Source organism: Delphinus delphis, chromosome 9 (assembly GCF_949987515.2).
Source record: "Delphinus delphis chromosome 9, mDelDel1.2, whole genome shotgun sequence".
NCBI lineage: Eukaryota > Metazoa > Chordata > Mammalia > Artiodactyla > Delphinidae > Delphinus > Delphinus delphis.
In genome coordinates, this window is record NC_082691.1 from 59746831 (window position 1) to 60687704 (window position 940874).

A 940874-nucleotide genomic window follows, 5' to 3' on the forward strand; every position below is an offset into this window, starting at 1 on the left:
AATGATTCCCTTCTCAAAGAGAAGACAATTCCATAACAGGGAATCCAGAGGGCCCCAGGAAAGCTGGTGGTTGTAAAGATAAAAACCAGTAGTTTGGAAAGAAACTTATACAAAAACATTGGCCACATAGGAGTCTAGCATCATGGACTTCCTTGTCAGGCTTCCCTTCCCCTCTGCTGAATTATAGCTCCAGATCCTGCCTGAGTCCTAATGGCTCATTTGCATAAAGGTCCTGTCTTGTCTAAATACCTAGTTCCAGAATTTAGGAAATGTGGTGACGACTGTCTACATTAAGGCTCCAGGTCAAGTGCAGTCCCATGTCCTCAGCTGAGATAATTACTGGCGAGTAAATAAATTATGCTTGCCTATACTTGCAAAGATAACATTTTAAATATCAGAACTCTCACCTCACACTAGAGTTAAGATTATTCAACACTTGCATTAGGTGTGAGTTACTAAAGCTGAAGACAATTCTTACATTAAGAAATAAATAAATAAAGTTTTATATATAGGAGGGCAAACATAAGCAAAGTGAATTCATATTCTGAAAGTTCTATATAAAATAACATCTTTCAAGGTTAATAAAGACACAAGTACAAGTATATATAACTGATAAAAAATACAGAGAGGTGGAATGGGAAAGACGTGGAGAATACAGATTCTGGAGCAAGACTAGCTGGGTATGAATCCTGGCACTGCCACTTACCACCTGGGAGACCCCAGGCAAGTTACTTAACCTCTCTGGGCCTCACTTTCACCTCATCTGTAAAATGGAGCAATTATAGTACTTATCTCAAAGGACTGTTGAGAGGTTGAAACAAAGCACTTTGAACACCGGCTTACAGTTAGTGCTCTAAAAGTATTAACTTTTTAGTAAAAGCATTCTTTTTGTCTTCATTTCTTTCTTATCCCTTTCCTCCCCCTTTTCTTCTTCTTCTTTATCATCATCACCATCATCCACACTAAATGGCCAGGGCTGGCTACATAATTTGTAGGCGCAGTATACAATGAAATTTCAGGGTGTCTTGTCCAAAATCAAGAAAAAACTTTTTCCTTTCTTTTGTGGTCTCTCTCTCTCACCTCTCATGGTGTTTATTCGCTACCTAAAAACACACCTCCTTTCAAACACAAGGATTTTCCTGTGTTGAGTGCAGACCCTCACAAAGGCCTGGGGATCCTCCCTGTAACTTGGTGCACTCTAAGTGTGCCCCTAACTCTGACCCTCCTTGTGTTTGTGTCTAGCCTCCTGCCAGGGGTGAGGGCTGGCAGAGATCACTGTGCAGGGGTGGAGGAGTGAGATGGCAGACAGCCTTTTCTGGGGAGGCAGGGAGGTGGTGGGAGGAGGGACTACACATAAGCAGAGGCTCCGATCCCTGGCGAATACTTCATTGCCCCATTGGACTTTACTTACAAAGATAAAATTATTAAGAATTTTCAAGACAGTGATCACAGAGCATTAAAGCCCCAAGTGTGGGCTCCCTTGTGAACATGGGACCCTGTGTCACATGTCCATGAAGCTGGCCGTGAAAATAGCTAAAGAGATGTGAAATTAATTATCAGTCAATTAAAACCCCATTTTGATTATCAAGTGATTGGTTTAAGATGTGCAAACTGGAATTTGTTCCCAGTTTTGGTGAGGCCAACACAAAAGGGGTAAATCATTTTATCCATTTGTGAAACTCATGGTGGAGGGAAAAAAGGTATATATATATAAACCAACTGGTCTACCCCAGAGATCTAGTTACAAAGTAACTTTTATAAAGATCCTTGTGCTCTCCTAACCAAAAGCATTAGGTCAGCGTTTTCCAAAGTGTGTTACATGAGAAAAGAGTTCTGCAGGGAAAAATTCGGTTACTGGGTAACACAAAATCAATTGAATTTAAAAATCAAATCATATCAGCACCACTTAGTTAATAGGACTAAATGTTTTCTTCCTGATTATTTACCTTATGTTTAACTCTTTTCTAATTATTACTATTAGACTTTGGAAGGAGCAGAGAAACACAGAAAAAGAGAGCCCATTTAGCAAACAGATATCAACTTTCAGAATGAATTTATCTTGTAATTAAACTTGGCCTTCAGTTCTTCAACCAATGATCTGTTCTCTCCCCTTCCATGGTTATCCACTCCCAAGACCATACTCCTGACCCCCTCCTTCTGTCCTTTAGCTCACCTGCTTTAGTACTCACTAGCAGTTTATTGACCTTGTTGAGTTTTCCAAATCACTGACCATCACTTTCAATTACCTCCACTAGTGCCCTCATTTCCCTCCATATCCAGGTTAAATGCCATGTTTCAGCATTATGGACATTATTAATATCTTTAATTCTTGCATACTTATCCCCACCGAACATGGCTGGTAGAGCCTCAATCCTGGTTAAAACCATAAAAACCTACTCTGTGCTGGCACTTGGCTGGAGAAAAACTCACATCTGTGCTGACTGCTCTCACTTTAAACTCTTGGTCTCAAATCTCAAATGGACATTCAACAAAGCAGCAATCATATTCACTTCACTTTCCCACTCTCCAAAGTTACTATTTTATATGTTCTCCTCCTCACCCTCTCCCTATTCTTATCTTGTGACTCTGTCTCATTCTTCATTGGGAAAATAGAAACAGCCAGATAGGAATTCTCTTATTTTTTCCATCAGTTAATATATACATACTCTTTCCCTTCCCACCTTATATCATAATAAAGTGTCCTTGCTTCATCCTATCAAAGACTGATTTGCACTTTGTAGCTGTCCCCTTACTTTTCAGTTAATTAACTCTTGCAAATATCTCTTCTCCTGTATCACTGCATCACAAATGTCCCTACTCTGTCTAGGGAATACACAACTAGAGCAAAAAACGTGCTCTAATATCTCCTGTCTAAACAACAAAATAAAAAACAAACCCTCCTCGACTCCATTTCTCTGCTCCCCTTCCTAGCAAATCTTAACGAGTTGCCTATAACTGCTGTCTCTATATCCTTGTCTCACATTCTCTGTGTAACGCATTCCAGTTGGGTTTCTGTCCCCATTTCTCCTACTGAGACTGCTCTTGTCAAGGGCACCATTACTTTCATGTTACCAAATCCAGTGGTCTTACATTATATGACAGCTCTTAATTTTTTAAATCCCTTAAAAAAATCTTGACTTCTATGATGCCACATACTCCTCGTCTTCCTCCTACCTTACTGGCTATTCCCTCTCTGTCTCCTTTGCTGGTTCCTCTTCCCTGCTAGATAGATGATCTCTAGGGGCTGGAGGTTTCTGGAGCACATTCTTGGGTCCTCTTTTAATACCAAGCAATATATTTTTTTTCCTGTGGGTGATCTCATCTAACTTTAAGGTCTTCAATATAACCTGCACACTAGTGACTACCAAATCTGTGTCAGTAGCTCTGACCTTTGCTTAGAATTTCAGATTTTCTATAGCCAACTGTCCACATGACATCATCACATGGATGTTGGATAAGGAGCTCAAACTTACCATGTCTATTGGAACAGAACTGTTGATATTTTTCTTACCCCCCAAATCTGCTTCTCTCCAAATCATCCCAAGTCAGCCCTGATATCCACTTAGCTACTGAAGCCAAAAATTCAGGAATTATCTTGATTTTCTCTTTTCTTTACTATTCCGTGTCAAATCTATCAGCAAAAACTGTCAACACTTCCTTCAGAATACATCCTTAACCTGCTCACTTTTTCCACTTCCAATACCACCACTCTACCACATGCCATCATCCTCTCTAGACTGAACAATTGCAATAACTTCCCAATTAATTTTTTTGCCTCCACTCTTAAACCATTATAATCCTTTCTCTACACAGAAGCCAGAGAAATGTCTTAAAAAAAAATCTAAACCAGAGCATGCTTAAAACATTCCAAAGGCTTCATATGACACTGGGAGTAAAACCCAAAATTCTTGTGTTGGTTATAAATTTTACCTGCTCTAGACCCTGTCAATGCCTCCATTTATCTCATATATCTCTTCATGTGCACACTATGCATACCTCAGCCATGCTGCCCTTCTTTGTTTCTCGAACATGCCAAGGTCACCTTAGCCAAGGAACCCTTGTCCTAGTTGTTCCCACTGCCTGGAATTCTCATGACTCTCCTCATTCAGTGGCTTCTTCTTCTCATTCAGTGGCTTCTTCTTCTCATTCAGATATTGGCTTAAATAGCACGCTTGTTATTTATATCACTGTGGAATCATGAATTCCTATCTTATTCAATGTGTTATAATCAATTACCAGCATTATTTATTTTCCTGCTCAAATTGTTCCAGACTTGGACATTTAAGGGTCCCCTCAAGTTGCTTCCTGTGTCCTTTTGAGATGTCTCTGTTATTCTTTGAGTACTTTATTATGTTCTGGCACAAAAAGATGTTTCAGGTTCATTTTATACTTTCTCTGGAATCAGCCTATTTCTTCAAGGAACTTTGATTCCTTTTAGTGGAGAATGGTATTTAATAACCAAGATATGGGCTCTAGAAGTGCTCATTGTTATGGAGTATTATTATTTTTAAGACCTTCTCTGTAGACAGAACTAGCAAACATGTTATCTATTTATCTATCATCTACTTATTGATCTAATCATGAGTTCACACTGATACCCACAATTCCAGTATAACACTACATACTTTATTCTAGCCAATTCCCTTTCTATATTTGTAGTTCTCTTTTCCAACAGTGAGAAACCCATTATCTTTGATACATTTATTTGCTCAACCCCACTGTATGTAGCCAATCTCCTGGCACACAGGCTGTCTCCTTGGCCACACTAAGGTCCATGCAAGTTGAGACTCCATGCTCCCAGCCCTAGTGTTGTTCCAAATTAACCCCTTATAACTTTCCGGTAGGTATTCATTTATTCAGTCATTCTTTCATCTGCTCATCTAGCAAATGTTTACTGAGTATGTAGCCTATGTCAGGAACAAAGCTGAATGCTGTGGATACACCAATGACCAACGTAGCCAGAATATCTGACCTCATGGTTATTACCCTAGACCATATGTCTCTGCTCTAGCATTTTTTTTTTTTTTTTTCGCGGTACGCGGGCCTCTCACTGTTGTGGCCTCTCCCGTTGCGGAGCACAGGCTCCGGATGCGCAGACTCAGCGGCCATGGCTCATGGGCCCAGCCGCTCCGTGGCATGTGGGATCTTCCCGGACCGGGGCACGAACCCGTGTCCCCTGCATCGGCAGGCGGACTCTCAACCACTGCGCCACCAGGGAAGCCCCCATTTTTTTTTTTAAATAAATTTATTTATTTTTGGCTGTGTTGGGTCTTCGTTGCTGCGTACAGGCTTTCTATAGTTGTGGTGAGCGGGGGCTACTCTTCATTGTGGTGTGCAGGCTTCTCATTGCGGTGGCTTCTCTTGTTGCAGAGCACAGGCTCTAGGTACACAGGCTTCAGTAGTTGTGGCTCGCGGGCTCTAGGGTGCAGGCTCAGTAGCTGTGGCACATGAGCTTAGTTGCTCCGCAGCATGTGGGATCTTCCCAGACCAGGGCTCAAACCCACGTCCCCTGAATTGTCAGGCGGATTCTTAACCACTGCACCACCAGGGAAGTCTTATATATTTGTTTTTATTAAACTTTAAAGTTTGTTGTACCTAAGTGTATCTACATACCTATGTTATGCATAATTCTTATTCTAGAATTAGGGCTCAGTCACTCTTCACATACCCTTTTGCAGTCTCCATGCAGTCCCAAGTTAAAGAATGTTCTAGGTAGATATATGTGGATAAACATGTAGATGCCTTATTTGGTAGTCTTTATCTGACTCTGATTCTGAAACACAGAGTAGGCATAACCACATAAGTAATGTTTATTTCTCTCTGGTATGTTATGTGTTAACCATACCCATTTTGGCTCCAGGAAATGTTTCAAATCTGTAAATCTGCATTTTGTCATGTATCTCAGAGTGACTTAATGACCTGATTCATTATATTATAATAAAACACAATGGGCTCTTCTAAAGGAAATGAAATTAAATATATGGCCCTAATACTCATCTGCAAGTCAGCAGTGTCCCTTGAACACAGTAGGTTTTTGATAACAACTGGTTACTTTAATTAAAAGTTATATATATATATATATATATATATATATGTAATGTACTGCTGTAGTACGTATTGATTAAGACACATTAAGAGTTATTTCTCCTTCGTCTCCTTTCCTACTTCTCTCACACTTCGGCATTTCTGTTCCCTTTGTAAACCAACCTTTTGAGAGCTTTTCATTTTTTCTTTCATTTTCTAATTTTCTGTGGCCACATATCCAGCTGAAGAGTCTTGGCAAAAACATGCTTCCAGTTTTTAACATCTGTAAATACAGGTTTTCAGAATTTCACTGGAATAATTTTTACACCTCCCCCTGAGAGAGAAAATGCTAACACAGATATTAGAAATTGTTTAAGAGGCCTGATTTGTGGAAGATGGCTTCTTAGAGACTCAATTTGGGGATAAATGAGTTACTTTGTATTCCATTTCCTTTTTTAAAAAAAAGACAAGTCTGGTTTTGTTCAGACCCCTTATTACATTTAGCTTCTGTTCTCATAATCCATCAAAATTACCAGCTGAAAGATCAAAAAATAAAAATAAGCGTTCCTGTTTTGAAGCATACTGTTTAAATAAATGCAACACTCCTCAAACATGTGGACCTATGTCCTATCTGCTTCTTGGATTTCCTGCAAAGTAGAGTCAGTTGTCTGCTATATCCAGTGAACTCTGAGGAGTAGATGAGAGCAAGCCACTTTTTTTTGGATGGCAACTTTCTGTAACTGTATTCAATCTAAGCCTGAACTCCTCATTGGTTTCAGCTTCCCTTTTTAGTAAAATTCAATTTATAAACTTTATTTTCATTACATGTCATGCCTATGGTTTTTGGCCACAAAAAAGGAACTAAGAAACACAAAACAATTGAGACAGATAAAAGGTTATAACTGTGTCTCCACTGTCATTTTTGGTGAGGTACAGACCTCACTTTCAAATAGTTTCAAATATCCTCGGCAAGAGAAAAGCCTTCAACCAAGGTAGGAGACTGCCTAACTGCTGTGTATTTTCAAGGTGTGGCTGGGTTTCCACCTGGCTTTTTTTCTTTTGAATTAAGATGCCCTTACTGCCAAAAGGCTCTTAAATGCTCATTTGTAATGACGATAACAGTAAGATTTGCTGAGCACTATTGTCTGTACAGATTCTTCCAAGCTGAGACAGAGTCCTTCTAAACGTACCGTATATACTACCAGCAGAGACTCTGCTTTTGGAAGTGCTTCTCAAACTATCAAAATTAATCCCTTGGGAGAGAATGCTTAAAATGCAGATCTAGGCCACCACCAGAGATTTGATTTGCATGTTAGGATGGGGCTCAGGAATGTGCATTTCTCACAGGCTCCTGGTATAATTCTGTTGTGATGGACCATACTCTGAAGAACACTGTTTAGGGTATTGAGGGAACTCTTGGCTGTCACCATATCGTTGCATTTTTATGCGACGAATAACATTTCTGGAAAGCTATATATGCAAACACATTTTTGGTGAAGCCACCAGAATTCTGTCTGTGACTGACCCTGTTCTTTCTGAGAGGCATTACTGATTTGACGTCTGTAAACAGCAACCAAATATAACCAGTGAAGCTCTCTGTTCAAAGGAATATCTTAGTGGTTTAGTTTGTAAGGTCAGGAATACATTTCTTATGTGAATACATGATCATCCTCTAATGGATTAATATGGATTAGCATATGGAAGGTTTCTCACAGAAAGGGAGCAATCATTCTCATATCACAAAACAATGACAACTGCCAGAATCTATTAGCTGAAATCACTTATGTCCCCTTTTCCTGCGTTATTTTCTGTTCTTCATCATAGCTATGGTTATAGTTGTGCTGCTATCGGGGTCACAGGCTGGGGTGGGGGCTCTGTTTGTGGTTTGAGGTTGAGGTTTCTGGTTTCCAGAAGCCTCAGTCTACAGGGAGTTCACCCTCATACTGGCCTTCCAGCCACAAGATGGGGTGACACTGGGGAGAAGTGTCTTTGAATTGGGGCTGTTGATTCTCAAGCTGGCTCTGGGCCCGAGGCTCCTGTGCTCAGAAAAAAAACCCAGCTTCAAATTTTAAACATTCATAAAAATCAGAATGGTGATATTTTTGACCTGCTGCCAACTTGTTTAACCTCTTTCTTCCTTTTTTTTTTTCTTTTTTAAATCAAATTGCTGGAATATGGTGTGTGAGATTTTAGAGCCAACATTTTTTTTTTCTCCTGTTGGAAAAAAGTTCCCCAAGTGAGAAATTTTGTCAGGTTTTAGCCATGAAAGGGTGCAGCTCTTTCTTTGTCAATGATAAAACTGCAATCCTCCACGCATAATGTAACGACTTATGCCCTTGGCATCTTACAGTGTAACAGGGCCGAGGCGCATAAATTCTCCTCAGGTTAAAACAGGAGTAGACCTCACAACTTTGGCTGTGCCATCCCATGTGGCTCTAGTCGGAGAAGTAAAACCAAACCAAACACATTCAATAAGAGCAGATGCTTAAGTACTTTTTAAACCGATGGCTTTGTGGAGCTGTTTTCGCTTAAGGAGAGAATAATCTGAAACACCTTTTCCACCAGCTCATCCACTTGGGCAGCAGCTAAGCAGCTCCATGGGGCCTCTCCTGCTCTCGGTGCCTGCAAGGTTAGGTCCAGTGAAGGGCGAGCGTGGCCCAAGCCGCCCTCACTTGGCCACAGGTTTCAGAGGACATCTGCAAATCATTGTGTAAAACCAAAAAGTACAAATTCACCACAGCCTGACTCTCTCGAGTTGAGTCTGATGTTTCCTGTTTTGAAGGTTTCCTTGGTATCTTACACATCCACTGTGAAACACCAGCTGCTTTAAGTGACTTGAATTTACAGACCCTTTGATCAATTATCTTACCCAGTTTCTGATTAATTGAGAGGAGGGTTGAGCCATCCCTTTATGTAAATATAAGACTTAATTTTAAAAAATCCAGTCTTTTAAGCAAGTGCTATAGACAGAGCCTTGCCTTTGTTTTTCTTATTTAATTTGCTTCAGCAGCAGGGTCTTTTCTCTCTAACGATATTAACCACCCCCCACCCCCACTCCAGTGTTTCACAGCTAAAGCAAATGGGAAATGTTGCCAATGGCAGATTGAAAGCAACAGTGTGCCTTATCTCAGATTCTCACTCTTTGCTAATTCATTGAATTTGTAGCATCCTTAGGATTTTTTCAAAATAGAGTAGGGAAAGCGAAGTAGCAAAAGAAAAGAAACAACCTCAGACTGAGCTAGGTCTCCCAGCTGAAGGGCAAGTTGAAAGCAACAGAACCTGTTTTCATTAGGCTGCTGTATTTTCCTTCTTGGTAGAAATTTTAAAGTGATGCTTAGGGCTTACGTTTGGTCATTGACATTCAGACTTGCAATAATTAGACTTGGTTTGTCTAGAAGCCAAAGCAGCTGAGCAAATACCCAACTGGGTTCATGGTATTGTGATATTTCTTTGTCATGTACTGATGAAGCTTAGCAAATATTTCTATACTAGTCCTGACATTTATCAAATGAAAATCCTCACTTAGCCACTACTTTAGTACTTCCAAGGATACAGTACTTACTATCGTGGGGCAGCCCTAGTTCACTACTAGTCAGTTTTGTTTGTAGAATGCTTCTCCACATTAAGGAGGCCAAATTTGTCTCCCTAAAGCCTCATCCATTTGTTCAATTAATGAATTAACAGTTACTGAGTACTCTGTCTACACGTTGATGGCTATGAGATAGTCTTTGGTTTTGTGGAAGCTCTGGTCTAGTTCAATATTTGTCAACTTTTTTTTCATTATTATTCCCTTAAGAAGCCTTTTTAAGACATTTTTCCCTTACTGCCATCCCCTCATGAAATTTTAATGTCATAGAAACACTGTATGTCTGATTATATACTATATGTATATTTGTGTTTTTACAAGTTTTTTCTTTTTTCTTTTTTTTTTGCTCTTCAAGAATGAATTTCTGCCCCTTGGGGGGAACAGCACCCCTACGAAGAATGCATAGTCTAGTAGCAACTGCAGATATATGAGCAAATAGCTAAATCCCGATATATCCACCAGAGCACCCGCTCCTCTACCTTATTCTCTGCCCTCTCTGGCACCCACACCTTGCACAGACTTCTAGAAAGACTGTACATTTCAAGTATTTGTTTAACCATTTCTAGTGGGCTCAATGACTGCTCCACACCCGTCACCCCCAAACAGATATGTCTACCAGGAACCAGTGAATGTAACCTTAGTTGGAAAAAAGGGTCTTTGCAGATGTAATTAAGTTAAGGATTTCAGGATGAGATCATCCTGGATTATTTGGATGGGCACTAAATCCAATGATAAGTGTCCTTAGTAGAGAACAGACTTGAGGGCACGGGGTGGGGAAGGGTAAGCTGGGACAAAGTGAGAGAGTAGCACTGACGTATATATACTACCAAGTGTAAAATAGATAGCTAGTGGGAAGCAGTCGCATGGCACAGGGAGATCAGCTCGGTGCTTTGTGACTACCTAGAGGGGTGGGATAGGGAGAGTGGGATAGGGAGACGCAAGAGGGAGGAGATATGGGGATATCTGTATATGTATAGCTGATTCACTTTGTTATACAGCAGAAACGAACACACCACTGTAAAGCAATTATACTCCAATAAAGATGTGGGGGGAAAAAAAAAGAGAAAGGCAGAGGGAAATTTGGCACAGACGCAGAAAAGCAGGCCATGTGAGATGGAGACAGAGACTGGAGTGATATGGCTACAAACCAAGGAATGCCAACAGCCACCAGAAGCTGGGAGACATTCTTCCCTGGAGCCTCTGCAGTGGAGAAGGCCTGGCCAAAACCTTGATTTCAGACTTCTGGCCTTTAGAACTGTGAGAGGGTAAATTTCTGTTGTTTGTAGCCACCAAGATTATAGTAATTTGTTGTGACAGCCACAGGAAACAAAGAAGCCATCTCTCCTCCTCCTACAGGCATACACACAGTCTTGTTCATCTGTGTGGTCCTAGTGCATAGCCTGGTGACTGACACATTGCACGGTAGGAACAGTGAGTGGGAAGCAACTCTAAGCTTACTGCTTCCTCTGCCAGATGGGAGCATCTGAGGCCTAGAGCCAGGTACTCCTTCCATTCCTCCTGCTCTCCCCAGCAATCTTCTCCTGTGTAGGCTAAACAGTCCTATCTTACATTTTCTTGTTTAGAAACATGCATTTTAAAAATGTTAAAAAACATAGATACACATAACTTTATATAAACTGGATTATATTATACAGGTTCTCCTGTAACCTGTTTTTTCTTCTCGTTAAATAACGTTATGGGCATCTCTCCATGTCAATAAATGTAGCTAAACATGTGTGGATTAATATAACTTATTTAACCAGTCTCCTACTGATGGATGCTAATATCTCTCTTAAAATGGAATAGCCATTTTGACATAGGTACTGTAAATCATGCCATATCAATAGAATGGAACCGTTATTGCTTTTGACTTGAATACTACACTTATTCTAATGTGGCAAATGGTTTCATGAGCTTTGTGACCTAGTTGCTACCTTTTTTTTTTTTTTGATAGCATATTGCTATCTTCTTTTGACCCTGTGGTGAATTAAAATCCCTATATCTTTTAACCTGAATAGTTCTGAAGTAAAGGGCTCCTAAATTTGTGTTTGAGCAATTGATTACATATATTTAAAAACAATCCACGTGGGAGTTTTACATACACTTAGTCATAGTTTAGGCATGGTCTTGTTTCTGCTTTTAAACTGAACTCTATGTCATAAACATTTTTTTTATACACTATTGACTTTTCTTTAAACTTTTAAGATTTTATATTTATTTCTGTTTATTATTGGGAAAAATGGATTTTCTCCCATCATTTCAGCCCACTGAGATAATTCTGGAGCTACACTTTGTGCTCCATTATACAAGTCATTCACACCTAATAAGCAGGTACAGGCACACCTCAGATATTTGGGATTCAGTTCCAGATCACCACAATAAAGCAAATATCACAATGAATTGAGTCACATGAATTTTTTGGTTTCCCAATGCATATAAAAGTTATGTTTACACTATACTGTATCTATTAAGTGTGCAATAGCAGTATGTCTTATAAAACCATGTACATAACTTAATTTTAAAATATTTTATTGCTAAAAAATGCTAACCATCATGGGAGCCTTCAACAAATCATGATAGTAACATCAAAGATCACTGATCACAGATCACAATAATGAAGAAGTTTGAAATATTGCAAGAATTACCAAAATGTGATATAGAGATATAAAGTGAACAAATACTGTTGGAAAAATGGCACTGATAGGCCTCCTTGACACAGGGTTGCCACAAAACTTCACTTTGTAAAAATGCAATACTCTGAAGTACAATAAAATGAGGTATGCCCATATTTCAGTTTTTCCTCTGTGTTAGGGACTGCAGTGTCGAGCAGTACTAGGTGAAAGAGGGAACTCTGACTCTTACATCAAAAGGCTCCCCTCCTGGTTGATATTAAACTCCTAGTGGACATCCTGTCTTCCATTATTCTCCTCCCATACAATACCTCTATCAGATTGTACTGGCTTTTGTCTTGGCCCATTCAGGACAGGCCTTGCGCCTCTTTGTCCTGCTTTCCCTATAATACCTAGTACAGTGCCTGGTGTTCAACATAAGAGGTGCCGATTAACATTTGTTGTTTTAAATTGAAATGTCCCCAAGAATATAATGAATTCAATGTGGTGGATCCACATAGCCTCCTAGCAATCAGCATTTTCTTTTGCACTTGCTCATTAATCATCTATTCAATAATCCATTTCTGGAATTCACAAGGGATCGATGCCAAGCTCACTGGATTATATCCCCCTTTACCACTTTCTTGAAAGTCAGGACCTGGGAAAGCTTTGTGCAGGAAGTGGGGCTTCAAGTTGGTGTTGATGGACAGGTATGATATGAGTAAAGAGAAGGAGAGGCCTTTTGGAAACCAGAAATCTCTTTGTAGTAAATGTGGTTGGAAGACAGAGCTGTTCACAGACACAGAGAATAGTTTTATGTTAGTGAAATCTTGGTTAAGTGAGCACTATGATAACCCTGAAAAAGAGAATGTGGTGTTGGAAGCAGAGAATGGCCTATGCCCTCAGGCACATAGATGGAGAGGCAGGGAAGCCAGGCTGTTCTCTGCTTCCTATACCACATTCCCTTTCCAAGGCTGTTCTGGTGCTTGCTTAGCCAAGATTTCACTAATTCCATCATCTTTATAAATGTAAAACCTCAAATACATAAAAATATACTTATTGGGCTTCCCTGGTGGTGCAGTGGTTGAGAATCTGCCTGCCGATGCAGGGGACATGGTTCAAGCCCTGATCCGGGAGGATCCCACATGCCGCGGTGCTCCGCAACGGGAGAGGCCGCGATAGTGAGAGGCCCGTGCACCGCGATGAAGAGTGGCCCCCGCTTGCCACAACTAGAGAAAGCCCTCGCACAGAAACGAAGACCCAACACAGCAAAAATAAATAAACTCCTACCCCCAACATCTTCAAAAAAAAAAAAAATATATATATATATACACATACACACACTTATTATCACCATACTTGTGTCCTATTTGATTTCTAGATATGGCTGTGGTGCCCAGCCACAGTGTGAAAGGACAGGAGGGGGTGAGTAGGAAGACCAAAGTGGTACAGAAGCCCCTTTTTGTCATAAGTTGGGAATGGTTAAGAAAGTAACTATTTGGGATATAAACCTCATTGATTCAGGCTAATTAGTGGTAATATAAGTAGAAGTGCAAAGTCTGAATTATTGAATACTTAGGAAAAGAAAGGCAAGTTGTAGGTGTTGAGTAACTCTAACAAATGCTTGCATCTGCAACGTTCCTCATAATACAGCATTGCAGGTGCTGAGTTTAAATGGCAAGATCACAAAATTTAAGATTTCTTGATTTTCAAACTTCTATAAAGTTGTAAGTGCCAAAAAAGAGCCGCTTATTACTGTTAATACCATCCCATGTATATCTGCAAACCCTCCCTCTGTCCTACCTCCTGCCAAGCTTGTGAGGCCTTAAAAGTCACAGGTTACAGAAAGAACAAAACAATATCTGGGTTTCAGTTGTCACTTTTGAGATCACACTGAGCTCTCTACGTAACTTGAATAACAGGGTTTGTTGTGATGCGGGTCAAGTGATGCTGGAAGGAGGTAGGCCTGGTCTCAACTCACCCTTTAGAGCAGGGCAGGCCCTTCGTAAAGGGAGGTGCTGGGAGGTACCCTGTTAATTGCAGAGGCTCAGCCCAGTAGGTGAAACAGGCACACACAGTGGTTCAAGGGAGCAGGTGATAGCAATAGCCTGTCTTGAATTGGGCAGATGCTCAGCATGGGGCCAATGGGGAGGTGAAGGAGTTGCTTATTGGGAGGGTGGGAACTGCTGATGTGCCATGCAGATCCAGCAACTGACCAGCGGCTCATGGAGCAGTGGTACAGCTTGACCTTCAGTGGAAGACAGACCATCTCAGCATGCTGCCCCGAGCAGAAGCCCAGCCCTATAAACTGCAGAGATAGGGGTGGGTTAAGGTGGGGCCTTTGTTCAACTCAAGATTTAGATACAGACGGGGGGCTCTGTAGGAATGTGTATCACAGGGTGAGTTCCCCAGGAAGCAGATTCTGAGATTCAAATCAGCATACAGGAGGTATATTTGGGAATGCTTTTGGGATCAACATCGGTGGAAAGATGAGATGGAAATCAGAATTGAATACAGAGAAAGGTTAGCTGAGATGCTGTCCCAGCAAAGGCCTTGACTGACATCATGGGTAAACTTGGGAGAACTCAGCATTGCCCTGGGCTGGACGGAGAGACCCGAGGGGGTCAGGCCCTTATACTCCCAAATTGATCAGTCACTAGGTGCCGGCTGCCACTGGAAGGAGGTGTGGCTTTGGGCCAGACACTTTTCTTCAACAGAAGCAATTCTCAGAAATGGCTAACAGCTGAGGGCCATCTTCTGGCTGTACTCCCAGCAGCTGGAGGAATAAGTCCTTCCTTCCTGAAAGAGGATCTGGGGAGCACATCAGAATATCCACCTCAGTAAGTTACAGCCTGGGGGACAAGAGTGTCCAGTAGCCATGAATGATAGAATGGGGATATTAGAACTTTGATCAACATGAGAGGGAAGACATAATATTATATTAAATCTCACTGGATTGAGCCTGATGGGAGGGGAGGCTAGAGTGAGGGAGGGGTTATGAAAGATGGGAGGAATTGTCCATTACTATTTGCATACTTCCTCTCTCTGAACCCAGTTGCTCTGGGCCCTGGGGTGGGATGGAGGAGGGGAGGGCGATGGTGGGAGTTCACACAGGTTAAGGGCTCGATGATCCCAGCTATGAGAAGCTGAGGAAGACAGAGATGGGGAAATAAAAGGACTCTGTGGATATCTATGGGACATTTCTCCGTTCATTCTAGCAAATCTTGTACATCATGACCCTGGGGCTTATAATGCCATAAAAATGTTCAAATAGTCAAATCCAGTCACCACGTACAAACACGCAATTTTAATTTTAAGAAATATTTGTCAAGGCATTGATGCAATTCTGTTCCTTAGGCCTAAATTAATATTCTTTTATTGTGAGATTTCCATTGTGTTGTTCCAGCCATTTTGTGTTTCAAGACCAGAGCAGGAGATTTTTTTATTAATTAATTTATTTTTAGAGAGACTCATCCCTTTTCTGCACAGCTCAAAGTGGTCTTCGATTTAACACCACTTGGAAGGCAGGAAGGAGGGAAAAATTGTTTAGATTGAGTCCAAGAATAGAAAATTGTTATACCAAAAAAACTTTCCCCTTTAAAAAAATGAAGTGAGTAAGCAGTGGGGAACTCACATTAGAGCATGTTTCAATGTCAGTGTTTAATGTGTCACAACATTTGGCTCATCTTGGCAAATCATGAAATTTTTCTAATTCCTAAGGTATCATTAAACAGCTGTTGTTTTTTTTCTAAATAATATTAACTCTGCCCCCTCCCCAACCAGGATTGTCTAGGTTTCAATAGCCTAGATTTTCAGTGCAATGGTGTCAATTTCACTTTGGAATCCTTTCACAGATTATGGATGTCCACTTCTCATGCGGGGGTATGAACATGCAAGAAATGGTCAAGAGTTTGCTGTTCGTGAAAAGATTCAGCTGTAGTGGCATCTGGACAACACACTTTCAAAACGGGGTTATTTCATAATTGCATCGGCTCTGTCCAAGAAAAGAGAACACATTCAAATTCCCTGTAATTCAAACCATTTGTTACCGGAGCTCTCTGTCCTGAGCTAGAGAGGACTGGTATCCTTGAGAGATTGTTGTGTTCCAAACTGTCCACGTCCCCTTGGCTTGAAAATTTCATTTTGGACTTGGTGCTGTGACCATGGAAGTTGTATGAAGAGATGCTTTCCAGGTGAGAACAATGAAATGCTGCCCTTGGTTGGGCACGGACTATGTCTATGTGCTGAGATTTGTGTGTAATTCATCCAAACACTCCCATTGGTCAATCCAGAGGTTTGGTGCTCATAGGATCACCAGTTATTTGTGTGGCTTCTTACTCCACACGGGCAGAAGCCAGAGGTGGCAGGACGCAGAGTGACTTAGGGAGAAAAACATAGGGCTTGGGGGCCCAAAGAAAACTAGGTCTGCGTCTCATCGCTGGGCACATTCCTAGCCTTAAGCAAGCCATTTAACTTCTCTGAACATCAGCTTCCTTGTTTATAAGATGATCACACACACACACTCACACACACACTCACTCACTCACTCACTCACGCACTCACCTTACATGGTGGTGATGAGAATTAGAGATAATATATCTAAGATGCTCAGCATACTACCTGGCTCATAGTGGATACCCAATACTTGGAAGTTATTATAATTGTTAGCTATTACTAAATAAAGTCTATGAAAAGGCTCTTTCTGTATAATCTAAATCCCCATTATGCTCGTCTTATGCCCAATCTGGCAGTAAAAGAGGGCTTGCTGACAGCATCCATCTTTCCATTCACAAGACACATGAAATATATGGCCTTCTTCCTAATGGTTTCCCAAAGGTCTGCTAGGTTTCCTGGCAATGAGTCAGCAATTCAAGCTGGTCCAGGTACAGAACAAAATTGTGCCAATAGCCACATTCCATGCACAGAACACTCCCCAACTGGGCCATACACGCGGCGGCCGTGTGTGCCAGCCTCTCGGGCCTGGCTCACCAGGCAGCTGCATAAATTGCTTCGAACATGAGGTTATTTATGGCATAACCAACCCTGCCTTTGGCCTAGCTCTTGTTCTCATTTCTTAAATGATGGTATTAGTGCTGGGGTAAGACACGCAACGTAGGAAACTGAATTCCACAGACAAACGTTGCCAGGTGCAGACTTACCAACTCCGACTGCGCTGGACCTTGTCAGTTTATTGTTGGCTCCGCAATTCCACGCTCCAGGGTGGCAAGAACTGCCCTAAGTGAAGACAGTCCACAGCACATCAGTGACAGCTAGGCAGAGAGCAACAGTCTGATTTTTCTGTAATTCTGAATCTGTGAGTGCTCTCAGCAGGGTATTCTGACAGTGGTTATAACCTTAGAAGTAAAGTTAAAAGAAAATATATGTAAAAGAGTACCTAGGACTCTTTTATATATATTTCCAATTTTTGCCTCTTACCTCACCCTTTATCTGAAGAAACTTAAGATAGATGGAATGGTCTTTTATTCTTAGCTTTCCCTAATTTTCAAGCCAAATTAACAACATATTGGAACCACACTTAAAATGTAATGAGTTTTACAGATTTTTATGATCCAAATTCTCCCCATCCCTAGTCAATCTAGTGCCCTTTTGTGGTGGGAAAAGGTACAGATGGGTGTAAGCCTTGGCACTGATTTTAGGAGAGAGGGCCGATATGAGAGGTGTGAACTTTTATAATTTTGCTTTTGCTCCAAGTCCTTATGCCCTATGAACCAGCTGAGAAAGTAGGCCCATAATTGGCCCAGTGGGACTTAAATTTTTTTTAAAGCTGTGTCAGTGTGAATGGTCATCTGCTTCATCAGGGACTATAGCTCCAGAGATGGAGGGGCACCAGGAGATGATGGGATTGTGACCAAGTCCCTTTTTACTTTGACACCTGCATTTGTACCTTATTCAATCATTCATTCAATCAAAGAAATATCTGTTCAAATATTTATTCACATTCTACTATATGACACACACTGTGCCAAATGCTGGAGAAATAACTGAATTTTGTTTCCTGTGTGGTAGCTCTGGGGAAAGGGTGCTGTGATGCCCACCAAAAAATCGTCAATTCTTATTTTATTTGCAGGTGAATTACTTAATGAAATTATTGCTGTTGGTTCTAGTCAAGGCCTTTTAAATCATATACTGGGTGTTATATACAAGCAATTAGAGAGGAAAGTTAACGACATGAATTTCCCTTATGGATACCAGCATTCAACCACCAATGATGGGATGCAGGACAAAGAGCTGACTTTTGTCCCTCAGAATCACAAAGGTTAACCTAAGGAATATACTAAGGAAATATATCTATATCCATGTTCATATCCATATATAATACCTATATCTACATCTTTTTAAGGATAGTTCATTGTCTTCTTATCTGACACCCTCTAAAGGGTTACATTGCATGATATCTCTGAGATGGAGAAGAGTGGCCATTTGTTGAGGGTAAGCTATCTGAGTAGATACAGTGTTACTGCTTGATGCTTAGCACACTTTGCTTCTCCTCCCTGTTTAAAGTCCTTCCAATTTCCTTTGAGAAAGCTCCCTTCCTCCATTTCTACCACGTGGTGTGGGTGGAATTTTAACTCCCTTAAAACTTCATGCCTTAAGCTAATCACTCTGCTTCCTCTGGCTACAGTATTGCTTCAGGGAGAGACCATTAATCCAGTAATATACATTGAGATGAGAGAAAACCTTTGCTAGAATTTCTAGAAAAGAGAGATTCCTTTCGCTCTTCCATGGAATCCACTAGATTGAATGGTGTAGTACGTAAGAATGGAGACAGACATTCCTTTCGTCATCCCAAGGAAAGCCCTCAGCTTCAGGGGTGACACAGGGAGAAGAGGACACTGTGGAGAGCCTGAGGAAACTACAGAAGGAAGAGCAGAGAAATGGAGAGAAGCCTAATCCTTTGTGATACCTTTTTTTAAAATTTATTGTTATTTTTTGGCCACACCGCATTGTGGCATGTGGAATCTTAGTTCTCTGACCAGGGATTGAACCTGTGCCCCCTGCAGTAGAAGCTCAGTCTTAACCACTGAACCACCAGGGAAGTCTCCTGGGTTTTTCTGGGGTTTTTTTTCTTATTTTATAATTGAAGGATAGTTGACTTATAATATTATATTAATTTCAGGTGTACAACATAGTGATTCAATATATTTATAGATTATATTCCATTTAAAGTTATTACAAAATAATGGCTATGTTTCCCTGTATAATATATTCTTCTTGCTTATTTATTTTATACATAGTAGTTTGTATCTTTTAATCCTCTACTCCTATCTTGTTCCTCCTTCCTTCCCTCTCTCTACTGGTAACCACTAGTTTGTCCTCTGTATCTGTGAGTCTGTTTCTGTTTTGTCATATAGGTTCATTTGTTTTATTTTTTAGATTCCACCTGTAAGTGATAACATAGAGTATTTGTCTTACTTTGACTTATTTCATTAAGTAATACCCTCTAGGTCTATCTATGTTGTTGCAAATGGCAGAATTTAATTCTTTTTTATGGCTGAGTAATATTCTAATTTATATATGTATATATATAGAACACATCTTCTTTATCCATTCGTCTGTTGATAGACACTTAGGTTGCTTCTATATCTTGGTTATCGTAAATAGTGCTTGCTGCTCTTAACGCTGGGGTGCATGTATTTTTTCGAATTAGTGTTTTTGTTTCCTCTGGATATACACCCAGCAGTGGAATTGCTGGATCATATGGTGGTTCTTCTTTCAGTTTTTTGAGGGATCTCCATACTGTTTTCCACAGTGGCTGGATGGAATTATACAGTCCCACCAACAGTGTACTAGGGTTCCCTTTTCTCCACATCCTTGCCAACATTTGTTACTTGTGCTCTTTTTCATGATAGCCATTTTGACAGGTGTGAGGCGATATCTCATTGTGATTTTGATTTGCATTTCTCTGATAATTAGCAATATTAAGCTTTTTTTCATGTGCCTCTTGGCCATTGATACTGTTGGAGCTTCTAGATCAAGCCTTACCTGAAGTTAGCATAACCTCTGGACTTTCCAACCATGGGAGCCAATACATTCCCTTTTTTTGCTTGAGTCAGTTTGAACTGGACTTTGTGTCAGTCATGACACACAGACACACACATGACATAAAGAGTCCCAATAGGTACCATGGATTTTTGAACTCTTCCTAAATTTCCATCAGACACCTTTATATAATGATAGAAGTAAAGTGCATTCCAAAGGTACTCATAAATTCAATCCAGACGTAGATTACATACATCTCTGCTCATACAAATTGAGAGCTAACTGGAACAAGTGGCCGGGGTGGCAGGGAGAGGTGGGAACATTTGAGATTGTTCAAAGCATTTGAGACTGGGGGGGAGCAGTAACATATGACTTTCTGGAATAGCTTCCACTCTCGTGAATATGTTCATAAAACATATCTCCTAGAATAACAATCCTAGGACTACACAGTTAATAATACTAGGTTTCCCACTGTGCTCTGTCCTCTTTCCCACTCATAGGAATTAGTTCGCATTTAGGACACACCACAACCTGTGGTTGCAGGTCCACACTACTGGGCTGCATGAAGGAGGGAGAAAGATGTCTGTAAAGGAGCCAGGAAGAAGACAGGTTGCCTGAGCCGAGAATGGAGCGTCTTTTATGTTCTTTGATAACTTTGAGATTACCCTTTCCTATTCCTTTCTCCTCATCTATTAATGAGCATGAACTACATCCTGGCCTTTAATCATTGATATCATTTCATATACACTTTTTCATTATCCTCATCTCTCTTTTGCTCCTACGAACATCTGTTTCCCAGACCCACTCTTTAGAATTGAGCATATACATGGCAGCTTTCCCCATCTCTGAGCCACGGAGCTAAATTTCCTATGCACCTTCAAGCATTAAATTGAAAATTAAGCTGCATGTACCATACTTTGTTATAATTACCGTTTAGAAAAAAATCCTTGTTAATTTGGTATCCAAGAAAGTTATGTGGTCCATATGCTATGTAAGAATTTATAGTCCAGAGCAATAAAGTTTGGTAATAAAGGGATAGTGATGAGTGAAAGGGACAAATGTAAATTAACATTCCCCAAATAAATCAAACAGTTTAGAAAACTGGGCCATTCATGGAAACCACATGCAACTAGTTATAATTGCCAGTTTCCAAGTGTCTGATTTTAGTTTCCTTAAAAAAATTTTTTAAAAACAAATAGACATGATTTGAAGCTTAACATTCTGGTATCATTTGACAGTCACAGCGCTGCTGAGCCTGCCACAGAAATCATTCTAATTATTCTTATAGAGTCTTTGGCATTGGCTTGGATAATGATAGGAATTAGTGAGTCTTACCTAGACAAGGTCCCTTCCTTTGAGGAATTTATCCTTTACAACTATCTGCACTGGCCTGAGCTGCACTGGGATCAGTCTCTCCTCATTGACCCAGAAGAGTCTCTTGGCTGACGATCATGACTGACATCATGTTTCACGGACTTCTCTGGGCCAGGCCCTGCACTGAGCTCTTCATATGCATTCTTTTCATTCTCACAGTCTTTAGAGGGAGTGTATTACCTAAGATTTTTTTCAGTTGTAATTACGAAAAATGCCAACTAGAAATGACTTCTTAAGTGATAAAGAAATGAACTGTCTCTAGGAAAAAAAGGTCTAAAGGTAGGGCAGGCTGGTATAGTTGATAGATAAGGCTATAGAGGGGGAAAAGAAGTGAACCATTAAAGACATTATTAAGCACATTAAGGAGTTTGAACTATAACCTGAGATCAGTGGTGAGTGATTAAGAATTTTTAGCAGAGGAAGGACTTGATCAGAATAAAATTTTAGCAAGATCTCTCTGACTGCAGGGTGGAGAGGAGATTCCTGTAGTATTAAGGCTGGGTTTACAAGTCCAAATAAAGCGGAGGAGGAAGGCCACTACTTGGCTAATTCAAGTGCCCTACTTGTGCATTATCTGGGGCCTCCCTGTGACTGACTTTGTTGGTTCACTTATCAGCCATTCCCAATTCCTTTCTCCTTTGTCCACATCCCACTTCAGAGACTGAAAAATCCAGATACTTTACTAGCCATTCATCTAGAGGTGGTCATGTGACCCAGTTTGACTATGGGCTTCTGGAAGAGTTCAACTTCTTGCCTGGAGCTGTCTTTTGACCCTGAAGAGACACAACTAAGGATGAATGCCCACATGGAGAAGGAGAATGGAAGGGACCTAGGACCCTGACGACATCACAAATTCTTCCTAGCTACCTTGTTCAGCAAGCAATAAATGTGCCTATGGTTTAGGCCAGTGTTTGTGACTTCTTCTGTTACCCACAGCAAAAAGCACTCCTAGGAAAGTGATTTTCAATTCTCTATTTCATTTTGATTGTGCATACACTTTTTGAATCCTTCAAGCAAGAGATGGAAGTTTCTATAGTGTGCTTATTACACTAACAGGCTGGAAGACAGAGCTCTGTAAAACTTCTGCTCCCTTTGGAATAAAAATGTGTATGTGCAATGCAGTACCTGCTTGGTCAGCCTGGAGAAGGCTTGGTGAATTCCTGCAGCCGTGGCTCCATTTCTTGCTGCCCACGATTGGCATGGGATTGGAGTGAAGTCCATTTGGCCTGTGACTGGACCTGAGGGACCAAAAGCAATAGTAGAGAGGATCATGAAGATATTTTTTAAAAAGTACCATGAAGTTTTAATAAGTCTTCATGTTTGGAGAAGAATATTACTTACCAACATGCTTTTCCTTTAAGCAATTTATGTTAATAGAAAAGTGTCCGAAAGAAAAATTAAACAGAGCAGTGGGGCACGTTATATTTTTCTCAGACAGACACGGCACTTTTATTAGAACCTTAATGAAATGTATACCCATAAAAGACGCGTCCCCGCCCCCATCCCCACAACTTAAACATGGCCGACGGTAGTCACACACACAGAATACCCAAGCCAGCTCCACTGATTAACGTGTCGTCTGAGGTCTGCCATCACCTGACAGGATAAGGCTAATCCGAATCGACTGCATGCCATGTTTTTATGACATGGAGCTATTGAAAAGTACAGGAATAATTAACTGGAAATGTAATAGAGGAAGCTCTCTCTGAGCTCAGGCTGTCACAGAGTATAACACCTGATATGGCTTCCCTGAGCACCAGACCCACTGCAATAACACTTTTCATGCTACTTTCTTAAGAAACTGGTGACTCAAGTCATCCATCAGTGCAATTCGTTCTGAAGAGAGCATGACAGCTGTGACAGGTACAAAACAGAGGCGCCTTGTTCCACTGAGTGACACTAATTATGGGTAAGGGCTTTGTAAACATGCCTCTCTGTTCGAGGGAAGTGAACAACATATAGTAAAGCACCAGCATAACCAAAATGACGTCTATAAATAAATAGAAAATAACTGCACTTTTCTAATTGAAGGCAGATAGGTAAATATATCAGGGGGCACTTAGGCCTGCTTTGGATACAATGAGTCATTTTCTACTCCCTGGCAAAGTGAAAAAGGCAATTGGCTCTTGAAATTTCCCCAGATGTGGCATGCTGGAAAGAAGGCTTTCCACCTATACAGCTTCTATCTCAATGAAAAGTGTGTATATGTTATAACACACATAGGTGTATGCTTATATGGGTTTGTGTGCAAGGCTCTCTCAACTTAGAAATAAATTTTTTATGATACGACATCATTTTAGGCAATGGTTTGGCACTCTGGCATTTAACAGAGAAGTGATAAACATGATGATTATTTACTGAGGCTAGCCCACTAAGTATGAGCTGAACTTGAACACAAATAAACCTATGGGGCAATCAGTAGGTTTGCGGGCATTCGTTAACCTGAGAAGATACACTCATCTGCTGTAGGCTTGTATCCATAGTTAGACTTGCATTCAGCTGTGAGAGAAAACCCAAGATGACATCTTGGACTGATAGAAATCCCTTTCCGTCTCATGTGAAAATACAGGCAGATGGTTCAGGGCAGCTATGATGCTCAGTGGGTCAGGGAGCCAGGCTCTCTCTACTGCGCTGTTTCACCTTGGATGGCCCACACCCCAGGGTCACAACAGTGAGTGCTGTGTTTCAGCAGCAGGATGGAGAAAACTTGACAAGGGCACACCTGCACTGTTTCTTGGTTAGATTCCTGGAAGCTGCCACATGACACCTCTCATTGGCCAGAGCTAAGTCATATGGGCATACCTAGCGGCAAAAGGGCTGATGATGCGTCTCCATCCCTGGAGGTAAAGAATGTTATGAACGTAAAGAAGTGAACATGGATACTGAGAGGACTACTGGTAAGCTCTGCATACTTGTTCCTATTGAGGAAGAAAGCTGTTTTGTAGTATGTAATAAGATAAAAGCTCCTGCTGCCCTGGACCATTCCCATTTTCCTCATTCTTCTTTCCCTAAATCCCTCACTAAAACCAGAGATACTTGGTGTAGGCCAAGAAGCAAATCCTAAATGGAAGAATTTTTCTTACTCCCCAGGGAGGGGTAGTAGGAAGGCTGCCCCGCTGGTTCCTTCTCCCAAATCTTACTTTGCCCATGCCCAAATTCCATAGCACATCTTTTTCAGCATGAGTCTAGATTCTTGATCAAAAAACAACTTCCTCTGGGAATAGCTTTCAATGTCTTTAAGATTTTTACAGTTTAATTTGAATGGGTTTCTGAGTTTTTTATCTTTCTTGAGTGCACAAGTCTTTACTAGAAGAAAATGACGTTGAGACTGCCCATCTAATATACTGGAGATGAAGGGAGGTATAATAAATTAGATATTTGTATGAATTTTTTAGGATTTTGCTGTTTGCAGCCTTTGGTTAAGAATTCTGTTAACCTGGATTTTTTTAAAGGAACATTTTTCTCCATGGGTCTTTTTTCATCTAAGCAATTAAATAATAAAGAAGAAAATATTACCCCCAAACCTTCTTTTCCTTTTCTGCTGAGTTTTTCTCTCTCTGGTTTAGAGATGTATGACTTTGTGTGCATGAGTGTATATCAGTTAGGTAATGTACTTTGAGGGCATGGAGTGTATGCATTAGAATTATTCTGTGTATGACAAGAGCTAAGTAAATACGGTATTGTGCCAGGAGTTCACTGTGGAAGCAATTGCTTGGAAGAGCATTTAGTGCCACTCTATCCAAGTCAGAGCTTTCACTGAAGAATTCTCAGAAGTGGCTCTAGCTCATATAAAGAAGGAAAGATCCCTAAAGTAAAAGGAGAGGGCATTTTGGGGAGTGATGAGCTGAACAGGGTGGAGGAGCAGAACTGAAACTCACATCACCACATTCAGCGTGTGCTCACTGATAGCAGAGGAGAAGGCCATGTGGAGGAAACCCATGTTGGGTTCTACAGTAAAGGAGATGATAGCCTTTACTGAGCATCTATTGTATGGCATGCATTTCCCTAGGTGTCTTGCAAACAGACCTTCATTTAGTCTTCACAACAAGCCTGGGAAACAAGCACAATCATCTAGTTTTACAGATGAAGAAACTGAGACCAAAAGAAATTAAAGACAAAGTCAAAGCTGGGGCTTGAATACAGTCTGCTGATTTCGCAGGCTCTGTCTACTATACCACACTGGGTTTGACACAAGGGGGGCAGAAAAGAAGAGCTGGTCAAGTGGTTTAACCTGGGGCTCTTGCTCACACAGCCCTCACATCTCATATTCCCCAGTAGTCACACTTTCATCAAAGCTGGGCCAGCTGCTGTGTCTCCAGGACTTGACATGGCCTCTAGCAGCTGGGGAGGCCGATGATGATGCACGGCAAACAGCAGGATCCTTAGTGGTTCTTGGATATCATTGCTGGTCACCACTTCCTAGCAGATGGGACAAGGCCTGGGAGTTCTAGTGGTTAACCAAGGCCTGTTGTTTTCTTTTTAGGCATTGTCTTGGTTCCCAATTAGCCAGGAGATTTGTTTTGCTTTTAAGTCACGAAGATCCCAGCTGTCAAAGTCTTTCCTTACCAAACATCTGTAGCCATCCCGCCTTGGGCTATGAACTCATCTGATCTCCTACTCCAAGCTGCCTTGAATTTGACCTAGTCTTGGCCATGAGACCTTCAATGAAATGTTAAGCGGTAAGTGGTATTTGTGAGTCAGTCTTCCCTCTGAGTCAGAAATAGAACAATGTCTCAGCATGTTAGAGGGAGTATGGGGCCACCCTGTGATGAAACACAAAGGGCTCTTCCCCCTTCATTTTCCTGGGGTACAAAGTGATTTGTGATGTATATTGAGAGTCTGTTTTTGGTGAGAGTGAGGATAAAACCTCGGGGCAGCCAGATGAATTCATTTTCCCTTCTTTCTTCTCTCCCTCCCTCCTTCCTTTCTTTCCTTCCTTCACTCTTTGACTTTTTACTTGCTCCAAAATAGTAAAACTTAATCATTCAAGGAGAATTTATATTTCTCCTTAACATTTTGATTAAGGAACTTATTCCTAATATTAATGCTATTGTTTAGTAAAACTGTGGTAGAATGGAAAAAATACTGGGTTAGAAGCAAACAAAACAAAACAAACTAAAAACCAAACCAAAAAGGTTTTTGAGTGATGGCTTGACAAATTGAGAACTGAGAGCTCTCAGGCAAGTCACAAACTCGATGAAGTTTCATTTTCCTAAAGGAAACAGAAAGACAACCAAATTTGCCTCACCTCCCCTACAGGAATGTTATCAGACACTAGTGAAATAATCTGTGTGCAAATGCTCTGTAAACTAGTATGTGTCAAGAACATGGTTGGCAGTTTAGGTTCTGGTTTCAGACAGGTCTGGGAGCAATCCTTATGTGGTGTGACTTGGGAAAATGACTTTATCTCAGTGGTTCTCAACTGGGGGCAATTTTGTGCTGCCCCAGGGATATTTAGCAATGTCTGGAGACATTTCTGGTTGTCACAACTGGGAGGTGGGGTGCTACAGCATCTAGTGTGTAGAGGCCAGGGTTGCCACTGGACATCCTACAGTGTACAGGACAGCCTCCCATAAAAAAGAATTATCTGGCTCCAATGTCAATAGTGCCCACATTAAAAAACCCTGCTTTATCTTTATAAACCTCAGTTTTTATTTCATCTCAAGGTAAGACAGAAATAATAGAGTACTTATTGCACAGAGTTGTCACGCAGGTTGAATAAAGTAACACAACTAAATCTGAGCGCCTAGCATGTGTTAAGTGCTCATGGAAGCTCTTCTGTGCTCAATGTTTCTGTAGCTGCTCGCCCCAGAATCCTTTCTACTTGTTTGCAACCCTTAATTATTAATCCTTCCTAAACTTACATTAGTAAATATACGTATCGTTGTGGCTGCCTAGTATTCATTGCCCCTCTTCAAGAGCATACCAGTTTCCTTTCTGAGAATTTCTTTTCCCCAATTATGTGAGCTCTTGGTGGGAACATAAATCTAGACACTTCTAAGGATGTGACAGGGGCCATGTTCTTCCTCTCCCTGTCCCTGCATAGCTGGGGAGAGGTCATGTGACCTGATCTTGGCCAATCAACCAATCTCTTCCAGGAGAGGTTGACTCCGGAGCTTAAGAAGTAATGAAAACATGTAGCAGCATGCTGGACTTGGGGTTCCTGCTGCTACAAGTATGTCTGCTTCCCCATTCCACAGAGCCCCTTGGTTCCTGTCTCTTCCAGTGACTGTTCTCCAGCCTCTGGTGGACACACCAGGGTTGCCATAGCCTTCCAAAACATTTCCAGAGCTGTTTCTGTCTGTGGCAATTGAAACTCTTGGCTGATCACTTATCCATCAATGACCCAATGAATAGAACCATAGGACTATATGTATTGTGTCTGTTGGTAGAGGAGATAAGGATGGGGGCGTGGGTTTGTAGCCTAGATGGTAGCAAAACAGGGAAGAGCTTCTAACTGTATTTTTCCCAGTAGCACTGCAGCAATATTCAGTTCTAAGTTCTAGAGCTCACATTCTTTATCGAAGTAAAAGCTGAATCTTCCTCCTCCAGCCAAGTCCTTATCAATAAATATAAATTAGCAAAGTGTATTAACTCTGTCCTGTGATGAATCCTTTACATTTGGCTAATAGATTTGGGCAACAATATGACTTAAGCTATTGATTTAAGCAAATTCTCAGAAGTACATGGTACACTTATTGTAAAATACACATTTGAATCTATCCTTTTTTTCCACTTTATCTTTTGTGTTTGCCAGAACCTATTTTAATATCTGTATAGAATAGAAACCTACATTTTGTGTCCATTTGGGAACAGCCTAGCCAAACAATGACACTGGCTAGTGATAAGCACAAGGAAGAACAATTAACACATTCATTAACTGTTGTTTTTAGGTTGTTTCTCTGGACTAGAAGTGTGACTTCTGGTGGAAAAAAAATCCAATGAGTTTCACTTTCTCTTTAGAAATAACAGCTTAATAGCAAATCATATTTGTTCAGTGGGTTTAAAATTTGTCAAGCACTTTTTTAAAAAGAAAGAAATGGAAAATTTTATTTGAGCCAATCTGAGGATTGAGCATTTTTAAGTTTACGAAAAATATTGTACATGTATATCTTTTCTCATTAGAAATTCAAGTGTGTGAGAAATTTAAGCAGCTTTTCTTTTCTAAGGGTAGAAAACACTATATATATATATATATATATATATATATTCTGTTTCCTTATAATTACAAGATTTTGAGTATGGTTCCCTGTGCTCAAATTTTTAAAGAAAATAAAATCATTAAGTCTCTGATGAAGCCAGTTAGAAGTTCAAGACCTCTGAGGCTCAGTCTTCTCACCTCTAAAGTGGGAAAAGTAATAGTAATTATTGCAGTTGGTTGTTTGAATAAATGAAACCATGTGTGTATAGAGTTTTAAATTTATTTGAAGGGTTTGGTTATAGACAAAGATTTTATAATTTCTGATACTGGGGGAGAAGTTATTTTGTCAGTTAAGACTTTTTGCTAAGGATAAACTCAACTAAGCACTAGAAACAACAACCACTCTGGGTATATCACTCTGTATATCACTCTGGGTCAATCAAAAGAGGAAACACGTCATGAATAGCATCTTCAGAGCAGCCACATATTTCAGAGGGAAATCTAGGACTGGAGAGACCTTGGTCTTTTCCAATATTAGTGACATAATGAAGACAACTCTCTCCACTTCTCTCTTCCCTCTCTTCCCCTCCCCAACATGGCAACACAAAGCAGATGCTTTTGGTCTTGGGACATGAAGAAAGCAAATACACAATTTTCCACTGATCAGCTTGGGTGTAGTCAAAGGAAATTGGCTAGTGACCTAATTTGGGCTACTGACCCCAAAAAGAGTGTGACTGATGCTTGGGGATTGAGCCCTACAGCTGTGAAAGTATCCTACCCCTGCTGAATTCCTGTCCATTTTTCAAATTCAAATAAGGCTTAGAACTAAAGTTTAGGCAAGTTGAAATGGAAACGTAAAAATCTATCTAACTGCTTATTTCTCTAATATTTGCTCTCAGTCTTATGTGTGAATGGTTTAGTAATTATTATTTTTAGTTTATCTCATAATGAATTTGTGTTTCCTCAATTGGATGTTAAAATTTTCTGTTGGAAAACTGGATAGGCTTGAGCAGAAATATCCCTGAAATAAAAGAGAAAATGCCAGTCTTGAGATTACATGTCTGTTGCACTATTGCTCCCTGGTGGTGGCATACTCAAATTGCAGGAATACTAAGAAAACCCCCCTAAAAACCCAGTCCTTTGAGGATGAGATATGAAGAGACTGTTCACAAGTGTAGTTTCTCTTTGACCAATTCCCCTACATCCACTGGTTTTCTGATTAGTGAAAAATGAAGAGGCTGAGTGGACACTTGTCCATGTATCTTCTAGCTAAGTCCTCTGGACTTTAGAATGCACTGATGGCATGCCTTGTCAAGAGGGAAAATTCCATCACTGATATCACCAGCAGAAGCACAAGTCTCCTGGGCCATCCACCATCATCCAGATTCCCTCCCAAGTCCTTCTATTGTTCATGCTCACACTCTCAGTCTGTCATCAGCAAACTCCCTTGAATCCTCAACTGCTTCTCTGAATCACCCTTGGCCCTCTTGCTCCACCTGCACCTACCTCCCTGATATTTGTCTCAAGTGGTGGCTGCTCTTTCTCTCACGCTCCATATACCTGGGGGCATTGACACAGGATAGTTGTTCTATTCTCATGGTAGGTAATACCTATTACCCACGAGAAAGTATTTGCTTTCCTTCATTTTGCAGAAACCCCCATTTTTTTTAAAGCTCATGACATATTACTATTCTACTCAATATTCTCTTATAGCCCTCGTCTACTAGCCTCCCAGTTAATCTCTTTATTTATAAGATTGTTACCTGATTCACTGTCTTCTTCTTCATTCTACTCCAGTTAGTATTCTTGGTGACTTCAATATCCATGTGGGTGATCCATCCAATACCTGGACTCTCAGCTACTTAATTTCATCACCTCTGATTACCTTTTCCTTCACTCTACCTCACCACCAATTCCCTTGATCAAACCAGTAATTGTATCCCCTCTAAAATATCAATTTCGAACATCTTTCTCTTCAATACTTCCTATTCTTCTATCTCATTTATTCTACTATCTTTACTCTAATAATTTTTTGACCTTATCAGCTATGTCTCATCTCTGGATGCTACAGCATTTTTCACTACCCATCACCCTCTTCACCTTTAAACATAACAGCACTGGCTCCTACACCCACATCCTATGCCTTCTTTTCTATGACAATGGAAGATATGTCCATGTTTCACTGTGCTCCAGATCCGAGTCTCTAACCTTTGCTCCTATTATCTCCTTTGTCTCATGTAGTATCAGTTGTTTTCTTCTCTACTTGATTCTCCCCATCAGCATACGAACACATTCTAGTACCTCCTTTCTATATCTACCTTCTTTCAATCCCCCATCCCTCCAGCTACTAATTCCTTTGTCTGCTCCCCTTCACAGCAGCATTTATTGACAGTTGTCTTTATTTGCAGTCTCTATTTCCTCACCTCCCATTCTCACTTCAACCTACTCCAACTAGGTTTCCAGTTCCTTCACTGTACTGAACTTGCACTGCACTGTACTTGCTCCAATCAAGGTGGTTAATGCCTGTTGCCAGTCCAATTGTACTCTCATTTTATCCCCCACAGCATTCATACAGCTGACCACTCTCTGTTTGAAATCTTTTTTTTTCCTCTTGGCTTACATGTGTTGTTTTCAAACATTTTTGTTCATATAGCCCCTAAAAAATTTTAGTAAAATTTTGTAGACCCTTGCACATTTTTAGAGTTGACATCTATATTTTCATCATAAGTTTAAATAGTTGCTAGAAAGAAAATGTCCAGTATGTTATAAATATTGACATTTTAAAATTAAACTGTTATATTGCTCTTATTAAATGTTCCCAGTGGAATCTAAACACAATATAAATTTGATGTTCACTAACAACCATTCAGAAAACACATAGACTTCTTTTAACAGTTAGGTATTTTATCAATACATTGTTTCCATTTCCCCTCGAATTTACATTTTCAATTAACTTGCTGCACAAAAATTTTCCTAATGTAATATATTGATATTTTATCACTCAACCAATTTTGTAACTAAATTATGTATATAAATTGATAATAAAACTTTAAAAATTTCCTATTCCTATAAGGCTCTACAAATTAAAACATTTCTTTTAGATTCAACTATCATTATAATTATTTATACACTTGATCAAAATAACATAAATATTGTATATTACACATTCTGATGAAAAAGTATTAACCTATAAAGAAAATTTTATTATAAACAAATTCTTATGAGTTGGCTAGGGCTTATTTTTTTCCCAATTAGTTCATATTTACACAGATACAACTTATTGTTATAATGAGACAGAATTCAGCATCAATTCTCTCCATTTTTCCTTTTCGAAAGATTTAAGCTGAGAAAACCTGTTTATATAAATAAGTAGATAGAATATTGCTTTAGAACTGTATGCAATTCTTTGAACTCCTGAGTTATATGCCAAAAATCACAGAGTAATTTATTACAAATTTTTTTTTAATAATCCACCAGTTCTCAACTCAATTAGGTTCTCCTCCAACTTTGTGGAAAGCAAAATATTGGCTATCACCTGACTTGCACAAGGCTTTGTCAGCTAGATATTACAGTCATGAACTTCATCAAACTGACACCAGTATTGTTTCTTTTTTGTGCCCGGGACAGTTTTACACTGTTGGGTACTGCTCTGTAGTAAGATCTGGGAGAGAAGAAAGTGGGAGACAAGTGATTGTGAAAGGAAATGAGCTGGAGAAGCTCTTAGTTTCAGTAGGCACATTCTCAGGCAGGTAAGTTTCTGGAGAGAGTGAATACGAAGTCGAGGATCTGGAAATCACTTTCCTTAGCACTGTCTATGCTTGTATTACCCTTAAATCTTTGCATACTCTGAAGGCCTCTGGTTTTCCTCCTAAATCAATAGCCTTTCCTTCTCCGTCCCTTGGCTGGTTGTTCCTCCTTTGCTTACCTCTAGATGTTGAGGGCCCTGGGCATCATTCCTGGGCTCCCTTGGTTCCCTGTTTAGGCCATGTCTTCTCTAGGTGATCTTAGTCCCAGTGCTTCAAATACTGTCAATAAACTGAAGCTCCCAAACTTGTATCTCCCATCCTGATCCCTTCATGCCCTATCAGTTTTTCCTGGGAGCAATGCCTCAGTAAGTAACATGTCATGAATCCCCATCTCAAGCTCTGCTTCTATGGAACCTGACTAGGACAGTGGTCACCACCTTTTGTTCTACGAGAAGACATTTATGGGGTTTATAACCCTGGCAGCTAATTTTTTTCTGGTAATGCCAAGTCCATTAGTTATATTTACTTGCTCATAGTAAGAGCCTTATTTAGAAGTGAGAATTATCACGATGCCTTTGCATTAGTCTAATGATGATTGGAGGAGACACCTATCTTTAGAAGAAGAAAGAATGGAAAGGAGAAGTCATTACATTTTTCATTAAAGGAATAGGGGACAAAGCCCTAGAGTTTAAAAGTAAAGGCCTTTCTATCTTCTAATGGCATTTAAGTAGTGGCAGGATGTGCCCTAGTCTGAGCCTTGGCAATCCTGCATTCAAGAGGCCACTGATACTCACAGCTAGGCTGTGAGGCCTGGGGAGAAATACTCAACGTCTCTCTACCTCACCTTTGTCAACTGTAAAATGAGAAAAATAATACAGAGTTGAAAGAAGTAAATGAAATCTTGTATGTGAAAGAGCTTGGTAATTATAAAACACATCATAAAGGTGAGGTGTTTGAGGTATAAAAGTGACATTCTGGTTAGTTCAGGAATTAGAAGTGAAGGAATTAAGATACTGCACAAATGTGAGCTTCTTTAAATATATAGAAATAGGGGAAATGTGTTAGAGTCTTATGCATTGTTTTTTGTTGTTGTTGTTGTTTTTTCTGCGGTACGTGGGCCTCTCACTGTTGTGGCCTCTCCCGTTGTGGAGCACAGGCTACAGACGCCGCAGGCTCAGCAGCCATGGCTCACGGGCCCAGCCACTCCACGGCATGTGGGATCTTTCCGGACTGGGGCACGAACCGATGTCCCCTGCATCGGCAGGCGGACTCTCAACCAATGCGCCACCAGGGAAGCCCTGCATTGTGTTTTAAAGAATTATTTTTGTGGAAAATATATTTCTCATACTTAAATAAAAGCAGAGTAAGGTAGAAGTACTTTGTAAATGATAAAATATATATACACACTATAGCTCCAGTGACTTCTGAGAACTATTTAGGGAGTTAAATTAACAGTATTTCATAGGATTTATTAGTCATAAAAAGCCCCCCAGAGCTGCCTACATAAGGCTTTAATTATTCAAAGATTGCACTTTGGCACCTCAAACATTGCCAAACCCAGAAATCAGAAAAATGAACACCTTTCTTGGTGGCAAGGAGAGACATTTTGCATAGGAAGCAGTCATGAAATTGGGAACCCCAAAGTTAGAGGCACCCACAACTTGAAGGTAACTTAGACGTCTGGGAATGAATTATTTTCTAGAGAAGAGGAAGGAAGCACTTGAAAGGGATTGGGATAAAGCCAAGAAGTAAAAAATAAATGACAGGAGACAGAAAAGATGAGCAAAGGAAAGCAGGAGCAGAAAGGTTAAGAAAGTGGCAGACAGTGATAAATGAGGAAACCAGAAGAGGCAGAGGGAGCTGGCAGAAGCAAAACATTCAAGCAGAACCAAGGAATGCTCAGAGACCAGGAGGGAAGCTGGTACAGGTCCCTCCATCTCTGTGGACCGCACCCTCCTCAGCGCCGCCTGCAGGCAGCACGGTGCCAGTAATATGACCTCTGTGCCCACCCTCTCCAGGTGACAGACATGGAAATAGCCTTGTTTTCCTATTTTCATTAATGAAAATAAAAGGTTTACTATTATTACTTGTCCTCTGGGACTTGGAACACCCTTTCCAGACACCATCTTCAACATTCAGGACAAAGGCTGCTATTTGAAGTACCTTTTCTGGTCCTCTAGAGTTGTAAGTCCCCTTTTTCTGCTTCTGCACTTCTCTCCTTACTCTGGTCCTAAAACAGTACTCAAGTGTTCCTCCAGTATTTGCTGATGAGCTCTCTGAGGGCAGGCCATCTTTACAAACTCAGTGCATAAGACTTGGTCTGGTATACACCGTTTCTAATTAAAATCTGCTTACGCAGGTAGGAAGACTCTTCCTCTGAGACTGTACAATTTTAATGGCTCAATACTTAGATGGTTAAGACACCAGATATTCCAAGGACCCACATTTCCATCTATTTCTGAGTGTGCCACACTCTGTTCTGGGCAATGGTGAGCATTTAAAGTCAATAATAAAGATGATAACAACGGGTAGTATCAGGTCATGCCTGCTCTGTGCCAGGAGCTGTGCTAAGCGCCTTACATATACAGTTAGTTAATCCTCACAGCAAATTCTGCCCTCAAGAAAGACAGATAAACGATTTAATGAGACAGGCAGATATATACACTACTAATAAACAACAAATAAATTATAAAACAACACAGCAGGTAATATAAAAGTATGGGAACTAGGGACTGGAGGGTAACTTTCCTGCATCTAGTAAGGAACAGCTAAGTAATAATGGAGGTATCCTTGTAATTTTAAAGTTATTTCTTTCTTGGGACTTCCTCGGTGGTGTGGCTAAGACTCCACACTCCCAATGCAGGCGGCCCGGGTTTGATCCCTGGTCAGGGAACTAGATCCCACATGCCGCAACTAAGAGTTTGCATGCCTCAACTAAAGATCCCACATGCCGCAATGAAGATCCCACGTGGCGCGACTAAGACCCGGCATAGCCAAATAAATAAATATTAAAAAAATAATAAAGTTATTTCTTTCTCAAGGATACAAATGGTCCAAATAGACCAGAAAAAGTCCCTCCCTGAGTATTACCCTTGCAAAAAACAAAATAAAGCTCAGCAATATATTTTATTCCATTGAAAAGCAAAAGTTCCACATTACAATCTTATTATTTGGGAAGGATATATGAATTGCTTAAAGGTGCAAATATTATTTATGGTGCTTATATTTAACTAGGATGCTAGTAAGTATTATTGCTCTTATCTCTCCTGTTTATTATAGATTGGTATTAAGGCATGACTATAAAGCTCTTTGAATAAATAATTTTAACTGCCTAGTAATATGAGTGTTCACATTGATTAAGTGGATATTTTGCACATGGCTAAGAGAATTCTCTTGAGCTTTTTCTTTGGAAAGACAGCCTCATAAAGTGCCCTTTGTGGAATAACTGACTTTCCCATTATCAAACCGAGTACCATGCAACTATTTTAAAAATTATATTTAAGCATTTAATTTTGATCTTAAAATAGAGAGATGCCTAGCAGAAAGTGGGCTGCAAATTAGCTAGAATGTGTAAGGTTGCATCATGCTGTATGCAGTGTGGTGAGGTGGGAGGGTACTTATGTGGGGTAAAGATACACCAACTCTAAGTCCTGCTGAACTGTTGGTCATAGGAGTCACTGTTCTCTGGGCTCCAGCTTCTCTACTTGTTAAATGCAGGATTGGGACTCTACTAGTCTTTTATCTGCTACTAAGTTCTATCCTAGGACTTCATTCCTATTTTCTCTCATGGAGTCAATCCAGACTCATGATGTCCCTTCTGAATATGACATCATGATAGTAGGGGTATGTCCCTCCTATGACATTCAGGATAGTAGGAAAAAAGACATGACTTCAGAGATTTCAATAGGAAAGTTACTCTTTTTATCTTGGAACTTAGAAGCATGTTAGAAGTGATGTTTTTTAAAAATGATGCCCATTATATCAAAAATGCACAGAAGTGACCAAGTGTTAAAAAGTGGTTTGCTCTGGGTGGTTAAGACAATGGGTCATTTAAAATTTCTTCTAAATAGTTTTATATATTTTCCAAGTTTTCTGTAATGAATGTATATCACATGCATATACATATTAATATATTCAGAAAAAATAAAAGCACTTAAAAAAAGTGTCCCCAATGTTTATAAAGTGTCATCAGTGAACCAAACTCTACCAAACAGTTGTTTTTTACTCTATGTATAACTTAAATTTTATAAACACTAAAATAATTGGCAGGGACAGATCAGTACCTCAGGTAAAAAGGGTGAATTCAAGGTTACCAAAGTTACCACTGGTTACTTGTCCAAGATCACATAGCTAGTAAGAGGCATGAGTGGGGCTTGAATTCAGGTAGCTGGCCTCCAGGGCTCATCCTCTCCCCCCATGCCTTTTCCAGCTTCTCCAGACTGCAGCTGTATGTGGATTAGAAAAACCCTAGGGCAGGCTCCTCAAACGTTGGTTGCTTATCCAATTTGGTTCAGAGTGCCAATCATCTGCTGTTGCAGACCTTGAGGGCTGGGACTGTGACTGGTTATAAACACAAGCAAATGGCCTTTCTTTGTGGATTGCTTTCTTTTTTGAATAGCACCTTGGGATTCTTTCCAGAGAAGTACCTTTATGTTCTTAACACAGCCAAACACTTGATTTTCTGTTAATGAGCTTAATGCAGAACTGGAACTAAAGGTGAGCTGGCTGGATGAGTGCAAAAATTAAGTGAGTATGTTAGACACATGTTTTGAGTGGGTTATTTCCAGACTGAGCTTAGTTCAGTGATGTGCTAAGTCTCTCTTCAGCTGCATGTCAGAGCCTGAGCCAAGCATATGCACTGTCTTCATGGATAACTCAGGCTGCAGCTCCACAACAGAACAGGCAGAGGCAAATTAGTTCTGTGGCCGTGACCTGGCATGTATTTGCATAACTAGATTGGCAAGATCTTCTTAGGAAAGGCTGGCTGCCCACTTGTCCCAGAATATCATGAATTGGTGGTTCATATAACCTCAATTCCCAAAACGGACAGTCATAGAATTATAGCTTCAGAATGAGAATGAACTTCAGGATTATCCATCCCAGCCCCCACCCTATGCAGAAATGCCTAAATAACCGTTGACAGGTGGTCACCTAGTCTCAATTAGAACATATCCAATGACAGAGACCTCACCATTCTATAAGGGGACTTGTTCCATTTTGGGGGCAGTTCTATTAGAAAGTTCTTCCTCTCTAACATCTCTTAATTCACTCTCTTCTGCCCTGGGAAGCTAAAGAGCTGTGCTGTCCAATATGGTAGCCATGTTGAAGTGTGGCTCAGGCTAATTGAAATGTGCTGTAAATGTATAATACACATCAGATTTCAAAAACTCAATATGAAAAAGTTTTACGCTGATCATGTGTCGAAATGACACTGTTTTTAGTATATTGGGTTAAATGCAATATATTATTAAAATTAATTTCACCTGTTTCTTTTTACTTTAAAATGTGGCGACTAGAAAATTTTAAATTACGTATGTGACTAGCATTCTATTTCTCCTGGATAGCACTGCTATAGAGTATTCTAAGTCTGCAGCCTCTTACAAAAGGCAGCCTTCAGATTTTGGAAGACTGCTATTGTGTTCCCTCTAATTTTTAAAAAGAGGATATGTCATAGGTTCCTCCAGTGCTCTTTAACATAATTTCTAGACCTTTCACCATTTATATTGATACATTCCAGTTTTTCAGTCTCTACATTCAGCTGAATACTGTAAACTGAAGACTATAAGTAGGATGTAGCAAGCCCTGTGGGGCTATTATCTCCACTGTATTGATATTACACTTCTGTTAAAGCACATAGCTTGCTGTAGTTTTTATGTGGCCCAATTATACTATCCAAGGATTCTTAACTCCTAGTCTGTGACCCCTGCTGGTCACCGACAAACTCCAGCTGAAATTGTAAACCAAATTTTATGACTATGGACATTTGTCTATGAGATAGTCTTTAGCTTTTGTCAACTGAAAACAAGAAAACAAAACCCAAAAACTGCACAACCTAAAAGTTGCAAGTTATGTTTTATCCAGGGAACTTACTGAAGACTATAGCCTAGGAAACAGCCTCTCAGATAGCTCTGAGGAACTGCTCCAAAGAGGTAAGGAGGAGTCAGGATATAGAGGAGTTTCTCCTGAAAACAGACATGTAGTTGAACATCAAAAGATTACTGCTAATCCAAAAAAACAGACATCTAAAGTTAATGATTTTAGTACTTTTCTACGTATGGAAAGATGCAAGAGTCTGGGCTCATTAAATTATTCCTTTGATGTGCATCTTAACTGTCTAGGGCCAGTATCCTGTTTTTCTCCATTCTGAATTCCCCTCACGGTGCACCATCTGGGGGGCAGCTGAAGTGGTTGATGGCCTGATGGTGGGCAACATACCCTGTTTACTGAAATGGCAAGCAACATTTTTTTGTCCACATTTTCATAGATTTTCAAAGAGATCTGAGACCTACTAGATGGTATTAGGGCTATAGTTACTTTAAGTCCTGGGATGTCTTCTCACAAAACTATTTTTAATCTCAATCTGCCATACTACCATACTTTTGCATTTTATATTTTTAATGGATGATTTTACATTTATCCCTATTAAGTTTATTCTTATTCATGTCAGCCTGTTCTTTTAGTTTGTTGAGACCTTTTGCCTCTCTTGGTTCATCTGACATTTAATGAATTAGGCTTATCTCCCAGCTCTGTCACACCTGCAGTTTTGATAAGCATGTCTTTGTGTCTTCATCCATCATTAATTGAAATTTTGGACTGGATAAACCATAGATAGCACTTGGGAGTCTGTCATTGTGACTCCCCTTCAGGTAGGCAGTGGTTCATCAAGCAGATGACATTCCTTGGGTAAAGTTGTTCAACCAGCTACAAATCTACTCAATTGTACTGTCATTCATGTCATTCTTGCCCACAGGATGTCAAATTCTTTCTTGAAATTAAGATATATTTTTTTCCATGATATTCCCCTGGTCTCCATGACCTGTAAGCCTGTCAAAAAGGGAAATGTGACTGGTTTGGTGAAAGACTGATTTTGGAAACCTATACTGTCTCCCAGCAATCACTTCTCACGAGCTTTTAAATAGTCTGTTCCAGAATTTTGCTAGAGGGTTGACATCAAACCCACAGGGCTGTAGTTTTTGGAATCTACATCCCCCATTCTCTAACATCTTTCTGAAAATTGGAACAATTGTCTTAACAAAGGCTTGGTTGAAAATTAAATTTACATTGGGGCTTCCCGGTGGCGCAGTGGTTGAGAGTCCACCTGCCAATGCGGGGGACACGGGTTCGTGCCCCGGTCCGGGAAGATTCCACATGCTGCGGAGCAGCTAGGCCCATGGGCCGTGGCCACTGAGCCTGCGCGTCTGGAGCCTGTGCTCCGCAACGGGAGAGGCCACAACAGTGAGAGGCCCGCGTACCTCAAAAGAAAAAAAAAAAAAATTTTACATTGGATTGAACATGAGAAATAACAGGCTTCTAAGTAAGCTGAGCCACAGTAATAAAAGGTGATAATGAATAATGATGCATGAACTTAAACGACAAAGTTACGTGCTGCCAGGGGTCTGGATAAAGACAATCTACCCCTCTGATATGTTCTATCCACCAATTTAAGCCATCTGCTCCCCCAAAGCAATGTAATTTGTTTATTACATTTTGTTTTCTGTTGACTCTTAACGTTCTTTAAGGTTCTGGAAGCTATTGTCTTTGAGATATCCACAGTTTATTTTGTTTTAAACTCTAGAACAGCCAAACGCTTTCCCACTAAGAATCATAAACATTTTCTCTTTTGTTAGAAAAAGCAGATGTCAGGATGCTTCCTCTGCTCAAGCCTTAGGGGTTATCAATAAGGACAAGGCTTGGCTCTCAGAGATCCCGGGGCAATGGTTCCCAAACTGGAATCACCTGGAAGTTTTAAAATCCTGGTGTCCAGATCACATCCCCAGAAATCTGGATTGCTGGCTTGGGTGTGGATGTGTGTCAGGATTTTTTAAAGCTCTACAGGAGATTCTAATGTGTAGCCAATGTCAAGACACTGAGCTTTGCAAATAGTTCTGAAAGTGGAGTCCAGACCAGCAGCATCAGCATCACCTGGAACTCGTTAAAATGCAAATTTTCACTCCACTCCCCCAACCCAGCTACCTCCAATCTACTCTAATGCTCCAATCTACTCAATCAGAAACTGTGGAGGACCAGCGCAGGAATCTGTGTTTTAACAAGCCCTCCAGGTGAGTTTGATGCATACTAAGGTTTGAAAACCATTACTCTAGGCTCTCCTTTCTCCTGGAAAAAAGATTCCCCTGTGAAGTGCCACTGACCCTGAGAACGTCTGGTCTGAGGCCAATTAAAGCTCTCTAAAGCCTCAGAAGCTGGCACCTAAGCTACGCAGAAAGCTTTGAGTGCTCTATTCCCTCTCAGCCAGCGAGCTGGCCCGCATAACGAACCATGAACGCTATCGAGCCAGGATGGCTGGTACATGGTCTACTTGTGATGGTGCTAGGCTGCTACAAAGGAACCAAGGAAGAATACCACCCTGGAGGTTAAAACGCAAATTTCGGTCACTTCTGGCACTTTGAGGAAACAGAACGTAAACATCAGCAGGCAGTTGGAAATTAGTGGAAGATCTTTGGTATCACGCCTTGGGGTGGGGGGTGGAAGCATGGAGTGTTTGGAAGAAACTTTGGCCCGAAGCTGCACTGTCTGCAGCTGCAGAGCCACTTGTCTTAGCAGGGGCTGGCATTGGAGGAACTGTACCCGTTTTTTGGATCTTCTTTCTGGCAGTGTGACCTTGACTCCCATAATTTCTTTGAATCTCAGTTACCTCCGATAAAACCAGGGAACGATGAAACCTACCTCATGGGGTTGTTCTGAGGATTGAGATAATATTTGTGAAAATGCCCAGCACTAGTAAGTGGTGGTTATTCAATAAGCCTCCTGTGCACCCGCCAGGAAATCAGTTTTGTCTTTAGCTAGAGTTTTAGAATGAGGCCTTAGCAAAACCATGGAGCAGAACATTTGTCTGTAGAGCCTTTTCTGATCCCGGTTCTAGAAACTTCCTTTTTTCCCCATGGCCTCCTTCTTTCTCCTCGACCTAGAATCTTGGCCTCTCTTTACCCTTTTGAAATTCATTTCCATTTATCAATCAGATGGAAGAGAGGAATGTGCTAATCGAGATTAGGGTGTACATGGCTTAGAACTCCTTCACGTCTTAGAGTTTTCAGAGTGAGATGCAATTTAACAGTATTTGAACATCCTTTAGCCCTCAAGAGGAAAGGGAAGGGAACCCACACATATTGAGTGCCTTCCTCAGAACACGCAGTTTGCTCTCCTTTTTGTGCTCATTTAATCCTCAGAAGAGGTGCTCCTATTACCCCATTTTAAAGGTGAGGAAATCAATGGTGGAATTTAAGAAACACCATCAGATGGTTGGGAAGTGGAATATTTTTCCCAGAGCCCCTCAAAACATCCCATTGGTTTCAGATTTTGACTTCCCATAGGGTTAGTATAGATTCTTGGCAGAAACAAACAGAACAAAAAGTTTGTTTTCAAATCCATGCTGTATCTCTGCCTCGTTGAGGGCCATACAAAACTACCTCTACTTGTGGTTGAAGAAAACCATATATACCACAACAGAATGAGCTATATGGGTTTGCTGACTGGTCAATTCCTAATAAAAATTTGACTTTTTCTTAACCCACCTATAACCTATTATTAGATAATAATTACTCCTAAGTACAAAACAGAACTGTATTGAGGTGGATATTTTCTCCCAGGGAGGAAGTTGGTAATGGTTAAATTTTGCTTACCTCTTATTAGTCACAGGCAAAAAGTCCACCGAGGACCCCAGGAAAAATAAGATGGAATCCAGGTGATAAGGTCTTAACCTCTTCTTGCGCGCTTGGTCTAGTTTCACTTGCTCACAAGGTGCCGCATGCAGAGGCCCTGCATCAACGGCCCTTCACACCACAGCTCCCGGCATGAAAACGCCGGGCCTTACCCCTCAGCTCCGTGACCGGGTGCAGAAGCGCCGAGCACACCACTGCAGTTCAAGATGGCGGCGGCTGGGAGACGCTGCTCCCAGCCTGTCAGTCTCGCGAGAACTTCACCCTCCTCCCCCGGAAGGAGAACCCTAAGAAGCAGCCCCACCCACAGCCTGCTGGGGAGAGGAGGGTATGTGTTCTAGAGTGTGAGCTCTCATCTCTCCATTCTCTGATCAAAGAATAAAACTTTGCTTTGCTTCGGACAGGTAAGCGCTACACCAGGCAGGAGGACCCTTATGGAGTCTGACTTGAAAGTGTCAGTAACATTATTACATTATTTGCATGAACATTAATAGTCTACTGTTCATCGCATAATGTTCTGGAAGACAGTTCTCAAAATGACAACTCGTTATTCTATCATCTCCTGCTCTCCAAAGCCTTTCCTGCCCTGCCCTCACCTGAAGAATCTCTCAGCCCCTGTTGGTGCGCTCACAGCACTCATGTGTAATAGCACCTAAAACGCTGATTAGCTTACTTGTCTGTCTCCCCACAACCTATCCCCATTAAGCAATATACTTGTCAAAGAAAGGGGTCAGTGTTTTATTCAGCTTTGTTCTTTCCTCCTGAGTTACCAAGAAGAGAGAAAACTAAATTTTATGAATCCGTGGAAATTGCCTGGCTGTCTGAAAGAGGGAAGGAATGTGAAGAGGTGTGGGGAGCAAGGCTGGGTAATTAGGCCTTGAAAATGAAGCAGAAGGATTTATGCTTAAGGTCGATGCAGCAGGGAGCCGTGTGGAGCGTCGTGGAGTGAGTGGTGTGGAGGTGAAGGCAGAACGAGGCGCAGACTGTACAGAATGAATCCAAGCTCCAACCTGTGAGCCTGCCACTGGATACAGACATGGGATACACTCAGAGCTATGTTAGGTGCGTGCATATTAATGGTGAGAAAGAGGGGACCCAGAGAAATGAGGACGAGGTGAGAATCAGAGGGAGAAAAATATCACTCCAAAGCTTCTACATCAGATAATTAGCCGAAGAATGGAAAAGGTAGTTGGAAAAGGGTAGCAATTTGGGTAGTACAGAAGCTGGAGAAGGAAGTTAGGATACATTTCATTAGTTGGATTTCTCTTTCTTTGAAGTGTTAAGTGGGCATACAGATAACTTAAAATTTAAATTCTGCTTTTTCCTAAAAGTATAACTTAAGGGTGAAATAACCTCATCACTCGTTACATTTTAAGGTGTCCTTATTTTAGATATTATCAATGTAGGCTTTAATTCTCTCTGGAAAATGAATACTTTCCTGGGTCCCATGGGAGTTGTTCCTTGTGGCATTTGCACAGACGACCCTCTGAGCTGAGTGCTTGTTACATGGGATGAAATATTGTTTAGGGTTAGCAGGGAGACATTACAGGCCACCCACTGGACACCCTGAGAATGAAAAATAGGCCAAAGGTCTCGTGTCTTTAACTGGAAAAGTACAATTGCAAGATTAACAACAGCAATCCCAGTGTGCGTTACTGCTAGTGGAAACAAGCGTAGGATATCATAACAGAGGAAGAAAAGGCAGCAAATTTGCTTTCAAAGCCCAACATGTGACAGCTTTACAATCGTCTTTTGAATGGTGTCTGTATTGGTTTCCTATTGCTGCTGTAACAGATTACCACGAAATTTAGTGGCTTAAAATTATGCTGCCTATCCAAGTATTGCAGCATTATGCTTCCAATAAGGGTTCCCACCCTTACCCTACAGATAACCAAAAATGAACAAGCATTAGAATCTTCACATTTGAATGCAGATCATTTCATTTTAAAAAGAACCTGAACTGTTAAAGTAGTTACCTCTCCTAACCTAAAAAACAAAAGAGAGATTATTCATTTAATATCTTGGAAACGTTCTGTTTACTAGCTGCTGTCTGACAAGGAGATAAGTTTAGTAATCATTAGAGAGACACAGCATACTTGGTGCAAACAGAAAAGCAGGACATCAAAACAAAGCCACTTCAGAAGTATTTTCCAGTTTTTTTTTCCTACTGAAGTAAATCAAAAGAGTTAATCTGAGTTCCTGTGAAACCCTTTGCCAGTGAATGCTGTGACTGACTGAAACTCAAATTTGTAAATTTCCTTGTTGTTAAAACTAAAATAATTACGTAGGAAAAATTCGAATTGTACCTCTCTTTATCTTAATCTAGAGATCTTTAATATTCCAGATTTACTGAAAAATACCAAACCAGAGTTTATGTAATTAAGATTTCGCTCTTAAAAAAACAACAAAAGTATTAACATTAGTTTTCTTTCAGAAGAGTCTTTCACTGATTATATGCACCTGTATTTTTTTAAATAAACGTATATAATAGTTTAAAAGAAACAATGATAAAATAGCACTACAGCAAACACATGCACTTAGTTGACTTTTAAACTACATAAATATATATTAAATAGTTGAAAGATAACGAGTATTTATGTCCTCTGAAAGCAATTCTTACTTGGAAGCAGAGTTGTCTTTTTAAGACAGATTAAAAAAAAACAATCAAGAATCTTGCTCATGGATAATCACCTTTGCTAGTTAACCCAGTAACCACAGACATGATTCCTGTGCAGCTTTTGTTAAACTAAATTGTTCTCCTTTGAAGTCAGTGGCAGAAGCCTTTGCATGAGAATGAAAAAAGAGAGTAGATGGATTTTTATAATCATTTTTAAAATAAAAATATGAATATTACAAAAAACAAAATAATAGATACAGAATGTTAGCATTGCAACTGACTCTGAAATCAGAAGTCAATTTCCCCCAAATTGTGATAACTTGCTAAAATAAGGTGAGATTAAATCACTGTCACAAGGTCATTCGATGTATTACAGCTGTGAGATAAGAAGCCTGTGTTGCTGACTTCCAAGGCTGTAGTGACATGAGTAGAAAATTTAGTTGTAATGATTTCTTAAAGCAGGTCTTGGCATCTGAATCTGGATTTGAAACCACTGATCATGGAGAGGAACAATCCATAGTTATGAAACAGACACATTTTTAGGATTCATAGAGGTGTATCTTATCAGCATCCGGACTTTCTCACATGCAAAAGCTCCAAGTTAAGCATCTTTACTGCATATTAGGAAAATATGCATAATTTGAAATATATGTGTATTCATTATTCATTCTAAAAAAAGGGAACACTATTAAAAGGAATCTGAGTAATACTGTACAATACTGCAACTAGCAAATCTTAGAATAGGGAAAGCAAATATGTTTTTGAGGTTTCAATATAAAGAAAGAAAAGACATTTGGAATTTCAGTGATCCTGTCTCAAATGACTGCATGTTAACAAACCACCACCACCACCACCACCAAAAAAAGAAAAAAAAATATATATATATATACACACACACACACCCCAATATAAAATGACCTAGAAAAAAAAAAAAAACGACCTAGGGCTATCTGCTGTGGTTTTGTTTTGCTTCATTACAAATTCCTAAATCTCCATTTGTCATCCGAATTTCACATTTTTTTTCAATTTTATCAACTTTATTCAATTTTCATCTTGTTCTCAGACGGTGTTCACCTTACTTATTAGCATTTTTTCAAATGTAAGAAAACCGAAGTTGTGGGTTTGAAACTTCCTGTAGAGGGCGCTATTGATATTGTTAACTATACTAAACTTTAAAAAAAATACATGGTTCATAAACTATAGTCTCTGCTTAGAAGTCATTAAGTTGATATTTGGGAGAGTTGCATGAAACCAAAACTCTAAGCAGACTAATAACTCTTAAGCTGTTTAAAACTTGTGAAACCAGCGTTCCTCTGCTGCAGGCTTTTTAACGCTGGAGTCTGAACGTTCTCTCCCCTCCCCCTTTATTATTTAATGGACAATTCCTCTTCTGGTCTGTATTAACAATGGTGCTTGGAACTCGGCATCGATAACACACTGTATGCCCTGTTGTGCTCCATGTTGAATGATTTGTGTGTCTTTGAGAAAGTCCAGCTTCTCTTCTTAATCTGGTATCCTGGAGGCTCTGTAATTTACTCCCACGGTTCCCTGCCATAACGTATTTCACGTCAAGTGGAAGGTTCTCTTTTTTTTTTTTAACTCTTAATAGAGATATTTTGAAACAAAGACAGAGGGCAAAGAGGATCTTCTTAGGATATTAAATGAGAACATAACCATAGCTTATTTTTCTTTTGTATTATGAGGCAATTGATGATTGCCTGGGGCTTTGTGGATGAATCAGACTTTTAATAAGTTTCAGTGAGAACAGTGTTCACGAAGATAATTAATTGCTCTGCTGTGTGAAAGCTCATGTAGATAGTGTTTTATTCTACTGTGTAGACTGTTCATAAAAAAGCACACTATTCTTTACTACACGAATGCTTATCGGCCTACCTTCTCAGAAAATATTACTTTTCTTTTTTTAAAAAAAAGAAATCATTAATAACCTTATTAAACCAGAAGTGAAATACGTTACTGATCATTCTCCAAAAGTGGCACTGAAAAGAAATCTTTTCTTTCGGAGGATCTGATGTCTTGCATCTATTGTTTACAAAACTCTTCTGAATGCTGACAGACACCTCTCTTCTTATTACTTTTAACCTTGGAATTTTGGCAAAGTGCTTCTTTTTCCTCTACATTACTTGAGTGATTTCAAACCAGAAAAATTCTTTGTCCAATCTTTACCCTGTCTCTGTGGCAGCATTGTAAGGGACTGTAAGAAAATGACTTCTAAAGCATCACTTGTTAATACAGAGGGTTTTTCTCCTGATGGCTACAATTTACATGCCAGGGGCCCTATAAGCCCTCCAGCATTTTCTCGATGCTATGAAGGGAAAGAAAAAAAAAAAAAATCAAAGTTTCTTAGAGTCTGGAATGCTTTCCCTGGCAATTCACAACAGAGTTCAAGTCAAGTTTATGATTTGGACTCAAACTTAAACTTTCTTTATGCATTTTTAACTCTTTGAAAGAGAGGCTGAAGATAATATAGTACGCATTACATGTCTCGTGCTATATTTGTTTTATTATTGATTGAATTTTTTAGTCTTTGCTAATAACTTTGTTTTTTAGACTTTTTTTAAATAGAGAAAACAATCCACTTAGAGTCTCATCCGTCACATTAATGTGTTTGCTGTTAATTTTTTTCAGTTAAAAATTATTTATAGGATAAAACTATATTTGTATCATCACTTGGTTTTCTGTTCTAATTTGGTGTTCTGTTCAAATTTAGTATTATATCATAATTTTATCAAAACTTTTTTTATATGTGTCACTGTGGTCTTCAGACTTCTTATAGATTTCCATAAGTGCAATTTACTTGTGGCCTCAGGAATTACGCATTGTTCTCACGTGTAAGAAGAGAGTAATCACACCTCTCTCAAAGGGCAATGTGAGGATTAAATGACCTCATCTGAATAGCCTAGCACAGTGCCTGGCACATAAGCACTCAGTAATGTTTCTCCTTTTTCTCCCTCTTCTTTCCCTGATCTTAATTGGCTTTCATTTGTCACCACTAATATGCCATTACATGTTGCAGAATGAATCTTTTGGAACATAATTACATGAGAAAATAAAACTGATTTAAAATATTTTCATGCTTTCCAATAGAATCATAACATGAAATAAATAAAATCAGATCAACTGGCCTAGAGAAAACTCTGTGCCACGAGGAGTTTTGCTGTGCTGTAAGGTCTACTCCAGTTCCAGTGGGCAGTTAGTGGCCTGCAGTGCCCCCTTTGGTGACAGCTGCCTATCAAACACTCTTAATTCACCAAGTATTTCTGTGGCTTCAGGAGTGATTGGATGTGGTTCTTCTCATTAAATATCAGAACAACAAATGACTCTCCCATCTCTTTCTCCTTTTTTTCACTTATGTTTTTCTACTCTAGGGTTGTTAGCTCTTCACCTTTCCTGTTCTAAGGAGAAATTTTATTTTCTGTGTTTTGGGGTGTGTTTCTCAGTAACCTTTGCATTCCTAGCCAGGGTCCATCCAGAAAGCATCCTTCCTCTCCTAAAGTGGCTGTTTTGGGAATATCCAAAGAACCCTCTTATTCTCCCCATTCTCCATCAGAGGGGCTGCACTCAGCTTCAGAAGATTCTGGCTTCTGGGACTCCACGGCATGGTTGCCTCTTCTTTGATTCTCGAGTGGAGGGTTTATTCTACACACCATGCTCTTGCTTTTGGCAGCCCAGTATTATATGTGACTATTTTGTGGGTTATACAATATTTCTCTTGTAGGGTTTCACCCTTGGGTCTTTTTAAATTCACTCTTGCCCTTTACCAATCATAGATCAATTTTTCCATTGTGCATCTAACCCTTCATAGAATCTTAGAATTTCAGTGCAGAGCAAGCTTACAGTTTATCTAGTCACATCCTCATTTTCATAGGTGCAGGAAAGGAGGCTGGGAGTGCTGAAGGGATTTTCTAGGTACAGGTGACACCTTAGTCCCGTAACTCAGACTTTGTCTGTCTCATGATGCTGTTTCAGCTTTAGTGAGTTCACGCTTAATGCTGTTTTTTTGTTTACTCATTTGTTCTTTTTAAGTATAGCAATCTTCCTCAACCCACAAAATAGTGATGCCTTTTAGCCAGGAAACATCAAATATTTCTGTTGGATCTGACTCTCTTCTCAGAAACCTTGTTTCCTCAGACTCTGCATTTCATAAAGAAAGCAACAAACTTAAAGTTTTAGATTTTCAAACATCTCTCCTCCTATCCCTTCTCTCTGCTACATTTCCACCCATCTCCCCACTTGTTTCAACTTTTCTTGGTTACTTTGATATTCTGATGATTGATTATGGATTCTGGTCTCATTACTATTTCTGTTAGATCTTAATTACCCTTTCTCTGCTTTCTCCTAGTCTTGTAAATGTGATGTAAATTAACCTCAACTTCTGGCTTCCAGTCCAGTATGTAGAGCTTGGAAGTCATCAATCCCATCCTCACAACTGAAAATTAACAACCATCTAACAGAAAATGGTTTGTTCAAAATAATAATAGCAACAATATATTGGGTAATTATAGTTTATGGATAAGAGAAAGGAAGGCAAATTTATAAGGAGGAATTGGGAATTCTCTGTTATAATGTGCCTGGGCTACTCGTGAAGTGGTATAGTGTTAACATGGACTTGAATTAAGATGTAAACAAATGTATATTGCAAATTCTAGGGAAACCACTAAAATTTTGTTTTAAAAGTATAATTGATACGTTAAAGAAGAAAGAGAAAATGAAATCATACAAAATGCTCAATTAAAAGCAGAGAAAGAAGAAAAAGAGTGGCAGACCAAAAAAGGAACAAAGAACAAGCAACAAATATAAAGCAGTTGCAAATATGGTAGATATAATTCCAGCTACATCAATAATCACTTTAAATGTGAATAGTCTAAACACACCAATTAAAAGAGAGCGACTGTGAGAGTAGATAAAAGAGACAAGCCCTAACTATATGTTGTCTGCGAGAAATGCACTTTAAATATAAAGACATATATAGATTAAAAGTAAAGGGTTGGGGAAAGATATATCATGCTAACACTAGCCAAAAAAAAGAGCTGGAGTAGCTATATTAATTTCAGATTAATTACTCCTTAACATAAGTAATGTAGCCTTGTGGAGAGTAAGATATTATTTAGAAGGCTTTGCTTTCTTCTCATAAATTCCATATGAAGAGAGAGTCCCCCATCTTTCAACATTGGGCACAGACTTCACCTGCACTTGACTGTGCCCCCTGTAATTCAGTGATATGCCGTGTCTGTTGAGTGTTCAGGTCTGATTTGGTTTCACCATGGATCAAGCATTATTGCTCAAAATTTTGTCAGGAAAAGAAGCCTGTTTGGATATTCCTCTTCTAACCCTTGCATTTTTATTTGTTTACATAGAGGAAGTACAAAAGAATTATCATACATTCCTGTTTTGTTTTAGCACATTTGTTGGTTTTACACCTTTTTTTAATTGGAGTGACTTTTATGTATTTGGAAATGTTCACCAAAGTTATCTTCCTTCTTACTTTGAAAGGATAGAGCTTCTCTCTCTTCTCTGAAAGAGTAAAAGGACTGAAATTACTTCCCTGGGGGCATTTAAGAGGAAACTATTTGGAGGTGAAATTCACCATGTACCTGGGAACATTGTCTAAATTTTCCTTGGCAAAGGGCCTATATCAGGCTCTTCTCATGGAAGATAAACACAAACCCTTTTAAATGATGTCTGCTGATCTCATCATAATCTCAGATTCCAAGATTCAACTAGCTTGGGGTACTCACCTACTCTCCAGGGGAACAAGCCCACTCCAAAGCAGGATACAGCCATTTCCATTAGCGGTCAAGGGCAGTTTCTCTCCACACTGGCTTTGCAGTATGAACTTCCCTTTTATATAGTCTTCATTGAAGTGACATGATTTAGAGTGGGTGAAGACGAACATTTGTTAGGAACAAAGTAAAGGAAGAAGGAGAGGCCCTGCCTTCTTACTGACCTTCCTGGTGTTTCTGTTTTCAATTTTCTTCATGCTACAGCCTTGGTACATGTCAGGACAAGGTTGGTGTTAACCAAGGTTCCCCGGACTCTTTTCTTTTTCCACTGGCTCAGTTGGGTAGCAAATATCTGACTTGCACTCCAGGTTGCAACAGGTTGGTCTACATTGTGTACTACATGCAGTGGGATGTGCTCCAATTACAAAGAACATCCTAAACAGCCCTTAATTTCAATAAAGACATAAAACCCTTTTTCCTTACTGGGGCCAAGAGTGTCAGACCAAAGGAGGTATTCTATGAAATGGTCTGTAACATAGGGCAAGGAGTTCCTTTTCCATTTTTTCTTTTTTCCTGTAACAACTCTAGGCAAATTCCTCAGAAATCAGATTGGCAAAGGCAAACAAGGGGTGGGCTGGAACTCTGGAATTTGGGCTTGCTGAATGCATGCCATTCCCTTGCCACGCAGCACAAATTGATGCCAACTGCAGAAAATAAAGATCCAAGTCAGAAGAGCAATGCAGGCACAAGGTAATCATCAGCTCAATTAAACTGGTCATTCCACAAATAACCTGGAAACAGCAGGATTGCCAAACAATCTCCAGCCCCTGAAACATTTGCAAATGAGCATGACAACTGAGATTTTTCTTTCTTTGTAGCCATACACTGTCACATTTTAATGATGGATTATAGACATGGGCTTTTGGCAACAGACTGTAGCAAACATGATTCTACACTTATTTTCTTCTAATCAGAAGATACAAAGGCTTATACATATATATGGCACTGTGCCCCAGAAAGAGTTAGATAAAGCTCTAGAAAGAGAAATGTGGGATGATGGGAATGTACATACACTTTCCCTTCTTTTTGAATGCAGGGCAGATATGCTTTTATTGTCATAAGATACCTTATCTTTTGTTTTATTTTACATGGTATTTTTGCACCTGTTGGGGATGTTTATAATAAAATATAAAACTAACTGGTATAGCATATGTATCTAATTCTATAATATATACTAATCTATATCAGTGTCATTTAAAAATGGCAAATTAAACATATTTTTCATAAACTAGTAATATAATCTCTCAATGTCATAAATATGAAAGTAACATGTTATTTCAATAGTCATGATGTCAGGAAGATATTATTTAGGAACTTAATGAGATCAGAGACTTACTGCACAGAAAAAATATATATTGTTCTATATGTTTGCTGTGTCTGTTCTACTTAGTTCAATCACTTTAATTGCAATTTCTTTTTATTTTTAAAACAGGACCATAACTCTTGGATGCTATTATTTCTTTTTATTTTTGGCAAGTTGAAGAATAGCAGGTAAGACTGTAAGAATGAAGCCACAACTTCTGTATTCTTCTGTTTTGTCCCTGTCTTGATCTTTGTCTCCTTTTCCCTTCTCCTCCTCTCTATGTTCTGGATTTACCTTTATTCATTTCACTGGGCTGTGAGTACAAAAAGAGGAAAAAATCTGGGTCTCTTTTTATGAAGACAGATTACCTTATGATACATTTTAAATGCCACGAGGATATACATTTTCTCGAAGTGTTTTCTTGTTCAGGACGGTACCTTGGACTGGAGGGATAAATAATATATGGCAAATGATTTCCCAAAAAGAACTTATTCTTAAACAGCAATGTAATAAATCAAAAATACAGAGAAAAAATGTGGATTGGAAAAAAGTCCATAGCTTTGGTTTAGGTCCCATATGTGTGGATGTGTGACATCCATCAGTGGGATAAACAGTGCCTGGTGGCTGATTTACAGAGTGGGATTCCTCTCCAAAAAGGCAGCCATTTACCCCTTGACAATGCAATGAGTGATGGCTGCTGTATTCCAGAAGGATCTATTCGGGAAGCAAAATTTAGGATAGGGTAGGACCAACACAAAGAGATGGGGAGACGTAAGGACCCCATCTGCCTGGATCTCTTGGGTTGGAGCCAGCCTCTTGAGGATACAGCGGCTCCCTCTCCTTCCACTTTGTGGGATATTGAGGATTTACACTAAGGAAACCCATACCTGCCATAGCTGCCCCTTGGTCAGTTTATTTGGATTAGTGAATCAGGATAGAAATGGTTCCTCTTTTTTTTTTTTTTTTTTTGCGGTTCGCGGCCCTCTCACTGTTGTGGCCTCTCCCGTTGCGGAGCACAGGCTCCGGACACGCAGGCTCAGCGGCCATGGCTTACGGGCCCAGCCGCTCCGCGGCACGTGGGATCTTCCCAGACCGGGGCACGAACCCGTGTCCCCTGCATCGGCAGGCGAACTCTCAACCACTGCACCACCACGGAAGCCCTCCTCTTTTTTTTTTAAAACTGATTCATCAGCCTAACATAAGACCTTGGTCTTCATGTTTAGCAATTAGAATTACCATGGATGAGTTCAGTAATGGTAAGTCGGCAATGCTGAGGCTTGATTTGTGCCCTCACAATCCTACCTTTGCCACAAAGCCTCCCATTATTCTGGAAATATTCCATGGGTGCTATTCCTTTACCACACAAGAACCTACTCACAAAAAGAAAACACTAAAATCTGAGTTTAATTCAAGTGCACAATGAAGGAGAAAATGGTAGAGCCAGTCAAAGCAGTTAGACTCTGGTATTTAAGCCTTGGGCTTTAACCTCAGGTTTCACGAGTTCAAATCCCAGTTCCAGGGGGAGAGGAAGTGAGGAATTACTGTCTAGTATGTACAGAGTTTCCATTTGGGATGATGAAAAAATTCTGGAAATAGATAAACAGTGGTGATAATTACACAACAGTGTGGATGTAAGTTAATGCCACCAAATTGTATACTTAAAAAGGTAAGTAATTTTATGTTCTTTCTATTTACCACAAATAAATGCTGGTGAGGATGTGGAGAAAAGGGAACCCTCCTACATTGTTAGTAGGAATGTAAATGGTGCAGCCACTGTGGAAAACAGTATGGAGACTTCCCAAAAAACTGAACACAGAACTACCATATGATCCAGCAATTCCACTCCTAGGTATTTATCCAGAAAAACAAAAAAACAAAAAACCCCCACTAATTCGAAAAGATACATGACCCCAACATTCATAGCAGCAAATTATTTATAATTGTCAAGATATGGAAGCAATCTAAGTGTCTATCAACAGACAAGGATAAAGAAAGGATAGAAAGGATAAAGAAGATGTGATATATATATACACAAACACACACACACACACACATGTACACACACAATGGAATACTACTCAACCATAAAAAAGAATGAAATTTTGCCATTTGCAATGACATGGATGGACTTGGAGGGTAGTATGCTAAGTGAAATATGTCAGACAGAGAAAGACAAACACTGTAGGCTATCACTTATATGTGGAATCAAAAAAATAAAACAAACTAGTGAATATAACAAAACAGAAACAGGCTCACAGATACAGAGAACAAACTGGTGGTTACCAGTGGGGAGAGGGAAGCAGGAAGGGGCAAGACAAGGGTAGGGGATTAAAACGTACAAACTACTAGATATAAAATAAATAAGTTACAAGGATATATAGTATAACACAGGGAATATAGCCAATATTTTATAATAACTATAAATGGAACATAACCTTCAAAAATTGTGAATCCGCGTTTTGTACACCTGAAACTTATATAATATTATACATCGACTATATCTCAATTTAAAAAATGCAGAAAAAAATCCCAGTTTCACCTCTTGTCAGCCATTTAGGCAAGTTGCTGTACCTCTCTATAATTCAGTTTCCTCTAGAATGGAAGAGGATAATAGTGATATTAGCTTCACAGGGTTATTCTAATTGAATGAGATGTGTGGGACAGACTTACACTGATTCCTAACAATCAGAGTTAGCTGTTGTTTGATGATTTATGAGTGTGAATTCTGTCATTAAAATCTCTTGCATCTGTAGTAGGATTCTTTGTGGAAACCATCAGTTTTAGTTCTGCTTATAAGGCAGACCTACATCTGTTTGAGATCTCATGTAAGACTTTCATTACTCTTAAAAGATGCCCCTATTGATAAGAGTGTGGGGGTGGGGGGCCCTCTTGCTGCTTGTAAGCCAGACAGTAATTGGTGCTACCATTCTGAAAGGCTATCAAGCAATATGGCAATATGGAACAACATTCAAAACATGCATAGCCGGTGAACCTGCAACACCATTTCTATGAAAAGTAGTCACATATGTGTGTTCAAGTAACAGGTATCCATTGTAGCACTGATTATAATAGCAACAAACTGGAAACTGTATGAATATCTATTCATAGTCAATTGATTAAACCCCAAAATGGAATCCTGTATAACCATGAAAAAGGATGATGCCATATTATAATATTCCTATAGATAAATGTCACAATAAATTGTAAAATTTAACACCAATTTATGGGAAAAGGCAGTTTGAGAACAGAGTATGTAGTCTGACCACATTCATGGAATTTATGCTTACATGTATGATACAATTTCTGAAAGGACAGTCATCAAACTTTTATAGTGGTTATCTCCAGATGGATTATAGGGAGACATTTACTTTCTGTTTTAAACACTTCTGTATTACTTGAGGTTTTTACAAGCATGTATTACTTTCATAATGTGCAGAAATAATAAAAATATTTCCATTAAAAAAATGAAAGAGAGACCATAAGGGACCTCTTTGGCTATGGAGAGAAAGAACAAGCCCTCAAGGTGTTATTCTAATTTAAACCTTTTATTTTTATGTAGCATCCCCCAGATCTGAGTCCATAAAAGGAAACGGATGAACAACTACTGCAGTGACAGCAATAAATAGGGTCCCAGCAATCTTAATTATCTTTGCATCTGTCTTCCTCTGGCAAATTCAGTCAGTGTTTTGAGTATCCTTCCAGTCTCCACACCAGTGACCTCCACCTTCTTTGCCTTTGCTGATTTGTCTCCGTAGTGGAGCTAAGGTCAAAGCCTCATTCAGCAGCCCACTCTCATAATAAATGCTCAGGGCAGCCATTGGCTCTCTTGCCCACAGTCCCCCCAGCACATATGGGACTTGGATATGCCTGGATCACCAATAATGGCCAGGATCTTGCTATGCAGGGCCCTCTGTTCTTCATCAAACAGGTCTATTGCTCCCCCACAAACACAGGATTCAGCCTATGAAAGGATATGACTCCCACACAATGATCACTGAGAGGCACAGTGGCTTTCAACCTCTGTGTATATATGTGTGGGTGGGTTGCTCAACAAAACAAAATAATGTTATGCAGGAGAGTGAAAGGAGAGACAAAGCATCTGGAAATAAAGGCCATTGCAGCAGGATGTGATGGAAAATGGGGATTCTGGAATCAGACTAGGTTAGAAACCCAGCTGCCTCACTTATTAGCTGTGTGGCCTTGGCCAAATTACTTAGCCTCTCTGAGTTTTAATACGCCCATCAATAAAATAGGAGTAATAACATCTTTTATCCAGAGTTGTCAGGATTCACTGAGATAAAATATATCATGGGCTTGAACCACAGTTAGTGCTCACAAATAATACTGTTCTTTCCTTCCCCTCAGACTTTGGCATAGCATTAAATAGCCACAGCAGTCTTGAAAATAGATGATTTTTCTAAAGAGCACAATGTTCCAGTGTACTGTTCGTATATGTTCTCTTTAAGTGTCAAGTAAGGGCAGTGTTGTGAAAGCTATAGACAGAATATTTTAAAACCAGGGTGGGGGAGTGGGGAGAAATGGGGAAGCTTTATATTTTCTAACTCCTTTAGTGGGCAATTTTCATGATTCAGATGAGGTTGAGAATAACTTTCCAGGTTTTAAATATTCTGTATCATGTAAGAATGAGGAGGAATCACAGATCAATTAGGTTTAAAAGCTACTGAAATTTTCGAGAATCATTTAAATAAAGTACTTGTAAATGCTCCTAAAGAGATGAGAGTAACCTTCCACGTCAGCAGTACATGAGTTAAACATGTGGGTAACGATGATATAAAAAGAGGTGGTATGTGAAATATCAGTTCATATGAGGTGACACTCAATATTAATTTATGTGATATCAATACTGTTTTAGTCTAAATGAACCTTCCCTATATATAAAACACTCCTAATTATTGTAAAACCGTTACTTTCCGCTTACCATTGATCTTTAAGGAAATTACTAAAATTTTTGGAGTGTGCTGACACAGCACTATTATTCCCGGTCATTATTCAGAGCAGGTGTCAATCTCTTTTACTTAATACTAAGGCAGGGGAAAAAAAAACAAGAGTAGTTTTTCATTTAATCAAGTCTCTCTTTTAAAAAATAAAAGAGGAACACATTAAGATAAGTGTAACTTTTATAGGGATGTTAACACTCTAATACCCTTTGGGATAGGTGAAGCTTTTGATTTTCAGACCAGTTCAAGAGAAAACATGAAATTTTATAATGTGGGGAATACGATAATTCCTTAAAGGAATAGGTCAAGCCATCAGCAACTGATGGCCTTCCAGACGAGGTCTCCCAAGCTTGAGCCAAGTGACCAGGTTGTCCCTTGTTAAACAACATTTCAGAGTTGACACGCACCCCGACCTCCAATGCAAGAGTATAGCATTTTAGAGCTCTACCTGTTAGGATTTTAAGAAGTGACTGCAGTAAATCTAAACCACACAAGAGTTAATAATTACACAACTGCTGGTGTAAAAAGGCATTTGTATGTCAAGACTGGAAGGGAAAATTGTGATGGTTTCAATTAGAACATCAGCCTGTGTAAAACTGCTCTGTTGCCCACAAACTCAGGGCAGATTTGTTAATCTAACTGTGCTTCAAATACAAGTGGCTTATATGAAGGCTCTTAATTTGAGGACAAATGGGATTGATTCCTTTATTCTAATCCACAGAACTGCAATATTACAGCTTACATGCAATTTTATGTAATGAACATTTGCTGAACATATTCTAAACGACAGGCCTGGTGCTAAGCAGTTGACATGGATTATTTTATGAAATTCTCTCCAAAACCTTATTAAGGCATAACAGTATCTAACATTTCTTCCAGTAATTATTATGTGCCAGGCATTGTTTTATGCACTTTACATATATTAACTTATTGAATCCTTGCAATATCCTGGGAGGTAGATGCTAACATTAGCTCCGTTTTACAGACGAAGAATCTTAAGTTCAGAGAGGTTAAAAACTGGCCAGGGTCACACACTTAGTAAGTGACAAAGCTGAGGCTGTTAGACCTCCTGCTCTGCTTGCTGTTACTCTGAGTATGGTGAGCGTGGATCTGGGGGCATGGCGGATCTCATCAATCATGTGGCTGTACTTAGGGCTGGCTGCATAATTCCTGGACCCAGAGCTAACTGAAAATGCAGAGCACCTTGTTCAAAAGTCTGCGGAAAAGTGCCATTAAAGATATTAAGTAGAAAGGTTTTCCTCTCTCTCATAGTCAATCTCTCAACTTGTCACAGTGTTTTAAATTTACTATTTATTTTTTTGGCTGTGTCTGGTCTTAGTTGCGGCACTCATGATCTTAGTTGCGGTATGTGGGATTTTCCCTTTCGTTGCCAGGCTTCTCTCTAGTTGTGGCGTGTGGGTTTTCTCTTCTCTACTTGCGCTCCTGGGCTCCAGAGTGCGTAGACTCTGTAGTTTGCAGCCCGTGGGCTATCTAGTTGAGGCATACGAGCTCAGCAGTTGTGGCGCGTGGGCTTACGCCACATGTGGGAATCTTAGGTTCCCTGACCAGGGATAGAACCCACGTCCCCTGCATTGGAAGACAGATTCTTTACCACTGGACCACCAGGGAAGTCCCTAAATTTACTATTTAATGTTGTTCAAAGTAACAAAAAATTAAAATATTAAATTATTAGCATTTTACCATTCATCTTTATATTGTGCATGCCAGTTTTGAATGTAAATACGTTAACTTCTATATGGAATCACTGAATTCACACAATTTGTATTTCACGGCTCCTATGTGCATACGTATTTTGTTCTTACCTGCACAGTGCAAATGCTGCGCAAAGTGAACTCAGCTGTATTTCACACGTGCACACGTTCCACCAACATTCTGCCTTCTGTTTACTTCTAAGGAAAGACTGAAAGGAAAAGCAGTAAGGGCAGCTCTATCCTTCCTTTTCCACCTATGTGATCATGTTCAGTTTAAGTGGTTAGTTGCCCAACACAGGGACTAACAAGAGTAAGATAGGATTCCTAAGTCTTTTGGGTGTCTTAGAGCGCCTCTGCTTTTTTTCTGAGTTCCAAGAAGGTTCTGGTTTGCAAGGTAACCATGGTCTCTCAGGGCTCTCAGCGTCCGCCTCACCCCCATCCCACTCACCTCAGAGGAAAAATGCTTCCCTTTTAGCTGTTTCGCGTCTCACAGACTCCCATGCATCACCGGTCCAATAGAATTTTGTGCGTCAGGAAGCGCCTGGAGCGCTGCAAACAAATTAGGTGGGAGGGAACAGTGAACGCGCTTACTGCGCAAAGCGCCTGTGCTCCCGCGCGCGGGCGCGCACGCGCGCATGCTCTGTGTTCCATAGGACATGGCGCTGGTACTGGCTCGAGTGGTCTGGGGCTTTCTCCTCCCTCCGCCTTGGCCCAGCTGGGCACTCTGCTCACTGCTCTAAGACTTGAGCTCCTCATTGCAAATGAGAATGGGTCCAGCCACCTCATAGGATTATTGTGAGGAGTAACTGAAAGAACACACATAAAGGTCTTCGTACAAGCCTTGGCACAGAGTAAATGCTTGGTAAGTGTTAGCCAGCCGTGCTGTGGTTGTTGCTGTCTTTGGATGAGTTTTGCAGTTCCATTTATTTGAAAATATTTATCTCTTCAAATAAGACAATGAAGAAACCAGGGTAAGATTTATCTTAGAAGAGATGGAAACTTCCCAGTGGTCCCATAGCAATGGGTTTAATCACAAACCCAGCAACAGTCTTCCTATTACCACTGTTAACTCGGTTAAGAAAAGTTTTGAGTTGGGCTTCCCTGGTGGCGCAGTGGTTGAGAGTCCGCCTGCTGATGCAGGGGACACGGGTTTGTGCTCTGGTCCGGGAAGATCCCACATGCCGCGGAGCGGCTAGGCCTGTGAGCCATGGCCGCTGAGCCTTCGCGTCCGGAACCTGTGCTCAGCAACAGGAGAGAAAAGTCTTGAGTGAAAAATAAATGGGAAAGGTCCCTCTAAGTCGTGTATGTATAGAAGGGACGAGGGAAAGACTTCTCTAGGGCTATATGTGTCTTTATGGGAAGCAGCTAGAGGATTGATCTTAAGCATATGAACCTGGGGTCATTTTTTTTCTTTTTTTTTTCTTTTCTTTTCTTTTTAATTTTTTTTCTTAGTGTTGCAGGCAGCAGACTCTTCCTGTTCCCTCCCCGGCGTCCCAGGTCACTGCCCGTCTATGAATTCACTAGATCACAGTCACTCGAAGTGGGGTCCCCAGACACTTGCCTCAGAACCACAAATGCAGAATCCTGGGCCCAATGCCAGATCCTTGAACAGAAATCCCTGGGGAAGTCAGGGAGTTAACAGGTTACCTAAGTGCTTCTTATGCCACTAAGTTTGAGAACCTCTGCAGGAGCCTAGGAGCTGGGAAGGAGACCCCTTTTCTTTTTTCCCTCCCCAGTACTGGGCAGGCCTGTCAACCTTTGTTGAATGTTGGAGAAATGACTGAATCCAAAGCATGAGGCAAAAGGATTTCTCCCCATCTGAGGACCCTTGGGATGGTTCTCCTCAGGCCTCATATTCAGTGGGTAAGCACTGGTAAGGCTGTAAACTTGTTAAAATATTAAAATTCTTCCATAGGGTTAGTATATACCCACTGCTCTGACCTCTTGGCTACCCCACTGGCCCAGCTGCCCAGGCCTCTTCCTTGGACTGCCCCATGATCCAGCAACTAAAGGGTTAACCTCTGGTCTAACAGGGGTCTCACCTATTCTCGTTTGTCAGTGTAGGTACAAGCCAGCTCTTCATAGGTCCAATGAATGTGGTACCTTATGGGCAGGCTTGTGCCCTGCCTGTGCCCCTACCCCGTGGAGGTAGGTAGGGTGGGGGTGGAGAGGACCCTGGATGGTGGTACCCCAGCTAGTTTACCTTGACTCTAGTGTAAGGGTCTCTGTCTCCACATATCCCCCAGGCCATAATGGGTGGAATCCCAGTGGGTGAGGTGGCATTCTTGGAGGTGGTGCTGGCACCCCAGCAGGCAAATGCCCCAGGTTATGGCTGCCACCAGCTGAGGTACCCCTGCTTCTGGAAACTGCAGTCTCCATGGGACTTTGGCTGTGACAGATCCTGAAAGAGATGGGGTGAGCACGAGGCATGCAAAAATTCAAGTCCACAAATACGAGGGCTCTGTTGGCATGGTTTGACAGGCGAGAGCCTGCTTGGTACAGATGATGCATGCAGGGATTAGTGTGGGGCTAGGAGAAGTATAGGGAAACAGGTTGTCTTTTCATCTATTTGGTCAAGTTTGCTAAAATCACTGAATATCCTCCTGTCATGGCATTAGTCACATTATTTTCATTGATAAAAATGAGGGCAAGTGCTTATGTAGTATTTGTCCTGTGCCAAGCACAATTCTTAACTCCTTTGAATTAGTATAATTATCACCACCAGTCCCATTACAAAGATGAGGAAACTAAGGCCGAGAGGTTATTTAAAACTGAAGTAGCAGAGCCATGATTTGAACTCTGTTAGCCTGACATTGGAGTCCACACTTATAAACACCACCTCTCTTCTTCAGTTTGCATTCAAAAAATTGTGTGTGTGTGTGTGGGACTTAGTTGGCAACAGAGATCTGGAATATATAGAAAACTGTAATACAATGGCTTAGAAACATTGTGAATGAAATTGCTGTCAGTTCTGCAGAAGCTGACAGATGAGTCAGCACCATGAACAATATTGCTGATGTGGAGAGATTATCTGCTCATTGAGACTCCAAGTAACCTAATGATTATCAAGTTATTGAGGAGGTCACTGGAAAAGTTCCATGTGTGTTCCTTTGTCAACCATGGCTCGGACAGGGGCATTGTTTACCTGGTGACAGCATGTCAAACAAATGATCAGCAGCAGTTTTTAAAGACCAACAACTGATTTGGATAGTATTAGAAACTGGTGAACTACTTGCATTAAAACTCATATATATGTGCTTCTGTTTAGAGAATACTGGGAATTAAATGTTTTAAATTTTATATGGTGATTAATTACTTACAGGTTTTTAAATATTTTGATTATCACCTCAGCTTTGCTTATTCAATTCTCCATTCTATTCCTTTGGTCCCCACCTATTAGCTGGGAAAAAAGATAAGCTCTCAGACTTAGCACTGCTACATCAAGCTGCATTCCTTTTCTGCCTCAAGCTTGCTCCTGGTCTGGCTTACACTTTTTCTTTGAGGGAGAAGGAGGTAGATTCCTGCTTTACTGGAAAAGGATGTCCTGATAATTGAGTGGGAATGTGGGCAAGGAGGCTGTTGCTTCCTTCCGTCAACCCAAGTAATTGAACTGTCATATTTAACGTTTTATTGGTTAAGATTCAAGTTAGGGCTGGAGCCCTTCTTCTGCAATTCCTTCAGGGGCACATGTGGAAGACAGCAAATAGCAAACTCAGTGATGAGTTCTGAATAAGGCTGTGAGAAATGAACAGTCGGCAGTCCCTGTGGTATCAAGAAACACTAAAGGGAAGAGAGTTGTTTAAACACTTAGGAAGGAAACACAAAGCTCTTCCATTTAGTATGTCAAAACCAGCTCAGAAGTATGTGACAATCCAGGCAAAGCATTACAATTTCTAGCCAGTCCAGTCATGATTCTTTGGCAAACTGCACAGTCATGGTTGTGATGCATTGGGATAAGAGGTACTATATAAATGTCAGATGTTACATAAATGTCAGGAATGATTATTGTTTGTTAATGGGATCTAAACTGTTCCTAAGCAAAGCCCCGACATCCTTAGCAAAGGTTCTAACCCGTGAGAAGGTAAAGCTCAGCCCTGGTTCTAGAAAAGAGCCCAGTTGGGATTTGAAGTTTGAAAACAGGGGTTGGGGTGGTGCTGGTGCCACCACTTGATCAAGTGGCTTCAGGCCAGCCTCTTAACCTGGGGTTTGCCTTAGCTCACCTGTAAAATGGGGATAATTATAACACCTGCCCTATTTCTGCTCCTTGTGCTGGGCTGTTGTGAGAATCAAGGGAGTTAGTTCCACGTGGGTGCAATTGCTTTGTAAAGTGTGAGCTGCCGCGAGGATGACAGTGGTCGTCTGGGATATGCTGAAATTTAGCCTGTGCCTTCCCTTTGAGTCCGACTCACAGAGAGAACATCTGAATGGAAGTTAAGCTGAGGATGGTGATGGTGACTTGGCTGATGATGAAAGCGCCTGACTCCTCCTCTCAAGGAATTGTCGGGAAGATACTGCAGACCAGGGGCCCGGATCCTGCATTCTGGCTCTGGCTCTGCCACTTGCCAGCCTGTGAGCTTGGGCGAGTTACAGACGAGGCTCTGGAAGTGATCGCCAAGGGCCCTTCCGGCTCTGACGCTGAGTCTAAATCAGTCTCATCACTTGGCTCTAGCTGTGATTCACCTTCCCCCCCACCCCCCAGGAGCAACTCTCGTTCCAGCTTCTCACACGCGAGAAGCAGGGGTCTTGGAAAGGGTGGGGGCAGTGTATTCCAAGTGAGTGTGCACAATAAAGAAGTTATTCCTTTGGAAGTGAGGTGGAGAGGGGCGGGTGCGGGGCGGGCGGTGAAAAGGGGTGTCGAATGAGTGCTCTGAGAAGCCAGGATGCAGGGAACATTGTAATGAGGTCACGACTGTCGCAGGCAAGAAGGAGCTGGACATCTGCTGGTGGGGGAAGGGGGAGCGTCCTGCATTTCTGTTTGGAGAAAGTCTCTTCCGGCATTCTTCAGCACCCCCTCCCCACCTCTCCCCATCCCCACACCTTTCAAACGCTACCAGGCCCTCGTCACGGGACAGCCCGTGTCCCTGCCTCTCCTCCGTGGTCCTGTCTGAAACCATGAGGATTGTTTCCAAGCTGACTCACACCACTAATGTCAGGGAGCCGTGTCACACGGCGCTGGGCTCTGCAAGCTGTTGCTTGCGCGGTCGCCACTGCCGCCGCCGCTCCCCCGCGGGTGCACCAGGGTCCGCTCTTGGGGCGGGGGCGGGGCGGGGCCGGGGCGCGGCCCGCCCCCTCGGCGCGCCGGCCCCGCCCCTCCCTCCCTCCCCCACGGACCGCAATGATTTAGAAGTTCAGGAATCCCACGTGACGTCACCGGGGGGGTGATGTAATGCACTCTAAATAGAATGTATTGTAATCTTTGCTCAGTCCAACGTGGTCCCTTCACCCGGGCTCCGCTCTTGCCTTCTCCACACTTGTTTGGTAAGTTCCTAAAAATACGGCTCGGCCACATCTGGGGCTTTTGCATTTAGACACTTTTGTTGCACTTGCCGCGGGAGCCATCTCGGGAGCGTACTTGTTTGCAGGGGTTGGTTCTCGGCAGCAGCCGCGAGGTTACTTGGTCCAGTGGGCAGGTCGCAGGGCAAGGAGTAGGGAAGATGCGATGCATTTTTTTTGGAGGGTGATCTGTGTTTGTAAACACTTTGGCGGACCAGAGGGAAGTCCGGCCTCAAATGCTGGTGGACTGTGGAATCGGCTGTGTCCTGAGGCTATCCCAGAGACCCCACGCCGTGTCCGTCCCGGAGCGCGTCTTGGTGGCCGCCGCGCCGTGCGACTGGAGGGATGCTAACGTGGAACGAGCGCCGTGTCCGCCCCGGCGTGCGTGCGTGTGTGGGAGCGCGCGTGCGTTTCCCTGACACGGGGAACAGTTATGAATCGGGGGTGTGTGTTTGCCTCCAGAGACCTGGCAAGGTGCGGAACCCTCCAGAAGTGCGGTCAAGCGGCGGCAGCGGCGGCGGCAGCGGAGACGGCGAGCCAGGAACCTCCCCCCGCGTCCCCAACTTCCCGGTGATGCGGCGGAACCCCCGGAGAAAGTTTGCAAACTTCCAGCGGGCGCGGCGAGGACGCCGGGTCACCTAGGGGGCGGACGGGCCGGCGGGCGCACGGGGGGCTAGCTCCTTCCCGGGTGCCAAGCCTGCTGCTGCCACCTCTTCCGCAGAGCTGCCCACCGCAGGTGGTGGGCGCGCGCGCCGGGGGAGGGGACATCGTCCTTGGAGGGCACTTGGCTTTCACTCCAGGCGCGGAAGGCTCGAGCGTGGCGAGGCTCTCCTCGCCTTCACTCCTCCAGCCGCCTCTTGCCTCTGTCCGGTTCTCGCTGGCATCATTACCTCTTCCCCGCCGCTGCCCCAAATGACAGCTCCCGCTTTTGCCGCGGCGGCGCGGTGGCAGTTCTCAGGACCCGGCGGCAGAGTCTTCCTCTCCAGCAGATTCTCCACGGAATCGCTTAAAACTTTTCAAGACGTTCTTAGAGGGGCAAGACGCACAAAGGAACCAAGGAGATGTTTTCTTCCGGCGGCTGCATCCCGCTTTTCCTTTGCTATAGATTTATTTCGAGGAGGTAGTGGGGAGGTATCTGGTAGATAAAGCCTCTGATCTAGCCCACCCCAAGTTTCCCTGAACGAGTGCAGCCTCCACTTGAGGCTTGTTCAAGGCCAGGAACTGAAGTGGGCTGCTTGTAGATTTCGTTGTCAGAGTCCGCTGAGTGTTTGATTTTTATTTTTCCCTCCCTCTCTGACATGTGTCAAGGAATAAAGGCTGAATACAGGTCCATTACGTCATTCTGCAGGCCAGTAAGTGTTTGATTAACAGCTTCAGATACTCAAGGGTTGGGGGCTTAGAAGTGCTGACAAAGCAACAATGCTTTCCGCCCCCAGCCCCCAACGTACTAGTACAATCGCCAGTTCCCTGGGCATCTTTATTGCCCTCTCCTCCCGGACCCCTCCTTCTCCACCCCTTCTCCCGCCCACACTGTTATCACTCTGGCCCTGCCTCCGCCTTTTACTGCTTTCCCTGGGGAGATCACAATCCCCGGAGTGAGGGTAAGAGCTTCTGGTGGCTGAGGGGAGCGCGGTGCCTGCTCAGCGCACACACAATCTGCCCTTTTCTATTATTTAAGAAAGGCACCAGCGAGCTCGCTTCTCCAGGGCAAAAATGCTCAACTCTGATAGAAAAGGCATCTCAGGAAATGTTTAGAGACATTATGATAATACAGTGTCCCTGTGGTGACTTAGGAAAACAACACACTCGCTGCAAGCAAAGTACTTAATTTTACATAGCGCCTTCCTCAGACCGGTTATCCGAAGAGGGATGATTGAGGATGCTGACTAAACCAAATTTAGCCAAAGGCTCAAGACTAAACGTTTCATTTCCAAAGTGAGGGAATGTGAGTCGTCGAACCCAAAGTACCATACAATAAATTGGTGCGTGTGTCTTAAACTTAAGTTTCTATATTTAAAGAGGAAGTTAAATACTAAGTCATTGAATTGAGTCAGAATCCACGTATCTGGCAGTTGAAATAAAAATACTGTGTGTGACATGTTTAAGGGGATAAAAGTAAAAAGAACTCGGGGATGGGGGCGCTGCAGTGTGCAGCAGAAATCAAACAAGAGATTTCCTAACAGGCTTTTGGATGGGGGGTGGGGGGTGCAGAAGATTTGAGTGCTCTCTGATTTGGAGTTGGTGAAAGCTAAATAAAGGAAAATTTATATTCTGAGTATGTGGGAATTTCTTGAAGAACACATGTTTTGTTATAATCAGATCTACTTTCTTCAGCGTGAAAGCCATGCTGTAGAGTAGGCATTTGTGAAACTCCTGTCTGGGGTCTAATTGACATCCTTCCCCAAGTTTGTGGCAGTATTTATTATTTATTCACATCTAGAGATGAAATAGTATAACCTCCACACAATACATGTGCATCTAAAATGTTAAACTCCTTGTTTGTGATGCATACATAGACCTAAAGGGGAAAATGGCCCGGGTCACCAGCACTGGAGAGTGTGATTAATGATCAGTGATTTAGTGATCAGTGATTAGTGGTTTTATTCAAACTGTTACCTCTGACCAGAAGCACACATCAGAGGATTAACAGGCTCTTTAGATAAATGCTCATTAGTGGAAGGGGAAAAGCAAAGATAATAGGCATGCACCCAGGGACAACTTTCGAAGAAAATCATTCCCCGTCTTCAGAATAATAAGCTCTATTAACAGAAAGCCCTTTTAATTTAAAACTTGCTTTTATCTTGTAAATCAAAGTTAGATGTAAAAGTTTGTAGTGCCATTATAACCTAAATTTTCCCATATCCACTAGATGTGGATTATCTCAGTAGCGATATTTTTTTTATTTAAATAAACAATTGGACCTTTAGAGCAGCTGAACTCTGACAAGTCCTTAAGTCCCAGGGTTTGAAGGTGTCCCCCCTTCTGGAATGGAGAGTGCAGCTTGCTAACTAGATGGCGCAGTGTTATTTGGTGTTCTGTGCTGTGTCGTGCAGGAGTCTGAAGGAGCAAGTAGCTGCTTGCGAGGTGTTCTTCAATACTTACAACAAAGTTGATTCTGTGTAAGGTTGGAGGCTAGACAGTTCTACAAGTTTTTAGTCACATTTTCCATGTCAGTTAAATCTGGGGAGTTCAAGGCTACTGGAAAAATTAGTCTCATTACTAAAAGAGATTTAGAGCCCGAAGGAGAGGAGGTACCGGAGTCCAGGAGGTACCCCTGGGCTGCAGAAGTGATTGTAAAATACCAGACCTGTTCTTTTTTTTTTTTTTTTTTCTTAGAGCTAGTTTCACAGTCTTGAGGTCTGAACTATTGAGGCAATACTCAAAGCTTTATTTTCTTCCTAATCTTGCTGGGGAAAAAGAAGATACTAGAAAGAAAGGAAGAAAAAATTTGATTTGGTGTCTGCAGGAAGCAACACGTTGCTGATTTTATTCTACAGATAATGGTAAGGTGATGTTTATTACACTTATTAAGCAGAAAGGGAACTTTGTAGTTGGTTCCAGGAGAACGATCTTGTAGTTTCATAGGTGAGATTCACAAATGGAATTCTTACTTTACACTGACTTTTAATGTTGCTTTTGTAGTTTCCTGGGACTTGATAGCATTTTGTTGGAAGGTTTTGTGTGTGTGTGTGTGTGTGTGTGTGTGTGTGTGTGTGAATAAGACCATTATTTCCTGGGTAAAATAATGTTCATGAGCATGGGAAGTGCAGTGGGGAAGCTACAAAGCATGTGAAATATGCTAGGTAAGGTAAGAATTCTCTTTTCCACAAGCTTTCCTGAGATTTTTATTTTTCAACTTTACTCAGACTAAACTTGTTTACTCAGTTGATATCTTCCAGCCAACTGGTTTTGACTGTAAATTGCTGATATCCATAAATTGCTTGTCAATCAGAAGTCAGTTGTGACCTTATATAGTTTATATATGAGCAGAGAGCTAATTAGAACATTCCCACAAAAAAGTGGAAACAGTGCCTTTATTTTTATATCTTTGTGATGTCGCAGCTTTTGTTCGAATAAGGGGTTAAGTGAATAGTAGTTTGTTAGATTTTCCCTGTATAGCTTTTCAATGACAGTAAGTTGAAGATTTTTGTTACGATTATTTGTTGCTATTATTTCCCACACCTGTGGATTCAAAACCAATCAGTTGTAGACTTTCCGTGGCTGTGTTCATACTAACGTCAGGTTCCTGCTCTCCTGATTTCTTGCTATAATTTGCTGTTTAGCAATGATGCACCACAATCCTATAGTGTTTCCTTAGCATTTCTTTGCTTCTGATTAAGCTGAAAATTATTTTGTGGGTGTGTGTGTGTGTGTGATGTTCACTGGATCACCAAGATGTGAATTTTGTGTCACATTTTGTAGTTGGTTTTCTTCTGGTTATGTTGTTAGATTAAAATTGGGGATTTGAGTGGACTTATTATTTTAGTCATCTTTTTTTCTTCTTCTTCACTTCAAAGCAGTGCTGTTAGCCACAAAATTAATGTGATCATGGCTGGTGTTTCCCATCTATATGCTGCTTTTGCTTCTTCCAAATTGGATTTCTACAGCAATTTAAGATCTTTTTTTAGAGGCAGCTTTCTTGGATGAAGATGGAACAGTGATCTCAGTCAATTCATTATCTTGTCCAGTTTGACTACCAGCTGTATTATGGGAATCAACCAATGCTTTTATAAATTAGTGTTTAAAAATTTAAATCTAGGACTATTTCTCTGAATCCTATTTAAGAAAATTACACAGTTGAGATAAGGTAATAAACTGGGGTGGGGGGGGGGACCAGCTCCAAATATTTAAATGTGAGAAAGAAGCACTTTTAGATATGCTAAACAGACTTAAAGAACCTTTTTGTGTTGCTATTTGTAAACTAAATAAGCTATCTACTTTATGGCATTGCTTTAAATAGAAACTCTGACACTTTAAAAATGACATCATGTTTAATGTTTTCACTAAAGAGTTCCTACATTTTGTAATTAGGGAAAAAAATGGGCAATTAGTGTTTTTTGAGGATCCATTAGTATTTCATTGTTGGGAATCACAAATCATGGATTTAATGTAAGAAAAGAGAAGAGAGAGAGAAGGCTTTTACAAGTGTCCAGGTAATACGGGTAGTACTGTTGCAGAAACAAAAGTAAAATTTTTTCAAGCTCTTACTGAGACTCTGGTACCTTCAAAATAAAACGCTAAAAGTTTAGGGTAAATTCCTGAATATATAAGATGTTACAGTGACATTTCCATATTTCATTCCTCCAAGCTCACTCTGTTGCCCATTTATCTTTTCCGAGAAATAGATCAGAATCAACTTAACACTTTAAAAGTACATATTTTAGCTGCTTCCTTCTACTTCCTCAAGGTTCATATTTGTAATCTGTACCCTAAGATTAACAAGGATTGAAAACTACCAGGTTGGCATTTGGCTTGAACTAAACTTAGTAAGAGTTCCTCTTGGCTTAGGGGTTCTGATGTGAAGTAGGCTTGTGTGATAGCATTAAGTAGAGCTGGAACTGGAGGGAGTCTTCTTATTGATAGAGCAAGCTCGTCACTTTGCAGAGGAAAATCTCGGGCCTGGTGGCTCTCCTGGCTCATCTAAGGCTGAGAGCTGGAGAGTACAAAACGGAGCCTAGAAGCTGGGTCCCTGCCTCCAGGTTGGGTGGTCTTTCCGTGTGTCAGGCCGTAAATGCCCTTGTCCTGAAGGAAGCATAACCATGGCTTTGGATGCTTTGCTCTTTTCAAGCCTTTTGATCACTAACCTTTCAATGACAAATTTTTATCAGATCTTTTGAATGAATGCCCTGACCATAGAAACTATAGTTTCTTTTTTCTTTTTTTTATAAATTTATTTTTATTTACTTATTTTTGGCTGCATTGGGTCTTTGTTGCTGCGCGCGGGCTTTGTCTAGCTGCGGCGAGCAGGGGCTACTCTTCGTTGCGGTGCGTGGGCCTCTCATTGCCATGGCTTCTCTTGTTGCAGAGGACGGGCTTTAGGCGTGAGGGCTTCAGTAGTTGTGGCACGTGAGCTCTAGAGCGCAGGCCCAGTAGCTGTGGCGCACGGGCTTAGCTGCTCTGCGGCATGTGGGATCTTCCTGGACCAGGGCTTGAACCCGTGTCGCCTGCATTGGCAGGCGGATTCTTAACCACTGCGCCACCAGGGAAGCCCAACCTATAGTTTCTATTCTGGTTATTTTTATATATCTGCAATGTTGATTTTTCTAATATTGGCCTCCTTAGTTGAAGGCCGCTCTTCTTCTTTACCAATATGATTAGACATGCCCTGTAAAACTACACCATTCAGATTTCATTTGAGACTAAAGGCCAGGCAAAACAAAAAATGGTCTATAGGACTGTCTCAGAATAAGGCAGTAACTTCCTTTACTTCCTGTCTTTTCTTTTTCATCTCTGAGGAAGGGATCCAAAAAATTCTTAAAGTTAAAATAAATAATCTTTCTTTTTGTTGAATAGAGTAACAAGTGCTGTTTTCACGCTGGCAGATGCGCGTTTGCCTAGGATCCGTCTGTAATATATTATCTTTCCAGGCTGGTGTGTATGAGAGTGTTTAGAGGTGAATAAGGAATGAGTTGAGTCTGGAAGTATGCTGTTCGAGGTTTGAATGGCAAAACTTGACTAATCTTAACTAATAGAATTCATGCATGCAACATAGGGGGCTCCAGAGCACCAAACATTTGATTTAAGATGATGTTTAGGTTTTGTTGTATTTAGGATGGAGCACAAGAATATCTCAGCAGAAATCTTGAATGCATCTACTGTGTGTGTTGTTTGGCCTGACCCACAGTTTTCCTTTCCAGCTCTTTGCATGAACACTTTAATATCAGAATTTAGGTCTCTTTTATTCTTTGATTACACTGAGGAGCCCCTGTGTTGCATGATTTCTCAAATATAACACATTTCAGCCAGTTTTATGCAGTTCTCTCTCTGCTGGCTTCCCAAGGGGGGAAAACCACACGAAACAAAAAACATCTTTGTTTTTGTTTGAATTAGCTGATTATTAGAAGAAATACATTTTATCTCCGTTTGCCAGATCTGGTGGGACCATTTTACTTTGTCAAAACAAGATTTTCTTCTTTAAGTCAACTATAATGCTGTTCGGCTTCTGAATGACCAGGTACTAATCCATGCACCAGAGGTAGAAGGCTTTGAGGATAAAGACCACTTCTAGCAGGGTACCTAGGTATGACGAGGTGTGCCATTATGAAGAGCTGATTTGCCTCACTGCAATGACAGCATTGTCCACAAAAACATTGCCTTCTGGAAGGAAAGAAATATTATAGGCTCAGACTTCTAAATTTTGAGCAGGGGCTGATGCTGTGCTGAAGATGACCCTCAGAATGTTGAGGGTCTCCATGGTGATTTATTAAACTGCAGCAGGATAAAATATTCACAGGCTAGAACTTGACCATCTACATCTTAAAAACCTTAATAGTCCTCTTCACTTATTCTCTGTATTTTCCTTATGCTAATGTTTTTCTAGATTTATTTTTTTATTTTAATTTTTTATTTTAATTTTTTTTATTTTTGCGGTACGCGGGCCTCTCTCTGTTGTGGCCTCTCCCGTTGCGGAGCACAGGCTCCGGACGCACAGGCTCAGAGGCCATGGCTCACGGGCCCAGCCGCTCCGCGGCATGTGGGATCTTCCCGGACCGGGGCACGAACCCGTGTCTCCTGTATTGGCAGGCAGACTCTCAACCACTGCGCCACCAGGGAAGCCCTAGATTTATTTTTTAACATCCATTCTAGTTACTGTGCTTTCATGAGTAACCCTGCAATAACAAATCGCAAGTGTGTGCACAGCAGAGAGGGGATATTTTTCCATAAGCAAAATAGATTTCAATATCAAACCTTAGAAGAAACAATTAGCAAGACAAAAGAAAGAAAGGTTTGAAATCCGATTGGTGGCATGCCAGGCTCTGCCATTCCTAGCTCTGCAACAGTGTGGTTTAAGGCAACAGGAAAAGCCTGAGAGGCCAGAAGAGGGTATCCCCAAAGTGCTGCCTTGAACTCATTATGCTTCCTTGCCTCAGTTTCTTCATTTGTGATAAAGGAGTGTTGGTCTTGACCATCACTCTCCAACAGTGGGAGCCACAAATGCAAGCCACATATGTAATTTTAAATGTTCCAGTAGCCACATTAAAAATAGTTTAAAAAATCAAACAGGTGATGTTAATTTTAATAATTTTATTTAACCTAATATATCTGAAATATTATCATTTCAACATATAATCAATATAAAAATGTTGATGAGATACTTTATGATTTGGAGCGGGGGGGGGTACTAAGTCTTTGAAGTCTGGTGTGTGTTTATAATTACCCCACATTTCAATTCGGACTAGTCAAGTTTCAAGTGTTCATAGCCACATGTACCAGTGACTATGGTGTCAGGCAATGTAAATCTATAGGCTGTATCAATGCTTCTAATCCAGGCAGCCCAACAGAACCACCTGTGGAGTTTATAAAAAAAAATACTAATACCTTCCCTGTCCTGTCCATTTTGACTTACTTGGTTTGGGGTGGGGGCCTGGGCCTCTATATTTTTTAAAAGCTCCAGAAATGCTTCTGAAGTTTAGCCAGGGCTGAGAATTGCAATTCTAACTGATCACTAAGGAATCTTCTACTCTAATATTCCATGATTCTATTTAAGGAAAGGGATTGCAGTAAAGCATTCAGAGTTCAAAGGGCAACAAGCGGTTATTATTAGTGTGCTGCACTCTACAAAACATGTTTAAGAAAATGTAATTAATACAAATTAAAGTGTGCAGATTAAATATTTTAGAAGATAATTCTTGGTACCACAGATGAGCTCGGTTTTGTGTACGTTTCAGATATGGATTGTTTGCTTCCTGAGAAATCTTAATTTAGGATTTGGTTTGCACGCAGACTCTTCGAAACCCTCCGTTTTGGAAGAGGTCAAGATCACCACATTTCAGTTATTTTGCTAGCTTACTTCTTTGCCCCAGATACTACTTGCCTTTAGCTGGTTTTGGAGGGATGCTTTTACTCGATTTGAGACATCTGGATCCCCTTGTGTTTCTTCCCTCTAAGCTTTTAAAAAGCTTCGTGTCAGACCAAACTTGCTGTCTGCTCATGTCAAGATGTTAGTTGTAACCCCCCCAGACTTAAAGTGTTCCTTCTATTTGTCATCCTTTAAATACTAGAGAATCAATATTTCTCAGTACACACCAGAATGTTTTCCTTTAATAATTTTTTGAACAATATACCAGCTTGCGCATTCAGTAAATGATGCGAAGAACCCCAAAATAAAAAATAATAATTTCCAAACTCCTCACCCATCTTTTTTTGAAGTCAACAAACAGCATTGTTTGTGGAGGAGAGGAGAGACCTCAGGGACGGTCCCTTGTGACTTCATGCTGCCGAGAGCCTCTGCATTCCCACATTCGTGAGTCATTTCACCCTGAACCTCTCTCCTTATCCCCTGCATAGCAGTCTGGTTCCAAGTACATGTCTCTCTAACCATGAGCTTTTTAAACGTGACTTTAAACCTTTTTTAGCTACAAAGCTACACGTTTCTCTACATTTTGTGGTGGTAATATTTGTGTTTTCTGTAATACCATTCATCGGGAGAATTTTAAGCTCCGTTCATTAACACACAGCTTTTTTTTTTATAAGTATTTTTTAAAAAATTTAATTAATTAATTAATTAATTTATTTTTGGCTGTGTTGGGTCTTTGTTTCTATGCAAGGGCTTTCTCTAGTTGCGGCAGGTGGGGGCCACTCTTAATCGCGGTGCGCGGGCCTCACACTATCGTGTCCTCTCTTGTTGCGGAGCACAGGCTCCAGACGCACAGGCTCAGCAGTTGTGGCTCACGGGCCTGGTGGCTCCGCGGGCATGTGGGATCTTTCACGGATCAGGGCTTGAACCATGTCCCCTGCATTGGCAGGCAGATTCTCAACCACTGAGCCACCAGGGAAGACCAACACACAGTTTTTTGTTTGTTTGTTTGTTTGTTTTCTGTACGCGGGCCACTCACTGTTGTGGCCTCTCCCGTTGCGGAGCGCAGGCTCAGCGGCCATGGCTCACGGGCCCAGCCGCTCCGCGGCATGTGGGATCTTCCCGGACCGGGGCATGAACCCGTGTCCCCTGCATCGGCAGGCGGGCTCTCAACCACTGCGCCACCGGGGAAGCCCCACACAGCTTTAATTCCCATTTTATAGATGGAGAAGCTGAGAGACTGATACTGTGTTCGTTAATTAGAAGGTGATCAGTGTGAGCTAAAAGCTCGTGTTTATTAGTGCCTAAATATAAGCACTGCTCTGGATGGCTTCCAGATGGGGAGTTCCCAATTGTGTATATTATTGCATTTGTCTTTGAATTTATAAATAATGTTCTTTCTGATACTTTTCCATGCATTATTTTTGCATCAATGATTTCTCTGCTAACTCTTACTTCCCAGCTTCAGGCTACATGTACAGACCTGGACTGATTAACAAATACATATGGGTATATCAACCTCTTAACATGGGATCTGCTCTAAAAGTTGCTGGAGACATCTGTTACAAACCTGTGTTTTTGGTGGTATCTAGGGAAACTTTCTTCAGGCTAGTTTGTGATTGACTGTTAGAGGACTTTGTGGAGAGACTATGAGATTAAAGATGTAAACTGTTAAACTCTTTTGGGTATTGAAAGGAAAGGGTTTTAGGTATTCATTTATTGAGCAAAATAGACTTTAGCCCTAGCTCTTGAATTGTCTTTAATAAAACATTTTAACTCTTGTTTTACCAGTGTCCTGTCTTCATACTTGACCTGGAGCCATGTGCTTTGGAGTATTCGGTTTTTGTTTTCTCCTAATAATGACTAGGGTTGGACTTAGTCATTTGCAGTCTCTGTCTACACCTCTGTATTTTCAGTGGATGAGATACAAGGTGGGATTAATAGTGTGATCTGTGACCAGTGCCAGGGAGGGGCCACTTTGGGTCCCTTTCTAAGCATTATACTAACGTTAAAGTAATTTTAATGACCACACATATATGTGGTTACGGTGGTTAAACTTGTATATAAACAAAAACCTTAGCCGGTGAAGACCAGGATGTTATTGGCATATATACTTGTAAATGTGATTATCATCTTTTTTAGGATGCCCATGGATAAATTGTTCCTCCTTTTGAGCAATTGATTTAGATACACATATTGGTGATTAAAAGATATTGATAGATTAAAAAAATTGAAGCCATCTTTTAAGACACTCTTCTTTTCTAATAAGGCCTGCCTAAGCTCACATTGTTTACAATTTCATCTTCCAGCTTTGTGAAGCCAGATGACTAACAACCACCATTCTAGTGCTGTGTCGGTGGATGTCATCAAAGATGATGGTGCACAGTGTTTTGGCACCACGAAGCAGCGTGTAATTTGAAATTGTACTTTTTGCTAAATACCCATGCTAATCTTCAAACCATTCAAAACATTAAAAAACAAAACAAAACAGTGATCCCTTCCCATTGGATGGAGGTAGTTCTGGCAGAGAAGCACAAGTATTTTTTTCATGTGCCTCAGAAGCACTCAGAAAAATCAGGGAAGGAAAAAAATTACACATAATTGCTTGATATGCCCTTTTGGGAGGGACATTCTTAAGACAGGCAGGTTAACCCTTTAACTCAAGATTCATTTTTACCCTTTCCAGGAAATATGCTTTTTTTTTTTTTAAATTCCTGAAGCAAAAAAACTGTAGTATCTTTAAAAGGAAGGCTGTAAATGGATGCTTAATCTTTATTTAACATTTAGCAGATATTTTAGGAGGTATATTTAGGAACTCTTATATTCCTTTACATAGTTCTTGTTATTTAAGAACTATGATTTTATTTAAGAACTATGTACTTAAGAACTATGTATTTTATTATTGAAAAATAGAGGATTCTGGAGATTGGTTGCACGACAGTGTGAATATACTGAACACTACTGAACTGTGTACTTGAAAATTGTTAACACAGTAAATTTTGCTATGTGTATTTTACCATGATTTAAACAAAAAGGAGGGATAAGGTTTGCTTGTACCCATTCCCAGGATAGAGAAACAGAAGGCATAGACCACTTGTTCTAAGTTAGGTATAGCAGCTTTAGTGTCTTAATGGGAGGAACAGAAATCTAAAGAGGACTTCTGTACTTCAGGCCAATACAGAGAGGTGACAGATGTGCGATGTGATTCTGACATACTGGAAAATCCAGGGAGGACAATAATTAGATACGCGGCTCAGATTGTCTCTTTTCTGGAGACTGGCTCGGATCTGGATGCATCCTGTATATAGAAAGCTGTATCATTTAGTTTGAAAATCACACACCATTTGGCATTATTTAAATATCTCTCTTTGTATTGACTTGATTGCCTTTCTCAGTGCAAGGATATGTTCAACTAAGAGCAATGAAAAAACAGAGCCTTTGGTTTCTGTAAGGGAATAGAAACCCACACCTCTCCTCCCCTTCCCCCCTTTCCTTCCTTCCTGCCTTTATCAGCTATTTACCGAGCATCTATTACGTGCCAGGTACTAGGGATACATGATCGAAACCCAACGCAGTCCCTCTCCTCCCAAATCTTAACCGGTAGGAGAGACACCAAATAGGTCCTTGCAACAGAATGTTGTGGGAGGGTGAGGGGATGCAGGTCTGGAGGCAGAAAGCCCAGTGAGGGTTCTAGTGTGGTTGTCCAGACAAGAGGTGATGGTGGCTTGGGCTGGGATGGTGCCAGATTCAAAAGCCATTTAAGAAATAGGATCAATATGACTGGAGAATTGATTAACTATTCGATAAGGGAAGGGAGAGGGGTTTATTCATTCTAAGGGAAGAGGGAGCCAGGCAGGAGAAGCCTGACCCAGTAATGAAGTCTGGACTGTCCTTTGTGGTGGTAGAGGAGGGGAGGGTTTCTGGCCCGGTGCCCCATGGGCTTGTGTCAGAGTCCTTGGAAGAGAACAAAAAATAACTGTGAACAAAAACTCAAAGAGCCACTATAACTAAAAGCTGTAGTGCAGGTGTTGGGTTGCAAGGCAGTGCAGCTTTGGCGTTTTGTGTCAGAGAGAGGGGCCTCACCCCTCAAGACAGCCACAGCTCTGGCACTCGGGGGGTCCAGTGCATGGCCAGGTATATTAGTTTGCTAGGCCTGCTGTAACAAAGTACCATAAACTGGGTGGCTTAAACGATAGAAATTTATTCTCTCACAGTTCTGGAGGCTAGAAGTCCAAAATCAAGATGTCAGCAGGATTGGTTCCTTCGGAGGGCTGTGTGGGAAAATTGTTCCAAGTCTCTCTCTTCGGCTTGTGGATGGCTGTCTTCGTGTCCGAATTTCCCCTTTTTATAAAGATGCCTATCATATTGGAGTAGGGCCCACCCTGAAGAGCTCACTTTACTTTGACTACCTCTGTAAAGACTTTATCTCCTATTAAAGTCACATTCTAGGGTACTGGAGATTTGGGGGACACAATTCAGCCCATAACAGTAAGTATGCCCATCAAGAAGGTAGCACCCAGGGCAAGTAGTACTGGGACCCTAAGGGAGCTGGCAGGTTGGGAGTTGTGGGAATCATAACCAGACATTTTTTTAGCACATGTTTAAAATAGACTTCTGATGGACCCCCAGAAAAACTTAGAACAAGCCTTCAGAGATGGGGGTCTATACATTACCAGGAATGGACAAAGTCAACAAAACAAGTCCATACTTTAAAATAGGTGTATATATATTACACTGATGAATGAATTTGCTGATGTGGCCATTGTCCTTGGTTTGGCCTTGAATTTGTCTTCAGAGTTTGTGAAAGAGCAATGCCAAAAGGGCAGCACCAACTTTTAACCTTGAGAACAAAGAATGAAATACAACTGTAGTTTGTCACCCTGCCAGGCTTAACAACCGTTGTTTTGATGTGTTAATATTTACAGACAAGGACAAAAGCCACCAGTTCCCATAAGCAACAGACACATCAAGTTGAACATAGGTGTTTCAATGCAGGAAGAGAAGTAATTCTGCTTTTCTAATTGTTGATGGCCAATTTATGCCTGTGCGCTACCTCTGTTTTACACAATGAAAGCACAGAAGACAAAATTTCGTGTTTTAAAAACATATCATCCTAAAAAGACAAATAACCAATTTAAAAATGGGCAAAGGATCATCTGAATAGACAGTTCTACAAAGAAGATATACAAGTGGCCAGTAAGCACATGAAAAGATGTTCAACATCACTAGCTATCAGGGAAATGCAAACCAAAACCACAGTGAGGGCTTCCCTGGTGGCGCAGTGGTTGAGAGTCCGCCTGCTGATTCAGGGGACGCGGGTTCGTGCCCCGGTCTGGGAAGATCCCACATGCCGTGGAGCGGCTGGGCCTGTGAGCCATGGCCACTGAGCCTGCGCATCCGGAGCCTGTGCTCCGCGACAGGAGAGGCCACAACAGTGACAGGCCCGCGTACCGCAAAAAAAAAAAAAAAAACAAACAAACACAGTGAGATTACCACTTCACACCCACTAGGATGACTATAATGAAAATGACAGACAATAGCAAGTGTTGATGAGGATGTGGAGAACTGGGAGCCCTCATACGTTGCTGGTGGGATTGTCAGGTGGTACAGTCACTTTGAAAAACAGTCTGGCAATTCCTCAAAAAATTAAACATAAACCTTATGATCTACCAATTCCACTCCTTGGTATACACCCAAGAGAAATGAAAACATATGTCCACACAAAAACTTGTACATAAATGTTCAGAGCAGGGTTATTCATAATAGGCAAAACATGGAAATAACCCAAAGTCCATCAACTGATGAGTAGATAAACAAAATGTGGTATATCTATATGTTGGAAAATTATTTGGTCATAAAAAGAAATGAAGTAATGCTATGTACTACAACATGCATGAATCTTGAAAACATTGTGCTGAGAAACAAAACCCAGACACAAAGGGGTCTATATTGTATGACTCATTTATATGAAAGGTCCAGAATAGCCAAATCTATGGAGACAGAAGGTAGATTAGTGGTTGCCTAGGGCTGAGGGTGGGGCTGGGGACTCGGGGGTGACTACTGAGGGAAGTGGGTTTTCTTCTTTTTTATACATTTATTTATTTTGTTTATTTATTTTTGGCTGCATTGGGTCTTCGTTGCTGCGGGTGGGCTTTCTCCAGTTGCAGCGAATGGGAGCTACTCTTCGTTGAGGTGCATGGGCTTCTCATTGTGGTGGCTTCTCATTGTGGAACACGGGCTCTAGGCACGTGGACTTCAGTAGTTGTGGTGCGTGGGCTCAGTAGTTGTGGCTCGCGGGCTCAGTAGTTATGGCTCACAGGCTCTAGAGTGCAGGCTCAGTAGTTGTGGTGCATGGGCTTAGTTGCTCTGTGGCATGTGGGATCTTCCTGGACCAGGGCTCGAACCCATGTCCCCTGCATTGGCAGGTGGATTCTTAACCACTGTGCCACCAGGGAAGCCCTGTTTTCTTCTTGAGTTGATGAAAATGTTCTAAAATTTATTGTGGTGATAGTTGCACAAACCTGTGAATGAATATTCTAAGGCCATTGAATTGTAAACTTTAAGTGGGTGAATTGTATGATATGTGAATTATATATCTCTATAAGCTGTTAAAAAGAGATAACACATCATGGAGAAAAATACAGGATGCTAAAGTTAGTTAGACTATATGCCAACTACGGTATTTTGATCCAACAATTTCTCTACATATTTGGGATATATAAAGATGAGCTGTGGAGAAAGGTAGGTAAGAGCATTACAGACCTTGGTAATAGGAACAGTCAACTACTAAAAATCTTACAGCGTATGCCATGTGTCTCCAGCCCATGCCTCTCTCCCGGGCCATGAATCCTGACTTCTAGCTTCACCTTGACCATTTTTTCCTAGATGGGCTGCTGCTGTTCCTTACTTTTCAAATTGTTCAGACATGATCTAATCCTCATACCATTTCTCCTTCTGACATACCCATTTCAGTGGGGGCCAAAATCATCCTCTGAGCCCCCAGCTTGAACCTTCATGACAGTTGCTGACTTTGCCTTTTCCCTTGGCCATCATGAACATGTCACTGCCCATTCTTCTAGATCCCACATGAACCGTGTCCTGTGATCCTTACCCTTCTGCCCTGTCTTTCTTCTCCACCAGTTCCTTCTCTGAACTGATAATTAAGGGGAACAGAATGATTTATTGAGTCTTTACTGAACCTACTCTTTCGATCTACCATGTCATCCTTCCTAACAAACCTACCTAGGAGCTGGAGTTATCCCTTTTATAGATGAGGAAAGCGAGGCCCAGAGGTTGACTGACAAGCCAGATAATGTGACAAAACCAGTAAATGGAGGCGTTGGAGTTTGGAACCATTTTGTTTGGTCCCTGAGCTCAGACTCTTTCCATTCTGACTACTAAATGAATTTTTCTACTTTATGGCTCTGAACTTCTCATTTCCCTGCTCAAGAGCCTTTACAAGCATTTGTTTTAAGACCTCTAGGCTAACGCCAGCCACCATCCCGGTGGGTATATGCCATATTCAAGCCAGACCCATAATTAACTCTTATTTGTGTTGAGTGCCTCTCGGCCATGTTCAGACTCTCATCTTCCCTGGAACACCTGTTCTTGTCTCCTAACCCCTCACTTGTGGAAACACTCATCTCCAGATCTCTCAAACCAAAAACTGAATGCAAAATTAATTAATTCCTTTGTGCTTTGTTAATATTTTTCTTGGGACTAAAAAAAGTCATATTGTGGTTATTTTGGGGTTTGTCATAAATTCCTTCTCCTGGATCATCAGCTCCATCACAGCAGGAATTGCCTTTTGCTCAGTTTTGATTTCCCTCACAGAACCTAACATATAGTCCCTTACACAGAGTCGCTGGTTAATTAACCCTGAGTGAATTGATTATCAGGATACTCAAACATTGTTCTTTGTCATGAATTTCCTGTTACCAGCATGACATGTTTGATGTCTGGTGAGTGTTCCTGGGAGGACCAGCCTAGGGCGATTCTTTAAGTGTATTGATGGACGTTTCCATAGCTTAAAAACTATTGTAATAGCATTTTAGAACTCCAAAAATGGGGCGAGATGAGTAAATCACATTGGTTTTCACAACCCTAGGGAATAACTGATTTTTTCATTTGTCCAGAGATGAACGTAATTTTTAAACAGTTTCAATCAGAACATAGACACATTTAAAAATTCTGCTTCCTTCACTTAAAATTATACCACAGACATTTTTTTCATGTTGCTACATAGTTTTCAAAACTATGATTATGCGTCATATTCCATTGAGTTGCTGTACCGTAATTTCTTAACCATCCCCTATTGTTTGACATTTAAGTTTGCTGTGGAATTTTTTTTTTTTTATGATTATAAAAAACACATGACCAATCTTTTGGCAAGAGGAATATGTACTCTGAAGAAGACCTTCATCTCCTTCCCCTTATGCTGGTTGAAAAATCTTCCTTTAGAGTTGAGCCTAGGCAAGATTATGACTGAGTCAAGGTTTGTCTTGGGCACCCTCACATTCTTTTTATTCCTTTTATTTCTGCCCCCCTTTCTCTCAGCACATTCTGTTCCACCACAGTGCCTGTCACAGAACCTCAGGGCTATCTTCCTCCCCCAGACCCTGACCTGTCTACCATAAACCCTACCCTTCTTCTCCCTCCTCCTGACCAGTCTTCTCTCTCCTTCTCTTGTTTCTCCAGAACCTCGATCTTAGTAAAATATTAGACATAATCAGTTTCCTAGGAGTTTGTAATTTTATGTGATCTGGAGATGGCCATGTGGTAGCCCAAAAAAGTACATCATTAACTGTGTACCTTTGCCCTCTTCCGCTAGAACTCTCCCAGGTTCTATGGGTATGGCAGGGCATCAACAGACAACATCTCTATACAACTAGAGAGGCATCATACAGCAGTTAAGTGCCAAAAAGAAAGATGAAGCCAGGGAAATGGATACAGTGTGCTCTTTCATCTTTCCAGATGGAGTAGGTGAGAAGGTGACTGAGAAGGTGACTTCTGAGAAGGTGACTTATAAGTAGAGAGCTTTTGAAATGAGGGAGCAATTCCTGTGGAGATCTGGAGAAAGAGCTTTTGGGCAAAGGGAGCTGCTCATACTAAGGCCCTGGTGTGAAAGCAGGGATGGAGACAGTAAGGAGGTGGGTGGCCACATCATGTAGGGGCTTGCAGACCATGCTATGAACATTGGATATTAATCTCAGCAATAAAGGAAGCCATTGGAGAGTTTTGAGAAGAGAATTCATCACTTCTAAAGACCTCCATTGTTATGGTTGAAGAACAGACTGTATAGGGGGTAGGGGGGCAATGGGGAGACCTGTTAGGAGGAAGAGACCATGGCGGCTTGGAGTAGATGATTTTGAGAAGGAGTTTGGCTAATGGCTAATTTTGAAGGTAAAGGCTGAAATGATTTGCTGACAGATTGGGTGTGGGGATAAGCAAGAAGTCAGGGAGGGTGCTAAGGTTTTTGACCTGAGACACTGGGAGGATAGAGTTGCCATCAACAGATGGGATGTGGAAGGTTTGGTGGGAAAGACAAAGAACTTGATTTGGGGCATGTTATGTGTGAGGAGGCTTCCAGTAGACAGTGGGATGCTGCCACTTAGGGAAGGGTTTGGGGCTGCAGAGGCAAGATCACAGTCTTTGGCATCATCTAGGCCAGCCTCATCTCACAGCACACAGCCCCAATCACAGTGGAATTTCAGGTGCTTGAAAGCACCAAGCCTTTGTCAGCTGCGGGGTCTTTGCATATGCTGTGCCCTCTGTCTAGACCATTACAGCCTGGATAACTGCTACTTTCCCCTGGTTCCCTACTCTAAATTCGGTCCCCCTATTAAATTCTCAAGCTACCCTGAACTTTTCCTTCATTCATTTACTGTTTTCAAATGTATATTCCTTTAAGTGATTTTTAATTTTTAAAACTTTAAAATCCATATGTCCCAGTAGAATCTAAATTCTGAAACGTCAGGGGTCATGCATGATTGGTTCATCACCATTTTTCCAACATCTAGTGCTGGCACATTGCAGATACTTCTTCAATATTTGCTAAATGAGTGTATGACTGTTATTAATTTATTACCTTATATATGATACGTTGCAGTTCCTCCGTTTTGTAATCATATAGTATAGTTCCAAGGGTAATCGTACCTAATGATTTTCTTATCTTCTTAAAACGTAGACTAATTTATTATTTCATGGCTCCATGTGTTTCTTGTGAACAAACACTTTTTTATTAGGTAACAGTGAGTAGAGGCTGGACTGTGGTTGAAGACTGAATGGATCACTTGACTGTGAAACTTTGAAAAGAAAAGGAATTTAAGGCTTATATAAACCTCCCAATCAAAATCCCCCCACCTCCTGTTTCCTTATCAGCAGTTTTGTTGCATTTCTATGGAATCCTCTATCTGGCATCGCCTGAGATTATTTTATCATGACCTTTGACAAGACCTATTACTTCCTACTCACCATGTTTATTGGGGGACAGAGGCCAGGCATGGCGGGGGAGGGGTGGGAGCATTGTGGGGGAGTGATGGGGGTCTGGGTTGGCTGATGACCTTCTTTGGTGGCTCTTGGAAAGGTCCGTTGTCTCCAGCCTCATCCTGGAAGATTATAGGAAATGATATAATCATTTGTGAGGGAAGAGGTCTGATTTACCGAGAAAGGGTTGTTTGCTTTGAGTTTCTGTTTTTGGTGGTGTCGACCTATATGAAAAACAGGATTAAATTAGAGATTTTTCTCTTTACTGTCTTTAAAGCTAGAGTGAGCTTTCAGAGGAGGCTGTGTCGTTTGGGAAACACAGATACTGGTTCCATGAATCGATACTGGTGTGTGACACAGTTATATGTAGAAACTGATTGGTAGATTGATTGATTGATATATGTCAATTGGAGAACTTCATGAAAAAAGTCACCGTCTTTATAGAGAACATTGTTGTGGGAGAGACCCACTCAACAAATATATGTTAAGTGCTAGACATTGGGGAAAAGCGGTGAACAAGGTAGAGAAGGTCCTTGCTTTCGTGGAAGTCATGAAATCTACTGAATCTCAGTCTCCTTATCTGTAAGATAGAGATCATAATCATACCTACTTCATAAACTTTTCAAGAGTAGCAAATGCCTCTCAATGTGAAAACACCAGCTGGATTTAAAAATGCTATATACGTTATGAGTGGCTATTATGATTAATGTACCAAATATAGTTATTATTCCCTTTGAGAATAAATCCTGATTAATTATTTCTAGTTCTGAATATCCTATATCCCCATGCGACCTGATTTTATCCTTATAATTTGGGGAGCTAAGCTTCCTTTCATTACAATCCTAATGGTAAGAAAAGAAAATGCCAAGTATATAGTTGTATTAGTTAGCTATTGCTGTGTATCAAATGAGCCCCCCCCCCCCACCAACATATATTTATTAAGTCAGAGTTTCTGTGGGTCAGGAATCTGGCTGTGGCTTAGCTGGGTCCTCTGGCTCAGGGTCTCACAAGGCTGTAATCAAGATGTTGGCCAGATCTGCAGCCATCCTGAGCCTCAACTAAGGGAGGATATACTTCTAAACTCACATGGCTGTTGCAGGCCTCAAGTTCCACGTGCAAGCTTTTTTGTATGGCTGTTGGCAGGGTAAGAGTAAGCAAGGTTCTAAGAGGGAGAAAGCGAGAGATGGAAGTCACAGTCCTTTTGGTAATTTAACTGCAGAGACACAATATCCCATTAAATTTGCCATATTCTTTTTTTTTTAATGTTTATTTATTTATTTATTTTTGGCTGTGCCATGCAGCTTGCGGGATCTTAGTTCCCCGAGCAGGGATTGAACCCAGGCCCCTGGCAGTGAAAGCACTGAGTCCTAACCATTGGACCTCCAGGGAATTCCCACATTTGCCATATTCTGTTTGTTAGAAACAAGTCAATAGGCCCAGCCGGTATTCAGGGGAGGAGATTACACACATGTATATCGTAAGATTGGGATAATTAGGAGACATCTCAAAGACTGTCCGATATAGCAGTACTTGTAAATAATACTATGAGTTGATGCTGTAGTTATGGCATTAATAATGTTACACTTTTTGAAATGAAAGAAATAAGAGAAATAAGCACCATGACTTCCTTAAGACACAATAATTAGGACAGACAAGGGAGGTTGATGTTGGAAACGTCTAGATTTTGAATTGTGACCAATAAAGAATCCTGGTTCATTCTTTTGTTTCTGCCTTTGGCTCATGCTTGGACATTTATAACCTCTGTATTTTTCAGGAAAGCATTTGAAAGGTACTTTCTAAATATTGGAGGTAAACAAAGGTCAGTCTTTTCTAAGCAAGAATACCAAATTAAAAATAGGTTAATTTTAATTTGCCATTTCACAGGATTGTTAAGTCACGTGTTCACTTGATTACTTTTTTGAAAAAATTAACTTTATTGAAGTACAGTTGACTTACAATGTTGTGTTAATTTCTGCTATACAGCAAAGTGATTCAGTTACACATATATACATTCTTTTTCATATTTTTTTCCATTATGGTTTATCACAGGATATTGAATATTGCTCCCTGTGCTGTACAGTAGGACCTTGCTGTTTATCCATGCTATAAAAATAGTTTGTATCTGCTAGTCCCAGACTCCCAATCCATCCCTCCCCGACTCTCCCTCCCACTTGGCAACCACAAGTCTGTTCTCTATGTCTGTGAGTCTTTCTGTTTTGTAGTTAAGTTCATTTGTGTCATACTTTAGAGTCCACATATAAGTGATATCATATAATATTTGTCTTTCTCAGTCTGACTTACTTCACTTAGTATGATAGTCTCTAGGTCCATCCATGTACCTGCAAATGGCACTATTTCATTCTTTTTTATGGCTGAATAGTAGTCCATTGTATATATATACCACATCTTCTTTATTCATTCATCTGTTGATGGACATTTAGGTTGTTTCCATTGTTCACTTGATTACTTTTAACCCCGACCTGAAAACAAGCTAGTCTAATCATTTGGAGGTCATAGGAAAGAATATTCTCTTAAGATACAGAGGAGACCTAGTGCTATGGGAATGAGTTTGCCAGGGTTGAGAAAAAGCAAAAAAGACCAGTATGTCCAGAGTGTAGTGGGCAAGGGATTAAATGCTACAAGATGACGCTGGAGGTGAGGTGTATTAAGCCAGGTTAGGAGTTTAGATTTCAATCTAAATGCAGTGGAGAGCCATTGCAGGTTTTGGGGTGACTGCAAGCAGCAATAATTTTTTCTGTGTATGTGATTCTAATTGCATTTGTTATTGCATTGAGCTGTTTTTCAAAGAAAGATTCTGAAATCTATTAACTCAAGCCATGCTTGGGCAAAGATAAAACAAGCACTGAAACTTTATAATAGGATGTTTGAATTAGGCAATTCATTTAACACAGAGGTGAAGTGTTGTGTATGTCGACCAGCCAATGGCAAAAGCAATGTGGTAGATGCATTTGGAATGAGGTCCTCGTATCATAGGGATTCCTAGTATTACATTAGTTTCATGTGACAGGACTTACAAGAAATTCATTCAGAAAAACAGCCAGTGTAGGAGTCTTTTTGGCATGTTCTGTGCATATTTTCTCAAACAAGCCGCAATCATTTTGCGGTTGTGTCATTTATGGCTGGTGCCTGTATGTAGTCCTGGAGCTCTCTTCTAAGCCGGCAGGCACTGAGGCAGCTTGGCAGTGTCATGTGGGCTTGTAAAATTAGAGCACACCATTTAAAATAGTGGTCTTGGTAAATTCTCTTTCCTCCAAATTCCCTCTGAAGCTGACCTTGTGAGAAAAATACCCCGAAGAGGAACAATAGGGCATCTCTTTTTCCTGCAAGGGTAACTAGGAAAGGAAAGTTCCAAAGTTTTAACACTGGAAATCGGCCAATCCTAATGCTAAAGTCTACTTGCTGGTGTGTTCCTTTCTGAGTCAAGATGAATTTTAGCTGGCTTGAACAAAAATGTGAAAAAATGCCAGCTAAATCTGAAGTTCAAGGATTCTCTTGGCTTTTTTTTTCTTTAATTTTAGAGATAAATGTACTGTTTTCTGATTTAAGAAAAAAACTCATAGAAAATACAGAAACATGTAAAGAAGAAAATTCTAACCAAAGACAATCACTGTTGGTGATTTTGATGTATATCCTTCATATAATCTATGTCTATCCATCCATATCGTGTAGCTATAATTCATAGAGTGTTTGCAGTTTTGTGTTTGGATTTGTTTTCTGTTTAACGTTATTTTATGATCATTTCCACAAGTTCATGATGTATGTTTTGAAAATATGATTTTAATGACTGTATAATCTTCTATTTGTCATAATTTACTTAAGTCATTCTGCTTATTATTAGATGCTTAGTCCATTTTGAATTTTTCTTTGGTAATGCATACGTTTTGATGACCCTTCTTTCACATAACTCTTCATCTACATCTCTCATTTTTCCAAAGGAATTAATCCAACAAATGGATTTTGATACATTTTATTAAATTGCTTTCAAACAGCCTGTACCAATTGCCTCATCATCATCAAGGCTATGCCGAGTGCCTGTCAAACTTGACCTCTAACCAGGATTTAGGTAGTCACTAAAAGAGAGATATTTGCCAATTTGTTAGGTCAAAATTGTTTTAATTTGCTTTTATTTGATTAAAAGGGACGTTGAACGTTATATCCATTTATTTACTGGCAGTTTGTCAATTGTCTGTTCATGTCTGTCTATGCCATTTGGCCGTTTTAGAAAGTTTATTTTTTCTTTTTTTTTGATGGGGGTGATTTTTAACGTCTTTATTGAATTTGTTACAATATTGCTTCTGTTTTATGTTTTGGTTTTTGGGCTGCGAGGCGTGTGGGATCTTAGCTCCCCGACCAGGGATCGAACCCTCACCCCCTGCATTGGAAGGCGAAGTCCTAATGACTGGACTGCCGGGAAAGTCCCCATTTTTCTTTTAGAGTAGTAATGTTTCGCTTATTGAAATTTACATTTTTTAATATGGCAAGGGTATGCACTCTTAAAAATTTAGAGGCATAAATATAGCCATAGACTTCTATCATATAAAAAGGTTTAAATTTATTTTTTGTGGTTCTTAGTTCCTGATATAGTGGTTTGTATCTGAGCTTGTAAATATATAAACACAGTTTACTTTTAGAATAATGTCACTTCTTGTTATTGGTTCAGTTACATGAATCTTCCTTATATTTTTCTGCCTGTTTCCCTTTCCTTCTCCTGTAATAAAATTTTTTTCAAGATCCAGACTTCTACTTATCTCACTTGATTCAACTACACTTTTAGGTGGCAGCTTGCCAAGGAAACCAAATCTGAAAAGAATCACATGGGAGAACTGAAGGGGGTCAGTAGCTCTAGAGAGAGGAATAGTCAACGAAAGAAAAAAGATAGCTACTTGTTTATGTCATGTAAAGAATGAACTTCCTGATGCCAGCTCAGAGTGAGCAGGCTTAGTTAGGAGGCCGTGGGGCTCAGGAATTTCAGGTATCCGACAGCCCGCTCGCTGCTTTTTCTGCCTGTGGCCAGAGGCAACTGGTTCATCCCGGCTCCATCTCCGCTCCTCGTTTTATAATGGAGATAATAATACCTCAAAGGTATGCTCTAATTAATTCTTCTTAGAGCCTCTGAAAATATAATTACTAATTATTACAACTATTAGATCATTAATTCTTCATTCCTTTTATGGAATTTCAATCAAATGCCCCAAATTCAACACCCAGATTCAGTTGTTTGTGGAGACTTTGTTGCCTAGTATTAATAGTTTCTTGGCTTCCTTATGTTTATTTTACCCCATGCTAAGTGAATTCTTTAAAATGTAGAAATTTGAAAGTCTGTTGAAAATATTTAGAAATTTTGAAGTTCCAAGAAGAGGGAATGCCAAAAAAATTATAAAGTTAAAAAAAATTTTTAATTATAAAGTTTTATATCACCACAGATCATTGTAACTCACTAATAAAAATAGCTAAATATTTGAGACTGTTGGTTTTTAAACCACGTTAACTTCTTTTTCCTTCAAGGTGAACCATAAAATCTGGTCATTGGTAAATAATTATACCTAAGACTATTATAGTTTACCTAGATATTCAATAGGAGAGTCATGTGGGCGTAAATAATTTAACAAATGGGACACGTTCTGACCAGTGGCCCTGACTTTTACTGTGCGGTTTTAAGTTCGAAAATGTGTGTTGACTGATTAAGAATCTTTTTGTTAAATTCAGAAAATTAATATGGCTCTGAGTTGAAAAGAGTGAAAAGGGTTTATGCATAGCATTGGTGATTTTTCTTCAATGGCGTTGTTTGATTTAGTGTGTGAGCGTCTTATTTTTCTAATTAGGTCATGTGCACCCTAAGAGTAGAGACCATGTGTTGTAATTCCTCTAAAAGCAGAGGGATTGAATGAATGCTGGAATTATCACTTGGGCCACCTGGCTTTTTTCACCCTGACTCAACCTATAACCAGCTGTGAGTTTTTGGACACTTAGGTAACTGCATGCTGCCTCAGTTTCCCAGTCTCTAAATCGGAAAATGATACCTTCTCTAATTTACAAGGCTGTTGTGAAGTTCAGGTGAAAGGAACTCTATGGTTAAGAGCTTTGTGTGGGCTAGTAAAAATTCAGCGTCATTTTGTAAGGTTGGTTTTTTTCCAGATGTATGATTGTCAGTGGAGATGTGTGTTTTGACCTCTTCCCCTCCATTTTTGCCTGGGAGATTTTGCATGCTGATAAGAGCTAAGAGGTGATTTAGCATAGTTATTATCAGATGTTTCCTGCTCTCGTGGCCTCTAGCTTCTTCTGGTCTGGCCTTCATATGAACAAGGGCCATACAACCAGCCTCTTAAATTTAAGTGTCAGTGGCATCGTCTTCATCAGCAGAAACATCTCAAACATTTATTTTCTTTGCGGAAGGCAAGTTTTAGTGGGGGAGTCAGTTTATTTCTGAAACGATCTCATTTACCTGAATGAGGAGCGCATATTTATTTTCAGGGTAAGTGGCGAGGGTATGTAATTCTCGTGTGACAGATGAACTAGACACTCTGCTGTAAATTACATTTGGCTGGAAGAAGATGCTCTGGTATGAAACCACATTTCTGCCTTGCTTACTTTCTCTTCTTGGGTTGGGGCTGAGAGCTGGAAGATTGGTGAGTCTTTGATTTACCTGGGAAACGAAAACTATTCTTTAGAGAAAGCAGAAAGGGGTGAGTAATCCCATCTATACTTATTTATATAAAAAAGAGGATTTGCAGATGTGACCTGGGTCCAGCCTTTCTCTTGCCAGGAGACTAAAAGTGTCACAGAACATGTCTGAGTGGCTTGTGGCATTACAGTTTATTTTCAAAGGCCTTTTGATAACACAATTAAGCCTTTCCCTTTGTTTTATTTTAAAGTTGCCCTTACTGGCTACATTAGTGTGTCGCAAAGTGGGAATTTTTTTGTTGTTTCTGTGAGCCTTCAGTCTCATAAAAATTAAATGTGTGCATTCCTGTAACCTGATATGCCCTCTCCAGTGAAAATCAATGCTTCGTGCCCTTGCTTCTCAAGCTGCAGAGGTCTTATTTTGTAGCCTGTGTCCATTGTGTGTGCATTTGCGCATATGGCCTTTCATCACCCATGTTTTCTGATGTTTCTGAAGCATATCTGAGACCTCAGCCCCACTACAAACAATCTATCGGCTTGTGTTTAGCTTCCCTGTGTGTTTGCTAGAGAACAGCAGAGGGTGGTTTTTTGTTTTGTTTTTGTTCTTTCTGTGGCCTGGGGAGTAGGCACAGAACAGCACCAGTTTATTACTCATCTGTGTATTATTCCCTTGGTTGTGGGTAGCAGGAACATCTGAAGAAGATGGATTTCTGGAGGGGTAGCAAAATTGAAAACCATTCAGTTCCCCTTCAGACTTGAATTATAGTATCTTAAATATGCCAAGTACAAAGAGTCTGAGACTCCTGATAGCCAATTATTTGCCTGTGCTTAGATGCAATTATCATTTTTCCCTACCCAGTGGAGTTTCCATTGCAGGTTTCTTCTAGGAAATAATCAAATGTTGAATTTTAGGATTAGGTTCCGAAGTAGAAGAAAGACTCCGGGATTCTCTCAGATTCTCCTTGAACTAATCATTGCCTCTGATAAATGGGACCAGCCTAGCCTTTTGCAGCATTTGACTGTGAGATTTAAGGATATGTTACCAAGCTGATGGAATCTGGGAGAACAGGCTGCATTTATTCTGCTATATGAAAGTCCCCGAGTGTAATTTCATACTATGCTGGTGAGGTAACGCAAAGGTTATGTTAGAGCAAATGATGAACTGTCCCTAATTGTCCTTCCCCCACTTTTAGAAGGACAGCAAGCATCAGAAGTTCTTTGGTTTGGTGCAATTCGGTCACGATTTTGTCTGATGTCACTGATTCAGTGACAGCATCCCTCAGAGGTCTCAGCTCTTACTCACAAGATGCCACTTGCATGATCAGTTGAAAGGATTCTTAGGGGCACGGCTAAAGACTTCTTATTACTGTTTCTGATTAATCAATTAATTTGATTAATGCCTACTATATGCTAGGCACTGTGTTAAATACTTTACTTACATTGTTTTATTTAGTTGGTATTATTATCTCTATTCTGTTGAGGAAACTGAAGTTCAGAGAGACTGAAAATTTTACCCAAGATCATGTAGCTAATAAGTGGCAAAGCCAGCATTCGCTCTCTGTCATGGGTGCTTCCTTTCCTCATACTGTATACAGTGTTGAGAGCACAAGGAAAGGTCTGTAAAGCTTGCCAAGAGAGACCACCATTCCATCTTCTTCAGATAAAGCTATCTGTATGACAAAAATACCACTGAAGTCTTGAATCCATAGGTCTTCCTTCCACCACCTTCCACCAATACAAAATGCTTTCTAGTTCTGTCACCAGATATTTTACTGGGTCCCTACAGAATCCTAATTTTAAGTGGTCATTGATTTCAAGAAGTACAGTAAAAGCACAGCTTACTTCATGTAACAACGTGAAACTTAAGGTGCAGTTGGTACTATAGTCTAACTAAATGGAATTGCAAGTGCTGTTATTAGTAGTCGTAATATTAATAGCTGTGTTTAAAGATACAATCCTGTTAACTATAAGCAGTGTAATATCATCCCACTTCTTAAATGCAGTCACTCGATGATTAACATGCGCAGTATTCTTTGTATGATTGTTTTTGGAATTATAGTCCTAAATCTGTTCTGGAACAGAAAAGAGAATATAGACATTTGTGAGATTAGAATCTGGTAACTTTCAGGCTCAGAGTGCATTTACAAACACTGGCATTCATCCCTGTGTGATATTTCCCAGTTATCCAAAAAGGCTTTTATTCAGGAGCCATTTGTGGTTGGGATGCATGGTGATGCATCATTTATACAGTGCCTTAAGTGTTTACTGGGTAGAGTGTAAAGGAGACAAAGCACAAGAATCCTGCCTGAAGCCCTTACTATCTAGAGACACATTTACTGTTATATAATAGAATTTCATCCAGGAGTAGATATTGCTTAACTCCTTCATTTCCTGAGAGCTGAAGTTCAGGGTTTCCTTCAACGTTTCGATAGCCCCCAACATGCTGATTTGTGTTTTCACCTCCAAAAGACAGTCACACTAAAGAGTATGTTTTGCACTCTAAAAGTGGGCAGGAGGTGGGATGGGAAAGAGGGTGTGGACTCAACCAGCAAGTTATTGTTTAAGGGAGTGTTGGGACAGGGCAGCTGAGGGTAGACTAGAGATCACTGAATCCCAGCTTTACACCCTAAAGGCCCTCTTTGTGTTTTCTTACTTTTATTTTTATATTTGAAAGATTTTTTTCTACTCGGTAAGTATTAATTAATTCGTTTTCTTTAAAACTGAAGGCGTTCATCGTGGTAAATCAGAAACGGTGATAATCATGAGCTGACTGATGGTACCACGCCGAATCAAAAAGTTTCCAGCCAGAAGTAAAGCTGGCATTGTACTTGGCTTGTGAGAGCTTTTTTTGTGAATCATTAAATGTTTAAATATATGTTAAGCTTTTGGAAATACTGAAAAGTGAACTGAACTCTGTTATTACTTTCACAGACTGCTTAGGAATCCAGGGACCCCCAAGTGGGGAGCAATTGGATTTAGCAATTGCCATAAATTCCCTTCTACTTCTAACGCTCTGTGATTTGTGAACACCATTAAAACTAATAAAACTGACGTGTTGCCAGTGTGCTCCCAACAGCAAGTTTTGAAATCCAGGTCTGACATTTTGTGGGGTGAGGGAAGAAGCAAATTTAGATACCCCCAAAATTTGGAGAGCAGGGTAAGTATGTGGGAATAGCTGTGCTTTGGGTGTGTCCCACAGTTTTCCTTGGTAAGCAACCAAAGAGAGCAGTGTCTCCTTTGTCATCCTTGACCACAGACAGTTCTACTTGTGATAAAAACAAACAAACAAAACCAGACCCTTTATATGATGCTTTGTCTCCACATCACGTGGGGACCATACGCACACAACCCTTTATTTAGCCCAGGCCCCACACTGCAGGCAGAATGATCTGGAACACCAAAGCCAACTCTATCAAACCCCTGTTGGGTCTCAACTGCCCATGGGAATAAAAATCTAACCTCTTTGGCTTCGTGTATAAAGTCATTGACAATATGACCTTAATCTATACCTGATTCATCTCCACACATACATTAGGAACCTGCTACACTGAATTTTTCATCATACTTGCAACTACCTGACCTTTCATTAACCATTGCCTTTACACATGCTATTCTGCTAACTGTAATATTTTTTCTGCTCAGTCTTCGTTGAATAAGTTCCTATAATAATCTGACTAAGATAACAGCACTTATTATGTACCAGGCACTCATTGGAGCTTTACAGTGAGCTGGTTGCCATTATCAGTATCATTTTGCAGAGGAGGAACCTGGCCCAAAGTCACATAGCCAATAAGTGGTGGAGCCAGGATTTGAACCTGTACAGCCCATCATTTCTGGACCTATACTCTCAACCCCCATGCCATACTACCCCTCCTCTAAGATGCACATACAAAGTTGAAGGTGTTCCTAAATCCCTCAAATGGAGTAACCTCTTTCATTCTTAGGATTCGCAAAGTGCTTTCTAGAGCAGTCTAGTAATAGAATTTAGCAAGTGGCATTATTATTTTGGTCTTTCTGTGCCTTTGTGATTTGTGGGTAATTTAAGTATCGTTCAGTTTTGTGGGCCCAGGGCCTGGCAACTTGCCTGCCACCAGGTAAACACTTAGTAGATTTATTTCTTCAATGAGAGAATGAATGAGTGAATGAACAAACACGGAAGCACTTGTCTGTACTCAGATGGGTCAGATCCTCTTTCCTTCTATGACATATTTCTGGGATATCAGTTGAAAAACACTTCCTTCCAGTAGACTTTACCTGTCTCAGGGGTGTAGAACATTCCAGCAGGAAAACTTAGAGCTTTCAGCTGTCATCTTCACGTGACAGTAAATCATTTCCAAATCCTGCAAAGATGCCCATGAATTCTGCTGAGTAGCCATGTAGCACTAGAGTCTGACAACATTGATTTATTTAAGTATAGGTTTGGTGCTCTGTGAGAGCTCACCATCTGCTTAAGTTGTGTTTACTTTAAGTACCAGTCAGCGTTTTCCTGACGAGTTATAGAAAAATGGTAGTTCGACTTAATTTTTAAGCGAAGTCTGTTTAAGAATAATTTGTTAATTACTAGTTGGTTGATCTCATTTCGTTAAATTAAGGGCTTCAGTTAATATCACATGCTTATTGCCAGCTTGCTAGAAGCCGCTGCAGTGGTGCCCATAGTTGCGTGATATACTGTAGTCCTATTCCTCTGTGCCAGCCTCTGCCCTGGCTTTTAAATTCATCTTTAGCTAATTTTACAAGCCTGGAGAGTAACCTGATGGTTTACTAACTTTAGGATTGCAGGTTGGAAGCTTAATTTAATAGCCACTTATAAAACCGTTTATGCGGAAATTGGTATAATAAGGCCTTCAATACGATGGGTGCACAGAGCCATTTCATCAAGGCTGATAATTCAAAATACAGGAGAATTGGAATACACACGATTTGGGCTGAAGGTGTTTCATCAACCGCACACAAGACAGCATCCAAACCTTGCTGTGGGGTGGTTTGGAGTCCAGTGATTTTTTTGGCAAGAAAGGAAATAGTTGGCAGCCTGTCATTGGGGAGGTCTAAGGAGGCTGGCCTGGGCCATTATAAAGAACACAGTGAGGTTGGGTGAATCTGGATGTGTAATCGTTTTGTAAATGTTTTGGTTTCAATAAAATCCCAAACATATTTTATCAATGCATTTTCCCTCGTAATTTTCAGACCTTTGTGTATTTCAAGGGAAATTTCGTCCATATGTTTTTGATTCATTTATACTTAACTCATCAAAATGTTGTATTCTACGAGTTTATTTGATGTTCAAGAAGACTTTAGAGCTTGATTTAAATACCTTCTAGTGTTCTTTCCTTTCCTTTTTAAAAATAGAAAGCCATCTACTCTTGGCAAAACCTAAACGCACACACACCGAAAGTTTGCATTTGGTTGAAAGCTCTAAGCCCGTAAAGCTGTTAAGCTGGGCCAAATGCATTCTTCAACTCCTGGTAAAGTGTGAGCTCTGTTCCTCAGAAGTATAGAGAGATCTTTACCTTTTGATAATCTCTGGTGGCTGTGCACATTGAAAGAAACTCTAAAAAATTAAAATGCCTGCCACCTGCTAGATCTTTGATCTTGGCACTTTACCTCCCTTCGCTTCAGTTTTCCCACCTGTAAAGTCAGGCCATCTTTGTCTTGTCTACCTCCCAGAATTACTGAGAGGATTAAAAGAGCTCATATGAAAATACTTCGGAAAACACAAATAGCTCCACAAATAGAATCACATCTCTTTTCTTGATGTTATTATCCTTTGAATAAAATAATAGATACTCAGCCTTTAGTCAATGTTGATCATGTGCCACGTGCTATGTTAGACATCTTACAAATTACTATCTTGTTTAATCCTCATGTTATTTGGTAAAGAGTAGATACTTGAAATTTCTACATTTTGGAATGTAAAACTACTCCATGTTATTTACCCAAGGTCTTCTAGTTTGTGGGAGAGCTAGAATGTAAATCTAGCCCTTTATGAGTTTTAACCATTAGGTTGTATAGTATATGGTTGAAGCCATATTAATCCCTGTCATGTTGACTCAATATCAAAGTTTATCTTGAGTTATAACTAAGTCTGTCCATGTGGTTAAGATCACTTACATTTTCTATTACATTCTCTTATTGAATAGAGTGAATGCATATATAATATTATGCTGTTTGATTATGTACATATTAAAAGATCATTCATTACATCGATAGCAGAGAAGCTAATTTTAATTGAATACCTACTTTGGACCAGACACTACAGAGCTCATTATCTGCTCATTGCCTTTCATCCTCACAACAGCTCTATGAGGTAGAGACTGTTATTGTCAAGCGCCGTGAAGATCTGGGATTTTACCCTACTTGCAAGCTAGCAAATTAGCCTGCCAGTTTCATGGATGCTGGAAAAAGTTATGAAACTCCTGGGTCAGAAATAAAGTTATTATTGACAGCCAGCAAGCAGCATCACTTTCATCTTTGCATCAGTTTCCCTTGGCCCCCAGGTCCTACCAGGGTGGTGTGCACTGGCCTATGTAGGTTTATGTTATGGCTGAGGAGCTAACCCCAAGCTTAGAGATCCATTGCTTTTAATACTGTGGTAAGAAACCTTGCCTGACCTTTGCTCCAGAAACAGACATTATCTTTATTATACTGGACGGTAAGCAAACCTGCCCCGTGCTCCAGATGGACACACTACATCTATCTTACTGTTCGCTATACAAACATGTTGGAAAAGTACCAGCCATGAGTGCCTCTGCTTGTAAGACAAACATAATGGCAAGAGACTTAATGGAGAGTTGTCTCCCAACAATTATCTCCATTTTACAGACAAGGAATCTGGGCTTAGAGAGGTTTAGTCATTCATTCATACCAGAAGTATTTATTGAGCACCTGTATGTATTAAGGTCACACCGCCAAACAGTAGAGGAGCGGGCAGCCAACATAGGCTCTAAGCTATTAACTTGTTCCCTGACCCACTTACCCCTCACCTCCTCAGTCATTATCCATCGTGCCTCCCTACCTAATGACCAATGATATAAAACAGTAATTAACTTAAGATGATAATGACCCTTTGGGACACATGCTTCTCCTGCCATCAGGTTCTCCCTCTGCAGCTTGACCCAGCCCTAGATACCTAGATGCAGCAGGGTTGCCTAAGACGGGGGCATGGTATTGGCAGCGCCTGAGAGAAGTCAGATGTCATAGTTAACAGCACATGGAAGACAGCGGTGCTGGGTGATTAGAAAGTTAAATGTGAATAATTTTGTTATGGAAAATTTAGTTTTGGAACTTGGAATAATTTGGTCTCTGTACAAAATTCAGAAGGTTCTTTTTCCCCTGTTGCTCCCTCCCCCGGTTAATCAGTGTTATTTTATATTTGTATAACGATGCCATGAAATGAAGTCAAGGTTTTGGTAGTGCCCATGCTAGCTTGTGGGATTCCTCTTGTCATGTGCCTGAATCAATCTATGGGGAAATATTAAGTGATTATGAAGTTGGAATCTGGGGAGAAGAAAAAAGTCTTGGCAGTGATCTGACCAGAAGTATCCTTTGCAAACAAAGATGTCTCCTCCACCCCATGGGAAGGTGTCCCAGGCTGTAATTTCTCTCCTCTGTCAGCACAGGCTCCCCTGAGAGAGCTAGTTTGTCAGTTTTCCTAGAAAAAGAATAACAGTGGACACGGATTAATGAAGAGGGCTGGTATCTAGCTTTGCACTGTGGTGAAGAAACAAAGCAAAACTGAACTGGTCAACCTTGGCCCCTTTTAACCAAGAGACTTCAGGGGAGACATTCTTCCCCTGGCATCTCTCCATCAGAGGGGAAACTGTACCTTAAGAAAAAATGAGAGAAAGAAGCCTACCTTGATTCACATTTAGGCCCGTCGCTGTGTTCATGGATTAGCGTAACACAGTGAGAAATCCTCTCCTGCTGGCCTACTTCTCAGCACCTGAAGCGATTGGCCCTGTTTCCTGAGCTTGTTTCACTCCCTTTGATGCCAGAGAAAATCTAATTAGTGAAGAATTTGAAGGAAGGAATTTTGGAGAGAACTCTGCCACCCCAAAATCTCAGCAGAATGGGGCCATGACTCTTCCTTGTGAGGCCCTCACTGTCAAGGGTTGCTTCCTAATCTTAAGTTAAGAAAGCAAGTTTATACACAAACTCTCTGTGATGGAGCCAGGCCTCCTTCAGAGCAGATGATTCTAGAGCCACTTATCTTGCAAATGGATTCTCTCTTCGGACAGCCTCTGTATATCTGTAGACTAGGCTTGCAGAAAGAGAACATTGCTTTGTGCACCTCAGCAGCAAAGTCAAGTGGAAGAAGAAAATAAGAATCTTTGGAACCAAGTTTTACTTAAGAATGAAAGTGGGCCTCAGGAGCTAATATTCTCTGAATATACTTGATGGGGTGAGGAGGAAATGTTTGCTGCTTTGCTCCGAATATCTGAGGTCTGTTCATGGCAGTTGCAAAACAACCTCAACAAACAAAACCAGACAAAAACCCAACAATGTGTGATGTGTTACTTTCCTAATTACTTGGTTCTGCGCCTTCCCCACCCTTCCCCCCAGGAAGCCCTTAGAGCAGCCAGAGTGCCTTTCCTCGGGGGAACCATGCAAGATGCCCCTGAACACATGTGGCTCCAAAGGAGCCTTCAGTGCAGACCCTCTCCCCCTCCCGCTTCGTTCCTTTTGATGGTTCCACCCCCAGTTTCCTTGTTGTTGTTTCTGGTTGATCTGTTTGTTTTGGGTCCCCTGCCCCACCCCCCAGCTCCAGGAAGCTGTACACACACTGGAGCATTTGGGGCTGACTTGGCAGGATAATGTGACTGCTGGCAGCTTCCAAAATATGACACCAGTGAAAATATGAACCAAATGTTCCTTGTATGCTAGGGTGTGAAGTCTTCATCACGCCTCTCTCTGAGAGCAGAGAGCACGAAAGAACTAGACAGCCTTGGGTCTTGGTCCTGGCTCAGTCTCTTAATTGCTGGGTGATATCTCTGCACACAGTTCTTTATTATAAAATAGCAATCGTCTTACCCACTTCATGAAGGTGTCATTGGGTTCAAACAGAGTCATTTACTGAGTGCCTACTACGTGCCAGAGAGTGTGCTGAGGTAGCTCCTCTGCTGAAGCATGAGCTCCTCAAAGGCAAGGTCATTTCATACTCCCACTGGGCTGGACAAGTTGAGTCTGACAGGCTGGGCTTGAGTCTTGTCTCTGTCCCTTGTTAGCTCTGTGACTTTGGGCAAGTTACTAACCTCTCACCTGGAAAGTGGCAATCATGACAGCACCTGCGTCAGAGAGCTCTTGTGAGAACTAAATAGGCTATCACACGTAGCCCAGGGCTTGGAAGGTGCTCCGTGAATGTCAACAATCGTTACTTATAAGCCCAGTGCTGGGCACTTAGGCACGTATCTGTCTTTTGAAATATAGTAAATAGTAAGTGCTCAACAAATGCTAGTTCCTTTTTCCATAATCCCTCTTCAACAAGTCTTCCCTTTCATATCTGACAGGTTACCGTGGTGTGTTTCACTGGGGCCAATCCCAAGAAAGGAAGATAAGGTTTTTCCAGAGGGATTTTAACTCTGAAGGTTCTCTTCATACGTGTTTGTTCTTTCAGTCACTACAAACCTACAAAGGGATAAATGTGGACCAACCAACTCCACGTCTTAGGGTGTTTGTCCCTTCATGTAGTCATTTGCTTCAGTTGAGCGCAAGCTCAGTGATCCTTAGCCATGTTGGTGGTGGTGAGAAAGCAGTACCAGAGAATGTTCCCTCAGCACGTCACTGGGACGTGGACCCCACACATACACCTGCTGGGGGAAGGGAGTGGGTGGTTGTGCGTGTCTGTAGCAGTGGTGGAGGTGGTCGGTGACTTCACAGCTGAGAGAGCTAGATAGAAAAGTCGATGACTCAAGGGTCTTTTCGTTTCCCCAGCATTTCCAAAGGGTGGCTTCTGATTACATAACTGTCCCAGATTCTTTGCCAACCTCAGGTACACCTCAGGCCTTCTCTTCTTCCCATTGGCTTCTTCTTTTGACTTGGAGCAATGTTTATGAAAATCAGAATCTACTAAAGAAAGAGACAAGAAGCAGGAAGAAACCACTTCAGTGACTGAACGTTTTTGGGCGGGTAGGGGATGTGTATGTGTGGTTTCATTTATATTTGCTTCCAATTTTTTTTTCTAGATCTTAATTTACTGTTGGACATGTCAGAGTTCATTTGGCTCTGACAAGCTCCCTGACCCCAAGGACCTTCATTCTCTAAACTCCACTTCCCTCTGGACTCAGGAACCCTCAGTGTTAGTGATATGGAGCTGGTGGGTTTAGCTGTGGGATTTTGCCACCATCTTCGTGTGCCCCCTGGGGGACTCTTCAGATATTGAAGTGGGCCTTTAGCCTGCTTAATTCTTTGGATGGCTTGACTGTGGTCGCTGGCTGTGACTTCCAGAATATGCAAGCCCTGAATCCTTTAGGGCCTGAGGGGTTGACAGATCTGGAGTGGGGTTTGTTGGGGCAGGGGCAGGATTGGTAAACTAGTAGGGCTTATCACTGCATTTACACTCAAATCTTGAAAACAAAAACCAAACAAAACCCAACTACCAACATGTGAAGTGTTACTTTCATAATTATTTGGTTCTATTTTCAGGATTTGAATGCAAACCCAGTTACATGGGCCCTGTGAGCAGGCAGCATTCGGGATGATCCAGTCTAACCTTTCCATTTTACAGACGTGGGAAACTGAGGCCCGGGACAGTGGGGGGCTCAAATGACTTGCTTCTGGTCACAGTGCTAGGAGCAGAGCCACGGCTGGGACTCAGGCCTTGTGATTCCTTCTTCAGGGTTCCTTCTGTTCTCCGCTCACACACCTATCCTTGACTGAGGTAGAAGCGAACCTCTGGCTTCTTAACCAATTCTTAAGCATTTGGCAAACACTCTTACCTTTTTAAAAATGGAGTTTTCCTGCTCTTCCTCTTGGCTAAGTTTCTGCTCCTTCTCTCTCTTGTCATATGTGCACACGGAAGCAAAGTAAGTCACATGCAAAAAAACTCAAGTTGAAAAACCATCCTTTCCCCTGGCCACTCACCAGAGGTCATTTTTTGCACCTGGTTCTGTTTTTCTTTTTTCTGGAAGTGACTGCCAAACTCTAAATAATACACTTACATCTATGTTTCTTTCTTTATCATATTTTTACAGCATCTTTTGTTTGAAAATGGGGATTTAGCTCCGTTGCCCTGCTTCTTCTCTACCCGCTGCCTTCTCTCAGTGTTCCATTACTACTTCTACTCCTCTTGGTCAACTGTACCTTTAAATTGTAACTTGCACCTTCACTTTGTGTTCTGTCACCTTTCAGCCAGTTTCCTACAACGGAGCTCTGAGCCCTTTGAGGACTCATTCCTTACCCCACTCCCTTCCACACTCCACCTTTTGTCAGCTCCAAGTTACTTTTCACCTTGTTCAGGTGATTTTCCATTCCATTCTGTCTTGCGACAACAGTCATGGCTTCTGTGCTTTGGTTAACTCTAAAGTTGAAAACCAACAGATAGCATTTACATACTGAGACTATGCAATTTCTGTTTGTTGCTTGGCCAAATAATGTATTACGATTTTCTCTAGGGAACTTAATGTCATAACTTGAGGGCCTGTCAAAGAGGAATTTTCCTGACATCAAGGTCATGATTGGCTTTTTTTTAATGTTTCATTGGTTGTTGAAAATCATTTGACCAAGGTTGATAACAGTCAGTTTCTCCTGAGAAGGTCCCTGTCAGGCTTTCCTCCAATTTTTTCCCTACTTCTTTCTTCTAGCTCCATCCTACACTTCATGTCACAGTGAAATGGAGTCAAATACTGTTGAGTTTTCTTAGACTTAGAAACTGAGAATTTGAAGATGTGCTCTATGAGGTGTGCTCAGTCAATAATGAGATTGATTCTTTGGCCTTCTTTTGGACAACTAGAATGAAATCATACGTGCCCTATAATCATAAGAGAAGTTATTTTGGAGAATCAATTGATATTGCTGATGAGTTTAATTTTCTTTGTCTATTTATTTATTTTTGGCCTTTTCTTCCCAAAGGAGGATGTCAGTATAATAAATGCTGTTTGTTTGATGGGTCCTGTTGTGATTGATAATAATGATTCTGATGCTTTCTGTTGGACCAAGATCATAGAAAGCCCAAGGGTATTTATAATATGCCTAAACTGCGTTTTAAATCAATTAGTGGGTATCTGAGGGCTTTATATAATACATCACTAGAAACAGCTACTTAAGGAAGAGCCTGGAAAATCTCAAAAATTATCCCAGTTTGAAAGTGTGATACCTGCTGTTCTAAATTACCATTCTGATACTTGATTTGTATATTATGTGGAATATTGAAATAGATAATTTACCAAGCATGCAATTTCTTATGCTGAAGAAAATATGCAATTAGGAAACAGCCAACATAGATTTAGAAAAAAGTATTTGCAGCAACTCAAATGGCTGATGTTAAACCATAATTTTCCCCAGATAATGGATTGCCACAGGAGCTGAATCTGCTTGGCCAGATGCTTCACCTCATCCTGGCTTTGTATCCCTTTCTCTCTCTCTGTGGATCTTGAATGGGAGAAGACAATGTGGGGTAGCAGGAGATGAAAACTGGCTCTCTAGATTTGTCTCAAGTCTTGGCAAAATGTTGAAGATGGGTTATAAATATGTTCTCTGCAGTTCATAAGTCCTTTTTTCCCCACTCTAAATGGTTCTTTTTAAAATGATTTTTAATTTTTTATTGAAGTGTGGTTGATTTATAATGCATTAGTTTCAGGTGTACAGCAAAGAGATTCAGTTTTATATATATATATATATATATATATATATATATATTCTTTTTTCAGATTCTTTTCCACTGTAGGTTATTGCAAGATATTGAATATAGTTCCCTGTGCTATACAGTAAGTCCTACATATAGTAGTGTGTATCTGTTAATCCCAAACTCCTAATTTATCCCTCCCCCACTTTTCCCTTTGGTAATCCTAAGTGTGTTTTCTATGTCTGTGAGTCTGTTTCTGTTTTGTAAGTAAGTTCATTTGTTCATTTTTTTAGATTCCACGTATAAGTGATAGCGTATATTTGTCTTTCTCTGTCTGACTTACTTCGCTTAGAATGATAATCTCTAGGTCCATCCATGTTGCTGCATATGGCATTATTTCATTCTTTTTTACGGCTGAGTAATATTCCATTGTATATATACACCACATCTCCTTTATCCATTCATCTGTCAATGGGTGTATAGGTTGCTTCCTTGTTAGTCCTTTTGAAACAGTAATTTTCTTTTTGATGTGATGGGGTGTTAGAAGTTGCTGATGATGAAATAGTGATTTGGGCAAAAAAAAAATCTTCTAATATGCTTCACAAGCACCCTAGCACTAGTTATAATCTAGAAAACTGTAGGGGTCTGTGGTATGTGTGTGTGGAGTGGGTGTGGGAGAGCAGAAATAAGAGTATGATTGGGAGGGTCCCTGATAGGGAATCCCTATCCCAAGGGAAATATCATTATTGGAAAGTAGCTAATCTATATTGTTGCTGACATCTAACATTCCTCAGACCTAAAGTTAACACCATCTGTATTTGGCTTTCTGTAAGCCTTGCTGTGGTTTGGGCATAACAAGCAGGGCCCAGGCTGTTCTGGTCTTTTACAGTTGATCTAGATTCCAGCCACTTTCCTGGGATGCCATTCTGTCCTTTTGCTGTCTGTGTGTGTGTGTGTGTGTGTGTGTGTGTGTGTGTGTGTGTGTATTCTCTCCTCCCGCCCCCTGGAAAATTAGTCTTAGGTGAAGCTGGTTGTGAGGCTATAGCTTACAAAGGAGTGTATCTGAATCTACCTAGAGGTGGCATGATGTCTATGTGTATGTGTGTGTGCTGTGGATATACAGTGAGGTGGGACAAGGAAGATCAAGGTTGTGTGTGCACAGAAGTATGGCATTCCTACAGGAGCATCCCTATTCGGGTACCACTTTCCAGAGAGTGTTGCTAACCTGGTCTTTCTGTCCTGGGTCCTGGGAACTTGAATGTAAATATGGGTTGGGTTTATATACAGTACAGTTGGCTTACTTTTAAAAACGCTGATGGGTTTTGTGAAGATCTCTGAGCTCACATTCTTGACTAACTTCCATAGGGTTTCCCAAACAGATCATGTATTTTAAAGTGTATACATATAGAGCAGACATACATTTATAGCAATTGCAAGTTGTGTGTAGGTGTCACTGCTGCATGTCCTGGCATTAGCTGCCAGCTCCTCTTGGCAAGGAAATAGGTCCCGACTCCTCCCCTCTGCTTTTCCTGCCTCATCTGTCAGTCCATCTCTGAGCCACTCCAGCCCATCTTGGACTGGTGATTTCTTTCTATCATGGATGTTAACATCACTCCACAACCTCAGCTCTTTGCCTGCAGTTACTCAAAGTTATATTTCCCCATTTCCATGTCCTCATCATCTCTAGCCTCATCAGATAAAATGATCCTTCTTTATGACAGATATTTTATAATAAACTGTTATAATCTTGCAGTGAATCTTTTTTTTTTTTTTTTTGCGGTACGCAGGCCTCTCACTGTTGTGGCCTCTCCCGTTGTGGAGCACAGGCTCCGGACATGCAGGCTCAGCGGCCATGGCTCACGGGCCCAGCCACTCCGCGGCATGTGGGATCTTCCCGGACCGGGGCACGAACCCGTGTCCCCTGCATCAGCAGGCGGACTCTCAACCACTGCACCACCAGGGAAGCCCTTGCAGTGAATCTTATAGTTAAAAAGCCTACCCAGACACATGATTACCAAAAATGCCCTAAATATAATATAATAGAGAAATAAAAAAAAGGTAATTTTAATAAAATAATATGTATTCATATCAATCAAGATCCTGACAGGAAAGAACACAATTAAACAAGAGCTTTTTTTAAACTGAAAAGACTTGAATGAATGTGAGGTTCGGGGTTAAGGGAACCAACTGAAGAGAGTAAGGGACCCAGAGACCAGGGACAGCTGGAAGCTCTTACCACCCCTAGGCCTACAGGAGCCCCACTAGAGCTGGAGCTGGAAGGTGGGAGGCAGCCATACCCTCACCCTTAGGGTTAGGAAGGAGGGAGGTGGGGAGTGAATACCCCAGTCTCTTCTACCTCTCACCCTGGGATCTCCTGCCGCTGCCTCTCATTGGCTGAATGAGAGAAGACAGAGGGTCAGGGAGCGGGGGGATGCAGTCCCCAGGGCTCAGCCTCCTGATGCAGAAAGGACAGAGAAAGGCAGAGGATGGATCAAGGTGGGGTGGGGCAAATGGAGAAATCAGCACAGTATTTCAGTAGGCACCTGCCAGGTGCCATGCCACTGGAGGGCTTAACGAAGGGTCAAGTCCTCGCACCTTGTTGTAGGATTTCCCCAGGAATATGGGAACGCAACTAATGTATTGCCTTGTGTTGGCAACTCTGATGTTCTCAAATGGCAAACAACTTTCATTAAAGTTCCGAAGTAAACCAAATACAATTTTCTCTTTCCAGGTTGCCTTTCTAAAAAAACCTTCAGCATATATTAAAATCAAGTAAAAATACATTTTGTTTATACATAGAAAATTGAGTGAGTTTCTCAGATAATTTTAAGTATATTTTTCTTCTACATGAATGGCATTTGTGCTCTGGGGGAGGGGGGGTGCAGGGCAAGTATCTGTTCAGCGGGAGTGTCGTGTCTATTACAGGATGATTGGTATCCCTGACCCCTACCCACTAAATAAATGCGCATAGCACCCTTCCAGTCACAGTAAAAAACAAAATGAAGCACCCAACAATTTTCAGAATGACCTCAGGCTAGGGCCTGTCCTGCTACCAGCCACTGCTCTAGCTATTCCTGGTGCCATTTACTATGTCATCACCCACGAAATTGCTAGAAGTACAAGTTTCCTCCAGTGCAGTTGGCGTAAAACAAAAGAAAATCTCTGTAAATTAAAATGCTGCCTTCCTCACCTTGCAGGGATGAGGGAGGTTTTGTAGAGCTTTTTGCTGGGAGAGGATGCAGTCCAGGCTAGTTGCTATCTGAAAGAGACTCCCTTCCAGCTCTTATTCCTGTGAAGGTTCCCTCATCACTTTTCTCCTAAGCTGTGTATTTGTAGCTAAAGTGGCCCAGCCACTGCTTTCTCGGACATCAGATCAGCCTGAATGTGGGCTCCTGAGGCACCTGTCATGACAGGTGCCAGCATCTGAGTCCCCGCCTCTCTGCCATCTATCAGCAGTTCTCAGTCTTCTCCCAGGACGTCTGTCTTCCAGTTTCCCTCCTCATCTGTGTTGGCTGTGCTGCCTCCCACTGCCACCTCACAACATCTGTGCATACCACACCACCACCTGAGCTTAGTAAGCCGGGCCAGTTTATGTCATGGTCTGTCTGATTGGTCTACCTGTGGCTCCACCCTCCCCTTATTACTATGACGCTTGCTTCTTCTCTGTGTCTGTGTCTCAGGTCCCCAGATCCCACTGGAGTGAACATTATTCCTGTGGTATGCTACTAAGCACCTAAAATTCCTTTCTAAAGGACTGAGATTCCAGTATGCCAGTGTTGTTCTGCAATGTAAAAGAGCTGGTTCGCTATCTCTGCGGTATCTTCATCACATGGAAGATTTGGCTAATTGTAATGGAATGTGTTTTAACATAGGGCTGGTCAGCCATGGAGGGTTGTGTATACTGGTACCCACCTCCACATCCCTTTCTGTAGTGGATGCTGAAGGGATGACCTTATAGTGGCTTCCGCATACCACCTCACTTGTCCTCAAATGGGGCTGCCTTATAATTGTGCAGTGTCATCTGATCACCCCCCTAATGTATTGGCTTGGCCAGAAAGTTCATTCGGGTTCTTCTGTAACATATGGAAAAAACCTGAACGACCTTTTTGGCCAACCCAATACATTAACACAGTACTTCTTTCACCTTCAGTTCTCTTAATCAGATGATGAACAGAAACTTTAAACATAGCCTTTGGCAGAAGTGGGGGGAGGTAAAGCTGCACATGAAGCCTGTTCAAGTCACCAGTTACATGTGTTGAGGCATTAAAATTGTTCACTTATTAGTAGGCATATGTCAATCCCCAGACATATTTTGCAATGCGTACGATGTGGAACACTCTAGGCTGAACTCCAAGGAGCTACAGAAATGGACAAGATTGAGGGTGCTTACTGTCTGGGGGGTATCAGGCAAGCAGACAGACCAGTTCATTATGATTTGGGAGTAAACCAAGGGGGCGAAGGGAGTAGAAATTTTTTTATGGAGACATTTGAACCAAGTACAAGAAGGTAGTACAAATTTTAATAAACAAAGAAGGGAGAAAGGGTGCAGCTGACTTAGCATAGAAAAATGCTATTTGTAAATTAATTGCTAAAATTCTGTGGGTGGCCTGGGTAGTGGCAAGAGATTCAAGATGGTAGATATGTAGTATTTATGCAGCTCTGAACCTGGCAGGGGATAAAAGTTGGAGATGGACGGCAAAGCGCCTTGATCAACCGACTAAGGAGCATAGATTGCACTTGGGGGCTTTGACGCTTCAGATGGGCATTGAGGAGGGGCCAATCACAGTAAAACCAGGATTCTAGGAATATCGCTCTGGGACAGTGTGAAGGAGGGATTAGAGAGTTAAGAAAGCAGGAAAGAGATGGTTAATGGGCTACTGTATAGCTCTGACCAAGATGATGTGGGCAAAAGGTCTGCACGTGCTCGTGGCAGATACAGGTGGAAAACTGCACTCATTTTACGTCTCGGTAATGTTGGAGGAATGACTGATACCTTTATTTCTCTTCTTACTATGTGAGAAGTGGTACTGACCTGGTCAGCTTTTAACCTCTCAGTCTCACTGAGGCCAGACCACAGAGGGGACGATCACATTTTTTTTCCTGTGCTTTCACTGGTGCTGGGAAGATAATGTGATATAATCTGTTAGTGTGAAATCATAAATGGAACTCAGATTATTCTTAGGCAGGCTGCTGACTTAATGTTTCTAAGCAATAGCTAGAGTTTACATCCTCCTCTTGAGAGGAAAAAAAAAGTTCCCTCTGAAGCGTGTACTAAAGAGAAAGGCTGAGAGGATTGATTTTTTTCCCCCAAAGAATCCATAAATATTTACATAAGTGCAAGTTACAAATCTGTGGCTTGGAGATTATTGAATTTCACTGCTTTTACACTCACAGCATATAAATTTCCAGCAGGCATTTGCTGGTTGTGAATGTTCGGTCTTTGGAGAATTGTCTCCTAGTTTGTTTCCTTTGCTCTTGGAAAACAAATCTCTCATGTGCTGTTTTCAATGCTCTCACTTATGGGTATGGATTGGGCCCTGGAAGCCATGTGACAATGGTCCTTAGCTGAGGGGGCTTCACTGTGATGGACTGCCTGCTGATGGGGGCACTGCACCCCGAGGCAAGATGCGGCTTTTAAAGACCCTTTTGGTAACACAATCATTCTCCCCAGAAGAGAGCCCTAGATAGTGGTGTAGTTCCAAAGTCTCTGTGGACTTCTTAAGTAAATGAAAAAACCTCTAAAGATCGTGTCCCTTTAGCGGAGAGACACGTCAGCAGGTCTTTCCTAAATATGGATGTTGCATCTGCCATTTTGCACGTGGGCAGACCTCAGCTGTTTTATTCTTGGCCTCTCTTTATAGAACTGGGCCAGGGGCGCACTCTCTTCTCGTTTGGCTGGTCAGAACAATTGCTGTCCAGTAAAGCTTTTCACTAGGACTCTGAATTTTATGATTGCTCGATTTTGGACTAGCCTACTAATCTCAGAGATCTAAATCTGTATATGCTGAGTAGTACGTTTCTTCAGTATGCAAGGGACAAAGTCCTCCCCTGTGTCTTGCCTGTGACCGGCGGTTAATACACATTTGTGGAAATGGAGAGTAGTTGACCTGAAAGTAGTTCCCATCTGTCTTCTTTCAAAATAATTTTAACGTTTGTTTTTAAATTTGAGAAGGTGCTACACAAAAAGTAAACAAAATGAATTTGAAATTCCTGCCAGTGGACCGTGCCAGAAAAACTTACGTTTGTAGAAGATGGGCTTTCAGACAGAGAAACAGAGGGGCCATTTCTGTCTTGTGTTGGGACTCAGCTGGGTACACCTTGGTCACTTGCAAAAGTGAGATTGGTGGTAGGTGGGCTTAGAACTGGGTTTACCCCCGGCCTCAGAACAGAATCTCAGGCCAGCCTGCCTGAGCAAAGGTTTAGCTTAGTGTCCGTGGCTGTAACTGGTGTGGTGCTGATGAGAGATTTGTGATGGGAACCCAACCTGGGGGCGGGTGAGGTTTCTCACCAAGCAGACAGACTGAGACCATAGAATGAATGGTGATTTTCCATCAGATTCTGTACCATTGGACAGGACTCCAGGTCAGGAAGGGGGACTTGGAAGAGCCTGGCAGGACGCTTGCCTCTACTACCTGACTGGAACAGGGAGCCAATATGGAACCCTTGAGAAGAAACCTAGAGTTGGGAGCCTTGCTCTCTGGGCATGTAGAAGCCCAGGTTTTTTAACTGGCGTAGAAGATTAGGACACACTAGCCATGAGGCAAATGATTCATGCCTCAGATTCAGGCAATAGCTCCTTTAAGAACCCCTACATGAGGTCAGGCTTAGCTTTGGGTCTTGGGGGAAGGCCTGAGACTGTGTCTTATTTATTGTATATCTTCTTGTGTCAAGCAAGATGCCTGACAGTGTAGTACTCATTAAGTAATGGATTGCAATGTGAGTGGCATGGGTGGTGTTTCAAGAATGTAATAAAGCAAAGAAAGCCTGTGTAAGGTTGCATTTAAGTCTACAGCAACATTTAAAGAAAGCCTTTTACTAATACTGAGGTTATACAATCCCCAAAATAGGCAGGCAAGAAAGGGCTGTGTCAAGAGAGGGATCACGAACTTACTCTGGTGAAAAAAGAAAAAACAAAACAGAACAAAACATGGGCTGTGGTTTCAGGCAGATCTGGGTTTGAATCTCAACTTTGCTAAATACTAATTATGTGATCATGGGTAATAACTTCACCTCTCTGAGCCCAACTTAGTCACCAGTAAAATATGGATATTTTTGCATTCCTGGAAGGGGTGTTGCAGGAATAAAATATTTTAACATAAGTTAAATACTTAGGAGGTGCCTGAGACCTAGTGGCCCATGGGAATGCAATTCCCATAGAGAGTCCTGAAAGAACCGACTGTGAAGGAGAGAGGCAAGAGGATTTTAATGCCTTGCTGTGGGATTTGATGACCCCAACGGGCCTCGTCCTTACACTCCCTGAGAGATGCGATTCTTGCTGACGTAATGGGCTGAGTCGACATAGTGCAGATCTGATGACAGGACACCTACACCCTGTCACCCTCCCTGCCAAGACGGACCGTACTCATTGGCGCTGACCCCTCCCCATGAACTGGGCTTTACTCACATCCTCCTGGAAAATTCAGCCTGGTACGTTCTTAGCGAGGGACCGCCTCTCAATTACCTCTGCAAACCCCAGCCCTCTCATCCTTCATGCAGCCATCCAGGTTTCCTGTTTTATCAGGCAGAATTTGAGTTTGCATCTTGACTGTCCTTTCTTCTGATTTGGAGGAGTGGGAGAGCACAGAAAATAAGAATCAAGAAGACAGGCTTTTTTTTTCCTTCTGCCTGGACCCTCAGAAAAGTGAGACTAGCTGTTAGATCTGAGTCATGTAGCTCTGATGTTTTTCATTAGGTCACCCATAAAGGCAAGGCCCATGGGGCAGTTTTAGGTTCTGGAGTCATGTCATCATGGGATGCATTAAATCCCCTCTTCTACACTTCTGCCCCCAGCCCATCCCCCTCTTTTTCTTCCAGGTGAAGCAGAGGGCAGGCAGGATACACATTTATGGACCTACTCGTTCTACTGAAAACATGACCAGGCTCTGTGCACGTGGAAAGGGGGGCTGACACGGTAGCAAGTGTGTAGTCCAACTTGGGTTTGTGCCGCCCTTGCCTTTGACTGGCAGTGACCTTGCTCTTGTCAAGTACGGTTGTCACTGTCTAATATTTACTGAGTGTTTACTACGTTCCTAGCACTGAACAGGTGCTTCATATATGTTACCTTGTTTAACCCTCACTACAAATCTTATAAAGTATGTGTCATTATCCTCATTTTATACATGAATAAATGAGGCTTAGAGAAGTAGATGAGTAGAATGGAACTGTGAAACTAATGATTTTCCTCCAGCTGCAGTTCCTGCCACTGCTGATGTGTCTTCTGTTGCTCACGCTCTTGCCAAACCTCACTATCTGCCCCTTACAACTGCCCCACTGCATTCATGTGATGAAGACATTTGATGTCTCTATAAAATAACTTGTCCGGCCTACTTCACAGAATTGCTTTGAGGAAAAAGAGTTTTGCAAAGGACTAAATCTTTTACAACTGTAAGGAAACTCACTAATATGCAGTTTTATATAAAGGAAATGAAAGTTGGCAGGAATAGCAGAGATAAATAAAAATTGGTAAAAGAGAGACGGTAAAAAGGAAAACGTGCTTACCATATCTAATTGCTTCACATGTGTTATTTTATTTAAACTTCATAACAAGTCAATGAGGTCCCTACTAGTACAATTATTACCCCTAATTTACAGGTGAGCAAACTGAGGCACAAAGAGGTTAAGTACATTGCACAAGATCATATACCTGGTAAGCAGCAGACCTGGTCAGCAAGAGTCTGACTCAGGAGCCTGGAGTTTTAACTCTGATGATTTGCTGTTCTGCCATCCAATGGCTTTCACAGGAGTAAGGGCAAGGGTCTAGGAAACCCATGAAAGGGTCTCCTAACTAATTTTTTAGATATGGTGTCTGTCATGGAGGTGGTGACAGCTAAGGTGACTTCTAAAGGACTCTTGGGAATTGGCAGTAAGTAAGACAGGAGGGTTAAGGAAGAACAGCATCACGCAGAACCTTATTAAGGAGTCTATACTTTACCCTAGAGGACAATGAAGGGTTGTGTATGCAGGGGAGGACCATGCTTAGCTTTGAGTTTTAGAAATATCACCCAGACAGCCACATTGACCATACGGCAGGGCTGGGGGAAGGGTGGTATGATGGGTGAGAATGAAAGCCATGGAGTGCAACAGACTCAACTGTTAATACCTGTCTGAGTCTTGATTTTCTCATTTTGAAAACAAAGAGTAATGACAACACTTACTTAGGAAGGTTACCCTGAGGATGAAATGAGAGCTGCTTTGCACAGTAAGTGCTTCATAAAGGCCAGCTGTTCATACTGTGAGTTGTTACAAGAAAGCAGTTAAGGGTGAAGATGGTTTTATCTGGGATGGTGGCAGTGGGAATGGAAAGTGGACAGGTTTAAGAGATGTAGAATTGAGAGCATTTGACCATTAATCAGATGTGGGTGGTAAGAGAGGAGAGAAAGAGAGAGCTGTGAGGGGAGAGGAGTGGTAGAAAAAGAAGAAAGCACAGAAAGGGAAGGAGAGGAGGAAGGGCTATCAAAGAAATGTAGAGCCTATAAAAATACCCAGTGTTAGCAAAGACATAATCATGGGAGGAGATAGACAGAGGAAATACACCAAAGAGAAAGAACACTTGTGGTTTGATGAGGGAAAAATCTACGTATTCATTCAACCATTGTTTATGGAGCACCTATTATACTAGACATCAATCAACAACGCAAGATGCTCTGGTTACTGCATATTTTGATTGTATATTTGTTTTAGCGTTTGTGCTCATTAAATGTTCGTACTCTGAGTTTAGGGTAGAAAATGAGTGATACTTATTTTCCTGCATAAATGCCTTTTGGTAGTCACAATTTTCCATGAACTCATCATGATTAGAGTCTAGAAATTAGTGTGTGTTTTTTGAGTAGTGAAGTATGTGTATTTCATGTGGACTGATGGCTGACATATGAGGCCATACTAGGATTTTCTGTGACAGCTCCATTTCCGTGTCATTGTAACACTTTCCCCACAGACGATTTGTTAAATGGCTCTTCTTTTTTTTTTTTAAGCATTTAAAAATTTTTAATTGAAATATAGTTAATTTACAATGTTGTGTTAGTTTCAGGTATACAGCAAATGATTCAGTTTTACATATATATATTCTTTTTCAGATTCTTTTCAATTATAGGTTATTATAAGATATTGAATGTAGTTCCCTGTGCTATACAGTAGGTCCTTGTTGTTTATCTATTTTATATTTAGTAGAGTGTATATGTTAATCCCCCACTCCTAATTTATCCTCCCCTGCCCCTCTATCCTCCTTGGTAACCTTAAGTTTGTTTTCTATGTCTGTGAGTCTATTTCTATTTTGTAAATAAGTTCAGTGTGATTGAATGTGTAGACCTTTTCATTTAAATAAATTAAAAAGCAGAAATCTCTTGCGTCAGAATGTGTCCTGATTTTGTTTCAGAAGATATTGGCCTTGTAGCCTTAGAGAGCTTAACTTGTAAATACATTGCCATTTTTCAAACTGAAAAACTGGGGTAAAATGTAGTGAACCCACTTGTAGACTTTAAAGTGTATGTGAAACAAGCTTTATTGAGATATAATTCACATACTATAAAATTTCCCCTTTAAAGTATACAGTTTAGTGTTTTCAAAAATATATTCACAGCATTGTATAACCGTCACACTATCTAATTTTAGAACATTTTCATCACTCCCAAAAGAAAACCTGTATCCCCTGGCAGTCACTGCACATTTTTCCTTCCCCCCCAGTCTCTGGCAATCATGAATCTACTTTCTGTCAGCATGGATTTGCCTATTCAGGGTATTTCATGTAAATGGAATCATACAACATGTGGCCTTTTGTGTCTGGGTTCTTTCACGTAGTATAATGTTTTTAAGGTTCATCCATGTTGTAGCATGTATCAGTACTTTCTTCCTTTTTATGGCCCAATACTATTTAAACATGAGGATAGACTACGTTTTGTTTATCCAATCATTAGCTGTTGGAAATTTGGATAGTTTCCACTATTTGGCTATTACAAATAATGCTGCTATGCACATTCAAGAACAAGTGTACAAGTTTTTGTGTGGACATATGTTTTCATTTCTCTTAGGTGTAGACCCAGGAGTGGAATTGCTAGATCATATGGGAACTCTATGTTAAACATTTTGAAGAACTACCAAACTGTTTTCCAAAGTAGCTGCCTCATTTTACAGTCCCATCGGCAATATATGAGGGAATGTGATTTCTCCACCTTATCAATACTTATTATGTGTCTTTTTGATTTTAGCTGTACTAGTGGGTATGTCGTGTTTTGATTTGCATTTCCCTAGTGACAAATAATGTTGAACATTTTTTCATGTGTTTCTGGACCATTTGGATAGCTTCTTTAGAGAAATGTGTATTCAAATCATTTGTCCTTTTTCTAATTGGTCTATTTGTCTTTTTATTGTTGAGTTGTAAGAGTTTTTTATGTATTCTGGATACTAGATCCTTATTGAGGATATGACTTGCAAATGTTTTCTCCCGCTGTATGGGTTGTCTTCATTTTCTTGATCGTGTCCATTGAAGCATGAAACTTTTACATTTTGATGAAGTCCAATTTACTCATTTTCTCTTTTGTTGCTTGTACTTTTTTGGTGTCATATTTAAAAATCTATTGCCAAATCCAAGGTCATGAAGATTTATGCCCATGTTTTCTTCTGAGTTTTATAGTTCTGGTTCTTACATTTAGTTTTATAATCCATTTTGAGATAATTTTTGTATATGGTGTGAAGTAGGGTTCCAGCCTTATTCTTTTGCACCTGAATATCCAGTTGTCCCTGTACCGTTTGCTGAAAAGACTGTTTTTTCTCCATTGAATGGTTTTGGTATCCTTCTTGAAAATCAACTGACCATAAATGTAAGGGTTTATTTCTAGACTCTTAACTCTATTCCATTGATCTGTGTGTCTTGATTACTACTGCTTTGTAGTAAGTTTTGGAATTAGGATGTGTGAATCCTTCAACTTTTTCTTTTTCCAGATTGTTTTGGCTATTCTGGGTCTCTTGCATTTCCATATGGATTTTAGGGTCAGCTTGTCAATATCTGCAAAAAAGGCATCTGGGATCATGACTGGGACTGCATTGAATCTGAAGATGAACTTGCCATTTAACAAAATTAATGCTTGCAATTCACAAACTTGAAATGTCTTTCCATATATTTAGTTATCCTTTAATTTCTTTCAGTGATACTTTTATGTTTTCAGTATACTAGTCTTGTACCTCTTTTGTTAAATTTATTACTAAGTATTTTATTATTTTGATGCTATTGTAAGTGAAATTGTTTTCTTAATTTTATTTTCTGATCATACTGTATAGAAATACAAATGAGTTTTGTATATTGACTTGTATCCAGCAACCTTGTTTAACATGTTTATTAGTTCTAATAGTTTTTTTTTTTAATTGATAGGTTCCTTAGTATTTTCTACATATAAGATTATGTCATCTGTGATTAGAGATCATTTTATTTATTTCTTTCTAATCCGGATGACTTTTATTTTGCTTTCTTGCCTAAATGTCCTGGCTAGACCTCTAGTGAAATAGAAGTGATAAGATGTGATATCCTTCTCTTGTTCCCTATCCTAGGGGTAAAGCATTCAGTCTTTCACCATCACATATGGTATCAGCTATGGGGTGTTTTGGGTAAATTTCCTTTATCAGGTTTAGGAAGCTCACTTCTTTTCCTAGGTTTTTGAATGTTTTATCATGGAAGGGTGTTGAATTTTGTCAAATGCCTTTTCTGTGTCTACGGAGATAATTGTGGGGTTTTTTTTCCATTTATTCTATTAACTTAGTGTGTTATTGTGATTGATTTTCAGAAGATAAACCGACCTTGCATTCCTTGGATAAATTCCACTTGGTCATGGTGTATAATCCCTTTTATATGTTGTTAGATTTGGTTGGCTTGTATTTTGTTGAGGATTTTTGCATCTATATAAGAAATATTGGTGCATATTATTTTTTCCTTCTTGTGATGTCCTTGTCTGGTTTTGGTATCAGGGTAATGATAGCTTCATAGGATAAGTTGGAGAATGTCCCCTTTTCTTTATTTTTTGGAAGATTTTGGGAAGGGTTGGTGTTAGTTCTTTAAACATTTGTGGAATTCACCACTTAATCCATTCAGGCCTGAGCTTTTCTTTGTGGGAATTTTTCTTTTTAATTGCTCATTTAGTCTCTTCATTTGTTATAGGTTTAATCAGATTTTCTACTGATATTTTCTCTTGAGTCATTTTTGATAGTTTGCGTCTTTCTAGGGATTTGTCCATTTCATCTAGATTATCAAACTTGTTTACATACAGTTTTTCATAACACATGCACTTTTGTTTCAAGTTATTACAAAAAAAGTTATTCTTTTTGAAAATAAAGTCTTCTGCAAGACATAGCTATGTAGCCTTAGAGTACAGGCCTGTGATTATAACTATCACAGAGTGCTTACTGTGCGCTGGATATTTTGCTAACTACCTTACATGTGTAGTTTCATGTGCTACAGTAACAGTTTGAGGTAGGTACTATGTTATCTGGAAACAGAGGCTCACAGTGGTTATGCAGTTGGTATGTGGTGGGACTAGTAACTGCACCCAGATAACCTAGACACTTAACAGTAGAATCCTTTGGGAATAGGTACTGAGTCCCATCCTGTCCAAGTCTTGGGAGAGGAGGAATTCCAAAGTCACCTCTTTATACAGAATGTCAGGGGGTCCTGAGGACAGGATGTTGAGTGCAGAGATGTCAGGACTCGTGCAGCTTCAGGAGAGTTCCAGGAACCATGAGACTGTAGTACGTACTGCAGAGGTAGAGAGTAGGACAGGAGGATGTTTTGAATTTACCCAGATTATTCTCTAGAGGATGCCTTAAGCTTAGGTCGAGCAGGGGTATGCTAGGGGCTTGGAGTGGGGATACAGCACAGAAGGTTTGGCAGCTTGATCCAGGGCAGAGGGTGCTAGAAAGGTGCTCGATGTAGTTTCTCCAGCTTCCAAGGTAAGAGGACAACTTGTACTCCATCTTTGGAAACACCCCATAGGGCCTGGAGCTTTCTAGAGCAGTACTTGTGTATTTGTATCATAAATGTATTTTCAGGACTCACTGGCACGTAGATTGATCCCCGCCCCCCCCCCCCCCCCCCCCGGCAGGGGCAGAAACACTGGCAAATTGGTTGTTCTGCTCTGTTCTAAGAATATCCTAGTATTCAGGGTCAGAGGGCCCAAATTCAAGTCCTAGCTTTGCTTTTTACTTGTGGTGTGACCTCAGTCATATTACTTTCCCTGTCTAAATCTCAGATTCACCATCTGCAAAATGAGAAAAAAAATGCATCCCTCTCATTAATCATTCTAAGTTCCAAATTAAATTAATGTATGGAAAATGGCTTTGTAAACTGTTAAACCCTACAAAGGTTAACGAATGGCTCTTTTTTTTCCACATATGGAAAAAGCCACTGAATGAATTATCTCTTGCTTGAGTGTCCATTTATGTCAGCCCGCTGAGGTCATACGGTGTGGCTTTGAAGTGGAGAAAGTGTGACTGTCAGGTTTTAAAAAGAAAGCAGAGAGACTATTTCTCTTGCCTCTCTGCAAGGTAGCAAGCACAGCTGTAAAGGCAATGATTTCACAGAACCTGCAGCACCTTCCCGGGGCAGAAACAGTCAAAATAAGGACAACCGAGAAACCAGACTTGGGAAAGTTGGAGAAATGAAATAAAAACAGACCTGGAGGGCATAAACATCATCTTCAATTATAAAAAGCGTTATTAAAATAAGTAGGTTCTTATGTTTCTTTTGTGGTCTTTCTAGAAATTTCCATCTAGTTATTACCTGATCACTTTTATTCTAAGTATATGACGGAAAAACAAAAGCTCTGAAGTTTTTAGCTTGGTACTTCGTGAAAATTGAGAGTGATAATATTTCTCCAGATAATGTCATATCTATTATTGGTTATAGTTACTAGGGTTCACTGATGATTTGGGGAAAGGTTCAATCAGGCTTGAAAGAAAAAAGTGGTTAGGGTGGAGGAAAGACAGCAGGCATCGGGGTTGGCAGATACGTTTGTTTCCTGGCTCCCCTTTTTTCTAGCTGGGTTCCTTGGGGAAGTTATTTACCTCAGAAATTCTCATCTGTAAATTAGAAGAAAATACCTTTTCAGTAAGGTTGTGGTGAAGACTAAATAAACAGCAATAAATCTTTGTTTGTAGCCTTCCCTGCCTTCCTTTTGATTTAGCTTTTCATATCGTATAAGACCAACATCACTTAATCAGAAAACATTTCCAAACAAGTTTTTCTCCCTCATTCCAAATATGCCCTGAATGGTCTGACTTTTCTTTGTCCAGGATTCTGAGAGCTACCCTAACAGGATGGTTGGATGATGTGTATCTGGTCCATTGACTCCTCCAGAGAATTCTGAAATCGTCTTGAGTCCCTAGGTCAAGGCCTTGTAAATCTGGGCTGTGATCTAGGAGAATTAGTGGTCACGGTGGTTCTAGGCATATGAACATGATTAAATATTCCTTGGACATAGACCACTGTATCTGTCAGGGTCCCCACAGCAATAGATGGCACTCTCCCAGGGATAATGAAAGGAAGTGTAGTGAAGGGACTACTTCAGAACTGTGGGCAGGCTAACAGGAGACCTGGAAGGGCGAGGGGGCCAAGGGAAGAACCCACTGGGGAGGGCTTGGCTGTGGGAAAGGGGCTGCCTACCATATGTGGAGACACAATCGCTGCCACCCGAACCCCAGCAGAGAGGTAGTGCCAGGAGTGGACCCTTGACCTCTCTCCCTTTCCTCCCTCCAGTTAAGGAGATTTGGGGGCAGTTGGTAAAGGGCAGCCTACTAGGACATGGGATGGGGGTGCAGACAATGGATCTGGAGGGGCAGAGGAAAACCACCCAGAAAAACTGTCTTCTCTGTGAGGGAGGGTCCTTAGGACTGTCTCTGGCATTATGCAGACTGACTCCAGTCCTGGAACCACAGGGCAAGGGCAGCAACACACAAGTACAACCTTTTATTCCCCCCTTTTATTTCTTTCTGTCCTTTCACACATCTGGAAAGGAAAAGATTTAATACTACTCAGGTTTGGTTCTGAGAAGTGCTGTCTACTGCTTGCTTGCTTGCATTCTTGGCCACAACTCTGGCAATACGTACTTCAGATATAGCGCCTGTTTGCAAGATCTCTTTGAGGATTTATGAAAATGGGTTACTGCTCCTGGTGATGCTTGCAATTCTTTAGTTTCCTTCTATAGACAGATGAGGAATTGCTCTTTTGGCGTGATATGAAGTGTATAGAAGTCACCCTAGATCACATCAACAGCCTACCCATTAGCCAGAATTTTCCAACATAGCTAATTTCTTGGGGCTACTGTCTTGAAGCTGCTGCAAATGTTCCCTAGGATCAATGGCAGAGAAAAGCCGTCATCAGCCTAATGCCCATGTCAAGTTGGCCAGGGCTGCATCCTAGGAAAGAGGTTGGATTAGTGAAAGAACATCTCACGGGCGACAGCAGAAGCAACTTGGAGATATTTGGTCCCTCCAAGAAAAGTAGGGAGTGCCAGGCAGTTTTGATTGGCCTGAGGATACTTGAAATTCTGCCACATTAAAAAAAGATTATACTTCTGGATGGCCCCTAGGATCGGATGAGCCCAGTGACTGCAAGTTACAGGACGATGGGGTTTAGTTCCCTATGAGGAGGAAGTTCTTAAACAATGAGAGCACATGAAGATGGGCAGGTGGCCTTACAAAATCATGACATGCTTCTGCAAGGAGCAGTTTAATTCAAAGGTCAGAACTCCAGAAGCTGTGGCAGAGAGTAGGTCTGGGCACAGAGCCTGGGAACAGAGTGAGGCGGTGCTCAGTGCCCTGGACAGAAGTCATGAGTTTCTGAGTGACGCAGCTTACCTGCAGAATAGACATGGAGTCCCGAATTGCTGTGGCAGACAAGCCACAGGCATGCCGTGCTGAGCTCATTTCTGGGATGGAGTTTATCTGTCTCAGGCTGCTTCAAAGGCCTGAGCCGAGACCTAGCTGCTGATGCTGCCCAGCATCTTAAAGATGGTGTCTAGTCTCTCACGGGGACAAGGTCACCATCACTGCAGGTCCTGCAGCTGCATCTGGTTGATGAGTTCTTTGGGATGTTGAACAGACTCAAGCATCACGCGTAGTTGGACAAGATAACCTTGACCTTCCAATTGGATGAGGATGAGAGTAAGCTCTGACTGGGTCTGGGGCTAGAGACAAGGAGAATGGGATCTTATCTGTCTTAGACAAGGGCAGATATGCCCAACCAAGGATCATGGTCAATGTGTTGGGAAGGCACTAGAAGGGGGAATAGAAGGTGCTAAGAATAATAGTTTAATTCCATTTTCCTGAGTCCTGACTCGTATGGGTAGATTGTCACTCCTGCTTCTGTGCTCTCAGAGTCTTCCTTGAAACTTGATCTAACTTTTCACATAGACATGTAGTTATCAGCTGCTGTCTGCTTCCCTTGAAGACCACATAACAATAGTTAACATTTATTGAGAGCTTACCATGTGCTAAATGAATTACAGGCAGCTTTTCATTCAGGCTTCGCAACAAGCCAATGAGGTAGTAGCAGTAGTTGTTTTTATTATTATTCCTATTTTGTAGATGAGGATACTCCTATTTTGAGCAGAGAGATAGGGAGAGGATGAAACTCATTTCTGTGTTATTCTGAATCTTGACCGCTATGTTATCTCTTGGGGACTTTGTTTTTTTCCCTCTAGATCTCCCCAGTACCTAGGGTTCCAGGCAAGTTAGGCTTCCAGTAAAAATTGTTTTTGATAAATAAGTGGACAACCCGACTCCCCTCTGTGCTTGCCACACTGTGTGATTACATACTCTAACAAATATGCATGCAGATTTACTGAATTCTGTTCTATGCTGGTGGAAAAACGTAAAGACAGAATGATGCAGAGAAAATGCTCCTTGGAGAAATCAGCTCAGGCAATTAAGTTTTCTGGGTAGTCCTCAAATTATAGCTTGTGTTTAATACATGGAATCAAATAAAAAATTAGGACCTTGATTTTTTTCCTTGTCGTATAAACATAACAAGTTTATATATGAATAAAAATTAATGTCTCTGCCAATGAATGATACAAAAATGCCATACTATTCTTGCTTGTTATTTTTGTCACCATAAAATAAACCATATTTACATGATTATGTAACCATATGCTTTTCAGAAGTTTTAGATTTAGATTTCATAATAGTAATAAGAACTGGCAGTTACATAGCATTTACCATGTGCTGGGCACTGTTCCAAATTGTTTACATATGTTAACTCCTTTAATCCTCATATACTCTTATATCCATGTGAGGTAAGTGCCATTATTATAAAATATGAGGAAACTGAGGCACAGAGAGGTTAAGTGACTTGTCTAAGGTCACACAGGGAATTAAGGAAAGAAAAAAGATTTGAACCCAGGTGCTCTTAAAGACTACAGAGTACTATGGAGCTGTGATTTATTGAGTAGTCACTGTATGCCTCATTCAGTCTTTACCACAACGCTGTGTGGAAAAGAATTGTTTTGTCCATTTAACAAATAAAGAAACTAAAATTCAGGGAGGCTTAGAAATCTGCTGAAGATGGAACAGATAGCTGCAAAGGTCAAGGCAGGTTCACAGACCCTTACAGCGTCCTTGCCATCATCACACGCTTTTGGATGTATTCCTTTTATCTTACACTGAGTCTTTGATTTATTTTGTACACAATCAATGTTCATTGTAGAAAGAAAAAGAATATATACATATACAAAAAATGGATCATCTCATTGCCTAGCTGCAACCACTGTAAACCTGTTAATGTTTTGGTATATATCCCTCAAAATTTCCTGTGTATATAAAATCACAACTTAAGATAAAAGCATGATTTGTCAGTTACCAAAGTTTCTTGACTAACTTTCAATGGATAAACTGTCTTTACATTTAAAATAATTCCTCAGCTCTGTAAAAACCAAAGCAAAACGAATCTAGTCTATTGAGAAATAAAAATGGTATTTGATGCACTTTCTCCACCCAAATGAAAATGTTCTTCTTTAAAAAAATATTTTTTATTGAGGTAACATTTGTTTATAACACCACATAAATTTCATGTGTATGGCATTATATTTTTACTTTTATATACGCTATAGCGTGCTCACCATTAAATTTTTGGTTTCCATCTGTCACCGCAGAGTTGACCCTCTTTACCCATTTTGCCCTCCCCCTGCCCCTTCCCCTCTGGTAACCACTACTCCATTCTCAGTATCTATGTGTTTGTTTTTGCTTGGTTTGGTTTGTTCATTTATTTATTTATTTTTAATATTCCACATACAAGTGAAATCATATGGTATTTGTCTTTCTGCACCTGACTTATTCCGCTTAGCATTAATACCCTCAAGGTCCATCCATGTTATCGCAAATGGCAAGATTTCCTCTTTTTTACGACTGAGTAATATTCCACTGTGTGTGTTTATGTATGGATGTATGTATCTACGTGTATATGTATATATCTATGTTTGCATATGTATATATCAGTGTGTATGTGTATGTATGCATCTATATATCTATATCTATCGATCAGTCTATCTATATATATCTCACATCTTTATCCATATATCCATTGACACTTAGCTTGTTTCCATATGTTAGCTATTGTAAGTAATGCTGCAATGAGTATGGGCGTGCATATATATTTTTGAATTAGTGTTTTCATATGCTTTGGGTAAGTACCCAGAAGTGGAGCTTTTGGTAGTTCTATTCTTAATTTTTTGTTTTCCATGGTGGCTGCACCAATTTACATTCCCACCAACAGTGTCTAAGGGTTCCCTTTTCTCCACATACTTGCCAACACTTGTATTTCTTGCCTTTTCGATAATAGTCATTCTAACAGGTATGAGGTGGTATCTCATTGTGGTTTTGATTTGCATTTCCTTAATAATTAGTGGTGCTAAACATCTTTTCATGTGCCTGTTGGCCATTTGTATGTCTTCTTTGGAAAAATATCTATTCAACACTGACAGTTTTTTAATTGGGTTGTTTTTTTGTTGTTGAGTTGTATGATGTTGTAATATGTTTTGAATATTAACCCCGTATCAGATATATGATTTTCAAATATCTTCTCCCATTCAGTAGGTTGTCTTTTCATTTTATTGATAGTGTCCTTTGCTATGCAGATGCTTTTTAGTTTGATGTAGCCCCATTTGTTTATTTTTGCTTCAAAAATATTCTTTTAACTACTAAATCCAAAATATGGTATTTAACAGTCAAAGCAAAAAAAAAAAATAGTACTTGATATTGTCCTAAATTTAGTTATATGAGATTGAAAAGGCTTCAGTGTCTTGTTTGAAAGGCAAATCAGTGTCTCTTCTGATAGAAAAAAAGTATTATTACTATATCTAATAAGTATTGTATATTCACTATACACCAGAAATTGTTCTCTCTCTATTCTGTATATAGGTTCTCTCTCTATTCTGTATATAGGTTCTCTCCATATATAATAAAAATATTATATATTTATATTATGTATATAAATAAATCTTCAAAATAAGCCTAGGAAATAGTTTTATCTCCATTTATAGATGAGAAAACATGCCCGGAGAAGTTGAGTTACCTCCCAAGGTCACACAGCCATGGTTTGAAACCAGGCAGTGTGACTTTAAGCTAGAGCTAAAGTGGTGACTGAGAGAATTAATCCCAAGGTCAGTGTTTAGACTCTCATACTGTCGGCCTGTGTTAGTTATGTCACAGGGATTGTTTCTTACTTTGGGGGAAGTCTAAATACTTATTTATGCATGAGATAGGCTGTGTTGTTTAATTCATGAGAAGGTGAGCATCTGCCTTGTGTTCCAGCCTCTGTCCTAATCCTGGCATGTCTTTAACCCTCATAACAACTCCAAAGTAAAGTTATTATGATCCTCGTGTTTTATATGAGGACTGAGGAACAGAAAAGTTAACTGTTCCAAGTCCCTTTCTCTCCAGCCTGGAATTCTTTAGTGCTTTTCTTTACTCAGAATAAATCCTCCTCTTGGATGATTTGAGGCCTGCCTGCTTCTCAGTGACCCTTGACCCCTTTCTCTCTTGCCCACCACACTGCAGTCTCACCAGTCCCCTTTTAGTCCCTCAGACACCCCAGCTCTTTGCTTCTGGGGTCCTCTGTGCCTGGAACACCCTCTCTTGTTCATTTGCATAGTTGAGCTCATTTGCATATTTCAAACAGCTCATTTGCCTAGTTCAGGCCTTAGCCAACCTCTCCCTTAAATACGTTCCCTTGTCCACCTGTTTCTCTATCACATTGCCCTATTTATATCTTGCAATGGACTTTCCAAAATGTGCAGTTGTTTTTCTTGGTCACTTATTTGATTTACTTGATTTGTGTGCCGGTGGTTTTTGCTTACTTTCTTTTTTGTTCTCCGTGAGAACAGGGACCTCATCTGTGTCCTGCTCTCACCTAACGAGGTCCTCCAGAGACATTTGCTGGAAGACTGACAAGTCTTCTGGAGGCAGATAGGGGACATGAGGGAAGAGAGTGACTCTTCAGCCACCTTAAAACCTGAACCCAGCACTGGGCTTGGGTGAGTGAAGATCTGTGCTGGAAGCAGCCAGCCCTGGGATAGGAATCTGGGGTCATCCGATGAGTGAAGACAGAGGCCACTGTCCACCGTCTGGAAAGGCCTTGTGCCCGGCTTATTTGTCCAGATGTTCTTGGGAGTGTCTCATTGTCACCTTTGGGTCCATGACCCTGGCCTGTGGCAGGGGAGCCTCACTCGTACTTTGAAGATTTCTGATGAGTGCTGTGGGGTGTGCCTTGAAGTGGCTTGTGTGCACTGTTGAATTTGGCTCCCGGCAGCCTCATTTTTTAAGGGACTATCTGAAGCCTGGTTTTGTTGTTTGTTTTGCTTTCCTTTTCTTACCTTAGCTCACTGAATCGCCTGGTTCAGGGGACATGTAGACACCAGGTCGACTCACTGTCCGGCCCTGACACTGAGCAATTTCTCTCATTCTGAGAAGTCTGCAGGACGTTGGGCAGCTGGGGGATGAGGCTCCGTGGAGAGAAGCTCTCTCTTATGCTACTCCTTTTTGAACTTTCTTTGAGTGATTGTAGCGGGAGAAGTCTTGCAGCGATGGTTTGGATGTGAGTACTGGTCTGTGTAGGAAAACTTGAGAATCAATGAGCTTGGACTTCAGGGTGCATATTGGCAAATCCTGACCTCAGTTTCCTCGGGCGTTGACGGGTAACTATTGGTTTCCAGTGAGAGAGGGGAGCCTTAATCTCACCATGTGTGGGATGTGCCCCGTGGGGCTGTGTTTTGTAGGCAGTGAAGTTAAGGCTTGCCCAGAAAAATAACATGTTTTCCTTGCCTGGTGCTTGAGCTGTTTGCCCAGTGGCTGGCTGATTAGCGGTTTGGGAAGAAAGGAGACATTGGTTAACTTGGGTGTCCGGAGGATTTTTGTGTGTGTGTGTTTGTGTAAGTGGTTGTTTCTGTTTCTTTGGAAATAGTAGAGGACAGATGAAGAAATAACGATGATATTACTACTTTCAACTTGTGTTCAATTCCTTGAAGCATCTTACAAACATTAGCTTGATGTCATTATTTAAATAATCCCATCACGTCAAGAGTGCCAGAAATCCTTTAATGTGGGGATTACAAAGGTGGATAGGAAAACTGAAGGTTTTGGAAATGACTGAGAATTTTGCCATTCTAACTCATATTTGAATGGCTTTATCCGGCTGTGTTCCCTACAGAGGCACTTAGTGGAGAAGATAAATCAAAGCTGTATCTAATCAAGGCTTTCTTTCAGCCTTGACGGAAAACGCTTTTTTGAGATTAAAAATGGCTGACACATAGGATGTGGTGGTACATGGAAGAGATAGTTTCACTAAATAAAATTTTCACTACTCCCAAGCATTAAAAAAACCCTCAAAATTTGCCAGGCTTTCCCTACATACAGACCTTTCTGCATTGGGAGGGTGATCTGCTTTGAGGCACAGAGGTCTTCGGCTAATCATCTTGGACAACCCAGTGTCCTGGGTTAGGGAATGTTGCTGTTATTGAGATGTGAGCTCCCCATTTGCCCAAGTGGTCTTATTGACCAGATCTTTGATTTGTGCTGTGACTTGCTTTTTTCACTGCTAAACTCTTACTGCCTTATTCAAAGTATTTTTATTAAATACCACATGTGATATTTGGGGAATGAAAAGAAGAGGGAAGAAAAGAAAAAAATAGGGAAGAGTAAGAACAAGAATAAGCAGTAAGATGATAAAGGATAATATAACTTGCTAAAGAAAATTTAATAACAAAAGGAAGATTCAGTTTCTTTTTTGGTAGCCCAAGTGGAGAGTGGATGTAAACAAATGTCATAATCTGTATTAGTCTTATTTCTTTTTTTCAGACTTTATTTTATCACATATATAAACAAAACATATATATGTATATATTGATATATACATAAAATCAGTATTTTAAATATGATCAAAATTTCTGTGTCTGTTTTACATCAACTGCATTTTTTTAACCTTTTGACCCCCCCCTTTACCTGTTAGTCTTATATTAGTCTTATTAATCTGTATTAGTCTTATTTCTAATGACTCCAGGTGAGCCTTAGAAGTACCCACTGATAAGAAGGCACTGAGTTTCTCAGTTTATCCCGGGTGCCTCCCAAACTCCACTTTTTTCCTACCATCAGTGAGACTGGAGTCTGGATGGTAAGGACAGCGTGGCCAAGCTGTCGGGGTGGACTTGCCTAGCAAAGAGCTTTCCCTTCATTTCTGTGGTTGGAAGCAGTGTTCCAGGAAGGTAAACAAATTCATGTGCCTTTCCAGCTCTGGCTCCTCCAAGCCCAGGGCGAGGTGTCTGATGCTCCCTGGCTTGCTCAGCCAGCAATAGCCAAATTTATCCCAGGGTCAAGTGACCCATTACCCAAGCTTATATGTCAGCTGGTATGTCACAGAGCTAAGGTTTGAACACAGACCAGACTCCAAAGCATTTCTTGACATTGCATCTCAATTAGAAGACAAAGAAAATAATTCTACTTGGGAGCCTACGAGTAAAAAGCTGGTAAATAAGGTTTGGCTTGGTAATTGCTAGATTATCAGAGAAGCGTAGGAGATCAGGATCTCTTTAAAGATCATCCTCTCCAACATCTTTCAGAATCTTTAATCTTTCTGCACAGGCTGTCAAATGTAGACATAACTCTTTGCACTATCCAGTACTTCAGCAATTCTATGTGCTTACTACAAGGTGACTGATAGAAACAGTAACCAACATTTCACAGCACTTTACAGTTTATGTAGTTCTTTTTAAAGCACATTTGTTCACCCAATACCCCCAGAGGCAGATGATGCCAGTATTGTCTGTAGTCTCTTTTTATAGTGAGAAAAGTAATGTTCAAAGAAGTTAAGTAATTTGCCCAAGATCACACACTAGTAAGCAAGGGAGCTGAGATTCAATTATTGATTTTCTAACATAAAATCTGGTCCCCTGGCCACCGCGTTAAGCTTGTTGCAAATAATGTAGTCTTATTTATCAGAATTAAAAGTAAAATAAAGCCTAAATTAAAACAAACATAAAAACCTTACTTCTAGTACAATTAAAAGATCGCTTCAAGGTGTGTGTGTGTTTGTTCCTTGAATTGATAGCTGATCGTGAGAAATGTTTAGCTGTGAAGGGAGATTATGTGGTATTTGACGTAGTTAATAAAACAGGCTTGCTTTCTCATGGCCCCTGATCTCTCATAGCACTTTGCTAAAACTACTTTATGGCCTTTAAAATTCTACCTTCCACCATAGACATCTGTACATGCCTCACCTCCCTACTGGATGGTCACTGCTCAAAGGGCAGGGGCTATTTTTATGAGCCTTCCTGTTCCTAGCATGGAGCTTAATGCTTGGTAGGTGCCCGGTGACTGTGTGAGGAAGGAATGAATGAATGAGACCAGTGTCCTCGGTTTCTGATCCTGTCCCAGTGCATGCCGAGGTTGAATCACTTTGGAACAAGTTCTGGGCGACAGGTAATCAATCACTGTCCACAGGTCACTCTCCCTGAAGCTGCCCCTGAACAGTGCGCTGTGAAGATCCTAGAACTGGCTCGTTGAACAGCTGTAATTCACCCATGTGGGCTTGGGGGCTCTTTGCTTCCCCTTTACCCAGCCTTTCAATGGAAATGTCTGACCGGCCTCCTTCCAAATCCCCTCTGGGTGCTTCGTGCCCCTGCCTGCGTTCACTTTTCCTCTCGGAAGAGTCCAGGTTCAGGGTGTTTCCTAGGGCCTGACCTCCACCTCCTGAGTAGAGAGACCACAGTCAAGCTGAGGGAAAGGTCCTAAGTTTGGGGGAGCAGGGGCATTCAAAAAAGTCCCTTTCCCTTTCCATGCTGATTGGGAGTGTTGACTGAAAAATGGAGCTGTTGTCTGGGGGCCGAGCCCTGGGGAGAGAAGGAGCTGGCCCCTCGTTTGTTTGTTAATAGCTAGGACCTTCTGATGAATTGGAGTCTGGTACAGTGTAACCTCTCGTGGGTGGTGGTTCAAGGAAAAGGCCTTTTCTTTCTGTGTCCTTTTTTCCAGTATGTTTCAGTGGGTTTATAGGCTTTAGTGAGTGGCTCTTTTGTTTAATAGGAAGTTGAGAAAGACATGAAGGACTTTTCTAGTCTGTGGAAACGACTTAGTGATTCTCAGAAATACATCTGATTTCTGCACTTTTAAAATACAGGCTTAATGATCCTTAACTGTGGTGAACTTGGGCTGCGAGGCAGACCCGGGTTTTCCTCTTATACCTCCTTGGAGCTCAGTAGCCTCCTCTGGGTTACGTTTAGGACTAGGTATCGGTTTTGAGGCTTGAGCTAGTTTATGGAGATGAAATAATCTCTGTAATGTGTGTCACACATACACACCGCAACCTATCAATTAGAAAACTTAGGCCGAAAGAGAAAAAAAATTAAATGTGTATATATATACATATATGTGTGTGTGTGTGTGTGTATGTATGTGTGTTTATATATGTATGTATTTGTGTGTGTCTGTGTGTATATATGCCTATTAGTAAGTTTTTGCCCTATTAATAAGTTTTGAAGTTGGTTAGGGTTAGGGGGCCAGTGTTCCCCTAATAAGTATCCTATGAGCCGATGATTGATGGTACCAGTAACATAAAAACAATTTGAAATCTTGTGACATTCTCCGCTTAAATTTTAAAAGGAAAAGAAAACCAAAATCAAACAAAGCATGGTCCTTTTGGTGACGCTGTCCTCAGCAATAATATAAAATTAACAAGGCAGTTATCAGGAGTGAAAGGGCATCTGAACAAGAGCCGTTTCCACCTTGGGCCAAGGCTTTCTTTCGCTACCATTGTGTCAACACCGCTTAGAACGTTGTGGTAAGTGAACTGGAGAGTGGGGCTGTAGGTAGCCAAACGAGGTAATTCACTTAAAAAAGTCTACTCTAGTTTACTCATCTGTCTCCGCTATGGATTGAAAGCGTATGCTTATGCTTAGTTAAATTTTGGCAACAGTCCCCAGCCCTCCTTCACATTGAAAGGGAATGATAATTTCACATACTTTTTTGAATATTCATAAAGTTTTTATTGGCATTGAATCTAGCCTCATCCTAGGCTTAACTTTGCCTGTGTTTTCCAGAGCTGTGTGCAAAGTATAAAGAGGTGGGTATGTGTTTAGTCTCTTATTTTCATTTCCTCTGCTGTATGCTGACTTTGTTTTCATTGTCTCACTCTTACTATTTTCTTACTCTTATCTGCTTTTTACCTCTAAACCAGTGGGCAGTGGGACTAATACTATGATTATTCTTGCAAAATCTGCACTATTAGCTGTTGGGTCGGGAAACTTTGGTGTTGCACAGGGCTGCCCATTCTGCACGTCATGGAATATTTCGTACCCCTGACCCCACCTATTAAATGACAGTGGTGACTCCCAGAAACAGTGGCAACTAAAAACTGGTTTCACATATTTCCAAATCCTCTTGCTGGGCCATGCAAGGAAATTGTGCCTTCTCTAGGAAAGCCGATGAAAATGTGCCTTTTGCTAGTATTTAAGATATATATACTTTTTTTTTGATTTTTTTTTGGGCTGCGTTGGGGCTTCGTTGCTGTGCGCGGGCTTTCTCTAGTTGTGGCGAGAGGGGGCTACTCTTCATTGGGGTGCGTGGGCTTCTCATTGCGGTGGCTTCTCTTGCTGCGGAGCATGGGCTCTAGGTGTGTGGGCTTCAGTAGTTGTGGCGCGTGGGCTTTAGAGCGCAGGCTCAGTAGTTGTGGCTCGCAGGCTCTAGAGCACAGGCTCAGTAGTTGTGGTGCACGGGCTTAGTTGCTCCGTGGCGTGTGGGATCTTCCCGGACCAGGGCTCAAACCTGTGTCCCCTGCATTGGCAGGCGGATTCTTAACCACCGTGCCACCAGGGGAGTCCCTGCTAGTATTTACAGAGGGAACTTTATTAGAATGATGACAGAATCTTCAGATGACTTAAGATTTTTACCTTAACGTGGCCTTTAAGTGACCTGCTAGTACTGTCAAATGTTCACATGCTTGACATTTGACGCATAGTGCGGTAGGAATCTGAATCAGGTCTTTGAATGTAGTTTTACCCTTGTATTCAACTAACACGGTGAGATGGGGCAAGTTCTGAACACAACTGCTGGCTGCTTTAGATAGGACTTGAGAATGCCTAGCTTTCTTCTGGAGTAAAAGATAAAAAACACTCAGTTTGATACCATCATTCTCAAATGTCTTTTACTAGTAAGTCAGTGATGGTAATCATAAGATTTAATACTAAGATGAAATAGCCTCTTACCAGGCCTTGCAGAGAGCAGAGAGGTCTGGCATGATCACCACTGTGTTTCATACACAGTGTCACATTTTGTAGCTCTGATTCATGCACAAGAAGGAAACTTCTCAGATGTTTTGTTAAAGATTACTTCAGCCTATACCTCACATGGACCAAACATATATTGTTGCTGGAGACGCAAGGATACTGGTATAGAATAAAGATACCAAGAAAACAGTTCTAGCCAATAAAAATCATTTGAATGTGTGAAAAGCAAGCCAAGACTAGAAAGTTGTAATTTTTCAGAATATTCAAAGATATTCTTTTTACATGAAAACAGTTTAAAAACCAAATGCACTCAAAATGTCTTAAAAAGTATCCAGAGGCAAAGTGGTCCCATTTGGGAGCGGGTTACAATTTTAAAGTCAAATTTTACTATAGTAGAGCAAAAAAGGGAAAGAAAGAACTTTTTCTTTCTTCTGCTAAGTTATTCAATTTCTAAAGGCAAGCTGCTTTTGACCAGAATGAAGAATATACCTGCTTTTGCATTTAATTTCTTTGCTATCATAGTCTTTCCTCTCAGGGTTTCACGGGGCAATTATTTTAAATTGCAGTGGAAGACTTTCTGGAAAGGTACAGATGACAAGGTCAACTGAACCCCTGGTCACCTCTTATTCCAATTTTTTTTTTCTTTTCTCATCAGTTTGTTGGAATTGGGAGTAGGTAAAAGGAAGAGTTTGCTTTTCAGCCTGTCTTCTGAGGTTGGGTTCAGTCTCATTAGAAACAAGCCAAGTAATTTTGTTACATTCAATATTTCCTTCAAAACCTGAGAATCTCTAAGCTAGTGTTTTGTTAACCACATGCATGTCAAATAAACTTTTCATTGAAATGAGGTGTGTCCTGCCAAAAATGTATTGTGCAAGGTGGAAACAGGAAGAGGAACACAGACTTAGACATACGGCCTTGGGCACAGACACATACCCTGCAGAGACTAATATGCTGCACCTCTAAGGTCCAGCACTGTTGCTTAGCAAGTATGTTCTGAACTTCTGAACCCATAGGTAGGAAAGCTGTGAGACAGTATTGTGTGAAACATAAGTAGAAATTAGCCAGTAACTTTGAAAAGAGGGCTCATATCCAAAGAAACATATGGAAAACTTAACACAAAAACAAAAAAAAAAAAAAAAGAGAGAGAGAAGACAGAGGAATCTAACATATGAAAACCCAATCCCACTGGAATGTTTTTTCATACACAGTATAAACGCCACATAAATAAAACCACAAACCTCTGCTAAAGTACACGAGAGGACGTGAGCCCCCAGCACTCTCTCCTGTGAGGGCCGGGAAGTAAGGCCCTGTGAGTTTCCAGAGACGAAAGCTCTTTGGAAATCCTTCCTCCTGGGAACCATGGGCCTGGTTCGAAGGGACATTGGCACAGTCCCTTAAGCGTGATGCAGCCTGTGAAACAACCCTAAAGAGGTCTGTGATTCAGGCTGTGGGACTCTGAACTTTGGGGATACCAGTGAATGGTGGACATCTTTTAAGGACAATGATATTCTGGTTTGAACGGGATGGCAATGTTTAGCTGCAAGTGGTCTGGGTAAAGCTGAGGACTCCCAGGGAAGAGTTCTGGCTGTAAACTGCCCAGCAAGACACCCCCATTCTCGCCAAGTTCTGTTGAAATTTTCGCTGAGAAGGTAGAGTCCCACCCTTGGTCTTGTTCCCTGTATAAATCTCTAGTTTGAAAACTTTGCAGCATTCAAGGCGTTTCAAGCTTCAGGGCTGAAATGTCACTTTAAAAGCGGGGTTAAAAAGGTCACACAGCTGCAAATAATAATAGCCCAATGAAATTCAGATTCTAGCTGCAGCCCACTTCAAGAATAACACTGAAACAGGAAACAAGCCTACTAGATCTTTTTACCAGTAAAGCTAGTAAGAGCACATCTGATAAAATGAGTGTGTGTATGTGTGTGTGCGTGTGTGAGAGAGAGAGAGAGAGACAGACAGACAGACAAAGAGAGACAAAGACATACATAACAAGACAAAGACACAGAGAAACACATATAAAAAGAGAGACATAGCGTTTTCAAGAGAGAAGGTACACACAGAAAAACAAAGACACAGAGAGACACAGATGCAGAGATGGATACTAAGACCCACTCACAAAATAATTGATTTTCTTGGACTGAGATTCAAGGGTGTTTATTTTTCTGTTTGAAGTTACGATATTAAAATAATTCTAAAGAATTTTAAAATAATTTAAAAATTATTTTTTAAATAATACCTCTGTAAATGGTCCTATTTACCATGTTCTACTAAAATGGCTCTGTATCACACATGAGCAAATAAAGTAGTGAAAGGTACCATATCCTTCAGATTAAATATATAATTCCTTTCCAATAGCTAGCCACGTGTTGGGAGAATGACCCTGCACCCTGGCTTTTAAAGTAGAATCAGGCATCTTAGAATAAAATACTTTAATGTGTGCTTTTGCTGAATTTGTGTTGGGCTATTACTGAGTGTGGCTCTTTGCGTTTCTGACCAAGACATTGAGAGAAATATTTGGTGTTTTTTTTTTTTTTTTCCAGAGACATGAAGTACAAATTGGCTATACCCTTAACTAATTTAGATAATAAACAATCTTTGCTTCCAGAAACAAAGTAAGACTGATCTGGAATCTCACACAGTGTGATGAACTCAAGATGTTTGTCGGCTAACCTTGGCATTTTAGGAAGGACCTGTTTCCTCTTCTAGAACGCTTTCTGCAGTCTAGTAAGCTCAACAGGGTAGCGAAGATCTGCTTCACAGGAGTCCTGCCAAGAAGACTCATTCCACGCTCATTGTAGGGCAGTAAAGGCTGACAGAGGTTGTTAACATCGCTATTAAAATGCAAGCCCCCCTTCAGATCTCTAATGCATTCATGTCCAGATTAACAATACCAGAGCTGATGAGGATATCAATATTATTATTAGTGCTCATTTATATATACAGTTGTGGCTTTGAAGTTCCCAGAACTTTTGGTGTTGATAAAAGTGCATGCCAGATTTTCAGATTAAAACAACATTTTTAGTGTCTTACTATTCCAAATCCCATATCACTGTATGAATGTGTTTGCTCTTGTGGGGGAAATTTGGGCCATTACACTGAGATCGGAGTTTGCTGTTAACTAAGAATCGGTAATGACTTACTATGATTTAGATGGGGAAGCATCACTGTTGGCTGATTCTAGCAAAGCAGATGATGTAGGTTTTTTTCCCTTTGGGCTCAGTTGTTGCTCTTAAGTTGAAAATACGTATTTACAGTATTTTGTGTAGATTATCCAAGTTTTTTGTAGCATTTGTTTTTTGCAGTGTTTGCCCTTCATGAAGTAGTAATTCCAAGTATATACCTAAATGCCTGGCAAAGCATTTGAATGGATTGCATCAGCCATTGTGGAAGATTTCCCATTTTAGACCAGGAGGAATTTGTAGGGTCAAACGCTAAACAATGAAAGAGATTCTTGCTCATTGAGAGGCCAGCTGAATCCAGTGGCAGTTTAGTTTGAATTGTAAATCAAACCTGTCATCTCCTTGTCGACTACGAAAAAGCTCTACTCGCTTAATACACCATTAGGGTTTGTTATTAGGGTTTTGTATTGTTTTCCAAAACTCTGAAGGGAGATTAGACTCTTGAGGCATTTGTTCTAAGTGAACATTGAAGCTAAACTTTGGAAGAGGAGGAACAAAAAATGATACTATTTGTAAAGAAACTCTGAAATGATTAGACAGCTCCCTCCACAATTATTACTGTATTTAACCAAAGATATGGGGCACTGGGTGTTACTCAGAGGGCCCTCTCGGGGTGCCATAAACAGTCCACACATGGTTAATAGACTGGACTCCAGTGGTTTCAGCATCTGTGACAATATTAACAGACTGAATTCATAATGAATTCATACCTTTACATGTGAAATTTAATGAAAACTAGACTGTTGTTTTCACCAAAAGCAACTTTGACTTTTTTCCATTAAACCTGGTGAGATTTCTTCTCTGGTCATAACTGGGAACAGGTGGAATTATTGGCCTGCACAAACTCTTGCCTTGCTGAAAACTTGGCTGTGGGCCGAAAAGTTTGAGGACCACTGCCTTAGGAGTAGGAAAAAAGCAAGCTGTTTGAGACGGTTTATTGTGGTGATTCAGGATTCATTATCCATCCCACAAATATTTATTGAACGCCTACTATGGCAGCTCTGTGCAGTGCAGCTTGGGGTATGGCGGTTGCCAAGCAAAACCTGGTTCATTAAAACATCCCAGCTAGTAAAACAACTGAATGGGAAATGAGAAGATGAGGCCTGACCTCTGAGGACCAAATGCAGAACAGCCTGGCTAAAATCATGTCTGAGTAATTTGCCCCCCATGTGATGGATGATAAAAGAATATACACAGGGCTTTAGTAGAAGTCTGCTTGAGAGAATAATTATTACAATGTGTGCTAGAAAAGAACCATAATAATAGACCATAAAATGGCTATAAAAAGACCATGGCTCTTGACTAATACATCAGACCAGATCATACTGGTTGATAAAAGTAATGAAGCCTGCGTGGTAGAGTGGTACTATTTAGTAAAACTATCCCCAACACCCACACAGGAGGAATGAGCAAGGGTGTGCTGTTTATAGAGGGCTAAATGTGGGAACGCAGAGCATCAAAATAAAGCAGTTGAGGTTCACACATACATATACACCCACTCAGACCTTATTCATCACTTAAAACGTATTTTATTTTAGCAGCTGCCATTTTACCTCAGGACACTTATTCCAATAGTATGTTGCCAAAGCATTTGGTCCATGGGATTCATAGCATGCGATAAATTGATACAGATTCATATATGTTTTAATAATAAAATAATACAATGACTGGTAACTCAGTTGAACATAATGAACTCTAAACTATTTGAAGGCAGACTCAGTAGTTGTCTAATTGATCCTATTCCTCTAAGTGTGGCGTCCAGACTAGGAAGGCTCAATAAGACAGAGTAAATCTATATGACTGAAATTTTTTTTGCGACTGAACGTTGTTCAGTCTCCTATCACTAGCATCATATAATTCCATGATATTTGCTGCAGTTCGTATGCAAATTATAACCAATAATTAAGATAAGGTAGCTCATGTTGACGTTAAGCAGAATTGATAAACTATTACCATTAAGGGCCTGAATTTATGGGAAAAGTCAGCATTTTGGTGGACTCAGGTTTGGGATAGAGTTGTGACTATGGTAGAAGAATACTTCCTCCTCATACTGATGTGGCAAGGCTTGGTCATTCTCTTTCTTCACTTTGGCTTATTAATGAATCCCCTTTAAACTGCAGCAGTAGCACTTCCAATCTTGACCACTTCTATCGGTTGGACATTAATTTAATTATTATCACAAATTACTTCATTCAGATGTAGACCATACATGTATTTATATGGAACTTTCTTGGAACATTCCCATTTTACCATCATGTAATCTTAATATCGGTTAATAATATGACTAATATTGGCATTCTTTGGTTACTTTAGCAACGAGAATTGTTAAATGATGTCCAAGAAAGACTTACTTTATAGCAACTTCTCCATTATACATGAGGAATAGTTAATATTAGAGTGAGGTTCCAGTAACACTTGTCCACAAAACCTCCCCCCACCTCCAAACACACACACTTAAATACCTTTAAGACCTTTCTCCATAATTTGGAAATGGCTCCCTAACTGATTGGTGTGATACAGGAATGAAGGAGTTGAAGATTGATATTCATACCCCCATTTAAAGGAGGGGAAATTGAGGCATGAAGCAGTTTAGTGACCTGGTAATGGTCAGGCAGATCATGGACCCAGAGACAGAAAAGTTCCAGGGAAGTATTTTAAAAAGTTTACTAGAAAAACAAGGCATATTTAATATTAATGAATAACCCAGTTACTATGCTGTTTGTTCTATCTTGGATCAAAATCATTTTCTCAGCTTTAAAGTCACTCTTTATTTGGAGGCTTAGAAGTAAGTCATCAGCATTCACAGCGGGGAGGAGGGATGCTCTATGATAAGTGATGGCAAAATCACATGAATAATGAGATGTGAGAAGACATTTTAGTTGCTCATGACTTTCCTCAGACAAGGGCAAGTGGAAAACTTCGGAAGATACTTGTATTTTTTTTCCTTCTTCTTCTAAATATAATAGAGTAAAAAAGTTTAACCAATATGCCTGATACAGGAAAACTGTAAAATTATTCGACATTACTTCCTTGATAGGTGACTAGTCATTCCAAATGGAGAGTGAAAAGGGCATTACTTAGTGAAAATTGCGGAATAGTGATGTGAAGAGAGTTTACATTTAAAAATTTGTTTTTAATATCTGCCTAGGAGTGTTATCTAAGGCAAGTGTTTTCATTTTGTGTTTCAGAAAAGTGAAAGTATGCCTCTATTTCCCAAAGAATATATGTGGATATATTAGTGTTTGGGGGAAGGCTGTAATGACATATGAATTAGAATTGGTTTTTTTTTTTTTTTGCAAGATGATAAAGTTTTCTTGGATGAAGGGTAACTATTCCATGAGTGAAGCAGAGTTTCCTCTTTCAAGGGTGAAGGTGACTTAAGACTCCTTTGGAATAACCTACAAGTAGAATTTTAAGGAAGCACAGGACTTCCTTTCTTCAGAGACAAAACAGTAGGTTTTAGTTCTATAATGAAGCCGTGTCCCACCAGCAGCACATGGAGCTTATTTAAACTCGGTTTCAAAACTGGCAAAAAGAAAAGTATCATTTAGAAAACTATTTAAATTGTGGAACTTCAATTGTATAGTATTCCTTATGATATTTTTAAAAAAATTTCTGTTACCGTATAGATTAGTAACCACACAATCATATATATTGTACTTTTATCGGTTTGGGGGAAGATTTGCAAAGATATTTGATTACGCTCAATTTTTGCCTAATGAACTTACCTTAGAACCTAACCCCTGCATAAGAAAAGACCATACTATAGTTTAACATATGTCTGAGATCACAACATAAGGTTTCTCCCTGCAAAGCTACCTTATTCCAGACAACTTATCTAGCTCAGAGGGGCAGTCGCCTTAATCCGATTTTAATTTCAGATTAGCCTGTAAAACCAAATTAATGAAATATTTAAGGTAATGCTTTTTGCATTTGCTGATTTCTTGTCACTTCTGCACAACTTGGATAGCTTTTGTTGAGGCATCATCAAATGCCTGAGATGAAAGAGAATTTAAGACCGTGGCTCACTGCCAGGGTCATTTGCTAAGCTGGCTGTAGGGCTACCTTGTGTCCCTTGTTCATACTGAATCTCAGTGGGGTGATCATGGGAGAATCATTTGACCTGATGCTCGGGGTTGGTCCTCACACTGATGATTGCCCAGTAACTACCCTTCTCTTGCTCTTTGCCTTGCACAGGTGGCGTTTTACCTGATAATGACACCCACCAGGCAGAATTTCTGCTGCAATAGACATTGTTTTTGGTTGCACTTTGTTGGCATTTTTTCTTCAAAGTGCAGTAAATATGCACTCAAGAAAACACAGTGGGAACTTGGACTGCAGAGAGCCTAATAAACTTGAGCAAGGCAGGACCTGTTGTTCATGTTTATGTTTTTCTCATCTAATTTGGGAATTGGCATAGGAGGGGGCTCCGAGCCATTGCCTTTCTCAGGTAGAAGGAGGAGATATTCATGAATTTCTGTTTTCCTTCCTCTCTCCCCCTGACCCTTCAGATTTATGAGGAATCCAAGATGAATTTGGAGCAGGAGAGGCCGTTTGTCTGCAGTGCCCCAGGCTGCTCCCAGGTGAGTGTAGGGGGGTCCTCCACTCTGGCCTGCAGGGGATGCAGTACCTTCCCCACAGTGAGGCAACTCTCACTTGGCAGTCATGCCTGTTTTTGGCTCTTCTTCTTCACCAAGATATTCTCAAAGTCCCCCTCACCATCATCATCACCATCACCATCACCATCATCATCATCATCATCACCATCATCATCACCATCATCATCATCATCATTTTCCACTTTGACTAGTTTGAACTACTTCCCTCACAGCCTCTGAAATACATCAGTGTTGGCCATTTCCATCCATAACTCTCCCCTGGAAGCGAGCCAGCCGCATCCTGCCCACCAGATGTTCAGGATTGTTATTTCAGACAGGGGGAAAGAGGGTGCTCTTTTTGACAATAGCCACTTGAATTCTGGGCCTTTGGATTACTGGTAAAATAGCTCACCATCAGAGACTGAATTCGATTTTGTTTTGTTTTCCCGTTTGAGTAAAATAAACCCCCTATGACTCATCTAGAACCCATAGTTTTTCCATTTATCTAAACTTTGAGAGAGGAAGTTGGCCTGCTATGCTGGGTTAACCCTCTGATGGTTGCCATCAAGTGGATTAGACGTGAGGCTTACATGAGGTACTGTGTGTGGAGTGTTTAGTAAAGGACCTGCACGTTGTGCTCAATTGATGCCCACTGTTGCTATGGTGACTGCTGCTACTATTGTACTAGAACCCATGTCTTTGAAAGAAACTGGAAACATCCATCATCTAAAATCAGAATTTGACATTTTTCCTTTGGAACAGGATGGTGACTTTTTCTACACTTGACCCTTTGGATATCTCCAAGTTCCAGTCATTGGAAAATGACCACACATGGTGCTCTCATGCCAAGATCTTCATTTTATGGGATAAAGGACAAGCTTAGAACTCAGAGCACAGGCATGTGGGTAGTTATGCTCTCTTTCTCTGAAGTGCCCAGTAGTTTCAGGTGGAATCAAGCCCCACTCTCTTGCCTGTTTATGTTGTGGGGTTGGCAGCACAGCGTAGAGCAATGTCTGGGAGTCAGTGAGAGGTGATGTCCATTAAGGACCCTTTTCATTGTATCTCCCCAGAGAGTTTGAGGAGGGTTCTGGAAGCTTCCTGGAGGGACTATGTCATGAAAACATGAAATGTTATTGCCTCGCGATGCCGCTGTTGACATCAGCCACCAGCTGAGAAACCAGCCTCCTTTGCTTGTGTTCTGGCAGATTCTCCAGGGGCTTTTATATGAATGTTGGTTTTTACCTAATAAATAAGGAAAGCAGTAGAGAATATTATTTTGAATTTCAACTATATTTTGGCAAGCTGGTTTTGGAGGTCCTTTTGAAATAGGAAACACTGGGAAGACACAGATAGGTTGAAGTACTGGGAAAAGTTCTGCTAGACCAGGACTCTCCATTGTGAATGCAGAAAATTGCCTTATCTAAGGTAAAACTGATTTCCACTTAGTTTCCTTAAGGGGGAGTCTCAGTAGCCAGAAAGAATCCAATAACTTGAGCAGTTTGCTTTGCTTTGGCTGTAAAAATGTGACATTAAGTTTTATTCAATTTGAGTCACTCAGCACATTTTTGAGGGGCCTGCTCTGTGCATAAAACACGTGTATCCCTGCCTTCACGGAACTTCTAGCCTAGGCATTACATGTGGAACCACATGAGCAATTCATCAGTTAATTAATGAATTGCAATTTTCCATGAAGGAAGAGCACAGGCCACCCTGAAGACCATCCTAGGGGGATTTACTTTACTTGGGGAGGATAATGGGGGTGTCTCTGTGGAAGGGGCATTTAAGGGAAAGGGATCCTCAAGACACTTGGCAAAGGCCAGAGAGGGTTCATGGCAAGTTAGGGTTCCAGGAGAGTCCAGGATTGTGAATGATGGTAGAGGAGAGCCTTTAAGAAAGGGGTATTTAGCCGCATCCAGCATTTGGATAAGTCAGAGAGAAAAGAAGTGCACAGAGGACATTGGACTGTGTGGCAGAATTTCCCAAGCTTGGCACTACCAATATTTGGGGCTGAATAATTCTTTGTTGTGTGTGTGGGGGGCTTCCCTGTGCATTATAGGAGGCTTAGCAGCATCCCTGACCTCTATGTGTTAGATCCCAGTAGCGCTCCCCAGTGGCGAAAACCAGAAATGTTTCCAGGCATTACTAAACGTCCCCTTGGGGGCCAAATTGCCCCCGGTTGAGAGTGACTGCCCAGTGACTTGCATTTTGGCTTTAGCCTTGTTTCTTTTTGGATCCTTTCCCTTTTGGGAATCACCTACTTCTAAGTGATGCTCCCCCATTCTATATTTTAGGTATTGCTCTAAGCCATCTTTTCTCCTTTTTGGAATCAGGCAGGGTATAAATAAATAAATGCTACAGACGTGTGGTCACTGGTGTCAGACGCTGCTAGAGCTGGCACAGTGAGAGGCCTGAGCAGGGGCTGTTGGGTTTGGCAGTTGGCTGTTTGCCGGCGACCTATGAGAGAGGAGTCGGGGTGGGGGCCAGATTGAGTGAGTGGGTAGTGAGGAAGTGGAGGTAGCCAGCATAGAGGAGCCTTTCAAGAGTGCTAGGGAGTGACGGGAAGCAGAGTGATATAATGGTAGCCTGAGAAGGAAGCAGCTTGAGAAAAGGTTTTTTTTTTTTTTTTTTTAACATCTTTATTGGAGTAAAATTGCTTCACAGTGGTGTGTTAGTTTCTGCTTTATAACAAAGTGAATCAGCTATACGTATACATATATCAAGTCAAGGCTCGCCAGGCTGGATTTAGTCAAGGGCAAGGAGGAGTGAGCATGCTGGCTTGAAGGACCACAGCTGGAGTGCCCTTCCCCAGACTACAGGGGTGTAGAGGATCCTGTGGGGGGGGGGGGACGATGCTCATTCCTCAGAGACAGGAGGGAATGGAAATAGGACCTATGAAGTTAATGTAAATTCTGAGATGGAGGTGATAATAAATGTTGAAGGGGTGCATTTCAAATGACCTTGAACTTCAGTGAAGGAGCAGGTCATTTCCTTGAGAAGGCTGGGTGAACTGAGGAAAGGTTTGGAGAAACATGAGACTTGAGAATTTACATAGTTTCTTGGTTTTAAGGTAAAATTCCAAGCCTCTTCCTTCAACCCCCACTAAATTTAAATGTAAAGATATATCTAAAACTTGATGTCTCTATTTAATGTGGAAGTGTTTCTTCTTCTTGATAAGCTATTATAAAAATATGAGCATCTTTCAATTGAAGAGATATTAGAATTGAGAAAGTATGGTGGTTGGCCAGTGATTCCAGGGGTCTCCTGGTGGGGTGTTAGGGAATCAGTCCATCATGGCATTTACTTGAGCGATGTTCCATAGCCTGGGACCTGCATGGAGAAGAAAAGATGGCTGGGAATTGGAAAGGGGAGTAAATACGAATTATGAGTGCTTGCGCTGTGTTGGAGGTGATGGATGGATTCCCCTCCCACCCCCTTTTTCCCTCATTGGAAAGAACCTTTGCTCTATTAGGAATGGCCTAATACCTGGGAGGTTGTGTGTGTGTGTGTGTGTGTGTGTGTGTGTGTGTGTGTGTGTGTGTTACGGCTCCTTATAAGTTAGCTTTGTCCCAAAAGTGAGGAGAAACAAGCTTCTCTTGCTCTTTCTGATCTCACAAAGTCCAATGTTAATTTCACTGTTCCTTTGCCCTCTGCATTTACCTCGTTTTAAGTTCCAGTGGCCTCTCTCAGCTCTGTATCTATTGCAGACTATACCTTTTGGTTATTCACAATTTGCTATTTTCCTACCAAATAAAAAAAAATCACAGATATCCTGTATTGTCTTATTTGGAAGGTAATTATAATTAATATGAGATATCATGGAGATTATTAGTAGTATATAATAAGTATTCTTGTTTATATTCTATTTTAGGTTATTATTTTATGGAGCCAAAAATGGCTAACAAAATGACTGCAAATGAAGGCTATTCCCATGTTGTTTTTTGGTATATATTACAGAAAAGAATTATAATAAGGCTTTTGACAGAAAGACTACGAAATTCAACCTCTGTGTCTAAGCCACATATGGTAGTGTCACTTATTTGATGCAGTCATTCTACTATAGTGTTATAGAGGACCAAATGATCCTGCAGGAAAAACCCACATGTCATGAAGACTTCTGTGTATTCAGAAATCTGGCATGATCACCATGTGTTGCAACTTCTGTACTCTCCAATTTATGTTATACAAATGACAAAGAAATAAGTGATATTTATTTGAAGAACTACTTTTAGAATATTGCAAAGGATTTAGCCCAGTGAATCCCCTCATTCCCGTGAATACAAATTATGCTGTTTGCAGAAAAGATTTCTACCTTAATATACAATGGTAATTGAAATTTATAATGGCTAGCCTGAGGAGCTGGGACGCTCTGAGAGATTTTCTAGATTGTCAAAGATTCGGAAATATTCAGCAGACTTTATTGTCTTTTGTTGAATTTTCATTTGACTTTGATAAAGCAGATACCCTGGTAAGTTCAGTTATTGAAACATACCAGTCTGAGTCAGGATAGGCTGGGATTGCTGCAATAACAAATTAGTTCAAAGCTTCAGTGACTTGACACAACAAAGGCTTATTTCAGTTGCCCAAGCGTACATTTCAGTTATAGATTGGCAGGATATTTTTCATAATCCTTCAGAATTCAGAGATGCTCTTCGTAATTCTTCAGAGATTTAGGATGATTGAGGGGCCACTATTCCTTGTATTGTGAATCTCTTTGCTAAAAGGGAGAGGGTCTTGCCCCAAGAAATAGATGCTCACATCTGGATGACGTGTCACTTCCATTCATGACTCAATGGGTAGAACTACTCACATGGCCCCACCCAACCACAAGAGGGCCAGGAAATCCAATTCCACCATATGACCAGAAGCCAGACAGCTGAAAATATTTGGGCGCAGCATTTTTGACAACCATAATATCATTCCCTGAAAATTAAAAATAAAGTGTTGGTTTACTACACTGCATGGAGTATAGAACACTCAAAATAATTTGCTGTTACTATAAATCATATGTATAATTATAATTAATGAGATAATCAGTGTGCAAGGTCTTCATAAACAGAAACATACTATGCAAATGTCATGGGGTACATCTGTAGATATATATGGCAAATAATTAAGCGTGACGTGTAGTTCTTTTCCAAAGTTTGACATGAATGCATATGTGGTTGCGTAAAATAATTTGTCATTTTACTTACCATGCTTTCACACTTTTTCAGAACTAATTTTTTGTTTTCCTTGTCACGTTTGCAGTGCTGAATGAGTCTTTTTCTCTATGATGGTGAAATATATATTACAAAACTGAATAGCTCCTCTCCCCTCTCCCTTTTTTTCTATTTGTTTGACAGCGCTTCCCAACAGAGGACCATCTGATGATTCATAGGCACAAGCATGAAATGACTTTGAAGTTTCCCTCAATAAAAACAGACAGTATGTTATCAGGTAAGGAGCCATCAGGCAAAGACGCTTTGGGTGATCCAGATCAGCCTCATGTGAGGTACTTGTTCTATAGAATAGGATGATTTCCACTGGCAAATTCTACACCTTGAAAATTTATATTTCTAAAGTATAGCTGAGGCTTAAAATAATGGTAAGCAGGAATGTAATCCGCTAATGTAGTGTTCACTCAAATAATTGGAGAGCTCTGACTTCTTGTTTTCTGGAATGTGAAATATTTATTACTATGAAACTTGGCTCCATGTAAGGATTTTTTAACATCACATACCTGTAATTACTCAAGCAACAGATGTTAATTGAGCATCTGTAATGCACACTGCACTGTTCTGAGTGCTGTGGAGGTGCGAAGATTGATATGATTACTGTTTTCGAGGACATCACAATGTGTGTGTGAAAACTTAGCTAAAATAGAGGACTGTCCATGATATATATCAAGTGAGCATTGTAAGGAAAAATGCTATGTGGCTTTAGCAGAAGGAGCTCTCTTTCTGGACTGAGCTGGTCAGTGAAGGTTTCCTTAAGAAATAGTACCTGCTTCATAATTGGGAAATTAAATAAGATAATGTGTGGAAATACAAGTGCTCAGCAAATGTGATCATAAATAAATAATAATGATAATCCATCAATTAATTTCCATTCTGTCCCGTCTTGAGAGGTAGTGTGGTAAATTAGAAAGAGTGCAAGGAGTAAGGAAACTTGAACTCTAGCCTGGCCAGATGACCTTGAGCAAGTTGGTAAACACTTCTGGGCTTCAGTTTCTTTTTCTATTAAATGGGAATGATTTTATCTGCCCAGTCTATTTCACAGGCTTATTGTGATCCAATGAAAGCATGTAAGTGCAAGAGTTTCATAAACCCTAGCAGGGCAATTGAAGCATTTCCTGTTGCCTTTCTCAGGCTAGAAATATTTCACTCAAGCCACTGTCTCCCTGGCATCGTGAAAGAAATAATACGCCCATGAACATGTTTTAAATGATATCAGAAGAGAAACTGACTGCACAGGCAAAACTGGCTCGTATAATTGAGCATTTCTATGGCAGTTAAATTTTACAAGTATTTTTTTTTTTGCTGTACGCGGGCCTCTCACTGTTGTGGCCTCTCCCGTTGCGGAGCACAGGCTCCGGAAGCGCAGGCTCAGCGGCCATGGATCACGGGACCAGCCGCTCCGCGGCACGTGGGATCTTCCTGGACCGGGGTCCGAACCCGCATCCCCTGCATCGGCAGGCGGACTCTCAACCACTGTGACACCAGGGAAGCCCTACAAGTATTTTATTATCGCTCTTATTAGTAAATACCCTAAGAGTTTTTTCAGACAGGTTATTATTACAACCCACATTTTACAGATAGAGATGAAGGGGGGTGGGAGAGGGAGCAACTTTCCCAAACTCACCAACAGGGCAAAAAAATAGGGCCCTTGATCCTGCAGTCCTAACCCTCTGACTTGCACCAGCTACTGCTTTGTCAGGCTTCATCAGTTTATATGTATGATCAAATACTCCCGGTGACGGGACTGTCCACAGGTCTTCACTCTCTGGCCCGTGACTTGTTAGTGGTGCAGATGGGCTGTGATTTGCAAGACTCTCGTGTTCAAAGGCAGCTTCTTCCCTTCCCTCCTCTACCACCTCTCTCTCAGCCTGTTTGTTTTTATTGAACTAGATGGCTCTTCAGAAATAACTTTGTCTTTCCTTAAGTCTAGAAACAGAGATGCAGAAACTCAAATTTCTAAGAATTACGAAAGCCTAGAAGGGTTAGGAAGGGTGTTCTGTTCTTTTGTTTTTATCATTTATTACGTTCTATAGAGTCACACGTGGTGTAACCTTATAGTTTAACGATGAACATGTATAGGAAAGTAGCAAGGCTCTAGACTGTGGAATTCCCAATATTTCAAGTAATAAGTTCACCCTTTATTTCTCCCAAACAGGATCCCTAAAATAGGCTGCCTGGGGGTAGGGAAGTGGGAGGTGAGTGTGAAGGAGTGGTGATTATGTAGCGATATGATCACTATAGAGGTGAGTACCAGCATAGTATCTCTCAGGTAGACTGCTGGGATGGCCCTACAGGGAGCCCCATCCAAAGGTCTGAAAAAAAGTAGCTAAAGATGTGGGAACGTTTCTATAGATTTCCTGTAGGTTTTTGATGAAACTCTTGAAGCTTTTCAGTAGTTCTTACCAGATTCTTATTAATTGGTTATGTCAAACTCAGAATAAGAAAATAAAGGGAGAAATAAATGAGGAAGAACAGCATGAATGATATAAGGGCATATTTTATTTTGCTTTCTCAGGTTTTATATTGAAGCTGGTATGAGGCCATTTCATACTCCCAATGAAATTAAGTGCTAAATTTTTTTAAACCATTTTTTAATTGAAGGATAGTTGATTTACAGTGTTGTGCTAATTTCTGCTGTGCAGCAGAGGGACCCAGTTATACACAGATATACATTCTTTTAAAAAAATATTCTTTTCCATTATGGTTTATCCCAGGAGATTGGATATAGTTCCCTGTGCTAAATTTTTAAACTTGCTACCCACTCTGCATGTTTGTAGTCTCGTAGAAATTTCTTGCTGGAACAGAACACAGAGCTATCCAGTCCAGCTCCAGAGGCTGAGGTGTCAACTACATGTCATATGCCAGTGTTGTCCACACTGAATTGTAATATGCTATTTGCTGAGTATTTGAGCTTTGCATTTTTTTTCCAGGAAAGTCTTTAAAATATATTTATCTCAAACATCATTTCAGTTTTAGCATATTAGATTGTGATTGTCAATATGACTGAAGTTTTATTTGTCTGTATCTTAATTTACTCAGATTTGAATTTATCAAAACTTCAGAATCTGCTTTTATTAAAAATATGTTCATTAGAATTTTATTTCTTAATGTACCTTAAACCTATTTTGTGGCCTCTCATGAAGATGAATAATTTTGTACAGCTCAAAATATAGTAACAATAAAAATAAAAATAGTATAAATCAAATCTTAAATCAGAAAGCCTCATCGCAAAAATGTTCAAGGCTATTTTTTTTTCAAGCAATATTTGGGCTATTTTTTACAGCAATATTCAATTACCCAAAATTTCATTTCAGATGAATTGGAGTTTAACATATATTAAGGAGATAAAGTATAGTAGGTATGTTTATTACTAATTTCAGGGTGTCTAGCTAACCTAAATTTTGGAAAATCACTTCATCCTTCTTTAATTGCAAATATTATAGTTAGGGAAGTTATTAAGATATCACACATATACATTTGAAGGGTAAATGTCCAAAGAGTTGTAAGATCTGAAATAATTTTATAGCTTTGCCATAAAGTCCATTTTATTTAAGCCAGGTAGAATTTATTACTCAAAATGACTGTAAATATCTTTTTTTTTTTTTTTGGTAAATAATCTTTGACATGCCACAAAGCAGGATAATAAAAGTGACAGTCATGGTGTTTTATTAACATTAGTCTGCTCTTACTGATAGACAGTAAACATAAAACCCCTCCTTCTAAAGGGACAGTACATGTCCCTAGTAAGGACATGAATAGGGGTGGTGGTGTTGGATTCTGAGGGCAAAGACTTTCATTCTCTCCCACCTTGGTCCTTCCATCCTTATTTGGGCTCTGTGGTACATTTCCAGTGTCCTGATGTGACGAGGGGCATGAACCTTTCCCTTCAACTATTCTCCGTCTGATAGAAGATAATTTCATGGTGAGGGAAGTTGTGATAGCAAAGGTTTTTAGGTGCCAGTTTTGAAATGAGAATCCATTGAAGACAGTATACGTCCACATACAGGTTGCAAAATTACCAGCTACCACATGACACCAGATCTGTTTGGCTTGCAAATTATGATCAAATTTCAGTATTAGAGACAAAGAGGATGGTGTTTGGGTCTATTTTAATGGTATTATGTCTAGGTATCCAGAAATTCCTAAATCTTGCCCTATCAAACATCCCCACCCCCACTTCTTTACAGGGTTCCCAGGGTCTGTACAGGAAAAAAAAAACAAAACAGAATAGGAATCAAAGTACAACTTTGTAGTTGAACAAATAATAAGCAAATAATATACTAAATGAGAACTCTGTGTGTGTATGTTGTGTGTTGGGGGAATACGGTAGAAATATTGACGTAGAAGATGACTGATTTTGCTTCATGAAAGGGAAGATGAAGTTCAAGAGTACTGCAAGCCTTTCCCAAAAGATAAAACCTGATCCACACTCAGGTGGGAAACCTGAGAAAGAGACAGGGGACCATGCCTTTAAATGCCTAGTCAGTTCCCTCACCAGACATCACAGCCCGATTAATGCTGCAGGCAACTGGGCTGTGCTTGGAGAGAAGTTAGGACAGGCACCAGCTGAGGTGTGGGAAGAGGATCTGAAGTTGCCCCTTCATCACCATTCATTTAGTCAACAAACCTTTAATGAGGGCCTGCAAGGATCCTATTGTGCTGGGTGCTGGGGATGTGGCATTGAACCAGACAGATGAGTTCCCTCTTCTATGGAACTGATTATATGCTGTTGGGGGTAGGGAGACAGATAATAGACAAAAAAACCAAAAACCAAACAAAACCAAAAATCCCCAGATAAATAAACAAGAAAATATCAGTTAGGGAGAAGTGCTCCGATGAAGATAAAACATGATAATGTGACATCAGTGGCCAGCCTGCTCCCCAAGGGAGGTCAGGACAGGCCTCTTCTAGATGAGTGGCATTTCAGCCAAGACCTGATGTTCAGCACTCCAGGCTCAGGGGTTCTTTCTCCCTGACCTCTGAATATGGTGGGGCTGGAAGTGGTAAAACCCCAAGACCAGATGCAGTGCAGCTGACTGTATCTTGCGCTGACAAATGGAAGAGAGGCAAGAGAGACTGGCTTCCTCATCCCATCTTCCTTATCACCCTCTGATGCAGAGCATCTAATATAAATGACAGTATAGTCCTTCAGAACCCAACTGAGACCTGGATTAGGTCTAGAAGTAGGGCCTATCTCTAGTTCCAGACTCTGAACCTAATACTTACTGTGGAGAGAGCAAAATGTTTTCAATGAAGTAGAACTTTTGTCTCCAAGAGATTGTTTGTGATCAACCAGGCACTCTCAGAACCCGAATCCATTGCTCATGGCTCTTTGCTATAAACCCTACTTAATAATCCAAGAGCATTTTAAGGGAGGAGCCAGAGGAAAGGTGACATATCTCACTCCAGATTCTTTTTGGAATGAACTGGGATATAAAAAGTAAATAAATCTCTGTCTCTGTCTCTGTCTCTCTGTCTCTCTTGCGCACACACACACACACACACACACACACATGCTAAGTATGTCCCATACTTAGCTTCTTTCTCTTCCATTGATGGTAAAGTTACATAGTGACTTCTCATTATGGAAATTAATCAGATCTTTATGGAACAGAGGGTGATGGAGATGGCTTGCATCAGAGGGCAGCATGATAATAGAAATAGCTACCATTTATTGCCTTATCTTATGCCTGTAATATTCCCCCTGCTTTATATACATTGTCATTTAATCCTGGCCACTTTTTTTTCATATGAGTAAACAAGATCAAGAGGATAAGCAATTTGTCCAAAGTCCCTATCTGTCTATAATTTTCTCACTGTACACATAGATTTGGTGAGGTACACATATTATTTTTAGTATGTTTCGGCCTTAGATTTATGTTTGGATATAAATCTATGAACTGATTTTTCTTATATTATTGACTTATCCCTTCAATACTCATCAAATGGAGAGACTGGTCAAACATTTTTGGAAGGAGATTGTAGCAACACATACGAACCTTCAAGTTGCGAACTTTCAAAGATGCAAACGTTTGTTAGCGTGTCCAGTCACATAAGTTAGTTCACGTTGTCATGTGAGTGCATGTGGTTGTGCTTTTGTGTAGTTTACTGTACTGTGTTTGTTTGTTTTTTATGTATTATTTGTATGAAAAGTATTATAAACCTATTACGGTATAGTACGATATATCCGACTGTGTTACTTGGGTGCCTAGGCTAATTCTGTTGGACTTATACGAACGCACTTTTGGCACAGAACTCTTTTATATGTAGGGACTTACTGCATTGGCATTTGGACATGTCAGCTTCTCATTCATGTTTTTAGTTGGTCAAGCAAAATAGAATTTTGAAAATTCACCTGAATATGTCAAAGGCATTGATCTACAGTCTTCCTTTATATATGAAAAACTGGCTTCCAGTTTGTTTAATCTGGAAACCAATCCCTTTTGACAAAGAGTATAGTAGAACTCAGGCAATGAGTGACTAAGTGGAAACATTAAGCTTTAGCTTCCACTATTCAGGGCAAATTTTGATCCCTTTGTTCACGTGGCCAGCAGAGACATGGTTTCACAGTGTTAATAACCCTTTTTACCAGCTCGGCTCCTCTAAAATGAAATAAAATTGTGGCTTAATTGCTGTTGGAACACTTAGGGGTAAGCCATGGCTAATAGTGAGTATGTAGGTGTGGAAAGTATACTTGAATTATTTAAGTCTATATCTATGTCTTCTGGAACCATGTGTTGTAAGAGATGCCTTTATCAGAGCATTTTCTAGTTGACTCACAGCCTCTCTAGTCTACCAGCTCTCTAGCTTGAAATAAATGGATTCCAGCGTGTGATTCAAGAGTGTGAGAGCGTGTCTCACTGACCTGGATCACCCCAGTCCGGGTCAATTTTAAGCATCCCACAGCTATTGTTTAAAAACCAGAGTTACCTTTGTTTGTCCCATGGTAGCACTGCCTCTTGGGACAGATGTAGGGAAATAGTTATGTCAGTGTTACTGAAAGGACCCTAGTGCTCCTATTGTATATTCACACTCAATAAAAGGCACATTTATTGCAAAGAAGCCTGTCTAGAATTCCTCGGAATTCTGTCAGTTGTTACTGATTATAACTCTTATAAAGGATTATGCATTTTAAAATTCATTTAATGTAAACTCAATTAGGACTTTATTAAAATTCAGATAAGGTATAAGAATATTTTAAAGAAAGCATTTGCTGAAAAATTCATGGGGTAAATATGACTATAAAAAGAATATTAAAAGTCTCGAAGAGAAATGCCTTTTTTGAGAACCCCAACTCTTACTAAAATAGATAGGCTAATTCCAATACTTTTCTCTACTGATTTGAACAGCATTCTTGAGGAATTCCATTAAGCTACACTTTGTTGGCTGAAATTGAGTCATGTAAATAATAAAAATGCATTGCTTTTTAAAAAATACCCTATAGTTAAAATGGTCACTAATTCAAACTGATCTTTCTTAAAACTGGTCTGAATTAGTGAGGCTTTTATAGTATCAATTTAATACAAAATGATGTAGAATTACTTTATAGAGTCCTTTAGTGATACCATAGCTGAGACTGTCAGACCAATAGGAAAAAAAATTTGCTTAGGGGACTCATATTTTTCTCCTCTGGTATATGATGGGAAGTCTGCTTTTCCTTTTTTTTTTTTTTTTTTTTTTAATCGATGGCTTGTCACCTTGCCTTTATTTTTTTCCCATTGAGGAAAATGAAATATAGACAAACATATAACTCAAACACAGCTCTGAAACCGAATAAGGTAGCAACCTATTATTAAATGTAGAACAGACTAAACACTTTTTAAAAGAAGAATCGGGTTTCTGCTTTAGCTGTGTGCTTGTCATTTAGGCTTTGGAATAATCATACTTGCTGGGACTGAAGCACTTGATGGTAGACAGACTATGGACTGATTGGAAAACTTAGTGAGATGCTTTTTTTCCTAGTAGTCCTGACCGTATACTTGTGGTCCTTCCCAGATGTAATGTGATACAGGATTTCCTATCATAGAAGTGATGGGTGAATTCCTAACTCATAATGCCAAGTTTGTGGCACTCTTCCGGGCAGATAATGCAAGTAGAGCCTCTGCATGGCAAATGTCCCCTACCTAGCTATTTACAGAGGCAGTGATTTTATGAAAAGATGCTCCTGTTTTCAAGAAACAGGCTCATCATTCCAGGAAGGGAACCAGATGTTGAAATATGACCAACTTTTCAATCTTTCATGTCCGATTGGTAAAGAAATCCCCAACGACGCTTGAGAGGAGTACAGGAGGGTAAGATTTCTCACTTGCACTGGCCCTGGGTGTCTAGATCTCCTGAGAACCTGGTGTGCTCTTTGTAGACTGTGAGAAGGTAGCATGCAGGCATTTCTGCAGCACCAGTGCAGATTTACAAAGGTAACAACAAAATACTTTCAACTCGGGTAAAGTTCACACTCAAAAGCTATTAACTTTTTGTTTAGTTTGAGATTTGGGGTTATCTTCTCTCATTCAGATGGACCTCACTGGAGTGGAAGCACTAAAAGAAAGGGGAGCATAAGTCCTTAAACAGTCATCTCAGCTCTGAGTTCCCACTGGAACCAGTTCCTGTAAGACCTTGGAGTGTGGCCTGTCACTGCGGAACACACCTTAGATATTATCCCCTAGTAGAGCATCGGTCACTGTTATTCAGGACATAGAAATTGCTGCTGCTGTAGCTAACTGGTGCATGCTCTTGGTTCTAAATAAGGTGTAGATTACAAGAATTTTAACTTATGACCATGGATATTACCCACTTACTTCTGGTCTAATTTCAGCTGGAGTAGTTATTTGACAAGGCATTCATGTGGCTGAGAAACTCTGCCTCTTTTATTTAAGCAGCTGATAGATTTAGCTGTCCCCCTTTTGAAGATTTGCACATTGCCTGGCTTACTTGGAACTGGTACCATGTGGGATCAAAGATGACTAGAAACCCTGTATTAATTCTAATAAATGTTAAAACAAAAGTTAAGCTCCATTTTCTGGTTCCTGTTGTAACTGGAAAGAATAGCTCATTCACAAGAAGAAAATGAATTAAATATTAGGAACAGTGTGCCTTATCTATTCCAAATGTGGATACAGATTACAGTTTTGCTTTTCCCTCACTCTTATCATATGGCAAAGAAAGTCACGTTTGGTAACAACTCTGGGGCCTTCCTCTGAGTCTTTGTCTCTGGGGATAGGAGGGAACCAGCTGTCTTTACTGCCCATAGCTCCCCTTGTTCCATAGCTTTGTTTCCCTATTGCTGCAGAGAGGCTCAGCATGATGGACGGCGCCATTACTGTCCTGTGCCATGCTCCTTCGGCCTCCCTTTGCTGATGTATGTAGGTGCATGCCGGTATCTGGGAATAATTTTGCATTAGAGGAGACAGAAAACATCTCTCAACTTTGCTTGGGGCTTGGGCCCCCAACTGCCAACCTGAATTCAATTTCATGGAGCATCTCATGAACATGTTTCAGAGTTCAGGAGTCTGTTGGAGCCTCTAGGATTGCTATTCTCTCTACCTGGAATCGTGGTCCTCAACTTGTAAATCTCCAACAAAGGAGCATAGAGGAATAAAGGAAAATTAAAACCTGGCAAACTAAATTCCCATTGATGACAAGTGGTCTACTATTTCAGTTCTGTCATGTGATACTTTCTCAGGTTTTTTAGTCACAAAAATGTTCCTCTCAGATAGTGAAGAGTCTGTAGGCTTGTAATGCAGTTCTATTGTGTGAGGGATATAAATGATTCCAAGATATTTCAGAAGAACCAAGGATTGTTAGGAATGTCAATTACTTATACAATTAAGCGACTCCATTACTAAATGGGGCCAAAGGCGACTTTCAGTTTCCTCATAAGTAAAATGGAGGAAATAATTTTTACCTAATGTGGTTGATGTGAAAATTAATGAGATGATGCATACAAAGCACTTAGCACTATGCCTGGCATGGACTAAGCATCCAGTAAACGTATACACACGCACATACACCCTTAACACACACACACACATACCACCCTTAACACACACACATACACCACACCACCCTTAACACACACACACACACACACACACACCCCCCTTAACACACACACACACACATACACCCTTAACACACACCCACACCCACACACACCACCCTTAACACACACACACACCCTTACACACACACACCACCCTTAACACACACACACACCACCCTTAACACACACACACACACCACCCTTAACACACACACACACGCCACCCTAACGCACACACACCCTTAACACACACACACACACACACACACACACACCACACTCTTAACACACACACATACACACACACACCACACCACACCCTTAACACACACACACACACACACACACACCACACCCTTATATTTCCACTCTCACGTTTCGTCTATTTACACCTTCTGTTCATAAATCTCCTTTATCTATATATCTAGCCCTTGCCTCTGGCCTAATTTCCAGTGTCTGACCAGTTGTTACTGATGTTCCTGTTCAACTGTCCTTTATGTGGTCATATTTTCTTTGATCTACTAACAGTGACTTTTGCGGTACGCGGGCCTCTCACTGTTGTGGCCTCTCCCGTTGCGGAGCACAGGCTCCGGACGCGCAGGCTCAGCGGCCATGGCTCACAGGCCCAGCCGCTCTGCGGCATGTGGGATCTTCCCGGACCGGGGCACGAACCCGCGTCCCCGGCATCGGCAGGTGGACTCTCAACCACTGCGCCACCAGGGAAGCCCCCTAACAGTGACTTCTGAAGCGAACCTAGTTGTGGTGGTGATTTTAGGATTCACAGAATCATGTAACTTTAGAACTTTATTTGAAAGATGATGAACTTGAAGTCCAGAGAATGTAAGTAATTTCCCCAAAACCACATGATTTTCTAATCTGGATTTCTGGGTTGTCAGTGTTGTCTTTTACACATGCACCAAAGACCTTTGGACCTGGCAGGAGAGTCTAGGCAAAGCATGGGATTTAGATTGAGAAGGGATTATGTCCGAAAGTAAGAGAGGACTTAATAGTGATAAGATGGTTACAAATTGTGTGACCCTGTGCAAGGTACTTAACTTATTTCTCCTGTCCTAAAATAATATGCACCCTGCTTACCACATAGGCTCTTGTGAGATCTATTAATAGATTCTAGACGATGTGGGTAAAAATGTAAACTGCAAAATGCTACATAAATACTAATTTTATATTTTATAAGCCACAACACATAACTGCTATAGGTATATATTGGATACTTAGGCATATATGTGTATCTTAATAAATTAATTAATTTTCTAATAAAACTATTTTCAGTGAAACCCAATCCTTTGCATGTCTTTTATCTATAATGTCCAATTTATGATCGTCTGTTGTAGGCTCTCTGTGTACTGCAAAGAGAGCTCAGAAGCTTGGAGATTGGGCTAAGAATGGGAAAGAATGCAGGTGGGTATTTTGTTGATTGGAATCCAGATCAGCCATTCGGTTACTTCTCAGGCAGTAAAGCTCTGTGCCCATAGGGTATCGGGAGACATTGCCTTGGAAGGGCTGATTAAGTGGAGATATCAAGCCATTTCAGCTTCATGGGTGTTAAGATATTCTTTGAATCTCAGTAGATAATTTACTGGGATTAATTACTCTAATAAATAAATAGGATTCTAATTTCTTGCCATATAGGAATTTCTAAAGAGAGTGCAGAAATTGCAAATTCGTATCAACTTGAGGGCATTCTTCATTTGACTGGTGGTGATGGCTTAGAGGACTGTGCAGGAAGAGATTTGAGACTGAGTGTAGGTCAAGCTGGACAAGGGCCATAATCAATCTAGCAGTGTCTGCCACAGGCTCAGGTGGGAATAATGCATGTATATATATAATGGAAATAGCACCAAGCCCTTGGTTATAATCCTAGTGTTGCCACATCTACCTGGGAGACCTTGGACAAGACCCTTAATCACTCAGGCCTTCCATTTTCTTCGCTTGTAAAATAATTGGTGTGGCCAGACTTCCCCACTGGGAAGTGGTCCTCTCTGGTTCTTTTAACTTCTGTTTCTGTGCAAAAGGCAGTTCACACAGTTTTATTCATGTCCACTCGAGTGCACCTTTACAAGGAAGATGACTGTCCTTAATAATTACAAAGGTGAGATTCTACTCTGCTTACCTTATAGGATCTTGTGAGATCTAGATTCTAGAGAATGTGTGCGAAAATATTTTATAAACTGCAAATGCTGCATAAATATTAAGCCACAAATAGTGGTTTCAGATTCTCCGGTTTTTAAGTAGTACGCTCTCCAGACCATCAAGAATATGAAAGAAATTCTATTCCTTTTAGAGAGTCTTCTCAAAACAGTCTTTTGGCTACAGCAAAAGGAAAATAAAATTAATAATTATATTTTTAAGGGATGGAAGCTGAATGTGTTTGACTTGGAACCTTTCATCATCCTTCTGTGACTCCGAAAATGAGAGAAAGAATTGCTAAATTTTTATTCTCCATTAAGAAAAAGGAATTGAATGCTTGTTTCTCTCTTTTTGTTTGATATAAACATTTATAATTTTTTTTGTCCTCCCAGCCCCCTAAAATCAGGCTTAACATGGACTCTGTAGATATTTTTGGCCTTATTTTAGCTAAATCATGTTTTCCAGTTAAAAGAGAGTTATTCCACACCTTGCAATGTGTATTCGAACGATATGAACTCCAGAAAGTCAACTGTGGGATCTCCTCGCCTGAAGTTGTCCAGAGGGAGGCTTGGGAAGCCCTCCCATGTCACAGGCTTCTACACATCATGTTGCTCCTCTGGGAAGTTGTCCAGAGGGAGGCTTGGGAAGCCCTCCCATGTCACAGGCTTCTACACATCATGTTGCTCCTCTGGGCTTTATGGTTTTATTTTCTTCCATATTCTCATTTTATTTAAAGGGCTGGAAGATTATGGGTGGCCACTCGGCATCGTCATTAAGGCGAGGGGAGGGGATTAGTGAATTTATTAGTTCATACTTGCCACTGACTTTTGAGGAAAAGGTCCCATTTATGATCCCTCGGTCTCTGTTTTCAGATCAGACTCCAACCCCAACGAGATTCCTGAAGAACTGCGAGGAGGTGGGGCTCTTCAATGAGCTGGACTGCTCCCTCGAGCATGAGTTCAGGAAGGCTCAAGAGGAAGAGAGCAGCAAGCGGGTAGGTTTGCTTGGACGGACACCTGGACAGGTGTCTCCTCTAGCACCTGCTAGAAACATCTGCATGGGAACTAGGTGGCACCGCAGACTGTGCTGATAATGCTCTAAAACAGCATTTATCCGTTTGCAAGTGTTTGATGGTTTTTGTTTTTGAAAATGGATGAATCCCTGGTTGTAGAATCCAAGGCTAGAAAAATCATGGGAAAAGCAGATTATCTGAAATATGAAATTGAAGCCAAAATAAAGTTACCTGATTCTTGACCTGAGTCAGAAAAACTCACAGAATTGTTCTATTCAAAAGTTGTTGTTTTACTGTGCTAAATAAGAGCAAGCTTTACCTGCGTGGTGAGTGCAAAAGACAAGGGTCAAGGGGTAAGATGACAAGCGAAGGATTGTAGCAGTAGAAGAGAGGATTTCACCTGATTTTGGCCCAGGTTGTAACTGTCTGATTTGCATAATCTTCCTGGTATCTCTCCACCACGTTCATAATTCCTTCCTGGTCATATTATTGAACATCTGTTGTTGTGGGAACAAATAGGTTCACTATAAGTGTGGATTATTTGTCCTTACAAATGTAGAAAAGTCACTTTACGAATCCCTCCAGAATATAGTCAGTTTTTATTGTAATGTCGTGTAAAGTGATTTAAAAATCACTTTACCAGATTAAGGAAAAGAAATAGAGTCACAGCTAAATATGATAATGAAGCTTTTTGGTGTTTTTAAACTTTTTTGATAGACCATTATTGAATGCCCACAATGTACTAAACAACAAATTAGATACATCCCATGAACAGAGACTTAGACTGTGAAAGCTGGTTGAAAGGAAGCGCCGGCTACATCGTAATGGATTCTGAACTTCCAGCTGTTCCATCCGGAGAAGAAATTTTAAAAGGTTCTGATATTTCTCTAAGTGTTTCAAAACCTTTGAATCCTCCTCTATGTGAAATTATAATAATCCCCCTCCACCAGATTTTTCATGTCACATTCTCACATCAAAATAGCCATTCAGTCTGTACTGCTTTCGGAAAAATCCTGAAAATAGGTTACAAGAGGGGTTTAAAATCTCAGTCAACTCATTTGATTTATAATTAGTCATTCATACTTGACAACGCCCCTACACCCGCCCAGTGAAGCGCCTTTTTTCTTTTTCAAAGCAAACACTTATTTAGCACTTATTTGCCAGACACTGTTCTGAGCACTTGATATTTTTAACTAAATAAAAAAGGAGGCATGCGTTCTATATTTCATTGCAATAGAAATAGATTTTTAAAAAAACATAAAAACAGCAAGGGACCGAGGAACCAAAAAGTCTAGTAAATTTCCTCTGGTTGAGTAATAAATTTAGCTTTGCTGATGGACATGGCATATGTAGATGACTGAGGGATTAAGTTCATTCATTCCTTGAGATAGTCAAGGTTGGCTTCTTCCAAACTATAAGAAAGGTGTGTACTTGGTCTGTATCGTCTTCATTTCTGATAGAAGGGTTTTAATCGAAGTGTATACCCTTAATTTTCCCAAAGACATTTTCCAAGATTTAACAGCTTTAGGAAGCCCATGGTCGGGGGGCGGATTTAGATCTTCTCCTTTGCATAGTACTCATGATCTCCTATATGAAGCCCCATGGGAGGAAATTCTTGCAGATCTGAATTCCAGGAAATAGTTTGCTTCCCCTGAGGAACTGAAATATTTTCTCCTCGTGGACATGAGAATCCTGTAACCAGTTCTGTTTCTCTTTTTGCTTTGACTGCTTGTTAACGTGAAGCCGAGTTGACTGCTTAACTTTGAGAACTTTTTAGAACACTGTAATGAGCATTTTACTCCCCCCACGGACTAGATTTTCAGTTCCAGTTTATATTTCCTCTGGTACCGATTTTTAATTTAAGAAAACATTTTCATGCTATACATTTTTTGTGTGTGTGAGTTGCTTTTGATCCTTTTTGGGTTGAGTACAAATAATTAAATGCTAAAAATTAAAATAATTAGGCAAGCAAAGTTGAGGAGGACTATTGTCACTGTAGAAATAGTCTTTTTCTCTTTCACATGTTGCTCTTAGCAACACTAGTCATGTGATGACTTTGAGATGGGTATGTGGGTGGGGGACCCTGCAGCGAGTTCCCCCCATGGTTTTGGGGTGGGCCCCTCAGGAGACCAGTGTCCCACACCCCAACTTCACTTTCACACACTAGAAGTTGGACAGCGTTCAGACTGTTGAGGTATCCTCTTCCATTGCCTCGTTCAAACTAGAGGGCCATATCCAGCCTCGGTGACCGTGACTACACATTCTTGAGGCCTAATTCAGGATGACTCATCCAGTGGCCAGATGGGCTGTGTTGGTGGCTTCTGCCCTAGCATTTCCTTGGAAGCCACAGGATGGGGAAATGAGGAGTAGGAGATGCTCTCCAATCTGCCAACATACTTTTTTTTTTTGCGGTACACGGGCCTCTCACTGTTGTGGCCTCTCCCATTGCGGAGCACAGGCTCCGGATGCGCAGGCTCAGCGGCCATGGCTCACGGGCCCAGCCGCTCCGCGGCATGTGGGATCTTCCCGGATCGGGGCGCGAACCCGTGTCCCCTGCATCGGCAGGTGGACTCTCAACCACTGCACGACCAGGGAAGCCCCCGCCAACATACTTTTACACATCCCTTTGACCACATTACTCCAGCTCCGAACATCCCTGGCACACTGCTACCCCCAGCTCCTACTTCATTTGTTTGTTCCCTGCTTGAAATGTAGGAATACAAGTTCTTTTTTCAACGCATACCTTGTCATCATTAAGTTTTGTCTTCTTCCTCCCTCTCACTCCACATTCAGATAACTATTCCTTTTTAATTTGAAGCTCCAACTCTCTTCTAATTTATTTTTCTCTGAGACTTTTAACAGAAGACTTGCATTAGTTCCCTCAGCAAGTTTTAGTAAAGTGGGAGATGGATTCATTTATCGGGAGAATTTGGTTAAAAAAGGTTTTTGCTTGAACTTTCTAAGTACTTTACACAGAAATGTTAGAAAGACTGGACTGGTCCTTCCCTCCACCTTTAAAATTCTAGCTGAAGTTTGGTCTAGAAAATTCTCTCAAAGAGCAAATAGAGAATTGATCCTTGTTTAGCCCGTGTGGCTATCTGTTGGGGAAAATTCTGTTCTACAGACTATATTTAATCCTGACACCCTTTTTCCAAAGCATCCCAATGTGTGTATAGAATGAGGACGGGCAAGAGGCAGGTAATGACCAATAGAAAAAGCCCCAGTGTCTGTATCCATAGCATATATTATATAACAGATGACACATTCCATAATTGCCTCAGTCTTCCACCGTAGTATAAAAACCCATAGCTTCAAAACTCTCTAATGAGAGAGATTTTTTTTCCCTTGGAAAAGCATCCTTCACTAGCAGTATCACAAATCTCAACTTGCCTACGGCTTAGAAGTCAGGCTGGTCCTGAAACAGATGAGAAACTTTTGTTCATCATTTATTCACGCAATAAATATTTTTGAGGGCCCACATTGTGCCAGGCACTGTCCAAGGCATTGGTGAATATACCATGGACTAAAGCTGATTTTGAAACAAAAAAACAAAAAAAAAATCCCACCCTTCAGGTAGCTTACTTCTCATGGGCAAGACAAACAGTAAGCAAGTAAAAACAATAAAATGTATAATATGTCCATAGGTGATAAGTACTATAGAGAAAAATATGTAGCAGGGAAGAGGCACAGGGAGTGCTGGGGGTGGTCTGGGTGGGCATCACTGGTAAGCGGACATGCAGCCAAGACCTAAAGGAGAAGGCTGAACCAGGTGCATACTGGGGAGAAGAGTGGGGAGAGCAGCGGGTGCAAAGCCCTGAGGCTGGAGGGCGCTCTGTGGGCTGGAGGCACTGCAAAGAGCAAGGTACGTAGTGATGCAAAGAGTGGGCTGAGGGGGCCCGTCCAGGAAGGCTGTGTAGGCTTCAGCTTTTATTCTGAGTGAGATGGAGAACTGTAGGACAGTTGTAAGCAGAGGTGTGATAGGATCTGACTTATATAGTAGAAAGTTTACTTGGCTGCCTAGTTGGAAGTAAACTGTTGGAGGGGAGTGGCAAAGTGAGACCAGGTAGGATGGTATTCAAAGAATCTAGATTAAAAATGATGGCAGATTACTCCAAGGTACAGATGGAGGGGGTGGTTAGACTCTGGATCTAATTTGAAGATAGAGCCAACAGGAATTGCTGATGGATTACATCTGGGGAGTAAGAGGTGAACTTCAGGAGGAACCCAGGTTTTTGACCTCAGCAACTGAAAGGATGGAGCTGTCTGTGGGAGGAACAGGTTTGAGGGGAAAATTGAGGAGATTTTTGCAGACTTGTTAAGTGGAAACATCTAATGGGCAAATGAATGTATAGGTATGTAATACAGGACCTGTCTGAAGATGTAAACTGGGGGGTCATCGGCATGTAGGTGGTGTTTAAATACATGAGACTCAATGAAATGACCTGGGCCAGGAGTGAATGGAAATGAGGTAGAGAAGAGGTCTGAGCAGGGAACGTGACAGAGTCCTCCATCCTCCAAGACAGAGCCTTCAAGTCTCCTCGGTGGGCAGAGATGACACAGAAGACCACGAGGCATGAAGAGTCAAGTCAAGTATGGGAACCCTAGCAGTAATACTGAATGGACTCCAGTAACTGGCAATCGACATGCCGATTTTGTGTTCCACGTTAGAGGAAGAAACAAAAAAAAGGATATGTTTTAAAAAGGGTGAATTGACCTTTCACATTTGATTTCTTTTTTAAAAAAGAGATCCAACAGTACATATCTAGGAGGTGGCAGATAGCTTCATCGTATGATAGCAGTCGTGTGGGAGTGTGTGTGTCTGTATGTATAAGAAAGGAAGGGGAGTTGAAAGGACTAGAAATGAACTCCTTTGTCTTGCTGAGAGAAATATAACATTACAGCCTAACGTGGTGAAGGACCCTGAAGATGAAAAGCGCGGTGTATAAGTGTTAAGTGTTGTTATTCTCCCCTAGGACCTAAATCTGACTCATTATGCTGATGCAGCAATAGCAAATTAGGGCATTTCCATGCTCTAGAATTCCTACCCAAATGATGAAAAGTGCAGTCTATTCCCAGAGGGTGTTGACTGTTTAACACATGGGAACAGGGGACAAGCTACAATCTTAAGATCTTGGATCCCAGCTCAACAGGAGTCATGGAACAGGGCATGGCCAGGTCAGCCTCAGCTCAGAAAAATCGGCTGCTCAATCTGATTAAATTCTGTACCTGGAAATCATGTCACCGGACACTACCAGTTACTTGAGGAGAGAGGGCGCAGAAAGGGAGGCGCTTTGCCTTCGTTACAGTCTTGCTCTATCAGCTACTATCAGGCATGGCTGCTCTCTGGGGAAGATGTGAGTGGCATTGTGTGAGTGGCTGCTGGGTGGGAAATAAAAGATACCAAGTTGAGCGAACTTGCAACAGCTGATGTTTCCGGTTATGTTAACATGTTGCTTCTATGATATTTGTGTAATACGATCCCCCACCCCAGAAGTCTGGAGAAAAAGAAACATTCTGAAACCTAAACTTGGTTTTATTGAGGTTTTGCAAATGTCACCATGTTTGCTAAATCCTAGTAGATGAGATTGTTTTTTATCTTTTTGGCTTTTTTTTTTTTTTTTTCAATCAGCATGACTGAAAGGAAACACCCATTGGCAACGTCATTGAGAGATGACAACCTATTTCTTCCCCTACCCCAATAACTGGAAAATCTAACCCTTATACCATAAGAATTCTCTTGTCCTCCCCCTCCATTTCAGCACACTACAAATGTAAAGCGCTTTCAGCTCTCTCCTTATAGGTTTAAATTGTGCTCTCAGCCTAGATGGAATTTGATGCTGGAAGAGAAGCTGGCTTGGTCTTTGCATCCCACTCAGTGGAATGACTAAACCAGTGGATAAACTGGAAGCTATTTCATGAGTTTTAGTTCCCTGGGATTTAGGATTAACGAGTACAATCTTAACAGAGATTATTAAGAGTTGGTATCCACTTCCACATATGTCAGTGAATCATGATGTGATCTCAGGCTCAATTTTAAAACGGAATGGGAGAGAAAAAACAACTCATAGAGTTGGTTTCTTTTATTTGTTTTTTGGTGGAAAGTCAGGGTATCCTCAAAGTTGCAAAATGCATCGTCTGTTGCCCTGCAAAGAGTGAGCACATAAAATCAAGTATCTTTGACGTGGATGATGAGGGAGGGAAGGCCCACGGCTCTGAGGAAAACTGACCCAGATGGGTACTGGGTGTTTGCTCATATCCTCCCTTGGACAGTTTGTATATTTGGCTAATTTGGACCTGAATGGATGAGTCTTCACAATCTAACTTTCACATTAAAGAGAAAATGTCTCTTGAGGCTGAGGGTTTACTTTCTAATGCTAAATCATCTGGCAGTTCATGACCCTGCCCTCAGCCAGTGTTAGGAGCCAAATTAAAAGGGGGTGGTCACTGGTAATGGCAGATGAATGGCAGATGAATGGCCTGTGAGTGGCAGGTTTTATTGTTGTTCAGTGTTTTTTTTGGTGTAGGTTTTATTTATATTTGCTGTCACATGACATTTGTTCTGACAAGACTGAGGTCTCTGCCTGAGGTCTTTTTGAGAACCGATTATAAGGTTTTCAGAGGCTGAAGTTTGAATTAGAAAGTTTTGCATTCATCCCATGCAGTGATGGGTGTTCTCCTGTGAGATACTGATGTTTCCATTTGAAGCTGTGGAGTAGAAGAGATTTGGAGGACCGGATCCTAAGATACAACATGAAGATTGCTAGAGGAAGCTTGGCATTGATTTTGGGAACGTCTATTTGTGTTGGAAATACTGCAGAATAAAATAGTATTTTCTTGCACCAGTATTTCCTATTCAGTTGTGACTGGGTATGGTAATAATCAAAGTATTTCTATAGTCAGGAAGCATATCTGACATGTGGGACATGTTGAACATGTTATTAATGATAATTTGATTTTGGTCCCACTAGTTAACAGGGAATAATTATAGGTGGTTATGGCAGTACTACATTCCCATTTTAAATACAGAACAATAAACTATCGAGAGAGACAAAAAGAGTTGATAGGCGTCCACTAAGGGGGACCAGTGACAGGGGGTGCATATCCTGGCTTTTATCCTACCTCTCTGACTGTGCTCCCTCTGCCTCCTTGTCTTTTGCTGTATCCACTTTCGGGTGGTTTCTGTTTACACCTTCTCTTCAGAAAACTTGTACATTCTCATAACCTAGCAATCAACTCCACCCAACAATTCCTTTATCTGTCCTCACCGTGAATATTCATCTCTACTCTCCAGCTGTTACCAGCATTACCACTTGAAGATGCCGCTGCTGTTTGTAACGTACTGTGCCCAGAACTGTGCTCAAGGCTTTCCTGCAGAAACTCATTGCCATGTCTAAACCCCCCCACCTGCCTCTGAGTCTGTCAGAGACATAGTTCATCCACCTCAGGAGGCAGCTTTGCCTTCCCTCCCTCCTTTGCACCCCATCAGCTTCCTTAGGCCAGAATCCTCATCTCTTCTCTTTATTTTCCATTTCTATCACCTCAAGTCTAGCCCATCATCACTTCCTGCTGAGTTACCTACCGCTGCACATTCCAAGAAAATGTTTTGACCTCTAACCCAACTTTAAAGAAATACCTAGAATTACGTATTATCGCAAAATTGAATGTATTTTTTAATAAGTGAAAACAAACCGAAATATTTAGATGTAAAAAAAAAATTGTTCTTGAAAGTGTTTGCCTCTCACTTGTGGTTAAGTTGAAAGTTCCTCCAAGTACTGTCATTGTTAAAAGGTAGAGGGGTTGGTGTGGGATGTCATCAGTATAAAAGGGAGTGCTTTGGGAGCTGTTAAACTGCAATCTTGATTCTAGGAGATTCTATGCATGGAATGCATCTAAAAGGACCAAAGCAGGGATGGGGGTGGGATGGGGAGGGGCACTTAAAAACTGAGTCACGGGTTTCCCTGGTGGCTCAGTGGTTGAGAGTCTGCCTGCCTATGCAGGGGACATGGGTTCGTGCCCCGGTCTGGGAGGATCCCACATGCCGCGGAGCGGCTGGGCCCGTGAGCCATGGCCGCTGGGCCTGCGTGTCCGGAGCCGGTGCTCCGCAACGCGAGAGGCCACAACAGTGAGAGGCCTGCGTACCGCAAAACAAACAAACAAATAAAAACAACAACAACAAAAAACTGAGTCACTCTGCTATACAGCAGAGATTGGCACAGCATTGTAAATCAACTAGATTTCAATAAAAAAAAAAATTTAAAAAGACTAAGAAAAGGAACTAAAAATGGCCCAAAACACAATGGAGCCCTGAAGCTCTTCAGGCAACATCATCAACCCAGACTCGGGTTGTGAAGATCGCTTGTTTGGCCTGCCTTCCCATCAGGCGGGCTTACTGTAGCTGATAATTAGTCCAATTGGATTATTTGGCTGGGAGGCTCCTCACTAAAATAATTACGAAGCTCAGCTTTAAGAGCCGAAAAAAGGGCAGCTTTTCCCAGCTGGAGACTTTCTCATCAGGGTGCTTTCTCTGTTTGGGGGTTGGGTTGGGATCTCAGCTGGTTAAAATCACTCCTTACCTGTCCTGAGGCAGGCAAGCCAGGCTGGGATTTCAAGGTATTAACCCAAATGGAATCACAATGGCGAATGGACGCTCTCCTCTGAAGGAATCCATTTCCAGCTGTGAGTAATTCAGGACTTGCAACCCACCAGACTCCCGCGGCAGTGGGTGTGTACCTGGGGCCAGGAGGCTTTTGCATCTGCCTAGGGAGCATGTCCTGTCCTCCGCGAGGCCCTGCATTCATGCTCCCGAAAGCAAGCAGGAAAACAGATCGGTTTTCTGGGCTGGATTAAAACAAAATGACTAAAAGATGAAGCTTCCGTTCTGGGCAAAAAAAACAACGCTCACATTTAGAAAATTGGACCACATGTTAGCCGCACTGAGCATCTGCAGCTAAGAATCACTTACCTGGGCCCCTCACAGAGATGTGAGGAAAAAAATGACACCAGGAAAAGAGGAAAGGAAAAGAATATAATAATTACAAGAGTCTCTGCTTCCATCATCTCATAAATCCAGGTGAACATTAAGTATGGTTAAGAGCAGGTATGGGAGTGATTTACTCTGGGAACCCTGCTTTAGCATTTGTGTGCTGTTAAGTTATTTCCATATTGATAAGGCTGAGGCCAGGAACTGGGATTCCACACATTCCTCCTGTCCGTGTTGCCAGCGTGTTGGCTGTCGACTCAAACCTGGGGTGCGGTGTCTGATTTTAGTACTAGAACCCTGGAGGAACAGTTTCCTTGTCCTTAACCCAACTTCCACCAAAACCCAAAAGCCTAGGAAAGCTGATAAAACGGTGGATTTCCCCCCCGTACCACATTCCTACACTTTGGGGAACTGGCCCTTCTGCTGACCCACAGAGGCTGGTTGGATTGGAGAGGAGGTCAGGCCTTCCCTGGGGTGGCCAGGCACAATCACCTGCTGGCTCCTCCCTCTTGGGCTGGGATGCTTCTCATATGCTAGGAATATTGGCTGCAGACTTCTCCAGAACGTAGCTGGGCTTCCCTTTGTTCCTTGCTTTCTGGGATATGAAAGGCTATTTTTAGCCTCTTCGAACCTGTGGCTCTTCCGTGTGATGGGGCCGGTTTCTCCTTTGGCTCTAGAGGGAAATGGAATGCCAGAAGGGCTTTACGCTCAGCATCTCCTCTAAGCGCATATTTTCTAATAAAACTCACTAGCGTTGGCAGAATCAGACTGTTGTGTATGGAGATGATATTTGGACTTTTTGACCTGAAGGCGAATGTGAGCTGTTTTACTGGACAGCTTTGGAGCTAGAAGGACGGATTGCCCCACCTGCAAGCTCTCCCTTCATTGTCCTGCATGCTGGGGGCTTCCCCAGTCTTCTCCGTGAAGCGGGGCAAACCCCGCATTTTGGGTTCAGCGTGGCTGCAGCCCAGGCATCCCTGGGATCTGAGTTACAGGCAGAGCACACCATCTGTTATATGAAAACTTTGAAAGTTGATCACAGTGCTGACCGATCCTGCCTGAGTCGGGTGCCGGGCGCCGCCTTTCTCTGTGGCTTTATGTTTGGGTGGGGGCTTGTTTGGGCTCTGCAAACAGTCATGTCCCCAAAGAAGAAAAGCAGTCGTGTTTTGTGTGCCTGTCGGGTTGATTGACTACAGATGGTGCAGTGCCAAGCATTCCGAATCACAGCCGCTCTCAAAGAAGTCGTCCCCTTTCTGGCTTCTCCCGGTATGGTTTGTTATGCACAGAGCTTAGGAACTTTCCCAGAGGATTTACAAACGTGAGGCTATTGCTGGATTCGCTGGCACAGTTGGTCCAGGCATTCCTGTTGGTCCAGGCATTTCCACGGCAATGTAGAGCACATGTGAGCGCCACCCTTCCAGCCCCATTTGGTTGGTCCCCAAGTGACCAGAAGGGAACAAGATGGTCCAGAATCCTGGCAGCCCCTTTTGTGGTGTGGTGTGCCAAAGTGCGACATACACTGTCATACCTCTGTGCTGCTCGTCCACCTGAAAACTGCCTCCCGACACCTCCTGCGCTAATCGCAACAGCTCCGGTGTGGATTGTGAAGTAAGGCGGAGTGTTGTCTGAATTCAGGACGAGAGCAAGAAAACCAGACTCCATCCCTCATTCTCTAAAAGTCATGCATGACTTCATTTTCTCACCGGTAAACCGGGCCTTTTAACTACCTTGGAGTTAAAAACATACATAGTTCAAATATATTGAGATCTGGAGCATAGAAAATAAAGCCAATTCCTAGGTACATGGTGTTAGATTCACATATTACTGCAACATCTCACCTCGTACATTCTTTCAGGTGACTGAAAGAAGTGTCCTAAAAGGGGTCCTGGGAACAGAATTCCAAGTCCACTTTCACAGAGACAGTAAGGCAGTGGTGACATCGCTGCCTGAAAGAACGTCTCTCCCCTTCATAGCAGGAGGAGGGGAAGAGCTCCTTATTCCAGATTTCTGCTAGATGTCTTTCTTTATTTGTATCATAATAATGCACATATACACAAGTACATGTCTTGGGCAAAGTGGGCCATCAGGCTTTGTGAATAATTCCTTGCTTTTCTGACCATTACCTAGTAGTGCCTACCATGTGCAATTCAACACCAGTTTTAATGACATTTGATGTCCAAGTACAGCTGCCTGCTGCCCTCTGTGAAGGTGGCACGCCTGATTTGCCCATCAGCTGGGTGTGAACTTAGGAGTGATTTCCCATTAGTGGTGATGGATTTGCACGGATCCAAACACACACACCCGCCCATGGACCCCCTTTTGTGACCAGAAGCACATATTGCCAGACAGCTGGCCAGGGCCAGGGGTGCAGTCTGTGATCACAGGAGGGAGGAGCTGCTCTGACCTCATTAGTGCCGTTCTTCTAATTGAGGGTCTAACACTCACAGACTACAGCTACCCATGCCGCACTCCTAATACAATGGACTGGTATATTTTACAGAAAACAATCTGTTAACAATACTGATGGAGTAGTCCAAGCACTATTTTCTCTTCTGAGATTTTAAAATTTGCCCTTCCTAACGTCTTCTGCCTTTTAACAAAATCTCACCATACCTCAGCAAACTTGCCTAAATCGTGAAACAGTGGTTTGTTGCTGTGAAAGAACTCTGAGATTGCACATTTCTGTTTCAGTCAAACTGAAAGAAGCTCCTTGAGAAGCTCCTGTAGAATGGGGGACATCCTATATGTCTCTGATCTTAGCGTTCGGGTGGGTGTTAGGAGGTAGAATGTGAATGAGGCTTTGTGTGTATGTTAGGAATGGCTTGAAAGTAAGTTCGCCACTAAAATACTTTCCTTGGATGCTTTGTGGGATTTATTCAGCTCATCCTCCTGGACTCACTGGCTTTTAATCAAAGAGTAAATAATCACTCCAACAGAGCCATGCCCTGTACACATGAAATGTTTGACTCGGTACAGTTTTCAAACATCCGTTTACGGCTTACTGTGCTCATAACTCTTTCACCCAGTTCCTCCTCCTTCATTTGGAAGTCCTAGCCCCGACTTCCTCATCCCCTGCCCGGGGTGTTTGTGAAGCCCCTTTAATCTGTGCCGCTGAGACCATCTGACATATTAGCCAGCCGGAGAATGAGGTCCCGACCAAGATGACTAATATTTGCATTCGTCTTTCCGTTCTGTAGAAAAGAAGAAAGAGACCAATTCTGATTCTTAAAGTGGTCCTCATTTTCCACACCCCCTGGCAGAGGTAACCTGTCCTTGTGCCAAATGCCTTTCCCAACAGCTGTTTGGTGATTCTGTGTCACCGGGCTCACTGTAAAATCAGGCATATCCTTTTAATTACCTGTTCATATTTCAGCCATGCCGAACTCCATGGCACAGAGAGAGGGGAGAAACCTTCATTGTAATGGATTTTTAGTAAGACTATCTCGGAGATAAGAGTCCTAAATCTTGGCAGGCTCTTTAGAGCACACACTTTGTGATTGCACACAAATTCTTGGCTCCCTAGAGCTGTGTTGTAAGTGAAGTGCACTGCACGGGGCTGGGTAATAAGATACTGCAGATACATTTGAGAGCAAGGTACACTTTTGCTTTATTTATGAAGATAGACATGCTGGTTGAGGGCTTAATCACAGCTGATAAATCATTTTAAGAAAGCCTATTAGAACCATATGCTGATTTTTTTGCATTAATATAGTGTGTCTGTTTCCAGTCTAATAAGACAGGGTTTTCTCTCATGCTCTCTGTGTTTCTCCAGTGTGGACTATTTATCTGTTTAAGTGGTATCACTCGTGTGGGAGCATTTATCTCTTTAAGAGGTACCATTAATAAAATAAGGTGAAAGGAAAGGGGGAAGGAAACATGAGTGAAAGGGCCCATTGCACAATGCCTGTGTGTGTGTGTGTGTTTGTGCGTGTGCGTGTGCATGTGTGTTTATGGTATTACAAAGGAAAGAGTCAAAAAGCTGAGAACAGGAAACATCTCAATTAGAGTTTCGGAAAACCGTGGATTGGTCTTCACTCGGCATAAGGTAGTCATTTCAGCCCAGGTGGTTATAATACTATAGTAAAAGATTATCTGAATATGGGTGGGGGGGTGGAGTGTGCACTGACATTTTGGTTACCTCACTTCTCCCCAAGCTAGCAGAGGTCTGCCCCAGGAACAGGTCCCAAGGCTCTTTAATGAGAGCCATATTGGGGCTCCAACTCGGAGCCAAGTTCTGTTTTTCGCTAATTGCAGGGGTGCCTTGCAGATCTTTTCTATTATTTCCTGATTATACCCCTGCTCTTTTTATTATCTTGCCAAAATTCAAACAGTAATAATTGCATGATTTATTGTTTATTTATAACCCCTTCTACTGTGTCAATCACTGTATTAAATAGATTTTTAAAACAGCAGTGGCTTTTACCAAATGACTATATTTCTTTTACCTTCCACAGAGAAGCCATGCATGGTGAATCTCACTTGGTATTCCTCAGAGTGCTTCCATGGCCCTCCCTCTCCAGAATCCTGTCTTTCTGACCGTATAAATAAGGGCTGGTTTTGGTGCACAGAGAGAGCTTGCGTGCCAGGAAGATGTTTTAGGAAAGGATATTAATTTATCCTTTAGGAGTATATCCAGGTTTGGGTTATATGACTCCTAAGTTTCTTTCCAACTCACAGTTTCCACGATTCTCTGAAAACTGCGTTTAGAGATAAGGATACGTGAAAAGCCCATTTTATACGAATTTAAACATAGTGGGGAAACCTGACACCAAATTACTAGAAATTGAGATTATGAACTAGTAATCATAAAATTCACTACCATTCACTTAGGGGTCCCTACTATTTGTCAGGCATGGTGCTAGAAGTTTTGTTTACATTATTCCCTGATTGTTGCAACAATCTTATGAGATAATTGTTTTTACCTTCATTTAACGTAATAAGAAGTTAAAGCTTAGGAGTTTAAATAATTTGCTGAAAGCCACAAAGCTTGGAAGTTACAGATCCAGTATTTGTACATAGGACTGTCTGCTGGAAAATTCCTGTGCTTCCCACTACTTCAGCCTCTTCCTATCTTTATTTCCTTATGGTACCTGTATATTTTAATATACCTGCTAATTTACTTTAAAAAAAAGTTCGGTGGAAGCTTTGCAAAACATCAAGCTCTGCTTGATCTCCACAAACACATGAAAAAATCTTGACTGCACCCACTCTATCCTGGTCTTTAAAAATTCTTCTGTAGGCCCCCAGTCTCAGCCCCAAATTCTTCCGTGTTCTGTAGCTGCGGCTGCAGCAGCACAGCTGGCCCTGAAACCTCAGGAAAAAGGCAGCTTCTCTTCATAATGCATTTTTCAATGTCACTGAGGGCATGCAGTCCACCACCACCTCCCTACTCACCAAAATACATTAATTCCCGGTCCAAACCAGACCTGGGACCATCTCTAGTGTTGTGTAACATCCTCCTATGAGATATTTCCTTCCTTGCTTGCTCCTAGTGACCACTGCTTTCCTGGAGTAAGATGAACATTTGCCGAGTGGAGCTGTATTTGGAGCCTACATTAAATTCTAATAGAGTAATACCTGCTTGAATGCCCCCGAGGAGAGCACACTTAGGAGAATGCTGCTATGGTATCTTAGGACATTGCCTTGGACTGGGGGGGACGGTGGTTGCTACACCATTATTTCTGGGTGTCATAGGAATTTGGGCAGTAGGATAGAGTAATTTCTAATACGTAGGCTGTGGTCAGCGTTATATATTTAAACGTTTGATTTTAAAGGAAAGCTTTGTCGTGCACCTTCGCTCCACCCCCAACTTCCACCCCTGGAAATGTTTCTATTATGTCCTCCCAATTCAAGCCAACAAACTTTATTGACGGCTTAAGATGTCCCAGGTGCTGTGCTAGGGGGACCAGGTGCCAAGGCTGTGTTCTGTAGGGGAGCTGCTAGTCTGAGGGTACAGGGGGAAGCTTGGCTTTCTTGATGGGTCCTAAGCTCCTCTGGAATCACAGGTACAATAGAAATGGCAATGACTGTGGCTACTCAGTTTAGCTGCATATTCCTCATGACCTGACCCTGACTTAATTTACCAGTTTTCTCTTTTGTGTTATTTTCTCTCTTGTGTCTTTTCTGTTCCAGGAAAATGGAATAAGTCTCCCTTCCCTAAACCTATCTGTGTCTTCCCCACCTCACTGTGCTCTTGCCCACAACAGTTATCTCTACCTGGAAGGTGTTCCTCTCCCCTTATCTTTGACCAAATCTAACCCATTCATAAAAGCCTATGTCAGATGCCACCCCCATGAAGCCTTCTCTGATCCCCCCTCACCTGATGTAACCTGGGCCTCCCCGAATTCCCACATTACTTTTCAAGCACTTCTTGTGGCACTTCTACCTGCCTATGTCATGTTCTCCTATTCGCTGCATTCTCCTCTCTCCCCTCGACTGTAAGCCGTGTTGTTGCAAGGCACTGCCTAGCCCCTTCTGTCACTCCCAGCACCATTGCCTCACACATGGAAGAAGCTCCATGAAGAATTATTGGAATGGGTGAATGAATGAACATAAACGCATGAATGAATGTCCTTATACAGCAAGATTACTTTACCTGGTTTATCCGAGGCAAGGAGAACTGAAGGGCCTTGTACGGCACTTTGAGAGGTCTCTTAAAGCGTTTCAGTATCCATTTTCTTTTCAAGAAATTTGCTAATCCATGAAGGAGCTAGGATGACTGAGGATGAAAAATACCCAGCAACATAGTTATTGGTTAATAGTATACCGTGTAGAGAATCTTGAATTGAAAGCAAGGAGGCTTGGAATGAGGAATTCATCTTTTCATTCAGCAGTGTTTTATATGTGTCAGTCATTGGGATGCAATAAGATATCACTTAAAATGCCAGCACTTATAATAAAGTGTGACAAGTGTTTCGTACCATAATAGTAAAATAGGACTAAACTAAGGATTTCCTAATGCAGTAGAGTGTGTGTGTGTGTGTGTGTGTGTGTGTGTGTGTGTGTGTGATGTGGGGAGAGTGGTAAGTTAGGTTAAGTAACGTAACATTATGAGCCTTGGTCTTCTCATCTGTAAAATGGTGATAATAATTATTTATCTCATAAAGTGTTGCTGATGGCAAACAAAGTCCCCTATGTAAAGCACTGTAACGTATATGCAGTGGTGCTCAATAATTCTTGTTTTCTTCCCCTTCACTATATGTATACCCAAGGCTGCTGAGACCTTAGTGCCAAATCTGCGGTGGGAAACTAAGCAAATACTCTATGCCCATAATTTTTCCTGGATTTTAGGTGGTAGTTGTGACTCAGAAGTCCCTTTCATCATTGCAATGGGCCAAGAGACTAAAACCTTCCAAAGCCTTTAGTCAAAACTCGGAGGTGGGTTTGGTGTCTATGATCCGTACCCAGCAGGAGACAGTCTTCTGTTGTTACAGGTGATTCTTATATAAATCCAGAGTCTTAGGGCTTCCCCAACATTTTCTTTCACAACCCAGGTAGTGAGTATACCCACTATTTATTTTTAGGAAGGTTTGGCAGATGTTGGCTAGGCTGATTTCCAGGTCAGAAAAAATGTTCAAGGATGCTTTCTTCCGAGCAATGTAGTAGAAGTTCCCATGGGGCAGATGGAAATGAAACCGTAACATCTTTAGAACACACTCACCCATTCCTCAGTTACTTATCCGCAAAATTGCTGATCCTGTGGATACCATCTCATTTTGTCTTTTTTGGCATTTGAATAGCTTCCTGGAACGATGTGCTTCTTCCAGCATCTGGGTGTTGAGGACCACCAGAGCTTTGGTTACTACAGAACATTGTTGGTAAAGAAAAATAAAAATAAACCCTCTTTGGGGCAGGTTGAGTTCATGTTTTAGGCAAGTTTGGCCTGATTGGAGAAAACAGTCTGCATGGCCAAGTGGACTGGCCATGCTGGCCATTTCAGGGCCAGCTATACACAAAAGAGGTGCCGCTTGCCTGCCACTCCTGGTCCTTCTGGGGTGGGTAGGAGAGAACATGGGTATTGCCTGGGTCCACACCAGCTTGGAGCAAAGGCCCTGAATCATACAGTTCACTCCTTCTTGCTTTCTTTTTTGTCACAAATATTACAGATGCAGAGACCCTCAATTCTCTACTTGTGGTATCTGATTTATCCATACCTTATTACACCCCTTACCAAGAATGGGAAAACTGGGAAATAGTAAATCCATGATGGGGGCAGAATGTTGACTCTTCCACCTTGTATCAAAGGAGGGCAACCCATGAGGGAGTTAGAGCTGAGACATGACAAATACCCTGGCCATTTGCAGTGAGAAATGCCAATATGGGCTTTTCCAGTTTCCAAGAACTAGTTTGGGACCATCACAACCACAATTACTATTATCCCTTCCTAAGTAAGAGCTGAAAGACCAACTTTCTGCCCCAGTGAAAGCCTGTCTTCCTGTCTTTCCTTTTGCTACCAGAACCAAATAGCCAAAGGTCAGTGCCACACAAGTACTTCTATTTCAGGGTTTACCAAAATGTCTTCCCTGGAAAACTACTCCTGAGAAATATACTGCATCAGAATCCCAGCATCACCAGCATCACCTGGGAACTTGCTAAAAAGATAGATTCTAGGACCCCACTCCAGACCAATTTGGTAAGTCTGGGTGTGGCAAGTCCCAAAGTAATGCTGATGCTGCTGGTCTGGAGACTACTTTGAAAATCACTGTTCTAAGGAAATGCTGCTCTAAGGATTCCTTTGTCAAGAGGTTCACTGTTCGTTTAATCTTACTCTTCTCTTGGGGATTCACAATGTACGTTGGCATTTTAAAGGCTTGAAGAGGTCCTGCGTGAAAGAGATCTTGCTCAACCCACCATTTTTTTTTTAACATCTTTATTGGGGTATAATTGCTTTACAATGGTGTGTTAGTTTCTGCTTTATAACAAAGTGAATCAGTTATACATATACATATGTTCCCATATGTCTTCCCTCTTGCGTCTCCCTCCCTCCCACCCTCCCTATCCCACCCCTCCAGGCTGTCACAAAGCACCGAGCCAATATCCCTGTGCCATGCGGCTGCTTCCCACTAGCTATCTACCTTACTACGTTTGTTAGTGTGTATATGTCCATGACTCTCTCTCGCCCTGTCACAGCTCACCCTTCCCCCTCCCCATATCCTCAAGTCCGTTCTGCAGTAGGTCTGCCTCTTTATTCCTGTCTTACCCCTAGGTTCTTCATGACATTTTTTTCCCTTAAATTCCATATATATGTGTTAGCATACAGTATTTGTCTTTTTCTTTCTGACTTACTTCACTCTGTGTGACAGACTCTAGGTCTATCCACCTCATTACAAATAGCTCAATTTCGTTTCTTTTTATGGCTGAGTAATATTCCATTGTATATATGTGCCACATCTTCTTTATCCATTCATCCGATGATGGGCACTTAGGTTGTTTCCATCTCCGGGCTCTTGTAAATAGAGCTGCAATGAACATTTTGGTACATGACTCTTTTTGAATTTTGGTTTTCTCAGGGTATATGCCCAGGAGTGGGATTGCTGGGTCATATGGTAGCTCTATTTGTAGTTTTTTAAGGAACCTCCATACTGTTCTCCATAGTGGCTGAACCAATTCACATTCCCACCAGCAGTGCAAGAGTGTTCCCTTTTCTCCACACCCTCTCCAGCATTTATTGTTTCTAGATTTTTTGATGATGGCCATTCTGACTGGTGTGAGATGATATCTCATTGTAGTTTTGATTTGCATTTCTCTAATGATTAATGATGTTGAGCATTCTTTCATGTGTTTGTTGGCAGTCTGTATATCTTCTTTGGAGAAATGTCTATTTAGGTCTTCTGCCCATTTTTGGATTGGGTTGTTTGTTTTTTTGTTATTGAGCTGCATGAGCTGCTTGTAAATTTTGGAGATTAATCCTTTGTCAGTTGCTTCATTTGCAAATATTTTCTCCCATTCTGAGGGTTGTCTTTTGGTCTTGTTTATGGTTTCCTTTGCTGTGCAAAAGCTTTGAAGTTTCATTAGGTCCCATTTGTTTATTTTTGTTTTTATTTCCATTACTCTAGGAGGAACCCACCATTTTTGTAACTTATTATTTGACCACAGAACCCTTCTCTTTCTGTGGAATAGCCCTTGACATTCCATGGAGCCATAATCCTTTGCAACCAGCTTTGCATGACTGCAGTGGAAAGAGCTTGAGATATCTTGACTTATTGGTTTTGTGGCCTTACCAAGTCACCTAACATTTCTGAGCCTTCATTTCTGTCTGCCTTGTAAAGTTATGGTGGGGTTTAGGCATAATTATATGTAAAGGGCCTAGCAAGTTGCCTTGCTTGCATGTAGAATATACTTAATAAATGGAAAGTGTGTTTTGTCTAGTTTATGTCAGAGCTATGTTGACATTTGTTCCACCCCTACTCTCTTTGAATGTACTGTCACTTCAGGACATTTTGAACGTGTCCAAAGATTTCTTGAAACTTGGGCCCATAGTTTCTGTCTTCAAGTGAGTAGCTCTTCTTGATATGGACTCTAATTGAGTCAGCACCAACTGTTCTGTAATTGTCAAGGAGAATATTTTCATGATGAAGAAAAATAGCCAGCAGGAGAGTTTTTGAGGATGCTTTGACATCAAGAGTACATAGCCTTTTTTTTTTTTTGTGGTATGCAGGCCTCTCACTGTTGTGGCCTGTCCTGTTGCGGAGCACAGGCTCCAGACGCGCAGGCTCAGTGGCCATGGCTCACGGGTGCAGCCGCTCCGCGGCATGTGGGATCTTCCCGGAGCGGGGCACGAACCCGTGTCCCCTGCATTGGCAGGCGGACTCTCAACCACTGCGCCACCAGGGAAGCCCAAGAGTACATAGCATTTTGATTCTAAATTATGTGGAAGTAGTGTATAAGCTTTAATGTGCTATAAAAATGAGTGATTGTGATTATAATTATTATTACTTTAGCAAACGTTTTAGGTTCAGGAAAAAAGACTTGCCATTGCAGAGTTGGTGTGTTTCTCTGAAAAGGAAGAATATGATATTTCTTCCCCTTCTTTGGCCATCCTCTGACCATCCTCCCTCTCAGAATCTCTTTGGGCGGACCTCTACAACTGTATGGGTTATATATGGGCCTGTCACTTCAAGGCTGGAACTCAGAGAGGCAATGAGAGGGTAGAACATCGAGTGACTTTTCAATAAGTCCTCACAACCCAAGGACACGCCCCAGTACTTCTGACGCAACAAACTTGGAGACAGGGGAATATGATTTATGAGGAAAGGCAACAGATTTTTGGTTCTTCTATGGGAGCAACTGGAAAGCTCTGGTCTGGAGCATGCAACTGGTTTCCATAACTTAATTGTGTGACCAGCTGGCCCCCTGGAAGGAGATGGGCTCCAGTGTTCCCAGAATACGGGGAAGAGGTTGATGGACTGTGAGGCTCAGCAAAGCCTGAGGCCCACGGAGTAGATGCTGAGGCCAGGAAGGGAGCCTTCTCAGCATGGCTCCCTGCAGGGAGGCCTGTTGGCAGGCAGAGGAGGGTGTATCAGGAAAGTAGGAAAGGAGTGAGGCAAGGGGAAAAAAAAAATCACGGATGTCCCAAGTTTCCACAATTTTATCAAAAAATTTTCCATGACTCATCTTGTGACTTTCCCCCAAATTTAATGTGATAAAACCACTGCCCCAAGTATAATTAAACTGCAATTACCCAAGACCAAGGGGGTGGTGCATTTTAATCAACCTCTTCCTTCCCTCCACCACCCAATCCAAGGTGGGAAAAATAAAGAACACAAATTGTCTCTCTTCCTTCTTCCATCCTGATTCCCTTGCTCTATGGCCTTCTCAAAGGGGGAGCAAAACAGAAGGCATTCCAGAATAATTTCCTCCCACTCAAAAGTAGTGAAATAAAGTGAAAGCCATATAGAGGGTGCTGGAGGACTATGGCTTTTGCTTGTTTGTTAACTCAGCCCAATTTCAGGATATCTTCGGCTCCAACGCACTTTGCATTACATTTCCATATGGTAATCTGCCTTGAAGGAGGGGGTGTTTGGGACACTTGATCATAGCACTAGCTACTTTTTGCTTAGCACCTACTATCTGCCAGGTGTCTTACAAACATTGTCTCTTATCCTGATAAGAAGTCCATAAGGCAGGTTTTATCACTTAAAATTTTACGGATGAGAAAGGAAGCTCAGAAATTCAGTTACTTGTTCTTAGTCACCCAGTGGTAGAGCAGGGATTTAAAAAGTCCCAAGAGAGTCCAATTCCAAAAGTCCCGTCTGATCCTGGGAAGGAGCAGTGATGAACGGAACAGGAACAAAAGCAATTCAGAGCTGCTGTTCTTGCTTTTGAATGCCTCCAGACTGTTTGTCACAGGCTCCAATCCACCCGACCCTTGTTTTTCTCACTATGACCGGATAAGAAGGGTCATGCTTGACCTGGAAGGTGTTGAAAGGCCTGCCGCTGAGTGCAGCTCATCGAAGGGGACCATGTTCGCCATTGCTGTGATCTGGGAAGGTGCTGTGGTCCAGCTGGACCCCTCTCCAGCTGCTCTGAGGTGGCTTGGGCTGCTGTCCAGAGTGCACTAAGCCATAGCCAATGTCAAGGACTCCTAACGTCCAAGCAGGAAACTGTGACTGAAAAGCTGAAAAAACATATGATCCCATAAAAAGCTGCCTCTGGGGAAAGAAGCCATTAGTCAGCCTTATTTATTTATTTTTTCTTCTTGCTGCAAAGTTCAATACAGACGAAGGGACTGTGATTATCATATAAAAGGCTATGCAAAATTGCCCTCCCTGTACAATGCTGGAGAAAACCTCATCCTGGCCCTTCCTTTATCCTGGCCCTTTGCCACAGTTAGCTTTGTTTATGTTCTTCAGATTCCTAATGCTTTGACCACAATTGTGATGGCCCACGTCGGAGCACAAGTGTGTCTCAAAATAAACAAGCAGAGTTGGAACTCTCCAGAGCCCCCTCTCATCTCCACTTCAGGCTTTTATCCTGCCTGATGACGGAGGCTGGAGGAATGGGGTGTCGGGGGCCTTATTAAGACAAGATCTTGTGCAGGAAAAATGTGCTTAATGAGCTTAGGAAATACCTTGTGGTCATGAAAGAGTAATAAAATATCCGCTTTCTTGGGCGAGATCAGGAAACCTTGACTGTCCACTCTGAGGTTTTGCCAGTTTTACTTGGGAATGTGCTTTTGGAAGGGCAAATGGTTTTTTTTTTTTAATGGGTGGCAGGAAAAAGACACAATATAATCTTTTGAGGAAAGCCCCATGGTCAACCCATGGATGCAAGTGAACCTCACTTCTTGTCCTTTAGCAATCTTTTGGTACTAGAGATGTCAAGTTGTTTTTTCTTTTTCTTTTTCCTTACATCCGTATTAGTTTCCTAGGGCTTCTGTAACAAAGTACCATAAACTAGGTGGCTTAGAACAACAGAAATATATTGTCTCACAGTTCTGAAGACTGAAAGTCCAAGATCAAGATGTCAACAGGGTTGATTCCGTCTGAGAGCTGTGAAGGAGACTTGGTTCCATGCCCTTCTCCTAGGTTCTGGTGGTTTGTTCCAATCTTGGGGTGTTCCTTGGCCTGTAGATGCATCACCCTGATGTCCACCTTCATATTCATCTGGTGTACTCCATGTGGGAGTGTCTCTGGCCAAATTTCCCCTTTTTATAAGGACACTAATCATATTGGATCAGGGGCCCACCCTACTCTATCTTAACTAATTACATCTGCAACAACCCTATTTCTGAATAAAGTCACATACTGAAATACTAGGGCTTAGAACTTCAACAAATGAATTTGGGTACAATTCAGCACAATAACACCATCTGACAGACTTATCCAGGTTCTGTTTTACCTAGGAATTCTGAAAATCAGCCAATACAGAGGGGTATGGAGACCCCAACTAAAAACCAAGGTTGAAATTTTATCAATGGAAAATTATTCATTACGTTTGAGACTTTGTTTGCTCTTGAAGCAGGATTTTGTAGGGCTTGAGGGAAGCCAGTGCCATGTCATGAGGACACTCCAAAAACCCTATAGAGAGGTCCATGTGGCGAGGAAATAAGGCCTCCTGTCAAGACAGTGGTATAAGTGACCCATCTTGGAAACAGACCTTCCAGCCCCAGTCAAACCTTTAGATGAATGTAGCACCAGCTAATGTCTTGACTGTAGTCTCATGAGAAACTCTGAGCCGGAACTATTCAGCTAAACTGCTACTGAATTCCTGACCTAGAGAAACTGTGAGATTCTAAATGTTTATTGTTTTCAGAAACTGAGTTTGGGGTAATTTGTTATGTAGCAATAGAGATCTCATATGGCACTCCTGCTACCCCAACCTTGGAAAAGCAAATCCGTATCTATTATACTTTATGAACAGTATTATCCTGACAACATCAAGGGGAAAGAGTCCCAGACCAACAGTGACACAGGCCTTAGGGGTAGGAAATTTTTCTGGTTTTATTTGTTTGCTTTTTTTTTTTTTTTTTTTAACATCTTTATTGGGGTATAATTGCTTTACAGTGGTGTGTTAGTTTCTGCTTTATAACAAAGTGAATCAGTTATACATATACATATGTTCCCATATCTCTTCCCTCTTCCGTCTCCCTGCTTTTGTTTTTTAAAGAAATGGAGGAAATGAACTTCCAAAGCAATTGAAAATAGATATATTTTATCAACTACGAGCAATTTTGGCCAAATTGGCAATTTTGTTCACTTGAGCAGCAGGATAGTATAATGGGAAGAGTACAGAGTTTTGAGCCAAGCTGTCTGTGCTCAGATACCAGCTTTTACCAGCTGTGTGATCCTGGGGAAATTGCTTTACCTCTCAGCCTTAGTTTTCTCGTCTGTAAAATGGAATAATAATAATAGTACCCACCTTATACAAAACAGTTAATAAAGGCAATAACTTAGGACTGTGTTTGGCACACAGTAAGATTAAGTTCCTACTTTTGAGAATACAGGGGTGGGAATATAACATGAAGTGTCCCATAGTTGAATTACGACACATGTTGAAAGATGCAGCCTCTCAGGAAATGGGAACTCAGAACTTGTATGACAAAGGGAAGACTGCGCTTTCATAACCTACCTTCCTGAACCTTTAGACATACATGAACATAATAAACTTCAGGAGGAAAGGTAACTGTTCCTAGCTACAGAAGGGACACTAAGAGCGGATGACTTGTTCAGGGCCATATGACTCATGGAAACTATGATTGCCACATCACTTCCAGCAGTGCTGCTGTCCTCTTTCCTTTCATTTACACCTGCATTTTACATGGAGAAGGTGACCTAAGTCATATTGTCAAGAAGTCATCTCAGAAAGTGCCACAAGGATTTCCTGAAGTACACGGTGTTTTCAACTCTATTTGATAAATACATAAAGGCTAAAAGGCTAAAGGACATGTTAACAGGATTTTGAGCTCTGCATTTGACGTGACATTTTCTAAGAAGCCCTCAATGGACTTAGTCCTGTATTAGGCAGAGATGGCCTCCTCTTCTGTTCTAAAGGAGCTTGAAATCCCTGTGCCTGTTTTTACTTCCTGGTACAATAACCAAACATGAGCATATTGTGGGGTGCCCAACCTGAGCCAAAGCCCTGAGAGGTTGGACCTTGATCTCCTCCTCCCCTTCCTCCCCTCCCTCTCCTCTTTCTCCCGCCTTGTTTCCCTATCCACCCTCTTTCTCCTAAATGATGCTACATAGGCTGAGTCAATATCTCTTTTTAAAATAAAAAACAAGTGTCAACATTGATGAATCACAGTGACAGGTCAAATTTGAGACTCCAACATTTGCTTTTGTCACAGGGTTTTTCAGTTACATTCTGGGGACCCAGATCCTGTCACTCGACCCTGGAAAAGCAAATCTGTATTATCCTGACAACTTCTGGTGAAAAGAATCCCAGACCAGCAGTGCCTCGGGCCTCGGGAATAGGAATTTCTAGAAGAAGAAAAAAAAAAAAAGAGGCATTTTTTTTTTTCTAACATCTTTATTGGAGTATAATTGCTTTACAATGTTGTGTTAGTTTCTGCTGTATAACAAAGTGAATCAGCTTTGATCCAGTTGCCCTTCGTATTGTTGTCTCCCTGTCCAATTTGCTAGAAAATTTCCCACTGGCTCTTGGCTTACTCTCAAATTGGAGTGCAGTCTTTCAGAGATTACTCTGTATGCTAAGAGACAAGGAACTCTTTATTACACAGAATGGGGAGGCCCTGGCTTCTAGGAAGGGCAGATGGAGGCTCTGGACACTGTGCCTTAGGCCCGCCCCTCCCTCCAGGGCACTCTCGGGCTCCTCCCTCTCCCAGTGGAGGGGGAAGGACCATGGGGACCCCTTTACTTAGGCTGGAGGGAGAATGCGATTTAAACTCAGTAACAATTAAGGCAACCCCTCCCCTGACTGGGGGGCCCCCTCACACAGCTACCCCTGCAGCAAGATAACACTTCTAGACGGGAATTCCAGTGGGAGGTGGGGATCCTCCTTCTTTACCCACTTTTCTTAAAATATGAGAATTTTCAAACAAGGGAAGAAGTCTCAGATAATATTTTCTTCTCTTCATGTCCACTTCATCTTTCATTTATCTTGCTTCCCTTCACTTACACTCGCTGAAAAGACCTAGATTTGCAGACACCATCTTCAACGTTATCACAACAAACATTTATGTAGTGCTTCCATATTAATTCATTTAGACCTCACAACGACGCTGTGAGGCAGGTACTACTGTGTTCCCCATTTTAGAGATCTGAAAACTGAGGCACAGAGAGATGAAGTGACTTTCCCAGGGTCACAAAGCCCAGAGTTGACCCCAACGGGTCAGACTGCAGAACCTGAATTCTCAAACCTCTGGTGACCCACATCACTTCCCTCTTGTGATTTATTTCTCTTTAGAAATTCATTCTTCCCTAAAATTTGTTTTTGACGGGTGGGCTTATGTGCTGCAGCTCCCATTTCAGTTTCCTCCTAGTCCTGGGTGAATTATGCAGTGAAATAAGGTGAAGCCCTTGCCAACAGCCTGATCCCCCCGATGTATACCTTCTCCTATTTAAGGCCCAACCCAGTCATGCAGGAGCAGTCCTGCTAAGAATGCTAGGTCAAGCCTGATTTGATCGCAGATTCACAATTTCTGCAGGAATACAGCCCTTCCTCAGTATCTGCAGGGGACTCGTTCCAGAACCCCCGAGGATACCCGAATCTAAGGATGCTCAAGTCCCTTGTATAGATTATATTTGCATATAACCTAAGCACATCCTCCATATTCTTTAAATCATCTTGAGATTACTTATAACAATATGATGTAAATGTGGTATAAATTATTGTAAGTACAGTGAAAATGATATGTAAATAGTTGGCAGTATGTGGCAAATCCAAGGTCCAAGGTTTTGCTTTTTGGAACTTTTTGGTATCTGCCCCCCCGTCTCAGTTTCTATCTACAGTTGATTGAATACACGGATGTGAACCTCAGATATGGAAGTGGAGGCTTTGTCTCCTGCTGGCTGCAAATAGCAAAGTCTTCCAGAGTTAAGCTATTTTCTTTAGGAAGAGTGGACGGAGGGAGGGAGGGAGGGAGGGAGAGAGGAAAGAAGGATGGAAAGAAGGAAGAATAGAAGGAAAGAAGAGAAGAAGAGACAAGAGAGAGGAAGGGAAAAAGGAAAGAAGGGAGGGAGGGAGAGAGAGAGAAGAGAAAGAGGAAGGAAACAGGGAGGGAACTAATGGAAAGGAGGGAAGATAGCAGAAAAGAATATTCACTGGCATGGTGACCATGAATTTCTCAGGGAAGATGTTCTTTCAGGCCTCCTAAACCTGACCGTTTCTGCAGCAGGCTTCTTTTTCCCCTTGATTAGGTCATGCTAACTTTCGTCGCGCTGAGACTTTACGTTTGGAAGCCCGGTTATGTTCTTCAGGTTTCCTCTCTAAAAAGAAGGAATGGGAAAAAAATGTAGCAATTTAATTAAAACACATCAGATCAAATCAAGGTTCGGAGCCCAGAGCTGTAAAGGGGTCCCTCAGAGACCCTGAGACTTTCTTGGGGCTGCCAAAGTGTTTAGCGTCAGAAGTCACTCCTCACGGAGTGTCTGATTTCCCCATCGGGTAACACGCAGCCTGCCTGAGACACCAGCAGGACAGTGCTCGAAAAGCACCTGGACCTGGAGGGCACACGAGGGGGCCTCTTTCTAGCTTCCTCTATTGCAAAGACAGAATCATTTCGAGAGAACAGTGGGGAACACACGCCTTTCGAGTTTGCAGAGGTTCTACGCCATGGCGTCTGTCTTTCTCCATCCTCTCTTGGGGTCCGTTTCTCCTTTTTGCTTCTTCTCTTCTCCATCGCAAGGTGCATCTCCCTGGAATGTTGTCTTTGCTCCCTGCCTGCCAGGTAGTGAATTCCCTTCCAGCCCTGAAACTCAGTGATTCTCCCAGTGATGGGAACTCTGTCTCTGCTGTTTCCAGGCTCTGATCCAGCTCAGATCTCGAGTCCCTTGCAGTACGATTTGACACCTTCAGGAGGTAGCAGGGGGCTGGCCTGACCAGACTAGGGTTTGTGGAATCGCTTACTGAATAAGGCTCAGTTCCAGCATTCCAGTCCGGAGACAGTCATCAGTCTTAAATTATTCACATTATTTATAGCTTCAGTACCATTTCAAATAATATGTACCACTGGTTACTGAATATTCATCAGATGCTGAGTACGTACTAATCGCTTGTGAGTGTTCCTTGTTGCCCATTCAGTAGTATTTATGCACACAATCTTATTTAGTTTCACTTAATCCTCATACAACCCTAAAAAGTAGCTATTTAATGCCCATTTTACAGATGAGGAGACGGTTAAGCCCAGGGCGGTTAAGTAACTTGCTTAAGATCACTCTACCAGTACGTGGAGGTATCTGAAGTCTAACTAACCCTGGCTTGTCTTCATCTGTAATCATACCTCCAACAGAACTAGCTACCAAGTATTACACACATCCTATAACTGTGCTGGAAGTTTAAGGAGTGTAGTTTGATTTAGTCCTCATAATCACCTTGCAAGATGGGAGGGTTGACTCCATTTTTCAGGTAAGGAAACTGAGGGTTAGAGAGGTTGAAAATGACCACTCTGGTATATCCGCTGAAGTCCAATAATTGTTTAGAACAGCTCTGAACTTCACCGCCAAAACACAAAAGAAGTTTCTATAACATGCATTTAAAGGCTTTTTGTTTTTCAACATAGCAGAGCAGCTGCATTTATTTTGAGCACATGGTTGTTTAAAATTACCCCCTGAGACAGCACACCTGATGTGGATGCCTGGGAATGGACTTGGAGAAGGTGCAGACCCGACTGCTGGGATTACTGGAGAGAGTGGAAACAGTCTATTTTGATGAATACAGGGGGAGCTAACCGAGGCATAAATGGGGGGCTACATTTTGACGTTCCTCTGAGTGAAAAAGAGGGGAAGATTCTCAAGAAGAACATGAACTCCCAACAAGACTTCAAGATTTGTTTTCAAATCTTGCAAATTTACAGCTGAGTGTTTGGAGGACCAAAATAAGGTCAGTAGTCTGTCATGAGAAAGGAGAATTGAATCTCAGTTTCAAGCCCTCCGCATCATACTTGATATATGCACATCCTTCTTTTTCTCATTCAATCTTGGTTTTATATTAAGCAGTTTTGGGTGCAGTTTGGGTTTCGAACCACGCACCTATTGGTCATTCCCTACCTTGAAGTACCTTTCACTAATAAATCTCTGTAAATGGATATGACCAAGTTCAAGTGAAATATTTTAAAATGTCACTTACGAAAATACTGGGGGGAAAATCTGTATGTTGCCTCCATGGTTTCTTAACTCATTTCAACTAGGCATATGGACCCAGTCCTGCAATGAAGTCTCCTACATTGCCATTTCCTGAAAGTATTTGTAGTGGAGCTAACATGATTTGCTCAGCTGTAAATCCTCTATTCTGGGCACTATGTAAGTATTCAGAGGGACATTTTGGTTCAAATGCCAATGTTTTGCTTTAAAGAACAGTGAGCAAAAATAGACTTTGGTTTTTAAAATTTAAAGCCAAGGTAAAGTTAGACGTGATGATGGGCTGGAAGAAGAAAGGTATATCTTGTTTTATTGAGAACTTAACCATGTGCCAGTTATTGTTTTAAGTGCATTTGTGTTTCTTCTCATTAAAAAAAAAAAAAAGACCAAAAACAAACAGCAGAGAACACCTATAAGACAGGTACTATTGTCATTCCCATTTTACAGATAAGAAAACTGAGAAAGACAAAGATTACGCAGCATGCTCAAATTCATATAACTGGCTAATGATAGAACTGGGATTTGAACCCAGGTGACCCTAACTCCAGACTAGACACTGTCTTTATGTTATACTGCTCTATGAAGGAAATAAGACCCCTGTATCATTCTGGGGCACCACTCACTGAAGAAAATTTTAGTTTGTAGAAATCCGTAGAAAAAGCCAGTCCTGAGGACCAGCTTCCTACAGCCCCAGCTGACAGATGGCTGTGCTTGCACCAACACTCTAAGAGACTTTGTGCCTCCTATGAATAGGCTGAAAACTCATAGAATAATCTGGCTGCGTTTTGGCTCCTCTAGAAATGTGTCAGAGAATTGGAAAGAGCACTGAGTCTGGAGTCTGAAAGTTTGTGTTCCAGTTCTAGCTCCATCCATCAGTGGCCACTGGAACCCCGGATAAATCACTTACACTGTTAAGTATCAGTAAAATAGGCAACAGTAACACTTCTGTCTACTTAAACAAACTTTAAAAACTCTTCTATGATCTACAGAGATTGAGAGAAAAGAGTAAAGTCCAACATCATCATAATTTTGAGACCTTATAAACATTAGATTAAAGGGATCTAGATGCCATGTCTTTCCCGGACCACTGAGGAGTGAAATTAAAATGATTTTAGACTTACTGGAACTAAGGAGAAAACTTGGCTTTGGATTTTAATTTCCTTTTAAGTAAAATCCTAGTATTCAAAGCTAGGTGATTTTGCCATAGGCAGTGGCATTGGAAGTGTTCTTACCTGCCTGAAAATGCTTGCAGCTACTTCAAATATGATTCTATAATATTTTAACAGTGGTCAAGATATATTTACAGCCTTCCTTTGCAGAACAGCAGCTTAAAACACTGGGGGAAGAATATATCTTCTGTTTATGTCTATCAAGATGTTCTATTTCTTTTGGTGTCATTTTTATAAATTGAGCTTGTCTAGAAACTTGTCCTTTTAAGTAAAATTCCGAATTTATTGGCATCAAGTTTAGAAAATATCCTCTCTCTTTTTGTTTTCCACGGCATATATAGCAGTAGGCCTTTTTCATTCCTGATGTATGCCTCCTTTCTTTTTTTTTCTCGATTAGTCTTGGTGGGGGTCGATCAGTTTTATCAGTGTTTTCAAAGAATCAAGCTTTGACTTTGTCCGTCTTCTTGATTGTATGTGTGTTTCTTATTTCCTTGATTTCTACTTTTATTTTTCATAATTTTCTTCTACTTTCTTTGGGTACCCTTCTTTTTGTAACTTCTTGAGGTGGAAACTTAGATCAATTGAGATTGCAACCATTCTTCCTTTCTAACATACACAGTTAAAGCTATACATTTACTTCTTTTTTAAAAAAATGGATTTATTTATTTATTTTATTTTTGGCTGCGTTGGGTCTTCGTTGCTGCATGTGCGGACTTTCTCTAGTTGTGGTGAGTGGGGGCTACTCTTTGTTGCAGCGCGCAGGCTTCTCATTGTGGTGACTTCTCTTGTTGCAGAGCACAGGCTCTAGGCACACGGGCTTCACTAGTTGTGGCTCGTGGGCTTAGTTGCTCCACTGCATGTGGGATCTTCCCAGACCAGGGCTCGAACCCACGTTCCCTGCTTTGGCAGGCAGATTCTTAACCACTGCGCCACCAGGGAAGTCCCTATACATTTACTTCCAAACACAGCTTTAACTATATTCCACAAGTTTTGGTATATTAAATTTTTATTATCGTTCAATGAAAAATATTTTCTAATTTTCACTGTGATTTCACCTTTAACCCATGAGTTATTTGGAAGCATATTGTTTCAATTCCAAACATTTGGGAATTTTCTAGTCATCCTTCTGTTGCTGATTCTAGCTCAATTTCATTGTGCATAGAGAACATATTCAGTATGATTTGAATTCTTTGAAACTTGCTGAGACTTGATTGTGTGCAACACTGGCAAGTTGCTTAACCTCTCCATGCCTCAATTTCCTTGTCTGTAAAATGGAGATAATAATAGTGTCTTCGTCAAAGAAGTCCTGTGAGCATTAAGTTTGGTAATGTATTAAAAAACAGTACCTGCCACATAGTCAGTACTCGGCACCATCAGTAAATGTTAGCTATTATTAATTATTAATTAATTTTGTTACTGGTTACTGTGTTGGATCTAATATAAGCATCCATTGCCTGTCGCTAGCCCACCTTGCCTGTCTGCTCTCATTTGCTGTTAAACTGTAAGACATGTGTCTTAAATATCACATAAGTCTCACGGCATTCCCAAGAAATAGGCACTATTAATATCTGTGTCCTACCAACATGGGGATTAAGGTACAAACTAGGTTAAGAAACTTGAATGGAAGACTCTGTTTCTCAAGATATTAGCAACAGCCTGTCCTCAGTTCACATTTATATTCCTAGCTCATATTTCGTTCCATACAGATAAAGTAAGTAATAATTTTGGAATCAAGTGGTTTTGTGGTTGACATTTTTGTTGGGTGCTCCCTGTGGATATCTACATCTTTCAGGCCAATCTGTTCCCCCATCGGTAGGTTAGCCTCACCTCAGCCACTCAGTTTCAGTCTGAAAAAAGGCAGAGTCCTGGAGAGCTGAAAATATGCCCAGGTTCCCAGCCCTTAACACCCTCCAAAGACAAAATCCATCGTCGTCACCTTGTGGGAACTCAACAAATAGTGGCTGATAGACCGTCATGGTATCAGTTCTGAAAATAAGCACAGACATTTTTGGTTACCAGCCCACCGTCACCCAAGTCGTAAAGAGAGTGAAATCAACATTCTTTTCCATTCATTGGGCATAAATTGTTATGGCTGTTTCCAAGGATGCATGGTACACGTGTAACGTGGGGGTCTTTCAGGAAAATTTGACATCAAGCCTAGAGTCTTGAGAGACCAGTTTGTATTTTCAAAGAACATTGAAGACTTTACCATATTTCATAAATGGCATTTCCAAAACCATATTGGCACTAGTTTCTCAACCTATTTTACAACATGCAACACCTGGTCTCTTGCTTAGTGTGATTTCAAAGGGGCTGGTATGATTCTTCTGAGTATCCTAAATCTCCCTGGATGTCCTGTAATTGCACAATTTTATTCCCTTATTCCTTTAACATGTCACCTCCTACTTTGTTTATTGGTTCTAGTATACAATCCCTTGGGAAAGATAACATTAAATTTCATGAATTGTTCATACTGTGGATGAGTGAGTTTATTAGATTGGCTCCGAAGAGCTTGTTTAGGTTCAGATTTAGGAGGGGGAAGGGAGAGAAAGGAGGATATAGGTAAAATGGGCATCTGGGTTTGGGAGTGCTAGGTGAAAGAGCCCTGTCTTCTGAGGCTCTGCGTGTGATAGCCAAGGAAGCTTCATGTTTTGCCTGAGGCTGCCTCTGCCCACATCCTCCAACTGCACGCACATCCACATGCCATTTAATTAGATAATTGTTGTAAACCTTTAGCAGTAACACTGTTACTGTTATGTCAAAATGTTCTATTTTTATATTAAAAATTGCTCTTTTTCTGGTCCTTGGGTGCACAATTCGTATTCATCCCTGGTCTTAGAGAGCTTTTGGGGTTGTATCTAGTCTTGATGACAAAGAAGAGTTGAGAACAGGGAAGTGAGGGGATTTGAAGAATGTCAGTTAGAACTGTCACTGTGGGAGACACCTAGGGCTCATTCAGCTCTATTTTTTTTAAAATAAATTTATTTTATTTATTTTGTGGGGCCGCTTTGGGTCTTTGTTGCTACACATGGGCTTTCTCTAGTTGCGGTGAGTGGGAGCTACTCTTTGTTGTGGCATGCGTGCTTCTCATTGTGGTGGCTTCTCGTTGCAGAGCACGGGCTCTAGGCATGTGGACTTCAGTAGTTGTGGTGCGCGGACTCAGTGGTTGTGGCTCGTGGGCTCTAGAGTGCAGGCTCAGTAGTTGTGGCGCACATGCTCCGTGGCATGTGGGACCTTCCCGGAGCAGGGCTCAAACCTGTGTCCCCTGCATTGGCAGGCGGATTCTTAACCACTGCGCCACCAGGGAAGTCCTCATTCAGCTCTATTGCCTCTTTCTGCCATGATGCTCGGGAACATGTGGCAGAACTTCTTTTCATGGACCTGCCCTGCACCCACCTGGCAGATGAACTGATGCTCTTCATTCTGCTGGTAAAACAAAGCTGCTGATGCCCTTGACACCTTGAATGCTCATAACTGCCAGTTCTTTAGTGGTTACCAGTTGGCAGTTGTATTTATTTCTACACTGTCAATGCTGGTTATACCTATTGTTGTAATTCCATAACTTAATTAAATAATGTGTACATGAATGAAATATGAGCATGAAAGGCAAGACCTAATTTGAATGCTGGCAAAGACTTACTAGGAGAATCTCTTAGAAATGCTATCAAAATAAGTATGGGCAAGAATTATCAAAGACTGGTAAGGTATTAATATTTGTGGAAATACAGACAAGTTCTGCCCTCAGATTGCTTTTTCTGTGATCTTTAAGTTCTTGCTCTGCTGTTAAAGATCTAAAACTAGAAGCCATTGACTATACATTTAGGGTGTGGTTTATGCCAGAAAGAACATGCAGAGCTCAGTCAGCAGACCCACACTCAGAAAAGGCATTGGTCCTCCATCAGAAGATCTGCAGTGCACTTACTTTTATTTATATATATATATATATATTTTTTTTTTTTTTTTTTGCGGTACGCGGGCCTCTCACTGTTGTGGCCTCTCCCGTTGCGGAGCGCAGGCTCCGGATGCACAGGCTCCGTGGCCATGGCTCACGGACCCAGCCGCTCTGTGGCATGTGGGATCTTCCTGGACCGGGACACGAACCCGTGTCTCCTGCATTGGTAGGCAGACTCTCAACCACTGCGCCACCAGGGAAGCCCTACTTTTATATATTTTAAGTTAACAAGATGCTTAAAGTATATACCTATGATGTTTATGCTCCTCCCTTTATTCAGCTTTTTAGTTAATCAACTAACTACTTTGTCTCAATGGCTTCTACTGTAGTTAGAAAGGTGTCTGTTCTTCTTTATGTGGAACTCCAAGGGCTTACTTTGTATCTAGACTCTGTCTAATTAACCAATATTATCTCACTCAATCCTCACAACAACCAAAGAAGTAGGCTTCATTACTATCTTCATTTTATAGGCAAATAGAGACAGAGAAAGGGAAAGTATGTTGCCCAAAGTAACACAGTAGATGGTAGATCCAGATTCTAAAGATTGACCCAGTGCTCATAACCATTGTGCTATTTATTTTTAAATATCTTAAGTCGTTTTCTGGCTTATTATGTGTATGGCTTCTTTTGGGGGACAGCGATGCTGGGGAGCAAAATTGACTGCCTGCCAATATTCCTTTATTTCCAGAAGGTGATAAAACACTAGTCGTTTCAGACACCGTGCTGAGGACAATTCTGTTAAATCTTGTGAAAGAGACAGTGTGGAATATGCCGGACTTTGCACCTCAGACCAATAATCATTAATGTAGATAAACACAGACGTGAGTGTACATGTGTGTGTGTGAGCACGGGCGCACATGTGTCCTCATTCCCTGTGGCTCACTGATGAGGAACTGGTATTTTAGTGCCCTTTTGTGCCACTGTGCTTTTAACTGCTGTTAAGATAAGGAGTAATGTCCCTCCAGCTGTACATAATAATGTTGTAATTCCATCAAGGGGCTTTGATAACTTCATAAACCCTGACAGAAAAGCTTGAGTGGATTTTCATGTCACCATAACACCAAGATGGAATTACAGCCTTAATTTACTGGGTGTACATTTTGGGGGGTACATTATTTAATGTTAAATCCTGTTAAAAACAGATCAGCTGATGCCGTCTGGCTCTATTTTGTAGTGGCATCCCAGCCTCCCCACAATTTTTGATCTTCGATTATTATTTTCTTCATTGTCCTAATTACCCTGCTCATCACCATGGTGAATATCTTGTATCCATCATACCTTCCTTTTTTTAGTTTACAGAGTGCTTTCTCTTCCCATTCATGATCCTGGTAGCCTCATAAGAACCTCAATACTTGCTTTTTTCTCTCCCCTGGAACATCTGAAATTTAGTTATTTGTGTTATATGGAACATATGTACGTTGGTCATTTTTTAAGAATAAAAGCAATGTGAGCCCTCTGAAAATTTTCAGACAGGGCAGGAAGGCGTAAGATGAAAAGTAAAGTTTCCTGTCCTTCTGCCTTCCCATAGTGCCTCTCCCCACAGGTGATCCCTGTTAATAGTTTCTTTATATCATTCCAAAAAAATTATTCATATACCATAATTTATAGCATCCCAGAAAAAATAGTATACATTTCTTTGCCTGTCTATTCATTTATCTGTCCATCTCTCCTTTTCTGTTTATCCAAATGAGAAATGATCTGCCCCATGTCATTTTAAAATACTTAATTATATATCCTAGGCATCTTTCCATGTCATTATAAGTAGTTTTCCATCATTTTTGTAGCCACCACATAACAATGTCAGTCATTTAAAAGTCTGTTTTCCAGATATTATTTTAGGTTTTAAAATGCGTGAGTCAAGGGTACCTCAGGTTGAAGAGGTAGGCTTACAGTAGCCAGATCTTGTCAGGACATATCTCAATCCAATCCACCAGAGAAAAAAGGAAATTTCTTTCTTATTTTGTAAATGATTTCCTATATTCTGTGTTTAATATAAAAATAGAGCCTCCTGAAAATGTCATGCAATGCCACATTTCTGCGTGACTGGGAGCAGTTGAGACAGGGAGGCGTTCTGGACCAGGTGCCTGGAGACCAGCCATGTAACCTTGAGCCTTTCTGGGCCTCTGTTTCGTTTTTTGGGGGTGTGGGAGGGTACATTTATCTAGACCTCAGTTTCTCCATCTGCAAAAGAGGGCAATTCAATAGATCTAATAGAGGCTGAATGAAGGTTAGAAGCATGGGCTCATTTTGAATTCCAGCTCCAGCGCTGATTCACCATGTTGGGCAAGTTACTTAACCCCTCTGAGCTCAGTTTTCTCACCTGTAAAATGGGATTAATCGTATCTGCCTCATATGAATGCTGTGGTCATTAAAAGAGATGCTTATTTTTGCCTTGATAAATGGCTTAATGAGTATTCTAAGGCTGCTTCACAGTTTATAGTTGATGAAGTAGCTTTCCTTAGACGAAGCTGAATTTTTCAGCTTTCAGGAAAGCTATTGTCTTTCCATAACTTAGCATTTATTATTGTCCCTTAGATCACAAACTTCTAATGTAATGAAATTGATTTTGAAATGTGACTTACAAGAGTTGGTCTCATTGCCTTATAGTTACATTATTGTTTATTATTTTCTCTATCATAGCCAGGCACATGGTGGTTGCTTTGTAATCCTGGTTGATCCAGAGATTTGTGAACTTTGGATGTTGTACTGGGACGCTAGCTATAGAGGCTTTTCATGAATTCCTGACTTTGGGAGAAAAGTCTGCGCTCTCAGATATGTGTTCCAGCCCACTTTCCGAAACTCTAATCCCTTCTCTTTTTAACAGAGAAGAACAGCAGTCTAATTTGGATTTCCTAGTGTGCATGACTTTTTAATTTAACTTTTGCTCTGATAGACTTCCTGCGAGCTGATGTGTAATCCATAAAACACAGAATTAGCAGGCTGACACACTGGCCTAGTGCTTTGCGTTATGTTAAAAAAAAAAAAGGCAGCAATATATTTTCTTAGGAAAACAAGTTTCTCTGGAGGACAGGTCTCCTAAGATAAACAGTGAGTTCTGGAGAGACATACAGGATAAGGCCTAGGCTCACCTCTGCACAGCGCTGACCCTGCAGAGCTGTCATTTGGAAAGTACACTGTTGTCTCCTAAAGATATTGCTGCGCATCCCAAGCTGGGAGCAGAGAAGGGAGTGTGGGGCAGGGCGGAGAGAGATCCATTAACCCGGTTGGTGTACAGAGGCAGCCAGAGACAATATAAATCTGGGAACTGCTCTGCGCGGTGAACGCCCCTGCAGAAGTTAGAGTAACAGACAAATTAGCATAATGTAATTGGCTGGTGGGGTCAGCCCCTGTCTGTGAGCACAAGCCGTTGGGAAGGTCGGGAGAGGCAGATAAAGGATTGTGGGGGGCAGCATTTTGTCTGTCACTGTGAAGGCGTTTTCATCTCACCACTGCATAGATCAGTATTACAGCCCTGGAGACAACCGTCTCCAAGTTAGTAAAGTTTCCATTTTTGAAAAATTCTTTCCTTGAAAACAAAATCTCAAAAATCCACTTCACTTCCCCTGGCCCCCAAACCCAAAGCAAACAAAATAAAACAATATAAGTAAAAAAGAATAGAAGAAGGTTTCCTTTTTTCTCTACTCAGCTACTTAACTCTCTCCACCGACTTTTGGAAGCTCCTTCTGGAACTTTGAAAACTGCGCGTTATCTTTTGACTAGTGAGTCTCTGGGTGATTAATTTGTCTAAATGACTTCACTCATTGCCTACTTGTTGTGCAAGCGCTACCTAATCCTTTCTGTGGGCAAGCTTAGATATATGTCTTTTTTTCTGGCCTAAGAGCTACACTTGCCTGTACAGAAAAGGACGCAGAGACACTCCCCTGCTGGGACAGAGGTGTTTTCCCTGCGCCATTTTGTTGCTCACGTTATTTTCAGAAACTTAGGAGAAGACCATCTACTGCGGCTGCCGTATATTTTTTAAAGTTTCGTTTGCTTTCTTTACCTCCCTTAAATTTTCTTTCAAACTTCAGGAGCTGAGTTGAGCTAATCAACATTGTTAACTAACTTCTCTGGTCAAGTTGATTGTCATCATTGTCTGGGACAATCCCCACTCTCGCTGTATCTGTATTCTCCACTCTGTCTTCAGGTCCCATTCCCCTTTCCTTCCGTAGTCACCCACTGCAGTGTACTCATTATATTCTTAAGTCTCCACGTATCCTTATAAAAATACACTTGTGTGTATCTGTGTGTGTGGAGTGGCAATGTGCTATCAATCATCTGCTGTTACTTTTTTCATGCAACACTCTTTTAAAGATTCACCCTTGTTGCATACTTCTTCATTGCTTCTAACTGCTATATAGCATTTTATGGTATGAATCCACCCATCCTATTTATCTATTACCACAAACAATTTTAGAACATTTTCGTCACCCCAGAAAGAAACCTCATACCTATTAGGCATCACTTCCCATCCTCCATCCTTCCAGTCCTAGGCAACCATAATCTACTTTCTGTTGCTATGGATTTGTCTATCCTGGACATTTCATATAAATGGAGTCATATAATACGTGGGCTTTTGTGACTGACTTCTTTTATTTACCATAATGTTTTCAAGGTTCATCTATTTTGTATCATGTATCAGTACTTTTTATGGCCAAATACTTGTCCATTGTATGGATAAACTTTTTTTTGTTTATCCATTCATCAGTTGATGGACATTTGTGTTGTTTCCACTTTTCAGCTATTATGAATAATGCTGTTGTGAACATTTGGGCACACATTTTTTTGTGGACATAAGTTTTTTGTATGGCTTGGGAATATACCTAGCAGTGGAATTGCTGGGTCCTATGGTAGCTCTATGTTTAACTTTTTGCTGAACTGCCAGACTGTTTTCCAAAGTGGCTGTACCATTTTACAATCCTAACAGTTTGAGGATTCCAATTAGGGTTCTTCCTTGCAGGGACAGACTGCCCTGGCCTGACAGGTGGTCAAGACCTTATTGAGGCGAATGGGAGGATGTGCATGGAGCTTGTATGTTATATGTAGGCTGCAGTCTCTTTATCTCCAATAGGAGATATTTATCTGTCTATCTCTAGAGAGAGAGAGGAGAGAAGAGAGAGAAAGAGAGATAGGACTAGGAAATCTGAAGCTTATAGAGCAGATCAGCAGCCTGGAAATTTGGGTAAGAGTCGATGAGTCCAAAATCTATAGGCTGGAAACTCAGGCAGAGTTTCTATACTGCAGTCTTGAGGCAGAATTGCTTCTTTTTTGGGAAACCTCAGTCTTTGTTCTTAAGGCCTTCAACTGATTGCATGAGGCCCACCCGCATTATGGAGGGTAATCTGCTTTACTCAAAGTCTATTGATATTAATGTTAATCACATTTTAAAAGTTCATTCACAGCAACATCTAGACTGGTGTTTGACCAAACAACTGATGACCAAAGCCTAGCATAGTTGACACATAAAGTTTACCATCACACCTCTGGACTCTTGAACCACTCACTTGGCCTGTACTCATATGTAGGCTAATGACCTCTGGCATTGTCTTCTTCTGACATTTAACTTCATAAGTATATAAGGTTTGTCTTGCCAACTTCTTGAAGACAGGCATCATATCTTATACTTCCAGTGCATTCCCCAAAATGCCTAGTGGGGTAATCCACATGTCATGCTTAATAAACTATTGTCCAAACGTGAGTGCACAAAAGAAGTGGCTTTTTAAAAATAACATCAGTGTAAATCTTTGGGGTGAAGAATTGATCTTTGGTATTTTGCATCCCATTCTCTTTACCCTCCAGTTACAAACCAAAAGACTTGAACAAATTCTCCAGACAATTTTTGATTTGAATTTTAGTAGCATCAGTTTTTTGGCCAGGCAAGCATTTCATTTCCCTTCTCTGGTATCAACTTGAGTTTAAACTCTGAAACTGACCTATAAATTTGATGCTCTTCTGGTCATTTTCACACCTGAAACACCTGGCTATCAGTGGGACATTCTGTGTCTTGAAAGTTCCTTTTGATTCTTGCAGCCCCATCTTTCCTAGCCCTTTTTAGCTTCCTATTCCATACCCTAGACAATTATATGAATGATGCCCCAATATATTTTGGGGTGTTTGATCCCAACTTTGGTGAAATGCAGTGGACCGAGTGAGCTCTGTGGTTTTCCCAGTCACTGGCGAAATGTTCCTATGATGTATTAAACTGTCTCAAGCTTACACAATAGAATGACTGTTGTCAGTGACAGATGACATTCATGGTACCACCCTAAAAGCAAAGAATAATTACAGTCAGATAATTGAGCACCAGGGCATTGGTGGGGTCAAATGGAGTTAAAGAGAGCTAAGCATACAGAAACGTCCAACTCTAGGTCTTACATGTGTTGGGAACGTTCCAAAATTCAGAGCATAGAAATCCCCACCCATGATGCTAGCTAGCTCAGTAAAGTTTCCAGAACATCTGAATCTTTATTGCCCTTTGAAAAACATAGCAGATTCTCCTTCTACCCACATGGCCAACTGTCCTGAGGGCTAATTAGCCAAAATCATATTTTTTCCTAATTACTTCTTTGTTAAATACTACCACACATTATTTTCTTTATGAGTTTTCCCTAAGCCAGAGACATCCAAACTTTCTCAGGTCCAGGCACTCTTAGTGTTTCAATAATTTTTTCATGGCACGCGTTGGCCAAAAGAAATACCATGTCATTCTGCTTATTAAGTAGTTAGGTCCAGACATCTTCATAAGTATACAAACATCTCAGTAGCTATTTGAAATAAATAATACATAGATATTGAAAGAAAAAAGAAAACTTTTATATCATTCTTAAATAATTATAATTACTTAATGGGGTATTTGTACCTGTTGGACTTCCCACAAGTTCTCAAACCTTAGAGTCAGATTGGACACCACCACCCTTGTTTTCTGTTCCACATTTATTTTTGCATGATATTTGCTTTTTATCATGGTGATCAACCAAAATCCAGCTTTGCAAAGATGTGATATAATCAAAGGAATGTAGCATGATCTAATGTTGAAACACTGATGGCCTCAAGTTTGCACAGTGTCCAGCAGATTGCCATGTTTCCCTCAAACTCTACAAGATCCTGCTGCAACCCTGTGAGTTCAGTGTGGCACCCTGGGGCATCTCAGTGCACAGTTTGGGAAATGCAACTCTAGGCATTAAATGTGAATTATTAGATCAAACATTAAATCTGTGAAATCTAGGAGGAATGGGACTTTCTGACTTGTCCTTAAGACTAAAATTTCTCTTCAAGCAGTCATATTCTGAGATTTATACCTATACACCTAGCTGTTCTTCATTTTCATAAGAAACTATATGTTTATGTTCAGGGTAGCATTTCTCCCCCTCTTCCTTTTTATTCTCTATTTTTTGAAATACATACAACTTGCCATTTCCCACTCTTTTTTTTTTTTTTTTTTTTGCGGTACGCGGGCCTCTCACTGCTGTGGTCTCTCCCGCTGCGGAGCACAGGCTCCGGACATGCAGGCTCAGCGGCCATGGCTCACGGGCCTAGCTGCTCCCTGGCACGTGGGATCCTCCCGGACCGGGGCACGAACCCATGTCCCCTGCATCGGCAGGCAGACCCTCAACCACTGCGCCACCAGGGAAGCCCTGCTATTTCCCACTCTTATTCCTTGTCAACAATCGTATGAGCCAGAACAGCCTGGTGAGCAATGCTGTTTACTTTATTGGTTGCCTGTTATTTTTGCACTGTCAACTTTCCGTTTTATTTTGGTTAGTAATTATTATTAAGCATCCTAAGGATGAGAAACCTAGTACAGAAACTACATATGGGGAAAGAGAAAATGCTGTTTTCTCACAGAGGTTACACACTGTGATGCTTGTAATTTCTGATGCTTTGCTTCAAGCCCTTAGCTGTTTGTGAGCCAGCAGATGTCACATGAACTAAGACCCCGGAGAGCATCAGCCACTTGCTTGGTTTCACGAGCCTGTGCTCTAGTGTCTGCAGTGGATTTTAATGCCGTGGCCTTTGGCTGCTTTTCTGAAGAAGTCTCATGACATCACTAAGCTTCAGGCTCAATGCTATTTTAGCCTTACTTTATGTCTCTTTTTATTCTAATAAAGATTCTGCCCCTGCTGCTTCTGCTGTTGTTGCTGCTGCCCTTGTTTCTCCCCCTCCTCCCTCTTCCGCCTTTTCTACCACCACCTCCTCCTTCCCCTCATTTTTCTTACGAAGGTGTCCACCATTTCTCTTGCAATATCTGAGCCCCAGGGGGCTAAACACCAAGCCCATTGGATGAGTGGCTACAGCAGCTGGAGGTCCATGGTGTCTCCCAGGTCCCCAGATCCAGGACATCTTTCCAACGGACAGGGAGACTGGGAATAGGAACGCTGCCCAGTTGTGGAGGTGGCGTAAGTCAAAGTTGGAATGAAAATGGCCATCCTTGGTCATTTGTTTCACGGTACAACCAAATAAATGACTCCCTCAGTTGCTGACCCTGCTCTCCTCCGTCCCTTCTGCATTTTCTAACTCCTCTCCCCCAGCATCGTCCCCCCTTCCATCTCTCTCATCCATCCTTTACTGCCTCAACGTCTCCACTCAAATTTTGCATTCCACCTTTGACTCCAGCCTGTAAAATGTTCTCGCCGCTGTCCCCAGTCAGGTGGAGGCTGCCATAACTCCTGTGTGATATCAATAACCCACGCTGGCAAAGCCAATGAGGTAATTTTCCCTGAAGCTCTAAATATAATTTAACAAGTTAAACACTGTAGCATTGTGGTAGATGCGCTATTAAGGGACTGTAAATTGCTTACATAGCATCAATAAACACAGTGCCCTAAAGCGAGGGGCTGTTAAGACTCTATAATCTAAAGCAGCACTAGGAGTATCACCCCAAGGCTTTAACTTCACGTCAGATAAAAACAAAGTGGCTGAAGTCTTTAGTTGATGCCAAATGTACTCAAGAACACAACAAGCTTCAGGGGGTAATTACTTTCTGAGTGCCTGATGTGGATTCGCTGAGCAACACATCTGTTATCATATTTGCCAATGATTAATTTGATTCTTCCATTTCCACAGAAAATGGGGGAAGTTGATGGTTACAAGTGCCAAGCCAATTGGTATATGGCCCCCAGAGAATAATGTATCATTTTCTTGGGATAAGAACAAAAGTTTTAGTATAATCTACTCTCACACTTTGGATTATACCCCATAGAATTATGTGTATAGAAAAAGATTTGGGGTAATTAAATTATCTTTGGCGTTGTTGAAAGGGTGCAGAGTTGTAAAAGTTAATGTCCTCTTTTGGAAGTGAAATAATTCGTGTTTCAGGTTTTGTAATCCTTAAAGCTTCTCTCCCCTTCTTTTCCCTTCCCCTGATGTGCACCCAACCCTAGTCAAATCCTTGCACAAAACATACTCCTTCTGCTGTTCCTTCCCAGGTTCATAACCTCAGCCAACTGGTGACTAACCCTTTCTGTGTTTTAACTATTATCCAGAGTATTTGGTCTAAAGTATTCGCATTTGAGTTCTGGAAAGCTCTTAGCATTTTACAAATGTTACCTCATTAATCACCACAACCATCAGACTGACAGTGTTTGCCTTATATTAAAAGCTGCGGAAAAAAGAAAGCTCACAGTGGCCTGGGGACCTGACCAAGGTTGCTTGGTGAGTCAGGGTGGGGAGAGGGAGAGGACTTGCCATCTCAGGCACCATTCCATCCCCCAGACCTTGCACCTTCTCACCGAGGAACACCCCTAAAACCCTCTGGGGTAGGGCCTTCAGGTCTGCAGGATCTCCGGGTCACCTTTGTGATTTCTGAATATTTTGTTCTTTGTTTCTAACAAGCTAGCTGAGGTACAGTTAAGCCTGAACAAAAGCTCCTGAATAAGATTAAAAAGTTTCCTTTGTTTCGTTACAATCAGGACCATCTTAAGATGATGGGGACTTTTCACCTTGTTCCTCTAGGCTCTAGTATAAGATACCAATCCCTGGAGGACAAGCAATAACTGTGAAAGAAGGATGCATCCACTGGGGTTCAGAAGAACAGGCAAGATGCCCTCTGCTTATTTACCACCAGCAATAGCAACTCACCTTTCAACTGGGTGGTCCTGAGATTGCCCCTCTGCCTTTTCAGCCCCATCCTTTGGGCTGCATGTTGTGTTGCTTTGGGACTTTTCTCATCGGGGTGCATCCGAATTCCGGCTAACTGGGTTCACAGCAGAAAGATGGTTGAAGGAGGGGGATGACAGCATTATTTGACCTGGACCTAGCAGTCCACTTGGAATGGCATTGGTTCTGGGGCTGCGTTGACATTCATTCTCTGTTGTGAAGGTAGGCAAGATCTGGGAGATATTGATACTTTTTACACATAGATGACTAAAACTGCTTCCAGCTGGTCCAGGCATCTCTGCTGGGAAATAGGCCACACTCCAGGAGATGTTTCAATTGATACCAGTATGCCAGGCTCACTACTACGCATCTATCACTAAGCATGGGGGCGGGGGGTGATTCAATTTTCTCTCCTGGCTTTCTTCATGCTAAGAAGATACACTCAAAGTACGCTACTTTTGATGATAAATTATAAAAATCCTAAGATCAAAAAATTTTCTAAACAAGAACAACTTCATCTGAATTCTGAGATGCTTTAGTTAATTTCCAAATTCTGTGGCACTGCAGGATTCCCCCTCTTCTCACCCATTCCTAATTCATTTCTTAAAACACAATCTAGATATATCATGGGAGATGCACCATTACTTTCCCTTCTTTCAAGTAATGCATTTTTGTGTAAACATGTTGTTTATGACAGAATCTTTTTTTTTAAATTAATTTATTTTATTTATTTAGTTTTGGCTGTATTGGGTCTTCGTTGCTGCGCGCGAGCTTTCTGTAGTTGCAGCGAGCGGGGGCTACTCTTCGTTGCAGTGCGCGGACTTCTCCTTGCGGTGGCTTGCTGCAGAGCACGGGCTCTAGGCCCGCGGGCTTCAGTAGTTGTGGTGCTCAGGCTCAGTAGTTGTGGCTCACGGGCTCTAGAGCGCAGGCTCAGTAGTTGCGGTGCAGGGGCTTAAGTTGCTCCACTGCATGTGGGATCTTCCTGGACCAGGGATCGAACCCATGTCCCCTGCATTGGCAGGCAGATTCTCAACCACTGCGCCACCAGGGAAGCCCCTATGACAGAATCTTTTACGGATGCTTTGTGTTGCCTTTGCTCAAGAAAATACATTTTAAGAGAATTCTCCCCAGCGTGGCATGTAATGTTTCATTAGCCAACATAACCTTGTTTATTTGCTTTTTAAAATTTTATTTGGGAAAGGAAATCAATTTGCACCCCTGACACGCTGCCAGGTTCCTGTTTATAAGCACACAATAGGCAGCTTGGAGGGGGCAAAAATAGATAGTTTATGATTTCAGCATTAAGTATGACACAATCTGTATATGAAACCATAGAGGCAACAGTGTTTTCCTGTCCCCGCAGTCACGCTCTGCAGTTTAAGCTTTTTTGTCAGCGCATTATCCAAGTATGCACGAAATAAGTGGTCCTAATTGTGCCGGGCACTTTAAGTGTGAGGAAGAATTGTCAGAACAAAAAGAGCTCTTAGCTGGGGTTTTTGTTGTTGTTGTTGTTTTAGAAAACACTTTAAGCAACTGGCTGGGACTCAGCCCTGTAACTGTGCTGTGCTCTGGGGTAAGCGTCCCTGCAACATAATTCAGAGTGTCCTCAGGCCCTCTGCTGTCAGAGATTCCGATGGGCTGGGGGGAGATGGGCAGGACCTGAAGGCCAGTGTGCCCAGCATCGAAGAGAATCCCTTCCCCCTCACTCTAGACCCCTAAGGGTGATGTGAGGAGATGGTCATCCTCTGGACTTGACCCTCACTCCTGCCTTCTTTGAGTGTTCATCTGCCTTTCTCTTGCCCAAGATGAAATCATTACATTATTGGTCCAACATATTCAGGTCCAAAGGTGACCCTGAGATAAAGTTACTCTCTCCACTTCACAGAAGTTAAACTCTCTACAATCATCCATTATAGCAGAAAGAACACTGAATTAGGAAGCAACAGATCTAGAGTCTAGTCCTATTTCTGCCTTCATTTAGATGTGGGCCACTGGTGCGGTTGCTTCTCCTTCTCTGGCCTCCATTTTCTTCTCTCTAAAATCAAGGAGTTGGATTACAGGGTCTCTGTGGTATCTTTCATCTCTCAAGGTCTGAGAGCAGCTACGTATCAGCATCATAGAAATCTTCTCCTGGAACTCGGAGTTTCTTCTTTCCTGTCTTCGCAGCCTGCATGCAAGCTGGATCTCCTGTGTTGGGTTTTTCCATCTGTGGTCCTGTTTCTATTCCTGATGAGGTGGAGATAACTTCATCCCTCCTTTTCACTGCCCCAGTTTCCACTGTTTCAGTAATTATTTTAACTTCCGTGAATCTGCTTTTTCTTTGTTCCTTTTCATGGTCCTAAATTGCCACTGAAACCTACGCTTAAATCCTGCATAGTTCCGCTGGCCAACAGAGTTAGTGTCTCCTGGCTTAGAGACCCTGTGCCTGGGGCAGGACAGGGTCCCTTTCCATCCCACCTTGCCATTTGCAGTCAGTCTGTAGCCGCAGCCTCTTATTGAATCCCTGAAGTTCTTTTCCAGTTTCTTAAAGTGATTATTTCGCTGAGCTTGTAACAAGCTCTAGGTATGCTCTGGATGTGAATTTAGAATGTTCACATGGATGAGTCAAGGAGGGAAGCCAACTTGGGGTGGGGGAAGCTTGACTACAAGGGGAATCTTTCATTATTCATCTCTGCTAGTGATTAGAGGGCACTATTGGATAGATATAATTGGATCATATCCCAGAAATCAAGATAAAAGGCCATAAATAAGCATTTCACCCTCCTCCTTCCAACACTGGCTAAGCAACCCCCTACCCACACTCCACAGCCTCCGCTTGAATTTTGTTCAGTCTGTGCTAAGGCTCAGTGAACTAGAGTTATCTTAGAAAGAGTAAGCACCACTCTGTGTGTGTGGTGTGTGTGTGCACAGAAAGCTTCCCCAAAGCTTGCACGTGCTAGAAAGATAGGTTTTCTGAATTCCCTCTCGGCAAAGATAAAAACTCAGTGTCAATTAGGTCTTTTCCTTCAGCTGCCATTGGAACAGCACTAAAGACCTTTCAAAAGAGTTCTTGACGGTTCTAATCCCAGTAAATGAAAGGGAAGAGAGAAAAGGGAAAGCGGTACCATTTAACCTTGTCAACACTTCTTCAGATATTGGAGCCTAAACCTCTATCAAATGTGGAGATGTGAAAAGATGTTTGAATGAATGGAGCAACACCCAGGACGTGGCTTGGGGGAATGGTCGCTTCTTCTGCCAGCAGATGATTAGATTTGATGCCTAAACACTGTCATCGTTCCATTAAAAAGGGGATGGAGAATTAGTTAGCTACCCAGAGAAACCCAGTATTATGTATAAATGCAGAACTTACTTGCAGGCTAAGCTGCTTAACCAGGGTGAAGATAATACAAGCAGTTCAAATACTTTGTCCTTCATCTTTTGCCCTGAATGAATATGCCTTTTACTAATGATTATAAACCTTTAAAATGGCTTTTCATGGTGAGATTCTGTTTAAGTTTCTAAATTCATCTGTAGGGGTTTGAAACTATCTCATAAAGTGACTAGTAAACAATATAGGTATGAAAAGACATATGAAAAGTATTTTTTTAATACATAGGCCTACAATTGGTTTCTTTAAAAGTAACCAGACAACAGATACATATATGTGTATGTATACACACACACACACACACACACACACACACACACACACACACACACACACGTATCATCGGCTTAAGGACATGAGCATCAATGCAGAGGAAAAGATGTAGGCCTTTTGTCCAAGGACTCACTTACTAAAAGCTTCTACAATTTGAGTGTGTTTCTTTGCTTTTTCTTTCTTATTTTCTGCATGGCATGGGCTGAGAATCGAATCTGACTTCCCACATGGCAGGTAAGAATTCTGCCACTGAACCACCCATGTACCTGGGTGTGTTTCTTACGTGGGTCCCTAACTCCCCTGAGATCTCATCTTTGTTTTAGGTTTATAAATATTGTTTCTTAGCCTATCAACTAATCAGTAAATTTGTTCCACCTTAAAGTTGTCAGTGGAGAAGCATCGCAATGGGATGAAAATGAACTCAAGATGGCAAATTATAGAATGTTCAAGTTGCCGAACACCAGGACCCTATAGATTTGGTGTCTGACCACGAGAGTGAAAGGCTGCCGTGGGAGATCACCTAAATACAAATATCTCATTGGCCTTAGTGCTTACTTAGCAAGCCAACCCGTAAGTCCTGACTATCTAGGGTAGAAAATGCAGCTTCTAAATGGATGCACTTTCCTCCCGTCCAGTAGCTGACAGAAAGGAGAGCTGAGCTCAGCACAGTACTGGCGTTATGGTACCTAGACACCAGGTGCCAAATTCTTCCCTCTGTGATTCCCATGTGTGAAAGCGTGCGTATGCCGAGCCCAGTTGTTTCACCAGGAGGAAGGTAGACAAGTCGGAAGCTGTGGCCTAAAAGTAAGACCTTGTTTTCGGGGTGTGTAATTGGGTTCAGAGGAGCCTTACCTGTCCTGGCTCATCTTTGTGGGGTGGAGCTGGCACACGTGGGATGGGTGCATCTTAGCTCTGCCTTCTGTTGTTTTTATCAACCCAATCATGGTTTGTTAGGCACATGGGTAAATACAGAGCTAGTTCAGTTAGCGAAGTCCTGCCCTTAGATGGTTCAAATGAAAGGAAAGGAAATAAAGGTACAGATAACAAATTTTTTTTTTTAAGTTATAGTAGGTGGGGTGGAGTGAAAAATGTCACTGGGTCCCAAACTGGGGTTTCTTATCTTTTATCATAATGTATATATAAATATACATTATAAATAATATATATAGACTGTATATATACACACAGTATTCTGTGTGTGTGTGTGTGTGTGTGTGTGTGCTTTCAGAGGAACTATCTGAAGAGATATAGTAAAAGATTAATTTTTTCTGCATGTTAGGATGATAGGTAATTTTGTTCCTACTTATTTTTTTCTTGTATAAATTTTCTCCATGAACAAGTATATTACAGATACATAGCTTGTAAAGTAAAATAATGCAAGTTTAATTGGAACATAGTTGTACTGCATATTTTCTGATTGTCCATGCAGGCCCATTTCCTCCTTTTCCGCTCCGCTGTCTGCCCTGCAAGGCTGACCCGTTTACACCACATGAATGAGCACCTTTAACCTGTCTTTTCCCACTGGATCTGGGCCAATGACCACAGGGGCACCACAACAGGTTCCAGAGAGGGAAGAAGGGGAGCCTGAGGGTCTGTTCTTACAGCTCCTTCAGTTAGTCACCTGCTTTGACTAAGGGTCACAGTTCTGGCCAGGTGCCCTCTCCACACAGCTCTCTCCTCCCCTGGTCACGCTAACCTCTTCTCTCCCCTGAGTCCTGGTAACCTCTCCTTTCTCTCACTCCTGGAAGCCTAGGGATGCTAACAGCTCGCTGCTGAAACTGGGCCCAGGGTACTGCACTATGGCTTGTGCTTCCCTGCACTCTGCCCACAACTTTGCAGCTAGCTCCTCTGCTAATCACTCCTCAAATTACCCATTTTGAGCATGCAGTCTGTTTCCTACTGGGACCCAAAGTGATACAGTAGTCAGACACTCTGAAATTGTGCATTTACCTGTAGTAATTCGGCTAGGTTAACTAAAGCATCAGTTTTCTTGTGTGACTAGAATTTTATCAACATTATGAAAGGGTAGGTCTGATGGTATGATGGAGTGAAATGAGATTTTAGAAATCAAGGAATGTGAAACCTTCAAAAGACAAATTGTATAGAAAAATGAATTCATGACTCTTAAGGAAGTGTTTTAAAAACATGAGATCCAAGGGAGGAAAGTCCTAAAAGAGATCCTTGGTCGTCAAAAAAAAAAAAACAAAAAAAGCCATTGGATTTTTTTCTTTGTTTAACATCTTTATTGGAGTATAATTGCTTTATGATAGTGTATTAGTTTCTGCTTTATAACAAAGTAAATCAGCTGTACATATACATATATCCCCATATCTCTTCCCTCTTGCATTTCCCTCCCTCCTACCCTTCCTATCCCACCCCTCTACGTGGTCACAAAGCAGCAAGCTGATCTCCCTGTGCTATGCAGCTGCTTCCCACTAGCTATCGGTTTTACATTTGGTAGTGTATATATGTCCATGCCACTCTCTCACTTTGTTCCAGCTTACCATTCTCCCTCCCCATGTCCTGAAGTCCATTCTCTACATCAACGTCTTTATTCCTGTCCTGCCCCTAGGTTCTTCAGAACCAATTCTTTTTTTTTTTTTTTTTTAAGATTCCATATGTATGTGTTAGCATATGATATTTGTTTTCCTCTTTCTGACTTACTTCACTCTGTATGACAGACTCTGGGTCCATCCACCTCACTTCAAATTACTCAATTTCGTTTCTTTTTTATGGCTGAGTAATATTCCATTGTATATATGTGCCATATCTTCTTTATCCATTCATCTGTCAATGGAAACTTAGGTTGCGTCTATGTCCTGGCTGTTGTAAATAGAGCTGCAAGGAACATTGTGGTACATGACTCTTTTTGAATTATGGTTTTCTCAGGGTATATGCCCAGTAGTGGGATTGCTGGGTCGTATGGTAGTTCTGTTTTTAGTTTTTTAAGAAACCTCCATACTGTTCTCCATAGTGTATCAATTTACATTCTCACCAACAGTGCAAGAGGGTTCCCTTTTCTCCACACCCTCTCCAGCAATTATTGTTTCTAGATTTTTAGATGATGGCCATTCTGACTGGTGTGAGGTGATACCTCATTGTAGTTTTGATTTGCATTTCTCTAATGATTAGTGATGTTGAGCATCCTTTCCTGTGTTTGTTGTCAATCTGTATATCTTCTTTGGAGAAATATCTCTTTAGGTCTTCTGCCCATTTTTGGATTGGGTTGTTTGTTTTTTTGGTATTGAGCTGCATGAGCTGCTTGTATATTTTGGAGATTAATCCTTTGTCAGTTGCTTCATTTGCAAATATTTTCTCCCATTCTGAGGGTTGTCTTTTCGTCTTGTTTATAGTTTCCTTTGCTGTGCAAAAGCTTTTAAGTTTCAATAGGTCCCATTTGTTTATTTTTGTTTTTAATTTCATTTCTCTACAAGGTGGGTCAAAAAGGATCCTGCTGTGATTTACATCATAGAGTGTTCTGCCTATGTTTTCCTCTAAGAGTTTTATAATGTCTGGCCTTACATTTAGGTCTTTAATCCATGTTGAGTTTATTTTTGTGTATGGTGTTAGGGAGTGTTCTAATTTCAGTCTTTCACATGTAGCTGTCCAGTTTTCCCAGCACCACTTATTGAAGAGGCTGTCTTTTCTCCATTGAATATATTCTTGCCTCCTTTACCAAAAATAAGGCGACCATATGTGCGTGGGTTTATCTCTGGGCTTTCTAACCGGTTCCATTGATCTATATTTCTGTTTTTGTGCCAGTACCATACTGTCTTGATTACTGTAGCTTTGTAGTATAGTCTGAAGTCCGGGAGCCTAATTCCTCCAACTCCGTTTTTCTTTCTCATGATTGCTTTGGCTATTTGGGGTCTTTTGTGCTTCCATACAAATTGTGAAATTTTTGTTCTAGTTCTGTGAAAAATGCCATTGGTAGTTTGATAGGGATTGCATTGAATCTGTAGATTGCTTTGGGTAGTATAGTCATTTTCACAATGTTGATTCTTCCAATCCAAGAACATGGTATATCTCTCCATCTATTTGTATCATCTTTAATTTCTTTCATCAGTGTCTTATAGTTTTCTGCATACAAGTCTTTTGTCGCCTTAGGTAGGTTTATTCCTAGGTATTTTATTCTTTTTGTTGCAATGGTAAATGGGAGTGTTTCCTTAATTTCACATTCAGATTTTTCATCGTTAGTGTATAGGAATGCAAGAGATTCTGTGCATTAATTTTGTATCCTGCTACTTTACCAGATTCATTGATTAGCTCTCGTAGTTTTCTGGTAGCATCTTTAGGATTCTCTACGTATAGTATCATGTCATCTGCAAACAGTGACAGCTTTACTTCTCCTTTTCTGATTTGGATTACATTTATTTCTTTTTCTTCTCTGATTGCTGTGGCTAAAACTTCCAAAACAATGTTTAATAATAATGGTGAGAGTGGACAACCTTGTCTTGTTCCTGATCTTAGTGGAAATGGTTTCAGTTTTTCACCATTGTAGATGATGTTGGCTGTGGGTTTGTCATATATGGCCTTTATTATGTTGAGGTAAGTTCCCTCTATGCCTACCTACTGGAGGGTTTTTATCATAAATGGGTGTTGAATTTTGTCAAAAGCTTTCTCTGCATCTATTGAGATGATCATATGGTTTTTATTCTTCAATTTGTTAACATGGTGTATCACATTGATTGATTTGCATATATTGAAGAATCCTTGCATTCCTGGGATAAACCCCACTTGATCATGGTGTATGATCCTTTTAACGTGCTGTTTGCTAGTATTTTGTTGAGGATTTTTGCATCTATGTTCATCAGTGATATTGGCCTGTAGATTTCTTTCTTTGTGACATCTTTGTCTAGTTTTGGCATCAGGGTGATGGTGGCCTCATAGAATGAGTTTGGGAGTGTTCTTCCTTCTGCCCTGTTTTGGAAGGGTTTGAGAAGGATAGGTGTTAGCTTTTCTCTAAATGTTTGATAGAATTTGCCTGTGAAGCCATCTGGTCCTGCCCTTTTGTTTGTTGGAAGATATTTAATCACAGTTTCAATTTCAGAGATTGTGATTGGTCTGTTTATATTTTCTATTTCTTCCTGGTTCAGTCTCGGAAGGTTGTGCTTTTCTACGAATTGGTCCATTTCTTCCAGGTTGTCCATTTTATTGGCAGATAGTTGCTTGCAGTAATCTCTCATGATCCTTTGTATTTCAGCAGTATCAGTTGTTACTTCTCCTTTTTCATTTCTAATTCTGTTGGTTTGAGTCTTCTCCCTTTTTTTCTTGATGAGTCTGGCTAATGGTTTATCATTTTTTTTTTATCTTCTCAAAGAACCAGGTTTTAGTTTTATTGATCTTTGCTATTGTTTCCTTCCTTTTTCATTTATTTCTGACCTGATCTTTATGATTTCTTTCCTTCTGCTAACCTTGGGGTCTTTTTTGTTCTTCTTTCTCTAATTACTTTAGGTGTAAGGTTAGGTTGTTTATTTGAGATGTTTCTTGTTTCTTAAGGTAGGATTGTATTGCTGTAAGCTTCCCTCTTAGAACTGTTTTTGCTGCATCCGATAGATTTGGGTCGTCGTGTTTTCATTGTCATTTGTTTCTAAGTATTTTTTGATTTCCTTTTTGATTTCTTCAGTGATCTCTTTGTTATTAAGTAGTGTATTGTTTAGCCTCCATGTGTTTGTATTTTTTACAGAGTTTTCCTGTAATTGATATCTAGTCTTCTAGCACTGTGGTCAGAAAAGATACTTGATACTATTTCAATTTTCTTAAATTTACCAAGGCTTGATTTGTGACCCAAGATATGATCTATCCTGGAGAATGTTCCATGAGCACTTGAGAAGAAAGTATATTCTGTTGTTTTTGGATGGAATGTCCTATAAATATCAATTAAGTCCATCCTGTTTAATGCTCAGTTATTTAAAGCTTGTGTTTCCTTATTTATTTTCATTTTGGATGATCTGTCCATTGGTGAAACTGGGGTGTTACAGTCCCCTACTATGATTGTGTTACCATTGATTTCCCCTTTTATGGCTGTTAGCATTTGCCTTCTGTATTGAGGTGCCCCTTGTTGGGTGAATAAATATTTACCATTGTTATATCTTCTTCTTGGATTGATCCCTTGATCATTATGTAGTGTCCTTCTTTGTCTCTTGTAATAGTCTTTGTTTTAAAGTCTATTTTGTCTGATATGAGAATTGCTACTCCAGCTTTCTTCTGATTTCCATTTGCATGGAATATCTTTTTCCATCCCATCACTTTCAGTCTGTACGTGTCCCTATGTCTGAAGTGGGTCTCTTGTGGACAGCATATATACGGTCTTGTTTTTGTATCCATTCAGCCAGTCTTTGTCTTTTTGTTGGAGCATTTAATCCATTTACATTTAAGGTAATTATCGATATGTATGCTCCTATTACCATTTTCTTAATTTTTGGGGGTTTATTATTGTAGGTCTTTTCCTTCTCTTGTGTTTCCTGCCTAGAGAAGTTCCTTTAGCATTTGTTGTAAAGCTGGTTTGGTGGTGCTGAATTCTCGTAGCTTTTGCTTATCTGTAAAGGTTTTAACTTCTCTGTCGAATCTGAATGAGATTCTTGCTGGGTAGAGTAATCTTGGTTATAGGTTTTTCCCTTTCATCACTTTAAATATGTCCTGCCACTCCCTTCTGGATTGCAGAGTTTCTGCTGAAAGATCAGCTGTTAACCTTATGGGGGTTCCCTTGTATGTTATTTGTTGTTTTTCCCTTTCTGCTTTTAATATTTTTTCTTTGTATTTAATTTTTGATAGTTTGATTAATATGTGTCTTGGCGTGTTTCTCCTTGGATTTATCCTGTATGGGACTCTCTGCGCTTCCTGGACTTGATTAATTTTTCCTTTCCCACATTAGGGAAGTTTTCAACTATAATCTCTTCAAATATTTTCTCAGTCCCTTTCTTTTTCTCTTCTTCTTCTGGGACCCCTATTATTCGAATGTTGGTGCATTTAATGTTTCCCAGAGGTCTCTGAGACGGTCCTCAATTCTTTTCATTCTTTTTTCTGTATTCTTCTCTGCAGTAGTTATTTCCACTATTTTATCTTCCAGGTCACTTATCTGTTCTTCTGCCTCAGTTATTCTGCTATTGATTCCTTCTAGAGAATTTTTAGTTATTGTGTTGTTCATCATTGTTTGTTTGCTCTTTAGTTCTTCTAGGTCTCTGTTAAATTTTTCTTGTATTTTCTCCATTCTATTTCCAAGATTTTGGATCATCTTTAGTATCATTAGTCTGAATTCTTTTTCAGGCAGACTGCTTATTTCCTCTTCATTTGTTTGGTCTGGTGGGTTTTTACCTTGCTCCTTCATCTGCTATGTGTTTCTCTGTCTTCTCATTTTGCTTAACTTACTGAGTTTGAGGTCTCTTTTCACAGGCTGCAGGTTCATAGTTCCGGTTGGATTTGGTGTCTGCCCCCAGTGGCTAAGGTTGGTTCAGTGGGTTGTGTAGGCTTCCTGGTAGAGGGGACTAGTGCCTATGTTCTGGTGGATGAGGCTGGATCTTGTCTTTCTGGTGGGCAGGTCCTCATCTGGTGGTGTGATTTGGGGTGTCTGTGAACTTATTATGATTTTAGGCAGCCTCTCTTCTAATGTGTGGGGTTGTGTTCCTGTCTTGCTAGTTGTTTGGCATAGGGTTTCCAGCACTGTAGCTTTCTCGTCATTGAGTGGAGCTGGGTCTTGGCGTTGAGATGGAGATCTCTGGGAGATTTTTGCTGTTTGATATTACGTGGAGCTGGAAGGTGTCTGGTGGAGCAATGTCTTGAACTCGGCTCTCCCACCTCAGAGGCACAGGCCTGATGCCTGGCCGGAGCACCAAGACCCTGTCATCCACATGGCTCAGAATAAAAGGGAGAAAGAAAGAAAGAAAGAAAGAAAGAAAGAAGGAAAAATAAAATAATTAAAATAAAAAAATAATTATTAAAAAAATAATTTAAAAAGAAAGAAAGAAGAGAGCAACCAAACGAAAAAACAAATCCACCAATGATAACAAGCACTAAAAACTATACTAAAAAGAAAAAACCCCAAAACAAGTGGGCAGACAGAACCCTAGGACAAATGGTAAAAGCAAAGTTATACAGACAAAATCACACACAGAAGCATGCACATACACACTGACAAAAAGAGAAAAAGGGAAAAAAAAAATATCGTTGCTCCCAAAGTCCACCACCTCAATTTGGGATGATTTGTTGTTCATTCAGGTATTCCACAGATGCAGGGTATATCAAGTTGATTGTGGAGATTTAATCTGCTGCACCTGAGGCTGCTGGGAGAGATTTCCCTTTCTCTTCTTTGTTCGCACAGCTCCTGAGGTTCAGCTTTGGATTTGGCTCTACCTCTGTGTGTAGGTCGCCTGAGGGTGTCTGTTCCTTGCTCAGACAGAACGGGGTTAAAGGAGCCGCTGATTTGGGGTCTGTGGCTCACTCAGGCCGGGGGGGGGGGGGGGGAGGGAGGGGCACGGAGTGCGGGGCGAGCCTGCGCGGCAGAGGCCGGCGTGACGTTGCACCAGCCTGAGGCGCACCGTGCGTTCTCCCGGGGAAGTTGTCCCTGGATCACGGGACCCTGGCAGTGGTGGGCTGCACAGGCTCTCAGGAGGGGAGGTGTGGAGAGTGTCCTGTCCTTGCACACAGGCTTCTTGGTGGCGGCAGCAGCAGCCTTAGCGTCTCATGCCCGTCTGTGGGGTCCGCGCTGATAGCCGCGGCTCGCGCCCGCCTGTGGAGCTCCTTTAAGCAGCGCTCTCAATCCCCTCTCCTCGCGCACCAGGAAACAAAGAGGCAAGAAAAAGTCTCTTGCCTCTTTGGCAGCTCCGGACTTTTTCCCGGACTCCCTCCCGGCTAGCCGTGGCGCACTAACCCCCTGCAGGCTGTGTTCACGCCGCCAACCCCAGTCCTCTCCCTGGGATCCGACCTCCGAAGCCCGAGCCTCAGCTCCCAGCCCCGCCTGCCCCGGCGGGTGAGCAGACAAGCCTCTCGGACTGGTGAGTGCTGGTCGGCCCTGATCCTCTGTGCGGGAATCTCTCTGCTTTGACCTCCGCACCCCTGTTGCTGTGCTCTCCTCCGTAGCCCCGAAGCTTTCCCCTCCGCCACCCGCCGTCTCCGCCCGCGAAGGGGCTTCCTAGTGTGTGGGAACCTTTCCTCCTTCACAGCTCCCTCCCACTGGTGCAGGTCCCATCTCTATCCTTTTGTCTCTGTTTTTCCTTTTTTTCTTTTGCCCTACCCAGGTACGTGAGGAGTTTCTTGCCTTTTGGGAGGTCTGAGGTCTTCTGCCAGCGTTCAGTAGGTGTTCTGTCGCAGCTGTTCCACATGTAGATGTATTTCTGTTGTATTTGTGGGGAGGAAGGTGATCTCCGCGTCTTACTCTTCCGCCATCGTGAAGCGCCTCCAGCCATTGGATTTTTTGTGTATTTTTCTTTTCTTGAATTCTTGTTTTAAGAGTAAGGATCAGAAGTGGTCTGGTGCTTTTGCAGTGAAATGAGTGAGGGAGGGATGGATGTTATGAATGGGAACGGATGGATGAAGTAGGGAAATGTGGACTCACGGAGGCAGAGTTGTGATGGCAAACAGAGTGGCCAGGCCTCAGACATAGGCCTCACTGGGAGGTAATGTTTGAGCAAACTTTTGGAAAAAGTGAGGGAGGTAGCCATGAGGAGAATGCGAAGAAGCCTTCCAGCCTGTGGGAGCAGTGGCACCAAAGCTCCCACGTGTTAGCGGAACCTCAGGGAGGTCAGTGCGAGTCTGGAGCAGAGTGAATAAGATGAGAGGGTGGTAGGAAATGAGGTCACAGTGATGGGTGATATCTCGTAGGTTGGGGGATGTACCTTGCAGGCACTGTAAACATGGAAACCATCTCATTGACCCCCATTGCACTTCTCTGGACACCTAAGGATCCAGAGAACCCAGGTTCCCAACATTTTAAAAAATGGGCTCTTAATATTCAGACAGGATTTCCAGAATCTTCTTTGGGGATTGTCATCTCCAGTTGTGGCCAGTTACCCTGCGCTACATAAGTGCTGTTTGGTTCGCTGTGGTCAAGAGAAAAATGTTATCTCTTTATATCAGGATTTCATCGAATCAGACAGACTGAATTGCTCACCCGTCACCTGTGTTGCATTATGCATTTGGGTTTTGCTCTAAGATTTAAACAGCAGTAGCTATGATTCAGTTTCCTTGGAAGCAATGGCAGTTCAAAGCTTATCCAACGGCCAGTTTCCAGGATAGAAATATGCTGCTTAATTAATATCGATCATTAGAACAACCTCATAGGAACTTAGGTTAGTGAAGTACTAAACAATTTACAAAGCAAGGCCACTCATGGAGAGCCACCTGACGGGTTCCACCAGCAGCACAATGAAGTGCAAGCCTCTTCATTCGCTATTGTTTCAGAGGAGGAAGTCTATCTTGTTGCACATTTTCCTTCCCACTGAGGATCACATTTCTATTTTATGTTCAGAGAGCATAATGTTGCCAAATATTCAGGAATGCAGATGCCCAACCAGTGCTCCAGGCAGGGGAGTTTTGAAGCAAATTCATTTTAGTGGGCCAGCCCTACCTTCCAGCTCTTTTGGCCAGGAGAGAAGAGCTGAGGAATGGGGGCCTGGGAAAGGCAAGGGAGGGTCTCTCCTCAGACCTGTGCTGTATCATTAACAGCTTTCAAGAGAGCGCTCCCTTTATACTTCTGGGCATTAAGCAAGTACTTCATTTTCTTTGAAATGGTGAAGAAATAGACCTCAGCATCCCTGTGGTAGTTTTACATGTGCTCTTATTTTTAGTACTTTTACATTTCCTGGTAAGGAAGGGAGAGAAATTTGTTTAGTGATTCTAGAATGGGCCACTTGCCTGCTGCACAGCCGTACCAGGTACTCAGTGTGACTTCTCAGCATTTCCCTGTGTGCTCAGTGCTGCTTTCATGATATTGAAGCCCCTTTTCTTCCTTATGACACACAGAAGCGCCAGCATGGCAATGCCATTGGTGCCATCTTCTTACCTTTCCTGCACCTGCCTCAAGACCCCAACGTTTTGCTTGTTTCTAATCACTTCACTTTGGCTTTTTTGGGTCTGTTTTCTAGTTGCTAAGGAAGGCCCGTCTTGCCTCGCTTCAACCAGGGCTTGAGTTGACCAGACACCTGGTGGTTTGAGGAGACTGCTGAGTTGTGTTCTGGCCTCTGTGTGTTGATAGGACGTATGAGGACTCAAACCCACAAATGTTCCCTCTTTATATCTTTGGCTTAAGATGACCGTGTGCCCAACTTAGACAAGAGGAAACTGTAGACTGATGGCTCTTATTTCCGTATCATTACCTCGGAAATCATAATTCATGTATCCATTCAATCATTGGTCATCTAGTTCTGTGCCAGGCATGGAGCTTAGGCGCTAGCGATAGAAGAGAAAACGAGGCAGGCACTGTCCCTGCCTTCCTGAAATTTATAATATGGTGAACTGGAAATAGTAAGTTACTGTGTGATCAGGATAAGAGGTGATAAAGCTCTGGAACTTGTGGGAAAGCAAAGAAAACAGCTATGGGAATCGTTATGGAGGTAGAATCAACAGACTGAAGAAGTTAAGAAGGATCATGTGCTTAATGGCGGATCAGATGCAAACCCAGACCTGTTGACTAGCCCTTTGCCCTCCAGACTGTGGTCTCATCAGCTCTAGATGATGCGTCTTTCCCTCTTTCTAGTGTGTGTGTGAGAAGGTATTTTTCTGACGCATTTGTTTTTCGTCCCCTTCTTTCCCTGGATTTCCATATTCCCTCTAAACTGTAGGTCCTCTAAGAGAGTGCCCACTTTTCCTTTTTTGTCTTTCCACAGTATTCGTTACACTTACTATGTATTCACTCAGCAAACATCTATGTGACAGGTGACAGGCATTGTATTAGGCCCTGAGGACAATGACACGAAATCACACCCTGTCCCTGTAACCAAAGTGTTCACAGCTAGAAGGGGAAGACTGACCTGAAGTATACAAGTAAATGTACCCGTGTGTTACAGGAGCTTTGAAAGAAGTATGTATGGGATAAGATGGAGGACAGAGGAGTGGTTAATTATAATATGGTGATGTGGAAATAATGATGACAGTTACACATTGTGATGTGCTATAAAGGCAAGGATTGGGGTGCTGAGGTAGAAGATAACAGGGGGCTGGGTATCTCTAGCTAGGGAGGTAGTGTTAGCATTGGTAGTCATCATGATAATAATAATTATAATAATGGCTACTGACACTTATTGGACATTTAATGTGTCCAACATTGCACTCAGCTCTGTATTTACATTACTTAAATTAATCTTTATAAAAATCTTACAAGGTAGGGTTGTTCCTATGTGACAAATGAGAAAAATAAAGAGAGGCTATAAACTTGCCCAAGATCACACATCATTCATTTCTTCACCGAATAATTGAATTTATTGCACATCTACGAAGTGCATGACACTGGCTGTTGTGAGATGAACATGGACTATTCCCTCCTCCAAGTTTCCTGGAGGAAGCATTTGTGAAAATAAGTCAGGCTTTCTAATGGAGTTGTGGACAAAGCACTGTGGGAGAGCAGAGCAGGGAACCAACGGGGCCAGAAGGAGTGGGGGAAGGCTTCATAGAGGAGGGAGCGTCAGAGCTGGATTTGATGAATGAATTGACTGCAGAGAGGAAGTGCTATGTGCCAAGGTGAAAAAGAGACATGAAATGGTGTGGGATAGTCAAGAAGCATTGAGGTCTGTGTGTGTGAGTGGTAGGGGAGGGGCTGGGGAGGATGGGTTGCCAGGAGGTGGTGTGGGAAAGATTGATGGGGACCAGTTTGTAAAAGGCTGAAGTCGATGGGAAGGTACACATAGGAGGTCATGGATGTCCAGCAGAAGTGTTTAAGTAGGCTGGTGCTGTGAAGGAATGCACAGCTTTCTGGAAGAAGATTCTTGAGAAATGAGGAACCTTACCAGTTAGCAGTACAATGTACAGTATCATTTTCAGTGGAGTTAAATGAATTTCTAATTTCCAGGATATCTGTATATATCTGTATATACAGCAGCCCCAGAAATTTGCTCCACTGTAATTCTAATAACCTGAATGAAATCCTAGTGCCGTTTCATTTGTTCTATCCCAGAAGATGATGTTTAGCAGAAGCAACCAAGACGGTAACGTGGGAGATAAGAGCAGAGACACGGACAGTCCAAGGCACTGAGAATCTGAACAGGAAGGAGCAGGATCTTTGAGAGACACCCCAAAACTCTTTCTCACAGTCAAGGGTGGCACCTGAGAAGACATTTATTGTCTTGAGCATTTTACTACAGTACTAAATGAATAGCTATAAAATGCTTACAGGGATGCTTCAGGGCTCTGCTGCCTCAAACCCAGTATTGGAAAGGATAACAGAGGTCTGGGATTGGAGGAGAGCATGGACCAGTCAGACGGATCTTGCTGTTCTGTATCCTGCAGACTGATGTCTAGAGCCCCAGTCAGGGAGACTGCCGGCTTCCTGGAAATGTGTGAGTGGGCCAAGGCCACTGAGGGTTACGTCAGTGTGCGAGCTGCCTTTCTACCCATTGCAAGAGAAGTTGCCTTAGAAGTTGAACTTGGTCCAGACGTCAGAGAAATGGTCTCTTTCTCAGGCTTTCCCTGAGCTCTTGGAACTCTTAAGGAAGGTGAACTAACATCAAAGAGTGAGCTAGTGATGGTTGCTTGTTTGTTTTGGTAATTTGATAAAAGTGTTGATCAACACTTTTTGAACTGCAGCCTTCCCTCCCTAATCCTAATCTGCACTATTCATTGTAAATCAGTTTAGAAATGCCTATGCAGCCAACATGACCTCGAGACAAGGGTCGCTAATCAGTCACTTTGAAATAGATTAATGGTGTATTCCCAGGCTTTGCTAGGTGTGAAGACAGTGGTGATGACATTGATCCAAATCAATGGTATGATAGATAGACTGTAGTTCTCAGGATCACATACCAGCATCAGTTAATAACTTCTTTTAATGTCCATAGAAAGGATATCAGGTATACTTCATTTTTTGCCGTGTCACTTTCCGCTAGAAAATATTTTTACAGAGAGACTATAGAGGCAGTGTGGCTTAGTAGGTAACAGCCTGGGTTCTGAAGCCAAACTGCCTAGTTCCGAGCTTCTCCACTTACTGGTTGTGTGACTTTGAGGACACTTAACCTCTCTGTGCCTCAGTTTCCTCATCTGTAAAATGGGGATAATAATCATACCAAACTCCTAGGCTGATGATAAGGATCAAATGAGTTTTCTGACATGGTCATGCTGTGTTAGTGTTAGCCATTATTTATAATATTTCCATTAATATCAGTCATAGGGAGTAGCCACCCAGAATGAACCATTACTCTCTGAGCTTCCCATTCTAAACTTTACTAAAAGGAAAGAAGTACACATTTGCTGTCAGGCACTATGATGGAACATTTGTTACTCACGTGAAACTCTACAATCCGGCCCATTAGATGATTATCTCCATTTTAAAGATGAGGAAGGTATGGCTCAGAGAACTTAAATAACATGCCCCAGATGATATAGAGCTGAAGTGAACTTGAGCCCAATTGCAGTTCTCATGTTTTCCTTCTGTACTTTTGTTCCTTTTAGAATTCTCCAGGGATAAGTAGCAAACTCTGAAAAAGCAGCATTAAAAGTGCATGTCAACGCTGGCATTTTCACAGTACCCTGTGCTCTCTTCTCCCTTCCTCTCCTGCAGAGGTTGCCTGAGATGGTGTCTTATCTTATGTGGTCCATCTTGCACTGTGTGACTATGCCAAGGAGAGAGAGGCAGCCTGCGTGTCCCCTGGTCTCCCCCAGCCCCCTGCCTTGCCTCCTCGAATACCTCACTGGTTCCTCTGTCATGGAGCAGCCCACCCTCTCAGTAAGATTCAAAACACTCCTACTGTTCCAGCTCCCGAGAGCACCAGAAAGGAGTCAACACCCTCTAGAATCCCTCCTACACCTCCAGAGAGCCTAGTGCCTTCCAGAAGATTAGAACCTTTGTTATCCTGTGAAAGTCTCAGACATCTTTTGGATGCAGTTCCTCGATGTTTACATCTGGGAAGTTCTGAAAGTCTTCATAACTGCCCGGGCATCATTAAGATGCAGACAATTCTGAGATTGCACAACTCAGCTTGTAAACACATGTCGGGATGACCCTGGCTCTTTATACAGAAACTTATAAAGTTTCTACACCTTGGCACTTGGAAAGAATATAGATTTGAAGATAACATTTTGGTACTTCATGGGAATCAACATCATTTTGCCTCTATGCTCCAACCTTCACTTTCTCTGGTGGTCCACCTCCCTTCATCCTTCATTACCACACCCTAAAATTATAGTTGTTTGTAAGAGCATGGACGTACATTCATATACATCAGGTTGTTTTTTGCATATCGTATTCCAAGCCCATGCATGCAGGACAATTACCACTCTACCTCCAGCTCACTGACTATGCAGTCAAGACTCATTATTACCCTGGTTCTCATCCCATTCACGCCCTTTATGTCTCAGAACAACAGTGAATGGAGAGCAAGGTATATTGCAGGGCATGAAGGGAATAAGAAGGCCAAGGACATGGGGATAAATTTGAACTAAGGAGGGGAAAATTTAGGTGAAGATGGTTTGTCTGAGGAGCTTATCATCTTTGATGTTTGAGAAATTTTACTTTTTGTTAGCTGTTTCTTGAATCATGATCCTTGGGTCTGGTGGAAAACTGTAATTTTTGGAAGGCTTATTTCTGCAAAAGCTTATGGTTATGGAGAAAAATCCATGTTTGTAGGCCCGTGAATCAGAGTCTAAGGAGTCTGTTTGGATATTTAGTGTCTCATAAAATGTAACGTAGAAAAGACTTGTGGAGCATCAGAGCCGGAAAAGATCATGGAGACCACGTGGTCCTCACCCCTCCTTCTAGTGATGAGGCTGTGAAGCCAAGGGAAGCTGAATGATTTATGCAGGTTACATGGCTACAAGGAGGGTTAGAGAGACTGAGGTAGAAGAGACCTCCTGACTCCTAAACCAGTATATTTTCAACATTATCACACGTTACTAATCATTTGGAAGCATTTGAACCAAAGTATGAACCGTGTGTTATGAGAGAATCTTAGCAAGAAGAGACCTTGGAGGTCATCTAGTGCCATCTCCCTCCTGATGCAAGAATCCTCTTGGTGACATTAACAGATGGCACTGCTCCCTACTGATGCTAGGAAGCTTAGTGCTTTATAAGGCAACTTGTTTTATCTTTGCCTATCCCTACATATTGGTAAATTTACCCCAACAAAAGGTCGAATTTCTATTTTTAAAGCCTCTGTCCAGGAGGAGTGAGTGTGGCCAAAGGGGAATGGAATGGTATTAGTGATGGTGTAGAGTTTTACTCCTAATGTAAGGATAACAATGCCTATCTTGTAGGGCCAGTGTGAGGATCAGAGGTGCAGTTTATAAAGTGTCTACCATAATAGCTGCTTCAATAGGTACTCAAATTTTAGTTATTGTTGGCTTTTGTCATCATGATCCCAATTTTTGAAATTATGCCCTCTGGAGCGACATAGACTATGTCTAATCCCGCAAATATTTGGAAGGCAGTTAGCATGACCTCTAAGCCTTCTTTTCTTCAGACTAAATATTCCCTGATTCTTCTACCATTCTTCCTGTGATGCATTTTGGATGCCTCCGTTGCTTTCATTCCCTCCTGTTTGTCAATTTTCCCCTTAAACTGTGGTGGCCAAATGCGGTCAGTCCGATGTGCTTGACAGTAGAATAATTACATCCCTTGATCTGGACATCGCACTTCTCCTACAACAACCTAGATTTATGTTAGCATTTTTGGAGGCCAGATCACACAGTTGGCTCAAGTAAAACCTTGTTCTACTATCCAGAATGTTAGCGACGTCTCCCAACATTGTGTCAACCACAGATTTGACAAGCATGATTTTTACATCTTCATCCAAGCGGTTGATAAAAATGTTGAACAAGAAAAGGCCAAAGGCTGAGCCTCCCGGACCACCTCTGATCCTTCCCTGCATATTGACATCCAACCGCTGTTTGGTGACGTTGTTGCACTGTGTGACTATGCCGTCACCAGCTCCAAGTCTACTCACCTATGCTAACAAAAATGACTCAGCAAGATATAGTCATTCTTTGTGTTTTTGAAATTGGATATTTATTTAAAGATAAAATACCATTCTTTTATCAAGGAAGACAGGTTTTGAACCCATAATTGGGAAAATGTGAACTCAGAAGTAATTTCATGTTTGAGTTACTATGTAATGCTGAAAGAAAAAAAAAAAAAACAACTTCTCTTAATGTGAAATGATAATGCTCGCTTAAATTTGTTTATTTTTCCAAAATGTTTTGAAATTATTCTCTGGGTCTGGGGGAAGGAGGCTGGAGAATTTGCAGATTTCATGCGTTGGGGAGAAAGGAGATTTTTGAAATATTAGGATATAACTTTCAAGAGCTTTTTCCATCTCTGGTGGAGATCACAGAGACAAAAAGATCTCTTAAAAATGTTGGTGGGGGAGGGTGTGAAGTATATCCTAGATAGTCTTTTTTGATTCTTTTTAATGGTTCTCAGAGAAGATTCTTAAACTTTTTGAGGGGAGAGTTATTTCTTTCTCTCATTTAATGTGCTTTATGCTGAAGAAATCAAACCAGTGTCTTTGCACCAGGTTTCAAAATTTTTGAACAAGTTTTTCTTGGTCTCCATGGTGGAGGTTAAGAACGATTATGGACATACCATTTGAGCCAAAGTGCTCGTTTCTTGGTATCTTCCTTGAAGGGCTCGTTTAATGTTTTCTCAAAGGCTTTACTTTCTAATCTACGTTCCACGTTTGTGGCTTTCTTCTTAATTCTGATCCTGTCTATGTCTCTACCCCATAATCAAACAAGTATGTTAACATCTAACATATCTTAACATCTTTTATTGTGATCATGCTTTGAGATTTCAAGATAAATAGACAAAAGAGTTAGCATTCTCAAAAATCGCCCAGGTAATAAAAGATAAGATTTCATTATACTGAATATTCTAGGAATGTCATTTTATAATTTACTCATTCTCTCACTATTTACTGCAAGCCTATTGTGCCAGGCACTGATCTGCGCCACGGAGACTCAATGGGAAGTAAAGTTGGACTTAGTCTCTTCTCTCATTGTGCTTATATTCTAGAGGGAGAAACAGATATTGATCAAATAATCGAAGACAATTGTAAACTTGTGAAAAGTGCTATGAGGGAGGGGGAGGTGGTGCCCTTCATTGGAGAGGTCAGGGAAGGCTTTCTCTCATGATGCTTAGTTTGTGATTTGAAGGTGGAGTCTGGGGAAGAGTACAGGTGGCAGAAAACAGCATATTCAGCTCTGTGCTGAAATGGAGCATCTTCAGTATGAGAGCAGGAAAATTCATGCAGGTGGAGTGAATCGCAGAGAGCCAGAGTGAAGGTGGTATGAGATGAGCAGGGGAGGTAGGAAGGGTGTCATACAGGCCTTGGAGGTCACACTGAGAGTGCTGTCGGGGTCTTCTGAACCATGAGAAGCCACCTAAGAAGCATGGAGAGGGTAGGCCATGTAGCTGGATTTGCGTGCGATGAGATCAGTTTTGCCTTTTGAAAGGGTGACTGTGGCTGTATTATGGGAAAGAGGAGGAAGGGAAATCAAGTGAATGACCAGGGACCAGTTAAGAGAGCACTTGTTTAATCCAGGAAAGAAGATGGTGGTTGGGTGGAAGTTGGTGGAAAAAGAGACGGAAAGAGAAGGATGCTTACATTGAATTTATGGTACTTGGGGACTACATGTGGGGGTGATAGAAAAGAGGTGCCAAAGGAGGGTTCAGACATTTTATATTATTGTTTGTGAACTTAAAGAGAATATTATTTTAAAAATTGTATAGCTCTATTGATAACGTTCACTAGCACAGCACAACAGGAATAATAAAAAGAGAGTCAGAAATCCTTCTGTGCCTCAGATGTATTATTGACAAAGGATGAAAAATTTCAAACATCTTTAAGGATCTAAACACTGGAAAAATAATACTTACAATGTTTACTTCATCACAACCTCACTAAGACCTAGAGAAAGAAGTTGGTGAAGGTTCACTTTCGAAAGAAATAACGATTATCTTTATTTTCGCTATTACTTTTAGTTTGATTCTCTACGCCTCTAGAGCCTATAAAAAGGACTCAAGCGTATCCCTGTACTGCCACCCCAATACAAATCACCTTTTCCTTTCATCTCACTTTAAGCAACCACAATATTTTCCCACATCAGAAAAACCTTCCAGTATATAAGGGGAGCCTTTGGATCATGTGTGTGTGTCTAAGCCTGTTCATGCCTTTGGGATCTCAAGACAACAGTCGGCTTACAGTCTAAGCCAGGTGCCCAGTTGCCATCTGGGCTCCTGACAAGCTGTGTGGTCAGGGTATAGAAATCAGAAACCTGGGAAAGGTGCAGTGTCATGAACACAAGCACCCCCGATACCATATATGTTATCACCGTCATTTAACACACAGTGCAGGAAATCCTGTTCTTTCCAGAAGAACTTCAAAGAACCACTATTAGTAGTGCTGGGTAACTTTTTTTTTTTTTTTTCTTTGCCAAAGCGCAGACAGATAGATATTTTTCCTCTAGTAAATTGCTAGTGACACTCCCATTTCTTTCCTGTCATCCTCAACCCATTGTCCAACTGACCTCTCAGATTTCCCTGCCCTTCAAGGCTGAAGGGCTGTACCTGGCTGTTTCCAGAGACCCACTGAGTTATGTTGCTTTGCCCTGAACTTTCTTTTTCTCTTCTAGGTTCTGAGTTTCTCACATTTCAGCCCCACCATGTTGATCAGCCCTCTTCCGCCTCAGTGTGAATCCTCTCTTGTCCCATTGACATTCTTTTCTAGGAAGAGCTGTCTTTTAAGCCAGCTTTATCATGCATATTTTACCTTAGTTTTGAATTTTAAACAAAGAAACCCTCGTTCAAGTCATCAGAAATAAATACATGATATTAGGTCCCTCAAGTGACTCAGTTGTGTCATTATTTTCTTCACTACTTTCATGCAGTGGTTGTTTACTAACTGCCTACTGTGCTCTGAGCACCATGGATAGAATAATGAACACAAACATTCTATATTCTTGAGGAAAAGACCATGAACAAGTAAACAGACGAGAAATCATTGTCAGTATTCCATTCTTCCACCAAATTGTTAGAGATTGATTTTATGGAAATACAGCAGAGTTGTAACTCTCACTCCTGTCATTGGATCCCAGACACGCTGTTGTCTTTTCCAGTCGTTCATCCTCAGTCCCCAGGTTGTTGAGCTTGGGTCATGAGTACCCAGATTATGATTTGGAAAAGTGGTTTCCTGGAAAAAAAGAAGAGGTGGTTAGTCTTATAGGACTGAAAAAGAAAAAATAACAAGTGTGCTTGTCATTCAAAGCAGGGTGCTGAATGGCTCTTCGCTAAATCATAGTGTTATGCACTTACCACAGAAATCATTTTCAAATGCAATATATATCACACCAAGTCAGAGCAGATATGCACTAAACATCCCTGATGTAAACCTCCCATTGGGATGGCGGCAGGGTGATTAGCGAACTTCCAGGTATTTTCTTATGTGCTTTCCTCTTAAGGTGGATAGTTATTTTTCATCTCATCGTAGCTGTAAGTTGTAACAAAGATAAATGGACCCGTGGCTTGCCAGAAGCCATAACTCTGTATTTAGTTGACATGACCAGATTCCCCATTTTGGCCTTTGAGAGCTTGAGAGTAGACTGAAGCATTCACCTCTTCTGACCCTTTTCCCTCTGTCTTCTGTCTTCTCTGGGCAGAATATCTCGATGCATAACACCGTTGGTGGGGCCATGGTGGGGCCTGGAGCTCACCAGCTTGGCAGCACCCGGATGCCCAACCATGACACCAGCGTTGTGATTCAGCAAGCCATGCCGTCACCCCAGTCCAGCTCTGTCATCACACAGGCACCTTCCACCAACCGCCAGATCGGGTAAGGAGACCTCTTCGCTGTCTCTGGGTCCTGGCTGGAGCTCAGGGAATGTTCTAGACTTCCTCCTAGTTTCTAGTCCTCAGGTTGGATAAGACAGAAGTTGGTTTTCCTGGCTGGTGTGATATTGCCTAGAGCTCAGAGTGATGTTTTTGATGGGAGAAGGGAAGAGGGAGTCTCTGTTTGGTGGAAGCTCTTTGACCCTGACTTTGGGGAGAAAAGCAAGTCATTCTGTGTCATTGTTTCTTCAAACAAGATTCTTGAACTTCAAGATGACCATGGGGAAACCCCATGGATGTTGCGAGCAGAGCATGGTTCTCAGGACAAATGCTTGAGGATGGCGGAGGGAAGTGTCACCTGCCCAGCCTCCTCCCTAACAGAGTATGTCCCTCCATTCCTAAGGTCTAAGCCCATCACCTGTGTCTTTGGTGTATTTCCATGGTCCTCCTTCCCTCTGATCATTTCTTCTGTGCTTCTCTTCCTTTTTAATACCTTCTCATTAGCTCTCCTCTCTCTCTGCATTGGTCCATATTCATTCCTGGAGTAGACAAATCAAAGAAAGCAGGCCCTATCCCTCTCATTTATGTAAAAAAGAACAACACTGAGGCATTGAGAAAAATAGGTAGAATGCTCCCAGACACTGTGTATTATGGGATGGAAAGAGAGCTCACTTCTGAGTATCAGGTGATAGGTCTCGGCCCTTGTTACTCAGAGTGTGGTCTGAGGACCGGCAGCGTGTGTATTACCCAGGCGCTTCTTAGAAATGCAGGATCTCTAGCCCAGCTTCCTTCTCTCCAGAATGAGGATGGTGTCTCTTCTTTCCACCCTCACAAGAGTAAAGTGAAAAGGAAATAAAAGATTTAAGAGTGCTTGGGATCTTAGAAAGAAAAGGTAGTAACTTAAGCCAAAGAGCTATGATAAATTTATGTTGCTGGATGCTGAGAACTGCTTGCTCTCTGTTCCCAGAATTCTCTGTTTAAAATAGGAAAGGGAGCTTGCTGTGTTTGGTATATGCCATCAGAATTAGTTTGAATATTCCATTGAATAATAGATGCAGTGATTTTAAGAAAAATATTAGAAGCTGTCCCACTATTTGTCAGTCTGTCTTTTCCCTTTCTTGTTTTAAATGCTTGTAAGAATTCCACACCAACAGGGAGCACTAGGGACAATGGCTTATCCCTCCTTAGAATGCTCTAGAAAGGGTAGCTTGTCTCTCACATTTCTCAACTCATCAGGATGGGTTGTGACGTATGAAGATGAATCTTAACAAGTGGAAGTTGTGGGTGATGACTATGCTGTGAGTTTGCCATGGGTACCTTTGGTTTCCCATTCAAGAAACAGAAAGTTAATCTGGCCATTTGAATGCGTGGCTTTGTTGGAAGAAGCCAATGCTAAATTCACAAGTGTCTCTGTTAAAGATTTCTTTTCTTCTCAGATGACTGTGGGAGCCAATGTTGCACCACCTAAAGCAAAAACCTATAATATACTAAGAGGGTGGGGTCGTTAAAGACAGCATTTCAATCTCAAGGGACTCCTTCACTCCAGGGGCTTGGCTTTGGGCAAACAATTCACAGTTAGGCAAGCTAATTGTAATTATTTTATTTTCCTTTCAAGGGGAGAAAAACATAAAATGTGCTAGAGTTTACTAGCAGTTTTACAGCATTCCTTCTCCCCTGGAGTTCTGCTTCCTGCCCCACGGCTGCCCTCTTGCAGGACCTTAGTATCTGGCCATTGTTAGTACAATGCTGGTGTTTGTGAAACAATCATTTAAGGGTTAGCACTAAATTCTAAGATGGGTATTGACTCTGTCAGTAATGTACCCAGCTGGCCCAGGGCTGTACAGTTGGATGACATTCCTAGGCTGTGTCACTGCCCTGACAGGTGTGGGTGTTTCTCTGTTACACGTGACCTCCCGACCCACTCTGTCTTCTCGTTTATTCCCAATCCTGGGGTGTTATGTGTCTCTCCTGGTGTGTTCTAGGAGATAATGGTCACTTTTAGGACTCTATCTTGTTGCCGAGCTTGAAGGAAGCTGTTTCTTTGCTTCACATCCTTCCCTGTTGTGCTTACCATGTTGATTCCAACCCCTACTTCCTGTCATTTCCATTTTCTCCACGTGACCCATCTAAAACCTTGCCCGGATGATCATGGGGGCTCAGCAAGTAACAACCCAACCCATCTCACCAGTGGATTCAGAATGAAACTCTAGGTGGTAACATTTGGGGATGGTTGACTCTTTTAGTTCTCTCAGCAAAGAGGAAATGAGTACTTATTTTAAAACATGAGTTCCCTCTGGAGACTGTGTCTTTAAATGAGCATTTGAAATTGCAGATAGTTTTCTTTTTTTTTCTCTGAGGCTGCACAGAACCATATTGTAGTAATATTCTGATTTTTATCACAACCTCAAATATTTAAGTGTCAAAATCTGGCCAAGCCACCTGCAAATGTTTGCCATGGCTACTGGCCAACAAAAACAGCAAACAGCAATGAAAGTCTTCATTCAGGCTCAGCACTTAAGCTGCATCCAGCCAGAGAGGCTGGGACCCACCTGTGCCCACGCACAGGGCTCTTTTGCTGCGGCCAGTGGGTGTGTTCACGACTAGAACTTTGCGGGAGAGGGAGGGGGCTGCCTGTCTCCTATTCCCCCCTTTTCTTCCCTTCGACTAGTGCTCGGCTTCTGTTGCCAATCCCACTTTTGTTCTCCTTTCTGCCACTACCCCGCTTCATGTTGTATTTAAACTTAGCGGTTTGAATGGATTGGGAGTGATATTGACATGAAGGACGGGGAAATGAGAGTAGTGCCTGTTCTCAGGGAAGATTTGGGGGACAAAGTTTATGCATCCTTGTGTGCGCATTTGATTTTCGGACTTTTGGAGCAGGCATTGAGCCAAAGTAGAACAAAATGAGTGTGTATGCAAAAATCTGAAGAAATAAGGTTATAAAAGTAGGTAGACAAACCACATGGGCAACTTTCAGTGCATCCCATGTCCCCCCCAACACACACCATGCCGATGCCCAGTTCTGTCCAAGTAGCACTTTTATCCCAATAGAAACTGGAGGTAAGTATAAATATCCCAAATTGCACTCGTGTGGTTAGGCAGCCTAGAAAATCACACAGCGCTTAGAGAGTGTAGGAGGCATCCCCAAACTAGTGACTACTTGTGCTTAGTCAAACGGGCAGACGCCCTGTCGGAAAGAGTGTCTTTGGCTGATTGATGGTAGCATTTTAGGAGATAAGTTTTCCAGGTGAAAAAAAAAAAAAGAGTGAGCCATGGGCTGTGGGAGAGACAGAAAACAAGCATGTGTTAAATATAGATGAAATCGATTCAAGCTTGGACCAAATATGTGGCAGATTCCAAGCAGTATCTCTACTCCAGTCATTTTTATTAGATATCATGTAACAAGCTCATTAATTCAGGACCAAGTCTGCAAAACCCGGGAAAATGGTGGATGAGTAGGTAACAGTAATGCAAATGCTCTCTGTCTCTTCTTCTGTTTTTTTCTCTCTTTATCTCTCTCTCTCTCCTCATATGAGACATTTTTGTAGGAGCCAGTAATCAGTTACGTAGGTGGCTATAATCTTAATATACCCCAGCCTTCCTAAAGAAGCCGATTTCTCTTTATGGAGTCAATGTTATTAGATAATTCATGCTCAGTAATTCTTCAGGAGAACTGTGAAGATAATATAGAGTGTAGAGGTCTACAAAAATGGATGTCAGTACAGAGTTCTGACGGGTTATGGGAGGCACTGCCAAAATATTCCACAAAATTTCTTCCTGTTTTCAAAATGTTCCATAGATTTAGTTCTCTGTATGGAATTGGGCAAATACATAAGCTCTTTAGATTACTGGTGACAATTATTTGACAGTAATTGTTCACAATGGAGGTGTGATACATCTAACATCAGAATATACAAGTGTTCCTACCAAGGCTGATATTTGCACAAAAGGTATCTGGTCCATTGTGGAATATTCTATTTAAGATATCAGGAAACTAGAAAATATGTTCAACAGCGTGTGTATATGAAACCTCTCCCTGATTATATGCCGGTTTTAGTCCTGGCAAATATATGTTTGTGTGATGTGCAGCTCTATTAGCTGTTCGGTCATAAGCGCTATTTGCATGAAGCTGTCCTTAGGCAATGTAGACCTAAAACTTAGCCAGAAATTTGTATAAAATATCGTAGAAGCAAATCTTGTTTTATGTAAAAATAAAAAGGAACTGATACTCATCATAAATTGTATTTCTCACAGCTTTTACGTGATTCTTTAATAATAATACTAATGAAAAGAAGAGCTTATCCCATCTCAGAACTTGTTGGCATAAAAAGCAACACCACCTTGCCTATCGGGGAGAGTCATGTGGCTTTGTTGTATGAGTTGTCGTTGCTGCTTGAGGTGTCCATCGAGATGGGAATGTTAATTGATTCGAAGGTTTTTGTGTTATTGTTGCTCTGAAAAAAAAAAAAAGGAGAGTGGTCAATAAATGATGCCATCACAGAAAGGCGCCAATTAAAGAAGCCTTAGATAACAAAGCAGGTTACAGTTTAAGAATGTGCTTGCTCTGTAAGTGCATAGGTGTATAAATCCATTATTAAGAGTTTTCTTAAACTCCACAAACCAACGGAACATGATTAAGAGTGTCACTGCCCACAACCGGGCAGTGCTAGCGGCGTCCAGGCCAGCCTCTTCTGCTAGAGGCAGCAGCCGGCAGGCCCCGGCTTATCACTGGCTGCCCCTGCCCCCTACCCTTCTCCAGGACAGCCTGAAGCCTCCTTTGAGTAATTCAGAACAGAAGCCATCATTTCCTGCTTTGTGTTTTGCTGAATATCACGGCCGTGAACATTGCTTTATTGTTAGAAAGTTGCTGGATCTTTCACAGCGCCGAGAACATTTACGAGGGCCCTTCAAGGGGATGCTTTCTGGGAGGGTTGACGGACTTAACCATATGGCTCCCGTTAAACCCCATACAGAGCCTTGAGAAATTACCTCTGACAAGGGGGCCAGCAGCCTTCCACTCACAGAGTTTTATGTGTGGAATGAAACATTAAGTACTGATACTTGAGGAAATATAAGGTTTCTTAACATTCAAAAGTTGTAATACCACATGGTATTGTGGCCAGATGAAGGGGGCAGAGCCAGAACACCAGAGCACATGGCTGCATATTCCAAGAAGCAGAAAAACACCCCTGCTCTCCTCTCTGAATCTGGTTCTTGCCTGTGATCCCTCAGGCCAGTCTTGTATGTCTTGGTGTCTCAGCTTCTCACCCAGAACACAGCAAGTCTGGTATCTTAGCTTGGACTGCTATAGAAAAATACCATAGACCCGGTGGCTTAAACAATAGGCATTTATTTCTCGCAGTTCTGGAGGCTGGAAAGTTCAAGGTCAAGGTGCTGGCAGATTTGGTTCTTGGTGAGGGCTCTCTTCCTGCCTCGCAGATGGCCGGCATCTCACTGTGTGATCACCTGACCTCTTCTTCGTGCATGGAGAGAGAGAGACAGACAGACAGACAGACAGGCAGATTGACAGAGAGACAGAGAGAGAGGAGAAAGAGACGGAGAGATGGTGTCTCTTCCTCTTCTTAGGACACTAATCCCATTATGGGGGCTCATGACCCGTTTAAACCTAATTACCCGCAAAGGCCTCACCTCCTACTACCATCACACGGGGGTTAAGTCTTCAACATATGAATTTGGAGGAAGACACGTTCAGTCCATAACAGCTAGTCTTCTTGGGAAAGAAAATTGAAAGTCACTCTTCAGTGGCTTGAGCTATTTGTTAGAAAAGCCCGGGATTAGCAGGCTGATACTAAAGAGAAGAAAGGAAGCTAACGTTTATCCAACATCTACTATGTGCCAGGCACTGATCTAGCTTTGCATGTTGTTTTCTATCACATTCCAAGAGCCCAGAGGGGTAGACGTTAGTTGCTCTGGGTTTTTTTTTTTTTTTTGCTCTAGGAAGAGAAGTAACTTGTCCAAAGTCATTCAGCCAGTGAGATGAGCAGATTTTTGAATGTGGCTCTATTGGACTTCAAAGCACATGTTTTTCCTGTGCTCTTGCCCATAGCAATCCCAGTGCTGTGGAAGACACATGAGCATGTCTCACCATTTGGGAGAGTCATCTAACCACAAGAGTTGGCTAATGCTTAGTCTCTGGTTACAGTGTAAAGAGCTTCTGTGCTTTCACACACCTGCAGGGCAGTCAAGGGCAGAGGTGGACACACCGAGTTGCCAGCAGCTGCTTCAGTCCTTCAGTAGAAATACACAGGAGTTCCCTGGCCCTCAAGGAAGGGGGATTGGGGGCTGTTTGAGCACATGGATACAAAAAGGCCCTGTACCTGGGAGATCTGGCCAAATACCCTTATTTGTAAGAAAACCAAAGTCAGCACTGAGAGTGCTGCCCTTTTCCCAGCCATTTGGTTGCTGTACAGTTGGCTTTGTGGTTTGCAGGAAGACCCTATCCCCTGCCCAGATGAAGTGTGACTTCCAGCCTATTCTGATTCCTGTGTGGATAGGTGACTTTGCCTGTGACATCCTCTTGGGGGGGGATTTCATTTCTGAATCTTACAAACAGAAGCCCTGCTCACAAAGTTCCAGAACCTTCCATATAAGTGTCTCTGTGTGTTTTGACCTTCTCTCCCCCCCCCCCCCCGCCATTTCTAGACTAGATAGGCACAGGTTAGGGTCTGCTTCTAGAGCAAGTAGCCTAGGATCATTCAGTCTGTGTCTGTTGTAAATTTGGACACTTGTTCTTTTGTGCAGCATGTTGAAAAGATATGCCTGGAAAAGACGAGCTTGCTCAGAGCCAAACCATGTCAGGTCAGAGGGGAGTCTTGGAAAAGCATTGGCCTTGGGTTCAGAAGTCATGGGTTTAGGCTCTGCCACTCAGAAAGGTTTATAACCTTGGCCAAGTGCACAACAGCCCTCGGCCTCAGTTCCTTCATCTATATGTGAAAAGTTTAACCAGCTGATTACAAGTCACTCTCAGCAACACAATCCTCATTCAGTGCTTCTTTTCTGTCTCAAATATATTTTCTCCTTCGGTTTGTTTTCCTCCAGGAGCTGAGTTTGGTAGGGGGTCTAGATGATCTGAGTTCCAGGATGAGTTCATGTGCCCACATGGGTAAGAACAGGATAGGACTTGGGAATGCTTGGGAAGAGGAGACCAGTACAGTCAAGAGAAGGGTCCTAACATATGAAGCCAGAGAGACCTGACTTCCAGGCTCAAATCCTAGGTGAATCACAACAAATTTATAATTCTATCACATGGGAATGAACACACCCGTTTTACAGCTGAGTAAAGTGAGGTTCAGAGATTACATGACTTGCCCTAGGTCATACTGATGATGGCAAGAGGCAGAACTGGAAGCCAGGCCACCTACACCTCACTGTCCCAAGGGTCCAGATGAACTTGACTTCTCCAAGTTTTGATTTCCTCACATGTAAAATGAGGAAGCATCACTAGAAAATTCTCAAAGTCTCATCCAGCACTAAAAAGCTGATGATTTTCATAACAGATTTAATTTTGAAAACTACTTGGAAGGTCAGTTGTTTGGGGGCTCAGTGCTATACACAAGACTATGTAGTTTCCTCCCTTGCACTAATCTTATCAACAAACTGTTCTTTTATTCTCATTTTGCTCAAAGTGGCTTATTGCTGAAGATCTGACTAGAAAAACACCTAAACAACAGAACAGTCTTTTAGTGAAAGACATGAAACAAGTGTAATGCAAGAAATTGGGACAATTATCTTGCTAGACACAGCTCTATGGGAAAATGCAGTCCACTGTCTTCTTTTTTAGACTTAACTGTTTTTGGGGTTACTTTATAGATGGCCTGAAACATAAGGCTTTAGCTTATATCAATATTTAGTGTTTTCCTAGGGGTAAGCCTTGGATAAGATGCCAAATAACTAAACACTGGGAGTTGAGGATATATATTTCCCATAATATAAGATGCAATGATTAACTGCACCTTTCTGTACTTGTCAGAGTTCCTACATGGGGATTGGCTCAGTATTTTCTGTTTTCAGGGCCAGAATCACGAAAGCCTAGCTGGCTCACCACTGTAGGTTTACATGAGTCCCAGTGTTGTGTTTAAAAGAGTCCCAGAGCTAAGTGTAATTATTCCTTGAATAACACCAAAAGGTTTAGTAACATGGGAAAATGACTGGTGTGTGCAACGCTCTCCAAGGTGAGCATGTTAGGAGAAATGAACCTGATAAAGCAGAGCTGGTCCTTTGCAACTGGGAGGACACTTTGCTTTTTTGAAGACTGAGCATGTGCTTGTAACATGGCAGTGTCCCAGGGAGCATTTCTGATTATTTGTAACTTTCACATTCTTACAGACTATATGTCTCATAAAGTATAAATAACTCTTGTCTGAAACTGATTGACAAGTAGTTTCTGAGTTAAAAGAGAAGGACTGCAGATAACCTGTGGTGCCCATTGCAATACTATGTATTCACATAATTGGACATTTTAGGATTTAAAAGATAAAGGATTCAATAAGTTCTCTCATATGTATTTTTCAGTAATATTAGTCCAAATGGATTTTCTTTACCATTATTTTTTATATCCTTTCTATGGAGGATTTAGTTAAAGATGATACAAACTATGTGGACATTTTACCTTTGGTTGGATGAGAATATCACATAAATATCCAGTTTGGTCTTGGATTTTGGATACAAAGGGAATCCTTCTGTTAAGTTTCAATTACATGCAAATGGAATCCTATTTCAGTGAGGCAGTGCAATGCCATTGCTAGAGATTTGAGAGCCTGGCTGGTGGTTCTGACTCCACCACTCACAACCCCTTGACCTCTCTGGGCCCTAATTTTCCATCTTATAAAATGAAAGAATGAAACTAGATTGTCTAACAAGTGCCCTTTTCTAGCTCTTAGGAACATGTTTGTTTCCTTATCATGACTACCACTCGACCACAGCACTGTTTGGCTGGTAGGGATTATGGAAGAAAACATTTCATAAAACAGATACGCCACATTTAGCAGACAATCTAGTAATCTATTTACCGAGTATGTTGTGCTTTTGGTAAATATCAACTATAAACTTTCTATAGAGTAATAAACATTCTTAATGGTACCAGACACATTTAAAAGAACTTGGAGTTTTATAGTTTCCCCTGCTTTGGCAAAGTGCATTTTGGCTGGTGAATAGACCGGTAAAGTCTGTAAAATGATAGGACCCTGGTGAGTGTGGGGTACAGACATGCTGGAATGTGCTTGGGTTGCTTTTTACAGAGTTGCAGGTCTTTGCAGAGAACAGATGGCCCCAGACATCTTTGAAATGCTAGAAATGACTTCCTGAGTATACTCGTCATATATTGGTTCCGATCTGGTAATTCATAAGCCAAATACACAGCACTTTACAGCTGACCTCCGATCTATTATTTTCAGTCCATAAAACCAATAAACATCGGTACACAAACAATCATAATGACGACTGCCACAACAAACACCCATCCCCGGGTCACCAAGCCACTGAACACTTGTCAAATGTACGGTGGCATTCTCAGCATCTGTAGGGGCTGGAGGCCAAGCGTTTGGCAGGCTCTTAGGGATCACTGCTTAGTGTGACATTTCTTCTCACTCTTCCCAGAGTTTTGCTCAAATTGAATACTTGAAGAGATAAGCAGTAAAGTGCTAGATTGAAGAGAACTGGAGACTGCTTCCACTTCAGTATTATTAGGGTAGTATGAGTGACGCCATTTGATGAGCCTGCAAACTCAGTGAAACCAAAGTCTACCCCTGAAGCTTTCTATAACTCTATATTGAGTCAGGGTGTATTTTTAATGACAAAATTAGACAAAAATGCAACTTTATAGTTACATGTTTCAAATCACAGCCTCTCTAAAACATAGAAAGAATGAATTTAAAAATAATCTGAACTAAATTGTATATTGTTAGAGGAGACTGGGGAATTTTTTTTTTTTTTTTTTTTTTTTTTTGCGGTACGCGGGCCCCTCACTGTTGTGGCCTCTCCCGTTGCGGAGCACAGGCTCTGGACGCGCAGGCTCAGCGGCCATGGCTCACGGGCCTAGCCACTCCGTGGCATGTGGGATCCTCCAGGACCGGGGCACGAACCCATGTCCCCTGCATCGGCAGGCGGACTCGCAACCACTTGCGCCACCAGGGAAGCCCGAGACTGGGGAATTTTAATCTCAAGTTGCATCCAAATGAAAATTGTGTGTGTGTGCCTGGTGTGTATGTGTACACACATTTCCTAATACTTTTCTTTACTGGAACATCATTTAGGCCATTTGACATGTATATAACCTTATTCAAAACTCTTGAAGAAATTTTCCAGGGGTATTCCACAAAGCATGATTTTTCATAATGCCCTGAATGTCCTTTATAACCCCCCTCTTACATGACAATAAACTACGCCAGCACCTTGGAGCCACTTTTAAAGAATAGTCACAGAGACTAACAAGCATAATAAGATTAAAAAGGAAAAAAACTCATGTAGCTTCACGTTAGGCCCTTAACCTAGTTTTCAGAAAACTGAAACAATTCCTCATTATCTAGAAAATGACCATTTGGTTGATGAATTATGTTTTCAGGAGTAGCCACTTTTTATTTCTCTGACACCTTGACATCACTGGCGTGTGGGGTGAGATACTTAAGTGCTAATGCGGAGGCCCCTGGAGGGTGGTGACAGCTAGATCCTAGAGTCGGGGAGAGAGAACGCCACCTCAGGGGGTGGCTCCCTCCCTGTGAGGAACAGGGTGAATATCTCATAGAAAAGTGGCTGTGGCACTAACCATGGGCTTGGGGCTTCACCAAAGAAGGATTTGATCTACTGGGAGATTCTGATTCATAACTGAAGTGAAATGGGGGTGGCAGGGCACTCCTCTAGAACCCTGACTTTCTCTTCCTCCTCTCTCCCTCTTTCCTCTCTCTTTTCCCGTCTCCCCTAGAAAGAAAGGAGGAATCCCTCAAATTATTCATATCTGCCATTTGGCCATGGCTCTGGCTAAAAGTCTGGAATTGGAGAAAGCTTAAAACTTTTAACTAAAAGGAAAATAAGAGATTTTCCTTTTAGATTTTGTGTGTGCGTGTGTGTGTGTGCGTGTGTGTGTGTGTGTGTGTGGTGTCAATTACTCGAAACGTCCCAATCCCCCCTCATTGTGTGGATAGCTGCTATTTATTTAATTTAGCTCTGTAGTCAAGCACTTAGCAGGAAACCAGAGGAGTGACTTTGTCCAGATCTCTTTTGGCAAATGCGTATGTGTGTTTGTGTGTGTGTGTGTGTGTGTGTGTGTGTGTGAGTGTGTGAGAGAGAGAGAGAGAGAGAGAGAGAGAGAGGGAGAGAGGGAGAGAGAGAGAGAGAGAGAGGGAGAGAGGTTGATTTTTATAAAAAGAGTGTGTGAAACTTTGGCTGCCCCAGCAAAGCCACAGACAACCAACCTTATATTGGGTCCACTGCGTTCCATAATTATTATTGCCATTAGGAATAATTATTATTTGCCTCATTGAGTTGGCAGTTTGGAACCTGCCTGAGACTGACGGCTTCTCACAGGAGCCGAAGCACACAAAGGCTGAGTATTCACCCACAAGTGCTTCAACATGTTTGGACGACATCCTTTGCTTGGTTCACTTCATTGTATTTCAGACACATCGAGCTTCAAATTGAATGAAAAGTTTATCAGATACAAAACCAGCGTGAATGAGCGCCTGCGCTCAGACAGCTTTTTTGATTGGGTGCCAGAATTCTTGGCTTTTCTCAAGTCTGGAGATGAGCAGTCTTTTCATGCCACTCTCTTCCTTTAATTAAAAATAGAAAAATAAGTAATAAGATGGGTCTTCACTTAGAGGCTGGGCTTCAAATGGTACAAGAGGGAAAAGCAGAAGAATGACAGGAACACCCAATGGCAAGGCAGCACGTTCATTTAGGAGGCGGAATAGTTACAACCTTAACTTGATTTTTTCCTGATTTGTTTTGCCTCCTTGCCCGCGGACTCTCCGGATTCCAGATTCTGTACTGTTTCCTCGTCCTTTTGCCTTATCATTTTGAAATAGCTGTGCCATGGGTATCCCCTCCGCCCTCCTTAGGGACCTCAGATAGAATGTGATCAGGTATTTTGAACCATGGAGCCCTCACAACAGAAGCTGTTCTCGGCGGAAAGGTTCACTGAGTCATTAAAGAAAAAAGAGCATGACAAGATGTTCTTCCAGACGTTGTTTTTCCTATAAGACTTTGTGGGTTTCTTGCCAAAGTCTATACCAGTCACAGGCTGGCGAGCATTTAAAGAGAGGAGCCCACACCCTTCTGCGTGGGGGTCTGTCCCCTCCCCTTAACCTATTCCTTCCAGAGTGGAAGTTTGTAGCAATAGCTGCTGAATCAGACCCCTCAAGAGCCTCCTCAAAACCGCTGAATCAGAAGAAGGAAAAAAAACCCAACAGTTTCCATTCGATGTGTCAGACCCAACACAATTGAGTGAATGTTGACTTTGTCTCCAGACACCCAAACGGTCTGTCCTCCATCCCCAAACCAACTGCGATTCCTAGACAGGGTCAGGGAAGACCAGGGCAGCCTTGCTGGGCACTAGGCCAGGCACCATGTCTTCAAAATAAATATTCCTCAATCGGTCGGGAATGGAGGCAACTGGGTACCCACCTTCTCCCAGATGTGGTGCCTGTATGGGGTGAGTGACAAGAACCTCTCCCCTGTCCTAGGCATTGAAAAGAGATTTCTTTTGTTATTACACTCCATTAAGTGGGTTCCTTGGGTGAATACTTCTGTACAAATGAGAAACAAGTGAAAGTTTCACTGTAGTGATTTCCAGGGATTTGTGGTCCTCGATAATATATGTATGAAAACTGTTTAGTGGGGAAAATATTACAGAGGAGCATTCCTGTCTGAGTTTTCATAAAAGATGACAAAATCGTGCTGTAGAGAAAAAGAAATCCAGCACTTTCTCAGTAGCAGTAAAGCTCGTCTTCAGGTTAGATTTCCTGCGAGTGTAGAATTGCCGCTTTTTCATTTGTTCTAGGAATTTAGGGGTAGAGAAAGCCCAGGGAAATTGGCCTCCACCTGCATGGAGTTTAATAAAGATGGACCCTTAACTTTTTCATTTTCAATGGTAACCTTCACAAGGAACCGCTTTTTTACAAAGCCCTGTGGAGTATATTATTTATAGCAGTCCTAATATACCTCATTGTTACTTTTTTATTCAAAGATCCTGTTGTACCACGTCCTTTTTAGTGTTACGATAGAAAGTGCTTGTTTTCAGGGTATTTCTTTCTATAGAAAGCATTTGATCCTTCATGTTTTCATAATGAATTTCTCTGGAGTTTTACAAAATCTAATTGTTGTTAACATTGGTTTCTATACTGATGGGTCTGATGTTTCTTCTACTAAATGTTGTCTCTCCATTAATTGACTTAGCTTTGAGTCCTTTTCTACAGTCAAGCAATGAAAAGAGCTTGCAGATTTTGTTAATTGTTCCGAATGAGGTGTGTGGTGAGTTTTGGGGAGCTTCCAAACAGAACTGTGTACTGTCAGAGACAAAAGTCACATTAGATGGCAGACCCCAAGGGAGAAGAGGTGACATCACAGTCTGCCATATGACAACACCAGGGAAATAGTTGTTTTCTCAGCTGCACAGAGATTTCTCCCCTTTTTCTTTTTTTTTAAAGGGAATTCCTTTATTTTTATTTTTTATTTGTTTATTTATTAATTTATGGCTGTGTTGCGTCTTCGTTTCTGTGCGAGGGCTTTCTCTAGTTGCGGTGAGCAGGGGCCACTCTTCATCGCGGTGCGTGGGCCTCTCACTATCGTGGCCTCTCTTGTTGCGGAGCACAGGATCCAGACGCGCAGGTTCAGTAGTTGTGGCTCATGGGCCTAGCTGCTCCGCGGCATGTGGGATCTTCCCAGACCAGGGCTCGAACCCGTGTCCCCTGCATTGGCAGGCAGATTCTCAACCACTGTGCCACCAGGGAAGGCCCCCCGCCTTTTTTTTAAATGACTGCCTGGTATAAAAGATGAGCAGGTAGATCCCAGCACATTATCATGTGATGTCTACGTGCCATGTTATAAAGATGAATTATTAGAATACTAGAATCCACTCAACCATTCAGGAGCTGCCAAAGGCGAGGGTTGTGGCGATTGGCCAGGTGGGCAGGGCACCCCATCTCCCAGGTACCCCCTCACCCAGAGCAGTTCCACATTTATTCACTTAGTTGAGTTTCTACATAAACATTTCTCTTGATAAAGAGTTCTATAGCAAGAAAACAGTTTGAAAACTACAGGCTTAGGAGATTCTTCTCTGTATATGTACTAGGAGAGAAAAGGTGAATTCTTGGATGTGCTGATGCAGGCATCATCTTGAAGACCACTTCCCCAGAGAAGTAGTGATACCTTCGCCATTGTGGAGGTAAATGAGATTGGAGAAACAAGCTGTGGTTTCTGAAGTGAGGCCGTGGTGAGGGGAATAAACCATGAAAGAACTTTTAGCAACTGAATGGGAGGAAGAAAATTGTCCAAAGGTAAACATAAAGACTTCATGGAAATCTATCCATTTGAATCTCTCAGCAAAAGGTAGAACGACCACAGAGGAAATTGTACTGTTTCAGTTCACTCTTTTAGGCAGATGCAGTAACACTTGGGATCACAGGGTCTGAGGCGCTGAGACCCAGGAGGGCCAGAGAGGCAGCACCAATGGACCGAGGACCCCAGATGCCCTTGCGTCGCCCGTCCACCTTCAGTCTGCAGATCTCCTCTCTTTGCCTAATTCAGTTTAGCTCTCTAGGACTTTACTAGTATTTTTTCTCTCTGCAATTTCACCCGTCCCACAGTCCAGCCTGAACTCTGCCCCTCAGCATACCTAGAACAGTATAAAGGCAACTTCCTTGGAAGCCTCCGCCCCAGTGCTCAGCCCCTAGGATAATCCCTTACTTCTTCCTCCTTCGCAGGCCCAGCATGGCCTGTCTCATAGGCAAGCCTCAGTTATTTTCACCTTTAACTATGGTACATGTGTTGTTGTGAGTCGAATTGCATCCCCCCAAAAGATCTGTTGAAGTCCTAACCCCGGCTGCATCAGAATGTGACCTTATTTGCAAATAGGATCTTTGCAGATACAATCAAGTTAAGATGAGGTCATACTGGCTTCTGGGGGGCCCTAAACCTGATGATTGGTGTCCTTATGAGAAGGCCACATGGAGACACCAGGAGGATGCCATGGGATGGCACAGGCAGAGACTGCAGTGATGCAGCCATAAGCCAAGGAAAGCTAAGATATGTCAGCAACTGCAGCAGCCGGGAGAGAGCCGGGAACAGATCCTCCCTCAGCGCCTCCAGAAGGAGCCAACCCTGTGATACCTCGACTTCCGACGTCTAACCTCCAGAGCTGCAAGAGAATCAATTTCTGTTGTTTTTAAGCCACCCAGTCTGTGGTAATTTGTTATGACAGCCCTAGGAAACTAATACATGTGTCTTCATGTAATTATGGACCTGTTTGTTTTGCCAACAGAATTGTGGTTAAAAAAAAAAAAAATCTCTTACTCCATTCTCCTTTTATTCAACTGTAACAGATGTATGGATAAAAACATTAAGTGAAAAAAACTAACTAGGAATAAAAATAAAACTACTCTCTGGAGTAGTGGTATCTTGGAGTCGGGACCTGTTCGGTGGGACACCCCCAAATCTCCATTTGTACAGAAAGGGAATAAAGATGACTGCTCTCCATCAAACAGATCCCCCATTAATATATTCTAATGAAAGATATTATTAGAGATGCATTTTACCTGGGCTTCAAACCTGTACTGCCATAAAATCCACTTTGAGGGGAACAGGGGAGAGTTTTCTTTAGACATGCATTCTCTGCTCAGTGGTATCTGCCAGATTCTGAAGTATACACTTTTTGTTAATTAAGCTGTCCACTCTGTAGTTTGCAACGGAGGGAAGATCAACAATGCACGTAGCTATAGGGGCTTTTACACTCAGCCTTCCAGAAGTTTTTAGCAGCTAATGACATTCCCTGAACATTGAAGGCAAGGTCACCCATGACTGGTCTGAGGAAGGACAGTCCAGGGTGATGGGTTTTTTGGTTTTGTTTTCCTGTGTGTAGTGTGTGTGTGTGTGTGTGTGTGTGTGTGTGTGTGTGTGTGTGTGTGTGTTTCTTTAGACAGTGAGCTTAATCACCAAGAGATTTCTTTTAGGTGGTACCTAATTCCTTTCAGCCCTTCAGCCCGCGGGCTGGTGCTCATTTTCATGACTGATCAGGGTTTTAGCTGCTGTTCTCCTAATACACGTTTTTGAAAAAGGAAGTAGCTTATGTGGCGGCACTGTTCTTTTGATCTGTTAACTTTTCTTAATTCTTTTTGAAGCATCCTTCTGCCTCCATCTCTGGCTCTGAGTGATTTAAAGGAAAAATCCTGAAGTTTATATGCTCCAAGAAACCTAATGCTCTGAGAAATCCAATAAAGCCCACCGCCAGAATTGTGTCGGGAGGCGAGCGGGTACGAGATGACCACCCAGAGCGAGCGCCCGGATGGGAGGGCGTTAAAACCAAGTAGACAGATATCTGTCTGTGAGTCCACCACTGAGCAGGGTTTGCCAGCTATAGATCCCTGTGAAGGTGGGACTAGACTGACACTGACTCAGCATTAGCAAATTTCTTATTTGCAATCAGGGAAGTTTATTCACTCCTCAGTGTAAAGAAACAAGGGCTCTTCTTGCCCTTCGCATTCCCCCCCCCCACCCTTACTTAGCAGCTTTGTTTGAATTTTCACACCTTAGGAACTTTGCGTTTTTTTAGATCTAGAGTGATTCTGGGTTTTCTTTCTCTTAATGGGCTCATCAAATCACTATGTCACCTCGATTCCTTCATATTTTTAATAAACCTGAAAACGGAAGCAATTCCGCTGGCCAAGCCACTGAGGTGCTGTGTTGTGACACATCCTCAAGCTCATGCTGTTTGTGATCTTCATCCTTATTGGTCAGAACTCTGGTTGGGTGTTTTCCAAACGTGGGTTCCTCTCCCGGTCCTGGTGAAAGCCCCGTAGATGAGCGTGGTGGCCATTATGGCAAGAGGAGAGGGGAGGAAGCAGAGAGTTCCCCGGAGCTGCTCAGAACTCTGGGAGGGATCCAAGATGTTCTGATAATTTTCGTCAAATAATAACTGTGAAGAAACTTCCCGCAGTTCAGACCAGTAAAAGCAATGGGATAATTGTTCCTGTCAGCTCTCTGACAACTCCTGTGTCTCCCCAGCTGAGACATAACAATGGAACTCTTCGTGTGGCTTATTCTATCCTTTTGTGCTTTATAACTTCCATCAGAAGTAGAGAATGATTAGGGGCAAGAGCAGGGTCAGGATAATTTGATCACTTTCACCAGCAAGCATTTTTCTCTGGCATGATAAAGACAAGCAGGAAGGCATCATGAATCTCAGACTTTGAAATGATTAAAAAAGTCCAACCTAAATACAAAATAAGTTTTCATTTACTAAGTCTTCTAAAAACTGATTTGTAAGCAAACCAGTAATAATCACATTCTGGCTGGTGGCAACAAGTGGGAAAGAATGGGACAGCCCAGCATGGCCTCAGGGCATGTTTTGTCCATCCCACAAAACTACCTTCTGGTCTGGCATCACTCTTCTCGCCTGGCAACTGCCTGGCTCAGAAGGGCTGCAGTCTGGAGTGTCCTGGCAACACCCCACAGGGCATTTCTGATGGCAGAAAACCAGACCCAAGGTGGAGAGAGTGGTCCAGCCCTGGCTTCTGGCAGTGAGCCTCTTGCTATGTGACCAATCATACATAAGATCAGCTCAAATGTTACTGTAAAAGGTGGGTTATTAAATCCATAGGATTCTAAATAGTTCAGTTATTTATCTACACTTGACTTTATTCCAAAAAAAGGACTTACAGAGACTTACAGAAAGCACAGTACAACAGTATTAAAAACAAACACAAAATCTGTGGAAGAAAGGAAAGCAGTGTGAGAAAATTCTAAATGAGATGGAAAGACACTGAAATAGTTTGCTGCTAATGACTCTTGTCATGATTGCTATCATCTTTTAAGTAAAATCAGTGTCTGAGTCTGCCAGCACGGAGCACTTCTGTAGGAGAGCACTTCTATAGGAGTCATCAACTTTTAGGAGAGGAATGAAGCTTGTTTTTGGCTCTGCAGTGGATTTTTTTAGGTATACGTTCAACTTCATCTAATCATTGGTACTGTGTATCATCAGCATACTGTTTTGGAACATGTGTTTATGAGCACTGAAAGAGTAGGCCAAAGGTAGCAGGATTCTTTGGGAATTAAAAAAAAATAAGTTTTGTAAAACTAAGCAGGCCATTGTGGAGGTGGACTGAGGGGGGGGTGGGAGGGAGGGCAGACTCATTAGCATCCTGATATAAAGTTCTAAGCAGCGAATAAGAGGCTTAAATACATAAAGAGCGAGGCTAAATTTGGGCCAATTTCCTGTGAAATCTCTTGTGTAATATTTTCAATTTGTGCTTGTTTAATGTGGTTTATTTTCCTAAGGTTCACGGTATAGGTTTTAAATTCAGCCTTGACTACACACATGTGTCGAGAGGTTATAAAACGAGAACCAGCTCCGACCAGTCTCCAACTGGATGCCCTTAGGTGGAAAACATTACCTCCTTTTCAATACCTAAAATTTCTTCATGGGCACTGACTTAATCTTCTTCCTATCCAGTTCCTGACTACTTTTCCATCACCTGGTTTCACCAGCACCTGTCCAGTGACATTGGTTAGTGCACCTAAGGATGCTACAAGGCCTCTTCACTCCAGATCAGGACTCCAAGGCTATTTTGGGCAGGCCTGACCCCTCTGTGAAATCTCAAATTCTTGACACAGAGGGATAATTCCACCCTTTCCAATTAAAAATAGAGAAAACACCTCAGGCCCTCCAGAGGGCTCTGATTTGCAGTACCAAGTTCTAATTTTGGCCTCTGATGTCCTGGATCACATCTACTCTAGGATGGGGCCATTTCCTATAGATAGCAGTAGTGTTTCGGTGACTTGAATATAGTATGCAGGACCTATATTGTAAGTCAGACCTTAATTAAACTAGATAGGACCTCTCTGTTGTTTGTGGCACTTACTATATCAGACCTTGTCTTATAGTTACCTGGTGTTTGTCTCTCCGTCTAGGCTTTAAGTCCTTAAAACAAAGATTGTGGTGTATCTCCTGCAACACCCAACATGCTACATAATATAGAAGACTATATACTACTGAAAGTGTGCTTATACATGTGGGTATAAAGTTGTCGAAAAGAGACGACATGTATATGCCAAGTTTCTTAATTTAAACAGTAAGAGATCTATAGGAGGGATAATAAGTTGCCCGAGTGTTTTTATCTCCTTCATTACGTTACCATTCAACAAAATATTCATCATTCATTCATTCAGCTAACTTTTACCAGGGACCTTTTTTTTTTTTTTTCCTGAAGGTACACAGGCTTCTAAGTCTAGGTTGTAAAACCAAATAATACTGTTTACAGTTCTAGTTTCATTTCCAGCTGTACCTGTGGTACAGGGTGCAGTGATGTTGAAATCGGGCATCTTCTCTTTGCCTCCACTGTATTTTCTTACCTATTCTTTTGACTTCTGTTTTCTCTTGGCATGAGTCTTTCTCAAGACTGTGGATCTGGGCTACGAATGGTCGAGTTATTCTCCAAGCCACTGTTTTCCCTGGAAGGGACAACCTAATTCTTAGCTGCTGCTGGCTTTCTTACTGAGGATGTAGTCTCTCTCTTCTCACCTGCCCACCCAGCTTTCTAAATAACTCAAGTGTGGTGTCAGGAAACTAGCAGCCTAGAAATGTGAGCCTCACTTTATGGTCACTTTCCCCCTGACATTCTATTACGAGAATTTTCAAATATAAGAAGCTTCAAGAATTATTTATTTACCACCTAGATTCTACAATAACCATTGCACTATACTTGCTTTATCATATATTTGTAGATTTATCTGTCTCTCTATCCATCCATAAATCCTTCTTCTTTTTTTGATGCCTTTCAAAGTAAGTTGCAGACTCAGTCATTTTACCCCTAACCACTTCAGCATCCGTATCACTAAATAGAATTCCTTATTTAGTTATGGTTCTTTTTCTGTCGTTGAAGTTTATAAAGAGTAAACTGCACGGATCCTAAGTATGTTAACGGCCACATTTAATGTAGGATATCATTTTCTTTTCAGTTTTTCTCATTATCAGTAACTAATCACGAAGCTAAAAAAAAAAGATTCTGTAATATCCAAGGTTAGCATATTTAGGTGGTGAGTATTCCCGTAAGTTTTTCTTACCTGACAATATCTGTTCTAGTGTGAAAGGGGCAGGAAGAGAAAAGGAGTGTGTGAGGCTTACATGTTAAAGGCCTCGCTTTGTAGACAGACGAACAGCTCCTTCTACCACCTCTGTATTCACTAACTTTTTCTTCGGTACCTTGTTGCTGCAACAGTAGGAGAGGTTGTATATGTGGTGGTAAGGGACACAAGTTTTGGCATCATAGAGCCTAAATTCAAACTCAAGTCACATTGACCTTGGACAAGTTATATTTAATCATTGCTCAGTGCATCTGTTCCCTCTTCTGTTAAAATGAGGATAATATTACCATCTGAGGTTGTGATAATTCAATAAGATAATGGATGAAAGTTATCTGGTACATAGTAGATGCTCAATGATATTAATTCGTATCATTATTACCACCTAAATACCAGCTCACTGTGTGGTTAGAGGTAAGTGCATAGGTGTGTAGTTAATTCAGAAAGACTTTAATTTGGTAATCTTCAGTTTTCAGATTACCAAAGTGAATCTTTTGTGTGCTCAAGGAATTTTTGAGGAAATACTGAAAATGTATTTTCCTCACTGTTTTAACGGAAATGAACACTATTTAGTGTCGACTGAGATGTCTACTTTTGTGTCAGACAGCATAACCATTGGCTTTTCCTCACAGTGTCTCCATCTTGTGTCCCCGGGGTAACGCCTTACCTAGGAAGGGAAGAGCAAGAGACAAAGGATATCATGTTTCCTCCACACAGTTCCCAGGGCTTTCTTTGCAGCCTGAAGTCACAAGGTGGTTTCTTTTGTGCTCAACCACAATACCATTCCTTCAAGCAGCCAGGCTTAAAACCCAGTAGCTCCCTTGGCTTCTCCGCTCCACTGCCCCCCATCTTAGATCAGCTGCACATTCATCTGAATTTGCTCCGTACTTCCCTGCCAAGCCTCACGTGTTGTGGTGGCTTGTATGGTAACACTCAGAAAATATCTGTTGATTCGCTTAGGTCATGTGGCTATTTCTGAGAAACCTACATGGGGAAAGTTCAGCTCTTCCTAGGAACCAAACCGCAGTTGCTTGCTGCTTCTGCCTGCCTTCAGAGGTGATAAGGGGAGACCAGTTTAGGAAGAGTTAGAAGCTGTGAAAGCTGTTCTAGAAGGTAGACACCGTCCAAGGAAGACTGGCCACAAAGTGGCATCAAAAGACCCACAATGGGACAATCTGAGGCTAAAGCCTTCTTACTGAGTCAGAAAAGGACAGCTGTTGGGCATCACTGACCGTGGGGAGTGGAGGAAAGTGGCAATTCTGACATGTGGCTGATACAACGTTAGCAATTTCCCAGCTCTTCGTGTGTGGAACCTGTGTGCTCTGGGTGTGCCAGACACTTGCTAGCACAAGTGAAGATGCCCTGAGGGAGTATGCAGGGATTTCCAACCTTGCTGAGTTTAGAGAGTCATAAATGGGATGGAGCTGTAGTGTGGTCAGTGTGGGTTCTGAAACTAGAGTTGAGGCAATTCGGATCCTTCAGCCCCTTTAAGTTAGTCTTATCGGATCAGGCCATCACGGAGCAGATAGACAGGTAAGTCTCGGAGACCTCTGAACCCAATTAAAGTTATACCACAAAGAAATCAAACTCATGTGGTTTGCATTTCAGAAAGCTACATTTGGTGGGCTGTTCCTGTTTTAATTCGGTAACCTAATGCAGACCATGTGAACATTTGAAACGCTTTTAACAGTTAAACCAGCTCAAATAACACAAAACCAGAGCAGCAATAAAGAATGAATTAAAGCTGATTGCAACTGTGGCCAACATAATTTTTTTTTTTCCCTTGCAAAGAACCTGGGGGGAATAGAATGCAGGACCAGTGGGGGAAGAGACTGGTATCTCCATTTTCAACTTTGAGTAAAGCAGCAGGCACTTTGACTTCTTTTATTTCTTAAGCAAATGTTTGAAACAGATCAACTTAGAAGGTATATTTAAATCTTGAAGGGGTTTGCGATGAGGGAGCAAAGGGGATTGACATCCTTTAGAACTGATAGCTTGGTAGTTGGTAGCCCCGCATTCCCTCTGCTAAGTCGGGCAGTGGGCAAGGGCATGGTGCTAAGCCTACAGAGGTCAAGAGTTCAATCCTGCATGGGTCACTTAGCCTCATACTGGAGGAGGTGGGGAGGCGAAACTTGTTTGAGTGCCGTAGCCGGTACTTCCAAGTGTCTACAAAGGGTCGCCCAGGAAAGAGAAGCTGAGATAACGATAGTGATCAGTCAGTGTGTTCCATGTACCGGGCACTATTCTAGGTGCATTCAAGGCCACCTACCTAACCTGGCTACTAAATTCATCTGTGCCTCAGTTTTCTTATCTGTAAAATGGAGATACAATTATTATTCTTATTTTACAGATGAGGAGAGAGGCACAGAGAAGTTCAGTTACTTTCCTAAGGTTGCATAGATAATAAATGGCAGGAGTAGGATTCAAACACTGGTAGCCTGGTATGCATAGCTTCAGCACCACAATATACCACTCTAGCAAGTTAAGGAACTCGAAGACAAATCCAGTTGCGAATAATGTGAACAAATGACATAAGCCTCATCCTAAGTTATTAGCCTCTTGCCCAAAGAGGATTGACTGCACCGATAACCACATCCAGACATCACAGTGTGCTGTGCGCGCTTCACAGTAATTTCTCCGTTCATGTTGGTTGAACTGAATTTTATACACACCTGGAGGACACCTCCCAAAAAATGGTTGGCGTGCTCCATCCATGAATGGAGAAATTTCTATGAATCAAATCTAAAAGAGATGGTGAGTGTCCACTGAATTTATTTCCATGTAATTCCAGGCACTTGATGGGAGAGCCATGGGGTGTGAGGATGGCAGCTTGGGCCCAGCCCTGCGACCTGTGCTGTAGGTGATAACTAACTAACCGCCTGCCCCATTCCCCAGAGTGTGCTGACTTTGTCAGAGATCCAAGGGAGTAAGGACCCATTAATGTCAGATCCATTAGCGACAGAAAGCCTGCCAAGTGGGAAAGAGTGAAACTACAGGAAGAAATTTTATTTGCAAACTCCTGAGAGGTTATCACCAGCAGCAGGGAGCCAAAGAATCACTGGTGGGCAAAGGGGCTCCACTGAACCCCTGAATTTGAGTTCCTTCCGGAGCAGTGGGAAGCCAGCCATCAATCTCTTACGCAGGCAATGCTCAGTTCATCTGCCTGACTTTCACAAGCACTCCTCCCCAGAGGATGAGGAATCTACCTCCTTTCTCCTTATAAAATGAAAACTGGTGTCTACATTGCCGGTTAGACCCCCTGAACAAAACAGAATTATGAAGTATAAATAAAAAGGTAAAGCTTACCACTGGTTTCTTTTTCTTAACCTCGTAGATAAAGTCAAATGGTTAATTATAGTATCTTAGACTAGGTAACTGTTTTCACCGCCCCTGCTCTATTATTAGTGGGGAGAAGTGGATTCAGATACTTGATGAATATGATGTCTGTTTGACTTGAAGGTAAAGGAAATCTAGTTTACCTCCTTCTACAACTCTGGTTTCAAGGATTACAGCCCACTTAACTCTCATTAAGGCCTGGATAAACATAGGCTGCCTATCTCCTAAACATTCCTCAGGTTATTGGTCTAGTTACAATTAGCTTTCTGGAGAAGTTTTCAACTCCTCCCGATTTCCCCAGGCCGACCCTGCCGTCTTCCTGTGGCGCACCTATGTGACTTTTAGCATGACACTTACCCAGCTGGACTGGGCATGTCATGTGCCTGGAGCTCTGTAGATGATGATTAAATAATCAGTGAAGAGTACATGGTGATTGGTGTAGGCAGAATAGGATCTTGATTAACATTAGGGATAAAAATCTGTTTTCTCTCTAAGGAAGATTTTTCATATCAAACTCTATTTCAGCACCTGCTTCCAGAGAACCCAACCTGTGACAGGCTCCTTCATACCTATGTGGCCCAGATAACCAAATCCCTTGACTTCCAAACAGTTTTAAATTAATTCTTCCTCCTCATTCAGTCTTCTCTGCTAGAATTTAAAATTTCTGGTCAGCAGCCCCTGCAAGCCACTCTAGCTATAGGAGGACACAACATTCTCTGAAACTTCATATGGTTCAGGAACACGAGTTGTCAAAAGATCTTCTTACATCCCACTTGGGTCCTTGAACATCCTTAAGTTATTCTAACTCTAGTCTTTCAGTAAATACTTCTTGAGCATCCCCACCTTCCAACCCCCACTATCCAATGTCTGTGTTCTCCTCTATGAAAAAATATAGTTTACATATTATGCATATATATTTTTCATATATATTTTATATATACAGATGACCCTTGAACAGTGCAGGGGGTAGGGATGCCAACCCCCCTTCCCCCCGCACAGTAAAAAATCTGTGTATAACTTTTTTTTTTTTTTTGCGCGACGCGGGCCTCTCACTGCTGTGGCCTCTCCCGTTGTGGAGCACAGGCTCTGGACGCGCAGACTCAGCGGCCATGGCTCACGGGCACAGCCGCTCCGCGGCATGTGGGACCTTCCCGGACCGGGGCAGGAACCCGTGTCCCCTGCATCGGCAGGCGAACTCTCAACCACTGCCCCACCAGGGAAGCCCTGCAAGTTTTTTTGAATGGTGGCAAATCTCAAGAAAATTTTCCAGTATACTTATTGAAAAATATCTGCATATAAGTGGACCTGTGCAGTTCAAACCTGTGTTGTCCAAGGGTCAATTGTATAAATAAATAATAAAATAAATAATATGTACTTTATATATTTTAATATATATTTTTTATATTTGTATCATATTATGTGCCAGATACTGTGCTGGGCTCTGTGAAAATAATGGAGAGAAAAATAAACAGACATGATCATGGAACACATGGTCTATTGAGGGTGATGGACATTAATTAAAGCTTTATACAAATACCTATAAATTGTAACCCTTTAAAGTACAAATGCATGTTGGTATGAAAATATCTAGTAGAAGAGCTTGACTTTGTTAGGAAGGTCAGGGAAGATTTTTCTGAGAAATTTTGAAAGACTTTCAATTCTTAAAGTCTCAAACTTTAAGAATAGTGATGGCGATATATATATATATATATACGACATATATATATATATGTTGTATATATACACACATATATACGTGTGTGTGTGTGTGTGTGTATATATATATATATATATATATATATATATATATACATACAGCCAATCAATTATCTGATTTGAAATAGTTTTAATAGTTCAACATTTCTTTCTGCTTCTACCTCAAGTCCCACGGTATGCCCACTTTCTTTGGTGGGTTCTATGTATGTCTTCCATTTTATACAGCAAGCACCCAGCTGTGCAAAAAAGGATAAATCACTTTTAACTTTAGCCAAAGGCTGGACAAAAAGAGGCCTCCTCTTTCTACTTCTCAACCCTTCCCACCAACATGGTCTTAGTTTCAAAGCTGATGACGAAGATTGAACGTGCAAAAGGGTCTGGCTTATGGCTCTTTCTTTTGGCAGCAGCAACCTTGGGAATAATTGAGAGATCACATTTCAGACCCATTTTGCACACCATCAAAGCAAAGGGGATAGGACTGATGCTTTTGAAATTGGAGGGGCCAGGCCAGTTTTCATGTTACTCCAGTTGAAGTTCTCTGGCGTCACAAGTTCAGCAGATGGATATCATACACCTACCTCTGGTGTGGTGTTCTGGGTTCCTTGGGAAATCCGATCCTTGGCCTCACTTTCATCATGCCTACCACAGCGCTTTAGGCCAAGGCCTCCTAAATCACGTCATTCAACCCCCCTCCACCCAGTGGGCCTAAATGTTGAGGATTTCCCTGACCTCTCCCAAAGGGACCACCTTTCTGACTGGAGGATTCTTCTCAGAGACGATATGGTGCAATTTTTATGAGACTGTGGGGTATGTGGCAGCTACATAGCTATGATGAGTGAATATTCCCCCAAATCAAACATGATGAGTGAGAACTCCCCAGAATTGCTTTTACTAAATATCTGGGCAGCCAGGCCAGTGGGGGACCAAGATAAAGGTGGTCACTTCAAGGTTAGAGATGCTTTAAATAAAACAAACTGAAATTTTACTCTTCCCAAGGGGCAAAAAGGAGCCAAGTACGCTGAATACCTCAGAACTGAATTTCTTGCATTGCATATATTAGAAGAAAAGTATGATCTAGACTACAACTTATTTCCATAGCAGCTCTCTCGGATCCAAAAGAAGTGAGCCACAGATGCTTAGAAGCATCTCAGTTGCCCACTTTGAACAGTTCATATTAAACTATTGACAGGAGGATGCACTAGAATTTTCTTTTCCTATTTTTCTATCCAAATAAAACACTTTTTTTTTTTTTTTTTTTTTTTTTGCCATATGTGAAGCCTTTTGAATGGGTTAAGAGCATAAGCTTGTAGCTAGATAGACCTGGGTTCAAGTCCTGGTCCGACCAGTTAACAGCTCTGTGACCTTGGACATGCTTATCTTCTCCCCACCTTGGTTACATCATCCATAAAGTGTGGATATTAGCAATCAACTCACATAGCTGTCATCAGAAATAAATGTATGCATCAGATAATGCATACATAGAGTATTTAGCATTGTGTTCATTTTAAGGACACAAAAGTATTCGCTGTTATTATTGTTGCGATTGTTATTAGCATGTGATAGTGATTTTCAATAGTGAGAAGGATCCCAGTTTGCTTAATGACTTGTGAGCCTTGGAGCTAGGACAGTGCCATATGATGCTGTTCCCAGCATACCCGGTGCTTAAATTTGCACTGGGACCAAGCCCATAATTTAGTATGAAACATAAAATGTGTGATGTTCCAGCCTGCGCTCAAGAATGTGGTTAATGGATAGTTAAACTTTCCTGAGGCAAACTCAGAAATTACTGGATCCATTATCTCCTTGGCAGGATAAGCAGTGCAGCTCTTTTCCTTTCCCAGCTACAAAATGCCTGTTGACAGACAATCTGGAACCCAAGGGTTGGATAAGTATGGGTTACATGAGGCCTTCCGTTTTGATCCTCTGTTATTGCTTTCTGATGAAGTGTAGACATTTGGCCACCAGGAGCAGAGAGCAATACAGAAGAGCATATACCTCTTTGTAAGTGGAAAGCTCATCTCTTGGTCCTGCTTACTGTACCACAAGCGTTTTCAGGTGTCCACTGGGGATGCTGAATGATACGTCCTTTCCAGTGTACTCTCCACCAATAAAATGTGATAACAGTACCCTTGGGAATGTTTAGAGAGACGTGATTCCAGATCAGGAAAGTTCAACAGTGGACCTGGAGAGTCTGGCCTAGATGCAAGTCAGATTTCATGCAAATAATTCTTGGCTGGATCCAACTTAGGTTTGGATGTTTCTTTTAATTTGCTGTTGGACCAGATTAAAGGGAGTAAATAACCTGTCCTCATTCCCAACCTAGGACCACATCAACCCCTACCTCAACTCTAGACCCTCCTCGTTCTCCTGACTTTGGGACCCTGACGAGCCACAGCTTAGCTGAGTCTTGCTGGTTCTACTTGGCAAGGATTCCCAGCCTATGTGGGAGGAAGGATGGTCTCCAAGGCATGGGAGAGCAAAATGGGGAGTAAAGAACAGGATGCCTCATTGGACTGCCTTCCATCAGGGGGAAAAGAGATAATACTTGTTCACTACATTTGAGTTCTAAGAAGGTGGGAAGATGGACCTAGAATTATACTTCTTTGGCAAACTGATGTTGATTTCTCTCTGAAGGAAAAGGCAGGAAAGGGAGCTAAAACTAAGATTTATTTATTCATGAACTTGGCATTTCAATGAGTTATCTCACGTAAGAGAAGGTGTGTGAAAATGGTGGGTAACCATTCGGAGGGCTAGAAGGATTTTTTGTGTGTGGTGGAATGTTTTAAAGCTACCCTCGAGCATCATCAGACACTTGGTCTGTGAATTATTTCTCTGATCATTAGACTCAAGAATTGTAACAACTTCTCGTGATGCATTTGGCCATTCCTTGTGTCCCAGGTTAATTAGTACTGGCAAGTCCATTAAGCCAGTGTAATATCACTCACCCCTCACCCAGAACTAGTGATTGAGCATCTTGAGGGCCACACGCCTTCTTTACCTCACTCCATCCATCATTACTTTATCTGAATCTTGCTCCCTCTGTGAAATTGGCCTTTTGCTCAATTTACATTCCGTGCAGTGACCTGATAGTGTGAAAAAGCTCAGCGTAGGTACAACCAGGGAGTTTTCCCTACACAGTTTAAAGGGGATCTTGACTTAAAGTAGGGTGGGATTATTTTTATGCTCTATGGTATATTTTAGTGGAAAGAAATTTCATTTGTTTTTGATAAGTGAGGGGAAACTCACTTTTTTTGAGTATCTGAAGTGACTTAGAAAAGGCAAAATAAGACTCATAGCTTTTGACGGTGTGTTCTCATACACAGCCCCAACCTTTCTCCTGTTTTGCTGACAGATTTCGAAGAGAATTTTCTGTAAGATAAAGATGGTTGTTTTCTGTACATTAAATTACAAGAGATTAGAAACATTCCCTTTTCTTCAAATTGTGTTGGCAGTTTGATCTGTAGGAGGTGATCGAAGCTTCAGCTTTCAGCTAATTACTATAGCTTAAGTTTCTGTCTGAAAGTTTCATTTTAGTTCATTTGAAGTATATACAGGAAAGAAGAGAGAGAGAGGGAAGGATTGTAACAAATATGGTGTATTAGCTCAGATTGTATTTGGAATTTTCTTCCTCAAATAATATTAATTATAAAAGATGTGAAAATAAGCCCGTAACTATGTTTTCTTGGGGTTTTTTTCTTTCCTACTTATTAAAACTGAATCCATGAGAATGTCTGGAAATATAAAAATAATTTTAGAAGATGATATTTGCAAGCAGATTTTGGTCTGTTATTAACATGAGACTGTACTTGGGGGGGGTGTGAGAAGGTCTTTCACAGATACTTCATCTAGCCAAAGTTGATACCCCATTTCACAGCACAGCCTCTGTCAGTGATGAGTCCCTAAGTGTATAATGACAGATGTCCCCAGCTCTGTACTATTGCCAATTAGTAAAATTATAAAATCGATTTCTATCTTACAAATAGGGAACTTTGGTTCTTAAAGTTCCAGGGCAAGCCCAGTTTTTGTCGATTGTTTTAGCTAAGACTTCATTCTTTGATCATCGTATTGTCCTTGTAAGCTGTCTAACAGGTCAGGAATATTTAGTCAATGCCTGGATGTGAGAATTGTTCCGTGATGATCTTTAAGATACCTATTGTCCATCCTTTTGTGATGTGCCTGCCTCGATAGAAATGCCGTCTGTGATTTGATTTCTGCTTGTCGTGAAGTTCAAGGGGGATGAATGGAGTTATTAAAAGGAGCCATCCATGTTGAGAGGGTGGGGAGCGAGGTGTGTCTGGTAGGAGTTGGTGTGTGGGGGTGGAGGCTTAGGGAGGGCTGTAGGTACGTAGCACACTGTAGTGACTCCTGCCTCTTCCCAATCCTCTCTCCCCACTTCCAGTTCCATACCCCGGCCTTTATATCCCTGGATCCCTAGACCTGCCTTGTATCCTCCCTTCCTTAACACCCACCTCTCCCTGAGTTCCCTAATGTGCCTTGGTGGTTTGGAAAGAAAATGCTGTTTGCATCCAGGAGTTGCTGAACAGGGGTAGAGGAGCAGTGCAGACACTCTCTGTCCATTTCCTCGGCGTGCCCAGCCAAGCACTAGGCACAAGGCTTAACATTAATCAGAGCAGCTGCGTGAAGGTCAGACAGCGGGCCTTATGAGTAATTTCATATACGTCCAGTTTTTTAGCGTGGTTTTCCCGAGAATCCCTTTTGTGATAAAACTCACTGTAGCAGGCAAATGCCTGTGGTGGTTTAATTTAATGACATGAGAAGCAAGGATGGTAGGAGGGAGATAGAGAAGCGAAGGAGTTAGCTAGTACACAATTTATGTGAGAGAAACAGTTTGCAGGCTAGACAGTCGTCCGAAGATTTTGTTTGCTTTAAGATTTGGTGTGAGGCAAAGGCAAATTTTTCAGATTATTCCTATTCTACTACAAACACTGGGTAAAATGTGAAAGAATTGTGCCACTGACACCGTCCCTGTTGTAGAAAAGCCAGAGGTGTGAGGGACAGGAACGGGAGTTATCCAAAAAATACTTGCAGTACATATTCCAGGGTGTTTAAGTATGCGTTCTCCTCTAGAGGAGTTGTGGGACTCAGAAACCACACAGGTAAATAAACAGCTCAACCCAAGTTAACACATTTCAGCTAAGAGTTATAACAGCCTCTTTGCCTCCCCTATCCCACCCCACCCTGCTAGAGCTTCGGTAAAGGGTCATTTCAACCAACATGAGTTTCACGTTCTTTCCTTTTTCTGCGTCTACCTTCTGGTTGGGTATATACAACCAAAATGAGAGAATCAAACGAGCAAAGGAAAGGAACATGTAACATTCCCAAGAATGGATTATCTCCCTTCAAATAATCGCCATGTTGGTCTTCATCTTGGGGGATCCTTAGACCTTCTTTTATCCCTATTGTTGGGAGGGAGGGGAGGTGATGCCTGGTTCTACGTAATAAACTTTAGTAGACACTGTCTATTTTAGTGTATGGAGGGTGGGGTAAAATAGGAATTGTTCTAGAGACATAGAGGATAACGACAATAGAAAAACACAAAAGTAGGAACTATGTGAAACAAATATAGGAGGAGTGGGGAAATGAAAAGGGTATTAGGCAAACTGGACAAGCAGGGATGCAGTCTTTGAAGGTGGGAAAGTAGTGGGGATCATTAAAGACACAGGTGCTAGAACTAGACCCCTGGGTTTGAAACCTGAGAACTCCATTTGCTAAATGTGTGACTGGGAGAAATGTACCTCAATCCCTCTGAGCCTCAGTTTTCTCATCTGTGAAATGGAAATAATAATAGAGACCATTTGAAAGGGTATTTGTAATGTATAGAGGAGGCAGCCCACGAGCACTGGGCCCATGGAAAGTGCTCATCATGTGTTTGCTTCAATTATGAATGGGGTCTTAATAGCTTTAAGTGACAGAATAGGAAAGAGAGCTCTACACTTGGAACTTCTAGTTGCATTGGGAATATTTCTGTACATGAAATGGCTGAAAAGTTAAGCAAGACAGATCAAAGCCACTCAGAAATCTTGGAGATTGTTAATTCAATTCTTCGGTCTGGAAAAAATAGATATCTCTTAAAATTCTGTTTGCTGTAGAGGCCATTGAAGCATTACTGTAAAGATATAGGACAAAAAAGGTATGTTTGGGCAGAAAGTTTTTGCTAGAGGCTTTTTTAAGCACCATAAAATTGGGACACATTATTGAGAACTTCTTATGGTCACCAAAAGGTAAAAGCCATAAAGTGAATGTATAATATTCATGTGTAATCGATTTGTGAATAGATTATTCTATAGCATATTTTTATCCAGTCAGGACAGATCTTTTCTCTTTATACAACTAATCTTATCTGTGTCAGAATTCACAAATTTGGACAATTTTAAAATAAGAACGTGTTTCCAAATGTCCTTCAGTGGAGGAATTGTTAACCAAACACTGGTACATCCATACCATGGAATATTACTCAGCAATAAAAAGTAACAAACTATTGACACATGCAATAACTTAGGTGGATCTCAGGGGAATTACAGTTAATGGAAAAAGCTAACCTCAAAAAATTACATACTATATGTTTCCATTAATGTAACATTCTTGATATGACAGAATTATAGAGATGGAGAGCCGACTAGTAGTTGCTAAGAGTTAGGGTTGGTGGAGGGGCTGGAAGTAGCTATAAAGAGGTGTTGTGAGTAATCCTTCTGGTGATGGAATAGTCTGTATCTTGATTGTGGTGGTGACCACACAAATCTACATATATGTTAAATTTTAGAGAACTAAACACATACACACAATGAGTGCCTATAAAACTGGTGAAATAAACTCTGTGGATTGTATCAGTGTCAGTTTCTTGATTTGACGTTGCATTATAACTATGAAAGATGTTACCTTTGGAGGAAACTGAGTGAAGAGTACGAAGGACCTCCCTGTGCAATTTTATGCAACCTTTTGTGAATCTATAATTATTCCTCCCCCTCAAGATTGAAAAATCAAAGATACGTTTAATTTCTAATTTGATTTTAAGTTAGTTGATTTCCACAATCCTACCCTGACAAGACAAGGTTCTCCCCTTTCAGGCACCCATGATAATCACTGAAAAGATCGACCGACTGATTGCTTTTTGAATGTGAGCATCTTAGGGTCAACAACTGCATACTACCCCGAAATTCATAAATTCACTGGATTCCATGGCTACCAGATGAAGATTCAATGACAGAAACCTTTATGTGCGATTAGGTGAACTCTAAAAAGCATGAAGAACGACTTGTCCACAGCCTTTAAGAACTTAGCCAGTACGACCCCAAATGTTTTGTTTTGATCACAGCCTATCTGTTGAGGTCTTCTGATCACATTGAAAGAGGAATTGGGCAGTCACTGATCTGAATCCTTGTTCCATGTAGTACCAGCTCCCTTATCACTATCCCTGTAACCTTTCTATCTCAACCAGATGGCAAAACAGGGAGGAGAGGCTGCAGTAGACTGTTCAGAACTGGGGCGCCCCAACCAGGGGGAAGTTGTCTCAAAGAAGGTCTTTGTTGCCTGTGACCACCACTGAACAGTGACTACAATCTGAATGTGTGTGACATCCTGCTGTGGGAGTTTGTATTTAGCTTGTAGATCTTCCAAGGAGTGTGATTTTTTGAGGAATAATAACTGATTTGTCTGGGCCCTTTTCTGCCCATATTTTGAATTTAGATTTTTTTTTTTCCATTCCAGGTTTAAACCTGGTAAGCTTACTGAACATGCTGCTTTCTGCCCCTATGTTTTAGTTAGTTGGTTAGTCAGTGAGTTAGCTGGTATGTTACAGCCAGTTGTGCTTTTAGTTTAGAAAACAGAGTGCGGAAGATCTTGCTGTAGATTTAGGGGGTCTTTAGGTAATTTGTAAATGTGCATTGTTGATGTAAGAAGGAATGTGTCCTCAGGAGATCTGTGGCCAGAGCTGGATTGTTTCACAAATTTAAGGGTAGTGCTGACATAGGAATATGTAGAGCATATAGTATTTAGAGAGATGGTATGCATAAAAGAGTGGTAATCCTCTGCATTTGTGTGACGCTTAAAAAGTTTTCAAACCAGATCACATGCATCTTTTTGTAATCTCACTCCAGGTAGAGCAGGAATGTGGGACAATTTCCAACTACATTTTTTTTTTAAACAAATAAAGAACCAAAGGAGACTAGAAGGGCCATGACTTATTCAAGGTCCCTACTACAGGAAGCAGGGAATCAAAGACGAGTTATAAATTTTTTTTTTTGTGGTACGCGGGCCTCTCACTGTTGTGGCCTCTCCCGTTGCGGAGCACAGGCTCCGGACGCGCAGGCTCAGCGGCCATGGCTCACGGGCCTAGCTGCTGCGCGGCATGTGGGATCTTCCCAGACCTGGGCATGAACCTGTGTCCCCTGTATCGGCAGGCGGACTCTTAACCACTGCGCCACCAGGGAAGCCCGAGTTATAAAATTTTTATTTTGGTGCTCTTTTCCCTGGAACCCACTGCCTCTACACACACCCTTGATACCAAAGAAATATGACAAATTCTATTTCTCCTTTACATTGGCTTTAGATATTGGAAAGAATCTATGTTTATGGTGAGATCTGGGTTTATTTTCTGCCATCAGAGGCTCACATGGGTGAGAGATTGACCTTGAGAAATGTCAATGAAAGGATCATTTTAATGGCCATTGATCTTTTGAATATATGGTTAACAGAGTTTATAAACCCTTTTTTCCCTTATAGAACTAGATAATGTAAGACAAGACTGCCTACTAAGTAGTGCCTGATGTAGACTTACTATTCAGAAGAATTAAAACTTTTTTCGTTTGAATATTTGTTCTATTTTAGTGGTTTGATTAACCTTCTCTTTAGTGGTTTGATTAACTGTCTTATTGGTCAGATAATCTGTCTGATGAAGGAAGTATTGCTCTTTCTAGGGCAAGAATCCAACATAATTTCTCACTAAATGATAAAATAATAAATATTAAATAAGTAATAAAATAATAAAATAGTCATGAGCACAGCCCTCTCTGTAATTCTTCTCAGTATACATCATCTTAGTTGTCTCCTGTTTTTGCCTTAGTTTTTTTCATGTGTTACAATACCATAGATTAAAATAATCTTATCATTGGGATCAAAATTGTTTCAGTTGAAGTAGAAAGGTTCTTAATGACAAACACTACTCTTAAATAATTTTAACTAATTTATCCTTTTGCTTTATTTCAAAAAAAATTATGTAAGTTGATTTATTGCTTGCATTATACCCCAGAGCCCTGGAAGAATTAATATTTTCTCTTCCAATCATTATGTGACAGCAGCTTGAGGACAAATAGAACCCAGGAGCTGATGTTTACGTAAAGACTTAGGACACAGAACAATTTATGCCTTTTCTTATTTGAAAAAGTTGAGTCACACAGGAAGGTCTTAGAGGACATCAGGAAACAGAATAGCCTAATAATTTTGATAATTAGGATTCTTCTGACACTGGGATGGCTTATATAGAGCGTATCAGGTCCATAGACAACTGTATGTCTCACACAACCAAAAATATCCTTGCTTGGTCCTAACAAGAAGAAAGTATTCGTGTTTGGTGTTAAGTGGTGGTAAGTGAAAACTTCTAATTTATAAACCCAGGAAAATTCTACTTTAGGTGAGAAGAATATCAGTAGGTTCAGAAATAAGTAATCCACAATTGCTTTGTACTTTAGTATTTTCCCAAATTCTTCTAGATATTGTGAGAAAACCCATCTCTTTCTTCTCTCTCTGATGTCATCATCAAGCACTTATCTTGCATCTGTTTGGTCAAAGACCTAACACTTTAAGGCGTGTGTGGGAAAGAGTATGGGAAGGGTCTTCTTTTCTATGTTTAGCCTTCATGCTTGGAATCCCCTTCTTCCAAAAATATCTTCTTGGGGAAACCCAAACAATGTGCTAAAATTAATACCCCAAAAGGAAATGAACTGGAGTTGACCTTTGCAACTTCCCACTCCTTGTTTCCTGCTATTCTAGTGACTTTCTCAAAAATGGCACTTGTCCATCCCTGGTCTGGTTATCAGAGTTGAAGCTGATTTCCTGACCATGAGATGCAGGAGTGAGGGGCACAGGACTTTGAGCAAAATGGTAGGTTTGGCAAGTCAAGATTAGAGATGACAGACACAGAAGAATGCATTTGTTATGATTCTGTTTCCACGAAATGCTAGAATAGGCAAAATGCCCTGTAGGAACAGAGAGCATGTTAGTGGTGGCCCAGGAGGGGACCGGCAGCAAAAGGACATGAGAGAAATTTTGGGGTGACAAAACTGTCTTATGTCTTGATTATGTTGGTGGTGACACAGGTGTAGACACTTGCCAATACTCAATGACTTTCCACATGAAAGGGATAAATTTTATCATACATAATTTATATCTCAATAAAGTTGATTAAAAAAATTGTGATTAGAATACAATTTGAAAATCATTACTGCCATCTCCTTGCTTGTCCTTTAATCTTGTCTTCAGGACAGAGGAAATGACAATATTTGGGGACAATATTTTGATAGCAAGCACCACTGTTTATGTTTTATAAGATTAAAATGTCCATGTAATACCACTGAAAGATAATTTATCTCATGAAGCAGGATTGTTCTGCTTAATTTGAGACATTGACATTCTGTTCTTCAAATTATCCTATGCCTGCGGGTAGAAATACTCGTATGACTTAAAAATATTTACATATTAATTTCATTGCTTCCCTGCTAAGAGTGTGAATAATCACCCAACGAGTTACTCCCATGTCTTCTTGATTCAAATCACACACCTTTTTTACAAAAAAAAATTATTTATTTATTTATTTTTGGCTGTGTTGGGTCTTCATTTCTGTGCAAGGGCTTTCTCTAGTTGCGGCGAGCGGGGGCCACTCTTCATTGCGGTGCGCAGGCCTCTCACTGTCGCGGCCTCTCCCGTTGTGGAGCACAGGCTCCAGATGCGCAGGCTCAGTAGTTGTGGCTCACAGGCCTAGTTGCTCCGCGGCATGTGGGACCTTCCCGGGCCAGGGATCGAACCCATGTCCCCTGCATTGGCAGGTGGATTCTCAACCACCACGCCACCAGGGAAGCCCTGAAATCTCACACCTTTGTATGGCTTTCCTGGCAGATACCTTTGGTGTCCCTGCCCAGCTTTGGTATGAGAACAGCCACTCACCCCGGAAAAGAATCCTCAGCAAGCAGAAATGGCTCATATTCACTTGCCCTCTGCTTCCTGATTACAAAATGTTCCTAATCAGAACTGGCTCCTGTTAAGCCTTTGCAATCTTTGTTAGATGCAGCATGGCATTTCCTTCTCTGTATATGCTCTTTTCTTTTTAATTGTCTCAGGAATACCATCTTACGTTATACATATAAGGTCGTCAGAAATAAATAAGAGATTTATCTGCTGACAAATATAATGATCCCTTTGAGAAACTAGATTGTGGTTACTATAGTTAGGCTTTGGAGGCAAATATAAAAGTTGTGATTTTCCGATTATTTTGCAGGACTCATTTCAAAGAGATTCTAGGTGAATGGCAACCCTTTAACTAGTATTTAAAATGTGAACTTTGAAAAGATATACGTACCCCCATATTCATTGCAACACTATTTACAAGAGCCAAGACATGGAGCCAACCTAATTGTCCATCAACAGATGAATGGGTAAAGAAGATGTGGCGTGTGTATATATATATATACATATACATACACAGTTGAGTTCTGAACAACATGGGTTTGAACTGCATGGGTCCACTCATACACAGGTTGTTTTTGATAGTAAATACTACTGTACTACATGATCCACACTTGGTTGAATCCACGGATGCAGAACCTTGGGTATGAAGGAACCATGGATACGGAGGGCCAACTAAAAGTTATAGCAGATTTCCGACTGCATAGAGGGTCAATGCCCCCAACTCCCACGTTGTTTCAGAGTCGACTGTACCATGGAGTATTATTCAGCCATAACAAAGAAGGAAATCCTGCCTTTTGTAACAACATGGGTAGACTTAAAACACTAACCCATAGATACAGAGAATGGACTGGTGGTGGCCAGAGGTGAGGGGAGGGGTTGGGGAGGGGAGGGGAGCACATGAGTGAAGGTGGTCAAAAAATACCCCAAATGTATATGTATTGGAGGTGGAGGATAAAACTACTCCAGAAATGTGTAAAAAGTGGGACCACATGACTGAATGTAAGAGGAAATAAGGAGAAGAAAGAGAAGAAGAGAAGAAAGAAGAAAGAGAAGAGAAGAAAAAAGAAAGAAAGACATACATAATATGTCCTCTGAGTGGGAGCAAAACAGTGTGTACATACATGTGCTGGGGGCATGTGAGGCCTTCCAGGGACTGGAAAGTGTAAATTCATCTGGCACATTTGTTGCCAGGAGGACCCGATCCATAATAACAGACTGCCTGCCATATGAGAAAATTGTACCATATTTCAGCTGCTGCCTAATGGATCTGTAAAACCTTAAACCAGGTGGCTCTCTGAGTTTTAATGAAGTACACAACTCTGTGTTAGTTATGGGACCAAACTCTGGAAGTATGATGCATTGGAAGGGAAGTGGTTTTATGCTTTCTTCTTTGTTAAAACGAAATGATAAAGACCACTGACTTACCCAAAGGAAGACCAGTGCCCATAGATTTTTTTTTTTTTTATCATGTGCATACTTGAAAAGATTTTCTCCTAACAAAATAAAAGAGGCAGACTTGGGATTTGGCTTGCTTTTAGAGCTCACAGCAGTACAGTTAAACTGAATTTCTCTTCCTCCCTCTGGCTTCCTTTGTTTTTCTCCAGACTTAGCGCTTTGAAACAAACACTGAACAGTACGGGACATGGTATTTCCTGGGTAATGTCATTGACTGTGAGCTTTGTTTATTAAGCATGACATTAGGGCACTGAGAGATCTTATATGGCTTCCTCTTGTACCATACAGATTACACACACACACACACACACACACACACACACACAGGCTCCTTTTGCCCTTCATTTTGGTTGTCTTTCCTCGCTCTTTAGGAGAAAGCAGGGCAAGGAGTGTTTTCCCCCTTACGTGTGTTCACAGGTTTCATACTTTTCCATTTTCTTTTCTCTTTTCTTTCAGTTGTGATTTTTTTTAGTGGCGGAGGGGTGGGGGAGGTCGAGGAGTGTAGGTGGAAGGATAGGACTTTAGCAGTAAAATGCCAGAAAGACCCTTTTGGCAGTAACATAAGAAATTATGTTTTATTATGTTTTAAAACATGAATGGGGGGAGGGAAATGTTAAAGGGGAAATACTATGTAATTGAAGCTGCTAACTAGTCTATGGTCAGAGCCAGGCAGAATTTGGTTGGCAAGGGCGCTGCTCTAAGATGTCATTTGATATCAATCCCAGTCTCCCTGCCTCCCTGGCCCCTTTCTTTCCTCCTTCCCCACAGTACATGAGCAGGTTAAAATCCAGGATGTAAGGACTCGTATCATTGACCCTAAAACTGTTTTAGAAAATCAGATTCCATTGTTCACTCCTTCAGAAGTCATTACTGCTTTTCTTAAAACAGGTCTCTGAAATTCCTGAGGGCATGGGGCAACTTGATGGTTGACATGTGTTGATACATGAGTAATCTTTAGGTCAATAAAGGTTAATGATAGGGACTGGTTGGTTATATGTAAGTTTAAGTATTGCCTGGCTCAAATATGAGAAGAATAGGGTCTCTACATTTCTTCTTAAATTATCTTAATTTAAAAGAGAAAATTTTTTAATTATTGGCATAAAAATTGATCAGTTGTAATTATTCATCTGTGTTCATTCATAATCTGTGACCTACTTGTATATCATGCTATCTCTGTGGTTATAATAGGAAAGTCAAATAACTCCTCCTGGAGCTTACCATTTAAAGCAAGATGTCAGAGGCGTAACTTCATTTTTAGATATTTATTTTGTTAACATCTCTATTGGAGTATAATTGCTTCACAATGGTATGTTAGTTTCTGCTGTATAACAAAGTGAATCAGCTATACATATACATATATCCCCATATCTCCTCCCTCTTGCGTCTCCCTCCCACAGAGGTGTAAATTTAAATAGCCATGCAGATACATCCTTCTACAAAGTTAGACCTGAGGTAGTTACGCAACCATGATCAGCAGGAAGCAGTGATAATTTGAATTAGTACAGTAGTTCTTGAGTAGGAGGTTGTGTGTTTACCTTTTGAGAAATGTGTGCTTTTCTGACTCGTACATTTTAGACATAGCTTTCTTTTAGGTCCTAGGTCTATGGGACAGTTTGTCCTTTGCTTTGAAGCCATTTGTGCTGGACTGCCTATAGTTTCCATCTTGATGAATTTCTAGGCCCTGAGCTCACCTGCTCCTAGGCTCCTTAGCTCTGGGAGCACATTTTTTGCAGAATTTGCTCTAGGATGGTGGTTGAGTCCAAAGTGCTTTTTCTATCCTTTACACAGCATATGGCATGGGCTTATGCACCCAAAGAGCCTGGGTACCATCGTTACATTTGAGTGCCCATTTAGAATATTTGTTGAATGAGTGCAGTGCCTGGGAAGGATAGGAAATATTGAGCTATCCCTTTGCCTAATGAAAAAGGTAGTTTTTATTTTTATTTATTTGTTTTAAAAGGTAGTTTTTAAGTAGAATAATCCTCTTATGTGGATTTTGATTTTGATTTGATTTTGTCTTTAGGCTAGAGAGAGTTGTATGGAAGCATTTTTTCTTTCCTCCTGCCATGACTCTGTGCAATGAGCTGGTTTTCTCCTTTTGTTTCAGATCTGTCAGGGACCAAGGCCACCTGGTTGAGTTGGAAACACTAGGGTGTGTGGTCTTCACTGGGTCTCCTGCAGTCGGCAGTAGCGGTGGCTGAGTGGGAAGGTTTCATGCTCGTTGTGGTCAGAGCCCACAGCTTTTGAACCCAGCCTGGTGACTGGGCTCTGCCACCAGTGCCGGGGAGGGAGGTGGCAGAGAGATGAGCGTGTGGGGTCAGAGCGGGCAGGAGGAAAAATCGGCTAATGGACCATCAATCACCCAAGGTTACCGTTGTGAGGGGGACCTTGGGGGGGCCCGGAATCTGTGCCCTAGTGTCAGATAATGTTGATTCAAGGGGCCAAAGCTTAATGTTGTTCTCAGCCAAGAGTTGGAAGCGCTCCAAGGGCGTCTTCGAGGGCCTTTGTCGTTTTCCTTTTCTTGAGCAGCTTCTCCCTCACTGGCCTCCCAAGCGTTGCAACTCAGACCGTCAGGTCTTCAGTTCTGTCCTTTCAGGCGCTGGAGTCCATCTTTTCTGGTACATGTTTAAAGGCTGTAGCAGTGTCTGCCGTTTATTCATCTTGGGCTTCTTTCTGTGTCCCACTCTGCCAGCTGGGTGAACGGGGGAGCTGGCAGCAAGGGAAGGGACCAGAGGGAAGGTGGTGAAAGGCGTGCTCAGAGGTATCTGGCTTTGGTTTTTCCAGAGTTTGATAACATTCGGCTTAGTGACCACAATTCAATTATAAGCACCACACAGCCACCCTGAGTGACTATATTCTTGCCAAAAACTGCTGTGTAAAGGCGGCTGCATTTTTGTTATCCTTGCCTGATGGATTTTTAAGTATATTAACCACATACATGCACACAAAGGGGAAAATTTACTACCTAAACAGGGGGACCTAAATCCCCCAGGCTAAATAAACCCAAATGAAAACACAAGAACTGCATTTACGGGCCTCCCAAAGATAAGAATTCAACCTTTATAAAGGTTCCTTCAAATGAAAAATGGATGGTAGAGCTGCTAATGGCCCAGTAACCTAGGAATGTAAAACTCTTCCCTAATGTGCAAGGCCCTCGGATCTGTTCCAGCTTCTCGGGATAGAGGATTTTCACCCCAGGCTTCCGCACAGGTCTGGGCCTAGAAGGTCCCGTTGTGGCCTTCAAGATTTTACGACCACCTTGGAGGACAGACCATCTTGGCAGTTTTTGTGTTGCCTCTGTTTCGTGTGTGTGTGTGTGTGTGTGTGTGTGTGTGTGTGTGTGTATGTGTAAAAGAGAGAGAGAGAGCTTCCTGTGTGTGTCAGTCTATGGGGAGAGAGGCAAGGGCCAAGGTAGGGGAGAGTGTGTTTATCTCCAGCTTTTTCCAGTTAGAATTTGGTTGAGGTGGGAGACTGAAGGGAACTTAGTCTTCTGAAACAGTGGGAGATGCAAGTCTTCTTCTTAAGCTTGGAGGAAGAGTTAGGAAGCTAAGAATTTACCTGGTAGAATCACTCCTGCATGTGTTTCTCTGCAGAAATAGGTTATCCATTAGGGCAAATGTGAGGCAATAGATCTCGCCCAGCACGTTCTCAGACTTCTGGTGGTACGGAGCGTCTCTGAATCTCGCTGCCAGTAAGTCCTGCCACTATATTAAGGACAAGTCACAACATGCAGGTGACTTCATGTCTCTGTTGTAAATCATTTGAATATTATTTTAAAATAAATATGGTGGGTGGGGAAAGGGGTTAATTACAAAGGGGGTGAGGGAATTTTTTGAGGCGATGGAACTCTTCTATATCTTGGTTGTGGTAGTAGTTACATGACCCTATGCATTTGTCAAATTTCATAGAACTGCAATATTAAAAAGGGTGAATTTTACCATCTGTAAATTGTAACTCAACAAACCTGACCTCCCTAAAATTACAGATGAATAAATAAATAATGAATGAATGAATATTTCTTTCACTTGTCTCGTTGCTGCTTTGCCAGCCAACCAGCCCTTTAGACGATGCCTCCTTTTCAAAGGAAGGACACCACGTGGTCAGCTCCAGCCTATGAGCTCATGATGCCAGTAAGGCTGTTCCAGAAAAACCAAAGATGGTGTGCATTTCCTTCTGGGGCAGATGACCTAATCCTCCAGGTAGCAATGCCCTTGTATGGTTAGCACAGGTAGGGAAATACTTAGCTTCATGCTGACTCACCAGGTAAAGAATCGTCTCTCTGAATGAGTCAGAATCACAGATGTGTTCTGTACAGTCTCATGTGTCCTGCATTGTGAAAGACTCAAAGCACCAATGAGGGCAGACGCTTGCAGGTCTCACTGGCCCTATATGGATAACATCCGCAATCTGCAGCTCCCCCATTTCCTGGCATGGTCCTGTTGAATTCAAGCCCTCTAGCTCAGTCAATCACATACCCAGTTAGGTACAGGAGAAACTAATTTAAATTTATGCTCTACTAATGTTGTTTATTCAGTTCTAGGTAAGCCTAATAATTGTAGAATAAAATGTTTCAGCGTTAAGTATATTTCTGGACATATTTCTGGAAAGGAGGTGTGTGCGTGTGTGTGTGCGTGTGTGTGTGTGTGTGTCCAGAATTAAAACAGGTTCGGGTAATGTAAAATACCACAGAAAGTAGGGGTTTCCAAGGAAAACATGGGGAAACGCTGTAGGAGAATCTAATGTATGCTATAGCTTTTAAAAGGAAACATTAATAGTGAAACATGCCCTCAAAGGGCAAGTCAGTAATAAATTTCGTGTCAGAAATTACCTGTCAGTAGGATTATGTTAAATAATGTTGAATTGTTATTAGTTGGAAGGGAAAGAGGAGAGTAACTTTCTCAAAAGTGTTCAAAGAGTGTCATGTTTCACACACAAATCCCATTATTGTTTAACAGGACTTTTGTGCTTAACCCTTCTCCAAGATGTATTGAAAATTTTGACCATTTTAGTTCATTCTCCAAATACAGTCATTAAAGAAAAGAAGCCAAAGTTTCTATGCAGGAATTTGGAATTACCCAGAGGACTAGCGTATCTGATTAGACATCCATTGTAGAGTGTCCTGATTGATAAATGTATGCCTGCTTCCTGGAACCACAAAGAAAAATATCTTCACTTCTTTGCCTCAGCAAAGCAGTAATGAAATAGTGGCGGCCTCACCATTTCAACATTTTGAGCATTTTGCTTGTTTTGGCCAAATAACTAAAAATGTATTTTCCCCTTGAAGAAAGTCTCATTGCAAATGTGTGAATTTTTAAGGTTCACTGCAATATATTTGGTCTGAAACTGAGTCCGCTCATTGAGCCGGGGCCCAGAACCCCACCCTAGATTCAAAGAAGTTGGAGACTACTGGGAACAGAGTGGGAAACACAGCTGAGGCTTAAATGTGAGCTAACACATTGTCACTGGGCTTTTTACAAGGGCTGCTTATGACTCATAGGTGTCAAATCATCAAGCCATTACTCCTAGAATAAAAGATCACTTCAACTTGATGTGAACGGAATGAAGGGTGATTGCTCCATTGGATTTGGGTTTTTGAAGGACAAAGTTAGAGGTAAGCTTTGGGATCCCTCCATGTACTTTGATTTGACCCCTTGATTACTGATCATTACCTTCCTTGGGTCCCTTTTGGAAACTGTCATACTTGATGACATATTTGACTTCATGACATTCACACAAGATCTTGCCAGTGAGTGACTGCCTGACTGCATTAGGCATTTGTGGAAATCTTTATTTCTTCAGGTCAGCAAATCTCAATATTTGTAAATTACCCCAGCAGTAATTTACAAATGGCCTTGGAGTGGCTTAGAGTCATAGATAAACTTTCCAATGTGCAAGCCACTGCATCCTTTGGGGGCAACTTAGAATCCGGGGAGGCTTCTTGCGAGCCTGGAGCGTTCTGATCTGCTTCAGGAGTGCTGTCTTGAGGGTGAATACCCTGGCCATTTCAAAGCTTGTTCAGATGGCAGTCATTTGTGCTAGCCATTTGGGATTTAATCTTGCAGTTATGGAAAGATCTTTTAATTACATTGCAAAATATATAATTTCATAATGTCCTGTTATGATTAGTTACAACATACAGAGGCTAGGCTGCTGCTGTCACTCATAATATACTTGGTGAGACCAAGACCAAGTCAGTGAGACCATGCCTTTTTCGTGAGATACCACGCTCACCACCAGCAGGTTTGCTGTCCTGGTCTAGTCTTGCTTCAATTGAAAAGGGTTGGATACTCTTGTTGTCACTTCGGAGAGATTCCTCATGCTCCAGTCATAATGAGGGACACCTGCATTTCCAAAACCTTCTTACCTTCATGTGAAATCCCTTCCTGGCTTTCAGCATTTTTTTTAAACAATTAAGCGAAACTATCTTATGTTATAATTGTGAACAAAACTTCTTAAATATTTTAATTATAGAAATTTCAAATATTATGTAAGTACAAAGATCAGGATAATGACCCAGCATGAACCTACCACCCAACTTAAACAATTATCAGCTCACAACTGGTCATGTTTCATCCATGTCTCTACCCACTTTCAGCCTCTCCCAAGGTTATTTGAAGCATATCCCAGATATGTAGCATTTTATCCATAAGTATATCAGCATGTAAGTATGCAAGATAAGTATTCTTTAAAGAAAAGTAACCATGATACCATATTTTCACCTAAGAAGTTACCCATAGTTTCTTAATATTTTAAAATATCCTTCAAATTTCCTTGTTTGTTTCATAGGATTTTGGCCCTTTATTTTTTTAAATTAATTAATTCACTTTATATTTCTTATATAAAACTGCTACAGTGGTGGCCATAGATGGAGCCTGGGCTCTCTACAGGGAGACTCTGGTGTGAGTCTGTAGGAGATGTCTCTGGATTCCTGATAGGGAGACTTGGTGAACACGGTCTCTTTTCAGAGGTCAGGGTGAGAGAGCTGTAGGCTTGGAGATGGCATCATAGTTGCCCAGGTTGGCAGTGCAGCCCCTGGCCGAAGTGTGACAGTCATCCATACTGGCCATCAGCAGCAACTTCTTGAGTGCAGAGGCCAAGATGATGCCAGTGCCTCTGGGGGTGGGAAGAGGCACTCAGCATGGAGGCTGGTGCCTTGCAGGGACAGTGTGGGACCTGCCTGTCTTCTTCTCCCAGTAGCATTGCCGCACGGGGACAATGGAGAGCTTGATGATGGCCCCTAGGATGGCCCCGGCAACCTCCTTGGAGCACTTAATACTCAGACCGACATGGCCGTAGTAGTCCCAGATGGCAACAGAACCTGGTCCACTGGCTAGTGTAGGTCTGCTTTTGCATGGACATAATCTTCAAAACCTTATCCTTGAGGCACATCCCCAGGAGAAAGTCAGTGATTTCAGATTCCTTGATGGGAAAGGAGAAGAGAGGAATCTCCTCCAGGGATTTGGTCTCCCTGTCCTTGATCAGGTGGCCCAGCTCCGCCTTGCTTCCTTGAACTCTGTGATGTGGGCTGGGCTGTTGCTGCAGCCAGGAGTACCCCAGGAGTACGGGTATACCTCTGCCATTTGGTGCTTTCCCAGATAAGTGCCCTTTATTTTAATCGGGACTGAAATAAGGTCTGTACGTTAAAATTGGTTGACATGTCTTCTTACACGCTTTTAAATCACAGATCTGTTCCCCCCCCCCCTTTTTTTTGTTTTGCCTTGAAATTTATTTGTTGAAGAGTTTGTAGAGTTTTGTACAAAGTGAATATTGTTGATTCCATTTTCATGGTGTCAGTTTAACTAGTTCCTTTGTTTCTTGTATTTCTCATAAGTTGGTAATTCGGGCTTTCTAGACTTCATTTAACATCGAGTTCAATTTTTTGGCACGAGTACTTCATAGGCAATGAGGGATACTTCTGTCAGGAGGCACCAAAATCTGCTCGTCTCTCTTTGGGGTGCTGGCAGTCATTGACAATCCTCACCTAGATCCATTATATCTTCGGGGATTGCAAAATGGTGAAGTCTATTTCTATCATTCCTTCTTCACTTATTAGCTGGAATACTTCTGTAAGGAGGACCTACCTTCAACTATGTGACTACCTGGAAGTCCAGTTCAAAACTTCCTGCAGTCTATGGCTCATTTATTTTAATGTCAGAGAGATGTCCTTTTACCCAGTAAGTACCCAGAAACAACCCTTCACCAGGAAAAGGCTGTAGCATGCAGCAGGAAAAACCAAGCCAGGACCTCAGGAGTCGTGGCTGTACCTCTGAGATCTGTATGATGTTGAATAAGCTATGTAATTTCTTAGAGCTGGCAGGTTCCAGGCCCCTACCTACACTTCAACCAGAGAAGCAGTTTTTTCTTAATTTCATTTGAACAAATCAAGCCTTGACTTTTTAAAAAAATTTTATTTTATTGAAGTATAGTTGATTTACAATGTCATGTTAATTTCTACTGTACAGCAAAGTGATTCAGATATATATATATATATTATTTTTCATATTCTTTTCCATTATGGTTTATCACAGGATATTGAATGTAGTTCCCTGTGCTATACAGTAGGACATTGTTGTTTATCCATTCTACATATAATAGTTTGCATCTACTAACCCCAAATTCCCAGTCCATCCCTCCTCTAACCCCCCTTCCCTTTGGCAGCCACAAATTTGTTCTCTATGTCTATGAGTCTGTTTCTGTTTCATAGATAAGTTCATTAGTGAGGCCATGACTTTTAAAAATCGTATGTAGTCTATCACTAAGGTCTCTTTCAGCTAAGACATTTTATGATTTTCATTTAGGGTAAAAAATATATAAGTCCCCATCAGGATATTTAGGATCCAGTGACCATGAAGAGCTAAGTGTTATTTCTAAGAATGTGTTATTTCATTTATTCATCCATCAGTTCAGTAGTTCATTTATATTTTTATTCTTTAAACCAAGGTTTATGCTATCTAAGTCGCTATAAAGTCTAAAGCTTGGGAGTGGGCATTGTGGGCAATAACCTTTAGGGGATCTCCTGGGGGTACCATTCTTGAAGCCTCAGCCTGAAGTTCAGAGAGTTGAGGAAAGGATGCTGGAATCCTTGGAAGTCTTTATTGACATCATCCATAAGAATGATTCCATGTACTTGAGAACTGTACTTGGAATTTTACCCGTGGAAAGCCTCCACAGGGGAGCCAGTGTAGGGGATGCTTAACGATATCCCTGAGAGGGAAAAGCAATTCAGAAGAACATCTGAAGAACTCCCGTTAATCGTTTACATGACAAAGTTAATCTCAAATTGTAGAGGAAAAATACAATAAAACGATCCTACTTCGAAACTCCCTGTCCACCTGTCCCTCAGTTCTCTGTGCAGAGAACTCTCATCCGTACAACTAATGAGTGAGTACAGGTTAGGAGCACAAAATCCAGTTTTAGCACAGTCCCAGGTTCCAAATAGGAAATGTGGACTCTGCTTTCTCATTAGTGCGCCTGAAATTCCTCTCTGGGTATGTGTATTCAGAGTGGCTCAGGTCGAGGGGGTGAGTAGAAGGAGGAAAGCAGAAAACACAATTCCAAAATCCACCATTGGAATCACACTGGCTGTGACAGAAGGAGCACAAAAATAAAGTCGACAGTTGTCACCTCTGAAATTAGGAGCAAATGGGGGCTTCGCTTCATCACAGTTTCACTCAGTTTAGTCACAGAAGGTGCTGCTGCTCCCCTGGCACTTAATTTAATAATGGGAGCAGTTCCTGGCAGGAGATGTTATGAAACAACCTTAAGCATAAGAGGGGGGAAAAAAGAGCAGTGCTTCATTTAACAAATTCGGAGCCTTTCTTGGAGGCCATGAAGTTCTCAGTTCAAGTTAATTATTGTCAACAAATATTTATTTATTCACTTGATGAATATTTATTGAGTGACTCTTTTGAGCAGCATGCGGTGTAGGTGTCACCCTGACACAGAGATGACAAGAGGCAGTCCCTTATAAGCAAAAGGCAGAGACAGTTTGCACAACTCATTATGAAACTAGGCAAACTTTGATAGCTCTGCATGAAAGGGGTCCAAATGAAAGTTTTATGAGGACACGGTAGGAAGCAGTTAGTTCTAGGTGAAGACTGAGAGGCAGCCTAGTGAAGGAGATGGTATTGAAACTGTACTTGGAAAACTGGGTAGAACTGCACTGGGAGACGCCAGCAGGCATTCAGGATGGAGCATCCACAGTGAACCAGGAAAGGGCGTGGGGAACAGCTGTCCCCACTTGGCATCCGTGTCTTCCTAAAGACATCAGAGCTTGGAGTCTGTGTGTATGCCGCTGGGTGAGAGCATGATGCTGTAGGAAAAGGAGGAGATATTTTTTTATGTTTCCTTCATTTGTATCAACTGCATTCCTACCGATCTTGTCAGAAATCACATGTCATCTCAAACTCTGAAAAAATTCATTTCATTCTGTTTTTTTACCCTGCATCAACACATCTTCTTCTCTGTCAGATGCAACTCTGATTTCAGGACTGGTGAAAGGACTCTAGGCTCCCCTGAGTAGCCACCCACAGTTAGCAGTTGTCCCACTTTTCAGGGCTCCAGGCGGCCTGTGACTTTGCCCAGGTAATCCTGCAGGACCGGTAGGACTCTCGGATTCTAGATCTATACACAGACACAGCCACACGCAGCTGGGCCAGGCCTCCCATCCCAGTGAGCAAAATCTCCATGAGCCTCCCCTGAGACATGGAGACTCACCAGGCCTTGGGTAAACACGCCGCCTTGCTAGACACTAACTTCAACCATTTGATTCCTGCCTAACAAGCTACCAATGGGGTTAGGCTAGGGATCATAATATAAATCACTTTCTTTCTCAGTTTGAGGAGAAAGGGTAAATTCCTTGCAATAGGAAGGCAGGTATAATTCAGACATCGCAGCTTTCTCTTCAGCACAACAGCAGTTATTCTCTAGATGCACAGAGCATTTTATGATTTATAAGGAACTTTCAAAGGCTTAATATAATTTGATTCTTGTTACAGGTTTGTCATTATTCCCACTTGCTAGGTAAAGAAATCGAGAGGCTCATTCATTAAGATAATAAAAATAATGGCTCTCATCAGGCACATTGCCAAGTCTTGTCCTAAGTACTTTTTACATTTAACTCATGGAAGCCCCTAAATTGTCCTGCAAGGTAGATGGTGGTTGTCCTCATTTTGCTGCCAAAGGAAACAGGCACAGAGGGGTTATATAACTTGCTCGAAGGACCACAGCTAGCAAGTGGGAGAGGTGGGATCTGATCTCAGCCAGCATGGCTCCAAGGTTGCACTAGGTGGCCCATAGCCTGGTTCTGGAAGAGAATGGTTATCCAAATCTACCACTCACCTAGCCAAGAGGATTCCTGGATATCCCAGGGAATGCTCCCCAGCGGCAAATGTTTCTTCTGGACAAATGCCTTCTCTCTCTTTGGCCTACTCTAACTTGGGTAGATTTTTTTTTTGCTGTACGCGGGCCTCTCACTGTTGTGGCCTCTCCCGTTGCGGAGCACGGGCTCCGGACGCGCAGGCTCAGCGGCCATGGCTCACGGGCCCAGCTGCTCCGCGGCATGTGGGATCCTCCCGGACTGGGGCACGAACCCGCGTCCCCTGCATTGGCAGGCGGACTCTCAACCACTGTGCCACCAGGGAAGCCCACTTGGGTAGATTTTGAGAGAGCTATTAAGGAGAAAATTGTTTGGTGCCTGCTTATTTTTCCCTGTCATTCGACATTGAGATGGACACCATCCTTTTCAGTAAGGAAACCACACATCTAAACCTGCCTCTGTTTCTCCAGAATGACAATGTAGAAAACCTTGGGAAGGAGAAGGTGTTTCCATGTTTTGTGGGGAACAGAGGCTCATAGGGAAACAGCACTGGACACAGCACTAGAAAACCTGGATTGTGGTCATGGGCTAAAGGTGTGACCTTGGGCCAGTGGTTGTACCTCTCTGAGCCTCAGCTGTATAGTAACTCTTCCTGCCTGTCTCATGTTAAAAAAAGATCACAAGAATTACTGTGAAACTGTAGCATACCATACAAACGTAGTGTGTTACTATTGTCCTTTACAATTTCTAGCCAGTAGTTTTCTCCTCAAAGCATATCCTTGTACTTCAATGCAAGACTTTTTAAAAAATGAGATTTGAAAACAGTTTGTAAGCTTCTGCATAATTTAGGCATTATTATAATAAAATGGACTTGATTTAGTGAAGATTTTCAAAACAATAACTTTTAAGATGGTACAGTAATTCATCCCATATGGTTTGAACCAGGGATATATTTAATCTATATAGATAAGAGAAACAACTTTTGCAATCTTCTCATAGATTCTTCTAGAAAATTCAGAATAAGTCAAACTTTTAAGATTTGAAAATATTTTAGATTTGAAAAGATTTGCTTTCAAGGAAATTAAATCTTGACAAATGGGGCTTCCCTGGTGGCGCAGTGGTTGAGAGTCCGCCTGCCGATGCAGGGAACACGGGTTCGTGCCCTGGTCCGGGAAGATCCCACATGCCGTGGAGCAGCTGGGCCGGTGAGCCATGGCCGCTGAGCCTGCGCGTCTGGAGCCTGTGCTCTGCAACGGGAGAGGCCACAGCAGTGAGAGGCCCGTGTACAGCAAAAAAAAAAAAAAAAATCTTGACAAATGGAAACAATATCGTGAGGTAGTGAAGAGTGTGTGGGCCTCAGAGAAAAGCAGAACTTATCTGTAATCAGAAGAGTTGGGCTTGAGTGCTGGTTCCACCACTTCCTGTCCTGAGACCTTAGGCAGATTATTGAGCTGCTCTTGGCCGCAATTCCTCACCTGAAAAATGGGTACATAATTATAATTAACGATATAGGTGTTTATGAGGATTAAATGAAATAATGCAAGTGAGCATTTAGCATAGTAAATGCTCAAAAATTGTTAGCTTTTTCTGAAAAAAATTGCATATTATAGAATTCCCTTTTTTAAGCATGGTTACACCATATTTTCTTTATCCATTTATCTGTCGATGGACATTTAGGTTGTTTCCACATCATGGCTATTGCTAACAATGCTGCAGTGAACATGGAGTGCTAAAATCTCTTTGAAATTTTGATTTCCATTCTTTTGAATAAATACTCAGCTGTGGAATTCCAGGATCATATGGTAGTTCTTTTTTTTTTTTTTTTTGAACTTCTGTACTGTTTTCTTTTTAACATCTTTATTAGAGTATAATTGCTTTACAATGATCTGTTAGTTGCTGCTTTATAACAAAGTGAATCAGCTATACATATACATATATCCCCATATCTCCTCCCTCTTGCGTCTCCCTCTCATCCTCCCTATCCCACCCATCTAGGAGGTCACAAAGCACTGAGCTCATCTCCCTGTGCTATGCAGCTTCTTCCCACTAGCTATCTGTTTTACATTTGGTAGTGTATACATGTCCATGCCACTCTCTCACTCCGTCCAAGCTTACCCTTCTCCCTCCCCGTGTCCTCAAGTCCATTCTCTACGTCAACATCTTTATTCCTGTCCTGCCCCTAGGTTCTTCAGAACCAATTCCTCTTTTTTTTTTTTTTTTTAGATTCCATATATATGTGTTAGCATACGATATTTGTTTTTCTCTTTCTGACTTACCTCACTCTGTATAACAGACTCTAGGTCCATCCACCTCACTACAAATAACTCAATTTCATTTCTTTTTATGGCTGAGTAATATTCCATTGTATATGTGTGCCACATCTTCTTTATCCATTCATCTGTCGATGGACACTTAGGTTGCGTCCATGTCCTGGCTATTGTAAATAGAGCTGCAAGGAACATTGTGGTACATGACTCTTTTTGAATTATGGTTTTCTCAGGGTATATGCCCAGTAGTGGGATTGCTGGGTCGTATAGGAGTTCCATTTTTAGTTTTTTAAGGAACCTCCATACTGTTCTCCATAGTGGCTGTATCAATTACATTCCCACCAACAGTGCAAGAGGATTTCCTTTTCTCCACACCCTCTCCAGCATTTATTGTTTGCAGATTTTTTGATGATGGACATTCTGACTGGTGTGAGGTGATACCTCATTGTAGTTTTGATTTGCATTTCTCTAATGATTAGCGATGTTGAGCATCCTTTCATGTGTTTGTTGGCAATCTGTATATCTTCTTTGGAGAAATGTCTGTTTAGGTCTTCTGCCCATTTTTGGATTGGGGTGTTTGTCTTTTTGATATTGAGCTGCATGAGCTGCTTATAAATTTTGAAGATTAATCCTATGTCAGTTGCTTCATTTGCAAATATTTTCTCCCATTCTGAGGGCTGTCTTTTCATCTTGTTTATGGTTTCCTTTGCTGTGCAAAAGCTTTGAAGTTTCATTAGGTCCTATTTGTTTATTTTTGTTTTTAATTCCATTTCTTTAGGATGTGGGTCAAAAAGGATCTTGCTGTGATTTATGTCATAGAGTGTTCTGCCTATGTTTTCCTCTAAGAGTTTTATAGTGTCTGGCCTTACATTTAGGTCTTTAATCCATTTTGAGTTTATTTTTGTGTATGGTGTTAGGGAGTGTTCTAATTTCATTGTTTTACATGTAGCTGTCTGGTTTTCCCAGCACCACTTATTGAAGAGGCTGTCTTTTCTCCATTGTATATATTCTTGCCTCCTTTATCAAAAATAAGTTGACCATATGTGTGTGCGTTTATCTCTGGGCTTTCTAACCTGTTCCATTGATCTATGTTTCTGTTTTTGTGCCAGTACCATGCTGTCTTGATTACTGTAGCTTTGTAGTATAGTCTGAAGTCAGGGAGCCTGATTCCTCCAGCTCTGTTTTTCTTTCTCAAGATTGCTTTGGCTATTTGGGGTCTTTTGTGTTTCCATACAAATTGTGAAATTTTTTGTTCCAGTTCTGTGAAAACTGCCGTTGGTAGTTTGATAGGGATTGCATTGAATCTGTAGATTGCTTTGGGTAGTATAGTCATTTTCACAATGTTGATTCTTCCAATCCAAGAACATGTTATATCTCTCCATCTATTTGTATCATCTTTAATTTCTTTCATCAATTTCTTAGAGTTTTCTGCATACAGGTCTTTTATCTCCTTAGGTAGCTTTATTCCTAGGTATTTTATTTATTAACTTTTTGTTACAATGGTAAATGGAAGTGTTTCCTTAATTTCTCTTACAGATTTTTCATCATTAGTGTATAGGAATGCAAAAGATTTCTGTGCATCAATTTTGTATCCTGCTACTTTACCAGATTCATTGATTAGCACTAGTAGTTTTCTGGTAGCATCTCTAGGATACTCTATGTATAGTATCATGTCATCTGCAAACAGTAACAGCTTTACTTCTTCTTTTCTGATTTGGATTACTTTTATTTCTTTTTCTTCTCTGATTGCTGTGGCTAAAACTTCCAAAACTCTGTTGAATAATAGTGGTGAGAGTGGACAACCTTGTCTTGTTCCTGATCTTAGTGGAAATGCTTTCAGTTTTTCACCACTGAGAACGATGTTGGCTGTAGGTTTGTCATACATGGCCTTTATTATGTTGAGGTAAGTGGAACTTCTGTACTGTTTTCTATCAAGCTGCACCATTCTATATTCCCACCAACAATGTGCAGGGTTTCCAACTTCTCCACAGCCGTGCCAACACTTGTCTTTGGTTTTTTTGATAATAGCTGCCATGACAGGTGTGAGGTGTTAATCTCATTGTGGTTCCGATTTGCATTTCCCTGATGATTAGTGAGTGACATTGAGCATTTTTTCACATACATGTTGGCCAAGAAGTTATTATGTTAAGTGAAATGAGCCAGTCACAGAAAGACAAATACAGCAGGATTCTGTTTATATGAGGTATCAAAAATAGTTGAATTTGTAGAATCAGAGAGTGGAATGGTGGTTGCCAGGGGCTCAGAGAAAGGAGAAGTAGGGGAGTTCCTAATCAACCAGCATGAAGTGTCAGTCAAGCCAGATGAGTAAGCTCTGGAGACCTGCTGTACAACATTGTACTAATAGTCAACAACAATGTATAATAAAGTGTAATAATAATAGTACATAATAATGTGTAATAAAATGTAATAATATACTTAAAAATTTGTTAAGCGGTTATATCTTATGTTAAGTGTTCTTACAACAATAAAGTAAAATTTTAAAGTAAAAATGGCCCTGAAAATTGAGAAGGTCTGACCCTGATTCTAAATATAGGAAAAAATATGAATATGGCTATTTAGATCATCCTCACAGAACTGGTCATTTCTTAAAATTGTTATGGTATAAGTCTAATAATACGTTTTTGAATTAGATATAGCACTGGCTAGTGACCTTTCGATAATGCTTAAATAAGAGATTCATCAATATGGAATAATTGGATAGGAGGAAGAAAGGGTATTAACATGGTAAATTATTTTGCACAGATCTATTAATAACAGGACCCTGGTGCCTTACTAGGTAAGCACCCAAACAGTCTTCTGACATCATTTCTAGAATAGGATGGTCTCACTAAACCCCAGATTTGGATCTCCAGGAAGCTTCCATCTTAAATTAAATCCTACTCAATAGTAAATAGATTTTGATTTAATATCCTTGAACTGATGAGTTTGCTTAGATTACTGTATGATTTAAACAGTAAATAAAAGTTGTCTCTATCAAACATATAGTTGGAACTGAATCAGTGAAAGACTTAGAATTAATGGATCAGTGGAGCAGTCAATGCCAAGTCTCTGATTTAGTCTCTGTTATTGAGGTAGCAGAAATAGAAGGAAGTACTCTGGAAATGCCCAAAATCACTATTCCTGAACCCTTTATGCTAAGATTGTTGAGGTTTTTGTTTTGGAGCCATCTGATGAGAAAAGCTACCTTGGAGGGAATTCCTTTAATTTCTTCAATAACTAAATCCACTTGGAAGAGGTGGTTCCATTTATACCAAGTGTCATAGTGGACAGTGCTACTAAAGAATTCTACTATTAAAGGGGACATTCTAGAGCCCACTTTTCCTATGAAATCACACCCACCAAGGTCATGTCTTGGTATCACCAGATCTTCACGCAGGCCTGGTACCTAATAAAGATCATTATCGTCTCCAGAAGGAATCTTCTTTAAGTGATGAAGGTGTTCATAGGGTAACAGTTTCTAACTACCATTTATATTTGGCATTATGGAGATACTAGGAACCATATATCCAGGAAATGCCTATACCATTCACTTTCCCATACCTGGCCCCAGGCTCCCCCCTTATTGTCATCCAGAGCCATCATGGTGAAGAGGAAAGAGGCCACAGATTAACCTGCATTTAATAATATGCTTATCCAGCCAGCCACTTTAGAGTCAAGAGATGTCTGTGAAGATTGCTGTGTCCTCTGCTATAGAAATGCCATTAACCAAAGAGACAATCAAATGCAAAAGAGAGAATTAAATGAAAATCTATGATCCAGTTACTATTGAAGATGAAGGAATGCTTGCTGGCATTAACATTTTACAAAACCAGTGAGGAGTCCCTGAATTAATCTCACCTAAAGTCTAGTCCCAAATTTGGAATTGAAGGCTAATCGAAAAAGTTGTATTAAATCTCTGTTTCCAAAAGAATTTCAGAATGGTGTGGACATTTCCACATGCCTAATATGGCAACATCTCCTGAGGGCCCTCAGAACTGAGTGGCCTTGGAATTGTGCAGTGAGACTAGGGCAGCCCCTAGAGATGTCCTGACTAGGATTAGTCAGAAAGTCCAATCTAGTCTTGGCTGGCCCTGGAGATTCAGAGGGGTCACAGGGAATCCTGCCTCTCTGGTAGAATAATGTTTGCCTTGTCAGGCAGTGTGTAAAAAACTATTGGCACGCAGGGTTACTGAAAAATGCCGAGAGCCAGAAAGTTTGGGTTATGATAGTTATGAACAAAGGAAAGTATTTACAATATCCCCTTGCTCCAAAATAGATTTTAAACACTATACAAACACAATGGAATGTGTCCATTCATTTCTAAATGGGTCGTCTCCTACCCCCATGTTTAGGTCATAGCTATTTCTAGGCTTTCATGTGACAAGACCTTCACAGACCAAATTCAGTAGTGTCACTTCTGAACCAAGTGGCTGCATGCGCTGTGGTTTTCCCTTGTTTATTTTGTCTTGTTTTATTTTACACAGCTTGTATCACTAGCCTCCCAATCAAGGTCAGTAGATTGAATTCAACCCCATTCGTTTAAAAGACCGATAAATTCATGCCAGCACCATGATCTCACCCCCCTGAGTAGCAGAATGTGGCCGTGCTGTGCTGTGAAGTCAGCCTTCCAGATGCAAGTGTTCAGTGTGACCCTGAAACCACACCTGAAAGACAGGATGGTGTCGTCATACCAGCACGTGTTCTGACTTCAGCTTCATTTATTAAGGGCAACATGTATCCGGAGGTGAAAGAAAAACCTGAAATGGTTGATGTATTGTTATAATTGAGGAAGCGCCTGTAATCTAAATAAACGATGTCAATGGAGAAGACTCATCCAAATACCAGCATGGAATTTCCTAATACTTGCTGCCAATTTGCTATCGAGGAGATGGTTAGGAAGTCTCAGGTGGATGCTAACTGCACAAGGGCCAAAAAGGATCTTATTACCAGGGTGGAGGTCAGTGATGAACATTATGATATGAAGTCATATTCCTTGCAGTGCAGCTCTTTGCAGTGTGCGAGGTTGGAGATCTGTGTGCAGGCAATGTCGAATGTTTCCTGTGTGTGAAACTCAGGTGAGGAGAGTGGCAAGTTTCTCTTGTCACCAGGTGAATTGTTGTACACATACACACATTCGTTCTCTCTCTCTCTCTGTTTCTCTCTCTCTCTCTCTCTCTCTCTCTCTCTCACACACACACGCACACAACACCCTTCCTCCCTCCGATCATATATCCTCCTAAAGATCTTCATTACATCAGCCATGCAGGAAGGGAAGGAAAACCCTTACCAACTTGTAGTCATCACACTTTCCCCTAAGGCAGCTATTACAACACTATGAAGATGTACTCTAGCAATGAAGGGGCACCCAAAGAGGAGGGAGACTGCACCATCCTATATAACAGCTGGGGCTGAAGAGAGCAGAATTACAGCTGGCATTTCTTAAACTTGTATTATGTGTACTGAGTGTTTTATATACATTTTCTTAGTTAATCTTCACATCAACGTCTTGAGGTAGGGACTGTACTTATTTCCATTTTATAGATGAAGAAATTGAGGCTCAGAGATGTTAAATGACTTATTTATGGTCACACAAATCCACTCCAAACCACTGTACAATGCAAGCCAAAATACTCCCATCTGCTTCTTTATATGAGAATGTGTAGAATGACAACTTGTTGTTCTGCACCAAATACAGTCTCTACTTAGATATGTATGAATACGGATGGCTAATAATATGTTTGGGCCTGAGTGTGTCCAAGATTTCATACATGGACAGTTGCACACTCTTATACTGGTAACATTTCGTCCTGTTAACAAATGTTTTGACCTTGTGGTAGCCTCTGGTCATATTCTAATATTTTTAGCCAAAGTTATAATAAAAGAATCTTTCTGTTTCAAAATAGCCTTGGAGATCAAGCTCTGTACAATCCAAAATGCCACTTCTCTGTTTGGCGAGGGTTAAATGGTTGTCTCAGGCCAGTGTTTAGTTCACATTCTATAAATGGCTCTTACTCCTTGATCTGACTCACTGTATGTATTACAGCAAAGTCACTTACAGATCAATTTATTTTTAGAATCTTAAAGAAACAGATTCAACCGGGAGTGTTTGTCAGACCACAGGCTAATGTGAGGGAAAACATACCTTGGTGAGGAACTTTCTGTTTGACTCCTCTGCCCACAGCTCTCTGTTAGTGATAGGCCTTTGCATGTTGTCTTAAATGTTTTGAATTATTTAAATAGCAGAGTGGCAGAATTTTATGCCAACATCTTACATAAGAGAGGAGTTTTTGTGGTGTGCAAGTGGGAGAGCCTTCTGCATTTTAAGTAAAATAATGTCAGGAAATAATCAGCACAATCTTCATAAAGAAGAGAAAGATTATATACCCGTCGCCTACCTTGCGGCTTTGTAATGGAAATTTTCTTTAAGATCAAAACCCAGGAATATGATAGGAACAGTGATGATAATGGTGATGATGATGGTGACGATGATGAGAGCGGTGATGATGATGGTGATGGTGATGACGATGATAACCACCGCCACCATTAGGAAAGTTTCTGTATCCGTCCATTAAATAAATATGGCATGCTGCCCTCTACAGGTATTCAGTCTAAACCGGATAGTATCAAATTCGTACAAATAGATGAAGCATTCTCAAACACACAGACCAATGTATAAATGCAAATTGAATATTGAAGCCAGTTAAATAAGTAAAACCTTTATACTCTACAGGTCTCATTTGTGTGAATTCTGAAGCCAAAGAAGGAGCAAGCATTTAGTAACATTTAGTTTAAGTTTCTCTTCTGAATTTTTGAGTATGTATATTTGAGGCCAATGTCAGAAGCTGGGAAGACCAGCTGGGAGTTTGTGGACTAGTTTTCTGTTGACACTAGAAAAAGCTAATTGTTCTTTGGTTTGCCTAAGGCCTGTTGTTTATGGATAACAACAGGTGTTTAATGGGCAATTAATAAATAACAACGGGTCTGGAAATCTCAAATTTGTTTGCTTTTCAAAAAGGTTGGATTTTATACCACATTCAACTAACATTTTTAGAAACTAAACTAACAGGCTTTGAAAAAAAAAAGAGGGTCCACCTGGCTCCTTCTTCACCCTTCTACTTCTGCCTTACCCCAGTCAATCATTGTTATTTTAGTATCTGGGTTGAACATTTTTCTCAATTTACTCTGTGCTCTTCCTTGCTGGGGATATGAACCAACAGAGGAAACACTGCTGGGGAAAGAGTCTTTAGAATTGATTTCTTGTACCCGCCTTCTACCCTTGAGTTTAGTTTACGTTAGTTCAGCTTGATCACTGAACTGTTCTTAATGTTATTCCTTCACTCTAAAAGGAAGGGCTGGTCAGTGGAGCTGAGAATCCCCTAGTCCTAACTTGCTGGGATTTTGCCATATGGGCCGATGAGAGCATAAAGCAGTAGTGATGAGCACCAGCTTTAGAGAAATCCTGGGCTTGTGTCCAGCTCCCTCCACTTACCTGCTGGGTGACAGTGGGCAAGTTATAGAATGCCTCTGAGCCTCAGTTTCCCATCAGCAAAATGAGTACAATAGTATCTACCTCATAGAAGTTTTGGGAGGATTTTAAAACACACTACAAGATAAAGCATTTTATAAGTACCATCTTGTTTCATTCCCATGACTACCTTGTAAGGAAGAGACTACTATCTCCCCAACTTACAGAATGAAGAAATGAAGCTTAAGGAGGTTAAGCAAATGAATCCAGAGTTACAGGGCTGGTAGGTGTGGAGCTGGATTCAAGCCCAGGCTGAGGCCATGCTTTTGACCTCTGTGTCATTCTGTCAGATATCTGTATCCATTTCCCCCCCCCACATGTCACTAGGATGCTAAAAAGAATGTTTCACTTCACTCTTGAAGCCCTCCCTCTCCCCCATCCTTCCGATTTCTGGCCAGACTCTGGTTCCTCCAGCTGCAAGAGGTACAGGTGACAAGAGAGTCAGGCTCTGCCACCTACGCTCTCAGTGCTTGGTAGACATGGAAGAAGCTACCAAAAAAATTCACTCTACCCCGTGGCTCTCAGAGTTGACTTATATAGTCAAAAAGGAGGGGATCCTTGTTAGTGGCTAGTGTTAAAATCCCAAAGCGCAGTCAGCCAAAACCTCATCCAGATGCAAGTGTGTGGTCACTGGTCATGCATTTCTGTTTGCTGAATTCCATACAGCCAAGGCAACTGCCTTGCCTCGCTGAAGATCCACAGGGGAAAAAAGTTATGTGCGCTAGTTCGAAAAAACATGCAAGCAGAGTTCTCCCTTGTCATCAGGAATGTTTGAGACAGCCATGTTTATTCTGTGGCCGCCGTCCCTGGTAAATGTGCCATCATTTCTCATGTGGGGAAAACTGACCCAGAGCTTCCTTATTGGCTGCTCATTTTGTTAAACTGACATAACATCGTAGAGGATAATCTATTGCAATCAAAACAATTTTGTGGAATTATAAAAGTATATGCATTTTAGTGAAATAACTACTGCTAGAGCCTTTTTGGATGTTGTCAGACTGAAAACGTGTATAAGTTGTCCTTAAGTACCATATGCTCCTTTTCTTCACCTAATTTCTTACATCCTCTGGGGAAGGTTTACGATAGTGATATTCTAACAGATCATTGTCTTTCCTCATTAGGTACACTCATTTTATTAGTTCATTCTTTGCGAGTGCGTTTTTATATATCTAAAATATGTAGTAGCCATTTTATTATAGTACAGATTCATTATTTTCTGTATATTCTTATCATAGATTGCTAGAATAAGTGACCTTTGCTGTGTATGAAGAATGACACTCAGTTCTACCTTTAAATATCACTTTTTGTCAAAGGCTCCACTGGCTTTACCATATCTGAATTGGATGATTTTTAATATAAAGTACTTGGAATTGTTGAAGTATGGAAGAATTCAAATCTAAAATTAAAATTTCCTGGTGATCTTTTTGATACAAGCACTAGCTAATATTCATTGACTGCTTACTATACCCCAGGCTTTGTTCCAAGCTTTATCTGTGTTAACCCCTCAATTCTCATAACCATCCTACAAGGTGCCCATTTTACAGACAGGAAAATCGAGGTGTGAGAGGTTAAGTAACCTGACCTTGGGGACACAGCTACTAAGTGCTGTTTCTGGAACTCAAACCCAAGGGGGTTGGGCCCAGCATCTGCTTTCTTAACCCCTCCCCTTTAGTGCAACTTCCACAGCAGGGTGATAGAATCCATTTTATTGCTTTTAAAGGACATTTACATACTCTTTTTAAATGAATACAAATAGAATGTTACCTTTAGCCACAGAGAGAAGGAAGAGCCTATTTAAGAAGGGATCTAAACAATAAGCCAGGAGGCCTATTATGTCTTACTCCCCCTGGTGTTCAGAACGGGTGCCTATGGGGGCCCTTAATCAGATGTAGGGAAAGGAGCTCTGGGAAGGCTTCATTTCCTTTCTGTTCCTGAGCTTGAGAAACAAAAAGCAGGTAGAATGTGATACAAGAGTTCCTTTTCTCATCTGTTTTTCCTCTCAAGGCTTGCAATAAGTTCAGCATCCCATTGCAACCCTTGACGGCCAAAGTTATTAAAATTTCTAATTTCCTAAAACTTCTCCTGTCCTCCACCCCTATCCGTTCTGCCACGCCCCTGGCCTTCCTCCAGGGCATCTGGTTTTCCATAATTAGCATGGTGGTTCTGATAATCTTTCCCTGTCTTCAGCCCTGGCTGCTGGGCATTTTTTCCCCCAAATCTCCATCACAGTTTTCCTTGTTATTGTTTGCTTGGAGTTTCTGATAGCCAGTATTCCATGGAGAAAAATGTAAGATCACCTTGAACTTTCAAGTCAACTTGAGCTTCAATTGTTTGTATTAGATAAAACGGCACTGGGACCCTTAATTTAAAGAGTGGCTCAGCCCTGGCTACCTGTGGCTCTCACTTAGGGAGCGTTAAAAAATACCAATGCTTGGGCTCCACCCCCAGAAAGTTTGAATCATTTCTTCTGGGGTGGAGCCCAGGCATCAGCGTTTTTATTCTTTTTTTTTTTTAATATGAGGTCATGGTTGAGAAACACTGTACTAAATTAATCTTTTGGCTTAAGTTTGAATACCAAGACCCTGAAAGGCCTTGGTTCAGAAATATATTAAATTCATTTAAATGGACAGTTGTAGTTCCTGTCTGTTTTAACCTGTTTGTTAAAATGTGAAAAGGGATTTTTGCTATACAGCATGGTCATCCCCAAGTTAAAGGGAAAGGATGAAGTTCGTGGCACTTTTGAAGTGCCCTCCGCCCTAGGAATCTCTGGCCACATCCTTTGCAAGAGGACAAAGTGTTCTGTAGCTGAGATGTTTCAGCTTATCTTCAGCCCTGAGGCAAATCAGGATGATCACCAGAAATCATTTTCATGTCAGTGCCTAGTGCATACTGGGTGTTCAAGAAATCAAAATTTGTATGTGGCTTAGTGCAAAATGCAGGGGCTACTGTTACTGTGTGATTTTGGAGATGAGTCTGGTTCCTCATCTGTACAATAGATTTAATAGTGCTTGCCTTACAGGATTGTATACAAATTGAATTACGTAATTTATGCAAAAGCTGCTAATCTACCCGCTGCCACGCAGCAGTCACTCCTCCCCAAAGATCTGGAAACTCTTCCCAGCTCAGAGGAGGGAATTTCTCTCATACTGTCATTACTATGATATTGGCTGACATCATCAATTGTATCTTTCAAGGAGTCCTATCATATCTCCCATCTGTAAGACCCTAAAGACAGACAGCGACCAGGGGCTTTTGTGGTTTGTGCTTACAGCACATACAATAAGACCACGTAGGTTTCCTGGACTTCCCTCTGTTGATTTACTGAAACCTGTTACTGCCAGGGCTGCCCCAGCATCCCCCCATGCCTGCCTTTTGTCCATATCCTGTCTGGTCACCTCCCCTGGTTCTGAGTCCTTCCAGCAGGCTTACCATCTGTCAATCTACTTTGCCCTCAAATCCTTCTTGAAGAGGTTTCAGCACCCAAGGGAAGTTAACAGGCTCCTCCAGAACCCAGAGGACTTGGCCAGGAAATTTGCATTTCAAGGGGTAAGAGAAGAAGGAGATGACTAGGGAAAACCAGCAACTTCTATGTGAGCATCCAGAGGGGGCAGAACTGGAGAGAGAACAGTGTGAACTCAGAGAATATCACGTCCTGTAGGAGGACGGACGTGGTAGTCAAGGAATAGACTTAGGAAGTCAGACAGTAGCCCCCGAGACATTAGAGAGGCTCTGCTGCCTGTTAGTGCTCTTTGTGTAATATTTCTCTGACTTTTCTAGGAAAATCCTTCTTAGACATGTCCTCTGCTGTGTTCATTCACTCAGCAAACTGTGATGAAGTGCCTAGCACTGGCTAAGCAGAAGGGACAGCCCTGACTCAGGGAGTACAGCCTGGTGTGTGCGTGGTGGGGGAGGATATGAAACAGGCACTGAACACTGATCGTTTTAACTAGGTTAAAAACAGCCAAATTGAAAACAAAAAACGTAAGCCAAACTTCCAATGCCTTTCCTCCCTCAGGTTCCCGTTTTCCCACTTAACTAGTGGATAGTGGTTAAGAGCCCAGACTTCTAAGTGAGGTTATCTGTTTAAATGGTAGATTCACCACTACCTGTGTGATTTGGGGCTAAATGATACCTCACTTTACGTCTCTGAAAACTGACATCATAAAAATGCTTACAGATTGTTATGGAGATTAAATGAGATAATACACAAAAAATCCTTAGAAAAGTGTTAAGCACGTAGTAATCACTGAACAAAGGTGAGGTTACTAGTATTAATCCACCAGACTATGTTAAGACAGAGAGTCTGAGGATGGACACACAGAGGCAGGCCCTGTAGGGAAATCCAAATGACTAATTTATTGTCCCATTCTCCTTTCACCCTTCCCTCAGAGAGTTGTTCTGGAATCACGCACCCGGTGTACAGGTCAGCCAAACTTTTCGGCTACTGCTGGTTCCTGAACTCTTCTTTCTGGCCTCAATTGACAGAGCTGAGAGGCTCTGGGCAGCCAACAAACAACTCTGTATTTGCAGTCGAGCAGGGAGCTGCCAAGTGGGGAGTTTCTTTGCTCCAAAAGAGAAGCAGGACAGTCAGGGGCTGAATGGTCTCTGCTGCGTTCAGAAAACTCATTGGCCTTCCAGAGTTAGTCAGGACCCTGGACACATAGGGCTACAACATTCTCCTCCTGAGGTAGCCTTTACTTCTTAGGAGTCTCAAGTCTTCCCAGAGCTCTGACCCTCCCTGATTCAGATATTCTGAACAGCTGTCTCAGCTTTGTATAAGGGATGGTAACTAATAAATTTCAAAAGTTAATCTTTGTTTATCAGAGACGTCATTAACATATAAAGGCTCTCTGCCAAGTTGAGTTTCCACCATCAGAGAAGCATAGGCATTGATTACATTTCTATAAACATCGAACTTTTGACCAGTGATGGACAAAGGGCATAGATTTGGAAGGACGGACTTCTACATCGCATTCAGAAAACATGGACTTCCAAGGTTGACAGGATCCTCAGAGGTCTCCCAGTCCAAGCTGTCCATCCAATGGATAACTTCCAAACAGCCCTAAGAGGTTGTTGCCCAGCTCCTGCCCAAACCATTCTGTGATGCCCTGTGCTCACCTGCTCCTACAGCACCCTGCTCCTGTGATGCCTACTTGGACAGCTTAAAATTGTTAGAAAGTACCACTTCTATGGAGTCAATTATGTTTTCCTGGATTTCTACCCATAAGACTTAGCACTACTCATTTGACTTAACACTAAATCCATGTATCCCTTCTCCAAAATGTTGCTCACTTCTCATACCAGCTGATTAATTACCTATTCCTAATAGCAACTTCGGGAACAATTAGAGATCTACATTTCAGTATAGTCTGTTTGAAATTCTTATTCTCAAATCTGTGTTTTTTGGAAACCCAAGAATACTTGAAACCAAGTGCGGAAAAAACATGTGTTTTTCATTTTCACCTGACATATTGCATCTTAAGGCATCATTCTGGGTGTGCAGCAGCTGAAAAAGTTTGAAAAAATGTAACTGCTCAAAACTAGAGGGATAGGGGGACACATGGTGAAGCAAAATGGTCAATGCATAAAGCAGTTTGGTGTATGGCTTGGGGGTGGGAATCATTCCGATTGCATAGATTACCATATAAGAGGACAATAGCATGGTTAAAAGTCTCAAAAGTTTCCAAATACATTTTTAACCATTTTTCACCTTGATTACTACCCTGCTAGTCAAGAGAGTGACTTTTTGTACACAGAAGACGTATGTCGATAGGTTCCTTCAGTATTAATTCAACATTTATTTATTAAGTACCTTCCTTGTATTCCAGGCAGAGAATCAACACTAGGAGGTATGTGTGACTATCTTCCCCACGTTACAGAAGAGAAAACTAGGTACAAACCTTAGTAACTTACCCAGAGTTATGTAACTAGTAAGTGGCTGCACTGGGGTTAGAACCAGAGATCTGGCCACAGAATGCATGGTCTCAACTGCCACCCAGCACCAACAGTGGGACACACAGACGTGTGGAAACCTTTCAGCCCTGAGCTGCTGAGTGTACCTTGAGCAGGACCGTTTGTTCTTTTTCTCCGTGGGAAGGATTTCAGGATGCTCACTCCAAAACATCATCGGCTTTAATCTGTCTCTAAAAATTCTTCACCCCAGTTCCAGTGTGTGGGGTTTCCCCCCAAGTCATTCAAAGCAATTCTCTAACACCATCTGGGTGTCCTACCATTCAACTCAATTCTGACACCATCTCTCCAGAGATAGCATCAGATCACACATGTTAATGGTTCAGTCCCACAAAACTGCCCTCCAGCCCACTTCAGACCCTGTTGCCAGTCTAGGTTGTCACCTGTGCTTCTGACCAGGACCAGCTATAGATCAGAGATCTCCATGATCCCCTCCTTGGGTTCAGTTAATTAGCTGGAGCACCTTACAGAACTCAGAGCAACATTCTACTTACTAGATTACTGGTTTATTATAAAAGGATCTAACTCTGGAACAGCCAGATGGAAGAGATGCATAGGGCAAGGCATGTGGGAAGGGGCACGGAGCCTCCATGCTCTCTCCTGGTGCCACTCTTTCCAAATCTCCAACCCAAAAGGTCTCTGAAACCTGTCCTTTTGGGTTTTTCTGGAAGATTCGTTACGTAGGCATGGTTGATTAAGTCATTGGCCGTTGGCGATTGATTCAACCTTCAGCTCCTCTCTCCTCTTGGAGGTCTGGGGGTGGGACTGAAAGTTCCAACCCTCTAATCACGTGGTTGGTTGTCCTGGCAACCAGTCCTATCCCTAGGTTGGGGGAGGGTGTCCCAAAGTCACTCCATTAACATAACAAAAGACACCTTAGGAAATTCCAAGGGTTTTAAAAGCTCTGTGCCAGAATCTGGGATGAAGACTAAATAAATAATTCTTTTGTAAGTCACAGTATCACAGCCTCCCAGTGGGGTACCCTAACCCCACGTCTCCCTTTGGTGCCCTGACAGTCATTTTGGAGTTGCTTTCTGTGTGGTGTGTAGTAGAAAGAACCCTAAGACTGAACACTGGAACTCCTGAGTTAGAGTCCCAGCTCCATCGGATAAGAGCTGTGTGACCCTGGGCAAGGCACTCCATCCCTTGAGATTCAGTTTCTTCCTTTGTAAAAATACCCATCTCCCAGGTTCGTGGTAAGGATTCTTTGCTTTCTAACAAATGTTGACCACCTCGGACGTGCCAAGCACTTGGTGAAGTTATGGGTATGCACTGGTAGATAAAATAGACGTGGGTGCTGCCTTTTTATAGAGCCTGCAATCACGTGGGGAAGGTAGACAAGAAGTAAGCAAACACGTGGATGATTGCAAATGGAAATGAGGGTTCCGAAAGAAATGAAAGAGCTCAGCATTAGGAAATTGAGTGGGTGGGAGTACCTGCTTAGGTAAGGCGTCCAGGGATGGTCTCCCTGGGAAAATGTGTCCAAAAGATGAGGAGATACCTGCCAAGTGAAGAGCAGGGAGAATTTCAGGCCTAGGAATGGCATCTTTACAGGCTCTGAGCTGGGAAATATGATTAAAGAACTGTAAGGCCAGCTGGCCCGAGGCCAGTGAACCTCGCCCGGGAGCGCTCCCTAATAAAGCTCACTTGAAGCTTTCCTCTGTTTCGCGGTGCCGTTTGTTAAGATCCGACCTTACAAGAACATTTATCATATATGTGTATGAGGGCCCTTTGTAAACCAAAATAGGATAAACCCATGTAAAAAACTTCAATTGCAAACAGAAAAACAGCATGGGCCCCGTGCAAAATCCACCTCGGACCATGTTCTTCCCATAAGAGTCAAGACTAACATTCTAACCCAGGGAAGTGTGTTCCCTTTCCACAAGATAACAGCCTTTATCCCTCACACCAACATTCGAGGTGCGTGGACTGAACAAACACAAGCAGTAATGTTTTCCTTGATTTCCATCATCTACCAAGGAGCAGAACTTCCTCCCTCTCTCACTTTTCCATTTCCTCTACCTCCTGTCCTTGCAGATTGGGCAACAATTTCTAAAAATTTCCTGCAGTTGACTAATGACAGGACATGGGTGTCTGGAGTCCGAACTGCCTGACTAGAGCTAGGACAAGATGTTGAAAAAGAAGCAAGGAGGGTCCCTGTCTGATTCTCTGCTGACGCCTGGATTTGGGGGTGACTGTCAGTAGGGCTGAGCTCCTACTTTTCTCTTCAAATGTTTTGGTGTTTAAATGTTTTGTTCAGCATCCTTAAATATGTCTAGAGTACGTAAGGAACACTGGTAATGCTAAGGCAGGAAGGACTTATTGTAAGGGGATCCTTGGAGAACGTAGAATGCTGCCGCTTACTTCTCCTTAGTGTTCCTTACACAGAAGACATAACTGAAGTATCAGCAACAGTGTCGCCAAGAGAAGATTTTTCAGCCCATCCTCTTGAAGGTTAGCCAGCCCCTGACCCTAGTCATCCTCTATGACATCACCCATTGTCACTTTCCTCACAGCATTTATCATTCTCTGAAAAATCATATATTTATTTTTTTGTTTGTTATCCACCTTCCCCACTACAACGTAAGCACCCTAAGTTCAAGGAACTCACCATCCTGTTCACCCTGTGTACCCAGTTTTCAAAATAGTGTCTATAGTTTAATGGTTACTCAGTGGCTGAATGATGAATGTATCCATAGATCAAACTATAGTAATGACAGTGATCACTTCCATAGCTCTCATCAAGTTCTAGGCACTCCTCCAAGCGCTTTAAACATCTAATTCACTTAATCCTTTGGATAAACACATGAGGTAGGCATTAGTATTGTTCCTATTTGTAGATGAGTAAACTAGGGCACAGAGAAATGGAGTATTTTCCCAAGCTCACACAATACGTGCCAGAACTAGGATTCAGACTCAGACCGTCTGGCTCTAGAATCCACACTTTCATCCACTACACTGATATTGCATAGAACATGTTGTTGTTCCAAAAGAAATAGCCATGATACCAAAACAAAACAAACAAAACTCTTCGACCACAAAATTATTTTCCTCAAATGAGACCCTTAATCAGTTTAACTAAAGGAAGATTCAAGTGTGTTTGTGTGTGTTTGTGTGTGTGTGTGTAAAGAAAAGAGAGGTAGAAAATTTGGTGCTGTGAGTGTTCTTTTAGCCTGAATTCTTGGATTATCAAGAATTACTTTTGCTTCTGCCTACGTCTCACACCTAGAAAACTACTTTTGAGAACACCTGAAGAGAAAGTAAAGAAAGTGTCCCTTCTATAACAATGACCATTTCTACCCTGTGCAGGGTGCTCACACAGTAGTCAGGCCAGTCTGAGAATGGTGAGTCAGGAACCTTCCCTGGCATCCTTTTGATTTGCTGGCCACTTGGTGTATGGATCTAACAGCAATGGCGACGATGGTGGGGACTCAGGGTAGAGGGGGTCGGGACGGAGGATTATAAATGTATGGGCGTCATAAGCTTGTCCAAAGAAATAAATACAGAGGCAGGGACACTGCATCTCTCTTTGAGTCTCCTTGGTCTTGCATCTTCAAATCTAAAAGATAATAATCTAGCCTGTCTCCAGTTATTGGACAGCATAAATTCCATGCTGCCTATAAAATGAGACCAAATCTCTAAATCACTGTTATCTGAAGCCAGGAGTCTGGCTCTTAAACAAAAGAGTGAAAAGAAAATCGATGAGTCTGAAACCTTAGCCTGTCTTCTTGGCTATCTGATCAGTTAAGATTCCCAGAATAAAATGTAAAATGAAGGTAATTGATAACAATTTTGAGCCTCATCTTCTTCTCAAAGGTTGGCAGTGTTTTGTTAAGTGTGATCTTGGTTTTTCCCATTATAGCCTTATAAAATGGTGTACAAATTTCCACTTGAGTTTCGTTTGAACTTTAATCTATGCATCCAACCTGTCTCTGAACAGCCACTGGAATCTTTTGGCTCTGAAGGAGTTTGTTTTTAAAAAAACTATTTTCACCCAAAGCTTTAATCATGCCATTTCCCTTTCAGACCAGTTGAACAAATAAATGCATACTCATGAATTAAAACTGGTATTTTATAATAGGACGGGCAAAAAAAATCCGAATCTCCTCATTATATGCTTTACTCTCTCCTTAAGGGAAAATATTTAATATTCCACATCGTTTGATGATTATAATTTTAAAATTATTATGAGCTATGCATCACAGAACTTTTTCATTGTACCATTCACTGCTTAAAAAATGCAGATGGCCTGATGTCTAAGGACCTTGCAAGCCCTTCTGTGTGTATCTTGCCTTATTTCCTCAGTTGTCACACTGGTTCTCCTCAGTGACTCATGCATAGAGCTTCAATTATGTAGTTCTTGTCTCTTTTTTTCTATAAGCCAAAGTCCTACTACCTATCCTTCAAGTTCTGCCTTCTCCCCTCACTTTCTAGCTCTGGTCCACCTTACTTTCTGAACTCTTAGAGGAATTTAATCTGTATCTCCAGTATCCTCCTTTAATTTTATATTTTCATCTTTAAAAAATGTTTTCTACTATTACAATTGCCTTTTCAAGGAGATATAAGCAGCTTAAGGGTAGAGCACTATATCAGTTAGGAACACATTTACCTGCAAGTAAGAAAAAAAAAATACAAAAAGACGCTTATTGTTCTCATGGAACAAGAAACACTTAACCCCCAAATAGCCAAAGCGATCTTGAGAAAAAAGAACAAAGCTGGAAGTATCATGCTCCCTGATTTCCGACTATACTACAAAGCTACAGTAATCAACACAGCATGATACTGGCACAAAAACGGACACATAGTTCAACGGAACAGAATAGAAAGCCCAGAAATAAACCCAGGCACCAAGATCAATTAATCTGTGACAAAGGAGGCAAGAAAGTACAAGGAGAAAAGACAGTCTCTTTAATAAGTGGTGCTGGGGAAACTGGACAGCTACATGTAAAAGAATGAAATTAGAACATTCTCTCATACCATATACAAAAATGAACTCAACATGGATTAAAGACCTAAATGTAGACCAAAACCCATAAAACTCCTAGAAGAAAACATAGGCAGACACTTTTTTAAAAAAATTTATTTATTTTTAGCTGTGTTGGGTCTTCATTGCTGCGTGTGGGCTTTCTCTAGCTGCGGTGAGCGGGGGCTACTCTTCATTGTGGTCCGTGGGCTTCTTCTTGCAATGGCTTCTCTTGTTGCAGAGCACGGGCTCTAGGGACGCAGGCTTCAGTAGTTGTGGCACACGGGCTCTAGAGTGCAGGTTCAGTAGTTGTGGTGCGTGGGCTTGTAGGATCTTCCTGGACCAGGGATTGAACCCATGTCCCCTGCATTGGCAGGTGGATTCTTAACCACTGTGCCACCAGGGAAGTCCTAAGCAGAACACTCTTTGTCATAAATCATAGTGATATTTTTTGGGATCTGTCTTCCAAGGCAAAGGAAATAAGAGCAAAAATAAACAAATTGGACTTAATTACACTTAAAAGCTTTTGCACAGCAAAGGAAACCATTGACAAAACAAACAAAAAAAACCTACTGAATGGGAGAAAATATTTGCAAATGATATGACAGATAAAGGATTAATATCCAAAATATACAAACAGGTCATACAGCTCAATATCAAATAAACAACTCAATTAAAAATGGGCAGAAGACCTGAATAGGCATTTCTCCAAAGAAGATATACAGACGGTCAACAGGCACATGAAAAGATGCTCAACATCGCTAATCATCAGAGAAATGCCATGCAAAACCACAATGAGATATTACCTCACACCTGTCAGCATGGTTATCATCGAAAAGTCCACAAATAAAAAACGTTGGCAAGGACATGGAGAAAAGGGAACCCTGTACACTGTTGGTAGGGATGTAAATTGTTCTGGCCCGTGTGGAAGACAGTATGGAGACTTCCCAAAAAAACTAAAAACAGAACTACCATATGATCCAGTAATTCTACTCTTGGGTATATATCCAATGAAAACAAAAACACTAATTCAAAAGGGTACATGCACCCCGATGTTCATAGCAGCATTAATTACAATGGCTGAAATATGGGAGCAACCTAAGTGTCCATCAACAGGTGAATGGACAGAGAAGATGGGTGTATATATATATATATATATATATATACACACATACATACATACATACATACAGATGAATACTACTCAGCCATAAAAAGGATGAAATTCTGCAACAACATGGATGGACCTAGAGAGTATTATGCTTAGTGAAATAAGTCAGACAAAGAAAGGCAAATACTGTATGTTATTATTTATATGTAGAACTAAAAAATAAAACAAATGAATATGACAAAACAGAAACAGACTCACAGATATAGAGGACAAATTAGTGGTTACTGGTGGTGAGAGGGAAGGGGGAAGGGCAAAATAGGGGTAGTGGATTAAGAGGCACAAACGACTATGTATAAAATAAATAAGCTATAAGGATATATTGCACAGCATGGGGAATATAGCCAATATTTTATAATAATTTTAAATGGAGTATAATCTATAAAATTATTGAATCACTGTGTTGTATACCTGAAGCTAATAAAATATTTAAATCAGCTATACTTCAATTAAAATTTTTTTCAATTAAATAACAACAAAAAAGAAACACCTAATGTACTTAAATCAGTAGACCAATCTTGACAGATCTTTCAGTCTTTTTTATCATTTTGAAAGGGTTATTAGAATGACTCAGCTGACAAGTTGCCGATGCAAGAGATATTAGCCGTTTTAAAACCATAAACTCCCCAATTTAGTCAACAGTATTCTAACTTTATACTTCTTCTGTGCTCTATGTATTTGTCCCCTCTCCTAGACTGTAAACTCCATGATGACTGGTATTATGCCTGCCTGTTATATCCCTAATTATTTGTGGAATGAATAAATCACCATGGTCACCCAAAACTCTTCTACATTACCTACAGCTTGGTAGTTTGTGTTCTGTATATTATTTAGTGACTCTGAAAGTCTCTATCGTCTATGTATATTTATTTTGGTTTAGGGTTGCTAATTTTTGGACCAACCAATTTCAGTTGTCTGCTTTACAGTGTCTCTGTTGATTCTTTTATTCACTCATTCATATTGTTTTCTGGGTCCAGTCACATTCCAGAAAGGCACGTGCAGCTAACATGGTGCATCCCAAACTCTTGGCAGCCCACCTGAAAATTCTCAGTTGCTCCCAAGTCGTGCCATTGTTGCATGCAGCTCAGATCTGTGCGCCAAGATTGCTGAAGAGATGAACAAAAGCATGTCCAGTCAACTGAGCATGCCAAAGGAATCAAATAAAATCAACAAATAGTTATTGAGCAACAAAAACATAGGATTGCAGACTTGGATGAAACCTGAGAGATCATTTGTTCCAATTTCCTCCTTTCTAAAAAAAAGTTTAATGTGCTGGCCTTTTTTCATATTTTAATCTTCTTTTTAAAATAAGCAAATAAATTCACACAATACCCCTCATTTAACAAAAGAGGAAAATGAAGTGCAAGATCACACAGATAGTGAGTGGCCAGAAGCCATATTTGTGCTTCTGGTTTCTGCCCTATACTTCTTTTTTTTTTTTTTTTAAACATCTTTATTGGGGTATAATTGCTTTACAATGGTGTGTTAGTTTCTGCTTTATAACAAAATTAATCAGTTATCCATATACATATGTTCCCATATCTCTTCCCTCTTGCGTCTCCCTCCCTCCCACCCTCCCTATCCCACCCCTCCAGGCGGTCACAAAGCACCGAGCTGATCTCCCTGTGCCATGCGGCTGCTTCCCACTAGCTATCTACCTTACGTTTGTTAGTGTGTATATGTCCATGCCTCTCTCTCGCCCTGTCACAGCTCACCCTTCCCCCTCCCCATATCCTCAAGTCCGTTCTCCAGTAGGTCTGTGTCTTTATTCCTGTCTTACCCCTAGGTTCTTCATGACATTTTTTTTTCTTAAATTCCATATATATGTGTTAGCATACGGCATTTGTCTTTTTCTTTCTGACTTACTTCACTCTGTATGACAGACTCTAGGTCCATCCACCTCATTACAAATAGCTCAATTTCGTTTCTTTTTATGGCTGAGTAATATTCCATTGTATATATGTGCCACATCTTCTTTATCCATTCATCCGATGATGTCTGCCCTATACTTCTTAGAGGGACCATGTCTGGGGTTCTCTGCTGGGGAGATGAAGGACACAGAGGAGTAATAGTAACAGCCTTCATCTGTGGAATGTGTTTAGAGCTTTTGCACATGGGACCATCACATTTGAAAGGACTGGCAAGGATTACTAATACCACATTACTGATGAATTTATCATCTTCCTCCTCTGGATTTGCTCTTCCTTCTGCATTTCCTGACTCAGGGCCACACCATACACCTGGTCACCTTCTTTCTGTGTAGCTTTTCAGGTATGATAAAATAATTTGTTTATATATAATGATTTGTTTTAAGCCTCCTCTCCTAGGTTATAAAGTCCATAGTAACAGGTATCATGCCTGCCTGTTAAATCGCCAATTATTTGTGGAATGAATAAATCACCGTAGTCATCTAAAACTCTCCTACATAACCTACAACCTGGTAGTTTTTGTTCTATGTAGTATTTACTGATTTTGAAAGTCTCACATTTGTTCTTTTGTCTTCATTGCTACCATAACTGCCTTAGTTCCGCCCCTCATCACCCTTTCTCTAGTCTCCTAAGTGGTCTCTCTTATCCAGCCTCCATACTCTTCAGCTGGAGTTACTTTTCTCAAACACAAACTTGATCACATGATGCTTCTGAGCTTAGAAAATCTCCAGCTTCAGTGGGGCCCTATAATTTTCATTCATTCATTCATTCATTCACTCACCCCAGAAATGGTTTTTGAGAGGCTATAATTTGGTAGGCACTGTATGAGGCACTTCTATGTAGAGGTTAATATAATAGTTTGCTCTCAAGGACCTTGTAGACCGATGATAAACAAGTATAAGGTAGTTAAATATCTAATTACCATTTGTGATGACACTCAGTACAAAGGAAACAACTAGGGTGGTAAAAAGGAGACTAATGGAAGAGGGCAAAGGACAAGGGAGAGAGAGATTTAGATGGGTTATGCAGGAAACGCTTATCTGAAAAGTGACGTTTCACATGAGACCCCAAGGATCAGAAAGAGCTGTCCATGTGAAGATGCAGAGGGAAAAGGATTTTCACAGAAGGAACAAGGGATGAAGGCCCTTTGGTGGGGAAGAAGTTGCATCCTTCCATCTGTGAATTGAGGATGTTGCTGAATCCTTCTAGTTCTACAAGTCAATTAAGAACTTATATTTAAATGTAAAGTATTTGGTGATTTACAGTTTTTAATTTTATTTTTTACTGTATCACTGTGTTTTTCCAAAAACACTTGGTAAATAGTTTGACCAAGGAAGATTAGTAGATCCTAGGTCTGGAAATTAAGAATTCAGATAGCTCAGTGCTTCAGACTGCATGGTCTTATCAATTTATAGCTTGACACATCTTCTTTGGAAAATTAGTATGCGTCTTTCGGAATCTTTGTTATTATAGTCATTAGCCACAGGACTTCCTTCCCTTGGTATAAACATTGACTTAAGGTATTTATTAATGGTTTTTGCTATATTTTTCCAATGTTTATCAAATTTCTGGGCTTCTGTGTGCTGATGCCAGGGTTCTTGTGAGGTATATCAGCAAAGATACGGACTAAACACCTATAATATGTAACAATCCCTATAGTGTTGGTTAAGAAAATCTTGGCCCAGTCTTCATTCAACTTACTATCTTAAAGAAAGAGATCAGGGCTTCCCTGGTGGCGCAGTGGTTGAGAGTCCGCCTGCCGATGCAGGGGACACGGGTTTGTGCCCCGGTCCGGGAGGATCCCACGTGCTGTGGAGCGGCTGGGCCCGTGAGCCATGGCCGCTGAGCCTGCGCGTCCGGAGCCTGTGCTCCACAACGGGAGAGGCCACAACAGTGAGAGGCCCGTGTACCGGGAAAAAAAAAAAAAGAAAGAGATCAGACATATATGTATCATATACAACATATATATAACACATAAATGCAGAACTGGTTGCCAGGAGGATATACATGTTCTTTCTCTCTAAATCTTAAAGAGAATATGTCAATGCAATTGCTACTATTACAACTTATATCAATAAAAATGTACTCCACATAGCCTTCAGAAATTAGTCAGTTTTGTAGATGAATAACTGAGACTGATCATCTACCAATGATTTTTTTCAACTCACAGCAAATTAGAGAACCAAATCTGGACATTTTGTCTTCTTTGAGCAGGAGGTTAGATCATAAGTGGGGAATACTTTGTGCACTCCTTCCCAAATTTCAGAGAAATAAAATGTTTACATTCATCTTTTTTATCCTGATTATGTATTGCATGAAAGGAAAATTAGCACCTCTACTTATTTGAAATATTCTGGCTTCACTTTTTGAAAAAAATTTTAATGGAATATATTGGACTGAGAATGTGTAATGCCCACACCTAGCCAAGTAGCCTCCCTTCTGTACTTCATGAATGCTTCATAGCATTTGTTTCTCCGGACCGACTAAATAGTAATGACTCAGCATAATGATTTCAATTTCTCCTGATACTCAACTAGGGTCTGATAAGTTTCTTGGCCTAGTCTTATCTTTGTTTGGCCTTGAGCATTTTCTAGAATAAGTCCAACATTCTGATGCAAGCATAGGTCTCTTCTTAAGTCAGAATACAACAGAACAAAATTCCTTAAAACAAATGTGCCACGCTAAAATGTTAGCAGACATTTACTCTAGAAAAGGGAGTAAGCATTTCAGTAGGTTTAATTTTTATGTCCCAAGAGATATGAACTAAGAAACAGAAATATGGACTTCTGTGGTATTTATTACATTCTTCCTGAACTGTATACCTTTTATTTCTGAAAAGTGAGCAATGAACATACATCTATATTTAACAAAAGGAATCTATATTTCAATTTTTTAGTATGTGAGAAAATTCAAAACAAAGTATCCATCATTCCTTGCTGTTGGCTTCTCATTGGAACTTGCATAATGCAGCTGGGCATTAAACATGGACTCAAAGACCACACAAAGCCTTATCTGAAGCTCACCAAGAGCAGATGGCAAGGAATCCTGATGTCCTGTCTTACCTACTATGTAAGAGAACCCAGTTCTCCACCAAGTTTAAACTACGACAGGCAAGAGCTAGTTATAAAGGAGGTTTACTTGACACTTAAAAGAATTTCAGGGCTTTCCTGGTGGTACAGTGGTTAAGAATCCGCCTGCCAATGCAGGGAACACGGGTTTGAGCCCTAGTCCCAGAAGATCTCACATGCCGCAGAGCAACTAAGCCCGTGCGCCACAACTACTGAGCCTGCGCTCTAGAGCTCTCAGGCCACAACTACTGAAGCACGCAAGCCACAACTACTGAAGCCTGCACGCCTAGAGCCCGTGCTCTGCAACAAGAGAAGCCACCATGATGAGAGACCCGCGCACAGCAAAGAAGAGTAGCCCCTGCTCGCCGCAACTAGAGAAAGCCCGCGTGCAGCAACGAAGACCCAATGCAGCCAAAAATAAATAAAATAAAATAAATTAATTAAAATAACAAAAAAAGAATTTCAACCCTGAGGCCAGCAGTGGTGCTGTGGAGTCAAAACAGATGTCTCTCAATCCTTCAGGAGACCACAGGAACTCACAACTGGTCGTGTTTGTAGTCTTCCATGCACCCACAGCTGCAAAAACTTGAGAGCTCTCTGTCTGTCTCTCTCTCTCTCTCTCTCTCTCTCTCACACACACACACACACACACACACACACACACACACACACACACACACAAGCAGATGGACGTAAAAGAGGAATATAATCCCTCTGTATCCACTGCATACAGGATAAAACCTGGCCTCACAATCTCAGATCTGGGAAGAATTTGGTTGAAAATGCTAACCTCAGTGATTACCTGCACTAGAGCATCGGAGGCAAATGAGCAGGGTGCCCTGTTCTGTCAGCTCAGTGCCGAACTGTGAAGTTCTAGGTAGTGAATCAAGAGCCTGAGCCACAGAGTCTAGTTCTCCACCAGGCTGCTCACACCAAAAAAAAAAATGTGATGAGCAACCTTCACCTCGCTGATACTACTTATACTTAGACGTGTCCATTTTTACCACATGAACTCAATGACAACACCTCTGGGGTATGTTGACTGTGATCACATATGGACTAAAAGAATGCCGAAACACTGTGATGTTGGTAAAAAGTTGATCAAACATCTTTCAAAGCAACAACAACCATGCAAAAATAACAATTTCAACAACTACTACCCCAAACTATAGATACGTGGCAGTTCATATCACCATTTGAAGAAAAATGCTTCTTTTATATTATTCCTATCAAATGATTTCTTGTGAAAATTGGATTAAGGAAATTAGATTGAAAGCATTTTTTAAAAAAATTTACAGTGATCTTAGGAAGAACTATGGAAGTGACTTTCATACGGTGAGCTCCATAATTAAAAGGGATTACAAAATCTGAGCTGGCCACATGCCGAAAGAAAATGAGCCTTGACATTGAGAATGTGACAGGACAGCATTTTAAAATTACATACCTCCTGTAAAGGCATGAAACTCCTGTCCCCCCTTCTTCAAGCTGATAATTCCTACCTAGCTCCCCAGATCAAGACCCCCTTCCCCAGTGTACTGAGAGAAAATTTTTTCCTCACCTTCACACTTCACTGGTCATTGTAGCAGCATGGCCCTGAGAAGGAGTTTTAATATCTAGTTCCATTTTTCCTCAGAGCTTCATTGACAGTACTTAAAAATCCATTCTCAAACACGTTTTGCTGCTTGTTCCAATTCTAAATCTTTGGCACAGCTGGGTTTTTCCTTTCGGAATGTTGGTTTTCTCCAAATGGTTGATGAGTGTTGTACTGAAAGACATCACCCAAAACTACTGCTCACCTTCACCTCAAGTCAGGGACCAGAATTTCATTATTAGAGGAGGTTCATTCTGGCCTCTAAGAATCCCTAATGGAAACACAGTGTTCCTGGGAGCTAAGAACCTCGGGTCAGTGCTAGTTAATACCCTGGAGGAGATTATTTGTCCCAGGCTACTCCCATGCAACTCAGGACCTGATGGTTAATAAGTTCTGAGGGAACAAGCCAGAAGCTGGATTTGAAGGGCCATGACAAATGAGCCCCCATCAGGTGATGGCTGGAGGGACCATTTTTGACTTATGGAAGATGGGGCTAAATTTTCAAAGAGGAAAGCATGGAATCAGGAACTGTTGGACCCAGACAAGTCCCTTGGAAAGGTCATTGTTCAGGTAAAGAAACTGAGACTCAAAGAGTTTGGTGATTTGCCAGAATCAACGTAGCAACTTTGTGCTGGGCCAGAACCAGCACGTGGATCTCTTGACTTCCAATCCGTACTCTTTCCACTCTGCCAGAAGGGACTTATCCTCAGGCGTGGCAAGGGTAGAGGAGTATAGACATTTATTTCCGGAAAAATTGGTGCTTTGGGTCACCTGCATTCCTAGCAACATAATTTTCTCTAGGGGAAAGGAAATGATGAGTTAGACTAAAATAAGAAAAGATTTTATAAATCCAGCTTAGTGAGGAGTATTGTCACCTTCTTGTTCTTGTCCCAGACAAAATATCCCAAGTCCTTCAGGATTTCTCTTTTGTTCTTTACCTTCTGCTTCTCTGGCCTCCAGTCCCTATCCCATTAGTTTTTTTTTTTGTTTTTAATTAATTAATTAATTTTTTTACATCTTTATTGGGGATCCCATTAGTTTTTAGGGATGGATCATGGAGACCGGAAATACACACACAGCAAATACATCTGTCCATTGGGTAAAAAGAAAAGCATGTGTGCACATGAGTAAGTCTGTGTTCATGTGTGTGCAGGCCATGATGTGTAGAAAGTTCAAGAGGTGCACCAAAATTAATGAGTCCTCCACAAATAGCTGGGTGCAAGATGGCCTGTATTCAACCCAGCGATTGTGCTGGAACCCCAAATCAGAGCCTACATTGTTCTTTGTTGCCTTTGTTTCAAGCTCAACACCAACCTTTTTTTTTTTTTTGCTATAAAAAAATAAATCTGAAAACAATAAGTCTTGTTCATTGACATAAACCGGCTGTCCGTTCCTTGTGGGACCCATGCTGATAAAAACCAGGGGGAAACTATTTTATTTGCAATGTAAAGAATTTTAGCCTGTGGAGGTTTTTTTTAGTTCAACAGCAGTAAAGGTAGGGACAGCAACCAAATAAGCTGTTAAAATCTGTATTCCCGCCTTCACCCTTCTCCCAGTCCCAAGAGACATAATTAAAACTCCAGAAAGTGAGAAGCTGTTACTAATACTAACGTAACTATTTAGTGCAACAGAATCATGCATTTGCCAACTTCTTTTTTTAAAAATAGTTCAAGCTGAACTTTATTTTGCTATTTCACATACAAAGGCCTTTTCTCCATGTAAGTGCTTTCATATGATTTGCCAATCAGCCTATTAATAGTTGTCAAGGAGTAGACCTGTTGGCCGGCCGTGGGGTCATACTTCTTAGGGCCACTATGTACTCTTCAGATGTGCACTTCACTCCTGCTGAAAATGGTCTAATTGATGGCTCATATATTAGCCTCATTCCAGTTCTGTTTAGAAAGAGACTTGCAGTTCTAGCTGACTAAACTGTCCTCTGTACGTTTTTGTATGCAATCAGAATAGACATTGGAGCAGATGGAAATGTGAGTATATAATAAGTAGTGTTTTTGTTAAGGTGGATGAAGGCATGCATGCCTAAACCTCGGCCCAGAGTTTATATACACACCTTGTTCAAAATTTGCAGAAAGAGACCGGAAGCGAAATAGATTTTAACTCTGTGGAGTAGATTTTAACCCTGTTTTTCATGTTGGGGCACTACTGTTGAGGGGTTGACTTCCTCCTTCACACACACACCCACACACACACCCACACACACACACACACACACACACACCCAGGTCTGGCTGGCTTCCAAAGTTCCAGACACCTTATGAGGAAGCTTTTCTCAAGATTAAATTCTCAATTGTCAGATTCTGAAGGTATTCAACAGCAACTGCGTTATACTTGTAGATTTTATGAACTTCTCCTCTCGGTCAATTGATGTAATAATGTGAGTTTATCTAAGAATCCAGCAGAGTCCTAGATCTGCCCCTGGAACCAGCTGTCCTGGGAATTTCTAAAAACACTTGCAAATTCCCAAAGGGAATCTTCTAGCTAATTTTAGGGCGTATTCATCCAAGGTCACTGAAAGGGCTGGAGTGTATGGGTCGAATTTCTAGGTGGTTTTGTGTATTTGGCACTTCTGTTTTTTTTTAGCATCCTTATTGGAGTATAATTGCTTTACATTGTTGTGTTAGTTTCTGCTGCATAAAAAAGTGAATCAGCTATACCTATACTTGTATCCCCATATCCCCTCCCTCTTGCGTCTCCCTCCCTATTCCATTCCACACTGGCTAGAGCGGAACTTTTCATTCTCCATTCACTTGTGGTGCACACCCTGTTCCCATGGAGACCTTTGGCCACTCCCTCCCCAATATACACACAGAATCTCAGACACACATCCCCTCTAAATTGAATGGAACTGTAATGACCTTAGGAAGGTTAAGTCCTCTCTGTGTCTGTTTATCTATAATGGGAGATAATATAAGTATCTGCTTCAACAGGTATTGTGAGACTAAATGAGATAATACATGTAATGAGTCTGGAAAGTGCCTAGCACATAGGAGGAGTCAACGCGTCAGGTTTTACCATCATTAACATCACAACTTTGAGCTTGAGACACCAAAACGCCTTCCTTCAATCTAGGACAGTGATTAATAAACTAGGGCTCCTGGGCCAAATTCAGCCTGCCACCTGCTTTTATATGGCTCATGAACTTAGAATTGTTTTTACGTTTTTAAATGATTAGAAAAATCAAAAGAATGATACTTCCTGATATGTAAAACTTACACGAAAGTCAAGCTTCACGTCTACAAATAAAGTTTTATTGGAACACATCCAGGCCCATTCATCGGCATACTGTCTACTGCTGCAGGATAGAAGGGTTGCAGTAGAGAACGTATGGCCATGTGGCTGGCAAAGATGGTACTTTACAGAAAAATTTTGCCAAGCCCTGGCCTTGGAGATGGCATAAAGTATAGGTCATCCTCCAGACCACCAGAGAGTATTCGACCCACTTGGAAGGTATTTGACTCAGGATCAGAAAAGATAGTTTTGCCTTTTCATTTCAGACTTTTTTTCCACAATCCTCCCACTAAACTAATAGTAATGTTTTTTAGAAATAGATCATGTCTTATTATATCTTATGTCCTTTGTAGTGCCTTACAAATAGAAGGTAATCAATTGTTATTTGATGAATGAATAATTAAATGAGTGAAGGAATGAATGAATACATAGAGATAAATAGATGATAGATACATACATACATACAAACATACATGCATAGTGTTTTGGAACAAATTACTTACCTTTTTATTATTGCCACATATGAAATATCAGAATTATTATAGTCCTGAAGTAACGCTCTAATAAGCCATCTAATTACTAGAAAACACTTAGGTTAATATCAAGAACAGTAAAGTGTAACAGAAGAAGCTCTCTGAATTGAAAGTCATCTAACCGTTCACTTTGAAAATGTGCTGACTGATGGCCATGTCCCACAAAATGTACAAAATCAGTAGGTAACTCTTTGGGCCCCATTTACACCTGTTTCCGTCATTTAAGTTGTGTACATACCGATAATCCACAATATCTGCTTTTGGCGGTTGTACTTGATACTGAAAATGCGTAATCAATTAAATACTTGAAACATTCTGTGACCAGATTAAAGTGGGGAAAAGTAATGTTTAAATACCTTCTCTGAGCCAGATGCTGAGTTGGGCATTTCACATAAACCTGGAAATGCAGATTCTCTGGAGCAAGGTTTTCTGTCCACATTCTTTGTAAATTGTATCTACTTATAGCCATTGAATGGGACCATAGCCCAGCAGATGTGCTCATTTTTTGCTCTCTTCATAAGCAGTATTGATTGCCCTGGCCAAGTCAATTGTGTGGCCATTTCCATTTACACATCATTTAGCTGCCTGAATTGATTGCTTCTGCCAGGCCACAGTTATGCTGTTTCAATCATGTAGATCCAGGTAGTCTCAAACCTTTCACGTGGAACACTAAAACATCAAAACACCAGACTCTGAAGAATCAGCCTTAGCATTTTTAATTCCGTAGGAAATTAATGTTAAGATTAATAGGAATTTTATCAGAAATTCATCAGAATTTTATGTTGTTCAATAGTACAAAATCAGAAATTTCTGGAATACATATTTCTTAATAACAAAGAAAAAGAATATCACCAATTGTTTTCCAAACAAAGTATGCATTCACCAAGACAGGTAAATACCTTTGGTAGCAGATGGCTCTTTAGATCTCAAATTCAATGATCTTTTTTTAAAAAAGAGGAAACAAATGGTGATTTTAATCATCTTTGATCATTGGATGTTGGCATATTGAATTGAAGTTTTCTGATGTGTTTACTTGGTTCACATAAAGATAGCAAGGGTCGGTGACCTGGGAAAGCAAAGTACCGTGCTGAATGGGAACAAAACCCCCTTTACAGGCTACCTGCAGTGGTGGCAGCAATCCAGCGCTGGCACTGGTGGTAAAAGAAGGAATGGGAATATAAAGACAGCTCATTGCTCGAGGGCATGATTTTGCTTCCATTGGTGTTTTTTTTTTTTTTTTTTTTTTTTTTTTCCAATTAGTAGGAAAAGCAAGTTTGCACCTCCTGGCAAAATAACCTGTAAAACAAAATATATGCTTTAACAAATAGACTTCAGCATGGGCCAGGTAAATTCTATTGAAAATCACAGTAGTGACTAAAGGTATATTTACTGTTGCCGTCTTTTTAGACTGTCGTGGAGACTATGCTAAAAATAACACAAAAGGCTGTAACTGCATTCTTGGGGAGAAAGCGTGTTTCTCAGTGAATACATTCAAAAAGTGGCCTCACCAGATGCCTTATTAATGTTGTGGCAGTGTACGTGTAGCAACATATTGAACAAGCCCTAAATGAACTTGAATCACAGGTTTAGAACAACTTTGGGGCCTTTCTATTTCTGTTTCAACTTTTTTTGGTCCATTTTTATCCACCAAGCACTGGGTACCAACCTGTGCCAGACCTAACATTTTGCTTAACTTTCTTTCCTCCCATCACAACTTACCTGTTCAATGTGCTATTTGCATTATGAACAGCACAGGTTGCATTTTGAGCTGGAATTGTTTTTCTTTCATAGGCAGTGCTGCACCTGTCTCTTGAGCTTTCACACTTTGAAACTTTTATAAGTTCACTATTCTGTGTGCTATGGTGGAGTAAACACTGGATGGGAATCTTAAGAGCCTAATTTCAGTCTGCTCTGCTACTTTATACCTCTGAGCCTTAATTCCTCATTTGTAAAACAAGATAAATGACATTTGACCTACTTGTTTTTTGTGGTTAAAAGTGAAAGACATTGGGCTTCCCTGGTGGCACAGTGGTTAAGAATCTGCCTGCCAATGCAGGAGAACCGGGTTCGAGCCCTGGTCCGGGAAGATCCTACATGTGGCGGAGCAACTAAGCCCGTGCACCACAACTACTGAGCCTGCGCTCTAGAGCTGCAAGCCACAGCTGCTGAGCCTGTGCGCCACAGCTACTGAAGCCCACGTGCCTAGAGCCCGTGCTCCGCAACAAGAGAAGCCACCGCAATGAGAACACAGCGCACCGCAACAAAGAGTAGCCTCTGCTTGCCGCAACCAGAGAAAAGCCCGCGTGCAGCAACGAAGACCCAACGCAGCCAAAAGTAAAATAAATAAAATAAAAATAGGTAATAAAAAAAAAAAGTGAAAGATATTGATGTTGTTATTGTGCAAATTTGTAAACATAACCAAATAGTGTACTTTGGCTATGGAGTAATTTCTTGCTCCCAAAACAATTGATAAACAACTTTATTTTAAAGGTAAACTTAGATGAGATGCTGGTGCGGCTCCGAGGCTCTACCAGCTAATGATTTCTATGGATTCCAGCAACAGGGAGGACAGGATGGAGGAGATACGGGACTGATGGTGCTGGTCCCCTGACCTCCGAGAATGGGTGCTCCGGCCTGCTGGGAACAGGACTTCTAAAACAACAAATATGTCTGGAAGGCTGTGGTCCAAGGCCATTTTTGCTGGCTATAAGCGGGGTCTACGGAACCAGAGGGAGCACACAGCTCTCCTGAAAATTGAAGGTGTATATGCTCGAGATGAAACTGAATTCTGTCTAGGCAAGAGATGTGCTTACGTGTACAAAGCAAAGAACAATACAGTAACTCCTGGTGGAAAACCTAACAAAACCAGAGTAATCTGGGGAAAGATAACTCATGCTCATGGAAACAGTGGCATGGTTCGTGCCAAATTCCGAAGCAACCTTCCTGCTAAGGCCATTGGACACAGAATCCGTGTGATGCTGTACCCTTCAAGGATTTAAACTTACTGAAAAGTAAATAAATAAAAGTGTGGATTTGTTCCCTTGTAAAAAAAAAAAAAAAAAAAAAAAAAGGTAAACTTATAGCAAGCCCTACTTCAAATTTTATATTAATTTCTCATATCTTATATTTTAAATAATGACTTTTCTACTCTAAATAGTGTTATTACAGTTAGAATAATCAGATGATATTTCATAATTCGCAACTGCACACCTAAGGCGAAAGCTCCCATTTAAAAATTGCTTTACAGCTGTAGTGGAAATGTTTTCACATTATAGTTTCAAAGTTTATTCTAGTAACCTAAACTCTTAATGGTTCTAATTTTATTAATGTCAAAACATGGCTATTTATAAAAAGCAGGTATAGAAGGGAGAGGACTATTCTGTGATCTAGTTAAGATAGCATTATATTGAGAAAGGTGGTATAAAGGAAAAAGGCTAGCTAGAGCAGGTGTGAATTCTGTCTCCTATACTTTCTGTGTGGTCTCTCTACTTTCTTAGAGCCATAATTTCCCCATCTATAAAATGGGAATAATAATATCTTGGAGCAATGTTGTAAAGGTTAGAGAGAATGCATGCAAGATGCTTTGTACACAGATAGATGCTCGATAAACTATTATTACATAACTATCCCCACACACATCCAGCTGGGAATGAACTCTCTTAGGTGCCCCTTGCTAATGGGATGATCACGATGGGTTCCTATGACACTACTCAAACATGTAGTTTCATTGCAGGCTGTCATGTAAGTTCAGGGAAAATCTGAGTCAATAAAAGATGATTGGTGTTCAGCTGCCTTTGCACACATGCCCCAAAAGTGAAAAATGTGGTGACAGATATTCCAAATTCAATCTTGTTTCTTCTATCTATGACAGTCTTTTTCAATGAGACTTGGTATGACATTGAGCCCTTTACCCCCCGACATGAGTGAAACAAAAATTAGGAAAAAACTGAAATTAAGAAAATAAGTAACCCAGTGTGTTTGATTTGGCAGAGAGTTGGCGTAATTACCCTGGACAATTTCCACGTAAAATGTTAATATCTAATAGAAAATATTTCTTTTATCAAAAGATGTGAAGGTACCACTTTGACAGTGACTTTTATCCTGGAAGAGCCATCCATAAATCATTAGCGTTACCATTTGAAAAGTAGAACTGGGCATTTTCGCTAAACATCTATGAACCTTTTCCCTTTGAGGCACTTTGGGTTGATAGGATATTGAGGCGCCAGTGACTTTCTTGGGAACAGAAGTAATTCTGTACCCTGTCAGTGTGTTGACAGGGCATGCCCTTTCCAATTTCCAGCATGAAGGCAAGTAGTGTTTTATTGAGCCCGACTGAACGTGGGTGAAAACATTCATTATACATTTATTTTATTTCTTTAGAAGTAGCTATTTCCATGATCGCCATTTCCTGATTTAAACTTTGGGAAAATATGAGTTTTCCACTCATCCAGGAGAACACGGGAGACATCACCTCACATTATTTACCAGTCAGGTACAAAGAGGTTTTCCCATAACAACTATCTGTGAATGAATCCATAGACTGTTCAAAAGACTCATTTCAGAATCCAGTAAAAATTAGGTTCAAGTGCAAATTCCACCTCCCAAAAGACGTGTAGCGGCAGTGGTGTGCTGGTAAACCAGCTTCCTGCAGGGGATGGTCCTGATTTGTAGGGTTTACCGATTTTTGTGCTCCTAGTGGTATGACCATTTCAACATAACAACAGTTTAAGAAGCGCTTACAGGATTCCTGAATATTTAACAATTGGCTCCCCCAAAGCTGGTGCAACTGGCTTTAGCACATCACAGCCTTTAGAGTGAACTTTAAAATCTGAAGCCCTGACCATTGAAATTTTTTTGGCTCCAAAGGCATTTTAAAGAAGCTGGCAGGTGCCCGTTACTTGAGGCTGCATATAAGAACACATGGATTTTCCTCATGTACTTGCCTTTCCTGCATGGGTTAAAGCAGTCTTTCTTCTCCAGTAGCCAATATATGTTACACTTCTGAAGTTTCTGACACAACAGACCTCTAATGAAAACACTGATTTTTGCAAATAAGATTCTCTCTCCAAGCAATTAAAAATTTAAGATACACTAGTGCATATTTCCTCAGCAATTAGCCAAGATTTGCTGCTTACAGGAGGCAGTGCAACTCACTCCTCTCCTGGTTCTCAGCTTGCCTTGGAGTTTTGCTGACACCCCTCTGCTAGTCGGGTGCTGCCTGCCTGTCGGTGGCTGGCAAAGTGATTTGATTCCTTTATGTATGTAATACAGTAAAGCGCTTTGAAGCTTGCAAATGACACTGTTTAAATCAATACATAATGATTTATCACATATCGTGGAGCGCTTATAAATATATTATGAAGCACTGGAGCACAACAGCATCACAGGCTAGTGGGAGGCATGGGTGGGAGGCCTGCATGCTGTTTTCTTCTTCACTCTGCTACTGAGATGTCGTGTGACCCTGGATAATTCATTTACCTTTGCTGTACTTCGTTTTGTATGTTTGGAGAATAGGGTCACCAGTGTTGAGATTACAAATGGTTTGGAGACATGGGGTGGCATATGGGCAATATTCTTGCAAATTAAAAAATTACTATATTTTAATATCTCCCATAGAACCAAGCATCACAGTGGATACCAACTAGGTATCCTGGCTGAAAAGTGAGAGGTTCAAAATACGCACATTTGTAGTAAAAGTATAAAGGTAGACATAGGATGCTAATAGCCAAATTCACGACCCCATGACCACTATAGTTCGGGGAGGGGAGTGACTAGGGCCCGGGAGGGGGTTATGGGTGAAAATCCAATCCTATTTGTAACATTTTATTTCTCATTTTCAGTGGTGGGTACTGAGGTTTTTCTTGTATACTTTTTAAACTTTTGCTGTCTGAAAATTTATACCAAAAAGTCCTTAAATAAAATAAAAAAAGTTTCTGTTAGTCATGATATGGGTGAGCTTAGCTTTTATAATGGTGTCATATTTACCAATGAACGAATAGGAGTTTTTGCTTGTGTCTTTGTTTTACACAGCCATGCAGTTGGGTGAGCTCTAAATGTCCTCAGTCAACTGAGCATTGTGCAAAGACCATAAAAGGAATAACAGCCAGGGTTTAATTAATCCCCATCCAAGCCAACAGTTCATTAACGTATTTCATTAAAATGTTCATTAAAACATTTTTGAAATGTAGGAAATTGAGCCTATTGAATAACATTTCTATTGATTACGGAGAGAAAAGAAATAGAGATCTATTTGGGAACTTGTCTAAAATGCAGCCCAGCTACGCCCCTCTGTGCACTGGTCACATAACAATATCATTACAATTACTCATAACAATAACCAGTAAGGCACTTTTGACAAAAACTGGACTCTAATTGGACATAAGTTAAGTTAACTCAGCTGAAAATGGAAACAATAGAGAAAATATTTTATGAAGAGGAGGATAGGGAGTTTTATTGAGATACTCTTTATTTTTTTTAATTTTTTAAAAAATTAAATGTACCCATGTTGGCATAGCCTTCCTCATTCCCAGAAATCAATATGGTAATGTGGTTTAGGCTCTTGGATGAAATCACTGAGTGCAACATTCTTATGAACTAAAAAGAAGTCACTCTCGTTTATTTGCCCCTAATAATTTCTTCGTTTGCTATAAGAAAAGCAATATTCTGAGTTAAAATCTGATGATTTTGACAGCAGCATGATGTATAAATGATCTGAACTCTGGATTCAGAGTCTAAAATGGGGAATACCAATGTCCCAACCAGGCCCGTTGGGATTTGCACTACACAAAAGGTTGTCAGTACAAGCTCCTCCTCTTCTCTCCTGGACAAGGGGCCCAGGGAGCGAACGAACAGGAGAGGCCTAAGAAAGTACATCTCTGCTCTGTCAGCACTTTCACTTGTCCTGGGGTTTAAAGAGGGACCTTATTGCCATTTTATTCCAGAGCACTTTATTTGTAATGCATTCCTCCTTGATTATACCAAACCAGTTTTCATACATTGTACATTTGCATATAAGAAGATTTTAACTCCTCTTTTAGTATCCTTTTTTGAAAAATATTGCAAGATAGCCAACTCATGGGACAACCCATGAGACTATGTAGAGGAAAGAAAAGTAGAGGAAAAGGCACTTTTCTAGAGTATTTCAAATCATGGGATGCATGGGCTATGCTTCCAGGCATAATGATCCCAAACACACGTAATCCCTTCTGAAAAGACGCCTGTCCCATCTGTGAGGCACCGACCTTATCACCCGCATCTGCCATACTGACACAGGGTCTTAAGGGTATAGTGGATGTGGCTGTATAAAAGAATTTTCACGCCATGTATTGAAGTAGGTGACCGATTCAAAGTTCCAAGGAGAGGTCTCTGGACAGTTGGTGTCCAAATATAACCTTTCAGATCAGGAGGAATTCAGGACTAAGCCTGAGTCTGCTTTGACAGCTCTGTCTCGTGGCATGAGAGCTGAGTTGGTCCTCAGTCCCTTTGGTCTCTGCAATTCTTCTCCTCATCATCGCCCCCACCCCCAGCCCCACCCCTTGGCTACACTTAAAAAAATGGCTCCAAAGCTCTCTATTCCAGTCATTGTGTCTCCTTTGTGAAGTAGTGGAACCAATCGGCTATCCTAAGCCAGCTGCTTCGATATATGCTGACATGACTCATTAGAGTGCAGTCATAAACTCATTCATAGAAATATTCTGAAGGATGTTTTTATTGCTTTGTTGTGTGTGTAAATCTCTTTGTTTACACACAGAGAACACTGATTGTACAAATGATGAAGTGCTGGTTCCATTTCTTGTCTGCTCACTGAGCAGGCACATTATGGTCTATCTTAGGTTACTCTTGCGTAAACAATGTTAGTGACCATGAGCATCGTTCACTCCACACCTTTGTCCTCCTTAATACAGAGCATGCAATATGGATAAAAGCACTGATAAGGGTGGAGCATGGCTTGCACACCAGGAATAATTATGGCTACAGACAAATGATAAGATGAGTTTTTAATTGCTTTTTGGAGCCATTTCTCCTGTGCATGCCCCAGACTTTTATTTTCCAATGAATAGGGTAGAATGTCCAAAGTCAAGGAGTAAAAATTCATTTCATGACCAACTCTATGGTTGCCTGAACCCAGAAAGAAACAGAATTTGGGTCAAAACCATCCCTCCTCTATACCTCTGCCCATGAACGGATTGGAGTTGTTTTGTTTTAAAGGCTTCTTTTGTTAGATTGCCTCTCATTTGGGGTGTCACACAAGGTAGAGATGCTTCACATGGGTGGTGGAGGCAAGAGTCTCTGTTCTGTGCAAACAGCAATTATGGTCACTGCAAGAGAAGTCAGTCATTGCAGCTGCACTCAGAGCTCAGGCATCCTTGAATAAAGCACATCTGCACTCACGCATAGAGAAACGTGAGAGACGCTATCGTATAGACAGCTCGCTGAGGTCTGGCCAAGTGGCCCACCAGCAGTTCCTGGCGTTCCCCGGAGGATGCAGCCTGGCTTTCTCAGACTCTGAGCTGATTAAAGCAAGGGGTGATAGGAAGGCCATGCTGAGTCTCTAGTTTGGGGAGGGGGCTAAGAAAAGGGCTGACAGCTGCTGCACAACTGGAGACAAACATGGGTAGAGATAGCAGCCTCCTGTCATGAGAGACAAACAGCACAAAGATATGCTCTAGGCTATTTGCCATGAATGAGTGCTTCCTCAGTAGTCCTTCGATTGGCCAGATCTCTCTCACCTTTAAGTCTCACTGTGTACTAAATACGCATAAATAGGCACTAAGTATGATATATACGTCATAATTTATAATATAAGTCTTCAGATGGAGAGATCTCCAAAATGAGACTGAGCGTTTTATTTGGTCCTCTGCCTCAGGACGCTGCCTTCTTGGCTCATCCCGTCCACAAATGTGCAAGAGAGTCTGTTTTAAACAGCCTACTCAGTAAGTGTGCCAGGCGGATGGGATTTTTCCTGTTTATTAGGCGCCCATGAGGAAAGCCTTTGCAGGCGATTACTTAATATCTGGAAAGTCCCTCGGCAGCTGGAATCGGTTCCTGTGGCGCTCTAGAAGATGGAAATGGTGTTCAGAGTTAAATGCCTGATAGGATGTCAGATATTTTAAGCAAAGGAGGGCAAACCCAGGCTCCAAAAGAGGCAACAAGGCACTTTTTTTTCACTAGAGAGGAAGTTTAAGGTATCAGCTGCACACTCTTCCTAAACCCATTTCAGCAGCTTTTTATTCTTCTTTCAGTAGGCCGTGACACTCTCCTGTAGCCAGATATGCCTTGCGTACAAAGAGCCCAAAGCCTTTGACCAACATTTTATTATTAATCCTCATGGTATCCTTTGGCAGAAGGAACTGGAAACAAAGCTATAGAAATACACATCATTTTGTGACAACACATTTTACAATTATTTTTAGTTGTTAAGCTGCTTCCTAATTTACACACGCAAGAAAATCTGTTTCAGTATGGATTGGATTAAATCTCACTAAATTTCAGTATGATTTGGTATGAGTTTAAAAAACAAAAGTGGAATACAAATACAGTGGTTCAAGATGGCAAACCAAGTGCATATACCTACCTCTCCTTGAAACAAGAAAAAAAAATATATATATATATGAACTATAATCATACTGCAAAAAGACAGAGGGTACCATTATTGGATCAGAAAATTTGAGGATTTTCTAGAAGATATGATCAGAACAGAGGGAAAAAAGTCACATTGTCTTCTTCAGTGCTATATTCTCTGTCTGAATGCCTTTCAACACCCATTCACCTAGTACCAACTGAGCTTTTGCTATAGGCTGAATTTAGTTGGAAGGGTGGGGTTGAGGTGTAGAGGATGGAAACATGGCCCCTTCTTCAAGGATCTTATTGACTCCTGCTTCTGGTATTGTTCTCCCTGGCTTCCAAACCCCAGTTCAGATGTTGTTGCCTCCCCAGTAGAGCCTTCTTTAAATGCTTCGTTTCCTCAACCCCCATTCCCAGTGGTCTTTCTGCTGACACGTCGTACTGTGCTCCCATAGCATTTATTGCATCATACTTGTTTATGACTTAAATATATCACTTTTGCTAGATGCTTAATGTTTCTTAAATTAATATACTGAATGGGAATAAAGATTTTCCCCTAAATATTCTCTCTTTTCCCCACCCCTCTCCCCCTAACTTCCATGGAACCCAGTCTTCATGTCATTAGAAACTGCTTCTCCCCCATCTGCATGAAAGAAAAGTTTTCTCAACTCCTTATCTGGCTGTTTGCATATCTGTCAGCATAAATTACTTGCTAGGTTTAGAGAGATTAAACTTCATAAAGAAAACTCCCTGTCTTTATCGAAACAGTCAAAGAATTCATTAAAGCTCTGATACTTTCTGAACTTTATTTCTCTGTTGAGTAAGCCACAGTTGATTGCCTTTTTTCAAGTTCATTCTGATTCTTCTGGCTTTAAGGCACACTCATTCACCTGTCCTTATCGGGGACAGGGGGGATCCTGCTTGGGTCACTACCCTTCTCTTGCATTTACAGAAAGTTTGAGAACCAATTACATTATTTTTAAGGGGAGGATAATGAGGATTTAATATAAAGTTGCAGAGACATGTGAAATTTATAAATGACCACTGCTTTTCCTGTCATAACAGGCAAACATGCCAGCCGTGAAGGAAACTGACCTGCTGTACTTGGGCAGAAACATCATGTCACAGGGAGAACACAGTTCTTTGTTTGGATCCATTTCCTATGAGTGCATTTCACATTAGGTCTGTGCATGCCAACCCCCGGGACAACATGGTTGCCCCTTAGTGAACAGCAGGAAAATCAGCTGCTCTTTCGGCTGGCTGCACAGTCCTGATCACCTAGAGAACATAGTTACATCACGATGAGGAAACTAAAGGAAGCAAGCAGAAGAAAGGTCTGGTTGTTCCTCTGAGGGTCTAGGGAGTTAAAAAGGCTGCCTTATGGCTCTGATCGGCCCCTAACCTTGATTAAAAAGGTGAGAAGAAAACCCGAGATGATATTCCAGGGGCTTGGACTATTATGAAGCAGAGACCCCCTGAGTACCTGCAAAGCTCCAATGGTGGGTGACTCCACCATTGTGGCTTCATCGCAGCTCAGGGTTTTACAGCACCACCGAGAGGCGTTCCAAACACGATGTGGGTAAGCGCGCTCTCGTGCTGTCCTCGGCAGGAAATGGTGGTTAAACTTGGCCCGCTAAAACCTGCACAGCGCAGGGTTGTTGATTTTTGCTCCCCACAGCAAGTCTTTGGGGGCCAAACCTTAAAGCTGACTTGTCATCTCTCTCTGAAGTTTGATATAAGCACTTGCCCCCTCCACACACACACACACACACACACGCACACGCACACGCACACGCACACGCACACGCACACACACCCTAACCCTGATGAGCTGACCCATGAATATGCTGTGAGATGTGTGAGGAAGCTTCTCTGGAGCCTTCGGCCCTGGACAAGCTCTGTCTCTGTTTCTCTCAAGGAGGATAATGAAGGGATGAGAGAGTCTTTGGTTTATGAGTTAACAATTGTCTGCCCATTTGGTTTCAGTATCAGGTTTACTAGTTAATACTCATTGCTATGGAGGAAGATATATATGTGAGGGCATCAGTATAGTTGAAAGATCACAGTTTCCTCTGTTAGTAAAATCCACTTCTTATGTGTGTCAATATGTGGATAGGATATCACCTGGAGGAATATCTCCCCCCCCTGCTGTGTGAAGCCTCAAGGAGTCCCTAAGGCAAGATGGGACCATAAATCTCTGGTTTAAGATTCCATATTTATATTTTCCAGTTGGAACAATCTCTGGTTTCTAGACCAAGGTATCAGAGACTGAAAGCCTGTTCTCATATGGTGATTTGATTTCTCTCCCCATATATTTCTGGTATTTATTTTTCTTCTAGGAATTTAATGATTCTCATCTTCCCTTTTTATGTATGTGTGTGTGCTCATTTTTTCTACCCTCTTCTCTCCTTTGCTCATAAGAAATGTGTTCTTTTTTTCCCCTTTTTTAAATTGAATTATAGTTGATTTACAGTGTTGTGCTAATTTCTGCTGTACAGCAAAGTGACTCAATTATACACATTCTTTTTTTATATTCTTTTCCTCTGTAGTTTATCCCAGGAGATTGGATATAATTCCCTGTGCTATACATTAGGACCTTGTTTTTATCCATTCTAAATGTAATAGTTTGCGTCTACTAACCACAAACTCCCAGGCCATCCCTCTCCCTCCCCTCCTCCCCCTTGGAGAAATGTGTTCTTCTACACCTTGTTATGTATTCTTTCTTGTGCTTTCGTACTCCTACTATTTTATCAAACGAGGGATTGATCATTACTATTCCTTCCCAAATGCAGGCTAAAATCTTTGGGGTGGGGGAGGGTGTTTACAGTGCCTCTCAGCCCACAGAAAAATTACCTGGAAGGCCATTACTCAGATTCCTAGGCCTCATCCTGAGAGATTCTGATTTGTGGGTCTGGACTGGGGCCCAGAAGTTGCCTTTCTAACAAGTTCCCGGGTGATGCTGATGCTGCTGGTCTCAGGACCTCAATTAAGAGCTGTACGGCCCTAGAAACCCATCATACAGGACTTTTCTGCTTACTTACTTTCTAATATCTTTCCATTGGAGAGCTATCAGCCTTGTCATGAAAAACAAGCTGGACCAGTCATCTTGTTGATGGAGGTGGAATTAACATTCTTGTCTTCCAGCTATGTGTAAAATCGAGGAGCAATGAGCTAATTCAGCCCTTCAAGTACAATTTGATATTTCAGATTCCAAGTCTTTTCCAGTTTCAATTCCTTATAGAAGTTTAAAAATAGTTTTGTCTATGGAAAGAGAAAAATATTATAAGTCGCTTTTTTCTTTCCTCCCCAGCTCCTTTTTTCCTCCCTCCCTCCCTCCCTCCCTCCCTCCCTTCCTTCCTTCCTTCCTTCCTCTGAAGGTAAGGGTTTAAATAAATGATATTTCCTGTTTCATTCTTCTGATTACTCTTGTGCCTGCCATTTTTCCGTCGTTCTCCTTCCTGTGTTCCTGGGCAAAGAGTAGCAACTGAGTTGGAAAACATGAAGCCTGTATATTTAACATTTTCTCAAATGTGATAATTGGTGATTTTCCTGAGGCTTGCCACAGAGGCTATTTCAGCATGCAGTTTGTTTTTATATCCCAAAGATTCACCAAAAGGCATAAAAGATTAGAAACAGAACTCTTTTCGTCTACATTAATGTTTTCCCATAGCAAAATGGGCAGCTTTTTTCGGGTAGGGAGATGGAGGTGATTAATAGTGGAAGAGCAAGAAGGAAAGGAGAAGAGAGTTTTAGAAATAGTATATTCTCCCCAGAAGTCACAGAACATGTACAAATAATGAGAGTTCTGAAAGAAAGACAGACCTGGCTAAGTATGGTGTCGGGAACGTCTGTGATCTCAAGCTATTAAATATTACCCAGCTCTTTCTGGCTGTCATAATTCAAAACCACAGTGACACTGCGGTAGCTGTAAGTGTAATCTTGCTGTTGCCCAAAAGACTATGAAGAAGACAAAAGCTAGGAAAGATCAGAGAGCATATTGGGTTGAGATAAGGAGGTTACCTCATTTTTCTATGGAAGCTTCATGAAATACCCAGTTTGACCTCTGCTCTGGGATAATTAATTTCAGTGATGCGAAATAGGGGAGGAGTGAAAGGTATGGGTTGGGGGTTGGGGGGTGGAAGAGAACGGGAGCCAATGCTCAACATTTCCGGGATCTCCTGTAGCCCATCTAAAAGGACCGGGCAGGGTTGCATTAAACCTGATGGGAAAACTCTGCTTAATACATTAAAGAAACAGCTTGCAGAAACATCTACCTTCCTTCCTTCCTTCCTCCCCCAAACAGTAATGAGTCCAAATTGCTAATAAAACATAAAAACTCAAAGATGTTGTGCATGGGCCATTTTTCTGAGCTGGTTATTTTTTAATGTTAGTTTTCCCACAGCTGTGAGCATGCTGTAACTATCAACTTACCAAATGCCCCAGTTTAAATGAAACTTGAAAGAACGTATTTAGGAACTTTATAAAGAAGGTAGAGGGAAAAAACAGACAAGCAAGCGCTATCAATTTTTTTTTCTTTTGATAAGAAAGAGGAATTTGGGAAGGATATGGTGGGGGGATGGCTTGAACCGATAAAGTCTTAGCAAATAGTGGTTGAAAGAAAAGATAGATTTATTCCTCGCCTTGCAAAGCCAGTATTCAAAGATTGCATTCAACCTGAATGGAGAGCAAGACAGAAGTATGTGATAGAATTTCATGCACGTTACTGTGGACATGATCTAACTTCTGAGGTTAACTTACCCAAGTAGAATTAAGAGGCAGGTCTAAAGCACAAGGAAGAACAAAGAATGTTTCTTACAGCTTAAACATATACAAAATCCCAAGTAAAGGACATTCCACCCAGGATGGATCAAATGGTCTGAACTGTCTAAGGAAATGTACTTTGTGCTCTCTTTTTTCATTTCCACCTCTCAAAAAATAGTAAACATTCTTATTTGGAAATGTGTGAACACTGTTACAAGGGGCAGTTTGCCAAAAGTTTAGGTCATAATCAAGAAACGAGTGTGATGAAGATTAGGCGTGCACTTTAGACCCAGAATTAGAAGTTGAGCAGCATCATTCCAGCTGCAAAACACCTTAGGGATATTTAATGTTCTGTGCCCACCCTTTCTAAACGTATATGACTCAATATCCCCAATGAGTAATGTGTCTGGCAGCCATACCACCTTCAGCTAAGCTCTCGTAAGCTGAACAGGGCTGGGCTAGGTCGGTGTTCTTACGGGAGACCTCCAAAGAAACCCTGTCAGCGATGATTCAGTGGGTAGTTCCCTGCCTTGAGTCAGTCCCAAATCACTTTCCTTTCCTGGCATTAACAGGTCCTTTATATATGCAGGTGCAGCTTTTTCGAGAATCGGTCCAAAGCCTCTTTTTTTGCTTTAAAACATTTGTTTTGTAATTTAAAGTAAAAGGCAGTGTAGGAGTGGCCCAGAGAAAGGGAGGAGGAAAAGGAAGGGAGCGGCAGAAGATGGAGAGAAGTGATCCATTGCAGGCCAGATCCCATTACAAGAAACTCACAAAGATGCCCCTAATTATTTGACTGTATACTGGGGCCTGGTTGCCATCAATTTTGCTTAGATCGAGTGGGTCACCAGCAACAAGATTTGGAGATCTCCTTTGATGTGGAGAGTGAAACAAGGATTGATGCTCTTGGGATCTTGTAGAAAGTTCTGACTTGCCCCCAGAAGATCCATTCTAGACAAACCCAGATGATTTGCACAGCCACATCAAAAGTTCTCAGATGTATGCTGTCACTGGGTGGACCTGATCAGTCCCAGGGTGACCACTGAATTGCCAGCCAGAGCCGTCAAGGATACTAGTCCGTAGTGTGGGTTCTTGTAAGCACTTTCCCTGCCCTTCTAGTTGCTTGAAACTACCATCGAGCTTCGTTGTTGGCAGTTAAAATACTACTGTGTTCCTGTCTAGAAGCTGCTGTTTTGAGGATGTTTAAATTCTTAAACATATAGAATGTTTTGACCTTTTTGGAGTATAAAGCACTTGTTAATATGTAAGAGGAACTGTGGCAATATTTCCTTTCTTCAATGAAATATGCTTAGGCTGCTTCTATCCACATTAAACCAAGGATATGAATAAATCTGCCTAAATATTTTCTTTGGGATAGGAATCATTTTCTAAGTAAATCCCATTGGATGATATAAAAAATAATAAAGAAAGAAAAGAAAAAAGATGAAACAGTTAAAAAAAAACCTTCTCAGTGCTACATAAGAGAAGAATTTGTTCTGTTTATTTGTAAACTTGCAAAATATTTCTAAGTTTGCAAATAAAATAAACATTTTTCTATACAGTTGTTTTTGAAGTCACATCCAGCCTGTCTCCCTAAGATGACAAAGCCCAGGAAACAAAAACAAATATCTGTTCAATGGAGTTGAAATTAGTCCATGTTTATACTTTTATTTGAAGGATGTGTTAGACTTTTAAAAAACTACAAGTGGTAAATATTCAATTATTATTAATAGATTTTTCTAAACTTTTGCTTTGCCTTTAAAAAGAAGAAGTTACAGTGAATAAGATAATTAAAGGTTCAAAAACTGCATGTCTGCCTTTTAGTCACATTTAAGTTAATTATATGTCTTCTTGCATAATTTCCCCAGCCTTGAATATTGCATAGTCATATAAAAAAATCAGACTTTTTCATAAAATGCTCTACAGTCAGGTTATACCATATTTTAATCTTTATTAAACTCTATTTGTTTCAGAATTCATTGTGAGGGTATGTAAAGAAAACTCATGAAGTTTCCCTTCCTAGGTCTAATGCGTGATCTCACTTTACACTGTTCAGTTTTTATTAAATTTCTTTGCTAACTGAATGCTAAAAGATATATAAGAAAACTAATAAAAAGCATATCACATCTTTTCATTTGCGAAAAAAGATCAACATTCTGCCTTACAATATGAGGGGTCACGTCATACATTCCTTTCCATTTTCTGGGTTTTGAAAACATCTCTGGATATGTCAAACTTTATTTATTTTTTAGTAATCATGTTTATTATATATTGTTACTATACAAAATTCTATTGTAATTATGCAAATCTGAATGTAGAATTATGGAGGTTTGAAACAATTGCTATAGTCAGTAATACTTATATGTTTTCCCCTAAAGCATGGCTACAAAAGAAAAAATTACTTATTACAATCTTTAATATCATAAGAAAAGGACTAAATGCAAAAATTGGAACAAAAATGTTTACGAAGAGTTAGGTTTTCCTCTAAACAGAGTTTGGGTGAAAACAGGCTTTATTCCAGTTAGAGTAATGGAATGTAGGAAATAACTTACTCTTTCTATATTATTTTTATGATATGATTTCAGTCTATATTGGAACCACATTCTATTGGTATGCCTCAAGCATTCGAAGGCATTGGGTTTTACTAGTGGCTGAGCGTGTGAAGTTTTTTCCCCAAATTCACAGCAATACTTACATCCAGGGACTCCTGTTACCTCCCTCTTCCAGGGGTCAGGGTCTCCTTTCTTACTGACCTCAGCTGCCCAGGCCTTGCCCTTCCACCCTGCCCTGCTCTGATGTCCCATTTGGTGGGACCCTTCCCAGTGTGTAGCACAAGAAATGCACCAATTCCACCCACCAGAGATCCTTAGGCCAGAAAGAACACGTCTGACATGAGGCACCAGGAATGCTTTCTTGAAGTAGAAAGCACGTGATTTGAGCCTTAAAGAAGGGATAGAACCATGAGTCCTGGAAAATGTTTCAAGTAGAAGGAACAGTGTGAGCAAAGTCGTAGATGTAGGAAAGATCAGGAGAGACTGTGTTGAGAGAAAGCAAACATGTCCAGTTTGGCTCCAAACAAACCTTATAGAATATATGCTGGTGAATAGTGGCAGATGATTCTAAAAATATAGGATGCAACCAAATAAGAACAGTTTACTTCAGTGAACAAGTGAAAGCTTGTTTTTGAGCAAGGAAATAAAATTATGAAAACCCCATTCTGATGGCATCCTGGAAAAGAAGAAAAATTAGTGAAAAAAGTGATGAAGTCTGTAGTTAACAGTATCAAACTGGTGTTAGTTTCTTAGTTTTGATAAATGTGCCAGGGTTAAATAAGATGTGAATATTAGGGAAAACTCCATGAAGAATGTACGGAACGGCTCTGTATTATCTTTGTGACTCTCCTGAAAATTGGAAATTATTTCAAAATAAAAAGAAACAACAATAAAACACTATGGGACTTTATCTCCAACACAGGACCCTCACATCTGGGCCATCAGGGGATGGTTTTGTTGTGGCTCCTAGAACAGAAGTAAAGCATTTGTTGTTTTGCTGTAAGCTCTGGAAGTCTGTTTCCTGTGTCAAGAATCTTTGTTTCTGTAATTTCACCTGCTCCTGGGGTCTGCTTCTTCCTGTGCCCGCCATAAGGATGTACCTCTCAGCTGGAAGCCAAGGGCGGCTCTGGGGACTCAGGCATCAGATCACGAAGGACTCCCAGCTCCTGGGGGCTTCTTTTCTTGCTTTCTGTACCAGTTGTCCCGCCATCCCCTTCCCTTGATGTCACTCTGAATATTCTTGCTGCATGTGATAGAAAGTAAAACGTTTTTAAGACCAGTTAGCACAGAATTTGAAAAAGGCTTATTTGAGTTCACTGCCTTTTAATAGGTGATTTTAAGTGTACCTCTCCATTAAGACCATGTACCTGAGTTTGGGATTCTAGGGGCTACCGTGTTTCTGTCACTGGAAATATTTTTATAGTCATTAATGCAAATTAAGAGAAGCTGATAGTTTATCCAAACATAATATAAACATATTTCATCCACGAATACTTGTACCCAGAGTAGCTTATATGAGGTAATTGTCCAAAGTTAGTTTTTAATTCTGCGTATTTCCCATGTGCCATCTCAAAAGCATGAGAGGACATATCTATACAAGTCAAGACAACAGGAGTTTGCTAATACAGAAATATACAGGTGTGTGCATATTTATATGGTGTGCATGTATGTTTTCCATCAGTCTATAACAGCCTGCTTTGTTGATGAAGTTATAATTACATTTCCTACAACAAACTCTTATCCCAAAATGTGTACTAGTTTGCTTGAGTTATTTAGTGACATTTATTGCAAAATGAATACACACACTTCCTATTTAGAAATATGTTTCCTGCTTTCCGTGATCTCTTCTCAAAAAACAGAGGCTCTCTTACAACCAGCTTTAGCATAAGCATAGTTTGGGTACCTTAGATGTCGCTAGCTTCAACTAGAAGAGAGCAATCCTAATTTTGCAGATTGTCAAGAGACAAGCAAGAGACTTTCGGTCTTCTTCCCTGTCTCCAATACTTCTTCTTAAATTCTGGTAACACTTGGGTTACTCAGCTGCCAGTCTACATGTGAGGGTTCAAACCAGATAATGAAGCCAAGAAAGAAGAATCGAGCCTTTCAGTTCTTGTTTTGTTTAACAGCTACCCCAAAGGAAAAGCAACAAGGTGTAGTGGATTAGAGTGGGAATACATCAATCAAGTGCCTGGGTTTGGGACTTGTCTCTGCCACGTGCCAGCTGTGGGATCTTGGGCAAGTTACTTTACCTCTCTGAACTTTATTCATCTGTAAAAGAGGGATGAGAATTGAAGCAAGCGTTTATTTAGTGAGAAATTGCAGATTCACTTTTAGCACATTGCTTGGCATGTAGTAAGGATTTACTGATTAGTTTTTATGTTTATAATAATTATTATTACACTTCCCTATTCTTTTCTACCTCCAAAGTTCAACCATGTACCTCATGCCACTGAAGTGTACATTTAAAAAAGGTTAAAATGGTAAATTTTATGTTATGTCTGTTTTACCACAATTAAAAAAAAACCCAACATAATGAATGGGAAAAAACAAGAGTTCCGACCACCCCAGCTAACCAAATACAAAAATCACTTTTCAAAATTAAAAAACATACATCCAGGAGGCCAGACAAGTTATATTATGGAATTATATTATGAAAAATTAATAGTTTTCCAGAAAAATTATATTATGGAAAAAACACCACACTTAGAGGTCCTAGGATCTAGTTAGTAACTGTGCTCTTGGTCTAGTCCTTATACCTTTCTGACCTCAGCTTTCTCCTTGGGAAAAGTTCTAGGATGATTAAATGAGGTAACAATTACTTTGTAACATATAAATTGGCATGATTGTGGCCAGAGTCCCTGTTGCTTTTCATCCACTTCTAAGAACAGAGCCAGGATGTTGTACAGAACTGCAGGAAAAGTGTCCTGTTCATAATGCATTTATTGGTTACAAAAACATCAGGGCATTTAATAATGCGCTGTGAAATAGGCCCTGACAAATTCTGATTGACAGAGACTGTCCATCTTGACTCAGTTAAGGGGAAATGCCCTGGGCCCCAGCTGTTGAATCAGTGGGCCATTTCCAATGCCCCTCAGCTGACATCTTGTTCAGAGCACAGCCTCCCCTCGCAAGAGCCCAAAGCCAAGAACGAATTAAGGAAGATCACACAATGAGACTGTCTCTCCACAACTCAGAGATACCAGGCCTCTCGCCCAGGGTGTAGTAGAAAGAGCTCTGAAATAGGCACAGGGGCCTGGGGTGATTTTGAGCTTATGACCCTTTTCTGTACTTCACTTTTCTCACCTGCAAAATGAGGAAAGTTGGTCTTTAGAATCTTCATGGTCTAACACCTTATGAGGTTGTGTTAACAATACTTTGACAATTTTAGGATATTTCCCTGCTTTTCTCCCACATTTAAACATTGTAGCCCTTAGACTCACAGACACCTTGGCTTCCTGCACCCCAAGACCCCCCCACCCCCAATCCTTCCCCTCCATTGCCCTTTCTAAGTCAATATAGGCCATCTGCAGAGGAGGGACAGATTTATTTAAACCCAGTGCCACTACTGTTTAGGAAAATTTGGATTTACCTGGAACAACATAAGGATTTTCATAAAAACATCCACAATTTAACTTTCCAATTTTAAGATGTATTATTTGGCTTTTGAAATTTGGGGTGGTAAATTTCTCAAGTGTCTCTATTTTTTAAAACAATCCAGGGCCTCCAGGTCTAATAGAATGAATAGTATCACACATTGCAAAGGACCTCCCCATTTTAAAACGTGTCCCAGGATATTTGTTTTCTTTAGAAAACATCTGCTGGAAAGCAGCCTCTTACAACCTGTTGGGCAGCCCGCATTCCCAAACTGACCTGGGACCATCTCCAAGTGAGAAATGTCTTAGAGGTTTTAAAATCACATACAGTAAAGTTTGTTGTTTCAAAACATGTTTTAGGATTTTCTTTTTAATCTCGTTCCCTAGCTTTTGAGGCAAAAGACGTTCTCCATCTAAAGCTCATGGATAATTTCAATTTTATCATTTCTGCTAAATCTCAAAAATGGTAATGGGTAAAGCAGAAGCCTCTGTTGACAGGAAGTTTATCTCTTGCTAATAAAAACTACACATATTTATCTGAGTGTTAGAGCCATGTTTTAACTCATTCAAGAACAGTGAATTGTAAAGGGGAAAGTACCCAGGCAGAGGGTATCTAAAAGCTTTGGCCCCATGTAGAATTGTTTTAAAGCTCCTTATCTTTTGTTGCTGGCAAATAAAATCTTCAAATTCTCTGCATTAGAGTAATTTCTTTCTTGATATTTACAAGCCTGGGGAGAAGGGGTAGAATGCTTGCAGGAAGGTGATAGGGCAAAGGAAGCTGATTCCCTCAGGCAGCTGACTCTGTTGCCTTTTCATCTTTTCCTAGGCAGAGCACAGCCACAGGAGGGACTGGATAGATGATTCTCAGTAAATTTGTACTCCTTAGTCATCTGAAGTGACTATTGTACTTATACCGACTTCAGGGCTCTCCCCTGCCTCCTTCCTGGATTTTACTCCTACCTCACTGACTGATCCTCCTCTTTCTGTAAGAGCGGCCTGCATGACTCAGTTCTGAGACTTACACAGTCTGTGGCTTTCGAGATAATGCATTGGAATTGATGCCCGATGGATGTCTTCAGCCCTAACTGCCCTGCTGAGCTCAGATGTTCCTACCCCTCTGCCTTCCTGATTTTTCCATCTGTATGTCACTAGACATCTCAGATTTAACTTGTCCAGAGCAAAAGTCTCCCCCCTCTGCAAGTCATCTACAATACCAGTCTTCTTCATCAAGGTCATCAAGGTCAATAGCAACAGCATTTACCCACTTGATCGGGTCAAAAATGTGGAGTCCTCCTTGCCTCCTCTTCCTTGCTCCTGTGGCCACAGAGGTGCTGCTGGCTTCACCTCGGTCTCTCCTGGCTCTGTGGTCTTTTCACCCACGTGTTCTGCTGCCAGCCTAGCGCAAGTCCCCATCGCCACTCCTACAGACTATTGCGAAATCTCTCAACCGTCCCCCAAACTTGAATTCTTACCTTCTGACGGTCCATTTTCCATACAGCAATTAATGCAACTTCTTAAAAATACAAATTGGATTATGGCAGTCCCTTCTGTAGATTTACCAATGGCTTCTCTCTGCCTTAAAATAAAATAGAAACTTTTTGCTATGGTCTGTAAGACCCCTACCTACCTCTCCCAGGTTCTCTCTTTCCACTGTCCTTCTCTTTCCCTGATGGCCTTCTTTCTTTCCCTGCAGGGAACACATACAGTCCTTTCCCGTCTTGGCACATCAATCCAGTTTGTTCTCTCTGCACACTTTCTCTCCCATATCTATACCTACACCTCTGTATGTCCTTATTTGATTCTCAGGTAAAATGTCATCTTTTTGGAGCAGACTTCCCCGAACACTTTATCTGAAAGACTTCACCACACCCAGTATCCCATCTCATCACCAGGTTTTATTTACTTTGTAGGAGTTCAAACTATCTGTAATTATTTATTTGTTTGTTTACTAGTTTATCATCTCTTTCCATCCATTGGAATGCTGTCTCCCTGAAGTCTGAGACCTTGTTGGTTTTGCTTTCTGCTGTGTCTCTGAAACCTAGAACCTAAGACTCAGCAGCATCCTTCTCCCGATACACTTCCCTCCCATTTTCTGTACTGGTGCCTCCAGTACCATCCTAAGACCTTATGGCTTTGCATTTCCTTGAGTTCTCAGTATATACTATGCTACAAATTTGCCTTTATCAGCTAAAATCTTCTGTGAGATGACTTGAAACCAGTTAAGAACAAAAGGGCATCAAGAAATGTAGACAGAGATATTGAAAGAGGAGACGAGAGAGAAACAAAAGGATCTCAATTTTGCTGAGGTTTGGCCAGGCCAAGAGATATCCGGTAACACCAAATAGCCTTTGTTAAAATAACAGAAACTTTTGACAAATTAAAGTGAAGCTGCCCCAGACTGATTTATGGGGCCTTCCAGGCTCAAAACCATCTAACCTTGCAAAATTGTGCTACCCTATGCAACCTTGCATCGAGGATACTGTTTCAGTTTGAAATAAGGTGCACATGCGCTCTCACACACAAAAGCATCTCAGATTGAGACAGGGAAGACCCTGGGTTGGACTATGAGAAATCAACAAGAAGGATTTTTTTTCACCAGATGGAAAGCGCAGTTTGCTGGCAATCATAGAGTATTCATTTCTGAAAGTATCCAGAACTTTAAAGAAGATGGCTACTCCCAAACTATTTCATTCAAAGATGAGAGTCATTAATAACGATCAGTATCTCTTCATTCCCCAACTCTTGGAAGCCTTCCTCTTTTGTCAACAGGAAGCTCCTCTCAGTAAATGGATGTAAAAAGCTTCAACAAGTGTCAGAATGAAAGGGGTAGGATGGCCCCTGACTAGAAGGGTAGTAAGTGACCAAAGAAATGCTTGAGAGACCTCTTTGCTTTTGGCATAGCCATCATTATTTTTGATGTTCACTGCCCTTTATCTCTTACAGCATTGCTACCTCTGTTGCAGCATTATTTCCCAGACATTTGGCACCTCCCAAGGTTTTTCCTTTTGTCTGTCCCCTGCTTGGGTGTGTAGTGTCTATTTCAATAGCTGTTTCAATGGTGCTGTGACCATATTAATATGACAGAGAGTTGGTCCAAAAGAAATTACAAGGACCATCATTGTAATTCAGACACTTAATTCCCACTTAGCAGTAGATGCAGCCCTTGATGACTCACAGGTCATAATCCTCATTCCCCTTTATCGGTCACTCTTGTTTTTGGGTCTGTGGATGGACTGGCACTTTTTGAGGTTAAAAATAAAAGACTTCTGAAAAACGTTGGTAAGATCCTTTGGAGAAAGAAAAGAACCCCAGAGAAGGGGACCCTGTGCAGAAATCTGTAGCATTCTGTTGTATACCGAACCAGGACCACTGTTGGATGTTCAATTAAAGTTCTAGAAGATAACCAAGTTATGCCAAAGTTGTGGTGAGCTGGCACCATGCAATATACTCGTCAGTTACCACTAATATTTCCTTCCCCTCCCCAAGGTACCCTCCCTGTGATTGTCATTAGGAGACTGGGAATATTGCAAAGTAAACATCTGGAAGCATTGATAGTAAACATAGGAGAGAAATGCCTTGCTACACCAGCCACAGGTCAGGAAACCCTAATCTTATCGGGGGTCCTGGAGACCATAATTCCATAGACTGTTTAGATGGCGTTATGTTACTGTGAACACATATGTTTTGTTTCCATCCTTTTTAGGCATCCTGTTTTGGGAAAGCTGGTTTTTAAAGGCTTGATCATTTTAGGGCAGATTATTCTGCTTTTTATCTTAAAAAAAAAAGATGAAAGAAAATCACAGCTCCTTTAGAGCCTGAACAGCAGGGAATATACACAGGTATTTCTGTTTGTTTTCTTTTATTTAGTTAGTTTATTTGCTTGCACTATTTCAGGGACTAAGGATGACCACATAGAATTCAGTCCTCTTCAAGTGTGGTCTATGGATCAGTAGCATCAAAATCTGGGGCGTTTTGCTTAAAAATACATATACTTAGGCCCCACCTTGGCTGTTGGAATCTTTGAGGCAGCACCTGGGAATCTGCATTTTAATCTGGTCTCAGGTACACCAAATCTGAAAACCACTGAACTAGAAAAACACCCCGGTCTGCTGGTTGGTTATAGTACCTGGCTGGGGGTTAGCCTTCAAAGCATTGAGATTCATCTGTGCATGCCTGCTTTTCTTTCCCTGTAAAAGGGGCATAGCTTAAGTTTAATACAAAGAGAGCATGCTTTTTTCTTGGGGACTTTTAACCTGGGGTCCATGGTTAAAAGGAGGGTTCCCAGTTTTTATGAGATTCTCAAGGAGGATCGTTGCTCCAGAAAAGCATGTTCCAACACCAACTTAAAAGCATACTTTCCAGTTTGGGTGGGAACATTGGGAACTCAGATTGGCCCAGACGGTGCTTGAGTTTCTCATTCTTTCCTATTTCTATTAATGTCAGAGGAATTCTAAAGCTATGGAGAATGAGAAATTTAGGATTTTTTACCTCCAAACCTAAAGACCCCTTGGACATCATAGCATCTACTTTTTCTCTCAGAGGAATGGAGAGGACAAGACTAAGTTATTTATGAATCGTACAGCGCTACATGTCTAGAAAGACAGGAACACATAGCCGTGCATATGAAAGTGTCACTATGATTGTCGTCTTAAAGGTCTAGATCTGAATTTCAGCATAAGGCAGGATTAACTGCACCTTTCTCTCTGGGATTTCTGGTGTAAATACAGACACCAGAGTCATGTACAAGCCTGAGAGGGAAAGTAGAATGTGGAAGCGGGTTTGGAAACCAAAATATTATGTCAGCAGTTTTCTCTTTCATTTATTCTCTCTTATCAAAACCAACTTTTTAACTCAGGGGCTCTGTTAATAAAAACATAGATAATTTCATTTGGAAGACCCCAGAGCTTCATGTTTGGGGTTAAAAAAAATTCCTCTCATCCCCTCCAGGGAAAAGTGTTGGAGGGCTCATTCTTCTCTCAGAACCCTCTGAATAAATCAGTGCTGGTGAACTCTCCTCAGAGTAAGGGGAGGTCAGTTATTAAATACACACAGAACCTATAGCTGGAATCTCTGTGAAAAGAAAAACAACCACAAGTACAATTTCCAAGTTTAAGCCTTCCTTTTTATTTCTAGTACCCTCAAAACCTCTTCAAATTCATTCTTACTTTTGCATTTGTTTTTTTCATTTTAAAATGTTTAACAATGAAAACAGCTAATAAGAGTATACTCTCAGGGCTATTATCCAAACAAGTTAAGTCGTCTTTTTCAGAAAGCCTTTTTGTGCAACTGCAAAGTATTTGGGGGTCACTATTTACAAAGAAGACACCCAGTGTTTTAATTAAAATTATGCAAAGGGGTAGCATCCCAGATAGGAATTCTCAGCAAATGATGGTCAGGTTCCGGTAGGCACATGTTTTCCTCCCCGTGAAACGAGGAGACCCAGCAAGAAAGAAGGAGCCTCGGAAGCCAGCAGCGTGAGGGCTCTAGGAGAGCGATAGGTATGAACGTTGCAGTGTTGGCTCAGGATGTGGGCCCTGATGAGATTTCAGGGTGTGACGAGGAGGTGGTGAAGACCAGGTGAGGGGTGTGAGGCAGGCAGCACCATCCACTTACCTGAGAGAGGGGAACTCCGTTTCTTACTTTTTGTTTGTTTGTTTTGTTTTGTTTTTTGCTGTACGCGGGCCTCTCCCCGCCGTGGCCTCCCCTGTTGCGGAGCACAGGCTCCGGACATACATATATATATAGTCAGCTGTTGTACGTATATGTAAATATATGTGTATATATGTATGTTCATATATATGTATGTCTACATATGTGTGTGTGTATATATATATATATATATATATGTGGCAATGAGACATACAATAGCTACAAAACAAGGAAAAGTATCAATTTCTGCAAATTTTAACAGGGAGGATAGACAAGGCCATAATTTTGTTGTTTCACACAAGCAACAATTACAGTGGGGAAAATAGAATGGCAAGCTAAAAGACATGGAATTGAGAAGAAGGAAAGATTGACGGAAGTGATGCTTCCGAGGAAAAGTCCAGTCCGTTGCAGGCCTCACCGACATCTCCCCAGCTGGCCGGGTAGACCCAGAGCCTCTCCTGATATCATTTGCCTAGCCCTGCTGGTGCTCATGAAGTACACAGAGAGCAGTAAGTCTTCACCACCCAGAGCCTGGACCAAGGAGGCAAGTGGGGCACCCACTCTCAAGGTTGTGCAGTTGCTGCCCTGCCCTTGAACGCCCCCAGGAGTGCATGCCTCCTTAAATTTTGCACCCTACGCATCTCGTCTGCTTCACCCTAGAGGAGGCCAGTCACCACACTTTGTCTACAGGGACAATGGGACTTTGGTAGATAACCTCTCCTAACCAAGGTTATCTACTGAGCCTGCGGTAGAGGCCTCTTTCTCCCACACCGTCAGGCGCCCACCTCTCCTGAGCAGAGCAGGATTATTCCCCAGACGGTCCTGTTCAGCCATGTCCTGGCTCCGCTCAAGGCCAGAACATGAATTCAGTGCAGTCTGGCAACACCATTAGCCTCTGATCCTGTTTATAATTCTACCCACAGACATTTGAACCTCCTGTCCTCCACCATTTTCATTGTGTTCTTCCTGTAGTCCTAACCTTGAGTTGTAGGAACTGCTGGTTAGAACAGACACCACACAAGCACTTTACAATATATGTAAATTAGACCCTCACGCTGTCTTAAACTTAAACAGTGATGTATGTCAATTACTTCTCAGTAAGACAATAAAACAGGAAAAAAAGAAAAAAGAAAAAAAAAGAACTGACGCCACCATTCTTTAGGGATGAGTAAGTCTCAGTGGCAATTTCCCTTTCCTTAGGGTGACCCGACAACCATATGAGAAGCACCCCAACCAATAGGAGAATGCCAGTTCCTCTCACCTAGAGTTTCAATTCCCCTGGATACTTCATATAAGAAATTGGCGGAAATAGTCTAATGTCAGCTGCTCTGATAATAAAAACCTCAGGGTGCTCATACTGGCATCGCTGCCACGTGGATTTGGGGAAAGGGAAGCAAGAGGAATCTAAGGCCCCCAGAGGAGAAGTGACAGAGTGCAGGGATGGACAAGGCCAACCAATACATTTTCTGGTATTTATTATTATTATTATTCCAGGTATTCTAGAAGCTCCAGATCTTAAGGAAGCCACAGAAGAGGTGTAAGAATGGAAAAGGGGAAAAGAACTTTTAGGAGGGAACATATTCAGGGAAGACCGAGCAGCCTGTGCTGCCATCACTCAGTTCAGTCCCATTTCTTGAAGACCTACTGTATGTGAGTCAGGTGCTTGCTAAGAGCTAGGGGAACTGAGGCGGATCAGCCCATCCTCTGCCCTGAAGAAGCTAACGACTCCCAAGGAAGACAGGCATGGAATGGGTACTTTCCGTAAGTGGCTTATTGCTGCGGTAGAATCTGATCCAGGAGCCCAGAGAAAGGGACACTTCTACCCCAGCCTGGGAGTCCAGCAAGGTGTTCACGGAAAAGGTAATGCCCGAACCGAGGAGTTTATTCATTCATTCACTCATTCATATATCCAACAAATACCCATTGAGCGTCAACTGCTTTTCAGATAACTGTGGTGCGTTCGAGTGATACAACGACATTCACATTTTACAGATGGAGAAGTTAGGGGGAAAAATACACTATGAGTAGGCAGAATTGATGATAATATTTTAGGGCTGATCGAAGGTCTCTCATAACCTCCCAATACCTACCCCCAAGGCTTCCCGATGCCTCCATCATTAGAAATTCATTCCTTTGTCTGTCACATTCAACATCGCCACTTCAGAATATCAAAAATAGGTTTGGACACAAGGAAGGCCAGCAAGTTGCCTGAGGGTACTTGGAGCCAGAGCTGGGATGTAGGAATTACAGTAGGTATGAGACAGAAGTAACCAATGGCTGACCACTCTCGCTTTCTCCCTGGGAGTGCCAGGAGCTGACGCTAGCAGACCTAGTCATCCAAACCAGCGAATCCTGCTTGCACACAGTTTAGGAAGCATGCTGCACAGGTTGACCTAGGCAGCCCCTCAGCCTCTGTCCACTGTGAAAACACGGGACACCCAAGTTGAAGGGAACGCTGAATGACACCATGTGGGTATGCAGTGGTCTGTGACCGGAAGGTTCGCTGGAAGCAATTTGCAAAGGAGGCCTTAGAAAACCACCTGGATGGTTATTATAAATTAAAAAAGGAAGAGATGCCACTTTTTTTCTGAATAATTTTTAATACTAGGTTTATGGCTGGGTACATGTGATAGTCATTAGAGCTTATTTAACTCTGAAATTATCTGGCCCCTCAAATTCCACTGGGACTGTAGGAATCGTGGGTTAAATTTTAAAAACAATGTCTGAAAGAAGACGATATGCTTTTCCTTGAGGAAAATAAATTCAGACTTAAAAGAAAAAAAAAGTCAGCTCTGTCTAGGAAGGATCGTTATCATTTCTTATATTTGCTGTGTGTTTCCGTAATGTGTTGGAGCTAAGAAATTCACCCAGGCACACAAAATTTACTTTAGTTGGCTATTGTGCTCTTCAGTCCTGCAGTCCAAGTTGTGCTTTTCGAGTGGGTTGTTTTGGAGATAGTCCAAATCCGTTCTGAACTCTGAGCTCAGATCTCAGAGGTTTTCACTTCTTCGGAGCCGAACATTTCATCAGGAGTTGCGAGTATGTGAGTTACACCGAACAGCTGCGCGGTACCCACCACCCTCTCCCCAAGGAGGACACGTTCTGAAAGGAGGGTGTCGTAAGCATTCCTGAGCAAGCCAGCTAATCTGGAGGCCTAGCCTGTTGGCCAGGGGCTACTTCTAAGAAGGCTCCCGCTGGAATTACAGCATCTTAAAACCCTGATCCTCAAAGCCCCCCTTCTTCAGAAGAGCAACTAGAACATGGAGGGGGCTAGCGGGGAGAGATGACGAGAGGGCCAAATGGGTGAAAAAGGAAGCTCTTGAGTCGGAGGGGAATTTCCTTTTGGGAACAGGATATTCTCTATCATTAGCTGCTCACAGGAAGGGAAATAGGAAAGCAGACTTTCTTTTCAGGTGGGGAGAAGCCCATCAGCCAGTGAGAATGCCTGATTTGGAATGGCGGGGAAGGGGAGGGTACTTATGTTCAGAAGGCAAGTGCAAGTATAGTACTCAGACCCCTTTGAACTCTGACTTCTGACTCCGGCCAGTGCTCCAAAGAAGTTTTATTAGTGTCAGTGTGTCCTGCACATTGTTGGCCCAGTGGCATCATCATCTCATCATCATCAGGTACAGGGCCCTCGGAGTTTGGCTAGAAGCACTGAACCCATTGGTCACGTCACCCCCGATCAGAGGCACCCTCGCTGCCTTGGAACCTTTGGCCTCTTCCTCCTCCCAGCAGGAGCAAAGATGCTGGTGTGTCTCATGAGAGGTCTGTGCCTGGCTTTGGCCAAAACTGCCATCTCCTTTGTTACTTTCCAAGGAAGGCACAAGAAAGGTACCTTTATGTAATCTTTACCTACAGCACAGGGCCCCTTTTACTTACTTCAGTAAAAAAAAAAAGAGAAAACAAAAAGCACCATCTAGCAGCTTAACCCAGTCCCTGGGACAGGGTGTAAGAAAAAATCCCGTAGAGAGCATTTTCCCCTTGTGGTTACAGGAAGGTGTCAATTTGGAAAGCGGCACCACATATCCATTTTGATGTCTAAAATAATAACATTTAAATATGAAAAGTAAGGCAAGCTGTAGGGAGTGGAGAAGGGAAAGTGAAAATCCTCAGTATATTAACCAACGTGGTCGATGGCTCTTATAAAAAGGAGAAAGTCATTTATATAAAATCTTATCATCCTGCCTTGAAGTGGAAAGGGTGGTAGAAGCGATTGGAGATTTTGTTTTATTTATTCCCTGCATCAGAAGAAAAATCAATAGCTGCTTGGCGAGTCAGACGTAAGTGAGTTATACAGGCCACTGACATGGTGGACCAAACTTTATAACAACCACATTTGCTGCTGTCAGGCCACAGGCTTCAGTGGCGCCAGCTGTAATTACGGCTGATCACCTCTAATTCAGAGCTGCCTGCCTTGATAAAGGTGTCACTGGAGCAACTGTGGCATCAGCGTCAATTGGGGATTTCATGCTCCAGGGCAGACTGCTGGAGAAAGCTCTTCGCCACCCCAGCCTCCAGGGTCCGGAGACTGTTGGGCAAAACTTGCTTTTTAACTCTTCACTCTGAGTTTGGTGATAGTCCCTAAAGCTCTGATTGAAATTCCAAGGGACTCAGATGAACAGCCCTGTCCCCTGGCAGCAGATATCTTTAAGAAGCTAAGAGATTTCTCTGAAAGCAGAGTTTAGAAGTTGGGATCTTTTCTGCTTGGCCACATGTGAAGAGACCAACATTTGTATCACCTGGTCAACTCACTGATCACAAAAAGCGACGAGAGGCAATAGATGATTATTTTTGAAAAAAAAATAAATTGCAACCCCATCCCTTTCTTCTGCTTTTGGTGGCATTTAAAAAAAAAATTCTAGCGAACTTCCCATTTTTTAAAATTACTTTTTCTTTTCTTTCTGAAGGAGACATTAAGGGTGAGGGGACGAGAAAACGGAGAGAAGAAAGAGTTAAAAAGCTGTGCTAACAAAGCGGCCAAGTGTCTGGACAGTTCTAGGTAAAGTCCTGAGCAGGAGAGGCGTGAAGTGAGGGGTAGAATTCCGCCATTTAAAGGGCTTCACTGTCATTTGTGAAGGATAATGTTTGACTCCCCCGCACAACCACCCCAGGCTGTTTTTCCTCCCTCTGTCATTACAAAAGAGACACACACGCTGCCCTCCCTGTATCCTCACAGGCGGCCCCACCCACACCAGTGCTCCCCCAGCCAGTGGGGGGGACCCATAGCTTGTCTTCATTTTGAGGGTGAACGTATTCTAACTCCCTCTTCTTCGAATGACTCACCTGAGAGTGGAGTGCTAATCTCAGGAAGACGAGGTCTGTGTTTTGCAACGAGGGTCCTTTTCCCTTCTGCACATAAAAGCGACCAGCAGCGTGGGCCAAGCGAGCAGGGACTGTGATTCCCCCTTCTGGATGGCTCCACACGCAGGCCAGTGTTTGGCCCAGAGTGGGTTTGCCCTTGCTGACAGGGAGGTCAGATGCGACAGATCTCTGGAGGGCTGGTGGTTGGCACTGAGCAACAGAAAATCCCATCCAGCTCCAGGAAAAGAAAGGGCTGTGGGTCATGGAAACGTGTCACCTGGTTCTGAAGAAAGCCTGCGCTGGTGGCCTGTCCTGGTTTTTCCTGCTTATCCTTCCAACCTGCTCTTCCACCTCTTCGTCTCCACCTCTGCCTGTGTCTCCACTGTTATTTCCCTTTCACCAAATTCCGGGACTTTCTTCCTTTTTTTTTAACCAGCATTAAAAAAAAAAAAAGAAAGAAAATTGGAACCAGTGGACCCCTGCCCGTAGAACTCCGGGTCCCCCTCTGAGTCCCAGGCAGCTGCTGGGCCATCCCCAGGCGGTACTGTTTCCCGGCTCTGTTTACTCGTTTCTAAGGGCAATTGCACCACTAAGGCTCCCTGAGTCTGGAACTCGGCCTGGGGCTGTTTTGGTTACATTGAAGTTTCTGCTTCAGTTCTGCCAGATTTAAATGGTGACTTCACCAGCACTGAGCTAAAAAGGAGAAGGGGGAGGAGGGCGAGCCCAGGAGAAAGAGAGCGAGCAAGCCGGAGGGAGAGAGCCAGAGCTGGGCGCAAGAGAAGGGCCAGCACATTACATCATCGCTTGGCCTGGAATCAAGTGGGAAGGATGTGACTCACTCAGGCTAGTTAAGCCTTGGCTCAAATTCTACACACACTCATTCCAGAGCTCTCATGTTCTGCACCTCAGGAGGGAATTCAGCCTCAGTGATGTCCATGAGGTTTGTTTTTAATTTTATTTTCTTTTTTCCGATTTTATAGATTTTTTTTTTTTTGGCCCCTACCGCCTTCTTTTCTTGAGTCTTCGTCGTCGTCCTCCTCCTCTGTCTCTCCCCCTTCTCCCCTTTCTGCCCGTCTTTGTTTCTCCTCTTCTTCCTTCTCCTCTTTCCCCAGCCCCTCCGCTCCTCTTCTGGTCCCGAAGAGGCATTTCTTTTCACTTGGATCAGAGTTTTTGTTCTAGTACAGCGACCTGAATGAGTTGAACCGAGGCTGGGTTGGGCACACACACACACAAAAGCAGCGCGAGCCCGAGGGATTGGAGCATAAGGGGCCACAAATAAAAAGCGAAGCGAGAAAGCAAACTCGGGCGAAGTTTCTTTGCTGCGGTGTCGATCCTAATCGGAGGAGACAGGGAGAGAGTTAAAATGCAGGAACCAATCGCTTGAATGGTGATGTAATGCAAGAACCGCAGGGTAGTTAAGTAATGTGAGAGCAAGGGGGTCAGGGTTGCAAAGCATTTACCTGCTCTCAAGGGGTTTTCAGTTTATTATCAATTGCAGTGACTGTAACTGGCTTCAGACTGCAATCTCTAATTATTCACAGACGCCCCTTTTTTATCTTTTATTATTAAAAGTAAAACTGTATTATGGTATTTTAAAAAAACATGATATTATCACAGCTGTGTATTATTTTCCACGAGGATTCTCTCTCTTTCTCTTCTTAAATGGCTCAAAACGGTTGTCTTTTCATAAAAGGTCGAAGTGAAGTGACAGTGGGAGTGGGGGTGACTTTTTGGGTGTAACTGGTGAATTGCAAATGCCTGGAAAACCCTTTGGTTTGTCATGCTGAGTAGGAAGAGTTGTACTATTGCATTTATTATTAAGAATATACTGTCGGTTTTTAAAGTAATAGATGATGATCCCCAAAAGCAGCTACAGCCTTTCACCTATTATTTCAGTTAATGCTAACAGTGGTTAATTTTAACTTCCTGCTCTTTCACGTGACAATTAACTTAATCCCGTGCTAACTTTCAAACCTGTATGTTCTTGAATTATTTTCGAGATGAGATTCTCTAGTTGTGGGAGAGATGATGAAAATTTCTGGATTGATTTGTTGAGAAACAGCTAGTTAATATTTGTGAGTAAGGAATTAACATGAAATAAATGGAGAGAGGGACAGTCGATGGTGTTCTTAATGTTCTAACGATCCAGGGTACCCAGAGAGAGAGAGACTTATACGTTTTGAAAATTATGACCACACTTCTGTGCGTTTCGTAAAATATATTTAGTGCTATGATGCTCTGCCTGTGCTGAATGCTTTCTGAAACCATCCAGCATTATTAGATAGTTCTCAGCCGAAGCCGTCCGCAACTAGAGAGCCAGCCCAATGAGAGAGTAATCCCCGACTCCTGGCTGCTCTAAAACTTCTCTGGCTCAGTCTTGACCATCATACAGCTGGTGCGTATTGAGGCATGGGGCACGTACCAGAAAGGTGTTTATGTTTATTTATTTCATGCATGTTTTGGATATAATTAATCATGACTTTTTATGGATCTTCTCCCCTCTCGCCTTTTTTGGGCAGAGATGGAAGGGGGAGATGATTTTTGGAAGAAACGGCATGATGTGGTGGAGGTCAGGAGGCCTGAGTGCTAATCCTGGTGAACCTTGAGCGAGTCCCTTAAAGCATCTGGGCTTCATTTCAAAATGAGGGAGCAGACAAGGTGGGTGACAAGCCCCTCCTCCCCACGTGGAACCAATCTCAGGTGATCTCTGAAGTCCCTTCCAGCTCTAAAGTTCTGTGTCTGTGTCCGTGTTCTGTTAAACGGTATTTGACATAAGTTTTCAGAGAAAAGTACATTTGAATTCGAGATGAATTAGTGCCTTGAAAGAAATGAATGGAGGAGGGTGAAGGGGAACATGTTTTTTCTCACTTTAAAAGTTGGTTTTTGTTTTTGGCATGAATGTTCCTCTTGTGAAATTCTTAGTTTCCATGTGCAGTCTGTAAGGAGTCCTCAGTGAGATATAAAGATGCATAAAGTGGTCCTAAAAATGCAGGAGACATTTCTGTGTTGTCCACTCGTATTCATATTCAGAACAGAATTTTTAATTGAATTTATTCTCCCCCCCAAAGACTGCACAACTTCTTGATACGTTTCTGTAATTTTAACATAAACTTCAGTTTTTAGATGCAATTGAAGGCTATTTAAAACCTTCGAGAAACTTGAAAGGCAAAACTACATGTGCTTGTTAGAAAGATAATTTTACCAGACAATATCCCTATTCTTCAGCCAAATTCCAGGGTAGTAGCCTTATTGTAAAGTATGTATTTATGGATCCAGCGTAATTGTGCACAGGGAACGATCACAACTGTGCCTATTTGGCGGGGAGGAGGCGGGTAGTGTGGGGCTGGGATTACCCAGAGCTGAAACGAAACCACTAGTGAAGGTTATTAGTCATTGTGCAGAGTTTGATGACTGCCAAGTGGGTGCTTGAGAGTCTTCAGGAATAAAGAGAGCTTGATTTCTTTTTTAGAGCATTACAGTTTATGTTGACCTGGCTCCAAGGTGTTCACCTATAATCAGAAGGGTCCTGAAATGACTGACGGAGAGGCAGGGCAAGGGGCATGAGCCCAGCTATGATCCTTGGTCAGACTTACAGTAGTGCCTCACTTCTTCCCCATGATAACCCAGAAGGATAAGAAGAATCATTAGCTCTGCTGTTCGGTGATTGTTTTGTTTTGTTTGGAGTTTTTGTTTTGATTATTGTTGTTTTCTAATTGAAATTTTTATTCAGGTACTTGTAGGCTTACATGAATTTGTAAGAAGTAATACAGAGATTCCCACGTACCCGTTACCCAGTTTCCCCCATTGGTGACATCTGACAAAACTCTAGTAATATCACAACCAGGATATCGACAGTGCTACAGTTCACTGCTGTTGCTCAGTGTTCCTTAGACTTACCTCTACTTGTGTGTGTGTGTGTGTGTGTGTGTGTGTGTGTGTGTGTGTGTGTGTGTGTGTGTTTTGCTTTTATCAATGTGAAAACTAAGGGTCAGACTTGCCACAGTTCACACAAGCTCTAACCCCTTGGGTCCAGTCCACACAAGGTCTAGCTTGCCGTCACTGACAAATGTTCCTCCACCGTCAGGACCATCAGGGGCCTCGTGGCTGTGCTTGTCGATGGGCTATCTTGGTGATTGTCCATGTTTTACGTTCCTTGGGGCATGGCCTTAGTGGTAGCTTTGCCCTCTGTGGAGGGTCCGTGGAGCCATGCCTCACATATTAGCATTAGCAGGTGAAGGGGGAGGTAGGGCTTTGATGGCATAAAAGAAGTAGCACAAGTTTATTCCATGTGTATGCCAGGCACAGAGCAGAGGGTTGCCCACTGTACATGCCTAAGCTTAACCCTAAGTCAGTGCTGAACTCAGCCTTCTTCCTCTTCTCCTGCCATTTCCCCCCTGGTAGACACATCTATGACATGAAGAAAGGGGAGGACACCAGGAAGTCAGGCAGCTATTGGTCAGAGAAGTAGTGCGGGATCTTCTGAAAAGAGCATGTGTTTGTGGGTCAAAAGGCCTGGGTTCGAGTCACTCTTCCACTTCCTGGTTGTGTGACTTTGGCATGCTACTTAACCTCACTGTGCCATGGTTTCTGTCTTCTTTGTAAAATGAGGATAACCATACCTACCATGTGGAGTTGTGAGGGATAGAGACATTCTTTTTTTTTTTTTTGCGGTACACGGGCCCCTCACTGCTGTGGCCTCTCCCCTTGCGGAGCCCAGGCTCCGGACGCACAGGCTCAGCGGCCATGGCCCATGGGCCCAGCCACTCCGCGGCATGTGGGATCCTCCCAGACCGGGGCACGAACCCGTGTCCCCTGCATCGGCAGGCAGACTCTCAACCACTGTGCCACCAGGGAAGCCCTAGAGACATTCTTTAAGGGCCCTGGCACACAGTGAGATCACAGGAATCGAGTCTCAGCTGCTCCCGTCATGAGGCTGCAGGAAAGGGTCCTCCTGGGAAGTCTCTATGCAGGCGACTGACTGCAGATTCTAACTGGATATCCTGTTCCCAGCGTCGCTCAGTCTTCTTCCTTTTCCAGCCTCTCTTCCCTTATGCCTTGTTTCTATTCAGAAAATCATGCAGGTCTGAGATCAAGTCAGGTACTTGAAACAGAACTAAAAGTACCATTCTGATTAAAGTGAGGTGAGGACTAGTGCTGATGAAACCTGCCAAATTCCCAGTGACCTGAGTGGGGGGAGAGATGAGAACAATGCAGGTTGGAAGAAAGACCCTTGTGTCCCCATTCATGCTCAGCGATGGCTTTGTGAATGGGAAAATGGAGTGAAATGGAGATGAGTGAATTCAGTCGTGAGAACTGGATTCTACTCCTGGCTTGATTAAGAGAATTTCTATTTGCAGTAGTTTATGTGTGTAACGCCTATCTTTAGTCGGGTGAGGCTCCCTTTTAAGCTTGTTACCTCCTCTCGCATATCTTTTCTGGTGGTAAAAATGATGTTTGGAGAATGAAGAGAAGGAGGTTTCCAAGGTGGCAAGGGTTATGATGGTGAAGTTGGTGGGATTATATAACAGTGATGGGGCCCAAGACTTATATCAAGGATTCCATGTTAAGGTTCCCAAGTCTCTGCTGGAAACGAGACCTCAGGCTATCTCAAGCTTCATGATAAAAAAGTCTCAGATTTTACTAAATAAGCATTGGTCAGGAAGGCCAGGTCAACATGCAAAGGCAGAGATTAGCGTGGACTTGAGATTGAGCACTGTCGTGGGCCTGTGCCCACGTAGGGTGGGCACACCTGAAACTTCCCATAAAAAAGGGAGAAGCAGTGGATTGAACACGGCCTTCTCCTTTCTGCTCTCTTTTTGTTTGGTCTTCTTGGGCCTCTGAACTTCGAAGGGGACTTCTTTGCATTGGATTTTGGAAAGATGTGTGTGCGAGCATCTGAGCCAGCGGCCATGGTCATAGCGCAGGGATGTGGGGAATAGCCGAGAGGAGGAAGGAACGTGGGGACCAATAAAAATTCTGTGGCTCAAATCTGAAGTTTATAATTTTTAAACAGACTTTGCTAGCCTGATTAAATTGTACAGTAAGCCTTGGTGCTTTCAGAGGTGTGTATTTCATGAATTTTGGTTGCAAACCACAGCAGTTCCTTGACAACTTACATCCTTGAAAACTGAAATCGACTTGACGTAGCACTCCAAAGTCCACAACGTAGTACACAAACACTTTATAACAAGTCCATACCTCTTTTCTTCCTGTGCCTACCCTGGCAGGAGAGCTTATTTAATGATTGATGAAGCAACGCTGCACCCGAGAAGAATTAATCAATAGTTCGCAATCATTATGGAGAGCGCGACAGTAGTTATACGATAGCCAAGACCCAGCTAGCTATCAGCAAAGTCTTGCTTTCCACCACATGATACCCAAAATTGAATTCTACCGTATAATTTTTTTCCTTGCTGTCTTTAATGACTAAAGTAGCACTGGATGTGTCCAAAACAGCAAAGCCTGGAAAAAAACAATAATAAGGTTTCAAAGGAATGCCAAGGTATCTGTTAATACATAGACTCAATCACTCGTCTTAATGGGAGATGGAAAATGGGGCCAAGAGGCTGTGTTCTATGAGCTGGAATGCCTACTATGAATTACTGTGTTTTAGGAACCTGTGAACTTTTCAAATCAAAGATCTTTAAAGGCTGAAGTCACGTGGAGCTGGATACATGTGCTGACGTGGCAGAGAGGCCATCTAGGCCCCTTGTAGCCTTGTGGGCCTGGCTGCCCACTTGGCTCTGCCCCTCTGCCCTCAGTGGGGCCCACATCACTGCTAAGTAAGGGCTGACAAGCAAGCTCCTTTGCAGAGGTGGAGACTGCTTATTCAAAATCAATACGGCCCATGTGACTGTGCCCCATGAAGCTCTTTGGAGTCAGACAGATCTGTGTTCAGGCTCTGGCTTTGCCACGTGTAGCTGTGTGATTTTCTGACACTATGTTGAAAGTTTCTGAGCCTCCATTTCTTCATCTATGAAATGGAATCCATGAGATAATGCCTAAATGCACTTAGCATGGGAAATGTTCAGTAAGTGTTAGTTATTTAATAATGGGACCAGCTGGCTGTTTTTGGAAGTCTGAATAATAGTCTATTTGGGGCATCAATAGTTCAGAGAGAAACACTGTCATTTACCAGTTCCTTCCCAGAAAGGTAAACTGAGTCACAGAATGCCAAGGAGACTGTGGACAGAAGAGGTGAGGAGAGAAGCATATCATTGGCTCTGTTCTCTGTGAGCATCTCTTCACTGGCCAGAAAATGAGGCTTAAGCTCTCACTTGAAAGCAGTTTATTTCAGAGCCAAGAAGAGCTGGGTCTTTTTTTTTCTTCCTACGCCTTTTAGTAGTAGATTTCTTTTTTAGATGGCATAAAGCAATTTTTCTTTTGCATTTACCTCTTCTTGACCTTCTTATGTATCATAGTACTTCAGTCAGCTCAGCAACACTCTGCAATAAGTGGCTGATCTCCTTTAATTCCTCTGGAATTAATAATAATAGCAATTATGATAAACCCATTTAGTATAAATGTACACGTAAATTACTCTCACGTTGCATTTTCACCTTTAGTTTTGCTTTCACCAGCATCCACCCTAATATGGTTTACAAAGTGAGCTCTCTCTAGGCAAATTATTTTTCTTAATTCAGACCTGGCCCTAGCTCAGGACGAGGCTGCTTTTTGCCTTTTCCTTCCACCGAGGGTGAAGAGGAAGCTCCAGCGTACAGGTCACAAGGGATGGCATTTGCTTTGCCTTTACTCTCAGCACCCAGAACTTCCTTAGCAATAGAATAATAATCCTCTCATTCTAAATGCATTGATGAGGCGGGAACTTTAGAGATCCTTCAACCCAGCACATTCATCTTACCGATCAGGAATTGAGGCCACCCCAAACTGTGACTAATTATCTGCTGTCATAAAGCTATTTGGTGGCAGGTGCCAAGACCTGGCTCTAATGCAATGAAGAGAACATTTTCACCCTGCCAGGCTCTTGGGTTTCCTGGAGCCAGGAACCACATCTTCTTGCTCAAGCTGATGCTTCTCAATCCCCTTTTGAGTTCTGGCTCCTGGGGATGGTGTGGTAGGAAGAGTGCAAAGAAAGACTCAGAGGTGCAGGGGCACAGAGGAGCTGCTGGCAGGCCTGGAGAAGCTGGGAGTCATTCAGGCACCTGGCTGTGCAAACACTCCACCCTCTGGTCTGGAGGGAGGGGTGGGGAGGCGGACAAGATACTTTGCTTTCTGCTTCCAACCAAAAGCTCCCTGGTGTCTAGTTAGTGGGTGGGGCGAACCGTCCCTAGTCCATAAGTGAGACGGGGTAAACGTCCAGGAGTCAGCTCTGTCTGCTTGCCACCGCTCTCTCGCTTCCTCCCTCTCCCCACACCAGCCCTTGATACACTGAGTGTGTGGCGATGAGGACAGAGCTTGGAAACCCCCCCGAACCAGCACCCACCCACCTGCAGGATGACCTCTGGGCTCTGAAACTTGCTGCTTCCTCCCTCTCGCTCCCCACCTAGGGAACGGTTTTAGACCACAATTCCCAACCCAGCCCCACTTTGCACTTTAATCCCAAAGAGACTCTGACACTTTGTGACCACAGAAAACTTGTCACTTCATTACGATTCTGGAAAAAAAAAAAAAAAAGCGAGAGAGCAAAGGGTAATTCATAGTTGTTTTAATGACTTTGCATCCTTTCCCAGGGAGGCAGCTTTCAGCTGTTAGGCACAAAGGACGCCAGCACTGACATCTAAGAGTGCAAAGCGGGCAGCATTTTTCATAATGCTTTATCACGAGATTCTTCACAGCCAGTTAACCCAATTAATCTTCCCACAGTAATTATCCAGGTGCTGTACTATTCAGCTTCCCTGCAGTCTCCAAAGCTCCGTGGTGTGGAGATGAACTATTGTGCCTCCCGACCTTGAAAGGATGTTTCTAACTAATTAATGACTGTTAAGTGCTTGGAAAATGCACTTTGGAAATATGCTGGTGCTAAGATGTCTGGATCTTGCACTGTGCAACTGCATGGTATGCGAGTCGGAAATCATTCTTGCCATTTGTAAATCATACGAAGATGAGTATGACCCCTTCTTTTCTCAGCTAGATATCTGTCCCCGCATCCCTCCCCTACCACACATTTGTTCCTTGTTCGTTTCTCCCAATCTGTATTAAGCTGACTTTGGTGAGATAGTCTGGTGATTCTTAGGATTTCTTCCAGGAAGTGAGAAGGCTCATCATCGTGCTGGGTCTTCCAGCCATGTGGTCTTTAACGAGGCGAATTGAAAACTGCTATTGGCTGAACTGCCAGGAAAAGAAACATGCTTTTCTGTATGGTAAAGGGGTTTTGAAACTTTTTTTTTTTTTTAATTTATTTTTGGCTGCGTTGGGTCTTCGTTGCTGTGCGCGGGCTTTCTCTAGTTGTGGCGAGCGGGGGCTACTCTTCGTTGCCGTGCGCGGGCTTCTCATTGAGGTCGCTTCGCTTGTTGCAGAGCACGGGCTCTAGGCGCGCAGGCTCAGTAGTTGTGGCTCACAGGCTTAGTTGCTCCACGGCACGTGGGATCTTCCCGGGCCAGGGTTTGAACCTGTGGCCCCTGCACTGGCAGGCGGATTCTTAACCACTGCGCCACCAGGGAAGCCCTCGAAACTTTTTTGATATGAACAACAGTAAGAAATATATTTTATACCACAGCCCAGTGTACTCATATGTATATGTTTACCTATGTGTGTGTATGTATAGTTTGATGAAACAATTCTTAATCTTAACTGTGTCTAACTTCTCGGATATCACATCCTATAAAACACTAGCCATGTCAGATTAACCTGATTTCACCAATTTCTCACTAATTTATCCACTAATGAACTACAGCCAGAGTTCAAAAAGCACTGGCCCAGTGGAAAGGTCAGTGGAGTACTGGACCAGGGTCAGGAGACCTGGGTTATATTGCCAGCTCTGTCCCAACTCCAAGATTCCGTCCCCAGACCTCAGTGTCCTCATATAAAATTAAGGTATTTGTTTTCAAACTGAATTTACTCTTAGAGTACTTTAAAAAAAAAAAAAAAAAAACTTTTTATGGGGAAGCCCAGTATGGAAAATAGAGCCTCTGATTGGCCCACAGCTCCTACCTCAACTCATGTCCCCACCTCCACCCAGAAGTCCTTGGAACACAATCTGAATATTACTGGACTAGAAATTTCCTAAGTCTCTTCTTGTTCTGGCATTCATTGATAATTTTATTTCCTAGGTAAGAGAGTTATCTAATGAAACACACCAGGTTTTACTTCCATTGATTCCGAGCTAGGAATTTTCAACTGGTCATCTCCAGGATGAGTGGGAATTTTTGCTGTAGGACCATAGTTCTTTCCTGTTTCAGCTTTATGGCTTGTTCTTAGGCCTCATGGGCTAGGCTTCTTCAGGGAAAGAATGACTTTGAAAGGCCTCTGGTGGACGTGTGAGCAGGCAGACGTGAAGATGTTTATTTATGTCATTGTGTCTGTTTTCTTGCCTCCTAAATTCAGCAGGTTCTTGACTGTTAACACAGCTCAAGGCATTTGGCTTACAGCTGGTAAAATACAATTTTCTGGTTCTCCGAAAGAAAGGTTTTCCAGACTTATCAAGAGAGAAGCTCATAAGACTTCTTGAACATCAAATAGCTCTTACAAAACACCATTTTGATGAGTTAAGTGTAAATGAATCAGAAACATACAGATTAAATTTCCCTTGAAAGACACATGGGTTTAAGAATTAAGGGGGGGAAAGTGCTTGGCAAGATGGATTTCAGGTTTTTGCCAAACCTCAAAATGTTTGAGAAATGGTTTGAGACATTTTTACTGAACGCAAAATGCCACGGAGTTCACCCATCCCAGACATAATAGCGAATCTTTCTGACAACAACTTTATGACAAGAAAAAAGGCCTGTGGGGCTTAGCCATTTTCTCAGTTCTCTTTTAATACCGCCCTCCCACCCCACCCACCAAAAAGCCCCACATTTATAGGGCGAGGAGAACTGTCTGATTGACAAACTAAAGTTTCAAGTCAGGCAATTACCAGAAAATAACCCCACCACTCTTAAATTTTTGGATTTTTTTCCCCCATACTACCCAAAGTCAATTATACCATTTTCTAAGTGGAATAATACACTCTAGGGATATGCAGTATTTGATATATTTTATTCACTGGTGTCTAGAGCAATGCACAGTTATTCTAGTCATTTGTCTGACATTATAGTGTCAGCTTCTTTGGAGACGGAAAAAAAAAGTCCACTGAAAGCAAACGGACTGGAGGGAAATATCCATTGGTTTATTAAAACAGCCACACTGTGGAAATGCTATATATTATAGAGGCAGGGCATGGGTTGCGGTTTTCAAGTTGCTGGGAACGGTCCTAGGAACTTGAATTCTGTTATAGCTTCTTTATTGAATAAGCTATATAGAACTTTTCCACACTTTAGAATTTTTACTGGCGTGAGGAAAATCAGGAGCAACATAGGAAGGACCCGTGGACTGATTACGTTAGGAGAGCTGTGCATCTTATGTATTCAGTGCCCTCCCATCCCATTCTTTTTTACTAGGTACTCCTGACAGAAGCCAGCTGACAGTCTCATTTTTCACATGCGAAAGCACAGACAGAGTGGGTTTTGGGTAAGCTGCGCACAGCGAGTGAGGGAAGGAGCCTGGGTGAGAAGGCTTGGGCCAGGCCATTTGCTCTGTGAAGCTACCTTGTCTTAAGCCCTTGTTTCATTTTCCTGTTTAAGCCAGGATGACCAAGGTTTGCTTGCCTGCTTCCTTCCTTCCTTTCTTTTCCTTTGAAATAAAGGGTGTATTCAGTGACTGCCAATATCGATTTAGAAAGTAGGGGACAACAATGTACTTTTCAAAATGTTTCAAGTCAATGTAGACCCCACACACACACAAATCTATGCTATCTTTAAATCTATATGTTTTAACTTTATGCTGGAAGTAATGGGAGCTCTATCATCTTGTTAGTACAGCATCTGACACCATGTTTTGAGGTAGGACCTTCCTCTCCAGGAACTAAAAGTAATTTGTTGCAAAAGGAGCGCCCAAAAGGGAGAGTAGAAGTCACAAGAAACACAGAAAACTGTTTTCAGTACCTCCAATGAGAATCCTGCGTGGCAGTGATTGTTCAAATATACAACCCTCCCCATCTCATGCCTATTTATATTTATGGAGCTCAAAGTGAGAAATAAATGAAAACTAGGAATACTGGAGAGAAAACTCAGTGGTACCAGCTTCAGAATCAGAAGAAGTAGGGCCAAATTCTGGCTCCATTTTTACCTTTTCCAAAGCAGCTTAATATAGGATAATAGGGCCAAGAAGGGCTTCTTTGTTTCCAGAAAATGCTGAGCCCCTGCCCATAGCTCAGTGCCTCCCTGCCACTTACCCTCAATCTCTGTCTCCCTTTTAGTGTACTGCCCTCTCATTCACAAAGGATCAAATATGTGCACTACAGTCTATCAAGCTGTTCTTTTAGTTTGTAACTCAGACACCTACGTGAAATACTAGAAAATTAATTTTAAAAATTCTCAATGTATGTAGTCATCTACATGCCCAGTTTGTCATCTACAGGGGGATCAGGCTGAATGGACGCACATCAGATAGCATGTATTTCTAGACAGGGCTTGTTATCTCTCAAAGAGATTGTTCTCATCTCATGTTAAGCTATGAACAGCAGTAATTATTTAATATCTTGTTGGCCTGTGTTGATGTACTTTAACAACCTGCTTTGCACAGATGGTTAACTCGGCTTTGAGCCTCTACTTACCAATATCTCCTCTCCCTCACTCTCACACACACATATGTAAGTGAACGCACACGTGTGCTAACTTCTCATCTTTCCTGGAACAATTCTTGTGTCTCCTTTCCTAAGTTCCCTCCCCTGAAACCCCCAGGGTATCAGATATCAGTTGGGGGATTCTCCCTTTACACCTACTCTGACTTCCATGCCTTGTCTGTTTCCCTTGCTGCATGATGGATTTCTTAAGGGCAGGGATGATCTTTTATTGACTCTGGGCACCCAGCACAGTTCTTGAAACATAGCAGGAGCTGAGTAAATGTTTAAAAAAATAAACTTAAAAAATAATTTTAGTTGTGTTTCTGTTGGATTGTATTTTTACTGAAGCCACAAAAAGTAGGTGGGACTGAAATTGCCCCTCCTCAGGCCCTCTTGGGTTCTTGGTCCTTGTAGAAAATTCAAGCAGTAAAATACAGTGGAGTTTTTGCTCAGATGATGAGCTCCCTGCTTGATTTCAACATTCTCCCTCCCCTAACCTATGTTTATCTGCATGGTCTTATTTATATCTATTTCCTTTTGATAAAAATAGAAGCTCAAAAAAGTGAATTTACCACACAAGGGATGATACTTTTGACTCGAGCCTGAGTTCACAGATATAGTTAAGATGCTGCCCTGCATGTGGTTGTCCAGCTAGATGCTCATTTTCTGAGTCATCTGACTTCTGAGTTTTCACTTTTTTAAGAGTATAATTAAGATAGATTCCCAGGGGGTTTAAAAAAAGAAGTGAGTAAAGCAGACAGTCTATATGTTGAGACCCATATAAGGAGATTTGTGGGCACCTGCCCAAATTGAGAGAAGCATTACAAGCTACTCAAAACCTACTGAAATGTCAACACACTTTTGAAAAGGGTCCATTAGGGATGCAAATTTGTGGTTACCTGATTATGATAAGCAGTGGAAAGAAAACAGTGAAAACCATTAGGAGGTTTTGAGAACTTGGTTTTGAAGAGTGGGGAATGGAACTCTAGTTTCTGTTAAGGGCTGGGCTTCGTTTCTTTTCCTAGCCCTTCCTTGCATTCTGAACCAACAATTCTCATGATTTAAATGATCCTTAAAATTCCTTCGTTTTTGGATAAAGCCAATTAACTCATGTCTAAATGGGGCAACTTTGAAATTTCACGCATGTCAGATAAAGTTCATTTTAATAAGATTCATTCTGTGGATTACAAAGCTCACATCAGGCTTCTGATGTATTTCGGTTTGTTCTTACAGGGGTTTTTCCTATAAAAGGTTAATTGTAATTTAAAATCTATAATTCTAACTGCGTAGTCTTTTACAAATCAACTCACACCAGAGGTATATTTCTATTTAATAATCATTTAGGGCTTTTCTGTGAAAATAACCGATTCATCTAATTAGAAGGACACCTTTAATTCTGGCTGTCCTGAGTTGTTCACACACGACATCAAGTGATATCCATAGTAATGGATAAACTAAATTGGGGCATAATTTTTGTGTAATCACTCTCAACGTAAAAAAAAAAAAAAAAAACGTAATTGATTTCTCCATCTTCCTTGATCTGGAAGGAATTGTATCAATTTCCAGGACGTCATAAAACAAAATATTTAAAGTATGTTTCAAATAATAAAAAAAAAAGAAATACTTAACTTAATAAAGATGTGGAATTCATTTGTGAAGAAAAACACTGGCTGTGGACCAATAGGCCAAAGAGTTTGCCAGAAGTCTGCAGTAGACAGTCATTCCTGAATGTCCACTCTCTCCATCACTCCGGAGCCCACTCCATATTAAGAAAATGAATTCTCTCAGCCACACTGGACTTTGAAATCACTGATTTTGTTTACTTTGTTTTTGAGTAAAAAACCAGAAGATCCTTTTTTCAATTTTCTGCCCACTCCATATTAAGAAAATGAATTCTCTCAGCCACAGTGGACTTTGAAATCACTGATTTTGTTTACTTTGTTTTTGAGTAAAAAACCAGAAGATCCTTTTTTCAATTTTCTGCCTTATAAGGAAAGCAATCCATGGCACTTATAACTATAGTTCTTTATGCCTTATTTTAACTAAAGAAGCTTGCTTGGCATATATATTTGATGCTTGGGAACCTTACATAAAAATTATGGGTTTTGACTCTTCTGGAGAGCTTCAACAATTGAAACCATTGGCAAAAAAGGAAAACACTTAACTATCATAAGAACCGTTGACTGCTTCAACATTAACCTAAAGCAAAAATCAGAAGCCCTGGAATGAACATTTCCACTTGGCATTTTTGCTTTTGTGCTTTTCAAAAGGAACAGCCCCAGGCTTCAGAAGGGCAGAAAGGTCTATTACTAAGAAGAGCATGTAGGTGAATACCCTGGTACTCACTTACTTTGGATCATCGTCTTAACTTCCAGAAATCTTTCCAGCTGTATTATGGTATTCTCCGTCCTTCTCCATCCAAATGGAGTGGAATATTCCAGAAAGCAAGCACAGATTTTCTCAATGGTTAAAAGAAATCAGAATGACTTTACCTCTGGCCGTCAAAAGGTACATAGCCCCTGCCATCAGGGAGCTATGAGTCTAATGGGAAAGATTGACACTAAATAAATAATCATACCTATAAAAATATTGTTAGAAATAGCATGAAGGAAAAGCACATGGAGCTATGGAACCCTCTAAATTGGAGGCACCTGGAATTTGGGGGTCAGAGATGATTTTAAGAAAGTGATATTTAAACTGAGACCTAAAAGGTAAATAAGAGCTGGTCAACAAAAGAGCAGATGGCTAAACATTCCAGGCAAAGGCAGTAGGATGTATTAAGGTCCTGGGGTAGGAAAGAGCTTGGCACATTCTAGGAAACGAATGAAAGCCAGGATGGGTGAAACATATCAAGTCAGATTGGAAAGTAGTACTACAGATATCAAAGAGGTAGAACGCTTAAAGGATGATTTTATTAAATTCTGATATGCTGAGCAAAGCCATGGAAGAATGTTGAGGAGGGAAATGTCATGATTAGATCATTCTGGCTGTGATGCAGAGGTTGGATTGGAGAGGAGCAAAACTGGAGGTGGAAACTGTGGGAAGAACCAAGTGAGAAAAGATGGTGTTTTGGACTAGGATCTTGGTAGTGCAGATGGAGCCAAGTGGATGGATTCCAGGTCTATTTTGAGGGTGGAGAGAATAGAATTTGGTGAATGATTAGAAGTAGAGGATCAGGGTTGTGAAAGTTAATGCCTGGATTCCACGAATTCACTGCTATCAAATATATTTAACGAAATATAGGACCCTTTCTAGGGAGAAGGTTCTAAAGAGGAGACACTGTATTAGTTAGGGGTCTCCAGAGAAAAAGAACCGATAGACAATAGGCTATGAAGATATATATGACTTATTATAAAAAATTGGCTCACACCAATTATGGAGGCCGAGAAGTCCCATGCTCTTATCCCTGCGAGCTGAAGTCCTAGGAAAGCTGGTGGTACAAATTTCAGTCCAAATCCAAAACCCTGAGAATCAGGAACACTGATGACGTAAGTCCCAGTTCAGGGGCTGGAGAAGGCTAATGTCCCAGCTCAACCAGTCAGACAGAGGGGTGTGGGGGGCGACTGTTCAACCTTTCTCCTTTTTATCCTTTTTAGGTCCTCAGCAGGTTGAATGATGCCTACTTACCTTGGGGAGGGCAATCTGCTTTACTCATTCACGAATTCAAATGCTAATCTCTTCCAGAAACACCTTCACAGACACACCAAGAAATAATGTTTAACCAGATATTTGCACATCCCACGGCCCAGTCAAGTTGACACCTAAAATTAACCATCCCAGGCACCATGACCGGATCATCCATAGGGCTCAACGTAGGCAATTAGGGAATGTTATCTTAGCTCTTTAACAGGTAGGGTCAGATAGCATTTACTCCTCGGTAGTGAAAATGTTTCCTGGCAAGTCACAGACTTGGAGGATTTTTGTCATTCTCAGAATTGTCCAGTTTAGTCCCAGTCCCAAAGGGCCCAGTGGTACCACAATGAAAAGACAGTAATGGCTTATTTGGTAACCTGCCCCGCCTCTCTCAAAGAATATTATTCTGTTTAATAATAACTGACTAATTCTAGTGTACGGAAGAGTGAAACCTTTATTTCATGCTAATTAAAAGGATCATTTTTCATATGCGAGAAAAAACTACCCCCTCACCTACCCCTCAGGACTTCTGGTTCCTGCCCTGCTCGGCTAAATGGTCCCTGCACCCAGGCATCTTTGGAGCCTGCTTCTTGTTCAAGGAAAGGGAATGTCCAAAAAAGGCTAGTGACGAATTACCCATTTGTCCACAGCTTTGAGGAAAACCCACTCACAACTGACGTGCTGCGTCCCTGAAGTAAATAGCTCTGGGCCTCTCCATAAGCCAGGTTACCACTCTTGATCGTATCTAATTATATAATTTTAGAGTCAGAATGTCCTTAAAGATTGTCGGCTCAGCCACTTTATTTTATACATGAAGAAACAGAAACTCAGAGGTCTTGAGGACACAGCCCATGATCACCAGGCAAACCAGCAGTTGAGAAAGTGACATGCTTTCTGGGATATTCAGATTCAAAGCCAAGGGCTCAGTTACTTCACTGTATCTTTTTATGATCTTCAGATTGACACATTCTGTTCTGGTGAGCCACTGATTTCCCAGGGCCTGAGGAGAAACCAAGCTGTCGTCACAGATCAGTGAAGGGATTTCTTGGGGAACAGTGAACTCCTATGAGCAAGCATAATGTGGCACGTGTCCTTTAAATGCACTGACAGTCACTTTCTATTTCTATTTCTAGTAGGGGCTTACTGTCGATAGCTAAAATTGACATTTACTGTGACCATAACTCTACCACAAATTAAAATCAGACCCATGTCCCTCTGGGGAAGATGTTTATTAAGCTGTAGGAAGACATCTGAAATGATACCAAATTACATTTAAACTTGAAACCCCAAATACCACACTTGTTTGGGCGTAGGAATAGGACTGTCTGGGGAATAATATGGGAAACTGAGCAAGTCACTCTCTTTGGCAAAACGCAAGGCCACCAGGGAAGGGAAAAGTGCCTTAGAAGAGATGCTTTATACATAAACCCCCGTGTGGCTTTTAACTAATCATTTAAGCCTAAACAAAATTTCCTTCAGAATGAACTTAAAGGAAAAATAAGCCCTGTAAAAGTTCCATGCCTTTAAAGAACAGACACAGATGTTCCAATTGTTTTGATAAATACACTGAGAAGGGGGTTGAAAGAAATATCACAATAAAACAAGTCTACCAAAACGCAGACCTGCATTCCAGGGTTTGACCCAGCTAACGCAGACAAAAGCATGCTTGGGACCGAAAGTCTTTATATCACTTTTGCCTTTTAACATGTAGATGTCTGATGTCTGTGGGTGTTTGTGTGTAGTGGGTGTGTTTATGCACGTAGTACGGTCACAATCTCAATCTCTGAGCCTAATGATAGAACCAACTCTGTCCAAAGGGAAGCTATAACTCAGTGGCTTCTTTGCTTGTGTGTCCAGCCCATGTGTAGCTTTGAAAATAGCAAAAGCCTCTTTGCAAAGCCCTTTGAGATCCTTGGATGCAAAGTGCAAAGTAAATGCCAAGTATCATTATTATGAACTTTATTGCCACTATTTTATTAAGTGTTTCAGACTAATATCAATTTAGCTTCATGATAAGTGCTACAAAGTGGGAGAACTTGAAAGGAAGCCCGGGAAAGGTTGCACAAGAAGGGCACACGAGTTTCCTAGAAACTCCACCCCTGCCCCAATCCCCCTTGCTCAAGTCAATGATAAGTTGACTGTCCCTTCAGGATGGAGTTTCAAGTCATCATGATCTTTAGAAAAGAGGCCTGTCATGGATGTGTCATGGGGGTACTGCTGCCAGGAAGTGAAACACCATGTACAGTGCGGTAACCTCATTAAGTCATTCAACAAACCTTTATAAAGCTCCTGTTGTGTGCTGAGCTCAGTGCCCTGTGATACTCTCCCTCCAGTCTAAGGGAGAGACTGGGACCTGCTCTGAGAGCACATAGCAGAGACTAGCCTGGACTGAAGAAATCAGCAGGTTTCTCCAAAAAGATAATATGCCAGGATACACCAGGACTCCCAGTATTGGAAAAGACATCCAGATCCCTCAGAGAGGCTGGATGTTCTGAGTCTTTTCCCCAAACCACTTCACCCTGAAATTTAGGAGAATATAGATTTAGTCTATATTTTAAAATGACACTAGCAATGATTTTATGTTCTGAAATAGATGAATCATTTCTTGAATAGAATATACGTTGATCATCCTCCAAGGGCCAAGCGCACACAGAATATTATCTCATGTAGGATTATCAGATCATCCTCCTGCCACACCTGTGAAGTGGTGACGATAGCCCTCTTTTCGCCTATGAGAAAACAGAGAAGTTAAATGATTTGTGCAGAGCGCACACTTGTGGTCCGTGGTGGGGCCAGCAAGCGACTCAAAGCCTCTGCCTTGTCAGCAGCACAAGGCTGCTTTATTCGAGTTACTGGTTAATGATGGCAGCCAGCATCCTCTCTATCATTTCTGTCAGCCACTCTGACTGGAATAAGTGAAAATAATAGACCTACTTTAGGACCATGAGAGGTCTGCCAGTTCTTCCACCTCCTCCCCTACAAACCCTGCCAGATGGGGACGAATCTATTTTTTCAGAGCCTAATAAGAGGAAATTCCAAAACCTCAGTAAGCCATTTAATTGTTTTACACTATTCATTCTCAGCAAATATTCCGTCTTTTAAGTTAAATCCCATGTGCTGCTGAATAGGTGTACTTATTGTTATTATTCTGCTTCAGTTGGGTTTGAAAGTAACTGGTCACCATTCTCTGAATATAGTCATTTGGAAATTTGAAGATCGTATCGTCATCTCCCAGTCTTCTTGTTCCTTTCACTTTTCCATTTAGGTCTTCCCTTCTGGCCTTTTAGTATTTTTCAGTGCTTCTTTGGAACCTTCTCCAAGTCCTCCATACCTTCCCCTTCTGCCTCCCCCCACCAACCCCTCACACCCCATCCTATGTATTTTGGTTATTTGGTTACAGCCTTGGTTTAGAATTTGCAGCTGTCTGTTAGGATGTAACCTAGTGAGGAGATTACCAAGCCTTAGGAGTGTCTCTTTCCTTGTCTGCGTTTCCCTGGAGAGCAAGTTACCCTTGAGCATTTCAGTTACCTAATCATTAAGAACAGAACTTGAGAAATCAGGCTTTTGGCAGGCTGAGGTTGCAGAGTCTGTGCATGTCATCTCAGCTGCCCAAAACCGCTCCTACATCGTTGACACATCCCCTCTCCTGCCAGTATACCTGTGGAGCTAATCATTCCTATCACCTCTTCCTAAAGAGCTGAAATCATCCTGGGAAGTGGCTGTGTGGGACCTGTCATAAATTTGGTCTCCCGGGAGAGGTATTTGAAAACTGCCTAAGAGACCGTGCCTCTCGATCCAAGAAGAGGTTAGATAAAGACGTTAGTGAGGGTGACCTAGTGAGGAGCCTTGCAAAATGCAAGGATGAGTAAAGGTTGCCCAGATGATCCTTTCAAGAGCTCTTCTCTTTTTGCTGGCTGAAGTCTTTTGCAGCTGAGCGCCTCCATCATTCAGCGGCAAAAAAAAAAGCAGTCCATTTGGAACATAGGTATTGGGGGATTGTGCTGGGTGTGGATTCCACCACAAATTACCATTCAAATATGGTCACCGACAAGCTGAGAGTCCAGAAGAAATCAAAACCGAATTGCTGACTTAGAGCTGGGGGAAGGGGATGTTTGTAAGCGCAGGGAACTCTCTGCCTCTCCAGAACATCCAGGCAAATGTGTTAGTGAAGGTTTTCATGAATTATTCATTTATGGGGAATGAATGCAAGCAGCAGTCACATGTAAATGACAAGGCTCATAATCAGAGTGCTACTTATTTGTCCTTAGGAAGCAAGGAAGAAGCTTATTAACAACTCACAAACAGGAAGACATTTTACTTAGATGTTTCTATGGAGAAGAAATTTGCCCCTAGCCAGCCAATAGATACATATCATTTATTTGAGCTTGCATTCAAAATCATCTTTTATTTTATGTCTTTTGAACTGCACTTACTTGCCTTTTCCAAGTGTACTTTATAAATAATTGATACAACTGAGAAGTTATTGGCTAACTGAAAAGCCATCTCTTCATGTCTTTAAGTCTGACCCATGGCTAAAGCCAAACTGTTCAGGCATTTAGGGTCTTTTATAAAGGGTCTTTATAAAGAGGCTTTAGCTCTTTACCAGGGAAAAAAAATCAGATTTTGAAACTGAATTTTTTTCAACAATAGTGCATCAGAAACCAATCCGAAAGTGTTTTTGGTTAACTTAAGTGAATCAAGCTGACTGCATGACTAATTCAGATTAATGGTGCAGAAATCAGTCATTAAAGAAGAAAAAAAAGATTGATTTACTAGTCTCAACAGAATGGCCATAAATTCGCATCTCCCCTTCTATCACTACTCTCTCTGTTTAAAACATTTGAAAGCACTAGTAAACATCTCCTCTGCCTGAGTAGATGCAGCATATATGCTATAAAACCCAGCAAAGGCTCCAGCAGGATGCAGCTCTGTTAGCTGTATGACATTTTATTACTACCATTGGCCCTCTTGTTGTCAGGCTTTCATTGAAAGAAAAAGAAGTTACATTTCCAAGATATCAGATATTACATCTATAAGATAAAAGCAGCAGTAATACAAAACTGATTTTTTAAAAAGAGGCCCAAATTTATTTTGCATGGTAAATTTAATTTCTGACATCCCTGGTGATAATGATTACAAAAGTGTTCTTGTCAATATCGGTAAATCAGTGCAAAGCAGATATGTTTAGTTGACCGTGGTGTGGGTGTCACTGGTACGTCTGAGTTCAGAGCTCTGAACATTATCAAGTGCAGCCTTATTGCAGGGCAGGCATCCAATTTTTAAAACATTATATAGATTAGAGAGAGATGAGTGTTCCTGAATTATTCATAGCCTTTTCTTATGAAATGCCCCAAATATAATTTCAAATGGAAATTAATTTAATTCATGCAAAAATAAATGGGTCTAGAACTCATCTGAAAGCTTGAGTTTAATCTAAGGGGCACTGATAAAAAGTACGGATTACCTTGGAGTAACTAGTTATGCTTTTCAAGAACAGAATTGGGTTATGTTAGGCTGTTAATGTACATTAGTTTCACTTAACGACTTGTAAATCAAGTTCTCGTTAGTTAGCAGAGATAATTTATTGAACACTGTTCTTGCCATGTTCATTGCTAGTCGAAGAGATCCTTGAAAACTATGTTTTCTTAATTCAAGAAGTAATTATTAAACACCTATTAGGGGCGTCTCTGGTGGCGCAGTGGTTAAGAATCTGCCTGCCGATGCAGGGGACATGGGTTCGAGCCCTGGTCCAGGAAGATCCCACGTACCGCGGAGCAACTAAGCCCGTGCGCCACAACTACTGAGCCTGCGCTCTAGAGCCCATGAGCCACAACTGCTGAGCTCATGTGCCACAGCTACTGAAGCCTGCGTGCCTAGAGCCCGTGCTCCGCAACAAGAGAAGCCACCGCAACGAGAAGCCCGCGCACGGCAACGAAGAGTAGCCCCCGCTCACTGCAACCACAGAAAAGTCCGCGTGCAGAAACGAAGACCTACTGCAGCCAAAAAAATAAATAAATAAAATAAAAATAATAAAATAAATAAATTTATTTAGAAAAAAACAACACCTATTAGGTATCATGTGCTTTCTTAAGTTTCAAGTATCTGCCTTGGTGAACAAAGCAGACACAGTGTCGGACTTATGAAGTGTATTGTCTAGTTGGGAGCAAGGCATTTTTAAAAATCACTCAAAATCGTTAATGAATTATAATTGGGAAGCAGAGATGGTAAACTCCAAGAGGCCATGAAACATATCTATTTTGTTTATCATCCTATTGTCACCAGTTGAACATTTGTAAATGAATTATTATGCAAGTGACCTAATTTGCCAAATAGGTTTTCCCCTCTGAAATAAAAGCGTATAGAGCCCAACATGTATTAGGTGCTTCATTGGTTTTTTGATGATTGATTGAATAAATGGTGATTAAATACTACTAGAGAAAAGTACAGGGTGCCTGAGAGCATGCCAAAAAAGGCCCCATCCTGGTGTGATTGCCCGGAGAAGGTTGTAGGATTACTTATGTCAAGGGTCTGGGGCAGGAAGGAAGATGGCGCTTTCATAAAGCTGGAATAAAGTCATTATGGCAGGTGTGTGTAGCCCAGGGCCGTGAGCTGGGAAGGCAGTGAGGGGCCAGATGGTTCAGGGCCGTGGAGCCGTGTTGAGTTCTATCACAAGGATATGGGTTTACTGGTATTGCTGATGAGCTAAAGCATTTGCCATTTTGCATTGGCTATTTTACTAGCTTTTCGGGACAAGATAGGGGCTAGGGGCTGGGTAGAGGATAGGATGCAGATACTAAGGCAAAATTCTCTTCCTGGACACCCAGAGGTCTATGTCACCAAAGGAAAAGTGGGGTGAGGGGTGGACAGTTCTTTCAAGGAGATTCCCGATCTTTATCAGAGGTCCTCCCTTGAGCCTGAGGAAGCTTTGAAAGGGAAAAATACATATTTTAATTGAATTCTGCTGATATTTTTGTGCCTTTTCTCAAGCTATTTCTACTTCATAGTAGAATTTCTACTTTCAAATTCCTCATTTGTTAAAAGAGGAAATACAGTATTTGCCATCCAACTTCAGGAGCTTGGCCATGAGACCTGGTACAGAGCATGAGCTCATTCTAAAAGATACAAGTAGTATGATGTCTTTTAGAATGTGGGCCAGATAGCTTTCTTGTTTTCCCAGTTATTGCTTCAGTTGGATTTTTGTCATTGTTTTCAGGAAAAACAAGAGACTGAGGACTGATCTCTGGGGAACTAGTTTGGTTCCATTTTGAGGAAATATTTTCAAGGATCCTTTCTGAGAAATACCGTGAAGTCATTTTGCAATTCTGTAAAATTGTTGGTGGGAGGAATCCATTTGCCTCCATAGAAAGGTTTGGGATTCTAAAGTTGATGGGTTTTAAAAGAAACATATAGGCGAGGAGTTTTGGACTCTTTTATATTTGTTAGATTGTAGTTGTTCAATTAAAGCTAAGGGTTGATGTTCTTTAAGATCCCAGCCTTACTCAGCGCTTTCACTGCCATGGGCCTGGCTTCGATCCCTGGCCGGGGAACTAAGATCCCACAAAAAGAAAAAAGAAGAAAAAAAAAAAAAGATCCCAGCCTTAAGCCACAGTTTCTTGATTGAAGTATAGTAATTAATCTGTTGTTTGGTCAATGCTCCAGAATAATAATAACAAAAACAATCACAACTAATTTTATTAAGCATATTCAATATATTTAATATGTGATAACTCCTAATGCCCTGAGGTAAATCTCTCTATCACCTCATTTTACTCTGGAGGAAACGGAGGCACAGAGAGACCAAGTAACTTTCCCGAGGTTTCACAGCTAATAAGTGGCAGAGCTGAGATTCCAAGTTGGCAGACCAGCTCCTGAGCCCATGTGCTTCACTACCCCACTCTACAATGTAGTTAGTACTACAGGGAAGAAATTAACTATGCTGTCTTTCCATTTCACATTCTGCTTGATTATCCTGGCAATTTGCTTTCTTTACAAAAATAGGAATTTTAAAATCCCACTTAGGAGAAGAATGAGTAAGTAAGCATTTCTCATTACAAACTTCCTCCTCTCAAGACTTAAAGAGTTTTGTATTCACCTCTTCAACTCTTCAGTCTCCCCATCCCAGACAGAGACCAGTTTGCTAAATTAGGCCACAACACTTCATTTAAGAAGGTCCAGAGGAAGCACATCTTTCTTCTCATAAGCAAGTACAAAGATAGCAGTCAACAAGGTTTCTCTAGTCTGTGTGTGAGATCGTGTTACATTTAAATGAGAGTGAAGTGTGGGCCCCATAGAATGGATTGGGTCCGTTTTTAAGCAATTTCTCTCACTTTTTAGGAACACCTTCTATTTGGAATTTAAGAACTAGGTGCTGTACCAGCTCAATTTCACTTAAGAGAGACACACTGAGCCCCTCCTATGTGCCAGGTGCCAGGTTAAGGGCTGTGGACGCACCAGTGAGCAGTAAAGAATACCCTTATCATAATGAAACATATAGTCTCACTAGGTTGAGAATATCTCATTTTCAGTTCGAGCCCTAGAATCTGAATTTGAGAGTTTCAAGGACCTGTAGTCTGATCCATTCACGAAACAGGTGATGAGAAGGAGAGCCTAAAAGCTAAGGAAGTTTCTTCTCCAGAGTCAGAAACTCTAATAGCAATGGCCTCTGCATCCCCTGCTGCTTGCCCACTCTTCCTGCCATTTTCTTGCTTTTCAAGCTTTTCTTCAGTCTGTCCCCCGCCCCGCAACACCAAGTTCTTTTGTTGTTATTTTTTTATCTGCTCAAGATTTCTTAGATGGCTGTGGTCTGATTTTGATGCTAATATTGATCTTCCAATTTTCCAACCTAATTTTCTTTTCATCATTCACCTCTTCCCTTTGCCTGTCCACGTACCTGGCCTATCTGCCTGTCTTTAGAGTTTAATAAGCAATCCCAGGAGGTCGTGGATCTGGTGAAGACCTGGGAAAGAAGAGCAGTCTGCCGTGATCCTCCTGAGATCTTGCAAACAATAGCACTGGCCCTTGGCTCCTTAAAGATAGTTGGGCTTGCCCAAGGGCAAGGAAGACCAGCAGGCATCTTTACTGACATCCCTAGATTGGATAACATCCTTTGGAGGGAAAAACGAGGCCATGAAATCTCTCGCTGTGGTACCTATCATTCTGTTAAGGACGGTGAAAACACAGTCTGTCATCCCTGACATCGTAATTGAAAGAAAAGCTTACATAGATTTCAGCCATAAGCAGTATGTTTATACAAGTGTATAAAGAGGAATAATCTGTCAAGTTGGAAAACTCTTAATGCTGTGGGACTCAGTTTCATAATTGAACAATCCAATATGAGCTCACACATCTTACCTTGTTCCATGCCTCAATAATTTTTAGTAGAAATACTTTACCTAGAGGCATATGCTTATTAAAAAGGAGGCTCGGCTCGCTCAAAGCCTGGAATTAACTCATGGCAACAAGCCTGCACTGGAGAGAGACTGTTGGGTCTTTGTTTTCACAACTTAGCTGCAATTTGCCATCTTATTTTCAGAGCCTAGCTGATGTGTTGTTTGGGAAGTTTGGGTTTTTTTTAAAGGAAGAAAACATAATTTCACATGGATCAGTGACTTCTCATGTTAGCAATATTGCAGAATTTTACGACTTCATTGGAAAGTCCAGGGAGCAATGTGAATATCAAAGGAAATGGACCGTGGATTTATTTTAATATAAAAAAATCAATAACTTAGTTATGGGAGCCATCAAGGTGGGATGGGGACAGCCCTATATTGCAAGCTGAGAATAAGTCCTACTTCTTTTCATGACCCGTATGACCTTGGGCAAATTTAAATGTCTCTGAATTCAGCTTCCTCCTAAGTAAAATGGGAGTAATAGGACCTACCTACCACATTGCATTGTTTCAAGTCACATGAAGGTGAACATATTTAGAAAAGTATGAAGCAATGTATAAGTGCAATATAAAAAATTTTATGCAATGTATTACATAATTATTGTTTCTACATGCACAAAGGGAATCAGACAATTAATGCAAGTATTCCAATACCATTCTTGCTTCAGTGGTCTGAATATTCTGGACAAATGATTATTTCTCAGGCCAAGCTACATAATAACCCCATTCTAGTCCTTTGTATATCTAGTGATGGGTAGCCATAGATTTTTGTTTTTGCAGTTTTTGTAGTTTTAAAAACCTAAGCAAGAAGCCTAGAAAACTCCATTGGTTTTGCAGGTGGAGTTGGGGAAATTATTTACAGAATCTGGGTAAAACAATAATTCAAAATTATTCAGAATTCAAACATACAGATTTCTGTAATAACCATTTTTCCCTCTAAGTATACGTTGCTAATTGGCCTGATTGGTATCATTAGTAATTATTATTATAATCCCAAGGGAACCCAGTACCCTGAAAGATTTTCTTAATTAATGAGGGAATACTTGATATTTTAAAATCTAGGAGACCTATGCATGGTGTGGAAATAACTGACCTAATAAGAACATTGAATTAAATAAAACATACTATTCCCCAATTATTCTGTACAACTGGGAGTTTTCCACAATTTGGGGAAGAACGAAAACTTGTTTTAAATTTAATTACTTTTGCGTCTTCATTTACATCACCATTAAGTTGTTTAATTGATTTCTTTTTTTAAAAAATAGCCCATCAGTAAAAACTGATAATCAAGGTTACCATTAATATGTTGGGAACAAAATATAAATGATGATAATGTGTTGCCCTTGTTTATGAGGATGATACTGCACATCAGCATAATCTAATATTTTTAGTTGTCTTTCCTATAACAGTTTTTGCGTGTCCCTAACTGTCTGCACTCAAAGCATTACCTCTGGTGACTAGGGGAATAGATATATGGTAGAAGACTGTCTGTATGTATAGATTTATGTATCTATATGCATGCATGCATGTATGTATAGATGTCTGTCTCTATCTATGTGGATATCTTTAGATGAATGGTTGGATGGATAATTAACTATCTGTAGGGTTTCATTATGAAAGTGGGGAGTTCAGATTATTAATCTTGTACTTAGAGGAACTGACCATTATTAAATATTCTGTACTGTGATATATAGCTATTTTCTTTTCAGCAAAGGTCCCAAACAAAACATTATAGAATACAAAAGAAATGTCTGATGACTGAGCAGCATTTTATACCTCTCTGACTGAGCTCTTCACCTCTGAATGACATAGACTTTAAGACCCAGTGACATTACAACTACAGAATTTTGGACCAGTTGAGACCAGCAATTTCCTAGAATTGTAAAAGCTGAAGGGCCTTCAAAGGCCTTACTAATCCTTACTGTTCATCCATCCTCCGGAGGTCCCAAGGGTACATGCCAAGAAATACCCATAGTACTTCATTTGCTTTTCTGAGAACACTCATTTCATTGTTACAAGCTTCTTCTATTAGCCTATCTATGTAACCACTCACACACATTCTATTAATAGAACTGGTTGTAATTTGTGTACATCTCCGTAAACTCTGTGTAAAGGTTTTATATATTTTTTATATTTTCATATATACAACTTCCTAAACATAAATCTAGGACTAATCTAGGACTAATCCTTCTATGATGTGTGTAACTCTGATAGCAAGCTATGTTTCCAAGGGACCTTTCAGGCGAAAAGAACAGAAAACTTAATCTTCTTTGGAATCGTAACAGCAATGCGAAGGAAGAATATCTTGGCATTCTTTTTCCCAGTTTAGGCTCCATGAGTCACCCATGGGAGGCAAATGAGCTCCAAAGAAAAGGCTCTTCATCCTACCCTTCCCTGAAACACAGGAAGGCGTTGGCCTGCAGAGAACGTCTCTCGGCAATCCTTACCCAGCGCTTAGCATGAGGGATTTTTTTTTTTTTTTTTTAAGAAAATACATTAATTTAGGAGGCACAAGTTTCTATCACGGCATTCAGGATAAGATGGTTTAACATGGAAGACTCAGAGGTCCTGAAGGGTGTTTGTTTATTTTGTTTTATTTGTTTGTTGTTAAGTCTTTACTTCGATGGTTTGACATTTATACAGCTCCCCAGAGCGAGAGCATCAGAGGATTGAGAATCTAGCCAAGGAGGTCACTTGTTTGCCATTTTTAATAAACACAAATAATTCCCTTTTTCCCTCAGTCCCATATTCCCTGCCTCATTAAATCAATTTAAGACCCTTAAATTTTTTTCTGGCAAATTGAAGCAAAAGAACTGTGTACTCCCCCAAGGAATGCTTACCCAAGTCCTGCAGGTCAGGCCGAAATCAGTTTCTGTCAAACAGCCTAACACCTCGAGCTATTATGAAATGAGGGATTGGTAATTGGGGGCTGGGCTCCAGACTTGCCTTGAGAAAGGCTCGTTGCATTGCTGTGAACCATAATCTAGCTACTTTGGTTTGTGACCTGCGTTTGTTGGGGTTTTTTTTCCACTCAAAGTAGAGAACTGTGAAAAAGTCAAAATGGATTTCTATTGGGAAATTATGAATGAAGTTGACTCTGCAAATCCAGATAGTGAAAGTATATCCAGAGCAAAGCCAGGCAGGCTTCCAGGCAGTGGTGTGAGAGAGTGTGGATAAAACAAATGTACACAGATCTCAGGCTCTAAGGTCCTCCAGAGGGCAGAGGCTTCAGAGTAAACACACAGGATTTCACCACCAGGTCCCTTTCCTGAGATGCAAGGTTGTAGGAGATTTACCGGCGTGTTGTCTATTGAATATCAGTTAGATAACAGAGGTCAGGAAATGGACTGGAATTTGATGTATTAACTAGGAAGTAGCAAAGGAAGCCAGGCTTGTATTTCATTTGTTATTATTTCCCTAATATCCTTAATTATGTGGCTCCCATCAGGGGATCTGATCTGCTGCTCATGTAATGGTGTTGTCCCCGCTGGCTCTGGACATGGGAAACAGGCAGTGAATCCCCTGATCAGGGCATTGAGAATAATGTTTGCTATTTTTTTCTTTTTTTTTGTTCCCAGGCCTGTCCCAGGCTCTCTATCTTCTCTGCTCCATCTTCACAACAGACAGAGACAGCCCATGCCAGCCTCCATGCCAGGGACCCTGCCCAACCCTACAATGCCGGGCTCTTCTGCCGTCTTGATGCCAGTAAGTGCTTCTGACTTGTGCCGAGGTTGCCCCATTTGAAAGAGTACAGGACGAGCTGAGATCTAAGCTGACAGGGAAGAAAGTGGCTTCTTCTGGATGGAGACTTGAGCTGGGTGCCAGTCTGCTTTGAGTGCCTTGCTGTGCATCCCTAGGCATCTTGCTGGCTTCTCCATCCTACAGTGCTTCCCTAATGAGGCATGGTTCCATCTTCCTGCTGGTGACAAGAGAGCTTGTCATACCCAGGGAATGGAATTTGTCCAGGGACACGGGATTTTATGACTACTCCAAAGCCTATAGCTTGGGCTACATACAGAGTGTCATTAAATTGCCAATGAGTGGTCTAGCCAGGACTCAGAGTGATAATTAGAATAATAACAATAATAACGATGGTACATAATAACTGCTAACACGTATCCGTGTGTATCATGTTCTGTTAATCACGTTAGCAGCGTTTATTGAGGGCTTACCGTGTGCCAGTCACTCTCTAAGCATTTCATCAACATGTGAAACAACCCTCTCAGGTAGGTACTAATACTATCCCATTTATTTGAATGGAGAAAGTAAGGTAATAGCTTGCTTGGCTGAGAAGTAGAGTAGCTGAGTTTTGAACCCAGGAATTCTCTCTCAACCACTACATGATCCATACATTCTCTCCTTTCCCTCTCACAACAAACCTCTGAGGTATGCACTGTTATTACCCTCATTTTGCAGATGAGGAAACTGAGGCACAGGAGGCTAAGGAACTTGGTTAAGTGACTAAGTCACTAAGAGCTAGTGAGTGACAGAATCAGGATTTAAATCCAGGTGGTCTGGCTCCTGAGTCTACCGGCGTACATGATATTATACTGCCCCTTCTGAAAACAACAGATTCATGTAGAACGCACATACAGACTGTTTCAGAGCAAACCTTGCTCTCCTGCCGCGGGATCCCCACCCCGTACATCGTCATCCTCCCTGGCATTGTGCTTCGGTGCACATGGCTGGTGTTATGATTTACAGGGCCATAAGGTTCTGAAAAGCCTTAGAGGTGATATGACAATTCAATTAAAACCCTCCCACAATAATATCAGGAATGTTTTGCAGAGTATTTTTAGCATTCTAAGGAACTGTCTACATTTGCTGTTTCATTTTGTCCTCACAGCAGTCCTGTGGGAATATGATCGCAGTCATTATTGATATACTTATTTTACCAATGAAAAGCTGAAGAGTCAGACATTGAAGGGATTTGTCTAATGTCACACAGCTTGTAAGGGAAGAGTCGTGACTAGGACGCACACTCACCTCATGCTGAACAGCCCAGATCATCCCAGGATGAGCAATTTGCTCATTTATCCAAGTGGAAGCAGGGGCGTGGAGAAAGCCTTGGTGGCCCAATTGTAGAGACATGGACCTGCCCACTGTAAGTATCAGGTAGTTCAGGCTAGAAAGATTCTTTGCAAAATTGGGTCAGAAGGACAAGTGAGCTGACTGACTTTACCTGCACTGCTCACCTTAAACATCTTTAGGTAAAGGAAAACAGCACCACCAATGCTGTGATGCTGGGTTTCATTCAACCCCACTAATTGCATGGAGACTTCTACCACAAGCCATCTTCATCCAGGCTTTAAATCCTTCTCGTCCAAAATAGTTTCCTTTCAGGAATTCTATGCATTGTCCAGAAAAATATCACTACAATGACCTTTTTTCCCTGTTTGACTAAACTGTGTTCCATTCCCAGGGGCAAAGGTGGGACATTTAGGCTGAAAAGACCCAGAGAAAAGCGTGCCTGGCCCTGGTTTCTACCACATCACTTCATTGTACAACTTGAAATAATAGAGGAGTTGAACAGAAAAAGAGTCTTTGGGTCTTACCTGGTGGTCCAGTGGTTAAGATTTCGCCTTCCAACGCAGGGGGTGTGAGTTCGATCCCTGGTCGGGGAGCTAAGATCCCACATCCCCGTGGCCAAAAAACCAAAACATAAAACAGGAGCAGTATTGTAACAAATTCAATAAAGACTTTAAAAAAAAATGGTCCACATCAAAAAAAAGAAAAAGAGTCTTTAAAGTTTTAACAGAGAAGTCAATACACTTGAAATTTTTAAAAAATGTTGATGCGTCAGAATAGAAGCGAAGGATCAGGTGCATGGTAAAGAGCCAGTGTAGATAAAGAGAGTCAGGAGTTCCCAAGCCCATGTCAGCGATGTGTACAGCTGTCATGAAAATAGTGTCAGTCTAGAGCAGTGATTCTCAACTGTGGACAGTTTTTTACTCCAGGGGTTATTTGGCAATATCTGAAGACACTGTTGGTTGTCACAACTTTGGGAAAGTGCTACTGGCATCTAGTGGGTAGGGGCCAGGGATGCTGTTAAACATTCTGCAATGCGCAGGATAGTTACGACGACAAAGAATTATTTGGCCCCAAATGTCAGTAGCGCCAAGGTTGGGAAATCGTGATTCGGTGTGACACTGATGTAGCTCAAGAAAATTAACACAAGGTATCTAAAAGCATATCCTAAGAGTTCTAGGCCCTAGAAATCTGGGCCTTTTCTTCCTTATTATCAAGTCGCCAGCCCTTGCACTGTAATTTTGGCTTGTCAAGTGTGGTCTTTCCATAGAGTTCTTGCCCTGAGAAATCATGCTTCCTGTGGCATAAAAGATGAGTTTATGTCTGTAGGTGAAGGTGAGATTCTTAACTGATCTGTAGTGCACGCTGTCAGGCTACGTATTTCACAAAGCTCTAGGTCAGAAACAAATGATGAATTTGTTCATTCATTTATTTATTTCGTAACATTTTGTTGAGCACCTGCCATGGAGCAAGCCCTGTGCTAGATGCTGGCATGTGGTGAAGAAAAAGGCGGGCGTTGGCTTCCAGCACTTCACCGGGTCGTGATTTCTGATCTTGAAAGTCAAATGCCGAAATAATTTGGGAATACGAACACCCATTTGTAATTACAAAACCCCAGTGAACCGCAGGCATTTTAGCTCCTGTTTTCCAGTTTGTTTCAAGGGAAAAGAAGAAGCTCAAAAAAAGGTGATATCCTTTCCCTGGATGTTTTACCTACAGTGCTCAATGTCGCTTAGTATTTAGCAAAGCCACTCCCATCTTCTGGCCTCTTAATTCTAGTCCACTCATTAAAGCCACACTCACGGGCAGAGCGTTATTAGCACAAAGCACTGAATGGTTGTTTTAAAGAGGCTCTTGCTAACCCCCTATAATTACTTAGGTGGAAAAATGCAATTTTTTAAGGTAGGAAAATCAGCCTGTTTTCAGTATTTTGTTTAATTAGTCAGTCATAAGGTAGAAAGGGTCCTAGACTGTAATTTTTCTGAAGAGTAGGAAGCGTGGCTGACTCTGGATCAAGAGGCAGCAAGCAGGCTACTCTCACTTCTTTGTAGAACATGATGGCTACAAAGCATGATGGAAGACGCTGGATAATCACGTGTCCTTCTGAACCATGCTCCTTTAGGAAACTGAAAGCCAAAGCTCCTTTGGACTTGATTTCCCTCTAGGAGAAGGTCACTAATTGGAATAAAGTGTTGAATCCTATTCCGACTCTCCTATCCCCTAGCCTCTGGAAGTGGGAGTTATAAAATAATAAGCATTTTTTAGAGAAGTCTCCGTGACTTAACAATGAGAGTACACAGATGTACTTTATGACACTGAACTGTACACTTAAAAAGAGTTAAAATGGTAAATTTTATATTATGTATATTTTACCATGATTTAAAAAAAATTAGACTACCCAGGCTGCCTGGAGATTTAGAGGAATATGAGAGTGAATACAGTTGGCCCGCCGTACCTGTGGGTTCCATATCTGCAGATTCAACGAACCATGGACTGAAAATATATTTTTTAATACCAGAAAGTTCCAGAAAACATCACTTGAATTTGCCAAGTGCTGGCAACTATTTACATAGTATTTACATTGTATTAGGTATTGTAGATAATCTGGAGATGATTTAAAGTATAAGGGAGGATGTGTGTAAGTTTTATGCAGTTACTATGCCATTTTATATAAGGGCCTTGAGCATCCTTGGATTTTGGTATCAGAGGTGGGTCCTGGAACCAATCCCCAGAGGATACTGAGGGACAACTCTATTTTATTTTGTTGAATTGGTGCTGCAAAAGGTTTTGCTAGAGTGCTCTAGAAAGTTCTCCCTCATTAAGTAGCTCCTTTGGAAACAATATTCATACATTGCTAGATAACTGATAAGCTAATTCTGGCCAAGGTAAGGCTGATGGTGCTTTGCTGTGACAGGAAATGTGCCCCCAGTCATTCATGAGAGGCTTTAGGCAGGCACCTCTGCTAATCCACACATGGGTGTCATAACTATACTCCCCCCACCCCTGCCCTTGGGGTGGACACAGCAGGAATTGCAGTGATAGAGTCCCAACAATGGTAAAGGGTCATTTAGTTCAACTATTACTCTCAACTCTTCTTTGTGAGGTTTCCATCCTCCACACTTTGACAAACTCCAGTGATAAGGAACTCTGTATTTTCTAAGACTACTTAGGCTAACTGAGCAGAAACCTGGTTCCCTAAAATTTCCAACCATTGTTTTCATTTCTATCCTTTGGCAAATGGAAAAACTCTTGCATTGAAGAAACTATTTCCCCCCCTGAGGAAAGTCGAATTATTTTCTGTGGGATTTCAGTATTAAGTATTTATTAAGCATTATTCTAGTTCTTCAAAAAGTGCTAATTTTCTACTAAACAGAAAATATGAATCAGACGCACCCTTCCTTGACTGAAATAGAGATTTTGCTGTATTTACTTTTTAACAGGGACGTGCCCCGGAGACGAAAGAAATGAAATTGAGTTATTTGTAGTGAGGTGGATGGACCTAGAGTCTGTCATACCGAGTGAAGTTAAGTCAGAAAGAGAAAAACAAATGCCGTATGCTAACACATATATATGGAATCTAAGAAAAAAAAAAAAAAAGGTCATGAAGAACCTAGGGGTAAGATGGGAATAAAGACACAGACCTACTAGAGAATGGACTTGAGGATACGGGGAGGGGGAAGGGTAAGCTGGGACAAAGTGAGAGAGTGGCATGGACATATATACACTGCCAAACGTAAAATAGATAGCTAGTGAGAAGCAGCCGCATAGCACAGGGAGATCAGCTCGGTGCTTTGTGACCACCTAGTGGGGTGGGATAGAGAGGGAGGGAGGGAGGGAGGGAGACGCAAGAGGGAAGAGATATGGGAACATATGTATATGTATAACTGATTCACTTTGTTATAAAGCAGAAACTAACACACGATTGTAAAGCAATTATACTCCAATAAAGATGTTACTACAAAAAAATGCCAGAACTCAATTCAGATATTTGAATGTTAATTCTAGACACTAGGGCAGGCCAGCAGGACAGTGGGGGTCATCGATCACGAGTCTTCAGCACCCTGACTGCTTTCTTCACCTTTCCAGAGCCCTAGCCCTGCTGTGAGGCCTAAAACTGCTCCGGTGTAGTCAGACACGGTTAACAGGGAACAGAAGATGTTCCAGGGGCAGCAGCTCAGATACCTCTGCTGAATCATTTTGATTGTGGTCGTGAGTTAGAGAGACAGGAAGACACGTCATCTTTAAGAGGGTGGCTTTTTAAATGAATTTTTTCTTATTGCTAAAATGATTCACGTTTCTGTATAAAATTTAGAGTGAACAAAAGAGCCACAGATAACCTGAGATAACCATTTGGTATATTCTGTATCCTTCCAGCATTTTTCTGTGCATACGTTATTCTGTGTAGCTATAAAAATAAGCATGATGAGTAGTATTTGGAGTGTTCGCAAAAGTGGAAGTATTGCATACTTTTGTTTGGAAATGATCTACCATGACAACACGTAGCTCTCTTTGGCATCGGGCGTATTCTCTAGAAGGCGCAGCTTTGGATGATTCTTTGATGTGCGTGAGTCCAAGGCTCAGGAGTATATTGTTTACCCTTCAGCAAACCACAGGCTTTGCCGGGAGTTATTCACAGAAATTCTAAACGATCCATTTGAAAGAGAAATGCAGCTTTGTCTATGACCTAGACTGCCTTTCTCAGACTTCTGATCCTGTTACTTTCCTTTCTCTCAGATGGAGAGACAAATGTCAGTGAACTCCAACCTCCTGGGAATGCAAGGTCCAAATCTCAGCAACCCCTGTGCTTCTCCCCAAGTCCAGCCGATGCATTCGGAAGCCAAAATGGTAAATAACAGTTATAATCATCCTTTTTGTTATTTCACGACGTTTTCTTTCTTTTGATTTCTGCTCTGACTTCCAGACTTCAGTTAGTTCAGGTAGATGGCTCTGTCTTTGTTTCAGTGAATAGGTCTTTCTGTGGAAAAGCTGTGCAGAGCTTGGCTCTCTCTTTGAGGCTATTTGTCACTGAACCTTGGCGTCGGATGCTCACATAACAAACATTGGACCAGCATGTGGCCTTAGTGAAAGAGACTTTTGGAAGTTTGGGGAGATCCATAGGAGTTGAGGAGGGATGCACCCAAGTATGTGTGTATTTGCTCAGAAAGTGAAATTAGCAAAAACAATCCAGAGTTTCTCTCCTTCGAGGTAGTCACAGTTTCAATGCCACTCTTCCTGTCCCCACGGCCACCAAGACAGACATGTGATTTTTAAGCGCATACTACTATGAAAATATTTTTCAGTTTTTGTTATAGTCAGATGTGACATTGAGCTGAAAGGACCAGTGCCTTGTTTTCTCACGGGGTAACTGCAGGTCATGCTGAAATGTGTGATTTCAGGTGACAACTTCAGTGACTTTTAACGTATGAGACTGATGTGCAGTAAGGTCAGTCCTTCCAATCAAAGTGACAGATTCATGCATTTCTGTTCTACCAAATATTAATAAAAGCAATGCCTGTCGATCTTGGCCGTATAAAGTAAATTTGCTGGTTATATTTACTGGAGTTACTTGAAGTAGGTCATTCAGTTTTCGTACAAATTCTGACACCACAGTTAGTAAGGTATCAAATGTCAACAAAATACACTGCAGCAAAGTTTTTAGTATCTGCTGTTGGATCGATAGCTTTTGCTAGGAGTTGGGAGATTTATTTGGTTTGCTGACTGACAGCGTCAGGGACCCTGTCTAATGGCTGGGGTGAGGATGTTATTGACATCTCTGAAAATTAGCCATCCATACCCAGTGACTTCGTTTTCAATGGCAGCAAGTTTTTTTGGCGCCTGCTTTGGTCACGTTCTCTTGGAAACTTCACTCATTTCACTTGCAGCTTCTCAGCCCAAGGAAGCAACTGAACTCCCAGTGTTGGCTACGTTGAGCAAATAAAATCTGTGGTTGGGAGAGTTCTCTTTGCTGTGCCACAGTCCCTGTGACATGCCAGATGGCGCCGGCACCTTCAGCAAAGCTCGTTAAATCTTTTTGGAATCGGCAAATATTTTTTCAACTCAGGCCCTGCTGAGCCAAAACAAATACTTGCTGGCAGAGTAAAGTCCAAACTGGCATCTGTTTTGGAGACCAGAGTAATGCCATTTACATTTTTTTTAAAGGAAAATAAAAAATGAATTGTGACGGTACTTAAGAAAAAAATAAAATTAAGTTATTCATGTGTATGAATAAGTGTTCTGGGTCTAAGCATCAGATGCTACTCCTCCAGCTGGATTATTTCGGAATCACCTAGTTTAGTTCAGGGTCTGTGTCCCTTTTGAGGGACCTGCCAGACAAACTTGAGGTAGATTCTAAAGCACAATTCCAAAGCAACTTGCCCTGCAGTTGAGTTTCATTGGATTTTACGCCACCACTTGACTCTGAAGTGTCCTGCCCCTCTTCTTGCTGGCAAGGAAGGAAAATGCTTCCAAAGGGAGTACAGGTTTCTAGTTATTTACATGTATGAAATAAAAACGTACGATATGGCAGATTAATAGTGAATGATATCAGCAGGAGACAAAGGGGAGAATTGGGCTGTACTTGTAAAAATAGCGTGACCCTGTGAATGTTCGTCGAGTTAAATGTTGAGCAGGCATACTCCTCTGCTGATTCATGTTCTAAGTGAATGACTATTTCCAGATCCATGGTGTCTGGGCAAACCAACTGTATCATGAAGTAGATACAGCTTTTCCCCCTGCTCCAAACTCCCACGCCTAACCCGGGTATTGCCAATACAAATATGGATTACTGTTAATCCAAAGGGAAAAATTGTAATATTGGCCACTTATATTTTGGAAGAAGAGCATTTACCTAGTAGCTTGGAAAAGCGTTAAGTGAATGACTTTTAATACATTACTGAGCGTCCCTATTCTGATTTCTGCTTGCTTTATTCACTGGAGAAACCTGTCATTGCCATCTACTAACCGTACAATATTTTCTAGCAGCTTTGGTTTACTTAGATGAAAAGCTTTTATAAAATACAACGTAGAGAAGGAAAAAAATCTTCCACAATGTTAATGTCAGCCAGAGCCTCCCCAGGTTTCTCAGAGCTATGGGCTTTGTTGTTCTATGCCTAATTTTCTTCCTGTGTAAGACTAGAATGGATTCCAGATTTCAACTAAGACTCTGGTTTCGCTGTTTTCAAGGACTTTTCCAAAGGTCACACATGGGCTATTGTGATGAAGGCGCTGTGTGGGGTGTGTTCTCAGAGCACAAGAGAAAGCAGAGAGCTGCCTGGGAGGTGTTGCCTACCTCACAACGCTGCAGACCTAGTCTCCTGGGAATGGTGCTGTCAGAGTGTCCGCTTTACACTCCCTCTTGGCCACTGACAAAAGCCATCATCCTGAATCTCTGGGGAAACTCAGAGGTCCTCGAGGTGGACAAAAGCTGTAGACAGGATTGCTTTACAGGTACAGTTTTATTAGAAGCTGTCTGACAAGTGATGGCTCAGTAGAAGACATCCATTTTCTTTGCCCCAAATCGGTCACTTCTGTTGTGGAAGAGAGCAAAATAGGTGTCCCCAGTAAGCTCCATCTTGCATTAACCTGCAACATCTTAAATCAGAATCATACATGTTCTTCTTTGGATTTAATGTGTATTAGTATCAAGCAGTGCACTTCAATGTATCCAAGCTGATTTGATCATAAGTCTGGCAGATAATAATTTCGTTTTATGGATCTTTTTCTGAAGAATTAAGCCAAGAAGCATATAACTTCACAATTATGCAAGTGAATATGTGCATATTGGGTTTCGTTTGGGGGTCAGAGCAGACTCAGAGCTGTGAGAGCCTTCCATCTTTGCAACCACACAGAGAGGTAGGCTCTTCCTTCCAGATTCCTGGGATCGGTGGGTGTCTTCCCTGAAAATGGGGTCGGCTAGGAGGAAATTCACTGGATACCTGATGGACAGTTTTAACACTCAATGGGGAGAGAGAGAGAGAAAGAGGAGGATGAGCAGAGAGAAGTGGAAAAGGGGAGGAAGAAGGAGACAGAACAGGTAGGAAATGCAAACCAGACTGGGACCCGTTTTTCTAGCCTTTGCTGGGTGCGAGTGATTCTGCAATGATGTGGATGTGCTGCCCTCAGAGTTATGTAGATTTGTGTTCATTTCTAGCTGTGAGAATTAGACCAATTCTATCTAACTTTGAAAAAGGTTTTCCTTTTCTTCTTTTTAAAGAAGTCAATAATAGGGTTGGAAACTACATAAGGGGTGGGGAGAACTTGTCCATACACCTGTCTTGAGTCTCATTAATGATGAGATGACAACTCTCATATTGGAACTGATTAAAATGAGGACGGCATATAAACTATTCATGGAGGGCTCTGGCCACTCTGCCCAGATTCCACCTTCAGTTTGGATAGGGGTAGGAAGCCCAGGAAGTATTGATACCAGTGAGAAGGTATGTATAGCTGCGACCTGATTTTATTCTCAGGACAGCCCCGTAACAGGGATATTGTCCCCATTTTACAGCTGAGGCAACTGAGGCTCCAAGAGGTTAAAAAACTGGCCCAATGACACATCACTTAGCAAAAGCTAAAGTCTCAGACTCTGATGACAAAGCTTTTCCGTCACAACATTGATCCTTTGATAAAAATACACAGCTTCCAGGTATCAGTAACCAGATGATTAAATCAAATTCTTTTTAGGTGAATTTATATATACATACTAACGGGAGACAAGGATGGCAAGGATAGTTTAGATCTCCAGATAACCTGGAAAAAATGTGGAGGGGTTGTTTAGTTAAACAACTAAACTTACCTCTTGGTTTAACCAGAGCTCTGTGGCTTCACTGACTGCTCCAGCCTCACTGCCTCTTATTCAAACACATTTTAATCATGACATTTCTTGTTTTACATGTGTGTCTCCCGCACTTGATTGATTGGAAGCTCCTTGAAAATAATCCTTGCATTGTGTAAGCTCCGTGTACTGAGAAAGGCCCCATGAATGAGAACTGAATTTAATTGAGTTGAGTTGAATTAAAATTATGAGAAGGAACCAAACCCTAGCCCTGGAAATCAGGGTGAGATGGAGTGAGTAGGGGGTACAGGTGGGGCTAAGAAGGAGAGGATAAAGTGTGTTAAATGTTAAGCTAAGTATTCAGCTTGTAAAGAGTAGCTGACGACATTTGATGTGTTTGAAAGACATCTAGAAACAATATCCGTCATAGTTTTTCCTTGCGAGGAAAGCAATATGTCTGTTCCTTAGAAAACAGAACTTGGAATATCATTGCCCTCCTAGGAATTGAGAGCAATCAATACTAAATGCTGTTTCTTCCACTGTGGTGGATTGATTGTGCTGTATTTTGGTCACCTACTGTCAATACCTCATCCACAGTTAGGTTTGCAGTTTATTCAATGAATACATAAATATATACGTTAATGAATGAATGAAAGAAACCAAAAGGATTGAGAGTCAAGACCTTTGAGAGATGCAGGGCACTGAGTGAAGAACTTGCCCAATTCCTCATTTCACAAGTGAGGACACCAAACCTGGTAAAGACTTAGGGAGATCAAGCCATCATTTAAACACAAAGCTGGGCTCCAACAAAGGCCTTCACGCTTCTATCCAGAATTGTGCTTTTTCCACCAGCTGTACTGATAAATTACGAACAGTGCTTCTTTTTTTGGCTCATGGTTTCCTCCTGGCAGATTGGCAGACAAGAAAACTGGGGTGGTAGAGTCAGCAATCCATGGTTAAATCTCTACTTTGTTTTGAATGTCAACCTGGGTGTGTTTGTGTTTGCCTTTCCCCTCCCTAATTATCGAGCTGGATAACTGTTCGCCTACAGTGCCCGTTGGCCACCCACTGTCCAACAGATAAATCACAGAGAAGCCTGGCTCCATATGGAGTTGCCTGGAAAGTTTATACACATGAAAAGACAGTCTCCAGGTAACATCTCTCTGGCACTCTTGAGAAATGCCGTTCTGCGATTTGCCTATTTGCTTTAATCATCCCCAGCTTCACTTCCTAAGTGTCCAGGAATAAAAAAGCAGTGAATAAATAGGCTGTCTGCTTCTCAGAAGCTTTGTGGAGAGGCAGGAAATGCTGTTGACTTGACAGACACTCTCTTCTCATTAACTTTCGAATCATGCCAGCAGCCATGTGTCCCCGTAGCCAGTGATCAAAACGCGATGATGGGCTGAACCAAGATGACCACCCTTCAGAATCATTCTCCCTCTGTGCTGTGAAAAACCACTGTCCAATATGCAGGTGGATAGGAATTAGGTAAGATTCTATGACAACAATCACGAAAATCTACACTGTCACTAATATGTATGATGGATCTTATTTTAAGGGCAATTTGCCTTCTTAGAACACCATGGTAGAAAATAATAATTGTTAACAGTAATTAATCACTTGTGTATGTGGCAGAAATTATGTTAAGCATCTTGCAATATATTATCTCATTTAATTCTCCAAACAATACGCTTAGGGAGGTACTGTTCTTAATCTCATTTTATAAATGAACTGAGAGGTTGAATAACTTGTGAAGAACAGACAAGCTGGTAAAATATGGTGCTGGGATGTGAACCCAGGCATTGGGCCCTTGGTCCTGACCGTAAACCGTAATGTTTTGCCAGCAGTGGGGATGATCGTCCTATGAGTTCATATTAGTAGAGCACTTTCCAAAGTGCTTCCATGTACATTGTCTCCTCGGAGCCTCATAGCAATCCTCTAAGGTCAACAGGGAATTATTACTATCCTCATTTTATAGACACAGAGAGGTTCTAAGTGACTTTTCCAGCATGATCCAGTGGCATAACCAGGCCCTGAGCCCAAGTCTTCTTTGATTTTTGTCCTGTTTCTACTATATCATGCTGACCCTGGAGTCCCCATGATAACTTATCCCGAATTGAAGCAAGTTCTTACAAAAGCGAAATTCAGTGGTGTTAAAGTATCAATAAGATGAAGCTCAAATTAATAGCTAGGCCCAGCCACCTAACTATTAGCTTCTCTAGTTCTCGTCATCTAAACACCAGAGAGAAGGCTGATTCATATTTCTGTCTGGCCAAGACAACTGCTGAATTAAAGAACGAAAAGCAACAACACAACTCTAAGAGCTAATACAAGCCCTGACTCCTTTCTCTTGGCTGGAAGTATAAACTTTCACATGCCATTACCACTTCGCCCGTTTAAACTGTAGGATGTTTAATTTAGGAATATATTGTGTGGAGTTTTGTGGTACAATGTAAGTGATTAGATTATGAGATCACTGATAAGAGCTAGCAACCATGTATTTATATTTCTACAGAACAGAATAAATTCCTACAGCATTTACATTCCGTGTGCTGATCAGGATCCCAAACACGTGGGATTATACATTTGATTTTATTTGTTTTGAAAATGAGAATTTGAGAGATTAGCAGTTGCTTATGAATCACCAAATTCCAGAGCAGGAAAGGATTATATTGGCAAAATTCTTTCCTTTGAGAAACAAAGGTCTGAAGTTCAAGTTAACAGCTGGTCTAAGGTCACGTAGCTAATTAGCAAAAGAAGGGGAATTAGAACCCAGATTCCAGGTTTTCAATTTATAGTACTTCACTCTCCATGTGCTAGTCAGGAGTTGACAGAGAAAGCCATCTGCTGGTTGCCGTGATAGTGAATTTTCTAAGGGAGTGTTTCCTGAAGCGTTGTCAGTACCTGGGGAGAAGAGGGTCAGTCAGCTTTTCCCTTTTATATCCAATGGGAATTGAAGTTCATCATCAGAATGCCTGAAGGAATGGGTCCAGTTTCTATAATTCTTCCTGAGACTTGGGGGTCTTGACGTGAGACCACTAAGCTATTCTGCTTGGTTATCCAAAGCATGGATTCATGATAAGTATTGCCTCTCTTGGCACCCAGTACAAGCTGACTTGATTTTGCCTGCCACCAAGCAAAAGTAAACTTCCCACTTCTCATTGCTGTGATTTTGGGGACTGCATGGATCTTACTTGGGCTTTCGGAGATCTGTTTCGTGCTGGTGTGAAGTGGGGACCGAGCTCTCTGAGCACCCATCACAAAGCAGTATTGAAATTGTCCCTTTCCATGGGCCCTCTCTGGGCTCTCACCATCTCCACCCTCACCAGCGGCTCCGCGCACACACACATTCAGATAGTCTCCGAGGACTCACTGTCTTCCCAGTTCTCTCTCTTTCTCTTTCTGCAAGTATCCACCCTGTTTTGGTAACCGTAGCAACAGGTGAAATACAATCCCAATATTTGCTTGCTGCCTCTGTCACCCAGCCCAGCACGCGCATCGCCGGCTCTTGTTTTTGTGTTTGTTTAACGTTCCCAAGCCTGAAGTCAGATGCATCTGGGCAAGGACGCCACGCACGGTCGGTCTGGTTTGGAACACCCCCTCTCACACAGTCTTCAGGCACGTCTTCTTTGTGTGTTTGTATACGTGTGCGCACGCGTGTCTCCTTGTCTGCTTTGGAACGTTGTACAAATAAGTTCAGCTTATGTTAGAATAGCCAAGCGGGCAAAAAAGGAATTTAACACAACTTGTTACAAGGAAGTTCTGCTTTGCAGAGATATATTTTGGTCTTTTTCTTGGAATTTATGTCGCTTACACTTTCCAAGATTTTTGCCAGCACCGCTAATAAGGAGAGTTTGCTTTGCACTTCGGGATGATGGTCTGCCTTGAGTTGGTTTTTTATGTGGCAGGTACAGCAGATCTGTCAGAAAACTTGTGCCTTGAGGGGGATGGAAGTGGGGGCATTGGGGAAGATAGAGGAGGGAGGCAGAGTTTTCCTGAAAGTGTGGGATTTTTCTTTTGTTAACAAAATAAAAGGGAGAATCCAATCTTCAAAACTAACCAAGAATATATTTTTCCTGTTGGTATCCTTTGAAATGGTCTTTCTATCCCCTGTTTGTTTGAAAATCTAGCTGTACTATATAGTATTGTATATTTTATATATTTTATCTGCCTTAGTATAAGATGAATCATTAGGTTCTCAGAATCGGTGAGTCTCCACAGTAAAAATAAATACATCAAGTATTTTTATTTTGAAACGGTATTTGCAATCACCAGACAGAAGATGTGTTTAAGGAGGATGAGATTTTCATCCAACTGTGGCCTTGGATTCTAGAGATTAGAAGTGCAACCAGAGAGGCAAGGCAGTAACCTGATTTCAGTAGAGCGCCAGCATCTGAAGAATAAGCGGGAACAAGAAGAGCGCACTTGGGTAGAATTTCAGAGTCGGCAAGTGTTTCGCTTGCACCCTTTCCTGGAATGTGCTTCTCCCTTTTGGCACCTCCGCATGGAAATGTGCCCATGTTTCCAGGGTACCAGTCCTATGTCCCTCCCAGCCTCTCCTGCTTCACTCAGCTCCGCGCACCATGGTCACTCTCTGAAAGCCCCTCCCAGGAGGCTGGCATTTTTCTGAGGGCTTCTGGCTGCCTTGCCTCTCCTATCCTATTTCCTTCGCTTTGCAAACTGCACTCCTCCTTTTTTACAAGACTTCGCTCAAATGCACATCACATTTCCTGCAAAGTCTTCTCAACTTCCTCAGGTAGACAGGAGCCACGCCTTCTGCTGGGGTAGACTCCATTTGCACCTTGTTTATCTATTCCTTGTACAGGATTTATTACATGTCATCGTCTGTGTACCTGCCTCACTGCCAGCCTGTGAACTCCTTGAGAACAGAGGCCAATTTGATGCCATGTCCCAGGACTGGCATCTTTCCTGCACGTTCTAGGTGCCCAGTAAATGTTTGTTGATAGAATGAAGGAAGACAAGTCATAAACCAATTTAGATGGAGATGGTACTGTGACTTATTATGCCGTTCCACGCTTTGGGCTTTTTTTTTTTTTTTTTTTTAAAGCTCCAGGGATAAGGTAGGACTTAACTCAGATGATTGATTCAGCAGTGGTAGAATTTCAGGACCCATGACAAGTGGGTAGGAGAGAGATATTTGAGCAGGTGAGAATCCTTCCCACAATTTCCCAAATCCCTGCATCGGTATCTGGGGGCTCTGCCAGCCACAGCCAAGTGCAGCTCTGCAGAGAAGCCCTGCATAAGAGTTCTAGTTTATATCCTGCTTTTGAAAAATTTCACATGATGCTATGAGCATTTTCCCATATCACTAAATATCTTTTGAAAACATGTTAATAATTGTATAACTTATCCTATGGCTATTGCATAAAAATTTTCACTTTATTTCTATTTCTGGGTATTTAGATTTCCTCTACTAGAAATAACCTTTTGATTAGAAAAATAAATCAAACAAGAAACAGATCTGAAATTATTTAATTATATCTTTGATTATTTCCTTAGGATAGATTCCTAGAATTAGGATTACTAGGTCAAAGGGAATAAACATCTTCAAGACTTGGTATATGTACTACCAAATTTCTTAAAATTTACCCTTATTTTCATTCCTCTGTGTAACATAGGAGGACATCTATCTTATAGCATTTTCAGAAGTATTAAACATTCCCATTTTAAAACAAAATCTTGGCCGGTTTTTGTTTGTATTTTGTACATTATGGTAATGTTACACATCTTTTTCTATATTTGTTGGCCACTTGATTTTCTTTTTTTGATACATTTCTTTACTTTCATGCAATTTTTCTTCATTGGGGTGAGTATTGGGATACAGGGAACAAATGATAGAGCAGGTTATCCTCCCTCTACTGCATTTTTCAAATTCTTAATAATTAGCTGGCTTTACTACCTTACTTTACGAATTATATTTTTGTTTCTAAAACTCAGTGCATGTCTGAAAATATATTTAGGAGTTCTTTGGTGTTTTGTTTTGTTTACGTGTCTCTTTTGCTTGGATGCACAGTGTTTTGAGGGTTTAAAAAATCTCCTTAAGCTTTCTGATATTTATAGTTACTCAACTGACTTATTGCAGAAAATGTTGGCTTCCCTAGGAGTATGAATGTGGCTCTTCCACATTTTCTGTGCTTCTCTAGCCAAGCCTTTGTTTATTTAAATATAAATCCAAGTATCTTAAGTAAACTGGAGATATGTTTGTGTCTCTCACACTTATCTGAGGTAGATTATATGGATCCCGCTTTATCCCATTTATGAGAAATCGATCTCTGACCATTTTTATTTCACCAGCCATGATGGAAGTATACGGACTTATATTGATTGAACTTTATCATATCACTCGATGGTTAAATGTCACTGAATCCATTCTCAAGCAAGAAAGTTAAACTGAAAATATAAAATAGCTTAATTCCCATGGGGTGATACTAATGGAGTATTATTTTAAGGCTGAGTGAGTCTTATGTTAACCAGACTGTAACCTCCTTACTAGTGCCTAGGCCCCCTCAGGGGAGGGATCTGACTGCCTAACACATAGTTGGCACAGAATGTCTCTTCGTCACATCAATGGATGTGAGTAACTATATAATAATATCAAACATGCATTGAGTGCTGATCATGGGCCATGTGACCATGTGATTTTCATGTTATGAAGATTCAGTGAGGAACGGCACATAAAGCACCGAGACTAGGCATTTACATGTATTCTCTTATTCCATCCTCACAACTACCTTATGAGGTAGGTATCCCTGGTTTTTGTTGTTGTTGTTTGTTTTATTGAAGTATAGTTGATTTACAGTGTCATGCTAGTTTCAGGTGTATAGCTCAGTGATTCAGATTAGATAGATAGATAGATAGATAGATAGATAGATAGATAGATAGATCTCCCTGTATTTATAGGCAGATTAGCTGATGTTCAGAGGACAGTGCCCAGGATCACTCAGCCAGCAAGTAGCAAACTGAAGATTTGAACCCTACTCTGAAATCTGACCCTTCCATGCTGGATCTCTGCTTTGGCAACCCCAAAACAACACGGTGACTGGATTCTAGTAGGGGTAGAAGCAGTGACAATTAATTGGCATATATTTATTATTAGTGTCAGCTATGTACTAGGCTTCCTTTTTTCTTCTTCTTCTTCTTTTTTTAAGCAGTAGACCCCTGACATTCCTGAGAGTTTTGCCTGGCATTGCTGGGAATCCCCAAACCCATGCAGGTAGCACATCACATCCCTGTACCCAGGACAATAGGCAGAGAAAACCACATTGCAGTCCTGACCCTGGATGGAGGGCCAGACTGACAGTATTCCTGCCCAGAACTGTGTAGCAAATGTAGTTTAAATCTGCTCCCCAGCGAAAGTTCAAATTACTATAGGTCCTGGAATTTGAGGGTTATTTTTTAGTATTTGAAACCTTGAATGTTAAATTGGAGAATACCAAGTCTCTGTGCCTTTAACGATAATGTTAATAATGACTGATAGCTCATATTTTAAGATATGTAGAACATTTTCCCACCTTTCACACAGATGATCAAGCTAGCCTTTTATGGGAGCCACAGCTCTCAACTAGAATTAAGAATAAGCTGAGTTTGCTTTTTGTTTTTCTTTGAGAAGTAGAATGAACCATTGGTTGAGAACAAAGACCCTACAATCAGACTGCCTGGCTTCAAATCCTAGCTGCCGGACCTGATTGTTTAACCTCTCTGTTCCTCGTTTTCTCATCTGTAAAATGGGGATAATGGTAGAGCCTCACTTATAGAGTTATTTTCAGGATTACATGAGGTGATACAGGGACATCATCTGATACAGTACCTGAGACACAGTAATTTCTCTTTCTCTTTATGTATTATCTTCGTTCCTTCCCCCCCCCTACTTCAAAGGCTACTTCTCTTTCTTTTATTGGTTTAATTCATGATTTTTAAAACATACTTGTACAAAGTTCTCATAGAAGAGAAAACTGAGACTAAGAGAGATTAAGTACCTTACCTTTGATCATTCAGCAAAGCTGTGGTAAACTCAGTTCTAGAATTCAACTCCCAGTTTTGATTAATGCACTAAATTACTCTGCTCCTTATAGGGACTTAGATATGAAAACCCCTGGGAGTTACACAGCTGTTGCTTTGAATTCACCAATTAATTGAAATATGTAAGAATGAAAATGACTTTAAAAATTGTTTAAAATAGTTAAAAGCTTATTTTAGAAAGCAGAGCTCAGTGCAGCATATTTTAGAATCTCAAACACATGTTCTTGTTTTATGGTTTGTCAGTCCACAAACATATGAATATGAAAACATTTTATAACATTGAATATTTTAATGTTAAAATATTAGGGCTAAAATTACACAAAAGATGAAAGGCTCACCAAGAAATATATGTTAAATTCCACTGCCTAAAATAGGCTTTTACTATGCCTGTACAAATTACTTGAAATTATACAAATATTTGGAATATGTCTAGCCGCGAGGCTCAGCTATGTACCCTCAAATGACATGAGCGGTGCTATGCCAACTTTTGGCATTTATTGGTTTTCCGAGACACCTAGGACCATTATTGGTTTGAATGAGAACTTCCCTTATGCTCTGCAAGTGGGTTTGGAAGAAATGCTAGTGAAGGAGAACTTCCCAGTCCCTTGGATGGAGGTGGTTGAGTCTCTAGGACATAGTTAAGAAGGCTCTTTGCCAGCATACCCTTTGGAACAACCATACCCGTGATAACAGAGTGTGAAGACCTGATTATTTTCAAATCTGATGAATGAGTCCAGCTGTTCTGTAGACTGGTATGGGGTATGTGAGAACATGGGATCACAGCAAAAGCATGTTTATCTCACTTCATCATTGCAGTGAATTTTATCTCCTGGGAATTTTCTTAAAGAGCAAGTCTGGACAGTCATGGCTTAATGACCAGGAGCTCTGCAAGCTAGTCGTTCCTCAGTTCCAGTTATGCAGAAGACAGGGCCTGCATTTGTAAGGAAAGATAAGCTAAAGAGCTGTGCATGTTCCTTAGACAGAGATAATTTGTCACATCATCACCATTAATCTCTTAGTTCCCAGCTCACTTGGTTCCAAGATATCTGCTTTGTAGATTTATTATATATGTAGAAATGTCTCTACCAGTCCACTGAGCCATCAGTTCCTTTTTTCATCCTTTCATTGAAAAAAATATCGAGCCCCTCCAAAATGCCAATATTATACTTGGTCTTTGGGAATAAAACTATGAATAAGACATAATTCAAGCCTATAGGAACTTACAGTCCAATGGAGGAATCAGGTAAATATACAGACAACCAAGTATATTGTGACAAAGGTTATGATAAAGTCAAGTGCAGAGTGTGTGTCAAATCCACCTTCACACTGATGGCACTAAGACCTCCAGAGTGGCTCTCCGGGAAGACCTCTTGGATGAGTCAAGCTCCTATGCTCTTCAGCACAGTGGCCACTAGCCACATGTGGCTACTTAAATTTTAAATTCATTAAAATATAATAAAATTTAAAACTCCAGTTCTCAGTTTCACTAGCTGCATTTTAATGTTCAGTAGCCACATGTGGCCAGTGACTACCATATCGGACAGCACAGATAAGGAGCATTTCCATCATCACAGAAATTTCGATCCAACAGCACTGGTCTAAGCAGATCGAAAGGGTGAGAAGGAAGGGTTTTCCAGGGGGAATAAATAGAGTGACCAGAAGCCTGGAGATACTAGAGAAGAGGTAGCGTAGGAAGTTAGCTAAAAAAAAAAAAAGAAAAATTTAAAACATGCATGTATGTATATATGTATGTATGTATGTATGTATTCATTCAAGAAGCATGTATTGTTTATGCTACAGTTACGGATTTTGCAAAGACACAATGCCAGCCTCTAAATAACCTGTATATATTGAGCAAGGTTGGGGGAGGGGTCATAAAAAATTACCAAAAACTGTATTTGAGTTCAAAAGAGAGACTGATTATTGGGGGTCAGGAAGGAGACTTGAAGGGTCAGACCAGTTCAGTCTTCATGAAGTTACTGCTTTTGATCTGGGTCTTGAAGAGCTGTTAGGATTCAGACAGGGAGGTAGAGTTAAATTCCTTACCTTGGTTAAAAAAACATTCGAGTTTCTTCCAGCGTTAGGGTTCCAGCAAGCAGCTGAGAAGCTGAGGACTCTCCCCACCGGCATATTCATTAATGTCTTTCTCGTAAGACTGCCGTTTGTACAATGGGGAGCTTATTCGGCTGTGCCAACTTACACGGAATAGTCCCCCTTCTAAATGGTGTTAGCATGGATTAGTTTAGGGAAGCTTGAGCCAGATCTTGTTTGCAGTAGGTGGCTGAAAAAAGAACTTGGGGAGGGAGGTATTAAGGATTATGCAAATCGCTGGCTGATATGTAGGCTGGCAACTGGAGACTTCTGTAAAAGCAGCTTTTATATGCCACTAGTTGAGGGAACTTGGAAGCAGTTCTAGGCATGTTATGGGCAGATGACTTAGGCAGATCCAATGAAAATAACAGTAAACAACCATGTATGTATATAAATTTTATTCTCTGAATTGTACAATCAGGTCTCATAAAACTCACCCCTGGCCACTTATTCCCTAAAGTTAGAGACAGTGAGCACTTCCCTTTTCTGTTTGGTATTTTTCCTCTGCTGGGAGTGTCTACAAAGTGCAATTGAGTTCTTGCTTATCGAAAAAGCCGCTTGGCCTTCCATTTCTAGGTGATGTACTTTGTTGTTTGGGAAACACTGGTCACAGAAATCTGTTTGAAGGAAGAGAAGGATTCGAGGGACCAACAGAGAAAGGTCTCCTTAACAAAAACTATTCTAAAGTGTGCTTTATACTCACGTGGAGATCAGGTCTTTAGAAATTGTGTAAAATGGTGAACAAGATAAAGGGAAAAACAGTTTTGTTGCAGATCCCTAAAATCTCCTTCGTTTTTTATTCTTTTTCAGTAGAAAACCATTTCATACGTCTAACTCTTAAGAAAACAAAAAGGTAATTGCAAAGATGGCATGAATGGTTTGGGAGAAAAGGAGAATTTTTTTTTCCATTATCACTTGGCAAGTAACTTCTAAAGTTTACTTAAATGTAGTTTGATATTTATTCAAGCAAATGAAACTTAAAAGGACAATATTCTATCTGGGTTTTAGGCTTTGAGCTTCTCAAGACCAAGAACACACTATGAACACATTACCTGGCCACCCAGTGGATTTTCTACACACTTGTTAAATTAACAGATTTCTACTTGACTGAAGGTTGTTGAGTTACCAGAAGTTCTGTGGGGTGGGGCACATTTCAAAAGGCTTGTAGTGCTGCCTTTGGAACTCCAAGGTGGATCTTCTGCAAGCAGTTCTTCTGCCTTTAAGGCAGGCCTGACTCTCACACAGGACTGGTGTTCCCCAAATGTGTTTAAAAGTCAGTCATTCAGAACTCAAAACAATTTTTTTCACAAGAAATGTCAAGAGATGGTTACTTTCCCAGGGCTGCCCACAAAAGCCTTTTATTCCGTAATGTAGCTAAAAGAGTCTGTCTACACGTGTTGAGAGAAGAATGGAGTAGTATAAATAGGACTCCCCTCCCACCATCACTGGAGACCGTGCTTTTTAGTTGCTGTAGGGGCAGCCACCTGGGCTCTGCTGAGAAGGAAAGGAAACACGTTTCTCTCTGAGGGGAGCATATCCCTGGAGTCGTCCCTGGTACGGGCTCTTGTAGAGTGAACCTCTACAAAGTCAAGATGTATTACTTTTTTAAAAAGACAACTCAGTACCTCCAGAATGAAGTGTGTTTTGAACTTTCTTTTCTTTTATTACTGTGAGCTCCATGATGGCTATTTCACACCATTACTGGATTTAGAAACCAGAGGAATGATGAGCATACACTGAAGAAATCAATGTCCCTAGGATTCGTCATTAGCAAAGACAGGCGTCTCATACTGGCTTAAGATATCGACATTTTCATAGCCCTTAAAAATAGCCACAGTGCACCGTTCTCACATTCGATTGATATATTGTGACTTTTTGATGTCGGAGCAATTGATTGATTCTTTTTAGCACCAAAACCAAAGACAGGAGTGATGGAGATGACCTAGAGGAAGATTAAGTCTTGCCCTGCCAGGGCTGAATTAATTGAAGCGATTCTATATGCTTTACTTCATCTTAGACAACAAGCCCTTCATCTCCTCCTCATCGTTAATAACACTACCATTTTCTAACATTTTTGTCCACCCAGAAATTATATCTATGAGTTCTTAAAACATAAATTACTACCCTGCCAACCGTCATTCACCTATAATGACACACTTGCAAAATTTTCAACCAGTATCACAGACTATTGCTTTTTCCTGCTTTGCTTTCACTATCTGAGAGTTGAGACTTGGATGAAAGTTTAGACCCTAAAAGGCTATGGCTAGTTGTCCGTAGTGATCAAGGCTATTTTTGAAAGAAGAAAAAAAACAAAACAAAACTGGACAGTAGAACACTTAGGAAACAGTTTCTCTATTGGTTCGTTGAGCTGCCATAACAAAGTACCGTAGACTGGATAACCTAAACAACAGAAATGTGTTGTCTCTCAGTTCTGGAGGGTAGAAGTCCAGGATCAAGGTGTCAGGAGGGTTGCTTCCTCTGGAGGGATGTGAAAGAAGGCTCTGTTCCAGGCCTTTCTCCTAGGTGGCCACCTTCTCCCTGTGTCTTCACATGGCTTTCCTCTGTGTGTCTTTGTCCTAATCTCCTCTATTTATAAGGAAGGACATCAGTCATATTAGATTAGAGCCCACCCATAGGACTTCATTTTACCTTAATTACCTCTTTAAAGGCCCTATCTCCAAATATAGTCACATTCAGAGGTACTGGGGGTTCGGACTTCAATGTATGTATTGTCAGGGGGAGCACAATTCAGCCCATATCAATTTCCAAAAGTAAACTGAAGATTACTTAAGTCTCAGACTCTTAAAACAAAACCCTGACCAGGACCCTGTGATCGGCCTTTGCAAAATCAAATCTCAAATTCTGACAGAACTTTGGTGGGAACCTATAAAGCCCCGCAGTGTCGAGTTGGTCTCTCCGATTAAGAGCTCTCCCTCAGTAAACATAGAAGCTTGCAGATTGGTCCACTTCTGAAGCCTGGCTTCAGGGCTGGGTTAGGGTGATGGAACAAGAGAGGTGCCCAGGGTACAAATTTAAGAAAGCACTCACTCTTAGAGTTGTGCAAATGATGACTTTGCACTGATGCATTTGCACAACCATGATAGTGAATATCCCCTTAAGAGTTGTGCCCTGGGTACCTCTCTTGCTCACCCTAGTCCCAGTGCTTCTTCGGAGGAAGGAGAAAGCTCTCCCTATGTCACATTCACATGGCTCTTTCAGCTACATCCTGGCAAACATCTAGTGTTTAAGTGTTCTCAGAAGTAACTGAAAGTGTGATTAACAGAGGTCGGGGGAGGCAATATGGGTCCTGAGTCCTCAGCTGGTTGTTAGTGACAGCCACTGAACCAGGGATAGCTTTTGAGGTCCCTGTGCCGTATCTCCACATTCATGACCCAGTGGCAGACTTGCTCTTGTTTGGCCATATTCTCAGCCATGTACTCAATGGCCTAGAGGACAGCACGGAATTTGGGAAGTGGGTCATTGCCCCTTTGCCTGAGTCTATGCCCAGCTTAGAATGTGCTGAGATTTTGGGTGCTGTGTCAGTGCCCTGGCCCCGTCTGAAGTGCCAGGCTGTGTTCTGAGAGCTGAGAAGAAGCAGAGGCACCCTCACCTCTGCCCATGGCTGTTGCCTCTGCCATGAACTTGAGAAACCTATCTGCCATGGCAGCGCAGAGCCCCGTGGCCCAGAGCAGATGTGGCCACATTGGCTTGGAGCTGTCTAGACAGGGGAGAATTTTCCTTCTTACCCGCTTCAGTGATGGATCTGACCACTGAAGCAATGCAGATGTTCTCCTTCGAGAAGAGGCGTGATTAGCGAGGCAGTGAATGCTGCTGTTTTCTAAGAGACCAGCAAGGACAGCTCAGTCCAGGATTAACATTTTCATGCTACCCAGGACCCTCTGGCTCCCCTCTTTTGCCGAAGAACCTGTACTTCCTTTTAGAGCCTGCGGGAGTACTCCTATAGAAAACCCAGCTTCATGCTAGCTCAGTGCCTTGATGTGAATTTGTAGAGCCTGACTAAATATCTCCTTGTTCTGAGAGGAAAATAAAAACTATCTCTACCCTTCCATCTAACTATTAAAAATGCACTGTAGAATTTCCTTTACAAGTTGGTCTCTAAGGAGATGCAAAGCTAATTTTCCAACAGGCCCCGTCTATTTTAGTGTCACATTAAAGTTTCACCAATTATATTAGTGATAATAAATTCTCTAGCGACACGAAGGGAAAGAAATTTCAGTACAAGGGCAGTCTGCCTGTAACTTTCTCATTCTGTCCTGCCATGTGGAGCAGCAAGAACAAGTAGGTTCAGCATGGCAACCATCTGTAGCAGACCATTTTAACACCATGAAGGCTACTTGAATTGTGTCTTGGGGTAAATTATCTTATCCAAGACATTGCTGCTCAAAGTGGGGTTTCTGAACCCACAGCATTAGCATCACCTGGGCGCTGGTTGGAGTTGCAGGATCTCGGACCCCACCTTGGACTTACTAAATGCAAACCTGCATTTTAAAAAGATGGTCAGGTGGCTCAGAGGCATATGAAGGTGAGGAGAACTGATTTAGGAACTATTGAACCTGAGGAGATTCTGGCCCAAGACAGGAATATTTTGAAGCATCCACTTTACCCAAAAGCTGCTAATTAACTTTAGCAGTTCTGTTACAGAAGATGGTTTTTTCCTGTCGAGTCCTTTTGTAGTTGGTCCCTGACTTATCCAATCTTCATAAGGCCCCTTCAGTTTCTAATGAAGCTTAATTGATTAGCTCTATTTGTGAAAAGCTCAGGCCCTAGTAAGTACATGCCCCCACTGGGTACACAACTAAATAGTTTATGAGGTAATTCGTATTTTAATGTCTTTCCTAATGAGTCCTTTCAGTAATGAAATCCCCTGAGAAAATGTTACTGGTTTACAGACATTTCTTAGGATTCTACAGAGGGGAGACTGATGGAGCTAGAAATTTTAGGCTCCAGTGTAGAAAATAGTTTCAGTTCAAAACAGGTCTGATTTTTTTTTTTCTCAAAAAATTTTATACCTTCTTTTTCATACCTTATTTTATAAAGTTTTTTATACTTTATTTTCTAAGCTCCTTCCTTCTCCATCATTTTCCGTATTAGAAATAAGATTTTCTTTCCTGAGGCAGTTCTGGAACTCCTTACTTCTGCTGTAAATAAATAATATGAGGGCCGCCAATGTGTATCGTCTTATATGAACAAGAAGGATAGATGGAGAGGAAGAGAAAAAGGGACACACACACGCACACACACACTCATACACATGCACATACACAAGCGCACGCACATAAGCGCCCGGTCGGTGATTTGATGGTCTTGCATTGTATTTTAAATATTCTCAGCAGCATCATTTCTGTAATAGACGGTGAGTGCATCAATCATTACTCATTAAGGCTAAAGCCAAAATGAATCCCATAATGAGAAAGAAGCGTTTAGAACTGCAAAGTGGCTGAACAACAAGACAGTTATCTGCAGCGTGGTAGAACTCTATCCAAAGAGAGGTACAGCCAATTCCCTTTACGTGAGGGAGGCAGCAATGTCGTACAGGTTTGCTGGCAGCTGTGTAGAACCTGTCATGGTGAAGGGACTCACCTTCCTGTTTCCATGGCAGAGCAGAGAGAAGACACACGCACTCTTAAACCCTAACTTGAAGCCAGATACCCAGGCAAGGAGGACCAGTCCCAGCGCATTTTTTCCAGTTTCATCCTCTGAGGAAGGTTCAGGCATGTTCTGGGCTAGCCTGCTGACATGACACCTGTGGCCTGTCCTGTAAATGATGGAGAGGCAAAGCTTGGCCCTACTTTGCTTGACACAAAGATCAAAGCCTCCCAGCCTGTACTGGATGATGAAAAACAGCCTCTGTTTACCAGTTTTGCCCTTTCATTTGTTAATAGCCCCCCTTCCTGAGGGAACAAGCTTTCTTACCTGGATCCAGGAAATGGAGAAGATCCTGAAAGGTGTGGGGAAGGCCCTTCTATAATCACTGTTCAGGGTGGTGTGGTGATGTCTGTTCCTCTAGGAGAAAAGCCAGCACAATATGACAGGGTCAGTGGATGTATTCCAATTGGGCCTGTGGCCATGTGGCTGGCTTTGGTTGATGGTTTGTTACCTGATGGCGTTGGATAAGCAGGATAAAAAATAATGACTTAATAGGCCATGTTTTAAGAACATGTCTATAGGTCACTTGGAACAGGAACAGTGAAGAACTGAAGCGGAGTGTTTTGTTTTCCTACAGCCTGGACGGCCTTCATGGTAGTCTAAGCAAGTCCAAGTCTATATAAGCCACATTTAGTGGTAAATCCCTAGAGCTGTGGGTATCTTGGGTTTTTATGAATGAGGCAAGCAAGTAGATGTGTAGGACCCCTTTGAAATCCAAGTTAGAACTCTGGTTGTCATCATGTGAAAGAACAATGCGCAGGTTAGGGGAAATCTCTTTACTTGAAGCCAGAGTTGGTGATTTTCAGGGCAGAGACTGCATTCTGAGCATGACCCTATTGCAACGAGAGAACATGCATCCCAGCCAAAGAGGATGAGTTACTAGAGCTCAATGTTGTGAAACAAGAAGAATCCCAGAGTTCTGAGAAGACTCTCCAAACGCCCTGAGCAGGCTTTGTGGAGGCTACTTTGTTCTTGAGAAGTGAGACTTCATTATCTATGGAACAAATGAAGCTAGAACTTGGCATTGGAGGATACTGCTGAGCAAGGAAGCCTCTATACTTGACTTACTATGCAGGGAGGAAAAGAAGCCTGCCTGTGCACTGGCATGCAGTTAGGATTTTAGAATGGCTTGTAGGTCTTGGTCCTCCAGACAGTGGGCTTGTGAGATGCTGCCTGGAAAGGAACAAAATGAAAGAGGGGAAGAAAAGCTCAATGCAGTTTTTCTTCCAGTGACACAGCTGCTTTTGTGCAGAGACAAAGAAAGCAACAAGAGAGCAGGAGGCTATGAGTTAAAAAAAATTTTTTTTATGTAGTAATCAAAGAGGATGTAGTGCTTTTGAAAGTTCATGCTTCTACTAAAGCTACCTTGAGCCAGTTGTACCTATCTGTGAGGAAGAAAATAGCAAGGGGGAATTTGTGAGCAGAATTCAAGCCTGGCCGTATAAGGCACATACTCTAGCCCCCTATTCTCTAGGTATTTCAGCATCTGTGAGAGCCAAGGCCTCAACACAGAGTGGTAATTTCAGCAACTTCTCTGAACACTGTTCTGGGTGAGTCAAGTCAGCTCCTTCCCATTTACTTATGAGTTAATTGGCATTTAAACTCAAGGCTCCAGGCCAGTGATTTATTTTAATAATAAGTTAGCCCCATGGCAGACCCATGACTTCATGACTGCAGCAGTGGAGAAAGGGCACACCGCCCTGATGGATGTCTCAGTGCTGCATGTGGCTGATTTACAAGGTGCTCCTCTGATCTGAGTCACTCTTGCCTCCTCTGCTTCAAGCCCCATTGGGTGGCACCCAGCTATTGGAGAGTCTACCTGCTTAAAGGGACAGTGAAAAGAAGTGGATTGAATACAAGTAATTGGGAGGAAATTATCCTTGAACAAGAAATCATCAGACACTACAAATTGTGAGGGCAGCTGGTACACTGGCCACATCCAATCAGTTTCCATATGTTCATTGTATGTTGCTTTTGTGAAGACAAAAGACCATAGATGCTGGTATTAACTCAGACTTTAAATTATTGTTTTGAGTTCTATCAAATGGCATCTGCATTTTATAGGTCTCATTACAACAATGCTCGTAGTGATGGAATCAGCTGATTTTTCAAAGCAGTCTTTAAGGTTATTGCATGTTTATTAGGTTGCTAGGGGTACCTAATACATCAGTATGAGTAGAAGAAGTGTTTAATGCAGTTGCCAGACTTTTGTGCAAGATAAATAGTTTTACATGTCTCAGAAGTGGAATCCAGTTGGCCAAGAAGTTGGCTAAGAACTGAAATTTGACATCATTCTTGGCAACTCACCTTTTTCTTAATGTGTACAATATAAAAAAGTACACTATATCTTTTCTAGATATAATACTAGACCCAAAATGTAACCTTTAATAATAAATCTATATATGCAAACGATCAGCTATTTTTCCTAATTCTTGGTCATCGTAATAGACAGCATTTCAAATGGAATAAACTTTTTTCTTTTTTCCCTTAGTATTCTTAAAATGAGAGCATATGTAGTACACATGTATGTTACAAAGCACAGATGATATAACAAATACCTGTGAATGTACCGCCCAGCCCCAGAACTACATCACCAGTCGTTTCTAACTACCTGTGTGCTCTTCCACAGCCCATTCTCCTACCTCACCCTAGGTCACCACTATCCTGAGATTTGTGCTAATCATTCCTTAGCATCTAAAATGTAGTTTTATCATGCATATGTGAGTTTCTTAGCAATAATATTATTTAATTTTGCTTATCTTTAAGCTTTATATGGAATGGTTCTTGTATGGAGTTATCTGGACTTGCTTTTTCATTTAACATGACAAATTTCTGATAAGAAAACTCATGAATATCATTTTAAAGAATTGGTTGGCTGCATATTAAACATTTTAAACTCATATCATAGGCATCTGATATACAAGAAATATAAGAAATACATTTTAAGCCTTAATGTGAGCTATGTAATTCTTCCCTATTAGAGTTAGAGACGCTTACAGTTTCCATACCTATTATATTTTAATTAGTAAAAGATGATTAAAACATATGAATTAAGCCTTATTTTGATGTTTCTGCAATGTGGTAATTAAACCCAGAGAAGATACATTTTCCATGATATACTTATACCTAATTAGCATGTAATAATTATCAAATTAAATACTCATTTTAAGTATGGAATTGAAATGTCATGAGTTGAAATCTAATTTTTTGGAATGAATTTATCAGGTAATGAAATTTCAGGCTTCCATCAGCTTTCAGGATTGTGCTAAACATAGGCCTCATTATCCCTATGGAATCTTTCAATTATCTATCTGGTTGAATACAGATTCTGAAAAATTTTAAGGGCGGAAATAGAATAGTTGATAATCTCATCAAGGATTAAATGGCACACCCCTGGTTGAAATGTTTTGGTTTAGATTCTCTAGACTTTTCCTAAATATCAAGGCAATTTTTTTCCTTCCGCATTAGCCAACAAAGGAAACAATTTGGCTGCCCACAAGCCTGGGAAGTATCAGGTAGCACAAGCAGACTGTGCATGGGGCAGTGAGGATGGAGTGGAGGGGAGAGATGCTCCTGCTTCTCTCATGTGTATTTGTTTACTAAGATGCCGTTCTCAGCATTCTAAGAAAGGCACGACTCTGAAGGGATGGCCACATCCCTTGGTATTAGGTATGTTATAGAACAGCATCTCTTAAAATATTTTCCACTGGAAAACATGTATTTTTCTTAACCTCCTTACTATTTCTGACAAAAAAATGAGATTCCTTTCAGCAAAGAATAAAGAATAAATATAACATGTACTCAGGTTTCCGTAAAAACGGGTTAAATTAGCCATTTCAGAATGGAGGGTGATTTTTCTACTCAGTCATGGAGTTACTTATGGTTTGCAAATATCTGGGAGGATCCAGTGCCTTCCAGATAGGACTTGCCTTTTTATGTGAAATTTGTGTGTTATAGGTGCATTTTGTTTTTTTCTTTTTATTATTAATGGAATTAAAACATTTTTTTTTACTTTTCATTTTGAAATAATTTCAGACTTACAGAAAATTTGCAAAAATATACAGAGAGTTCCCATATACCCTTCATCAAACTTTCCCTAATGTTAACATCTTCTATAACCATAGAATAATTATCAAAACCAGGAAATTAACATCGGTGCAATGCTGTTAGCTAAACTACAGACTTTATTCATATTTTACCTTACCCCCCTCAACCCCTGCCAATGTTTTGTTTCTGTTCTGGCCCCCAACTGAGGATCTCACACTGCATTTATTTGTCATGTCTCCTTGGTCTCTCTAATCTGTGAGTTTCTCAGTCGATCCTCAGTCTTTCATGAACTTGATATTTTTAAGAGTCAGTTACTTTATAGAATGTCCCCCAGTGTGTGTTTGTCTGAGGTTTTCTCCTGATTATTGGGGTTAAGTATGTTTTAGAAGAACACCCCAGAGGTGATGCTGTGTCCTTTTCAGTGTATCATGTCAGGGGTACATCATGATGATAAATCTTATTACTGGTGGTATTAACTTTGATCATTTGGTTAAGGTGGTCTCTGTCAGGTTTCTCCACCATAAAGTTACTATCTTTCCCTTTGCAATTAATAAGTATCTCAGGAGAATATTTTGAGACTAAGGTACTCCTTGTTTTGAGGAAGATCTTCACATAGAAATCTGAATTTGTGAAATAAATGCTGTTGCAATGTCCAGCATTAACAAAGGATCCTACATTTTCCCAAAGGATTCACCCCAAGATTTCATTTTAAATAGCAAGCCCAGTTCTAATACATTTAAAATATGGCTCATCTAATAAGCGGGGAATTATACAACTCTTTGAGGCAATGTCTACTACAGTGTCTTCTTTTACGATAACATATGTCTTCTCCAATAATGCACGAATATATTCTCATCCTCTTATATGATTAGAAAAATAAGTAGAATTTCTCATACCTGGCAGGTCATTGAAAGAAGAAACTAGAGTTTATCTTCCACTCTTTGTTCGTTGCTGAAAGGAATCTTTTTTTTTTTATTGTCAGAAATAGTAAGGAGGTTAAGAAAAATACATGTTTTCCAGTGGAAAATGTTTTAAGAGATGCTGCTCTTCTATAACATACCTAATACTAAAGTAGATCGGCTAAGAGGATATCAATTATATGCCACACACAATGATTCTATTCCCTGGAAAACAAATTGACAAGCTGTACCAAGACCTTTGAGGTTTTAGTTAGCCTTGAAATTGTCTGTATACTTCAGTTCCACCTAAAAGAATCAATTCAACAAAATAATTGCAGAACTAGACAGAGGCTCTTCACTGCAGTGCTGTAGAAGTGGTTGGGTAAATGATGAGGAAACAATATAATGCTGTAGAACAATTAAAATCGTATTTTCAAAAAACAATGTCAGGAGAAAATGCTCTGGTGGTCACAGTAATATACTGTGTGGAAAAATAAAAATAATACTGTCTATACAATATGTCCCTAATCTCTCTCTCTCTCTCCCTCTCCTCTCTCTCTCTCTCTCTCTCTCTCTCTCTCTCCCTCTCTCCCTCTCCCTCCCTCCCTCTCTCTCTCTCTCTCCTCTCTCTCTCTCTCTCTCTCTCTCTCTCTCTCTCTCTCTCTCTCTCTCTCTCACACACGCACACACACACACACACACACACACCCCCCTACCTGGTAGGAATATATCAGAAAGTTATCTTCAGATGTTAGAATCATGAGTGATATTTATTTTCTTCTTTATGCTTGTTTTTCAACTCTTCTACTCTAGGTTTCTTTTATTAACAAGAAAAAAATATTTTTGAGAAATTAAAATTAGCAGTAATTCCACAGGTGCCTTTTGGGGAACTGGATTGTTTGAAACCTCTTTCCAAGTCCTCTTTTCAGCTCTACGTAGATTACAACTTTGAAAGCAACTAAATGCAGTTTCTGAGCTTATTCTAAATATTTGTTTGTATGCATATGCACACACACACATTCAGATAGTCATAATGAACTTCTTGGTTAAATAAAATGAATAAAAGTTTAAAAATTAGATCTGTATTTCAAGAAGAAGTTTCAATGTCTATATTTTCTATGGTTGACTTTCTAACAATAAACAGAAAATCTGTGGGATCTAAGGACTGTGATACAAGAAAGGATGAGAGAAGGGTAACCCTACAAGGGAATATAGTTCCCCCTGGCAAAACTAAAGGTGGAGGGGGTGCTGGTTATTTTTTCTATTATTTTTTTTCAAGCTTAGTCTTTAAAATTAAACTTATTAAAAAAAAACACCCTATTTCAACCCCATCAAATTGCAGAAAGCCAAATATCTAGCTTTCATTTTTAATCAAACAGGCTAAATATTCATGTTTATGTGACTAAATGAAACTTTTGTATGCAGTGTTTCACTCCATCTGCATGAATAGTAGCATTGTGGCAGGGTGAGGTCACTGCAGAAGGGAAAGTGAGGTAAGAACACAGCTGAGTCTACAGGCTTTTCTGCTGCAGGGCGCACCAGCTCCTTCTTAAAGCCATAGAACTGCCATTCTCACACCAAAGGCCCTCAGTTTGTTTGCCCTGGGCTGCAGCAGGGCTTGTCTGTGTGCAGGGATGCGCTGTGTGTCATGAATAATTCAAGTGTTCCAAGAGAGAACCAGAGGTGCAAGGAGTAGCCTGTGGCCAGAACCGCAGTCGTGTATAGTTTCTGTCCTCTGAACATCCATTTTGGCCACCTGCTCTCAAGGGAAAAGATGGTCCCATCCGTTTCCTGCTGCTCACTCACAAGACCCAGGAGGGATCTCTGCTGTAGTGATGCGATCCCACGGTGGTGTGTTGCCCTCCCCGGCAGCGGCAGGCTGACATCTCAGAGCTAAGTCACCAAAAGATTGGCTAAAGATGAGTGTCTGTACATATTTTACTTACAGTTCCTACTAACTTAGAGGAAGAAGTCGGTTGCCAAGAGCACGCTGGCAAGCAGCCCTTTGCCAACACCATCTTATTAGAGCTGTGAGAACTTGAAAAAAAAAAAACACTCCTTTTTTCCGCCCCGCAACAAGCTCTCCAAGATTTTTACCTCTTGCTTTATAATGGAGAGGAATCCTTTACTCTCCGCTTGGCATCAAGCAGCATCCAATTTAAAATATGGATACCAAGCCTTTGCTTGTATCTGCCTTGGTAGGTGCCACGATACGAAGAATAACAGCTTTTTTAAGCTTTTTTTTTTTTTAATTTGACCTTGGTGTGAAATACATTTTTTTCTTTTTTTTAAATTAAGGGTACTTTAATTTATTTATTTATTTTTGTCTGTGTTGGGTCTTCGTTTCTGTGCGAGGGCTTTCTCTAGTTGTGGCAAGCGGGGGCCACTCTTCATTGCGGTGCGCGGGCCTCTCACTATCGCGGCCTCTCTTGTTGCAGAGCACAGGCTCCAGACGCGCAGGCTCGGTAGCTGTGGCCCACGGGCCCAGTCGCTCCGCGGCATGTGGGATCCTCCCAGACCAGGTCCCGAACCCATGTCCCCTGCATTAGCAGGCAGACTCTCAACCACTGCGCCACCAGGGAAGCTCGAATAACACCTTTTAAAAGCTCTCCAGGAGAACTCTCTCACCTGAGATCCAACCCCCATCACCTAAAAAGGTAGACCACTCTGAACCGAAACTGTAAGAATGTAAGGTTGATTCTTTAAAATTACCACGTCCCATAGATTGCATCCAGGATTCAGTATTGAGGATAAATGAAAGCTTAAGGTTAACCAGGTTAGGCAATCTGACGGTTACAAGATCCATGCCCCTGAGAAGGTTATAGCCCCACGGAAGTAGGGGAGCAGGAAGTTAAACAATGCAAGGCAGTTTGTGACCAATGTGCCATAGGCATGCGATCAGGAGGAAGTACTATAGAAATTCAGGGAAGGAAAATGTGCTTCTGGACTTGGTGGACTTCGAGAGAAGACCTGGTCAGGCAATGAACAGGGCACTGAAGGGGGAACAGGCTTAGGCTTTTCCGGTTGAGAAAACCAGTATGAAGAGAGGGGTGGTGATGTCTTATTTGTAACAGCTGCTCAAGATAGGATATACGTATATGTATAACTGAACCACTTTGCTGTACACCTGAAACTAGCACAACATTGTAAATCAACTATACCCCAATATAAAATAAAAATTAAATTTAAGGAAAAGATACAAATTCTCGAATAGATGAATCAGCTGACAGCTGACCAACTCTGTGTACCGGGATGGGCAGTAAGTAGACCTGTTGAGCTGAGAGGTTGCTCTGTCTGAGAGACATGGGGAGTCCTATTAACAGGGCATGCTGGGCGCTAGCCAGACCCTGGAGGCTCTGGAATGCCAGGCTCAGGAAATGGTCATTATCTTTTAGGCAAGAATGAGTCACTGAGGATTAGGAGTAGGGAGGAACACGATGAAATCAGCTTTTCTGGAAGATGAATCTGGCAGTGACATGCAAGAAGCACATATCAGCTAATCATAATAAGGAAAACACCGCACTGCGGAATATTACAGGTTCCACGTTGGACAGCGTTAGACCACGATTAAACGATGAGCTCTGCTCATTTCTGGTGGTGGCTGCAGAACATTGATCCGGGCGGCTGCTCACTATGAGAAGAATGAAATGGACACTGCCAGCCAGACACCCAGCTACCACTCAGGTAGCCTCTGAAACGTATACCTCTCAGGAGCAGAAGTGTTTCAGAGATCTTCAAGTCCATTCATTCATTCATTCATTTAGCAAACATTTGTTCAAACCTGCTCTATGCTGGGCACCGTGATGGGCCCTGGGGGTCTAAAGAAAAACAAAACAAAACAAACAAAAAAGAAAAACAAAACACATTCTATCTCCTCAAAGAACTTATATCTAATTATTATAGATTTTTAGTACAGAACGTCGGAAGGTGCAGAAGCCCAGAATTTACAGCAGATGTAGTCCCAGGGTATGTAAACCCTGTTCCCTTGAGTGATTTACCCACCTGTTGGTAGGCACTCACTGGCCTTGCAGAGGGTCAGTTCCCCTGTGGCCCTGCATCTAAGAGAGAGAAGGGAAATGGAGGGCAAGTCACAGCCAGCGGAAGGCCTCCCAGCTCCCTTTCTCGGTCAAAAGCAGATTGTGTCTAAGTAGCCCTTGCATTTCAGTGGGATGGAGACCTGTTTATTTTGCACTTAGGAATCTTTTCCAGAAATTTTAATTGAGAACCCAGACTTCCCGCACCAACATGCCTGACACTGGTGTTCTGCAAAGCGGCCCCTCCTCCCTGGTTATTATTTTCAGCCACAACCGTATACTTTAATATGTATAACTGATGTTCAGAGACATTTGTTGGAAGCTGAGAGCAGTATTCAGAGAGAGAGAGACAGAGAGGTCAGTTGGCTATCCTTGCATCATGTTTAAATTGCTGGTTACAAGTCAGTGGTTTTACAGATAATTGGTTCAGACACTCACCTTTCTAGGATTGTATGATCAACTGTTAATAAATGAATTTTGACAGTCTGCAATATGTTGTTTACAGGTCCCATGTTAAACGCAGTTAGTGCCTATCACATTACATTATTGCCAGTTATCAATTACCCATGCTAATTTTTTTTGAGCATACTGTTAAATGGTGTTTTCTCTGAACCAGGCACTGTTCTAAATACTTTACAGATATTAGCACCCTGCATCCTTATAACAGTCTCATGAGGTATTTACTAATATCATTCTTATTTTATAGAGGAGGAAACTGAAGCACAGAAAGGTTACATAGCTTATTCAAAGTCATGCAGTCATGCAGAGTCACGGTAAATAGCAGAATTGACATTTAAACCCAGGAGTCCCACTGCTAGAGTTTACACCTTTAACCACTATGCTGCCATAGCAATAGGCAGCAATATGAGTAAAGAAAATACTGAGAGTAATAGTATTAATAATGCTAGTTGGAGTAGTTTTGTAGCAGTGGTAGCAGTATTGTAGTAATAGCAGTATAGTATTGTAGTAGTAGTAGTAGTATAGTAGTAATAGCAGTATAGTATTGTAGTAGCAGTAGTAGTATTGTAGTAATAGCAGTATAGTATTGTAGTAGTAGTAACAGTATAGTAGTAATAGCAGTATAGTATTGTAGTAGTAGTAGTAGTATAGTAGTAAAGTGTAGCAGCAGCAGCATTAATGGTAGTAATAGTAGCATTGTAGTAATTGTATTGTACTATTATGGTACCAGTAGTATCGTAGTAGTGGTGTAGCAGTAGCAGCTGGTTGTAATAGTAGCAGTAGTGATGGTGCCCAAAGTACTGTAGTAGTACTGCTGTAGTAGTAGTAGTGGTGGGGGTGGTGGTGGTAGTGGTAGTAGTGGTGGTGGTATTGTGGAAGTAGCAGTGTAATGGTTACAGCCATCATGGTCTCTTCCATCCTTGTCACTGTTTTCTCCTTTCAGAGATGCCGATATGGAGGCTTAGAAAGGCCTAATAACTAGCAAGTTGCAGAACAGGGTTTGTGCCCACATGTATCTGCGTCCTTTGCTACCTCCTAGGATGAACGCATGAGAAATAGCTGTTTCTGTAGCCTGTAGAAATCACTGCTCAGGTACGCTTATGTCAAGTACACAACAGCCATTGATTTGGTGGTGCTGCCCTAACCTCTGTGGTGCTTGAGTGGTTTGTTGTGGCTGTTATCCTTGGTTGAATCTCTTGTCATATTCAAGCTGCCAGTTGGCTGGGGTGTTGCTGGTGAATGTGAGGGCTGGTGTGTGAAGGGAAGGGAGTCCCTTGGGAAAAGCCAGCCAAATTAGTTGTGACTGAATTAACTTGTTGATTCAGTGAGACACATCAACCCAGTAGCCTCATGTAGACACCGCTGGGGTCTGAGCCACCAGTCTGTAGGTCACTGACTCCAGCCCCTGTGAAGTCCCCACCACCACTTAGAGCAGTAAAGACTGATTAAACATGTTTATATGTAATTTGAAAATGGTTCTTTCAGGAAACGTGTGGTTCTTTAAAGTCATTTTAAAACCTGAGATTTTACTTTCATTTATTTACATTCTAGCCCAAAAGAGCCCAGAGTTGAGCACAAAGTCCCATGATGTACGGAGTCCTCCAGGAGAATTGTCAGAGCTGTTTTATATATTTTTACTCTATCAATATAGCCTTTCACAGTTCCTAATTAGTTTTGTTAGTTGACTTACAGAAAAGTGTATTTAAAGTGAGACGTCAGTAATTCCACTGAGAGAACGGCATTAATGGAAAGCACACACTGTCAGGAAGCCAATGGGAGAGCAAAGGGTTCCGTCCTGAGCACCCCTAGTTTGTACTGGGGGTGATTAACTCAACTGTTTCTCTTGTTAGAACACACTTCAGTAGAAACCTCTGGAGAATATTCAGGCAATGGTTGTATGTGTTCGTGAGTGTACAGGCGCATACACACACACACACACACACACAAAATATATAATTTTTTTCTTAAAAGAAGTAAATAAAGATTAATTGAGCTTTTGGAATACCTACCCAGTATACTTCTGTTAACATTTATGTCACAGAGATTGTGTTGGAAACTCAGCTGCTTTTGGGCTAAGGTACCTGCATATCTTGCCAAGTAGAAAGGAAATAGCTCCAAAATAAAGAGAAGGAGCAATAAAATATAAATTTACCCAATTCTGACATGTACTTTTGCCAGATATGTGAAATCTGACTTCGGTTATTTATACTTACATGGGATTTCTTAGAATAATGTATTTGAAGAATGCTGTCTCAGAATTTCAATACCCAGAGCAGATGTGCAGTGTACTTCTGAGGTTTTTACACTAGGTATCTGTGTGCAGTCTACCAGAAGTTAAAGATGCACAATTAGATTTTTACAGTGTACACATTCACGCAGATCAAACCGTGTTCCTTAAGTGAGGACTTACTTTTCTTTATTTCCTCCTGACTTTACCAAGTGGAGCCTTGGCTGCCAGCATCTCTAGCTAAGTAAGTTTGCTGCAAAGCCATCTCCATTCGTGCTCAGGCCAGGATGGAGGGTCACTTGCCTTTGTACAGAGGATGCAAACTAGGAGGGTCCTGTGTCATTACTCGATCTTGTCTCTGGTCTGGCAGCCCTGGCAGTGGGAACTGTTGGGAGTGTACGTACCACGCAATTTTTCAGAATGCATGACATGGTCAGTTTATGTTTTTCTGTGGTGTGTCGTGGTTGTTTATTATGTGGAAGAAATGGAAAGCTTGCCAATCCACATCACTAATGCAAGTCTGACTAATGACATCAGCAGTAAACTAGAATTTAGCTTCTAACCACATACAAGTAGGTCTCAGGCTGCTGGTTATGCTATGATGTCAACCCGGTGCCCCCTTCATTAGCTGAAGTGCTCTTCAAGGTAGATGCCAAGAGAAAGAATTTGGTTTTGTTTTCCTAAAGCACAGAACATCTTTTGAACAATACACATACTTCTCTATCATCAGTTTTCTGGCTTGTTGATTTCCCAACTCTGTTAATTACACCCTCTGAGTTCTGTATTTCCAGGTCTTTATTAGAACCAACATTACCTACAGGAGAGTTGATTTCTAAATCAGATTGAGTTTACACACACACACACCTGTCTCTCCTCTCCCCGGAGGCCCCGTTGGGTATCTACATGTGGCAGCACTTCTGATGCATCCTGACAGGTTAAGACAGTAGCCTAACCAGTGAGGAAAGATGTTTACAAGGTCCTACTGATGATACCACCTTGAAGATCCGAGGGAATGATTCAGACCCGCCAAAGTTTTAGCTTCAGCCAATGCTGCCTCTGTACGTTTGTGTTCATCTGATGGGCAGCCTTGCCGTAACTTATGTGGGGCACATAGTATCATTTGTGGCTGTCTCATTGCGAATCAGCATTTAGCTTGTTGGTAGCCTGTTTTACCACACACAACAAAACTATTTATCAAAAGGCATTTCACTCCAAAGTATAGCAATGACTTATGAATATGTGTCCATTCAGGGCAGATCTGTGTCTAGAAAGAAGAAGAAGTGATAAAAGAATAGAAATATTTAAAAAGAAGTAGAAAGAAGCAAAACCAACCTATGACTGGTTTTCACATTAATGCCTGTATAAGCCTACACAGCTATTTTCTTGGCACAGAAACGCATACAAATGAAATTGTTGCTGAGTATAGAAGAGAGAAATTTAATTAGGTGTAATAATAGCACTTTTCATTTTCAAAGCACTTTACCAATGCTAACTAATTAATCTTCCATGATATTTCTAAGTGGCACAGTTGTCCATTCCTCCACATCTGCTGAGGGTAGCACATATAGGGTACTCCCCTCCAGGAAGATGCTGGGAGTCTCTGTCTATGCACACTTTCTCCTGCTTCCCACACATTAAACCTAAGAGAATATTGTCAAATGGGGGAACTATGACATGGCACAGAACAGACTGACAGGGTTAGAAATAGAGACAAAGGAAGCAGATGATGATATCCAGAAATTCCAAATGAGTCAGTGTATGCCTGATGATCTCAAGTTCAAGAAGAGAAAAAATTCAGATGGAAAAAAATGTATTTTTAAAAGCAGTTGTTTGCTTAGATGTGAAATGTGTTCCTGAGAGCAAGGAAGAGCTTGGAGGAAACCGTAGATGGGGTTCCACGTTCGCAGTTAACCAGCAGTGGGCAAGTTATTAACTGCTCTAGAAGTTTCCTTGCCTATAAAATTGTGGATGTCAGACAAGATCTCTAAGGTCCCTTTTTCCCTCAGATTCGTGGGTTTCTGCTCAAGGTAAATGGTGAGTCAACAGGCATTTTTCAGAAGGGTCTTGGCAGAATATTTTCTGAGCAGCTACCTCTTCAGCTGCTGAGCTGGGATGTGGTATAAATCACCAGGCAGTACATTTATCTAATTAACTTTAAACTCAAGCCTCAATTAAAGATTTCTCTCTCATGGTGCTGTCCCAATATCACAGATGCAAAGAGGGTTGGGTCTTTTTCAGTTGGAGAAAGTCACGTCGCTAACATTTTATGTGATGGGAGGGGTCCATATTTTCTCCTATATGTGGTCACTTTAAACTGTAAGATGTAAGTGTATTTATCATTTGTCCTATGGAAATATTTGCCTGTGTAATAAAAATGATAATTTCAGGAAAATAAGCCAATTGTATATGCCAAGAGTTGAGAAGGTTTCAGTGATTCCTTAAGTATTTGTCATTTTTTAAAATTGTTTGATCCTGGTTGTTTTGGGAAGCAGAATAGTTTTTAGAACTGAATTTGTGACATAAATATAAAATAGTGAGAAACATCTGAATCTAAACTATAACATAATTGGTTGAGGATAAGACTGACCTCATTCTCAGACTTCTTGAGGAAGAAAGATGGTGGTGAGGAGAAAGGTCAACTTGCCAGCCCAGACATTCAAATGAAAGCTTTAGCGATTTCCCCAAATAATCCATGCAATGATGCAACCCAAATTTATTTGTTCTTTAAAGTTGGTTACCATATTTGGCATAAACTATTGTTTTGATTGTCAATTTGGGTCAGTTAACTTAAACACCTCACATTTCAAATAAAATCCTAAGGAAAAAATAAAGAATTATTGTACCAAAAAAAATTTAGTATGAATAGAATTCTACAGATTTAAATGTCAAAAGGACGTGATCAAATTGTCAGGTCATATAGATTAATTTAATTTTAAAGGAATTTGAAATTTCTTGGTGGTTTGACTTTTCTTGCCAACACTTAAAGAACTATCTTTTGTTGTTATTATCAATGTCGACAGGGACTTAAAATTGTATATATAGCATTGAATGCAAATATTCTGCTGAAACATGACTAATGCTATGGAACTTAAAGCAGAATAATGCTGTGACATAATAATTTTAGTGACCATATAAAACCTGTCTCACTGTGCACTCAGAATTGAGAACCGTCTGTGTCTTGAACCCTCCACCCTACTCAACACAAAAGAAAATAAAACAAAAACTTGATAAACCTAAGTAGATTTTTCTTTCCTTCAGCAAAATAGTTATCTATCCTAAATTTAAATTCTTGACCATTTTTTTAGACTCTCAGATGACCTCTAGACAGTATAAAACTGAGAGCACTGTTCTTTTCATTCATTTATTTCCTCATACTACTTTCATGCTTCATTTAGAGCTGAGAGACATAATAAATCAGTTAGAAATTCTTGGCTTTAATCATTAATTCGTATAAATACAGAGTCCCAGAGGATCTTTTTCATAAAAGCATTCAGCTGAAATGCGGGGCTTGTTTCTTACCTTCGCAGAGTTTACCCAGGGAAGATACAGAGTGCCAGGAGCTGCGAAAAAAGTGGGAATCGTAATGGAGGCCTAACCAGGCTTACAGCATGACTCGAGCACCTTCATCAGCCCCAGAGCGCCTTTTTTTTTTTTTTTTAAATTTATGGCAGTGTTGGGTCTTCATTGCTGTGAGCGGGCTTTTTCTAGTGTCAGTGAGTGGGCTTCTCATTGCAGTGGCTTCTCTTGTTGCGAAGCACGGGCTCTGGGCACGCAGACTTCAGTAGTCGTGGCATGCGGGCTCAGTAATTGTGGCTCGCGGGCTCTAGAGCGCAGGCTCAGTAGTTGTGGCGCACGGGCTTAGTTGTTCCGCGGCATGTGGGATCTTCTGGACCAGGGCTTGAACCCGTGTGCCCTGCGTTGGTAGGTGGATTCTTAACCACTGCGCCACCAGCGAAGCCCAGCCCCAGAGCTTCTTGAGTGTGATGAGATCTGAAGTTCCCTTGTTTTTCCTGTGAGCTTTTCCTGATGATCTGTTCTCCTCTTTAATATGAAAACATGCTTACTCTCACAACCAAGAAAATCTTTTCCATGCTCCTCTGCATCCTTAGTACTTTACTAACAGGTAAAGTAACATTCTGCAGTGTGTATCCATTATATAAATATATCTTTTTTTAGGAGTGCAATAAGCGCTGTTTCAAAGGGAGTCCCTTTTTCTTTCTATAATTTGTTTTTCAAGACAGGCCAAAATTTCTCAGGAGCTTGGGACAGGGAGAAAATTTTAGTCTTTGGGACTATGAAAATCTTGGGCTTGTTGCTTTAATATTGTCAAGAAATCTGTGACGTTCCCCTTATAGCTAATTAAACACCCTCCATTCCTAACCCCTGTTATCCTGCCACACTTTAGCCTTTAAAGTTGGTCCTGATGCAAGACACAACTTTCCTTTCTCCTGTGTTTAACTGCTTTAGAAATAGGCCTGACAATAAGAAGGGCCCTTGAGTATATTTTCAGTGGATTCTCAATATTCCTATGAATTATCCTGCTCTTATTCTGGGGGGTTTGGTGATTGATAACAGACATATTTCTATTAGAAATATTTGTTGACATTTTTCCCCTTATTCATAAGATATGAAAGCATGATATAATCAGAAATGTAGAGATTATTTTATTTGGTTAGGGCAGTATAGAAATACATTCATGGTGCTGGAGATGTGTCCTTCAGTAACTACTCAATGGATATAAAAACCATTTTTTTTTCTATTGACCTGAGTTCACCCCCAAGTTCTCTATCATTTTCTTATGTCACTCATTATTTAAAAAAATTTCAACCAAACTGTAAATGATATACTGTTAACATTATAACAAATTACACAGTGTTATAAACAAGCCAGAGCTGAAATTCAGGGACAGTCCCGATTTTCTTTTAAGAAGAGTGACCTAGAAGTTGACACTTTTAGTCTACCACTAGCCATCTGGGCTTTGGATGGCAAACGTAACTCTTTGCCAAACTGTAAAATTCATGATGTTTAAGAGAAAGATCAAAACTAAAACGAGAGGGTTTATATGTACAAATATTTGCTTAGTGCATATTTGGATGGTCTTAGAACATTTGATTCCGGTGGGTTAAAAGAAAGTCTGAGCCATAATTTATTTGTTTTCTATTTTCATAGTATGTTTTTCCACTTTTAAAAAGTCTTCGCAAATATTACTGATTTCTAAAGCTGTTATCTTCCTGTGAGAAATAAAATCCCTCACCACGGATTGACTATTACATTTTAAAACTCAGGTCAGTTTTACATGTTGTAAAAATAAAAGGATTTCTTTTATTCTCTTCCTTAGTGTCTAGATATAAATGTTGGTGGTAATTTCTGTTTCTCTTGTTGTGAAGAATTTATTTCTGAGGATGACAAGATTTAGAAGGGTCACTTACACTCTGTTGATGTCACATAAATCATCTTTAGTCACTTCCATGTCTTATCGGACCAAACAATTTTGCCTTCACATGGTCTTTTGTAGATGTATACATAATGAAGTTTATAGTCAAATTCTCTGCTTATATAGCCATGAAATACCTAAACATTGGTCATCAAAATGGTGACAAAGATGAGCTGATTATCTCACTGTTATTTATGTGAGTGATATTTTTATTATTTTGAATTATGAAATATTTGATAGCAGACTTTGTTACAAAGTAGCCTTTGAATATTTCACCTGTTTTTGTCACTTGTGTCGTGGTAGAAACCATAAAAAGTGGGGGCAATGGTAGACATATTTACATTGCCCATAGTCTGGTCTGATTTTCTCCAACGCAATCTGAGTTTTGGTAAAGGGCAGTAACACAAGAGTCTGTATTTCCTAGATGTCTTACCCTTGTACAAATCTAGCACTTTAAAATGTAAAAACATTCATTCAAGATTCTTTATAAACTTTTCATTCAAAGAACCATGATTACATTTTAGATTGCAATTAAATATTTAATTGTTGCTCCTTCCTTTGGCATTCTCTTAGTAGAGAAAATGCCAGAAAATCACATTTGCCTTACCCATATCTTTGCATTTACATCTATTTTTAATCTTTCTTGTGGAGCCATGACTTAAGTGGACAATAAAGGAGAAAAAAAGAAAGAAAGAAACCCCACAAAAACAACTGAAAAAAAGAGAGTCAGCACGAGCGATAAAAAGAGAGAAAAATATTGGTCAAGACATGAATGGCTGAAGAGGAGGAATCTCTTCTTTGCCTGTTGGTATTTACAGCAGAAAATCTGTTTCTCATTCATTGCGCCCGATCTCAAACCCAGCAATATTTATGATGGGCACTTACTAACGTGTCATTAGAGAGTAAATGGGGTAACAGATAGAGTGTGTTTCCAAATGTGGTCACCACCCTGCTTCAGGCCCCCTCTCTCTACCCAGTTGGTGGCTGATTGCTGCAGCTAATGCCTACGAGCAGGTCAGTTTGGGAATTAACCCCAAGTCATCATTGACTCTAATGTCAGAAGTTTACTTTGGGTGGTACAACAGGAAAAAGCAAGACCTTTAAAATCAGACGAACATGAGTTTAACACCTTGGACAACTGACTTAGACTTGGAGCTACAGTTTTCCAGAGAGTAAACTAGCAGACCTAATACACATCAAATAAAAAAATAAATGAGATAATATTTGTGTATTCCTTTGCATCTGCCTAGTGCATAAGAAGAACTCATTAAATATTGTTTACTGGTTTAGCCACCATGTTTATTTTCTTTATGTTATACAGCATCTCTTTAAAGTTACTTAAAAATCATTTGGTTAGATAAATGAGAAATAAAACCCTTTGTAGTGAAAAGAAGGAAATGTGCCACTTCATGTCCCAGGATTTTTGTTAAATTCTCCACTTGGTTCTTGGTAAGGGATTGAAACAGACTTCTTGAACCCTTCGAAATTGCTGTCTAGCTTCCTCTGGAAAGCGCAGGAGAAGGTGAATTGGTTAGAGTATAGCAAACACTTGAGAATCTAGGAGTGGGAATGTCAAGTTTTCAGCTGTAAGATTGAAGACGGTCCATCATCTGTGGCTGCTTGTTGAGATGGAGACCTGGGAATGGGTTTCATGAGTAATTAAGCCTTAAACAGCAAATAGGAGGACCTCCCTCAGGCTCCAGGTCAGCCAGACTTGGTAAACCTTCTAGACTTTTTGGTCCCCTCACCTACTAGTCTCCACTGGAAAGTGTAGGGACAACCATGCCTCCTTAGCAAGGTTTCATTTACAAGATAACTCTTGGGGTCAGGGAGATATCATGCTTTGAGCCTCCATAAATATGAATCATGTACACCAATCATTTGTGCACCAATTTAAACACCGAGCCCAAACATTATTTCTGTACTGATGACTAGTTGTGCTTCTTTTGTGTGTTTCTTTTAACAAAGAGTAATACACGCTTGGTTTTAAACTGCATGCCAGGAGAAAGATTCTGGAAGGGGAATTGCTCTGGACCCTATGTTTTGTCTTCACATCATGATGTAATTTTTAAAAAATCAAACTGACTTCCTTCAAGATTTATGTACCCAAGTAACTTAGCCCATTTTTAAATTCTTTCTGCCCCCCTCTGTGTATGAATTTTTAATTTCTTTTCATTGTGACTGTGTGTACCAGACTCAGCTATAGGCAGTATGTCACTGACAAGTCAGAAAGCATATCTAAGAGAGAGAGAGAAAGAGAGACAGAGTAGACATTCTGAGATGGGTTAGCCAGGCTCTCTTGCGTTGCTCTATTCACAACATTGTTTTCTTTGGTTGAGCTTTGCTCTGTCCTTTCAGGAATCTTCCTATTAGTAAATATCTTAACAAACCTGGGTTCATTTTGAAGTTGGCAGGAGTTTTGATTAGAGATGTTGCAAAATAACCATTCAGCCCAACGTGGCTCTAAAGACTCAGAGTTTCCAAGATGAATCAGGACAGACATGGCATAAACTGATGAACATTTTTAACCTTTAACCTGGGGGTGGGAAGAGAAGAGGGACACTGTGAATTGGCAAACACCCTTTCTACCACCCTCAATTTTATTTCTGTGGCTTTTTCCATGTGGCAATTTCTTTCAAGATTATTAAGTTGCAAAGCATCTATATCTCTCCAGCCCCTGCTTCAAAGTTCCCAACTAGGGACAGAAACAGCCCATTTTGCCTGAAGCCTCTTCAACCTAAAGCCATTTCCTATAGATCCATCCATTCCTGAGCCATTTAAAATTCAATTCCTGTGTAAGGAATTTTGCATTTATTCAGGTGGCCCGCAAATACATTAAAGTTTAATTTCGTTGCAAAAAGAAAAGAATTAAAATGTGAAGAAAGGTACTTTAGAAAAACTATCCAAATGTCCTTTAAGTATTTGAAAGTTGGCCAATTGAAAAAGATTCCCATCAGGATAGAAAACAGTACTATCATTTATGAAATCTTTGGATTTTGCACGTATTAGACTCATTTGGTTAAAAATGCAGAATTCAATCTGAGTTGGATGTATCGTGAGAGAGGGGAGTGAAGGCAGGGAGGGGGAGTCTGAGGGGGCAGGTTCCGTAGTGTGGAGGGGGACATGAAATACCCATGGTGGAGGCAGGGACACTTCTTCCCTTTCCTTGGAAAAGATAGTGAAGAAAAAGACTCTTGTGGGAGGTGAGAGGGTATGGAGATGGCGAAGTTTGAAGGAGGTGACCAATGGCAATTGGAGGCTCTTATATCCCATGCACTAGTCTTATGGATGTAGAAGTGAGGTCAAGTTCTTGCGGGGGGGGGGGGGGCGGGGGGGGGGAGGTTCACCTCACCCAAATGGGTGGAGAATCTGAAAACCATGCTGCATGAAGAAGGGGTGGAAGGCTCCCAATCCCTAATCTGAGATGTGATAATTATCTTCATATATTTGAAAATCTGCAGTGTGGGAGAGGAGTTGGAGTTTCAGAAAGACAGATATTACCTCAGGGTGGAATAAGTCACTTAGTCAGTGAGCTTTTCCTTTCTGGGTTAGAGGATAAAATGGCAGCCTTCTGAGGATACTGTGTATGTGTTTGGGGGAAAGGGATGCCTGCATGGAGTCTCTTCTAGTCTTAGTTCTTTATGAATAAGTTAAAGTTTTAAGTACTCACTTCTGGACAGATATCAAGAGAGTCCTACAAACACAGAAATTTGGTCAGGAGCTCCAATCTAGTCCCGCCATTTATGACACCACATAGAGAGATTCCTCCCACCCAAATGAGTTAATCATGTTGGCCATCTTCCCAGAAGGAGAGAGTGTCAACCAGTTGATAAGATCTGAGTTGAGCAGCTTTCATTGAGAATAACCTTCAGTCAGTCTCACCCTTCTTCTTCTCAGGCAGCCTCCTGGGCAAGGCAAGAACTTTCCCACTCTTCAAGACTATTCAGAAGACCCTGTCCTATAATGAGTGAGCATAAACCTCTAGCCATGAATGCTTGGGTGTAAATTCAGTCCTCTGATACTCTAAAGAGGACTGAACGATGAAACATTAATATGCAAAGAGTTGGGGAGGTTTAAAAAAGGGGCATTTATCTTCATTCCTTAAATTACTCAATTTATTTAAAACAAAACAATTCATCCATTTCTCCCTCCCCCCTCCACCTCTGGCAAACCACCAATCCTTTATCTGTATCTCTGAGCTTGATTTATTTTGTTTTGTTTTGTTGGTTTTGTTTTTTTTTAGATTCCACATATAAGAGAGATCATACAGTATTTGTCTTTCTCTGTCTGACTTATTTCACTTAACATAACTCTCTCGAGGTCCATTCCTGTTGTTAGAAATGGCAAGATTTCATGCTTTTTTATGGCTAAATAATATTTCATTGTGTATATATACACCATAATTTCTTTATCCATTCATCTATTGATGGACACTTAGGTTGTCTCCATATCTTGGTTATGGTAAATAATGCTGTAATGAACGTGGGGGTGTGTATATCTTTCTGAGTTAGTGTCATTTTCTTTGAATAAATACTCAGAAGTGGAAGAGCTGAGTCAGATGGTAGTTGTGTTTTTAATTTTTTGAGGAACCTCCAAACTGTTTTTCACAGTAGCTGCACCAATTTACAGTCCCACCAACAGTGCACAAAGGTTCCCTTTTCTCTACATCCTCGCCAACACTTGTTATTTTTAGTCTTTTTGATAATAGCCATTCTGACAGGTGTGAGGTAGTATCTCATCGTGGTTTTGATTTGCATTTCCCTGCTGATTAGTGATGTTGAGTGTCTTTTCAGGTACCAGTTGGCCATCTGTATGTCTTCTTTGGAAAAATGTCTGTTCAGACCTTCTGCCATTTTTTTAATCCAATTGTTTGGTTTTTTTACTATTGAGTTGTGTGAGTTTTTTTAAAAATATATTTTGGATATTAGCCCCTTATCAGATACATGATTTGCAAATATTTTCTTCCATTAAGTTGCCTTTTCTTTTTTTTTTTTTTTTGCCTTTTCATTTTGTTGATGTTTCCTTTGTTGTGCAGAATCTTTATAGTTTGATGTATTCCCACTTATTTATTTTTGCTTTTGCTGCTTTTGCTTTTGGTGTCAAATTCAAAAAATCATCTTCAGGACCTATGTGAAGGAGCTTACTGCCTGTGCTTTCTTCTAGGAGTCTTATGGTTTCAGGTCTTATTCAAGTCTTTAATACGAGTTGATTTTTGTGCATGATGTAAGATAGTAGTCCAGTTTCATTCTATTGCATGTGGCTATCCAGTTTTCCCAACACCATATATTGAAGAGGCTGTCATTTACCCACTGTATATCTTGGATTCTTTGTCATAAGTTAATTGACCAGATATGTGTGGGTTTATTTCTGGGCCCTTTATTCTGTTTCACTGATCTATGTATCTGTTTTTAATGCCAGTAGCACACTGTTTTAATTACTATAGCTTTGTAATATAGTTTGAAACCAGGGGGTGTGATGACTCCAGCTTTGTCATTCTTTCTCAAGATTGCTTTGGCTATTTGGGATCTTTTATGGTTCCATACAAAGTTTACGGTTGTTTGTTCTATTTCTGTGAAAAATGACATTGGAATTTTGATAGCAATTGCATTGAATCTATATATGGTTTGGGGTATTATGGACGTTCTAACAATATTAATTCTTCCAATCTCTGAGTACAGAATATCTTTTTTTTTTTTTCCTTTTTCTTTTACTTAGATCAACTAGTCCTCTTTTGACCAGGCCTGCAGCTGTAATCTTATTCAGTGGGTGCCTTGTTTATGAACCTCCCATTTATGTAAATGACATGTCCTGGAGCCTCTAAGCATATGTCCTGCTGCAGCTATGACATAGTTAACTGTACATTCAAGTGGGTGCAGTTAGGCTTCAAAGTTAACACCTTATTAAGGAGGAGCCGGAGGAGGCTCCTTCGATACCTGACTGAAATGTAATTTCTTGGACCCCCATGGGGACAATCAGAGTAAGACCATGGTCAAAATGAGGTAAACCATCATTTGGAATTCAGGAAGGTGGAATCCAGGAAGGTGGGATCAGATTTAAAAGGTGAATAGGATCATTGGAACATCCTTCCAACTTTAAAATCATTACAACAAAAGAGAAGGGCTATTGCCAGTGGGGAATTTAGGCCACTTATTAGCAGTAGGCCTTGTAGCTCTATACAGCTATGTCCTGAGTGAGCTACTGCTGGCCAGTGACAGACATGGGACCCAAGCTCAGACTGGAGCAGGCCCCACAACAACTTCTCCCAACAGCCCCATTCTTGCCTGTGATGGAAAATTTTGTATAGGAGGTAAGAGTTGTGAAAAATGAGCTGTGAGGAAGGGGAGGCAGTGGAGGGAAGGGGAGAGAAGAGGTTTCAGGCAAATCTCCATCTATTGTCCTGCCGGCGAGAGCAGAGCTGTGGCCACTTTGAGGCAGAAGCTTGTTGCCAGCTTTCTTAGGTCTCTGCACAAGTCTAGTGTACTGGAGCACCTGCTTCTTACCTGCTTCTAATTGCTACTAAGCTTAGTCCCCCCACCAAAGTTGGGAGTAGGGAAGGAGAAACACAACAAAACACAGAGCTTTTATACATTCCCTGCAGTCTTGCCCGAGAACATCTTCAGTAGCCAACCTTCCTGAATAAAGTATGGGAAGAAGAAGAGAATTTTTATTGGCTATGCAGGGATACATTGTAGAGTTTTCATCATGATTCATTTTTTTTCATTCATTAGTCCACTTACTATTTGGTTTTCATAACCAGAAAAAAATAACTAAGAAAAAGGAGAGGAAGCCCACTTACCGTAAAGACAGTCACATCAATGATGACACAGTGAGTTGATAATCTACTGACAGTTTTTGCCAGTGAACAGAATGTGGGTGAGCCTTCAATTTTGAGTCGCACATCGCTGGTGCTTTTCTCTTTCTTCTACTAATGGGGGAGTTCTCTCATATGTTACAAAAAAAATTATGCAATAGTAGCAGAGCCAAAAAGAAGAGCTTTGTCACCAATTAGTTTCAGTCTTTGACTAAATCACCCTACATCTCTATGCCTCAATTTCTTTCTTTGTTCTGTGAGAGAGTTTGGATGAACCGAACTCTAAGGCCCCTGTGGTTCTATAAAGCAGAAAGAAAAAATGCTCTTCCTTTAGGGGAGGAATCAAGGTTTGAAATTCCACGGTCACAATTCCAAGAATTTTTCAAGGGAATGTTTAGTCAGTTAATGTTGCCTTGTCATGGTTGCCATCTTAGAATAGGGGGATTCTCCTCAAGTGAGCCTGGGCAAGTTCCTTCTCCTGTTAGGGCCCCCCTTCATCTTCGATAGGGAGATAATGATACCCACCACAGAGAGTTGTGTGAATGCATGAAATGATTCTTATCAGACTCCTGGCACATGTTAGAAGCAGGACATCCTTCTCGTATCATGCTCTCTCTGTGTGGGCATTTCATCTATAGCTCTACCCCTTCCAGAAACTTCCAAGTGTATTTTTAAGTGGCAAGTGCTTAAAACAAAAAAGGATCTATATTGAGGCCCAGACCTGGCACTTCATAATGGTTAAAGCATTGGCTGCCAATTTGCCATGTCGGTAACATCTGATTTACAGCTCCCCGTGGGTGGGTGGGTGCGTGGGTGGGTGGATGAGTGAGAGCTTGGGGGCCAGTCTCTCAGGAGAAGACATTTTTCATGCTTACAATTTTTTTCTTTGGTCATTTCAAGAAGGGTTGAGTGACTGTGCTCCGTGGAGTCAGAGCATTCCTGGCCTCTGCATGGCTGGTGTGTGAGCCTCTGTTTTCCCCAGGCAGTACATTTCTCAGGAGGGGCAGGTCGCCTCTTTCTTCGTGGCTGGTAGAAACTAGACAGCAAAGGGCAGTTCTCATTTGTGAAACTCGCCCACTTTCTTGGGCAGCCACCTACCTTGGCTGCCCAGCCTAGGCTTTAAGGGGCATGGAGTGGTTTCGCATATAAAAGTAGTTCCACTTCCTCAGACAGCAGACGCTGGTGGGGTTTCCTGAACTTGGCCGAATCTCTCTTTACAGAGACCCCACTTCAGGCTGCCAGAAACTAGGACCTGTGGGCTCAGGATTAGAAAATGCTCAGGTTAATGGGCAAAAAGTGTTGGAAGCTGGTGCAAAAGAGCAACGAGGGCAGCAGTGTGACCTGGGCAGGCTGAGGGAGGCAATTGCTTAGAGCAAAACTGAATGGGAAGCAGGATGTCCATGAGGGCCCTGGAGAATGTGAAGCCACACCCACCAACAGAGGCTGTGAGACAGGACCCCCTGAACCCTGACTTCCCAGGAGCAACAGAAAGTGAAGAGAGGTGGGGGCCAGTGTGTCCACCACAAACTCACCCCCTACATGAAACTACTGATTCATCCAGCCAAATACTTAAGAAAGGAGTAAGAATTGCTATGAACAAAGGAAACACAGGAAGGTAAATTCTCTTTTAGAGACCTTTCCAAACTACATATAGTAAAATTCTCAACTATAGTTTTCATAGAGCAAAGCAGTAACGTCTTTTGTAGAACATGATCACTCACTTTTTTTGATATATTAACTGAGAGCCAGAGAGACTGAAAGACTTGTCCAAGCTCACTCAGGTTTAAGACAAGAGAGCTCAGCTTTCCTAAGCAAGTCCCCCTTCTAAGAGTCACTGCCTGGAAGTATGGAAAGCATTTGGATTTGAAAGTGAGCCTGTGATCTGGGTCTCGTCCACCATTTTGCTAGGCCATGATCACAGGCAGCTTTCTTAACCTCATTGATCTCAAAATGGACCACATACTATCAAATGTATAGGCAGTTGTAAGGATTAAATGAGTTATTACAAGGCAATGCTTTAGAGAGCTTTAGAAATTGTTACTATTATTTTCAAGCATGTAAATTTCCCCTTTAAGCCCCCATCTAGCATTTCTGTTTCAGTGCTTTATTACTACTTTCTTAAATAGCGTGGTTTCCAAAAAGGAATCATCTTAAGATTGGTTGTGTTAGATTCTACCTACCTCTACTGTCATGCTTTCATGCAGAGCAAAAAAAAAAAAAAAGACCTAATTTCAAGTGTTACAGCCTAATTTAATTTAATATATAATTTACACTTACCCTTAATTAGGAAAATACAATAACCAAAAAGAACCCAAGGAAGTAGTTTTTTGCTCTAAGGCTTAAGCAAAAATACCTAAAGGTGGTGCCCAGCTAGATAGCTATTCTTACCAATTATTCGTCTAAAAGGTTTTTAACAACTGAAACTGTTCCAGATAACTGGTAAATTGAAGCAAAGGTGGGCAAACTGTTTCTAAAAAGGTCCAGATAATCAATACTTCGGCTTCGTGGGCCATATGATGTCTGTAACTTCCCAAGTCTACCATAATATCTCAAAAGCAGCCATACACAATACATGAATGAATGGGCATAGCTATGTTCCAATAAAACTTTATTTACAAAATCAGACAGCTAGCACATTTGGCCCAAGGGCAGTAGTTTGCCAACCCCTATCTTTAAGAAACCCATATCTTTCCCCGAATTTCCCTGTTTAGAGTGGTTTTCATTGACACCCCTGTCCCCTGAGCTCACACAATTTCACCTAGTGAAAGCCACTCCATCCCAGTGAGTGGCTTGAGGGACTTAGGGAACACTTAAATTCAGAGCTAATTTTTAATGAGCAAAGTCAACCTGTAAGAGCCTGAGTCACTTAATCTTTTCCTAGCATCTTTCATTTCATTTCCCATGCCAGGGCTTTACAATATAGGGGTGGATGGAGAGTTGTTTTCCAACATGAAGATTTAAGCTGGAATATTGCCCAGGTCATTTCTCTCATATTTCCCTCTAATTTAGAGGTTGTTCATTAACTGATAGACTGAGAGGGGAGAGTTTTATGCTCTTGACTACTGAGGAATTCTTTCATCTTTCTTTTTTTAATTGAAAGGTCTCCAGTATGAGGGGATTTTTTGTTTTGTTTTGTTTTGTTTTCATTTCCATTTCATAGTTGCTGTCAAGACTTGGAGAGTTTTCTGTTTTCTACCAGTAGGTTGCTTTCATACTTTCAGAATTTTAGCTGATAAATAAACCAAAGGCTTCTGCAGGTAGTAGTTGAGACTGAGCTGAGATAATCAATAACTCGAGTTTTGTCCCCCCCCCCCTTTTTTGGCATTCATTTTGTCAGGGCCATGTCACTTCACTCACTCAGGCCTTCATTTCCTGGACTATGAAAGTATTATCAGAGGCCAGATATCATTCATGAAGTTGCCTCTGGGTCCTTTTAAAAGGCAGCCTCTTCCTCGGCTTCTTTTCAAAGACCTGGAGTGTTCTTCCCAGAATTCTACATTTATAGTATGGACATTTGTTATTCTGAGACTTACTCTTGCCATAAGGTATTACATAATTATTTTCCCTTAAGGTATAATTACTGAATTGCCAACCTTGAGACTCTGTTTTGCGTTATTTCACACGTATTTTCGAGTTTTGATTTAGGTCTCTGCGTGGTTTGCCATAAATCAGCAGAGTGGGGGTGGGTAGCGAAAGGACATCAAAACACAGCCCCACTGCTATAGAATGTTACTCAAGTGACACTCCATAATTCAAATCCTGCAAACCATGGGGTAGCCAAAGCAGGGCACCGCGACAGTATGAGCTGTTTTTGTTAATAGAGATGAAATTATGGGTGTAACTAGCTGGCAGTCCTCAAACAGACTTCAACAAACTGTTTACTCAGCTGTCCTCAGGCAACAACTTAATACTTGTGGATAAAATTATTCTCCCACCATCTCCCAAGTGGTATATTCCAGGGATCCCAATTTGTTCTCACTAATAAAAAGAAAGAACAAGTTTGTAATTCTCCAAACACAGTTTGAGATTCTGGTTAGGTTTTGTTTTTAATGTATTCATAAAAATCGCCTTGTCCTTTTGTGTTCTGCTGTTCAAAAATCTATAAGAAACTGGAGATCTAAAATGCTTTGTGTGGCCTAAAGAAACCTTGTGGTCCCTAACACCAAAACCTTGTGATTTTTTTCTTTGCTTGCACTATTCCCTTCATCCTCAGTGCCTTCCCTTCCTCTCTCCTCTCACGCATCCTTTTTGGTCCAGCTCAGGCTACTCCTCCTAGAAGTCTTCCCTTATCCCCTAGCTTCATCCACCTGAAATTGACCTATGAATTTTCTCTGATCCAGTTTTTTTAAAATTTCATGCACTGTTTTAAGATATACAAGACTATACAACAAATAATCAACAATAATCACCAATTTTCCCACCACCCATAGGGTAGAAGCCCCCTGAGTACTAGAAGAACCACTATCTGGTTTTGATATTTATCATTCCCATGGATATCCTCATATAATTACATATTTTACATATTTTATATAATATATAATACATTTATATATGATATATAATTATATGCTCTACATAAAATATTAACAGGTATTTGATATTAACGGATATATATAGTATAAATAATATAATATCTTAGTACATTTTAAGCTTTATGTAAAGGTTTTTATGCTGTGTGTCTTCTTCTAAAACTTGCTTATTAGGAAGGGGGGCTCACATTTAGGTTTATCACATTTATCATGTTGATTCTCATAGTTCAGTCATTTCTGTTCCTATCATGTATCTCATCATCAAAAGTTATCACTCTTGTTGGTGCGCATTTAAGGTGTTTTCACCTGAGCCCATAAATTTTTTAAAATCACTATTATGACACTACTATTGTATCTTAAGATTATGTACCTATATATTTTTTTACCCTCTATGAGATTAAAGGTTTACTTGAGGGCAGAGACCACTTTTTGTTCATCTTTACATTTGCTGCAATGCCTCCTACCGTCCCATGAACCCAATTGGTGATCCATGTGTGTTTGTTGTTTTGAATCAGATCCCTACATGAGAGCCAGGAGGCATCTCTTTTTTACAAATGAGGAAACTGACATCATGTAACTGTCCTGTGAGCTTAGAAGTTAGATCCCCTGGTTCCCTTGGCTAGGAAGTTAAGCAGTGCTGTCTTAACCATTTTCATTTACTAGAGATCAGAATTGCTTTTAATCTCTATATTTCTATCAAAATATGTTCATAAGACTCTGAAGTTTTTAGTCCAGAACTTGAAACTTCTTGGAAAAAATTTAGAAGTCACATTAGCTCTGCTTTTCATATGGAGGAACTGCATCTCATGATAAAATGTGATTGAATTAAAAACAATTTTTTAACGAAGATATAATTCATATACCATAAAATTTACCTGTTAAAAATGTACAATTCCGTGGTTTTTAGTGTATATACAGAGTTGTGCATCAATACTATCTAATTTTAGAACATTTTCATCACCCCAAAAAGAAATTCCTTATCCTTCTTCTCCCATCTCCAGCCCCTGGAAACCACTAATCTACTTCTTGTCTCTAAAGATTTGCCTGTTTTGGATGTTTCATATCAATGGAATCATACAGTGTGTGGCCTTTTGTGACTGGCTTCTTTCACCTAGTATAATATAAGGTGTTTTCAAGGTTCATCCATGAACCTTGTCAAGGTTGCATCATGTATCAGCACTTCATTCCTTTTTATTGTCAAATGATATTCCATTATATGGCTATACCACATTTTATTCATCCATTCATTAACTGATGGGTATTTGGCTTGTTTCTATTTTTTGGCTATTATGAATAATGCTGCTTTGAACCTTCATGTACAAGTTTTTTTTTTTTTTTTTTTCATGTACAAGTTTTTGTGTAGACGTATGTTTTCAGTTCTCTTGGGTATATACCTATGAGTAGAATTGCTGGGTCATACGGTAACTCTATGTTTAATTTTTTGAAGATCTGCCAAACTGTTTTCCAAAGCAGCTGTACCATTTTACGTAGTACAATAGTTCCTTATAAGGAACTCAACACTCCAAAGACATTCCTAGCTTAATTCTTATCATTGAATGTTCTGAATTTTAAAACAATGTCTGAACTCACTGTATTATTCCCCGATGTCACTACACTTGTATATCTCTAACTTAATTTTCTCATTCTTACCCTTATAGTTGTGAATGAAACATTCTCATTTCAGGTTGCATTTATATATTAACCTCAATTTGGCCTAGTTTCACTGTAGTGAAAAGTCCTTGTAGTGCTTTCCCTCCCAAGTTTGTTTTATCTAGCAAACAAATGGCTCTGGTATAAAAAGATTAGCAGAAAAGTACCCACCCTGGTTTTAAAATATTGATCTTTTCATGTAACTGCATTAACTGTAGCAATGTAGGTGATTCATATTTGAATGAAAAGAAGAAAATAAGACAGTGGGAAGTGTGAAGTCCTGCAATCATCACCGCAAAACAATCAGAACAAGAACAAATTAATCTGCTGTCCAGATGTTTGCCCATCAAAAGTTCTGGGACTTGTGACTCATCTCTGTTTTGGAGGCTTTTTTTAATTGCACAAATATAAGCCTTCACACTGTTTCTTTTAAATTTTTTGACGCTTGGTGAATTTTTTAAATTGAATTTATTTTTTTCTGATTGAAAGATATGTGTTAATGCCAAAAATAATTTTTAGGAAATGTAGGAAAAAAGAAAAATAAATAAAAGTAAGTAACCTATAACCCAATTACTCAGAAATGACTACTCTCAACAGAGTATTTTCTTTCAGTCTTTTGTCTATGCATAAATATTCTTTGAAAACATCGTTTCTCTGGTTGAACGACATGTCTTCATATGAATGTACCATGATTTATGGGACCATCCCCCTGATGAAGAACAGTTTATTGATCTTTTCTGTATTGTTTGTTGATGTTTCCATGCTGAATTGTGAATACCTTTAATTCATTTTCACATTATGGTGGGAAAGATGACCCAGGCATACAGAACTTACCTACTCTTCCCGTGGGAAAAACAGGAAACAAGAAAATTTCATAAGAAAATACTGAGGACTTGTAGGTACTAGAAAAACATCTTCATGTAAACAGTTTTCCAGCTGTACTTTATAATTTAATGTACAATTAATATAAAAAGTTGCCTAGTACTTAGGTCTAATAGTGACAAGGCAATAGGTTTTAACTTAAAAGCAGAGGATTATGGTAACTGTGCATAGAAAGAGGCCAAATAACACTTTAAGGACTTCTGGTACATTAAAGATGTAGGGATAGGAAATTATCCCTCCCCTTCCTTTTAAGATTTGGCTGTCAGTTATCATTAGAACTGATTATTGTTGTAAATCGGTGATTCTTGATCATGTTGGAGATATAACATTAGTTAAATTTAATAAAAGTCTTCATGCTTTCCTTCATGAAATCCATTTACAGATACAGGGACTATTTCCATGGGCATATAAGTAATAAGGAGTATGAGTATGAAATGAATTCAAATTACATTTATCATTATCATTTTTGGAAACTCCTTAAGGAAATGGAAAACGTCCTAGTATGCTGCCAAAAACGACAAAAAAATGACTGGGAGTAGAGAATAAAGATCATTTTTATAATTAATTCATATGATCCAGAGTAATAAATATCACTTGGGTAATTAAACAAGACTGAAAAAGAAAGTTAACAAAATAAACTTATTTCAAAATGCTGACTACTTTTTCCCTTCATTTCTTACCCATGAGTCAGATATATCAAATATATCTTGACTTTATGTTAGGCTTTAATAGCATATTTTTACAGATTTTAAAACTCCTCTCATTCATTCCAAACTGAGGAAGCCAATCATTTTTACCGTTGTTGTGAAATACCAGCCATGCCAAGACAGATTTCTTCCTTCTCAATGCATGCGCAATCTTATAAAGAGCTTCTGGTGACTCAGAAAATCCCATGCATCAATTTTCCAAATTGGATCTGATGTGATTAAAAATAAATTTAAATCAAACAGAGACTTTGGTGTGCTGAGAATTCCCATGTCAGGAGTTGGCAAGTGTCAACCATGTGTAGGTGTATGTGTGCTCACTAATACTATATGAGCCTTTAGGACCTTATTTGAAAAGTTCTTTCCTGGAAGAAGAGTAAAGCGTACCGTTTTGGAACGCAGCCGGCCATATCCAGCTCTGCTTCAGAGGAAAAGAGAGGGGGGTGGGTAGACACAAAAAAACTCCACCGTTTAAAAATCAGAGAAACGGGCTCACCAGATTCGTTACCCTGGGATATTTATTACCTGGAATTAGTTTCTGCCTAACCCTTCTTAGGTGAAGGAGAAAGGAGAAGGATGAGTATTCTTATAGCACAAATAATGCATTTTTCTAAATTATACTGACTCCCTCATCCAGGCCTGCTTCCCACGACTGTCATCAGTTGGTGGCTGTGACTAGGTTTTTCTGTTTATAGATGAAATTGACCAAAGGCATAACCTGCTTTTGGTTAGTGAAAGAGAAGGGTAAACCTACATAGGTAGTCAACATCTGGGGTCCCTTGAAGTAAATAAGGAGTGTTGGCAATGAATAGAGGAAGAAAAGGGCGCTTCTTCCAAGAAGGTCATATGGTTGGTTATCTAGATAAGGTCTCTAAGCCTTGTTAGAAACTTGGAATTTGTGCTCCTCAGACTGTCCTGTAAGACCCAGCTGAAAACCGCCTGGCTGTGACTCACCCTCCTGTCACCCCAGATGCTGTCCAGTTCTCTGACGCTCATTTTCTGTCCCTTCCACTAATCTGGCACTTAAGACTGTCAGGATTTGGTATGTATACTTTTTATTCTTCCAACTAGACAGTAAGTTTCTTGAGGGTAGGAGCTAGGTCTTCTGCTTCTCTCCACTTCCTGCTGTCTTTCCCACACTGTCCAGCCTGTTGGATTGGTTTCTGTGTCTCAGGCAAGGAAACTGCAGTCTGCAGTGTAATGCTTCTGCCTTTATACTTGGGAGATGAAGAAGCTGAATGTCAACTGAACAGACAATCCCCCCATGAAGTGGCTGTGCTCTACACCACGCAAAACACAACTTTCCCATTCTAAATGGAGGAAATAGCCTTTAACTGAGTACTAGAAAAGGCATTCCACAATTCAAGGCATGATTAATACCGTATTAAAATTATTCAAAATCAAACCTGTGTAGAGCACCTGTACTTTGGTTCTTAGTGGTTCTTTCCACTGTTGTTCTTTGAAATATATTGAAGCAGATCCCCAACATACAAGACAATGTTTTTTTCTTTCAGCAGTGAGTAGCTACAGCCTACTTTTTCCCCTTTGCCCTGTAGTTTACATTTGTGATGGCAGAGTGGCAACATATATCCAAACTGTCTTAGCCAAAATAGGGCTAGATTCTGAATACATATTAAATTGGAACTTGAGGAATCGATTTATGTTATTTCTGTAACATTGAACTCTGAGGGGAGAAATATTCATTCCTGCCAAAGCATCGCCAAACGTTTTACATCCTAAAGGAGGGGTGGATTTGCTGTGTTATAGTGTAGGGAAGGCCACGGTGTGGCTGAGTTGACCTTCCTAGGGGCAGATGCCCTAGCGGGGACAGTAATGAATGAAGCCATTTGGAGAGATCAGTGCCCTTTGATTATCCTGCATTCAGCAAAATAGATGGGATACCCATGCTCTAGGGAAAGTATGAAGAGAAACCCTGAAAAATCCCTAATCTGCCTTGTTCATATTGAAATTATGCCTTATTTGCACAAAGCCGTTAAATAGGCTGTGATGGGAGAAAGGACTTCTAAAATGTTGGTATGTGGTCTTAACGAATCTACAGGAGTGGAACTATCTGGCAGTGTTTTCATTTCCAAGGGAACTGGGCTTGAAATGTAAAATTTGTCTTTAGTCATAAGAACCTTCTGCAAGCAAACTCCAGAAGTCAGTTTGAGAAATACCTTTGTGAAAGGTCAAGCAGTGCTCAGGGTAAGTCATCCACAGCCTTTCCTGCCCAACCTGAGAAGCCAGACCTTTAGCACTAAGGTGGCTTCCACACAATATAAAGATATTTCCCTCAATTTTAGGGTATTTCTCTCACCTGTATAAAAGTGTAACTTAATCATTTGAAATAAATTGAGAGGTCGGACAAGATAGTTACACAGAGTAGCTATGAATTCTTCCATGAAATTTCCTGCCAATCAAGTAGTTTATTGTTTTATACAATTTTTTTTTTTTCTAGAAATAGTGTATCTCGTGCTTAGACTGCGCCGAGGCAGAGGGTTTGGGCTTTTCTACAATTTTAAAAATTAAAAATGAACTTTAGGAACTGAACTTTTACTAGAGGTATTGCTGAACCCAAAAATACATTAGACTTCAACAGCGTGAAATTTTAAATTGAACAGTTTTTCCCGTACATGAACAAACTTCTCAACCAAAAATAGATGACTGTGCATACTCGTATGTCTGTCTGTTGTTTTGGTGAAAATACAGTAGGAATGTTTTTGACCCAAGACTGCTGAAGAAATTTTTAGAAAGGTTTACATAGCATCTTTTCAGATATAAAAAGTTAAGGTAATGCTAGGATGTTTGTTACGGTGGCCTTGCCATCTCCAGATATAAGTGTCACACAAAATTTGTAAAGTCTCCTGTTGATACACCGTCAGCAGCAGAAACTAAGAACAGCGTGCTTAACTGGAAAACTTGAACATGTATGAAAAATAAGAGAATATATCCAAAGTAGGTAAAATATATCAGCTTTTTTAATTGAAGTATAGTTGATTTACAATGTTGTGTTAATTTCTTCTGTACAGCACAGTGATTCAGTTATACATACATATACATTTTTTGTTTTTATATTCTTTTCCATTATGGTTTATCATAGGATATTGAATATAGTTATCTGTACTACACAGTAGGACCTTGATGCTTAAAAATATATCAGTTTTAAAATTAATTTTTTTAAGTTAAAAATGAAAAGAAGAAATGAAAGAAACCCTGGTGCCTCGTCACATAAACTTCCCATTTTTGAAAGCAGAATCTCTCAACCAGTCACAACTGAGGAGGCAAAAGATGTTAATAGGAAGATGGGATTTAATTCCACTTGATTTTATCCAACTCAGTAGACATTTTGGGGAAGGGAGTATTGGAAGGTAAGTGTTGAAAATATCAAGAAGAGTTCACATTAAGGATTTGGCATTTCTTGGGGCATTTTATTTTATTTTATTGTTTAGGTTTGTTTTTATTGATTTAAAAACTGTATGTTTTAGTCAAAAACCTTGGAATATTTATTTATTTAATTTACTTTTTACTGAAGTATAGTTGAATTACAATGTTGTGTTAATTTCTTCTGGACAGCAAAGTGACTCAGTTATACATATATATATACATTTCTTTTTTCATATTGTTTTCCCTTATGGTTTATCACAGGATATTGAATATCATTCCCTGTGCTATACAGTAGGACCTTGTTGTTTATCCATTCTATACATACCAGTTTGCATCTGCTAATTCCAAACTCCCACTCCTACCCTCTTCCACCCCTCTCCCCCTTGGCAACCGCCAGTCTATTCTCTATGTCCCTGATTTTGTTTCTGTTTCATAGATAGGTTCATTTGTGTCATATTTTAAATTCCACATACAAATGATATCATATGGCATTTGTCTTTCTCTTTCTGACTTACTTCCCTTAGTATGATAATCTCTGGTTGCATCCATGTTGCTGCAAATGGCATTATTTCATTCTTTTTTATGGCTGAGTAGTATTCCATTGTGTATATGCACCACATCTTCTTTATCCATTCATCTGTTGATGGACATTCAGGTTGTTTCCATGTCTTGGCTATCATGAATAGTGCTGCTATGAATGTAGGGGTGCATGTGTTTTTTTGAATTACAGTTTTGTCTGGATATATGCCCAGGACTGGGATTACTGGTTCATATGGTAACTATTTTTAGTTTTCTGAGGAACCTCCATACTGTCTTCCACAGTGGCTGCACAAACTTACATTCCCACCAACAGTGTAGGAGGGTTCCCTTTTCTCCACACCCTCTCCAGCGTTTTTTATTTGTAGACTTTTTAATGATGGGCATTTTAGAAGTGAGCAAGTTGTCGAGGGAGAAATAAGGTTCAATGAGCCAGAGACTGAGTTAGCCAGTGGTGAGGGGAGGGGGACACCACAGGCTCTTCCACAGGCTGTATGGAGCAGAGGAAACACCGGAGTGACAGTGACATTGCTGTGAGGTCTTGCACACACATCCACCTGTGCACCTGAGGTTTTGTTTTACTTGGCACTTCTTGCATGAGAGAAGGAAGGAAGGAAGAAAGGGAGGGAGAAAAAAAAGAAACGATAAGGATGATTTGACATTTCCAGAAGTTAGGGGAAAACCCTTGCCCCCATGAAATTAGTGATTGATATGAACAATGAAGAGGTCTAAGTATTAGCATGAGACAGAGAAGCTAGCATAATAGATCTCCAGAATACTAACCCTCAGGGGAATCCTTAGGTGTCTCCGTCATCTCATGCTTAAGCCCAGCCCTGATATATAAGCTCACAGATCACATTTCCCCTTAATATGCAGTGTCCCTCCTAAAGGCTGACTTGGTCTTGTCATTGGCACCATCTTCATGTCACATTTACTGCTTCATTAACTGGCTGATGAACCAGAATTATTTATCACATTCTTATATTATGGTTCTTCTCCCCTATTTTTTATCCAAAATATCACTTGTTCCAAATTACATGTGAAAATTAGTAGACTTAAATATTGGTCCCAAAGTCATCTTCCTTCAAGCTTATAAAACACTTTATTTGTAAGGCTAATGAGGGAAATCATTATATTCTGAATAAAAACAAAATCAAATGTATACCATATAACCATTTGTCATGATTAGGTTATTTTGAAATAAAACAAGAAAATTGTAGACATCTCTTCCTTTTTCCTCCTCCTTTTCTACTTGCCACCAACAGGATCAGCAGAAAATGTACCCTCTGGGTCACCAAGTAGACGTTTGGCTTAGACTGGCCAAGAACAGGGTCAAGAGTGTGGACAGCTGCGATGAAATGAGGGGGGCATTTAGGGACACCTGGTTTGAGAGCCTTGAGGGAAACCTCGGGTGAATCAATTAAAATCTCTGCCTTAGCTGGCTCATGGTTAAATGGGCACAAATCTTATCCACCACCTGAGGATCCAATATAACCAGTAACTCTAGTGTAAGCACCACAAACAGAGCTTGGCACAAAGCGGCAGTTAATAAACCTTGCTTGGGTTTTCTTTAATAAGCCACTTCCTGAATGAATGATTCCTCTGATCCTGGGCAACGCTGGTCTGGACAAACTGCCGATACACTGGCAGCCTTAGGTATAAATATCCACCAAGGAATGAGAAAACAACAAAAGCAACCACCCAAATGAGTACGGGAAGGACGCCATATTATCTCTGAACATGGCCCCTGAGTGGGTGATAAACACTAATGACTGTCATCACTCAGATGACTTTGTCCTGTTCTAAGCATCTTCCCACCCTCATATTTCATTACAATTGATGGGTTTTCTTGTCGCGCATGAAGCATTCAGGGTAAACACAGCTAGTGCGACACTCCAAGTCTTGCAGGGGTAAGAATGTGTGTCTCCACTTGCCTTCAGGGCCTGCAGGGCCTGCAAAAGACAGCTTGACGCGGGCATCCTTTGGCCTTCTCTCCGCCCCTGCTAACCCAGCCCTGATAAATAAGCCAGCTAATTGAATTAATAAACAACTCTTTCTTTTTTCTTTTAAACAGCCAGCTGGCGTGCAATCAAAATGTGTGATAAATTGTCTGTCACTGCTTTAACCACAGCAGGAGGGGAGTGGAAAAATTAGCCACTTCAACCCTTTCTCGCTGCTCCCAGTTTTCCTGCTCTGTTCGCTCAGCTATAGGATTTTCCCCGCGCCCTGGTGTTCTCACTTTGGCTGAGGTCCAGGACCGAGTCGCTATGGGTGGAGAAACGTATTTGGCTGCCCTTGATGATGGATCCTTAAGCCCAGGCATTGTGGGGGGAGGCAAAAATGCCGAGCCAGCCTGTGGGAAAGCGAGATTTGTCTGCTGCCCTGGCAGGGAGGGTTCGGTTATGAGCCTGTGGTTTGCGCCCACAAGATTCTCGTTAAGGGAGGGGAGTGGATGTGGTTCACAAGCAAAGTATTGTGATGTCTGCTTTTTCTTGCCCACCTCTAATGCCAAACAGCTTTGGGGACTTTCTGGAATGAGTGCGAAGGGCTCGCCAGAGTCTTCGGGATTATAAGTGGCAACCACTTTTCACCCATTCTTGCACCTTAGTTTTCTTCAGTATCTCCTTCCACTCTTTTCTACCCTAAGACCTGATTTCAAGTCACTCCTGTTAAAGGTATTGACGTTCAGAAGCTGGTCTTCAGGATAACAGATTCTGTACAATTGAAGGGGACTTTTCCGTATTCATTTTTTGGCTGATCCCCAGTGCAGTTTCTCAAAGTCAAAAAAATAAACAGTCCCCTTCGGGCTAAATCCATGTGGAGCCGTCATTAGGCTTTTCTGTGTCGTCTCATTTTGTCGGGAGTGGAGACCTCCTGGGGTTCACCCGAGTTGGGAAGCATCTGGATTGTATATTCACTTTAACACCGTAATTCTCTTAGAGGTGCTTTCATTTTAGGATGTTGCCTTGTGTAATAATATACAAGTCATCCGCAGGGAACGATCGGGAACTGGCAACAGATGTAGACTGGGTGAATGCAGGGGTTCTTGATCTGTTTGATTCATGGGCTTCCAAACACTTACACTTCCAAGGAACTTTTCCCAGAGGATATGTGCTTTATTGTCTATATAGAGCAAAACCTTAATCCACTACCCTTAAATGGGGCTGCGTGAAGCCAGGATAAAGTGATGGCTTTTTTTTTTTTTTTTTTCATCCTTCAGGAAAACAAAACTTTTTGGGTAAACTTCATGGAATTGCTAAAGTCAGACCTTGATTATTATCAGGCAAAAAATGGGCAAAAACTTGATTATATTCTTATACTAGAATGTTTACTACAGGTCTTTTTCCTGCTTTCATTGGTATTTTCATCCCTGGCTGTGCTAAGCTTCTCTGCAGATCCAACAGCTTCTTAATGGGGTTGGGATGATGGAAAGGAGAATTAAAGTAATTCTGAACCGACAATGTGAAGTATTGTGCTTGGGAAACTCCAGGACATTCACACCTCTGTGGAACAGTAACTGGCTGCCCTGAAGAATGCACTTGAACTCCATGGGACAGAATCCAAAAATTCCAACAAGGATCCTGTTTAAAGGGCCGTAGGAAAATCTCTGGGCAGACTTATGCATTATTTCTGGGACCTGGTCATGTGCCATTGTACCTTCCCCCTCCCCTTTCCCCCTTCTTCATCCTATACACACGTGCACACAGACACACACACCCACATACACTGACTGACCCCATGTTTTGTTCCATTTCCTTGGTCGTGAGGCAGATTCCGATGGTGTTGAGAGAGAGAGAGATGGTGATAGTTCCCAGAAGGATATTAGTGGTCATGTCAAAAGGCTGAAGGAGGAGACAGCCAACTTGCATGAAGCTTCGTGACATGCTTCGTGAAGGATTTTACATGCCTTGTCCCCAACGCTTTCAAAGAGAACATGAGACAGAAAATTCAAGCTTCCATTTTTCTATGACATACTCTGTTTTTATTTTACAGAAGATCTGAGAGGAGAAAAGAAGTAAGGGGAAGTTATGCAGATTTCCATATTTCCAGGCTCCCCTCTTAAAATTCTTTATAGATGGAAGGTAGGGTGCAGGTGGGAGGGAAGTCCTCCTCCCACCCTTATTGACTAAATAAAGGTGGACTCTATCTGCTAAAAAGGTTTATGAGAATGTTTACTGGAATCTCTGGATTTTGGTTAATTATTTGAAAGTAGGAGTATTAAATTCACTGTTGAATTCAGAGCCCACTATGGTTAGTTTTCTGCAGACAAGTAGGGTATATACCTCTTCTCCCACTACACAGGCCCAATTCCATGTGCAAACCTAAGAAGTTACAGAGAAGAGAATGTCAGGGCTGAAACTTTACATACTTCCCTTTAAAGATCTTTACGGGGTTGGAATTATTTGCAAGATAACAGAATACAATGCAATAACCATTTTAGGAGCCAGAGGGAGAAAACTGGGAGAAGTGCCCCAGCTGCCATTGGGAAAGGAGAGTACGGTTAGGCCCTTACTGACACTCCCCGATAGGTCTTGGGATCTGCCCTTGCCTCCTAGTTTGGCAGATGCTACCAGGAGCACCCGCCTCCAGCTGAGGAGATGCAGATGCCTGCCAGTTTAACAAACTCTACTCCTAGCTTCCCCCCAAGCACAGTGGCTGACACTGTCACTGTGGCTCCTGACAAGAAGTAGCCCAGCCTCAGAACACATTGCCTCAGTGCCACGGAAAATACACAGCACATGGGCTGTTAGCATTTTCAGATGTCATCTCTGTTTCTTATTTAACTTCAAGATGCAGCTGAGTTCCAGATTAGTCTCCAGGATAGCAGAGGAAGCTTAGACTGGCAGTCAGGAGGCATGGGATCTAATTCACCTTCAACCTTGAACTTGTCATGGGACCACGATAGCCTTTTCATCTTGCTGAGCCTCCTTTTTTTTAATCTGTGAAAGATATCTTGAAATATAAATAAAATGTAATCTGTGTTTTGCTCCAGGTGGGCCCCCAAACTCTTCCAGTTATTAGAGCCTATGGTTATAGAAAATAGTTCTCGGTGTCGTTTATGATCACTGCCATTTGTGAGACAGAGTGAGTTGATGAATTCCATTAAGGACAGAGAGGAAATGTCACACGGAAGATATTTTGTTATTAAGTTGGATTTTGATACCAGCCCATTTTAATACCCACATCACAACGGTCTTGTGAAGTCTCCTTCAAAGTAATAAAATAAATAACTGGTTGGTAAATGGCATTGACTCCTGGTTTAGTTAACCTGGCAGTCAGATTAAGGCAGGGTTTCTCGATCTTGAAATTATTGACATTTTGGCTAGAGAATTCTTGTTGTGAGGGACTGTCCCATGCGTTATTAAATGTTCAGCAGTATCTCTAGGCTGTACCCATTAGATGCCAGTAGCACCTCCCCTCCAAGTTGCGACAAGCAAAAATGTCTCCAGATATTGCCAAGTGTCCCCCAGGGGGCAAAATCACCCTCGGCTGAGAACCACTGGATTGAGTCGTGACTAAAAGCCCCCAGTTTAGGTCAGGTTTAACTACATATATTTGATATGCTGCAATCTGAAAATGCTAGTTAGCCCCAGAACACCAGCAGTATCTATTAGGTTCAGGTTAGAACAATCTAACCTTGATCGGAAATAGCACTAGAAATAACCATTTAATTTACAATGTCCCAGGACCTCAGAATAATGGAATCTACTAGATTTCAATCTTTTTGGAAATGGGCAGAATTGTCTTTGTATAATATATCTTACTGTGCACAGAATAAATGCTCATTAAATGTATGTTGAAAGAATGAACAACTTCCCCCAAAACACCAGGGGAGCACAGAAGGAGGAGCTGCCATGCACAGCCAGTCATTCTGGGTGATCTTTATTCTACAGGAGAAAATGAAGCAAGTGTTGGCCAGTTGGAAGGGAAGAATCTTTGGGAGGGAGGCTGTCATTACCCTAGCTGAAATGGAGCCAGGTTAAAACTCTCTTCTGATTTAAAAAAAAAAAAAAAAAGTCATGGAACATTTAATGACCAACCACAGTGCCTCAGAGCCCAAGCTATATGTACGTCACCCATGCTCCCCAAGAGCATGTAAGAGTGAAAGATTCAGTTACTTTAAGTCTTCTGTATTCCTAAATTGGCATATATTTTAGTGGCGTGGGATGTGGAAGTCTCATATGTGCATCTGACATGTTAATCTCCCTAAAATGGTGGCCTCACTGTTTTTCCTAATGCACTTCAAGAGTATGACCTTAAATTGCATTTGAAATGTCTCACTCAGTTGTCCTGACAACTTTCTTTTCTCACAGAATCCACCTGTATCTCTCACCAGAGACATGAGTACTGTATTGAGTTGGTTTTCATGGTTGGTGTTTTATAGGTATTCTTTGAACCAACCTTCAAATTCAGGACAATATTAAATCTAAATTCACGAATCATCAGGTTCATGAGATGTGTAGATTTTGGCTGATATTATTTTGTAACCATTAAGTTCTGAAATGAGCAAAATTGACTTAGTAGGAGAAGCTTTGCCTCCTACTTGGGTAATTATTGTCATTTAGAAGGAAATCAACCAGGCTGGTGATCTTCCAGCCCCATCTCCACACTTCACTGTGGGTGTCTGTTTTAAAATTTGAATGGCAAGTGCTTTGGGGAACCATTACCTAATTAGCCCTGGGTGAGAAATTCTCTTCTGTGGTGTCCTTTTGATAATATACTTAATTGACAGCTGAGGTTACCGAGATCTGAATTTTATCTGAGATCAAAACTAAGCAAAGAGCAGGAGAGAGTGCTTTCGGAGGGCTTACCATCTCTGCACATGAAAAGTGTGCAAAATTAGGATTCAGAAAGAAGTGTAACTGTTATTTCAGAAGGTAGATTAATATAGTACTAAGTACCAGTGTGCTCAGCATGAATCTTGAATACACACTCCTAGAGTCCCTGATTTTTATCCTGTGATACACACTCTATCTTTAAGTGAAAAATGGAGACTAGTTTAAAAATTTTAAACCTGGGATGATAAAAGAAAGACTTAGAAGAATGAGTACATGCTTCTTTACATTCATTTTCCCTGTCTATATTTCCCGTCTTCCAAGAACACCAAGGGAGGCAATACTGTGTAGCCAGATTGAGTAACTTAGATGTATTTTTTCTTGTTGGAATCTGATTTAAAGATTCCCCACCCTCTCCCCTGGGAAAATAGTTGGGGTTGGTTGCAAAAGAGTATCATATTTACTTCTTTGTTTGTTTAAAAATTGAGTTTTTAGTACATATCCCTCCTACTTCCAGCAAGGATTCTTTTTTTTTTTTTGTAAAGAAAGTAGGATTTATTGGTGGGCATGAGTAAGGAGGGGACAGCAACAAGGCTTTCATTAGTGCAGGGCCCACGGTTTGTCCAGAGGGCCACGATTAGGGATGTATTTGGCCCCATAGCCATCCGGGATAAGCCGCTTTTCTGCCACCATGTTTTCAAATTCGTCGGAGTTAAACTTAGTAAATCCCCACTTCTTGGATATGTGGATCTTCTGGCGGCCAGGGAACTTGAACTTGGCCCTGTGGAGGGCCTCAGTCACATGCTCCTTGTTCTGTAGCTTGGTGCGGATGGACATTATGACTTGGCCAATGTGGACCCTAGCCACTGTGCTCTGGGGCTTTCCAAAGGCACCACAGCCTATCAGCTCCAGCACAGGACAGCATCTTGTCGATGCGGATGACAGTGGAAGAGGTGGAGCTGCACTCGGATGTGAAAACCATCTTTGCCACAGCTTTTCACCACGTATTTGTTGGCACAAATACAGGGAGCCTCCAGGGCTTCAGAGGAGCGCTGCTCATACCCATCCGACACACCATGTAGCCACAGAGTGGGAACTCATCCACCTTTGACCTCTTCCGCCCCAGGTCAAAGATGCGGATCTTAGCATCAGGGACACCTCGGCAGAAGCGAGATTTTGGGTACGGCTCGTTCTTACAATACCGGTAACAGCGAGCGGGGCGGCGTCCCACGGTGACACCATGATCTTTAGTGGTGCGCCGAAGGGAAAGAGGCGCTCCCACGCCTGCTCATGCCTTATATAGGCAGTCTGTCTTCACGCATAGGAACCATGGAGTCCAGGCGAGGGCGGGTAGACGCCCTCAGGTCGAATTTTACCTGAGATCAAAACTAAGCAAAGGGCAGTGGACTGACGAGAGTCCTTTTGGAGGGCTTATCTCTCTGCACACATGAAGAGTGTGCAGAATTAAGTCCACTCTTGCAGAAGCAGTAGTCTGTAAATGCAGATGGCCCTTCCCCTGGTCAGCTGGGCTTCCCCCACGTGAAGTCTGCAGCCTCCAATATGCTCTTCAAAGCATTATGCCATTCTGAAAGTCAGGCTGGATGCTGGGTGGAATGTGTCGCAGAAACGGAAGAACAACTCCCCATTGCTAGAGCTGCCATCACTATTTCCACTGGGCTTAGCAGTGACACGTTTGGTTAACCATTTTGTTAGCCTCCGGTTAACCACGCATGCTTTGAAAACCTTACAGAAGTGGGGAGATGTCTATATATAATGTTATTCATATAAAAAACAACCCCACAAGATACAGTTCTTTCCTTAGCTGCCACACCAAATCCAGACTCTCTATAACTGGCATTTGGTGAAAGGAAGAAATCACTTGATAAACACCCTTGGGTGATTAATGTATCTGTAAACTAGGGTGGAGTGGAAAATTCTCTAAAAAAGGGAATTGAGCTTGTCTGAGTTTGGAGTCCTTTGACTCAATCTTGTATCCACTTCTCTTTTACAATGATTCTGCCTTATCATTGTATACGAATAAATACAAATATCAGAGCCCTTGGGTAGATAGAGCATGTTTTCCACCTCCAGTTGAGCTGACTTCCTTTCCTCCTCTATATCTTTTTCCCTTCCCTCTGGCCTTTTGCCTCTTTCTTCCTTTTTGCCTTTTCCACATGCTTTTTATATTATCTACCATCGTCTTCTAACTAGGCAAACTGTCAGGCTGCACCACAAAGAACAACGTCAGGTTCAAATCCCTTGTCTACACTGGCTCTCGAGCAGGTGACTTACCATTTATTTCTTCAGAGGAATTTCCTACATCTTCAGATCATGGGGGATGATCTTCATCACCTACTTCGAAGGTTTAATATCTGCAAAGAACTTTGCTCGCTCTAGAAGGCAGGCACTGATTTAGGACAAGGTACTACACTATTGTCGGTCCCTGGTGAGTAGTTGCTTAGCAGAAATTTGGAGTCAGAAAAGACATTGCTTAAGCTGGAAGAGAAGACAGTTCATGAAAATGATATCTTAAGCTTGTTAGAAGATAAATTCTTAGGCCATTTTCAATGAATAAATCCAGAAAGCTTTCTGTTTGGCGTTTTTAGAACGGTACTCAGTTGTGACAATATGATTTAAAGAGGGGGTTCCACATTCCCCACTCCACCACCCCCATTACTTAGGTTGTACGCAGTGAAACAGTAGAGTTAGGTCTCTGGTTTATTGAATTGTACACCATGGAGACAATAGAAATGAAGAGGTAAAAAGATAGCTTAGCAAGAGACTGTAATTTCACTCTTAAAAATGTGCCAAATAGTTCATGTATTCTGCTAGTCATACCTCCTGAAACAAGAAAAGCTCTCCAATTAGAAAAGAGTACAGAAAACTTATTCTTCAACAGCTAGATATTAATGGAATTTTTAAAATGCGTGTGAGAATCAACATGATTTGGATACACATCAGCTCAGAAAAAAAAGTTGTTCCTCATTTTTTGGCTGGAAATGCTCTGGACTATCATCTTCTTGGGCCTAATTCAAAAGTTCTCCTTAAGCATAACTTTTTATAAACACACAAACAACCAGACTCTTCATAAATTATAAATGGCTTCTCTTGGAAATGCCTTAAATGTAGATATGCATTATAAAAAATATTTTTTTTTGCCTTAAATGTAAACATCAACCAAAAAAAACCCCATCTTTTGTGTTCTGTTTTAGTTTCCCCATGCACAGCTTTATTCTTGCTGCTGTGTTTTGCCTAAAAACCCAAAGATTGTGCTGTGATAGAAGCTTTTATTAATGATGGTGCTCCTTCATCCCAAGTCTCTCCCAGGTTTCTCCTGGTCCTTCCTGCTCAGTGAGAACAGGCCATTGACAAATGGCATTACTGATTCTCCAGGTGCTCAGAGCCCAGGGGCTATTGGTGGATGTGCTGTCTGTGTTGTCTGAGAGCTGCTGAGCTGAGCACCATACAGTCCAGACCACTCACAGGCAGACCGGGAACTCTTTTTTAGGAGGATCGTAGAGCCATCAGAGCAAGTTGATTTGGCTATTGGTCCAGTGGCTTTGGACCACGAACACTTACAAAGCACCCCCCAAAAAACTTAAGCAGCACTTAATGATCAGAGTTTATTACACACTCTTTCTCTTCCCCACCCCCATCCCCAGTCTTCTCCCATATCTTTGTTGACATGCTTGGGGGAACTCAAGCAGGGATCAGATCAGAGGCAAAGGAGAGTGTGGAGAACAGAATGTACCATACCATTTTACCAAGAAGAAAAACAGAACTGGTCATACGCCACATGTTAGTGAGGTGTGGATATCGATACCAAGGGGCAGGACAACTTATACTTCCATACAATCTACTACCCATAGTTTAAGAGAAACACATGGAGACTTTTTACCTATAATAACCTTGAGGCCCCCTTGGCCAGACAACACATGTCTCCACAAGGAATGGCACACATCTTGCCATTCCCCAGCAAGTGGAATAAAGCTAGAACATGACAATATGGAACAGCCGTCTTCGAGAAGCCTTGCCAACACCAGGCAGAGGTGTGTCCGGGAAGGTCCTTTTAGTCAGACATTCAGATGCAGAAGTTTGAGCATCTGAGTTACTGAGAGGTGTCCTCTGGGGATGGAGTGGGGGTGGGAGGGCAGTGCCCACTGAACACAGCTGCTCTAGGAAGGGTGTGGGTAAGGATCTGATGGAGGACTGGTGATGGGGTGCCTGGCTGCTCCACCCGAGCAGCGCACTGCCAAGTTGTGGACCTCCCGCCTCCGACACTGCCGTGCAGTGGCTCTTCGTGATGGTCATCAAGCACACACCCAAGGACTGCTGTGCATTAAAAGGGGAGCAATTGGTATAGTTAATGTTGCCCGCTGTCCATCTTTCTTGGGATGATGGGAAGTGTAGCAGTGAGGAGAAATCCTATCCATCACTATTCATTGCATCACGTTTTTGCCCAGTAATGAGGTCACCTCACTCAGGAAGGGCCCTGGGATGCACATATGGTATCAAGTTTGCTGTGGGAACTTGAATCTGAATTTCATGACTTCTGTGCAATTAAAACCCCAAACTTAGTGTTGCATTAACATGGATTTTCCATAGTGAGTTATAAATGCAAAGTTCTATGTTTCATATGTCTTTTTCTAACATATGTTACTGCCTGTGTTTCTGATTAAAAGCTCGTCCAAAATAAAATAACAAAGGATGACTTTTTTTCCAATAGAACTTTCTTCTATGAAAGCTAGAAATAAGCCCTTACCTAAAATTACCCAGGCTCGCAGGTGCTGGGTTTTGGGGTGTGTGTAGTGTTCACTCGCAAGACAAAGGGCATTATTCTCCCTGCAACCACCACCAGAAGGCATTCTTTCTGTGGAGAAAATTGTAGGCCAACGTTTTAAAGACATTCCACGGCTAGGCACCACTCCTGGAGACTTGCAGGCAGCAGGCAGGCAGGAAGGCAATCATCAAATATTTATTCTAAGGCCACTGTGTATTCAGCACCTTTAAAATTGCCAGGGAAACCAGCCAGGAGCATGTAATACCTGCTAGGGCCAAGTTAGTACCCAAGGTCATTCCGTAGTGCTTAAGGAGCTCAGTAATCTGAAAGGAGCAGGGAACCCTAAAACTGTAAGATGGTAGTATCTCACCTGGGTATGGGGATATTGACAGAATAGGAAAATAAAATCCAAGAAAAGGCTCATTAACTAAAGCCGATACTTAACAGTTGCACCACCCCCATCTTTTCCTTTTACATCCCCCTTAACAGACACCCAGCTCCCATTCCCTACACACAACACACATACACACACACACACACACACACACACACAAGCATGCACTACTACTACCATTCACCATCATCATCACCTCTGCCCAGAAACTGAGCCCAACTGGATGGCTCAAGTCATCAGTTTGTTTTTTTTTTAAATAATGAACACATTTTAAAAATAACAAGGCAAATGTGCTAAGCTGTGCAAATACAAGGATATTCATCACAGTGTCCTTAGAGAGGGAAAATGGTAGCAGCATGTATGGAACATCAACTGAGAATTGGGATACTCCCCTAGAGAAAATCCAGCGTCTATTAGGCATGACGTGAGATTTTGTGGGGGGCAGGGATATGGGGACACGGGCTTGTATGGCACGCATCCTGGCCTGTGCAGAGGTGAGCAGGACTCTCACCCTCTTGCATTAAGTTCTCTAATCTAGTTTTGTTGATGCAGCTGAAAAGTCACATTAGTTGTTTTTTTTTTTAATTATATTTATTTTATTTATTTATTATTTTTGGCTGCGTTGGGTCTTCATTGCTGCATTTCTCTAGTTGCGGCAAGTGGGGGCTACTCTTTGTTGCGGTGTGAGGGCTTCTCATTGCAGTGGCCTCTCCCGTTGCGGAGCATGGGCTGTAAGCGTGCAGGCTTCAGTAGTTGTGGCTCACGGGCTCTAGAGCGCAGGCTCAGTAGTTGTGGCGCACGGGCTCAGTTGCTCCGTGGCATGTGGGATCCTCCCGGACCAGGGCTTGAACCCGCATCCCCTGCATCGGCAGGTGGACTCCCAACCACTGCGCCACCGGGGAAGCCCCACATAAGTTGTTTTGACATGTGCGTCACATAGGGGTGCTCTACAAAGTCATACGAAATCCCTGCATCCTCTGTTACATATGTAACCGCCAAGCTACGCCTCCCCTGAGCTTCCAGTGTACAGTACTGGTGTTTTGGGGGGTTTGTTTTTGTTAACCAAGCGTAAGATGTTACACTGATCCCCGTTAAATTTCTCATATTGGATTCCTTGATGCTCGTCTGCCAAGATCTTTTTGGATACTGGTTCATCGTCCAGTGTATTTAACGCTCTCTACTAGCTTTGTACCATACACAGTTGATGGATGTGGCTTGTGCATTTTCTCTTTAGTTCTGAGCCAGCTGGGAGATGATAGAATTGTAGAAAAAAGAGGGTGCCAGTGTGTGGCAGAGGAGTCAAATTCCCTGAGACATACCGAAAACCTGGCTTGGACCTTATCCATTCTAGGGCAAGGTATCTTTTTGGCTTTTATTGTTCACAATACAGTGTTTCACTTAAGGTGACATCATAGTGAATATCAGTCATTCTCAGATGAAGTCGAGAGTTTCTGTTAGCCCTATTAAAAGATAAGAGATTCTTATTTTGCTTAAGTGCTTTATTTTTAAAATAATTTTTAGTTGACAAAATTCATATAACATAAAATTAGCCATTATAAATTGTACCTTTCAGTGGCATTTGGTACATTCAAAACGTTGTGCAGGGCTTCCCTGGTGGCGCAGTGGTTGGGAGTCCGCCTGCCGATGCAGGGTGCACGGGTTCGTGCCCCAGTCCGGGAGGATCCCACATGCCGCGGGGCGGCTGGGCCCGTGAGCCATGGCCGCTGAACCTGCGCGTCCGGAGCCTGTGCTCCGCAATGGGAGAGGCCACAACAGTGAGAGGCCCGCGTACCGAAAAAAAAAAAAAAAAAAAATGCACAGCCTCTTAAAATGCTCACCAGCCTGCTGAATTATAAATGACAGCCCCTGAGTCAAAGAGATGCAGGGAAGCAGTATCTGAAATAGAACAATTCTATAAATGTGTGTTCATTAATTTCTTCACTTAAGAATAAATTGAAGGCTCACTCTTGCAGAACAGTAATTACTATACGATTTAGACATTAATATAAAAAGGGTGGCAGGGAAATTGCTTAAGATTTGTCTCTGGGGTTTGTTTGGCATTTTAACCACCGAAGTTTAACATGTCACCTAGCGCTTAGGTCTGCTTTACCTCACTTTAGAAGTTATACCCGCAAATGGACAATGAGAGCGTGAAATCAAACACTGAATTCTTTTCCTTGCTTACTTTAGAATTGCCGAAGTTCCACTTTTCTGAGGTACCATCCTTATTTGTGAGATTTCCTTGCATCATTTTCCAGTGGACTAGAGTATTGATGTATAATACAATTCCTTTGTGTTTTTTAATAATTACATCATTTCTAATATCTTCAGAGTTAATACTTTTTAATGACAACATGACAAAGAGTATGAATAGTTTTCCTCCCAGACCCTATAGGATCCTCCCCTTTCCCTGGTAATCGCTTCTGCCAACCTGGTAGCCTTTTTTGAAATTTTACTACCAAACCAAAATCTAAAGCAGAAGAATACTTAAACTGTGAAACCATCAGAGCTGAGTTATATTATACAAGTTTTGAAAGGAGCATACTTTATTCCAAGTGATTAAGCCGGGTGTGATTTTAATTAATTTTCTTAACAATGATTCTGAAATAAATGTGGATTTTAAGATCCACTCTGCTATCAGAGTTATATGATCATTCTCAACAGACATCCTGAAGCCAAGATGTGAATCTGGGCATTAAAGCTACTTCTGCCTTGGCTAAGTGAAGTTCATAGTTTGTGTAACTATCCCGTGGCACCCTCTCATCCCTACCTCTTTCCAACTTTGGGAAGAATTTTGGGATCCAACTGGCGACAGTGTCATAAAATTCCGTGGATAAGTATCAGTTATTTTTCGTGAATTCAGAGACTTAATTTCAGAAATCCTTGATACCTAGAGCAAGTCAGTAATCATCGATATTGCAAGCACTCCTCCAGTGAAGGCTTCTGGAGGTGTCACACCATTGACCATGTGGACCATTCAGGAGCCTGTGTTACCACCTCCGCTGATCAACTATGTTGGGAAGGAGAAAGAAAGAGGAAATTACATTTACAGAAATACATTGGGGTGGCCACTGATGGCGATTGTTTCATGTTCAAAAGGAAATACGAAGATGGATTTTATCTTATTTTCATATAGATAGTCTCTCACTTGTGGTCAAACAGCAACACTACATTTTGATGTTATCACGTTCTTTTCTGGAACAAAACCCAAGAGCCGTTTTTAATTAAAACCTTTCTAGAAAGAATGCTTCAACCATGCCTACCCCCCATCCAACTGAATTTCAAATATTTGTTTAATTCGGTTTGGCTTTCAGAGTCTGTAAAGCATAAGCAATCGGCCGAGCTGAAAATGGAGAAGAAATGTTTTTACAGTTCCACAAATGTTTCTAATGGGCAAGAGTGAGTTGTTAATGGGACATAAATTGCCTGGGGTGGGTGTGTCGTGCGAGTGTGCTCACGCAGGCCACATGCGTGCACCCACGTGGAGGTAATGACGTTTGCGTGTACCTGGGCCTCACAGGATATGCTGTGATGCAAAACTGTGCTAAGCTGGAGAGTAAAGAGGTGCTGGGACGGGGCCACCATGGCAGCGGTCGTGCATGGTATGGGATGAGGTAGATAGCTGGTTTCTTACCAGAACTCAGATCCTGGGCAGCAGGCCCATCCTCCCATTGGGAACAGTGAACAAGGAACTGATAAAATACACAGACCGAATGAAAATGACCCCTATTGACTGAAACCAGCTGTGTCAGGCTTCGCGCCGTCTCTCCTGATTTGCTCTCTCAAATAAATGGATGTGGTAGAGGATGAGAGAAAGTAAACTATCATTTTTTCTTTCTTGCAGTCGCACCTCAGTAACAGCCCTGGTTTTTGTAGCTGAAAAATATGTTTATTTGCTCATTAATTTCCCTCTCTCTCCCTTGCCTTTTCTTGGCATTGGGTAGAATGTTATTTAAAATAAGACACAGTTCGGCTTCAAAAAGAAAAATCATTCTGCAACATACAGCTTGGACTCATTTGCTGGTCATTTATCATCCCTAAGAGAGTGGGGTACAAATATCTTTATTTGGTATGTTTCAATGATTCATAGGGCGATGACTCTTGTTGGCACTGGGATACAGGGAAGCAGCGGTCTCTTTAGGACTTTTAGAAGTGCCCCAAACTGTTTAGAAATGACATGGAGAATATTAAATGGGGCATATGCACAGCAGCTCGATAATCATTTGTCTTCACCGCCTTCCTTTCAAAGATGAGGTAGGCTGGTGCTTTGGGGGTGGACTCAACCCACAGGCCTGAGATTCTCTAAGGGGTGCTTAAAAGTCTTCATTTCCACACTCGGGTGTGTGTGTTTTCTTTCCAGTACTTCAAAAAGGCTTTGGTTTTATGTGTCTCCCATTTCCTTCGGGTAGTGGGCAGATAATAATGTGCCTAACATTAGTGCCCAATAAATATTTGTTGAACGAACAGTTAAATGGAATGTTATAAGGCTTATTAGTATTATTGCCTTGGCATGAAACCTGCAAGAATAGACTTGAGACAATCAAGTAATTTCCCTTAACAGTGCAAGCTAATTATTTGAGAGATGAAGATCTGGTGCATAGTATTTATTTGTCAGGCTCCATTTGCTCCTAATTGAAGGTGGAAAAGTTGTTTGTAGCATTGAAGGGATAACATAGTGACCCACTGCTAAACAGCTTTTCAATTTTCCATGCTACTCTTTCAGGGAAAATGTATCAAGATGAAGTTAATGCACATTCCTTTTGTTTATTTGTGTTTTCTTTTTTTCTGTTATCATTTTTTTTTAGATTTTTAAAATTTATTTATTTTTGGCTGCGTGGTGTCTTAGTTGCAGCACGTGGGATCTTCGTTGAGGCATGCCTTTTGTTGCGGCGTGTGGGCTCCTCGTTGCGGTGCGTGGGCTTCTTTCTAGTTGTGGCGTGCGGGTTTTCTCTTCTCTAGTTGTGGCGCTCAGGCTCCAGAGCACGTGGGCTCTGCAGTTTGCAGCTCGCGGGCTCTAGTTGAGGCACGCAAGCTCAGTAGTTGTGGCATGCGGGCTTAGTTGCCCCGCCACACGTGGGATACTAGTTCGCCGGCTAGGGATCGAACCTGCATCCCCTGCATTGTAAGGCAGCTTCTTTACCACTGGACCACCAGAGAAGTCCCTTCCGTTATCATTTTTAGAGGGCAGGCAGGGTGTGGAGCGGGGATCTCTTTTGACAGTAATTTTATAATCCACCTACCTGCCTGTATGACTTCTGAAGTCATTCTGCTAATGTTGGTTGTCTGATAAAATTGTCCTTTCATGTGAATGCCACCTGCAGTGATCCAAGATGAAAATGCTACATTCGCATCCTAAACCTCAGAAACTTTCATTTCTTCATTCATTCCAGAAATATGAATTCAGTGCCCAATATGTGCCAGGCTCCGTGCTAAAGCTTTGAATATAATACTGAGCAAAATCCAGCATGGTTCCTGCTGTCATGAAGCTTATAATCTGGGGTGGTTGGTGGGTATTAACTGAATGATCATACTAAAAATCGTAACTACAAACTGAATTTTAAAAAGAGGAATATGGTTCTACTGGGTCCATGTAACAACAGGAATTGATTCAGACCAGGAGACCAGGGAGAAGTTTACTAAGGAGGATCCTGCGGCTGAGAGCTCTAGAATGTCTGAGGAGAAGGAAAGATCATCCCAGGCAAGAAGATGATCAAATGCAAAGCGTTGGTGGGAAGGCCGGGCCACACTCCTCAGTGCCTATGCATATACTATATTAAGGGCTTGACGTTCATCCTCTGAACATTGGAAAGACCTAGAACGGTAATATATCTGAAGGTTAGGAAGTAGGGCTAGGGAGAACAGATACCTGGACCTTATCAGATCTGTGTTTGGGGGGGAAATATAAGGACCCATTCTTCATAAATGTAACGAGAGGTGATCGTGCTAAGCTCTGGATGGTCCTTTGCTGCAGTTGAGCTGCCTGGAAATTCTCACCACGCACCCTTGCCTCTGCCAAGTTTTGGAACGAGTGTATCTGGGTCTCCACTTGTGTGCTGGACTGTGCAGCAATGGCATCTTGTCATTTTTTTCTGGGTCCTGCTCTTCTTTCTGCCTTTCCTTTTAATGATGGGGAGGTGGTATAACACAGTTTATTCCTGTTTTGGCAAAGTGTGCATGGCAAGCCTTTCAGCCCCTTCTCTGCTGGCGTAGAGAACAGGCTGTGGCGGTAACTCACCTCCACCCCTCTCCAGCGGCGAGAGCTTGGGCACGTGGCTTAGTCTCTCTTTGTGCCTTGCAGGGTTGTTCTGAGGATTAGGTGAGTTAATACTTGTAAAACACAGAACGAGGAGTGGCACATCGTGAGTGCTCAGTTGATGCCAGCAGTTATTATTAGCTATTTTTACTGATATGGCAAGGTGTCAAAGATGTGTATTGTTGAAGTGAAAAAAAAGCAAGATATGAAACGATATATCATAAAAAGGGCTTGCACAAACGTATTCTGATAAACGTTAAGGATATGTCTGCGGATACTTGGTGGTTATATCTGAGGAATGGGGCTTAGAAGGAAGAAGGTAGGCAGGTAGTTTTTACTTTCTCACCACATATTCTTTTCTGTTTGTTTGTTTCGTTTTTTGCGGTACGTGGCCCTCTCACCGCTGTGGACTCTCCCGTTGTGGAGCACAGGCTCCGGACGTGCGGGCCCAGCGGCCATAGCTCACGGGCCCAGCCGCTCCACGGCACGTGGGATCTTCCCGGACCGGGGCACGAACCCGCGTCCCCTGCATCGGCAGGCGGACCCTCAACCACTGCGCCACCAGGGAAGCCCCACCACATATTCTTGTAGTAGTTTTTTTTTTTTTTTTTTTACTATGCAACTGTATATTTTTATAATAATGAAATTATAAAGAATAGTCTAGAAAATCCATCAATAGTATCTGCTATGTCAATTAAAAAATAATGATCTCAATATATTTTTTCATAATTTTCTTCACTTTTAAGTTTGGGGATGTCACTTAGAAACTTTTCTTGGAGTAAAGAAATGTGTATCTGAAGTCCAGCAATTCATCCAATGTTCACTTCTTTTGTTTATGTTCTATTCAAATAAGAGTTTTCTTAAACCACGTGCTATCCCATTGTTATAAAATTATTCTACTTGTTCTTCCGTCTCTACATATGCACAGAGAGAGCTGTCTGGAATACTGTTCACCCACCAAACAAACAATGCATTTGGTTCATTGGTTGCTGACTTCATTGTACTTTTAAGAGTTGCTTAAATTTTTTATAATGAGCATTTTTATAAAAACAGTGAAATCGGGGCTTCCCTGGTGGCGCAGTGGTTGAGAGTCCGCCTGCCGATGCAGGGGACACGGGTTCGTGCCCCGGTCCAGGAAGATCCCACATGCCACGGAGCGTCTGGGCCCGTGAGCCATGGCCGCTGAGCCTGCGCCTCCGGAGCCTGTGCTCCGCAATGGGAGAGGACACAACAGTGAGAGGCCCGCGTACCGCAAAACAGAACAAAACACTGAAATCATTTCTAAAAATTGGAGATGAGGAGTATCTGTTCACTTTTCTGTTCAGTAATAAACACAATATGAAGCATCTAATCTTTCCCAGGGATTCAGGAAGCTTAACTTTTTCAGGATGATCCTGGTGCAGGTCAGTAGCTTCTGTGTGGTACATGTTGCTCATGAAAGAGGAGGCAAGTGGGCTCAGTGGTTACTGCATCAGGACACAGGAAATGTATTCAGTGATTATCGGATATTAACATATAGTCTGTCAAACTGCCTCCCCCTTTTTTTAACAGGTGGAGGCTGTTTACATTTGACTAAAGATTTTGACGAACTGAATTGGTACTTATCAATAGTTTAGTCTGACCAGCTGAGAATCATTAATATTGTACAGGGCTGGCACATGGTTGCTTCCATCATCATTTAAATACAACTCTTCCATTTCGCAGTGATTACACGCCACCATCATCAATCAGATAAGAATGCAAATCAGGAGAGAACTTTGAGTCCCCTAGTAAATATTTTATGAAGCCAATGTAAGCTTGCCAACTAGAATATCATCTCTGCAGAAGATACATTTCCAAGGGGTAACTGCATTATACAGTACTTAGTACATTGTGCCCCTCAGGATATGATGATAATTGTCCATGTACAAGAAAAAACAATTTTGAAGAAACTGCGACCAAGTTGATTGCCAACTGATTTTTTTTTAACATCTTTATTGGAGTATAATTGCTTTATAATGGTGTGTTAGTTTCTGCTTTATAACAAAGTGAATCAGCTGTACATATACATATATCCCCATATCTCATCCCTGTTGCGTCTCGTTCCCTCCCACCCTCCCTATCCCACCCCTCTAGATGGTCACAAAGCACTGAGCTGATCTCCCTGTGCTATGCGGCTGCTTCCCACTAGCTATCTATTTTACGTTTGGTAGTGTATATAAGTCCATGCCCCTCTCTTACTTTGTCCCGGCTTACCCTTCCCCCTCCCTGTGTCTTCAGGTCCATTCTCTACATCTGCGTATTTATTCCTGTCTTGCCCTTAGGTTCTTCACAACCTTTTTTTTTTTTTTTTTAAGATTCCCTGTATATGTGTTAGCATATGGTATTTGTTTTTCTCTTTCTGATTTACTTCACTCTGTATGACAGACTCTAGGTCCATCCACCTCAATACAAATAACTCAATTTCATTTCTTTTTATGGCTCAGTAATATTCCATTGTATATATGTGCCACATCTTCTTCATCCATTCATCTGTCGATGGATACTTAGGTTTCTTCCATGTCCTGCCTATTGTAAATAGAGCTGCAGTGAACATTGTGGTACATGACTCTTTTTAAATGATGGTTTACTCAGGGTTTATGCCCAGTAGTGGGATTGCTGGGTTGTATGGTAGTTCTGTTTTTACTTTTTTTAAGGAACCTCCATACTGTTCTCCATAGTGGCTGTATCAATTTACATTCCCACCAGCGGTGCAAGAGTGTTCCCTTTTCTCCACACCCTCTCCAGCATTTATTGTTTGTAGACTTTTTTTGGCCGTACGTGGACCTCTTACTGCTGTGGCCTCTCCCGTTGCAGAGCACAGGCCCCGGACGCGCAGGCTCAGCAGCCATGGCTCACGGGCCCAGCCGCTCCGTGGCATGTGGGATCTTCCCAGACCGGGGCACGAACCTGTGTCTCCTGCATTGGCAGGTGGACTCTCAACCACTGCGCCACCAGGGAAGCCCCTGTTTGTAGACTTTTTGATGATGGCCATTCTGACTGGTGTAAGGTGATACCTCATTGTAGTTTTGATTTGCATTTCTTTAATGATTAGTGATGTTGAGCATCCTTTCATGTGTTTGTTGGCAATCTGTATATCTTCTTTGGAGAAATGTCTATTTAGGTCTTCTGCCCATTTTTGGATTGGGTTGTTTTTTTGATATTGAGCTGCATGAGCTGCTTGTATATTTTGGAGATTAATCCTTTGTCAGTTGCTTCGTTTGCAAATATTTTCTCCCATTCTGAGTGTTGTCTTTTCATTTTATGGTTTACGGTTTCCTTTGCTGTGCAAAAGCTTTTAAGTTTCATTAGGTCCCATTTGTTTATTTTTGCTTTTAGTTCCATTTCTCTAGGAGGTGGATTAAGAAGGATCTTTCTGTGATTTATGTCATAGAGTGTTCTGCCTATCTTTTCCTCTAAGAGTTTTATAGTGTCTGGCCTTATATTTAGGTCTTTAATCCATTTTGAGTTTATTTTTGTGTATGGTGTTAGGGAGTGTTCTACTTTCATCATTTTACATGTTATATTTCTGTTTTTGTGCCAGTACCATACTCTCTTGATTACTATAGCTTTGTAGTATAGTCTGAAGTCGGGGAGCCTGATTCCTCCAACTCCGTTTTTCTTTCTCAAGATTGCTTTGGCTATTTGGGGTCTTTTGTGTTTCCATACAAATTGTGAAATTTTTTGCTCTAGTTCTGTGAAAAATGCCTTTGGTAATTTGATAGGGATTGCATTGAATCTGTAGATTGCTTTGGGTAGTACAGTCATTTTCACAGTGTTGATTCTTCCATCCAAGAACATGGTATATCTCTCCATCTTTTTTTATCTCTTTAATTTCTTTTATCAGTGTCTTATAATTTTCTGCATACAGGTCTTTTGTCTCCTTAGGTAGGCTTATTCCTAGGTATTTATTCTTTTTGTTGCAGTGGTAAATGGGAGGTTTCCTTAATTTCTCTTTCAGATTTTTCATCGTTAGTGTATAGGAATGCAAGAGATTTCTGTGCATTAATTTTGTATCCTGCTACATTACCAAATTCATTGATTAGCTCTAGTAGTTTTTTGATGGCATCTTTAGGATTCTCTAGGTATAGTATCATGTCATCTGCAAACAGTGACAGTTTTACTTCTTCTTTTCCGATTTGGATTCCTTTATTTCTTTTTCCTAATTGCTGGGCTAAAACTTCCAAAAGTGTGTTTAATAATAGTGGTGAGAGTGGGCAACCCTGTCTTGTTCCTGATCTTAGTGGAAATGGGTTCAGTTTTTCACCATTGAGAATGATGTTGGCTGTGGGTTTGTCATATATAGCCTTTATTATGTTGAGGTAAGTTCCCTCTATGCCTACTTTCTGGAGAGTTTCTATCATAAATGGGTGTTGAATCTTGTCAAAAGCTTTTTCTGCATCTATTGAGATGATCATATGTTTTTTTCTCCTTCAATTTGTTAATATGGTATATCACATTGATTGATTTGCATATATTGAAGAATCCTTGCATTCCTGGGATAAACCCCACTTGATCATGGTGTATGACCCTTTTAATGTGCTGTTGGATTCTGTTTGCTAGTATTTTGTTGAGGATTTTTGCATCTATGTTCATCAGTGATATTGGCCTGTAGTTTTCTTTCTTTGTGACATCTTTGTCTGGTTTTGGTATCAGGGTGATGGTGGCCTTGTAGAATGAGTTTGGGAGTGTTCCTCCCTCTGCTATATTTTGTAAGAGTTTGAGAAGGATAGGTGTTAGCTCTTCTTTAAATGTCTGATAGAATTCACCTGTGAAGCCATCTGGTCCTGGGCTTTTTGTTTGTTGGAAGATTTTTAATCACAGTTTCAATTTCAGTGCTTGTGATCGGTCTGTTTATATTTTCTATTTCTTCCTGGTTCAGTCTCGGAAGGTTGTGCTTTTCTAAGAATTTGCCCATTTCTTCCATGTTGTCCATTTTATTGGCATATAGTTGCTTGTAGTAATCTCTCATGATCCTTTGTATTTCTGTAGGGTCACTTGTTACTTCTCCTTTTTCATTTCTAATTCTGTAGATTTGAGTCCTCTCCCTTTTTTTCTTGATGAGTCTGGCTAATGGTTTATAAATTTTATCTTCTCAAAGAACCAGCTTTTAGTTTCATTGATCTTTGCTATCATTTCCCTCATTTCTTTTTCATTTATTTCTGATCTGATCTTTATGATTTCTTTCCTTCTGATAAATTTGGGGGTTTTTTGTTCTTCTTTCTCTAATTGCTTTAGGTATAAGTTTAGGTTGTTTGTTTGAGATGTTTCTTGTTTCTTGAGGTAGGATTGTATTGGTATAAACTTCCTTCTTAGAACTGCTTTTGCTGCATCCCATAGGTTTTGGGTTGTCGTATTTTCATTACCATTTGTTTCTGGTATTTTTTTATTTCCTCTTTGATTCATCAGTGATCTCTTGGTTATTTAGTAGTGTATTGTTTAGCCTCCATGTGTTTGTATTTTTTACAGTTTTTTCCCTGTAATTGGTATCTAGTCTTATAGCATTGTGGTTGGAAAAGATACTTGATACAATTTCAATTTTCTTAAATTTACCAAGGCTTGATTTGTGACCCAAGATATGATCTATCCTGGAGAATGTTCCATGAGCACTTGAGAAGAAAGTGTATTCTGTTGTTTTTGTATGGAATGCCCTATAAATATCAATTAAGTCCATCTTGTTTAATGTATCATTTAAAGCTTGTGTTTCCTTACTTATTTTCATTTTGGTTGGTATGTCCATTGGTGAAAGTAGGGTGTTAAAGTCCCCCACTATTATTGTGTTACTGTCGATTTCCCTTTTTATGGCTGTTAGCATTTGCCTTCTGTATTGAGGTGCTCCTATGTTGGGTGCATAAATATTTACAATTGTTATATCTTCTTGGATTGATCCCTTGATCATTATGTAGTGTCCTTCTTTGTCTCTTGTAATAGTCTTTATTTTAAAGTCTATTTTGTCTGATATGAGAATTGCTACTCCAGCTTTCTTTTGATTTCCATTTGCATGGAATATCTTATTCCATCCCCTCACTTTCAGTCTGTATGTATCCCTAGGTCTGAAGTGGGTCTCTTGTACACAGCATATATATGGGTCTTGTTTTTGTATCCATTCAGCCAGTCTATGTCTTTTGGTTGGAGCATTTAATCCATTTACATTTAAGGTAATTATTGATCTGTATGTTCCTATTACCATTTTCTTAATTATTTTGGGTTTGTTATTGTCTTTTCCTTCTCTTTTGTTTTCTGCCTAGAGAAGTTCCTTTAACATTTGTTGTAGAGCTGGTTTGGTGGGCTGAATTCTCTTAGCTTTTACTTCTTTGTAAAGGTTTTAATTTCTCCATCGAATCTGAATGAGACCCTTGCTGGGTAGAGTAATCATGGTTGTAGGTTTTTCCCTTTCATCCCTTTAAGTATGTCCTGCCACTCCCTTCTGGCTTGCAGAGTTTCTGCCGAAAAATAACAGTTAATAAGCTGTTAACCTCATGGGGATTCCCTTGTATGTTATTTGTTGCTTTTCCCTTGCTGCTTGTAATATTTTTTCTTTGTATTTAATTTTTGACAGTTTCATTACTATGTGTCTTGGCATGTTTCTCCTTGGATTTATCCTGTATGGCACTCTCTGTGCTTCCTGGACTTGACTATTTCCTTTCCCATATTAGAGAAGTTTTCAACTGTAATCTCTTCAGATATTTTCTCAGTCCCTTTCTTTTTCTCTTCTTCTTCTGGGACCCCTATAATTCAAATGTTGGTGCATTTAATGTTGTCTCAGAGGTCTCTCAGACTGTCCTCAGTTCTTTTCATTCTTTTTTCTTTATTCTTTTCTGAGGCAGTTATTTCCACTATTTTATCTTCCAGGTCACTTATCCATTCTTCTGCCTCAGTTATTCTGCTATTGATTCCTTCTAGAAGTTTTTAAATTTCATTTATTGTGTTGTTCATCATTGTTTGCTCTTTAGTTCTTCTAGGTCCTTGTTAAACATTTCTTGTATTTTCTCCTTTCTATTTCCAAGATTTTGGATCATCTTTACTCTCATTACTCTGAATTCTTTTTCAGGTAGACTGATTATTTCCTCTTCACTTGTTTGGTCTGGTGGGCTTTTACCTTACTCCTTCATCTGCTGTGTATTTCTCTGTCTTCTCATTTTGCCTAACTTACTGTGTTTGGGGTCTCCTTTTCACAGGCTGCAGATTTGTAGTTCCCGTTGTTTTTGGTGTCTGCCCCCAGTGAGTAAGGTTGCTTCAGTGTGTTGTGTAGGCCTCCTGTTAGTGGGGACTGGTGCCTGTGTTCTGGTGGATGAGGCGGGATCTTGTCTTTCTGGTGGGCAGGACCATGTCCGGTGGTGTGTTTTAGGGTGTCTGTGAACTTATTATGATTTTAGGCAGCCTCTCTGCTAATGGGTGGGGTTGTGTTCCTGTCTTGCTAGTTGTTTGGCATGGGGTGTCCAGCACTGGAGCTTGTTGGTCATTGAGTGGAGCTGGGTCTCAGTGTTGAGACAGAGATCTCTACGAGAGCCCTCGTCGATTGATATTACGAGGGGCTGGGAGGTCTCTAGTGGACCAATGTCCTGTACTCAGCTCTCCCACCTCAGAGGCTCAGGCCTGACATCTGGCCAGAGCACCAAGACCCGGTCAGCCACACGGCTCAGAAGAAAAGGGAAAAAAGAAAGAAAGAAAAATAAAGTTATTAAAATAAAAAATAAATTATTAAAATTAAAAAATAAAGTAATTAAAAGAAAAGAAGAGAGCAACCAAACCAATAAACAAATCCACCAATGATAACAAGCACTAAAAACTATCCTAAAAAAAAAAAAAGCGGACAGAACCCTAGGACAAATGGTAAAAGCAAAGCTATACAGACAAAATCACACAAAGAAGCATACACATACACACTCACAAAAAGAGAAAAAGGGGGAAAATATATATATATATATAAAGGAAGAGAGCAACCAAATCAATAAACAAATCTACCAATGATAATAAGTTCTAAATACTAAACTAAGATAAACATAAAACCAGAAACAAATTAGATGCAGAAAGGAAACCCCAAGTCTACAGTTTCTCCCAAAGTCCACTGCCTCAGTTTTGGGATGATTCATTGTCTATTCAGATATTCCAGAGATGCAGGGTACATCAAGTTGATGGTAGAGATTTAATCTGCTGCTCCCGAGGCTGCTGGGAGAGATTTCCCTTTCTCTTCTTTGTTCACACAGCTCCTGGGGTTCAGCTTTGGATTTGGCCCCGCCTCTGCGTGTAGGTCACCCTCTGGCATCTGTTCTTTTGGGAGGTCTGAGGTCTTCTGCCAGCGTTCAGTAGGTGTTCTGTAGGAGCTGTTCCACATGTAGATGTATTTTTGATGTATTTGTGGGGAGGAAGGTGATCTCCACGTCTTACTCCTCTGCCATCTTGAAGGTCCTCCCTGCCAACTGATTCTTTAAATCTGGCCCAGACTCTTTTATTTATTTATTTATTTATGGCTGTGTTGGGTCTTCATTGCTGTGCGTGGACTTTTCTCTAGTTGTGGTGAGTGGCGGCTACTCTTCGCTGCAGTGCGCGGGCTTCCCATTGCGTTGGCTTCTCGTTGCGCAGCACAGGCTAGGCGTGTGGGCTTCAGTAGTTGCAGCACGCGGGCTCAGTAGTTGTGGCTCGCAGGCTCTAGAGTGCAGGCTCAGTAGTTGTGGCGCACGGGCTTAGTTGCTCCGTGGCATGTGGGATCTTCCCAGATCAGGGCTCGAACCCGTGTCCCAGACTCTTTAAATCTGGCCCACTGCCTAATTTTGCACAGCACAGGAGCTAAAAATGGTTTTTACATTTTAAAATGATGGAAAAATATCAAAAGTAGAATAGCATTTCGTGTCATGTGAACGTTATATGAAATTCAGATATCCTGTCCCTGTCCCTGTCCAATATATGTAAAGTTGTATTGGAACACAGCATAGTCATTTGTTTACATACTGTTTACAGCTGTTTTTGTGCTAAAAGGGCTGAGTTGAGTAGTTGTGAGAGACCTTAAGACATGCAATGAGGAAAACATTTACTATCTGACTTTTTATAGAAAAGCTTGCTGAGCCCTGCTTAGAGATCAGATTCAGGGAGAAGTTATTTGTGTGCATGTCTGTTTGCTTATTGATGGACGATGCTTTCGTGTTGGATGTACCTGGCCTGTGATGTGGTCATCAAAGAAGCTGTAGGAGTGCAGTGGTCCATATTCTACTTTCCTCATTTCCTTCCCAAAGTCAGAAGAACGTTACTATGCGAGAAAATTAGATTATTAAAGGGACTGTGAGAAGTATCATGGTAACAAATGGGAAGATCTACATATTGACTCAAGAAGTTATGGATTTCTTACCTAATTTGAAGACTTAACATTAGTTCTGTTCCTGTATTCCAAAATTTGAAGTGATTTCCTCTTTGGGTCTGAGAAATCTTTTGAAAGGCAAAAATGTTTTATTCTTATGACTCATCATAAAACACAGTGCCATATCGGATGGGCCCTTTGTTCAGTGGCATTATCACATTGAATGGTTCCATTGGGTTTATACTTGCATTTGGCTGTCAGTAGGATATGATTAACAACTGGATAGTAGGAAATACCTTTTAGCAGAATATCTAGGGTATCCTGCTCATTTCCCATGACAGTTGAATTAATTAACATTCATGGCTGACATTGATTCTTCTACCTACCATAATATATATGAAAATTTGAAATTAATATAAAAGTCATACTGCTACCAGTAAAAAAATGTTAACAATAGTACCATAAAATATTATAAAATTGAAAATATGAGTCATTTTGATTCAAAATCCCTATTGTGTACACGACTGACCTCAGCTGTCCCCTCTTGTTTTGTTCTGTTTCAGAGGTTGAAGGCTGCGTTGACTCACCACCCTGCTGCCATGTCAAATGGGAATATGAACACCATGGGACACATGATGGAAATGATGGGGTCCCGTCAGGACCAGACGCCACACCATCACATGCACTCACACCCACATCAGCACCAGACACTGCCAGCCCATCACCCCTACCCGCACCAGCACCCAGCACACCATCCTCATCCTCAGCCCCATCACCAGCAGAACCACCCACATCATCACTCCCACTCCCACCTTCATGCACACCCGGCACATCACCAGACCTCGCCACACCCACCCCTGCACTCCGGCAACCAAGCACAGGTACACCTTTTTCATCATCTCTTTCTCCCTTCTCGTTAACAGTACAAGCTCAAATATGGGGCTCATTGGCAGCAACCTTGTTTGACGAGCCCAGGTGTTCTATCTGACTCTCTGGGGGGGCTCTGTTCATTTCCTAAGAGGTAATGGTTACCCATAAGACCCTACCAGATCATAGTTTCTATAACTAATAAGGTAAATATCAGGTTTAGTTTCTAGGGGCAAACGTAAGCTTCAAGTTCTCCAAAATCTATTTTGCAGTGTGTTATAATGTTAACCCTAAAAAAGTAACACCAATGGAGGATTAAGAATTTAAACTTTAAAGAAAGATGTGAAAAAAGGATGACAAAAATAAGTTAATTCTAACCATGGTTCTATCTGCAGTACTTTATAACATCCTAGAGACTCAATTTTGTCACCTGCAAAATGGAAGTTAAATACAATGGGCAATCTTCTGAATAGCAGTAAGTGTTAAAAATATAAAGGGTAACAATTTCAGGCAGACAAAGAGGCCCGGTAATGGATGTTAGGGTGTAAGGTGTTGTGTAAATGGTAAAGAAAGGTGACTCATTCCACCCAGTGAGAAATGTGTTGGAGGGAGAAGGCAGAGAGCCAGGCTCTGTAGATGATCAGTTCAAGGGGAAGGCCAAATCCCAGTGGTGGAAAGTCACCAGGAGTGGCTAGAAAGAAAGCCAGCATTTAGACACAACTGGAAGAGGGTCGGGGGATCTGGCAGACGTTACGTCACCCAGCCCAAGAAGAGCGGCGGGTCCATGTACCCGAGTGAGTTTTAGTAAGTGGATGAAGGGCATGTATAGGAGCACGGCTAGTCCTAGACATTTTGGACCTTCAAGTGGGATGACCTTTGTCAGTTCCCTCCACCCACTCAAACTGCCAGGTTCCAACCAGCTGGGTCAGAATGGTGTCAGAAGCTTGGAATCACACTTATTCACTGTCGCCTCCATTGTCTGCCTCTGTACCTCTCACCGGGCAGCTTTTAGAGACTTGCATCAACCCCTCCAACACACACCAAACCTGGACAGCCATCCACAAAATGTGTTATCCATAAGCAACTCTCCATTCAATAGATAAGCTTATTTATTAGCTAAGCTTACTTTTGCAAAGTTCTTAGAGGTATTCTATATAGAAAATAAGAGTGTAGGCTTTGGAGTGAGAAAACTTTCATTCTTTTCCCACCTTACTTGTTGTATGACTGTGGTCAGTAGATGAACCTCTCTAAGCCTCAGTTTTCCCATCTGTAAAATGGGGTGATAATAGACCAAGCTCATAGACCCTCAGGAGTATTAAATAAGAGAATGTTTTGCCCTTGGCACAGTTTTCAATACATGATAGCCATGATTAATTCCAAACCGAATAATGTGATAGAGGCTTAGCAAGTAGTTTAGCAATAAAATGCTATCCAAAGCACCTTTTTAGTCATGTGCCATAGTAGGACATATATTTAGAAGGGAAAAAGAGAACTATAATAGATCGACTATAAACTATAATAAGGTCAAAGATAGGCAGATAGATTCACATGTATACTTATATTTTTTAAAAATGGATAGCATCAAGTTTTGGTTGCATTTGTGAGCGAGTTACTTCACAGACAAGCTTAACAGTTCATTAAATATAAAAGCCATTCATTAGCTAATTACGAATTAGCCAATTGCCCTCCATCTCAAGTCAGTAAGTGGCCAGTTTTATATGCAATCAGTTAATTGCCTTTATAATTGGCTGCACAAAGTTGCTTTTTTATCCTATGCTACTAAAAAGAAAGAGTCCAGGTTGGTCTTGTTGAAATTTGAACAAGATCATTTAGACCGTATTCAAAATGCCACTGCTAACTGTATTAACTTGGTTGATACTGAGATTCTTGTCATGTGGCCTAATTGTATGATTGTCAGAACAACAGAAGTTTATTAAGGTCATCCAACTCTGAGATTCTAAGATGACTTGGAATAAATTCTGTCATTTTGAAATTACAGTTAATTATTTTTGATCAAAATTTTCAGAGCATCTGTGTCAACAGAATGCCATTCTATTTATTTTACTGAAGTATAGTTGGTTTATAATATTGTGTTAGTTTCAGGTGTACAGCAAAGTGATTTGGTTATGCATATATATGTATATTCTTTTTTATTCTTTTCCATTATAGTTCATTACAAGAACTATGAATATAGTTCCCTGCGCTATACAGTAAATCCTTCTTGTTTATCTGTTGTATGTATGGTAGTGTGCCTCTGTTAATCCCATACTTCCAATTTATCCCTCCCACCCCACCCCTACAGAATGCTATTTTAAAAAGATAATGATAGGTAACGATAATTATCGTTTTTGATAATTTTGTTTAAAGCACAAATTCTGGTCTTAGGGTTGCATTTTCAATTTCTCCTGGCTTCTTGCGATTCTTTTGCATATAAGAATGTGACTTCAGAGTCCTGGTACCACTCCTTGGCCACCAGGAATTTCTCTTAACCAAACCACACCTTGACCCTGAACCTGGACTGCACCTGAAACCACCATGTAACTTACCCCTTTGGGTAAAGGCAGAGGAGAAGCATGGGGGTAAAGGCTTGTTAACGTTAGCGTGGTAGAATACAGTATTGAAAGAGAGGTCCCTGCACCAGAGAGTAAAACCCGGTTTTACCTACTTGAGAGTCTTGTCTAGGGCTGGCAGTGAGAGATCACTAATTCATACAAAGAAATGAATGAATGTATTTCATTCATTTTTTGCCTGTTAATCCCATACTCCCAATTTATCCCTCCCACCCCACCCCGACAGAATGCAAAAATAGCCAGGTTAGTGCCTTCTTTCCTAGTGCTTTGCTTTGCGGTGGTTAGCTCAGAAGTTACTGCACCTGAAATGACTAGTACTAAACGTTTGCCAATAACAAGGAATACATCTTCATCAGCCGCTCTGGTGAGTAAGATCTTAGACAATTTATTTTGTTATTCCTCTGTGATTCGGAGGAAAGGAATTGCCAATAAACAGTTTTAGAAAATGTCTTTCTTTGCTTTAAACAAAATTACTGAGATGCAATCTAACCTCAGTCCTGAGACTGATTCTTTTTCAGTTAGTCATGGAGGGTTTGATAGAGTTTAGGATTAAAATATATCATCATCAGTCAGCTGATGTCAACCAGGAGCCATTATTAGTGCAATTACAGTCGTTCTGATTGATTTCAATCATAGGGTAGGAATGTGGTAGAAAAGGTGGCTGGTTTCATTTTTAAAACTTTTTGCCTGTTATTTCTGCAGGTTAAATGCCTCTTGTAAAACAACTTTATAGGTATTACAGCCATAAGCCTGAGTGACTGAGCAATGAGAGGGAGGAGGAAAAAAACACCACCACCCTTTATTGAGAATGAAGAAAAGGGAAGGAGTGAAGTGCATTAGGGAAGCATTAGGTGTCCAGACTCATCAACAATCAGTCATAGAAATTTCACTAGGTGCTGAGTGTCTGCTGTATGAAGGGAAATAAAGCCATATGTGTGGGAGTCCCTAAAACCTTAGATGTTGTTGAGCCCCATGTAGACCTTACAAGGAATCTATAAGCATAGTAAAACTTTTTAGTAAAGTGCTTTGCCACTCCTAGGATTTCCTTATAATGTAAGTATATACAACCACCCCTCCCTGTCAACAGACACGGCGTGTTAACAGGGCTCAGTGCCGCATCACGATGGACTTTCGAAGGCCCCGCTTCCCCATCACCTAGAAATTCACCCACTCACCATCTCCTGTAACTCCTTCAGCCTTGGTCAAGCTCTGAGGAGGAGACAGGCCCATTTGCAGTTTGCAGGTCCAGCTAGGCATTTGCAGTAAGAACTGTGAAATTGTGACAAAACGATTTCAGCTGCTTTCCAGGCTTCATGGGGTTCTTTTGATAGGAGTCACAATGGCAGTGCTGTCCCAGAGGTGTGTTCTAGGAACATGGTTTTGACACCATTAGTATGAAAGGCATTCACAACCTGCCCAGAAGGAGTTTTCTGCAGATGACAGAAGACTCATCAGTAGGGTGACAGTCACCCTGACCTCTGTTTTCACCTGTGCCATACATTGGCACGTTCAGATTTTACAAGGCACCTTAAAATATTTTTAACATCTGAGGAGAAAAAAAATGTTTCTTCTATCGTGATTCAGCCAAATGCCAGTCAGGGGAAAAAACTCTACTTGACTCTCTTTTCGCAGATCATCCCTGTATCTTTTGCCAAAATATCACAGAAGATAGTGGGGTGATGCTTTTCCTTTTCATGAGCGTGATCTCGTTGTTGACTTCATTCTTAGAAAACAAGTGTAACGTGCTAACTAAAACAAGCGACTCCCTGTGTTTTGCATTTCAACACCTTACCCAGCCGTTCCTCCTCTCTCCCCATCACCCCCTCCCTCTCTTTCCCAGCAGGTTTCACCAGCGACACAACAGATGCAGGCCACCCAGACGATACAGCCGCCTCAGCCCACAGGGGGGCGCCGGCGAAGGGTGGTGGATGAGGATCCTGACGAGAGGCGGCGGAAATTTCTGGAACGGAACCGGGCAGCCGCCACCCGCTGCAGACAGAAGAGGAAGGTCTGGGTGATGTCACTGGAAAAGAAAGCAGAAGAACTCACCCAGACAAACATGCAACTTCAGGTGCAGGCCACTGTCTCTCTCCACAGGACTCAAAGGCCCTGTGTAACATTGGCATTTCCTGCCCCGGCAGGCACTTGTTGACCTAAGCACTAACACCACCCCTTAGCCCACAGAGCAACTGCAGGCTGATTCCTCAAGGTTTATTAGTTCCGAGACACTCTACAAAACAAAACAACCATTCAGTTTTACATCGGTCTGCTCTGAGGAGGGAAACCCTGCCCAATTAAGTTATAGGGCTGGGAGCAGAAGCTTGGTCAGACAGAGGTTCAAACTCCTGTTCCGTACCTACCTGCTGGGTTTAACCTCTCTGGCTCTCAGTTTCCTCATCTGTGAAATGGGAATAATAACCTCATAAAGTTGTTGGGAGGAATAAATGAACTAATGTCTACAGAACCGTTTGTACATCATAAATCTGCAACCAAAAGGCCGCTCTTTATGTCCACTGGGTGACGGGGTTGCTTCACTTTACACTAGATTATCTATATTTTTGTTTAGTGGAAAAAAGGGAGGTTTGTGTTTATTATTTTGCTCCATAAGAAAAGGCATGTTTCCATCTCATTTTTAAACTTGACAAGATTTGGATCTTGCATGATTTTTGCTTTCCATGGGTGGCTCAGTGGGGGGACATTTTATAACAAGGCCACTTCTAGGAATTTTTGAGAACCTCCAGGACCTGGAGCTTCTCCAGCGGACTTCATGCCATACACATGACGCAGTTCAGGACATTTGTTCTAACACAAAAAGAAGTGCACTGTTCACCAGCAGAAGAAAAAGCAAATATTATATAAGTGACAAGCAGTCAGGGATAGCAGTAAAAATCGTGGATTATAGTGCTGGATTATACACAGTGCTTCCAGGAGCAGAGATAATGGCTAAAGAGTGGAGGGAAGAGGGGAGAGAATGCCTAAAATAGGGAGAATCTGCTCCTCAGTAGTTCATAGGTCACCTTCCCCCCCCCCATCCTCTGCGCATCCTCAGAAAGGAGCAATTAGGGTGCCAAACCCCCCTTTGCATATTTAATTCCATTAAGTGGAAATGGTCTTGAGACGTCCAGTGTACAAACTGAAATTTTACAAAGAAAGTTTGGGTTATACAGGGACTGACTGTCATCATTTATGGATGTTCACTCTCCCCCCCAAAGTTTATCATTCTTTTAACGATAGACATGAGAAAGAAACTGGGAAACGTATATAGCAGATATGGGGGAAGCAAGATAAGAAATCCTCCCACTGGCTTGTACGAAGCTTGTGTGAAGTTGGAGACTGTTACCCTCTCCCCTGACCACTTACCCCCTTTTCTAATGTCGGGTCTAGCATGGAGCGTTCCTGAGTGTCTGTACTCAGTATCTGCTGAATGAATGAATGAGCTCCCCATCTCTGGAGTGTCCAAGAACTAGCTGCCTGACCACTTGGCAAAGATGCGATTTAGGGAATCAAGCCGCAGAGTTTGGCTGGACTCAAACACCACCGAAACCACTCTAACCTGAAAGTCTATAATTCTAGAATCTGGCAGGCCTAGTAGCATGTGGGAAGCTTTTAGGTGGACATGAGTACACATTTTTAATATTACTAATAATATTTTAATTTTTATGTGTACTGAAAAATGTAATCAGAACATCAAACCTTCAGTTTCACAGATATTTTTGGTAAGGACCAGGCTAAATCTTTTAAAAACGAGTTAATTTGTACAAACATGTTAAGTAAATAAAAGTTCTGGTGTATGTGACCTAGCAAATATCACAGCAGTGGTTTTGTAATGACTGAAATGTGAGAAGCCCTGGAATTTGCTACCAGTTCTGAGATCTGCAAGAGGATCATGAACAGGTGCAGGTTTTCTCAATCTCAGCACTATTACCTTGGGGCTCAGTAATTCTTTGTTGTCTCCAGTGCAGTGTAGATACTTAGCAGTATCCTTGACCTCTACCCTCTAGGTATCAGTAGCACCCTCTACCCCACCCCCAAGTTGTGACAACTGAAAAACGTTCAGACAATACCAAATGTCCCCCGTGGGGGGCAAGATTACCCCTGAGTGAGACCCACTGACCTAGATGAAGGAGCCTTGAGTAGTCAGCTGACATGTAATCAGATGCGGACAAGTTTTTAAATCAGTTTTAACTAAAATGAGTCCTTGCAGAATGACCCCAGGGTATTGACCATCATTCTAGAGCCTGAAGACATGGAGGGGGTCATAGCAGAGAGTCAGGAAAAGTGAGGATACTGGTTTACTTTGACGTCAGATGTGTTCATGACTTGACATATGAACATATGTTATAGCTTTCACTTAACATATAAGGTACTTAACATATAAGGTATATCCTTTATGCGAACCTAATCTACTTTTTTAAAAGAGTATATTTTAAAACATGCTTATTGCCAGGAGAGAGACTTTTTATTTTATTTATTTATTTTTGGCTGCATTGGGTCTTAGTTGTGGCTCATGGGATCTTTTGTTGCAGCTCGCGGGCTTCTCTCTAATTGTGGCACTCGGGCTCAGTAGTTGTGGCCCGGGCTTAGTTGTCCTGCAGCATGTGGGATCTTAGTTCCCCAACCAGGGCTCGAACCTGCATCCACTGCATTGGAAGGCGGATTCTTAACCACTGGAGTACCAGGGAAGTCCCAAACCTAATCTATTAATTTTCACATTTTTAGAACCAAAATGGAAGGATAAGAGATACTAGAATTCTAACCCCTGAAAACCAGAAAAAAAGTCCTATTGGGGCCATTCAACAGGCACCAGTATTTTTGGTTGTTAAAGCAGTGCCTGAGGAAGGGACGGTCTCTGAAAAGACTACGTTGTTGGTGTTTCCAGCCACTGCTTTGCTTCACAGGGACAGAAACCACAAGGGCTCCATGTTTTCTGTGATGCCGAGTGCTCTGCATCATGCCATGTGATGCTGGAGAGGATATGCAGATTCTGCTACCTTTGAATGACCCTTTCCCTCTCACTGGACCTTTGTCAAAAGAAAAAGTTGTCTCTCTTGAGGCTGGTCCAGTGAGCCAAATTTTAAGTAAACAGAAATGGAAGGTGCTACACAAACAAACTCCCTCCAAAAGGAATATCCAAGGTCTGGATGGCCAGCTGCCACTTTTGAGTTGTTTTCCAGCATAAATCTAGTTAGGCTGCAGAGCTTCAGATTGGAAAAATTAGAACTGAGAAAACAAAATCAAACTCCCAGACTTCATTTCCTCATCTCACAACAAATCTCTACCCAAGAGGTCAACACAGGTATAGGAATTGGAAATATTAGAAACCACCCAATCTGACATTTTATTTGGGAGAAACTGAGTCTCGGGGGACACGAGAAGTCTTCCTGAAAGTCACACAACCAGCAAGTAGTAGGATGAAAACCCAAGCGAGTCTTCTCTTGACCTAACCCACTGCTCTGTGATCTCTCATTCTAGAAAGTTCTTCAACTATGAAGGAATCCACATTCTTTTCACTGACAGAGTGGCTGAGATCAGCTCTAAATTCATCAACTGCTAATGTGGTGCTCAGTGGATTGTGTTCAATAGATGATACGGAAATCGTCTGGTCGCCCACGGAAATAATTGCTTTTCTTTTTCAGTACAAAGACACGGCCTAAGTCGCTGCTGAAATTTTAGACACACGAGCTCAGGTTTAGGACTTGGCAAGAGAATAGGCCAGATGGGAACTGTTGCTGTACAAATTGAAAGTCCTTTGTTTTAGAATGAACCAAACCTAGCCTCAGTTAATCTACAAAAAAAAAAAAAAAAAAAATAGGGGAGGGGCTATGTGGCAGGGCTCATTTTGATAATTATTTTTTTGGCATGGACTACTGCTTGCATCAAAAAGCATTTGGAGTTTATCATATTAACAAAATGACATCCCCCAAAAACTGAAAATGTAGCTATTAGGGACTTCTTGGAGTGCTTGTTTAAAGTATGTTATTACAGTGTTGAATGTCTATATAGGGGTGCTACTTCATCCCAAGGCAACTTTATGGGTTTAAGAACAGATTAATCTTAACTACATCTATACTCTTACAGTCTCTATTTAAATGGCTAAACTTTTAGGAGTAGCAAACCCAAACTAGTTTAGAAAAAAGAAAAGAATGAAGAGCTGATTTCAGCAAGAGAATCAATACTTATTATTAATACTTTGCTTTTGCAAAGTGCTTCTATATGAAGACCTATAGTTATTATTAGAAACTACACAAGGGAGTAAAAAAAAATTGGTGATTTGCATCAATTCATAATGCAAGGCAATTCAGAATAAGAAAATGTCTCCAGAAGTCCTGGTTTCTATTTCCCTACTAGAACTGCAGGCCACTTTTGATTTCTTTCATGCATTTTGAAACATTTGCTGTCTGGTTCTTCTCTTCCAAAATGTATTCAAGGTGATTTCTATTAATGTTATCTTGGAAAGGATTTTTATTTAAAATATAGTCTAGTATTTGTGCATTTCCTACATCAGTCGGTCTATCAACATAGAATGATATCTATCAGTATCTATCAATATGGAATGTTTATGCATGTGCACAGCACACACGATTCACTCCGCTTCCTCTAGGGCAGAGATTCTCTACTGTTTTTAACCCAAATGCTCCCTTATGGAATCTGATGAAGGCTCTGTAGACTCTCACAATATGGAAATGTACATGGACTTGAAATTTTGCACAAAAGTGAAACTGTAAATGTTGCTTTGGAATCTGCCCTGTTAAGATTTGGAAGTACAGGAGGTGCTAGAACTGGCTCCCTTAGGAAATATAAGACTTGATATATAAGCCCATTTGAGAACACCAAAAGCAATTAACTAGTGAATAAAAAATCAAGATGGAGACCTTCATTAGATTATTAGGTAATTAGCATTCTCAATAGAAGGCAATTCATAGAATAAAAAACTATCTTGCAGGAAGTAACTAGAAAACTAGTCCAACCACCTTGTTTTACACTAGGTTGGTGTGGCAATTTGGGGAGCCAAACCCGATTATTCTCAACTCTCATTTGAGAGTTCCTTTTTCTGCTGGAAGCTGCCTCATGAATTTCTGTTGCTTCTCTGGCCATTAGACTTTTATTTAGTCCTTCTCAGTATCGTACTTATGTGTACATGATCTAAGCAAGAGGGAGGCTGATTGTTCTTGTCTATGGAGAATATTAATTGGCATTCATTTTCCAACCCTAACATAGCTAAATAACATAATTACTAATATATTACGTTAAGAAATATGTCCATATTCACATATATCTTTAAATGATGGTCAGTTGTTACAGTGCTCTCCAGGTTCCTACATTTTTACAGACCCTCACAACTCCCAGGTCCTCAGTTTCTATACTTACAATGTATTGGTTTATTAATAAAGTGCTTTGCTGTCCAGAGACAAAAAAATGCCACTAAAATCATCTATTTTCTATGGGGCTTTGGTTATAGGCCAGGACACCACATACACTGTTTGTTGTGGTGATTGGTCCTGTTTTATTGTGGCCTCTCATGAAAGCAAAAGGTTTATCCTGAAATGGTTTGGGATATGCCAAGTATTGTAGGCAGTTAGCTCCTTGCAATTGTAGGAGCCCGAAGAACGGAATTCAAGGTGTTTTTTTTAAGGAAGGGGCAATGTACACTTCGAGTCTGGGGGATGGAAGACTGCCTAGAAAAGGTGTGACTGCTCAGGACACAGAGGAGGAAGAAATGGAGACTAAAATCATCCCCTCCAAGGCAGCCGCCAAGTGAGACTTTTCTTTTCTTTTCTTCCAGAAGTACAAGAAGGCAACAGAGTCCTGTTGTTTTATTTTAAATACTTTCCTCGTTTGTTTCCTAGATCATGGAAGAAAAGTATGGCTGGATTCACTAAGGACTGGAGCGTTACTCCACTTTCTTAGAACCATTGTCTGCAACGGACAGTTTCCCCTTAGGGTCCAGGTGTCTAGCAGTTGTGATTTCAGAAAAGTGTTATCTCTATAGTCCAAATACAAATCATGTCACATTTCATTTTGAGGCCAAATATGTATACATTCAAACATCTTAGTTTTTTCTCCTTTTTCTGTTCTGTTTTTGTCTGTTTTGTTTTTAACCGGGGGCTGCCTTCTGTTTAATGGTCTAAAAGTAACTGTCTTACACAGGCTATTTTAAGCAGAGGGGGAGCTGGGAAAAGGAAGGACGGCTATCTGAATTTAAATGGGCATAAAATTAGAGAAAAAAATAGTGTTTAAGGCTAAAATAAATTGTCCTATAAATAAACTTGTCCCACTGACCCCCAAATTGACAAGGGTCACTTTCAGCTTTGATAGGGCCCCTTATCAACTGCACTCATTTGGAGGTGGGAGGTGCAATTCACCTTCCTGAACGTTCTCAAATTTAAGAGCAGTTTTCCTGTGAAATGAAGTGATTTATTCATCATTAGTGCTAATTTCTCAGGCATTAAAAAAAATTCATCATTAGTGCTAATTTCTCAGGCATTTAAAAAAAATTTACTGTATTTGTAGACGATGGTGCCAAGTACATTATTCCACAAACTATGAACCTATCTTTGTGAATTACTACATAAAGTGGAGATTTGTGGCACTTATCTAAGTAAATCCACAACACCCTGATATTGAGGAGGGAAAAAGTTTATAGACTGAAATTAGCCAAACTAGTTAATGAACCAGTCAAATTAACTCAGTCATGGCCCTAAACTCTATTGCCCTTGTTTCAGGTGTACAGCAAAGTGAATCAGTTATATATATACACATACCCATTCTTTATTAGATTCTTTTCCCATATAGGTTATTTCAGAATATTGAACAGAGTTCCCTGTGTTATACAGTAGGTCCTTATTAGTTATCTGTTTTATCTATAGTAGTGCATTTATGTTAATCCCAGTCTCCTAACTTATCCCTCCCCCCTTTCATCAGATAGGCATAAAAGCCTTGTAGATGAGATTTTTATTATTTTTTTATTCGTGCTACTCAACATTTGATTACTTATAATGTATTTTGCAAATGAATTTGGAATTAGGAGGTATTCTTTGAAACAATTTTCCAAAAAATTTTTTAATTAACTTCAGAATCCCAAACTTACTTTTTAGGTGATAAATACATGCCTCAAAAGCCAAGTTCATACTGAAAGTGTAGATACAACTTAATGACAAATGTTAAAACACCTTCTTCTGTGCGCATGCTTTTGAAACGTCTCCTCCACGTGGAGTATAATTGCGGGGCAGCCACAAATGAACATTGGCCAGAGAGAGGTGTCATTTATCACAACTGTAAAATGGCTTATTTGCTACGTTTACAGTTTACTTTTATCAAGTGGCAGCACCTTGGAAGCATCTGTTCTACATTTATACAGTTGTCCCTCAATATCAGTGGGTATTGGTTCCAAGACTGGCCTCAGATCCTGTAATCCGCTTATGCTCAACTCCCATCCTCAGCCCTCTATCCGTGGTTCCGCATCCTCAGATTCAGTCAACTGCTAATCATGTAGTATTGTTATCTATGGAAAAAATCTGCACAGAAGTGGACCCACACAGTTCAGACCCGTGCTGTTCAAGGGTCAACTGTATTTGTAGACGATGGTGCCAAGTACATTATTCCACAAACTATGAACCTATCTTTGTGAATTACTACATAAAGTGGAGATTTGTGGCACTTATCTAAGTAAATCCACAACACCCTGATATTGAGGAGGGAAAAAGTTTATAGACTGAAATTAGCCAAACTAGTTAATGAACCAATCAAATTAACTCAGTCATGGCCCTAAACTCTATTGCCCTTGGCCTCCCTGGGCTGACCTGATCCCACCAATAGAGGACCTACGTTTGCTCTGTATACTTTCATGCTTCCTCCTAAGTGGCATCAGGCAGAAGGATGCGCTTTGTTGAACTGTAGCCCGTGAAGAACTTCTTTTGGGAAATCGGCTTATTCTGAGGGCATTTCAGTTTGAAGCCACTCACCCTGCCACACAGTTCCTCCCCGTGCCTCACGTTCACCTTCTATTCGTGGTCAATGTCAAACCTGAACCTGTAAGATAGCATGGGGACTTCCCTGGCAGTCCAGTGGTTAAGACTTTGCCTTCCAGTGCAGGGGGTGTGGGTTCGATCCCTGGTCGGGGAGCTAAGATCCCACATGCCTTGCAGCCAAAAAACCAAAATATAAAACAGAAGCAGTATTGTAACAAATTTCAATAAAGACCTTAAAAAAACATGGTCCATGTCAAAAAAAAAAAAAAACTTAAAAAAAAAGACAGCCTGAAGAGAATTATTATGAGAGCTAAATTGATTGAGCACTTCGTATGTGCTAGGCATTGTTCTGCGTGTTTTGCATGTTACCTCATTTAATCCTCACAACAACTCAAAGAACTTTGTACTATTTTCATTCCCATCCAAGGTTGCTAGAGCTTAGCTGGGTTATGTTACCTGCCTAGAGTCACCCAGTCAGTGTAGAATGGAGGGTCCCACCTAAGTAACTTTTAATAGGATTAAGCTCTTGGGTTAAAACCTAGTCTCTTCAGAAAGCCCCTGGGAAACCTGAGGGCCAAATCAAAGGCAAGCTACAAATTTTCAGGTGAATCCCGTTAAATAATATTATTAATGTCATTCAGACATAACAGAAAAGAAGTGTGCCAGTTACACTGTTGAAAGTGCACGGGGCCTTGGGTTTGTATTCTCTGGTCTTCTTAACATGACTTGGATCCGTCTCTTTCCAGAATGAAGTGTCCATGTTGAAAAACGAGGTGGCACAGCTGAAACAGCTGTTGTTAACGCATAAAGACTGCCCCATAACAGCCATGCAGAAAGAATCACAAGGATATCTAAGTAAGTCATTGACTTTTTTGCTTGTTTTAGTGTCCAGTTTTTTTGCCACCAATTTCTCATTGGATTTATTGAAAGAACAAAAGTAAAGCATAGACTGCACACCCAGGTGGATATCATGCTAGAATTCTTGAGTGGCTGCCAGACTACTGCACCAGAGGGAACCCTTCTTTTCTGACCCCATTCATCACCATGACCGCCACCTCCTAATAATTTCTGGCTAGACGTTCCCTGGCATTCCACATTGTAAAATCCCACCAAATTCCAATTCTGCAGCCAGTAGGAGCCCAATTACTGGTGGGCTAGCAGTCTTTTGTGGGCTGGGAAACAGGCTTTGCGTGAATTATATTCACCAGGCTGAAAAGCTAGTGACCTTGTCTCAGTTTACCAATACGTAAAGTGGATCTGTTTTTCTAGATCCCAGTATCTGCACGTGGAATGTCAATAGGTTCAATGCTAATTGAGTAGGGGATGGCGGAAGAAGGGGGGATTCATGGCTGAAGGTCAATTTCTTTTCAAATAATTTTTTAGATTGAGCAACACAGATTCTCCCACCACATGTGAGTATTTTTCCACATTTGATATATGGATGGCTCTTTGAAAAGACAAGATGGGGACTTCACATGCCACAACTTAAACACATCAACTCATGTTGCTGATCTAGAAAGCATGGCTTTGCTTGTAGCTATAAACTGGGAAGGCATAGCTTTGTGACTTTAAAATAAAGTTTTGGAATTAACCTCCAGGAGAAAATGTGTGAAACGCTCCTATTTCTAGCAAGCATCTAGCAGTATTTTTTGAGTAGTCTCCAAGTCCACCCAGGAAAGAGCTATATTGGTGTGTGTGTGTGTGTGTGCTTTTTCCTAGGTCCAGAGAGTAGCCCTCCTGCAAGCCCCGTCCCCACGTGCTCTCAGCAGCAGGTCATCCAGCATAACACCATCACCACTTCCTCGGCCGTCAGCGAGGTGGTAGGAAGCTCCACCCTCAGTCAGCTCACCACTCACAGAACAGACCTGAATCCGATTCTCTAAAATCCGAGGGTCAGACCTTGCCTCCAAGGAGAGCTGTCGCATATCCTGCGTCCTTTCTTTTAAGGGCATTTTTAGAATTAACTCAGACCTGGAAGACTCCTCAGCCCTTCAAAGACTGGCTTTCATTTTTATAGTTATTATGGAAATGTTGTCTTTTATACTCAGTTATATAAGCAAAAAAGGGAGTTATGCAATTAATAATCTATCAGCTTGGGAAATGCTTTGGTGCTTTTCTCCAATTTTCTGGTACCAGTTACTTGTTTATAAACTGAACTCTTTCTGTATATAGTCATGGTTTCATTCTTATCAGTCCAACCCTTTGCCTGAAACGTTGAATCTTGTTAAGCCACAGCTTTTAGCCAAAACGAGGCGTACCTAGATGTCCAGTATACAGACTGCAAGGCAACTGGGGGAGAAGTCTGATGATGTCATAGCTTATGTTGAGTTGGTGCTATGATGTCACCAGAATCCCAGATAAATGGAGAGCCTTTTCCACAACCCTGTTTCTCTTACTATAAAAAAAGTATAAGCTCCATTGATGTCCAAATAAAATCAGCAAGCATCTCACCACCTCTCCTCCTACTCTTGGTCCACTTCCTTGAATGCCCAATTTTCCTTTCCATTTCCACTTTTACCTGGGCTCCCTATTGACTCTTTATTTTTACTTTCTGTTTTATTTTTTCCCCTTTAGTGTTGCATGCAAAGAAGAAAATAATGTTTAAAGGAAAAAAAAAAAAGCTGATGTGGACCTAGCCATGGCTTCCCTTGCCCCTGACCCATTCAACTCTTGCTTTTCACAAAAGAGTAACCGGGAGATGTTTAATGTGCCTGGTTTAATGTTTTTAATAATCAGAGCAAATAAAAGGTGGCTTAGCCGTAGGTGAAGCACCGTGAATGCCAGCTGTGGAGACGCTAGGGAAGGGAGCTTTCTAAGCCTCAACCGTGGAAGTCCACATTATGATGCAGAGCTAGAACATCATACCCTCGAATTACAACTGGTTTTATATGGCCTGTCTATAATGTTGAAAATCCATGTACTACATAATAATTCAGAAGGGCTCTGTTCACTACACAGATTATGTTGTTCAATCATTAGCTGCTAATGGCCTAAGATATATTATTATTTTTTTCCTAAGCCTATGGAACCGTCTTTGCTGCTCTGGTGGGTGAAAGTAGACGAACTACTGGAGGAACAGAGAGAGAAAGAAAACCTAATGTTTCCATGGAGGTGCTTTCTGCCCTCCCACAGCAGTTAAGGCACTCTGGCTGCTCAAAGTATCCCCTGGATATGGCTACTCCACTCTTCTGAATAATTCTGATTTATACTTTCAGCAACTTTCCTGGACTTGCCCATTATAAAGAGCAGATAGTCCGAACCACAGTTGTGCCTCCTTGAAACAAGCCATTCTACTGTGCTAAGGTTTTAATATCACATCTCACAAATAACTGGGGCTAATGTTCTTCTCTAGTTGTCTAGGCAGGTGCTGGTGTTTCATCTCCATTTGAATGCTTGACCTCCAAACATGAGTGAGTGTGTGTGTGTGTGTGTGTGTGTGTGTGTGAGAGAGAGAGAGAGAGAGAGAGAGAGAGAGAGAGAGAGAGAGAGAGAGAGAGAGAGAGAGAGAGAGCGCGCGAGCGAGCGCGCAAGATAATGGGATTTAAAAAAGTAGTATTTTACAAAAGGTGTAGCTTTTATAAGAGTTCGGAAAAGGGAAGGATGTGGTTTTTTTCTCTCAGTATAGTGTAACAATCTATTTTGGAGAAAAAAAGAAAATATAAGGGTTATGAAGCATGGTTTTTATAACTAGTTTCAGTTTTATCTAATAACTTACTTTTTAAATCAGTGTTTATCAACAATCTTTTCATGTATGCAGTGCTTTCAAAAAGAAAGTTTTGAGTTTCCAGGGAAACGCATAACTTGGATATATGATCTAAAAAATCAAAACAAAAGCAAAAAAAATAAAAAGAGAAAAAAGAAAAAATGCAAACAAGAAAAGGATTTTCTATTATATTTTAGACAAACATATCATTTTGAAGTATTTAAAATACTGAATTCAGTTATTTTGTTTTGTTTTGAATCCCAGCTGTAATAGCTGAATGGTTTAACCTAACTGGCTTCCTAAGAAGTTTAAGATTTAGCTAAAAAAGCAGTTAACATTCTTGTCTCTATTTTGAAATCAAAAATAATTTTTTCTAAACTCCTTCCTAGGACCATTTATGTGTCCCTCTAAAAAGGAGAAAGAGCTCATTGAAATATTTGGGTATTTTAATTTTTTAATTTTTAAAAAATTTTTGTTTTGCTTTAAGTGAAAAATATTTTCTTTCTTTACTGCATGCATAGCACTTAATGAAATGGATTTTTAAAAAATCCACTGGTGATATCAGAATGTCCAAGGAGCGGGCTGTCACTAAAATTATGGTTTACTTTACTTCTGTTCCACCTCTTAATTGAAATATTTAGTTGTTAAACCAAAAGCCTCTGCAGTTAAGAACTTGCCTGAGTTTTAATTCAGCAGCTTGACGGTTTGACTGACGTGCATTATAGATAGCTCAATTATGTCTGTTTTTTATGCTAAGAAGGCAAACCACCACACACAGGTTAGCAAACGGGCCTCCACGTATAATTAGAATAAACTTCTTCTTATACTCAGGGCCTTTAGGTATGTTCATTAGCAGTGTGGAAATACAGTGAATGGAGGATGCCAGCAAGTTGTCAGAGCTTCTTGAAATCCTGAACAGAAAGGCTCATTGGTCAAATCCAACACTCGACTTATCATTATTAAATATTTCACTTGAAGGCCTAGCTTTCACCAGACTGTAGAATAATGTCTGCCTGAAAATCTCTCCATTCTTGTCCCACACTTTTTGCCAATCTGGGGAAACATTCTGCCCCGTTCTCCTCTCCCACCCAGCTACTGGGTCATCCATCCATACGGTCACAGATCAGTTGCAATGACCTTCAGAGCACCCATCCTGAGGAGGGAGGGCCCGCAGCGCAGCACTGCCTCTCCTCGTTCACAGGTGGGTTTCTGTCAGCAGGATCTGCTTCTGAAGTCACTGCCAACCTGCCTGGAAACTTCCACAGCGCCTCCTCTGCCTCCTGTGACAGGAATTAGCAGCCAAGATAGGGACACCTGATAGCGTTTCTACCAGGTCAGTCCTTACCTACACTGAGGCATTCCCATCTTAATTGTTTCTCCTTAAGACATTTCTGAACATATGCCAGGACAGGTAGAGTGAAAATCCTCCCTGTGCATGAATGGACTCGTTTTAACGCCTGGCGTGAGGTCGGATGTTTTCCCTTTACCCTTCCCCGCAGCCCTCTCCTATCTCCACATCAGTGTTTGCCAGTCACAGTCTTAACACGGACCATGGGGACGAGCAATTTGTGTACTGTCACTGCATGCCTTCTTTTCATTAGGGTGACTTACTTGGAGCAGTTGCTCTTTGGAGCCTGTCAGGTCCAAGAAATCAAATGCAGTGCGTGTTCCGAATAGAGGGGCATCCGTGGTGAATGTGCAGGTGGCTGTGGTCTGTTAGTTCAGAAAATTGTCGTGTGCTAGTTGAGCTTGTCATTAAAAGTCAACCAGCTGCCATAAAAGACCAGCCTTTGGCTGGGGGGGGGTTTAAGCATCTGTAACTGCTATAAACCTAGCCATCCAGTTAGGATAGAATGTGCTTCTTTCTGGTTAATAAAAAACCATCTAAGAAAATATATATGTATGTATGTGTGTATACAGTGGAATTCAAGGACCAAAGCAAAATTTGAACAGGAATCTATTAATTTAGAATTTTATAAGATATTTATTAATAAATGTTATTTTTAAACATTCCATTTGAACAATATTCTTCTGTAGGATCTACTTGTTTTTAAAGGATTAGTTCATAATAAACTACTCTAGTTGTGTGTATCTTCATTTTACAGGGTTTCTAATGGCTATTCTCCATCATTTGGTGGAAATGTTTGTTTAGACCTCTGTGCATAGAAATTTCAAGGATTTGTATTGCTCTGTGAGTTATTTTTTAATCTATGTTCGGAACAGTTTTAAATCATCTATTTCTTTTTTCATTTTTAAAGTAAGCTCTTTCCTTTAGGAAGCAGAGTTCAGCTAAAGGGAATTGGTAACTATAACTGGAACAGCTCTCTTGTAAAAGTGTAAAAACAGCTTCATCTCTGCTTCTCCCCACCGCACCCCAACTTCCCAGAATGCCTTGCACTATTCAGCTTCCTTAGTGCTCTTCTCGTCCCTTCCCAAACCGTGTGCAGTAGCTTTAAGCCATTCAAGTTCCATTATGCAGTGTATCTGAGAAGGGAAAGGAAATAACCCGTTTAAATTGGAATAAAATCGTGCCTATGCGAACAGTAGCAATTTAGAATCACTCCTCTGCTTTTAAAATAATTTATATTTTAAACTTGCACTTTAGCATTTGTAATCCCCGTCAGTTTCTCTCGTTCTCTTTCAGACCTCCTCCCTGCCCTTAAACTTGCCTTCACCCTCCCCTTCCCAACTACCCCACGCTTCCTCTAAGGCTCTGAGCTGCATCATTTAAAATACTTTACGGAATATTTGCACCAGGTACATTTGCGTGCGTTCACCAGTAGCATAGCCAAGACGCATTGCTCACATCAACCTAGATGAAGCCTGCTACGAGAATGCCAAGGAGAAGAGCCAGTATACTCTTTCTCCCTTTATTCACAGCATGTTTTTTAAAAATGTTATATTATGCAACAGATGTGAGGGAGCAGCTATGCTACACTTAAGAATTTTCTATCTTTTCCTCCAACCAAAGTGTGCTGAATGAGCCAGGAGACATTCTTTTGTGCATCACCATGCACATCAGACTGTTGTCCTCGCCATCGTCTCTCTGGGCTGCTGAAAAAAAAACGGTGACCCTAACTATTTCACTCCTAGGTCTCAAAAATACAATGTTGCCTTGTACCGCAATTAGGGACAGCACCTCTATTTTACAATTATAACCTAAGAAAGGACAAGAAGACGCTGAAGCAATAAACTTACAAGTAAGATCCAATACCAAAACAAAGAAAAAAAAAAAAAAAACCCAGCTCGTCATGTTGTGAAAATGAAAAAGTGTATGTCCATTCAAAATATTTTACTATTTCTTGTGGAGTTTTTCAGTGATGTAATGCTTATAGCCAAATTGCTTAAAGAGTGTTTATATATTTTTTTCCTTATAAATTGTCTATTTTTTAAAAAAGCTATTTAACCACAAGTTGAAGAGGGGGGGTAAGGCCAAACTGCCAGCATTTCTTAAAAGATTAATGTTCTTAAGTGGCGCTCTGATGCCTTTCCAAGCTTATCGTCAGAGGGGGCTCAATAATGATCAGCTGTTATACTTAGACCAACTTACAATATCTAGCTCATTAGAAGCCAGGATTTAGAAAGCTCTTCTTAAGCCATTGAAGATTTTCTTGCATTGTGTTTCATTTTATAGAACTTTATAGGATTTTTTTTTTTAACAGAATCATTTTAGCCTCAGGACTGAGAATGTGGAACCTGAATACATTAGCTTTAAATACATCATTAAAATCTTATGCACAATAAGCTCATTAGAGTTTAGTTTGCTCCTTTAGAATACCAAGGCTATAGACGCTACAGGACGTGATGAAAGGTATCAGCCATGCTGAAGTGGAGGGGGTTTCAGAGAAAGGACCCTTCCCCACCAGCCAGCCAATAGAACAGAAGAACTGCTCGCCCTCTTTCCTTCTGTGTTCTGCTAAATCACACCTGCCTCATAGAGAGAGGAGTTCTGCCTTTGAGGTTTGTCTTGGAGAAAAGATAAACTTGAAATGTCCTCCCTGGAGAGGACATGGGATTTGGGATCTTCCGAAAAGGCCCAGAAAAAATGGCTCAGTTCAAACACAGTGTTCTAGGACAATTGGAATATAAATATTGTCCAAAAGATAGAACTAAGAGAAAAAAGGTTAACATTGTGCAAAGTAAGTGTTAACTAAGGAAGTCCTCGGAAAAGGTGCTGTCACTTTAAGTTCTGGACTCCGTGGGGTTGGGGCGGGGGGGTGGGGGGGGGGGGGTGGGGGGGGGGTTATTTGTAATTGTAAACAGCAAAGCATTTGTGTTTGTTTGTCTGTTTGTAAAGCAACCACCTTCCTTATTGGAAGGAGAAGAAAACTGGGGGTACATACATGTAAATACTTGCAGCAGCATTTAATATGTTTAATTTTATGTTAAGCTTTTTGTTGCATCGTGAACACATTTATTGTTACCAACGGACAATGAGTTCATTAAGACTGTTCAACTAGGTCAGATTTTTACATCTCTTTCTAGCAAGAAGAGACAAGATTTTGTGCATTTGTACAAATGTTAATAATATCACTGCAACTCCAATATAATAAAGCACTCAAATGCAAATAATATATGTACCCTCTGTATGATGAAATTTGGGTTGGGGCCTAATGACATCTACTCTGCACAAGGTTTATTCATGCCTCATAAACCAAGGCTTAGGCTTTCAGGGTCACCATCATCTAGGGACAAAAGCAGGTGAGATTTTCTCCTTCCCAGACCATCACTACTCTCCCACTGCCTCTTCCATCCAACTTCCCAACTGAGGCCACGAGTCTAACACGTTCACAGTGGGTTGGCCACATGACTTTGGGATCAGCAGATTTTAACAGTCAAGAAATACAGCCAGTGTAAATTCATGTTTAAGTTGTGTCTGTGAACCAAGAATCACTTGCTGGCTAGTCTGACAGTCACATCCTGGTGTTCTTTGTTTGACCTCCAGAGAAGTCCGAAGGACAGGCTTATTAGCCCAGTATTCATGCACTCGTATAAACATGAACCCTCGCCTTCCTCTTCTTCCTGCCTTCCTTCCTCTTCCTTATTCTTTTATTATTTTTTCTAGTCGTGCTCCTCTTTTTCTTACACTCAATCTGATCCATCAGCATGGCCAGAACCCAACCATCCTTTATCACCAATTTTTACTGTTGCAGTTCTGTCCAAGCTACCAGCATCTCTTATCTGGATTAGTGCAGTGCTCTTCTAACTGGCAGCCACAGGGAGTGTTTGAAAATGGAAGTCAGACTGTAGTCCTCTACTACTTAAAACCCTGCAAGGACTTCTCCACTCATTCAGAGCAAAAGCCAAATACCTTACTATCAGGTTCTATAAAGATCCCACCTGCCCTCACCCTGTTCATTCTGAGTTCATCTCTTACCATTTTCCTTCCCCGCTCACACCTCTCCAGCTCCATTAGTATCTTTGAGGTTCCTCAAACATCCTCTCAGTATCCACCGGAGAACCTTTTCACACACTGTTCATTCCCTCTATCCAAGATAGTCTTCCCCCAGGTGTCAGCCTAGCTCCCTTTCTCATCTGTCTCCCTCTCAGTAAAGCCTTTCTATCCTACATAAAATTATATCACTCTCACTCTTGCTTCTCATCTGCCTTGCCCAGACTATACTTTCTATAGAATTTACCTCCATCTAACATAATTTAGGTTTTTTTTTTATTGTCAGTCTCCCCCAAGTAGAATGTAAGCTCCACAAGAGAAAGGGCGTTTTCAACTTTCTTCACCCTTGCAACCCAAGATCTAGAACAGTGGATACACAATGGGCACACAGTAAACATCTGCAAGACGGGGATCTGTTATTTCCTTTCTGCCTTCTCCTTTGTTATCAGAATGCTCCAACCCATCCACCTGGTTCTGTGGCCACAGCAGTCCGATTTTAAAACCAAGTACCAGGGCATGTCATCTGACACCTCGCCTGACCTTGGGACAGGATATTTGAAATTGGGACAGAAACAACAATTTGGGGTATGGGGCGATGATTGCTGTTCTAATGGCAATCCCATCTGTTACATTTGCATTAGGACCACTCAGTACACACATGGTTCCCAAGAGAGGCTTCGTAATACCCATCCCACACTCATTTGCAATTTTAAAGCCATTAATATTGGTTAAAAAAATTGTTATGATCCCACATTTATACTTTGAGGATAGACGACTCTAATCTCTACCCTTCCTTTCATCCCCGTGTGTCCCTGGGGCTTCATAATGTCCTTTTATCTCACATTTGCTATTGTGGTTGATTATTCGTTGGTTACTGGATCACATTTTAATTTTGCATTCCATATTTTCTTATCCAAGAAAAATAGTTTTTTAGCAAGACAACCTTGTGGTTTGGGACCTAAGTATCTTCATTATGAGATCATAAAATTCTGGAGCACAATGGGCCCCCTTTTTAAAGTAATTGAAAGCAAGACGTTTTGTGAGACCTGTTCCCATGGCAGTAACATCAACTTTAGCAGAACAAGCATGAAAATTTCAGCTCCAAAAGAGAAAAAATACTGATTTTAAAAATATAAAGACAGAGTCTGGGTTTAGATTTGCCCACTTCAGAAGCTACTTCCTTTTAGCAACTGTAGATGATTTTTCAAAATGGCTGAAAGGATGGATAAATGATAACATCTGAAAAATAGTCTTTTAGCTGGTAAACCTAGCAAAACTATTATTGTTATCATTGTTATTGTTGTTATGGAAAATGGTTATATTTATACCTGAGACTAACACAATATTGTAAGTCAACTATACCCCAATAAAAATTAAAAAAAAAGAAAATGGTTATATTTAAACCTGAAAATTAAGTCATAAAACTTTTAGTAACCACTAAGTTTCATCTTATATGTTGTCAGATACTGTGTCTCTGCTCACATCGTATTTCCTTATATCAGCTGGAGGCTGAACTGCAGCAATTGTCAGTAATCTTCCATAAATTTCTTGAGACCAGTATTACTACAACATAGATGCAATGGGCTATAAAAAGTTCTCCCATAAGTCACTTGCACTTTCTCAGAAAGAGATCTGCCTACATGTTCCCTTAAATGAATAAAAAAAGGAAGATCCTACATTCACAATACATTCTAATTCCTCAATACTCTTACAGCAAGAAAATTGTTCTGAGTAAATATGATTGCTTGTATTGCATTTACACAGGATGAGTCCTTGATCTACTAATATTATATTCGAGTTACCTTAAATGGAGCACCCTCTATTTAAATTAGCTCACTGACTTTGACCTTCATCAGCTCATCCCTTAGTCAGAGGGGATTTGCTTAAAGAAAGAAAAACCCTGTCAAGTATGCTTGAGTGAAGGTGAATTTCTTAGGATGTATGAGGTCGGTCATGGAGCCCAACTAGGTATGGTGGCAACTATGACAATGACTCTGGAAAGTCATTAAATAGCTAATCTCTCTGGTTTGTCTTGGCCTCTGATGCCAGATGTTTTCTCATCTTGCTCCATGTCTGCTTCTCTTTCTTTCTCTCTCTCTCTTTCTCTCTCTCTCTTTCTCTGCAAACTGGTTTGTATACTCACTTAATTGCTTCTCTGTGGGACCATCATTTCTGCTCCAAAGTAACAGCCTCAGCCTCCAGCATATCTATGGTCTTTTAGTTCTAACACCCAACACCAGCTCAGTTTCTGTCTTTCTGTTCCAATTTCTCAGGAGAAAGAATCCGACTGACCATATGGGGTCAGGTTTTTATCCCTGGTACAATCAACTATGTCTAGGGAAGCAGGGTTACATGGAATTATAGCTCCTACTTCTGGGGGCAGAGCAGGATTTCCAAAAAGGGAGTGAGGAGAAAATGACTGCTAAGAGAAATAGTTGTTATTTCTAAAACCACTTCATAGAAACAAAACATACCAAGGGAAAAAAGTGCAGTGAGGAGACAGCATAAAGCTGGGCATAGAGCAGATGTTAACAAACGTTTGTTGAATGAATGAATGGTTAATAAATTCTTATGTTACTGGAAGCTTGGAACTGAAACAAATTGAATATTCATTAAACATTAAAAACTAATTTTACAAAGCAAAGAAATTTTCTGGATATTACGGCTCAGCTTGTAAGGCCATAATATCTAAAATATAAAAATTAACCATCAACAGGAGTGAGAAAGATTTTGCTTGTCATGTTTTATAACTTCCTACTCTCTTGCTTTAAACTGACTGATTACACTTAACAGTTTCCAAGAAAGATCATTGCTATATTTTTCTCATATTCTCCATAAGTGATTCCAGTGTGTTTGTAAGTATGTTGGCATAATGTCTCCAGGGATGAGGTTAGGAAACACTCTTGTCCCCAAACTCCCTCCAGGTACTATAGTAACTTTCTAAAGAAGGCTTTGTGACAAGGAAATAGGGCAGCTCTTAGCAACAAGCCTCCAAGAAAGCAATGAGAACTGCTACCAAGAAGGCTAGAATAAGTGAACATAACAGCCTAGAGTAAGAATGAATAGTTCATTTTCATGCTAAATTGTCTATTGATTTCCTACATGACCTTAAACCAACACAGCTGTCTTCTCCTTACTTGTATCCTTTGACAGTATAAATGTACACAGAGTGAAGTGGGAATTATTTCTGTGGTGGCTACATAAGGAACTCTGCCCAATACTGCACCATACCCTTCTCTGGAAATTTCTCTTCCCCTTACTCCATCCACCCGGCTCTGGCAGGAGATTGATGGCCCAGCCCTCTGGCCATAGCTTCTCAGTCTAATACTCTGCCCCTGGCTCCCAATGAACAATGAGCCCCAGTAACTGGATATAGGGGCAGGGGACCTAGAGAGTCAGCCTGTCTCTCTCTGGTAGCTGAATCTAAAAGATGTAAACTTGGGAGCTACCAGGAGCTAAGTTCCCACCCAGTAAGGGAACTAGTCTGTAGCAAGAGAGAGAAATAAAGCCAAAACAGCAGAAACAGAAGAAGCAGAAAGAGAATTCTGGTAATGGTCACTTCCTGTTGACGTAGTCCTTAACGGCTCACTCCAACCATGTCCCTCCCCATCGCATGGTTTTACCATAAAATAGCCCAAGGTCCTTTGGATAAATCTCTCCTTTCACTTAAACTAGGTGAGTTTCTTGGAGGCAAGAGAGGTCTAGTAAATGCTCTCTCCCCAACGCTGCCATGGGAAACCACTGGAAGGGCTTCTCCAGCCCTTTAAGACTGCCGCACCAACACAGGAAAGGAAATGCAACGTTCCCAGCCGTTGCAAAGCAGACGCAGCTTATTCTCACTCCACACACCAGGGCACTGCCACACTTGAACACGTGTTTGAAGTGGCTCCCTACACCTACATGCCGCAGGTACCGAAGGATATCCACACCATCTATTTCACAGATGACATGTCAAGTTTAAGTTCTTCTTCTTAAGGAATGTTTGCAAAACTAGCATTACACTTGCCGAGAATGGAATTGTTTTCAATATTTTGTTGAATGGATAAAAACCGCTAATGTCCTTCATTCTCTATGGGTAAAATAAAATGCACAGTAAAATAAACACGTAAGTCATATTTTTCACTACAAGTAACAGACAACTCAACTTCCAGTGGCTTAAACAAATAGGGATTTCTTTTTCTGACATAATAGGAAATCTGAAGATTGAGCTCTTGGCATTAATCTGGAAACTGAATGAGGTCAGCACCAGTAGCTCTGCAGTACTCCTGACCTCTCTCTGATACCTCTCTCACTTCTTAGTCACAAGATGGCTGCTGAAGCTCTAGAGCACATCCCCAGTCCAGGGAGAAAGGATTGGGGGAGGGTCAGTACCAGACCCATTCGTTTTTCTTCTCTTTTATTTGGAAAACAAAACCTGTCCCTGAACCACTCCTATCCCTGGTCAACCCAGTTGTGTATCATGGACCAGAACTAGGTCATTTAGCCTCTCTTAGCTTTCAAAGAGGCTGCAACAGTGGGGAACCAGATCGTCATGCTTGCTTGGACCCAAGCTTCCCAACTAGTGCACTGTGTCAAATAAGGCCCGTGGGTTGCAGTTAAGCCACATAAAGCTGTTCCCCTCATTTCCTGGTATAGCAGAAGCCTTCTGGCTGGTTGTCTTTGGCTATTAGCATGGTCTTCCAGAACTCCTTGCAGGGTGGTGTCCAACGACACGCTCTGTTGTACCTGCAGGCGGCGAGCACAGGGACCAGGTGAGCATGACTGCGAAGGTGCTGCCCCCGGGCGTGTGCTGGAGGAGCCAGCTGCAGAGTCTGCAATGGTGCACAGGGACAAGAGGCCTGTGGGCTGCTGGAGGAGTTTCTAAGGGACAAGCGGTTTCTAAGAGACACCTATAGCAGGCATCTAAGGAGGAGTTTGCATAGCCCAAGGTGTGGTCATTAGGGGTTGGGGATCGATCAGGGAGGTCAAATAGGGGCTTCTGGTGGGCCCCACTCTGGTTGGCTACCCCCAATCTCAGCCTTTACCTCTATCAGGAACTTCTGTCCCTGGGCAATTGATGTACCATTTTAGTAACATCCAACCTAGCAGCAGGGCCGACTACACATTCTGAAGATTAGAACTTCATCATGATCTTTAGATACTTGATATGAAAAGTTTTACTGAATTTGAAATACATTCACATCATCACATAAAATTTTAATACTTGTCAAAGAAACATTAGACTTGAAAAAAAACCTTTTCAACTATTATAATTTTGAATGGTTGTAAACATGTTTCTGATTATTTGTTTTAGTCACCAATTTTGTGTGAGCAAAAATTGTGATGGCGATCAAGAACTTGAAGAGAAAAATTTGGAAGAGAAATGACAGAATGTTTAATTAACCATTTCAAGCCTAAAATCTGATTTTTAAATGTTAGGTTTGTGGAAACACGATTGAGTTTCTTATTTTAAAATATTAGGAAATATCTTATTTGGAAATATCATCCAAATTTAACAATTTGTCTCTTTCTAAATATTTGTATTTCCTTTTTCTTACCATAATTATATAATAGGGAAATAATATAATAGATTTGTTTTTCTCCAAGCCCCATATTGATGCCTACAAATTCCCTCCAGGTTAGCACAGCCTATTGTGAATATTTAATCATTTTCTATGTGTCGAGTCATGAAAAAATGTTTGGAAGCACCAGGTGAGATCATCTACCATCCATCCCCAGAGGTGGGCACGCCACCATCCCAAACACACTGAGGTCCTTTTCGCAAAGAAGACTGGGTGAAAGAATGGCAGCTGGGCAGCCTGACAGCATCTGCCACGATGGGTTATAAGTTTCCATTATATTGAATTCAGAGCACTGAGTAGCTGTGTATGCTCATTTCCTTAGCTCTCATTTAAAGGTAAGCTAAGACTTGGCCCCTTGTACAAAGCAATTAAATGAAGTCCATCTGTGCATAGCTCTTTCCTCCAGGTATGTCCCGGAGTATGGTCCAATTACCTTAATAGCAACATTACAAAATAACTCCATTTTGAATAGACTATTTTGCCAGCCATAAGCCAAGCTTTCTGACTGAACTGGGATGGCTACACTGTTTCTTATTCCTTTGCCATCTTCCAGCCTCTGAGAACAAAGAGTTTCAAGAGAACAATGTCTTCTGCAAAGCCATTTTGTCTGCATCTCATGGGGGGTGCTGAGTCTGCCTTGATCACCTTAAATCTTGTATCCATGGCTCTCCCTTACCCTCACTTTTCTACCTTTTTCTACTTTTCAAATGAATCTTATTCAGAACGCAAAACCCATGAGTCAGTACAATGGACTTGAAGTCAGCATTTCCAGGCCTGAATGCTGGCTCTGTCGTTGACACAGTTTTTCTCCTGGGTTATAACCTAACTGAGAATGTAGACTGGTATCTCATCAGTACTTCAAACAAATAAGGTGCTCAATAAAAATGTACTAAACCGTCCTGATGTCTGGATACACATCAGGCATTGAAAAGGATTGAAACTGTGCAAATGAAGAAAGCTGGCGTGTCATGTGAAAAGAATTATCAGATATCATCCATTTTTTAGGCTGAGGGCTACTGGTGATTCAAAGACAGCCATGGGGTTCACCACCTGCTTTGTCCTGTTTCACTTTTGTGGTCCAGATTCAAGGGGAAGTTTCAGAAAACTAGAGTTGACTTCAAAACCCAGAATAATAAGATTCATTTGAAAAATGAAGTCCGACTAACAATTTAGCACAATAAAATGGTGCAGGTCTTAGAGAGAGAGAGTTGTAAAATAGCAAAGGGGAGCATTTGCTAAGCCATCTCAAGATACAAAGTAGGCAGTGTCAGCATCACTTAAACAAAGGGAGAGAAAGATAACTCTGCTGGCTTAATATGTGGCAGCAGTTATGCAAGCCAACTAAACATTTGATGGCAGGGCTGTAAGACAAGAGGATAAATCAGAAGAAAGTAATGGGATACTTTAAGGCTTCACCTGAAATGAAGGGATGCACCGCATGACTGCACTGATGCATCCTGTGATCAGGGACCAGCCACACTGGAATCACCTGGGAGCTGGTTAGAAATGCAGAATGTCAGCCCTCACCCCCAGACCTAATGAACCAGAATCTTCATTTTGATAAGAACCTCAGGTCTTTGACGAGCAGTTAGAGTTTGAAAAGCATTCCTTTAGGTAGACCTATTCCACCTGGTGGCCTTGATTTGGAGACCTTGATCATGAAAGAAAGTAACAGGAAAGGAACCAAAGGGTCTCAGAAGACCACATATACTCACTGGTGCTGATACAGGTTTCGTTCACTGGTAAACACACAGCCTCCTCTGCTTATTTCCAATTCAGCTTTTTCTGTTCCTTTTCTGCCCTCCACTCCAACACTTGCCTCAGACTTTCCTTTCATAAAATAACACCATTTAGTTCTAACTTAGGCCTCCAATCTGCATCAAGGGGAAATATTATCAATATTGATTGCTGACTTTAAATTTTTTGTAAAGCAGAAACTCATTCTGCTGATAAACCAAGCTCACAAGAAGTTCAGCAGTCGATTAGCACTGTTCTTGGGAATAGAATCCAACATTTAAGGTTATAGCACTCTACCACTTTCTTTTTTACTTTTAAAATATTTATTTATTTATAATTGAAGGGACTTCCCTGGTGGCCCAGTGGTAAAGAATCTGCCTTACAATGCAGGGGACACAGGTTCGATCCCTGGTCAGGGAACTAAGATCCCACATGCTGTGGGGCAACTAAGCCCGCGCACCACAACTACTGAGCTGGCGTGCCTCAACCGGAGAGGCTGCGCACCGCAACTACCGAGCCCATGCGCCCTGGAAACTGCGCGCCACAACTAGAGAGAGAAAACCCACACGCCACAACTAGAGAGAAGCCCGCGTGCCACAACAAAAGATCCCGCATGCCTCAATGAAGATCCTGCGTGCGGCAACTAAGACCCAATGCAGACGAAATAAACAAATCAAATAAACAAATAAACGATAAACATAATTGAAATACGTTTGACTTATAACATTGTATAAATTTAAGGTATACACCATGTTGATTTGGAACGATTATATATGATAATATGATTGCCACTGTATGGTTGTTAGCTCTGCTGTCAAATCACATTTCTTTTTTGTGGTGGGAATAATTAAGATCTAGTCTCTTAGCAAGTTGGATGATTATGCTACAGTATTGTTGTCTCTAATCACTATACTGTGCATTAGATCTGCGGGATTTTTTTAATCTACTAGTTGTAAGTTTGTACCCTTAAACCACGTCTCTCCTTTTCTCCACCACCCCAGTCCATGGTAACCATCATTTTACTCTCTGTCTTTACGAGTCTGATTTATTTATATTTCACCTATAAGTGACATCATATGGAATTTGCCTTTCTCTGCTTGATTACCTCACTGAGCATAATGCCCTCAAGGTCTATCCATGTTGCCACAAATACTCTACCACAGGGCTTCCCTGGTGGCGCAGTGGTTGAGAGTCCGCCTGCCGATGCAGGGGACACAGGTTTGTGCCCCGGTCCGGGAGGATCCCACATGCCGCGGAGCGGCTGGGCCCGTGAGCCATGGCCGCTGAGCCTGCGCGTCCGGAGCCTGTGCTCCGCAACGGGAGAGGTCACAACAGTGAGGCCCGCGTACCACACACACACACACAAAAAGAACTCTACCACTTACACTACACAAATAAACTTGTAAAAAATCTACTTTCTAGTAGAGATCAGATAGTTTTCTGATTAATAGGAAATCGGGACAGATTTCATTATTTTGAATTAATCAGTTATCATGACGGAAAAGCCTCCATTGAGTTCATCACATCGTTCAGAGCCACTAAGAGATCTTAGAAAACACCAAATTCAGTTGTTCTCAAAGTGTGGTCCTGGCACCAGCCCAGAAACATCACCTGGGAACCTGTAAGAAACAAAAAGTCTCAGACCCCACCTTAGACTGCTTAAACCAGAAACTCTGGGAGCGAGGTCCAGTAATCTGTGTCTTTAAAAGCCCTCCAGGTGATTCTGACGCCCACTCAAATTTTTAAATTACCGGTATAATTTAAGAACAGATAAATCCGTCAGAAAGAAAGATCAGGCCAAAGGAACCAAGGAGTTTTCATAGAAAAAAACTAAAGCATACTCACAGCAAGTATTTCCAACTAGGATCCTGACTCTCATCCTCAGAGCCAGCTTAGTCAAAGGCAAAACATGTGGGATTGCATTGTTTAAAGAGTCAAGTAGAAATACCTGTTTCCTCAGGTGATTTTAATTGGTAGCAAACATTCAAATACTCATTTATATGAGGGTGTTTTTCAAAGAAGACACTGTTCCGTAATCAGCTAGCAGCCTAGAAACGATCGAAAGGGATCCTGGCAATTTCGCTGGTGGTGTTGCTTCTCTGCTTTTAAGGTTTATAAAAAGTCTGCTCCCGGGTCACATCATTTTACTCTTGTTAACTTACACTTTCAGATTACAAAACACTTAATAATCAGAGTGGCTCTTCTGTATCCTATAGTGCATTCAGGCCTTTCGGCTAATGGATAAATTTCCACCCCCCCTTTCGAGTGTTCACTTATCATAAGAAGCATTTCAACTCCATTTTGGTATGCAAACAGCCAGATCCTGCAATTAGTCCGTGCTCAGTTCTCCCAAACCAGGGGCCGCTTAGACACAGGTCAGGACTACACGATTTTTACGTTCAGGAGTCGATTACACTGGCTAAGGGAGAGGCACTTAAGTAAAGTGCACTATGCTTTAGTAGCAAAACCAACATCTTAATACCTGCAGTCTTTTTATCAAGTTAATCAAATTTTAATATGAGAATGTGTATTAAAATTAGGTCACTTAGTACAGGCTAAGACCCTTCTTCCTCCCTCCTCGTCTGTTCTGCAGGCCACACAATGCCATGTTATGAAAACTGCCCTTTAAACCTGATAAAATATTTAAGACATGTGTCCTGATAGTGTTATGTAAGCAAATACCAAGAAAAGTCCAACCATTAGTGAACCTGATCAGGCCAGTCTCCAAGGACTGGGAAAACAACCCAGCGATGGCTGCAGGGCTGACCTGCACAGAGAGATTCCGAGGTGTAGATGCCTACAAGCTCAGAGACCAAACGCCCCAGACCCTTCTTGAAAAGCGATCCTCTACTTTATCTCTTGTTACTTTAGTTAGGTTCAAGCAGTGCCAAACCTCGGTAACTTTACTTAAGAAAGATTAAATATTTGTGCCTATAGCATTGAAATCATAGGAAAAAACAAAGAACGGGTGATCTTGAGTGATGGGCAAAGATGATATATTATATATATATATATGTGGTTTTTTTCTCAGCAAAAGAACTACAAGTCACACCAAATGAAATTTTAGGATTGGAGGATCAGATAATTTTATGAGACCTTTTTCCCACAATGAACTTTCTCCTTGAGCCAGCACCTGGATTCACAGATCGCTTTTAGAAGGACAACTCCCAAGTCTATAACACAGAAACCTAATTACTGTCATGATTTCTTGACCCCAATTCCCAGTGCCACTGGGGCTCCATAGCTGTCTTAGTCCATTGGATCCCAGTCCCCACTCAGTGCCTGCAGGCGCTCAATAACGATTTGCCTTGTGCATTAATAAATGGATACATGTATATGCAAAGTGGTTCCTTTTTCTCCTTCCCCATCCCAAGCCAGCCTGGTGTCCTAGAACCCCGGTACCTATTTTGTACACCTTCACCATCATCTGTAACCCTCAGTTCTAATTATTTGGCAAACCCTGGCTACTTTGCCTTCATAATAAAACCCAAATCTACCTCCTCTTCACCATGCCCTCGTCTTTCCTGTAGACTTCATTGTTTCTGAGCTGGGTCACTGCAATCCCCTGCTAACAGGCCTCCCTGCTTCCATTCATGTCCTTGCATTGCCCCAACTGCCAACCCACTTCCTTTTTAAGGCACAGATTGCCTCTCCTCCCTCCTTCTTCTCTCCTCTCTCCCTCCCTCCTGCATGCAGATACACGCGCACGCACACACACACTCACTCACACACACACTCCTGCCCCAACTTATACATCTTCGATGGCTCTTCACTGGGAAACAAGCCAAGTCCAGATTTAGTAACTAGATGCATCGATAGGATTCCACAGTATCACTTCAGACTACCCTCTCCTTCTATCTTCCCACATCCTCTGTATCTCCTCCCCACTCCACACTCTGCCCCCACCACCCCAGTGATGCCTTTCCCCACACAAGGCCTGAACCTTCTCCTGGATGACTGTTCCTCAGGAATCCTTCCACTGACCCCTCCAACCCGAGTGAGCCTGCCCAGCTCACTCATCCTCTGAGCCCCTGCCGCTACCCGTTCTTCCACAAAGCTTTTCCAAGATATTGCCAACTAAAATGCATCTATCCCTCTACCCTCCTCTCACAGTGCTTTAATCTTATTTTTATCACGGCACACTGTGCTTCATATCAATATTTATATGTGTTGTCTCTCCCACTAGACGATGGTATCTACTGGATCAGTGTTGTATTTTACTCATTTCTATAATCCCATATGGCTTGGCACTCAGTTTACTTAGCACTGAGAAAGAGCTCAGCAGAGCTTGAATATATGCCATGACTTCTATAACAGTGTCAGAGATATGCACATTCTCTGTCTCCTGCTTCCTCTCTCTCTCTCTTTCATACACACACACACGCGCACACACACACACACACATAATTAGCCCCAACCCAAAATAAAAATTTTACCTAAGGACTCTGATATCCACATACAAGAATATTTTGTCCAGTGATGTCCAGCCTAAGGCCTTCATTTTTCTCATGTGACCTCCTCAGGCAATTAGTGAAATCATCAGTCATATGAAGAACATGTAACTTGCAAGCCCCCTTAAAAGCACATGTAGATGGAAACACACAGCACAGCTCCCGGCCATTTCTCTGGTGATGGGCATTAACTCTGCGTTGGGAGAGCCATGCCAGGAGTCCAGCAGAGCTCTCTACTCCCACTCCACACTGATGTGCTCCTTCAGATCGTCCAATTGGGCTCCCTGGTTTGCATTCTACACTAATAGTGCTTTCATCCCTTTGATTCAGTGAGTCACTTTCTCCCAAATCAGCCATTTTCTGATTCTGACCCAATAGTTGCCTCAGGCTAACAATCTTTGCCAGATAAGCACGTGAATTGTTGTTGAAGCTGGGAAGAACCTCCTAAGTCTCCACTTGGGTTAGACCCTCTCGTGATCCCGCAGACGTGGCTGCAGGGTACTGCTTAGAGCAGACTGACAACTTGCCCTTGTGATCTGGGCATCCCAATCTGTTTACCAACTAGCAAGCACAAGCATTTGTCTACATTTTCCTCAATTTAGCAAATACACTCTTCATTCTAGACACTGGGCAAACCTCAAAGGTGATAAACTGCAGAAATGGATTAAAACATCCCCCAAATTACATTAAAATCCTCTGAGTAAACATGACATTCAATCTAAAGGAAAGAAACAGACACTGGAGACCTGAGTATGGAATTTAAAAATTACTAAATATAAGACCAAAAATATTTGTTTTCATATTTTTCCTACTCCTATTTTTGAGGTGGAGAAAATTATTTTTCTTCCAGATCATTTCCTCTGTAGAGCTTGTGCTTGGCACCCAGAGCAGTTCTAATCCTTTGATTGGTAAGAGCTGTGGGAGAGAATGTGTCTAATTAAATCCTATATTCTAGAAATAAATAGGCTAGTTAGCTGCTATTCACAGCTTTTCAACTTCTCTCATCAGTGGTGTTAGCAGTTGAGGAAGGTGTGGACTTGGTTAACCCCAGATTCCAAGGAGGAAGAAGTCTTCCTGGCCTTGTCCTCAGGTTTTTCTTTTACTGGGTCTTTAGTGAACCTACAAGGCCAAGTTCCTGGAATCAGGGTGACATTTATTCATTTATTAAGTCAATCAACATAATTCAACTGAGCTAAAATTAAAAAACTAAACACTCAGTTAAAAATCATAGAAATAAATAAAATACAGCTCTTGCCTCAATTCACAGACCATCAATGAGGATGGACAGGTAGGGGGAGAACAGGCTGACAGGTGATATAACAGAGGTGAGCCCAGCGCTGGAGCCCTGGAAGAGGCATGACAATCTGCCTGGTGTGCTTCACAGAGGAGGGGATGCTTGAGAAGGGGTGACCTGCATGGAAGTTCCCAATGGGCACAGATTCCAAAGCAGGAAGATTTACGACAGAAATTCAACCCTGGATATCGGAATGGAAAATGAAGACTTTATAGGTTATGTCCTAGCAACAACAAAACTTTCTCAAGCATAGACTTTAGACATTTATTTTTCACTGTGACAGATTATAGTTTCTAAAAGGGACAACAGTACCTCCCATCGCACATACCCCTCTGCAACATGATCTTGGCCATCTCCCGTTAAAAAGAGGAATCTGTATCCACACTCCTTGAACGTGAATAAGCCCTGGGACTGCTTTCACCAGCAGAATTGCATTGAAGTAACACTGAGGTTGTCCCAGGCATAGGCCTTCACTGGCTTGGCTTTTTTCACTTCTTACCTCTTGAAAGCCAGCCCCCATGTAAGAAGCGTGCCTCCCCAGGAGCCCACTGTGCTGTGAAAAGGCCAAGGCACATCCACATAGAGACGCCCTGGAGGATGAGATGCCATAGGAAGAGAAGAGAGAGATTGAGAGAGAGAGAGAGAGAGAGAGAGAGAGAGAGAGAGAGAGAGAGAGAGAAGAAGAAGGAGGAGGAGGAGGAGGAGAGAGGCCCAGGGTTTTCCAGACACATGAATGAAGACGCCATCTTGGAAAAGATCCTCCAGCCCCAGCAGTCCCAGCTGACTTCATGCAGACCAGAGATAACTACCCAACCAATGCTTTCCGGAACGCCCGACCCACAAAACTGTGAGCAAAATAAAACGGTTGGTTTAAGCCACTAGGTTTGGGGATAGTTTTTTGTGTGTGCAGTGAAGCACTTACTGAAATACAGAGCTTCTAAGGTAGGTACATGATGCTTAGGGAAACAGAATCCTAACATGACGTAGGTTGTCATCTTGTTATCCCATAAATATCGAGATGAAAGAGAAACCCAAGTCCCTTTGTGTTCTCTGCTGTTTCATGTGTACTTCCATTCTACTTCTGGGACTGATCTTCTCCCTTTATGTAGGTCAAAGGCAAACAGTACAGCAATTCATAATATTCCTAATGCGTAAAAGATCTTTTGTGGAAGCTACCTGGGTGTTGTCCTCCCCATGCCCAACCTCCAAGTAAAGGAGCTGTTTAAGTGTTAGCCTGTCAAATAATGGAGAAAACACTTTCCAACCGTTTTTCATCTTTGCTATAAATTCTAAAGGTATACTCGCACACAGGTTAATAAAGACTTGGGTATTCATCGCTCATGTGACCCCAGAGGCATGATTACCTGCTTTGAAGGCTTTTAAAATCTCCCAGCGGTGGCTTCCCTGGTGGCGCAGTGGTTGAGAGTCCGCCTGCCCATGCGGGGGTCCGCCTGCCCATGCGGGGGCCCGCCTGCCCATGCGGGGGACGCGGGTTCGTGCTCCGGTCCGGGAGGAGCCCACACGCCGCGGAGCGGCTGGGCCCGTGAGCCATGGCCGCTGAGCCTGCGCGTTCGGAGCCTGTGCTCCGCGGCGGGAGGGGCCACAGCTGTGAGAGGCCCCCGTACCGCGAGGAAAAAAAAAAAAAAAAAAATCTCCCAGCGAATACTGTAATACTTCACTGCACTGTAGGTAAAGAGTCACTCAAGTTTTTATGCATGGTTAATATGAAAGAGGGAGAAAATTCAGCTTAGGGCACTGAGATTTGTTTGTTTGTTTGTTTTTTGCGGTACGCGGGCCTCTCACAGCTGTGGCCCCTCCCGCCGCTGAGCACAGGCTCCGGACGCGCAGGCTCAGCGGCCATGGCTCACGGGCCCAGCTGCTCCGCGGCATGCGGGATCCTCCCGGACCGGGGCACGAACCCATGTTCCCTGCATCGGCAGGCGGACTCTCAACCACTGCGCCACCAGGGAAGCCCCAAGGGCATTGAGTTTTACATTAAGCGGGGACTAGTTTAGTCTTAGAAATAGCAGAGTAGGTTGGAATCACTTGCTATGGGACTATAAGTACACATCTCCCACCAAACACTGAGGTGCCCCATAGAGCTTTCCAAAATGAAATGAACTCACCCAATACATTAGGAAGGTGGGAAAATAGACTCAATAGCTCAGCTTTGTGTCTTCTTTTCCTGCCCTCATCCAGCCCCAGCCCCAGCTTTGAGTCCTGGATTCATGGACTCTGATTTCACTCCACTTGGAAATTAGCAAATGGCAACACTGACCAAAAAACTTGTCATCAGGCAGGACCTTTGTGAAATGGCTCTCTAATTAGCCATTTCATATTTTTGTTATTTCTTCTGCGATTCATGTTAAAAATATGTTCCACGGATGCCAGCCCGCTAGGACGCGAGGAGCCCTTGTCACTCAGCAGTAATTCAGTGAAATAATAAATAACCGCGTCGGCAGCTCTGCCGCCCACATCAGCTCTTCCCCATACGCTCCCAGGCCAGGGCCCCGGGCTCCCCACACCAGTCTCCACGCTCTCTGCAGGGCACAAGTGGTCACCACAAACAAGGAGGGGATCCTGTCCTCCCAGGAGCCTGCTCTTGGCAAAGAGAGAAGGATTGTGGGTATGTCTCCTGTGTCAGAGGTCACCCAAGGACTCGTGTAAAAAGCTGTCTTCTCTTACACCCTGTTATCACAAGCAGCGTATCTCTTGAGTGAAATTTCAGGAATGGAGGTTCCTAAGGGAAAGGTGCCATTTCATCCACTAAAGCCGGATCAGCTGGAACTGGGAGACAATGGCTTACATCTGCAGAAGAGCTTAGACCAGGACCTTGTGTTCTGTCAGCTTCTAGGTGGGATCCCCTCGCAGGCTCTCGCCAAGATTTCAGCCAGGTCTTCACCCTACCCTGGCCCATATTCGTCCTCCCTGAGCATCTCAAGAAAGAAACAGTAACTTCCCCTCAGAGGCTCACCCTTCCTCATCTGTGTTAGAAAAACAGTAGGGAACTATCAAAATATGACAGAGAAAGATGTTATTCAGACAACCCTGGGCTACAGTCATCATGTTCATGGTGGCAAGCCAAATGTGGCCTGACATACCAGGCAGTATGTCAGTGGAGATGACGGAGAGAGAAAGCAGCGAGGCAGAGAGAACTCAGCCTCCGTCCCCACCCCACAGAAGGCTGGATTCTCATTTAGGGCCAAGGGTTTTAATCCAGCCTATCGCTGGATGTCAAAGAAATAAGAAAATTCCACAGAGGCATTAGAATTTATGTCCACTCAGGGACACTCAGAAACACTCCTGTTCTTTTTAGAACCTTCTGTACACAATGAACAGAGTTCTGATGAGAGATTCTCACTTCCCTTATTTTTTGTACCCTTATTGGCACACCATCCCCAGGGAGTGGGTCTTGGATGCCTTTTACTCCATAGATTTCTAGATAATGTCAATCTTCTGATCTAGCAGCCATAGGTGAATGACAATGGAGACCACCACTGAAACAATCACACCTCCTGTGACAGGAAATGAGCAGAAAGGGTAGAGCAGTTCTGTTATTCTTCCAAGGCCCTGTAGGATGAGATAAAGAATAAAGGCAGTTAGTGAAATGTTCTAGCCATTCATTTTTCTTTTTGCTCTCTTGATTTTTTAAGCAATCATTGTGTGATGTGGACACCCTCAAAACATTAATTCTTTTGAAAAGTCCCTTATATCCATCATGTATCATTTCTAAGTAAAGAATAGGTTTTTCTTCACTTCTCTTAAACTTCGTCAGTGCTGCCTGCATAAAAGGTAATTGATTTTAGAAATAGATTTCTTTCGTATAGTAATCTGAGGTTTCGCTGAAATCTCAAATTGTCAGTATTTTCTGATCATTTCGTGTAAGTTTGCTTAGTGCTATGTTTTCTGTATAGGCAGATTGTCTTAATCCAAGACTCAAGAGGAATGCAAGCAGAACCCACGTGTTCCATGATTTCTTTTCTCGACACTCCAAACATTAAAGAAATTGAATTTACTTTAGAGCTATACACCTTCGGAAGAAGATCCTTGGAACAATCTAGGAAAACAGAACAATGACGTGGCCACAAATGGCCTCTTGATTGTTTGCATGGAGTTTTTTAAACTGGTCCTTTCTGGGGAGGGATGAGGCACAAAGTCACTGTCTTAAAATTGCATTTCATACCAAAAAAAAAAAAAAAAACCCAAAAGCAACATAAATGGCTAACTTTGGAAAGTCAGTTGAATTAAGTTTGATATATTTATATGGTGTAATGCTCGAAAGCTTTTTAAAATGGCGATGACTTCTGCATTTATCCATAGCAAAGACGCTCGTGATACATTAAGTGAAAAAGTAGATTAGACTGTCTAGTGTAACGCATACTTTGGTTTTTTTAAAGGTGCACGTAGATCCACAGAAAAATATCTGGACAAACATACGTCAAAATAGTGTATGTGTCAAAATGGAACAGTGCTTATGCCTGAGTTTTGGGTGGAATTATGAGGGATATTTATTTTCTTCTTTACACTTTTATTTATGGTGTGACTTTATTTTAATTCAGAATATCTATTACTTTGTACTAAAAATAATGAGATTTTCAATTATAATATTTTTCCTTAAAATGTGGATTCTTAGCACATTTCTAAACTGTGTTATCTCATTCTGTCGTTCAACACTGAAGATTCTGGGATGGCTAGGAAGGTGTCTGCCCTCAAAGACACTTTTACAGGGGAAGACAGTGCAAAAAAATCTAGAGGTGATAAAGAGATATTCAAGATATAAGGCTGGCAATAAAGAATGAATAGACCACATATCCAGGGTGTTTTTAAATTCTCGACCTAAACAGTTTTTGGATACGTTATAGAAACATTTTATTAATTCAAATCCCACAAATTCAGAACTTGTAAAATGTCTTTAGGAGCTGAATGGAAGTTATCTTTGGAAAGTTATTTATTAAGAAAGACCTATTAGGGCTTCCCTGGTGGCGCAGTGGTTGAGAGTCTGCCTGCCGATGCAGGGGACACGGGTTTGTGCCCCGGTCCGGGAGGATCCCACATGCCGCGGAGCGGCTGGGCCCGTGAGCCATGGCCGCTGAGCCTGCGCGTCCGGAGCCTGTGCTCCGCAACGGGAGAGGCCCCAACAGTGAGAGGCCCGTGTAACGCAAAAAAAAAAAAAAAAAAAAAAAAAAGAAAGACCTATTAAACAACAAGTAATTCTTTAACTTTCGTAAAGAGCCATTTGAATTGTGTCTTCTAGTTGACTAACTGCATCCTTCTTAATTCTTGTGTAAGCCCACTCTGTGCAGTGCAAGACATCATCGGTGCTCGACAAAAGGGTTGTTATTATTATTACTACATTTCATATTACTTTACTATAACGCACTTACAGTTCATTCCTTACATGCAAATAAGGCTATTTCTTACAAATGAATGTTATCAATAGTCATTTTGTCGAATGCACTTGGAAGTAACACTGTGAAAAAGGTTCCTTTTATACCGAAAGTATTGATAATACAACTGCATTCTAGTCAGGCTTTGAACTAAATTTCTTCTGCTGATTAACCTACAAGATTAACAGGTCATATAACTTCAGATTTTTTTTTTTTTTTTTTTTTTTTTTGCGGTGCGCGTGTCTCTCACTGTTGTGGCCTCTCCCGTTGCGGAGCACAGGCTCCGGACGCGCAGGCTCAGCGGCCATGGCTCACGGGTCCAGCTGCTCCGCGGCATGTGGGATCCTCCCGGACCGGGACATGAACCCATGTCCCCTGCATCGGCAGGCGGACTCTCAACCACTGCGCCACCAGGGAAGCCCAACTTCAGATTTAATTAACAAAATTTAAACTGGTAGTAGAACGTCAAACGAATAGTAATCAAATACATTTCATCTGAAAATTGAGATTCTTTTACATATTTTGCTTCTCCTGACTGCTTACTATTTGATTAGCTTATACTAACATTTTCTTTTCATCCTAATGAAATCAAATAATTCTAATAAGAAATGTCATTTTCCTGCGAAGTATTCTTACGGTGTAACATTCTTTTCATGCACAGCATTGTAATTGGTATTGTTTGCTGCTCATTGAATTACATTAATTATATAGAGGTATCAAATTTGCAAATAAAGAACATTGGGATGCAACAAAGAATAAGATGTTATTCACAATTTCCTTGTCAGCCAACAGTGATGATATTCAAAGAGAAAGAAAAGTTGCGTGTGTGTGTATCATGCACACAGTATAAGCCACAGAACAGAAACATTACATCTAAACAATAATGAAACAGAAATAACTGTGACCAATTTTGAAAAAGAAAGGAGGGATTCACTTCGTTAAATAATATCCTTCTTTAAATTCACTGTGAATAAGATAGTAGAAAAGAACATGTAATATTCTTATCCCAAAGCAGAGGCTTTCTGCCTCCCCAGTTCTTTTTCTTCCTTTCCCCCCTGTTGCTCTGTCTTCTTTGCCCCACTTCCCAACTCACACTTACACACACACACACACACACACACACACACACACACAGCATTAAGTAGCTAGGAATTTACCAAAACATAGCAATACTAAAAAAAAAAAAAAAAAAAAAATTGAAGATATTTATGCACTCAGCTCTAAGAATAGTCTGAAATGATGTACCAGGAAAGTCTAGATTCAGACCTCTGGCCATGGCATGTGGGGTTTTTTTCAGGCTTCATTGTGTGAAGTCAGAGGTCTGTCATCTATGAAACACTAACACTGACTTGTTACTTAGAAAATAGCCAGTGGTATAACTATTCCCATCTTGATTCCAGATTTAGACAAACAACTGAAGAGAAATGCAGTCCTTCTTGAATTGGAGAATCATAAATGGGACAGGGGCACCAAAAATGCCCCTTCAAACCTCAGTCTTATTTCTATTTTCGTTGTTAACAAATGAAGTCCAAATTGCTATTTAAATATCAAAGGAAGATTAATCCAAAAATTCTGATAATTGAACCTATTTTACATTTTAATTTTGTTTAAAAGTATGAATATTTTCTTTCTTTTATTTATTTAAAAAATTTTAGCACCATGAAGTCAAGGAATTCCAGCATAAACTCTCATCTTCCCCAAACGTTTCATTAGGGTAAAACACCTTTTCTTTGTATTTGAGTTCATTTTTGGGGGGATGGGGGTGGGGGAAGAAAGGGCGAGATTCTGACATAAGAGAATGGCAGTGCTTCCCAGATGCTTTCTGCCATGCTTTAGGGCAGCTTACTTTAAAATGTACGTGGGAGAGGTTTCTAGACTGCCTTTCCACACCTAATAACTCACCCTTCGAGACTTCATGCCCGTACTTATCAGGGTTGGGAACAATTTTTTTTATTATTATTTAAAAGTCTTCCTTGCAGTTACTTCCTCTGAAACAGACCACCTCTTTCATTAGGAATATTTATGGGAAATAATATATTTGTACAGTTGAAAGCATCACCTGTTTTGCTAAGTCAATTCGTGGCTGAATGCAAATAGACTGTTAGAGGGTTTACTCAACAACATTTGCTAATGGAAAGTACTAATCAAAACTTTTCTACAGCAGTAAATTTTTATATTTTTTAACTACTGGATTCCAATTAAATGTATTCAATAGAGCAAGCTTTGATTAAAAATTTTTTTAAGAGATTATGTATACAGCACTGTGGAAAACAAGGCAGACTAGGTATGCAGGCACTTGTACCTTCTTAATAGAAGTCTTTACCTGAAGGTAAAACCCAATAAACTGTACCCTATAATGTGCTGTGGACTCTTATGTTGATTTACCTGAGTTACCCTGTCAGCAGAAATCAACTTTACCAGGTACACACTATGCTTATATATTTAGTGCATATAAAAGTGCATATAAAAGATCCTTTTTTCTTTTTATAAAGAAGTACTGAATTTCATTAGGGCACTTGTTTTCTTTAAAAAGTTCTTTGTTAACCATGGGATATACTGATTGCAAATAAAGGAAGTTATGGCACTGTGTTGATGTTTTTAAAGGGAGGGAAAATCCTTAATATGAGCCTACAATTTCAACGAAAAAAAAAAAAGCATAAATACAAGGTTTGGCCTTACTCGAATATATATTAGCGACATCTCTCAAAGAATCTCCTTGATTTCACTGATATATAAATATTTTCCTAAATGACTCAAAAAGATGTTATTTTATTTAATTGAAGTCTGTGAGGAGAGGATTGGGAATAGATGGCTGAAAATCATTTGGGTTTTGGGGGGGGTGGAATCCCAATTTTTTTTCTCATCTAAGGATATTTAAACACAACATCTTTGCACATTTCCTGTAAAAATTTCACAGACCTTTCATATGTAGGATTCTTGCCCCTATATTTAAGTTTCAGGATTAGCTGCAGTCTTAAAAAAATATTTAATTCTCTTTGCTCTGTGACATGGCTTAATGAATCTAGGTTGAGTTTCTTTAGGAAACATAAGAAGCTTCTTGACAACTGAGAAGTCTCCCAGACACTCATTCCTGTCAGAGTTTTCCAAAACCACACATAAGCTGAGGCCACGAGGTTCCTACATCAGACAAGAAAAGAAGACCGCGGCTTCCCTCCCTGACCTCGGTTATGATTGAGTGAGAAATGTGTTTATTGCTCAGGCTCGCTGAGTGTTTAAATGTCCCTATTGTGCGAATTATGAGTGCTTTGAGTGCAAATTATGAGCAGAGCAGCCACTCTTTATAATTTCCAACTGTCTGATCTACTCTATTTGTCCTTGCTCACCATCCACCCTTGAGAATTGCAAAATCCCAGGCCCATTATTATTTTTAATAATGCCGTTGCATTAAAACCTTGGTTGAAGTCCTCTAGTGATTTTTCTTTCCCTCAAAATCTATATTGCTTTTAAAAGCATTTCATTAAGACTGCGTTTTTAAGGAGGAAAGAGAAAGGAGAGATGGGTGACATTAGTCGGCTGCGGCAGACAACCTTTTTAGTCCTAAGATTAAAGACAAAACCCCCAAAACTACAGAAAAGAACTGCCTCTTTGCCTTGGGCCCCTGACTTTTAAGGGGGTAGCACTGCTGGTGAGAAGCGCAGTTACATAGGAGAGAGATGCAGAACGGGCTGCAACCCTGCAGCAGCCGGGCTGCGCGCGGCCACCTGGCCTGTGCCCAGGTGTCCTTGCGCACCCATGGGAGGGGAGCGGAAGCCAGGTGCCTTCCTCTCGGGACAGGGGGCCTTCCGACGCCCCGAGCACTGAGACACTCTGCCCTCGGGTTTCAGGAGTAGGAGGTAGGGGCCGACAGTTTGACAAATGAGGCAGGAGATACCTCCGGTCTCTCCTCAGTTGTCCTGAGGCCGCCGCCTCTCCCCAGCAAGCGCCCCTTCCCATCCCTTACAAATCTATTAGCTCTTCGCTCCCAGGAGTCCCGTCTGCCCCTCCCTGAAACATGCACATAAAGGGTGACAGCCTTGATAGGGGTCCTGGGGAAGGAGAGGTATGAGAGCCAGGGGCTCCGGGTCACCGCCCCAGATTCGCCAGCGTCGCAGCACCGGCATCTTGGCCTCTCCTGGAGCCCCGCGGCGTTTTCCTCTGCTCGCGCGCCCTCTGGCAGCACTATGGAGAGATTCACCCGGCGCGGGGAGCCGTGGGGGGGAAAACATAGAGCAGCTGCGTGCCTTTGGCCAGGAAGAAAGCAAGGTGGGCGTGGATCTGGTGGCCCACCACCTACCTAATGCACTGGACTGGGCTCTTCCCCAGTGTGTCAAGGTGATGGAAGCTGAGGTCATGGCTTCCCTGAGCTACATGTTAGTCACCAATGCACCCCAAACAGACTTTCCTAAGACCCCAGATTTAGAAAGGAGAGCAAGGAGGTCCCACCATTTCTGGTACTCACCTCCCCGCCCCCCGCCCGCCCCCCAGCTCCATCTACACACACACACACACACACACACACACACACGCACACACACCCCAACCACCTATTTTCTTTACTCATCCACAGCATCTCCAACACATTCTTAAACCCATGTGATGGCTTTTTTGATGTCGGCTTGGCTAAGCTAAAGTACCCAGTTATTCCATCAGACATTAATCTAGATGTACTGTGAAGGGCGTCTGCAGATGTCATTAAAGTCACTAATCGGTTGGCTTTAAGTAAGGGACAATCTGGGTGGGCCTGACTTAATCAGTTGGAAGCCCTTAAAAGCAGGGCCAAGACGAGAGAGACAGAGAGAGAGAGAGAGACAGACAGACAGACAGAGAGAGAGAGAGAGACAGCGAGAGACAGCGAGAGAGAGAGAGAGAGAGAGAGAGAGAGAGAGAGAGAGCGAGAGCGAGAGCGAGAGAGGGAGCTGGAGAAGAATCCCGCCTGTGGACAACAGCTTCAGCCCTGCCTACACAGCCCCACTCTGCTCGTGAACTTCTCTTCCTGATTGCCTGCCCTACAAATTCTGGACTTGCTCCACTGGCTCCCACGATACTATAAGCCGGTTCCTTGTAATAAATCTCAATATATAAATGTATTGATTCTGTGTCTGGTTGAACCTAGATGATATAATTCATATGGCCCAAATCAGAAGAAAGTACTAAGGAAATTCACAGTGCCAGAAGATTACACCCCAGTTCCTCCCAACTGTCAGCCAATAGATAGTTTCTGAATGTCTATTGGTGGCAGGAACAAGGCACTGCACTCTGGAGATGCAACCGAGAGCTGACAGGGTTTCTTCCCTTGGGAAGCTCTCTCATACACACACACCCAGCTCCATATGGCAACTTTGGTCTTTTCAAACCTGGACCAGAAGCTAGCTCTAATTAATGGTTTGTTGTGGGTACCAGTGGCATGCTTGGAGCTATACAAAAATCTAGTAGGAGAACCAGAGCCTTAAGCGTTCTCCGTCTATCAGCAGGAAAGGTGAAATGCTCATTTATCCCATTGCCAAACATCCTGAGTCATCAGCCCCCACGGTGTTTTCTTTGCCCTTACGGTTTCTATATATGGCAAAGGGATGACACTTACTGATAATGGATTAGAGCTGTAGAATGTTGGCAAAAGCAAACTCAACTCAGGCTGGCAAAAGGGTGGCTCCTCTCTAGATTCATCAGCAGAACCCCTGGTCCTAAGCCAAACTGAGAAGCCCAATAAAAGACCTCATTCCTTCTCCAGCATCTCCTACCCCTGCCTCAAGGCTCAGGGCCTGTCCCATGATGGCAGGAACCCAGTGCATTTCAATCCAACAAATGTTTAATGAGTACCTTCCATGCTGCAAGTTTACCTTCTACGATCTCATGTCCTGAAATAGCTTTTGTAATCACCATTGGCCTGCAAATGAATTGCTATATTGAATGATAATTTCATGGGTATCCTATTGACTTCTCCATGTTGTTCTTTAACCTTTTATTTTCTCCTTGATATTGACACCTTCACTTGGGTTGGGTCAGAACTCTTTCCTGATTTTACCTTCTGTTAGTCTGTTTTGCTTCCTCTCAGCCCCATCTGGAAGGATTTTCTTCTCACCCTAGTCCTCATGATTATAAAGCAGGTGTGTTCAAGGGCTCTGTATTGGTCACTCTGTTGTCTGAATCTACTCCCTCGCCTCCAGAGATGAACTGTACACTGAAGGCCCCATATCTATACTCATATACAGGAGAGAGGATGGACCTCTCTCCTGAGCCATATATTCTATTGCTGTGGACACTTGGGTGCAGCACAAGCACCAGTTCCCCCAGAAGAACTCAGCATCTTCTCTCCTTCTTTTCTAATCTGTCGCTCATTCTAAAAGCCATAGCTGAGTTAATGGTGTTGAGAACCGTGTCTACCCAAAAGCCCACTCCAGGAACTCATGAGGCATTCCTGCTTTCCTCTTCCTTACCTTGTGCATTCAATTGGTAGCTGAGTTTTAGCAATCTGTTGCAGAATGTCTCTGGTCTCTGATCCTCCGACCCACTGGAAGTGCCTTCGTCTAGGCCTTACGAAGTTCACATCAGGAGCAAATGGTCTTCTAATGATATCCCCGCTTGCATGTCTCTGCTCTCTCCCCCATTCATCTTTCTAAAATGCAAATCCTCTTGTGACACCTTCCCTTGTCAGAAGTGTCAGTGGTTTCCTGAAAGCCTTCCATGACCTTCTGCCTTCCCTCCCCGTGCCCACTCTGAGCTAGCTGACGGGTGGCCCTCCTCTGTGTTCCCACTGCATCCCAATCTCACCCCTATCACGGCACTTAGCACAATGTAGCAGTTTCTTCTTTAAACATTTCAAACAGAGAAAAGTGCAAGAAAAATAACATAACAACTACCAACATACTCACCACCCAAACTGAACAAAACTTTGATGTACTGATTTCAGTACTTCTTTTTAAAAGAAATTAGCCATGATAAAAATAGTTGAGATCCCTTTGTGACTCATCTATCATGGAAGCCACCGCTGTTCAAGTTTGGGGTTGATTTGTTGCTGAGCTCTTACACTTGATTATTAACTCCCAATAATGGTTTCCCTCTCTTGTTCATCTATGAATCCCCGGGACTTGCCAGATGGAAATAAATAAAGGGGATGAGTAAACATTCGTTAAACGATTGTATGAATGCATAGGTCCACACCCATGCCTCCTGTGGCTCAATCCTCATCACACTGAAATGCTATCTCTTAAAATTCTGCCTAATTAAAGTACAATACTTTTAGAGGCATTTTAGAGTACATACTTTTAGACCCTAAGAAGTTATCCCTGTTTTCTAGAGGTGTTACCCTTAACTAGTAGCTCTCTATGTTGACTGCACGTTGGAATCCACTGGGGAGATATTAGAGAGCTAATATCTGGATTCTGCCCCCAGCGATTCCTATTTAATGGATGAGATGCCTCCTAGGCAGTGGGTTGTTAAAAGCTCCCAGTGCTTATGACATACAGACGAGGCTGAGAACCTCCATTACCTCCTATGAGGCCTCATTATCACTAGCGTCATCAATAGCACCAGCACTGGCCATTGGTGAGTACTAACTTTATGCTATTTATGTACCTTATCTTGTTTATTTCTCACCACAACCTAAGTATTTTTATCATCCTCATTTTACAAAGGAAGAAAGAAAGCAACACTCAGAAGGGTTAAGTAACTTGCCCAGAGTCAAATAGCCCCTGGGCCCTGCTGTTCTCACTGCATCACCAGCTTCCACCATGACCATATAGTCCCATCCCTTAACTTGCCTATGGCTCTTACAAAGCCCAGGATTAACAGAATCTCAAATACCCCTAAAGAAAGTCGTTGAAGCCTGGCATCACCAGTGCTCTCTAAAACCCCGAGCTTTCATTGCTAACCCTGCTTCTTTCTTGAGTCATTTCCTGAAGTTGGCTATAAACTCCTTGCCTGAGCAGCTGCCAGAGACTCAAAAAGGTGGAGTCCCTTCAGCCTCTGCCCACCACACCCTCTTTGACTACAGGAAGATTCCTCTCAATTACACCCTTTAACGCTCTGTTCCTCCCTCCCTTGTCAAGCTGGACTGCTTTTTCCATTGCTCTCTGTCTCTTGTTCTTCCTTTACTGTATTGACATGATAGCATTACACCAAAAATACACAAGACTTACAACTCGAGATCACACTACTGCCTCTTTATTCTCCTGCTCTGTCTTTTTAAGGCAAGCGTAGGAGGAAAATACACATCAGTATCTACTCTGTATACTGATTTCTTTATAAGTGTCATGCATGTGCTTTCAATAGTGTTCACTAGTGTTTTTCAATAATGTTCCAGCAACACGATTTTACTGTAGGAGAGACCAAGGTGCGTCGTCTTGGAATCTTGGAACGTTACGGTGTGAAGGGATCTGGGAGATCACCTAGTCTGAGTGCGGCCATAACAAAAGAACTCAAAATGGAAATCTGTGGCACTGCCTCAATGGTTCAGCGGTGGACAGTGAGGAAACAAATGTCAGATTTGGGGGAAATGCTCCTCCTTGTTATGCAGTCTATTGGCTGCAAGAACGCAGGAGACCAAAATGTAGGCGATCACAGGGTAGTAAGCCTACCGCTCCTGGGGAAGAGGTTGCTATTGACTCTGTGTGGCAAAGTGTAAGAAGAAAGAGATGAGCTCAAGAAAGAACTGACTGTTTTACAAGCAGAAAAGAAAGGAAATACATTCCAAAAATTTGAGGCCTGATAAAGCTGGTCAAGGGACCACTTCCTGATTCCTAATAGTACTGAGAAAAGATTCAAGCAACAAAGATCCAAAGCAACTGAGGGAAAAAAATCAGACTAATGGTATGGTGCTCAATGAAACCTTTCCGCTGGATAAAAAGACCCCAGGTAAAAGCCTATGAAAGGAGTAGCTTTCCCACCAAAGCAGAAAAGCACCATGAAGTTGTGACATGGAGGGCCACGGAGGTAAGAAAGCAAGAAAATAAAGATTGGATCATTTCTCTAAAAGAACGATGGGCGTGGTTGCTGGCTCATAGAATTGACTGGAAGCAGAGAGATGAGAAAACTGCTATTGGTTCAGAAGAATCTATTTGAGATTTAATATTTTGCAAGCAGGAAATGGGCTGAGAGAGCCATTCATCTCTCTAACAGGACATGTCCCCTGACCCCTACTTCATATTTGACCAAGGAAAATAATGAAGAAGGAAGAAACTTCAACAGGTGGAGCCACACACTGTGAAGAATCTTGAACCCTGTTATTTTTTTTTAAATAGATCTTCATTGGAGTATAATTGCTTCACGATACTGTGTTAGTTTCTGTTGCACAACAAAGTAAAAATCGGCCATATGCACACACATGTCCCCATATCTCCTCCCTCTTGAGCCTCCCTCCCACCCTCCCCATCCCACCCTCTTGGTCATCGCAAAGCACCGAGCCGATCTCCCTGTGCTGTGCTGCTGCTTCCCACCAGCCAAGTGTTTTACATTCGGTAGTGTATGTATGTCGATGCTACTCTCACTTCGCCCCAGCTTCGCCCTCCCACACCATGTCCTCAGGTCCGTTCTCTATGCTTACCTCTTTATTCCTTCCCTGCAACTAGGTTCATGAGTACCTTTTTTTATTTTTTAGATTCCATATATATGCGTTACCGTACGGTATTTGCTTTTCTCTTTCTGACTTGCTTCACTCTGTATTACAGACTCTAGGTCTATCCACCTCACTACAAATAACTCAATTTTGTTTCTTTTTATGGCTGAGTAATATTCCATTGTATATATGTGCCACATCTTCTTTATCCATTCATCTGTCGATGGACACTTAGGTTGCTTCCATGTCCTGGCTATTGTAAATAGAGCTGCAATGAACATTGTGGTACATGACTCGTTTTGAATGATGGTTTTCTCAGGGTATATGCCCAGTAGTGGGATTGCTGGGTCATATGGTAGTTCTATTTTTAGTTTTTTAAGGAACCTCCATACTGTTTTCCATAGTGGTTGTAGCAATTTACATTCCCACCGACAGTGCAGGAGGTTGAACCCTGTTATTGACCAGAGACTGCGTTATGTCTTACAATCTTCTTTTTTCCAAAAGGGAGCATGATTTGTGGTTGCCCCATCCCTGTACCACCATTGTATATTGGGTGTGGGGGGAGGGGGCAGATAATCTGTCATTTTAGTTCACACGTCTGGACCATCATGAGCTTTATCCTGACCCAGAAGAGATGCCACACATAGCACATCCCCTGCAGATCCAGGACTTAGAGCTGGATGCAGTGACTAGGTGGGACCTCAGATAATCTCCCTTGGACAGGTGTGAGTTGGTTTATGTGTGTTCAAGGTCAAGAGACATTTTCCTCACCAAATAGTCATTCACTCCTCCATATTGCAAGCCCCCTTGCAATTAGGCAGAGTCTTGTGGGCAGCTCTGGCTAATGGGCTGTGATCAAAAAGAGTGTTTGTTCATTTTATAATCCCTTTTAACCTGGCAAAGATGTTCACCCTTTTCCCATGTCCAGTTATAAGAAAAGAATGGTAAATAGCTAATAAGTTAGAATTAGGTTTATAATTTTATATCCAGAAAAATTACCAGTTTTTAATATGCATTTTAGCTTATCTGTAAATAACCTAAAAGTGATGTTAAGATCTAACCAGGTAAATCCCTTCTGTCATATTCAAGTATAAGCTGGTGGGTGCTGTGTGACAAATGACCACGATGTTCCAAAAACACGCAACATAATGTATCATATATTTTAAATGTTGATTAATATCCATTTATTATCCTTTCTTTTTAAAAAAAAAAAAGAAGGAAAGAAAAAGAGTCTCTTGCTTCGGGGCCAAAGCATTTAGAAGCTGGTGTGTGAACTGCCGGCTCTCTCTTTGCTAGGAGACCAGGGAGCCACGGATTATGATGGCAGCATGATAATATCAAAACAGTCCAGATAGTGGAAATGCCTCATGGAGAAGAGGTGCCCTAGAGAGTGGCCCAGCCTGCAATGGAGTTTGTGTGAGTAAAAACCTCTTGTTGTCTTCAGCCACTGAGGTTTTCAGAGTATTTGTTACTGCAGCCGCACCTCACCTAGCCTATCTAACACAATGGCTATGACTTCTGGTGTGTCATTCTGTTACCCACATGACTGTGAGGCCCAGAGAGAGACACACGATAATGGGCTGACCCTGAATGCCACTCAGAAAATCATTAACGAGGCAATAGGAATGGACTTGACACATAAATGTCGGTGTGTGAGCCCTCTTTGATTCATTCACTCAATGGTGTTTATTGAGGTTCTACCATGTACCAAACATTTATAGGTGCTGGAGATACGGTGCCCAAAAGAGGGGAGGTCTCTGGTCTCAGGTAGCTGACATCCCTGTTGGAGATAACCAAGGGAACACAAAGGACAAACAAGATCATTTCAGAGAGTGGGTAACTGCTACGGAGAGAATAATTGGGGCAATGTTGTAGAAAGTGAGTGGGCGGTCAGGGAAGGTCTCGGTGAGAAGGTGACAGCTAAGCTGAGACCCTAATACCAGGAACCAGCCATGCAAAGATCTGGAGGTGCAACTTCCAGACAGAGGGAACAGCAGCTGTCAAAGCCCTGAAGTGGATGAGTTCTTCTTTGGTGGGTTTGAGTTTTCGGTTTGACGGAAGTCTGATTTGGCTGGAAAGGTGTGAATCAAGAGTACAGAGAATGAAGTCAGAGAAGTAGACAGGGGATCGTCTAAGACCTTTAAAGACATCTTGAGATGGTTGGGTCTTATTTTAAGGACAGTGGGAAGCTGTCAGATGATTCAAAAGAGGGAAGTTACAAGGTCTGATTGGAGACTGAATAGCAGCAGTGGCAGCAACCCAGGTCAGAGAAGATGAGGCTTCAAAGGAGGTGGATGGTCGTGGATACGTGTTGGAGAAAAACAGCCCTTGCAGATGGTTTGGACGTTGCAAATGAGAACAAGAGAGAAAGGAATCAAGGATGACTTGTAGGTTTTCAGCTTGAGTAATGAATAGCAGTGGTACCACGTACAGAGCTGTGAAGACTTGGCGAAGCCTGGACTGGGCATCGGAGAGCATGCAAAATTCTCACTTTGAGATGCCGTGAGACATTCCCATGACTATGGGAGGGAAGCAGGTGGAGTTTCAGGGCAAGGTTTGGCCTGGAGATATAAATTTGGGGCCAATCAATTTATAAATGTTATTTAAAGCCAAGGAACTGAATGAGATCACTTAGAGAGAGTGTGTAAATACACAAGAGGTCCCAAGACTGGGGTCTAGGATCCAACATCTATCTCGAGGTCAGAGAGAGGAGGAGTCGTTCTTCCAGAATACTGAGACCTTTTCCACTCCAAAGGGCGGTTTGCTTTTTAAAAGATGTTCTAAGACATATAGATTTTTCCACATATCTTAGTAATAAATGTTACATCAGAGTCTCCTGTGAGTTTTAAGTCACACGTGTCACTGTGGGGAAGCAGCTGTGGTATAGTGGGAAGTGCATGCAGCCGAGGGTCAGAAAACCCTGGAAGCTTTCAGCCACTTTGCCACTTACCAGTGATGTGATGAGATAAGTCATAGGTTTGGGTTGTCGCCAGAATTAAAGAAAGTAACGGACGTGAACGTATTTTGTACGTTCTCAGCTGCCCTGTCTCTTACGGTAGTCTCTAGCCACATGTGGCTATTTAAATTTAAATCAAATCAACTTAAATACTCAGTCCTTCACGACTAAGAAGACACGATGAGTAACTGCAATGTGGGAGGATCCTGGATTGTATCCTAGGACAGAAAAACAGACACTAGTAGAAGAAACTGGTGATATCTGAATAAAGCCTGTAGGTGAGTTAGTAGTATTGTATCAAGGTTGATTTCTTCATGTTGACAAGTGTAATGGGTTATGTAAGTTGTTGATGTCAGGAGAAGCTGGGAGAAAGATATAGGGAACTCTCTGTGCTCACACAATAAAAAGTTAAAGAAAACTCAGTTTCTCCGCCACACCAACCACATTTTGAGTGTCCATTAGTCACATCGTCATGGACAATTTCCATCACGGCAGAAAGTACTATTGGACAGTGTTCCCTACAGTCGTAAACGAATGTACAGTTTTATTAAGTAGGGCACTTGACCACAGCACTGTGCCTCACAATGATTTCTGTGGGAGAAAGTCAATGGCTTCAATGAAAGGATTAAAGTCATGTCTAGGAACAAAACTCCAGTCTGCCCTCTCACACCCAAATTAACTGTGTTATTTTACACTAGCTTCTGTTTTCTCCTCCAAAATGTGACAGGGTTAAACCAAATGATGTCTGAAGTACCCTTTCCATCTAACATGCCATGGATTGTGAACAAAGAATACTATGAGGAAATAGTTCATTATCTCAGTAACCCATGGAAAAGATGCTTCTGTGGCAAAATTTAAGTCTGCAGGGGTGGGAGGGGAGCAGCAATTCCCCATCCCACCCCTGATCTGCCCCAGTGCCAGGTCATTCAGCCCTGTTGATGGTGCAGGAAGGATCTTGAAACACACCCCCCTTGACAGAGAGAGGCGGCACACACAGGGTTTTGATGAGTAGACAATAGAGGAGAATAAATAGGAAGTACTTTTCTTAATGTTAGAAGCATCTTACTTTATGCTAATTTTTTTGTTCATGACTCACAGTTTTAAAAAGTGAAATAACTCAGCTTAGACTACATAAGGATTTAGAAAACACTATTGACCAAGGAAGGTAGTGACTACTGATTTTTTTCTCCTCTTCATACCCCAGTGAGCAGTCAGTAATAGTAATCTGCTGTCCTAATGAAGCACTTTCCATCCAAAGACATTTAAGATGAAGCATGAATATTAACCCATTTATTTCCACCATGTTCGTTGACATTAAGATACGGTATCTTAATCATTGACAATAAGATGTGTTCTGAAATTCTGAGCACTATTTATTTCCTTCCTTCCCTTGTTCTTCATTAAGTATACATCGGTTGGGATTCTTGGCTAAAACTTCTGGCAAATTCAAGCCAAAGGGATTCTTACACCACAGATCTCCTGGGAGACTTGCCCTGAGATTTCATAATTCCCCCAAAGGAAACTGGAGTGCCAATAGGAAAGGGCAGCCAGAATGAGAGAATGCCCACCACAGAGTTCAACCCATTTATATTTTGTGTTTTTTATGCATATTCATTCGTTTTATAAATTAATCATAACCTGAATGCATAAATGTGGAACTTTTATTACTTAAGTTACTGTTATACTCCCCCCCGCCACCAACCCTCTCTCTCTCTCTCTCCCTCTCTCTCTCTCTCTCTCTCTCTCTCTCTCTCTCTCTGTGTTCATCAGAGAAAGTATATGTAGTCATTGATACTCATCATTGTCTTGAGTTAAACAGCAAAGAAAGATCCTATTAAGGGCCCTTAATCTCTAAACACTATATTTTCAATAAGACAGATATATGAACAAAGGAATAGATATCAGTATAACGTATCATTTGCCAAGGCTTAATAAATATTGGTTTGATGAGTTAGTAAGTCCTATAATAGAAACTGTTGTTTAAATAACCAACTATTAGGTTGAACAAATAAGTATTAAGAGATGCACTTTCTATCAATAACTTGATAATTAATGATCACTAACCATGGAATATATACTACAGCTAGGAGAAAGATGACAAGAGGATTCTGCTATCTTTTCAAATGCACCCTTGTACCTTACGTGCAGCTAGAATCCAAGTTCTCACTTGTAATGTAATAGCTGGTGCTTATAAACTGGGTCCTGTAATAACCTTTAAGAGTTTAAAAGAATTCTTTCTGTCCTATCCAAGCCTAGAAAAAGGCAATATTATATCTCTTTGTTACAATATTTGAGTTTATTTTCACAGCACGTTAGGGCAATAATAAAGAACAGTGGCTTCATACTTTCTCCATTTACACCCTTGTTACAATCCTTTCCAGCAGCCCTTAGAAATGATTAGTTGTATTCGTTAAAAGCCCAACTACCATGGAACTGCATGGTTTTTTATGTCTTGAGATTAACAGCATCTTCTTAAGAGAAATGCAAACAACTGTTGAATTCCAGAGGAAAGGCAGAAAGCAGCCAGTGAGATTCCAGATGGTCACTGAGCATTAAGGTATATTTCTAAGGGAGGGGTGGCACTGTTTGTTTCCACACCCTCTTCTATAGACGGATCATCCAGAACAGACATAGGGAGCCATTGGTGGCCTTGAATTCCGTCTCCTGGGAGAGAGAGGACTGTCAATGACATTGCTAGACAAGTTCAATGTTCCAATCATGTAGAGGCTGTATCAGGGATGTGACTTAAGCATGCTAAGCAGAGACAACCCCCTCCCTCGCACTGCAATATCTTCTGCACCCTTTTAAGAAGCATGCCTTTGGGTTTGGAAATTACTCAGATATTTCTGACAGTGATGTTTTCTGGAGGACTAACACTAAGAGTCTATCAGGTAACACCTTGGCAAGGATTGCTGGTGGCTAACCCATGCTGGCTCTGCTCCAGGAACCTAATGAAGTCTGAGGGAGCACCCCCGAGAGGGGGTCTGTGCCATGGAGAACCAGATTCCAGGTCAGGTCAACCTGGTAGCCGTCGGCTGAGTGTCACAGTCAAGAGATGGCAAGGGCATTGCAGGCAGTCAGGCATAAAGGGCAAGATGAGAACAGCCCAGAGAGAAAGGTGGATGGCCAATAAGTCAGAGTTAAGACAAAAGCAGAGTTAAGGCAGAAGAGGCTCCCCAAAGCTCCTGGTTGCTAGATCCCTTTATATAGGAAACTGAGATCCCTCATGGCTTAAAGGAGCAGAGCCTCCCCCGACCAGGCCCAGGAGAACTTACCCAGAGAAGGCAGGAGAGCACCAATGGGTGAGCAGTAAGAGGAAAACCCCACATCTGGGGAAGGTATTTTCATTCCTCTCTAACTATTCCTCTGCCAAGCACGCTGCTGCCTCTGGGCCTTTGAACTTGCTCTTCCTTCAGCCTGGAAGCCTGTTGCTCCAGGATTCACCAGCCTCCTCCCTGGCCTCGTTCAGATCACTGCCCCATCAAAGAGGCCTTTCCTCACCACCCTATCTAAAAGAGCACCTTCTGTACTGTCTCCCTCTCATCCTCCTTTATTTTTCTACATATTCTAGCACCAGCTTCTACATTAAATATTTTCAAAAATAGAATTCAAACTCCCCGAGAGCAGGAACTTAGAGTGTTTGGTCCATTGCTGTGCCCCTAACACTGAGCACTGTTCTTGGTAGTTGCTTAAGACATATTTTTTTGAACGAACGAACTGAGAAATTATTCTTGCATCTTTACATGGGTTTGGTTTACATCGTATAATTCATTCTCTTGTATTGGGGATGTAATTATATGATCCTTCTTTGCTTTTGTAAAATACTTAGGTTATACCTTGTAGTCCCTGTCTCTCTTTCTCTCTGCTTTTCCCGTGCTCCCTTCTATTTCTTCTCTCTCCTACCCACCCACTTCTAAACCTGGCCACCCGTAAAATATTTCTGCATCCTGCATTCATGAATCCATTCAACCAGCATTACTGGATGCTCACCATGTGCTAGGCACAGTGCTAGGTGCTGGGGATTTCATGGCAAAGGAGGAAGAAACAAACTCTGCCACCAGGAAAGTTATGGTCTACTGGAGAAGCCAGGAATTAATTTTTAAAAGCTCACAAATGAATGGAAAATCACCCCTTGATGGGGGTGTCCAGGATTGGTGCGTGTGCTAAGTGCCGTTTGTGGGGGATGAGCTGGTCAAGGAGCTCAGGGAAGATTCCAGTGGGGACACGGTGAGGCTCTACCATGGGGCTGAGGAGCTTGGGGAAGAAAGGCGAGAGGCCAGTGTGGCTACAGAAGTTGGTAGGAGCAGGTCATGCAGGGCTGGGAAAGTGACCCAGAGGACTTTGGCCATTATCCTGAGGTCTGAAGAACCACAGGAATCAATCCACTGACAGGTGTGAGTAAACACGTGGGGCCAGTGAACACCGTGTGGGAGAGAAACACGATCACACTGGGCGGAAATTCAGTTGGGTCCACTCTAGACACTGGGGTTCATTCTTATAAAAAATACAAAGATAAATGATCCCTGTCCTTAAAAGCCTTTAAAGCCAGAAAGCCCCATTGGCTAAATAAAGGAAAACTTGCATGGTACAAACAAATGATTCCTGGCCAAAGGCTCCGAAAAATAGTTGATCACAAAGTAGCCTTGTTGAACCATCTTTCCGATGATCCCTAGATAGTCCCAAACCAATCCATTGAACCCTACTATTCTCAAATAATAAGGGAACATTTTCTTCAAAGATTAAAATGTAAGTTTTCTACGATTCTGAGATGGCAGATGGGGAAGAAATTGGCCTTTTGTAGGATCCGCTGTGCCTGATGAGATTTTGTAATGAAAGGCTCTGGGTTTGTTTGATCTGGACAAACCCCCTGGCCAAGTTCATTGCTAGCATTAACTATAATAGAGGAAACTATCAATTTTACTATAGAAGCGCAAGGGCACTTAGCGCCTTCTATGTGAGGGATATTATCCCTCTCTGAAGTAGCTTGGGAAAATAAAAAATGTTATTTTGTGTCAGACTTATTTAATGTATATTTATTTATTTGACTTTAAAGCTATTTAAGGGATAAAGGGGCTCATCTTTAAGTTTCCTCCAGCATTGGTGGAACGTTACCAAATAAATCTGAAAGACATAATAGGTGTGGAATAAAAGGAGGCAGAATTAAGGTGTGAAGAGAGGGACATATCGTGCGTGGTACACTTACGACATTTAAAAACTGGTTTCTTAATATGCTCTCAGATGTGCTTATGGTTTATGTGCTTATGATATTATGTCTCCAGAAAAAAAAAAAGAAATGCACTGAGTGTGGAGTTGTGGAAGCATGGGTAGGGAGACAATATACAATCTTCTTTCAATGGGGAGTCTCTCTCCATCACCGGAAGTCTCTTGTGCAAACTAAAGATATAAAGAGCATGGAAACCGTAGTCCAAGCATCCCCACAGTGATGTGTGTTTTGTGTGATGTTTGATTTCATTTTAGTTACTATTTAACATTTTCTTAATCTAGGCTGCCTTTTATCTGACATCCTGGAACATTTCCCTGTACTTTCTCTATTATTTCCTTCCCTACTAATGATGTTTCTGGAACTGAAGTATCCTCTTGATACGGGTTCTCTTCATTAACAAAGGGAGCACTGGGTTTGATTTATCTGTAAAACCCCTGGGATGAATTTTATGCTTAGATGTCAAAGAAATTCTCCATCTCCTTCTTGACCATTAATTTTATCATTATGGAAATAGCTTCCATAATTGATAAAACATTGTCAACTGAGTTTGACAGACTATTAAAACACTTCTGAAGATTTGTAATCTCAAGCTCCTGTCTCTTGGGGCTTGCTTAAAACATTCACACCCATATTTATATTCTCTCTTAAATGTCAGTGGAAAAAAATGTTTGTGATAAGGTCATTGTAATGCACACAGACAGTGATCAAGAATCATTTCCCTCCAGTCCTGGCCAAGTCATGTTATTATTAATAAAACAGGGTAAGTCATTCATCTTTTCCCACTAGCTGAGAAAGTTGAAGCTTTGCCATAAAGAGGAAGAGGACCACCCTATTAAAGGCATAGCCTGTTGTGAAGTCTGGAGTATCTATTTTTTTAATTGAACTTTTTTATGTTGAGATAACTGTAGATTCACATGCAGTTCTAAGAAATAATAGAGCTCCCATACGCCCTATACCCAGCTGCCCCTAAAAATAACATCTTGCAGAAACTACAGAACAATATCTCAACAAAACTATTGACATTGATATGATTCAGATTTTCCCTGTTTCACTTGTACTCATTTGTGTGTGCATGTAAGTTCCATGCAATTTTATCACATGTGCATATATTTGTGTATCTACCGCCACAGTCAAGTTACTGAGTAGTTTCTATACTACCAGGATGCCTTGTGTTACTCTTTAATATTCATACCCGCCTTCCTTCCTCTCCCTTCCCTATATGGTATCTATTTTTCTTTGAGCTTTTTTGAGCTTTTGTGTGTAATAAAGAGAATTCAAATTATGAAAATTAGTTGCCTTCAATGAAAGCATTTGAGCTTTTAAAGAAAGGTGTCCCCTTGTGACGGATGCGGCCAGAGCTTGATTTCTACACCTGGTTTCAGCCCCCACTCACCTACCCGGATGGGCAGCTTTGGAAAGGGTCTAGCCTGCACAAGTGCGTGTGTGCTTTGCATTCAAGGCGACAACAGTGATAAGAGATGAGGCATTATGTGTTAGTAAGCTTCATTTTTTTGCAAAATGCCATTGACAATATTCCACTGAAATGAGGAATTTTCAGATAAATCAAGAAATTGTTGCCAATCTCAGGGGCTTCTTGGAAAGTTATATGTGGTGGCGTCCAAGGTACATAATTACCTACTAGTTAGGATGAGGACAGTATAACTCTCTGGAATTTATACTTAGATGAACATGGATCATGAGAATTTTCCAAAATTCATTTTTAAACCAATGTGGAAAGTCAGCTCCAGTTTCTCTCTTTTGTTGCAAACTGAGTTTTTTTTTTTTAAATATGAACTCCCAGGCCAACACTTCGCACCTGCTAATGTAGGCATCTTAGCCCATCTGATATAAAATGCCAGCAAGTAAGTCCTCAAAGCCAGCTCAATGGCTCAATAAAATATGGTCTCCTTGTCACCCTTGGTGCTTAAATCATTTGCTGTCAAACTGGGTGGTTTTCAGAGTTGACATTTACTGCTGTTTGCTGCAAAAGAGATTGTAGCCGCAAGGAGAGGGCCAGAACTGTCATTAAGCACTGCCAACTATGAGAACAAAGGCCTTGGTTAATTTTTTGTGATTCTGTTGCTGTCCTATGGTTCTTAAGACAGATGGTTTTTAAATGATGGATTTTCAACAAGAGACACTCAGGAAGTGTTTACCCAGTGGTCCCAATGGCCTCATGCATATACAGACACTCAAACCCATACAAAGAAACATTATAAGATCTTTTATCTTCCTTCTCCCAACCCCCCTCCTCTCGCTGTCTTTCACTCAGTTCTTTTTCCAAAGTCTCCAAGTAAGTTAGATCCAACATGGATAGGCCATACACATATAAGGAATTCATATCAGCAGTAGGAATGAATTTAAGAAGCTTTCAAAGGTTCAACAAAGACGTTATCAAGTGCCTTATATGTTTATGGCACTATGATAGTTGCTTTGGTGGACACCAAAATGAGTTTCATCCTTCAAAATGGAAGAAGCTAATACTTATCAAGGACTCATATGAGCCAAACCCTTTGTATTTGTCATTTCATGCTACTCTCATGAAGACTCTGTGATACTTCGGCGCTATGATTTTCCACATCGGGAAGCAGGAACCCAGACAGGTTAAAGGACTGGCCTAAGGTCACAGCTAATAAGAGGCAGAGCTGAGATTCAAGCCAGGTGTATTGGAAATCCATGCTCTTTCCATACTGTGTCCTTTAACATGCAAAGAAGGGGATAATACAGGTTTGGAAATGCAAGTATACACACAACTGTAAAACAAAGCAGATTACAGTAAATTGTGTAAGAAATGTCAAATCAAAGAGTTACAAAGAGAGACTTCCCTGGTGGTGCAGTGGTTAAGAATCCACCGGCCAATGCAGGGGACATGGGCTCGATCCCTGGTTCAGGAGGATCCCACATGCCATGGAGCAACTAAGTCCGTGCGCCACAACTACTGAGCCTGCGCTCTAGAGCCTGCGAGTCACAACTACTGAAGCCCACGTGTCTAGAGCCTGTGCTCCACAAGAAGAGAAGCCACCGCAATGAGAAGCCCATGCACCGTAAGGAAGAATAGCCCCTGCTCGCCGCAACTAGAGAAAGCCCGTGTGCAGCAGCGAAGACCCAATGCAGCCAAAACTAAATAAATAAAATAAATAAATTTCTAAAAAAAAAAAAAGAGTTACAAAGAAACTCAACATAAGGTTGATGTGGTGGACATTTCCATGATTACCTTTCAATGACAGACTCATTGTCTCAGCTGCTGGGAGTGCTGATGACATACAACCATTCAGCTGTCAGCCCCTTCAGGGACTGTCCCATCTACAGAGCGCTACCTTGTCTAAAGTCATACCTTCTCCCAAGAAGCCACATCTATTGATTGTTTGATGTGGAAGCAAAAGCTTGGACATCTTGGCTCGACTCAGTATACCTCTTAAGGATCGTTCTAGCTCCAGAGCTCCCCATGTGTTGGCTGCATCTGTTGTTGATCCATCACTAGAGCTCCTGCTCTCATCCCCTCCCTTCCACAGGGGTTGACTTCAAGGACACTCCTTAATAAACATCCTATATGCTAAGCTCTAACTCAGAGATTACTTCCCAAAGAAACCAACACATGACAGTTGGATAGATTTGAAAATTCTTCACAGGAAACAGCACATGAAGTAGATCTTGGGTGACAAGTATGATTCCAACAGGACAACCATGTAGTTATTGTTGGAAAGGCAATTGTGACTCTGCTATAGAAGGTCTTGAAAACTAGATAAGGAGTTTGTACCTAGCTGAGAAACAGAGCGCCTTTGAAGCCTTTGAGCAGAGATGTGACGTGAAGCAGGCTATAACTTAGAAAATGGTGTGGTCATTTATGAGGACAAATGTTGAAGATGGAGACAGAAGATTGGGAGTTCACAGAGGAGCTGGTGGCCCAGATAACTCCCATCGGCAGAATATTAGATAATTTGGCAGAAGACTTAGGTCTGAATCCTGGCTCTGCCGCTTACTATCTGTGGGACTTTTGGAAGTCCCTTTATCCCTCCAAACTCAATTTCTTCTTCTGCCAACTAAGACAATACTTACAGTGTGGAATGGCTGTGAGCTTGCAAAACATCACACACACACACACACACAAATGCACGCACACACACACACACACACACACACACACGCACAAACCAATCTATAAATCCCTAAACAAATGCAGGTTTTAGCTGTGAAGATAAAGAAAGCTAGCCTAGAGCAGGAGCTAGCAAATAACCCACCATATTCAGTCAGCCTGTCTGGAACACAGCCATGCCCATGCATTTAGGTATTGTCTGTGGCTGTTTTCAGGCTACAATGGCAGAGATGAAGAGTTGCTATATGACCCTGCAGAACCTAAAATATCTACTATCTGGCCCTTTACATTAAAAGTTTGCTACCCCTGACCCTGAGCATAGAAAGAAAAAGGAGGTGACTGATGTAAAAGACAGGACAGAGGCCAAATCTATAAGACCAGTAAATGCTTGGGCTTAGGGAAACAGAGAGAGCAAGAGAAAGGACCAATAACCTTAAGGTTTCTAGCCCAGGTCCCAGCAAGATGGCATTGTCATTAACTACACTGAAGAAATCGGAAGAACAGTTTCACTTAATTGTTGGTTTCATTCTGGACATTCTGAGTTTCAAGTGCTGGTAAGAATGTTCAGCAGAATGATGAAGACATGAACCTGGTCCTCTGGCAAGGGTTCAGAGGTGAGGTTTTGGCTTTTGGAACAGTGTGCATTGACATGAAAAAGAAATGAAGGAAAACTGGTGATTCTGTAGGCAGTATAATTTTGACTTTAGTCTTCCACTTTTAAATGGATTGAGTTCTGTCTCATATTTGAAAAGTTATCCAAAAGACTTAGTGCTTAAATTGGATAGTTAAAGCAAGGCTTTCCGATCATTATTATATTAAGCAGAAAATGAGAAAAAGACAGTAAAGTTCTATTGTTGCTAGAAAAGAAATATTTTAGAACCAGGCAAAGGCTCCTCTGCATGGAGGGCATCTGACCACGTTACTGGCCACTAAGCAACACTTGAAAACCAGTTCTCATGTCCCAACTGATGTGGGTCCCGGGAGATATTTAATGGTTTTCTGCAAATAAAAGGATTTCATGGTTAAACAACTTTGGATAAAACCAGATGAAACAAAGTTAAGGCTTTCTTTAATTAAAGAACTTCTCAGAGCTTTCATTGTGTTAAGAGGCACTGGAATCCCCAAGAGGTAGACAAAGTAAGTAGATAAGAAAACTGGGGTTTAAGGCAGTAACTTGCCCAGGATTACAGAGCTATTAAGAAGCAGAACTAGGAATCAAACTCAGAAACTGCTTCAGTGCTCACAGCAATTACTCTTTCCTAATAATGATGATAAAGGGATGATGATGGTGGTGGTGGTGAGAAGTGTGATTACTGCCAAGTGGTTCCTGTGGTACTTGCTATCCCTTGGAAAGCTGTGGTAATCCTTAGACCAGTGTATCAGTCACCTGGTGACAAAGGAATGTCATATCAACCACTTGAAACTCAGTGACATACAATAGTAAGCATTTATTCTATTGCATGCATCTGCAGGTTGGCTGGGCAGTTTTGCTGATCTCATTAGGGTTTGGCTCCAGCCTGTGGGTTCAGATCAGGTCTGCCATATGGAGCTCTCATCTGTCTCAGATGAGCAGGCGGCCACTGGCAGAGTCCCCTCACGGTGGAGGCAGAGAGCCTCCTTTTGCATCACAAAGTCACATGCCTGCACCCTAGTCAAGGGGCAGGGATTTCCCCTCCATCTCTAGGGAGAACTGCAAAGTCAAATGGCAAAAGGGGTAGATACCAGGAAGAATGAGGAAGAATGACGAAATGGAACCAATTATTCAATCTCCCATGACCCATGTATAAAATTCAGCTTGGGACCATACAATAAAAAATTTAATCTGTCTATTTAAATAATTCACAGAACCCTGGCACCATGAATTCAAGTTCAGTCAATGCAGTATGTAACAATAAATTGTTTTTTACTCTTATCTCTGCTTATTTAGAATCTGCCCAAGCAAGGGCTAAATAAAGTATACACTCTTGAAACAGCTCTAAGGGTTTACTAAATATATTAACAAATGGTCTACAAGTCCCTTTGTGTTCCTTTGCCCAGGGTATTAGAACTGTTCACATGGCCTGTCTGCTGATGCTTCTCTGGGCCCTGCCATGCTTGGGGCCTGCTGTCCAACTGCCTCTCCCCAGCCGGTGAGACTAGAGGCTCAAACTGAGGCTGAGGTTTTAGGGGAACTGAGTAGGGCCAGCTTGAGTGTTTTTGAGTGTCCCTGAGCCTGCGAGGATTGCCTGGGCCAGGAGTCCAAGGGGGTTGTCAGAGAGAAGGGTGAAGAGCAGAAAACTTGCCAAAAGGAAGGAGATCTGAAGGTGGAGCAGCTGAGAAAAAGTGTGGAAGGAGGGTGAGGTTTTTGTGAGAGTCTTGTGGCCTCGTTCTCAAAAAGGAGCGAAGCTGGAGACTGTATCTCTGAAAGCTGTAAGATTCTTCGATGACAGTGATGATGAAATATCTGATACATGAAAGAGAAGATATGTAATATATATTAACTTAGAAATATAAAATGATACCTGTCACCTCACTGCTCACCTTAGAAACCAGTATATTACAGCATCCACCTGTATGCTCCACCTCTTTCTTGAGGGAAACCACTCTTAGAATGCTGTGTTGATAGTTCTCTTGCTTTAAAACAAATTGTCATATCCTGTATGTACATTCTTGAACATGCAGGAGACAATGCTTAGTTTTCCTGGTATTTGAGCTTTATAAATATGGCATCACATTACATGTAATCTCCTGCACCTTGTCATTATTATGTCCCTGAAATTCTTCATGGTTTGGAGTCGCTATGTTTTATTCATTTTCACTGCTCCACAATATACTTTATTAGAAATACACCAGCTTATTCGTTCTCCTGTTCGTAAACATTTTAAGCTGTTTCATTTTTGCTATTATGAACAATTCCATAATTTGGATGTGTTTCCAGATCCAGGTACCCAAGAGTTTCTCTGGGATATGTAATTCAGAGTGGAATTTCTGGTTGAAAAGCTTTTACACTGTTGTTTGCAATTTTATTCCAAAATGATTCTTTCAGTTTGTAAGTCACTAGCAGGGTGTGAGAGTTCTTGTAGAATCACATTCTCAGCAACACTGTGTATTGTCAGACTTCTACATTTTTGCCAATCAAGCAGGTAGAAGACAAATCCCGTTGTAGTTTAAATTTGTATTTTTTGATTACCGATGAGGTTGAGCATCTTTTCATGATTTAATTCACCATGTATGTGTCTTCTTCAGTGAAATACTCATTTCTTTCTTTTGCTTATTTTCTTATTTCTACTAGGTTTTTTCTTATTGATTTATTGTAGTTCATTATAAATACTAGATACTAATCTCTTGCCAATTACGTATAGTGCAAACATCTTTTCCCATTGTGTCGCTTGTCTTTTCATTCGTTTTATGGTGTCTTTTGACAAACAGAAATTTTCAGCTTTGAGGTAGTCAAAGTACCTCAAACTTTTCATTGTGTTTTCTTAGAGATATATCCGTGCCCCAAGTTTATAAAGACACACTCTTCATTTGTCTCCTAAAAGTCTTAAAGTTTTGTTTCGAACATTTAAGTTTTTAATCTATTTGGGATTTTGGGGGGTGGGGTGAAGCTATGGTGTGAGGTAGGGATCTGAATGAATTTTTTTCCATGTGGATAACCCATAATCTCAACATATTTAATCACAGTGACTCTCCCACCCATCCACCTCATTAATCATCTGCAAGGACACCTCTTCCAGGTAGCAAGGCTGCCTCATGTACAGGGGATGTTGCATTGATCAATATGCCTTCTCCTGTACCCAAACCATACCACCTCAATTACTCTGGCTTTACAATAAATCTTGATACCTGCCTGGTAGGACCTCCTGGTAACTAGGTTACAGTTTGACTTTGAGGCAAAGAATGAGGCTCAAACATTCTAACGAAGAGGATAAGAGAAAAGATGTTAAAGAGTTTACTCCATTGTTTGCTTAAAAATAATATCTGTTATTCTCTTCTGTTCCTTAAGGCTAGGCTAAGATTGCTTTCATTAGACATGCATGTTAGTGATTCTAGCTGATATACAAAATTCAGACTCCCCGGTGATCCAGACGAAGGTGGTGAAATTTGACTTTTCTCTTTTTGCTTCAAGGCATCAGCTGAGATATGTTGCAAAAATGATCAGCCCTTTATGACCCTTAGAAAATAAGGCCACATTAAAATGTTACTTTTGTGCTTATTCTCAAGTATCTCTAATGCTGTGACATGTCTGCATTTCTTCAAGGTTATTCATACAGGGCTTCATGTTTATAGAGCTAAGATAACTGGATGAACTTGAAGTTTCCTCGGGGCGGGGGGTGGGGGGGGGAGTCTTAGGGACTCTGCTATAAACTCTCTGCTCTCTATGGACCACACATTTTATAACTCATTCTGTATAAACAGCCCAAATCTTTTGAGCATTTTCCATCCAGTGAATGTTGAATAAATTCCTTTTAGTGGTGACACTGACTTTTTAGGCTGTTTATTTGGACTTCCTCATTGGAGATATAGTCATACAAATGGAAGAATCTTTTAAATGTGATGGCCAGGATGCACTGTAAGTCATGTTTATAAATGGGTTTTTTTTTGTTTTTGCTTTTTGGTTTTTTTTAAAACAGGACGAGACAAGGTGTAGTAAGTGTCGGGACTCAGGAAGCGCTTCACAGAGGAGATGCTTTTTTTTTTTTCCAAGAAGATGTTGGGGGTAGGAGTTTATTAATTAATTTATTTATTTTGGTTGTGTTGGGTCTTCGTTTCTGTGCGAGGGCTTTCTCTAGTTGTGGCAAGCGGGGGCCACTCTTCATCGCGGTGAGCAGGCCTCTCGCTATCGCGGCCTCTGTTGTTGCGGAGCACAGGCTCCAGATGCGCAGGCTCAGTAGTTGTGGCTCACGGACCCAGTTGCTCCGCGGCATGCGGGATCTTCCCAGACCAGGGCTCGAACCCGTGTCCCCTGCATTAGCAGGCAGATTCTCAACCACTGCGCCACCAGGGAAGCCCATAAATGGGGTTTAATATTCTCCATGAAGGTGCAGAAAGAGAGGCAATATATAGTATACACAGTACTCACTATTCAGTCCAATACATGGTAGAGCACATAAAAAGTAGCCCTGGGGGTGGGAAATGTGTATCTATATAAATGTATATTTTAAAGAACTTTGAAAATTGGCTTACAAAGGAATATTAAAGTTGCAAAGAATTAGCAATATACGTTTAAGTATCACCTACTAGAGAACATACTCATGGTTGAAGAGCAGGAATCAATAGCTTAGAAAGAAGAAAGCCAGCCTTCTGGGTTCCTTTTCATTTCCCGTCATCTCTCTTACTCCCTTCCAAGCCCTGATACCCTTGTCTTCCCTTCGCCCACCCGCAGGTAGCAGCATTATCTTTCTTAAACATGCTCATTGAGCCCTTTCTGTCTCTTTCAGTTCTCCTCTCATGTTCCACCCCACTGTGGACCCCAGGCCTGTTCTTCCATTAGAAAGGTCTGTGCATATCCTGGTCCACCTCCTGTTTCCTTGATGGACTAAGAAGCAAACTTCCTGTGGGAGTCCTTAGCTCTCTCAAGGTTTAACCACCATGAGTATAAATGGTGACATGGCTGGTGTACCACTGGAAAATAATAAATCCCCAAAGAAGTTAGACCTTGGAGCAAAGATGCTTCTCTGTTGCCTCTGGCTCTTTTTCCTACTTGTACAAGGGAGGTGCCTGCCTAAGTGTAAAGTTCACAAAAAGCCTTGCCAGAAGCTGGAAGGGCTTTGAGATGAGGTGTGATTCTTGCGTCATTGAACTCCCACACTGGACTTCCTTTGGGCGTGTCACACATCTGCAGAGGGAGGCCCCACAGGAAAGTTTTACAGCCTCTAAGGGAGGAACATGAACTAACCTATCTATACAGTTTATGAAGCTTATTTTTTACTTTTCTCCATATATTCCCTTTTCTTCCTTTTCCCTCCCTTCCTTCCTTCTTTCCTTCCTTCCTATCTTTTTTCTTGTTCTCATCCTTTCATTCTCAACCTGTTTTTTTTCCCTGACTTAAATCTCTTTAGCTTTTCAAACCAGTCCCCACCTTGGCTCATGGCACCTATAGGATAAACATGATTCTTCCCTTGGACAGTTTTCATATTCTGAAACATCAGTATTTAAACAGTCCTCTGGAGTCTACTCTCCCTTCTCCAGGCTGATGTGGTTCTCATTATCTTCTGGCCAGGTGTCGTCCCACTTTTATTCCTGCTGGGGTGGTTTTCTTCTCCCCTTTGTGCATTCAGAGGACTGAGAAGAATATACTCAGTGTCACCCAGCTGGTTATTTCATTAAGTTCGCAGAGCTTGCTCCATTTTACCTGAAGGAAAATATTTTTCATGGCTAAATTGAAAGCTAGTATAGATTATGGTATATCGATTGCAGAAATGAAGTTTACAATGGGAAGAGATTCTAATTGGGGGTCAGAAAGCATGATGAAAAATGTTTTAATGGTGTCGTTAGTATTGTAATTTATTCATTGATTCTTGGTTTGTTACTTATGCATTCATAAGTACCTGCTTGATCCATAGCCATCCCCTACACTGAGAATCTCATGATGAGAAACTTCAAATTGTCTTCAGAAAAGCATGCATAGCATCAATTTGAAATTGATGGTGTATTAGTTAGGGTTATTAGTTAGGGTTAGGCTTCTGTAGCAAAGAGACACCCCTCAAATACAATGGCTTAAATAAGATTGGATTTTAATTCTTTCTCACATAAATAGGCAGCAGGGCGGTTCTGCTCAGATTCATTGAGGGGCTCATTTTCATTTAATCTTGCTGTTGCGCCCGCCATCCTTAAAATGTTATCTTTGTCTAAATGATTGAAACTGGGTTATTGTTTTGTCTGATTTTAATCCCTTGGGAAAGGGAAAGAAAGGAAATAGAAGGCAAACAATTTCCTTTCAGATAAATGAGGTAGAAAATGCTCACATCATTGAAGCTTAGATTTCATTGGTGAAAAACAGCCACAGAGATATTCCTAACTACAAAGGAGTCTGGGAAATCTAGTTTCCAGCTGGGAAGCCATATTCCCAGGAAAAAAGGAGGAGGAATTTAAAGAGATAAATAGTAGTCTGTAATAGGTACTCTGAGGTATCAATTTTGGAACCAATTCCAATTATCATCAGTTTTTCAAGGCACTATAGAATGATGGTCAAATGCTCTAGCTCTGGAGGCAGAAAGCCATGAGTTCTAGTTTGGGCTGTACCATTTACTAGTTGTGTGGCCATAAGCAGGTTACTTAACTTCCTTAAAACCTCAGTTTCCTCAACTGTAAAATGGGAAACATAATAGAACCAGTGTTAAAGATTATATGAGGGACTTCCCTTGTGGCGCAGTGGTTAAGAATCCGCCTGTCAATGCAGGGGACATGGGTTCGAGACGTGGTCCAGGAAGATCCCACATGCTGTGGAGCAGCTAAGCCCGTGCGCCACAATTACTGAGCCTGCGCGCCACAACTACTGAGCCCACGCACCACAACTACTGAAGCCCGCCCGCCTAGAGCCCGTGCTCTGCAACAGGAGAAGCCACTGCAGTGAGAAGACCGCGCACCACAACAAAGAGTTGCCCCCGCTTGCTGCAACTAGAGAAAGCCTGTGCAGCAACGAAGACCCAATGCAGCCATTAATTAATTAATTAATTTTTAAAAAAGATTATATGAAATACACAAGTGTTCACATGATAAGTGGTCAATAAATGTTTCCTTGACTTAGTTCCCTGAAGGGAGGAATTGACCTCTTGTTAATAATAAGACTTCCAGGCCAATGAGAGGTCATCCAATAAACAGCTTCCTTGTTTCAGCAAAATTGATTTAACAAGAGTCTACTTTATAGAGGGCACTGGGATCGTAGCTATTAATTTATGAGCTAGTTCTGCACCTCAAATGACATGGATATAGCAATAGTCCTTTTCTCATTGAATTTAGAGGGATAAACAAGATACGTTTTTCAAGAGCATAACTCCCTCTCTGGCATATAGTAAGTGCTGAATATATGTTAACTCAATATGATATAAGGTAAATGCTAAATATTGTTACAGGCAGTGCTATGGGAATACAAAGGAAGAAACAATTCTGACTTGGAGGAACAGGGAAGGTTTCAAAGAGGTGATAGCACTTTAGCTGGGTTATTAAGGATGAGTAAGATTTCAAAAATTTGAGATTTTAAAGGGATGATTTCATCAGAAAAAACTACATGAGCAAAGTATGTAGGTGAGCTACGGTGTGGCATGTTCAAGGAGAGAATGTCTAGATCACAGATGCATGAAATAAGAATGGGAGAAGCTGTGGAGGATAATACAGTGTGAGATCAGATAGTGAATGCCACGCTTATGAATTTACACTTCACTCATGAAGCAGTGGAGAGGTTACTGAGGAAGAGATTTTCATACTCTGAGCTATGTATGAGGTTGCCCACCTCTGATATCAGAAAACAGGTAGATGAGAGAGGAGAAAAATGGATGAAATGAGAGGCTGGGAGTTCAGATGGGTGACCACTGCAGTAGTCCAGGAAAAGAATGATAGGGTCTGAATCTGGGCATTATCATTGATAATGGAAAGTAAAGGATAGAAAAGAGTCATTGAAGAGGTAGAATCAATAGGTCTTTAAGACTGACCAAATAAGAGATGTAAAGGAGAGAAGAGAGTTTAAAACACATAAGATTTCTGAGTATTATAACTCAGGGAATGTACGATAACTTCAAATAGATCTGCTGAAACTAAAATCTACTTGAACATAGCTATTAAGATTTCCAATATAAATGACCTGAGGCAATGGTACTTCTTGCATGATTGGTGCTGTAATAAGTTTGAGTAGAAAAAAAATGCATAAATCCCCAATGTGAGTACCCAATTGTATTCAAAATTTAGCCTGAGAGGGTCTTCAAATGTCACCAGAGAATAACATTCACTTTAAGAAACATGATATGAAGATGACTTCTGCTTCCAGTTTAATGACATACCTGGTAACAGACTACCCCTCCTGCTGGGAACAACTGTCAAGTTGGAAAAGATACAAAGAAAAAAATCAGCTGTTTGAAGCTATCAGAGAGTATCCAAAGAAAAGAGGACTTGAGATGCTCAGATCTTAGGGAGAGGAAAAGTACATTGAGGAGAGCCCAATACTCTGTACTGGTTGCCCCTCAAGGTATTTGCTGACTCCTGAGATGTATATATGTGAGGTGAAATTTGTGAAACTAAACCCAAAGTACTTACTAGGTAGAGATTTTGACAGTTTCACAGCACAAGGAAGACAAAATTAGAGCTCTGAGCCTATAACAAGGAGTCTCCAATGATTTTTAGTTGAGAGCCCTGAAAGTGATACACCTTAAAAGTAAGAGCAAATGAGAACTCTACGGTCCTCAACTGGATCAAGGTGATTTTTTAATATGCTATATGCTTGCCAGAAGAAAATTAATGTCCGGGTCCAGGAAGATAACACAATCCAGATTCTCTACAATTTTTCATATTCAGTGTCCATGATCTTTCATAAAAGATATAACAGGCATTTTCACTAAGATAAGGAACAAGGCAAGGGTGACCATCGTCCCTTCTATTCAACATTGTACTAGAATTATTAGCCAGTGCAATCAGACAACAGAACTCAAAGGTATAAGGAGTAAAATGAAGTAAAATGATCTCTATCTGGAGATGATATAAAAGTATACTAGTAAAGCCACAAGGAATCAATGATGAAACTAACTTAAACAATAAAACAATTCAGTAATGTAGCAGGATATAAAACCGACATTAAAAATCAATAGCTTTCATATATACAAGCAATCTAAAGTTAAAAGCTATAATGGTAGAGGAAACTTCATTTAGCACCAAAAAAGCTAAAATACTTAAGGATAAATTTAATTATAAATGTGTAAAATTTATACATACAAGGAACATTTTAGTAAACTCCTGAAAGACTAAAAAGTAGATCTGAAAAAATGGAAAGACATCTTTTCTCGGACAGGATAGCTCAACATTATAAAGATGTGAGTTTTCCCTAAGTTAATTTACATATGCAGTGCAATCCCAATAAAAATACCAACAAGCCATTTTATGGAGTTAAGTTGATACCAAAGTTTATATGGAAAAACAAACATGCAGGAATAGCCAGGAAACATTGAAAATAAATATTTATGAGGGGGAACTAGCAGACACTAAAACATACTATAAAGTCTCTATAATTAAAACAGTGTGGTACTGGCACAAGGCCAGTAGAATAGAATAGAAAATCAAGAAATAAACTCAAAAACATACGAAAATTTAATATATGATAAGGGTGGCATTTGAAACCACTGGAGTAAAGATGGACTTTTAAATAAATGATGTTGGACAACTGAGTGGCCCTTTGGAAAAAAGATAAAATTAAATCCGTATCTCACATTATACATGAGAATAAACTCCAAATGGTCTGGGGATATAAAGAAAAAGAAATGAAACTATAAAGTACTAGAAGTTTATATGGGTCAATTCTTCTTTAGCGTTAATGTAGGAAATGCTTCCTAACTATGACTCAAAATCCAGAGGTATTACAAGAAGAGACAGAAAACAAACTTGACTAATAATAATTAAAAGGTTTTTGCATGACAAAAACAACAAAATACAATTTTTAAAAAGCCAAAAGACAACTGACAAACTGGGAGAAATTGTTTCCCCAAAATATGAAAAATACTTAAAATGTGTAAATAAAGGTATTGATATTTCACAATGCATTACAGATTGAATTCATTAATTCTCACAATGCTTTTAAGGTGGGTGGCCAGTATTATATGTGATACTTTCAGATGGAGAAAAAGGGGCAGAAATATTAGAAAATCAGCCTAAGTCACACAAAAGACTAAAGTATCAGCAGCCCTACTCCCCAGCTAACGCTCCTCTCTGTGCATATCCTTCTCATTGGGCATACACTCTCAAACCCCAAGTCTTTGTTTCTGTTTTCCTTATACCAGGAACAACCTCCCTCTTTCTGATTATTTCACTTCAATTCCTGGCCATGCAACCACGTCCCAGAAATTACAGTTCAAATCCCACCTCCTTTGGAGAGCTCCACAATCCTGACCCTTTTATCAGCCATGACACATTTTTAAAATGTTGTTTGCAAATTGATTTATCTCCCTAGAATCTTCATGTTATGTTGACATGAAGTTTTCATGGCTTTCTTTCCCAACTATACTCCTCCCTGTGGCAGTTTCTATGGGAAGAAAACTGTTTGGAATTAGAAAAACATAAATTTTAGCTGAATAAGTGGTGGCCTTAAAAGCCATACTAGATTGAACAAACCAATCATTTATTTTTACTCTTGATATGATAAGGGTGGCATTAAACTACAGCATGTCTGATAAGGACAATGTTATATTGCGATCTAAGTTTTTTGAGTGCCACCACACGTGTTCAGGCTGTGGTGGATAGGGACTGAAGTTTTGCCAGGCTAGGGTTCCCAGATCACCAGCTTAATTTCCTGCCAAGCTCTGCCAGTTCAGAGCTTCCAGACAAGTGGGGCTTAATTTAAGCCTCAGGGCCAGCTGCTGCCCCAGTCTACTCACTGACAGCTCCTGGGATCACAGGACAGTGGTTGGTGGAGAGTAACCAGAAAGACAGCAATTCCCCCACTAACGACGGTCTCTTTAAAAAAAGCTGGGAGGTGCTTCTCTAGCTCCTCCTCTTAATTTTACATAACTCTGCCAGTTGATCAGAGCATCAATTCACATTCCCTGCGAAAGCAAACAGCAGAGAGCAAAGAAATTGTTAGGGCTGCTTTGGACTCTGTTAGAGGGTGGAATTTTGAAAACATCCTACAGTGTTAAATAGTTATAAATTCTGTTTTGTTCAACCCAGAACTCAAAATTTCCTTTTGTGTGTGTGTATGTGTCATTCTATTAAGTTATTAAGTAATTTATTAAGTTAAGTAATTTTAAAATTCATTCCTATTATAAATTATTCAAGTAAATAGAAAAATATATACAGAGCAACACATAAGGGTCATCCTGCTAAGCCTTATAAAAACATCTTGATGGAAATTTCATTGAAATTAAACTGAACTTTTAGATTAATTTGGGGATAAGATTGTCACTTTTACAACTGATTTTTTCCTATTCAGGAACATGGTACATTTTTGTTTATTTAAGTCTTTTTAATGTCTTTCAGTAAAATTTTATCATTTTTAAAGTCTTGCATATTTTTGGTTTCATTTGTACTTAGGTATTTATTTTATGTTTCAAGTTGGTATTTTGAATTGGATATATTTTTCCCCAATAAAATAGTGTATAAAAGCACAGTTGATTTTTATATGTTGATCACTATCTGGCCACTTATTGACCTTATTTGATTCACTTGCATTTTTTTTTTTAAATAATGCTTCCTCTCCACGACCAGAGAGTTTATTTTTTTATAAATTTATTTATTTTTGGCAGCATTGGGTCTTTGTTGCTGCGGCAGGCTTTCTCTAGTTGTGGCAAGCGAGGGGCTACTCTTCATTGCAGTGCGCGGGCTTCTCATTGCGGTGGCTCCTCTTGTTGTGGAGCACGGGCTCTAGGCACGCGGGCTTCAGTAGTTGTGGAACGTGGGCTCAGTAGTTGTGGCACACAGGCTTAGTTGCTCCGCGTCATGTGGGATCTTCCTGGACCAGGGCTCAAACCCGTGTCCCCTGCATTGGCAGGTGGATTCTTAACCACTGCACCACGAGGGAAGTCCTCACTTGCATTTTTAAGTAGATATTTGTATTAGTTTGTTAAGACTGCCATAATAACTACCACAGAATGGGTAGCTTAAACAACAGAGATTAATTTTCTCACAGTTCTGGAGGCTAGAAGTCTGAGATCAAGATGCTTGACGGGTTTGGTTTTTTTGAGGCCCCTCTCCTTGACTAGCAAATGGCTGCTTTCTCACTGTGTTCGCATATGGTCACACCTTCATCTGCACATGTTTTGGTGTCTCTATGTGTCCAAATTTCCTGTTCTTATAAGGACACCGGTCATATTAGATTAGGGCTCACCCTAAAAAACTCATTTTAACTTACTCAGCTCTCTAAAGACCTTTTCTCTAAATATAATTACATTCTGAGGATTAGGACTTCAACATACAAATTTAGTGGGGGAGGAGGGGAACGACAAAAATTCAGTCCATAATAACAATTATATCTGCAAATAGCGACAATTTTATTTCTTCCTCTTGTTCTAGTCATACTTCTAATTTCTTTTTCTTGTCTTACTACATTATCTAACTCCCAAATATAGTGTTGAATTCTATGGTAATAATGGACGTCTTTTTCTTTTTTCTAATTTTAATAGGAATACTTCCCAGGTTTCAATGTTCAGTGTGATGTTTGCTCTTGTTCTCTAGTAGATAATCTTTATTAGGTTGAGTAACTTCCTTCTCTTATAGCTTACTAAAGGTTTCGTAGGGTTTTGTTTGGCTGGTTGGTTGTTGTTTCTTTTGTTGTTTTTATTTATTTATTTATTCATGTAGAGCTATTTGATCGTAGCTGTTTGACTTTTCCCCCCTACCCCACCCTGATTTCAATTAAACATTTAAAAAATTTCAACCACCAGTAAGGGGTACATGGAAGAGAGATTTGGAGTGACATTAAGATCTGTTTTCAATCTCACTATTTTTTTCAGTTTTATCCTCAACAAATAATTATGTTTGTGAATGACATGGGATTTATTCCAAAAATGTATTTTATAAATGCAGTGTTTCATACAACCTGAAAGCTAGACAATAGCACTGCAAAGGGTGAAGATCAGACCTCAAATATTCTTTAAACCATGAATTAGAAAACATTCCTTTATACTCTCCCTGCCTAAATCTTCACCATGCCCTCCATTCACCTTTGTCTTTTGGCTTCTCTAAAAGACAAATAGAAAGCCTTACAGCTAATATAAGATTATCTTTACACATTGAAGTAGGAAAGCCCAAAGAGAAAACGATGCTGTTCAACCCTTTAGCAGTTGTTACTGAGTACCCAGTGATAATGCTAAGTTTCCACTCATTGGGTGCCTCTCACTTCCAGTGTTTTTCAGAGTGCCAGGGAACTAACAATGAGTAAGACACAAAGGGCTTACAGTCCAGTTTTGGAATCAAACTGCTAATGCAGGTTTGTTATATTTTTCCTTAGATTCTGTTCAATATGTTGGCAGTACTTGGGTAAGGACAGATAGCACTTAACTGCAAATAATTCTGGAGCTTCTTGGCAATGCAGAGCTACTTGAAATGAGAGAAAAGCAAGTGTACTTATATGATGAATAATATTAGAACCCAGGAGGCATTTAGAAGATGGAAAAAAAGGAGTGGGTTAATTTTGAACCATTTTCAATTTCCATACCAGTCATTACCCACATTAGTGGATTTATTATGTTCTTTTTCTTTCCCTAATAAGAGCCTTGTAAAATTCAGCACATCATCAGGCAACCTAATAATTACCATATTTAGGGGCAAATGTTAGATCTTAGACAGAGACTATTTATTACGTCCCATTCCCTACAGTTTGACTGAATGGTCATTTTTCTGCTTCCTCATTAATAATCATAATAAGTAAACTGCAAATAAAGAGGAGGAAAGAACTCAGCAAATCAAAACTTAGAAAACTGGAAAGGTCAGAGCAATAAAGCATCCTGCCATTACTCACAGACTGTGTAAGATATTAGTTATGATTCTTAATTTTCATGACCAAAATTCTAAAGGGAATGAAAATGGCACCAAATGAATCCATTCAATTAATGTGGAAGCTCAGATGGAAAAAAGAGCAAAATAAATAATTCCCTGAATCTGCCTTTTACCAACTCAAGTCCAAAATTGTAGGCCTCCTTGGAGCCTAAGAATCACAAAACAAAAGCTTAATGTGACTGGTAATTTAAGTGTTTGCTAACCTTTTGTCCTTTAAGCTCCGTGGAACAACCAGAAAAACATTGCGTGATGAAGTTGCGCTGGTTGAATGTGCACTGGGTAATGGCATCAATCTTCGAATATTCCCGATCCAGGATTTGAAATACAGAAACAACTCCACCCCGAAGATTTTTTTTTAGAAAGCTCTTTTGTTTCTTTGGATTACACTCAAAGATTTTCTTGCTGATTTCCAAAAGCGCATTATTCATTTAGTAAACTTACCCCTTGCTTCATCACAAAAGATGTTATAGATACCTAAACTCTAACTCAATACAATTACACGTCAAGGAAATATTTTGGAGCTACCACATAATTTTTTGGTTACCCATTGTTTGGCTTTCAATTTGAAAATGCCTTTTGCAACAGACATATAAAAGTCTGCTCTGGAAGATTTTGCATTTTTTTCCCCCTGCCTTTCTGTTTTCTTATCCAAATGTGAAACCAATAGCTTTGTTCCCATTATAGTTTTCTTTCCTCCTCCTAAAATCTGGGCATTTTGGAGTGGGTGTTTAAAGACACCTTCTTCAAGTATTCCCTAAGGCTAAAGCAACAAGAACTCACTCTCTGTTTTTGAAAAGTTAGAACAGTTGGAAATTTTGAACAACTACTTAGTGCCAACACTGCCCTTGATCTTCTTTTTACAGTACATGGGGTTTACACTTTGTGAGCCAGATTCAATCCCAGCGGACCTCTGCTGGAGAACACAGGAAGAAATCTCCCCGCATGTCTGCAGGGAGTATTTTCCGGCCAGAATGCATAAACCATTGAGAATATCTTCCATAGAGTCTGCAGAGAGGAAGATAATCCATTACCCTCCAGGCATTTGGCTGGGGTAAGGGGGTGGGGGGAGCCCCGCCTCCAGTGATACTAATGGGAGTTACATTTGAAAATCTCTCAAAAGCCAGATCCTGGAATACAGTTCTTTCTCCCCACAGGTTTTGCATTTCTCTGAAAGCAACATTAGGAGAGCTAGGGAACCAGAAAGTAAATCATAAGCTTTAAGAAAATATATAAATCCAAAGAATGGATAAATATATTCTATTTGCATAGCCACTCTGAAGAGTTGCATTAGCTAGATCAAGACAAACCTTCGTGCCCCGGTTTCAAAAACCCTTTCCACACTGACCAAATCAAATCAGCCTCTCCTAGTGACCCTCAACTTTAACACTTCAAAGTGACGCACTGAATTACTTTTATTGTTGCCACAGTATTTGACAGCAATCCAGAGAAGGCCAATGAAAACCAGGACCAGAGAGAGTTAAATGCTTTCATGGAAAAGAAATGCCCTTTGCTGACACTGAGTGCCAGCACATCATTAAGGGAAAGATAGGAGTGAGGCCTTCTTAAGAGCTGACATTAAAAATTGACATCCATTCCATAAAAGACAGGCCTTGTGTATTTTTTAAAGCCCAAAGCCACAGCAGCTAAAGGGTAATAAAAATTGCATATAAGAACATTATGGTGGTTAGACTGTTCCCAAGAACGCTTGATCCAGGATTTGGTATATATTATATAAATTTGGAATATATCTATATGAAAACTCCACCCAAAGCTAGTAGGACTTTTCAAATTTCAGAGTGGGGAAAACCAACAATCTGATAAAAAAAAAAAAAAATGGGCAAGTAATCTGAAAGCATGCTGTTCCCAGAAAATAAGTAGAATACAAATATTTGAAAAGTCCTTGACCATAATTATAATGAAAGAAAATCAAATCAGAAAAAAAAGTATGTTTTTCACCATGAGATAAGCAATGATGAACCAGTTTGGTGACACACAAGTTAAAGACGTAGGGAAATGGCATGTTTATTCTCTATGAGTTGGCTGTGTATTTGGAGATAGTATGAACGGAAATAGACAATCAGTTTGGCAATATTTAGCAGAACAAAAAATGTATATATCCTTTGCTCCAGCAACTCTACTTCTAAGGGTTTACAAATAGATATACAGCAAGTTTTTAGTAATAGAAAACAATCTAAATGTTTAGGACTGGTTACATTAAATACAGTGCATCCATTCGTGAAATACTTGGGGCATTGCTAGATGTAATGAGGCAGATCAACAAATAAATACGGACTTGGAAAGAACTTCAAAGTATAGTGTGAACTTTGTGGGGGTTTATTGTAAGTGTGATAATACTCTCCCCTTTGTGTAAAAAAAAAAAAAGAAAGAAAAAAGAAACATATATGCAAATGTTTATATACTTGCATATACATAGAAAAAATCTGGAAGGATACATAAGAAATCATTAATAATGGTTGCCCCAGGGAATGGGATTGTAATGTGTGTTTGATTGTATGTTTTTTGTAGAGTTGGAAACATTTTATCATATTATTATATATATATAATCAAGAAAAAGTGCAGAGATGCTCAAATTGGGATGAGGTGGAATTGCCCTGGTTCTCTTGCACATTGCCCTGGTTCTCTTGTTTAAGTGGCTGAAAAACAATAGGTATCCCTGATGGACAACTTAGACATGGAGAGAGTGTTGTCCTCTAAGAAGCCACCAGAGGACAAGTTCAATCATGTATATATTATACTCCTGGATTCTTTCATAGGAGAAATTGTCCTAGACCTCCTTTTTTTAAAAAAAACTACAGTCACCAACCATGCTGTACATTACATCCCCAGGACTTATTTATCTTACAACTGGAAGTTTGCCCCTTTGACCACCTTTACCGCCCCCCCCACCCCTGCCCCCGCCCTGGCAAAACCAATCTGTTCTCTGTATCTATGAGCACGGGTTTTGTTCTTTTTTTTTTAGATGCCACATATAAGTGAGATCATATATTTGTCTTTCTCTGTCTGACCTCACTTTTAATTGATGCCCTGAGCATAAAGAAATGATTTCCATGTTTAGAACTCTGTTTAAAGTGGTAAGTACATCAATTCAAACAAAGTAAATGTTTTACCAGCTTTTGTTTCTCAATGAAAGTACTCCTTTCGACAGAGATTTTTACCAAAGAAATGCTTGCTTTTCAGGCAGAATTTCCATGAGTGTCAACAAATATTTGCAAATGCTGTTGTCTTTAATTAATCAACTTAAGTTCTATGAATTTAATGTGGAAGTATATGGTGTAAGTGTTAAAAAAGGAAGAGGAATTGACAACTAATAGACAGTGGTGTTACAGATTTTCATTTTTAAGAAAGCATTTGATGAAACACTGGATTATCATTTTCCATTGAAAATCTATTGTCAGTGTTATATGAAGAAATGACCTGTTCATCCAAACACCAGTCATCAGCAAACTTGGCCACCTATCCGACATCAACTTCATTTGGGAATACTAAAAATGAAATAAAAGGGCTGAAGAACAACAGAGCTATCACAAAACCATGAAAAATGCAAGGTGCACCTCATGTTTGTTCACTGAACAGAGAAAGGAATGAGAAGTGACAATAAGGCGAGGTAACAGAAGAGCATCAAGAATCTCTTCTAGAGGCCCCTGATTTCACGAAAAGATTCCCAAAGAAGCCAACTCAGATACAGGATGGAAGGGTTGTTTGGCTGCAGATTTGCAACCCCATGGAAGGTCAAGGTCAACTCCATGTTTTTCTTTCCTTCCTCTGAGCTTCCAAATTGGAGGACGGTTATTCTTCCATTGTGGATATAAGTAGGGTGGCTCCATGGTCAGGTTTGCCAGGGGTGGTCCTGGTTCATTCCTGTAGTTTCTAATGTCATACCCTCCCCTTTCACTATCAAAACTGCCCTAGTTCAGATGATAAATTATATAGTCACCCTAATATAAATGGATTAAAGTGGGGAATGAGGAACAGGGCCCCTTGGATTATGACTGCTATGCTGAAAACATTTTTTGACCACCTCCTTAAAAGCTAATTAATTGATGGGATATTTAAAAAATTATTCTTGGAAATCAACTGAATTTCTCTGCAGATACCGCTCTACATGGCTCAGAAAAGAGAAAACGATTCTTCTCTGTTATTTGCCTAAAGTATGTTGTCCATAGGGTGGAAACACATCGTAGTATGTGAAATTCCACGTCCTGGAATTATGCCCTATATAATCCCCATCGCTTGAGCATTCTCATAAAATCCCCTCTCCTTGGCTAGACCAAGTGATTTACTTCTAATCAATCGGATATGAGAAAGGTTGTGGTGGAGGGAGGGTCAAAAGATAAGACTTGGCTTTTGTTAGCACACATACTGTTTTGCTGGTTTTGATGAAGAAAACTGCACCTTTCAGAGGCTCCTGCAGGGCTTCCCTGGTGGCGTAGTGGTTGAGAGTCCGCCTGCCGATGCAGGGGACGCGGGTTCGTGCCCCGGTCCGGGAGGATCCCATGTGCCGCGGAGCGGCTGGGCCCGTGAGCCATGGCCGCTGAGCCTGTGCGTCCGGAGCCTGTGCTCCACGGCGGGAGAGGCCACAACGGTGAGAGGCCCGCGTACCGCAAAAAAAAAAAAATAAAAAAAAAAAAAAGAGGCTCCTGCGGCAAAAGACTAGGGGAAGCTTCCCGCCAGCAAACAGAGATTGAAGTCCTCAGCCCAACAGCCTCAAGGATCTGGATTCTGCCAAAACTACACAGATGAGCTTGGGGGCTCTTCCCCATGCAAGTTTTCACATGAGACCCCAGCTCTGGCTGATACCTGATTGCAGCCTTGGGAGGAGTCCCCGAAGCGGAGGGCCCAGCTAAACAGTGCCAGATCCTGGATGCACAGAAACTGCAAGATGATAAGCTGTTTCAGGCTGCTAAATCGGGGGGTAATTTGTAACCTACACCGATAACGATTAGATTCTGTGTGATGTTGGTAAAAACCACTTAACACCTCTAGGCCTCGGTTTTCTCTTCCGCTTTGTGCAGAGTAAGGCCAAATAGATAAATATTCGTGGGCTAAACGAATGTGACACAGAGGTGGACTAGTTAATCTCTAAAACTCCCCCTAATGCAAACACTTGACAACGCATTGTTTAGAAAGGGACAGCTCTTGCTGACAGATTTTAAAATATGTGTTGTACTACTTCTCCTTTGATGCTACATTTTTCAGTATTTTTATATTGCCTTCAATGTAGATGTGCTTTTAAAAAGAACCTCAAAACAGAGGCTTCTTGTTTGAAAGGTTGCCTCACCAAGTTTTTTTGTTTTAAAAATATTTTGACCTGTGCACGTCTGCATAGTTGAGGATCACTGCAAATCTTTGATGGAAATGGTCATGCACCCTGCAACTTTTGAGCAGATACGGGTGTGTTTTATGATCACTGTCTCACCTGGCTCCAGAGCAACACCTGCCTCTCATTTAGGATGCAAGGCGACTGCAGCCTGGCCAGAGTGTTGGACACATTTCATTTCACCTTTCTCTGAATTCATGGTAGAACCTTTTTATACATTTTCCAGGTCATTTCCAAGAATCTCTGGTACTAAAATACCACAGGTCTGTGCTGACCCTGCTTTCTTGAGGACTAAACTTTGCTTCATTGTGGGTAAAAATGGTGTTTTACAGGCTGGAAACAATGTCTTTGATGTTAAAATCATTCCCATGGTGAACTCCAAAAATCTTTTTGGAGGCGACACTTTACGATCTTTACCAAAACTTATTTGAACATTTAAAAAAATTATTTCTTTTTTAGGGAGTTATTTAAACAGTGGAAGAAAAATGCTACCATCCCAGCGCCATCTTGCACGTGTACCCATACACAAGTTCCACATATGCAGCTCCAGACAGCCAAATAGAAAGAGGAAAACCAATTATGCCTCTGTCGCCAAGTGCCTGGGCTCAGCGGTATGGTGATAAAATACTCAAGGCTTGGGGCTTATTTTATTTGTATGTGGATATTCCGGCTTTGTGTGATGACTCACTGATTATTCTTATGATGGTATTCTACAAAAGGGACTGCTTTTGGTTTAAATAAGTAAACAAAAACACTACACAGAAATGTCTCTTTTCTCGGGTAGAAGAGTAGGAAAAACAATATGAAATTTGTGTACATGAAAAAGGTTATAGGTTATAACTTCATGTTTTCTAGAATCACTGAGGTCTCCTTAAAATCCTTTATATTTTCAGAGAATTTAAACGCTTCCTCTTAACCCCCACTGCAGGATCTTACTTGTCCCCAAAGTATGGCTTAATATGTTAACCACACAGTTTCCACAGAGGCCTTGTGAGGTGGCAATTTCAAAAATCTTATAGATAAGTGTACCTAGAGCTGATGCATTAACTCTACCATCCTAACCAATGAAAGATGCAGAGCAGGTATATTTTGGGTATGAACAAGCACTTCACTGCCACAGTGCCAGGTGTTTCTGGGGAAAAGTCAGATAAAAGAAGTTGTTAGGAAGGAAAGGTCACTAATTCCAAGAACTGTGATTTCTGCAAGCTGGTTTTGTTTTGTGACTTTTTAGTGTAGTTTAAAAAATAATGACTGTATGACATTTCACATAAGCATGAGATTTCTAGTTGTAAGGCATCTTAGAGATCAGTTTAATTCAATCACCTCATTGTCGGAATTGAGGAATCCAAGACCCATCAGTAGGTGAGTGAGTGACTTAAACAAGAACATATATCTAGTGGAAGATTCGAGACTCTGGCTCATAAAGGAGGCTATTACAAGGGTGAGTGAATGACACTGAATAATTTATAAGGAATTAATGAGGATCCAAAGTTGAAAGATGGCCAAAACATGAAAGCTCTAAATTTACAGTTTTTGTTACTATTTAAAAATATATTTGTGAGGGAGCACCTTAGAAAGATGTAGTATGTACAGTATTGGAGGGAGAGGTTCTGGTGAGGAAATCTCTCTCAATGCTTTATTAGCACCTGTCCTACTTAACAGATAATATGAAATCTCACAGCCATAACCAGGGAAGGTTTTCCATGAAGGTTTTCAGTCCAGCATGAAGCTGGACTGAAAACACCAGCCCTTTAAGCCCACAGAGTTTGCTAGCAACACGGAACCAACCTGCCAGATGAAAAAAAGGTAGGAATAGGCTTTATTTCCTCCCTCGTGGTCTGATTCCTGGCTCAGAGGAAGAGACTAACCAAAACATTCAAAAACTATAATTATGATAGCAAAAATATAGTTAACAGTAAAATGATGAAGAGTAAAAATGTTGCTTTAGGACAACAAATCACTGAGATGAAAAAATCCCTTGAAGGACCAGGAGAAAGGGCAAACTGATGAAGGGAAGTGATAGTTATGGAGGCACAAGCAAGACTCAACCTATAAAGCACAGGGATTCCAACCTACAAAGTGCAGAAAAGCTCAAGGAGAGCTGCAACAGACTTGATACCAAAGATATGACTGAAAAGAAGTTAATACTTATGAACTTACTGATTTTAATAGTTATAAATACTTAGCTTTGGGGTGTTTTAGAAATAAGATAAAACAACGAAAAGAAGGTAAACATGAAATAAATAAAAACAGAGACATGAAACTAGGCCAAACATATCAACTATAACAATAACTATAAATGGCTTAGTAAAACCTCTTTTTAAAAGATGGGTTTAGCAAACCTAAATCCAGTTATATGCTGCTAATAAGGGATATGCCTAAACCAAAAAGACACTAAAAAGTTAAATTATAGGCAATTAAGAGAGTGGGCTACTAGCAGAAGGATAAACAAATAGACCAGGGAACAGAACAGAGAATCCAGAAACACACTTATATAGTTGCTTCATTCACGACAATGTGACACTACAGTGCAGTGGAGGAAGCACAGACTTTTAAATCAATGGTGCTGGGTTAACTGGATAACCATATGGGGGAAAAACCTCATCCATTACCTCACACCATACACCAAGATAATTTCGGATAACTGATAAATGTGTGAAAGATAAAAAAAATTAAGTACTATGGAAAAAAAAAAAAAAAACTTTGGAAAATATCTTCATGACCTGGGGGTAGGTAAAGGTTTCTTAAACATGTTACAAAAAAGTACTAACCACAAAGGGACAAATAAGTGTATATCATTAAAATTAAGAATGTCTGCTCATTAAAAGACACCATTATGAGAGTGAAAAGGCAAATCACAGAGTGGGAGAAGATATTTGCAATCTGTATATTTACAAAAGACATATGGAGAATATATACAGAATTTCTTCAAATTAAAAGACGACCCAATAGAAAAATGGGCAAAAGTCTCAAACAGGCACTTCACATAGAGAATATTCAACTGGCAAATAAGCATAGAAAAAGGTGTTTAATATCATCAGACATCAGGGAAATTCAAGTGGAAACCATAATGAGATACGACGGCATACGCACTAGAATGGCTGAAAGTCAAAAGCCTGACATACCAAGTGATGCAGAGCAACCGAAGCCCTGACCCACTACTAGTGGGAGTGAAGTTGGCACAGCTACTTTAGAAAATGATTTGACACTGCCCACTCAGTCAGAACACCAGCATATCCAATCACCCAGCAGGCCCATCCAGTTTTACAGCAAAGTGAAATGCATGTGCGTGCACACCAAAGATGGGTACAAGAATGTTCACAGCAGAACGATGCAATTGCCCCAAACTGGAAACAACCCAGATGTACATTATTCTAAAATGGGTAAATGGTGGTATAGTCATAGAATGGATTCTACTCAGCAATGACAATGATTGTGCTCTTTCTCCATGCCAACAAGTGAATGGATATCGAAGCATAATGATGAGTGGGAGACGTCAAACACAAAACAGTACAACTGTATGATTTCGTTTATAAAAGGTACAAAAACAGGTGAACCTAATTTTTGCTGTTAGGAGTCAGATTACTGTTTATCTTTGGCGTGGGGTTGTGACAGGGAGGGAGCTTGACGGAACTTTTTGGGATGCTGGTGATATTCCATTTCTTGATCTGGGAACTGGCTACACCAGGCAGTTCACCGTGGCAAATTCATCAAGTTACACATCCTCATTTCTGTATATACGTTATACTTCCACATAAATTTTTTAAGTGTTAAATGCAAATTATAGGCAGGTTTTTCAAGCAAATACAAACTAAAAGTAAGCAGAAGTCGCAGTCCTAATATCAGAAAAGGCCATTTCATGGCATGCAGTATTACATGAATCAAAGAACGTCATTTTCTATCTACTGGATCAATCCACCATCAAGGTAATCAATTGCAAACCTCTATGCATCAGATGAACTAGAATCAAATCATATTAAGTAAAATCTTTGAAAAAGAAATTTACCAAAACAATATTGTTAGGTATACCACGTAGATTCCCATTTATAAACATGTACATAGTAATTAATGATGGCAGAGGCAGGGTCTACAACTTGAACTTCCTCTCACTAAGGCTAATCGCACGATTGTCACCTCCTTGGTCAGAAAACCTGTAACCTAATACGTTCTGTTCCTCGTGAGGACCAACCAGCTACTTGATGTCAGGTCCAACGTATACGGACCCTCTCTAGAGGGTGGCAATTTGCCCTCACTGTGCACTGTACATCTGGGACAGGAGGTGACACAGAAGAGATGAGGCTGTATCAGGTGGGCCAGAGTGGGACGAGAAAGTTTTAGGGCAACTGGTAGCATTGATTCCTCCCCAAGGCCATCACTGATTTTGGTCCATGTGTGCACACTTTGTAAAGTTTGTTGCTTTTAGACCTTTATCGTGCACTCATGACCAAAAATAACTAGAGGGAACGCTGATCTTCAAGAGAATCTCTGGACTTTGAACTGGCCCATCCATTACCTGGTGTGTGAAACTTGATGGACCCAGTACCACTTTCCTGTCTTATGTACAGGAAAACCCTAGAAGCAAAAAAAAAATGTCAGTGCCTACACTTTGGGCATTTGGCCTAATTTTCTAGTGCTGTCTGGGAAAGGAAATGTGGAGGGTTCCACCTACACCAACTCACAACTTTGTTTATTTTCCTTTCAAGAGTCCTTCGGAGGCCAAGATGTTGATGAGATGAATAGTCCATTTATTGCCCTGGGTTAGGACATCACAGTCTGTCATTGCACCATGTGTTTTTATGTGTGAACTTGGATGCTATATGAACCCTTAAAGTGGGGGAGGCAGTAGGGGGATGACAGCCGGTGGGAATGAATGGACTCGTTTCAAGATTGATTTAAAAGATGATGGGGTCGTAGTAGACCCTACCCTGAATATCAGTGGGCGACGGCTGTAAGAAAATAAACAAGTCTAGAATAAAATATGTGGAAGATAGCACTAGCACGCATTAAATAAAGTTGACACATTTAATCACCCGCGGTTCACTTGTGATCTGCGTGGCCAAAGGAGAATTTGTAAATACTGTGAGAAGTCAGAGGAGATGCTAACCGAGTGAAATGGAATAATTGTTATAAAAAATGACTAATGACACCCATCTGCCCAGCTGCCACTTTAAGAGGACAAAATATAAACGCACATGCCCTAAGTGGGGAGGGGGCACAACTGTATTACTGATCACTAGAGTAGGAACATGCAAGAGTCTTATAGAGCCATTCCACTGAGCACGGTCTGACCCAAAAGAAATGGAGTAAATGTCAGAGCCCTGGAAGCAGAGGGGGAGGCTGGGGTCCAGATCTGGGCAGACAGAAAATGGAGACAACTAAAAACAGATGATGAAAACTTCTGGAGGATTAACTGACAGTAGCTGCCGTGCCTCCAGCCCAGGATAAAGGAGTGTTTCAGCACTTGTACCCTGTCTTCCTCTGCAAGGGATGAATAACATCTTAAGTTGATCTAGAAGCCACAAGCGGGGACAATTTTTTCTTGTCTTAACAGCCCAGAAGCTGTTGTTTCTCCTTCACTACTGATTAGTTTGTGTCTTAAGGACCTGGGACTCCTGGAACTTACCATGTTTCTTCTTTGTTTCAATTGCTAGCAAACTCCAAACTAAACCTATGATTCGTCAAAAGTTTCACAGAACTTCATTTTCCTTAGGAGCTCTGTGGGCTGTCTCCAGTCTGGCTCTGTTTTATGTCCCTTTCCTTTTCTCCTTTTGCCTTATGCCTTGTGCCTATTTTTATTTTATGTTATTTTGTATTCTATCTAGATCTCAAAAAACATCTTAAATATTTTGACACGAGGTTCTGGTAAAAATAAAAGGCACCAGGGTGACTTTTCATAATTGTGCTCTATAAAATAGGATTTGCCTTAAAAAGGACATTTTTGAACAAGATCAACAAATACGGAAATGGCGAAACTGGAACTTGGGAGAAGGAATCCACATTTCTTGCCTTGTGGGGTCACGCTCCTCAAAAGGTAATGAAACTATTTTAGATCTGTGGTCAGATAAGCTCCTCCATTTCACCTTAAGAAGCAAGAAAAATACCAGGGAATTAATACAAATTCTACCAAAACTAATATATATTTAAAAGTTTTATATAATAAAATAAAATACAATATTTCCCTAACCTGTTTACCTTATTTTCAGGGCATGTTATGTTTCAGATGGGCATATGTTTGGATCTTCATTTTTTTATTTGTATATTTTAAGATTGTTTTATTATGAAAGATATACAAATCTGTGTTAATACATGAATGAAAGATAAAGTAAAAGTCTTCATTCTCTTGCCCTCATCTTCATCTCCAGAGGTTAGGATTATTGACCATTTCCTGTCTGTCTTTCTTGAATTTCCTGTGTGTCCACACACACAAATGCACAGATTTGTGATGTTGCTGATACATTACAAAAAGCTTTCCATTGTAAATGGATCCTATTAATATACCACAGTTTGTTTATCCTTTGGGTGACCTATTTAACGTTTTCAATGTTTGCTCTCATTTGATTTAACAGCTAAAATGGGAAAACAGACAGTGGCCATGTCAGCCCATGGTCGTTGGAGGCATTCCCCATTGAATCCTAACGCATCGGTGGAGCTGAATTCACTTGCTGATGATCTCTTTCATCTACAGCAGGAATTTAATGAGAACAAACATGGTCGTACTTCACTGGTCACATGTCAGTGGCTTCAGGTTCCCTGGACAGGACTTGGCACTCACCAACAGCCTTCCTGGGTGCTAGAGATCATTGCTGCCTTAAATTTGTGTTAAATTAGTAACTTCCCAAAACGGCCACCAGAGGGCAACAACCACCCAGAGCATTCAAAGCTATTGAGCCCCTAGCACTGCCAGGCCGGTGTTTAGCTCCTAGCTTAAATGTGTGCTTCTGCTCACATTGGCTAGTTTTTTTTTTTTTAATTCCCTTATAACATTTTAAAGGGACATGACTGACCTCCCCCTCCCCAATTACTGAGTGCAACAATGCAGGTAAAGTGCTTTACACGGTGCATTGCTAAATAAACATTTAGTTATTATTTTCTCTCTTATCCCATGGTAAAAAAACAGAGAATCATCCCTTGCTGTGATAGTCTCCCTAACAAATATATCCTTGTCATGCTCTTCCATTTAATATCGGTCAAATGCAGGGTTATTGCGTCATTTCCAAAAGTGCTTCTGCCTTGAACTGTTTGATTAATTCACATATAGATGAGTGAGTCTAGCTAACTACACTTTAAAACTTTGTTTTGATTCTTATTTCTTGTTAAAGATGTATTACCTTATGTACTCCCTGCCCAATAAAATATATTTTGTGGAATATACACATCATATGTACTTTTTCATCAGCATATTGGGGGAGATATCCTTTTAAAAGTGCATTTTCTTAGTTACCATCATCACAGAGGCAGAATTGTGGCCGAAATTAAGCTTGTTATCACTCACAAACATTATTCAATCACTTTCATGCCAAGGACAAATGGAAACTTCCTTTCACTAACAAGTGGTTCACAAATGTAGCTGAAGGGGGGTTCCACAGAATTTTTTTAAATTTCCACTAGGTCCATATATTTTATATGTAAATATAGGCAAATGTGTTTTAATTTAAACAGAAAATAGACTTTTTATACTTATCTGCCAATATCTATAATTAAAAATTCAAAGATTTAAATGAGTAGTGAAGACAGTAAACCATGAGACCACACGGTGGCGCTATCTCACAAACTTGAGAAATGCTAGAAACAATCCTGGTGAAAACAGGAAGACCATGACTATACGCGAATGAATTGCCTTCATAGTATTAACCCAATTAGGAGGAAAGAATCCAGTAGAGTTTAATGTTTTCAATTAATTTCTATAACCTATCTAAACAATAAAGCAGCACCAAAGTGCAAATGTAAGGAGTATGAGGAAATCTCATTGTTGAAAAGTGAGTTAAGAAATTACGCATAACGGCTCCACGATGCTAACTTATACTATTGCTTTTAATAGCAATATCTTATCGCTCTCTCTAGATGTGCAAGGAATTTCCACTTGCATTGTTATATTTTGTTCTTCCAGTGAAGCAGGCAAGGGAGCTTTTGTCCCCATTTTACAGCTAAGGAAACTGAAACATTAAGAAGTTAAGTGATAGCTCCTGGCATTCAAAAATTGCAAAACCTTCTGCAGCGCTGAGGAGCATTTGGGGTCCTAACACCTTACTGATGTCTGAGAGGGAGTATAAATTCCACTGGCGCTTCACCTAAGCCACTTGGGCACTCTGGCTCTCAAGTGCTCCCCACACCCCACCCAGGCGGAACTGGTTGTATCCTAAAGTTTCCATCCATTCCCCATCGGCCAGCACGGGCTACATCCACAGCGCTGATCATGAAGAAGACCACAGCTTCCACAATCACAGAATCCCCAAGGAGCCTGTCTTCCATCCCAGAAATGTGAAATGATTTATTATCTGCACCCTCCCTTTAGCCGTGGAGCAGGAATCTGCATCCTGTGTCTAGTCTCATGATAGGGGACTGCAGAAAACAAAATACCATCCCCTCATTTCTTATTCATAGAGAAGGCAATGTATAATCTGATTACATACATGATGGATTGGATCCGACAGACAGTATAAAAGGCAAGCCAGAGAATATTAACTAGGGAATGGATTTTTCACTGATATTCAATGTCTCCTGTAGTCAACAGTGAAGGGAGACAAATGCAAAGAGGGGGGTGAGACAAATGCAAAGAGACATACAAATAACTTTCCGTTTCAAACTTTCAAACAAATCCCTCCATCAGGCAAAGGCTGTTTGCTCCATGCCAGGCACCTGGTTGTGTGCTTTATCTACTTCACCTCTTTTAATCACCCTTGTTTTACAGACACGAAAAAAAGAGGTTCCAAGAAGTGAAGTGCACAAACAGGACTTGGAACCCATCTTGCCGAGCACACCCAGACCGATACTCTTGACCACGAACTACACTGCCTCTCAGCATGTTTCCGGGACGCACCCTCGGATGCTGTTCAGGACCTTCCTGCATGGCCACAGGCTGCTTTCAGCTGCTGACCATTCTGAGTGATGGCTCCTGAGACTAGATGTGGAATTTGAAGAAGTGAATGAAGCTGAAGCCTTCTTTAGCTCAGGCCACTGTGAGTTCTAGGAGTCACTGAGGACTCCAGGGCACCAGAGGAAGCCAGGTTGCAATCAGAAAGCATTTCTAATTAAGCATCTTTGGTACACTGCCTAAAGAGGTCTTCAAGAGAAAGGACCGAGGCCTCCAAGTTTCTAGTAATTTGCTGCGATTTAGTTTTTCATTCTCAGTAAATATTCTCTATCATGCCTAATTTTGTACTTGTCATTGTATAGCTTTTTTTTGTTTGATTTTTTAAAGAGAGAGTTCCCCAAATTGTATAAGCTTCAGGTTTCACAAAGTCGGGATCTGCCCCTGCCTGTGCCTTTGTTAAATATTTTGCCTCTCATCTCCTAAGAGGCTGAAACAATTTCTCACAAATCTTCAGGCTGTCATGGCTCAACAGAGTGCCTGAAACACAGCTGTCCTGGAAAAGGAGAGGGAAGGAAAGAAAAAAGGAATGGAGAGAAGAAGGAAACGGACAGGATTATACGTAGTTGGAAATCGGTTTGATCCATGGAGGGAGAGTCAGCACTGTTAAGAGCATTATTTTTTTTAAAAAAGCAACCTTCTAAATAAACTGGATCTGTGCTCTTCTGATAATTCTAGCACACTTAGGACAGCTTCAATAGACTATCCAATAATAAGCCAAAAGACTCACTTTATCAGGGCCTCTGTATGGCTAGAGACAAAATCTAGACTTTATTCCCATGATTTTTTTTTTGACATTTTGTTAACTAGAATTACCCGATTATGTTAACCACTAAGGATCAATCATGCATTATTTGGCCCCCGCCCAGTTGGAGGGTCTTGAAATTCCTTAAACAACTCAGCCACTTGTTCTGGAAGTTTGCAGCAGCCCTGTCTCCTTTGTCACACAGTAGCTGCCCCCAGTCATCTTGGGTGCTGTGTTTACAGAGCTTTAACTGTCATTTAGATCCTTGGATCTGAGGATGGGTAATGTAACTGCTATACCAACTGCACTGGCCCACGCTACCTGGGTTCACCATCTATGCTGACCATACTGACAAATTCATTGATGATAACCCTTCTTTTACACCTCCATAGATGTCATCTTTTCTTTTAGGTAGTATCTATCTCCAGAGTATTGGGGCTCAGGCTCATGTCAACTTGGGGTGTCAGAGTCATACTAAGTAAAATGACAAGGGAAAAATGGTTAAACAAGCTTCAGAAATATAAACAAACACATAGGAAATGCTTATTCTTTCCATTTTTTAAGTAAAACATCTGTGCTTGTTTTATGGTCTTAAAACACACGCTGCTGCTTAATCAAGTCATTCACATTAAGAGACAAGAAAAGACAAGGGAAGATTTTTTTCAAATGTGGGGCATTTAAAGAAGTAGTGGAGTGTCTTCATCTGCTGTATGTTCATATAAAGTAGAAATAAACAAGGGCATGTTTATTCTATTAAGCGTATAAATCTTAAGGAAACCCAGCTGCTGTCCATCCCCAAGGCTTCTACAAATTTCCTGTTCATAATGCCTGACCTTCCAGGTTCTTTGTTATTTGTTGTTCTTTGTTTGTATGGCCTAAACTCAGAACTACATTAATAGCTCTAGTCTACAATTAAACTTCTGGGTCATTTGTTTTACCTAATTGTTAAGAGAAAGTCTAGTTCCCATAGTCTTGAATAAAATTTTATTTTATGGAAATAGAAAACACCTTTTGCAAAAAAAGTAATTATCTATCATGAATTCACCATCCAAGCTTGGGTGGGTTGATGTTTGAGCATTATATTTTGAGACAGGTAAATATATAATTGAAGCCCAAATGTAGATGTAAAGTTACTTTTAAAAATATCCTCCTTGAAGACGAGGTTTAACTCTGTAGAGTAGCTTTCTTTGTCTCCATTCTCTTGGTTTTCATCTTTTTTTTTTAAATAAAGCTACCCTCAAAAGCTTTATAGGATTACTAATTACCCAATGTCACCTATTGACAGAAGAAAGCCATTAGAATGGTCTCTAGTTACCTGAAATTCAAGTTGGCTTGCCAAAGCTCTTAAGGACAAATACATGCATTTGTTGGGCTGCTCCTGTCCCACGGGGTTAACTAAATGATCTGGAGGTGGGTGAGGATACAGGGGCCCTTGCAAAGCAGCGCTCTCCCCTGGGGAGGAAAGACATCCTGGGGATGTCCAGCTTAAAAAAAAACAAACAACAAATTATCTATATTTTTTCAGCTGAATCATATCTTTTCACGTAGCAACTCTCTTCAGGGCATTCATAAAACGCTTCTCCTCGGATATTTCTAGCTACAGGATGCTCTTTTTATTTAAAATGGAAGCAGCTTTGAATTCTCTCCGCAAAGAAGAGGCCCAGAACGCCGGCGGGAAGGAGCAAGGGGTCATGGGCTGCTGGGATGCGCAGGAGTGGGGTCGCAGGAAGGCCGGGTGGGGCTCGGGGAGGAACGGGCGCGGCTGGACGAAGGCGTCCACGTATCACAACGAGGCTGAGCCAGAAGCTACAGTGTTCTTTGCACCCGCCCACTTCCCCAGTCCCCTCCTTGGCTTCATTCTTAAAAGCAATTTCAGGAGCGCCTTTCTTCTGCGCGCTACAAAACGAAGTGGCCGCTAGAGGGCAATATGGTGCAAGACAAGAGCTTGGTCTCACCCCGAGGTGAAATTATAGCCATATAGATAAACAAAACAGACAGGTATTGTAAAGAAGTGTGCTGAGTATGCTTTCCAATCCTTCTCCATACACTCCCCAAAATATCAAAAATTAAATGAGTGATAAAGTACTGTGGACGCTAATCCATCATTTTTTCTCCTAGGTTCTGAGAATTAGAAGGAATTTTAGACAAAATCTCAACTCTTCAACCTCGAAACAGTCTAATTTCTGGAAGCGCTCTCTGCTCATAAACCCAAATTACACGATCAAAGAAGTGGAACTCAACCAGGGGGGTTCTGCTTCTCAAAATGTCGATAGCGCAGAGGTTGAGGAATCCTGGTCCAAGGCGACAGCACAGCTTTTAGATGCATTTCTACCCAGGGATGTAATCTAGTCCTGCAGCATTTTAAACCAGGCACACTCTTCTTGTTGTCTATATGCATCTCCTATGCACTGTGCATCTGTTCCCTAAGTAGACCTGTCAGTGTGACTGAAATGTATTGAGCAGATAAGCTGGTTTTTCAGATCCTTGCCAGACCCGCGAGACCCCTCCACTGCACTTCACTCCTTCATCTCAGGAGTGATGAAGCGCTCGGGGAGCCCTCCATGTCCCCAGAAAAGCTGTCACCAGCTGCCCCCTCACCACACCCGGACTCCTGGGTCCTGGACTGACAGCAGTGGATCCCCTGGCCCTGCCCCTGCAGGTGGCCAAGCCAGTGGGCAGGAGATCAACTCTACCCCAAGGCACTCTGGTCTGGGTTTCCACCACTTGTCATCTGCGTGACCTTAAACAAGTCACTGAACCTCACCTGTAAAATGGGGATGATAACAGCACCAGCCCCATAAGGGTGCTGTGAGGAGCAGATGAGCTAATATATGGAAAGCCCGGTAGGTCTGTAAACATGACGGGCATTTCCCTTCTCTCACCCATAGTGCACAATCCACTTTTTGTTTCTTCTCTCCCAGGGCTTCGCCCAAGTGCATGTGCAACTTCTGTCATTGTCTCATCATTTAACTGTTTAAAAAATACTTATTTTATATGTCATTGCTATATGTTTCACCTTATTATTAGCACTTTCAACTATTTTGCCCAGAGACAGTGCAGAGCCGTGATTGCAAACTTTAGCCCCAGAATGCCTGAGACTGAATCTCTCTCTGCCTGTCTCTAGATTTCTGACCTTGAACAAGTTACCTAACTTCCCTGTGCCTCAGTCTTCCCATCTCTAAAATGGGTGTGATAACAGTGCCCATTGTTATAAGATTAAATTAATATTGTTAAAGTACTTGGCGCAGTGCCTGGCACATAATAAGTACTAAATAAGATATATGTAAGTGAAAACAACAGTGATGAGGTTAATACTATTTCCCCAGTACCTGAAAACAGAACCCAAATGTGCCAGAATAACAAATGATGGAATAGCTGAGGCTAAACTTACAAGGCAAGAACTCTAGGGTCATCCATTCTCTGTGGCGGGGGGGCGGGGGCTTGAGGGGAAAGCTTCCTTTCCATTACAAACATTTGTGTGCAGGAAATGCACGTTTGGTCCAATCCTCTAATTTTACCAAGAAGACAGATTGAGTACAACGTAGTCAGTGCTGCCTTGTTCAGAGGGAGGAAGACCAGGACCTGGGCTAGACCCGCAGCTGGCTGCCCTTCTCCCTCCATTTAGTGAGTTCCATAACGGTAGTATTGATCTGACACTGTTATGAACCTTCTCCGTGACTTGCAACCCAGCTTCCCCATAGCCTGAAGCAGCTTTATGTTTCTTACCATGTGGCCCTCCGAGGACGTTTGATGTCTCAGGGGCACAAAATTCAAAGTATCTAGAAAATAATAGCTGATTTTTTTTTCTTCTATCAGTGGGTTTCACCTCAAATAGAATACCATTAATACCACAGAAAGAGAAATTAAAAGGAAATAAAATCAGTAAACACACTACAAGAAGGACATTATGGAATTGTTCTTTAAAACTCTGCTGTCCTGGGCTTCCCTGGTGGCGCAGTGGTTGAGAGTCCGCCTGCCGATGCAGGGGACACGGGTTCGTGCCCCGGTCCGGGAAGATCCCACATGCCGCGGAGCGGCTGGGCCCGTGAACCATGGCCGCTGAGCCTGAGCGTCTGGAGCCTGTGCTCCGCAACAGGAGAGGCCACAACAGTGAGAGGCCCGCGTACCACAAAAAAAACAAAAAAAAAAAACCCTCTGCTGTCCTTCAAGGGTCACTCCAATAACACCCTGTACTTCCCAAATGCGTTTCGTATACTGCTGGCTTGTTTCTCTCTCCAGTCTATGAAATTTAAGGGCAGGGACTGTCACCATGAACTCTGTGCCCACAGCAGCCCGAGCACAGTGTCAAGCACACAGCAAATCTTACACATATCTGCTGCTGCCTTGGAAGATGATGTGGACCCAGGCCCAGGAGGACAGCATTTCCCGGAGTGTGGCATGTGGACCACTGCTCTCCCTCAGATTTTAAGTAGAAAGAGAGATGCTTTTAGATAGGACATGGACAAGGTATTAAACAACATTGAATTATACAATGAGAAAGCTATTCCTCTTTCATTCATCCTTCTATCTTTCTGATTCCTTCAGGGGGAAAGTTTCCATTTGTGCTAATATGTTTTAGGATGTCTTCAACTCTTCTTTCTCTCCCCTCCCCCCACCGCCAACATCTCAGACAAACTAAATAAACCTAAGAATCAGAATGTTTAGCAGGCAAAAATATCTACCAAGAATTTAATACACTGTCCTCATTACATCTGTTTATGACCATCCCTTATTCACAGCAAGTGACAACATCGGTTTTCCATTTTCCATCCTTGTGGCAGAGGCAGTTGTGCTTGGCAAATATCCCACAAAACTCTGCTCCCCTTCCGTCTGCAGTCAGGAGGGACCATGTGACTGACGTTTACCTGTGAGATGCGGGCGGAAACATCTGAGGACACAGCAGACACGATCCTGCACACTCTGCACACGTGAACTCATTTAATCCTCAGAGCACACAAATGCAGAAACCGTTGTGTGATTATCCCCTTAACACCGATGAGAAAACCAAGACTTAGCTGGAGAGGGTGAGTGACTTCCTAGAAGTTACTAGAGTCACTCGGTCACTAAGTGGGGGGCCGGAACTCAAAGTCAAGTGCATGTGGGCATGGAGCCCGCAGGCACCACGCTTCCCTCCTCCCGGAAAGGACAGGCTGCTAGGGAAGGCAAGATGTGGGTTGTTACTGACGCTTCGATGTGGTTCTTTGGACTGTGACACAGCCCCAGATTTTTAAACTAAGTCTGGCTACACAGGGTTAATCTAAATTGGGCAGGGGTGGACAGGCGTGCGACAGTCAGCACTGCCAGAGAGCACCACGCTACTTAGCAACGGGGAAAACAAGGGGCACGCCAGAAGGAAGGGAAATGAGCCTCAGGGGTGGGTGGAGGAAAGAGGGCAGGCGGGGGGAGGGGCTGGACCCTGCCGAATCTGGGAGGTTGTGAGCGGTATGGGCACTGTGGGCTTTGGCCCTTGCCAGTGAGGAGAGGATACTGTGGGGAGGTCACCCCCACTGCCAAGGGCTTTCCTGTAAAGCAAGAAAGGCCCTGCTAGCCTTGGAGGATGACGAGGCCAGCAGAGCCGTCTGTTTTGACATCCAGACCCTATGTCTCTTTGGGGCTCTCTCCCTGGCCTTATGGAGGGTAGAGGTGATACCAGGATCTTGAACGTTTTAACCTGAATGCTATTCACTTAACCGATCTGAACACTTTCTCCTTATTCTTCTCAACCGGTCACTATGCTTATGAGGTGCCAAGGCCAAAAAGGAAGGCAGAAAACAGAAGTCCCTGGTCATCTAAGTTCAACTTAACCTCGGCATATAGGTGGCCTGCAGATGGTGAGCAGAGGAGCCAGCCCTCAAAGGGACTAGACTGTGGAAGCATGGCCTGAGGATGGGCCAGAGAGAGGACGCAACTGTCCAAAGCCAAAGTCTACTGCGACCCCTGACAGGAGAGAACTCCAGATTAGTAAGAAAGCCCCAAGGAAGGCCCACCCATCCGGGAAAAAACTGGGCCGTTTCAAACTTCCAACTAAAATGTGTGAGGAGGTACAACGGATACCCCCATCCCTCCCTAGTGTGGGTTATTTCTGTTCTGCTACACAATCAGAGAGATGCAGAGAAGCTGCACCTCAAATACCCCCATGAAAATTGTATTCTATTTCCAAGGAATTATTTTTAATTTTGTAAAGGGTGATAAAGATACTGTGTTTATATTTTTCTTTTTAAAAAGAGGCATTTTGAAGTAGGATAAGATGATGTGATGTCTGGGATAAGCTTTAAAATAATTCAACAAAGAATAAAAAAGAAAAAGGAGATGTTGCAAATCATTGATAATTGTTTATCTGAGTCATGAATCTTTGAGGCCTGTACTATCCCTACTGTTGTACTATCCCTACTACTTTTATGTGTGTTTGAAATTCATCGTGAAAAATAAAACGTATTCATGGAACAGACACCGAAAAAACTTGCCAATGTGCCCAGGATATATTCCTTTGGTTTGAGTAACTTCGAAACAGCTGAAACAAATTTCCACAAAACCTTCATGCCTAAAATCTCTGTGCTTTAACAGGCGCTTTGTGAAAATTGATTAATCAGGTGATATTGTTATTAATGTAGGGAATTAGGGGAATGACAAATGAAGAAAAATGTGTTTTTCAAAGAAAAAATAGAGGCTGGGTACCAGGAAGCTGGTAAAGGAGGATGTAAAGTGCAGAAACCACATTGTGGGTTTCAGGAAGTTGGCAGAATGTCTTCTCAAAGGAGTTCTCTGATGGAAATAAAGTACCACGGATGGAAGACCGGCATACCTGGGCACTACTCTGGTCCTTGCCACTAACTTGTTGTCTGTCTTTGGGCATCTCATTTGTGTATGTATTCATCAAACATCTGCAACACCAAGGTGGGGAGAAAGACCCAAATGGCACCAGCTAGTCCTGGGCTGCTCAGCGTCTCTGGGAGAGGATGCTGACTAACCAGGCCCTGTTTAGCGTGGTCCAGTGCTGAGCGCGCACTATGGAAGGCATGATGGGGTTGTTGAGGCCCCAGGGGAATGCAGAGGGATGAAGAAGGGAGGGGCATGTGTGAAAAGGGGAGACAGGGTATTGTAGGGGGAAGGAACCGCATGAACAAATTTATGGAAGCGTGATACAGATCTTCACGGATCTTACACGGCTGCAGCGCAGAGTGTTTTAGGGAGGTGCCAGGGGACACAGCTAGAGAAGTAGGTGAGGCTCAGATCCATATGACAATTCACTCAACACGTAACTATTGAGTTCTTACTGTGTACCAGGCAGTGTGCCAGGGATGGGATACGGCAGCGAATAAGTTAGAGAAAAATACCCAACTTGGCAGAAATTACCTTGGCGCCGGTGAGGAAAGAGACCATAAAGGAGGCAAATGAAGATAAGAGTCTATCAACCAACAAGCTGACAAGCGCAGTGTGGTATCGAAACACACCAGTGGCGGGGGGGCGGGGGCGGAATGAGGCGTGGGGAGACAGATAAGGAGTGTCAAGGGTGTTTGGTTTCAGTTTGAATATTTGAAACGTGTTCTGAAGGAAGAGAGGAATGAGGCTTGCTGGTAGCTGGGGGAAAAACATTCTGGAAAGAGCTTTTAGGACCTCGCATACTAAGAGGGAAACCTTTGTCCTCACAGCTATGGAAACAATGGATTTTAATCCAAGGATCCAAACAGTCAAATTTCAGTCTGTAGAGGACCATTTTCATAGTTCTATACGGCAGGTAGGTAGAAGGAGGCTGGGAGACCAATTGGGAAACAATTCCAGAAAAGACACTCTAAGGGTATAAATTAGAAGGAGTTGGGGAAGGGGGGTGCAGTGCAAGAACATACAGAGAAGAACTCCAAGTTGGTAGCATCCGTGTGACGCTGGCTGGGAAGGAGGAGGGAGGATGGAGGTTCCGATGACCCCTGTTCTGATTCTCACAGAGGGGAGGGCTATGGGGCATGTTTGAGTTGGCCACCTACTAACCTTGCCCGATCCTTGGTCACATGTCTTACCACCAGGGACACAGCTCTCACCAGGACAAGAAGGGCCAGTCCACACCCAGGGCTGCTAGCAGCCACCCTAGCACATGAAGGGTTACTCTTCCTGCCTGTGGTCAGCATCTCTCCACGTCACACAGCATGGCCTCACTCCCTGGGGAAGGATGCACCCACACCACCAGCTGGAAATCTTGCGTATTTTGAAAGGAACACCCTATCCTAAAAGGCACATTGCAATGAAAATTTCCAAGGAGAGGAGAATGCCACTGTGTCTGTGAACTACCAGAGCCACGTTTTGTTTACTGGGGCAGGCTGCTGTACAGTTCTGCTCCATTAGGCTAACTTGTTTTCAGATATAAATTAGAGCTGATGTCCCGAACCCACTGTGCTGCCTCTTCACACAAACACCCCGTTCCCTGGTGAATGAGTTAGCAGGTTTGGTAGATGCAGAAGATACGTCTTTGATTTAATATTCAAGCTAAACAAGAAAAGCCGCCCACTGGAGCACAGAAATAATGATGCAGTATAATAGCGAGTGGTCCACGCAAAAGCCACATGTCTGGGGCAGGTCAAAGGTCTAACTGCTTCCTGATGTGCCATTTGCTGTTACACTTTCTGCATCAAAAAGCACTTGGCCACTGAGAAGATGCAGCAGGAATCCTCCTGCCCGTGGGCCATATGCAGGAGTGCTCAAAGCGTAGGAATCACCCTGAGAGGCCTGTAGCCATCTGGGCAGGCAGGGCTGGTTAATATAAGCCCCCTCCATGGCTGTAATCACCTAGGATGGCAGAAGCTTCTCTGTCCCTGACATCTTTCCACACATCTGCCTGGTTACCACCACCACCACCACCACTGGTGACTTCATTAAGTTAAGGCAATGGCTCTTGACTAGGGGTCAACAGGACTGGCTATATATTTTGTTGGACCCAGTGCAAAGGGAAAATACGGGGCCCTTTGTCCAAAAAGTAGGGGAAAAGTGCAGTTGAACTAAAGTATAATACTTTTTCCTTCTTCTCTAGTCTCTGCCTCAACTTGTTATGGTATTATTAACTTGCTATTTAACGCCATGCTAAGTAAAGAAAAATTTAAAGAGTTCATGTGAATTTCACTGTTCATCTTCACACAATGCAATGCTAGTTTTAAAGGCAAATAGAAGTGCATTTAACTCATACATGAAACCATCAAAATTACACAGCTTCCGTTTCATAGCCCATGCATGCATATGTATTTCATTCTTACCAGAATGGCGGAAATGTTGCACAAAATGAACTCAAATCGCTTCTTGATCACAGGCTTTCTACCAATGCTCTCTGCCTTTTGCTTACTGAGAATTAAGGAAAGAAAAAGGAAATACAGGCTGTCCTGTCTTTCCCTTTCCTTCTCTGTTATTGTGTCCAGGGTAAGTAGTAGCCTCATACAGTTCATAATAACTGATCAGTGTTAGTTTCTTAGTTTTGACAGATGTATCATGGTTGCGTAAGATCATAACATCAGAGGGAAATAGGTTAGAGAACGTATGTGGGACCTCTCTGTACTACCTTTGCAACTTATATGTAAATCTAAAATTATTCCAAGATAAAAAGCTTATCAAAAAGAGAAAAGACTTTTGTAGCACACACCTTGTCAAGAATTACTGGGTTAAAAAGGAAAAAAAAAGCATTTAAGGCATGACAGCAGCATTTATCTAACTTGCCTGATAAGCTTCACCTGGGATGAATTCCTATACCCATTTCTAGAAGATTCTGATTTACTCGATCTGTAGCGGGTCCCAGGATCGGATTTTTAAAAATTTTTATTGGCGTATAGTTGATTTACAATGTTGTTACTTTCTGCTGTACATCAAGGTGAATCAGTTATACATACACGTATATCAGGATGGGATTTTCAACAAGCCCTCACGCTGAGAAGTCTTAGCAGACAAACTCGGGAAATATCGCGTGAGAGTGCAGTGGAACTAGTATAGTTTTAAGAGTCAGGCGAACTTGGGGCCACACTCCAGCTGTGTGGCCTTTTCTTACCAGATTTTTTTACTTACCAGCTATGTGACCTTTTAAGCACTGACTTAACTTCTTAGAAAATTAGTAGTAATAGGGCCTTACCGTAGCAACATTTAAATGAAGTACCTACAGAAATACCTAGCACAGGGCTTGACACGCCATGTGTTATAACTGGCACAAACACCTTGTATTCTGATTTCTCCTTCTAAGGAGAACGTGAGGTTAATGAACTGTGACCATAGTTCTTTAAACACGTTACACCAAGACCCATGCCTTTTTTCCAGAAGATAACTTAACACCAAGAAAACAGGGGGTATCGTCTCTTCTTCAAGTGTCCCTTTATTTAGAGATTGGCTTGCTCGTTCATTTTCTGGTAGACAATAGAGAGACAGCTGCCCTTCATCGTGCCAAATGACAAGAGAGTCAGACTGGACATGTCCACAGGCTTCTGCCCTGAGGGAAGGTCGCCTGCACAAGCACAGCTGTGGCAGGAGCAGAACCCTCTGTGTGTCCTCCTTCCGGCCACCCCAGTGCAGGCCCCAGCACAGCTGGGGCACTGGAGGAAATCCCTCCTTTGACAGAGGCCAAGAAGCAGTGTGGGTAAAACATGAACACTGCTTAGCGCTATATCTCATGGGAAATAAAAAGACAGTGAAATCCTTTGGCTGCCTTTTGTCTCCGGATGTCCTGAAGCTTCTGGTCTCTTTATGATGGAAAGAACTGCCCCCTAATTGAGACAAGCCCTAAGGTAGTGTGCCACAAAATGCTGGTTCTCTCACCCCCGATAAAATAATACATTAAATTTGTATCATGTCTGCACATCTTAGAGGAAAATCCTTCGTGGTGCTGAGAAGAGGGACATGTCGCAGGCATTGGCCAAGAAGCAAATGAGGTGAAGAGGTAATGAAGATTTGAAGCTTAAGAGGTAACATCTATAAACAACAAGGGCCTACTGTATAGCACAGGGACTATATTCAATATCCTGAGATAAACCACAATGTAAAAGAATATGAAATATATAGATATATATCTGAATCACTTTGCTGTACAGCAGAAATTAATACAACATTGTAAATCAACTAGACTTCAATAAAAAAGTTTTTTAAATAAAAAATGTTTTTTAAAAAAGAGGCAGCACCTGGCACAAGGTTTTATAGAGAGGACACATGCAAGATCTCGGGGGGAGACCAAAAGGGAAACGGAGGGTCATCCTTTATAGAAGGTTTCCCCTTCTACAGTAAGACCGCCCTCGATGCCGGGGCTATTCTAACCATCCTATCGACACATATGTAATGGGGCCTACGTATTCCAAGTCTCACGATAGATAGCCATTCATGACCCTGTTCTCAGATGCCATCCAAGCCCAAGGAAATGTTAGATGGTAATGTTGTAGTTTACACACACACACACACACACACACACACACACACACACACACACACTAACCTACTGAGAGCAGCCAAAGTAAAAAGGGAGACTTTACTGGGAGACCCTAAGGGTTCCCAATGAAGGGCAATCAGGCTTCACAAGGGTCTGAAAATAGGAAGTGGATAGTCACTCCGAATCAAGGAAGTGCCTCGTCTGGCTCTCCAGGGATGGGCAGTCTCTGGTATCTGCTTCCCTCACCGTCTCTGATTCACGGCAGAATTCCCCCACCCCCTCGCTTTCTACCTCTCTGGACACATGGCTGAAAATGGTGCCCCCGAACTCCAGAGCTCTGCCTTCTCCAAGCTCCAGCCCAACCCAACAACCAGCCCACTTTCCGGTTCCTGGAGCAAGAGTCTACTGTGCCCAGCTTGGGCCATGAGTTGACCTGCCTTGTGGGGTCTCGTAAACTAAGCACGATCCGCACTCACAGTCCTTCCTGTGCTATGGGAGGTCAGGAGCAACTCTCCAGGAAAGGGGCTTGGTCTCAGTAGATACCTCAAAGGACATTTACTGCAGGTGAAAATGTCGTGCTGCTAAGTCAGAAATTTCTTCTAGCACCTTTGCCCTCTTTTTCATATCTCCTCTGTTCATCAGTTCTGTGTTGCACACTAGGATGTTGGCATCTGGATGAGAAAGGAAATAAAGTGAAGGAAGATAGCAATGACAAACCATTTTAACTTAAAGATTATCTGCGAAACAGAGATATCCAGACTGCCTGCAATGTTTTTTTCTCACTTCACGCGCTTGAAATTCATACTGGAGCAGAAACGTCAGTCAATTCTGCAAGTTCCACTTATGGCATGGAGGAGGGAAAAGGTGCCTTTTCCCCAGGAGTGGCCTTCCAGGCCACAACTCAGAGGCGGAAGGCACAAACACGGGAGGCTATAAACTGCTCACAAAGGAAGAAAGGCAGAGTGGAAAGGATAGGAATGAAAAAGGATCTGAGGGCAGGAAGGCTGGTTCAAATTAATGAGACAATGCGAGCCTTGACATTCTTGATGGATGTCAGTGGTTAAGTGCTAGCCGGACCTTCTGAGGTTACAACCTCCATTCAAACCTCAGCCCAGGATGGCAACCTGAAACCCAAGGCCATGGGCAGCGAGCATCTGTGAGCCCGGCATGGATTAGTGCCGTGGCCTTGGGAGGCCCCTCCAGGCGGCTGCTTCCTCCCTGTGTACCAATTACCCCCCAAGCCAGGTGTGCTCTGGGGGGTGGGGGCGACAATAATACCAAGTAATTAAGACAAAATGTTCTTGGCTGTGTCTCAGGCATATTCCTTGTGACAAGAACAAAGGGTTAGTTGATGAACTAATTTTTGGTGGGGGAAGCAGCAGCATCTATTATTAAATGAATGCTTAGAATTTTTGTTTGTTTGTTTTTCAATAGCCCCATTATAATTTCAGTTCAGATACTCCAAAGCTCATGTTTCCTAATTTATTATCGCTTGCTACAGTCCTCTGGGATCCAGTAATTGAATTTTACTGGCGTCATTACCATATTCACAAACAAGCGAGTCTTCCTGAACTAAATCAGTCAAAGCCTGTTGGCTGACCCACAGGAGATGTGCCCAGAGTGGGAGCTGATCTCAGCATAGAAAGGCGGGCATGTTTCCCTGGCCAGGGAGACTGGTTACCGCTGGGTGCCAGGGAGGCTGCACGTGGTCAGCTCTGAACATCTGCGGGAGAAGTAGGAGCAGAAGAAAAGAAAAACAGGAGGCTCCAAAGACCAGACCCCCCAGATAACCAGGTTATTAGCCCACTGCAGTCCAAAATAGATGAGCTCTGAGAGGCGGGATCTACATACTTGGTTGAGAACCAGGAAATTCCACAAGGAGATGTTGAAATTCCATCTTAAAAAAAAAAAGCAGATCGACAGCCTACATCCTCTCCTTTTTACATCCAAAACAGGAAAATAAAAATCATAACCTTAGATGCATTTTAGGGCTACATGGACACATGGTGATCATCTAAATAAATCCAGTCTCCTCGTTTTACACAGGATGCTCATAGGAAAAAAAAAAAAAAGAATTCTTATCTCAGTGTGATATTTAAGATTTGTTTTTTAAAAATCCACGTCTTTCAAAGATTTACCTTCAAAAACTTAGGGCAGGACTTCCCTGGTGGCACAGTGGTTAAGAACCCACCTGCGAATGCAGGGTACATGGGTTCGAACCCTGGTCCAGGAAGATCCCACATGCCATGGAGCAACTAAGCCCGTGTGCCACAGCGACTGAGCCCATGTGCCACAACTACTGAAGCCTGGGCGCCCTAGAGCCTTAGAGCCTGTGCTCTGCAGCCAGAGAAGCCACCGCAATGAGAAGCCCGTGCACCGCAACTAGAAAAAGCCCATGTACAGCAACGAACACCAACGCAGCCAAAAATAAATAAATAAATTTATTGAAAACAAACAACAACAACAAAAAAAAACCTTAGGGCAGCACGGAGGCGGAGTGCAATGAATACAGACAGAAATCAACTGTTACTTGATGCCTATAAGCCCCCGGGCAAGTCGCTGAACTCTAAGGCTTGATTCCTTCATCTGGAAAATGGGAATAATCATATTATTGGCTTCTCTGAGTACGGACATAATGCATACAAGATATCTCACAAAGCATCCGGCGCCCAGTCTTAGTGAAACATCATTCTACCTTGGCATTTGTTAAGGAAATAGATCACTTATTTTGAAAACACTGTACTACTAGGAAAATGAGTGGCTGAAAGGATAGGACTGTTTTGATGGACCTGATCCTTCTCGAATAGTTCCCACTATATTTGAGAGCCCAGGAAAGGAGAAAGGCCCCTCAGGTGAGCATCACCAAATTTATGAAGGCACCGGGCAAAGACTTTGGGTAATTTTGTTTGGGTGGCTGAAATACACACCACTGGGAGTTTGCAAAAGCTTTGGGGACTTAGGTGCTCTGACCCACAGATCATATCTCAACTCAGATACCGCGATGCACAATTAGGGAATCCTACTACTTCTCCCCACAGGCTTCAGTCTCCCAGGTCCTGATTTTTTGTCAGAAGAAAAAAAGCAACTGCTCCACCATTTCCTCCCCTGTTTCCATGCCCCTTCCTTATATCCTTTAAGTAATAATCAAGAAAAATACTCCCAACTAAATCAACCATCAACACGTTGAATTCTGTTAGGGGCTGAGTTGTGTCTCCCCCTGGACCCCAAAATTCAGATGTTGAACTCCTAACCCCCAGGACCTTAGAACGAGACGTTATCTGGAAATTGGGTCACCGCAGTTGTCATTACTGTTAAGATGAGGTCATATGGAAGTAGGGTAGGCTTTTTCTTCAGTAGGACTGGCGTCCTCATAAAAGGGGGAAATTTAGACACAGGCAGAATGGCACACGAGGATTAAGTCAGAGGTCAGGCTGATGCGCCTACAAGCCACGGAAAACCCAAGATCGCCCGAAAACCACGAGCAGCTAGGAGATAGGTGTGGAGCTGGTTTTCCCCACAGCCCTCAGAAGGAATCAACCCTGCTGACACCCTGATCTTGGACTTACAGTCTCCAGAACTATGAGAAAAGACAGCTCTGTTGTTTAAGCCAGCCAGTCCACGGTACTTTGTTACAGCAGCCCCAGCAAAGCAAAACACATGGCAACCCCTTTGTTACGGAAATAAAGCCTCTTTTACCTCCTCAACCTTGTTCCAGGACCACTGTGACCTGAGCACCTAGCGCCCTGCTACCCACACCCCCTTCTCCACAACACCTTCATGGAACAGGCTTGGTGGTGTCTGTGAACTCAGGTCCCAGAGTTTGCCTCTAAACTCCAGGCCGGGAAGCAGTTAGTACCATGCTGGTGTAGGGGGCTGGGGGGAGACAGCACCAACACCATCCAAGGTCACATCCCTCACCCCTGGCCTCCCCTCATCAGATGGCTATCATAGCCTGAGAGATGATAACACAGATTACCCATGTTTTGCAGCCTTATTCAGCTCCCTTATAAGGGAGAACTATGCCCCTAGAACTCTTGCAAACTGGAGTAGCTATTATAAATCTGAGCTTGCAGATGAGAGACTGATGTCATCCTCTCTTTTCAGTAAAAATAGAAAAAAGTTAAAAGAGGAAAGAAAATGCAAGAAACCATCTCTAGCTCCCCACCCCCCTCTCTTATCAACACACACACACACACACACACACACACCCACACACACACACACACCACCTATACACACAAATTCTTTTCCACTAGCTTGTGTCTCCTTTTATGGATGTGTATTCACAAGAACACACATACTGGTTTCTGTCCCCTGGGGTAATGATGATAAATATGCCAAGGTCAGCAGCTCCATCAGCCATGGAAGCTGCTCGCTCTGGCAACTGCAGATAATCATTTACCTGGTGAGACTGGTTGCCTATACGACAATTCATGCTTCACCATATCGCTGAAATGTCCCTTATCTCACAAAAACACTTGTCTTATTGTGTCTTTCTGGTGCACAAAGAAATTCATAATGATTGTTTTGCTTTGGATTTTTTTTTAAAAGTCTTAGTCATGATTTTGTGGGGGAAGAAGTTACTAGAAAACGGGGACTAGGTGGAAAATAACATCAGTGTGTTGACAAAAATATTCTGTTCCATATCCTAGAAAGCAAAAACTCAGGCTTCAGTAGATCCAAAAGATCTTCGATGGAAAACTCCTCCTAGCCTAACTCTCTTCTAATAGGACTAATGCTTAAAATTAAAAAAAAAAAAAAAAAAAATCCACCAGCTTTTATTGAGAAACTACTATGTGAAATGCACCATATTAGATGATAGGAATACCAACATAAATAAGACACAATTCCAGATTTATTCTAAGCAACATGAAATCTGTACTTAGTACACAAAGGGAAGAAATGTATGTTAAATTTCCCAAATGTTCACTGTTTGAGAACTATGCTCCTATATTAAAGGTAGAAAAAGTAGAATCATATGGTACCCTGAGTCAAATATACCATCTTAGAGCACCCATCAGTTTTCAACCATGGCTATATAAATGGACATTTGGATAGAATTACAGCTATTAAATGACTTGCCCTGATACACCGAGTGTATATGACTTACGTGAACAGTCTGGCATGTGTGTCTCAGTGGGAAAGGTTGAATAGCTGCCTTGCAGCACTCGTTAATAAGCAGGTATCCAGGAACACTACTTTAAGCTCGCCAGGCTCTGTGGAGACACAAAGAGAAATGCAAGCTGGGATTTTTGTCCTAAGGGAGCTCACAAACCAGTGGAAAGAACTAACCTCACAGCATAAGACAGTGACCCACCCATGTCAAGACAGAAGGAAGCGTTTGTGGCTGTGAGATGGACTACCTGTCTCTCATTAAATATTTACAGATGAATCATGTAACTCTGGGTATTGTCCTTGACGTATAGTACAGATTAAGAAAAAGAGGCATAAATAAAGGCCAAACTACTTACAGATGATTTTTAAAGTGTTGTATTACGGAAGAAAAGAAACGTTTGCAGTGAACCTTGAGAACAATCCCCTGATGTTTTATCAGTTGTCCTGTGTGCATGCAAGGCCCCAGAGTGTCAGGACTGACAGCTAGGACTCGAGCCAGCCTGGCTTCCCATCGAGACTCAAACACCTCCACACTCAGGGATCTTGGTCTGAACGTATAACTTCTCTGTGCCTCCATCTCTTCACCTCTAACGTGAGGATAGTAATGGTACCTACCTCAGAGAGTTACTGTGAGGACTGAATGAATCAGTGTAGGGAAAGCTCTTAAAATAGTGCCTGAAACAAAACTAAACGCCCTCTGTCCCCAAATAGTCAACACTTGAGTCTTACATACTCGCTTTATGCAACACTCACTTTAAGTCTTTACATACAGGAAATAATACAGATATAAAACCATATAGCACAGGGAGATCAGCTTGGTGCTTTGTGACCACCTAGAGGGGTGGGGTAGGGAGGGTGGGAGGGAGATGCAAGAGGGAGGGGATATGGGGATATATGTATATGTATAGCTGATTCACTTTGTTATAAAGCAGAAACGAACACACCATTGTAAAGCGATTATACTCCAATAAAGATGTCAAAAAAAAAAAAAAAAGATTTAGACAGGAGAGTCTGGAAGGCAAAAAACGGAGAGTGCATTGCATCTTAAACCAGACAGCTGCTGGATACTGGAGTTAGCTCTTAGAAAAGAGCTCAGTGAAAATAACTGAAGACGGAAGACTAAGTGCCTTTTGGATCTTGCCTAGTTGCTGTTACTGTGTAGCACTTTGGAAGAAAAATATTGTGAAAATTTACTAAATAAAAAAAGCTTTGGCAATGTAAAAAAAAAACAAAGATAAAAATCTCGAATAGAGCATCTCCCTTCTGTAAGATATTCCACGTTGTCAGTTAATAATAGGCAATATTAAAACTAAGTTTTTTTATTTTCTCTGTGACAATGAGCTATTCTTTGTCTATCTAAAATTTTGAGATCTGGTGATTATTACACAGTATGAGGTTTGCACAGTCCTTGCCAGGAGTGGGGCATCTGTGGATTATTCCACTAAACAAGAATCCTACTGTATATAATTCTTTGTGTTCCTTCTCCATCAGTTTGGTTTCAGGTTAAGTATTTGTTTAGAGTTCAATGTGAACAATAGAAAGGCACTGGCTTTTACAAGACAGGCCTTCTTCCTAAGCAAATGAAGTATATAGTAAAATGTCTAATTGAGAATTCATGATACCATGATTGATGATGTTCTCAAGTTGACACTGAAAGCCCCAAACACAGGGCTTTAAAAAGTACACAACTCTTCACTCTCCTTCACTTGAACTCTTTCCGATGCTACCTGCATGTAATCCAATTCATAGAGCTGTTCATTTCAAAAGAAATCTCACATTAATCTTATTTGGAAAGGAGTCTCCATGTTTTATATAATGTTGGGGGGTTAAGAGTTAAGTAAAAATAAAACATATTCCTGGGTGCTAATTTGCATTATATTAACATAAATTATTACACAAACTTAACTTAAAAACATCCAGGTGTATAAAATCTCCAAAAACACAGTCTGTCAAATCAAGGAAATTTCTTATTTACTACACATAATAAAGGCTTCTGAAAATAAACAATTTAAAAAATCAAGGTTAAACATGCTGTTTGACAAATAAATCTGCATATGACTGAATAAATTTGAAGTCTGTGGTGCACTAATAGCAACAAGAAAATCCAAACTCAGCTCAAATACTGACTTAGTTGATTGAATTCTTCACTGGTATAGCCTAACAGAAGAAGAGTTGTATCCACTTCTGGGCATAAATACTATTTGTCTCCGTCTTGCATATTCTTCTGACATGATGTCTAGCTTTCATTTATAAGACTTATAAAGCTCAGAAGAAGAAAGCATGATAAAACAGCCTATTGCTTAAATATAAAGCAATCAATAAAACTAGACTCAGATGCCTAGATGTTGAAACTATTAGACAGAGACTTTACTACAACTAAGAATTAACATATTAAAAGATCTAGTGGAAAGTTACACGACACAAATGAACAGATATGGAATTTCAACAGAGAGGAACATTTTTAAAAAGAAACCAGGGCTTCCCTGGTGGCACAGTGGTTAAGAATCCGCCTGCCAATGCAGGAGACACAGGTTCGAGCCCTGGTCCGGGAAGATCCCACATGCCATGGAGCAACTAAGCCCATGTGCCACAACTACTGAAGCCCGCATGCCCTAGAGCCCGTGCTCCGCAACAAGAGAAGCCACCGCAATGAGAAGTCTGCACACCACAGTGAGGAGTAGCCCCACTCGCCGCAACTAGAGAAAGCCCGTGTGCAGCAATGAAGACCCAGTGCAGACAAAAATACATACATACATACATTAATTTTAAAAAGCATTTATTAAAAAAAAAAAAGAAACCAAAGAAAATGCTAGGGAAATAAAAAGGTATCAGGGATGAGTAATTCCTTGAAGGGCTAATTAGCAGACTAGAACCAGTTGGAAAAAGATTAGTAAACTTAAGGATAGGCCAATAGAGATTATCTAAACTGAATTACAAAGATTTTAAACATGTAAAAGAAAAAGGAGTACAGAATATCCAAGAGGTACATAGCACAATAACAAGTGGTCTAACATACATGTAATTAGATTTCCAGGTAAAAGAGAGAAGGAAACCAGAGCAGAAGAAATATTTGAAAAACTATTTCAAATGGCTAAGAATTTCCTAAAACTACTGAAAGACAACCACAGATGCAAGAAGCTCAGAGACCTAAGCAGTTTGAACAATGTTTAAAACACATGGACACATCACAAGCACACTGCTGAAAGACAACTTAAAGAGAAAAATCTTGACTGCAGCTAGAACAAAGACAGACATTATATAGAGAAACCGATGTAATTAGAGCAGACCCCTTGCCAAAAGCTAAGCAAGTTAGAAGACAATAGAGAAACATTTCTAAAGTACTGAAAGAAAAAAAAGTCAGTGAAGAAATCTCTACACCCCCAAAGAAATATTTCAGAAAATAAAGACATTTTCTCAAAACAAAAGACAAGATAATTCATTGCCAACAGAACTACAAGAAATGTTAAAGGAAGTTCTTCAGGTAGAAGGAAACTGGGACTTACTCTCATAATTATAGAGTACGAGAAATGATTTTTTAAAATAAGAATATATGTATGTATTATAAAACATATAATGTTATATATAAGTACATATATTATTTTATATAAACATATATATAATTTCCCCCAAAGAAAACTGAACTGGCTATATTTTTAGCAAGGATAAAGAGAGACATTACATAATGCAAAGGGTTTGTTAGATAATAAGAAAAAACAATCCAAAATAGAGCTCAAAATACACAAAAACAATTGAGATAACTGAAAGGAACAGACAAATCCACATTATATCGGAGACTTCAACATTTCCTTCTCAGTAATAGAGCAGATAGACAAAAGAAATCAGCAACGAAATAGAAGAGCTGAACAATACTATCAACCAGCCGTATTTACTTTACATTTATTAGATACTTTACATAAAATAGCAGAATATATATTCTTTTCATGTGCACATGGAACGTTTATCAATATAGAAAATATTCTGGGCCATAAAACAAATTTCGACAAGTGTAAAAGAATTGAAATCTCTGACCACAAAGGAATCAAACCAGAAATCAACAACAGAATGATATCTGGAAGATCTCCAAATATTTGGAAATTAAACAACACACTTCTCAGGAGAAGCCATAATGGAAATCAGAAAATATTTTCAGTTGAATCAAAATTGAAATACAACATAACAAAATTTGTGGGGAAACTGATAGCCTTTATAGTACTAAATGACTATATTAGTAGAACAAAAAAGGTCACAATGATCTAAAGTTTTTACATTAAGCAACTAGAAAAAGAAGAGATCCAAAGCAAGGAGAAAGTTGAGAATGATGATGACGATAAGAGCATAAATCAATAAAACTGAAAAACAATAGTCAATGACATCAAAAGCTGACTCTTTGTAAAGATCAGTAAAATTGACAAACCTTTAGCCAAACCGAAAAGGAGAAGACACAAATTTCCAATATCCAAAATGAAATAGGGGACATCACTATAGATTCTACTGATATTAAACGAATAATAGGAATATAGTCTAAACAGCTTTATGCCAATAAATTTGATAACTTTGATGAGATGGGCAAATTCCTTGAAAGACATAAATGACCAAAGCTTATTCAATAATATTAGATAATCTGAAGAGTCCTATATCTATTTAAGAAATTTAATTCGTCGTTAAAAACCTTCCCACAAAGAAAACTTCAGGCAAAGAAGTGAACCACCAACATTTAAGGAAGAAATAATGCATATTCTACACAAGCTCTTTCAGAAAATAGAAATGGAAGAAACGGTGCTCACTTTATGGAGCTAGCATTGCTCTGGCACCAAAACCAGACACAGACATTACAAGAAAAGAAAACTAGAAACAAATACTCATTATGAACATAAATGAAAAAATTCTTCTTCACAAAACATGGAGAAGTTGAAACTAGCAATACATAAAAATGATAACATATCATGACTAAGTGGGATTCATCCTAGAAATTTGTGATTGGTTCAGCTCAAATATAATCAATGTTAATTCACCATATCCACAAACTAAAAAGGAAAATAGTATGATCATTTCAATAATGGAGAAAAAGCAACTGACAAAACTCAACATACTTTCATGATAAAAACTCAGCAAACTAACTTCCTCATTCTGATAAAGGGATCCTGTTAATATATAAAATCTTGAGCTGACATCATACTTAATGTCAATGATTGACTGTTTTCTCCCTAAGATTAGCAATGAGTCAAGAAAACCTTATCTCACCACCACTATTCAACATTGGGTTGCTGTTTCTTTTTTCTTTTTCTTTTTTTTTTTTTTCGGTACGCGGGCCTCTCACTTTTGGGGCCTCTCCCATTGCAGAGCACAGGCTCCGGACGCGCAGGCTCAGTGGCCATGGCTCACGGGCCCAGCCGCTCCGCGGCACGTGGGATCTTCCCGGATCGGGGCACGAACCCGTGTCCCCTGCATCAGCAGGCGGACTCTCAACCACTGCGCCACCAGGGAAGCCCTAAAACCAATTTGATTTCTATATGCTAGAAATGGACACCTGGGAATTGAAGTTTTTAAAAAGTACCATTTACAAAAGTATCAAAAATGTGAAATACTTAGAGATAGAGCTGACAATATAGGTGCAAGGTTTGCAGGCTGAAATTATAAAACATTTGTTAGAGAAATTTAAAAGAACAAACTGAATTGAGAGATATACTGTATTCACAGATCAAGAGTCAGTATTAAGATGTCAATTATCACCAGCTGATCTATAAATTTAAAGCAATCCAAATCAAAATCCCACCGGGCTTTTTAACTTTTTTTGGTTGCAATAACAAGCTGATTCTAAAATTTTTATGGAAAATTAAAAAAGCTAAACAGCCAAAATCAACTTTGATAAAGGAGAAAATCTGGATGATTCACACAACTTGATTTCGAGAAAATTTGGTATTGGCACAAAGACAGACATATAGATCAATGGACCAGAACAGAGTGTCAAGAAACAGACCCACACGTAGGGCCAACAGATTGTTTTCAACAAAGTTGCAGAGATTTTCAATAGAGAAAGTATTGTTTCTTCAACAAAAGTTGCTGGACCAGTAGATATACCGATGCCAAAAAAAAAAAAAAGTTATGGGCTTCCCTGGTGGCGCGGTGGTTGAGAGTCCGCCTGCCGATGCAGGGTACACGGGTTCGTGCCCCAGTCCAGGAGGATCCCACATGCTGCGGAGCGGCTAGGCCCGTGAGCCATGGCAGCTGAGCCTGCGCTCCGCAACGGGAGAGGCCCCAACAGTAAGAGGCCTGCCTACCACCAAAAAAAAAAAAAAAAAAAAAAGTTAACTTTGCTGGATTCATACCTCACACCATACAAAAATCAATTTGAAATGGATTATAGTCCTAAATGTAAAGAAAAACACCGCTAGGAAAATGAAAAGGTAAACCACAGACTGGGAGAAAATATTTGCATAACATGTATTTGACAAGGGACTTGTATCCAAAACACATAAAATATTCTTATAACCTCATAAGAATACAAAGAACCCAATAAAAAACAAAAGATCTGAACAAACACTTCCCCAAAGATACACAAGTGGCAAATACTTACATGAAAAGATTCTCAATATCATCAGTCATTAGGGAAATACAAATTAAACCAAATAAAAGAATACTACACACCTAATAGAATGGCTTTATTGAAACAGGGAAAAACCAAGTGCTGACAAGTGTGTAAAACAACGTGAAATTTCATACATTGCTGGTGGGAATGCAAAATGGCAGAGGGCAACTTTGGAAAACAGTTTGGCATTTTCTTATAAAGTTAAACACACACTTACCAAACATCCTAGCAATCCCACTCCTAGAATCTACTAAAGAGAAATGAAACACATTTCCATACCAAGACTTGTATGCAAACGTTTTAGCTGCTTTGTTCATAACAGCACCAAATGAAAACAACTCAAATATCCATTAATTGGCAAATAGATAAACAAAGTGTGGTACATCCACACAATGGAATACTACTCAGCAGCGGAAAGGAATGAACTTCTGATTCACACAATAAAATGGATGTATCTTAAAGCATTATGATGAGGGGAAAAGGCAGACACAAAATGCAACATACTGTATGATTGCATATATATGCAATTATAGAACAGGCAAAACTATAGGGACAGAAATCAAATCTGTAATTGCCCATGGCTAGAGTCGGGGGAAGGGGATTGACTAAAAAGGAACTTTTTGTGTCGATGGAAATGCTTTATATCTTGATTGGGGTGGTAGCTACATGACTGTATGCATTTGTGAAAACGAATGGAACTGTACTCAAAAAGGGTAAATTGAACTCTACGTAAATTATACCTCAATAAACCTTACTTTAAAAAAAAGAAAACAAAATTGAAAAATGGAAAGAGAGGGAGAGAAAGAAAAGAAGAGAGAATAACATGACAACGAAATGCAATGCATGATTCTACATTGATCCAAGGGGATAATAGCTAAGAAGGGCATTCTTATGACAACTGACAAATTTTGAATATGGAATGTAGATTTGACAATAGCATTTTATGAGCGTTAACTTTTCTGATCTTGATAATTGTACTATGGTTATAATGAGTGACACCAACAAGGTATAAGAAAGAACAGCCTAAACAGAATTAAGCACAAGGCAAAAATAAAGAGAAATTGGTGTGTGTGTGTGTGTGTGTCCAGCAATCACAATAGAAATAGAAAAACCATACAACCAAACAAGGTGTGTGAAAGCACTAAGAGCACATAAATGAGATCTTCCAAGAAGCAAACTATATTCTTCTCAGAGCAAGTCACCCTTTTCCTTGGCACAAAGAGTGTCAGAAAGTCTTTCAAAAGAGATGGGAAGCAGAGGTCAACACCTTCTGAAAAGTGGTTCCAGAGCAGGTGGGGTCAGGGATATACTTAGCCCAGGGATGTACTTAGCCCTTTTTTCTTTGTGGAGCCCTTCCTGAGAATTGGGGAAGTAGTAAGTGTGCAAAGGTAAGAAAAGACACACAAATAGGTACAGTTTAAATGTATGATAAGCAGTCCTAAAGAAGAAATATAGAGATTCTGCATATGTAGCAAGGGAGCAAAACACTTCAGAGAGAATAACCAGAAAATATCAAACTAAAATTGTTTTAAAAGAAACCCTTCCCACTTCCAGCCTCAACACACACACCCAAAGCCACCATCATCAACAATACAACCACATGATGTGGTTACCATTTAAAAGACAAAAGATTGCTAAAAATAAAACTACTATATGATCCAGCTACCCACTTCTGGGTATTTATTCAAAGAAAACAGAAACACTAACTTGAAAAGATACCTGCACCCCCAATATTCATGGCAGCATTATTTACAGTAGCCAAGATATGGAAACAACCTAAGTCTCCATCAACAGATTAATGGATAAAGAAGATGTGGTATATATATATATATATATATATATATATATATATATATACACACACACAATGGAATATTACTTAGCCATAAAAAGAAGGGAATCTTCTTAGTGCCACATTTTTTGCATTTTCCTGCTTTTTGTTGGCAATTTTGCTGTTTAAAAGGGCTCCCAAGCACAGTGCAGAAGTGCAGGCTAATGTCCCTAAGTGCAGAAAGGCTGTGACGTGTCTTAGGGGGAAAACACACAAGTTAGATACACTTCCTTCAGGCACAAGTTATGGTGCTGTTGGGCATGAGTTCAATGTTAATAAATCAATTATATATATTAAATAAGGTGTCTTTAAACAGAAACACACATAAAATAAGGGTATATATTGATAGGTTGATGAAAATGTTGTGACCAGAGGCTCACAGGAACCTAACCCTGAATTTCTCCTGGGAGCAATGGTTCAGTATTTGCTAATTCAATGTTTGCTGTGACCTTATACAACATAACTTCTGTGAATGAGGAGAACTGACTGTTAGAAGGACACATATCCAACTCACAGTGGTAGTTACTTTAGAAGACAGAGTGTGGGGAAGGAAATCAGGGGTTTTGTCAATAAAGACATTTATTAAGGCTGAAAACAAACATTGCAAAATGTTAACTGTCATTGAGTGGTGCTAATATGGGTGTTTGCTATTATTTGCACTCAGTTTAATTTCCTAAAATAAAAATCCTTAGAAAGACACAATTGAGAAAGAAAGGAAATAAGAGGGTGGTCACCATTAAAAGTATGTCTGCACATGGTACAGTGTACATATACTAAGAGTTAAGTATACAGTCAGCTGTAGGGTAAGCATTACTTCATCAAAAACTGTAACTTGGAAAGGTGAATAACTGCTACTTGGCTACAGCTGGTCTAAACATACAACAGTGCTGCCTGTCTCAGCATTAACTACGGCACAGAGCTAGCATTTATAAAACTTTGGTGAGTTTGAAAGAAATGTTATGAAGTTACACAGCCAGGAGATGCTGTTGCTTGCAATGTTGGCACATGACAATTTATTTCTCTAGTGTCCGATGCCAGTTCACAGCCAAATTACAAAGCCACGTTTCTGTGTCCATACGGAATCACACTGCCTGGAGCTTAAAATCTCTCAAACATATGTAATGGGATATTTTGGTAGTCTGCCTCAAGTTAAAGCAACCAGGTTTCAGGAAGCTACATTTTTTCCTAATTATTTCAGTAGTCAATATAAGTAAGTATAATCTCCAAATACTTCAGTCTCCTGTGCAAAATGAAAAGAACACTATTTGCCACATGATAGAGAAGGACGAAGTGACCTGAAATCCCTAGGAAAAAAGCACTTGTGTGTGCAAAGTATCCTTCTGAGTAAACTAAGAGTAAAAGGACACTTGGAAATGTTATCACTAAATTAACAGGAAGAGGGGCCCTATGTAAGCAAGACCATTTACGCAGCCTTAGTTCCTATCTAAAGGATGAATTAACTTACGCCAACAGTTTACTAAACATAGGAAAGTTTGCTCAAGTAGTAGCATATTCACTTCCTTTTTTTAAGTAATGAGAAAGTATTTCAAGAGCTATCCTTCCACACCAGATTATAGAAGAGCCTCAATTAAACAAAACAAGGGGAAGGGAGAGGCACCTTAATCTCATTACATGAATCTTCTAATTGGTTAGGGCAGAATGCCTTGTCCGTGAAACTTCTAAAATGTATCATACAACTGTCATGCTACCAATAATACATCTAATATTTATTGAACACTTGCCCTGTAACCGGTGCTAACACTTTTTACCCATTTATTCCTTAAAATTGCACTATGGAGTCAGGACCCAGGATTCCCATTTTACTGCTGCAGAAGCTAAGGCACAAAGATTAGGTAAATGGAAAGAATGCAATCTCAGACGACTTAAAATTCTTTCACCACTTTAAAATCATTCTGAACCTTAGTGATGTTATAATTCTCTGAGATGATGAAGATATGAGGCTGGGTAGGAATCTGTCTTCATCCCGGGTCATGGTCTGGAAGTTTGAATACATTTCTGACATGAGAATGCTTCATTATCACTTATCCCCAACTCTCAGAGGCAAAGGGGGGAGTGGTTAAGTACAAACACCAGGTAATCCAGTGTCTATTGTAATAGTTTCTTAATATACAGTAGCTGCCCATGTTACTGTACTTCTGGTGAAAACCAGGTGTTTGGCAAATCAGTGAAGGTGGTCTGATCACACGCTAATTATTACCTGGCAGCATCACAAAACGATCTGCCCTCATGAAAGCAATAATCTTACTGGCTGAGCCGAGGACCCCAACACATTCCAGACTGTGTCAATGGCTCTTTAATTGAACACTCCTACCTCTTACAAAGTTTATTCTTTTTTTCTTTAGGAGTTTTATTTTTCATGTACTTCGTAATGGCAAAGATGGCCTCCAGTTCAAGGTAATTCCTTCTCATTGACCATGAGAGTCAAAGGGCTTGACTTCTAATTCAGTGTCCTTTAAACAGCTGAATCCTGCTGAGACCCATCATTTTGCTGTCACTGGTGTTTTAACAGCATTTTCACACCACAGCTGACCACCTGCTTTTAGAGTCATCTCATTGTTTCTTTGGCTAGAAGGTCACACAGCATTTCTTAAAAATTAAGTCCACACTCTACTGTGGAAATGGAAATTAAAAGAGTGAAAGAGGAAAGACTTCCAGCTTATGTTTCATTTTCTTTGATGAAAACTGCTGTAGAAAAATGCAGTATACCATTACGAAGCGTATAAAATATTGGAAACTCCAACAAGAAAACATCTCCATTAGTAAGTGGGTTTATTGACATAACTGAACATAACAATGTATAACATTTATTCATTTCCCACTGAAAGACTTTCCAGTGAAAGTGTTTTTACATGGATTTAGGCATTAAGCATTTTCAGTGATTTTTGCAGTTGAAAGGGTAGGTGGTGGGAAGAACCAGAGGTGGTGTTCAGACTTTCAATGGGACTCACTTTATTACACTACTGTGTAAAAGCAAGAGCTAAGAAATGCAATTGCTCTCTGAATGAAAAAGCTAGGAGCACAAAAGGTGCAAGATAACCAAAAGGTTGCACATAAGAGCAAACAACTACACTTCTCCCAAGTACCAATACGCTTGGAATCTGAAGCAAGCCCTGGCAGCAAACTAAGAATAACAGCCTATTTCCTGTGGTTTATTAAGTTTGGACCCCACAGATAAGACTGCCAGAAAAACAGCTGTACTTTAAGTGGTCTGGACATTTACTCATCTGAACATAAACAAAGATCAGCTCATTTAAATCCCTGTGTCCCGACTCAGCTGTTGGGACGACGGCAGGCCTGGCTCAGTGGAGGCCAAACATAAAAGGAGTGGAATGGGGTTGAAGGATCCCTGGACTATGATAGATTCCCTGAGTCTTCAGGACCCTCGGGGGCTTAAGGCCCTAAACAGAAGATTCACTGTTAGCCTTAGCACCTTTGCAGTGGCCTCCCCGGCACCCCACTGCCAATGAATCTACAACCACGGTGAATACAACCATCCTGTACATCTTCCAAGTGACTGCGTTTTTTGACCACACACAAAATTATTAATGTAAACCAAAGCACTACATTTAGTGATAAACATCTACTTCATAAATATCAGGGAATGAAAGTATCCCAAACAGCTGAAAACAACTGAACAAATAAAGGAGCCTAACCCTAAGTTTAAAACAAAAACATTTAAAAGAAATACTGCAATTATTAACTAAAAGATAAGATTTAATAACATGGAAAAAAACACTGGGTAATGGAGGGATTCATTTGCAAAATATAAAATTATTTCACAGTGAGGTTTAAGTACTCATAATCTTCTGGTTTTAGTAGAAACATACAACCACCGATGCACATTTTTTCACATTTTCCCCCTCTACTCTTTCATATAAAGACAATAACATGATCAAACATTATACTATCAATTGCAAGTCACCTTTTGCTCACTTCCTATTAGGAAATTACCTTGATCACTTAACTGTGCAACTCAAGAGAAGTAGGGCACAGTCGACTGCGTGTCACTGATGAAAACGTGAGAGGTACCACATCACATTTATTCCAATCTGGACAGGTTGTCAGAGATGTGGTAAGTGAACTAGAACACTGCCATTCCCTATGGGGTCATCGGTTATGTACACGTTACATTCTTCTATCGAGTCTGGCATTGACATTTCCTTTTCCACATATAGGTTTAAAAAAATAAAATTAAAAAGCCACAGGAGCAACCCTGACAGAGAAGTCTTGCATGCAGCCTTCTCCTGAGAAACTATGTAATCTTCGTTAACCCCAAGGTCAGCAAAAGTTTTTGTGGTGTTAATGTTAAAAGGAAAATAGTTGAACTGCCCGGCTCAACTAAAATAGTCCTTGAGTTTATTGGTCAGTGTGTTAAATGTTAGAGCTCTTCACATTGTTGAAAAAGAAAAATAGCGTCTCTAATTATTTAAACATTAAGTTTTCCTGAATGTGCTATCAACCAACAAAGAGTTCCTCTGCGAGTGTTAAACTTTACCACCTGTTTACAGCATCGCCCTTCTTGGCGAGACCACCAGGCCAGGGGAGTCAGTTGCCAAGCCTCCTTTGTAATGGTAATAAGTTCTTTTTTCCTTAAATAGAAACAAAACTCCTCTGTTTGACACTGAACAAACAAAAAAAGCATGCATCCAAATCTCTTTCTGGTCACGTAGGGAGCAAGGAGCACCCTTTTCTATCCCAAAGGGGGCCAGCCTACTGCATTACAATGCCAAAAAAAACCCCCCAAAACATCCATTCTCATAGCTGCACCAATGTCTGCACGTTAAGAAGGCCTCCTACCTCTGGACCCCACCATCCATTTGTCCCCTACTCTTGCTCTTGACCACCAATACCATCCATTTACTTCACAAGTGAGCACTGGGATTGGAAGGTGGTGCAGAATTAGCCATCTGTCCCCTTTGGCCTCTCTGGCAAGCGCACAAAAGGGGGAAAAGAGGTCGGATAAAATGAGATCTTCCCCTGAGGGGGGCTGCGGGGGCCCGCGGAGAGGTGGCTCCCCTCCTCAAGGCCAGTGAGATGGTCTCCACACCCCTGGAGGCCCGGATCTACCTAGTCGGCAAATCGCTGCAGGAGATGGTCCTCCCGCCTCAGGCTGCCGCCCGCGCCGCCGCCCCCGCTGTCCATGAAGCGGTCGCACGGGAACTCGATGAGGTCCGCCTCGCTGAGTGCGCACACGGTGGTGCGCGGCCGGTGCGACTGGAAGCCAGAGAAGTCGGCAGACACGCCGGTGCCCATGGAGCGCAGGGGCCGTCGGGTAGAGTACATGTGGCGAACGTGGACGGGGGCCCCGCCCTTCCGCCTGGCCCGCAGCTTCCTACGCAGCCAGCGCGACGCCCAGGCCGCCAAGGCCAGGAGTACCAGCAGTGCGTTGACGGCCAGCAGGGCCAAGGTCAGCAGTTGGTAGTCGACGCTGCTCTGGCTCCCAGGCTCCGGCAGGGTGACCAGCCCCGCGCAGTGGTCCCGGGGAGCCACCGGGCAGACCCGGCCGCCTAGCACGCCCTCCACGCACACCAGGTAGGGGGTGTCTGCCCGCAGCTCGCGAAGCGTGGCCGAGTCGCTGCGCTCAGGCAGGTAGACGAAGCGGTGGAATTTAGGCTGCTGGCCAAAGCGGTCGAAGAGTAGGCGGAAGCGCGCGCCGCCCAGCGTCCGGGGACTGCGGTGCTCGCGCACCGCCCAGCGCACCGCGGCGCTGTTGGCGCCCACTGCTTCCACGGTCAGGTTGCACAGGATGAACTTGTTGAAGTCACACGGGTCGGATACCAGCGGCGGCAGGCCGACGCCGCCGTCGGACTGGGCGGTGCTCTCCTGCTGCTGCGCAGCCAGGTGCTGCTCCGCCGCGCGCTGCCAGGGGTCGCCGGCTGGCGCAGAGCCCAGCGTGGCCGTCGGGGTGGGCTCCGTGTGGGCTGGATCCGACGGAGTCGGACGTCCCCGCTCAGGCTTCTCGAGGAGGTCCAGGGGGTGTGGCGCCGGGCCCGCGGCAGCAGCGGCGTTGGAGCTCGGCTGCTGGAGGCCCGGGCCCCGCCGGCTCAGCCTTAGGGCGCTGCGGTTACTCAAAAGCTCCCTGGCGGCCCCATCCGAGATCACCCCTGGCAGAAACCGACCCCTTGGCTGTGGCTGTGGCTGCGGCGTCGGCTCCTCCGCGAGGGCACCTGCAGGGGGCGCCACCTCCTCCCCCGGGGCTGTGGGTAGGGCATGCCGCTTGCTCTCGGCAGTCGGGGAAACCGAAGGTGAGGGATCTGTGCAAGACCCGTTCTGCAGTTGCTGGTCATCCAGGTAATCCAGGTACTTGCCCCGCAGGGCCGGAGGGTGGCGACACTGCACGAAGACGGTGAGGAGCCGGCCCTGCGAGTGCCAGTCACCCATCCAGCGCTTCAGGTCCCTCAGCCGGCAGTCGCAGGTCCAGCCGTTGCCGTCTAGATCCAACCGATAGAGGGCTGGGCTGGAGGCGAAGATGTCCCCGGAGAGGGCACTGAGCGCATTGTCGCGCAAGCTGAGCTCGCGCAGCCGGCCCAGGTGGCCAAAGATAGTGGGGTGCAGAGCGGACAGCTCATTGCCGCTCAGGTCCAGCGCCTCCAGGCTGTGCAGAGGCTCCAGCAGCGCCACGGGCAGCTGGCTCAGCCGATTGCCCTCCAGGCGCAGCTCGCGCAAGGCCTCCAACCCCCAAAAAGCCTCGGGCGCGAGGTGCGTGAGCTGGTTGCCCCTGAGCGAGAGTAGGCCAAGGCGCGGCAGGTGCTGGAAGACGCGCGGCCCGAGGTGCTGCAGGCTGTTGGCCGAGAGGATGAGGGTGGAGAGAGAGCGCAGCGGTGCGAAGGTGGCCGCGTGGCGTAGGGAGGGCTGCAGCTCGTTGGCAGAGAGGTTGAGGAAGCGCAGCTTCCCCAGATGGGCGAAGGCGTTCTTGCCCAGAAAACGGATCCGGTTGGACTCCAGATGTAGGTAGAGCAAGTTACCCAAGGGGGCAAAGACGGCGTCCGGCAGCGCCCCCAGGGCGTTCCCGTCCAGCCGCAGCTTGACCAGGCTCTCCAGTCCCTCGAAGGAGCCTCGGCTGAGGCGGCTGATCTCGTTCCCGTTGGCGTAGAGGATGCGCAGCTTGCGCAGCGGCGCCAGCGTGCCCGGGGCGAGCGCCTGCAGGAGGTTGTTGCCCAGGTAGAGCTCCTCCAGCCGCGAGAGCTTCTCGAAGGTCTTGGGATGCAGAGAACGGATCTGGTTGTACTGCAGGTCCAGCCGTCTGAGCTGCCCCAGGCGGTGGAAGTCGAAGGCCGTGATGTTGGTTATGAAGTTGCCGCCGAGGCTGTAGGTGAGCACGTCCTGCGGGCTCGGCAGCGAGCTGGTCTTGGGCACGGCGCGGAGCCCCCTGTTGGTGCACAGGAGGTGCTGGGGGTGCTGGCAGTCGCAGCGCTCCGGACACACCGGCTGGGCCCGCGGCGGGAGCGCAAGGCAGCCGCACACCACGAGCAGGAAGCGCAAGGCGCGGGCAGCCTCCATCGCCGCCCGCCCTGCGTTCTGCGGCCCGATCGTCCTCTTGGCCCGCCGGCTCTGTGTCTCCTCTGCATTCCCCTTGGCCTGGCCAGAGTCGCTAAATGGCCTCTTTCGGACTTAGCAGCGCCGTCCAGCCCCTCCTCCGCCCTTTGTCCGGTGGCTGGCCCGGGTCTCTGCAGGCGGGCTTTGCCTGGCCAAGTCAGGCGGCGCAGGGCGCTCCGCGAGCTCCGGGTGCTACTTGTTGCATTTTTGCAGAACTTTCTCCGGGTGCGCGTCGGGGGCGGGGGGGCCGTGGAGGGAGGGAGCAAGACCTGAGCTTTTTGTTTGCAGCTTGAGTCCGGAGAGCTGGATTCCCTGGCACGGATTCTCCCCGCCAGCGGATTCCCCAGCTGCAGGCGGGAGCCCTTCCAAGAGCTCCTCCGGGCGCGGCTTGGCTGCTGCGCCGGGGAGGCTCGGCCCCCGCAGCCCGCGCCTCCTCACTCCCAGTACGGGACCGGTAGCGCGGCCTGGGTGGAACAGCCCCGGGAGGAGCCGGGGGTGTGCAGCCTGCGTCCGGAAGGGACCCAAGTCTGCGAGTGGCGAGCAAACCGGGCGGAAATTCGTTCTTCCCACACTCTGCCCCCCGGGGATGCAGGCGGGGGGGTGGGGGGAAGGAGATGGCGGAGGGAGGACAGACCTCGGTAGGGGGAGGAGGAAACACTAAGTGGCTCCGCGTCTGGTCAACCGGAGCCCGGGACGCCAAGTGAGAAAAGTAGGGATTAAAAACAGCTGTACGAGTCGGACACGCCGGGCTGGGGGCGGGGGTGGATTACCGGGCGAGCAAACGGGATTTGCAGACAGAAACCTTTTTATTTTAGACGAGCACACCAGTCGCTTCGAAGCAATGGGATCGCGAGTCGTTTTATTAGTTTTTAAGACACTTGCTCTTCCAGGTGGCCCCCTGCAAGAAGTTGGGGCAGCACGGAATCTGCCAGCGTTCTACGGGAAGTTTCGGGCAGCAACAAGGCTGGCTGCCAAGAGCTGTCGGTGGGCTACTGTCAGAAGAGGCTAAATCAAGACATCCTGGCTGTTGCGTGCTTGGGTTTTTGACATCGTTGTACTGGTGGCCAATAGCCGAGGAGAGGTTCCGCCCCTTCTTAGGGATCTAAACTGAGTAGTTGCTTGGCCCTGCTGTAGGCAAGAGCATGGAGAAAGCTCAGAACTGGTTCTGCCACCGTGAAAGTCTGTCAGATTTAGGTGATTTAGTCCCATTAATCCTCCTCCAGTCTTAGAGCCCTTGGGGCAGGCTCTGCACATGTGCATGTATATATAATAACCTTCACAGACCCTCTGGTAACTGCTACCTGCTGGGCCCTCCCCCTTTATGCCTGGACTTGTGGTGATCTTCAAAAGTTTTGCCCACAATTTTTCAGACCTGGTTTACTTGGGGGAGTCTTAACACTTATTATCAACAGGGAGTGGAGCATTTATTAATGGCTCCATTCAGGGCAGCCCCAGCTGAGAAGGAGAATGGGCAAGGAAGAGCTGTTAATTACTGTTTGTTCCTGCAAGCTACCCCCTACCCTCATCCCAGGGTGTTCAGAAAATGTAATTTTAAGGACCTACTGTGTGGAAAATTAAAGGAGAGAGACATATCCTCACCTCAGGAGGCTGACAATCTAGTGGGGAGGGCAAGACAGGAAAGGTCAAATAACAGTGTAAGGCTGTAGTATGAGAAAGCTGCTGAGATGCAAATGATTTTGAATAATTCCAATGTTCAATGGTGATTAATTGCCTCCTTCAACGATTCATATAGGCAAGTGAATTTAAAGAAAAATGAGACCGTTGGCAGCATAGTCAGTGAACACTTACGGATGAGCAGGGACCTTGGGTCCAGGGAGATGGGGCTGGAGAATGGAAGGTAGGTAGGTAGTGAAATGTCCATTCAGAGCACAGTGCACAGAGCAAGTTTGCTTGTGATTTGTTTTGAGATTTCTAATAAAGGATGAACTTGGGGAACCAAGTATCTTTCTGAACAAGATGAAAGATGAAGTTGCCCAGGCAGTTTTGTAGTTTGGGTTTTAGTTCTCCTTGTGAGAAACCTCTGAAATCCTTTAGTTCTTGACTCCAGTCCTCCTTATGAAGGTCTGGCTGCCCTAGAGGGTGAGGCCCAAGCTTGTACCGTGTAGCACAATTTCTGATCTGGGCCCCAGAAGCTGCGAGGAGGACCTCAGTCCTTGGTGGCAACAGAGGTCATTCGATTGTTCAGAGGAAAGAATACTAAGAAGCTGCTGGCTTTCAAATTGAGCTACTAGATCTACCTGGGCTGCAGCTATAGCAGCATCTGCTTCTGAGGCCCTAGCCTTGGGACGCAAAAACAGCCTTCTGAGCGGGAAGGAGGTCGGAAACTGAGAGGTGTGATGTGGAAGTGGAAGGAGCAGAAATCAGACCCTCCTCCTTTGCATAAGCTTCCTCTTTTCCTGACTCTTCCAAGAAAATTTTCAGAGTAAACGAGGCCGGGAGGGGCATTCCCTCAGAGCTCACTACAGTTTGGACTAATCACTTACTCCACTGAGGGTGTTGTTCCTTTGTAGATGCCTCTAAGTAAGATTAACAAAGTTATCAGACCCCTGCAGTTGTTCAGTATTTTTTTTAATGTCTTGGGTATTACTGTCCAGTGCTTAATATTTCTACCAGTAGTCCTGGATTGCAGGTAAAAATAACATCTTCCATGGTTTCATGTCAAAAGACGATTGGTTTCCCATAATGTTCATAAAATAATTATCTATTTTAAGCAAGGCTAACTACATGGGGCAGTAACACATCTGCCCCATGTAGTTAGCCTTGCTTAAAATAGATAATAGTATGCGAGATTTCAAATAAGTAGAAACAGTTTCTGATAGGTCTCGCTAGCACCCTCAATCTAGTTTCAGTTAGGGTAAAATTTTGAGATCTGCAGGTAAAGTACGTGTGTGTATGGGTGCGTATACGTTCTTTCTGAAAAAGCGTGATTGCCATCTTTTTAAGAAATGCTTCCCTTTTTAAAGGCATATAACCTGAGGTCAACTTTACAAATGAATGACATTAAAAAACTTCAGAGTACACATATGTGATATCCATATGTGCCCCCAATGGTCTCCATGTCTGTGGTGCTGTGTGTTCAGGTGTTCGATTTAATCTCAGACCATGTCTCTCTTCAGGAGTTAAAATTTTGCTTGAATTCGGTAGTCTTAGAGCCCCTGGTAGTAAAGAGCTATAAAAGTAACTCCGTATTGCTGCTGGTGATCAGGCAAGAAGCATGTAGTGAGAATTTAGCATGTGCCAAATCCCAGGATGAGCCCTGGGAAGGCAGCGCTGATAAGACACAGGGCCTGACCTTAGGGTGCAACAACGTTGCGGAGACTGATGGGCGGGGAGCAATTGCCGTGGGAGCCCTGAGGAGGTGCACCTGGCTGGACTGAGAGCTTGAGGAAGGTTTCCAGAGGAGGGAAGTGCTGAGTACTACCTATGTGATGGCGAGCAGGGCAGGAAAAGTGCGAGAGACTGACTTAGACACCTCCAAATCTTCTGTCTGAATCTTTGTTGGTGAGATTCTTTTGACATGTGTTTTTTAATAGTATCACACAACCAGTTCATACAATGACTTCCAAATAAATAGTCCCTTATTCCCCTTTAAGGCTTTCAGCAGGGAGTTGACATGATCACATTTGCACTGCAACATCAAGAGGTATCTCTGCCTAAACAAAGTAGGTGCCACACAAAGAAAATGTTCTCTCTCTAGTTCTTGCCGCCTCGAACCTTGAAATCTCTGACAAATTTGTGTGGGACATGTGTTGACAGAACGTCCAGACCAAGGTATTCCCTTATGTAACATACATGCAGGCATTATATAGATACTATAGATACAGTACACTCTTGGACCAGGGCAACCTAGGTCCCTACCCTGGACCCTACACTTTAGAGGGCCATAAGAGCAGGATTTTGATTTCAGGCTTCCAAAGATATGTAACCACCCACTGTCCACATCCCCACTCCTGCTCAGGATTCCTGGGACCCTGGAATTCCTTACTTAATTACCTAAGTCTGTGCAGGCCTTTTTCCTATCTGTCCTCCTGGAGACCAATCATATCACAAGTGTATACCCCTAGGGCCAAGAGAAGGCTAAAGGGTAGCTGTCAAAAGAATCTGGAGGTGTGGGTTGGGATTTCAACTCTAATGCCTGGGAGACCTCCAGGAGACTCCTGGTAACGCAGGACCCAGAGCTAAGAGGAGGAACCATAGACCAGTGCTCTAACCCCAGCCTTCTCAAACATTGGAGATGTCTGTCCATATATGTAGCATTTTAGGAGAAGAAAGTACATGTACTTGGATTAAAGAACAAGGAGAAAAATTACAGGAGTTTGAAGGAAAGCATTTTTTAAAACATAAATTCTACTTTATTATAACATAGCCTATACCTAATTTTCTATAAAAAGCAATAATTTTTAGTAAGAGTAAGGACAGAGTTGTCTCCATTTAAATGCCTATCTCTTAACTATGTAATGTCTTTGTTTATGGATGGATCCCAGCTTGATCAGGTTCCAGGAGAGACAAGTATTGATTATGCTTAAATGTATAATTTGCATAATCACAAGTAGAGAAACCCAGGAAGGAAAGCTGTTCGTAAGAGAAACAAGAGTTTTGTCATTTCACTTTTGGAAAGTTTGCCCTTTAAATCTCAAGCACTCTGGGGGTGGTTTCAGAGGTCAGAAGCACAAGCAACTTTGGGCTGGTTTCATGATACATATATGTGGCCTAAAGGTTTTCAGCTATTCTTGCCCAGGCATGGAATCTTGGGCTTGCCAGGGATGTACACACTTCCTTCCCAAGCAACCTGTGGTTCCCTTGATCTTCAGATATAGAGGCAGGAAGGATTCCAGGCCATGTCTTCAGCAGCCCCTGGAGCTGGCGTGAGTTGGCCCAGGCTGCCCTGGTGCAGGACAGGTTAGGCGAGAAGAGCTCAGGCCTAGCTCCCCGCTGCAGGGAGAGGTAGGCCTGCCACTCCCTGCTGGAGCGGCAGGCTTAGCTGACTCAGGGCAGCCTGCAGAGACGGCAGCTGTTTCCTCATCCCTAGTGAGCCAACCCCAGACAGGCAGTGTGGCCCCTGACACAGATGAAGTAGGAAACCAAGAGTCCCAGTGGTTCCTTGGCATGCTATCAAATGACCCCCAAAACTCTCTTTATCTGAATCGAGCCTCATCTTAGCCCCAGTCTGAGAGGCAAGTTTCTTTGCCTTGGGGATTAGCAATGTGAATGAGAGAATCACTGGTTTACTGTGTATCTGCTGATTCTCCATTTTTGCCCTTAAGGAATGCAGATTCCTGGAGAGGTATCAGCCTGATTAAATCAGAATCTCAGCGGGCAAGGCCCCAGCACCTGCATTTATAAGCCACCAGATGATTTTTTTTCACCAGATGATTTTTAGGCACACTGAAGTTTGAGAAAATTGATAGACACTATTTCCAGAACACCTGTTCATAACTGGCTGATCATATTCTAGTAACAACAGTAGTAACGCTGGCACTGATGTAGTGCTGAGTGCCAGGCAGTAGCCTAAACACTCTACATAAAGTAACTCGTCTATTTCCACACCTACCTAGGGAGGTAGGAACTACTGTTATCCCCATTTTACAGAAGAAGAAACCGAAGAGCTTATTAAAAATACAGGATCCTAGGCCCAGCCGCGGAGAATCTGATTCAGAACCTCTGGAACAGGGCCTAGCGATCTTTATTTAGCACATTCCCAGGTATCGCCTTAGGTATTGTGACTGAAGAATTCTTACGGGCTTATTCAAACATTTCAACGTCTCCTTTTCTAGGAGCCTAGGGATTGACAGAGTAGACAAGGTCCATGCCTTCTGGGAGCTAAGCATGGCCCGGGAGTTAAATGCATATAAAAATCCAGGAGCATGGTGGCATCATAAACAGGATGAGCACCATTTGCTATGCTCATAGCAATTATCTTTTGGAAAGAAAATAATAAAGAACTAAAACCTTTGTAGAAAGCATCAGTCCACTTAATACTGTATGTGTCTAAGGCCATTTACAAGGTGGAAGCTAAAAGAAAATTTTTGAAATGTTAACAGTTGAGAAAAAGAAAAAGCTAGAAGAAAATTTTTGAAATGTTAAGTTGTTATCTTTACACGGTGAGAAGATGAATAATTGTTTACACCCTAGGCTTTGGCATTTTCTAAATGCTATACAATTACTATGGATTTCTTTGAAATTAATAAAAAAATTTTAAACAAGTGCTTTCATATTTAATACCTGATTTCACCTCAACATGTCTCATAAGGCAAGTAGGTGAGGGATATTCATATCCCCAATTTGGAGGCAAGGATGCTAAGAATTAAAGGAATTAGCTAACTTCTGGAATGATCCACCGCTGTAATGATAGAGTTCAGACCACAATCTAAACTGTTGACTTCTGACCCCAGGATTTTATAGTTAGACCTCGCTGGGCTCCCTGTTGATACAAGCCTATGTGTACAACTATTGAGGCCAGTTCGGGGTGATAGTCAAAATATTTAGCAACTGGTCCAATAAGAGCACCAGCCAACAAGGTTTGCCAACCAGGTTTGGCGCTGCCTGGTCAGGAGAGACAGAGGCCGGGCCAGTGCCCACCAGCTGAGAGTGTACTCACCTGCACTTGACTAAACTTTTTTTTTTTAATTTATTTTATTTTATTTTATTTGCGGTGCACGGGCCTCTCACTGTTGGGGCCTCTCCAGTTGCGGAGCAAAGGCTCCAGACACGCAGGCTCAGTGGCCATGGCTCACGGGGCCCAGCTGCTTCACGGCATGTGGGATCTTCCCGGACCGGGGAACGAACCCGTGTTCCCTGCATCGGCAGGCGGACTCTCAACCACTGTGCCACCAGGGAAGCCCTGACTAAACTTTTTGAATGGTGCTTTAGGCATCTCTTTTTTCTCTTAATAACTGCATTATTAAAAACAATTTATGTAAGGCTTGGCACAATAATCAGTAACCATGAGAAACAACACACAAAGTTTTCCTGGGTCCACGTTTCTTCCAAACTGCAAACTTGCCTGAGGCCTGGTGCGTCGCAGTCACTCAAACCTAACAGCAGGATGTTGGTGAGAGGGCACAGATGATCCACTTTGACAAAATACGAGTTTTGTTTTCAATATTTTAATTCAGAAATTGTCTCCCACTGTCTTTGGTGGACTGACAGATACATTTGAAGGGAATTTCATAAAAAAATACTATTTTTCTCACAACTTGATCCGAATTGTTACAATTAATGGATTAAAAATATTTGTAGGGAAGACACCTCTTTTGAAGAGTATCAACTTCAAGGATTAGCCACTCATCCTGTAAATGTTCAGTGATTTCTTATCAAAATCTGGAATGTACAAGTGGCAAGTACTCCCCACCCAAGAAACCTCCCCCAGAACTGTAGATGTCTCCTCATTCTAACATCACTGTATGGGGCCAAAATCGTGGAGGCAGTTTCATACCCGTGTGGTAATTGGGCACAAAAACCATGACTCTGTTCTGGCAGGAAACACTGTCAATCTTAGTAATGGAAATAATCTTGGACAGTGAAATAATTGACTGTATACAGTGTAAAATACCCTCAAACTATTTGCAGATTTCATCAAAAGACCAAATGTTTTTTACTTAAGACCAGGAACATGGCAGGAAAGGAAATTAGAGGAAGGAAGCATCCCTCCCTTTTTCAGTCTCTGTGATTTCTATAAAGATTTGCACTTTGATTATGCTTAGTAGCACCATATGCTGGAGTGGGACTCAAGATCAAAGGTTCCAGCCACAGCACTGGAGCCTTGCTGTAGGCAGGATCAAACACTACTGTTGGTAGAATGCTAATGTATCTGTAAGGACACTCCTTCAGCTTCTATGCATCCCTATTTAATTTCCAAAATGTAACTGGTATACCTCAAACTTGAATGCTTTTTTATTGTCTGCTATGATACATTGTAGGTTGAAAAACAAGTGGTTGTTACCATTTAAAGATATTTAGAACTAAAGAATTTTCAAAAGCTTAATGTAAATTGTCAAGTTTTATAGTGTGTATGACTTTAAAAACTGGGGGGAGTGAAGGATGGCTGAACCCTGCTTTGCTTTGGTTGATAAGAGAACAGTATTTTTTTTTTCCATTCTCCTTTTCTCTGCAATCAAAATTTTCTGCGATGAACATTTTTTTAAAATAAATTTATTCATTTATTTTTTGGCTGCGTTGGGTCTTCATTGCTGCACATGGGCTTTCTCTAGTTGCAGTGAGCGGGGGCTACTCTTCGTTGCGGTGCACGGCCTTCTCACTGTGGTGGATTCTCTTGTTGCAGAGCACGGGCTCCAGGCGCACAGGCTTCAGTAGTTGTGGCACTCGGGCTCTAGAGCGCAGGCTCAGTAGTTGTGGCGCATGGGCTTAGTTGCTGCGTGGTACATGGGATCTTCCTGGACCAGGGCCCGAACCCGTGTTCCCTGCATTGGCATGTGGATTCTTAACCACTGTGCCACCAGGGAAGTCCCTGAACATTTGTTTTTGCAGTTAAAAATCTTTGGTAAAAACGTACATGATACCATATTCACTTTTGCTTTCTCCATTGCCCTGCCATGTCTTCCTTCCTTTGCTACAAATTGCTTTTCTTATAAACCTTTTTAAAAAATCAGTCTTAATAACGTACATCATCTTGGATACAAACAATTTACTATATGCAGTGTAAAAACCCCCAAAGCATTTGCAGTTGTCATCAAAAAGCCAAACGTTTGTCATAAACTGCCCGTGTGATATGTATGGGGTGATCAGAAGATGCAGTCCACTTGCTGGGTCTCTGACCTTGAACCGCGTCACAGTCTCTCTGATCAGTGGTTCATTTTCTCATGTCTAAAAAGGGACAAATAATACTTGCCCAATATACGAGTTTGGGAAATATATGTGAAAGCTCTTACAAACTATAAGTGTTAGGAAAATAGGATTGTTGCTAACATTTCAACTTCCTGTGTGCCTTCTCAATGAGAATCTGAGGTCCTCCAGGGCAAGACCTTAAGTCTTATGCACAGCTTTTTGTCATCCTCTGTAACACGCAAGAATATCTTTCTTAAATTGTAGGTCTTTAATAAGTGTTAGGCTGACCAGAAAGGCAAAGAGGAGGGAGGCACATTCTCAGGTCACTGTTTCTTCTCCCTTTCCTTGTAGGTTCTGTTTCCATCTTTTCATTGTTCCTTTGCTCTACTCCAGGCTGCTCAGGCCCAGGGCACAAAGTCTTCAGCACACAGGTTCTCTCCAGAGAGCTCTACAAACAGGCCTAGATTCTGAGCCAGCTTTGTGATCATTTAGTTCACCAAGTGAATCATTTGGCCGCTCTGGGCATCGTGCTCTATGAAATGGCTATAATACATCGTTGTTTGCCCGGAGGATTCTTATCACCAGTAATGGCCCTTGTGAAGTTAAAAAATTATAAGGGCAAAAAGGAGGAGCTTCTGTGGTCAGGATGGGTCATATACCGGGTCTTGGTCTTGGAGAGTCACAGTGTACAAGAGCATGTTCAAGGCTTGGGGAAAAAAATCCCGCAGAAAACAAAAGAAAAAAGAAATGGGAGGTGGCAGGTAGGACCATGAATCTAGTCTGAGACACACTGAATTAAAATGATCACTAAGATCCCTTCCAGCTTTAAACATTAAAGAATCCATTGCATTTCTTCCGTGGAACATTATTCAGTATCACTAGAGTTTGTTAATGATAAAGTTCTTCAAATGTGGTGTTTTATTTGTGCTTGACTGATCTCAACAACTCACAGTATCCGATTGGTTTAATATCAATTCACAATGAGCAGGAAGATATATACTGAAGTTGTCTCCAGTCTCTCATCCTCCTGCAAAACTTGTTTTCTTTGCCCTCAGGTTGTCAAACTAGCAAATTATTAGACTCCTCTTTCTAACAGCTTACAGGTGTTAGAGTCCCATAGTGGTAAGTGCCATTCGTCGTATTGATGATTCTGGGCTAAGTAATTGTTGATGCTTCAAAATTATTTAGCCACTGTACTGGCACTGGTGGGGTGTTTCCTGGGAACCCAGCCATTTGGGAAAAACTCCCAATAGTGAAACCCTCAGGGTAATTACTCTAGTCTCCTGTGGGTGTAAGAACGCTATTGATAATCAGTGCATGACTCTCATGATTTTTAGAGGTGACAGATTATAAGTACCAGTTTAACTAATCCAAAGTGATTTTCCATCCGAGACAGGGGGCTACAAACACCTGCCAGAAAAATAAACAAAAACGACTAGCATTTACAGAGTGTTTGTCATGTGCCAGGCATGGTTCTAAGCCCTCCACAGGCTTTAAATCATTTAATCCTTCAGTAACACCATGAGGAAAGTACAGTTATTACCTTCATTTTATAGACAATGTAATGGAAGCAAGAAGAGGTTAAATAACTGGCACAAGGTCGCACAGCTAGTAAGTGATAGAGCTGAGACTTGAACTCACATTTTATGAAAATTGTCATTCACACTTTTCACATGAATCCTTGGTCACAGTGTCCTTATCATCACTAGAGTCATTTTTCAGATACACAGCATTTTCCAGAATGTCATCTGCCATTTCATCCACGTTGTTTGAACTATAGGATTTTTTAATATGATTCTGTCAGTGGAAATTTTCCAAGCCACCAATACTTATTCACGTATAATTAGGTCACATGTTTTCTTTACTCCTACTATAGGTATACAGCCATGATCTCCAAAATACTACCACTTAATGATATTGTTTCCTCCCCCATCACTATACTTATTTTTCAATGAAGAATAGCCTTTTGTTATTACAGAAGCAGTATATATGCATTGTAGAAAACCAGAAAATACAGAGGGCAACAATAAGAAGATAAATATATATCATGTTCCCACTGTGGTAGGCTGGATAATGGCCCTTCAAAGATACCTATGTCCTGATCCCCAGAACTTGTGAACATGTTAAGTTACATGGCAAAGGGGAAGTAAGGTTGCAGGTGGAATTAAGGTTGCTAATCAACTGACCTTGAGATGGGAGGGTATCCTGGATTACCTTCATGGAAACCGATTATCACAAAGGTCCTAAAAAGTGGAAGAGGGATGCAGAAGAGGAGTTCAGGGCGATGCAATACGAGAAGGACTTGACCTGCTGTTGCTGGCTTTGAAGATGAAGGAAGGACCATGAGCCAGGGAATGTGGGCAGCCTCTAGAACCTGGAAAAAGCAAGGAAATGGATTCTCCCCTAGAGCCTCCAGAAAGGAATGCAGCCCTGCCAACACCCTGATTTAGCTCAGTGAGACCACGTTGGACTTCTAACTTACCGAAGAAATTTAATCCACCAAATTTTTTGGTAATTCGTGTGCAACAATGGAAAACTAATACACCCACCAACCAGAAACTGTTAAGTGTTAATATTTTATTATATATATTTCTAGATATTTTTATACACACACATGTATTTTTTTTAACTAAAACAAGATCATGATGCTGTAAAGAGTTTGTTTTCCTTTAATAATAATCTTTCTCTTTCCCTGTCAATAAATTTTCATAGCATCTAATACTGCAATCATATTGAAATTACCCTAATTGTTCCCCAGCTATTCCCCCAAAGCTGGTTTGTCCAAATCAGGATTTAGGTCTGGGCCATGCATTTTTTTTTTTTTTTTTTTGGGCCATGCATTTTTAATGGTTTTATGTCCCTTAGGTATTTTTAATCTAAAACAGTCAGTTTTTTCATCTACTAATTTTCCTTCTCAATGTTTGTCTGATCGCTTCCTCATGTGGTCACTTAGCTTGCTCCTCTGTCCCCTGTATTTCCTATAAATTGGAAGTTACATCAGAGAGCTTGGTCAATTCACGTTAATAAATTTTGTCTAGAATACATTTTGGGTGCTGTTGTGTGTTTCATATGGCACTCCATCAGGAGGTACACGCCATCTGGTTTCCACCATTAGATACCGAAACTCAGACTGTCCTCTGGTTATGGGATGGCAGCCCGAGCTTGCTGCTCTAGAGGGATGTTATTCCCTTGTAATCAGAAAGTATTCTGTGTGGATTTACTTTAATACCATACAGATGTGCAGTTTCCCCTCAACTACGCACCTACTGGCCAGCTCCATCGGACAGCCCTTGCCTGAATGACTGTTCATGAGAAATCACAAAATGGTGATTTTTCTAATGCTATCATTTTTTCTACATTAATTAGCTGCTATTTCTTAGTGAAGAGACTCTTTCCCTAATCAACTAGGTCTGTTTGGTTACCCTGACAAACATTTTGGATTGGGGAAGCATTTTGGACTGCTTCTTCCTTTAGTCATCAATTCTCAAAGGGAGGAATTTAACAACCACCTCAATGATGACAACTAATATTTTTCTGCCTCTTTTCGAGTATCATTATGAGCTCACAGATTTTCACAACATCAGGGTATTTCTCTCTAGAATCCTCCTGCGTGATCATGTTACCAATTTGATGTATGTTTAGGTTTTTCAATTCTAGGATGTTTCTTTAGTTGTAATTTTTTAACAGGTAATGCATTTATGTAATTCAATATCAAAATTATATGGAAAAATATTCCCAAAGAATTCTTATTTCTACCCCTGCTCCCTTCCCTCCTACATAACAATATTTTATTAGTTTCTTATTTATATGTCCAGTGTAGTGGGGTTTTTTTGCATATATAAGTGTGTGTGTGTGTGTGTCTGTGTGTGTGGTGTAGATATACAGCCTTACTTTAACCCCTCTCCAATTCGTATATATACCCCTTGCTTTTTTTCTTCCACTTAATGGTATATTTTGGAGATCTCTCTATATCAGTACACAGAAGCCTTTCTCATTCTCTTTAAAACTTCTTAGAACTTCATTGTGTGACGTCCTGCAGTTTATTCAACCAGTTGCCTGTTGTTGAACTCTTGCATTCTTTCTAACCTTATATTATTGCAAAAAAATGCTTCAGTGAATAAACGTGTACATTTATTATCTTGTACTTGGGCAGATATAAAGGTAATAGATTCCTAGACTTTGCATTGCTGGGTCAAAGGGTTATTATATCAGTAATTCTCTTTGTGTTTCTAGATTATCCTGCAAGGACTCAATACTTCTAACTACTATGCTAAATTGCTTCTTGAAGGTCTTGGTGTCATCACACAGATGAGTGCATTAAAAAAAAAATGGAGCCTTAAAATAAAAACATATTAACACTAAGGTGAGACCATGTAGCAACTATCTATAGAACTCTTGTACAATGCTGGGGGGAGCATAAAATGATACAATCATTCTAGGGGACAGTTTGGCAATTTCTATATTAAGTTAAACATGCATCTATCCCATAGCCAAGAAATATCACCTCTAGGTATTTACCCAAGAGAAAGGAAAACATGTTTTGAAAAAAGAATTTAAGAAGAATATTCAGAGTAGCCTTATTTCTAATAAATCTAAACTGGAAACAACTCAAACGTCCATCAACAGTAAATGGATTAACAAATAGTGGTATATCTGTAGAATGTCACTCAACCATAAAAAGGAATGACATGTATTGATACATTAATAATGTGGATAAATCCCAAAATAATTATGCTGAGTAGAAGAAGCCAGACCAAAAAAGGACCGTGGGTTCCATTTATATGAAGTTCTAAAACAGATAATGCTAATTTATGGTGATTGAAATCAGAATGGTGGTGGCCTCTGTGAGTGCTGGGAATTGGCTAGATAGGATCAAGGTACTAGGGAACTTTCTGGGGTGATGGCAGTGTTCTATATTTTGATTAAGGTTGATTATGTGAGTGTAAACAATGATCAACAGTCATAACTGAATGCTTAATATCTTTGTAGTCATTTTATTGTGTCATGTAAATTATGCCTTCAATTTTTAAAAATTTGGTCCTCAGCAAGACTCTTTAAGAAGGGACATAGCCTTCTTCCCTCATCACCCCAACACTGTGTCCTCTCTTGTTCTGGATCTCTTAATACTCTTTACCTCTCTGACCCAGTCTTACATTTGACTAGCTTTTACTTTTATAGGCCCAAGTCTTAACTACTCGAGTCGGTTTTAAGTATCCTAAAACAGAGTTAGGATCATGCCACCTCAATACCCTTTACAACAATGGTTGATAACCTAGGCTGCATATTATTAGAATCACCTGGTGTCTTAGCTCAGCCTGCCATAACAAAATACCAGGGGCTGTGTGGCATAAACAACAGGGATTTATTTTCTTACATTTCTGGAGGCTGGAAGTTCAAGATTAGAATGCCAGCATAGTCAGGTTCTGGTGTGGCCTCTCTTCCTGGCTTTCAGATGGCTGCCTTCTCACTGTGTCTCACATGGCAGAGAGGGAGAGCAAGCTCTCTGGTGTCTCCTCTTATAAGGACACTAATGCCACCATGAAGGCCCCACCTCATCACTTCATCCAAACCCAATTACCTCCCAAAGGCCCCATCTCCAAATACTATCACATTGGGGGTTACAGCTTCAACATAGGAATTTGGGGGGGCCACATTCAGTGCATAGCACTTGGGAACATTAAAAAAAAAATTAGCAGTGCTTGAGTCTCATGCCCAGAGATCCTGATTCTCTTGATCTGAAGTGGGACCTGGACATCTGTATTTCTTTTAGATTCCCCCATAACATGCAGCTAGGGTTGAGGACTACTCTGTACCTTCCTGTTCAAGGTGAGGTCTGTGGACCAACAACATCAGCTTGTTAGAAATGCAGAATCTCTGGTCCCATCCCAGACTGGTGAACCCAAATTTGTATGGTAACAAAATCCCCAGCTGATTCCTTCGCACCATAAAACCTGAAAAATGCTGGTTTACGGCATCTTGCATAGACTCTCATATAAGTATAAGAATGCTTCATCAGTCAATTCCTGTTTAAATCCAAATAGATGAACATCTTGTCAGCAAACCAAATTTCAGCTTGTTTTCATCTTGGAAGCCTGGCAGGGTGCAGATCTTGCCTACAAATAATTGCACCTTAGTGTGAAGCTTTTATATATTGCCCGTATATCACTGTCTATTAACAAAAAAGCGGCAAATAGACCCAATGTTACAAACAAAATCCCAATGTTTTTGCAAATATTTATACTACCATCCCAGCAATTCTATCACAATGAATGATTACTTCCTTAGCTTCAGGTGAGCTTTAAAATTGACAATGAAACAGAATAAGGTACTTGTACTCCAACTGAAAGAGAAGTGGCATTTAGCACGGAGTCTGAATACTGTGTAACTAATAAATAATTCAGTAAACTAGGGAAAGAAAAAACATGCAAGCTTAAACAAACAGCAGAGAATTCCTAATGCTTAAAATATCCTTAAGGTTGGGAAATGAAAAGATTATTATATATGATGCTATTTTGTGGCATAGAGTGCTAGGTTTCAAAAGATTTGATTACAATAATTATGCTTAATACTAAAAATATAGAAAGGAATGCAGTCTTACCTGATGTTTCAGAAGGCACTTGAAGGTCTTGTCATCCATCAAGATTATCAATGTGGTCTTCAATATGAATGTGGCTCATGAAAGTACTGAATAAGAGATTCCAGGCTGACACACTAAAAATGATGAATTTCCACTTTCCCTTTTCAGAAGTATCTAATGGATAGTTCTTTATTTTTAAGAACTATTAATATGAGAACCTTTGTGCTTAAAATATCCTCTGAATTCAGTATAAGTGTGTTTTTAAACTCCAACCTCAAGGATAATTTCTGCTACTGCCGATTGGTCACCTCATTTTCCTTTCTGTTCGTAATTGATAACTTCCTCATTATTAATGACATAATTAACTGGTTTGCTAAATTATATCAAAATAACTTTCTGGTTTAGTTCATAGCACCCTTATGGTCTATCCAATAAACTAAAAAGAAAAAATGCTAATCTATGTTAAGTACACATACATGTATACACACCTACAAATTCACCTTTATTTATTTAAAACCTTACATATTTTTTATTATTTTTTTTGGCAGTGCCACAGCTTGTGGAACCTTAGTTCCCTGACTAAGGATTGAACCTGCGCCCCCTGCATTGGAAGCGCGGAGTCTTAACCACTGGACCGCCAGGGAAGTCCCACAAACTCACCTTTAAAAGAAGGGAGCCTCAATAATGTCTTGTATTTAAATTCCATTTCCCAATGCTTACGGTTGACATTCATCTAATTAGTGATCTGATTCAACCCAAAACGTTTTTATGGGATGCCTATTGTGTGCCCAGCAGAAATACACTTTGAAACTAAAAATCTTTTTTTATTGATTGAATTATAGTTGACTTAAAATATTATATTTGAAACTAAAAATCTTTTATATTGGATAAACATAATGAGAATTTATATCCCAGTATTGCAAATATTGAGTAAAGACCTTGCTGTTTCAGTAAAAATCAATTTAAAAGGATTTTTTTCCCCATTCCTTCCAAAACAACCTAGAAGATAATGGTATTTCTCCCTTAAACATTATATAAGAAAATCTCCTTTACATTAATAAAGTAAGAGACAGAAGTTTTTAATTTACATTTTTCCTTTTAGCAAAGATTTTTTTCTATTTTTATTAATTTTTAATGAAAAATAATAAATACACTTCTTACAAACAATTGAAACATTAGAAAAGGATATCCAGTGGGAAGTAGGTCCACATCTCTCAGAAGTGTTCCATGCACATACAAACATGTGTTTTATATCAATTTATAGCTCCATCTTTGCACATCATCTTATTCTCTGCTTTTTTTCACAGGTACTATGTATTCTTCTGTGCCCTGATGTTTTTCACTTAAGTAATTTTGGAGGTTTTCCCAGAACAGTACATGTAGATCAAGCTCATTTTCAATGCTGCATGGTATTCCAGGTATGGATTTAACCATCCACTATCCATATACATTTAAGTTTTTTTTCTAGGCTTTTGATATTATAGACAGTGTTTAATAAATAATGTGAAAATGTGTCCTTGCACCTAGATGCTAATATCTGCAGAATAGAATCTTGAAAATAAAACTGCTGTGTCCAAGAATATGGGCATCTATAATTTTGATACATGATGCCATATTTCCCTTCAAAACGCTTGACCCAGTATGCAGTATCTCCAGAAGCGTTTGAGGGTGCCTGTTTGCCTGTATGGGTGCCCATACATCGTTTTAGCAATTCATTCCTCACTCTCTTATATCATTAGTGTCTCCCGCTCTACTGGATCAGTCGGAATACGAACATGCTGTTGTTTCTTGCATCTTAAAAGAAAAAAACCATTTATTGGCCCCACTTGCCCAGTCCATTACAGCCCCATTTGTCTGCTTCCCTTTTGTGGCAAAACTACTAGAAAAATGATGTCTACACTTACTGTCCCTAATCCTTCTCTTCCCTGTCTCTGGACGCGCAGACTCAGCGGTCATGGCTCACAGGCCCAGCCGCTCCGCGGCATGTGGGATCTTCCCGGACCGGGGCACGAACCCGCATCCCCTGCATCGGCAGGCGGACTCTCAACCACTGCGCTACCAGGGAAGCCCTTCCCTGTCTTCTTGAATCTTCTCCAGTTAGGACTTTCAGCCTCACCACTTTACCAAAACTGCTTCCGGCAAGTTGCCAATGACCATTGCTTCAGCAGTGGTGAATTCTTAGTCTTCATCTTGCTCTGCTTGTGAGCAGCCTTTGAGAGGGTTGATCCGTCCGTTTTTCTTGGACCATTTCTCATGGCTTCAGTGATGCCACACTCTCCTTCAACCATACAAACTGCTCCTTCTCACTTTCCTTTGTTGGTTTCTTCCCATCTCCATGACGTCTTTTCTTTCTTTTTTTTTAATAAGTTTATTTATTTTTGGCTGCGTTGGGTCTTCGTTGCTGCGCGCGGGCTTTCTCTAGTTGTGGCGAGCGGGGGCTACTCTTCGTTGTGGTGTGCAGACTTCTCATTGTGGTGTCTTCTCTTGTTGCGGAGCACGGGCTCTAGGGGCATGGGCTCAGTAGTTGTAGTGCACGGGCTTAGTTGCTCCACAGCATGTGGGATCTTCCTGGACCAGGGATGGAACCCGTGTCCCCTGCACTGGCAGGCGGATTCTTAACCACTGTGCCACCAGGGAAGTCCCTCCATGACATCTTGATGTTGGAGTGCCCCAGGTCCCAGTCTTTGGACCTCATCCCTGTCTGTGCCTCTTCTTTGGCAATCCAGTCTACCCACATGGCATTAAATACCTTGTCTGTCTCAAAGACCTCAAATTGTCTGGTTGGATCTGGCCTGGATCTCTCTTCTAAACACAAACTTGTGTGTTGAGCTACCTACTTGATATCTCTACTTGCATATCAGAGGGATCTCAAGTTAGACATGTCTGAAGTGTGGTATTTCCCTAAAACTTCTTTCTTCCACTTGTTCACACATCACATCCAACCCACTAGGAAACCTTGTTGGCTCTACCTTCAGAATATATCCAGATTCTGTCCACGTCTTGGCACTTCCACCAGCAACACCCCAGTCCAGGCAGCTGTCATCTCTCACCTGGATTATTTCAATAACTTCCCGCTTCCATTCTCGCCCCCCCACCATCTGTTCTCCATAGCACAACACAGCAGCCAGAGTGATCTTGTTATTACCTATCAAATCACATCACCCCCTGCTCAGAACCTTTCCATGGCTCACAGAGTTTAAAGGCAGAATGTGACACTCCCCCCACCCCCTGAGAACATTCCTCTCTGATCTCATCTCCTATTACTCTGCTCCTCTCTCTGCTCTAGTCCCACTGGCCTTTTTGCTGTTCTTCTGGTGCCAGTGCAGGCATAAGCTAAGGGATCTAAGGGAAGAAAAGAGCAGAATCCAGAAATGGACTTATCTGTGTATTTAAATGCTTTATTTAAAATGCTTGTTTTAGCATTTACTGAAAAGGGGGGAAATGATATACTTTCCAAGAAATGGTTTTGGGACATTCAGGAATGAAATGCAGGCAGATCTAAAGTCTGAGCCTCCTGGGTGATACTCTGTGAAATTGCATTTCATTTCACCCAATCTCCTAGTTAACACTCAGAAACACAGGGGTTGTTTTGCACCCCATGAGTGTGTAGGCACGTTAGCAGAGTCTCGGGAACAGACAGATGTGAGGCAGGGCCAGGAGGGAATAAAAGCCCACGAGTGTACTTCTAGGCTACAGTGGAACCCTCAGTGCTCAAGACAGTACCATCCACAGCTGCCTATCTCCTTTGGGGACCTGGGAAGCTGTGGCTGTGTCTGGGAGCACGCCGTCTTATCTCTTACCTTCTCTGTGGAGATATAACCATCTCTATGTGTTTCCACATCATTTGCCATCATAACTGGTACATTGAACAAGCAGGTCTTAGAAGGTTCAATTGCAAAGCAACATTATTTGTATTTCCAAGTATCTTCTATAATCCATTCCATGGGATATTTCTTTACCATCACCTAGATGAAAATTCAGGCAGACCCCTGAGTTGTCTGGTGCCTCTTCAATAATACAAATGGATCTGCAGTCAGTCACTTTAAATCGCAAAAACCCACTCATTTTAGTAATTAAATTCCATGTAATAATTAACACCTTGCTTTGCAGATAAAGCTTCTCATCCTCGAAGCCTGCAGTAGGGGTGGGGTTGTGATCAGCTTTTTCTCTTTTTGTCCAAGCAGGGCTTCTCCTCTTGTTACCCTATTATGCTAACCACAGTTTCTGGCTTCTCCAGGATGGAGATCTGGGGAGACAGAGTGGTAAGAAGAATGGAAAAGATCTTTCCTGATTGATATTATTGTGGTCAGTCTTCTCCAGACTCGGCAGATATTTTAAGGTAACTCTCTTATGTGGGGATCCTTCAGAAACCCACCGATGAAAGAAGACACCTTTGTTAAAATAGACTTCCCGATTTCCATCAGTGACAGGCTTCTGGAGGGGCAGAGCCAAGTGGCAGCCCTTAACAGCCATCAGCAAGGTGGGTGCAGTTACTATAATGGGCAGAGTGTCTGCAGCAGCAAAGCAGAGTATTTCAGCACACGAGAACCTTTGATGTTTGTTCATTGTTCATCGTGGCCCTAGGACCAAAACAGATCGGAATTCTACTAGGAATCACTTGATTTATATAACTGGGAAATCTCTAGATCCAGTGACTAGAAACCTGAGTTCAATGTAGAGTCATAGCTCATCACCCAAGTCTCAGATCTGAATCAGCTGAAAGACATAGAAATGCCCGGATCACTGATTTTGCAGCTGGGTCCAAGGAGGAGCCGCAGCGACAGCACCTGGGAATTTGTTAGAAATGCAAATTTCCAGACCCTCCCCCAGCCCTACGGATGCAAACACTCTGGAGGAGGGTCCAGCAGTCTTTGTTTTAGCAGGCACTTCAGCTGAGTCCTGTGCATGCTAAGGTCTGAGAACTCTGACCTTGAGAGAAGGAGAGGCTGGGAAGCCTTAGAAGGGACCCTGTAACATTGCTGTAAGTACCTAGTGTCAATCTTCCTTTAAGTCTTCTCCGGAAGATCTGCAGCCATTAACTAGGGTAACTGCAGTGAGGAAGGGGGACTGTCCAGGCCTTTGGGAAATTTCTAGACGTTAGTTCTGAGTCGATGCTAATCTGTAAAGTTCCAACATGCCTCTGGACCACGGAGAGGGGTTGGGGGTAGGGGTCTCGTGTGGTGATCAAATAATAAATGAAATTTTGGGGTGTGGCTGCCTCACAGTGGGTCTGCTCACCCCCACTATGTTTATTTTCCCATCCCTGAATAGAGCTGTAATAGGTGTCCTCAGCAACTAGAAGAACCCCTGTATTGATTCCCTGACCTGGGTGATGAGCCTTATTATGGTAGGCAGGACCATGCAGAAGCCACCTGGAATTTCCTCTTCTTACCTAAGAGTAAACTAAAAGCAATGCCACTTCCCTGGAAGAATTGCAGAGATTAGTATTTCCATCTAATATTTGAACAATACAGGGGCTGTTCCACCACATCCTCATTTAACTTATCTGTTTGGCATGACAGAAGGAAGATGGTTATTGGAGAATGACTGTGGATTCTTATGGAATCATTCAGGTACCGGACCAGATGTAGCCTCTTTACTGGATAACACAACAGTGCTTCTGGTACTTTGAAGGCAATCATTGATCTGGCCGTTGCTTTTTTTCCTCAACACCAAATTAGCAAAGATCCCCAGGTGGAGTTTGCTCCCAATTAGCAGGATCAGCAAAACACCCTCCCTGTCTTACCTCAGACCTCTGTGACTCTTCCGCTGTCTGACAACATCCAGTCTGCAGGGGCCTTGATCATCTTGATATTCCCCAGAACACCATGCTAATATATTACATTGTTGACACGGCGAGCAGGAAGCAGCACATACTCTCGATGCCTTAATGAGACATATGTAGGCCAGAGGGTGGGAGAGAAACGCCAAGAAAAGTCAAAGGCCTACTACCTCAGTGAAGTTTCTAAGGGGTCCAGGGGCCTGAGAAATGTGGGCATTTCCTCTCCAAATAGAAGGGCAAATTGCTATACTTTGTATCACCTACCACTGAGAAAGAGCACAGTGTTCTATATCTCTTGATTTTTGAGATAACATAGCCTCTTTCTGAGGGTATTGTTCAAAGCCACATTTGAGTAATCCACAAAGCTGCCGAGTTTTGTGTGGGGACCAGAGCAAAAAAAGCCTCCCTAGCAGCGTTTCTCAGCATCAGCAGTGTTGACATTTGGGGGACAAATAATTCTTCAATGTGGGAGGCTATCTGCGAATTGTAGGATGTTGTTTAGCAGCATCCCTGGCCTCTACGTCCGGTTGTGACATCCAGAAATCTCTACAGACATCGCCAGATATCCTAGGGGGAGCAAAACTGCTGTCACTTGAGAATCCCTGGCCTACAGCATGTCTAGGTAAGCCTCGGGGTGAGTAAAGCGCTGGCTGACGCTTAACTGCAACCTCGTGAAAGACCCCCGACCCAGATCTTTCTAACTAAGCTATTCCTGGATTCCTGACTCTCAGAAACCATGAGAGATAATGAATGCTTGTTGCTAAGTTTGGGGATAATTTGTTTTGCAGCAATACACGGATCTACCAAGCCATACGGTTGGCGTACACGGCAGCAATTGTCGTCCAGTGTAGGCAGTGTACACCAGACTGGAGTTGAGCAGGTCCTGAATGTGCAGGTGAGCTCCGTGAGCAGGCAGCTCCTACTCCCATAGCATCTCCTCTTGCTGCACTGTAAGTCTCCCTCAACCCACACCTTTGTCCTTTTGGGATTGACAGATGGTGGAGGAAGAAACTGTTTGGACCAGGTTCACAGATGGTCCCTTACAATTTGAAGGCATCAGATAGATGTGGACTGTAGAAGCATTATAGCCCAAAGCAGGAATGCGGTAAGAGAAGTTCTCTCAAGGCTGAACCCTGAGCAGTTGTCCACTTTGTCTGGATGGAGAGATGGCCAGAGTAGGGGTATATGCCAATTCGTGGGTGACTAGTGGTTTGGTATATCGGTGGCACAGGAGTCTGAGGAAGACGTTTGCAGATGAATCTCTAAATATGGGCACCCTCCTATGTGAATGCTCACCGTAGGGCATCCGGAATGAGGCTCTCAGTAACCAATTGGACGGGATGCCCATTTTGTGGATGTCAGGCAGCCCCTTTCCCAGCCACCCTGAGGCTTGCTCAGTAGGCTCACGTAGGATGTGGCCATTGTGGCAGGAAGCCAAGTCACGTGTGGGCTCAACAATATGGACTTCCCCTCCGCAAGGCTGCTCTGGCTGTTGTCACTGCTGGATGCCTAAGCTGCTGACAGCAGAGACTAATGCTGAGCCCTGATGCGGCATCATTCCCCAGGGGGACCAGCCAGCCACCTAGTAGCAAGTTTATTACATTGAACTCTTTCCATTGTGGAAAAAAACGTTATTGGAATAGTCACACTCCTTAGAAAGGAAGGTTTAAATCATCTTGCCAGGAAGGAACCCCAAACAACTGAAGTGTTGGTTAAAGGCAAATGGAACATGGGTTAGACACTGGAAGAAGCTCATTAACGATTATTATTCAACTATTATCATTATCAATCAACTAGTTTTGTTACCAGTTACCAAAACAAGAACTTTTGCAACTCTGCAATTTCTTCTTTGCTTGTTAAGCATAACACTGAGTGTCGTTGGTGGTTAAATTTACAACTTAGTCTTTAGGTTAAGGAATATCCAAGGTGCTATGGTGACTAAAAGAGAAGAACTGACATCACCCAGAGCTCAATACAGTGGCTGAGGCTGCCTCCTTATAGCGGTGCCACTCTGTGTTACCCCCCTTTTGGGGACAGAGTGAGCCTACATTCATTTATATGATGTGGAGGTATGACGTTGGATGGATACAATGGAATGTGTGGATCTGAGTAGCAAAAGAATGGATATACCAGATTGTGTCTCTTGGCTGTTAGGTCCGAATTCATCCTTCTAGATACTTTCCATCCCCCTTTCAGACTCACTCATCTGGCCAATTTCATGTTAGGTTCTTCCAATGGGAGGCATAGGTAGTAGGTCCCAGTGTGAGAGAAAGAGATTAATCATTTCCCCGGCTACTGGCAGCAGCAAGATTGTGCAGCTGGGCTTGACTGCTTGTGCTACAAGCTCCACAAGCCTGGGGGTGGTTTCGGCAACACTGGCAGTAAGTAGCCACTCGTAGGATCCAGCCGAGGGACAGTGGCAGCTTCCCATTCTAGGTTACAGCTGCCTCCTTTCTCTGCTCCTAGCACTTCCAGCAGTTTTTAACCAGTTGCCTACACTGCAACCTTCTCTGCTTGAAATATATATAGTGGTTTCTACTCTCCTGTTTGGACACCGAGTGCTACAGAGGTCTTTCTGTATCAGAACAAAGTCAGCTTCCTCATTCTCTAGTTTAAAAAAAGAAAAAAAAGGGCATCATATTTATGTAAGAAGACCCAGATAATGGATACTTAAGTTGCTCTCAATCTTCTTTCTTCATCAGTAAGGGCAATAAAGACATTTCCATTTTAGGAAAGTATCGTCAAGGCATATATTTGGCAATGTTTGTCTCTTCCTCAATCTGGAACGATACCTGCTAAAGTTCTTATGCAGGGATCTAAATGGCTGTTATGAGATTCAACTAGACTGTAGAATCTAGAGAGTGTCCATCTGCAGCTAGTTATTTATTGCTTAATAAATATTCTAAAGAACTGTCCACATATATCCTAGTCTTATCTCTTCCAAATGAATTTCAAGCACCTTGAGGCTGGATCTTATATCACCTTTTGAATATGTTAATGGGGTGTGGGGAGAAGTTTTAGTAGTGCCTCTTCCCTTATGATTAATGTCATCTGAATGTGTCATCTGATTGGCAGTCTGGGAAGAGCCCTACATGCCTTCATGCGAATGGGGCTCAGGTTTTCTCTTGAGAAAGAAGCTGATGACACAGCTAACACTGCCACATAGCGTTGTGGCTCAGATCGAGGTCCAGTTAATTTTATTATTGGTCTTCCTCCAAATCCCTTTCCTGGAGGCAGTGCTCCTTAGAAACCATTTTCCCTTAATTATAAAATATTTAAATTGATTTGTGGGCAGTGCTCTAATTCCACCTGTGCGGCCTGTCCCCTTGGTCCACCTCGGGGCTGGAAGGCTGCCCAGCCCAGCACAATGCCCTCGTCCCCACGAGGCTGCCTCAGTCCCCATCTCAGCCATCTGATATTCTGCTTCCGCTAGACGAAAGAATGAAGGCCTCTTTAGCTCTTTGCTAACACCATCCTTCTACTCTGTTTTCTGATTGTATCTTCTTTAATTAAACAGCACTTCTGCTATCTTCTCATCTTTTAGGTATTCAGATCATTCTAGCATTCTACTTCCAGCTCTTAGATTTGAATTTTCTAAAATGGGAAAGGTTGGGTCCTGTTGACAGTTGCCATGCCAACTCCCAATCAGCCTTTTCCTTGGGAGGATTTTTCTTTAGCTGCTCTACACTTTCACAGCAACTTATAGTGTGACAGGAATCTTCAAACATTCACAAGCAACTTGGCCAATAGGGATGTGGGGCTGCAGTTCCTAAGATGAATATCCAGGCTTTTTCCAGGAGGGTTCTACTTTTATAATCTTCAACATAATCCCTTTAAAGCAAGAATCCCTGGCAAATCTAAGCTGCTATGGTATGAAAATTCTAATTAAAGGCAACAATCAAAGCTGCTTTTGGTGGTAATGCTGTTATACTGTCAACCTCATTGTCAGTCAGATTAACAAAATACACTTCTAATAACCCAGCTAATGCAGGGAGAAGTAAACAGCCAAGTCCATTTAACTCTCAGAAGCTTAAATGCTGTTAAATCACATTTCCTGTTTATGAGGCTGAATCTGAGAAGATATGCATTAATTATATTTCCAAATAGTCCAAAAACATGATAAGGCATTTTTTATATTTCAGTAATAATCACACATAACAGTGATTTATGATCGCTTCTACTACAGTTAACAAAATAGTTTATACTGAACGTTTAATAGATTAAACAGCAGTTTTCCAAGATAAATCGTCCATTGATATGCTCATTTTCTCGATAGCCACATCCACAGGCTAAGTCCACAACTGGATCACATCCACATTTCATGGTAATTGGTTTTAAAACTATCAAAACAGGAGGAACATGGAAATTCCATCCGCAAATCCTCAACGGCCCATTGGAGATCTCTTAATGCATGTGCTTTTCTTTTCATGGGAATTCCACATGCAAGTTGTGAAGCAGAGGAAGGTGCTATTAGAAGTACCAGGTCTGACATCAACACGAACTGGTTTTACCTCTTGCTGGTATGTATTCCCTATGCTCACATTCAAAGAAAACCCAGAAAACTCTTAGATCTCCATCTGAATTTCAGTCAAAGGATTCAGTTCTGCCTCTTTCATCCCAGCCCAGTTTTCCTGTCAGGAGCACCACTGGTTTTCTCTTTAGCTGTCAGCACATTTGGAACAGATTTTTCTTTCTGGGAAAAGATTCTACAGCAGTCTAGATTTTAGTTTATAATTTCATTATAAATAAGAGAGACTTTTAAAGAGTCACTTCAGAATCACTGCACAGCTTCATCTGGGATTTGGCCAACAGTTGTTAGAGTTCTATTAAATCAGCTTTCTTCTAACAGTGAAAAGAAGAGGTGGAAATTTTGTATTTTCTCAAATCCTCAACCGCTGCATCAAATAGCTAAGAATGATTAGAAATAAAACAACATGGAGTATTTTGGGACTGTACATTCTACTTTTGTTTTGTTTCCCCAGAGATGAAGAGAATTGAGAAAACGTCATCTTAGCATATGTAATTTGAAGTCTGTCCCTTCTACCCGAGCCTAGAATCCTCTTGTTAGGCATAACATAGGGTGAGGAATATGTTGTTATTACAGACAGGGCTTAGCTTGTAGCTGACAAAGGAGTACTGCTATGACAGAAGATGGAGTTTTTATTTGTAATGGAAGAAAGGGTTGACTTTCTAAATACCTAGTGGTAGATCGAAATTTTAAAGAAAGCTAGATAAAAATCTATTTTCAGAGCCTTGTTGCTTCCTAAGAGTGAAACTAGAATTTCCCTTCTTAACCCCAAGCTAGAGAAACACTTCTGTTTCACACAAAACACCACAAATCAAATGATGGCCAGACTTTCAGTTTCCCATTAGAAAATACCTCGGTTCATTCAACAGTAAATATTAATGAACACTTGTGAAGTGCCAGCTACTCTATTAGAAGCTGTATGCGTCCGGGGTTGAACACAAGAGACCAAAGTCCCTGTCTCTATAGAGCTCACGCAAGCTTCTCATAAGGGCTTCTGGAGTGAATTGAAACATTAACAAAGCGTTGATATGATGAACGAACTAGTGTTCTTCACTAAATGGGTGAAGTCGCAAATGTGATAAGAATCATAAATTTAAAAATACTACCTAAAGAACTTCTGCGACATTCTTTTCCTTTATGTAGCACCGAGGTCCCTGAACTTCTTCACTGTTGTGCTAATTGTAATGAACAGAACTTCTATATTCATTTGTCCCGTGCAAAGGGTTGTTTTCCGGAAACTATCTCGCTGAAGAGAAAAAAGTCTCTTTTCTGGGGAGGTTCAGACACGGAGCTGTAAATGATTCTGGCAGGATGAGTGCTGAAGGGAGAGGATATTAGCAATTGGAAAATGGCTTTGTTGCCAGAGGCTACATACGAAGGCATTAGAAGCCACATGATAGAATTAGACGGAGGATCTGTACAGGTCTGGTTAAGCTTAAAATGTCTAACAACCCACCAGGAATTGATTGTAGGACAGCCTTAGAGCAGCCAAATGTACCTTTTATTATCTCTGAGAAGGGAGTCTTATTTTGAAATCCAGAATTTTGGGAGAGTGATCATGACTGAAGTCCTAAATGCTTTGCTCTAGTCCACCCACCCCACTCCTCAGTTTTGGTACCCAGCTCCATCCCACTGTGCCTTCTCATTTAAAAGAGCTCCAACCTTGAACGTCCCCATTGCTGAAAAAGGAAAGAGGAGGAGAAAGAGGAAGATAGGAAATACTTCTCTGCTACTGCAAGTGATTTGAAGGTTTGGGACTGTGCTGGGGGATGTATAGCCGCTTCTGTCCTTAGACACGTCCCAACCATCTGGTCACTTGGGCTCCCCCCTCCATCCGGCTCTAATCATCTCAGCCAAACTTAGGGTTGTCTGTTGGTGGCTGTGATTTTCTTTTCTTAAGTTTCTCATTAATTTTGTCCTGCCTTAGTTTTGTTTTCCTTTTAGTAATGCAAGTCTTGAATAAATTAATTTGTTGCTCATGGGCAAAAAAGTGGCTTCAACAACCAGCCCAAAACATCCTCAAGCTATAACAATGTTGATTCACCTGTAAAAATCTGCATTTACTCTACTCAAACCTAATGGTGTCTTCCTTTTGGGCCATGAACACACCCATTATATTTCTCCGGGGGCTAAGAGGACACCTCAGCACAGGTCCTACAGTTCTTCCAGAAAGAGCTGTCCCGAAAGCAGATGGAAGGATAGGAGGCGGCATCAGAGAAGAGCTTAGGCTTGATTTCTGTTAAGTCTTTCTGATTTTTTTTTTCAAACCCATGCACATGTTTATTTAAATAGCTGAAGAGTTTATAATCCTGGACATTGAAAATAAATACATTTTCTCTTAGGTGTTTTGACTTGGTTTGAGCTATGTTTCCTTGTGTTACAAAATGGTCTGGTCTTTTAGGAAGCCACAAGTTGTAGACACTGAATTGAGCTGAATCATTTATCCAGCGAGAGCATTAGGAACAGGTGGGAGCAGTTACTAGAGGTAAAACAGAGACCCAAGAAGAACAAAATGACCCTCTAGGAAATGTTCCAATGCCTCAAGACCAGAGGGACAGGGGGAGAAGTCACAGGCACCATCTCGCTAATGCTGACCACACCCTCTGCACAGGGAAGCCGAGGCATTCCCTGTATTAGAGAGCAGCGGGCATCCTGCAGCCAGGAGATCCATGCTGTCACTCTGTCTCAGTCTACAGGTTTGGTGGCCCGTAGATCCCCCTCCTCATAAAATTCACTGGCTTCTGAGCACCTCCTGTGGCCCTTAAGAAAGAATCAGCCGCTTTGTGACCACTTTGTCCAAGCTGCTGCAACCGGTTAGAGATACACTTAAGTATCACTTAAGTATCTTCAGTGAGTTAGTGGATGATATTAAAAATCGCAGTAGGATTAAGTGAAGACAACAGGACATACTGTTGTCTCAAATGCAAAAAGAAATAGGATCTACAAATAATAAATGACTAGAAGGACTAGTATTAAAAGTTTAAAATTCGTTATATCTGGGCTACGAGCTTATGGATCGTTTTTACATCCTACATTTATTCGTATTTTTATGTGTTATCTATTACTTCTCAACGTGGCATAAATAGCGGTGCTTGATGCTTGGACACCACCCCCCCCCTTCAGTTAAATACTTCCTGAGCACACACAGTGCGTGGCACCCGGTGGAGGGAGCAAAGCTGAGCACGTTCCAGAGCTTTACCTTGAACTACTGCCTCCGTGAGTCTGACAGCACCGGCCCCTCCTCCAGGATGAGATCCTGAGCTTTTATTCCCTTCACAGGCCCAGGACTCCCAGCTGGCCCTGCAGTGTTGGTAGTATACTCTCTCAGGTATGGGCGAGGCTCCCTCCTGCCCTTCCTTCAGACCCAGCTCGGATGTCAGCACATCAGGAGGGCTTTCCGGACCACCCGACGTAATCATGCCCTCACCTCCCACCACACCGGATTCCGCGTCGTGCTTTGATTTTCTTTATGGCATTTGTCAATATGTATCTCTGTAGGTATGTGTGCACTTGAACGCTGACCTGCCACCAGAATGTAATGCCTTGGAGGAGAGGTCTTCAGGCTTGCTCATTGCTATATCTCTGTCCATCTAGAACAGTGCCTGTCACATAGTGGGCACTCAATAAATATTGTTGAATTGAAGTTCTCTTCCTCAAGGGAAAAGGAGAACAGAGATGCAAAAGACATTGCTGAAGTAGCGTAAACAGGATTTGACCACTGGTTGAATCGGAGAGCAAGGCAGGAGAAGGATGGTGATTGCAAGAATGGGTGTGTTCTCAGCAGACAAAGAAAAACTAAGAGGAGCTTCTGGTTTGGAGGGAAAGAGGACCAGTCTGGACATGTTAAATCTGAGTTTCCATCCGGAAAGTTGGAGTTGTGGGTGAGAGGCTCTGAAGAGAGGTCATGACTTTGCCATGGTAGAAAGGGAATATGGGCAGTGATGTTGCAGCAGCATGTTGGGGTGAAGGAAGAAAACAGGGATCCAGTGTCGGATCTTTTTGATCGTCTCAGTAGACTAGGAGGCAAGGCCACTCGCTGAGAGTAAGGACAGCAGTCAGTGTGTCATTTGGAACTTGAGCCCAGGCACAGTTTGAAGCAACTGCTCTGGTGAACATACAGTCAACTCCTGAGGAACAGCAGGGCAGACCCATGCAGTTTTCTCTCCAATAAATATAGAATCCTTTTATAGTGGTTTTATGAAAACTATTCAGGAAGATGTGAGAAGGAATAGCCTTGACATTGTATATCCATTTTGAGGCATATATTAGTTTTATCACTCTCTTTGTTTTCTGCTAGACAGTTTTCTCTTCTTTACATATTGTTATGCCTTTCATTAGGAATTTGTTTTGGGGAATTTATTAAGATGCCAGAATCCTTCAACATAATAAACATGGAAAAGTAGCAACTATTCATTGCCAACATTCCCAACTCCTCTGCTGTCTTTCCCAGTGTTGAACATCTGTCCCCAGGGAAGCCCATCATCACCTGCCCTCCACTCCTAATACCAAGTTGTTTTCTTTACTCGGTGGCTTTGGGCAGAGGGGAGAAAGAGCTCATCATGAAGACTGATGGAACTTGGGCCTTCCAGGCCACTGTTGCATCGACAAGGGGAGCAGGGGAGAAAGGGGGACCCTAAAATCCATCTCACTCTCTGGGGAGGGCACCACATGCTGCCTTGGTGGTTCAGGACCCACCGCTATGTACCTCCTTTTGGGCTTTTCCAAGCATGCCTCCCCTATCTCTCTAGATCTGACCTCTTGTTTTTATTTGATGGTACCTCTGTTGGGAATTTAGGGATTTGTGTGGAGTGAGAAGCAGGAAATAATAATAATAATAATTTACATTCCCACCAACAGTGCAGGAGGGTTCCCTTTTCTCCACACCCTCTCCAGCGTTTACTGTTTGTAGACTTTTTGATGATGGCCATTCTGACCAGTGTGAGGTGGTATCTCATTGTGGTTTTAACTTGCATTTCCTTAATGATTGGCACTAGTGTTTTTAAACCACCCAATTCCAGTTTTCATAACTGGGGGTATGCTAATAACTCAAGTTTATTGAATTCTTTTTCTTGTCTTTGTAATGTTTCCAAATTGAATATGTGACTAACAACTCCTTTTACTCTACTTAAGCCCAGGGAGAAAAAATTCCACTAAGGAGTTGAAAATCCCAGAAAATTTGGAATTGGGGTTCAAAATCACATGCTCCCTGGGCTGGTGCATCTTTTTCTACTCTCTGACCACCCAGCAAGGGAAGAATATGATCTAGAAGCAAAGCTACATGGAGTTTGGTTTATTTAAGAGGCCAAAAGAGAATTACATCTCTCAGTGCATAAGAAACTAGAACTCTTAAAGACCTTAGAACTAGAACTCTTAAATATCCTTAGAACCTGTTAGGTTCTAGGCTAACAAATGTTAAGGTTTTTCAGGGGTAGAAGGAGCTCATTCGAAGGAGCCGTGTCTTATTAGAGATCCCTTTCCCTCTGTCCCTCACAGCCCTACCCAGGAAAGTATATGCTGGTGAAATTTCACCCTGAACAAACAATTTACTAAACAAAATCCCTCTCCACTATTCCCTCTGTCCTGCCCAAGATCAGCTTCAATTTTCCAGTGCAACACCACTCCCAGTCTTTTTTTTTTTTTTGGATAGAATTGATGTATTTTTTTCACTTTTGTTTATTTTTGACCCAAAGCTTTTGGCATTTCCCTCCAGTGAGTCACACTCTGGGACCATCTCAAAATGACCTCCTTACAGGATGTTTCTCTTCCCCGGGGAGATGGGAAATTGGTATAAGACAGCCTGTCCCAATATGTTACTGTACAGTGTGTGTGGATTTCAATAAAGAAATGCCATTTCACATGCCACCACTTGATGGATGGACTTACAGGCAGATAGCCTTCGAAATCTTTCCCCAACTCTATAGAGACAAGATGGAAAAATGAAAGCATGGTCGTTAGGGGTTTACTCAAATCAGTTGAATATGGGAATCAGTCCTTCTACTTTTTCCATCACAGAAGTTTAGAGTAGTTCTTTGAGAATTCAGATTTTGTAACAAAATAATTGAACTATCAGGGGTGGGAGGATAAAAACAGGAGGAGAGAAGGCAGGGGTGCCCAGAGCCTCACTATTTCCCCAGCACACTTGCGCTCATGCTTTAGGCAAGGTCAATGCTACTCTTGACCTCTGGACCTCCAGCCTTCCTCCACCCCTCAGTTTGGAAAACTTCTCCTCCCCAGGAATAATTCATCACTCCCTATTCTCTGCTCTCAGAGTGCTTTGTACCTTCCTCTACGAAAGCACTTAGCACTCTGGGACTATGGTTATTTGTGCAGTGGTTACCCACCTTCCCTCTCCCATGCTCCCCTCTCCCCAGTTAGAGGGTCTCAGAGGCAGGGGAGTGTTGGCAAAAATTGTCTCTGTATCTTTAGCACCCAGAACATGTCCTGTCACCTATGAGGTTTAATATGGCACATCCTAGTGCAACCATGATGGCAGCCATGATGGGGCCAGGGATCCAGGAGAATCTCTATTCATAATGTTGATGTATCTGGTTTTCCTGTTCTCTTCCAACAATGCTCCCCCTTCCCCCTCCACAATTCTGTCAGGCACTCACTTCCCTTCTCCCCTTGGATTCATGTAAGAAAATTTTAAGTATCAGCAAAGATTCCTAGATGTACATGTGAGTTTTGATTATAAATATTCATTGGGAAATAAGGAAGATTAACAGTGTGTATTCCCACTGTATGTCAAAAGGTAGAGGTTGGCTTTAGTCTTTCTACTGAGCTTTGACTTCTGCATATGGTGGACATTTTTTGGCTCTGGGCTGCCTGGCCTCCAGGCTTCCTTTCTTCTAGTAACAACACCTTGTTTTGATTTTTTTTGGTGGGGTGGTAATTGTCTTCCCCCATTGGGTGCAGTCTTAGTGGTACTGAGTTCAAGGTAGCCCACCCTCCCTTAGCCTGGGATGAGTTATCAGTGGTCACCACTGGTAATGGTGTGGAGTTGGGGAGGGGATGTTTTTACTTAACTTTTGCAATGAATAATTTGCAAATTAAAGATTTAAGAAAAAGAGTAATATTGACCCAAAAGATCTGGCTAGATGCAACGAATTTTCCTGTTAAATCCGTTTGAACAGCAACCACAGGCCTGGCCTCTTCTACTCAATTGCAGAGCCCAGGGGAATGCAGACAGCCCACGTCACACTCCTGAAGTTGCCAAAATTCCCTTTAAAATGATCCAACAGATGTCCTTCCTTGGGGTCGAGCAGATATAAATCACAATGGTCTGCTTTCAATTCCTAACTCGGTGTCTTAGGGGCAGCAAAATCAATCACTCTCAGGTTTGTTTTCTGAATGTTTTTTAAATCTTCCAAATTATAATAGCAATAACCATTACAGTATGCAAGAAAAGGTAATCTGAGCAGGTAGTTGTATTTCATCCCAGGGTACACACTTCCTTTGTGATGGTGGAGTTGAATGGGCCCCCATCACTCATCTTTGCAGCTAGTCCCGTGGACCAGAGAGCAACCCCGAAAGTGCTCAGCATGAAGAATGAAATGGTTTCTGAACTTAGAACCAGGGGCTTACATGGCATAAATATCGATACGGCCATGCCCACATACCATCAGCAGTAAGAGGAGGGGTCTTGTCATTCACAGGAAGATAGAAAGGGAATGCCAGACTTTCCCAGACAAATCAGGGCTCAAGTCAAGCAGTTTATTCCAGGATCTGTCTTTGGTTTCTGGCCTTATCTACCACGTTTCTGGTAGCATGAGAAAAGATGGCTAAAGAACTTCATATACATAAGTAATTAAATGACAGCTCTTAGTACTTTCCAGAGAATCAGGATTCCAATTTAAACTAGTTCCTCTTGGACAACATCTAGTTTCCTATAATCTGGTGTATGTAATATTTAAAAATAAAGCCCATTTTTAACTCTGGTATACACTGTAACCCCAAATGGGGTCACCTGACACTTACCCATTGATGTCATCAGGTGAGAAAGCTTCAGGATCAGGAGGCAGGGTGGCTTCTCTGTGGAAAAAGGATGGAGTTTAAGGAGAGACACATGAGTTTGAATCTGGACTGGCTCTGCCATTGGCTGTAGGAACCTCAGGCAAGTCTCTCTGTATCAATGAAGTTCCATGACCTCCTCTGTGAAATGGGAAAACCATCTACCTGGTGATGTCTTGGTGAACATCTGGCACATTTTAGGGGCTTAAAAAGAATAGCTGTTATTATTACTTCTGATTCACAGAATTAGGTGTCTACAGCTGAAATGAATCCCCAGGGAAGGCCTGTTTCGCCTCGTGGTAACAACCTCTTAGAGGTTGAGGCTGGGCCTTCCAGACCTACTCATGGGCCTCCCAATAGACTTCCACTGCAACAGAAATGCTTTTCTGCCTCTTTACAATTGCAACCCAAAGGTCAAATCAAGTCACTTCACTCCCCACCCCACCCCGCAGCACAATGCAACGACAGCATTCAGCAAGCTCCCCCTGCCCTACTTTGTGTCTAGTGGGGGTGGGGAGGGCAGGGCTAACACTGCTTCTCATTCCAGATTCTGCAGAACTCTTCACTTCTCTGATCTCAGCAGACATGTTGCCAGAGTCTCCCTCTCTCACCTCCTCAAACCCCACCTTTTCTTGAATTTTTTGCAGCATCTCCTCTCCACTGTCAGGCCGCCCAGGGAACCCAAACACTCTTCCTCTGGCCTTCTGCTGAGCAGACTTAGCCATGGACCTATCCTCAGGCCTCTGCTTCCACAGAAACATGACCCAAAAGGCAGTTCTTTCTCTGAGAGCCTGGGGCCAGATTTTTAATATTTACATATATAACATAAGCACAAAATGGTATAAAAATCAAAATATACTTAAAAAATTGTCTCTTTCACACCCATGCCCAGTAACAGATTGTCGACACTTCCTCCCCTACGGTTATTGGTTCCTTGTTTATCTTTCCAGAGGCACTCTATTCCTTACAAAACTTCTGTGTGTCTCTCTCCCTCCCTTATTTATTTATTTGTTTGATTTTATTTCCCTTCCTTCCTTTCTCCCTTCCTTTCTTATAAATGAAACATACTATATTTTTAGATGCCTTGTTTTTTTTAACTTAACAAAATCAGTGCATAGTTTAAGGCCACTGTTAAATTTAGACTTTTTCTGTCCTCTCAGTGTTCTCCAAACCTTTATGCTATGTCACCCCTTTTGTTAAAAAATTGCTGAAGGCATACCAAAATATGTATAATTATTCACTCATTTATAAAGTATAACCATGCCACTACTATACTAAGAACACTTATACTATGAAATATTAATTAAAATGGAAACTTTAAAATGATAAAGGATGAAATTTTAAATACTTAATTCTTAAAAATTGATTTTTAGTAGTACAAAATATTTATACTTTCTAAAATATTACTGTTAGTATTTTTAATAGGAGCAATGTGTTGAATATGCTTTGTCATGTTTGAAAATCTTGGACTACCCTTTTGTGAGATAACATTCAAATGTCTGGTTATATGTTCAGTTTATTTTGACACTTGGTCTCCAAGTCCATCAGAGCTGAAAAAGACACATTCCAGAGCTGTAGATCCAAATGGAAGCAATACCTCATTAGATGAGCTTTATTAACTCCCAACATGCATTTTTCAATCCCATCTTTTATGTAAAGACATTTGTTGAAATTTTTCCTGAGTTAAGGATTTTTTTTTTTTTTTGGTAATGCACACACAGTAAATGGAAATATTTCCAAACATCTGTTTTCAAAATGCTCTTGCCATAGATTAAATTTCTTTTGAAAAGAAATTACATTCTCACTAATTTTTAAAGTATCACTTCTACCTTGAAAGGGCAGATTATGTGTTTACTTTTTAAAAAGATATCTGCTAGATGACATACTAACAATAGCCACTCACTCATCTGCAAGCCTTGTCTTTTTGTCAAAGAAAGAAAGAATACAGGACCCATTCTCAGGTTCTACAGCTCCTTTAAATACACTGCCCTGAGATAGCCCATGTGGTACGAGAGACTGACCTGGCCATTTCCCATCGCATGGCAGAGAGTTATAGAGATCCTACTATTTGAAGACTTTGTTTTTATGAAATGAACCACAATGATAACATCCTACAGGCGTGTACGTCGCAGTCACGGGCAGTATGCTGGACCCAGAAGCTTGAGAAGATGCCTCATCTGTCCTCACTATAATTCCCCTTGTTTATATAAGTTGTCTGCTTGCAGTAACGGCAGTCATGTGACACTTTCTGCCTGTCTCTTGTCTGGACTAAGGGAGGGCACCTTAATGGACTGGTGTGTCTCATGGAGGATGCCTACCCAACTGGGAGAGTCTCTCCACAAAGGACTCTCTCCAATTAAATTCAAAATTTTGCTTTTCTTTAGTCTCTGAACTACCCTCCCCTCCCTTCTTTTAATGTAAAATTCCTGCCAGATTCAGTCTCCATAGGACTGTAGCCTCAAGGGACTTGGCTAGGGTTGCTCTGGGAAGGCCTGGCATGTTGTCCCCAACAGTCCCCACTGGCCTAGTGCCTGGGACAGGGAGATGATAAAAATGACAACATCTAAAATAATGACAACATCTACCACTTCTACTTATTGAGCTCTGATTTTGTGTTGATTCCTACTCTAAGTGTTCCATAAGAACACTCCATTCTGCCTGTTCACTGTAGATATTTTCTATAACACCTCCCTAAACACTGAATTAGAGTTCTGAAACACTGCTCCCAGGGAAATCCAGGATGTGGTTCCTACTAGCCTTTGGTCACAACATTTTGGTCATCCAATCAAAACATAACCTTGTTTTATGTGTGTTAAAGAAACCTTATTTAACATATATCGTTGCTTCAATAATATTGACCTCATAGCCAACAGCATATAACTCACGCCTAAACGAACCTTATCTAACACACATCTTTTCGCCACAAGGCACATCACAGCCTTCTTGTGCTCAAGAACACTAGCACTTCAGCACTATGCTTGGGAGTCCTTTTAAATAGCAAAAGCACAAAGATGCAGAAAATGTGGCACTAAGTAGACTGCCAAAAGGATGCTTGTTTACATTAGGAGAGCTGAAACAAGAAGGCAGTGTTGCCTCGTTTGACCTCAGCTGAGAATGTGCACATTGGGTAACTCAAATTCGTCATCACTCTGTGCATGTTCACAAATGACCACAAAGTGAGCAAGTATTGATCTGGGGATTACAAGTCAATTTTAATCAGTAGGGGATGCAAATATGGAATCCACTAATAATGAGGCTTGCCTATATGGTCTCATGGTTCCTTGGTGAAACAAACATGGTTCCTTGTCAACTATGACAATGATATATGAGCTGGAAGGAACCTCAGAAATCTCTTCTGGCTATCTTCTTTGAGACTTTGGGAGGCCAGTACAGTGAGACGACTTATCCAAAACATCCAGTGCATGTGCGACACACCTGGGACTAAATCCCAGGTCTCCCAGCCACAGGTGGTGCTCTTTCCACTACATATTATTGGGACCAAATGCAACTATTTAACTTGCATGTGGGGCTATATGCAAAGCTTTGTGCACACTTCCCCCAGTTTATTCTCTGCAATAATTAAAATTTGCTTTTGATCAGAATGTTCAATTTGAGGTCTCACAGTATATGGGCACAATGAACAACATGTATAAAAAAAAAAAGGAAACTCTCAACCCTGAATGAAATCAGGAACAAAATGAGAAATTAAAAGAACTCAATAAAATATCTTCAGCAAGAGGCTTTGACTTTTTAAATTTAGTTCCCCAGTGAGCCAATTCATAGATGGGTAATATGAGGGGGAAATGATGTGGAAAAAGCCAAATGTGCTGTAGAATTAGAGATGTGAGCATGTGATGCATAAATAGGAAAGATGTGCCGAGATGTGATATTTTAGTTGGAAAATTACTCATGTATGCATATTTATAAATGTATATATCTTGATGCAAGATGATCTCAAATTTTTTTGATATTCCAACAATTATTATACAAAATTAGGTTATTCTTTATTTGGCTAAAAGAAGTACAGAATTTAAAACCCCAATTAAAAATGGCTCATAACTAATGTGGCCTGCAGGCTGTTTGATAAATGCGTATATTTCAAATGAACCGACAAACTAAAAAAAACAAAACAAAAAGAAGAAAGAAAGAAAAGGCAAAGATTTAGTATGTTCTCTGTCCTCTGCTTATCGTCAATCAGTACATCATTTCTTTTACATATAAGATTTCTAATTCAAAGAATTCCAAGCTACCTTTCTTGCTAAGACTTTCTACATTCCAAAGTCTCTTCCTCACCACTATTATAAGGTCACCCATTCCTCTGGAATGATGTCAGATGTTCTTACCGGATATTTACCAAACACCTTCAGATGCATGGTATGATAAACTTTTCTGTTATTTGTAGAACAAGATGTAGTTACAACTTTATTGATTTACTGCACTTTTCACATCATTTTAGAAGGAATTTAAAATTCCTATTCAAGGCCCCAATATCCCATTTATTTATCCATTTCCATCTGAATCGGTGTCTCAGAATCCATCCTTTCCATCCCTTAAGTTAAAAGATGTAATTCTAACTCATGCACAGCACCTTCTTACAGTTAATTTTGTAGTGATCCTCCAAAACAGAACCTCACTCGTTTCAAGGATAATTTTTATTGATGAGAAACATTTTGCAGATTTAAAAAGATAATTTTCCTATTTATGTGACATTTTCTGTTTTGAAAATTTTCTTTTCAAAGATTAAAATCCCTGACGTTCTCTTTTAGGAAAGTAGCTGATCCATCAATAAGGATCCCATCCTCTTTCAAAAATGAATCGTTTAATCATGTCAAAAGATCTCAAAGGCTGATCATAGGGCAAAATGTGGCCTCCACCTCGAACAATTACCTTAAAGAAGAAAAACAGAAGAAAAACTGAAATCTAGAGAATCGGATATTCCAGATAAATGGCAAGTTTTAATTTGGATTTAAGTATTCTTAAAGCTTACATGAAATAAAGAACATATTATATCAATCCATGCCTTTAGATATGTTGATTGTCTGCTTTTGATAGCATTAATAATAGATACCTTAAGGTAAGAAAGTTTTAAGATTGTGTAGTTATTCAATTTTATACCAAGTTGCGTTCATCTTTGACATGTATAGAACTGGAAAATTCCTCCTTGTCTTTTTCCTCTTGGGACGAAGCTGTCTGCGCCTCCGTGCTGTGCTGTAATTCTTACCCGGTTATGGCACTAAGGTGGGGAGACCTACCCCAGACCAGCTCTGCCTGCAACTGGGTGGAGGAATCTGCCTAATTCCACCCTTCAGTTAGCTGGTCCACTTGGCTGTCACACTAAGCTATACCTTCCACCTTAGCCTGTACCATTAATAAAGGAGATATTTTGATCCTCCAAAAAATTAAAACAATAACAAAAGAGAAATCCTTGGTAGTTGAAATTTTAAGAGCCCATTTTTGAGCAGCAAAGAGTTAGAACATTCTATTTCTCCTGACATTTTATTATGAAACATTTTCAAACACAGCAAATTTGAAAGAATTTCATATATGCACCATTTAGATATTCTCATTAACACTCACTTTTCTTCTTACAGATGGATCTCACTATTCATCTATTAATCCACCTTATCTTTTTGACACATTTCAAAGTAAAATGGGGGTATCAGTATACTTCTCCCCAAATTCTGTGTATAATTTACATATAACGGAATCCACTAGTCTTAGGGGTAAACTCAACAAGTTTGGATAACAATGGACCCCTCTGTCACCTCTCAGGATATATAAAGCATCCTTAAAACTTCTGTAGTTGAGGTGAGTTCAGACTCACACAAGAGCCTACAAGGGGCCACCCTTAACGCCAGGCTCTGCACTCGGAAAGTCTGGCTTCAGCCAATGTCCCAAGGACCTCTCTACAACAAGGGCAGGCCTTCATGATTCAAAAAGGGAAAGAACCGACACTGAGTGCTGGGAGGCCGCATGCAGGAGAGATCCCTGTGGCCTGAGGGGTCCTGTTGCACATGTGGAGAACGGACAGGAGTTAGTAGTGGCTGATGTAAGTGAACACATGCAGTAAAGCAATCACATTCAGTGACTTCTAGCTGCTGAATCACAATCAAGAATTAAAGGCTACTTTTAAAAAGTCCCTTTATTAGCGGCCGACCTTGTACCTGCATCAGTCTGAAAAGACCTGAAGCAGAAAAAAAAAAAAAAAAAATATATATATGTATATTTGCATAGTGTGTTGATTATATTACCCCCTCCCCCCAACACCCACCATCTTCCAACCTTGCTGTGAGATAAGTGGATCAACGTTATTAGATGAATTTTATTTTGCAGCTTACAGCTGTAGAAGCTGTGCCCTGAACAACGGCAGAGAGCACCCTTCACAGCAGCGTCGAGGAGACTGTTTGGAGCTATAAGGGGGCTTGTCCAGGTCATACAATTGTAAGTGGAGGAAGCAGCTAGAACCCTGGCTTCTAATGCAAACACCAGTGTTTTTAATCAAATTACTTACACAATAATTCCTTACTTTGAACAGAACTTTACGGCTTAGTCCCAGAACGTTTCACTCGCCTCTGAACAGCCCTCTGAGGTAGGTGAGGAATGAGATTGGCCCTTACCCCTCATATACCACTGGAGACATCTGCTCTATGCTACCCTCCATCAGCCGTCGCCTGTGCCTTGCTGCTCTGACAGTGGCGTCCATCTACCATTTGCGTTCCAGCTTGTATCTGGAAACCCCCCGTGTCCCACTTTTTGTCACAGACTGAAAGTAAACACATCTGTGACAAGAGCCCGTGCATGTGGCTCTGGAGGGAAACTTCTGCTGCCCCCACTATCCCAGGCTAGAATTCTCTTCCTGTAGCTTCTCATCCAATTCTCCGGCCTTGGCAGGAATCCGATGAGCGATTTCTATGCAGCTTCAGCTCAGCCGAGGACATTTGACGAAGTCATGTTTATGACAAAACCCAGCTGCTTAAGCTGGAAATGAGTTTGGTGGCAACCATCCAGAACAGTAATAAACTGAGTACTCAGGAGCTAAAGGTCATCCTGTCCTCCAGACCAGAGCTGCCACTAATGGGGGAATAGCACAGTGCTTGATGGCCTGGGCTCGGGAGTCAAAGTGCAGGAGCACGACCAGAGGCACAGCAAGCTGTGTGACCTTGGGCAATTAACTTCATGTCTCTGAGTTTCTGTTTCCTTAACTGTACAACAGAGAATAAAATATTATGTCCTGGGATAGTTGTATAAGGAATTAATGGAATAATATTGGAATACTTGGCACAGTGCCTGGCCTGGGATGGTACTTAAGAAATATCAGCCGTTGTAATTATTCTTCCAGTAATTATCTGTATTCAAATTCCAAGATCAAAATGCTTGCATCAACCTAACCAACCTAGAACACTGTGTTCCTACATTAGCATGGAAAAATCTTGGTTTAAGCGAGTTAACACAGTAGTTCTCAAACAAACGTGCATAAAAGTACCTGAGCTTGTTAAAGCAGACTGCTGTGCCCCCTGCATTGGCAGGCAGATTCTTAACCACTGCGCCACCAGGGAGGCCCCTAAGAATTTGTGTTTCAAACAGTTCCAAAGTAACGTTGGTGCTGTTGGTCCAAAGACTACGCTTTGAGAACTGCTATTTAAACCAACTTTCTATTTTGTGAGAAACCGGGCAGTTCTGTTTTTACATCAAGGGAGAATACAAAGAGAAATTTGGTTAACATCTACTCATGACCTCACCTTAGTGTATTTTTTCCTGATCATCTGCTCTCCTGGTGTTTATACACACACACACACACACATGCACACACACACACAGTCTCTCGCATACATACATCCACCTTCTACATCCATGATAAACAAGTGGTAAAGAAGAGATGACAGGGGTTAGGTGTTATAATTCTTATTCACAGTGAGTTGCCTGATCCCTGGTCCAATTCTGAGCTGCCATATGTAATGACCAAATGACATCATAAATGATGTCATTAAGATTGGAAAGAAAAGCTCATTTAGGAACAAAGTCTTTTTCACATACCACAAAATTCTCGATGTTCTCTATCAGATTCCCATACAGCATTTTACTGAAGTTAACCTCAGAAATAAATTTATGAGTGCTGAAAAAAAACCCACTCTGCTGTTTATAGCCAAGCCACTCACCACTCACGAATCAAGAACACAAATCACTACAGAGTTTTTAGAGCTGTGTAAAAAAATGTGACAGGGTCATGATTACATATTTAAATGTGACAAGATTAATCTCAAGGCTTCCTGGATAGAAATGGTCTCATCACCAGAAACGGTATTTTTTGGGTGCTTTCACACTAGAACTGAAACCCCTAAACTCATGTGTTCCAGATGTCATGAATTTTCAAAGGGTTATACAAAACACTTTAAAGCTTCATTCCACTTTATGTTTTAGAAAACAATACAATGCTCCCTGCAACTAGAAACGTGGACGTGGCAATAAAGGTTTCTCAGTTGTGCCTTTTGAGATGAAATATAGAGGGAAATTCACAATGGGTGTGTTGACATAGATGTGTCAGGGGAGACTTCCTGGGAGTCTTGGAGGAGCAGATCACCGGACAATGGTGGGTGGGGAGGGGGAAAGGGATACACTAAAGACAAAGGAAACTGTGAGTTCAAAAACAGTGGGGAGGGCTTCCCTGGTGGTAGTGGTTGAGAATCCTCCTGCCAATGTGGGGGATGCGGGTTCGAGCCCTGGTCCAGGAAGATCCCACATGCCAGGGAGCAACTAAGCCCGTGTGCCACAACTACTGAGCCTGGGCTCTGGAGCCCGCGAGCCGCAACTACTGAGCCCACATGCCACAACTACTGAAGCCTGCGCGCCTGGAGCCCATGCTCCGCGGCAGGAGAGGCCACAACAGTGAGAGACCCGCACGCAGCAGCGGAGGGTAGCCCCTGCTTGCCGCAACTGGAAGGAGATCGCGCATAGCAACGAGGACCCAACGCAGCCAAAAATAAATAAATTAAAAAAAAACAAAAGCAAAAAACTGTGGGGCATGAAACTGCATGGCACGTGCAGTAATCCAAAAGAGGTTCCAATTGTAAAGAGTTAGTGGGAAAGCAGAAGGGACCGTTGAACAGGTAAACCCCATATGACATGCTGCTGGGATGCATGGACCTTATCCTATAGGATTTGTGTGTGTGTGTGTGTGTATGCGTGTGTGTGTTAAAATACACATAATATAAAATTATCATTCTAACCATTTTACAGTGAACAATTCAGTAGCATTTAGTATATTCACAGTGTTGTGCAACCATCACCACTATCTAGTTGCAGAACGTTTTCATCACCCCAGAGGAAACCCTATACTCACTAGCAGTCACTTTCCATTCCCTTCTTCCTGCCAGTCCCTGGCAATCACTAATCTACTTTCTGTCTCTATGGGTTTGCCTATTCTGGATATATTCTCGAGGGTTTTAAGCAGAGTAGTGATACGCTCAGATCTGCATTGTAGAAAGATGACTTAATATGTAATGAGGGGGCTGATTTGGAAGGAAGTGATACTGGAGTAACGAGGCAAATGAGGAGACTAGATCTTCAGGTGAGAGATGATGTAGGCTCATGTGACAGATGGTGAGAAGGGGAAGGGAAGAGAGATGCTGGGGTAGAAATAATAAAATTAGTGATTACTCAGACACAAAGTTTAAGTGAAAGCACCCCCCACCCTCCAACACACAAACATCCTCCCCATTTCAGGCTTCTGACATGTGCAGCTTTGCAAGAAGTGATGTTATTAACCAAGAAAGAAGAAGAGAGGCACATGGCAGAAGCAGATTTGGGAGGCAGGTGATACAGGATAGTTTATAGTCCTTGTTTTCTACTACAGGTTGATACAGACACTCAAGAGAATCTTGTTTGTTAGTTGCTGATTTACACTAAATTTCTTTTATTATTTTTATTCCATTCCACATTTACAAACTCTTACCTTTTTGTTTTCAGACACTAACCCTGAGTAGAAATAAAATAAATATGCACTCAAATAAAAAATACACTAAAAAGAAAGGGTACTTGGTAATGAGAATAAAAAATAAGCCAAAGCTTGTTAGCAGCCACCTCCTAACAAAGAGTGAGGCAAGTCACTTTCAAAAAAAAAACCAAAAAACAAAGTGAAGGTCAAGGCTCAGGGCTGCTCCCACAACACTCAGGGAAAATGCCTTCAGATTCACCACTGTAAGTTCTAGGGTAGCAAATAATTATTGAGGGGAAAGGGTGCTTTAGCTGACCTAAATGTAGCCATCGCAGTGGCATCGTTTCTAGAGTAGTCAATATAGAGCTTTGATGCTACCTTACAGTTCCCAAGAGGCTCTCTAGGTGCACCATCTAACTTAATCAGTTGCAACAATATCATAATTTAGGATTTCCACTTTTGATTATGACACAATAATAGCATGGGTCAAACCAACCCCACTCTATTAAGAACAACAATAAAAGCTTAGAGGCATGGACTCAGGATTTAGCAGATCTGGGTTGGAGCCCAGCTCCATGACCTGGGCACAATGACTTAACTAACTCTATTTTCCCATCTGTAAAATGGAGATAAGAATTAGGGTGACCAGTTGTCCCAGTTTGCCCAGGACTGAGGAGTTACTGCGAACATAAAACTTTTAGTGCTAACACTGAAAAAGTGCCAGGCGATCTGGAATGGTTAGTCATGCTAAGAATATTTAACTTTCTGTGAGAATTCATAGAAATAATGCATATAAAATGTTACATGGCACTTGGTCCACAGATGTGTATTAAGCTTGCACCACGTATCATACAGGCAAATAATAAGCACTCAACCAAAGGTCATCATACTATTATTATCTGAATTTTTATGGTCAAAGGAATATGTTTTCCCTTTAAGAGCAGAGAAAGATTAGAAGTTACTAGGAACTGTAAACTTCCTTACTATACTTCTTCAGAAAGATAGGTTATAATATTTTCTTTAGAAGGGGAAAGATAGATTATAATATTTTCTTTAGGAGGGGAAATATTTCTCTTCCAGGCTTCTTTTATTTCCGTGCTATGAATCTTTCCTTCCCATGGGAAAGAATATTCCAGTTAAAGTAAGAAAGCAACTTAAATTAGAAATCAAACCTCTGTCAATAGGCTTAACTGTCTAGAGTGAATTGTATCCCTTAAGCCTGACAACACCAGGATCCATGCCATTCTTTCTACCCCCTTTCACCTCATGCAATGCCAAACACCCTCTTCTCCCCTCACAGAAATGTCAAGCAAGCAAGACCTTACTTGTCTCAGCAGAATGGCAAAAGCTGTTGTGTCCTTTTTCCCTTTTAAGAACCCACTTTACAACATAGGGTTTCATGCAATCAAAAAGTAATCAAAACTTTACTCCCTCCATGTCCAGTTTGTATATTAGATATCCACAAGAGGATAAAAAGCACAATCCAGTTCATTAACTACCCTTACTCAATATCTAGCTTTATGATCCACATTTGTAGTTTTCTTTGGGAAGAGAGAATGAGAATGGGGGAGGAGAGGGCAGAGGTTATAGCAGCAAATGCTCTCTGCCAGGAGTGTTGTGAGGACTTAGATCCTGGCTCACTGTCTTCTGGCTAACATGGAAACAAGAGCCAGCCAACTTGCCAAAATTTTGCTTCCTGCAAACAGTAGTGCAGGCTAGCTCCAGCAGTGGTGTGCTGGAATTCTTTCCCACTGGTTTAGGAGATTGGATTATGCATGTGGCTGCCCCACTCCACATTTGGTGACATGTTGGTAGCCTGAAATCAGCCATGGTGGGAGCATTTACACCACGGAAATTGGCAAACACTACAGATCAGTGGCTCCCCTCCTTCCCAAGCTGGTTTACTCTCAGACCACTGGTTCTCTGACATTTTGATGTTCCTGGGGAAACATGAGACATTAAGGCATTCTTCCCCTTTCCCAAAATAAATCAAAGAAATATCCGTTCAAATGGGTAAATTATCTTCTCTGAAACTTTGGCGCAGGATATCAGATGGTCTGGGTTTCAAATATTTGCAGGAAGGTAAGAAGGTCCTGTTGCCTGCTTCCATTCCTGCCTGTCCCCACTGAGTTCTAGTATTACTGGCAGTAATAGTTTCAAGACCACACCACCAAGTTGTCAGGATCCTTCTGTGTATCAGAGCCCCTAAGACACTCCAAAGGTGGTCTTTTTGGGGCCACTCCTGACCAGAGAGGGTATCTACATTCAACTGTGTTCCTGACCCACAGCCTAAGGGGACCCCAGACCCGCAAATGCCCCCAGGTTCCAGGAATTTAGAAGACAAAATATGGCAAACGGTGCAACATTTTCAATGATGCCATTTGTTGAAACAGAACAAGGCACACTGTCTTTACTGCTAAACGGAAGAGTGCAAGGCAAAAATAATGCCCTTAGTCCAGCTGACAACGTAGCAATACTGCAACACAACTTTATTTTGTTCCTTCATGCTGCCCACTTCTCTACCCAACTCCACGCTCTACCTTGTTTGTTTATTGGCTCCATTTACTATTCCCACAAACAACTTTGTAAATCTGGTTATGCTTCAAATTGAAACAACGAAAAGTTATTGTTTAAAAGGTAACCCCCCATTCCTCTTTGTTCCTCAGTAACATTAATTTTTAAAACCTGTTCTCCATGTGCAGATAATACTTTAAATGTTAGCCTTCTTAGTATTTATTCACTTCCCATAATGAAATGGTTCTTGGTTAAATTTCAATAGATTATTGAAAACCACTCAATAGCTAAGAGAAAATTATGCATCATTGCTGAGCTGTTATACCTCAGCAAATAGATCTGCCATCCAATTTATAGTTTAAATAATACAATAAATTAGCCCCCTGAGTATTAACTAAGTGCATATTTGGGTAGCTTAATTTAGTAGCCTTCTTTTTAAGCTCATCAGTCCTCTTTAATGAAATAGAACCACATGAACTAAGACGACTCTTGGCAAATAATCAGAGTAAAATTGGGAGTTGCTATTGTTTATTATTGCCTTTGTTTTCAAGAAGCAAGCTGTATGTTTTTTTCAGAAAAGGGAAAAAAACCCCTCAAATACTGAGAATTCAATTTTTTTTAAAGGACAGGACACACTAGTCAGCCAGTGAGATAATGAAACTTCTACAACCCCTTCCATAAATTTTTTTTCCCAGAATATTTCTCCTTTTTTCTCTTATGTAACACAGAAAGGAAATAGTCTTCAGTGGACATAAACAATGCATCCTTTCGTTTGATGGGCATTGTTTTGAACTATTCATCATCTCAGCATGTCTAGTCTATTTCCTAGAAGACATTCTGGTGTGTACTTGCATTCCTTGAGAATTGTAGTATTTGAATATACACACAAATGAGAGGGGTGTGGGTATAAGGTAGGGGACAATTTGATTTTAATTCTAATTCGCTGAACATTTACTGAGTGCCAGGAACTGTGCTAAGGGGTTTGCTACAATCATAAATCGTACATTATTCCTGTCCTCAAGGAGCTCAGCGTCAAATAGAGGAAGAAGGCAATTGAAGAGGCAAATGAAAACCCAGTGTGGTACATGCAACAGGAGATGTACATAGAGAGAGATGCAGAGAAGGAGGAATTCTGGGAGAAGGGCTTCCTAGAGGTGATGCTGGAACTTAGCTCTGAAAGGCAAATGGGTGTTTTCCAGGCAGTCAGAGGAGTAGGAAAGGCCTTATAAGAAAAGCGGAGGGAATCCATGGGAATTATTGGCTGACAGAACAGTAAGGTGTGCTTGGGGAATTATAAGGTGTTTTGTTTTGTTTTTCAGGATTCTAGTTAAGAAGGAGGGAGAGTAAGAGTCCAGGTTGAGGAAGGAAGCAGAAGCCAGATCAAACATCTTTACTCTTCTATGTAAAGAGTTCAGACTTTATTCTTCAGGTATCAGGGAGTTAGTGAGGGATTTTAAACAAGGAAAAACAGGATCGGACTTGCATTTTGGAAAAAGCACAGAGAGAAGGGTAGGTTGGAGAGAAAGGAGACTAGTTAAGACCAGTTAATGAGGCTATTGTAAAAGGGAAAAAGTTTAAACAACTTAAAAACACATATTCAGAGTGTTCTTGAATAGCATCTTTTAAAATTTGTGGCTTTTCTTAAAACACCACAAGGCAAAAACTTTTTCATTCTAGAATTTATAATGTAGGGTAGCCATTGTTTTTTTATGTCCCCCAAAATGCTGTATTTTTTTTATTGGTTTGTATAAAATCAGTGTTTTTCTTTTGAAGTAGTTCTTTGTGGTTTCTGTGTCAAGCAGTAGGAAGTGAGTAAATCAGGTCAGTGAGAAGGATCCTATAAAGCAGATGTGAGAAAGGCTAGCTAAAGAACTGGGTGAGTAGTATTTGCCAATTACTATTCTTCTTAATTTTCTGGTAAGACTCACAGCAAAGCGACTGGCTAAAAAACTTCACTTCCTCGTCGTTTCAATGGAAAAGTGATGGAAGTGAGGGGATTTGTGCTGTGTTAGAAAAAAGATTCAGGTTCTTCTCCCTGTGGTCTAGGCCTTGCCCGCAAATCCAGGCTTAAGTTGAAATGCCTATTTTATTAGTTGCTTCTTATACTGAGCCACTGTTGGTAAGCTGAAGTGATAAGGTGTTGAAGGAGTAAATTTCTAATTTTTTTTAAAGCTGGTTATTTTGATAGCCAGCATCAGCCCAGGCCATCCAGAAAGAAAAGTGCATCCACACAACCAAAGCAGTACCAAGACTTGGATATGACATGTCCACTCCGCCCTTTCACTGGGTGTGGATGCTACAGTCTTTCAACTGATGGTAGCCAGAGAAGAAGATGGGAAAGAGAGCAAGAGAAAAAGAAGACAGACCATGTTTATTAGACATGGGAAAAGACATTAAGTGCCCCCTTCCACTTAACAAGCCCAGCTGAAAGATGCCTAGACACAAGTCCAAGAGTTGGCGAGATAGTGGAATAACCAGAACCCTTGTACATTACTGGAAAGAATACAATCAATTTGGAAAACAGTTTGGCATTACCTAAGGAAGTTGAAGATGCTCAAACCCTGTGAACTCATCCATTCCACCGCTAGGAATTATTCTTAGAGAAAGTCTTGCACGCAGGCCCAAGGAGACATTTGCAAGACTGTGTACAGCTGCAATATTTATAGTAGCAAAAAGCTGGAAACAACCCAAATGCCCATCAGCAGTGGAATGGACAAATGATATAATCACACAATGGAATACTATGCAGCAATGTAAAGGAACGAAGCACAATTTTGCATGTATCAACACAATGAATCTCAAAGTACTGAAGAGCAAAAGTATATTGCAAAATCATACAGAATAATTCCTTTTATATAAAATTAAACATGAAAAGTAAAATATCATTTATGGAGATGTATATCTGCAGTAAAACTATTAATTTTTTTAAAAAAGGAAAAGGGTGATAAAACAATCCAGGGCAGTGGTTTACCTCCAGGGCCAGTGAGGGAAGGGGATGGGCTGCTGGTAATGCTGCATTTCCTAAATGACTGGTAAGCACAAGGGTATTCATTTATCATTGCTTTATCTTACACAAGTATGATACGTATTTTTGGATATTATTCAATTTTTAACTAAAAAAGAAAAGAAAAAACCCACCTATTGATGCTGCCAAACTCACAAAAATGAATCTTTAAGAAATTTAACATGTTCTCTGTTGTGCTTTTTCCTTCTGCCCAACACAGGGATGATGAGATGAACCCTATATCTAAAAACAATAAGTGGGGAGGATACAGAGAAGCAATTGAAGGAAACAAAGGCAAAAGTGGGAAGTCCCCCTCTGGCAAGCAGCTCCAAGAAGACAGAGCTGGTGCCAGAATAGAAACCTTGGGACTCCGGTTGCTGCATAAAAAAATAAATAGAGGAACAAAAATAACACCCACATCTCCATGCTGGACAGCAGAAGAGCAAGAAGTTGCCAAACATTTGGTTTTTTGTTTTTGCTAGATTATTTTTTACTCTCTAAATCTAAGCTCCTATATTCCCCTTCTTCCCTGTTTCTATATGTTAGAAGTTCAGTACAAATGAAAAAAAACAAAACAAAACAAAACCAGAACAAAAGCATTAAGGCTGGATGCTTCATTTATTGTCAACAGGGATGTTTCAGATTACTGTTAAACTAGAAGGGACTCAATGCTTTAGAAACATCTCATCACTAAATTTAGTGATTTTCATATACTTTTGTTAGACTGCCATGCAGCAAAACATGGAACACCTCCCCAGTCCCCTCTACTTCTTCCATCTCTCATCAAGACAGTTTCCTTGTTATGGTGAAGGGAAAACTGGATACAACTGCCATATTTCTAGTCCTATCTGATGAATAATACTCAGCCCATTTCATCATCTGAGCCTTTAAGACACAATATCGCTTAAGGACCCTGTTCGATGGGGTTGGGGGAAGCGTCTTGCCCTGTGAAAACAGATTCATGCTAGGAGAGGTCAACAAAGACAATAAAATAAATATTTATTACATGCTTACTAGATGCCAGACAGAGTGTCAAGTAATAAATGAGCATTATCTTAATTAATTCTAATAATGAATCCTTCTGCAAGAGAGGTAGGTATTAATATCAACCCCAGTTTACAGATGAGGGACCTCCTGGAGAGGTTAAGTAACTTGCCCAAGGTCACACAGCTAGTAAGTGGTAGAGCTGGAAGCTAATCCAGGTCTAACACAGTATTCATTATCTTAATCCCTAAACTATAATGTCACTTGAGTATGATGATAATAGAAGTAGTGAGAATCGCCAAGGTAATAAAAAATAAATAAAATTCAAGCTCATAACTTCTCAATCTGAGGTCACCAAAGGTAGTCCATGGTTTGGGTTGGGGAGAGTCTATGAATTATTTTCAACAATTCCAATAGTCTAATCCATGGGTTCTTTGTCTTTTGTGTGCCTTGTCTTTTGTGTGCCTTTTGTCTTTTGTGTGCCTTGGACCCCTATGGGGGGTCCCCTATTTAGTGTAGCCTATAGATACCTCTCAGAATAATGTGTGGGTTTTTTTTGTTTTTTTTTTCCGGTACGCGGGCCTCTCACTGCTGTGGCCTCTCCCATTGCGGAGCACAGGCTCCGGACGTGCAGGCTCAGTGGGCATGGCCCACAGGCCCAGCCGCTCCGTGGCATGTGGGATCCTCCCGGACCGGGGCACGAACCCCCGTCCCCCGCACGAACCCCCGTCCCCCGCATCAGCAGGCGGACTCTCAACCACTGCGCCACCAGGGAAGCCCCAGAATAATGTTTTTAAATACATGATTCACTCATATATATATTATGATACATATCATAATATATATACATATATATTATAGATTACAAATGAAGCCATTACATTGAAATGATCAAAACAGCTAAACATGAATTTGTGATACATCAACATACAACCTTCTATATGAACACATATAGAAGAGCAACCTGTGGGTCTGATAACTCCTGTAACTTTAAAGTAGTGATGGTCATAAGCATTGTTTCTAGCTATTTGCAACAGCATCTGTATTTGATATGAAAATATCTCTGCTTTCTATGGTGACAAAGTCAAAGGCACTGCTAATACTGCTGTGGTTTGTTGCCTACATTCAAAATGGAAGGAAATGATGTTTCAGTTAGAGGTTAGTGAAAATAAGGATGCAATTTCTTTCCCTTCTAAGTTCACTGACCCCTTGAATCCTAACCACAAACCCTTACCCCAGGTTAGGAATCTATTAAATAACCTAACGATCACCTAATGGAAGTGCTAAGTTTACTCCTGATAAGGCTTCAGTCTAAATCATAGCATTTTTATTTTTGCTTTGGCATGGAACTAATTGTATCAATCTATGATATCAATAGTGTTTGATCAACAATTAATATCCAGAAACACACTGTGACTGGTGGGCAACATCTGTGCTGAGAACTCCTCTGGATGATGTTTACAGGAGACCCTGCTTGATCTAGTTGTATCTTTGCTGCAAAGTAACAGAAGACTTTGCACATGAGGATCACATCATTTCAGCATGAGACAGAATGCTGCTGGGAAAAGGAAGCTAATGTTTTGAGTAAATAAAAGAGTTCTTCTACGAGTCTAAATTACCAATGGTCTATCAGTATTTTGAGAGAACAAAGATCACTTGTAAACCTACAATGCATGGCAGGGAACTGAGGTTTAAAATTTAGTTTAAGGTTTTGGCTGAGCATTTCAGAGAACCAGAGCCATACCAGTAAATACTGTTGACTAGAGGACACTTTTCTAAATGTGATGCTTCAGATCAATGGCTGGTTTGTTAAGAGTAAATCTATGTTCTCAGGTTTCCGGTTGGCCTGTAAGTAAGTAAAATAGGTCAGGATTTAGAGCACCCTTTAGGCATCGGAACAGAAGTTTCTCCAAACGTAAGCCACACAGGATTCCTGCAAGATGGAAGCCATTTCCTTATCAATAGAGGAACAAACGACATCACAGTTTAGGGTTCCCCAAAACCAGATGCATATTAAATTCCCTAAGAAGTCTAAATATTGATGCTCAGGTCTTACCCCAGACCAGTAAAGTTAGAATATCTGGAAATAGGCCTTGGGAATCTATATTTGCAAGGGTTGAGACACAATGGCTTAGGAAAATGTAGTGGACAAGGATGGTTCCAAATTCTTTGCCATTCTTGCCATCAGGAGGAATATGGCCTTACTCTGTGATTTGCTTTGACCAAAAGAATGCAATGGAAATAACAGTCTGGGGCTTTTGAACCCTGGCCTTAAAAGGATGGGCATCTTTTGCTTCTCAGGTTGGGAGACCTGCTGCTATGCTGTGAAGTCCAGGCCAGGACACTACATGGTTAGAGGTCATATGGAGAGAGCACTGGAGGACAGGAGATTCCCTTGGAGCCTACCTAGGAGACTACCTTACCCAGCTTTAGCCAAACTCTCAGCTGAATGCAGCTGCATGTGCGACCTCGGTCTACCCCAATCAGAAGAACCACTCTACTGAGCCCATTCCACCCACATAATTGTGAGAAATAATAAATTATTGTTGTGGTAAGCCAGTAAGTTTTGGAGCGATTTCTTATTCTGTAATAAATAACTGAAAAAGGGAAATATTTCTTGACAATTCTTGATTCTTTTCCCTGAAAGATCTGTTGTTCCTATCTTGGAATCTTGATGTGAACTGAAAAGCAAGGCTGGATCCATCTTTCTAACGCAGATAGAAGACATAATGACACTAAGAGCTCAAGTGAAAGCTTACATTATGCAAACAAAGGAAGACCAATACCCAATGTGGCCTTAGGCAAACCACCAACTCCTGCTGCTGTCTATTCACCCACCCCCACACAAACCCTGAGAGCTTGCAACTGCATTGTCTTGGTGGCCTTTGTGGTAGACAGATGCATCATCAGATCCCCTTTCAAGGATGGACTTGCGGCCCAGCTGTGGGAAGTCCAGTCAGCAGACGGCCTCCAGCTCCTTCGGGGTCTGCCTCAGCTGCAGAGCACAGCCTTTCCCCAAAATGATGCCCTTCCTGGGGCATCCCACATTTGGTGACTGAGTGAGGCGGGGGATATAAAGGCCTGATCATTTTTGTCTGATGTAAGATGCTCTGATGGAAACTACTCTCTCTGGAGCTCCCTTGCAGGTTGGCCAAGGTTTGTCAGGCCTCTATCATAGTTTGGTTTTCTCCTCTGCCAATTCTGCTTCCTACCCCTTCCTTTCTCAGGTATTAATCCCTAATAAACATCTTGCACTCCAAACTTTGCCTCAACGCCTGCTTCTGGAGAATCCGTGAAGCTCTTGACGGCAAGTTTTATATTGAGGGCAGGGGTATGTTTTGATTGCTATGTCTGATTTTCTGTCCACAGTCTGATTCCCAAGAGTGGACAGAAGAACCTTCCCCAGGTCTGGAAGATGGAGACAAAGAACCCATGAATCAGGCCATCCCTCTTGGTAAAAATCAAGAGCTGGGAGAGAGATGAAGATTCTGTTTAACAATTTCTGTAACAAAACCAAAACATTTTCCCAGGAATTAGCTGCATTTGGTAATCACTGTCTCAAATCTGTTTAACAGTTACTTTCCTCCATTAAATACTGTTTTAATTTCTCATGCCCTATCAATTAGTTGAATGCAATAGTTACATTTATTGCTCTTTGCTTACTCTGATTTTGTCAGTGCAAACAAGGACTTGCTGAAGACCTTTCTAGAACTGTTGGTTTCTTCAGAAATAGTTTCTAATGCTCACTAAGATGTTTAAAATTCTAAATTAAAAGAAAAAAAGAATTATCAGAAAGTTCAAGAGAGGCAGGTGGCCAGCTCGGTCATTCTCTCTGCATTATCTGTGGACATCATGAAATCCTAGCCTGACCTTCCCTTCCACTCGAAGGACTGTGGTTATTCTTTTCTCCCTTTTTCAGTTGTGTGTAGTCAAAGAAACAAAATGGTTGATGTTAATTTTAGAAAAGCACAATTAAGAAGCCGTAGTTGTTAATTGTTTTCTGTCTGCATGCCGGGCTTATCCCCATCCTCCTACTCCCTGTAAGCACTCTGCTTTTCTTTAGAAAACAGCCTCTTTTTTTTTTTGCGCTACGCGGGCCTCTCACTGTTGTGGCCTCTCCCGTTGCGGAGCACAGGCTCCGGACGCGCAGGCTCAGCGGCCATGGCTCACGGGCCCAGCCGCTCCGCGGCATGTGGGATCTTCCCAGACCGGGGCACGAACCCGTGTCCCCTGCATCGGCAGGCGGACTCTCAACCACTGAGCCACCAGGGAAGCCCGAAAACAGCCTCTTCTATGTGGACTGGATGTACTGCCAAACACACTGGCCACCACCCACACTCTACCCACCTCTGTCACCACCACCACCAAGGGCAGACTTGTAGCCTTGGTCCGGTGGCCAACCAGAATCTTCCATCCTTCCTGCTCCATGGCCCCCACAGGTACTTAAAGCACAGCAGTGCTGGGGAAAGAGCAAGATGTGGGCTGTCAAATCTCAGATACTATTACTATTTGAAGCCTTAATCAAGTTTTCCAGGTGAAACTTCTGTTTCTACATTTATAAATTAGTAAATACAATCCCATAATTTACAGGGGAGCTATGAGTATTCCATAAAATTGTGGATAAGAAAGTGTGTGGCAGACCACTGGCCTGAGGGCTTGCAAATGCTGAAGGATTGGTAGCCATCCTTAAGGTCTCCTTTGGCCTTCCTGACACCCCCATGCACGAGCGACCAGCCCACAGCCGGTAAGTGGCAAAACTGAAATTCACATAGGTTGGTCTAACTCCACAGTCCACCTTCCTCTCATTACCCCAGAACGCCTCCCATTGGTCACGACTCTCCAAAACAGTCAAGCTTTGAAGGTGGTGGGCTCCTTCCCTTGGTTTCTCTGTATGTAACCCCTAACAGAAGGTCTGATTCCTGTTGGAAACTCAGGGAGAAGCCCCTGAGAAGAGTTTGGCAGAACACAGTCCTGAGGACTCCATAAGCCAAACCTGGGTCAAGGTCAAAGTATAAGTCATGGCTCAGGGCTTGTGCTTTTGGGGGCTGGGGGACTCACTGTGGCTGCCTGAGGAGGGCACCAGGATGACACCAGCATGCCAGGTGCTCCCTGTGGATACCTAGCTTTCAAGCTGGTTTAACTACACAGGAAACAGCATGTCTCAAACAGGGATCAGTCCTCACAGCTTAGACATTACAAAGCTCGTCTCCTCTATTTCAGGACCTCAGAATCAAGTATCAAGAAGGTGGTCTCAGAAAGTAGATGGAGAACCTTCTTCCAATACAGCTCCTAACATGACTCCCTATTTCCTGGGGATCCTCCTTCTCTGACCTCTATCTGGCCTGAATTCATCCTACTGCTGCCATTTTAAACTTTCCAAAGCTTTGAAAATGTGTTTAAACATCTTCCACAGCGACAAACACTGTATGCTTCCACTTATATGAGATACTTAGAGTAGTCAGATTCATAGAGACGGGGTAGAATGGTGGTTGCCAGGCTCTGGGGAAGGGGTAATGGGGAGCTGGTGTTTAGTTACAGAGTTTCAGCTTTACAAGAGGAAAAGAACTGTAGAGGGCTTCCCTGGTGGCACAGTGGTTGAGAGTCCGCCTGCAGATGCAGGGGACGCGGGTTCGTGCCCCGGTCCGGGAAGATCCCACATGCCGCAGAACGGCTGGGCCCATGAGCCATGGCCAAAAAAAAAAAAAAAAAAACAAAAAACTGTGGAGATGGATGGTGCACAACATTATGAATGCATTAATACCACTCAACTGTATACTTTAAAATGGTTAAGATGGCAAATTTTGTTATGTATATTTTATCACAATTAAAAAAATTGGGAAAAAATAACCTGTCAGTGGCCCCCCACTACTTAAACAATGGAACACTCACCCCTTTGCCTACCATCAAGGTCCCATGATCTCTTTCCAGTTTCTCTCCCAGCTTTCATCCTTTACGCTCCAGATTAGAAACCAGACTGTGTGCTCTGCCTGTACCCTGCCCTGTACGCTCTCATTCTGAGGCTCTGCCTACCAGTTTCCTCTGTTCATTTTAGCCAATTTCAGCATCTGTTCTTTTACTAACATTAGAAATTCCCAGGTAAAGCTATAACCTTTCTTAACACTGCATGAACCTTGCCTCACCACTTACTGAGCTCTAGCACCTTTTTAAAAATCCCAATACTCTGTCTGACTATAGAAGGGCACATGCATGTAACTGAACAGCTAACACTGGAAGTAAAATACATTATTTCTCAGGCCTGCCTTAATTATGGCAGATATGTATGCAGGTTCCAATTTTAACTGTACTAGTTTACTACTGCCAATCCATCATTCCAGACGTGGGTGCCCTTGTGAAGTAGAAAACCTCTGGGCTGGAAGACAGGGGACCTAGAATATAATCTCAGCTCAGACATAAAATGGGTAGGAGACTTTGGAACAGTCACTTAACCTCTGGGCTTCAGTTTCCCCACCTGGAAAATGAGATCTAAAATTTGTTTCAACTGGAAAATGCTACCTAGAATATGGAGATAATCCATCCTGTAATTATTGAATAACCTAAGCTGATATTGATAATGAAAACATAAAATAAAATTAATGATGACTCAAATTGCAATCAGGAAAAGAGAGTTGTTGGAAACAATGCAAAACTCATGGTAGAAGAAGCTACACCCAGTATGATTGCATAGGAATGAAAATTGACCAGGGACTCAAGTCTTCCTTTTAATGTTTACATGGAAAATAAGTAATCTCCGTTAGAATATTTTCATTGAAATCAAGATAGCAAAAATGCTTTTTTCAGAAAATTTAGCTTCATGAAGCTTTTTTCTAGAAAGATGTTTTTAAAGAAATTCATCGGTGTTATTATTCCAATTAAAATTTTATACTCTGATTAAATTTTATATTAAATGTGGCATCAAAAAGTCTTTGGAGTTGAAATGACAATTCAGTGATGTAAGAACAAAATGTCCTGCGTTTCAAAAGCAGTGGCAACATCAAAACAGATCATGAACAGCAACTGTGACATTTGGAGAAAGGCAGAGAAAGACCCCAAAAGGAGCAGCATGGTGGCCTCGACAGTGATGCACATGGGTTGCCACCAGCTAGCGGGAGAGAGAGGATTAGACCTTTGTTCTATACTGCAACACTACTGAGTCATACAAACACACACATCACACTCTGAAGGCAACTATCTATTCTATATTGCTTGCAAACTGAGCCCCTCCGGACATTAATGAAAAATATATTTCAGATCTTTCTTTGAAGATATCTTAGCGATAACTCAGTTCAAACCTTGTATTTTACAGATGAACAAACTGAAGCTCAGAAAAGCCCATGACTTCCCAGATGATATAACAAGGGAGGGTGCAAGTCTTAGAATGGCACAGATTGTGGAGGCCAGGCCAACAAGGGGCAACAAAGAGCACTCATTCTTCATCTGATCTCCGAAGGCTTGACGGAGCTGATTGGTTTTCCTGGGCCTTCCTTGATGGAGAAACAGCTGCCCATCTCCGTACCTTGACACTCCCCCGGGAGAGCTGTCATTCCTTTAAGTGGACATTTTAGGGAACCATCCAGAGACAAGTCTACTTTGGTTTTGATTTTTAAATTAAAAGCTGTGGAGTTTGGCAGAGAGTGAGTTTTCTTTTTTGGCAGACACATACACATGCTTCTGTTTTGTGTGTCAAATGCTAAAAAGCCAAGTCCACGGTTGAGGCCCGTTTCTTTCATTATCAGATGCCTGACATCTGAACAGTATCCTTAATCCACAGAGAATGCCTTTGTGAACACCAGAGCTCCTTTCCCTCCTTCATCCCTGCCCCTCCCCCCAATCTCCACACACCACCCCCAATCCTACGCTGAGGCATTAGGGGAAGGAGCGCCGCCAGCACTGTAAAATCACCTACATAAAATGCAGATCCCTCGCCGCTGTGTGGTAAAACACTTCTATCACAAACACATGTGGGCCTCGCTTCTTTTGTTAGCCGGTTTTTGGCAGCCACAGGAGTGCCATTTCATCTCTCAATGTGTTTTGCATTCACCACAAGAGTCAGCGGGCTCAGTGTGACATTTGCCACAAGCTTCTGAGTGGTGATCAATCCCTTGTCCCACCTCTACGGCCCAGGTTGCCCTGCAGCCCCAATCTCGCCTCCCAAGCTGGGCGTTCCGTGCCCAGCACCGAGCAGGACACGTGTGATGCCAGGCACTGGAGCGTTTCACAAGGAAGGTCCATGGGACATAGACTAACAGGTGGCTGAGGCAGCCGTCAAAGGATCTGGAGGACATGCTGAATGCGACCGGCGGGATTCTCATCATAAAGCAGTGCGGCGGACAGGGGGTTAAGGATGTGCCCATCGCTCCCTGGCAGCTCGGCATGCGTGTTTACCCTTAATGGCCTGAATACTAATACTCCAACTTTCCTCTAAGGGAAAATCAAACATTTTCCCTGATCTTGATTTTTACCATTTATAATTTTCCTTTCTTTTGTGTATATTCTTATAAGTGATCCATGGTAACAAAAATAATAGCAAATGTTTCCTATAAGTCAGGGACTGCTCTAAGCTAATTAGCTTATTGAATCCCCTCAATAACCCTATGAGGATACTATAGACTGAGTGGCTTAAAGAACAGAAATTTCTCACGTTTTTGGCAACTGGGAAGTCCAAGACCAAGGTGCTAGCTGACTGGGTTTCTGACGAGAGCTCTCTTCCTGGCTTGCAGATGGCTGCCTTCTTGCTGTGTCCTCACATGGCCGAGACAGAGAGAGGGCAAGCGATCTCTCTGCCGTCTCTTCTTAATCCCATAGAATCAGGGCCCTGCCCTTATGACCTCATTTAACCTTAATTACCTCCTTAGAGGCCATATCTCCAAATACAGACACATCCTAAGTTAGGTCTTCAACATCCTAAGTTAGGGAGACACAATTCAGTCCATAACAGGTAGATATTATTACTACCCCTATTTTATAGGAGATGAAGTCATGGTATAGAGAGGTGAAAAACTTGCCCAAGGTCACACAGCTATTAAGTAGAAGATTAAGGAGGCAAACCATGGTCTTCCTGCCTCAAATACTCTATTATAGTACTGAGGACACTGGAACACTCTATTATAGTATTGGAGGCCACTGGAACACTGTAGTATAATGTTGGAGGCCCCTGTAACACTGTACCATACTATTGGAGGCCACTGTAACACTCTATTATAGTATTGGAGGCCACTAGAACACTCTATTATAGTACTGAGACCACTGTAATACTCTACTATAGTACTGAGACCACTCTAATGGTCTATTATAGTATTAGAGGCCACTCTATAGTGGTCTCTAACCACTCTGTTACACAGTCTCTACATATTTTATAGGTATACACATGTATAACACACATACACAAACACACATATCCATATAACCTAATACTGTATACAGTTTTCTTCAGTAACAATGATCATTCCTAAACTAGTCAGCAGTTGAGGTAAAAAAAATCTCCCCAACAGAAAGATGTCTACAAGCAAATTTTTCCTTGTGGGAAAAAAGAACTCAATTAAGAGTGTGTGTGTAGAGGGTCATGATACCAAAGAGGATAGCATGAATATACTCAGAAGTTGCACTGGAAGGGATCTCAAACCAGAGCAAGAAGTTTAGAGCTCTGTCTATGGGATGTGATTAACTTTCTGAGTACAAACTCTACCCTGACCCACCAGGTCCCATATGATATGGCCACAGCCAATCCTCCATCTTTGCTTCCCCTCTTTCCCTATTCCTCCCTCAGATCCACTGGCCCTCCTTCCTTTCCTCAGGCACATCCAGCTTATTTCTGCCCCTTGGCACATTTAGACATTCTCTGCATGGAAACGCTGGCCCACATCTGCACATGGAGGCTGCTTCATGTCCTACTGTCTCACCTCTTCAGTGAGGCTTCTGGGACCCACCATCCAAAGTAGTCCCTGTACCAGCTCTTTCACATCATCCAGTTTTATTTTCTGGCATTATCTGATTTGTGAATGTCTATATTTGCTTATTTTCTGCCTTTATTTCTTCCCTCCTTTGAGTAAAATCTCCTTGATAGAGTAGACTTTATTATCATATTCAGTCTGCTGATCTTATAGCAGCCAGACCATCCAGTCAGTGAATGGGAGGATGCAATCAGAAATAAAAGAATGTGGGCATTTCATTATTAAGCTAATATTTCTTCATTTCTAGCCACAGGGAAAGCATTACTGTATTCTAATCATGGGAGGTAAGTTTAGAACCTCATGAGTATTGATAAATATCTTTTTTTTTTTTTTTTTGCGGTACGCGGGCCTCTCACTGCCGTGGCCTCTCTCGCTGCGGAGCACAGGCTCCGGACGCGCAGGCTCAGCGGCCATAGCTCACGGGCCCAGCTGCTCCACGGCACGTGGCATCCTCCTGGACGGGGGCACGAACCCGCGTCTCCAGCATTGGCAGGCGGACTCCCAACCACTGCGCCACCAGGGAAGCCCGATAAATGTCTTTTTTTTATACTGCCCCTAAGGAACGCCTAACAAATGTCTTTCAAACATGTGAAAAGATTAAATAAACAAGTTTTTTTCCTGAGTGCTCCTCTTCTCTTCTATTTAGTTAACATTCTCCACCTTACTGGCAATTAAGTATCAGAGCCAATCTGACAGACATAGGCACACAGGCTCTGGGAACAAACTGAAAAAAGTTTGAATCCCAGTGCTGTCATTGGATGATTCTGGATTAACTGTTTACCTTCTCAGAGTCTGTTTCCTCATATGTAAGTAAAATGGAAATTATATTATATAATTTTCAGAGGTTATTCTAATATCCATGAAGTACCTATCACAACAGTCGGCACATATTTAGTGTTCAACAAACGAAAGCTATCTTTATCATCATTGAACTTAAATATAGGTAGGTGAGCCCATCCCTTATAACTCTGATCTTTTATTTGCCTCTTCTTCATTTTGCACACAAAAAATCATAATCTGTCTTTTGCCTGATTTATTTGCATAGCTTATGTAGATCAGTAGGACTACTGACACACATGATATTAGTTCTGTACTGGCAGAGACACTTGTTGCTCTCAATCCTCCTACTAAGAAAAACTAGAAAAGCTGGACAAAATACAGAACACACCCACCTGAAAATCCTGAGGCTCACCCAAGGCAGCCAGGATATAAGGGGTGTATTAGTTTCCTATTGTTCCTATAACAAACCACCACAAATGTAAGTGTTTTAAAACAACAATAATTTCTTATTTTATAATTCTGGAGGTCAGAAGTCAGAAATGGTCCCACTGGACTAAAGATGCTGGCTAAGCTAACTAAGATGTTGGCAAAGTTCCATTCCTTCTGGAGGCTCTAGGGGAGAATCTGTTTCTTTGTGATTCCTAATTTCTAGAGGCTGCCTGCACTCCTTAGCTCATGGTCCTTCCTCTGTCTTCAAAGCCAGCAACAGAGCATCTTTGAAACCCTCTCTGACTCTGACTCACCTGCTTCCCTCATTCACTCATAAGGATCTTTGTGACTACACTGGCCCATCTGGATAATCCAGAATAATGTCCCCATCTCTAGGTCAGATGATTAACAACCTTATTTCCATATGTAGCCTTGATTCCTTCTTTCCATACGATACAACATATTGACAGGTTCCAGAGATTAGGGGGAAGGTCTCTTTGGGGGCCCATTATTCTGCCCACTACAAGGGGCCAGGCTTGCAAACTGAAGGAAGGGCAACAAACTGAGTCTGGCATTCTCTGGCCCTGTCCACATCAAAGCAATAGTTGATTCAGCGGCCAAGAGGCTACAAAACCAAGCATAAAGTGGTAGTTAAGAGACTGGAAACTTGAATGGAGCTTTGGGAGACAAAAAGTACAGATTTAAAGTCACTCAATTCCAGACTTGATAAAGGTGCTTGCCTCTATTCTAATTGCCTGACAGAAGCAAAGCAAAATCTCTTTGAAGATAAATATCATCAGCCAGAAACTCAAACTATCTCCATAATTTTACCTGTTTAATGTCTGACATTCAACTGAAAATTTCTAAGCATATCAGGAAAAAGTACCCAACTACCATATAAAAAGAGAAGAAATAAATCTCATGAACACAAAGGTGAGCAAACATACCACACAGGAAAGAGTACATACTGAATATGTCCATTTATAAAAATTCAAAAACTTGCAAAAGTAATCTAGGCTATTAGAAGTCAGGACAGTGGTTACTTCGGGGAGGAGGGGAGTAGTGACTATGGGGCGGTGGGGGGAGGGGCACTGGTTCTATTCTCTTTCTTTATTTAGGTAATAGTCACAGGGGTATGTTCACTTTGTGAAAATTCATTTACCTGTATATTTGTGACTTGTTCACTTTTCCATATTATGTTATAACTCAGTAAGTAACAAAGTAGAATCAACCTTATATTACACTGTTAAAATTATGCAAAAACCTGTACCTGTGAACATATGAATCAATTAAAATGCAATTTCAGATGTTGAAATTGTTGAACTTTTTCTTTTTTTTTTTTTTTTTTTTTTTTTTTTTTAATTTTTTTTTTTTTTTTTTTTTTTTTTTTTCTTGCGGTACATGGGCCTCTCACTGCTGTGGCCTCTCCCGTTGCGGAGCACAGGCTCCGGCACGCAGCCTCAGTGGCCATGGCTCACGGGCCCAGCCGCTCCGCGGCATGTGGGATCCTCCCGGACCGGGGCACGAACCCGCGTCCCCTGCATCGGCGGGCGGACTCCCAACCACTGCGCCACCAGGGAAGCCCTGAACTTTTTCTTTTTTAAAAATATTTGAATTGCTATATAACTTGTGTTACTTAAAAAGAGACAAATAAACAACAAAATTAAGTCCAGATTATTTTCTGCAACTGAAGAGCCTCCACTTGTCCAGGAATTTCAATATTTTGGAATCTGTCTTCAGAGTTAACTATTTATTGTGGTCCACAACTCAATACCAGATTCAAGATCACTCAAGTTTACAGAAGCAGATGGGGCTGACAAGGCACTTCCCATCCTCTCTTGAGATCTCTCTGCATGTAAACAGACACTTCTTTCTGTCCTTCCCTGTCCCATTTTCAGATTTCATATATATACTGCCAGAACTGTTCCTGCTCTGAGACATTTAGTTTGCCATTCCACCAGTAGTTAATTCTTTGGTATAATTTATCTCGATTTAGAAACTGTAACGTTATAACTTTTCAAAGTTTACCTTCACTTGAGCCCAGAAATATGTCTCTCAACTGTTTCCATTGTCCAAGGTAGTTAACATTTTGTGTAATATTTAAATTTCTGTTAAATTTCATGTTATTTAATGGTTAGAATGACCGGGGTAGGGTAGGAAGGCTACCTTTTCACATTAGAATACCCGTAATTTCTGCTGGATCTATCATTTTTTTAAACATAAATGAGTAATTCAGGTGATAACCCAGTGACCCCTGATAAAATACTTTGTGATCTCTCATTTACAGTTCCAAAGCAAAGTTCTTTTGAAGTAGTATTCCTATGATTAATTTCTGTTTGGAGCATGGATTTGCCTAAAGGAAAACTCAAGCATTAGAAAGCTATTCTTCCAAATACTTGGAGATACAGAATTGACGTCCCAGTGTTACCTCACATAAAAAATTGGGGAATAAAATCAAGTCTAGAAGAATACATTTTTCCTCTTGAGACTAACTAAGCAAAACTAAGGGGCTTTCTTAATTTCTCCAGAAACTTTCTGGAGGTAAACAGTGTAATCATTGCGTAAACGTTAAGGAAGACCTATTCATCTTCGAGGAGCTGAGACCTGCAAACTGGAGGAGCAGTGGACAGGCTTGGCCAGAGTAACATCTGACCCCTAAAGGAGAGGTCACACTAGGGCATCAGATAGATTTTGTCCTGGGGTTCCACGTGTAATACGTGAATGTGATCATAGGTTTGCCAGAGGAGATTACATTGAACCTTCCTCATGTAATTTGTTCATGCTCTCTTTTGTTCCCCAAATAGACTAATTCTCTCATTAATGATTTACCTTTTGGGGTTGAGTATTATCCTTTTTTTAATCTTTTTAATTGTCACCTTATCTCTTAAATAATACCTACACTATTGTCTGTCAATTTTTGTCTTAAACATTGAGTATTTGTATATTAATATGAACTCAGACCACCCTTCCCTGTGGAAAGGAGGGCAACAGAAGACACCTTTTGGTTGTTGTATGACGTTGCTTAAGGCTGACCATGTCTTATGGGTATTCGGGCTTTCGTTTCAATCTCATCATCCCATTCTCAAAACCTGCATGCCGGGAAGCATTTTCATACCTGATAGAAGCTATCCACTTGCCGTACATAACCAGCCACTTCAGGATCATATTTAAGGACCTTCCAAACTTTTCTTTCTGCCTTCTTATAATCCTGGGATCCTTTCCAGTTCATGGCCATCAAGGAGCGCTCTGTCAGGGGAGCTGCCACGATGATGTCCAGTTGGCCATTGTAGATTAGAACCTGAAACGAAATTGAGCCGTGAGCAAATGCAGGATTCAGCAGGGGAAGCCAGTCAATGTATCTAGGTACAGATAGTGCACACAAGAGACAAAAGGGAATGTTAGCTGCTCTGGGGCGCTGCTCAGAGACGCCAACCCAGGAACTCAGTAGGGTCACTTTCTTCCAGTTGGCTACATACACCAACAACCTGAAATAAACTCAAGCCTTGTCTCAACCACTGCATTCTTCCAAAAGTATGATTCTTCATAGGAATCTGCAAACATCTCTCTTGTTGCAAAAGCATTTGTGCTGTATTACCCAGCAATATAGGTTTTACTTGGATGTATGGCTATGTTAAGGAAGAAGACTGTGGTTACAGTTCAGTGGAACTAAGGAATGGTACACACTGGGATTGTCATGAAGCCTGCATTTGATTATTTTCACTTTTCAGGCCCTGCAGCAGCTGGCAAGCTGGGCATTCCCTCGTGGCTGCTGGTAATCCGTGTTGCTTTCCCCTCCTACATTTCAGTGACAACTACAATTTTTTGAGGCAGACAGATAGATGCAGGTGCCTCAAATTTGTTATTTGTTGGAGGCAACCATGTCTGCTATGCCACTTCCAAAGACCTCCTTTCTTAAATAGGATAGCCACTTGTCAAAAATGAGGAATGTCCTTCAAAATACCTAAGATACATTTTTTTTTTAGCCAAGTTGATGGGTACTATAGGAGAAACTCTGAGGCAACTCTGGTCTTTTCTTCCCAAACAGCTTTCAAGATATTCAGATAATACCCAATGCTGCTGAAGTTGTGAAGCTACTGGGGGCAGTGTGAATGGCATTACTCTTCAGGAAAGCAACCATCACTTTTTAAAGCAAAGACTTTATAATGTTGAGACTTTGTCCCAGTAATCCCAGTTTGTGGAATAAACTCTATGAAAATGAGCCCAAAGAGATAAAAAATATATATATTTAACAATATTCACTGAAACTTTATAATGACAAATTTGAACACAGTCTAAAAGTTCCATATTAGTGAGTGGTCAAATAACCACGGTACAGAAATTCTATGAGATATTGCAAAGCCATTTAAACTGTTGGACTACAAAGTTGTCACCTCATTCTCCTTAAGTCCAGCCTCTTTCACCTGAACTCAGGAGATGGCTCTCTTAAGCTTGTGTTCCTCATCCCATTTTTCATTCCATAAGTGCACATTATGGGGCTCACTGCCCTGCTCTTTGGATCTGTGCTCTTTACTGCCTGTTGATAAAGTCTGAAAATTATTGCCTCATATACTATATCCATCTTATATCTGTTTATAGTGTAAGTGCAAACTCAGTGGATGATAATGCCACAAGAAGAATTCTGATTTAAAAAAAAAATTGTTCATCATCAGCTTTCTCACAAAATAGCTGTGGTTCATTTATTCTCTGTAAATAAAAAAATTTTTTTTTCTTGTAAAAATAAATAAACTGTTGGACTAAACCACGAAGCAATGTGGAAAATGCTTATCACATAATGTTAAGTATGAAAGCTGAATGCCAAATATATATCCCAATTATGATATATAAAATTGACATACTTATTTACATATATGGAATGAAACTTTAAAAAAAAGGAATAGAGTTGATTAATTTTGGTGGTGGAAATCTGAGTAATTTTCCCCTTTGTTTTCTACTCTCCTTAGGCTATTTTTCACACTTGTTGATTCTCATAAGGTATTGTCACTCCACCACCAACAAAGAGATTTTCTTCAACTCCATGCTACCTTTGATCTATTTGGAAGCTCTGGTTTGACTCAAGTGAAGACCTTAGGTTGAATCCTCAAACTGGATATAAAATGTTTCACTGCATGTTTCCATCTCTGCCCTCCTGGTACAGGCTTCTTAAAAGGCTTATACATAATTAAAAAGCCCAGGACTTTTACACACTCCAAATCCTCAAGCAGCAGTGGGCCAGGATTCAGCCTAAGATGAAAGAGCCCTGGGCCTCACCTATAGGAACACAGGGTCTTTCATGTTACTCAGTCCTCATCACCACATCCACTCTCCTATGAAGAACCCCCCCTTACAGAAAATCCTGATGGATTTAAAGCCTTTTTAAAAAACTCAACTATAGCAATAAAAATTTGCATTGTTTATACAAAGAAATTGCGTCAAAGACCTTGAATACTTATGGCCCATGCAAAACTCCTACAGCTGTTTTGCCAACAGTATGGAAACAATTACACATGATCTGTACCAGGAAACAAGGCTTAAATACTTCACCATCCTAGGAAGGCCTGATTATAGCTGATTAACGAAGATAATCATCTATAAAGTAATTCTTCTAGAATTCAGTGAAAAGATGCTGATTAACTAGCAAACACACAAGTGCATGTAGCCATCTTTCTTCCTTGTGGCTACTCTATGAAGCTTGCATCTTTCTGAGTGTCATCAGGATATTGTTACCTTACTATCATCAGGATATTCTGAAACTGGTTTGAATTTTCATCTTTGAGGGATGATAGCAAACTCCACAGGTTACAGCAAAAACAGGCTGATAATGTACAGCATTAGGGTACACGTTTGTTGAAATGAATTGAAACGAAGCCCATCCCTGAGCCATTTCCCTTGTTTTTCAAGACATCATAAACAAGAATACTAACACTCCAGAATGAGGCAGTGAAGGGATGGACTGCGTAATTTTGTGCATGTGATGTGCAGAAAGCCTACTTTTGGGGGCAAATGGAAATCTTTCCTTTGCAAAGCAAGGAAAACAGTTTTAACTACTAAAGGGCACGTAAGTCAAATGCAGCAAAAAAAGAAATCAGGTTAATGATCAAGCGAAGTGATTTCAGAGCTGGCATTTAAGGCTGCCTCAAATATAAGAATTCCAGAGCTTCTATTTTTATCTAAATGTCACATTTACTCTCTTCAGCCCCCACAGGAATATCCCAGTTGGGTGCCTCCAGGGCTGGGTGAGTGGGTGAGATATCCCAGGATCCGGTGACAGTGAGCTGAGAAGCCAGGTGGGTGTAGCACAGGGCTGGGTGGTCCTGAAGCCGGAGGGCACGTGTTGGCCACCCACATCCTGAGTGACAGAGAAGTTCCAGGACAAGGCTTAAACCGCAACGGGTTGGCCACTTACGAAGGATCTGCACACATTCGCCCACTTCTTCCTGGTGGGGTGATCTGTCCCGGTTTGCCCTGGACGGAGGAGTTTCCCAGGATGCAGGGCTTGCAGGCTAAAACTGGGACAGTCTGGGGCAAACCCTCCCCTGAGGCTTGCTGGTATTTTAAGCAACAGGGTGTAAAGACAGAGAGGTGGAGACAGAAATGAATGCAGCTTTTAGCTACGCTTCCCTTGTCAGGAGTGACTCTAACAAAACAAGGGGCAGGGAAAGCGCTGGTTGGAGCAGGTTTCCAGGGACACAGCAGGCAGCACCCCTGAACACCCCTGAACAACCAGTGTCCTCACTTTCCTTTCTGGCCAGCTGTGAGGCCTCAGTTAAAGAGCAGAGGCACTCTTTTTAGAGAATTTTCTTTTCTTTTACTACTTAGAGGTCTGACTGGTTAGTTTGTTGAAACTGATGGTGATGCGAAGACACGGAAAAATACTTATTAAAAAAATCAATGAAAAACTATGATCCTACTGTTCATGCTCTATAATTACTATATTTTAAAAGGATGCTTCAAACTTGGGAAAAGAATACATCAAAATACTAGCAGTTAAGGTAGTCAAAACATGGGCGATTTGTTTTAACTTGGCTATTTTCTAAGTTTTGGGGGTATGTTGGGAGGCTTCCAAAACGAAAAAATAATAAAAAGAACAATAACACTAAGAGGTTGGACACCTCAATTTGGCAAAAGATGGGTCTTTATTGGGGAATAATTTGTGCTAACTCAAGTATTACCAGCTCTCAGTTCTTTTCATGACAACTAGGTAAACAGCATAACTTTAGTTCAATCATAGATGATCTTAAAAACTCATTCCAGAATTCAAGCATTTACAAGAGATGGCACTAGGCGATTTGGATTACGAGCATCCCTCTCTCTCTCTTTTTTTTTCCAAAAGGAAGAGATGAGAAAATCATTTTTTTAATGTTCTTTACTTTCCAAAGTGTTTTCATGTACACATAGCTTTATTCACATCCAGCTTCACAGGGTGGGGATGAGACGTATTACAGGGCCTGCCTCCACTTTACTGTAAAGGAAATCGTGACACAGGGAGGTGTCAGAATGCATCCTAGATCCCACAATTCCAAACTTCTTCCTAAAACGCCTTAAGAAAGGAGCTAAATTCCTGCAAACAGCAAGCATTTACTGACTCCCCACAGCTACATGTTTAAGTGCTACTCCAAGCCTTAGGAAACAGAGAGTTGGTGGAGAAGGAGACATAGTTCACATCTCCGGTTCAGAAACAATCTCATCTGTTTGTCCAACTCTGGAGACATCTCTCATTCCTCACTTTGACTCTATGGACCAGGATGTGTGCAAGAACATTACTCAGCTGGCAACAGATGCCTGACTTCTGTTATAGGGACTGGCCCTCATTAAGCAGCTGTGGAACAGCATCAGCTCCTGAAGAAGAGAGATCTCTTAGCCCTCACTCCACCTGCAGCCCTTGCACGGTGCCTGACACCCCATAAGACATATGGACACTTGTAGAGTACAGGCAATTATGCTCTTTAAAGGCTTTCTGTAATGCTGTATACTGATTGCCCTTTTGTTTGGCCCAGGTCCACTCCCCCTTCCCCTGGTAACTGTATTCCCATTCCCTCAATGGATACAGCCCTAGCGGAGGCTGGCGACCAGTGTTCTTCCTCCTCTATGCAAGGGATGAGCATGTGACCTAAGCTAGGGCACTCAAATGCTCTCTCCCTAGAATTCGGATTGTGGACAGAATGACACAGGGTTCCCTGATGAGTCTGCCCATTAGTTTTGCTACTTGGATCCCCAGAGTTTTCCCTGGTCCCTATCTTTCCTCACTCTAGTTCTTCAGTTTGTCCATGAATTCTGTGACCTATCCTGTCTTCTGACCAGTTCTTTTCATGCTTCAAGTAACCACAGTTGCTGCTGTTGCTAAAAGCATGAAATCCAAACTCATACACCATTGGACCAGTGCCTCACATGCCCCAGCATGCAGTAACTGGGAATTCTTGGACATGTGGTTTAACCTCCATGAGTTGTGGTTGCCTTTCCTGAACATGTAGATGTAAGACCTACAACTCACTGTAGTGAGAATTAATGAGAAAATATGAACAGGGTTCTAAGCACAGCACTGGATACAAATTGGGGGAGTTAGGTAAATATGGTCCTCCTCTTCAAGTAGGTTGATAATGTGATAATGACTTGGAAGACTGACTCAACAAAGAACTTCTTCTAGAATAAACCTCCAAAATATGCATATGGTCTTTCTGTGTCAAATACTTGGTTGTCAGTCTCACTCTTTTAGACAAAGGCCAACAGTAGGAGGGAATCCAGCCAGGGTAAACCTGAACTCTATGTACTCAAATGCATGAAATAGCATGCCTTTCATGACTAATTTTACACACATTGGGCATGGTGTCTCAGCAGTCTTTTCTTGGTACTCAGAGCCATAAGTCTATAAATTACCCGTTAAAAGGAACTTGTAATTTTGAAGCATCCCAAGGAATTTCCCCATACCTAAATGCTAGAAAAGTATGGTTAAGAGTATAGCTTTTAAAAGGACATTTGGGAATAGTAGAACTCTCTCATTGTTCTAATTAAGTTGCAGGAACTGTGCTAAGCATTTTATATCCATGATTTTACAACACCCCCAGAAGGCAAGTGTTATTTATGCCATTTTAGGAGCAAAGGGACAGAGATGCAGGGAGGTGAGCCAGCTGGTAACAGAGATTCAAGTTCAGATCTGCCTGAGTCCAAAGTGTGTGCTTCTAACCCCTCTTCCACACTGCTCAGTGTATTCCGCTCCCTCCACTGCTCCCCCGCCCAGAGAATACACTGAACAGGTGGTTTATTCTTTGTAATTACACATGCAAGGAGCAAACTTAAATGTAAGCATGACTCTTTGGAATGAAGGATACATGTTTATAGTTAAGAGCACAGGCTCTGTAGCTGGGTTTGAACCTAGCTCTGCCACTTACTAGCAGGATTATCTTGATTAAGTTACATAGCCTGTCTAGAGGTCAGTTTCCTCATCTGTAAAATGGATAGAAGAGAAACATATATGAGAGAATTACACAACATAATGCATGTAAGCTCTTTGTGTCCCAGGCACATAGTAAGTGTTCAGTTAACATGAGCTATTATTATTATTGCATTTGAATAATTCAACATAGCTATTCAAATAGCTCCACAATTTCCAAATGAGATGTTACCTGTGGATTTCAATTGTGATTTTGGAGGTAAGAGTTAGAATAACGCTTAGGATGGCAAGAGTTCTAACGTAACTGCAATAGGTCATCAATTTCATAAAACAAATGGCAGGGGCTTATAAAAGTCGTATGACACTTGCAGACAGGAGTCTTGAGCTCCAGCCCTGGCTCAGTCTCCCAAGACCTGTGCTACTGAGTGCCTTGGAGCTGTCATCTACTCACTCTGAGCCTTAATTTTCTCCTCTGTGAAGTGGAATATCTATATCCTAGAGTTCTTGGGAGGACCACATGGGATACTAGTTATAAAAATATCCTATAAGCTGAAGAGCAAGGTTTTATTATTGTTTTTGTTACTCTTTATTAAGAATAATCTGAAAAATAAATTTCTATTGTGGTGTGCAAACGTTTTCAATTGGCTGCATTTAGCTTGCAGATATATTCATCTAGGTCCACATGGTGTTGTTATTGTTTTTGCAATTAGATGCTGTCATTTAAATACCCAGACATCTGACCACGCCAGGACTATATTTCCACTCGGCTATGATGAGTGCAGGCTGTGCAATAGTTATCTCCCTAAGACACAGTCCTACCCCTTCCTGAGTGTCCTTCCCTCACCCCCAACAGAGGTGCAAGGGCAGCTGTCATTTATTCAATGCTTATGCTATCGTTCTTCTTAGAAGAGAAACATATTCCTCTGTATCTATGTCTCTGTCACGGGTAGAAAAGAAAGATCAATAGGTCTCAATCCAACTCTTCTCATTCATTTCATTTTCTTCAGCTAAGTTTCACTTCCATGTGAAATGGAAAGGAAGTGGCCTTTTGTCTGAGCTGGAGAAAAGAGTTCCTGTTCACTTATACATGGAATGTGTTTGTTTGTTTGTTTAATCTGCTCATGTGAAATTTCTATTTATCCAACAGTAAATCTTTGTGGTGAGCCTAAGGATGGGCACCAAGAGAACAGACATGAAAAGATGTGACCCTGTCCTCCTTATACTCCAGATATTTTTTTAACTTTTCAATATAGTGAATAATCAAAAGAGGAAAAGCAAGTTTACTCTTTCGTTCTCTAAGTTTTCCTTAAAAAGAGGACTTAAAAAAAGTCAGTTTCACTTAAATCTTTCTAAAATCTAAATCATTTTAACATTTCAAACCATAAACTTTTCAGGTTCTGGATGTACATAAATCAGTAGTTTTTTCATGGATTTCACCCTCTCAGCAAGAAAACCTCCCTCTAGGAAAGACCTAGTGAAAAGAATCAGATGATGATTAACCCTTATTTTACACAGTATAAGCTTCTGAAGGATAAATATTTTCCAGGCAGATATAAAGCAACCAATTGTGTCCGCTAAAGATAGCTGCACGCCAGTTTACCTGCCAACTCAACTAAAAAGATCCCACACCCTTTAAACTCAGATTTTGACTTCAAGTAAGTTTGGGGGACAAGGGATGATACTCAAAGGGGAAAAGAGACAACTGTGTTTTTGATGGTGCCTGCGAACACTTGAAAGAAGGGGTTTGGGGCAAAAATGTATATAAATGTGCATTTTGTTATATTTTCATTGTTGCCTGTATTAAAGCATAAGCCTGAAAATAAATCACATTAGGCCCACTTTCTGGTCTAAACTTTACCTTTTTAAAAATCCAAACTGAAACACACGTGTTGCTGACGGAGAACACAAAGCATTTCTCTTTAAATCCCTGATAGCTCCCCTACTTATTAGGAAAATTACAGAGATGCCGCAGAAGGAGGCTTTGGTCTCTCAGCACAACAGGAAAGCAAACTGAGCTTTTGTGAGAAGGCTGGATTTTTGTTGTTGCGTTTTTAGACGAAAGATTTATGCTTATATTTTGGCCCATTTACAATCCATCATAATACTTTGCAGACAAAGTTATGCTCTTTTCCCAATGATCCAGTGACCTTAATCTCTAACATTTTGTGGTTTCCTGTTTGGGGAAACAGCCTAAGCTATTCCAGGCTGCACAGCATTCCCAGTTGGCTGCTGTCTGTCTTAGTTTTGAATGTTCTCCTGTTCGCTAATCAAAAAAAAAAAAAAATTTTTTTTAAAAGAAGCCTTCCCTACAGATGCTAAATCAATGAAACTCCTACAAAGCAGCCCCCCACACTTCCTCTTCTGGCTGCCTTACCTATCATTCTTCTATTACAAACTCCAACATAGCCAGGAGTTCTCTCTGCCTGGAGCAATTAGCATGACCCGCCAGTAACTTTCTCCCAAATAGAAGAGAATTAATTTCATTAATATCCAACTCAACCCAGGGCAATCCCCAAGGGTTTCTCAAAAGCTCAGCTGCAAAAGAAAAACAATTTCAGCTATATAGTATAACGTTTAGCAATTTTCCCCACTGGAGGCAGAGTTGTTATTCTTCCAGGGACAACGCCTGGGCCCCAGTTGCCCGTCACTCGCACTTTTGGCCCTACTTCTTCCTGGTGACTTTGCAGGGATATAGGGCTATAACACTCAGGAAGCCTGAGTCCCCTGGGCCTGCCTGGAGGAGACTGTGGTAGAAAAATAATGCCAGCATTGAATGAAACAGTAGTCACTTCTGCAACCAAGCCGTTCTTCAAATGAGACATACTTTGCTTCCAAGTTTAAGGAAGACAAAGAAAGAGAGAAGATGGACTTAGAATAAACACCCCCGTGTTCGTGCCATTCCCCTACCAGCTGGTTTTGCCAAGATGAGTAAAGAAAAATGAGAGTGGGGCAGGGAGTTTGAGTGAGTGTCCAGTGGTTACACAAATAATAGTGAGTGTCCAGTGATTACACTAAGAAAATTATTCCTGCTTTCTTGCAACTTAACTCTAAATAATTTAGTTGCTTTCGGAATGGAACAAGAAGCAAAGCCAACTTGAAAAAAATCCAGTGAGCCATCACTCCAACCCAGGGATCTTTGAAAAAATTTTAACTACCTAGAACAGCATAATTAACATGACTTTTAATAATGACCCAGAATAATATTTTCCTCCCATTTGAATAGAAGAGTCCTGGGGCCCACTCTAGGGGGTCCTTTGCTCTGCTTCTTGTTTCACGGTCTGTTCTCATAGCCCTTTTCTGATCCCCTCACCTCTAACCATCACCTCTCACCTATTGTCCATCCTCAGTAACTGGATTTAATGAACTCAAAGTGCTCCAGGAGCAGGCCTGCCTCTCCCCCAGACAAGTCTCTCCAGAGAGGAGTGTCCTCCCTGGTTGTCAGAATGTCAGCTTCAAGGTCATGCCAAAGGTCCTCTCCAAACACTGCCCCATGCTTGCCAATGTTATCACTCTACTAAAGAAGTGGGCTGAGGAACCAATTTCTTTATCTTTCCACATTATTAAATGTACTTAATTAACCAGTACACATTTGCACATAAACCAAACCAACAAGAAACAGCCCCAAAAAGCAAACAAGAATTGCTATAATTTATAATAGTTAAGTCTATAGGAATTGACTCACACTCATCAATACAGTAGCCACTGGCCACACGTGGCCAGTGAGCTCTTGAAATGTAGCTAGTCCAAACTGAGATGTGCTCTAAGATACACATTGAATTGTGAAGACTTAATACAAAGAAAAGAATGTATAATCTCTCAATAATTTTTAATATTGATTAAATGCTGGTATGATAACATATTGGATATACTGGGTTAAAGAAAAGATGTTATTAAATTAATTTCATCCGTTTCTTTTGATATTTTTAATGTGCCTTCTAGAAAATTTAACATTCTATATGTGACTTGTATTTCTATTGGACAGCAGCCATATACTTTGGATTTGGTATATCCTGCAAAGAAAACTGGTCCCTTTGTCAACAGCTGCCAGATGACAGCAGTAACTTCCAAGGACAGCCACTCTTAGAGGAGTGATCTGCAGTTCATGAAGCTGGATTAAGCAAATCAGAAAGAATTTCCTATGGAGGAGTGGAAGATGCTCCTACAGTCTCAATCATTACAACAGGAATAGGTAGGAGCTATCAAGTCAAGTCCCCCTGCCAGCTCCCTGTTCCCCAACATTATCAACATCACTCAAGTTCAAAAAAACAATAGTTGTCGCCATAAAATTGAATGGATTCACCAAGGATTTTGAGGGTGAACAAAACCTGAAAGCTGAGCCCCTGCCACTAAACAGTGTCACTGCTGCCCTACTACCCATTGTGCCCAGGCAAGACAGGGAATGATCTCCCTGCTGAAGTTTTCCTGAGGGCCAGCTGAGAGCAGAGTGGTCTTGTTGCAGGAGGAATGCTAAACCACCTGGAAAAAGCATTAATTTAGAGGAACCTGGAAGCTCCCAAAGGAATATAAACAGTGGGAAGGGAGGCCTTAGAGAGGCCGTAGAGCACTCACCAAGCAGCAAGGTGCAGCTCACTTTGCGACCCACTTCTCCCATAATAAACTTTCCTTCTAGCTTGAGAAAATTCTAGTTCTCTGTGGATGAAGATTACTTTGCCTTTCTCTTAGGAGAGGACTAGAGTGACAGTAAGTAGGCCCTCATCCAAAGAGCCAGACAGGTCACTTCTACAAGTCTAATTCCTACCTGTTGTTATCAATCTCCAGGTGAGTAGCAAAGTCAGTGAAAAGCTTCCAGCCAGGCTGATCTCACAAAAGCAAGCAAGTGGCTGGTTGTACAGCTTACTTTTCTTTATCAAAAAGTTTTTTTTAAAAGTCTAAGTGGTGCTCTGGCCTCTTTATGTTTTCATCTACATGGGAAAACCTGGTATCAGTCAGGTTGCAAGATTCTCTGCCCCATACTCTCAATAGTGATATTCACCAAGGTCCCCTCATTACTCTGCAATTAGGGTTTTTTTGGTGGTTTTTTTCCTCCCCCAAACACAACTCCCCCTTATTTGGTAAGGAAAGCATCCCTTTCCCTTTTCTTCCTAGAGAACGTCAAATGGTCTCAAAAGGATTGTACACATCCCTGTAGCAAATAGGGGGACTGTCAGGGGGCTGAAGAAACAGACTTGAAGGTGCAGTGAAAGGAGCACCAGGTGAGGAAAATCAAGACGGAGGAGGTCAAGGGCTCCTGCCCAGAGCGATTCTTTCGAAAGCTTGGTTGAAGGTTCTTCTGGCTTTCATTTAGTCACATGCCATTCGGCACAAGGACACTGTGCCGGGTGCTGTTACCCAGTGACAACACTAGAGAGCCGCTCATAACAAGTAAGTAGATAGCACAGGCTGCCCCATTGGGGGGGGGGGGGGGGCGCAGGGTTAGATGACTTCTACAGTGCAGGCCAGGCAAATCCAGTAGGGAAAAGCCCCTAGGAAGAGCCCGAGAGTTGTGAATGTGGCTTCCTTAGGCAGTGGGAAGTATGTGAACGCTGCTCTCCTTACTGGACTACAAGGCCAGGGCCAAAAGCCACGGAATTAAGTCATCCACATTCAGATGGAAGCAGAGGAAACTGCAGTGCAAAGACCCCTGGGCCTGGAGGCAGATCCTGTGGCAAATAGACTTAAATGATGATGGTGATGATGATGACTGTGATTAGGAAAACCCAAACCCAAACCCAAACCCAAACCCAAACCCAAACCCTGGCTCTATCACATCTGATGCGACTATCGTAGAGAGCAAATAAGCGCCCTAGTGCCAATCTATCCATTAAACACGAGTAAAGCTTATTTCTTAATTTCCTTTTTTTAAAAAATAAAATATTAATGTACACTATTTTCCCCCCACACCCCAGGGGACGGTGGTTGGCACACGCTACTTTGAAGACCACTGGTTTCCAACAATCCAATCTTTTAGAACATGTTGGCATTGTTTTGCATCTTCTGTTATACTAAGACACAAGAAATAAAGACTGAGAAGCTACTGCAGCGTGGTGACATGATTGCACAAGAGATATTCCTCATTGTTTCCAGAAAGCAATACTCTTCTCACGCTTTCCGTATTTATCTTTTCAAAGTAAAGTCAACTGATGTAATTGCCTGTGTTTCATACCAGCTGGATTTCATAGCAACTGGATTTAAATGTGTGTTTCTTAGCTTGTTGATTTTTAGGTCCCTGGAATCTACATAACAAATGGTATCACCACTTAATATCTTTCTTCTTGTAACACCCTCGCTCTGCTGTATTTGGGTGGCTCCAGATTAAATTCTACTTTTATGTTGCCATAAATCACAAACGTACCTTCTAATGTTCTGAGCATGAGGTACCTTCAAACAACACATCAACAAGCAAAGCAATTTGAAATAAACCAATTCACACAGCAGAATATATTATCAAATGGCTTAAAGAAATAAGTAAGAGTAAATAAAAATATATGCTGGTTCTCATTTGAGTATTTCATCCCAACATCAGCTTAAAGGACAAACAAGAAAAGGCGTCAATAGCATGGCAATTTGGGGTGAAATCAAAATCTGTTTAATAATTTATGGGTATGCTTTTTTCCTTTTATTCATTGAAATGCTTAAAAATCAAAGAAGCCCAGGAGAAGCATGCCTCATTAAAAAAAATTACTGCTGGGCTTCCCTGGTGGCGCAGTGGTTGAGAGTCCGCCTGCCGATACAGGGGACACGGGTTCGTGCCCTGGTCCGGGAGGATCCCATGTGCCGCGGAGCGGCTGGGCCCGTGGGCCATGGCCGCTGAGCCTGTGCGTCTGGAGCCTGTGCTCCGCAACGGGAGAGGCCACAACAGTGAGAGGCCCGCGTACCGCAAAAAAAAAAAAAAAAAATTACTGCTGTTCTTGCACTTGGATTATAACTAAAATAGGTAAAAGTAATTCACAAGGAACTCGACAGTGTAACTGATTTTCAAATGCATACTATTTTTATTTGCCTGCAAAATGATGATTGCTTATTGATAGTATGATTACATAAAACACATGTCCCAGGATTAGCTTCCCTCTCTTCTGTTATGCTTCCCTAAAAACTACTCCCTCCTCACAGAAGTTTTTCACAGAATGGTACTGGCATTCTCTTTATGGTCTTCAAAGGGTTTGAAAGAAAAGTGATCATATCAGATTATAGTCAACAAAGCTAGACTTTCCCCATCACGGTCCGATGGAAGCTCAGAGTCCAACTTAGCAGTTGAATCGGACCCAATTAAGTGTTAAATTTTTATTGGTACGCTAGACATTTATCAAATCTAGTTTCCTGGCACTATCACCATTGACATTTTGCCATCAGAAGATGTTATGAAGGAAAATGCCACAAGCAATTAAAATGACTGCTAAAATGACTTAGATTTACTAGAAAAATTTACCTTTCAAACTTCTAAGTCACATCCATTAGCCAGGAATTGCCCATTTCTAAAAGAAGAGCTTTTGATAGCCTAGGATAAGTAAATAAAACTCCTGACGAGCTGGGTGTTAAGATTTCAGTCTGGTGGTGAAGCTGAGAAGCATTAAGATCCTGAATTCTGAAGATGCAATTAGTTGAAACTTAATGAGCTGCAGAATGATAAGTGACAGGGAAATGTAACTTTATATTTACAATTTCCTGACTAGATGAACTTTTAAACACAGCAAACTAAGCCCTACCCAAGGGCAATTTAACCTTTGAAAGCAAAAGCATATGGAGGTATTAGCCTTTGGAGATGGTACCTCTTAAAACATCAGTGGCCTTCCAGACAACTTAGCAACAAGGGCAACCTCAATCCAAGGGCAACATTTTGCTTTGGATCCAAATGGCCTCTAGAGCTGTAGCTCCTGTTTTTTTGAAATAATGGTTTCATACAGGAAATACACCACACACACACACACACACACACACACACACACACACACACTCACAAACACACACTCACATTCTCTCTCTCATGTACTCTTAGTCTTTGAAAATATAGCTTATATATTTTTAGGAAGGCAAGAGCTGCAACCAAACAGAGAAATGGAGGTTGGAAACATATTCAGAATCTCTAGCAAGAATCTTCATAAGAAAATGTAACTTCTTTATCATAAAGTACTAAGGACCGGGGGACTTCTACAAAGAACACGGGATTCAAAACCAATAGCTTTTATGGGGCATGGGCTGCATTTCCTAGATTTTAGAGATGCCCTATCCCTATCTATCTGTCCATCTATCTATCTATCTATCTATCCGCCCGCTACTATATTTTATTACTTTGAAAATCAGGATACATCTTACAATCAGTGTATTTGTTTTTGTTTTTTAAAAAATGCTGCTTAAAAGAGGAAGGAATATAACATGCATAATATAATCAATAGTAACTGGAGTGGTGAATTATTTGCACTTACTAAAATTCAAATAAGTTTACTATAAAGACAGCTTATGATGTAAATGAACAGATCATCTGTCTTCTTTCTGTCATTCTGTCCTTTCCCCACCCCTTTCCTTCCTTCCATCCCTCCTTCCTTTCTTCAAAGTTTACGGCACACTACTATGTGTTAGTTGCTATACTAGGCAACTAAATCAGAACCTTTGGTGGAGGGGGTCGTAATTAAGTATTGTTTAAAGCTTCCCAGGCACTTCTAATGCAAAGAGAGCAATGTGAACCACAGCTGAAGTGGAAGGACAGTTTAAGAATGGTAGGAAAACAGAAGATTAAGGGAAGTAAAATGTTCTAAGCAACATCTACTCTCTGTGAAGCCTTTTATTACTTCCTTTGTTCCCAAGACAATTCTTCTTTCATTATTAACGTTTGTTGAGTGCCTACTATGTGCCAGGCACAGTGGTAGGCCCTGGGTACAGAGTGGTGAACAAGAAGGTAAGATGGCTGCCCTTACACGGTTTGTTGTCTATGAGATAGAATTTTACAGATTAGGAAGTGAAAGGGAGAACTTCAATTCCAGGCAGCTTGACTTCTGACACCGAACACATTTTAACATCACCATCAGGGAGTTGTAACATAATTTGCAAGTAAATTGGCTACCCACCAATGAGCATAGAGAGCCAGGTAGAAAAAGATTATTTTAATTACCTGCTATTTTGGATTATGTAATCAATGTCTACCAGCGAGGAAAACTGATGGAATTCTCTGTGAGAGCAGATCAGTGTCCTTGCCTCCACCACAATGCCTCATAATTCTCTGAAGTATGCTGAGGGACTTTAAAGTCATGGCCATACTAAGCAGCCCACATGCTCACAACATGGTCAATTAAATCTCTGCAAAGCACTAATCACAGTCTACCTCCTTCAAAATTTTATTGTATATATTATATATACACCAAAGAATGTATTATAACATATCTGTAGGTTAGGAAGTATAAGAATAAATATACATTCACAGATGTACCAGCCACCTTAAGAACTAGTATAGTACCAATATCACTGAATCTACCCAGTGAACTTCTCCCCTATCCCCACCCCCGTCTGTCTACCCCACAGAGAGAACCACTATATAATACTATTCCATTTATAGGCAATATCCAAAACAGGCAAATCCACACATACAGTAGATTAGTGGTTTCCAGGGGGTGGAGGGAGGGAGAAAATGGGAATTACTGCTAAAGCATAAGGGGTGTGGGGAGAACATGACAAAAATATTCTAAAATTAAACAGTGATGATGGTTGCAAAAATTTGTGCATATTTAAAAAACTACAGACTTGGGGCTTCCCTGGTGGCGCAGTGGTTGAGAGTCCACCTGCCGATGCAGGGGACATGGGTTCGTGCCCCGGTCCGGGAAGATCCCGCATGCCGCAGAGCGGCTAGGCCCATGAGCCTGCATGTCCGGAGCCTGTGCTCCACAACGGGAGAGGCCACAACAGTGAGAGGCCCGCGTACCACAAAAAAACAAAAAACAAACAAACAAAAAACTACAGACTTGAACATTTTAAATGGGTGAATTCTGTATTATGTGAATTATATCTTCAATCAAGCTGCTAAAGAAATAGTATAAAGAAATCCTGCATACTCTTTATGTAGCCTTCAAAATATTAACGTTTTAAATAACCACCATGCAATCATCAAAACCAGAAAATTAACAGTGATATTTTCTTGCTACAGATTTTATTAAAAAATTTCCACTTGTCCCTTAATAACCTTTTTCTGATCCTGGATGCAATAAAAGGTCACATGTTATATATATTTAGTTGTAAAGTCTCCTTAATCCCTCAGTGTTTGTGTGTGTGTAGGTACGTGTGTGTCATTCATGTTCTTTGACAAGTACCAGCCAGTTATTTTGTGGCTAAATTTGTCCCCTAATTTGAGTTCGTCTGCTGTTGCCTCATGATCAAATTCATTCATTTTTGGTAACACACATTAGTGTTGTTGTGTCCTTCTCAGTGCAACATATCAGGAGGCACAAATGTTGATTTGTCCCATTACTGGTGATGTTAACTTAGATCCTTTGGTTCATATGCTAGACTTCTCCACTATAAAGCTACTATTTTCCCCTTCATCATAAATATTTTGAAGGAGGATACTTTGAGGCTATGTAAACATTCTGATTCTTATCATACTTTCACTAACTGATGTTAGTATCCACTGATGATTCTTTCCTGAAGCAATTATTACTGTTCTATTTGTCAAATAATGATTTTCTATTCCATTATTTCTTACACATTTATTAATTGGATTTTTCTCCCATTCATTTTTTATTTGTTTACATCATCATGAACTCTGACTTTAAAGGGAATGCATATTATGTTTTATAGAACAGAATAATGCTTACTGGTAGATTTTTATTAGGTCAAGAAAGTCTCATACTATGGTAGGCTAAATAATGCCCTGTCACAACATATCTAGTCCTAATCCCTGGAACCAGTGAATGTTACCTTATGCAGAATAAATAAATAAATTAATTAATTAATTAATTTAAAAAATAGAGACTTTGCATTTGTGATTAACTTAAGCATCTTGAGATGGGGAGATTATCTAGGAGGTCCTTAAATGCAATCTCATGTATTCTTCTAAGAGGGAGGCAGATGATATTTGACCACAGAAGAGGAGAGGGCAATGTGACCACAGAGGCAGATGTTAGAATAATATGGCCACAAGCCAAGGAAGGCCAACAGCCACCAGAAGCTGGAATGGATTATCCCATTACAGCCACCCTATTGACACCTTGGTTTCAGCCCAGTGAAAGTGACTTTGGATTTCTAATCTCCAGAACTGCGAGAAAATAAATTTCTGTAGTTTATGCCATCAAGTTTGTGGTAATCAATTAGAGCAAGCATAGGAAATTAATACAGATACTATTCCTCGTTTGCTAAAAATTTTTATCCTAAGTGGGTTTTAATTTTATCAAATCCACTTTTTTGCATCTATTAAGATAGAAAATTTTTCTCTTTTAACATTTTAGGTGGTAAATTACATGATAGAACTTCTAATACAAAAATATCCTTGCATTCATGGGATCAACCCAACCTGATCTTTTTTATTCACTGGTGGATTAGGTTGTATTAATATTCTGTTTAGGATTTGTACATATATGCTCATAAGTGACGTTGCTCATTGTATTGCCTTTGCTCCTTTGTCAATGATCAGCTGACTATATTTATGTGAGTCTATTTCTGGGCTCTCTATTCTCTTCCATTTATCTATTTGTCTGTTCTCCAGTCAATACTATACTGTCTTTTTTTGTGTGTGTGGTACGCGGGCCTCTCACTGTTGTGGCCTCTCCCGTTGCGGAGCACAGGCTCTGGTCACACAGGCTCAGTGGCCACGGTTCACAGGCCCAGCCGCTCTGCGGCATGTGGGATCTTCCCGGACCGGGGCACGAACCCGTGTCCCCTGCATCAGCAGGCGGACTCTCAACCACTGCGCCACCAGGGAAGCCCTATACTGTCTTAATTATTGCAGTTTTATATTAAGTTTCCAAGTCAAGAAGTGTCATTCATCTGACTTTGTTCTTCTCCTTCAATACTGAGTTGGCTATTCTGAGTCTCTGCCTTTCCATATAAACTTGAGAATTAGTTTGCCAATACCCATAAAATAACTTGCTGAGATTTTGGTTGAGATTTCATTGAACGTGTAGATCAAGTTGGGAAGAACTGACATTTTGATAATATTAAGCCTTCCTATTCATGAACATGGAATATCTCTCTATTTATTTAGTTCTTTGATTTCATTCATCAAACTTTTGTAGTTTTCTGCATATAGGTTTGTACATAATTTGTTGTATTTATGCCTAAGTATTTCAATAGTTTTGGTACTGATGTAAATGGTTTTGGATTTTTAATTTCAAATTCCACTTGTTCATTGCTGGTATATTGAAAAGTGATTGGTGTTTGTATATTAACTCTGTATCTTGCAACTTTGCTATAATCACTTATTAGTTCCAGGAGCTTTTCTATTGATTCTTTCAGATTTTCTACATAGACAATCATGCCATCTTCACTTATTCATTCTCCAATACTTTTATTTTCTTTATATAGAGCTGAGTTTCCGATCTATAACATTATCCTTCCCTGTGAAGAACTTCTTTTAACATAATTTGCAAGGTAGGTCTACTGGCAATAAATTCCTTCAATTTGTACTTGTCTGAAAACATCTTTATTTCTGCCCCCTTTCTGAGGGACAGTTTCATAGGACACAGAATCCTAGGTTGGTGATTTTTCTTCTCTCAACTCTTCAGATATTTCATTCTCTTTTCGCTTGCATGGTTTCTGAGGAGAAGTCAGATGTAATTCATACCTTTGCTTCTTTATAGGTAAGGTGTTTTTTCCCCTCTCTGGCTTCTTTCAAGGTTTTTTTCTTTATGTCTGATTTTCTAAAGTTTACATATGATATACCTAGGTGTCGTTTTTTGGCATTTGTTTGTTTGGTGTTCTCTGAGCTTCCTGGATCTGTGGTTTGGTGTCTGACATTAACTTGGGAAAATTCTCAATCATTATTTCTTCAGATTTTGTTTCTGTTCCTTTCTCTCTTTTCTTTCTGGTATTCCCATTATGCATATGTTACATCTTTTATAGTTGTTCCACAGTTTTTGGATTTTCTGGTTTTGTTCAGTCTCTGTTCCCTTTGCTTTTCAGTTTTGGAAGTTTCTACTGTCATATCCTCAAGATCAGCAATTCTTTCCTCAGCCATGTAGTCTACTAAAGAGCCCATCAAAGGCATTCTTCATTTCTGTTACAGTTTTTGATTTCTAGCATTTCCTTTGTCATTCTTTCTTAGAATTTCCATATCTTTGCTTACATTATCCATCTATTATTGTATGTTGCCTACTTTTTCCACTGAAGCCCTTAGCATATTAATCATAGTTTGCAAAAATTCCTGGTCTGATAATTTCAACATCCCTGTCCTATCTGACTCTGGTTCTAATGCTCGTTCAGTCTTTTTAAAGTGTGGTTTTTGCCTTTTAGTATGCCTGGTAATTTTTTGTTGAAAGATGTACATGATGCACTGGATGGATACAGGGTACTGTGGTAAATAACCCTTTTGTAACATGGTGGTAAGATGTGGGGGATGGGAAGCATACTAGAGTCCTAGGATTAGGTCTCAGTCTTTTAGGAGCCTATGACCCTGGACTGCGAACCTCACCAGTGCTTTGCAGTTGCTCCCCCTCACCTCTTAGGTGGGACAGCATAGCTAAAGGCAGCTGGAATTGGGTGTTTCCTTTCCCCCACATGGAAGTCTAGAGCTGAAGTTGAGTATTTCCCTTCCCACAGGTAGATCAGGCTCTGATAACCCCTCAGTGGGTTAGGCTGTGGTAAAATAGCTTTCTGAGGGCAGGCCTTGTTACAGAAAACAAAATGCTCTGGTGTATTTCAAGGTGGTTACTTTTACCTCCTCCTGCCATAAGCAGAAGGAATTTTTCACCAGTATTCACTGTGAAGACATTGCAGGACTCCTGGACATAAAACTACAAAAGTGGGGGCTTCCTCCCATGACTGGATTCCCCTGGAGTTTTTAAGGCTCAGGCTTATCCCCACTGAGCCTCCAGTAATTCATGAATTACAGCTCAGGTTTTCCTATCCTGGCACTGGTTCTTGTGGAGGTTTCTGCTCATGGATTTCTGCTTAGAAAAGTGATTCTCTGTACCCACCTGTCGGTCTCTCCTGTTTGTGAAGTAGTTTGCCCTGTGATGACTTCACTTCTCTCACAGGTCTAAGAGGAGTTGTTGCTTTTTCAGTTTGTTCAGCTTTTTACTTGTTGTTAGGACAGAATGGTAACTTCCAAGTTCCTGACATGCCAGACCGGAAACCAGAAGTCTGTCAAGTCTTTTTTACTTTTGTGTTTTCCATGGTTTTTTGTATAACTTTTGTATGTAGCAGGTGTTTAAAGGCTTCTGCTGAAATGTGTTGAACATCATCAGTAATAGCTTATATTTTCAAGCACTTTCTAAGCACCAGTCATTGTTTTAAGTGTTTTATCTACATAATCTATTTAAACCTCATAAGAACTCACCTGTAAGTACCATTATTATTCCCATTTCACAGATGAGTAAGCTGAAGCACAGAGTGTTTTAAGTATCCTCCCCCAAAGGAACATAGCCAGTGAATAGTGGAAACAGAATTCAAACTCAAAATGTCTAACGTGAGAACCCATGCTTATAACCACCATGTGCTATGGACCCAGGTAACTCCTAGAAATCGTGATAATATTTAACCATGATCTGATTTAATCATGAATTCCAATAGTCCAACAGATTATTTCTCACTCTAGTTGTTCTGGAAACTGCTAAAATGATATTCCAATTTACCACCTAAATATTTGAAATTACTGAAAAGAGGATGACTTTGAGTACACATCCCCTGTAGGTCTTTACAAGAAAAGGATTATGTTTTCACATAGTCTGTACAGAAACTGATGTACTACACCCTTGTTCTTTTAGTTCTATTAGTTTCCAGAAACTGATGAAGGTCTTCCTCAGCCCATCAGATATTCCACATTGCATAAAATGAATCTAGTACTAGAAAGAGACTTCCATGTTCCTATGAATAGAAGCATGTGCACTATTTTCTATGACAAATTACTACTGAGTCTTACATAAATATAACCTTGAGGGTACTAATGTTTTAAGCCAACCTAGATTGTTCTGATTCCACTGCATACACATTGAGGTTCACCACCATTAACAGACAAGCCAAGGATAATCGCTGCCCTGTGGGCTATGCAAGCTGTAGCCATGGATATGCGGTCTGTTTCAGCAACAGCCACTTTTTGGTCTGCAGTCAGACTGACTGCATACTTTGTTCTCTTTCTTTCTGGAAACATGGTTTATCTGCACCACTAATCTATTCTCTTTTTCTGACAACTGATTCAGAGTTTGAAAGTTTAGAAAACATTCTGATTTCATTGGAATTCACATTGATAGGTTTAGGATACATGGGAAACAGAAACAGATATGTTTAAATATCAAGATGCAGGCTCATCTTTAATCAGCATATTCTCCCTTATCAAGCAAGTGGACACTGTATGGCGATCAGCCAATACCAGGAGAGTTTACACCATCAGGTGAACTACATATCTCACGCTATCCTCACTTGGCTGAGAAAGCAATCATACTCTAGTTAAATTTATACAGTGAGAAAACCTATCTTGCAAGGGCACAGAAAAATATACATGGGAACTTCCTTACCTGCTCTCCACTCAAAAAAACCATTTTGCATTCCTTAATGTTACATTATAGCCCAGTGTTTACATCTTGAAAACATAAGTGCTAAGCTCTTTTTGGTTTAATAAATTTGTGGATAATAAATACCTGATGGATTATGAACAAGTTTATTAGATATATTTTTGATAGACCACTAATTTATAGAACTGAATTTTCATTCATTCATTCATTTATGTGTTACTGACATCTGCTCAAGGCTGGTGCTATGACTGACAGCCCACAATGGCAGTACAGTGTGCTAAGTGTGACCACAGCAGTAGAGAGCACATGGTCTGAGACCTCAGAGAAGAGGACAACCTGAAGGTGCTCAGAGAAGGCTCCAAGCAGGCAAGCACTAAGGGCTACTACATTTCCCTGACAGAACCAAACACAAGAGTGGCTGAAATCCTGACCTCATCTAGTTAGGCCCTTTCTTGCCTACAAAGTAAGTATTTCATGAAGTTCTGCAGGTATATAATGGGTGTGTAGACTCTGCATGCCATTGGCCTTAGATTATTTTGAATAAAAGTTGTATGTCTAGGGCTTCCCTGGTGGCACAGTGGTTGAGAGTCCACCTGCCAATGCAGGGGACGTGGGTTCGTGTCCCGGTCCGGGAAGATCCCACATGCCGCGGAGCGGCTAGGCCCGTGAGCCATGGCCGCTGAGCCTGCGTGTCCGGAGCCTGTGCTCCGCAACGGGAGAGGCCACAACAGTGAGAGGCCCACGTACCGCAAAAAAAAAAAAAAAAAAAATTGTATGTCTAGGATTCAAACTCTGTGTACTAGAGGCAGGATCAGAAACTAGGTCTTCTAGGTCGGGCATATTCTAAAACACAATCTCGTAAGGGTGTATTAGGTCAAGGGCTCCCTGGGTAGTACTGAAGGTTGTGCACTGAACAATCCCAAGATACACTATTCCTAACATAGACATTGTTGAAATGTGTTTTCCTTATGTCAGAAAATGGCAGTAAAGAGTCTGGTTCAAATAAAAGCAGTATATTAGGACAATTTTTGGACAGATAGAAATAAAGTATCTTGAGGAGAGGTTGCCTTTTGTCTGATTCATGTGCTGGTTACTGGTGGCCCTGTTTTTTGTTCATTCCAAACATTACTCTTGCCTCTGCCAGGAAACAGAGAGAAAGTGGATCACCTCTGGTGGTGATCTTCTCTATCATAACACACTTATCCTGTTGAGCTACCCCCAGACCATGCCTAGGACATATGCTAACAGTTCTGGAGGATCAGAGGAGGAGGTAAGAAGAGAAATAAAGGGGAAAGAAATGCACAGGATGACTGTCTCCCTGTCACCTGCTCATGGTGTCCTTCCCTCACAGTGAGAATTCGAGGGTCCACAGTTCATTTGCTTGAACCTCTGGTACCACCAGCAGCAAATCAAGCAGAACATCTCAGTCAGATAACACAGTGATTTACTTTACATGCCTCGAAACAGTGACCTTGTCTCATTCAACGCTTCAACCTGACAGACTAGCACAACATTTGGCTTAAAGCCGGCCCTGAAGAAACTGTGATTGAGCAACGTGAATGAATGCAATTATCAAGCAAAAAGCATTTTTGGAATAACCAGTTGATTTCATTTATCCCTGACTTCATTGGGATTAACATAATAAAGCAAACAATAAGGGAAAATTGGCTTACACAAGGTCAGTCATCTTCTCGGCTCTGCTCTCTGTCTATTTTCAAGAAATGATGAGAGGTGTCATGTGCCAAAGAGAATTTCATTTTTAGGAACTTTCGGGGGAAAGTGATTTAATTAGAAGGAAAAAAATAAAACTTTTAATTCAAAGAAATCAAACAATGCAGCAGTTGTTGCTTACATTTGCAAGATATCATAAAAGTAAAAAAAAGGCAGGAGTCAAATTAAGAATAAAAGAAGGTCACTTCTGCTTTGGGTGATCTGAAAAGTTCCTAAAATAGACAGTAACTAAAGTTAAGTCTCTTACCTTATAATTATTCATGATTTCAGTTAACCATGGTTTCACTGACTTTACTGTATCTTCTCGCAAGTACTTTTCAACTTTGTATCCATCACTAAAAGCCTGGTTTCCCACGTGGATGGCTTGTCTCACTTGTGGGAGGGACAAAAATTTCCCGTAGTAACTTTGGTCCTCAGGTTCCTGGCATCAGAAAAATATTAGGGAAAACGAGTGGGTGGTGGGAACAGTACTCTGGGGAAAGCTTCAAATTTCTCCTAACATATATCACAATGAACAAGATGTGACACCACTATTAACTGGTCTCTACCCTGAATATTTTAACTTGGGGGGTTGGGGAAATTCAATTTTACCAAGCAAATCTGGATGACCTGATACTCTTGGAGCCAGTATCCAATTTGCAAATGCTGGATTTTTCCTTTTTGTAACAACAAAACTTTTGTGATCTGTAACTCCAATTAAAAACCCCATTCAAGGCAAAAATAGGAAAAATGAAGAGGCGAGATTATCAAAATCAATTTGCTCCTTGTTGGAGGCTCTCGGAAAAGAAGGTGAAATGGACCACAAGGGGCCAGGGAGGTGATGTGGTGGATTAAAAGCTGAGGATTTCTTTTTCGTGCTCTGCCGTTTATTAAAACCACACACACAAAATTATCAGCTGACCATAATTTAAGGAGGAAAATATATCAAGTGTAAGAACAGATGATACCTTATGAAGGACATAAGACAAAAGAGAAGTTGTCCATGAGCCTTATTTTTTAAAAATACTGCATAAAAGTCTCTGTAAGATTCATTACGCTAAAAGAAAAAAAAAAGGAGTAAATGCTGTTTTTAAAAAGTTACAAAAGGATAAAAAAAAGAGTTTGAAATCAACAATTTTGTGAATCATCAATATTTTTTGCTAACTGTGAATACATTCTCTTTGTAAAGAAAAAAAATTAATCACAAATTTTGCTTCTTTATTGCCTAGCATATGTTTTTCTCTTGGTAGAATCTAAATCCAAAACCACAGGGGTTGGCAAATTCCATTGAAATTAGCTTTATATTTTATTTACAAAATAGTTAATAAGTAAGGCAATTTTAAAAACAGAATGTATTGTGATATCCACTAGACATGGTTATACAAATCCAAATCCCCAGTCTGGCTCCCTCTATCTTATTTGATTAATTCTACCCAAAAGGCATCAAATTTTGGCCCACTTTTATGAAAGAAACTATTTGAATACTTTGAGAAATATTCCAGAGGGCTTAAAGTGAGGGCCGTACTGAATGCATGAAACATCTTAAGTTAAAAGTAAGACAAAGCAAATATTTTCATAAAGGCTTTGGCAGTTTGGGTTATCCAAGCTGTCTTAAGTACAGAACAAATAATGTGGGCATTTTCAAGAAACTCACTACAGGATTGGAGCTCTGGGACCTGATACCCAGAACTGCAACCCTGGCCTGTCTCCTTCACAAAAGAACTTCTGTATAACAAGCTCTAGTGGGGGGAAACTGTGTTAATCGGAGATTTTTTTTGAGTTATCTGGAATATCACACACTCTCAATGGTCAGATTATAATGTATACAACACTGGCAGGGTAAAAAATCCTATAGATTAGTATACCAAATAATGCAATAGGGTTTGGACATGTTTGTCTAGTGTAAAGTCAGCTCTCCTATTTCTTAAATTGGAGGAAGTTTGGTTTTGCCAGAAGTTTTAAGTAAACACTATTATGTTTTTTAAAATTGTTGTCATTACCGTGCACTGCAAAAGGTTGTAGTAATTAGAACATCCTGTAACATTCTCGAAGTAGGAAGGCTCGCTTATTAACTCACCATCTAGCAGCTTATCCAGTAACTAGGTTGGGAGAGAGGGGAGAAAGGAAGGAGGAAAACATCAGGGTGGGTAAAAATATACAGGCATTTGTCATTTCATTTATTCAATAACTGTTTCATTCAACAACCACTTCCCACACATCTTCTCTGCGCTATAGACACTGTCCAAGGCATTGGGGAAACAGCAGTGAACAAGGCAGGCCGAAAATGCTCCCTCATAGAGCTTATATTCTAGAGGGTATGATAAACAAGCATTCACAGGTAAAATATGCAGTGTATTAGAGAATGATAAGGGCTAAGGAGAAAACTAACAAGGAGAAGGGTACAGGAAGTGCCGTGGGTGCCTGTGGGGTGTGTGTGCCTGGGTGGTGGGTGTGGGGGACACTGCAGAGAGGAGGAAACGGGTCTCACTTAGAAGGTGGCATTTGAGTAAAGACCTGTTGGAAGGAAGGAAGCAAGCCCGGAAGACATCTAGGAAAAGAACTTTCCAAGTAGAGGAAACAGTGAGCCCAAAGGCCCCGACTGCGGGAGTGAGTCTTGTGGGGAAGGGTTACCGTAACACGATCATTGACCACTCACCCATGTATGAGGAGACAGGGCAGAGGATATGGACATACACCCAGGCGCTTGGAACTGGTGGAAGTTATCTTTGGACTGCTGACATTGAAAAGCTGGTCATCAGCTGAAGGTGAGAGCAGTCAGCATAGTTGTGTGCTTTTCTCAGGTCATGTTGAGCTGCACAAAGGCAGGCATGGAGTGGTAGAGAGGGGCATCTAGCCAGGACTGTGGTTTGGCCAAAGGAGTTGGAGGAGGTGCAAAGGGGGGCCGTAGGTGGGGAATGTATGTAATGACTGAGCTTGGGTTTATGTTGGGTAATTAGAGAAATTAAGACCTGCAGGGGTAGGGGACCATGAAGAGGTAGTAGGATCCGTGGACTGAAAGACAATGGGGTTGCAGGACTGTAATTCAGAGAAGTGAGCTGGGAGGAAGGGAGGTGGCAGCTGGGGGAAGACGTTTGAATCTGTTGAATCTGAGATTGTGGAGTGATTGCTGGCTTTTTTGCAGGGGGTAATGGGAATAAGCAGCTAAGGTAAAGAGAACAAGATCACTAAATGAGAGGAGACTAAGAAATTGAGGGACCAAGTATTAAAAAGATCATCCATGTGGAGACTTCAGTCACCAGAAATGATGACAAGAGTAATGCTGGAAAGTGACACTGAGGCAGGAGCCAAAATATTCAGAGAATGAGAAGGCGAACACCAGGGGTGTGTGTCGGGAGAGAAGCTGATCCCTTCAGCTCCGACTTACCACTCTTTTATTAACTAAATCATTTTAAGGGATCAGAACATCAAAAAGGCTTTATTATTTAGGCTTGAGATTTTGACATTTGTATTCTCTTGGGTTTCAGGATTTCTTGGAGTCTTGTATTGCATAACGTGAAACACATTTTACCACTACTTGATTACTTTCCTAAGTATCATTTCATCTATTTCCTGTGAAAAAGCAAAAGTCTTTTCATTTATCACACAAGATTTTGGACCAGTGGTCACAGAGACATTGCATACCTTCAAGAGTTTTTTTGTGGGGGGAGGGGTGGGGGGTTTCTCTAGTTTTTGATGAATCTGGTTTGGGAGAGACCTCATGGGTCATCTTGTCGTTATCTCTGAATACACACAATATCTGAACTTTTCAACAGTTTCACTAATCCTGTGGACGCTTAGGCTGCTGGATCACGCACCACAGACATCTTTCTGCTTTCTTTATCCCTTTGAGTCTATCAAATATTCTTGCTCTTGACACTGCTTACGTTTGCTCTTGACATATGCTTCTTCAGAAACACATCAAATGTCTCGCTTGCAGATGGGTCTCATGCAATGTAAAATCTCATACTAATTCTAAATTCTGAACGCTTAGTCCTTTTTACCCTTTCTGCCTACCACAGCAGACAGCCTAAAACCGGTCTTGAAAATACTGTGATTGCAAGTTGAAGAATGACCCAACCTGTCCCTGATAAGATTCTTCTTCTTTCCTTCACATTCACAATTGCACAAGAAATTCTGAATCCACGCTCTGCAGCCGCATCAAGTGTCCCGGCACAGAAAGAGGAGCCCGCCAGGGTGCTGCGGGGTGGCTCGGGACTTCCTGAGTTCTCCTATTTACACAGCTTGCTGCCGTCAGAACTCACAACAAGGGCAGTCACTGCCCTGGCACCCTATTTGTAAAATGGAGCACAACTTTGTTACCCCACCCTTCTCCATAAGTTTGTATGTCTCCTGTTTTGATCTGAACCAGCTGACCTACAGCGCCTAAAAGACTATTAATACCAGGCCTCGGCCTTAATAATAACAATGCTGTTAGGTAAACTGTGACAGGCTGTGTTCCCAGTAACAAGATTAAAGGTCTCAAAATTCAGTCCTCACCTCATTTACTAACGTGTCAAACACACAGGCTCTATGGCAAAGGTGACAAAACCCCCCAAGGAAGATTGCTTACACATGATCTTTGTCTGCACTGGCCAAAAACCAAATGAGCAACAAACAAGACCCTCCTGCATCCTAATACTTAGTATAGCCTTACATTTTAAACAACCAAAAAAACAAAATAAAGGTTGAAGAATATAACTATGTTACTTGGTCCTCAAATTTAATTTTAGGAGAGCGATGTGGCGATATTTACAAATGCCAATGGCTCTTTGTAAAAGTTTCAAGCGACCACCCTTTATACTCTTTGTTCCTGACACACAGGAACATGTGACATTTGTTACACTGTGGCCACTTCCCCAGCTGGAGCACTGTGTGTGGATATTACCCTCTGAAGGGTTTAGAGCACATGTGGAAGCATATGCATCCACTTTCCAGGTTGCCTTTCTTCTGATTTCTTTATGGTAGGGATGCCTTGAGGGCCTACACAGCATTTCAAGAAATCAAAACAGTTAATGAAAGACACAGTTAGATAAACACCCCGAGGTGATCTCAGGTTTAAAATATGGTCAAAGTAAATTCAAAGAAACCCAGATGGCTCTTTTCTTCCTTACGAGCCCACTGTCTTGCCTCCTGATCTCGGGACGGCACCAAGGAAACACCTTTGCTAACAACAAAGAGCCAGGCCAGGCACCGCAGTGCTTCCGGGACCTTCTCAGATGGTGCTCATTGCGCCAGGGCAGCGCAGGCCACAGAACTCACTTCAAAGGCCTGAGACCACTTCTCCTCCTGGATGTATTTCACGCACTGATCGCACTGCTTCTGGAAGTAGTTTCTCTGCTTCTCATCCAACAAGCCAATTTGGAACAGGAATGGTGCATAGCCCTGTATGATCTGAGGAGAAAAGAAGCAAACACAGACGCTGCATGGAGAGAGAGGGATGTGAGGGAAGCCCATCTGCTTGTGAAATAACCCTTTGTAACTTCTCAATTAGCGGAGCAGGACAACACACACACATATACACACACCCCCCGCACAAACATAGACGTACAACACACACAATGCATACACAACACAAAATACACCACACAAACACACATACATAAGACATACACACGACACACACATACACACACACATACACAAACACACACACACCACACACACAATTCGTGTATAACACACAACTACACCATACAAACACATATACACAAAACATACACACACACCACATAACCACACAAACACTCATACAACACACATGTACACAAAATACACACAAACACACCAAGCACAGGTACACACACTTGTACATACACACACTGACACTTGCACTCACAGCCAACGTAGGCTGACATATAGTAAGTTGACACTGTAAAACATTTGGTAAAAATTAGAAGATTTAAATCATTAGAAAGTCAACTGAGCAACAGTATTTCCCTTGACGAAGTTAGGTCTGTAGGGTAAGAGGAGCGTCCATCTGATTAAAGGGTATTTACTCTCCTTAAGGAACAAAATGGAAAGGATAAAAGAGTCACCTACTGACTCGGGATCAGAATACGCGTCTCCAAGAGCAATTCCCTTCAGGTTGATCTTCATGGTCATCACGGGGTTGAGCATGTGGATGTAGTGGGCGATGGCTGGCACGTATTTCCCCGCGTAAGACTGAGAAGGGTAGACGTTAAAATGAACCATCACAAATCAATGCTACTAAAATGAGGTGTTTATGCAAATTAAAATCACAATAAAACAGTCAGTATTTCCACAAGACACATGTATTTCTTAACCTCGCATTGCAAATTTGACAATAGCACGGAGCTCTGTCCCTTCTTCTTTTGTCATCCCAAATAGCATGGAGTGACATGCAGGTCACAGGTTAGGAGGGCAAAAAAATAATAAGTGAACGTGTCCTAAGTGAACATTCTAATTTCCTTCCAAAAGAAAGAACATGGACACCAGTGAACACAATTCTGCCACCCTTAGGGTTTTCCTTACCAGAAAGTTCCATTGCAAGCTTTATTTAAAAAAAAAAAATCCCAAGGCCAAAATTAAGATTAAGATTTCAAAATCTGTACAATGATGCCAAAATTTGAAATCAACATGGATTAAAGGAAGAGGAAAAGGATAAATAATATTTATTGGCCACTAAAATGGTCACTTGAACTTACCTCTGTTTCCAACCTTTTCCAATACAAGGCTCTTTTTCAATTTCAAAATAGTTTGCTGACACAAACATGATAATACTGCTTTTAGATTATGCTGAAAAGAGCCACTATTGGTTCAGTAATATTTAAAAATAGTTCTGTGTTTCTTCCATTAAAAAAGTTGCCTTCCTGACATCTCCACTTGTATGTCTAATATTAAACTTCCTATGTTCAAACCGAAGCTCCAATACCCAAGCCCTCCTTGCAGCCTCCGTTTCCATGAATGTAAACTCTGTTCTTCTAACTGCTCAGGCCAAAAATCCTGGTGCCACCATTTATCTCTTTGACTCACACCTCGTGAAAAGTCCATTAGTGAATCTCATCAACTCTACCTATTCTATCAAAACACATCCAGAATCCAGGGTCTTTGCACACACCCCCTTTATCACCTTGCTCCAGGTACCGTCATCTCTCGCCTGGATTCTTGCAGCAGCCTCCTCAATGGGCCTCTGTTTTTGCTCTTACCGTCATCCAGTCTAATTTCAAGACAGTGGTCTGTTAAATTAGATCATGCCACTCCTCTGCTCAAATCCTTTAATGACTTCCCATCTCTCTCAAAGCAAAAGTGAAGTGCTTTTTCTGGGGCATAAGGGCTGACATGATCTGGTCACTTCACTCACATTACCCCCTACTATCCTCTTGCTCATTCCTCTCCAGCCTCTCTCAGACCAAATCATAATTGTGATCTGTACTGTTCCTCCCCTTGCATTAGCTCTTTCTGTCCCTGGAATATTCTTCCCCAGATATCCATATGGTTAACTCCCTCACTTCCTTCAGTGAGGCTTTCTGAGGGTTGCCCTCCATGGCCACCCTATCAAAAATTTTAACACCCCTTTTTTGATATTTTATATTCCCCTTCTCTCCTCTTTCATCTTAATCTTTATCACTCTCCAACAAACTTTTACTTTTTACCTTGTGTATTGTTATTCCCCTACCCACACTAGAATAGAAGATCCACAGACACAGGAATATCTGTCTGTTTTGTTTATTAGTGTATCCCCTGTACCTGATGCTGTTTGTTATTGCTCAATAAACAACTGCTCAATGAATGAATCTTGAATTAGCCTACATGCATTTGAAAAACAGCAATGCACATATATTCTAGATAGACTAGATACATTATGTGGGTACATATGGATCTGCAGAACTTTCACAATATGTCCAAGGCTCTCCAGGGCCCTGAAGTTCAAAGACTGGGAATTCTGGAGAGCTCTCATTTTTTCCATGCCATAATCATATGCTGCAGTTATCATTATTCCCATTTCAATGTAAGGACATTGGGGCTCAGAGAGGTTAAGTGATAGAGTCAGAATTAAACCTGGTCTGACCTACTCCAAATCCTAAACCCCTTCCAAATTATGATGGAAGAACTTAACTGACATAACTCACACAAGATCCCTTCACTGATGCACTCCTCTTGTGAAATAATAATTATTTAGGCAAAGTATTAAATCAAAGCAGCTTATCCATTCATACTCATGACTACTTTTTAGCTTCCATGTCTGAAATTTGCTTTGCTGTATAACTTTGCTATATTCTCCTTTTAGGGACAGTACGTGAACATTTATCAAGTAAAATTTCTGTAAATTGACCAAAAAAGCAAATTCTCTTGACTAATCATTTCACTGGTACAGATGTATTATATAATCTTCATTCAATGATGGTTTATTGGGCAACTCTTCTGTCAAAGGTATCATAACAGATACTTGAGTAGACACAAAAATGAATAAAGCACAAAACTCGTAAAGATCACAATATTTTTAAAAATACATTATGGAAAACTTGACTCAAATGTGATAAGGCAGAGTCTACCATTTCATGGCTTATTATTTCCACAATGTGTACAACAGCCAGCACATAGTAGGTACATAAAAACATAGCTGATAAATGAATGACTAATCTGACATTATTTCTAAACATGTTTTCTCTACTGGAAATCAGTACAAATGCTGAAAAAGTACACCTTCCAGTGATGCTAGCACTCAACGTGTCTTGTTATAAGACCTAGCAACAAAACACCTCCCTTGACTTTTTCAGAGATAGAAGGGTATGTACTTTATAGGTAGTGATGACAAACTTGGGCTAAAACAGTCACATTTTTACGGCACCTTTCCCCTTGCGACCATCATATGTATCCGGGATTCAGGCAGGAGATTAAAAAGGAACACCCACTCAATCTGAGCATCCACCATCAACAGATTATTTCACCTACTTTAATTCGAGCCAATGTAAAGTTAACATTATCTTCCTATATTTTAAAATGATGAAAACAAAGGTCTGTGTGTTTCACATGCCCACCTGGAATTCTGTCCGGGCTTGGCTGCCTCCACGCTTCCCATTTCTCATATCAAATCACATTTCAGTCAAGGGTCCGGGATAGACTATGGATCTCTGGTCCCCCAACCTGGGACCCACCCTTGGATTTATCCACTGCACACTTGCTAAGTGGACCATTTAGGAAAATGAGACAGTGAGATGGGTAGTTCTATAACCACATTCAAAACAGATTCCTCAATGTTCAGTCTACATCTACTAACCTAACAGTGATGATGTTTACCTTGGTTTTGGCTTTCTAATGACTATCACACACTTCCTTGCCCTGTGTCAGTGTGACAAATCCTTCACTGCCGTTTTCATTAATCATTCCACTGGTTGAGCGACTCAGGCTGTCACACAGTAGACAATTATAGGATTATTTTATGGAAAACAGACACCGAAACATTACAATGAAATTTCAATTATTTTCACTCTCCTTGTTGAGACACATTTCTTTTTTCTTCAAGATCAGATTTGTTTATTCTTCCTGAACCATTTGTTTCTCGATTTAATGATTCTCTGACCACCACGAGCACTTTAAAAGACAACCAGACAATAAATCAAGTATGTTTGATTTTACCCAGTTTTCCCTTTTCCGGATATGTTTTAAATAGAATAGAATGTCAGACTCTGGGGGGAGAAGTTAGGTGTGGTTGTCTGATGGATCAGAAATGGACTATATGGCCCTTAGGTCTTATAATTGTGATCCTGTAATTTTATGAACTCTTGTTTCTTTTGTTCTGAGTTCTGCCCATAACAACAACTAAAGCAATGACAACCACAACTATCAGCCCTGTGGTTTCTCTGATCTCTGGCTGGGGTTCACCAATGTGGTCAGCAGCTGGCCAACGAAGTTCCTGAAGTCTGTGAATTAACGCTAACCTTCTACCCTCAGATCAGACACTGGCCTCAAACAAGCTCTGAACAGCATCAAAGCAATTATAAAAGGAAAGAGGAAAAGTGTGTCCAGAAACTGTTTGAACACATACAATTTTAGAATTCAGCAGTGACCTTCAAATGAGGAACTCAGTCAGACAAATATTCTTAACTAACATAATAATTCAAAGTAGATTAGCAATCAACACGTCAGGATTTTAGTTTGCCCTTAGTAATTATTCCTTTCCAATATTTAAAGAAGCTGCAATTTCCAACACTATTCTTGTATGGCTCCTTTGCCCCACGGTGACCGTATTTTGAGCTCACCTCTGACAAGAAGGGCCAGAGCCATTAGGGTATGTTCGTATGTGCTTGTACTTGGAGCTTAAAGAAGCAGTCAATCTCCAGTTTTCCTCTGACATCAGAAGGATCTCAGAATTCAGCTCTCAAACTTTTATTTCCCCCATGAGAGAAAAAAGGTCTCAACATCAGAGTTGAATAGTGTTTTTGAATCTTGGTTTGCAATCTTTCTGTGTTCTTACATGATGTTTGGAACAGCCTAATGGAAATCACGTTAGGAGCATATTGTACTTGTAAAAATAGTCTAGAGAGAATGTAATACTTGGTTAATTATCCAGATGTGTAAAAGCAAAATGAAACTGGACTTAAAGAAACTTGTAATTGTGTATTCCATCTGAATCTCTCCCTTCTTACATGTTTCAACAACATTCATAGCCGACTTACTGTACCCCTGCCACCCGGTTACTTTTAAGGGAGTCAAAAAATCCATATCGAAAATCAAGCTTCAATCAGCTCCTCCAGAAGAAACAAAACCGTGTCAGAGAATAATATTATAATGGAAACAATGTCCTCTTACAGAAATATCACATATGTTAGCAGTTACTATTGTTTAAGCTACTCTTAGTCGTCTGCATTTCTTACTGAAGTTTAGTTTAAAAAAAAAAAAAAGTAGATGCAGCTACATTCACTCTCTGACTTGCTTCTAAATATACCTTTTATGGTAAAACTCGCAGAACCTTTATCAGTGCTAATGAGCAATGGCCTTTGAACCTGGTTACCAAGTGTCACTACTCATTGGCCCTCACCTCTGCCTGGAAGTGGAAAAAGGGAGTTGTCATCCTCGTCAATGGCATGTCAAGGATGCTCAGGGTCATTCTGTGCCCGTTTCCCTGCTCTGCCCCCAAACCCCCAGCCACTCCAGCTAGAATGAATGTCTCTGAAGAGTTCACTTCGGGGCTGGTGAGAACTCTTCCATGTCTTCCGGGAGGACACCAGGTGGGCTGCCCTTCTGGAGAGAGTCACATCGGTGTCATGTCCTCTAGCTGTCCCCAAACACAGACTATGGTGGAACCAGCCCCATGTACAGGGGTGGCCAGAGTGAATAGGGGGATATGCTTTGAAGAGAATTTTATACACACATTGAAAACTACAAAACTTGGTGAAAAGCCTAAGTTTAACGGAGTCACACAGGACACAGCAGCCAAGAGGACAGGATTAAGCTAGGGTGACCCTAACTTCATCTAGCCTTGGGGTAGAATCTTACTTCACTTGGCACCATTATTGCTTCTGAGGAGAGAAGAGGTGTGGCCTTAACACGGCCAGTTCAGAAAAGTAATGAATGGAGAAAACTGGAGCTTTGGTATTGTGGTAATCTCTACAACTTCTTAGACATTGCTAGACCATGTGTCATCTAATTTCAAGACCACACTGCTGTGATTTAAAAAAAAAAAGGCTTCTAACGAGAATATGACTTTATCTAAACATCTATTTCTCTTGACTATGAGCTTAAAGAGAAATGTAGAATCTACAGGAATACACATATGAGAAAAACATTTTGATGTATATCCAACTTTTAGTCACATAAATTTATGCAAAAGTATGTACGGCCTTTCAAATATGTTCTTATTTCGTTTTGAGATGATGCTTCTTTAAAAATTAATTCCATCAGTGACAAACGTACGTGAAAAGGATGTACCTCGCCTCCCCCCAACTCTAACTTCAGTGCCAGTTTTGGAGAAATTCATACCCAGCTTGAAGCCAGGTGACTTAAACAGATGAATAAAACCCTTTTGTTTAGAGATTACAGCTAATTTGACTTTTAAATAAAGAGTGTGAATATACTGGGCCACAGTCAACAAACTGAGTCCTTCACTTGCTCACTATAGATAGAACTCAGAAGGGTGAAGCTGCGTAATAGATATAATTTAGCATTTCTGGTCCCCAGCCTAGACATCTCATCCAATTGGGTACTATTTGTGTCGCCATGCCACTTGGTCTAGCATAGTAGCTCACTTCAGACAAAGCTTATATTGACGTCTGATTTACTCATAGTCTTTTCCACGTAACCAGAGAATCAGCAAATAAGTGTTGATTTGACTTAGATACGCTATCCAAAAGCCCGAGGCCCAATTTTGCAAACATTTCCATATGCCCCTGTTCAGTTCTCCAGGTTGCAGCGTTAACCTTGACTTTTCTAATATTAAATTCATTAAATAGTCACAAATCCGTTTTCAATTCTAAAAGAAAATATTGGCAAGTCAGAGGAACATAACTGAAAATAGACATCTGTCATGAGCTCAAGAGTTAAACCAGCTCAAATGTCATCTAGTCATATTCAGCAAGTTCCAAGCTTGGAGAAAGAATTACATTCTAAGGACTTCAAACCTTTGTATCACTTGAAACTTCCATTTACTCCATAAAACTTGATGATCAAAAGACAGAAATATCCAAGAAGCTAGAGAACTTCTTTTCTGTTTGTATAAGGTTAGTAACCCTTAGAGATTCTGTACAAAATATGTAAGGGATGTCCGACTCCCTTGTACAGACAGTGGATCTATTCTGTGGGAAAAGGCAAGTCTTGGAAACAGTGCAGTTTTGAGGAGCCAGGCTCCAGAGAGCATCTTCACGAAGCGGGTTACCATCCTTAGCCCATCCTGTGACTACAGTCTTTGGGTGATGGAGTCTGGCTGCTTAGGTTCCAATCTTGGCTGGGTGAGCTTGTAAAGCCTACATGACCTCTCTAAGCCTCAGTCATCTCAACTGTAAAATGGGGATGATAATAACAGTGCCCGCTTCATAAGGCAGCTGTGACGATTAAACAAGGTAATGCACGAAACACTGCTTAGCATCATGCCTGTCATATGATCCACTCTCAATAAACATTCTCAAATAAGATCTACAAATAAAACAAGGGGACTAGATACGTTTGAAGGCATCCTTCTAATCACCAAATTTAATGATCATAAGCCTGGACTAATAAGATAAAGGTATGGCCTACATAAAACAATTATAGGCCTATAGTTAGGGTAGTTCTCCCTTCCCACCCCTTCACAGGTATGTCAGTGTGTGAAGTTCCCCTATTACAAGTATCTTTCTATGGCTTAGGCTCTGTCCTCTATTCAAGGACAAGTATGTTGGAAGTACATTTAATTGATCAGATTCTCTCTAATGGATAGTGAGCTGGTAACAAGTCAGAATGGGGGAGAGAAACAGTACAATCATGATGGGGATGGAAGAAGCATGGGAGAAATAGGACCTGAGCACAGCACAGCCAAGGAAAGGAAGGCCTTGGGTGGCAGGCGGGGGGCACTGGATGACCCTGGAAAATAAGGGAGTAGAAAGGAGGTTCCCAGGGCCTGGGGTGCAGTACAGGGAGAGAAGAGCCATGAAAAGAGATGTAAAACAGCCAAAGAGAAATCTCATTGATATTTTTATTTGATCTGGCAAATACCGTGTGTGAAGCCACTCTATAACATCCATTCAACACTGTGCCTGGTATTGTATGAAACAAATGAAACAAACCTGGCTCTCACCTCCTGGGAGCCTGCACCAGAACCCAGGACCATGACGATTTCAATAAAGAAATCAGACCCTGTGAGCCCAGCAGGACTTCACTCATGCAGATGAAGATAAAGTATCCTATTAAGCTCACTAATTTTTAAATAGCTTCAACGTTTTGCCTCAGATTCAGCCTTTGAATTAATCACGGTTGCAAAACTGCTTCTAAGGAAAGTAGGCCTCTCCTGCTGATCGGGAGATGCCCAGTTTTAACCACATGCCCTGCCAGTTTGGAAGCGCTCCCACCCATTGGCACAAACGCCTCTACACGCTAAATCTTTCCCATGAGTGGACAGAAAGCCACAGGCTCAGAGGCCAGTGGGCAGACCCCTCCCTACCGTCACCTCCCTGCCTTCCAGCGCCAAGGCTGTTGTGCTTTAAGTTTTAGCTGGGCCCACATACACTTGAGTGGATCCTAAAGAGTGTCTGTACCTCAAGAAAAAGAGCAATCTCACTAATAGTTACTGGCTCGGGAAGGATGACACTTAGGAGGAAAGTTAATGATATGAATGAAATGCAGCTTGTTCCTCTTTTTGAAGTACATTTTTTTCATGCCTTGAGGAGGGTGATTTATAGACACATTTGTCTCTCTTTAGAGAAAATTAATTCCAGTTGGTGTTCTGGGCAGAAATGGAGAGAAGGGAAGGAGACAAAGCAGTTCTTCCTTCTCCGCTGCCCCAACTGCAGGTCTGCACTATGCCTTGCTGTGGCCTCGCGTGGTCCACACGGCAGGGGCGAAGGGCCTGGATCGGTCCCCACACATTTTGCTACCATCCAAAACTTCTAAGCTCCACCATCATTTTCTGATGGAGCAAACAATTTCTTTTAAAGATGATTTCAAAATAAGAGGGGAGACAATGCCATACCCCAAGAACAAGTGAGCAGAGCCTTGTAAACATCTCAGCCCCTGTTTACATGCATTAGGCCATATGCTTTGGAGCCATAACATTTTAATCCAGCTTTTCAACATGAATGGTAATAATAGTCATCATATGCTGGGTACTCACCACAGCCAGTCACTCTGCTAAATATTTGAGGAGGATTATCTAATTAAATGCTCAAAACAACCCCATGCAGTAGGTACTGTTATTACTTCCAGACTCCCTTACACCAAAGTTAGGGCGCTGAACAGCTGTTCCAGCCCCTTTGAGCACCAGGCTACCCTCATTCATAGCACACAAATGTGGAGGATATTTAGGTCTAGTACCTTTGCAATCAAAAGCAGAAAACCATTTCTGAGTTTATGCATTTGTTTTCCAAGAACAATTCTACAAATCTAGCGGCATTATTTGTTCAGGAAATTAAGAGTTCACAAGAGAAAAGATTTCCCTTTCTTGAAAAATCTATTACAACATTTTTTATGGTGGCGGACACAGGGAGGGTGGGTTGGTATTATGTTAAAACTGCAATTGTATACAGATGCTTTAAGAGTACGTCTAGGTAACTACAGTTGAGTATCCAGTAAAGTAAAATATCCCCGGAAGTGATCTAATTTAAAAACCAACCCTTCTGATTGTAAGATGAAAAGCAGAGGCCCAGAGAGGTCACAGAACTTGTCTGGAATCATCCAGAGAGAGGCAAAGCCAGCAATGAACCTCAGGTGTCCTGATTATTAATCCAAAATTCCTTCCACTTCTCCATTCTGCCTTCTAGCCTTAAAACAGAAAGACCAGGTGGGACAAAGCAGACTAGAGAAACACAGCATTCTGCCAATAATAAACCATCAAGGCATTATTTAGTGCTCTACCTTTTAGAAAAAGATGTGCCCCCAGATTTAATGTATCTTGTGTAGTTCTCATGAAGATGCTGCTGCCTGGCAAGTGCATCTCCATCCCAGGCTCTGCCTGCCCTCATTCCCATCTTCCTTCATCACTTGGAAGGCACAGGTTTCCTTAAAAGTATTCATCCTGGCAGCAGAGAATATAAAAAGAAAATTGTCCTTTGCCACACACATTCAGAAACTACATGCATGAAACCACCAGGCAGACATGAGACAGACAAGTCAAATTTTTCATTTGGTATTTGGTAGCTTTGCCGAAAGTTCAACATGATGGTTAACAACATTGTCACATTATTTGCAAGATGAGGAATTACACACTAAGCAGATCTCTCTTCTGTTGGTGGTGGAGAACCGGGTGTTTTCCAGGGTTGCTACCAAAATGACAGGAGTGTCACTTCCTCCATCCCCCTGACTCCAGTTATTAGTTCTAGAATGGCCATGGGATTCAAATGGATAATGAGATTCAGGTATATGGTGGAATTATTGGGAAAGAGAAGTTGAGCTGATAGGCTATACCTAGAGCCCTGGACTGGGTTGGAGAGTCAAGGGCACAGGTGAAAAGAACTTATCTGAGAATGAAATCAGTGAAGTGCAAAGCCAAGTGAATAGATGGAGAGAACGTGAGACAAGATCCTGATAAGGTTTGAGCAACCAGATCCAGCCACACCTGATGCCAACAATTCAATCCCCTGTTTTACTTAAGACACTTTGAATAGGGTTTCTGTCACTTGCAAGCAAAAGAGCCGTGACTAATACACCCATATTTATCCTTCAAAATCCAATTTAATTGCTGTCTCCTCTGTTTGACTTTTCCTGAGGATCCCATATTGAGAGGTAGCTATTTGCTCACCTTACACTATTTGTCTTTACAGCTACTTCTCCAACTGTACTCTTCATTCTGTATGGTTAGACTCAGATTTACAGTAGAGTTAATGTCTGAATCATTGACTTTCTAATACTTGTCCAAAGCCTCAGACATAGTACATACTCAATATATGTGTGTTGAACTGAATTGAATTTGATTCTCAATACTGTTTCAGGGAACACTGAACCCTTCAATGGTTTCCCATTACACTTAGAATAAAGTCTAACCACTCTGCCATGAGCAACAGGGCCCTACACGATCAGCCTGCCTCTCCCATCTAAGCTCCTTCTACAGTGGCTCAATGCTTCTCCTTGAGTGCACCAAGCCCGTCCCTACCTCAGAGTCTTTGCATTTGCTGTTCCTTCTTCCAGGAAAGCTCTTCTCACAGATATTGCAGAGACCACTCCACTACGTCACTCAGGAATCTGCTCAATTGTCTCCTTACCGAAGAGACTTTCTCTGACAATCTTATCCAAAATAACACTTCCATCACTCTCCAGCCCTCACCCTGCTTATCTTTTTCATGACATCTTTTTCAGACATATCGCTGCCTGACCATCTGGTACATATTTATTTCTTTCATTATCACTGCTTTCACCTCTGGAATGTACGAATGCAGGGAATTTTTCTGTTTTGTTCACAACTGTACTCCTAGCACCTAAGAATTTTTGTGTTCTCAAAATATTGGCTGCTATACATTTTTAAAATAACCTTAAATTTAAAAGGATGAAAAATAGCAAACCTTAAGATTGAAACCAACATATGCAAATGAATTGTTCATTAAATTGTAACATAATCACCCTGGAAAAAACCAGAATTAATTCCCTGCTAGGGCAGGGAAAGTACAAGATAATCCTGTAACTTATAACTAATTTGTGCCAAAGAGCAAGGAAATGCTCAAAGGCTAACGGGGACAAACGGGGACAATGTGTCAAAAGGACACAGGAGCCAGCCTGAAGGGTTCCCATTGACCAACTATAGGAAAATACAAGCATCAAAAACAATAATAATATCAATAAAATTTAACACAGCAAACAGAATTTACAATCCATGAGTCCCCAGTGATATTTTTAAAGTACATATCAGAGAAGAGGAAGAAGGAAAGATGTTCTCTACAGAAGAATGCCAGATGATATCTAAAGGAAGATAGATCAGAAAAATCACCATTTTATAACCCCCAGTATAATAACTGATTCAGACAGGAATCATCAGTGGATGCTAAAACTACTTGGTGACATATTTGGTGTGTGTTTTGGGGGAAACAGATGTTCACATGGTCTCAGATTATTTATTAATTTCAAAGGGAAAATGGTACCTTTTCAATGGTGAGATCTGGCAGGTACCATCTTGATTAAGTGACCAGTAATGGAACAAAGATGTTATATGCCTTCTGATGTGATTGAATACAAAGTAAACAACATCTTCTATGTAGTGTTCTTGCCAAATGTTTTCAGTGAATCTAAGCATTGGAAAAGAGTCAGACAAAGTCAGAAAATGGGACATTCTACAAGGCACCTTGTCTAGACTCTGGATAATCATCATCACAACTGACAACAACACCAACAAAGACATGGTACTGAGACATGACAACCCACTGTGATATATGAATCTTTATTGGGCACTGAATTTTTAAAACTATGCTATGGAGGACATCTGCGGGATAATTGGAGGATTTTTTATATGGGCTGAATTAATATTGATGTGTGTGTGTGTCTATACTGAATGAATAAACCACAAGTGTCATAATATATTTCAGTCCTGAAGATGTTGGAAGCATGCAAGAAAACATGACTTCAACTCACCTCCCCAGTGGCATAAAAGTCATTGTCTTTATAGTCAGAGAACAACTGGAAAAACTGAGTAAGTGCACTGCAAAAAGAAGAACAACAATAAAAATCACACGGAATCATGCTATGCTACACAATTTCACCCTTGGACAATTGGCTTCACATTTGAGTTAAGATACTATTATGCTATAAGTTCCTGTAGGCATTTTTTCAACGTCTCATGTGCATAACACTCCATACTCTGTGGATGGTTAGAAGAACACTTGTGGGCTTACTTTGTGATACTCAAAGTTGAGACAAGTGAACATCAACACTCTGGGAAGGTTTCCAGTTCCCTGGGTTACCAACTTGGATCACCCACCTGTTGAGGGGACCCTTGAGCAAAGTGCTACAGGCTTTCACCTATTACTTAGCAATTTGTGGAGTTAGTTCTGCAAACCTTATGACCCCAGTAATCTCGGGTTGCGGTGAGGTAATGGGAACCTTAGTTGCTTACCAACCTCTCTCTGTGGGGAAGCTGAACATTTCTATATTCTAACGGGGCTCCCAGCATTTCAGTGTTTTAATAACCAAAGAACAGAAAAGGTGTAAAATGACTGTAGTCTAAGGGAAAACCACCAAATGGTCACAGACATTGAAGTAAATGCACAGTGGCCTCCAGGGTCAAAAGAATCACATTTAGGAAAGAATGCCAACATTCTTGGTAAGCTGAAATAGATTTAAACAGTCTCCAGAAATTATTTTATAATAAGCAAGAAAAGGGTGGATTATTGAATCATTCTCTACTTGAACAAAATCTTTCAGAAAGGAAACAAAAACTTGTGAAACTCAGAAGCTTTATGAATGTTTTGACCCAGATTGCAATGCCTGAGAAGCTAGGCAGGGTTTCTGTTCCAGTTTCCTGCTGAGGGACTAAAAGCCGTAAACCAGCCAGTGAACATGAAAGGCAAGGAGGCCCTGCAAAACCAGGAGAAAGAGAAAGTTCAAGGGTCACCCAGAGGCAAAACTGGGTCATTACAATCACTGTGATCCTGGAAATACTTAATTTTCAAAGGCTTCATAAAAACCCACCATTAAACTCTACTGTAGAGTTTCAGTTTGTTTCTCTGTTTATTATTTATAGTAACTAAAATCTTTGTAGCAACTAAATCTGGGAAGCTGCATTACACAGCGTCCATGTTTGTGCTGGCAATGAGCTAGCTTTAGAGCTGATATAAAAATAGGAGTTTATTCTCCAGCCTTCCCTCTCCAAACTTCAGGCTAAAAACTGCTTGCCTTTCTCTCTGCCTGCTAGTTGGAATGGCAATAGACATTTTAATATAGTAAATCTGAACTAAGCCTTGTGCTTCAGCTTAAAGCTTACTTCCTTAAAGAATTTGTTGGAGGATTGTCAGGGCTGCTAGATTTAGCAAATAAAAACAAAAGATGTACAATTAAATTTGAGTTTCAGATAAACAACAAATAATGTTTCAGTATTAATATGTTCCAAATATTTCATGCGACATACATAGATTAAAACATTATTCGTTGTTCATCTGAAATTCAAATTTAACTGGGCACTCTGTATTTTATCCGACAATCTTAGCTGAAGGAGACAATCTCCTAGGTTGCTTCCAGCCTGAAAAAGCAGGATTATCTAGCTGAAGTTTCCAAGGCAAGGTCCCACTTGAGGAAGCTATCACAGAGATTTAATTTCACAGTAGGATATGAACAAAAATTTGGCTAATCATAGCAAGGCCTTAGTAAGTCTTTCTTAAATGGGAACGAAGAATAAAATAGATAAATTTAGTAAGTTGCACATACATATATCATTTGCTCATTGAACTGTGTTTTCATCAAGGACTATACCATTATGTGGTGAAGGGTTGTTTCAAAATAATATCTAGAATAATGCTCACATAAAATTGCAAATTTTAGAAGTAGAAATGCCAAAATACATAAGGCATAATACATGCACGTGTGTGTGCCGTGCACTCCATGCATTTACTCAGGCACAAGCGCCACATGGCACACAAGGCATGCCTCTTCCAGGTGTTTCCATTTGACGACCTTGCTGGCATTGCGCCAAGGCCTTGTCAATTTGAGTCAAATTTTAGTCAAAGGCTACCTGGTGGCAGAAAGGTACATTAAAGGACAATAGGATGAAACACAGATTGCAAGGGTGAATGAGTAGGAGAAAATACTCCTCAGATAATTTTTTTAAAAAGGAAGATGGGTTCAGGGCAGAGAAGATAGACGTAAATGATAACGCATTAGAGATCCAAAGACAACCCTGGTCTTTGGTCAGCTCTAGTGGAGTCAGGGTCATAGTAAATACAAGACATCCAGGAGAACTGAGGTTAAAATAATCTCAGCAGAAGCTCCGTACCAACAAAAGCCAAACAAGGTATAGCTTTTGTTGCTGACAGGCTGAAAGAAGCACAGCAACAAGAATCTCGGTGGTTTCGTCTGTTGCATCAGATCAGGAGCCATCCTCTGCATTCATTCATTCCACTTCTAGTATGGCCAGGCCATGATCTCTGCCTGCACCCATCACGCAGTATTGTTCTAATTAAATATATGAAACTGTTTCATAGTCATACTGCCATGAAGCTTTGTTTAGCAATACATACTATCTCCCATGCAAACCAATACGTGGAATAGAATAGCAGCATTTCCGTCTGGCTGCTAAGAAGACAACTTCAGGTACACTGGGAGAGTGGGGACCGGGGAGCTTGCGTACTACTGTATCAGCAGCACTAGGAACCATGTCGGGCACATAGTAGGCAATCAAAAAATAGTGGTACATGCCGTGGAGTGGCTGGGCCCATGAGCCACAGCTGCTAAGCCTGCGCGTCCGGAGGCTGTGCTCTGCAACGGGAGAGGCCACAACAGTGAGAGGCCCGCGTACCACACACACAAAAAAAAAATAGTGGTAGAGGGAGAGTGGCACCAGCTGGTCTACTCCAGTTAGAAAATTTATTATTCTTTAGGAAATTTATATATTTTTCTAAACCAGAGCGGCATTGTGGTCCTAAACACATTCCAAATAGAAAAAAAAAAAATTTAAACATCTTGTTAGTGAAAAAGTTTCACTTCCAAACACAAAGAAAAGCAGCCTAAATGTGAATGTCAAATGTCTTTAGGAGTCTCCTTACAGCCGTGCACTAATAATAGTGAAAAGGAATTGGATTTTCAGAAAAAAAGATGGTTTTCAAAGGGAGAAAAAGCATGCTCTACTCTTTAAACCAATAGTAGACAATTTATAGGTTTCAAAGCGACCTTCTTATTCCAAACACCCATCTGGACAGCTGGAGAGAAGACTCTAGTCACAAAGGGAAACAAATAGTGCAAACCATAAAGGAAACAGCTGAAATCGGTTTTCTGCACTACTCTTGATTAACTACTTTCCAGTTCTAAGAGCCTGAAGCAAAAAGAACTAAAACAGCTATAAACAATGGATGCTTTGAAATAGGTTCTCTTTACATGTCTTGCAAGAGGAGATGAACCACATGTCAGCAGTAAATATCCACTCAGATGGTCAACTGGAAGCTGTGACCATCTCTGGGGGAGGGGCAAGAGAGCCAGAAAAGGAAGGGCAAGGGTGCAAGGCTCAGGGCTTAGAGGGGCTGATGCATTTCTTTAATACAGACCCTCCGCCCTCAGGGTGTTTGCTAGTTAAACAACTGAGGTTGTTTGGATTTAAGCCAAAAGAGGGTTGGAGTAGGAGGAGGGTATGGGGGAGTAGGTTTCGATCTGAAAAATGAGAGCTCACAGTCAGTGCTAAATGAGAAAGACATGGCGCTTGAGTAAACTTGTAAAAGACAGCCGGCAGGATTATGTCTGTGGCGGGGGAAAAAGGAGGTGCCTGAGCTGCGGGCAGGGAAGAGACCCCTGTCAGGATCTGGCTAATCTGCCCCCAGGACCCATTCATTGTATCTGGAAGCAGAAGTGTGCGTCCTATCCAGCCCGCCTAGAAACTGAATGCAAGTGTTAAAATAATGGGACATGTGGCAGATGAAAGTGTGCAAGACAGACAACAACCGTATCATTTTCTGGGGCAGCAGAGAAGAGAGAAAAATCTCTGGGAGAGAGGCCGGAAGTTCTTCCTTCCTCTCCCCCACTCCCACCCCTCCCAGCCATTGGCCTTGGGGAGAAAGAAGAATAAAACGGAAAGCTTTTGTCAGAGATCAAAAAACTCTGACTCCTATTAGATTCACTTTCACTTTGGGGATTGGTTGGGTTTGCTCACCAAGTAATTAGCAGAATGAGTGTTTGGTAAAAGTGGGGGGCAGGGTAAAGGAGCTAGTTAACTCTTCCTGGCAACTAGGATTCTTTTAGTAAATTATTACAATGAGTAAAGGGGTGCCCTAGTGATCTGAAAGAATCCAGGACTTGGTCTCTAGTAATAATTTACAGACTGAAAAAAAAAAATGTGACCGAATAAGAAAGGTCACTTACTTTAAAAACAAGTACTAAAAAATAGCTATAATGAATGTAAGAAAAAGAAAGGAAGACATTATACGTATACTGTTTGATCAGGCTTACAACGTCACATTTTCTTTAATTTCTTTTTTAGTAAAAGAATAATTTTGTAATATGAAGGGAAAAGTATGAGACTCGCTAACAAGCTGAGCTTTCAGCCTGGAAAAGGCATGAAGGAGAAACACAAGAGTAAAAAACTGCATTTTGTGAAGGCCACAAAAGGAGGAATCCTGGGAAAGAAAACAAACAAACATCCAAGATGTTGTTTCCTGGCAAGAACGAAGTTCAATATAATGTTGGAAAGCAAGCAGAAACCTCTTAGGCATCTAGGTGAAAGGTTGGAAAATCATCTTTGGTTGAACAATTCTGCTCTGTTTCCATTGTTTTTCAAAAGCTATGTTTACAAAATTAAAATTATGCCTTAAGATGTCAGTTCTTCTTGCTACTTTCTCTACTTTCATACTTATCAATGATAATGTAATAAAGTGGAAAATAGGCCGTGTGTGTGTGCTCGCACACACACACCTCACATAGAAGTATTCTTAAAAGATCTTCAGGAAATGGACTATGAAGACCAATCAATAATACTTCTAGGGCTTCCCTGGTGGCTCAGTGGTTGAGAGTCCGCCTGCCGATGCAGGGGACACGGGTTCGTGCCCCGGCCCGGGAAGATCCCACATGCTGCGGAGCAGCTGGGCCCGTGAGCCATGGCCGCTGAGCCTGTGCTCCGCAACAGGAGAGGCCACAACAGTGAGAGGCCCGCGTACCGCAAAAAAAAAAAAATAATAATAATAATAATACTTCTACTACTGGAAGAATTTTCCTGTTGAAATAGAAAAACGTTTGGTCTGAAGAAGGCTGAAAGAGTCAGGGCCTTTTACCTGTATAAGTCTCGTGCCACATCATCCTCATCCACTGCATATCCCTGGAGATGTTCAGTAAAACTGAAGCCTGTGCCCACCTGAAGGTGAAATAAATAAGCAGGTATAAACATAGAGAAACACATGTCCTGCTGAGAGATACCACCTGGGAAGGAAATCAATCTTATTCCAAAGGCCATGACTTTGACCTCAGATTCTTGCCATCACCCACATGCTCTCAGCCGTCCTCACAGGAGGATGCTGCATGTCACCTAGGTCCCCCTTCCCTCCTCCAAGCCCAAACAAAAGAGCAGCGCAAAGCTCTGCCCTGAAGTCAGTGACTGAGCTGTGCTGATCCTGCAGCGGGGACCCTGCCAGATGTTGCTTTAAGAACAAGAAATTCACCTTTCCTGGCTCCTGCTACAGTATCAAAAGACCCCAAGTTGTCTCCTCTCTGAAACCTGGAGGGTGCACTGCTCTGCCTGCTAAGAAGAAACTTAGGCTGGAGATAAAAGATAGTTATGTGTGTGTGTAGTTATTTTTTCCCATTTCTTTATTTATGGGAAATATGGCCACTAAGCCCTTTCACCTTCAGCAGACAAGGGGCTTTAAAATAAAGATTAGCTTTAAACTAATATTTCCTTATACCTAGAAGTTCATGGACAACTGAGCTGTAAATCAATAGAAGAAGCTACTACTTATTTTGGGTCAATAATATACATAAGGAATGCATCCCCTCTACACACACCAGTTGTAAATATTTTTGCTTTTGTTTTTTCTCCAAACACCCAAGAGAACAGGACATTTAATTAAACTTTTATTTAAATATGGTATTATAGACTAGGAAAAAGGATGGTTGACAAAACATGGGGGAGGGCAAGAATGTTGGACTTTTTTCTCCCTATTTTTCTGTTTTATCTTTGAACCATCTAGGAAATGAAAGAAGTTAAGAGGAATTAGTTAGAGGACAAAGAAGATACTCCCAATCTGCAGAAGCTGACCCTAAAGTTACTTTCCTATACTGCAGTTTCTAGGATTTAATTTCATAAGAACTTCCCAAGGAGAATTCCACCTTTTGCTCCCCCTGAGATGAGGCATTCTGTTCACTGTGATAAGTGACGGGGGCCAGTGTTGACTTTTTATATCTAGAACTCAGTTTGAAAGATTAGGACTTCCCATACTATATAATAACCCATGCTATAGCGAAACCCATATCATCAGGAGAAAGAAACTAATCCCTTATCCTGGATGGTATAATTCAGTGATCAGGACATTTTATAAGATTAGAAATGAGGCAAGGAGAGAAGGCAGCAACTAAAATTCCCAAACTTGGATGTAATGATACATGTTAGAAAAGTTAAATTTCAAATGTGTTCTTTAAATAGACAATTATATTTTAAAAAGAAAAAAATTAAATCTGTATTTTTTTCTATTTCTTAAATGTACTTAATGAAAGAAAAAAGACAAGAGGGACCAACACTGCCATTTCACAGGAGCCTGGGGATACTCACTGGATTATCAATGTAGAGCATGGAAAATATAGTGGTCCAAGGAAAGTCTCTGGCACGCACTAGCAAAGCAGAGAAGAGGTTTTAGACTGGGTCATTAATAAAACATCCCATCTAATGCCTAGCTCTGGTTAGGAGCCCAACATGCCTACCTGTCCTCTTCAGGTGAGCGAACCCTTGGTGTACCTCTGACGTTGCATTATACTCTCATAGTGGGGAACAGATACCGGCACCTTTTTCTTCTCCCCTCCTCTCCTTTACTTTTCCCAGAACCAGAGAGTTTCTACATCTAAGATGAACTTTGGAAACAAAACCCCGTGCAACTGGTTCATGCAGAAACACCCATCAACCAGGGATGGAATAAACCCATCTGCCCAGTTGGGTGAATCATCCTTAATGTCCAATTCTCCAGAATCTGCTTCCTCCCATCCAATGCTGAAGAGAACCACAACTTCAACAGAATTGTGTACGTGAATATACTGAGTCACAAACTGGTTCACCCTCCACATTCTGACCCAGGGAAAGTAAACAGTCTCCCCTCCCCACCAAAAAAATGAGATGGAGGTAAACCTGGGTTAGAGCTGGATGTGGTTCCTTCTCCATTCCTTCCTTCATGCCAGCCCCAGCCCTCAGTATCTTGCTTCCAAGATATCCGATCATTCATGTGACTGAACCGTACAGTGTTCAGTTCATGTGAATAACTAGGGATATAATTCCACCCATTTGTCCTACGCAAAAGGGCTTACCCAAATACTAATAAATACCAACTGTTTTCATAAGCCCGGATTGCTTGAGTCAGTAGGAGACTGGCAGAACAAAGCTTGGAACCTTTCACCCAAATTTTAAGGGAGAAAGCAGCCCAGCCAGGACACGCACCCTGGTGGCTCCTCCTTCTTGGACAAACGTTGCCAGAAAGTTATGTTTTTATAATCTGGAACTGTAAAGCTATTACTAGTGGCTCACTGTTCACTCTAAGTTATTTCTAGAGCAGATATAAGGTTCAAATGAAAAACTCTCCATGGGAAAACAGAGTCCAAGCAGCACTTACCGGTCATGTTTCTTGTGACAATATAAGGTCCGTGTTCCACAAAGAGTCCAAACATGGATGAGCCTCCCGGCCCTCCCTGCAGCCAGAGGACGACTGGAGCATTCCACGGATCTATCTAGAAGGGACAAAGAACCCAGTGACTAAATAGAGTGCTAAGGCTGCAGAATACATCCAAGCAAATTTACCCCAACCCTCTGTCTCTCACAGCCTTGACTCATCTAAGTCTCATCAAGCCTTCTCAGACCCCAGTGACCACTCTCCACTGTCATCTCTTGTTGTTTTGATTTAGTATTTGTTTCATATGCCGGTATCTATCTTGTGCAGTTAAGTCTTTTCTCACTAATGGCCATAAAAGCCACAGATTGTAGAAGCTTAGCCTTTGTGTGCCCCTAGACACCCAGCATACTGTCTAGGGCACGGTTAGATTTTTTTAAAGCTCTTTAAACTTTCTGGGGACTCTTCCATTTGACCAACATATTCCCAAAGAGGCACAACAAAGAATCCATCCTCCTCAGTGACAATTTTCCCCTTTCACTGAGAGCCCAAATTGCCTTTCTGATTTTATTTACAGAGAAGGTGACCACGGAGATAACAGGAACTTCATTCAACATGATGAAACTGAGAAGAACAGAGAGAGGCCCTGAGTCATCTAGTCCATGCAAACAATAGCAACAAAACCCTGAACGAGGTATGGATTTATTTAGGAGATGTGGCTGATGTAAATAAGGAAAGGTCACTGGCAGGGTTGGGATGCTGGAAATGAGCCACTGGTAGTGGTCAACACCGTCACCCCTGATGACAGAGTGGTCTTTACTTCTTTCACGCAGCACCTCGCGGGGGTCGGCACCACGCTAGGAGGAGGTCCTAGCAGAGCAGTGAGTGAAAAAGACAATTCCTTGCCCTCTTCAAGCTGACATTTCATTGGAAATACTGACAGTAAATGAATGAATAAATACGAGGATTAAAGAGTGTGGAGAGGAAATAAGGGTGATGTTAAAAGAGCAAGTGAGGGCAAAGAAAGAGGCATTTCCTTTGGACACAGTGATCAGGGAAGTTCTCAGTGAGATCCTGAGAGTGAAATTGAGACGTAGAAGCTGAGAAGGATCCAGCCACAAGGAGAGCCAGCGAATGATACTGTAGATGGAAGAAATCCTCAAGACAGAGAAGAACTGGGTGGGAGAGCAGTGAGCATGGAGGTTGCCTGGCCCTACGTGAAGCCTTGGGAGCAATCTGAAAGAAGCTCCACTTGGTCTCCACAAGGCTCAAAGCAGAACCTGATAGTGAGTCCTCATTGGATGTCATGGCTCATCTGATGTGTAGTCAGTCAGGTCTGGCAAGAAAGGATCCTACTGCTTCAGCCCAGAATGAAATCCTGCAACCTCTTACTTAGCCCAGTCACACAGAGACAAATCAGTGTTGCATTAGAAGGTCAAAGTGGATTGGCTCATCCATCTGGATGATGTGAGAAGGCCGTGGGCAGAAGGCAAGACGAACTCAAGGGGAGGGGATCTGGCACCCACAGCCAAGAACCTGGAAGAGCTGATCCTACAGGGTTCTAACCATGAAAACAGCAGGGACAGAGGGATTTCTCTTATCTAGTCACCAAATATCTACAGAGTCCTTTGGCAGCTTTAGGGAGGGGTCAAGGGAGCGGGCTGAAAGAGTGGCAGCGGTCAGAACAGCTGTGAGCTGGAGAAAAGCCTGCCTAGGAGGGGCCACCTGGGATCCACTCTCCAGTGTTAAGGAATTAAATGAGATAATATAATATTTGTAAAGCCCTTGGAGCAAAACCTAATGCATGATGAAAAGCACATTAAGCACGAATGATTATTATAACTAAGGAAGCAGGTAGAAAAAGTTGGAGCCCAGAGTCAGACTGGGAACTCAGATCAGGGCTGTAGCTCCAAGTGTCAGCACAGTGTAATGGATAAGTCTTGTGAGCTCCTGTTCCAAACTGGATTCCAATCTGGGCCACTAGCTGTGTGACTTTAGGCAAGTTGCCTAAGTCCTGTGGACCTCCGTTTCCCCACCTGTAAAATGGGGATCAATGATAGTACCTATGCCATGTGGTGGTTGGGAGGACTAAATAAATTAATTTTCATAAAACCCAGTGAGTGGCATATAGTGCCTGTTCTACAGATGTTAGCTATTGCTACTGGGTTGGCCAAAAGAGTTAGTTCGGGTTTTTCTGTACCATCTTATGGAAAAACCCAAAGGAACTTTTTGGCCAACTCAACATAATAGAAAAATACTAGGAATTTATAGACAGTGTTCATGTAAAACATCTACAAATGAGAGAATAGGAAAAGTGGGTCGTTTGCTGTTTATTCTCGCTCCTTTGGACATCTTCCCTGGTCAGTTTTTCGCTAGTTGGTTCTCTTGCCTCAAGTGTTGCAAATGTCTATAAAGAATTCAAGAGAACCAGGAACTTATAAGTTGAAGCAGAAAAAATTAACATCAAAGCTGGACTTTTAAAGCCACTGTAGGGAAGGAGAGTGACCCTGGAACTGGTAGCCAGACAGGTGCTGGTTCTACTTGGCCACGTAATAGCTGCGTAATCCTGGGCCTCAGATTCTTCCAGCCCTCTGCTGCCTCGTCCATCAAAGGGCAATAAATGCTCACCTCACAGGCTTGCCCAAGGACCCTAATGAGAAAATGTATCATGAAATGATACTGTCAACTCTACTGTGCTGAATAAATATAAGTACCTCTGCCCTAGACTGCCTGGCCCCAACTGTGTGTTTTGTTTGAACAAGTGATTTTTATCTCCCCTCCAATTCGTTATCTTGCTATTCAATAGGGGATTACTCAGGACCACCTTCCACTTGTATTCACTCAGCAGTAGGAGAGTATTAGAGGTGGAGACAGGATGGAATCTAGATGGAAGTAGTTCCAGCCTCCCGGGCGTGTGAGATACTGTGAGTCCATCCATTCAGCGGACCTCCAGCCCCCCATTTCCTTCCTATCGTGCACATGAGCTTCTAGAAGCCCTGGAGAGCTACCCATGAGCCAGTGGTTCTCAACCTTGGACACCCATTAAAATAACTCGGAGAGCTTTTTTTTTAAAAAAAAAAACTACTGCTCAGGCCCAAATCCCAGCGATTCCAATTCAACTGGTCTGGGGTGAGGCAGGCACCCGTCTGTTTTAAAAGCTCCCAGGTGGTTAAATGTACAGGCAGGGCTGAAAATCTGTGAGGGTGATAGAGAGTTTGCCCTCTTGGGTGCCCGGGGCCCTCTGATCTCCACCCTATCCTCCCCTGCTTTTCATGTCCCTTCCTGTGACCTGGCACAATGATGGGACCTCCGGGCTCTCAGAAAAATAGGCTGACCCTGAGAGGCCACACTACAAAGTCAAGTCTAACACCTCAGTGCCAAACATCTTTATTATGCGACTTTGAAGCACAGGACACTGAATTCTTGGAATGCTTAAATAATAGGAGATCTGCACACACCCCTCCAACCTCAGCTGACCCTGCTCCTCAAATTTACTTTCCTGAAGGAGCTCCTGAAGAGCTCAACAACCTCTGAAGAAGCTCATTTTTTAAAAGAAAACTCCACGCACACATCTTCTTACTCTGATGAGCCAACCAACCTGTGAGCTAATACTACCCGTATCCAGAATGAAATGCAAAAGTCAGATGCTGGAAAAGAAAGGTTCATATGTACATCGCAAAAAGTTAGTTATAACACAGCCTGCGGACTTCTGTAATATGCTGTGACATCACAATGTCATGACATATAACAATAATTATGTCAATAATAATGGCATAAAGTTATTATGTGATAATTCCTTGGGTGATATATTCAGCTCTCAGTTGTGAGAATGAAACCCTTCTCCCACTCGCTACCCCCCATTTAGGAAAGAATAAAAGTAAATGAAGACACCCTGAACAAAACCACACTGCAAAACTTAGGATCAAATGAAGTAAGAAACAACTGCTTTACTTCATTTACAGATTTACAAAATTCAGGACTTTTAAAGTACTTATTATTTTGAAACTATAATTCAAGAGTATATGAAATGAGAGAGAATGTGTTTATTTTTGTCCAAATTTTGAAAAATTTTACTTAAAGCTTTTCATATTATAAAGAAAGTACTTATTCTTAATTTTTTTCCAAAGAGGGTATAAAAAAATTCCCCCTTGCCCCACCAATCCTATTCCCTAGAGATGATCATAGAACTATTTAGTCTTCCAGATTTTTCTCTATACCCCACCTCACCTCCCCACATGTACATATACATGTATCTTACAGATGTTACATATGCGATATACATAAGCACTTTTTTTTTTCAAAAATAGAATCAGGCTATACATAATATTCTGTATTTGCTGTATTCACTTAACAACATGTTGTGGAAATATCTTCGTATCAGTACGTATTATCATTTGGCTGAATAGTCCGACGCTCTGAATTTACAACAATGTATTAATTCATTTAACATATAACATGAACAGGCATTATTCTAGGGCTGGGGATTCAGACCAGCTCCACTCATGGACAGGAAGGATACTTAATGATTAAGAGCATAGGTTTTGGCACCAGACTGCCAGGGTATGAATTCTAATTATGTGATTTTAGAGCTGTGTGACCTTGGGCAAGTTACTTAACGTCTCTGTGTCTCAGTGTCTTCTGCTTGAAAATAATAATAATAATGTCTATCGTACAGGATTGCTGTGCAGATTCAGAGTTAATACACGCCCAGCAATTGAACAGCTCCTGACATGTCTACTTAAGTGTTAGCTCTGATTACTTTTCTGGTAAGGTGGGAAGACAGGTAATAAATAAATAAGTGGGTGATATGAAAGAGCAATGGAAAGACGTTAGATTGAACACTTAAAGAAGTCCTCTGGTGATGGGCTAACATTTGAGCTGAGACCGGAAAGGTGAGTAATCCCCGATTGATAAAAATTTATATATTTAATTAAAAAGAAAATAAAATCTCTACTAATGACATATAGGTCAGAGTAGTGTAGCAAGAACTGATGATCAAAAAGAAGGGACAAGGTAATTCTAAATATAAAAGAAGGGACAAAGGAATCATAAATAGTTAAGTGAGAAGTCTTTCTAACAACAGAAGGGTGGGCACGCAGGTCCCACAAATCTGCCCTCTTCTTGGTGAGCAAGAAACTATGGCTTTGCCTCAGAAGTCCTTTCAATTCTTCTGGTGACCCCTGGTGGCCAATTCAAGAACTTGGACATTCCTCCCTCAGGGTTTGTTCCTAAAGGAACAGCCCAGAAGGAGGCAGGTTATCTACTGTTTTTTAGATCCCTACTGAAGTAAATTTCAGTCTCTTACATTAGTAGATTCCATTATTTATTCACTATGATAGTGAAAAAATCTACCCTATGCCTTAATATATTGTCATTCGAAGTAAGTAAAACATTTATTTGGTTTAACATTCTGTACTTAAAGAGATTCTTAGAAACACCCAGCTTTTTCCTTTCTCCTTGCTTCTAAGTGAGCGAAGAGGAGACTCTATATGGGAACACTAATGAAATGAAACCAGTACTCAACCCTCCTGCCCTACTGCTTCCCACATGGGTAGCATCCCCTTATGTTCTGAGTCTTCCTTTTCATCCCTGCTCCCCATCAAACCATACCCATCTTCGTACCGTCCTCCCAGGCCCTCCTCTATATCACGTGGTAGAGATAACCTTCTACTCAGGCCTTACACATAATCACTGAAGTAGTACATTCATACATCAGGGCCAGGGGAGCACTAAAGACTTGCCGATTTCAGTACTCTCAGGTAACAACACTGTATTTTACACAGAGGACTTGCTGGAGCAACTCTAGGGAATCTTAGGTACCCAACAAGTATTGGGGCAATATTTTCTGCCAATGCCTAGGGCTGGGTACATATTCTAGCCACCCTCTTCCTGAACCCCCAACAAGGAACACCACACTTTGTAAGAGAAAACAGCAACTTAACCACTATAGACTCAAATCAATGTACCACTTAAAATAAGAAGTACAATTAGTAAATTAATTAAGGCTCCCTTCACACTTCTACATGCAGAGGCTGATCATTTTTGGTTTAAGCAATGTGTTCTGTCATAATGGAAGTCATTAGTACCCCAAGTAAATGTTTTGAAATTCCCCCGAGTATGTTTGAATGGACTCGCATTTTGCCACACAGATCCCAGTTCAGCTGCTACACTAATGGTATTAATCAAGACACAGCTTTTTATTTAAAGCAATTGGTTTTTTGCCTAAAATTGTTAACTAGGTACCTAACAAAATTTTTTAATAGTATTTTTAAATTAATTTATTTATTTTTGGTTGTTTTCGGTCTCCATTGTTGCACGCAGGCTTTCTCTAGTTGCGTCGAGCAGGGTCTACTCTTCGTTGGGGTGCACGGGCTTCTCATTGCAGTGGTTTCTATTGTTGCAGAGCACAGGCTCTAGGCACGTGGGCTTCAGTAGTTGTGGCACGCAGGCTCAGCAGTTGTGGTGCACGGGCTTGGTTGCTCCGCAGCATGTGGGATCTTCCCGGACCAGGGATTGAACCCGTGTCCCCTGCGTTGGCAGGTGGATTCTTAACCACTGCGCCACCAGAGAAGTCTCCATAATAACATTTAAATTCTACATACATACTCCCAACACAGGCAAACAACTTGCTTAAGACATTCAGTGCTTTTCAGGGGAATTTTACTTACAGAGGTTGGTTTCGGCCACTCACTTAAAACTTCCTACACAATGACTGTTGCCACTGCACTGTCATACAGGCAACTAACTTTTCCAAACTTTTTTCTGTTTCTGAAGCCTCCTTATATCACTCTCAAGCTCCCACTGACTCTCGACAAGCTTTGAATTGTCTCATTAGTTTGAGCCAACTCACATCCCACTAGAATTCTCTTTACCTTTCTCCTCATTAACCTTTCTACCTGGCTCTCATTCCTTCATGAGGTAAATCTGGCTTCTCTGTGCCTCCTTCAAGAAAGCTGGACATTAGAAGGAATGGGGGGAGGGTGTTAGAGAAAAGGCCTGACTTTCCTTTCTTAATGCATAGAAAGAAATTGCTGAAAAGGTTGCTTTCTTCTCCATGTTAAAATTTCATTTCTCAGGGTTTCCCTGGTGGTGCGGTGGTTGACAGTCCGCCTGCCGATGCAGGAGACGTGGGTTCGTGCCCCGGTCCGGGAAGATCCCACATGCCGCGGAGCGGCTAGGCCCGTGAGCCATGGCCGCTGAGCCTGAGCGTCTGGAGCCTGTGCTCCACAACAGGAGAGGCCACAACAGTGAGAGGCCCGCGAACCCAAAAAAGAAAAAAAAAAAAAATTTCATTTCTCAAAGGGAATCAGGCACGCAAAGGTTTTTTCAAAGATTGAATATATCTATGGATGGGATTATCTGTAATTTATCTTTTGTAGCTACTTTCTTTTTGATTTGTCTCACTCCACCTACCTTCTACTTTTCTAGGTCTCTGATGCCATTAGTACATAGCAAAGAGAAGATAAACAGTGAAGGTTAAGAAGATAAATGTCTGTGACTTCCACAGCTTTACTGTTACTAGTGGATTTGTAGCCATCCGTGGTAGACATATTTTAAGAGATCTGTCCAGACCACATTCCCTTCTCTAAGAATTGATTCTCCATTCACCAATGGAAAGAGCCCATTAGCCATGTTTATTATCACATGACCCAGCAACCTCAGCCTCAGCTGATTGGACCAAGAAAGAACACCTGACCCAAACTGGGCTAATCACACTTTGCCCCCAGGAGAAGTGCTAGTTAATCTCTGTTGATTGTACAATCCAAGGACAGATAGGCTTGGAAACTGTAGGTAGCCATCTTCTGCCAAATGCCTGTAGAAGCAAAGCACATTGATCTGCCACAAAGCACAGATGAGTGATCCACTGGTCTTGACAGAATAAGGCTGAGACAGAAAGACTGGCTGCCCTGGCTCCTGACGCCTTCTCAACAAACACACAGTAAATTTTTCTATTGTTTTAACTATTATTTTTTCAACCTGGAAACACTGACCTTCAATTCTGTTACAAGTTCTAGTGTTTGCCCTGGCCCCCATCAGCCATGAGTATCATATCCAGCCCAGGGCAAGAGTAGGGGCAGAATGCCAGAGGGGTCTGCTCCCCCCTGAGCCACTTCCTCAGTGTTCGCCAAATGCCAGCATGCTAGGTAGGCTTCCTGTGTCCACCAAGGAACAGGGAGATTTTAACATAAAGGGGTATTCATTATAATGGGAGAATAACCATAAATATATAAAGAGAACTCTAAAGTGTATTCTGGGCTGAGGGAGAATGTCCACGGATGGACAAACTCATAAGGTGGGGCGCGGCCCTTCCCAAGGCTACGGTCCAGACCTTGTTGGGTAGCTGAGAAGTTCACTGAGGTGCCCAGGCAAAGCTGGCCAACAACCCCTGGGCAAGTAGGAAAGGCCTCCTGGACAGTGGGCTGTGGTGGCAGGGCCGGGACTGCAGAGGAAGTCAGGATGTTGGGAGCCTCCTTGCTTGAACGAAGGCACAAAACCAGGAGTGCACGGTGTCCACGTCAGGAGGGCTGTGGGAAGCCACTCTCCGGGATGCAGGTGGTCCAGGCTGGTGAGAGGGTGTCAGAGAAAGCTGGGCTGTAGGAAGCCTGCTCGCTGGCAAGACCTGGGATGAATGGTGTCTATCTTGCGAGGGCCATAGTCAGGTGGTCACTGGGACAGAGTCCAGACTGTAAGCTTGCTGAGGGTCTTCGCGGTCTGGGTGCCCAGCTAAGGCAGAGCGCCACTGGTTGTCCCTCCACACACACTGCTGACAGACTGAGCAGCAGGTCCAAGAGAAAGCAAAACGCAGGACAAGGGGCCAGGAAAAGAAGCCAACTTCCTCCTGCAATGTCCCTCCAGCACCCTCTACTGTCAAAGCTTAATATCGTGTTCACTGAAAATTCAATACACGTTAAGTTGATCAGTTATTATTTGAACATAGGGAGTATAAGAAAATACGTTTGGAGATTACATTAGAGAAAAATGCAGGAACTAGTCCATAAGGAATCTGGTGTGTTTAATAAAGTTGTTTAAAAATTTATAATAGATTACACTTGTTCATAGAAACCAATCTGGAAAGCATAAAACAGACAGAAAAAACAAGTTTTTTTAATCCTCCCAGCCTAAAATCATTGTGAACATTTTGATAGCATTTGTATTCTTGCTTTTACATTATGATTTAATATGTAAATAAATTTGCTTTTGTCTTCAAAAAAAAATATCGTGTTTGCTGAATAGGAAAAATATTTAAAACTCTAGTACTGTGGAGCAGGTAAGAGGGTAGAATCGGAGCCGAGAGGCAAAAAACACAAAAAACAAAAAAAAAGTACAAAAAACACAAAAGCACACATACAAACACACACACAACCAAAAGAAAACTGGTACAGTAGTCACCACTCCAGAAGTTCTAGATGTCACAAGATATCACAAACATAGCCCAAAAGTACATGACAAGAGGCTCTATGAGCTATCTAATGCTGCATAACATGTCTCTAAAATTTAGGGGCTGAAGACAATAATAATCACTTATTATCTCTCTTGCTTTCTGTGGGACAGGAATTTGGGCTATCTGGCTGGACAGTTATGGCTCAGGGTCTCTCATCAGGTTGTAGTCAAGATATCAACCAGGGCTGCAAGTTGTCTGAAGGCCTGACTCCAATGTTGACTGGAGGGTGGAGGCCTCACTTCCTCTCCAGAAGAGTTTGTCCATATGGCTGTTTTAGCATCCTTCCAGCATGGCATCTGGCTTCCCTCAGAGTGAGTGGTCCAAAACACCAAGGCAGAAGCAGCATTGTTCTTAATGGTCCAGGCTTGGAAGTCACACACCATCATTTCTGCTATTAATGTGTGGGTCACTAAGGCCAGCCTTGATTCAGTATGGAAGGGGACTACACAGGAGAACACATACCAAGAAATGAAGATCACTGGGGACTCTCTTGAAGGCCAGTTACCACAGAGGCCACAAATTCAAGAGTTCATTCACAAACCAGAGTTCTCGGATGCTTTTATAACTTTGGCTGCACATTAAGGGATGTTTTGTAGGCAAGCCGACTAAAACTGTAGATACCATAGAATGTAAGACTGGGAAGGGACCTTAGGAATCAACTTTAACATCTTTATTTCTCTATGAGAAAATGGGGGCTCAGAGAGTATAAATGCCCTGTCCCAAGTTATATAGTGAGGAACCGCAGACCTGCAACTAGAATCCCAGTTTCCTGACCTCTAGTTCTCTCTTCCTAAATTCAAGTGCACGGACAACTGCACTGGAATCACTGTGGAGCTTGATAGAAATACTGATCCCTGGGCCCTCTCCAGATCAAATGAAACAGAATCTCTGCTGGGAGAGACTGCACACTGAGCTGGGGAATCTATCATATTTGTAAAGCTCCACAGGTATGTCTGACGAGCTGTAGCAAATTTGGGAACTACTGCTTTCTACCACCCTGACTGTTACTGAAGCAGTCCAGACACCCAGAGGAGGGAGTGAACTCAGTTTGTGCAGAGGCCCCGTGGAGCCTGATTCCATGTCTGCACTCCCTGGGTGGGCTTTTCTACTGGCTTCCAAGGACCCTTGGGGACCTGCTCTCCTGCTCCCAGAAAGAATGCCTTCTGCTTTGGCCATGTGCATCAGAGTGGCTCACTGCCCCTGCACCGCACTGTGGATTTGTGGACCTGGACCGCGTTGCTGGATATCTTTTTCCAATGAAAAGGATGCTAATATCAAAAAATAATAATCCATATGTCTTTTTATATTCGTGAACATGAAAAATCCCAATTTCACTTTGTAATTTCCTTACCCAGTAACAATTAAGCCACATTCTTGGCTGGCATCCAACTCCTTCCAATTTGGAATTGCTCCTTATCTCTTGCTTCTTTAACCTCCCCAATTGTGTCTGATTTTGTTCTGTAGAGTATTTGTGTTAATACGAGGAAAACTAACAATAATGATGATGATGATGATAATGACATAATAACAGCCACTCTTCTTACTATGTATCTATTTTTATTTTATTAAAATTTTTTTACATCTTTATTGGAGTATAATTGCTTTACAATGGTGTGTTAGTTTCTGCTTTATAACAAAGTGAATCAGTTATACGTATACATATGTTCCCATATCTCTTCCCTCTTGCATCTCTCTCCCTCCCACCCTCCCTATCCCACCCCTCTAGGTGGTCACAAAGCACAGAGCTGATCTCCCTGTGCTATGCGGCTGCTTCCCACTAGCTATCTATTTTACGTTTGATAGTGTATATATGTCCATGCCACTCTCTCGCTTTGTCACAGCTTACCCTTCCTCCTCCCCATACCCTCAAGTCCATTCTCTAGTAGGTCTGTGTCTTTATTCTTGTCTTACCCCTAGGTTCTTCATGACATTTTTTTTCTTAAATTCCATATATATGTGTTACCATACGGTATTTGTCTTTCTCTTTCTGACTTACTTCACTCTGTATGACAGACTCTAGGTCCATCCACCTCATTACAAATAGCTCAATTTCATTTCTTTTTATGGTTGAGTAATATTCCATTGTATACACGTGCCACATCTTCTTTATTCATTCATCCGATGATGGACACTTAGGTTGTTTCCATCTCCTGGCTATTGTAAATAGAGCTGCAATGAACATTTTGGTACATGACTCTTTTTGAATTATGGTTTTCTCAGGGTATATGCCCAGTAGTGGGATTGCTGGGTCATATGGTAGTTCTATTTGTAGTTTTTAAAGGAAACTCCATACTGTTCTCTATAGTGGCTATACCAATTCACATTCCCACGAGCAGTGCAAGAGGGTTCCCTTTCCTCCACACCCTCTCCAGCATTTATTGTTCCTAGATTTTTTGATGATGGCCATTCTGACTGGTGTGAGATGATATCTCATTGTAGTTTTGATTTGCATTTCTCTAATACTTAATGATGTTGAGCATTCTTTCATGTGTTTGTTGGCAGTCTGTATATCTTCTTTGGAGAAATGTCTATTTAGGTCTTCTGCCCATTTTTGCATTGGGTTGTTTGTTTTTTTTGTTATTGACCTGCATGAGCTGCTTATAAATTTTGGAGATTAATCCTTTGTCAGTTGCTTCATTTGAAAATATTTTCTCCCATTCTGAGGGTTCCCTTTTGGTCTTTTATATGGTTTCCTTTGCTGTGCAAAAGCTTTGAAGTTTCATTAGGACCCATTTGCTTATTTTTGTTTTTATTTCCATTTCTCTAGGAGGTGGGTCAAAAAGGATCTTGCCGTGATTTATGTCATAGAGTGTTCTGCCTATGTTTTCCTATAAGAGTTTGATAGCTTCTAGCCTTACATTTAGGTCTTTAATCCATCTTGAGCTTATTTTTGTGTATGGCGTTAGGGAGTTATCTAATCTCATACTTTTACATGTACCTGTCCAGTTTTCCCAGCACCACATATTGAAGAGGCTGTCCTTTCTCCACTGTACATTCCTGCCTCCTTATCAAAGATAAGGTGACCATATGTGCGTGGGTTTATCTCTGGGCTTTCTATACTGTTCCATTGATATATATTTCTGTTTTTGTGCCAGTACCATAGTGTCTTGATTACTGTAGCTTTGTAGTATAGTCTGAAGTCAGGGAGCCTGATTCCTCCAGCTCCGTTTTTCGTTCTCAAGATTGCTTTGGGTATTCGGGGTCTTTTGTGTTTCCATACAAATTGTGAAATTTTTTGCTCTAGTTCTGTGAAAAATGCCAGTGGTAGTTTGATAGGGATTGCATTGAATCTGTAGATTGTTTTGGGTAGTATAGTCATTTTCACAATGTTGATTCTTCCAATCCAAGAACATGGTATATCTCTCCATCTATTTGTATCATCTTTAATTTCTTTCATCAGTGTCTTATAATTTTCTGCATAGAGGTCTTTTATCTCCTTAGGTAGGTTTATTCCTAGATATTTTGTTCTTTTTGTTACAATGGTAAATGGGAGTGTTTTCTTGATTTCACTTTCAGATTTTTCATCATTAGTGTATAGGAATGCAAGAGATTTCTGTGCATTAATTTTGTATCCTGCTACTTTACCAAATTCATTGATTAGCTCTAGTAGTTTTCTGGTAGCATCTTTAGGATTCTCTATGTATAGTATCATGTCATCTGCAAACAGTGACAGCTTTACTTCTTCTTTTCCGATTTGGATTCCTTTTATTTCCTTTTCTTCTCTGATGGCTGTGGCTAAAACTTCCAAAACTATGTTGAATAAGAGTGGTGAGAGTGGGCAACCTTGTCTTGTTCCTGATCTTAGTGGAAATGCTTTCAGTTTTTCACCATTGAGGACGATGTTGGCTGTGGGTTTGTCATATACGGCCTTTATTATGTTGAGGAAAGTTCCCTCTATGCCTACTTTCTGCAGGGTTTTTATCATAAATGGGTGTTGAATTTTGTCGAAAGCTTTCTCTGCATCTATTGAGATGACCATATGGTTTTTCTCCTTCAATTTGTTAATATGGTGTATCACATTGATTGATTTGCGTATATTGAAGAATCCTTGCATTCCTGGAATAAACCCCACTTGATCATGGTGTATGACCCTTTTAATGTGCTGTTGGATTCTGTTTGCTAGTATTTTGTTGAGGATTTTTGCATCTATGTTCATCAGTGATATTGGCCTGTAGTTTTCTTTCTTTGTGACATCCTTGTCTGGTTTTGGTATCAAGGTGATGGTGGCCTCGTAGAAGGAGTTTGGGAGTGTTCCTCCCTCTGCTATACTTTGGAAGAGTTTGAGAAGGATAGGTGTTAGCTCTTCTCTAAATGTTTGATAGAATTCGCCTGTGAAGCCATCTGGTCTGGGCTTTTGTTTGTTGGAAGATTTTTAATCACAGTTTCAATTTCAGTGCTTGTGATTGGTCTGTTCATATTTTCTATTTCTTCCTGATTCAGTCTTGGCAGGTTGTGCATTTCTAAGAATTTGTCCATTTCTTCCAGGTTGTCCATTTTATTGGCATAGAGTTGCTTGTAGTAATCTCTCATGATCTTTTGTATTTCTGTAGTGTCAGTTGTTACTTCTCTTTTTTCATTTCTAATTCTATTGATTTGAGTCTTCTCTCTTTTTTTCTTGATGAGTCTGGCTATTGATTTATCAATTTTGTTTATCTTCTCAAAGAACCAGCTTTTAGTTTTGTTGATCTTTGCTATTGTTTCCTTCATTTCTTTTTCATTTATTTCTGATCTGATCTTTATGATTTCTTTCCTTCTGCTAACTTTGGGGTTTTTTTGTTCTTCTTTCTCTCTTACTATGTATCTAATAGCAACTCTACTTACTATGTATCTGACACCATTCTGAGACTTTATCATATTATCTCATTTCTCTCAAAGCCATTGTTCAGAAGGTATTTTGATTCTCATTTTAAAACAAGGAAACCAATGCTCAGGGAAGTTAAGAATGTGCCCAAGGAAGGTCACATTTGGCATAAGGAGTGGAGCCAAGGTTTTATCCAAGCCTGACTACCTCAAGAGCTATACTTTTCACAGCTGTTATCTATTGCCTTTCATGACTAGTTTTCTCAGGATCAACATGGAATGATCAAGAGCAAAGATTTCTCCACCAGAGACCTCATTTTAAAATCTAATTCTGCCCATTTCTAGTTGAGTAACTTGGGGCTAATTATCTAATCTCTGTAATCCTCTTCATCTGTAAAATGAGGACAGTAATTCCCTCCTCATGTGGCTTTAGTACAGTCTTAAGAAGAAAATGCACAGTGCTTTATTAGCACATAGTCAACGTTCAGTTAAGAACAGCTATTTTAATTGCTAACATTTTTATTGGCTTCATTGTACTTTTTTTTTATAAATTTATTTATTTTTGGCTGAGTTAGGTCTTTGTTGCTGCACACAGGCTTTCTCTAGTTGTGGCGAGCAAGGGCTACTCTTCATTGCGGTGCGTGGGCTTCTCATTGCGGTGACTTCTCTTGTTGCAGAGCATGGGCTCTAGGCATGCGGGCTTCAGTTGTTGTACTCGTGGGTTCTAGAGCACAGGCTCAGTAGTTGTGGTGCATGGGCTTAGTTGCTCCGTGGCATGTGGGATCTTCCTGGACCAGGGATTGAACCGGTGTCCCCTGCATTGACAGGCGGATTCTTAACCACTGAGCCACCAGGGAAGACCTTCATTGTATTTTTTATTCCATGCAAAATGCCTATTCATTTCTCTTGTAGATTGCATCCCTAACTGCAGACCGATTTCAAGTTCTGGAACCCATTATGCACTGATTTGTATATAATAACAGGGGAGCCTCACAGAAATAACAGGAAAAGAAAATTAATTTCAGAAACAGCAGTCCAAAAAAATACTCAGAGGATATGACAAGTGTGGCATCCTTCCTGGGTTTTTCATTTTCTCTACCTTCAGTTTTTTTAAGGGGTCACTTCTCTCCTGATGATCATATCAGCTGCTTCCCTGTGACAGGCAACGAACTAGTATTTCTGCCAAATGAAAGGAACTCTCTCCCATCTCGGTGACCACTGCTTCTCCTTCTCGCATGCTTTATCTCCTTCACCGAAACTTGCCTGGTCCATAATTTACAGCCTGACTGGCTCCGCAGGAATGGTTGCCTTGAGGCCTTGGAGACCTAACTGTGCGTGTGGGCTCCCCTGTAAGGAGGTCTTGGAAAAATCTATCCCAGCTGCCATGTGGTGACACCTAGTACCGTCTGTGGTGACAGCTGTCAATGGTACCATCTTTTCATCTCTGCCTCTTCCTGAAGCTCAGTCTATCACTTCCAACAGAATACTATGTGCTTAAGCATCTTCTTTCCTGCTGTGGTGGTGTGGTTTTTATGTCTTCTGGGATCATCTTAGAACGTATTTAGGGCTATAATTCTGGGCCCAGAAGAACATAATCTGGTGAGCGGGTGCATAGGTAGGTCTTCATTTAATTAAAAGGGGGGCCCCAATAGCACAGTTATTGTTTACTGCAGGGGGTTTCAGTCTGGAAACCAGGAGTGGGTACAGCAGATCCTAAGCCCACTTCCCTGACTAGCTTTATAGTCCCAGAGAATCACCAATATCCTAGATAAAGCTGTTCACCTCTCAGAGGCAACCTAAAAGGGAAAAGACTGGGTTTTTGTTTGGTTTTCATTTGATCACTTCCCTCAACATTAATTGCTGTTTTCACAAATCTGGATCATTACTAAAAAAAAGTCACCATGTAGAAGTCAATGCGGAACTTACTGGTATCGTAACCAGCCACCGAAGCAGAAGAGAGAGTAAGGAATCAGGTTTGGCAGGGCTGGGGTGGAGGTGGGAGCGGCAGAGGGTGCAGCGGAGGTGGAGCCCCAGTAGGACTTAGAGGAATAGGAAGCAGGATTAGGAGTGCTGACCCCACAGGCTGCACTCGCCGCCTCAGTCCTCCATTCTAGCCCTCATCCTAGGCGGATGAGTGGGACAACGTACCACCTCTATTGGGGTTTGCCTGCTCTAGGTGTTTCCAATAAAAGAACTGTGGGCCACTTTGGGGCCAGGAGCACTGAATCCAGGGTGGTAGCCTGTAGGCTACAGTGATGGTTTCTCAAGTGTAGTCTACCTGCTAATTCTACAACTTGCTGGCCTCTCCCAGTTTACAAGTCAGAATCTCTGGGGGAACGTGAAGATCATTCCTAAGTACAATAAAATGTGAGGATCACTGAGAGAGAACATACTGCAAATCCCTAATCCAGGTAAAATTTTCAAGTATCCATTTTGCACAGAATAATGGCCTCCAAAGATGTCACATCCAAAACCCCAGAATGTGTGAATATGTTAAGCTATGCGGTAAAGGGGAATTAAGGTTGCAGATGGAATTAAGGTTGCTAGTCAAGTGACATTAAAACAGGGAGAGTATCCTGGATTATCCAAGTGGGCCCAAAGTAATCCCAAGGGTCCTTAAATGAAGAGGGAGGCAAAAGACAAGAGGCACGGAAGGTTATATGAGTATGGAGTCGGCCAGAGTGATGCAATGTAAGAAGGATTCAACTCACTGATGCTGGCTTTGGAGATAGAAAAAGGAGCCATTAGCCAAGGAATGCCAGCACCCTCTAGAAACTGCAAAAGGCAAGGACATGCATTCTCCCCTGGAGCCTCCAGAAGGACCACAGCCCGGCTGACACCTTGATTTTAGGCCAGTGATACCGGTGTTGGACTTCTAACCTCCAGAACTGTGAAATAAAAAATCTGTGTTGTTTAAGCCACTAAATTTGTGCAAAATTTGTACAATAGCAATAGAAAACTAATATAACTCCTATTCATGATAAATGCCTGTATTCATGATAAATGCCTGTATTCAATGATATGGATAGATGTGATATCACAAACCATACAGTATGGTTTCTGAAAGGCATGGAGTTTAAGGGACTTCCAAGAACATGAAGAAAATTTCCACCTGTTAGAAACAGGTCATCTTTCTAGGCTTAATTTATCTCCTCAAGATAGCTGTGCTGGATATTGGGATATTTACTTGGTTGCTTCTGAAGATCCAGTCTCTACTCTGCTCTGTGCCCTGGTAGGCAGATCTCTATGGACCAGACTCCCTTGCCCTTTGTTTTCCAGCTGGGTTCCCCCAATGGGAGGTACCAGCAGGAGAGTCTAGAGGTCACTCAGGTACCAGCCTTGCACTTGTACAACCCTGAGAGTGAGTCTCTCCTTAAATTTTGTGCTCTAGGCACCTTACTTGCCTCACTCAACAGTAACAATGAGGAAGAAATATGTAAGGGGTCCAGGAGAAGCCTTCCCAGAGTGGGTGACAGCCTGAAAACTGCTATGAGCTCCAACTATAAAGTATCTAGAATTCCTCCCCATTTCTTATATGCCTCCTTCCACCCACAACTACCTGGTGAACTGTCAGAGGCTATGGTTGAGAAAGTAGAAAAGAAAAATCAAGAAAATATGATCCAACAGTACCAAGAGAAGCAATTTAGTTCAAGCAATTTACCCAGTCATTACATATGCAATGCTTTTATATGCAAATCACATGCAAATATAAATACTACCCTCCATAGGAGGGTAAACATTTTTTGTTTTCTCTGGCTTCTAACGCAAATTCAATTTGGAAAATAAAAATAGAAAACTACCCTGTGTTGGGATAAAATTTGTTTATGCATCTCACTACCTCTTACAATAACCCCAATAGTATCTATAAGCCTAAAGTAGTTTGTTCCTGCTGAAGAACTGTGTGACCTTGACGTGAGGTAAACAGAATTGCTAAAGTACAAGCATATACGAACTGTGTCTGTATGGATGTGAGAAGGTAAATAGCCCCCTCATCCAGGAAGCCATCCTGGGTCACTGGTCCTCCCCACCCCTCCCCTACAGGCCCACAGAGTGAGTTCAATTCTCTCTCCTCTGTATCCCCACAGAGCACTACTCAGTAAATGGGTATTGGATGCATGAAGGAGTGAGTGTAAGAATGATAATTGGCACAGCAAAATTCATAGACAGAGCAGCCAAATAAGACTACAATTGACTAAATTTAAACAGGCTTAGACATGCATCACCTGTGAACCTCAGGAATCTCCCCACTCCTTGTCCTTCCTTGGCTCCCCAAGGCCCAACCCTGCCCTCAAGTATTTTTAGAACAAAACAACAAAAAGATAGGAAGAAGACTGTGGCAGGAAGAAGGTGGCAGCATTAATATTCTGAACAAGGCTGCAAGGAATTTAAAAGCCGGACCTCCCCCACTAACGTTTGTTTCCTGCACATAAACAGGAACACCACGCAGAGTCACTGCACTTATTTTTAGAAAAAAAATCGAAAAGATTTAAAAGAAAAGAAAAGCACCCTTAGGTTGGTTGAAGACCAATGTTTCTACCTGAAGCAACAGAGTCAGCTCTTGAGCATCAGTGTCCTGTGAGGGCGCTGTTGCGGGCCTACCTGAGCTGGAAAGAACCAGAAGAAAAGGTTGCTGTTGTAAGTCTTATTCACAGTGATGTAGCCGGAATAACTCGTCAAATTCCATCCTGGGAAAGGAGTCACCGAGCTCAACCGTCTTCCTAGGGGGGGAAAAATATTTACCCGAGGATTAGACAAATAATAAATACGGGGTGAGCCATTCCATCTTGGCCAGACTTCTCCCAGGGGCCAGGTCTGGAATGAAGTGATCAGAAAGGCTACAAGGGGATTGGTATAAAGGTGTTTACTGGTAGCAACTTCCAGCCTGCCCTGGCCAGTTCCACATATTCAAAATTCACCATTTAGCCAAGGGCAAGTGACATTTTAAACCTTTTTTTTTTGGTTCATACCTTATGAACTATAATAAGAATTTTTTTAAGAAGAAAAGAAAATCACCTATCCTTAGCTCCACTCTAAAGAGTAAACCAAGGTGTTCACATGGGGCCACCTGGAAGGCCAAGGCAGGATAAAGTCACCTAACCCCAAAAGGTGGGGCGGGGGTGGGGGGGAGTGAAAGAGAAATAACAGCTAAGGAGCTCTCAGCCTGGAAGAGGCCTGTGTTCTCCACACTCTTCTTGTGGTGAAAGCAAAGGGCCTGCTACTTCCACTAAGGGAAATGGACCAGGCATGTGGGGAGTAAGAATGACTGGGGCCGGCTGGGGAGGGTGGGGAGAGGCAGGCAGTGAGACTATGGGTGATCACGTGGCTACTCAGAAGGAGCCAAATAGGACAAGGAGCAGCTGTAGAGGGCAGAGGTCCTGGTTTTCTAAGGGCAGCAAAAGGACAGGGACAGGGAGGAGGAAAGAGGGAATGCTCAGAGAGGTGAAGCGCCCAGGAGTAAACAATACTACTATCAATAGAACTGGGAACACCTACAAGGCCACTATACCAAGGGCTTTACATTACGTGGTAGGTATAATTATTATCTCCATTTTACAGATGAGAACGCTGAAGCACAGAGAGGTTAAGTAACTTGCCCGAGGTCACACAGCTAGCAACGGAGAGCTGGGATTTAAACCCAGAAGTCGGGCTGCGGAGTTAGCCCCTGCCCCTACCCTGCTACACTGCATCTCAGCTAGAGAGTTAGTCAAAAGGTATGAGAAGCAGGGAATGGAGGGGGAAGCAGTGATTAGGAAAGGAGTGGAGAAGGGACAGTAAACAGGTAGGAAGCAGGGTGTGGTGGGGAAGTCTGGGTGAAGAAGAGTCCTTTAGGGGGAACAAAGTAAGTGTCCCCAATAAAAACAAAATTGTTCAAGAAAAGCTACTTAAGTCTGAGACTTATTAAGTTGGAGACTGTTTAGTAGACAGTAGGTAAGGAAGCTCGATCCTACTCATGTGCCACCAACTAAAGATGTCTTCAGTGGGGTACCAGAGCCCATGGGCCCTGGAGTGCTAATTGACATCTTTTCCCAACTCGGCGTTCAGTGACAGCACAGACAGGATGCAGGAAGCCATGGTGTCAATGTGGATGCTGATTTGTCCACCCTGGGCTTTGTGTGAGGATCAAATGAAAACATGCATATGACCCTTGAGCACAGAGATGGACATAACATAAGGGCTTAGGCAAAGAGAGGGATGATTCTCATTAGCCTGTGGGCCACCCCAAGAATAGCCTAGAAGACTTTGCCTTTTTGGGGCTCAGTCCAGTTCCCCCAGGAAAGATTGTTTATTCCAACCTCTTAACCTCTTCGCCATTCTCTTCCCAATGAGATCTATCCCTCCCCACCAAAAAAAAAAAAAAAAAAAAAAAAGGCAAAGAACAAAGAAAGATTTTAAGGAAAAGAAAAGGGAGATGTTTTGGGGAAAGTGGTATGTGCCTGCCCTTCCCATCCCCCACCCTTCCCTCTTCCCATCTTTGCTTCCACTCAATTAGCCCACAGAAAGATCACCTCCAGGGCTGGGCAGCCTTTAAAACACTTCTTTTGGCCTTTTTTTTTTTTTTTAATTGAGGTGTAATTGACATACAACATGACATTAGTTTCAGATATATATAACATGATTGAATATTTGTATATGTTGTGAAATGATCACCACAATAAATCCAGTTAACATCTCTCATCACACACAGCTACAAATTTTTTTCTTGTGATGAGGACTTTTAAGCTCTACTCTCTTAGCAACTTTCAAATAGCAAGACAGTATTATTAACTACAGTTACCATGCTGTGCATTACATCCCTGGAACTTATGTCTTTTGTAGCTGGTAGTTTGTACCTAAAACACTTTTGAAATATTTTTCACAAAACTATTAATCTTCTCAAAATCCAACAGAGATCCCCCCCAACAAGGAGGGCAGAGAACCAAAGGCTGAAGCATTGGGAATGAGTGAGATGTGAATCCCAGAGGGCTAAGTGAGCACTTGAGAAAGACAGAGAAAAATGAGAAAGGTCAAAGTAGAATGAGAAAAAGAGAAAACATATAACAGAAAGGAGCTGGAGGGAATGGACTATGGGAGATGGGGTGATTGAATCTATCTATCTCTCTGAGACCAGCACAACACAAGGTCCGCTGGCCTGCTCTGAAAATGACTCAGATGCTTACCCAGTCCTTCCTTTCTGAGCATTGTAAAGCTGTTTCTCTGCTGCCTTGTACTGACTGGGGTTTACTTTCTACCTTCCCTCCTGGATCAGGGGCTGTTGGGAAGCAGGGAATTTGTCTTGTTTATCTTTGTACCCCCAGGGACACAGTATGCTGGTTTATACACTTAAGACATTCGATACACATTTTTTAATGAATAAATGTGAATGAATGAACTAAAACATGACACACTGGCAATGCACTAGGATTAGCTTACTTCTACAAAAACCTCCTAAGGCAGGCAGGCCTTATTAAGATCTCAAGAAATTTAGAAAGACTTTTCTCTGCCCCACAAAAAAGTGTTTCATCCTGTTTTAAATTTCCTTTAACTAAACCCCGGTAAAATAAAAGCTTTTTCAACTAAATTGATTTTTTGCATTTCAAATGTCCCCGTTCATCCTTCTAGAATCTATTAATGGAATGTGGAAAATAAACTCCCAAGATGGAGGAGTTTTTCTTCCTGGAACCGTGACTCATAATACAAATGTTGAAAACAGTTGAAAAAAGGAAAAAGGTTTTCTTTGAAGCGACTTCACTTCCTACTTGTTATTTACTGTGCTTGTGACAGAAACACTTTCAAAAAGATTAGAGTATGACCAAAGAAGGGCTTGAACCAGTTAATCAGGTACTTCATATTTGCAAAGACTTGCATCATCATCAGGATGGACAGGACACTACCAGGCCATAAGTAATAATAAATTAAGACCTAATAGCAAAATATTCTTTAAAGTTGGTGAAAAGACAGTGTCTGGAAACATGCTAAAACTGGCCTCCTACATTCATTTTGTTTCAGAGAGTGAGGATTTATTCTAGCTGCAGAGAAAGCAAACATGCAATTACAGTTACATAAAAATAAGCCAGTTAGTTTATGTTGGAGATTTTTTAAAAAATTAAAATTTCCCTTGTCTTTTTGTCAATTACTGTTTATCTCAAAAATGTTCCATTACGATATTAAGACTCATGTTCCTAAGATTCTGACAGACTTGATAAACAAAAGGGATTCAGCGGAGTGAGCTGACCATCTGTCCAGAGCTTCCTGAACTTTCAGTAAAGCGGATGAATACAATTATCCTTAATTGTGTTGTCAGGACTGCAGTTGAATACCCAGATGTACCTGATTTTGGATTAGTCATTTAAAATTCTGTTCAAAGATTTTTGACAGAACTTTAGAAAGTGACATTACACCAGATTTAATATTTTAAATGTTGTCACTCATCAGATGGTGATCTATCAGGCTTAGCACAAAAAAGGACAGAAGATAAAACTATCTCCCTCAGAATCTTTCTTTACTACTGCTGACACCCATGACCGTGAAATGCTTGTAGGCGAGAAATCCAGGAATGGGAGGGATGTGGACAATCTCTCAGGCAGATTTCTCTGTATTCTTTGCACTTGTTCTACCAGATGTACGATTCAGAGACACCATGGCCACGTTGCCTTAATGCTCTGTTTAAGCTGTCTTACTCAGTATGCACAGGCCCTTTCTTATTTGCCCAAATCTTACCCTACACCCCCAAGTCTGGTCACATAGTACAGAGGTTCATACCTCAGGCTCTGGAGTCAGCAGAAATAGGTTTTAATTCCAGATCTGCCACTTACTACCTTTAAATGGTCCTGGGCAAGACACCTAATTTCTCTGGGCTTTAGTTTTCTCATTCGTAAAATGGGAACAATAAGTATTCATTTTTCATTAGAGTTGCTACAAGGATTAAAAGAGCTAATTTGTATAAAGCATAACGTCTGAAACATAGGTCTCAAATTTAAATTCTACAAATATTTATTGAGTGCCTATTACATACAGCCGCTGTGCCAGGTACTCGGGATACAATTACTACTAAATGTTAGCTATTTATTGATATTATTCTTACTACTACTACTACTACTGCTACTACTTTCTATTTGGATTATGCCAACCAACAGGGATAGCTTCCTTCTAAAAATTTCCAGCACGCCTTCCTCAAATGTAATACTTTAGAACTTTAGTATGCATTGCCTGATTCCTTAATTGTTTCACGTGTGTGCATCTGGTCACTCCAAAAGAGGACAAGCTTCTTAAACAAAGGAAAATAAATTATAGCAGGCGAATTACAGAGTGCAAGTCAGAAAATTTGGGTCTTAGACTCATCTCTACTACTATTACCTATGTCCCCTTGGGCAAGTCATGTAAAATATTTGAGTCTCAAATTCCTCATCTGTGGATTGGCTGGGTTTGGTTGTAAGTATTTAACTCCTTTTCAGCTCCAAATGAAATGATCTGCTTTGATTTACTGTGAATAAACATAATCTAAGTCATCAGTATCCATGGAAGCCAAAAGAAAGGCATATGATCCAGTTTGGTGGATTTGGGTTAATGATATTTTGCCTCTTCATTTATGCCTAGTGATATCAGCCTATGCCATTGGGCTGCCATCTTTTCATGACTTTTCTACATCAAGCAAAAACGAGTCTTAAAAAAAAGACTACACAGCCTCACTACGTTATCACTGACTATATTATCAAAGTTTTTCATCTTTTCTTAGAAAAGAGATGGTGAAACATGGAGCCAATGTATATTTCAGACAAAGATATATGAGCAGGACTCCAATGCACCCTTAAGAGGGGAGAATAGGGCTTCCCTGGTGGCGCAGTGGTTGAGAGTCCGCCTGCCGATGCAGGGGACGCGGGTTCGTGCCCCGGTCCGGGAAGATCCCACATGCCGCGGAGCGGCTAGGCCCGTGAGCCATGGCCGCTGAGCCTGCGCGTCCGGAGCCTGTGCTCCGCAACGGAGAGGCCACAACAGTGAGAGGCCCGCATACCGCAAAAAAAAAAAAAAAAAAAAAAAAAAAGGGGGGGGAGAATATTTTGGTTTTAAATCAAACCAAAGACAAAAATGATGACAGCCTATTGACTATGAGAACTAAAGAAAAGTTGCTTTATTTTAAACTTCCATACAGAGTATGTACATTTATTTTAGATCTTTAAAATGATCATTTCCCTAAAATTTCCAGTTTCAGCTCCACATTCCCATGAAATCTACCAACTTATCAGCCTCATAAGCATTAACTCTGCCTTCCCACCTGTGACTAGGGATAAACTCCGAAGCAAACACCAAGATCTCCATCCATGGATTCTCATCTCCTTCAAGAAAATGTTCCACAACAGACGTCCCACCTCAATCTACTTTCCCCTCTCTACTGGACTATTTCCATCATTACCTCCTACCCTCCGTAACTCTCTTCCTGACCCTTCCTGACTCCATAACTCCCTCCAGCCACCACCCCATTTCTCTGCTCCCTTTTACAAACAGCTCTGCCTACATACCGGTTTATAGTTCAGGAGTGTCCTGAGGTCCAGAAAGATTACATAATTGATCCTACACAGTGATTTACCTAAGCATGAAGAAGCATTAAGGGCAGAGGCACGTCATAATTTTTAGTCTCTGATGACATCAGAAGACACTTTTTTTTGTATTAATAATAGAAAAACCCACAAACTCTAAATAAAAGCCATCAGCAAACACTAATATTTAGAGAGCAATTTACAGGTTATGAAGAGTTTTCACGTGCATTTCCTCATATGATTCTTTTAACATCCCTGAGACTTGGGTGGGTTGTTTTTTCTCCATCTTATTAATGAGGAAACTGAGTCCTAGGATGTTAAGTCAACCTACCAGGCAAAGGGGCCCAGCACAGTGGCTGTGAGCTTAGGCTTTGGAATGAAGCTATTGGGGTGTGAATCCTGCATCTACCAGCTGGTGTCTGTATGACTCTGGCAAGTAACTTCATCTCCTTCTGCTTTAGTTTTCTTGTGTGTAAAACAGATGCACTTCCTGGCTCGCTGCGATGCTAAAATGATTTTTATATCAAATGCATGGAAGCAGTAACTGACATGTAGTAACCAATTGTAGACAGGCCCTATATTAGTTTTATAAATAGATATGCAGGGACTCAACCACTGGTTAATCTGACCCTGATGAACTTTCATTTTAGCTCTAACCTCTGATACTATATGACACCAAATCATTAATATTTGAAATAAAACAATTGAGTAAAATACTAGAATGTATTTTGGATCCTGTGAGACAACTGCTAAAAAAAAAACCAACTGTTGAAACTATACCAGAAGGTAAGTTTCTGATTTAAACTTACCTTCTGCAAACTTCCCAGCTTCAATATAAGGAGTTAGAAATAATGGCTGTCCTGGATCTCCTTTATGTGGTGTGGAAACATGGGCGTTTCTGTATAAGGAGCGAAACAGCCCATCACCACCAGGGCTGAGCACCAACAGGGCCAGCAAAGCAAGCGCCTTCCACATGGCACCAACCGTTCTGTCTAGACCTAGGATGGAAACAATAACATTCCACAAATAAATACAGAGTAAAAATTTACCAATCCCCTTTACACGCAAGACATTCATTTAGTTACTCGAAGAAAAATACATATAAAGCTCTTTGCTAAGTACCATAAATACAATCTAAAAAAGACAGACCCAATCCTTGCTCACCCTGAAATTAACAGCCTAATGGAAGGCTATTCAAGGGATTTACAATGCAACTAAAGAAACGATTTATATTTCTAAAACTGTGGTCTGGAAAGTAAATTTGATGAAGGATTACATGAAGCATCAAGACAACAGGGACTCTGTAAATAGATCATGAAATGAGTGGGAGAGACAGTCATCTGCTACAGGCAGAGGACTGAGAACACATTTCAGGCCAAGAGAACCTAGGAAGGCCTTACCAAGGTCGGAGGTGAATAAAAGGTGGGTGGAACTCAGCTAGGCAGAAGAAATGGGGAAGCATCATTGGTGGGAGGCACAGCTTGAGAAAAGGTGAGACCTGAGCTGTCCCTGGGCATTTTGCATGTGATTTCTGGTCACGTTTCTATCTCTTACAAATCACTAAACTTTGCATCCAAGAACAAAAAAGAAAGAGACAGGGAGGGTCCTACAACAATTTTCAGGCCTCTGCCCCTATAGCTAGCTGACAAATGAACTCAAGAGTTAGACTTCACACTTTATTAACACAAAGTTTTCCAAGGATCTTCCACTCTGATGTTTGCTTAGAGTATTCATCTGAGCTGATAATAATGGCGTAAAATTTTACGGTGATTTCTCTAAACTTGTAAATACATAAATTGTATTTACAATGGGCTTTCCCATGTATTTTTAGCTGATGTGAACATCCTAAAAAATCAAGCAGGAAAGCAAGGATTATTATCATCAATCTTAGACAAAGAAAACTTGACTCAAAGGAGTGCCTTATCCATGGACATCAAAGTAGAGAAATAGGAACTAGTATGCAATCAGGGCCGGGACCCGGGTAAGGTGAGTCTGGTGCAGATGCGGGGTGGGAACTCGTCTTTTTTTAAATTTTGAGACTTTGTCTATCGTGAGGTTTTTTTGTACTATTTTTGATTTTTTCAAGTATTGCATTAAAATACTATTTATCTTGATTACTGAGTTTTTTGGCACTCTTAAATTTTATATCCAAGGCAGGCACCTCACTTGCTTCCCCTTAATCCTGACTCTGCTAAGTATTATAATGCCTACATCAGTGCTATTACATTACTCTGCACTGCTGCTAGTTAAATACTCTGCTCACTCAGATTTCTGGATACAAAAAGAAATATACAATTTATGCAAATATAATGTCCGCTTTTGACTGTTTAGTGCTTTAAAATACAAAGCCACTAAAATACCTTAAAAACTCAAAATGTGTAGAAATCTATTAATCACATGCTTATCACAACCCAACTTGGCATAATAGGAAAATATTGCTTGTAGAAAATTTTAAAAGCTTTTCAGCCACATTTCCCCAATAAAATAAAAGTTTATAATTTGATTGAATACATAATCCTTGTCAAGTCTTTCATGGTTAACTTAATAGAACCCTCCAGACTTAATGTAAACAAGCCCAACCAAATAGAGTATGTAGCTAAAAAATGCTTTTCTCTATTATTTACTATGATAAGGAACAAAATGAATTTAGAAACTAAACTTAGGTTCCCAAGAAGCCCAAGGGTAATTTAATGATCACTATGGCACTGATAATACATTTTTTTAAATTATGAGAACTTGTTACGCTAACGTTTTACTAACAGCTACTTTCAAGGAATGCTTGAATCAACAATCTTACTCTCTAACAGGTTCGCAGGGAAAAAAAAAAAATCTGTGGTATTAGAAACATATTGGAAGAAGCTCTTCCATTAAGAGGTTTTTTCCCGTGGGCAGAAACAAGAAACTAATCATACCACCTAATTTCTCAATCTTTCTGCTGCAAACATCCAGCCCCCGTTAATGGAAGTCATTAATATTAAAATAACCAGGGTAGTTACAGCACTTCTTCTGTAAGCAGATGTTGACTCAAAGATGTTAAAGACAGAAAGGTAAAACCAGTCTCGTTTTAACTGACATAAATCTAACACATAGAAGTAAGAGTTGGGTCAATTTAGGAGCTCCCATTGACATTTAATCAAATAACTATTAGAGTCATGGTTTCCCATGTAGGTGAATTAAAGCAACAACATACTTCATTTCACTGTTTCATTTAATGGTCAGAATTCCTGAACTGTGCTTAGCTGTCATCTCTCCTAATGAAAACGAAAGCCATATCATGAACGGAGAAGTGTTTCTTTTTTTTTAAACATCTTTTACAAATGTTTTTGCCTATCCTAAATTAGCCAGAATCTTTTTATTTATTGAATATTTATTGAGTACTTTCTAAACTAATAAACCCTGTACTGGAAGTTATTGCCCACAGAGAGTGAAAAAAAAAATTATTAACCCTATACTGTATCACGTGTCTACTTGAAGTGATATGAAAACATGCGTGCTATTTCCAGTTCAAATACATCCTACTGAAGGATTCAGGCAAACTGTTCCTCTTAATAAATGTTCAGAAACCGAATAAAATCTAGGCAGATACAAAACAATATTGGCAGACTCAAATAAGCTAAAGGTCAAAACCATGTGATTCACTAAAACTGTCTTACTAAGCCTTAAATATTACAATTGGAAATCATGTGTCTAATGTAAATTTTTTTTGATATAAACAAAGCTATTTATCACAGTGTTATTTAGAATAATAAAAACTGTCAACAATGTAAACAATTTAAGGTAAGTAAGTTACTGTACATCAAAAAGATGGAATTATATACAGCAATTAATATGACTACTGAAGAATGTTTTGGAAAATATACTAAAATATTAGGTAAAGAAAAGCAGACTACTAAAATAGATGTATGGTATTTTCTCCTTATTTAATACACTTAAGAATTTCTAAATTTTCTACAATAATTAACCTTATAATTAGAAGAAAATTATTTTCGGTTTTGCTTTTTTATCACACAGTGAAGCAACTGGTAGGCATGGCTTGTTCCTTATTCCTTATTACTACCTGGTTATGACCTCTCGCGTTTCCTAGGAGTAAGAGTTCTGTCTGTTCTTTTAGAATAAGTTCTGCTCTAACATTCTGTGAAGATGTGTCCTGATCTCCTAAAACCATAGAACCTCAGAGACTCAAAGTAAAGTCTGTCTTTGGTGAATTAGAAGGCTCTACACTAATGTGAGATGTTGTTCTAATAATAATTACTCTTATTATATTTATATTTAGTTCTGCCTGGAGTGGAGTCCATAACGAATGTGCATATAATTGGTACTAAGCAAATATGTGTTGAATTGGTGGGTCTAAATAGTGAATCATGGTATGTTAGACATATGGGCGATAGTACATGCTCGTATGGTTCAATTCCTTCATCTCACAGACTAGACAACTGAACAACTAGAGAAGTAAGCAAGTAACTTATAAGTAAGATTACACCACTGGTGAGCAGTAGGACCAAGACTCAAAGCCAGGACTCACTTATGGCTCTAAATCTAATCTGCTTTCCACTCTCCCATCTTTGGTTATGATTATATATATTCAAATATTTTGACTCTTATTGCCTCAGTAGATAGTAACAGTCTGTTATAGTCCTAAACCCCTTTCATTAGATCATTAGAGCATGCAGTAAAAAAATAAACAAATGAATATACAGAAACATTAATAAGTAAGTCTTTCTAGAGAAATTTGGGTTTTAGAAATGATTTGTACTAATTCAGGTTCTAACACGACTCATTCACTGAACCTTGGGCAGGACACTGACTTTTCTGGGTCCCGGTCAATGTGTTAAAACCAATGGTTAGATTTCCAGGAACTGTGAGAGCCAGCTGTTCAACACAGCCATTGTTTAAAATTAAACTATAAACGCTTACCATTAAATAAGTTATATTAAAAACATAAGTAATAAATACTCAAAACTCATTACTTAACTATTTTACTACATTTTACCATCATCTATGCTCTAGAGTTATATTTCTCATATTTGTCTAATGGACAGATTATATAATGGTTTGCTACTGTGCATTCCTTTCCAACTTGCTGTTCAGTAACATCTCGTAGCTTGAAATCAGCCACAGTGGGAGTATTTACACCACAGAAATCAGAGACACCACAAATCAGGGCTTCCCCTGCCCACCCTACCCCAGGGAACTAGATGTTCAACATTTCTCATGTGAGTCTCACGTTCCTTATTTGAAAAATGAGCTGGAAACTACGTTCCATCAACTCACACCCCAATCTAATGGAAATGATCAGAAGAGACAAAAGGGGAAAATCTGGCAAGTTGTCATCCGTGTGTAGAAGCAACCAGTAACACGCCCAGATAGGCAAGGCTTAGAGAAAAGAAACCTGAAAAAGCCACTGGAAAGTGTGTGTTCTACCACGGAAAAAAAAGAATCAGAAACAAAAACTCCAGAATGAGGACAAAGAAACAAACAGCAAACGTGTCAAGCAGCCCTATGTTTTCCTCTTCTCTCCTTCCCATGTCTCCATTTTACATTATAGATTATTCCAAACAAAGGATAAACATCGTTCATGTAATAAATGTCATAGCTGCAATTAAAACAATTATTTGGAGTTCCCTCACATATTTAACTGGCTTTAATAGCTCCCAACATAAGAAAAACATTCCCCTGGACAAACAAACAAAAAACAGGCCAACTAGTAACAGACGTTTCCATGAAATCTGTAATTAAAGAAAGGGAAAAGAAAGTGATCCCTCTATTCAAATAAGACTCAGTCACCTCACAAGATTATTCAGGTATATCCAAAGCATTTGAATCCTGTAATGAAGGGCTATTGTGCAACCCTGAATTAAATACCAACCCAAATCCCAAGTCTAGCTATTTTTGTTAAAGGATTTCCATGCAAACAAATGGTAAAAGAAAACCTTTATTTCAAAGGATCCAGTATTCATTTTCCTTTGGACATCATTTTCATTTCTAAAATTGATATTTGAAGCACTCTTTTCCCAGAAAGGACTAGTACATGACACAAGGTGATGGGCAACCTTTTGCTGAAGCATCACTGAGACTTACATGCCTATCTCCTTTCCACAGGCCACCCCTCCGGCATCAGACAGTGGTGTCTAATCTTGCTAGTTGAATTAGTCATCCCTATCTCTGCCACCATATCCTTGGGCTCACAGGAAAGGGAAACAAACTCGAGTTATGTGGCAGGTAGAGAATAAAAAGAATCAGGAAGAGGAGGAAATAATACTATCTGACACTATAGTAGGGAGCTTACCTTGAAATCTCACTCCAACGAGAAGGAAAATTGGCATGGGGGTAGGAAGTACAAAGTAGACATGTCCCAAAATGTTAATACCAGCTTTGAAACAGAAAGACCATCCCCATGATCCAGGACATCCTCATGAGAACGATACCAGTAAAAGCTACCAATTATTCAATGCACTCCAGGTACATGAACTGTGCTAACTGCTTTCTATTTTTATTTCTAATCTTTACCAGGTAGGTACTATTATCACCCCATTTTACAGATGAGAAATTGATCCTCAGAGAATTTAAATTACTTGCCCAGGGTCACACAGCTAGAAAGCAGTAGAGCAACGAATTGAGGCCAGGACCAATCAATTTTCAAAGACCATTCTATAGTCCCATACCAGCATCTCCCAAAATGCGCTATGTGTGCCAGGGGCTTATCTCCCTATTCAGGTAAGTATGGAAATACAACACACAAAAACAAAATTTTTGCCAGAAGGTAAATGAGGATGAGAGAAGATTCTTCCCCCATGTTTCAGAGGGAACATGGTCCCACCAACACATTGATTTTGGACTTCCAGCCTGCAGAAATCTGAGACAATAAATTTGTGATGTTTTAAGCCACCCGGTTTGCGGTACTTTGCTATAGCAGCCCTAGAAAACTAATACATGGATAGCTGGGAAGACTGTGGAAGGAGTCAAGGTGGAGGGGATTACGAAGAGTGGAACTTAAACAGTTCTACTTTAAGTTATTATTAAGCGAAAATTCTGAGAGGTCAACAGTAAAATGGGAAAGGGAAGCTAAATTGAGTTTGCATTTAAGACATGTCTGGCATTCTGGTAAGCCAGGATTTCCCACAGAATCCTTTATGGAATACTAGTTCAGCAATATATAATTAGATTTTATAAGAACAAAACTTTGGGAAAATCTGGGCTAAACAAACTTAAACGGGTTTCTTGGTTACAGAATGAACATTTCCGAGCCTTTCACTTGCTACTGGATAGCATGTGTTTATTTGACTGTGTCACTATCCTTAGGCCCTAAGTTCCGAGATTTATATAAGACATACTCAGATGAGGAAACTAAATCCTAGGTTGACTAGTTTCTCAAGCACTAGGTTTAATTTTCTCAAGCCCCCGACTCAACCACTAGATAGTAAAGCTCGAATTTGAAGCCAGATCTAGATGATTCCAAAGTCCATGTATTTTTCATATATCATTATATAAATGACATAATACAACAAAATCTGCCTCCATGCAAATTTTGACAAAAGCAGAATTCTGGGTAAACTGGATTACCTTGGCACGCTATTTGCAAAATTTATAGGTGCTGAAATTGCAAGTGATTTAAGGGCACGTTTATTTGCAAAGAAGTGAGACTCACATGACCAGAGATTGCTTCAAAATGAATATCTAGCTTCCTTCTGTTTTGAAAATAATTTGAGGGGATGGATGAAGCCCTCAATCCTCATGGCAAAAGAAATGTCTTCCACTGAGAAATTCCTTATTTTTGGTGAAGTAAATGTAGCCCTATTCTTTTTAAAACGATCCTCCTTTTTGCTATCTACTATGACTAAATTTTCCATACAAAAAATCAGGATACACAGTGTGGCAAATACAAGGATAAGACTGGGTATAATGGATAAGAATATTTTATATGAGGATGATCCTGGGAAATCACTCCATGTTGTCACCTTACCCAGGTGACAGGTAACTCCTTGATTCCAAAAGAGATAATGTTGTCATTGGGAGTAATCTCCATGCAACACTCCCTTAGATTATTCCAGTACTTCCCACATCTCTTCTCTACACATAGTCTCATTGGATCTTCACCACCACTCTTGAAAGGAGTTAATGCAGCTCTTCAACAGAGGCCCAGGTGGATGGAGCAACGTCCCAAGTAATGACACTCTAGTCAGTAGCAGAGCTGGGACAGATTCCAAGTTCACTGGACCAGTTATTCATTTGATAAACAAATGTATTTTAGCTCCTACTACGTGCTAGACTCCAATGCAGGCACAGAAAACAAGAGAGACAAAGTGTCTGCCTTCATGAAGCTTCCCATACAATGGAGACACGAGAGAGGAAACCTATTAAGAACATCAAAGCAGGGTGAACGGTTACAGAGGGATGGGGTCAAGAAGCGATATTATTTTATTTTATTTATTTATTTTATTTTTTGCAGTACGCGGGCCTCTCACTGTTGTGGCCTCTCCCGTTGCGGAGCACAGGCTCCGGCCACGCAGCTTCAGCGGCCATGGCTCACGGGCCTAGCCACTCTGTGGCATGCAGGATCTTCCCGGACCAGGGCACGAACCCGTGTCCCCTGCATTGGCAGGCGGACTCTCAACCACTGCGCCACCAGGGAAGCCCAGGAGTGATATTATTTTAGATTGGGTGGTCAGGGAAGGCCCCTCTGAGGTGGTGACAGGTGAGAGGATCTGAAGGTATTAGAGAATTTCAAGTGACTATCTAGGGAGAAGAGAGTTCTGGGCTCGGGTAAGGAAAAAGAGGAACATAATATGTAAACAAGTGGGACAATGGGAAAAGCAGAAGATTGATGGAGTGAAACAAGCAAGTAAACAAATATAAAAGAGAGCTTTTCTCCAGCTCACTTTAAAAAGAAATCAGCAGAGGACTGAAGGTGTGATCTTCAGGAGAATTAATGAAGTGATTGTTAAACTCAGCCTTAGGGGGTGGCATTTCTGAGAGGGTGTGACTCTTCCTGCAGAGTTAAAGAAGTTGAGTGACACAGACATAGAGAACAAACTTGTGGTTGCTAAGGGGGGTTGGGAGAGGGATGGATTGGGGGATTAGCAAATGCAAACTATTATATATAGAATGGATAAACAACAAGGTCCAACTGTATAGCACAGGGAACTACATTCAACATCCTGTGATAAGCCATAATGGAAAATATGAAAAAGAATGCATATATATATATGCATAACTGAATCACTTTGCTGTGCAGCAGAAATTAACACAACATTGTAAACCAACTATATTTCAATAAAATAAATTTAAAAAAAAGAAGTTGAATGAAAATAAAATAGGGCAAGAGGGTAGATACCCCACCAATAATAACCAACTGAGCAATTTTGGTTTGAGCTTTCCTTGGAATTACCTACCAAACCAGAGGGATGAAATGAAGGAACCCACATGTGCAAACACCAGATATAATGCCTGGCACACAGTCAGCAAGTATTTGGGAAGGTAATACAGTCCAATGGGAGGAGCAGAAAGAATTTAGACACAGCTTCAAATGTGGCTCTGTCACCCAAAAACTCTGTACCACTAGACAAAGTACTGGTATACTGAGTGGACCCACACTACCACTCATTGTTATGGTGACAATGATATCGTACATATATAAACTCATACCGGGTATAGCAGAGAGATGAAAGACAGTCCCTGCCCTCACCTTCTGAGACCTTAGAACAGTCCCTGACCACAGAAGAGATGCTAATTAAATCTAATTTCCTTTGCCTTGTCAGTGAATTATTATAATAAGATGGGTTTACAGACCTGAATATTTATTCAACACATAGAGCATATATGAAAATATTAATATAAAAAGGGAGAGAGGAGTTTTAGTTGCTAAATATTTGGATAAAGGCTTGGTGACCATGCATTCAGAATGTGTCCCACCTGAGGTTTCATTCGGAAAATATGGCCACCATCACAATAGGTTGTTATGGTTCCCAGATTAAGTAGGCACTGCCTTCTGAAAAGATAGACAAATTCATTAAATTACCTGGTTTCCTGATATTTGGTTGACATGGATAAACCTCTGTGTACTCTAAAAGTCCAAGATAAAAAATATTTCAGTTTCCCTCTTTCCTGCCCTCTGCCACCTTATTCTCCATCCTCTTTTCACACCCTCCCCCTGTGCATCCTACAGTGGGAGTAGGAAAGACTCCACTCCATTCATATGGGTACATTTTTTAGTTTGTTATAAGTTATCAAGGAGAACTGTGGCTTCAATAACGCCGTAGATAGAACCATCATTAATATACAAACTGACAATTAACACGTATTTTTTTTTCTGTTTCAAGAACTCTATATATTCAGATTTTCCTCAAGGTCCTGCCCTTTTTCTCTCCTTCTGTACATTCTCATTCAACCATCCCTTGATCACTAACTGCTAGTCCAGAATTTTGTTCCTGACCTTGCTGTGGGGCTCCCCACACTCAGAAGGCTCCTTTGCATGGGTACCCAGTTGGTTCCTCAAACCCATCGAGTCTTATAACAAAACATCAACATCCCCCCTGAACTTCCCCCTCCTCTAACTTCCTGATTCCTAATGACACCCAAGGCTCATGTTAAGTCATTCACAAAATCCCACCTCTCTTCTTTTTTTTCCCTTTTGGTTCATAAGTCAACCCTCACTTGCGCTGGGGACATTTGCAAAGCCTCCTAACTTGTCTCTCAGACCTCAGGTCCTCTCCACACCCATTCAGCCTAACACTGATGCTGAAGTGAGCTTTCTAAAGCGCAAGACACTTCCCTCCTCAAATGCCTTCAGTGGTTCCCAACTGCAACCAGAATAAAGTATAAACTTCCTGCCATGTAATTCAATGTCTTCCACAATGTGACTCTGGCATAACTTTCCAGAGCAAAGTGATACGACCCCTTCATAAACGCTATGTTCCAGCCAAATCAAACCCTTTTGTGTTCCCCAACTTTACTCTGCCTTCTATGTTTTTACCTCCAGGCAAATAGTAAGCACTAAATCAATATCAGTTGAATGATAATAGAATTTATGTGGGAGTATACAGTACACTGTAAAATTCTTTCAACTCTTCTGAATGTTTGAAAATTTTCAAAATCAAACATCAGTAAAAATATTAGTCCATTTAGGATGAAAGAATGAATCTCTTGGGAGGTGGGTTATCCTCCCCAGATACAGGTACAAGAAGATATGTCAAGGGGTCTTTCTGAAAGATGAGTAACAGAATATGGAGTCGCAAAAGGGAAAGGAGGAAGAGCTAGCCCCTAGATGCCTAAATAAATATTTTGGCCAGTAAGCAACCTTAGCAATTTAAAGACAGCCACTAACTAGAATCAGAACACAAAGAGAAGGTTAAGAGGTAAGACCTAAGGATACTGGAAAGATGTGATGCTAAGAATTTGCCTTTTCAGGCTAATGGATCTAAGGACATCAAGACTTATTACCACCACCCCGATCTTGCTCCCCAGATTCTAAGGTTAAAGTAGTAAAAGAAAAGCATGTGGTTTCATGTCCAAGGCAGTACCTGCAATATCTTCTTTGGTTCAGTTATACTCAGGAGCATAGGTTTTATGAAGAAAGCACCTGATCACTGTCCTGTGAACTGAGTCTATTGCTTAAAGCTTTGAACTTGCAACTATATAGCATGAAAGTTCAAACTCCATCACTTGTTTTGACCAAGTACAGTTCTTAGCCCTCTGTCCAGGTTACCCCTCTCCCGAATCAATATAGATATTAATGATTTGTTCTGCTAGAACAAATTCTAGAGGAACCTTTCTAATTATGGGAAACTTGTCCTTCTTAAGTTCTTCTTCTAAACCGCTGGGAACGTTAAACAAAAATAATCATGTTTACTCTTTAAAATGAACTATACTTCCTATTAAGAATGGGTCATTACCTATTTACCTTGGGTATTTGGGAAAAGATAAAGGGGTATCTTGTTGGGAGCCAAGAAGTTTTCGCCATTAGAAGATGGCCGACACCCTGCTTCTCTTCCTGATTTATGAGATAGAAGTTCGCGCCTAAAATGAAAGCCCGCGCACGCAGCACCAATGATGATTAGCCAAGTACTTCCCTCATTCTGAATCCCGCCCCCCTTTCTCTGCAGTGTATAAATACAGCTACCGCAGCAATAAAAGTTTGAGGCTTGATCAGGATTCTGTCTTGCCTCCATTCTTTCGCGTCTCCTGCCCTTCCCCCTTTTTTCAACCCCCACAGGTTCCTCCTCGGACTCACAAGGATTTGTCCTGCTGGTCGGGACTCCCGGGGACGCCCGGGGCCGTACACAGTATCTGGTGTTAGCTGGGGCAGTAACTAAGCTCTTCCTCTCTTACTGTCTTAGTTTCATGCACACCAGGGTAATATTCAACACAATTTTTCTTCTAACAAATCATACACTTTCCAAAACAAAAACAGTCATTAACAAAATACTGTTATGCTGTTTGCATTTTTTTCTCCCCCCAAGGGCAGTGAACTGATAAGCCCAGTGGACTTCCTAAACACTCTTCTAAGTCATTTGAACTGCCTGTCAGTCAAAGCCCACTTATTTCTCAGGCTATAAAATCAGTCTAATAGAACCCCACTGTAAATTGGTTTATAAGCTGGATTCATAGGTAGTGTTGGGCCAATTACATCCCTCCAAAAGAACCGACTCCTATAAAAGAAGAATAAAACAGCTTCTTGCTAAGAACACTTGCATCACATTATAAAGGGTTTCCACTGGACTTAGATTAGCCTGCAGTACAATTCTAGAAAGCCCAATCAGCTAAGGGGTTTTGACAACTTTTCAGACTTTCATATGCCAGCAAAGCCAGTGCAATCTACTTTTCCAAAAGCATTCCAATTCCTATTTTGAACAGCTTTCTTGAAAGTTATTTTTCAAGTTACTAAAATGCTCCTTGGATTTTTTTTTCTCCTTACATCTCTGTTCTTCCTCATCCCTCACCAAAAAAAGTAAAAAGCAGTTGTACAAGTATCTTTCAAATGCGGAGACTGAAGCTTAGTAAGCTTAAATAATTTGTTCAAGGTCACCAACTCGCCAAAGGCAGAGCTAGGATTCAAATCCATACATATGCCAAAGCAGCTTTTTTTTCAGGACACCAAGCTGACGTGAAAGACACTGGATGTCTCCATTTACACACATCTCTACGTGTCCCTCTGGCTCCTATGAATTCCCCTGCAAGGACCTAATCCACTTGGCAGAAAGTTGCTTCCACCTGTGCCATGCCCCTGGTTTTCTTCTAATCCTACATTCCGGGAAAAACAGCCTTTTCGTGTGCCTTCCTTCACTCAAGCCAAGTCTCCTTTTGCGGGACACGCACTAATTAAAAGCATTTTCCGCTTTCCTCCACAGCACCCACGAAATAAAACATCCCAAAGGGACTCGGTGAAGAAGAAGGAGGTCGTGTCCGACGCCCACCCCTCGCACTGAGAGTTATGGCGGACCACACAGCTTCGCGCTTCCCTGGAGGGGCGCCTGGCCTGGAAGAAGCCCGGAGGCGACCTCCTCAGATTGTGCCAGAAGCCTTCGGGAGCACGTTCCGGGCTGGGCGCACACAGAGCAGAATACCAGGACTCCGATTTGGAAACTACTAGCCGGCCCAAACCACCTGACCCCAATCTCACCTCACCGGGCTTGCTTCCTCTACGGTGCTGAAGGCTTCTGAGACCGCCCTCCTTACGCTCCGTGCGTCCGGGGCCCAGAAATCCCCGCGGAGCCGCGCACTTACGCAGGGCACACGGCGCTCCTCCCTGCCTCGCGGTGCGCGGGGACCGAGTCCGGAAAGAGTGAGGCGGTCTCCCTTCGTCGCCCCTCGCAGTCACGCGTACCCTGCAGACCGCGAGTTTTTGAGTGCTTCTCTCAGGAGGAGGAGACCCACGTGACCTACACCTACGGAGCCAAAGGTAAGTCCCCACCTATTTCTCCCCGCGACCTGGCCGCGCCCGGTCAGCGCTTTCCGTCGTGGAAAAAGCCAGCAGTCGCAGAGTGAAATCTTAAAAACGAACAGAGAAAGACTGACCACGGTGCAGCTGCATTTGGTTTGTTTGTTCCTTTGTGTTCCTTTTGACTTTCTCGCCTGCTTTTTTTTTTTTTTTTTTTTTTTTTTTTTGCGGTACGCGGGCCTCTCACTGTTGTGGCCTCTCCCGTTGCGGAGCACAGGCTCCGGACGCGCAGACTCAGCGGCCATGGCTCACGGGCCCAGGCGCTCCGCGGCATGCGGGATCTTCCCGGACCGGGGCATGAACCTGCGTCCCCTGCATCGGCAGGCGGACTCTCAACCACTGCGCCACCAGGGAAGCCCTCGCCTGCTTTTTTGAAGCTGCTATCTTAGAATTTCCACCGTATTTTGAAATAATGTCCCCACGCCCGTGCTTGCAAGCCTGGTGTTTGCACCTGGAAGCAGAATGGGGTTTTACTCCCCCCGTTTGAAAGGCCCACATGCATTCCTGGATAGTTATTACACATGGTAATGGCGCTAACACTGGGGACACACTGAGAACCAGTACTGTGTCCAGTGCATTCTCTGCCTTACTGTATCGGGATGTTAGAGCAACCCGATGTGTTCTGTGCTATAACTATCCTCACTTTGCAGGCGGGAAACTAGAACTGAGAGAGATTAAGGAGCCCATTCAGGGTCATCTCTTATAAGTGACCTACCTGAGTAGGTAGTATTAACCACCACCAGGTGCTGGCCACTAAGCCAGACACTGGAGGAAGACAGAGACTTGTTTAAAAAAAAAGAAACAACAGACCCAAAATGGGGTCTCTTGTGCTAAGCCCCTGTCACCAAACCAAGACCTAATACCTAACCTGATTGCAATTCCAGCCTTCCCTATTAACATAATCTTAACCAGTCAGTCTTAAATTTCCTGGTCAGCACCAGTGAGGTAATTCACCTGATGGACCCTTTGTCCTCCAAAAGAAGGCGAAGTTGCCTGAAATAGCCTAAAATAATTCATTTTTTTTCATTTATGACTTCCTATCCCACCCCCACCCCCACCTTTAAAAACTTTTCCTTTTCTGCAGCTTTTTGGGACTCCTTTCTATTTGCTAGATGAGATTCAGATGGGATTCTACCCAGTTCACGACTTAACAAAGCCAATTAGATCTTCAAATTTACTTGACTGAATTTTGTTTTTTAAGACTAAATAGGTAAGGAGATTGCAAGAGCAAGGGGATAAGACAAAATACAGGAGTGTCATCATTCCCATGTCTAAGTCCCCAACAGGTCCCGTGGTTCAGAAAAGGCACAGTTATTAGAGCATCCCAGCCAGGCCACTTGGCTTTGAACCCTGGCTCTGCTATTTAGCTACTAGCTCTGATCCATTGTTTTTAAAGGTGGCCAAAACAACGTCACCATGCTCCTTTGCAGAGTGACTTGGCCGTTCGTCCCATCAACAGGTGAAGTCTCTCTTCCCTCCCCTTGAATCAGGACTGGCTTTGTGTCATGTTTTGACCATTAGAATGTGAGCAAGTGCCACTTCTGTCCCAGGAATCAAAAGGCCTTGCAGCTTCTGCTCTGAGACAGCTGCCTTGGGACCACCATGACAAGAAGCAGGTGTGGCTCCTGAAGAGTGAGAGGTCATGTGCAGGGGAACCGAGGCATCCCAGAGACAGGAGCACCAACTGGGAGACTGGTGAGAGAAGCCATTGGGACCTTCCAGCTCAGCCCACCCTGCAGCAGAGTGCAGCTGCATGAGCCAGCCCAGGTGAAACCAGCAGTGGAACAGCCTGGGCAGCCCACCAATCAAGGAAAAAAAAAATCACTGTTGTTTTAAGCCACTTCAGTTTGGGGGAGTTTGTTATGCCACTAAGGCTAACTGTAGCATTAACTTTCGGATCTGGAACAAATTGCTTAATGTCACTGAGTCTCAGTTTTCTCATAAATACTTACTTTACTGGGTTGTGGTGGACACTAAATGTAAGTCATCTGGCCCAGAGTGTGTGCTGGGTGGCTGCAGCCATTGCTATCTGCCATCATACACTATGCAAGGAAGTACATTCTACACACTTATCTTTTTATGGAGAAAAATTTATTGGTGGGAAAAAATTTTCCTTTAAGACCAAATCAGACCACCCTTAACAAACTATTAAATAAAATAGGTGCAACCTTCCTACCTTGACAAATATACCTTTGTAATGACCTGCAAGGCCAGATACAAACTCCTTGATGATCTGCACCTGGATGTGGTGATGCAGGGAGAGCTGGTCTCCAGCCCCTGGTCTGTAGCCACTTCCCTTTTTCCCAGTAAGCTCCAGTCCCAGGATACTTTACTGAAGTATAGTTGATTAACAATGTTGTGTTAATTTCTGCTATACAGCAAAGTGATTCAGTTATACATATATATATTCTTTTTTATATTCTTTTCCATTATAGTTTATCTCAGGATATTGAATATAGGTCCCTGTGCTATACAGCAGACCCTTGTTGTTTACCAGTCTTTAAGAAACTTGGAGTTTAGCTGGGGGGGCAGGTGGAGGGAGGCACTTAAATTGATCCTTTAATTGACACTTAAATGCTAAGTACTATCATTGAGGCCTATTAAAATCGCTGTAGGAACAGAGAACCAACTGACTCTGCATAGGAGCCAGGGAAAACCCCTCAGAGGAGGTGACATGAAGCTGGGCATTAAAAATGAATAGACATTGGGCTTCCCTGGTGGCGCAGTGGTTGAGAGTCCGCCTGTCGATGCAGGGGACATGGGTTCGTTTCCCGGTCCGGGAGGATCCCACATGCCGCGGAGCTGCTGGGCCCGTGAGCCGTGGCCGCTGAGCCTGTGCGTCCGGAGCCTGTGCTCCGAAACGGGAGAGGCCACAACAGTGAGAGGCCCGCGTACCGCAAAAAAAACAAAAAAAAAAATAATGAATAGACATTGAGGGGAAAGGGTGTAGCACAAGCACATAGCATGCCGTCTGTGAATTGATGCTATGTTCTGGGAATGACTGACTGTTTGGAGCTACTGGATGCATTTGGGATGGATCAGAGGTTGGCTAAATGGAGGTTAAAAATTGGTGTGGGAAAAGCTTGAATGAAGTCTGATGACATTCAGAATTAGTAGACTGGAAAATCAATTTTCTTAATGAAATAGGATAGAATAGAACAGAACAGAAGAGCATGTGTTTGCCAGGACTGCTATAACAAAGTACCCAAAACTGGGTGGCTATAAACGGTAGAAATTTGTTGTCTCGCAGTTCTACAGCCTTCAAGTCTGAAATAAAGGTGTCTGCAGGGCCGCATTCCCACTGCAGTAGGAGGATTCTTCCTTGCCTTTTCCAGCTTCTGGTAGCCCCAGGCACTCCTTGGCTTATGGCATCATAATTCTAATCTCTGCCTTGGTCTTCATAGGATGCTCCCCTTTTTTATAAGAGCACCAGTCATATTGGATTAGGGCCAGCCTAATGACCTCATTTAACTTGTTACCTCTGTGAAGACCCTATTTCCAAATAAGGCTGCATTCTGAGGTACCGGGGGGTGGGGGTTGAGGAATTCAACATATCTTTTTGAGGGGACATAATTAAATCCATGAAGATGGGAAAGAAAACATCAGAGTATATCATGTGTTATGAAACTGTTTCAGTGTGTGTACATATGTGTCATGGCATTAGTTTCCTGTTGGTACTGTAACGAATTACCACAATTTAGTGGCTGAAAACAACTCAAACTTACTGTTTTATAGTTCTGAAGTTGGAAGTCTAAAATCAAGGTTTCAGCAGGGCTGCATTCCTTCTGGAGGATTCGGGGAGAATATGATTCTTTGCCTTTTTCATCTTCTAGAAGCTGCCCACATTCTTTGTCTCCTGGCCCTGTACTTGCATCACTCCAAGCATTGCTTCCATCCTCACATCTCCTACTAATCATTCTGATCCTTCTGTCTCTCTCTTATAGTGGGCCCAACAGATAATCCAACAGATAATCCAGGGTGTAGGGAGGCAAAATTTGCCACCCCAAAGTGTGTCTCTTGAGTCTCATTTTTCTCATGGGGCCCTTGTAAGTATGTAATTAAATTTGATTTTCTCCTGTTCATCTGTCTCAGGTCAATTTAATTTTTAGACAAGCTAGAAGAACCTAGAAAAAGTATGAGGAAATTTTTTTTTTTAAATAGGTGGTGTATCCAGCAGGATCCTTCACTGGCTGGAAAAACTGCTTTCCAGGAGACCACTGCAGATAAAGAGATCCTGGGACATCTGATAAAAGCTGGCAGAGGGTAAGATTTCCTATTACATCAGCCTTCCAGAATCTCTGTCTGTGGGATTTGGTAGAGCAAAAGTGGTGTGAATGTTTTCACTCTCTCTTTCTAAATGTAGATTAGTAGGAGAAAATATCTGTGGAACTACAATACCTTGGACTTAGTGACTCTGGTCAATTTGGTATTTACCAAATGGCTTTAATGATCCATTTCCTCCCAGAGACAGTCAGTGTTTTTTCTTTGTCCTTGTCTTTTATGTTTGTCATAAGGAGGAAAAACCACAGAATAATTACAGAGGCATAGGCTGTATAGGGCCCTAGAACCTGCAGTTTGAGCCTCAAAGACTAGTGAGTTCACAGTTCTCAGCAGACTGGCATCTGTTTAGACAAACTTTGCTGTGGATTAATAGGCACATGAGGTAAAAGCTGTTGCTAAGGGACATCTTGGAAGCCAAAGCCACAAAATTGGTTGACATGGATTGAGCAATTAAGAGCCATTAGGGTGCTTGCCACCTCAAAAAGGCACCCATGAGAGGATAAGTTGGTCACGGAATGGGTTAGATCAACACTAGATCACCTGCCAACCTCAAGAAAATTTCCATGTAATGAGGTACTCTGTAAAACAACACATAACCCCCAACCCCATGACATATTCCTCCTAGGTACTTCACTTACAGGGTTCCTGGCAGCCTTACCAGGTGTGTAAGGATGGTCACTTCCTGGAAGGTACAGGAACCTCAAGGTATTTTGGGGACCTTGAGAAGAGAAGAATTCACTGAAATGTGTAGGTATTGTACGTGAGTCTGATGGCAAGTCCTTAGCTTGGCTTCCTGGCCTGAAGAGGCATTTAAAAGTCCAATCTGAAATTTCTTAAGAAAAGTTCCAACAAAGCAGATTAAAAGAGTTACATGGTCAATTGCTATTCTTGCTACACTTATATAAACAGGCCAAGTTTTTTGAAACTAGATTTGTTTTGCAAACAAATTAGTCCTAATTTGTCTACCTTTGGTAAAAATTAGGATGATTTTAGAGAGAAAAATTATGTTTTAGTAATATACTTGTGGCTATAGATTCTAATACTGTCCCTTGTCTTTGAGGTTTGTTTTCTACCTATAAACTGGGTTGGATCCTGAATTCTTCCAGTTTCCTCCAATATTTGGCTACAACTCTCCAAGCTGACATTTCTAATTTTCTCTCCCACCCTTTTGGCTTGAAATCATTAAGAACTAAAACTGTCCTTTTTCTGAAGCCATGCAAGCTAAAATTGGACAACCTGATATAAACTTCAGAGAAATCACCATGATAGCTCATATATAGTCTTCATATCTGTTGCCATATAAGCCACTCAGAAAGATCACAAGAGACATTCAAACTGCAAACTAGGAAAATTTGTCAGTTTGCCACTACCTGCCCTCACTCTATCTGAAAACGCTTTGAGCCAGACATCTAGAAATATTTACTGGGTACCCTCAGAACTCAGAAGCTGGGATTATGTTTTGCTCCAATCACTAGCCGTTATTCTACTTTGTTTCCACAGAAGTACCTCTTATTAAACACCTGATTGCTTGCACCATAGTCCTGACTCTGGGAGCTCACCTGCATCACCACCTCCTGAAATGAGTTTAGCCAAAGTGACCTATTGTCAGGGCTAAGAATCTGGTTCAGTGAGATAGAACAATCTACCAACTCAACTTTTGGACTGTGAAACTTCTTGGGGAAGTTTCAAAGGCATAACTATAGGGAAGCAAAATTTGCCACCCTAAAATGTTACTCTTTGGCATGAGGATTATTTTAGGTTGATTGTCTTTAAGAAACAGAAGACTCAGGAAGTCTTTTTTTTTTTTAGCCTCTCCCTTAAGCTGCCTAAGAGAAGTTAGATACTGGTCCTGGAAGAGCACCATCACCAGAGATATCTACAAAGAATATGGGTTATAGGTGTGGTAGGGGGACTCAGCAGGGCCTTAAGACCAAAGTTCTCTCTGGGTCCCATTGCCTTTGCATGGCATAGCAAACGTTTGTTTACCAAACATTTGTTTTTCCATCTCCATATGAATTTCCATTCTCCCCTTTGAGGTTCCCAAACCCCTACCCCCTTCTCCTTCTCTCAGATGGCATATAAGCCTCAATTACTAACTTGTCCATGGCCCTCATTCTTCTTATGGGGTCCCTGTATATACATAATTAAATTTGATTTTTTCCTGTTAAAGTGTCTTATTGTCAGTTTAATTCTCACCAGCCAGAAGAACCTAGAAAGGGTAGAATGAACTTTTTTCTTTTGCCAACAGTGACATTCACAGCTTCTGGAGATTAGGGTATAGACATCTTTGGAGGGAGTGGCATTACTCAGTCTACTATAGTCATAATGCAAACCATATTTGTTACTAGGAGATGAGGTCAAAATAGCTTGAAAACCACTGAACTGGAAGTCTTCGGAATTTTTCAAGTAAGCTATATTGCTTATTTTTTTATTATGAACATAATACATTATCATTATAGAAATATGAGGATATATGAAAAGATCAGATAAAAATCCTGTTGTGACTCCTAAGAGATAACCAAATGATACATTTTTTTTCTAATCTTTTCTCTATACAAATATGTTTAAAACAAAACTGAAATTATATTATACAGAGTTATTTATCTTCTTTAACAGGTAGCGTATTATATCCCAGTTATTTTCACACATAGTTAATTCAAAAACATAATGTTAATGGCTGCATAATGTTCACCTATATGAATATACCATAATTTATTCAACCATTTTCCAACATTTGGTCATTTGAATTGCTTCCAATTTTTTATTGCTATTAATTCACTAAAACGAATCCCTGCAAAAGATGATGAGGGCTTGGGCCAAATTGTATGTGGTAGTTCCTATATTAGTTTCCTAGAACTGCTGTAACAAATGACCACAAACTGGATGCCTTAAAGCAACAGAAATTGATTCTCTCACAGTTCCGGAGAAGTCTGAAATGAAGGTGTTGGCAGGACTGCTCTCTCTCCTGAAGCTCTAGGGTAGGATCCTTCCTTGTTTCTTCCAGCTCCCAGAAATCCCCGGCATTCCTTGCCCTGTAGCTGCATCACTCCAATCTCTGCCTCCATGTTTACGTGACTTTTTCTCTGTGTGTGTCTCTTCATGTCTTCGCCTCTTCTTATAAGGATGCCAGTTATGGGATTTAGGGCCCATCCTAATCCAGTATGACTTCATCTTAACTATCTCCATCTGCAAAGACCCTCTTTCCAAATAAGGTCACATTCTGAGGTTTTGGGTGGATATGAATTTTGAGGGGACACTATTCAACCCACTACATTCCCTATGGAAAGGGTACAACTTTGAAAGATATTTAGGTGCATTGAGAGGATTTGGGGACAGCTAACCATGGGATGGGCAAAAAGGATGAACCCGTACATTTTCATGAAATAATCATTTCCCTGTCTTTATTCACACCCATTCTCCAGTGAACTGTGGCTTCTGAAATGACACATCTAGTGAATCCATGAGCAAATTCTGTTTGGAAACGACACTGCAGTGGAGGAGATCATCTGTAGGGTGTGCTTGCATCCAGACTGTGCAGGTATAATTGGCAGCAGCGTGGGAGAGATGATTTTGGTGCGTTTCTTAGAGACAAACGTATTCCTTTTCTACACTATTCACTGGCATATTTTGGCATAGCTGGTCAAATATTACTAATACTTTAAAGAGTATTTCTTTACATTTCTCTCCAAGTGACCATAATTGTAATCAACCTAACAGCTGAAAAATCAAAATATATGACTTGCAGAGGAGGATCAAACTGCTAGAAATAGTATTTTTAGCCCATTTCTGTATCAAGAGTTCTCAAAGGTGGACAAAAGAATGGCTCTGTAAAAAGATTGGTTAAGCCTTCTTCTCTGATTGGCTTTTCTGAGAACAACTTTAAATTGGCCAGTCGATCAGTCCAGATGACTTCAGGGTCCCCTAAGCCCTTGTGTTCTCTGCACCTGCATATCCTGGGAAGGTTCTAGTTTGTTAAGCCCTGGTGGTTCACAGCATGAGTTGGACCCAGGTTCAGATCTAGGACCTGCCATCTGGTGACCTCAGCAAGTTACTTAATCTCAGCTTTTTCAACCATACATGGTAAAAATAATATTAGCTACCTCACAATGTTATTAAGAGGGTGAAATGAGAGTGTGTCTATCAAGTACTTGTCATATAGAATGGGCCCAATGAGCCATAGCTATAGCAATAGTAATGATGAGCATGACAATCTGTGAGATTTCAGTCCTGTGACTGTCATGCTTTTCAACTGTCTCACCCAAGGTACTAAATTGTGTCCTCTCCCCCAGTGTCTTCCATGGTATCTGGACACCACGGAAAAGTGTGTTCCTCGCTGATCTACCGCCAGAGCTTTGCAGTATGTCTTACATCCTGTCTAAGAAGATACAGAGAATAGCTCGTTTCCATGTCTCAAGCAGGTAAATACAATTTCAGTCGTCTTGGCTTTCACGTTTGTAGCTGCTGCCGCCAAGATAATGTGGACCTGGAATGAAAACCAAGGGAATTGATTAACCTTGTAGACAGCCATGCCGCTGTTGGAAGTGTCTTTGTCTCTCCCTACACTTGTCATGGCCTCTGCCATTGCTCCTTTGAAGTGTTGTTAGTATCTTCAACAGCGCCTCATGGCTTGAGAACACAGCTTGGAGGCACATCAGAAAGAGGAATGTCACGGCCTGCCCATTGTATTAACTTGCTCTATAAGCTGGTTGCTTCAGAGAAGAAGTCAGATGTGTCGCATTCACACACTTGCAAAAAAAAGTCATTGTGCTATGAGGAGAGGAGAGGAGAGGAGAGTGGATCCAGTGGCTGAGACCCCACAGCTCTTCTGCCCCTTGGCCATCAGCTTTGAGAAGTAGGCCCAGGTGGCGCTGACCCAGCTGTAAGGCACAGACACGTGATAAATTTATGGAAGTGCTTCAGTCTCCTTACACTTAGTTAGGAAGGGCCACCTCCTAAGACCAGCCACAGGCTACAGCCTCAGGGAAGTTGGGGATAATTACATGGTAATTATTTATAATAAGTGCTTCCACTCTCAGCACGATTATCCTTCCCTGGGTTGCTTGCCTTCTTGTGCCTGGTTTATGTAGGGAAGTAATGTCCAAATTAATCTACATCTTTTGTAAGTGAATCTAGTGTCCTCTGATGATCCAGCACCCTCTGGCAGCAGGTGTTAAACCTTCCTTACAGAAGGCATATTTTCAGTTTCCCTTTGGTTATAGAGAAAGCCAGGCAAACAAGACTTTGGTGGATTAAGGATGAATTGTGGGATTAATATAGACTTGGTCACTAAGGACAGCAGAGCTGCCTCTGTGTAAAGCCTTGACAAATAATCACAGTGAAGCTTTGCAGGGCCTCATGGTTTGCCGAACACTTTTCATATATATCATCTCTTTAATTTGCACGCCAGCCCTGCAAGGTATATATTGATGTGATGATGAACCTGCCAGTACGCTCACTGGAGTATCTGATTAAGGGCACAGCATGGCTCATGGAGAAGACTGATGGGGATTTGAATCCCAGCTCATTAGCGGTGTGACCTTTGCTGTGTTAATTAACCTCTCTAAGCCTTCAGTTTCTCATATATGGAAAGAGGACAGCCCTACAGGGCTGATCTGAGGATTTACTAACTTGCATGTAGAGCTGATATAACAATGCCTGGCCCATTGCAAGCAAGTTATTCATTTGTTGAAGGCAAAAAATTTACAAATGATAAACAAAGATCAAAGGAACCAAATTGGTGAAATGGCATGTGGTGTCTCCTCTTTTTGTTTTATTCAGGTTTTATTTTATTTTCCTCTGATGCTAATAGTGGTTAGTCCAGGGGCTCTCCTTACTAACAAAATATTGTGCCTGTGATTACTTGCATGATTCAAAGAAGAGTTGGCCTAGAAAAGGGATTCTCTATTTTTCTGGTTCTGTAACCTCTTGAGGGCTTCCAAGAACTTCAGGAACTAAGTAATATTACCAAATAAAGGGCTTCCAAGAACTTCAGGAACTAAGTAATATTACCAAATAAAGGGATACAAATGAAATAGGTGAAGGGTGGTCCTCGGCAGGAATGCTCAGTCAATGACATGAAACATCATGTTTTTTTTTTGCGGTACGCGGGCCTCTCACTGTTGTGGCCTCTCCCGTTGCGGAGCACAGGCTCCGGACGCACAGGTTCAGCGACCATGGCTCACGGGCCCAGCCGCTCCGTGGCATGTGGGATCTTCCCGGACCGGAGCACGAACCCGTGCCCCCTGCATCGGCAGGCGGACTCTTAACCACTGCGCCACCAGGGAAGCCCATGTTGCTTTTTATATAGGGTGGTTCAGGCTAAACTGCTCAGAACCTCCTGCTTGGTTGACTTCTATGGGTTTAAAAGGTTCTCCCTTGAATTTAAGATGGCTATACTCTCAGAGCACACAACAGTTGGGAAGAGAGGATGCACTAGAAGACCAGTTCCAAGGTCTCTTTCTTCTCTAGTCTCTGTCACTGGCTACAGCCTGTCTCTCAACTCTGGTTTCCTCATCTGAAAGTGGATGTTGTAACAACTCATCTACTCCATCCACCTTTACTACCATCCTCACCCCAGAGAGTGGTGATGGATGACTAAGTGAGCTGAGGAATAAGAAGAATGCACTGGGCTAATTGTGCAGGGCATGTCATGGGTGGCACAGTGATCACCAATGTGATATAAACTGGCAGTGCTTAACTGGTCCTCTTCCACCCCACACAGAGATCTGTCAGCAAAAAGAATAGAAAAGGAATGATCCCTTCCTCTTCTCAGAAGAACTCAACACTAGATTCTTCAAAATCTGGGCTTCTTTGCAACCGGAATGGTCAGGAGAGTTAGTAACCCCACTTTTCCTCTTTCTGTGTACCCAGTTATTCATTTCTCTCAGGAAATTCTTGACAAAAACAAGCAAACAAAACAAAACACAGTCACTATTCATTCTTTGTGGATTCCATATTTGCAGATTCGCCTCCATGGTTTGGATAACACGGCCCTCAGAATTCCTTGCCCAAATGTCTACAAGTCTGATTCCAGAGCCTGCATGCTAATCTTTTTTGGATTCTGGCTCCCCTTGGGGGGTGTCCAAGGAGCATACTTACAGATCTTGTATGTATAGGATAGGGTGTCAAGGAGCAGGACAGGCTAAAAGGCTATCCTGCCCTATACTACCATGTTCTGACATAGAGCATTAGGGAAGGAGTCGCGGAATTCTAAATTCAAATCTCATTTTCCAGGTTGTTATAAAGGCATATTTTTCAAGGTAAGAAGTGTCCAAAGACGGAGAGAATGAAGAGTGCCCACCACTGAACTAAGAAGGTATCTTGAGACTGAAAAATGAGGTAGGCAGTTGCATATAATCAGTGGATCAGTTTATTATAGGATAAATTACATATAGAGTGGAATTGGGTAAACGGCGATACCCCTGTTTGTACTGTAATTCTCTGCTCCGCTGAGGGGCCTTTGGGACGTTTTTATAGTTAAACTAGGATATGGGGGTGTGTGCTCAGAGACAAGGAGTGTATTCCTAAGTCGCAATCGTATCTGACTTATGATGGGTAACTAGTCTTGTGGGTGCCAGAAATGCGTCAGTATCATTGTTTGGAGACTAACAGAGCATAGAGGCCACCCGGAACTAATGAACATTAAACAATATCTATTAACTATAAAGCCTTTGACAGTAGAGAAGAGATTTACTACACAGTACAGTCCTAGGTAGGTTCAGTGGAAGGCCAGGAAGAACTGAACAGGCCCAAGATGGTGTTGGTTATGCTAACAGCCATACAAGAGGGTAGAACGTATTTTGTTTGTTACCTTGGTTTATAACTTTTAAATACTTAGACATATGGTACTTGGGGCTCCATTCGTACTTTAGGCTTGGAAAGAAATGAACCTTTGGTGAGTCGGGTTACTAATATTTGGGACTATCATAACCTGGTTTATTCTGACTCTTATACCAGGGTAGTGGGTCTCATGGTTTCAGAAACTCTGTAGCCATATGATCTGGCAGCATGGGTGCCAGTAGGGGCTCAACCCAGCAAGTAGTGCTGGGAGCCTCTGAGAACGTGACTGTGTTCTGTGGTGAGGGCTGCCATGGGGGCATGTCTGTAATCTACCTAGGGCAGGGTGCCGACAGATAAGGAGCAACAGTCAGAGCTGCACGGAGTAAGTGACAGAGCAGTAGGACCAGAAAGATTGTGAATCTCGAAGATCAGGCCCCTTCCCTTATATATATAAGGAATAGCTACTAGCATGTTCTAGGATCTAAATGAGAGAAGGGAGAAGGGAGATTCCCCATCCCTTCTCCATATCCCTTTAAACCATTCGTTTTTGGACTTCTCTCCAAATTCAGCAAGGGTGAGCGCAAACTGGATTCTTTTTCAACAATATAAAAAGATAGGACATTTCTTACACTCCAGGTGTGACAAAACAGTACACATCTGACCAATATATAAAGTACTCTTATTATCGTCTAAACTTGGTTGACACCATTTCAGAGAAAACAAATACATTTTAACGGCCTAAATAAAAAAAGCAATTACCAAAAAAATAAATCTCTTTTCAAAGTTAGAGGGGAAGACAAGGACCCTTTGGTCCTTGAGAAAAAGGTATTGAACTCTAAAAACAAAAAAGGCACTGAGCCCTAAAAAAACAAAAGCTATTAAGCCCTTACTGTTAGCCAAAAGCCATGCTAAGTGTATCACACACATTATCTCATTTAGACCTCACCCTAACCCTAAAAGGTAGGTATCATAGTCTCCATTCCATAACAGAAGTAACTGAAGAACAGAGATGTTCAACAATTGGTCCAAGGTCAAAGAGCTACTAAGTGTCAGAATCAAATTCAAATTGAGGCCTATCTGATACTAAAACACCCATCCTTTTTACATCTATGTCTAGTGGCCTCCATTCTGGAGCTTAAAATAAATAATTGGATTATTCACATCACCTGCTCTGCTTCCCTGTTTCTGAATTCTGTCCCTTTAGCAAGGTCACCAGTGGACAGTCCTCCCTCATCTGGGACCAGGAAGTTAGGCTGGCTGGAGGGGGCCAGTTGACAAATCTCATCTTTGTGGTGGATTTCTTATAGGGTACAGAGCAGCTGGAGAGGACACTTCTTAAATACCCTCTGTTTGTGTTGAAACAGTATTAGGGCGTCCTGTCAGGCTCTGAGTGCTGGGCAATAAGCCATGAGCTGATGGGTCCATTGGAAGCCACATACCCCTACAGGGTGGATCAAGCATTCACCCTTTGGCTATTGGTTTAGCAGACTTACTTTTACATTCAACCTTGTTTTTTCCTCTCAGATGTAAAGAGGGCCAGGGGTAGAGCAGTGAAGCATGATAAAATGGAAGAAAGTTTAGATACAAGGTTATCCTGGACTTCAGAGAGAGGTGCTTTGAAAATCATGCATGTACTTTGAATTTTTTGACATCACGATCTCTTTTGTCTTCCCTTCCCCTACCAGACTAGTCCATTTTCCCTCTATTTGTAAATTCTCACGTGGCATGTCACCTTCCTTGCAAATCTGTTGCGAAGTAATCACATCTCTGTATTAGGTTCCATTTCTAAAAATGTCAAAACAAATCTCAATGATTAAATGCAATGGATTAAGCTTTAAGCTTTTTACTTCTCTAAAATTGATATGATTTTAATTAGAAAATTATAAATCTAAGCCACTGTATCACCAAACCACCTCCAAAATATGTATAAAGCTCTAACTCTGAAAAAAAAAAAGTTAAATTCTGTATAATGACAGTGATCTTGTTAAATAACCAGCCACATCTCGTTTTATTTCATTTGGGTTGAGATTTTGCCCTGAGGCATCTGAGAGTAAGACATCTCTTATAAAGGTCGTCTATGAGAGAACCTCTGAATTTTTTCTCTGTCTGTAAACTCTAATTAAATATGCATTTATTGGTGTGATTTTGACCAGGGAGCTTTTTATTAGTATAGAAGTGACTATTACTCTCTGGCACAGTTTATCTGTGGCATTATGCTAAATGTTGAGATTTTTCGGTTCTGCATAGCTAAAGACAAAGTCCAAGAAGTCGTAATTCTTTATCAAAACTGACACTTGTTTTATGCATTTGGGGATCTGTGTAGAGAATGCTACCCTGCATTCTCAGCGTTAAAATCCTGTGGCTGCCAGTCACCAATACATCTAATTTTAACGCAAGAAAAAATGTCTAGCAAACATCAAAACAAAAGCTACCCTTTGAGCTTAATTTTCTTTTTCATGCATTTGTCCATTCTGCTCCCTCTTGGTGTCAGCAGGAAGTAATCTCACTTTTGGAAAGGAAGTCAGTATCCTAGCTGTGCTGACAAATTGTAGGGAAATGATTGCTGAATTTTATCCCTCTTTATTTCCAAAAGAAGAATAATGAAGAGCTCTCTTTTCTTCCACTTAACATCCTAATGATCCACATCTGCAGTTTACATTGCAGCTACCCATACCTCTGCACAGGAAGAAAAAAGAATGAGCTGTGACACCCCTCCCCCTCCCCTGCCATACACATTGGAACCTGTCGCTAGTACATCCTTAATCAATCCCTGAAATTGCTCTGGGAACTATACAATCCTACCCCAGTCAATGCCCAGCCCCTGCTGGTTGAGGCAGCTACATAGCTTGTGGTAAACTGCTATCCACTATTCCTCTATATTTAGAACTTCTCTAGAGAAATGGCATTATCTCAGTCACTAAGCTGAAAGCGGCTTAAAGTTAGTTTTTCACAGTTGTTTATTCACAGTCTGTTTCATGCACCCTTCATTCACCTTGCTTTAAAAAACTTCCGATGGATGCACAACCACAGAAATGCAAGCTGTGGAAATATCGCCTCCTAGAAAATTGACTGTGATTTGCATTTTGCTAATGTTGGAGTGGGTCAAAATGTTATTTTTCTCTCTCTTCTCAATAATGTTTCATTAAAGGTAAATTCTACTCCCTTCTACCAGTGAAAAGCCACTCAATGACCTGAATAAGATCTGGTGATAGGAAACATATTTTCAGTAATACTGAACTCATTTTTCTGCCAGAACAAATTAGTCAGTAGCTATCGTGTATGTCACAGAGGTTTTCAAGAGGCACTTAGGAGGATGCTAGAAAAAAAATCCTTCTGTGTAGATTATTAGAAATGTCATGGTGCTAATGGAAAAATGCTGTAGTAATCTTTTTGTTTCATTCTTCTCTCCTAAACTACTCTTTCTTGTTTACAATTCAGCTCCTAGAAGATATCTTTTGAAAAATGGTTCCAAAGAGAAGCAGAAAGGAAATTTTATAATTTATCCCGGAAAAGGCAAGATAGAGGGGTAATCAGATAATGGAGGCAAAGATGCAACTGAACTAATCATTTCTCTGAGTTCCCATCTTCACTGAAAACTGAATAAGGAAAGGGAAGTGGGCTGGGTTTAGAGGATGCTTTCCTTAGAGTAGGGTATGTTAGAAATAGAGTGAGTCTCTGAATGAATGAATGAATGAATGACTATAATCAAGGACTGTCTTAATGTTCTTTGGAATTTGAAGGAAAAGCAGTGTACAGCATACGCATAACCCCTTGGGACCTCAGTTTCCACCATCTTGTAATAGAGCAAACAATTGCTACATTTATGGGCTGTTGAGATTAAATACCGTGATGTGAATGAAACATCTAACATGGTGTCTGGTCCATAGTCATAGAAAACCAGAGTAATGCGTAAAGCTATGATGCAGGTATGTAGGGGTGGGGGTGGCTAAATCATGAAAATTCGGGCAGAAAGACTGACTTTATTTACTGTGTAGCCTGGTCTTTATGTGATTGCGTTACTATCAAAGTTTATCAGAGAGGAAAAGTGACTCTTCGGCATCCTCTGCGTGATCCATTTTCTCATGTGCGGAGTTGATTGTGTATTTGTAGGGACAATTTATGCATTTCCCCCAACTCTCTGTTATAATGAGTTATTAGGCATGATTTGAGTTAACTTTTTTTATATTTATTTATTTGGCTGCATCGGGTCTTAGTTGCGAGAGTTAACAGTTAAACATCAAAGTGTTCCCCGGGATTTTGCTGGTTCCTTTTGGCTTCTACTCGAACGTAACAGAGATTAGTAGAAGTAGTATGTGTGGTTTCATCCTGTCTTAAATATTTACAGATGCTTAACTCTTAGAGAGATACTTTTCGTTTTCCAGCAGATGTAAACTTTAAGTATAAACATTCCTTTGGGAGCTTTCACTTTGTTCTGAAAGTGAAAACTATCAGAGGAATGTGACTTAAACCTGATTTCCAAATGAGACATCCTCCAGCAATTGAAATATCCTATGCAGTTATTATTCCACTGGAAAGTACCCTTTACCCCCAAGGAATGTGCTATAAGAGGAAATTAAAACCTAGCTGCCCAAATTAAAGCCTGTTCAGTCATTAGATGGCTCTTTAGTCTTCGTGAGCCTCGTTTGCCTCCTGGGTTGCAGGGAACAAGAAGGCCTTCCAGAGCAGGTGAGAAGAGGCTACTGCAGACTCCTGTAAGCAGGAGTGTGATTTATCTGAGAATCACAGAATTTAGACCTGAGATGGATCTAGGGCATCATCCTCTTCAGCTACCTCAATTTGCGGACAAGGAAACTGAGCACAGAAGAGGTTAAATGGTTTTTGCAAAATCCACAGCTGTTTGAGGAAGACTCAGAGTTAACCCCCAAATCCCTACAACATCCTGAAATCACAGAGCCCACTAGTCCTGAAGGTAGGGTGAATTTCTCTAGACCCATGTGCTTTGGATGGTGGAATTTGAAAACTCTCTGGGTTGATGGTTGCCTCAGAAGAAATAAAAAAGCTACTCTTTTTAAAAGGTAGAGCAGTTACAATGTGTTTTTTTGGTAACATATCATGTACTATCCCTGAGTTGATCCTGAGTTCCATGGTGCATTTAATCTGTATTTTGTATAAACAAACTGCTAGTGATCACTACCTAAAGTTGTTTGGAAAGCAAGGTAATTGAAAATTACGAATTTGACTCTTTTGAAAATGCAATTTTGGCCAAAACAAATGTCTCCTTTAAAGAAGCAGAAAGTGGAATCTGTGCATGGCCTGTTGAAACTAATTATTTAGAGTCAAAGGATCTGGGAGCTGGAAGGGATCACACAGATCAGCCAATTCGACCCTTTATTTTACAGAAAAGGACACTGAGGCCCATTGAGTTTACCTAAAGTCACACGAACCAGTGACAAAACTGGAAAGTGTAGCACTCCAAAACAAGACTGATCTCTTTTTCTACTTCACTGCAAAGTCTCACTTAGAGAACATCAGGGTAGAATCATGATGACTTCATAAATGTTCTCTAAATTTTTGTACAATTTATAATTTATCCAAATCTTAAATCCAGTGCATTGATTCAGCTTACCTGTCAAGGACTAATCATTCCCATGACACCGTCCAGGTTACAGTTCTCACAAATAAACATTAACTGGAAAAGTATATTAATGTGATAATAACAAGCAACAATAAAATTAAGGCAATTCGTCCTTAATCACTTAAACACAAGCACTATATTTTGGTGTTAAATGTGAAATGGCAAAGAAATAAGAAATCCACATCAGTGCCAAAAATCGAAATGGGCATACAGAGGTCCTCAACTTTGTTTCAAGGAGAAACAGCGGCTCACTTCCCTGATACATTGAGATCTCTCAGGGAAGGTTTGGAAGGCCCATGTTTCTAGAGGCCTGGAGGCAAGGGTAAGTGCCAATAATAAAGTCCCTCGGTAGAGCAGGGAAATGGGATGCCTGGTATTAGACACAGCCTTCCCACAAGTCCTCTTGGCCATCCTTCACCTCCTTGGCGAGTTTGTTCAGTTGTCGCCTTCTCAGTGAGGTGTCCCTGACCACCCTGTTTAACCCCTCCCACAGTGCCCACCCCAGGATTACTGACCCCTTTGACCCTGTTCTATTTATTTTCCATAGCACTTAATCACTTGCTAACTTAATTCACTTTGCAGGCTGTAACTTACTCATTATTATGCTAGAATATAAGCTCATGGGAGTAGGAAGTGTTTCGTTGTTTTTGTTCGCTAATGTATTGCAAGTACTTAGAACAGTGCCTGATCTATAACATGGTCTCAATAAGTATTCGCAGAAGGAACTAACGCTTTCTCCTCAAATGGCATTCTTTGGGCTGTCAAAGGTGCCCACCTTTTTTCTTCTTCCCATTGGTGGTCACCGTCTTCTGCCTGGACATGCCCTGTCCATCAACACCCAGTCATGGTGAAGAGCCAGGCTTCATTATTACCTTGCCCTCCTGAAAAATAAACACTGTGGATTTGGGCTCTCTGATAAAGATAGCCTACTTTCTTAATATCAGTGTGATTTTTCAGCCCTCATAAATATTTCTACATGTTTAAATCCTACTCAGTTTGCCACCTTCTGCATTCTACATTAACCTAAAATGTGTATTGAACACCTACAATATGCACAGTTGGTGCCAGACATTCAATGGTGACGGGAAACGTATGTAGTATATTCTGGAATTTATTAGACTAGTGTCCCATAAAGCTCCTCTAACTCCCTGATACTCCTCTGGTCAATTCTTTTGTACTTCTCTGGGGCAGACAAGGTTACTTGCTTATCCATCAGTCATTCCCCTTCCTGTTTGCTGTCTCAATTTAGTTTGGGCAGGGCAACAATGTGCTAGGAGTTGAGTCATGTTTGACCTCAGTCAATCATGGCAATCCCTTTCCCCTTTGGCAGTGACTGTTCTACAAGTGGTCACGTAACCCAGTCCTGGTCAGTGAATTGTAATGAGAATTCTAGTGGAAGGCTTGGGATAGATTTTCCTCCCTGTTAAAAGATAGGGGAAGTTCAGCAATCCCCACTCCAAATCCCAAAGTCTTGATTCCTAATTTGGGTGGTGTCATGTGAGAATGTGATACCTGGTGCTGTGACAGCCATATCGTGACCATGAGGAAAACCATCACATGTGCACTAAGGATGGCAGAGAGGAAGGACTGAAGGTGTCTGGGCTCTTAATGAGATTGTTAAGCCAACAAATCCAGTCTGAGACCACTCTTATCTCCTAACTTACTGACCGCATTCACATATCTCTGTAATCATTGATATCTCTTAATCACTGATATCAAATCTGTAGTCTTTTCTATTTTTGATCAGTGTTAAAAATTAGACTATTTTTGTCTAAAAATGTCTGTCAACCTTGGGATAATAATATTAAGAAAAGATTTTACTTTCTTGAGCTTCTCCTCTATCACTGAGTTTTTCTTACTTTTGTTAACTTTATTTTCTCAACCTTCTTTTATAAAATCTTGTTTCTATTAATTTATTTTCTGTACAATAATACCTATAAGCTGTCTCGCTTCTTACGAGATACTATCTTAAGCCCCTTCTTTGTACCTTAATAACAAGATAGGGTAAGGTGCTCAAGGTTAGGGGAAAAACTTTAATGTTTTCAACATTATCCCAGACCAGGCTCTCATGGCTGAGAGTTTGGAGAGGGAAACAGGAGGAAGGAGAGGAGAGCATGGTTGCAACATTTCCAGTCCTCTTTGAACACTGCTACTAGTGAATCTTCCTAAAACACTGCCTGCAGTAACATCTTTCTCCTGTTTAGAAAGTCCCAAGGACTCTGTAGGGCCTGCCAGATAAGGCTTCCGCCCTCTTCTTAGTGTTCAGCATCTTTCACAATCTAGACCCAATTGACCGTTCCAGCAGGAGCATCTCTGCTTGTCCTGAATCTCACTCTTTACCCAATTGGATCTGTCTATTTGCCTGTAACTTTCCTTACCCATTCATGCTTCTGGTCCTGTTTATATTGGTCCCTCACCTGGAAGGATGCCCATCCAAATTCTACCCATCCTCTAAACTGTGTTATTTACTAGTTAGTGACAGGCTCCATGTGGGTACCTGAAAATTGCATAGTGAGACTGGCCTTTTTAATCCAATTTTTAATTTAATTCAATTTGAATTAAAAAACTGATAATTGAAAATAAAAAACTTTTGCTCAGTGAAAGACCCTGTTAAGAGGTTGAAAAGACAAGACACTGAATGGGAGAAAAAATTGACAAATTATGTATCTTATAAAGGATTCATATGTAGAATATATAAGAACTCTCTGAACTCAACAGTGAGAAAATAAAAAATTATTTATAAAATAGGTAAACGTGTTGAATAGATATTTCACCAAAGATATAAGGTTGGCAAATAAGCACATGAAAGTTGTTCAACACCACTAGCCATTAGGGAAATACAAATTTAACTCCTAAAGATGTGTATCAATACACATCTATTAGAATGTCTAAAATAAGAATTATAATAACAAATGTTGGCATGGATGCTGGGAAATTGGATCTCTCAGACATTGCTGATAGAAATGTAAAATGATACAGGCACCCTGGGAATCTGGCAGTCTTATTAAACATATGTTTACCACACAATTCAGCAATAGCACTTAGGCATTTATCCTAGAGAAGTAAAAATTTTAGAGTTGATGCTGGAATGAGTTAAGACTTTTGGGGCTGTTGGGATGGCATGAAAGTATTTTGTATGTGAAAAGGACATGAATTTTAGGGGCCCAGTGGCAGAATGCTATGGACTGAACTGTGTCCCCCAAAATTCATATGTCGAAGCCCTAACCCCCAACGTAACCCCAATAGGAGGTTAAGTGAGGTCATAAAGGTGGGGCCCTAATCTGATAGGACTGTGACCTTATGAGAAGAGGAAGAGAGCGAGATCTCTGTCTGCTGTGCGAGGACACAGTGAGGAAGTGACCGTCTGCACCTCAAGGAGAGAGTTCTCACCAGACACTGACCCTGCTGGCACCTTGATCTTGCACTTCCAGTCACCAGAACTGTGTGAAAATAAATTTCAGTTGGTTAAACAACCCAGTCTGTGGTATTTTGTTATGGCAGCCTGAGCAGACTAAGACAGAGCTTTTCAGATTATCTGTTTCTTCTTGAGTGATCTTTGGGAGATTGTTTCTTTCAAAAAGTTTACCTGTTTCATCTAAGTTGACAAATATGTTGGCACAAGGTTGTTCATAATATTCTCTTATCTTTTAGTATCTACAACATCTGTAGTGGTATCCTCCCTCTCATCACCATAATTGGTAATTTACATCATCTCTTTTTTCTTATCAATCTAGCTAAAGGTTAATCATTCTTATTGGTCTCAAATAACCAGCATTTAATTCTAATGATATTCTCTATATATTTTTTATTTCCTACTTAATTTTCTATCTTTTGTTTTCACTATTATCTATATTGTTTCCTTTCTTCTCCTTACTTTGAGTTTAATTTGTTTTTTCTCTAGTTACTTAAGGTGCAAGCTTAGGTCACAGATGAGAGATTTTTTCTAATGTAAGGATTTAATGCTATAAATTTCTCTCTAAACATTTGTGATATTGTGATTTGTAATTAGAAATATGTATTTGGTCTTTGTCTCCATTCCTGGAAAGAGCTTCTAAAACTTCTGGAATTTCTTAAGTGATAAGAGTGATGAAAGTGTCTTTTTTTATTTAGAACAAATCCTTTTCAATCACACCTGAGTTTGCATTAATGAGGTGATTATAGAGAGCCCCTAAAGGTGGGGGCTTTTGCCAAGGCAATAAACCCTGTGACTAGAGGGTTGAACTTTCAGCTCCATCTCCTGACCTCCAGGGAGGGGAGAGGGGTTGGGGACTGACTTAATCACTAATGGCCAGTGATTTAATCAATCATGTTTAGGTTGTGAAACCTTCATAAAAATCCATGAAGTATGAGGTTCAGAGAGCTTCCAGGTGGGTGAACTCATGGGGGTCCTGAGAGGTGACAGGTCTGGAGAGGGCATGGAAGCTCCACACCCCTTCCCCATACCTTACCCTATGCATCTCTTCCATAGGGCTGTTTCTGAGTTATATCCTTTGTAATGAACCTGTAAGCTAGTAAGTAAACTCTTTTCTTGAGTTCTGTGAGATGCTCTAGCAAACTGTCAAACCCTAGGTGGGAGTCATGGGAACCTCCAACTTATAACTGATATGTCAGAAGCACAGGTGACAACCTGGACTTGAAATCGGTGTCTAAAGTGGGGACAGTCTGTGGAACTGAGCCAATAACCTGTAGGATTTGACGCTATCTCCGGGTAGATGGTGGTAGAATTGAGTTAAATTATAGGACACCCAGCTGATGCTGAGAATTGCTTGGTGTGGGGAAAAAACTGCTACATATTTGTGACCAGAAGTGAAGTATATTAAGAGCAGAATGTTGTAAGAAAGTAGAGGAGAAACAGGAGTGATTTTCCTTTACAATACTACTTTAGCAACATAACACAAATTTTGATATATCTTGTTTCATTTGCATTGAGTTCAGAATACTGTCTAATTTCTCATGTGACTTCCTCTTTGACCCATGGGTTGATTAGAACTGTATTTTTTAGTTTCCATTTTGTAACATGCTTCTTCTCCTAAAGGACTTTTTTCAGTGTTTCTGCTAGTCTTGAACTGCTAGTGAAGTATATCCTTAGCTTTTGCATCTATCAAAAAATCTTTATTCTCCATTTTTGAAAGATATTTTTACTGGGTAAAGAATTCTAAGTTAACAGTATTTTTTCCCAAATACTTTAAAGAGTTTACTCCAGTCTTCTGGTTTGCATTTTTTTTTTTTTTTGAAGAGAAATCTACTGTAATTCTCATCTTTATGCCTCTGTATGTAAAATGTGTCTCCCTTTCCCTTCCCCAACCCAGCTCCTTTTAAGATTCTTTGTTACTGGTTTTCAGCAATTGATTATGATGTGCTATGTTGTAGATTTTATCAGTTTAAAAAGTTCATTGAACTTCCTGAACCTGTATATTTATAGTTTTCTTCATATTGGAACAAATTTCAGGCATTTTTAATTAAAATATTTTTCTGTCTCCCCTTCCCGTGATCCCCCTGTGACTCCAATTATACACGTATTAGGCCAGTTGGTGTTAATGTATAGACCACTGATGCACTGTTCATTTTTTTCCTGTCTTTTTTTGTGTGTGTGTTTCATTTTTTGCAGTTTCTATGTCTTCAAGTGCACTAAGCTTTTTTTTTTGTTGTGTCGAATTCATTAATCCCATTCAGTGGATTTTTATATCAATTATTAATTTTTCATCTCTAGAAATTTGATTTGGGTTTTTTAAAATATTTTTAATTTTTCTCTTCATTGTGTTCATGTTTTCCTCTACCTTCTTAAACTTGACTACTAATTCTACCATTTGTGCCATTTTGTTTTGTTCCTATTGATTGGTTTTTCTCCACAATATGAGAAGTATTTCACTGTTATTTTTGTGTGTGTGTGTGCACAAATAAACAAGAGTGTATATAATGTATGCATAGAAGTTAAAGAATACTAATAAAATAAACACATGTTTAAAACTCCATTATTAAAATAATAATAAGCTTATTGTTCCAAAAAAAATATTACTACCACCTTATCAGTCCCTCCCTGATCACACCCCTCCCTCAGTCCACTCAGAGGTGACATCTGTGTTGAATTGTGTGCTTCACTAAGATGTATTTATTTATTTACATATTTATTTATATTCCTAAAACAATATATTATTTTTGATTATTTTAAGCCTTTCCCAAAACACCACAGTTCTTGACATATATTTTTCACTCAATATGATGTTTTTGAAATTGAAATGAATAAAAGTGTATATCTTTTATTCATTCATTTTCCATACTGAATGGTATCTCATAAATAAATATTCCCAAAATTATCTATTTTACTGTTTCTGCATGTGAAAGCTGTTTCCAGTGTGATTTTTATTTGCTTCCCAATAGTGCTGCTATAACCACATTTCCAGTTATCCCCCTTTCCAAGCACAGAGAAGGAGGAATTACACTTCCTGACCCCTTGTGGTTGGGTGAGTTCATGTGACTTGTACTGACTAATGAGTTATGAAAAGATGTGTGCCGCTTCCAGGCTGGAGCAATTAATTGCTGATGCAAATACCTCCCTGACTCTCTTCCCTCTGGAAAGGAGACCTACAACATTCAGGAAGTGACTGCCATATGACCTTTGGAACATGAGTGACTATGATGAATAGAGCCTCCCGACTGACCTAAAATGGCTAGTTAGTGTGAGTGAGACATAAAATTTTGTTAGTATAAGATTCTTGGGTGTTGGCAGCAACAATATAACCTAGTCTATCATGATGTAGGAAATATCTCATTGTGGTTTTAATTTGCATTTTCCTGCTTACTTAATGAGGCCAAACATCTTTTGATATTTTGCTGGACATTTTTTGTCCCTTCATAGAATGCTCATTGATGGCTTTTCCATTTTTCAATTGATTTCTTTGTCTTTTATTGATTTATAGGAGTTCTTAAAACATTTTGGATTCTTATCTTTTGTCGGTTGTGTTTCAAATTTCTTTCTATAATTTATGGTTTTTCTTTTAATCCTATGGTTCTTTAAAAAAATAGCTTTTCATTTTAGAAAATTTCAGACATATACAAAAGTAGAGAAACTAGTATAATAAACCCTCATGGAGCCATAACCCAGGTTCAGCAGTTTTTGACTCATGGCCACTCTTATTTCATCAGTAATCCCTATTCATTTCCCTCACTGGTGGATTATTCTGAAGAAAATTCCAGTCCTCACATAATTTCATCTCTGTATGTCTGAAGAGAAGATCTCTTTGCTATTTGTAGACTCAGCTTTGTGTAAACTCTGTTCCCGTCTCCCACCTTGCACAGGCTGAAGGCTTTTTCCCCTTCCCCTCAAACCAAAGCTGTAGGCTTCTGAGGAGCATTTGTGTTTCAGCCCACCAGGTGGCTTTAGCCATCCTTTCAATTATATTGGGCTAAAAGCACTATAAATAATTAAGTTTAGTATATACTCATGTTGCTTAGATATTTACTGGTAGGTGTGTTTTATGCTCATATGTTTTTTACACTGTGTGTGTTTACCACTGTCCATTTTAACCTATAAGTTTCTAAAATGTATGAATTGTTCCTATTGGCCTTGTTTGAAATAATGCCCAGCCCAATGTGATTCAGAATTAAATATAGAATAAACTGTATTTGGTGAAAGTGGACATCCTGGTAGTTGTTAGGATATCGTGAGGAAAATGAACTCAAGTTACGGCTTGATTTTCATAGACAGTTCTAATGGGTATAAGAAGAAATTTATCTCACATGGAACAAAATGTTTCCGTGTTCTACTCATTTCAGTTTTCTTTTTTTCACACCTATTCTAGGTAGTCTATGCATTGTATGTTCAGCACTGTTGTTTTTTAAAGGTACTTAAAATATGTGGTCCTACTATGGATAAAGGCACTATACTGATATTACCACGCTACAAGAATCTGGAAGGAGCATTCTGTCATTTAATCCCTTCAACTGTATCATCTAATCAAGTTGCTTCTTAATTATTTGTGTACAGTGTACTTTGTCTTTCAGAGTTTAACAATTCCGTTTGCATACCTCTCTGAAATAATGTTTTTAATAGTTATTTTAAGCAACACTCCGTTAGTGATTTCTGTCCTATATTTTTTTATAAATGCCTAAATACAATGATTTTCTGTTAATTAAAAAATAAATACAATGGTTTTATTGCTTTTATATTATCTTTCACTTAAAAAAGGAGAAAGAGCAGATTAAGTAGCTGACAGTATATCAAAGAGTAACTGAAAAGACCAACACAGGATCACTGCCTTTTCCTGCTTTTTCTCCTTTGGTTTCTACCAGTTCGCGTCCTTTGCAGGGCTGTCATTGCAGCGCTGTCTCTTTTCCTTGGGGCTTGCTTAATACGTTTGATCCAGAAATGCCCCTCCCTTCCCTCTGACTGCTGCTTGCACAGGTGGCACGCCTATAGCTCTGCTTGCCCTTATTCCATGGTTATCTGGCAGGGATAAGAATTGTGCATCCCTTTGATCCTTATATTCGACCTTCTTGATTAACCCGGTGCTTCCAGACTTCCAGCTGAAGCCCATGGTCTAGAGTTGTGCTCAAGGAATCTCACAGAGTAGAGAGGCTTCCCTGAGCTCTTGCACCTGCTTCTAATGTGCTTTCTTGGCCACTTTATGTTTAGCAATTGATTGATGGTGATACTAACGAAACTTTTTCTTTGTTTTAATATCTGACACATTTTTTTCCAATCTTCATTACCAGAGCAACTCTAGGGAACAACGAATCTTCAAACGCAAGATTTTAATATGCCTTCTGTGTTAGGGTTCTCCTGAGAAACAGGACCAATAGGATATAGATATAGAGGTAGAGAGAGAAAGAGGAGAGAGATTTATTATGAGGAATTGGATCATACAGCTATGGAGGCTGAGAAGCCCCACAAGCTGCCCTCTGCAAGTTGGAGATCCAGGAAAGCTGATGGTATCATTCAGTCGAGTCCAAAGGCCTGGGAACTAGGGAAGCCAATGGCGTAAATCCCAGTCCAACGGCAGGAGATGAGATGAGATGCTCTAGTTCAAGCAGTGAGGCAGGAAAAAAGGGGCAAATTCCTCCTTCCTCCACCTTTTGTTCTATTCAGTCCCGAGTCTACCAGTTCAAACGCTAATCTCATTTGGAAACACCTCACAGACATAGCCAGAAACAATGTGTAAGCTAGGCATCCAGCGGTCCACTCAGATTGATGCATAAAATTAATCATCACACTTTCCTTCATGCCAGTGTTTCTTTTATCTGCATCCTTAATAAAACATTTGTTCTATTTGATCCCAGAGGTTTGCCCTTCCTTTAAATTAATTTGGATGCTGTGAATGTTAGTCGCCCTGCTCCCCACATAGTTCATATTTTCACCAGTTGTTCATCGGATGGCTCATTTAAGTAATTTGTACCTATCCCCACTTTATACTGGCTTTTGAATGTTTAGTGAATATTTCTAAGAAAGACCAATCATTACGTGACAAATGTATGTCTTCTAGTATTTTTGTTCCCAAGCTCCGTGGACTCCTTCTGACTTTCTGTAATATCTAACCTCAGGCAAAAACAACTTACAGTGCTCTGTAACTCAGCCGATCCATTTCTCTAATGGATACAAACCCACATTTCTCTTGTGGAAAATGACTGTCTACCATGTATGTCAATCAAGCTGAAAGGTGCTGAAAGTAATGAACTGCCAGTTTGGTTCCCAGTCCTGACTCTTGGTTGCAAAGCCCTGTTGCTACTTACATATGCACTGCTCTTTAATAACGGGCTCTGACAGCACCTTATAAGCGTCCCACTCCATTCTTTCTGCCACACTCCCAGAAACCAAAAAGCCCTTAGGAACACCCAGGGGATCTCACAGGTCTGTAAGAAGAACAACCTGTTAATTGGGCTTGGTTATTCTGTGGGGATAGCATCCAACATAATATGTGCGTAATGGGATAACGTACAGCATGAGCCAGTTCAGAGCCCTGAGGATGAGCTTGCCAGGAGAAAGAGCATCTCGCCCCAAATAAGCGAGTAGGGTGGGACCCCAGAGGGAAGGAATTTACCCAGACTCCTCTTCAATTCAATCCTGAGGTTTTTATCAAGAGTCTTCTGTATACAGAGTGTAAGGTCAGAGACTTTTAATATTTCATTCACATGCGGGCAGGGAAGACAAGCTCTAAAATCTTGAGATACTATTTAATCAAATTCCACAAACTAAATACCTGCCAAGAGACAAATCATTCAGAGCATAAACTTGTTGCAGCCAAATCCAGGCATGTGACGTAATTAAGAAAACTACCCGTGTGTCTCCGAATAATGCATGTTCGTTGTTCAGTATAAACACATGCCAAAAAGGAATAGGCCTCATCTCAAGCCAATACCAAGTTAAAATACTCATGTTGCTGTTTAAAAGTAGCCATTCCTTGATTTGGAAAATAAAAATATGGTTCCTTCTCTCATATGGCCTTTGTCTATAGGGTATGTAGTGTGACAAATAGACAGGAAAACAAATAGGTTCTGCAAACAGTGCAGAATAACAAACCCAGGTAAAACCTTTTCCAGTTACAGTTAAGAGGTTTTTGGTTGTTCTTAAGGTACAGATGTAATGGAGTGATAATCCTTTGACATAGAATTTAAGTGGTACCAAGGAAAGGATACCTAGTCCGAAATGTTTTCTCCATATCCATATCACAGTGCCTGAAATTCACTATACACTCTTGGGAGCTGAAGTACCTCCGAAATTTTAGTCTCTAGTAGTTTTCATGCTGAAAACTCAGCCTCTTTGCACTGGTGCCAAATCGAATCGCAGAGACGGCGTTTTGGGTGACGTAGAAAAGAATAGCTTTATTGTTTTGCCAGGCAAAGGGGGACACAGCAGGCTCGTGCCCCTCAAAACTGTGTGTCCCAACCCAGGAAGATTTGGTGTAGAGTTTTATAACAATAGTTCAAGGGTGGAGTTGCTAATAAGGATCAGGGTGTGTGCAGGGCCTGCAGTCCTTTAATCTGGCCTCAGGTGGTCTCCTGGTGAGATTCTCTGGTTCTCCAGGCTATCAAATCATAGCCTTCTCTCTGGAATGAGAACTGCTTCATCAAGTAGTTTATCCTCCATTTGTTGGGGGTGTTAGTTCTGTAGAAGAGGTCAAAGATAGTGTTACGTGTATCCCTTGAGGTGGAACCAGGGCCTGCCCCAAGGCTGCACTATTGTTTCTTGACTGCTCCTCCCTTGTCTCTGCATCCCTTCCTTCCCTGATTAGCAACTGTTCGAATCTGCCTTTTGGAACTCAGGGAAAGTTATGGAGGCTGGAGTCTATTCCCTACAAACAAGAAACAGGGGACATGGAAAGTCTTTGTGCCCAGGAGCCCCACAGGGTCCTGCTTGGTTTCAGTTTCAATGAAAAAGGTTAATTCATGAGCACATTAATCAACATTATCATCTTGAGTAAGATTTTCCATGGCTTACATGTCTCCTTTTAGAGTCCTAAGAGTTTGAGATTGGGGGAGGACACATCTAAAGCCTGAGGTTTTCCTTGGGGAGGATTGAAAAATAAAACTAGTAATTTGCAGCCTATTATGTTCCAGGCATTGTGCGTTGTGCCTGAGGCCATCATGATCAGTTCATTGAGCAATCCAGGGACACTCATACTTTTATCAACCAGGCCTCTTGTAGTGGCAGGGAACACAGTCAAACTTAAAAGGCTCTTCTCTCTCTCTCTCTCTTTTTTTTGTTTAAATTAGGTAACTAAAAAGTCTAGAGGTTATTTCTTTCAGGTACAGCTGGATGTGGGTGCTTGAACTGTGCTTTCAGAATCTCTTAGCCTTTTTTTCCTTTGGAGTTATCCTTATGAGATCTCCCAGTTTACATGGCCTCTGTTTTGGTTTGTCATCTCAAGAGGAGAAACATACTCTCTCTCCCAGCATCTTATCAATCCCAAATGGAACTTATAAGGGACTTGGATTGGCCTTGCTCAGCCCTGTTGTTCACCTGGGTAGTGGGGCTCCCTAGACCATCACAAGAACCCAGGAAGGCACTGGAATACCTGGGTAGAGTCAGTACAGAGTAAAGCATAAAGTGGGTAATGAGAGACATGAGAACAGGAGGCTGTGTTAGTTTCCTAGTGCTGCTGTAACAAATTACCATAAATCTAGTGGCTTCCAGGAACACAAATATATTATTTCATAGTTCTGTGGATCATAAGTCTGAAATGGGTCTCACCAGGCTATAATCAAGGTGTCTGCAGGGATGCATTCTTTCTTAAGGCTCCTGGGAAGAGTCTCCTTCCTTGCTCATGCAGGTGTTGGCAGAATTCACAAGTTGTGTTCGTAGGACTGAGGTCCTCATTGCCTTGCTGGCTCTTGGACATGGTCACTCTCAGCTTTTGGAGGCTGCCTGGATTTGCTCTCTCACGGCCTCTTTCGTCTTCAAAGTCATCAGCAGTGGGTCAGGTCCCTGTCTTGTTCTGAATCTTTGCTGCCTCTTCTTCCATTGGATTTCTCTGACCACAGCTGGCAAAGAGTCTTTGTTTTTAAGTACAGCAGTCCCCCCTTATCTGCAGTTCTGCTTTTCATGGCTCTGTTACCCGAGGTCATGCACAATGAAAAATATTAAATTGAAAATTCCAGAAATAAACAATTCATAAGTTTTAAACTGCACACCATTCTAAGTAACATGATGTAATCTCGAGCTGTCCAGTTCTGTCCTGCCCAGGACCTGAATCATCCCTATGTCCAGTGTATCCTGAAAGTCACTTAGTAGCTGTCTAGGTTATCTGATCCACTGTCGCGGTTATCAGATTGACTGTCGCAGTATCTCAGTGCTTGTGTTCAAGTCACTTTTATTTTGCTTAGTAATTGCCCCAAATGTCAAGAGTAGTGATGCTGGCAATTCGGATATGCCAAAGAGAAGCTGTAAAGTGCTTCCTTTACAGGTGAAATCTCTCAACTTAATAAGGAAAGAAAAAATTATATGCTGAGGTTGCTAAGATCTACGGTAAGAACGAATCTTCTATCCATGAAATTGTGAAGAAGGAAAAAGAAATTTGTGCTAATTTTGCTGTTGGACCTCAAACTGCAGTCATGATAAATGCCTAGTTAAGGTGGAAAAGGCATTAAATTTGTACGAGATATTTTGAGAGAGACACACCACATTTTCATAACTTTTATTAGAATATATTGTTATAATTGTTCTATTTTGTTAATAGTTATTGCTGTTACTCTCTTACTGTGCCTAATATGTAAATTAAACTTTATCACAGGTATGTATCTCTAGGACAAAACATAGTATTTATAGGGTTCAGTACTATCTGCAGTTTCAGGCATCCACTGCGAGTCTTAGAACATATCCCCCGTAGAGAAGCGGCGGGGGACCACTGTCCTCATTTGACTAAATTGGACCCACTCAGAATCTAGGGTAATTTTAAGATTATCTCATGATCCATAACCTTAATCACATCTACAAAGTCCCTTTGGCCATGTAAGGTAACTTATTCATAGGTCCTAGGGATTAGGGTGAGGACATCTTTGAGAGGCCATTATTTGGCCTGCCAGAGAGGGGTAGGGAAATGCCAAAAAAAACTATCGAATGCATCATTTTAAAGGAATGAAGTAATTGTAACTGAAGCTTTCAAGCATGCCTTCACATATAGTTCCTACAAATGGAACTTAAGAGCTGATTTGGAGGGAAGCCCCCAATTCCTATATCCTTGACTGTAAAGAACAGTCAGTCCTGTGTGAAAAGGTTGTCCTCAATTGAGCACTCAGTGTGCACAGGGGAAAACTCATGGAATAGAGAAGGAGGAAGAAGACAGCCATCCAGTCAGGAAGATCGACCAAATCAGATGTAGGGTCTAATGGATCATGTTAACATATTGGGATAACGTTACCTCCTAAATGGAATCCAAGAAGTAACTAGGTTTATTATGTAGGGAATTCACGCAATGATCCAGTCCCTTAATGAAACCTCTTACTGTAGGTCATTAAAAGTCAGCATTGGCCTTCCCTGGTGGCGCAGTGGTTGAGAGTCCGCCTACCGATGCAGGGGACGCGGGTTCGTGCCCCGGTCCGGGAGGATCCCACATGCTGCAGGGCGGCTGGGCCCGTTAGCCGTGGCTGCTGAGCCTGCGCGTCCGGAGCCTGTGCTCCGCAACGGGAGAGGCCACAACAGTGAGAGGCCTGCGTACCGCAAAAAAAAAAAGAAGTCAGCATTATCTTCTCTCCAGGATCTAGTCCCACTGCGGTCGTGGTAGCATAGGTGCTGTAGGCATCCTAGCTGATTTCTGTTATTTGACTGGTTGTATCTAGTCGATCAACTTTCTGACCCAAGAATCCTCTGACTTTCAGCCTTAGGCTCACCTTTGCTTATGATGAGATCAGTGTCTAAAGTTTACATTAGTATACTATAACAACAGTCTATGAATCTGTCTATTTATCTATTGTCATGTAACCATCCACTCATCATTTGTCAAAAAATTTTTTGTTAAAAATAACCTTTTGGATTCAGGAAAATCCTCAAAATCAATTTTCTTTCTCTTGCAGTTGGAAAATGAATTCTGAATTATTCATGTTAATATCCTCTAGATAAATTGAATTTTTAGAGTATTTAAGAGTATTTAAGAAAAGCTTAGTAAAGTCAATCTTTTACATTAATGGATTTCATTTTTAAAATATTAATTTCACATTAACCATTGCTTTTTGACTTATGCAGCCTTCTAATCAACAATTTTGAGAATCATTCATCTTAATAAGAAAAACAGGAAATTATTAAAATTTTAACGTTATAAAACACTTCTTTTTTCAACTTTTGTTTCTGGCCATATGCCTTACTCGATATCTGGAAGAGACTCTGTTATGTATCACTTTAAAATGCTGGATAAGATAGTTTTTTAAAAAACATCCTTTTAAATGCATGTCTGAGCTTACAGAAAAATAAGGGAAATCGTCTCAGGCCAGCAAAATAAGACAGCAGGAATCCAGAGCGCTGCAGCTGGCGTTGCCCTGAAGGCACCTGCCAGATGCTCCTGGCTTTGAGCTTGGGCCTGACCTTCAGTAGCCACGTAGTAATTTATCCTCCAGACCGGAGTGCTTGGGAAGTGAAAGGTGGTGTTGTTTGGAGTACACTGGAAATTCCACTCCTGCTCAAGATCTGGAGAGCTGCTAGAGAGTGTCCCTCCCATCCTAACAACAGGAAAATGCTTAACGGTGTACAAAATCAGTCACAGTTTTCCTGAACTCATCAGAGGGCTGAGGTCACTGGCAACCAGGAAACTGAATTTCAAATAGTAAAAAGTCCCCCTCAAGGAGAGTCAGGACACATGGATTGTTTTACCTTTGACAGTGCATGGGAGGAAGAGGCGGCTGCCATAGGGTGGGGGAAGAAAAAATTAAAAAAAAAAAAAAAAAAGAATTCCTAAAGGCTGAATAGGCGCTAGTATATCAATTAGAATAACTGGGTACCCCAGACACATGGGGATTTGTACCCACTCCCAAGCTCCTCCCCTTGGTCTCCACTGGGCGCTTCTGAGAAAGATTTCGGGTAGGTCAGAGGCTGGAGAGAGCCCCTTTTGATTGGCACAGGATACAGGGAAGAGGTCACTGTGGCTGTGCCCTGATGCTCCTCTCATGGTGCATAACTAAGCCTTGTCATATAGTAGGAGCTCAGTTATTATTTGTTGGATGAACATTTGACATTAATTCCATAACTTGGGGTAAAAAAGTGGTTACATCATTTCGTTTTTAATAATCAAATAATCTGGCCGGGATCCCATCTACCAGAGCTAACAAGAATTTCTACCCTCTCGGTTATTGTTAAGTGGTCTCTTGACCCCTTAGGGTTGCAGAGGATCCAGGAGTGTCTTGTGCTGTCAGGGAATAGGAAACCATTCTCTAATCTGTGCTGACACACTTATACCCCTCATGGTCCCTTTGAATGCAACGCTTCCAGTTTCTTTTTACCAAGCCTGGGCACGAGGCTTATTTGCGTTAGGTCACACCGCCATCTGGGAGGACCCTTAAAAGGTTCTGTCCCCTCACAGAGCACTGGGTGATGGTGGGCATGGGCTGCCATCCTTGAGAACTGCCACCCCCACTCCACGTCGTGGGGAAGTTTGCTCGCTTCACTCCCTGGAAAGATCACTTGTGCCTTTCCACGACCCAGCCTCAGCCTCTCGGTCAGCCTTGATGGAGAAAGGACTGCTGAAGGTTCTGCTCAGAAACCTCAGGCTTGAATTTTACCATATAAGAGTTGTTTGACCACCTTCAGACACTAGGGGACCCAGGAACCCAGGCTCAACACGAAGACTTCTTGTGGTAGGAAGGGAAAATTCTCACACTTATCCTAAGTCTCCTTCAGCAACAAGAATAAGGCAGACATCAATATGTCAATAGTTTATATATATCCTTTGTCAAACAGCATTATTGTGATATATGTAAATAAATACTCTCCTTTTCTAAGTAGAGGGACCAGGTATAATTACTATGCATTCACTTCTCAAATGACAAAATATAAAATACTTAATAACTATTCTGTATCATATGAACGAAAAGCAGAGTTGAGAACTAGACATTTGTTGGGACTGTTTAGTGTTCATTATGTTTATTTTTTTTATGCTAGACCTTCAGTGAGTTAGTGCACATGAGGATGTATTTATTATTTCCAGCAAATTAGCTTAGGTATTAAAAACCTCATCTAATCACTACCTTATTTTGAAAATATTAGAATAATTTACATTGCTAAGCGTTTGATTGATCTGTTGTCTTATATTTTCGAGTTACTATGTTCCCCTAGAGGTGGTAGAAACACCACTGAGAATTAAGATGTCTCTTCATTAATGATATAGATTATTTGATTTCCAGATATTCACATATTATGGTTACGTGTTCCATTCTTAATATTCCAAAGTCAGTTCTTCCTCTAATAGTTTTTTTTTTTACTTAGAAAGGAAAATATCATTTCACACCAAGCATTTTAATACCTGAATCAAATTTTAAATATTTAAAACGTGACAGAGGGCTAATATCATTGTTATACAAAGAAGTCATGTAAGTTGATATGAAGAAAGGCTTAAATCTATAGTATATCAAGTTAAGGCAAATAATGAGCCAAGAAAAATGAATTTGCTACAAATTGGACCAAATATTATTACAATTATTATATAAAGAGTTATTACATACTAATAAGAGGAACACTGGCATAGCAATGAAGGAGCACTATAGTGCAATGATAAAGAGCCCAGACTCTGGAGTTAGAGCTAAGTTCAGATCCAAGTCCTATCACTTGCTGAGGGACCTTGAGCAAGATCCTTAACTTTCACACACCTCTTAGTGTTCTAATGTGTAACACAGAGTTACTAAAAGTGACTGCTTACCATGTAATTGAGAAGAGGTAAGTAAGATCATACGTGTACAACTCTTAGTACAATTACTGGAACCCAGTACCTATTGTGATTTTGGCAAAAGGCATGAATAGGCAGTTTGCAAAAGAAGAAATACAAGTGACTAATAGACATAAGCAAAAATTTTGATCTCACTAGTAATCAGAGATAAAACAGCAATGAGATACCATTTTTTTCCCTAGCAAATTTGAAATGTTCAAATGAAAATATGTTCTCATTCTTACTTTTGATATGTATGTGGTGAGTCCTGGAATGAATATAAATTGAGACAATTTTTCCAGCAGGCAATTTGCCAGTTTTTATTAAGGGCTTTAAACATTTCCTTCATCTTTGATGACACTCAACCATTGCTCTACTCCAACGGACTCAACTCACATTGTAGTTTGAAATTGCACCGTTTATATAGAACACACCGTGTCTGGTGCCCTCGAGAGTCACACATCTGGGGGCCCTGCCAGTGACATGCACAACTTACAGCAACCAAGCCTAAGAAAGTAAACAGAAAGGCACCTACAGATTTATGTGCAAGAATTTTTATCCCAGCATAATTCACAAATAGCAGAAGCCATGGAATAATTTAAATTTTAATTAAGACTATGTAATGACATGGAGAATATTCATATAAATTTATTCCAAAACAAAGGTAGCTTTCTTACTGATTCCAATATAAAAGTAAAATATAATCGTTTTAAATGACACAATATAGAAAATTAAAGTAGTCATAATAATTTCAACACACAAAGAGATAGCCACTTTTGATATATGTCCTAACAAAGTATTTTACACGTGTATATTCATATTCCTACATAAACTGCAAAGAGCAGACTGCTAAACTGCTAATCCCCACAGGGAGAAAAATACAACAAAAGTATTAACATAGTTATTCATGCTGATGGGATTATGGACAATTTGTCTTTTCTTTTGCTGATCTCTTTTTTACTTCTAACATGTCTACAGTTAGCATGATTACTTTTTAAGAAAAACATTTTAAATAACAAATGCTGTAAATGACTTGATGTTCAGCTAACTTATAACTATTTCTTTCAGTGATTTGAATGCAGAATATAAAAAATAGACATATTTCTTTTGCAAAATGTGAAATAACATTCATTAATCACTTTGCTGTCTTCCTCTTAATGAAGACATGCAAATGCGTATGCAAACAAGCTGAACTTCTGTTCTGAGGCTGTGACAGGATGCTCTGCAAAAGAGAAGGTAATGATAGAGCTTGAAAAATAGGAGGGCAGAGGAAGGTTAGCAGTGATGGAAGATTTCGATTCTGAATGCCTTAAAAGAATTGTATGAGCTTATAGTGTTCTGTCTAACAATAATAAAATAAGATCACAAACAGCATTAAGAGAAGAAAGCTAGTCATTGTGGTATGACACACAGAGTGTAACCGAATGGGGAGACGAAGACTTGTATCAAAATGAAAGTGTATAAAGTTGCAACTTTGTTCAGACTTCTCCCTAAGTCTTGCCAGATCATCATTTTCAACTGCTTGACAAGTTCAGTCAATATTACTCACTTATAACCCTAGGATATTTTTACCCAGTATTACACATTTGGATCAAAATTGAAAAAGTCAGTTCAACATTTAAACATTTTATCTACACAATTCCATACATTTACATGTCTAGAAATATAAATTGAGTGAACTCGGTGTCCCCCAAGATCATTAGGGTTCAATAGAAAAGACTTCAATGTCACAAGAGGGTATGAAACATTAAGATTCTAGATATAACTGTCCCAAAAAGAATTGGAGCTAGGCTTATAGAAGGTTAAATTCTTTGGACAGGGCAGAAGAGAATATCAGACAGCATCCTATTGTGTTAATTCTACTCCTGCCTTTTTGTGTGGAAAATCGGGACAGGCTGCCGCCTTTAAATGGCTTGGGAAACCAGAACAAAGATAAACACTCAGCTGGATTTTACAAACATTTTTGAAATTCTATTATAGGAAAGGTTCTTGGGTTGGGGAAGGGAGATGCAAAAATGGCAAAACATCATTGCTGCCCTCCAGAATCTTCCCATCGCGTGAGAGCACCAGATAGAAAACTGCAAATCATAGTGGAATTTCTTTAAGGGCTGAACTGGTGGTATAAACACAGGAAGTGGAGATTAAAGGGCAGTCCCCTGGAAAGGGGCTGTGATCATTATTACAATGATGGTAGACCTCTTCACTCAGAGCAGGGTTCATGGAATAGCATCACCCAGGAGCTTGTGAGAGATGCAGACACTCAGCCCCTCCTCCCCGCCCAGACCTCCTGAATCAGAATCTCTGAGGGTGGGACCCAGTTTTAACAGCTCTGCAGGTAATATTCATAGGTTTTAAAGTTGGAGAAGCCGCATTGCTCTGAAGTATAGACACCTGTGATGTAAGAGGATATGGTTCTTCCGGTTGTGCATTTAATAGCCCACAATTTAAAAATCAGTGATGATATAATCCCATTTTAGAAAAATATATGAAAATATGGAGAAATACAAAATATGAAAAAATTGCCCTTATGAATTAGTAGTCAGGGTTCTCCAGATAGAATCAGTAGAATATATATGGCCAAGCCAATTCCTTTATATATGGAGGCCGGTAAGTTCCGGATCTGCAGTGAGCAAACTGGAGACCTAGGAGAACTGATGGTTTATTTCTAGTCCAAAGGTCAACAGGCTTAAGACCCAGAAAGAGCTGATGTTTCAAGTCAAGAAACAAAGGCAAGAAAAGAACTGGTGTTGCAGTCTGAAGGCTTTGGGGAAGAATTCTCTCTTACTCGGGGAGGATCAGCCTTTTTGTTTTATTCAGGCCTTCTGCTGATTAGATGGGGCCCATCCACATTAGGGAGGACGATCTGCTTTACTCAGTCTACTGATTTAAATGTTAATTTCATCCAAAACCAGCCTCATGGAAACACCCAGAATAATGTTTGACCAAATATCTGGGCACCCCATGGCTCAGTCAGGTTGACACATGAAATTAACCATCGTACCTGAATTAACTGCTGTAAACATTTTGGTTTACCTTGTCACCTTTTCAGTTTCAACCCTGAGGAATGGGAGTGTATGTGGGTGAGGATAAATTCTTTGGGTATAGTTAGCTAAAATACCTTTTGCCTGCCTGCTGCTGCCACATAGGAAGTGGAAGTCAAGTTCATTCACCTATGTTACTACCTCTTTATGTCCAACCTGAGGGTTTCATTTTCATATATTCATGACGCATAAGAAGTTGAGGGGTTTTCTTCTCCAAAGCGATTTTTCTAGCTGTGGCGTGAAGTACTTCTCTGGCATAAACATCACTCTCCAACCCCATCTGAGCTGAAAATCCCATCTCTAATCTTTCTGATTGAGGTTTGCTGGGAAACATCTGCCTCCCTGACGGCTGGTGGCTTTTGTGGGATTGGCCCTAAGGTCATAGCATATTGATGCTTATTCATCGAGAAGTATATTTTAAAAATCATAATGTGGACTAAAATTCAAAGAAGAATTGCCCCCATGTTGATTGAGAAAATTTTATCTGAATGTTAGATTATATTCTGTTTTCTTTCATCACAGTGGCGGGGGTCGTGTGGTCTTATAAAAGGTCTTGAGAAAAACTTGATTCTCTCTTTTTCCTTTACGACCAGAGACAGCCCTAAAAAAATCATTAAAGCAACATAGCCCTCCCCATTCCCAACTGACTCCTTTGACAGTACGTTCTCTTTTCTAAATCCCGTCTTTCCCATAAGTGGCTCTAAATCTTAGCAGTACATTGGAATCACCAAGGAGTTATAAAAAATACCGATGTTTGGTTCCCACCCACAGAGATTTTCGATTTGATTTTCCTGGGGTGCAAGCTGGGCATTGGGATTTCTGAAAGGCTTTTAGGTGACTCTGATGTGCGGCCAGAGTTGCAAACCATTGCCCCAGGACCCTTGTTATTCAAGGTGTATTGATGCACCATCTGCATCACCTGGGGCTTGTTAGAAATGCAGAATTGGAGTCTGCCCCATACCTGCGGAATCTGAATCTGCATTTTAACAAGACTCCTAGGTAATCTGTAGACACCTTAAATGTTGCATAGCCCTGTCCTATGTATTGGTGTTAAAATCAATTAAAATTGGTATAAAATCCCTGGGTATGAAAATCAGTTTAGGGGATAGGGAAACTGACTCAAGTGAAAATAGCTATGGTTTAATGTCTTAGGTCCCCCAAAGGTGATTGAATTCTAGTAGGTGTTCACAGCACTCTTTGATTAAGTCAGAAGTGCAAATTCTCACCTGAAGCTAACACAACATTGTAAATTAACTGTACTTCAATTAAAATTTTTTTCCAAAAAAAAGTGGAAGTTCTACTTATGGGACTTCCAGCAACTGGAAGCTGGATAGGATGGAGTTTTTTTGTTTTTTTTTAAATTTATTTATTTATTTTTGCGTTGGGTCTTCATTGCTGTGCACAGGCTTTCTCTGGTTGCTGTGAGCAGGGCTACTTTTCTTTGCGGTGCGCGGGCTTCTCATTGCGGTGGCTTCTCTTGTTGTGGAGCACAGGCTCTAGGTGCGTGGGCTTCAGTAGTTGTGGCAAACAGGCTCAGTAGTTGTGGCTCGCGGGCTCTAGAGTGCAGGCTCAGTAGCTGTGGCGCACAGGCTTAGTTGCTCCGTGGCATGTGGGATCTTCCCGGACCAGGGCTTGAACCCATGTCCCCTGCATTGGCAGGTGGATTCTTAACCACTGCACCACCAGGGAAGCCCTAGGATGGAGTTTTTGATTAGGAGCATTCGTGGTTCCCTGAAATCCCCTCACTTGGGCAAATGCCTTAGTATCCCCGACACTATGCCCGTCCCTGCCCAGGCCCTTGGAGTCAGATCCCAAGCTCATCCTGTGAACTGTCCAGAGCCCGGCCTGTGCAAAGGTGTGTGTTTCAGGCAAGGAAAATGATAGTATCCTTCTGGGTTCAAATAGAGAAACACCAGTGCTTAAAGCAAAGAAAATGTAAAGACTTCATTTCTCACCTGAGCAAAGGCTCAAACAGAAAAGTGTTTACCAAAAAAGCAGAAAGAAACTTCAAACAGAAACTAAAAAGTCAATTTTCTTTTCATGTGTTCTGAAAAGAATCAGCCAAAGTGGGGTTCAAATTGATGCCTGTAACCGTGATAAATTATGTACCCTCTCTCACTTTTGGTTTTCTTAACCAAATAAAGTGAGGATGCTAATACGTACCACTAGGTTTGTAGTTCATTTTAAGATGTAAGTTTTTTGGCCTCAGTTTCCCCAAATGGAAAATGGAGCTCACGACTTCAGACTTCAGGATTGTTGTGAATATAGGTTAACGTGTACAGCATGGTCCTGGCGCACAATAAATGCTTATTATGTGGAAGGTGATTTTTCTGTATCACTAGTGGCAGGGAACGTCCTGAGTGGTGATAAAAGTAGCAGCAATAGTAGTCGTCAGCAAATATGAGTTTTCTCCCCTTTTTTCTTATGGGGGCCAGATTTAACAGAGTTTATGTAATCTGCCTACCTTCTTACCCTGAACCCTACTTTCAAATTCTACCAGGATTCTTATCCAAAGAGGCTGGTGGGAAAATGTCTCAGTGTGAGGCATTGCCATCTTGTGTAGGGGTGTGTGTGTGTGTGTGTGTGTGTGTGTGTGTGTGTGTGTGTGTGTGAGAGAGAGAGAGAGAGAGAGAGAGAGAGGGAGAGAGAGGACTTGAGTAAAACTTTTAATATTATACATGCCACTCCCTGGAGATTCTGAAACACTCTCCACCTAGCAAAGTCACCCTCTCTCCAGCTGGACATAAATATTATTGAGTACTAAAATAACATTGCATACACTAATATCATTGCCTTTTACCTAAGAATAAGAGAAGTTAAGCTCCTTGTCCAAGGTTACCACATGATATGTAGCAGAATCAGGGTTTGAACTCTGATTTATCTCCAGAGCCCAGGCCTCTCTCACCTGTCTTAATGTAATCTCACACAAGTGATGGAACATAGGAGTGGTAGGTAGAGATGAAAATTACTTTTGCCTCAGACCATTATTCTTCCAGACTACTCTGGAGAGATAGGTGTAAGCACACTGTGCTTTGCTCTGAGGAATAGACACCCAGAACTCCTAACTGGGCTTCTATGTGGTAGACGCTGCATTACATCTGTTGTTTCATTTGGGCTTCACAAACTCTGAAGTAAGTACTGTTCACCCCATTTTAAAGATCAGGAGACTGAGATGCAGTAACTTGCTGAAGGTCTCACAGCTAATAAATGACAAACTAAGATTGAAATCTGGGTCTGTCTGACTGCATAGATACACATTCAACTTTTCCAGAATCATTTCATACCTTGTTTTACAAACAAATCTGGAATATTTGCAAAAGGCTAAAATATGTTTTCTTATATCAGAAAGTTGGCCCAGATATTGTGTCTGTTAGCTTTCTTCCAATGCCCACTTACCCTCCCTCCTTAAAAAAAAAAAAAAAAAAAAAAAATTTGTTTCTGTTTTGTTGTTGAATCTGTAGCTGCCACAGGGAATGAAATGAGAATATTGATTCAGAACTTTTCTGGGAGGTGAGGGCACAGAACATTTAGAGTACAGTATCCTGCTTCGTTCTCTGAGCTGACAAGCTAAAACTGAATGAGGAAATGCCAATTATCTAGAAACAGACTTTAAGGCTTAATTTTGGATGTTTTGTTAAAAAAAAATGCTGAAAATAAAGTTGCCACCAGCATAGGTAATACCTATAATTCCCAATTAGAGATAATTTTTGTAGCTTAAAACCTTGTCCCAGCTAAAATGTAAATGTTCCAGGGAGGAGGAGAGGCATCATACTGTAGGATGCCCCAGGGCAAGAATGTTGCTTTCCTCTTATCTTTCTTCCCAGCATACTTTCTTCCTAGCAGTACTCCCTGACACATGGTGAGTGCTCAGTAAACATCACTGAGTGAAGTGGTGAATGCATAAATGAGTGAAAAGTTAGAGAACAAATCCCTCTGATACTTTTATGAAAGCAAACTTCGATAATGAAAGCATAAAGCCAGAGGTACCCCAGAAGACATGAAAAACAAACTCACTGTACACATTTGCCCAGAGTAGGCTTAGAGCTCTCTTCAGTTTAGTTTATCCTAGATTTCTCTTTGGACATAGAGTGTAGAAAAGATTTTTGTTATCTAAAATGTCAGGGAACAAAGCCAGAGGTGAACTGTGGAAGAATGCATATTCAATGAGTTTTTGAACTCTATCACTGAATTTCTGAACTCTGATTTTTTTTTTCCTTTAGAAAGAAAGAAAAGCCTTCATTTCTCTTTTTCTCTCTCAATACCTCTGTCTCTCTCTTCCTCCCCACTTCTCTCTCAAGTCAAAGAGGTTGTAGCTGACAGCCATGCCATAAGTGTGTGCCTGATCTCCCAAGTTAAGTGGCAAACAGGGAAACTCGGTGTTACCCCGACCCCTCCGCATCTCAGATTCAGGAACACTTGTGCTTGCGGCATGTCGCCACTAGGGGTCCCCAGCGGCAGGCGGTGTGAACTGGGACTTGGGTAGCCGAGGCGGCCTCCTTTGTCTGCACCCCAGGTGTGGACTCCTTTTGTTCAGAGGCTGGGCTGCTACCTGCGGCGTCTGAGCTGTCTGCTCCAGTCACCCAGCCCTGGGCTGCCTGCGCACCTCTTCGGAGGACGTGCACTGTTTCTCAGCTTCTGCCTTTAGTTACACCTGACGTTACCCCGGAAGAGCCAGTGTTTTCTCTTTAACAGGACTAGGTATCTTTGCATTAGAAACACGGCTTAAACTGCAAAGGGAAATATTTCTCACTACAACAGAGTATATCTATGTTGAGAAATTAATGGCAAAAGGACCCCTTTTCTATAGTAGAGTATTTGCCATAAAATATTTAAAACTAGTTGACAAATAGACCCACTCTTCTCCCGAAAGATGGCCCCTGGATTAATCTTGAAAGTCAGGAATGTTTCATTCTATGCTTAGCATGGAGAAGAGGAATGACCTTCACAAACACCCCCAAGTGCCTGAAATGTGGGAGCTCAGCTCCAGCCACAACAGCCGCATGTACCCTTCGGTGTTTTCACGTCTGCCTTTAAACTTCAAAGGAAGGAACAGTAAAGCAAAAATAAACAAATTACAGTAACAGAAGAGCGCCTCTGTAAACAATAAATTACAGGAGTTGTAACAGCTGGTGATGGGAGTGGGGGTGGGGAATGCAAACATTTGCTCCTTGGAAATTTATTCTTGTTTTCACCATCTTAGTTTTTCTTGTTCACAGCAAAATAGTGGATCCTTAACGTGCCCGTCAACTTTTTTGTGCTCCAGATGCGTCACTCATCACCTAGTTGCTCAGTGGTCACAGCTACTGATGTGAAAATTAATTGGTGTACATGAGAACCATTCATGGATTCATTTGTTCCTTGGTTTACTCACTTATTCCACAGATATCCACTGAGCACCTATTGTGTGTAAAGCATGGTAGAGACTACAAAGGCCGGCCAGACAAGGATCCTACCCCCCAGGAAGCTTTTAATAAAGTAGGGAGGTCAAATATGTTCCACAATTGCGACCAAAGCAAGACAGAGCATCTGCCATTTGAGAGGTGCAGAGAAAAGACTATAGGAATTCAACAGAAGGAGAGCCGATTTCTGGCTTGGGGTTCAGGGACGATTCCCCAAGAAGGTACATTCTTCTTGAACCTTCACGGTCTGTAGGAGGTCCAGCAGGGAGGGATGGGAAAAGGCCAGTGCTGGCAGCCCCAGCGGTTAGGGGGCGAGGTGAGGCAGGGTTACGTTTGTGACAGGGACAACAGGAAATATGTTTGGAAAGGGAAGGTGGGAAGGCTTTAAATGCTAAGCTAAGCATGAATGCTAAGTTAAAACAAAATGGTAATTTTTAAGCCTAAATAGACTAAGTTATCAAGACTCCTTTCATCCCATAAGTACTTTACTCTTTGAAGAAAGAAGGTAGAAATATCTTTAAAAAATCCCTGCTTCTCAAACAGACTTAAGATCTTTGTAGCACCAATATTCCCGTTTTTACCAGCAGATAGGCATTACCTAGAAATAAGGCCGTACATGAGTGAATAAAGTATATGAATGAATTTTCTTATTGCTTCATTTAGAGGAATGCTTTGGAAGGTCCACAGACAGGTTCCTGAGCCTACTGAGGAGGAGGTTAGCATCTTGTTTCCTCTACCTTCTGCTAATATATTGATATTAAACATTTTTGCAAGTGGCAGCGAGCCATTAAGCCTCTGAAACTATGTTGATGGTGAGCGATCATGCCTGCTGAGTTTTCTCTGTTGGTTATGACTTTAACAATCCAAGTTATTGATTAACTTTCAGATTTTAGTACTGAACCTAGAGCTTTCCTTTTGTTCTTCAAAATAATGGACTTCAGAGTTTCCGTCCATCTCCTACCAATTAGCTAAGCCTCCCCAGTCATCCCGTTTCTACTCAGCAAGCGTATTTGTTGGTCTTGTATTCTTCTGACCTCTGGACCCAGTGGAAAAAAAATTATTTTCCATCTTATTCTGCTTTTGTACACAGGGTGCCTTGGGGTGATGCCTTCACAGCAAGTGTCCCTCTGTCCCTTCATCTGTCAACTGGGAATAAAAAAATAATCTACTTCACAGGGCCATGCTTTACTTTCTCTAACTAAGGACTGTAAAGCTCTATGAGGGTAGATATCATCATCCAAACTGCAGAAATAGAATTTGACATCCCTTTGTGAGACTTCTGAGTGATGAAACCTGTTGGCATATTTCTTGATTTGGGACAAGAAAGATACAAACCTTGGGCCGAAGATGAGCATTTCCCCTGGTAGAACAGGTCACTGCTGATTAGTTATCTCCAGTTATCTCCAGATGCAGTGGAGAAAGCCAAAGTTGTTCAAATCATAGATTCCATCTTTCAAGTAAAAAATTTACAATCACTTATGGAGCACAAACTGTATACCAGGTACACTGTGACTTTACACATCTCATGTCATTTAATTTTCACCACGCCCTACATTATCAGGAGTTTGGTTGGGGGGTGGAGAAACTGAACCTCAGCAAATGTGAGTAATTTGCTCAAGGTCCCACAGCTAATAAGTGGCAGAACCAGAGTTTGAATCCAGGTGTAGTCTCCTTCAAAGCCCAGAGGGAGACAGCCCTACTAGGTGACATAGCCAAGTCAGACAGTCCACCAGCTAAAGATCTGGAGGGATACACAGATTACTAGTCAGAGAGGTAGATGATGCCTTTGGTCAGGAGAACTCTGAAAAAAACAGGAATTCTATTCTGACAGAGAGGTCAAGGTTGTGATGGGCCATATGTCCTTGAAGGGCTCCACATTAAGCTGCATCAAGGCTGCATTACACAAAGAAGAAGAAGAATGGAAGGGGGGCGGAGTGGAGGTGCTTGGGTCTCCGTATACCAGGCTGGGATGTTTCAAGTTCCATGTAGATGAGTGTCAGGAGGACTCAGTCCAATGTGACTGGAGAGTGCTCCGGAGCCCTCAACTATTCTGCAAGATGCATTAAAAACAAAACAAGGGCTTCCCTGGTGGCGCAGTGGTTGAGAGTCCGCCTGCCGATGCAGAGGACGCGGGTTCGTGCCCCAGTCCGGGAAGATCCCTCATGCTGCGGAGCGGCTGGGCGCATGAGCCATGGCCGTTGAGCCTGCGCGTCCGGAGCCTGTGCTCCTCAACGGGAGAGGCCACAACAGTGAGAGGCCCGCGTACCGCAAAAAAAAAAAAAAAAGAGCCTTATTGGGAACATACACTGGGATGGCATCCTGGAGGGAATTAAAAAAAAAAAAAGTTTAAATCAACTAGAAAATGTGACATGGGTGCATACTGTGATTATTCAACATTTATTATTCACTGTGTGTTAGGTGCTTGGTTGAGGTGGACCCCCTAGGATTGGCTGCTGTTCCTGTGTCACTCCTGATAATTTTTAAATTGACTATGTCCTTTTAACCATGTTTTTAAAAATTGAACAACCACAATGTGAACAATTTCCACTTTGCTACATAATGAGAGTACTTTCATTCCTTTAATGTTTGCTTTTTCCTTTGAACTAACAATTTCTGTTCAAATTTCACAGTTTTCTGTGGCTTCAGGAATGAAAGAACCGATTACCCTGCTGGGAGCGTGAAATAGACTTAAAAAATCTGCATGATATTTCCTCCCAGTGAAATTAATTTAGGTTTAAATACAGGAGTAAAGTACACACCTTGTGCCAGAGTCTCTTTCTCTCACACACCTGAGTAGTTCCTTATCCAGAATGGGCACAATTGGACCTGCTGCTAAGTCTTAAGTCTTTTGTGAAGATCCTTTGCAAGACTGCAGTGTGAGAACCTCTTTTTCTTTGACACCCGGCTTTGTGTGGGCCTGATGGCATATCTGGAACGTCTCTATTTCTTTGAAGGCCCAGCTCAAAAGCCCAGTGGACCCGTCGGGCACTGTCCATGGCTGGGGTACTTAAGAGCAGCCGGATTGGCTTGCCGGGTGTTTTGAGGGTATTTTAGGAAACGCACCTTCTTGCAGGGCAGGAATCCTCAGCTCCAGAGTGACAAAGGACAATTTGGAGGGGAGTATAAGGAGCGCTCCATAGCCGCTCTGGCATCCCAGGCCCCCTTACGCCTAGCATCGTGTCCTTAGTGACCCCGCCTTCGCCCTCTGGATCGCACCCCGGCTGTCTCGCTGCTCCCGAGTCCGGGCGGGCGTCGCGAGTCCCGCCACCTTCCCCCACGCCCCACACCCGGTCGCCCTCAAACATTTGGAGCCGCGCTGTGCACCGCAGCCATGCTCACCCCGCGCCCCCCAGCGGCTTCCCCGGCACCTCGGGGTCCGGCTCCCCGGGCCAGTGTCGCCCCGCCCTGCAGCCCACAGCCTCCCCCTCCAGCCCCCGTCGCAGGAGCTGTCAAGCCCGCGGCAGCTGAACCAGCCCCCGAGCTCCCGCGTCTCCTCTCCTTCCTTTGTGTGCGCGCGAGCGGAGTTGGGGAGGAGGGAGAAGGGGGAGGTCGCTCTGTCTGTCTGTCTCCCGCCGCCTTTGCCCGGGCAGCTTGAAGTGCCGCCGGGGAGGCGGGAGCCGGGGGGAGGGTGCGGGGAGCCGGCGGGGCGTCTCGGGGCAGCCCGGGCACCCTGGTCCCAGCCGCGCGCTGGGGAGCGCGCACCGCAGCTGGGGCTCAGCTGGAGGCACGATTCGTCTGGTTCGGCCGCCCCTCGGCCTCCCTCCGCTCCCACCTACCCTCGACACTCGCAGAAAAGCGTGCGAAGGCGCCGAGAGTGACGGAAACCACAAATAAATAGCGGCGGCAGCAGCGCGTCATCTGGCGGAGCAGGAAGTGCAGGCAGAGTCCGGAGGCTGGTGCTTTCTGCGCGTCCCCAGGACTTTGCCATGGGCTGGGGGCCGCGGAGGCTGCGAGCTGCCGGGCCAGGACAGCGGCGGCGGCGTCCGCACCGCGGCTGAGCGAGCAGCGTCGCGCGGGGCGCGCGGAGATGGCAGCGTCCAGCAACTCCAGCCTGTCCGGCTCCTCGGTGTCCTCCGGTGAGTTTCAGCCCGTCGGGCGCGATTGCCCCGCTGGGTCTGTCGCCCGCTGCCCTCGCCTCGCACTCGGATGGAGAGAGCCTACCTGTGGCCGTCTTGCCCTCTCTCCCGGGGTGAGGGCAGGCGGCCGGTGTGACACTTGTTTGGCTGGCCAGCACCCTCGGTGCCCACAGCACCTCCGCGCCTGGCGTCTGACAGCGCAGAGGTGGGGGAGCGGGGCGCCCTTAGTGTGCAGACGCGGGGGTTCTGGAGATTTGGGGAGCAGCAGGCGAGAAGCGAACCGGGTAGGGGCGGGCTCGCACTTTCTGGCGCCGCTGGAACCCGGGCTGGCGGGGCGGGGAAGGTTAGGGTGACGCTGGGCGCCCCAACCCGCTCTGGGGTGCCCGCTCCGCGGGATGTCCACATTCAAGGCAGTGGGGAGCAAACCCTCGCTTCTCGCAGACTTGATTTTCTTTGTTTGTTTCAGAAATTAGCTCCGTGGAGACCCACGCTTGGGGTATGGGTTTGAGATAGAGGTAATTCTCTCTGGTTCTGATCGAAGCGAGTTAGGGGACGCGAGGTCGAGCCAGCCTTTGACAATTTGCCCGTTTGCAAGTGTGTGTGTGTGTGTGTGTGTGTGTGTGTGTGATTTTCCTCTGTGGCCTCTTGGAATATGTTCTGTGATTTTACTTTCCAGGCATACATATTTTTTTTTTCAAGTGCGGCCGAGGAAGGAAGGGCTTCTTTCAGCTTTTCTACGTTGAACAGCGGGACTAATTGAAGAGAACAAATTGCTAATGAATCTGAAGGAGTAGGAATCAATAGAAGCAGACCCACTGGATTCTGAGTATGACAGGTTTCTAATCAGGATGATGCATTAGGTAGAATTCTTCTACTTCGCTAGTCATTGAAAACTTTAATGACAAACCCTAAAGGGTTAGCTGATAAGACATTTAGTGTAGTTTACAGCATTCATGGGTCAAGAAGGTCTTGAAGTCCTAATGGAAATGCTTAATATATCAATATTGTATTAATTCCTATTGTGTGTGTGTTTTAAATTATTACCCAAAAATTAAACTCACAAGAAGAAACACTTTGTTGGAGGCATTGGACAGCAAGCCAAGCATTAAGGAACCATATCTCTAGATGTGTGACTAATTAAATCATAAATGCAAGGTGATTTGACTAAGGTGCAGTTGTGACGTGGAACAAGGTGATCACTTGAAAGCCATTTATTATCTTTTTTGGCAGGTTTTAGTTCCAGGGAAATAGCACTTCCTTTCTTGATCACTGCCAACTAATGAAAAGCACAGTGTTGTTATGTGTACGATGTAGTTGAAGTTTCTGTTAGTAGCAACCAATGGGGCAGAACAGTCATATCTTATTAAGAGCAGCAACAAGTTGACCGCCTGTGGTTTTAATTCTGAGAACTCAGCAAATGCTACAGTTTATTTTTAGTACCCCCAAACCACTGCTGCTGCTTTTCAGTTCATTTTGGTTGACTAACATTGAATTTAAAACACAGTGATGTTAGCTTATGATTAGCATATGGTTATCCCTCTCCGAAAATGGCCCACAAGAAAATGAACTGGTGGGGGAGAGGTGACGAAGGGAAAGAAGAAAGGATAAAGGACAATAAGGCAGTGTTATCACATGATTTACTGAAGGTATAAATTACAGATGCTGTGGCATCTGAATTTTCAGATCTTGATGAAAGATCTCCTTAAGCTTAAGGAATGTTATTGAAAAACCTAACTCAGCCTTAAGAAGAATACATGGGTTTGAAGCAGCACAGTATAAGCTTTAGATGATGTTAATTGCTTTGTAGATAGAATAGAGATGCTTGTGATGGTTCTTTTTTCTGCTTTAGTTACCACTGTTTTAAATCCTAATGGAAACTGGAAAATTTTGCGAAAGCTTAAATTCAAAAAGTGGGCAGAGGTATATTTTTTGGTATGACTCAACCATGGGCCATGAGCTTATATTGGCTAATTCACCAATTAATCAGGCACTTTGTCTTGAAAAATTTGAGAGCCAGCATTCTCTTTTTAAGCTCACCATCGTGTGGATCATGAATAATTCAGGTGACACAAGCAATTCACACCTGTGGGAGGTGTTGGGCAGGAAAGAATAGAGCCTGTTTGTGGTGGCAGCTGGGTTCTCTCAGGCAAAGGCCAGAGTCTGAAAAATTAGGACACTCCATCAATCTATTAATCACCGTTTTGGAGGGCCTACTATGTGCCAGGCAGTAAGTTATAAGCATCAGATTCAAGGAGGTTAAGTGAGAAAGATAATTTAAAGGATTTCTTCAAGTTCTGAAGTTCTGGGATTATTGTCCTTGAGTTTGGCTCCAGCAGTGGGTAACTTGGGGTAAGTTATTTAACTTCTCCAAGCCTCAATTTCCTCATCGATAAATGAGACTGATGCTAACAACAGGAACTACTTCATAAGAATGTCATGGGGATTAAGTGAGATAACGTGTATAGAGCGTTTAGCACAGGGTGTGGCACTAAATAAGTGCTTGGTGTGAATAAAGTTTGTTCCTTGGAGGAATGAAAAAGAAAGCTCTCACTGACTCAGACTTTAGGTACAGAAGTAAGTCCAACACACATCAAGTCTGCCTCTTACCTTGCATGTTAAGTTTGGTCTTGCGGTTTGAGCTCCATTAAACAAGCATTTATTAAGTTTCTTTTAGGTTTCAGGCATAATCCCAAGTGTATGGAATAGAAAAATGCGTCAAGATCCTTTTCCTCTCCATCCAGCAGCAGAGATGGACAAGCAAATAGCAATCTATTTTCCATTTTGATAAAATAAATTATGGGGAGGAGAGTGCAGGGAAGAGAGTGATGACCTCAGTTGTGAGGGGTCAGTAGGGGTGACATATGAGTTGAGCCTTGAAGGATGAGTGGAATGTTTTCAAAAAGCAGAGCGCGGGAAAGGCATTTCAGGAAGAGGTAAGATCTTAGGCAAAGACCTGGAGATAGGGAAGTTCATTGCCTAATTTTCAACTCCCTCCTTAGGGCTATTGACCTGTTTTCTTGGTGGTTCCTCTTCTCTGGACAGTTTCTTTCTGCTCAGGTAGCAATGGGTTTAGTGGCACAGCTCTCCAGTACCTTAGGACATACTTGGGCAATTGAGCACTGAGAAAGGAATGGTTGATTCTGTAGGGTCCAGGATATGGAGAGGTGAACTTGAATAGAATACCATGGGTTAAACCTCTCTTAGAGGAATAGCCTCTATTTCTGGGAGGTTTAGGTTTGGATGGATTTGTGTGAAGAGTAAAAATCTAATAATTTACTCATATTAAGCTCAAAATTATCTGGTTTTCCTGAGAATATGTTCTTACCTGCTGTTGTTGGACCACATTACCCAAGCATCTCATTTATTCTACATTACCAGCTGAGTCACAACAGATGAAATAATCAGGTTAAAATTAATTTTTAAATACATTTTCTGAGAACTCTTTAGAAATGTGTTTCTGAAATATTCAATTATGTGTAAAAGAAATTGCTTTGGGGCTTCCCTGGTGGCGCAGTGGTTGAGAGTCCGCCTGCCGATGCAGGGGACACGGGTTCATGCCCCGGTCCGGGAGGATCCCACATGCTGCGGAGCGGCTGGGCCCGTGAGCCATGGCCGCTGAGCCTGTGCGTCCGGAGCGTGTGCTCCACAACGGGAGAGGCCACAACAGTGAGAAGCCCGCATACCACAAAAAAAAAAAGAAAAAAGGAAAGAAATTGCTTTGCCTTTGTTTTAATGATAACTGCTGGTGATTAAATTTCACAGGCACCTAGGTTGGCAGGAAGGTTTGATTACCTGTTTTATTTTAAATCAGGGGGAAAAAAATCCCTATCCTTAAGTTTTTAATCTAGCCTGTGGTACTTGATTATATTCTGAAATAAACAGTGGTTGACTTGCAAAGTACTTCTCTTAATAGTCATGAATTAGATTTGCTTTTATAATTGAAATAAGAACTTTTTGCATATTAGTCATGTGATCACCAAATGGGTAATTTCATAAAGTAACGAAAAAAATCAACTCAAGTAAAGTAATAGATAAAGAAGCTATGAGATGTTTTCCAGTAACTGAACAAAGTAAAAAATTAAATAATAAAGGGACTCCTGGGATAAGAAGTTGTTAAGATTTTGAAAACATAAACACACTGTATTATAGAAATAATATTGACAGGGACTTTTGAAATTAAAATGCAAATAGAAAAAGATAAAAATCAGTGTTATGTGCAGAGTCATTGAAACCGTAATTGGGAAAAGAACATTCCTGAATGGATTGAGGGATTTATTTTTCCAGATTCTATACAACAGTAATTGTGTGCCAGGTAAGTAATGCCATTTTCTGCTGTCAAACTGGTGTTGATCCTAGAAATGATAAATAGGAATTTTCATTACTTGTTATTGGCGAGTCACAACCAGCGGCATATACAAATCTTTCACATTCCTAGATGCAGAAGGCAAAATTGAACTACAGTAATGCTGCCAAGACTTATATACATGTAATTAGAAACTCCATGGATCCAATACTACAAAACAGGGTATCTTTGTTGAAACAGACATTCACACTGAGAAGTCTTCTAGTCCTTTAGACTTCAGAAACATTCAATTACGTGTAAGCAAAATAGCTGTACCTTTGTTTTAGTGATAACCGCTGGCAGTTTAATTTCAGTCACCTAGAACGGCAGGAAGATTTGATCACCTTTATTTGAAATCGTGTGCACAAAAAAATTGCGATTTCAGAAACATTGCAAATATTTTTAAAATCACAATCTAAAAGTCAATCCCCTGAGAGAAATCATTCACTCAGTTGAAGAATATTGTTTTTTGCTGTTTTTCTGGTGACCTTTCCACAGCTTATTTTAACTTATTAGATTTTCACTGTACTTTGTGGTACCTGAGATGAACTCAGTGATATAAAATCTGAGAGAAAAGGAGGCTCTTCTTAAGCATGACAGCTTGTTTGCAGTGTTTGACAAAGGCCCACTGATTTGTGTACTTTTGTTAAAACTCCAGATGCCCCCCCCCACTCCCACTAACCCTATGAAGAGTTTTGAATGACCTTGACATTTGTTCAACTTTTGGGGGATGCAAACCCCAGGTATTTTCTGAGGCCAGTCTCTGTGGGGTTTAACTGAACAATGTGTTCTTTGCACTGCCTCCTGGGGCTTGGCCTGAGTGTCAGTCCTGCTGAGGGCCTTCTGCTGCTCTGCAGGGTCTCCTGTTTTCACATAATGGTGAAAATAACCGGACGTTAGGATTGGAAAACCTATACATGAGCAGTGTCATCTTGGTATGGTTTGGGAAAGCGTTTTCTGCCGGAAGGTTAAGATTCCTGCCAAGATAGTTAGATATAAAGAAAGAGAAAGGAACTGAGTGATAGACATAAGATTAATAGCACCATTCACCCATGATTTATCTTTTATGAATGTATTCACATTTCATGGCTCCTAAAATATGTCATTGAATTTTCAAAATGAATGGTTGGCTTGCCTCTCTCTCTGTCTCTTTCTTTCTTTCTCCCTTTTGGTTTTCTCATCAGTTATTATGTTGGTCACATTTCTATTTAGAGATGTTTTCAGAAACCCTGCCTTTGGTCTACTTTACTGTTAATAGTTTCCTAGTCCTCCAAGCACCTTGCTGCTTCTCCTTCCACTTGCTCAGTGGGAAAGGCAGCTACTGGTCTCACGTGGATTCTGGTCAGAGCATCAAGATGGACACCTCCATCTCTGGTGCAGGCTGGTGGGTGTGACAGAACACACTCATGTGTCTCAAAGTTACAAACGAAAGCAGAGGTTTATATAAAGTTTCCATGGCTAGAGGAAAACCCAGTTGGAATGTGCTGAACCCACATGCAGTCTGCTCTGCCAGGGGACCCGTGTGGCTGTCCACTGGGGTCTGAGGCTGAAGATGGCATGTGTGCACTGGGGGAGAGCCATCCACCAGCTGCTTGTGCAAATAACCTGCTTCTTCCCTCATTTATTACTAATTGAACACCATCGTGGGGACCAGTCTTCTAATATAGTCTTTAGAGTATGGCCTAATGACAACATGGCCTTGCTTCAGCAGTTTGGCCTGTCAAAGTCACCCAACTTCAGCCCATTCACAGTATCACCTCCACAGTTTAAAGTGTTATTTTCAATCATCCAATGTCTTAGTTCCCATAGACATTCTCTAAGAAAGGTGTTCAATTAATAACCTTATTTAAAATGTCATCATCACCTCAGGTCAGAGGGGACATTGATCAGATTCCTGGAATTGAGATATCGCCCACTCACTATGCAGGCCGCCAATCACCCCATGCCTTTGGTGGGCCTGTGGAGGAGAGCATTTTGTCGAGGAGAGAGGCTAGATGCCAGTTGCCTGGCATAATCAAATAGATCTGAATGGATACAGCTACTATGGAGAACAATATGGAGGTTTCTTAAAAAACTAAAAACAGAATTACCATATGACCCAACAATCCCACTACTGGGCATATACCCTGAGAAAACCATAATTCAAAAAGACACATGCACCCCAATGTTCATTGCAGCACTATTTACAATAAAACCAGGTCATGGAAGCAACCTAAATGTCCATCAACAGATGAAAGGATAAAGAAGATGTGGTGTGTATATATATATATATATATATATATATATATAAAATGGAATAATACTAACTCATGAAAAGGACCGAAATTGGGTCATTTGTAGAGATGTGGAAGGAGTCTGTCATACAGAGTGAAGTAAGTCAGAAAGAGAGAAACCAATATCATATATTAATGCATACATGTGGAATTTAGAAAAATGATACTGAATAACCTATTTGCAGGGCAGGAATAGAGACGCAGATGTAGAGAATGGATGGGTGGACATGGGGGAAGGGGAGGGTGGGATGAATTGGGAGATTAGGATTGACATATATACACTACAATGTATAAAGTAGATAGCTAGTGGGAACCTGCTATATAGCACAGGGAGCTCAGCTCTGTGCTCTGTGATGACCTAGATGGGTGGGATGAGGGGTGGGTGGGAGGGAGGTCCAAGAGGGAGGGGATATATGTATACATATAGCTGATTCACTTTTTTGTACAGCAGAAACTAACACAACATTGTAAAGCAATTATACTCCAATGTAAAAAAAAAAAAAAAAGAATCAAATAGATCTGGAGAAACAGTCTGCTTCCTTGAGCTGGGGAGAGATCCCACCTTCTGAAATGTGTCTTCGTTAGATGTTGTAGGAAGAGCCATAAATGTGGAATCAGAAGATTCCGGACATTTAAACCTTTAACCAGGATATTTAAACCCTTAGCCAGGGCACCTACATCTTTTACCAAAGCCCTTAAATCCTCTGTCAGAGCCCTTAAGCCCTTAACCAGGACCCTTAAACCATTAACCAAGGCCCTTGAACCCTTTACCAAGGCTCCTCAACCCTTAACATAGGCACTTTAACCAGATACTTAACGAAAGCAACTATCTAGCTATGTGGTCTTTGCTGAAGTTAGCCCCTCTGAACCTTAAATGCCTCGCTGCAAACTGCAGTTGTGAGAGTCTGTTTCTGGAGCTGAGATGAGCATCGACAGAGGTGATAGAAGCATCCCCTCTACAGACCTGGCCAGCACGCCTGCTTATTAGAGGCCAGTTCTCTTTTCCCTGTCTCCTTCCCTTAATGTCTCTGAGCCTCAGTTCTCTTGGCTGTAAACCAGAAATAGTGATATCTGACAAATTTATCCCATGGGGTTGTCATTCCTGAAGAAGTACTGTTTGGGAAAATGCGTAGTAAACTGTAAAAGCAACTAACACTACTGAATGGCTGCTAAGTGTCATTCTGTTTACATTATCTCACACAATTTTCGCAATATTTCTCTGAGGCAGACATTATATCCCATTTTGTAAACAAAGAAATAGGTTCAGAGAGGGATGGGGCTTGGATTTGAGGTGATAGGATTAGAGCAAAGTCTTCCTAATTTCAAAGATCATGCTTTTCCCTCTTGAAACATAAGGGGTTGGTTCATTTCTATCTATTTACAAAGTTGCTGACATTAGAGTTTACCGCTGAAATCCATGCTCATGGTTGACAGAGAAAATATAGTTACATACTTGTGCTTTATTTTGTTGTCCTCAGTAGTTAGCCAGACCCTCACCTCAGTCTGACCAAAGCTTATTCTCACCAGCAATACGAACTGGGAGGTGTTATCACGTCATTACTCTTCAGAGTGAACACCCAGGATATTAGACTTGTGAGTATCTATACTTGAGAATAGTCTTGCAAGGTGAAGGGTATATAGGTATCCATTGTACTATTCTTGCATCTTTTCTAAAGGTTTGAAAATTTTCTCAGTGAAAGAAAAAAATTAGGCAAAAAAAGAAAAGTACTACTTAGCATTCAGTTGATTTTCTTCACTGGCATTTCAAAAGCGTTCCATTTTGTGTGAGCATATCAAGTCCTGTTATCATCTCATGAAACTCCCAGATTCTGAATCCTCAGGCAGCAGAATGTCTATTTCTTAGCTTATATCTTAAGTGAAAGCATAAAGGAGCTGAAATTACAGAAGCAGGTCAGGCAGGACACACGCAACAATTTCTGCCTGAGAATTGTTGGTTTTTTTCTCCCGACCTGGATTGACCTGACTTTTCACTGTAGGTTTGGACCAAAGAGGGGCCTTGGAGGTTGTTTAGAAGATGCCAGCATAGTATAAGCAAGAGAATCAGGGTCCAAAGAACTCCAGGAACTGCCCAGTGCCGCTCACCTAGTTGGTGGTGGGGCTAGAGCTGAACTGTAGTCTAGGACCCACGTTTCCAGAACATCATTCTCCATCCTCCTTCCTGGCTCATCCTAAAGAGTAGTTATCATCCTTAGAGAACTTCTCACAGATGTTTTTTCTGTCTGGCTTCATACAGGCTGTTCTATTTAATTATTTAATATTTTCAACAAAGAGGTCATAAAGCGCTTTGTATGTTAGATGGGCCTTAGAACTCAAGGCTGTTGTGTCAACAGAGACAGAGACTTAAGTGATCTGGTGTCTGCCCTAACTATATATAGCTATGCTGTCCAATATGGTAACTACTAGACACATGTAGCTATTTAAATTTAAATTAAAAACATTCATTTCCTCAGTTGTAGTAGGCACATTTCAAGGGCTTAGTAGTACACATGGTACTACTGTGGTAGCTAGTGGCTACCATATTAGGCCACGCAGAAATAGAACATTTCCACCATTCTGCAAAAGATACTGTTGGGCAACACTTGTAGACAGGGTATGAAGTTCTAAGACAGGGACTTTACTAATGTAAAATTAATTAGCTAAGGATAGAAAATTTGATAAAATGTTCACCCATTCTTGTGTTTGCTCCTTGTGCTGCTTGGGTTGGATTTTACTAATTCTGCAAATTGGCTTTTCATAAGTAATTTTTTCATAACTTTGAGGCAAACTGTGGAATGACAGCTAGAATATAATGTTGGGAAGAGTAATTAAAATGTTGATAAACACTGCTAGTCCTGAAGTTTGATTCAAGCTTTTTAAAAAATGGTCTGTAGTTTCCTTAATGGCAGCTCCATTTCTTTTTGAAATAAACCCACAGTGAGTTGTAATTTCACCCTCCAAGAGGAAAAAATGCCATATCCAGAAGAAGTTTGGATCTTATAACTGCATTTCTTCCCCCAAATTATAAATAAAATAGGGAAATTGTGAATGTGTGGACTGAGGTTGCTAGTGGCATATCTAAGCTATGCTATTTAAGAGAGATTTTCTGCCAACTTGGCCATCAGCAAACCATTTGCCTAGAAGTATTTTGCTTCTGCAAAAGCCCACATACAGGGCAAAGAAAATGCACTGGTTTTTGGAAAATAAAGTTAGCTTTTGGAATTTTCAGCACATTTAATTGGGGGGAAATGTGTGCATATAAGATGCAGGAACATGACAGTTCCTACGAAAAGGAAGCTGCCCTCCTCCTTGAACTTCTGTTACCATCTTCAAGTGGAACAAAAAAATGGAAAGGTGGAGGGTATCTTTCAAGTGTCAAGCAGCTGTCAAGGAAGAGGTGGATGTTGAGGCCAGTGGCCTCAGAAACCACACTAGCCAGAAGCCTGTGGCATGAATGCTTGTTGTTTATTGATATGATTCAGATCACAAATTTCAGGCAGTATGAATCACAGAATCACTTGGGTGATAACCTTACATAGTTCTTTTCTCTTCAGAGGCCCAGTACCTAGATTTCATCATGCCCCATCACTGCCCTGAGGACTACCCTCAGTCCTGGCTGAACACTATCTTCTTCAAGGAAAGGAAACCTAGCACTTCTTAGTTATTTCACATAATGCCACTCTAACAATGTAAAGTGCTTTTTCTTAAATAATTTTGTTTCCAAGGAATAAACCTGAGAAAGATCAATTTTGGGGGCAGCAAGTAAGCAGGAAGCAGGGAGCATGGTTTTGGGGGTAAATCTTCTGCAGCATCTACTAGAGTGTGAGGGCTGCAACACTGACCTGTAAGGGTCTTCTCAAGACCTATACCTGCACTGTCCAATATGGTAGCCACCTGGGCAACTTAGCCCTTGAAATGTGGCTAGTCTGAGATGGGCTGCAAGCTAAAATACACACCAGAATTGAAGACTTCGTACAAAACAAAAAGAATGTAAAATGTCTCATGAATAACTTTGTTATATTATATTTTGAAATGATAACATTTTTTGGATATTAGGTTAAAAGAAAACATATTTTAAGAAACTTATTTAAAAATGTTTAAAGTAGCTGCCAGAATATTTAAAATTACATATGTGGCTCACATTATATTTGGATTAGACAGCACTGGTCTGGACAACTCCAGTGAGAATGTTCTAGCCTTTCTCACAGAATCCCTGCTGCTTGGCTCAGTGGCTCTCATGGTTGCCGTCCTGTCCACTTTCCAAGCCAGAAACTTACCCTCCCTCCCACCCCCCAGGTCCAGTTCAGCCCTGATTCTTAAGTCCCTGTTTTGGATTAGTCTCAGACACTGAGAGACATCCTTCATTTTTCTGGGTCTGTACAGTGACTTTGAAATGAAATACTATAGAGAGGGACAAACTGGGAGTTTCATCAGATTCTTGTTTATATAGGTTTTGTGCTTTGTTTTTTTTTTGGTTTTTGCTTCACGATAGTTCTAGACTTTACATATTTACTTGTGAGTTTTATGTATACCCCTCTTTCCAAAGAAAGCCTGCCGTGCGATAATGCTATGAAGTTGGAAAGAGAAGCTGAGAGAATAAGGAACACATTTTCTCTTGACCTGAAGCGTCTTGCCATGAGTATGCATATGTGTATACACGCATGTACATGCGTGGTATATGTCTGTATGTGTGTGTTTACGTGTATATGTATACACAGAAAGCCAAAGTGGATTGCGTTTCAAACAAAAGTTATTTCCCACCAAATGTATGTTAATATCAAGGGAAGTGAAAAGTCAAGCCTAGCATTACTTTCGGTAATGAAAAAATTCACTTGGGATTTTGCTAATGATGTGTAGATATTAATACACATAATTTGGCTGCCTAACATTGATTTAAGTTGCTCATTCAAATTCATTTTATTACAGAAAAATTAGCCATTTTGTTCTACAGTGTTTGTCCCTGCAGACAGTGAGACTGTAAAACCGTGTTTATTGGGTAAATACTATTTTGCTGACTTTCACATGCAAAGAGAGCATTATGATGTCTCCTTCAGGAAGTGCTGTGAGCAGTTAAATTCTCGTTGGGGGTCTGGTGAGTTCAATCAGGTGTCCTCTGGTTATCTCCCTCGTGATCCATATCTAGGGTTGAAGGTACTGTCAGTAACCTGGGCACAGAGGGGTTTTTTTTCTTATGTGATGTGCCTGAGGGTTGAACTTTGTCCCTGTGAGAGCCCTATGCTTGTTTTAAGCGACCAAACTAACCCATGTGCTTTTATTTCTTTTTTTTTTTTTTTAAAGCAAATGTGAGTTCTTCCTCAGAGGAAAAAGCAATTGACAGTGGCTTTATCAACTCTCTTGAAATAATATCAGGTTCAGATTAGGAGCATAACCACAGCAAATCCTAGGGAATTATGAACGGAAGACATGATTTGGAACTAGACAATGTAATTTGTCACAAGAACATAATAATTGCCACCGTATTTATTTGGTTCTATATTCTAACCCCAGGAATAACATTAAGGGGTATTTTGTAAAAATGCACAGCAGTCTTTCAGGGAAGAGATGCCCTGCAGATATCTTATTTTTCGTAAATAACTGAGTGTAAATCTGTCATTCAGGAATTCATGTAAACATGTTTCTGAGAGCATATGTAGCTCTAGCTTGTGCTTCTTCTTATAGTAATGAGTTCCATCCATTTTCTGTCCTCAGAGTGGACTTGTATTTCTTTTTATTGCTTTGAATGTAACTCTCTGAAACTTATTTTTAACATCCATTCCTGGCTTTGTAAATAAATGTGGGTTCATTTGAACCCTGGACTTCAAGGGTGATGTGTCATGTATCACGTGCTGTGAAGTTGGGGATCTGGCCCAAACACTAGCACCAACGGCTGTGTTAACTTGGCCCCCTCTGAATTTCCATTTTCTCATCCATGAAATGGGCTAATAATACCTGTTGTGAGAATCAAATGGGAATATGTTTGTGAAAGAAACTTGAAAATTGAAAATTTGTGAACAAAATGTAAAAGTCTCTGGTCTCATGAAGTTCCCATTCTAATAGATGCTCCATAGATTTCTTTCCTGGGTGATAAGTTGATGATGCAGAGTTCATGATCATCTAATATAACTGGAAAAATCTCTTCTAAATGTATTATTTTGCTCTTCTTCAACAACCTTTCAAAATCTTGAAGCGTAATCCCACCAGTTTAGAATTTCTCCACTCAGTGTGAGACTTCACTGTGCATCCCATATTCCCGTAAACATTTGAAATGAGCCTGGACAAATCTCTCATCCAAAGGCACATCACTGTTTATACTTTCCAATCCAGAGGAGTGGCTCTTTTATAAATCAAATTTGATGTAATAATTAATATATGCAAATGAATATCTGTAATAGACATGCAAGTTACAAAGCACAGCAAGGTAACTCACATAAGGAGAGCTACCACCCAACCTAAAACACTTTGTTCCCTTGCATCTTCCTGGGTTCTCTTCTCCCTTCTCCCTTCCCTCCCCCACCTTCTGTCTTCCTTTCTCTCTCTCTTTCTTTCTTTCTTTCTTCCCTTCCTTCCTTCCTTCTTTCTTTCTTTCTTTTTCCTTCTCTCTTTCTTTCTTAATTGGAGTATAATTGCTTTACAATGTTGTGTTAGTTTCTGCTGTACAACGAAGTGAATCAGCTATATGTATCCCTATATCCCCTCCCTCTTGGACCTGCCTCCCATCCCCCCCATCCCCCCCATCTAGGTCATCACAGAGGACTGAGCTGAGCTCCCTGTGCTATATAGCAGGTTCCCACTGGCTGTCTATTTTACACATGGTAGAGTATTTATGTCAAATCTAATCTCCCAATTCGTCCCACCCTCCCCTTCCGTGTCCTCCCTCCAGAGTAACCACTACTTTGAATTTCCTGCTTATTATTCCCTTGGTTTTCTTTCTTGAAATGATTTTATCACATATCACTAAAATACGTGCTCCGTGATGGTGGATATTTTTTGTCTGTTTTGTTCAGTCAATCCCCAGTGCCTAGAACTGTGTCTGGCATGTAGTAGGCACTCAATAACTAGTTGTTGAGTAAATGAATATGTCAGTATCCCAAGTCTATCAAAGGAATGCCGCTATAGTCCCTCTTTTATCTCTTGTAGGTAAATCAGTTCTGTAAGTGATGTAAATTCCATCACTGTTTCACATTAGCTGCGTGCCTTTAATGATTTTTAGAAAATTAGTATTTTTTAAACTGATAATACAGATTATTTGCATTTAGTTGCAATAGGAGACTCCCAGAAAAATTACATAGACTTTTCTGAACCAGGACTTCTTTTTAAACTAGATTTGTAGTTCACAAGCAGTTTTCAGGAGTGAATAGTGAACACTCAGGGAACATAAGTAGTAAAGCTAGAGTTCAACAGGGAGAGCTGTAGAGAAATTTGTTTTAAACGGATAAAATATACGTGCTACAACAAGGATGAACCTTGAAAACATTATGCTAAGTGAAAGAAGCCAGCTAAGAAAGACCACATACTGTATGATTCCACTTATGTGAAATGTCCAGAATAGGCAAATCATAGCGACAGAAAGTCGATTAGTTATTTCCTCCTGCTGGGAGGGTTGGAGGGAAACCAGAGTGACTACTAATGGGGTATGGCTTTCTTTTGGTGGTGATGAAATTGTTCTAAAATTGATTGCAATAATGGTTGCACCTGTGTGTGATTACACTAAAAGTCATTGAACTGTACACTTTGTTTTTTCTTTTTTTTCTTTTTTGTGGTACGCGGGCCTCTCACTGTTGTGGCCTCTCCCGCTGCGGAGCACAGGCTCTGGACGCACAGGCTCCGGACGCACAGGCTCAGCGGCCATGGCTCACAGGCCCAGCCACTCCGCGGCATGTGGGATCCTCCCAGACCAGGGCATGAACCTGTGTCCCCTGCATCGGCAGGCGGACCCTCAACCACTGCGCCACCAGGGAAGCCCTGAACTGTACACTTTTAAAGAGGTGAATTGTAGGTGTGTGAATTATATCTCAGTAAACCCGTTATTTAAAAGAGGCCAAAAAATTAATAGAGTAGGCATGAGAGGGTGAAAAGACTGGAATATACTTAAAGATCAAGTCCTTTCCAGATAGGATGCTTGTAATCATATGGGAGGCATTCACTCCAGTATTCACTGATATCTTTATCAACACATGGAGGTACCTCTCCTCTTCCCATTTTTGTTTGCACGTTCATCTTTTTCTGCTGCCAGCCTCCGATCTCCTGTAAAGGTTCCACAGAAACGTGTTCTCTGTGACTGGTTCTCAGGGTCAGCTCTGCCTGCACTAGGCAGATACCTCCTTCCCCAGTGTCCCCTAAAGGCCACGGTGTCCTCCCTCCTCTGGCTGAAAAATGAGGGACAGCAGCAGGTCTCTGCTGATGCTGGACAAAGCAATTAATGCATTTCTCATGACTAGTTAATTAGATTTTTATGCAGCTTTTCAAGCCCTGGGCACAACTCTTATGCCCTCCAAGTGGAACGGCGGTCATCTGGGAACCAAGTTTCCCACTGTGTACATGGTGCTGCTGGATGTTATCAGCGCAGTGATGCCTCTCTTCCATGCCCCACTAGTTGGATGCATGTGCAAACGTTTCCAAGGGTATCATCTGTTGGCTCTTTTGTTGTTTCTAATCAAAGAGCTGACACCCTTTGATCATGTCAGATCACAGTATTGTACTGTAAATACTTTGTTAGAAAGACTAAAATATTACATGGGTACAGCTGTCTCAGCTGTTCTGACAGTGCTTACTTTCACCCTGAACAAGTAGAGAAAAATGCATTTGATCAGATCAGATGTAAAATATGAATATTACAAATATGAAATTTTCTAGAACCACATAGAGTTCACTACAATGAATCCAATCAATAAGCATTTTAAAAAGACCTGTTGGTTTTGAGTACCAGGTTGTTGTAGAAATCCTCCTTTCCCCACAAGTTTAGAGTCTCCTAGAGCAAGATAGACTTCCCGTTGGTTGGAGGAATATCTGGCTCTGGTGGGGAGCTTACGGAGATAGAGACTGGCATCTTTGGGGAACGGAGTCCCTGGGTCATCACTTTCATGGGCAGGCTTCAATCTTCAAAGGCTTGTATGAATTTATACGATGACTGGCTCCCCTTCAACCTGTTCATGGCCTGTCCTCTTTCTTTCTCCCCATGGGAGAGCTAAGATGGGTACCCACACAAGATCCACATAAATACCCATTCATGGGAGTGTGAAGGCAAAGCAAGTACGGAAACGTCTTCCTTAGTTCTTTCCTTAAGATCCCATTTGCAGTATTTTCTTGGCACCCAGAGGAGGAAGTGGGTACGGGCTACAGTGGATTTGTTGTTCTGTGTCCTCCCTCGGGAAATCTGGATGCCCTGAGTCCCCTGCGACAACGTGGGCAAGGTATTGTGCCTTGTGCTGGCCTCTGCAGCTGCCCTCACGTCTCACCCCAGGTGTGGATTTTATACGTTGGTCCTCCTACTTGCTAATGTCCTTGGCCAAGCTTTCCCTAACAAAAGACACACTGTCCCTGGGACATCCTGTGCGTGTAATTTTTCTCATGCTGACACATTTCTCATGCTGACACATTTCTCATTTCTCATGCTAACGCATTCACACTTCCTAATTTCCTGACTAGAACATTCCAGGGCATGATTATTGCATGGGTTAGGATGCTTCTGCAGAAAACCCCCAAAGAAGCGGGAGATAGGGATACTATACACTGTGGCATTCCACTCTCTCTGCTTCTCTGCAGTTCTGTGGGCTCTCCCTCTTGGTGGATGGGCTCTGTCCTCAGCTTTACTCTCCTTTTGGCGTCAAGATGACATCGGCAGTCCCTGGCATCACGTTTACAAAGAGAAAAGGGATAATATTTTCCTCCTGACTTGGTGGAAAGTAAGAACACCTGTCTCAGAAGCATTCCTCCCCCCAGCAGACTTCCCCTTGCCTCATTGGTCACAGTTTTCTCACATGCTCATATGCAAGCCAATCACTGGCAAGAATAGGATTCCCGTGGTGCACACAGTCCAGTCATGACCCCCTTCCTGGAATGGAGATGGGGCCAGCCTCTGGAAAAGTGAGGACATCTGGAGGGAGCAGGGTTCTGTGAAGGAGGATGGAGGAACCAAAAGTGTCTGCCACAGGTATGTCAAGAATGTCTGCAGCCCTCGAAATCTCTAAGGGCACCTAGAAATACTGAGAGTTCTAAGAAACCTGGCCTCCCCCAGTCAAATGACTTATTTAGTCTAGTTGAGAACCTAATGATTAGTGAACCTATTCATTCTGTAATAATATTCAGTCCCTGACAAAAAAAAAATGTATCTGCTTCCCTTCCAAGTTAAGGTGACTGACAGCTTTTACTGATGCATTGTTTTCACTTGTTAGTGCCTTATGGTTTGAAACACTTTGTTTTGTGGTTATGAGCCATTCATCAAAAAATGGATGGATTCTTCAGCTCTAATGAAAAGTAGGACAGTGAGGGTTGAAGGTTTTGATTCTCAACTGACTTTAACACCCCTGAGCCTGGTGTAAGTTGGAATTGTTTTATTAGAAATTCAGGGAATAATAGCAGCTGATTCAACCACTCCTGGTTGCTATGGTGAGGAATTTTTAAAGCTTTGATTTATGAGAAACGGTGATCATTAGCAGCTCTTTGTTTTTAAAACAGAAAGCCCTGCAAATTGTGAAGGCTTGAGTGGAATAGATGACTGGCATCTAATTGGAGAAAGAATCTCAGGTTATTTCCAAAGAAAAGAGAACAGGCAGAAGGCTTTTGGAGAGCAGATTCCTGTTTTTCATTTTTATGGCAGGCCAGAGTGTGTGAAGATCGTTGGACAAGGGGTCATGTGACCCAGGTCTATGCTAGTTCTGTCTCGGCATTTGCTTTTCATATGGCCTGGGGCCAATTACATCATCATTTTGTAAATTTCTGATGCTCATCTGTCGAATTATTAGGTCGGACCAGATCATCTCTGAGGGTCTTGAAAATTATTTTGTGACTGCCGATATCCTCTTGCCAATTTACAGTGTTCTGGTGGTGTGCTGAAGGGAACAACCCTCTGTCCTCCCACGCGTACTGCACATAGCAGTTATCACTGCCCCCATTTGCTCCTGGCACCTGGTCTGTAAGATATGAAGAATTACTGCATACCTTTCCTGCACCCACTTTTCAGTCCTTACAGTAAGCCCAGAGATATCCCAACTGTGCTCCAGGGGAATATTATACAAGCCTTTCGGAATTTCCTACACTAAGAAATATATTTTATACTACAACTCAGAACACACAGACTGTGCGCGCACAAACACACACACACACACACACATAATTCAGTGTGTACTTATTGAGTATTTATGATGTTCTAAGTGTTAGAAATATTATTGCAGTGAACAAAACAGACAAAAATTCTGGTCCTTATAGAGCTTCTAAATACAGAGAAGTAATAAACCAAAGAAACTATATGTAATCTGTATATTTATGAAATATATGCAACATTATTATATTATATATAACTTATAATTTCCTTAATATATTAGAAGGTGGTAAGGTCTATGGAGAAAAATAAAGCAGGAAGGGAGATAGGAAATAGTGGGGGGTGGTGTCTGATTATTAAACTGTGTAGTCAGAGAAGGCCTTACTGAGAAGATGACATTGGTGGTGAGGGAGCCAGCACGCAGATATCTGGAGGAAGAGCATTTCGGACAGAGGGAACAGCAGTTACAGATGCCTGCATGCAGGCGTGTGCCTGATGTGTTCCAGGAACAGAAGTAATATCAATGGGTCTGGGGTGAATAAGGGGTAAATAGGACTGAGCAGAAGGGGGATGGGGCAGATCACGGTGGGCTGTACAGGCCATTGTAAGGACTTGGGCTTTTACTCTGAGATCCATTATCCCTTGGTAATCCATAAGGTTCTAGAAGAATGACATGATCTGACTTGGGTTTTAACCAAGAACCATTCTGGCTATTGTATTGAGAGTAGACTAAACATAACACTCTGTGTGTGTGAGAAGGCTCCACAAGCTGTGCTGACCCCTTCATGTGTGATGTGCTGTATTTTCTTTTCTATTGTATTCTACTTCATTCATCTAAAAACTGGTCAGCGCCCACAAATTGATTTCACTATCAGGTGGCAACTGGCAGTTTGAAAAACAGATTATAAATTGGCCTAGAGCCCCGAAGATGTAACAATTGAGCTTCCTTGCTCAAGGCATGGTTGTGGTATACATGGCACCCTATGGAAACCTCGTATTTACGCTCAATAATAGTTTTCAAGGAGCTTTTGTTCATTTTTTTAACTTACACTGAATAGCTATTTTATTAAAAGCTGATTTAAAAGTTCATCTTTTCCTACATATTCAGCAGACTTTTATTACCAATTAGTTTTTTTTTTTTTTTTTTTTTTTTTTGCGGTACGCGGGCCTCTCACTGTTGTGGCCTCTCCCATTGCGGAACACAGGCTCCGGATGCGCAGGCTCAGCGGCCATGGCTCACGGGCCCAGCCACTCTGCAGCATGTGGGATCCTCCCAGACTGGGGCACGAACCCGTGTCCCCTGCATCGGCAGGCGGACTCTCAACCACTGCGCCACCAGGGAAGCCCCCCAATTTGTATTTTAAATAACTTTCTTTTTATTGAAGTATAGTTGATTTACAATCCAGGTGTACAGCATAGCAATTCAGTTTTTTCTGATTATATTCTATTATAGGTTATTATAAGATATTGAATATAGTTCCCTATGCTATACAGCAAATCCTTGTTGCTTATCTATTTTATGTAGAGTGGTGTGTATCTGTTACTCTCATACTCCTAATATATTCCTCCCCTACTCCCTCTCCACTTTGGAAATAACTTTTATATAGAGCATTTTAAATATACTTAAAGTAAAGAGAAAAGTATAATGAACCAACTTGAACAATTGTAAACTCATGGTCTGGTGTCATCTAAACTCAACCCCTATAGTTCGGATCATTTTGAAGCAGGTCTCAGGCCTGGTGTTATTTCATCTGTAAAGATTTCAGTTGTTATCTTAAAAGATAAGAACTCTTTACAAAAATATGCCACATTAGTATTCTCTCACATGAGCGCGCACACAGACACAGACATGCGCGCGCACACACACACATACACGAGCAGTAATTCCCCGTTTAGTCTGGTCAGCAGTGTCTCTGTTCATTCACCTGAGGACAGAAATGCAAGTGACTTTAATGAAATGAAGCTGTGGTCATTGTGGTCATGCTTTCCTGATGCTGAAGATGGTGTTTCTGGATGCTGCCAAGCCCCTGTTGAAGAAATACTTTCTTACTTTCAAAAATGAGTCACTTCAGGGCTTCCCTGGTGGCGCAGTGGTTCAGAGTCTGCCTGCCGATGCAGGGGACGCGGGTTCGTGCCCCGGTCCGGGAAGATCCCACATGCCGCGGAGCGGCTAGGCCCGTGAGCCATGGCCGCTGAGCCTGCGTATTCGGAGCCTGTGTTCCGCACCGGGAGAGGCCACAGCAGTGAGAGGCCCGCATACAGCAAAATAAAAAAAAAAAATGAGTCACTTCAATCCTATTCCCCTTTTATACCTTGGTTTCTTCTTAAGTGTGACCTCCTTTTCTGTGGCTCTTGACTAATCAGTAGTAAGCGCCTTGAGAGAAGGTCTTGGGTCTTATGACCCTTGTGCCACCCAGTGGCTTGATATGGCTCCCCACACACAGCAGCCATCACACTTTTGTTAATGTTCTTACTTCCTTTTCTAAATGCAGAATTGGGGTAGCCTTTCTTGGCCCTGTGGCCCATTACTCCTTTGGCCACATGTTGTAGCATCATTAACATCTGACTTTTCCAGGAAGCCTCACTTCTACCAGGATGGAAAGCTCTCTGGATCAGTATTAACTCTTTGACAGGAGACTTCAAGTTGACCTCTGTTCTTAAAGAACATTTTTTGTCCCTTCTATTCCTTGAGCTCATTATCCTCAATCAGTAGAGTGTGGTGTTTCTCTTTCTGTGATAGTGGCCCTAATCTCCACCAATTTATTGACAAAATTCTAATTTGCTATGGGTTACATTACTGGAAACATTGTCATTTCTAAATATGTGTAGTAGTCATAATTCCAGGTAGAGGTAAGTAAATATTTGTATGTTTGAGTATATGGTGTATACTAATTCAGTGTTGAGTATCCCTTATTTAACAAATTAATTACCCAAATATTTTATCTGTAAGATTGGTAAGGGAAGTGGCAATACTTCAAGCCTTATTCTTTTCATCCTTGCTTTCTCCAACCTTTTCCCCTTCTCTTTTCCATAAAAATTGAGTACATACTTGTGCCAGCCACCATGTGTGGCTCTGGGCAACACGAAGATGGGAAGCAGCATCCTTGTAATTTCTTGTTCAGAGTTTGTCCCCAGTGGATTGTCTGTCACTCCATAAAGGCAGGGACCCTCAAGTCACCAGCTACTAGCAGAGGGCCTGCCATATAATAGCTTCTTAAGAACAGTTTTTGGATGAATGGCTGAATGAATGGAGATATGAACCTCACCACAAAGGAGTTTACAGCCCAAGATTTGGTAGTGAGTGTGGACTTGGTGGAACTTGGTAGAACTTGTAAGGTCCTTATCATTTATAAATATTTGCAGTTTGAAACTTTTCCCTTAAGTTGCTACCCTTCCTGGCCACTATCTCCTGAGTTTTCAGTACCCTCTTAAAGATGCCAGAAGCTTGACATGGGGATTCTTACACACAAGAGCATAGGTATGGCCTCTGGACAACAAACAAGAAAGACTGAAACGGGGGTGGGGGGGGGAGGGCTTCACTGTCTGCCTCTCCCGCGTATGTAGCTCTAGCTAGATGAGACACTCCCAGTTGTTCATCCTCTCTGGTTCTGGAAATGTCTCAGTCTTGGGAGGCCTCCCGGATGTCCTGATTATGGGGCTTGTTTAGCCTGGAGGCAGCCCTGTAGTTGTAACTCGTTACCATGAGGAAAGCACTTTCAAAACCAGCACACAGATCTACGTCTGTCTTTTCTTCTCTCCGAGTTACAATTTTATGTTTATGCTCTGCCAGGAGACGTTTACTACTGGTTAAAGAGGAATTAAAAATACTTGTTGCTCTGTCATTCCAGGGCAAGGATTCACTCTGGTGGAAATTAATGTTGTGTGTGTGTGTGTGTGAATGTCTGCATTTATGCATGTCAGGGTGTGTCTATGAGTTTCTGTATGTGTGCACGTGTGTGTCTATGTTTGTCTCGGTTTGTGTTAGTGTGTCAGTGTATGTCTTTGCGGGATATATGTGTGTCTTTGTGTCATAAAGCAGATTCAGTTCCCAGGGGAAAGAAAACTTTCAGAGGCCCACAACCCATGGGACAAGTTTTCAGCTACTATTTTTTTTTTTTTTTTTTTTTTTTTTTGCGGTACGCGGGCCTCTCACTGTTGTGGCCTCTCCCATTGTGGAGCACAGGCTCCGGACACGCAGGCTCAGCGGCCATGGCTTACGGGCCCAGCTGCTCCACGGCATGTGGGATCTTCCCAGACCGGGGCACGAACCCGTGTCCCCTAGGTGGACTCTCAACCACTGCGCCACCAGGGAAGCCCTCAGCTACTATCTTTTCTTGTGGTTTTGAATTATTTACTCCTCTTCCTGAAGTGACTGATTCAGAATATGAAAGAGTTCTCTCAGAGAATGGAAAAGATATCATTTAACATTTTAATGGTTATATATAATTAATCTTATTATGTAAACCAATTATTTTTAATCCCTGGTGGAGTTTGTAACTAAGCCTAAGTAATTCTCCAGGTATGATGAATGACAAGCCGCAGAGTCAGAATGTCAGAGAAGCAACTATTTTGGGGGGTTGGAACATTTTCTTTTTAAATAGACGTTTTTAGTTGCTGAAAGAGTCCTAGTAGATTCCCCTCAAAATTAGAAAAGCAAGAGGAAGAGGAAATTACAATGAATAGTCTTAAAATTCCAATTAATCTCTCAAATAGTGATTAATTTCCAGAGACAGGGAGACTCAGCAGTATATGGGAGAGAAAGGAAAAGACAATTAGGATTGGGGAAATTGGTAGAGGACACTTGGGTAGGTGGAAATCCCACCAGGATTGAAGACTGTGCTAGGATTGAGATAATTGACAAGGTTGGAAGCCTGCCAAAAACTATCTGGCATTGGCTCTTCTTAATGGGACAAATGTGGCCATTTGGAAACCCACGAACCATGTTTTCTAAAACTGTTGACTCTTTATGGGAAACCTTAAATAAGATCTGTTATCAAATTAGAGTGCTTTCTTTGTCACCTTTTAGCTCATCCTTTGGCTGAAACGTTGGCCCCCTACCCTTCTTTGTGCTCACAGCATTCTTGGGGCTCTCCTCTTCCTAACAATCAACATTTCAGTGAGCTGGTTCAAATCTGTGTTGGTTTAAGATAGTGGATGCTTTAAATTTCTGAGACCACTGATGTAGCCTGGAAATCACAAAAACCAATTGATGCATCAACTTTTTCCTCTATAAAGGCAAAATAACACCATGGCAGTTTTTTTTGTGTGTGTGTAAATTATTGAGGACAGGATAAATTGGAACAAAGAAAGAAATAGCATGTTCTCATAGAGCTGGCTATACTTATGAAAATAATACTTAGTGTAACATGCAAATGCTAAGATCGAGTGGATTCAGTTTTAAGTCGTTTGGAACTTACTTGTATGTACCTGAAGTTTTAATTACAGGGTAATGAAGATGGTGTTAAACTTTTAGAGTAGCATGGCTTTTGATCTGTTTCTTCTTTCCAGTCTCCTAGCAGTACTTATTAGGGGGAAAAACTCTCTAGAGAGTGAGGAATAAACATCACAGTCCCTTAAATTTCTATGTGTATGCAGCACTTTACAGAAATAATGTTAAGTGAAGTAACCATTTGTGGTCAGCTGGAAAATGTAACTTTCAGAGGGATTTGACCAGCTATACTGACCTAGAAAACTAAATAAGCAGTTTGGAAAATCTGGTTTGTGTGTATAATTATTTTTATATTATCTCAGGCTGTGCCTTGCAAAGAGCAGACCACAGTAGTTATCTGACCTATTGCTCTACCCTTGCCTTTTCTTCAACACGGTAATTATGTAAGACTCAGCATGTTTTTCACTAACTATGAGCCATATGCACATTCCTTAACTTCAGCAGCCCTCTATCTGGAGGCGACTCAAGTGCTCTGTAATCTCTCAGTTTGAATAGGAAAGATATCTTAAATTGGGACCAGTGGTAACATTTATAGACTGGGAGGGCCACTGGGAAAATAAAAGCATTTGGCACTTTTTTAGCTGAAAATGTCTTGAAAGTTGTGAGGTCTCAGCTATTTTTAATTAAAACAGAAAAGTATCTTCAAGATCAAAGAGTCCTAACAATGCTTTTCATTTGAATATAAATATTTAGTTGGGGTATAGGTTACAGGATGTCTTTAAGGACCTAAGGTCCTTTGGGCTTACTGTTTTTAATTCTGGTTCTTCCTTTAGTTGCTTGGAGCACAGAAAAATGATTTCCTTTAGATTGTATGCATGCTCCTAAGGATATCTGAATAAAAGATACATTTCTGATAATTTGCCATCTCAGCTTCATCCCTTGGGCAGCAGGCTGGAATGCAATAACTTAACCTGAATGTGAATGAATGCATATGTGCAAGAGGGTGTGTGTCTCTTCCTGGATTTGAAGGAATTGGCATTAAAGCAGTTTAATCAGGATACCTTGGATGGCTTATCATCTTGATTAGCTAGCGTTGCAATTAGAAGACGCTGAACTTTTGTTTAAAACATGAAAGTGACTGGTGGAGTTCAGATATTAATAAAACTAGGCTTAGCCTATAGTTTTAACCCTCTACTATCTTACATTAAGAAGAAATAAAAAGACGATTCAAGGGAAACAAGGAACTGGAATTAACTACAAAGCTGTAAAGGGTCCTGGGTGATTTTAGTCTTATTTGGGATTGTGATATCCCCTCCCACCCATCCACAACCCTGACCCCCTCCAGCACAGCAGCACCTCTGTTCTCAGCTCCTGAGTTGGTTCCTTTTTCTTCTTTATTGTAACCATAAATACTAGACGGTAGAAGTCATGCTTAGTGAAGGGAGGCATGAGGAGTAGTGGAATCACACAATATCTGTGTTAAAAGGTTATGTCCTATTAAGATACGCTTTTTAAAGTTAGTTCTTAATATAGACAGGACATTTAGATTGTTTTCGATGAGACAGGCTCTGTCAGAGATTGATCCAGTGGTCCTTAGTCCTGATTCACCAGGGATGGTTTTTGAAGAAACAGTGGCCTAGGCCACATTCCAGATCTAAAGAATCTTTTAGAGATAAGACTGAGAGATACACATGTGCAGTCAAGGTAATGAAACACTCTGTGTTTCCCCAACATTGAGAATGATGAGTCACCTAGAGCCTTGAACAGTCAAAGGATGGTCCCTGGTGACTGCATCACCTAAAGTTTGTTAGAATTGCAAAATCTCAGGCCCACCCCACACCTACTGAATCAGAATCTGAGTTTTAACAAGATCTCCAAATGATTTTTATGTACTTTCAAGTGTAAGAAGCATTTATTAAAAGCCCTTAAATACATGAGCAGGAAATAGGGTCAGAAACACAGATGATTAGGACCATGGTTAAGTGAGGAAAAAGATCTCCATACAGTGGATTGCTGCTAGCTTAAATGAAGTTTGGGTAGAGTTTTTGATGACTTAAGAAATGCTTAGGGCTTCCCTGGTGGCTCAGTGGTTGAGAGTCCGCCTGCCAATGCAGGGGACATGGGTTCGTGCCCCGGTCCGGGAAGATCGCACATGCCGTGGAGCGGCTGGGCCCGTGAACCATGGCCGCTGAGCCTGCGCCTCCGGAGCCTGTGCTCCGCAACGGGAGAGGCCACAACAGTGAGAGGCCCACGTACCGGGAAAAAAAAAAAAAAAAAAAAAAAAGAAATGCTTATATTAGAGCTCTTCAGTGAGAAATAGAAAGTTCGAGAATTGTATCTGTAGGAAGACACTGTCTCTACTTAAACATTAAAGAAAGAATTTCCACTTTTGAGGTCCCCGGCATAATGGTATAAAAGGTACTGGACTTAGCCTCCTGTTATGAAAAGCTGTGAAAACTGGATAATATATAAACAACTCATTCAGGTATTGGAAAACAACCAGAACAGAAATGCAGTAATTGAGTGAGAGGTGGAGGAGTTCTCTAGGAGATCCCACATGTACGATGACTTTTTCTCTGAGACCATTTTTCAAACCAATATATAGGAAGATAGGACCCAAACAGAAAACTTCAGTCTCCCTAGGCAGAAGAAACAGAGGTCAGAGTTTGAGAGCATCAAGGATTTGAGAGTCAGAGTCCCAGAGAGGAAGGAGCTAGAGAGAAGGAGCCCTAAATATCTCCATAAAAATGCTTTTAGGATCTTTGGTCAACTACTAAGCTGGGCATGTGCAGGGTGAGAGGTGGGAAGTAGCAGAGAGAAGGCTAGAGAGAAGACTAGAGATTTCAGAGGCCATATGGTGCTAAAGAGATGTTGGAGTTTGGGCTTAATGAGAATAGACAGACCTAAATGAACACTCTGAGCATTCATGTGAGGCTTTAGAAGACCAGGGTGAGGTCCTAGGGAGGGAGGATTTCACCCATGCCTTGATAGGATCAAGGTGATCCACAGGTAATTTAACAGGTGAGCAAAACAAAACTCAACCCTCTGTAAGAAAAATGGCATAAGACAGAGTTCACATGCTATCTATAATGTACATCATAAAATTAAAATTATTTCATCTGTGAAGAAGCAGAAAACGTGACCAACAGTCAAGAGATAAAGAAAGCATAAAAACAGATCTGCAGATGATCCAGATGTTAGAGCTACTAGAAATGGGCCTCAAAATAATCACGATTGGTACTATTAAATTCTTTAATGGTTAAAGAAAACGGAAGACTTGTATTAAAGATAGTTCTTTAGGCAGAAGGAAAATGATCTCAAATATAAAAATATAATTGCAGGAAGGAATGGAGAGCTATTAGAAATGGTAAATATGTGCATGAATAGAAATAAATATTGATTGTTTAAAATAACAGCAATAGTCCTTTTGTGGGATTTGCAACATTTATAAAAGTAAAATATATAACAATAATAACACAAAGGATGGCAAGGGTAAATGGAGTTAAACTGTTCTAAGGTTCTTGCATTGTTTAGGATGGGGTAAAATTACTAATTTAAAGAAGACTGAAATAAATCAAGAATGCATTTTGGGGCTTCCCTGGTGGTGCAGTGGTTGGGAGTCTGCCTGCCGATGCAGGGGACACGGGTTCGTGCCCCGGTCTGGGAAGGTCCCACATGCTGCGGAGCAGCTGGGTCGGTAAGCCGTGGCTGCTGAGCCTGCGTGTCCGGAGCCTGTGCTCCGCAGCGGGAGAGGCCACAGCAGTGAGGGGCCCACTTACCGCAAAAAAAAAAAAAAAAAAAAAAGAATGCATTTTGTAATTTTTAGGGTAACCTAAACCTAAAAATTTATTTTTAGGCTAAAATAATAATTTTAAAAAGGTATAACTAAAATGCTAACAAGGGATAAAAATAATTTTTAAAAATTTTGATTAATTTAAAGGGAAGTGAAAAAACAGGAACAAAGAATAGATATAGATGGGACAAACGGTAAACAAATTGTAAGATGGTCAACTTAAAAGCAACTATATCAGTAGTTACATTAAATGTACATCAACATTCCAACAAAAATATAAAGGTTGTCAGAATGGATAAAGGAAACCAACTGTAGCAGGTTTAAATTTTAAGATACTTTATAAAGACACAAAAAGGGTGAAAGTTAGAGGTAGATTTACCATGCAAAAACTAAACAAAATATTAATATCAGACGAAGCTGATTTTAAAGCTAGAATTATTATGAGACATAAGAAGGGACATTTCTTAATGAAAAAGGGAAGTTATAACAATCCTAAATTTGTAGGCACTTAATGATACATCTTCAAACATCGACAGACTCAAAGGGAAAAATAGACAAATCCAAAAATCATTGTTGGAGATTTAAGTAGATAAAAGTCAATAAAAAATAGAAGACTTGAAAAATATGATTATGTAACTTGATCTAATTGACAAGTATAGAATGCTACATCCAGCAACTGCATTCTTTTCAAATGTACATGGGCCCTCCTTTTAAGTGCTCATGGGACGTTTGACAAAATAGATCACATCTTGGCCATAACATATGTCTCAGCAAATATCAAAGGGTTGGAATCAGTGTATATGATCTGACCAGAGTAAAATCAAATTAAGACTTGATAACAGAAAGATACCTAGAACATCTCTAAATATTTAGAAATTAAGCAAAACACTTGTAAATACCCCACACAAGAAAAAATTACAATGTAAATAAGAAAATGTTTTGAAGTGAATAATAAAGGTAATGAAAATGCAACATATGAAAATTTATGAGATGGAACTAAATCAATACTTAGAAGGAAATGTATACTTTTAAAATGTATACAGCATAAAAAAGAAAAAGTTGAAAATCATTTAAACATCCATTCAAGAAACTGGAAAATTAATAGCAAATTAATCCCAAAAGAAAAAAAGAAAGGAAATCACAAAAAGAAGAGCAGAAATCAAAGAAACAGGAAAAATATATATAATAAAAAAATCAACAAAACCAAGTGTGGTTCTTTAAAAATGTTAATATAATTGATAAATTCCTTGAAGACCAACCAAGAAAATAAGAAGAAAAAACACAAAGAATGTCAGCAAAAAAAAATGAAGGGGTCACAACTACAGGTCAGAGATATTAAAAGGAAAGTAAGAGGATATTACAATCAACTTTATGACAATAAAGTTGACAACTTAGAGAAAATTGATAAATTCCTTCAAAAACATAACTTACCAAAGTGGACATAAGAAGAAATAAAAAATCTAATAGTCCTACATATTGAAATTGAAACCAAAATTAAATGTCTTCCTACAAATTAAATTCCAGACCCAGACTGTTTTAGTGATTATTCCAAATATTTAAGGGAGAAGTAATGCCAATCTTATACAATCCTCGACTCTTCCAGAGAATAGCAAAAGATGGAACATTTCTTAACTCATTTTGTGAGTTCAGCATAATCAAACTCTGACAAGTACTTACTAGGAAGGAAAATTACAAGTCAGTATCTCTCATGAACTCTAAAATTGTTTTTAGCAAGAAAAATTCAGTGATTTATAAAAGGATAGTACATTGTGATCAAATGGCATTTATTTCAGGAATCCGTGGTTGTTCTAACTTTTAAAAAATAATCAAAGCCTCATTAAAAGAATAAAGGAAGAAGAAAAGAGATGGAGAATTTACACTGCCAGAGATATAGATTTACCATAAAGCTACAGTAATTAAGATAGTGTGACATTGACTCAAGGTACATGAATAGAACAAAGGAATAGAATAGAGTTCTGAAATAATTGTTACAGATATCTGTAAATCTGACAGAGTTCTTAAATCCAGAACACATAAAGAATCCTATCCTACAAAAAATTGGAAAAATAAGTCAACTCGATTAAAAATTAGGCAAAATACTTGAAAGGGCCTTCACAGAAGAGAATATCACAGTTGCCAGTAAACATGTAAAATATGTTCAACATCATTAGTCGTTAGATAAATGCAAATAAAAATACCAAAAAGATACCATTACGTACCCACCAGAATGGCTAAAGTTAAAAAGGCTGACAGGGCTTCCCTGGTGGCGCAGTGGTTGAGAGTCCGCCTGCCGATGCAGGGGACGCGGGTTCGTGCCCCGGTCCGGGAAGATGCCACATGCCGCGGAGCGGCTGGGCCCGTGAGCCATGGCCGCTGAGCCTGTGCTCCAGAGCCTGTGCTCCACAACGGGAGAAGCCACAACAGTGAGAGGCCCGCATACCGAAAAAAAAAAAAAAAAAAAAAAAAAAAAAAAAAAAAGGCTGACAATATCAAGTGGATGTTTTAGATTTTTTGGTGACCTGGAGAAAGGAATTCACTCCGTCCTCCCTGTCCTTATAGTTAAAACTCTGTATTAGCAGCTCTTCTTCCATTTTCTTGGCTGTAGCATCCCAAGTCATCTCCCAATTGATTTAGTCTTTTATTTTATTTTAATTTTTATTTTATAATGGAATATAGTTGATTTACAATGTTGTGTTAGTTTCAGATAGATGTACAGCAAAGTGATTCAGTCATACATATACACATATCTGTTCTTTTTCAGATTCTTTCCCCATATAGGTTATTACTCTTGAGTAGAGTTCCTGTGTATATAATTCCTGTGTATATAGTTCCTGTGTATATAATTTATATATAAATTAGATAATCAAGAAGTAGGTCCTTGTTGATTATCTAATTTATATATAATAGCGTGTGTATGTTAATCCCAACCTCCTAATTTATCCCTCCCCCCGCTTTCCCCTTTGGTAACCATAGGTTTGTTTTCGAAGTCTGTGAGTCTGTTTCTGTTTTGTAAATAAGTTCATTTGTATCATTTTTTAGATTCCACATACAAGTGATACCGTATGATATTTGTCTTTTTCTGTCTGACTTACCTCACTTAGTATGATAATCTCTACGTCCAACCATGTTGCTGCAAATGGCATTATTTCATTCGTTTTTATGGCTGAGTAATATTTCATTGTATATATGTACTACCTCCTCTTTATGCATTCCTCTCTTGATGGACATTTAGGTTGCTTCCATGTATTGGCTATTGTAAATAGTGCTGCAATGAACATTGGGGTGCATGTATCTTTTCGAATTAGAGTTTTCTCCCCATATATGCCCAGGAGTGGGATTGCTGGATGATATATAGTAGTTCTAGTTTCAGTTTTTTAAGGAACCTCCATACTGTTCTCCATAGCGGTTGTACCAATTTACATTCCCACCAACAGTGTAGGAGGGTTCCCTCTTCTCCACACCCTCGCCAGCATTTATTATTTGTAGACTTTTTGATGATGGCCATTCTGACTGGTGTGAGGTGATACCTCCTTGTAGTTTTGATTTGCATTTCTCTAATAGTTAGCGATATTGAGCATCTTTCCATGTGCTTTTTGGCCATCTGTATGTCTTGCTTAGAGAAATAGCTGTTTAGATCTTCTGCCCATTTTTTGATTGGGTTGTTTGTTTTTTGACATAGAGCTGCATGAGCTGTTTGTATGTTTTGGAGATTAATCTCTTGTCAGTCGCTTCATTTGCAAATATTTTCCCATTAATTTAGTCTTGCCTTTTGCTCAGAGTCTTCTCACATCACCCAGGTAGATAGAGCCAATCTACTTAGGCCTTCCAATGAAACACTGATTCGTCATTATTGCCATTCCCCAAATTAACCACTATTCTGACTTTCTCACCGTAGATTAATTTTGTCTGTTTTTGAATTTTATATGCATAGAATCATACAGTATGCACTTGTATACTCTTTTATATCTAGATTCTTTCACTCAACATTATATCTTGAGATTCATCCATATATTATGTCTACCCATGGTTCATTCTTTTTCACTTTTGTAGAATATTCCAGTTCCTATATGTTTATCTCTGTATACTTATGTATTCTTTTACTGATGGATTCTTGGGTTATTTCCAATATGGGACTACTACCAAAAAGTGCTGCTATGAATATTCTGTACGTGCGCCTGTGTACATTATCTGTTATCTATATACCTGAAAGTAGAATTGTTAGGTCGTGGGGTATGTATATATTCAGTTTTATAAGACACCGCCAAATAATTTTCTAAAATTGTTTTACCAGTTTATATTTCCACCCAGAAGTGTATGAAAATTCCATATCTTCTCCACTTTCATGTCCCATTTCTTGTTGACTTAAAATTCTTTTGAAGGTAATCACATTTGACTAGACTGTTAAAACCACCACAGTAGCAGAAGCAGCAAACAAACATGATAGGAGAGACAGTCCCAACTGATATTCCCAAGTCAGATCATGCTAAAGGCTACTTAATGAAAGGAAAACTATTAGGTGAAATTGCTGTCCCATTCAAGAAGGCATTACCGCTTAATCATTAACTGAATTCTTATTTTCCCCTAGAAATGTCGCAATTATGAAAAATTATGAAATGATTCCTGATTAAGTGACACTACATGTGAAACAGTAAATATAACTGAAAAGGGTAGACTTTTAGGCTTAGTCAGATACTACTATTTTAACTAAGTTACGTATGCAACTAAGTAACATAACTAAGTTATGATGAGAAGAACTCTCACAATACAAACATTTTTTTTCCTGTTCGTTGAAGGCATAAACTGGGTTTATTTCTAAAACCTTTCTTTGCTTAAGGAGAGGTCACAAGAGAGAAAAGTCAGAAGCTGTTTCTGCTGTTACTAACTTTGTAATCCTAGTCACTTAATATCTTTTGTCTCAGTTTCAAGTGTCTGCTAAAGCTATGGAACATTATACCTTCTCTGTTTACCAAAAAGATTATTGTGAGAAGCAGTTGAATGCCTGTAACAGCTAATCCATATGTAGATTCAAAGTCAACAAAGCATTTTCCACATATTCTCATTTCTATATTTAAAATAATCTTATAATGGGTAAAATGCTATTCTAATGGAAGTTTTTTCATACGATAAATCATATTTTTCATATGATAATCTTATTTGTTATACATCTTATGTTGTAAGCAGAGCCCAGTGCGGTGCAGTCTAGAAGTCCATTTGCTCATTCTCTTTTGCCTCAGTAGAAAGGAATAGAAAGGATGATGCATAATGAGTAAAACACGTATCATCTCCTGGAGATGGAAAATAAGGATAGAGGCAGATTTCCATTCAGGAGAATTTATTTGGGCTTAGGAAGTAATTTAAAATGGCTATTCCCTCTATTGGCAATTTGTAGCCTGCCTGAGTTGACACCTCCATTTTCAATCACAGCAAGATTGCTTTTAGTTGCAGGGAATTGCTAAAGCCAGAGCTCTGAAATCCTGAATCTGAACCCTTTTCAAACTCGTTATATTAAAGCAAATGGAACAAAACATAGGATCTTCTCTCGTAATTGTCATCACATGCTTTACAAATTATTTAAATTAATCCATAATTTGTCTAAATCAAGAGGGGGGAAATATGGCCCAATTATAACGTTGACCTATTATATCTGGACATGGCAAATTTAGTCCAGAAAGATATGTTAGCCATCAAATATGCAAACTTAATGTGAAGTAGTTGTTGGGCTTTTATATACATGTGAGATCTAAGAAAGACAATATTATTATACATACAGTGACTAAGTTCCCAGATCAGTCAATCCAAACCAATATATGGAAAACTCTGTGTGTGTGTGTGTGTGTGTGTCCGCGCACACGTACCTTCTGACTGTCTATCTGTATGGAGATATGTACGTATCTGTTTAGAGCAAAATCTCCAAAGATTCTCTTTGTAAAACTGAATTAGATTCTAGAGGACATTAGTGTTGTAGTTTAGCATCTCTCTTGGCTTCCTATCCATACCGTGGAAAATCTCTAAGGCAGAAGGAGACCGAAGCTGATCGCCTGCTGTGAGCTCTTTGAGACCCATTTTGAGGAATCATCACCAATCACACTGGGGAAGGCGACTTACCTCACATGGGGGAGAGTTATAATTATTGAGTGGGTGTTGTAGTCACCGAGCTTTCGTGTAGTTAAAACATTATTCTGAGACATGTACTATAAGCCATGGGATTAGGCCTTTATTAATAAAACTCCCCAAATGGTATTTGCAATATGTCATTCCACTTGAGAAGATAAATAGGACAGAATTAAACTAACACAGAATGATTACTTATCTTATAATTAAGAACATTGTAGGAGAATGAATTTTGAATTTATAGCAGATACTGGGTTGGCTGGGGAGACATATTAAATAACCTTCCTTTTTTAAAAATATGTTTTGAGACATAAATTCTCTGTGGGGAAAAAACATAGAACAATGAGCTGTCTTTTCTCAACTGATTGCCTAGTGTTCCAAACACTTTGAAAAATGAAGGGAAATTTAACATTTTAAAATGATCTTTTAGAAATCTTTTATTATGAGTGGGGAAGAATGAACTAAAGTCCTAAAGTATTTAGACTTTTTGGAAACTTCCATGATGTAAGCTTAGGTAAGTCTGAGATAGTCCAGCGCACAGAGCATGGTGGCATGAAATGCAAACGTGAGTCACCGATTTTTATAGTCAGCTAGAAAAGCAGCGCATTTTTAAAAAAGAAAAATAGACAATATTTCCTGACATGAAGACAGTTACTATCTTAGTTTCTCTTTGGAAACTTCACAGAGCTTTATCCTGTTTATTTACTCTGTAGCAGTGACCCTGAGCATCAGCTTGGGTCTGTATTTTAAGATCTTGGCTAAAATGCCGTATGTTCTTAAGCAAACCAAAGTAGAGAATTCAACAGTCACCCAATTTATACCATTAAGGTAAAAAAAAAAAAAATCAATTTATGCAAATCAGAATCAAATTCATACCAATTTATCTATGGTATGAATTTTCAGGTTTTCTCTGAAATTATCCTGGGGATCATAATTTTGCTTTTAACTTTCTCAATGTAGACCCCAAATAAGAAGAAGATAATTTTATTGTAAGAATAGAAAATAGATTTTGATGACCCATTTTTTTCTTTGTTCCTCCTAAAATGAATTTCTTAAGCTGGTCTTTACTTTTCCCATCTACAAAGTGGAGAATATAAAAGGTTTCCTGAAGCTGTGAAATATGTAGAGGGCATTCATGTTTTCGGAAGCAAGTTGGAATGTATAATTACACACAATTCCCAGCATTTTGTGCTTATGAAAGGAGTAATAGCAGTTCCCTGATCTCAAGTCATTAGATCTGTGGGGAGATGTAATGCGATGCTGCCATTTGTTAGAATATTTTAGGACTATACTACTTCACTGTTTGGTATGACATTGCGACCAGCTGTAACTGTTTTGGCAGAGTTAATCGGACTTGTTTCCCCCTGGCTCCCACCATCACAGCATCCCACTGGCAGCAGGAAGCTTCTTGAGGAGATGTCTTCATGCTTTGCTGGGTACTGTAGCCCACATCAAGCCATCAACATTTCCATTTTCATACTTTTCTGACTTGGAGTCATTTTCCCAACTCAGTGATCTCCTTTCTGCCATTAGCCACCTGCACTCCATTAAGTTGTCTGTTCCATAGAGATAGAAGCATCGAGTTTCTTGATAAGGGTTGTCTACTGTCCACCATTACTCTCCCTTCTTGTAGCAAAGCCCCTGATTTTCTTATGGGTGCCCACTTTTCCCTGACTCTCTCAGTCCATACACGTTCAGAGCTTCTGAGGGTGGCCTGTGACTCCAGCTTCACAGAAAAGAGCTTCAGGGATTGGGCGGGAAGGGGCACAGGAACCATCAGCCATTTGCTCTGGCTTTTGCTTGCGGATTTAAACTGTAGCCACCTTGCAATCAACCACGTGGGAACTGAGAGAGACCACACCCACGTAGGGGCAGAGGTGAGAGATGGAGAACTGAGCCCTGCATCACGGTGTCTGAACCTGAATGGAGTTGTGGCTGAAGTTCTACCTCTGGCCTCTTAGCTACCACAATTTTTTTTTTTCTTTAGCTCAAACCAGTTGGAATTGGGGCTTCTATCATCTGTTACTCTCAACAGAAATAACCCTGAGTAATCCAAGCCTAGTATCTATGGTCCAAATTCAAAAGAATTTCACGCCTTTGTTTTATCCTGGGTATTCCCACTAATATATCAAGGCTTCAGAACCTTTCTTCACCCATGGATGCTGGTACCAACAAGATTGTTCTTGAATTTGAGGCCTCAGATTGTGCAACAAATAAGTTCTCAGCCCCATGTACTCAGTGATAAGCATAGCTTAAAATCAGGGTACCTACAAGTCACTGCTTCTAATTCACAGAGAAGCTGCCTTTTAAAGTGTGTGTGTGTGTGTGTGTGTGTGTGTATATATATATATATATATATATATATATATACACACACACACACAAATACACATATAGATGTGTATTACACCTTTGTAATGGCTAGGTCAACAATATTTAATTAATTAAATTTGTTAGATTAAAAAAAATAAGCTCCCCATTGGGCAATATCAGGAAATAAATACACCAAGGTAGAGAACTTGATGTGATCAAAGTCCAAGATGATTTGGCTGCAGGCACAGTAGCGAAGTGGGGGGGTTGTTTGTCCCTTATGACCCCAGGTTTCAAGGAGGCCAGTCCACCCACATAGCCAGGGCAGGGTGCCAGATAAATGAGCCTGTGGCACTGCAGCCCCATTCTCCTTCCTGAACTCTCGGTTCACGCCTACTCTTCCTTTTGCTCCCACCCACTCTGTTCCAGTTTAGCCTGATCTCCAAGCCTAGTGACATGCTTTCCTTTCTGGCCCATGGACTCAAGGATGGAATCAATATCCAACTTTAACCCTTAAAGCTCCCAGGCCCACTAGCTTGGTTTGCCCAGCTCCTGGCCACACTTTCTCTGGGCTAGGGGTGCTGTTTCAGTCTTTCTAACAGGACGGTGGGGTGAGGAAGAAAGTTGAGATGGAAGAGTAGCAGATAGAAAAAGGGCAAAGGTAGTCTCTTCCCATATGAGTCTTCACCTTATCTGAAAAGACTTCCCATTGGCAAAAAAGGTGAAGCTGAGCATATGACATATGCTTCCTAGTGCACCAGATTGTAATATTATACACTGGGATCACAAAGTCTGGATATTACAACGATAAACGTCTGTAAACATTTTAATGTTTTGAGCAAAAGGAAAAAAACCACCAGTGATGTATTCTCCTAATGAGCTGCTTACAAAGATCAATTAGCAATATTCCCAAACTCGAAATAGAAAGAATGGCACCCGCTTCAGTGACACACTACATAGCTGCATTAGTGAGTATGATGGTATTCTCATTGGTTTGATTGTCACTGTTTGCTACAGCTGTGTTTTATAGGTTAGAATCCTAGGACTGGAAGGAACCCTTAGATGAGGGATTGGAAAACTACAGCCTACTGCCAAATCCAGCCCGCTCCCTCTTGTTGTAAACACAGTTTTATTGGAACCCAGCCACAGCCTTTCACTTAAGTGTTGTCTGTGGTGTGTAAGTGTGTATGTGTTTTCGCATACACCGGCAGAGCTGAGTACTTGTGACAGTGACTGTAAGGCTGACAAAGCCTAAAATATTTACTGTCTGGTGTTTTACAGTGAAAATTTGCTGACTTTGCTTTAGAAGGCAATTTAAATCCATTTGCCTATTTTCTGGAATGATTGTATTTTTGTTGCCTCAGAAAAGTATTTGCCCAGTTAGTAATGGTTCCTAGGGATGAAGATTGTGTTGTCTCATTGGTATTCCAACTCCTACTAACCAAAAATTCTTTGTAGAGATAATTTACTTAAATCCTTCATGGTACAAGGTAGACCCAGTTCCTCTTTTGTCTTTAGTTTGGTTGTTTTTGTTTTAGCTGCTCAATGAAATCTTTTCATATATTTAAAGACTATCAAATGGCCCAATTTTTGTCTTCCCTCGCCCACCCCCCTGCCCACAGGATAAAATCCATCCCTTTTAACATTCCCAAATCTTGAAATTTTTTTTTTTTGCGTGGCTCATTTACAAAGCCTTTTCCATTCACTGTGATGACATTTCTTTATTATACCAAGAACTGGACATTGTACTTTGATAATATTTACCTATTACGAAGTGCAGGTATAGAATCAATTTGGATCTCAAAACATCTTGGGAGGCCAGCTAGGGTTTTTACTATGCCCATTTTGCAGATGAGGGGCAATGAGGCTCAACAAGGTTAAATACACAGCCCCGTGATCACATAACCAGGAATTGATAAACCTCTTCTAGCTTACTGCACTGCCCATTGCTTTGTAATGAGCCTGGCAGGAGGACAGTTTCAATAAACTATATTGCATGTGTCTGGTGCAATACTGAGCTTGCTTTGGGGGAGATATTCTGTCCTTCATTGTATATCTACTGGTTCAACTTCAACTCAAAGTTGTTTGTCCATGGGGCCAGTGTGAAGTGGGTCCTCAGTGCACTATTTAAAGATTGTCACTGTGTTCTACAGTCACGGCAAGCAGGTTATGTGTTAGCAGAGGAACTGGAGGAGAGTGTGGTTAAATTAGCAAAAATCCATCACCAGCAGGAGAAAAGGTGTGCGTTTTGCCAGGAGGAAGATGTTCCATGGTGTCATCTTTCTGTACAGTGGGCAATGTTATCTGCATATCTTTCCTGTATTGGACATAGCCAGCCCATCCCCCTGTTTTATTTTGTGCCATTTGTTTTCCTCTTCTGATGTACGAAATTTAGTAGTCTAATTTGCCCAAATTACTTTGATTTTGGAGTCTATGTTTGAAGTTATTCTCTGCTGTCCTCTTTTCATCATCATGTGGTGTTACCGTGAAATTCTTCTCTGAGTCATTAATGAAAATGTTAAGCAGCAGAAACAAAACGATAGCTCCTTAATAATAATATATCGTTCTCAACCAAGCACAAAGATAACGTAGGGGCACTGCTGTAGAAGTATGAAAAAAACAATTGTTACTGCACTTTGGGGGTGGACATTTTCCCACTTACTTACTTTAGCCTTTTAGATGTTTCTTTGTGGACCAAATTATAGCTCTGGTACTGTCATTAGCACTTTAGATTATCGGTTGCAGTGTATTAAGGGAGATACAGGCTGCTTCTTGAACATTCTGCATTTGTATTTAAGTTTAACAGTGTTTCCTTTTTTGGTTGTATGTTGCCTGTTGTTCACCTTTTATCCTAGCAAAAGATCACGATTCCTGTACACACAGATCATCTTACTAATTGAGTTTCTCATTGTGTGTCTTCAGGTTATTGCAGTTTAAGTATTTATTTTTATTACTAATAATATTAGTCAATAATTTGAAGCCTAAACCACTTTTCCTTACACAAACAGCAGCAACTTCTTCTTCCAGTGTATTTGTTTCTGAATCATGCAGTTCCTGGTGATTATGTAAGGAGGAGAAAGGGCACACTTTGACTATGAGACCAAAGGCTGGGATTGAGAGATGCCAGCAAGGACAGTCATCCTTGGATTTGTAAACAGATTTGTAAAACTGTGACATTTTATGAGGACATCATTGGGAGAGAATAGATTCAGGGCCTTGCTGTCATTTTTATAGTCAGAATTAAAGTGAGATGGGACTTTAAAATGGGAATTTCTCTTTTCTTACCCTTTCTTCCAGTCTTCCTTTAAAAGCTACTTAAATAAAAATTCCTTTGTATTTTCCTAACCTTCTCTCTAGTTTAGTGGCCAGCTCGTATTCTCATCTGACCAGATTTCTTCTCATCCTTTTATGTGCACAGCCAGGAAGCCTTCCTAAATCACTCTCCCAGCATCACAGCTGCTTTCTCCCTTTGAGAAACAATATACTCTAACTCTTCTTTTTTTTTCCCCTGTAGAGTTGCATTCAACAGACACAATTTCCATGTCTAAGAAGCAGTCACCCTTGAATTTTGCGTACTTAATTTCATTCTGGTAGCTTCAAACCTACGAACAAAATGAGTGACCTGGTATGTATTTTTATTCGAGAATAGAGGTGCATCTTTTTCGTAGTGCTGGGGTTTGGCTGAGACCATCTCTTTCCAGTCTGAGCTGACCGTGTGATCTTTTGTGTGCACTCACATATTTTAGAGTTGTCGAACGTCCATTGAATGCAGGATGCCATTAAATTTTGCAGGCTTCTTTCTGAACTGTTATTTATACACTCTGTGAAAACTTAAGTTATTTTTATGACAAACATTATTTTAAAGGAACAGTGGTGTCAATGACTATTCATTGATTATTTTCATTGAATGGTCCTCATACATCTATAATGTGGGCCAGTCTTTTTAACATTCCTTGTTATGACTTGTTTGTCTTCATTTCCATTGTCCTGTTTTTGCTTGGAGGTTTATGTTATTTCTACAGTTTATATTGTTTTTGTTTGTTTACCCAGTTAATGCCCTTTTTTCTTAAAGTTATATTAAAGAAAAAACTGATCATAGAGGTTCAGAGCTTGGGTTTCAGAGTCCGAGCGCCTGTATTTAAAACCCATCCTGCCACCAAACTAGTTGTGTGACCTGGGCAAGAAACATTGTCTCTTTGTGCCTCAGTTTCCTTTTCTCTAAAATGATGGTAATAGTACTACCTTACTCCTGGGGTGGTTGTGAGATTAAATGAGTTAAGTTATATTATGTGTTTAGAAAGGAGCCTGGCATACAGGAAATGCTCAACAGTGGCAGCTGTTAATCATCTTTATTGTTCTCTCCTGAAGAGTAAGGACTATGTGAAACAGTTTTTTTTCAAAATCCCTTACAAAACCTCATAATAGAAATGGGTACTCCGTGTCCTGGCTATTGTAAATAGTGCTGCAGTGAACATTGTGGTACATGTATCTTTTTGAAAGAGAAAAACAAATACCGTATGCTAACGCGCATATATATGGAAACTAAAGAAGTGGTACTGGTGAACCTAGTGGCAGGGCAGGAATAAAGACACAGATGTAGAGAACGGACTTGAGGGCTCGGCAGAGCGGGTAGGGAATGGGAAGCTGGGATGAGGTGAGAGAGTAGCATTGACGTATATATACTACCAAATGTAAAATGGATGGCTAGTGGGAAGCTGCTGCATAGCACAGGGAGATCAGCTGAGTGCTGTGTGACGACCTAGAGGGATGGGATAGGGAGGGTGGCGGGGGCTCAAGAGGGAGGGGATATGGGGATATATGTATACATATAGCTGATTCACTTTGTTGTACAGCAGATACTAACACAACATTGTAAAACATTTATACTCCAATAAAGATGTGAAAAAAAACAAAAAAGAAAGAAATGGGTACTCAAGGAACGTGTTAAGTAACTGTGGCAGGTAGAATAATGGTCTCTCAAGACGTCTACATCCCACTCTCTGGAACCTGTGAATGTGTTATGTTACATGACAAGAGGGACTTGAGGTTTTGCAGATGGAATTAAGGTTGCTGTCCGTTGACTGGGATGGGGAGATTACTCGGACCTTCCTGGTGGGCACAGTGTATCATAAGGATCCTTTAAATGTGGAAGAAGGAGGCAGAGGAGTCAGTGGCAGAGGAATTTGAAGTAAGAAAAACTCAGTGAGCCATTGCTAGCCTTGAAGATGGGAGGGACCACCAGCCAAGGACTGCTGGGCAACCTCTAGAAGCTGGGAAAGGCAAGGATATGGATTCTTCTTTCCTTAGAGCCTCTAGAAGGAACACATCCCTGCCAATACGTTGATTTTAGCCCAGAAAGGCTTCAGAACTGTCATATAATAAATTTATAATATAAACATATACAATTTATAATAAAGTTATGTTAGTTTAAGCAACCAAGTATGTGGTAATTTGTTAAAGCAGTAATAGAAAACTAATACAGTGACCAACTGACTGAATGAAAAGATTTTTTGAGACAATGACACCAAGAAAAAGGTACCAGTGTAAGAATTTATACATTAAGAAGACATAATGGCTAGAACCAGTTTTTAAAGCAATGGATTTTAAACCTTCCTTGGTCAGAATCATTCCTTTAAAACAGCTAACATGCCCGTAAATATAAAGTTTTGCATAAAATTTAACAAGGCCCACAGACCACATGGAAACCCTCCATTGACCCCAGGTTATAACCCTAGGTTTGTTCAGGATTCGTTAAGACTCAGCCAATGACGAGTTTTTAACAGTGACCTAGGAGCATTTGCTACTGGCCTGTTAGAGTTGTCTGGTACGTTGAGGTTCTTCTGAGTAGCTGAAGACTCTGTGAATGCTAATCAAAGCTATAAGGTAACTTAGAGGTTTGGGCCCCCTTTTCAGTCAAATTGAAAGTTTAGAACCTTGTTCTCTGTTTCTCAGTTTACTGTGGCAATAGTATACCCCAAGTCACATGATCCCTCTGTACTCATATTCTCCATTTTTAGAAAAGGTTCATCACCACTAAAGTAATTAAACTCGTGTTTTAAAAGGTGATTTGAAAGCTAAGGTAATGTTGGAGTAGTGGTCACCTTTAGTATGCCTTATTCCAAGGTTTTGTTTGTTTTAGGGCAGTCATGAAAACAGGTTTTATCTCCATATCATAGGAAGTGCTAACATTTATAGCAGATAGTATAGGTGTTCTCTCTGTTGGTATGGTTTCATTCATTCATTCAGTAAGTTTTGATCCAAGACCAACTAAATTCCAGGCATGGTACTAGGGATGAGGGATACCAATGAAAAAGAAGTTGAATGTAGACTCTGTTCTTGAGTTTACAGTCTTGTGATCTTTGTTAAAAAGTAAATACCCCTTGGAGGTATGGTTTAAATGTCACAGCACAGCCATTGTGTACTTTATAGTGAATGAGTTTACCAGATATTGTCTTGAAAATAAGCTTTCACTGGAGGATGAGAAGAGGTTAGAAGTCCAATAAGAGCCAGAGGGGGACGCGTAAGATTTCTGTAAGAAGATAAGAAAGGATGGTAGTAGCATAGCATCATGGGGTCAGTGAATAATACTTTCACTCATACTGGATTTCTCTTCGAGTGGATCCAAACTATTCTTTAAAAGTTCTGGTGAAGAGTGGATAAGTGACAGAGAGGGTGTGGGATGGCCAAAGGTGATCAGTGTGACCCACCCAGACCTGGCTTGAAGCCCATCTTTGTGACTCATTGAGCACACGGGTTGCATTAGTGAGTCTGGCATTTCCCACAGGCTCTGCTGGACCTAGCCATGGCTGTTTGTAAGACTGCACCTTTGTAGACGATGAAGAACTGCCACAGAATGAGCTGTGATTTCACAAAACACCCTGTCTCTACCTTAGCCTGGTTGCTAGAACATTCAGGACATTCTCAGCCATGAAATGCTGAAGGACTGGATGTGAGAGTGAGAGAAGAGATGTGTATTAGTTTCCTGTTGCTGCTGTAACAGATTACCACAAATCCAGTGGCTTAAAACAACACACGTCTTACAGTTCTGGAGGGTCATCATTCTCGAGTGGGTTATCGGAGCTGCATTTTGAAAATGCAGAGGGAAATCTGTTTTCTCGCCTTTTGCAGCCTCTGGTGGTTGCCCATGTTCCTTGACCCCTGACCCCACATCACTCTGGCCTCTGCTTCAATTCTCACATCGCCTTCTCTCTCTCACCCTCCTGCCTCCCTCTTGATTATATTGGGCCTACCCTGGTAATCTAGGATAATCTTCTGTCTCAGAATCCTTAATCACCTCTGCAAAGTCCCTTTTGTCATGGAAGGTCACATTTTCACAGGTTCCAGGTATTAGAATGTGGACCTCTCGGGGCTGTTATTCTGCCTATACCACAGAGTGTCAAAGGTGATGACACCCAAACGGCCAAAATGTTTTGCTAAGGCCTTGAAACCAAAATCTCAGCCCCATCGAGTTTTGGAGCCAGACAAACCTTTGTAACCCCAAGAGGGCCCATTTTCCATTTCCCATTATGATGAACATGATATGAAATGTTTTAATGTGAATGGAATTAGCAATGTCTTATCTCACGTTGGGCTCAGTGGGGAAAGTTGGTGGAAAGTGGCAGATTTCCAGGCTATCTGCCTTGCCTTTGCAGGTCTGTAAATTCCTCATCAGACTCCAGGCTGTTTCAGTAATTCCTCATCCCGTTGCCTTTTAGAGTGTGCTTTACACTGCTTTTTTGGACAGACATGACATACCTTTTCAGCATGTGTTTTTCTGAAGCTGTTATGAAGATTTCAACTTTATTTTCTCATAGTTAAGTGTCACCACGAAGCTTTGTATTTTTTTCCAGATAACTTCAAAAATCTGGTGGAAAAGAGAAAGGGGCAAAAAAAAAAAAAATTGAATAGAACAAGGGCCTTTGCCAAAAACTTTCCTGGGTTCCTTTCTGTCTAACATCTCCCCTCCAGGCTGAAGCAGAGAGGAAAGCAGGTCTCGAGGCCAAGGCTGGAGGCAGGAGATCAGCTGTGAGCCAGGACGTTAGGTAACAGGGCTGGCAGCCTCAGGACCAGACAAACAGAGGTTCCAAAGCTAGAGAAGCAAAAGATACAGGTAGGAGGACAAAGGAGAGGCTGAATAAACTGTGGTGCAGAGTGGACACATCTTGTGCGTGAAGAGTTCTTTCCACTGTGTCTTGCAAGGGGCCAGAGCAAAATCTAAAAGGAGAAGGCCTGGACTTTGTACTGCACAGCATTGTATATGTGGTGTTTTAAGTTACTGTTATTCCATCTTTTGAATTTTTGTCAGTCACTCATACTGTGACATCTACCCCCCCCCCTTTTTTTTAATATCTATTTATTTATTTATTTGGCTGTGTTGGGTCTTAGCTGGGCACGCGGGATCTTAGTTGAGGCACGCGGGATCTTCTGTTGCAGCACGCGGGCTCTTCGTTGTGGCACACGGGCTTCTCTCTAGTTATGGCTTGCTGGTTTTTCTCTCTCTGGTTGTGGTGTGTGGGTTCCAGAGCACATGGGCTTTGTAGTTTGCGGCACGTGGGCTCTCTCATTGAGGTGCGAGCTCAGTAGTTGTGGTGGGCTTAGTTGCCCTGCAGCATGTGGGATCTTAGTTCCCCGACCAGGGATCGAACCTGTGTCCCCTGCATTGGGAGGCAGATTCTTTACCACTGGACCACCAGGGAAGTCCCTGACATCTACCCTTTTTAAAGCTTTAGGCCTAATACTATGTGTATTATCCCCAAATTTAATGTTATCAGGCAAACTGGTAAATTTTTTTTTCCACTGGGAATGATCATATGTAAGTATGATCTTAAGAATGTAGAATATATATATATGAATTCATTTTATTTAACAAATATTTGTTGATCAGCCAGTATTCATTGGACTATGTGCCAAGGATTCTTCTAGGCACTGATGATGCAGTATTTAACAAAAAACATTGAAATCCTGTCTTTTTTTTTTTTAACATCTTTACTGGAGTATAATTGCTTTACAGTGGTGTGTTAGTTTCTGCTTTATAGCAAAGTGAATCAGCTATAGCAAGGAGAATCAGTCTCCCTCCCACCCTCCCTATCCCACCCCTCTAGGTGGTCACAAAGCACCAAGCTGATCTCCCTGTGCTATGCAGCTGCTTCCCACTAGCTATCTATTTTATATTTGGTGAAATCCTGTCTTTGAGGTGCTTATGTTCTACCTGGGAGTGACAGACTACAAACAAAAATAGGAAAAATTTAGTGAAGGAACAACAGGGCATGGGTAGGGTTGTAAAGTATTGAAGAGGGTTGAATTTGAGATAGGGCGATCAGAGAGGGCCTTCCTGAGATGAAGGCACTTTTGTAAAGTCAGAAGGAATTGAGGGGCATGGTTAGTGGATATGTGGGGGAAAAGAACATCCTGGACAGGGAAACAGCAAGTACAGGTGGGAATATGCCTGCAGCTTCAAAGAACAGCAGAAAGACCAGTGTGGCTAGAGTAGAGTGAGCGAGGCAGGGAGTAAGAGATGAAGGTGGCGTGTGTGAGTGGAGGGTGGTTCACAGGTCATGGGAGATCTTGAAGATCCCAGCAGGGGCTCTGTTCCTCTGAATGAATGGGAACTCACTGGCAGCTGCTGAGCAGAGCAACGATATGACCTAACGTTTATTTTCACAGGATCGTTCTGGCGTCTGTGTTGAGAACGGACAGCAGGGTGCATGGGCGGAATGAGCAGTAGCATTTAGGGGCTTATTTCAATAATATAGGAGAGAGATGATGGCTTGGACCAGAGTGATGGCAGTGGGGCTGGTGACACAGGGTTGAATTCCTGGGATATTTTGAAGGTAGAGCTAGAACAGGATTTGCAGATGGACTAGACGTGGGAATGAAAGAATGTGGAGTCAGAGATGACCTCAAAGTTGTTGCCCTGAGCAACTGGAAGAATGAATGGAAAAGGCGGCAGGAAGAGCAGGTTTGGGGGAAGCCATCAGTGGTTCAATTTGGATATTCAATTTGATATACTCACTAGACAGGTCAAGTAGGCAGTTGGATATGTGGGTCTGGAACTCAGAAGAGAGGTCCTGGCTGGAGATAGAATTTATATTTATACATGCACACATACCATAAAGCCATCAACTCGGGTCCCCACCACCACACTTCCTAGAAACCATTAATTCTAGCCTCCATTTATCACTGCTCTTCACAGCAGCCCCCCTACCTCGGCCTAAGTAATGAAGATCTTATAAAAAGCTCTTGGCCGCTTGGTTCTGGGTTTCTTTCCAGATTCTGGTCTGATTTTTCCATTTCCCACCTCCTTCCATCAGAGCTTGGATTCTCTTGCTGAGCCTAGCCCTGAGGTTACAGACTCAGTTGCACAGTGCCTAGGCACTTAAAGAAATTGCCCGAAGTGAAGAATGTGGTGAACTCCAGAATACATGCCCCACCTACAGATAACAGCACGATTCAGCTCCCACCAGGTGCTCCTCCCAGGGAGGGGAACCCATTGTAGCCAGTTCTTCTCAAAATCAAGCCAGAAATCCGTGATTTAAAAAATGTACGGTCTCCTAGTTTTTAAACGTTGGCAGCTAACTTACACATTTTTCAAGACTCTGTGGGCCAAACAGAATGTGTCTGCGGACCAAATCTAGTCCACAGGCCGCCCGCCTTTTACCAGTGAGGAGCCTGTTGGACAGGCTGACTGGCTGGGTTTGGCTCCTGAACAGAACCACTTGGATTCTCCACCTTGGTTTCCCACAGTGCAGGCAGAGGGCACAGAGCCCCCACCCTGGGGAGGTTCCCGAGGAACACTGTGCCCTGAGCCTGGCTCCTAAAGGCCCTGCTTTTCTGGAAAGGATAACGAGACTTCTTCCCTAGCACCTCTCTTGAGAACATTTTATGTTCTGTTTTCCTTCATCTCCTTCCCTCCTGATACTGTATCTCATTTCAAAAGCAGAATGAGTATTGATCGTATCTCATAGGTGAGACAGGTAGGGACTATTGAATCAGCACCTCTGTCTGAAATGCTTGATGGTAAAAAAAAAAAAAAAAAAAGATTGCAAAATAGTAGCTGAATGAGTCTGAGAGCGCAAGTTAGTCTGAGGGCAGGTAGAAGAAACTATATATTTTTTCAACAATTATGTATTGAATACTTGTGAGGTGCCAGTTCTTTTACTACGTGCTGTGTGTACAGAAAAAATAAACCACAGTCTGCTCCTAAGAGAGTCACAGCCTAGTGGAGGAGACAAATATGAAAGGAAACAAACTGTTAGCAGTGTGAGGACAGCAGCAGGACAGAAATGCCACAGAGCAAAGAGCAGGGGTGGAGGGAGGGTGAAAAAAAGTCTTTCTGGAGGCAGTGATAGCTGGGCCAAGTTTTGAAAACGAGGAGAAGTCTACCAGGTAGACCACCGGGGGAAAGCATTCTAGAAAAATGACTCGCATGTACAAGGTTTCAGAGGTATGGTGTAACATGGAGTAGTTAAGGAACTCTGGTCATTGCAAGAGCTTAAAGTCTGAAGGAAAGGGCAAAGCCCGGCATGAGGGGACAGGGCAGGAGAGAGTGCTAGGGACCAAGTCCTGAAGGGTCTTGTCAAAGAGGAAGAAAGAGGGACCAATGCATTCCCATCTTCGCTAGAGGGCTGCTGAGGCAAGCATAATCTTGGTTGAGAGGCAAACAAACAAAAATCCCCTTTTTCTTCCAAAATTTATGCCAAGAGGAGAGCCACCATCAACCTGAAGCCACTTAGAAAGTTTGATGTAACCTTCATTAATTTCCCTTGAGACCTGCCAGTCATATAAGACATAGAACATAATAATAATATCAAGCACTTATATGGTGTTTACTCTGCAAGGCATTGTCCCAAAGGCTCTATATGTGATGCATTCCTATAACTCGCTGAATTCTCAAAACCACCCTATGATGTAGTAGGTCCCAATGTAGTTAAGTGACTTGTCCAAGGTAATATGACTTGTAAGTGACAAAGCAGGTGTGGAACCCGGGCAGGCTACCTGTAGTGGCCTTGCTCTTGACTGTTCTACAATGCTTCTGTCTGCCACATCGTGGTGTTTCTCACCAGAGGCTTTGTAAGACAGATGGCAAATGTCTAGCAACCAGAGACGGGGCTGTTGTATTTGTATAAAACCATCTCTTTGGCATTGTTGGGAGTGACGATTATAGATGCAAATCGTCAGAGACCCTGCCTAATTCAAAGGCAGTGGGAGCTGCACATTTACCTATGGCTGCCTGCTGCACACTGCTGATTAGGATGTCACCATGTTTACATGAAATGGTGCAGCCCATGGCCACATCTTTTAAGGCAGTCAGTGATCTGTCTTGGTGGAAACAGAATAGCTCTCTCAGTATTTTAGATAATTTTCTGCAAGAACTCTGGAGGGCTGGATTCAGGGTGGATAGACTCTTTAAATAGAGTAAGTATCCATTATGTTCAGAAAGTTTTGCAATCTCTCTTTGATGCTTATTGCACATTAGTTAAGAACTGTCTTGGATAAAGAAAGGAAGAAGTTTAAATGCTAAAATCTTGAGAGTCTTTGTTTGGAGAAATCTGCAGCACTGACTCTTCTTAAAAATAAAGGAAGAGAAAAGTCAAAGAATCATAGTATTTCTATGAGGAAAACAGGAATTGCGGTTCTCAGGGTGAATGCTAGTCTTTTTACAGCATGACTTTTTTTTTTGGAAATAAACTTCAAACCTTCTACACATGTTAAAAGTATTCCCATCTGCATGGAAACATTCATTTCATTAATGCCTTCATTATTTATGTAGTCAAAAAACAAGTATGGAAATAAATATCACTGAGAGAGATTTGTAAAAACAGACATGTTTTGTGTTTTCTTTGAGGCGGCTTAGTTATTTTAGAATTCTGTTGTAATCTAATCAGTCAATAACTACATTTTAAAAATATGGTAACGGGAGGAAATTACTTTTCAGAAAATGTAACTTCTTTTTTCAATGCCTTGAAGAAACACAAAAAAACAATCAATAATCAACCTTTCAAAAATATGCTACTTCTGTTCTTATGTCTCACTTTTCATAGGAAAAAACCCCATTTCTGGCATCTTCCACCAATTTGAGACCATTGTAGTTCACCTAATATAGGTGCATTTCACTTTGGGTCACAGGTGTAATCCTGAAAAGTTATGTACAAATCAGTTTCCTAAGTTGCACCATTCAGAATGTAGTCACATAGGAAGAACTCCTCATTTGAAAGGGGTTCTATGGGGAGTCCTTTTGGGAAATGAATAAAACATTTTATGTGAAAATACCTCAATATCCCAATTTTTAAAATTCAGATTTTCAATATGCCAGTTTACCATAAGGTAGGCATGTTTGTATTTATAAGTGACATCGTTTTACTTTGTGTATGTTATACAGATTCTGAATTAGAGGATCTTAAAATACTCCAGAAATTTGCTTGCAAAATATGGGCAGATAGGTGTTATCACTTGTAGGGTTGGAACAAATTACAACAGAGAGCCGAGAAGAATGTCGTCAAGTCTCAAGACTATCTAGGGAAGAAAATCCCCAGTTTCCACATTTGTTGTTAGTGTGCTTGCCAGATACATCCTTTTGATCTAAAATTACATAATTTAAATAAGTCTGAAGTTAATTGCAGTTCAGTGCTATCACAAATCTATTTTTAGACGCCAAAAGTGCACCCACATCGGACTACCAGGCAGGGTTCCTGCAGGATCTGAACATTCAATGCCTCTTTTTTTTAAAAAAGAAGTTGCCCTGAGTAACAGCACACTGGATTGTTCTATTGTTAACACTAAGGAGGGAACTTCCTGATTTTTTTTTTCGTTTTTATTTAGTGGTTTCTAAACTGAAAAGGAAATATTGAATGGTGCTTAATTTCAAGTTTGTGGGTTATATATTATTTGCTTCCCCACACCCGCTTTCCCCCTCCCCTGTCATTTCGTAAGTGGTGTGTTCACTTATTTACGCCCTTGTGCTCTCATTTCCGAGGCTGGGATTTCCCCTTCTTCTTCTTGGTTGGAATTTTGATGTAGAAGAGAAACTTCAGGGGAGGGAAGGTGGCACAGAGAGCAGAGGTGGCCGTGGTTAACCACTCTCATTGGCTGGGGACGAAACGTCTGAGGCTGTGAAGGACACAATTCACCTCGCACACGGAGGGATGCACCAACCAAGTGACTCCTCCTTGGAGGAGTAAATGGTTGAATCCTCCTTGGTCATTTCTGGCATTCTCTTTGAGAATTTCAAAGCAAGCATTACAGTATTATTAAGGCAGCAAGGCTTGGTCCAGCGTGATGGCTGATGGGTTTTGCTTCCAGGAGCAGTGCAAGCCTTCTGGCAGACTGGAAGGCTGTTTTGAAGATGGCAAGGCTGGGTCTGGACTCAATAGGAAAGAGTGCCCTGATCGATTAGAAATGTCTGCTTTGGGTGAGGGATAAGGAAGTGTGGTGTATATGCCATAAGTTGCCATTTCCCTGTGATGGATGTTCCAGCTTCTGATTAATAATTAGGAAATCAGCATGCTCATCCCAGTTCTGTTCCTAATGAGCAGTGTAACTTCAGGCAAGTTAACTTCCCTTAGACTTGCTTTCCTGGCCTTTCAGAGGGGACTAGACTATATGAACCTTACAGGACTCGGATTCCATGAACCCAGGCCAGGTCACGTGTGCCTGTCCATTGTTCATGAGCTGAGCCCTGAATCTTCATCTTGGCCTCTAGGTTTCTTTCCAGTCTGACCTTGTATTACTTTTCAGGCCATGTCTTCAATTTCCTACACTTATTGGCCAGGCCAGATACGCCTGGTTTCTCCAGCTTGCTCCACACTTTCCCATCTTGATCTCCTTTCTTCAGAAATGTCTCTAAATGTAATGCCTCTGCCTTCCCCTCTTCTTTGGTTATCAAAATTCTACTCATTTCTTTTAGACGCTGAGCCTCATAGAACTTTTTCCCTCGTGGAACCTTTAATACTCAACAATCTATTCCAACTGGCTATGCATTTGTCAGATTGCCTACAAATCCTGCCTGAAATTCGTGGTGGGCAGGATTTGTGTTTTATTCATTCACTTTAATGTCTAATCAGGCTAACAAATTGTAGTAAACATTTCTTCAAAGAGGAAAACAAAAACCAAGGAACAAGGATAGAAATAACGTGGCAAAGAGATTCATTTAAGTCAACACACACTTAGTACCTGTTGAATTTGAGCAAAACAGGATGAGATACTTCAGTGGGGACAAGTAAGAGTAAGAAATAGTCTCTTTTTCAAGGAGCTTATGAATCATCATCATCATCATCATCACCATCACCATAGCTTCCATTTATTTAATGCATATTCTTTACCACATCCTTAACCTGTATCCTAAATTCATAGAACAAACTCGCAAGGTATTATCATCTCTATTTTACTGATGAGGAAGCTGAGACCCAGAGAGTTTGAGGGACTTGCCCAAGGCCACATAGAGCTGGTAAGGGAGTGACTTACTCTCAGCTCGTGAAAAGGTTTTCCATGCTTCAAATATGCCTCAGATCTCTCCCTCTTCAGTTCTTGCCTGTCTCCCTTTTCCAGCTGGGTTCCTGATAATGTGTGAATCTATACATATATAAAATGAATGCATTAATGCCAAGTTCTCTTTTTTCATTATGAGGTTCTAAGGGTGAGGTAAGAACATCTAATGAAAAGTGAGCAGAGAATTCTTTTCCGTTCAACAAACATCTATTGAGCGCTTGGCAAGGCTTTGACAACTTAAAGAGGAAGACTCTCCCAGTGTTAGAACAACTGCTCTCTGCTTTATAGGAGAAGAGGCTGGGGTGACACCCATGATGAGATCATCATCTGGGATTTATGTTGCATGGAGAGAATTACTTCTTGCCTCCGGCAGAAGCAAAAGGTTCCCAGAGTTCTCTTGTCCTCTTCCTGGTTCTGGTCCATGCAGCCTGGAGGGGTGAGGGGAGATAGGCACTGCGTGGAGTGGACAGTCTCAGAAGGAACTGATTTGCTGGGAGTTGCACAACCAGAATAGGTTTCTGGAAGCATGTCAGAGCTTCTTCCTTCCATCCAGGAGTGAAGGGTCAAAGTAAGGCCACTGTTGGCATAGTTTATATTCACTGATCTTCCTGTGAGTAAGTGGTGAGGTTGGTTGCTATGTCTTCTGCAGGGGCTCAGTTTTTTGAGCCACTGCTCACAGTGCTGTGGATTCAAAGGTTAATAAGGCACAACTGGGAGAGACCTTAAGATGGCGGAAGAGTAAGAGATCACCTTCCTCCCCACAAATACATCAGAAATACATCTACATGTGGAACAACTCCTGCAGAACACCTACTGAACACTGGCAGAAGACCTGAGACCTCCCAAAAGGCAAGAAACTCCCTGCGTACCTGGGTAGGGCAAAAGAAAAAAGAAAAAACAGAGACAAAAGAATAGGGATGGGACCTGCACCAGTGGGAGGGAGCCATGAAGGAGGAAAGGTTTCCACACAGTAGAAGCCCCTTCGCGGGCGGAGACTGCGGGTGGCGGAGGTGGGGAAGCTTCGGCGCTGCGGAGGAGAGCGCAGCAACAGGGGTGCAGAGGGCAAAGCGGAGAGATTCCCGCACAGAGGATCAGTGCCAACCAGCACTCACCAGCCAGAGAGGCTTGTCTGCTCACCCGCCAGGGCGGGTGGGGCTAGGAGCTGAGGCTTGGGCTTGAGAGGTCGGATCCCAGGGAGAGGACTGGGATTGGCTGTGTGAACACAGCCTGAAGGGGGCTAGTCCGCCACGGCTAGCCAGGAGGGAGTCTGGGAAAATGTCTGGAGCTGCCAAAGAGGCAAGAGACCGTTGTTTCGGGTCCACAAGGAGAGGGGATTCAGAGAACTGCCTAAATGAGCTCCAGAGACGGGCGCGAGCCGCGGCTAAAAGCGCGGCCCCCAGAGATGGGCATGGGACGCTAAGGCTGCTGCTGCCGCCACCAAGAAGCCTGTGTACGAGCACAGGTCACTATCCACACCTCCCCTCCCGAGAGCCTGTGCAGCCCGCCACTGCCAGGGTCCCGGGATCCAGGGACAACTCTCCCGGGAGAACGCACGGCGCGCCTCAGGCTGGTGCAACGTCACGCTGGCCTCTGCTGCCGCAGGCTCGCCCCGCATCCATACCCCTCCCTCCCCCCGGCCTGAGTGAGCCAGAGCCCCCGAAGCAGCTGCTTCTTTAACCCTGTCCTGTCTGAGCGAACAACAGACGCCCTCAGGCGACCTACACGCAGAAGCGGGGCCAAATCCAAAGCTGAACCCCAGGAGTTGTGCGAACAAAGAAGAGAAAGGGAAATCTCTCCCAGCAGCCTCAGGAGCAGTGGATTAAATCTCCAAAGTCAACCTGATGTACACCGCATCTGTGGAATACCTGAATAGACAACGAATCATCCCAAATTGAGGAGGTGGACTTTGGGAGCAACGATATATATATTTTTTCCCTTTTTCTCCCTTTGGTCTTGGTGCTCTGGCCGGGTGTCAGGACTGTGCCTCTGAGGTGGGAGAGCCAAGTTCAGGACATTGGTCCACCAGAGACCTCCTGGCTCCATGTAATGTAAAGCCACGAGAGCCCTCCTAGAGATCTCTGTCTCAACACTGAGACCCAGCTCCACTCAATGACCAGCGAGCTACAGTGCTGGACACCCTATGCCAAACAACTAGCAAGACAGGAATACAACCCCACCCATTAGCAGAGAGGCTGCCTAAAATCATAATAAGGTCACAGACACCCCAAAACACATGACCGGACGCAGTCCTGCCCACCAGAAAGAGAAGATCCAGCCTCATCCACCAGAACACAGGCACTAGTCCCCTCCACCAGGAAGCCTACACAACCCACTGTACCAACCTTACCCACTGGGGGCAAACACCAAAACCAACAGGAACGACAAACCTGCAGCCTGCTAAAAAGAGACCCCAAACACAGTAAGATAAGCAAAATGAGAAGACAGAGAAATACACAGCAGATGAAGGAGCAAGGTGAAAACGCACCAGACCAAACAAATGAAGAGGAAATAGGCAGGCTACCTGAAAAATAATTTAGAGTGATGATAGTAAAGATGATCCAAAATCTTGGAAATAGAATGGAGAAAATACAAGAAATGTTTAACAAGGACCTAGAAGAACTAAAGAGCAAACAATGATGAACAACACAGTAAATGAAATTAAAAACCCTCTAGAAGGAATCAACAGCAGAATAACTGAGGCAGAAGAACAGATAAGTGACCTGAAAGATAAAATAGTAGAAATAACTACCACAGAGCAGAATAAACAAAAAGAATGAAAAGAATTGAAGACAGCCTCAGAGACCTTTGGGACAACATTAAACACACCAACATTCGAATTATAGGGGTCCCAGAAGAAGAAGAGAAAAAGAAAGGGACTGAGAAAATATTTGAAGAGATTATACTTGAAAACTTTCCTAATATGGGAAAGGAAATAGTTAATCAAGTCCAGGAAGCACAGAGAATCCCATACAGGATAAATACAGGGAGAAACATGCCAAGACACACAGTAATCAAACTATCAAAAATTAAACACAAAGAAAAAATACTAAAAGCAGTAAGGGAAAAGCAACAAATAACATACAAGGGAATCCCCATAAGGTTAACAGCTGGTCTTTCAGAAGAAACTCTGCAAGCCAGAAGGGAGTGGCAGGACATATTTAAAGTGATGAAAGGCAAAAACCTACAACCAAGATTACTCTACCCAGCAAGGATCTCATTCAGATTCGACAGAGAAATTAAAACCTTTACAGACAAGCAAAAGCTAAGAGAATTCAGCACCATCAAACCAGCTTTACAACAAATGCTAAACGAACTTCTCTAGGCAGAAAACAAAAGAGAAGGAAAAGACCTACAATAACAAACCCAAAACAATTAAGAAAATAATAGGAACATACATATCGATAATTACCTTAAATGTAAATGGATTAAATGCTCCCACCAAAAGACATACACTGGCTGAATGGATACAAAAACAAGACCCATATATATACTGTCTACAAGAGACCCACTTCAGACCTACGGACACATACAGACTGAAAGTGAGGGAATGGAAAAAGATATTCCATACAAATGAAAATCAAAAGAAAGCTGGAGTAGCAATTCTCATATCAGACAAAATAAACTTTAAAATGAAGACTAGGGCTTCCCTGGTGGCGCAGTGGTTAAGAATCTGCCTGCCAATGCAGGAGACACGGGTTCGAGCCCTGGTCCAGGAAGACCCCACATGCAGCGGAGCAACTAAGCCCGTGCGCCACAACTACTAAGTCTGTGCTGTAGAGCCCGCGAGCCACAAGTAGAGAGCCCACATGCCTGACCTTTGGACACCTGCGTGCCTAGAGCCTGTGCTCTGCAACAAGAGAAGCCACCACAATGAGAAGCCTGCTCACTGCAACAAAGAGTAGCCCCCGCTCGCCACAACTAGAGAAAGCCTGCGCACAACAACGAGGACTGAACACAGCCAAAAGTAAATAAAATAAAATAAATAAAAATAAGAATAAAATAAAATGAAGACTGTTACAAGAGACAAAGAGGGACACTACATAATGATCAAGGGATCAATCCAAGAAGAAGATATAACAATTGTAAATATTTATGCACCCAACATAGGTGCACCTCAATACATAGGGCAAATGCTAACAGCCATAATAGGGGAAATCGACAGTAACACAATCACAGGAGGGGACTTTAACACCCCACTTTCACGAATGGACAGAACATCCAAAATGAAAATAAATAAGGAAACACAAGCTTTAAATGATACATTAAACAAGATGGACTTAATTGATATTTATAGGACATTCCATCCGAAAACAACAGAATACACTTTCTTCTCAAGTGCTCATGGAACATTCTCCAGGATAGATCATATCTTGGGTCACAAATCAAGCCTTGGTAAATTTAAGAAAATTGAAATTGTATCAGGTATCTTTTCCGACCACAATGCTATGAGACTAGATATCAATAACAGGAAAAATTATGTAAAAAAATACAAACACATGGAGGCTAAACAATACACTACTAAATAACCAAGAGATCACTGAAGAAATCAAAGAGGAAATCAAAAAATACCTAGAGACAAATGGCAATGAAAACACGATGACCCAAAACCTATGGGATGCAGCAAAAGCAGTTCTAAGAGGGAAGTTTATAGCAGTGCAGTCCTACCTCAAGAAACAAGAAAACATCTCAAATAAACAACTTAACCTTACACCTAAAGCAATTAGAGAAAGAAGAACAAAAAAACCCCAAAGTTAGCAGAAGGAAAGAAATCATAAAGATCAGATCAGAAATAAATGAAAAAGAAATGAAGGAAACAATAGCAAAGATCAATAAAACTAAAAGCTGGTTCTTTTTTTTTTTGGTACGCGGGCCTCTCACTGCTGTGGCCTCTCCCGTTGTGGAGCACAGGCTCTGGACACGCAGGCTCAGCGGCCATGGCTCACAGGCCCAGCCGCTCTGCGTCATGTGGGATCTTCCTGGACCGGGTCACGAACCCATGTCCTCTGCATCAGCAAGCGGACTCTCAACCACTGCGCCACCAGGGAAGCCCTAAAAGCTTGTTCTTTGAGAAGATAAACAAAATTGATAAACCATTAGCCAGACTCATCAAGAAAAAGAGGGAGAAGACTCAAATCAATAGAATTAGAAATGAAAAAGGAGAAGTAACAACTGACACTGCAGAAATACAAAGGACCATGAGAGTTTACTACAAGCAACTCTATGCCAATAAAATGGACAACCTGGGGGCTTCCCTGGTGGCACAGTGGTTGAGAGTCCCCCTGCCAATGCAGGGGACACGGGTTTGTGCCCTGGTCCAGGAAGATCCCACATGCCGTGGAGCGGCTAGGCCCGTGAGCCATGGCCGCTGAGCCTGTGCGTCTGGAGCCTGTGCTCCTAACGGGAGAGGGCACAACAGAGGCTCGCGTACCGCAAAAAAAAAAAAAAAAAAAAAAAAAAGGACAACCTGTAAGAAATGGACAAATTCTTAGAAAAGCACAACCTTCTGAGACTGAACCAGGAAGAAATAGAAAATATAAACAGACCAGTCACAAGCACTGAAATTGAAACTGTGATTAAAAATCTTCCAACGAACAAAAGCCCGGGACCAGATGGCTTCACAGGTGAATTCTGTCAGACATTTAAGGAAGAGCTAACACCTATCCTTCTCAAACTCTTCCAAAATATAGCGAGGGAGGAACACTCCCAAACTCATTCTATGAGGCCACCATCACCCTGATACCAAAACCAGAAAAAGATGTCACAAAGAAAGAAAACCACAGGCCAATATCACTGTTGAACATAGATGCAAAAATCCTCAACAAAATACTAGCAAACAGAATCCAACAACGCATTAAAAGGATCATATACATGACCAAGTGGGGGTTTTCCCAGGAATGCAAGGATTCTTCAGTATACACAAATCAATGTGATATACCATATTAACAAACTGAAGGATAAAAACCATATGATCATCTCAATAGATGCAAAAAAAAACTTTTGACAAAACTCAACACCCATTTATAATAACAGCCATCCAGAAAGTAGGCATAGAGGGAACTTACCTCAACATAATAAAGGCCATATATGAAAAACCCACAGCCAACATCATTCTCAGTGGTGAAAAACTGAAACCATTTCCACTAAGATCAGGAACAAGACAAGGTTGCACACTCTCACCACTCTTATTCAACATAGTTTTGGAAGTTTTAGCCACAGCAATCAGAGAAGAAAAAGAAATAAAAGGAATCCAAATCGGAAAAGAAGACGTAAAGCTGTCACTGTTTGCAGATGACATGATACTATACATAGAGAATCCTAAAGACTCTACCAGAAAATTACTGGAGCTAGTCAGTGAATTTGGTAGAGTAGCAGGATACAAAATTAATGCACAGAAATCTCTGGCATTCCTATACACTAATGATGAAATATCTGAAAGAGAAATTAAGGAAACACTCCCATTTACCATTGAAACAAAAGAATAAAATACCTAGGAATAAACCTACCTAAGGAGACAAAAGACCTGTATGCAGCAAACTATAAGACACTGATGAAAGAAATTAAAGATGATACAAACAGATGGAGAGATATACCATGTTCTTGGACTGGAAAAATCAACATTGTGAAAATGACTCTACTACCCAAAGCAAGCTACAGATTCAATGCAATCCCTATCAAACTACCAATGGCATTTTTCACAGAACTAGAACAAAAAATTTCACAATTTGTATGGAAACACAAAAGACCCCGAATATCCAAAGAAATCTTGAGAAAGAAAAACGGAGCTGGAGGAATCAAGCTCCCTGACTTCAGACTATATTACAAAGCTCCAGTAATCAATACAGTATAGTACTGACACAAAAACAGAAATATAGATCAATGGAACAGGATAGAAAGCCCAGAGATAAACCCATGCCCATATGGTCACCTTATTTTTGATAACAGAGGCAAGAATATAGAATGGAGAAAAGACAGCGTCTTCAATAAGTGATGCTTGGAAAACTGGACAGCTACATGTAAAAGAATGAAATTAGCACTCCCTAACACCATACACAAAAATAAACTCAGGCGTTGGAAACGCCTCATAGATTAATTGTATTGTTTCCTTTACTCATAGAACTACCTGTTAGATCTGTGGGAAAGAACTGCAAGACAGAGCTGCCAAGTAAACTATGAAAAACCTAACAAACTTTTTATCTTAGGTATTGGCATATCCCAATGATCTGTACTGTTCTAGGGTGCGACGGCTTAGGAGTGGATATGATTCGAACCTAATACATTTTTAGAGGGTGTCAAATTCAGAACCAGGCAGATCCATCTCCTGACCCTAAACATGGTTTTAAAGTAAATCGCTTGAGGAAATTGGATCCCAAAGATTACAGGTGGGAAATTTTGAAGTGTGTCCATATTTCATTGGAGATCAAAGAAGCCTAACTAAAAGAATTGTTTTTATTACATTACAGGTTGCCTGGTTACTAAAGGAGGGGAGGCTGGCTTCAGAATTTTACATGAGCACTTCTGAAAATGGACGCTTATCTTTTTATTTGTTATACAGGGCTGACTCACATGATAACTTCTTTTTGAAAGGGCTATTTTATCTTGAAGATTATGAGTTTGGAGGAACTAAGGTGATTGGCAGTGGAAAGAATCAGAATGTGTGAAATTCCTTAAAAATTTATTGACTTAAATAACTTTGTCTGTGTTACACATAATAAAAAAAAAACTTAAAAAAAAAAAAAACTCAGAATGGATTAAAGACCTAAATACAAGGCCAGACACTATAAAACTCCTAGAGGAAAAGATAGGCAGAACACTCTATGCCATAAATGACAGAAAAATCCTTCTTAGTCCACCTCCTAGAGGAATGGAACTAAAAACAAAAATAAACAAATGGGACCTAATGAAACTTAAAAGCTTTTGCACAGCAAAGGAAACCATAAACAAGATGAAAAGACAACCCTCAGAATGGGAGAAAATATTTGAAAATGAGGCAACTGACAAAGGATTAATCTCCAGAATTTATAAGCAGCTCATGCAGCTCAAAATCAATAAAAAAAGCAACCCAATCCAAAAATGGGCAGAAGACCTAAATAGACATTTCTCCAAAGAAGATATACAGACTGCCAACAAACACATGGAAGGATGCTCAACATCACTAATCATTAGAGAAATGCAAATCAAAACTACAATGAGGTATCACCTCACACCAGTCAGAATGGCCATCATCAAAACATCTACAAACAGTAAATGCTGGAGAGGGTGTGGAGGAAAGGGAACCCTCTTGCACTGTTGGTGGGAATGTAAATTGATACAGCCACTATGGAGAACAGTATGGAGGTTCCTTAAAAAACTAAAAATAGAACTACCATACGACCCAGAAATCCCACTACTGGGCATATACTGAGAAAACCATAATTCAAAAAGAGTCATGTACTACAATGTTCATTGCAGCACTATTTACAATAGCCAGGACATGGAAGCAGCTTAAGTGTCCATCAACAGATGAATGGATAAAGAAGATGTGGCACATATATACAATGGAATATTACTCAGCCATAAAAAGAACTGAAATTGAGTTATTTGTAGTGAGGTGGATGGACCTAGAGTCTGTCATACAGGGTGAAGTAAGTCAAAGAGAAAAACAAATACCATATGTTAACACATATATATGGAATCTAAAAAAAAAAAAAAAAAAAAGGTCATGAAGAACCTAGGGGCAGGACAGGAATAAAGATGCAGACGTAGAGAATGGATTTGAAAAAAAAAAAATAAGGCAGAACTGCAGCTGAAAAGCAGCTTACGTAACTTAAGTACAATAGCACACATCATGTATGCGTCCTGATGGCCTTGTGCATCTAATGCCTTTAGAGACCACAGGAAGGAACGATCTGTCGTGCCTGAGAGTGTAAGAGAAGGTTCCACGGAAGTGGTGACACCTTTGCCAGAAGTTGAAAGATGAATGGGATTTGACCAGGCTCAGAAGGGGTGGGGGAGGGGCACTCCAGGAAGAGGGACCAGCAAGTGTAAAGAGTAGAGAGAGCAGGTTGGCATAGCTGGAGCTTGGGGAGTTCAGGAGTGAGGTCCAATGAGAGCCACAAATTCTGGATTTTCTGTTTCAAATAGCTGATATGTATGCAAATAACACAGTCGCCCAAAGATGCTACGTCTGGCACACAGGCCTGCTGTTGGTGCCTCCTTCCCTGCCCTTATCACTTACGAAAGTGGCTGCCCAACACCCTCCAGAGAACAAGTGCCCATTTGTCCTGTGACCACATGCTTCCCTAGCCTTCTGCCCACGGCCAGTCTACCCCGCTTCCTGAGCTCAGCTTGCCAGAAGGATGCAGGCTGCTGTGCTGTGCCACTGCGGAGGGCACTGCCAACACAGACCACCCTGACGGCCTGGCATTGTTCAGTGGCCTAGAAGGGGCCAGAACTTGTTTGTCTTGCCCCCTTACAAAGATTGGCCAGCCCCTGGGTTACAGAAAACAAAACAAAACTAACTAACAAAAGCCTTCCTGCCCCTGATGGTGCATCACAAGTCCTGACCTTTTACCACCCAGTCTTGACCTTCATCGTATCACAGCCTGATTCACTGAGACAGGAGCGCTGACACAGTTCTATTGTTTCCTTGGCCAGCTTTCCCTTTCCGAGGCTTTGCTCTCCAGCGAAAAACAAAGCAAAATGAAAATCCAGCAAGCCCCAAATCCTTCCCAACTCCTGATCCTCAGGTGGTCAGTGTTACAGTATTTTGAATTTTGGTTTGTTCTTGCTGTTGTTTTTAGTGGAAGCATTGTTTTTATAGCAAAAGCCTTATTGTCCGTGGAACCATGGGTTTGCTCTGCCTTGTTCAGGTTCTGTGTGTGAGGAACCGATGCACCAGCCTGTGAGAGCAGAGCTGAGACCAGGCAACTAGCGGGTCAGTTTGACTTGGGGCTGGAGGGTACCTGGGTGCCTGGGGCTTGGAAAACAGACCCTGCCCATTGCAGCCAAGTACAGTCATTGGGTCTGACTTTGTTGCAGGAGATGGGAGGAAGTCTGGCCAGGGCAGCTGGAGGTGAGGTCCGGAGAGTCTGGAGAGGCAGTGCCAGGCAGGCAGTAGTGATATCAGGAAGAAGCAACCCCTGATATCCAACCCCAGACCTGAGCTCCAGACTGGCTGCCTAAGACACAGCCTCGCAGTCAGACCTGCTTTCAGACTACTCACCTGCCAATTTATATCTCTCTTCTGCCTCTAGCTCATTAGCTATTGCTCCCCCAGTTGTCTCCAGCATCCATTTCTCCTTCTCTACTTCTGCTGCTGTGACCTTCATGCAGGCCCTGCATCTCCTCCAGGTTACCATTATTGACCTAGTGATGAATTGCTTCCCGGCCTGGAGTCTCTCCCTATCATGTCTGCCTTTTGAATCACTGCCAGATGTCTTTACCTGAAACACGGTTCTGATCACGCTATTCCCCTACCCACAGATCTTTGGGGGCTCCCACCCAGTAAGACTGCTATTTCGAGGCCTTAGGCCGTCAGCTTTGCCTCTCATACCACTTCCTGTCTCATTCTCTGCAAGGAGTATGATCACCTCTTGTGCCCTGAATATTTCCTGTAGATTCCCACTCTCATCGCTTTGCCCAGTGGATCCACTGGGAAGCTTGCTAACTGTTAAGCATACAGTTTCTCAGGCTCCACCTCAAGGGACACACAGCAGTAAATAGGGGTCTGTCCCGTCTCTATCCTTTTGTCTCTGTTTATTCTTTTTTCTTTTGCCCTACCCAGGTACGTGGGGAGTTTCTTGCCTTTTGGGAGGTCTGAGGTCTTCTGCCAGCGTTCAGTAGGTGTTCTGTATGAGTTGTTCCACGTGTAGATGTATTTCTGGTGTATCTGTGGGGAGGAAGGTGATCTCCGCGTCTTACTCTTCCGCCATCTTCCCCTCGTCCCCCTGGATGCTTCATGTTTAAAACTCTGTCCCCGTGGCGCTGTGGATGAGCCAGGTTGGAGAACCAGCGCCTTTGCCATAACCGTTCCTGTGTGCTGGTGTTCTCTCTCCCATCACCAGAACTCTGTCTGTTCTTCAGTGTCCAGATCAGATGTTACTTCCTTCTTGAAGAACTCCCTGAGCGCAGCAGTCAAAAATGACTTTTTCTTCCACCCTGTAGGTTTGTCCTATGGCCTTTGTACTCTAAGCTGTTTGTCTTTCGCCTGCTAGATTATAAGTTCCTTGAGTATAGGGAGGGCATTTTATTCATCTCTGTGTATCTTGCAGCTTCCAGGAAATTTAGCAGCTGCTCAAATGTGAAAGATAGCATGCAGTCGAATAACCAAGTAAAGATATAAAGATATTACATTCACTTACCTGCTACTTTACATCTACAAGAAAAAAAGAGACGATATCTCAAGAATGATAGTGGCACGAATGCCTACAATCAACTCCATTTTAAAAAGTTCTGGAAACATGAATTTAAACAAGTAGCACTTTCAGTTGTTTAGCCTTGTATAAGAATTTTTTTCTTCGCTGTCTTGCCTAATGAAGAGAGTGTAAAGCTTCTGAGAGTATCTGTATTGCCAAGACTTTGCTGACGTAATATATAACATAAGGTTTATGATTTAATTGTTTGTCTGCAACCATTTTTTCTGTTATATTTGCTTTTGTTCACCAGCAGAAACACCTATTAGCTCAGGCTTCTGTTAACAGGCATAGTTTTATGGCATTCTCTGAGATGAAAGGAAGACATCAGGAGTCAGCTGTTTATAGCTTTTATAGCAACACCTTTATTGATATATATGTGCGTCTTTAATATCCTTTTATCTGCATTGCAAAAATGAAATTATGTATCCATTACCAAAATTAGATCGGAGATGTATTGGATTAGAAATGCCTTCTTCCTAATCCTTAAAAGACCAAAAGGCTCTTCTTTGATAATTCTATGAGAGTTAAAATTCCTTTTTATTTTCAGATGTTACAGATAGGAGATTAACCTAGTTATGCTTTGCCGATATAAGGAGTGCATGTCTCAGGGAACCAGGCAACGCCAACAGAGATTTCTGATTCAGGAATGTACAGAAGATATGAGACTTGCATGAATTATAGCATGATTCACTAAAGGATATAAAAGTACTTTGCAAGTAATTAAATAATTAAATATTTTAGAGTAGGAATTCTTATTTCCTGTAAGTCTTCCTGCTTTGAAGAGTCTTCCTTTTTTGTGCATGTCTGAAACTTCTTTATAATTTAGTAATAGTTCTAATACATACTAATTATAGGCAAGGAAGGCAAAATTGAATGAAAATACTAAAATTGATAAACCAACATTTGTTATGTATCTACTATGCAGGACACCTTGCAAAGGACTGTGACTTAGAATACTCACCTCTGATAAGACCACTTTTTAGGGTTGTTATAGGGCTGAGAGGTAGTAAAGCACCTGGCATGGTGAGTGCTGAATAAATGCTCAGCAGTGTTTTTCAGATAACTTTGTGTAGCCTGTGCAGAATTCCAGAAAGAATGAGTTAAGGCCATCCAGACATATTAGCACTGTTTGGATAAACAGAGATTTCACTCTTTCTCCACACGGTGTTTTAAGCTTCATATGAGGAGAAATGTGTCAGTATGTGTAAACTGTAAATGTTTGCTTTCAGCTATGAACGTGAAGCCAGATTTGGAATTAGGAAGGTTTTCATCATAGAAATGGAACTAATTATGTACAATTCAAGACAATATAAGACTTGGTGCACGACACTTAAAGATTCAAGCAATTAAATTCAGGTGACAGTGGTTTGTTTTGTTTACGTTTTGGAAAGTGCTTTAAATTTTACATCTCTCTCAGGAAGCTTATGTGCTGTACATACAGGTTTAGACACAAACACATTATCTTTAACCCCCAAACAATGGTAGAAAAGCCCTGAATCAAGGCTCTGCCACTGTAGTGGGTCAAATAGTTGCCCACCCCCCCAATTCATGTCCACCTGGAACTTCAGCACGTGAACTTATTTGGAAATAAGGTCTTTGCAGATGTAAGTAGTAATAAGATGAGGTCATGCTGGATTAGTGTGGTTCTTAAATCCAATGTGACTGATGCTCTTACAAGAAGAGGAGAAGATGAAGACACACACACAAGAGAGAAGGCCATTTGAAGATGCAGGCAGACGTAGGAGTGATGCTGCCACAGCCAGGGCATGCCAGAGATTGCCCTCAACCCCCAGAAGCTGAAAGAGGAAAGGAAGGATTCTTCCCTAGCGCTGTCAGAGGGAGCATGGACCTGTTGACACCTTAATTTCAGACTTCTAGCTTACAGAACTGTAGAAGAAGAGTTCTGCTGTTCTAAGCCAATCTGTGGTGCTTTGTTACGGCAGCCCAAGGATACTAATACAGCCACTTATCAGAGATGCACTTGAATGCACTGATGTGCTATTTTCTATCCTTAAAGTGGGCCCAGTAAAACCTACCACACAAGATTACATGAGGATTACATGAGATATTCTATGTACAAGTATTTGACACATGCTTTTTGTGTTACATTCTGCTCTTATGCAACAAAGTGCTACCCCTTGTTCAGGGTGAGATTTCAGCTTAGGGAGAGGAAAAACTATTTTCTACAGGACCATCCAAAAATGTAAGCAACATCTTCTGGGCAGTCAATTTCCCCTCGATGGAAAGATTTAAGATCCAGGGTATGGAGGATAGTGTATAAGTTAGAGACTGTACTTCAGTCCAAGTAACAGAAACCCAATTATAGTGGCTTAACCAAATAGGGATTAGCCAATCAGGATCTCATATAATAAGATGTCCTAAATTATGCCTTATGAGCTGGGAAAGAAGCCCCAGCGTGCCATCCAGGACCCAGGCTGCTTCTCTCATTCTGCCCTTCCATCCTTACATGTTTTGCATCCTTGCTGCCTGAAGTTGGTTGCCCTACTTCCAGCCTCACAAAAGTCATTCGAGCAGGAAGAAGAAGGCAATGTCAAGAAGGAAGGGACAGCCCATATTAAGAAAGCAAAACTTTCAGAAATTCTCAGTACACTTAAGTTAATTCTCATTGGCCAGAACTGGGTCACATGACCTCCCCTAAACATGAGGATGTCCAGGAAATTTAACTTTTAGCTGGGCTTGGTGCTGCTTTGAACAACATAAACATTCTGTTTGTAAGGAAGCAGGGGGCTCCTGGATTTGGGGTAGCTAATTAGTAGAGTCAGCCATAAAAGGGATTCTGGAATAGGTAGGAGATTAGACTAGATGTGTCTTTCCAACTGTGAGTTTCAAAGATGCGATTAAGAGATCATTTCCTACCCTCAGGGCATTTACAGTTTATATTGGAGGCAGGTTTTGGAGTCAGCTGTGTGGATTTGACTCCCAGTTCAAGCCCTGACTAGATACAATAATCCTGATTGTGGGAAAGTTATTTATCCTCTCTGTGCCTTAATTCCTTCATCTGTAAAATAGGAAGGATAATATCTTCTTTATACTGTTATTTTGAGGATTATATGAGTTAAATATTTAAAGTGTTAATGTGCTAAATAAATGTAGCTACTATTTTTCCACTAGAGGGTAAGCTCCATGAAGCCAGGAATTGTATCTGACATACTCGCCTGGTAACTCAGTACCTAGAACATATTCAGCCTTTAACAGATCATTGTTAAGTGAATGAATGGATAAGATCACCAGTCCTAATGCTAATACAGCTGACCCTTGAACAACACGAGTTTGAACTGCACTGGTCCATTTATATGTGGATTTTTTTCAATAGTAAATACTACAGTACTGCACGATCTGTGGCTGGTTGAATCCGTGGATGCAGAACCGCTTATACAGAGGGCAGACTATAAGTTACACTAGGATGTTTGACTGTGCAAAGGGTCAGTGCCCCCTAACCCCTGTGTTGTTCAAGGGTCAGCTGTATAAAGATTACTCGAAATAACTGAGATTTGTCATTTCTCAAGTGAGCTTTTGGTACATGTATCTGAAGCACCTTCTCTAAATATGAGGTGGGAACACTCTACATTAAGGGAAAAGAATGAAGGCTTAAGGATAAGAAGTTGTCTTGATCATTGATGTTAGTTTCAGACAATGGAAGCCACTCTAACACATTTAAGCAGAAAGTGATTTGTTACAGCGTATTAAGAACCTTAAAGAACCAGGACTGTTCTAGCAGTAACTTCCTTGCCATCACTGCTCATACTCACCTTTGGTGTTATGGGGTAGTGGAGTGAGAATCTCTGCCATAGCTGCCCCAGACAGATCACACACATCAGGTCTATAAGAGCCGATCTCCCTGTACAGCCACGGCTAAACACCTACTCCTTCCAAATCTCATCTGAATGTGTTTGCTTGTCAGAGTCTAGGTCACATGCAGGTCACATGCAGACCTGTAGCTGCAAGGGAGACTGGGAAATGTAGTTTTTAGCCTTCCAACATCTGTAGTCCAGGCAGGTTTGCTAAAGGGGGATTGGAAGGGGTGCTTAGCTAGCTAATGCTCAGTGTCTAGCACAGAGGTCGCTCTGTGCAGCTGCATGCAGTTGTCCCACCAAGACTACATAGGAAAAAAAAAAAGACTACGAAGAGGTCACATGGGGGCGTGGCCACTGAGAGGAGGCTCTGGAAGACCAGAGGAACACATTGAAGAGTTCAGGCCCGCATAACCCAGGAGCCTGCAGAGCAGCCACCCAAGAATGGACAACAGGATCCTGATGAGGGGACGCAGGGAGTCAGGAGAGGAGGAAAGGTGAAGGTAGTTGACCCTGGGCGTGCACGATTGTGTGCAGAGGGAGACCTGCTCCTGTATCTCCTGTTGCCGTGGCACTGTCCCAGCTGCTGAGCTCCAGGCAGGGCCATCAAGCTCACCTCACTGCCCAGCCACCCCCATCCATCCCAAAGCAGGGGTGACAAAGGAGGGGCAGCTGTGCAATGTGGCTCCCATGACCCGACCTGTATGACCCTACAGCCGGTCCTAAAACGTAGACTGTGGGGAGGAATGAGGAGGAGGCAAGGAAGAGGAGGGGCACCTGCCACACTGCAGGACCTTCTATTAGGACCTTTCAGGCGTGAGGTTGGAAGGAAGGAGCTGGGTGATCTTTAAGAAAAAAGAAAAACCAAAAAACTTGGTTGAAGGTGTGATTTTCCTTTCTTTCTCTTCTTTTTTACCTTTTGTCTTTTCAGTTTGAGTCATGTTTTATAGACTGTGTGATATAGGCAATGGGGCAGCTGAGCAATTAAGCTGGAATTTATCTTGTGGACAGCCAAAGTGGCAAGCTGATAATTCAAGTTCAGAAAGGATCTTTTACAGAGGAAAAAAAAGAAACAGCCATGATTTATCCCCACCCCCCTTTTATTTACTTATTTATTTATTTATTTTTGTAGGCCTTGTGGAGGATTTGGTGGATTTACTGACATCATTTCTTCCTTGGCAGGCACATCCATGTCAGTCCTCTACTCAGTTATACCTTTTGTAAGGACGAAATCTATAAATGCAACTTGCAGTGTGCAAAAACCATTTTCTAGAAACTGATTCAGTTTAATGTCATTAAATGCAATCAGAAGTTACCAAGCATCTTACTGGAACTCTCTTCCAAATGTAGCCTAATCCAATTTACCTTTCCTTTGGTATTTAAGTTCCTGACAGCCAGAGTGGACGTTTCTCAGACACAGCAGTTTGGCTTGTAACAGGTGCTTTTGTTGCTTGATTCTTCTTCATTCACTTCCTATTACCATCTTGGTGTCATGTTGCAGTGAGCCTTCACTGGGTTATGGTCAGCTCTAGACACAAAGATGCTGCCGTATCAGATATGACCCCTTGATTTCAGTGTCCTGGGTGTGTCAGATATTTGTGCATGAGTGAATGAGACATAGCCCTGTTCTCAAGCCCCAGGCGACTTCTCACTCTGTTTTAGAATCACAGAATCATGTGCTCATGTGAGAATACTTTATCTCTAATAAACCTGGAGTTTAATGACTCTTTCCCACATGATTTTAGTGTTTCTTTTTCAGTTGAAAATATTCTTTTTGAAGAAGAAAAAGTTTGCCTATGAACATTCAAGAGGAAGGAAAAAGCCATTCCCCATTCTCTCAGCTTGAACACAATTGCGGTATTTTAACTCTCACTTTGCAGTTTTGAAGGTATGCCTGGAGGTGATACAATTATCTGCTTCTGATCTCCTCACAGAGAAGTGGTAGAAGCCCGGGGGGTGGGGAACTTTTCATTCCCCAGTATCTTCTGCTAGAAAGCTGATGCTCATGGATCATTTATTCGAGGAATTATTTTAAAGCCCATTTTCTATTTCACATAAGTTAGAGCTGCATCAGGCTGGTCTGGCGAGGATGCTCTTTTGAGACCTGGACACGTGAGCTCCGGATTAGGGGACTTGGATAGTCTAGGAGCCAATCCTACTAGCATATGAGGGGGAGCTGACACCCCGTTGAGCCAAATCTACCTGCAGGGCCCTTCATTAACCAAAGACACTCTAATAATGAGTTCTGGCTGCAAATCCCTTTTGTCATCAGGGAAACCCAAAGGAATTAGACATGGTACTTTCTTGGAGTCAAAGCCATCCATTTATAGGTATGGGTTTTCCTTAAATACATCCTGAGTTAAAGCAATAGATTTCCTTCAGAGCCATCGGAGACAAAGATTGGGACTGTCAATTGGCCTTGCCGTCGAAAACCTACTTGCTTTCCCGGGCTGTCTGACCTGAAACTTAGACTGTCAACATTTGTCTACTCACCTGCTGTCTTTGCACTCATCTTCTTTGACCACACATGAGCACCATGAGTGAGGGCCAGCAAGCTTCCCTGAGTCCATCTGCTAGAACTGTCTAAGTGTGGTCCAGCCGAGCCCTGGTTTCCATTTGGCTTGGTTACGTCACTGTGCCCTCTTATGTATATCTTTAAATCGCCACTTCAGTGGCGCCACTGTCATCTCGAATACAGTGTGTATGAAACTAACTTCATGGGCTGTCTCACAATTCAGCTCAATAGTCCTCACAACTTTTATATGCCAGTGGCAACAATTCTGTCCTTGTCACCTGTGCTCAACTGTTTTGACTGTTCCCTGTACTTCACTGTTGCTTCATCTTTTTTTTTCCTTTCTAATTTTCCACATTTCCATACACCTAGATTGTAGCAGTAATCTCCTAGACCCATGAGTATTAGATCTGAAAGTCTCCTTTTGTAACTAAACCAATATCTTCAGTTTACAAATGAAGAAATGGGAGCTCCAGAGAGGTTAGATAAATTACATTGTTTCAAACTAGGAGAGTCAGTCCTAGCATGCTTCTTCCTAGTCCTGTTTTCTCGCCACCCTGCCAGGTGATGTCCTTGTCCCCCTTCCACTAGCCTCTCTCCCTTCATCCATTCTGTGCACTCAGCATTCACATTTATTTTGCTGAAATATTTCTTTCATCATCTCTCTCTCTTGTCCACAAATTTTTGGTGGTCCCTATTGCTAGGATGAGACAATATAAATTTTGCTACAATATTGCTAAGATGATGACAATATAAATTACCATTCAAGCTGGGACCCTTGAGAGTGAAAGAAATGCTAAGACAACAGACATAAACCAGGACATATGGTCATACTTCATGTAGTAAAAATCATAAAGACCAGACTTTCCCCTCTGGAACTTAGGGTTTTCCATATTCAGCCCCCAATTACATTTCTAAGCTCTGTCCTTAATAACCTACACAGCCCTTTCCCCAGCCAACGGGCTCATCCTTCTTGGCTTACTTCATGTATATTTCTGCTTTGGAACCTGAACATTTTTCTCTGCTTACCGAACTTCTCCGTGTTCTTTAAGGGCCTAGTTGGGTCCCCTTTCTTCCATAAAATCTTCTAAGTTAGTTGCATCTCCTGAAGATGTGTAGCTTCTCCTAAGTCATGCACTTGCTGTCTCTACTACTAATCTGACACTTACAAGTGGTGAAATGAGATGTTCTGACTTTTTTCCTCCATAGTGAGGATGTAGTCTCTGATAAGCCTCACCATAAATGTGTCTGCCTGAAAAGAGAGAGACCCAGAAAATAACAAAAATGAACAAAACTTTCAAAGTGGATATAAGAACTTATTGATGAATGTGGAAAACTGTACAGCCTCTGCAAGGGAGAATGCGTCATTATGTAACAGAAGTTTAAATGCAATCCCACTTCTGCCTGCACAAGTGTGAAATAACATATGTACAAGGTTATTGCTTGTGGCATTACTGTAATCCCAAAAGGTTGGAAGCAACTAAGCGTCCAGCAGTAGGGAACTAGTTGAACAGACTGTGATATAGCACATAGCACACAGTGGAGTAGCTGTAAAGAAAAAAAGAAGGATAATCTCTGTGTATGAATATGGAAAGATCTATAGGACACAGAGAAGGGGAGAAGCAAGGTACAGAAGAGTGGATGTGATTTGCTACCCTTTAAGTACTTTTAATTTAACATTTAAGTACTTTATTTCATGAAATTCTTTCTTTTATAAAGTAGTGTGCAGTGTGATTAATTTTGCATTCCCTCATTGGCAGTATTTTCATGTTTGGATTTGTAGAACTGAATAACCATCTGGGGAGGGACATCAGAGCTATGCTTTAGAAAGCTCTTTCTGCCACAGGTGAAGGTGCGTTGGGACGAGGGAGGAAGCCTGGAGAAGGGGTGATCTACAGGTGGAATTGGCACCCAGGGCTCCCAGCCTCTAGTCTTGAATGTGGTTCTGTCAACCAGGTTTCTTTATAAGAAGCTCAATCATTTGCTGGCGTTTCCCTCTTGTTGCCCTTGGCCTTCAAGAGTTTGGAGTTTTGTTTTCAGGGGAACGTTTATTCAGAAGCACCATTTTCCAGCCTGGTAATTTTGAGCACCAGACTTGTTTTCCTTGGTGATGTATGTGGTGGTTTCTCCCAATAGCAGACGGAGGGAGGAAACAGATCCTTTGTTCCACTCATCACGTTTCATTCTGACAAATGCAATTTACAGCTCTTTAAGAATGTCATTTAAGGGCTTCCCTGGTGGCACAGGCATTAAGGATCCGCCTGCCAATGCAGGGGACATGGGTTTGAGCCCTGACCCAGGAAGATCCCACATGCCGCAGAGCAACTAAGCCCATGCGCCACAACTAAGCCTGCGCTCTGGAGCCCGCGAGTCACAACTACTGAGCCTGCGTGCCTAGAGCCTGTGAGCCATAACTACTGAGCCCGCATGCCACAGCTACTGAAGCCCGCGCGCCTAGAGCCCGTGCTCCGCAACAAGAGAAGCCACCACAATGAGAAGCCCGCACACTGCAACGAAGAGTAGCCCCCGCTCTCCGTAACCAGAGAAAAGCCTGCACGCAGCAATGAAGACCCAACGCAGCCAGAAATAAAATAAATAAAATAAAATAAATTTATTTTAAAAAAAAGAATGTCATTTAGAAATAACCTCCAATTAATAAACCACTTTGCAATTATATTTTATTTTCCTTCTAACACACTTTGACTCTTATGGGGGGGGAAAGTTAGGACATGACTTTTTAATGCAGACATCTGGAATGACCCGTTCTAAGAGAAGCTCTGTAGGCAATAGTGATTCCTCCTTCCCAGCCCCTGCATCCAAGCAGTTATCAACCATAATGATAGATTTTCTTCATGAAATGCCTTCAGGAATGCTCTATCCAGCTGGTTTTTTAATTTTCTTATGTTTTATATATCATCTCTTATTATTTTCTTATGGAGAAGGAAACAGAGGCTCAGAGAGGTTTAATAACTTGCTCAAGGTCATACAGCCTACAGTGTAATGACAGGCCTGGGTTTGAACTCAGGTCCTCAGGCTGTGAAGCTGGTGTTTGCGTTATATTCACTGCCTCCATAACTTGGCCAAGCTCTGTCAGTTCTACCTTTGCTGTTATCTTTCACATCAATTCCAAACCCACTGAGAGCAGTTATGAGCACCCTCATTACCTCTCACCTGGAGCACTGTGATTGCCTCCCGGAAAGGCTCAGTTTCCAGGTTTTTCCTCTTATAACCTGGAGGTCCTACTTACCGCCTAGAGCTCAGTCTCTCTGAAGGGCCACAAGTATCCTCCCTCCACTCGACACATTTTTCTGGAGTATCTCCCCAAATACATGGTGATTTTTTCCTTCAAAATATAATTCCTCAGCACATAGGATTTTGTTTTCAATTTGAGTCCTTACAAAATCTTCCATCTTCACTAGGATGAAAGTTCAGTTATTTACGTGGAACCACAAACATTGTTGGGGCAAGACACATTAGCTTGAAATTACCTAAAATAAATACCAGCAGTGGATGCTCATGGTGGTCATCTAATGGAATGACTTTTTTGTGTGTGTGTGGTATGCAGGCCTCTCACTGCTGTGAACTCTCCCATTGCGGAGCACAGGCTCCAGACGCACAGGCCCAGCGGCCATGGCTCACGAGCCCAGCCACTCCGCGGCACGTGGGATCCTCCTGGACAGGGGCACGAACCCATGTCCCCTGCATCAGCAGGCGGACTCTCAACCACTGCGCCACCAGGGAAGCCCTGGAATGACTTTTTAAAGGAAGCAGATTTGCACAGCTCTAGTGATTGTTCATAGGCTCTGCCCTCATAGAAGTGCACATTAGATATCATTGTACACAGGCCTTTTCAAGTTTCTTTAAAAAGCAATAAAGTGGTGATCACTAATTTCATGGTGCTCATGAATTCACATCCACACCATCAAATAAAAACCGGTCTTGTGTTACATAAATGCAGCTTTGTGGCTGGGATAAAATTTCCAGTGACAACATCACACACAGATCCCAAAGTGCTTTGTCTCAAACTGTGTAAATGATGTGAAGATGGTGCGCTCCAGAAATCTGTTAGATGGTTCAAAAAGTGACTCTAATGATGACTAAGATACTGCTGACAAAGATGTGTGTCAAGAGAGTAATAAAATTGTTTAAAAAAATATGGAAATGAAAAAGAGCAATATTTCTAAACGTATCATCTTATGCTACCTGTGATGGTGAATTTGCAACTATAAATTAAATAAGTAAATTAAAATTAACTATTTCATCTTCAGCCTTAGAAGTTTACGTATTTAAACTGACCAAAACCCTGTTTTCCTTATTTTCTCATTGAGAAGACAGACAGTTGCTTTATTTTCAGGGTCACCTTATGGTCATGTCTCAACACTGTACTACTCACAGAAAATCAGATATAGATCCTACCCTCAGGACACTCATAAACCAGGCGAGAAGTGTAACAGCTACTAAGTGTAGCTGTTACACTTCATTGCGGTGTGTGGGCTTCTCATCGTGGTGGCTCCTCTTGTTGCGGAGCACGGGCTCTAGTCACGTGGGCTTCAGTAGTTGTGGCACACAGGCTCAGTAGTTGTGGCTCTGGGGCTCTTGAACGCAGGCTCAGTAGTTGTGGCGCAAGGGCTTAGTTGCTCCGCGGCATGTGGGATCTTCCCGAACCAGGGCTCGAACCTGTGTTACCTGTATTGGCAGGCGGATTCTTAACCACTGCGCCACCAGGGAAGCTGTACTGTAGCTGTACTAAGTGTAACAGCCACCCTCATCTCTTGAAACTCTTCCATTTCTTGGCTTTAGTTGGCTGTCCTCCCACCTCTCTGGCTGCACCGTCTCAGTCCCCTGGGCTGGCTCCTTTATCTCAAAGCCTCCTCAAATTTAGTGGCACGAAACAACGACTGTTTTATTAGGTTCATGGATTCTCTGGATTAGGAATTCCAGAAGAGCCCAGAGGGGACAACTTTGTTCTGTCCCATGATGTTTGAGGCCTCCACTGGGAACACTTGAAGGCTTAGCTGGAATCATTTAGGATGTCTTTACTCATTGGCACTGGGTTTCCTCACAGCATGGTGGCCTTACAGTAGTCAGATTTCTTGCATGACAGCTCAGAGCTCCAAGCACAAAAATTACATTGAAGAGTAGAGGCTGCATTGCCTTTTTCTGACCTGGTCTTTTTCTAATGATGACTACCCATTGTTACTCCTGCCAGAGTCTTTTGGTTATAGGCAAGTCAGAATTCTGTCTGAATTCAGGGGAGGGGACCTAGACCCCACCTCTTGTGGGATGAGTGTCAGTATCACATTGTAGGAGATCATGTAGGTTGGGAACTATTGTTGTGTCCATTTTTGGAAAATGCAACCTGACCTAAAGATCTTTGGCCGGCCCACATATGACAGAAAGTAAAGATAGAAAACATAGCGGATGTTCTATGGCCTTAAAGAAAAGTTATTTATGGATGAGGCTTGGGAAAAGGAGGAAGGGTAGGATGTAGGCATTTGAAAAGGTAGTGATGGGAACCAGATATAGAATTAATGAGATCAAAACAACTGAATGAAAATGTAGGATTAGGGAGAGAGATGGCTGGCTGTTTTCGAGTCTGGATGTCAGGAAAAGGGTGTGCCTCAGTCAAAAGGAAGAGAGGCAGACAAGTATATGCGGGAAGGAGGTCCAGCAGCTGTTCACAGTAGCATTTACAGTGTCTAAAATCCGATATCCTCAATCCAGCCCTCGGCATTCTGGCCTCTGAACCAACACTGCCTTGACACTCCAACATAGATACCTCTTTGTGGTTAATTCTAATGGCTGCTTCCATTGGGTTTTCTGCCCTCTTATGGCATCTCCCCCCAAGCCAGTCTTCCAGCAGAGTATGCTTGGGTAAGTGTTTCCTGGGTCCTGCTGCTCTCCTCTTAAACCATCTGCAGCTCCATTATTTGACCCATTCACAGCATTTGACTCTGTACCACCCTCGTCTCTTGAAACTCTTCCGTTTCTTGGCTTTAGTTGGCTGTCCTCCCACCTCTCTGGCTGCACCGTCTCAGTCCCCTGGGCTGGCTCCTTTATCTCAGGTAGCTCATTATTTGTTGGGTCTCCTCTTGGCTATTTTTCCTGATTGTTCTATACTCAGCCTTGCAAAGGTGGACCGTGGGCCACTGAGATGGGCTGTAACTTTTGTGAGCATGTGTGTAAGCACGTATTTCTAGGAGATGATCCAGAGCTTCATCACATCCTCAAAGTTGTCTCTGAATTAACAAAAAACAAAAGGCCTAGACGCACTGCTTTCTGCATATTTGCTCCGTGGCTTCAACTCCCTTAACTCTAGGATCCCTCCTTGGCTATACGTGAGTCTCTTCGGGGAAGCTGACAAAAAATACTGGTGATCAGGGCTCAATCTCAGACCAGCTGAACAGAATCCTGGGCGTAGGGTCCAATGGGTAATACATTTTAAAGAAAGCGTTAGCCCTGCTTTGTGTCAGTCACAAAGATAACCCCCATGGTTAATACTTTATTTTCTCTTTACTAGGCTGAAATAAGTTACACCACCTTAAAGAGACTTGAATTATATCAGGATTAGACTGTCAATGTGGATGACAAAGATCTGGATTAAAAAAAAAACATCAGTATAGAGAATAGATTGAATATAATTGTTTGCTTTGGGTTGACTTCATTCAGCTCCCTAACTCCTTTTTTCTTTGTCTAATTGTTCCTTTTATCTTTAATCTGTTAAAGTGAAACTTTCTTCCTAAAAAGAAAGTAGATTTTAATGGGTACAGTTTTCAGTTTTGCAAAATGAAGAGTTTTAGAGATGGACGGTGAGGATGGTTGTACAGCAATGAATATGCTTAACACCTCTGAACTATACACTTAAAAATGGTTAAGATGGTACAAATTATGGTATGTGTATTTTACCACAATTTTTAAAAATAAAAAATTTAAAAAGACAATTGACTGTTAACCAAAAAAGTGCAACTAGTTTTAGATGAAATAGAATCATTGGCCTTTTAAAAAGAGGTTTGTTGTTTCTCAGTATAAATTCAATCCATTGAGAAATGATATCAAAATTATTTCTCTCCAATCACAGTGAAATCATAAGGGTTTAAAGTAGCTGTTGTGGAGAATTCCACAGAGACAAAAAGTCAGAAAAATGCCTATTTCTGCCAAAGTCAGTTAATGGTAACTAAACCATAACTTTTCTTTTCCCACTTCAATGTTTATTTCCTAGACAAAATATTAAAAACTACATATTTGATATTTAAAAGTCCTTATAATGTAAGGACCAGCATAATTCCTGAAGATACTTTTAGCTGGGGTGGGTATATTTTAAAAAGTGATCAAGAAATTACCCAGAGAGACTGTGTTCCCTATGGTTTGTGTGGTGTAGTGGTTGAACTCACAGAATCTGGAGCCGAAATGCCTGGGTTTTGATCCAAACGCCACTATCAATTATTAGTGTGATCTGGGACAAGTTAATTTAACCTGTGTATGCCTCCAGTTTCCCCACCTGTCATATTGGCCCCAGCCTCATAGAATTTAATGAGATAATACATGTAAAGCACTTAGGATGGAGCCCAGAGCTTTTAGTATTTCCCTATCACATTGAGTTTTAGGGGTTTCTGATTCAGCAAACATTTCCTATGTGTTGACTGTACATTGCTGGAGAGAGTCACAAAACATAGCATGAAACAGACTCTCCTTTGAGATCCTCAGAGACCACCTCCCCAATCCTAGCTCTTTGTACCCTGGCCCTTCTCCTGAGGTGTCATAACTATTTTGCCTGCATAGTCAATGATGCCGCCCCTATTTCTTCAACTTCTCCTAACTCCACAGAACATTCACCTATTTAGTGAGCTTCAGGTTTTCTGGAGGCTCGAACTGTGCAGTCTCCCTGCTTGTCTGGGTGCCCTTGGTCTCCCACCTGGCTTCCTTATTGTCCTTCCTTGGGAGCTGCACTGCTTTGGGGCCCTAGATTTCTTTTCAGCCTTACATTCACAGCACATGTTAGTTAAGTGAATTTTTGAGTCTTAGGGTTTTGGACAGAAGTTGGTTGTTCCTCTTTTCATCCACTGATGGCTTGAGAGAAAGTTTATAAAAACCTGAAAGGATTTGCAGAATAATACTGCTCTTACAAAAATGTGTCTCAGAACCTAACTGAGATTCCAGTTTGACAAAAGAGAACAAAAATGAAAGAAGTTGTGAAGGGCTAGGACACAAGGTAAGAATGAAAACAATGCTTATGAAACCACCCTTTTTCATCCCGGGAAGAGGAGGCAGCTGGCACAAAGGTACAATCCGATGCCCAAGAAGAGGGCACGACTTTCATGTGCTCTTCTAGACTAAGCTGACCAAACTCACTGTCCTGAAACCTCTTGAAACCTTGGTCTGAGTTTTTACTTCTGCCACCTTAAGGATCCTGGCTTCGAAGCTGAGGAGGCTGTTAATTAGCTAACAGAGCTTTGTAAACTGCTTAAGAGACGTGGGTAGGCAATTGGGACTTCTAGAGCAAAGACGAGATGATTAAAAAAAAATCTTCTCTGATTAGGATTAACATACCTGCCTTGTCACTCTGAGTCCGAAGAACTTTACTGGAGATGGGAGGAGGCTTCACGAGAGACATGAGACAAGAGGAGTAGTGTCTCTGGGTCCAGAAGAGTACTACATCTCCCTCTTGCATTCAGGGAAGAGAATCCTGCAGCCTGGGTGATGAGTTACAGCTGAGGAATAGAGAATTTTGATGCCAAAGAGACTAGGTACAAAGGACACCCTTTGCCATGGTGGATGAGTGTAACGAGAAGGAAAAGGGTTAAGTTTAAAAAAAAAAAATTTTATTAAACTATAGGGGTTTTTTTTGTTTTTTTTTGTTTTTGCGGTACATGGGCCTCTCACTGTTATGGCCTCTCCCGTTGCGGAGCACAGGCTCCGGACGCGCAGGCTCAGTGGCCATGGCTCACGGGCCCAGCCACTCTGCGGCATGTGGGATCTTCCCACACTGGGGCACGAACCCATGTTCCCTGCATCGGCTGATGGACTCTCAACCACTGTGCCACCAGGGAAGCCCTAAACTATAGTTGATTTACAATATTGTGTTAGTTTCAGGTGTACAGCTTCAGATTCTTTTCCATTACAGCTTATTATACTGAATATAGTTCCCTGTGCTATACAGTAAATCCCTGTTGTTCATCTATTTTATAGAATAGTGTGTATCTGTTAATCCCAACCTCCTAATTTATCCCTCCGCCTCCCCTTTCCCCTTTGGTAACTGTAAGTTTGTTTTCTATGTCTGTGAGTCTATGTCTGTTTTGTAAATAAGTTGATTTGTATTATTTGTTTAGATTCCACATAAAAGTGATATAATATTTGTCTTTCTCTGCCTGACTTCACATAGTATGATTATCTCTAGGTCCATTCATATTGCTGCAAATGGCAATATTTCATTCTTTTTTATGACTGAGTAGTATTCCATTTTGTGTGTGTGTGTGTGTGTGTGTGTGTGTGTGTGTGTGTGTGTGTGTGTGTGTGTGTGTGTGTGTGTGTGTACACCATATCTACTTTATCCACTCATCTGTTAATGGACATTTAAGTTGCTTCCATGTCTTGGCTATTGTAAATAGTGCTGCTGTGAACACTAGGGCACACTTATCTTTTCGAATTAGAGTTTTTGTCTTTTTATGGATATATGCCCAGGAGTGGGATTTCTGGATCATATGGTAGCTCTATTTTTAGTTTTTTAAGGAATCTCCAGACTGTTTTCCATACTGGCTGCACCAATTTACATTCCCACCAACAGTGTGGGAGGGTTCAAAAAGGCTCAAGTTTTGAGTCAACTCATAAAGTCTATTTTAAATAAAACAGTAAAAGCTTGACTGCCACATGAATGAAGAATCATCTCAGAAAGCCCCGATTCAGATATTATCCATGCCATTGGCTGTGTGACAAATGACAGCCAAGATGTGTTTGTCCTCCACAAAGCAAACTGCCGATACACTTATAGCCTGAGATCTCCAAGCAGGGTTTCCTAGGAAACTGGGCCACTGGTAGGCCTTTCTCACTGAGCACTCACCAGAAAGGGGACTCAGTAAATATTTCCTTTCTCCCTAACGTCTCCTCTCTCCCCTCCTGTCTATCCTTCAACCCCCCACATCAAAAATATCTGAAGAAAGGATGATCCAATAAGATACTAAACAGGTGATATTATTAACTTCCGATTGAAAGAATATATTTGCTAAATCACAAATTGACTTCATTGCCTGTCAGATGGACCAGCAAGACAAGAGTTGTGAAACTATGCATTTTCTGGAAAAATCCATGACCAGTGATCCCAGTCATTTGTTTCTCCATTGCGGGGCAAGACGGTATATGAGAAGATTCAGGTGGGATCTAGTATTTACTGACCATTTGTGTGCGAGATATTGTGTTCCAAGTTTTAAAGGCATTCTTTAATGCTAACGAGCCCCTACATGGCAGGCATTTACCTCATTTCACAGTCGAAGGAAGTGCGGTCCGGGGAAGACTGTAACTTCCCCAGGGTCACCTAGCCAGGGAGAGTGGAGCAGGATTTTGAGCCCAGGTCCACTCCCCAATTCTTTCCACTATAGCACATCCTCTGGATGAGTGACAAGTTGGTTTTGAACACTGCCTTCCCTTCCTCTTCCTCCCGTCCCTTTCTACCCAAACTGCTGACCACGCAGCCAGCAAGAACCAAACACCCTTCCAAAGAGCCTCCACTTCTCCCAACAGTGACATCCTTCAAATCCAGCCTGGGCCTCAATGATCATAGTTTGGGAAATAGCAAATTGACTGTACTGGCCCTTCTCTCTTTTTAAAATGAGAAGCTAAAGTCACTTTCTGTTTGAAGTCCTGCCTATCTCTTAATGGAAGTACTCAATATGGGTCAAATCCATCCTTGTTGATGCTTTTCCTGCTTGTCTCAAGCCCCACCCACCCCTCAGCCCCGGTAGCACTTGGAATTTTTGTGCTCAGTTGGCATTTCTCACCAAGTGCCTTCTGACCTCGCCTACATTTCTCCCTGGCAGGACTGTCATCGGGATACACTCCCCTGTATCCCAGAATCTTTGGTACATTAGGCACTAAATGCATGTTTCTTATTGGTTTTTAAAGGATACAAAGAGCAAATGACTTTTCTCCAGGAGGAACTTGAGGGGTGTGGATCCTAGCCCCCAGAACAAAGCCCTGGTTCCCCTTTGAATTTCCTTTAGTTCTCCATGACTTGGGGATGTCAATGTGTCCCTGTTCTGGGAACCTGGTATTCATCACCTGCATACGCAGTTTAAGCTGAGTCAGATCACAGAATCCTCCCCATACGCAGGACAAGAAGAGGCTCCAGAACATTCCATCTGTGTGTGTCAGGATCACGCTCCTTGTGTTTTGGCTTATCTGTAATTTGGATGACTCTCCTTGAAGCAGGACAGCCAAATCAGCTTCCTGCTGATAACAGTAATCAGATTTTATAGCAAAGACCTCAGTTAGGGCAAACAGAGAGGCAGCCCCGGTTATTGATTTGTGCCATGGAAGGTTCTTTTCCATTGAAGGCTGAATATTTTGTGCTGAAACCTTTGTCTTCCCTGTACCTGGCATATTTCTCCTATACATGTTACGGGAGTACCTTGTTGAGTATCTTCTTTATTTTATTTGCTTAGTTAAAACCCTGGAATTAAGGTTTGAGAAACAAATTAACCATATTTAGTGTATGCAATTGGCTCAAAAGTGTCACCCATTTTAGATAACGTAGGAAGAAGTGTCAATTATTTCTTGGTGTATCAACCATTTTCAATGGTGTTTTTCATGTCGTTTGTATTTCATACCAGTTAAAAAATAGTTTCTCCCTGGGTACCAACATTATCTATAGAGTATGTTTTTCTAAAAAAAATTACTAACTATGCCATGCATTTTCAACTTCTCTTAATCTTTGCATTTGGAAAATGCTACCTACTCTCTAGGTAGCTTTGAAGATAATAATAGACGTGAGAATGCATGGATGCTTCTGCACCAATCCCAAGGAAGGCTTTTCCAGATGTGGAACGCCAATGGGGAGTTGATCTGCCTTGGATAATTGACAGCTGTCAGCCTGTAATCTTTTGTGCTAAATTGGCACTGGAGCCACAGAAGGCAACACAGCAGCTGGGCTGCTGGGATTCAAGTCCCTGCACATGGCATGGCTCCCCCCTCAACCCCGCCAGCTGCTGTCTGCAGGGACCCCACCCCCTAAAGCAGGATGCACTGCTCTGGGAAGGGAAAGGAGCCTGTAACTATTGCCTGGTAGATGGGAGAAAACATCTTGATTCACTCAACTGGACCACAATTGGATAACCAGAGCTGGTGTTTTATTGTATTGACTTTGGCATTTTAGTCTTAAATTATTCAGAGACCAGTTCTTAAGATGAGGCAGGACCATAAATTAAAAGAATGGAGGATATCAGCTAAGTAGAGAAAACAATCCCCTCTCAGGGCCTTGAACCATGTGGCTCCTGTTCTTGTCCCAGCTCTTCCATTTAGTGACTGTTAAACCTTATACCAAAACCTCCAACGCTTCCTGCCCCTCCATCGTGTCCTGGTTTACCAAATGGGAAAATACCACCTGTCCTATCTACTTCACAGGCTTATTTTGGGGATCAGAGAAGCTAATGTAAATGCTCTGCCCACTGCAAACCAATTGAAATAGAAGGCACAGATGGATTAAGAAACAGAAGTTGGTAGGCATGATCTCTGTCTTCTAATTTTCTTCCTCTTCTGAATTACAGCCTCCATTGTAAGGCTTCCTGATAATAATAATAGCTATCATTTGCTAAGCACTTTTTATGTGCCAGGCTTTGAGCTAAATGCTTTACAGGTCTTGTTTTACTTAATCCTCATGAAAACCTTGCTGATTGGTACTCATTCCTTCAGTTCATGTAAGACTGGGTTCTGAATGCATCATGATCTTCTAGACAAGCCCATGTACTTTCCTTTAATCTGCTTTCTAAATGAACGGGCTGCATTCTTCATTTTCAGTTTTGACACTTTTAAAATGATTAAAAATTTTATCAGTAACTGAATCACTTTTTGAATGTTTGAATGCACCATAAGGCCAGAAAGCATGGTGTACAATTATGATTATTCAGCAGAGAGAGAGAGAGCTACAGTGACAGACAGAGAAGAGAGCAGAGAGTAGGTGTAGAGGGAGGGAGAAAGAGAATACATGACGGAGAGAAAAAGATGTAATTTTATGTGTGTGATACGAATAGTGATTTTCTAATGTTTTACATGCAGATAATCCTTAAAAGCTTATAATTAATTAGTTAGTGGGCTTTTGATGTTCATAGAGCAGGAGATTTGGAAGTACATGATCTTGATAATCTTCATAAAAGATCAGAAGATGCTTAAAGTGAGACAGTACCCAGGATTTCAAAACTTTGCTGAATAAGAAATGATTACAGTGGGGGGCAGGAGGGTAGAAGAGGTGAGAGGAGGTGGAATGAGAAAGGGGATTGAGATGAAAACTGGCTTCAGAAAATCCTTTCACGAACAACTCTCCTTTCAGTCATCTTCATCTTCACTAATCGAGTGCTTTTTTTTTTTTTTTTTTTTTTTTTTTGTGGTACGCGGGCCTCTCACTGTTGTGGCCTCTCCCGTTGCGGAGCACACGCTCCAGACGCACAGGCTCAGTGGCCATGGCTCACGGGCCCAGCCGCTCCGCGGCATGTGGGATCCTCCCGGACCGGGGCACGAACCCGTGTCCCCTGCATCGGCAGGCAGACCCTCAACCACTGCGCCACCACGGAAGCTCCCTAATCGAGTGCATTTTAACTTTGGCTGTGGCAGGTCCCTGCCTGACTCTGGCAGCAGGCAGACAAGTTTGAGCCACAGGTTGTTGTCCACATTAGTGAAAGCCCTCTGGTTGTTTGCTTCTGGCCCCATTAAATAAGCAGGCAGTGATTAGGCTGCCCATTTTAACATAGAATTTCATGATTCTAGAGCCTACTTTAAAGATGAAGCATTTTGCAATTCAAAAATGTTCCAAGTCCCCTTCCATTTCTAAGATGCCCTCCAGGCTGGGCAGTCCTTTAGCTGGATGCCTCTGAAGAGCCTTGTGGGTGAATCCTGCCTGGGGACCAGAGCGTAACCAGGTCAGACACGGGAATTTTTAGTTTGGTCGGAAATCTCTTTCTGTCCAGGCCAGCAATTGAATTTGAGGTTTGGAAATAACATTTATAAAGAGGAAAAGAGAGAGTGACTTCTTCTGCAGAATCAGTTCTTGTATTTCAGATGTTGATTATCCAGTCTTGAGAATTATTTAGGGCTTTTGTTTCTCCATTTTCTCTAGCAGCTTTGCTTTTTCTCCGTGTGCAGTTTCTAGAAAACAGGCAAGATAAGAGACATGAGTTAAAAACTCAAGTCTGATCATTTTGCTGCTAATACGAAGCTCCAGTAAAGGTTTGTCCTGCTCCTAGAGGGCAGAGAGGGGGCATTTCTTATGAATCTTTGCACTTCTCCCCACCAGCACTTTACATAGTGTCAGTGATTGTTGTTTTTAGGTGGATTAGATTGAAGTGAATATTTTACTGTGATTTGCAGGAGAAAGATAGAGGACAGGGCTTCTGAGGTCCTGCAGAGAACATGGCCCTGCCTGTGACTTTGGTGTCAGTCATAAGGTTTTTCGCACATGGAGGGGACCCTTGATCTGTATGGTACTGCCTGCCCCTCACCACAGGCACGGGGCTCCCTCCCAGTATCTGCAGTCCGGACTCAGGGTCTTGATCTCCCCAGTCTAGACGCAGCTCCCTCCCACCGTCAACCCATAGAAGTGCATCTGTCTCCCCAGCCCCCGTCCAGCGTTTGTGGGTTGACAGTCCAGGCAGAAGTGGCAGTCCTCCTATGCATGTGGACACTGCCTGATTGAGAGCTAAGAGGCTTGCCAGGGAGGATGAACAACTGGGACTCTCCTGGTCCCGTGTCACGGGCAGAACAAAGACAAGTCAACGGTAAGGATTTGGAGCAAGGCAGGTAATGGAGACAGCCTGCATCCAAGACCCAGAAAGTGGTGAGTCTGAAGCGGGTGGATGCTTGGCTGCTGAGCTCAGAAGGAAGGACTGCTTCTGCCGAGGGGAAAATAAAGTTATCAGATGCTTCTAGGTCAGTGGTTCTGAAGCTTTTGGGGCTCAGAACCTTGTCATTCTTTTAAAAATTGAGGGCCCAAATACTTTCCTGTGGGTTATAGCAATCAGTATTAACCATATTAGAAATTAAAACTGAAAAATGTAAAAACTAATTTGTCAATTTATTTCAAACAATATGCCAGATGTATGTTAACATAAATTATTTTCTACAAAAACTATGTTTTATGAAAATAATTATTGAGAATAATGTCATTGTTTTACTTTGCTGCAAATCTCTGTCGTGTCTGGCTTAGTGGGAGATGGTTGGATTCTCTTATCTGCTCATGCATCCGATCTGATGCTATATCCCATGTCATGTGTCTTCTGGAAAACGCTACACTTGAGGGAGAATGAGAGTGAACAGGTCAAATAATGTCTCAGTGCTTTTATGAAAAGAGTCTTGACCTCTCAGATCCCAGGTGTCAGGGATGCCCAGGGGCTCCCCAGACCATCCTTTGAGAATTGCTTCCCTAGGTGCCAGCTCCCAGAAACGCGCCTCTCTCTGTGTTTAACATGTGGCCATCTTGCATGACGACATTTCTGCATTAGCAGAAAGTGGGTAATGGTGAGCCAAGCGGATAATTCTTTTTCAAGCTTTTGTCATTTGAACAGTGCCTGTGAACATTCCACAAAGCATCACAGAGACAAGCTAGAGTAAGATCGACGCTGAATGTCCCATTGGGCAATCTGGCCGAGTTCTTGCTCATTGACTGGCAAAAATGATAATCCAGAGCATGAGACAGTCTCCCTTCCACACTTTTCAAAACGTGAACCTCAAATGCTACGAGCCCCACTTAGTCTGGGCAACACAGACATTTTTCCTTTCCACAATTACTGCAAGCTTTTTAAGAGAGGAGCAGCTGCTCCACAGCCTCTCTGAGGTTTGTGTTTCAGGGCCCGGGGGCAACTAAAATCTGCTTTCCAAGTGACCAATATCTGGGCAGTTTACGGACTCATCTGGTGTTTTCTGGGCAGCAGATTTATCTCACTTAATCATGACTCCCTTTTTCCTGCACTAATCAAGACAGTGACAGAGCTGTGACACCAGCAAGATGAGCATGGATGGAGGGTGATGATTTATAAGGACTGTGATCTAGCTTTGCTCAGGCCCAGACTCGGCCAGCCAGAAAAGGACGGTGGATACAGCACAATGGATACAGCCAGTCTGCAGCCAACGTGCAGATCAAAGAAAGACCGTTAAAAGACAAAAATAAAACACATTTTTATGTTGTTCTAAAGCAGGAACATCATTTTTAATGTGGCTAGGAAAATATTCAGCTTCATTCTCTGTCCCTTGGGAAAACTACATGCATCATTGCCCTGACCTGTCCAAAACTGGCAGTGGGATAGTCTCTGTAGATTCAGTTACAATCACAGAATTGTATAGTGAGAAGGAGAGTTAGAGATCATCCACTGTGAAGGCCAGGGTGTGTGTGTGTGAGTGTGTGCAGTGGGTATACATGGGAGGGAGGTGCAGGGTAGGAACAGTGTCACCACAGCAAAGGCCCATGGGTCTTGTCTCTCTGTGTCCTCTGCCAGACCTAGCTGTGGAACTCAGACACCACACTAGGGAATTGGAATTAGCCAACTCCCACAATCTCTGTGATCCCTGACCCCTTAGAGGATTACTTAATCTCTGCATCTCAGTTTCCCCATCTGTAAAATGGGTGTAACAATAACACCTATCTCATAGTGTGATTTTGAAAATTGAAAGATAGCATACATAGATGCTTCTTACAGCAGTGTACAGTACATAGGAAGCACAAAATAAATGTTAGTCATCATCATCATCTTATTAGTATTACTATTATTTATTATTAGACACTTTTGAAACTCACTTTCCTCATCTGCAAAGTAGATTTTGCCTGTTGGTGTGGGGATTAGGTTAGAGAATTTATGGTCAAGTCTTGGAGAAGCTGTCAAGCGCCATTAAAAGTAATGTACTCTATTTGGGGGCCAAGTTAATAGAACAGTTTTTGAACCTGGGTGTTTTTCCATGTGTAAGACTCCAGTCCTGGAGCAGTGACATGGGATTTTCTGTACTGTTTTGAAAGTAGGGCAGTTAATTTCAATTAAGTGAATATGTAAAAACAACCAGAGGAGAAACAGCAATATAGTCACAACGGGCAATAAGAGTTAGTATTTATCTTGTGTCAGCACCGAGCTAAGTACTTTACAGGTAATATATCGTGTCACTCCTCACCACAGCCCCTTTAAAGAGGTGATGTTATTATTCCCAGTTTGCACATGAGGAAAGTGAAATTGAGAGTTCACCCAGGGCCACTTAGGCCAGGGTTGAACCCAGGCAGGCTGGGTCCCCAATCAGCACCCTTAACCAGTGTAGGAGCAGGGCTAGAGGTCCAGGAGGTGGACGGGGAAACATCCGAGTTTGAGCTCAGCAGGGCAGTGTTGTGCTCTGCTGGTGAAAGAATTAGATCTTTTGTTCTCTTTAGATGAAAGATATGATGCTTTATCAGAACTATTTGGGGAGAGGAGCTGGCTGCTTCTTAGGTGAGTAAATCGTTGACCAGACATAACCCAGGGCTGGAGCCAAGAATCAATTCTTGGGAAACGCGGGAGATCAGATGCAAGGCTCTCAGCGCTCTCCAAGGAGCAGCCACGTGGGACAGTGTGAGGAGAGGCCTGGAACAGAAATCCACAGGCAGTTTCTGAAGGGACCCTGAGACCCTAGGAAAAAGGCAGAGGTGAGCCCCAGACATGAGGTGGAAACTTCCAGAGTAGAGAAGTGCAGCCCCTTTCTCAAAGGGGCTGGAGGCTGCCTCATGGGGCATGGGTATTTTTTCCCTGTCTCAGTCCAAAGCTATTTGGTGGGACAAGATTATGCCACAGCAGAGGCATAACTAGCTCTTTCTGGGGAGGCTCTGTAAGTTAGTAATATAGAGCGGGAGCTTTAGAGTCAGGGAGACCTGAATTCAGATCTCAGTCCTGCCACTTAAAAGCTATGTGGCTGTGCCGGCACTTAATTCTCCGAGTTTTCGTAGGATGGTTGTAAAGAATAAATAAGAAGTTAGGACTTCCCTGGCGATCCAGTGGTTAGAACTTCGACTTCCAGTGCAGCGGGTGCAGGTTCAATCCCTCGTTGGGGAGCTAGGATCCCACATGCCTTGTGGCCATAAAACCAAAACGAGCAATACTGTAACAAATTCAATAAAGACTTTAAAAATGGTCCACATCAAAAAAAGTTTTTTTTAAAGAATAAACAAGAAATTGCATATAAATAAATAAATAAATTACCAAGCACTTAGTAAGCCCGCCAAAAATGGAAGCCATTAGTATCATTGTTACCATTACAATTAGATCTTCTCATTGACTGGTCCTTGGATTTTCCAGTTGTGTTGAGGGGCTGTCCCTTAACCATGGCTTGACTCCAAGCTATTTTAGATCGTCATATGTGATGCCCGTTTTCAGGACAGGGCCCCATGGCTAGGGGCCTGGAATGGTGCTAAGCTACCATTCCTTACGCAGGTATTACGTTCACGATAGTATTGGCCAGGCTTTTCTGAAACTAGCCACACAGCTTGATTCTGTTCTACCCCAAGCCTTAAGCCAATGTGCAGGAAGAGATGGCCAACTGCAAGCAGTCATGCCCCTGGCTCAGCTGATGAAGGTCATGGTTCACCATTTCTTGAGTTGGTGGGTCTCCAAACCCTGCCAGCACTCCCAAGAACTCTGGCCATGCCTCTGAGGAGCCTTCCATCTTTACACTGGATGGGAGAGGTTACCAACTCTGAACAAGACTCAGGCCTGTCTGTGAAATGCAGGACCACTCTCCCTGCTCAGTGTAAGTCATTAGCTGAGCAGGCAGTCCCAAGAATTCTGCAGCGTTCATGTCCTTTACTTGTTAATTGGATGGTCGAGGACAGGTATTGTTGGAGCATCTTTAGGAGCCAGATAGTCTGCCCCAAAGAGAAGTCCTCTGTGTGTAGCAGACCGGAGTCCTCCTTGTGTTCCCTGGGTACGAGTTTGGCAGACTGATGTCAAACCCAGACTGGCACGGAGGCAGGCCCAAAGTGGGCAGGAAGCAGGAGTCTGCAGGGTAGGTGTCAGGTGCCTACCACAGCCCAGTGTACGGTCCAAGCAGCAGGTTTCAGGTTTCAGTATCAAGGTCTCTAAAAAGCATTCGCTAGGAGCTACCAGAATCTTGCAGGGAGATTCTGCTGGCATCCAGAATGTGAGCCAGGGCCCAAAACGGGGAGCCCCAGGAGCAGGGGCGATATGGGCAGAGTTTAGCCATGGGCGTCCCTCGAGCTCTCCAGGACCACGCCCCCCAACACAGGCTGGGTCATCACACATACACAGGAGCGTCTTTAAAACGTTGCTCAGCCTCCAACATGAACATCTCTCATTGGACACCACATGTGGCAGCCCTGAGAATTTCTCCAGCTCCTCCAGCTGCTCTAAGCCAGGATAAAGTCAGCCTCTCAGCCCAGCTCTTGCCCATCCCCTATTTTAGCTACCTTTTATCAAGTCATATGCCAGGCTCAGTGCTAAAAGCTCTACAAGCATTCTTTCCTGTAATCCTCTTAGCCACCCCGTGAGGTAGGTGTTATTATGCCCATCTTATAGATGGAGAAACTGAGGTGTTGAGGGGTCGAGCTGTCTAGGTTAGATAGCTGATAAATGACAGAGTGAGGATGCAGATTAGGCCTTTCTTCCCCAGAGCTCAAGCTCTGGACCACCCTTCCCTGTGACTTATTCAGCTAAGATGAAATCTTATTCTGTGTTCAGCTGCTTCTCAGAGTTGCTTCATCAGACTGGACCAGTGGTTTGCAACCTTGGCTGCACACTGATATCACTCAGGAAGCTTTAAAAAGTACCCATGCCTGGGTTTTGCCACCAGAGATTCTGATTTCAGTTGGTCTGAGGGGCAGCCCGGGCATTGTCTGGACCAAAAGTTGGCCAAGTTTTTCTGTAAAGGGCCAGATAGCACATGTGTTAGGCTTTGCAGGGCCATATGGTCCCTGTCACAAGTACTCAGCTCTGCCTTCGTGGAGTAAAAGCAGCCGTAGACAACACATGAGCAAAGGAACATGGCTGTGCTTCGGTAAAACTTTATCTGTAAAAACAGGTGGCTGGCTGGAATTGGCCCACGAGCCATAGTGTGCCAACGCTTGATCAAGTCAGTCAGTTCCTTAGTAGATTCTATCCATCGCCAGCGAAATTAGAACTCATATTGCTTCTGTGGACCTGGTATCTGTGGTATGGTATCTGTTCCCCTTGGGCGCCCATAAACCCTTCAATCCACTGCCTTCCTGCAGGCTTGGAGGTGTCGGCCCAGTGTCTATGATTTGTCTTTTTTGTCAAGGACTCCCACCTCCCCTCAGGTCTGAAATCCTGCCATGAACCATCCCTGTTAGGCGGGGATGTTAGGCACCGATTAAAATCTAGACTCTGGCTTGCTAGCCCTTCTCCACGAGGAGTTAAAATTGCCCCCCTTTTTCTTGGCTGGCGGCCAGGTCCTCCGTAATTAGGAGGATTAGCTGGACCCACGAGGCTGCCACCTGTCTGACAGGAGGACTGCCCCTGTGTGATCATGCTTCCCCTTTCTGCCCCAGCACCCTGCACCCCTACCCCCATCTCCCCCCAGAGCCATCTCCCAGGGAGGTGTGGCCCCACACCCTCCTCACCCAGACCCCCACTTCTTTCTTTTTCCAATTGACCTTCCACGTCTGCCCGGTGCTTGTAGTTTGAGTAATAGCATCATTTTCGCCTGAGGAATTCAGTATATCAATTAATTTTCTTTCATGGAATATTAATAGAGTATTCCTGAAATTGTGAGTTGTGATTATTTACAAAGTCAAAAGGACAACTAGAAGATAAAGCTGCAGAATTGCTTGTGGCGATCGGAATTATGCCCCAACCACCTAAAAATAGCCTGCTTTCCTCATCTCCCCTCATATGTCAACTTGTCCTTGGTAACGGGGTGTAAGAGACACCACAAAAATGCCAGACTGAAAGAAAACTCTTAATATAGGTGACACCTAAGATATTAACAGTTCATGTACACAAAGTCTTTTTGTAAGTTAGTTGTTTAGACATCGAAATGCATTTGTTCCACAAACATTTATTGAGACCTTAATCTGTTCCATGTGTCAGGGATACAGGATAAGGCTCCCATCCTCATGAGAGAATCCATCACATAAACAAATAACTCTATAACCATATCAGAAGTGCCATAAGAGAGGCGTGTACATAGCTCTGTGGGAGGAGAGGCTGGAGTCAATGCCTGAGGTTACAGGGAAAGCTTCTCCCAGGGAGTGAGAGGCGAGTTGAGTTGTTGGAATAAATTTCCCCACCAGGAACAGGAGGAAAGGCATTCCTGGGAGAGGGCCCGGCGTGTCAAGGCAGGAATGGGATGCGACTGTGTGACTGGAGTGTGTGGTTCCTGGGGGAATGGTGGGAGCGGAGTCTGGAAAGGGTCAAAGGGATGTGTAAAGCAGTCTGGCAGTGCCAACTTTAATGGGCAATTTGGGCCAATACAAGCCTTTTAAATAGAGGGATAATTCGATCCAGTTTTTGTTTTAGAAAGAGCTTCTGGTAGCCGTGGGGATCCTGAATTGGAGTGGGAGGTAAGGAAGGAAGCAGGGGCTTCCTATTAGGAGCTGTTGTAAAAATAAAGAGGTTCTTAACTAAGAATGTGGAAGCTAGGATGAGAAGGAGTAAGAATGTACGATTGTGCTCAAGAGATGTGATTGGATAATGAAGGCAAGTGAGGAGTTCTTTATAATTAAAAAGATAGAAGAATGAGTGGTGTTTTAGAGGGGTGGGGAAGTTAAGGGGTTGGGATTGGGGCCTGTTGAGTTTAGGGAGTCTGAGGAACATACAGTTTGGGGTTTCCCATTAGTCTGTGGGTCATGTGGGCTGAAACTGAAGAGGGAAATTGGAGGTAAAAATGATGCATGGTCAGTAATTAAATCCATGGCAGTGAATGAGTTAACTACAGTGTGTGAGAGATAAGAGAAGGGAAAGGAAGAGATGGGATGGTAAGAGAACAGGACAGGTCTATAGCATAACCCCAGGGAACACCAGCATTTAAGGAACTGAGTAGAGGAAGTACCAACAGAGCAGACCCGATTTCTGGATCAGTTATGAATTGGGGCAGTGTTGAGGAGAGCAAGGGGATCTGTTTACACCTGGGACTGAACTAAGATGTACCACCAGATGAGCTTCAGGATGTATTAAATATTTACCCTGGAACCTTGCCATTACTCCTACCATTCAGGGTATAAGACTCCATTCATTTGTTTCTTCGTTTACTAATTGAACAAATATTCTACTGAGTGCAAGACAGTCTACTGGGCACTGGGTGTAGATGTGGCTCCTATGCTCTGTTGCTTATAGCTTAGCAGAGGAGACAGACATTCAGCAATAAACTTGGAAACAGATGTCGTTTTTAGTTGTGTGATTGTGGGCAAGTTGTTTACCTTCCTCAGTCTCAATGTCTTCATTCAAAAAAAGTGGATGAGGATGTGCAGAAAAAGGAACCCTCCTATACTGTTGGTGGGAAAGTAAATTGGTGCAACCAGTATGGAGAATAGTATGGAGGTTCCTCAAAAAACTACAAATAGAACTACCATATGATCCAACAATCCCACTCCTGGGCACACAGCCAGAGAAAACCATAATTAGAAAAGACACATGTACCCCAATGTTCATAGCAGCACTATTTACAAAAGCCAAGACATAGAAGCAACCTGTAATAAATGTCCATCGACAGATGAATGGATAAAGAAGATGTGATATATATATATTATATAGATATAGATAGATAGATAATAGGATATTACTCAGCCATAAAAAAGAATGAAATAATGCCATTTGAAGCAAATGGATGGACCTAGAGATTATCATACTAAGTGAAGTAAGCCAAAGACAAAGACAAATATCATATGATATCACTTATATGTGGAATCTTAAAAAATGATCCAAATGAACTTATTTAGAAAGCAGAAATAGACTCAGACATAGAAAACAAACTTATGGTTACCAAAGGGGAAACGGGGGAGGGATAAATCAGGAGTTTGGGATTAATATATACACACTATTATATATAATATAGGTAAGCAACGAGGACCTACTGTGTAGCATAGGAAATTATACTCAGTATCTTGTAATAACTTATAAGGGAAAAGAATCTGAGAAAGAATGTATATGTAACTTTGAATCACTTTGATGTACACCTGAAACTAACACAGCATTGTAAATTAACTATACTTCAGTTAAAAATATTTTTGAAAAGTGGCTGATAAGAACCTTAGCAATAACGAAGGCATGTATAGGACTTATTGTTTATAACCCCTTACACATATTATATAATTTAACACTTAAACTGACAAACTTGATGCTTTAAAAAATTGTATATTTTGAATAAGCAATATATTCAGATGGTACAAAATTCCTGCAAGTGTAAATAGTGAGTTTCCCTTCCATGCTGTCCCCAGTCCCCAATTCCTCTTCCCAGAGGACACCAGTGTTACTATTTTCTTGTGTGCCCTTACTGGGGTATTCTTTGCATGTACAACCTATCACTGTGTGTGTGTATCTGTGTGCACGTATGTGCACATGCACGTGTCTTTCTTCCTTTCTTTCTTCCTTCCTTCCTTCCTTCCTTCCTTTCTTTCTCTTTCCCTTTCTTTCTTTTTTTCCTTTCTCACTTCCTCCCTTCCTTCCTTTCTTTCTTGTGAAAATTGTAGCATGCTCTTCACTGTTCTCTACCTTGCTTTTTTCACATAACAAAATATATCCATTATACAGCACAGTTTTACTTAAGTGACCTGATATTTATGGACATTTAGGTTGTTTCCAGTATTCTGCTGTTATAAACAACACTGTATCAGTTCCACATATGCAAGTATCTTTATAGGATAAATCCCTAGGAATGGGATTGCTAAATCAAAGACAATGTGTATTTGTAATTTTGATGATGATGAGCAAATTTCTCATCTTGGTGATGTTACCAAGTTCTGTTCTTACCAGCAAGATCTCCCATGGTTAGGAGGGTCCTGTGAAGTAATGTGTTTAAACATTACTTTAAATGTGAGCCGAGAAGGGGTCTATACTTTCACAGCGTCCTCATCCCTGTGCCTCCCTACACAGTAGCTCTACAGCTTGCTGTCAACATCATGGAAAGTGATGGTTACACATAATGGGGCAACCCCTTAGAACCCTGTCCAGCCGTGGCCTCTATCTGAGTGGCCTCCCCAAACCCCGGGCCACGGACCGGTAGCAGTCTATGGCCTGTTAGGAACCGGCCGCACAGCAGGTGGTGAGCGGCAGGCCAACGAAGCTTCATCTGTATTTACAGCCGCTCCCCAGAACTCACGTTACCGCCTGAGTTCCACCTCCTGTCAGATCAGCAGCGGCATTAGATTCTCATAGGAGCGGGAACCCTACTATGAACTGTGCATGCGAGGGATCTAGGTTGCATGCCCCTTATGAGAACCTAATGCCTGATGATCTGAGGTGGAGCTGAGGTGCTGATGCTAGCGCTGGGGAGCGGCTGCATGATAATGATCTCAGCTCATTTGTCCATACAAGCCTTCTGTGTTGAACTGTGTTCATTACTACTGGTTCTTCTGTTTGTTTTGAAAACTCTATTTTACATTGGAGTTAGGTATCAGGGAGAAGAAAGGACACTAATTAAGTGGATCCATGGTAGTCTTTTAGTGGGACAGATCCTCAATTCAGCTCAAGAAATGTCTGCTGAGTACCTACTATGTGCAGGGCACAGGGCTGCAATGTATTGTATTTTGAAATACTGCCCACAGCCATAGCTGTGTTAGCTGTTTCCATGGACTTTGGCAGACTGACATTGCTTTGCCTTTTTCCTTTGCTAGCCTCTCACAGTTTTCATTGGCAAACTGGTTGCAAACCAGGGCTGATTCCCTTAGCGTAATAGGAGGGTTCCTGAAACCCTCTTATTTTTGAAAATGAATTGTAATTTTTGAAAATGAATTGTTATAAAAATTAACAATGTTTTAACTGTACTGTGGGGGAGGGTTTCTATTAAAAGGAAATTCTGATGTTGAATTGTTTTGAAGGGTGAAACGTTATTTTCTGTCTATCTGTTTGGTAAAGGAGAAAATTTAACTAAAGAGAAGATAAGTCAAAATTTCATAACTTCAGGAATCTGAAACAATAGCAAACACAAAAAAATATTTTTAAGAGCTGATGAGTAGTGAATACTAACAAAAAGGATCACATGATAGAATGTTAGCTGATCTGAAGGAAAGACATAGTCTTATTTGCTGGGCTAATAATAGCAAATCTTGCCAGTGTAAAAAATGAGAATAATGAAAGAAGCAACAGAGAAAGAAGAAAAGGCTGAAAGAAAAAACCCACACACACAGAGAAGAGGAAGAATAACAGCAGGTGATGGACACCCAAAGTGGCAAAGGAAATTAAAGCCAAATAGTGAAAGTGGCAGCAAAGAGGAGAGCTGGCCCATCGGAGAGAAAACAGAAGCCATCTCTCCATGAAGTTGCGGATCTGACCCACTTTAGCAGCTCCTGCCTGAGAGCTCATTGACCGTAGGATGTCTGACCGCCACCGGGTCCAGTCCTTCCAAAGGATACCGTGTATTCCTGCATGACAATACCTTATAACTTTGCTCGGGTGAACCTGATGCCAGGTTAATGTTCCAAGTGCTTTATGTATGAATTCATTTAACCCTTCTAACAACCCCTTAAGGAATCATTGTCCCCACTTAATAGATGAAGTAACTGAGTTGCAGAGAGAGGCTGAGCAGCTTGCCCAAGGTCAGAAGCTGTGAGTGCAAAAGCTACATGTGATTGGCAGAATTCTACGATGGCCCCCAAGATTCTCACCCCTTAGTGCACAGACCCTGGAGAATTCTCTCCCCTTCAGTATGCACAGGATTTGTAAGAATGATGGGATTTCACTCTCTTGAATGGGTTCCATTATATAGCAGGCAGGAAGGGATTTTTGCAGATACAGGTAAGGTCTCTTATGAGTTGATTTGAATTAATCAGGCGGGAGATTTCGGTGGGTAGGCCTGACCTAATCAGGCAAACCCTTTATAAGAGGGTCCAGGCTTTTCCTGAAGAGACAGAATTAAAGCAAGAGAGTCTTCTGCTGACCTCAAAGAAGCACACAGTCAGGCTGTGAAAGCCTATGGAGGGAGTCACATGGCAAGAACCAGAGAGTGGCCTTAGGAGCCGAGAGTGGTCCCTGGCCAGCAGTAAGCAAGGAAGTGAGGCGCTCGGCCGTCAGCCTCGGCGACAAGAGTTCTGCCAGTTTGGAAGAGGACCCTGAGCTCAAGGAAGGAGCACAATCCAGCTGACACTTCAGTTTCAGTCTTGTGAGACCCTGAGCAGAGTCCCCAGTTAAGCTCTGCCTGGACTTCTGTTCTGCAGAGACTTGAGCTGGTAAGGGCGTGTTGTGTTCATGTGTTCCACAGCAATAGGAAATGAATGCGCTGGGATTCGAACCGCATGATTCTGGCTGCAGAGTTCACCTGTTTCCCCACTACTCTAGTCTGCCTCTTAGGAGAAGTCATATCTCAGAAATCACTGATTCCTGGAACCTGAGAGTTAAACAGGGACCTTTGAGATCGTCCAGTCCCGTGGCTTAATACAGCCTTTCCCTCACAGCAGAAGCGTGTGTGAACAGGTCAGGGGAGCTACTCTGCTTAAAATGGGGTGTGGGAGCAGGAAACTTGTGTCATAATGGAGGCACAAGCAGACAGCTGCTTCTGTCTCCTCTGCCCTGAGGCACTTCTGAGGAACACAGTTTGAGAACCACTGGTCTGATCCAACAACGCATCTGGTCTTTCTATTTCCCTCGACCACATCCTTGTCATCTGCTGACTTCTGTTTGAATGCCTCCCTGAACTTTTCTTTCGATCCGGGGACCATTCCTCTGGAAAGTTTTCTTTCTGTTGCATTAAAACCTGTTCTAAAATTCCAGCCATTGGCTTAGGTGCAGCCACAGGTGTTGCACAGAACAAATGGATCCCTTCTTTCTCAAGACTGCTTATCATATCATCAAAGACAGCGCTCCAGTTTCACATAAGCCTTCTATTTTCCATGCAAAACATCTCCATGCCCTCCTAGGTGTTTCCAGTCCCTTCGCCATAATGGTCACTTCTCTCCTGAACTTCAGTTCACTTATGTCTCTCTTAGAGTAAGGTCAGGAACTAAGCGCAGAACTCGTGGTGTGGTCTGCTTCACATGAACTCCAGCTCGCCTCACACCAGCCACAGTAAGATGTTCTGTTTCATCAGTGCAGCATCAGACCACAGTAGCTTCTTGGCAACCACAGTGCAGAGTTGACTCATATCGCTCGTAGTGTCAACCAAAGCTCCTTTTTCACACATGTGGCTGCTAAGGTGTGTCTCCTCAACAATTGACTTGTGTGTGTTTATTTTAACCCAAACACAGGCTTAACATGCATCACTATTGTCTCATCAGGGATCTGGTGTATATCTTGCTTGAGCCTAATTAGGTCATCCAACCACATTACTCTTCTTCCCAGCATCACTTCAACTCTCAACTTGATCAGTATGCCATAAATATCCTCATTGGGCTTATTGACAGAATTTTGGAACTGGACAGAGCTAAGGTCATAGTCCTCTGGCATCCTATTGATGGCCTACTCCCAGTGTTTGGGTCTTTCAAACAGTTACCAGTCCAACTCATTGTATCACCTACTGGCAGTTATTCAACTCATAAAGGTACCCTCAGAAATGTAATGAAATATTTCCTGGGGCTTCCCTGGTGGCGCAGTGGTTGAGAGTCCACCTGCCGAGGCAGGGGACACGGGTTCGTGCCCCAGTCCGGGAAGATCCCATGTGCCGCGGAGCGGCTGGGCCCGTGAGCCATGGCTGCTGAGCCTGCGCGTCCGGAGCCTGTGCTCTGCAACGGGAGAGGCCACAACAGTGAGAGGCCCGCGTACCGCAAAAAAAAAAAAAAAAAAAAAAAATTTCCTGGAGTCCAGGTACAGGTATTGAATTCTCTGACCTCCCGAGCCAGGAGGTCACAAGAGCTCCCAGTGAGCAGTCACAAACACTCGGCAGCATCTTTCCCCAGTGGTGCCTCTTACCCGCCGATCTGTAGTTTGGTCCTCCTGAGATAAACATTTCTTCCCACATCTCTGTTCTCTCTCATCTTGTTTGTTTCCGCTCAGATTCGCATGGGGAAAGATAAAGACTCTTTAGAGGATAACAGTGGATCTTGGGGTGCCTAAAAATTGAGGCAGAGTTCATTTTTATTTCAGAGGAAGAGCCAATCCTAAGTGTTTTTCCGTAAGTAGGGTAAGTGGCTCTGGTATGAAGAGCAGGGCAAGCTGAGATGTGTGCAGTTAGAGGCAAGGTTTGTACGTGGGGATGGGATGATGAGAGAGATGGAGGATAAGATGAGCGTGGTTGCCACGGCATAAGTGCAGGTGTCTGCAGCATCAGCCTTTTTTGCCGGTCCTTTTGCACTTTCTGTATCAGCTATGCTGTATGTGAAAGCAGGGCAAGGTGAGAAATAGACCAGCCTGCTAACGTGGAGGACATGGTCCTTGGTGGCACTGGGAACAGCCTCTGGTCCATGCGGGCCCTTGGAGTGGATGCATGCCGATATCCCCCGCCAAGTGAAGATTCTCTGATTTCATGATTCATTGAGGAATCATAAAAACTGTTGTGAATGGGCTTGGTGGAGGTAGTCCATGAAAAGAAAATTAATCATGATGGTCCTGTCTTGGTTCATTTTTTTATATACCTTTCCCCTTTATAAAAATGAAAGTTGCCACAGGTCTCATAGGACAACTGTGATACCCAAAGACCAAGAGCTTCTATCAGATAATTGAAAATGAAGTATTTTAATTATTGTGGTAAAATTTTACAATGTGATGTTCACCTATTGTTTACACTACCCAGTATTTCAGTCACCATCTCTGATAACTGTTGCAGTTTCTCTGGGGAGGGAGGTGTACTCACCTCACCTACTTTCTGTCCAGATGTTTCTGGTGGAGTTGACTCCACATTCTGCTCCGTGGGGCTCTGTGACCTGGGTTTGTCTGGCCAATCAAAACATTGACACTCTCCTGTGTTTGGGTTAAGTCAATGAGATGCAGGGAGACTTTTCTTGGGATTTCTGGAAAGAAACCCTTGGTATTTATTATTATTATTTTTTTTGCAGTAGGCGGGCCTCTCACTGTTGTGGCCTCTCCCGTTGCGGAGCACAGGCTCCGGACGCGCAGGCTCAGCGGCCATGGCTCACGGGCCTAGTCGCTTCGCAGCATGTGGGATCTTCCCAGACCAGGGCACGAACCTGTGTCCCCTGCATCGGCAGGCGGACTCTCAACCACTGCGCCACCAGGGAAGCCCGAAACCCTTGGTATTTTTCACTGGACTTGGAATTGTCATGATTTGAGGCTTAAGCTGTTTTGGCTGTCTGCTTCCAGGAAGGGAGAAACTCAAAGAGAAGGAACCACAGAGGAGGTGGAGTTGAAAGATAGAGCAAAACTGGATCATGGTCATGTGGGAAGGCACCAATTAAAATCTAGGCTCTGAAACCAGATTGTTTGGGTTTGAATTGCTCTTCCATTTACTGTCAGGGTCACTCAGGACAAGTTAGCTTCCGTGCCTCAGTTTCCTTATCTGTAAAATGGGAATCATTATAATAGCTACTCACAGAGTTATTGTGAGGATTAGGTGAGTTGTGTGAAATGCTGAGAACAGTACCCTGCATTTGGTATGGACCATACAAGTGTTTGTCACGATATGAGCTCTGTGTCCAGCCAAGCCTGAAATCAGACGCTCCTCTCAATTTTTCAGTTCTAAGAACAGTATAGTCTCTTTTTGTAATTAGCTAATTTGGATTTTGGTTTTGGTCACTTAACCCAAAGAGTCATAACTAGTAGATTCAATGAAATCAAATTCTTACTCAAGTTTAAGTTTTGTCTTCCTTAATGAGACTAAAATAAAAATAAGGCAGAGTCAGATATTCCTTTCCTGATTGTTATCCATTGGTGAGTATGATCTCGGAACAGCCTAATTCCTTCTCCTTCCCATCTTTTTGGTAGCATTTGTTTGAAATTACTTTTCAGAAATTCTTTTAAAAATACTGCAGGTCATGATTATCTAAGAAAACTCCAAACATTGTCATCAGATTTTCACAGCAAGTATATGCTTTACCTTCTTTATCCCCAATTCATGAAATATTGTAAAATGTTCATATAATAGAACATGCTAAATGCAGAAGAGGGTAGTTGGCTGGGGCTTTGGGTGGGAGGGAGTAGGGAACAAATCAGAAAACCTGGGAATCTACCTTGGCCTCAGCAAATACCTGGCTCTGTGGTCTTGGACAAGTTATTCTCCTCGGTTTCCTGGTCTGTAAAACAGGCAAGGTGATATCTAAGGTTCCCTCCTTATTGATTTTGAAATGTATGGAAACTTTCTTAAGCACTTAAATAATAGATTTAATTTTCTGTGTAGGTGAAATGATGAAAAAGAAGTGAGAAAAATGATAAATCTTAATGAGACCCATCTGTATTTTGTGATTACCTTAGAATTGGTAGTATATATTTTAAGATTTATCCATCTGGATCTGAGGGGTTTTGTTTTGTCTTGTTTTGGGTTTTTTTTCCCCTAATTTCTTCTCTCTAAAAATCCATGTGCCATCTCCCTAGGTCCTCATGGTCCTTGGTAATCAGCAAGGATCTTGGCCATTTAGGCTGAGAATTGCAGCAGAGGCCCTGGGCCTCTAGTCAGCTTTAATTAGCAGACAGCAGGCAGAGAGGAACAATAAGGTAACCAGAGTAGCAAACAAATAGTAAACTAGAGACAATGGAGACAAAGACATGGAGACACAGCAAATGACTAGAATTTGCTCAGGGAGCTGGGAAGAGGGAAGCCAGAACTCTGTTATCCTTCCTTTCTCTTAGACTGTAAAGCCAGGCCTGACATGTCATAGGCACTCGGTGGATGTTTGTGGAGCCGGGAGGCGAGGGATGAATAGATGCGAGCATTTGGCTGTGTGTGGACACACTGGCTCCTGCCAACTCAACTAGCCCAGGGACAGCGAAGGGAGGAAACAACAAAAGAAGACTCAGGATACCGATGTACCAATGCAAAACGCATTTTCCACCGCAGAAGGGAAAATATCATAGGAGGCATTGGATGAGGAACAGTGAGACACTTGAGAAAGCTCTTAAGTTGCCGACGAGCATTTGTTTTTGAAACGTGGCGCTTACTTGCAAGTAAGTATTCATTTCGTGCCCCGCTATTTGGCTTTTAGGTTGGAATTAATTTAAAAAGCTGTAGCATCTTTGAGTCCAATTTCCTCTTTTCACATAGCATCTGTCCCTGACAGCTTGTGTGAGGCTCGGCCACTTGTTGAGGGCCAGGCTAGAGGAGGAAATGGCAGGGGAGAGGCGAGGTGGACAGACGCCTCTTGGTGGAGATGGCACTCTCGGATGCTGCGCGGCCCTGTCACGTGCATCCGAGGCTTCTTGGTTTAAGCAAGGCAACAGATGTCTCCGAGAGGGGGATGCTGGCAGCCTCACAAAGGCCAGCATGACTGAGGGTAGGCATGAGTGAGCTAACAGGGGAGCAGGGCACACATGCTTGGGCCCTCTGCTCAGAACTAGAAGATAGGCCAAAATTGGATAAGAGAAAATTCTAGAACTCAACAGAGGGTGGATGGCAGAGAGAAAATATAATACTAATTTGGAATAAACACTATCCCAAGGGGAAGAGCTCACTATTTCCAGAGGCAAATATGCCCTCGTGCTTTCTATATTCAAATAGATGGCACAGAAGATAAAAGTCAGCACTGAACTTGGCTTTCCTTAGATGTGGTCCTGTGCCGCCCCTTGATGCATTTACCTGGAGGTTTGGTTTGGAATGTGACTGAGAAAGAGAACCGAAGCTTTCTCCCCTTAGATCTGTCATTCTCATTTCTCGGGACAAGCGTATCAGTAAATCCAAACAAACCTGTATCTCATTTTGGAACAAGTAATTGAGTTTGTCTTAAGCAGGCTCTTACAGATGGAGCCTACACTTAATCCACTTTCTGTTTGATGTTTTCAGTGTTGCTTTTAAAGCACTTTGTTTGAAGTTCAAGGTATTAGGATTTCGTTCTTTGGAGACCTCGTTCTTAATTTAAAGGAGTCTTTGGAAATTGCTTGGGCCGTGTATTGAATCTTGTTGCTGAAATTAGCCGGAATTTCCCTAATTGTGCTGTGCTGTTTTATAGCAGAAGGCCCATTTGACCAAATATGTGCTGGGTTCTTATTCCCTTTCTGGGGCTTTGCTTGTCTCCCCTGTGTGCCTCCTACCCTTTATCCCCCATAGATGTTCTGGCTACATTTTGTTGCTTTGGTGCAAAGGCAACTGATACTATGACACATCCCCCTTGAAGCTTATGGTTAAAGCCTGTTCTCTGTGGTTCTGTGGGTATTTGAATCTCCGTTGCTCTCCTCATTTCCCTGCACTTGGTGCCTGAAGAATACAATCGGCCTGATTGCTGAGCAGATTGTCACAGATCCATGGAAGGCCATCTGTGGGCCACATTAGGGCTTAAGCACTGACATAACCACATGTCTAAAAAGCAAGCAAGGTCAGGAGCCACAGGGGTGCCTTTGGCCAGGCAGTATTCTTGTGAGACTGGAGTCCACCATGGATAAATGCTTAGCCACTTTTACTGACAGTTTTCCAATTACACAAGTAATAAAAGGATACTTACAGAAAAACTAGAACAAAGCACAGATGAGCAAAAAAGACAACCTCCCTGAAAATCCTTCATTTAGAAATAATCACATAAGTCTTGATGTTTATGCTTCATATTTCCTTCCATGTGCATATATACATATAAATATGTATTTTCTTTTAACAAAAATGTGGTCAGACCATTCATAATAATTTTATTTCAGAATCCACCGTGAACATATTTCCACATCTTTAAGTACTTGAAATCATTTTTAGTCACTCTGGGAGTTCAGTTGCATGAATGGTACTTATTTTTTTTAACCCGTCACCAATTGTTAGATATTTAGACTGTCTCTAGTTTGTCTTTCTCATAAACCATGCGGTGGTGAACATCCTTGCAACTAAATGTTTGTGCAACTTTAACTTTTCCTTTAGTATTAAATTCTAGACATTTGTTTGTCAAAAACCACCACGATTCTTCTTAAATTCCATATATATGTGTTAGCATACAGTATTTGTCTTTCTCTTTCTGACTTACTTCACTCTGTATGACAGACTCTAGGTCTATCCACCTCATTACAAATGGCTCAATTTCGTTTCTTTTTATGGCCGAGTAATATTCCATTGTATATATGTGCCACATCTTCTTTATCCATTCATCCAGTGATGGACACTTAGGTTGTTTCCATCTCTGGGCTATTGTAAATACAGCTGCAATGAACATTTTGCTACATGACTCTTTTTGAATATACGGGATTTAAGAAAAAAAAATGTCATGAAGAACCTAGGGGTAAGACAGGAATAAAGACACAGACCTACTAGAGAATGGACTTGAGGATATGGGGAGGGGGAAGGGTAAGCTGTGACAAAGCGAGAGAGTGGCATGGACATATATACACTACCAAACGTAAAATAGATAGCTGGTGGGAAGCAGCCGCATAGGACAGGGAGATCAGCTCCGTGCTTTGTGACCACCTGGAGGGGTGGTATAGGGAGGGTGGGAAGGAGGGAGACGCAGGAGGGAAGAGATGTGGGAACATGCGTGTATGTATGGCTGATTCGCTTTGTTGTAGAGCAGAGGCTAACACACCATTGTAAAGCAATTATACTCCAATAAGATGTAAAAAAAAAAAAAAAAAAAAGATCATTTTGTGATCTCAGATTAACATCTTTATTCTTAAATGGAGCATAAATAACATTTATTGGCTAAGATTATTTGCAATAAACAAGAGTGTTTACTGTTAAAAAAAAAAACACACCATGATTCTTATAGGAATCTATTTTATATGCCCTCTAGGATGGTGCAGAACATCTGGGTGACAACATTTAGCAGTTAATGCTTCTCAAACAAAACTTGAGTCAGGGAAAGAAGTGAAAGGGGTTTCTGCCCTTTACTCTCTGGAAGTTTTATGTGTGTTATTTCCTGTTATAAATTTGAAAGGAAAGACTGGGTTCCTCATATATTTTGGTTGTTCCAAGTCCTAAATATTAGAGGAAATAGGTTTAAAATAGGCCTCATGAAGACCAGAGGTGGACATTTTTATAACAACACTTTCACCTTGTGATGCAATTTGTACATCGCAACTTTATCTGTAAGATTATCTGTAACTGTAGTTATAAGTGGCAGAGGAGGAAGGGAAAGGGCAGTCGTCTTGGTTCTTTTCCGTGTTGCATAGAGATGCATGTTTCTGATATGCTGTGGACAGTTACTGTAAAATGCAGACTAATAGTGGTTTCACTGGTGAATAGAAAATACTTAGTGAGGACGGAGGGCTTTGAGCAACTTCTCAATCCATTTATCAAAAGAGCTTATAATGGAACTCTCGTTTCAAGGGAGGTCAAACACTAATAAATATTAAGAAAAGAAAGTTAAAAGGACATCAGGTTAATATTTTACTATCCATTCTTTGATCTTGGAAAGGCTGAAATATTTTTCCACACTAATTCTGTGATTTATTGATTCATCCTTGACAATCGGCTTATTGGAACAGACACAGATACCTTGCTTTTAACTTCAGCTCCAATTTCTATAATGCTTTACAAGGCCAGTGGATTTTTATGTGTTCACCAGCATCACTTATTGATATTGCCACAGATCTGGAATAGTCTTTGCTGGTTAAAAGCTGGGTTGGTGTCAGTAAAAGCAGCTGAAGTGTTACTGATTTTTGGTTTAAATGCTGTAATAACCTGTCTTGGTTTTGTTGTATTGGTTTGGGAGAAAAACAATAAAATACCCTGTACTTCATTGACTCTGCCATACTTACCTGTATTCAGATGCATTCAGAATCTGATCGTTTTCCCACTTCCATTGTTACCACTCTGGTCTATTTTAAAAAACCCCACAAACATCTCATCTCCATCTTGGATGATTTCAGTAACCACCCAACTGGCTGCTCTGTTTCCACCTTTGCCTCACTTTATTCTGATCCCAGAAGCCAGAGGGAGCTCCTAAAATGTAAGTCAGATCATGTTGCAGCCCCTCCTCCCTCCGAGTCAGCACCTCTGCCCCTACATGACTCACCCTAGTCTTCCTCTCCGACCACAGGCCCCCTGAGCTGTCGCATTGAGAAGATAACAGAGCTGTCTGGAGAGGATCTGCATGAGCCCCCAGCACTCATCTGCATGCAGACCTTGGTGCCAGATCCCCTGCCTTCTCTTCTTTGCCAGACCGTGACTTGTTCCTGTTGCTGCCCAAGCTAACCTTGTTCCCTTGTCCACTAGATCCTCTCCTCTCCCACTCGTTCCCCCTGCTCGTTCTGACAAGTCCTCTTCTCCAGCATCACCAGTGATTCTCTCTACTGGATCCATTCCTAACAGCCTACTAACAGCCTGTTATTTCTCTCATTTAAAAAACAGGACAACACAAAAACCATCAATCAATCAGACAAAAAACACCTTTCTTTTTTCTTTCTCTTTCTTTCTTTCTTTCTTTCTCTCTCTCTCTCTCTCTCTTTCTTTCTCTTCCTTCCTTCCTTCCTCCCTCCCTCCCTCCCTCCCTCTCTCTCTCCCTCTCTCCCTCTCTCCCTCTCTCCTTCTCTCTCTTTCTCTCTTTCTCTCTCTCTTTCTCTCCCCACCCCCAGCTTTATTGACATATAATTGACAAATAACATTGGGTAACTTGTAGGCATACCACGCAACGGTTGGATATGTGTATACATCATGAAATGCTGACCACAAAAAGACTAGCTGACACATCTCTAACCTCACATAGTTACCTTTTTTGGTGTGTAGTGAGAACGTTTAAGACCTACTGTCTTAGCAAATTTCAAGTGTGCAGTACAGTATTATAACTGTAGTCACCATGCTATACACGTTTCTATGAGTTTGACTTTTTTGGATTCCACATAGAAATGAGATCATGCAGTATTTTTGTTTCTCTGTCTTGTTTCACTTAGCATAACTCCTTAAGGTTTCATTCATGTTGTCAAGAGTGGCAGGATTTCCTTTTTTATGGCTGAATGATATTGTATCATATATATATCACATTTTAAAATTCATTCATCCCCTGAGGGACACTTCAGTTGTTTCTGTGTCTTGACTGTTGTGTATAATGCTGCAGTGAACATGACAGTGCAGACATCTCTTCAAGATAGTGATTTCATTTCCTTCAGACATATACCCAGAAGTGGGATTGCTGGATCCTGTCTTGGTTTAATTTTTAATTTTTTGAGGAACCTCCATACCGTTCTCCACAGTGGCTGCACTAGTTTGCATTCCCACCAACAGTGCACGGTGGGTCCTTTTTCTCCACACCCTCACCAACGCTTGTTCTTTTTGTCTTTCTCATAATAGCCTCTCTGACAGGTGTGAGGTGATATTTCACTGTGGTTTTGCTTTGCGTTTCCCTGGTGATGAGTGATGTGCCGCACCTTTTCATTTGCCTGTTAGCCGTTTGCATGTCTTCTTTGGAAAAATATCTTCTCAGGTCCTTTGCTGATACTTCCATCAGATTATTTGCCTTTTTGCTATTGAGTTGTACGTGTTCCTTATTTAAAAAAAAAAAATAACCACCTTTCTTGACATCGTTTCCCCCTCCAACGATCACTGCATTTCTCTACTCTGTTTTCAGTAACTGCTTTGTCGTGCACTCTTTTCCTCCCTCTCTCCCTTGAATTCCCTGCGGTCAGGCTAGTTGGGGTCACCAGCAGCCTCCGCAGCGTTAACTTCAAGGGTCCATTCTCTGTCCTCACCTTACCTGACCTCTCGGCCGCATTTGCTAACACTGATCCCTCACTTTCCTCCACCGTGAGACATGTTTCTTCTTCTGTCACCCACAATCCACACTCCACTAATTGTCTTCCTGCTCCAGACTGCTGATGGCTCTTACTTCTGTGTCCTTGCACCTTACTACTCTCGCCTCCCCTCACTCAGCTCCAGGTGCACTGGCCTCCTTGTGACTCCCCACCCATGTCAGGTGCGTTTCAGGGCCTTTGCACTTGCTGTTCCTTCTGCCACAGATGCTCTGCTCTGTGACACCTGCATGGGTCTCCACCGTTCTCTTCCTTTAAGTATGGGCTCAGATGTCCCCAGCGTTCCCTGTGTCCTTTGCCTGCCCCTTTTCTCCACAGCACATCTCATCATCTGGCTTACTATTTTATGTATTTGTTTCCTTTATTGTCAGTCTCCACCCACTAGACTAAGCTCCTTGGGGGGCTGGTTATCTGTTGTGTTCTCTGCCACATCTCCAATGCCTGGGACAGTGCCTGATAGGTGCCCAATAAATATTTATTGAATGAATGGAGAAATGAGTGAGTCATGAATGTTCTTGGTCTGTTAGTAATGTACTTGGAGAAATACTTCAGGAGCACCTCCTGAGTCTCATACCTTATAGGAATTTCAGATTCCTAGTTTTCTTAGAGTTATTATGGCTTGGGAAAAACAAGGGTGTTTTGAGAGGCGGAATGCCTTTCCCATTTTGCCAGCCTTTCTGTATACACAGAAACACTTCCTCAGAACTCTAAATTCCAGGTATAATTTTTAGAGTCTGTCTTGTAAGCACGAGAAGATGCCATTTGGGGGCCAAACTGAATGACGGGGGCAGAATCCGAGAGAAGCAGCTGAGAGCTTGCCTTAATGCGGCTCATGTTGCTTCAGAGGCGTTGTAACTGCAGGTTGAGAGACTTCTGTAAAGGTAGCCAATGCCGCCTGCCTGTCTTCGGTGCCTCCTGCCTGGCTAGGGCCCTCTCATTTAGTTCCTCTTCTCCATGCACATCAGCACATAGCACATGCCTTGTACTATCCCCTGTCTCTGCCTTTTCTCAAGTATTTGTTTCTTTCTTCAAAAATCCCTTCTCCTCTATTTCTGCATACTGAAGTTCCCCTTCTTATTAAGGCCCAGCACAAATACAGGCTTGCCTGCGAAGCTTTTCCACATCCTTGCCTGTCAGCACGGACTCCCCCTGTGGACTGTGCTCCTTAGAACAGCAAGCTGCAGGTGCCTCAGTTTTGCTGTGAACACACACAGACACACAAAGACATACAGACACAGACGTACATGCACACACATAGGTACAACAGACACCCGCCTCCTGCCAAATATAAGCACATTGAGGGCAGGGATTGTATTCTACTTTTCCGGAGTTTTCAACACACAGAAAACGCCCTGGACAGTGAAGCCACTCAGTATAATTAGAAATGTGATAAAATTGACACAAATCCTTTTTCAGAAGATAAAGGCCATTCTTATAAATTCCCCTCCTACTGGTCATTTTCCTTTCCCTCCTGTTTTGTGTCTATTCAGACATTCTGAAGAGAAGCCCCTCGTGCACCACACTGAGGCCTCCTACTTAGGCCAGGGCGTAGCTGTGCTACTGTGTGCCTGCCCAGGGGCCCTCGGATGTGTCTGCAGACAGAGGCTGTTCTTGTTTGGCAAAGAATGAAACAGGTTAAGCAACTTACATAAGGATGTCCTGCAAGGCAGAGCTGGATTTCAACCTCTGCTTCTCTGAAATGCTAGTCTGGGGGTCTCAGCATGATATTGCACTGATACCAGGCCAGTTCTTCATCAGAAATGACACGAGTGCAAATCTCAGGACTCAAGAAAGAAAGGTAAAACCATTCATGGTTATTGAGGGCTATTGCTGTTCTTACCAGTGTTCTCACTTGGTGGCATAGATGAATCCCAGTGATTCTTGGCTGTTGAGGCTACTTACCTCCCTCTTTTCATGATACTTTGTTAGTAAGACCAGGAGAAATGAGCACCTGAGAAACAGACTCACGCAGATCTGGCCTCAGTGGCACTACTTTGCCAGCAGAAAGGGTTAGGCAAATTAGCAAAGGGCCGCAGGCTCTTGTGGGAGCCTCACTGATGTCTCAGACATTGCGTATTGGGTCCCAGAGGAGGGAAAGTCAGCGTGATCTTGGCTGGGTTGTCTGTGGGCACCACGTGCTAGAAATCGTCCATGTTGAAAGAAACACGTGGGAAGCCTGAAGTTAGGATCACTCCAAAAAAGGGAAGTGTCTGTTCCTGTTTCATCACCTTAAAAATAGATATAGTTGTACCATATTTTTTAAGCATAAGCTAAAATGCTGTATTTGTAAGAATTCCGATGATGTTGGGTAAATAACTTGTGTTTTGCCAAGTGCTGTGGAGTAACACAACAGTCAGTGCTGCGCACTCCAGCTGGCATGAAAGGTACTTCCAAGAGAACATTTGCCTGACAGACTCTGCTAGCTCTGGCCTGCAGGTATTTGCATGCTACGGGGATGGGTTCCTTTCCATTGTATACTTATTTGAAAGGTTTCTTTCTAATGACTCACGTGCACTGAGGGACAAGAGGTAAACTGGTCCAAATCTGCTTAGCAGTCCAAAGAGGCGCAACGGAGGCCAGATATTTAATGAACGTTTTCTGAATTGCCTTGCAGGGGTGCAGAGTGACTTATAACGGGTAAACACTCCTTGGGATACTTTGTCACTAGCCTGATTTTGTGCCCCAAGTTACCAGTATGACAGGCTCCCCCCTGGAGGCGAGATTTGCACTTGGGAGCGAGGCAAATCCAGGAAATGCCCCGTTAATGGCTCCGCTGGATTAGAGAAGGGGAAACTGTCCGAAAGAACATTACTCATAGTGATCCATGGTGATGTCTGTTCTCAGGAGAGAGCGTACTTACTCTTTCATTTCAGCTGAAGTCTTGTTTGTCATGGGTGTTTGTGGTGATCCACGTAAATCAGGACATTCTTGAGTTCATAGGTAGTGATGTCTGGAGACCGTATCAGAGGGCCCACAGTCAGGCTGAGCTTCATTTTTCTGAATGCTTTATGTTTTGCTAAGCATTTTCAGAAATTCCTGTTCACCTGATACAGGTTTTGCCTCTTGCTAGCTCTTTGCTTCATTTTGCTCATGTGTCAAATAAGGATAGAGATATCACCTCTTTGAGAAGTCTTGAGATAAGAGATAATAGACCTGGAAACCACAACATGTATTTAACGTTCTATTTCATTTAATATTGCATATAACTCAAAACACTGACTTTTTATAAGAGTAATACAGTTATGAAGCAGGGTTACTGATACTGCTTGGTATCCTGTGCTAATTCCTGTATTTTCATTGAGCTTTGCTAGGGAGGAAGCCCAGAGGACTGAGCTATAAACACAAATAATTGATACATGAGGCAGAAAGTGGCAAACATTTTAAGAGACAAATTAATAACTCTCCATGAGAGCACAGATGAGAGCCTGAGTGTCCAAGAAGAAGAAACAGGAAAGACAGAAAAAATAGCATGGAATGACGACTTGGAGGCGGGAACCCAGAGGGGGCCCAGTGGGAGTAGATTTCATTAGAACTCAGGGCATGTGAGGGACAAGAGCAGAAGTTAGACTAGGGGGTCTAACTTCTAGACCCCCTAGTCTAACTTCTAGAAAAAAGATGGGGGTCAGATTATGGAAGGTCTTACATGTTAGGCTGAGGAGTGTGGACTTTGGAGCAGAGGTGATAGTAAGCAGTGATGAGAGAGACTGGAGACAGTACACCAAACAAAAGTTGATGATGTCTTGAACTAGGGCATTTCAGAGAGAATAGAGAGGAAGGTGAGGCAAGAAATACCCTAACTGGAGAAAAGACAGGAATTGGCCATGAATGAAGTGTGAGAAAGGTGAGCTGGTGAGAGGAGGTAGGGGGAGCGGTCAGGTGGTTCATTAGGTCATGAGGTGTCTCCCTGGACCTTTGGCACTGGCTTCTGAATGGACAACCTTGAGAAAATATTGCCCTTTTACATTCATTCTCAATTTTGTATGATGCTATTTTCTACTTTTAAGTGTGCTTAAAATAGCCAAAGATACAGCATAGTACTTTGAGCCAACAAAACAATATGACAAGTCAAACTGGTAGAGTTAAAAAAAAAAGAAAGTGGTCATTCATTTATCAGACTTGAAGACTTTCTCCTTTTCAAAAATGCCAAAACAAGAAACTCTGAAGTAGATAAATTAGCAGGTGATTATTTGAATAACAAAAGGAATCTTTTCCAAAAGCTTTCCTTCGTGGATTCTTTAAATAGTAAGCACCTTGTCTTCACTCATTTAAAATGTGATTTATTTGTAGGCATTTGATAAAACACAGGAACAAGCTTATCACATAAAGCATGATATCCCCTAGAGCTACATTTTAACATGTGCAATATTTTTAAAAATACTTATTTATATATGTATGAAGTAGCCATCACATAAATACTCTAAGAAACTTAATTAGTACATTTTCATTTTCTGTTAGTCAATTTTGGAAAATTAAAGCTGTAAATTTTTTATTAAACATAAAAATGACGAGTTAAATTTGCTAATTATTTTGATTACTGTCGTTTGTATAGTCTCATAATAAATACAGTCTAGTTTTTATAATGTCAGCTCTGAAAAACCCTAACAATGGCTTCCTTTTTGAATCCTTAAAAGTGGTAAATTTAATTATTTTAGGATTTTCTAGAAGTTCCTAGTTTTCTTCTATAGAATGCTTTTTGAAATTACTCTCGGTCTTCCCTGGTGGCGCAGTGGTTACGAATCAGCCTGCCAACGCAGGGGACCCAGGCTCGAGCCCTGGTCCGGGAAGATCTCACATGCCGCAGAGCAACTAAAGCCCGTGTGCCACAACTACTGAGCCTGGACTCTAGAGCCCACGAACCACAACTACTGAAGCCCGCACGCCTAGAGCCCATGCTCCACAACAAGAGAAGCCACCGCAATGGGAAGCCCGCAGACCACAACAAAGAGAAAGCCCATGCGCAGCAACAAAGACCCAATGCAGCCAAAAATAAATGAATAAAGTAAATACATTTAAAATTACTCTCTGCTACCCAAAAGACTTGAAAGGAAGGATTTGAACAGATATTTATTTGTACACCGATATTCATAGCAGCATTATTCACAATATCCAAAAGTAGAAGCAACCCAACATCAATGAATGAATGGATAAACAAAATGGAACATTATGCACCATTAAAAAAGACGAAATTCCAACACCTGCTACAACATGGATGAACCTTGAAGACATTATGCTAAGTGAAATAACCCAAACACAAAAAGACAAATACTGCATGATTCCACTCATATAAGTACCTAGAGTAGTCAAATTCATAGAGACTGAAGGTAGGAGGGTGTTTGCCAGGGGCTAGTGGGAGGGGGAAAGGGGAGTTAGAGTTTAATGGGCACAGAGTTTCAGTGTGGGAGGATGAGAAAGCTCTGGAGATGGATGGTTGCATGACAATGTGAATGTACTTAGGATCTCTGAACTGTGCACTTAAAAATGGTTAAGATGGTGAATTTGTTATGTACATTTTATCCCCCTAAAAAACCACAAGAACTCTCTGCTAAACTGTAGTTCTGTAGAAGCTCTCGTAGAAAAGGACAGTGGCAGTGGCCAATCTGGAACCGGATGAGTGTCCTTACACTTGCAGTCTTCCAGCCTGTGACCATCGGCCCTTCCTCGGGGGTCCTCTGGCTTTGCCCCTGTTCCCCAAGAGGAAGTACATCTCACACACTTCCGGTGCCACAGGTGGTTACAACAGTGTTTCACCTCCCAGCCCGCAAAGTGGCTTGCTCCAATGGGTTGCCAGATGGTTTCAACAAAAAAACCAGAGATATATTTTTAAGTTTAGAGTTTTATCAATTTGTGTCCTAGACAGAAAACTCAACTATGGGGCCTTATTTGAAAAGGAAGGGGGAGAAAAATCTACAGCCAGGATGATAATAATCACCTCTTTCTATACAGTACCTCAAAGAGTGTTTTCATTCTAATGCAATTCTTTGAGATTAAGTAGGGCAAGTAGTATCATTCGTATACTCTAGTGAGATGAGATGAGGACTGCAGGTTTAAGTGACTTGCCCAAGGTTACCTCGCTAAGCCAGGGCCTAAAGAAGGGTCAGTCCCAGTGTTCTGAGTCCAGATCTGCAGCCCTTTTCAGTGCACCTCATTCTTCCTTCAGAGAAAGGATGAGGGGAGTCTTAGGCAGGCTCTGGGTCACCCGGAGTGCAGGACACCACGGAAAGACCAGGAGCATCTGAAAGCCTCTCTCAGGAGCAAGCATTCTACTTTGTGCTGTGTTTAGATCCCAGGTGAACCCATAAATGGATCTCCTTTTGAGAGCAGGGCTCCCCATCAACTTCAGAACTGTCGAGGCCTCCAGTCAGATGAAAATTCTGGGTGTCCCAGGAGCCCTTGGCTTCCTCCTGTCTGGACCGGATTCCTTGGGCTCTGGCTACCCCCGATGTCACTGGGCTACTGTGGAGAGGCAGTGTGCTTAGAGGTTGTATTAGATCCCTAGGGCTGCCGTAACAGACGACAGCAGGGCAGCTTAGAACAACAAAATGTATTCTCTCACAGTTCTGGAGGCTAGAGGTCCGCAGGTGTCAGCAGGGCTCCGCTCCCTTTAAAGGCCCTGGGGAAGAACGCCTCCTTGCCTCTCTCCTAGTTTCTAGCAATCCCAGCAATCTATGGCATTCCTTGCCTTGTAGCTGCATCACCCCAATCTCTGCCTCCTTATTCCCATGGCCTTCTTCCCTGAGTCTTTCTGTGTCTCTTCTTCTAAGGACACCCGTCCTTGGATTTAGGGCCCATTCTAATCCAGTATGTCCTCATCTTAATGAATTACATCTGCAAAGACCCTATTTCCACACAAGGTCACATTCTGATGTTCCAAATGGACATGAATTTGGGGGAAGACACTATTCACCCCACCACACTGGTCGGATACAGGCTCTGGAGCCAGCGGGCCTAGCGGCCTGTCCCTCCCATCTTTAGTCTGTCTCGCTTCCGGGGGCCTCACTCTGTATCTCACACCAGGGGCAACAGGCTGACTTCTTGCTGTCATGTGTTGGTGCTGGCCTCCGTTTCCTGGTTCCCAGGCAACGTTTCCCTGGAGTCATCGCTGTGTGCGCCTAGCAAGACAGCTTAAGGTTTGCCTCTCTCTGAGTTTCTTTCATGACACACTTGATTCATAGAGATCATTCTTTCCATGGAGGGACTTGACAGTCTGTGTAAGGCTTGCCTCCACCTATGTGCTCCCTTTGGGGCACCCAGAAATCATTCCCTCATTCTTGTGATGTGTTGGGGCATTAGGGCGGATCTGGGGCCACCTCGATCACTCCACGTGGCATCTCCCCTTCCTCCCTCAATCTACCAGGACAGGTGGGGCAGTGCCCCCTGCCCTCATATGCTCCAGCTCTACCTGAGAGTTCCTTTATCCACTCCTCTCAGGGCTGTGCCTGAAGGTGGGTAGGGATTGGGGCTGCTTCTCAGGACCCCCAACCCCAGCCTCTAATACCTTTGTTTTTTTTTTGGCTGCGTTGAGTCTTGGTTGCTGTGTGCAGACTTACTCTAGTTGCGGCAAGAGGGGGGCTACTGTTCGTTGAGGTGCGTGGGCTGCTCATTACGGTGGCTTCTCTTGTTGCAGAGCACGGGCTCTAGGCACGCAGGCTCCAGTAGTTGTGGCACGCGGACTCAGTAGTTGTGGCGCAGGGGCTTAGTTGCTCCATGGCATGTGGGATTTTCCCGGACCAGGGTTCGAACCCTTGTCCCCTGTATTGGCAGGCGGATTCTTAACCACTGTACCACCAGGGAAGCCCTCTAATACCTTTCTACCGCCGTCCACTGGTCTGCTACTTTCCCCCGTCTATGGGACCTTATCAGAGCCTTTGCTTACCGAATAGCCATCCTTCCAAATCTTCAGCCCATGCCAGGATCCAAGATTTTGAAACAGAAAATAATTGATTTCTTTGTTTTCTGCCACTGTGCTGTGTCATCCCTTCTCTCTAAAGTAATGAAAGCAGTGGTCGTAGCTGGTTGAATGAGCAAGGGTCACTGGGTACCGCGGCAAAATACAAAACAAACACACAAAGAGCCACTGGGTTAGTGCTTAAAAATATCCTCCTAACTCTAATGTTTCAACTCCGCGGTTTAGTAGAAGTTCAGGGAGAGCAGAGGACATAAATTAGTGAACCAAACCCAATTTGCAGATGACTAAAACCCGATCCTTTGGTATCCCTGAGAGATTTATAGGATGTGAAGTGTATCTGAGAGTTAAGAAACCAAAAGTGACTGAGGGAGCAAGTGAAAAAACATATTCAGAGAGGCTTAGCCAAGCTATAATTGTAGAGCAAGGTGATACCTCATAATAAAATAGCATTAAAAATTGTAAAATGTGATCAGCTGAACAACAACTGTCTTGCTTAATCTGCTTTGGAAATCTAGACTTGCATATTTAGGATAAAATGGAATATTATATAATATTATGTGAACATGGACCTATTTTAATTTCAATGTTGGCTGAGTACCCAATACAGTAAATGTGCCATTTCAAAATTTGGGAAGGACGTGCACACAAACTGGTTTTGTGACTCTGACCCCTCACCCACTGAGGGTGTGACAGGGGTCTGATTCACCCCTAGAAAATCTAAAGGGCAGGTTGCTCTCAGATTGGGGGTCATTGAGTATCTGGAATTTGTCAGGGAAGAGGAGCAACTATTTCGCATGAAGCAGATGTAAGCTGGGCCCCAGGGACAGCTGTCCAGGAGAGCCACTTGGAGGGTAAACTGACACCCAAAGGAGGTGAGCCTCTAGATTTCCAGTAGCTGAGGAAGGAGCCCTACAGATTTGCCTGTGTTAAGGATACCTCAGATGCGAGATCCCCAGTAATTGTGGGGAGACCCATGAAGACACTCCAGGAGAAGAAGCAGATATTTTATTTTATTTTTTGCATGTGTGATTTCTCTTCTTTCTTTTTTTAAAAAATTGAAGTATAGTAGTATATACTTGAGTTGAGTATGTGTAGACTTACAACATTATGTTAGTTTCAGGTATGGAGTATACGCTCAGTAGTTGCTGTGGGCCCCTAAGCCATCTTTCAGCAGTACTGATCCAGTAAGGCCTTTCCTTTTCCTTCTCTTCCCTCCACCCTGACCTGGAGGAATCAGAAACTGCAGTTAGCAAGAAGGATAAAAGGGCAAGGAGAGAAGAGAGATCTTCTCCCTCAGGCAGCTAGCTGGAAGCAGGCTGAGACAGGAAAGTGAGGGAAGTTGTAACTTTGAATTATTACACTGGACTGACTGAACATGTTAATTACTCCACGTTGTGTTTTAGTGAGTTGAGTTGCAGACAAAGTTCTTATTATCCAAAAGTAATCTGAAAGACATGGGATTTGCCCTAAATTTCTTTCAGGACGGGGAAGAGTTAACTTTACCAGAATAAATTTAAAGTTTGGACAATGGTAGACAAAAATAAAGTTGCTTATAGCCCATGAATTTTGCTTATTCAAAATAGTTGTTACACATATTAAGGTTACAAAGAGATACAAAATATCTATAGCCAACAAATGCTTTTGAGCTCTTAGTATGTCAGGCGATCCTGTTAGGTGCTAGGGCTAGAAATTACATAGAATCACTTCTCTTTATCTGCTGTTCATATTCTACATGCTGAAAATCATAAAATAACTATTCAGCACCCAGCATTTCGCTAGGGATAGTTTCTTCTTTGATGAAGATGAATTTTGTTTTTTAGTTTTGACCCTTACCCTGATTGATTACAAAGCTTGTGATTTGTAAGAAAAATTTGCATTTGTTAAAGCTTAGAGACATGATAAAACGGAAAACTGAGTCAATAGCTGGATAATTTTTAGAGACGAAGTAAAGCAATTGTAGCTATTTGGTTTACATTGCACAGAACGCAAAGTCTGATAAAGTTTACTTGTGTAGAAGGCCACATGGGCTGCCCGGAAAGTTACTCTGCGTGCCCACATTTTATTCTTCTGAATAAGAAAGCACGTCCACACACTGTGGGTCTCGCTTGCTTTCTCTCCCTCTCCTTCCTTCTCCCCCATCTCCTCCTCTTCTAATTCCCTTCCTCTCTCTCTCTTTCAATCTCTCTCTTTTTCTCCCCTTCGCTCTTTTTTTTCTCTCCCTCTTCCTCAACTCCCTTGCCCCCCCCCAAAAACTTTTTAGACACATACTTATTTGAATCTTATTTACATGTTAGATTTCTGTGTTCCATGTCTAGAATGCTCGCATCTAGGAGGGAAAAATGGCAGAATCGGTGTCAAGCAAATAGCTCAGAATGTTCCCAGTATTGTGATTTGCTTTCAATCCCGTTGCAAGTTAGGCCCCCTTTAGGATTTTGTCTGGAAGCTGGTATGTGAACACTCATTGATTGAATAGCACACAGTGTGAACCAAGAAAGTCCCTAAACTAGCTGTGTCTTAAGAAGCAGATCTGAAAGCATCTTATTGCTTTGTCAGTTTCCTGGGAGGGTGTTTCAAGCTTAAAAACTGTAGTCAATGTAAACATTTCCTGAGAAGTTAATTATTAGTATCTCCTGAAAATGGAAGTACTGGCATCATGTAAAAGAAAGGAGAATGTTCTAAGTAGCTTGTTTAATAAACAATGAGGAGGAGCCACAAAGCAAAAGGTATAGAAGGAGGGATAGTCATGGGAAGACAGAGTCCCTCTGTGATGTATCACTAACGAGAGTGCTGATTGCCAGGGTATCGACTTGGGGACATAATAGGAAAAGGAGATCCTGGGAGCTATAAGAAAGAATAAAATGGTCTAGCCGATGCTGCATGAAGTGCTGTATCTTTGACCTGTGACAAATTCACCCTCCAACAGCAAACAGAGGTCCAGGGAATCTTGTGTCCAAGGTGATTTTTCATGTGTTTTGTTTAGTATTTAAATATTGGGCAGACCACTTAATCCAGGATAATCAGTTAGGTTAGAACTGCTGCAAACTCCCTACTGTGCCAATAGCTTTGTTAGCATCCTTGAGGGATGACATGGGAATGTAATCGGGCAGCTCAAGGGGAATTGTTTTGGGTGGTTTGCATTCTGCAGACTTCCCAGGTTTCTGTCCTCTAACACAATAATGAGCATTTCCCTCCAGAGGTGTGAAGTGTGTATAATAACTGGTCCTCTTCATTTTAGATGTGATTCATCATGTCCAAGCCTCTTTAGTATTAAGAATATAATTTTATTGTGTTGACATTTTCCATGGAGCGGCCCCAAACCCCCACTGGGGGGACAACAGGAGGGGGATATACCCAGATCCATCCTATCAGTTCATTGTCTCCCCTTCAGCTAAATCCTTTGACCAGACCTAGGAAGTTGATATTTGAAAAGCCCAGTTTCCTGTAATTCTAATGGCCCCCAACCCAAGGATCACTTCAAATGTTTTTTGGAGTTCTGCAACCTCTTTTACCCATTTTGAAAGTCTAATTTAAAAATCTAAATGGAAATCATTATCTATACATAATTATATAATACATTCCATTTGCTTTGGAAATCACATTTTTTGAAACATCCAGTTTGAGGGAAAATAATAAAAGGGGTCTATGAGTTACAAGGTTGGTAACTATGGTTTAGTCAACCTCAATTTACAACTAATGTCATTCCTAGTGTGGGGGGCAGAATAACAGCCCCCCAAAGATGTCTTCGTCCTAATCCCTAGAACTTGTGACTCTGTTGATATGTGGCAAGAGGGAAGTACGACTGCAGATGGAATTAAGGCTGCTGATCAACTGATTTTGAGATGGGGAGATTATCCTGAATTATCTGGTGGGTCCAGTGTAATCACAGGAGTCCTTTTAAGTGAAAGAGGGAAGCTGGAGGGGCAGAGTCAGAGAGAGATTTGAGGATGCTATGCTGTTTATTTTTAGAGACAGAGGAAGGGGCCATGAACCAAGGAATGCAGAGTTTCTAGAAGCTCGAAAAGGCAAGAAAACAAATTCTTCTCTAGAGCCTCCAGAAGGGGCCGAGCCCTGCTAAAACCTTGATTTTAGCCCAGTGAGACCTATTTTGAACTTCTGACCTCCAGACCTGGAAAGTAATAAATTTGTGTTGTTTTAAGCCATTAAGTTTGTGGTAATTTGTTACAGCAGCAATAGGAAACTAATGCACTGAGTGTAGTATGTTTCTGGATTTTGGTCATTTAACCAAAATCAGTTAACAGTATCTTCTGGGTACCATGACATACAAATAACTGTACGAGGGTTGTTGTAAAAGTATAGAGGAAGTAGGATAAATCCAAACTCCTTACCAGTGTCTCAGTGTCTGCATCATCTGCCCCTTTCTGGCACTCCAGCCTTCCTTTATGTTACTTCTCCACAATCCTGACTCCAGCTCTTCCAGCTTTCTGCCAGTTCTTCACACTTCCTGCCCTGGTGCTTGGTTCATGCTGCTTCCTCTGCCTTGAATGCCCTCGTTCCAGATCTCCCAACAGCTGCTTTCTTCGCATCCTTCAGGCCTTAGCGTAACCTTTCCTCCTCTGTTTTCAGAGCAGTGTATCGTGTACAACTCCAAACCTTAGTGGCTTAAAACAATGACATTTGTTTGTTCCTCAGGTCACAGCCCAATGTGTTTGATGCGTGTGGGAATCAGGGATAAGAATAGGGACGCCCCTGTGTTCTACATGGCCACCGAGCCTTTCCCTCATGTGACCCCCACCAACCCCTTGGCCTTCTTGGAATCCTCTGCAGGTTCACCTGCTTTCACCCGGTGAGAAATCAAAAACCTGTGGAGGATTGTTCAGGCCAGGCCTGGAAGTGAGAAGCATCACTTGGGCTCACATTCCACATGACCCCATCTAGGTGCAAGGGGGTAGGCAGTCCTTCTATAAGCTCAGATGGAAAACTCGCCACTTGGTGACTAATTGCCCTGCTGTGCCCCTTCTCAGAGATGCTTCCTATAACATCCCTAAGCAGATCTGCCTTGTGAGTCTCATGGTGATTCCTTATTTATTTTCTCCATAGTACTTTATCCTTCATAATTATTTGCCTTTTTGTTAACTGTGTTCTCTCCACAAGTCCAGAGCTGCGTGAGGATAGAGATCATTTGTTTTGTCATGACCATATGCACAATACTTGGCAAAGCTGGGTCCTGTAGAGTAGTTTACCAATTAATAATAGTTAATCAATGTGTGATGAATGGATGAGCCGATGACCCAACAAATGAATAAAGAGAAAACAGAGCCCTTATCTAGAAGGTATCCACTTTGTAGCAAAGACAGAGCCAATAGCTCATGGTCTTTTACAATAATTAATTTTAAGAAGCCACAAAAATCTTTGAATTAAAAATAACAGACCTTGTACTAGGGTTCAGAAAGTGTTTGGAGTGACACGGCTCTTTCTGCAAAGTTCAGTTCTCCTGGTGAGCAGACGGGGAAGGAGCAGTGCTGTGTATTTATTCTGGTTGATTAATTCCATTGTTGTATTTCTGAGTGGGGTGCAGACCTTTCAGACACCCTCCTATTTCACCTCATCTCCACCCCCACTCCGCTCACAGAAGCCAGATGACTTACTCCTTCCCTCCCCTTCTCTATTAGTATCCTCATAGTGGCCCAGGACATGGGAGCATACCATTTCAGACGACTGAGTTTTTTATCTTTCTTCTCCTTTCCCTTCCCATTGTCCTTTTCTGGCTTAGTGTGCACCAGGAGTGTATGGCAGTCCAAGAGGCAGAATGCCCAACCCAAGGCTTCCCCTCTTGCGGTGTGAGTAGGGCTCTAAGGAGGGATGCTGTGGCATGCTCAGCTACTTTTCCGGGAAGGCTGGGCTGTTGCCTGTCTCCTGGAGGGGGACACGGAAAAGGTCCACCCTACCTAGTTCATTTGTGCGGCTCTGTCTCTGGCATGGCTCCTGATTGGCTGGGCTTTGGGGAATGTAGGAGAGTGAGGGGCCTGAGTACAGATTCCTGGAATCGCTGGCTAGGCAGGATGCCCCCTACCGCAGATGGGTTTCTCCCATCACCCCATTCTCTCTCCCATGGGGCAGGCATATGGCATTTCCTGGGTAGAGGACCGAGGACTTGTAGTTGGGGTAATTCCTGTGAAGAGTACAGTGTGTACTTACTTTGCTTTCTTTCCCTCGCTTTGGCGTTTCTGTGCAGATGTACGTTAAGATGAACACTAAAATCAAGGATGTGCACAAAGATGTAGCAACAGGTATGTTCAGTAATAGGAAAAAAATGGAAATCAACTTAAACGTTCACATAAGGGAGTAGATAAAAATAAATTATGGTACATCCATATAATGAAATACTAGAAAGTCATTAGCATTGATTGTGTAGGAGAGTATTAAATGACATGTAATTTAATTTTTAAAAATCAGGCTATAAAAAAGGGGACACCATGTGACCCCATTTTTTCCAATTAAAACTTTTTTTAATGTATAATATATAAACAGTGAAAAGAATAAAGATCAAAATGGGGTGGTTATTGTGTAAATGTGATGATAAGTAAATTTTTCTTTTATTCTTAGTGCCCAATGGTATTTTTTAAAATTTTCTATAATGAACACACATTTCTTTTGTAAAGGGACATAAAAATCTAAACTGTTACTTTACAAATTAGATGGCTAGCTTCCCAAATAAACACTTGTTTCTGAAAAATGACTGTTGACAGAACTTAAAAGAGCAAACCAAGTCATTGAAGTGCAATTAAAAAAAGCCCAATAACTTGCTTATCTGTTGTTCCCCAAGCTCATCCTGGACCCTGTCTCTCACTTTCTCTCCCACCCACCTGTACTAAGTGCTGAGGCCTCCTCAGTATCTGGAGTGGTGCTGGTCGCCATGCCCTCCCATGGCATTCCTACCGCCATTGCCTTAGTTTAGCCCTCTGTCATCTTCTGATGAGACTTGCCTCCAGGCCTGGACTCACACTTGACACCTCCCACCCCCCCATTCCCCACCCCCCCACCCGGCAAAGGGGGACCCTTGTCAGGAGACTCAGCTCAAAGGTCACATGTTCTCTGAGTCTTTCCTGACCGTCTCCATTTCTGTTCCCAGAATCGACCCTTCTTTATGCCTCACTCTTTGTTCTGAACTCTCTTATGGAAGCTTTAAATCTCTGCTGCATTTCTTTCTTTTTTTAAAGCCACTTTATTGTGGTATGATTGACATGTAAAAGTTGAATGTATACAACTTAATGAGTTTGGGCATAAGTATAGAGCCATCACCACCAAGGCCAGAGTCATATCCATCACCTCCCAAAGTTTCCTCTTGTCACTTTACCATTATTATTGTTATTTTCTATTGCCCTTCTTGGCACTTCGTGTTTACACTTCCCCCATGGTAATTTGTGTGATCCTTGCAACATCCCCATGAGGGTTATAGCCCCACTTTACAGATGAGAAAACGGAGGCACAGAGAGGTTAAGTAACTTGTCCAAGGCATCACAGGGAGAAACTGACAAGAATGGGGTCATACTCAGGTAGTACAGCTCCAGCATCTCTAATCTCTACACTTTACATATTTAGGTGCTGCTGCTTCTCATATTGATGAGGCCTTTCACATATCTCTCTTCCATATTTGTAGAGGAGGGATCGTGTTTTAAATGTATCTTTCTTTATTTGATGCCAAGCCCAGGGCTGGCATATAGCAATCTCATCATAAATATCGACTATTCATGCAACAAGCGTTTATTGAACCTTTGCCATATGCCAGGCATTGTTTTAAGCACTTGAAATACGTAAATAACAAAACACATCAAGATTTCTGCCCTCAGTGGGAGGGCAGAGCAGTGACTTAGATTCTAGTGAAAATGTCAAGGGCAAGTTGAGTAAATGACTCAGGTGTTATTTACATGACATTTTTACTTCTTCTGTATCCATGCTTCACTAGATTTCATTTTAAATTTGGGGTATGATATAATAATATAATTATTATAATTATATTTATATAATATATATTTATATTATTATAATTATATAATATAATATAATTTGAGGCAATGACAGTGCTGGAAATTAATACAGATCCTTCCTTTGTCACATGAGAGCTCTGTAACTGATCAAGTGTTAGCGATCTGTCAGTGATCACATCATGACTGCCTGATGCATCTTGATGCTTTGAAATGTATTTTTTTAAACTTCAGTGCATATCTGAAAATGTCACCTTTCTCTCGTTTCTTTGTGTTCTTCTTTCTTGCTCATATTTTTTACTTTTTTCTGTTTTTCTCCCCTCTTCTCTTGTGAAACCATCTCAATGCCTCTCACTGCTTCCTTCTGCGCCCTCTGCCTGCCCTTCTTTCCTTCTCCTTCTACCATCCCAAATGTATGTTTTTAACAGTTGATCAAAACTCAGGAAGATGATATGATTTTCTCTTTCAGCCTGTAGGGTAAAAATGGCAAGGCATTGATCTGATCAAAATTGGTGTCACCAGCAACTATAGATTTCATTCGGGTGCAGAAGAAAGAAGAAAGGCTAGCTCTAGAGGGCAGAATAATCTCATGAGGTAGACTTTATTTCTGTTTTATTAATAACAAAGCAGAGAGTCAAAAGGATTAATTGTCTAAAGTCACCTAAATAATAAAGAACATGTAAAAGAATATGTTCTTCTACACTCTGTTGCTTACCACCTTATACAGAGGCGAGCTCTGAGAAAAATTTGCTTTTCCTACCTAGGGGATATATTCTTCTGGGGTCTCATGTATTAAAATGAAATTGAGGTGGTAAGAAACTCAGACTGTTCCCAAATGATGGCATTATTTTAAAACAAATGGAGCCTTACAGGAATAGCAATAACCTATTATATTTGCAAAGCACTTGCTTAAAAATGTATCACCGGAATATGCTGTTTCTTCATTTTCCCCTCCCTACACTCCAGTCTCCAGGAATGGAAATTACTCATTCCTTAGATTCTACATTAAATTTAAACGGCCATAGCGTGACCATAGGAAGCCCCTGAATTTATCAATAGTTTCCCTGTATCTTGAGCAATCACACAGCCTAGATTTCCAGAACATTATCTTTTGCAGATGTTTTGTCAAACCCTGTTCCAAAAATATAGTCAGTATTCCTGTATCTCTGTTAGTCCACTGTGTTCTTTAAACACTTACAGTTGGACTTGAGCCTCACTGTATCAGCTCACAGTTCACCAATGACCTGCTCACCGCCAAGGTCAAGCCTTTCCCTCAGCCATAGTGCTTTTCAGCCTTCCCGAGATATATGCAGTTTCAGGGTCAATGCTTACCTTTAGGGTTTTCCCCCAGGAACGAATTGTCACATTTTAAGAAGGGTTGGAGGAAAAATACCCAAACCCCTAGCCTCTAATTTAGTTGATATGAACCCAAGCTGGAAGGATTCCCAGGAAATAGAGGGACTGTGGACTAGTGAGAAAATCTTCACTAAGCAGGTGGGGCAAATGATTTAATGGCTGAGGTCCCAGAGGTGTCAGCTCAGTCTCGGAAAAATGCAGATGTACCCCTGTTCCCCACCTGAGGCTCCCTGTAGCACCCTACTGACTGCTAAGGTGGGAAGGCACTTTATTTAAGTGACCACTGAACTCTGGGAAAGCAGCGAAGTTAGAGAAGTGCTGTGTTTAGGACCATGGTACTTGGCCAAGCCAGGAAACAAAGATTAAGCTTCCTAAACATTAAATCATTCATTCCCATGTTGCTTTACTTAGGAAGATTTCTCTCGGAAACTCTTATTGATACGTTGATTCTTGATCTCCCCCTCCTCTCCCTTCTGGCTCTTCATGTCCATACCCTTATTTCCTCTAGGGCAGAACCGGGGGTCTTAAGGTAGTTTATGAGACGTAACTCACTGTGGGTGTTTATTATTTTTAGAAATTGTACACAATGAAGAGCTCCTCAAGGTCACAGAGTCCCAATGTTCTGTCTGGGGGGTGCCATTCCCTTTTTGATTATAGAGTCATTCTGCCCAGTGTCTTCTTGGAATCCTTCTTTTTCATCTGCTGTCCATAGTGCTTGCCAGTATATAAACTAATGTTAACATTAGCCTGGGACAATACCACTTCTGGGTACACATCCAAAAGAATTAAAAGCAGGGTCTCAAAGAGATACCTGTACACCCATGGTAATACCAGCATTATTCACAATAGCCAAAAAGAGGAGACCACCCAAGTGCCCATCAGTGGATGAATGGATAAACAAAATGTGGTATATACATACAATGGAATATTACTCAGCCTTAAAAAGGAAGGAAATTCTGGCACATGCTACAACATGGATGAACCTTGAGGATATTATGCTAAGTGAAATAAGCCAGTCACCAAGACACAAATACTGTCTGATTCCACTTATGTGAGATACCTACAATAGTCTAATTCACAGATACACAGTGTAAAATGGAGATTGCCAGGGGCTGGGGAGAGAGGGGAAGGAGGGATTGTTGTTTAATGGGTATAGAGTTTTAGTTTTGCAAGATAAAAAGAATTCTGGAGATTGGTTACACAACAGTGTGAATGTACTCAACACTGCTGAACTGTATGCTTAAAAATGGTTGAGATGGCAAATTTTATGGTATGTATTTTGACACAATTAAAAGTAAAATTAAAAAAATAATAACCCGGGAAGAGGAATTGGAAAGTTATAACAACAAAAATTCAGATAATTCCCTGTCAACTAATACTTCTCAGTAATTACTATATACAGTATACCTGAGCTGAGAGCCAAGAAGGATATTAAGATAAATACAGCACGGTTCTTGTCCCCAGGGAGATGCTGGTGTGGTCCAGGTTATGAGACATGCACAGAATATTAATTGAATGAAAATCCCAAGAAGTGCAAGTTCACATTAGGTACAAGGTAGAACATTTGAGATGATCACTTAAGGTGAACTGAGAAGGACAGGTAGGAATCTAAAACCAGATAGAAACTTTTTTTTTTAGATTACCTATGCCTGTATTAAAGAATGAATAATTAAGACTTTATGGCCCTTTATTTTTCTGAGTTCTTATAAACTGTTCTGAGATGGAATAATTCCAGGCATCTCTTCCATAAAGTGTCACTTGATTAAATCAACATTGTGTGTTTTAGGGACAAGACAGTGCTAAGTACCAAACCCCTCAGAGGTTTTAAACACCAGCATTCTCTATATAAAAGCGCCAACCTTACTGTAATTTAGCATTCAATTGTGAAAATATTGTACAATTTCCTGAATTCTTATGAAATGATTGTTTTTATCCTATTCTTAGAAAACAAAGCCATAGATTTATTTCTACTTTTTTGACTACCTCAAAAACGAGTGTAGTGTATGAGAGACCTGATACCATGTGTGCTTCTAATTTAAGGATCTTCCCGTAGTTGTGAAATACTTTACTTTGTGATGGGAATATCTGAAAGAGAGAATATGTCAGAATTGCCCGGCCAGGCGTGCTTATTTTGATCTGATCTATCTTTCTTAGCGTTGGCAGGCCAGCAGAGATGGCAATTTCCCTGCCGTATAATCCTAGGAAGCTGATTGCTGAATCCTAAGAGTCCTAACTTCAGGCTAAAGGTGAAAATAATTCCTTCAGGGAGTAATGTCTAGATCCAGTCTGCAGAATTAAGCTGATAAGCAATGACATTGCATTAGGAGGTTACAATAATAGGATCACCTTAAATTAAGCTCCCTTGAATGAATAAAATAAAGCTATTACTCTGAGGTTCACCTCAGCCTTGTAAAATGCCTGGCACATCAGAGGTTCTGGAAAAAATGTCAAATAGATGACATGAAAAGGGGATATTCTGATAATGCAGTGATATTTTTGAGGGTTATATATGATTCATTTATTTTTTAATTTAACAAATTTATTTACCTCTCACTTTGTGCTGGACACTATTCTAGGTGGTATAACTGTGAATAAAAGATAAAAACCTTTGTCTTTAGGAATCTTACCTTCTAATGGGGGAGACAGATGATTTTTTTTTAAATTGTGAGAATGCCAAAGAGAAGAGATAAAGTAGGAAGGCATTTCTGAAACATGGTGTTGGGTATTGAAATTTTAGATAGGGTGGACCATACATGAATTATAAAATTTCCAAAAATTTGAACACATGAAAGATTATGATACTCAACGCCATTTAATCAGTGTGGTTGCAAAGGCCATGTGTCAGGGTATGAGGAAACTGATGCCAGGCCTTGCTTTCATTCATGAGCAAATTATTCACTCCTTCAGACTCAGTACACAGCTGTCAGATGTGCATTTTGGACGCATGAGCTCCAAATCTCTTTCAGCTCTAAAATTCTGTAAGTATTAATGTTTCTTTAATGATTTAGAAGACCCTTCAGGATCTTTCAGTTCCCCAGAGTTGTCAGTATGAAAACCAATTACTATCGAATACATTTTTTGGAGCTTTCTGGTCATTTAGATTTTGGAGAAATAGGAATGTTTGCCATATATATAATGCATAATGAAATCAGGTTGCTGTGGTCTGAATGTTTGTGTTCCCCCAAAATTCACACGTTGAAATCCCAACACCAATGTGATGGCATTAGGAGGTGGGGACTTTAGGAAGTAGTTAGGGCCTGGGGGGTGGAGCCCTCCTGAATGGGCTTAATGCTCTTAAAAAAGAGATCCCACAGAGCTCCCTAGCCCGTTCTGCCATGTGAGGATGTAATGAAAAGTCTGCAACCCTTATCCAACCACGCTGGCACCTTGATCTGGGACTTCCAGCCTCCAGAACTGTGAGAAACAAATTTCTGTTGTTTATAAGCTATCCAGTCTGTGGTATTTTGTTATAGTTGCTGGAAGGGACTAAGAGACAGGTATTATAAGATGTTGATCAGTTATAAACCTGCCATACTTTTGTAATCATTTTCTTCTGTAATTTCAGGTAAGGCAATTTGATTCCTTCCATTGGAAATAAATATAGGGAGAGAGCCATTTATGTAGTATGAGTTGATTATAGTGCATTTTACTACAATTTAGTAGTGAAGAAGCCCACTTAGAATCACATATTCACTATAGCACCAATTTTGTGACACAATTCAGTATCCTTAGAAATTGTCAGAGGAGATGGAGTTATCCAAAATGCTGAGATTACCTGATATAAACTAGCCTAAGCCTACTTGTAATGGACCTGTGGCATCTTTATGCTAAAAGCCAGTTTCCAGGCAAAGCTGAATGGCTGGAGCTGCTGCCCCCAGTGTGATATCTAACTTTATTGAACTCATACAAGGAAATGTGATTTTTGCCATAATGTTAAGATTATACTTTTAACTTGCCAAAGCAAAGAGCTCAGCTTTCATGGAGTATGAAGTTCCTCTAGATAATCTTGATATATTCTTCTTCTGCCTCTTTTTTTGGTGTGTCAGGGGATCCGGGGGGTTAGGGGAGGTTGGGAGGGTAGAGAATCATGTGGTTCCTGGAGCTCTGTAAGCAATTATTTGCTCTGCTGATAAAAAAGTGTTTTTTTGCTATAAAAAGAGGTGTAGGTAACCCCCAAATAAGTTTCAGTTTGGTCATTGTGCTGGAGTTCTGGGAAAATAGACTGTTCTTTTGAATTTCTAAACAACAATAATTTGTTTAATACATTTGCACCATTCATGATAAGTAAGACATCTTGATAAGGAAGCCTTGCATTGGAAGAGCATCTGTAGAAAAATCACTATACAGATAATGAGAACAGTTACGTTTAAATTAAGTGGACACCAAGGGATAGGAGTAAATAGGGAAGGAGGAAGTAATTGAAACAGCAAATAGTCTGAGGCATAGAAATGGAAATGTGTGTAAACTCTGCAAATTTAAAAGTCATTTGGGTGCCACAAATTATGTTATTAATTTCTCTGGAGTTTTGAATAGGTGCAAGTAATGATTTAATGAAATGACCATGGAAAGAAGTCAACATATGTACCAAAATCGGGGAGGAAATCTCTTAGCATGTGCCACTCTGGGACCAAAGGGTATTTCCCAGATTCTTGCTACTCAAAGTGTGGTCCGTGGACCAGCAGTATGTAGCATCCTGGGAGTGTGATAGAAATGCAGAACCGTAGTCCCCATTCTAGACCTACTGAATCAGAAACTGAAGAATGAAGTTGCCAGGTGATGTGTATGCACACTGAAGTTTAAGAAGCACTGCCCGAGGGACTTCCCTGGTGGCGCAGTGGTTAAGAATCCACCTGCCAATGCAGGGGACACGGGTTCGATCCTTGGTCCTGGAAGATCCCACGTGCTGAGGAGCAACTAAGCCCGTGCACCACAACTACTGAACCCACGTGCCACAACTACAGAAGCCCACGTGCTTAGAGCCCACGCTCCACAACAAGAGAAACCACCACAATGAGAAGCCTGCGCACCATAATGAAGAGTAGCCCCCGCTCACCACAACTAGAGAAAGCCCGCGTGCAGCAACAAAGACCCAAGGCAGCCAAAAATAATAAATAAGTTAATTAAAAAAGAAGAAGCACTGCCCTAGAGTCTTTATAACAGTTCATTCATTCATTCAGTAAACATTTTTGGGGAGGCCCTTCCATGTGCTAGAAACTAGATTAGACAATAGGAATGCATGGTACTTGCACTCAAGGAATACGTAATTGGAGTGGGACAAATGAGATGTATTAGAAGTTAGAGTTAATAGGCTTTGTGCTTGGCTGTGGGTTGTCAGGATGGGGAATGTGCATGATGCCCCAGGCATGATGCCTCATGCCCGTAGCCCCGGGCACACGAGTGTTGGTGGTCTCTAGCTAACTAGAGGTAGAAGAGAATGTATCTATCCTTGAAACATTGAGTTTTGAGGCAGCTATGGAATCTGCAGGTGGAAATGTCTAGCAGGCAGTTGGAGTTGACAGCAGGGGATGGCGAACTGGGACTGCATAGACCAAATCCTGCCCTCTCTCTGTTTTTGCAAACAAAGTTTTACTGGCATGCAGCCATGCACATTGGTTTACACATTGTCTATGGCTGCTTTCACCCTATGAGGGCAGAGTTGAGTAGGTGCATCAGAGACCCAGACACCCCGTGGCATACAAAACCAAAAATATTTTTCTCTCGAGCTTTTTACAGGAAAAGTTTGCTGAGTCCTGTTCTAGAGCATAGCGGAGAAGTCTGGGTTATAGACAGCCATGTGGAATTCAAGCAGCCAAGCGTGTGGATAAAGACTGTCCTGGGAGGTGTCAGTGAGAAGAAAAAAGGGCAAGATCAGAGCCCTGAGACAGACATGGCTTCGTGTGGTTTTTGTGCCCGGGGTAGCTCCCCTGGCCATTCAAATTCTTTTTTTTCCCCTGATAATTTTACAGCAGTTTTGTTTGTGTACGTGGGAGGAGGAGGGGAAAATTATTATTATTATAAATTATTATAAATTTATAATAATAAATTTAGCACTTGCAAATTTATTAAGCCAAGAAACTTGCATTAGTTCCGTGACCCATCCTGTAGGTCACTTATGATCCTAATAATTTAGCAGATCCTGTATGGTAACAAATAACGCTTACCTTTCAATAAAAGCTGTAAGTAACATAATAGTTTGGGCCTAATAGCAGAGAAGAATCTCATCATCTCATGAAATAGAAAGGAAAAGTTTCATTTCCTTGTGAATTTGTTTTGCCTGACTCCTGTGGCTGGCAGGGCTGTGCAGAGGTGCCCACAGCTCCTGAAAAGCCCCTATCCTCTCAATCCGGTCCCAAAGCCGTGTGGCCACAAGCTGGCATGTTTTCTGTGCTTTGCCCAGTCGTGAGGCTGTTGTTCTCTACCAGATACAAGGAACTGGATCAGAGAGAGAGGAGCTGCGAAGGGAAGCAGGATGCTCCTGGAGCACGGAAGCAGTTTAGGGCATTAAAAAGGGAACTGCATGTGTAAAATCTGCAAATTTAAAAGCCGTTCGGCGCCATAAACTCTTACATACTTCTCAGAAGTTGTGCATGAAACATTTTAATGGAGTCACCACAAAAAGTCAAGGACTCGAGCCTCAGTTCTTAGCCCACCTTTATTAGATAAATAACGCAGATAGTGTTAAGTCCTGGGCTCCAAGGGGAGGTTGAGTTGAGGTGAGGAGGAGAAAAAGGATGCAGGTGGAGGTCAGCTCAGCACCCTCCGATCGGTGCAGCCACCCTAATGTCACCTTTTCATACCAGCACGAAGGTGGTCCTTGTACTGTCCGGTGCCAGGCATGGTAGATGGTGTCTTCACAGACACCCTCTAGTTTAACATCCTCATGGACACAATTCAGATATAACGGAGCTGCCAAACTTGTTTTGATTTCAGTTTGAGGTGTAAGATGCTTACTTCTGAGAAGCTCCAGGAGCTCTTTTGGTAAACCTGCAGTTGCACATTGCAGTGCTCCATTAGAGGTTCTGTCACCCCTGGTTAGCAGTGTGTCTAAACCACAGGGGAGGGGAATGAAAAATGAATACCTTCCTGCAGGCAGAAAGTGCAAAACTCAGAAGCCTCAGTTTGGTGGCTCTGGGACCCCAATCTCCAGTGTGTAAAGTTTGGGGATGGGCATGGTGGTGAAGAGCCCCACTGCCGGCAGGTCTGACAGAGGAGATGTGGTTCCATTAGAGACGCTGAGTCGGTCTCCACTTCCACAAAACAAACTTCATTTTCTTTCGGCCTTTCCAGTTGCTTTGAGGGCCCGAAGCTGTCTGTTCACAATATTGCAGTGTTGGGGTTTTCTTACAGGGCCGTGGCTCATCTGGGCTTTTGTTTACTCTGGAACCGAGTGGCACCAAACCCTTTATCACGTCTTGCTTTCCCAGTGTGAATGAGCCAGTGTTGCAATGCCCAGTTCCTTTGTGCAGCCTTCCCTCCCTCCCCTGCCCCTCCCCTGCCCTCCCCAGCCCCTATCTTTCAGCAGTATTTCCGTGTTTTTGTGACTGTCCACGAGAGGGTGAAGTAGAAGATTGATGAGTGAGATGATGAGCATCAACATTTGGTGAGGAGCTGGGCTCACTGAACCCTCCCTGGCCCCCGGGGGGTAGGTCCAATAGATTTCTCTATTAAAGAGGAAGTAACGGGGCTTCCCTGGTGGCGCAGTGGTTGAGAGTCCGCCTGCCGATGCAGGGGACGCGGGTTCGTGGCCCGGTCCGGGCAGATCCCACATACCGCAGAGCGGCTGGGCCCGTGAGCCATGGCCGCTGAGCCTGCGCGTCCGGAGCCTGTGCTCCGCGACGGGAGGGGCCACAACAGTGAGAGGCCCGCGTACCGCAAAAAAAAAAAAAAAAAAAAAAAAGAAGTAACGGAGATTTAGAAAACTTACATAATTTGCCCAAAGTGGTACAGGCAAAAAGTAATAGAGCTGCATGAGAACCACATCTCCTCTCAAGATTGGCCGGCAGTGGGGCTCTTCACCACCATACCCATCACCAAACCTTACATGCTGGAGACTGAAGTCCCAGAGCCACTGAACTGTGGCTTCTGAGTTTTGCACTTTCTGCCTGCAGGAAGATATTCATTTGTCCTTCCCCTCCCCTGTGGTTTAGACACAATGCTAACCAGGGGTGACAGAACCCTGTGGTTCTGAGCAACACGGTCATCCTCACAGAGGTTTGCCAGTAGGGCTTTTGGCTGGCATCCCCACAGATCTGTGACTGTGCACTTTGTGCAACTTTACTGTAAAAAAACTCTCTTTATTGGAAGAACTAAAGCCAAATAAATATTAAAGAAACATCCAAACCAACAGAGCAACTTCTAGGATATGGCAGCTTTCTTCACTAACATCTAACAGCCAGCTGGACCCCCGACCCTACTCGGGATAGCAATATTAATGACGGTTCCCAGATTTTAACCTGTCCTCCAGACTGTCCTGCCACACCTAGGTGCACATTTCCCTGGGGTTCTTTCCTTCTTGAAGATTCTCTTTCTCTTTCCTCAAGTGCTTTCAGAGTTGTTCCTTCTGGGCCTTGGAAGACCTTTTCTGTCCCATGGTCATCATCTGGCCCTCTCCCTCCAGCCTCCTACTATATCCCTTCTTTCTTTCACCTCACATCCTATTTGCAGGGGTGCATCTGCTGCAACCAGAGAGACCACTTTGGTCCCATCTTTACTTGTTCTCCAACACCAGAATCTAAATAACTTAAAATTAGACCCAATGCTGGGAGCACTTAGGTAAATTTCTCCCTCACGGGAGAAAGTGGCTTCTTTTAAAACTTGCTTTAGAATGGCATTTCTTTAAAACACCATCATCTCTTCTACAGAACAGACCATCTAGGGAAAATCTTTACAGATCATTAGCAGTTCTGCTACAAAGCTTCCTTGGTGGAAAACAGTGGACATTTTTTTGGAGAGAGTAGATTTCGGGGTTATCTGTGCCTTTTATTTATGCCTGCTTTCCTAATACTGCCCTCTGGTGTGGACAGCCCAAGATCTTAAAGCAGGTGACGAGGGAGTAGATTGATTCTTAGCGCCAAGGTGAAGACTCGCCGTGCTCTGTGGTGCACAGGCAGTGCAGTGGCAATGGAGGCGGACGTGGGAAGCATATGCCAGGTGCCCAGCATTTATTTTATAGATTTGCTGATCTATTCCCCACAGCCCTCCTGTGAGGGAGGAGGTGCTCTAATGATCCCGTTTTATGGATGAGGAAACCAGGCACAGAGCAGTGGACTGACTTACCCAGAGTCACCCAGCTCATGGGTGGTAGAGGTGGTATTTGAACCTAGGCAGTGTGGTTTCAGAGACTGTGCTTATACCCCTTCTTCTGTACCTCTTGACACAAGGACAAGGAAAGCTTGTCAGTCCCTTTAGGGATCTTACGGATTAGTCAGAGAGACATTTGCCAATCTAATTTAAGACATACTGTGTTAAATACCACACAGAAACACAGAATAGGGTGCTTTTAAGCCCTGGATATTTTCATGTGGTGTAAAAAGCCATTTTTGGAACTGCCTTCCATCCCGGAGAATTATCAACCACTCAGATAATTGAGGAAAATGAGGTAAAATGAGAAGAAGGGTCCTCTCCAGCCATTTTTCCTTGTAATTCACCACTCATCAGGGTCAAACAGCTTTTCTCATTCTGCTTCCTAACACCTCTGCCTGTCTCCACTAGTGAGTCCCTGCCTTTCCTGGAACCAAAAGTTTAAGTCAGTCCCTGATTACTGTTGCTTTTAAATGCATTTTAACAGGGACAGTGTCCCGCAGAAAGGTGGAATGTGGCTTTACCCTTTAAAATAGAGATGGCTAAAGAACAAAATTCCAGTTTCCAAATACCAGATTCCCATCACGATGGAATAGCCTTTGCTAAATCTCCTCAAGCTTCCCTGGCTACAAAATGGGCAAAATCAAACTTGCTTCCTCCTCCTCCTTACCTGGTGGGAGTATTGTGAAGGTAAAAGGCAATAATTGGTATGAAGGTGCCCTGAGCTCCATAGATAAGAGCTCTATAAAATCCCAGTACATCATTAAACCTGCTTTATTGGGATTTGGATACAGTCTGTAGATCAGAGAAGTAGGTCTTTCAGCCAGTAGTTTGGAGTCCCAAGGCTTTATTCCAGAAGGAGAGTATTTATGGCAAATACAGTCAGATTAACACTATCCAAGTCACAGACAGCCTAGAGTTAAAGGATGGGCACACTTCTCTTTGGGAAGCACTTCAGTCATTCTTGAATGTCTCCTGCGATGGGGAGCTCCCCACCTCCTGAAGCTGCCACTGGAGACCGTTAGAAAGTGCTTCCTTGGATTGGTGCTATTTCTCTGCATTCCCGAACGCTGCAGAGCACATCCACATCTGGCCCCTTCAGCTCTTTGAAGACATGCACCATGCTCATCCAGAGACATCGCTAACCTAGCTTCCTTCAACCATGTCTTACCTGATGAGGTTTTGAAGCATCTCATTCTACTCATTCTCCTCCAGACATATTTCAGTCCTCCCCTAATATTATAGAGTGTGGCCCCCAGAACCACACTCGACACTCCAGAGAGCCTGACCAAAGGAGATGGCCACCTTGTCATCCTATTAGCACAGTCTGAGGTCAGAGTTTTCTGGGAGCTTTGTTACTCTGTAATAGCTACTGATGTTACACCAATTACAATCTTTACATCTACATTGTATGTACCCCTGCTAGGTTGTGTCTCCCCAGTATTGGCAATGATTTTTTAAATTCTTGGCAAAAAGTTACATTTGTCCCTCTTAAATGAAATTTTATTGAATTTGGTACCAGCCTATTCAGTTTTTTTTTAATCCCCATTTTACCATCTGCTATATTATCTACCCCTCACAGGTGGCAATCCAAGCTTCTGAATCTTTATTCCAGAAAGGGTAAAGAGCATGCTTCTTTCAAATATAGTGACCTTTAATTAGATCTCCTGTACATGGATAATTTTGATAAAAATGCTCACACTTTTGGTTAAAATGTTAATAAAAGTATTGCCTAGGATAAGGCCAAGAAATATTCTTCTATCAGCTAATTTGAGCCCTTTCTACTTGTCAGTCATCAGATTGATTATTAATCTGCCTAATTGTACTGGTCTCTAACCTGTGGTTTGTTTTTTTTTTTTTTGCGGTACGTGGGCCTCTCACTACCGCGGCCTCCCCCACTGCGGAGCACAGGCTGCGGACCCGCAGGCCCAGCAGCCATGGCTCACGGGCCCAGCCGCTCCGCGGCATGTGGAATCCTCCGGACCGGGGCACGAACCCGCGTCCCCTGCATCGGCAGGCGGACTCCCAACCACTGCGCCACCAGGGAAGCCCTAACCTGTGTTTTGTGACCTTGTCCAAAATGCTTTGCGGACATCCCTCTTGTTTGCTTCATTTTCTCTAATATCCCAATCTTATTCCTTTATTTCTGGAAAGATATGACTGGCATTACTATGACTTCAGTTGTTCTTAGTGAGACTGGATTGGCTTTATGGCCCCACCATTATCACTTTCTTTTTCAATCCATCCCATTTATAATTTCTGGGATCAATTTCCAGCTCAACCACCAATATCTTAGAGAATTTTCCTTCTATCTCTTTAAAAAAAATCAAGACATTTGCCTAATTCCTTGCTTCTGGCCCCACTCTCATGGATCATGTCTTCCTCCAAGGTCTCTGTCAGCAGGTTGTCCATCCCGTTTGTAAGCCAGAGACTGTTCTCCCTGGCAAGGAAGCCAGTGGCAGCTGGGAGAGGGATTGTGCCTCTTTTTTTTTTTTTTCGGTACGCGGGCCTCTCACTGTTGTGGCCTCTCCCGTTGCAGAGCACAGGCTCCGGACGTGCAGGCTCAGCGGCCATGGCTCACGGGCCCAGCCGCTCCGCGGCATGTGGGATCCTCCTGGACCGGGGCACGAACCCATGTTCCCTGCATTGGCAGGCGGACTCTCAACCGCTGCGCCACCAGGGAAGCCCCTGTGCCTCTTGACATCCGTCAGCATCACACCTTGGATGCCAGGCAGTTGACTCAGGCCTTCTTTGATGTTCTCCTGGTTCTGAGCCTCACCAAATTCTTTCAAATACTACTTTCAGTCTTTAAGTGACCCTTATTAAAATGCAAATATCTCTTAGAAGGGTTATTAAGCTAACAGCCTATGTAGTTTCAGGGGTGAGGGGGCGTTTAAAGGAAGACATCCTTAACTGCTCACTTATGGCTGGGCTGAAACATTAGACCTTCCTGGGACACTTTATCTGGTGCCACTGAATGGAGAAGAGCCCAAGCCTGATTCATTTTGGGAGGCTGCTATGTTCCTGTAATATTGTTGGCAGGAACTGGAGGAAGGAGAGGTGTAGAAGAAAGAGAGGTGGATTAGGAGTTAAGAGACATAGTCATGTTCCCATGATCTGCTCCTAAATAGACTCAGAGACCTCTGTATCTATATCTATAAAATGAGGAAGTTGGGTCAACTCAAACTCATCTGGAAGGTCATTCCCAGCATGATTCTGTGATACTTTATTGTAATCCAATCCCATCTTTTCCACTATAGTTGGCTCTGTGTCCTATTAGCAAGTTGTGTCACCTCTCTAGGTCTTAGTTTCCTCAGTTTTAAAGATGGAGTAATTACTAATTCCTGGGTTTTCTAAATGAGCAGGGCTCACAGAAGCCTGGGGAGAAGCAGGATAGAGATGTGGGAGAGGGACTTTGTCCTCCTCCCTCCCTGTTCAACCAAAATAACTCAGTATTTACCCTTCGGTCTTCTGCAGAAGCTTTTATTCAGGGAAAGGTTTTTGTTGTTGTTGCTTTATTTTGTTTTTGCCTACAAATGAATGTATCTTAGTACGTCCATGTAGTATAATATCACAGGACACTCTGAAATTCCCATCTAGCTCAAAAATCAGATATTCAACCCTTTGAGAGCAGGCATCAGGACTTGTCATTCTGTCTTCATTACCTTTTGTAGAGTCTAAAGTATAGTAGATTTCAACAAATGTTTGTTGGATAAATATGCAATGATAATAATAATCACTATTACTGAGCTCTAATTCCATGCCAGGCATTCAGTGCTTTAATGGGTTACCTCAGTTAATCCTTAAAATAAACCTATCAGGTAGTTATTATTTTTTCGCATTTTATAAATGCCGCAATGGAGGTATTAAGACTTGAGTGGAATGGAGGCAATTTGATATATATATATATATGTATGTATGTGTGTATATATATACACACATATATATATATCAAAACCAAGGCTCTTAATCACCTTGTTACATGGCCTCGTTTCTGTCTATGGGACATACTGAGTAATATGGATGAGGAAGCTGAAATGCAAGGCCAACAGGATGGGGAGTGTGAATCTGCAGATAATACCTGGAGAGAGGGAGAGGGAGGGATGTTTCAAGGTGTATGAGAAAGGGCTTAGGTGAGAGGTGGAATATCAGTTCCACAGAACTGGGTTCCCTAGACCACCAGCATCAGCATCACCCAAGAACTTTTCAGAAATACAGATTCTCAGGCCCCATCCCAGACCCTCTGAATCCAAAAAGCTGGAGATCAGGCTCAGAACACGCTCACAGGGCATGTTAATAAGCCCTCCAGGGGATTCTGATGCATGTTGAGAATCCTGCTGTGGACCAACTTCTGAAGAGTGGTGAAGCTTCTGGTTTTCTCACTGTTGGAATAAAAGTTCTAAATCGGCACGAATATTTACCTCTTTGATATCTTAAGATGACACTCCACAAGATGCTTGCTTGGACTGAGAGACTAAGTATGCCATTCCTTTCCTACCTTCTGTTTAGTCTGTAACCTGAGGCCATCACTTAACTCCTGATTCTTTGCCTGTAAAATGTGGTTAATGATGCCTGTTCCCTATTGGGGTAGCAGGAGAAATGTGTAATTAGTGGCTGCAAGGTACCTGGAGCCCAGAGCACCCTATAAATACTGTAGGATAATAACCAGTTTATGGCCTTAAATGCTGCCTGCAACTTGACACATTTAACATTTCTTCTCTGAATTGTAAAGTTGAAAGTTAATTTAACTGTTCAGTATTTGCACTGATTTTTTATTCATTCTTTAGCCCCAAATTGTGTGCGTGTGTGTGTGTGCTTCCTTCAAACTTCCAGAGGAAATGGGTAAGAAAGAAAACATTTAAAATATCAGGACCTTCTCAGAAAATAACCTCTCCAAAGCATGATGTTGGATTGGTTGTCAAACAGATTCTTCAGATGATTTAAGCAGAAAGGTGAGAGACTCCATGGGCAGAGATGCTTGGTGCCAGAGGTAATGCTGGTTCTTTGAGATTCCAAGCTGCAATTATTTAAAGATGGTTCACCTTTTCACTTTATGAACATTTTCATTTCTGCTCATCTTTCTAATGGTAACCCTCCTTTTCCTATTTAGAATCCAAAAAGTCTGAATAATATTCTCTACGCGGTCATTCTTTATTCAGCTTAGGCAGATACTTCCTTTTTTAGGCAAGACTGCTTGTCCTATGTATAAACTCATTTTAGATTAGATTTACAAGAGTACAGGCTAGTTTTTTTTTACTCTAGTAAAAGGTTTTTTCCCGCCTTCATCTTAAGCAGATGAATGGCCAAAAAAGACCCAGATAGAGACACAGCAAAAACATTTCTTTTCAGAGGTCGACCAGGGCACAATTTACATGGAGGATACAAATGTGAATAGATAAGCAAAGAGGGGCTTCCCTGGTGGCTCAGTGGTTAAGAATCTGCCTGCCAATGCAGGGGACTTGGGTTTGAGCCCTGGTCCGGGAAGATACCACATGCCGCGGAGCAACTAAGCCCATGTGCCACAACTACTGAGCCTGCCCTCCAGCCTGCTCTCTGGAGCCCGCGAACCACAACTACTTAGCCCCTGTGCTCCAACTACTGAAGCCCACATGCCTAGAGCCCGTGCTCCGCAATAAGAGAAGCCACTGCAATGAGAAGCCGGCACACCACAATGAAGAGTGGACCCCGCTCACCACAGCTAGAGAGAGATAGCCCGCGTGCAACAATGAAGACCCAACACAGCCAAAAAAAAAAAAAAAAAAAAGATAAGCAAAGATACGTGTGTAAAAGAGGCCTTTATACCAACAGTGTGGTATGGAGAAAAAAAATTTAAATGCCAACTAACTGTAGTTTTAATTTTGTATGTTATAACTTTAATATTGGAGCATAATCACTGGGCAGGGAAAATAACTCCACCCTTTTATTACCATTTCCTGACATTTTAAATTATATGCTATTCCTGAATTTAAAAAAAAGAACAGCAGAATAAGGATCATTCGGACCCTGAATCAACTCACTATTTTATAAAACCAAGTCTCAAGTAAACAGGCTTGTTTCTCCTCGTGCCTATGCTGGAGGTCAAATGCTTACAAAAGCCTAAAATAACAAGTTGACATACGTTTTCGTTATTGGAAATAAGAAACAAATTCAGCCATCTGCTAATGGAAAGAAAAGTTTTGAAATAAAGCTAACAGCTGCTGTCGTTTCTGAAGAAACATCTCTAAATTCTTCAGAAGACAGTAATGGTGCTTACAACAGCTAAAAATCATTCAGGGCACCATTAACTAATTATGAATTACCTGGGAAATCATGTTTGCCCTTAGAAGGGCCATGCAGACTCCTTTTAGAAGTTGGTCTAACTTTACAACTGTCTGGGGTTATTCATTGCAGACTGAAGTGTTTCCTTTTCAAGTCCAAATAAGTCGAAATAAATTGGACAGCAGATTCCCTGTGAGGGAAAAGAGACTGTGCCCCTCCCTTTCCTTGAAAAGCACTGGCTGAACCCAAGAATGGCTTCTCTTTCCACCAAGCTTCAGAACAATCTGCAAAGCACTTCAGTGAAATGAAATAGTAGCATGTCTGGCAAATTGTGAGGGTTGACGGCAAACAAAAAGGAAGAGTTTAACTCCTCCTCATCTTCCAACTCTGGCATTAAGCTTCAGATAAGGCAAGAAAAATGGCTAACGCTGGGACTGCCTGCCCCTCATAATAGAAAATGGTCCTTCCAGAGATATTTTCTCATTTTTCTGATCACCTGTCTTCTCAGGGCCTGTCTTTTCTTATCGGGAGTAAATTATTTGTTTGCAACGTTTCTGAGATTGCTCTAAGAAGATCAGTAGAAATGTGGTGAGGAAAGAGAATATAATTTTACTGCCCTCAGTTCTCTGAAATCCAGGGATTTACTTCCTGCCAGCTCGGTAATAATTAATGTAAAGTGTGTGTGTTTAATCCTGCAGAAACTTATCAAGAAATAAGTGCTTTTAATCATTGTTTGGATGATCCTAAAGCATTTTAATATTACAGTGTTTAGGGCTTCCCTGGTGGCGCAGTGGTTGGGAGTCCGCCTGCCAATGCAGGGGACACGGGTTCGTGCCCCAGTCCGGGAAGATCCCACATGCCGCGGAGCGGCTGGGCCCGTGAGCCATGGCCGCTGAGCCTGTGCGTCCGGAGCCTGTGCTCCCCAACGGAAGTGGCCACAACGGTGAGAGGCCTGCGTACCGCAAAAAAAAAAAAAAAAAATTACAGTGTTTAGTCGGCAAACCTTTGCAATAAAGAAAATACGTTGTTTGATTGAATTAGGTAATAAAGTTTCTTCTTGTTTTTTTTTTAAAACAGGAACTGTTGCTTTTCAGAAAAAATAATTTTTTCTTGAGGAATCTGCATGGCAGTTTTTGTGGTTCCTCTCTTTTCTGACCTCTCAGAGCTCTCACTGTCTGATCTATTCATTCCTCATCTTTCAGTATCTACTTTCATGTGCTTGCTGTTAATTCTCTTTTTATGTCCCAACCAGACTATAAACTCCTTGAAGGTAAACATCATTTTGTTGTTTATTTCTCAAAGTGCCTAAATCAGTAGATTGTCAGGCACTTGTAACAAGATTTTATGTGTTTAATCACATTTAATGATCTGACTCATTTCTTCTTAAAATAGTGAATTGCACATCATTCTATTTTTTTAAAATTTTTCTTTCTTTCTTTCTTTCTTTCTTTCTTTATGGCTGTGTTGGGTCTTCGTTTCTGTGCGAGGGCTTTCTCTAGTTGTGGCAAGTGGGGGCCACTCTTCATCGCGGTGCGCAGGCCTCTCACTATCGCGGCCTCTCTTGTTGCGGAGCACAGGCTCCAGACGCACAGGCTCAGTAATTGTGGCTCACAGGGCTAGTTGCTCCGTGGCATATGGGATCCTCCCAGACCAGGGCTCGAACCCATGTCCCCTGCACTGGCAGGCAGATTCTCAACCACTGCGCCACCAGGGAAGCCCCACCTCATTCTATTTTAATATCATACAGTCATCATGAAATGTAGTGTGTTTGACAGTCCCTCTTCTAAAATGACCCTGGCCTTCTTCAGCACAGTGGTCTGCCGTAAAGTTCTTCAGTCCTGGGCTCCGGATGGTTTGGGTATCACACCTAATAAGCGTGATTTGAAGTAGTGTCACTCCATTGAATGAGCTTCATCGCAGTGCATAGGGTCAGGCTGAATAATTTCTGTGTGAGTGTGATTGGGAATTGTTCCGACTCTGAGAATCTTCCATGATTGGAGAACATAAGAGAGAATGCCTCTCTTAGATGGATATTTATTTGTTTTTTAATTACAAGTCATAAAGGGTTAATGAAGTTGGCCTTTCTGAAACCTGTTCTTGGAATTTGATTTTGGTCCCTGATTGACGTTCAGGAGACAAACTCATGTTCTTGGATGTTGTGTATGTGTGTGTGCGTTTCTGTGTGTATGAAAAACAAAGGAATCAAGTTAGTTTTGAGAACATATCATTTAAATTCTTAGAAACCCCATAATTGCAGGTTTCGTGGCATGCATATCATATGAAGAAAAGAAAAATAGCCCACTAAACTTGGAGACCTTGCTTAGGTTCACAATACATCACCAAAGAGTAAAGAGGGGAGTGTTGGTGATATTGTTATCATTTTTATTTTTAGAAAAGCCCAGAGCTCAGATGAGAGCTTCCTTGCATTGAGTCAATTTAGAAGGTGTGTAGTATATAGCATGGGAAGTTGATTACAGATGTGAAATTATGCAGTACGTAGCAAGGGCAAATGTTTATTCGTATTCCAAATGTAACCCACTTTAGTGGGTTAAGTTTAACCCATTTTAATGCTGCAGTGGGAAGCGGGTTTGCTGTTTCGGTTTGTGGGCTTGAAAATCTCCCTAGATGGTAAGAGAGGCACACCTACGGAAACTGGAAGGCTCTCCAGGCTCCCTCCTCACCTTTGGACAATGTCTTTGATTCAAGTTTATAAAAAGTGAGTCCAAAGTCCCTACAAAAATAAATGACCTTCGTCCTGCTCAGGTCTTGTTTCAGACTGTTTTCGCCTTTCCTGTGGTCTAGGGGATGTTAAATGGTCTCTGTCAGGGTCCTGGCAGGGGCAGACAGTGCACTCAGCTGGGGTGTTGAAGAGAAGTTAATGAAGGGGCTTTTCTACAGAGGTATAGGCGGGCCAAGGGAACCAGAGATTCTGAAGCACCCAGGGGTTGCCAACAGTGCAAAGCCGCAACCACTCCTGGGCCTGAAGGGGCAACAGGAGGAAACCGTGTTACTGCTGGAGCCAGGGGATGGCTAGAGCCACAGGAGAAGAGCCTGGACAGTGGTAGCTGTGAGGGTCATCCATTGCAGCACCAGAGCAGGGAGGGAGCAGGAATAAATACCCCAGCATACCTCTCCTCCCTCCTTCCCTTTCCTGCCCAAGCCTCCCATTGGCTGAACCCAATTGGAAGCCTGAAGCAAGGGAGCCTAAGGACTACAGTTCTTAGATGTTCATCTCCCTACTGCACACACACACTGAGGAGACCCTTGGGAGAAGAAGAGACCACTCCTGTCAGAGAGTCAGCTCTTCCCTTCAAACTCAGGGTTACCGACATAGTGATTTTTCATTGGATTTGCTGCGGGATAGAGGGCACAAGGAATGAATGAAATCAGAATTGGGGTGGAGCGCTGGCTTGTATGATCTGGAAAAAAAATCATGAATAGTAAGATATGAGGTATATCCATAAAAAGGAGAAAAGAAACAAACAGCCTCATGGAGGAGTGGTTCAGAGCACCTGCACTGGACTGAGACTGTTCACGTGGGACCCCAGGTTGGCCTCTTACTAGCTGGCCAGTTTCTCTCTGAGGCTCTTTTTGCACATTTTAAAAGTAGGAATAATGATCATACCTACCCGTGAGTAGGCTGAAGTGTAAAGATAATTGTAAAATTCTTGGCTTGAGACATAGTCAGCACTCAAGAAATACAGCTGCTAGCTGCTAATCCAAGTTATAGACAGGAAGGCACAGTCTTGTCTCATGGTCCTGTCCCACAAGATGTCCTTCCTTCTGCACCAGGAGTCAGAATGGGTGAGGATAAGGGCATGAGGTCTTTATGTTTGTAAAAAGGGAGCGTGGACTACAGTCAGCTGAGAAACACCCACTGTCTCCTCCGTTCTTGGCTCTGAGTAAAGAAGGCTCTGGCCTTGCTTATCTCTCAGGTGGTGGTAGCCTGTGGAGCTTAGAAGTAGGCAGCAGAGAAATTGACTAAAGAAGGATACATGCTAGGTTCCCACCAGGTCGGGGCTGGATGGGGGTGTATGCGGAGCAACAGCAAAACGGGGGAGGCCCACCCAGGCTGTGTGATCACATTCTTCACCGGCATCCCACACCAGGTCCTAACCCCACTCTTTTCTGAGCCCATGGCCTCCATCGCTTCATGTCGGGGCTGCTGTTAAAAGGATTCACAGGCCCACCTCAGAGTCTTATCCTGAGAAAATGACCATTCTTGGGAGAAGAGGTGACAGAGTGAGTGAGAGAGTTACACGCAGCTAAGAGTAGATCAAGAAGAAATTGGGGTCTCTTGAGGAAAAAAGGATCTAATAAAAGAATCTAAAGATGTAATTGAGTCCTCTAAACTAGCTGGCTTTCCCTTACATTTTTGTAGTTTTAAAAATAAAAACTAGAAGCAAGTTGGATGAACATAAAGACACTGGCAGCCTTGGGAATTAGGGGCAAAATTCTGTTCTAAATTCATGAAATCGTGGCATGGTTTCATATTCAACATGACTCTGTTTCTACCACTAGCATTTTCCTGGCTAATTTCTTCTCCATCCCTGGACTTCCTTCTGGTTTTCCAATTTATATCACCTCATCCCCTACCCATCCCCAGGTCTCCCCAACCCATGAATAAGCCAGTGGTTACAGGGGCAGCACATTTGTGTCAGTAATCTCTGGATTTTCAGCAGTAATGGATAAGAGTCAGAGACGAGATGAGTGTGTGAGCTGGTGAGAAAGGACCAGATGATAATAAAAAATACACTGTGTTATGGGGCTGGCAGCCCTTGATATTTTGAAGATTACTTGGCCTTTGACAACCAGTAGATTTGATCCCCCTTCTCTCAGAAAATACTAAAACATATCTAAAAAGCCATATGATGAATAAATTCAATCTCATAGCTACTATTTCACCACACAAGATGAGTGTAGAAAAATTTGGCTGCTAGAATTGTGGCAGTTTGACATCACAAAGCTACAATGGTGAGGGATTAGAAAACATTCTTCCTACAATTCTATTTAAAAATAAATTCTATTTGGAGAATGTCCATCAGATTCCATGCTTGTCACATCTCTGTCCCCTAAGTGTAAGAATTAGGGTCAAAGGACTAGACTGGAGTGAGAAAGTCAAATGCAGAAATACCCCTCTGGGTATATACAGGAAGCTCCTGTATGGAGGAAGAGCAACTGTGTACCCTTATTATTGATACCTTGAGTCATTTACCATGTGTGAGAGAGAAGTTATCTTAATCAGTGGATACATTTAGAATACTTTAGTGTAATAGCTTTGAAAATATTGTTGATATAAAATGCATTTAGAAAGACATCTAAAATTCCATAGTGAAAGTCTCAGTGGTGGTCAAGGTCAAGTATGCCTTCTTTCCGGAACCATCTATTCAGTGCATTGGTGCTCACAGGAGTGGAACAATGGAGTCCCTCCAGCATCCTCTGTCACTATGGCAGGCAATGGAGGAAAGCCTATTACAATGTAACAAATGAACTCTGAAAATAGAACCATCCTAAACAGCTAAAGGTTGCATATGAAAAACCTACAAACAGCTCCTGCCAAAGGCTGAGCCTCTTGACCCAGCAAATTATTACTAGTTCGTCCTAAGTGGTTTCTTAGTGCCCAGACGAACACCCACTTCCTACCGGAGGGTAGGAAACCCTGGACAGGGGAAGCTCCCACCAAGTGCTTGGACTCAGATGCTTGAGACAAAGGACCTTTCACTGTTGTTTAGAGGCCCAAGATCTAATCATTTCTGGTTGCTTTCTTTGCTTTTTCCTTTTCTAGTTTTTGAATTCTGACAGCCAAATCATGGCCGCACTAGTTACTGATTGGTCTGTATCAGAGTTTGCAGATGTCAGGTAGGGCATGCTGCACATCCTGGCTGAAGGAGACTTCCAGGATCCCCAGTTCTTTTCCTTTTTAATCCCGTCTGCCAGCTTGTGACTGGTCATTTGGACACTGTGAGCAGTGAAGATGATTTGTCTTGCTTGAACCTAGCCCTGAAAATGCAGTACTGATGGCTGCAATAGACATTCTTAAGGAGAATCTGATTTTTTTCCTCTACTTGGATAGTGGTCACTCAGTTGATCAATCAAGCAAGCATTTATTGAGCACCTGGTGTATACAGAGCTCTGCTCTGGGAGGTGCTGAAGAAAGTAAAGCTGCAGGGTAGCACCGGGGTTTGGGGGGCACTAGGGTGGCTTTCCACTGGATTCACACCTCACTTTCATTCCATCAGAAGCCACAGGACACCCACTGGGAGTAATCATGGTGAGGGCTCTGCCCTGAGCAGCCAGGGTTAATAGGCCACATGCCTAGAAGAGAAGGCGAGACAGCAGGTTGCCCTGGAGGAATTTCCCGTGACCCTCTCCTTGCCCCTTGACAGGATGCAAGCAATCCTTTCATTCAAAGCCTGCTGGTGCCTCGTGTATTTGCCTTTGCATTCATTATAGGCAGGGAAAGATGGCTTTGTTAAGGCACAGACTTCCAGTGGAAATGATGATCTAGCCTTTGTGAGAAAACGCTGCTTTGTCAGAAACACTTAACATACAAACCAAGAAGTCTCCTTCCTTCTCAGAACACTTAAAGTGAAACCAATGTCCCAATCCTCCCTTTTACCTTCACCTTCCTTCTCTTCCCTGTAATGCAGAGCCCAGAGAACTCCTACTCACCTTTCACTGCCCAGCTCCAATATAATCTCCTCTGTGAAGTTTTCCTCCTCCTTCCCACTCACCCCTTCCAGGGGCAAGACACTTGCACAACCCCCTCCCATAGACACCGTTCAATTCTCTTCCCTCTGGAAGTGGGAGCTGCCAGAGGGAAAGAACTTTCTTACTCATCTTTGTGGGCCCAGCACCTAACATGAGCTCAGGAACAGAGTGACTGGTAAATATTTGTTATGTGGACAAATTAGGAAATTGATAAATGATCTTTCATAAAGGCACAGGTGTGTAAATATGCTATTCCTCCTTATGACAGTGCCACTGGAAATAGATAAACAGAGGTTACAAGTACAAACATCTTCAGACAGGAGGATAATATTAAGGAAAGATTTGTTTTAATATTTGGTTTCTGATTCTGGTCGTGGAAGCAGGAACTTTCACATACCGGGATTAGGAAGACAAATGTGCCACTGTGCAAACAGCAAGAGGATATGACTCTCCCGCCAGCACGCGGGACAGCTGTCCCAAGTGCCATGAAGACAGGCGACCCTAAGATAACGGCGAGGGGGGGGGGGTCTATTCTTCTTGCTCTGTTATGTAATGTAAATATTCTCCCTTCCAGAAATGATTGGGCCCGCCTGTTGTTTGCCTTATTCTTAACCCTTTAATTATAGACCTGCCAATGCTGTCATCCACCCTGCCAGGGTGACAGGAAGGCTTCCCTTCCTGTGTACATTTGTTCAAGCATGCGGCATCCAAGTGATAAATACACGCTGCTAATGCCAAGTTGAACGCTGAGGTTTTAATTAGCATCTTGCAGCTTGTGAAGGGTTGCTTTGACTCTTGTTTCTCCTTCCTGTACATCGCTGTTGCGCTTCCTGTGCTGTTTTTGTTGCTTTGTGGTACGGGGGGGTGAGATGTCTGAAGTGTTGCTATAGTGTGCGTGTTTGTGATCTTTAGAAATATTTTCTCTGTAAGCAGTTATTTTTAAAGCAAGTGATAAGAAACCGCAGAGCACTGAAACCCTGGAGAAAAGCAAAACTTGAGGCTCTGGTTTTCAGGAGGCTTCAAGTATCACGGCCACAACTACAGCCACACCAGACACCCTGACTGGGCCTCATATGTCTTTATTTGGCTTACAGTAATAGGTGAGGTTTAGGTTGGTTATAGATGAAGACAATTAATGCAACCTTAGACCTAAGTAAACAGGTTTAGCATTGTGAAGCAAATGTATTTAATGCTTGTGATAAAATGATAGGTCAGCTTTCCCAGGATGACCATTGGGTGTACATAGTATTATTTTTATGGGGTGCAAAGGAGACGGCCAACTTTGGGTAAGGTTCGGTTGCCTTTGATCCTCAGCATCCGTATCTGTAAAATGGGATAATACTACCCACCTCACAACGCTGTTTGATGATCCTGTGTGATAATATATATGAAGTCTCACGATGTAGCAGGGTTCATTGGGAGAGGCAGGATTTTATAGTGGAAGAAGCCTAGTTGTCAGAGTTGGACAGACCTAAATTTGAATATTCAGCTTTACTACCTATTAACTGTGTGACTCTGGGCAACCTCGTTATTCCTCGGTTTACTCACCCGTACAATGGGACTGATGATCTCTATTTTATAAGCTTGTTATGAATATTAAATAAGACTGCACCTGAAACACCTAACAACATCATGTAATGAAAGTCTCTCAGTAGAGGTTAAAATACCTGTGTCTCTATTTATGATATGTGCCGCAAATGATCTTTCAGAAAGGGGGGTGTCATCTTAAAATTGTATTTATACAAAGCCTCTCAGGTAGCTGGGGTTCTCTCTCAGTTACTTTATTTTGCACCCCCAACTACTTTCTGGAAGAGACACAGTCGACCTGAAATCACCTTAATCAATGATAGTTTTGCCTTCTTGTGGAGGTTACTTAACAGCCAAGCCTCCCAGTCTCTTCTGACCCGCAGTCCCCAGCTCTCTTCCTCCTCAGACACAACTCCCACCGTGGCAGAATCTTCCAGAGCCGTTCTGTGCTCTGCCAACACTGGGCTGGCTGTACCACGCTTTCACGATTTAACATCTTAGAGAGCTTTTCGTATCAGCCACCTTATTCCTTTTAGCACCTTTGTAGTTTTCCATAAACAGAGTTTTTAAAGATCACTTGAAAAAAGTAATGTAGCCAGTGGTTATGTTGTCCACATTGTACATGGATCTTTACATTTTTAACTCCGAAAAGGCTAAGGAAGAAGTGAATATGATGCGGTTTAGGAAAAAAATGTCTTAGATGACTCAGAAATGCCAAAGATATACATAGAGAACTTCAATAAAGTTGTCCTATGAAATATGAATTAATGAAAGCACTATCTCTAAATTTGTGTATTATTTTATATCTGGTTTTAAGTACATATGTATAACTGAATTAATGAATTAAATAGTATTAGTAGGTATCTGATGATTTCACTGATGTCTCTAAAAGTTTATATGTTCAAAAACTTTTTGTAGAGGATCTGCTCATTAGGAAAATGGAGGCTGCCTTCTGCTGGGGGTTGCTTAGAACTCCCCAGTACTTAGCAGTTCTAGTCTTTTTTAAAAATTTATTTATTTATTTATTTATTGGTTGCACTGGGTCTTAGTTGTGGCACACTGGCTCCTTAGTTGTGGAATGTGAACTCTTAGTTGCGGCATGTGAACTCTTAGTTGCGGCATGCATGTGGGATCTAGTTCCCTGACCGGGGATCAAACCCAGGCCTCCCGCATTGGGAGCACGGAGTCTTCTGCACTGCGCCACCAGGGAAGTCCCCTAGCAGGTCTATTCTAAACAAATAGAAATCAAAGTAAAGCAGGCATAGGCTGAAGTGTCACCTGTATTACTAAGGGCAGGCAGGAGGGTGGTTAGCCAGGTGGACTTGCATACCATTGAACCCCAGAATTAAGTGGGCTTACCTGTCCCCCAGGTACTGCAGAGCTAGATCACCAGAAAGGCAGCCCTTCACCTCCAGGGCAGCGCTCCCAGGTGCTGACACAAAGCCAGGCGACAAATGGCTTCCATCTCCCCAGGACACAACATAGGCCCAGATCGAGGGCAGGAGTTCACTTACCGAGTGAGCTTCACAGGCCAGGAGTAGGGAAGTCTTCTCCACTAACACCGTGTATTTGGGCATAAAGCCTATACTCACTTTGACTGATTCTCACCACGCATGTGAGGCAATTCGATTATTCTGTGGCAGGTGAGGGGTTCACTTGTTCCATCAGCGGGGGAAGGAGGGCTTCACCAGAACTGCTGGTGTCAACCTGCCGCCTTTTCACCTCCAGGTCACCTGGAACCGCTCTGAGCAGAGAATGCGGCAGGGGAGACTGTAGCTGCTCCACAACTCTGATAATTGAAGGGATTCAGGAGAGCTCTCAGAGGGCATCCCGCCCAATCCCTGTTTTTACAGATGAGAAAACTGAGGCCCACCTAGGTTGGGGTTGCGGGAGTGGGTGAAAATCACTGAGTGAACTGAGAGTGGAGCTGGGGCGAGAAACTCCCAGGGTCATTAGCAAGAGCACAGATTTCTGCCCTCGCTTGAGATGCCCGTCGCGAGAAATCTCTAAATTTTCCATTTTCCAGACTCGTTCTCTCCTTCACAGGAGGATGCATAGCCAGTGGCCCTCTGAAAGGCAGGTTCCACTGCAGCTGGTTCTGTTTTCAGCCTGTAAGACCAATAGTGACCCGGCAAACGTGGCCAGAGTGAACGGCTGCTGACGTGTCCATTCTTGCCATCAATTACTACATCAATTACAACTGAACCAGTTGTGAGGAATGGTGGTGTTAAACCAGACGGCCCATTTGTTGCCAGACTGGTTGCTGATAAGCCAATATTCTAGGCACGGGCTGAATATTTCTATTGATAATGAAACTGAGGAAGAGTCACACACAGAACCTGTTACATAGAGGGCTCTTGAGGAAGGAGAATAGGGATGGATGGTGGGAGAAATAGAGAGAGGGAGAAGGAGAGAGGGAAGGAGGGGAGGAGAAGAGAAAGGAGGGAGGGGATTCCAGTTAGTGAGATTTCACATTTTTTGGTCTAAAAAAATGGCAGAAAAAGGAATAATGTCCTAAGTATCCTTGCTTCTCTAATGCTGCTTTCTACAGTGTTCAAACTGTGTTGTATTGCTGAAGCAGAAGAGAAATAAGAGAAAGCTGCAATTTTCACTTTAGCTTCTGCACTGCTGATTCCTCTGTGGGATTAGGGCCATGGGGAGAGAAATCAATTGGCTCTGAAGCAAAACAGACCTGGATTTGAATTTTGCCACTAACTGTGTGACTTTGGGAAAATTACTTAATCTTTTTGAGTTTCATCTTCCTCATAGCTAGGAGATAAAAATGCTTACAAGACCCGCCGTTATATGCTTCCTTAATTAGCACCCTGAACTTTGTCTATCATGTTTTTCCTAGTTTATTGTAATTTTTCCTTTTTTAAAAAATATATTTATTTTATTTATTTATTTTTGGCTGCGTTGGGTCTTCATTGCTGCACACGGGCTTTCTCTAGTTGCGGCGAGCGGGGGCTACTCTTCGTTGCAGTGCGTGGGCTTCTCATTGCGGTGGCTTCTCTTGTTGTGGAGCACGGGCTCTAGGCACGTGGGCTTCAGTAGCTGTGGCACGCAGGTTCAGTAGTTGTGGCTCGCGGGCTCTAGAGCGCAGACTCAGTAGTTATGGCGCACGGGCTTAGTTGCTCCATGGCATGTGGGATCTTCCCAGACCAAGGCTCAAACCCGTGTCCCCTGCATTGGCAGGCAGATTATTAACCACTGAGCCACCAGGGAAGCCCTGTAATTACTTTTTAAATGTTTGTTTGCCTTCATTGCTGGACTGAAGGCAATGGCCATGGCTCACGGGCCCAGCCACTCCGCAGTATATGGATCTTCCCAGACCGGGGCACGAACCCGTGTCCCCTGCATCGGCAGGAAGACTCTCAACCACTGCGCCACCAGGGAAGCCCATGGCTATATCTTTATATAGCACTGTGTAGCACAGTGCCTGGCACATAAGTATTTGATGAAGGGATGGATGGATGGATGGATAGGTGGATAGGTGGGTAGAGGGATGAGCGAATAGATGGGTGAACGCGTGGAGAGATGATTCAGGAAAATTGTAAAGATTAGATATAATGTATATAAGCGACCTACCCCCAAATCTAGAATCTACTGGGTACTTAAAATCCCTTCCCACTCTTGGTAGAAGACCTCACTTCCTCTTCTGTCTCTGCACTAAGACTTCCCTCTATTTGACTCCGAATATAATACAGGCAAGAAATCTTTCTTTCCTTGCCAGTAGCAACATTTCCAGGGCTATGATTTATGAGCTGCTTTCATGAGAATTTAGTCTGTCACTGCCACTGCCACTATGTATGTAGAGACACAAATACCCACAGTAAGGTCAAGGCACACAAGAAAGATACTATTATAACAGGAGAAGAAAATGGCTTTTCTAAACGGCAAGAGTAGAGAGCTGCCTGGAGGTGCACCTAAGTTGTCTTTTCTAAGGAAGAAGACATCTTCTTCAGGAAAGAGATGTTTAAAAGAATAATTATCAAGAAATAACTGAGCAGTGGGAAGAGGGAATGGGGGAGGGGCAAGATAGGGGCTTAAGAGGTACAAACTACTATGTATAAAAATAAATAAGCTACAAGGATATATTGTACAACACAGGGTATATAGCCAATATTTTATAATAACTATAGATGAAGTATAACCCTTAAAAATTGTGAATCACTGTGTTGTACACCTGTAACTTAATATTGTACATCAACTATATCGCAGTGAAAACGCTGAGTCCTAACCACTGGACTGCCAGGGAATGCCAAGAAGAGATTTTAAAAAGCCATTTTCTACTAAAAAAGAGAAATAACTGAGTAAGATAATCTCCCTTTCCTCTCCATTTTAACAGCACTTTTCAGTCTAACCTTTCTATATAACATGCCACTTTCTACCTTATGCTTTGGTTACAATGCACGTGTGGCCAGAAGTTGGATGCCCAGCAGGCAGTGCTTGTTGAGTGAATGAACTGACGTCTTTATTTCATCTTCTGATTTCTCGTGATTAGATTCTGCATCCTGCCTTTATAGCTACACCAGTGCCTAGTGCAGTATTTTGTGCCAAGTAGTCTGTAAGTTCTAGGTAAATATTTGTTGGATGAATAAATGAATGCCTGGCTTCTGGAGGAAAGCCAGGAAGACATTCCTCTGATGAAAAGAATTTGGGAAGAGGCAGGCAAATGCTGGAAGGGAGAATGTTGGGGGCTGGAGGAGAAGAGAGGCTTCCAGACTGAATGGAAATAGTGAGTGTGGGGTTGTCTCTAAAGAAACAGCAGAGGAGGAAGTATGTGGATTTTAAAGGAGGAAGTTATCCACCAGGAAAGCAGCTCTGTCACACTGGGAGGAACCTGCATGTTATAGAAACTTAGGACCAGGAAGTGGGGAGAAGGCCCTGGAGGAAAGGGAGACCAGGGACACGGGCAAGACGTAATGACAATGATATCCGAATTAAAGCTCCTATATCTTTTATCTCTCTTGATCCCCATCCCCCTTTATTGGAAAGAGATGTTCACCTCCATGTCACTGCCACATCTCCCAAAAGAGTTATTCATACTCACAAGTTCAGTTTTCTCAACTTCCATTCACCCTTCATCTTCTTTAACTGTGGCTTCTGCCCACACTCCATTGCGAGGTCATCATAAACCCCTTGTTGCTAAAGCAGTGGGTCCTCCTCAGGCTTGTCTCATGTGAACAGCTTCTGATACACTTAACCACTTCTCCCTTTTAAAATCTTTCTTGTCTTGCCTTTCACATCAGCCCATCTCATGGTTTCTCTCTTATCTCTCGGGTCTCTACTTACTCTCCTCTTCTGCTTATCCCTTAAATGTTGATGTTCCTGGGGGGTTCTGTCCAAGGCCTTGTGTGTCAACTACTTTAGGGGCTGTAGTCGCCATCTGTATGTTGGGGCTTCCGTTTCTAGATCTCTTGCCTAGATCTCTCTTCTAAACTCGTAGCCCCTTAGATATGCTCACTTGGCTGTCCCGTAGACGTTTCTTTCCAACAGGGAAAAGCCGAGTGCATCACCATCTGCCCAACCTGCTCCTCCTCTGGTCTGGCCTGTTTCTGTGAATGGCATCACTATCCGTCCAGTTCCTTATGCCAAAAACCATTCATCTTCTTCCACCAGAAGTCATGTTTCCTCCTCTCCTTTTCTGTTTACATCCAATTTATCACCAAGTCCTGTAGATTCTGTCTTCTCAACATCTTCCAAACCCATTCCATTTTCTCCATCTCCACTGACACCGTTTGAGTTCCAACCATTAGTGTCAGCTGCTTAGGTTACTACCCAGCTACCTGATTGGTCTCCACCCCCCTTATTGTCCACCCCTCCCATCTTCTCTTCCTCCAGTCTGATTTCACACTGCGGTTGGAGTGATCTTTCTAAAATGCAAACTGGATGCTGTATCCTCCTTGTGCATATTTCCCCTTCCTTCTAGAACAAAGGTAAGCCCTTAGCATGGTTTTAAAAGCCCTTCATTATCTGGCCCCTGCGTGCCTCTCTAATTTCGTTCCTAGCCATTCTGAAACCTACACACACACACACACACACACACACCCGTCCCCCACACACACACCATGGTCTCTCTGTTTCAGCCAGCAGGCTGAACCACTTCTAGCTCTCAGCACCATGTTCTGTCTTGCCTTTCGTCCTGACAGGCCACACCTTGGTCTACTAGTCATGATCCGTGAGCCCCTTTGTTCACAAAGGCACTCCTTGCCGTGGGCTGCTGTAAGTAGCTGTCTGGGTGATAGCATACCTCCTTGACTAGGCTTAATGGCAATGGTACTGAAGTTACTTATGATTCTCTCGGTCTTTGGGGACCCTAGGTCTTGCTGTTAGACTCCACTTTTCTGGGATAATTCTTGAAGGAGCCCTGGACAGAGCTGCTCGAGGCCAGATGTAACTGGCCCAGGCCCCATTCAGCCTTCTGAAGGTTAGGAAGTTCTGCTAGATACTCCTTTATATATCCTCTTGCTATTGGATTGCCTCCTTATTTGTTTGTATCCCTCAACAGGAAGGCAACAAATCTGCCTTTCACTTAACCAACTCTTTATTGAGAAGCTACTACCTCCTGAATACAAGAGTCAGGGCTGTTCCAGTCATGCTGTTAGTGCCCAGCTGAGGGGATGGGTTAGGGCTGAACCCAGTCTGGACTCCCCTCACCAGGCCTGTGCCCTGACTCAGGGCTGTGTCTCCCAAAGGAAGCATATTCTTTACACACAGGTGCTGTCCAGTGACCAAGCCATGCACCTGCCTGAAAGGGACACCTTTTAAAATTCATCAGAGGTTCTTGATAAGCTAAGGGTGACCCAGACTTCAGAGAACAAGATAAATGAGGTTCTTGCTCTCATAAGTGCTGTCTAGCCTGGGCTATATTTTTGTCTCAAAATACAAACAAAAAATACACGAGCACATAGTAAAAAAAAAAAAAAAAAAAAAAAAAATCAGATAGTGAAAAGGCTCTGCAGATAATTTAAAAAGGTATCTAAGACACAGCTTTAGGTTGAATGGTACAGGAAGATGTCTCTGGGGAGCCAGAACATTTAAGCTGAGATCCAAATGATAATGAAGCCAACCATGTATAAATCAGAGGGAAGAGACTGTAACATCTCCAAGACTGTGTAACATCTCCAAGACTGTGTAACATCTCTAAGGCTGTATAACATCTCTAAGGCTGAAACAACAAGGTTCTACTATACAGCACAGAGAACTATATTCAATATTCTATGATAGACCATAGTGGAAAAGAATCTTTTAAAAAAATGTATATATACATATATATATATATGTATAATTGAATCACTTTGCTGTATGACAGTAATGAACACAACATTGTAAATCAACTATACTTCAATAAAAATGGAAAAAAAAAAAAAAGGCCTGAGTAGCTGAGGTATAGTGGGCAAGAGAGGAGACAAATGAGATGACCAGGGAGAGGTGGCCAGGGGCCAGATCACGCAGAGCTTGAAGCCCTACCTGCCTTGTTCACTGAAGCATTCCCAGGGCCTGCCTCGCTGTATTTATTCAATAAATACCTGTTGAACAGGAGAAACTCATGCCTCTACATACAGAATAAGTGGCCCAGACAGAAGCTCCGTGTGGCCTCAGTGCCCTCTAGTGACCACAGACTCCAGCCCAAGGCCCTCGATGGTTGGCTGCATCATCTTTAGAAAATCTCAGTTTAGCCTTGGCCTTGGGGCCCAGCCTGTGGGCCCAGCAGTGATTTCTGGAATATGTCTTACTAACTATTCTCTGCAATTAGGACTAAGTCAGTTATAAAAATCCCTGAAATGAGAGCAACAGTCAGATGCACGCCAGGGCTTCATTCCTTACCCAAGCAGCAGTTTCCAAAGAGAATACATGGATGTCTTATTTCTCAGGGGAATGCTGGGGGCCTGGACAGGTGACAAGTGTTAGAACACATTTCTGTATACCGTAGCCAGTGTGACAGAAAGGAAGCTCCATAACAGCCTTGACATCTCAATGTCTCGCGGCAGTTAGGATGATCTCCAGGCCATCTCACCGCTCAGGCATGGCACTGTTGGGCTGGACTGGCCTGACAAGACCGTAGCCGCAGGCTGCACACTGTGGCCCCTCACACGCTTCCGAAGACCCAAGCCTGGGCATCGTGTGTGTGTGTGTGTGTCGAGGATATGTTGCGGCACGCACACAAACAAAGCATACTCCTTGGGCTCTCGTTGTTTGCTTTCGTTTGGATCCCAACCCATTCTGTGCCCATTAAGCCCAACAAATTCCAAACTGTCATCTCATTGTGAAGCTGTCCCGTGGCTGATTGAAAAACCTGTTTCCACCCAACTTCCCTGGAAAAAGCCCGTGAACTGCAGCCCATTTGCAAATGTGTGCATCAGTAAATCAAAAGTGACAGCAGAGGGCTTCCCTGGTGGCGCAGTGGTTGGGAGTCCGCCTGCCGATGCAGGGGACGCGGGTTCGTGCCCCGGTCTGGGAAGATCCCACATGCCGTGGAGCAGCTGGGCCGGTGAGCCATGGCCGCTGAGCCTGCGCGTCTGGAGCCTGTGCTCCGCAATGGGAGAGGCCACAACAGTGAGAGGCCCGCGTACTGCCAAAAAAAAAAACAAAACAAAAAAACACAAGTGACAGCAGAGACCTGGCTCTTCTTAAGTGTGGCTCATCTCCAATTTCCTTGGTAGATCATTCTCAAAATTGGTGAATCTTTCACTCTCATTTTCCAAAGCCCCTGCATGTGTTTTTCTGTGAGTCTAGTCATCCTCCACTGAGCCAAGCAAAGGAATCTGGCTCTCCTTGATGTTTACAGGTATTTCCTCTCTGGTTGTCACTTGCCCAAGTGTAGCACATGGTGTTCTCTAATTTTTCTTCATTAATCAGTCCCCAAATTCCTTTACACTTGCTCCTCAGGTGATTCCATCAAATCAACATATTTCTGGAGCTAAAAATGCTTGGAAGAATATAGCCTTCCAGCTGCAGCCACCAAAACTTGGGGGATTAGCGTGTTTTTGCCTTACTCCTTGGCCATATGTTTCCACAGGTTCATTCCTAGGAGCGTTCTGTGCAGCCGTTTGCTTCCATACAAATGTACTTAGTTTCATTTGTATATTTTTTCTAATTGAGTATAAAAGGCATCAAAAATTAAAATGTATATTGATAACCTCCAGTGTTTGGTGAGGGTGTGGGGAAATGGGCATTCTTTGACACATGATTGAGAGTTCCAATTGACACATCTTTTTGAAGGCCATTTTCACAATAGCTTTGAAAATCAGAAATACACCCATCACCCAGCAGTTCAACTTCCCAGAATATAAACTACATGTATAGCCTATCATTGAAGCATTGTTTCAAAATATTGAAAATAACTTAAATGTCCATCAATTGGAAATGTTTACATAAGTGAATTAAATGCATTTTGGTATTCTGGTACACAGATATAGTGGAAAACCAACGCACAGTTTTAAAAAAGGAAGCCACAGATCTATATGTACTGACATGGAAAAAATGCCTAAGAAATATCATTAAGTTCAAAAGCAAATTGCAGGACACTATATATGATGTGAGACCATTTTTGTAAATTTTTTTTTTTTTTTTTTTTTTTTTTTTTTGTGTTACATGGGCCTCTCACTGTTGCGGCCTTCTCCCGTTGCGGAGCACAGGCTCCCGACGCGCAGGCTTAGCGGCCATGGCTCACGGGCCCAGCCGCTCCGCGTCATGTGGGATCTTCCCGGACCAGGGCACGAACCCGTGTCCCCTGCATCGGCAGGCAGACTCTCAACCACTGTGCCACCAGGGAAGCCTGCCCCTATAAATTTTTATTCTAGCCTTTTACAAGACAAAATCTGGAAGGATTTGCATAAGTCTATTTATGGTGCTTTTTTCTGAGGTTAGGAACTTTGTAAAATATACATTTTTTAATTGTTGGGATTTTTCTGCTTTGCAACATGCTGTGTATTTTAACAGACATATTAAATTATTTTTGTCATGCTCTTGATCTAGAAAGATGACTTTTTATGACACATGCTCTCTATCGCCCGTCTCCCTCTCCTTGGGCCTCACACATGGAAGAGCTTTCCGTACGCTGATCCCAGAATTCCTCATCCTCCCCAACAGTTCAGAATGGCAGCACTATCTTTTCAGGGTTTAACTACTTCAGCACGTAAGGTTTTGTCAAAATTGTTTCTAAGGGTTTTTTTAAACTTTTTATTTTATATTGAGGTATAGCCGACTAACAATGTTGTGATAGTTTCAGGTGCACAGCAAAGCCACTCAGCCATACATATACATGTATCCATTCTCCCCCAAGCTTCCCTTTTTTAACCTGTACCTCCAGGCCCCTCAAACAAGCTTCTCTTTCTTCTTTTCTTTTTGTTTCATATGTTCCAGTCTTTATAGCTTGTTTCATTTGTGTGGTTTTATTACCTATTTTTGTAAGGTTTTGGTTGTTTTCTAAGCATCTATATCTTTTTTCCCCCTTTCCCTCCCTCTTCAATGAGCAGAGATACCTGCTTCCCAGCCTGCTTAGAATTGCTCATTAATATTTATTTCACAGGATTTTTAAGAGGGCCAAGGGAATTGGGCTTGGCTTTTTACTGCAGAAGCCCTGGTCTCTCTTCTTTTGACTTCACCCTTAGCTCTCCTGGACTAATACTGTGCATGCTGCATGTGTTATTATAGGAATTATTTTTTATTGGGTCTTTTTACTTCTGTTTTATTTTCAAGGTGGTGATTTATTTAGACAGCATGTTCAAAAAGAGAAACCACCTAGCGCTCCCATGAATTTATTTCTCATTCATGTTAATTTTTATACAAGCAATATGAACAGAAAATTAGGAAATGCAGCTGAGCAAAACAAGAGAAAACTAGAAATTGCCTATGTTTTCACTATCAGGAATAGCAAATGTTAATAATTGGGTTTATAGCCTTGTAGATCATTTCTGTGTATATAAATATTTATCTTTTCCTTAAAATGGGATCATATTTGTTAAATTGTTTTGTAACCTGATTTGTTTAGTGCATAATGTAGCATGAATATTTTCCTATGTCATTAAGGAAAGATAATAATAACAACAAAGATAGAGTTTACTACATGCTAGACAACCCATCCTATCTTCAAAACATGCTGTATGTTGGGTAGTAATACTACTCCCATTTTGTAAATTGAAAAACTGAAGCACAGAGAGGTGAGTTAACTTGCCTGAGGTAACACAGCTAGTAAGTGACAGAGCTACGTTTTGAACCTAGATAGTCTAGCTCTAGAGGCTGTGCTCTGGACCACAGAGCTCTGACCCATGCCATCATTTTCATGGCTATAGTAGATGGTAATTTATTTAACCCTTCCCTTCTTTCTGGGACGTTAGATCCACTGTTATACACAAAGCAGCAATGAACACTTCGTTCAAACATTCATCTTTGTAC

The 940874-nt window shown here is 41.5% G+C and overlaps 4 protein-coding genes and 3 pseudogenes across 5 annotated transcripts in view; 3 read left to right on the forward strand and 4 right to left on the reverse strand.

Moving 5' to 3' along the window:
- Nucleotides 1-138831: 138831 nt before the first annotated feature.
- Nucleotides 138832-473769, forward strand: CREB5 (cAMP responsive element binding protein 5). Its single transcript, XM_060020658.1, has 10 exons — nt 138832-138897; nt 144255-144348; nt 157188-157309; nt 225711-225883; nt 368260-368386; nt 374444-374554; nt 457954-458271; nt 462671-462898; nt 471542-471650; nt 472515-473769. The coding sequence occupies exons 1-10, from the start codon at nt 138844-138846 to the stop codon at nt 472676-472678; spliced, it is 1500 nt and encodes a 499-aa protein (XP_059876641.1). The 5' UTR covers nt 138832-138843; the 3' UTR covers nt 472679-473769.
- On the reverse strand, nt 270702-284014 carry LOC132431348 (small ribosomal subunit protein uS5 pseudogene; annotated as a pseudogene).
- Nucleotides 309912-310500, forward strand: LOC132430678 (large ribosomal subunit protein eL33 pseudogene; annotated as a pseudogene).
- Nucleotides 437254-441729, reverse strand: LOC132431349 (large ribosomal subunit protein uL16-like; annotated as a pseudogene).
- TRIL (TLR4 interactor with leucine rich repeats) lies at nt 462840-582757 on the reverse strand. 2 transcript variants are annotated; one of them, XM_060020656.1, is made up of 3 exons: nt 579979-582757; nt 566469-566574; nt 462840-462850 (listed from the first exon to the last, which is right to left on the reverse strand). In XM_060020656.1, the coding sequence occupies exon 1, from the start codon at nt 582409-582411 to the stop codon at nt 579979-579981; it is 2433 nt and encodes an 810-aa protein (XP_059876639.1). In that variant the 5' UTR covers nt 582412-582757; the 3' UTR covers nt 462840-462850; nt 566469-566574. The 2 variants fall into 2 exon arrangements, with proteins under 2 accessions (XP_059876639.1, XP_059876638.1); XM_060020655.1 differs by lacking the exon at nt 462840-462850 and adding an exon at nt 494929-496503.
- A 38174-nt stretch (nt 582758-620931) lies between these two features.
- CPVL (carboxypeptidase vitellogenic like) lies at nt 620932-722210 on the reverse strand. Its single transcript, XM_060019921.1, is given in 8 exon segments — nt 620932-621036; nt 646854-647036; nt 670746-670919; nt 688676-688742; nt 694006-694085; nt 695496-695554; nt 696541-696655; nt 722097-722210. Coding segments are annotated over 8 exon segments (897 nt in total).
- Nucleotides 722211-782298: 60088 nt separating this feature from the next.
- Nucleotides 782299-940874, forward strand: part of CHN2 (chimerin 2) — a 327241-nt gene continuing 168665 nt past the window's right edge. The window contains exon 1 of the mRNA XM_060020659.1: nt 782299-782728. Within this exon, the coding sequence (XP_059876642.1) occupies nt 782680-782728 (49 nt within the window). The 5' untranslated portion in view covers nt 782299-782679. The remainder of the gene's footprint in view (nt 782729-940874) is intronic.

Excerpts from the sequence above, each read along its gene's own strand:
- TRIL (XM_060020656.1), bottom strand. The coding sequence starts at position 582,411 with ATGGAGGCTGCCCGCGCCTTGCGCTTCCTGCTCGTGGTGTGCGGCTGC.
- CREB5 (XM_060020658.1), top strand. The coding sequence starts at position 138,844 with ATGAATTTGGAGCAGGAGAGGCCGTTTGTCTGCAGTGCCCCAGGCTGC. Across the intron at positions 138,898-144,254 it reads GTGCCCCAGGCTGCTCCCAG|CGCTTCCCAACAGAGGACCA; the intron begins GTGAGTGTAGGG and ends TTTGTTTGACAG. Across the intron at positions 471,651-472,514 it reads AGAATCACAAGGATATCTAA|GTCCAGAGAGTAGCCCTCCT; the intron begins GTAAGTCATTGA and ends GCTTTTTCCTAG.